At 37.7% G+C, this 1153433-nt stretch overlaps 1 protein-coding gene across 3 annotated transcripts; it reads left to right on the top strand.

Annotated features, from left to right (window-relative positions):
* Positions 1-287471: 287471 nt before the first annotated feature.
* On the top strand, positions 287472-988207 carry CADM2 (cell adhesion molecule 2). Of its 3 annotated transcripts, XM_051629647.1 has the most exons (11): positions 287472-287899; positions 744586-744612; positions 791347-791496; positions 850427-850579; positions 853049-853186; positions 859044-859214; positions 881992-882082; positions 912000-912178; positions 940390-940506; positions 984258-984383; positions 985976-988207. In XM_051629647.1, the coding sequence occupies exons 1-11, from the start codon at positions 287839-287841 to the stop codon at positions 986092-986094; spliced, it is 1332 nt and encodes a 443-aa protein (XP_051485607.1). In that variant the 5' UTR covers positions 287472-287838; the 3' UTR covers positions 986095-988207. The 3 variants fall into 3 exon arrangements, with proteins under 3 accessions (XP_051485607.1, XP_051485625.1, XP_051485616.1); XM_051629665.1 differs by lacking the exon at positions 940390-940506; XM_051629656.1 differs by lacking the exon at positions 744586-744612 and having other exon boundaries at positions 287488-287899.
* Positions 988208-1153433: the final 165226 nt, after the last annotated feature.

Here is a 1153433-nt window from a genome sequence, read left to right as displayed (position 1 = left end):
CTCTGAATGCTTTAGATTATGTAAAATAATTAGTAAATATTTTTGAGTTTTCATTTGTAAGAATCTTGGCATACATTTCCTTTTTAGTTAATCTAACATTTTGAAACGTTCTCCAAAAATACATAGGTTGCGTGGAGGTTTATCACTTTCATTTTGTCAGCTAGATTCTTCAATCAAATTCCTATTCTGTTGCATACTATAAAGACTGATATTAAAGGGCATGCCTGAGAAGGTGTCTGCTAGATTTTAAATAACAGAAGTAATAGCAATAAATAAATAAATGTGTGCAATACAAAGGGAAGATGGAACATCCATAAAAAACATTACAGCTATACTGAACTGCAAGACATGAATCATCATCTGGTTAGTCTTGAATAGAAAATGTAGTTTAGGACTAAGACTAACTGCAAATATCAAAATACCACAAATGAAAACATTTTGGTAGACCAATAAACACAATTTGGGAACTTATGCTGTAGTTAATTTTAGCAATTTAGCCTCAGTCAGAAGAAGCACTTTGTTTACAAATATTTAGTAGGTCAAGTATGAAGTGTACTTTGGAAAACTGTGTGTAGAACATTTTAATAATAAACTACACATTTGTCCTTATCATGTTCTAAATAAACACACAAAGACGACATAATCCCTCAGAATTAACCTTTGATTAAATACAAGTACACACAGTAGAAAAGGAGTAGCTCTTCTAAAGCTCATTTTCCTTGCCTGAGGATATTACTTAGCAATTTTTAATGTAATTTGGTTGCTCAGACTCCAAGTTGCATCCAATTTCAAGCTCTTCTGTACAAAAGCATACCAGGGAGTAGCCTCCATGCTTCAGCATAAAAACAATAGAGCAAGCAGAGACTTATATCCCGAAAACTTTATGTCTCAAAAGTAATTCCTAACATACTCTTTTCTTGGACTACTACAGATCTCTCCGCACTTTGCTGTAGACATCGCTGTGAATATTTCTGAGTGGAATTTATCACATTTAAGGGAAACATATAGTGTAGCAACTACATGGAGGTGACAGAAACTGGGGGGGAAGGAGATAAAGCAGCACAAATTGGGTACTTTTTTCTGAGTACAGCATAAACAAGGTCCCTAACTAAATGCAGAACAGCACACAATCCCCAAATAGTGGTACTACCAAGTTCTAAGATTACTCAAAATATCACCTTTTTTCCAAAGGTTGATAGAATAAATTCAGATAAACCCGCAAAGTTCTCTTTTCTCCAATTCTCATTTTATTCTATAATACATTTACAGTAACACAGCTATGAACATGCACCTTTCCAAGAAGTACACTGAAGGGGCTTAAAAAAACCCCTCAGCTTTTCTGCTATTGCTGGTGAAGCTAGTGTATGTATGCACCTTTCACACGCGTTATGCATGCACATTACGTGAACAAATGTGAAGGCTTATTCTGGTTCCTAGAAGTCTAATTATATAGGAGGCATGCAGTGAAGACTAATCAGAAGGTATTTTCTGTGCAGTGAATCCTGTAGTATAGTTGACAATAGAATGAAATCAGCAGTACAGAACTGGACTTAGAGATGCTTGTTCAAATAATAATGGCACAAGTGTAGCAGAAGTATAGTAAAAATACTGAGGAAATTAACTTAAAGAGACAAAATGTTGACTATGAAATCCCTGGCTTTTCTCAGTAAGTGTCAAAACCTCAAAGCTATTGAAATATTGTATTTTGCATTTAGTATTTACTATGCTGTGATAGTAGCAATGAGATAATTATGGTACTTCTGCTGCCAAGGCCATGACTCACAAAACCCAAATGTCACATCATTATTTCATTTATTCCACTAGAATGGGGAAAGGAGGGGAAAAGGGAAGAAGAGAGAAGTGTAAGCTTTTTGGTTTGAGATGCTGTCTACAGAAGCAGAATACCTGCAAAAAAAGTTTGTGTCTTATCCAAATCTGGAGGTGTTAAAAAACTTCTAAACATGGCACATCAGAACATAGTTTAGTTGGCATAGTGGTGTTGGGTTGACGGTTGGACTGGATGAACTTAGAGGTCTTTTCCAACCTTAATGACTCTATGAATATATTGAAGACTGTGGAGAGTTTTTACTCCCCCTCGACCCTTTTTTTTTTTTTTTCTTTTTCTCTCTTCCTTCGCCTTTTGAATGACCAGATTGAAAGTCTAACACAACATGCAAGAAGAAGGCACAAGACGGGCGCAGTGAAGATGACAATTTGTAAGTGACTCAGTTTTTGAGCTTGTGATACTGCAGGATCTATGGAATGTACTTTCCATATGGTGAAGCTAGCTATGCCACACTGAATTACTAAAATTTTGATAGGGCATCTATACTACTTATGTTGTTATACAGGAAACCATTTTCCCAATATCATCCATGTCTTTCAGAAATACAGTAGTTCAGCCTAACCTGAGACCCCCTTAAATAAAACCATTTGTAGGACTGTGCTGTGGGATCTCTTATAATGTTGTATTTTTGGCTTAGGATGGATCAAACAATATATAGGGAACAAAAACCAGGCACTTTCTGTTTATCACAGTTTTCCAGCATGTCTATGTTCAAATTTAACAATCTGAAATTATTTTTTAGAAAGTGCTGTGACAACTTAATTGGAAATAAATTCTTCCCTTTTATATTGTCTGAGTGATGTCCTAGAAAATAAATCAGAAAGTTTACTACTTGAAAATCCAAAGTGATCAAATCTCTCTTCTCTTTTCAATTGCTATCCTAGAAAATATAAAATATAGAGGTAGGGTGCAAGGTGCATGAGGAAATTCCTCAATGGCATTAGGTATTGGCAAAGCTTCAAAGCAAGCACTGTACTAGTTTTGGGTCATGTGATTCAAGAAAAGTATTGACCACGTGGCATTGTACGGGGAAGGAATTTAAGAAGAGTAACAAGCATGACCGAGTTTGAAAGGAAATATTATTTAGCCTAACAAAGTCTGAAGGAAGTTGTGATAACAGCTTTTCTATCTTTTACACATTTGAGTATTAAGTAGGAGAGGCTGTATGCGTCTTCATATCTGGTGAAAACTAGGGAAGCAGTAGTGGGTTTAATAGCAACAAGGGAATTTCAAGTGAAGCATATAGTGCTACAGATGGCTAAGTACTGGAAGAGATTGCCTGGGGAGGCAGCAGAATTTATATTATTATATTTAGAACAAGCTAGATAAATATGCATCAGGAACAATATAGGAAGACCTGGTTCTGCTTTGGCGCTGAGAGTGAGATGTGACCTCTTTGAGGTTCCTTTGAAGTTTGTTTTACAGGATTTCTGTAGGGATTCTTTGCTATCTGGCCTTCTCAGACCTCAGAAAGTTTCCTGCCTGGATGCACGACAGGTTTTCACTGTTATCCAGATGAGAAACCAGCAATTGGCTCAGGCCATGCCATGCTGAGTTGCAAGAATTTTGCTGGCAAGTCAGCACTATTAGTGGAAAATCCTTTCAGAGTTCCACAGTAGGGCAAGATTTTAAACTTTGAATTTATCGAGAGAATTATCCAATTGCAAATATGGACTTGCTGTGTGGATATCATTCAAAGGGATTTTCCTCAAGTCACCTGAGGTCCATTTCAGACCCCTAATTCCCATTTATAAGTCAATTATATTAATATTAATAATATATGTACCATGTATTCAGCTGGATAGGATTATCTTAGTATTGTTGAGTTCATTATAATTACATAGATTAAAGTCTTTTTGTCACATACAAAGATAACATTGTGCCACACTGTATCATGAACAGAATGCAACTAAGACTCACATACCATCTCTTTAAAGATGTCTTTACTCCTTTGTTACCTCCTCATAGGTATTCTACACGTAATACCTATAATTATTTCAAAATCTGTCTTTATCTTCATAGCCCTTCATTGCTTGGAATCAGGATACCCAAACTAGGAGACAATTTTCTCAGGAGCACATATTAAAAAACAAGATAAACCTTCCCAAAGGACCCAGAACATGACAAATACCATGGTCTTTCAGGTGCAAAGTTAATTTCCTCACTTGATAATTAAGTACATAAATAGGGATGAATACATTAAAAAAAAAAAAGTAATTTTTTTCTGAATAAATGTTTTGCACACTTTCTAGCTGTGAAGAGAATGGCAGAATTACACACATCACAGATGTTTATTTGTGTTTCTTAATGTATTGCTGGAAAAAGCTTGGATAGCAGCTAATCAGGTTGGAGAACATAAGTAATTTTAAAAAATCCTGTCCTGTCCACAATTTTGAATTCTGTTTGATGCATTGTTGAAAAGACTCAGAAGTGATTAAGCAGCCCCATATACTCCAAACTCCTGAAAACACTTTGAGGAAATTTCACTAATATTTTCATAAAAAACTAACTCTGAGAAGAAATCTCACAAGATATATGCACATGTCAAAGAAGCTGAACACATGAAAAGCTTAGGCTCTTTAACCTTTGGCTGAAAGAAAGTCTGTCTGGAGCTTTAATCTCCAGCAGGGAGATGCTTCTAGTTTTATTGGATGTTGTTTATTATAAGAGTTCAAGTCAAAAGTTATAAAACTAGAACAAGTTACAAGAAAGTCTGCTCAAAAGATGTGCAGAGTATCTATAGATACAGACCATCGAGGTTACCTAAAGATCATACATGAACCATGATGACTTATAAAGGTAATTATATTAGCTAAAAAAATCACTTCTTTGTGGGGTAATTTGGCTTGGATAGAACAATACGCTGTTGTGGCAACAGTGCTTCCAGTACCCCAAACTACCTCACAGCAGTATCGCTTGGGCATTTTTACAGAGCACTATTTTATGTCATATAAATATATCTTAAATAAGAATGAGACATGTAGCCTAGCAACAGGAAACAAAAGAGAGGATATTGCTCTTTAGAGCAGAAGTTAAAAAAAAAAATAAAAATCAACACACAGCACAACCAACCCACAGAAGACAAAAGGACAGGATAGAAAAAAGAAAAAATACTGAGACTGTATTTCTAGTGAAAAAGTCTTACAAGTTTAACTGGTATTTAGAAGATAGATCTTAACCAGTAGAAATTGAAGTGCCTTTCAGAAAGAATCGGGGACGAGCAAACAAAAACGTTAGTAATTTTAGAAGAGAACTCCAAATGAAATGGTTTAACAGTCTGAGTAGAAACGGAAGTTTCAGTATATCAGCTGAAGCTTTATAGAGGCCAAAGCAGTGATGGACTGGATATGTGGTAAGAATGTGATAAGTATAGATGCAAAATCCATTTCTATTGAATGAGATAAAAGACAAAGACAAGAAGGAACTGAAACAAATTACCCACAAATTGCTTCAAAGATGACCCAAAATCACTCTTTGCAGAATTTATTTAGCAGCTTATGTGAGAGGAGATATATATCTTTTGAAGAGAAATGGTGTCCTGGATATTACCAACCTATAGGATTTTGTTTTCCTAGAGTATAATACCTTTGCCTCCCCACTTACCTCAACTTTTGGGCATCACATAGTAAATATAAAAATGGTTTAGTTAGTTTTTTAAAAATATTGCTGAGACAGGTAATTCTAAAGATAAGTAGACTATACACTGGCATGAGACAGACAGTGAGATATGCTACAAGTGGCTGTTTATTTATTTTGCTGATGAGAAAAATTTGTTAAGCTTATACTCACAGCTGAGCTTGAGCTCACAAAATATTTAAACTGCATCTCTTTCCTGATCACTATTTGAAGTCTTAGGAGTTTTGAGGCCCCTTCACCCACTTGATATGCAATCTAGATTGTAAGCCCTACAAAGCAACAAAATTCAAGATGTGATAGGAAGTAAGCAGTCCATAAACCACCAGATTGTATAGTTTTTCCACTATTCCCATGTCAGAAAAATAAAAATTTACTTAAGCCAGGTATGACTAACTTCATCCTTGCTTCTGTCTCACTTTTGAGAACAAGTGTTTCACTCCACCACAGAAAGGGGCTGAGGTGATAAAGGTGCGAAGAGAAGGCTCAACAAATATCTCCATTCCAGGTGGAAAAAACATATGCCATATTAAACTAAGAGAAAAAAGATATAATCTGTCTTCAGTAAATATCCTCAGCTAGAGAAATACTGGTTTACAGCATGGAATGTGAAAGGTTTCTAACTAAAAGGCATGATGTTATCAATGATTGATATCTATACAATTTTCCTTAACCTACTGGAAGATTTTTGGTTGAGTTAATGAGGAACACTACAAATCAGACACCTCTGAAAAATGTTTCTTTTGCCATTAGCATAGTATATATATTAATTTATTTTCAGTAAAGTTTGTCACTTGCCATTTTCCAGGTTCACTTGATACTTAGTTACAGTAAACAAAGTATAAATTCATAATTTTGTGTAAACAGTACAAAACCCCACAAATCACAAAAAACCCATTCAAAACAGTATAAGACTTTTAATATATCACTATAACTTGAACTTTATACCAGCAGAGAGTTTAATCTGCCATGGTGGTGAGCATGTTTTCAGGGAATTCACTAATCTCAATGGGAGTTCAGGGTACTTGCAAGACTGCAGAAGAGCCAAACTAAATGTCACCACTGAGTTTTCCCATCTTTATTTTCATGATGTTAACTGATAAATGTTTATGATGATTTTCACTTGAACAAAGTCCATCAATAATTTAAGAAGAAATAAAAGGTTACTGATAAAATGGAGAAATTCCTCCTTCACCAGAGAAGTTTCTCTCCATCTCCTCTGTACTAAAACTGGCACATCACGAAGTGGCAGATTAATTTTATGAGGATTGATTCATGCCAGTCTCTGAAGAGTAATTAAGTTCAATAAAGCCTGTCAATATCATTTGGTATCAGTTGTCACTTTATATCATGTCTAAAAGATACAGGTGCATACAGAGATGGGTGCAAAATACAAGGACAGAAGATGCTATTCAGCTAGGAGAGGGAGCTGGTAAGTATTAAACACTTAACAAAAATGAAGTCACCACCTCACCTTAGAAACAAACACCTGAATCACCTCTAAAAGCCAGTCCTCAATCAGCAGCCAAAAGCACAAGTACGCTCAAAATGAGAGGTTATAACTCATTACTCTCCTCTTTTCAAAGATCATGCATCTGATGCTCACCTGCCTGCAGATCCAAACCTTATAACTCTTTTTAACATTGGAGGGGGAGAAGAAAAAGATAAAGTACACATATTAGGATCAATTGCATCATTTTCATCAGGTGAGTTTATGGCCTCATGCTTGAAGCAGGCATCTATGTGATGGGAGCCATAGCCTGAATTCACACTCTGAACTTTAAGCCAGTTATCCCATCTACTGGATGAAGTGTTTCAAATAAGAAGCCTGCAGATAAAAAGAACTCTCAGCAACAAATCTTTCAAAACTGTATTTTTGAAAGCAACAAGAGCATTACCTTTGGATTATATTGTTAGAAGTTTATAAACACATCAAGAAGAATTAGTGCTGTAAACCTCTTGTAACAGAAGTCAGTTTGCATTAACACCAACAAGAACATTAAGCAGAGAGAGATGAAATTCAACATACACCCTTTGCTTTGTAGCTCTTCAGTCACTCCAGTCTACAAAAAGGGTAAGAACGAGGACCTGGGTAACTATAGATCGGTCAGCCTTACCTCCATCCCTGGAAAGGTGATGGAACAGTTTATTCTTGGCACTATCTCTAGGAATATCAAGGATGAGGGGGTCATTAAGAGCAGTCAACATGGTTGTAGCAAGGGAAAGTCATGTTTGACCAACCTTATAGCCTTCTATGAGGAAGTAACAAGGTGGATAGATGATGGTAGGGTGGTAGATGTGGTTTATCTTGATTTCAGTAAAGCATTTGACACTGTGTCCCACAGCATCCCCGTAGATAAACTGAAGAAGTGTCGTCTTGGTGATCAGGTAGTGAGGTGGATCATGAACTGGTTGAAAGGAAGAAGTCAGAGAGTTGTGGTCAGTGGGACAGAATCTAGTTGGAGGTCTGTGACTAGTGGAGTCCCTCAGGGGTCAGTACTGGGACCAGTACTATTCAATATTTTCATCAACGACCTGTATGAGGGAACAAAGTGTGCCCTCAGCAAGTTTGCTGATGACACTAAACTGGGAGGAGTGGCTGACACACTGGAGGGCTGTGCTGCCATTCAGCGAGACCGAGACACGCTAGAGGGCTGGGCAGGGAGAAACCTGATGAAATTCAACAAGGGCAAGTGTAGAGTCTTGCATCTGGGGAGGAATAACCCCATGTACCAGTAGAGTTTGGGGGCTGACCTGCTGGAGAGCAATGTAGGAGAAAGAGAACTGAGGGTCCTGGTGGACAGGACGATGACCATGAGCCAGCAATGTGCCCTTGTAGCCAAGAAGGCCAATGGCATCCTGGGGTGCATTACAAAGGGTGTGGTTAGTAGGTCAAGGAAGGTTCTCCTCCCCCTCTATTCTGCCTTGCTGAGGCTGCATCTGGAGTATTGTGTCCAGTTCTGGGCCCCACAGTTCAAGAAGGACAGGGAACTGTTTGAAAGAGTCCAGCGCAGAGCCACAGAGATGATTAAGGGAGTGGAACATCTCCCTTATGAGGAAAGGCTGAAGAGTTGGGTCTCTTTAGCTTGGAGGAGACTGAGAGGTGACCTCATCAATGTTTACAAATACATTAAGGGCGAGTGTCAGGAGGACGGAGCCAGGCTTTTTTCAATGATGTCTAGTGATAGGACTAGGGGCAATGGATACAAACTGGAATATAGGAGGTTCCACGTAAACATCAGAAAAAACTTCTTTACTGTGAGAGTGACAGAGCACTGGAACAGGCTGCCCAGAGAGGTTGTGGAGTCTCCTTTGCTGGAGACATTCAAAACCCACCTGGACAAGTTCCTGTGTGGTGTGCTCTAGGTGATGTGCTCTGGCAAGGGAGTTGGACTAGGTGATCTTTTGAGGTACCTTCCCTATTAACCAGTTCCAGACAGCTGGAGTAAGAGATTTTTCTGGGGAAGGCTGCCTGCTTCACCCTTTCTCTGAGCTGTAATTTACAACCTGCCTGATTTATACAGCAGTATCGGAAGCTGATTAACTGCTTCTTCATTAAGACTTCACGGCTTAGTGGGGAGCATCTACCCTTTGAAGAGCTGAGAAATATTTAGTTAAATGAGCAGAAGAAACTACAGCTGCAGGCAGGAAGGCTCATGCCAGGATGTTATGAGAAAACAGGACTTACTAGGATAAAAAAAAATCTTTGCATGTGAAAACTTAGTTGGGCGTCTAGGATTCATAGACTTCACTATTTAATAAAATAGTAGGTTCCTCTGAATGACATTGAGGCTTCTTACATTTGAGCTTTCAGAATAGGAAGTGTGAGTGCTGATAAAGAATAGCTGATATCTAAGAGACTTTGGTATGCAGAAGACTATCCACAAGAAAAGGTGAGAGTAAGTTTCAGCTTTTGGAGACAGGAGTGGTGGCTCTTTGAAATTTGGTGGAAGTTGGAGAGCTGAGTTCTTTTGATGCACTGCTAGATGGCTCACTAATTGTCATGATGGACAGAAGCTAAATACTTTTAAAGTCCTCCTAAGTACCTAACTCTGATATCCGTTTTTTTTCTTTCCCACTTCAGAACAGATCTTCTGACCAAATTATGATTGGGCCCAGATGCACAATCTGAATTGGAATTACTTTATTAGGTATGATATTAATCTCATAATGAACCATTACTCACCATTTTATATTCTCATATTCCTATCAATGATCTAGAAAGGAAAGGTTTATCTACATCATGCCCATTTCATTCGGGTTGTAGTTCTCAAGCTTTCATGTGCAGATCACTGGAGGCACAGACAGCATTTCTTTGTTTTTTTAAGGAAATCATTTGTCTGTATATAGTGAGGATTTTTTTGGGAGTCATACCTCAGTAATGACTTTTAGAAGTTTTTAGGTGATTTCATGACCAATTAAACTGAAATCCCCATACAGTTTCTCTTTTCCTGTGCTTGGAATATCAGCTCCACATCTGTTGCTGCTAACTTCAGAGTGATTATTCAGCTGTGACCAGAATTTACAGAGAGCAGCAAGTAAAATAAGGGAGTCTAAAGAAAAAGTTTGGGATGTGAGATTTTCAGCCAATAGGGGGAGATTTGTTATTAGTAAATACAAAGCCTATTGGCCTGGAAAATTAAAGCACATACAGAGAAAGAGGCAAGGAACAAGGCAGCATCATAATTAATATAAATTAAAAATGTGTAAAAGAATAATGCTTTCCCTTTTAATCTCAGAAAGGTTTTTAAATCCAATAAAAAAATTCAAAAATAAGTAAAGATTCTTCTGCTGTTATAAAACCTAAAGGGGGAAATCTACGTAAAGTCTTACTGCCTTCATTATGATGTTCTAAGAACATTCTACATTATCCTTGTGATCTTAATTAACATGTTTTAAAGCATGTTCATTTGTTTTTTCTTCTTCTGGAATGTTAATCAAAGATTACATTTACTGTAAATCAATCAAAAAATGTTTTCCTCATTTTATGTTTACTCGCAGAGTGTTGTAGTATCTAATAAATTAAATATAAAAATGCTGAGTCATAGCTGACAGTTCTTTCTGTGAAAATCCTTGAATTTTATAAAAAACTGCTTTAAGCATAATCTACGGTTACTTCTAAAGTTTATCAACTAGTATATTTTATAGAATCTACAATTTATCTGTAAATTATTTTTACCTCCTCAACTTAATAGTATATTTGCAAACTTAAAAACTAATACATTAGACAATTTGTTCCTGTAACCACACAAATATGCTTAAAGATGACCAAACTAAAATGTGAAAGCTAGTTCTTAAACAGCACCCCTTTTTAGGGTAAAAGAAGGAAAGCATTAAAAAACACTTTTTACCAATGTAATTTCAGTTACTCTTCTGGCTGTGCTGTTAGAAATATTTGGTAAAAGGAGCATGCCCATATTCGTACGCTTCAAAAAAACTTTTACATAAGTCAGGCCTAAATTTCCTGGTATGGAAATATTGTGAACACTCCTCAAGATCCAATGGAAATACAGGACTCGTCAGCATGTAGGTATTTAGCTGGACTGTGCATAAAGAATTTGTGTATCCACCTTAAATAATATTTCCACATTTTAGAAAAGTGAAAATATACTATTTATTAATTTAATTACAATAATGTTGAGTTTATAGGCTCAGAAGGAGAGTGTGGATTCTGAGTGACAGTAATTTTTAATTGTTTTTGAAAATGTAGTCTGTTGACGCTAACTGGCAGATGCCTATCCAACCACTCTCTAATTCCCACTCCTTAACAAGACAAGAGGACAAAATATGGAAAAGCTCAAGGGTCAAGATAAAAACAGGGTTTACTTACCAATTATCACCATGGGAAAAACAGACTCAATTTTGGGAAAATTAATTTATTGCTCATTAAAAAGGAGTGGGAACATAAGAAACAAAAATAAAATGTCATCACTCCCACACCATACTTCTTCGTAGGCTCACAATCATTCTGTCATTTCCACATCTTCAGTGCTGTCCTGCCAGGGGTATGGGGATGGGAGTTGTGGTCAGTTCAAACACTATGATTCTGCTGCTCCTTCCTCCTCACCCTGTTCCTGTGCTCCAGCATGCGATCCCTCTTACCAGGTTGAGTCCTTCACTAACTGATCCAACGTGTGTACCTCCTACAGGCTGCAGTCCTTCAGTAACTGTTCCAGCATGGGTTCTATGGGGTACAGTCCCTCAGGAACAGACTGTCCTAGTGTGGTTCCCCTACGGCCCACAGTTCCTGCCAGAAAACCTGCCTCTGTGTGGGCTCCTCTCCTGGCAGGAGTCTGCTCCTTGATGGGGTCTCCACAGGCTGCAGCTTCCCCTAGGGCATATCCACCTGCTCTGGCATGGGGTCCTCCATGGGCTGGATATCCACTCTACTGTGGTCGTCTCCAGTGGCAGCAGAAAATAACTGCTCTGGCACAGGGTCCTCCTCGGACATCTGCAGCACTTCCCTTCCATTCTCCTTCTCTTACCCCAGGGCTCACAGAGCTGTTTCTCACGCTTTTCCCCTCACTGCTCACTGATGGGCAACACTTTGCCCTGTCTTGCACAGGTGTTCCCTGAGATACCATCATCATGAGTGCAGGGTTCAGATGTGGTGGCTCCATTGGAGTAGGCTGGAACCAGCTGTGTTTGGGGTACAGAAAATATGTAAAAGAAAAAGGTATTTTAGACAACTTCTATTCTACAGTCCTTGCATATACAAAATTCTGAGGTTCAGCTTTCAGGCTTTTAATAAAATAGTTGAATATAATCAAATCAGATATTTTTCTGGTAGTATGAAAAATTATGAAATTATTTTGCAACTGTTTTTTTTAACACATTGGGTACTTCCTTTGTGCTACAGGCTAACTCAAAATTAAATTCCAGCTTCAGGTAAGAAATTTTAAATCAATTCACAAAATATTGTATTTATGAGAAATAAATGATCAGCAAATCACAACAGAACAACCAGGAACATTTTTCATACAGAAAATCAACTTAAGCATTCATGGGCATAATAATGGAAAGCGAGCTATATACTAAGCTTCCTGAATCATATACAAATCCCAATTTCAGGAACCAGAATAATTTGTGCAGAGAATATTCATGGTATCCCTAGCATGTGGATCAAATTATATAAATATTTGTGATAATATTGAATCAGATAGATAGATCTTTTCTGTAATTAAAAAGCTATCACAAAATATAGACCTGAGAAAAAATGCATGAATATTTGTTATCTCCTATTATTTCGATCTGATAGTTTGTTGAAAGACAGCCCTGCAGACTGAGTTGGAAAACAATAAGCAAATAAAAAAGGTGATCATTGAACCTGCTGATAGTATGATGAACAGATCAAGTATTAATAGTAAATGTGTTATACATAAGATATACACAAAGTTCCCAAGAGGTAGAAAAGGAAGGAAAATAATTTTCCTCTTTTGTCTACCTTACCATTTTCTATTCTAGGAATATTTTCATATTTTTTATGTTATCAGAAAGGCAATGGGAAACATTTCCAGAAGTTATCTGCTGAAAATACCAAAGTAAATGCTACCCCCAGGTTTTGCTTATTCCCAGATATTCAAGCTGCAGATGAGAAGTTAATATACAAAAGAAAAGACAGAATTGCAGATGACCCCGAAGTTCCAATCTGTGTGTCCAAGCAATAAAAGTACTGAGTGTTTGGCAGTTTAAATCCAGAATAGGGATTATGTACAAAAAAAAGGGAAAATATGTTTGCTAGAATCTATTTTTTTTACGTTAGAAAGAAGTTTAGGAATAACAGGATGAAATAAGAGGAAAAGTCAGTGTTTCCTTTTGTAAAAAACTAATGGAGACAAAAATCTTAGCCATTGTTTATAAATACTATGTTTGACCAGATCTGTACAAACCCTTTTATTCCTCAGTAATGGAACAACACATAGAAGGAAGGGTTTCCGCAGTTAACTGACAAATTTGAGTGACCAGAAGACTTCATACAACGCAGTTAGTGTTATGTTATATTTCAGCGTCTCATCATTTGTCAGTGAATACACATAGCAGAGAGCAAAAGACAGCCAGAGAGGCAGACGTGACAATGTGCTCTGGTGAAAGAATGAAGGAGTACAATTAGGTAGGATTCAGAGGCTGTTAGTAGAGGCAGCAAGACAAATTAGTAGTGTGAAAAGACATCCTATTATTCCTTAGTGAACAGTGCTGCAATTATTTTCTCTATCTTTATAGCAGGTCTTTCCCCCCTGCCCTTTTTAATCTTGCCATAGTATTAACTGAGTGAAAGCTCTCTCAAGATTACATCTAATAGAGCTGGTGCACTTCTTCTGTCTTATATTTCACGGACAGAAATATGCATTATTTGTGTGGTGATTCTGAGATGTCTGGAATCAGTAGGTCTCATTAGTAAAGCAGCAGTAGGGACTGCCCCACCTGGACACTGGATTCTGTAGCTCACGTAAAGACATCACATTAAGACACATTAAGAATGAAAACAGTGAACCTAACACAAAGACAATCTAGAAACTGAATTATAGAATCATAGAATGATTTCAGTTGGAAGGGACCTTAAAGATCATCTAGTTCCAACCCCCTCCCCACCTCCAGCAAGGGCAGGGACACCTCACACTAGATCAGGTTGCTCAGAGCCCCATCCAACCTGACCTTGAACACTCCCACAGATGTGCTACCTGTGCATTCTGTTCCAGTGTCTTATGACCCTCATACTCAAGAATTTCCTCGTAATATCTAACCTAAATATCCCCTCCTCCAGTTTTAATCCATAACCCCTTGTCCTCTCACTACAAGCCATTGTAAAAAGTCCCTCCCCAGATTTCCTGAAGGAAAATCAAAGTATCAGATATGTCTATCAATAATTTTTAATTAGACAAAGAAGTATCTTAGTTTGTGAGAAGCTGTATACTCTTCAAAGGGTTACTTATTATGAGTAACAGAATATAGTATAGTTTATATGACTTTTTTTTTTTTTTTACTGATATATTAAAGGGATGGTGTAAGATCCCACTATCAAACTGCACATACACATCTGTATTATCTATTTTCAGTATCTTTGTATTTCTTAAGAGATTATCACGTGTGCTACTTTCCAGTTGCAAGGACTCTAGCATAAATCCCCTGCAAATTGAAAAAAAACCCAACAACCCACAATCTCCTCTTGTTACATTGTTTAGGGTTTTTTGTGATGACACTTTACCCAGGAATGGAGGCAATACTTTCAAAATTACAGTAGCAACATTGCTGATAAAAAGTCTTTCAGAAAGGTTTTAGAAATAGAAAAAAATAAATGTCTCTCTCTGTTAAGTTTTTGGGTTTCTCAATATATAAACTTACATAACTAATATTAAATTATAAAATGCTGTAAGCACTCTTTCATCAGTGATACTATATGTATCTGAAGTTGAGTAGAAGAGATGCTTTTTTCTATTTTAAGCATGGATGAACTTACTTTAATAACTGTCATATACTGCAACAAGACTTCCACCTGGAATCTTTTTCTGGGCAAAAAGGAAAAGAATATATGCATGGGAATAATAATTTACTGTTATATTTACTGCTATTCCAATTCACATTTTAATAGTTTAATTGTCAAAACAATTAATTGATACAGAAACCACTCATTGGTAAGACAAGTAAAATTGCCATGTAAAACTTCCTCATATCTACTCCTTTTTTTCTGGAGCTAGAATCACTTTTCCCGTGTGCCTCTGGGTCCTAAGCTGCAGTCTTCCTCGATGAGACTGGGAAAGGGAGAGACTTAGAACAGTTTATCATCAGCATCCTAATGTCCTTACGGGTAGGTATGCAATGTCCATAGTGGTGGTTTCTTCAAACTTTGGTCCACTTGGAGATGTTTTAAAGTGGTTTCTTTGCCTTTCAGCACAAAGCTTACAACCTTTTGCTACTAACTGCAAAACTGCATGTATTTGGTTATGATAGTTCAAAGAAGACTGAATAAATAATAATAAAAAAAGATAGCTTAAATAAGTGCCATTTTCAGCAGATGTTGAAGAAAAAGGGGTGCTTTATAGTTCAAGACGTCCCACAGCTTCTCCCATTACTCCCTATGGTGATTAAGTTGTTCCTGTAGTTGCCCCATCATGGCAGATCACATCCTCATCCGTGCTCCACAGCAGGCAGCTGTGGGGACAGCCATTTTCCATTACCACCATTTTCCAACTGTCTGTCTGCTGTTAAGGAGAGGAAAGAGGTGAAGAAATACAAATCTCTTTCTTTCCCTCTCTCTCAACACTAGAGATAAAATGTTTAAATTTCTTACTCAAAGTGAGAAAATAGAACCAGAGACCATCTACTCACTCAGTAATCAAAATAGGTAAAGCAGATTTTAAGTAAGCCACAGAGCACAAACTTGTCTTCCTATAAAAGCCTGAGTTGTTGTTTTAATTCCCCCATCTAAAGACTCAACACATAATTGTGTTCCAGCCCAGCTCAGACAAAACTTAGCAGTCACATGCTCTTTTTTATGCAGTGTATAGGGTTATTTTTTATAATAAATCATTATGGCTTCATAAAAATAGGAGGACAATACATATTAGACTTACTTATTTAAAACCAGAAAACATGGAATTATTTAGACAATCAATAGGGAACCACTTAGTAAGCAAATTTTCTAGTATTTGCTCAATTTAGTTTCTTTTTCCTTTGCAGATCACAATTCAACCACAGTACTTGTATGCTGCTTTGGATGTCACAGTTACATGATGACCCATTCATAATACTGGGGCAAAAGGCAGAGTTCTCTATTGATCCAGCCCATCTTGATTAAAATTTACTCTCCAGCTGATTATGATTTGCAAATTCATCTGTGCCATTTAATCCTTCTTCCAGATCAGGGTAGAATGCATTGAATTAATGAATTTTAATACATATGTTTTGAGTATCCCTCAACACTTCACCTCACATTGAAGTTCATTTTACTGGTTGCCTTTTATCTGGTTATTCCTCCATGTAACAGCAATCATATACAAATGAACATGGATCTTTTTGTAAGTTTTTCAAAGGCATGATCACACTTTACTAAAATGCAAATATATCTACTACACATCCTTCATCCATTAATTTTGTAAGTTTATCAAAAAAACAATCAAATTTGAGTGGCATGACGTGTTGGGTTTTTTTCCTTTTTGTTTGTACGCATGCTGATTTTAAGAAATAAGTGGGTTTTATTACAGCACTGAGATAATTCAATATAACAAAATGAGCACCCTATAATAATGAAACACAGAATAAATACAAAAGATAAGAATTGGAGTGTCCTCTAAAAGTTGTGGATGACATGCAAATCTTTCATTATACTATATATACATTTGTTTAGGAGAGCAAACCAAATAATGCCATGCATAAAGAAATTACCTAATAACAAATTTGTACTGAGCAGATGGATGCATTTTATTCTAGTAGTATTTTTACTTTGTTCTCCCTTTCTAAGCCTATGGGTTAAAACCCTTTTGAATAGACATTATTCTGAAATTGTCATATGACAAATAAAGGGTTTTTCCAGGGAAAATGGATGTGATCTATGCATTTTCTAAAATATATTCATATTTATTTCATTACTTTTAGGTGTTTGGCACTACAAAGATTTCAAAACCAGGAGGGCTCAATCTGTATATAGCAGGTCACAGGTGTTGGTTTTTTTCAGCAGTTCCCACAGAGAAAGAATAGTTCTCCCCTCCACGTAACTGGGAGATACAAAGCTCAGTAACTTGCAGTTGAACTAGAGTATATATTTTCAACACATGTACTATCTTAATTGTAAAACAACAGATTAATTACTCCCTTGGTAATCTGCTTCAGCAGAATATAACCTTCATTTTGTACAGCTGAATATTACCCCCAATTTGATTGTTTTCAAACTTCAGTTTTCAGCTATCGTCTTGGTTTTTTTCACTCTGTTAGTTTATTTAGCTTTCAGTGATCAGTATCTTATTCTGTGATGGATGTATTTAATCTATAGTCAACTCTTCAGACAAAAGTCTTTTGGTATGAGGTAAGATTTCCAAGCTTTACCTACAGTTCTTGTGAACATTTTGAGAATCTGTGATTCCATGATTTTCCTGTTATTGATAGTGCTTTAAAATTCAATGAATTCACCATTTATCACATATATTACTGGCTAGGTACTGAAGCCTCAGCTGATTGTTTAAAACAGCTATTGGAATAGCTAATGTTATTACATGAAGCTTTGACTGTATGAATTTCTTTAGTGGGCTGCTACTTATTGTCACATATGCTGCAGAATCCAAAACATGAACATGAATGTAGCCAGAGCGTTGCTTCCCTTTCTGAGGTTTTGTGGAAGATCCTGAGCTGCAAAGAGAGCTTTGGGTTTATCTTTACCTTGATTGAATAAGAACAGAATAGTTGGAAGACAGAATTGTGTGGGAGATAAAATGCAACGAAGTATTAGTAATTCGCGGTTATCATCCATAGCAACAAGATAAGCTGACAGTGCCAGGGCTGCAACTGATCTCTCCTTTCATTGATGAGGTGTAACAGTAATGATCACTAAACAATGCAATAGTACTCCCTTAATATCTACTGCCTAGGCTTTGAAGCTACAGGTAGGCATCTTCATACTGCTTACAATTCATGATTGTCTACAGAGAGGAAGTGAGTGAAGTAACTCTTACGGGTCTAGGACAACTGTCCACCGCTAACTGTTTGCTGCCAACTGTCCACTGCAAACTCTTCACTGGATACTTCTACACCACTGATTCTCCACTAGGACAACTCTATGCGGATTGGCAGATGATGTATGGCACTGTGCTGGTCCTCCCTGCTGTGCCATGGCTCTACTCCTCCCTGGACTGCTCCTCCATGCCGTCTGGCGCTGCACCCCAGCACTGCACTGGTCACAGTGGGGACACTGTGCAGCACCAGGTCTCCTGTTCTCCACACATACATGAGGAGCTCTGCAAAGCCCTTGAACATCAGTGGGGGCTCTGCGTGGCACTGCGAGGATGTCTGAATGGCAGTGAATGGTCTCTCACAGGAGGTGGATGAGGGACCACCAATGACCTTGTTCCTGCCCTGGCTGCAGTATACATTGCATAAGGGGGAGAAAGAGGAGGTGCACAGGCAAAGGAGGTGAGCAGCAGGGAAGAAGATGGACACCTGAGCATGGCTGGTGGGAGAACCTGCCATTTTGACATTAAAGCCTTGTTGTTTTGAAATACAAAGATGAAAATTATGGCTAACAAACACACAGGCAGGATGCAAGGCAGTGAAGAGAACTACAGGAGGGTTTTACTTGGGAAGTTGGGGAGTAGGCAGCTGCCCCACTGTAGGGAGGACTGGTGGCTCGTGCTGAGTGGCAGGGAGGAGAAGCACAGAGAAGAGCAGTTCAGCACTGTGTGCCATTTGCCCATCCACACAGATTTGTCCTGGCAGAAAGTTGGTAGTTGTAAAAGTGTCAAATGGAGAGCTGGTGGGGGGGGGAGAGCTGGCAACAGAGCATTGGTTGTGGTGGAGTGTTGGCAGCAGACAGTTGTCCCTCTCCAAACTGTTGTATTGTAGGCTTTTCTTTAGTAATTTAGTGTGTGGAAAATTTATAACAGAGTTTGAGTGTGCTTTTCTGCTTTGGATTAAATACTGGGGTTTGTTCTGGTAATGGTCCTTAGTGGATCAGGCTGTGAGGAAGGTGTAGACAGAAACATTATTGCTCCCACTTTTCAAAGGATGTTCTATGAAAGACTGGATACTGCAGTTAATTTTATTTATTTATTTTCATTACCAGAAAAGCCATTTATCTGAATTCTTGAATAGATCATGTAATATTTATTAATAGTGTACCAGAAAAAGGGAATCAGACTGGTAAGAACTGAAAAGCTTAGCTGCGAAACACAATATAAGTAGATTAACCACCTCAGCAGTCTCAAGTAAATCCCTCTTATTTGAAAATATCTAAATCAGGCTTCCACATATACATCTTGGTTTAGATTTATTTTTTAACGTATTGTATTATAGAAAAGGTTTCAAATTGAGATAAAGAATTCCTTTTTTTTTTTTTTAATTTGGGTTAGAAAATCTGTTACATCATGGATGGAAGACAATTGTTGAATTGCTGCAACTAACAACAATAAACTCAAACCTTAATCTGAGAGCTCTGAGAAAAAATGAGAAGCTAGACTTCTGTAATGCAGGAGGCTGGACTATATGACCTTGGGATCCCTTTCAACCTAAATTATTGTACGATTCTATAAAAAAGCACATACTGCAGCATTTAGCAATAGCTAGACTAGGCAAGTATACTTAAATATATAGACTCAGACAATGAATATTATACAGACACATGCACTACATTTGACATACTGACAATTTTAATTACAACAGGGAGAGTGGTTTTTTTTAATTTTAAAATTAATTCTGCATTTAGGACCTCATTTTGCATATATAGAAAACTGGAATACTCAAATATTACATATAAGCAGTTTAATTTCCTTGTCCTATATAAAAATACACACAGAAAGCTCTGTAAGGTCCCATTACACCACTGTGGCAACTGAAAAGACCTAAAAGAAATTAATATATTAGCATATATTTCTTACATGAGATTCAGGACCTTATTTCTTCTTCTAAACAAAAACAGAAGGGGAGCAGAAGTCTCAAAACCTTATTGATTTTTAAGATGATATAAGAAACAACCTCTTAATTGTTACAAGACACTTAATTGAACAATCGAAAAACAGTGTTCCCTTGTTTAAATATGTTCATTAGTCAAGCACGTTGGAAGAGCAAAGTGTGTGCGTAACAGTCCTGGTGGGAGCAGCACCCTGGCCCTACTCCCTTAGGAAGGCTGTCAATGTCTTTTCAATACCATGAGTCACAAAAGAATAAAACACTGCAAATTTTCCTTGAAGGCTGGATTTTATTAACAGCAGGAGACTGCAGAATTTTGGACCAGCAGATCTTCCTTCAGGTAACAAAACTTAGAGTAATAGAATCATAGAATGGTTCAGGTTGGAAGGGACCTTAAAGATCAGCAGGTTCCAACCTCCCTTCTGTAAGCAAGGCACACTCCATACTAAACCAGGCTCACAAAGCCTCATTCAGCCTGGCCTTCAACACCTCCAGGGAAGGGCTTCCACAGCCTCCTGAGGCAACATATTCTAGCACCTTACTACTACTATGGTGGAGAATTTCTTCACGATGTCTAACCTAAATCTACCCTGTTTCAGTTTAAAACCATTACCCCTTGTTCTATCACTGCTCTCTCTGGTGAAAAGCCCATCCTCAGCTTTCCTGTAGGCCCTCTCCAGGTACTGGAAGACCGCTATACGGTCTCCCCAGAGCCTTCTCTTCTCCAGACTGAAGAGCCCCAACTCTCTCAGCCTGTCTTCATAGCAGAGGTGCTCCAGGTCTTTGATCATCTTCATGGCACTTCTCTGGACCCTCTCCCACATCTTCATGTGTTTCCCGTGCTGAGGGCTCCACAGCTATATGCAGTGCTCTAGGTGTGGCCTCACCAGAGCAGAGTAGAGGGGCAGAATCACCTCCCTCACTCTGCTGGCCATACTTTTTTCGATACAGCCCAGGATGCGGTTGACCTTCTTTAGTAATGATACAGTAGTTCACTAGACAGTAAGGGTTGTTTCTATACATTGATATAACTGCAAGGGCAAGGACAAATGTTAAATGGACTGCCAGGGAGTAGCAGAAGCCACATGCTGCTGTCGGCACCTGCGGTACCTACTGTCCCTTCTGGACCCCAAACATCCAGGTGGCCACTTTTTTTTTTTTTTCCCAACCCCACCACTCTTGCAATGCCTGACAGACCAAAAGCCAGCAAGGGCTAAAGCTCCTTTTGCACCTGACTTGGACTTGGCTGGTTTGGAGCATGCAGTACTACTGTAATATGTAAAGCAAAATTGGATTTCAAGCTATGTGCACATCTCCCAAAGACCCTGTTGTATGTAACTTCAGAGCTTGGCCAGAAGTCCGCAGGTGCCTGCCTGCTGAGTTTGACCTTGCTGCACCATCACTGCCCCAGATAGGTTGCACAGAGGTGACAGCAGGCATGCTTTAGGCAGAACCCATGCTTTGTCTATGCAAGTTTCTTAGTTGCTTTGCTAGTGATCTCACCTACCCTCTCTAAACTATTGTCCAGTTCAGAGAGGAGGAGAGTCTGCTTTCAACCACCGAGTTAGACTTACAGTATAGGCCTATCCCTGGGGCTCAGTGTCTGCATGAAAAGTGGCATTCTTCCAAAAGCAGTGTGAAATCCTTGCTCTTTAGAACAGAGAGCAGAAAAAAACCCAACAAAACACATGCACACTATTTATCACAAACTCATCTCTCTCTTATAAGATTTTTCTTTTTTTTTTTTTTGTGTCTGTTTATCTTAAAGTTTTCAAATATTGGTCAGCATCAAGCAATCTGAGTTGTACCAAATTTTATTTTGAAAAAAAAATATTGTTTGCTTATATATTTGAAGAACATGAAGTAACACAGTATTGTAGATACATAGAAAGCGGTATTAATTCACTTTATTAGCTTTTTGCATTCCTTCTTTTAACTGAAATCGGGAATTTAGCTGGAATTTGTACTGTAGTTTATAAGACCAGGCAATACATAGTCCTTACAACCTATAGTGTATTTCCTGAATACACAATAGTGACAGAAGTCAAAGACAGAATTTGAATTTATGTGGAAATCTCTGTGGCAAGTGAAACTCAGTTCCCTACAACTATAGGTAGGTAAATAAAAAACCAATAAATGTTACACTATGTTATTCTAGACTACAAAGCAATATGAAAAGTGTGAAACTCAGATAGTGTTGTGTTGACCTGAAGAGGTATAAATATGTTCAAAATTTAACTCTCAGCTGGATCTTAATTAACAGTTCTGGTTTTTCCTTTATACAGAAAACAGTATTTCCATATACTCCATATTCAAACAAATGAACACCCAGTACTCTATATTTCTCATTTAAATATCAAATTTATTACCAAAATACTGAGACACTAGATTTTGGGACCTTTGAAAATCTTTGATCCTCACAGACCTCTTGAAAAATCCAGTTGTAATTTTAGGTGATGAACTTTTGAAAAATCAGTCATCATGCAGGAGAATACAGGTCTAGATAGGCAATAAACCTGAAAAACACCACCTCACCCAGTATATTAAGTATGCATTCATTAATTACTTAAAATATGAAAAGCAACAGTTCCTACTTTCTCATCTTAAAACTGGAAAATCTTCTATTAGAAGCAAAAAGAACAGATGACAAAATACAATGAAGTGAAATAAATACTGAAGCCATTCTAGTCACTAATTAACCTCTTCACTTGATAACAAGCTCAAGAACATTTCCTGCTTTCCTGTACATGTACACATCAAAATTACACAGTACAGTTTGAATGAGTTTGGGCTAATTTGTAAATTCATTATATTCCAGATTAAAAGGTAAAAAAAGAAGGTTGAAAAAGAAAAAGAAATAATGTCAAACGAGTTGTTGTATTTCCTTCACAGTGCAGGTCTGGGGTTTTAACACAGTATTTTTAGAATTACTGGTTAGTATTTCTTAAATTTGTATCCTAAAACAGGATTATCACATTCCTTGACTAGTCTAATATGTACCTCACAAAATATATGCATGCCACTGGCTTGAGCCTTTCATTGGAGTATACATTTCTACTCAGATATATAAAGCAAGTATTCAAACTAAAAAGCTCTTTTCCCAAGGCTGTTTTTATACTGAAATTTTGCTTTTCTCCAAATCCATCAGAAAGTGATGATGATAAGACACATCTTAGTACTTCTGCCCATCTCCCCCTAAATTTGAACATATATGAAAGTACAGAATGGAAATGTATTGAGCTAAAAATTGTCTTGCTACAATCAATATTTAGCTATCACATTTGAAGAAATGGAAGGATTTAAGGCATTGAACAAAGTTGTATAAAACTTTGTTTCAAATTCTATTATTGAAATTTCCAGGAGCAAGTTATAATTAGCCAATATTATTTTCAATTAGATGAATTCACAAATAAATTCCTGTAATTATTAGTAGCTCTGTAAATTGTTTAGAAGCTTTAATTATGAACATTAAATGTTCAAATTTTAAGCTGAACTGTGATTAAATATAGTCCTATTTCTGCTCCTTTACAGAATGAAAATAACACTCAGAATGAAGGATTTCTGAGTATTGAGAAGACACATGCGTAAGAGTTAAAAATGGTCCTATCACCTAATATTTTCTAAAATTCAGCTTCTTTGTGTTTAACACCCTTTAACACTGATGACAGAGGGCAAAATTAGAGATATTTGAAAAGAACTGAAAGAGTTGGATAAGAAGTGAAGATGAAGGCAAGGGATTTTGACTGAAAACTAAATACATTTTGTGTGTGTGTGTATGCGTGCTTGTGTGTGTGTGCGGAAGTTTGTCCAGTTTATATCTGTGTTTCTGTACATCTATACATCTGAAGGCATAGTTTTTTGACACAAATTTGCCTGGATGTACCGCTGATAATTTAAACCTAGCTTTTGTTGCTGTTAAGTATCTGCTTTGTGCTTTTTAAATTTAATAATTTTCATTACATTTAATGGAAATTTATCCCAGGTTAGTGGCACACAACAGTGGATTGGGTTGATGAAACTTTATACTGAACACATAAAGAAGAGGGCTATATCCTACATTTTCTAGGACTGCAACGGCCTCGATGCAGTATCAAGCTCAGTGTGCTGACACAGGTGGCCTGCTTCCCTCCGATCAGTTCCTGTGATGGAGTTTGTGGAGCGAGAAAGTACCTTCTCTGTGAAACCTATTAAAGAACAGCCAGCAAAGTCTGTGATTTACACCTACACACTCCTACCAAAGAACTTTAGAAAAGTTTAACTAGAGAGCAAGCGCAATGTTCTAGAAAACAAACAAACAAACAAACAAAAGCAGCAAAAACTAAAGACCCACTGAAGCTTGTAATATTCTATAAGGAAATGAAATCCATCTACTTCCCACTGTGTGTATGAATCAAGACTGCAGTTTGCTAAGGACTGTCCAATTACACAGGCACCTTTGCCCTTTCTGAGTCTATATTCCAGAAGAAGACAGGTAGAAAGGCAAAAAAAGGAAAACTTAATACTATCTCATTCATGATAGTTTTCTGTATTTCATTTCCCAACTAATTAACCTTTTACTGCAGAAGTTCTACAGTAAGAAGCACAGCATAACAATCAAACAACTCACCATTACTGACAGTCTTTCTAATTTAAAGTATTTCCATTCTTTAAAAAAAACACTACTAAGTTCCATAGAAGAACATTTCTGTATATCCTGCTCCCTCATCACCTAAAGAAAAAGCGTATGTGTATGCAGAATTTAATTGCAAAACTATTTTTATTTCAATTTCTAATTTTTCATGTAAAAATGTTTGTCTGTCAGAAATATGTTATATAGGAAGATTTTTTAATATAAAAATTGTGAACAATACATGTGGGGAATTTTTAACATTCTGGCATGTTATACATATTTAAATATACACATATAATATGGTAAGTTTCATTTTAAAGAAACAGTACTTAAAATGTTTAGGAAGTATATGTTCATATAAAGGGTCTATCCCCCTGTATGCACCCACCAGTGCCCACACTTTGATTATTTATAAGTGTACATGTGTGTGTATATTACAGGTACATGTAACGTGCATGTAAAAATATAGATGAGAACATATATACAAGTGAACAGATGTGTTAGATAGATAGGCATTGTTTTTCATTCACTGAACAAAGTGAATGAGAAAAACTACTGTGTCTATCTCAGTCACAGACCACCTAGAAGCCTTTGTACACAATCATCATCCCTGCATTATCACAAAACTTAGACATTTGACTCCAAATTTAATCTAACTTAAAGAAAAGTCATCCTCAGAACTAGCCCCTCCTCAACATACTTCTGAAGTGGCTGCTTACTGAAAGAGAAATTTCTTCTTGATAATACGCTTTCCTGCTGCTTTCATTTACCTAACAATGTATTTTAAATACTTCCATAGTGACAGATATTTTAAAATGAGTCAGCTACAAAACCTATAAAATGCATCATTTTTATAGTTTAAAAAAAATCATAGTCACTATTATACAAGAAGTTGATGTAACCAGATATGATTATTAAATGGGTAACATGCTATCGTTGAAAGACTGCAATAGTCTCATTATGCTGTAAACATTTCTGATAATAGTGTCCCCTTTTCCCCCCCTACACTTCTGCAGTTGTAGAAATGGTACTTCCTTTCCATATTTCAAATGTTACATCTACCAGACAAGTAGATTTATGTGCAAATTTCAAAATGATTGAAATTGCCACTTCACAGCCAAAAAAGATCTATTGTTGGCAAGTACTCTAAAACACTGTTCCTGATAGCTTCTTTGCTATACTCCTAACGTCAGGCTCCTGGGTGCATCACATTGTCCATTTCACTGATGGAGAGGGAACAGCTTATACGTGGCCAGTTTATATACAAAGGAAGACAACCTGGATTAGCTGACAGTGTTATTGTATAACACATATATCGTCATCTGTAGATATTTTTCTCAATTCCTGCTAAAGTCACTGGAAGGACTTTGCTGACTTTGGGAGCTGAATCAGATCTACAGTGCCCTTCAGGCAGTAAAGACAAGGGCAGTGCAGTTTTATATGGAAGAAACATCATTAAACATGGGGAGAAAATCACTTTCCTTATGTAAGTGCTCAGGCCTATCATGAAACATTATGACAGGCAGAAGCTTGGAGGGCAGAATAGGTACACAGAAGATGCAGCAGCATCAAAGCTGTTAGGCACAGTGTGAAACTGGATTGTCTGTTCTCTCCATGACAGATTTTCTATAAGAAAAATATGAATTCTCTAGACCTTGTGTTGTGCCAGTGTAGTAGAGTAACATTTCAACAACACCAATTGGTGAAAGAAGATACTGTTCATCATGTTGCTTGTCCTCCTTTACCACCTGTGAGATCACATATCTATTTTAAACTCCATAATAATTCTTTTTGGTCCTTGTTGATGTCTAGGAATCTCCTTAAAATGCACTTTATGATCCAGTAGATTTTTATTTTATGAATTACATTTAGAATACTGGCAGTTATGAACTCCATAGTTCGAAAATGGGGTACATATATTCCATCTTACAAGCAGTAGAGCTATCTAATGAAAATAGTAGGGACTTAAGCATCTTTCATGATCTAGCTCTGTCATTTCTGACTGAGGGAAATGAGGTATAAGGCTATTGTAATACAATAATTGATATTATTCCTTTAGAAATCTCTGTGTGGATACTGAGGGAACATGCTGACCATGGAATCTGCATGTGCTACACTGAAACTTCGTAAGTGAAAATTTTATGCCAGTACAATCAATTGCCACTTAGTAAACTAGATTTTTAAATATCTGATGCTTAATAAGTGTTAATGAGGATAACATGATTCTTCTTCTATTAGAGTCCTCCAAGTTCTAGTTTGGACAAATATAAAAAGGGAAAGCCTTTTTTAAAAAAAAGAAACTGTGAAATTAACTCCTAAATTATAGTGTTCTAAGTTGCTTTAATTGAATCTCTTACTCAGACTTCAAGTTTGACATCAGAGTCCCTGTTGGAAACACAGCCATGGATTGAATTACCAGTTTGGCCTATGTGCGACTGCACGAAATTTTCACTTGTCTTGAAATACATACATAAGACCTAAAATTCTGATAATAAAGTAAAAAAATAAAAAAATCTACTTGGTGCCATGAAAACATTTTATTCATTAATGAACAACTTTCAAACTATAATTTGGAGCATATGAGTTTATGTAGGCTGATGTTTCACTTGAGAAGAAAGATGTGCCTGAATGTAGTCCATGTAGTTGGCTTTTTTGCTGCCTTTAGGGGAATACATGCTTAGCGATGCCAAAGGATTACAAATTAACACTCAAAGTACAGTCAGCTTGCAAATAGTACATTCAATAGTAATTACAAACTAAAACTTTCCTTTGTTAGATTTTTATTTTTTGTTATTATTTTTGTTATTATTGTTATTTTTTATTTTTTTTTTTTTTTAATTTTTGGTAACATTTTGGAGCACATCCAAATGGTAAAACAGCTGAGGCTTCAGCACTTCAAATTTCCCTAGTCAATAGCAAGGTACTCTTCTAGTTTGGGGAAAACGCCAAATCCTGGGTGTCTTAGAGTGATCTGAAAAACTTGGATATCCTATTTCTTATTAGTACATAAGATAGGAAGACTGAAATTTTCTGAAGCTATTCAGAATTTTTTTTCTGACTGAGATATCATGAATTCTCTTTTTTTGTTATGGACCAGAACAATTTTAAAATGTTGGTGCTTCCCATGGATGTTCAATTAGTTCTACCCAGACTGAGTTGTGATGATTTAAAATGGTGTTACTTAATAATGTGAAAGTCTATGCTAACAAATGGACACCCTAACACTTACTTTAAAATCTCTGCCTCCACACTAGAATAAAGTGCAGATGCTGGAAAATGGCACTGTACCACTGAAATGGGAACATCCTTGAAGAAAAAGTATTTCTGAAAATATTTAACCTTGAACAGGAATGCTGCAATAAAATAGGCTTCATGAATAACGAGAGTTTAGAAGGGTGTTCACGTGATACCAAGCTGTTGATTAGTAAAAGACACAGAAATTTCTGAGTAGAATTAGTTAGGAAGTTCATAAACCAGGACAACTTAGATTGAAAAACAAAAGCAAATAAACAAATTTTAAAAGTGCAACAATCAATCATCCAACAAAAGAAAACCACATAAACTCCACCCAACTAAGTAATTCTAAACAAGACATGAAAATCACTAACAATGTAGAAACAATAAAATTAATAGTCTTGTTATGGACTTGGTCTAACTGTGAAATGAAACTTACATTTCTGGCTACTATATTTATCCTCTAGCTCCCCTAAAGGATGGGGTATATCACTCCTAAGAGGGGAAGTTTTATATTATAAAAGGCATTGTGATCTTGTCTTATAATCACCTGAGGAGAACATAAGATCTGCTTCAGCTTTCTGTTGCATTTAGGAAAGCACTGAAAGGAATGCAAAAACTTAAAGAAAACCCTTTTCCTTCTTGTGTTGTCTAGTCCCTGAAGCTTACTACATAATTTTGATGTCTGCTGGAAGTCCAGTGACTTAACTGGACTCAGGCCTAACCCAATAAACACTGATACCAATGCAAAAAATAACCAGTTTCTAAGATCTGGATTGAACATTTAGCTGTTCACTGGAGAGAAACATTTGTGCTATTTATGAATAATGCTCAGAACACACTGTCATAAACATTGCTAGTACAAGTAGAAATAGGAAGTAAAATGTTTTCTATAATGAAAGCAGAAATATGGAAAAGGAATGAAAACAGAAGACAGATGAGCAAGAGGAGGAGGTGAGGTCAGGAGTTAGTGCTTGGAACTCAGTTTTCCACAGAAGTGCAAGATAATGTTAACTCAGATGAGAAGGGACAGGAAAAAAGAAAAAATAGCAGCTCTTAAACAGCTTTAAGAAAATACGTGTTTTGTTTCCTACAGCTTCTGGAATTGTTTGCCACATCCAAATTCTATGGTACCTTAAGACCCAGCTATAATTGGTAATGTTTGGGAAGATTATAGCTCTCTCAAACACTTGGCTATATAATTATATAAACTGCAGATACGCAGTGTTCCTATGCAATGTTCCTTGTACTGTGTATTTGTGGAATTAAGAGTTAGGTATATGTTCAGTTCAGTCTTTCAGTTCAAAGCTTTAGAGAAAAAATTCACCCTGTGCTGCATCTATATTTCAAGATAAGTAGTAGAAAGAGTCAGATTTGACAGTATCTAATGAATGTCGGTATCCCTTTCCTGTTGCCAGCTTTGCACATCTCCTTGGGAATCCCATGCTAGAGACACAGCAAGGGCAGGTAGTCTGGGGGCACAGAGTGAAGGGCACAAAGAACTGGAAAACCCTACAGCCCATAATTCAGCTGCCAAAACTATATCCTCTATCATGCCCTTGGGGTCTGAGCAGATGATTAGTAATACTGGAAAATTCTAGTTATACTGACTATATAAGATTTCATAAAAGTTGCACACTCGCCAAGTATTCACAATTTTCAGCGGCTCAGACCTTTTTGAGTGTATCTTGTCTTCAAATGTTTTTCAAAGTTTCTGTCAAAACACTTGATTTTTTTTTTTCTTGTTTGTTTGTTCATCTGTTTAGAGTAGATGATCATACAGAAAGCTCTTTACATGTTGTGTATTCCAAACAGCATCCTCCCAAGAAACTGCTTTGAGGTCATCTATTGGAGCACATAAACACGTATTGGTGAGAAAATTACTGGATTTTTTTATTTACACCTATATTGACTTTTAACACATATTTACAGGCTGAAATAATTTTTTGCATAGATATGAATTAAAATTAAATGTTCTGATAATAATTTTTAAAATGTAACATGCATCTTACTGATCACCATTCCAAATTAATAAATTTTAGATACTCTAATAGCTGTCCACAGGTCTATGTGCAAATCCGCTCAACATTTTATACCTCACTTTTTAAGGTCAATATAGGTCTTATTCCACTGCAATCTATGGGAATATAAAAATAATGTCACAGTATGCAGGTTGCCCAGGGAAGTTGTGGAAGCCCCATCCCTGGCCGTGTTCAAGGCCAGGTTGGATATGGCTTGGAACAACCTGATCTGGTGGGAGGAGTCCCTGCCAATGCAGGGGGTTGGATCTAAATGATCATTAAGGTTCCTTCTAACCCTAGCCATTCTATGATTCTATGATTATTTCATTGGAAAGAGGAGTAAAACTGGATTAAATAATTAGAAATATTTTTAACTGTCAGGTCTAGGTAGAATCCAATTTGCTACAGCTTCATCAATTTAGAACCTGTTCCATAATAGAGCGACTAGGTACAATTATGGTATGTTCAGATTTGGCCCAATGTGTGTGATTATCCTGTAGACGGTCCCTTTTCAAAACTGATGGAGGATCTTGACATTTCCCTCTAACAATAGGAACTTGAATTATAAGGTCCTATGCCCAATAGTTCTGATTTAAATCTGTTTTAAAAACAGCTTAGCAAACTTCCACACCAACAGAGCCATAGAGAGATTTCATTATATATGTGTATACTAAATTAGACTTGTTCACCCATTAGGAATAGAAGAACATGTGTGTCAGATAACTGCAAATTTTCTAGTGAAGCCAGCAAATCCTGTCATGTCAGCTTTTTAATGAGAGAAACAACCCTGTCAAGGCTCTTTCACCTCAAGGGAAACAGAATGCTAACACAGTACCTATTCTTCTTATGAATAGCTATCAAGTTTAAATTTCTTTTACCTCAATGAAATCACATTGAGTTCATTATAATCTCATTTCCGGATCCAGAGCCACTTATCTTACTCTTACATTAATGCTGATACCACACATATACTTAATCATGTCTACATTTTTCTTTTATGGGAAAACCAAAGGATGATCTGGCATTACAAGTTCTGTATCAAATGCAAAGCTAGTATGTGTCTCTGTTTTTTATTTATTATATTATTTTCAACCCACAAAATTTTCGTAACTGCCTAAGTGAAATTTTGTTGTTGCTGAAACCTGGTGACCCATGCTTTTTCCCATATACTTTCCTCCACATGCATTATGCTGTATATATCTGAAAACTCTTTTTTCACAGTTACCTAGGTTGCACAAAATGTCAGCACCTAAATCCTTGATGAATGTATCTCTAAATAGATTGAAAAGGAAACTATATGCTGATGGGGATTGCAAAGTAATACAGAATCAATCTATAGAGGATTTTTTTTACATACTGAACCCTAGTGAAAATATTGCAAGATACAATGTTTCTTAGGAATTATTTTTCAAGTATGTGCATTATAAAAATAGTTTCCTGGTTTCTAAGATTCCCTGACACACTTTTTCTTCCATAATAAATATCCCACTTTCAATCATTGCTTTGGATTTGTGTGGCTGTTTTTCTGTTGATTGTACATCTGAGAAAAGCGCTAAATTCTGCTCAGGTTTAAGCTAGAAGTTTCTAGAGCAACCTCACTAAAATCAATGAAGTTTTTCATTGTGTGCCTGAGAGTCAATCTGTTTCTTTCAGAATCTGCCTTAGGGGATGATAGAAAAGTCCTTATTTCTGGTAGTTTGTTGGTTGTTTTTTTGGTTTGTTTGTTTGTTTCTTTTTAAATACATTGTTTGATTATGTCTAAGGCAATGAGAGACAGCTGAACTATGTTTGATACAATTATTTGAAATATTGCAGCTGTAGCCCTGCCTAAAAGATCATGGTACAGTGCTTCATGTTAAACTTCATGCTGCTCTGGCCTACACTGTTACCTCTACCCAGTGCACACAGTTTAAAGGTAGCTCATGTAGCTCTTCTTTGTATTGCAGTTACTGCTGTGTAGGTACAACTTGTGACAGGATTCCTGATTTTGATCTTATCATATATGGAGCTGCAGGAGCTGCTAAAATCTTCTCAAGATTTACAGAACTCTGTGTAGGATATTTCTCCTACGTACCATCATGTGGGTGTTCACTTAGCATGACATCGCTTCAAACCATCATCCCCTACGCAGTCTGAAGGCGTTTGACAATGCCTTCCTGATTAAACCGTGAGAAAAGAGAGACTTATCTAACTATTTTCTCCAAGACTGTAGCTACAAATTAATCACCTCAGTACAGCAGCAACTACAATAGTCTAATAATTATACTTTACTTTTCCCTACAACACAGCAAATAAATTTTCAGCTATTCATATTAATCCAAGGAGTAATTTCTACAAAGGAAAGCAGTTACAAGATCTGAGTCTAATCTCATACTAATTTTATCCTGTAGTACTCCTATGTTTGTTTGTAATGATTTTTTTCAAAATTAAACCCAAAATCAGCTAATTAGTTTGTCTTTATTGTGTTATAAACTAATTCTTGCAAATAAAAACAATATTGAATTCAATAAGATTGAAGCTCTGTAGCATTTTTTTTTGTGTCCCTCACTTATCATCTGAGGTCAGAGTCTAGTTGTGAGCCAAGTCATGGAGTACCTACTCTGCACCTGTACTGCTGTGGTGTTTGGGGTGAGAAACATTTTAGGCACAGGTTGCATACTCCTTCTCCAGTTTTAAGAGCTTAAACTCAGAGATAGGCTTTCTAGAATCCTTTCCACCAGATTACAAGTTATATTAATGTGAATGCTTTTTCACAGAATCACAGAACTATTCAGGTTGGAAAAGAGTCCAACCATCATCCCTACTCTACAAAGTTCTCCCCTAAACCATATCCACCAACACCACATCCAAATGACCCTTAAACACATTCAGGGGTGGTGACTCAACTACCTCCCTGGGCAGGCTATTCCAGTGTCTAATCACTATTTCTGTGAAATTTTTTTTCCTAATGTCCAGTCTAAACCTACCCTGTTGCAACTTGAAGCCATTCCCTCTTGTTCTCTCACTAATTACCTGTGAAAAGACACCAGCACCAACCTTTCTACAATGACCTTTCAGGTAGTTGTAGAGACTGATGAGGTCTCCCCTCAGCCTCCTCTTTGTCAGACTAAACATTCCCAGCTCCTTCAAGCGTTCTTCATAAGATTATTTCGCTAGGCCCTTCACCAGCTTCATTGCCCTCCTCTGTACTCGCTCCAGCACCTCCATATCTCTCTTGAATTGAGGGGCCCCAAACTGGACACAATACTCCAGATATGGCCTAACCACTGCTGAGTACAGGGGGACAATCACCTCTCTACTTCTGCTGGTCCCACTATTTCTAATACAAGCCAGGATGCCATTGGCTTTCTTGGCCACCTGGGCACACTGCTGGCTCATATTCAGCACCTTGTCAATTAGAACCCCCAGGTCCTTTTCTGCCAGACAGCTTTCCAGCCACACTTCCCCAAGCCTGTAGCATTGCCTGGGGTTGTTGTGGCCCAAGTGCAGGACCCAGCACTTGGCCTTGTTGAAGGCCACACCATTAACATTAGCCCAACGATCTAATCTATCCAAGTCTCTCTGTGCAGCCTCCCTCTCCTCATGCAGATCAACACTCCTGCTTACCTTGGTGTCATCTGCAAACTTACTGATAATACACTCCATGTCCTTACCGAGATCATCAATAAAGATGTTAAGCAGAAAAGGTCCTAAAACTGAGCCCTGAGGAACAGCACTTGTGACTGGCCCCAGCTGGATTTGATTCCATTGACCACTGCTCTTTGGGCCCAAGAATATATTTTAATACATGTGCATATGTCCATACCTAAATGTATGATGTTAAAATGTTGCATGATGTGCTACTCCTCAAAACATCTTTCTTATTTGAAAGTTACGTCCTGCTTGAAAGCTTCCTTGGAAATGCTGAGAGTCATTGTATTATAAAAGTGCATAATTTTGTCAGGATGCATAGATTTCTGGCTGCATATTAATTTTGCTGAAAAATGCACTGAGATGACAAGCTTCCAGCAACTCAGTCCAACCCAATTATCTACATCCTTCCAGGTCAAGACATCAGGACTTACTGCCATTTTTGTCATTTCACTATTTTACAGCTCAAACTTCTACATAGAGCCAGAGCAATCTAAAACTTAAAGTGTTTGTTGAACTTCTCATCCCTCTTGCAACCAATATGGCAGCTGCTTTACTGAGTCAAGAACAATTTGCCTTCTTGGAGATTAACTTTGGGAAAATGGACCAATCCTTGTAAACCAAAACTTGCTTTAAATTTGAACCTGAATGGCCTAAGTTTTGATTCATGCGCATTTAGCCCGAGTCATGCAAACCAGCATCCTTCTCACCTTTACTTAAAGACTGCACTTCTGAAGAGGGAGCTTCTTCCTCTGAAAAGCAATTTTGTACAGTCACTGTAATTCCCACAAGGCTTCCCCCAGGAGGCAAAAATAATCTGAGTAGACTATCCAGCTCTAAATCAAATAACTGAAGAACAGGAGGGCATCTTTTGTGAAGACAACTTTCTTCAGTTCTTTTCTTCTGATATTGATTCTACCAGGGCTCTGTGCCTTGGGATATTCTGACAGAAGCTGACATATGAAAGAGTGGAATGAAAGTAAAAATAAACTCTAATAGCCTGAATTTCAACTTACACTCAATATTTGTGTATAGAAATACTTCAGGATTGTAAGTTTTTAATCACTGCATCAAAAACATTACATAAAATCTAACTTACTATGTGCATAATGACACATACAGAGGTTTATGCAGAGATGTTTCAGAAAACAATGTTACAAAGTGGTGCAGATGCCACCTTTTGCAATTTAAAACAACCTCACTAATTTTTAAGAGGAAGAGTGTAAACTTTATAAGGGCAATGACTCAGGTGATCCACCTCACTTTTCATAGCTTCCATGCAAACTATACCTTTAGACTTCTCATGATACAAAAAATGTAACAAGTGCATTTTATTCTTTGTGGCTGATTTCAAAACAAATTTAAGAGGGTGTTATTTTTTGAAGTTTATTTCTCTGAAAGATCAAATAGTGGTGTCCTTCATCTCTCTCCCACTCTTCCTTTTTTTTTGTATATACTGTTCTCTAACAGTGAAATAGACTTTCATATTCACACACTACTTCAGTTCCAAACATAACCATTTTCACCATGCTTCATTGGAAGCAGAGCTTATCTATATCCTTGAAAAATACATTCTATAACAGACATTCTGAGAGAAAAAAAAAATAAATTAGTTGTATAAGGACAATTAAAATAATTCTGAAGGATCCAGGTATTTCTGCAGTCAAGTCCTCAAATTATCTCTACTTTAAAAGGCATAAACAATCAAGATTTATTTCCTAACACACCCTGCAGTTTATCAACTAGGTAATGAATTTATTGATGGTAAGTCTCATCGAAGAATGAATATTGAGACTCAGTAATCCAATAAATCGGAGGAGTTAACATAGGAAAATTTTTCACTTCTTTTTCTTCGTTATATTTTCTTGACTTTGTTGCTCTTTGTATGTACCATAGAACCTCATAAAGGGAGAAATGCATTAGTACTATTTCTATATATTGGATATCTGAGGTCACTAGACACTAGACAGTTTTCATCTATGATAATTACCAGGTTTCATTCAAATATTTGTAATTGTAATTTATGGAGTAATATCTTAGCTAGGTGATTTATTGATCAAAGGTGTCTTCCTAGAAGGGCAAAATAATCAATACGCATCAGCACCAAGGTGGTACAGTCACTATAATACATCATAAATTAATCCTTCTGGGTCTCATTTGTGCCAAACATTTGTAATAAATAAACATTAGGCCAAACTTACAATATCCCTATAATAAGCCAACCTGATTTAGGAGTGTAATTTCGAACCTGACTTTCAGCTGTTCAGCCTGTCAAAATACATGATCCCAACTAGCATTTGTTATGACCTAATGCTCATTTTATTATACTTATTCCTTTGAAAAATAATGAGATTTCAGTGATAACAACAGCCCAGTAAGCCTGTCACTGCAGCTGTTCTTGTCATACAGAGTCATGGTATTTATACATTGGTACCTTCAGGCAAGTTTCTGAGTGCACTTACCAGCATTTCCTAATACATTTATGTTTGTGAGACAAAGTAGGAACTTTAAGAACCACTGTAAAGAGTGCTTCAAAGAGTTACAGAAGCTTGATTGTCACTTTAGGAAATTGTGAATACTTTAGAATATACAGGTCATGAGGAATTCTTGGAGGCTAGCAGAAGACTCTAAAAGTCTGGTTATGCTACATAATGCTAATCAATTCTTTCTTAACAAGCACAGTACAAAACCCAGTTCAACTCTGGCAGGTGGCAAAGGTGGTAGGAAAGGATGAGTTTTGCTGAAGGGCTCTTGTGGCATACAGTCAGATAGAAAACCTCAACAGAATATGGGAAATGCAGAAGAGGTAATGTGGGCACCTTAGGAAAGATAGAAAGCAGACAAACTGATCAGAGATGGGTGTTAGAGAACTCGCATGCATCTAAGTGAACACTAGTAGGGAAAAAATGTATTGTGGAAGGACTTAATGAATAACCAAGGTAGTGGATTTGGCAGCTGATTTTGAGCAGGTTAGAAGTAATGTAATAATGGTTCAAGGGAGAAGGGGAAGAATGATGTTTGCAATAGTCAGGAAGACAAATAATAATGACCTCAGAAACATTTTCTGTGGGCTGGTCAGATACAGACAGTGATTGTTTCCCATATTATATCCAGACCAAAGGATGCTGAAAATGGCTTAGGAAGAAGTCAGAAAGGAACAAGGCATATAAAAGTTGAGGGAGCTTTTTTTTTTAGTTTTTTTTTTAGTTTTGGCTAAATTAAATGTAAAAAAATGATTAGTCTATGCAATAGGATTATTGTTAGCATTCAGGACCAAGAAGGGTTGGAGGTCATGCTTTTGGGCTCTGTAAACAATTGGTAAGAGAGAGAATATAAAATCTGCATAGAGTACAGGTGACATAAAGGAGTAATAAATATCTCAGTTTTGCAGACAAGGAAACTAAATCCGTATCAATCATTTATTGGCAAATTGCTTCAAACATTAAAATGTTTTTGTTTCTATTAAATTTAAGTATGGATTTGTAAGTTGTGCTGAATTGTATGAAAAGAGTAGAAACTGGTGTGGATGCTTGACTAGCAGAAGCAAAGATGTGAAGGGAAGGACTATCTATCTTTCAGTGCTTGCCTTTATGGTGTTACTCTTTCAAAGATACGGAAAAAAATTGCAATAACTTTTCTTCAACAATGACCATGTAAGAACTCTTATTTTTAATGGAAGGTAGCTGCCAGTAGCTAAACTTAATACAGTTATACAATTAGTAGTTACAACAGGAAAAATATTGCTCTCATCTTGAAACAGGAATGTCCACGTGGAAAACGTATTATTGAATAGCTATTCCAAACAGACTGCTTCCATAATCATAGATAGTTCAACAGTTACTGTCTGTGTGTGTGGTACCTAAGAGAGAGGACTGTCTTTCAGTGCTTGCAGTCAAGGGGTCAAAGCAGGAAGAACAAAAGATTAATTAAAAGTTTACATATGGCAGTTATCCAAGTACAAAAATATATATCTGAAAATAAATGCATTTATTCAGATATCAGGCAATTTTAGAGCTCAAGTAATCATTCCTTATAATAAAATCTCCTTTAAACTGGAGTATAGCTCTACTTCATGATTTTATGGTGTCCGTACCATAACTGACATCTTAGCTAGTGTTTGTTGGAAATGCAGAGGATTTGTAAGATACAAATTTGTATTTGAAAGCATAAGATTTTAAATTAAGCACTTAATTACATAATTTTTAGTCAGTGCTAATGATCCTTTCTGTTAGCACTTTCTTAATCTGTTATATACATATATATATACATATAACAATTTAAAATTGGCATTCTGAATGCCAGAATTTCAATAGAACAATATAACTGCAACAAATGCACATTCTCAACTTTCCAATAATGAACTACAATATTCTGAGACTATCATACTATTCCATCAAATGCATACTGAAGTAAAAAACTGAACGCTTTGATCACATCTATATTCTAGTGTAATGAAACTTGCCACTTGAGTCTGCTGTCCAGTAACATAAAGAAATAAAACCACCAATTTATAATTATTATCTATATTCACATATACTTAAATATGTTTTCTGTTATCTGGGAAATCTGATGTTTTTTAGATAATAGGTGCTGCTTGAGTAATGAACAACAGAGCTTTGTCTGCTCAGGACAGAAGTTGTTGTTATTTATAGAAGCTGCAAGTATTTGACATCAAAAGCTTTTATTGATAGGTGTGGGTTGGAATTGTGTGATTGTTCAGTATTTGTGAACTTGGCAGTGATTTGTTTGGAATTGAAAATATGCAGAAGCAGCTGATTTCTTTAAATTGTCTTATACTCAGGAATTTATACTGGTAAGACACCAGCTTGGTGTTTAGCAGATTTTTCTTAGTTAGAATTTTCTTTTGTATCCATGGGAAAGAAATCTAGGGCAGAATCCTAATTCCACTGAAAATCTTTTGTGTGTGTGTGTGAGTAAAACAGAAACAGAATCTCACATGCTTGCCCTTTCTTACTTAAATTTTAAGAAATTTCGTACATGGACTTTCTTTCAGACATAATACATTATTAGTATTTTTAATGTAATTTTTTTACTTCCCTCCTCCTATTTACCTTCTCAATTTGCACAGTTTTCAGAACAAAGATGAAGCATATAGATATAGTGCATAGGTAATACAGGTATATACAGCATATACAACATTCATTTTCCACATGCAGGATTTGATGTGTATCCTCCTGGATGTATATAGGTGTTAGCAGTATCTGGTCACATGAATCCAGATCCTCATTTTAAATTTAAGGCATACTGAAATAGGAAGGTGCCAACAAACCTGAGCTCACCTGCCTACCTGCTGACCTTCCCAGAAATGAGGCATCTCCACTTCTCAGGAGAGAGCTGAACAACACCGCAGCACACCAAACGAATATGCCATGCAGTTAACAGCTCTGTGTCCCCTGAATCAGCTTTGCCCTATCTCCAGTTGCATCCACCTACCTCTAAATCCTTTTTTATAGTAATGAACTTCAGCACTACTATAAAAGATAGCATTAATATAAATGATAATTATAAGTTCAGTTACCATACTTTAATATTCCCATATTTCAAGATCATTTTTTTTTTCCTACTTAACATTTTTGAAAAATAACATGCATTCATTGCATTTTCCTGTACAGTGATAAGGAGCTTTTCCTAGCAATTTAAATGGAGAATGAGATCAACTATTGCTGTGGATTTTTTCTATATATTCGCTTTTATTTAATTCTAAATACCTTGCACAATTTTTACATTGAAATGTTAAATCATCTTTATTTTAATTTATTATTTTTTTTCCATCACCGTAATTAGGGATTTGTCATTTTGCTGCCCTTCCTCCTTTAAGCAAAGCAGAGGTGAGTAAGGACTGTGAGACTGATTTCTTCTACGGGGCAGGAGAGACCGTTTTATGTTTATATGTCTGAGGAAGTAAAACATAACAACCACAGAAAAACCATGGTCTTAACATATGTGGTCTATCTAATGACCAGAATAAAAAGATACTATATTCTATATATTTAAATATGCTTCTCCAAGAAGGTTGCTGTTTTGTTGTTCTAAATTTTGAAAAATCACAGGATGTATGTTCACAAAACCCGTTAACAAATAGGGTTTGATCTCACACTTCCTGCACACTGTTTTGAAAATTGATCCCTAAGGGCCTAATTAGCTATTATGCACTTTTCCTACTGAAAAAGGAAAAGGAACTTTTATGCTTAAAATAACTTAGCAACCAAAATTTTCCAAAATATTTAATCTCTCTTATTCGGTATCTCACCTCAGAATTAAGCAAATCCCACAGGGCTCAATCCAGTAAAAGGACCACATAGATTCACCCGACTGAATTTTTGTTTGTCATCTTCATAAAAGCTGCAAATTTAGCGTGTCTTAATCCTGCCAGATGCTAGGTGCTCTTAATTTATGTTGAAATAAGGAGAATCTGGACCCTTCAAAAGAATGAACTAAAAGTGTAGATGCTTGTGCAGCACATCGGGACAAAAGAACATGACAATAAATGCAATGAGTATGCAGAAAAGGTGTGGTATGATTACAACTACTTTGAAGTCTCACTTAAGACCTTCGTGATGTCAGGAGTGGGCATCTTAATTATTTTCATCTCTCAAGCATGCTACTAATTTGTCCGTTTCATGTAGCAGCTCCACACAAAACACAGAGAAGGACAAGGGACATCCCTCTCTAAAATGTTTCTTCATGTGAGACTTCTTGTTAGAATATTACTCAATAAGCTTGGGATGATACTTTTCTTGGTCTTCAACAGCTGCTTACTCCAACCAGCTCACACTTTTACGTTGTTCTGCTGAGCCATGAAGTGTCATGCACAAGCACTTTCCACAAAGATCAAAATTCTTGGCCTTCACAGGTACCATCTACATCCTTGCTGACGAAATCCTCCAATTAGGACTTCTTGTAAGTCAGTTATCTTCATAAAAGTGAATTTTACCAAGTGACATGCACTACCCAGGAATCCAATTATCTCTTTGACTAATGTTAGGGTTTGGGATGTTAACTCCATTCTCAGAACAAAAATAAAATTCAAAACATGTTATTAAAAAACAAGAGTGAGATTAATTCTGACATTATGCTTTCCAGAAAACAAATAAACAGTAAATGTTCATTGTGATTCAGACTCCTAAAAGGTTACTAGAGCATTTAAAAACTATTGGAGAACCAAAATAATTTTCTTCAAGTTGTTCTTGAAGAAAAAAAATCAAGATATTCTGTTCTGTAAAAGGTTAAATGAAATGTTTTGGCCTTGATTACGTAAATGAAATAATCTGGAAACAATATCTGCAAAAATTTATTTTCTTATTAGCAGTGCTTTATTTTCAACAAATAATGATTTTACATTAAAAATATTTTTTGAGAAAATGTAAATTAGCACAATTATTTGAAACACATGGAGTGTGATGCTAAGAAATCTTACCTCCTAGCTTTACCTGAAAGTGAAAGAGTTCCCTATTAGAGGATGGATTCAAGAAATTTTATATTACAGTTAGAGAAAATGTATCAGCAGTGCAGATTTATGTATTTTAATGGCTAAGTCTTTATTTTGACCAATAAGATGACCAGCAGAATTTTAGAGAAAGAAATATATGACAGTAACTATTTAATGTGTTTTAACTAAAAAGCCAACAGTAGCTGAAGTGGAAGATGGATTGTAAATTTTACAGCATGGTTGTAGTTAAACAGAAGACTTGTCAAATACACATTCTTAGTGACATCTAAACACAGTAAATTATTAATTACTGTTAATAGGACTGCAAATGTTCAAAGGCAATGTTGTAGTCTATTTTTTCCTGTAATCTTACAGAAAATAACACCTAAGATTAGCACTGAAGTAGCATAACCACATCACTGCAGACTGCAAATGAGTTACATGTGACCATCCAGATATGAGTATCTCACTCTAAGCATTCCACCACAATTTACTTTTTTTTTAATTAAATCACATTAGAATTAAGAACAACCATTCTGAGTGCAAGTATTTTTAACTATAGGACAACAGCATTAAAGCATAAATCATTGCCAATTCATTTCTATTGTTGACTTATCTATAATAGATATAAATCTGGTATTGTGGATTACCAATTTCAAAAGGGACTGTGTTCATTTGTAAAACACTTAGAAAAAATAAGTGATAAGGACGTTTTCTCTTGGTTTCCTGATAATTAATGTTTCTTCTACATATCACCCAAACTAAAATTATCCCTTGGCATTTCCACTGATTTCAACACAGTTCAGGCATGATGAACTTCATTGTTTTTCTTTCTTATTAGGAATTCTATTTTAACGACAATGTTGTATGATAGCAGAATCATAGGTATTATAAGCACTAGAGGGGTAAAGGGCAGTCTGGTTTTCCTGATGGAAAGCCATATCACATAAAATACACAGAACAGCATTTTACTAGACCTTGCATATTTTTCAATTTAATTTCAGATTCTAACTTCAAATTTTATATTCTAGCTAGCAAGGATTTTAAATAACACACTTATTGTGTATTTTGCAATTATAATAAGGTTGGGCAATTATACAGAGAGATTTTGTTGCCATTTATTTCTAATTTTATACTTTTCCAAAAGCATGAAATCCAAATAAAATCTTTGCCATTCTAAAAGAAGGGAAAGGGTACAAAAAGCTATTTATAAGTAGGTAAATGTGGTCAGAGTCTTAGCAGCTGTGAGTGGAGGGGGGTGGAAATCTATACTGGCATGCAGCAGTGAAAAACTGAGTAAATGTCAGCAGTACTTAACAAAAAAAACCCCACTAAAATTACGTTAAATATTAGTTATAATGCATCTCACATGATATCTCAGAGCTGTTGCTTTTTGGAGGATGAAAAACAAAGATTTTACTTGTGGGCTGTTTCCATTGTTCTCCAGTCTCTGGAGCAACATGAGTTGGCTCCAGATTTAGGATCCTTTAGACAGTCCGAAAGTCAGCCTACTGCTATCCACTCAACAGTCAACACGAGCATTCTTTTTCCCAGTCTTCCTTCACCAAGACCTCTCACTATTTTACCATGTTATTTTCATCCCAAATTTACCCACTATAGGAGTTACCACCCCCTTTGCACTTCTGCGAAGGGTAGCCACCAAATTCATTTAAATACACTGTAAGGATCTTTATTTTTAATGAAGTATATACATTTCGTGTGTCAGTGTCAAAATTTTGTTGGCAGGAGGACTACTACACTCACAGAGTGGCCTCTGTGAGATGAGGCTAGGGGCTACCCCTTGCTGAACACAGCAAATTCCAAAACACAACCATCTCTGGATACAGCTGAGTACATCAACCATGCCAGTGGCAACTTTGGCAAAACATTCTTAAGAAAGGGCAAAATACCATCTGGCGTGTAGAGAGTGAGTGAAAGAAAGTATGAGAAACAACCCTTTGAGCACCAAGGTGAGACAAGGAGGGGAGGAGTTGTTCCAGATGCTGAAGCAAATATCCACACCGCAGCTGGTGGAGGGCCCCACACCTGAGAGAAGATGCCGCTCATGGAGAACCCATGCAGGCACAAGTTTACCCTGAAGGACTGAAGCTCATGAGAAGGACCCATGCCTGAGAAGAGGAAAAGTGTGAGGAGGAAGAAGCAGCAGAGAGAAGCTGTTATGGACTGTCCACAACCCCCATTCTCAATTCATCCCACTGTAGGGGAGAAGGTATAGGAGTTGGGAATGCATGAGTGAGGTTGAACCTGGGAAAAAGGTGTGTGAGGAAAGTGTTTTATGTTTTTTTGTCTTTGTTTCTTGCCATCCAGATCTGTATTAATTGACAACATATCACATTTATTTTGCCCAACTCAGATCTATTTTACCTGTGATAAGTTATCTCCTTGTCTTTATCTCAAGTCTCAAGCTTTTCCACCCTATTTTCTCCTCCTGTCTTATTGAGGAGTGGTGGTGAGGGAGCAGCTGGGTGAGCATCTGGCAGCCAGCCAATGTCAACCTACCACAATATAGTTATATTATGAAGAATTTAAAAAAAAAGAGAGCAATATGAAATTACTGGTTAAAATAATGTATTTGGAAAATAAAATTTAATACTTAGTGAATGTTTATGGACAGCCATTATAGTGGTCAATTTTAAGTAGAATTCAGTTGTAGAAATCTGTTAGCTTTCATGGAAGTTTAAGCGTGAAATTGAAAGTCAGATAAAGTATATTCTTTTAATGAAGCATCAGCTTTTATGGTAAAATGCTTGGACAGCTAGAACACTAGAACACACTATTTGAAAAAACACTAAAAATAAGTCACAGAGAACTGTCGGATTGTTGTGGTTTTTTTTCTTATTTAACCATTTATAGAGGAATTGTAGCTTAAAATATCTTTCGGACAATATTTGGAATAGCACAAATAACTTGAGATAAAAGTGAAGGAGTTATCTCTAAGGCCTTAACAATTTTGTCTACCCCGATGAAACGGTATTTCCTTAGTTTTACAGTATTTAAAAAATACTATAGTGCTACCTAAAGGTTTGGGTAATTGCCCCATCTTATTGCTGTAGCAATCTGGAGAAATGAATAATGAACCTGCCCCTTGATGATTAAACAAAATATGTTTAGAAGTTAAAATTAAGTACTATGGTAATTTTATAAAATATCCATCTGTTTGCAATAGATCACAGTAGGGCCAAGCTTCTAGCTGTGAAATAGCCAACAGGCTGTAATGTAGGTAAGCAAACAGCCATCCATTCTCTTCTCTAATTTCTCCCACAATTTGAATTGCCTTTGGAAAATTCTTACACATAGAAGATAGAGCATACTGCATGTATTTCAACTCAGAGGATATGGAAAAGATATTTAGACTTTACTTTTTAATGAAGTAACTCAGTTTGCCTTCAGGAGAAACCCACCTCTAAACAAAGTAGGGCCACTGTTTCTGGGTATGACAAAACAGTCTGTAATTAAAATTTTACTAGAGAGACATCTGTTACTCTGAGCTGTTGTTCTGGGGCAAGGGAGGATTGTTTTTATCATAGATCTGTACACTTCTCAAATAAGATTTTCTTTGGGGTGGTGGATTTTATTGTCTGTTTAGCTGGGAATGTTGTATGTTTAGCATAGATTGCACATTGTGCAGAGAGCTAGGGTACCATGAAGAAAGGTAAACTCAGTAGTATACTTTATGAATGCATGCTTGCTTGCTCCATGTATTGTAGTTATAAGGACTCATTATTACATATTATATAGCATTCAGAAACTAAATTGTAGAGGAATGTATAAATTAAAAAAAATAAGTTTTACTTCTAGAACAATTTAATGTATTACTTCTGGAACAATTCAAATTATTCACTTAAACAGGTATACATTGTCTCTAAGGATTCAGAAATTGATACAGGTATTGTTAACCAACAAGCATGTTTTGTAGCTTTCACTCTTTCCTTTGGTATTTTGAAGTAAACCACTTAACCAAAAAAGAAATGCAAGGCTGTTAACACTTTGACCTGCTCAGCTATTGTTTGTCCTCCCTAAAGTCAGGATGCAATATGAGCTCTCAGAAGATCACACTGTTCTCCTGTTATCCTTTTACTGATGCAAGAAATGTGCCAAATGCTGCATTCCAGAGTTGTCAACCAAAGTGAGACAAGGTCTTTAATACATGACATCTGGCTTCCTGCCTCTTTTCCTATGCTCTCCGAATAGCAGATGGACCTCAATGCCAGAAGTATGTCTAAGTCACTAGATCAAGCGACATCCTGTTAGAAATTATGCATTGGTTAGCACACGCCCTCCAAAACTGAAGCAGTCTCCTGTGGAGCAGAGGGGAATATTATTTGTAGTTCTAGACCTGAGCATTAATCACAACAAGGTCAGACACACAAGCAAACCCCATACATTTAAATGATTCAAAGCTATCAAACTGAGCTTGTAACGCTCTGGTTTTACTATGGCTATCCATGCTTTCCCTCGTAGTTTGTCACACTTGCAGGCTTGTTTTATGTTTAAATACAAGTCCTTGCTAGCAGTAATGGTTTTTCCCCATGTGATTGTATGGCATCTCCCACTAAGAATTTCTAATACTGACTGGGCAGCTGTAAACTTGTTTTGTATAGCACAACAGGATATACGAAAAGAGAATAAAAGCAGCAACTAACCTCAGTAAAGGTAATCTGAAAGCTTATAGAAGAATTCCAAGTAAAATATTTGTTTTAAATTTAAGTTTGATAGAAAAAATTTTCTCACTCCATATTCCCTCAATTCAGGTGAAAGTAGTATTTTTTTTTTCCAAGTAGTCCATTAAGATAGCTATCACTATCTGAAAACAAGCACAGATGGAATTGTTTAAGTAGCTTCATTCAACTCTCTTTGCATTTTAACATGCACAAACGAAGTACGTACATCATGCAATTGAGAATGTTACAAGAAGAGATCATCAAACAAACATTTAATAAGGTTTGGTAACTTGGAAATATAGAATCTCACAAACATGACAATCTATCAAGACTGTATATTTTGCTTGAATATTGTGAATAATAAATGCATTAATGTGTCACCTGAATTAGTTCAGTCTTTAGGAAAAGGGTCATTTTGGATGCTGAAGGACTGGGTGACGGAGGGGATCAGTAACCATAAACCACAACCAAAATCAGTCCATTTGACTATTCTGAACATCAGATAACGTGAATTTAAGGTCTTAGCATAGTTTTTAAGGTACACGACCCAATGCCATAAAACTGTTAGCATTAATTGATACTTCTACTGGTAGTCTCAGCAGAAATGTCACACAATAAGAATACTACCAGACCTGAAACACATCATTGTGGCCTTAAACTTACACAGCTTTGCTGTGCCCTCCATGAGCTACAGATTTTATTTTCAAAGGCGGGTAATCTGGAACTTTCCATGAGCATTAAAATTTAAAAATATTTGCTACTGTCTTCTACCTAGAAATCTAAAAATAGAAATTTGGAATAAAAAAATCCAAACATAAAGTTTTCAGTTGGCTGCTACTGTTAAGGGAAAGTATAGCCAAAAAAGAGTGGGAGGAGGATGAGTAATTCTAGCACCTCTTTTATATTTCAACTCCCTACATAATTTCTTCTTTGTCTAACTGTTGCATAAATTTAGGATTTTACTGTTTTCAGAGGTGTATACCAACAATACATATATACAGCACAGCATATACCAACTATTGAATTGTGTGAGCACCACACATAAAAGGCCAGGTTCTTTTCTGGTGCCCCTGTATGCAACCTAACATGCTCTCAGAAATCTGAATCCCAGCTAACATCACATTTCAAGTCACAGAAGCATCAGTCATTTATGATGCTAATTTAGTACAAGATTTTTTTTTATTCTAAATATTTCCCCCGAAAAGGGCAGCATGGGAATGGTACCTGCAGGAACTACACAGAGATTTCCAGATCCCTCTTCCCATCCCTGTGCACACACATGTTGCTGTACCCTACATGTGGGCAGCAGCCCCCACCCATGGAGCAACAACCTTTAACAATCAACCATCCCCCTTCATCTTCCCTCCCCAGTGCTGCCAGGCTGGGGAAGGGGAGCCCACGGAATCTGGGGGAGAGGGCAAGCACACTTTGATGTGGCTGCTGTGCTAGCTAGGCACAGGAAGGGGAAAGAAATGGCAATATAAAGGATGCACTTCTGTTTCGGATGGAAGGTAAGAGACTGCTGGGAAGTAGGAGAGACTGGGGACAAAGGCTACCACTGAGCTGAGCACATGCTTCTTCTCAGCCCAGCCCAGGCTTCCCACCAGCAGTGGTGGCAGCAGAAGTGAGAAGCCTGACCTGTGCCTCTGCAGCCAGGGACTTTTTTATACAAATACTGAACATTAAATCAATCTATGCACTCACGGAAAGACAGGCTGAGAGAGTTGGGGTTGTTCAGCCTGGAGAGGAGACGGCTCTGGGGAGACCTTATGGAGGCCTTCCAGTACATGAATGGGCTAAAGGAAAGCTGGTGAGAGACTGTTTACAAGGGTATGGAGGGATAGGGCAAGGGGCAATGGCCTTAAACTAGAGCAGGGTAGATTTAGATTGGATATTAGGAACAAGTTCATTACCATGTGGGTGGTGGAGCACTGGAACACAGTGCCCAGAAAGGTGGTGGAAGTCCCATCCCTGGAAACATTCAAGGTCAGGCTTGACCAGGCTATGAGCAACCTGATCTACTTAAAAAAGGTCCCTGTGCACTGTCGGGGTGTTGTACTAGTTGAACTTCAAAGGTCCCTTCCAACCCCACACATTCTATGTTTCTCTGAAAGTCACGTCCTCTAGAGGAAGACACTATTGCATTTGGCCCTCACTATCACTGAAAAAGATATGGACTGCTGAAGAGGCTGCTCTGCACACCTCCCTAGCTAGGCAAGGAAGGCACCTGAAGCTGATACCTCCAGAAATGTTTATGAGCAACACAGATGAGATATGGGGAGCATTCAAGAAAAAGCTTCTGAGAGCAGAATGCAAAGTAATTAGTAATTCTGAAACCCCATTGTTTAGTTTCTGTTATAAAGCCAATATCAACTCAACTGTGATGAACAGTATTGTGACATGGATATTGAAAGATTCTTTCTTTCTTTCTGGCCAAAGAGGAAGCAGGTGGTAATTGATACCACATGAAGTAGTTTATTAGCTTTGAATGGTCACATTAATTGCTCATAAATGACCTTTATTAAAAAATTCAGAGGTCAGTGTTTTAAAAAATGAGTAATCTTAAAAGGATAATTGTGTTTGATATATTATCTACTGATTATTATTTTCCAAAATTCAAAGGCATTAAAATGTTAACTAACTGTAGAATTAGTTTAAATGTAAATGAGTATTTTTCAGTTCATTTTTTTCTGATTTCATGAGTAGAAGTTGATGAATTGAAACCAGCACTTCCACTGAACAAGCAGTTCCTCCTCACTCTGCCCATTGCCAATTTGTTGACAACTTTAATTTTACTATTCTGTTTTGGTTTATTTTATGTTAGTTCAGTTCCAGTGCATGACACAACCATCAAATATTTGTACTACTGCACAGAAACGGAGAAAGGACATGTATTGCTGTTTCAATGGCAGTGACACACTGACAGCGGATGCCACTCCAGCATTACAATCAAATACCAGCTTGATTAAAGAGATCAATGTCCAGATACCACATCTTTAGTGAGCTTAATTGGCATAATCTTCCACTCCCCCCTTAAAAAATTATTACTGTAAGAAACAGTGAGTTAGGATGGAGTCAGAATATATGACAGAAGCATTGCTATATCTTCAATACCCTCAGCTTCCGTAATCCATATCATGAAGATTTCTTCCTGTAGCCTTCAACAGCCAGAATCATGGAGTAACTTACCCACTTATTTATTTTTTTTTACTCAGCACTAAGCTTGTGCTGTCAGATTTATCCACTGAAAGATTTTTTTTACTTAAAGGGGTTTTGTTGTGGCTTTTTTTTCCTCTTTTAAATTGGGAAGCTATATAATAGTTTCATTATAAAAAGTCTGCAGTTTAATACACACCAGTATCAGTTTCCACAAGGGATATGCATTTGTCTGCATGTGAAACTGTGTCCTAAACTTGATTACAGCTTCAGACTGCATCATTTTAGGATAATAATCATAGCTGCTATAACTACAAGGACAAATATGGTTATATTAAAATAAATGCACTCTACTATAAATGCCAGTGTCACACCAGCAAGGTCTGCATAAAATACAAAACTGCTGACAAGACAGGTTAAGCAACCAAAATAAATCAGTGCTAAGTCTCAACATAATTGTTGAAATGTCAGCTGAACCTTAGAGGACTACCTTTCCAAATCTTAAAACTAAACATGATTAATAGAAAAAAAGTTAAATATCAATCTCTAGACATAGCATACTGTTTTAAAAGGCCGGTTTTAGAGATAATTAACTAAGGATCCATTTGAGAAAGGTTATAAGACTCAAATATCACAGTCAACATTTTGAATGTTAATAATGTTAAGATTTTAAGCTATTTAAACATTTAGATCTCATTTAAATACATCCTCTTATATGTGATTTGCCATATTAACAAGGTCATTTAACAATTTTACACAACTGATGTAAATTACATGTTGATGGCAGATGAAACTCTAGTTCCTGCTATGTGATTAAAGTAAAAAACTAATAGAAAAAAAGCCTCCCCAGATACCTGAAAAGCCAAAGCTCAACATTCTCAAGTTATTCCTGAAACATGTAACAGCGTCTCAGAGTCCTAAACAGGTATTTTCTAATAGTTGAGTACAATTTGTAACTGAGCCTGTCTACATACATAGACATTAATACATATGTACATACCCACAAAATTATGTTACAAGTATTATCAGCTTACAAGGCTAATTATTTGAAAATAACTTTTGTCCAATCTGAATTTAGTCCTCATGCTTATGATCCTCTCTCTTAAGCAGCATGATCACAAACATTAAAAGCTAACAAGTCCCCTACAACCTCATTCAATGGACAGCATGGATGATTTTATTTTTGTTTTCTTTATCTTCTGTGTCTAGTTCCAAGTATTATTGGAGGCTCATTGTTCAAAAACTGTTCTGAAAACAGAAACTTGATTCACACATTTCTGCTATGTGATGGCTTTCCAAATACCAATTTATTTTCCCAAGTTTTCACCCCTCTAAAATGATAGGGATTAATTTGGTATTACATGTATTTCAAAGAAGGGTTACTGAATCACAGGGAGTTTAAGGTCAAAAATAGAAAATTATTTTGCCTGTCAAGCATGAGAAGTGGCTAGAAACTGATTTTCATAATTCTTAGTGTTAGATAGCGCTTTTAATGTTTAAAGTATGGCTTTATTGACTATGATTTTAGCTCTGATTTGTAGGCACTTCTGCATATTAGACAACAGAGAAATGACGAACCTTTTAAACAAGTGAGAAGAGTTGGGTTGAAGTGGTTTGATAGCAGAAAATAACATTCCATATCATTGATAGGAATAAACTCCAGTTTCCCAAGGCAAGATCCAGCTGTATTCATAGTGAGGCCTTCCTTTACTTTCCTACAATGTCTTGCCTCATTCAAAGTTTCCCAGTGGCAATGCATACCACCTCAGACACAGACAGATTTCTTACTCTTCTCTCAAACCCTGCAGTCCCTCCCCTTCTCCTGAGTTATTAGCGGAAGATGCAACCTAGACCTGAAAAGACTAGCAAGTATTAGGCAATTCAGATTACCAGACAAATTGTGTAAAATAAAGTGTTTTTTAAGAGATCACACATTGTATATATTATGGCTGGCACTAAGAAACAGTGCTCAGAGGAAAAAAAAAAGTGATGGAAAAGAAACAAATGTGGAGAAGCTTTGCAAGTATTTTGGGGAATATAAAGAGAAGTGGTTCAAGCATCACAAAGTTATATTAACAGGACTTAAGGAAGAAAATAATTGTCCCACTCCCCTGCAAATGGCCAGAATAATACAAAGCCATGAGGGTAAAGAAAATAAAATTAAAGAAGGGAAGATACAAAGTCACAGTCTATATCAGAGATTTCACTCTGAAAAGTGTAATGAACTATACAATCAAACCAAAGTTCCTAAAAATTTATGTAGAAAAGATCACATGCAGTTGCACTTCTCTGAAAATCAGTAAGACAGATCAATACATCATACAGGAAAAATGGAGTATGAATTATGACTCTTGACTTGGTGCATGCTTCAGAATAAATGGTGATGAATAGTGGTTAAATAAAAACAGAATAAAATTGCGAATGTAAGATAGTAGGTATGCTCTTTATAGGAAAAAATACTACTCTTCTCTGATAATTTTTTTGCAAATCACAGGAAAACAAGTGCAGAGTAGTTGAACCATGAAACTTTCCCTTGATTAATCAACAAGACAAACAGCTTTCTTACTTAAATGCACCCTTATTCCTACAAATCACTTAGTCAGAGTTTCTAATCAGACAATGAGCTTAATTCAAAAAGCTGGAGAGTCCTCAGTTTTATGTTTTAGTGTGTTTCTTTTTTAATTGGATTTCAGAGAGGTAGTGGAAGAAGTGCTGTAAGTCAGAATAAGAAGTTTCTTGGTTTTACATTCAGCTACTCTTCAGACACACAGGTAAAATCTCACATATTATTTTTGTTCCTTTGGTTGCCTGCCATGTAAGCTTAAAGAAGTATCAAGGTAAAAGAAAAAGGTTGACATTCACCCAAATAAAAAGGCCAGCTGCTTTTCAAATAAATAATCAAAACAGGATATCTAATCCCTGTTCTGGTCACCTGCAAAGGGTAAACTCAAGGCTTTTTGAAACACTAAATACATCAGTTAATCTGATATAACACCATGGACAAAAATGCAGGTTTCTGTCTTAATTGTCTCTCTATATATAGCAGAAGGTAAGAAATCTAAGATTTGAAAATGGGAAAAGTATCCAAGAGGAAAGTGGACAGGGAACAAAGAAGGATGATGTATTCAGATACCAGTGTAATATTTTTAAAACGTCGTTGACCTAAGCGAAGCACGAGCCTTTGAGCCGTATGATCCAGTATTGCACTCACTGGTGCTTTCACGTGAGTCTATAATGTTAAAACTTTGTCTTTATTTATTAGCAGTGTTAGATGTTTTCTTCTGGAGTGTAGTGTCAGAACAAGAGGTGAAAAAAAATGTCGCTTATGGAGTCTTCACTGCTTATCACTACAGCTGATAACCTAAATCATTTAGCTGATATTAGAAAATACTTTCTGGGTTTTGCCTACAGAACTGTGAAGGTTTCACTGGTTTTAACATCAGACAGGCTTGAATACGTAGTGTGACACTTCATCAAGGAGTAACCATGATGATCTAAAGTACTTTCAAGTAGCTGGATTCTTTTGTTCTTTCTGCGTAGTAATGTATTTCCGAAAGTAATATAATGCTGATTTATGCCTAAATATAAAAATTCCCAAGTTTGACTCAGCAAAGGAACTATAAAGGAGAAATGGGCACTACCTCTAGCCACTTAAGGATCTCCATATCTCTTCCAAATCTTACCTCCCTCTCTCTGCTGGGAGGCAGAATGATGCCTGAAATACCAGAGGACCAGTTGGTATCTACGATCATTTTCCTTCTTCCCCACATAAAATTAACTCTTCTAAGCATACAGCCTTAGTTTTGTTCAATATGTAGGATAATGAATTAAGGGGGAGGGAAATATCTGTGACTACTATTTAAACCTAGAAAAGAGAGTGAGAAATTCTCACTCTCACCACTCTACTGCAGGTTTGCTATCTCTAGGCACTTTGCCAGTGTGCAGGACTGCACTTACATATGACGTAACCTTGTGTTTCAAACAGATTAGTAGCCAGAATCAAAGCATCTGGTGTTGGCTGTGCAGAACCACTCTTCATAATTAGTTTAATATTTTATACTAACTCATATTTCATGTGTCTTAGCCTACGAATCCACCATTACACTCTGTGATGTTACTGTTCTGTGTTTCTCATTCATCCATTCACTGTGACTGAAGGACATCAGTTTTATTGGTTATTGTCCACAGCCTTTGCCTGATGGAGATGAAGGGATGTAAACTGACCATGTGACATAATAAATCCATAGGGATTACTGATGATGTATATCATTTTCATGCTTGTGAGAACACTGACACTTTGGTAATATTCTTGGATAATGATCCATCTTTCCTGCATCTGCACCTCATTTCTGAGGAATATTTCTCTACATCAGCTTTTCCCATCAAATAAAACAACTGATTTTCTTTTTTCTAGTTTTCTTCTTTTATTTTTAAAATTGCAAACATTTTGAAGACTGTTGAACAGATCTCTCTTTGGCCACCAGATACATCATATTGACCAATATTCCTTTGGCTTCATGTCTGTCTGTATTACAGCTTTCATTTTACACTCAATGTGCTATGAGTCTCCCTCTGCATATGTGACCATGTGGGGTTTGATGATAGCATTTTAGCAATTACTGCTCACAGCTGCAGATCTTTCCCAATGGCATATTCTTGATGCAAAGCATTTTATGCCCTTTTTCAGGGCATGCCTCACACTCATCAGATTGCGGACGTTGTTGGAAGAATTAGCAGGCATGATATGCCAATTTCAGCTAATACTTCTGCAGATCTTTGCTAGTTACATGACTTTTTTTTTATTTATAACAGTAGGGATATATGTCCTAAAGATCAAGAGGTATGAGATAGACAGGAATGATCTGTAAGAACACTTGTCTGATGAACTGGAATTGCCAGTACTGCCTTTACAGTGAAACACCATTGAAAAGTGCAGAAGAGACTCATCTTTTAATATTTTACCAGCCTGCTATTTTTACAGTCATCTGCAAGGATTCTCCAAAGCCACTAGATTAAGTGTATGGAGGAATGTCAAGAGTTGGCCTTGGCTGATTTCTGCCAAATAATTCAAAGTATTTAAGGACCTTGAGGACACATTTTCAGAGCTTGTGAAGAGGTAGCACTCCTCAACCTGGTCCCTATTTTACTTGTCTCTCAGTCAACCTTTGCTGCAAAGACAGTTGTTTGCTGCACATCTGGATTGCACAGAGACCTTTACTCCCTGCCTCTGAGCAGATTTGTGTTTTATTCCAGACATGGCTCCAGAATATAGCCAGAGGTTTAACACAAGGGACATAACACATGATATCCCTGGTTTTCTAGCCTAGAACCTGTGAACAAGGAAAGTAAAACTATAGTTTGGTATCTGTTTTTTCTCCTTCCAATAGTCAGACATCCTTATACATTTACATCTGCGAAGCTTCTCCCACCAGAAGAAGAGTAATTCTGCCTGTATGTCAAAGCAGATTATAGATGCATGTACAGATGAGCTCGCTTTATAAGTATGATGAAAGAGTAAGAGTGCAGGTTATGATGTAATGCATAAATTCACAAAGAAAACCATTGTCAGAGAAAATATGCATATGCTAAAATAAAATTGAGAAGTTTTGTTCTGTCAGTTACAGAAGACCACTGACAGATTATGCTATGGGAGAAAATGCTTCTCTAATGCAGTTAAAGTGGCATTATCCCAGACATATCTAAATTGCTTTCATTATTCTACACTGTACAGCCTGAATGCTCCTGTTTTGCTGTGTTCTTCTAGTCTGTTTGGGTTGTTTTTAGCTAGCAGTCTGAGAGGCCAAGAAATACAAATTAAATTCTCAAACACATATAGAAGTTATATAAGCAAGTGTCTCAATCTTCTCTTGCTAACAAATGAAAATATTTGTATATCATTGAGATTTAAGGAATTATTTAGATAGGTATTTGCAGTCTGTTCTAAGTAGCTGGTGGTTCTCATTGTTTAGAGTCTGAGCATTTCTAAGATGTGTATTTTATAGTATGGAAGGAAGTAATGAGCTTCTATTAATCCCTCTTTAAGAATATTACACGAGTTCAAATACATATAACCTGTAGTGATATAAAAATTTTCTGTCCCATTTTGTTTCAACTCTGGAGTTTCCTTTTTCATTTTCATTTTCATAGTAATTTTGTTTCAGCTGAAGCCATTGTATTCAAATATACTGCAGGAGATTGTACAAAAGCCCTAAGAGACACAGTATAGAAAAAATAAGTTATAAGTCAGAAAACAAGTAGCAGCATCAGCACTTCAGCATCTCAATACTGAATGTCTGAAAAGTCTGTTCAAATAGCACATTGCAAATCCTACCTGCTTGCAAGCTCTTTTAACCTCTCATAATGAGTCTGTTCCGGGTCTGGAAAAATGGAAGGACATGGTAAAAATGCAATAATTTCAGATAAAATGTAAAATTGGGTCTTTACAAATGTTCATAGCCAACATTTTGCAAAAGTACATGACACCAAATCACTCAGTCTTACCTTTTCAAGGTCCAGCTCCTGAGATGTACAAAATACTTCTGCAGATCACCAGCTGAGAGGAGAGTTACTGATAGCAGAAGTGCTTCTGCTTTTCCCTGTCTGCCCAGCTGCTTCACATGCAACTCTGGGGGTTGGAAAGCAAGGATGAGCATGGTTCAATGTCTGCATTGGTGAAACAAAGACACTTGGCCAAAGCTATTCATAGATACAAACTGTAAAAGAAGCAACAAGAGACATAGTAGTGGACTGCTGCTAGGCTGCTTTTTCCCACTAGTTTTTAAAATCATCTTAGCAGCTAATCCAAATGAAACTATCCTGTGACATGTTCACTTTGATGTTATTGCTTGCTACAGTATGCCTGACAGTCTATAACACTGGCTGAGTCACTTTCTTAACATTGTCAAAATGGGGCCAGTTTCCCACCTGTTAAGTAGAGTTACTTCACCTGTGTTACAGAGGAAATCTTCATTGAGTTGAAAAATGAAAAAAACATAACCACTACTGTACATTTTATTTAGAGATAGAAAAAAATTTTGACCAATTCCAGTACACTAGCATATTCTAAATGTTTCCAGATTTGGTGTGAACATAAAATTTCAAGTGAATTCTAAATAACCAACAAGGAATTTTAAGAAAAAAGTAGAATTTTGTAACTGAAGAGTAAGAAATGGATCCATTAGTACTGCAGATAAAGCAAATGGAAAAGAGTGAAAGATGGAAAAATGGGCAAAAGGCTATTTATGAAGGAACATTCATCATCATCATCATCATCATCATCATCATCCTATTAACCAGGTCAGATTAGCTGTTTGTAGCACATTGCCATCCATTGTTAATAGATGAGGTTGGATTCACCACAAGTAAGAACATAATTTTATTTTTTTATTATTTTTATGCTAAGTTTCAAGAATCTTGTTCTTTACATGCAAGACTGTAGCCTTAGTTCAGTTATTTGTCTTATTAATCTTTGTGAAGCACAAGTAAATGGATGTAATGACAGCTCATAATGACAGGTGAAGAATGAGGAAGGGTAATATGCCCTTTTGGCCTTTATGTCTCAAACTCTCATATATGCATTTATGCATGACACAGTAGTTAGTTGTCTTCCCAGATAATAAATAATCCATCATATAGTTCCTTAACATCCCACCCAGGAGGATTGTGTTAATTTCAAAATCTTCTTTACCTACAGAATCATTTGGTGTCCCTTTGTCCTTTAGATAGTATTTACCAAAAAAATCCCATGGTTTCCTTTATCTCTTTGGTTCTTATTTCCCAGCACATCAGTTATAATTTGTGACAAAGCAAGTATTTCTGCAAGGTTTTTCCCAGTTCTTGACCCTTCAAACAAACTCCAATTACCCAGTACTCCCAAAATGTTTCTCCCGGTTTGGAAAAATAAATAAAATTTTTAAAAAAATCCCTCCTGATGCCAGAGATTGAAAGTCATAATATCAGCTTCAAAGCAAGGGATTAGAAGGGCCAAGGCTCAAGCAGAACTCAACTTGGCCACTGTGTTTAAAGATAACTAGAACAGTTTTTTTCATTGTATCAATAGAAAAAGGAAGACCAGGCAAAATGTAAACCCACTGATGAATGAGATGGGTGCTCTAGTGGTGGAAGACACAGAGAAGGTGGAGTTACTGAATGCTTTCTTTGCTTCAGTCTTCACTGCTAAAGCTGTCCCTCATGAATCCCAGACCCTGGAGGCAAGGAGAGGGTTTGGAGAGAGAACACTTTCCCTCAGTAGAGGAGGACCAGGTTAGAAACCGCTTGGCCAAAATGGACATCCATATGTCCATGGGCCATGATGGGATGCATCAGCAAGTTCTGAGAGAGCTGGCAGATGTTATTGCTGGGTCACTCTTCATCATCTTAGAAAAGTCATGGAGAACAGGAGAGGTGTCTGAGGACTGGAGGAAGGCCAATATGACTCCAGTCTTCAAAAAGGAATTCCACATCTGGAATCCTGCCTCCAGTTCTGGGCTCCCCAGTTCAAGAGAGACAGGGAACTACTAGAGAGAGTCCAGCGGAGGACAACAAAGATGACTGGGGGATTGGAACATCTCCCTTATGAGGAAAGGCTGAGAGAACTGGGACTTTTTATCCTGTAGACAAGAAGGCTGAGGAGAGACCTTATTAACACCTATAAGTATCTAAAGGGTGGGTGGAGGGAGGATGGAGCCAGACTCTTTTCAGTAGTTCCCAGTGGCAGGATGAGGGGCAATGGGCACAAGATGGAACATAAGAGGTTTGATTTAAATATGAGGAAAAACTTCTTTATGGTGAGGATGACAGAGAACTTGAACAGGTTGCCCAGGGAGGTTGTCAAGTCTCCTTCTCTGGAGAAATCCAAGACCCGTCTGGATGCAGTCCTGAGTAATGTGCTCTAGGGGATCCTGCTTCAGCAGGGGAGTTGGACCAGAAGATCTCTAGAGATCCCTTCCAACTCCAGTGGTTCTGTGATTCTTTGAAAGAGAGACCAGTATTGTGGGTTTATTTCCATTCTAATACAAGAAATTGATCTTTCACAATTTAAAATATTAAATTCTTACGGTAAAATTTGAAATAGTAGTGAAGTATTTAGCAAGTGGCAGTAGCAATGCTGGATGCAAATGTTTTTTAAAGCATCTGTCAGAAAATAAAGAAATAGAATGTTAGCACTTTCCTTGAATATCAGTTATCCTGTCATTAGTGGTTTGTGGCAAGAAAGACATTTTGCAGTTTATTATTTTTATTTTTTAAACTCGGTTATTTAGAAATAGCTATTGGCCCATAAATGGCCAGAATCTTAAACCAAATGCAATTATTCTGAAGACACCATTAAAATTATGTATTTGGCATTTAAGGCACATAAAGCAGGATTTCTTTGTTCCTTCCTCTTTCAGAAAATATTCTGATCTGTGTAATTAATTTCTATTGTAAACCTAGGTGCAACCAATGTATAATCTCTGTAGTAGCAGGGATTTGTACAATGAAGCACAACTCTCTCTGAAAGGGTTTATTCTTTCCAAAGTGTGAGCAGGTCATAGTAAAAGTCTGGTTTTCCTGTCACTGGATAATAGTTTAGCTTATAAGATGAATTCAGAAAACAAATATTTTGTACTTTTGAATCTTTATGCCCATTTAACTAGAAAATCCCTGAACCTTCTTTCTTCAGCAAGTTAATACTTTTGAAAATCATTCAGAGACTTGAGGGACAAAAAGCTGGTAACTGAACAGTTGTTCAAACCTACCTACCAAAATGAAATTGCTATAATGTCCCAATTCTGAAAGCTGATAAACATATGCTTAATGGGAATTTTGCATTAGTTTGCTAGCCTTAATTTGACCCACCGACTATTTCAATCATCCTCCTTTTTTTTTTTTTTTAACAAGAAATTTATTAGTGTAGGATGAAGGGGTATTGAATATTGACATTTATTCCTCTGGAGGTCTGGGATCCATTTTAAAAGACCCTGTCTACTAACCTTATTAGTGGATTAATTGCTTCTACTGAGTCTGTTCTTGGACCATTCTGTAGGATTGAGGGAGCTGGCAGTCATTGCTGAACCACACTCCATCATCTTTGAGAGGTCCTGGGAAACAGACAAGGTGTCTGAGGACTGGAGGAGAGCCAGTGTCACTCCAGGCTTCAAAAAGGCCAAGAAGGAAGACCCAGGAAACTACAATCAGCTTCACATCCATCCCTGAAAAGCTGATAGAACAGCTCCTTCTGGGCATCATCTCAAAGCATGTGAAGAAAAAGAATGTTATCAGAAGTAGTCTACATGGATTAACCAAGAGGAAGTTGTGTCTGAATAATCTGATAGCCTTCTGCAGTGGCATAACTAGATGGATAGATAAGGGGAGGGCTGTGGATGTTCTCTACCTCAACTTCAGCAAGGCTTTCAACACCATCTGCCTCAGCATCCTTATATGCAAACTTAGGAACTGTGGGTTGGATGAATGAACAGTGGGGTGAATTAAGAACTGGCTGGATGGCAGAGCTCAGAGGGCTGTGGTTAGTGGCAATGAGTCTAGTTGGAGTTCCATAATAAATGGTGTTCCCTAGGGATCAGTACTGGGTCAAGTCCTGTTCAATATATTAATCAATGACCTGAATTAAGGGATAAGGTGTACCATCAGCATGTTTGCTTATGACGCAGAACTGAGAGGAGTGACTGACACATCAGAGGGCTGTGCTGCCATTCAACATGACCTGGACAAGCTGGGGAGTTGGGCAGAGAGAAACCTAATGAAATTCATCAAGGAGAAGTGTAGGGTAGCATGCCTAGAGAGGAATAACCCCATGTATCAGTACAAGCTGGGGGCTGACCTGCTAGAAGCAGCTCTAGGGAGGAAGACCTTGGGGTCCTGGTGGACAATAGGATGACCATAAGCCAGAAATGTGCCTTTGTGGCCAAGAAGGCCAATGGCATCCTGGGGTGCATTAAGAAGAGTGTGGCCAGCAGGTTGAGGGGGTTTATCCTCCCCCTCTACTCTGCCCTGGTGAGGCCACATCTGGAGAACTGTGTCCAGTTCTGAGCTCCCCCGTTCAAGAAGGACAAGGAACTGTTGGAAAGAGTACTGCAAAGGACTACGAAGATTATTAGGGGACGAGAACATCCCTCTTACGAGGAAAGGCTGAGGGACTTGGGTCTCTTTAGTCTGGAGACTAAAAGACTGAGGGGGAATCTTATCGATGCTTTTAAATAACTAAAGGATGGGTGTCAGGAGCATGGGGCCAGCCTTTTTTCAGTGGTGCCCAGTGACAGGACAAGAAGTAACAGGCAGAAACTTGAACATGGCAAGTTCCATCTGACCACAAGTAGGAACTTTACTTTGAGGGTGACAGGGTACTGAAACAGGTGGCCCAGAGAGTTTGTGGAATCTCTGCCTCTGGAGATATTAAAAACCCACCTGGATGCCATCCTGTGCAACATGCTCTTGGTGAAAATGCTCTGGCAGAGGAGTTAAGTCTAGATGATCCCCAGAAGTTCCTTCCAACCCCTAACATCCTGTGATTCTGTGATTGCCTCAAGTCTGTAATGAAAGTATTTCTCAAACTACACCACTGCAAAAAGCATTTCACCAGTTTTGCTCCAAATGATAGAGTATTTTTAACCAAAGGAGGACCTTTTAAGCCCAACTTTTAAATTTAGGATGTTTTATATTGCACCTTTAAAGCAATCTGTTGAAACCAAGCAACTCAAAGCTTACTGTCAGTGTTACCTGATTTTTTCAGGTGTTGCACACACACAGGCATGCATATATTGTGGATTATATGAGATACTACACATATTTATAAACATTCTGTATATTTATTGGAAGCAATATAATATTTTTTCTACAGTTACAAAAAAATCTGAATACTTACGAACCATCTTATAATTAACTATCAAAACTCATAGAGATTATTTCTAGTGGGAGGATAACTACACTGAACATAGTCCAACAATATATACTCTTTAGTGTGATAATTCTCTCCATTATCATGACAAAATTAGAGGAATCATAGGTCTATAATTATGCTGTTGAAGAAAACCAGCTCATATATGTCCAAAAGCCTCCATCTTTAAAAAAAAAAATAAAAAAAAATCAGAGTATAGTAAAATCAATCTCTTAGACAGAATACTCTTATTCTGCAAATAGTCACAGCTGAGAGTAATTGAACAAAGACAAGTATTCACCATTGTTCCATTTTGGACACCAGAATCCCCATAATACTAGGTACTGTGCAAATAAAATAAAATAAAATAAAATAAAGAAAAAGTAAAAATGCATACAAGAAAATCATTTAGACATGGTTTTATTTAAAAAAGAGAGTATAAAGAAACAGCAAGGAAAGCAAAGGCAACAAAATTTTAAATCCATAGATGCAGCTGGATAGAAGATTGTAATAAGTGGAATGACGGAACACAGCTTCTAAACCCAAAATTATAAAACTGCAGCCTTGATTAATACTTGCCTAGTTTGTGCAATCATACAGTTTAGCATTTTACTTATATTTAACTGTCATCCTAGTTTATGAAAACTCCTGAATCAGGGCCTTTCTAAGGATAATATACATGAAAAAAAGCAATCGTGATTAGCCAAATATGTATTCCTGAAAGGATCAAAACAAATACTACAATAACACAGTAAGAAAACTGTAGAAGAAATAACGGAGAATTCTTAAAATATGCTGTTATGCTAAGGACAAGTTCAGCAAAATGCTTTATGCTGGGCTTGAAATTATCCACCAACAAAATGTTTGGCTGAATTGCTCCCTAAAACTGAAAAATTACTTTGCATTTAGGAGAAAAAATGTTTAAAATAAGAGAAAAATCAATAGCAGGTAGTACAGGAACAATAATTAATTGAAAATGAGACTCTCTTATGTTAAGAAACCTTTAAGGAGCTGCAGAGGAAAGAAAAGAGGCTTTAGTTCTAATAAGAATAAAGTTTTTTAAGATAAATTGATGGGTGAGAAAACGTTGCTTCTCTCCTCAACTTTCCCTAAAACCCAAGTAAACAAAATAAACCCTGATTAAATGTAATATTAAATAAGGGGTGTTTACACACCAGAAAAGAGAACATATCTTATATCTCACATATGACAGATTCTCCAGGACACATTCATGCATTTGTTGTTCATCCTCTAAATGCAGGAGCTTGGTTGGAAACAAGAACACCCAGGAACTTTGTTGGATCCAACAAAACTTGCCAAAAATGTGAGTGGCTTCAAAGACAACAGATGACAAAAAAATTCCTCAAACAAGTGAAAAAAAAAGCACCAGGATTATCCAGTTAATGTTTTGGGAGATCTTTATGGATGTCCTGGTTTAATTCCAGTAGGCAGCCCAGCCATACCCAGCTACTCACTCCCCTGTAGTGGGATGGAGGAGAGACTCAGAAGGGTAAAATTGAGAAGACTTGTGGGATGAGTTTAACAGGTAAAGCAAAGAGGTGCACACAAGCAAAACGAAATAAGGAGTTCATTCACTGCCTCCCGCTGGCAGGCAGGTGTTCAGCCACGCTAAGAACTATAGAGCTCCATGACCCATGAGGGTTACTTGGAAAGAGAAACATCATCACTCCAAATGCTCCCCCTTCCTCCTTATCCCCTCAGCTTCAATTGCTGAGCATGATGCTACACGTTGTAGGACATTCATTTGGTCATTTGGGGTCATCTATCCTGGCTGTGTTCTCTCCCAACCTCTTGCCCACCCCCAGACCACTCACTCAGAGGGCAGGGTGAGGAGCAGAAGAGGCCTTGGTACTCTGAGAGTGCTGCTCCACAAGAGCTAAATCATCTTTGTGTTACCAAGAGTTTTCAACACAAATAGAGAACATAGCCCCATACCAGCAACTATGAAGAAACTGAACTCTGTTGTAGCCAAAACCAGTACAATGCTACATTGCAAACTGAAGTGTCACTTCAAAATCCATTTTTATAGATTCTCTGTTGTGTCATAAACATTTTGACCAAAAAAAAATCTGAAATATTTGATAAATGACAGGGTATAAATGACAAATCACTGGTCAGTCAGGAAAATCTAAACACTATTTCCAGAATTATAGAAATATATTATTTAAAAACATTTATTTCAGCCATTCCTGTTAAAAACACTCTTTGACTAAGATGCAGAACAAGTGATGCACAAACTTGCGTACCTAAGCTGGGCAGGTGGGCAGAATACTCAAATAGCAAAGAGACCATCTGAGAAGCACTAATAAGACTAACAAGTACATGACGACTACAGAAAGAGCCAGACATAAGGATGTTTATTAATAAACCTATAGTGTAAGTTATATAAATATGTAACCAAATAAGATGAGTAGTATTTTTTTCATCACATTGATAAAACTAATTTGTATTTTTTAATACTATTCTCTGACTAAGTTAAATTAACATTATTCATTATTTATTAATATTAATATATTATCATCATCTATGTTTGCTGTAAGAAAGACATGTACAGGCAGATATAAACCAATGTAAGGATAATGTACATATGTTTGAAATCCAAAAATGAAACTTTTTTTCAAAAGGACAACGGGAAACAAAAATACTAAGCAGGTTATACTGCAAGCAGTGTCATGTCTGTATGATTAGAAGGTCAATATGTCTGTAGCAGCAAAAAAGTATACATTGTAAGAATTTATAGAATGTGTGTTGTCATGTCAGCACCCTTCATACAGTGAAAGGTCACTGATTGCACTGTGGAAGAAAACTGACGATTTCTATATAAGACTGACTGACAGCACATATGCTGTTGGACGTCATGTCCGGTGTCGAAAGACCAATGGAAAACCAAGCAGCTTTAGCACTATGTTTTTAAAGCCAAGAGAAAGTCATGTCCGGCTTTCATGAGAAATGGCATCTGAAACATTTCATTACATATTAATAACACTTAATAGCCCTTGTTATTAACTTTGTTAACAACCCTTTCTGAGACAATGGACAGGGATGGTTTCTGGAACAGAGTTTAATCCTGCAGCTTTTAGTGTAACTATTAAGAGGCAAGAAGAAAATCTGGAGCTAGCAGAGTAGTTTATATAGGAAAACTGGAGGAGTAAACAGTACATGTGTGCAACACATCTGTATTGATGTACAATAAGCTACATGATAAGTAAAACCACTGGTGTAAAATAGGTCAAAGGAAAATCAGATGCTTACCTTCCAGCTGTCCATGGCAGTTGGATAAAATACGGTTCATGATTCTCTTTTTACCTGTGGAGCAATCTCACAAGCACAGTACCTTGTTACTGTCCTTGAGAAATGCTGCAGAGCTCCATCAGGCTTATTCAAACAACACTAATGAGTCCTTAAGCAAAACTCAATTCCTATTCAAGTGGAAGACGAGGTAATTGGACAACAGTCAACAGTTTTGGAATAACTCACATTATCTGAAAAGCAAACTTTTGAGTTAAGAAACAGAAGCAAGATTAATTTGATGAAAGACATTAAAAAAATTTCCATTACTTCTTAGTATTCACTAGTTTAGGAATAATGAAAAAAACTTCTTGCTGTGTTTCAAACAGAAGCAAAAGAGAAGGGACGTGGATTTTGCATTTTAAGTGATCTAGACTGCATTTGAATTGGAAAAGAAACATGGTTAAAAGTTTCTCAAATTATTATTGTATCTAAAATATTTGGTCCCTAAGTAACTTCTATCAAGGTGTGACTCAGAAGCAGGGCTAATGTGAAGTTTTTTGAGTGCACACAGAAAACTGAAAACAGTATTCACTATTTTTATTCTAATGCAAATAAATCTCTAAATATATGCAGTAATACAAAAATACAGTGATGGAGACATGCATGCATATTTTCATAAATATACTTTTGATGGCAGATTTTTTATACTTATCATTAAGATGTTTCAAAGCTGTTTGGATGTTCTATTGTCAAAAGAAGCAGCAAGAAATAAGGATTTCTGAAGTGTTTGTTAAAGGAAGAGATGAAGATATAAGAGAAATGTGGTCTATATTTGCATAATTTAATCAATTTTTACTAAAATAGAAAGAACATATTGCATTATTATTGTTTCTTGTAAATACGCTAAAACTGAAGTATTTGTCAAATACCTCAAAATCTAGAATATATCACATGAAGTAACCTGAAGTTCATATGTTGAAATAACAGTGAAATATTCCAGAGGAGTAACTCACCCAAGGTTACTACAAAATAGTGGTGATCCTCACAAAGTCACAGCTCTTTTTTGTGTATATAAGATCTTGAAAAAAGGCAAGAACAATGTTAATTCAATGTGCAATTACACTGGCTCCATAATCAGGTATATTTGTACCTGCACTGTTTGTTCAAAAAGAATGAAACTGCTGAGGGAACTAATTTATTTTTAATGAATTCATAGTCATAATGTAGTCATGTTGTCAAGACTATAAACTGTGCATATATATAAAATGCAGTTAAAGTTTGTATTTTTATAGATAAATGGTTGATATATTTTTATATGTAAGCAACAGTGACACTGATGAGCTAAACAAAATATAAAAATTGCATATAATTTTAACATATATTTTACAATATTCAAATTATGAGCATAAACATATAAGGTCACATGTGTTGAGGAAAAAAAAATTAAAGAAAAAAGTGTGAATTTAGAGGATTTAGTTTTCAAAGTAGCGCAGATCCCTTTTTCCCTGTTGCGGAATTTGTTACACTTTGTGTGGTATAGTGAAATATTAATTGCTTATACCGAGGATTGGGTATGACCTTGGAGTCTAATTATTTGAACATTTACCTAGGATAAGGGAGATCGGGGTTCCAACTCCTGCACTAATGAATGTTCATGTCATATATTCAAAAATAATTGTACAAAACACATAAATATTCATTGGCATTGAGACTCTCTCCCCTTGCAGATGAACATTCTCATCCTCAGGTGAAAGCCACGCTTCATTTTCTTGTCAGTGTGTGATTTGACCTCACAATTTCTCTAGTGACTAAGCTTAACAAGTCGCTGTTTTGGCTACTCTTCAGTTCACTGCTTATTTACAATGGGCTTTGTCAAAAGAGCTTAAAGTGCACAAGGATTTGCACATACACTTTAATATGTATTTAGCTCATCCCAAAAGGATATTGAAATTCCAGTACCCTGTTGATCTTACAGTACTTTGGGCATTTTCAGATATGGATCAAATTAGGAGAGAACAAAGTCACATGACAGAAAATATATTCCTGAGTGAGATGAAGACCAAATCAGTGCTCAGAGTCACTAAGTATGTCAATTATTTACCCTATTTTCCACAGAAAGCAGTTCATTTTGTGAATTCCAAGAAAATCAGTCTCCTGGACTAACAACTGAAGGTAACACTGAAGCTAAAATTCCTAACTTTTTGTTATGCTTGCAAACAATTTTTCCCTAAACATGCGTGAGAAAACCAATTTCAACTTTGCTTTTACCCTCTTCAGAATAGGGTTTTCTGAATAGCATGTTAGCTTTAGCTGCAGGGCCAGTAACATCGCTGTAACAATCAATAATAGTGTCCCACTTCCTTCAGCTCTTTCTTTTTATTCAACAGCGTCACTCCCCAACCATTACAATTTTCACACAAATTGTCTGCTGACTCTGGTGAGATGTGCAAAGAATCTTTGTGCACTATTATCAGCACAATTCTCAAAAGATACTGCAAAGCTGGTGAAAAAAGGAATATTACCCCGTCATGTTCAGTTCATTTTAGCCTATTTTATAACCTCCCTTCCTGAGGGTCCTATGTTAGAGTTGCTCTGTTGACTACTATCAACTGTGTCTACTTCTTGTACTTTGTTTAATCTGTCCCTAATCTCCACTACCAACTGAAAAGTGTTCCCTGGTTATTTGAGAGGAGAAAGTTTGAAAGAGGGATGGAGAAGGTTAATTATGACAACATACTTAACATTGTTCCCATTGAAGTAAATGGCAGGTTTGTCATTTTATGTAATAGAGGCAGGATTACACTAATTACAGTTTTATAATCCCCCTATTAGAACAGCTCAACAGCAACTCGGTTAAAACATATTGCTCAGCATTAGAAACCATGCTGATAGAATCCATAAAGTAGAACTTTAGATGTTTAAAGCATGAGATATGTAACATAATGTTATATTATGCAATATCTGTGCTTTTTCAGAGCTATTATAATCATTCTCATTAGATAAAATTTACTCTTTTTCATATTTTAATCTCATAAAAACACACCATATCCCAAACCTTTTCTAAAATATATTGAGTGCAAAGCCTAAATTGATTTTTTTTTTCCTTCTTAATGCAGAAATGTCAGTTTAATAAGGGAAGAAAAAGCTCAGCATTAACTTAGCACATGAAAATTACAGCTGTAGGGATAAACAGGCCACGCAAGTGGTTTTGTCATGTCATCAGAAGGCTGAGAGTGTAGTCTCTTAACTCACTAATGTTTATTTTAAATTTTTATTTTTTAAAAATCCTTAGAATTTTACCCCATGATCACACATGAGTAATAAAAAACCCAAACAATTAAATAAATAAATAAATAAATAAATAAAGGCATGTATTATCGTAGCGTTTGAAAAACAATTGGTGTTCCTAGTGCAGCCTTTATATTGCTTATCCACGCAGGAGCCCTTAATGACCTTCCAAAGTACTGCAGATATGTGCTTTCTGGATGATATATTTCAGGAGCTGCATTTTCACCAAATTTCACTGAAGTGAATGAAGCTAACTCAGCAGAAAATTTGATTACATATTCTAAACACCTGCATGTGCAGGTAGGGAAGTAGGTCAGTTATATAACTCACATGAAAAAAACCTCAAACTAACAAACCAAACAACCAAACAATCCCCCTTACTCTGGAAACCTAATGTAATTATTTCAGCTATCAAAATGATGCCATGGATAGAACAGCCCTTTTAGCATTTTTTAAAACAAATTATTAGTAGAGGAGCAGTTCACAGCAATTTCACTGCCATGGAAGACTCTTAAGATCTGTAGATCTGAAAGGACTCACATCTATTGTAAAGTCCAACCATGTTAAGATTTCTGATGTTCAGTCCTTCACATTAATTCATTAATGTGGATATTTTTTACACAAGTTTCCTTACCTCTTAAGAAATGGTAGCAACAGCAACTTTTAAATTTTCCCTCATTTTTTTCCGGTACTCAGCCTGAAAATACTTGAAACAATTTTTCAGACAAATCAGCCTCTTTGAGTACTTGTATCAAACAAGATGATTAAATTTCAGCTGTATAACTTCCCGGTGACACTGGACATGAAGCAAGTTCCAGTGGGGCTCCTTTCCAGCTGGAGACCCCCACACACAGCCAGGGAAGGAAATGGGTAACGATCTGAGAAGGTTTAAAAGTCTCACTATTGTGAAATATATTTTTAAACCTGTCAAGAAGAAATTTCAGCTCTAAATTTGCAATGCTTTTGTTTTAATTTAATTTGTTTGTTTTAATTTAGTTAAAAAAGTGAAAATTACTAAGAGTAATTTTGTAATTGTGCTTGTAAAGGAACCATATGCTTAATTAGAACAGAAATACATAATTCTATCACTATGCCTGAGGTTCACCAAATGTTTCAAATTCACTTTTATAATACGCAAGATGACCTAACCTGCACGTCAATACTGTAATGTTTAAATACCATCTTTTAATATTTATAACTTAGCAGAAAACAATGGGATACATTTTGCAATACATTACCCACACAAGCAAGCAAGCTACAGTGGTGAATCAGAGGTGGGGTTTTTATTGTGTGTTTACTTTGTAAAATTAGTACAGCTGAAGAACAGTGGGTTGTGATGAAACTCGGATGATGAAAGGGGCACTTGGAAATTGAATAGCCATATTTATCCCTGTAAAAGTAAGAATTAGACAACAAGTACTCTTGGAAAGCTGCAGTTCTTTAGGAACCCGTAACACTCCAGGAGCATAAAACCAAGAGACTTCTTCCTCTGCATTGCCAAAACATGCAGTTCTCAGCACTTAAAAACTAACTAATCTGTTTATTCTTAATGGCACAAAAGGATCAAGAAAGCCTGCAAGAATATGAGCAGCAAAAATGTCATCAGAACTTCTTTTGGGTCAGGTCTGGAAGAAGCACATTTTAGTGTGACAGAGGTTTTCTTTCAGAATTAAAAGGGGAGTTAGGTTTTAGTGAAAGCTGAAAATTTAGATAACAGGGAAAGGTGGCAAGGCAGCCCTGTGGGATTTCTGCTACTGGAACTCATCCATCCATCCTTTAAATCCCCTTCCTAAAGAAGTTACTTAGCAATAATCTCATAAATTCTGCCATACTACAATGAAAGTAAATTGGTGCCTTACTACAGCTCTCCAAAAATCAAAGTGAACACCTGTCTGAAACTGGATCTTACAAAAAAAAAAATTTCCATGCTCACAGTAAGACATATGTTCAAGTCTTCTTTAATGAAAAATTCTCAAATATCAGGGAGTAGGATAATTAGTTTCAAAAGCAAATAACATCATTGCTTGGCCACGTATGTAAGACCAGAAGACAAAGTTTCAGTTTTTGTTTTGTCAGGGTTAAAAGGTATTGGACTTAGGTCCCTAACATGTCTGGTAATATTCCTGTCATTGTGCCCTTCCTTGTTTCTGAAAAAAATCCTCTCTTTTGGGGGCTTATCTTTTTTTTAAACTTCACTAGTTGCATTTTTTGAAAATTTAAGTCACAATACATTTTTTTTTAAAGACATGAATACATTTTCACCCAACTTCATGAGTTAATTTAATGGAATTTCAGGGGAGGTGGGGAATAAACTTAACTGGACAAACAGAGCCATGTAAAACATATGACCTTAATAATCTGTCCAGAAAATATGATCCATGGCAGCTATCACTGTGTCACTCTTTTGAATATTGCTTTCAGGAAGTTTTCTGCCTATCCAATTATAATTGACTTGTGTATTGTTACTTAAGATGAATGTTGAACATCTGACAGTATTTACACCTTTTATTGGTTACCTTATTAATTGCATTTAATTAAAAAAAAAATGCATCTGTAAATAGAAAAGTTCCTTCTAGATACTTCCAGTTATCCATCATCTTTCCCTATCACATTTAATGTATTTTTGTAGTGGGCTTTAAATCTAAAACATGTACGTCTTTAAAGGCAAATTTATGTGCATTTGTAATATTAAGCAGTGTATAATTAGACCAAAAAAATATAAAGCTGATAAACCATGTCTTCTTTCTCTGTCATTGCTGATATTTATAACTGCCACATGGAATTTAATATGGATCATTAGTTTCTCAGGATTTTACACATTAGCTACAGTTACGGCATTACCCCAGTATTTCTTGATTGTTCAGATGTAAAATATTATTGAGTTGTACATATTAGAAAAATTCTGTTCATCACATTTGTCTTATCTTAATTGAAGAAGACAAAGTCTTACATCACATAGCTATATGTTAATTTCTGTGCTGTACTTATCTGTCTTTCAGTATGGTTCTAGAACTAGCCATGACATATCATTTTTATTGAGTCAACCACCCATAGACTGTAAATATCTGCAAAATATTTGCAGATTTTAAAAAGTAGGCCATTTCTCTGTATTGCTTTATAAAATTTTATGCCACTTTTTATTTAAAAATAAGCTCTCAATATGAATTAAAAAAAATATAGATCATCAGAAATCACAACCCCAAAAAGTCTTACAAAAACAACAACACAACAAAAAGTTCATTTATGACTCTTTAAAATTTATCTTCTTTTTTTCTGCCATTTCAGGCTGGAATTTTTCTCTGATTGCAAGAAGTAAACCTTTTCATTAAAACTTTCAATTAAAAAATTCAAACATCAAGACACCAAACTTACAAAAAGGGTACCTTATTTGTAACAGCTTGAATGTTAATAAAAATTTATTTAACTAAGATTAACTAACAGGCTTTATTTTTAAGATGTCATATTTGATAAATATTCTCATTTTCACTGTAACCCTTCAGAAACTTTTAACTATCTCTTATTTTTGTAAATTCAAAGTATATGACCAAAATCACCAGAAGCTGTAACACTGCTTACAAAAAGATCTGCATGTATGTTTTCAAGACAAAAGTTTCACAGGCATGCAACAGGATTGCGACACTCATAAAAATACAACCCCTCCAAAAAGATGAGTAATATAGCATCTTAAAATTGAAATGTCTTTCAGCGTGTTTCTTTCATACAAAGCCACATATTCTAAGCCGTTGTTAGAGATATAAATAAGTGCCTCATAATAACTTTTCTGAGTAACCAAGGATTCTTCTTTCTTGAGGACTTACTCAAAAAGGAGACTCCATCTTTGCCAGAAGCCCACAAAATTTTGTATGAATTCACAGTGGGGTGGCAAGTTTCATTGTTTCTTAGCTATAATTAGATATTTTTTACAATATGAAAAGTTGTGGGAGAACAGGGTGCAGAAGTCTTTCTACATGTGGCAGTCTGCAAAATAGTGTATAAAAGAAAAAAAATAATAAAATAATAAAAATAATATAAGTCTCGAACTCCTTCAGGCTTAATTATATGTGCTGCAGTTAGGGGTTTTCTTTAACATGTTTTCTTTTCAGTATGTGGCATTGAACAATTCTTACCAGTATTTAAAAGCCTATGCAGTGTGAAAACTGTTGAAAGAAGCTAATACACAAAGCTAACTAAACCGGTAAGGCTGTGATGATTCAAGCTATCATCAGAGTAGAAAACTTCTCATCTTAAAAGCCTGCTTTATAAATAACATACATCCTTTCCAGACTGCTTCATTCATAGAATCATAGAATCATAGAATCATAGAATCATAGAATCATAGGGGTTGGAAGGGACCTCGAAAGATCATATAGTCCAACCCCCCTGCCAGAGCAGGGTCACCTAGAGTACATCACACAGGAAGGCATCCAGGCGGGTTTTGAATGTCTCCAGTGAAGGAGACTCCACAACCTCTCTGGGCAGCCTGTTCCAGTCCTCTGTCACTCTCACAGTAAAAAAAAATTTTCTGATATTCACCTTAAACCTCCTGTGCTCCAATTTGCATCCATTACTCCTTGTCCTATCACTGGTCATCACTGAAAAAAGCTTAACTCCATCTTCTTGACACTCACCCTTTACGTATTTGTAAACATTGATGAGGTCACCCCTCAGTCTCCTTTTCTCCAAGCTAAAGAGACCCAGCTCCCTCAGCCTTTCCTCATAAGGGAGATGTTCCACTCCCTTAATCATCTTTGTGGCCCTGCGCTGGACTCTTTCAAGCACTTCCCTGTCCTTCTTGAACTGAGGGGCCCAGAACTGGACACAATACTCCAGATGCGGCCTCACCAAGGCAGAATAGAGGGGGAGGAGAACCTCTCTTGACCTACTACCTACACACCCTTTCTAATACACCCCAGGATGCCATTGGCCTTCTTAGCCACAAGGGCACACTGCTGGCTCATGGTCATCCTTCTGTCTATCAGGACCCCCAGATCCCTTTCACCTACACTGCTCTCCAGCAGGTCAGCCCCCAACCTCTACTGGTGCATGACATTTTTCTTCCCCAAATGCAAAACTCTACACTTGCCCTTGTTAAACTGCATCAGGTTTTTCCCCGCCCAAGTCTCCAGCCTGTCTAAGTCTCTCTGAATGGCAGCACAGCCTTCTGGTGTGTCAGCCACTCCTCCCAGCTTGGTGTCATCAGCAAACTTGCTGAGGGTACATTCTGTACCCTCATCCAGGTCGTTGATGAAGATGTTGAACAACACCGGTCCCAGTACCGACCCCTGAGGGACTCCACTAGTCACAGGCCTCCAACTAGATTTTGCCCCATTGACTACAACTCTCTGACTTCTTCCTTTCAACCAGTTCTTGATCCACCTCACTGCCTGATCATCAAACCCATACTTGATCAACTTACCTACAAGGATGCTGTGGGAGACAGTGTCAAATGCTTTACTGAAATCAAGATAGACCACATCCACCGCTCTACCATCATCTATCCACCTAGTAATTTCCTCATAGAAGGCTATGAGGTTAGTCAAACATGACTTACCCTTGGTAAAACCATGTTGACTGCTCTTGATGACCCCCATCTCCTTGATATGTCTAGAGATAGTGCCAAGGACAAGTTGTTCCATCACCTTTCCAGGGATGGAGGTGAGGCTGACCGGTCTATAGTTACCCGGGTCCTCCTTCTTGCCCTTCTTGTAGACTGGAGTGACATTTGCTATCCTCCAGTCCTCAGGCACCTCTCCTGTTACCCATGACTTACTGAAGATGATGGAGAGTGGACTAGCAATGACCTCCGCCAGCTCCCTCAGCACCCTTGGATGCATTTCATCCGGACCCATCGATTTATGGATGTCCAGATTACGCAACTGATCCCTAACCCAATCCTCATCTACCTGGGCAAACTCCTCCTTTATCTTGACTTCTACTGGGGCTATATGAAACTGGGGCTCATGGGGAAAGCCTGCAGGAGTAAAGACAGAGGCAAAGAAGGCATTCAGCACCTCTGCCTTCTTTAAATCCTCTGTCACCAGGGCACCCGCCTCATTCAGCAGTGGGCCTATATTGCCTCTAGTATTAGTTTTGTTGGCTATGTATTTGAAAAAGCCCTTTTTCAAATTCCTTTTTGCTAAGAAATTCTACAGAACTTGTATGCATCTTATGTCAAGTCAGACCTGCCTATAATAAAAATATTTAATTTTCTCTACATATACTACTCCTGTTATTGATAGAAAAACAAATTTCATTTTGATATTATAAACTAAATGGGATTTGGTATGGACAGCTGAGAGATCCGTCCATTCTCCTGAGCCAGAAAAGGTCCTAGACCAGTCAGAGCCTCTGCAGTACTCCCAGCTCCCATAGGAGCACTGCCCTTGTGGGCCATGGGTCTGCAGCTAATACTGTGAGAAACCTCCAAAATAGTCACCCTGGCTGAGAGAGTATGTATCTTGCTCTTCCTCAGATCCACTGCTCTTGCCCACGCTACAGACCGGAAAACAGAAAGTCCTCATCTTGCTCTCTTGAACTTCAGAGGGAGGTTTGAGCTATTCTGAGGAATTATAGATTACATATCACTTTTTTGCTTCCTCAGGATATAATTGCATGTGTCTTTACTGAAATGCTTATATCATGCTTCCCTAGAGGCCTATCTGCATACCCTCATTTTTATCTATCTTCTTGAATTCTACTTTATTTCTTCAGTGGTTTAATGATCTTATGTAAAAAAAGTTTAAAAAATTATTTGCAATCTCCTATAAAATGCTATGTGAACATCTGTGATGACTCAAATATATTGCTGCAGATAGTGTTCCTTAAAACAAAACAAAAAAGTGTGAGGGCCGTTACTGTTAGATGTTAATAACTCTACCAAGGTGTGCATGTGTAGCAGTGAAATTAAAAGGCAGGTACCTTCCCACCATAAAATTCCCCTCAGTTTACTTCAGAATTCCATGGTTGATGAAAGTAGAGCTAATTCTACTTTCTGGAGGGAGTAATGATTTTTAGTTGCAATAATTTAAGGAATAATGTACCCCAACTGTACTTAATAACGTTATAATTCCATCAAATGCTTCCGGGGACATCATAAACCACGAGAGTGAAACTTGAGTGGTTTCCTCATGTCACCAGAAGGCTGAGATGGAATTACAGTCTTAATTTATAATAATTTTGAAGGAGCCTTATTTAATATTGCACACTGATCATGATTAATGCCTTTGGAACTGCCACAAACTATTATCTATGTCCATGGCCTTTTGAAGCCAACAAAAGTCAATTATGGCACTGACTAGTGAGTCTCAGTAATTCTTTTTGTTAAGAGCTAAGGCTCAGCCAGCAAGAACTTGTATAACTATACTAAAGTTAACATCAGATTGGTCATGTATTTTTATCACTTTTCTCGTTCATACTGAGTGAAAATAGGAAATCTTTCTTATAAGTGCATAGCACTTTATTTATTGAAGTTCATTGCAAATTAAGGAGAAAATTAATTAGAAGCATTTGGTTAACTTAATCACTGAACATCACTGAATGAATATGGTTTTATAAAAGGGATTTTTCAGTTAAATGCTAATAATTTGTCCACATCATATGTGAATTAATTATACAGGGATAAGCTTTATTAAAGGAAGGGAATTCTTTTTGGTGAAAGACTACAATAATCTGCTTTAAAAAGCAGGATTATATGGAATAGACCAGAGACTCCACAGACAAAAGAGTTTTGTCGTGGGGGGGAAAGAAAGGGGGAAAATCTAGTTCTTAAATTAGTTGTGAACTGAAGTTACTAAAGGTAAAATAATGTTCAAATAATCTTCTGGTTATTAAAAAAGAGCTGTCTTCATCTCCTACACTATAGAGTAGGATTTAGTTATGGATATAAGAACATAAGACATTCCTTACCTTGTCAGACCTAACCCAACACTTCCTCCTTTTTGAAAGGAGAGAACAAACTCTATTAGGGAGTATTAGGAAGCTTGACTAATATAGGTGGAAGTTAGGGGGTATTCCTCCATATTTCCTGTAATAAACATTTTTGGGCATATTATCCTTTAATTTTCTAATCAGTTTTTGAACTTGATGATACTGTCTGTCTCTACAGACTGCTAGGACAGGAAGTCCCAGTGTCATTGCTTAAAGGAAAAATGTGTTTTAATGTGTTCTCCTTGTAGTTACTGAATATTCCTACCTGCCTAAACACAGGGATTTAACATGTCTGGGATTCTTTATGGCATAACATCTAGCCTCAGGCTTCCTGTCCTTAAGAGTCCCCATAAATCCAGTGTGGATATTTGCCAGCCTCTTGCAGATTTCTTATGTATCATAGGGAATACAATACATTAGGAGATGCCTGTATTTAGCTAACAGCATTGAGCCCAAATGTTTACATATGTCAGAAAACCTGCCATAAAATATATTTCCTTGGAAATGACATAATATCAATGGCTGAAATTCCTAGTGCTGAGTAGCTTGTTTGATTTATACTTTTGAATGGAAAACACCTTGTCAGTGTAATCTCAGCTCCTTTTTATGACAATATTTTATTCCAAGTAGAGGATTTATATTTGTAATTTGTTAAGATCAGATAGAAATAAAAATAAATCACAACTTGCATTGAAAGATTTTGGCCATTTTCTAAGATGATGGTAGTGCAAATTGGTTTTTAAAGCCAAAAATATGGCAATGTAATACTCAGTTATGTGGCATTTTTGAAGAAATAAATTCTACACTCAAAACTGAAAAATCAGTGTCAAAACATAAGGAAAAAAACCGTGGTGTTGTCTGCTTCAAGCGTAACAATCCCATTTGGCTTTTGGAAAGAGACTTTCTCGAGCCCAAGACTTTATTCAAAAGGCTACTTTTGAAAAACGACACCATAACAGCAGTAATATCCTGGCTTGGACAAGCAAGTCAAACTAGATGGCAAGTTTTCACATGATCCATGAAGACAATATTCCTTGCCATGTGATGTTTTGAATGTTGAGGGCTTATAAGTCTTCAGAGGGTGCTGGAGCAAATGAAAGGAAGAAAAATCCAATCAGGATACCTAAAACAAAACAACGCTGTTTGAGAGTCTCAGAATCAACAATTTTTGGAGGCTATGGAAAAAATTCTCAGATTTAAAACGACTAGATTTGTTTTGTTCTCACAGTCTTCCTTAGGCATTTGGTCCTGGGCAAAGTCATATGCACTGAAACAATTCAGCAGAGCTGCTGTTAGCCTCTTCCTACCAAAAGCTAAATCCCAGCCTTGCTTCCTGAGATCGATTGCAAGTTTTTCAGTTTCCATGTGGAACATTTGCAATTGCTCATATTTTTCATCCTTCTGTCAAGTCTAGTATAATTCTAAACAGTCCCTGTATGCCTTTGCTATTGTTCCCTAGAGTAATAACCTCTGCCTGGCTTCTCTGCAAAATTAAGAAAATGTATTAAAAAATTCAAATTAATCAAAACCAGCTCACGTCAAAAGTAAAGATTCCCTCTGAATGTTTTTTGTTCTTATTAAAGACCCTTGCTTTGAGAGAAATACTGCTTGAACTTGCCCAGGCTGGCTTCCTTGTTTAGAGAGTTTAAATACTAGAGGAGCTTTTAATTGCTCCAATTCACTACTCAGGATATTTTAAAAAAATAATACTATGTGACCTTAAGCACATTTCCAATAAGAGGTGTCCTCAGCAGTCATCTACTTAATTCTGTAGTTCAGTTCCTATTGTTATTGAATTTTTAAAAATGCAATTTTATAGCCACTTCTAGACACTTGTTTTCAAATATGGATAGAATTCTGGATACACCGGTACAATTACAAACAACCAAAAAAAAAAAAAGGATCTGCCCAAAATAAGTGTTCTTGTTTGTAATTAGTTTGCATGTGCAATGCTTTTGTAATCAATGGGTGAAAAATAGCAATGAGTTCCAGAAGTCTGAAATATATATAAAATTTTTAAATATTTATATCTGACTGGATATAAGGAGAAACTATTTTTTCCCCATGAGGACAATAAAACCTTGGAGCACATTATCTTGAGATGTTGTGCGGGCACTTTCTCCAGAGGTTTTTAAGATCTGACTGGATCCAGCCCTCAACAATTTAAGTGATCTGGCATAAGTGCAAAGTTGGATGAAAGATTTCCTGAGGTCTCTTTATCCCATGACAGCATGTTTGTATGCCTTAGGTCACATAATACATAAATAAAAGTTTTTTATATAAATAAAAGCAATTTCAAATGTCTATTATCCAATTGTGATCAGGCACAATTTTTTTCTGTGTTGAGAACTAAAGAGGCAGTGGCTTTGGCAAATTATTGCAGCATTGAACTACATTTACCTAGACATTGCCTTTGGCAACAATCAATTTCCATTAGCTTCTCTGCTGTATATCAAAACTGGAAATTGCAATATTTTCCTGGAATAATTTGCAAAATGTTTTCCATTTTTGAAACTTTATTCCTAATAAAAATATGCAATAAAACTGAAAAAAAAAGGAAAAGTTGGTAAATTGAAATAGTACAATTGTTAGCAATTTTAAATGAGCTGTTAACTACAAATGTTTATTTCATTGAATTAAAAATAGTGCCAGTTTAAAAGAAACAAAAATAGTAGGATCTTGTACAGATCCTGAGAGGCTGAGGTGTCCAAGGAGGTGTTGGTACAGAATATGCAAAGTAAAATTAACGATCAGGATGCAGGATCTGCTGTCAAGTTCCTTTTTCTTTCCTACAAAAGCATTTTTTCTTCTTTTTAAATTATGAGGTTACAAGTCATGCAGACTTCATTTTACTCATATGCAGGGCACTCTCATTCAAAATAATTTTTACACCCAAGTCTCTCTGCTCATAATAAATTTTTGCCTTTCAACATGTAACCTCTAAGATTTAAAAACTCTTACTTTAATGGGTACAGATTTATAGATATTATTAATTTCATTTATTTAGATTGCTGACCTTTTAAAGTCTATTACTTTTAAAATAATTTAAAAGGTGTGTGAGAAACAGTAGCCTCTGTGATGGCTTTGGCTTGCTACAAGGTGGTGTTGGATTTTGAATTAACTACAATTTATTTATTTTTATTTTTTCTGAGATAGAATTTTTGTTAAAAAGATAAATATTTATCTTTCCAGGATATATTTTTTTATATAGTTTTTAGCATCTGGAAGAATTCAGGTATCATAGATTCAGAAACAAACTCTTTAGTATAAGCTAATGCCTTATAGCATAATAGGTGCAAGTTTACACTCTTTCAATTTTTTTCTTACCTTACCTGTCTCATTATTCCCTAGTACTTTCAACTCAGATTATAAACCTCAAATAATTTCACTCTAGGTTTGAATTCAATGTCAGGACAGATCTGTCCTGAAATAAAGCAAATTTGCACACCTTTCTTAAGCTTTTTAAAGGCTTCTTATTGATTGCATCATCAGGTATTAGGAAATAAAGTTATATAAAGTTTTCTTCAGTGACACTCCTTGCACACAATCTTACTAGAAGTTTTTTTCTTTACTTGCTTCACAGAAGGAACCTTTCTGATAACTGGAGTCTGATTCAGGACACCCACTGAACCCACTTATTTGTTGTACTATGCTGCCCCAGCTTTTAGGATACTAAAAAGCTGATATGTTTGTGATACTTACGAAAGAAAAAGAAAAAACAGAATGTGTCTTTTCCTCCACTACATCAAGCCACCGTTAATTATATGACACTCAGGTTTACTTGCTGATGTGTTTTTTTCAATAAAGTAATTTCTATCTTCTTGCTACTGTGTGGGGATCACAGTAGTTACAAGTGTGGACCGATGCTATCCAGGAAAGGAAGTAAAAGGGAAAGGCAGGTGATAAATGATCCTTCTGTCTATGTCCAAACTGAGATGAAATGCAGCACTGACCATTCACAGGAGAAAAAAAAAAAGTTTATTTTCTACAAACCCTTACAATCTCTACAGTTTTCAGTAAAACTGGTGTCCTTGTCAGATTCATTGTTGAGAGCACTGGAAATTTTGCTCAGCTGTAGTCATCTGGAGTACATGGTTGTGGGTTCCGTGAAATGGCATTTTTCAATTAAATTGTGTTTTGCTGGAAGTTCCCCAAGATCTACCAAGCACTATGGTTATACATCCTATGCAAACTGGAGATTTGCATCATTTTTCCATGACATCTTTTTGAATCCATAAAACTCGGGGCAACAAAGCTCTGCAAGATGCACATTACAAAATGCCCACTACTTTTTCTTTCTCCTGCAGGTATGGATAATAGGGACATTACTTATTAAATTGGCACTGGGTTTCTCTCTATTTCTCTACCCTTTTTGAACAGGTTAATTAGAGTACATTTACATGCCAGCTAAATAGAAGGTAACGTGAGTCACAGGAAACATCAGCTCCCATTTTTTAATAAATCTTCCTGAACTTATAAGTGTCCTTCAATCTCTTTCAATAACAGTCTCTTGGAAGGTCCAAATACCTGCTTTTATTTTTTTTTTAATAACTTAGTAATAAAAATTTTTAGGTGAAACTTAATCTTCAAAAATTCTGTATTATAACTGTAAATAAACTTAAAATAATAACTTTTTAATACAGTTATTATTCATCAACAAGGTAAAGGTAAAAGAAAATATTCTCCAGAGATTAAGAACAGAATAAATACTTATCAGGTAGTTCATGGGCTGACACTTGCAAAGGCACCAGTACCAGGCAACTGAATCCAATCACAGCCTGAGACACAAGTAAACAATGAAAGCATTTCATCCTCAGCATCTCACTTTTTTGGGGGACAGATATTCACACAATTTCAAGTGCATCTTCTACGTACAGTTGTGTCAGAAACCCTTAGGAAATGCTGCCATGCAAAAACTCTAACAGCCCCAATTACCCAAAACTTTATAACAGCTGTTTGTGCTGCTCAAGAGTCAAAACCAAAGTATTCAGGTTCACCTGTATGGTCAAGTTATATTGCTGTCTCCTTTGTCTGTGCTCTTAACCAATAGCAAACAAACAATATTGCATTGCTCAACCTCTCACAGGTTCATGCTTTTAATACAAAGATGAGTGTAACTATTTGGAAGCATCAGGAACAAGGGGTACACTCTTACAATCAGGAGAATATGTAATTCTACAGATGTGGCTTTATAGATTTTCTTAGATTTTTCCCTATAATTTTGTCAAGTCCATGAAACTCTGTCACTGATAAATCATAAATACAGTGTCTCTGTGAAGTTAATATCTAGAATTGCTTTATTCTGTTGTATCCCAAAAGACTATCATAGAATATTCTAACCTAAAACAACTTGGATCATATGTTAACATTGATTTTTAGTCACAGCCCATTGATTTTCATAGAGGGTTCTTATTAGCATCTCTGGCATGAAATGTCCACTTGTATTAGATTATATTTTTTTAGGGAAAAAGTTAGTAAAATTGGTCAAAATAAACATCAAAAACTTTGCTCCATATTGTGAGCAATCACAACTACAAAGTTATCACCTGCACCACAGTGTAATTCCAGCATGAAAAAAAATGGTTTTCTTAAATTAAACATGACTCCTCACACAGCTAGAAGTAGACAGTTCTGCAGAACCAAAAAAAATAGATTCTTCAGAGCCTGGTGTTTCTCACTGTAGGAGCCATCTTGTGGAGGGAAATTATTTTCCCTATGGTAGTTTAAAAAAGCAGATTTGCTTTCCTTGCGTTAGGAAAATATTCACAGGATGTAAAAAGCACACAGCTCTAAGTATATCTCCTTGTCACAGCTTTAAGAGGAAAAATACAGACAGATGAGTCAGGATAATGTTTTCAACTTTTTAATCAAAATTTTTGGATGCTCATTCCCCAAAGATTTCTCTGCATGATCCCAGATCTCCTGGAGGCAGAATTCTAAATTCTAAGGTCAAGAAACACTTTTTTAGGAAAAAACATTGCAAACTCTTTAGAATTTGGATATGAATGCTGTAGTACCAAAAAACTCATGCAATATAGCTTGACACTTTTATCAGTGCCCTAGTTCCTGAACGCTTTGTAATATTTAAAGAACGTATTTACTTACATGCAGCAAGTTATTATCTGTCCCCATTTTCTACACAAAAAGGATTAAAGTTGGATATACAAGACTTTGTGAAAGAGGATGGAAGCAAACTTGAGAAGTCTTCTAATTTCTCATGCCATGACCTGTGCTTTTTTTCTCATTAGCAATTACAATGTTTATATAATTCCTCATTGTATTATTCCCTACTCAACAGTACACCAGATTTGGCTGGCAGTTCTCAGTGAAGGACTTTAGGAGCTCTTTCGGCAGGGCTTGGAGATGCTTCTTTTCATAATCAGTCAAGCATCATTGGTTGGGGAATCATGTCAGTTCTGGCTGCCTTTGTTTCAGCATACATTTGGTCTGAGCATCTTTTCCCTTGATCCTTCACTTTTACTGATAAGTGTTTACAGTGAGCTTGTTATAGCCATCATTCCTTTAATTCCTTAATTGAGATCAGAGGTCGTTATTTGGTCTTCATATGCTGGAGCCCACTCTTGTGAAAGAGCTGGCCTCACTGTCTCACTTCTGTGCTGTGTTCATTTCTTTAATTATCTGATCATTGTTAACTTTCATTTGTGCCTTTGCAAACCAAACAGCAGCCTCCCTGTTGGCTGTCTGAGGAGAGGAAGATGGTCTTGATGCTTTTCAATGGAATTGGATGAAGATGGAAACTGCTAGGGAAACAGGTTTCTTTTCCTGAAAGATCATTATTTTAGTCCTCACTTTTATCCTGAGCATATTTATCCCAGCTTTCCAGCCTTGTATTGACAAAATTTTCATGGGAATTGTGGCAAAAGAATGATGAGACATTGCTGTTTTAGCTTATCAGCTGTCTTTGACACCACAAAATCCCAGAATCCTAGGGGCTGGAAGGGACCTGGAAAGATCAGCCAGTCCAACCCCCCTGCCAGAGCAGGGTCACCTAGAGCACATCACACAGGAATGAGTCCAGGCAGGTTTTGAATGTCTCCAGCGAAGGAGACTCCACAACCTCTTTGGGCAGTCTGTTCCAGCGCTCTCTCATTCTCACAGTAAAGAAGTTTTTTCTGATGTTTACGTGGAACCTATGTTCCAGTTTGCACCACCTTTCTAGAAGATTCAAAAACTTGATTTTAAAGTCCCCTTATCCCCAGGTTGTTTCAATATTGTTTATGGACATAAAAAAATGTAAGTGTAAGAAAAAACATCAAAATCCACATGACTTCCTATGAAACAATGGTATGCAAGCATAGAGGAATATGCCAGACTACCTCATTGTCATGGTTTAACCCCAGCCAGCAACTAAACCCTACACAGCCACTCACCTACTGCCCCCAATGGGATGCGGGAGAGAATCAGAAGAGCAAAAGTGAGAAAACTCATGGGTTAAGACAAAGACAATTTAATAGGTAAAGCAAAAACCATACATGCAAGCAAAGCAAAACAAGGAATTAATTCACTACTTTCCACCAGCAGGCAGGTGTTCAGCCATCCACAGGACAGCCAGGCTCCATCACATGCAGTAGTGATTTGGGAAGACCAAGACACCAAATTTTTCCCCCTTCCATCTTTATCCCCCAGCTTAATATACTTAGCATGACACCATATGTTATGGAACAGTTGGGGTCAGCTGTTCCAGCTGTGTCTTCTCCCAGTCTCTTGTGCACCCCCTGCCCACTCACTGGTAGGGCAGGATGAGGAGCAGAAAAGTCCTTGACTCTGTGTGAGCATTGTTCATCAATAATAAAAACAACCCTGTGTTATTAACACTGTTCACAGCACAAATCCAAAACTTAGCCCTATACCAGCTACTATGAAGAAAATCATCTCTACCCCATCCAAAACCAGTATGAAGATTAGAAGCAAAACAAGCATCACTGGAAAGTTCCAGAAAGCTGTAAAGAAATATGAAAAGTGACTTAAGTAACGCTCCAAGAAACCAAGTTTGGGATTTTTCAAAGGTTTTTGACAAGTGTTTTGTGCTTGGTTAAAATTCTGTTTTCTTTTTTATATTATACCATCAAAGCAAGTCAGTTCCACAATACCTTCTTTACTCCTTCAGTCTTGCTTTGACTTTGATATTCGCATCATAAAGTCAGCTCTAAGAACTCAGAGGTTTCCCCAAAGACAAAGTTTTATAATTTCTTCTAGGTTTGCTGACTTAGAAAAATTCTAGAAGAGCATGTAATATGAACAAAGGAGGCATTTAGACCATAGAAAGAAACACAGATCCCAAGACAGAAATGCAATCAAGGTCAGAAATGTTACTAAGGAATAAGGAAAAAGGAATTGCTGGAAAAAATCATGTCCAAAACCAGTAAGGCCTATAAATAAATCAAGGAGTGGAGTTAGGGAAAGGATGTCTCTGGAAAAATTTCTTCCCTACACCCCCTACCCCATTTTTTCTTTAGAGCAGCAAAACAAAATATATTACATACATGTCACAGTTCCAACCAACAACCAGGTGACATATGTTCTCTATTATTGCTCCACTAACCTCGCAGGGGAAGGTAAAAAGTGAATAAGGGAAAGAGAACTTAAGGTTGAAAAAAGCTATAATAGGTTTAATAAAATGGTAAATTAATTGTATCCAAATATATAAAATATGTAAATATATTGAAATACATAAATAGACAAAATAGAACCAACACACCTCAGCTGGTAATTATGTCACAACCCAAAAAGTCCCAAATTAGGCAAAGCAACTGATAGGGGTGCCCAAGTCCAGGGTCCCAGCAACAATCCACAAAAATCCTTAGACCCACTGTGCTGGTTCTACTCAGGGAGGCAGTGAAAGGCAACTTGTCTGAATGAATGATGTTCTTATCCAGCCAAGGAAGCAGAATGCAGGAAGAGCAAAAGAGGAAGAGCTGACACACCAACCCAACCAGCATCTCAGCCAGAGAGACCATCAGAGGGCTTTCTGAGGAGCCATTTATCCTGAGCCCCATGGGCAGGAGCACTGTGATGGGTCCATGTGGGTCACCTGATCCACCCTCTCCTCCCCACAGGCACAGCTGCCTCTCACTGTCACTGACACAGCTGCAGCCGGAGGGCAGCTCTGAGGGAGACCAGGGGGTGAGGGGGTGGAGGTGTCTCAGGTCAGTATGGCCATAGGAGTTTTTTATCCTGGTAGTCTCAGACCAGGACAATGTGAATCTTTCATAAAAATGTCTGTGATCAAGCAGAAAAGTCTTTCAATAAGGTTTATGTTCTTGAAGTACAGAAATAGTATTACAAATCTCTTCATAAACCCCATAATTTCTGCTTCAATGATAAAAGTGTCACTGATGTCTTCAGTTTTGCTGTTAACATATTCAGGTACTTTCAGGCAGCTTTCTGCCCATTTGACATCTTTCAAGTTACCTTTGATTTTGTTTAAACAGGAATCAAAATCCAGGCATTTCTTACGAATTTAGTTACAGACTACATAATACTTCATCATCTTAAGCAGGCTACTCAGTCTAGTTAAAAAATTGTGTTGATTTTTCAGTATTTGTGCTGCTACAGTAGATCTGACCTGAAACTCATTTGAATGAAAGACATCTCTTGAAACCATGGGCTTTGGGGCATAAACCAGTCAACCTTTTACTGACTCACTGAAATGCTGTAGTCAGATATATGATTCATGTTTCCTTTCAATGCCTTGGACTTGAATGTGGTTATTCAAAGAGTTAGTAATCCCAAGGCCAGTATTTTGTAAGATATGAATGTTACAAGAATGTAGACATATCAGCTTAGTACTGTTCTTTCTAAACAGAAAGATATTTTTTTTTAAGTGCAATGCAACTTCAAAACAGAAATGAAAGATAAAAAATCAAAAAGACAACATAAAAGCTGTGTTAAAATTGCAGTTAAAAACTGGACCCTGCAAGTATAAACATTCACAATAATTTATATTAGGAAATCAAGACAGGTGAATAAGGTGTTAGTTGCAACCACAGGTAACAAAAACGTTAAAGGGATTTAAATTGAGAAGAAATTTATAGATCAGGTTTTTTATTACATTGGTATAGTTGATGTTACCATTAGGCTTCATTAGAATCACTGGCTAGATTTGTATAAAGTGGCAGCAGATTTGCTAAATATGGGTGCAGATGATTTTGAATAAGTTATAAAAATAAGGATTTGTAGGGAAAAAAAACCAACCAACACAAAACACCAGGATGAAAATCCCAATTGTATAGAAAGTTTTCGTTAAATTCAAGAAAGAACAACTGCGTAATTTATCTAGTTACCACTGTAAGAGAACAAGTACCAGTGAAGAAACAGACATTTGCTTGTTGATTACTGATTTGTCACTTTGTCTCTCTCCCTCCAAGTTACTAGAAAGTAGAAGAGAAAAGACAAAGACATTAATATTTTTTCAAGTTATTTTTCATTGATTTTATTTTGTGTATTCATTAATGCCAGGTGCCTACCAAAGCTGCTCTATCACTCTCCTCAGCTATACAGGGGAGACAAATATAATGAAAGGGTTGTGCTTCGGGATAAGGACAGGGAGATCACTCAGCAATTACTGTTATGGGCAAACCAGACTCCACCTTAGGAAAACTAATTTCATTTATTACCAATCAAATCAGAGCAGGCTAACAAGAAATAAAAACTAAATCTCAAAACACCTTTCCCTGCCCCTCCCTTCTTCACGGGCTCCGCTTCACTCCTGAGTTCTCTTTCTTTCCACCCCAGTGGCATAGAGGGATGGGAAATGGGGGTTGAGGTCAGGTCATCACACATTGTCTTTGCCACTTCTTACTCTTTAGGGTGAGGACTCCGCACCCATTCCCTGCTCCACTTCCTGCTGAAGTTCTTAATGAACCGCTTCAATGTGGATCCCCCAGAAAGTCACAAGTTCTGCCGGCAAACCTGCTCCAGCATGGTCTCCGCTGTACACAGATCCTGCCAGAAGCCTGCTCCAGCTCATACTCCCCATGTGCTCACAGCCTCCTTTGGGCACCCACCTGCTCAGGCATGGGGTCCTCCATGGGCTTCAGGTGAATATTTGCTCTGCTGTGAACCTTCATGGGCTGCAGGGGAACTGCCTGCTGTACCATTGTCTTCACCACTGGCTGCAGGGAAATCTCTGCTTTGGTGCCTGGAGCACCTCCATCCCCTCCTTCTTTACTGCCCTTGGTGTCTACCTCTCACTTACTTGAATTCCTCTCTCCAGCTGAATCATAGAATCATAGAATCACAGAATCATAGGGGTTGGAAGGGACCTCGAAAGATCATATAATCCAACCCCCCCGCCAGAGCAGGGTCACCTAGAGTACATCACACAGGAAGGCATCCAGGCGGGTTTTGAATGTCTCCAGTGAAGGAGACTCCACAACCTCTCTGGGCAGCCTGTTCCAGTCCTCTGTCACTCTCACAGTAAAAAAAATTTTTTCTGATATTCACCTTAAACCTCCTATGCTCCAATTTGTATCCATTACTCCTTGTCCTATCACTGGTCATCACTGAAAAAAGCTTAACTCCATCTTCTTGACACTCACCCTTTACGTATTTGTAAACATTGATGAGGTCACCCCTCAGTCTCCTTTTCTCCAAGCTAAAGAGACCCAGCTCCCTCAGCCTTTCCTCATAAGGGAGATGTTCCACTCCCTTAATCATCTTTGTGGCTCTGCGCTGGACTCTTTCAAGCACTTCCCTGTCCTTCCTGAACTGAGGGGCCCAGAACTGGACACAATACTCCAGATGCGGCCTCACCAAGGCAGAATAGAGGGGGAGGAGAACCTCTCTTGACTGACTAACCACACCCTTTCTAATACACCCCAGGATGCCATTGGCCTTCTTAGCCACAAGGACACACTGCTGGCTCATGGTCATTCTCCTGTCTACCAGGACCCCCAGATCCCTTTCACCTACGCTGCTCTCCAGCAGGTCAGCCCCCAACCTCTACTGGTGCATGACATTTTTCTTCCCCAAATGCAAAACTCTACACTTGCCCTTGTTAAACTTCATCAGGTTTTTCCCCGCCCAAGTCTCCAGCCTGTCTAAGTCTCGTCTGAATGGCAGCACAGCCTTCTGGTGTGTCAGCCACTCCTCCCAGCTTGGTGTCATCAGCAAATTTGCTGAGGGTACATTCTGTACCCTCATCCAGGTCGTTGATGAAGATGTTGAACAACACCGGTCCCAGTACCGACCCCTGAGGGACTCCACTAGTCACAGGCCTCCAACTAGATTTTGCCCCATTGACTACAACTCTCTGACTTCTTCCTTTCAACCAGTTCGATCCACCTCACTGCCTGATCATCAAACCCATACTTGATCAACTTATCTACAAGGACGCTGTGGGAGACGGTGTCAAATGCTTTACTGAAATCAAGATAGACCACATCCACCGCTCTACCATCATCTATCTACCTAGTAATTTCCTCATAGAAGGCTATGAGGTTAGTCAAACATGACTCACCCTTGGTAAAACCATGTTGACTGCTCTTGATGACCCCCATCTCCTTGATATGTCTAGAGATAGTGCCAAGGACAAGTTGTTCCATCACCTTTCCAGGGATGGAGGTGAGGCTGACCGGTCTATAGTTACCCCGGTCCTCCTTCTTGCCCTTCTTGTAGACTGGAGTGACATTTGCTATCCTCCAGTCCTCAGGCACCTCTCCTGTTACCCATGACTTACCGAAGATGATGGAGAGTGGACTAGCAATGACCTCCGCCAGCTCCCTCAGCACCCTTGGATGCATTTCATCCGGACCCATCGATTTATGGATGTCCAGATTACGCAACTGATCCCTAACCCAATCCTCATCTACCTGGGCAAACTCCTCCTTTATCTTGACTTCTACTGGGGCTATATGAAACTGGAGCTCATGGGGAAAGCCTGCAGGAGTAAAGACAGAGGCAAAGAAGGCATTCAGCACCTCTGCCTTCTTTAAATCCTCTGTCACCAGGGCACCCACCTCATTCAGCAGTGGGCCTATATTGCCTCTGGTATTAGTTTTGTTGGCTATGTATTTGAAAAAGCCCTTTCTATTGTCCTTAACCCGACTTGCAAGGTTAAGTTCCAAGGAGGCCTTAGCTTTCCTAGTTGCCTCCCTACATTCTCTGACAACAGTCCTATATTCCTCCCAAGTAACCAGCCCCTCCTTCCATGATCTATAGATTTTCCTTTTCCATTTGAGTTTGCCCAGCAGTTCCTTTTTTAACCACACTGGTCTCCTAGCTCCCTTACTAGATTTTCTACCCATTGGGACACACTGATCCTGTGCTCGCAAGAAGTGGTCCTTGAATGTTGTCCAGCTATCTTGAGCCCCTTTACCTTCTAGCACTCTGTCTTATGGGACTTCTTTTAACAATTGATTGAGGAGGCTGAAGTTTGCACTGTGGAAGTCCAGGGTTCTGGTCCTGCTGGGTATTCTGTTCCTCCCACACAGGATCCTGAACTCCACCATCTCGTGGTCACTGCAGCCAAGACTGCCATTGACCACCACTGCTCCTTGTTGGTGAGCACAAGATCCAGCAGCGCTCCTCTTCTAGTCGGCTTATCCACCATTTGCATTAAGAAGTTGTCATCAATGCACTGGAGGAACCTCCTAGACTGTGGAAAGTGTGAAAGTGCTGTACACAGCAACTTTTCCCCCTTCCTAAATATGTTATGACAGGAGTTCTACCACCATCCCTGATGGGCTCTGCCTTGGTCAGTGATGGGTCCATCTTGGAGCAATCCTGCATTGGCTCTGTTGGACACTGGGGAAGCTTTTAGCAGCTTCTCACAGAAGCCCCCCTGTAGCCACCCTGCTACCAAAACCTGGCCCCACAAACCCAATACAAGTAATTAATGCAAAATAATATAAAAATAACTATTTCCTGCATTTAATTAAAAGAAATGTATTTTAGAATATGGGTCCATTTCTTTCAGCCTGAATCAGTGCTTATCAGGCACCACTGATGACCACCATTATCACAAAGTAGTTACTTAGATTTAATCCAAGAGTTTTCTGTTGTTGAACTAAATCTTAAGCCTGAAAACATTAGTGGAGTCATAACATGTGTGTTAAGATTTGCCCTGAGAGTTATTACAGGACCCACAATGGTCTTTCCTCTTCTGCCTGCCTGTGTAGAATTTCAGTGAAGTCTCCTTAGTTTTATAGTGAGAGAAGAAAGATGAGTTACAGCAGCAGATAAGGAGGTCTTCAGGTTTCTAGAACAGATTTCATTCCTTCCTTGCTAGGAAGCTAATGTGAAGAATGATTGCCATCTATAAAGCCACCTATAAAGCCTCTAATCTGCCCCACCAAGATAAATAAAATGAGGAGCAATCAAAATTTTCAAGATACACTTCACACTGTATCATCCATGGTAAAATTCCATTTTTGCTAGATTAAACTACACTTTAGAGTATTTCTGAAAGGATGTAATAGAAACACACTGTACAGCCGGGATGCTAGGGAATGATATTTTAGGCTTATCTAAAGTAAATCTTTAAGGTGACATTTTTTGTTAATCAAGGGAAGAAAATGATGAAACAAGAAATTTGGGCCTGTAATATGTCTGAAGATGATCCCAAAGGAGAGAATTACTACTAGACAAAGAGTATTTGCCTTATTTTCTTAGATATATATAGAAGTAGCATTGCTATAGGGTGATGTTTTCAAGTCTTCTATATTGATGAACTATAAATGCCCTTTCTGTCAATTCTGCATGCTCAGCACAACTGGGAATTGCAAAAGATTCCCGATTTTTTAATTTAATGGAGAATTTGTGAAATCTATTACCCCTACAAAGCCAGTAGAATCTAAAGAATCCAATTGCCTTATTTTGCTGTACATTTTCCTGCAAAAACATGTATTTTGAATAAAACAAGCTAAAAATTATATACATATATGTATATATACCCCCAATATACATATTGAAGGTTGTTATTTCTTTTTTTTTTGTTGGTGAGAAATTGAAGAGAGAGAGAGGTGGTAACTAGCCAAAGTGTACCTATAAAAATCAAAATATCAGTCTTTCCAGTTGTAAGAGTCCAATGCCATCCTGTCCATTCTCCCTAAAATATGCAAGGGCATGGAACTGTTCCAAATGAGTTATGACTTGGTGTTCTCCACAGGAGCTCACTGCCAGATGCTGTGTCCCTTCACCACCAGTCAGCATACAGGAATTGTAGTGCTTAGAGAGGCCAGCTAAGCTAAATGAGTTTGAGTAGTTCTCTGATGAGGTCTGTATTGTCTACTTGAAAGTCAAGTCAACATGGAGCACTTTCTCTAACATATCCTAGCTGCATATGTATGAAAAATCCAGAGGGACAATGACCTCAATGGTAGCTTCCAACTTGTGAGTTTGCTCCACTGATGATGTGCCATAGCCCTAAAGGGGAGTAGGCTGCACCTCTGCCATGTAAACAACAAGAGTCTGAAGTCACTAATTACCACAAGGAGACATATGCACTTGTGCTGAAGGAAAGGGATCGGAGGAGCTTTGTTTGGAGAGAGAGTGAGGATTTTTTTCATAGCCAGACAGCTTTCTTACATCACTCAGTGTTGTTTCATCACTTTGAAGTAAGAAGGATAGTCTCTATGAAGTTGAAAATAACCTTAGACTAAAATGGCCAAAACAGCTTTATATGAATAGGTATCTGGCAGCTCTGTGTTGCAGTAGGCAAAGAGTATGAAGGTTAGAGAAGAGGACAGAAAGAATATTAACAGGGAAATTAATAATTTTATTAGTTTTACAGAAGGGCTTGGGCTGTAATGATAGTATGCACTGTGATATGCAGTACCTACTGAAAGTCATAGTTAATGGTTGAGAGCAGATAATATTTAGCATTTATATAGTGCTCCACAGATTCAAAGAACTATGTAGGCATAAATTCATTAATGTTCAAAATTTTAAGATCTCTATTTAAATAGGTAGATTTCTGTTAGAAAGTTCTGTGTAACACAGATGATTACCTCTACTTACAAAATAGGATAAACAACGGCCATAAGAATCACTCATCTTCTGACTTAGCTAAGCACCATTATCCCTCTTCTGCTGCTGGAAAAGCTGAGGTTTATCTATCAGAAAATTTCTGTGAGGCACGTCAATGACAGAGCTGAAACTGAATTCTAGGAATGGCCTATCTTTTGACTCTTCTGTCTGCCAAGTAAATCTAAGGAATAATATGGTTTAGTGATGTGCAATAGACAAATATATTTAAATTAATAAGCTCACAGTAATGCTATTTCTGTTCTCATAACATTTCCATCACAATAGTGTAGTTTGGTGATATTTGTTTGAAGCCTACATGTGAAGTGATTTTGGGGTATAAGAAAAGATACGGGAATAGCATTCATCATAATATGATCAGATTCTGACCATTGTTAAAGAACAGAACCATTTCACAGCACCTATTAATTTATCTGTTTGGTACTTTTTAAAAGCTCTTTTCCTATCATCCATCTTGAAATACAGCTAACACATATGGTTGCAATAAAGTCTGACATGATGCAGAGATGTCCACCAGAATCTGCAGAGATCCTCTAATAACATTGATCCCACTTAGGAGTTAACTCACAGACCTCATGGTAATAAAAAATGACAACATCATTAAATATTTCATTTCTCAAATATGAAAGAAGAGTCTGAGTCACATATTTGCATAATTTACATAACAGCCATCTAATTTTTGGTGATTGAATTGATGACACCTGGGATGTCTAAGCTTGTGCGTTTTTTCTCTCTAGTCCACAATGCATCAGACCCAGAGAAATTTTCAGATCCTATCAGTGTACTGAAGCTCCACATAGGTGTTCATATCCAAAAATCTGAGAGAAAACAAACAATCTTATTGTGGTTTTTCACATAATTTTTTTGAAGTGTCATGGCAGCGGATATGGAGGGAGCATGGAGAGATTTTCTCACTTTTTTTTTCTACCTGAGTCCCGCTAGGAAGATAAATGGCAATGTTGTCAGTCAAAAATATTTTAATATTATTTTTTCTCTCTCAAGTGGGACTAAATGGTATTACAGCATTGCATCAATTATCTTATTACAACCTAGCTTTTAAGAACAGTAAATTGGATTTTCAAAAATGGACTCTTCAGTTCAACAGAAACAAACTATCAGTAATAGTGCAGCCTGGTAACTTCCTTTTTTAATTTTTTGCATCACAACTTTGCAGAAAAATGTCCCATTTGTTAACAAGAAATATCCAAGGAGAAGAGCCAAGAAGACTTGTAACAAGAGCAGGTAACTTATTTAACCCCATTTTGAGCCTTTTCCACATAATTTAAAACTATAATCTTACAAGGATTGCATTATAAATGTCTTTTTGGTGTTGTCAGCTGTGGTATTGGTGGGTATTTTTAAATTTTATTTTTGTTTGAATATTATATTATATAGACCTTGAGTTTTATTATTAGGTAGTAAATTGTTTTGGTACAGCAGCTGTAAAAAATTAAAAAACAAAATGGCCTAGGATAAAATCTTGACTCATCAGAAATTCAGCTGTCATTGGAAAGAGGGAAGGTCTTATAGTGAATTCATAAATAGCTTAAATAGTAGAATTAAGTGATCAGCTTCAACAAAGGTAGAGGTTTAAAAGTGGAGTCCCTCAGAGAGCTCTGCTGGGATATCTGCTGCTCGAGAGAAATCATCTAGAAATGAAAGTGAACAATGATGTGGCTAAGTGTTCTGATGATAGAAAATTCTTCAAAATAATAACAGTGAAAACTGACCACTAAGAGTTGCAGCAGATTTCAAGGTACTGATCAGCTACAGGACAAGGTGTAAATTAACATTACTGTTTATATGCATAAGGTAATGTATATGGGAGTAAAAGCTCATTAGAAATACACAGTGATGGTCACTAAGCAAGCTGTTATCATTCAGTAGATATATTTAATTTTCATTGTCCTTAATCCTAAGAAAGCATTACTAGCTCAATAAACAATGACAGCAATGAAGTAGAATCACTAGGGGGAAAAAAAAAAAAAGCAGCAAAGAAAAAGAACAGAGAATAAAAGAAACTATCATCATGGCATCATGTAAAGTCATGGCACAGCTGTATTGTGAATTACTAATTTGTTCCAGTCTTCTCCGTTAAAAAACAAGATTGCCAAAAGGTGGGGAGATTGGAGGTGGAGGTAAACAAATGCATAGGCATGGTTGCTTTCAATACTAAATAGATCTGGACACATTGGCTTGAAAAAGTGGACTCTTAGATATTTAGAATAATGAACAGATAACAAAGAACTATTTTTTATGGATTTTCATGACAGAATTAATATGAAGTTAGCAGACAGAAGCAATAAAACGGAAGTGCATACTTCTTCAGCACAGTGAGTTTCTTGAGGAGTTTATTTTGTAGATTTCATTGCCATACAATACTTGGATCTGAAATGGGTTTGAAATCAGTTTAGCCTGCATCATGGAAAAGAGGCCCTGACAGGCTACTCTTACATTGCTAAATCACATCCTCTAGCTTAGATGAAGGGTGAGGAAAGGCAGAAGAAAAACCCAGAGAGATGCCACACTATCCTTCTCATGTGTCAGAAGCAGAAAGATAGGCTAGATCAAAGTTTCGGTCAAAGTATTTTTATGATCTTGGGTGATTTATTATCCTTCTTATTACAATTCTGCTTCTCATCTGTGAAATGGGGCTAAAAATACATACTGCCCTTACTTTGGAAGCATGTTATGATTTGAGATTTTCTGCAATGTCGTTAAAGATGTTAAAGGTACACAGGTTTCAGGATCTAGTTTTGATTGCAAAAACACCCTGACATTTGCTTATGATTAAATTATTGAAAATGTCTTCTAAATAATGTGTAGGCAGTTTGATCTAGCTATAGTGATTTCTAAGGAGGAATGACAGTAGTTAGAAATTGTATTGGCATGTTCATTCTATACTTAATCATTTTTATTTATTGAGGGGAGAGCTGTTAATGTCCTCTTTGGGCCAGCCTCTGGCTACATATACAGAAATCTATAAAATCACAGTTCAACTGCATTTTAGTATAAATAAATGGCTAGCATTCTCCTTTTCCCAGGAGAATTTAACTCGTGCTTTTCTGACTCCTGTTTCCCTTCCCTTAGCAGAGATGTGATGGATCCTGGTATACAGTCTCAAAGACATTCTTCGTTATTGAAGAAACTGCAGCATTTTCCCCTTCCTCTTTTTGCAGCACTTGCTCAAATACTAAATCTGTCTTGACTGCTCTTTTCTGACTTGCCTGCTAATGAAGGAGGTGGAGAAAGTTGCCATAGTGTCTATTACTTGGCATGCAAGAACCACTTTCAAGTGAGTGGTGTCTTGACCTGTTAAAGTAAGATGTCCATATTCCCTGTAAAAAGTGATTGCTGCAATCTTGCTCACATGTATTAATCTCTGTTAAACATTCTGCTTGTTCTGGAATTTACTCTCTAGGCAGCTTGAAGGCCATTGAACAAAGAATTTTCCTAATATATCATAATTATACAAACACCTGTGCTGAACAACCTTGTGCTGAACTACTCAACATTTTTTCAGGGGTTCAACAATGGTCAACACTCCTCAGCTGTGAATTGATGGTATAATGGCTGAGCATAGACTAGAATGAAGTACAAGTGGGAATTCTAGATCAAATAATTGTAAAGAACAGTGCCCAGATATACTTGTAGCACATTATTGATTTTGATACTATTGTACAACATGCTTTGCAACATAATACTGTTTCTCTTCACTGTAAGGGCAAAACAAGTACTACACAGACGGTCACTTGCAGCTGTTCTCTTCAGAACAGATCATATGAAAGCTTTAATGGACTGTTTGTCTAACTCAATATATAAATGTTGCCTTGCACAGTACTGTGTACAAAGTGTTTTTCTAGAGAATTCATTTCCTTTTCCAGATTGCTAAACTGGCTGTTGGAAGCAATAAAAATCTTGCTTGGAGTCATACAAAGTTTAAAGACTCCAAATCTCAAAGCTGTTCTTTACTGAATGTGACCCTATTATCACTCTCTTTTGTGAAGTCATCTTTGAAAATATAAACATCCAACACTGAATTTGAAAGTTCATGATTTTTGAAACTGTCTTGAATTACTTACTCTGTCTTCACCCACCAGAGTTAATTTTGATATGAGATGTAACTCTTTCCCCACCTCTGAATTTCTTTTTAAAACTTGCTAGGATTTTCCACATCTTAACAAATTAATGTCTTCTTAATTTCTTTCACATCAGTATTATCTGGTATCATCAGCACAGTTTAAACACAGAAGATGTCTTTCCCCTCCCCCCAGTTTACAGCATATTTTATTTTAGAGTGGTTCAAACTGCCTGAAATGGTAAGTTTCCTAATTATTTTATACATGACAATTATTTCAAGAACTAGAATTTTTTATATAGCATCAATGAATTTTTTTTTTCAGAATATTTTAGTATCAGTCAGAACTAGTCAGAACTTTTGAAATCCTTACAGCACTAAAGCTACTAAATTCTAGTGTATTTACAGGTACAGACCTGACCTTGGGGTGGAATTGGAGAGATTCCAGTTTCTTACTGATGGTATAAAACACAACAAAAGTTCTATTTCATGTTAAATTTTGTGAGAGAATGTGTATAAGAGAAATACTAGAAATTAAGTCAGACTACCCTGCTCTGAATTCTCTCTCCAGCAGTGGCCACAAAAGGAGTCCTCTAGAACAGAAGGCCAAAACCTGAGTGATACTTTTCCAGGGTACTCTTGCAACCTCCAGCATTACAAAGGACTCCTAATGCTGAGGTGGTCTCTTTGTACTTAGTGGTTTTCATTTTATTTTTCTCCCTTGGATTTGTGCAGTTTATTTTTTAATCCATGTAAACATTTAGCATTCATTTTTTGAAAAATACATGTAATTACAAAGACTAGAGGTTTGGCTTAATTTTCTCTGTCTTGGTCTTTAATCTGTTTAGTAAACAATCTGCCTACTATGAAGCACAGGGATAGAAGACATTGTTACAAAAATCAGAGCTGTTAAACCATGAGCATGACAAGGGATTAATTCCCTTAAAAAATGCCTAAGGGGTTGCAGAGGATTTTAACAGTTGGGAATTAAAGAATGATGGAGTGGTTGCAGCTCGACCATGATCTTTTTCTCCCCAAGATGTGACTTGGGCAGAACAAAGGGCAGTCAGGCAAGGCTGCTACAAAGCTAAAGAGTTGCAAAGTTTCGTAATATTTTCTTCTAGAGCTTCAGATCTCACAAAATGTCAACTTTCAATTGAAGTCAGTAAAACACAAGCAAAATATTTCCTTCATATACTGACTGTACTTAATAAAGACAATTTTTGTTCATACATGTGCAGGAAATAGAGAAGTAACTTTTATCCATCTTTGTCCTATGTGTTTTCACAATTCCTTTTAGTATTCTCTCATGCATTCAGTTTTACTCTTTTCTGTGAACTTAACTTTTTATTGAAGTACTGAGTGACTATTTTAGATTACTATGTAGATACAAATCTCCCTATAGTATCTTTAATAATTCTAGAAAACGTTCTGCAAACTTAAAATTTTATTAGTAGGGCTGCTGAAAAGACATCTGTTGACATTTTTTGAGTAAAAACATTGATAAAAGGTTACTAACGTATAGCATTCTCCTCAGTCACCACATATTTCCCACTTTTATTTTTCAATTTGTTAACATAGTGCATTTCCCATTTCTTCCTCTGTGTGTGTGTGTACACACAACTATTCAGACATAATGTCTGAGATAAATAACATCAACCATACTGATATTCAACAGGAAGACTAAGAAGTACACAGTATTGCAATTTGATTTAAATCTTTTTGAGTATGCAACAAAAAGGGATTATGTTTTCAAATGTAGACTTGCAAAGTACAAAATTACTATGCATTAGAAATTTTATGGCATTAATGTACAAATTACATTATTTAAAAATGAATGTAGCAGTTACCAAATTTATCTGACACTAAATTTTTTGAAAAGTGTTTCCTTTACCTGTTTTAATCTCATATTAGCTACTTGGCAGGGTTTATTTGCTATCTCTGAGGCAAAATAAGATTTTCTAGATTATCATCGTGAGGCTTCCTCTTAGTTGTGCATAATCAGAGCACCCTTTGAGCAAAGATTTTAAACCACTCTTAGACAGTACTCCTTATGTACAGTTTTTTGTACACAGCTCTATATATTTATTTAGCTTGAATTCTTCTTTTCTACCTCCTGAACTACTTAATTGCCGCTGGAAATACTTGTAAAGTTTACTGCCTGACATGTTCATTTCCAGTTCCCTCAAATCTCTGGACAGTCCATCACAAAACCAAATTTGCCATCTCTCCCAGTCGTAGTAGATAGCTCTCCTTGGCTACCTTATAGCAGTACACATTCTAAAAAGTGTGGGTAAAATCATAAAATGGTTACACTTGGCAGAAATCAATAGGAATTTTACACTGTCACGTCTCTACTATGTACATAACTTACGATCTTTTATTCTCTTGGACACTAAAGTGAATGGACATAATTTGAGTCCTCATTTAATTTTTGTTCAGTTTCTTTGAACATGGAATTTCCTTCAGTTTCCTTCACATGAAAAATATATTTTTCTTCTTGTAGAATGTAATTCAAATACTCCATTTCCAGTTTCACATTCCCCTGTAGCAAGATATCAACAGCTGTGAAGTGCCACATACATTGGTATATCTCTTTTCTTGTAAATTCCAAACATTTTTGACTGTATTTCGCCTTGTAGATTTGTTCTTCCTCTCAGGTTGTTACTGTATGTGTCTCCAGTCAGATAAGTGATAAAGTTTTGAAGAATCTGCACATGGTGTAAAAGAATTAATGAAGTAATTAATCCACAATCATATGTAGCATTCAGAAATATAAATATGCTTCAATTATATGACTCTCAAAGTGAGATATTTTCAAGGCCATTAAGTAATTTTCTTTATTTGACCTACACTGGGAATTGCTCTTATGTCAGTACCAGCAGTATATGCTCACATTGTACATCAAAGAGGTAACAATTCCTTACAATAGTAAAACTGCTTTGGATTTCACAAGTTGGGATGGTTTTGTTGTTTGTTCGACATAATTAATCAGCTGAAATAAAAAAAGTGTGTTAAATTTTGAAACTTTAGTTCATCAGCTTGGCCTTGACTGGAAGACCATTACTGAGACAGACTTCTGTCATTGAGAGATTACCCACAAACTAATTTATGTGTAACCTGTAATTAGACTATAAAAAAATGAAAATGAAAAAAATGCTCATATCAGGAGTTTCTGAAGAAGAATCCTTCACTTTGTCCCTGGTAGCTGTCTAGGTTAGTTAGGACAGTCAATTTCTGTTGCTTATCCATGGAAAAAAAAAAAATAATAAATTATTAAGGATATTGCCAGATTTAATTAAGGTTTATGACACTGAGTTTTTAAACCTGCCCTTCATCCCTATCCCTGCATTCCTGCACCTCTGTGTTCCTGCATCCCAGCTCCCATCTGTGGCTGACTCCAGGAGTTGAGTCCAGGACTTTTCCAGGGCCTGCTCTGCAGTCTCAATTGGTGACACGGGCGTTACTGGGGGATGAGGGGGAAACACAATAGTGCTTTCGTATTTGCACATAAAAATGTGCAAATACACATTTGTATTTGCTAGCAGTATGGCTTGTTTCATGGCACTGGGAGCAAATGGGTCTCTTCCACATGTAAAAGATCTTCAGCCTTTTGTGGAGATGTGCTACATTTCCAAGAAGAGATTGCCTAGAAAGAAACATGCTGGGGTGTGGGTAAAACAGACACAAGTCAAACAGACAAAGGTGAGGAAGATATCTGGATGACTTAACTCTTTTGTAGCAAGTATATCCAAAAGACACCAGATGATTATTCTCTAGTAATTTGTATTTAAAAACTTTGTCAAAAAGTTTCTGGCCCCCTTTAAAACTGCATGAAGGTAAACAAATAATATAAAACTGGAGCAGTCAGTGAAAAAAAGGGTATCAAGTTTTGTGGCCATAAAACTTTCCTTTGACCATCATTATCATCTGAATCCCAAACACAGGATTCTATTTACTATCATTTTTTGCAAACTTTAGTAGTCCTGTAACATCTCAGATTCATACCAACAAATCTGGACTAGCAAAAATTAAGGTACTACAGGAAACAAATAGCACGTGCCAAGCTGAGTCTTGCAGACTTGGCAGATATTTGTGTAAATTATATTGAACAAAAACTTAGATTAATTTCTTATGAGGACTTATTAAAAAAATAAATAATTTGATCTCATTAAAAGCATTGTACATCATTACAAATATATAATGACAATATTTCCAGAGGTAACAACATTATTCTTACACAGTCTGTTTTGAATTTAGAAGTTTAGCAATTTAAATTTTATATGCAATGATTGTAAGGAAGCATTTAACAACAGATAGCATGTATTTGCATTTCTTAACTTCAAACTTTAAAAAAAGTTCAGGTTTTAGAGTTTTTACAATTATTCTGAAACACCTAGTTAATCTGCACTGGTTTCAGAGCATTGAGGAAAATATATTTCTCTTTCTAGAAGTGAGGAAACTGTAGGATGGTGTAAGAAGATGCTGAATATCACCTACAATTTGGGAGGAGACACAACAAAATATGACCATGATACTAGTTCAAAATCATGTATTTTAGAGTATATTGCCTCTTCCTGTAAATTATTATTTTCTTTTCCATGAAAGATTTGTTATTTAGAAACTTCATTATATCTTACCAAACTCTGACCGTGATCCAAATGAAAGATTATGTAACAGAGGTTATGTTGTACTGAAAGGAGCTTAAATTGTAATTTTCAGTTGATACTTGTTTGGTTTTATGGTTTGTTTGGTCAAAAATATCATTAGAAACAAATACACGCTTAAGTGATTAAGGTATATCTACCTGCAAATATGGCAAATGGAAAGCTATAAAGCTGGAAATCATGACGAATAGGCTTGTAAGTAATGACATTTAAATCTCTTAGGAGTGCATGATATCTTTAGCAGTTACTAGGGGGTAGATTTTGGAGACAGTCTTCTAGTAATAGGTAAAACATATTAAGAGATGTTATTACCGTGGCTTTTATCCCTGCATTTAGGCATCACAGTCAAAATAATGTATATTTAAAATTCTTTAGTGAATGACCTATCTTCGGCTAAAATATTTTATTAATTCTTCAAATATTTTCACATTTTAAAAGAGATCCTATTCCTCAGTAGGATAAAATCAAGACATTTTTAAAAAGAAAATTTCCGAGAATCCCATCCTGGATTAGCTTCAAATTTAGTTATGTACCACTAACATAGGTAATAAACAATGATGTTCATCTCCTCTAACTTGAACTACCAAATTTAGACATGTCATCTAAACTACTTGGCCAGAATTCTGGTTTTCAAAAGACAGTGTGTTTGCACAATTGTCCCTGCCTTTCCAATTTGGATAATTACCTTTCTCCCTGGATTAATAAAGAAACTCAAATTTAACCATTTTACTTCTTACATAGGCTTTACTTCTTCAGGTTTCATATTTACATTTTTCCTCATAATGAATTTCAGGGGCATTCTCAGATGTTAATTATTGTAAGCTTTATTTTGTAGGTCATTCAAAATACTATCTCTTGAAAAGTTGCTTCTGGATCTTTCAGATAAGCCAGAGAGATCAACAATTTTTACTGCAGGTGCTACTGGATCCTCAGTTTTTTACATATTCATGTTCTTATACATATACAATTCTCATTTTCCATGCTTTCATTATGAGCCAAGAGTCAGCATGTTAGCCAGAATATTAAGTTACTTCATACGCACTGTTTTGAAATATTTGGAAGTACAGTCATAGACTGCTGTTATATAGAAATTTGGAGAATTACAACTGCTCATTTCTTGGGAACATCCACACATCCCAATTTAGCTTTAATTTCTAGGTATTACTTCTTATATAGTATTTACAACATTTTCTGGATGCCAGAACCAGTATAAAAATTTAAAAAAACTTTTTTTTTTTTTTAACAATGTTGGAAACACCTTTTTGTTTTCTTAAATTTCTTAAAGACCATGCTATGGGATTAAATGAAAATGGGTGCACGAAACTATGTCTCAAGAAAGTAATAAAAGTGAACTTACAGTAGTAATCCTACAACAAATTTCCAATCAATAAACCACTATTCTTCCAAGTAAGCATTAGTATCAGACTGACAGAACCTCTATATTTTTTTTATTATAACTTTAACACTTTTAACTAAGCCTTATTATTTGTTCAGTTGGCAATTTCTTTACCCATGTCAGTAGAAAAAAGATTTTAGTGTGACCAGAAAATCTCTCATATACAACAAATATCGAATAAAGGAAGCCTTAGATGCAGATTTACTTAATTTCAAAACACTCAGTGTTTCAATGGGAGAGTTCCACTGGTACGATTGTCACATCAGAAAAAAAAATAATCTGTTAAAGTAATTGGATTATAGGTGAAAGTTGAAGCGGCAAGTTTTTAATTTCTCAGCAACTTATTATGAAAGGTTAAAGGAATCACACATAGCAGTACTTTTGGGGAACTAATTTGCTTCCATTCATTTATCTCTGTCCACACAGAAAGAAAGGAGAACTTTTACCCCAAAAACTTACAAAAACAACTTTTTCAGGTAGTAACTGGTCTAAAAACATTTTTTTAACCATTTGTTTATGGTGAGCATATACAAACATAGCATAGGGAACCTCCCCTGTGGATTAAAACATGTTTCAACTATACCATAAAGTGGGGAGGGGAAGATCTGAATGCAAACAAAATGTGGTCTGAGTGAACTTAACAACATGCAGCACTAAAGCAGGTGAATGCAAAATCATGAGATAAAAAGAGGGAAAAATACTGATAGCGTGGAGTAATCTAGGACAGAACAGGACAGTTGAGGTGGAAGAGATCTACAAGAGTCATCTAATCCAACTGCCTGACCACTTCAGGGCTGACCAAAAGTTTAAGCAGTCATTGTCCAAATGCCTTTTAAACACTGACAGGTTAGAGGCATCAACCACCTCTCTAAGAAGGCTCAAGCTCTCCTGACCCTCATCACTCTCTGCTCTTCTCCAGCAGCTCTGGGATTTTTCAGGACTGTTGGCAGCTAAGGAGAGTGCTGTGGGAGCTGCTGGAGATGGAGGGAGGTGAGAGGCTTTTGCACATATCTGAACATATTTGTATATAATTGTATATATTTTATTTTATTATTGGTGTTTAATTAAAGCTGTGTAGTTTAGTTTAGTTTTCAATCCAGCAAAGTCTCTCTTTTTCTCTCTCTCCGTCCCTACCTGGGTGTTAATAGAAACAGACTAAATTTTCGTCCATATCTATGGTAAGGGCATGAAATAGATGAAAAAGTCTTAGAGGAGGTCATAGTCGTGAACAGAGAATGAAGCAAAACCACCATCTTCATAGTGTTGAAGATTTCTGTAATAATGAAAAACTGGAAGCTGGACTTTGGATATGAGAGACAAAAGGGTTTGTGTGGGTAGGAACTAGAAGTGGTGAATAAAGGTCTGAAGACAAAGGTTTGCTGAATACTGATTTAACAGAAATCGATCACTTCCATTGTTGCCTCAAGGCTGTCATGTACCTGCAAAATATGTAATATTTACCTAAGTGAGCATGTTTACCACAGAAATTATTAACTCAGAAGCTGTCTTGGAAAATCAGGCATCCAGTGCTCAAATTTTTAGCTGTGTCTCGAAAATATTTATACCTTTCTTACATGAAATAAAAGCAGCTTCTATTGCTGTCTGGATAATTTCTTTCAATACCTTCAGAAAACTCCAACTGTAATTTTCTGGTAGCTGAGTCCTCTTCAGAAAATGTGAGGTATCCCACTGGTCATTAAGTACAGATGGCAACAGAATGTAACAGAATCTAAACTAACACAAGAAAAATCCACAGTGAGCTTTGGATTATAGGTGTCAATGGATGCTACACTGAGAGGAGGAAAAGGACATAGGTAAGAGCAAAGTGGAATTAAGAGCAAAGTGGAATTAAGAGCAAAGTGGAACAGTGCAGAACTGACCTATAGAAAAGACAGACATGAATAGACTATGCATATTTTGTTGAAATAAAACTAAAGATGTTTTAACCATAATGAGCAAACGAGATGCCAGAAGAGGCAATGAAGAGAACATATAAGTCCTGAATGAGAAATAAAATACAATTTAAAAAAAGCTGTGAAGACAGAGAAAAACATTTCAAACCCAAATATACTCATAATCGAGGTGAAGAGAGAGTAAGTACAATAGGATTTGGCTATATTTTGGTTAAGAATTATAAATATAAATAAACAGCCCCGATTTAGCACAGCTGGTGCTTATATATTCGATTATTTCTGAATCCAAGAAAACCATTCCATATTCATTTATAATTGCTGTATAATTTGTGTGTGCTAGCACATGTTCTAAGAAGTTCAGAGGGGAGTTTAAGTTCTTAAATGATGTAGACCATTAAAAAAATCTCTGATGTGTTTGACATTTCTAGGTTTATAATAATGTCTATAAAAATTAGAGGAATTAGGGAAATCTTAGAAGCACAGCTATCAGGAAATTAATGGAATTTCATTTGGACTTCACATCAGGAACAGCAGCACCAACTTTGCTTCTGTTTATCAGTAATCAATATTGAAATAATGACATTATCATATTTCCAATACATGATTGCAGGTGAGCCTTTGGAACTTGGAACCTCTGTCAGAGCAACATTGCACAATTTGACCTTTATCTTATATGTGAAAAAATGTATGTAGAGGGTAACAGAATAAGGGAAGGAAAAGAAAAGGTACGATAAGCAGACTGCAAGCTCAGATGACAAAAATTACCTCATTAAGTACTTCAAATAAATCCCTTTAGAAGAAAATCCACAACTACACATTGGATTCCAAAAGTCTGAATTTACAACCAGGTCTAGAGCATTATATAGCAAGCACTCTTAAGAATTACAACAGTATCCAAGAAATGCCACAGAAAATTGATGGCAACTTTCTCTATTCTAAATAATGCACAGAATGTGCTGTCTTGCACAAGATACCTGATAACCATTAGGGAATGATAACTTGTTTACTTTTTAATAGTGTCAGTATTGATTATCACTGTTTTACTTTGAATGAGTCGGATCTGCAATAATATCGTATTGCTCATAGAGGCTGAGCTGATGTCAACACTCTTTTAAATAGCCAGCTAGAACAGGGACAGCTTATAAACTGATTTAGCCCATCTACCAAGGGACTGGTTACTCAAATGCATATCAAAGTAATCATCAAGAGAACAAGTATCAGCTACTGTCAGGAAACCATCAGTCCTCAACCAGTCTCCATTAAACATGCTACATCAAAGTTTAGACCTGGTAAAAGAATACAAATCAGAAAAGAGTACAATTGCTATTAACTTAGTTTTCGATAAGTAAAGGATTTACAGAGCTCTGTAACATATGAAGATTTATGAAAATTAGGATTGGGATATGGCAAAACGATAGAATTTAATGTACAGAACATTTGTCTTATTTGTACCAGTGTGTATCATCTCCAAATCTGGAAACTGCAGCATGAGTATCATGCATAGATAGTGGTGATTTTTTTTCACCCCTCCAGTTTATAAATATGTAAATACTTCTGACTTGAAAGAAACTGAAAAGAAAGGATTAGGTGAACTAACAGAATAGAAAATAAATAAATAAATAAGGAGACATCTATGTTATATATCAAATCTAAAACACACAGCTAAATCACATACTCAGAAACAAACCCAACCTCAATACTATTAGACAAGTTATCTTTCCAAACAACCTTGAATGAGTTTGACACAGACTTGTCATAATTGTTTTAGGGCCGTATCTACATCTGGAAACCCAAAACCTTGTCCAGAATTGGTTCAAACAAGCCTCTGTGACATTTTAATGAGTATTAATTTGCTATACTGGGACATTTGTAATAAGGGACTTTGTATTCACAAAATTTGGGATAAATACATTGAATATGCTAAACTAAAATGTGTAATGTCAGCATGTTAAATCCCTGTGTGGAACCTTTAACTAGAAAATAATTTAGTTCACAACAGAAGTGTTTGTTCATTTGGCTTTACTTTTACACGTTTCAGACTCATTTATTGAAAAGAGAAAAAAAAGTAATCTCTATTATCATAAACAGATTTTTTAAGGCAGAGTAGTCCAAATCTCTCCCTTAATGAAGAAAAACAAATTACAAAGACGAATGTTTGTAGCTAAATTTTGTATAACACACATGATGGTCTCCATCATATACCTGATGTTTTCACTACCAATTATAATTGTTCTTCATGTTTAATGGTGTCAGGTACTAGTAAGTGTTCTAAGTCTAAACCAACTATTTCCTTTTCCAAAGTTCTTATTTAATTTCTTAGTTAAATTCTATAAATTAGGGCAAAAATGAACCAGAAACATTTTTAGACAAGATCTTCCATAAGTTTAACAAATTCAACATGTAATCTGCTCATAGACAACAAAAAATAGTTTCTCAGCTGTTAAATACTAATGGGAAAAAAATTCTCATCTGAGACAATAATTTCACAGCTTGGTACTGCATGAAGTATGAACCCAAATTAAGATGTGTCTGCCTTGATTCACAAGTACTTAAAGCAATCAAAGTGAGCACAGTACCCACTAGGCTGTAAGTTATTCAGATAACTATCTTTATTTCACCTTCTTTATTACTGTACCATGTATCAGCCATTTCTAGTGCCTTGCATTTTTAGGTAGAGAAAATGTTGTTCTGTCTCCTAATCCATTACTCCTCACCCATTCCATGCAAGCCATGCTATGCATATGACTAGTATCCTTTCAAGCTACCTCTTAAAAGTTGAAGTCAGTGTAATACAGAAAATTAAAGAGTTAATTAACAATTATTCTAGATTTATTTAGCCTCTCTAGGGTATATAACATTTCAAAATCTGCTTTTAACATTTAATCTCTGGTATGTGTTTCAGAATTTCAATAAATACAGGAACTGTGAAACTGAAATAAACACATTTAAAAATTCATTTTATATTAGTATTAGAATAATGGTCTTGAAACTGTTATCATAAGCTGATATTTTTTAATGTAATTTCTGAACTTTTTTTCCCTGTAATTCAACAAAACATGGCTTGGGGGATAAAATAATTTAAATATCCCCCTTCTCTTTTTTTCTCTTTTAAGGAAAATTAATGAAAACTGAAGCCTTGGCATTACTTCACTCTTTGTAAACATCAATTATTTCAGACTGAATCTGCAGATGTGTTTAAAAATGAAATATCACAGCTAAGGATAAAGGGCATTAGGCAGTTTTTAGAAATACACCCTTTTCTATGTTGAATGCATGTTATTATCTAAAGTGAAATTCTTTCAGGCTTTTACAGAAGTTCATCCATTTTTCAAACATTTTGGTAGATAAATTGTCACCGTTTGACTCAGGTCCGACAACAATGCTCTCGATCCCCTCCCCCCCCCCACCCAGGTAGGGAAGGAGAGAGAGAAAAAGAGAGAGACTTGGCTGGATTGAAAACTAAACTACACAGCTTTAATTAAAACACTAATGAATCATACCAGAAAATATATACAATTATATACAGATATATTCAGATATGGGCAAAAGCCTCTCGCCTCCCCCCACCCCCAGCAACTCCCACAGCACTCCCCTGAACTGGCAAGAGTCCCGAGGATTCCGGAGCTGCTGCTGGAGAAAAGCAGAGAGTTATGAGGGTCAGGAGAGCTCGAGCCAAAGGGTCGACGGTGATGGATGGACGGAGTCCTCCCCGGACGCCGGCCATGGACGGAAGAGAAGGCGAGAAGAAGAAGGAAGCTGTCTTCTATGATCTCTGATCTTCCTTTGAGCTTACGTAGATATATGGAATGGAATATCTTTGGCCAATTTTGCTGTCTGTCTAACTCAGCCTCCCACGGGGGGGGTCAGAGATCTCCCCATAGTGTCTGAGCCGGCGGAGTGAAGGTGTAACCTTGAAACCTTAGTAGTTAGAAAAACATTCCACTGCCTTATCAGCCTAGCAGAACACACAGTTGCTAGTTAAAAGAAAGCTTACTGAAGAAAAAAAAAAATCAGTGAAAAGAAAAATTGGCTTAATCCTGGCTCAAACCAGGACATAAATAATAAATATAGAAGGAAAAACAGAAAATCAAAACCCTAACATTCACATTAAAAAAATTCAGGAGGGGTGGAGAGGCAGAATCTTCTTCCATTCTTCACACTATATTTGTGAATCTTGCTGATACATTAAATGTTTGACAAAATAAAAAGAAGGAAAATGAGGAAAGGAAAACAAAGAAAGAAGGAAAGTAAAATCCAGTGAAGCCCTAGTGTTTAAAAGCCATAAATCAGTTCCAGAAAGCCATTGATTCTATACAAACCCATCACAGGCCACTCCACATCTGCTGAACTGATTTAGGAGTTAGCTAACAGCTTAATATTTCCTTTTACTAGCACAGATTCCTAGGTTGTAAAAATTCCTAGCTTACTTAAGTCATTAGATCTGTCATGTTTAAAACCCACTATAAATCCATCTAGTAGTCTTCAATATAAAAGGTGCAACAGGTGACACGGAAGTCACATCCCTCCAATTCTAATGGGAAATGGGCCATAGGTCACCAATACCTTTGGGTTTGTCCACAGTATTAATACATTGAACAAACTTATGCTAACTAATCCAACAAAACTCTTTTAAATTATGTGAGCACAGGTCACATAATCTGTTTCACACTCTAACACTTCCTCAGTTCACCTCTTAAGCCAATGAAGATAAGAGCAAAGAAACAAAGTCTGCTAAGCTGCAAGTCTTGCAATATGTGGTTTTTATTTTTAAACCATTTTTAAAGACCTAATTGCTTCTAGAATTCACTCTTTGCTCAAAATGTCTCACTTCTTCCATTGCACTAGCTTACTGTTGACTCCAAGTACATGTGAGAGATTAAAAGACTGGCACTACTGGAACTCTGGGAAAACTTCCACCCTCTAAGTTCCCATTTCATTAAAAGTAAAACAAGAAATTATGAGGAGTCTGTGCCAATCCCTAGCTTTCCAAAACGAACATTTTCCAAGTTTTTTACAGAGTCATAAGCGTAAAACAAAGCCTAACATTTACAAAAATGTAAAAATTTTGCTACAGGACATTAAGCATGACAGTCAGACTACCTAGAAAGGCCTACAGCTACTAATGCATGAGTGTCATAGTGTTGAGCCTCTGATTAGATTAAAGGAATCAAACGTTTTACATGACCAACATATGCAAGTCTTGAAATTGGAGAGAGTGTATATGTACCAAATTGTCTTTGACACTCTGTAATGTTGTGGACATACCCAGGATGTGAAATAATATTTAAAACAGACTTGTGTTTTTCTTTTTGAAAAAGGGAGCAATGATAATAGCTTCTAAAGACTCTAATTGAAAGACAAATATATTTTATAGTAAATACTATATTGTCTAACAGATACAATAAACTATGTTTACAAAGCACTTGGTAAAAAAGGTGAATTTTGTACAGGCAAAAGTATTCTGATAAATGGAGTGTAGCATGTAAATTAATCGTGTTCATAATGCATAGTCTATTTCCTTGTTTAGTTTCAGAGTCACACTAAAGAAACCATAACCTTGAACACAAAACTCAAGTGTCAGAGATGGCTTTTGTGTGTCTGTTATCCTTTCCTGACGATACAAATAAAACCATAATATACTTGCATTTATTTTTGTCTTTCCATGCTTCTAAAGAGTGAGTGCATATTTAGGCGAAAATTAAATGCAGAAAAAATCCATTGGAAACACTGCTGGAAGAAATCAAGCTGAAGAGATTACGACACTTTGCTTAAAGAGGGTTCAGCCTTTGCATTTTAAATCTGCATTCAGAATGGTCTAGCTTTAATCTTTCTACAGTGATATTGACAGGGCTTACTGCAAATGATAATACTCTGAAGAAAAAAAGTTGTGCTATATCAGTGATGAGTAAGATTTCCTTTAACTATTTTGAATAATGTTAAATACCATAGACCTAAGCAATCTTTAGTTTAGGTTCCTTACATCAAGGTCCTTTTTTTTTTTTTTTTTTAATTAGAAATGTTTGTGGTCAATCGTATTTTAGGAAAGGAAGAGAAAGAATGCATTCTTCTTATGACATGAGAATACATATAAAGTATCAATGAAGAAAGCAGGAGAAAAGTACCCCAGCTACTACTGCACTTGTACTGAGTTTGGGAGAACATAGGCAAGAAGTAGTATGGCTGACAGAGCTGAACTAGCTTGCTTCCGTTGAAGGAACAGGGATGTGTCTTGATTTATAGCAAGATATCTCCTAGCCGTTGCCCAAATATACATATACATAATACACTGCTTCTCACATTCACCAAGTGGATGAGGATCTCTATAGACCGACAGAAGCAGCTTGGCATTCACAAGCCCTGGTCCTCATGGGGGATCTCAGTCACCCCAACATCTGTTGGAGTAATTACAGGTGTTGTTCTCACCAACAAGGAAGGACTGAAGCTTAAAGACAACCTTGGCTGCAGTGATCACAAATGGTGAAATTCAAGATCCTTAGGGTAACTAGAAGCACACTACCCTGGACCTCAGAAGAGCAGATTTTTACCTCATCAGTGATCTGCTTGGTAGTGTATCATGGGATAAAGTCCTGGAGGGGAGAGGAGCCCAAGGAAGCTTGTCAATATTCAAGGATCACCTCCTCCGAGCCCAGGAGTAACGCATCCCAACAAGGAGGATGAACTTCATGAAGTTCAATAAAGCCAAGTAAAAGGTCAAGCATGTGGATTAGAGCAGTCCCAAGCACAAATACAGGCTGGTTGGAGAATGGATTGAGAACAGCCCTGAGGAGAAGGACTTAGGGGTATTGGTTGATGAGAAGCTCAACATGAGCCAGCAATGTGCACTTGTAGCCCAGAAGGCTGACTGTACCCTGGGTTGCATCAAAAGAAATGTGGCTAGCAGGTCAAAGAAAGTGCTTCTCCCTCTCTACTGGGGTCTCATGAGACCCCACCTGGAGCACTGTGATAAGCTCTGCAGTACCCAACACAGGAATGACATGGAGCTGTTGGAGAGAGTCTAGAGTAGGGGCATGAAGATGATCAGAGGGCTGGAGCACCTCTCCTAGGAAAACAGGCTGAGAGAGTTGGAGTCTTTCAGCCTGTAGCAGAGAAGGCTCCGAGGAGACTTTATTGTGATCTTTCAGGACTAAAAGGTGGCTTGTAAGAAGGGTAGGAACAGATCTTTTAGCAGGGCCTTTAGCAGTAGGACAAAGGATAATGTCTTTGAACTGGAAGAGGGTAGATTTAGGTTATACATTAGGAAGAAATTCTTTAGTGTGAGGGTGGTGAGACTCTGTTGTCCAGAGAGGTTGTGAATGTTTTCTCCCTGAAAGTGTTCAAGGCCAGGTTGGGTGGGGCCTTGAGCAATCTGTATCTCAAGGGAAAGCTTGGGAGGGACTTTTTACAAGGGCTTGTAGTGACAGGACAAGGGGTAATGGTTTTAAACTGAAAGAGGAGAGATTTAGGTTAGAGATCAGGAGGAAATTCTTTAGTGTATGGGTGGTGAGACACTGGAACAGGCTGCCCAGAGAAGTTGTGGAAGCTCCATCCCTGGGGGTGTTCAAGGCCAGGTTGGATGATGCTCTGAGCAGCCTGATCTAGTGGGAGGTGTTGCAGCCCATGCAGGGGAGTTGGAACTAGATGATCTTTAATGTCCCTTCCAACTCTAACCATTCTATGATTCTATGATTCTGAACTGGTCTAATGGGAAGTGTGCCTGCTCATGGCAGGTGGGTTGGGTCTGGGTCGCTTCCAACCCAGACCATTCCATGATTGTATGATTCATTTTTTATTGTTAAACTATGGTGAAGCACTGATATTCCAACATGGAAGATGCTTCAGAAATGCAAATGAATAAATGTATGTGCATTTATATATTCATATACATAACGAATAGATGTATATATTTCAAAGACAATACACTTTGCTGTTTATTAAAACATTTTCACTTCCCACCCATACGTATTCTACAAGGCCTTTGAGAATTTTACTTTTCTATTGTATGCCCTTTTGCCACCAAAACCACAATTGCTTGTAGCCTCCAAACACAGAGGCAGATTAAATATACTAATCAGCTTTTTAAAATGGACACAGGCTTAATTGTCAAATACCTTTACTTTTAAGTCCTTGTTCTCTTAACAGATATAACCTCAGGACATTTCAGCGGAAGTGTTAAATATCTTGCATTCCTGGTAGCCAGACAGTCCATGTTCTATTGTACTGCAGTATAAAGAAATTCACACTGCCAGGAGCCACATCATTGTAAGTCACTACACGTTTTCTCTTTTTTAGAACCTTTTTCCTTAATATTTTATGCATGTAATATTTGTGAAAGCTGTTGGTCTGCTGGATGAGATCTATTTTATTTACAGAACTGTCAAGTCTCAGTTGTGACAGTACTGTCCACCCCAGCCTTTTATTGTATCTCCATCCAGGTGGCCTGAGGAATTACTTTTGTCTCCAAAAAATGTTTGATATTTTTCCTGATATTTCCAGCTCTGGTTCTGTACAATGTCCCTTGTGTTATGGAAGAATTTGTACACTGACATTGCCTAGAACTAAGGCTACTTTAGTTTGGAATATAAACAATAAAGTTTATGATTTTTGATAGGTCTTGTTATTTATTATTTTGTGCTTCATCATACCTGAAGCAGTCTCAGTATGGACCAGACTGTATGGATTCTGCATATGCATACCAGTGAAAGACTGGTCACTGCAATCTGATATTTCCCACAAAGTAGACAAGACACATAAAGACCTATGTGTCATGAATCTGAACTTAAAATCAAGTTCACTGGACATATCAAGCAGAAGCCAAAGCCATGCCAGTAAATTCATACCATGATATCTAACTTCTGATATTGACATCTCCAGTTGTGACTAAAGTAGAGAAAACACCCCAGGTCTGTCTACATGCTTGAGGTAAATATGTCAAAGGTCACAAAATGAAATTACACAGCATGTGCTGGGGTAGCTGATACTTGAAGTCAGGACTCCAAGTTTAGTTATTTAACACAGTATTTTGTTAAGCTTCTCTTTAGGATTAGCAGTTTTAATTTTACTTTCCCGTGGCATTTTAACCAGGAGAGATGACGACAAGTGTCTGAAAGACAGCTCAGCATTCCAGTACTACACCAGTTCATCTGTCATTGATTTCATCAGACCCAACCATATGGACTGAAATTCTCAGGCTGGTGTCAGCTTCACACTGGATTTTTAGAAAATGTAATTAAAAATAGTTTGGCTGTTGCTCAGAAAAACAGCCAAGTCCTTTTGCTTCTGTTAAATAATTCAGTCTGCTCCTTTTCCCCATAAATTCAGTGGGAGGTTAAAGTATTTCCACAGTGGAGATATAGACCCTATAGTTTGGAGAAACAGAAAGGAAGACTGCAGTTTTCACTGAGTCTATCCACCTAAACATTTTATTAGAATAAACTATTTCTGAAGTATATCTCCCAGTCACCCACATACTATGCTTTGTGTCATTCTGTGGAAAGGTCTAGGAGTTAATAAACTGGATTACTTTCAGACAAAAACATATCTGAAGACGTGCTTCAGGAATACATCAAATATGCTGCAAACACTATTGGAGGCTCAGACCCACAATCTTGACTAGAGCTGGTTTGAACTAAAACTCCTGAAATGTAAATAGTATAGTAATTAGGTGTAACTCCACATAAAACATGCTCTGTGCTACTGGTTATTGTGATATTGCCATTGTTTGCCTTTAGTATTCACAGACTTTTTTCTAGGTTATCAACAGAGTCTGAAGACAGGTGGCACCAGTAGAAGAATGTAGAGAGGAGAAGGGACAAATCTCAACAAATAACATAATGTGTTTTTTTTTTCCCCTTACAGCTCTTGCAAGCCCAAATATGTACCTTCACAAGGAGAAGAGAGAGGTACCCTCTCTTTTCTGTCCTTCATGATGTGCCAATGATCCTCAGAAAGTAAAAAAAATATCCTAACTTTAGTCAGGCCAACCACAGCAACAAAGAAGAAACCATTCTTTGCTTTGAAATCCTGCAGGGAGATTTATGTCTCTCCAAAGAAGCTGCTCCTTTCAGAATATGACAAAATGCAAGCAAACACACAGTAACAAAATGGCTTTTATTGTCCAAATTGTAAAGCTTTTTTTCTTTGTTTTATTTTTATTTAAACACAGACCATTTTAACCAAAATGGTATTTACATAATGTCTGCATCAGAGGCACCACAGGCTAAACCAGAAGGACAAACAAAAAGTAGGATTTAGTCAATGCAGTCCAGCTGGCTCACTAAGTTAAGGATTTTGTGGGGTAAAGGGTATCCCAGAAGAAGGAGGTTACCTCAGAAACATTTATCCAAAGTTAATATGGATCATAAAATCAAATTTTGACTATGTAGGATAACTTAATTCTGGCTTGTAATATTTCACAAGAATTTTAAGTAGACATTTCTTTAAATACATATGTCCTGTCCATTGAAAACCCCTTTTGGCTCCTCAAACAGTTTTCTGGATGTTTTTTTTTTTTTTCTTTTTCCTTAGCTTGAAGAACTGTAAAACAATCCCTTTCTCAAAAACTTAGACGTTTTATGCCCTCTGTGACACCCTGTTTTATAGTGGGTTTAAAATGTTGCCAGGTGTTTCATGGCACTGCTTTTTAATTCACACAGTTGTAAAGATCACCACAATATTCAACATTTCTCTGTACAGAGCCTGTACCGAGACCAGCTGAACCTGTTACCCCAACAAATAACCTTACTGAAAAGTCCTTTTTTTGTGCTTTTGCACCATGCCAAAAATCAATGAGCTTATAAGTGCTTAGCTTGCATTGTCAATGTCAGCAATTAGTCTATTTGAGTTTTTTCTCTTAACACCCGAGTGAAAGATGATATATATATTTATACACTACTTAATTTGTGGCAGGTTTTCTTCTTCTCTCTCTCATATCAGCTTGTTCCCTAAGGAAGGGAAAATAAATTAGTAAATTAAAACCCATCAGTGGGGGAAAATACATCTATGCCAGAAATCAATGAAATTTTATCATCTGTCAGAAAAGTTGACAGGACTTTTAGCACATTTGTTCATTATGAATGGAAAACCACTTCTACCACTCAAAAATAAGAAAAGCAGGGGGGAAAAAACACCCTATAAGGTGTTTCATGACAGTCAGGCTTTGAAAACTGAAGTGATAAAAACTTCAAGAGGTGAGAATATTATTTAGAGGGGGGAAAAAAAAGGCACCAAAAAAAAAAAACCACCAACAAACATTAATTTGAGGAAATTTTACATAAAACATGAAGTTCAGAAGAAATGAAAGTGTCATTCATTACTTGAACAGGAAAAAGAGGGAAAAATAAAAGCAGGATCAAATTTCTAATTCTGTACATAAACCTTGAAACCACAACAGAAACAGTCACTGAAATAAAACTATTTAAGTGCTGTAGATACAATAGATCTACCTCTGAATGGAAAGAACAATCATTATTTTTTAAAATCCTGTTCATGCAAAAGCAAGGCATAGTCATCCGAATCAACAGTTAGATAACAGTTCTTGACACCTCTCAGTTTAAAATCAACTAACATTCAAGTTCCTCATGTTTCAAAGGCCCCTACTTTTTGTGTTACTGTATATCTAAAAGAACAGCTGCAAGTTATCATCTCTGAGTTTCCTGCAAATTGAAGCATCATGTGCTCTAGATAAACCTGAATGAATTGCATACAGGTGTGAAAAATTAATTATTAATTAAGTAATTAATTAAGTGTTATTTACCAAAACAAGTAGAAGGGGGAGTAACTTAAAATAGAGTGGTATTACATGAAGTGGGCTTTAGCTTCTTTTTTCATTTCTTCTTAAAGAATAGCTTAACAGTATCAACCAAAGCCAAAGGATAATAAGAAAGTTGCAGTTTTAAAAAAAGATTAGAAGTTTTTATTATCTACTTTGGAAGATTAAAATATTATGAACATGATAAAACTTCAACTCTTGGAACCCAAAATTCACTATCTACACATGTAAAGTAAGGCTTTCTGGCTGGATTTAGATACCCCAGTTAAAAATGCAGTCAAAAAAGTGTTTCCCAGGGCTCAGTGCTGAGACTGCTCCTGTTTAACATCTTTATTGATGTTTGGATGAGGTGATAGAGTGCACCCTCAGTAAGTCTGAAAGGACAGAAAGTTGGGTTGGAGTGTTGATCTGCTTGAGGGTAGGGAGACCCTGCAGAGGGATCTGGACAGGCTTGATCGATCGTCTGAGGCCAATTGTATGAGTTTCAATAAGGCCAAATGTCAGGTTTGGCCTGGAGAAGAGGAGGCTGAGGGGAGACCTCATTGCTCTCTACAACTACCTGAGAGGAGGTTGTAGTAGGGTGAGGTTTGGTCTCTCCTCCCTAGTGACAGAACAAGAGGAAATGGGCTCAATTTGCAGCTGGGGAGGTTCAGATTGGATATTAGGAAAAATTTGTTCACAGAAAGAGTAGTGAGGCATTGGAACAGGCCACCCAGGCAGGTGGCAGAGGTGTTCAAAAGACGGGTAGACTGTTTCAGGAGATGGTTTAGTGGTTAGGGGTTGTAGGGTGGATGGTTGGACTTGATGATCTTGAAAATCTTTTCCAGCCTTGATGATTCTGTGATTCTATAAAATAGTTACCCGTGCTTTGAAACAAGCAGTTAGACACCTCAACTGTATTTTTTAGTTCCCCAGAGACCTAATGTTGTGTAGAGTCTTGTCCAAACTAAACAATTGGGTCCATTCATAGCCTGTTATAGGTCTCTAAATAGACTTCTATTTGGAATGCATTTTAGAGATACTGGGTAAAATGAATAATGGGGTCATGACAAAGCCATTGGAGCATATCTTATCCATTCAAGCAGTTGTCTTCATGACCAACACAAAAGGCCTTTTTTTCTTTTGTGCTCTCTGTTCAGTCCTCTGAATCCTGTGGTGTTTGTTTTTAAGTGAAAGATGTAAAAGGTAGGGAGGATGGAAAGTATGTCCTCTGTTGAGCTCTCCAAAATTTTATCATTTGTTTAGTGCTTGTTCTTCAGTTGAGAATGAGCCATCTTTTCCTCCTCTAAAAGGAACAAATGAAAAGATTTCAGCCTTGCCTTCCAGAAGAGGATTTAGGATGTAAGCCTGTAGAAAAATGAGCCTTCAAGAGGGATAAACTTAAAAGTCTTCTCTTTTTCCAGTGTTTGCTATTTACTATATGATCAACTGACTTTCTCTCCTGTAAACATAATCTATGAGTCATGTTTTGGTTTCTAATTTTTCATACAGTCTCCACAGAAGCCAAGCTACTCTGTGTCCCTTTGTATCTCATTATGGGACCAGATTTAAAAAAAATATATATAAAAATTGCCTAATTAGTTTTTAGTTGGTTTTGGTTTTGTTGTTTGTTTATTTTGGTTTGGTTTTTTCCAGGGCTGAAATGGGTCTCTAGTTATGCACATTGCAAGTAACTTGAAAACAATAAAGTTCATGTAAAAATTTACTACTTTCCTTTCTTTTTAAGAATGCTCCTAATACATCTGCTCTATAGAGTTCATTTTTATTTTCCTTTTGACGTCTTGGTCAGCTTCTACAGTACTTGTAGAACTAGCATTATGACCTCAACCAGTCTTATGACTGAAAGACATCCACATAACCTAAACTGTGTTTAACCATGCAGGCGGGAACTTTAGTATTATTCACTCTTTCAGATAATCTATAGGTTACCACTGGAATCACAACTGAAGAAAACTACAAGTGAAATAATTTCATCATTGGATGATGGTAAGTTCCTGGCAGGTGTTACTCTCGCTGCTGATGCTAATGGGATGCAGAGGAAAGGAAATGAGAAATAGCTACTGTAGGCATTATATCTCTAGACATTATTACTTTCCCCTCCATACGTCATTTGTAGCTTATATTTCAACTCGCCATTCTCAGAACAGCTATTGTTAAATAGTGCAAAAGCTAGAATAAAAGCAATATATTGCCTATGATTTTTGTCATTTTTGCTATGTTCCTATTGCACCTAATTCTAGTTGGCCTACTTCTCCTTCCGTTTAGTAGTCAGACTAAATGAAGAGTCAGTACTTTTCTTCAAGAAACAATAAATTTGTGGCTGCTTCAAACCTTCTCAAATGTCTTTGCAATTTCTTATGCAACTTTTGACCTTGAAGTAGACAATACTTTTCATTTTTACTGACAAAAACAGACTTTTGCATATTGCAAAGATGGGTAAAACAAGCTGATTTTTTATTATTTGGTTTATTCCTTTTTTCTAATAAGTGACACAAATCTCAAGACAGTCTTTTCACACATCCTAAATAGTCAAAGAAAAGCAATAGTGTGTCAAATCTACAGTGAAAAAGAACAGAGAAGGCAGGTGATATCTAATAAAAAATGAAGCCAACCACAACACCTGTCTCCAGTAAAGCCTTTCATCAGTAAAACGAAGCTGAGTGAATCACACATAGCTACTCATATGGGTCTTGGCAAACGTGTATCAAGCTTTTTGTAGACAGAATCGCAAAGGAGACTTCAGTGGAGTTTGCTGATATTTATGAAGATAGTCTGCTGCACTTAGGGGCATCATGAGAAAGACTAGGAAAGCATGTGTTTGGAGGCTTAGCAGGGAAGAAATGGCAGTTCAGGCACAAAAAGTGATTTCCTGGAACTAGAAAAAAGTTTACAGGAAGGGAAGAAAGAGTCTTAAATACTCTTGACATTAAAATCAAACACAGAGTCTGGCATGTTAAAAAGGGTGAACTAGTACAGAAATGTGGAGGTTCTCACAATTAATCCGATGAAAAATGACAAGGTAGAAAATCAATTCTTGCTGCAAAAGTCAGGATGACGGTGACTGAGGCCAGAGCATCCTTTACATGGTCAAAAAGAATGCAATTCCTAAATACTAAGGTAATTTACATTTGGTTAATGTATACTTCTGTTACTATGTAAGCAGTAACTGTTAGCTGAATTGAAAATTCCCCTTCATAAGAGTGCATGTATACTGAAAGTTTGAAGTCAATGGCAAAAAAAATAATAAAAAAATCCCTAGCTTCTGTGCTTGGCTTCATTCCACTTGCATAACAGGCACAGCTCCCTTTGCCTGTCATTGCATACGCCTCCACACACTCATGCTTTAATACAAGTGCATTAAACTCTCAGAGCTGATGTACTGTAAAGTTATCTTTTGTTACTCACATATCTACCCACTCCTTAGCTTTCTGCCTTCTTAGGTGGTATAGACAAATAAGTCGTTCACTCAGCAATTAGGATCATGCAGCCTTCAGTTTTCATTGGCTGCTATTTTTCACTTATGCTCTAAAAAAGGTATTAGCCTTTTTTCCTCAAGGGTAGTTTGGTTTATGTTTATGCATGAGTTTGTACATTCCTACATATGCTGAGCTTAAAAAGTTAACTCACTAGTTGTCATTTCCTAACTGAAGTATAGCATGTATCACTAGAATCGTAACATCAGAAAACAGAATATATCTCAAATAAATGTGGATGTAAAGACAGGAAAAAAACAGAGACAGAGAGGCAGAGGGTAATAGCTCTCCCATTATATTAGATTACTCAAGACTTCTGATTTTTTTTCTGTAACACAAATATTTAAAATTTATAACACTTTTTCTTAAATTTTAAGGGGAGGGAGAGATCTATTGCCCACTCTACAGTATAAAATGTTCATTGGTGAGGTGGCAGGCCTTTCTTCAGTTAACCTACTGGGAGTAAAGTGAGTGCTTAACCTTCATAAAAATAAAAGCATTGAAATTTAAAAAAAATAATAATAATATTTGGCTTAAAAATCCAGGCCAAAATGGTGAATTAGGGGACCAGGGAAAAATATTTTCAGCAACCTTATGCATGGAATCCATCTGAAGTGTGTGAAGCTTAGGATCAGTTCCAGTTTTGAATCAGAATGAAGAATCTGTAAATTTCTTGCCAAATCTTAGAGCATGCAGTTGGTCTTCAGAATTATTCCACATCAATCAACATTTATTTACAGAGTTATATAGGCCATAAAAATATTTCAGGTAGTTCTGTTCTAGAAAATCTCCTAGCCTGGACAGTGTAATGTCCATCTGAACTTCAAGAACCAAGTCACTATCACAAACACTTGCTCAGTTCTGCAGTACATCTGTCTCTAGTTCTCTCCTGTTCTAAGTGGAAATTTCATCTTCAAGGTGGAAAATCCTCACACTTCCCATTTCATCAGCAGCAATATTAAAAAAAAATAAATGTATTCACTAAATGGCATTTTTCTATAAAAAAGAAAAAAAAATGTGAAAAAAATCAACAAGTGTCTATGTAAAGTACTTCTAAGGGGACTGAGAAAATAGCAAGTGTCATTTCAAGCAGGCGTTTCAAGGCAGGTCTAACGTGAAACAACAGTTATTTGTGTTCCTTTTGCTTACATAAAGTTGGTTATATTAATTCTTCAGTACCTCTAATGTATAGTACTAATTTATATATTTATGATATTAGGGTAATCACTAGAAATGTAAGATAATGTGTGCACTGTGAAACAAAACATTACTATTGTGTCATACTATGAAGTCTTTTCTTGGCACCTTTCTCTACTGCATTAAAAACCCCACCTTATAACAAAACCTTTGGCAAAAATCTTTTACTGAATCAAGTCTTGCATGTTTATCCACATGGAAAACATTTAGGGCCTATATTTATGGATTAGTTTTGTAACACGACTTAGCAGGATTAAAATATATCATTGCAATTTTCAGCTGCTATCTCCATATCAGTTACCAAGGTCACTGACTAACTCCTGTTTGTACCCAAGGACACAGTATTTCCAAAGATCTTTATGATTTCAACTTTACAATTGCCCAGATATTAAAAAATATGCTTTTAGCTTGATCTGGAACACAGACAAGAGCTCAAGCAGGTTGGTGTGTTAGTGTTCTCCTCACCCACAATGCTTGTGCAACCAGCTGTTCTCAGAGCCTGTCCAAAAAAATCAGTCCCTGCTCCAGGAACAACCCTTATTTTCCCACCCCCAGCTTCGTGCTTCTTACCTATTCTTTCTTTCCTTTTATTTATTGTTTTATCTCTGAATCTTTAAATTATTTTCTGGAAATTTAAGTAGTTATACAGTGAGAGTATATTCCCACATGCAAGGCTTGTCACTAACATGGTGATTAGCACAGTCTACAGTAAGAGATTTAAGTGGGCAAACTTTCAGGAAAAAAAATGGAAAAGCATCCAGGCATCCCACTGGAGTTAAAAAAGAAGAGAAAGGGACAGAAACAAGTATCACGTACTCTTCTAGCCATGATTTTCAACAAACATGACAGCTGCCATGCTGTTTTGCAAGAGCCTTGCCCTTGTCATGGTGTTTTACATGCTCGTAGTACAGCTACAGGATTCGATCCTTTGAGGGAATTTCATGCAGGAAATGCAATCGTGTTGATTTTCCTGATGCTTATGTGTGAGACAGCAGTTTGTCTCAGCCGAGCATTTGATTCCCTGGGCTCAGATATTTTTTTAGATACTATCTTTGCATCTTGAGCAAAAGGAAGAGAGTCAGAGCTTATGCTTCCTCACAAGTTAAAGCCTAAAACACTTCCACATTTAAGTATATGAATCCAGATACACAAAATTGCCTTGATAAGATAAATGCAGGAACTTAGAATACAGATTTAATACAACTAATGCCTGTGTGACAGAAAGTAAATGACAGCTTGCTTAGAAGACAAAAGGAACTGTAGATCTCTGTAGGGGATGATTGCTTAAAGCACTGCTTTGTGCTGACTCCTTCAGGGCAGCATGGAAGAGATGGAGGATGGCAGAAGTAACTCAGAAGACCATAGTATTCTCTTGGTGTGCACAGAAAGGTTTGGCTGCACCCTCTGGAAGGTAGAAGAGGAACAAAAAAGGGTATAAAAGAGACTTGTGGATTTTTTGTCTCCATTCATTTCCTTTCCTTCCTGTATCATGGAAATGTAGCTGAGCAATACCTCGTGTTTATCACAGGGGTCATCATGCAACAGCATTCCCTGAAAGAGCAATGTATCTCCAAGTCCTTTTTGAAAGTCCAGGGATTTCAGTAGACTTTGCTTAAATGATACAACAGAAATAGAATTATTTGCAGTCTCTTCTTCGTCCAAACCCTACTTGCCCTGTAAACAGAAACCACAGATTGCTTGTGTGTTTAGAAAAAATGGAACCAAAAATTTTTCCTCTGGACTCATTACTTTTTTCTCACCTTCTTTTTAAAATATAAATCTGCCAGCAAGGACTGACTATTGTATCAGATATTCAGTCATTTCTCAGAGCTTAGCAATCTACATAAAAAGGTAAGAACTTAGGTCTGACTATTAGAACAAAAAGCTATAGGTGTTGCGAGAGACCAGTGTATAGGCAAAACTTTTTTTGAATGCTAACTACACCAATAATCTGTCATTAGAACACACTATGAAACTTCAGGAATCTCATTCCAGAGTCAAGCATTAGACCAAAAAAAAAAAATACTATCCCCTTGACAACGGCCAATTCATTGCAGAGCTTTCTGAACAGTAACATCAAGATATCTTCTTCTGTCTTGGCCGTTGTCATAGATATCCACATATCGCATCTCTCATTAAAGAAGATGAATAGAAATATTTCCCTAGCTGTATCATATCCTACTTCCCTCAGTTTTACTTGTATAAAGTATGAGTTCACATTTCTCTGTTAGGGATGGGGTGGGGGGGGGGGCAGGGGGGAAGAACAACTGCTGCTAAACTGGGTAGGGTTCCTAATCAGTTTTTTTATGTCTCAGCACAGAATGTCAAGAGCACTTGAATGTTACTGTATAAGCTAATGTGAAAGATGTGAAGCAAGAGAAGAGGGAAAATTGCTGGGGGGGCACCATGTACTAGCCAGACGAGTTCTTTGAGGAATAGCTATTACAAGCATTGCTTTAGGTTTCAGTAACTGATTTTTAGTTTATCATTTGAGTTGGAATATTTAAAATGTAGGAAATAAAATCCTGAGATTCTCTACTCACTATCAACAAGCAATATTTCACACAAGAAAAGAAATGCCTACTGCTAAAGCTAACCTGAATGACAGTTATTGAACTGCCCGATTTTTTCTTGAAGTTAAGCCACACAAGCCAAATAAGTAAGAAATAACAAGTCATTATTTTTCTGTAAATCATGCATTTCTAACATATCAGTTCAATAACATTTTTCATTATGCATGAAAGGACATGTCTCTTCATACATTTTGGTATCATCGTATTCTGGTTTATTGCTGACAGATTTGTACTGTACCACACAAAAAAAAAAAGAAATACAACATTAAAATTGTGCATAACCATCTGTGTTCAAAACAATTTTATAGTACATTTACTGCCAAGATCCTGCTTTGAGGAATTTCTCTGAAATATCTGACCTTATATCTAGCTTATTTAGGTGTGCTTTAATACATTATTATTATAGGTGTATATATCATCCAATAATCGTGTATAAAATAATTATATATTATACATATAATTATGTATATACACAAAGATAAACTTTTAATTTTAGACTTTTGGTTGTATTGTGAAGTCTCAATAAATTATTAATGCATGTCTGCTGATCAGATAGACCTTATCCATCAAGAAAAATGTATACCACTTAAATGAACCATTAGAAAAATGCCAGTTATCAAGGTATTTTAATATGGTAATTAAAACTACATATATACATTACAGTGAAAAGTATTTATTTTCCACATTTTTGGGCAATAAATTTTGTCTTACAATTCTGAAAGGAAAGAACTTAGCAGTTTCAGCTTCATGTACCTCTTAGAAAAAAGGTGCATTGTTTTCAAAATTGATTTGTTAAATGCCTATTCAAAGTGTATTTTAAGTGTTCCTGGATATAAGAAGTTGATTTTTAGTGAAAAAGTAGTCATACCCATATTATATATGATAAAATGGAAATGCGGACCTCAGCTGAGGTAATTCTTGTGCTGTAAGGTGCTCTCTTACTTGACATTTGGTCCAGTAAATCATAGTGTCTCCAAATGGAGAAAGAAGAGTCATGTACGGTCATATCATCCTTCACCTAGGCTTCGAAGACTTTATGCTTGGCACGCTGCACAATAAGCAGTCACTATTTGAATGTCAGCAGTGCTGATATAATAACTAGAATGATACATTTCAGCCTTAATTGAAGAAACTACATAACGCACAATTAACTTTAACCTAATTGAACAGAAAACTGTGGAAGTTTACTGGCTAGTACAAATAATAGAAGGATTATAACTTATTCAGTAGCATAGTCTAGCATAGCAGGTGGATTACCAATTGATATTACATAGAATCATAAAATCATAGAATGTCTTGTGTTTGGAAGGGACCTCTAAAGGTCATCTAGTCCAACCCCCGTATAACAAACAGGGACATCTCACATTAAAACAGATTGCTCAGTGTCCCATCAATCCTGACCTTGAATGCCTCCAGGAATGGGGCCTCCACTACTCTCTAGGCAGCACTTTCCAGTGATCCGCCACCATATTAAATGTTTTTTTTTTTCTCATGTTCAACTTAAATCTCTCCTTTTCTAGCTTAAAACCATTACCCCTTGTCCTATTGTTACATGTCCTAGTGAACAGGTCTTCCCCAGCCTCCTTATAGGCCTCTTTCAGGTACTGGAAGGTCTCTATAAAGTACCCCCAGACCCTTCTCTTCTTCAGGCTGAGCAAGCCCAACTCCTTCAGCCTGTCTTTATAAGAGAGGTGCTCCAGTCCTCTGATCATTTTTGTTGCCCTCCTCTAGATATTCTCCAACACATCCACATCCTTCTTGTGTAAGGGGCACCAGAGCTGGACACATTACTCCAGGTGAGGTCTCACCAGGGCAGAGTAGAGGCACAGAATCACCTCTCTCCATCTGCTGGCCATGCTCCCTTTGATGCAGCCCAGGATGTGGTTGGCCCTCTGGGCTGCAATTGCACACTGGTGGCTCATGTCCAGCTTTTGATCCACTAGTACCCCCAGGTCTTTTTGCACAGGGCTGCTCTCTAGTATGTCTTCCCCCAGCCTGTGTTCATATCTCTGGTTGCCCTGGCCCAGGTGCAGGAGCCTGCACTTGGCCTGGTTGAACCTCATGACGTTCTTCTTGAGGGACTTCTTCCCGTGCCTCTGGATGTCATCCCATACCTCTGGCATATTGACTACACCACCCAGCTTGGTGTCATCAGCAAAGTTACTGAGGGTGCTCTTAATGCCACTGTCAATATAAGTAATGAAGATACTAAACAACGCTGTCCAGTATGGACCCCTGAGGGACACCACTTGTCACCATGTTCCATCTGGACATTGGCCAATTGACCACTACCCTCTGGACGTGACCATCTAGCCATTTATTTATCCACTGAAGAGTCCACCCATCAAAGCCGTATCTCTTCGACTTAGAGAGAAAGATGTGGGGGACCATGTCAAAGGCCTTGCAGAAGTCCAGGTAGATGACATCCTTAGGTCTTCCCTTGTCCATTGATTCTGTCACTCCATTGTAAAAAGCCACTAGATCGGTCAGTCAGGATTTGCCCCTAGTAAAGCTATGTTGGCTGTCCTGAATCACCTCCCTGTCCTGCATGTGCCTTAGCATGTCTTCTAGGAGGATCTCTTCCATGATTTTCCCAGGCATAGAAGTGAGGCTGACAGGTCAGTAGTTTCCAGGGTCCTCCTTCCTACCCTTTCTAAAAATGGGTGTGATGTTTCTTTTCTTCCAGTCACTAAGGACTTCATCTGACTGCCATGACTTTTCAAATACCATGGAGGGTAGCTTGGCAACTACATCAGCCAGTTCCTTTGGGACTCTGGGATGCATTCCATCAGGTTCCATGGACATGTGTATGTTCAGGTTCCTCAGATGATCACAAATCTTGTCTCTGCTTATGGCGGGAGGGATTTTGTCTCCCTGGTCTCTGTCTTGTGAGCCGTCAACTTGAGAGCTGTGTGGAGAGTCCAAGCAGGTAAACATTTTAAAGAAAAATAGTCTAATTTCCTTAGATGTATGATCAGTATATCAATTTTCATAATAGAAAAAATTATTTTTATCTTACTGTACACTCCAAATTTTAACCAGAAATTATTTTAATAAATATTGTGAATAAGCTTTAATCAACATTTTAACATCAAGTTACTACAAATGTGTTTGGGTTTTAATCAACTGTTAAGAAGTGATAGCAATCAATTTTGTAACTAAGATGGCTACCGATGAAAAAACAGTTTTATTTATCAGGAAGGTTATTTCATTAACTGAAGTCATTGAGCTAATTACAGTAACCTTTGGGACATACTTTCTTTCAGCCTGGGAGGCTTCCATCATCTTACATGGAAATAAACTCCCTTTTGGCATTAACTTATATTTGCTTGGATGTAAATGTGTTTTCAAAGGAAATACAATACACCTTCTAGCCTCTGTTGCACTATAGCATCATGTAACATTTTGTGTGCCCTGTTTGGAAATACTCATATAAGTACTGATCGTACTTTACTTTTAATGAATATTTGACATGCAGTCTTTAAAAGAAAATGGTTAATGGTATAAAATAGTAGCACATAATCCTAGAAGCTTTTTGTCAAAAGGGAGTGAGACAATTGAGATTATCTTTTGCAAAGCTATAAAAATGCACAGGTTTTTTTCTTTTATAGTTATTTGGTAGTTCTATTTCAAGTAAATGTACTTGTAATAATTTAAGCAGGTATTTCTATGGATAATTCAGAGAAAGGTAATATTTAGGTAACATATTACCAAATGCCATAAACAATATTGTATAAGAAGGGTTTCTTTCCTTATTTCTTCCCCTATTCCCCTATTCCTTCCCCTAAATATGAAAACATTTAATGTTAAAACACCCATATGAATAATTATGTTGCAAAGAAAATCTTATTTGAATGGCACTGTAGAGCATCCATTTATTTAACATTAAGTGATTCTTATATCTTTGGAAGACATTTTGGTAGAACTGGTTGGGTGGCCAAGCCCAGAGAGTTGTAGTGAGTGGGGTTTGATCCGGTTGGCAGCCAGTCACCAGCAGTGTTCCCCAGGGCTCAGTTTGGGGCCAGTTGTCTTCAATATCTTTATTAATTATCTAGATGAGGGGATTTAGTGCTTCCTCAGTAACTTTGCAGATGACACCAAATTGGGCAGCAGTGTTTATCTGCTCAACAATAGGAAGGCTCTGCAGAGGGACCTGGACAAGTTGGATCAATGGTCCAAGGCCAATTATTAGAGGTTCAATAAGGTCAAGTGCTGGGTCCTGCACTTCAGCCACAACACCCAGTACTGCTAGAGCCTTGGAAGGAGTGACTTGAAAGTTTCCCAGAAGAAAAGAACCTGGAGGTGTAGGTTGACAGCTGGCTGAACATGAGCCAGCAGTGTGCCCAAGTGGCCAATAAGGCCAACAGCATCCTGGTTGATACCAAAAACAGTTTGGCCAGCAGGACTAGGAAGTGATTGTCCCCCTGTACTCAGCACTGGTGAGGCCACACCTCAAGTACTGTGTTCTGTTTGGGGCTCGTCATTACAAGAAAGACATTTAGTTGTTGGAGAGAGTCCAGAAAATAGCAACCAACCTGGTGAAGGGCCTAGAGAAAAAATCCTGTGAGGAGAGGCTGAGGAAACTAGGATTGTTTATTTTGAAGAAGAGGAGGCTCAGGGGAGACCTCATTGTTCTCGACAACTACCTGAAAGGAAGCTGCAGTGAGATGGGTGTTGGACTGTTTTCCCAGGTGAGTATTTTCATTTTAATTTTTTTTTTGTTTGTCTGCTTTGTTGAGCTAGCTGGTTTTCTGGACTAAAACTGTGCCATTTTATGCAAAACCAATATCCTTCCCATCTAATAAACCTAACACTGTACACACCAAAGAATCTCAAGCACTCAATATTAGCACCCTTCAAATCTGTTCTAAACGGACAGTGGCATTGAGTGCACCCCCAGCAAGTTTGCTGATGACATCAAGCTGTGTGGCGAGGTTGACACACTGGAGGGTAGGAATGCCATCCACAGGGATCTTGACAGGCTTGAGAGATGGGTCCATGTCAACCTCACGAAGTTCATTCATTGAAGCTAAGTGCAAGGTCCTGCATCTGGGCTGAGGCAATCCCAAGCACAAATACAGGCTTGGCAGAGAATGAATTAAGAACAGTCTTGAGGAGAAGGACCTGGGGGTATTGGTTGATGAAAAGCTCAACATGAGCCAGCAATGTGCACTTGTAGCCCAGAAAGCCAACTGCATCCTTAGTATAGTCTCCAGGGAGACCTTATAGTGGTCTTCCAGTATCTGAAGTAGTACAGGAAAGCTGGGACTTTTTACTAGGGTATGTAGTGATAGGACAAGGGGTAATGGTTTTAAGCTGGAAGGGGGTAAATTTAGGTTAGACATTAGGAAGAAATTCTTTAGTGTAAGGATGGTAAAACACTGGCACAGGTTGCCAAGGGAAGTTGAGGAAGCCTCATCCCTGGAGGTGTCCAAGGCCAGGTTGCACAGGGTTCTGAGCAACCTGGGCTAGTGGGAGATGTCCCTGCCTATGAAGGGGGTTTGAAACCAGATGATCTTTAAGGTTCCTTCCAACCCAAACCCTTCTATATGGTTAAGGAGTATCTCAGTTATACAACAACAGCAAAGTATAAATACTGCTGAAAAGCACATAATTTGCATAATTCATTACATGAGGTAAAGATTTTCAAAATTAAAATGCCTCAGATGTTAAGCATAAATCTCTTATAGGATCAACATTAGCTGAACCAAATTCGGATTTCACTTCTAAACAGTAAAAAAATCACCTTGTCTACAGCATGCAATGGTGAAACAAAAACAATTAAAGCAGAGCTAAAGAAATGAGATTTCATTTCTTCTCATAATAAACTTAATGGAAAATTGAAATTTTGTTATGATTAGAAATCTAAGACCACTGTGTCTTAAAGTACAGTGTCAAATTACAAATCTTTAATTTATATTATCCTGGCATGGAGACATAAATTAATCTTGATAAACAGAGAAAAACAGTTGAATTTAATTACAATTTAAGGCTATTATTTATCCACTAATTGCTTGTTGCAAGTATACACCTTTAACGACTTCTTTTAATTAACTGATCTAAATACTTTATTTGGTTACAGTGGCATTGAGGATACTGCTTACTAGGCCACCTCTACATTGTCTAGGTTATTCATGATAAACTAAAGAGAATTCTCCTACCATTAAACAAAGGTCTTTTGCCCATGAATAATTTGTGCTAAACTGTCTAAGACTTAAAAAGACAAGATACATGAGTATCAGAGCATAATATTATTTAAATTTAATTTACTTACAAAGGAGATACTTGACTCAATGTATTATCGCCTGTAAAGATGATAAATCCATGTTGATAAAGAAACGTGCAGTTAGGTGAAGAAACCAGCCAGCATTTATTCCTCGTGTTCCCTATTGCTTTCATTTTTTCTTCTTTTATTTGAAGTCATTACAGCTATTTTGCTTGTCAAAATTAGATTGTCCCCTAAGACAGGCAACATTAATCCAATGTGAATAAAATACTGAAGGTCATCCTTTGTGTGACTAAAGGACACTGTTGTTAAGGATTGCCTGACTATTTCCTGATCCTTTAGGACCGTGATGTTAGTAATGTCAAAGCAAAGCCTTTAAGGAAAAAAAATCTGCCTGTAATGGATTTGACAATATATCCATTTACTTCTTTGTAACTTGCAGTTCAGTGTTATTTTTTTTTCTACAGCAGAACAAAGCATGAATACGCCAAGATTTTGTTCAGATTTCAAAGACAAATTCTTCAAACAGGTTCAGTGAATTTCATATGGCTTGCAGGAGGTTGTACCATTATTGCAAAAGACCAAGGTGTTAACAGCTGCTGTAGACAGAGTATAAGGAAGAGTTTTATGAGCTCTTTCTAAATACCAGAAATCTTGAACCTACATCGTGAGAAACTGGATTATTTTGTGGGGGATGATCCTGTAGGAGGCAGTTTTTCACAGGGATGCTGTTAAACTTTTGCTGATGAGGATACCTAAAAACTTGTGTGCTAAAAAAAATTTGCATATTATTGAAATAGTATTTCTAACTGTAGGTGTGATTTTTTTCAATACCTCAGTAAATGCATAGCTGGAATATTATTTCTACTTATTTTATTAGTTATGTGCCAATATAGCTACAGCTGAATGAGGGTCTACATCTTGGTGCCCTGAAAAGAATGAGGTCCTCAACTATTTCTGTAGTGTAAAGCAGCAAGATTTGCTAATTCAAATATGGTAAAATTAACTCTGAAAATGTAGATTAGGTGTAGGTCAACCCACCATGTGGATCTTCTTAGAAATATTTGCACTAACCTTATTCTGTTATCCAATTTCCAAGTTTTCTTCATCTTAAATTTCTACAGAGACTGTGCTCCCTATACCGAAAATCATGTATTACAAAAAAAACTCAGGTAGAAAATCTCAGAATTTTGACAGTGAGATGTACTGTCACTCAATGACCCAAAGAATTTCCCTGAGAAATATGTAAGGGATGTTTAGAAAATCACTGTCCAACTCAGTTTAAGATTCTCCACCTAACAATCCCATCTTCAGAAGTTATATCTCTATCTCATCTTAGAAGAAAAAGCAATAAACCATGATTTATTTAAAAGCATTAATCTCAAAAACAAGAGGACAATAACTGACAGTTATGAACTTAAGCATTTACACTGATGAAACAAATGGGATCTTTGTACTGTCATTTATAGAAACAAACTGAAAAAAAAGTCTGCCTAAAAAATAGGTGAGTATAAGAAAATATGCTCTTACTTAAAGTTAAAATAAAATAAAATAAAATAGTGTCTGAGCCAAGTATCAGGAGAGATGCTAAAAAAAACAAAACAAAACTAAAAAAGCCAAGGCCTAACCCAGAAAAAATGTTTTGCTAACCACTGCTACCTATATTTATTTGTCACAGCAACATCACTGGTTTATTACCAGAGTTGCTCCAGAGCACTATATACCAGCTCAACATGATTATGGCCTAAACTTGTTTTTTCTTTCTTTGAAATGAATAAAAATTAATGGCAAAATAACCATGGATTTAGAAATAAAAGAATAGGGTATTTTGCTGTTAGTTGGTGCAAGATCACAATTACTACTTTCTTCAAAGGAAGTGGAATTCATAGAGCAGCTACCCAAACTGCTCAATATTTTGTGGAGTGAGTGTTCCAAGAAGGTGGCTCATGCCCACTGCTCAACTAGGGAGACCTCCCCGCTTTTAATTCCTGTTCTGTCTTCGGATCTTTACGACCTATTCCAAATGCCTGCATTTCCATTTTATCAGCCTGTAGAAAAATACCAGGAAATATTGAACCTATTACTATAAATCTATTGGAAAACAAGTTTAATTTACCATCTTTAAAAAGTCACATTTATTGTTTATTACACACAATTGCTCCCATGCAAAAATAACAGAACTCCAAAATTCAAATCTCCTGGTATTAATTGATGCTTACTTTTACCGTAACATGGTGCATAACTGTACTTTTTACAGACCAATGGTGAGCAAAAGAAAAAAAATTAAAACATAGACAATTTTCAGATCAAGAATTTTCCTCATGGTTGCTACCTTAGCACATATATACCACATACATCTGGCATGGCAGGCAAGTTCTTAAAAAGTACATATTAGAATTAGTTTTTCTGCTTTTAGTTAAATTTTTTAACTGCCTCCATGCTTGAAATGCCATACCCCAAATATCTTGCTTGAATATGAACAAAATAAAAGAGAACAGAGCACAGCTATTTATTATAACTACTGTGTGACAAGTTAAAAAATGTGACAACTATTGCTGACAATCAATACCTTAAAATTTGATCCTACTGTATTTTAACTCAGCACAAACATGAGAAAGTAGCTATGTAATAAATAATGGGTAAATTTGGAAATACTTTTAAAGTAACACGTGTTGAACTGCTTGTTTATATTTCACTATAAGATAATATAATATAGAAAATAATAACATCTTTTGTACTCACTCATTTATTATGCCAGTTCTTGTCTTAAGCATCCCTTTGAGGTAATCTTTTCACATTCTAGTTACAGAAAAGTGTTAGAAAACTTCTAATAATCTATGCCTGAACCATCTCTATTTTTGAAGTAGATAAACTGGAAATTAATACAACATTGTTCCTACTTTCCATGAGTGCATGGCAGAACTATAACATTGTTATTTTCTGTGCTATGTTTTTAAAGCATTATGATATTCTTGTATATTTATTTTGATTTTTATCATCACCATACATCAAGGAGAACTTTTTACTGAACTGAATGTAATCATTCCCATATCTGGTTGGTTGGTTGCTGTTGGTTTTTTTTCTCCTCAATAGCCCTAAGCTATTTTTGTAAGAATAAAAACCTATACAAGTAGACCAAATTGTTCCTGCTGTTGAGTATTTTCATGCATTTATCAAAACAAATTGACTGTAATTCAGTTAACATCTCGGTTTCATTTGTCGGTGATTCTTCTAACACTACTCAAAACGTCTAGTTTGATTTACCTAAAATTTTATCAGATTTTGCATTCATTACATTCCAGATCTTGTAAAATATATTGAACTACTCAAAATTTAAAATATTAGGTCATATTCTTTCATTCTTGTGCCATATTTTAAAAAATGACACTTTTTTATTATTTCACTTTGTGTATTACAGTAGTTTCTTTGCTCTTAAACATACATTGCCTCTTGTCTAAAAAAATACAGGCCTGATCTCAAAGCTACACAATTTAATGCCTATTGATGTCAAAGTGACATGTTCACAACACAGAACATTTCAAACAGCCTTTGAAGGATAAAAAGTTAAGTTTCCATAATAACCTTTTGTGAAAAATTTTGCCAGAGAGTTTTTCATCCATATGAATTACTATTAATACATTTGAATATACCAATTAACTTTTCCATTGCTTTTGTCACAATATTGAAGTATGTTGGGGGTACATTTTCACTTTTAGATAGGAATATTTATTCATTCCTATAAAATTGTTCTAGAACAATTTCAACCAATTTTCTTTTACCGGTGAGTAATTCTGTGTCTCTTGTTAGGGATAAACAGCATGAAATTACCCAAGCATGGTAATTAATTGGAAATATTAATTATATAGCAATTTTCTTTATATCTGAGTAAGTCTTTTACTCAGATACAAAGTTTTGATAATTCTGGTTGGAAGGGTGGCCTTTTTGCATGGCCAAGAGTTAGCTGTTTGAGCTCTTCATCATCAGATCTGGGTGCAAAGGAATAACATTGAATAAGAGCTTTACAGTCTGCATTACATTTATATAAAAGTAAACATTTTGCTTGCTTTGGTGGCTTTATTTAGGTGTTCCAAACACACCATATTCACTTTCATACAGTCAGATTCACAATTACTGATCTAGCCCAAGGACAGTTTGCTAGCCAATTTAGCAGCCAGCTGCCACTGAAAGAAAATGTGTAATCCAAAAATCTATTTTGAAAAAATCCCACCATGAATTATCTTCTCCTGATTTACTACCTTGACAGCAGACTCTGAGCCCCAATGCTGTTGGAGCACAGGTAGGGCTACAATAGTGTGGCCAGAGATGGGGAGTGAGGAGCAGGATCACTCCTGGCAGCTGTTAGCCACTAGCTTAGCAGTGATATCAAACAGCACCATAAATTAATTCCAATAATGAATCATTTTGCCTTTCAGATTGATTTTCTATCACTTCCATCTGGAAAACCTTTTATTTTATGCAAAACAGGTGTTAAATGCTACCAAATTTAGTCATACTTGTAACGTTGCACTCACTATGAAATGAAATAATTACCTTATATAGGATGCCAGGAACTGGAGCTTAAAATTCAGTCATAAATGTATGTGAACAGTGCATATCTTGCTTTCATGTCTGAGATCATCTTTATAAAACACCAATCTCTTTCAAATGTGGCAAAGTTAAATATTTTTTTTTCAAGCTCTCTTAAAATAAAGCTTTCTTTAAAAAAAAAATTATAATGCAAGCAGTTCTTTAGCATTTACTGTCACACTCAGGAGTCCCAACTTTTTCTGCTATTATCTGACCCTTGATAATGACTATTGCTTCAGTGCTGCCTCGCTACAGTCATTACAGATGAAAGCTGTGTAAGGATTGTTTAGATTGAAGGCACTGGACTAAACATGTTAATTGTTTTGATATGTTCCAAAAATATGTACATTGCTTTCTTACTGAAATTATGAACTATTGCACTAAATGTTTAATGAACACTGTGACCTCATTTGTTGTATTTGATTGCACTGCTTTGCCTCATATTTCCTCCAACAGTTATATTCTGTATCAGAGAAATAAAACAAAAATGAGCAGAAAAAAAAAGGTTGAGGAATTAAATGACAGCAAGGAATGGCTAAATGTTTGTGTTAAAACTATTAAAGGCTTAGAAAAATCATGCTAGTTTTTTTCTGTTGACATTTTCTGATTAAATTATTATTTGATTTCCTTCAGTACTGATTCTTTTTCATTCACTGAACTGACAACTGACTGCTGCAGCTCCTACTTGTACAGCTTATTAAACCGGTGAAGTCCCATTGCTACATCTGAAGAACTTTAGGTTCATCTTTGATGGTATCAGAAGTCAGTTAGGACTCACTGTTGAGCTTATGACTATAATGTGTTTTTCCAAATAATTTATTTGAATTTGCCTTGTTATGTTCTTGTTCATTATATTTACTTTATTTAAATATCTTTGTAAACTAACTTAGCAGAAGTATGCACTACAATAGAAAATTAAAGGAAATACTGAATAATATATTAAAGAATGCTTTTTTCTAATTAATGTCAGAAGTCCACATATAAATGTTATATTACATTACAAAATATTCAGGTAATGTGACTAAATGACACTGCTAAATAAAAAAATTTAAAAGGATAAGAATATTTTAAAAGAAATTAAAAAAACCCACAGAGAGTATTCAGTGCAACATTGTGAAATGAAAACACATTTGCAAAAAAATACCAACCAACATTATTTTGATTACCTGCAATCTGCAAATTAAATAAAATGCCAAAGTTGTGAAATGGAAAACTTGTATACGTTGTTATCTCAGCTTTGATTGCAATTTGGCATAAAAAATGATTAAAAATCAAATGGTCTGTAATAAAAAGTGATAATTCCATACTGTGTTCACTTCAGGGTTTCTTCCTCTGCAAGTCTTATTTGTCAGTTTGTCACCATTTGACTAAGGTCCGACAACAGCGCTCTCGATCCCCTCCCCCTCCCACCCAGGTAGGGAAGGAGAGAGAGAAAAAGAGAGAGACTTGGCTGGATTGAAAACTAAACTACACAGCTTTAATTAAACACTAATGAATGATATAAGAAAATATATACAATTATATACAAATATGTTCAGGTACGTGCAAAAGCCTCTTGCCTCTCCCCACCCCCAGCAACTCCCACAGCACTCCCCTGAGCTGGAACAGTCCCGAGAAATCCCGGAGCTGCTGCTGGAGAGAGCGGAGAGTGACGAGAGTCAGGAGAGCTCGAGCCTGGGGGTCGGTGGTGCTAGATGGACGGAGTTCTCCCCGGACACCGGCCATGGACGGAAGAGAAGGGAAGAAGAAGCAGGAAGGAAGTTGTCTTCTGTGATCTCTGACCTTTCTCTGAGCTTACGTAGATATATGGAATGGAATATCTCTGGCCAGTTTTGCTGTCTGTCTAACTCAGCCTCCTACGGGGGGTCACAGATCTCCCCATAGTGTCTGAGCCAGCAGAGTAAAGGTGCAACCTTGAAGACCCAGCAGTTAGAAAAACATTCCACTGCCTTATCAGCCTTAGTCAGATCAGAGTGTTGCTAGTTAAAAGAAAGCTCACTGAAGAAAAAAAAAAATCAGTAAAAAGGAAAATTGTCTTCATCCTGGCTCAAACCAGGACACAGTTCCACACAAATATGCTGTGATACAGGATGTAGTTACCAAGATGATAGGTATGGTGATGGAGAGGAATCTATGCACTTAGAAACAAAAGCATGGAAATGCCAGGAATTTTACATGTGAATTGGTATCTCTAAATATACAGAAAAATAGATAATGAGCTAGAAATTATAATTCTAGTTTCTAATTAGAGAAACAGAAAACTACATTATACAAGTGCAAAGTTCAAGCTATAGAAGATGTTTGACATGGAGATGTGAGAACTGTAAGCAAATTCTGTAATAGCCTTCTTCTGTGTTACCACTAGCTCTATGCAGTCATGTACCTCTGCAAGACAGACCTCTAGCATCTAATTTTCTAAGGATATGTTCAGAACTTGTTTTCAGAAAGTCCCCAAGCAACATGATGTTATTTTCAGTGTATTTTCTAACATTGGTACAAAGTTTGTTGGTTTTCATGTTCCATGTAGCATAGAATGAAGGATGTTTTGCAAAAAGACACTTGCCTCAATTGTAGTTGAGCCGTTATCTGCCATAACAAGGATGAAATGCAAGTCTAGATATGGCACTCTTCTTCTCCAGCAGTGCTGAAAAAAACCCAACCAAAACCAAAACCCCAACACTCAAGGCTCATACATACCCATCTGTGGTTGGTTACAGACCAGATGCCTTGATTCTTGGGTATAATTGCTATAGCTTTTCCCCACATGCAGTCGCTCAGAAGTTCCGTGAATGGATGGAAACAGTAGTAGCGATTAGATGAAATTTTAGTATAAAAACTGAAATGCAAAACACATTTCCACTTCTGTAACATTGTCTAAAGACATAGACACATCTGAGTATAGAATTAAGCTCCAGAAAAGGAAAAAAGATGGAGTTAATTGCAGTTATGTTCTTATAATAATTGTTTGGGGAAATGATTTTCCAGAACATTCATATGAGAAATGTGTGAAAAAACACTATACATTTCTAAAATTTTACCAGTTATAGGATTCAATAACAAACACATTGTACCTAGCAGTAATTATTTTGGTCTGTGAATCAGTTTGTAGGATAAGCCCAGTCTAGAAAGTGTATTATTTTCATAGACCTTAAACAAAAAAAAAGCGGAACATATTTACAGTGTGGGATGCTATATTCTGCAAAGCAGGTACTTCAAAAATGGGTTAGATTTTAAAAGGGATAAATTGTTTAACACAATTTCACAACTTAAAACATTACAACAAAAAAAAGGCTGGCAAAACAAATCTAATACAATATTTTATTGCTTAAACAGTTTGATTTGGACTGGAATAAATCCAGCAATTTTATCTTCAGAAATAATGGTAGTGAAGGTGACAATGAAAGACTATGTCCACTTGTGCCTGCCCAGATTTCAAAATGTACATTGAAAACATGGAATGTATATCACACGAATGACAAGTGAAAAAAAATATCTCACATATATTAGAAAGCTCATTGTCATACTATTATTTAAAAGAAAATACTGATAACAACATAGAAAGACTGATGATTGGTTATAAATACTTGCTGAGGAGAAAATTATAGATAACAATGAGCTTTTTATTCTAATGAAGAATCATGCCAAGAAGCTGTGGTTGGATATTAGGGTTAAATGCATTTAAATAAGGACTTAGGCATATACAATTGGTGGTGAAATGATTATACATAATAATAAGTTACTATATAAAATTATTGATCTTCATCTGTCATGATGATTTCCAATGAAATCTAAAAGCCCTTCTAGAAAACCAGGTGTTTTTTGTGTGTACACATTATTGAACCTGATATTGGGATAATTACACAAAACCAGCTAGTTTTATAATGCAGATTTTCACATTCAATCATCTAGTAAATCTATATAGCCTTCATTTTTATTAATTCAAAACAAAAAGAGTAAAAGGAACAAACAATGCTGTATTAGGGAATACTGTCATTGACACCAAGAAAGCAGTGCTATCTGGTTACAGTATTACACTTGATCTTAGCCAAAAGGCCGAGAAGCGATTGCTGGGTCTCTTTAGTTTGGAGAAAAGGAGACTGAGGGGGGACCTCATCAATGTTTACAAATATGTAAAGGGTGAGTGTCAAGACGATGGAGTTAAGCTTTTTTCAGTGAAGACCAGTGATAGGACAAGGAGTAATGGATACAAGTTGGAGCATAGGAGGTTTAAGAGGAATATCAGGAAAAATTTTTTTACTGTAAGAGTGACAGAGCACTGGAACAGGCTGCCCAGAGAGGTTGTGGAGTCTCCTTCGCTGGAGACATTCAAAACCCGCCTGGATGCCTTCCTGTGTGATGTACTCTAGGTGACCCTGCTCTGGCAGGGGGGTTGGACTAGATGATCTTTCAAGGTCCCTTCCAACCCCTAGGATTCTATGATTCTATGATTCTATGATACAGTATTATTAAAATTCTTTCTTTGGCTGATTGCTGTCTCTATCAGAATAAGATAAGCCAATGTCCAGTTGCAAAGAAACAGCAGCCTTGAAGATAAAGAATATGAGGGTGATACTTGAACTTCTCATGTAGTTTGTTTGTGCTTTGTTTGTTTGTTGTAGTCAGATTTCCAAAAGGAATCGAAATTTCTAAAATTAAAACAAATGCACCAAGTCAATGAAGGAAGTAAGACAACTTAAAGAAAGGTCAGGATAGGCTCAGCGTGAAACTAGAAGGAAGCTATGAGCAAATCTTGTATACTCAGGGGATATGAATGTGATGAAACAATAGGTTAAGATAATCTGAGATTCCTGGTTTTTCATTAATTGACAGCAAAGGATTACATAGATGCCTGTTTACAGGGCTGCATTACAAGCTACCTTATAAACAGTTTACCTCCTGTTACATTTATTCTTTAAGTAACACTGGGTGTCTATGTATCTCCTTTGAGAAACCTGCTTTGGTTGTGAAAACTGCAAAACAGTTAACGTCCCTGTGTATGATAACTGTAGTTATCAGGGGCAATTAATAGCAACAACACAGTACAATGGAACAAGAAAAAATATTCTAGGAAAAGTAGAAAATGTGACTGAGAAGAAGAGGAGTTTTACATTAGTCAAAGACCGAGAATAGTATGGTTTCATAAATATATAGATATCAGTACAAAATAAAAACAGAATAAGGAATAAATACACTTTTAAAATATCATGTAAGGTAGTACACTGTATACAATTTATATATTATTTCTAATAGCAAATTACAAAATACTATTTTAAAAATGATGAAGTTACTTCTTAAACTAGTTTAAAAAGAAAAGCAAAAAACCCCACACCTCACATCAATGTCTTAATTAGTCTATAACTGCATTTACCTTATTGTTTTCAATATAGTTAGTAAAAGACAACTTCCAGCTTTATTAATTCTGGTTAAACTATGCCACATTTTTGGACATAAATGTTGCATTGTTCAGCTTAAAGCTAAAAGTGCCACTGTTGAGTTACATTTCCCAGTTTAAATTAATCTCCATTTGATTTGGTTGAGATGGTAGTACAAACTAGTGCAAAAAAGAGGTTAAAAGTAGAACTATCTCCCTAGTTCCATTTTACATCTGAAATAATATTATGTTGTAGCTTGCTAAAACAAGTCTGATCTAGCTGTTTGTGGCTGTTCCAAGCAGGCTATCTACTTTTCACTGACTAAAATAACATGTTCTTGTGAAAACTTCTGCCTTCTAAATCAATATTTATCCTTCTGTGTTGTAACACTTTCCAAAGAATCAGAGATTGCTCATATAACTTATTGTAGTAAAGGGGATATAACAGCTAACTAAAAAAGTATACTACAGTCCACTATTAAAATATGACTGCTATGATCTCCCTTAACAGCATGTATCATAACTCTGCTAAAACTTTGTATGATTGATATTGAGCTCCTAGCATTAAACTTGCCCTGGCTTCATTTCTAATTCTTTATCTTTCAGCAGTCACTACAATTTAAATTGATCAGTGATTTTTTTTATTATTTTTTTAATTTATTTTTTTTTTTATGGAAGCAGGATGGGAAGGTTAATGACACATGGAGTTTTATTCTTTCCAGTATTAGTCTAAGTACTGAGCCTGAATTCTTAAAGCTCATAAGCTTATGCTTGAATCCACTTCTATGCAGAACATTAAGCAAATGCTTTAAGAATTGTTCAGAACTGGGATGTTTTCACATATCAGTGCCTAGGCCATTTATTGTAGAGTGAAGTGTGCTATATACAAAGGAAATCTTAGATATGTCATATTGACTAAAAAATATGGAATGCCTGGAAACAAGCCTCCCAATGCTCTGCAAACAGCAACTTATAGAAGATTCAGAACTTCTAAAGAGTAAAGAATCTCAAATCAGATATTATTTACTGTTGCTATTCAGAAAGGTCCTATGCTACTAATTTATTTGATTGTGTATAAATAGATAAAGAGAGTTTCTTTAGTTTAATTCTATAACTTGAGTTATAATCAAACATTTCTCTTTCAAGGATGTGTCGAAGACATCATTATGGGCCTTCTCTCTTAACCTTTCTGTTCCCCAAAAAGTTGAAGAGAATTTCCATAAGACTAATTAACCGTAAAGTCAGGAACTCTCCAAAGCCCAGGACACAAGTTACAACTGTGCCTATACTAATGTTTTTTAAAATTAGAATTAAAATACTAATGCTCTCTGCTCATAGTTCCTGGGAGGGGTAGACCACACTGAAGGAAAAGAGTTGGTTTCCAGAAGCTATTTACTGTGTACATCTTAAAGTAACACAGTATTACAGTTATGCAGCTGTACATACAGTAATTTATTCTGCAATTAGTAGAAAAACACTTGTCACTGTCTTCCATTAATTAGAAGAAGACTACTAAAATAGGCTGAATTTCAACTTTACTATGTAATTCTACTAGGCACTGTGCTTTAACATTATAGTACATATAGCACAAAGGCATGTATGGTTTTAGAAATATATCTTATTTTAAACATAGTGTTGCTCTAAATAGACTAAGTAATTTATATTGTGTTTATAATTCAGTACAGTTACTTAAAAACTGTATTCTAAAATCATTATAAAGATCTAAATTCTTTTCAGAGTTATGGGGGATATATGTACAACCTGCAAAGATTTTTAAATTTGTTATAAATCTGTGAAGTTAATCTACGTAACACTTACTAATCTCTAATACTTACAGACAATTTTATTGATACTAGCAAGATACACTTGTTTTTAACTTCTTAATTAATTTATATTACCTTACATCTTTATGTTAATTATTATACAATATTTTTTCTTCATTTTACATGCCAGCAGTTTGTCTGGTCTTCTATAAGCTCTGGAAACATGGTGGTTCAAAATTACCCAGATGGTCTAGTACCATCTTCGCTCTTTTGACTGGCTCCATGGGAGGATTTGCTCTTTGCTCATCCTACATCTTGCAGTACTCATGAGTTGAAAAAATCTCTTATATGACTGTATAAAAACTCAATTTAGAAAAAATCTGAAATATATGTTTAAATTCACTCTGTTCAGGACAGTATTAATCTACATGCTATCTGATTTCAGTGCTTTCTAATTTGATAGGTGCTTTCCCGGACAAATATACTTAGCTGATCTGGCATAAAATGGGTCTGATATAATGTCTATATTCAAAGTTCGTGATGTATTATCTGTCATCATTAATTTCCTGAGGGCCAGAGTTAGAACTGGGCCTTTTACGTGGTGCTATTCTTCAGAATCATGCCATGCTACTTAAGAAAATGAAGAATAACACCAATTTTGATAGTGAATAAGAACTGAAAGACTGATTTCAGTTTTCAGTGTCTAAACTCATGCAATTTATGGTTGTAAATTTGTACAGCAGTATATTAGAAATGTCTGTGTAGGAATCCTGTTAATACTTAACACCCACATATCTTGTAAACTAATAATGGCACTTGTGTTGAGTCTTCTGTACACTCTTCAGAAAATTTACCCTACATCCTCCACTTTACACTTGAAAATTAATCATGCATCTGTCGTTTCATATTCTCCTCAAAACTCTCTATTTTGCTTCAGAGTCCAGGTTATGCCATCATTACTAGGAGGAACAGGTTGCATTCTAGATTAGCTTGTTTCAGTATGAATAATCTCTCAGTTAATGTCTGAAAATAAATGCACTGTGTGTGCATGTGCATATTTAAGGGGACATATGAAAAGAAGGAAAGAAGGAAAAGAGATAATGAAAGGGAAACTTGTTCTTCTGTGATTCGTTATGGGCTTTTTCCATGTGCATGTATTAGCATCAACAGAAGCTGGACTAAAACTTTTTCCTAGGGAGCCAGTCTGGAAATATTTGATCATATGACTGAACATTATAAATGTTCCCTCCTGGATATAAATTTTATAAATTACTTTCTTGGATAGACTAGGGCTCTTCACACCTCCTTTCCAAAATACTCTACACTTTTTATGTGGGAAACTTGCCTGGGCTCACATGGCTGCACAGGCTCCTATTCCTATCATGCCCATGATAGGTTTAGCCACAAATACTCTCCATGTCAATTTCCAGAGAAAAGAAACTTTACCAAGACTGAGATGACCTCATGTTATGTTCCATGCAGACAACATGCATGTGATCATTACAGGAAATCAATCTTAAGCTTTGGGACAGTCCTTCAAAAGCAGCACTGCAATTCAGTGTAATCACAGACAGCCATACCACTCGGTGGGCAACTTACCTGTAAAATGGAGTAAAAAATATCTTGCCAACATACAGAGGATCCCTGAAGCCAGAAGAGACCTGGACACTGGAGGGTCTTTGGAGAAAGCAGAGGTCCCAGAAGCTTTACCTTTGGCAGGATCAAACCTCTGCTTCACAGGACATGGCCAGACTGGCTGATGCTGCAGGGTAGGAACACATTGCCAGTCATGTCAACTCAAACATCAAACCTCTCTGAAGACCAGCTTGTTAACGATGATTGCCAGCTAGAGGTCTAGTGCAGCTTGGCAAATATTAACAGAGCAGAACCTTTGGGAGTATCACAAGACAGCAGCTGTGGCAAATGCTCCATCTTCCTTACATCTGACTGAGAACAGAGATCAAGGAGGAAAGAGTGCAGGGGATATTGACTGTGTTTGTGGGCAGACAAAATATGACAGGGAAAAGGCTAACACCACTGGGCACAGGCTATACAGGGGAATGACAGAACTCTGTATCTGGCAGTCTCTGATTACCAGCTCACTTAATGCTACACATCCAGAGAACAGGTCTGCATGACAAAAAGCTACATCACAGCTCAGGCTTTGCTGGTCAAGAAAGAGAGACTGATAAACTACAGCTGTATATATTTAAGACCGTCAAGACCAGACAAATATCTACAAATGGTGCAGAAACATAAGCTTCCAGGCATCTCCTCTGCATGGGTGAGAGAACAAGTACTACTTTCATAACTGCACTCTGCTTCTCAAGTAGAAAACAAAACAATGCAAAAAGCATTCACTTTCAATTAATTTTGAAAAAAAAAAAAATTACTGCAGGTGTCAGAGAGAGTAATTATGGTTTTACAAAGCACCATTTTGGTAAAGAAGCAATTACAACCTTGTCATCTGCCTGGCAGCATCCCTATACTCTACCCAGGAAACCTGCCCCCATTTCCACTGTCTGTGTAGATCCATCTTGCCTTTTAGTTTGACCAGCAGGTCTCGACTCAGCCATGCTGGTCTCTTACCTTCTTTGTCCAATTTCCTACACCAGGGGATTTCGCCCTATGGAAAGCATCTTTAAAGATCTGCCAGCTCTCTTCTGCTCTTTTGTCCCTGAGGGCCGTTTCCCATGGAGTCCTATCTACTAACTCCTTGAAGAGCTGGAAGTCTGCTTTCCTAAAATTCAGAGACCTGACGAAGCTTTTCATCTGCTTCCTACCCCTTAGGACAGTGAACTGCACTAGTGCATGGTCACTGCAGCCCAGGCTGCCTTCAACTTTGATATCCCTAAAAGTTCACTTACATTTGTGACAATCAGGTCCAATAACACATCCCCTTGGGTAGCACTGTCAATTTCCAGACTCAGGAAGTTGTCACCAAGACATTCCAGGAGTCTCCTGGATTGCCTACAACTTAACATGCTACTTTTCCAATAGATGTTGGGATGGTTAAAATCCCCCAGCAGGATGAGAGCCTGCGATCGTGATGTTTCTTCAAGCCGGAGTAAGAAGGCTTCATCAATAGGCTTCACTTGATCGGGCAGCCCATAATAGACTCCAACCACTAGGCTCCCTTTGTGGTTTCAATCCCTAATTCCCACTCATAAACTTTCAACTTGCACATGGATATTTTTTAGGGACAACTCTACACAATCTATCCAACTCTTTACACAGAGGGCAACACCTCAGCGCCTTCTTTCTGTCTTATTCCTCCTAAACAGCTTATAGTCTTCGATAGCCACATTCCAATCATAGGATTCATCCCACCAAGTTTCTGCAATTGCCACTATATTATAGCTTTCCTGTAGCAAAATAGTTTCCAGCTCCTCCTGTTTGTTGCCCATGCTGCGTGCAGTGGTTTAGAGGCACTTCAGCTGGGCTTCTGGCCGTGTCACCTTCTTAGAGGGACAACCTTTTATACAGGTGTTTCCTGTCTCCTGCATCCTTTATGACTTCCAGACCTTCAGTCTCCATTGTGCAAACCCCAGGTATGTTTGCAGCATGCTTTGTTTTCCCTTCGCCCTTCAAACCTAGTTTAAAGCCCTGTCAACGAGGGCTGCTAACTTCTGGGAGAATATCCTCTTCCCATGCTGAGATAGGTGCACCCCATCTCTTGCCAGCAGGCTTGGTGATGTATATGCTGATCCCAGGTTAAAGAATCTAAAATTCTGTCTGTGACACCAGCCCTGGAGCCAGATATTGACCTGTGAGATTTTCTGGTTACTTCCTTCACAATATCCTGCTCCTGGCAGTATGGAAGAAAAGATAACTTGGGCACCTGAGTCCCTGACTATTCTCCCCAGTGCCCTAAACTAATTTTTTATTCCCCTTGGACTTCTTGTAACAATTTCCTCACTACTCACCTGAAAGATCAGTAGTGGGTAGTAGTCAGAGGGGCATACCAGGTTAGAGACCTTTTTTGTAAAATCTCTTACCTGGGCCCTAGGGAGGCAGCAAACCTCCCTATGTGTTGGGTCTGGTCGACAAATAGGGCCCTCCATTCCTCTGATTAGGGAATCACCAATGACAACTCTTCGCTTTTTCCTAACAGAAGATGTCTATCATCTGTGACACCATTAGTCTGCCCCTCAACTTCCAGAGCCTCACACCTGTTGTGCAGGCTTATCTGAGGGGATGCATGAAGGGAAGGGGGACGCCTACAGCCTTGAGCAGGAAACTGCTTCCACCTTCCCACATATTCTTGCTTGCTATTCTAGACCGGTAGTAGGAGGGCTGAAGACTCTTTTTTTCTTCCTGCGTCTCTTGACGTACCTGCCTCAGGGATGTTAGAGTGTGAGTCCACTGATCCATTTCATCCTCAAAGTTTCTGATGTTTCTTAGCCTCTCGACTCCATCTCTTAGCTCAGCCACCATGCAGAACAGGTCCTCTACTTGGTCACACCTCATACATATGTTGCTAGAACAATCATGAAGTGTTGGAGATAGGCTGTGGCCAACTGCCCCATGCCGCCTCACAGACGTCCCCACTCCTGCACACTCCCCAGGGGCGTTTAAATCTCCCGTGTGGCCCCTGGACCCTGGACTTCCTGACACAGTTGGTGAGGGAACGAACCAGGGAAGGTACCCTGCTAGACCTGCTGTTTGTCAACAGAGATGGACTTGTGGAGGATGTGACAGCTGGAAGCCACCTTGGGCACAGCAACCACTTAATGATCTAATTCTCTATTCTTGCAGAAAGTGGGAGGTTCAGCAGAACTGCCACCTTAGACTTCCACTGGGCAGACTACGACCTGTTTTAGAGACCGGTCAACAGGGTCTCTTAGGAGGCAGTCCTGAAGCGCAAAGGGGTCCAGGATGTCTGGACATTCTTCAAGAAGTCTTAAAGGCACAAAAGCAGGCCATCCCCTGGTGCCAATATATAAGCATGCAGGGAAGAAGACCAGCCTGGCTGAACAGAGAGATCTGGCCGCAGCTGAGGGAGAAAAAAGGAGAGTTTATGGCCTGTGGAAAAATGGGCAGGCCACTGAGGGGAACTACAAAGATGTCATGAGGCCATGAAGGGAGAAAACCAGAAAGGCCAAAGCCCTACTTTCTTATTCTCTGAATAAGCTGCAGGGGGAGGTGGTTGAATCACCATCTCTGGAGCTGTAGATGTGGTGCTTAGGAACATGGTTTAGCACTGAACTCAGTAGAGTTAAGCTTAACAGTTGGATTCGATGGTCTTAAAAGTTCTTTTCCAACCAGAATGATTCTGCAATTCTGTGAAATTAGTATTTTTGAAAGTGTTTAGTGGCATTCACTACATGTGAAGTATTCCAAAATCTTAGATCATATGAACCACTACAGTTCTAAAATTAAGGTAAAACAAATATTCTAATAATTTTTTTGTTATTAATTTAAATGACTAGTCAGGCTTACTAACAGGTTTGTTAGTAAGCTAGTCCTTATAGCTAAGACTAGTCCTTACAGCTAAGGCTAGTTCTTACTGATAGACTTCACACAATCTCATTCCTGCTAGGCACTACAATCATCAGAACGTCAGTGTTCCAGGGTCTTACAGAGGGACTTCCTCCTATTTCATAAGGTCTTGATACTTCGTTCCTGTCTAAAGACATACAATGTTAAGAAAATTTACTTACAAGTCAAACAACAGCATAATATTTAGGAGTGAAATGCACAGATTCAAAACTCACTCTTGGAATATGTTGGGAAAGTACATAGGAGTACATTACCATCATTATATAAAGTCATTCAGAGGCTTAGTTTAGCTAATAATGACAAAATGCATACCAGGGATGTGTTTCAAATATGGGCTTTCAGCTGGACAACTCTGGAGATGAAAAGCAATAGGAATTCCTTTTACTGGTCAGAGCCAATCTAACCACTATTTTATAAATGAAACTAGAAAATGTCATTTAGAATCTGTAGAGTTGAAATAAGGAGATACACTTTATTTAATAAAATATCTAGAGAGTATGAAGTATCTTGCCTTAATGCAGTGATAGTAGGGCAGTCTTTTCCATATTCCAAGTTGAGATATCTGGACAGAGCTACCAAAAAAGTTAAATACATGGCTGACCTTGATCATATTAAAGGTCCATTTAGCCTAGGATACTGTCTCTGGAAATAAATAATAATGATTATGTGACTAATTAAAATAATTTGTGCATCTTGACACCCTGAGCTCTTCATTCTGAACTCTTCAGCTGTTTGCTAGTCAGGGCAAGCAGCAACCCTCATCCCAAAGTCTTTTCTCTTAGAGTTCTGCAGCTGCTTTTCCTCCTACATAGAAATCTGGGAAAACCAAAAACCTCTTACTGTTCCTGATTCAGATGTTCCTGCTTTGTCTGTTCTCCTTTCAACCAAAAGAAAAGGGAAGACTGAAACAGCATCTTTGAGGAACTGCACCACCCCACATCTGGAGAGGACGATAAAGAGAAGCAAATAATTTTCATTTTTATTTTAGCCATTGATATTAATGTTTGACATTTATCTTTTAGATTGATAATACACATGCAGTATTTAAAGGATTTCTCATTACTTTTCCTTATTATACAGTTAACCAATCCTAGAGTACGACTTATTTAGTAGAGATTTATTTTTACCCACCTGCCTTTATGTGGCCTCCCAGATGCAAGCAAGGCTACTTACAATAAAATTCCCATGGTAAAGGTGTGAAAAGCTGGTGCTAGTAAGCAGATCTGTCTACTTAAATGTATTTCATTAGGCTCATAATTTTACATTTGCATTGCTGTGTACTCTAATTTCTTTTCTGACTCTTCTAGAAACATTTATTTTTTCCTTTTTAGGTACTGATCTCATTAAATGGAATTCTAAAAAATAACCCATAGAAAGTAACTGTAAAGAAAAAAACATTATGTACTTAATCCTCTGAAATCTTAAGAGAAAACAGACCTTTTTCTCTGAAATTAAATTGTTAATGCTTCAAATGAATTATTCTGACTCTTGTTGAAAGATATTTTTTCCTTTAGACAGTTGTACTGAAGTGCTACAAAGGCAGGAGAAGCAGGAGAAGAGTCTTTTTTCTCAAAGAAAAAAATTTCACATTTATGTCACTTTTAAGAATTGGCCATAGACAGCTGGCTTAGGAAGAAAATTTTCACCACCAGTTTTGGACAGGTTAAAAATGAGCACTGGTGTGTGTATAGATTATGGGGTTTTCTTTATTTTTTTACGAATACTTTTTTTTACTGTAAATGCATTTGAAAGTATATTTGTATGATTCAGTTTCTTGGAGAACAGCCTTAAAGCTTAGATTTAAGGAAAGGTTTGTTGGCTTGTTGTTTCCTTTTCTGCAGGTTGTTTTTTTAATAATTCAAAGCTGTCCATTTTAATTTGGTGGCTAATCCATTTCTCTCTTCAGAAATAGAACCTAATATCTTTGCTGTGATATGGACCTCATTGTTAGAAAATGAAAAACCAAGTATATAACGTAAAGAAATCAACTTCACTTTTTCTTAAGCTGATTTTCGGTTAAATATCTTAAAATGTAATGTAAACAAAGATCCATGACAAATCTATCATCTGACATAGTGTATTATTCAGGTCAATGTACACTAAGTGTAAGCTGTTTTAGAAAAGTTGGACAGTAGTTGTTTTCCCCTACAGAAATTATAGGTACGAAAGTTAAAATACATTTCTAAGAGAATAATTGCTTCCTAATGCCTTGTATTCGTTGATAAATGGCAAAACAGAATAATGCCTAAAATTTTTACCTAAAAAGAACAATGGTAAGTCCTTATGCACAAGAACTTCTAGACTGTCCTCCATGAAACTGCATCATGAAAAGGGATCTGTATTTTGTGAAGCTGGTTCAGTTAAATATAATTTTTAAAAAAGATTCCAAACTACAAGCCAAAAAATCTTATTTGAAAGAACAGTAGAAAGTAAAAGTAAATAAAAATAAATAAATAAAAAGAGACAATATGGTAGAAAAAGCATAACATTAACTTAATAGGCATCCCCCTCTTTAAAATTACAATTAGACCCCAAGATCCTTCAAACTTTATTTAATTTGCATATCATTCATTGTCCATCTGTTGTATTTCCAATTTCTTTTTTGCCATCTGGTTTTCTAATGATGAATCCACAGCACAAATTTTTCTGCATGTAAGGCCTCTAAATTGTAACTGATTGATTAAAATGTATTATAAAATAAATATACTTAGGGTTTTTTAAAGACCTAGCTCACTGCTTATCACTAATTATACAGCCTAAATCACCCAGTGTAGCTGATGAGGTGAATAATGACTCTAAAGTTGACTCCTGAGAAGAACTGAAGAGGGAGTTAGACAAAAAGACAACCAGAGAAATCACAAGAAAGGTCTCACACAGGTTGTGGAAAAAAAAAAAAAAAAAGATAAATCCCAAAGCACTTCAGCAGAAAGGAGGATATTGACAAGTGTACATTGACTGAGAGGAAATTTGATGGTCCCAGAATGTGCCATGCCATGCAATAGGGGAAGCAGCAGCAGCTGGTGCATGTTAAACAAGCACTTTACTTTGCAATTGGTCCTAATAATTTTAACAGGATAGATTTCTATTCACTGGTGTCTCATAATGTGTCCTTTGTAATGTATCCAGCAATTTTGCCTCTTCATACACCCCAGGACTCTTAAGACTGTTCTAGTTGTTCATCTCAGCTGTTCTGATTTTTGTCTCTCTTAACAGCTCCATGCTTCTCCCAACAGGCACTCCAACTCATTCAATTCCACAGCTGCTACAAACACTTCTATTTTTGGCAAAGCATCCCAGTGGCTTCAAAAAGTTTACTGGCAGAGTGGGCAGGTCAGAATCTATATTTTGGTAAAGCATGAGACACACCTGATTTTATGTGATTTTTATGGGTGGGGTCCAAGAGATTGTTCTGTATTACATGGGTTCTGAAAACATTCAGATTTTGCCTGTTATGTTTTCAGGCTCATCAAACAGATCATTTCTATGAATGTACTCATCCAAAGAGGGCTCAGTTATTGCAGAAGTAGCATAAAACACATTATTTGCCTGGCTGGGTATGTAAATAGGTGATGGGATAGTGAACAAAATGACAGCCTGCTTTGTAGGACTTTAAAATGAAAATAAAGCTCTGAATTCAGACCAACACAACACCAGACTAGAACACAGCTATTCTTTGAAGACAGGTAAAGGAGCATTATAAAGGTTAAAGTCCTGAGCTTCCACAGAAAAACTTTTAAGGGAGATATTTAGAAACAACACTTAATGTAGACATTAGCAAAGCTTTTTAGAAGTAGGTCAAGTAGATAATCTAATAATTTTTGAAATGTTATCTAGGATCCAAAATCAGGGGAAGATAAAAATATGATAAAGAAAAACATGGATTTGAAGTGAGGAAAATATTACATGAGGGGCCTACAGGCCCATATAAGTGATTGTAAATCTACACTGCTTTACAGGGAGCATGGGGAGATAATTTCCTTAGCAAAGTGTAAAACTTGCAATAATTACACAACTTGTGTAATATATATTAATACAGCAGGGACATTGCTTAACCTGCATAGAATAAATAGCACTGCTGGGTAGTCAATGTGTAGACAAGAGGAATTATTTTCTCCGCTCTCTCCCTTTCTTCTTCACTAAAACACCTCTCAAGTCTCCAAAGAAATAGCAGTGATAGATTTTCTTAAATCGCAGGAACAGGATTTGTGTAGAATATCCATGATTTACACTCTGATGTAGATGTGCAAGGCCCACACAGATTTGGACTAAAAATCTTCATTAAACGTATCAACCTAGTCAAATTCTCCACTCAGAGGACTCAAAGTGGACACAAATCTGGAGCAATACCAGATTCCAGATTTAAACGAAGACATTATTTCATGAAGTTTTTAATGAAAACACTCCCTGATTCTTAAATTATATACTTTTCTCAGGGACATGTCACATCACAAGGCAAAAAGCTTCCAAATGTTCTAGAAGGACATTTTCAGATCTCTGACTTCTACCTCTATCATTTGAAAAGTACTAAGAAAAAACCACCTCTTCCTGTTCCTCATTCTAATACCTCACTAACAAATTCCACTTAACTGTCTCAAAAATGAAGCTAAAACTGCTCATTTCAAGCATTTTTCACTCACAAAGAAAGTAGTTTTGACAAGAAACGCTAATTACAAAGAGACTGCATTCAGCTACCTTTTCTCCTGTCACTTTATCACTTTGTCAGCAATCCCTACTTGAAGCAGCAAATTATTCCATGCAAACTAGAGTATGAAGACTCTGTTCCTAAAAGCTTTTCTTTCTCCCTTATTTCTTTTGTGAAAAATGCATACAGCAAAGCAGAAGTGCACACAGAACACTAAAACACAGATTTTTTTCTTTTTTACTAAAACTTGAAAAGTTTTTTAAAAATTCTTTTTTGCCTATTACAAACAAGAAAAGGAGATCACATTCTAAACAGGACCAGGAAAGCAGCAAATATGGTTTGACACCTAATGTGCTAATCTTCAATGTTTTTTCAGAAGTAATCCTCTCATGCAAGGACACTGACATCAGAGAGATACTAATTTAAACTCACATCAATCTAAGACGGATACACGGAATGTACAATAATTCTTTCTTGGTATTAAAATATTATTCAAAATGGAAGGAAATATGTTTATATTTCTGTTCAATAAGGGTATGAATCTAAATCAGTACACAACAGTTTCCTCACTAACTGAAGCTAAGTACTTCTGGTGTCAATCCATCTAGCCAAGGCATGCACCAGAGATGTTTCCATTTTAGGGGATGAAAAAGAAATGGGGAAATTCAAATGCCTTAATGACACCTGAAAAAAATCTCAAAAATATTAATTATTATTAAGCCTTTAATTTGGCTTTTAAATTCAAGTATTTAATCCCAAAGTACATTTCTGTGTCAACTATACTAAAATATTTTAAGCAAAAGAACATGTAACAGTTATGCTATTTCACAGTCAGTGGATTATAAAACAACAACATATTCTAAAAATTGTTCTTGCAGATATCCTATTTACAAGCTCTTATTAAATGCTTCTTTTGAATTAAAAATGTGCCTGTACATAAAATTTTAGAATGAAATCACAATGTTAAGCATACAACACAGTTTCTTTCTGTGTTGGACTGAGACTGATCCCTTTTTTCAGAGATGGTGATGTCTATGAGCTTTGACTTTAAATAATGATTTGGTGTTTGTCAAACATTCACCAAATATTTTCAAAAGTGAAGAAATAATAAACTTTGAAACCCAGAGAAAAATGTAGTTGTAAAATTATGCATGATTCTATAAGAATGTTGTGCGTTAGAGACTTGGTACAGTGAATGTATTTCTAGATTATATTATTAATTGAATAAATAAAATATCCCATTCTTATATACATACGAAAATGATAGGTGCTCATCTATGGAGAGATACAAATTTTATAAAATAGGCTTTTCTTTCATGCATTTATTTTCTTATGTGAAATCATTCACCTTATTACCCCAAAACATAGGACTTCTCATTTCATGTTCACCATCATGCTCGTCATCATCATTCGCACAAATTCAGTTTCAAAATAAAAATAATTAGGTTTTCCTGCCCCCCCCCCCACTTTCCATCTAAAGTTTCTTTCAGAACCTTTCTGTCCTGATTGATTGTTAGAAACAAATAACAAGAAAGGAGCAAGATACCAAAAATAGAATATTACATATTTTTGCACTTCTACCGCCATTTTCATAAATACAGTCTTTCAGAAATTTCATTTACTTTTCCATTTTTTATAATAAAATAGGAAGGTACAGACTCAAAAGTTCTATTTACTTGTCCACTGATTCACAGTACAAAACAAGGGAAATCAGCAGAATCTGGTCAGTGCGGAACATGGTAGACAGCTGCTGGACTACAGACCCTTCTGTCACACAGGTTAGATCTTGATGCAGAAAACAGCACATGGGGGAATAAAAATCAGCCTTTGGTTTCTACTTCATTGAAAGAGATGGGTCTGTCATCCAAAACATTCAATTTGTAGGTAACTCACAGTTTTTAATATCTTGATACAAATCTACGATGACTTTTATATGTCACTGATTTTTTAGTTTCCTTCTAAGTAATAAATTGCATGAAAATGTATTCTGGAAGTAAATGCACAAGTTTACACAGAAAAAACCAAAAAAACAAACAAACAACAAAAAAAAACAAGCTAGTAATATTTTTTTTTTCTTTTATTTAAGAATATCTGGATGAAGGAAACTATATACCATGACCATGCTTTTGGTTTTGAAGATTAGGATGGGTTTGACACTAAAGGCAAATGGCACTTGGCTCTTTTCATAGTGAAATTCAGACCTCAAGGTGATTAAATCCATGTGATACCAGAAGCAATTTATAATCCCTCTTTAGTGTATTTTGAAATCTTTAACAAGTTGCAGCTTCTGTTGGTTACTTTGATTCAGCATTTGCAACTAACTCTTACCAAAAGTGTCACCAAAGATGTTTGCTACTATACACAAGTATTTGGTGTCAGCTCAGGGGAAAGAACACTGTAACTCAAAAGCATCTGTTTTCCCTAGAGACAGAAAAACAAAATGTTTAAATGCTCTAACTTCTCCACTACTAGAAAATTCTTCAATACTAGAGTAAGTGACTGCAATGTGTTCCTAGTTTGTGGGGGCTTAAAAACTCTCAGTGATTTTTCTTCTCTTCCTCATATTATCCATGGCTTTTTCCCCACAATATTTCAATGTCTGTTCCTTCATTATCCCATTCACACAAAAGGCTATTAAAAGGCTATTTTCTATCCTAAAAGCTGTGTGAACTTTTGGATGGCCAAATTACTTTGAGGGAGTCAAAATTTCACTCATATCTATCATCAAAACTCAGGGAGCATTTTTCTGACTCCCTTGCACTGTCTGTAATTTCACTGCTCTTAATTAGTTAAGAATCCTCATGGCAAAGGGTAATGTCACAAGGGTACAAAGGCAGTAGAACTCTAGCTTCATTGTCTAGAGCAGAAAATAAATTTTCCTGGTTTTGTGTAATTGAATCTGGCTGACAGAGCTTGCCTTAAACTGGCTTTATTATCAAGAGAGAGAAGTAGACAGAATGATACTATGAAAAGAGAGGAGAAAAAAAAACAAACACTGCTGAACTCAACATAAACAAATAACGCTGTTCAGAATAATTCCCTGCCTGGAGGTGCTGAGAGACAGATACCTGAATTTGGCTGATCAGAATGAAGGAAATTGGGAAAAAAAAAAAAAAATATTAAAAAATTAGAACAGATCTAATCCCCAAATTCTTTTATTTAAATTCATCTACCTGAGGGTAAAAAGACGTGTTCTTTCTGCCACCCTGTTCTACTTTACATACCTAGATGATATAAAGAAAGTGGTATTATTCAAAATTAATCTATTTTGACTATTTTATTCTCAATATGCTCCTTCTTTCTTCTTCATTTTTATTTTTCCTACAGTAAGCTTTAAGATATTTTTCATTTGACATCATGCTTCTAGAACTTGAATAGATGGTGGAGTTCAGGATCCTGTGTGAGAGGAACAGAAAACCCAGCAGGACCAGAACCCTGGACTTCCACAGAGCAAACTTCGGCCTCCTCAATCAATTGTTAAAAGAAGTCCCATAAGACAGAGTGCTAGAAGGTAAAGGGGCTCAAGATAGCTGGACAACATTCAAGGACCACTTCTTGCAAGCACAGGATCAGTGTGTCCCAATGGGTAGAAAATCTAGTAAGGGAGCTAGGAGACCAGTGTGGTTAAAAAAGGAACTGCTGGGCAAACTCAAATGGAAAAGGAAAATCTATAGATCATGGAAGGAGGGGCTGGTTACTTGGGAGGAATATAGGACTGTTGTCAGAGAATGTAGGGAGGCAACTAGGAAAGCTAAGGCCTCCTTGGAACTTAACCTTGCAAGTCGGGTTAGGGACAATAGAAAGGGCTTTTTCAAATACATAGCCAACAAAACTAATACCAGAGGCAATATAGGCCCACTGCTGAATGAGGCGGGTGCCCTGGTGACAGAGGATTTAAAGAAGGCAGAGGTGCTGAATGCCTTCTTTGCCTCTATCTTTACTCCTGCAGGATTTCCCCATGAGCCCCAGTTTCATATAGCCCCAGAAGAAATCAAGATAAAGGAGGAGTTTGCCCAGGTAGATGAGGATTGGGTTAGGGATCCGTTGCGTAATCTGGACATCCATAAATCGATGGGTCCGGATGAAATGCATCCAAGGGTGCTGAGGGAGCTGGTGGAGGTCCTGGTAGAAAAGGTGTGGTTAATCGGTCAAGAGAGGTTCTCCTCCCCCTCTATTCTGCATTGGTGAGGCCGCATCTGGAGTATTGTGTCCAGTTCTGGGCCCCTCAGTTCAAGAAGGACAGGGAAGTGCTTGAAAGAGTCCAGCGCAGAGCCACAAAGATGATTAAGAGAGTGGAACATCTCCCTTATGAGGAAAGGCTGAGGGAGCTGGGTCTCTTTAGTTTGGAGAAAATGAGACTGAGGGGTGACCTCATCAATGTTTACAAATACATAAAGGGTGAGTGTCAAGAAGATGGAGTTAAGCTTTTTTCAGTGATGACCAGTGATAGGACAAGGAGTAATGGATACAAATTGGAGCATAGGAGGTTTAAGGTGAATATCAGAAAATTTTTTTTTACTGTGAGAGTGACAGAGCACTGGAACAGGCTGCCCAGAGAGGTTGTGGAGTCTCCTTCACTGGAGACATTCAAAACCCGCCTGGACGCCTTCCTGTGTGATGTACTCTAGGTGACCCTGCTCTGCGGGGGGGTTGGACTAGATGATCTTTCGAGGTCCCTTCCAACCCCTATGATTCTATGATTCTATGATTCTATGATTCTATGATTCCATTTGTTATGGCACTTCCCTATAGGATTCACATATATGTTCAAGTTGGCACATTTTTTTAAACTGTGAATCACAGAATATAATGCTTTTAGTACATGCTTTCCTTGACACCCTGCTCTTGCATGTTAATCAGAAAGTTCTCAGGGGGCATTTTTGCCACTGAATCCTGAAAAGTTTACTGATACAACGACAAAAAAATGTAAATTGTTAAATTACAGACAACAGACAACAGTGTCACAAATTATGGAATAATGATCACAGCTGCTGAGGGGAAACTGTTAAAACAAAGAATATAATAAATATTTAATACAGTTGAAAGTAAACATCACACTTCATGCAATTTATTAAGAAGATCCATAAAATGGAGAACGCTTATTAGAAATAAAGAGAAAGTATACAGTTTTCACTGAATACTGAATTTCCTTGGGTGGATTTTGTGAAGTTTTAAATATTTTTTAATATCCATTGAAATAATAATTTAGAAAAATAAAATTAATTTAGTACTGAAAATTAGAACTTAAAATTGAAATATACCTGTGTTTTTCCTCACAAAAAGATCTTAAAATTTGCTTGATTCTATAACTGAGTTACATCGTGCTTTATGAAATGATGTGATTGTTTTAAAAAAATTTCATTTTATTTTAGAAGCACTGAAACAGAAGCTCCATTGTAAAAAACTGGGCTTCACTTTTATGCACAATATCCAATACCAAGAGGGAAATTGTCATATTAACAAATTAGCCACTTTCCAGAATGATTGCACAAAACACTAGAGAGTCGAGTTCTATTCAACAATTCATTATCAGTTTGGTGATAAATCATTATACATTACAAATCCTTTTATATCACATTTTGATTTCTGTATACCTAAATACAAGAAAAAAATACTATTCTTGTTGCTAGAGTAATGTAGGATCAAGGTTTAGATCTGCAAATTGTATAGGAAAAAACTGAGACTTTATTAAAGAAATACTGATTGCAAAAGATGTGCTCTTGTGGAAAATTCTAGCCATCTGGAATGGTGCTAAATGAACTTTTTGCTAAGTCAGTGTTTTGTTTTGTTGATAGCCAGAGCACTTGATATCTATCTTTGGCATTTATTATTCCTTGCAAATTGCTTTCCTCAGCCACTATAAGACTATTATACCAACACATTTTAACCCTACTTAAAATATTTTCTCTCTTGTGAATGGAAAATTTTTAGAGCAAAACTGAATAAATTAATTATTACAAATTTCTGAAAGTCATTAGTATTACATTTACTCTCATTTATCAGGCTTCATTTGTCAGCTAGAAATAAAGCTAATAAAATCTAGCAAAAAGAAAACAACTTTAAATGTTTATGTTTGGCTAAATAAATATCTTCAGGCTGGATGACAAACTGTTAAAATGGTAAGTGAGCTAAGCTAATTGTATTTACTTCATCACAAAGGAAAAAAAAACCACAAGAGAAATAGAAACAGTTACATATATTAAACTGCATTTACTTTCACTATTGAATGTTCTCTGTGGGCAAGAAGAAACTATTAGGGAAAATAATTCCTATTAAGGAAAAACTGATACATTGAATCAAAACTAAATTATTATAGACAGGACATATACCAAGTTATTTTACACGGACAGATCTATTACTCAACACTAGAGACCAAATTACGCACTTCTGGACACTAGTGGAAAACATACAAACAGCACCAATAGAGTCAAGGGAATTACTTCCTCTAATACATGCTCAGCGATATGAACAAGAGGAGTTCCAGAGTCTTTTCTTAACAGAAGCTACCTTGACATATGATTACCTTTTTCCGTATGATTGACTAGAGAGCATATATTGACATGACTATCCTCATGGCCTCTGAAAGCAAATTTTGATTTAACAAAACTTAATAAAACACAAAGAAAAGTTTGTAATTTCAAGCCAAAGAACAAATGGATTCATACACATTATTTATTTCTGTACACAGTGCACAAGCTATACTGCTTTGTTTTTGGCTTTTTCCTTCATGCATGTGCATGAATGCTTACTTTTGGTTGTTCTGCTCTTTGCCGAGTGACACTACCTTAATAACAGCACCTTACTTAAGCACTTAATTTTAAGCACACCATTAATCTCATTGGAAACAAATGAATATGAGCATGTATCAGTTTAAATGTTTTGTTAAATCCTTTGAGATTAAGCAGATTCTCCTTCCCTACCTGGGTAGAAGGGGGAAGGGTTCCCTAGTCAAACCGTGACATAGTTCCTCCAACGCAATGGGCTACCAGGTAAGAAAAACTGTAAATTAGCATCCAGTTATCTCAGATTTGGTGCAAGATGGGTTGCAAGAGTTGGATTATTTTTTTTCCACCCTTCCTGCAGCCTTTTTCATTCTATTATATAATGAATTATGATGTCCCAAATTTTACTGCAAGAAGGTGCAATTAATCAAACTTGTAGTTTGATCACATAAATAAGTAGATTCAAACACAACAGATGTTTTCACAATTAATAGAACTAATGTTTATTTTGAGAAATATCACCTGCAGTGCAGCTATAGTAATTTTATTTAAGATTAAATGTTCAAATCTGTCTGGAAAAAATCCCTCTTGGGAATATACCCACATACCTGTGGAAACAGAGTAGAACAAGGCTGGGGGGGAACAACACAGTTTTGAACTTTAAAGTTCTTGGCCACTTTTGAATTTATACTGTTTGTGCTCTGGTTTGATAAAAAACCTATACCAAAAATACTAGTAAAAGAAAGTTGAAGTCAACAACACAAGCATCTACTCACATGAAAAAAAAAAAAAAAAAAAAAAATATTTGGGAGATTAATACTGCTTTAAAAATCACCAATTTAGACTACTTGCTGGATATAAAAAATGTCTCTATAAACAGTCTGTAATTCTTCATTATAAAATATATTTGGGGCTACACTGTTTTCTCCTGAAAGATTAACTTGTCCAAATCTTACTTCTGTTAGCAAAGCATTGTTCAGATAAATAAATATTAACTCTTTTGAATATAGAATTAGTTGGCTGGCCAAAGAGAATAAAAATTTATTATCCAATACTATTTGACATACCTTATTTTTTCCATCTTTAGACATGCAAAATGGTTTTCAGATTTCTGTGTTTCTGGGTTGAATACTGAACATGCAGCCACGCAACTGAAAACTTGACCATTTCAAATAGAGCATATTCTAGACCACGAGCAAATCAATATGGCTGCATTTATATGAAAGAAAAAATGCTCTAGCAGCAAGGACCGAAGAAGTGAACAACCTGTGCATATCCACTAGAATGGAGGACACAGGTTCAAACCACTGGGATCAATTATCTGTCCAGAAACTGAAATCCATTTGATGCATCCCCAGTAAATGTATATCACCATCAGACTGTTAGTTTTGTTAGTTTGTCTGCTTTGGATCACAAATTCCAGTCTTAAGTGAAGCAAAGTTCTGTTTTCTTACTGAGTTTTCTTATGGTTTTGATGTCATGAATTTGCATGTTTCTCATGCAAAAATATAAGAATTAACATTTTCTGTCAAAGCTGTAGGGTAAATCCATTGCGGGACAATTTGACTAACTCTTAAAAACTGAAACCATTAAGTTAACTAAGTTAGTTTAGCTGAAAAACAGCTATGAACTCAATTATTAAGGAGCCAAATTCTAGCTAGATTCCCAGTAAACCAGCACAAATGCAACTGCTTAAAATTTTTTATATGCCAATTCAAAACAGTTGAAGTTGTGTCCCAAAGTTTTGCAAGATCTAGCCAGGCTTTTTTCAGTGATGTCCAGTGATAGGACAAGGGGCAATGTGTGTAAACCGGAACATAGGAGGTTCCACATAAACATCAGAAAAAACTTCTTTTCTGTGAGAGTGGCAGAGCACTGAAACAGGCTGCCCAGAGAGGTTGCGGAGTCTCCTTCGCTGGAGACATTCAAAACCCGCCTGGATGCCTTCCTGTGTGATGTGCTCTGGGTGATCCTGCTCTGGCAGGGGGGATGGACTGGATGATCTTTCGAGGTCCCTTCCAACTCCTAAGATCCTGTGATTCTGTGAAGTTAATGGAAGTTATAATTGCAATAGGAACATGGAACATACTAGAGATTTACATAATTGAGTTGTAGAAAAGTTTCTCTCATGTAAACTAGAGACTGTCAACTTTTCATCTCCTGTTAAAATTCAATTTTTGGCCCTCAAAAAATCAATCACAAAAACTTTATTTAAATTAGGCGACTGAGTAATTGGTAATTTAGTATGAAGGTGATGTGTGCTCCTGAGCCTCTCTGGACAAAAACTCCTCTTGACATTTCAGAGTATTGTCTACACAGCATTTGAAAATATTCAAGTCCTACTCAAAGTGTTTCATTTTATCTCCAAAGCTCCTTGTAGCCAAATGTAGGATGAAGGATAGTGTTTTGACAGTAGACAGAAGTACCTTAATCAAGCTAAGGTGACTAATACAAAAACAATGAGAAAGATTTTCCCTGTCTTTGTTATGAAATGCCCCATAGCTTGTAATGGAACTTAAAAAATCCCAGTACCAGGTCTTCCCTGCTGCCCCTAGACAGGGCTTGGTGACTGAGGCAGGGCCAGCTCAACCTTGACTCAGCACCTAGTGGGCAGAGTGGACAAACCACATGGAGGAGTGGTGAGCAGAGTGCTGTGGAAAGTGCTGTGAGAAGCTGGGACTCATCCCTCTGCCCTGAGAACTGCCTTTCAGCCCCAGTCATTGCCCCCTACCCTGCCCAGGCCCCTGAATGACCCAGGCCTAACCCAAGCCCCAGTCTACCCACAAGCTGCCTTCCCAGCTGGGTCTGTGGCATGCGGAGGAACCTGAGGACGTCTGGTCAGTAGCCAGCCCTTGTCACAGCCTCCAGTTCAGCCTGGTTAACCAGTAGCTGAGGGATGAGGATGGTAAGGGAGAGACGTCAAGGCCCTGGGCCTTGCAAGGTTGCCCCTGACCCTACTGCTTCCTGGCACATCCATATCTCTCACTGAAGGTTGATATCAAATGTGTGTAGTCTGAAACATGTGGTAAGAAAATAATTTTTTCTGCATTTTTGTTTTCATTCAGTTTTTTGAAACTTAAATGTAATTAGGATTTATTTCCTGAGTCCTTGCAATTACTTCTTAATAACACAGGTATGAACAACTCCAATCACTTGTTCTAGTTGGCATTTCCTTACATCTGTTAGGAACAAATCACATTACCCATCCTACTGCCTAGTCACCTAACGTTTACTTTGTAATGTTTTCAGGTTTTGTTATATTAACTAGCCTCATAATTTAGTGTCAACTACAAAGTTTGTTCCTCTGAGGTCCTTTCTTCCCTTTTTCTATGCCATATAAACATCTGTAGAAAATTTGACATGGAAAAATAACATAATAACTGTTAGAGTTTGGACAAATTAAAGATGTTATTTACACTCACATTGTCTGGCTTTTGTTTTTTATTCCTAATTTTTAATCATTATCATTAATTTACTTATCACTCTTTCACAATCTTCCCTGAATAGTCTTATGTATAGAATTAGCAAAAATGGTCACATTTGTTATGCTTTAAAGACAGGTACTTTAATGTCTTCTCCAGAAGCTACTGAGTATTCATTCATGCATGTGTGCAAGTATATGTGTATACATACACAGAAAAATCCAGCTCTATTTACTTCGTATCTCAAGATCACATAGTATTTTTGTGCTTGTGGGATGAAACATGCAAGTTGCATACTCTCACTAACTTAGTATTTTTTTTTGTTAGGATGAACCAGAATCATAGGCACTACTCAATGGGAGCCCCTGACTATTCCCAAACTAAAGTTATGTTCTACTTAAACATATTGATGTGGATTAAAATATGTCTGACCAGCAATTTAAAAAAAAAAAATTGCTTTACCTGTTATATCCATACAGTAGAGTGAGAAACAAAGTATGGATTATAATGTCCATATCTTCATGGATAACTCAGGATTATAATGACCAAAAAAGAGTAAGAGGCCTATCCTGGTTCTCTCAAAATAAGCTTCTGGGCAAAAGGGAACATAGTGTTCCCTTAGGGAACTTGAAGTTACGAATTTACAAACAGTTCAGTTAATACTTTGATAGTTTAGTAGTCTTAACAGTCTAATTGATACATAAGAGTCTTACTGAAATGACAGCAAAACTGCTGTATGAATGCTTCTTAGTATCCATTCCTTTTCTCTGGTGTTAGGGTTGCCCTTCCCATAATGTCTCTAGCTCCTAAGGTCAACAGCTTAGATAGCTTCAGTTTTTCTAAAGATCACTGGGGTTGTTAGGCCAAGGTAGCAGCTAACAGAGCACTCTGTCAGGAGGAGAAATGTACGCATGGTGGCCAATTCTTCCAAGTCAGCCTTTAATCTGCTGAAGTCTATCTCTCTGTGCTTTCTCACCCCTGGCCGCTCCCTCCTTGGGGCTCCTAGTGAGCTCAGCTGAAATCTGTCCTGTGCCCCTCCTATGTTCACAGACAGATGTCTGTCATGCAGGATCTGCCTGGCCTTATCAGGCCCTTCTCCATGGTGCCACTCATGCACCCAGACTCACACAGGCTGAGCAGCAGTCACTCATACCTAAGAGCTCTTAAACCATTATAAAATCAGTGGACGGCAGAGCAAGTCTGGGCAAGACCTGAGATCCTGTCAATTCAGTACAAAGCCTACAGCCTGGTATTTCTGACAGCAAAAGCTGTATTTACCAGACTATATTCACAAACCACCTGTTGCCTTTCTTTGTGGGTAATTCCCAATTGTAAAGGCATCAGGAGGAAGTTTGCATCTGTTTCCCTAATTGTAACATGACATTTGACTAGAGGGGAGTTCCAGATCTGAAGCAGAAGTTACTGTTGGCATTCAAAGAGTGATCAGCACTAGAGCCTGCCTAGTCCTTGATGCTCTAATCACAAGTGGCTATTCTCAAATAATGAATTAATGTGACTAGTTTGCAGATGTAAAATAACATAATGGACATTAGCTAGTTAGTCTGAAGCAACATCTGCACCTGCCACATATGATCTCTTCCACCAAGTATCATAAAAATATCTCAAAACAGCTGGTGTTACCTTCTTCCAAGATAAAAGATTCAACTCAGGTTGATTAACAAATTTCAGCAGCAAATGAGATTTATCCTACAAAAGATACTTCTAGACAAATGACAAAACTTCAAATAGACATTAAATGCTCCATCTGAGTCATGTGTAGTATCTGAATACTCACCTGGAGACAGACTTTTATTAATCACCCTCAGAAATTCAGTAACCACCAGTCACCTTCTTAGGCAAGGCAGGCAATCGAACTCTTCCTTTAGATGAATTACAGCTATTCTAAAGATTATGATTTTATCAGAAGACGCTTTCTTTCATGAGGAAATAAGTGAAATGGCCTTGATTCAGAAGATCCTGAGCAAGTTCAAAATTAAAATATTTATTTTTCAAAAACATTAACAAGAAAGTTTACTTGAAGTAAACATCTTTCAGAATGAGATAGATGCATTAGGGAGACAGGGAGTTCAGCTCATTTTTTCTAAATGTTCCATGGCAAATACTAGAAAAGCTCCCCACATCCTCCTGACTGCAGGAATTAGTCAAACAGAAACATTCATGGTCAAAACAGCAGAGCCCTGTCCTGTTGCACTGTAGTGAGTGAGCTGCTTGGCAGGCATCTCTCAATTCACTCTTTACCACAAGATTTCCTAGCCTTATATTCCCTTTTCCCCTCCCAAGTCCTTCCCCCAGCACTCTTTCCTTTTGCCTGATTTTACTCACTTATTTGGTATTTTCAAGATGATTGCCTCAATAATGTATAGCTTAGTTAGCAATTCTGTCAAGCTACTGCCCCCTTTTGTTATATATGTAATTTCCCATTTCTCATGCTATCTCATCTTAGCACCTGAGAAGTATCTCTTCCTCAGTTGAGTATATCAATTTCAACACACCAGCTAAGTCATCTTAATGGTTTCATTTTCTTTCTTCTACTCAGTCTCAATTTTCTTAAATTTTTCTTCATCCAATTGGCCATAGCATGCCAAAGTTTATGTCTCAGTACTTCCTACTCAAGTTTTCTCATAATGAAACTACAGTTTTTGCCCAACACTTTGCTAGATATTATGTATACAATGCACCTGGAGAAAGTTATCTTTTGGAGCTTGCAATTTAACCACATTATATATATATATATTCATTCATTCTCCAGTTGTGATCTAATCTGTATACCTTCTCTGACAGATGATAGGCTTAACCTTCCCAAATCTAAGGATTTATAGTTTTACACTTTTCACTTTGAAGCCTATTTATTAAGTGTCTGCTGGAGGTTAGATATAGTAGGTTACATATAGCCTGTTAAGGTTAGCTATATTTACTCATTTTTCTTCTTGAAAATCCAGTGTCATATTGCTAGGTTGTTTTTATATATACACACAATTTATGCCCCAGGATGCTAAACTTAATTATATTGTGGCAGCCTCAACTGCTACAGGCTAGTGGTATTGGAACTTTCATGAATTTTTCTTTACAATATTGTATAATTTAGGTGGCTGTTTTCTTCCTACATCACTTGATAAGAAAGCAGTAGATAATTTTCCTTTAATCTGGGCTTCCTAGCTTCCTATGAACAATAATGAAGAGACATTATAAACTTTTTAAATATTTTTGCAAGTTCCCTTTCTATATCAGCCCACAAATCTAGTAGTTAAAGTGATCACCAGATTTTTTATATATATATATATATATATATATATACATATGAGTTTAAAGTTAATTATCCTGCTCCTCCTTTTAATTCTTCATTCTAAATTGTGGCATAGGATCAAAGGGCAACAGTTATAAACTGAACTGGGGTAGGTTTTTGTTTAATATAGGAAAGATTCTTTTTACTATGAGGGTGGTGAAACACTGAATAGGTTACCCAGAGCAGCTGTAAATACCCCATCACTGGATGTGTTCAAGGTCAAGTTGGATAGAGCTCTGAGCAGCCTCATCTTGGTAAAGATGTCCCTGCACATAGAAGGGAGACTGGACTAAATGACCTTCAAAGGTCACTTCCAACTCAAACCATTTTATTATGCTATGATTAAGAAAGAAAGATCCTGTATTTTCTGGGTCTCTGGAAACAACAGATGAAATTATTCTAGGAGGCAAAACATTCTCATGGTCTACATGAAAAGGGAAACTGTCTTTCATTAGCTTCCTCCCTAGATTTCTTAGAACAAAATTCAGCATTCAGTGCAAGTAATATGGAACACGAGACAGCACCTTTTGTGCTCTGAATGCTTTCAGAACATTGGAAACTTCATGATACACGGTACACCAAGGGAAATAGCTGAGAGAAAATTTGACAAGCAGTGCTTTAGACCCAAAAGTTTAAGTCATGTATGTTTCAGATTACAGTGGAAAAAGCAAAACTGAAACACCTGGTTTTGTTTATACCCCTTGTGCACTGTCTAAAGTGAAGAAAGCCTGCCTTTGTTTACAATCACCTTAGGCCTGGAAAGAGGAAAAAAAATGCTATTTTGACCAATTACAAAGTATGTTAAAATGAGATTTGTTGTTAGTATGTTAAGAACAATACAGGCCACAAGTCTTAGACCTTGACAAGAATGACAAGTTTCACATATACAATACTGAACTCTGATGGATTTCTGAGATCATCTAATAAAGTACATACATGCAAGACCCCCCACACTGCAGAATTTTCCACAAAAAATGCCTGTAGGCATCACATAATTTTGTTTGCATTACAAAAAGAAGTTATTTGAACCATTTTACTGTGGCTGCATTAAGGGAGTACTTCAGAGTGAATTTGAAAATAGAAGGGGTCATGGTACATTAATAAAGATCAGTGCAACGAGATTATTATATTTTTTTTACTGCAGCATAAAAAGATGTACTTGAAGCTTAGATACTATTTCATAATGAAATAACAAGGTTATGTTATTGCTACTCAGAGGGAACACTTTAAATGTGTCCAAACTGCTAATTCTACTATAACTGTCCGAAGTGTCTTAAGGGTCATTTATTAAAAATAAAAAAATAAATTGCTTCTGCCACTGTAGAAATCCCTAAACATACAAGGTCTTGAGGGCAGCACTTTGAAGGAGAAATATTTAAATATTAGAAGCAAAATTTGCTTAGTAGGAGACTTTGGATTGTCATTTAGTTGCAACAGAGCTACATGTGCCTGTCTGAAATTGTAATTTGCAGTTGAAGTCAAAACTTAATATCATAAAAGATAATGCCTACACTACATAAAAACACAGTATATAAAAACACTCCATTTGGAAACCACTTTATTTATTACAGCTAGGAATTATTCCAATTGCCAAAGGAAAAGAGAGGACATTCTTTATGGAAACTTTTCATTCTTTCAGTTCTATACTGGGTCTAAATCATCAGACAGTAAGAATCATTCACTGGAAATTTAAACAATAAATTTAAGTTGGGCTACTTTTTTTTTTTTTTTTAATTGAAAGCTGAGTAACTACAAGACATGCTCATGTTCATTTTACTGCTGTCAGCTGACATAATTTTTATGTTGTTAATGGGCAACTTAGTGGAGAACCATAGTGGGCCAGGCTCTGCTTTGATTTAAAATTATTGCAATTTTAAAGTACTTCCATGTAATTAATGTGTTCAGTCTTTATGCTAAAAAATTGCAGAATTTGGCCTTTTACATAAAATCTTGTCCTTTTCTGAGGCTTTGTTGAAATTTATACAGCATGTAATATTTAATATTAAAAAGACACCATGGTGAGAAACATCTTATAAGACCCCTAAAGAAAGCTATAAATAAAAAGAAAATCTTAAGCATGTAACAGTATTAGTATTCTCATGAACTATGCAGATTTGAGCACACAGAAGTGTTCAGCCCTCCTTATTAGCAGTGTCATAGTTACAATACAGTAGTAATATATTATAGTAGCACTTACTGTCAATTTCTGACAAAGGAGACCCATTGTACTATGTGTTGTAAACACGTATGTGGAGAAACGGCACCCACTCCAAAATAATCTCACATATTAATAGACAAAGTTGAAGAGTTATACATTGATCCAGAGTTCCCAAGCTGTTACTCTAAAATATATTATTCCCAAGTTAAAAGAAATGTGATTGATACTGAGGAAAAAAAAAAAAAAGGGGGGTGGGGGGGGGGGGCAGGGGAAAGGGGAAGACAAAAATATAGACTCTAGCAGGCTATAGTTTTTTTTGCTGTAGCAGTCCTAGGGTTTGTAAACTGCATAATGATAATTTCATAAATTCAAATTAAATGAAGAAATATTTTTATTTATGAAAGCTTTCTATCATCAACTATATTTGGCCCTCTCTCAGCTCCTTTCCTTTTCCTGCTTCATCCTACCGCAAAAAAAAACCTTACGCTGGATTTATGACATAATTTTCATTACTGCAACACCACACATAGGATTACGACTTAACCAAAGGATCAAGCAGAAAATAAGCTGTAAGGATAGGCTGTGAGCTTTGCTGCTGGATTAAAGCACACACCTTCAACAGTAGCACCAGAATATAGACATTTCTAGCCAAGAACATTTCTTTTACTATAAATGTTCTCACTCAAACTTGCTCCACTATGAGAGCTCATTTGATCATCATGACAGGCAAGCACACTAAGCTAGAAATACCACAGACAGCTTGACTACTCCAGTGGGTAACATGGATTTTTTTTTTTTTTTTTTTTCTTGCTACAATGTTTTAGCAATTTTGGTTTTTTTGGCCCATGTGGCAAAGGGGAGTAACTTTTGCTCTGCGGGACAGGAAGATATTCTCACCTGCTACTTAGTATTTTACCTTGATATTAATGTACAAGTGTAGTCTTCAAGCACTTTACCATGCTTTTACTTCACCACAGATTAAAATCTGAGCTTTAGCATTTGTTAACTAACTAATAAAGAAGCCTTGATAAAGTACGTGACTATCTGTGTCATTTGTCAAACAGTAACAGTCCCAGAGAACTAGCTATTCACCTCCATTTTGTTGTGTGGGGTTTTTTGTGTTTATTTTTTGAGAGGGTTGGTTTTGGTCATTTTTTTGTTCTTGGGTTTTTTTTTTTTTTGGGGGGGGGGTTGGGTTAGTTGTTGTTGGGGTTTTTTTGTGGGTTTTTGTTGTGTTTTTTTTTCCTTTAAAAGAGAATCTGAAGTGGTAAAGAGAAGAGTAAAAAGTAAAAAGAGACTAGATGCTGAAATGCAAAACCGAAGCTTTACGAAGTACAGCACTCGGGTTCAGTATGAGCTCTCAAAACCTGTGCTGTTAAATGTCTGGAGTAGAAAAGAACACTGCAGCTCCACTTCTACTGGTATAATCTTCATATGGAAAATATTACTATCATATTATGCTATAGTATATATAGTCAGCATTTAAAAATAGGTTTTCAGTAACAAGCTGAGCCTTTTTTGCTAAGTAGGATGGTAGATGCATTGGGACAGAGACAGGAGGTGGAACATGGTGACAAAAAAAAGGAGAAAAAATACACACAGAACAACTGAGTTAAAGTGCAATGTTAGATTTCATAATATATATCCTGAAGGCTCCACCGGGATCCAATCCCAAAACATTTCTGCAATGTCAAGTCAACAACTGGAGGGCATTTTTTTTTTTTTTCATCTAATGTAAAAGGGAAGAATAAGGTTTAAGGTAGTTGCCTGATAAATATTTGAGATGTCAAATAACCCAAGTAAAAGTAACCAGAATATGGCACAGAACTCTGGCTACTTTTTATAGAATAATGTTAAATAAGGCAGAGTAATTTAAGCAAAAGACACCATCACTAGGAGCAGCTGAAGTACTGTAAATTAAAACCCATACTGTCAATTTCACATTTTGGAAGAAATTCAGATTCTAAGGTGATATCGTCAGTTGGAGCTCATCAAACACTCTGAAATGATGCAGGAGGAAGGGTATTTTGTACTCTTCATCTAGTACCAAAGAAAGTAAGGCCTCCTCAAATGGATATTAATAGATTAATGCTGTGAAATCAGTCTTATTTGCAAGGAGAATATCCATTGTTAGATAATTGTTGGATAAATATGAAGAAAAAAGGAGAAATAATAACTCACCATGACTTGAAAATTATAATGAGTAAAATGGTGGTCTCCTTCAAAACAAACTGATTGCCTCTAAAAGGGGAAAAATATTGAAACAATGATCCTAAACCTGCACACCTCAGAACTCAAAAATTTTAAGAATCAAAAGGAAGAAAAACACAGAAAGTCACAAGCAAGCATGTTTCCATGAATACGAATACATGTTTTAGAAGTTTTTACTTCTGTTATCATGTTTTTCTCTTTCACAGCAAAAGTTCACAGCAGCTTTCATCCAGAGACAATCATTAGAAGTAGTCCAAATTATTCTTACCAACCTTGAACCACAGGAAGCTATAACTCTGCCTGTAGTTTTCCAAACCCATAAGGCACTTCACTCTAACCATGTGCCCGTTTTATTTCCAGTCATATTCTATGCAGACACAGTATCTAGATACAGGGGTCACAGATGAGTTTACTGCAGCCTCACCAGTTTCTCACTACCTGGACAAAGAACTGGTTGGGAAAAGAACACAGCTATGCCCAAGAAGAAGAAGCTGCTGAAAGCCTCAGCAAAAACACACACCCCTCCTCTGCAGGCTGCTTCTAAGCTGAGGCTCTCAAAATTGACTCCAGCTGGGATACACTGTGTCATAGTCTTGCCATGCCCCTTTCCTGTTGATCCAGATTCTTGATGCTGACCCGCAGCGTAGCTTGTCCTTCAATCTGCCTTATCACTGTGTTATTGCCAACTGAGCACTGCACTGTCTCTGTTTATTCTCTACTGACCTGACCATGTCCCAGGCTGGTGCTGCTTTCCCGGCTGGGCTCAGGGCCTGCAGCAGTACCTGGGGATGACTGGGTTGTGGCCAACCCCGTCACAATCCCTGGTCCAGCCTACCTCACCTCACTTAGCTGGTTGGGGACAAACAGCATCACATTCCTCCGATGGCTCTGGGCCCTCAGTCTTTGTGCACCTCAGCAAAAAGGATAAAACTCAGTGTAGTCTCCAAAGCAACAAGTAGTTACTGCAGTATGGTTTCCTAACTTTCTGTCAAGGCAAACATGTATTCCAGTGTCCAGCATGATGTACATTTCCTCTTTCTTCTCTTCCACTGCCCCCACTCACATACAAGCACCCTGTTCAGCAGTAATGGCCCTCGTCAAGGATGACGCCATCATAGAGTCACTGAGTTGACCTCATGGTTATATACAAATTCTGTTATGTGTTTGGGATTGTAAATCCCAAATAAAGTGTTTCCTCTCTCTGTGCTTCTTCAAGTCTAATGCAATTATGGAATGAGGCATCATGCTCATCTTCTGTCATGTCATTAGTCTGAAAGTGCACGTATACAGCATTGTGCAAGTTGAATATAAAAATCTTGCAAAGGGTTCAGATTTATTCCTTAGGATGAGGTAAGACTTAATGGCCTAAATGGACTGTCCCTGAAATCCCAACAGATACATATCTGCCTCATTCAGCATCTGGACTTCCAGGAAATCATTTTTCCACCTTCTTCAGCACAGGGAGAAAACCACTGTCATAAAAATGTGATAAATCAGGATACTGGCCTGTTTTATACTGAACCTAAATTGCAGACCTAATAAAAGCCACACGGATGTACTTGATGGGATGATAGTGAGTTACTGTACCCTTCCTCCACCTCCGGAAATATCAAGGAATGGTGCAGGCTTAAGCTGCAATTTAAATTAGGACAGTGGATTCATTCTTGTGTGCTCTGACTCACAGGATGCATTTCTCCTTGTGCAATCATTTAAACTCCATAACTCCAGTCACTTTTCATCCAGAATCACAATGGAGTAATGCATGTCTAGTCCACAGGATTTAACAGAAATGTCAACAAAGGTAGTTATCATAGCCAATTTATTATGAAAGAATTCCCAAGGATAGTCTTTAAAAATGTGCTGAAATGGTTGAATTCTTTGTTGTGTAAACCAGAGGACATTCAGCTTTCATTAGGGTTGAATTTGACTATCAGATTTAGGAACTTTGTCAAAGAAGGAAAGTGTGGATTTGCTGAAAGGCATTGGTTGTAACTCCTGAGAAACTGATGAGCTACTCTGGTCTTACAGCAATTTAGCAGAAAGAATAATTTTATCTTTAACTTCAACAGATAGTAAGCCATATATGACAAGCAACATGAGTAGCTTGTTAATTCATTAGAACAGATCAAATAATAATAATAATAATAATAAAGTATCCACAAGCTCACATTTTAAAGCTTATACACAGCTTTGAAGAGGTTTCCAATTTAATACATAAGAATAAATTATGGAAAGATACAATGTGCTAGTTCAACTCATATAGAAAGTCTTTCCCTGCTACTATCCTATTTAAAAAACATGCTCTATAAGCTACAGTAAGGTGGGCCTTTAAAACAGAGTATAGGTATTTTGGTTTTCTTCCAATTAACCTTTTATGTAAGTATTTGGGTGCAAAGCTCATTATGGTAAAAGAAGTTTGTGTCTGGAACTGTGTAAAATGGCAGTAACATGTAGTTACATTGTTAGAAATCATTTAGGGCGAATCCTATGTCAAATCAGTTGAGGAAAGTACTGTAGTGTTTTAGGGCAATCATGTCTTGTGTTTCATTGTATAATAAACTGTTGTTCCATGCAGAATCTTTGCTTGTAGTGTCAGGATGCTGACAGAACCAAGCCTGTTGCCTAGAAAAAATAGTTGGAAGATTCTTTGGAATAACGTTACTGTGTTTTCTCGAAGTCTTTCCAAGCATCAAGAGGTATGGCCCCAGAGAGGGATTCCAGCTGGCTTTTAACATATAAATAAAATAAAAATAAAAATTAAAAAAAAAAAGGTTCATCAGGCCAGTAGGAAGCAGAGAGATTGCATGCTCTTTCCTAAAATTAACTCGATTAAAGTCAATTATCTCAGATTTACATTTGTATCATCATTAAAAATCTCCTTTTGTAATTCCTCTTGAAAAGTATGCACTTAAATTTTCAGTTAATACTTTATGTTATTTACCTTTAGCTTCTTCTATTTGCCATTGTTTTGCTATAGTTTTCAGTTAGACATCATTTTTTTTTTTTTTTATTTTTATTTTTTTTATTCTGACCTAAACAGATGTTTGCCGTAATACCCATGTGTCGTGGGTTTAGGCCCAACACGACAACAAAGGAACAGCCACTTGGCCGCTCACTCAACTACCCCCCCCCCCCACGCACACTCTGGGATGAGGAGGACAAAGCTCATGGGTCGAGACAAAGGACAAGGAGCGTTCTTCACTGATTAAGGTCCCAGGCAAAACAGACTCAACTTGGGGAAAAAAATAATAGTTTAATTTCCCACTAATCAAACACAGACAGGACACAGACAACACACAGAGCAGGGCTTGCATATGTTACCCCACCCCTCCCTTCTTCCCGGGCCCAAATCACTTAGTTCCCGGTTTCTCTCCCTCCTTCTCCCCAGCGGCACAGGGGGACAGGGGATGGGGTTAGAGTCAGTTCACAGGCTGGTGGTTCTTGCCGCTCCTTCCTCCTCAGGGAGAAGGATCCCTTACAGTCCTTCCCTGCTTCCCCACGGGGTCCTCCACGAACCTCTCCTTCGTGAGTCCTTCCCACGAGTTCCGGAGCTGCTCCAGCCTGGGCTTCCCACAGACTCACGGGCTGCTTCGGGAACAGCCACCTCCCCTGGCGCCAGGGTCTTCCAAAGCTGAGTGATTGGAGTCCACTGGCAGCAAATCCACTGGCCATAACATCCAGGTCCCGTGGCCAAGTTCACCCCTCCTGGCACCTACAGGGAATTTTCCACCACTTCCCTCCATGAGTGCAGGGGGACAGCTGCCACCTCGCCATGGGTTGCAGGGAAACTTCTGCTTGGGCACCTTCTTCCCCTTCTTCCTCACCAACCACCAGCACCGCTCTCTTCCTCCTGCACAACTTCTCTCCCCCCAAGTGCCTCTCTGCTCAGGTGTTATAGCTGGTCTTTCATATGTTAATCGCTGAGGCGCATCTATTGTCCCTCTAATGGCTCCTTGGCTGGGTTTTGGAAGCAGAGGGAACTTCTCAGCTTCTTACTGGAGCCACTGCATTTGGGAGTTCAATTTTGTTCACAGCTACTCCTCATCTATTCCTAAATATTTATAAATTGGCAGCAATGGGTAACTGGAGAGGTGCCTGAGGACTGGAGGATAGCAAATGTCACTCCAGTCTACAAGAAGGGCAAGAAGGAGGACCCGGGTAACTATAGACCGGTCAGCCTCACCTCCATCCCTGGAAAGGTGATGGAACAACTTGTCCTTGGCACTATCTCTAGACATATCAAGGAGATGGGGGTCATCAAGAGCAGTCAACATGGTTTTACCAAGGGTAAGTCATGTTTGACTAACCTCATAGCCTTCTATGAGGAAATTACTAGGTGGATAGATGATGGTAGAGCGGTAGATGTGGTCTATCTTGATTTCAGTAAAGCATTTGACACCGTCTCCCACAGCATCCTTGTAGATAAGTTGATCAAGTATGGGTTTGATGATCAGGCAGTGAGGTGGATCAAGAACTGGTTGAAAGGAAGAAGTCAGAGAGTTGTAGTCAATGGGGCAGAATCTAGTTGGAGGCCTGTGACTAGTGGAGTCCCTCAGGGGTCGGTACTGGGACCGGTGTTGTTCAACATCTTCATCAACGACCTGGATGAGGGTACAGAATGTACCCTCAGCAAGTTTGCTGATGACACCAAGCTGGGAGGAGTGGCTGACACACCAGAAGGCTGTGCTGCCATTCAGAGAGACTTAGACAGGCTGGAGACTTGGGCGGGGAAAAACCTGATGAAGTTTAACAAGAGCAAGTGTAGAGTTTTGCATTTGGGGAAGAAAAACGCCATGCACCAGTACAGGTTGGGGGCTGACCTGCTGGAGAGCAGTGTAGGTGAAAGGGACCAGGGGGTCATGGTAGACAGGAGGATGACCATGAGTCAGCAGTGTGCCCCTGTGGCTAAGAAGGCCAATGGCATCCTGGGGTGTATTAGAAAGGGTGTGGTTAGTAGGTCAAGAGAGGTTCTCCTCCCCCTCTATTCTGCATTGGTGAGGCCGCATCTGGAGTATTGTGTCCAGTTCTGGGCCCCTCAGTTCAAGAAGGACAGGGAAGCGCTTGAAAGAGTCCAGCGCAGAGCCACAAGGATGATTAAGGGAGTGGAACATCTCCCTTATGAGGAAAGGCTGAGGGAGCTGGGTCTCTTTAGTTTGGAGAAAAGGAGACTGAGGGGGGACCTCATCAATGTTTACAAATATGTAAAGGGTGAGTGTCAAGACGATGGAGTTAAGCTTTTTTCAGTGAAGACCAGTGATAGGACAAGGAGTAATGGATACAAGTTGGAGCATAGGAGGTTTAAGATGAATATCAGGAAAAATTTTTTTACTGTAAGAGTGACAGAGCACTGGAACAGGCTGCCCAGAAAGGTTGTGGAGTCTCCTTCGCTGGAGACATTCAAAACCCGCCTGGATGCCTTCCTGTGTGATGTACTCTAGGTGACCCTGCTCTGGCAGGGGGGTTGGACTAGATGATCTTTCGAGGTCCCTTCCAACCCCTAGGATTCTATGATTCTATGATTCTATGAAGACAACCTGGAGGGAGGTGTTCAGGAACAGAAGATTTCAGAGACCAAATGGTAGAACAGGGTCACATCAGAATGCTTGCACCAACAAGGCCTTGAATGGGATATGAAGAGCTTCTTAGGAATCAAAGGGAACAGGGAATGGTTTGCTGGAACTTGAAAATACTTTATTTCCTGAAACCAAGAATAGATTGGGCAGGGAAAATCTATAAATAATCCATTATTACTCCAGTTTTGTCTTTCCTAATAGTTCAGTGTTCCCTGTTCGAAAAGGTTAGTCTACTTAATTTTCTATTAAAAATGTTCAAAAATATTTAGCAACCCTTTGATATTCAGTAATTTGTTTTATAGTGGAACAGAGACAGAACTAGACGTAGCTTTCTCAAAGCTTTCAGCCAACTTAGGTTAAATGATAATAGGTTGTAAAATGACATTAAAAAAAACCCTCACTAACATTTTAGTAGCTCTTTTCAACCAAATTCCAGGATGCCTGAATCGTTTCAAACCCAAATTATACTTTCTGAATTCATGAGATGTACAGACAATAATATGCAGTTTGAAAAAAAACAAACATAAAACAACACAAAAGTAAAAAAAAAATAAAATACAAACCATAACAAGAACTGACACTACTTTTCATACCTAAGCTACAAAAGCTGTGTCACTGCATTTTCAAAAATAAAATTACACAAGACAGCTTGAGCCAATCCAACACCTTGTCACTGCTTCCTGCTGCATGCTGTCACTGTTTACCTTGCTTGCATCAGGTCTCTCCATGAGATAATTTCAGATGGTTTTCTGCTGGGTTAGTGCAATCAGTCTTTTCAGTGTTGATCTTGAGTAGAGGCTAAAAAGTAGCAGAACCACACCATGTAGAAAAGGGAAGGTGAGGAGGAGCTACTCCTGTGCTGCATGAGAGGAAACCTCCCCATTTGGCAGTGGTCAGCTGTGGGACTGACTCAGGGTCTCTACATAATCCCACCTGGAGAGAGTTCTCACGTGATAATCACTTTGACAGCTTCAGTGCTTAGGATTTAAGAAGCGTGACAGAGACTTAGATTAATGTTCATTCTGATGGCTAAATACATGTAGGATATATAATTCTATTATTTTGATCACAGTGTAGAGAAAGAAGAGCAGATCCCAGGTTTTGTTGTAAAAATTTCAGGAACACCTGAGGACTGCTGTTGGTTAGAGGTGGCACTGCTGACAAAGCATGGCATGCCTATGATCTCAGACATATGAAAAGCTACCTGTCGTGAGTGTGACAGAAAGTGTGCTGCCTGTTCCATCTGCCACCTTGCAAAGGCAACAGCCTTTTCCCTTTTGTAGACATTAGACTTTGCCTTAGGTGCACAAATAGGTTAAACTGCATTCTGGCAATACCAGAATGTACAGCTTCTGTTTTCTCAGTTCTTACAGTTATATATGGAGACCCAGTGGACAGGCAATCACAGAATAAATTAAAGGAAAAAATGTTGTAGTAGAAGGAGGAAAAAAAAATGATGAAAGGAGTTGTTATCTATATGCGTAATTTTGTTTAGAATTTTTTTAATTGTTTGTGATGGTTTGAGTCAGGATCAGCAATTAAAAAAGGGACAACAATGCTCTCGATCCCCTCCCTGCTCCCTTAGGTAGGGAAAGGAGAGAGATAACAAAGAGAGAGATGTTCTGGATTGAAAACTAAACCAGAGAGCTTTAATTAAACACTAATGATAAAAGAAAATATGTACAATTATATAAATACAAGTATGTTCAGGAAAGTGCAAAACCCTATCGCCTCCCCTCACCCTCAGCAACTCCCACAGCATCTCCTGAGCTGTGAGCAACTCCCAAATGTCCCGGAGCTGCCAGGGGGAGCGGCAGAGCAGACAGGAGCTGAGGGGAGAGTTGTGAGGAACACACGAGCCTGGGGATCAACAGTGATGGATAGATGGAGTCATTGCCAGATGGAAGAGTGGCCATGGATGGAAGAGTAAGGGATAAAGAAGCAGGAAGGAAGTTTACTTCTCTGACCTTACACTGAGCTTACACAGATATATGGAATGGAATATCTCTGGCCAAGTTTGCTGTCCATCTAGTCCCCTCCTCCCTATGGCAGTTACAGATACGACTCTTCTGCTTCAGTAGCCTCTGTAGTGGCAAAGCGAAGTGACCTTGGCATCTCAGCAGTCACATAAACATTCCAGTGTTATCATTTCACTAGCTGGAAAACTTGGTGCTAGCTAGAAGAAAGCTTACTGAAGGAAAAACAAAAACCGGTAAAAGAAAAATTGGCTTCATCCTGGCTTAAACCAGGACATTGTTAAGTTGTCAATAATATTTTTTTAAATTATATAGATTTTTTTGTAATTGAAAAAGAGAATAATTTTAGAAAAAATGTTACTGAAATACTGTGTTTATTATTAGTGAAGTCACAGTCTTATTAAAGTTCTATTGGTACAGGGAAGGTGAGCCCATGATGTTCATGTGTCATTATCTAGAAGCTCTTAAAAGATATATGATGTATTTCACAGGAGTTTAGCTTCAGAATTTTTAAATGTTCATATAGTATAGGAAAGCTGTAACAAGCAATGGCTTTAACTGAAGAGATTAAATCACAACTTACCATATTAATTTATTTATCTCTATCAGCCCAGGTAAGGGTATACCTCCTTAGATTATGTCAGATCATGCATATCTCAAGAGGGAAGCCTATCTCATAGACCAGATGACTGATGCAAAGTAAACTTATAAAAAATGTGAACATATGGGGGCACAGAATGGGATAAAGAAGGCCAGCAACTGGTGATGGGAAAAGTAATTGTAGCTATGCATGTTTTGGGTTTCATCATGATTCCTTCTTAATGTCTTTGCATACTGAAAGGAAAACAATACGAATAAAGGTGTACACATTTAAAGACAGTCAGCTTCTTTAATATGTCCAGGTTTGGACTAGATGATCTTTCGAGGTCCCTTCCAACCCCTATGATTCTATGATTCCTGAATCGTGTTTTTACTGGGACATGCACACACACTAAAAAGAAAAACAGCCTTGTCACAACCTGAGTACAGCAACCCAGGGAGATTTAGATTGGGCCCCCTTGCCTTCTAAACTCCTTCTCAGAGAGGAGCCCAGGTGCACCTGGATCCAGCCTCTGTCTCTCTTCCAGGGAGAGTGATTAAAATGTCATGGTCTGAGGAAATGCTCAACCGTCGGAAACCCCTTGATCAGATTGAGGTGAAATGACACTCAAGGTCTGTATTTGAATTAGATTTAATTAAACTATAGAAGGAATACATATACTTCAATTATTACCTTAGGCTGCACTATCATAAAGGCTGACATTTAGATCACAAGAGCACAATACATGTATGTTTAAGTTGCACAAGCTGAGAAAAAAATTGTGGTCAGGCTTTGTGTTACTTAATGATGCTAGGAAGAAGGAGAGAGAGAGCAGGAGAAGAAAAGTTTAGAGAGATAGATAATAGAAAATCACCAGTCCTGGATTCAGAGTTGAGCCAGCCAACGGGGGAGAGTTGGTGTCAGTCAGGCTCCTAAAGCCCACCATTGCAGCCCCCTGTTATAGGCCTTGTTTCCTTGTTTTGCAAGGACGAACAAGCCTGTTTGAGACATAACCCTGAGCAGCTGGAGTGGCCCTCCACCCCCTTATCTCAATCACTGTACCTGCAGGCCACAGGCCATCATTATTTCCATTCTCTCAGGCAGGGCTTTTGGGATGCAAACAAGATTTTGTTCAAGGTGTTACAATGGGGTTTCGACACCACTTTCAGCAAGTACAGGGGTCCCTCACAAGACCAAATACTTGAATTGCAGAACAAGCTCTCATTTTCTCTAGGCATGATTGTCTTGAACTCATATGAATCCAAATAACAACACCAGGAGTTTAATGCAAAAATATTTCATAAGGAAGGTCACGTTTCATGGTATATCTGGAGATATACCAAAAAAAGACATGGAGAAATATCAGGATTCACTGCTTAATCAACCCTTTGGCTATCTATTCAGTCATCAGGTGGATGTAGTAGTTGCCAAACGTAGAGTCAGTCCTCCTTCCTTCCATTGAACTCCATAACGTGAAGCACAGTTTCCTGGCGTCAAACTGAAGAACATTCTGATGTGGGTACATTTGTAAAAATGAAGCAAATCCCACTCTCCAGCTGGGAAAAACATATTCAACATTTTTCAGAATTCTAAGAAGGCTTATTTTCTCATTTAACGCTGTAAATAGTCAAGCACACATGCATCTTGGCAACTGTGAGCTTTTGCATTTTTTTAACAACACCTGTAAAAAGAAAGAGAAGAATGACAAATGAAATTATGTGTGGGATCATCACATGTCAGAGGAATGGTCTTATATCCACTATATGATTTGTAAGAAATAAATTAATTTTTATTTAAAGTGATAAACACTTACTTTTTTTAAAAAAAAAGTGTCAGTAAATATATCACTTCACTTTTCCTGGTCTAAAGCTATCTTACACTGAACTACTTCTCTGTGAAGTTAATGCAAACAGCATTTTTCAGCAACCTAAATTAAAATATTTATTATATGCAAGTGAAAGTTTATGACTTATTTCTACATAGGTCTTCACTTTGTTCACCTGTCACCTTAAGATATATCACAAAGTTTTTCCTTTTATCTCTCACTGAACATGTCCTAAACCAAAAAGCATTTTTATAAATCAGAATAATCATTATATGTGTTTGAAGTTCAACATTTTTAGGATCTCTGGCATAGTTTGTCCATATTAATATTAAAATGAAACAATCTCAGTGAGATATAGTACAATTTATGCAACAATTTAACTATATAAATATTTTAGAAAATGCATTAGTAGCTCCTGTAAGTATGTAAGTATGTAGCTTATCTATTTGTGTGATCAAATTAACTCTCTAATGCACTGGAAGAAATCTGTATCCTCCTTAATTGAATGATCAGTCCTGCTTAATGACGTAGTGTATATAATGGAATTAAAATCACCTTGCTTTGTTCATCCCTTAAAAACAAGGTAAGAATATATTGCTGATAGGCAGTTGCTTTGCTATGTCAGTAATCTCTTTGAAATATAAATTCATAGAATCATAGAATCACAGGGGTTGGAAGGCACCTCTTAAGATCATTAAGTCCAACTGCCTGCTGCAGCAGGAACACCTAGGGCAGATCACACAGGAACACATCCAGACAGGTCTTGAAAGTCTCCAGAAAAGGAGACTCCACAAACTCTCTGGGCAGCCTGTTCCAGTGCTCTGTCACTCTCATAGTAAAGAAGTTTTTCTTCATGTTGAGATGGAACTTCCTGTGTTGTAACTTGGTGCCGTTTCCCGTTTCCTATCACAGGGCACCACCGAAAAGAGACTGGCCCATTCTTGACATCCAGCCTTCAGATATTTATAGACATTAATAAGGTCCCTTCTTAGTCTTCTCTCCTCAAGACTAAACAGTCCCAGGTCTCTTAACCTGTCCTCGTATGACAGATGTTTCAGTCCCTTAATTGTCCTTGTAGCTCTCCACTGGACTCTTTCTAGTATATCCCTGTCCCTCTTGAACTGGGGAGCCCAGAACTGGACACAATACTTGAGATGTGGTCTTATAACGGTTGAGTAGAGGTGGAGGAGAACCTCCCTTCATGTGCTGGCTGCACTGTTCTTAATACATCCCAAGATACTACTGGCTCTCTCACGGTCACATCACTGTCCCATGGATAACTTGTTGTCTACCAGGATCCCAAGGTCCTTCTCCATGGGGCTGCTTTCCAGCAGGTCAACTCCTAATGTATACTGGTGCAAGGTGTTTTTTCTCCCCAGATGCAGGACTCTACATTTATTCTTGTTGAACCTCATTAGGTTCATCTTTGCCCAGCTCTCCTGTCTGTCCAGGTCTCGCTGGATGGCCTCACAGCCTTCAGGTGAATCAGCCAATCCTCCCAGTTTCGTATCATCAGCAAACTTGCTGAGGATAGACTCCATCCCTTCATCCATGTCATTGATGAAGATGTTGAATAAGACTGGGCCCAGTACTGACCCCTGGGGAACACCACTTGTCACAAGTCTCCAACTGGACTTTGCACCATTCCACATGTTTAGTCCACAAGTTGCTCTATGTCTTGAGAACTTATTATTATATTCTAAGATGGTAAATTTATTCTTGACTGGCAGTCAAGAAATTCCAGCTCTGCCTGTTTCTCTGTCACGGAAGATGCATCCATGGTTTTGCCTGTTGTTCATCTAGCTTGTCCTCTATACCTTTATGATAAGGTTCATGCTATGCCATTAGGAAAGAAGCATTATGTTATTTATTATTGCTGATTCCAAGATGGGTTCTATAGTCAGGTGTTACATAAGCATCTCAGATATGAATAACTGCAAAACATTCCAAATAAAGGTATTATAAATCTAAATCAAAGTGTGATATCTGTTGAGAAATCACATTTTGTCATGCTTATTTTTCTTCAATAACCCAACAGAAAATCAGTAATTTAAAAGATATATAAATCAGTGTGCTCTTCTAAGTGAAAAGCATACTTCATTACCCTTTTATTTTTAGTTTAATTTTATGTACTGCCATTTAGAAGACCTGTGTTTTCTTTCACTAAGTTCAGTCTACTGAAAGTGATGTTTCATTCATTTACTAATCTGACATACAAAGAAATAGTTGCTGTGATAATTACTAGGATGCTCCAAAGACAGATCATGAATTCCAGAACAAAACAGCAGGATAAGAACTTTCAAGCCTGTCCTACTTAATGTCCTTGGCAATACAAAGGACAAAAACCAACAAACAAAACAAACAAAAAACCCGAAAAAACCCAGGAAAATTTGGGTATGTGATTTTTTGGCATTGGTATAACACTTTTGGTTTTGCTTGTGTTCCCCTCCTCCACCCCAAAAGCTACCCTCAACTATTTAACCCTTAGAAATGCTATCATCTAGTTCCAGCATGGCTGCTGAATGCAGTAACAAAACATCTGTTCAGAATGGGAAAACCTTCCACTGCGACAGCTTTCAGAAATGCACCATCTTTAGATGAAAACTCAAGGGCAGAAGGAAAAGAAGCAGTTGCATTGCTACCATTTCTTCAGTCACCGTGGAAGATTCTTCTCACCTAATTTATACAGTCATTCTGAACTTTGCTTGACTTATTTAGTAACTACCTTTACGGGGTTCTTCTCAGAGGGTGCCTAAGAAAGGTCAGTTTCTGCATCTTACAACCAGCTGTTCAGCAACACTGAACAAATGAGATGGTCTTTGCTGCCTCTTGAATGCATTATCCTGGAAGAAGGCTAGAAGAGAAGAATCATGCCTGTATTTGGTGTGGATAAACCATTTCCTCCTCATCCATCCTGAGTTGTGAAAAAGGAGGGAGGGAAAATTCCCTTCAATAAGCCCCTACTGCCCCTGCAGCAGGGCAGCACCAACAGTCTCTCTAATCTTTTTGCACAGATAAGGAGCACCTAAGCTCTTCTACTGCTCTAGTGCTACATTTCAGGTGGCATGGGGAATAATAATAAAGCTGCCCACCTCTCCTTTCCACATCTGCTATTTAACTTAAACCTGGACCATCTCAGGTATCTCAAGATGCCTGTATATTACATCCCGTTGCAGTGGCCTTCCTCAGAACATATTTTATCAGGAAATGCTGGAGCCACTGCTGCGCTCTTAGCTTAGTAACAGTCATCTTGGATCTGAGGTACTGAAAGGCTTTCCAAGATATTAATGACTGCTACTTTCACTGACTACTTACTATACAAAGCAGCTGAGTTGCACAGGTTACCAAAACTACTGTTTTGCTTCTCGCAACTCTAATAATTGTTTGCTTTTTTTACAGCAGCTGATGGCTCACATGATCAATTCCCTGTAGTTAAATACAGTTATGTGAATGGGATCTTGCCTAAAAAGTCAATAGGAAAAATGTCACATCATAAGCCATTCTTTTGTCTTTAGAATTTCTCTTAAAGTGAAGTTTTTTCTCTGCATAGTATCTGCAGCACTTGCTACACATACAGGAAGTCACTGATTGATAAGAATTGACTTGTTAATTGTGCCAAGGGACCAATTACGATATATTATTAGGATGTACCTTTGTCCCTGTAGATACTGAGACTAGGATCACAGGAAGTCAAAATTATGACAACTATTTTTTGGGCTTGGATAAAGATCTTAAAAGTTATTGAAATAAAATACAAATGGATACACACACATACAATGTAATTAAATGCATTAAAATAATGCAGAAGGTCCTAAAATGTGACTCATACCTCCGTTACTAACACAGAAAAAGAACTGCTGCTGCTAGAATGAACAGTTGACAAAAAGAGTTGATATACAAAAAGAACCCAAAGAAATAGATAATTTCTCAAGCAATAAAGCACAGAGCTAGATTTTCATATCACAATATTAGTATGAAGTAACATAATAGAAATGCAAGTCCCAATATAGTACAATTTTTCTATTTGAAAATCTTGGAAAGTATTTCAAATACTGAAGAGATGTTGCTGAGATGAAATAAGACTGTGTTTTAGATTAGCGTAATGCATCAGTTAAAAAAGTTCTAGATTATTCTGTCATAATTAAAACCAAAACCAGTCCCACAGATCACCTGGCACCTAGCAAATTATTCAACTTTTGGCTAATATAAACTGATTTCTCTGCATAAATATCTTAAGTGTGTGGAACCTGAGAAGAATATGGTTCCAAAAGGCATATTCAATCCAGGTCAATGCTGTGCAACACAACAATCACCTAACACCTGGTATATTGCAACTGGCAATGTACATAGCCTTATTTACAGGACAGTGTTACTTTCATGTAATGTGCCCATTTACATGGCTTTTAATTCATGAAGTAATTTTAGGACATAGAACTTGTCAGTGTTTGTATTTCAATGACACAATATGCATTTTTCCCTGTGTGGCTGCTTTACCTATATTCAGGTGATATTTTTTGGGCACACACATCCAAAAAGCAGAGATTTGAATCTACGAGTCTATGATAGACAAAAATAGTCTCCCTGGAATGAAATTGAACATGCAAGCTAGAAAGATGTAAAGATAGTCAGAACATGGCATACGTTTCTTGGACCTAGCCAGGTAATTCCTGTGTCATTGATTTCATCATACATTCCAATGACATAAATGCCAAATAAAAGGTCCAGTATCAGCATGTGTTTTTAACTTTTTCTCAATAAGCACATAAATGATTTTCGGAATAGCAATCTAAGCAAATTTTTCCCATTCGTTTTTGTCATATGCAATGACTTCTGAGAAGAAGACTGTGCTCTGAAGAAAAATATTTATTTATTACATTGTAAAAATTATTTATAAAATGGGAAGAATCTGAGCTGATAAATCTTTAAGAAAATTTATGGATACTTCCTTAGATATTTTTCTTTCGTATTTTGTGCTTGCTAATTGTAAGCTTTAATGACAATAAATCATTTATCTAAAGGAAAGGCCTTAAGGCTGCATATTCCCAGTTTTATTCCGACATATAATTTCACCATAATTGAGTTGGAGGATTTCTGAAGAAATTGTGCTGGTAAATACAGCACAGTCTCTTACTAGAAAATTATAATAGATCTATTATAGAATTCTTTGCTTTATTTTGACATTCTTGTACATTTTTCTTTTCCTATGTATGTAACAATTACCTTCTGCTATTCATGCTACTCTGAATAAGACAACAGAGGTCCCTGTTGAAGGTGTAGGTTGAGAGTTGGCCTGAGGTTCCCTTTTTCAGAAGACGCTATCATCTGTCCTTTTCAGAAAAAAAGAAATGATGACATTTTGTAAACAAAATCAACTGGCTAAGCTGACAGCATATACAGTGTTCTGTATTCAAAGATCCTTAAAAGCTATTATCTGCTGAACATTTGTGAAAAAATAAATATTACAATGTGTAGCATTATTTTACTATTTTAGTGAGGATATTTGCATATGGCAAAGACAAGGAGGCTTGTACACAATGTGAAGCTGACACATTGGCATCCCTGAAAAGATGTGCACTAGTCACTTTTGAAAGGTCATTCTCCAAAGGAAATTATTTTTCTCTGTTATCTCGCATACGATTGTTTAGTTTTCAAACTTTCTGAAGGCATTCAGATTTCAGAATAATCACAATGGTGCATCCCATTAACTATAAAATGATTACGAATGACCTTTCATCATGCAAAAGGCATAGCACAACTGGTAGCTTTATGTATTTCTTTTCAATTAGATATAAAAATGCAGCAACGCTCCAATTTTCAGCTACATACTTGCATAAAGACAGGCATTTCAGACTATGTAGCTACTAAGAAAGTTTGAATATTATACAAAAAATAAATCTATATGAAAAGGAAGGAGTATTTTAAGAAACAAATGAAAATTGGTTGTGACACCACTGAGAAAATACAGTGCGTTTAAACAAATAAACAAAGCAAGAGAGTGAGCATCTGTTTATGTTCATTGCTACAATACTTGCCCTTTTTCATCAAGATTTTTGCCTTTTTTATACCATTTTTAGGTAAATTAAATATTTAAGCAGGAAAAGCCAGACCTGACCAGCAAATACCCTTTACTAGTGCTCCATCAAGTTACAGGCTTGATTGAAGTAATCGTATCTTCCATACAGTCAACCAGCTGTTCCTGAACTACAGATATTATGAAATATGGGCTGTATTACTATCTTGCTACCTTAATCTGGATGATCTGTGCTTGTACCCCAAGGTTTCTTTCCAATAGATAGATACCTGGCTGCGAGAGGACAGAAAGAGAGTGTAGAGGAAATGCAGTGCACCTAACTCTTGTCATGCAGGTGGCCAGTCAGAACTTCCAGTTTCAGGGTATACCTGCAGAGCAATAGCTGTGTCTAGTCTGCTCCAAACCTTCTTGACAGCCTCAGCTACTTAGAGAGTTAGCTGTGGTGGCATAAAACTCCATGCTGGCAACACTCAAAACTTCATTGATTTTTATTCTCTAGGCAGCTATCACTGCAGCAGACATGCTTTAAGAGTTTGTTAATGAAATCCTTCTGGGTCTCATCAGATTAATCTCATCTAGTATGCACTCTTACCTCTAGTTCTCAGCTTTCCCTTCCTTATTAAATAATTCAGCCATAGGCAGGATAGGGAGATTTCTTGATTTAAATAATTTGAGTTAGGTTGCAGCTTCAAGCTCTTCTGTAAGAGACAGTATATTTGTTCAAAGAAAAGAATATTATTACTAAATAAATCTCAGTGAAGCAGTCCACAAACTGAATCTTGGAGCACCCAAGTCTCACATACTATGACCCACACAACAGGAATGGCCCCATACCTACTGAAGTCATTTGACCCAAAATGCACTGAAAAGCATCAGTGGCCACTGCATGGAGCTCTACTCATTCTCTTTGGCCTTGGATACATGCAAAAAATGATGAGTAGATTCTGTGAAGTGGAAGTTAATGCCAATTGGATAGTACTTGTCACTGCTTCCTGGGTTAATCTTGCCACAAATTTTGATGATAGAATAATCCATCTGAAACCATCATTCTTTATCAAATTCTAATAAACCAAATGTGATATATTTTGAGTATTTTGCATTATTACTATCGTAATACCGATTTGTGCAGAATTATAGGATTACAGATGTAGCAAAAAGCAGGGAGAATTCATCTCAGCTTGAGGGATTTGTTTTATTATAACCTCCTTCCTTTTCTGACAGATACCCAACAGAGACGAGTTCAAACACTTTCTAAGGGATCTCTGTCAAAATAAACTGATAAAAAGCAATACTTAATTAGACCATTACCTGGATGACCTAAATTTACTTCTTCCTTTGTCAGCTCTTCCTGTTTATAGACCACTGAAAAGCAGTTCTGACACTGTTATGGAGTTAGGACTGCTAGATACATGCAAAAATACATGCTTTTTCTCTGTAAGAACACCCTACCTCCAAGGACCAAAATTCAAGCAGTTTATACAAGACAAAATTTTGAAAGTAATTTGGCCACTGGAGTATTTTCCCCAATGTCAGTGTCTTGATTATATTACCATCCAGTACTTTCACAAATTAATTATTATTATATCAGAAGAAAGCACAGATATCTAACTCCTATATCATACTTTTTGCAACTTTGCTTTTTTGAATGTAACCACAGAATTTATAATCTAAAGATTTCTACATATACAAAATTAGTCAGTGGAAAAGAATGGCACAAAATAACACAAATGTCAATCAGAAACTCCCAGTATCATGATCCCAGCAGTAGCCAACCACCTTTCCTGTACAAGGAGCAGGTAAAACACATACTGGATTTCACAGTCTGGTTTTTTCTTGTTTGAACATAAGAGCTCTACTTCAAGCAGGTTTTTGATAGAGATTTTTTTTTTAACTGCATTTAGTTTATTTGGCAAAGAAAGCGGGGGTGGGGGGGGGGAAGATGGCTTGAAATTTGCAGGTTGGCGTGAGTGACTGCTTGCAGTAGCAAGGCCTTTTAGAAGAAGGTTTTGTGTTTGCTCCCCAAAGAAGTCAGAGCAGATTCATGTAGGGTCCTGGCAGAGTGTGTTCCCTGGCAACTTCTCTTTGACTACATATTAAATAGAGAGTGCAGTGAAAGCATTTCTACTTTCAAATTTAAAATTCACTTTCAAAAAAAAATTTTTTTTAATCATGCTGGTTGGCTTTCCACTTTTGCACATCATCAGTAGGCAGGATAAACAAAACAGTGCATTCAGTTATTTTTCCAAGATCGGTAGAGAAGTATTTTTGTTAAAGTTACAAGTAATGATGAATGGACTTTGAAGTCCCCTAGAGAGAAATCCCATGCCTCATACCAGACCTTTTCTACTACCAGCTTGGTATTTCTTCCAGTGGAGCAAAGCTGGCAGGACTGGCATGCACCAGATGACTCAATGCCTTGGACTGTGCATTTTGGAGCAGTGTAACCAGGACAGCGTATAGCTTTATCAAGTCAGCACTGTTAAGTTATGCACACTATCCACTAGGGATAAGAGTGATTGTTGTGGTTTGGGCCTAAATTGACAACAAAGAACCAGCCACGTGGCTTCTCACTCACCCTCCACACACACACACACGCACGCACGCACGCACGCACGCACGCACGCACGCACACACACACTTGTGGGATGGGGAGGACAAAGGCCAACTAGAAGCTCTCAAATTGAGACAAAGGACAAGGCGGGTTCTTCACCAATTATGGTCCCAGGCAAAACAGACTCCACTTTGAGAAAAAAAAATAATAATTTAATTTCCCACTAATCAAACACACACAGGACAGAGACAACACACAGAGCAGGGCTTGCATATGTTACCCCACCCCCCCCTTCTTCCTGAGCCCAAATCCCTCTGTTCCCGGTTTCTCTCCCTCCTTCTCCCCAGCGGCACAGGGGGGCAGGGGATGGGGTTTAGAGTCAGTTCACAGGCTGGTGGTTCTTGCCGTGCCATCCTCCTCAGAGAAAAGGATTCTTTACCATCCTCCTCTGTTTCCTCATGGGGTCCTTCCTACGGGAAAAAGTTGCTTACAAACGCCTCTGACATGAGTCCTTCCCACGAGGTGCAATCCCTCAGGAGCTCCAGCCTGGGCTTCCCACAGAGTCATGGGCTGCATAGGAACAGTAACCGCTAGTGGCGCAAGGTCCTCCATGGCTGCAGATCAAGTTCATGGACTGCAGGTCCATGATATCTCAACATTGGATGCAGGGGAACTCTGCTCGGGCACCTTTTTCTCCTTCCTCCTCATCAGTCTCAGGATCTCCACTCCGGCTCTGCCGTCACCTCTCCAGCTCAGCTCTTCTTTTTGCTCTCTCTCCTTTCAGATCTTCTATCAGTTCTTTAAGATGTTAATTGCAGAGGAGCGTCTATTGTCTCTCTAATGGCTTGGCCTTGGCCCTTTGAGCCTGGGAAACTTTTAGCAGGCTCACTGGAGCCACTCCTGGGTCTCCTCCTCCGCTACTGAAACAGTCACAGAACCAAACCAGCACAGTGGTCTAGGAGCCTCAATAATAATAGCTGTAGCCTGCATGAAAATGTGAAAGAAATGAACGTTTTAGGTTCCCAGTCTTCTCTGCCATACAGAGGAGATGAAAAGAGGAAACTTTTACTTTTCAGTAAGCCCTCCCCACTTCTTCCTCTCCCACCCATCTTCCCTCCTCATAGACAAGTCTTGATTGCTACTGTCACATTTTAGTGCTCATATCTTCTGGTGTGAGTATAAATATATGCATTTCAAATAAAAAGATAGTTCAAATATTTTTAGGGGTTGTGTTTTGTTTTTTAAAGTGCAGCATAAAATGCTTCATAATAGTGTCTAATTTTGCATGCAAGTGTTAAGGTACACAAACTTCATAAATTCCCTTCCTTCCTTCCTTCCTTCCTTCCTTCCTTCCTTCCTTCCTTCCTTCCTTCCTTCCTTCCTTCCTTCCTTCCTTCCTTCCTTCCTTCCTTCCTTCCTTCCTTCCTTCCTTCCTTCCTTCCTTCCTTCCTTCCTTCCTTCCTTCCTTCCTTCCTTCCTTCCTTCCTTCCTTCCTTCCTCCCTCCTACCCTCCCTCCCTCCTTGCCTTCCTCTCTCTCTCTCCCTTTCTCCCTTTCTCCCTTTCTCCCTTTCTCTCTTTCTCTCCTGTCTTCTCAAGTTGAACTGGAGTTTAATAATTCTTTAAGAATCCAAGTCCCCAGTCAGAATTTTGAATGTATAGTATATTTCTATCATGATATCAAAACTATTTTTGTATCCTTTCAGTATTAAGAGTAGTAGGGTTCTTAGTTAATTCTATATTGTGGCATATCAAAAGGCTTCTGATAGTATTATCATTTCTGCTTATATACTGTTTCATTCTAAAAAAAACATTTTCCTATTCTAATAATGTGGGCTTTTTTCTATTAAAACATGACTGAAGTGCCAGATTTCCCTGAAAATAGTTATTCTGTTGGTCTTCTTTTCAGAGATCAATTAATTATAATCTACACTTCCCATAAACAGGATTTAATTAACCATCCCCTTGCAGCTACCTACAAGTGATACATATGAGTGATTAGAAATGTCATATATGGCTTTATGTACAATTAGTAGCACACAAATAAGGGGATCAAATTCACAACGCTTATGAAAAGTGCAGGAAAAATATTACCAAATACACACACCCCCTTTATCTAAACTGACATGAAAGGACTCATGAGAATAAGTCAGCCAACACATTTATAACAGTAATCCTAGACAAGTCTAGGTAAGGTTTTATAATTTAAAAGGAGATTTTCAGAATAATCTAAGAGCTATTAGTCCTCTGCATCTCAAGATGGGATGCCAGAGGCATTACGTTTAGGTAAGAGGGAAACAGTGAAAGAGTTTCAAGAGGTGAGTTACAGAACAAAGTGGACAATACAGTATTACCTTCATGTGAAAAAAAGCAAAAAATTAAGAAACCTGAAGAATTTAAATTATCACTAGAAAATCAGATTTCCTGGAAATCTTTGATATATGTAAATACTTGTACCTTCATTGAAGCCATTAAGATCCAAAAATTCCTAAAAGAGGTCTAGCTTTCTAAATTAGATTAAACAAAAAGTCATCTGTATAAAGCAAGTTAAGACTACAGAAATTTTGAAAGACATAATTTTTCATGCAAATAAGTTACCAGTGCTTGACAGCTTTTCAATTGATTTTTATTTTTGAAAGATTAAATATTTTTTAGTACCCTTTAGCAGTCAAAGGTGGAAAGGTCTTATTGTCAGGGTGTTTCCTGGATGCTTTTTGCTTCTACACTATTTTTAGAGAAGTTTAATATAACAAGGAAATCAATTCCTATAAGCTGGTATCCATGGTTAAAAGAAAATCCACATTGTTGCAAAACTAAATTACTCCATCAGAGACCTCTGTTTCCAGCAAGACCAGCACAAATATTACTTCATTTAAAAAGAGAATATGCACTGAACAACATTACATGGACATAAAAAATGATCCAGTCTACCCTCTACAAATAGATCCCCAGGCATATATGATTAAAATTTTGCACATGATGAAAGATATATTGAAAGCTATATTAACCATGAGGTTTTCTTGAGCATCTGAACTAAAATGCTTCAATACAAAAAAAATATGAGTTTCACAAAAATTCATAATTTTAATATAAACTCAGATAATAATTACTACTGGGTAAAGATGGGTACAATATGCAGGAAGAAGGAACAGAGGCAGAATGTGGTTATGGCTAGCATCTTATCTTTTTGCTGTGCTCATGAAAAATGAACATAGTAGACTATTTTTTTTCTGTCAGAAGATTCTTGCTGCCACCTTGCTTTATAGAAGTACATTTATTTAGTCAGGCAGCTGACCTCGGGAGAAAGAGAAAAGACTTGTATAAATCATAGAAAGAAGCAAATATTCCTTCTGTTATAGTCCATAAAATATTTCTAACAAAACATTAAGTGGATAGATTTACTCTGAAAGTGTGTTTTGGATAACACACTGATGGCATTGTTGTGCTCTTCACATTACATAAGTTATCCTATGTTGAATATTAAAACATTAAGTATAGGTAATTTATCCCAATCTTCATCTATATACCAGTTGAAAAGAATGTTATTTCTCTAACAAAAGCAACAGGATAGCACATCCCTCTTCCCTTTCTTTTGAAAATTGAAGGGCAGCACTGTGTTAAATTGATTAAGCATTGTATAGTAATAATAATATCAAGAAAAATAAGACTCAGGTATAGTACCTGAGAGCTGTTTAAAGGCATACTTTCTCATTGAATATTAGTATGAATAATCAGATGGTCACCTCCTGTAAGAACATGGACAAAAGTGGGGAATTTTTTAGTACACTTAATAGAAAATAAAAATGTAACATTAGCAATATTATACATTAGTGATGGGTAGACAAGCAGCCTAAAATTGACAGCAAGTAACATTTAAAAAAATAAAAAAGCTATTATTTGCCTGTTTGGACACCTTGTTTGATTTGAACATCTGATAGTAACTGGAGATTAAGTGCAAAGTATTTGAACCATCATCACTCACTAAATTAGCATTAGCTAGATCAGAGTCTTAGATATTTTCCCATATTTGAAACCTAAAACACCTGTTTCACTAAAAAACCTGTCAGTTGCTATTCTTTCTGACAAGAACAGGCCTTTGTGTTTTAATTAAGTTCTTATTAAAATTTTTTAAGATTTTCAGTAGCATCAATATAGTGATTATATCATCACCATGTTATCACATTTCCTTTCCAACACCTTTAAATCTAAAAATGATTTTTTTTCTCATTTTGGACCAATATCTACTTGGTGGATTCTTGAAAATTTTGATTGATGTATTTTTGTGAAAGAGAAAAATGTTTGGTTTTCTGGCAACTATATTATGCAGTTACCAAAACCAACCTATTAGGAACCTATTCAATCAACATTTTTATGCTTGCATAGAAGAGCTTTTTTATTGGGATTACAGTCTACTTAGCACAGTATAATATTTGAACCAAAGAATAAGCCACAAATTTAAGTGCTACACTTGTAAAATGAACACAACATCAATGAGATAATATTAGCAAGATGATGACCTTGTAAAAAACCCAATTTGCAGAACTTTGGATTATTTTTTCATTACCAATATAAAAAAAATCAACAACAACAATGAAAAAAACCACAAACAAACAAAACTGGATTAAAACTTTTAAAATCTGCAGTTTGTAGAATAATGCAGAGGAGAAATAGCACATATGGGAATGCTGATCTTTCAAAAATGTTGACCTTTTCATTTTATACACTACTTCACCTACTTATTTATTTATTTATTTATTTATTCCTACTTCATGTGTTGCTGAGTGGAAAATTATCCATTTGTTATTATTCTGGGACTAAAATAAAATTCAGTGCAGTCCAAACTTTTTGTTAGCTGAGAATTTTATATGTCTGATGATGTTGCTAGATCTTGGCAAAATTTATTTCTATAAAATAAAAAATCCCTCTCCTGTAAATTTGTAAGACAACAGTGCTGAATCTTATCACTTTAAAGATTTGTCAGTTGCTTCAAATGTAGCCATTAGCTCTTTGTTTTTAATACTTTTGAAATACTAAAAACTTTCAGGGTCCTTGATACACAGTCTTTAAATATATTTATAGATAAGAAAATTTAGAAGAAATTTTTATGATAGCCTAAGGATAACCAAATCATGTTCACTGGGCAACAATATATGTCCCGGACCATCTTACTCCTGATTTCCCCAAAGGCATTGGAAAGGATACTGCAGCACTAAATGAGCCATGGAAGAAGTCATAAAAACAAAGAACATGCAGAATGATTTTTATCTTCAAGGTTAGCAAGTCATTTAAAGAAAGACTGATATTTCATAGCTCTGTGACTGATCATTTCCTCAGAAAGAAGTGAAAAAAAAAAATCAAACCAAAACAAAAATACTACGTTGCTTATGACTGCTCTGGTCGTGGTAAAAATACTGTAAACATTAAGTATTGTGTATGAATTGTCTAGCTTCTCAGTTACAGTGACAGATCCAATCTAATAAAAGTCCTTTTGATACCTTAGAAAACTACATTTTCTCTCTTGTGCCACTTCTTCTCATTATTTGAGAGCTATGCCAGCCTTTTCATTTATTAATTTTAGGACATATAAGCACATTTCACAGCATGAGTGAAAATCAGTGTAGAAAGGCAAACACTCAGAATGTTCTCCCTTACAAATATTTTAAAGCATTCTGCACTCACTTAAGAAAATTAATCAGTCAGAGACGAACAACTACAATTCTTTTGTGTATCATCTTCATAGCAGAAGAGATAGCAGGAAGTTAAAAGAAAGTAAAAAAAAATACCCAGAAAATACTTATGATCTAGACCTCAGACACTAATGTAGTCTCAGTAGTCAAAGATCCAAGTCTTTCTTTGACAGCCTGGGGAAATCAGGCCTGGGGGAGAGTGAACTCTTCTCTAAGCTTGTCCGTGGCACCCCACGTATGGTGTAAGTTCTTAGACATTGAGTCTCTAAAAGAAAAACTAGTACATGTATGACTCAAGTCCCACTCCTAGCTCTTGAGAAATATGCTACCTGCTTGTATTTTTAAACACTTATGTATGTTTTGGTTTTGCTGTCAAAAAAAGGTAAGAAAGTTTATTAGGGTAGGATGGCCACTGTAACAACAAAATACAGTTTTGGTTCACAATGTTTCCTAGGACACCATGAAAGTAAACCCAGCTTCAAATGGATTCAGCCTCTAAGACAGTGAGTTAAAGTTTATGCTAATACTTTCCTAATACTTTCTGAAACTGAGGATTGTAGTAAAACTGCAGATAAAAAATCGGGCTAGGCAAAGTACAACTGAATCGGACCTACACAGATAGATCCTCACTGGACTTCTACAAGGTCCTGTTAAGATAATTGCAAGTAGGATCTTTGCTAAATGATGCATGCAATCATATTGAACACTTCTAACAAAGTGCTCAGCTCTCCTAAAAAGTAAATTTTATCAAACCTTCTCTCCTTCTCGGTCTCTTATTTTTGTGGATTGGTAGTGCAAGGATAATAGACAGGTGCAACAGACTTAGAACCACGTGGGTACATATCACCTCAATTTGTTCTGAAGATCAATACTAGCATTTAACATAAACAATACAGCATCTTCATTAACTAGTTGATCTAAATTTTTAATTCACACAACTAGTGTGAGATGAGTGTAGTTGTACATTGTTTTTTTTAAAAAGAAGTTGAAAGTCTTTCTGAGACTCCAGTCATGGCATTTATAGCACTCAGGTGAAAAGGGGCATAAGTCACACAGACTGAAAAAATTAACTTGCTCTCTTACAGTTTCTAACATTTATTGTAACTACTGCATCTCAGCTTTGAACATAGGAAAGTACCAATTTAAAATGGCTCTCATAAAGTGTAACCCCAGTTCAAAGCACAGAGAAAACACTTTCTATTCTTGTTTTATACTCAATAAATATAATGTGATATTAATTAATCCATAATTTTAAAAACAGAAACTTCAATATGACTTACAAAACAATGGAGAAATACACATTTGTGTTGGGTTTTGGGGTTTATTTTAATCTTACTAGCATTTAACCTGAATATTTATACTCGCCTTTGTTTGAGCATGAAAGTTTGGAAGAGACTGAAGTTTTTGAAACTAGGGTTTGGAGGCAATACGACACCATTCAATGTCTAAAATTAAGCACACAGGTCTTTCTAGGGAGAAATTCTTACGTAAAATCAGAAATAAACTTTTCTGAGAAAAAAATGCATCCGGAATTTGGCAGATGCGAACAGTGGGAAAAAAAATTAAGTCATAAATTCTGCTTGTACAAGGGCAGCTACTGTGGATATGGACTATATTTGTCCCTTGGTTTGTCCTTATTTATCTGTTAAGTCTTTTGAAGAAGTAACTGACTGGATGAAACCCTTTAGAGGACCCTTGGAGAGCAACGAAGTATGGTCTGAGAGCAATTTTAGGAAGTTACAGTGTGTGGAACAGTTAGAGAAAGACAAAATCTGATGGGAAGACAGTAGCAAGGAGCTCAATGCAGAATAGCCAGGGCCAAGAAGAGACTGAACTCCAAGAAGACTCAAGAAAGCTGGACAGAGTCTACTACAATGTAGAAAGCAGCAGCACTGAAGGACCCACAGGCAGAATTAGTGGGTAGGAGGACAGGTGTTTATGAGCCCATTTTACTCCAATCAGGCCAGTTTAAGGTTTAAAGGAAGACATTTTGCTTCTTTATTCTAAGAACACCTGGCTTACTGATTTTAAGAGCTTTTCAGTCTTCCTTGGGGATCTAGGGTTCTAGTTACATTCATCTCAAAACAGGACCAAATTTATCATCTTGTCAGGCAGTGTTTTTGACAATTTGTGTTATTTTCTTTACATAGTATTTTAACCTTACTTTCAATTTTGTGAAGGAGACTATAGCCTTCATAAGATAAATGCAAGAAGCAAAATACTCTTAATATATTTGCCAAAAGTTTAGAAACTGTTATAGTGGTGCAAGACGGCACAGAGATACTCTTCTGTTAAATTATTAACTGTAAAAGCTTTGGGAGTGGCGGGAAGAGTGAAGGTACTAATATTAAACTGTATCTATTTATTAAATTCAAACACAAATGCTGAATCTGGGCTAGACTTTTATTTAGTGTAATCAACATAACTCTTTTTTACTTCACCTGAATCCAGCCAGCATGTACAATTTGATTAGCTGGTTTGGTTCTCTTATTCATCATTACCTTTGCCAATGACAGAATTTTGCCACAACCTCCACTCATTCCATGCTGGATTGTTCCCTATGATAGACTGAAGTATCAGGCCTTGTGAACCTCTGTGTTTATATACCCATCAATTTTTATGAGGAGTCACGCAGGCATAAGGGTCCATCTGCCTAAATGTCTTTCTGGAGCTGGAAGATACTGTTTGTTTATTCTTTTCAAAGTAGATGCTTATCAAACTCTACAGATTGAGACTATTTTGTTTTTCAGAGCAGCCCTTGTCACATTTGTCAAAGTAACTGACTACTTCTTCACTCATTCATTCATCTTTTTTTCTATTTTCCAAACTTTTCTTTCCATTGTAGCAGTTGCAGTGGATCAGAGCCATATGGCTCTGACTTTTAACTGCTGCAACAAGCTGCTCTACCACCTGGCGAAGGACTGACAGAGACTCTGAAGCCCTGCTCCGTATTTCCAGAAATACAATATCTACTTTCACAGTGCCTAGGCTTTTCACAAATCAGTGAAAGGCAAGAATGACTCTAAATACACTTAACAGACAGTATACAGATTGTTGTATTGATATTTATTGAAATATGTCTCAGAAGACCACAGTACAGGAATGAATTTCTTTTTAACATCTTAGCTGTGTAAAAGTCAAGGAAATACCTAATGATGAGCAGAATGTGCTTTTATATTTTTCAATTAATTGTGCATCTGAAAGTAGATGAGTAAATATATTTGATCTTCAAATGCCATACATTTCAGGAGTTCAATGGTAACATCTTTAAAAAAAAATTTAAAGCCCTCTTTAGTTTTTGTTATATATTTAGGACAGTAGAATAGAATCAATGTTTCTCCTGTCACCTTAGTTACCTTTTCATATAACATGCAATAGTTTTTTCTTTATGGCATATCTCAAAATATTCATAAACATTAACACTTCTTTTCTCCTTAAAGTCTTAGAAGGGAAACCCACATGTCATTAGTGTTCATCCTATAACTGAGGAGCAGCATGAAGGCCCATATGAAAAAAAAAACAACCAAAAACCACCAAAAAAACTCAACAACAACAAAAAAACCATGTAACAGGAGTACTTTTAAAAACTAGGAGTAAAATATGCACTGAGTATCCTACTTGGGTGTGCATTTTCTTAAATATGCAGTAGTGGTAGGCTTCACAAATAGGAAAAAAAATGTGTAAAGCTTGTGCACATGTATTGTATTCCCAGAGCTTCATATTCATCAATACCAGCATTTTGTGGACTTGCATTTTCACCCTTAGAAAATCTAGCTGCTTTGTGACTTTATATTACACAGACTACTTAGAGGTTTTTTGTTTTCAATTCGTTGCTCATAACCTAAAATAACAATGTAAGTCATTAAGTGAAATGCAAACCACATGAACAGGAACTATTTATTCTCAAAGATTCAACAAAACTGTCATTCCTTGCAAGTAAGAGAAGATAGGGTGAGTACACATGAAGGAGTGGGGGTTGAAGGCTAGGATGGAAGGGTTTAATAGGGCACTCCTTCATATTAGACCATAAACCAGTGATGAATATGCTTTAGAACAAGACATTTTAGAAAAAAAGATGAAACATGTGAAAGACAGAAGCACTATGGAGCAGAAGGAGTGTGAAGATAAATAAGGAAGGCAGGAAGGAAAGGTTGCAGCTTCAAGAAATGAAGATTGGCTTGCCTGACAGAAGGGGAACAGTTTACATTCTAGTGTCCCAAAGAATGAACAGAATAAGGACTCTGGTATGAGCAGTTTTTGTTATCACACAAAAACCACACTACAGTGACTTCTAACGTCTCTGAAGAACTGAGACTAAAAGAAGACTTCATAAAATTGGAGGGGGTATGCAGGGGAAGCTAAGCTACTAAGAAAATTAGGAGCCCTGATGAGTGATTTAACAACCCATCTTTCATTATTGCCTTGTCATGTGTTACTAAAGGCCCTTTTAAATTCCAGGTCATTGGATTTCTGCCAAGTTATAGCATGTTTTAAAGTGAACTTTGGTGTTAGTGAAGCTCAACAAACTTAAAATGTAAAACCCTCTCTAAGCTACAGAGGAGTTATATTACATGCAACTGCACAGTGAACTTCATCAGCTCAGCTCCCCTTAATGTGTTGTCGAAGGACAGAAGAACAGCTCAGGGTCCTTTTTTCTTGAGGATCTAAGCTAAAATCTGATATCTTTGTGACACTAAATAGGAATAATTCAGTAGCATTTAGGAAGTGGAGACTTTTATCTACTAGCCTGACACCTCCTGGTCATAAATAGCCTTGACTTTCAGTCCTTGTTAATTTGATGGGGTTAGATCCTGTCCATTTCCATTCTGCCAGAGGACAAGTTCTTTAGAACTCTGTTTTAGCCTTCATCAATGCAAAATGCTTATTTTAATTATCTCCCAGTGGAATGGAGCAGGCATTATATAATTTTTTTTCAGAAAATCTAGCCATTAAATTATTAACAGAGTTCACATGCATAGTGTTATCAATTACCCTGTCCAGCAGTTGTCACTGATTTCACATAAGCACCAAATTGTTGTATTGTATCATTCTTGACCCCAGTGCTTTTCATTGTTAGGAAAGATGACTCAAATGAAAAACATCTCCCTGTTTTGCTCTTCTAAATGCTCCTTTACTACAGTTCCACTCCCCTCTCTCCAGAAGCTTCAGATTCGTGCAGTGTGTAAATGCAAACCACCGAAAGATAAAGAGAGCCCAGAAACAATTACTGCATACCTCACTCATTTATATTAATTCACTCATTAGTGATTTAATCCTTAATTTAAGAACTGCTTAGCTGATTTAATTATTTTTTATTTCTATTGTGAACTAATTAGTGTCATGGTTGCCACACACTTGATACATTATGCACACCTCCATTTTTTACAATTTTCTACCACATTTTTGAAAGAACAGCAATGCTACTGAACCAAAATCCCCAGATACAGAAATGCTTCTCTTCTGGATTGTCTTCTGTAACCTAGTAGGTACATTCTTGGCATATGCAGTAAACAAATTATACATAACAGATGTTTTTCAAAGCCATGGAATAGGTTGCTTCAAGTTTAAGGCCACAGAAACTCCTGAAAATAATGGGGAAAAAAAATGAAATATGCTCAAACAATAGAAGAGACTATTTATAAAAAGTAAATAATAACAACAAAGGGCTTATAGTGAGAAAATGGGGGCAAAAGTGGGTAATGAAAAATGAAGTTTGATGTCAAGTTTTGACACTGTTATAAAAAATGTGAAAAAGATGCAGTTATACAAGATAAGGATAAAAGGTCAGCTGATTATTGAACTTGAATGATGGCATTAATTTTTTTCTCCTTTTTTCCCTGTTTAATTTTGACATGTAAATGCACTCTGGAAAGTGAGAAAGCATGCTTTTAGAGGACAAAAGTTTCAAAATGTGTATCTAAATTTGCTGATGCAGGCAAAATATTAGGTGTTCACGCACCTCACTGGCAAAGTAAGAGTTTGGTTTTGATCTTAAGAACAAATTACTATGAGTACTTTAAAGGAGATGTACATGATTTACTTTTATTCACCTACAGCTTTAAATTATTTTTTAACATCTCGTTGTCACTATAGCACTGATTAATGGTAGCAAACTGACAGATAAAAAATATACACACTTATCTGAGTCACTGAAATACAAATACAATAAAGACCAAAAACTATTATTTAGAAACTTAACATAGGCATGTATATATGGGTCCTTGATTATGAGGGAAGAGGGAAAGTAAAAAAAATCCATTTTATTACTAATATGATGTTCCTATAATGATACAAGTTTTGAACCATAAAAATGAATGAAACCACAGAACTTCAGAGACAGCTTCAAAGGGAGCCTTATTCTTATGTGACCAATAAAACCACATGCAATACAGTTAAAAAATATAAGGATGTGCTCTTTCATTATCATAATAATCAAGCACATCATGAAATTTTGAAGTTTTTTGGGCATCCAAAATGAAATAAGTTAGTTACTTTAGTTCCTATTGATCAGCACTTTTCCTTCAGATGTTAGTACCTCATATGTTTTAAGTCCCGTTTCTTACTGCATAGCTTAGTCTGCCAAAGAAAACAAGAAGCTATGTCTTTCTGAGATTTTTTCTGTTTGTTTAGGAATCCCAGCTTCACACTTTATTAAAAGGAAAACCTTGAACCTCAGGTTTTAGAGATATCTCACTGTTCTTTCCTGATAACATTTCTGAGCTGAGAAAGAAGTTGAAGACACAAATTTTTTTTGCCCTCCCTCCTCAGAAAGTGAGAATTTACTTCAGCACAGATGGTGTCTTACTTTTCCTTCTGAATTATTCAGCATTTTCCCTAGCTTTCCCTCATACTACATTATGCCTGAACTATGGTTTGTTTTTCTAGCTTGTGATCTGGAGCTCTGGGAAGTGGAGGATAGACCTGTCTTCTCAGATAACTTTTACAGCCTTCATTCAGGTTCACAAAGATCCTACCCCTACCTTATAGCATAAACTTATTCTCAATCTTCTCTTTTATTTCCTTAAATTTTCTTAGTGTTTCAACTCTCTTCTTTCTAGGCTCCTTCCTAAGACACTCCTCAGAAAATCTGGGGCAGATCTTTACTAAAGCAATCATCGGGCAACTGTATTGACAATAATGTGCTTCCTCTTCCAGGCAGTCTTTCTTTGAGTCTATTGATTACTCAGGAATTGCAAGTTCCAAAACATCTTGATGTTTGAGACACCAACAAGTGGTTTGTCATGCACAACATGAGACAGACTTCTATAGTAAGCTCCATATTATTTGACATATCTCTGCTTTTTAAAAGAGTAGAAGAAAGTCCTGAACATCACATTGAGATTAATCTTATTTTTCTTTAAGGGTGGGTGAGGGAAATCTAATCTACTTTATACCCTGCTCTATAGTTTTCTGAATGCCATAGTTCTGCCCTAAAATTTCAACAATAAAATGCAAGAAATCCTATCAACATTGTATCAAAGCAAAGATTTCTAATCCAAGATTCTGTAAAAAATACAGAATATTTTTATTTTGAAGATATGTTTTCTATTAAAAAATCATCTTGCATTAGCTTCTGAAGTTAGGATAGGCCGATGTTTTGGAGTGAAATAAAGGAAATACTTACGAGCATGTGTGAGCAGCTGGAGTGGACCTACGTCCCCTCTGTCCCTCAATCATTGTCATTATCTTGATTATCGTCGTTATCTCATCTATGCAGGCCCGAGGCCATGTGCAGGCCACTACTGCAGTCTCATCCTCCTAGGCAGTCCTTTTGGGATGCATATGAGCAGGGGCTACAATGGGGTTTCGATACCATTTCCCAAAGTAGGTCCGGAGGGCTGGTCCCTCACACCATCCTAAGTGCTATGAGAATGGACATTTCACAGCAGACTAGGCTCTCAAAGCCTCATCCAACCTGGCCTTGAACACTTCCAGGTAGCAAGCATCCACAACCTCCCTGGGCAACCTGTTCCAGTGCCTTACTACACTCATGGTTAAGAATTTTTTCTTCCTAATATCTCTGGGCTGCAAGCACACACTGGCAGCTCACATTGAGCTTCTCATCTACTACCCCCAGCTCCTTCTCCTCAAGACTGGTCTCTAGTCATTATTCTCTGTATTATTGCCTGTGATTGCACTGACCCAGGTGCAGGACCCTGCACTTGGCCTTGTTGAACTTCATGGCGTTGGCATTGGCCCAACACTCCAACCTGTCAAGGTCCCTCTGGATGGCATCCCTTCCCTCTGTGGTGTCAACTACCCCACACAGCTTCGTGTGGTCAGCAAACTTGCTGAGGATTCACTCAATCCCACTTGCCCATGTCACTAACAAACATGTTGATTAACACTGGTCCCAATACTGACTCCTGAGGAACAGCACTCATCACTTGCCTTGACTTGGACACTGAACCATTGACCACAACTCTCTGGGTGCAGCCACCCAGCCAATTACTTATCCACTGAGTGGTCCATCTGTCAAATCCATGTCTTATCAGTTTGGAAACCAGGATGTCATGTGGGACAGTGTCAAATGCCTTGCACAAATCCGGGTCAATGACATCAGTTGCTTTTCCCACCATCTCTGTAGCCCCATAGTAGAAGACAATCAAACTGATTAGGCATGATTTTCCTTTTGTGGAGCCATACTGGCTGTCACCAATTACGTCCTTATTTTTCATGTGCCTTAGTAGAGTTTCCAGGGGGATTTGTTCCATAATCTTGCCAGGCACAGAGGTGAGACTGACTGGCCTGTAGTAGTTCCCTGGGTCTTCCTTTTTCCCCTTTTTAAAAATAGGGGCTATGTTCCCTTTTTTTCTAATCAGTGGTAACCTCATCAGACCACTATGACCTCTCAAATACGATGAACAGAGGCTTAGCAACTGCATCTGCCAGCTCCCTCAGGACCCATGGATGGATCTCATCAGGTCCTGTAGACTTGTACCCCTTCAGGTCCTCTAGGTGGTCACAAACTTGTTCTTCTCCTATAGTGGAGTGTGCTTTGTTCTCCCAGACCCTGCTTTCACCTGCTCTGGCCTTTTCAATGAGGTTGGAGCACTTGTGAGTGAAGACTGATGCAAAGAAGTCATTGGGAACCTCAGCCTTCTCAATATCCTGCATAGCTAGGTCCCCCATTTCCTTCAGGAGAGGGGCTACAATTTCCTTGATTTACTTTTTTCTTCAACATACCTGTAAAAGCTTTTCTTACTCTTCTTTGCATCTCTGCCAAGATTTAATTCTATCTGAGATTTGGTTTTCCTAACCTGATCTCTAGCTTCTTGAACAACCTCTCTGTAGTCCTCCCAGGATACCTACCCCAGCTTCCATCTCTATATGCGTCCTTTTTAAGTTGGAGCTTTTCTAGGACCTGCTTGCTACTACACACTGGCCTCCTGAAGTTTTACCTGACTTCCTCTTAGTTGGGATGCATCACTCTTGGGCCTGAAGAAGGTGATCCTTAAATATCCACCAGCCTTCACGGTCCCATCTTCCCTCCAGGATGTTATTTCATGACACTTTCTCAAGCAGATCCCTGAGGAGGCTGAAATCTGTCCTCCTGAAGTCAAAGGGTAGTAAGCTTACTCTGAGCCCTCCTTGCTGCCCTAAGGATCTTAAACTCCACCATGGTCTCTACAACCAAAACTGCCCTTGAGCTTAGTGTCCCTCACCAGCCCTTCTTTACTGGTGAGAACAAGGTCCAGCATGGCACCTCTCCTTGTAGGTTCCTCGATTACTTGGAGAAGGAAGTTGTCATCCATGCACTCTAGGAACCTTCTGGATTGTTTGTTCTTTGCAGAGTTGTCCCTTCAACATTTATCAGGATGGTTGAAGTCCCTCATGTGTACCATGGCTTGCAAACATGAAGTTGCTCCAGTCTCTCTACAGAGGACCTCATCTATACTGTCCTCCTGGGCAGGCAGCCTGTAGCAGACCCCCACTGTAATATCACCTGTCACTGCCTTCTCTTTAATCTTAACCCATAAGCTCTCAGTTGGCTCCTCATCTATCCCCAGGGAGAGCTCCATGCACTCCAGCTGATCTTTGACAGAGGGCAATACCCCCTCCTCATCTCCCCTGTTTGTTCTTCCTAAAGAGTCTATAACCCTCTATTCTGATGCACCAATAATAGGAGACATCCCACTAGGTCTCTGTGATGCCAATAAGATCATAGCCCTGCAGGCACACACGGATCTCTAACTCCTCTTGTTTATTCCACGTGCTGTGTGCATTTGCATAGAGGCATTCAAGCTCAGCCTCTAATGAAGTTAACTGACCAACTGGAGTGGCTAGGATTTCACTCCAGGCACTCCCCTGCTGATCTGCTCCCTTTCTACAAGCTCTGGGCATCTATTACTGATATTGGCATCACATTAAAATTGATAGGTGTGGGATGATTTGAAGTCCTTTCCCCCCAGCCATGTCAGTTTGAAGACCTCTTCACATGCTTGGCTAGCCTGCAGTTGAGGATGCTCTTCCCCTTTTCAGACAGGTGGATCCCTTTAGCCCATAGCAGACCAGGTTTTTCAAAGCTGGTACCATGATCACAGATAGTAAAACCCCTGGCTATAGCCTCAGTAATGTAGCCAGCTGTTGATTTGCTGTATGCTATTGGTCCTGTCTGTCGCCTTCCCTTTGACCAGTAGGATTGATGAGAATACTACCTGCGCCTCAGAGTTCTTAATTGCTGCTCCCAGGGCCCTGTAATCCTTCTTAACTGTCTTCAGACTGCTGGTGGCTGCACCTGTGGTACCCACATCAAACACCAGGATTGGACAGTAGTCAGCTGGGTGTATGAGGTTTGGAAACCTCACAGTGACATCCCTGATGAGAGTACCTGGTAGACATCACACCTCTCTAGAGAGATGGTCTGGTCTGCAGATGGGTGGCTCTGTGGCTCTGAGAAGAGAATCACGTACTACTATCACCTGTGGCTTTTTTCTTGGATGTGCTGGTTGTTACACTTGGAGTGGTATCACTGCTAAAAGTAGGTGAATTATACTACACCTGCTCAATGCTGAAAGTAATAAGACAACATGTTTCTTCCAGTCAAGACAGATACCTTAGCAAGCTGATCTCTCTGGGAAACCTTATACACTATGCTAAGCTTCCAAATAAGATATCTAAGACAGTGATCACACACACACAAATCCTAATCTAAATTCACTTCTTAACAATAATCAAGCTAAAGAGCACTTTCTGTAAACCATCTACTTAGTCAACTTACTACTTCAGTCAATACTACCTGATAGAATAGTCCTCTTAAGATACATGGTTAAGTAATCGTTTCTCCCAAACAAATTCACGGCAACTGTAGGTCTTGGAAATCAGTAGCAATTAGTGTTCTTACCATTACTGCTTTGTTTCCTTCACATGTTGTACATTCAGAGGAAGAGGGGATTTATTTGTCAGTCTATAGCATCAGGGATCCTTGGTGTGGTGAACGACTAATGGAAGATTGATTCTAGCTAGATGTACAGACTCATTACAGAGGGAAGTTTGAAGATCATTATGATGGAAAAAGCAAGCCAGTGCAAAGAGTAAAGATAGGAGAAAAAGGAAGTTGATTAAATAACCCAAGGATTGCAATTATAAGGGCACAAAAATTGGAAGATCAGAAAACATAAATTACTTTTATGTAATGACAGTCTCTGTTAAACTTTGGTCAGATTAGTCCCTAATTTTCAACTAACTATGGAGCTTGTTGATACCAGCTGATGTGTGGTCTTTCTTGCAAATACAGGAATTTATTTGGAGCTTTTTGTTGTTATTGTTGTTTCTTTTGTTGTGGTTTTTGTTAGTTTGTTTGTTTTTAAGTAATGATATTAATTTGACTAGTAATGAGTCTTGTTGAGTTAAAAAAAACATATTTAAAGTTCAAATTTGTGACTGGGTCTCACGCAAATCCCCAGTTCAGGTAAAAAATTTTAACACCATCCCCTCACCCTAGATATGGGAGTAAGGTTCACCAACTATAAATGTATGTGAAACAGTTTCTTATATTTAGAAAAATACATGTTTTCACTCTCTAGGTTTCAAGAAATTGTGAGTCATTTTTTTTCTACAGCAACACCATTCAAGTACTCAACTATGTACCATTAAGACTTGTTGGGACTTCATACAGAGGCAATTATCCAGCATTACCCATATATCCATCAGTGAATTGCTGGAGTTCCAAAGACAGTCCCATCTTCTTAGAATAGCTTTTGCAGACGCATTATCTACTATTTGGTTACATTAAAGAGCTTTTTCTGGGATTCAATCCTCTGTCCAAGTGATTCAGGTTTCCTTGGCTTTGCATTATATCTTATCCCACGGATCTTTAGTATCTCTAAGCATCACCAGCAGGATTGTATAGTATCATTTTGACCACCGGTACAAATACCCCACAGCAAACAAGCTCTGAGCTCTATGAACCCTACTAGATAGGGTCCCATACATCCTTCTCAATCTGTAAAGTCATTAAGCCATCTAATTAATTTGTTACTGTCCTCATTTTGGCTGAGAGAAAGCTAATTTTATTCCTAGTAGCTAGAATAGCATTTGTGTTTCACATGTAGCATGGGATTTGGTATGAGAAGAACATTATAATACACTGATGTAAAACACTTTTAGTTGTTTCTAAGAAATCAAGGACTTGTCAGGTCCCTGGGTTTTGCTAGTGTGTGGGTGCACAAGAAACTCAGAGGGACCATAGCCATGACAGGTGATCCCAACTGATCAAAGAGGTATTCCATACCATATGATGTCACGCTCAGTATGTAAAGCATGAGGAAGCAGTATGGAGGATGTTTGGAGTGATGGCATTTGTCTTCCCAAGTAACTGTTGTGCATGATGGAGCCCAGCTGTTCTGGATTTGGCTGAACACCTGCCTGCCAGTGGGAAGTAGTGAATTAATTACTTGGTTTGCTTTGCTTGCACATGTAGCTTTTGCTTTACCTATTAAACTGTCTATATCTCAACCCACAAGTTTTATCACTTTTACCCTTCTGATTCTCCCTCCCGTCTCACTGAGGGAGAATAAGCAAGTGGCTGGTTGGTGCTTAGTTGCTGGCTGGGGTTAAACCACAACGCTTTATATGGATCCAAACTTCTAAACCTTAAAGTCATACAGTATCAAGTTGAATGTCTGAAGAAAATCAAGTATACTAAATCAATACATATGTTTTTATCAGTCAGACCTTTTAATGTTGGTGGAAAACATATCAAAGCATTATGGCTAACATTAATTATAATCTAGCCACTGTTTTATTTTGCTTACAGACCACTTAAATTAACTTCCCATTATTTTATGCATCAGACTAACCTTTTCTGGTTTTTAGAAGTATTTTAAGAAGCTATTGATTCCAAGTATTCCACAGATGATTCTTTAGGTGAAACTCAGGTGAACCTGTTTGTTTGGAGTTTTAAAGTTTTTGTTCAAATCTAAAAAGTTATTAGGAAAAATTTTTAATTGATTCAAGAGATTGATTTAACAATATTAAAAAAAAAAAATAAAAATTCCCGTCATAAGGTTTTTATTCTGTTTTCCTAAACTGAAATAGCAGCAGAAAGCTTCATTTCTGGGGACAGATAAAACTATCCTCAAGGTTTTGGAGATGACACATTAGTTTTGAAAACTCCCTTCCAGTACAGGGAGTGGTGCTTCCATCAGTGTCTTTCAGGTTTTCTCAGGCTACCAAACCTCTGGCAAATTAAGACTGGATTAGCAATATGGCCATTCAACTTTCAGGAGCCCTGCCAGCATGTACACACTGTGCTGTGTACATGTACCCAAAGGTTAGACACTGAGCACTCCAGTGTCAGATTGTATTTGCATGGGCCTGAAAGGAAAATGAACCCATCACTCGTAGTCAGGCATCAAAACCTTGGAGGGAGAGGGTTGGATGATTCAGAATGAGATTAGCAATAACCTGAATGCTAACAGAGTATGTTCTGTAATAACCAAAAGGGAAAATAAAAATGAGGTTTTATGCTACCACCTCCTCTCCTTACCAATCACATCTGAGATTCAACCATCTAATTCCAGGCTGCAAGGAGAAGCCAGCCTCCTCTTTAGGTCTGTAACTCAATTGCTGCAATATGGGTTTATATAAAATTTCTATAAAAATTTAGGATTTACTCCATCTTTACTCCATATTCCCTAGAAGGAAGAAGAGGTAGCGTTCCTTGCCCGTTTCATGCTGTAAAATATTTAGAATAGGTACAGAAGACAATGTAGAATAACAGAAAAAATTTTTGTCCAAGTCTTCAGCCTTCCCGCTTCAGCACCAGAAAATGTCATTATAGCTTTTTATTCCATGTCTTCTGATCTAGTAAATCTTTCCTGGTTTTCTGCTAACCGAGCCAATTTAGCAGGTGAGAATAGAGTATCCTCTTCCTCTCTCACATGCATACACAGAATAATATATAGACTGGTAATTAGACCAATGCCTGGAAAGGAAAAATGTTACTTCAAACATATTTTTGGACAGGGCATCTTCTAGTGAGACTAGTCTTTTACATACATGTGATGTTTAGTATGAGTAAATGTGTTAAGTGAGACCTTTTGCAGGACACAGGGAGGCCAACACTTCTTTTCTGCAGCAGATTTAACTATTATCTAGCTCATCACTGAAAAGAGTGAATCAGTTCTAGGGCTGAAATTAAACTCTGCCTAAATCCCATTTTAGGTAAGTAACTTGATTATATATCTGGCTGTTTACCTCCCCATTTTTAATCTGTGTCTTCAAATTTGGCTGTGGCTTTACTTACTTTGAAGTCAGTCCTGAAATATACAAGCTGTACTAGCAACGTTTTTCAGTTGGCCTAAGCCAATGGAAGATGCAGCAGTTTAAACCTTTTCTCCTGACCTTATATTATCAAGAAGTCCCACATTTAAAAAAAACAAAACAAAACAACAACAAAAGTTCTTTTATCTATGTGTAAAATATATTTAGATACATATTTTATCTTGTATTCTGAAGTCCAGAGAAAACCACTACTTATGAAGCCTCAAGAATAAGGATCAAATTCATCTCAGCAGTAAATTCATTCATAAATATATTTGGCCTGATGTGTTCTGTCTCAATTGTTAAAACTTTCTGAAGAACCACTATGTTGTCTTCCGTGTACAAAAAGGAAATCATCGCTTTGTGAGCAGGGAGTAGATTGCTTCTACATGGAAAAACTGGTGAAGACTTTTAAGATTACTGATTCACAAATTGTAACAAGTGAAAGCTAATTTCAATTATAGTACTAAGGTGTATTGTTGCACAGTATGATAACAATATTTTCTTCTTTAAGAGGACATGGTTTCAAATAGCAGGCTTGAATAAAGAGAAGAGAAAAAAAAACACAGTCATTTACTACATGCTCATTAGAAACAATGCCTTTACAGAGAACAGGAACTCTTTTTCTTTTTTCAGAGTATTTACCTCTTTTCTTACCAGCAATTCCAAATATCTTTCAGAAGGACATGTAAGATTTGGGCAAGAAACAACAGTATTATTTATTTTTTTATTAACACAGTGAAGTTGCCATACTAACTAGTTGTAACTAGTTCATACACATATGAAAGCTATTAATCAGGTTTTTATTTCAATAAACACTAGAAGAAATCTACTGCTGTCTTGATTGTTGTTTTGTGGGAGGGTGTAGGGAAAGTACATGTAAAAATAAGCTCATGTCCTAAGCTAAATGTAGTTTCTGACACTAACAGAAAAAGTTTTAAAATGCAGAATTCTCAAGAGCAGTTTTTGGAGCATTTCCCTGCAAAATAGATTAAAAAATAAACAAGTAAATGTTGAAAAAGCACATTTTGGAAATAATTCTGAGGTCCCAGATGTTATGATCAACTTACTAGACTGGGAAAAATAGGGAATATTGCTGCATTCCAGATAAAGTACCCAACCCACAAATCCCTGGAGTAAAGGTCCAAATAACCTACAATGAAGAACAAGCATTCACCTGTTCTTGGCTTTCTTCCTGGAGGCTTTCTTTTGTAGTCATTGTCAAATAAATAACACAGTTCTTGACATGTCTTTGGTTAAAACAATTATTTAATGGGAATATTTTAAACTGAGCATGGATCAAGGGTGACTTTGCTTTTTGACATTCAGTCATCAAAATACGTTATATTATTCATCTTAAGCATTGCCAGCAGAACTTTCTCCTGTCTTTCAAAGTGGCGCAGTCTTCACCTTCTGACTGAGCTTCTCCTTCTCACAAACAGATATTTGCTACTTCCTTATAAATCCAGTCCCAAGCAATAACAAAATAACTTGCTTAGATTTACAGTATTTCTCTGTGCCAACACTGTCATCAGCAGTGCTCTAGCACATTAGTAGGTTTTAAATGAGGATCATACTGCAAATGAACTGCTCAAAATTTCAGTACATCGATTTGGCTTAAGATGAGTAACCAACATACAAAACCCACTCTGTTTCTCTACAAACGTGAGTTAAGCAAGAGAAAGGAAAGAACATTTTCAATGAGATTCATTCTGGGGAAAAGTGAAATAGCTCCCAGCAATTCATCATATGAGTATTTTTTTCTCTACATGAGGATCAATCCCCACCAATAAGGTTATTGAAGATAATTTAAATGTAACAACAAGGAGAATAAATTTTCACAGTACAGAAGGGCAAACCATAGTCTGGAGAGAGACTATGAGAGACAAGTGTGTAAACTGGTTGAATTCTGTCTGAGGAGGCCTGTTATGCAGAACAAGCTTATCTTAAATGCCCGTGCTCATAAACTTGGAAATTCTCTGAGAAATTCTTCAGAAGACTTGAAATGTATCTGGAGAACTAGATGTCATTTCAAACTGAACTATATAATTAGAAAAAAAAAATATGCTGTTTATAGGAAATAAAAATGCTAGAAATCCCTAATGTGGTTTTGGTCTGATTTTGTTTGTTTTAATACCATTGTTCTTTTGTCAGGGAAAACCAACTGAAATATAGAGCCACCCAACTCCATTACCCTTAACAGAGAAGCATATAAAATTTATATTCCTCTCTGAATTGTATTTTTTCTAGATGATAAGTACTGCCAAGCTGAAATTTGGATTTTCATTATAACTGGATATGTTTCCTCACCACGTTCACAAAAATTGCAGACAAAAAAATATTATTTTAATAATTATTCAAGGAACAAAGCGTAAGAGTCAAAGACAGATGGTCTAACAAATGCTAGAATTAAATTGTTATGGTTTTAGTGGACCCAGAAGGTTGTTGGATACCTACAAGGGGAAGTAGAGAGAGGGTCTTTAGGACCCTGAAGAACCCAGGAGGATTGGAACTGAAAGGGGTCAGTATTCCCTCCCGCTTCCTGCCATACTCTATAGCAGCCAGGAAAACTGCAACCTTAGTCCTTTTTCTTCCTGTGTTTTCTTCCTTGCAGCTGCTGCTGCTGCTGCTTGGAGCTTCTTCAATTCCCCATGTGCTCTCTAGAATCCCACTCTGTCAGGGGCTGTGAGGAGCTGTGGACCTCCCCCCGAAGTGGCCATGCCACAAGGGACTTTTCATCCACCTACTCTTGGGATCATTGAGATCAGTTTTGTATATATTTGTATATAAGTGTGTATGTCTGTTCTTTCTCCCATATGTTATTCCCTTTTCTGTATTAAAGTAAATTTGTCCCAGTTTCAGTTTCCAATCCTTAAGTCTCTCTTCCTTATTCCCCTTTTATCTTCCCTTGGGTGTAATAGGGAGAAATTCTGCCCTCCAATTTGTGGTTCACCCACACTATTAAATCAGGACATAAGTATAGTCATGCAGTCCTCATTTGCCCTACTTGGAAAATACATGACACTGTAGGTAAGTCACATTCAGGAATTATATTGAACACTGACAAGGACAGAGATTTAGCATTTTTAAGCTGAAAGGAATATTTGGAGTAGAATTATTTGGAGGAGTCCTGCTATGTCAGGATTCTGCTTTTTTTCCTGGATTTGTTGTGTGTAACTTCCTCAAGCTTTCACTTTAATTATCAGTAAACCAGGGCAATAGAAGACTGTATCTATCTAATTACTGAACAGTTAACTATGAGACTAGCTCAGTCCATTTTCTTAACCAAAAGGGGATAACGGCTGGAGGGACAGTATGCCCTTTCTGAATATTTAGCTGTACACAGATTATACAGGAAGTCTACTGGAGACTGGCAGCATTCTCTCTGAATCTGGCATGTACCAAAGACTTTGGTACCGGAGCAGCTTCAGTGGTGATAAAACACCCAAAAAGATCTTATCAGGCCCCTGACTATGCTCTACTGAGTGTATGTAGATAATGATTTTCAGAGGTTTATGCCTCAGCCAAATCGAGAGGAATTTTCTCAGAGACAGCAAAACTCTCTTTGACCGATGACTATTCTCCTGCCAAATTTTGGGCTCTTGCTGCACAGCCAAAAAAACATATTTTAAAGGAATGATTTTACAAAAATATGATACTGGCAAAATGGTCTGATGTGTTTTGTTCTGCAATGAGGAAAAAACAGCTTTAAGACAAACAAAAACGTGTGTGTGTATATATATATAACAGAAATACACACAGCTGCCTGGTATATAATACAATTGTAAACTATAATGACATAAGGTGGTCAGATATTTTTAAATCAATTAATGAATTCACTGAAAATTGAAAGTATTAAGGAGCCAAACTAGTCACAATTTTGTGTTCAGATTTGCAGAAAAAAGGGAGAGAGAAAAAATAAATTTCTGCTATTTTAGAATATTTCCTTTTTCCTTTTAAAAAGTAGCTTTCCATTTTATTTTTGAATATTTTAAAACTTGTTTTATATTTGACCTCAGACTTTAAAATAGATTGAAGAATATTATATAATACTAAAATATAGCAAAGTAATGAATTCTTAGTTAAATTAAAAATTAATTCAAGCAATTTTTTTTTTTTAAGGAAAAAAGCTTCAGTTCATAGTCTACTTTTTTTTCTTAGTTATTCAGGGTTCATAATCCAAATTCATAATCCGCCTGTATTAATGTCTAGAATCAGAGCCTTGGTACATAATTTTATCAGATGCAGTAAAATACCATGTCTCAAAACTACTGAAAAGCTAAGACCCTTTTACTGCTTTTAGACACATTCTCATTGTTTAACTTATGCTGGCTCTGAAGGAAAAAAAGTGGGTTTTCTACTAATTTAGTAAGTCAAATCAGCTGAGGGAAAGAACCAAGCCCACTGGATCCAGCACAAGGAAGGAAAAAGGAAAATGTCAGCTTCTCCTTTGAGTAACAGTGGACTGTTATTCTGGTACAAATGTATGTAAAATTATCTTCTTATAATAAAAATAATGAGGCAAAATACTACTTTGGAAAAAAACATACTGGACAAATCCAGCTTCTAGTTGCTTGATACGGATAGCTGCTTTGACAAGTAGCTGAACAATGCATGGAAAATACATCATCACAACTTTTGAGCATGCAATTTTCTTTCTCACCAGTTTTGCTGAGCTAATTCAATGATATACATTCACTTGTAGATAGGTAAATTTGTATGATAAATTATCACATTCCAGGTGAAAATAGAGTCATGTTTTACTAAAAAAATGGTTTAAAATTATTTAGAAAAACATGAAGCAAATACTTATTTCCATACTTTACCAGAAATTACTTTAATATGAATCAATAATAGCAGGCATTATGTTATGAATTTACCAACCTCTGCAGTCTCAAATGAAAGATCTTTGTGTTGAAGTTGAGATTACATACTATAAGAACCACTACGGATGATAGATGCTTAAGTGATCACTTGCTGTTGGCCTTGGATTGTGAAGCTGCAAGAAACACCAATATGAAGAAAGCTAACGCAATTTCTGCTGCTTTAAGATCATTCAGCTCTCTGTCGATGTAAGCAGAGATTTGATGGACACAACAATCTCTGGCTACTTGGTCCCAAGAGGCACATGAACTTTACTTGCAGTTCTTTATTGTCCTAAATTTTTAATCTGAGAATAGTGGACTAGACCAAGACTCCCTTGGAGAATAGTGATTGAAAACGAAAAAAGTGGAGCAAGTTTATTAATTGTTCAGCTAAGCTGGAATAGTTTTTGATGTAACTGTTTTCTTACATCAACGGTTTCCAATCGGTAGAAAAGTGACAAATGTTTACAGGAGCTGGACAACAATTCTTGCAGTAGTTTAAAATGAAAGAATTCATCATTAAGTTATTCCCCCTTGAAGCAGAGCAGTATGCTTTATGTGCCTGTTCATTGCTCATAATCCTGGCAGATAGAGGTTTAAGGGCTGGAGGATTAGCCTGCTGCCCAAGTCTCAAGCTAGTTTGTTCCCTTCAGCAGCATTAGAGAACCTAAGAAAGTGCAAATACTAATTGCATTTAAGATCACAACATCCTTACTTTCTTTTTGAGGAAAAAATAGTTGGTTTTGCCTCCCACATGAGCCACTAGCAATAGTCCCACAAACAGTAGTTCTAGCACCAGCAGAGGCTGGCTCTTCCATTTTATATTCTCTCAGAAGTCTTCATTTATTACAGGAAGAGTTAGTGAAAGTGCTGTTTCATAGGTGTGTTTGCATATTTCTGTTGTCTATGAAACATGAGTGAGCAACTGATAATTATGTAATTTGGTTTCAACATTTTCCCCTATAGAGAGTCTGTCTGTCTCTCACTGCATTGTTAATTATTGCATTGTCACATTTTGACTCAAGATCGACAATTAAACCAGTGACAATAATGCTCTCAATCCCTCCCCCACACCCAGGTAGGGGAAGAAGACAGAATAAGGAGAGAGAGACTTCCTGGATTAAAAACTAAATTAGACAGCTTTAATTATATAGGGTGCAATTGCCACTTTTTACCAGTGAGGATCACATCAGCCTCCACAACAGTCAGTTCTTGAGATCCTCTTGTCACTGCAGAAATAGTGACGGATTCTGTCCCTTTATGATTTGATGGCATTAGGGTGCACTGTGCACCAGTGTCCACCAAGGCTTTATACTTTGTGGTTCTAATGTGCCAGGCCACCGAATCCACACAGTTTAGTAAACCTGGTTGTCCCCCTCCTCCTCCTGGCCAGAGGCCGGGCACCTCTAATATTGAGCATTTGAGCTCGATGCACCATTCTGGTTGAAGGACCAGATACTGGAGCAGCCTTCTTTGTGGAAGGACCGTCTCCTGCATTGGTCTATTTAGCATCTCTTGTATGTGTATCTGGAGAATAGCAGTGGGCTTGTTGTTGTTCCAGGTTCTCATGACCTCTTTATAATAATCATACAAGAGAGACCACAGGTGGCATCAAAGTGGGTCCCATCTCTCCTGCTGCTGTCTTGTAGCAGGATGTCTTCTCTTAATGGCTGCAATATGTGACCAGTTGTCTCTAGGGAGATACTGAGGTTTACCTCCCCATCTGTTCAGAATCTTATTCCGTCAAGTAATTTTTTCAATAGCAGAGGTGCGGAAATGATGGGAATCAGAGAACATGTCTCCGTACTGTCGTGCTTTGAAAGCCAATTTGCAGAGTTGGTCTTTCATTGTCATCAAAACATCTCATGAAGGAGAATATGTGGTCGTGTGATGATGGTACAGCCTGCACAAACCTCTGGAAAATGGGTGTGTCACACAGGACATCATGGTAATCCCATGGTTATACAGGTGATCTCTCGCACAGCTAATTCTTTCGAATACGTGATGGCTTTTTCAGGAGCAGGTGTTCTGCTTCAGCACCAGTCGATGTCACCCTTATGGGGGTATCTCTCCCTCACAGCTGAAAGAAATCAGCTCCAAAAGGTGGTAGTTCCTGTCTTACTACCAAGTGCTCTATCAATACCAGCACCTCTGGCCAGGGATCCCAACTGCTTGGCTTATTTTTCATCCACATCATAAGTATCAGCCCCACTATCAAAGCATGAGAGCAACCAACAAAGAAGCGGCTCACCTTCATTGCAGCTAAAGTCCTTTCTCATGAGGCACAGTTCCTTTAGAGAGAAAGGCTGGACAAGATCACTGTTGTCATCTGCTTGAGAGTGGCCTGCTTTTATCTGCTTGAGAAGAGCCAAGTGCTTTATCTCTTTGAGAAGTGTCTGCTCCTCCATCGGCTTGAGAAGGATCTTCTCCATCACTCTCTTCCTGATCTTGTGGAAACTGGAGATTTCAGATGGGGATAAGGTCTGGGCCCTTTCGTCTATGCTTTACCCTTGATCACAGGATTGACTTTAACTTGTTTGGATTGAGTGGGAGTGACCTTGGTCTTTGCTGCAGTAGCAGTCGTGGCAGCAGCCTTGCCTGTGGGGGAGTGGCAGACAGTGGAACCACATCTCACTCTGCACATCCACAATACATAATAAACATTCAGCAGAAGCACCTCTGCTGAAACAATGCTATTTAGATCAAGAGCCCAGAGATTCAGCCTGAGAGAAAATGGAGAGGTAAAACTGAACCTGCTACTGCCTTTGTCAACATTTATCTTTCTGCTTACATGAGAATTTGTACTGTACACATACAGTGCCACCATACAGATCAGTATCAAAACTCCTGTGATCACTAGATAGGTTATTACACGGTTGATTATGGCTATAGTCCTGTCGATATACCATAAAACAATAACAAGAGCAGCTACACAGAGCAGTATTATCCTGGCTACATACCACATATACGACTGCATGTTGGGAAAAAGGTCCAGCAGAAACACTGCAGAAAGTGTCTGTTCAGTTTTCAACCCATCAGTATATTCAGCAGAAGCATTGCCCATTGCTATCTGAGAGATTCCTCCAATCAGAGATGGAATTCTAAACATTCAACAATTAGTGATAATTTATAGCCTGGAGCTTAAGATTGAGCCCCACGTTGTCACCAATAAATTGTTGTCACAGTTTTACTCAGGATTGATAATTAAACAAGGGACAATAATGCTCTCGATCCCCTTACCCTCCCACCCAGGTAGGGAAGGAGAGACAGAATAAAGGAGGGAAACTTCACCAATTGAAAACTGAACTAAACAGCTTTAATTAAATACTAATGATAAAATAATATATGTACAAATAAATACAAGTATGTTCAGGAATGTGCAAAGCCCCTATTGCTTCTCTCCACCCCCAGCAACTTCACGGAATCTCCTGAGCTGTGAGCAGTTCCAAAATGTCCAGGACCACTGCTGGAGAGAGTGGCAGAGCAGACAGGAGCTGAGGGTAGAGCTGGGTAACTATAGACTATGGTGAGCCTCACCGTTATCCCGTGAAAGGTAATGGAACAACTTATCCTTGGTGCCTCTCTCCTTATTCTCTCTCTCCTTTCCCTACCTGGGTGGAACGGCAAGAGGATCAAGAGCATTGTTACTATTGGTTTAATTGGGATCCTGAGCCAAATCATGATATTGGCCTTTCTAATATGCACCTTGCGCCAGAGATGCCTTCTTAGATGCACTCACATATACTCCCTCAGTCATTTAGGCTGTGAATTGTAATCCCTGGACGTCTGGAATTAAAGACCATAAGGAGCCGGATAGTGATTTCTCTTAATGCCACTTTACACCATTCTAATAGCAACAGAGCCATAAAAATAATGTAAATATAAATTACTCCCATTTTAATGCCTCTTTATATTACCAGAGTGATGTGAAGTGCCCTTTTTATAAATGAGAATGAGGCCTCAGGACCGTGAATTGATGTAATTCACGTGCTGATGGACTAAATGGTAGGAACAAAACACGCAAAATAGGAATCTATGAGTTTACTTCAGAGATTCTTTTATGGGCACCTCCTTGCACTTTACTTTGGTTCTTTGGCAAGTCACTCACAGAGCCTCAGACACCCTTAAGCTTATGCACACATCAGTTTCTATAGAGGATGAGCGGTGTGGTTGTCTGGGCCTAAGGCTTTCACTCAAAATCACTTCTTAAAAATGTCAGAGATTAAAGATCAGGTACCTCCTTCCCTGTCAGAATCCCCAGACACAAAGCTGGAAGATGATAAAATGTGTTTTCTTCTGCTGGAGTCATGGACCATGACTCCCACCCCAGGGCCATCTTCCCCAGCTTAACCTGGGGCAGCAGGTGCAGAGGTGCTGGTGTGCTGGGGCACAGGTCTTCCTGCTGCCATTTTATCTCAGAGACAGAAGGCACACAAAAATCTGCTGGAGGTATCTTCCTAAACCCAACACAGTAACAGACACCACAGCAGTAGCTACCACAGTATCAGGCATCATTTATTTGCCAAAACAACAAGAAGTTTTGCATGAATTAAATACAAATTACCTTTGAATTTGGTATTTGCTGACACTTAAGCTGGGGGTACCTGGGGATGGCCAGGCTGTGGCCAACCCTAGTCACCATCCCTGGCCCCACCTCACCTTGCTGGGGCTATGTGATGGGGCTGGCTGAGGAGGGAGAGCAGGACCTCTGCCTGCCCTGTGCTCTCCTAATGGTGGCCTCTGCCTCCTGGTCCATCCTTCCTCAGCCATCTCACACAGAGAGCTCCAGAGTGTCAATCTTTAACTCATCTTGACATTTTACCATCTAACCATGGGGCAGCTCCTCCTAGTATATGTACCACTTCATCAGGCAGGAGTACTGCCTTACAAATCTGCTTGATCCCCCATAGTATAATGAAACGAGGAGTTTCTTGTAGAAAAATTAGTAGTGTCTGCATCATCACAGCTGCAATTTATTCCCTGAGGGAGAGCTGCTGTTACCTCTTTTTAGCCTATTTTCTATTGCTTTCATTGAGACAAAAGTTCCTTTGTTTACATTAATAGCAATAAAATTGTGAATATGTACATTATTATATGCATTTTGTTTTTTGTGTTTGCTTCTTGGTTAAACATTTTAAATAGATTGCATAAAATATCTTTGTTCAAAAGTGCACTATAACGATATGGGGAAAGCCTAACCGGAAGGGGAAGAAGGATCCTGGGACAAGAGTTAGAAGGGCTCATTGAAAGAGCTTTAAATGAGGTTTGAAGGGGGATGGAGATGAAACCAGGCTTACTAGAGGGCATCTTACTGGGAGCAGCATGCCAGTGCTTGTGCGTAAAAGTGCTAGCAAGGTCTTGTAGTCTGTTGTCTCAGTGGAGGTAGGGAATGGTGATCCATGTGGTAGCAAAGACATGAGAGCTAGTGATAGGTTGGTGACTACAGAAGTGTCTGAGTGCAGTCAGGTGGGAATTAGGGCTTATCCCGCCGTAAAGCTGGCAGGACAATTAGCCCAGCTGAAGTGTATCCACACTAGTGCACCCAGCACAGGCAACAAACAGGAGGAGCTGGAGGCCATTGTATAACAAGAAAACTATGATACAATTGCCATCACAAAAATGTGATGGGAAGACTCACACAACTGGAGTGCTGTGATTGATGGCTACCAACTTTCCAGAAGGGATAGGCAAGGAAGGACAGGTGGTGGGGTGGCCCTCTATGTTAGGGATAGATTTAAATGCCTAGAACTTAATGATCTGAATGACGATGTTGAGTGTTTACGGGTAAGAATCATCAAGGGGAAGGCCAATAAGGGAGACATCATGGTGGGAGTTTGTTATAGACTCCCCAGCCAGGATGTAGAGGCTGATGATATATTCTATAAGCAGCTGGCAGAGGTCTCACCAGCCCTTGTTCTCGTGGGGGATTTAAATTTCCCAGATGTCTGGTGGAAATATAACACAGCAGAGAGGGAACAGTCCTGGAGCATGTAGAAGACAGTTTCCTAACACAGCTGGTGAGGGAGCCAACTAGGGAAAGTGCCCTGCTGGACCTGCTGCTTGTTAACAGAGAAAGTCTTGGGGATGTAAAGGTTGGAGGTCATCTTGGGCAGAGTGATCACAAAATGACAGTCTGAAGGACAGACTTTAGCCTGTTTTGGGGCATGGTTGAGAGTGTCAGTTGGGAGACAGTCCTGAAGAGCAAAGGATCCCAGGAAGGCTGATCATACTTCAAAGAGGAATTCTTAAAGGCACAGGAGCAGGCCATTCTCAGAAACCGAAAGATGAGCCGATGGGGAAGAAGACCAGCCTGGCTAAGTAGAGAGCTTTGCCTGGACCTCGGGAACAAAAGGAAAGTTTATAGTCTTTGGAGAAGGGGGTTGGTAACATATGAGGAATACCAAGATGTAGTGAAGCTATGCAGGGGGAAAATTAGAAGGGCCAAGGCTCAAGCAGAACTCAACTTGGCCACTGCAGTTAAAGATAGGAAGAGGGTTTTTCAGTATATCAGTAGAAAAAGGGAGACCAAGGAAAATGTAGGCCCACTGATGAATGAGGTGGGTGTCCTAATGGTGGAAGACACAGAGAAGGCGGAGTTACTGAATACCTTCTTTGCTTCAGTCCTCATTGCTAAAGCTGTCATGAATCCCAGACCCTGAAGGCGAGGGGAAGGTCTAGAGAGGGAAAGATTTTCCACCAGTAGAGGAGGACCAGCTTAGAGACCACTCGGCCAAACTGGACATCCATAAATCCATGGGGCCAGATTGGATTTGTCCACGAGTTCTGACAGAGCTGGCAGATGTTATTGCTGGGCCACTCTCCATCATCTTGGAGAGGTCATGGAGAATAGAAGAGGCACCTGAGGACTGGAGGAAGGCCAATATCACTCCAGTCACCAAAACAGGCAAGAAGGAGGACCTAGGGAACTACAGGCCGGTTAGTCTCACCTTTGTCCCTGGGAAGGTGATGGAGCGACTCATTCTGGATGTCATCTCTAAACACGTTGAAGAACAGGAAGTTATTGGGAGTGGTCAACATGGATTTACCAAGGGTAAATAATGCTTTACCAATATGCTAGCTTTCTATGATGATATAACTGGTTGTGTGGATGATGGGAGAGAAGCCGATGTCATCTACCTTGACTTCATCAAGGCTTTTGACACTGTCTCCTGTAGCATCCTCATTAGGAAACTCAGGAAGTGTGGGCTAGATGAGTGGATGATGAGGTGCATTGAGAGCTGGTTGTGTGACAGAACTCAAGAGGGTTGTGATCAGTGGAGGAGGGTTGAGGTGGAGGTCTGTAACAAGGAGTGTCTCCCAGGGGTCAATACTTGGTCCAGTCATGTTCAACATATTCATCAATGACCTGGATGAGAGGACAGAGTGTATCTTCAGAAAGATCACTGCTGATACTAAACTGGGAGGGGTGGCTGACACTCGAGAGGCCTGTGCTGCCATCCAGTGTGACCTGGACAGGCAGGAGAGCTGAGCAGAGAAGAACCTGTTCAAGAGAGACAGGAAACTGCTAGAGAGAGTCCAGCAGAGGGCAACAAAGATGACTGGGGGATTGGAGCATCTCCTTACAAGGAGAGGTTGAGAGAGCTGGGAATCTTTATTCTGGAGAAGCGAAGGCTGAGGGTAGACCTTATTAATGCCTGTAAATATCTAAAGGGTGGGTGCAGGGAGGACAGAGCCAGACTCTTTCAGTAATTCCCTTGTGACAGGATGAGGGGCAACAGGCACAAGCTGGAACACAGGAGGTTCCATTTTAGTATGAGAAATGCTTCTTCACTGTGAGGGTGACAGAGGACTGGAACAGGTTGCCAAGGGAGGTTGTCAAGTCTCCTTCTCTGGAGAAATCCAAGACCTGCCTGGATGCAGTCCTGAGTAACGTGCTCTAGGGGATCCTGCTTTAGCAGGGAAGTTGGACTAGGTGATCTCTAGAGGTTCTTTCCAACTCTGATGTTTCCGTGATTCTGTGAATATCAAAGGACGTCTGAATAAATCGCGAGCTGTAAATGGTGAAACCAATCTAAGTATTTTAAGCAAGTAATTAAGCCCTTTTTCATTAAGAGCTTTTTATTAGAAATACAAGTTGCTTTTAAATATTTATTAAAGCCAAACTGAAACCTCTGGGAAAACAGCAAATTTTGACATTTCAACAAGTAGTGAAGCATTTTATTTTAAATCTCACTAATTTCTAAAGCATAGTACTTATAAGTCTCAGTGAAATATCAACATGTATTTTGATTATCAAATCCACTTGTGTGGTGTAATTATACATAATTTATTACATATTAATATCAGCCATCATAATATTCCCATAAGAGATAAAAACCCAGATAAGTCTGGCAAAGTAATGAACAGATGCCATCATTTTTTCTGTTCAAATATAATAATTAATTCTGTCAAGTCAGTCTTATATTAGAGAAATTATGCTACTTCCAAAATATCGTTACAATTGTTTTTCAAGACTCTTACTTTTCTGTAGGAATCCAGCATGTTGTCAGATTCATCTGCCTGACATGCAAAGAGCAGTTCAGGAGTAGTTAGCATCAGTGCACTTCTGTGCTTTTACCAGATTCCACAGTTTTTAAATAACAATTTCAATATTTCAATGTAAACATGGCAGGTTTAGTCACTGTAGTTGAAAAATCTGTTAATTAATTTGTACCTTTCCACTTTTCTCTTAAACAGTCACTAATTAAGGGACGTGTCCCAGTACATTTCATTGGGTTTGAGAACACAGAGAGTTCCTATCTAAACACTGATGTTCTCAGTCCAATGCCTTAAAACCACTGTTTTGATAAGTCAAAAGTTATTTTGTATTAAAAGTATATAGTATAAAGTATATATAGTATATAGTACCAGTACTGAATGTTAATGTTATTATTTTTTTTATAGCATTTTCTCAACAACTGCAGTTCTGTCATTGTATCATGCAAAATATGCTGGAGTTAAGTGGAGTCAGTGTTCCTAAGGATGAGTGCGTGTTTAATTAATCCAGACCTGAGATACAATGTTATTTGTGCTGTTGAGCAGTGTGCCCCATAAACAAGCTACGAATGCAGTGTTCATCTTATTTTCCTATTTAGGCAAGATGCTAGAATGACTACAGTTACCAAAATTAATTAGCAGTATAGTAACAGTATCAGATTCATGTTACGGGAATAGAAGTATTTGCTATGCACAATCAAAAATGATAGCAGACTTAGGACAGTTTCATTTAGTTAGACTGAAAGTTCCCATATTGTTTTTGATGTCTGAAAAACTTGTAAAATATGCTTATTTTTGTATATTTTTCAAAGATCTGAAAAGAGAGGCCATATCTTTGTTCTGTGGCTGTTGGCTCTTCACCTCTTATACAGATATAAATGTGCTGCATCTCTGGACCATTGTAAGAGGAATTCCTAAAGTTTTGTGGGAGGTTTTTTGGGGTTTTCTTTTTTTTTTTTCCCCAGTCCAAGGTCTGATAAAATAGAAATCGAATACATTCTGAGATTCAGAATTGTCTTTGTCTCTAAAATTAGTATGAAATGTCTCGTCTTATGTTTTAACATACACACAAAATATATATCTTGTAAAATGAAGAGTAATTCTGGTTAGTAACTCTAGTACTTAAACAATTCACTAGCTGATATCAGTTTTTAACTCATCACTAGGTATGTCTACCTGTATAATTATATGGTAAAAACAGAAGGGTGTCAAAAAATGGACAGCTGATTTGAACACATTTCAGGCCTGATGCCTTACCTGTGCAAACTCATCTATTAGTAATTTGTATATCTTTGAAACTGTTCCTCAGCATTAATGTCAGCTGGAATAGAGTAGACCCTGCACTTTTTAAAGGCTCTCAGCCTCCATAACAGTCTGGCTGCATCCAGAGGGCCTTTTGAGAATGTTCTCTGGCCCAGGCTGATGCCAGATCTGTGCCTAGGGATCAATCAGGAGGATGTTAGATGGACTGAGTCAAATCCATGGTAGGGGCATGTTACAAATACTAGAGTCAGCTGAGATTCCAGCAGTTAAAAAGATTCTCTGCAGTTTTTAGTTTGCTTGTATAATCATATATACTTATGCCAACAGCTCTGCTTAGAACCTAGAAAATCACAAGGAAATGTCTGAATAAATAAAGACAACATCTCAGTTCCAATGGGACACATTCCCCCAGTGTCCTATGAACCCCCAAAATCCTGTATTTTCAGTTAGTAAATGGTTTGATAATATTACCGTTTAACTTCTCTTTCAGAAAATATACAAATTACGTTCTTTTGTTCCTTCATTGTGAGATATATTTCCCATTTGTTTAATAATTGTCTTTGATATTTGAAATTTCTCCAGGCTACTGATTTTTTTTCCTTTTTTTTTTTTTTTCCTTTTTTTTCTTTTTTTTAACTGGAATCAGTGAGAAACTAGCATAGAAGTCCTGAAGCAATTACTTCAGTGCCAAAACATACAAATAACTAAATAAATAAATAAAGTTTTTAAAAAATTGAGATGACTTTAATGCAACCTGTCTCTCTTTCAGAATATATATAAATTATGGTGTTAATCTGGGATATTGAGTTCAACTGTTTATTTATCAAAATGTTCTGCAGAAATTCCAACTTTCAAATATGGCTGCATGTTTTATTGTTAAAGATATGATTTTACTGTAGGTCATACTAAAAAGCATATTGTTCCTTTGCAGCCATTTTACTAAAAACAATACATTTTTTGTTTTACTGCATACTAGTTCTCTAATTCTGTACTATGCACAGATGATATTTTCTTCTAATTAGTTGCTAAAATATTAAATAGTGTAAAGCAATGAACAAGCCCTTTTAGGTTTTCGGTAGAGACATACCTGATAAAAAAAAAAAAAATTAGGAAACCTGGAGTGTAACTGAGCTCTTCTGGATACCACATAGACCTTGGAAAGAGCTGTTTTTCTCCTTGTGACAGAAACTATCCATTGAAGACAGAAAAGTTTTAAAATTATATATAAAAACTCTCTATCTTCAATTTCTACATTTTGAAGCAAAAACATTGATACCAGCCGTAAGACACTCTGAGAAGAAATTGTGGGTTATATTTTACATAGTGAGGAAAACGAGAGGTCAAGCTTGTACTCAACAGGATTTCCATATGCAGAATAAAAGGGAGACTTTTTTCAGATTACTTTCAAAGACGAGAAGCACAAAATCCATACTGAAACCTTATATTTATTTTAATAGCATATTGATAAAAAAATTACCCACTGGAATTATTTTTATGAGATATGATGGGAAAAAAAATCTAATTAGATATTTTGTGTGAATTGCAATGTAAAACTAAAAAAACCCCACACTTTTTGAATGTGTAAGGGCATGCTATAATTTCTCTGTATGTGCCATACTGGCTGCTCCATAGAGGAAGGCGAGCCAGGATGCTAGCGTGACAGCAAGGCAAGCACAGGACAGGGGTCTGACTAGTAAGGGGAAATCCGGTAATATCCAAGCAAGAGGAGAAGAGAGGGTCTGGTGCCAGCACCCAGGGTCAGTCAACAACTCAGTGCTCATCAGGCAAGGCCAGAGTGATGAGGAAAATTCCTGGTCAAGATAGGAAGTAAAGCCACTGGGGGCAGGGCTGGCTCTGCTGGGTGCATGAGGACACAGGTCTTTCTCACAACTCTCTAAAGCAAGGTTATACAGTCATATACAGACCTTGAGCATTGGCAGATAAGCCCCAGGGGTGTTTTCAGGGTCTTGATAAGCATTATAGTTAAGACAATCCTATTTCAGGAGGGAAAAGAGCTATAGGGATGCAAGCTGTGTGATGTCACTTGTCCTCAGGGGCAGCAACTAGTCATGTTACCTGCTGTTACAGGGATAGCCTCCAGTAGTGGTCTGCTGAAAGACAGGTACAGCAGAGTTCTTGTATTGTCTATATCACAAGCAATGCAACCTATCAATTAAAACAATATCTCTCTAGATATTTGGTACACATTCAATTCCATGAGTATACAGAGCACCTACCTAATCCATTGAACAGATTTAATTCTAGCACACAACCAGGAGAAAACCTGCAAAAGAGATGGGTTAATCACTCAGTGGAGTTCTCACACTTTATTGTTTGTCTATTTAAAAAGAGAAGCTTTCTAAAGTGAGTGTCTTGCCATCCAGATGGACATGATTGTACTGCTCATTTTGCATACACTTGGCAGCTTACCTACAGTGAAAATAGAAATCTGACGATCTCACACACCTCAGGAGATGGATGTGTTGACAATGAGGAGATGCTGAAAGGTACAATACCTTTTTATACTTCCACAATCTGTGATTTTTCTCTTTTTGTCTCTGTTCTTGATCTTCATTGTCATGTATCATATTGAGCAAGAAGATCAGCAAAGAGCAAGTGTGTGTGGCTTTCATCAGCACATATCTGCAGTTTGTCATCATTAGCTTTTTATGACCAGTCTTTCCTCTCAGTTAATCTGATTAGACTGTATGTCAAAGCTTCCTGTAAATCAGCATACTGGTAACAGAGTCCAGCCAAGAAAGACTTCAGTCCTGCAAAGTACTCTGCTTCTTTTTCAGCTGAAGTTGCATGGCATCATCATTGATATCGAATCAGTTTTGTTGTCCCCTAGATAAGTAAATAATTTGCATAAATAATCACATGAAACCTGCCATTTTCCTCATTACTGGTGTCGTGAAAGACAGTTTCAGCTTCCAAAAAAACATGTAAGCGTTTTGAGTAAACAGTCCTTTATAGTTTTCCTTGCATTATGTTTTTCTTTACTTACTGCCATATTGTCAAAATGCAGCTATTCTATAACTTTTGTGATAATTTTTGAGCAAGTTGAGTGATCTGTGTAACAGTCAGCTGGAATCACAGAAATTATTTAAAAGTCACTTGAGTCGGTGACAATTATACAGTTAATATGGGCCTTCCCAACCCATCTTTTTCTTGTTTTGTTGTTGGAACATGGTGCTGGTGATTGACTGGTCACAGCTCATATGTGAGATTATGAAGCAGATACTGCTACTATCAGCACAATCTGTTCCCTATCTGTTCAGCACAATACAGAAGACAGGAGGCCCTATTCCCCATATGTCCACTGGAATATGAAACCTCTCGGAACAGAAGATATCCAGCTCCTGTTATATACACTTTTTCTTACCAGAACTAATATTGTGCATAAATTATCCTCAAATTCCAGAAGCACATTGCAAAATAAAATATTGTATCCATTCAATTATATTTATATCTTACCATATTTTTTATGGTTTAGTATTGCATCCAGGAATTTATTTTATTCCTTATTGCAAAGCTAGACAAAGGAAGACTATGTTCTTTAAAAGCCACTACCTCTGCAACAATTGCACTCTTCGTCAGCAAGTTAATTTTCAACTAGCATGGTAATGTTTATTGCATCTGAAACTCATAGATTACCAGGGAGATACAGAGATACAGCTAGCTTTGGTCTGTTCACAACTACACATGCATTCCAAGTGACAACATTAACTTCCTACAGTCACCTTTGCAACATGTTACACTGGATTAAGATGATGTCCTTATGTATATAGTGCATTATTCCTTGTCTCCAAGCACAGTATAACATTATCTTTTTTCTTATTTTTTTTTAAGGAGGCTAGTAACTCTTTTTTTTTTAAACTCTTATGGTGATTCATTAAATCCTTAAAGTAAATAAAGGAGAAATGACACTTTGTGGAACTCTTTCATTTAATTAAAATAAATAAGTAATTGTTATAATGTGTAAAACATACAGGCAAATGAAGAAATCTCTTTAAAATGTAAGATAGAATAGAATTCTGGGGAAAAAAAAACCAACAACAAACAACTCTCTAATTTTTAGTGGTTAATTGATTAATTTATACCAAATTATCAAGGAAGGAACTAATTCCTTTCCTTTGTTAACTATTATATAGATCTATGTTTCATTTTTTCCCAGTGTGGGGTAGGTCTTATTCTCATTCAGATTAACAGTAATTTTTCAACTTAGCTCAACAGGTGTTAGATAAGCTTTTCTCAGAAAAGCATCTTCACCCAGGCTGAATAAAACCAGAGAGACTTTCCATATAAAAAGATCTCTACATGATTATCCCATGTCAAAGTGATGATGCAATTGATACTTGCATGTTATTCTACAGGTCACAGTTCTAAGGGCTTGTACACAAAGTAGCAGCATCCTCTTGACATGCATTCTGTGGTTTTTGCAAGGTCATTTCCTGATAGTTTATTGGTCTGAAAACATATAAAATGTCTGTAAACATGGAAAATTTAGCAGCAGGACTCATTGTCCTAGAAGTGTTGTGAATATGTTGTAGGGTTTTTATGACAAAGTACCATTTTGCTTCTCACTGGAGACTTCAGTATATTTCATTATTAATTTAAAAATTATTCTATCAAGATATCTTCCCTGAAGTATCCTTATTTGAAGCTATAAATTGAGGGTTGATCATATACGTTAAAAATATATCACATCACTTTCATCTCTTTCATCACTTGTATCTTTCATAAAGCATATTTTTAGACATTGAGAAAATTAAGAATTTGTGTCAGTCATCACTCAACATATTATCTAGTACGTGAGATCATACCAGCAGCACATATCATAGAATCATAGAACAGTTTAGGTCCAAAAAGACCTTCAAAGATAATCTAGTCCAACCCCGCTGCCATGTGCAGGACATCTTTCACTGGTGGGACAGGTTGCGCAGAGTCCAATCCAACCTGGCCTCAATTACTTCCAGTGATGGGGCATCCACAACTTCCATGGGCAACCTGTTCAGTGTCTCACCACCCTCATCATAAAAAAATTCTTCCTTCTGTCCAATCTAAACCTATCTTTTTTCAGTTTAAAACTCTTGTCCCTTGTCACATACACACAGACACACACAGAAGTCATGGTTGGAAAGGACCTCTGAGATCACCAAGTCCAGCCTTAAAAAAAATACTAAACAAAACCACAAACAAACCACAAAACTCCACAAAACTACATCCCAAAAAAATCCCCACAACACACAACCTACAACCTTGGCCATGAGATTGTCCTGTCTACCACATCTCCTGGTAAAACATCTGTCACCATCTTTCTTATAAGCCCTCCCTTAGTATTGAAAGGCCACAATAAGGTCTCCCCAGAGCTTCCTCCAGCTGAACAAACCAAACTGTCTTAGCCTTTCTTCATAGGAGAGGTGTTCTTGCCCTCTGACCATTTACTTGTGCTTTTTCCTAATCTTGTTAAAATGTAAGTTAAAATTTACATTGTTCTCCCTGTACACTGTAGCATAAAAAATTATTCACAGAAATAAGGTTTGTTGTTTCCTTGGCCTGCTATGTAATTTTAATTGTAGATAGAAAAACAAACAACTAAAAATGAATACAATTAAAAATTTAATTGTACTTTAAAGTAAAACTGCAGTTTACTGGTTGATCTGCTGAAGTGGAATTAACACTATAAATTAAAATAAACACTTTCTAAAGTTATTTTCCTCTATGTAATTTGGATTATTTAAAATAAATATAGTTAGATGATTAACAGCATGTTTTTCACTGCCAAACTGATCACTAGGTGTATCAATTCATAAGTAATAGTACACTGCTCACCTGATGCCCACTTAAATCAGCTGCTTCTGGACTATGAGATCTACTTAAAGATTTTTTCCATCCACCTTGATAGTAGGCTAATATGCAATCATACACAACCTTCAGATTATTAGCTGAGTATCACTAACTTGTTGGATTTGAATACAAAAATCTTTAGTAAAATTACTAACTTTAAACAGAAGATGTGAAATAAATGTGGAAAGACAGATCCTTCATGACACTTGTACAACATTTATAGTTGTACTGAACTAAAACATAACCCCAGTCTCTGAAACTTTAGCCTCCAAAAGTTAATTTTATCCAGTACCAGGTTGGTGATCTGCTATTTTTTCTTATGATTTAAAACCAAAATCACTTCAGTATTCATGTTCCTTTTTTTCCCCTGATCAGTTTCAATATACTATATTGTGCTATACTAATATACTTCTGTGTCATGTTTGCATTGCAGTATGTTTTTCCATTTACGTGTGTTTTTGTTAAATCCTTTGAAAGATATCAGCATCTTCAGATTTTCTCCTTTAAAACTTCTCCTTTGGAAGGATTCAGTGGGCAATCTGTCCAAACTCATCTCGGTCCCAAACATAGCCCCAAGCCCACCCTACTGTGAGCCACATTCCTGAGCAAAGTTATTCTTGGTGTACTGTTCCAGTTCATATATGAAATGAGGGAGAAGCAGAGTTTTCTTTGAGTGACTGAAATAGCATTTTCAACCTGATTCAGTAGCACTGAAGCCTCTGTCCAATTTTCTCATTAGCACCCTGACTCACCAGGATAAGTTCAGTTGTTAGTTTAGGGAATTGTGAAAGTGAGGATTATAGTTTTGTTTATGGATTAAGTACTCTCTTATTTTGGGTGACATGAAAGAGGCCTTTGTGAAGCTAATGATTCATCCAGTGATTTCTGGATCCCAGAATACCCTAGATAAGCACCTAAGCAATGAGAGCTCCAAAGAGTATGAAATGAGAGTATTCAGTGTGTAATTTAAAGCTCAGTAAGGTGCAGTTTTGGGGGTTTATGTAGTGAGATTTCTGTTAGTACTGCATCTTCAGTGCAGAAATTTGGCTTCATTATCTGTGGCACCTTGAAGAAGCATTTCTTACTTGACATTCCAGTCCATTCAATTACCAGGTTGTTTCATCTGAAAGCCAGACAAAGCTGAGGCATTCTCTCTAGAACCTGCAGGTTTTATGTGGTATATTTGATATGACCTCCTTCCCCATGCGACATTATCATACTAAGACAAAATTCAAAATCATAAGCATGACAGAGAGATATTTCCCTGATATAATAAAGAGCACATCTTAAAGCTTGCTGAGATACTATTTTGGCATTGTGAAAAAAAAAATACACCACAACAAAGCAGGCATCTCAAAGAGAAAAGGGACATTGAAGGGAAGAGAAAATTGTGTACAAAATCAATGAGACATACACACTTTACTGAAGGACTGAATGTTCAGTGTGTCTTATACAATTCTTTTAATATAAAAACAGGAACTGACATTTGATTTAAATTAGATAATTCTGATTTCAAAGGAGTAGAAGAAGTTTGATCAGACAGATTAAATCAGCTACAAAAGGGCTTTTTTACCTGTCATCAGTAGAAAAGTAACTGAAGATTGAGGTCTCTGCCAGAGATCACTGATGACCAGAATAACCCAGTTTATTAGTAATGTTCTGATTTTGTAATTGCCCTAATACAATAGTGAATCTCATTTTAAATGCTATTTTATTATTTTTTTTCTTTTTTATAAATTAAGACTGATGCCCCCGCAGCCGTAGGTTCTTGTCTAGTTCCAGTGCATCATCCCTGTTCATATATTTTTATTTTCCAGAAAGCATTCATACTAAAAGGTATCCACCATGAAGCTGAATTATCAAACCTAGTTTTTTTGCCTTTCTTTAAAAAATGGAGAGTCTTGAAATGTATGAAGGTAAGTCAGTGAGCTGTTGTATTATCAGAATAATTACAAGAAAGTCAGCATAAGAATAAGATTTCTTCTATGCATGGTAGAAGTAAGACATACTTAAACTTCCTGGGTTTAAAGAAATAATTTTAAATAAAACTATTTGCTGCAGTTGGTAGAAAAAAAAAATACAGGAATTTTACATTTGGTAACTACATAGAAAACAGTAATTGTGGGGAAAGAAAGGAAAGAAAGGAAGGCAAGGCAGGCAGGCAGGCAGGCAGGCAGGCAGGCAGGAAGGCAGGAAGGCAGGAAGGCAGGCAGGCAGGCAGGCAGGAAGGCAGGAAGGCAGGAAGGCAGGAAGGAAGGCAGGAAGGCAGGAAGGCAGGAAGGCAGGAAGGCAGGAAGGCAGGAAGGCAGGAAGGCAGGAAGGAAGGAAGGAAGGAAGGAAGGAAGGAAGGAAGGAAGGAAGGAAGGAAGGAAGGAAGGAAGGAAGGAAGGAAGGACTTTTTATTGATTTTTATTTGTGGCTCTATTGATTTTACTTTTATCTAAGAACATGTGCTTTCTTTTGTGGCTAGAAAATCTTAACTTTCACATAATCTTAGGAACTAATGTATAGATTCAAAAAGATTGCTAGTCAAAATAGGTCTCTTGAAAAGAATTGTTGATTCTTCCCTGGCTGCATAGTGCCAGTGCTGCTTACCTATCTGACACTAAAGAGCAGGTAAGTTTTCATAGGGACACAGATCACAGGATCACAGAATTATTGATGCTGGAAAAGACCTCTGAGATCATCGAGTCCAGCCTATGACCTAAAACCACCACATCAACTAGACCATGGCACTAAGTGCCACATCCAGTCTTTACTTAAAAACTTCCACGGATGGTGACTCCACTACTTCCCTGGGTAGTCCATTCCAATGTCTGATCACCCTCTCCGTGAGGAAGTGCTTCCTAATATCCAACCTAAACCTACCCTGCCACAGCCTCAGGCCATGCCTTCTTGTCTTGTTGCTAGTTGCCTGGGAGAAGAGCCCAGCCCCCACCTGACTACAACCTCCCTTCATGTAGTTGTAGAGAGTGATAAGGTACCACAAGTCACCTCTTCTCCAGGCTAAACAACCCCAGCTCCCTCAGCCTCTTCTCATAAGACTTTCCCTCTAGTCTTTTCACCAACCTCATTGCCCTCCCCTGGACCTGTTCCAGCACCTCAATATCCTTCTTGCAGTGAGTGGCCCAGAACTGCACACACTACTGGAGGTGAGGCCTCACCAGTGCTGTGTACCGGGGGAGATTTTCAGGTCCCTCTCTGCCAGGCCGCTCTCCAGCCACTCTCCTCCCAGCCTGTAGCACTGCCTGGAGGTATTGTGGCCAAAGTGTAGGACTCCGCACTTGGTCTTGTTGAACTCCATAGAGTTGGCCTCAGCCCATCAACTCAGCCTGTCCAGGTCCCTCTGCAGCGTCTTCCTACCCTATGGCAGATAGACGCTTCCCCCAGTTTGGTGTCATACGACAGTTTATTGAGGATAGACTTGATCCTGTCATCCAGGTCATCAATAAAGATGTTGAATAGGACTGGGCCCAGTACTGATCCCTGGGGAGCACCACTGGTCACCAGACACCAACTGCATGCAGCACCATTCACCAACACTTTCTGGTCCCACTCATCCAACCAGTTTTTAACCCAGCAAAGGGTGCACCTGTCCAAGCTGTGGCCCGCCAGCTTTTCCAGGAGGACACTGTGGGAGACTATGTCAAAGGCCTTGCTGAAGTCGAGGTAGATGACATCCACAGCATGGGTCACCCAGTCACAGGAGGAGATGAGATTGGTCAGACAGTACCTTCCTTTCCTAAATCCATGTTGGCTGGACCTGATCCTCTGGTTGTCTTCTACATGCTGCTTGATGGCACTCAGGGTGATCTGTTCCATAATCTTGCCAGGCACCAAGGTCAGGCTGACAGGCCTATAGTTCCATGGATCCTCCTTCTGGCCCTTCTTGTGGATGGGTGTCACATTGGCCAGCCTCCAGTCACCTGGGACCTCCCCAGTCAGTCAGGACTGATGATAAATGATTGACAGCGGCTTATCCAGTTCATCCACCAGCTCCCTCAGCACCCTAGGACAAATCCCCATCCAGACCCATGGACTTGTTGGGATCTAAGTGGCACAGCAGGTCCCTAACTACTTCCTATTGGGTTACAGGAGGGAGATTCTGCTCCCCATCCCTGTCTACCAACTCAGGAGCGCAGTTGTCCTGAGGGTAGCTATTCTTTTTGCTAAGACTGAGGCAAAAAAGGTGTTAAGCACCTCAACCTTTTCCTTGTCTTCCGTTACTAAGTTCTCCCCCTCATCCAATAAGGAACAGAGATTTTCCCCTGACCCTCCTTTTGTTACTCATGTATTTATAAAAGCATTTTTATTACCCTTTACAGAGATGGCCAGATTAAGTCATAGCTGAGCTTTTGCATCTCTAATTCTCTTTCTATATGACCTTATAATCTCCTTAAATGCTTCCTGATTCACCTACCTCTTTTTCAAAGCTGATACATTTTTTTTCTTTTTTTTTTTCCTGAGTTCTTGTGAACACTCCCTGCTCAACCAGGCCAGTCTTCTTACCTGCCAGCTCATTTTTCAGCACACAGGGACAGCCTGATTCTGTGAGTTCAGAAGGATTTTGGTGTTCTAAACTGCTTCTGAGGTATTTTCAGAGCATGCTACATGTGAAAGACTTTGAGCAACTGAACCTCACGCCATTTGAGAACCTAGAACTCCTGTGCAGAATCCATGTTCCATGGGTGGTGATTACATTTTAGGGAAGGGAGAAAATGTTTGAGATCTGTTCCAATGATATGATAGAAAATACAAATAATTGGGAGATAATTTGTCGAGGAAAGGAATAAGACAGAGGACAGAACAATCCAAATCAGGCACAGAATAATAAAAGTAATGCGTTGCCTCCAAAAGCTTTCAGAAATTAGAATTTGAGATCTTGTATTATGTATGGGATGCAGGAGGCTGCCTGCAGCTTTTTCTCAACAGAGAACAGTTGGAGGGGATTTTATATCTCTTCTTATAAAGAAGGGATTACTACTTAGGGTAGTGTTTGGCCACTAGAGAGGAAGAATTCAGTGCTTAAGTCACCTGATCAGAAACAGATTTATCAGTTACTCTAAGAATTCTTTTCAGTTGCTTTTACAAATGTATCCAACTAAGAAGCTAGCTGTTAGATCTGAGATGTGCATGTTTTGTAATAAAGACAACACATATAATAATAATTCAGGCTTCTTTAACCCTTAATTTCTCACTAAAGAGATCAGAGCATTTCTGACACTGAGCAGTTATACCAATAGCAGCAATACAAACAGCTTCGGATTTTTTGTACATTGACCTTCTGCCAAGTAAAAACAACTCTGGTGCATCATCAGGCCTAATATGTCCAGTGAAATTAACATACAATACTTACAGCAGGCCTGAATTTAGTATATTAATTTTAATTAGAAAATAAAATGTGAAGACAGATTCTTCCTGAAGTGAACTGACCACACTAATTAAGAAAACTGATGTCTTATGGCCCACGTACAAGTCACAGTGGTTCACAAAGAGAAATTCTCCTAAAAATAAACCTAACAGAAGACAGTATAGTAGAATATTAGGAAGATCTAGATAGATGGCTGTTAGAATTGGCAATAACTAGATGTTTACTTTGATGAAAATGAAAGATCAGATTATGATCAAATATTATTAAACCCAGAATTAGTTTCAACATTATACTACCAGAATAGGAAGCATTATCAAGTTAGTTATAGAAACCCAATGTTTGGTTCCAACAACCCTGATCACTACAGAGATTTCTAGACACTAGATAAGAGCATGGTTTCTATGCTTAAGATTAAAAAAGTAACTTTTTTGCCTGGCTGATTACTTATGTTTTGCCTTTACTCTAATGTGAGTATTTTCATAATGCATGGTTGTATTTTTTCTCTGTATGCCAAGTGCGTAGAATTCAGAGAAATACCAATTTTAAAAGGCAAGATGATGAGTTTATATATTTATCTTAGCAGCTGGATCATGGTAAAAGGTAATGATACTAGGGGAGCTCCTGTCATGTCTTCAAACTCAAATTCTCACAGGGAAACATATTTTTAACAAAATTCAAATCTTCCATGGGAGAAAACAAGTTTGGGCCTCTCTTTTTTCCTCTTTTCCAAAGACAGAATTCAAAATTGTTTCCTTCTTGATACATCACAATGAAATAAAAAATGTTATTGGACTTTTAAAGTGTATCATTTTGTTTCTTGTGGGAAAAAAATAATCACTCTTTGAGATTTTAAATTTGGATCCTGAAGCTACCGAGTGAAGGGCAGCTACGTGGAAAGTGTTCATTAAGTCAGAGATGTCCAGAGGAATTTAAAGGAGCTATGCGAGTAGCTTCAAATGAAGTTAGTATTTAGCAGCTTAAGGACTCTCACCTTCCAAAAAGCCTGGGTCCGAAAAGGAGCCAGTAAATATTCAGCTCCTTTCTTAAACTATATTAATTCAAAAGCAGGAGCATCTCTCGAGATGAGCAAATATTTCAAACTTATTTCATAGAGATGTATCAAAGCAGGCTTCTTTCAGGTAGCTTAATTCAGGCACACAGTATCACCAGAAATGCTGTTGGTAAATCAGTGATAACAGCAATTAGGCTCTCTTGGCTCTTTTCACAGGGGCACCTACCTTTTTTACACCTGCAATATGTCAGTCTCCTCACCAGAACAGCTTTCAGTGCTTTGTACATGGCTGTCCAGAGTTGTACCAAATAAGAGATGAAAACAGTGTCTAAGAGGTTGGGGTGGGTGGGAGCTTGTATACAAGAGACTGTGGAGGAACTCCAAAATATGTTACTATAGCTCTGTTACTAAACAAATTAAATTAGCATACAGAGTAAGAACATTACAATTGCTTTCGTTATTCAGGCTTAGGCTATATGCAGGTTTGTTACTATGTTGATGTTATGTATCTACAGGATTTAAGCCAAATGCAGCCTTGCAGGATAGTCAGTAAAACTGCTTTGGTTTCATGCTTTCCCTGTGTAATGCAAAACATTGTTTACTCAGTTAAGTATATAGAATCTTACATACCCTACCAGATGTCAATATGGTACAAGATGGCCTTGCTGTCTGTTTTGTTTATAAGTTTCTTTGCTTCAGTTTCAGTACTCAGAGTCCAATTTCAGTTATACATACTGTTCTTAAAACCAGATAAATAAGTGTTTGTAATAGCAGGCACAAATACAGCAATGTATTGAGAGGAAGCTGTAACTTCAGACCAAAATTCACTGCTTATTAACAGTGTCTGGTTGACTATGCTCATTGTTGGATAGAGCTTTTATTGATGCCTCCTTGAATGTATCTCTCCTTAGTGCTGGATTTGTGAACACAGTAATCTATGAAACTAACAATAAAAGATAATAGTTTACCCATTAATGACATAAATATTGACTATCCAGAAAGGACTTTCTAGGTTGCTTATCTACTGCAAACTGAAGGGCTGGTATTTCCAGAATACCTGAAGACATGGCATGTTTTGTGCTGTTTTATAGACCTGGCGTGTGTGAAGAGAACAATACACGCTGGATATGCCATGGGTGTACAGTGAATGTTGCAGTCTTCACTGGACTGCCTACATTCTCCTTAAATAAGGAATATATGGTCCCAAACCTCTGAAAATGACATGTCTGCACAGTAGACTATAGTGGATTGAAAGATACTCAAAGACATAGATATAAATGTGCCATTCTAATACTGTAAGTAGCCTAGCTGCAATATTCAGTAGATCACTGAAAGTAAAGTTAGCCTTTTTTTTTTTCTTTCTTTCTTTTTTTTTTTTTTTTTTTGTCATTACATCTTTCCTCTGGAAGCCTGTAGCAAATAAAAGTGTCTTACAGATGTTTGTTTTCAAACCAAAGCATCATATTTCACACAAAGATCCATACAGCACAAAGGAAAGAATTAAAATTTGTTTATAGGTACATAAGCTTTAATACATATTTCTTTCTGAGTTGTATTTAATGCAGTCATGCTGACTTCTGAAATCTGATTGCTTTCATTATTGGTTTGGGACTAATTCCTAATGATTGCTGTTTTTTGTACTTCTAGGGGACAGAATCCTCTCTAGACAGCATGGATTTGGAGATTTTACTTTAAACACCTTCCAAGAATATTTTTCTAGTTCATATGTATTTCACAGAAATGCGAATGCTAATTTAAAATATTTTTTAAAATGTTGACTGTGATAGGCATAGTACTGTTTTATTTGTTATATGTTTCTTATAGTCAGACTTTACAGCTTTCTTATATTCTAAAAGGACTAATAACATTTGAGTTTTTGTGTATTAACAAATAAATACAACACATTGGGCCTGGATAATAAGCAGCACAGAGTAAGATAATGGCTACTACTGCCTGGCAGATGAAAATGCCAGAAGCTGCCTTCAGCCAGAATAGTAAATGGTTGAACAGCCCAAGGCTCTGTTAAAGAAATGAACAGCAAAATCTGTCAACCCAAGTACATTAATTTTTATTTTCAAATGAGTATAACAAAATAAAGATAGGTAGGAAGGTATGCAACATTTTTTTTTCTTGGTATCTCCAAAAATAGTTGATAAAAATGTATTGAAAGACAGAAATACTGTACAAAAAACCAACACACACACCAAAAAAACCCCACAAAACCAAAACGAATTATTAATGTATATGCTTCAGAAGTGAAAATGAAATTTTGAAAAAAAAAAAAAGGGAGGGGAAGTTAAATGAGGTTTTTGTCCAAATATCAGTATCATGCTAAGAGAAAAGAAACTAATAACTGTGCAACCTACAGTTTATTTTTACCTTCAAGTCTGTGAAGGAGGGAGAAGGGGAAAAGATCCTACTGTGCTATAAAACTGTCTGCTAGGAAAAAGTTAACAATTAATTTGCAATAATAATTTTCTTGGACTACAATTTAGAAAATGTCATTCTATTTGCAGAATATATTAAAAAAAATATCTCACTATGTCCTTTGGACAGAGTATAGGACTTATAAAACAAGATTTGAGCGTATCAGGAAAAGGTCAGAAGGGGGAGTAGTATAGGGATGGATGGATCGGTGGGTGGGTGGATGGATGAGTAGATGCACAGATACACATTTCCCCTTAGTTCTTCATATATATCCTTCTATGTCAAGCACAGACTTTCAGAAAAAATGGAGTTTCAGTCTTCAGTCTTTCTATCTAGAATGGAGTTCATCAGCAACTGACTTTGACTTTAAGGGAGTGTAAACAAATGAGCAGCCACAGAGGAGAATGACGGATTTTGATTCTCTGAGGATAGTGGTCAATTTAAGATAGGCACCTTTGCACGAGCATGTATCTTGAGTTACTCTGTGCTTCTTAATGTTCTGAAACCCTGAAACATAAGAAGGTGTATGTAGTGTTGCTTCTTTCATATTGAATTAACTACCTGAATGAAGACAAGCCAATTATTGGAGGTTTTTGTTCTTTCAGTGGAAACCGTAGATTGGTTTTAAAGAGAATTATTAAATACTTAATGACATCAGCATAAAATGTGTATCATCATATTAAGAACAGAAAACCAACAAAATAAATGAGCAATCAAATATAAAATTAATTAATTTTTAAAAACTGGTATTATTAAAATTAAAGCCCACAGTGGTATTTCTATACTATATTTCTTCATGTGTTGTTAAAGAAAGTACTTAAAACATCTCAGATAAAAACATAATGTCATACATCCTTCAACTCCACACCAGCCCTTATACAGACTTTTTTCAGGCCACCTACATTTCACTGTTTATGTCTCTCAGGGGTGCTGCCTCAAGGTTACACTAATGCAAATTCATACTCACTTCACTGCCAGTTTTGCTCTTCCAAGCAGTTTCTGAGTAAGTTACAATTCTATTTCCAATTTGTCTCTTGTGGGAAGGATGTTTGTTGTCATTTTGTTTCAGTACTGTGATGTGCTGTAGATATGTGCTGTCAAGCTTCTGTGAGATTTGAGGAAAGCAAGCAACTGATTTCCAAGCCAGACTTGGCCATTTACTACATATGAACATGAAAATCATAGGAAGGAAAAATTGGAAAACTACACGGTATCCCACATTTTGCATACTGTCCTATAAAACTGCTGGGAATTCAGCACTTTCTGGAAAAAAAATATTTTAAAGCAAATTAATTGATATTATTATTAATAATTGCTTATTTGTCTTATTTAATATTTATTTGCGGCAGGTATTGTTTTCTTTATTGGGAGTAGGGAGGGATTGTTTGTTCTGGAGTTTTTTAAAGACTTTTTTCTCAGAGCACTGCTCCTGCATTAGAAACTTTAAGCTTGGGAACTATAAACAGCCATAAGTATAGGGTGGTCAGAATTTCTCTTCTGCTTGTAACTCCCCTACTTTCTGCCAATGCAAACTTGTTTAGGCATTTTGCTCTTCAGTGACATATCCCTGTTTTATCACAAGAGACAGCACAAATGGGATTTCCTAATAGATGCAAACCTCACAAAAATTACGTAAGTGTGGCCCAACTATTCACTCAGTCTAACAGGCAAGAAAATTGTCACCCTCTAGAATAATATAAGCTGTTTTTTGTGGTCTCTGTCAGGTAATGAAATTACTCCAGAAAAATTAGTACCAGGAAGGAAGCTCATGGAATGTATAGGAATACTGAGGTCAATATTACTTTTCTACTAATTCCTTTTCACAGTGCAGCCTTATACTCCTTTAAGTCTTCTGGACAGAATTTACTCCAAATCACGGCACCTACAGAGATAATAAAGGATAAAAAAAAACAACTTACAGATCTTGGTAGGCAGCAAGCTCAACATAAGCCAACAGCATATTCTGGCAGCAAAAATGGCCTACAGCACCCTAAGCTGCATTAACTGGAGCACTGCCAGTAGAGTGCTGTGTAACAACAATCCAAACATTTATTACATCTGCAGAAAGAGGAAGGTTATCAACAGCACAAAACGGTGAGTTTTACCAGCAGTGTGTTTTCTCAAAAAGCCTACTGAAATGAAATCTCTCTTGTCATGTAAAGGACACATCCCATGTATCATGGTCTGCCTGTTTTGCTTCTTTTATATGGTGCAACTTCAATGCTACTTGGTGACATTTTAGTTCAAAAGTTAAATGACAAGTCACATTTACTTGGGAATTCTCATACATGTCCTTTACCAATTGACCAATAACAAGAGCCATTATGATTAAAAATGCAGTCATTTCTGCAGTTAGCATATAATAGGCAACAAAAAGCTTCAGAGTCTTAGATCTTATTTAGCTAGATCAGCTTGGCTATTACTTGAACAGAAATTCTGAATAGGTAGAAAGTACAATAATTGGAATTTGTATTGCTGTTTTTAAAAAAATCATGTTATTTATTTATTTATCATCAATGCAGTATTACACAAAAATAACATGAAGTGATAAAGGACAGGAAGCTTTATCATAAGACAAAATATTGCAATAGCAACACCATCTTCCTCTCATTTTCAGCAATGGGTTTTTGGATAGGAAACATGACAGAGGCAGAGGCCAAGGCCAATAGTGAGTTCAAGATCCATAGCCTAATGTCTTAATGAAATATTAAAATGCTAGCAATGAAGAGCTCTCCATCTGAAAGCTATCTTAGATCTTACATGAAATTCAACCTAAGAACTCCAATTACTAAACTGGGACAACCCTTCAATCCTTAGTGGTAGCCATTTCTCGTCATCTGGCTCATCATGATGATAGCATAGCAAGGCTCCTGCCTCTTGATCAAGTCTAAAACTCTCTCAGTACTTTAGAGACATACTTTTCTGAAAAGAAAAAGAAGCAGACTCAGCAGTGACTGCCATTGCAATTAAAGGAGAAATATGGCAGAAAATAACCTGGTCATTATGAAACATCCTGACAGCAAATATATCTGAAAGATTATTATGAATGAAGCTATACCATTATATATGTATTTGGGATAAATATAGTGAAAAAAACCTATAATTTTCCATTTCAGAAATACCAGTATAAGTTATTTTTCTTTTCCGTGTTGCCAGTTTACAAAGTTTGTTTTCTTAATCCACTGCTTTCTAGTCTTGTTCTATACTTAAGTCAGAGTCTAGTCACAGTGACAGTCTCACCACACCATTTTTTAGCAAAGGATGTTAAGCAAATGCTCATTTTCAAAATGTATTAGAAACTGGAATTTTTTCTCTAGAAGCCATACATTGGAAAATTGTTTTAAGAATTACATTCAAGAACTTTGAGACTGACATTGCCTCCCAAAAATGGTGTGTACATATGAAATTATTTCATATTCAAATACCACGTTTGCATGCACAGATGCAGTTGTGTGCATGTCTGTGAGCTCATAACTGCCTCTTTGCTCAGGTACATTTCTTTCTTAGGAATAGAGATCATTTAATGATGCAATGTCTGTTTTGCCTACTTGAAGAGCTGGTACCATGAACTAAACCCCTATTTGGAGAAAATGTGGAATGGAATATTATTGCTGGAATAAGCTGTCATCAACTCATGGCCTAGATCACTCAGAAGACTCTGAAAAGACTACCTACAAGCTGTCATTTTACATCAGTATATGAAGATTTCTTCCAACTCACATCACTGCATATCTCAATGCTTCTTGACCTCTCTCTTCCTTGTCAACTAAGCTGTTCTTATCAATATGATTCAGGGCGTAAAGAGAGTTGGCTTGTCCATTCTCTTACAGATGGGACAATGACTACATGGCATGCACTCCTGCATGCCAGGCCCAGTGTACATACACAGTCAGGTAAAAAATTATTTTTCTCCTATATCCCTTTGCACAGATGATCAAGCCAAGCAAGGAGCTAGATCCATTTTGTTTGACTCCCTGGAAAGGGAAATTTTTTAGAAATCTTGTCTTGAATTTTTTTTTTTCCTGTTACATTCTGTTCCACATTTTTCTCTTTTTTGCTTTACCCTGGCAGTTCCTTTACTTTTCAGTCTCCTAAATACTAAACACTGCACCATAACACAAAGTAAGTTACAAATGTTCACACATGATCAGCTGTTATCTTGCTAAGCTAAAACCAGATTATGCTACTAAATATAAATAGGAAGTTGTGCTATAACATTTTCAGGCAAGTAAAGACAGGGGGCATTAGGGAAACTTGATGGACAGGGATTGAACCCTGCAGCTGAATGAGCAGGACAAATGACAACAAGCTTTAGTGATAACAAGACTAAAGAACAGGCTTCACTGAGGAAAAACCCTCTGAACATTGTAAATCAGCAATGCGCAAAGCCACATAAAAGATTATCCAGGAGTCTAACAAAGTAAAAATTAGCATTAGTATCTCCAGAGCTTGCAAACAACATTATAAAAAATCGCAGATAAGGTATTTCTGCCTACATATAAACAAGCATGACAGAATGATAGAATCATAAAATCATTTTGGTTGGAAAAGACCTTTAAGATTATGAAGTCCAACCATTAACCTACCACTGCCAAGTCCATCACTAAACCATGTCCCTAAGCACCACAGCTATATATCTGTTGAATATCTTCACAGATGGTGACCCTACCACTTCCCTGTTACAGTGTCTGACAACCCTTCCAGTAAAGAATTTTTTCCTAATATCTAATCCAAACCTCCCCTGAAAAAACCTGAAGCTATTTCCTCTTGTCCTATCACTTGTTACTTGGGAGAAGAGACCAACCCCCACCTCCCTACAATCTCCCCTCAGCAACTTCCAAACTAAACAATTCCAGTTCCCTCAGCCTCTCCTCATAGGGCTTGTTCTCCAGACCCTTCACCAGCTTTGTTTCCCTTTGCTGGACTCTCTCCAGCACCTCAAAGCCTTTCTTGTAAAGAGGGGTCAAAACTAAACACAGTATTTGAGGTGCAGCCTCACCAGTACCAAATACATGGAGACAATTATTTCCTTACTCCAGCTGGCCATACTATTTATGATACAAGCTAGAATGCTGTTGGCCTTCTTGGCCACCTGGGCACATTGCTGGCTCATATTCAGCAGCTGTCAACCAATACCCCCAGGTCTCTTTCCATCGGGCAGCTTTCCAAACACTCTTCCCCAAGCCTATAGTATTGCATGGGGTTGTGACACAAGTGAAAGACCTTACAATTAACCTTGTCAAACCTTATGCAACTTGCCTCAGTCCATCAATCCATGAATCCAGCTTATCCAGATCCTTCTGCAAAGCCTTCCTACCTACCCTGAGGCAGATCAACATCCCCACCTAACTTAGTTATCATCTGCAAATTTACTGAGGGTGTTCTCAATCCCTTCATCCAGATCATTGATAAAGATATTAAATTGAACTGGTCCCAGTACTGAGCCCTGGGGAGCACCACTTGTGGCCAGCTACCAGTTAGATTTAAGTCCATTCACCACAACCCTTTGGGCTCAGTCATCCAGCCAGTTTTTTACCCAGTGAAGTGTATACTAGTCCAAGGCATCAGCAGTTTCTCCAGGAGAATGCTGGGGAAAATGGTTTCAAAGGATTTACTCACCCACTATGCGGGTCACCTTGTCATAGAAGGAGATCAGGTAATTCAAACAGGACCTGCCTTTCATAAACTCATGCTGACTGGACCTGATCACCTGGTTGTCCTGCATGTACTGTGTGGTGGCACTCAAGCTGATCTCTTCCATAACCTTCCCTGGCACCGAGGTCAGACTGACCAGTGGTTCCCTCGATCTTCCTTCTGGCTCTTCCTATAGACGGGGGTCACATTTTCTAACCTCCAGCCAACTGGAACCTCCCCAGTTAGCCAGGACTGCTGCTAAATGATGTAATAGAAAGTAGCTGGGTGAGCACTTCTGCCTACTCCCTCATAGGATCCTTGGGTAGATCCCATCTGGCCCCATAGATTTGTGTGCATCTAAATTGCATAGCATGCCACTAACCATTTCCCCTTGGATTATGGGGGCTTTCTTCTGCTCCCCATCCCTGTTTTCCAGCTCAGGGGGCTGAGTACTGGAGGAAAAACTGATATTTCTACTAAAGCATGAGGCAAATAAGGCACTAAGCACCCTAATAAGCCTTTTCCTCAGTCTTTGTCACTGTGTCTTTCCCCTGCATCCAAAAGAGGATGGAGATTCTCCTTAGTCCTCCTTTTATTGCTAATATATTTATAGAAATATTTTAATTGTCTTTTACAGCAGTAGCCAGATCAATTTCAAGTTGGGCTTTGGCCCTTCTGATTTTCTCCCTGTATGGCCTCATGACATCTTTGTTGTCCGGCTGAGTGGTCTGGCCATTTTTCCAAAGGCTGTTTTTCCCAGAGCTGCAACCAGATCTCTCTATTCAGTCAGGCTGGTCTTTTTCCCCACTGGTTCATCTTTCGGCACAGGGGGATGGCCTGCTCCTGCACCCTTAAGATTTCCTTCTTAGAGAGTGTCCAGCCTTCCTGGACTCCATTGCCCTTCAGGCCTTTCTTTCAAGGAACTCTCTCAACTAGTCTACTAAACAGGCCAAAGTCTGCTCTCTGGAAGCCCAAGGTAGCAGTTCTGCCAACCTCCCCTCTTTACTTCTCCAAGAATTGGAATAATTTTATGGTCACTATGCCCAACACGGAATTCAACAGTCACATCACCCACAAGTCCTTCTCTATTCACAAGCAACAGGTCCAGTGGGGTGCCTTCCCTAGTTGCCTCACTCCCCAGCTGTGTCAGGAAGTTATTTTCCATACACTCTAGAAACCTCCAGGACTGTTTCTTCTCTGCCGTATTGTATTTCCCACAGAGATCTGGCAAGATGAAGTCCCCCACAAGAGCAGGGCTATAGATTGTAAGACTTCTTCCAACTGCTTATATAATATTTTGTCTGTCTCTTCATCCTGGTTGGGTGGTCTGTAACAGGCTGCTACCATGGTATCTGCCTTAATGGCCTTCTCCCTGATTCTTACCCATAAATGTTCAACCCGATCATTGCCAGCATTAAACTCTAGGCAATTGATACTCTCTTTAACATACAGGGCCATTTGACCTCCTCTCCTTCCTCACTTATTTCTTCTGAAGAGTTCGCAACTGTCTATGGCAGCATTCCAGCTGTGTGAATCAACCCACCAGGTTTTCATTGCAGCAACTATATCATATTTTTGCTGCTACACAATGGCTTTTAGCTCCTCCTGTTTGTTGCCAATTCTGTGTGCATTGGTGTAGATACACTTGAGTTGGGCTATTGATCCCACTACCTTTCTGAGGGGAGAAGACCTGATTCCAGCTGATCATTCTCAGATGTTTCTGTGATTTCTAACTCATCAATAACCTTTGTGCCTTTGCTGCCATATGAATCTTCATCTACATCCACTGAGATGGCAGGCTGAAGGACCTCACTAGCACGCCATTCCACTGGCATGCCACCCCCAGGCTTATCTCTAGGAGGCCTGATTTTATCCCCTTCCCCTTTCAAACTTAATTTAAAGCTCTGTTAATAAGCCCTGCTAACTTACATTTCCTTCCTTTGGGGGAAAAGGATATGTATAACTTACGTATAACTTGATGCTTATACTTAGATAAACCATTATTCTTGAGATATAGATAGTTATTCCAGAGCAGAGCTGAGACTCTCTAGTAGAAGAGAATACAGGGAACCCCAAAAATGTAATTACTTGAGTTCTGTATACTAATTAAATAGTGAATTATGCTTTCCACAGCTGTTAGTCCAGTGCCTTTCAACAGGGGATAGCTCAGATCTTGTAGAAAGAAATGTTTACCTTCACAAAATATAGCATCTACTTTCAGAAAAAAATATTCAAATACATATAGAAATGTAACTGTCCATTTGTATTATTGTTACCATAGTCATTCAATGAAAATAAATCAAGATTATTTGCAGAATCTTGACTTTGGCTTGGATTTTAGGAAAAAAAAAAAAAAACAACAAACAAAAACAAAACAAAACAAACCAACAAAATAAAAAACCAAGGATTAGATAAATTTCCCGTTTTTCTATCTTTTCGATTAAAACCTGATTTCTCAGGTATGAGGTGGCATTTAAAGTTTTGCTTTTCACCTAGCTCATTATGTTAATTGGTAAATAATATTTCAAAATAAAATAATGATTGACACTGGAAAATGCTTTTTGCTTAGTCATTCTCCTTCTTGTTAGACTATCTTCATGTGATATGATCAAATCTCCTTGTCAGACTTTTCAGCTGACGTGAGATCAAGTTTGTAAATGCTTTCCATTTCAACCTTGCAAATCCAAATCAGAGAAGATACAGGGATTAAGAACATGTGGAAGTATAGTAACATTCTCAAGGCACTAAATGGCAGCAGGATAAGAGCTCTTGGAACATTAACTATTTTTCTACAACCCAGCAGGAATTTTTCTTTTAAAGTAGCTTCTAAAAACATGCATCTTGAGAACTTTTATGATATAATTTCTAGTCTTTTTTTTTCCCTAAAAAAGCCTTGACAGAGAGGACCATTTCCTAAGACACACAAGAGAACTGAGGACTAGACAATTAGTTATCTGTTTGGCTTTGCAAGTCCACATTACTTTTCCATAATACCTTTTTTAAAGAGGTTTTAGCTTTCCACATAACATACCTAGGCTGGAAAGACATATCTTAGTGCTAAATTTCATCCTTATTTGAAAACATCTTTCAGAAGTTTCTAGTAATATATCCTCTCTACATCAAATCAGAATCATAGTTATCATTACCCAGAGCTTCCCAGTCATTTGTTTAAATTATTAAAGAAAGTTATAGCTGAAGGTGTGTCCACAGCAGCCAGAAATATATAAACAAACAGAAAGTGAAGCAGATCAAAGTGGAGTAAATGAGTCATAGTCACAGTGAGTCTTATAGTTCCAGGCTGAAAAATAAGTATTAATATTAACATAGATATTTACAAAGACTTGCAGGCAATTTCATTGCACTTCACAGCAAAGTGGAGACTAGGACCACTCAAAGAAAACAAAGATATAGTCACAAAATAAGGTTTACAGTTGACACTGGTTTCTGACAATGCTTCTGGCTCACAGGGCTAGTTCCTAGGCTCCAACTTTGAGGATAGCAGGCCTTCCTCTGACAGTATTTTTTTTAACAGATATTTTCTTTTTCCCAGTAATCTTCCCCTTCTAACCAGGCCATTTTTATTGCTATTCACATCAACTATATATTCTTAAGGGCTCAAGTGTTATCGCTGAAGCATTTTCTGCTGTCATCACTATCTATACAGCCCTAGCAAGAAATAATCACCTAAGACAATGATGAAAGACTGAGAAAGGGGATAGGAGGGAAACCAGAAAATATTTTGCACATATTAAGTAAAAGAAAGACATTCATACACCAATGAAGCCTTTATTAGGGTGTTTTTCCACTTTAGTAAAGACCTCAGCCCTCAGCATTTGACTTGATATTGAATTTTCATGAATTTGGAAATCTCATTGAACCAGGGAATGGCCTATCAGATAAAATCTGTGTGAGCAGGTTCAAAGAATGAAACTTTTTTCTTTCCGTAGTATCAAAGAGTGAACAGATGCACATTTGATGATTTGCAGACAGAATAAAAGACTAAGCAAATGGAGCAACAATTGGCCTAACCATGCAATGATTCACCCAAGCAAGCTATTTCCATTTAAATCAAAAAGCATTGCTTACCTGAGCAAGCATTTCTCATCTACATAACAACTTGCAAAAAAGGAATTGAAGTCATCCCAGCAAAATATTACTTAAGAGTAAATGGAAAACAGATAATCTTTCAGTAAGTACAGCAAAATTTTAACAAAATTTTGTATCGGAAGTAAATTAAAAGTATTACATAGAAATCCTTCTGAAGAATCAACATTTGAAATATTCTTCAGGTGATAGAACACCTTCCTCTTGATTTATTTATTATAATGTTTGGATTTTTAATTGCAGTTTGATGTTTTGCCAATTTAATTACAGAGGTACGTTTGAAATAAGCTTTTCTGCATTTCACATCCTATCTAGGATAGAATTGTTGTTTTCTTGCCTTGAAAAATCTATTTAGGAACATAGCTAGAATAAACATTTATATATGTTTATATGTTTATCTAGACATTTAGATGTCCACCTACTACAGAGTGTTGTATACTACATGAAAGTCATTAGTTTGAATAGTTCACTGTTTAGTTAAGGAAGAATGTAACTGTAGATTTTGGCAAGGACAATGTTTCTTAATTAATAGACTTCCTGCAATATTTACCTAAACAAGAGCCAGCATGAAATCAAAGATACTAATGCTGGAAGTATAAAACCTTAGGAGTTTCAGGTAGTCATACTATGGTACACTAGCATCAAGGGAAGAAAGTATATCCTTATCCGTATCTTATTTTCAGGAGGCTCATGAAACCCGAGAGCAGCTTCTGGCAATTCATCTATGTCACGATCTGGTATTCGGATACGTGGCAATTTTTTACGATCTCGCCGGGACAAAACAAAGATAACACAACATCGGGTGCACAAACAGGCACCAGGGCTGGCATGCGGTCTTACGAGAGATGGGGCAGAACCCCCTTGCTTTCTAACGCTCCTCACCACAGTGGGAGGCTGGTGCGGCTGGATTCTGCCTTCCCTCTCCTGGGATGAGCCGCACGGCAGCTGCACCCTTTGTTGCCCGGAAGGACATGAGAAGAAGTTTAAAGGTGATCCCAAATGGTGAAATTAAGATGCAAACAAGGTCAGATGTCACACGCACAACAAACTTTTATTAGAGTAACACAACAAAGTCCATAGAGCAGATAGGACAGGGAGGAAAACAGACAGAAAAGAAAGGAGAAAGCAGAGATACAGAAGACAGCAAGCAAGAGCATAGTTACCACCACGGTCCAGCGATGTCGTCGGTGGGGAAGTGGTTCCTGGTGGGGAAGTGCTTCGAATGCACCCATAGTGTCCCAGATTTTTATACAGTTCTTGCCCACTGCACCCCCACTTTTCTCCCTGAATAAGTGAGAAAATCCTTCTATCTTCTCTGTGCTCCTCTGAGGTAGGAGGGGGGTAGGTATAGCCTGGAGCTATGCCCTGCAGATAGTCTTTGTTTGGCTAATTGATGAGATCAGCCAAAGCAAAACTGGAAGTTGAGACAACTGGCACCACAGGATTAGTTTATTGCAGTGGAGGTTCGGTCCTAGGAAGTGGCTTGAGACCGGCACTCTTTGTCTTGTCCTGCTAAGTCAGCGGTTTTCATATCAAGGCCTGGTTATCACTGGGTATTCTGTTCCCAGCGCCAGCTGTAGAACTTTGTCTCCAATCTCAGCATGTCCCACACTAAACTCCCCAGTTCTCAGGCACACATCGCAGGAGGGGAAACAAAAGGTTGGGTGGATTGCTGAGCCATCTCTTTAGTCCATCACTTATCTCTTGGATTGTTCGAGACAAGCACTATGCATCCTGAATGCCACAATCTGGATCCTCTTTTTCCCTTTTATCAGTTCCTCTGTGTTTTACCAAATGTACAATGGCCTGTGATGGCAGAAGATCACCCACAGAGTCTAAATCTGAGTCCAACAGTGTACAGAATACATGTATGCCAGGAATAAATCTCAGGAGGGACAAAAGTAACTTCTTCAGAATTAAAAGTAGAAGGGCCAGATTGTGACATTGGCCTACACTGGAGGTGGTATGAAATTATATTTGCTTGTGGGAAAACACAATGAACATTTCTGTTTTCTGCAGGAGTTCCCAGTGCTCTTTAGATGGTGTGCTTATTCTATCACACCCTGGTATTTTAACTAGCTCTTCCCTATATGTCAAACCAACCACAACATCAAAGGGAAACAAGAATAAAGAACAGCCTGAAGTGGTGTCAGGCTCACAGGTGGCAACAGATCCTATTTCATCTTCTTCACTCCTTTGGGTATTTATCTGGGCCAGGAGCAATCTGCTGATTCTCAGGTTCACCTACACAGCTTTAAAATCCCTACCTAGAAATAAACTATAGCAAACTAAGTCACCGTGAACTTTTTACATCTGTTCAATACATAATAATGAAGTGCAGGCTCATGGAATCCCCTTTTTTTGCCAAGTCATTAGTTACATTGGCAAAGTTGATTTCAGGAAAAGGCAATGACGTTGGACTGAAAATTATGTTTACTCTCTAGTTCTGTTATATTGTTTTAGTATTACAAAAGTAAGTTCTAAGCTTCCAGTTTCTGATGACAGAAAATATATACAGACAAGTGAGATGGAAGAGTGCATGTTATTGCTTGAGAAAAGCAGGGTCTTGTTTCCACTACAGAATGAAAGCACTGAGAGAAATAAGACAAATATATAACACCATGGAACTTCTTATTCAAAAATTCAGGAAACCTAAAATTAAGCTAGTAAAATGTAGGCATCCTACACAACAGTGCTTTGCTGATGAAAGTACTTGACCTAACTAATTGTGCTTCCCACCCAGAAAGTCAGAGATATTTGTTTTATGGTTAAGAAGTCATGCATTTACTCATAAATAAAAGGCACCAAAAAACTGATTAAAAAAAAAAGAAAGTACATATAGTATAAAGTAAGATGCAGAACAAGGAAACCATGCAGTTAGTTTTAGCCGCTACCATCTTATTCAGAAAATGAGTGGGTGGGTTATATGGATGACAGCTCTGGAAGGCAGAAGAACTCATAAAAACTGGCAGGTGTTTAAGGCCAACATTCTCCAAGTACAGGAATGGTCTATCCCACTACTTAAAAAGCCAAGCAGAGATATCAGAAAACCCATCTTAGCTAAGCATGAAAGTCAAGACAGAGCTCCAGTAAAAAAAAAAAAAAAAAAAAAAAAAAAGTGCCCCCTATGAGGTGGACACAGGAACAGACTACAAGCAATGGTGTTAAGAAATCCAAAGCTCAGTTAGAGTTGAGAGTTGCCAAGCAACATTAAATGCAACAAGATCTTCATAGTAAAATGGTGGATAAGAAAAACGTGGGAACATTTCTGGGCCTTCATTACACTAATAAACCATGATAGCCTTGAGCAGCTTCACTAGGGTTCTCTGCCTGCTGCACTCCTTTGCCCACTGTTCCAGGAGCTGCATTTCAGTTCAGGTCTAGACCTTTTGTCCTTTCCTGAACCTGCAGGATGTATCCTCATCTCTACCTTTGTCTCCAGTCCTGTTTTCTGGCTGAACTTCTACATAGTAGACAGTTTGTCTCCTGGATAACCCCCTCTTACTCCTGTTTCTTGTCCAATCTGCTGCTGCTAGATCCACCCAGGACCTGGTTCACTACCTCACCTTAACTGGAGACAGACTCAGGCTGGCCCAGCAGCAGCCAGCTAGTACCTAGGAGTTGCTACCAAGAAGATGGAGCCAGGTTTTTCAATGATGCTTGGTGGAAGCATGAAAGACAGCAGGCCTAAGTTGAAACAAGAGAGGTTCAGACTGGATATGTGGAAAAAATGTTACCCCATTAGTCCAGTCAGGCAGTGAAGCAGGCTGCCCAGAGACGCTGTACAGTCTCCATCGTGGGAGATTTCAGACACGACTGGACAATGCACTGGGCAACCTGGTCTGACCTTGCAGCTAACTCCCCTCTTAGCAGGGTATTGAACTTAAGAGCTCCTGAGGCCCCTTCTAAGCTGAATTATCCTATGACCCTAGAATTCTACCCCTAAGAAAATTAGGATTCTCACTTGAAGCACACCTGTCCATATTGTTACAAGGCAAACCTTGTATTGGAAGTTCATGCTTTAAGTATTATGCTATTCATGGTGTATGCCAATAGAACAAAAAGCTTACATTCCACATCAAGAAAAAATTTAACAAGTGTATATAAAAGACGAAGGCATTGTGAGAAGTCAACAATGCTACTGAACGCAAGATTGCACTAACCACAGAAACAGAGGAGACTGGACTTAAGACTTGGAGAAATTTGCTCATTATTTAAAAAAAATAAAAAATAAAAAATAATAATAGTAGACATTATGAATAGTCTTTTTAGGTAATCTGTAAAACAATTATAACTGAATGGATCATAATTGCCTTTGTATTACATAAACAACCAACCTAATGAAGGGAATTATTAAAACAATTGAAAAAAAAAAAAAAAATTGCCCAAATCTGCTGGAAGAACAACTACTCCTGTTACTAGAATGCAAGAAATACCGACTTTGTAGCATAATACACCATAGTTCTTTTCTCTAACTTTAGTATATACTCCAAAGAAGAGTTATCCTCTTCCAACAGTAATTCTCCACTTCCCCCCCCCCCCCAGTTTTGCTCTCACTGCTGTGGTCTTCAGCACCCCATGCCCCACACCTAGGCTCCTCCATTCTTTCCAGTTTTCTGGCATGACCATGTGTGACCTCCCAGCTACTTGTCCTGACCCAGTATCCCACTTTATTGGCTGCCATCCCTCACAGTTGTGCTTGTGTGTTTCACTGTTAAGGTGTGTTCTCTCATGTGGGAACCAGTCTCACACCTATCAGTATCCTCCAAAGAACTCACACCAAATAATTGCACCTTCAAACCAACAAAAATTAATTGTGTGTTCTTTCCAAACTAAATATATTGAAACTTAGAAATGCCCCAAAACAAATCTATGATTCTCTATATAAACTTCTAAACACACAGTCTTTTTTTCAAGCGTCTTCCAAAAGGTTTGGTTATTTTTGTTTTGGTTTCACTGACTTTTTATGTATCTGGCTTAACATTGATAAATGGAGGCAAATTTTCATTAATACTGAATCTGAGAAAACAAAACTGTTAAAAAAACTCTCGGTAATATATTCTTTAATGGACATTGTCACCTACATTATTTTGAGATAGGATCTTACTAGCACAGAATTAAGCAAGTATAAGAGAAAAAACACTTAGATGACAGAAATTATGCTGTTAGTAAGTCACAGAAAGAGTACTTACCTTTATCCCCATATAGCTAATATATATACCATATTTATGATATATTATATGTATCATATACTATATAAATAATATTCTATATTTATATACTTAGATAAAATATATGTTATAACTATATAGGTTCAGAATTAAAATGTCTTATCCATCTGAGGAAATTCACTGTAAAGGAATTTAGAGGTCAAAATGAGAAGTCACATGAGAAGCCAGCACCACAGAACGGATACATTACTTAGGGCTAGTATCTAGATAACAGTAACTAATATGGATTAAGAATTAGTTTGATTTTTAACAAAAATTAACTTGGATGCAAATGTTTGAACTATTCAAGGAATAATTTCATATCACAGAAAGCAATAGAAACAGCAGCACAGAAATTTCGTAAGATAGTTTACACTGGGGCGAGTGGGGCTAATAAGTTAAAGACAGAAGAATTAAGTACTGTGACTCATAGACCTCTTTCTCTGAAACCCATATGTTTGACTCATTCAGTTCCCTTTCTTCCACAGAGATTATAATGGTTCCATACTATGCAAGCATATGAGAATAATAATAGCATCCATCATTGTAACCATGCTATTAAGGCAGATGATGACAGCAGGAGTAGGAAGAGAACAGCATTGTACATAAATCACACAAGCCTAGCAGACAAAAATAATTATAGAGGGATTCATTGCAAATCCTCTGCATTGACTTCTCCTAGGGAAGGATCAAAGCCAGGGTCGTGTAACTGGTTCTGACATAAGCAGAAAGGGTAAAAGAGAATGTTACAGGATGAGAAACAAGGTGCTGCGGAAGTTCCATCAACAGGGGAACAAGCTTCAAGGAGCAGCAAGAGACAAAAAAGCCACAGGAAGAAATTAAATTGTTCTATCTATAGCATGATAGCTAGAGAGTTTGACAAAGTGTTGGAAGAATAAATGTTTTCCCTAAAGCAGAAATGTCAGTATATCCTCACTAGACCCAGATGTGAGCCAAGAGCTTCAACAGCTCCAAGAAGGTGTACAACAGTATCCAGTCTATCATTTTAAAAATAAGAAGTCATTTTGAATCACTGAGGCCCAATATTGTAATATGAAGGTCAAAAGATTCAAAAGAAAGGAACGACACACCACTGCAGGTATACGAGGTCTGAAAATAAAACCGTAGGAGGGAAGAGAGAAAGAAATAGCACTATACTGACACAAGCTGCTAAAAAACCCCTCACAAACAAACAAAAAAATTCAAGAAAAACAAACAAACAAAGCAAAAAAAAAAAAAAGATGAAAGCAGTTCCACTTCGAAATTATCTGTGCTGCAGCTCAAAAAAAGAAATTTACATAGAAAGAATTAAAAAGATAGAGGTAAATTATTTTAAATTATTAATATGTTTTAGAGAAAAACAGTGTAGAAGTTATGAGTTAACAGTAGAGATCACAGATAATTAATTTACTCTAGATATTAATAGAAAACTAAATATTCATGTATGCAAATTATTGATATTTAAATACATGTTATGACCTGCTAAATTATCATTGATTAATCAATGATAATTAACAAGTGATTAATCAATGTATCTCTATAGAATTGAAAGAAAACAAGTTCCTAACTGAAAATAAGAAGGTACATAAGCAAACACAGGGAGACACTATTTGGCAAGAAATACAATTCAGTCTTATTACACTGTCAGTGGTGAAGACTGACATCCTCCACAGACCTATAGAGTAGAGAGGACATGGCAGAGGTGCTGCCAAAAAGCCAGGTAGCGCTGAAGTTGCACAGAATAATATCAGTGGGTGGATAAAAGCAGGAGAGGGGTGATGCTTACATCAACCAAAGCTTAGTGCAGGTAAAATCTGAAACACAAACTACACCACCCAAATAGCTGTCAACAGTACAATCGATACAGTGCAGTAGTGTGAGTATGACTCACTTACTGAAAGAGAGAAAAACTGATCCATTTCCAGAACTATTTCTATTAAAAAACCACCAACAGACAAAACCAAAACAAAGAAACAGAAGAAAGAAACACAAGAAAGAAATGAACATGAAAGAAAGAATGAGAGAGAAAAGAAAAAGGGGAAGGAGAAGGGAGGGAGGCAAGCAAGCAAGAAGGCAAGCAAGCAAGGCAGGCAAGGCAGGCAGGCAAGCAAGCAAACAAGCAAGCAATAAATAAATAAATAAATAAATGAATAAATGAACTGGTTTATGCCATATGATTCACCACAGCAGGAAAATGGCTTCAGATATTCAAGATAGGCACAGGTGCATAATTAAAGAGCTTTCCTCTGAGGCCAAACAGATGGAGATTGGCAAGAACTCCAACATGGTAGGCCAGGGGTCAGGCAAGACCATCTCTGTATGTACAGAAGCCACAAGATGCAGGGAAGACATGCAAAATGCAAACAACATCACTGCAGGGGTAACATTGAGTATCAAAATGGTACGGAAGTTGGCTAAAATTGTAACTTCTCTGGGGAAAGTACACAATCATCAGGGTGCTACACCAAACAAATTTGCAGATGTGATGAAGGCAAGGAGAACCTTAGGGATGAATGCAGAATAAATGGCAGCCAGCTTACTTTGCACGACCTCCTTCTGACCAAAAGGAATGAAGAAGAAATGTTTCCTATACAAAGTACAAGTCAGGAGAAGAGCAGAAAGATGAATCAATCATCTCAGTGATAGCATTAGCAAAGAAAAATACAGGAAAGAAACCAAATATTTTATGTCCTGGTGTCTTAATAATGTACTATTGTTATGAATACTATAACCTCTATTAAAAACTGGGTGATATGACATTCAGTTTACTATTTTCTCTGAATAAAATGGCCAATTGGTGCACTGGCAAACAAAGCTGCATTAGTGAAGCAACCTGCCAATGTGCAACATGTCATTTGCCAGTTGCTGATTCTTGTAAATGTTATTTGCATCTCATCTGCAGAAGAAGGGGACTTTTTTTTAATTTTCCAGAAGAAGCATATAGAATGCTGGAAGGACTGCACAGAGTGGGTGTCATAAGTGACAAAATTCCTAAGTATAAATTCATAAGTCAGCAATATAACAAAAAATTCATAGCACCACCCAAAAAACATTTTATTTGCAGTATACAGCTGAATCTGCACTCATAAAAAAAGCAAGTGAGAATCACACACTTCAAAAACATTTTAGGAAAGAAGTAGGAAACAAGATCAAAGGAAAGATAATCGATAGATTTTTCAGTATATGTACAATTTGTCAAATATTTTTATAGAGAGTAAAAATGCCTAGTGACATGAATACGTACTGTAAGGCTTGACATTTGCCACAGTATCAGTTTTCAGTTAATGAAAATGCCTAGAACTTAAGCAGTTTGTGTATCTTGTGCTTTCACAAACCTCATTGTCTATCCATGCATGCAATGCTTACTTTTTGTTGCTGTTATCCTGCATGTTGTGAAAAAAGTAAGCACTGGATGCAGAGTTAATACTTTCACCTACACACTGGCATATCACTGACTTCAAAATACCTAGTATGCTTTGGGGTAATTAAAGGAAAATCCAGAATGAGTTAGTTTTGTTAGGATCCTCCCTCATAAAATATTTTTTCAAGCTTGCTTTCCAAATTTCTAGAAGCTTAAAGTACTGTAGAAGTCAGGAAATTTGCAGAATTGGAATTATGATATTATATAATTATTTTTTCAGAGTTTTCATCCCTTCTGTATTTTAAATTTAACCCCTTTCTTCCTAGGTTTCCAATTACAGCAGAGGTGTACACTGGACATTGGGATGAATATTTGCTCACAATAAATGTTGAAATACCAGGACAAATTCATAACTTGAAATAGACCTCCAAAGGTAAAAGTTAGATATACTTAATTCTTTGTCACTGAATAGACTAAGATAATATCTGGAAGTAATTTTGAGTCCTACATTACTATGATAACTCCCAGGAGCAATCCAGAGGTTGCTATATCTTTTTTTTTCATTTAATAATTAATATTTTCATAAGGCATTTCTTTTAACATATTTAGGCAATTGTCTCTGATACTGATAAATTTCTAATTTTTTTACTATATGTTGAAATGGAGATTATAGTTGAGTTAAAAACACGTTTTGGGTTTTTTCAGGTTTTTTTTAAGATTAAAACAATGAGTCAGTAAAGATCCTTCTAGATTTGTGAAATGTCTTTCTGAACAGCCCTTTTATTTCTGAAGAAAGTTCGCAAATTTGCTTTCTAACACACTACTTGTGACAAATATATTTTTCATAAATCAGTAACTCACCTCCAGTTTTTGTTTCATTTCTTGACAGTCTAAGTTATCATTCCTCTGCTGGAACAGAGTAAAGCTGTTTTCTTTGTCAGTCAAAATGTAATCTACTGCTGCACCTTCATTAAACAGTGTAATAATCTGTATCTATAGTATAACTACTCATCTTTGAGTGCTTTTCCATCTCAGTATTCCAGTCATCTGCTCCGAGTTTGAGATTATTTTAATCGTACAAACATATACGTAGCCCTAAAGTCCTGATATTGCTGATCTTTGTTGTTGTCAAGTCATGATGTTCAGCAGTGAATTTCTATGGAAGAGAAATTTACTGAGGTATATTTGTCTTCACCTATATTTTCTTTTTGTATATAGAACTAGCAGTGGAACTAGCTGTTCTGTGGATATACAGCCACTTGAGTTAGGAGACAGGGAGTAAGTGCAGAATGAGGTCATCACAATTAAAGAGGAAGTGGTCAGAGACTTACTACACCACTTAGACACACACAAGCCTATGGGACTGGATGGGCTACATCCAAGGGTGCTTAAAGAGTTGGCAGACGTGATCGCCAGGCCACTTTCCATTATTTACCTGAAGACCTGGCTAACTGGGAAGGTCCCAATGGACTGGAGAGGAGCAAATGTAACATCCATATATAAGAAAGGCAGAAAGGAGGATCCAGGAAACTATAGACCTGTCAGTTTGACCTCGGTACCAGGGAAGGTCATGGAGCAGATCATCTTGAGTGTTACTAGAAGACTTATAGAGAATAACCAGGGGATCAGGCCCAGTCAGCATGTGTTTATGAAAGGCAGATCCTGCCTGACAAACCTGACCTCCTTTTATAACCTGATGACACGACTATTGGACAAGGGAAAGGCTGTGGATATTGTCTATCTGGACCTCCAAAAAGCATTTGACACAGTTCCCCACAGAACTCTCATAAAAAAAACACTGGCTGCTCATGGCCTGGATGAGCACACGATCTCTTGGATCAAGCACTGGCTGGACAGTTGGGCCCAAAGAGTGGTGGTCAATGGAGTCAAATCCAGCTGGGGCCAGTCACAAGTGGTGCTCCTCAGGACTCAGTGTTGGGACCGTTTCTGTTTAACATCTCTATCAATGATCTTGATAAGGACAAAGAGTGTATTATCAGTAAATTTGCAGATGACACCAAGGTAGGTGGGTGTGTTGATCTGCATGAGGATAGGGAGGCTCTACAGAGTGACTTGGATAGATTAGATCGTTGGGCTAATGTTAATGGTGTGGGCTTCAACAAGGCCAAGTGCTGGGTCCTGCACTTGGGCCACAACAACCCCAGGCAACGCTCCAGGCTTGGGGAAGTGTGGCTGGAAAGCTGTCTGGCAGGAAAGGATCTGGGGGTTCTAATTGACAAGGGGCTGAATATGAGCCAGCAGTGTGCCCAGGTGGCCAAGAAGGCCAATGGCATCCTGGCTTGTATTAGAAATAGTGGGACCAGCAGAAGTAGAGAGGTGATTGTCCCCCTGTACTCAGCACTGGTGAGGTCACACCTGGAGTATTGTGTCCAGTTTTGGGCACCTCAATCCAAGAGAGATATGGAGGTGCTGGAGTGAGTACAGAGGAGGGCAACAAGCTGGTGAAGGGCCTAGAGAAATAATCTTATGAAGAACGCTTGAAGGAGCTGGGAATGTTTAGTCTGACAAAGAGGAGGCTGAGGGGACACCTCATCAGTCTCTACAACTACCTGAAAGGTCACTGTAGAGAGGCTGGTGCTGGTCCCTTCTCACAGGTACTTAGCGACAGAACAAGAGGGAATGGCGTCAAGCTGCAACAGGGTAAGTTTAGACTGGACATTAGGAAATTTTTTTTCACAGAAATAGTGGTTAGACACTGGAATATGCCGTGATTGAGAGACGGAGACGCAGCTTGATGCAAGCAAGGTGTCCAATTTATTAAGCTAACACACACATTTTTATATGCTTCCAGGCTGCCTCTAGGCAATCGTGTCTTAAGCTAATTGGCTAACTACTCTAATACACGCGCAAAGTTAACAAGGCTGCTTTGCTGATCAGAGAGTGTTCAGGCGGCGTTCACGAGGCAGGTCCGAGGCATCTTCAGATAAGTAGGAGTCAGAGGCGCAGCCATTCCGTTGTTCCATTGAAAACCACAAGTTCCCTCTCACTTGCTGATTACAGCAATGCCTCTCAGCCAAGGTCCTGCACGTCCTGTACTTAGGTTCCTTTAAACAATAACAACCTTCTAAAGTGATTAACAGTTCATTAACACAAGTCGCTCCCATGTTACCACATCTCCCCCTTTTTTGTTTTAAATTCAGGTCTCCTGGTTTTCCCATGGTTTACGACCAACTAGCTCAAAAATACTTTCTTTAGTTAACATCTCTACACCAGGGGTCCTCCCGGTTCCCTTCACGCCTTGTGTTGATTCCTGTTCTACTACAAAAATTTTGCTTACTGAAGCAGATATTGATTTTTGCAAGCATTGTAACATACATGGAATTATCATTAATAATACACAGATTAATAAAAGAATAGAAAGCCCTTGCTTAAGCAAGTCTTTCAACCACCCTGAGATACCCCAGGATGCCAACCACCCATCAAGTCCACCCACACCCTCCTTTATATTATGAATTCGTTCTTGTAGCTCCTTAATCTGTTGATAGATACTTTTGGAGTGGGCAGACAAATTCATACAACACATTCCTTCAAAATCTTCACAACCATGTCCATGTGCTAATAAAAGAAAATCTATAGCAGCACGGTTCTGTAACCTCACATCCCTGGATGTGTTTAAGGGCCATTTGGATGTGGTGTTGGTGGATATGGTTTAGGGGAGAACTTTGTAGAGTAGGGATAATGGTTGGACTCAGTGATCCTAAGGGTCTTTTCCAACCTGAATAGTTCTATGATTCTAGGATTCTATGCTCTATGAAATAGCAGAGACAAAGCAATCTCACTTGTATTTAAATTCTGCATACGAGGATCTATATACAAAATTAAAACTTATTGAAGCATCATGAGTAAGACCCTGCCTCCAGAGGAAAACAGATCACAAACAAATCCTTGCACAGAGAAGGATGACACCAAAACAACCAGTTCAGTGAGAACAGCATAGTCAAGACACAGCCTAAATCCAAAAGAAACAAAAAGTTTAAAGAAACAGAAGTGTTTGCAGAAAAATGGCTATTTTGCAAGATGGTGAAAGTAAAGAAATGGTTGTTTACTACAAATCAAAATTAATGTTTCATTCTTGCCTATATAGTAGGTTCTCTGAACTATTATGATCATGCAGCTGAGTGAACTATTATATTGTCTGTATTTTATGTTGAAAGTCAATGTGTTACGAATGCATATGATTCTTACTAATACACTATTTAGCATGCCTAGAGCAAATACAACTGGTACACATGCAACACAAAAAGAAACATCTCATGTACAATACCTTTCAGAATGGCAAATCCTTCAAGATTGAAGCCTAATGAAATCAAAGACAGATAGGCTTAAAACTACTCTTCAGGTTCTGTCAGCCATACTAATAACTTAGTTGGATATTTTTCATGTTGAATAGATTCTGCTCATAAATGTCACCACAGGTATATGTGTTCACCGGAATGTGTGTTAGTAATTTAGAACTTTTGAGCAAATGTATCCCACTGTGACAGTTCTGCGATTTGGAATCTCAGCTACCATGGCAGTTAAAATCCCAAGTGGAAGTTAAGATTAATTTACTAGTTTTTAATAAGAAAGAAAGAAGACAGAAAGGAAGACAGGAAGACAGACAGAAAGACAGAAGGAGTACTAGCTCTCTGAGCCCAGCAGTAAGTTATTCCTTAAATTAGTAGCCACTTCTCAGTCACTTACATTGACCTCCTTTACCACAAGCCTCTTTAATTTTGAATCCAAATTACTTGGGCATCCCTCTGTAAATATAAATTGTCATTAAATTAATAATAGGAGTAAAGAAGCATAACACTGTACAACAGTTACCACAATGCTTGATTTGTTTGATTTATTCTTGCTGTTTTCTAGTCACTTTGAAATGATGAATGTTTTCATTTGGAGCTATGCTTCTCATTTTCTCTCTCAATATGAGTTGGCAACAGGTGAGAATTCACATTTGGACAACTGAATTATCAAAAAAAATCAAACATGATTTTCAACTACAGATGAATATATTATTCCTCTTTATTCCTGCCTTCTTTAGTCTTAGGGATTCTTACCAGCCTTTCTCACACAGTGACAGCACCTTCTTTGCAGGATCAAAATACAACACAATGTATTGAAGTATTTTTTGGTTAGTGGCATTTCTAGTTACATAAATATTTTTAATTAATAATTTTTTTTTTTTTGTGATTTTTTGTTTTCTTTTAAGAATTTTAAAACATAAAAAAAATTATGTTGGATCTTCCAGTCTTTCTTTTATTGGTGATCTCACTGGATTTACAAATTCTCTCTCCAAGATGCTATTTTTTATTAAGGTGGCCCAGTAATATAAAAATCATCTAGTCTCACAAATAACATTACTCCCTACTTCTGTTCGGTTTCACAGGGTAGGCTTCATAAAAATTTGGGCTCTGCAGAATCAGTTTCCAAATTATTCAAGCCAGCCTAGCTAATTTTAGTCCTGATCCTTTGCTGAGCTTCATGTCCTGCATTCTCTATATGTATCAAGCCCCAGTGGTATAAACCACTGGGTTTGGGGCTGTACTTGTTTTTCAACTCATTGGGTTCTACTTCCAATTAAATTCACTGTATTGAAATTAAGATGGCATTTAGGGAAGTGATCATGGGTTTCTGTGCTTCAGAAACTAAGTGGGAAATTTTGAAAAGGAAATAAAAAAAGGAAAACAGATAAATTAAATGCAGTGTAAGCAGCAACAGTACCCATTATCTCCTTGTTCAGTCTTTTTCTTGGTGTTTAAAACCCCATATAATCCCTTTTTGACTTTATTTTTTCTGCCAACTTTCCCTGACCATGACATGTTTTATCTCTTCAGTTCAGTCTCCAGTTTTTGAAGCAGAATATAATACTGGAAATCTCGTTTCAGTTTTAAAGGAAGCAATGGGAAATGGTTACTCTCTTCCCAAGACAACCTGTTACACCTTTAAAAGAAAGCACAGTTGCAATTCTGTGCATAATGTTGGGGTGGCAAAACTGAAAACCGTTTACAGGAGAGGCAACATTCTGTGACAGTGCCTCTCAACACAGCTGCCAGCTTTTTAGGAAGGGTTGCCAGGACTGACTCACTGTAAAGCCGGAAGAAAGAAGCTCCTAGATGGCAAAAGTCTGGGAGACATTTCCACCGCAGTTCCTTGAAATAGAGTCCTTTAGCCTTATCCTTTATTCTTCTGGTATAGTTTTAGAAGCCTGAAACTCTCTCTTGAACCCACCAGAGAGGGGCTGGAAGTCCACTAAGCATTTCCTAAGCTTCCCTATAAACAAATACACTGATAACTCCATGTAGCTAATTAAGTTGCCTGAGCGAAACGCATATACATATAATTAAAAAGTAGAAAAATGCAAATTTACTACTAATTAAAAATATGTAGCAAGAATACAGTATGTCTTTCTAACCTCCGTACTCATTACATTGGTTTTCTATTGTCTGTATTGTCTTCTTCACTGGAGACATTCAAGACCCGCCTGGACGCATTCCTGTGTGATGTACTCTAGGTGACCCTGCTCTGGCAGGGGGAGTTGGACTAGATGATCTTTCGAGATCCCTTCCAAGCCCTAGGATTCTATTATTTTATGTATCTCCCACAACGTTTCTTAGTCTCATTTCCACAGTCTGAGATACAGTATTATGGCATGAGATCCTCTTCTGCTTATAGTACAGGCAGATAGCTATTGCCTTTCAGTCTACTTTTACCTACTGGCTCTAGTTCCCTTTTTTGAAGCCATAGCAGAAGTTAAAGGTTCCACCTATGGGAAGTTTTAAATATCTGTAAATTGTGTGACTGCAATAGCATGTACATAACTGCCCCTCCTGTTCCCTAATGGCTGTACAGGACTATGGCCTCTCCTCCACCGAGTGAGGACAAAACACAAGCTGCAAGAATTATCACCAAAGGGAAGCAGAAACTGGACTTAACAGTTACCTCATCAGTGGTTCATCAAGTTCGAATTTGACTCTAAGAGAAGCCATTATATATGTTTCAAAAGAATGCCAAATGGCAAGTGTGGAAAAGGGAATTATTTTTTATGTACTTGTAGTTATTCTTTACCCCTTTCTGAGGCTGGTTTGTGCCCATAAGCATGTGTACTTTTTTTCAAATTTAGGGTTGTTTATTAATAAAAGGGACTGTTTTCTGGGAAAATAAATGTTCAATATATGTTTTCATACAGAAAAACCATATAATCAATAATATTTTGTAAGATTAAAAGACATAGTATAGTAGATAATGACTTTTGATTATTTCCATTAGCATTGTCTTCAGTCTCACAAAATCTTGCTTGCCTTTTTTTTCTTAGAAAGCAAAAAGTAACTACAACAAAATTAATATTAAGAAGCTTTGATTGCTGCTGACCATAGTATATTTTAATCAGCATCTCCAGGAACACACCCATCCAACTCTGAGATGCTGAAGAAAGTAAATCCTCATAGGGACTCTCCAAGTTGAATGGGAAAACACAATGGAATTCAAGGAGAAGTTTGGCATTAGGATTACTTCACACATAACACAGAACTAAAAAATATATACCTGCAAGATAAGAAAGAAAAATTTCCAAAAGATAGTTACATGTAGTCTTCACTCTGCCTTTCTACCCTCCTTACCTTTTAGAATTACTTGTGGATTTTTAGTCAGTGATCTCTGTGTCAGTTGTTACGACATGAAGGAGCTGTAATTTATTCAACAACTCAGCTTATTTGTGTTTCTAATCAAAACTGTTTTCTTACCTCCCTGCTACCAGTTTCACAAGCCTGCTTGTGAGCCTAGTTACTATTAGTAATTTCCCAGGTGTGAGGGCAGGTAAGGTGATTAACACACCTTATTAAGCAGCTCAGGAGCAGGGGAAGCTTCTACACATGGCAGAGAGAACAGAGAGCTGGGAGGGATAACATCTTCCCAACAAGAGTTCCTGGAGGACATGTGTTGGACACTCAAGGAGCAGCAGCCGTGTGGGTCAGAGCAGCAAGTACTGGTAGGAAGAGTCTTTTTTTCTGCCTAAAACAGCATAATATTTTTTTTGTCATCAGGGATGTGAGAACGTCGTTAGGGAAGTGTAGGGCTGGATTTGTAGGCATTGCCTGAGAGCATCTTGTGCAGTAATACTAAGCCAAAGACAGGTTAACTTTTGTGTTTTGGATTTTCTTGGCATGGCAACCTAGGCCTCTGACTCAGAGGTATTGACAATGACAAAAGGTGATTTATTCAATGGTTGTCTATTAGGGATAAATGAATCCTGGTTATGTTTTTGGCATCACACCTGGAGATTGTCTCATGACATTTTAGGGAAGACTTGTGGTACATTCGGTGTAATTCTGGGAAGGAAAACTGGGACTTGTAGGTATTCTGGCTATAGTTTAGGTTGCCATCGTGTTTTTCCTCAGAAGACAGTATTTGAGCATTTGCTTTTGCTTATTCAGTTCTTCGACTATTTTTTTCTTTTTCAGATTTTTTTTAAGGTAAATTATTCTCAAGACCTAGTTTAGATGGAAATGTGCTTTGCTGGCCTTAGTTAATTAAAAATTGATAAAATGGCATTTTACCTATGACTGTCATACTTCTGTTTCCCATTTTTTTTTTACTGGTTAGAATTAGTTTACTAGTCTGCTGATATCTTTCTAGCAAAGCTGCTTGAATGCAATGTTAATGATTTGTTGAAGGTCAATTTCATTATTGCTCAATTTATCTTTAAAACAAACACTGTTTTTTGAGAGAACTTGAATGCTTTCATTGATCTTGTGTGCTTGACTTCTTGCCTGATGCCTTTACCATGTTAAGCTTTTTCTTGTATTTATTTCACAATGTGTAAGAAGACAAAAGTTAAGTAGTCAAATGTCTACTTGACACGTGAGTTCAAATGCTAAATCCTCTGCTACCACTGGTAAGCAGTTAGGCTCACAAATGAGTCAAGAGCATAGTTAAATAAGATTCTAACCAGCTGAATGGAATTACTTATAGAAGTAATTACTCAGAGGAACAGGAATCAAACAGTGGGCCATAATGGAGAATATCAGGGTGAAGTTCTGACTGGATAGCAAGTTTTCAGAAGTGATTTGTGCCTTCTCAATGGACTTTTACACATTTTCCTGCCTGGGTTGATGTTTGAGACATCTTTCATAAAAATGAAATGGAGACAATGTTAATCTAAGTTTCTTTTGATCATTAGTTAAAGGGTACTGAAATACCTCTAATCAGGCAGCTTATTACTCTTGAATGTATGCAATGCTTATCTGTGCACTTAATTAAGGTACAAACAATAACAGTGAGAAATATCAACTGTTCATCCATCATAGACCTTCTCTATATCTAGCACTGACAATCCTATTACTCCTTGAGATGGACCTTGTGATTCTCTCTACTCCTATTTAGTCCCTTTCTGGTTCAAACCATTGCCTTGTTTTTACTTTGCTTTAAAGTTTTTCCCTAATAATTTGGCTTCTCTTACTTGGCCTCTTAATATACCAGTGTCTTATTGTTTAAAAACAATAAAATTCTGCAATTACCCTGCTTCTCCTTGCTCTTCATCCCCTTTTCCATCATGAAATATATTGAACACATTGCCAATTTGCTTTCCTGAGCTTGCTGTTCTGGATGCTTTGCAAGTCTGCTTTTCATAGACTTTGCCTCCCTGTCCCCAGTAACATTATTCTCACAATGGCCATTAGTTCTCTCTTCAGGATGATAGAATCATCCTGGTTGGAAGGGACCTTGAAGATCATCAAGTCCAACCATAATGTAAATCCCCCAAACATAACCTGATTTACCTGTTCAGTGCTTAAATCATGTCACTAAGCACTATATATTTCTTTTAAATACTTCAAGGGATGGTGAATCCACCACCTCCCAGGGCAGCCTGTTCCACTGTCCAATCACTCTTTTGATGAAGAAATTCTTTCTAATATCCAGTGTAAAACTCCCCTGGTGCAGCTTCAGGCCATTTCCTCTCATCCTGTAATTATTTGCTTGATGGAAGAGGCCAACTCCCACCTCCCTACAAGCTCCTTTCAGGTAGCTGTAGAAGATTGAGGTCTCCCCTCAGACTCCTCTTCAAACTAAACAATCCCAGTTCCCTCACCCTCATAGGGTTTATTCTCCAGAACTTTCACCAGCTTGGTAGCTCTCCTCTGCACGTGTTCCAGCAACTCTACACCCTTCTTGTAATGAGGTGCCCAGAACCGCACACAGTACTTGCTGTGGTCTCACCAATGCTGAGTAAAGGGGCATGATGCCTTCTACGCTGGGTGGCCACACTATTCCTAATGCAGGCCAGGATGCTGTTGGCCACCTGGGCACACTGCTGGCTCATGTTGAGTCGGTGTCAACCAGCACCCCCAAGTCCTTCTCTACCATGGAGGTTTCAAGCCACTCAAGTCCAAGTCTGTAGCTTTGCATGGGGTTGTTGTGACCAAAGAGCAGGAACTAGCACTTGGCCTCGTTAAACCTCATACAATTGTCAGCTTAGTGTCACCTGCAAACTTACTTAGGAAGCACTCCATACCCTCATCTAGGTCATTAACAAAGCTATTGAACATGACTGGACCCAAAACTGAGCCCTGGGGAACACCACTGGTGACCAGCCAGCAGCTGGATTCAACCCCATTCACTACAACTCTCTGGGCTCAGCCAGCCATTTTTTTAGCCAGATGAGTGTACCTGTTTATGCCATGAGCCACCAGCTTCTCCAGGAGAATGCTGTGGGACATGGTGTCAAAGGCCTTTCCAAAGTCCAGATAGACAACATCCACAGCTCTTCCTTCATCCACCAGGTGGGTCACCTGATCATAGAAGGAGATCAGGCTAGTCAAGCAGGACCTGCCTTTCCTGAACCCATGCTGGCTGGGCCTGATCCCATGGCTATCCTAAGTACTTGCCATGTGAGTGCACTTCACAGGAGTCTCTCCATTATTTTCCCTGGTACTGAGGTCAGGCTGATGGGCCTGTAGTTCCCAGGATCCTTCTTCAGGCCCTTCTTGTAGGTAGGCATCACATTGGCAAGCCTCCAGTTGTCTGGGACCTCCCCTGTTATGCAGGATTCTTCCTCCCTGGTTGCCATGTTCCCCACTTCATCCAATAAGGGATGGAGATTCTCCCTGGTTCTGTTTTTGCTGTTGATGTATTTGTAAAACCTTTTTTTATTGTCCTTTACGGTAGCGGCCAGATTGAGCTCCAGCTGGGCTTTTGCCTTTCTGATGTTCTCTCTGTATGTCTTCACAAGCTCCCTGCACTCATCTTGAGTTGCACACCTCCTTCTAAAGGTGGTAGACTCTTTTTCTTCGAGTCCCAGCAAAAGCTCCCTGTTCAGCCAGGCTGGTCATCTTTGCCTGCAGACAGCCTGCTCCTGTGCTTTTAAGACTTCCTTCTTAAAGAGCATCCAGCCTTCCTCTTTGCCCCTCAGAATTGACTCCCAAGGGACTCTTAACCAGTGTTCTAAACAGGCTGAAGTCTGCCCTCTGGAAGTCCATAGTGGAGATTTTGGTGACCCCTCTCCTTATTTCACTAAGTATTGAGAATTCAACTATTTCATGGTTGCTAAGCCTGAGATGGCCTCTGACTTCCACATCCCCCACCATTCCTTCCCTGTTAGTGAACATCAGGTCCAGTAAGGCACTTCCCCTGATAGGCTCGCTTACCAGCTGTTAGGAAGTTCTCTTCCATATACTCAAGGAACCTCCTAGCCTGCCTGTTTGTGGCTGAGTTGTTGTTCCAGCAGATGTTCAGTAGGTTTAAGTCCCCCACCAGAACTAGGGCTGGTGATTTTGAGACTTCTGCCAGCCACCTGCAAAATGTTTCACCTGCTTCCTCATCCTGGTTGGGTGGCCTGTAGCAGACTCCCAGCTGCATATCTGCCTTATTTGCCTTTCCCCTCATCTTTACCCATAAACACTCCACACTGTCATCACTGTCATTGAGCTCTATACAATCAAAGCTCTCCTTCACATACAGAGCCAACCCACCTCCTCTCTTTCCTTGCCTATCCCTTCTGAAGAGCTCGTAACCATCTACTGAAGTATTCCAGTCCTGAGCTCCATCCCACCAAGTTTCTGTGATGACAATTAGGTCTGAGTTATCTTGCTGCACAAGGGCTTCCAGCTCTTCCTGTTTGTTTCCCATGCTGCATTCATTGGTGTAAATGCACTTAAGTGGGGTTATCAATTTCATCCCTGACATGGGCACTCCATCCCTAGGCTCAGCTGTAGTGAATGTGGTTTTATCCCCTGCTCCCTTCCAAGCTATTTTAAAGCCCTATCAATGAGTGCCTCTAACTCTTGCCCTGGTACCCTCTTCTCCTGCAGGACAAGGCCTTTCCATCCAATGCCAGCAGGCCCGGTGTCCTGTAAATCAAGCCGTGATCAAAAACCCCAAAGTCCTGCCGGTAGCACCAGTTTGGGGCCAGACATTGATCTGTCTGGTCTCTTTGTTTACCCATTCATGGTTCCCCAAGACTGGAGGGAGAGAAAACAAAACTTGTGTTCCCAAACCCTTGACCAGTCATCCCAAAGGCCTGAAATCTATCTTTATTACCCTCAAACCTCTTTTCTCCACCTTGCCTACCTGGAAGATCATAAGAAGGTAATAGCCTGAAGGGCATATCAGACCAGGAAGCTTCCTGGTTATATCCCTTACCGTGGCCCCAGGGAGGCAGCAGGCTTCCCTGTGGGAAGGGTTTGGCTGGCATATGGGACCTTAATTTCCCTCAGAACGGAATCTCCTATCACTATTGCCCTCCTCTTGCCCTTCTCAGAAGCAGTCTTAATATGAGGAGGTGGTTGCTTCAGCAGCTTCATAGAAACAGTCTTACTGTGCGGAGCTGACTGCTTCATCAGCTTCCTGGATGGGGATTTTTCAGCATCCCTGTTTGTCTGGTCTCCTATCTCCAGAGCCCTGCATCTCTTCTGTAAGGGCATCTGAGAAGGTGGGGAGGTTCTGGTGGGAGCTCTCCTGCTGCACCAAGCAGGAACCTGTTTCCATTCCCCCCACCCCATCCTCTCCTAGTTCCCATCCTTCTGCTCTGTGACAAGAGGGCTGGAGATCCTCTAACTTTCCTGGAGCCTCCACCTGCTGCATTTTCCCTAAGAATGGCAGGGTGTGGCTCCACCAATCTATTTCCCTTTAACATTCCCATATGGTCCTTAACCACTCCACTTCCTGCTTAAGCTCAGCAACCAGGCTGAGCAAATCATTTGCCTGATTGCAGCCTGTCCTTGATTATTCTTCTGCCAAATGCTCTCTTAACTGTTTTGTTGACATGGAATATAAAATCCTACACTCATTTGCTGTTATGTGACTGTTATAGTTTGGGAGACCCTGGCATGGTGTTGGACACACAGAAGGGATCATTAGGACTGTGAAAGACTGGAAGGGGTCAATATTCCTGCCCCACACCCTGTCACAATCTATAAAAGCCAGGAGAGAGACAAAGAACCATGATGTTATTGGCAACCCAGATGGGACAGACTAGGATATAAAGAAGGAGAGGTAATGGGCAAACCATGAACATGTATGATTATGGGGAATTTTTGTTGTTAATATTGTGGTAAATGGATGAGGGGTGGATCATGTGTAAATTATCCTTTTCTGTATGGTATTGTGCTGCCACCTTTATTTTAATGTGGATTGTTTGGGTTTTTTTATGGTGTGAGTGAAGCTTGTGAAGACTTAGGTGCTGAATGTAGATGTTGCCAATGATTCTTTCATATGTAGTTTGCAGAGGTGAGGGGGGGAATGTTCTGGTTTGGTTTGGGGTTTTTGGTAGCTGGGGAAGGGCCACAGGAGGGCCTCTGGTAAGAAGCTGAAAAGCTCCTGCTGCTCCAAAACCCAGCCAGGGAGCCATTAGAGGGACAATAAACGTGCCTCAGCGATTAACATGCGAAAGAACTGATATTAATACCTGAGTAGGGAAGGACTTGGAGAAGAGCTGTCCTGGGAAAGGAGAGCAGTGCTGGTGGTTGGTGAGGAAGAAGGGGAAGAAAGTGCCAAGCAGAAGTCTCCCTGCAACCCATGGTGAGATGGCAGTAGTTGCCCTGCATTCATGGAGGAACATGGTGGAACATCTCCCTCAAGGCGCCAGGAGGGGTGAACTTGGCCAATGAACTCAGAGTTTGTGGCCAGAGGATTTGCTGCCAGTGGACTCTGCACAGCTTTGGAAGACCCAGTGCCAGGGGAGGTGGCTGTTCCGGAAGCAGCCTGTGGCTCTGTGGGAAGCCCAGGCTGGAGCAGCTCTAGACCTTGTGGGAAGGACTCATGAAGGAGAAGGTCATGGAGGACTCTCTGCCATGGGAGGGACCCCATGGGGAAGCAGGGAAGGACTGTAAGGAATCCTTCTCCCTGAGCAGGAGGGTGCAATAAAAACTACCAGCCTGTGAACTGACTCTAAACCCCATCCCCTGTCCCTCTGTGCAAAATGGTTTCTTGTCTCACTTCTGCCTAGCTTGCCATCAACGTTGTGGTTTGGGCCCAACATGACAACAAAGGAACAGCCCCATGGCTGCTCACTCAACTACCCCTCCCCCCCCATAGACTCTGGGATGAGGAGGACAAAGCTCAAAGGATGAGACAAAGGACAAGGAGGGTTCTTCACTGATTGTGGTCCTGGCCAAAACAGACAACCTGAGGAAAAAACCCCATAATTTCCCACTAATCAAACACACAGGACACAGACAACACACAGAGCAGGGCTTGCATATGTTACCCCACCCCTCCCTTCTTCCTGGGCCCAAATAATTTACTTCCTGGTTTCTCTCCCTCCTCCCCAGTGGCACAGGGAGGCAGGGGATGGGGTTTAGAGTTGGTTCACAGGCTGGTGGTTCCTGCTGCCGCTCCTTCCTCCTCAGGAAGAAGGATTCCTCACAGTCCTTCCCTGCTTCCCCACAGGGTCCCTCCCATGGGAGAGTCCTCCACAAACCTCTCCTCCATGAGTCCTTCCCATGAGTTCCGGAGCTGCTCCAGCCTGGGCTTCCCACAGAGTCACGGGCTGCTTTGGGAACAGCCACCTCCCCTGGCACTGGGGTCTTCCAAAGCTGTGCAGAGTCCACTGGCAGCAAATCAGAGACCAGTGGCAGCAAAACCACAGGTCACAGACTCCAAGTCCACTGGCCAAGTTCACCGCTCCTGGTGCCTTCAGGGAATGTTCCAGCATGTTCCTCCATGAGTGCAGGGGGGCAGCTGCCATCTCACCATGGGTTGCAGGGAAACGTCTGCCTGGGCACCTTCTTGCTCACCAACCACCAGCACTGCTCTCCTTGCCCAGCACAGCTCTTTCCTCCCAAGTCTTCCTCTGCTCAGGTGTTACATCAGTGCCTTCATGTGATAAAGGAAGAGCTGCATCTATTGCCCCTCTAATGGCTCTGGGCTGGGTTTTGGAATAAGGGGGAGCTTTCCAGCTTCTTACTAGAGCCACTCCTGGTGCCCTTCCTCTGCTACTAAAAATCCCACTAAAAAAAGAGATAAGAGATGCAACTGGAATTAAATGGAATCAGTTATTAGTAGTTCCTCAGAGTTACTCTGGTCTGGTGTGTCACAACCCTGTTTCTGGTAACCCAAAATAGATCCCCTGTTCTCACTGCAAGAAAAGGATATGCAGGACATAGGTGGAGCTGTACATAGTTGCCGCTGTACTCACTGTTATGGCCGGTGTTTACTTAAGAAATAGTTTTTGTTTTTTTAGAGAGAGACAAAGTCTTGTGTACAAAAGCAGAGGGTAGTAAGTGTGATTGCAAGGGATGTGATTTCAAATGCTGTTTCAGTTTGTGGTTGTACAAATATAGTGCTGACAAAGAGTACGTTGCATGTACTGATGAGCATGATTATGCCTCTTATGTTTGGGGGTTTTCTTGTTCAATTTTGGTTCTGTTTATTTTTGCTTTCTTAATCTTTGTTTTTTTTATTTTTTTGGTTTGTTTTTTTTTCTTTAGTACAGGTAAGGAGGGAACTAGAAGGGGCAGGGAGGGGAGGGTGGGCAGAGGGCCCCCATTGGTTGGTCACCTCTGGTGGGTGGGGCAGGGAGGGGAGGGTGGGCAGAGGGCCCCCATTGGTTGGTCACCTCTGGTGGGTGGGGCAAACTTTTTCTCCCAAAGTGTGAAATATACACAGCTCTAGTCTGTCATTGCATGTCCTACTTCTTGGTCAGTCTAAGTCATCAGGGAATATAAACTTCCTTTTCTGCTCATTTACATTTTAGGTTGCTAAGGTACATTCCTAATTTTTTTTTACTTTCAAGATCAGCTAGTTTAGTGACAAAACAGAAGGCTTTTCTTTTAATATTACTCTTTCTGACACATGCCACAGCATGACTGCTTATGATTTTTAGGCAGCATTTATTATTTGAGGAGCCCACTTCCTGTTCCTGGGACTCCTGAAGCTGGAAACTCTGCATAACTGTTTTAGAAATGCCACTGTTTATTATTCTAATTTTTTGAAATAGTATCTTTACCAAAATAAACAGCAACTTTTATCATTGGATGCTATGAAGACGAGTTTACTGACACAGTTTTTAGAGATCTGTCTATGCAGCACTTGCAGTATCAGAATTTGAACACAGTATCACAGAATTACTAAGGCTGGAAAAGACCTTTAATATCAAGTCCAGCCTATGACCTAACATCACCACACTGGCTAGACCATGGCACTAAGTGCCACATCCAGTCTTTCCTTAAACATCTCCAGGGATGGTGACTCCATCACTTCCCTGGGTATTCTGTTCCAGTGTCTGATGTTGGATATTAAGAAGTACTAAACCTGGAGCAGCTTGAGGCCATGCCCTCTTGTCTTGTTGCTAGTTCCCTGGGAGAAGAGCCTGACCCCCACCTGACTACAACCTCCCTTCAGGTAGTTGAAGAGAGTGATAAGGTCCTCCCTGAGTCTCCTCCAGGCTAAACAACCCCAGCTCCCTCAGCCTGCCTCTATATAAGACTTTCCCTCTAGTTGCTTCACCAGCCTTGTTGCTCTCTTCTGGACTTGTTCCAGCACCCCAATATCCTTCTTGAAGTGAGGAGCCCAGAACTGCACACAGTACTTGAGGTGAGGCCTCACCTGTGCTGTGTACAGGCGGAGAATTATATCCCTGGTCCTGCTGGCCACACTACTCCTGATACAAGCCAGGATGCCATTGGCCTTTTGGGCCACCTGGGCACACTGCTGGCTCATGTTCAACTGGTTGTCAACTGGTACTCCCAGGTCCCTCTCTGCCAGACTGCTCTCCAGCCACTCTTCCCCCAGTTTGTAGCGCTGCCTGGGGTTATTGTGGCCAAAGTGCAGGCCCCTGCACTTGGTCTTGTTGAATTTCATGCCATTGGCCTTGGCCCATTGATCCAGCCTGTCCAGGTCCTCCTGCAGTTTCTTCCTACCCCCCTGCAGATCGACACTCCCCCCCAGCTTGGTGTCATCTGTGAACTTACTGAGGGCAGACTCAGTCCCCACATCCAGGTCATCAGTAAAGATGCTGAATAGTACTGATCTCTGGGGGACACCACTGGTCACCAGACGCCAGCTGGATGTAGCTTCATTCACCATCACTCTCTGGGCCAAGTCATCCAACCAGTTTTTGACCCAGAGAAGGATAGCCATGGATTGCTAGCTTCTCCAGGAGGATGCTGTGGGAGATTGTATCAAAGGCCTTGCTGAAGTCTAGGTAGACCACATCCACAGCCTTCCCCTCATCCACTAGGCAGGTCACCCAGTCATGGAAGGAGATGAGATTGGTCAGGCAGGACCTTTATTTCCTAAACCCATGCTGGCTGGACCTGATCCCCTGGTTGTCTTCTACATGATTATTCCATAATCTTGCCAGGCACCGAGGTCAAGCTGACAGGCCTATAGCTCCCTGAATCCTCCTTCTGGCCTTTTTTGTGGATGGGTGTCACACTGGTCAACCTCCAGTCATCTGGGGCCTCCCCAGTCAGCCAGAACTGGTGAAAAATGATTGACAGCAGCTTAGCCAGTTCACCCACCATCTCCCTCAGCACCCTAGGATGAATCCCCATCCAGACCCATGGACTTGTTGGGAGTGGCACCACAGGTCCCTAACTACTTCCTATTGGATTACAGGAGGCAGATTCTGCTCACCATCCCTGTCTACCAACTCAGGAGCCCAGTTGTCTTGAGGGTAGCTATTCTTTTTGTTAAAGACTAAGGCAATGAAGGTGTTAAGCACCTCAGCCTTTTCCTTGTCCTCTGTTACTAAGTTCCCCCCCCATCCAATAAGAAATGAAGATTTTTCCCTGACCCTCCTTTTGTTATTAATGTATTTATAAAAGCATTTTTAACTATCCTTTACAGAGATGGCTTGTTTAAGCTCTAGCTGAGCTTTTGCATTTCTAATTCTCTCTCTACATGACCTTAAAATATCCTTAAATACTTGCTGATTCACCTCCCGCTTTTTCCAAAGTTGATACACTACTTTTTTATTTCTGAGTTATTTCAATAGTTCCTTGCTCAACCAGGCCAGTTTTCCTCCTGCTGGCTCCTTTTTCAGCACATAGGGGCAGCCTGCTCCTGTGCCTTCATCATTCTTAAAGCAAGCCCAGTTTTCCTGAGCTCCTTTGTTCTTGAGGGCTGCTTCTCAAGGGACTCTCCCAACCAGCATCCTGAAGAGACCAAAGTCAGCCCTCTGGAAGTCCAAGGTAGAGGTTTTGCCAACAACCCTCCTAACTTCACCACATATTAAAAATGCTATCATATTACAGTCACTGTCACAAGACAACCCCCAACCACTGCATCTTCCACCAGCCCTTCCGTGTTCGTGAACAGTAGGTCCAGCATGGCGCTACCCCTGGTAGGTTCACTTACCAGCTGTAGCAGGAAGTTATCTTCTATACATTCCAGAAACCTCCTGGATTGTCTCCTTTCTGCTGTGTTGCACTTCCAGCAGACATCTGGTAAGTTGAAGTCCCCCACAAGAACAAGGGCTAGCGAATGCGAGACATCTCTAAGCTGTTGAAAGAACATCTCATCAGTCTCCTTATCCTGGTCAGGTGGTCTGTAGCAGACTCCCGCTAGGGTATCAGCCTCATTGGCCTTCCCTTTTATCCTTACCCATAAACATTCTGCCTTGGTGTGTCCAGTATTGAATTCTAGGCAGTCAAAGGACTCCTTAAAAAATAATGCCACCCCACCACCTCTCTTGCCTTGTCTGTCCCTTCTAAAGAGCCTGTAGCCATCCATTGCAGCACTCCAACCATGTGACTCATCCCACCATGTTTCCATGATGGCAATTATATCATGGTCTCCCTGGTGCACAAGAGCTTCTAGCTCCTGTTTATTGCCCATGCTACAGTCATTGGCATATACGTGCTTGAGCTATGGTACAGATACCCCTACCACTCATGTGGTTACTAACCTATTACTGAGCCCTATGTTCTTGTTGCCACATTTATGCTCATTTCCTGCCTTGAGTGGCACAGCAGACTGGTGGCCATCCTTAGGCTCATCTCTGGTGAGCCTGGTTTCATCTCCATCCCCCTTCACCTAGTTTAAAGCCTTTTCAATGAGCCCTGCTAACTTGTGCCCCAAGATCCTTGTCCCCCTCCGGGTTAGGCTTCCCCCACCTGTTTCCATGTCCAGTGTTCTGTAGGTTCATCCATGATCAAAAAAGCCCAAGTCCTGTCTGCTGCACCAGTCCCAAAGCCACAACTTAATCTTCTGGCTCTTCCTATTTATCCCCTCATCAATCCTTGCTACTGGTGTGATAGAGGAGAACACTACCTGTGCTCCCAATCCCCTAACTGTCCATCTCTAGGGCCCTGGAATCTCTTCTCATTGCCCCTAGACTTCTGCTAGGTACCTCATCACTGCCTACTTGGAATAGCAGTAATGGGTAGTGGTCTGAAGGCCAAACTAGGGTAGGGAGCTTCCTCCATATATCCTTAACCTTGGCCCCAGGGAAGCAGCTGACCTCCCTAAGAAGTGGGCATGGCCTGCATAGAGGGCCTCCAACTCCCTTTAGAAGTGAATCACTTATACCTGCCTTTTTTTCTTAACTGAGGTGGTTTTGATGTGAGGTACAGACTGACTTGGCCTCAGTGACACCTCCAAGCCTGGTGAACCATCATCCACATCACCATTTCGTTCTACTTGTAAAGCATCATACCTATTTTGTAAAGTCACCTGGAGAGGGGGAACTCTAGGGACCCCCTTGCCATGCTGCTTTTGCCATGCAGAAACTTGCCACCGTTGCTCTGCACCCTGTAGGCTATCATGCTCAGCCAGGCAGACAGGAGACAGGCAGTGGTCTGCATCATGAGCCCCACCTGTCTTCTGGGCCTGCTTCAGGGAGGCGAAGTCGTGGCACCAACAGTCCATCCCCCTCTCGCACTCCTTGATAGCCCTGAGCCTCTCTCCCTCCTCCTTCAGCTGTGCAACCATGCCAAGCAGGTCACTTATCTGCTCACACCTCACACAACTGGTGTCTCCGCCGTTCTCCAGGGGGAACGACAGGCTCGGGCACTCCCTACAGCCAGAGACCCGGAGCCCCCCACGCCCGGGAGGAACCCGCGTTTGGGCTACACCAGCCCTCCTGGCAGCAGCGTCTGCCCGGCTGGAAACCATCCTGGACCCTCTTGCTTTCCTGGTTGGTTCCGAACACCTCTCCTCTCACACCTGCCCGCGCGCCCTGCCCGCGCCGCCCGCGGCCTCCGCGCGCTCTCCTCGCGCTCTGAGCGGGCCGCGGCGCGCGGCCGCGTTTCAACGCCGCGCGGTTGCCCCGGCGGCGCCCCCTGCCACGTCACGCGCTCGCCCTCAGGAGCTGCCAAGCCCCTCTGGGTCTCTCCGCCCTCCCGCGGGTTTCCCGCGCTGCGGGGGCGCCCTGTCCCGCCTCAAAACCGGGAGACGCAGTTGTTAAGGCTGAGCTCTTATTTGCTGCAGCCGCTGCCTCTGTGCGCTCTCCTCGTGGTCGCCGCACGTTCTCTCCACACGCCGAGCTCCAAGTGAAAAGCAGGGAAATTCTCAAAATATAAAAGAGCAAGAAGTTGGCTGAGTGTGTGTACCTTGTAATCTGTGTACCTTGTTAAAATACAGCCCAGTGTCACTCGATGAAAACGGTTTTTGCATTGCAATTCTGTGTACGTTTTTAACTTATATGTGTTCTAAAACTCAAAAGCATCCTGCACTTAATATTTTTTAGATAGTTCATTTTTCTAGTTTATTTGCTTTTCTTACAGTACAGAAGTGCTTTCAGTCACAGGCTTCTTACAGAACGGGAGTATGCAACATCCTCCTCATCTTCTCTCAAACGTGTGAGTAAGCAGTTCATCCTATGAGCTCGGTACTGAAATGTTAGACTGACTAAAAGTTAGAAAAACAATATGAATGGTGTTCTGACCAAGTCAATATTTTCTCTTCCTACCAAACTTGTTGAATATTATCTCACTTCTGTGCAATATACCAAAACCTGTTAAAAACAACACATTAATACATTTGTATTTCAAGAAACTTGGGGAATAAGGGGTTTTTTTGGTTGTTTGGTTTTTTTTGTTTTTTTTTTTTTTCAACTTCTTAACTTCTAATTGTTTTCATTATTCATAAACAAGTATGGAGTAGCATGGATGTCAGGAATTATAATCAGTTAATTCATTCTACAGAATTAATTTTAAAATGGTAACAACCTTGCGGTGATTGTCTGTATGCACAGAATACATGTCTCCAACTTCTCTAAACCATACTACCAGCCAGACTATGAGGCTATGAAAACACTCCAAAATTAAAATTAAGACAGAGAAAGAGCTAGTTTGTGGATATATTTGGAAGAGGAACTTAGGGTCTATGATGACAAACAAAACATTTATGATGACACAAAACAAGTGTCACGCATTTGATTCTGTATCATATGACATAATAAATTTTAAATCTTCAGCCTTACTCATAAATGTAACCAACAGTTTAGACTAAAAATAAGAAGCAGAATTTTGACTGAGCTGACTTTAGATGTTAGTTTATGTAGTAAAGACATGTGGCACCTAAATGTAAATAACTTGCTGCACAGTACTTGTCAAAGATCTAATACTGACTAGAACTTGCAATGTACTGACTGGGTCACTTATCAGAATACTGTCAAAATTAATGCCTTGGAGATCTCATACTTTTACCAATAAGACTGCTTAATCTCTCAAAAGAGTAGTGGCTTCCAAACTAGTGGCAGAAGAATTCTTGGTAATGGAATCCCTCCAAGTTCTGTGTTTGTACCAGTACTTTTCATGAGTAATACCCCATCCACTTCCCTTCCACAAATATAAGTGCACAGATGCTGAAGCATTTTCATGTATCAAGACACACTTTGGAATGTTAATGATGTAAAAGTAACTGTTCTTACCTTCGATATTTCACATGTAGCAGATGTGTAACAGAATGCATGAGCCAGATGTAAATAATGTTTCCTATTTTTACTCTTCAACTTATCTTTTATATAATAAATAGTTATTGTATACTGTTAAGGTGAAATATGAAATATTGTAATTATTTAATTAACCTGTTTTGCCCTCTATAAAATACAAAAGCTGTGAATACAGAAGCAAATCAAAATGAGTTCTGCTGTAGACAAGAAACTAGCCTCCAGTGGATAGTCTGCTGCTCAGGTACCATTTGTTAACTTCAGTCCTCATACTTTCACAGGAAAAACTAAGGGTGCATATGCAGTATAGTTGTATTTTGCAATTTTCCATAGTTCGGTACTATAAAACTCATTCTGATCTTAAAACATGGAACATAGCATAATCCAATTAATTCAAGAAGGGAAGAAGAGTTTCTGTTCTAAGTGAAACATTTCAGAAAAATGAAACCTGGAAAAACAGTTTTTAAAATTGCATTTTGTCCCTACTTAACACTATTCCTATACACAGCCTCTAGCAAGGACTGATTTTCAGTCTAACTCATTTTACTCTTATCGTCTGTCACTTTAAAAATTGCTGACAATAGGATACAACACAGTCCTGCGCAGACCCATAAGAGGCAAAAATCCTGCTTTTTATGTAACTATTCAAAAGTGCTGTTAGTACCATAGTCTAACAATGGAAGTATTAATGGCAACCAAGTGCACTCGCAGCAAATGATATGTGATTATCATAGAACTTAGATTTGCTTTAACCAGTACAAGCACCTTCAAAACCCTTTTATAGTTTCTTGAACTCTTTTGTCACAAATATTTTCCTTTATAACTCCTGTATCTCACTGCACTGGAAATTTGAATTAAGGATGTTAACCCATTAAATATCCTGCAATATAAATATTCTATGGGAAAACAAGTAATACACCTCCTAATGGCTGCATATGCTGCAACATATATTTTCTTTTATTCTTAATTCTATTTTCCACTTAGGAGCAAATTGTCTGACTTCATTGTCCTGTATCACAATGGCAAGTGACACAATGAAGCACTGTATCTTTATGTAGAAGAGAGGCATTAAGAAGTGTGCTGTGTTCACTTATTTGCTTGTTCATTAAATAACATATTAACAGATCTTGATATACTGTGAGTCTAGAACAAGAATTTCAGCTCTGGAAGACTTCATCAGAATAAATGTAGCAAACTTATAAATTATTGTATTTCATAGATTTGTGATTCACATTACATTCCAATATGATCACAAATAACAACGTTCTGCTTAAAAACAATTAGATGTTTTACTTGGAAAATAATGTTGCAATTACAGCAACAAACAACTCTCACCTACTCAAACAGTAAGTAGAGGTCAAGAGAGACTGACAAGTTGCTGTATTTTGTAAAATTCTTCCAGTTTTCTTTCTTTTCAAATAAATTTTCACTATTTTTCTTCCAAAGATGGGTGAGTTCAGTTCCATATTTTGGGCCAATAACAAGTAGCAATGTAAGTAATTACTTATCTTAGTAATTAGAATATCTGTATTCATTTATTGGCTTAACACAAGAGTATGGCACTCTTCAGGGGAAAAAAAATCCTGAGACTTTCACTGAATTAATGTGTCATCATTACACTTCTGAGATATAAAAGATTTTAAAATGTTCAGCTAATATTTCAAAAGAGTAACTAAATCAAAGCTAATAAGCTAATACAAAAAGAAAGAAAAGAAAATAAATGAATTCTAATAAATGACCAAACAGATATATAAGGCCATATTAACATCACTAAATTGAAAAATCAAAGACTTAAGAAATGCCAGGATTCAGAATTGCTTATGCAACCTTAAATTGTCCTCATTCTGCAGATTCATTGTAATGAAGTACTTAATTAAGATTAATGTCAAAGGTAACCACTAATTCCAAGTGGCCAATTTTCATTACATAGCTCTGTGTCCAGTTCACACTGGCTTTAGGATGTCTGCAGTACTTCACATTTCTGCAGCTATGACTCTTTGGTATGAAGTTGGAGACTGAGAAAATAAGCATTAATACCAATTTATTACCACTGTAAAAACATTTGGTTTAAGTGACTTACCTAACATCACAGAGGAACTCAGTGGCATAATGAAACATAATCCAAGTTTCAAAAGCATCATTCAATTACTCTAAGACTGCCTTTTCCTCTTCCTTCTGTCCTCTGCCATATTGATTACACATTTTCTATTTTTATTTTCAGCTAATGAATTAGAGATTCTATCTATCAATGTCTTCCTTCTCCTCAGAACTATGAATCATCCCTAGAGCTGCTCCTCTGGCTGAATGAGACTGGGCCTGTATTATGCGGAGGAGTAGAACAGGATGACAGATGGACAAGGTGCAGAAGAATGAAGGAAGGGTTATCATGTAGTAATAGTTCACTACACAAAAATATAAAAGCAATATAAAAATGGTATAACCGACTAGTTTATTTCTTTCATTATGAACATCTTGTAAGATCCTCACATGCATACATTTCCATAAAACTTATGAAAATGAATGAGGGGGAGAAGAAGTTACCACACTGATATCTCTACGGATCACTGGAAGGCTTACAGTCTTTAAATCCACCTTGCACTTTTTCTCTTGAGCTCATGAGTTAGGAAATAGTAAATTACTATATCTTAGAGGAGACAGTAACCTCATATATACTGTATCATAAATTTCAGATATTTACTAAAAGTAGATGCATTATGAAAATGAGATACATTAAGTTTTAGGCCCTATAAAGCAATTTGTATACATAAATTTATTTTTGTATACATAAATTTATTATTTTTATCTTAAAAACTAAAGTTTTGTTTCTCTCATCCACCAGTAGCTACTTTTACAATTACCCTTTACATTCCTCTGGCTTCTCAGCTCGTGCTGTCAGTTGTACTACTTGTCTTTATTTTCTTTCTTCATGCATTTTTCTTTCCTGCTCTTGTCTTTTTTTACTATCAGACTTTCTTTTTTTGTTCTTCATCACCAGACTTTTCTTTTTTTACCTCTTTTCTAGTCTTATCTCATGGTCTCTATCCTGTGGCTCCTTGGCCCAGTTTCTCTGCTCAAAGATTCTCCATTTCTCCTTGAAGATCTACTCTGTTGTCAAATTTATCTCACAGTTCTTATTTCCCAAATCACCTTCTGCTGGATGATCACACACTCTGTTCCTCCTGGGGTCTCAGAAATGTTTCCATTGCTTTGCTTTTACTTATCAACAACTTATCTTGCCCCAGATTTCAGTCTCAGTGTTGATCCCAGCCTTTTTCATCCATTCAACAACTAGTCCTATTTTAACCCTGGCCTTCCATCACACCTGTGTTTTTTCTAGAGCTAGTTTCCCAAAAACATTTGTCTGAATATATTTTTCCTCCTTTTGTTTTGGGCCAGGTGATTTTGGACCTTTTTTCTGCAAGTGTCAGCAGATTAAAATGCAACATACATCACTGAAACCAAGGACCTGGATCTATTTCCCATTTATTGGGTACTGTGTTCTCTCAGACCACATCTGTTAGGGAACAAGAACAGGGCTGCTCCCTAAGAAAAGGTGATCCCGGAACACAGGAATGTCCGGCCCATCACAACAGGGGCCACACCAGCCTCAGCCCAGTTCCATAGTACTCAAGCAAGAACAGAGTCAAAGGCTGTAGCAAGTTCCAACCGAGAGTCCAGATCATAAGGCAATATCATGGTAATGAAGCCGGTCAGAAATCATACTGTGAAGTCAATCGGTAAGTCAAGGTTAAGTTCAGATCCAGTGATCACTAGGTGGGCCCATAAGATGAGGCAGGCTAAGATCAAGCCATTGATTCACATTTGGATCACAGTACCCCATAACCAGGTAGGAGTAGGACTAAGCTGGAGACCTGCACTCTTCTAACACAGCTCGGCTTAAATAGAGCTTTTTGGGCCCATGGATGTGGTTGGACACCCCAAGTAAGGCTAGTCAGGACCACTAAGACTTGTTAATGCCCTCAGCATTCTGACTGAATGTCAGGGCAAAAACTGGAGCATACAATTTCTTGTATACCCTGATTTCTTGTTAAAGAGAATTTGGTATGTATGCCATGACACAATCAAGTAGATCTTCAGTAAGGACAACCATGGCATCAGAACTGTTTAGACACAAGCTAAAGCAGAGTCTATTCTTTCTGCTCCTAATTTTGGTCTAACATTATGCAATCTGACAAAACTGCAATCTCTTTCTTATTGCTAGAAAGAGCAATAGTAATCCAGTCTGGCTGGACGGCTGCATTTCACTGCTAGATCATTTAGCTCTTAGGAGAATGCTGAGTGGAGACACAATGTGTAGAAATGTTAAGGTCTATGATATATTAAGTCAGTCGTGCATTTTTTTTTTTTTCCCCTGGGGCTCATGTCTTGGGCTGATTTTCACAGAGACAGCAGAAGAAATACTCTTGACAGAAAGGTCCTGTCAAGTCTTAAAACGTTTTTTTTAAAGAATGGATATGCTAGAACAAATAACTTAGGAGTCTTTAGTATAGACAAAACAACATATTTGTTCAATTATTTGTGTCTTACTCTGGATCTGCTAAAATACTTTTACTTGTGTTTGAAAATACTTTCAATTATTAAGGATGCACTGAATTAAGAATGCTGAATCTAAATATTTAGAGTATCCTTATAATTATGTGTGAGAAAATAATTGTAAGCGTATTGGTGTCAGTAGCTGAAGATGCTCTTAAGAAAGTGAAAATGGATGACATTATGTTCTACAGAATTAACTTCCTTCTTATTGAGTTATTGAATATTTCTTTGTCATCTCTATTGGGTGCAATAGAGGTTGTTTCCAACTGTCATGCAACCCCAGATAGGTAAAGGAGAGAGAGAGAATATGGAGAGAGGCTTCCAGATTGAAAACTAAACTAGGCAGCTTTAATTAAATACTGATGAAAGAAAATTTGTACAAATATATACAAATAGGTTCAGAAATATGAAAAAACCCCTATCACCTCCCCCCACTCCCAGCAACTCCCACGGCACTTTCCTTAGCTGTGAGCAATTCCAAAAAGTCCCAGACAGCTTCCACAGACAGTGACAGAGCAAACAGGAGCTGAGGGTAGAGTTATGAAGGTCAGAATGCACAAGCCTGAGGATCAAAGGGGATGGATAGATGGAGTCCTCCCTGGATGCCAGGCATGAAAGGACAAGAAGGAAGAAGAGTAACGGACTCGACTTCTGTGATCCCTAAATTTATACCAATAATGACATGTATGGGGTGAAATGCTCTCTTTGGCCAATTTTGCCATCTGTCTAGTCTGCTCCTCCCTATGGGATGATTGTAGTTGTGACTCTTCTGCTCCTTTAGTGTCCAAAGCAGCAGATTCAACAAGCAGAGCAAAGTGTCCTTGGTGTCTCAGCCGTAACTATAAACATTTGGGCAGTATCAGTCCACTATCTGGAAAACTAGCTGCTAGTTTCAGCAAGTGTGCTGCTTAAAAGAGAGTTCACTGAAGAAAAAACAATCAGTAAAAAGACAAGTGGCTTCCTTCTGGCTCAAACCAGGACACCAACACATCACATAATCTGTACATAAGCAATAAAACACAAAGCAGTTAAAAATGACAAAGCATAAGAAATAACAAAGCAATAAATAATTGGATAAATATATATTTCAAAAATGCTAGCTAGCATGTATTCTAAACTACATAAATATGTTGGTCCAAGCATATTTAAAACATAATTTGTCTCTAATGAATTCCATGCAGTAATATGTTTTTACGGCAAACAATAATGTACAGTGTATGTACTTAAATTTTAAGTAACTAAAGGTATAAGAGGTGTTAAAGTTATATAGCTTTATAACTTCATGGTTTGGCACAAGCAACTTAAAATTTCTTAAAGTAGTAGTGTCTTAGTTGATGGTCAGAAGACATAAGAAAGCACATACTTTTACTAACTATCAAACACTTAGGAGGAGGAGGACCTAACTAGAATGTATGGACAATCATGTTACTAGCACCACTTTGCCTGTATCTTCATTCTACAATTATATGGATAAAAGGTCAGTTTATGAATAAGATATTCTGCTTCCACTCACCATTTGCAGTTCTCTTCTGCAATTACTTTCACCAACTCAAAGCGTACATTAGGTACTTTTCAATAAGAATGATACTGGTTTGGTTTGACCTTGGCTCACTTTGCATCTGCATTGTATTAACAGTGTTGTTTTATAGACTTTTTTCTCCTCCAAAAGCCAGCAAAATATCTCACATTTATAATTGCTTTATAAATGGGACTTCATCCCACACATCTTATATGTAGTAATAGCAGCATGCAATTCTTTTACTTGGTTCACCTAACTAACACAGAACAAAATTTCACTGAATTCATAATATTGCTCTGGAACTGATACATACGGTATATTTACACACCAATATGCTTTATGGAAATGAACACATTTCTTGGGAGCATATTTTCAAACTTCAATTGCTCTTTACTGAAGCCAATTTTTTTCAAACAAAAAAAATGCTATGCATTTCATGTCTATATATTTTTATCCCCACCAATGTATTTTCACAGTTGGATAGATTTAACTAAATTAGTAGTTACAGTATTTGTTCAAAGCGATGCATTTTACTGGCATCTGGTAAGTAAATGTTATCCAGGTTTTTTTAGGAATCAGCTTCAACCAAAACTACATCAATTAAAACAACAGCAACGCACCTCCACCACACAAAATTTCTCATCCAAAACAGACAAACCCCAGCTCTCCTGTTCCACCTGCTGAACTAGAATCATAGTATCATTAAGGTTAGAAAAGACATTCAAGATCATCAAGTCCAACCATCTGCCCTACAATCCCTAACCACTAAACCATCTCCCAAAACACCACATCCACCCAGTTTTTGAACACTTCCAGGGATGGTGCCTCCGTCACCTCCCTGGGCAGCCTGTTCTAATGAATGCCTTACAGCTCTTCCTCTGAAGAAATTTTTCCTAGGATCCAATCTGAACCTCCCCTGGTGCAACTTGACCCCATTTCCTCTTGTCCTATCACTAGTCACTAGGGAGAAGAGGCCAACACCCATCTCACCACAACCTCCTTTCAGGCAGTTGTGGAGAGCAATGAGGTCTCCCCTCAGCCTCCTCTTCTCCAGGCTGAACAGCCCCAGGTCCCTCAGCGTCTCCTCATAAAACCTGTTCTCTAGACATCCTAGTTGCCCGTCTCTGCACCCTCTTGAGCACCTTGATGTCCTTTCTATACTGCAGTGCCCAAAACTGCACACAGTGCTCGAGGTGTGTTGTCATAAAGGCCAAGTATAGAGGCAGGACCATCTCCTTAGTCCTGCTGGTCACACTATTCCTGAGGCAGGCCAGGATGTCGTTGGCCTTCTTGGCCACCTGGGCACACTGCTGGCTCATGTTCAGCCAGCCATATGATAAAGGGGTGACATAAAATGCAAATACACAGACTCTGGTCAAGGTCCTCTGCTCCTCTGATTTTCACATAGGCCTATAACAGTGCACTGGGCAGGGAAGTGCACTCTCTGATGATACCTGTTGCCTTCTGGAGAGGGATCCTGCTTCCCAGGGAAGCCATGCTGCCACTTTCAGGTAGAAGTTGACAAATGCAAGAATTAAGGAATTGCTAGTGCAGAAGATGGCTGCTATCCAACCAGATATTTCATCAAGGCTAGGTGACAGATGCATGGAGGTTTTGTCACAACATTTTTGTACTGAGACATGTAAATAAGTCTCACTTTCCAGATTACTATTTTAAATGTGATTGTGAAGGTTTAGCAGTATTGCAAGTCAAGATAAAACATATCTCTAACTTTTGTCAAAATTTGCCTTTTCCATACCTTCTTTCCTGTGGGGCTTTTTTGTTGTTGGAACTTTGCAGTTGTCTTTTGACTACCCTCTAGATAGTACAAAAATTATGAAAATATATATAATATATAACATAATCCCTGACCACTGATGCTGTTAAGGAACATAATTAAAATCATTATTATCCTTTCAGATTTTGCTTGTCTTTCAACTCTAGAGGTATACCAACCCAATACAACATAGCTGGCTACTTCTAGAAGAGGTAGAGTTTAGCTTTTCAGAGAGAAGCCCAGAGTTTTTTTGATCAGGAGCAAAAAAGAGTGCAAGCACTCTACACACAGAGTGTGTAGTGACCAGGACATGAAGCAGTTAGTGATCTGAGCTGTCTATCAGGGCTACACACAGTTCCATCAACTGTTCACTGACACATGTGAAATCTATGCCATCTAGAAAAGAATGACCAGGAAATAATTAAGAGGAAACTACTAAGCAAGCTGGCTGCTCTGCTATATGAAGAGTCTGTATGTTGGCTTTTGAGTGAACACAAGCAAGAAAAAGAGTGTGAAGTAGGAGAATGCAATGCAAAATCTTTGCTAAAAGTATAGGGAAAGCTGGATAATTTGCTATTTACCAATTCAGTCAGAGGAAAAACTTGCTGATTCTGAATCTTGTGTGGAGATTAAATTATTTTGCTTTCTTCAGAATTAGTTTTTGTAAGTATCACCTTGATGGATATCAAGATAACGCAGAAGAGTGGGTTTTTTGATTCTGATAAAATGTTTACATCAAGCATCTGTTTTTCAGTGTTGATCTCCTGTTGATATTTTAGAGTATTACTTTTTACTTTGTTCTGTGTTTCTGAATACTCCCTGTAGCCCTTTTGGTCAGGAAGTAATGAGGCTTCTGGCTGTTCCATGCATGAGCTGCAGCTCCACAGACCAATTACGAAGTTCTGTCCCATTAATGTTTGGTTTAGATGTGAGCTGCCACTGGATGTTGTGAGACATGGTACTACATTTACACAAACGGTCAAATTAACATAGCTGCATTAATCAGAAGAAGTGTAACACCGTATCTGGCAGTTCTTATAATAATAAATTTCTCGGATGTATAGTTGGTAAAATAAACCAAGGGCTTCTGGTTGGGATTTTTTAATCTTTTTGAAAAACAGGCAGAAAACTCACTTCAGCATATGGAGCATAAAGACCTCTTGATGCTCCTCTCCACTGCAGTGATTTATCCGTGGGGTTTAATTTTCTAATGTTTAGTAAAGATTTCTGCTGTGTGACAAAAAGGAGTAATGCTAACAGTCCTTGTGAACCGGTTTCCTATCAGCATGCTTGCCATTCATTACAGAACCGTTTGAGCCAGGAGAAAGTGATAGGGTAATCGGATGAGCTGTCTCACTGCTACTGTGGCGCAGGTAAGCTATTCATGTTCAACTCTGAGGATACGGAAGACCCAGCCAGCCTTTCTTTCATCTGCTGCTTTCAGAGAGACCGGAGGAAAAGCAGAGGGCGGATAAGTTGATTCACGCCTCCCTTACAAGGACTGAAACAAACCGCCTGGGACCCTTCCACAGCCTCTGGCCCGGGCCCCAGCATGCCGCTACTTCTCTTCGTTTTTATCGGCGCCTCCGCGGCAGCTGGCGGGGACTCTGAATTCGCGCTGGCCTCCCAATTCCACGACCCCGCCGCCGGTGCGCCTCGCCCTCACCGCCCGGCCCGGCCCGGCCCGGCCTGCCTGCGGGCTCCGGGCCCCGCCAGCCCCGGGGTGCGCTATCGGGCGGTGACGGCCGTGCCGCAGCCGGCGCTGGGGGTCTCACCTGCCTCCCCTCTCCCGGCCTGGCGGCGGCGGCGGCGGCGGGGCCCCCCCCGCCCTGCGCTGCCCCGCGGCGCTGCCGCCGCCCCGCAGGCGCCCGCTGCCCAGCCCCGCGCCTCGCCTCGCCGCGTGCGCCGGCACCGCTACTTCAGGACCGGGACTGGACAGCGCCCGGCCGCCCGCCCCCGCCCCCGCGCCGCTCACCGCCCATTGGCTGGAGCGCCGCGGCGGAGCCGGGTCTCCCCGCCATTGGCCAGGGGCGGCTGCCACTCAGAGGCGCCGGGGGCAGGGTCTGGCACCCCGCTCGCGGCGGGAGGCTCTGAGAAACGCCCGTTTGTTGTGTAACCGGGCGTCTCGCGCGTCCTCTGTCCCAGCCTCACTGGCTGCCGGGCCGAACCGGGGCACTTTCTATTGGAGGGCCCCGGCGCCAGTCACACGCCCACCCGAGGGGGCGGCCCGCAGGCCGAGGGGCGTGCCGTGCCGGTGGGGGCGCGGCCCGGGCGGGGCGTGCCCACCGCACAGGGAGGGCAGGGGTGTGGTGCCGGGGGCGGGCAGGGGGCGTGGTTCCCGGCAGAAAGGGGCGGGGCGGGCGGCGGGGGCGGGGCCAGACCAGGGGAGCCTCGCAAGCGGAGATTGCCCTTGTGTCTCGAGCCGGGAAGCGGCTGGGAGCGGAGCGGAGCAGCGGAGCGTCCCCGCGCGCCGCGGCAGCCTCCCCCCCCCTCCCTCGTCCCTCCCTCCCCCTCCCCGCCCGCCAGCGGGACGGGACGGGAGAGGCGAGCGGACTGTCGGACGGAAACGCCGGCAGGAGCAAGGGGAGCCAGCGGGGGCAACCGGCACCGCTCCGCGGGAGGAACCTGAACCTGTCCAGCAGCGCCGGAGGCAGCGGAGAGAGCCGCTCCCCTTTCCTCGTTCTCCTCCTCCCTCCTCAATCCACCCCCGCGACCCTGGTCCTCCTCCTCCTCCTCCTCACCCCACTGGATACAGCGAGGGAGACACTGCGGCGGAGGCGGCGGCGGCGGCGGCTCCTGCGGGGGGAAGGAAGCGCCCGGAGAGCGGAGCGGCGGGAGGCTGCGGATCTGCGTGCCTGGCGCCCACCCAGCCCGAGGGGAGCCCCCAGGATGCGGCTGAAGCCCGGCGCACTCCTGCGCTTCTACAGCCTCTGCGGGATCCTCGTACAAGGTACCGCCTCCTCCCCACCCCTGCCCCGCACGCGGGGAGGGAGGGAGGGACCCGGGGGGGCACCGCTGCGGCCCGGGGCATCCCCGGCCCCCTGCCCACCCCAGCCCCTCCCCCCCCGCCGCCCCGCTCTTGACCCGCTCCCTCCCTCGCCGCCCTACAGGCTCCCCCCCACCCGCCTCCGCCGCCCGCTCCTCCCCGGGCGCCCCCAGCCTCCCGCTCGGGTAGCGCTGTACAGCGCTAAAGCACCGCACGGTTCTTAACCCTTCCTGCCCTCCCCCGTCAGCCGCTTCCTGCCTTCGTTCGCCCTCCGCACTTACCCCCCCCCCCCCCCCCCCCGCCTCCTCAGCCGCCGGTCGCTTGCCAGCCCCTGCAGCCACCCCTTCAACTCGCCGTCACCTCCCCGCTCGCCCGCCGCAAACGTGCGCCCGAAGTGCGAGTGCAGCCGCAGCGTGTGCGCTGCAACAACATCCCGGGGAGACGTGCGGGCTCCAGCCGTGCCTCCCCGGCGGGGAGACGGTGGGTGGCGGGAAGAGGGAGTGGGGTGTCCGTGCCTCGCTGCCGCTGCCGGCGGGAATGCGTGTCTGTATGTGAGGTATAAAATATAGAGGTAGGGTAATCGGATGAGCTGAGGGTTCAGAAGCGGATCCCTTCACCATCCTGCTTCAGGCGGCTCATCTTGCAGCTAGTTTCCAGGCTGGATGTATTCCTCTCCCTCCGCCCCACTCCCGCCTTCTCGCCCGCCGCCCCACCGCCGCTCCCCCTAATGCACGTTATCCGTCCGAGGCAAAGCTATCAGTCGCCGCGGAGGGAAACCCGCGGCATCCTGCTGTCGTAGCGGTGACCTCCGCGTCTTCCTGCGGGAGATCTTCCCCCTCGCCTCCCCCGCTCGGGGGAAAGGCGAGCCGGCAGCCGAGCCCGGGGCACTCCGCTGCCGCCTAGAGTTTGCCCCCTCAGCGGCGGCGGGATGGCGGCGTAGCCTCTCCGCCTCCACCACCCTGCGGGGCCCGCTGGGGCGGGGCGGTTAGCGAGGCGCGAGGGTCGGGGCAGGCGGCAGCGGCGGGAGCGGGCCCTGGCCCCGCGGCCCCGGCGGGTGTAAACGGGGTCAGGGAGACACCGCGCAGCAGCTCGCTTGGCGGGCGCCCAGTCCTCCGGGCGGCTGTGGGGGGGCGGCGGAGCCTCTCTCTCCCCGTCCCTCGCACGGCGTGCGGGGTGGTTCAGTTTGGGAGGGAGAAGGGAAGAGGCGATTAAACTCGGTGACCTTGTAAGATTTTTATTTATTTTTAATTTATTTTTTATCCCCCCCCTCCCCCCCCCCCCTTCTCCTCGCCGTCGTGCTATTTCGCGTCAAGTTTAATATATTTCGCGTTTCCCTCGGCTGCGTCATGTGTCGGGCGATCTCCGAAGGGAGCAGCGGCTGGCAGCCCGCAGAGGCAGCCCAGCCGCCCCCCGTGCCCGAAACACAAGAGCCTCAAAACCCCCCACCTCGTCCTTCCTCGCTCCCCTCTCCCCCCGAATGGGCCAGAAACCTCCCGGTGCCCCCGCGCCGCCTCCCGAGGAAGTTGCTGGTGGTGGAGGCGAAATCGAAGAGAAGGGAAGAGGGGGAGCTTGGCAACTGCCAAGGGCAGTTACATCGGGGAGATTATTTGTATTCTTTACCGATGTTTATGAGTTGCCCTGTACGTCAGTGCACAAGGAGCTGCTGTGTTGGTGCTATACAAGATTATTTATTGGGGCATGTGTGGCGGGCTGCACCTGGGGGTTGGCTCCTCTCTGCCTTTTACATTTCCCTGTGAATTGTCAATTCATTGCCCCGCAAAGGGTTGGAGGGGGGGGTGAGGGGGAAGGGATAGGGGGCGTCTGGACTGACTTTCTGTCACCAATAAAATCGGGGCTGCTGCTGGAGGGGGAGGATTTGATCTTTCCTCAGATGCAATCAGCTGCATTCAGCGCATCGTAGTTTTGAGAGTAAACCCGTGATTAAAAACAGTAATGCCTTTCACAGCACTTTAGGGATCGTGCCAGGCAAAATGTAACTCTTGTGGACTGCATCAGGTAAAAAACATGTTGCAAGGAAAGGGGCGTAATACAAATCTGACTGTGACTGTGTGAAAATAACCAGATTGGGCCTGCCCTTGCAGATGGGCAAAAGCGATGCTTAACATGTTACCCAGATTGCCCTCTGTGTGTGTGAAACGTCTCCCTCTTTTCAGCTTCTCACACAGTTATTTTTTCAGCTCTTGATTAAAGCTGCAATAAAAAATACATAGGCACTCTGGATACCACACTTAAGCAGAGTGCTGTTTCAGGGGGCAGTCTTGCTGGGCACTATTAAAAAGGAAGAAGAAAAGAGGATATAAAGAACATGTACACCTCAGACAGGAAAAAGATGAAATAATTTCTACTATCCTTTTCTCCTAAGGTAAAGGAGAATGGAAAAGAAGATGAGTAAATGTTTTCTAAGAGAAGACTGTCCTGAATAGTGACTGTATGTAACAGAATATCAAATTCTTTTGGTTCACCTTACAGTGCTACCTCATAAATGTTGTTTTCTCAGTTTCTCCCTTATATTTTGGCACAACTAGCAGACACAGGTACCATATTAAACACTTTTCTTGTTGGCAGCTTTATACCTGTGTTTAAAAGTAGTTTTTTCCTGTTGGCTTGCTTTGCTTTCCCAAACTGTGTTGTGAAGTGGATTTACTAGATTCCTCTGATTTTCTGTTTTTGGGCCACAAGATTCAGAGATTTTTTTTGTCAACTCTGTATGGGAATAAGATCTTTGTTCTGATGATTTGAAACACTTCTGGATTGTAACTACGGATGGTCTCTGTTAGTGAAACTGGAGCTAATTAAGTTTAAAGACAAGGTGACAGAGTCAAGCTGACGTGTGTCCTGTATGGAAGTGTGCCTTTCTGGAAGTGTGCCTTTCTGGCATGGTCTGTGGAGAGACTTGTGGAGAGAATCTGTGCTGAGTATTGATGAAGCATCATCTACTGAGGGAAGAGGACATAGAATAATGCTTCTCAGCTTGTGCCTGGAATAGCATTAACAGCAAGCAGTCCCTTCGGAAAGGAGGCAAAGAAGACGTAAAAGAGCCCAGTGTCAACTGCTTGCTGTGAAAGGGGAGCCATGGAGGGGGAAGAGGGTGTAATAACATGTTGAGCTGAGAAGTGGTTTGTCAGCTGAGTTTGGCTATGATGATAGTCTGTTCTGTCCTCTCCAGCATTTGCTGTGAAAATAGTAGGATCTCTGGCTGCTGTTGTGCTTAAGTTGTGCACTGTAATGATTCTGGAGTACTTAAGCAATGTCCCAAGGGATTAAACTGTTAGCTATGTGTACAGTCACCCTTACATTTTTGTTTCATTCCAGTTGTTTTTTCCGCTTAATGAATTTAGTCTTTCTTAGACAAAATGAAGGTTGAAGGACAGCATATATTAGAACAACTCAAGTACATAATCTGAGCTGTTTTTATGCTACCTGAAAAGTAGGTTTATTGTGAATAGTCATCACGTGAGAAACTATAATATTAAAAATAGGTTTGTTGGCTTCATAGTATTACAGATATGGGTTAAGATTATCCTGGAACTGTAGATGCTGTAGCCCCCTGCTGTGTGATAATGCAAATGGCATCTAATGCCTTAATGTGCTCTGCTTCTGGGAGGACACTTGGGTAGTGTTGTATGTGGTAGCAAATGATCTACTTTCAGTTCTCTGCCAACACCAGGCAAATCTTTTCAATATGGTTTCTTCAGACACTTCAAATGCTTGCAACCTGTCTACTAATGAAAATAATGTAGGGACATGTAATTTGTCAGAAACTGTGATCACTCATGCAACAAATCAGAGAAGACAGATAATTGCTTACGGGTGAGGCTCTTTTTTCATAACTCCAGATCTATTACAAGCAGAAGTTAAAAAAAAAAACAACAAAAAAATAGCAAATATGCAAATGGCTACTTCTCAAATCGTCTGCACTGATTTAAAACAAAGTTGTCATACATTACTCACTATCTAGTGTATCTAGATTCTGCTTTTAATTTTCACTAGGATCTCTGTTAGTAAAATCTTGGCAACCCAATGCTGTACGCATAAGGATTGTCTTGACAGCTAAATGTTGTTATGCTAATACGGTGTACTGCAGGTCAAAAGCATGTTGTAATTCTCTAAGTGTATAGACAATTACAGAATAGAACATGAAATTTTTTATACAGTCTTTATTTGGAATATTTTACAGACAAGTTGAAACATAAAATGGATCACTCAACTTCATGGTGATTGTCTTTCTAGACTTCCATCAAGCTAAGCAAGGTTTGGAAGGCTTATTAGCTGCTTAGGTTAGTTCATATTAAATTAATTATTTTGCTTGATTTCTTCGTGTATTTTCATTGGTAGTCATCATATAGCAGTTTACTTTTGTTTTAGAACATAAAGTAGCTAGACAATCCAAATTCCCATTGATGACCTTGCACATCTTCCCTGAGGAATATGGGGATCACTCACTCTCCTAACATTTATCTCTTTTACACTCCAAATATTTATTGAGGTTTTGCCATCAGTTAGTTCAACATTAAACAATTTTGAAGTTTCTCACTGAAGAGGTAACTCGGAGGAAATCTTCATCAAGAGAAGCACCTCCATTGAAATACTTTTTTTCTTATCTACTTTCTACTTTCTTTTTAGTTCTCTTTTATATTTATTTGTTTTAAATTTCAGAAATGTAAAGCAGTGAATCTCACTTCCCATTACTTTGGCCTGACCCTTCTATTGACAAAATATCTTGAATGTGATTACCCTAACTCTTCCTACCAAAGAATTAATCTTTTAATATTGCTGTGTGAAGTCAAGATTGAATTTTGACAGTTTTTTTTTTTTTTTTTACTTATGCCTCACAAATGGTGATTACATAGTAGAGACCAACTCTGTGTATGGTAATGACATAGACATGGGCATCAGGTAGTTGCTAAGAGAATATCAGTATAGCCTGAGTGTAGTTGACTGTGTTAGAATGATGATTCCCTCTTCATCTATTATTTAAAAAAATAGAAATATAAGATGCTGTAATTGTCCTCTTAATGCCTTCTTCAGTTTTGTTTTAAAACATGAGTCTAATGAGAAGATAATTCTCTTTGACACTCTCAAAACAATGGAGGGTCTTCTCTAAGGAGAGTGCCACTGACATGTTTTTTAAAATACAGGTTCCAAAATAAATGTAGAATGGTAAAACTGTTAGACATAGTTTAGTAGGTGTCCCCTCTGGGATTGCATCAATATTAAGTATGATCTTCATGAGCATATCCCTTCTTTTAAGGTGTTTTTGAAATGAAGAAAGGCAAATGTAAAAATTCAGTGGCAAGGAGTAAACTTGTAAAATTATGATTTATCTTGGGAATCTGCCCTTGAACCACTTAGCTTTCTACGTAATGAAAACATTTTGAAAATAATTGAGTCTTTTGAAAAATGAACGTGGATGCCTTTGCAGTGGTTCTGAATGTTGTGGTTTTCTGTTTGTGTTGGGTTTTTGGTGGTTTGTTTAGTTTCTGTGAGCCAGCTTGAGGATCTTTTTCCTTTCATTTTATAAATGAAAATTAAAGACAAAGTCCAAATATTTGCAGTTTCTTTTATGTTAATACACAGTAAGCTTAGGATGGGTGCTTTAAATGTCAATACATAGTATACTATCATAATAGCATTTTAAAGGGGGAGAGGAAGAATCACAGAACATTTATTTCAGTGACAAAAGAGAGTGCTTACACTGCAGGCTGCATATTGCTTCTTCCAGTGCTCTTTTTTTAACACTAATGTTTTGTATTTTGGACTTTCTAACATGGAGAAGTTGGAACTGGCGAGAAGGATTTAGTGAAGAATGTAGGTAGTTATTTTTAAGGTAGATGGACTGGAAGATTCCCCTTTTTTGCTTCTAACCATGTCTGTATATCTATCATCCTGTCTACTTTCCCCAAAATCCGCAAACGTGGAAAATAAAATAATACTTGCTTCCTTTGCCATTCTTTTATTTCCAAAACAGAGATTTTGGTGTCTGTGTAAGTAAGCATTATTCAGGAGTGTTTTTGCTGTCTGACAACTTTGGGATTTTTAAGGGAAAGACCATTTCTTCCTAACCATGAAGTTGAGTTGTATTTACCCCTTTCTAGTTTAAGCGAATGGTTTTTGGAGAGCATGAATGCTTTTACAGCATTCACATTTTACGTAGGAGTGAATAACTTTTGATATAGTTTTACATTGCTATAAATTAATAAATTAAATTTCCCCCCCCCCCCTATTTTGTAATACTCAGGATCCTCTTTTTTTTTTTTTTTTGTTACATAGTTGTTAAAGAATATTAACTCTCCACAGGCAGCTGCTCTTCAGTTTTAGAAAAATAATTAGCATATAGTCTGTGTTTCTCAATTTGAATCCCTAAACTCTTTCAGAGGTGAAGGTTTCTGTGTGTGTATATTTGTTCACATAGAGATCTATTACTGAACTCCTCTCCAGCATATTCTTTGTTCTGTGAATGGAGTTGGCAAGGTTTAGGATGATATGCGCTGTTTTACAAATAACCTATGTGTAGTATAGTGCTGGTCTGCATAGTTTTGATATTCCCTCTGTCGCCATGTTTCTGTAAACAGTTTCTTGACTACCCATCCTTTTCTTTGTTGGATGGGAAGGATAGTGTGAGAGAGGTTCTTGTGTTAGAGGTGAAAATATTCTGGTTATATTTTAAACTTATTATGTTCTGCAATATTAATTAAAACATCAGAATCATAGTAATTCAGTTGCCAAACTTGGCTAAAGTAACCAGAGTATGCTATTACATAAAAAAATAATTTGTGATCACATAGCAAAATACAGTTATACCTTTCTGGGTATCATCAATATGTAACGCATTGCACTACTGCTGCTTTTTCTGGCAGAACCTGTATAGCTCAGCACAGCTATGCTGATCCATCTAAGTCTTAAAACTGGATTTTCAAAGTTCAACACATGAAACTCCACAACTGCAACTGAGTGACAGCTCTGAGGAGAATGAGGCTAAATTGCTTCACAGCAGCAGTTGTAGTAGGCACTTTGGTATTTTCCATTTGTTCCAATATTTATCCCAAATTGACCTACATCTGCTGGATTAACACTGTAACTTGACCTGCTTTTATTCCTGCTATGTTACAAGGCAGAAAGGCTGTGCCAGTTAGTCCCTAACGAGCAGAAAAGCCATAGTGGTTGAAGCAGATGCTATAAATTTTTAGAATTATATAGCGTTTAGGATGACTGAATTTGCTGATGAAAAAATACGTTACTTTGCAATACAAATTTGTTATATACTGAATTTTTTTTTCCCAAACAAAATATAAAGCAAAAGTAATGAGGTGGTATGGACAAAATCAAGCTGGAGTTTAATATTAAGAATTTCTTTGAATTAAAAGATTGTAAAAAATACGTCCCGGAGTCAAGCTCATTTTGTATTTATGCCTTTCAAAGGCTTTTTTTTTTTTTTTTTTCCTTCTTCCCTGAGTGTTAGTATGGTTTGTTTGTATGTGAAGTTTAAGTCTCAACATGCTGGTTGGTGCTTCATTGTGATACGTTCATTGATGGATGTAAATTGAAGAACAGTGAAGGAGCCTCCATTGGTTTGCATAGTTTGTACAGGACAAGCAAAACTTTTTTTGATGTCTGAAAACACTTATTCACACTCCAGGTCATCCACTGAAAGGAACTTTTTTATATCTTCAAATACACAAAAATGCTGAACTGCAGCTGTTTCCAAACTGGAAAATAGATGCAGTGATTAGAGATACTACTGATCAAAGATTAACATAGTATATCAAACCTGTAACAGGTCATAAATTGGTATAATATACAGAAAAATACTGTAGTATTTCCTTCATATGAGTTCTTTTGTTAACATGTAAAGTGACAGTAGTGAAAATGAGAGAACTTCTGTATGTTTGGAGGAAAGCAAACTAATATTGCAATTTTTCATGAGTGTAAGTGATGTGGGACATGTCTTGTTCATTAGAATAAGCATGACATTGCAGTTTCCTCTTAACTTTACAGGCTTTTTTCTGTTGCACTTGCAGATTTTTAATTATGTATGTGATGTCTCCAGACTTCTGTTGTGTGGCCTTGTAATTCTAGTGGGATTTGTACTAATATGGAGGAAGCTATAAACACCATCTTGTTTAATGAACTTTTTGGTTAGTGAAAAATAGTGTCTGTACTGTCTAAAAGGGAACCCTTACATTTTAAGTTAAAACCAATTGCAGCAAAGTTAGCAACACCTAACATGGAGGAGCTTTTCAGAATTTAAATACCAAACCTGACAATTACTGGTACGTTGCCTATTAAAAGACAGCATGTCTCATATTTTGCTATTTAAAAAAAAAAACACAAAACACTTGACTTGGCTTTAGCGGCTGTGCTTTCTCTAAGGCTGGACTTCTGAATCTAGCATGTTACAGTCTTAGGATGCATTGTGACTGGTGCTTAAACAAATGAAATCAAGATAATGTATATTTGAATACAAGTAGTGTATAAATAACTTAAGTATGGACTAGACTCTTTATCCATCTTCTTCAGATATTCTCCTTACCTTATTTAGATTTTTTTGCCAAGTATTTACATTTAGTGAGGAGACACATGCCAGAGTTCATGGGTTACAAACTGCTGGTTAATGCTTATTTTTGTTATGCTAAAATGCAAAATGTATGCCATTCTTAGAGTGTAGAAGTCACTCACTCCTTAAAGTCTGACACTCACATAATTTCAATATTTTCCCCACAAAAGAAATTTGAGTTTTAGAATTGAATCAGAATAGAATGTAAATGTTTTCTGCTTCCTAAGTTGTCTTTGTTTTGCAAATTATAAATCATTATTGCTTTGCTGTGTTCCGAATGGTGAATTTTGGAGGTGGTGGAGAAGGCCTGTAATCGGTAGAAATAATGTGCCATTTGTCTTTAGTTATAGCAGATAAAAACCTCAACGGCTTATTGGCTTACCTATGGGATATTCACATATTTTCAACATAAAAGATTAGTGTAACTTAAAAATAGGATGGAATATAAGAGTAAGCTTTTATATATTTTGTGCAAGCAATACTTGGGGTGTGTGGGTGTGGTGTGTATGTGTGTCATTTAAAATAATGTAATTACAGAGTTTCCCTTTAGATCTAGCTTTAGATTTTGAGAAAAAGAATTCTATCAGATTTTGTACAGATTTGCTTTTGACTGTTAGAAGAGCAAGTGATGCTTCTGTGGTACAGAACTACATTTTTTTTCTGATCTGATGCAAAATGGAGTAACAGGAAATCTGGATAAAGAAGGCAAGTCAAACATCATCTATAAGGAGTATTCTTAATTTACTGTGACATCTGTACTGCAGGATTTGCAAGTGCAGATGCATTTAGTATTCATTAGATTATGCCTATTACAAACTGTAAATCCCAAGAGGAAAGCAGGAATTCAGTAGTCTATATAGTTTAAAGTGAAAAAAGGAGATTTTGCTGCTTAATGAATTTTTAATGTCACAAGCTTTTTTCTTTTAATTGGTCATTAAAAACTTTTGACATTTGAACTTATTCTGTAAAGGAGATATCTTCAGAAAAAGATTTCAAACTAGGTGACTAGCTGGTCACAGATAAATGTGTAGTAATCTGCCTGCAGACCTTGTCTGTCTGTGATACCTGTCAAGAAAACAAAACTTTGTTTATTCTGTTTGCTGCTGCAGGACTTGAAGTTAGGAAACTCAGTAATGTATGAAGGGATTTTCTTTCTTAAGATAGTGAGGATAAAGCCCCAAATTTGGATCTTATATTATCTGTTTACATTAATGTGTCAACTTTGCAGAAAATGAGCTATGGCATGCCAAGCACCTGAGTGGCCTTCATGAATGATACGTAGGTAGGTTGGTAGATAGGGGTAAAGAATGGGGCAACTGTGTTTTCTCTAGGAGGAAAACACCCTCTCCACGGTTACTACAAAAGCCTTTGCTGTGAAAGGCTTAAGGCAGTAATGAAGATTAGGCTGGAACAAAATATGACGTAGTCTTGCAGGATAGAGGACACCTTCTCATCCTTCTCTTGCTATGACTCTCCACCTCTTCCTTCGCCCAGGAAATGAAATGCAACAACTGAAGGTTTTAGGCCAAGTGCATTCTGTGGAAGCTATGAGAAGATGTCTTTCTCTCTGCCTTGGAGTAGAAAATACCTGGGTGGGATGTGATAAGAGGCTTGGATTTTTGTTTGCTTGTTTTGTTATTATTTTATTTTCTTCCTCATCTCCCTATGTTCTTCAAATGTGTGCCTATAGAGGCAAGGAGGGGAGCCAGTGGAAGCCAGTCTCTGGCACTGGGACCTGACTCCTGCCAAGTAACCAGTTACAAAAGCTTTTTAGTGAGATAGTCACAAGGCTCTAGTCTCTTCTCTGTGATAAGAGCCTGATTTTTTACATTGGTTCAGCATGGAAGACTTTTTACAGGCATTGGTAGGAAGGGTCAAATTTGAGAGCTGGAAACACTTTAAAAGTTACCATATGAAAGCCAGGAATTTAGATGAACTTCAGCAGATTGATGCTAATGTGCTACATGAGATAATGTAAATGCAGCTGCATTTAATTTTCCTTGTTTTAAGTTAGATAAATCAATTACTTGATTTGAACATTTTGTTCAAATGCAGCTAAAAGCTGTAACTCCCATTTTTCTGTAATGATACAGTACTTGCCACTGCAATGTAGAATGCAATAGTATCCAGAATAGTCACTTGTGCTTTATTTCAATTAAAAGCCTTACAGAAATACCTAGTGCAAACTATATTAGTGTAAGAAGTCATAGTTGACTGATGAATTTCAGTGTCAAAACAGAAGATGTCTTCAGAAATAAAGTTCTACTGCTGCTATGGCCTGCAGATGTGTATGAGATGTTAGAAAATCCAGCATGTCTAGAAAAATAGAAAATAAAGAAAAGAATCTGGACGTGCAGCTGTGTGTGCTCATCAGATTGAAACACAGGGTAGCTACACTAGTAAAACTTGGTAAAGATGTCTGCACAGTAGGAGCAGGTAGCTTCTTAGATGCTGATGTGTCACGGTAAACTTCTGGGTTTTTCAAATACTTATTCTCCAGCAGGGAAATTCTATCCCATTTTGAGAGGCAGAGTAGAAAACTAAATAGGAGAAAATTTGTATGAGCTAAAATTAGTTTTTAAACATGTTACTGAGGCTCTTGTGATGTCTGTATCATTAATAGATTTTTTTGTATCTAGAACACATACGGTGTCAGACTACTGCATGGGGGAATCGGTACAAGTATAGTGTTTTGGTTAAATTTGATAAATGGTCCCAGAAGTAATATTAGGGGTGGTTGAGCAATCCATTCAGTGTTTATAGTGCTTGAGAACAGTATTTGTATTATTACAAGTCTGTAGTAGTCTTGCATATGCAAGCTTTTTTTTTCCATACATAAAATACTCTTGTATCTACATCAAATGCTTTAATAACTCTTGACAAACTCGTTAGTATTCTTTCATATGGAAATGTGACAGATTTAATTGCAGAATACACATATGTGAATATAGATTACAAAAATAAATCAGCGGATGATAATATTTGATAACTTTTAAATAGAGAACTAGGTGGTGCTGTTCTTTCATCTTTGTGGCTTAGCTGAATTCTTAAGTTTGGACTGAGAACACCAGGCTCCTACTTCTCAAGAAGGAGATTAACTCTTAAATGTTTGAAGAAGTTAGTATTTCTGATTTCCTTGAGAATGCTACCTTGAGAACTAAAAACTGCACAATACAACACTTGCTATTTTATGGAGAAGAACTTTTGCTTTCAATGATGGGTTTCATTTTATTCAGCATGGTGATATACTTCCTTTTATTCTCAATTTGAATGACTTCAGCATGAACTGTAATAATTTTATTTGGCTCTTTAGTTGGCTGTATATTCAGGATTTTTTTGTCAGATCGGTTTAGCATGATTAAATGCATGATCCTGTGATTCCTTTTCCATTGTTAGTTTCTTTTTGGGACTCATTTGGTAAAAGTACAATGAGATCATCAATAATAGCTGGAAGAAACTTTTTTAGCTGTGTAGTACAGTATATAAACCAAAGTTAATTAAGCAAGGAAAGCAATTTATTAGATTTTCTTCCATTTGCAAAAAAAAGAAAAAAAAAGTTTTAATCACTGTCTTGTCTCAATGTCATTAGTGCTGTAGTAAGAAATAGTGAAGCTAGATCATAATGAACTGCCTGGGATCTAGATAGATTTGTTATGTCAGTCTTCAATGTTGCAGCAGAATAATAGATGTCTAATTAGAATCCATCTACAGTATGTAGCATTTTGGTAGAGAATGCCTCTCATTGACCACTGCTTAAACAGGAATGTTGAAAGAACAGATGGAAGATTAAATAAGGGGAAAATGTGGTTCTGTACTGACAAAGCGATGAAAATGTCTGGTTGGGTCAACCTTAGCAATGTGTTTTCTCCAAGTAGGGAATGACTTATTTAAAAAATAAGCTGTAGCTGTTCATAGCCAGAAGTGGGGGAGTGAGAAAACACTTCTTGAAGTTTCTCTCCCCTTGTCCGTCTAAAGTGCTGCAATATAGAGAGGAATCTGAAGAAGAAAATTTGGTTTGTACTTTTTGATTGTTCATAAAATGCTTTTACTTCCCTCAGATTAGTGATTTTGCAAAATATACAAATAATACCCATAATATTGCAAATCAATATCTACTAGGGTTAAAAACAGTAATTCCTTTTATTTTGAATTTTGTAAGATTTTGGTATCACAGCTGTAGTTGTTTTTTTGCAGTGTTTGAAAAATATCAAAAGAGATTTTGACTTATTTTTGGAAACTGGAAAGAAACCCAAAATAACTGTAATTCACAAAGAAATAATATAAAAAACCCCACCATTTCATTCCTGGCAATCATACATTCTTGACACTGAAGCAGAAGCCACATTTGAGTAGTATAGTGTATGTGTGAATAGACTTCGTATGGAAAGTTTTTGTTATGTGCCTTTATAAACTATTAATGAAAACTCTCCCCTAGTTAATTCAGTGCTTAGCATTTGCATATTCTATAATTGTATATCAGAGATAGTGGTTCAGTTTTTCATGGGTTAGCAGACTATTTACTTTTAAAAGGGGTGCATTAATAGAAGATTCATTGCTAACTGTAATGGAGTACAATTCAGATTTCTGAATGTGTATTATAAATCGAAAATTGTTGAGCTACTGTCTTAAGAAGTTTTGCTTTCTCCCACAACCTACAGTTTGGCTTGTGGGTTACCACATACTCGTGAATATTTGAAATACTTGATTTTTGCAGTATTTTTCTCTTTTTCAAGAACACACTGGACCCCTGAATCAAGTCCTATATGAAAGGGTCCTCCTAAGGAAGCATTTTGCTGGAAGGAGAGAGAATCATTTCAAGTAGTTACTTCTTTTCAATTCTTTTGATTCAAATGAACTAAAATTCAGTTTGTGTACTGCATTCTAGATGGCTTTGGGCTGACAATAGATAGAAGAAGGACCACTTCTAGGTCTTGCTGCTCCAGCCAACTCTTTCCTAAACAGCTAAGTATGAACATATGAAGGAGTGATGTTTTAGAGTTGCAGCTACTGGTGTTTTACTGAGAGATTTTTCTAAGTTACAGGTGCTATTAAAGAATCTACTTTAGGCTGGTTGCAATGGAAGTGTCTTGTGATTTCTAAAACATTCCAAAATAATTTTTAGGAAGTGGATGTTAACTGATCCTCAGATACGAGGAAGAGAGAGGGTTGTTACTACTTCAAAACGGCAAATAAGAAATAAAGCTAAATTTTTATCATGTGTTTTGTGTAGACTCTTGAGACTCAGTGTGTGTGCAAGTATCATATTTGCTTTCTGAGTACATGAAAGTAAATCTAGGTTGTTTTTTGCTCTTTTTCCCAGTCCCCCACAAGTATTACCAATGTGGGGAGATACCTGAACTAGGTACTGAGTTCTAGGTAGTTTTTCTATTTTAAATTATTGAAATCAGCAGTGTTTTTCCCCTTAGCTTACACTGCAATGAATAATTTATACATGAAGTTCAAGTTAACACCATGTATAACGTTACTTTTCTAAAGCAAGAATATACCTCAATCTAAAGAAAATACAAAATTTTGTATTTTATTTGTGAGAAAATGATTAAGTTTTTAAAACATTCTTGAATTTCCAAGGTCTCTCAGGCATTGTATTCAATTTTCAGCTTTTATTCTATTTTAATCTGCTGTTTAATCTCTTCCTGTATTGTCTTAAGTTTTTAAGGTTTTTGTTGTTCCTATGTCAGGGTGCTGCCATAGGGGTTTTTATTTCAAATATATTAAATTGGCTGAAGAAGAGGAAGTCTGAATAAAAATGAAATTATAATCAGCCTTTGGCCAAAACATGAGGAACCCACTCACATCTGAAACTTCAATCTCGGGTTTTCTTATCACGGACATGAGACAACATAGTTTTGTGGAATTTTCCTTACCTACTTGTTTGGATTTGGGTAAGGGTAATGGAGATGCAGAATTAGACAACCAAGAACAACTTAACTTCCATTGTACCCATGGAAGGGATGCAGGTTGTGAGAAGTGTACGACATAGAATTACCTTGTTTTTCAAAACAATAGCTCTGCTTTTGCTGTGGCTGCAGCACTCTAAGTTCTTAGATACTTTCTTTTTTTATTTACAGAGACTTCCACTTTGTTTTTATAGTTTTCCAGTTGCGCAGTTAGAAGTACTCTCAAATATTGTTAAAGGAAAACTCTTCAGTGCAACTTTGGTTTGATCCTTCAACAAAACTTGAGACAATTCTCACTTAAGCGTTCAGATTGAAACTAAGCTGATGTGTAAAGAGAATTTTAACTTGCTGTTAGGCTCAAGGGGAAAAAAGCCAACAACCTGAAATCTTCCAAATATGTAATTGAAACAAAATACTTCATATTTAGAGTAAACTGTGTATTTCCTCCTCTTTTTACAGATAAATGGGATCTCAGAACCTTTGAGTTGAACTTGTTAACTGTGGTTCATCTCTTCTAATTCAGCTGAGCTGTAAGGCAATAGACGCATATGAAGATGCTACAGATGTTTTTTGTTTCATAATGTTTGCCATGATTCATTCCTATTGAAAACCTCTATCTGTGCATAACTTTGCACACATAGGGGAATTAAATGGAAATTATGAGATAGACACAGTATTTTATTTGTGTACATCTGTATCAAAACTGAAAATAATTTGTCAAGAAGATAAAGCAATTAATTATTGCATGCTATTTGATTAGCCTAATTCAGTTATTTAGTTGACTGTATGTAAATATTCCCAATATCCAGGAAACAAGTTGTTTGGGGTTTTTTTGCCAGCTACTTTTCACCCCTGCTCTGAACAATTTTGCTTGTGTATCAAATTTGCTGGCAACATTTAAAAATATGTATAAAATAGAATTTTATTCCAACTCTCCTGCTGTAAGACCAGTTATCTAAACAGAATCAAAGATGTTTGTCTCTTTTCATCTGTGGAGGACTGTAATATTTGCAATTCTCTTTATTTTCATTGTGAAACACATAAGCATTGGTATCAAAAGCTCAGATAAAATCCAGATTTTGTTACTGCAGTGGAATTACTTGTGTGGGTGTCTGTACTTTTTGCTATTGCAGTTTGAATTGTAGGTGTAGTCCATGTGGATACGGTGCACCTGTTTATGAAAATTCAGATGCAGTCACAGTATGTGAACAGTCAGTCACACAAGAATCTAGGCATTTTTTTCCATTTGCCAAGTACATAAACTGTATATCTCAAGTAGTTGCTGTATAGAAACCTCATGCATATAACAGAACCATTTTATCTGTGCTTCTTTGTCAGCGCGTGCATCTCAGAATGGATATCTTAAATAAGTACTAATATTTTGCAGCTTGCACTTGTGCTTATTTTTATATTTTCTGATGACCCTAGCAAACCTAAACCTTCTCTTCACTTGCTACAAAATAATAATAAAAAAAGCTTTTGAGATTGTGCAAGTACTAAAGTATGTTCATTAAAGTAATATAACTTAACAATTTATCAAATTATCGGTTTATTATTTACTCAAAATGTTGGATAAGGGTGACTGTTAGTCCTTTAAATGTTTAGTGTAATTACTGGGTCTGCTGGAAATGTCTTTTAACACTTTCATTTTTGAGGCTTTTTCATGGCAAAATACTATGAGACAAAGTATGAAGTAATTCTTTATTCTGCACTAACTCTTCTGTTGAGCTTCTCTAATTCTACATTAAGTGAACCTTCTGAGTAGTTAATCAGCTTACAGTGTATCTAGGTTATGAGGCTGAAAGTAGAGATCTCTAAAGAACACAAAACATCTTGGGCTTATGGCCAAGCTAGTAAGCCTTGTGTAGCTAATCTTCAATGCACTCTTTTTTTCTTACTCTTGTGGTTGCAAACACAGCCATTTCAGTTTTTGTTAGTATAGATGCTTTTCTTCTCAGATAAATTTTCTTAGTATCAAATCATGCTATCTCTATACTAAACCAAACCTAGACATTAGTCTTAATTTCTATTTATAATATTTGTCATAATATAAAATGATGTAGTAGGATACTAAAAATAGATGTTGAAGTTCAGAGTTCTGAGTGAGATGTAGGCCAGCTTACAAAAGTGCAGTACCTGTTATGGTCAGTAGAAATTCATGTGTAGAACTTTGAAAACATTCTGGTTGGTTTTCAATCATCTAAGTAAAAATATATAGTGTATAGTCTGCATTTATTGAATATACATGTTTTAACATATTTTATATCTTTCATAATTTGATTTGCACTGCATTCAAAGTTAATAAATTAGGTGTCAGTGCACAAGTTATCTTCTGATGAGAAGGGCGTGCAGAACTAAAGATAACATAAATGCAACAACTGAAGTTGACTGGAAGTAAAAAAGAAAGTATTTCTCCTGAAAAGGTCTATTTTTTGCTCTCTGTAAATAAGTAACTTCAAAAATTCTTTTTTTTTTAATTGTTGATATCCATGCAACTGAGTTATGGAAGACCTGTTAACAGTGAGTTGAGTCAGAGTTACATTGTTTGAGGTCATTGTGGGTCATCTGGTTAATGCTGGATGTGAAAGGCTGTACTACATTCCAGCCTTTGTCCTACTTTAATGAAACGTGCTTTTCACTGAAGAGGTATAATTAATTTCTATGAAATGGGTGGACGTGTGCTTGCCACTCTTTAAGTGCAACTTTGCAGGAAACCTTTTTAGTTAATTCCTGTTAAATTCTTTATTGTTTGTAGTTGCAGTTGATATATTAGTTATGTTATAGTTGTGAATTTCCTAGACTCCAAGATAAGATGAACAAATTGAAACAGAAGTGCCTAATACAAATATTTCTAGTACTTTCAAGTTTTTCACTCGTTTTGCAAGCATTTGAGATTATTAACCCTAAAAAATGTGGTTTGAAATGGTAAGAAACATAACTGTTAATGTGACCTCCTCTTTTCACACAAACAACCTAAAATTACAGCTCCAGGAGGTCACTTGGAATGCCTCTAGCTGTACTTTGAATTTGGTTTAATAAATGTTTTCTTGCTTTCCTTGAGATTTTTTTTTTTAAACAGTAATTCTCCTGTAAAATATTAGGCTATTTACTAGCTGGGTTAAAAGGTAATATGTCTAATAAAATATGATAGAGTGAATTTTACTACGTATTTGAAGGACATCCACTACATTTTCAGTGGCAAATGTGTCATTTTTATTATTGGCTTCCTGAGTCTCAAATGAGGAGAGCTGCCACACCAGGTCTTCCAAATGCACCTTGCTGATACTGAAGTTAAAACTAATCTCAACAGTCTACAAACCTGAGTGTACATAGTGTAGGCATCTGGTGAGAAGGACAAGGTTTGCAAGGCACCAGTGGAGTAATGTAAAAGAGGCTTCAGATTAAATGCAACTCAAATCCTTATCTTTCTTCCAGTCTCAGCAGCTAGTAGCAAACTATAATTAGTTCAGCTTAACATGAGTATATTTGAACACTGTTACTCTGATTCTTGTGAAATAAGGACATTTTTCCTTATGTTGATTCACTTTGATTTGACCCGCAAAAGTACTAAATCAGGAAGTACTAGAATTTTCTAAGAAACTAAAAATACTCTTTCTGAAATCCTGTACAGAAGTCTGCTTCATTGCTAATAGTTAACTGGAAAAATCTAGAAGGAAGCAAACTGTAGTAGTACAAAAAAGGAAGAAAAAAACATTTTAATATAGAATTATGAAATTCCTGGGGGCAGGATTCATGAAAGTAATGCTGCTTTTAATTGTCTAATAAACTTGCCCTGAGCTTACGTCATGTTTCCTTTTTTCAGACACTTGAACTCAGGACCAAGTTGCCTCAGATGATATTACGTAACCTGTTATATCTATGTAATTGTTCTCACATTTCCATAGAATCATAGAATTGTTTGCGTTGCAAGGGTCTTTGAAGATCATCTAGTTCCAACCTCCCTGCATGGGCAAGGACACTTCCCACTAAATCAGGGTGATCAAAACCTCGTCCAACCTGGCCTTAATACCTCCAGGGAGGGGGCATCCCCAGCCTCCCTGGGCAAGCTGTTTTAGTGCCTCACCACCCTCACAGTAAAGAATTTCCTCCTGATCTCTAACCAAAATCTCCCCTCTTCCAGTTTAAAACCATTACCCCTTGTCCTATCACTACACACCCTGCTAAAAAGTCCCTCCCTAGCTTTCCTGTAGGCCCCTTCAGGTACTGGAAGGCTGCTGTAGGGTTTTCTCAGAGCCTTCTCTTCTCCAAGCTGAACAGCCCCAGTTTTCTCAGACTGTCTTCATAGGGGATGTGCTCCAGCCCTCGGATCATCTTTGTGGCCCTTCTCTGGACTCACTCCAAGAGCTCCACAGTACTCCAGGTGGGGTCTCACAAGTGCAGAGTAGAGGGGCAGAATCAGTTCTTTGCTCGTCCATGCAAGTCTCCTGGCATTCTTGCCTGCCTTCCTCTTTTCTTGGGTTGCTAGTTTTCCTAACTTGTGTCTGAAAGTAAAGTTTTCAGAAGTTTTATGCAATGAAATAAAGGATCTTAAAACCAGTTTTGTTTAGTCACTTATAAACAAAACCCATCACATTATTCTGCTGTCTCCCTCTTTAACAACTGTCCACCATGAACTCTGAAAGTCTTTAAAGAAGGTGTTTCAAGTTTGAACTTTCTTCCCCAGTGTTTTTCTAAAAGCCGTAACAATTGAAAGTGGGATGTTTTTTATAGCTGCAGCCTCTACTTGAAAAATAAGGAACAACATATCCTGGATCAGTTACCTGAGATCCACGTGTGTGCATGCAAGAGCAATTGAAAAGTGAGTTGAGTTAAATTCATAATGTCATCCTAAAAGCATTTGGAATATCTTCTTTTCTTACAGGAGAAAAAAACCCTTGTTCTTTTTTTTCTGTTGTCATGTAAGCTGTATATCTGGCAATGGAATTTCATATTCAGCCTTAGTAAGTGTGACTTACATCTGAGGTCCAGCAATGTCCTGTCACAAAACAGTTAATGTCATACTCTTGTAACTTTGGTTCAACTATCTAATTTTAAGGTTGAACATAAGTACTTCCTGTGCCTTATAATGTTGCTTCAGTTGTCTTGGATGGTGCCTTGTCTCATAAGACTGTTCTTTTTTCTTTATGGAAAGATGCCTAATGGCTTTTGGTTTTTGGAAAAATAGCTTTTTATGTGTGTTGTAGTTTCTCAGAGACCATCTAGCCAAAGCACATACTAGGACGGCATTGAACTTAACATAGCTGCAAAAATACCCCACCTTTCCAGATATTGTTAGCTGTAAGGAGTGGTTGGGGGTGGTGTGTGGGTTCTTTGAGAGGTGCTTTGTTTTTTAATCTCTTGGTCCCCTCACCAACATCTTAACTATGTTTCCTCTTTAGTCAGGAAATGGTAAATTTGGAGAGATGCTAGTACTTAGTGTGAAACTAAGTTGCTGGCTGTGCTTGCACATCTTAGAACTTTAGAACATGGCAGAAGATTTATTCGTATTCAGCTCTTGCACCTTCCTAACAACCATCAGCTGATCAAAACACCTTGGTGTTTCTTATGAGTACTTCTCTGTCAGCTGAGAAGAGATTTGAGAGAAATACTGAGGTAGCAGGCAGACAAATAAGATGTGACTAAACTGAATAAGCAGATCTGTCCCTCTTCTGATCACTGCAAACAGTGGCAAATAATTTAAAATTAGGGGAGGACAGTTAGCCAAAAAATTTAGATGGAAAAATAAATTAAAAAAAAAAAAAAAAAGAGTAGTAGAGCTGGTCAGTGTTTCATAGCTTCAGTTTGGCTGAGTGGCGTTTTTGTTCATGCCAACAAAATTCTAAAATTCCACACCTTCAGGAAATTAGTAGCAGTAGGCACGACTTTGGAAATGAAGTTTGAGCATGGAAAAAGCCTAAGTGAAGTATTGTAAAAGAGTAATATTTGACCACAGCATATGCATTCGGTACTGCAAATGTAAATATTTTTTTGGCACTTGCTGTTGTTTCTTGGCCAGATCATAGACAAATGCCTGAAACAGATTAGCATTGCCTGGTGCTCAACGTGCTCCCATTCCTTGGTAGCTGAATTCACATGATAACGTGAGATATTATGGCAAGTTAAGAAACAGGAAAATGTAAAGAGTTCTGAGATGGTAAGTGGGAATGAGAGGGAAAGAACTAATGTACAGTGATGCAGCAGAAGGGAGACACACACAGTGTGGTTTTAGGCATTAAGTCAGGACTTCTTTCTGTAAGGTATAGGAAATATAATAAGCAGGAAATAATAGGGAATAATATAAGAATATTAAGATGGTAAGAAAATGCAAAGATCCCTGCCATGTGCAGCTAATTAGGCCTCATTTTAATCATAACCAAATGGAAACTTCAAAATATTTTTTAAGTTCTTCATTAGAATTAAGTAATTACATTTTTTGCACAAGCTTCTGCTTCACATTCTTTCTGTATTTAAAAAAATTATATATATACTTTAGGGTGAAACATGAAATATCAATGTATGGTTATGAATTTATTATTTATTTATTTATTTTTCAGTTGTGCAAGTTTGTTATCTTATTTCATTTTTTATTTTATTTTTTTCTATATGGGACCTCTTTCATATGAATTATTTACTTGTTTCTCTGACTGATTCTTCCTTCATTTGATTTCAGAAAAACCAAACTTGAATGACGTCCTCAATTCAGTTCTTAAAGTATTTCATACTTCTATTCCATATGTGGTGTGTTTGACTAGCCTCCATCCAGAAGGCGAATATCTCTTTGTGAACAGAGCATATACTAATAGTTTTCAAATACACATTAGCACTAATCTGCCACATAATATAGTCCCTTTTCTGATTCAATAACTCATTTATAAATAAGATTAGGAATTTTTTGTTACTAGTCCTTCTTTATTTCTAATGTCCACTGCTGCTGAATTTCTACATTTGCCATTTACAGGCTCTGTCACACTTGCAGCACACACTTATGATTTTTCTTTTAATTTTTTGTTTGTTTGTTTTTTGCTTTGCTTCCAAGTCTTAAGCTATCAGCTTAGAGCAGGAAACTCTCTACAGCATACAAAAGGAATGAATAGCTACAGTTTCTAATTTCAGACTGTTTTGTTATACCATTGTTGTAATTAATTTTTTTCTAGATGTTAAATTGTGCTTTATCTCTATACTGATGGTTCTTCCTAAGTTTACCATCAGAAAATTTAATTAGAATGTTCTTACCTGTGTGAAGGTGCTATGCATGAGAATGTTTAATGAAGGTAAATCTTCAGAAATAAACAGAAGCTAGTAAAATTTACCTTTTACAATGATATATGCAGTATTGGCTGTCTCAGGACAAACTGAGCTGAAAAACAAAAGTGTTTTTTGGTTTGTTTTTTTTTTTTTTTAAAAAGGTATCCAATTTGGCAATTACCACACTTAAAATATACTACAGCTTCTGATGCAGAATTTGAAATTTGTTTTACTTTTTAATCAACATTCAATTTGTATTGTATAAAAAAATACAGATATAAATATTTTTCCTTCTTCAGTCTTCTTTATATATTCTTTGCAAGACTTCATTTGTTGATAGTTCTTTTTATCCTCATGGTAAGCATGAATTTACTCCTACTTTGTTTTGATGATTACATTTTTTGTAAGTATCCTTGTTTTCAACAAGATTAAATGAGACTTGATCAATGTAGTCTCTTGACGTAGCTGTCTATTCAGAAACTTCTCCAACTGAGAGGGAGGTTGGACTCGATGATCTTCAGTGGTCCCTTCTAACCCCTATGATCCTATAATTCTATGTTTCAGCAGATTTTGGGTTTCTTCACTTTAATCAAGATTCTGTTTCCAGAAAAAAATAATGTGAAGATATCTTTCTCATTTCAGTGGACTCGGTGCAGATGCTTTCATTCTTCATTTTGTCCTTCTGAAATGAAAATGCTTTATTTTAGGCCTGTTTTTGTTTATCCTCTAGTTTAATCAGAAATGCTTTCTGGTTGTTAAATCCTACTTAACAAAACAATGTATAAGATAATACAAAATCTAGTTGATACTTCATCACAAAAAGTCATGAAGCCTAACTCAATCAGGTGTTTTATTCCCAGTACTGCTACTGTATGTACTTGAATGTATACTTGGAAAGTTTAAAACTCTAGAAATGAATTAGCTTATATTAGTGTATACATACAGACCAAAACTACCAAGCTGTCAATAGAAATTCAACTTAAAAATTAAGATTTCCTGCAGGAATTCCAAAATTCTTCTGTGGGTTAAAATCACAAAAGAGATAAAACTCTTTCCTTTGACTAACATTTATAAAGATGGCCTTTACAGATTTGCAGGAATTTCCTACAACTTTGGAATAGCATGTGAAGTTACTTGACAGTAGTATAAGAAGTTATTGCTTAATATAATGTTAATATTTTTACTAAACTAAAGCTGTTTTTCACCTGTGAACAGGTGGCATTATAGTCATTTAACAATTGACTGTTAGTGCATATTGTTTTGAAATGGATTCTTGACCATCTATGGTTGTTTTTCTAAACAACTGTAAGTTCTAAATTCAGAAGATCTTCTCATGACAGAAATTGCATTCAGTTTTGCACATATATGCATGTATTTGTGTATGTAAAATAATTTTTTAAAAAAGCCTGGTGTGTTGAGTTGTGCTTGATCTTTAATCTTTTGAGTAAGAAGGGAAATATGTCTAGGCATGTTTTTACTTGTGCCAGTTTCATGTGGTGTAACCAAGACTGAAGTGTTTTTGACTTACACTTTTTTTCCTGAATAAGGTTACAACTGTAAAGTTTAATGTTTATTAGGAGTAAGTTCTAGAAAGCAGTAGTGGGCTTAAATAACTTTAAATACTCACCTTTCTTCTATAGCATATAAATACATGATATAAGTCAGTATATGGGCATGAAGTGTGCTAATTATTTGTGAACCTATATATGTAAACTCTCCTAGAATATTTTGTGAGCATGTTACTGAGCACTTAATCCAAGAGGTGTTCAGGAACAATCTTCAGTTTCTCCTTTGCTTAGCCAAACTCCTAAAGTGCTCCTATGGCAGTGTCTGTTAAAGCAAAACTTTTGAAGAGTTTCATCAGAAACCACAAGGCAAGTTAGACACCTTATGAAATCTACTCATTATATGGTATTCAGACAGATTAATGTGTATCTACAAGTCCATTTAAAATTATGTTCTGTCAGTAAGCACCAACATAATGGTTCGGAAGATTTTTTTCCATCATAGATGCCGAAGGAGGAAAACCAATAGGATCAGGCAACTGATCCATTTCCACGAGACCGTTTTAAAGATTCACTTTAATGTTGGAGCAGACTAGAAAGTAATAATTAAAAAAAAAAATCAAATTTGTGGTTACTTGCTGTGTTTACAGCAAAAGACATCTGTTAAAACATTAATAAATGCAGGTGCAAGTTTTAAAAGTTATATGTTACTTAAATTATTAGACTGGGGCTGACAAATTAAAAAACTGAATCATTGTTTATTTTAACACTGTCAGTTGCCAGAGCGATCACTATCCTCCTACGTTGTTTCTAAATATTTTTGCTTGGGAAAATAACAAGTTTTTTCATAATTTCTGACTTTGCCAGGGTGCATTTGTTCTGCAACTTAAAGCTATTAGATATGCTCTAAATACTCTGAAAATTGCAGATCAGTTGGATGGCAGTGTGAGTCAGCATCTTCAGCCACTGTGTCCTCCAGTAGGCTTTTTAAGGGTTATAGGTAGTGTGCAGTGTTGCTCAGCTTGTGCATTTGGCCATGGGCCTCAATGTGGGTTTTCATTGTGGCATCCTTTGTGTGCCTGGCAGATCTGAGGAAGCTGAGCAGCTCCAGAGGTAGTGGGATAGCTCTGTTGTTGATTACATCTCGTTCTGCGCTTGCCCATGCAGATAGAGGTACAGCCACCTTTGAGAGGTGGCAAAGGTTAGCAGAGGAGCTGCAGGATAGAGGGACTGATGGGCAAATGCTGTGGTGCCTGCTGGAAAGGAATGCAGAAGCCGTGAGGAAGAGGATAGGGCAGTGTGACTGGATCAGAGCAAGGGGGAAGAGAGTCTGCAGCAGTGTGTGGTGAGGAGACATGGAAAAGGAAGGGAGGAGAAAGCAGTAGCCGTGGACTTCTTTAGAGATGGTGAAAGAAGGCAATCAGATGATGTGCTTAGAACTACTTACCCTATTTTATTACTGTGTTTTTATACTATTATAATAACCAACATAAAAATGGTTCAAGCAAAAACACATACAAATAAACTGAAGTGTTATTTGCTGCTTTTAGTGATGTGGCAACATAACCAGATGACCCTGGCACTGCTGAAAGTTTAATCCATGAACATGGAGTTCAGGACACACCTGAAACACTATTGACTTGTATATGCCTTTGCACATGGATAGCATTCTGGAACACTAAGATTATTCCAATTTTAAGATGTCTTAAGTTGTCTCTTGTGCTACTTAGAACAATTTTACAGCTGCCAACATTAGCAGATTTGATAATGTCATAGAATTTGTTTTACATACACGTTAATTTTGGGCATGCTTTTCTACATGTCAAAATAAGTCAAAGCAAACTTCCCCCCGCCTTTGCCGAAGCCATCAAAAAATGGCTGGTTTCTCCCTCCTCCATGAGCAGGGTATTTGGGAGGGATCCTTTTGTGCGTGCAATTTCCTCCTGGTTTATCAGAACTGCTTTGCCAGTTTTATATCTTCTTTGAGCTGCCTCCAAGTTTATGGCCCATCTGTTGGACATAAACAAGTTAGCAAGTTCTCTTGGGTTATGAGAGCTGCCTGTCTGATTCAATGGCAGTTGGAAGCAGAGCTTTGTTGCTGGATAGGGAGAACGTTGTGTGCAAGGAGTGGACGTGTACAGCATTGTAGATGCTTTTGTAATACAATAGATATTAGGGAGCAGGGCATTTGAGTGACTTGTAATGGAAAAAGAAAGGGTAACAGATTCCACTCAGAGGTTGTTCTTTCAGAGTACTGGACCTTAAACAGTGAAAAGTAACTTTGCTGGTTCTGTTGTCAGATCTCTAAATCAGCCATTTCCATGCATGCTCACACATAATGACTATTTTAAAGATCCTGTATAGAAATAAACAGAAATAATAGAAAATACTTTATTCAGTTTCAGGGCCTTAGGATTTAGCAGGTCCATAACTTTTAAAAAGTCGAAAAGTTTTATTTATGACGTAGTCTGATTCTAATGTTGAATATGATGAAGAGTGTTTACTTGATTGAAAATCTCTCAAATTGTGGGTTTTTTTGTTGTTGTTTTGTTTGGGATTTTTTTGCAAGCAGTATGTTTTTTCGCAGTAAAATTGGTACAGCAGAGTAGTTTTATGTAATAAGGTACTTCGTATTCCTAAAGGTAGTTGTGATTATACAGGGAGAATATTGTGGTTGCATATTAATAAATACAGCCAAAAGTGATAGAAACACAGGGCTGTTTCTGATCTTTACCAATAAAATCATCATGCATTGGGAAACATAAGTTAAGACAATAGTAATTCAATATTCAGAGTGTGGTTTTAACCACTTCATTTTAGTGCTTAAAATTACAAGATAAGACCGAGCTGTTTTTATCACTTGTATGCCCATGTCTGTACCTTTAGTTGGTATGTTCTTGGTCAGTTTTCTCTGTTTAGAAGTACAAAAATGAATATTTTTTTTCATAACTGAATGCAGCTTGTGTTTGTTGTGTAATGTCATGGGTGACAGCAAGTTTGCCTGTGGCTTTAAGGAGCTGTGGAGCTAATTAATTTAAATGCTAAGTTTGCTTTGGTGCCTCTAAGTAGACCACTTCATTTTCTGTACTTGTCGACTACTCACAGATGTCAATTCACTGGTGTAGCAAAACACATTAATGTTTGAAGTTAGGCTTTTATTTTTATTTTTTTTTTTATGCAACTGCTAATTTCGAGCATCTGGATTACTTGGTTGTTTATAAAGTTACTTGTTAGTTACAAAGTTTTTTTATTATTCTTTTCTCATCATGATTGTCTACCCATTGGAATAATTTTAATAGTTTTACTGCAAAGGTGGAGTTAGCATACACTTTTAAGGACAGTGTTAAAATAAAACAATATATATATTCTGACACATCCTTATCCATGTATTTCTCTTTGTTCTCCTTGTAGATGTTCATACACAGAAAGTATTTTCTGAGTTGCCTCACTGTTTACTTAGAACATTGAGGACATTTCCAGTGGACACTTAAAACATCTGGCTGTTGACTAATCCTTCTGCAGCCATCCCCTTATAAACCTGGGTTCCTACTTTGACACTCACGTTTATCTGGAACTATATTTCACAAGAGGTCCTCAAACACAGAAAAACAAAACAAATACCCCTTTGCTTTTGTGTACTTCCCTGTGGCACCTTTTTTTTCCCTGTATTAAAATAGGTGACCTGTGGCGTATCTCTTTAGAATCCTCAGCCTTATCCACTCTGGCCAGTGGAAGCTCCCCTGGGAGCTGAGAAGCCCACACTTCACTTGCCCCTGTCTACCCAGGAGGTCTGAATTTCATGAGCACCTCAAAGGAAGTTACAACAGAAAGGCAGGTGAAGCATGCAGAATGTGGCCTTTGCATTCTTCCAGAACTTTCAAGGCATGCATTTGGGGTTATTCTGCTAAAGTAAAAGTTTGAACACCTGTATATAATGAAATGGTTTAATTCCGCAAATTCAGTAGCATAAAAATTGGAGCTTTAAGGTGCTAATAACCTCTGTCGGTTCTGTCTGTATTTAGAACATGGGAAATGTAGATTAAAAGAAGGTGAATAGTTACACTAAAATGTAATATATTATCAAGTTTACATAATAGGCTGATAATGTTGTAGCTTCTTGGGTTACATTTAAAATAATAATGTAACAACTTTTCTATACTATCAGACCAGCCTTCTCTCTTACAGACTTTTTTTTAATATGATTCATAAAAGAAAAAAATATACCTGTCTTCCTTTTCCAAAAAGAGTTGAGCTTGGTCTTCTGATTTTGTCTGTTTTATGGAAGTATTGTGTATATATCATTAAATTCCTAGCTAAGTAAAAAGACAAACCCTATCTATGTGAAAAAGCTTATCTAAGAATGTTTACCATAGCTGTTTTGAATCAACTACTACCAGAGTTTGAGTTGTATTAATACCTTTTTTCAACCTTTTTAGGCTAGCACATGATACATAAAGCATAACTCCAGATGTGTATAGTCAAACAGCAGTCAGTATTTGTTCACTCTGTAGCCTGTGTATTACCCCGTACACTGGCAGATATCTTCATTGCTTTCTGTTTCATCTGTGGTTCTCATTATCAAATGAGTTCTCACTGAGTTTTCCAAGTACAATATTTTAACTTTCTGTTCTGGGGGCAAATGGCTTAATGATTTGTGTATGCTGTATATTTGCATAAACTGAACAATGAGTGTTGTTTTGATGCATGGGTGAAACAACTGTAGAAAATGTAGACCTATTACTGAGTTTTACATGCACTGGCTGAGCTTCTAGACAGTTCTGGTTTACTTGGAAGGGTTAACAGTTCTATGTACTTTGTTGAAGAGGGATGTGATAATATAGGTGCATCAAATGCTTTGCTGTATCATGGCTTTTGACAGAAAGATAATGATTTCTATCATCACAGCTTACTGTAAAGTAAGCCCTTTATTTTCTTTCTGAAGTTCACAAGATTTTATTATATGTGCATAGATTGTTTCAGTGGACCAGAGATTTCAGAAAAGATAATTTTAATCGAGGGAAAGATTATTTCTCATACTGGACTTACTCTTTGGAAGATTTTTAGTATCAGAATATACTTTGAATTTATTTTAAAATGCAGCCATATTGAACTGCAGTGTTTATGAAGTAAGAGAAGAGGTAAGTCAAATCTTTTTAGTTGGAATTGTGTTTGTACATTCAAGACAAAATGGTAATGACTCTAGAGAGAGATGTGTCTGTATGTCAGTAAGTCTAAAAAAAAAATACTGAAAATTCAGAGTCAAGGCACGAAGTTCTATTCTGTAGTTAAAACTTCAGAACAGAGTTTACAAAAAACTGTAATAGCTCTTCAATATATTACCTACATATTCAGTATATTGACAGTGAACACTATTAGCTTAATTATTGGGTCACTGTGGTTGTAGATGATCTTTTTGGACACATAATGTTTGTATTTTACATTTTCAGTTGAAGTTTTCAAGATTTCCTGAGCCTCACTGCCTTTAAGAAATGCTTCAACTTGCTATCAGTTGGTCAAATAAAATACAGAATAGAGATAAATAAATTCAGTTAAGCTGATGAAAATGTGGAACTTGTATACCTTGGATGCCTGGGATGCAGAAGTCAACATTTGTGTAACCTAAAGAAAGCATGGGTGCCTGAAGAAGTATGTCAAGGATTTACTGCTGCATACTACCAGATGCACTGAATTCTTGTATTTGTGACTGAATTTGTGTACCTGGATTAAATGAAAATTTGCCAAGAATAATTTTCATATTCATACCAAGGCAGGCTCGATGCTACTGGAGTCTAGAGAAATCGTTGCTTTAAGTGGGTGTGCTTGTTTCATCTACAATGGAAGCAATTTCTGGATTTCATTATTTCCTTTGCTTTTATTTAATTTTTTCTGTTATTTAAATAGTTTCACTCTTTTGAGGAATTTTTTTTTCACTCAGCTATAGTATTTAAGCAGATAAAATCTAACTAAAAGGGACACATTGCAGCAGCTTACTTGAGGTTTTATATACAAACCAGTTTATTTGATGCACTTCCAAATAGTTAGATCCCTCACTTTCAGTGTTTAGGCCAAGATACAAATGAAAAAAAATAAAAGTGGAAAACTGAAGTGAAACAAAGAAGCCTTGCTTTTGGGGACTTCCTCATTTTGGAAATAGTAATGTTTTTCCCAGACAAAACAGAAATCGTGTCTGAAGGTGTATTCTGAGAATGACTGAGATTGTGAAATATGTTGGAAATAAAGAGTATTATGTAAAATACTAGTTTAAATTAGTTTAAAAATTAGTTTAAATAAAAAAAAAAAAGCTGATACTTTGGTAATTTTCTGAGAGTTCTCATAGTCATTCTATACCTCACATAGCTGTATCCAAATTCCTTGCTCAATGAACCTTAGTTCGGTACTATTGAAGAAGGAGAGTTTGGGTAGTCTTATATACCCTAATAACATGGAGGGAGATCTGAGTATTGTTTTTGAGATCTAAGCTGAATTTAGTTCAGAAAATAAAAGGGGATTGAAACTCTGAAGAAGCAGGGGTTAAATTTACTTCTCCCTATTACAGAATTTTTCTGGTGGTCTATTTTGTCATTATCTAGAAGCTCTAGTGGAAGATTCCTACAGTAATTTTGCAAGTAGGCGCCAAGCAGGTTTTAGTTATTGTGGGTTTTCTTGTGGATTTGAGCACTTGGCTTTTACTATTCTGTGCTACTACTAACTTCTCAGTAACACTGAGAAAATACCAGTATCCTAGCAACTTAATTTCTGGTAGTTTTTCTTACTTCACTGTTACTACTTCTGCAGTTTGACCAGCTTTTCTTTTTTTTTTTTTTTTTTTCCCTTGTCTGTTGCAATGCAAATCTAAACATGATTCTGTCTAATCTGCCATTTACTTCTCCACTAAAATGAAAAATATCCAGTTATAGAGTCTAGATTAGTCAAGTCTACTGAAAACAGATGTAATGTGGATATTCTTGCTGTATTCATATATTTCTAATCTTCATCTTTTATTCAGATGAGGTAAATGTAGCTTTTTGCCATGAAATCTCTCTTGACCCTAAAAAACTGTTTTATAAAATCACAGAATTGTCATGGTTGGAAGAGACCTCTGAGATCACCGAGTCCAGCCATCAACACAAAAAAACCCCAAACAAACACAAATAACCACAAACACTCCACCAGAAAACCCCACAACCTCCCCCCCCCTACAGCCTGGGCCACTAGAGCATGCCCTGAAGTGCCACATCTACACATTTCTTGAATACATCCAGGGATGGTGCCTCCACCACCTCCCTGGGCAGGCTTTTCCAGTGCCTGACCAGTCTTTCAGCATAGAAATTCTTCCTAATACGCAATCTGAACCTCCCCAGCCACAACTTCAGGCCATTACCTCTAGTCCTGTTGTTATTCCCTTGGGAGAAGAGGCCAACACCCACCTCCCTACAACCTCCTTTCAGGTAGTTGTAGAGAGCAACGAGGTCTCTCCTCAGCATCCTCCGAACTAAACAACCCCAGTTCCCGCAGCCACTCCTCGTATGACTTGTTCTCTAGACCCTTCACAAGCTTGGTAGCTCTCCTCTGGACACATTCCAGCACCTCAATGCCCTTGTTATAGTGAGGGGCCCAGAACTGAACTGTCAGTGCTTAAAAAGCCATGTTTTGCATTGGGGAGGTTGTCATGACAAGTGTGTGTTTTCGTCTTTAAGGATGTTCATTTTGGAAACCAAATGGAAAGAACCAAATGGAACCAAATGTTATTTCTGCATATGCCTGATGTTGTAGCAAATACGTTTTGTGTATTGAGTACCTAGTTTTGGTATTAGACTAAATGTTGTTGGTTTGTTGTTTGTTTGTTTGTTTGTTTGTTTTTTTTAAATTTTGAATGCTTGTAATGGTTTGATGTTTTTACTGTTAGAGTGAAATAGAAATTGTAATTTATTTAGCATAACTTTTCTCCTTGCTAGCTCCTTTATCAAAGAGCATGTTTTTGGAATAAATTTGTTTACATTTTGGAGCTGTGAAATAGAAAACAAATATCATTCTGGGTTTGAGGTTAACATCAAGCTTGGAGAGACTAAGATTGGAGTGCTGTGGAGCTGGAATTACTTGAAAATGTGCTGGGGTAGGAAATGAAAGGACATTGTTTTCTGTGTAAACTAATATGAATATGTTAAATATGAGAATAGTGCTGATATCTTTATAAAAATAAGTACAGTATATGTGCATTTTTATACTGAGAAGAATTTAAAATCTCTTCTGACATGACAGAGTTAAACACCAAATCAAATAAAATTAGTCAAACCCATGCATGATAATTGGTTACTGAAGTTCTTGCTAACATGTGGATCAACTTCAAGACTATAACTTGATTTATTGAATTTTGCTCTTGGACTGTGAGGAACCTGTTTGGAAATAATGAAGTAGACAAAGCTATTTCTGGGAATAGAGAGAATGCCTATGATACTTGATAATCTCTGCTAAATAACATCCCATATATCTTCGGGGAAAAAAGTTCCTGTTAGAAAAAGAATGGCCATAAATACCTATTTCTGCAGTGTGTCTGTCTTGGAAGCCATGAAGTCAGAATACCTGAGAAAATGGAGTCTTGAGAATCCCTGTGGTCAAAAGGAGATGTAAAAAGAATCTGAACTGCACCTTCAGGCTGCTGCTGGGTGTTGGGAGTCTTTGGGGAAAGCAGTAAAGAAGATTAAATTTGATCTCACTAATCTGCTGTGGAGAGGATAAGCCATTGCTTCAGCTTGAACTCTGCAATTCTGTGCTCTGTGAACTTGGAAATATTACTGTACTTTTCCTTCCATCTCTTGTCACTTTCTCAAGATTCTCAATTTTTCTTTGTGTGTCATATTTATTAATTACATGGTCTTTTCAGTTGATGGCTTTAGTGTTTATGCCATTTAATGACCAAAGTTAATTTTTTTTATTCCTAATGGAAGAATAAACCAGTCCCTTATGCTTTCAGTACTAAGAGTATTAAGAAAATGTGTAGCTATTATTAGAATTCCTAGGGAAAAAAATGATTTGTGTTTTAGATTAAGAATACAAGATATTAAAATAAAACATAACAGTAATCAGGATATTTAATACATCCTAAATTGTTCCTTCTACTAATGAAATTTAGTGTAATGTATCAGCATATTTTCCAGACACAAATGAAGAAAAAATAGAGATCTAGTTTGTTTTAATCAATTTTTCTTAATTCTACCCTGAAGCTCTTCATGATTTCAGCATAGAATAAAAAAAACCACACAGAGCAGCAGACAGAGAGGAAATATGTCTCATTAATCTCTTTTGGATAGAGCATGGTGGAGAGTCATTTAGGATGCAGACAGGTTTTATGGATAACATGCTGCCCATGTTTCCACCCAGTCCAGAAAGGCTCCCCTGTTCTGGTCCAAAAAGGTGCCAAACTGTAAGTACAGAGAGTGCAGCCAGAGGAGGGGTAAACAAAGTTTCCTGTCTTCAGCTTGGGAGATGGAGGAAAAGGCAAAGATCTCAGGATTTTTCTTCTATGAAAAAATTTTTGATATTAAACTACAGAACTGTGTCATCAGAGGCATTGGGTGCTAATTTCAGGCATTCTAATTAACAGGAAATATGTAAAAAACTGTAAGTAGTTGATTTTAAAAAAGTATTTTGTTTTGGTTTTGTTCTTCAAATTTGGGCTAGAACAATTTTTCCTACATTTACTTTTAGGATAAAAAACCCAACAAGATTGAAAAAATATTATGGAAAATGCCTGAATACTTAAAAAACCCCAGTGAAACAAAAACTACACAGAAACCCAAACCTGTAAGAGATGAAAAACTACTGATGCAACTTTATGCTGTTGCCTGTTTCACATTGCTAATAGCAATGAATCTTTTAATGAATAGCTGTTGTGCAGCAGGTGAGATAAAGGTGCTATGCTGAGTGTGTAGATTTTTAAGGCAGTTTGCTCATAGCTGTCTGGACTCTAGAAAATTCCTAGGTCTTCAGCCAGGAGCTGGAAGCCTTCAGAGACCAGACTCCAGCTCAGACCTTCCATGGGCTCTTGGATAGGAGCACTCTCAGATTTTTCCTTGGAGCTTGTGATCCAACATAAAGGAGACATGGAAACCTGAGCACATGAAGGCTGTTCCCCTTTCACTCAGGTCTTTATGTAATTGCCAACATCATGGCAGTCTGTCCTGAAGTATCAGACCCTGGGAGCTAACCTACCCAGATAGTGAGCCCTAGAATTTCTTCATGAATGGTTAATAATCTCAGATAGTATTTAGCACGTTCCATAATTCTGTTAGAGAATAACTAGTCTATTACAGAATCAGCAGTGAAAATGGAGCATATTGCAGATACTAATCTGTCTCTCCAAAGTGGAATATAGTTTTTATTACATGTTTTACATTATTGTCTGAAGGAAACTAACAAATGCTTTAGATACAAAAAGCAAATGTTCTATAATGGATCACAATGATATCAGAGAACAAACTCCCACCTAAGTCTTCAGTGGTGATTGATAGGTACATGTCATCTGTCTTAGATAAGCCCTGTAACTGGAGAGCTCGTAGAATACTGCTTCATGAATTCCTTCTCTAGTCTTATCTGGTGATAAACTGTTTGCTATCCAGTATTTCAATTCTGATAGGAAAAGTGTGAAGTAAAATAATTCATTTCACTTGGTAAAAAAGCTTAAATTCCCTTCTTGTGACAGGATGGATTAAAACTGTCATAGCTGGGTAGTCAGTCTGTACTTTATCGTTTTTTGAGTGATTATTCAAAACATTGCACTTCAGGAATTCTATGCATCCTACTTAAATGATAATGGATCGACAATACCTTGCTCTCCTCTGCTTTCCCTTATGGTCTTCTGAAAGACAAGAAGGTTCTTCATTTTACAATATAATTTCTAGTGACAGCTAATTTTCAGATCTATTTATCTGACAGTGTTAGATTCTTAAGTAAGATGCTTAAACCTCTGCTTAAACCTGAGATGTGTGGAGTAAAATGAAATGTTAGGTGTCATGTAACTTGCATATTTTTCTGCTCACTATGTTTCAATTGCATCCTCTGCTCTTAAATTGCTTTTTTTCTGTGAATGCTTTATGGAAACAGTACCCTTACTGTTGGCTTGGACTCCACATTGTAAAGTAATTGCAGTTTAAGTGCTGAGTATCATTGCTCTGAAATAACACAGTTTATCTGACTCTATTCATTGCCCAGAGAAGCAGTGGATGCCCCCTCCCCGGAAGTGTTCAAGGCCAGGTTGGAAAGGGCTTTGAGCAACCTGGTCAAGTGGAGGTGTCCCTGCCCATGGAAGGGGGGGTGTTGAAACTAGATGATCTTTAAGGTCCTTTCCAACCCAAATCATTCTATGATTCTATGAAAGATGGCTTTTGAAAGTTTTTGCAGATGTGTTTGAAATTAAGTTCTTCGTCATTTCTGACGTTTTTTTGGCCTTTCCTGATAGTTTTCTCAAAATTATACAGTCTCCAGATTTGTCGTTGTTGTTTTTTTTTTTTTTTTTTTTCTGAAAAAGCTAATACCTGCCAAGTAAATGGTATGATTACTCATCACTGCTACAATAAAAAAATTGGCTCAGTTCAATGCAAATCCCTGTAATACTAGTACAATGAGGGAAACAAGAGAAATTAGGAATTATGATATTGGCAGTTCTGAATGGCATTTGAAAATTCAGTTCACACTGGGATGTGTTGTGAAAAACAAATTAATTCTGTGTGTAGCCCGCCCTAAGAGTACAATCCTTTTCTTCTGAACATGAAAGTGAATGTTCCAGGCTTATGTTGCTGCATGATTAACTCATTTGAACTTAATGAAATTCAACAAGGGCAAGTGTAGAGTTTTGCATCTGAGGAAGAACAACACCATGTACCAGTACAGGTTGGGGGCTGACCTGCTGGAGAGCAGTGTAGGTGAAAGGGACCTGGGGGTCCTGGTGGACAGGAGGATGACCATGAGCCAGCAATGTGCCCTTGTGGCCAAGAAGGCCAATGGCATCCTGGGGTGCATTAGAAAGGGGGTGGTTAGTCGGTCAAGAGAGGTTCTCCTCCCCCTCTATTCTGCCTTGGTGAGGCCGCATCTGGAGTATTGTGTCCAGTTCTGGGCCCCACAGTTTAAGGAGGACAGGGAAGTGCTTGAAAGAGTCCAGTGCAGACCCACAAAGATGATTAAGGGAGTGGAACATCTCCCTTATGAGGAAAGGCTGAGGGAGCTGGGTCTCCTTAGCTTGGAGAAAAGGAGACTGAGGGGTGACCTCATCCATGTTTACAGATATGTAAAGGATGAGTGTCAGGATGATGGAGCCAGGCTTTTTTCAGTGATGACCAGTGATAGGACAAGGGGCAGTGGATGCAAACTGGGGCATAGGAGGTTCCATGTGAATATCAGGAAGAACTTCTTTACTGTGGGAGTGACAGAGCACTGGAACAGGCTGCCCAGAGAGGTTGTGGAGTCTCCTTCACTGGAGACATTCAAAACCCGCCTGGACATGTTCCTGTGTGCTGTACTCCAGGTGACCCTGCTCTGGCAGGGGTGTTGGACTAGATGATCTTTCGAGGTCCCTTCCAACCCCTAGGATTATATGAATATAATAGTTTTGATAAATTTGTTTGTAAAGATATTATTTTAATAGATACTAGCAACCTAAAAATAACACAACAAATCTAAGTGAGATTTATTTTCTTCGAAATTCTAAATGGTTCTATACCTGCATTCTATACAGGTTAGCTGTCTGGCCTGGTTTGGGCACAATGGAAATATTTTGAACTGTAATTGCTTAAATTAAGGAGAAAGAAAAGTTCATGTGATCTTCCTTGGAGAGGAAGAAATTCCCATATTTGGGAATTATTTGTCCTCTTCTTAACAAATTGAGTCTTCTAGAATGCTGATTACAAAAACCCCCTCTCTAGCTAAGGCATTTAGATAAAAGAAGCAGTCAATGGGCTTCTGAACTAAACCCAGAGGGCTGATTAGAGGATATTTTCTTTATTGTTTTGTGTCTTATGTTTTCAGTGAAGAGTATTTAATTGTCAGTAACTATTTATGTTTTAATTCAGATAATTTCACTGAATCTTAACTCTAGTCTTGCTAAGTGTTCATACTGGTGAATTTCATTAATTTACTGAAATATCTTTAGGAATTTTTTTTTTTCATTTATGTTATGCAATTCCTTTTGATCTTGATATATTCAGAAACCTCATAAGCTATATTTGTGTCCCAGTTGGTTGATTAAAAATAAGTATGAATGAATATTCTGTCACTGTTCTCACATCCTTAATTCATGCAGCATTCTAAAACCGTTCACTTTTTAAGTATTTTTTTAATTAGTTGGAACTTGTAAAATGTGTGTTAAGTTTATGCAGCAAAGTATTTTATATTAGAAATGCTCTATAATTACATTTTTCTAGTCATGAAAAATGAATTAGTGCTGCATTTTATGTGATGACAAATTTTCCTGTTTGTTCTAATTTTCCTGAATAGCATACTGTAGCTTCTTGGCACAGCCTAGAATAACTCTATTTAAGTATGAAAGTAGGAACTGTGCTTAACACCAGAAAAGGCCGATATTGTATGTAAACAATCAACTTACAGGAAAACAAAGTAAAATGACTATGAGGAGGATTACACTGGGGAATTGGCTATCAGACACCAGTATACCAGTTTGTCTAGACAATTGGGATGAATGAAAGTGCTTGAAATGGAGCTTCAGAGGGACTTTTGGGCAGTCACGCAGATGATTTTTCTTCTGGGAATAATGGTATATTCCTGTCTAACTTCCTTATGACAGTGGTGAAGTAGGAAATGGAAGACATCAGACACAGGGTGTTTTTTTTCACTGCTGAGTACTCTGATTAGAGACCCAGCCAAAGCTTACTCTTTTCTTCCCCTCCACCCCATAGGAAAGTGTTGGTTTTAATTTTTTCTTTTCCAGATTAAAATGCAAAACACCCCAGAGACAAATGCTCAAAAGAAAACATATTTCAAGTCTGTCAAAACACTGTTTTGATAAATATACCCTCTGTTAAATTGTTTTTAACCTTTATTAAAGATTGGTAATCAGGTTGCTTAGTGTTTGCTGTAGTTGCCTTGCTAGCCATGATTCTTACTGACACTTCCTTGTTCCTTAAAGTTTGTCAGATGGAACCAACCAACCATGTTCTTGCTCAACTCCAGAGAATTAGGAAATACTTCAAACAAACAAAAAAACCTACCCAACTGGTGTTCACTGAACTGCCTCCATTTCATGTAGCTTTCCAAAGCAGATACTGCTAATAAGTGAAAAGAAGGATTTTAGACAAGGGAGAGAGAGACAATAATGACTGTTATTTGCTTTTTTCCTGCCCTTTGTATGTTTTTTGTTATTGAGCCACTGTGCCTCTTTATAGTATATATTTAAGGTTCAGAATATTTTATTTTGTATCTAATGTAATAAACATGTTGTTCAAATGTTCAAACAGTACAGAATACTTTCCATGCCTCTGTGCTTTATTCATAATGCGAGAGGAATCTCTTGTGAGTCACTTAATTCAGTGTTTTTTTACTTGTCAACTGGAAGGCTTCTTCAGCTTTCAAATCTGAATGCTGTGTGAGATAGCCAAAAGCTTTCCAAAAGTCAATGTATATTGCATTCACTACTCTTCCCTTATCTTTATAGACATTCATTTTGTTACAGAGGGAAATTAGGTTGGTAGAGCATGATTTGCTTTTTGTAAATCCACATTGACTGCTCCTGACTGACCTTTTTTACGTTTTGATAAGAATTGCAGGGATTTGCAATCTATGCCTTATGCCTTTCCTGTTATCAGGTGGTTGCCCAGTTCCCTTTTAAAACAAAACAAACCCCAAACCCATAGTGAATTATTTTGGCTTTGTTTGAAAGCCTTTTGGAAATCTTTGTAAATTCCTTAGGTGGAACATCATTAGCTGTATGCTAATTGTTCCTTATAGAACTGCAATGTGTTTCTAGGCTTCTCTTCAAAAAAGCCATCTTGACTCTACCAAAGTAGATTATATTTATCCACACATTCTACTGCTCTGCACTACTCACTGCTAAAGTCCTTGCTGTTTTGCTTAGTGTAGGAATTAGGCACATGGACGTGCAGTTCCCATAACAAACAATGGAACCATGTTTGTTTGTTTGTTTAAATTATTTTAATTTTTTTAAAGAACTGTTGTTTCTATTTCATATGTAGGAAGGTAATTTTAAATGCAAGTTTAACATGTCAGTTGTAAAGTACTGCACAACAAGGAATGTATTTTGTTGGAGGGACAGATCCCAACCAACTTATAGGTTTGTATGTGTTGTTGCTGTTGCGGTGCTTGTGGTTTGTTGTTGTTGTGGTTTTTTTTTAAACTGAAGAATGTGGTTGAAGCTGCTTTGAGGGTCTGTTGTCAATTGCTGGTGCCAATCAGAACATTCGTAGGTTCTTGGCTAAAATACGATTATTAAAAAGTAGTCCGCTACCTAATTTAGTAGCTTTAGGCTCTTCTAGTAGGCTTAAGGTACAATACAGTGAAGTGTGTGCTGCAATTACAGAATCCAAGTGAGCAATGGAGGAAAAGAAATCTGCTTTAAAAAAGAAAGTTTCCAGTGTGCTGACTATTCAGAGAAGAGAAATAGGTTTATCATACAGTTCAAGCGACACATAAGGAGTCATCTCCACAGTGTAGAACTTGTCACAAAATAATACAGCGGAAACAGTTTTGTAAATATACAAGCTATATATTTACAAGCTTGTAAATATAACAAGCTATATACAAGCTTGTAAATATACAAGCTGTCTCAATTATTCTGATGTGACTTCTCTGCTAGTATATAGTTTTAAACTGAGTCTAAATGAATTGGATAAATAGCCAAATGATGTGAGTAATTTGAAGTTCTGTCTGTGTTGGAAAAGCAGACTCTCAGTGCAAATAGGTGCCTACCTCGCCCAATGTGAGACTTCTTTTTTTCTTTTTTCCTTTTTAAATATATCTTTTGTTAAAACAGCATTCAAGTTTCTAGCTGAGCTTAATGATTAATCACTTGGGAATTCATGCTACTCCGGTTGATGTACCCTAGTCATAATCTGTAGGTGTTTTTTCTACAGAGTATAAGACTGGTTGTGTCTACGATAGTAGTCAAGAAGAGATGCCAAAAGAAATAAGAGCAAGGTGAAGACTTTTGGTGAAAACTCCCTGGAATATTATCCTAGTCTCCACTAAATTATGACTTCTGTTGCAGGTGATGTTTCATCTTCATTTAGGTATTTGGTCTTATTCAGCCATCTTTATTGTCTTAAATATTAGTATTATCAGTAGACTTGGTTACTTTCATCTCTTTGAGACAATTTAACAATGGCCCATCTAGTTGATATCTAGAGCACTGAACTGAACATCTTTGATGTAGCATATATTGTCCTTTAATGTCATACAATACTTAGTAGTTCAGCTATTTTGTCCTTTAGTTTAGAGCTCTTGGGTGGAAACTCATCTGCTCCTGCTCATTTGTTAACATTGACTTTGTGTGTCTGTTACATATTCTTCTCTGTGAAGGCTTGAGCCCAGCCTTCATAGTCCCTCCTGAAGTAGAATGTCAGCATGGGAAGCTCTTTTCCCTGATGACAGCTCGGTGCTGGGCTCTTTCAAGCAGTTCCCTGTCCTTCTTGAAATGAAGGGACCAGAACTGGACACAATACTCCAGATGTGGCTTCACCAGGGCAGAGTAGAGGGGGAAGAGTACCTGTCTCGACCTACTAACCACACCCCTTCTAATACACCCAAGGATGCCACTGGCCTTGGTGGCCACAAGGGCACATTGCTGGCTTATAATCTTCCTTCTGTCCCCCAGGACCCTCAAGGTCCTTTTCTGCTGCACTGCTCTCCAACAGCTCAGTCCCCAACCTGCACTGGTACATGGGATTGTTCTTGCCCAGATGCAAGACTCTACATTTGCCCTTGTTGAATTTCAATAAGTTTCTCCCTGCCCAACTCTCCAGCCTGTCAAGGTCTCACTGAATGGCAGCACAGCCTTCTGGTGTGTCAGCCACACCTCCCAGTTTAGTGTCATCAACAAACTCACCGACAGTGCACTCTGTTCCCTTATCCAGGTCATTGAATAGCACTGGTTTCAGTACTGACCCCTGAGGGACTCCTCTAGATATGGACCTCCAACTAGACTCTGTCCCACTGACCACAACTCTGACTTCTTTCCTTCAACCAGTTCACAATCCATCTCACTACCTGATCATCCAGATCATGCTTCCTCAGTTCAACTGTGAGGATGCTGTGGGAGATGTTGTCAAACGCTTTACTGAAATCAAGGCAAACCACATCTACTGCTCTACCATCATCTGTCCACCTGCTTATGTCCTCATAAAAGGCTGTCAGGTTTGTTAAACATGACTTCCCTGTGGTGAAACTGTGTTGACTGCTCCTAATGACCCTCTTAACTCTTGATATGCCTAGAGACAACACTAAGGTTAAGTTGTTCCATCACCTTTCCAGGGATGGAGGTGAGGCTGACTGGCCTATAGTTACCCCAGGCTTCCTTCTTGCCCTGTTTGAAGACTGGGATGACATTTGCTTTCCTCTAGTCCTCAGGCACCTCTCCTGTTCCCACGCCTTACCAAAGATTATGGAAAGTGACCTAGCAGTTTCTTCCGCCAGCTCCCTCAGCACCTGTGGGTGCATCCCATCAGGACCTATGGATTTATATGATATTAATTGGTCTTGGGCCTTTTGTATTGCTTGGGCTTTTTTTTTTTGTCTCTATACTGTCTGCAAAGACAAACTTGTTTGAGCTTCCCTTCAGCTTTTTTTTTTTTTCTTCTTATGAGTATCCTAATTTTGAGGTAATGCTCTTTGAAAATAAGCACAACAGCCATAAAAGCCAGGAATATTGTTAATAAAAGAATATGAAAGATGTATGTAGAACGTTTTTTCAGTGTTAAGCTTTGTAGTTCAGCTGCTTAAAACTTGGTCAAGTATTTAAATGGCACTTTTTTCCAAAATGAATTAAAACCTGTAGGACAGAAAAGTACCACTTTAACACATTTTACTAAAACTTTCAGGTTGTGGTTAGTCCCTTGGGAGGCAGTCCTGAAAGGCAAAGGAGTCCAGGAAGGCTGGAGGCTCTTTAAGGAAGAAGTCTTAAAGGCACAGGAGCCGGCTGTCCCCATGTGTGTAAAGATGAACTGGTGGGAAGAGACTTGCCAGGCTAAATAGAGAGATTTAGTTTGAACTCAGGAGAGAAAGGAGAGCTTAGGGCCTTTAAAAGAAAGGGCAGGCCACTCAGGGGGAGTACAAAGATGTTGTGAGGCTATGCAGGGAGAAAATCAGAAGGGCCAAAGCCCAACTAGAACTTATTCTGGCTATGGCTGTAAAAGTCAGTAAAAATATTTCTATAAATATATTAGCAGCTAAAGAAGGACTAAGGACTCCATCCTTTTTTGGATGCGGGGGGAAACATAGTGACAAAGGCTGAGGAAGAGGCTTATGTACTAAGTGACCCAGCCTCCTGAGCCTGAGAGTAGAATGAAGCCTCTATAATCCAAGGGGAAATGGCTAGTGATCTGCCACACCACTTAGACACACATAAATCTATGGGCCCAGATAGGATCCACCCAAGGGCACTGTGAGGGAACTGGCAGAAGTGCCCTCCAAGCCACTTTCCATCATTTACCAACAGTCCTTGCTAACTGGGGAAGTCCCAGTTGACTGGAGGTTAGGAAACATGATGCACATCTACAAGAAGGGCTGGAAGGAGGATCGCTTGGTACCAGGAAAGTTTATGGAACAGATCAGCTTGAGTGCTATCACACTGTACATTCAGGGCAATCAGATCCAGTCAGCATGGGTTTATGAAAGACAGGTCCTGGTTGAATAACATGATCTTCTATGACAAGGTGACCCGCTTAGTGGAGGAGGGAAAGGCTGTGGATGTTGTCTATCTAAATTTTAGTAAAGCTTTCAACACCGTTTCCACGGCATTCTCCTGGAGAAACTGGCTCATGGCTTGGATGGGTGCACGCTTCACTGGGTAAAATCTAGCTGGGCCCAAAGAGTTATTGTGAATTGAGTTAAATCCAGTCAGCAGCCACTCACAAGTGGTGTTCCCCAGGGCTCAATATTTGCGCCAGTCTTGTTTAATATCATCATCCATGATCAGGGCGAGGGATTGAGTACAATTTGTACTCAGTAAATTTGCAGATGACACGAAATTGGTTGGGAATGTTTATCTGCCTGAGAATAGGAAGGCTCTGCAGAAGGATCTGGACAGGTTGGATCTATGGGTCGAGGCCAATTGGATGAGGTTCGACAAGGCCAGGTGTTGGGTCCTGCATTTTGGTCACAATAACCCCATGCAACACTACAAGCTTGGGGAAGAGTGACTGGAAAGCTGCCCAGCAGAAAAGGACCTGGGGATGTTGGTTGACAGCCAGCTGAATATGAGCCAGCAATGTGCCCAGGTGGCCAAGAAGGCCAACAGCGTCCTGGCTTGTGCCAAGAATAGTGTGGCCAGCAGGACTAGGGAAATGATTGTCCGCCTGTTTTTGACACTGATGAGGCTTAACCTGAACACTGTGTTTAGTTTTGGGCCCCTCACTACAATAAGAACACTGAGTTGTTGGAGCATGTCCAGAGAAGAACAACCAAGCTGGTGAAGGATCTGGAGCACAAATTTTATGAGGGCAACTGAGGGAACCGGGGTTGTTTAGCCTGGAGAAAAGGAGGCTGAGAGTAGACCTTACTGCTCTCTACAACTACCTGAAAGAAGGCTGTAGTGTTGCGGGTGTCAGTCTCTTCTCCCTCATAACAAGCAATTGAACAAGAGGAAGTGGCCTCAAGTTGTGCCAGGGGAGGTTTAGATTGGATATTAGGAAAAAAAATTCTTTACTTAAAGGGTTATTAAACACTGGATTAGGCTGCCCAGGGAGATGGTTGAGTCACTATCCCTGAAGGTATTTAAAAGACATGTAGCTGTGGTGCTTAGGGACATGGCTTAGTGGTCGACATGGCAATGCTAGGATAATGGTTGAACTTGATGATCTTAAAGGTCTTTTCCAACCAAAACAACTCTATGAATTAAAAAGAATTTGTTGAGTGTGAAGGTTCTGAGAGCACTAAGAGGCCTTAATTGCCCTAACCAACATTGCCTGGGCCTGGGCCTGCACCCTCTGCCCAAGGGCCCTGGAGATCCATTTAAGTTCAGACCAGGAACCTGATCCTGCTTTGACCATGTCTGTCTCCAGCCCTGATCTTGAATTGTCCCAGATTGGCTTTGTCTCATTCCTTCCCCTACTGCTCACTGGGACCTGTTGGTGAGACCTGTTATTTCCACGTTTTGGCTCTACTCAACCTGCTTGTGTACTTCAAGGCTGTACTCTGCTGAAGAGGCACCACTTTCCTGGAGTTTCTATAGCTGCCTGCTTGTGGAGTAGCCCTGATCTTGGTGGTCCCTGACAGTAAGGTTGGTGAATTTTATAGGTTTAAGATTTCAAGTAACTGAACCAGTATTGAAGTTTGTTTCTTCTAGTTATCAAGGACAATATACTAAATAGTAGGTGTTTGGTTTTATTCTGGTTTTTAAAAGTAATGGTGTGGTGCATACTGCAGATAAGCAGCAGTGGCATAATATTCTGTGTCCTGTGATCTGATTAGTATGTCTTCCTTAGTTTCTTACTTGCAAGATGCAGATACTGAAGCTTACTGCACTTTTAAGTCTCACTATGGAAGCCTGGTATGCAGATCTTCTGTTACGTGTAGCATTTTTAAAAATTAACTAACTCCTGTCAGGAGTATAACAAAAAATGTATCATATGTCCATACTTTCAAGGAGAGTTGTCAATGTGTTAATTATTTTGGTCTCTCCTGAGAAGAGACCCCCCTGATATGGGAAGAGCAGAATAAGGAAGATTTGGTGCAGGGGGGTTAGAAATAGATGATCCTTAAGGTGTCTTCCAAGACAAACCATTCTATGATTCTATGATTTGATTCTTGGAGTCCTGTTAGCTAGCAGTGAAAGTAACAGATTCAGTAACGTCATTATGGAAAACAGATTAGCAGAGGCACTGATAAAGCCTATGTAACACCTCCAGTCTTACCTACGTGCATTCTGACAGTGCAGTGTAGGGACTGTTTTCCTCTTTATATAGACACTGGCAAGGGCTCCAGTGGCTTAAAACTCAGCACTAGAATTTTTAATTGATAACATCAGTTACGTAAGTATTTTTTTTTCTTAAGCAATGGAATTGTTCTGTTCTGTACATGATACTGTATTATATTATGTAGTTAAATTATATGTATTACGGGCAGGGACAAAACATACTCTCTTGTTTTTGAAGTCAGCTGTAAGCAATGCATGTTTAAGCTAATGCATTCTGTATTTTGGCAAGAATTACAGCTTTGGTTTCAATGCTGTCAGTGTGTTCAGTGGGCAGAGCTCACGCTGTCAGAGCAAATAGTTTTCTCATACCTGCCTACAAAAATCCATTATAGGCTTGACTGTTTTAAATTTTTTGTAAGATTTGACCATACATAGTGAAAGAGAATAACTTTCTGTCTTGTGCTGTAATTAAAAAAGCTTGGATTCTGCGTCATAATCGATGCATGCTCAGAACATGCGAGTGAAAGTGTAGAGATGCAATGAAAAAGTTGCTGCTGATTAAAACATGGAAGCATGTTGCTTTAAGTAGCTTAGATGCACAACAATCAGTAATGGAATTAATCAAAGAATCACAGGATTGTCAGAGTTGGAAAGGACCTCTAGAGATCGTCTAGTCCAACTCCCCCACTAAAGCAGGATCCCCTAGCACATATTACTCAGGACTGCATCCAGGCAGGTCTTGAATATCTCCAGAGAAGGAGACTCCACAACCTCCTGGGTAGCCTGTTCCAGTGCCCTGTCACCCTCACAGTAAATAATTTCTTATTCATATTTACATGGATCTTCCTATGTTCCAGCTTGTGCCCTTTGCCCCTTGTCCTGTCACTGAAAACTACTTAGATACTTAGAGGCATTGATAAGGTCTCCCCTCAGCCTTCTCTTCTTGAGGCTAAAGAGTCCCATCTCTCTCAACCTTGCCCCATAAGAGAGATGCTCCAATCCCCCAGTCATCTTTGTTGCCCTCCACTGGAATCTCTCTAGTGGTTCCCTGTCTCTCTTGAACTGGGGAGCCCAGAACTGGATGCAATATTCCAGATGTGGCCTCACCAGGGCAGAGTAGAGGGGGAGAGAATTACCTCCCTCAACCTACTGGATACACACTTCCTTATGCACCCCAGGACTCCATTTGCCTTCTTGGTAACAAGGGCACATGGCTGGCTCATGAGTAATTTACTATCTACCAGGAATCCAAGGTCCTTCTCAGAACTGCTTTCCAGCAGGTCCACCCCTAACCTATATTAGTGCATGGGGTTCTTCCTCCCCATGTGCAGGACCCTACACTTGCCCTTGTTGAACCTCATTAAGTTCTTCTCTGCCCAACTCTCCTGCCTGTCCAGTTCACACTGGATGGCAGCACAACCCTCTGGAGTGTCAGCCACCCCTCCCAGTTTGGTATCATCAGAGAATTTGCTGAGAATACACTATGTCCCTTTGTCCAGGTCATTAATCAATATATTGAACAAGACTGGACTGAGAGGGAGACACCCCTGGTTACAGGCCTCCAACTGAACCCTGCTCCTTTGATCACAACCCTCTGAGTTCTGTCACACAGCCAGCTCTCAGTCCACTTCACTGTCCACTCATCTTGCCCACACTGCCTGAATTTCCTAATGAGGATGCAATGGGAGACAGTGTCAAAAGCCTCGCTGAAGTCAAGGTAGATAACATCCACTACTATCACGTCATCTAGCCAGCCAGTTACGGCGTTGTAGAATGCAATCAGATTAATCAGTCTTTATTTCCCTTTGGTGAATCCAGGCTGACTTGTCCCAGTGACTTTCTTTGCTTTCACATGTTTTGAGATGACATCCAGAATGGTTTGTTCCAACACCTTACCAGGCATGGAGGAGTAGGTAACTGACCTGTAGTTCCCTGGGTCCTCCTTCTTGCCCTTTTTGAAGACTGGAGTGACACTGGCCTTTTTCTACTCCTCAGAGACCTCTCCTGTTCTCCAGGACCTCTCAAAGATGATGGAGAGTGTCCTAGCAATAACATCTGCCAGCTCTCTCAGATCACATGGATGCATCCCATGAGGGCCCATGGATTTATGGATGTCCAGTTTGTCTAAGTGGCCTCTAACCTGGTCCTCCTCTACTGAGGGAAAGTTCCTTTTCTTCAGACCTTATCTCCTACCTCCAAGATCTGGGATTCATGAGGGACAGCTTTAGCAGCGAAGACTGAAGCGAAGAAGGCATTCAGTAACTCTGCCTTCTCTGTGTCTTCCACCACTAGGGCACCTGCCTCATTCATCAGTGGGTCTACATTTCTCCTAGTCTTGCTTTTTTTTATTGATGTACTGGAAGAAGCCCTTCTTGTTGTTCTTGATAGCCCTTGCCAGATTTATTTCCAGGTGTGCCTTAGCTTTCTTCGTTGCAACCGTGCATTCTCTGACTACATTCCTATATTCCTCCCAAGTGGTCAGTCCTATTTTCCACATTGTATAAATTTCCTTCTTCCATTTATTTTTTCCAGAAGACCCTTACTTGTCCATGGAGGTCTCCTACCTCCTCTGCTTTATTTCCTCCTCATAGGGATTCACCGGTCATGAGCTTGGACAAAGTAGTGCTTGAAAGTTGCCCATCTCTCATGGATACCCATACCTTCCAGGGCCCTGACCCATGGTATTCCATGGTTCCAGGTACCTCCATCTTTTGCCAGCAGCCCTCTTGTCTTGTAAAGCAGCCCACGGTCATAGAACGCAAAGTCCTGCTGATGACACCAGTCACGTAGCCAGGCATTGATCTGTTGGCTCCTCCTGTTTATCCCCTCATCATTCCTTGCAACAGGTGGGATAGAGGCAAACGTTGCTTGTGCTCCCTAGCTTCTGACCAGCTGTCCCAGGGCCCTGAAGTGTCTTTCCATTGCTCTTGGACTTCTTGTTGCAATCTCATCACTGTCTACCTGAAAAATCCCTGATGGGTAGAAGTCTGAGGGTTGATCTAGGGTAGGGAGCTTTTCCATACATCCTTGACCCTGGCCCCAGGGAGGCAGCAAACTTCCCTGTGTAGTGGGTCTGGTCTGCATATTAGGTCTTTCACTCCCTTGATGTAGGTTTAAAGATAAAGCCATGGAAGATAGATGAACTGAAAGATTATATTCCTTTTTACCTATTCCCTGTCTTTTTAGTGAGTGTTAACTCAATACATTTTTGCCTGAATTCTCTAAGACATAATTAGGTCTGTTTAATTTCAGGAAGCATCTATTACTTCATCCTGGTCCCAAGAATTTTCCCTGGCTGCTTCTGTGATACTGCTCTTGCTGTGTACTAAAAGCTGTGTAAACAGCATTCTGTGTCTGTTACCAGTTCAATGTGAGAATCATTGACATCCCTGTTGAGTTGTGTGTGAAGAAACTCACTGTAGGGTGAGGTTTCACAGGCAACAGTAGGAAAGTAGTTTCTCTCTAAGAATTTACTGTGTTTAATGCAGAATACTACTAAGTGAATATCCAGATGGAAGTTTGTGGCACTGCAAGCTAAAAATAGCTTAATCTTTTCTTGTGAATTGAGCAAGCTCCTTATGTTGTTCTTAAAGGTAATAAATCAGTTTAGGTTAGTATAACCCTATAGCAGTACCATTTTTTAAGGTAGATGCCTTCAGAAATTGAGTTTTGTGTTAAGGTCATTGTTGATCTTTTTTGAAAAGAACGATGTTTGGGAGGATGTCAGAAAGCTGCCATAAGAATTACCTATATCCATAAAATTTTTTGTACTGTGGCTCTTCAAAAATTCTGTTATCTGAGACAGTAGTTTGCCTGAAATAGAGGAAATTAATAATTAACAAACTGGGAATAAATATAAATATTCTGAAAATAAATACTTTGAAGTAAATATGAAATAGCATTAAAACTCTCTGCAACTTTCAGGGAGGTCTGTTTCTACTTGTACAAATCAGTCTATCACAAAAACAGCTCTGCTTTTGAGTGCTTGGTTACCTATTGCAATTCACATCACTTTCTCACTAGGTCTTTACCCAACTTAAATTTGGATTGCTTACAATGGATTGCTTAGAATAGCAGATGTAATTTTCTTCATTTGTTTTCTTCCATGTGTAGTTGTCAGAGCTTCTTTTTGCATCACTGTTGCTTGTAGTTAATCTATACCTGTTAACTAAAATTTCTATTGCCAGCAGGAACTGAAGGTAAACTAGTGTTGCTACCAGTCATTCACTAAACAAAAATTTTGTTGTTCTGATAAAAGGCCCATGGAAAATTCAGGAAACTTCAGTAGAAAATGAAATAGTGTCTTATTTTATTATGCACTAAGATGCAAGAAAACTATCTTAATTTATTATATTATTGACTTATTTTTACTAACATTTACTCTATTTTCTTCATCCTTACCACTGTAAAAAAATCCTGTCTCAAGGAAATACATATTTTTTTAATAATAAGAGAAAGAGATTCTGAAAATATTGTATTACATTGCCAAATATTTTTGATCTACAAACTTTTTAGGTTTAAAGCAGTGGTAGTCATTATTTCATCTAATGAGTAAACTCTAGTTCAGCCAGTGCGCAGTGAAGCTATCTTTTTTAGATATATGTAGTTACACATGTATGTATTATATATGATTTTCTGTTTCCCTAAGTTTATTAAACTTCGTTCTTTAATGTTGAATATATCCATACATGTTTAGTAAAGCCTTGTACAATTCAGAGTATCCTTCGAGACATGCAGTAATACAGACTGCTTCATTTCTGTAGTGGGAGCTGCAGATCATATTTATCTCAGACTTTTAAATGTACTAATATTGTAACTAACTATGTAATTATGACATACATGTCTCTTATTGCTCCTGAGCCTTGTTTAGATGCATATTTGACTTTGGTACAGGGTTCGAGTTTTTGTTAAATACAGAATCTGGCAGCCTTGCCTTGAAGAAAAATTATCTTATATGAAATAATTTCTTATTTATTTATTTATTTATTTACTGTAATTTTAGTGTTGTGGCATAAGTTACTGTCTTTTAAGATTGTTTCACTGTCTGTGTTGAGTTTAACTGCATGGTTACCTGTACAGTTCTTTTCTTTTTCTCAAATATTCCTCTGGAGATCTTTAAATGTGTCAGTGATGTTTGTTTCACTTGTTTCTTTCACTTGTTTTAGGTCTTTCAGACTGTATAAGCATGATGGCTGAAATGTTTTAGAAATATTGGATGAGAAAATTGACTACTTTGTATATTTGCTTTAAGTTTTACATGGGTAAAAAAAAAAAAAAAATCTGCTTGTTTTTATTTACAAAGCTCTTTTTATTTTTTCCATTACACACACAAAAAAATTACAATTTTTTAAACTGAATTGCAGGGGTTTTTTTGAACAATTTTTGGTTACTGCTCTGACAATGAGGTTGGAAAAAGTCTGTATCTGGTGACATGGGATTTAGGAGTTTATAGATTAAAACTAATAATTCTACTAAGTTATTTTATGTTTGGATCCCTTCCAGAGGCCAGCATAAAGTGTAAGTGGCACAGCGGCAGAAATAAGGAATGTGGGGATATGGAAGGAGATGGGATTATTTCCTTCAGTTCTTTCCAGTGTTTAAGTTAATGCGAAATTATGAGGTAATGAGGACAGAGGAGTTAATATGCAAGGGGATTATCTGCCATTTCAATACTTTTGAAATACAATAATGTCTTAGATTTCACTTTATAATTGTCTTTGTTTCTGTTCTTGAAGTTTTTGAAAAAATAATATTTTTTTCTCTGGAAAGGACAGCTGACAGTTTTGGACTTCAGACATCATCTGAAAATGTTATTTCAACAGCTAATACATTCTTGCAGTTAAATTATTTTTTTACTTCCTCTGACAAAGACTTGGTCATGTTCTCCTCTGATTACTGGTTAGGGCTTTTTATTTATTATTTCTACTTTTTAAAAACAATGCAGCCAAATTTGAATTTTAAATACTTTGGAAAACATCCAGTTGAAGCAGATGTTTCTACTGTAATCTGTTTAATTACAGAAAATACTTTAATTGATTTTAAGGGTTGGGAAATCTGAAGTTTAAGTTGGCCTGGTTGTGTCAATTTGCAAATACTTTATTGTTGGTGTTTTTTTTAATCTAGATTTAGAAAATATTAAAAAGGAGACAAGTAAATAATTCTTGTTCATGGTCCGTTTTGAAGAAACACTATTATTTTTCACCACTTGAATGAGACTAACTGACAGAGAATGTCACCTCCCTCAGTAATTTCAGCTTATATAATACTCCTACATAATAAATTAATGTAGTTACTCATACTTAAAATGTCCTGCTTCACAGGTATTGCAAGAGACTTAACTGGAAGTTGACGAATAGATGATACTCAATTAAGGAAAAAGATCTTTCATGCATGCCATTTTTAAAATTCCAGCACAAGATAGGGATCATTCCAGTTAGCAGGGACCTTGGGAGTTTTCTCATCCATCCTACTGCTCTTAAATCAGGATCAGCTGCAAGGTCAGACCAGGTTGCTCAGGTCTTGATCCAGTTGGGTCTTGAAAGCTTTTGAGGACTGAGATTGCACAGGCTTTTTCTGGGCAGTCTGCCCCAATGCCTGCCTCTCCTCATGAGGAGGAAGCTTCTCTTTATAGCCAGGCTGAACCTTTTGTGTTTTGATTTATACCAGTGGTCTCTTGTGCTCCCACCGTGTACCACTGAGGACACTGGCTCCATCTCCTTGATTACCTTACCACAGGCACTGGGAGGCTGCTGGATCACTCTCAACGCCCAGGCTTTCCATTCCCAAGTGGAGCAAGTCCCAGTCCCTCAGACTCCCCTCACTGGTCAAGTGCTCTTTTGAACTTGTTCCAGTTGCTCAACATCTTGTATTTTTTGGTCCCTGTTGTTAAGGTAACTATTCTACAGAAAAAAATAATTTCTTACTATCACATTTTAAAGCCTGAAGGTTTATTGTGTCATGTAAAATGAAATGCAGTCCAATATTTTTCTAAACATAGTTTAATTGCCTTTTGTTTTGACTGGCTGACAATGCTTCACACTCCTTTCTCGTTCTGGGGAATTAATTTTTCTCAAACAGGTCAGAATTAAACATAGACCAATTTAAATGAGAACACAAATATCACTTCAGTTGATGGACTCAGGAAATAGAAGTATAGAAAATAAAACCTGAGATAACATTACAACTTAAAATAAAAAAAAATCCCATATGCATCAACCTTGGTATAAATTCAAGGGATCACAAGGGTCCAGCTCTTTTCATCTATGGCTGGTGTCCTGGGAGGACTCCATCTATTTGCCTTTGATCTTGATCTTTGTGTTCCTGAATCTGTGTGTTCCTGCATTCAGCTTATGTCAGCTGGTGACTCCAGGAGCTCAGTCTGGTACTTTCCTGCAGCCTCAGTGGTGACGTGAGCATTCCTGGGGAGGATGTAGTAGTGACTTTGTACAAATTTAATTATTTTCTGTTTAATACTTACTGTTTCATTAAAGCTGTGTAGTTTACTTTCCAACACATAAGTCTCTGTCTTATTCTCTCTCCTTTCCCTATAGGGGAAGGGAGAGGGGTTAATAGAGAACATCTGTCAGTTGTTTAATTGCTGTCCCAGCATTAAACTCTGACACAGGGTTTTTTTACTGATGCTTTATTCCACAAATTTTCATTGAACATTATGGCCAACTCTTCTGTTTCTTGCACCCTCACCCTGCGACTGAGTAGTTTTTATGAAACCTTGTCTCTAAATAACAAAAACCTTGGTCATTTGGTAGTTGTAATTACCTAGATTGATAAACATAGGGGCAGACTGGATGTAGACAGCACCCATCCTATCTGTGTAAGACAGGACTTCTCTGTCTTCCCCCATTTAGTGAATAGAGAGGAGAGAGGGGATGTTTCTAGATGATGCTCTTGCAAATACATGGCAGGAATAAAGTTATGAGTAGATAATGTTCCAGTATAATGTGCTTTAGTATCTACCAGGTCTGAATTAGAAAAGACTAATTGCTGAAAAAAATCAGTTTCTTTTATTCTAGTGTATATCCTTACCATGGTATTCAGCATATTTTGTCTCCAGCGGTATGGAACTGGCCCATTTCAAGTTCCTTTAGCAGTCCATTCCACTTAGGTAACCAGCTGTGTAGCTGCATAGAGCTTCAGACTGGAAGGGAACACTAAATCCCCTGGTTTGATATCCCTGATATTACAACCTATTGCATGTTAGTTAGTAATCATATTTTAAATTCACTGTCTTGCATTAGGCTGTATAATTCCAGTCCTTAGTACTATGATGTATTCACCATCCAAAATTAGTCTTACTTAGATTTGAATCTTTTCCCTCAAACATCAGTGTTGTTTTTTGTCCAAATCTATTTGTTCAGACTATACATCACTTAAAGATACTTGCTTTTTGGGGTATCAAACTTGTCAGTGCACATCAACAAAGGCACAGCAGTGTCAGGTGCAGCCCCTGCCTGAAAAGAAGGAGCCAATGTAGATGCAAGGATGCAACACTTTCTTTTGAAGTAGAGCTGCATGTGCTGCACTGTGCGTTGATACTGGGGCATTATCTGCCTAAGTCAATCTGTATGTTCCTTGTGCATTTAAAAATTGCCTTCCTGAGAGAAGATTTGCCTTTTTCTGTTCAGTCAATCAGTGATTATAACATTGTCTGACTTTGGACTACAGGCAACATTGAAGAGCTGGAATTCACAGATTCACAGAAACAAAAATAAAAAATATTTGGTTACTTGAAAGCAGTGTTAAGCAAGATACAGAGTTTTGGTTAAGTTATTCTGTATTGCCTACTTGGAGAACAGAGTTTCAGAAGCATGTCTACAAGTTCTAGGTTCAAAACATACCAAAGATGCTAACATCATGTGTGGCAGTCATTTGCTCAGTTGTGGCCTGATGTTTTCCAAAAGGTGGTAGCTTGATAAAACTACTGCAATAAATCATATTGGTAGAGTTGCTAGGTCTGAATGTACATGAAGAAATAAGGTATGTTGTTTTTCTTTGCCTGTTGGTAACTTCTGTAATTCTGTCTAAGAGAGTTCCATGAGGGTAAGAACAAGACAGACCTGCTGTAACTAATAGTGGGAGAAAGTCTTTAAAAACAAAAGGAGTAAGATTTTTTGCTTCTGCAAGTTCTTGAAGTGGCTTGTTATTTCTCAGTGATTTTGGTACGTTGAAAACTAACTTTCCAAGGAATGACAGGAAATAGAGCAAAAGGCAACCATGGAATAAGAATCCTGCCTCGTTTGAATGCTTGTCCAGACCTAGGAACATACTCAACTTCTTGTTCCTAGGTCTACGTTTGCTTTTGCTGGCGCATCCATGGAGTATGGCACTTGGATCTGTCAGCCCGTTTTATCAGGACTTGAGGTGTCTGCCAGCAGGATAAGGGAAATGGCTATCTAGAGTTAAAACCTCAGTTACTAGAGTATTTAGTTAAAATGAGCCTGCACATGTTAGAGTGACCCTGCAATCCCTTTGCCCGCTCAAATTCTTGAGTCAGTTGGAGAACTGAAGCTGACAGGCTGGGCACTTGCCACTGTGCGTGGGGGGCCCTGCCTCTCGGGAGGAGTGGAGGCAGGCTGCCAGGCTTGCCTATAAATAGGACAATCAGAGAATTTTTTTTTGTTTTGAAAAGACCTTAAAGACCCAGTCCAACCGTTTTGATTCACATACCTCCTCTGTCGTGCTTCAGGTTTAGAGGTGGCATCAACACAACAGTTACTAATTGTTAGCTATTGTGAAAGCTTGGGGAGAAATAACAAGGAAACAGGAAAAAAAAATAGCAGGGCACTTTCAGTATAACTTTGTTGTTGTGGAGATTGTCTTTATTGAGCTGGTGACATCAGACATCTGAATCTTAACTGGTCCACAGGTTGCTGGTGCCCTGGTGCTGTCAGGGGCTGCAAGTTTCCTCTTGGGAGCAGCCAGGGCTGCCCTGTGCTGAACACAGCCAGTTCCAGCTGTCTTCATCCAACTCCCTGAAGGGCATGGCTGAGCCCCACAGCCACCATGGCAGCGCCTCAGGGAAAACCTGGGTAAGGAGGGGCAAAATGCTGCCTGATGGAGAGGGAAGAGGGGAAAAGTGTGAGAGAGAGGCCTTTGAGCACTGAGGTGAGGAAATGAGGAAGGGGAGGAGGTCATCGAGTCTCCTGAGCAGGGGTTACCCTGCAGCTCCTAGAGAGGCCCTGGTGGAGCAGGTATATTACCTGGAAGGCTGTGGGGAGGAATGTGCCAGAGAAAATATCCACACTGCAGCCCATGGAGAGCCCATACTAGAGCAGATATATCCCATAGGACTGCATCCTGTGGGATGGGGCCACACTTGAGCAGGAAAAAAAGTGTGAGACAAAGAGGAACTGAGAATTGACCATAAACTACTGTCCATGATGCTCAAGGAGTGAGGAGGTAGAGGAGCCAGGAATGAAAGAGTGAAGGTGTACAATAGGGAGGAAGGTGTTCTAGATTTTGTCTTTATTTCTCACTATTCAACTCCATTGTAATTTGCAAAACAGTAGATCAGTTTTGCTCAAGTAAAGCCTGCTTTGCCAATAATGGTTAATTAGTAAGTGATCTCCTTGTCTTCATTTTGACCCACAAGCTTTTCCATCTTACTTTCCTCCCCATTTATTTCCACTGATGAGAGGGGAGAGTGAGGGAGCAGCTGGGTTGATATCTGGCAGCTGCCCAAGGTCAGCTCATCATGACTAAGAAGCTGAAATCCATGAGTGCTGTTGAGGATATTCAGCACAATTGTTTACTTGAGTTTTAGTTATTTTTCTGCTTAAGCATTTTCAGAATTTGAGGGTTCAAACTTAACCTGCCTGTGAGGTCAGCGAATATTTTCTAACCAAATTTTTAGCTTTTGAATGCTGTTACTATACTAGGTGAAACGAAAACTCTCTTGTGCACCACATATGTAAAATAGATATTTTTATGTGCTTTTTCAAAAAAAAAAAAAAAATCTGGAGAAACTCTTGACTAATACATACTTCCTAACTAAGCCATGCAAAAGGCTATTATGTTTTAGGGAGTTATGCCAGCTAAAGTTTAGTAAATAGAAATTACTTGTGTGGTTTCTTATCTAATTCAAATCAGGAAAACGTAATATTTTCCAAATGAGGAGAACTTGATGGGGTAAATAATAAGTTTCTGGAAAGATCTGAAATAAATATTACCATGAAGAATATGTTGGGAATTGTCCTAGAGTGTCTCCATTTACAGAGGACAGATGGCATGGAGATTATTAATGGCATACAAAGCTTTTTACCTCTTGGTCAGGAGTTTGAACTGCCATGAGGCTGGACATGATTGAAAGTTATGACCATCTGTCCAATGGCCTACATGAAATGAGTTAGTAATCTAAATCCAGTTACTAAAGAGCATCACCTGCATCATCATATAAATATCGCAATTAATACCATTTTTGTCTTTTGTCAGTTTGCGTTTTGGAAAGGAAGTAGCTTTTCAATAATTGTCAAAGCTCTTGGAGATTACAAATATATTATTGCTTTAACATGAATTTGCTTTGTTTTTCTCAGATATAACATCACTGAAAACATTTCTTCATGTAAAATATCCTAGTTTTAAGGAGATATATGAATGTGCTGGCTTATTATGTTGAACGAAGCATTTTATTTCAATTGCCAAGAGTCTTAATCTGACTCTGATCCCACAGTTATGCTGTTGCAGTACCTTTGCTGTGCTTTGTCTCTACGCTAATTGAACCTTTCAAAGGCTTTAAGGCAAATTTTCTTAATTTTGCTAACATTTCTGGGTCTCCAAAACTCAATGTTACCAAACTGCTTACCCCATTTACCTTGCAAAGCAAATGTTACTATTTTCTTTTAAGAAATTGTATGCTGTCAAACAAACAGAAACTTTTTTCTAAGTAGATGCTTTTATGAGGGCATGATTTAAAATTTTGTTGGCTTTTAGATCATAAGCTTAATTTGTAAGCAGAGAAAAAAATTCATAAAAGGAAAAAAAAACTGCCTTGAGAAGAAACAAAACAAATAAAAAACCTTTGAACTGTTAACTGTTGTTTTTGTTTTACTTACTGTATGCACCACTGAGAAAAAAAATCATATGAAAGCTGAAAGATTTGTTAAGATATTTGACATATTCGGTTATAAGCTGAGCATTTGGAAAGACTTGAAATGGTGACTGCTTTCTTCTACAGGATTATAAAAAACCAAAAACAGCTCATGCTGAGGATTCCTGTGCTCTGTTTGGAATGCTAATAAGCATGTGAAAGGAATCAATGGACTTAATTACTCATCTGCATCAGTCCTTGTATGTTTTTGCTATTCTTTTAGTGACCACAGTTCCCTAATAGCTTACTGTGTAGGGAGGGAAGAAGAAATTGCAAGGGACAGGAGAACAATCTGAATCTAGTGTATCATATCCAGATCTTTTTATTTCACAAAAAATATTTTAATTTTTTTAGTAGCTGTTCCTTGTGTGAAAAATACAACTGAGTGCAATAGTTCTTAAATAACTTACTGTTTTACAGTTTGAGCCTACATAACTTGCACTTTTTCACTCTCATTCATATTATTCTGTAAATTATGCATAGTGTATTGGTTGTGGCTAAACAATTCAATGCATCCATTGACTATACATATATAGGAGGAATTCCGAAGTAACTAGACTTCAGTTTCTGCACCCTCAACGTTTTTCCCTACTGTTGGATTAATTTGTAGCATGTCCAATGAAATGTGGGCTTTTCTGGTGTGCTTAATAACACTTTAGAAGTTATTGTGCATTCTTTATTCACTCTATATTATGAAGAAGGGGAAGGGAGGTGGGGGTGAGCTTCCTTATGTCATTGTAACTAAATTAGTTGCAAGACAAGATATGTTTATGGTAGAAGCAAGAGATAATTGAGTGTTTCCCACTGAAAAGTTGAAATGCGTAAGTGGGAAAGAATACCTACTGCAATCTAATGAGAATGATAGTTTCCACAGTCTGAAAGGAAGCTCTTTTTGTATTTACAGTCTTGAATGCAAGTCAATTAAAAAAAAAAAAGGCAAAAAAAAGCAAAAAAAACCATGAAGGAGCAATGTGATGAAGTTGCAAAGAAACCTTGCTGAAATGCAGTTAGTTACATCTCTGAAACCATTAGTAATATCCAAGATGACAGAAAGGTAAAATACCATTTATTTAATAGCCTTTATAGCCTCAACACCATAGAATGGAAATTAAGGAGATCACTTGCTTTTGGATACCACATGAAGGTCTTTTTGGTTTTTTTGTTTGTTGTTTTTTTTTTCCTGCAAGATTGCTCATGGTCAGAGAGATGATAGCAGTTGGCAGGTACTTTCCTGAGGGTTAATATATGTTACATTTTACTCTGGCATTAAGTTAACAGGGAGATTCCTTGGTAAGCATCCATCTCTGGACTCCAGAAACATAGGTGAAACTTACCATAAATAGGACATTGCTTCCCCCATTCCACAACAAAATAAACCCTGTGCTGTCTGCCTAGATCTAATATTGTTAGTAGATCAAGTTTTAATGAAAGAGAGCCCATTTACAGATCAAGTTTAGATTCTTTTCAAATAAATGTTTGCTTGTTTTTAGTGCTTAATGATGACGTTTTTTGCTCTATTAGGAGAACATTATATAATGTGTTCCAGAGGATACTCTTGTTATTGAAAAGCTGGCACGTTGTGAAAATGTGGGGCACTTTTGGAGAAATGCAAATACTAAAAGCCTTGTTTGTGAAAGGTAAGCACCACTCTGTGTGTATGCTCTTTTATTTGTTTACTCCTTCTGACTAGAACAGTAAAAGCAGAGGTTTCCTGTGATCATGCGTAGGAGTTCTTTAACTTGGCAGCGGTAAAGCTGTATATCAGTGAGAACCAGCAGTTTGAATTTGCAGAAAGAAAATGTATGTTGTTATCTAGGAATGTTTTATGAGCTTCTGAAGTAATCTGCAGCAGTGCCAGTCGGAACGCTGCTTGGCATGCTCCGTGGTGTCTGCAGTGTTCGCGCTGTTCTGCAGCTGCTAAAATTGTCAGGCTTTAAACATAGTATATCGTTATCTGCCATTGGGATTGAAATAACATGGTTTCATTTTTGCAGATAGAATATTGGTCATTAATATGCAAACAGATACCCAATTATTATTTCTCCTGCTGTTTTCAATTCTGGCAGATTGTCAGTGCTGGGATTTAAAGAAAGCTCCTTAGTGTGAAAGGTCTCTTGTTTTTGAGTAGTTCTGGAGAGCTGACATGCACACTGACTTTCTAAGGCTTACTGAGTCATTAGGGAACCTTAAATGTATTACATGTGTTTTAATTTTTAGGGTGTTTAAAAATGAATTTTGCTAGAACATTTGAAATAATGGAGGTAATATCTTTCAAGATACTTGACACATTGCTATTTGTGTTAGGTAACTTAAGCAATGATGCTGATACAGTTAATATAAACTAGCAGTTGTATAGCTTTCACACGTAGTTGAAAAATAATAATTTTTTTTTGGCTGGGTCTGAAAGCTACTTAACTGGGAGTAATATAAGTTAATATTTTACCATTTATTGTGACCTCTGCTTTCCAAATTGCTAATACTTTGGGGAAAAAGGAATGTTCAGATAAATATTTTAATCATGCATGCAATTGAGCAGTTTTTTTGTAAAAATGACTAGGTGGTGTAGAAAATACAGGTCAACTTATTAATAACTACTAGTAGGAAAAAACCCAAAGCAATCCAAAAGATGTCAGATACTTGGTAAACTGAACTTATGAAAGGTTTCCTTTTATTCTGCCTTATTTTGAGCTGTGAGCAAAACCAGATGCGTATGTCTTTTCTGATGTCTTATACTTCATTCATTGGTTTCACCGATGTTTAAACTTGTTCCATTTGTGCCAGCAACAGATTTTTAGTGTAATGGAACCGGCATTGTACTTCTGTCAATGTAGAACTAGCATTATCCATATTAGAGGACTTCTCCAGAAGTTTTCCTTTTAATTTATTAAAATACTATTTTTTTTTTCTTCAAAATATTATTAAATTGACTTTAAATGTGTTGTTTGATCTTTTGGCCAAAAATAAGAACTGTAGATAATAAGAATATGTATTTGTCACTCTTCTGTCAGCCTTCCTCTTGGAGAGAAATGCAGACTTTTGAGATTTTTCAGGTTTTGGAGTGTTCTTTGCATATATGTGCAGTAAAATGTGGATTTTGGTTTCTGAAGAAAAGGTCATTAAAATATATTTTATTTAGAGTGGAAGCTGATAGAGTACTGGTACTCATCACAAGTCTGTTTGCCTTCATAAAGAAGAATCTTAGAAACGTTCCTCTGATTCTGATTAGTTTTATCCTAAAATAATAGTTTTGTGGCAGAAGTTTGTCATGACAAGCATTGGAGGGCATTTTGCATATTTTTGGGTCGATCCAGGATAATGGCTGAGGCATCTGTCTTAATGGTTAAGTTTGACAGACCTTCATACTGAGGCATGAAGTCAATGTATTTGTTGTACTAGCTTGCATTACTGAGATGTCCTTGTTGGAATTTCCGAAATTTTCCTGAATTTTAGGCTGAATAGATTGATGAATAAATTTATGGCTGCTGGGTGATATGCAGTCCTTACTGAATTAATGGATACTTTGTTAGTTTTGAACTCCATAAAAGCAGGTAGGCTGCTATTTGAGGAGGAACCATGCTGTTCAGGAAGTACTCCCAAAGGTATCTAATGTTTTATGTTAAATAGTGTGGAGCATCCGCTGCTGTAAGAATCTATTCAGGTTACAGGCTTTCATAATTCATGACACTGCTTATGATCCCTAGGTAGCGCCTTAAGGAGCTTTATTTTAATGAAAAATTAAATAACATATATTTTATTTCTCTTGATGACTTTGGTGATTATTGTTAGAAGCTGTGAAATGTAAGCCACTGCTAAGAGCCATGTGTTCAGTGTTCAGCTGTGCAGTCTTGCTAACAGTATTTACAGCATTCTTGAAGTATAAGTAGCAAATAGATCTTTTTAGTACATTCTGAAATGTTTTTTTCCTTATCAGAGAGAGGTTCTTGTTGAGGTTTTCTTGGAATACTCAGAAAGTGGAACACCGAGATAGTGTGGAACTTTTATATTGCCTCATGTATACAAAGGGTTGTTGAATACAACGAGAATAGGTTAGCCCCATTTATAATCTTGCAGTTTTTGAATCATCTTTTGACTTCAGAAGAAGCAGAATGTTAAATTTAGTAGTGAATATCTCTTATGGTTCAATTATAAATGTGATAAATTTCAAACAGTAAGAGACATTTTGATTTTTCGTGCCTGTTAATGGGTAGAGTTTTTTTTAAGCAGAAGTGGCTTATCTGCTTTATTCTTTCTTTTTCTTTTTTTTTTTTTTTAAGAGGTCTATACCATAAAGAGAGAGTAAAAATGATGAGATGATTGTTCTTATTTCATTGACTTGAGGTGGTGTTTTTTTCTTTTTTTAATTCTTTGATACTACTTTTGTATGCATTAGTTCAAATAAATAGTTATGTTATTAGTAGAGTGCAGGTCTAATTTAGATGCTGAATTCTATCTGAGAATCTGATTTGATTTCTTCAGTTGGTGTCCTAGTACTTAATTATTTTAAAATATATCAATTTACTATTTTAATCCTGAAATAGACTTGAACCTTAAGGGAAATAAAAATAATTATTATATTATTGCAACTTTTTGGTTTAGAAAATGCGTGACTGATAATCTGATGTAGTTTAAAAAAAATATAAAATGTTACCTCTGTCTTACCTTCTATCATAATGGTAGTTCTTGACATGAAGTTAAACCTGGCTTTGTAGGTTCAAGCTTGCTTTCACTACAAAACCACAACATTTCTGCCTCTGGTCAAGAGTGTTTCCATGACTATCCCATTTTAAGCTTTGCAATGAACAGCAGTTATCCTTAACTGCCCTCTTTGTACAATTGACATGTTAATCTGCAGTGTTTTCCTCTGAAACACAAATCCCAAATGTAGCTTTCAAAAGCACTCACATCATGTTGAAATTGAAAGGGATTTGTTTTCCTATTTCTGTTGTGCTCCCTCTTGTTATGGGCAAAGGGGACCCACCATATGTATACAGGGCCTACTATACTGTTATTAGTCCAGTTATTTTTTTAACAGTCTCATAATCCAAGCTACCTAATTAAAAGGAGGAAAAGCTTCAATAGAAAGAATTTTAAAGTCTACCCATATCCACATAACCAGTAGCACTTATGTATCAGAAAAAAAAACAACAATTAATTTGGTTTTGATGTGGTAATTGAGTTGCCATCTTCAGCCTCCAGCACTTTTAATGAGATTTATCTTGAGATGTATATGCTGTATTTGTTGGCTGAGGCAGAGGGAATTAAGTGATTCTAGGATCCACTGCAAATTTATTAACTTAACAAAGGATAGCTTGTTGCATATAGCAGCAACTTCAGAGCTGAAGCTCAGTGCAGAAGATGTCCATATTTGATGGAAGAGAATGATGCGAATTGTGTAGCTGATAAGGGTTCAGTCATTCTTCGCTCACAAAAACTAATTCAGCTGAATTTCAGTGTATGATTTTTAAGCAGATGTTACTTCACAGGAGATCTTTGTGTTCAGATGCTCTTAAGATGATTTAAACCTGAGTGTTCACTCAAGAAGCACATCAGCAAATTTAACCACGAAGAAGTTTACACTCAATGAAGCAACTTGTGCATGCTTGTGCAAAAGTGATTTTATTCTGATACTTTTAAACTTCTCCACATTTGTGGTATGAAGTAGAAATATTGTTCTGTAGATTGTACAGACATTGATATGAAAAAGGACAAAGTGTTTGTTTTCTCTTTAAACCACCCAAAGAACATATATTTGTAACCTGAAACAAAGGATGTGCACTAGTGTTTCTTTCTTGAACAAATTTTGTTACAACAGTTCTAAAATGCTGCATTTTTTAATGCATTATGCTTGTTACTACTATGCATAATGAATCAAATTTCATGTAATGAATCCCTTGCTGGCTGTGGAAGTTACTGCTGGAGCTGCATTATACTTATCTGAAGATGAGAGTAGGCTGAGCTCCAGAGAGGGAGCTGCTTCTGAGCTTGAGGAGCAGGCCTAAGAGGGCTTCAGGTGCTGTGAATCAGATGGGAACTGCCCAAATTGACATATTGGAAGCAGGAATCTGTCTTGAAGGACACAGTGATCAAGGGAAGGGTTATATATAGACCTTGCACTTTTGTTCTAACTGACCTACTTGCTCTGACTGCTTTGCTTAATATGTTGTAAAATTGATGGTTTCTTTATTGCTCTGCAAAGGGATGTATGCCCTTTCTGTGCATTCCTTGACTTCTTCAGTTTACCTCTGTACAGTTTTTGTACAATGTTATTTGAGACAGCTGGGTTATTGAGATGCTTGCCACTGTATTTGCCGTATAATTTCAAGATATGTATACTTTCAGATAGTTTATCTTACAGTAGATTATACAAAATACACTTTGCTAGAATAAAAGTAAAGGAAAAGAACATAGTCAAATGAAGTCTCTAGCAGAAAAATTAGAGCTTCCCCATTATCATGTCTGTTCCAGAACTTCACATGGTCCTCTGTCATGACAGAGAAGAATATTAATGTACATGCTAGAAAACTGAATGATACATTATTAAAATGTGGTTTTATTGCAGTCTCCTGATTACTGCATAAAAATGTCAAGAAAGTAGTAACCTAAGTATGGATCTGAATCTTGCTGTACCTCCAAATCTAGGACAATGTTCTAACAATACTGTGGCAGGCATTTCAAAGGCTGTATTCATATGCTTGCTGTCAGTCATGATATAGGTGAATCTGAATTTCTCTCTCTAGCTCATTAAGGCATAAAGGAATCTTAAAAAAATAATATATCTTGCTAGTTCTTGAATATGTTGTTGCAGTAATATAAATAAGAGGAATTTTTATTTCATTGCAGGTTGGGTATTTTTGGTTTTTTTTTTTTTAGCTTTTTTTAGGCAATAGTATCTGGACAAGTTGACTTTCCATACTTGCATTTTATCACATGACTGTTCCTTGCAAGTAATATTATTCATGTGTCTTTACATAGAATACAGTTACCTGGTTTTGATCAATGGTTGAAAATTAAAAACAAATATATTTTCCATACTAGCACTTAGACTAAGTAGAAGTATTAGGAAGGGGAGGGGAATGAGCAAGGAAAAAATAGGAAATATGCAAATTGATTTTTTTAATTAATCAGAAATATTTTGAAATGGAAATGAAGTGGTGCAAAAGAGAAGGATTTAGCAAGATACCAGCAGTGTAAGTTGGGGAAGAAAATAAAGAGTTCAAAGTGTTGTGAATTATATTGACTATTTCAGAAGAACAATATTCAGATGCCCATGCTGCTGCTTTAATTACTGGAAATAAGTTCTTATATGTAAAAAGATAAGTTATATAAACTGAAATAATAGGGATGTTTAGAAGAAATGCTAAACTCTATAAAGGGTTCTCAAAATATTACTTTGGTGTGAATTTTACTGCAAAGATAATATTGTCCTAGACAGTATTATGCTGAATTATTTTAATGATTACTTGATTTATTTTCATGAAGCAGTAGGACAGAAACTACTTGCTGTTATCTAGACATGATGTCTAGACAGTTTCTACCAAGACAGCGCACTTCAACTAGTGTAACTACTCTGAACGTGAAGACTTAGCAGTAGCTGTCAGCATTGGTACTGCAACTCTGAAGGATAACTAACAGTACTTCAGCCGTAGTCATTGGCTGTACTTGTTCTAGCTCAGGAATACATTGGTTTTGTTGACTGTTAACACTGCAGCAGTAGTTAGCAAGCAACTGGAAATACTCAGAACAGTTGAGAAATACGGAGAAACTTTGTTTAATCCTTGGTGATACAGATAACATCCTCTGTGCAATCTGTACATCTCTGCTGCAGTGAAAATTAGATCAGTTGTGCTGTCACTAGTATGTCCAGCGAGTACAATGAATATGACAGAATTGATTCCTGGAGGCAGCCAGTGACTTGCTGCTTCATCTGAAATTTTAGTGAGTCACACCAAGGGAAATGATGAGTATGTAGTTCTGTGTAACAGAGGCTCTGATGATGGGATACAGAATACTGGAGAGCAGCTTCACAACAGCATGAGCAGCATTGTTTTACTGAACTAAAAATAATGAAAAAAAAAATCAGTCCAGTTCCACAAAGTCAGCTTTCACAGTAAATATTTGTTTATTAAAATATATGTGTAAGATTTTAGAATATTCATACTATTTAGATAATAATTATAGACTTCATTGGCAGAGGATACTCACAAGAGAACAGAAGAGTCTCAGTTTGGCTGTGTTCTGTCTGGTGAGGCTTGTCCCTAATATTTGGGGATAAGGAATTCTAGGCAGTTTTAAGAAATTTAGTGAAAAATGCTTCAAATGCCTCCCACATGGGATATATGGGCTAGAAATCTATGTGTTATCTAAATCCAGTTAGCAGAAATTCTAAGATACTTATGTAAAAGAAATCCTATACACCATTTTCTGGTTATTACTATGCAGCAAAAGTGATGGCATGTGTAAGGTTTAAAGTCAAACTCGGACTAATGACCTCATTTGTCTCAGTTGGAGAAGGTGGGGAAGAAGTCCCCCTTTTCCTTTTTTACTTTGAAGTAAGAAGTAATCTGTGATTAGGCGGTATTCAAAAGATCATAACTGAGCTACTGGGGGGGCAACCCTTCAAAAATTAACCAAATTCTTGGTGTTAGATATTGAATTTAGGTCAAGAAATTCCAAGCAGAAGGAAAGGAAAACTTTATTGAATTAGCTTAGAGATTATTAGAAAATACCCACTGAAAAAGTTACTATAGTATAATAGTAAGTATTATATTATAATTATATAATTATAATATTATATTATAAAATAGCTGAAAAGATCATGAAGATTGCAGAGGTTTTGCTGTGAAATAAATGTGCTTACTTTGAGACTTCGAGCTAACAGTGAAGCAAAGAAAATCCACTAGAAGTCTCAGCAGCTGAGGTAAGTAACAGGTTTAAAATGTGAGAAGCATGCATTAAGGTTTTCTGAGTGAAATGAACCATTGCAGTCTACTTCTGTTTTCTCCGTTTTCAAATTTTAGGGTAGGATATAAAAATTTTTTTTTTTTTTGCTCATCCACTATGAAAAGTAATACTGGTATGGATACAGGGAAGCATTAACTACTGAAAGCAGTTTTTATCTGTAAAGAATGTACAATTTTTATATATATTTTGTTTTGTTTTGTTTTAGAAATATGCTAACAGATTAGTCTGAAAAAAGATGACTCATCACTCCCAGTTGCTTTTTTGAGGTGTTCTTAAGTTCCCTCTTCTAGTATACTGAGGTATCTGAGGGAACATTTATCAGAGGATCTCTTCTGATTCTTTTTTTCTATATTTTTATCTAACCTGGCAACACAACTGAAACTGAAGGGCAGAGATGCCGTCAATCCTGCAGTCCTCCTTAAGCATCTAATTCGAGAACTTTGTCAAACCTGCATGGTCCAATGACATTGGTCATGTCTGTGTTTAAACATGAGAATGGAGAGATGTTTATAGGAAAAGTGAACAGTCAACACAGTGGCTGTTGGAAGCTTTGATTTTTCTGTTTGTTTATTTTTTAATGGACAACATTTTCTGTCTATCAATATGGACCTTCCCATTAATTCTGTTCTTCAAGATAACTTCAACAGGTTGAAAAACAATTTTGCACTTAGGAATCATTGCTTGACAGGGAAGTGGTTAATGTGTTCTGTATATAAGGTAAGTATAATAGCAAAGACACTTATTTTACTGTGTCCAAAGTAGATTGTACAATGCAATGTTCATCAAACCAATAAATCTGGTGTTATTTCTTCTCCTAATTCTGAGCTACCTTTATTAGGAAAATTGGAAAGTAGAAATAAAGCTTTGACTTAAAAGAGACCATATATTTTCATAGGAATCTTATACCTTCAATTTTTCCAGAAAACCTACACAGTATTTCTGAAGTAGTCATGATGAGAAAAGTCTTTAAATCTATACTTAAATGTGCTAGGACAATATATTTGAAATTTTGCACATTGTCAGTTGTCTAAATAATATGACATAACGTTCCACTTGGCTGTTTGTGATTAACTCCCTTGGTTTCCTCTGTGATAATTTGGCACAGGTCGAATGGATAGGTATAACTGTAGAATCATAGCATGTGTGTGGTTGGAAGGGACCTTTAAAAGTCATCAAGTCCAGGCCCATCTGCTGTGTGCACAGACCTTTTAACTAGATCAGGTTGGTCAGAGCCTCATCAGGCCTGACCTTGAATGTTTCCAGAGATGGGGCGTCCACCACCTCTCTGGGCAAACTGTTCCAGTGCTTCACCACCCTCATAGTAAAGAACTTCTTCCTAATGTCTAATCTAAGTCTACCCTGCTCTAATTTAAGAACATTACTCCACTTTGTATAACTACATGCCCTTGTACAAAGTCCGTTCCCAGCTTTCCTGTAGGCCCCTTTCAGGTACGGGAGGGCTGCTGTAAGGTCTCCCTGGAGCTCTCAGACTGTCTTCATAGGAGAGGTGCTCCAGCCCTCTGATAATTTTTTTGGCCCTTCTGGACTCATTCCAACAGACCCCTGTCCCTCTTGTGTTGAGGGCTCCAGAGCTGGACACAGTACTCCAGGTTGGGTCTTAGAAGAGCGGAGTAGAGGGGCACAATCACCTCCCTGGCCCTGCTGGCCACACTTCTTTTGATGCAGCCCAGGATGTGATTGGCCCTTTGGGCTGTCAGTGCACATAACCAATGGGAATAACGTGGTCATGGAATTAGGGCTTATTGGGCTTTCCTTTCATCAAACAACACATGTTGGAATAGTTCTGCACTAATTTGTAAAGAAAGCTTCTGAAAGAGAAAGAAAACAAACTAACAAACAACATTTTCATATATTTCAAGTGGATTTATATTTTGTCTTTTGGATGTGTCAGATGGAACTTTTTGACCTGAATATTCCTTTTTGTCAGATTAGGACAAATGTTTCTCTTTTCTGGCAAGAACTTCAGGAAAGCTGGCATTTGGTGTACAAAATGCTAGTGCTTGATGTTTTGTAAACACTGGTTAGCTACAGAAGTTTATTTTTTGCTTTCTAGCTAGTGTAGTGGAGTTTGGATTTGGAGTGACAATTCAGTCAACCTTTCACTTGAGTCGGGAGGTGATGCTGAAATAACAGCTTAAACTTTTGATCCTGCTTTGGATTCCAAACCACCAAACTACAGAATGCTTGTTCGTGAGCAGGTTTATAAGAACAAGTGACTGGACTGGATCAGGCTAGAGGACCTTATACTGTTCTCTTGTCTACAGCAGTGAACAGAGTAGTGCAAGTACTTACAACTACCCCTAGCATCTTTGTGTCTCTTAATTTCATTAACTTCTGGAGCCAGATATAAGGTTTTACATAATTAGTTACTCTCACTGGATTGTTATTTCGTGAACTTTCCCCGATCTCCACTGTTAATTTTAACTTTCAGTTATCTTTTGGCTTATCACCTATTGCAAGCTTCCTTTTGATTTAACCTATCTTCTTCATTTTGGTAACTACTAGCTCGCATATTAGACTAAACTGTGATAATTAACTGTGCTCCCTTTGCCAGTGATGACTCCATGAACTCTGTCATCATGGCTTTTAAATGCCTGAGTAAGTTGATGCATGATTTTGTCATTGTTGTTCCTCTTGAATTTTTAATCTTTTTTAAAAATTTTTCCCCCAGTATCATTTTAGCTCAGGTGATGAAAACTTAGCACAGTATTCAAGATACAGAAAAACTCAGTTTATATTGTGGTCTCATGATGACCTCTGTTTTGTCGGTTGTTTTCTAATAATCATTAGCATTCCAGTAGCTTTGGGCAAAAAACCCAGAGTACTGGCTTGATTTTAATAGCATTCACAGAATCACAGAATTGGCAGAGTTGGAAGGAACCTCTAGAGATCATCCAGTCCAACTCTCCTGTTAAAGCAGGATCCCCTAGAGCTCATTATTCAGGACTGCATCCAGGTGGGTCTTGAATATCTCCAGAGCAGTGGATATCACCGCCTCCCTGGGCAGCCTGTTCCAGTGGTCTGTCACCCTCACAGTAAAGAATTTTTTCCTCATATTTAAATGTAGCAAGCTGTGTTCCAGCTTGTGCCCATTGCCTCTCATCCTGTCACTGAAAACTACTGAAAAGAGTCTGGCTCCATTTGCCCTGCACCCAACCTTTAGATTCTTAGAGGCATTGATAAGGTCTCCCCTCAGCCTTCTCTTCTTGAGGCTAAAGAGTCACAACTCTCTCAACCTTGCCTCATAAGGGAAATGCTCCAATCCCCCAATCATCTTTGTTGCATCTATCTGGCATTGCACCAGAGCTTCTGTCCTGAATGGTCAACCTTCATAAATGTAAATGTGAAGTTAGGATTTTTGACACGTGTATCACATGACTTGTAGTTAATCTCATATACCATTTTCTTGCAAGTCACAAAGTCTCATGAAGAACATTTGCTGGTCTTCACAGTTGCTCATTGTACCTCCTATTAAAATTAATATAATCAGTAAAACCACATTAATTTTTTTTCACCCTTTTTAGATAATTTGTGCATTTAGGTTTACTGCAATCTGTAAATTTGTTCAGCTTTGGTTGAACTGAAAAATAAACTGGTCCCTGCTCATGGTATCAGATTAAACATATCTGCTTTTGTTTTTGAAAATCCCTGAGATCTTGTTCCTGTGCTGTCCTCTTCAATGTAAATATTTCTTTTGCTCCTTCAAACTGAGCCATCTTCCATTGCCTGTTAGCACTTCTAAACTTTCTCCCAACTATTCTTCATATGTGTGAGCAGCACTCCATTAACATAAGGAATCTGTCTCATAGTACTACTATCAGCTGCAGATAAGTACTTATCCTTTGCCAGTGACTCCTGGAAAAACAGTCTTGACTTGTTTCAAGTCATTGTGTCTTCAGGCAGCTTCTGTGAAATTACACTGACATGCTGTTCTGTTCTCTGCATTCGTTCCTCAGGCAGGATCTCTTTTATCTTTTTTTTCTTTGGCAGGGGGGATAGATACTTGTTAATGTAGCAGGAGCCTGGTCTGTATTTTATGAACTTTACTAGCAAAGGTAAATGAAGTATCTTATACAAAAAGGAGCAGTTGATGCTAAATGTAGTGGAAGCCCTCCTATAACCATGCCTGTTGATAAGGATGCTTCTTGCAGTCTGGGGACTGGGATACTCATTTTATCTCTTATCGTGCCATTAGGATTTCAAGTAAAGCTAAAAAAATAAATTAATAATCCCTTTTTTTTTTTTTTTTTTAATTACATAAGGTGATGTGGTATGAATTATGAAAGGTAAACATGGAAGGAGATGGTATTTTATTTTCCAGCAACCTTTTGGTTTTGGGCCTGGCTTTTTATTTGATCTGAAAGTTTAAACAGTACTAGGATTCCTAAAAGGTGCCACATTTGTTTACTGTAAAGCAATCCAGTCATATGAGCTTATGTTCAACAGAGAAAAAATTAGACTGAAACAGGGCTTTGCAACATATGCTTTAATATTTGAAATCAAGCTGGGTGTTAGAAGGGTAGCTTAGCACAGTCAGTTAGCTGGATATGGATGAAGAATGAGCCTGTGACTCCCAGCAGAAGAGAGAAGTAGGTAACAAAATATAGAAGGGAGCAAACCACTAGGAATTGAACTAAGAAGACTAATTGGGAGTGATAAGCTTTATTAGGAGAGGCAGGTACAAAGAGGTCTTGAACTACTTGAAGAGTCTGGAAGGGAATCCAGAATTCCTGAGTATCAGACTTTATTAGATGTTGGCAAGTAGCGATTAAATCCACTAACAGAAAATGTGTGCTCCATTTCTTTCTCTTGCTGGTTCACACAGCTGTTTTAGGTTATAATCTTGTATCAGTTAGGAATGCCAGAATCCATGCTACTTATTCAATTTTAACTTGCCCCCAATTCTCCCTGTGAGTATGTATTATAATTGTCTTTAATTATATGTTCACACACTGTCCTTCAATAGATTCTTACTCAATGCATAGGATGGATGGTATTTGGAGAATGAATGAGGGTTGTACAGTAATGAAGCTGTTGTTTCTAGGCTTTCTGCTGTAACTTGGTGCAGAAATTGAAAATCATGTAGTGAGTTAAATAGATAAATAAATGAGAAGAAAAATGAGAAAAAATGATGGTTTTCCAATGTAAGCCATTCTAACAATACTGAAGATTACAGTTCTCATGGCTTCTAACTTTTAAATTGTTTAAACCAGCTTTTCATATATGTCCACAAAGTATTGTTCACAAAAAAAAAAATATTCCTGATGTCCAACCTAAATCCACCCTTCTCTAGCTTGAAACCATTACCCCTTGTCCTATCATTATATGCCCTTGTGAACAGATCTTCCCCACCCTTCTTATAGGCCCCTTTCAGATATTGGAAGATTGCTGTAGGGTCCCCTGGAGTCTTCTCTTCTTCAGGCTGAACAACCCCAACTCCCTCAGCCTGTCTTCATAAGAGAGGTGCTCCAGCCCTCTGATCATTTTTGTTGCCCTCCTCTGGACATGCTTCAAGAGGTATAAATTTTTTTGTGTTTGGGGCTCCAGAGCTGGATGCAGTACTCCAGGTGAGGTCTCACAAGGACAGAATCACCTCTCTCTATCTGCTGACCACACTTTTTTTGATGCAGCCCAGGATGCAGTTAGCCTTCTGGGCTGCAGTTGCACATTGATGACTCATGGCTTTTGATCTACTAATACGTCCAGGTCTTTTTCCACAGCATGTTTTCCCTCAGCCTGTATTCATATCTCTAGTTGCCCCAGCCTAGGTTCAGGATGCTGCACTTGGCCTTGTTAAACCTCATGAGGTTCACCTGGGCCCACTTCTCCAGCCTGTCAAGGTCCCTCTGAATGTCATCCCATCCCTCTGGCATATCGACTGCACCATCCAGCTCAGTGTCATTGGCAAACTTGCTGAGGGTGCTCTCAGTGCCACTGTCAATATCATTAATGAAGATATTAGACAACACTGGTCCCAGTATGGACCCCAAGGGACACCACTTGTCACCATTTTAGATCTGGACATTGACCCATTGACCACTATCCTCTGGATGCAACCATCCAGCCAAACATCGGAAAAACCTTCTTTACTGTGAGAGTGACAGAGCACTGGAACAGGCTGCCCAGAGAGGTTGTGGAGTCTCCTTCTCTGGAGACATTCAAAACCCGCCTGGACGCGTTCCTGTGTGATGTGCTCTGGGTGATCCTGCTCTGGCAGGGGGGTTGGACTAGATGATCTTTTGAGGTCACTTCCAACCCCTAAGATTCTGTGATTCTTTAATTCTTTAATTCTGTATCCACTGAACAGTCCACCCATCAAAGCCATACCTCTTCAAATTAGAGAGAAGGGTGTTGTGGGGGACCGTGTCAAAGGCCTTGCAGAAGTCCAGATAGATGACATCCATATGTCTTCCTTTGTCCACTGATTCAGTCACTCAATTGTAGAAAGCCACTAGATTGGTCAGGCAGGATTTGCCCCTAGTAAAGCTGTCCTGAATCACCTCCCTGTCCTCCATGTGCCTTAGCATGTCTTCTAGGAGGATGTGTTCCATGATCTTCCCAGGCATAGAAGTGAGGCTGACAGCTCAGTAGTTTCCATGGTCCTCCTTTCTACCCTTTTAAAAAATGGGTGCAATGTTCCATATGTTCCAGTCACCAGGAACTTCACCCTGACTGTCATGACTTTTCAAATATCATGGAGAGTGGCTTGGCAACTACATCAGCCAGTTCCTTCAGGACTCTGGGATGCATCTCATCGTGTTCCATGGACTTGCATGTGTTCAGGTTTCTCAGATGGTCATGAATCTTGTCATTGCCTACGGTGGGAGGGACCTTGTCTCCATGGTCTCCATCTTACGGGCCATCAACTTGAGAGCTATGTGGAGAGGGGTTGCCAGTGAAGACTCAGGCAAAAAAGTTGTGAGAATCTTAGCCTTCTCCTTATCTGTTGTTACTAGTTCACCACTGTTGCTTATCAGGGGGGTTATGCTTTCTTTAACCTTCCTTTTCAGGTTTACGTACCTGTAGAAGCCCTTCTTGTTTTTCTTTACTTCTCTTGCCAAGTTCAGCTCCAGCTGTGCCTTGGCCTTCCTAACGTTGTCCCTACACAACTGGGCAACATCCCTATACTCTTCCTGTGATACCTGTCCCCTTTTCCATTGCTTGTGTAGTTCCATCTTGTCTATTAGTCTGATCAGCAGGTCTCAACTCAGCCACGCTGGTCTCTTGCCTTCCTTGCCCAGTTTCCTGCACCTGGGAATTGAGATCTCTTGCAGTCTATGTAAAGCATCCTTAAAGATCTGCCAGCTCTGTTCTGCTCCCTTGTTCCTAAGGGCTGTTTCCCAGGGGGTCCTATTTACTAACTCCTTGAAGAGCTGGAAGTTTCCTTTCCTAAAATTTAGGAGAGTCCTGACTATGCCTTTCATCTGCCTCTAACCCCTTAAGACAGTGAACTGCACTAGTGCATGATCACTGTGGCCCAGGCTGCCTTCAACTTTGATATCCCTGATGAGTTCACTTGTATTTGTGACCATTAGGTCCAATAATGTATCCCCTCTGGTAGGGATGTGTATTTCTTGTCTTAAGAAGTTGTTGTTGAGGCACTCCAGGGGTCTCCTGGATTGTCTGCAGCTTGCCATGGTACTTTTCCAACAGATACTGGGGGGTTTGAAATCCCGCAGTAGGATGAGAGCTTGTGATCGCAATGTCTCCTGAAGCTGGAGTAAGAAGACTTCATTGATAGGCTCCACTTGATTGGAAAGCCTGTAGTAGACTCCAACAACAAGAGTCCCTTTGTTTTTCTGATCTCTAATTTCTACCCATGAGCTTTTGACCTTTTCATGGCTATTCTTTAGGGACAACTCTTCACACTCTATCCACTTCTTTACATAGAGAGCAACACCTCCACCCCTGCTTCCTCTCCTGTCCCTTCTGAACAGCATGTAGCCATCAGTAGCCACACTCCAGTCATAGGATTCATCCCACCAAGTTTTCATAATTGCCACTATGTCGTTGCTTTCCTGTACCACGGTAACTGAACTCCTCCTGTTTGTTTATTGCCCATGCTGCATGCATTGCTGTAAAGGCACTTCATCTGGGCTGCCAGCTGTGTCACCTTCTTAGAGGGACACTCCTTTATTCCCCTGAGGCATTTCATGGATGCTGCCCTGTTGTCTCCTATTAACTCAGGAGCCCCTGGCTCATCTCTGTAAGACTTTGCCTGTGCTGCAGTGTCCACAGCACATCTTTCCAACCTTGGTGTGTCTTCCTGCCGCTTGTCACAGACAGTCTTGGTATGATTATCCTCCTCCCCCTTTGCATCTAGTTTAAAGCCCTGTCAATCAGCCCCGCCAACCTCTTAAGCAAATACCCTCTTCCCCCTTTGAGAAAGGTGTTTCCCATTTGATACCAGCATTCCTGGTGTCATGCAGGCCATCCAGTTATCAAAAGACCCAAAATTGTTCTGGTGGCACCAGCCACGGAGGCATGTGTGGATGGATTAAAGATTTTTCCGGTATGATAGTGTTCTGGTTTTAATGTCCTAAGTAAAAAATGTAAGTGTAAGCCTTTTTAAAGAGCTTTTTCTGTAAATTTGAACTTAAAAAGTAAATTTTTGACCACAGGTTATTAGGCTTGGTTATATGCCTTTATTGTAAAAGGAATGCTAGCAGAATGTTGTGTGTTTTTTGTTACTCTATTCTGTTTCCTTTTTGATATAATTAAAAGCAAAAGTTGTGAAAATTCTTTTTTTTTCCCTTATTTGATAAGCAAATGAGTTTTTTTGCTTGTAAATTTTCATTATAATTTAATTCTTTATAGAAAATTCTCAAATGTTTTTAACAGAACTAGAACATGTTCTCTTAAAATTCTTAGCCTCTTATTGATTCCTCCTTGCTGTACTCATGGTTGTCTAAAAATTCTGAAAAAATCTCAATTTTCCTGAAAAATGTTATTACCAGGTAGACAGTAGCAGATTAAAAACAAAAGAAAATAAAAGGGATGCGAATTTTAAAATTATTACACTAACTCTAATTGCTCAGTTATTAATGGTTTTAGAATTCTTGAGGATAACCTTTAACTGAGTTGTTAACCAGTTCCTATTCAGTTTTCTTCCAATTAGCTATAGAACACTTAGAACATGATATTTTGGAGTGTTAAAATCAAAGTTAAACTTTGGCCTTTTTTAAGATTACTTTTTTATCACTATGATTTTTGTCTGCTTAGAGTTGCCTTCTGAATCACTTGCATTATTTCAAAGTGCTAATGTTGTTGTGTACTTGACCAATTAATTTCAACAGTTAGTGTTTACCTGATTTTCATTAAAAGTTTGTGGAAAATTAAGGGAGTAGTTTGCTAAATTGAGTGAATTTTAGGGAAAGAGCTATAGTTTTAGCTAGGATTTTCCTTTTTTTTTTTTTTTTTTCACCCACATAGAAATACATTTACATGCTCTGTTGAATATGTGCACAGCTAATAGGCTGCCCTCAGACTTCCTTTGCCTTTGCTGAAAAATTTGTCTGTATCTGTTTGGTAAGGACTTCTCAAGGGCTTCCTATATTTAGGTTTTTTGAGCACAATTAATCCAGCTAAGCTCAGATAACTAGAAACTCTGGACAAAGTACTGACATGACATATGTGCAGATCACCTGTGGTTCCTGTGAAGTTGGTAGCATGGGACATCAGCAGTCCTGTGGCCGGCACAAGCACTTCCATCTGGGGTTATCAAATATCTGCATCCTCATTAATGCAACAGTCTCTAATGCAAGTTCTAGGGAGATAGAAAGGGATGTATGTCACTTTCCACAGTGACACATCTGTTGTAGGCTCTGGGTTTTATTTTAATTTTTCTGTAGAGCTCTCCCAGAGAAAAAATGCTTTGCATTTATAGTTGTTGAAGGACTCCTTGTTTAAAATCATATGGATTTTACACACCGTAGCTCTTTATGGAAAGAAAGCAAGTTTATTGTTCACTCTTTATGTTAAACTCAAAAGGTTCTCCCTCAACCGCTCATGTATTTTCCAAGCTGAAGAGTCATAATCTATTTAGTTATTTCTTCTTCAGAAATAATTTGGTACCTTGTTCTTGTTCTTAGCTGCTGGAAGAGCAAACTCTCATTGAAGATGCATCTTTAGCTGGTTGAACTTTAGAGTATGAGTAGAGAAAAAGAAATGTAAGATTTACTGAGGCCTTTTAGCTCCAGCTCAAATCAACCAACAACAAAAAAATATTTTCCTTTTCTTAAAGACATTTCATTCAAGATATTATCGTGGGTTCTAATCTTAACCTTATGCACTGTTAACCAAATTCTAATGCAATTATAAGACTGGTACTTTAGATTTTGTGTTGATCACAATGACAGACTGTAACTATCCAGGGAAATAAAGACTTCAATTTCTTACCTGAAACTTAGTTATAGCCCTTTTGCTGTACTATTCAGTACATTTACCTTACTTTGCCAAAGGTTTCTGAAACCAGGATGCATTGTTGAGAGCACTACACAGGAGAAAACTTCTAAAACTGGTGAAGACTGGAACTATCAGGATTCCACCTAAGGAAAAGGCTACTATACTTAAATACATTATAGTGGTTTGATTTATGTTATCTTAGAAGCAATTAAAGCTCAAAAATTGGAACTGAAGAGCTTTGTGATTCTGAAAGAAAGATAAACATTGAGACTACACTGCTTTTCCCTTTTTGAATAGCATGTAAACAGACTGGAGGTCAAGGCAGCAAAGATGCTATCACATTTTGCACTTTAAAAGATCAATGTAGTTACTGGGCTTTTAAAAAAAACTGTTAAGATTAAATTTAAGAAAAAAATTTCTAAACCGCTTGTTAATCTCTGCACCACAGTTGTCATATCACTTTAAATTTCATAGTTTGCATTAGGACCAGCAAACAAAACCAAATCAATTCCAATTTCAAGGTTTGGAAGACTTCTGAACTGTTAAAAACTTGGATAAATGTTGCAGCTTAACAAGGAAGAAATAACTTAGAAGTTCCTATGCAAACTCCAGCTTTTTTGATTCCTTGTATTGTATTAATATTTTCTTGTCCAAAAGTAAGTATTTGAGAGGAAGTTTAAATGTTCAGCAGAGCCTCATATCTGTGCATGTTATATCTTTTCTCAGCCGTCTTTTCCTTTTAAACATTAGTGTAAAGATTGATTCTGGGAATATGTATATACAAGACAAAATGTATAAAACAATGGAACTAAACTTCGAGGAAGGATGTTGATTTTTAGTAATCAGCCTGCTTTTAAAAATCAAATGGTACCATTCCTTCTATTAACTTTCTTTGTTTTGTTAAATTTTAGTCATGATCTTTATGTTCTAAAATAATTTTAATGTTCAAAATTATTTTAGTGAGTCTGCAATTGAGCAAGTCAGATTTATCTCTTGTCCTGCAAACCAATTATAGTAAATTACAGTCATTCAGAACTTAAATACTGTAATAACTCTGACAGAATTATGAGCAAACTAATGGGTCATTTATTATCAGATAACTTTGCTTTCATTGAAAATTAATATATACTCAGTTATTTTTCCTTTCTAACTCAAGAAAGGCTGTTAAACCAAAAAACTTGAAAGATAGCCTGCTGTATTACTGTAATACAGTTCTACCTCATACCATTTTAACAAAAATCTATTGTATTGGAATAATATTTTACCAGTAACAGAGATGACCAAGTTATTTTTTATCTCAATGAAACACTTGTTAATTCTTCATAGTTTTCTGTCAGATGAGCATAGACTGGATAGTATTACTAGGGGAAATAATCCAGTATTGGTGTTGTTAAAAATAGTATCTATATCAAAGAAGACTCTTACCATTTAAAGTTGTCTTCCTTACCAGAAATCATACCATTGTTTTGTTCAGTAATTTCTTTGTAGGACATACGTGTTGAGATAGCAAAATGTCAGCCATAAAGCAAGCATCATGTAGATACTAGATGTGTGATTATTATCCTAAGATTTGACAATTAAAAGCTATAATTGTTTATGCAGATAAATTTGAAAATACATATATTCAGAACAGATAGGAAAGATTCATTGCTTTTTATACAGCAAAAGTGGTAATCACATGCAAATCTGTATATGAGACACTGGCACAAGTTGCCTAGGGAAGTTGTGGATGTTCTTAAAATTCATTGGAAGAAGTAAAATACTCAGCAAAAGATGTCAGGTGCAGAATCATGTCTAAACAGTGTGTGTGAAACCAAGTTATTTTTTGGTTATTGCACTTATATCTAAAAGAGTAAGTACAGAAGGAAAGTGTGGCTGGTGTTAATTCTGGTATTGATGCTTTCAGCTTATTACTTTTTAGGATAGTTGAGGTGATCTTTGCTTTCGTAGACATTATATATGGGAAACAAACATAATTACTGACTAAAAGATCACTGAGATGCTGTCAGTTTGCCAAGATGAGAGGAAAATAAACATTTCTTCAGGGAAGTAAACTTTGAGAGACTGAAGATCTCTGGCAGAATGGCTGTATTTATCAACTGGACCCTCTTTGGTCCTGTTTCATCTGATCTCAGTTACTTTTGTGATGCAGAGTAATTCTCTGGAATAGGTGTATTTACAATTCAGTTTTGCTCAAAGTTCTGTGTCTACTTTGATTGTTGCTGGTTACATTATTTTGAGTATCTTTTACCTCTTCTCTTTCTGGTGTATTATGAATCCTTTAAATTTGTCTCTCTGAGAGTCAAGTGCTGTTAACCAGTTTCTTGCTCATTGTAGTGATTGGAGGATTCTTGCTTGTTAGTTAGATGCTCTGTTTTCTATGTCTTTTAAGATCAACACTTTTATTAAGAAATTGATGAATCCTCTGAGAATTACTTCAAATGAGAGTGGGTAGTTTTTCAGTCACAGCACCAGGACCCAGTCCTTTCTCACTATGTAATAATCTGTGTTGTTTTCATGCACAAATTAATGAAGTCAAATACTGTGATTACACCAATTTCTTAAAGAGGATCCAGTTGCCTAGACTTCCCTTTCCCACTTTTAATCTGCATCAGAATCTCTGGAATTGCCACAGCCCTCAAGGAGGTTCTCAGCTGCCCTTTCCCAACATAGCTCAGTTGGAACATATTTGGTGTACGTGTCATTTCCAGGTATATGGTGCATCTCATACTTACCCTGCATGCTTCATTGCTTCCAGATGGCTTTAGTCCACCTTGCTTAGTGTTGCCAAATAATTTTTCATTCTTTTCGGATAAATGCATGTTTTGGCTTATGTCACCTGTTACTGGAATTCATCAGCTTATATTTTGTTTTTTCCCCCCCCTTTCATTTTTCTCCCGTAACTTTTCCAAAATTGTGTGGACTTTTTGTTTGTTACAAGCTTAAATAGCATGTTTTACCTTAAATTTCTGGGCACCAGTAAAAGTGAACTGAAAAGGCATGAGTTTGGTGGAGGAGAATTTCTTTGCTCTTGAGTAGCAGCTTTCGTACAACTATAATATGTGTAAATGTGAATATACATTTTGCTGATTTGTGATATCTAACTTTCCCCTTCATTTTTGTGTGACAAGCAAAACAACCTATAGCAGAGTGTTATATTGATACAGAACCTGTATATCACTCTGCATTTTTTTTATCACATTGTTTTTTTTATTACCACCATTAGCTGTGAATGATGTTTTTGGAGAAAACAAATCAGTAACATTAGAAATAAGAGTTTGGCTGCTACTAATACACTGGTAATTATTAAGTATTTTTCATTAAGGCATCATAAAAACAATGTGTTACAAATCCCTTTTTAAAATAAAATCTTTCTTACGACGGAGAAAAAATCAAATTAGCTAATAGTTTCAGATTTGGAAAACTCAATCTCTAAATAAATATCAAAGACCAGAATTATCCATGGTTAAATTATTTCTTGCTGATGAATGGATACTTGCACTGGCTTGCTGATTAAATTTTACACTTGAAATTATTTTGACTGTGACATTTAGATAACCCTTCCTGCAACTGTTTTTGTTACAGCAGTGAAGCACTAATTTAGTCATCATTTAGTAATTTCAGTAATTATGGAGAACTTAAAAGGGCAGAAACTTAAGGCCAATTTTTTTAAATTTTTTTCTTCTTCTTTTTTTCACTTTTTTTCTCTTAAGAACCCCATACAAAATACTGGTCTCTCTCAGTTATGCTGCTTTCCGTTTTTTTTGGTGTTTTTTGTCGAAAAGTTGTTTGATTTTAAGACATTATCCTTTTTAGGTTTCTTTGTCCCCTAATTGTGTGGTTTGTTTGATTTAATTTAAATGGGATTTAAAAGGAATTTGGAAATATCACAGTGTTATTAATTAGTAAGCTAATCATACAGACAGTAGATTTTTATTTATTTTTTAATATTTATTTTATCTTAGAATTATGCAACCATAGAATGGTTTGTTTTGGAAGGGAGTTTTAGAGGTCATTTTGCCAAAACCTGCTGCCTGCAATGACCAAGAAGGTCTTTTACTAGATCAGGTTGCTTTTCAATTCATTGACACTACTGATGTTTCAGTATTTCATTTGCCTTTAAATAAAGAAGCTTTGCAAAACAAGAGTAAGCATGGTAGACCTCCACTGAGTTTGTTGCTTTCTCAGTCCTGTAGTTGGCTTCCATGCATAAAGACCTTGTGGATATCATGGAGCATAGTTTTGCTTCTGCTGCTTCTCCGGGATTCAGATAATTGTATTTTTCTAATGCTGGCATAATTGATTCAGCCAGCTGCTGAATGAATACTCATCTAGTTCTCTATAGTCCTGGAAGAATATGGCTGTAGTAGACAACCAACAGTAACTCAGTCAGTCCTGAATGCAGAGAGCATGATTAAGTACAACTGCATATAATCCTTGGCTGTTAAATAGCATCTTCCTTTTAAGTAACTGGGGATGAATGAAAACATTTTTTAACTTGGCTCTGTAGATGTAGATTGAAGATGCTTTAGCACAAAATAGTGTTGTCACTGTATGGAATCTTTGTCCATGTGTTGACTTCACCAAGGTTAAAGACTGTAGATGTAGTAGTGTGAACAGAAACCATATATGTACAAGGCATTAGGTATTTGCACTTCAGATCAGAGGGAGGGTTTTCTTCAGCTGTGGTTCAGACAGCTTCTTAAAAGATTTTTCTGTATGGAAATCACATTATCTTCCTGTACCTAACTTGTGCTACTCAAGGCTTGCTGCTTTTTTAATGTAGAAAAAGAACCCCAGCCTTTGGTCAGTTTATAAATAAGCTTATAGGCTTGTTTCTTTCAAACCAATAATATTTAATGGATTTCTGCAAACCATATTAGCAATTTGACTAGGTTTAGCTTTGGTAAACATTGACTTGTCCACCTCTCAAATTAACAGCATTCTTATATACTAAAAATACCTGATAATGCTGTTGTTGAACTCTGTAATCATATGCCTAGAAAGCAACACAAAATGAAGTATGAGTCTTCTAGTAGAATAGTTCAGTAGTTGTGTGACTTCTCAAAATATGTGTACAACCCTCTCTGTCTTAGTCATCTTCATTTCCATGTGGTATATGAGCCTTAGACCTCTTACTTCCCATCCATAAATTTACATTTATGGTAGAAGTAAGCTTCCCCATGCCTGCACTGAGTCATATAAAGTTTAAAATTGGTATATTTAGATTAAAAAAATCAGTGGCAAAACATAGTGTTCTTAATTTAAATCTTCTAGCAATTTTGCAGAAATTACTTTGACAGTTTGAGCACTAAGCTTGAAGAAAAGTGCAAACAATTAATATTGTGTCAGGAGACAAGAAATATGGAATATTTCTCTGACATTTCTGTTAGGGTTTTTTGTTGTTTTTGTTAATGCTCTTGCATGCATCTGAGTCACTGCAAACATGAAAGCATGACTTGAGTGAGATTTCCTTTTTTGCTCACTCTGCTAGCATTTATCCAATGTAATGTTTTTTTGCATGCCTTTCTGCAGTTATATTTGAATAATTTCAAAATTCTTGCACTCTTTTGGTACTCTGATGGAACATTTCATGGCTTTCCCTCTTAAAATTATTTGATTATTTACATTAATTACTGGAAATCTCTGATGGTGGGTTATTTTCTATTTAGAACTAAGTACATAGACCATTAATATCCCCTTGAATCTGTTCTGACGTCCTTTACAAAACTTCAGGCTTCAGTTTCACATGCAGAGCTTTAAGTTGAAATTCCAAGTCATGTGGCATACACATTTATCCAACACAACTGTAAAAGGAAATATTACTGACAGAAGTTAATACTGTTGAAAAAAAAATAAAATGAAATAGATGTATGTAAAATCTGTTGAAGAATGAATTATTCTAAGTGAGAGTAAATTTTAAAGAAGTATTTATCATTTACAAACCTTTTTTTACAGCCTTGAGTTATTTTTTCACATATGGAAAACTACTTTTTAGATACTATTTCCTAAATACTTATTTTATTATTTTAAATTTGGTTTCCTCTGAAGGATAAATCCATGGCAAAGTCTGCAGTGTTTGAAGTTCATTCCCCAAGGTAGAATGAAGTTGGCTCAAATGAATGCAAAACAGATTATCTTGAAAGTTCGTGCTATCACTGTTGAACTTCAGGTTGAGGCACTCTTGGGTTTCCTGCCTTAGCCAGTCTTCACCTTTTGGTGTTCCTTCAGGCCCTGTCCTAATTTATTCTCCTGACAGAAGTGGGCCAGTGTCACGCTGCACTGGTCCTTTTTAGGATGGCAGGAGAAGAGAGGAATTGTGCTTCTGCAGGTCCACAGTCCTTTTTTGATGTCGTAGTACACAGAGCAATGTCTCCCTTGGCTATGGAAACACAGCCAGTACAAAGATCTAGGATGTAAAGACCAAATAATGGTGGGATTTCCAGTTATTTCCACACTTTATGCTTATCTTTGGTTTCACCTGGTCTGAATCAGTCAACAAGAAATTGAACTTAATGTATCAGCTCCCCATGCTTTTTACATTTACTATTTCAAGCTCTAAGCTTGGCTTTTCACTTTTCCTTATTGCTCCTTGTTGGTAGCACGTGAATTTCAGTGTCTTATGCAGTAAAGTAAGGTCAGTGGGAAGGGGGGGTCAAACTGCAGTGCCTTCTAATAAAAATAGGATAGCTTCAAATGAAACCTTCCATGATGATAAGAATGTAAAGCTAAATGAAAATTATTTCAAGTTTTTAAGAGCAAGAATATAAATGCCCACATGGTATGGATGTTATACTGTGGTTTTGTGTTTTATTTCATTCAATTGCTAAATTCACCCCAAGTCCTTTATTTCAAGTATTTTGGGGGAACTGGATAAAGGATCTTGCATACGTGTGTGATTATTTTCCTAATTATTATCATTATTATTTGTATTTGTATTTTATATCATTCTATCGATCTTCAGGCATAAACATTAAAATAATGATTTTCTCGATGGGAGAAAGAAGCTGAGGTATTCCAAGCTTGAAGTACGGCTGTGGCTGCCTTAATTGGAAGTCAGCTGGCAAACTCTGCAACAGTTTTCCTAGAGAAGTGGTCGATGCTCCAAGCCTGTCAGTGTTACAGAAACATTTGGCCAATGCCCTCAATACTATGCTTTAGCTTTTGGTCAGCCCTGAAGTCACCAAGCAGTTGGACTAATTGATCATTGTAGGTTTCTTCCAAATGGAGTACTCTTCTGTTCTAATTAACACTGTTATTGTCTAACTAATAGCTTGAGAATGGCATTATGAGCCATGAATTGTTAATTACTTAAAAAAAAAAAAAAAAAGAAAAAAAAGTAAAAAAAAGGGGGTCACACAAAACATGCTGAAATGCCTCAGAAAGCCTCAGGCTTAGTTATTTTCCTTTGTTACCTCATCCACAGTATATTTATCATATTGCAATAATGTCATTGTAATTGCCTATAAATGACAAGCATAATGTCCCTAATGAATTGTTTTCCACTCAGAACAGCTCGCAGAGTGTTAATATCTATTATGGTCACTTTTTCTTCACAATGTCCTTTTACTGGAAACTTAAAATCCTTAATTGAAGGTTTTCTGGGTAACAAAAGACATATAAAATTACTTAAAAATGAAACTGCAAATGTTAGAAAATCACTGATAGCAGATAACAATTATAAATTTTGGCTGTTTGCATTTTTAGTTGAAAATAGAGAGCGAACGAGTGCAGGAGTGCTATAGGCAAAACTTTTTTAAGGGTAAAGTATAGAATTTAGAAGTAATTTTGTTTGTATGTATTTATCAAGTGTGCACGTTAAGTCCCACTCCAAGTTAAATACTCTATTTTAGTAATATATTCTGTTTGACCATAATCTGTTTTGCTTTTTAGAGGTGACTGTTGTTCAGCAAATGCCTTTTGATACATTTTCCTTGGCTTCTTGCAGTTTTGTTTCTTTTTCAGAAGTGTTATTTTCCTCCATTTTTGGGGGGACAAATGATTGTTACATTTAAGGTACCTTTTTGAAGATTAAAATTGTGTGACGTAGTCAAAGACTATATTTAAAATTCCTTGCTGTTCTGAAGTTACAGAAAACAGCGGGCAGCCTATCAGTACTTGATGTTTCTTGTCACATGTTGAAATCAGTATTCTTTTTTTTTGTGACACAGCAAAAATAGAAGTTGAGGCATTCTGCATTGAAAGACAAAAATAAGAAGGAAAAATTCTTGAGCTATTATTCTGGTTGTTATTATTAGGCTTGTTTTTGCAACATTTCTCTTTAGTCTGCTACAACTTCTGCATTGCAACTACCCTGTTCTTTTACTTGAAGTTACCATTGTCTATATAAACATTTGTGTAGAGCTTGGTGTGTAGATGAGTATTCCTCTCTAAGTAAAATGTTTTAAGTTTATTATATGGTGTTAGAGCTTCAAACTAATTTTGTTTCATCAGATCTGTTATGGAGCAGAAACACTGATGTATCTCAGATGTATACTTCAGTGAGAACTTAGACCAATTGTACAAGCCATCAAGCATTAGATTATGCCAAAATGATGATCATAACATTGCAGTAAGATTATCTTCTGATTGCCGCAATAAAAGAAGATACTGCTAGTCAGCCACAAAATATTTTTAGAGAGCAGAAAGATACATGTGAAAATACAGCCCAAGTGCCCAGTAGAGCTTATGAGTGAATAGGTGAAATAAGAGGGCACATGAAAAAAGGATATTTTCACACTTTGTTGTAGTGTACTTTGCAGGGATCATTCCTAACTTCTGGATCAGAGTCTGTTTGTAATGCCTAAAGTAACTGTTTGTTACAGTATATATATATATATATATATATATTTGAGTTAAATTTTAAACTGTATAGCTAGTAATAGGAAAAACTTCTTTACTGTGAGAGTGACAGAGCACTGGAACAGGCTGCTCAGAGAGGTTGTGGAGTCTCTTCTGGAGACTTTCAAGACCCGTCTGGATGCATTTCTGTGTGACCTGCCCTAGGTTCCCTGGAGGTCCTGCTCTGGCAAGAGGGTTGGATTTGATGATCTCCAACCCCTACCATTCTGTAATTCTGTGATTCTGTGTCCCCTTTAAGTACATTTCTGGTGGTCTTGCAGATGCTTGTCCTCATGAGAGCTTTAATCTGCTCGATTGTTTCCTATTAGCAATAGTGCCCGTGTACACCTTAGTGATTTCCTCTCTTCACATTCATTACTTGAATGGAATTGATTTGACTGAAAGTTGATGGCCTTGCTCCTCCTCTTTTGTAATCCCTTTCATGGGGGACCTGTAAAACTATGTGTTATGTAAATTGTTTTGAAAGTGGTTGATGTGAAGAATTCAAACTGAACACTTGATAATTGTTCTGGGCTTGATGTATCTAAATGGAAAATGCATTATTTTGTTAATCAATTTTTAGTCACCTCATAATGACAGCTACTTAAAAGACCCATGTTCTGTAGTGCATATTGAATACAGATCTTACTTTTTCCCTCAATAATATGGTATATCAGAATAAGGAGGACAAATGATGTTTAAATACTTGTCATAGTGGAAATGCTGTAGTCATAAGTCATGCCTATGCTTCCTTTTTGTACAATAAACTAATTTTAAAACTCAGCTTAATTCCGTGAACTTGGGAAATACTGCATTCACTGATTCTTTTTTCCCTCATCTATATGGCTTCTTTTCAAAAAAAAGTCACCTACCCAAACAGCTTTTATTTCTGCAGAAGATGGCAAAAGATTCAAAGACTTATGGCAAAGTACACAGGGGTGAAATTCACTGCTGTAGTTGGCTACATTAAGCAATTTCACTGAAAGATATTTCTGTGAAAAAACTGATGCCTCCCCCTATGAATATTTGGTTACCTGGATGAATGCCTGTTCTTTGCCCTAAAGGCTGCAAAAACTGCAAATATATTTAATTATCCATTGACAGCATCTAATGACTATGTTAATTTGATTAGTTAGAATTTGGAGTTTTCAGAGAGATATTAATGGGTTTTGGCAGGGTCTTTGGAACATGGTGACTTGCATGCTATAGCTGTATTTCTTTGGTTTCTTATGTTTGATTTCCTTGAGAAGCCTGTGGCATATACAAATTTAGTACTGTTTGATTTTTTCAGATTCCCTTTTCACATGCCTTTTTTTCCTAGTTAGCAACATGACATGACCCTTGTTGGATTTCTGTATGTGCAGTTGCTGAATCTGTTTGGGTTTCTCCTAGGTTGAATCCTGGAGATTTTGCGTAGGTAGTAATTCTCCCTGAATTGCTAGGAGAAGTATGTAGTATTAGCCAGCAAAGCATGTTCATCTGCAAAGCTGTGACATGGTTGCAAAGTCAGCTGCTGTACTTTTTTTCTTCTGACCTATCACTTGATTGTATTTGAAAAGGGAAGGTCAGAACATGTAACTGCTAGGTAGCACTGCCTTTGTGAAACTGCCATTCAAGGTTTATTTTGCAAATTGTTTAGTTGGATTTCATACAGACTTGCTTTTAGATTAACATGGATGGATCTAGACAATTGCTTGTAGGCTACAAGGCATTCATCTGGAGCGTAAGTCCAGTGCAGAAGCTGTGCAGTTCAGGCCAGCACAACACTGGGCTGTATTTGCTGTTCCAGAAAGGCAGACCATTAGCTGGGGCATGGTGTTTCTGTCTTGTGATTTCCAGACCAGAATTGTCTTGCATAAATCTGGGTGGGACTGTGTAATAACCAGATGCAGAATGCACCTTCAAGTACATAAGAAAGAAAATTCCAAGTTCAAAAGCAACTTAGATATTTTTATAATTTTTGCAAGTACATACTCATGTATTTTTTATATGTACATTTGTCACAGGGTATTCATAATGGAGGCTTGGAGCTCAGTCACCTTCTTTCCTTTACTCCAAGTGCTTGCTGTAGCTTCTGTACTCCATCCTGAATTTCTGGTTAGTTTATCATTGGAGTTAAAATATTACAAGGAAAACTTGCTCAAAATAAGGTGTTTGAGTCTAATGCATACTGTCCCTCCTAAATTACTGTTTTTGGCACCAAAACAACTCTTACAATATTATCTCTCATATAGTCTATTCAGATACTTATTTCTTATATCCATACCACCACTGGAAACAACATTTTATGACAAAACAGTTACAAGACTTGCTGCACTTCCAGTAACAAAAAGCAGAGTGAGTACTAACCATGTAGACCATATTTTGCTAGGGATGACAGCTGCTGTTGTGCTTCAAAACTGATGATGTTTTTAGTGAGCAGCTCTTATGAAAGAATTTTCTTTTTAAATGAAAGTAAAATTAAGTGCTTGGAGAAAATAAAAAATAAAAAATGGAAGCACTAAGCTCAATATGGTTATGATGAGATTGCCCTAGAGCACTGAGAGCAAGCCAAGCATAAACATTAAATGCCTATCTGCTTTTTGTCTTAGAGAAATATTCTAAAATCTGGTGTACTAGAAATGGCCAGCAAAATGATCCACAGCCTCACTACCTTCTTCATAGGATAAAGCTGCTTTCCTGAAGCTGTGTTAAATTACTACTGCCATGCTTCATCTGAAGTTTTAAATGACTCAAGTGTGCAGCTTCCTCAGTTATCAGCCTCTCACAAGTGTTCACTGTGTTCTGCAGAACAGTGTCTTCTGTAGAAAAAGAAAAGACTTTCTAAGTGACGCCATACAGACCTCAAACAGATATTATTTAGTTACAGATAAATAATTCTAACTACACAAAGAAGAACTTATGATATTTCTAGAAACTTCAGTAACTTTTATCAGGCTGTCTTTAATAAGTATTAATTTATGGATTTTTAATTTAATTACTACAACCAAAAGCCATAAAAATAATCTGACAGTTTTTAAAAGTGGCATTACATTTTACTACATTAATTTTATGCCCAGGTGAAAAGACTTTTCTTTTTGGTCTGAGCAAATATTAAAAAAATTCAGATTTTTGCAACTATGACCAACTTTTTCATAAAGAAAGAATTTGAATACTTCTGTAGTCCTGAGCCTCTCTGTGTGGTCACTTCAATTACTCTTTTTTTGGCAATGCAGTCTTCCGACAGTATAGAAAAAAAATAAACATTATAGTTAAGTAATTTCTACAATCAAGCTGTGTATATGCCAGGTTTCAGTACTACCCGAAGCATTTCAGGTTCCCAGTTCTTAGTTGGACTTCATTGCCCAAGTTATATAAAGCTAGAATTTCCAGTAAAATGACAACCTAGGAAATTTTTTTCAGATTACTCAAAAGAAATCTTCTACAAAACATGTTCCACATATACTGAAATCCAAGGTAATGGTTATCAAAAGGAATTTCTTTGGGCAGAAACTACAAAGAAAGCAGAGCAAAACTGGGGGGAGGAGGTGGTTTAGTTAGTTTGTTTTGTTTTGGGGGTTTGTTTTTTTTGTTGGTGGATTTTTGGTTTTGTTTATTTTTTTGGAAGGCACACTTAGAAGTTTGTTTCTGGTTCTGTAATGAGCTGTAGTTCATGAGGAGGAAATTAGTGCAAGGGTAATTTGCCCAGCAGGTAGTCCTCCTAATGCACACAAGCAGAATGAACCTGAATACTGCCTGGTTAGCTTAATGTTCCAGTGTTTTTATGTATGTTACACTCATTTTAATCTGTGTCATTTGCTTGAAGAGAAACAACAAAGTATAAATAAAAATACTCCTCATTGTCGAACATCTTCTAGAAAGTTAATTATAACACACTGCTTAAACTAATTAATATGTATCTGAGAAATACCACATTCGCTACACAGTCTTTAAAAACAAAATAAAAGTGTTAAGATGCTGTATTGCTCATGGAAGCATGCAATGGTCAAAGAAAACTGTAAAAATACATTTGTGTTGGTCTGCTTTGAGATGTAGCAAGAGCCTAAAGGTTGATACTTGGGGGAAAAAAAAAAGAGTGAAACAGGAAGCAGGGGTGGTGGAGGAAGGATTTTAATTGACTTGCAATGTATGCAGTACTAAACTAGCAGAATATGATTTATAGTGATCTAATTATGTCTGAAAAAGAACACTCCTAGGAAGCTGAGGAGGAAGGTAAGGTGCACAAAACTGTAGTGAAGAACAGCTTTAAATGGAGATTAAGGCTGCTAAAAGGAAATTCTTTGTCTCCAGCTTAGAAACTTCTGTGAATATTGGATTTTATAATCCCATAAGAGTTTGTAATAAAAATTAATTAGAAAACGACATCATCAGCTAGTTCTGTTGGTAATAGTTGACCATAATCTCTACATGAATAAATGGATATATATTGCTTTATTCAGAGAGTGCCTTGTATTGTAAAATACTCAAAAATGTGAAAATGCTGAAGGATATTCCTAACTCACTTCAATGACTGGTGAAGAAAATATTTTTTATTACTGTATGAAACATATAATAGTAGCTACTAAGACATACTAGGTGCTCAGCATGAATACTGAATTGGATTATTACACCATGAAATTTTTGATGCTAATGAATTGTGGAGGTTTTTCCTCCATAAATCAAGATATTAGAACAGATGAAACAATAATAAAAAAAAAAACTTACTTTGTTTCCTATTTCTTGAAAATAGGTAGAAGCCTTCTACAGTTGACTCAAACCAGTTTAGGTATTGAAAGGATACTTAAATGTTGTGTGTGAAACTTCAATGAGCAGAAAAACAACCCAGGAGTTTTGGAGCAAGAAATCTAAAATGCATTCTAAAGAAAGCAAGTCTAAGGAAATCTACTTTCATAACAGGTTGGATTTTGGTGTTGCTAAAATAATATAGCTGCATTTTTCCAAATCTGTATATGCAGTCTGTTAACCCCGGATTCTGTCTTGTGGCAGCTATAAGGGGAGCTACAATTACAACAAACAAGGAGAAATAACAACACTTTGTTTCTTTTTATCCTGATAAAAAGTGGGCCATTTATTTCCTAGCAGAGTTAAACTGTCCTTCCTCCTAACCCTTCCCAGCCTTTCATTTTTGAAAAATGAACAAATAGCCTTGGCATTTGTTAGCTTTAGGAGCTAGTATGTTCTCTAGTATGCTTTTTTATCTGATTGAATGATACAGTAATTTAGTGAATTCATTAACTGAGTATTATCGATACTAAAATTACTAATTATTGATAACTCTTGCTTTGTAAAAATTAACAGGTACTAGTAAATTATTTTTAATTTTTAAGTATTATCAATTTATGACAAATTATTTCTTGCTTGAAGAGGATTTAGAGTCTTTTAGTATTCAGACTGTAAGAAACTGTAAAAGACCTGAGAAGCACTGTAGCAAATGTATGAATAAACATGTGAATAACTTTGAATATATGCAAACATGATAACGCATTTCAAATTTTCTTTTTTAAATTCTGTTATTTTATGTTCTTGGGAAGGATTTGTGAACATTAATTAATTTGCATGACAGTCATAATAGCAAATTGTTTCTTTCTTTTTATAGGGTTAGATACTAAAGTAAAAGTAGGTAGGGAAACTTAAAACTGTAGCAGAACTTTAGCAGAACTGATACCAGTCTTGGTTCTTTGCATTTATTATAACACCAAATCCCTGTATCTTTCCTGTGCTGTGCATTATTTTGATAGTGACCTCATTATTGGAGATTTTCCTTTTTCCTAATAAGAAGTTGAAAAGATAGGCTAGTTCTAATGGACTGGAAAGCATGTGCAGCATAGTTCCCCCATTCAACACATATTTTAAGTAACATATATACCAAATTAATGAAATCAAGTTAATAAATCCTGAGTATGAGTTCAGAATAGAAAGAGGTTGTTTCTTAGCTCAGATTTGTAAAACATTTGTAGACTGAAGGAAGAAAAGGCGCATCCTTATTTCTTCTTTTTAATCTCATCCCATGATATCTCACAAGTGGGTTAGAGTTCTAGGAAAAAAAACCAAAAAACCAAACAGGTTGCCTCGTCCATTGTTGAAGGCTTATTGAATGAATTTTAAGGAAAAAATGTAATATCTATAAACATGTGTCTGTTGTACAGATGGCAATTTAATACATCCCACTAGCTATGCAGTCTTTCATTGAGCCAGCATGATGTGTTCCAGTCATAAGAATCAAACTTCAGCTTACCTTGAGCTCCAGTCTATGTGTAGGTCCAGTCTGACAACCAGAGCAAACCTTTTTAAACCAATTCTTCTACATGAATGCTTTGGAAGAGTTTGCAGTGATAGTGTTTTGTATTTTGAGCAACAAACACAGGGGCTCAGTAAATTCCCTTTATTTCTTGTATTTTTTATTCCTTTCTCTTTACTGTCTTGAAAGTAGTGCTCTCAAATAGATCTCCTCCTTCCTCCCATAAATGCAATATTAAATAAGCAGCATAAGTACATGCACAAGGAATTTTGTGTTGTAGCTGTTGCTCTTACTCATTGTTTTTTTAAATATATGGTTATTTCAGTCCAGGAAAATTGAGATTAATCAAGCAATACTAGGCTTTCATATCAGATCTGTTTTAGTTTTTAATCTTTCAACATTTATTTCTGTAATAATAATTCCACATTTCATTTTTCTGCAAGCCTGGTGAGAGTCTTAAATTGTTATCAACTCTAGCTGGAACATTCCTCCACTGTGTTATGTTTCCAGGTGGGGTTTTTGAATCAAGGGGAAGATTAAGTGACTTGCCCAAAGTGTCAAGCTAAGTATCTACTAAAACAAGCTTCTGTTTTAGCCACTATATTTCTTTTCTTCATTCAGTGCATATAAATACCAATTTATCACTAGGGATGAGCTAAAAAAAGCTGGGAAAAAATCCTTTGTACAGAACATGGAAGATGTGTGTGCTGTCAGTGCCTTAACAAAGCAAATAAAGGATGAAAAGACAATATATGCAGAGATAGATCAGATAGCAGGTATCATTGTTAAGCTCTTTGTTTAGTTCCAATGAAAGAACAGCTCATAGGTACAGGCAGAAAGAACGTGAATGAACTTTCTCTCCTGCACTTTCCTACATGGTGAAGTGTCAGTGGTAGGATTGCTTTTTCAAGCTCAAACCTGCAAGATGCAATCATTTATAGAGCCAGGGCTTTGTAGTGCAGGCCTGCAGAGAACTGGGGTGCCCAGACACAGGAACAGGGTGGGGCTGGACCCCATGTGTCATCAGCCTGCTGCCTTTCTTGCACCTGTGGGCCACTGTGGCCAGCAAGGCTGGTTCTGTAGCGGGAAGCCAGAGGTTGCTGTCTGGAGACTGTGTGCAGAGTTAGTATGAAAATCTCTTTAGCCCCAGTGAAGCTCTGTGTCTGATGGTAACAAGCTGTATTACTAACTCTTACGTCCTTAAAAGGAAGATGTAAAGGCAGCATGCATAAATGGCTGCACATAGATGCAAGACTGTGGTTGTAAGAACTAGGTTGCCCAGTTAGTTCTATTTTCCAAGCAGGGGTGTTGAACATGATGTCTGAGCCTGTGTGTTGGCTGAAGCAATCTGTGTGCTCATGCCTTCCAGCCACCAGCAGCTCTGATGGCAGCTGGTCACATGACTGCAATGCACTAAGTTTTTACTTTTAAATTAGAAGAATCTTCAGGTAGGTGGGAGTGCAACTCAGTAGTAGCTTACAAACACACAGCACACTTGTTTTCATGGGCAGCCTGTAAATTGTTGAGGCTTAGGAAGGCCTTTTTGTGCCTAGAGGCCTGGAGTGAATTTGAGGATTGCTAACTAGTTATGCAAGTTATACTAGTTAACCATAAAGTTTTCTGTGAACTGCACAGGCAGAAAATGAAAACGGCTAATATCAGGTTGTGCAGCATCAGCAAAAGCAATACTGGTGACCAGTTAAAAGTGGATTTGATATAGGAGTACGGGTGGGAAGAGAGAAGGAACAAAAATGAGGAAAGGGGAAGATGTATGGGCTGCCATATGGTCACTGAGTTCTCAGATAAAGGGGACAGGCCTTGCTCTGTGTTATGCCCTGGCTGTGATGAAGGTATATTTTGCCAAATACTGATTTTTTTTGCTTGTTCTGTCATTTCTGTCTTGATAAACACTGTTTATGTGGAACTTAATACCCAGCGGTCAGCAGGAGTTTAGAGTGACAGATCTGGTGGTTCTTTCTGGGCTTTTAATTATAAAAAATATCTGACATCAAATGTAAATATTAATAAAGTGAATTAAGGGCTTTAAGTGTGAATGAAGAAAACTGCACTGCTGATTATATGTGAGATTAAGTCTTAAATGTGAATGCTTTGTCTAAGTACCCTTCTGAAATCAGGTCTGTTGTGGGTTTAGTGTTGCCATCTTCAGTATATACTGCAGTTCTGGACTCTGAAGACTCACATAAGTATTTTCAAAATAATTACCACAAAGACATGCAAACATTTGAGTATTCATAGGCTGTTAGAGAGACTCAACCCCTTTTCTGTTACGGGCTGTGTTCTACTAGAAAATTCAGTGAACTTCACATCTAAAGGTTTTGCATAGTAGTCCCAGATCTTCTACAGACTATATTTAACCATCCTTATTATAAACTATAATTTCCTGCCTTGGGATATATAATTCACCCACATTGACTGACAACTTGCACAAGGTCATTTTAGGTAGAGCTGGGGAAAAAAGCCAAGTGTCAGTTTCACCATGCAGTTTTTTTGTGAAGTATGTCTATACTTCACATTAAAGAGTGTAGGTTCTCTATTACCCTTCAGCAACAACACTGCCTATCAACATATAACTCAGTTACTGTTTTCTTGCTAAGGAATTTTATTAAATCTATTCCTTGAGCCCACATACCTTGAATAGAGCAGCTCTTAGATGTAGCTGTAACAACCGAACCACAGTTTCTTCCAGGAACTAAGAAAAATCCTCAGTATATATTATCTAGATGTTTTCTGTGTTTTTCTTGTGAACATTTGCTTAGCACCCTTTCATGTAAATAATCTTTTTTGTGCTCTCTGGAGGATAAGCAGGGCAACTGCTTCATTTTCTCTGATAGTTATACCTGTAACTAAAAATATGTGTTTGGTAAACATCAGTGCTATCTTCTGTACTATAAATTGAAAATACTCTATATTCTATCATGTGATGTTCCAGTAGTTTGTTTGTCTTTTTATTTTAAGAAGCAGTTGATATTTCTCAATCTTGAGTAATTTAGCAAGAAATCCTTCATCTATAGTCAAAATGAATTTACATGACTCTGTAAGATGGCAAAATTGTCTCATATCCCTAATTAAGGATGTGAAAAGAAAAGATAATAAAGGAGCATTTAGCCACAGAGATCTAAGAAGGCAGTTGCCACAGATAAAAAAAAAACCCAAATTGTAAAATGTGGATGCTCCTGGCAGGTTCAGAGAATCTAGAGAATGTATTCAAGGATGGCATGCAGGTGACAGGAGTGAATTACTGGGAAACAGATTTAGGAGAGCATAAGAGAATCTCACGATTCGTCCTGGTTTACACCTGGAGTATTGTGTTCACATTTGGTCCCTGCTCTACAAAAAGGATGTGGTCAGGCTGGAGAAGGTCCAGAGAAGGGCCACAGGATGATCAGAGAACTGGAGGACCTCCCATATGAGCAGAGGCTGAGAGAATTTGGTTTGTTGAGCCTAGAGAAAAGAAGGCTTAGGGGAGACCTTTTTGCCATGTTCCAGTACTTACAGGGTGGCTACCAAGAAGATGGAGACTCCCTGTTTACAAGGAGTCACGTGGAAAAGACAAGGGGTAATGGGCACAAGTTGCTCCTGGGGAGATTCCGATTGGTATGAAGGGGTAAATTTTTCACCATGAGGACAGTCAAACATTGGAATAGTCTCCCAAGGGAAGTGGTAGATTTCCCCACATTGGGCAGTTTTAATTCTCAACTTGAGAGGGTGCTGAGCCATTTCATATAAACTATAGTAGTAACTAGAAAGGTTGGACCAGATGATCCTTGAGGTCTCTTCCAGTCTGACATGTTATAATTCTGTGACTTTGGTTTTTTTTCTAGCATAATCGTTTGGAAAACAATTACTATTTCACAGGAAATTACACTAATTAGTTTCCTATTCAGGACAGAAACATTTTGAGTGTATTGAAGGCTTTTTGCTGAACTGATGTTGGTTGATTCCTATTTGATTTTGAAAAATCAAAACATTACAGATTTAAATGCAGTGGAAGTCAAATAGAGAAATAGAAAAGTAAAATTTTTAGTAAAAATCCTAGTGAAGTGTTTGAAAACTTGGCAGGATGGGAAGTGTTTTCAAGCTGTTCTGAAAAAAAACAATTTTGATTAAATACCTTTTTTGATGAAAAAGTATATGTAATATTTTATCCTTTAAAGTCCCGCAGACTGTATCACGCAGAGATAAAAATGAGGCAGTTGAAACAGTATTATCAGACAAGGTTAACTAGAAAGTAATTGTAAAAGTGGTAGGCTGAGATAGCATCCTGTTTCTGCTACTTTTCTACATTGCTGCTGAGCAGCATACTATCTATTTCAAAAGGTACAGCAGTTCTTGTGTGGCTCACAATAGGAATCAGGACCATGTTTTTAAGGACCTGATTATAATGTTTAACTGGAATATTCTTATCACAGCAAGAGATTCATTTGACAACCATCTGGCTGTTTATAGACAGGTGCACAAAGTTGTCATTTATATTTAGATTTGTCTAAAACAGCTCCAGGCTAGGGGTGTGTTTTTTTTCTAAGCAGCTTTTAAGGGATTAATGTACAGAGATCTCCTGCAAAGCCAAGTGGAGAAATTACACAGAAACAATCAGTTCTGTTTGTGTACTTACTTTTGAATAGAGTTGTACTGTCAACAAAAGCAGTAAACCAGATATTCGAAATCTGCACAAAAAATCGTACAAAGCTGGTTAAACACTTAATGAAATAGGTGTATATGCAAATAGGAGAAACATTTCTAATATATTTGCTGTAGATGCTCAAAAAATCCAGTCCAAACCAAAAAGCCCTGACTCTTGTTTCAAAATAAAATTATTTGTAGTTGAGGATATCCTCAGGTGGCAGTGAAGAAAAAATTTGCTTCAGAATTTTTCATAAAAGCCGAAACTTTAAGTATAATTTTAGAACTGATTTTGTTTTCTTCTCCACATCTTTCTGTTGATATTATTTGCCAAGAGTGCTGATAGAATATATTGAAATGAAATAAACCATCAGGTAAGGCACTGAATGAATGCTGTGTTCAGCTGTCCTTTCTTTTGTGGTTTCGTTAACATTTCTGTTCTTAAATTTTAGGTTATACATTTATAGTAATAATTTATAATTTAAGGATAAAATGTCTGCTTATCTGTAATCAGTCATGTGTGTGATTTCAGATAGGCTATGTGTTCTCGTTTGGTTTGGTGGATTTTTTGGTAGTGGAGGAAGGGCCACAGGAGTGGGGAAGAAGTGAGAAGCTCCCCCGGCTCCAAACCCAGCCAAGGAGCCATTAGAAGGACAATAGGTGCGCCTCAGTGATTAACATACGAAAGAACCGATAAAACACCTGAGCAGAGAGACACTTAAAGGAGAGCTGTGCTGGAGAAAGGAGAGCAGTGCTGGTGGTTAGTGAGGAAGAAGGGGAAGAAGGTGCCCAAGCAGAAGTCTCCCTGCAACCCATGGCGAGATGGCAGCTGTCCCCCTGCACTCATGGAGGGACGTGGTGGAACATTCCATGAAGGCGCCAGGAGGGGTGAACTTGGCCAGTGGACTTGGATTTTTTGGCCAGAGGATTTACTGCCAGTGGACTCTGATCACGCAGCTTTGGAAGACCCCGGGGCCAGGGGAGTTTGTTCCTGAAGCAGCCCGTGACTCTGTGGGAAGCCCAGGCTGGAGCAGCTCCGCACCTCGTGGGAAGGACTCATGAAGGAGAAGGTCATGGAGGACCCCGTGGGGCAGCAGGGAAGGACTGTAAGGGATCCTTCTTCCTGAGGAGGATGGCTAGGCAAGAACCACCAGCCTGTGAAATGCCATCCCTAGTGCCCCTGGGGGGAAGGAGGGAGAGAAACCGGGAGCTAAGCAATTTGGGCCTGGGAAAAAGGGAGAGGTGGGGGTAACATATGTAAGCCCTGCTCTTTGTGTTGTCTGTGTCCTGTGTGTGTTTGATTAGTGTGAAATTAAAGCAGTATTTTTTCACCAAGTTGAGTCCATTTTGCCCGGGACCTTAATTGGTGAAGAACCCTTCTTGTCCTCTTTCTCAAGCCATGAGCTTTGTCCTCATCATCCCAGAGTGTGTGTGTGTGTGGGGGGGGGAGTTGAGTGAGCAGCCATGGGGCTGTTCCTTTCTGTCGTGTTGGGCCCAAACCACGACAATGTAACCAGAATGGAAAACAGATCCATGAAAACAGAAGTGCCCAGAAGTGCTGGTTTCGTGGTATCTTTACTATAGGTATTCTTTTCTAAACAAACAATATATCTTCAGAGAATTTTAATAAGTGCTGATGTAGCAATGCATCTCTTAAGACAAAGGCCTTTTTTCCCCTAATTCGAAACGCTATGTCAGTTGTTCTGGGTTAATGTCATTCACTTATGAAGTAGTTAATCTCTTAAGTAATCATTAGAACAGGAAAGTGTAAATTTATCTACAACATTCAAATATGTCATAAAACAACATGAAGTCTGTAGTATGATTCAATTTCCTAGTAGGTTCTTGGTTTGGGTTTTTTGTTTGTTCTTATCTTGGGTTTTTTTGGGCTTTTTTTTGGGTGTTTTTGGTTTGGGTGGCTTTTTTTTTTTTTTTAAGTTAGTTGTAGGTTAGAATGTTTCCTAGATTGTGACTGGACTTCTAAGGTTTGTAGTATTTGCCTTGGGGAGGGGGCAAAAAGGATTTAGGTAATTAATCCTATGTATTTATATTCTTCTCTGAAATTCAGTCTCTCATAAGTTATTTCCTCATTTCCACCTCTTTTAAATAATTAATACATTGGCCTAAAAAACCGCAAACAAACAAGCCCCAAACCCCTCTTAAGAATACAGCAATACAGTATTTCTTGTGATCTCAAATATAACTATTTCAAGTAAAAAATACTGTCTTGCATTGGGAGGTATTTTTGTATGTTAAGAAAAAGCGTACTAGACAACATTACAAAGCAGATATTCTCTTTCAAGAAACTGTGTTCAATTTTAGTAGAGATCATACTCGTTGCAGAAAGAAAATACACACACACACACACATATATATGTATATATATATGGTGCTTTACTGTCTTTCCTCAGTAGTTAACCAATATTCTTACTGTAAACCGGAGTATGTGATGTTGAGTGAGTAGTTATAAAATCCTTCTTAGAACATTACTTTAAAACACTTACAGTCCATGCAGTGTTCATTTGTATATCTCTTAAAACTCAATTGCAATGAAATAATAAGAAACATTTTCAATCAGTTGTTTGATTTATGAGAAGGTAAGACAATGTTTATTCCTGAGTATATTCAGATTGTATCAGGCAAATTAGAAAGCTTTGTAACAGTCAGCAGTTATTTTATATTTTAAAGTTAGCATCCATGATTGTAGCTTCACTGAAGAATAGGGTGTATTAATCTCACTCGTTTCAACTACTTTATTATTCTCTATTCAGAAATCCATTTTCTGAAAGCATGATTTCTGAAACATTCAGCTAATTCTGCAGAGATATTTTGCTGATAATCGAAGTCTTCTTCCTAGCTGATTTTTTCCCAATGTGGAAACCTTGGTTCTGAGCAGAGGTTTGACCTCCCAGCATAGGAAATGTTAAGTGGATCAACCACAGTCTGACTTTTTTATTTTTGCAAGAGAAGTAAAACCGTTAGGTAAATAACAGGAATAGTAATAATATATTGGAAAGCCCACTAATGTTTTTAATTTTCTGAACCTTAATATTTTGAATAGTCTGGCCTTCAGAAGGTTTTCATACTCTGTCTAGCCATTATGAAACTGAACAGCATTTACTCTGTGTATATAATTTTGCATAGAAATACCTACCATTTTTCAGTGTGATCTTCAAACTTAAGTAAATTTGACCTGTAATTGAAGTTCCTATTCACTGTCAATACTCTTTTTAAGAGATGAGTGGATATAAGAGGAAAAAATATATACTTTAAATCTTAGAGTCTTTTGGGTAGGTTATATCTAAAGGATAGTTTCTTCCATGTATTTTGAAAGTAATTACTGTTATATTGTTGTAATTACATTTATATTGTTTGATCCACAGCCACCCTTTATTACCATAACCACGTAAGTGTTTCCTACATGTTGCTCAACATTTAGTGTGTTTTGGCTTTCATGCTTTTAGCTGTTTGGTTACTGAGTCCTAGAGGAGTATCAAGAAGGGAAATTGAATCACAGTTAAGATGTGACACATTTATGTCCTTGGTGGTGATGCTAATGGGGACATTACACCGAGAGTCAGACCAGTGTGTTGCAATTCTGTTGAAGTAACACATTAAGGATGGACTTGGTTGTACTGTGATAAGTCAGAAGTAACCGTATTGTTTCCAGTTTCTCTAAATTACAGTACTACAGTCTGAAAGTGACAAATCCATTGTAGCTGGATGTTCATGAGGTGGGAAGGGACACTCTCATCTCTCAAGGGGCTGTACTACATTACCTTTAAAGGTCCCTTCCAACCCAAACCTTTCTATTATCCTATCCTGGAAAATGTGAAATTTGGAGACTCTTTGGCAGAAAGACTGGACTTATACAGTGTTCTTTTTGTTACATTAGCAATTGGGTTTTATGTTAACCACAGAAACATTTAGATACTTTCTCCTACTCTACTAGAATGTACCTGTCTGCTGGGAGGTTGAGGCTAACTTGATTTTTCACTTGAATTGAAAATCAATTCAACTACCCCTTCATAAAGCTATAAACTACATTTGAGATGCTGATCTAATGTTGAATTGTTGTGAGCTTGTGCTGGGAATTAAGTCCTAGCTTTCTGAAATTGAGGTTTTCATAAGAAGACAGGCATGGTTTGTTGTGCTTCTTATTGTTTTGGTGGGGTTTTTTTTCATTCTGTTTTGTTTGTGGGGGTTTTTTGTGTTTTTTTTTATTACTTTGTTGTTGTTGTTGTTATTGTTGTTGTTTTCCTTTAATAACATCTGCTTTAATGTGAGGAAGTAGCTATAAATGAGGTTTTGCCGAAATACGGAGGAGGTAGGATTTTCTGACTTTGCTTAGTTGTTGTTCTAGGATTTTGTTGGTTTGTTGTTTTTTTTTTTTTTGCTTTGTTCTCCTTTTTACTTGCATGGTCCAGCATAATGTAATAATAATTTTATACATGATTTTGAGAATATTTTAATTAGGTATTTTTGGTCAGGTTACAGGTCATAAAAAACAATTCACTAAACAGGCAGAAATACTAAATTGATAAATAACACTTTGGCTGTCCATAATACATGCATTTTTATTTTGACTTGTTTTATTTCTGTTGAATCTTTTTTTTTCTCTGTAGTCTCATCTACCAATATACGATTCAGCCATTTATGAGTTGCTACCTCTTCCTGCCTTGCTCTTGTTTTTGGCCACCTTGCAAACTGGCATGAATTCAAAGGAAAGGAAAAACTCTCATTAATACCACCACAAAGGTGGTAGTTATAGTTGTAGAGGTTATAGTTACCTGCTCTGTTTGGCCTGCTGGCCAGTCACATATGCGATGAAACCATCAGCACGTACGTATTTTTGAATTAATAGTGGCAGGCAGCTGTTGCTGTAGCTCAGGGTGAGTGCATTTGCAGGTTGTGGAACAGAGAGGATCATGCGCTAGTTGGAATGAAGATGTGTTAGGGTTCATGAGCTGCTTCGTGAGAAGAAGCTGTTTGCTTTTTGGGTGGAAGTGCAGGATTCAAATCTAGAAAAGGCTGAATTCATTCAGTTTGATTGCTCATCTTGATCTTTTGTTACTGTGGATTAATTTTGCAGAAGTTGTAGTGTGTGACAGCGGTGTCGTGGTCCAAAACCAGTTTTGGGTGGAAGCCACCTTATCTAGGGCACAATCGCCCTGTTTGTTTATCAGGATTTTCTGGCACAAATTACGTATGTTCAGGATAGCCTTTGAATTATGTTGGTGGGTCCGTCCCTGGCTTGGGGCCGGCTTGCTTCCACCAGGTATAGAACCGATTGATCAGCTCCTCTTAGAAGCACGCACAGAGATTGTGTTTAAAATACCCTTTTACTGTAAAAGTTTCCAGTGTGTGTGTGTGTGTGTGTGTGTGTGTGTGTGTGAAACTGGATGTGTAAGTGTACCTCGTCGGTAAAGAGAAAGGAAAAGAAAAAAGACTATTATAGTTCGGGGTAGAGAGAGCCTGCAGCCTTTCCCGTACAGGGTCGACGAGGTGCGTGTGAGTAAGGGGCCAATGACACACCCGGGGGGAGAAGGCGTGAGAGGTGAAAGGTTTGGATGGCGATGTTGTGCTCAGATGCCCCTGGAGCCGGGGGGTGAGGCGAGTTGTGGCAGATCCAGCGCAGGTGGCACCAGCGGCAGGGACAGCAGGGGCTGCAGCAGCTGCTGCCTTGATCCTTCTGGTGCCTCTGGCAGCTGGGCTGCCGTGTGCCTGGGCACACAGGGGTCGGCTCTTTTTGGAGTCTGGGCACGGCACGGGTGGCAGGGCCACTCACCGCTGTCGCCCTGAAGAGCCTTCTTCCGACGGTCTCAGGAGTGCTGGGGAGGCGAGGGGTCTGACGCTGTTTTCCTCCCTGGACCCGGGTCTGGTGGCAAAGTCACGGCCTGTGGTGGGAGGGCTGCTTTCAGCTCGGATCCATTTATTCGGTTTCCCTTTTCCTCTCCCTTTTGTCTTCTCTCTCCTCTGTACCAGCAGCAGCGGCAACGGGCGCGGTAACGACCCGCAGCGATCGTCCTTACCGGCATTTACTGCTGTGCAGTCTTGGGCCGCTGCTCCCAGGCCTAGTGCAGCTCGGGATGAAGTCCCGGCCCCTGCCCCGCAGTATTGCCCCTGTTTTCTCCTTTATTTTTTCTGTTACGTCTCTCTCTTACAGTCAATTTCAGTGAGAGACATATTTTTTGGAGGCCAGTTCTCCACAAGCAGGCACATCATTATGCTTTAGGACTATTCAGACAGTTACAGCAAGGGAGGCATAGAGGGCATATGAATAGCATGGAGACCTTAAAAGAGAGGAATCTATTCTATTTGCTCTGACTTAACTACAACACATACACATAGTATTATTTATTGAAATAATTTGTACTTCATAGCAGTGTTCACGAATATGTTCTCATCAGTTATGCTCAAGTGTACTGATTGCCAACAATGATATGGAGTAACATTATTTGTTTTTTATTTTTAATGAGGGGAGAAGAGAACACATCTCAGGTATCAATGAATTTTTTCAGTCAAATGTTTAGATCTGTTTTTCTTAGTAATTTCTTCAAAACCTGATCTGGAAACTTTAAAGTTGTCTCACATTATGATGAACTCACGATACTTAAAAAAATTATGAAGAGCCTTATCATTGCATTTTTGTGCTGTTGAATGAATCTATTTAGGTTTAATATTGTAGCTGTGACAGTCAGGATTTTCTGATTTTGATAAAAATGAGTCATGTTACCACAGACATGAGTGGATACACATTCTGTATTTATAGTCACTAGAACTGACTTACTATTCCAGGCAGACATTTATAGAGAAACTTTTATATAGACACATCAAATATCACTATTAAAGACAATTATTTCTTCTATGTGTTATTTTTTTTTTCATAAAATGAAAACTATAACCATATCTCATGTTTTTCCAGGGAAGAGAAAGCCTTGGTAAAGTAGTTTTTAGATTTTTTTTTTTTTTTTTTTTTTTGGTCGTGGTTGGCCAGGATTTTTTGCTTGCTGTTTCATTATCTTAGCTAAGTAGTCTTTAGTGCAGCTGTGAAGTTCTATAGGCCTTGATTTTTTGTACAAAGTTGTGATTGGAAAAAAAACCCACAAAGGAAGAAAAAAACCAAATGAATCAACTAGCCAACTGATATGTTACTGTATATGCTTGTCTGGTAAACAGAGATTGTATTTGCAATGCAACCAGTATAAATTACTATCTAGTGTTATTATGTGTTGTTGATCAGTAATGTTGATTGTATCCTGATGCAATTACTTAATTATCCTTTAAACATAGAAAGCCATTTGCTACAGAACTCTACCATAAGTCTTAATTCATAAAGTACTTGTATATAATGCCACTTCAAACACTGTACTTCAGAAAGCTGAGATTTATCCTTTCAAATGTTGTAATAAATGGAAAACAGATGTCAGTGATTACAAAACTGCATTATATGTCAGAAAGTGACAAATTCTAAAAAGGCTACATTTTAGGATTTTATTGTGCAGGAGTTGTTTGGTAATTTTCACAAAGTGTTTAAGTGACATCTTGGTTTGTGCCTTATTGGTAGAACTGAAATAACTTGGAGTGATAGGTTTTCCTAAAGTTTACAAGCTCTTGAGAAGTGACATTATATTTTAGATTTTTCTTATTGATTTTTAATATCTTACTGTTTTTTAAGTAAGATCAGTATTTTTCCTTCTTACAAACCTCAGAACTTACTAGGACTTGGAAGTAAGAAAGCCATCTAGCTAAAGTAACCTCCTCTTACATAATACGATTCATAAGAACTCTGAGTCTTTTGTCCCCAATTATCAATGACAATCAGTGACAACAGCAGTCAAGTTAGATTACCTTTTTGAAAGTGTGGTGGTTGGTGGTTGTCATGGTTTAATGCTGAGCTGGCAATTTTTAAAAGAATACACACTGCATTGAGTTGTGGTCATATTAAAAAAATTACTGCAACATCTTCTTGATCACAATGTGCAATTCTGTTGTCTTAGTTTCAAGAAAGATTTGGTGAAATTAGAGAAAATGGAAAGAAAAACTGTAATATTATCAAGGGTATGGAGCATCTTCTGGTTGAGAGATATGAGAGAAGACTAAGCATTTCAGTCTGAAGAGGAGAAATTGAGGGATATGATTGAACTTTACAGATTTGTATAAGTGGTCAGGAAAATACAGAACTGATTAGCAAACAATGACAGTACTAAGAACGTGATGAAATGAGCAAAACTGTGAAACAGAAGAAAAAATTACTTCTCTCTCTGGGTGGTGTGGCTGCTGGACTTTTCGGGGACATAGTACTAGGATGTTCAAAAAAGATAAGGTGAATTTGTGGGCAATCAGTACAAAAGGATACCAAAAGGATCGAGCAGTACATCTTCTGTCATATTTAATTTAGCAGTTGATAATAAGAGAAATGAACTCTGGAAAGAGAAAGTTGGTGTGCTTTCACTGAAGTGTCTCTGCTGACAGAACCAGGTTTTAGGTAAGGTGTTGGCTTGATCTGGTAGAGCATTTTTTCTACAACTGTGGGTTCACAGTAAAATGTTGAGAATGGACCCCTATTCTTTTGACTGTAATGACATGCAAGAGAATTTTCAGAATGAAGCTACATGTTCCTTCATTTTTAACATTAGGCCATCTCAGGGTTATAAGGAAAAATACATCTGGGACAGAGGCTTTTTACAAACAAACCAAACCTGCTGGGACCTTCTAAACCCCTCTGTTATTATCCTGCATACTAAAACTGGGTGACACCACATCTTTCGGATTTTGCAGTAGGCTTTCTGAAGTCACGTCTTGGGTCCTCCCTCCTCCTTTTCTTCTTATATTATGAGGATATGATGTGTGAAGCTCCATGAAAAAACTCGGAGCCTCATGAGCTTTAGTTAGAAGTGTAGTTTATTTAGTCTTACGTGGGGCCATTTCCCACAACAGTGAAGTAAACTAATCAGTGGGGAGGAATGCTGTTCATAATTGCAAACTGGAATCCTATAGCACGATGACACTTCATATTAGAAAACTATTTCTCTGCTTTGTTTTTACTGAAGCTGCACCTTTTATGGATGTTAAAAGGACAGCAGCCTCTTTTTGTGTTCTCCTGACTGTCAGATTGTAGAGGACTATGAAATAAGTACTAATTTTGGATGCATTAATGTTGACCTGTTGTTAGTCCTTCCATCAAAGTGGAACTGAGTTGTAGAAATGGATAGAAAGAGTCCTTGCTGAAATGGATTAGCAGTAGGCTATTTATTGATTGCCATTTCCATGTGGTACCTTATTTAAGTTGTACTGCATCTGTACAATTCTGTTTGTGTGTGGTGTTCAAGACAATGACTGATCTGAACCATTTGCAGATATGTGGTTTTGAATTGATGTAAAGTGTTTTACTGAGTATAAAAGGTTTCCTGACACAAATAGGCATTGTTTGAGAAACTGTGTAGCTGTTTGGTTCAAAGAATACAGTCCGTCTTATTTGACTTCATTTCTTTTCAGATTATTTTAAAAAAAACCTTTTCATATGTTGTCACCATTTGACTCAGGTCCGACAACAAAGCTCTCAATCCCCTCCCCCTTCCACCCAAGTAGGGAAGGAGAGAGAGAAAAAGAGAGAGACTTGGCTGGATTGAAAACTAAGCTACACAGTTTTAATTAAACACTAATGATATATGAAAATATATACAATTTTATACAGATATGTTCAGGTATGTGCAAGAGCCTCTCGCCTCCCCCCACCCCCAGCAACTCCCACCACACTCCCCTGAGCTGGAACAGTTCTGAGAAATCCCAGAGCTGCTGCTGGAGAAAGCGGAGAGTGATGAGGGTCAGGAGAGCTTGAGCCTAAGGGTCGACGGTGATGGATGGACGGAGTCCTCCCCAGACACCGGCCATGGATGGGAGAGAAGGGAAGAAGAAGAAGGAAGTTGTCTTCTGTGATCTCTGACCTTCCTCTGAGCTTACGTAGATATATGGAATGGAATATCTCTGGCCAGTTTTGCTGTCTGTCTAACTCAGCCTCCTAGGGCGGGTCATAGATCTCCCCATAGTGTCTGAGCCGGCAGAGTGAAGGTGCGACCTTGAAGACCCAGCAGTTAGAAAAACATTCCAATGTCTTACCAGCTTTAGAAGAACACACTGTTGCTAGTTAAAAGAAAGCTTAGTGAAGGAAAAAAAAAAATCAGTAAAAAGGAAAACTGGCTTCATCCTGGCTCAAACTAGGACATATGTACAATAGGAACACAGCCAAATCCGCACCAGACAGTAGAAGTAGTTAAGTGCACTTGTACTTGTTGCTGCATGCAGTTCATCAGACGTAACAGGAACATAACAATATACTGTTGTACATAGTGCTTTTTTTAAGTCAGCCTCTGTAATGATAATTTTTAGTGTTGTAGTTTTCAAAACGTATCATATACTGTATTGTTCTTTTTCTAAGATTATAAAAAGTGTAATACTTGGTTTCCATGAAATTTCAAGAAATTGAAATTATGTGGTGTATGGTAGATTGTGTGTTTATTTGTTGGTGTGGGTTTTTTTAAAATTGGGCATGAATGAGGTATTAGAATCCTTGATGGAGTGATGATATTTCCAAGTGTGCTAAAGAAAAAAATATTTGGAAGATAACACAAAATCCTCATTACTGTTTCTGTCTCAGAAGAAAATATGTAACACCAAATCTGTGTATATTCTAGAGTCAAAGAGAACTTACATAGCTAATAAAATTATTTCATGATACCTCCTGTATTTGCAGAAGAGCAGCCACAATACTGAAGTTGTGTTGGGTGGTTAATTCAGATCACTTTTTAGCTCCATTAAAAATGTGTCCAGGTCTTAACTTCAAACACATAGGAGGCAGATTCATCTCTTACTATTGCAAAATAAATGTGTCACTAGGTATTGAAATGGTTCTGTTCATACCTAGTTAAAAACGTAGTAGATGAATCTTCTTCTGTGCTCAGGTAATAGGCACAGTAGGGATTGATAATTCCACATTTGGTCTTCATCATTCTGTCAGAGCCATGAGCCATTTGGGAACAAAATTGACATCAGTAGAATTGTGGCAGGCATCTGCTTGCATAGATATCACTGCAGAAATGGAGCCATAATATTTATTCTGTCTTCAGCTTTTCTTGTGTTACATGGGTTTATTACTTATTTCAAGTCAGGTACTATCAGAATCTATTGTATGTTAGTGTAACACTCTGCTGACTTAAAAGCATCTCATGTTGGGGACTAGATTCTTAAAAATAATAAATCATTCTAAAACAGTATTGTTACAACACTGATGTGAACACTTGACTTCCCCATGTTTTTTTTATTTGATTTTCCTGGAATTGATTTTAAATGTCTTTTCCTTGTTGCTTCATAATTAATGCTTTCTTTATGTGTTTCAGATTAAATTTTCCTTGTTTTGAGATTCTTAATTCCCTAGGTATTGGTTTCATAAAAGAGGCATTCAAAAGTGCTTCTAATTTTCTTTCTTCAGATTTACTAGAAGAACCCGTAGTTATGAAGGGAGCTTATAAATACAAAACAATTTATATAAGCCTGGATTTTAGGCCTGGTTTCATGCAAAATAAAGCTGTATGGAAAATTGTTTCCTTTTGCCTGTTCTTCCATTATATATTCCTCTGCTAGTTAAATAAAGACCCAGATGTGTTTGACTGTGTTACCCAACAAGGCAGAGTTTAGGCATTGTTTAGACTTATGTGGGGAAGAAAAGAACAGTTTCCCACAGATGGGAAGTAACCTGCATGTGCCAGGGATCCCTAAGTGGGACTCCATCTGCTCTCCTGGAAAGGGATTTTCTGTCTCTCTTACTGTGTCAAATCCAGAGGCATCTCTTTTCAAAGTGTGTTTAAATTGTAATCTTCAAGGGAGAAGTGGTCAATTACAGGCAGAACCGCTCTGATCTTTTTAACCAGAGAGTTTCACTCCGAATACCACAGCTTTGAAGCCTAAGGGGGAAACTGTTTCATTCTAAGATAAAGGAAATACTGTTAGTGTTGAGACCTTGGCTATACAGTAAAGCCTTAAGACTGGATAATGAAAACAAGGGACATGACACAGAGAACTTAACAGAAATGAAAACGTTGTTTGGTAGTTTATCATTGTTAGTCTAACAGGAAGTTAAAATACTGTGAAAGCTACAAAATTACCAGACTAGGAGTGTAAAAATATTTTATTACTAATGCAGAAACAATGGCACACATGCTCAATTAATTGTTTCTTTTCTGACCTGTGTAGCCCTTAAGCCTAATTTTAGATTACCCAGTTGCTAATTCTCCAGTTTACCATTTAGAGTGCAATTGCACATAAGCAGAACTTCAATAAATGGAAAGATGCTACCTGCAAATAAAGGAAATTCAAGTACAGTCTGCACATTTGAGAGAGCAGTTCAATCTTCACACTGCTTTAGCCCCAGGCCTTGCTATAGAAAGGATTAACAGAGACTCTTAGTAGCTAAATATGATACTCCTCACCCCCCATGCATTAGGGTTGCATGGCAAGGTCTTGTAGCAGGTGGACTACAGAGGTGTCCCAGAAGCTTCCCCCATGTCTGACAGAGCCAATGCCAGCTGGCCCAAGATGGACCTGCTGCTGGCCAAGGCTGAGCCCATCAGCAACTGTGATAACACCTCTGTGATAACATATTTAAGAAGGGAGAAAAAGTTGCAGCTGGAGGAGTGAGAATATGTGAGAGAAAGAACTCTGCAGACACCGAAGTCAGTGAAGAAGGAGGGGAAGTGGGTAGGTATGCTTCAGGTGTCAAAGCAGAGATTCCCCTGCAGGCTGTGGTGAAGACTGTGATGAGGCAACCTGTCCCCTGACAGCCCATGGAAGTTCACGATGAGGCAGGTATTCACCCGCAACCCATGGAGCACCCCATGCTGGATAAGGTGGATGCCCAAAGGAGGTTGTGACTGTGGAGCACCCATGCTGAGGCAGGCTCCTGGCAGAACCTGTGGCCCCATGTAGAGAGGAACTCATGCTGAAGCAGGTTTGCTGGCAGAACTAGTGACCCTGTGGGAGACCCATGGTGCAGCAGCCTGTTCCTGAAGGGCTGCACCACATGGAAAGAACCTATGCTGGAGCAGTTCATGGAGAACTGCAGCCTGTAGCAAGGACACACATGAGACAGTGGAGGACTGTCTCTCATGTGTGGGAACTCAGCTGGAACAGGGGAAGAGAGTGGGGAGGACGAAATGGCAGAAATAATGTGATTATCTGGCCCCATTTGCCATCCCTCTGTGCTGCTGGGGGGTGGAAAGGGTAGGGAAATCAGGAGTGAACTTGAGCCTAGGAAGTAGGAAGGGGTGAGGGAAGGTGTTATTTCTCATTACCCTGCTCTGATTTGATTGGTAATAAATGAAATTAACTTACCCCAAGTCAAGTCTGTTTTGCCTGTGATGGCAATTGGTGAATGAGCTCTCTGTTTTTATCTTGACCCACAGGCCTTTTGTCATATTTTATTCCTTCTGTCCAGTTAAGGAGGGGGAGTGGCAGAGCTGGAATGCGTTGCCCAGGGAGGTTGTTGATGCTCCATCCCTGAAGGTTTTTAAGGCCAGGTTGGACGAGGTTTTGTGCAACCTGATCTAGTGGTAGGGTTCCCTGCTTATGGCAGGGGGGTTGGAACTTGATGATCTTTAAGATCCCTTCTAACCTTAATGATTCTATGATTCTGTAATAATGAAACTGGTAATTTTGGAAAGGTTTCCATTTGAGGTGAGATTAAATATGCTGTAGTTTTCTCTATGACCTGGAAGAGAAACAACTAAGAAGGGTACAACATGGTAGTATACAACTATGAAGAATATGGAAAAGAGGAACAAAGAAATGTTATTCACAAAACACTAACTTGACTATAATAAATTAAAACTTTGAAACTGGCTTGAAAGGGAGTGTGTATTGACAAATGAAATAATTACTGTGAACTGCATGGATTCAGGATACAGGAGTCGCTTAAACATGAGCTCCAAAAGCTGTTCCACAAGTTAACAGTCACATTTACCATACACCCTACAACTATTCATACCAGTTACATGTGTGTAACTCAGAGTACCTAAACTGCATGTTGTTTGAAGTGGGAATAATACAGAACCCCCTGCCATAAAAAGACGTATTTTTATTTGCTCTTTGGCTGGCTGTGGAGGCTGGAGTAGAGTATGTGAAGATTTGTTTTCAGCTGATTGTATGTTCCTTGTAGAGGAAAATGAGCTAGTTAAGAAGAACAAGTGTTTTTCTAAATTCCCACTTCACCCATACTTTGACCACTTAGTATAGATTGGGAGCTATTCAGAAGCAAAATATATCCATTATTATGTATTTCCAGGTTTTGTAGAACCAGGCTGCTTGAATTCTCTCTGTAGTCAAATCAAGAAAGCCAAAGAAAACTTGTTAAATTCCCAAGTCAAAAGCTGTCTTCAGGCTTTTCCCAAGACTGTAGTATAGGTGTTCAAAGCCTTCTTGATATGCATTTTTATTGAAAACAAATATAAATGCTAAAAAGTCTGAAGACATCAGAAGACATTGGTTGCAAATAGAGGTAGCTTTATCAGCAAATTATGTAACTTGATTTTAGTACATCTTATTTAAAAAAAAATAAATATTTGGTGGAGATTAATGTAAACAAATTTAGTCAGTTAATCTGCTGAGCAGGACTGTCAGTCTTCAATGTGTCATTTAGTGAGCTTGAAAAGCAGTTTTCTTGCAGTAGGTATGTGTCTGGTAGTTTTTATAGTACTTACCTATGCAGTATAAAGAAAAACTGCAAAATTAGTTTTGTAAAACCAGAAAATAATAATTGGAAATAAGTTTGCCTCAGAAAATAAATTTTCTGGATGAAGAAAGGTGGTTGGTTTCTAAACCAGTTTAGTTGATTGATGTACAGTTGAAGGCTTATAAAGCAAGCAGTGTAAGCTTAACTGCCTTATGAATCTTATTTTTTTATAATTGTCTCTGCATCTTTCTATTCATATATGAAATCCATTAAATCAGCTCTTAAAAATATATTCTCAATGGAAAAGTAAACACATGAGTTACCAACCTGAAGAAGAAAATAATAGCCCTTCAGTGCAGACACAGTGTTGCTTTTCAGTGCTGGTACAGAGCACAGGTCACAGCAGAAAAATGCTCCATTCCTGTGTGGGAATTTCGATTATTGAGAGAACACAGGTATCTGTAAACATTAATTTTTGATCTCTATATATGTTTTAGATCGCTTCTAGAGATCCTGAGAGGTATTTTCCTGAATATTTAAATAGATTTTATTTGTTCTTAAAAAATGTACACGTTTTTTATGTTCTTTATTTTGCTAATCTGATCATGCTTACGAAGTATATGAGTACGAAAATCTGAATAACATTTGCCCCATTAAGTGATGAGAGACATAAATAAAATACAGGAACATTTTGAAGCTCTTTATTTAGAAGCATATTATTAAAAAGAAGTAGGAGGTGTATGGGGTTTTTTTTATGTTGTAGCATCTGTGGTATTAGCTTGGGTTGCTGTGATAATGTTAAGAAAATACAAATTCTTGCAGCTGTAAGAGAGAGCTGAACTCTGTTTTCTCTATTCAAATAAAATACTAGACCTTTTCCACTACAAATGCTTAAAAATGAGTTTGTCTTATCATAGAAGTAAACTTGTGCAATTTAGTAGAAATTGGTAGGATTTGAATTTGAATATTTAACTGATTTTCAAGGTCTTCAAAGTGGTAAATTTTTTCCCAGTTGCAGTTTGCTTCAGGTTTCATCCTCAGTCCTTATGGTCATGCCTCTAGGACAGGTACATTTGTATTTTTTTTTTTAAATAGATCTGTTTTGTATTTCTAATATAATAAAAATGCTATTGCTTGTATTCTTAGTACCAATAGCAGATGTGATGTGCTAGGCTAGATAGAAATATTTTCATGTTGTTCTTTTCTGATCTAAGTTGAAAATTGCAAGCAAAGGAAAAATATCAGCATGAAACAATTTATGAGCATGCATTTTTGGTTTGCATATAAATTCCCACATATCAGTGATAAGACACTGTAGGTATTTTTAATATTTATACATTCCTGAAGGCAAGTTAATATTTTTTACTTTCGTGAGCTGGTAATTAGAATGTATAATGCATTCCTGTATAAAAATATAAAATTAATTCAGTTGAATTATATAAACTAGAAGTTGGAATACGTAGTTTCAAATTTGTTACATACATTTTTTATGTGATGCAATTTGCAAAGGATAATCAGTAAATCTTTCTTTCTTTTCTAGATGATGTAAACAAAAATTACTCTTTAAAATTTAAATATTTGGTTAGTAGAAATCGCATCATTGAAAATGGCAGAGGATTAAAACATTAGTGGTTAAAATCTGTCAGGTCTGGTTAATCAACAGACTCATTTATTGAACCAGGAACACATTTTTATTTTCCATGACAGAATCACTCATTAAAATGAACATTGCACATAAATAGCCATGTCATTCACATAGAAAACTGTAAAACATTTGTTCGGTTTGTAGGATTTTGTTAATAATTGTAGTATTCAGTCAAATATGCGATAGTATGTTTCCAAGAGAAGCACTGCTCCAAAATGTCTTTTGTACAATTAACATTCCCAGTTGTTCACAGAAAAGCTGTAAACTGATTAAAAGCTGTATATATACATATATGTATAGTTATGTATCATCTTCAGGAAAATGAAACACAAAGTGCTAGACAGTAAATTAATATCATTTTTTTAATTAGTATATTTTGTAACTATAATTACTTTGTTTTTATGTCCAAGATTAATGGATATGTACAAATGCCAGTGGAACAGATTATATTTAATTTGACAATAAACAAGCTAATAATTAAAGATCATATTCCATAGTTTGCCAATGGTAATTAAGACAATTCAGGTAATACCAACTTCTTTAAGAAGAAACACCACAAAACACAACAAAAAACTCTCAGAACAAACTCCAGAAACCACATTAGTCTGCAGTGCTCAGTATCTCTTTGACTGTTAATCAAGTGGACCTGAATAGATTATTTTGGTAAAACTACTCATTTAATACATTATGCAAAACAGATTTACAGATAGGAATTAAAAGGTCATCCTGGAAAGAGGGCTTCTTTTTTTGTTGTTTTCTCACAGTCTTTGCCATCACTGTTCATTCCAGGGCAGTTCTGGAAATAGTTCAACCTAAGTCATCTACATCAGAAAGAGTATGTATTTGGTAGTGGAGACTTCTGAGCTACCAAGTTCTGCTTTTATTACCTGAACAGTTGACCTCTTTCTCAGGGGTAATTCTGTTTTCATCTCTGAAGATCAGCTGCCATTCTGTGTCCTAGGTCAGCTTTGGGTGCTGTGTCAAAATGTCCTTCATTTTGTTTCTGGACAAATGGAAGAAGTGAACACAGTCTTAAATTTTGGGTGATCTGGGTTCTTTTCCTTTTTTAGAGAGAGGGGTGGAGTCTCAGAGAATACAGAAGTAATATGAGTGAGAAGATTGTTTGGGAAGTTGGGTAGATATATGGAGATGGGTTAAGAACAATATGAAGCTCCAGTGGAAGTATGTGAGGGAGGCACTTTGAGGGATAGGCACTTGTGTAGAAGGAGACTTTGGGGAATATTGAAGGGATTAAGAAGGAAGTGATAAATAACTTCGAGTTTGAGGCATATGGGAGTATGGGAAAGAGCAAGAGTCATGTTTCTTTCAGTCTTAGTAATTTCTTCCTCAGAGTCTTTTGGAATTCACAGGACTCTCATCTGTAGTCTTCCTTTCTACTGTAATGCACACAGAGAAAGTAATATACACTCTTACTGTTTTTCTAACAAATTATTATTTTATTGAATAAAGTGTCTGCATCAACTTGGAACCACGTTTCCAATATTTGCAGAGCTTTCACTATAAGAAAGCTTCAATTGATAACATGTAATTTTACTCAATGCTTTACTGCTGTTGGGATTCCACTTGCCAAACTATAATCTTCATTACAATCGAGATTTTTTCAGAATCAGGGCATGTAGTTAGCATCATTAAACAGGAAAGTTTTCCATGATGTAGGACTGGTTTTATATTGCACTTTTTCTTCTTCATGGAAGTTGACAAAATTGTGTATTTTTCAAAAGTAAACATCGTGGACCTTGTTTGTTATGATGGTCAACGTTACAGATAGGAACCATGATGATGATTTTAAAAGGATTTTTATAATTCTTATGTTATAAAATATAATTTTTTCCTATCTGAGAAAAATGGTAAGCTTTTAACTTCTAAAAAGAAAAAGGAAAATTGTCTGTTAAAGGCAAATAGAGTCAAATCTATACAGGTTTGCTTTGTTACTATTCTTAACATTATATTAATAGGACTACTACAGTGGGTCCAAGAGTGTCTGTTGTAAGTCAGTGCTGCTAGACTGTCATCTTTACAGGAGTGTGTATCTGTGCAATTCTTACTTGATTCCTTGGAGTTAGGTGTTACCTTTTATGATATGCTGATTATACCAAACTGTGAGGGGTGGCTGACACTCCAGAAGGCTGTGCTGCCACCCAGCATGACCTGGACAGGCTGGAGAGCTGGGCAGAGAAGAATCTAATGAGGTTCAACAAGGGCAAGTGTAGAGTCCTGCACCTGGGGAGCAAGAATACCAGGTACTAGTATAGGTTAGGGGTGGACCTGCTGGAAAGCAGTTCTGAGGAGAAGGATATGGGAGTCCTGGTAGACAGTAAATTCTCCATGAGCCAGCAGTGTGCGCTTATCACCAAGAAGGCCAATGGAATCCTGGGGTGCATAAGGAAGAGTGTGGCCAGTAGGTCAAGAGAGGTCATTCTGCCCCTCCACTCTGCCCTGGTGAGGCCACATCTGGAATCCTGTGTCCAGTGCTGGGCTCCCCAGTTCAAGAGAGACAGGGAACTACTGGAGAGAGTCCAGTGGAGGGCAACAAAGATGACTGGGGGATTGGAGCATCTCTCTTATGAGGAAAGGGACTCTCTAGCCTGGAGAAGAGAAGGCTGAGGGAAGAGCTTATCAATGCCTCTTAAGTATCTAAAGGGTGGGTGCAAGGAGGATGGAGCCAGACTCTTTTTCAGTAGTTCCCAGTGACAGGACGAGGGGCAACAGACACAAGCTGGAACACAGGAAGTTCCATTTAATATGAGGAAAAACTTCTTTACGGTCAGGGTGATACAGCACTGGAACAGGCTGCTGAGGGAGGTTGTGGAGTCTCCTTCTCTGGAGATATTCAGGACCCACCTGGTTGCAGTCCTGAGTAATGTTCTCTAGGCAATCCTGCTTTAGCAGAGGAGTGGAGTAGATGATCTCTAGAGGTCCTTTCCAACTCCAATGATTCTGTGATTCTATGATACCAGGTACATTTAAAAAGCACATGTTAAAAGAATGCTTTATCCCTTTGAAGAAACAGAAGGTATAACTAATATTCTATAGAGCGGGTAAGAATTTACAAAATCCCACTAAAAAAAAAAAAAAAGAAATTAAAAAATTTCCATTGCGTACCAGATCTTGTAGATCTCTTTGAAATCAGTACTGGTGAAAAAAATAATCCAAGTGCAGAATGTGATACATCTTTAGTACTTCAAGTAAACCTACAAATAAAAAATGTGCTATTGGTTAAGATTAATCAGTAGCAGTAATTCAGGATCGCTTAACGCTGTGTCCTATTGCAGTGACAATGAAAGAAAAAAAAAGTATCATAAACAGATACAGAAGAAATTTTCACATGGGAGTAATTAATTACTTTTTTACATGCTGTATGATTTTTATAATGGTAAAGCTGTGAATGATGTTGAGTATCCAATGACATAGTATTACTCTGCACAACCTAGGAATGGATTTTGCTTCTCTAACATTTTGAGTGCAAGCATCAAATGAATCGCACATCATGAATCAAGTGCTACCAAATCTATCAGCACCAATATTTATAAAATAAACTAGGAAAAAGATAAGCAAGGAAATACTCTAATAAAACATACTTTAAAATCATGCTTTAAGTTTTAATTTGATGGAAGTCTTCATTATCATCATCATAAATCAATCATCATAACCTACAAATTATATTAGCACAAATAATCTTGGAATTGATAACATTTTAATGATGGGTATTGGTACCAAAGTATAGTTTATTAGAAGTTTTCAGCTTCAAATCTTTGCTCTGACACAGATATCTCATTAGACTATCAGAGAGAAGAATATGTATTTTAGATAGTTGGGAAAAAGGTGAGAAAATCTTGCTGAATCCTTTTAAGAATTTGAATAATTTCAGAGAATTTCAGTGTTCTCCTTTGAAATGTCAACAAATATGAGATCTGACTAGTTTAAATTTTCTTTTCAGAATTCTCCTAATGAAAAAGTTTTAAAAGTATTTCAGTTCAAAGCTGCATAAACTAAAGTTTTGACCTCTTTTTACACATTGGGAGAAATACAGTTTGCATTTGTTTATGAAGTGATTTCTGTGTCACTTAATTACTGCTTTCTGTGGTGATTAAATATATCTCTTCAGTCTCTTTAGATAGGATCTGGGTAAATTGCACTTGTCATTCCTATGCAGGAACCTAAATTACTTTATTAATAAATTTTAAAAAGCAACAAAACCCCCCATCAAAAAACCTAGCAGGTTATTTTAAAAGGAAGTGGGATTCTTTTCCAGTAGCATTAGTACAGAAGAAGAGGCAAGAAGAAAGTTGAAACTACATAATTTTAATTAAACCAAGAAAAGAAAGCAAAAAACCCCAAAACCTCCCATGTGATTAATCCCACTACTTAAAAGTATTTCAGGAGGTCTTTTGTAAATACAAATTTTAAGAATAAATTTATAATCCAGATGACAAAGACAAATTATTCTGTTCTATGATCTTTTTTGAGACTTATTACAGGACTATAGAAAATGCTCTTGTTTTAAGATAACAGTATTTGTGTAATTCAATAGAAAAACAACGGAAAGGTTATTTGATACAACTCCAGCTTTTTTTGTTAAGTGTCCTAAGGAAATAGTTTATAGTATGTCATGATTTGAATCATAGAATCATAGGGGTTGGAAAGGACCTTGAAAGATCATCTAGTCCAACCCCCCTGCCAGAGCAGGGTCACCTAGAGTACATCACACAGGAAGGTGTCCAGGCGGGTTTTGAATGTCTCCAGAGAAGGAGACTCCACAACCTCTCTGGGCAGCCTGTTCCAGTGCTGTCACTCTCAAAGTAAAAAAAAATTTTCTGATATTCACCTTAAACCTCCTATGCTCCAATTTGTATCCATTACTCCTTGTCCTATCACTGGTCATCACTGAAAAAAGCTTAACTCCATCTTCTTGACACTCACCCTTTACGTATTTGTAAACATTGATGAGGTCACCCCTCAGTCTCCTTTTCTCCAAACTAAAGAGACCCAGCTCCCTCAGCCTTTCCTCATAAGGGAGATGTTCCACTCCCTTAATCATCTTTGTGGCTCTGAGCTGGACTCTTTCAAGCAGTTCCCTGTCCTTCCTGAACTGAGGGGCCCAGAACTGGACACAATACTCCAGATGCGGCCTCACCAATGCAGAATAGAGGGGGAGGAGAACCTCTCTTGACCTACTACCTACACACCCTTTCTAATACACCCCAGGATGCCATTGGCCTTCTTAGCCACAAGGGCACATTGCTGGCTCATGGTCATCCTCCTGTCTACCAGGACCCCCAGATCCCTTTCACCCACACTGCTCTCCAGCAGGTCAGCCCCCAACCAGTACTGGTGCATGACATTTTTCTTCCCCAAATGCAAAACTCTACACTTGCCCTTGTTAAACTGCATCAGGTTTTTCCCCGCCCAAGTCTCCAGCCTGTCTAAGTCTCTCTGAATGGCAGCACAGCCTTCTGGTGTGTCAGCCACTCCTCCCAGCTTGGTGTCATCAGCAAACTTGCTGAGGGTACATTCTGTACCCTCATCCAGGTCGTTGATGAAGATGTTGAACAACACCGGTCCCAATACCGACCTCTGAGGGACTCCACTAGTCACAGGCCTCCAACTAGATTCTGCCCCATTGACTACAACTCTCTGACTTCTTCCTTTCAACCAGTTCTTGATCCACCTCACTGCCTGATCATCAAACCCATACTTGATCAACTTATCTACAAGGACGCTGTGGGAGACGGTGTCAAATGCTTTACTGAAATCAAGATAGACCACATCCACTGCTCTACCATCATCCATCCACCTAGCAATTTCCTCATAGAAGGCTATGAGATTAGTCAAACATGACTTACCCTTGGTAAAACCATGTTGACTGCTCTTGATGACCCCCATCTCCTTGATATGTCTAGAGATAGTGCCAAGGACAAGTTGTTCCATCACCTTTCCAGGGATGGAGGTGAGGCTGACCGGTCTATAGTTACCCGGGTCCTCCTTCTTGCCCTTCTTGTAGACTGGAGTGACATTTGCTATCCTCCAGTCCTCAGGCACCTCTCCTGTTACCCATGACTTACCGAAGATGATGGAGAGTGGCCTAGCAATGACCTCCGCCAGCTGCCTCAGCACCCTTGGATGCATTTCATCCGGACCCATCGATTTATGGATGTCCAGATTATGCAACTGATCCCTAACCCAATCCTCATCTACCTGGGCAAACTCCTCCTTTATCTTGACTTCTACTGGGGCTATATGAAACTGGGGCTCATGGGGAAAGCCTGCAGGAGTAAAGACAGAGGCAAAGAAGGCATTCAGCACCTCTGCCTTCTTTAAATCCTCTGTCACCAGGGCACCCGCCTCATTCAGCAGTGGGCCTATATTGCCTCTGGTATTAGTCTTGTTGGCTATGTATTTGAAAAAGCCCTTTCTATTGTCCTTAACCCGACTTGCAAGCTTAAGTTCCAAGGAGGCCTTAGCTTTCCTAGTTGCCTCCCTACATTCTCTGACAACAGTCCTATATTCCTCCCAAGTAACCAGCCCCTCCTTCCATGATCTATAGATTTTCCTTTTCCATTTGAGTTTGCCCAGCAGTTCCTTTTTTAACCACACTGGTCTCCTAGCTCCCTTACTAGATTTCTACCCATTGGGACACACTGATCCTGTGCCTGCAAGAAGTGGTCCTTGAATGTTGTCCAGCTATCTTGAGCCCCTTTACCTTCTAGCACTCTGTCCCATGGGACTTCCTTTAACAATTGATTGAGGAGGCCAAAGTTTGCTCTGTGGACGTCCAGGGTTCTGGTCCTGCTGGGTATTCTGTTCCTCCCACACAGGATCCTGAACTCCACCATCTCGTGGTCACTGCAGCCAAGGCTGCCATTGACCACCACTGCTTCAACAAGGCCCTCCTTGTTGGTGAGCACAAGATCCAGCAGCGCTCCTCTTCTAGTCGGCTTATCCACCATTTGCATTAAGAAGTTGTCATCAATGCACTGGAGGAACCTCCTAGACTGTGAAAGGCTGGCTGTATAAGTCTTCCAGCAGATATCGGGGTAGTTAAAATCTCCCATGAGGACCAAGGACTGTAATTGTGAGGCTGCTTTCAGCTGCCTGTAGAAAGCCTCATCAACTTCCTCATCTTGATCAGGAGGTCTGTAGTAGACCCCCACAACTGTATCACCCATACCACCCTGGCCTTTAATTCTTACCCACAGGCTTTCAACTTGCCCCTCATCAGCCCCTGCACAAAACTCGATACATTCTAGCTGCTCTCTCACATAAAGAGCAACTCCACCACCTCTCTTCACCGACCGATCTCTCTTTTATGCTGTAAGTAGCACTGGCATAGACTTGTGGCCTAAAGATCCCTGTAAGAAAAAAAAACAACTGCAAATATCAGTATCATGTTTTTCCCTTCCTGTGTATAACATAGAATCATAGAATGGTTTGGGCTGGAACAGACCTTAAGATCATCTAGTTCCAACCCCTCTGCCATGGGCAGGGACACCAGTGGGCAGGCCTATCCAACCTGGTATTGCACACTTCCAGGGGATGGGTCAACCACAGCTTTCCACCACGTGTTCTAGTGCCTCACCTCCTTCATAGTGAAGAACTTCCTCCTAATGTCTAATCTAAATCTCCCCACTTCCTCTTTAAAACCATTACCCTTTGTCCCTGTCCCTGTAGCTGCTTCAGCTGGTGAAAATTTGCTATAAGGTCTCCCCAGAGCCTTCTCTTCTCCAGGCTGAACAGCCCCAACTCTCTCAGACTGTCTTCATAGCAGAGGTGCTCCAGCCCTCTCATCATCTTTGTGGCTTGATGGCTGATCATCATCTGGACTTGCTCCAACAGCTCCACCTCCTTCTTGTGTTGGGAGCTCCAGAACTGGACACATAGTAGATTAAATGGTTCATCAGATTATTTTATTTTCTATTTTTTTTAAAGACTCACATGGATAATGAATTTAGTTTTAGGCAAAATACTCCTTGGAATTGTCTTTGTTAAATCAGTATGCTAATGTAGTTAAACTTCTAATTTAAAAGCAAACAAATGTGTTTACTGAAGCTTATTGTCACGTGATACAGTTATCAAACCAGAAATGTATCAAATGACTGTGTAAAAAATGGCATAAACACTTTGTGATAATGATATTCATCGAGTTTAACTTTTAAGCATGGTAATTGTAACTTGTAAATATGGTAAGTACTTTGTATGCAAAGCACAGTTGCATAGGTGTGTGCAACATTAGCTGAGGTCTGCCACGATTCCTGCACACTGTCTTTAACCCAGTAAATAAAAGTAATTTTGGTAATCTATAGAAGCGTAGACAAGACTGTAGATCTGTATCTGGAATATTTAGAAGGAAACAAAATCTCTGCTTTCACCCCATTGGATGAGGAAAATGGGTTTTGAACTTGAAACTGTACAGGAATCTTATTAAAGACATGGTATTTCTACAGTTTCTACCTTTCTGTAGATAGTAGAGAAGAACATCTCAGTTCAGACCTTTAGACATGTACATAAAATCCTCTGAAGGAGTAAACAAACGGAACAGACCTGTTCCACTAAGAGTCCAATTTCAAGAAAAATAGGAAAATATATTTGGGACAACAAAAGCAGAAGAGTAGAATTCTCAAAATATATGGGAAAGGAACTTCCTGAATATCTTTGATTCAATTTCTTTCAATTTTTTCCTAATAACATTGAATGAGAAAAGCAGAATATGTATATGCCTTAATTTCAACAGTTACTTTCTCTGTAAACTGTTGACACATTTCATCAGTCAAAAGGAAAATTAGCTATTGGTATATTAGCTTTAGGCATTATAGAGAATCTTAATAGCATAGAGAAATATTGAACAAATTTTTTAAAACTGGGTATAAAATTTACCTTTTTTAATCCATATTTTTGTAACCTAAAATTTAAATTTAAACTTACTATTGAAAAACAGTGAATTCATGTTGGTCCACTTCAATTATTTTGCTGGTATTCAGTGATTCAGATTAATTCAGTCTCAATTTGGCCCTTCCCTTAAGGCATCTACTTCTAAGAATACTTTTCAAGTAATAGAAGGAAATGATTCATTAAGCTATTGCTGGACTTGAGTTGTTTGGGATTATTGAAAGTTGGCACCAATACTAGTTTTCCAAAAAACTCTGGACACTTACTAATTTAGCTGATTCTTTACATCTTATGTTGCATTGCATCAGGGAATTTTCAAATAAAAATTTCAAATTTGTGGGGAATTTGATTAATTTAGCCCAGAATGAGTATGGCTTTCACAGTAACAGAACTTCTAGCTGCTCCACGGGTGTGATTCTACCCTAATTTAGTGACATTTCTCTTGTGTTGAGAAAGTTACTGTCTTTTCTGATTTAAAACAATACTATTTCTCTCTTTGTGTCTTTGCAATCTATATAGACTCTTCAGAGTGGAAACTTGTCATTCTTGATTTATGGAGATGTTTATATCATAGAATTGTAGAATTATTTGGATTGGAAGGGACCCTAAAGAGCATCTACTTCCAACCCCCAAGGAAGAGTTGCTTCCTTCCTCTAAAGAGCAATTAAACATGAGGGTGAAGAGGTGCCTCCCAAATGCAGGATGGGTGGGCAGAAGGAAAGTGGGAAGCAGGGGGAAGAGTAGCAGAAAGGACCTGGAGTGTGTGGTGTGCTTGCCGACAGTTGCAGACTGCCAATAAGAAGTGAGTAAAAAGTTAAACTTTTGAGGCCTGGAAAGAAAAAGCTTCTCAGAAATAGGCAGGCCCTCGGGTAGCATTTGTTTACAGCCCAGGAAATCACTGAATTGACTAAAAATGATACTGCAATTGGCAGTATATTCTCTGTATAGCAGCTGAACAGTCCTTTTTATATATTGTATTAAAACTTGGCTTCTCAGAATTTCAGTCTTTTGAAGTAGCTCAGTAAATGCGAAAGTCTAAGCACTTTCCCCTCAAGGTTCTGGTCAACTTTGAGTCCCATTATGGGTTCCATGAAAAAAAAAAAAAAAAAAAGTAAACTCGGGAGAAACCCTAAAACCACTTCACTGGCAATTATCTGCCTTTCTAGAACTCTTGAAGTATCTTAGACAAGTAGTTAACTTTAATGAAATTTCAGTGTACTTGAAATTCTTAAGGCGGTTTATTAAATTATCATACCTGTGCAATAACAGTAAAATAGAAGGGAAGGCTAAGAAACATTTATTCACTGGGAAATCTAATGAAGTGCTACTTCACTAGGAAGTGTGTCAATTAATGGACACATAATTTAAAGATGTGCACGCCTGACAGCAGCTTCAGAATATGAGATCAGCTTTGCTCTTCTTACGCTGTCGTGATCAAGCACCTTGGCTCTTATGAGTTCAGCTACTGGCTGAATGTACTTAAAGCCTGAATAATTGTTTTAAATTCATCTTATATTTTGTTGACTGTATTATGCCATGTAGTGGGGCAGTCATCCTGCCAAGTAGTCTTCCCACATGGGTGTTTTCGTGATCCCCTTAATCAGTTTGATGTGGAAATGCCCCAGGATCCTAGGCTTAGAAAATCTGCTTACTGTTTTGTTCTTTTTTGATACCTTTCACAATGAGTTTTTTTGTATTGTAAAACTAAGTCTGCAAAACTGACTTCAGCTCTTTTTTTTTTTTTTTTTTTTGCTTTGGAATGGCAGCAACTTGAAGGTTATGTCAAGTTATATTTTATCTATAGTAGATAAGCTCTTATAAGCTTTCTCTGATGAGATTTGGTACAGAAGACTTTCCAACTGGGCACACGGCTCTTGCAGTATAGTTCTTGAACAGCATTAGTCAGACTTGTTATGAGGATAAAGCTTTGACTCTTTCTCCATCCCTGTGAGCGTGCACTACTGAAAATGAAATGAAAAAAGTAAATTAAAAAAAAGAAGAAAAATAAACATTAACTGAGCTAAAAGCCTCTAGCTAAAAATCCACCAGCCCCAACTGCACACCACTTTTTCTTGCCCAAAGGAAGTTATCAGTAGAATAAACAATCCATGAGTAAAGGTTTCTGGGAAAGAAGTAGAAAACAGAGTAGCAGGTTCATACTTTTCTTTGGCTTTCATCTAGGGCTTCTAAGTCTTTGATAATACAATCTGTGGATAAAAGTTCTCAGGTGACTTTTGAAACTTTGCTGTTACTAATAATCTGATTTTGCCTACTATAGTGGCTTTTAAGAGTTTGTTAAAACTTTGGAAAAGACACTGTGCTCTATGGATCCAGTTCAATAAAATTGTTCCGTTTTCAAAGGGGAAGTTTTGTGACAGAAATAAAACAGGCAATGCGTCAGTTTATGTTCTTTTTGTGAGTAGCAGACTGGTGTAAGAAGAAAGAGGGGGAAAAAAACAGAAGGTTTTTTTTTGTTGTTTTTTTTTGGTCCAAATAGTCATTGTGATAGCCATGGAAGAAAGAAAAGAGAGTTCTTACTGTAACTATAAAAGATAGTTCAGATAATTTTGGTGGTAACAGTGATGTCAAACAAGGGTGAAACAATGAAATTAACAGAAGAAAATGTTAAGCTTTATATGCTACTTAAATTTGCATTGAAAGGAAGAGAAGCAAATTAAAAAGGAGATCCTCGCTTCCTGGTTTTAAGTGATGAGTTTTAGCTGTGACACGCAGTGTGGAGACAGAAGCTCCCTTCCTGAGTAGAAGATTTCTCATGGGCATTCTTATTTTGTGCCCCCCTTTTTTTTTTTGCTCCTCTTTAGTGCCGTGTTAATTCTTTTTGATTCAGGATGTATTTAATTTGCAAATCTTTCTGCTGTTCCTGATGTGTTTGCATCTCTCTGCACTAGTGCAATTGCTGTGACAAATTTGTTTAAAAAATTCACTGAAGATGCAAGAACTATTGCTATGAACCATCATGTACAATCTGTGGTTGTTCTGAATAAAAAGTCAGCTTGATTTATTTTTACATTTCAGCCATTAAGATTTTCAGCTGAACCACATTAGGAAAAAAAGTAAAAAAAAATATCTGGCCAGTAATTTGGAACCAAATTTTAACAGGAGCATGGAGAGGTGGGGGTAGGAAGGAAATTGGGAGGCTTTCAGGGGGATATATCAGATATGTCAGTAAGTTGGACGCTAGAAAGACACAGCAGTGCTTAAAATTGGGGAGTAAGTAATGGAAGTTAAAGTGGATGGCATGAAGAGCAAACTACCTTTTTTATTAGCTGACTTGCCAAAATGTATAGACAGTAGAAAATTATTTTAACAGAAAGGTAGGAGGGTTTTTTCTTGATTTTTCTTCCTTTTTTGTTTTAATTAAACCTTGGGTGGACCCATTTAGTCATGTGTTTGCTAGACTTTATATATAGCTGAAATGTTCATGTGTTAAATAATTTGAAAGTAGGGATGTCAAAGTGTCGGTTATGGGAAACTTCCCCATTGATATGAAAAATATAAAAACTTTCATCTGTCAAAGCAACTTATATACATAAAAAGTATATATATATATATATATTTTTTTTTAATAATTATGGTGACCTTGCATGAAAATGTTTTAATAGGTGTGAACCTTGTAAATGTTTGAAAAACAAATGCAACTTGAAGAACAGCTAACAAGTCTGGGCCTGCCAGGCTATGGAAATGGTCAACAAGGGAAATCAGTGTGATGTATGCAAAAAGGCATCAAACCAATAGCAGTGAAAACCAGGGTTGGCAGCAGAATGACAGGAGCAAACAGTAACAGTGTGATGTCTGTGAAGATTTTACTAGATCATTAATAAATAGTTTTACATAAATAATTATAGTTTTTGACAGTTTTAATGACAAGTCTTCCAAGGAATAAAATAAATCTGCATATTTGGAATTGAAAAATGTCATGTTTGAGATGACAGAGGAAAAGAGATGGTTGGGAACAGAGACAGGCAGCTTGTCTAAATATGTACATTACTAAATACAGGTGATTATATTATTTGAAATTAAAAATAAGCTGTGATTCAGTTATTTTTAAATTGTTAGGCCTTCTCATCTGCAGATTTCACCAGGTGCTAGGAGCATTTGTAACAGCAAGCACGTCGCATGTAACTTAAAAATAACATGCCTAGGCATAACTGAATACCTTTCCACTACAGGAAAGCTGTTTAGCATGGTAAGAAGAAAATTCCTCCTTTTCCTTTTCTTTTTTCTCCATATGATTTAAGATAGATTCTAAAACTGTGTAACTCAGAAGCAATAGCAGAGATTTTAAAATGCTGTCTTTTTGAAATTAATATATGGCTAAATTAGGCAACTGCTTTATAGGCTATACATATTTTTCTTGTGGGTTACATCTAAAGCTGAATGAAGAAATACCCCATTTGGCTTGTAAACCATATTTTTAAAAATAATCTTTTTTCCCTTTATTTTACCTCATTGATCTTGCTCATCTTGCTGTAGCTTGAAGTACTGTGGAAATCAATAGGCAAAAATAGAAACCCGTATTTTTAGGTTTTTACAGCACTGTGTCAACACTAGATATGTACAAAACACTTTATTTATATATTAAAAAAATCCTTGTTTTTCTCCTGTTTGTTTTTTTTTTTTGTTGTTGGCCTGTGCCAGTGGAATTAATAGGTCATCATTCAACAGCTAAGTGTGGAGAAGCCTGAAAAGTCTGACAGTAAATGAACTTATGCTGGCCACAATCCATGCTATCCTGGGGGCCAGAAAAGACTGTTGGAGCAGTGGTAGTGAATGTAACTGAATCTGCTCCTCATGACATGCAGTATCATACAGGCCCACCACAGTGTAGTTTGCAATATGTGCCAAACTTCACTGGGGCCAACGTGAGTCTGACAAAAAAAGGAGACATTATTGGTATACCTGACTTTATCTCTTGTTTCAGAAGTCAATAGTAGAAGAATCCTTTTCCAAAGTTATTATTAAAGTAAATATGCCTGTTTTTTTAGGCTTTTCATGCTGAAAAAAATAGAGGACTTTCTTATTAAACTATATATACAGAATATCTTAGACATACTTACAAACTTGCAGTAAATACTTAATACTTACAAAATGGGCCACATCAAAAGAAACATGGCCAGCAGGTCAAGGGAGGACACCCCTAGTGTCCAGTTCTGGAGCCTCCAACACAAGCAGGACATAGAGCTCCTGGAGTGAGTCCAGAGGAGGGCCACGAAGATGATCAGAGGGCTGGAGCACCTCTCCTATGAAGACAGGCTGAGAAAGCTGAGGTTGTTCGGCCTGGAGGAGAGAAAAGGGGGCTTACAGGAAAGCTGGGGAGGGACTTCTTACAAGTACATGTAATGATAGGACTAGAGGGAATGGTTTTAAACTGAAAGAGGGTAGATGTAGGTTAGACACTGGAAAGAAACTCTTCACTGTGAGGGTGGTGAGACACTGGAGCAGGTTGCTAAGTGAAATTGTGAATAGTCTCAGTTTTGATTGGCAGTGAGTATAAAGGTCTAATATACCATTTACAAGCTATTCATTGGTTTTGAGTTTTTGTAATGTCTAGGCAAATCTCACCTTAGATAAACTTATTTAATTGTCATACATGTCAGTTAACTCAATCTTTGCTAAAGAGGTATGTTGTTTTACTTAGAGATGTGCCAAAAAATAAACCCATTAAGATGATACTTAAAGAATCAACTACCATACATTTTAACATGTTTTATTTTCATGTCTTGATTTGAAATTTGATATGGTAAATGCTAAGCTTAGAAAGAAAACCCGAGCTTCCTTTTAATCTTTGAATTTAAGTGCTGTCAGCTTTCAAAAAGCAGAAACTGATAAAATCTTTGTTTGCATTCTGATGTGATGCTGATGTTACTATGATTGTCACTAAACTGAGAAAGTTTGTTCAGTGATACTAAGATCTTAGAATACAAATGTAAACTTTCAAGTATCAGATCTAGTACATTTCCAAGAGCGCCTCTTTAGTTTCAGTTTCATGTGTTTATGTTCATCTGGCTGTGTCTGAATATACATGAGCTGTTTTATACTCTTAAATTGTACAGCATGTTTCCAAATGTGTTTGATAAAAATTTGAAAGCTTTGATCCAATACTTCAGTTTTATCATACATTTGATCTTTTGATAATTACTTTATAGTATACTCATATCCATATTCTGTGTAGATGAAAGAAGCACATTATGTTTGGAAAAGAATAACAGCACAAAAATGGCCTTGTATCTCTGAAGAAGATTATGCAAAATACAAGGATGTAATTATTAACAAAGTTGTATTTCCAAATAATTTTGTTTGCTTTTAAGTAATTGCTGGAGAGAATTTTTTATGTTTAAAACGTGAGTATGTGTAGCTCAAACACAAAGCTTTAAACTTCCAGTTGATTTCATCTAGAGTTAAGTTACACAGTTTCTATTTTATATCTGTTAATTTGTCCTACCACCTTGTAAGAACTAGTTGAATTGTGCAGAGAATGTGATAACTAAATAATAAGTTTACATTTATTGCTCTGTCATTACTTGGTCACTAAATTCTTGTTTCCGAAGAAGGTCAAGGTGAAGCTAGTGTGTCATGGCCCACAATACTCTCTGGTTTTTGGTACCCAGTCATACATACCTCACTCCTGCTTCAGGAGGTTTTCTGTTTCTCAGTGTAGTGGTCCATCATCCTTGTTGATGCTGTATTTCATGGATTTTTAATATCTTGTGAAGTATGACAGTTCTTCCATTGTTTGTCTTTACTGTTCTTTTACTAGGTTTCTTGCATTAGCGAAAGAATTAGGACATCTATAATGGCAAACATCTATTATTTACTCAGAAAGAAATCCAATGTTTAATTTTTGACAGAAAATACTCAGTAGTTAATAAAAAAGCTTTATCCTTGCTACTTGTTAACATAAAAATTAGTATTAGAGGCAAATGAAATCAATAGTTAAGTTACATAAGTTAATAAGTTAATAAGTTAAGTTACATGACCCAAGATGAGATGCTAAGAGATGTCATCCATTTTGGAAGAGCATTGGTGTGTGGAAATTTGTATGAAGACTATCACTGCTCAGCCTTTTGTAAAGGATAATTGTTATCTAAGATAACCAAAATGATGCTCATGTATCTTTAAATCACTAAAGTTTTCATTAAGGGTAATTGCACTGGATATTTGAAGAGTATGTACAAAGATAATTAGAAAAGAAATAAATCTCTTAACATTTGAAGCCTTATAAAGAACTCGCTTCTGTTACTTAAATGAATTCTTAAATTCTTAATTGACTAGAAAGTTTTCAGGAATTAACTTCTCCTATTATAGTGCAGCTTCCCCATGAATTTTCACAGATAGCTGAATTCTGGCTTTAGGTGTACACTCCTACCTTAATTCTACATTTTCTGCAATTGGAGCCCACATAACACTCAGTATTTTCTCTTTATACTTTCACAGTGATTTCCTCATCTGTTGAGTAGGTAATTTTTCTGTTTAGCACTGAACAGATGCTTGTAAAAAGTACCACGGTGATATCATAGCTACTTTAACCGCCACTTTGCTTTGCGCAAAGTTTAGGTTTATATATTGCTACCTGTAAAAACAGAAAAGCAAACAACTCTCTAGTTTTGACTTAAGTTACGGCAGAGAAAAGCTATGTGCCTTGTTGTGACATTTTTATGTATTGCTTCTGCTGCATAACTTAGACCTTTCTGCTGTAATTATAGTTTTACTAATAGTAGGACTCCGTTTCTTATTGGGTCTGGATATTGAGCATTATTTTAATATAGTGCAGCTGGAAGATGGTTAGAAACAACAAAATATTAAAATCCTAACCTTTAAAATTATGAGATTTAAAAAAAAAAAAAAATACTATCAACACCTGAGATCCTAATCTTTAACACTATGCATATTTTTTACGTTTAGATAAAAGTAGAAATGTCAAATTCAAAGGAGCTATCTGTGTTCTTAGAACTAAATACACACCTCTTCACTGTTCCTTTGAAATACTCAATAATTACTAATACAGGCCTTTGTAAGATTATTTTGAATTTGTTTTAACAAAAAAGCCATATTAGATTTGGCTTAAGCTACTCCATGTGTCCTTTGCTTTAAAAGTGGATTTCATATATTTGGTAGTGGGATTTATCATGATTGCAATAATCATGATACAGATTAACTGTAGAAGTCCAATTGCGTGCCACTATAATCGAGAATGAACCTATTTACTTCCTAGGCATGTGTTTCCAAGCAGAGCCTGCTGTCTAGTGTGTATGTATCTTCCTTCAGAGAAATTAGGTAAGCTAATTGTAGTATTTACCTAATAAATAACATGTAGCACACACAGAGAAGACCTAGGTAACCAAAAGTACAAAGCAATTAAGAATTCATTGTCATTAAGAGAAAGAATATGGAAACACTAGAAGAGTGTGAAATCTCTGAGAATAACTCAAAAAGTAGGGTGTTGAGTATCTGAAAGAAAAGGGCTAAAGGCTGTGTGCAGTGAAATGAGTGTATGAAGAGAAATGGGAAACCCTGAAAATGGAAAGAGGGAAAAAGGACAGGGGCAGGAAAAATCACAACCAACATAAAAACAGAGGACTGTTGTTTGCCTAACAGTGTGGGGCCTCAATTTCTTTTGAAATTAAAAGGCTTTTATGCAGTACTCCGGTTAATAATTCTATAGAAAATTGTTTATTTCTCAGGACTTTTAATGTATAGTTATCCCATACTGTACCAATGAAATTACTGTGCTAGTATGCCAGTAAAATAGTAGATTTTATTGATAATCTTTTTATTGTAGGTATAGTTCTGACTGGCTACATTTATTTTTGTTCAGATTTCCTATAAAGTCCCATATTCATCTAAAAGTAACAACATGCTATAGAATTATTATAGTTTTAAATGAGCTTTAGTTCAGTTTTTCAATTCAAGTATGATTTGATTTTGTTAGGAGCAATGATGAAATAACAATTGTTTTGGCTCTCAGTGGTTTACATGACAGTCTCAAGGTCACGTTAAGTATGTAAACCATTTTATTCACCATTTTTAACTAATGACTAAAATTTGCTGTCACATTAACAGTCTCACACTTGGAAATCATAAAAGCCTAGCATCAGCAAATGCAGTTGCTTAGAAGTGTTTTTGCTGCGATGCTGATGTAATTTGAAGCTCTTGCTGAAGGAAGTGCAGCAAATCTTGTGCGTCTATAAATCACACATTTATATAGTAGCTGTTTTATAAAAAATGTGATTCTTATTTAAAACAATAATAATAATTTTTAAAAGTTCCTGTTAATAGCATTGCAGCAAGAGAAACAATGTATCATCTGTTAGAACCTCACAAACTTTTTCCTTCCTGGTGCATGGTTTTGTAGTTTGTCCTTATGGAAGCTGGATGTAGAGATATACTTCATGGTTTGGTTTCTTAGTAGAAATTTGATATATTTCATTGAATGACACAATAATGGTAAATAAATATTTTAAATCCTGTTTGTATTGATTTTCAGTTGCTTGCTTAGGAAAGAGCTTTGTCTCTGGTGTGCTTTATGCTGCTGTCTTGAATTTTACATTTTTTAAAGTTAAGTAAGCCTTATCCTTGCTAGCTTAGATTCAAAATATTATTACTTTGGAATGCAAACTAGGGAGAATCAGAATTGTGGTGGTACTGACCATATTTGAAGGACTTCTTGCATATAGTATTAAACAAGTTATAAAGACTAAATAGGTTATTTATGGGTGCTGAGTTAGTCACTTGATACATTGGGAAGGCTCCACAGCCAGCAGTCACTGAGAGAAATTAATCCACTCTCAGTACAAACAGGGCCAAATTTCAGGCTCAAAGGGATTTCTGTTAAAGTGAGATGTTCAGGTCTTTCTTCCCAGAAGTATTTTATTTACTTAATGACTCTCTCTTGGACTTTCATCCATATGTTTCTTCTTCAGTTGTTTCTTAAGTGGTGAGGTAGGGAGGTCCTGATTTCAGTGTAGACTTGTGGTTGTGTACTTAGGTTCTAAGAACATGACATAAATGAAATTGTACTTCATTAGTGTAAAGATTGGCTATTATCCTTCAGGGTATTTAAAATTCTGTTATGAAAAATGTTGTGTACTCTTTAGATGGTTACAAAACTGTTACATACTCTCAGAAAAGCGTAAAGCCTGTTCAAAAAAGCAGTTGCACTCTAGAAAAACATAAAATGAAAAGAAAATGGCTTCCTCTAAAACCTAGGTGCATGTAGTAGCCTAGAATGACATCTAAGAGATGATGCAATATAAAATATTATCAGGTTATCCACGATAAGCCTATCTAAGCTCCTAGGCATTATACTATTTTAAAATTTTTGCTGAAGGACTTCTGTAAGAGAACGGAGTTTTTATATTTGTACAAAGAAGAATGGCAGGGGTGTGACAGAAGGGGTTTTAATTGTCTTCTGCACACAACTAGAAGTGACCGCAGTTCTTGTAGATTATGGGAAGTACCCAGGTATCCTACTTAGTCTGGATGGCTTGGCACCTCACTGTCAGTTTAAAAAGTCTGGCTCAGGGTACTAAACTGAGATCTGTGAGATACCTCAGTGGCCACCCATGCACTGCCGTGTGTCACTGGCATCACCCTTGAGACAATAGCTGGGATGCTTTATGGTTTTGTGAGTTATATTTCTGAAGAACTGTATTTTAGATTGCTTATGGTTATGACTGTACACATTGGCTGGGTAATGAATGATACACAAAAATCTTAACAGAAGAAGATTATTATTAGCAACATTCAAGAACTTAAGTCAATAAAAGTACTTTCTATACCAACATTAAAAAACTAAATTGCATGTCAAAGACATTCACATGGACATATTTTACAATTTCAAAGCTAATATGGAAAAATCATATTGCTTGTAAATTTTTTTCACTCATGTAAAGGACTAGCAAGTAATTAGTTGTTTTGTTTTTTTTTTTAATTTATGTCCAGTTTCTAGCAACCATGTAATTATATCTTTTGTAGTTTAATTAACTGACAAAATCTCTCAAAGCTAATGCCATTTTTGTTTAACATGTTACAGAAAAAATAGTAGCTTCCATGATAAAGGTGCCATTTAATTTGCTTTTATTGTTTGTTCCCTACCCGCCCCCCTTTATTTTAAATGTTTGAGATCTGAGCTTTTTTTTTTTTTAAACAAATGTGGCTGATGCATATTAATTGATGAAGAAACCTTTTATTATAATATTCACCATTGTTTTCCATTCACACTGCTTAGTAACAAATGCTGAATTCATTAAATCTGTAAAAGAACATATCATTATTGATACTTATTTGGCATTACCTAAAGCATAGTGTGTTCACTGTTCTGTTAGACAGAGAACAAGATAAAAATATAAAAATATGCCAGTTCAGAAATGTTGTCTAATTTTATCAGGCAAAATGTTGGATCTCCCACCAGGCTTCATGGGAAACCTTGAAAGTGATTATGGTAGTTACAAAAGTTAATTAGTTTTGTAACTGTGTTGTTGAAATGTTGCTTTAGGCAGTGTGTTCTGAACACAAAATCTTTCTCCATTTTTGTTTAGGAAGATTTTGAAACTCCTCTTGTGGTAGCAGAACAGTACTGTATCAGTGCTACAGATGAACAAACTGGTAGGATTTTACACAAATGCAGGTTCTACCTAACTGTTGTTTGCTTTGTGAAATATTTCCAACTCCTTCCTTTCAACTTGGATTTAAGACAAAATATTTTATTTTAAAAAGTTCATAAACACAGAAGCTCATTGCATACAGTACAAATTAATTTTGTCTTTTACTTCCCCATACAAAGAGTGCTTATGTATTGTTTTCTTTTTCCTAGGTGAGTAACTGAAGGTTAACAGAATTCCTGGTTGTCAAGTATGCTTAATACTTTTCTATAGTACGCTGGGGGTAAGTAAGAAAAAAAATATTACATAATTGTGTTTTTTTGATTTTTTGTTTTCTTTTTTAAATGAGCGCATAAGCAAAGGTGAATAATTGGTGATCACTTCTGCAATGGCACTTTAATCAGTGTCATAACTGGCTACCATATTAACATGTCAAAACCTGCAACAGATCTGAAAAGGTAGTTTTTATGAAGAAGCTTGGATAGTAGGCATTTTTTGGTTTCACAGAATTTTCTGAGTCTTCTTTACTTTTGTCATTTAAATTACATGGTTGCATTGGTTCTACAGAAGTTGCTAGGAAAATTTTTGTTCATGGTATAATGCTCCTTATTTATTGTTTACTCATTAGTTTTCATTTCTATCTTTTGTATGTTTGTTATAAACTGGGAAAAAAACCCATTGTTTTCTGAATGACATTTAAACATAATGTTTAACGTATACTGGATTTAGTTTTTATCAGCCACTGGATGTATGATCAGTCAAAACTAGAAGTTAAGGCTTTTTTTGTAATCCCAGCACTACTGGAATTTAGTATTACCAGTAGCTCCAGTGGCCGCAGCTGCTTCCATTGGAATGTCTTTGTATCAGTTGGAAAATAAAATTATTAGAAACTCAGCTGTACATAAATATGTTAAAACACTTCTAGCCTGTAAAAACATTCAGTTTTGACTTCACATAAATTGGCATTTATTCCAATGCTAATTAAAATCCTTAGTTTGTGAGATTAATGTTTAATGTCTGCAGTGTTAAGTTAGTGATTCTTTCTTCTGAAAGTATCGGTGTAGTGTGAACATGGATGCTTAGATTGTGAGATGCACAACTGGTTTAAATACTTTTAGAAAAAAGGAAGTGTTTAAAATATGCCTTAGACATTGCTCTTTCAGATTACCTTGGATGTTGTAATATGTGTTCTATCAATACTTTCCTGCTTTATGTGGTCAAACTAGAAAGCATGGGTTTATTCAGTGATAGTTGTGCAGTGATACTGATACAACGTGAAAATACCATACTTTTGGGAAACAAGAATTTTGAGATGTTTTTTGAAACCTGGAAAACTTAAGAAAAAATTCATATAAAGAATGCTGAATAGTACCAGATGATGCATGTCATGTGCAAAGAAGAATACATAAGTAAAAATATACTTAATAATCATGCATTCAAAGTCTCAAGACAGAAATTTTCTATTCATAATGTAGTAAATCAGGCTGATGCAGGATGCCTACCAGTCATTTTTGGCTACAACATTGTTTGTCAAAACCCTGACTGTTACACTGCAGTTAGTCTTTTCTATTTTTTCTTTAGGCAGATTCACATATTGAATCTTGAAGTAATGCATTTAAATACTAGGTTGTATTCTACCTAGAAACTAAGATTTGAAAAATTTAGTCCAGGAAAAAGAAAATATGGCTGCAAAAAAGTTTCTCCCTCTAGATGTAATTTTTAATGTAATAACAGTATTTCCGAAAATCTAGCATTTTTATGGCAACGTTAGTTGCTTTATTGGAGAAACCTCTGACATGGTAAGAATAATCCCAAAATATTGGTGGCTTGCAGTTCCTGAATGTAGAATGTATTCTTCTTCGATATTCTACAGAAATTATCTGAATTGCATTTAATGAAGTTCGAAAGCAAAGCAAAAGGAAGGGAAATTTTAACTCAAATATATTAATAAACAGTATTAGGAACAAATCAGTTTTAAAATACCAATGCTATTTTCATTGCTACCCAATTAAGTAACTCTGTTAAATGTCTAGAGGGATACAATGTGTTTTCTAAGTACAGAACTCTGTACATAAGATGAACTATATTTTAAAATTACAGCTGCCTTAAAAAATTTCTACAGGAATGGCATCATCTGACATCTTGATTAATTACAGTAGCTTTGTTTACATGCTAAAATTACTCTTTACGTCTTTCTTTGAGTATGTTTGTGTTAGTAACTGGCAATAATGGAAAACACTTGCTTTTTTCAATTTTGAGACATTTAATTGCATTGTTTGTTTTTTTAAAAAAAAGATTAGGTGTAACTTTCTATTTTTGTAGCTAGGCTGGCATTTCTTTTTGGTTCACATAAAACTTTATATAAACTCTTCTTTAGCTCATAATTAAAACTGATTTGTTCTTCAGTTCTGTAAGGAGAAAACAGAACATTTCTGTCGTTCTATCCTACTGTTCCTCCTCTCCCTCCTCCTCCAGCCCTTTGGGATAGTCTTGTGGTGTTAATTGAACCATACACTGCCTGAATCTAAAAGTAACTGCTGAGAACAGGAACACCTTCCCAAATGTTTCTATGAAAAGGTTTAAAATTCAACTGACACAAACGCAGGCATGGCACTTCCTATCGAAACCCGGAAGCTTTGCATTCTTGCTGTGTCTCATGCAGTTACAAAGTTAAAGTATAGCCAGACTACACCTATTACTTATTCTTTTCCTTTTGGATCTGTGTTTTGGTGGTTATTTCTTGGTTTGGTTTGTTTCTTTAGTTGTTTTGTTGCTTGTTTTCTCTGTTGTGTTGGTTTAGTTTTGTTTGTTGTTTTGTTTTGGTTTTCCCCCTCCAGATGAACATGCATTCCTAGTTTAAAACAAAGCCTGTTTGTTACCCTTTTATTGCTAGGGCAAATAGATCCTTTAGAATGTCTACATTGAACTTCCAGGCAGAGAAAATAAAATAGGAAGTCTAGCACTTTTAAACTTGCTAGCTCTAATTTTCTTGTATGTGGAAGTATTACTTGTGGAGCATTTTTGAGATTCACCAATTACAAATCAAATATCTGCAGATCTTGTGAAACTAAGATCAAGTGAAAGCTTGTCTATTTATACACTTCGTAGGGGACAGCTTTTGGAACCATTTATGGAAATATCTTTAGGATCCCTAAACAAAAGCCATTCTTTTGTTGTTTTCTTTAAAAGGTTTTGTGTTTGGGTTTTAGGTGTTTTTTTTAGTATCTACATACTCTGTTCTGTGTAATGTGCTTAAAATAACAGATTTTGTTTACATCAGTTGCTGCTTTGTGTATCAAGTGTGGTTTTCTTTGATTTTTTTTTAAATTACCTTGATATATTTTCTTTATATACTAGATAGAATCTAGTATAAATGGTAATTCATAGTGTCAATTAACACACCTCAAATTTCAGAGGGTTTTGTAGCATTCCATTGAAAGGTGACAAGTTAGCCTTTACAGTGGCAAGTGGCACAGAGACTGCATTTAAATTCATGTGTATTTGAAGATGATTCTATTCTGTTTCTTCTGCATGTTACCTGCTATTAAGTAGGTAACTTGAGGGAAGCCCAGCGAGGAGCAGAAAACAAAGAGCTGAACAGCTAAGCATGGCACATCAGTGTCCACAAAAAAAAGTTAGGAAGAATCATTCAGTCAAACTGAAGATCTGAAGTGGAGGCAATAGCAACTGAAAATGCATATGCCTCAGCTGACTGGCAAGACTCATGACTGGAAGGCTGAGAAGTCTATAATGACAGCATTAGGAATGGGAACAAGTGAGGCTGCAAGAGAGAGCATCAGCAGCCAGGTGAGGAACAGGGGTGGAGGCTATGGCTGGATGGGGTAGGGCTGAGGGTAAAAGTGCAGAGCAGGGGTGCAGGGAGAAGCTTAAGCCAAGTGGTGGGCTGCCCCATGTAAAAGAGGGAGCAAGGCAGCTTTGCATAACTGGTGGGCTAGTAGTGCAAGGAGGTATGCTCAGGAGGGGTCTTTGCCCACCACTACCCTGAAAGGTTTATTCTGGCCAGCCAGATGGGATAAGCTGCAGCTAGTTGGTCAAGTGGGCAAGGCACGGGCAATGAGCATGCTGAGTTCAAGTTTAAAGAAAATACATGATGTGGGGTTTATGATAGCTCTGCTTAAAGGGTTAATGTTTATTGCTGACAGCTTTGCACATAGGTATATGAAACTAAATGTTTTTCCATATCAAAGCTACCATGTAATGACAGCCTGCATTAAGCAAAGTAATTACTAAGAGAAACTTCAGAAAGATTTGTCATGTCATGTCTACATCATATTTCTATGCAATGAATAGAAGCTGTTGCTAGGGGCATGATGTACTTTGTTTGTGATCTGCAATTTAATTTTACATCTTGTTATGTTTTTGTTTTATTACTTATAGCACAGAAAATATGCTATGTGACTTTCAATAGAAATAAAATGTATTATCCTTCATTCAGCTTGCAAGATACAGTGCTGTGCTGTGTATTAGTAAAGAGAAGGCAGGGTGGGAACATAAACTCACTGAGATGGTATTCACTGGGAGGTGAAACAATGTATTGACTCTTACTTTGATGTTAAAGCAATATATCTAGGGTTTTTAAAATTTTGCTTCAGAAGATAAACATTTTCCAGAAGACAGAAGGTAGTCTTCTACCTGAGTTAGCTCAGGAAAGGCAGCTGAGCAATTGAGCTGCCACAGAATACTGTGAATTGAAGTTACATGTTGTTTTTGCAGATGAACTCTAGTCCAGTTTTGTACTATGCAGGGATTGGGACAGAATGAAAACTACTAATTAGCGAAGTTGCCAGTTTGGACAGTTTCTCTGGCTACCTGGATGCTCTATTCCATTATGCTCACACATCTTTTTCACTAGGGACAAGTACAAAGCAAAAAAGGCTGATTTGCAGGACTGTACTAGTTAGGTACCCATTGCAGTGATGGTGACTTTGTGAGCAAGCTATTGTTACTTCCCACATTCCTCACTCCAGGTTCTTTCTGTTCTGCTATGTTACAGCTTTCATCTAGGGAAGACCATTTCCATGCTTCTCAACTGCCTCCCATGCTGTATTTTATATGGATTATTTAGTTCTGATTTTTTCAAAAGGAAGGAAACACAAATTAATCTCTTCTGCAAGGAATGAGTGAAGACTTACTCTGTTTATTTCTGTACAGGAATTTCAGTCTCCTCTTTTTTGTATAAGTAGCTTAAAATGGGTAAGGCCACACAGGAAGATGGATCAGATAAATAATTTAGTAGCTTCCTTATTTGTGCTCTGTGTGGAAATTTTGACACAAATACTGCCTTAGGAAGTGCCAAATAATTCAACAGGAAACAGAGTCTTTCTGGATGATAGTCAGTAGTAGCAGGTAACTTGCATGTGTACGGAGACCAGAGATTAGAGTGCTGCTTCTGTGTCAAGCAGAAGAGGACCCTAAGCATGGTTCTTCTAAATGACAAATGATTATCCTAAGCAGTGTGCTGTTAATGTCAGTGTGGTGTAGTGTTCTCAGTGGTTTTGGCCACAGATTGATTAAACCTAGTTTGGTTTAGAGAAATATTTGTTTTCCAAAATACGATTAACAGCACTAAAATTATTAGACTTCAATAAATGATACTTTTTTATTTTCAGAGGTTTGTTGGGTTTTTTTCTTTGAAAATTAATGATTGATTCCATTCTCACATTTCAACAACTCTAGTGAAATTCCACATGGAATTTTATCTTCCTGTCCTACTTTACTATAGATACCGAATGTCCAGTATTGTATATCTCTTACCTTTTTAACATCAAAAAGTTCTTAGATATTTTTGACTGTAAGAATATTTTAGACTTTTCCAGAACATTTTTTGTTACCTACAATTTTTGCAGACTTGCAACCATGAGCTAAAGTAGAAAACAATAAGCAACTCAGTTTTTTGGGCCTGATGTCCGGGTCCCTGATTTCTTACTCATAATCTTTTCTAACAGGTAGCTAAGCAGTTAGTGTCTTATCCTAAGTACCTAGTTAAAGTCTATCTATTAAGCATGTCTACAGTAGGCAGTGAGATGAGTTTCAATTTATTGTCAAATAAATGACATTTTTGAGTTGTTATTTAAGTTAATGTATAGGTCTATATAGTTTTCAGGAAAGGAGAAAAATGAAAATTACTATCCAATATTAAGAGACATGAGAGGCCTAGACTTGATTTTTAGGTGTAACAAACGTGGTCAAGGTTCAGAGTTTTTCTCTGATAAAGTTTTATTCTTTCTTGGCTTGTTTGGTTTTGTTTGATTTTTTTTTTAGTGTGCCACGTTGTTTTACTGACTTTTTTTTGCCTTACAAAACGAGCTGGATTAATAAGATTGTTTAACTTACTGCTATTTTAGAGAAGTAATAACAAGTTTCAGACATTAATATAGTCTGTGTAATATAGTCCATTGAACAGAATGAAAACCAATGCCTTTTTTGATGATATTGTGTATGGTTTATTAATAAAATGTTACCCTCTGATTGCTAATATATTCAGGCAAACTGTTTTGAACTCAGTCTGGTTAAATAAAAGCACTGACATACAATCAGATGCATTTACTCAACTGGATTCAGCATAAGGAACTTCTGAGGTTTTTATGGGACTTACATGTAAAAAGCTGAGTGGACCTGTGTGGATCTAGTTTGTTATTATTTTGTATAATTATACTTCATATGCTTACAACTCTTACTGGTTGAAGGAAGTACTTTCTGAAGTGAATTACTATTAACCCTCCTTGTAAGCTAAATTATGCTAGTTATAGACTATTTCATTGCTTTTCACTAGACATTTACTATTTCTTTTTTGCCCTTAAAATGAAATCACTACATTGGATGCAGTATTATAAATTTTTATAATGCAATTATGATTTCTTGTCACATGCTGTAGCATGTTAATCCAGGGCCCATAATCTATCAATAGGAGCACTTAATGGGAAAATTAAATTTAACTGAATGTATTTTCCGCTTTTGCTGTGTTTTCCCTCTCCAATTCTGTCATGTTCTTTTCTAGCTTTACGGTTTGCTTCTTTCCACTTTATTGTCTTTTAGGCTTTGTAATAATTATCTTTCTACCATTTATTCCTCATTGTTCTCACTACAAATGTTAATTTGTAGTTCTCCTTTTCTATACAGTGTTAGCTTTATTTTCTTGACTGCCTTGTAGCTTCACTGGACTGTAGGAAAAGGTAACTCAGACTTTGATCCTATGGTAAACAATTCTCTCATTCTTTGAGGGCAGAAGTGACTCATGGTACAGAATAAAGCTGTGTAATATTACACTTAATTAATGGATTAAGTAGTTATAAAGTGTTAACTGTGTTAATTCTAATTAGTTATTAAGAAGTTAAAAATTATATTAATTTGCATGGTCCAATGGCAGCAGCCATTATAGTTTAAAAAAAAAAAAAAAGTATTTAAACTGCAACAAAACTATTAGAACACTTGACAAGTCTAAGTCTAATTTCAAAAGTTTCTCTTACTGCTTTGGGATGTAGAGGTGATAATTTTCTGGTTCTGATTTTTCTTTAATATAAAAGAGGTCTTGCTCAAAGGTCTTTCAGATGGAAAAATTTAGTCACAATTATCCAAAATCATTTACTACTGCTTCTGATGAATAATTTTGTTTCCTTGAGGGTAGAATAAGATAAAATCATAAAAAGCAGAAAAGTAGCACTGGAAATGTACCTTTTATTTATGCACTGGCCTATTTGCAGATGAAGTTGCAAAAGCTTAACACATAGATTTTGCTAACCACTAAAAGCCAAAGCACACACTTTCCACGATCAAGCCATTTGAGGGTACAGATTAATTATTTCCCTAGCAGTAAATGTAGTTGTTTAAAATGGTTGCCATCTTGCCTAGTAATTATGACCTTCGCAGCTGAATTAATGGATCGTCTGAATGTTCTTCTTCAAATCACAGTACAGCTCCTAGCAAATCCGAATACCTTTGTGCCGAAATGACCAGAGTCAGTAATGAGCATTTTGTGCTGTAAGTTTTCAGTCATTCCAGCTAGCTGTGCTAGAACTCATCTTGCTGTGCCTGTATTCATCAATTTTGCTGGCTTTTTGCTCTTTGACTCACAACAGTGTTGCAATAGAAATCTTGACTAGTTAAATCAAAAACCTTTCCAGAAACATAGTAAAGGAATTAAGAGATGGAAAAAAAAAAAAAATAGAAGAAAATAAATAAATCAAGGAAAATCTGAGAAAGGGCAAAAATGCTCATGTCACACTCCAGATCATTTTCAGAAAGCAGCAGAAATCAGTAGAAGCCTCAAGTGCTTTGAAAACCTCTGTATCCCTTTCTATGGTTGGTTTGATCTGGACTAGGACAGAAGAGCCAAACCAAAAACAATTGTTCCTCAAATCCCAAAAGGTGACCTAATTGCTAGAAGAATTGTATTTCTTCCTAATTTTAGGTCTGCTTTTATCGATGCCAGTGTAGGGTAATTTTTTGTGTTTACATGTAGTTTAAAATGCCAAATTCACAGTGTGCAAAACAACCTACCCTTTCATCCTTGATTCACTACTTAGGCCATGTTTCCTGCAATTTTGCTGGATTTGGAAATGTGAGGGGAACAGATATTCTTAATTCAGAGAATTGTAAAATTTTGCCCGTCAATCACTGATAAAGACCCTCACGTGTGATTTTTTTGCTTTTGTCTTTAGTTTTGAACACATTTGCATGGTAAACACGTATTACATTAAGCAGATTTTTTGAAGGAGGCTTTTCTTCAGTCTCTTCTATTCCAGTCCTAATGTGGTGTTCTAAATTTACACTAGCTCTTCTACTGTTCCTTGTTGTTTGTTTGTTTGTTTAAATTAAGGAGAGAGAGAAGTTGGGTTGTTTTGCAAAAACTTTATTGAAAAGATTAAAGAAAAATAATAAAAAAACCAGTTCCCTGTTTTCTGTAGAAAATATCTTGAGAATACTAGAAAAACTGAGTTTCTAAACTCTGTTTTCTATCAAAAACAGCAGCTGAGGAGACCTGGGGGGAGCCAGGAGGAACCTTGGCCAAGACCCCAGACACGTTTTTAAAAAGCCCTTAGGGAGCATGGGAAACTTTTTCTTTGATACCCATGTATTGGTGGTCCCTTACAGCGGTCCACATTTTCATCAATATGAAAGGCAAATGAAAATTTCTAATCACCATGTATTTGTAGGAGCTAGCTAGTGTTTTGGATGTACAAAGCTTTTATGAGCAGCAGAAATTCTGGATGAGGGATAGCGCCTGCAGGAATTAAGGGCTCCTCCAGAATGGAGTGACAGCTTGCAATGCAGAGAGCAGTAATCCGACTTGTAGGGGAAGGTAACTGGGAGAGTAGCACTTCCTGACTTCCTTGCTTAGCTAACACATTTCCCCGCCTGTACCAGGTGAAGAAGTTTTATTCAGAAAAGTCCCCAGAAAACTTACAATTTCTGAATCATCTAACATTGGCTTCACTCTGGTAGACCCTTGGGAAATCTAATTGCTAGCAGCTTCTTAGAGGTCAATATTATAGATTGCTTTTTACAGAAAGATCAAGGAAAAGATCAAGCTGTACTTCTTATTTGAAGATGGGAGGGAGGGAGGAAGGACATGTAGGAAAGGGCAGAGAGCTCAATAAAAGAATGCAGTCTGCACTCTGTGGCAATGAAACAACTTTTCATCATAACCTGATATTTGATGATGGTGTTCTAGAAATAAAAGCCAAGCATGAAAACAAAATGGAATAATTAAATAAATATTAGCCACGTTTAGGAGCACAAGCCTTTTCCTACAGAAATTTCTTGTGCAAAAGTTTGTCGTGTTTTGTTTATACAAACAAATTTATTTGGTTGATTTTCTTAATCCAACCTCATCCTAATCCTTAGCTCATTTATGTATATGTGTGTATATATATGTATATATATATATAAATTAAAAACCAATTTAGATCCTGTTAGTTTTTGAGGAAGTAACTCTACCAAGGAAGTGCTCTGTTTGATATGACCAGTGTAAGACATAAATATATGTACTGAACACTTTTGTTGGGAACAATGATGACAGTGAAAATGAACTTAAACTTCATTTTTTTCTTAATAAAATTATGTTAAATACCTTATTCTATAATTCAGACATTGAGTATGTGTCTTAGTTTCTTGTATTTTTTCTTTCATGTCTTCTGAATTTTTCAGTCCAGTTATTGTGTGAGTGCTTTAAACAATATGAGATGAATAGAGTATTAGGTCACACTGGTAATTAGATAAAGTGACTATGCAGCATAGGTTTTTATCTTATTTTTAAGGCCACAGGAAAAATTTGTGGAGATTCCTTGTTTGAGTACCTTCACCTGTGATTATCTGAGGCTGTATTAAAGGCAAGCGATGTGGTATAAACAATGTGGTAAACTGAAGCTACAAGAGGAGACAGTTGCTTTCCAGAATCTGATGGGCAATTAATTGTTGGATTTCTGTAGAAAATATCTTGAGAATACTAGAAAAACTGAGTTTCTAAACTCTGTTTTCTATCAAAAAACTATACTTGCAGAATGGCTTCACAGAAAATAGACCAAGAAGAACAGGCTTGTGCTACACTTTTTTTTTTTTTTTTTTTTTTTTAAGCTTTTATAATGAGATAATGAAGCTAATATAAATTTAATTCACATTTAGGGGATAATTTAATATAAAGAGGCATGTTATCTTCAAGAAAGCACTGGGCAACACCGCAATAACACTAGCATCATAATTCTTAAAGTATCTTTTATAATCATCTAATAATTTTTATTGCCACTGCAGTTTTGAGAGAACTGCAGTGTTCATCCTGGGGCTAAATTGCCACTGTCTGGCAGCATCTAGTCTTTTATGTCTTGTTCTTTTTCCACAGTCCAACCTGGAGTAATTACTTCAATTTGCAAATATTTGTGGGGTGGGGGAAGGCTGGAGATGTACAACAATGGTCTCACATCATTGCCTGCCTGTGGTAGCTGTTGCAGTGTCTTTTTCACAGTGTTGTCCCCAACTAAAGCTCTTGTGGGTTAGTAGAACTGATGATTCCTGAGGTGGGAAGGAGAAAAGGAGAGGAGGTGAGTTGGAATAGGGGATGTGAGAGTGAAGGAGAGGAGAGGGGTAGGAAAGATTCCCAGCTCTACTTTTCAGTAAAGTGTTTGGTGAAGGCTTCACCTTCATCATTCCTTTTCTGCTGCCCAGTGAGACCTGAAGGGGGGTTGGAACCACATCTTATGCTCCCCCAGAACTTCTCCACAAGATTAGTATCAAGATTCATGATTCAAGTTTGTAAGCTATTACAAAAAAAACCACACACAAAAAAAAAAAAAAAAAAAAACAAACACACAACAACAAAACCACAAACAAACAAACAAACAAACAAACCCCAAAAACCAAAACCTCAAACTTTTTTCAGTTTGCACGAACTTTAATTTGGGAAACTTAAGTCCTCAAGGGTCTCATAATGAACAAACATGTGGAAAGTGATGGGTTTAAGAGGACTGACAGGACATGTAATTGAACAGTACCACAGCTCCTCAGCACGCTACAGTGAAAACAAGAGTAAAAAGGACCATCATTGGTATCTTGGGTAGCTGCAGAAACAGGATCCTTTTGAGGTAAATCAGAGATCATCTTAGAAAGGACGAAACACTGGAAACACTGTACTACAGAGGAGGATCAGTTCTGCCAGAAGCACCTCAGGGGAGGCAGGAAACTCGCTCCTTAATACTGTTGTCAGTTTGAGTGCGTTCCTGGATGTATACTTTGCTTTTACAATTAGCAGTTTGTTGTGTTACTGTCGTTAGGCTTGATAAAATTCTGTTTAGTTGAATTAACATTTTCTGTTTGTCATTTGTTCCAATTATCTTTGAGCAATGCATCTTAAATAATGCTTCGCAGTAAGACAAACATTTCGCAGGTATTATGATAACTTGAAAAATAATAGGATGTTATAGTATCCATTTTGTTACAGGTGCCTTGCATGCTTACTTAACTAGATTAGCATTTATTGTGCTGGGACTTATTTTTCCAAATAAGTTTTTGTATTTTCTGTATGTCTGTTTTGAATGAAACTGGGTATTTACTGTAAGAAGCATTTTTAAACAGTGTAGAACAATTAAAAGAAAAAGATGACACTTATAAGGGAAGACAAGAAATTTTCACTAGACTTTGTCATGAATCATTTTTCTTTTATATTGGAAAAAAGGTAGAAAACCTGTATACAGTTCTAGAGTGAAGGCAGTGGAGTGTAGAACGGCATGCCCCTGTCAAATTGATAGAGTGAAGATGTTGAGGAAGATAATGGAAACTTTCTATTCAGTGAGGAGTGGAATAAAGAAACCATTTCTAGTCATTCATCAGCATTGATTGCTTTCATGCTTTGGGCTTAGATCAGAACTTGAACATAATAAAGAAGAAGTTGAACAAATACGGAAATCCACTTTGGAAATTGTAGTTAGATGAAGCTTATCCTTTATTGCAGAGCAATCATAAAGAATTTAACATGAAAATTAACTGTATGTGATAGCTACAGTGGTGATACACAAAGGAAGGAACTGCAGGCAGTAGCTCTGATGAGAAGTAAAACTATAGCATGTATTAGAATAAATGGTCCTGTAAAATCAAATGATTCCACATTTCTCATTCAACCTTATTGCAAGGAAACAAAGGCAATGAAATAAGCCTACATTTCAGTTGCAGTAGTTCATACTGTTCTTTCTTTGGGACACATCAGAATTCACTTTAATTTTCTTCACACCTGCCTATATCAGTCAGTAGACATGCATTCTACATCTGTTGGTACCTTGCCTCTGCAATCGTCATTGCATCAGTGTATTAAATTAATAATTTAGGAATTTTATTATGCAACCTTCCAAAGTTTTAACATACTGCAATTTTAAAGTAGTGTCGTTATGGTTGCCTGCTGGGAATTTTGTGTTTTCATGAAGCTTTGGTTTTAATTATTTATAGTTCAGAGTTGTCCAGAAGACTGGATTTTGTGAGACTTTATACAAGAGTGTTGGAACACAGAGACTTAGTCACAGCAATGGAAAGCAAATGATATATCAGAAGGCAGTTGTAACAGCTGCAATTTTATTATATACATGAACTTGCTGTAACCGATTCAAAAATTGCAATAAAATATTATAAATGTTGAGTATTTTTCCATCTGCTTCCATTATTTCCAAAATATTAAGTTGCTATTAATCAAAAGTGGGTTTATTAGCCTGAAGTCAGGAATGTTCATTATAATAAAAGTAGTGGTGACTGCTGCAGCTAAGAATATATTAGAATTTCTGTGACTCACAGATTTCATATATCCATCAGTTTTGGTCATTTTTGTAGTAGAAGAATGAACATGAGTTGGTGTATGAATAGAATAGAAAGCCACCTCAGTATGATGAAAATAGAAGGGAAAAAAACCACAAACCAAACAAAAAAATTAAAAAAACCCCAAACAAACAAACAAACCAGAAACCCAAAACCACTGCCACCAAAAATCCTCAAACCCCACTTCATTTACCTTTTTTAACTAAGTGGTGAAGGACAGAAGATAAGAAAACACGATTGCAGGTAGCAGGAAGAGAGAGAAAGTTTTACACAAATAATTGCATTTAAACTGAGAAGGTTGTAAAACAAAAATAAATTCATACATGGGAAACTTTCATTTGTGATACCGTTCTGAGGGTGAAATATGCATGAAGTATTTCACATTTGCTAACTTGTTCTGGACTATTTCTTTCAGTGGAAACAGCTCAGCTGTGTTTTATGGTCTTTTCCTTTTCTTCTTTGTTCTATTCTTATAGAATCATAAAATGTTTTGGGTGGGAAGTGACCTTAAAGACCATCTAGTTCCAATCCCCCTGCTATGGGCAGGGACACCTCCCACTAGACCAGGTTGCTCAAAGCCCCATCCAAGCTGGCCTTGGACACTTCCCACAATGGGGCATCCACAGCCTCCCTGGGTAACCAGTGCTTCAGTGCCCTCATGGTAAAGAATTTCTTCCCAATGTCTAACCTAAACCTACCCTCTTCCAGCTTAAAACCATTATCCCTTACCCTATCACTACATACCCTTGTAAAAAGTCCCTCCCCAGCTTTCCTGTAGCCCCTTCAGGTACTGGGAGGCTGCTATAAGGTCTCCCTGGAGCCTTCTCTTCTCCAGGCTGAACAACCCCAACTCTCTCAGCCTGTCTTCATAGGAGAGGTGCTCCAGCCCTCTAATCATCTTTATGGCCCTCCTCTGGACTCACTCCAGGAGTTCCATGTCCTTTCTGTGTTATAAGCTTCAGAACTAGACACAGTAGTCCAGGCAGGGTCTTCAAAAAGCAGAGTAGAGGGGAAAAATTGTAAATTAAAGATTATAAAAATTGTGGAGGATACAAAAATTTTCCCTAATTCAGCTTCTTATTATATTTGCTAGTAGATCTATTTGTATGTGGTTTGTTTCACTCTGAGTTTGGAAGAAGTACGACAGAAAAGTTCATGGTCAGAGGTGTTTCATTACTGGCTTCTCTGCTATAGCCAGCTACTTAGTGGAAAAACATTTGAGTCAATTTGATTTTGACAGCATGCTTCAAACTCTTGTTGCCCACCTGAATATGAAATTGAGTGAGTATCCATTTGCCTAATTTTAGATACAGAGTTGTTTGGTCCTGACTTTAAGTCAGAAAGATTTCAGCTCTGTCTGATTTGTGTACTGCTCATTTCTGTATCATTGTCAAAATTTGTTCCTAATTTTTGCAACATTCGTTTTTATGTTTTCATGTTGGACTTCTAGGGTTTCGTCTCTAAATTTTATTTGAAAATTATAATACTCAGGATAAAGCAAGCAAGCAATATTTACAATATAGCCTGTAAATACAAATGTCTGAAGGACATTTTCTATTAAAATTGCTCGTTTTTACAGAACTACTTATAGTAAAAAAACTGTTTCTCAACATTGTTTTCATTGTCTCAGAACTGAGGTTGATATTTAAAGGTTGTTCTCTACACCTCAATTGAGCCAGCATTTTTAAGAAACAACTGTCATTTCTGTATCTCTAGGGGCTCAAAGAAAATGGAATTGTTACAGTGATAGTAAAGATGGTATTGAATTAATAGATAATATGTACTCAGGAGCTACACTGGAATTTAGCATGAGGTAATGCAAGCTTCATCTCACAATGGGTAACCTGACTGGTCATATTTCACATATATAAGTGTAAACAACTTACTATTACATTCACTTCAGTATGTCCTTGCATGTTTGTTTAAATTTTTCAGATCTCTTATATCGTTACATAGATAGAGTCATTATGGAAAATTTATTCACTATGTAATTCCATTAAATAGTATTTTGTTGTATGTTAGCATATTTGTGTGTATATGCTTGTGGATGTGTGTGGAATTAAATAAATTAATAGCTTAAATCTAATTAGTTACTGTATCTAACATATACTTGAAAAGGAACTATTGAAAGTGTAAAATGAGGGCTGAGAAGCAGAAGCCTTTTTAGCATTGTAATGAATCATGGCTATGAGCACAAATCCAGGCTGGGGGGAGAATGGCTAGAGGGCTAGAGAGCAGCCCTGAGGAAAAGGACTTGGGGGTGGTAGTAGATGAGAAGCTCGACATGAGCTGCCAGTGTGCGCTGGAGCCCAGAGAGCAACTGCATCCTGGGCTGCATCAAAAGAAGTGTGGCCAGCAGGGCCAGGGAGGTGATTCTGCCCCTCTGCTCTGCTCTGGTGAGCCCACCCTGGAGTACTGTGTACAGCTCTGGTGCCCTCAGCACAAGAAAGATATAGACCTGTTGGAGAGGGTGCAGAGAAGGGCCACCAAGATGATCAAAGGCCTGGAGCACCTCTGCTATGAAGACAGTCTAAGAGAATTTGGGCTGTTCAGCCTAAATAAGAGAAGGCTCTGAGGAGACCGTATAGCTGCCTTCCAGTATTTGAAAAGGGCCTACAGGAAAGTTCGGGAGGGGCTCTTCTTCAGAGAAGACAGTGATATGACAGGGGTAATGGTTTTAAACTGAGAGAGGGGAGATTTCGATTAGATATTAGGAAGAAATTCTTCACTATAAGGGTGGTGAGGAGCTGGAATGGGTTGCCCAGAGAGGTTGTTGATGCCCCATCCCTGGAGGTTTTTAAGGCCAGGTTGGACCAGGTTTTGTGCAACCTGGTCTAGTGGTAGGGTTCCCTGCTCATGGCAGGGGGGTTGGAACTTGATGATCTTTAAGGTCCCTTCCAACTGTAATGATTCTGTGATTGTATGATAAAGTATTTGTTGAAGGTGTGATATGAATGCTAAACAAGTGGCAATATAGTAATGGTAACTACTATAGTAGCCAGGAGTATCCACTGTGTATGAATTTGGGTTTTTATTAACTCGTTTTTTTGCTGTTGTTTTAGTAAGAGGATACTTCTGCAGTAAAGGCTACTCTGCAGATTCATAAGATACATCTTTATATAAGCCTAATTTGTGGAAAAGTTATTTATTGATCATTAAAACAACCAAAATGTAATAAGGAATACTATATAGTTCATATTTCAGGTGTTTTTATTGAAAGGCTTCCTTGAAATGTTTCATAAAGTTTCCATCAATGTCGTCAGTATTGTTAAAATACTAAGATTAGAGTAAAGCATAATAGAGACAGAATGTTGGATGAGATGCTTGACCTAATGTTGATCAACTAGAAATGCAAAGAACAGAATTAGTGGAATTTTTCAGTGTACAAACAACAACTGGGGTGACTTGCTGTTTTAAATAGTCATTCAAGAATTACTTTAGTTGCTAAAAGTAAGAAACAGCTATTTGTTTCTCCATTCTTACTTTATATTTTCTTCTGTTACTTTTAAATACTAGATGAAACTGGAGACTATTAGCATTAAAATCTCTTACTAAGTAACTGAAATGAAGTGAAATGAGAACTGTACATTAATCCGTTTTGTAATATTGTGCTACTGGATTTCTTAAATAACAAGTTGGTCTTGTTTTCAAGGGCAATCACAAAATTGCAGCCCTGTAACATTGTTCAGATAAGGCTTGCATGTAATTAAATGTGTTTCATATTGTGAAGAAGTAAAATGATTAAGTTTATACAAAATCATAAAAATTCATTACTGCCAAATATTTAAAGGTGAACAGCTTTCTATAATAAATACTAAATCTCCTTTCCTAAAGGTTCCTCTCTTCTTGATTTCGTGTAAGGTACTTAATTACCTGATGGAGTGGGGTGGGCAAGGAGAGAAGCAAGACTTTGTTCTTTTAGCAGTATTAGATTTTTCATCACTTTAATGACTCATTAGCAGACACAATGTGTTGTGATAGTCTGAATACAATAGGTCTGCTACTTGTAATGACCAGAACAAGTATCAGTGTTAAAGTAAACCTTGGGAATTGGGAAACTAAATGAAATAACCTTTGCATAAGTAAAAAATAATTTTAAAACATTCTGAAATACAGAAAAAAGAGGACAGACTTAGTAAATTATCTGTTTTGCCTGGAGGAAGGGAGTATTGAGTTCCTTTTTGATTCAGATGGGTTTGGTTTTTTTTTAGAGGCTAGCAAAATGCTATTAGCAGTTCGAGGATCTACTGTTAAAATTCATTAGTAAGAGGGTTAACAACTTCTTACCAACAGTGTTTCTCCTGCTAAAGCTTATCCTCTTCCTTGGTTTGAGGGAAGATCCCTCTGACAATAATTTCCTTTGAGAGTTGTGAACTTTATCTGTTTGTAAGGCAGGAACTGGGTAAAAAAAACTAACATTTTGTTGTTGTTGTTTTGTTTTCCTTTTAATCACTTGGCTTGTTGTTTTTAACAATGAGGTTTGGTTTGGTGTTTTTTTTTTAGACTATCTTCTACTAGACCATCTTCTTTTATTAGACTTTTATTAGACTACTGTTATCTGTATTAGACTATATGATCCTTATCCTGAAAGTTTCACTCTTGTTAAGGAAGCTAGGGAGGTGGCATGGAAAACAACCTTTTCAGCAGCCTGAAGATACCTGTTTCTGTCCTTAACTGTCGGACTCTTCTGGAGCAGTAGATCAAAAGAAAGCTATTTCTGTTAGCTTAAGATTTGGAGAGAGTTATCTGCCTGTTAGCTAGTAATTAACAGCAGGTATACTGATTTCCTGAAAAATGAGAAGATAATAATAAGAAATTACTGGAGTTCAACATTCTGATCTTCAGTGAAGTATGTTGTCAGGTCTTGTGCCACTTGTGACTTGCACAAGTCACAAGTGCTCCTCACCAACATGTCTTGGTATTCTCCTGGGGGAACATATGTTCCATCTACTTACTATTTGGAGATTAGACTGGAGAATACTCTCTTCATAGGACTACAACTGTACTTTTTTCTCTCAGTTTACATAAAAATTAAAAAAATGCTGCTCTACCTATGTATTTCTGGACCTTGTATTGGTAGAGATAACTGAAAGACATCTCTGATAAAATAACTAGAAATATGCTGATAGCAAGATGAATTTGTGAAAGACACCTGACTTAGAGCTTTTTCTTGTCATTACTCTGCAAAGATCCAAATTGGTTAAGCTGCCAGAACACGACAAAGATCACTTTCTCCCTTCTCTTCCCCCCCTTTTCTCATGCCCAGCATGCATACATGCTCTTTTCATTCTCAATTGAGGAACAAGGGGGTGAGAACGTTCCCTGTCTAGACAAATGGCTTTGTCTTTCTACTTGTTTAATATAGTATAGACATGTATTTTATGGCCTTTTTATAATGGATTTGGGTAACAATATAAACTCCTGGAGGAGGGAAGTACTGACTCCTTTCAATGGAAGGAATAAATAAGATTCATGAGGAGGAAAAACTGTGACTTTCATCTCTGTGCTGTCAATCTGATTACATTTTCAGTAGGTATGAGTGACAGTTGTTGCCAGCTGATGGCTACACGATGACCTGTGTGAAAGCAACTGCGATCTTGTTCCATTTCATGGTCTACAGGTGTCTACACTGCAGAATAAACCAACAAAACTGACAGTAATTGGCATTGGTTTCAGCAGTCTCTGCAGAGGTCAAGGACAACCCAGCATTCCAGGACACAGCTGAGGCATTTTGGAGTCGTTGTCTGAAGAAACTTCTGTGGTTTTCCAAGCTCTAGCTGGTCTGAGGATCAAGAGAGGGCTTTGGTTTCCAATAAAGTCAGTTTCATAGTCTTCAGCAGGAGTGTCTTTCCTTTTCCAAAACTAAACAGTAAAAGGATAACCATCTAGCTATGAAAATACTAATTCCTTGATAAAAATAACCAATTGGAATAGTAATATCTTCTACATATCTTTATATGAAATTGGAAATTACCTTTTAATAGTGGTTTTAATTTCAGTTTTAATTAAAAATAATTAGGGGAAAAGTAGTTATTGAACATGTGTGCATGTATGCACATGTATATACATAAGACATACGGGTTTTATGTAAACCTATTAAGCGCAGCATATTGTGTGTAGTTGAGGATTTATGACAGAAAGTGGCACGATCAATAACAGTTACGGGTCAATAAATCCTTAATTGCACCTTATGCTCTATACAGTTATGCAGTGCAATAATTTTCTTTTGTATTTGCCTAAGAACCAACTATCGAAAGAGTTTTAGGCTCCACCATAAATCTGTCTGTTTTGTGGGTATAAAGTGATTTTGGGGGTTTTGTTTATTTTTTGGGTGGAAGGGCTTTTGCTCTGAATTTTACTTCTGAAAGAAGATTTATTGGTTCTGTTTTGATCAGAGAATAGTTCATTGTTTTCCCTTCACCTCCATTATATTGCTTAGTGATAGTTCAAGTAGTGCTAGCAGAAGTTTACCAGCTTCATACTGATATTTATATATAGCTACCTTGGAGTTCTGGCAAGGACAGCTGGGAGAGACTCATCTGGTGTCTAATATATTGTTCTGCTATCAAATCTTTCTCTTCTTTGGAGAGAAAGGCAGTGGGAAAGAAGTAAGGCATTTCCTCCACTCCAGTATAAAACAAAGATTATGAGTCAGTGGATGTATCTGAGTGTACGCTGGGTGGTATATACTAGGTAGCCTCTTGAAAGAAAAAGGCTGGGATCATTTCTGCTGAGAACAAACATTTTGTTTTCCACACTTCAGGATTTGGTTTGATCCTAATGGGGACATCCCTCCCCATTTGTACAAGACGCGTAAGTTCCAATCAGGCAGTTGTGTGCCCATTCCTTGGTCCCAGAATTTTACCTACCAAATTTCATATAAACATTTGAATAGCTTTAACAAAGTAGAGATATCTAAATAATTATTCACTTTTATTTTCCTTTCTACTACTCTGAGTACCACAAATATTTAAGTATTTTTATATTTAATTATATTTATTTTTAATTAGCTAGCTGTAAGTACTCAAAACTTATGGCAGCTCTTAGAAATCAGGATATAATTCTAGAAAAGAGAAAAAACCCTCACAGTTGTCAATATAAGTTATATCTACGATAATTATTGTATTTATTTATTTATGTGGGGTTTTATTATTATTTATTTATTTTCCCTGGGTCACAGAAACGTTTTATTAATCTGTTTTTGTCATGAAATAGTCTCATAATCTGGGGTTTTATTAATTTTTAATCCCATGGCATAGGGACTTGCTATTTCTGTGCTATACTGCAATTGAACCGTTAAAGCAATTTTAGCATAGTTTGCGTGTTTACTTATAATTCATACTAGGTCAAGGAAGGTGTTGATTGCTACTTTGTACAATTTAGGATGAAATCAGAATGCGTTCAAATACTATTCTGTATTACAATATTCATGGAAGAAATATAAATAATTATAGGTTGTCAATGCCATTAAATTATTGATGCATCTAATCTAAGTGATTCACATAAGCGTGCTTCATTGCAGAGCAATATCTTATTTTCATTAAGATGCATTTACATAGAAGCAATAATTGCCCCTTAAAAGCATAATAATACTGTGGTTTGGACAGACACTTGAAATAATGGCAGAATTTTCTCCATCCTGTCGCAAAAGCTTATAAGAAAAACAAAACAAGTACACGATAGAGGTAATAATGACAAGATGACATATGTCCCTAAGAGTTCTTTTGTAGGGAATCTGAGACTGACCCTAGGTGACAAGCAGGAAAGGAGAAATTATCTAATGAATGGGGATAGAGATATTTCTAGAAACAAAACCATTTGGCTCTTACGGCAAAAAAAGATAAATTAAATGTAGCATTTGGAAGGTGCCTAACAAAAGTATAGAAAGAAAGTTATTTAATATGCAAGTTTGGTACCATCTGTGTGCAGAACATAGGTGACAATTAAAAACTCCATTTCAGGGGTAAAGAAGAGGTTTGGGAAGCTAGGGAGAGATTCAAAAGTGAATTGCATTATTTGGATGGTGGAGTACAAGATTCATTCAGTAACATTTTGAGGAGGGAAGAGGTAAGGTTTGGTTAAATTGTTTTGCTTAAATTAATGTATTTGGAAGTCTGTTCCAAGCCTGAATAGCTCACACAAAAGGAGAGGTTAAGGCATGGTAATCTTCTATAGGAGCTATCGAAGATTAAAGTGGCATGATCATCCTTTGATTTCTTCAGTTCAAAAGGAACAAACTTTCACATAGGTTCAGAGCAAGGCTGATGCATGACTGACTTTGTGATGAGATGCATTAACTGTATATTAATTATATAAAAAATAAATTTAAAGGTAAACCAAATTTCTCACACCCCATTTTTAATTGAATTGTATTTGCAGAAGGCACTAAAGAAGACTTCTGATTATAAAGTGACATGCAATAAACATATAATAGATCAATATAAAGTAATACACAATGTAATTTGTCTAAACGTGTGCTGAATGAATCATTACCTTTAAGCATATTAAAAGAGGGCATCTGTCTTTGCCTAAATGTTTGCCCTCTGTTTTATTTTTGTCTTGAAAATTAGAAAGTGTATTACTATTGTGTGAGCTCTTTACTCTGATACCTAAGATTTTTCTGATTTTTTTTTCCTTCTGTAGAGTTGTGAGTGATTCTGTATTAGGAGCTCATTTTTTTGAGTTTTTACCAAGTTTACCAATCTTTTTCCTGTTTCTGATCATATGATTTGCTACATATTTTGTATTTCTATATATTTCACTTGGGTTGGAGGAAAGACAAGGGAAACCCATTTTGCTGCTTGCATGGTAAATGCATTTTGATTCTTACGTTCCTTGAATGAATTGTATTTTTTTCTGTTTTTGAATTTGATGTTACTTTTTCCTAATTAATTTATAGTTTATTTGAGATATATTTGATCAGTATCAATTTTGTTCCCTTGTGGATGGAGCCAAAAAAAGTCCATAGCATTTAAATGTATTCTGGTTGTTTATTGATCTGTCATATAAACTTGCTTACCATTGTTCATCATAGTGTACTGTGCTTTTAAGTACAGGCTGTTCCCTACTCTCTCTCCCTTACTCCTATATATTTTGATGATTCTAGGGGGAAAAAAAAAAAAAAAAAAAAAAAATGGACTAAGTAGGATCTAAGACTAACAGGCTTTAAACTTCAGTGATTTTACTGATGATCAGAGGACTGGAGAACCTTTGAAGACAGGCTGAAAGAATTGAAGCTGTTCGGCCTGGAGAAGAGAAGGCTCTGGCAAGACCTTATAGCAGCCTTCCAGTACCTGAAGGGACTACAAGAAAGCTGGGGAGGGACTTTTTACAAGGCCAGAGGGTGATAGGATGAGCAGTAATGGTTTTAAGCTGGAAGAAGGTAGATTTATATTAGACATTAGGAGGAAATTTTTTAGTATGAGGGTGCTGAGACACTGGAACAGATTGCCCAGGGAAGTTGTGGATGCCCCATTCCTGGAAGTGTTCAAGGCCAGGTTGGATGGGGCTCTGAGCAACCTGGTCTATTGAGAGGTGTCCCTGCCCATGCAGGGGGGTTGGATCTAGATAATTTTAAAGGTCCCTTCCAATCCAAACCATTCAATGATTCTATGATTCAATTTCCTGACAATTCAATCAAGCAACTAGAAGCATTTCTTGTTAAGTTTGTCTCTTATATTGTGGTAGAAATTAAATTGTCAAAGTTATAGTTTTGAATAAACACATTTTGCTGCATCAGTTGAAGTAGTCTAGCCTCCAGTTACACTGTTTCATGATCTCCACCGTTTCTGGAGGTCTGGAGGAGTGAGAAGAGAGGTATCCATTGTTCATTTGCTTGTATGATGGAAGAACAGAAGAACTTGTGAAAAGCCCAGTTGTGTTTTGAAGTATCTTGAGTTTTACTTGCTAGCTATTTTAGCCATTAACCATGCTATATTTCAGGAATTGGCTGCTACTTTATTTTAATTTAATAAACCTGTATGTTTGGCTTTGACTTAGAATGAAATCTCACATGAGAACTTTATGTCAATCCCTTGTCTCTTTTTAATTACAGTGTTAAAGTTTTAAATTTTATTTATAGCAAGAAAATTGATCTAAGCTACAGGGCTTTATTAGGCTTATTCATACAATGTATGAAGAAAGAAGGAAATAAAAAATGGATTACAATAGTCTCTAAAATATTTTGAATAATTTTGTCTTTGTGCTGCTTATAAATTTATTTTCTGCATATAAACAAGCATCTGAGTGTATATACATGCATATGGATACTTATTGTTTCCTACAGCCTAGATAGGTGGCAAGCTATAGAAAGCTGATTTTTTAAATTTCAAATAAAATATCTTCAGAACATATGAAGGTGATCCTTGAACTGCTCCTTAAGTAGTTTTTGCATTCATGCGATTGACTATATTATCATATCTGTAAGGCCCTAGGTCATCTTCAGTCATATATGTTAATTATTTAGGAACTGACTCTCCAAAAGCAGTGCCAGTTAAACATGAAATATCCAGCGTTCATTGTTCATTAGTCATTATTATTCTCAAATATTACTGTCATTTAACTAGAGCAACACTCAACAGTCTGAAAAATGTTTTCTCTTTCATGTTAAATTGAAGGTAATAATTCATATTGCTCAAATCAATATCTAATTATTAGTCATGCTGTGTTTTCTGGATTTCTAGACCATCAAATCTCATAGCAGATATTGGAGTTGTGCATATATCTTCCTTTTTTTGGTTTTGTTTTGGTTTTGAAAACATGCAATCTTCTATCTATTATTGCAGATGTTAGTATTAGCAAGATAGTAGATTTCATACTGTATGTCCAAGTATGTGTGATTTAAAGCTTTCACACATGAAATTGGGTCGTTAACTTTACATACCTGGGACCACTTTATTCTTAAAGAAATGTATCATTTACTCCTTGAAACAGGATCAGAAATAAAATGTTAGAATGTCTTAAGTCTTCATCCTGACACTGATGAATTTTTATGCCTAATTGTGACCAATAACAAGTGACATTCCTCAAGGGTCAGTACTATGACCGGTGCTATTTAACATCTTTGTCGATAACATGGACAGTGGCATTGAGTGCAGCCCCAGCAAGTTTGCATACAACACCAAACCATATGGTGAGGTTGAAATGCCGGAGGGAAGGGATGCCATCCAGAGGGACCTTGGTAGGCTTGAGTGGCAGGCTCGTGCAAACTTCATGAAATTCAAAAAGGCCAAGTTCAGGTTCCTGCATATGGGTTGGGGCAATCCCACACACAAACACAGGTTGGGCAGAGAATGGATTGAGAACAGCCCTGAGGAAAAGGACTTAGGGGTGCTGGTTGATTAGATCAACATGAGCTGCCAGTGTGCACTTGCAGCACAGAAAGCCAGCTGGTCTTGGTCTGCATCAAAAGACGCATGGCCAGCAGGTCAAGGGAGGTGATTCTCCCCCTCTATTCTGCTCCTGTCAGTCCCCACCTGAAATACTGTGTCCAGTTCTGGAGCCCCCAACGCAAGAAGGACATGGAGCTGTTGGAGCCAGTCCAGCGCCACAAAGATGTTTAGAGGGATGGAGCACCACTCCTATGAAGACAAGCTGAGACGTCTGGGATTGTTCAGCCTGGAGGAAAGAAGGCTCCAGGGGGACCTTATAGTGGCCTTCCAGAACCTGAAGGGGGTCTCCAGGAAAGCTGAAGACGGACTTTTTACACGGGCATGGAGTGATAGAGTAAAGGGTAATGGCTTTAGACTGGACGAGGTTAGATTTAGGTTAGACATTGGGAAGAAATTCTTCCCTACAAGGATGGTGAAACACTCACATAGGTTGCCCAGGGAAGTTGTAGATGCCCCATCCCTAGAAGTGTTCAAGGCAAGGTAATACATATCTTTGTGCATGTATATGTATGCAAATCCTTCGTCTCTGCTAATAATTTGTGAAACTTGAAAGAGAAGTTTCCTGGTCCAAATTTTCCATTTATTTTATGATGCTTTATTTTATATATTTTTGTTCTTATTATTTTCACTTTTATTTCCTGAGAGTAGTTAGTATGGCTGCTGAAATATGCTACTCTATCTCTTAAATGATATATAACATTTGAAAGTTATGATGTTCTTCATATTCCATTTTAAAATAAAATCTGTTAGACGATATGGTGGTCACGAATTTCTTTTTGGCAAATAATACTTATTATAATGAGCCTGGAGGTCATTATTTTTGAGGTACAGTGCTATATAAATGTCTACTGTTATTTTTTATTACTGAGTAATTTACAATTCCCTTGTCAGTCAGTGACCCATGTACCAGTTTTTCTGTATACCAGTCAAAGGAGGTCTTTTATTTCACAGAAAAAATCAAGTCCTCTTTGCATTACAATATTCTCTGACAAAAAACATTATCCTGAGATAATTGATTGTGTTGAAGAATTACAAATGTTGCAGCTCTACCAAGGTCATCTAACCCTCACCAATGTCAGTTACCCTGTAATAAGAGTGTTTTGTTCAGAAATACCGCTATTGCAAAATGCTTTAATAGTAACACAAAGAGGATGTTAAGAATTTGAAAAAGCCATCTTTTAATAGAGAAATGCTATCCAGAAGCCAAGCCCATCCTGACAGGGGTAACAGTTTAATGGTATACTATAGATGATAAAAATGATAAAGTTTACAAGTATCCTATGCCAAGTTAATGCAATTTGCAGAACAATCTTTACTTTTTGAAACAAATTTACTTTATTAAAAGCTGAAACTGTATACTAAGGTGTTCAAGGTATGGATTGCATGCTTAAACTTTCAGAATCTCAGATACTGCAATCTGAGATTTCAATGAGTTCAATAATGATTGTATGATACTGAAGAGGTCAAAAACAATTTTCTATCATTGGCAGGATTTCTGTCATCCCTGAGTATATTATTTACTCTTAGTATATTGTAACAGTAATTCAAGCTGTGGCAGATACATCTTTGGTTATGGTAACAAAGAGCCTGATGATTGATTCTAGTTGTCATTAGGTAATAGAGATAAAAAGTTGTAACTAGGATAAAACTTCTGTGAAAAAGCCTATGTCTGAGAAAACCAGAGGAGAGGTGCTTCAATTTCATTTGTTTCTCTGTTGAAGAGGTGATTTCTCTGCATTCCATATACTTACACTTCTAAATTAGATTAAATTGAAAAGAACATCCTATGTAACTCATACTGCTACTGCAATGAATGTCTTTATTTGGCTCCTCATTAATGAAAAAAGACATTAACATCAAGAAGTTGCTGCAATAAAATTATACTGATAGATGGTACTTTTACTCCATACTTAGTGCAGTAGCTGCTTCAGCAGTTTTTAAGTAAAGATTTATATATAATATTTGTTAGGGTCCTTATTTATTCACTTGATCTTCTGTGTCTAGCAGTTGTTTTCCTAGGCTGACTTTCAAGTTGAATTATGAATGTATGTTTTAGAGCATGTATTTTCACCTTTAAAGATCTGAAAACGGCTTATGAGTACATAATCTGCAGAAAGATCTATGGTATTGTTGACTAACAGAAATAGTACAAGTTGTAGTCCTCAGAAAAAAATGTGTAAGCTTTCTGATGGTCCTTCGTACGTTCAACATTAGATGTAGTGGATAGGGTGACCTTTTGCCTCATCCTTTGGAGGTCTTTTTGATTTAGTTGGTATCTCAGTAGGTGTGGAGGGGAGGACACACACAAGAGGTGAATGGAACTTGTTTAACGTAATCAAGATCAAGCCAAGATACCAGGAAAATTATCAGACTGTGAAGTTAAGGTTTAAACTACACACTTCTTTGCTCTTTTACTGGTATAAATTTATTGTTTTGTTTATAAAGACTAAGGGCTTGGTTTTTTTGTAAGCACTACTGGAACTATCTTTAAAGAAAATCCATACCAGCATGCAGCTTGAATTTCTGTTATGAGAGATTTGGCAAAACCACCGGTTTTAAGTGGTAAAAATGGGTCTTAGAGTCAACACCTCTTTTCTGCAGTGGTATGATTTCCTACAGTAGTAATGTTGGTAACGCACAGCCGAATAGCAGTGGAGAATAAGTGGTCACACACAACCTGAAGATTACAGCAGCTATAGTTATCACAATCTGAGACCATTCATCTTTTGCGTTAACATCCATTCTGATAGTATCACCCTTCATTCCTCCCATTTTTATAGCTTGTTCACTGTAATTTGAATGTTATAATTTTAGAAGTACGGTGTTTTGATTAATAAATCTTAGGGTTTGTGTGGGCACAGGCTAACTTTATGATATCAACATGAGGACCTAGAAAGAGGGTGTTTAGGGCCCTGAGGGATCTAAGGAGCAGAGTAGAGAGGGGTCAGCATTCCCTCCCATTTCCTGTCATAGCCTATAAAAGCCAGGAAGATGGGAAGTCCAACCCCTTCCTGCTTCCTTCTTCCTTGCTGCTTCACTGCATTTGGAAATCTTAGAGAGAGGCTCCTTCTCTTTGTCATCATGTGACCATGTGTTCTGCAGGATCTGAATCCATCAGGTGCTGGGAAGAGCCCTGGGCCCTTTTCCTCAGTCAGCTCTGCTGTGAGGGACTTTTGAACCCTTGCATCAGCTATCATCAAAATCAGGTTTTTTATATTTGGGTATTTGTTCCTTATCCCACATTTTACTTTTTCTTCCTTGTCCTGCTAAACCTGTTCCAGTTGTAACTTCCAACCTTTAAATCTGCCTTCCTTTTTCTCCTTTTATCTTCCCTTGAGAGGGCAGAGGGGAGTAATAGAGAGCAATTCTGTTCTCTGGGGTTTTGATTCATCCTGACCACTAAACCAAGACAGTGAAATACTGGGAACTGAGATTAATAATGTAGGTTATGAGTACTTCATTCTGGAGCATGACTAGCTTGTTGGATTTCTAGTAATACTTTGGAAAACTACTGCTCACTAAAATACTGTAGTATGTCTACTTATATTAAACAGTTTCTAGAGATTTTACAGGTATTTATTTTAACAACTCAAATTCTGTACTGGAGGGGATTACACAATTTTAAAAATACTGAAAACTGAAGTACAGGCAGGTGAAAAGACTCCAGTGATTAAGGACACGTGTAGGCAATGTTTGGATATCACACTGTCTTCACACCTAAGAAAATATGGCAAGTGTTCTTTTTATTCCTCACAATTAGAACTATTCACTGTTTGATACTATTACCAGATAACCAGAATATACTGTGCTGCCAGCATCACTATGACTTTTCTATGGCTTACTTTTAAGTCATTTTTAGTTGGTCACTGCCATAAACAAGTTTTCATTCTATCTGAATATTTAGTACTGTGAAGAATAGCCATGGAGAAATCAAAGATATATGATTTTGGAAAAGTTTTTTTTGATAGGCATATATAGAGAGTGAATATGAATTCAAAGACTAATTTACATGAGTCTGAGAGTGTGAAAGGGTCACTACTATGTGTTGATAGAGTTACAATAGTTAAAGGAATTATGTATAATGGTGATAAGTTGTCAAATGATAACTTGAGTTTGCAATTAATTTGACTAGAGTTTAGAAATCATTTAAGTAACAGGAGCTCCTTAGTGTTTGAAGAATAAATTGACTTTTTTATTTCTTGTAATTTTTAATTTACTTTTTTAATGCTATTTTCCCTCATATATCATTCTAGCATAGTTTTAGAGCTGTATTAACCAAATAGATTTGCATCTTCTTATTTCTCAAATTCTTATCACAATAGAAAACTGGGGATTTTCAGGTACCTCTTGATATCACTTGAACTTTATTCTCTTGTCAGGTTCAGTTATGTCCTTTTGGCTGTTCTCTTCTAAATATCTATTAATACAATTGCACCAAAAAGGTTAATTTTATCCAACTTCCTAAAAATATGTTCAATTCTACTTTAAGTTGTGGTCTTTATTAATTTGAGGTGTAGGTTCAGATCTGAAGAGGAGGGATGGCTTGCTGTGTTGCCTCAGGACAGATGCGGGGATGACTTTTTAACTTGGTGGTAGAGAGTCCTACTCTCTTTACAACTTAATCTGATGCAGGGAGGAGCACTTCTGTCAGGTCTGTATCTAGTGAACAGGAGAATGCTTTTTGTTAAACTGACCCTGTAGTGTTGCATCCTCTCACATTTAAAGGAGGTCATGGAAGATCTGGAAATTCAGTTTCCCCACCTGAGCGGCTGTCTGCAAAGCTGATCCTGATGCTAGCTGTATATTGTTCTACTGGTCAGGCCACACTTTTTGCTATAATGCTAGCATTTCTGGTCTGTTTTTCAGTATTAGATTACTTAATGATGTTGAGCTTCTCTTTTCCTCTTTTACAGGTTAAATTCTGGCAGTCTCATACCTTTTATTTGCTTGCTATTGATGTTATATGAAACATTTACTTACTCTTGAAAAGCCTTACTCTTAGATGTTAGTTTTCCAGCAATTTTTCTTTATAGTTAGTATAGATTAGTCTTTTCAAAAATCTTAATCATATTGATTGAACCTTCATTATTTTAACTTTCTGACATTTAATTGATTTGATTATTCTGAATATCATTATTCCTTTCTAATACAGATCTTACTGTCTTCTTGTTCTCCTGATATACCAACATTGCTAGAAGATAAATATTTACAGGTTGTTCTGCTTAGTTACCGTGCAAGATGACTATTTTATTTTTTTTTTATTACTCATGGAAGTGCTTGACACTAGTTACTGTAAACACTGAGGGAGTTAAATAAGTCTTCTGAAAGATGATTCAATAAAACATCTGTCTTCATATGCAGTGATCTACTGAAATGGAATTTCATCCTGTAGCATATTATGATTACATAGCACTTTTCATTTCAGAGTGTTTTGCACTTTTTATCTGGAGAATTCAATGAGAACACAACCATTCTCATTGCTTTCATGCTGGAAAAGCTTTAACATGAAGAAGACTTTTCACAGCAACTAACAGAAAGAAATACTGCTTTTGCCCTTAATATCACTAAACTTCTGGCAAAGAATCAATATTTCTCAGAAGAGCTGGCAAACGTGCTTTACCTTCTGCCAGAAGAGGAAGGGGAAGGGTAGAAAGTTGTCCAACTTGGTTGAAGCTGCTTATAAAGGATGTCCATATCAAGACAACTAGGAAGTCTCATACCAGCTGGCAGGTGGGCAAAATCCATGCAAAGCTATCCGAATGACCGTGTGGATCCACCTTTACCAATGCCAGGTGTCGCGAGCTGATGCCATCACAGAGGCTACCGGCCAGGTGCTTCTGCGACTTCCCCCCCAATTTGGAGAAGTCTTTAAATGAGCTCGAGGGCTCGCACGTGGCGCTCGCCTCTCACAGAGGAACGGCCGCTGCGGGACCGTATTTTAGAGCGGTGATTACAATACTACCCTCACCACAAATTGTTACTGAGGCCAATGTTTAGTTTATGAATTAATTGGTTTATTAAGGGTTAATACAAACTGAGGGATGAAGTTTGGGAAAAATGTAAAAAAAGGCAAATGGCTACCAAGGATATATGCAAAAGTACTGTGCTCTTCAGGGAAGTAATGCAAAAAGTACTGTGCTCCTAAGATGTTCTCTCCGAGAGAGGGTTGTGTATCAAAGGAGAGGGAGGGAGGAGGGCAAGCCCAGTGATGTGTGTGCAAATATGGGGAGATGAAGAGGGGTTTTGTGGTGTCATTACCCTCCCACCACAGGCGGTTCCCCTCCGGCACTGGCTTGTGTGGGGGTGCAGCCCCCTGTGCAGTCCCTGGCAGCTTCTTCCCCAGCAGCAGAGGCGGCAGCGGGTGCCCCCCCATCTCAGCAGGGAGCAGCGGCTCCTCTCCTTGGCAGGCAGCTATGGCAGGGTCCCCAAGTCTGTGGTTTCAGGGGGCAGCCCCTTGCAGCTCGGCAGCAGCGGCTGTACCCCCTCAGTGGCAGCAGCTTGGTTTCCCTGGCAACCGGCAGCAAAAGTTGGGGACTCCGGCCCCAACAGCTGCGGGAAAGACCCGATGCTCCTGGAGTCAGAGCCCGGTGTGCCCACCATCAGGGCTCAGGCTGGATCCCCAGGGCAGGCAGGCAGGCCCAGCAGAGACCCGGCGCCAGGCTCTGCAGCAGGGCAGGCCTGAGGAGCAGCAGGGACGTGTCCCACGCAAGAGGCATCCGAGCAGGCCGCTCTTTTATACCCCAGTGACCCCCTGTCCCGCCGGTGTCGCTGCTGCAATGCATGAACACACTGATGTCCAGAGCCGATTGGCATCCGTGAGCCCCAAGTTGGGGCGATAACTATTAGGGGCAGTTCTTAACTTGTTGGCCATCCTTCCTGCCTTGTATCACACCTGTTGTTTTCCTTTCAGTTGTCCCTGAGCAGCAGGCCTGGTTTTGGTCCGTTAGCAGGGAATAATCAGCAGAAGGTCCTTGCTGGCTTAAAAGGCATTTTGTTTAGACTTACGTGGGGAAGAAGAAGAACCATTTCCCACGCCAAGTCAGTGTGAGTTTTGTGGAATCAGATGTGTTTACTCTGCAATTCTTAAGGGACAGCAGCCTTTTTCTGCCAAGCTTACAGGTAAACAGAGGCAGTAATACTAAAATTGAGATTGGAAGTGTGAGCCAGTCTCACACTGGGACCACCTAACTAAGCAATTTTCCTTAGAAGATAATATTCTGATCAATTTTTTGTCATTTTTGCTCTCTTATACAGTCCTTGGTTTTGTCTTTGGCTCTGCAAGTTTGTTTAAAATACATATGGCTGAGTCCCTTATGCAACAATTAACAATTAATGCTACCTAGTCCTGTGATTCTTTCCTACAAAGTTGATGCTTCCCAAAAGTTATTTTTCCCTGTCTGCTTCATCTTCATTTTGACTTTCATAGATTTCTTCCCTTCAGTTTCAGTTTGAAGAATGACTATACCAGTGACGTTTCTCTGTGTCATGCTTTTTTTTGATAAATCACTATGAGTCCCGTAATCTTTTTCATGTTATCTACTCATTAAGATTTCAACATTATTGCTGAGTTAGAATCACAGAATCATAGAATCTTCCTGGTTGGAAGGGACCTTGAAGATCAAGTCCAACCATGGCCTAAATCTCCCTACCATAACCTTATTTACCTGTTCAGTGCTTAAATCATGTCACAAAGCACTGTATCTACATTTATTTTAAATACTTCCAGGGATGGTGGCTCCACCACCTCCCTGGGCAGCCTGTTCCACTGTCCAACCACTCTTTCAGTAAAGAAATTCTTTCTAATATCCAGTGTAAAACTCCCCAGGCGCAGCTTCAGGCCATTTCCTCTCATCCTGTCATTTGCTTGATAGAAGAGGCCAACTCCCACCTCCCTACAACCTCCTTTCAGGTACTTGTAGAGAGCAATGAGGTCTCCCCTCAGCCTCCCTTTCTTCAGACTAAACAATCCCAGTTCCTTCAGCCTCTCTTCACAGGTCTTATTCTCCAGATCTTCCGCCAGCTTGGTAGCTCTCCTCTGGACAGACTCCAGCAACTCAACATCCTTCTTGTGGTGAGGGGCCCGGAACTGCGCACAGTACTCAAGGTGTGGCATCACCAGTGCCAAGTACAGAGGCACGGATCACCTCTCTACTCTTGCTGGCCATGCTATTCCTGATGCAGGCCAGGATGCTGTTGGCCACCTGGGCAAACAGCGCCCCCAGTTCCTTCTCCGCCATGGAGCTTTCGAACCATTCATCCCCAAGCCTGTAGCTTTGCATGGAGTCGTTGTGACCGAAGTGCAGGATCCAGCACTTGGTCTTGTTAAACCTCATACAACTGGCCTTGGCCCATCGGTCCGGTCTGTCCAGGTTTCTCTGCAGAGCCTTTCTACCCTCAAGCAGATCAACACTTCCTCCCAGCTTAGTGTCATCTGCAAAATCAGATAATCATAGAATCTCTTTAGGTTGGAAAAGACCTTTAAGATTATCAAGTCCAACCATTAACCCTACTCTTCCAAGTCCAGCATTAAGCCATATTCCCAAGCGCCACAACTTGCAATTTCCCAATGACAGAGGCCTCAAATGTTGTTAATCAAGTTCAAATTGGCATCTGTGGACTTCTGCATTCCTGTACTCTTGACTCCTTGATCCACCATGTATGACTAAACCTGTCCTTTATGGAGAAAAATACCTCTGAATCCACTTATTTAGACAGTGTTTCTGCTTTCAAACACATTGGAATTATAAATGAATATCTTTTCAGTAGCTGAGTTCTGTTGATACCGTACAACGAGGCTGGATTGTGAATTTACTTTTTCTTTAGTCTTTCTCGGCAAGCTGGAGTAAACCAGATTAGTTTGCCCACTACTTTACTTCATCTACTGACAGGCCACCATGCTTCACTGCTTTGTGGAGAATCAGAAGCTCCAATTGCAAACCTGTCACTTGGCTATTCACTTCCCATGTTTTACTAAACTCTTGGTAAAAATGTTACCTAAACACAGTATAGCTCATAGCCTTGAGATTATTGTTTTCCCCACAAACTGTTTTAGAGCAAGAAAACCCTCTTAAAACAGACTAGTCATCGCTCACTTTTTAATGTTATCTTAACCTCCCCTTTTCAAAGATCAGCTGAGACAGGGAAGAGATTTAATTTATTTTTTTTTTTAACTGTGTAATGAGAAGCAGCATTAGAAGTGTTTCTCAAAACTTGAAAAAAACCTAAAGCAAAATATTGTCATTCAGTAATATGAAGTAGAGGGTTACATTTCTTACAGGCAGCTTTTCAAGCAGTAGTAGTGTTTATGTCGTTCACATTTATGTTAGTGTGAGAACTGTCAAGTTTTCTTAAACTGTTCTTTTCCATAAATTCAAGTGAGAAAATAGTAATAAAAAGTATTATTACATTCATATTCATGTTTACCCAAGCTAGAGCACAGTAATCCATCCAAGAAAGGGATACTCCTTTTTACAAAATGTTTACTCAGTAATTGATGCTATATTTTGAGAGACCAAAAACTAAACAAATATGGAAAGCCAAAAACCAGAATATGTTATTTTAAAAATATATTATCAAAGTTTACTGGGAAATTATTGTTGTTTTGTCAATATATATAATTTCAGTGAATGGGGAAAAGTTGTATGAAAGATCCATTCAAACAATATCTTTTGTATTATATACATTGAAAAAATATTAAACTATATAAGCAAAGATTAGTTTCTCAAATAAAGTTCATGTTATATAAAATTAATGACCTTTATCCAAAGCAAATTCAGTCAGTCTTTAACCTCCTTCTCTATCTGTTGTCTAAAGAGGAAGAGAAGAAAATAAGACAAAGTCTGACATACAGGCAACATAACATTTAGACCATTTTAGTTGATCGAGAGAATATGAGAACCTGTTTCCCAAGTTGAAATCTGCTATCAGAGAAATAAAAACCCTGCCCATGAACCACAGGCACATCCCCAGAACTGACAGGTCACATAGAACAGATAGTCCTTCCAAATACCTGGCTCTAAGGGAGCAGGGAAGTATTTTTTCCACCTTTGCAGGACAGAGATCTGTGTAGATCTTCCTTCCACCTTAGAGGACAACAGATGGTGAAAACCTGCTGATGCAGAAATCTTTGAGATTAGCAGGAAAATAAAGCATTTTCCTATCTCCTGCCCAAGTTTCACTTTAAGTCTTAATGTGATGAAAAACAAATATAATTTTCCTTTTTCTCACTTCCCTCATCTCAGTTTGCATATTTCTGCTATTTAGTGAAAGATAATCTGAACTCCCCAGTCTTTGTGCCTTGTTTTTGATGCAGAGTGGGAAAGTTTTGTTCTTTCTCAATGTACTGGCATATCAAGCATATAACTGGACATGACTCACTGTAAGCAAGGGCCTTCAGATTCTGAAACACAGCTTTTTCATTTAATTACAATTGGACCTTACTGCAGCTAAGGAGTAACATGGGACTTTCTAGAAAATCTTAAGTATGTAATTCACATGTGAAAATTGATAATTTGATAGTTACAGAATCACAGAATCCTAGGGGTTGGAAGGGACCTTGAAAGATCATCTAGTCCAACACCCCTGCCAGAGCAGGGTCACCTAGCGTACGTCACACAGGAATGCATCCAGGTGGGTTTTGAATGTCTCCAGTGAAGGAGACTCCACAACTTCTCTGGGCAGCCTGTTCCAGGGCTCTGTCACTCTCACAGTAAACAAGTTCTTCCTGATATTCACATGGAACCTCCTATGTTCCGGTTTGCATCTATTGCCCCTTGTCCTATCACTGGTCATCACTGAAAAAAGCCTGGCTCCACCATCCTGACACTCATCCTTTACATATTTGTAAACATTGATGAGGTCACCCCTCAGTCTCCTTTTCTCCAAGCTAAAGAGACCCAGCTCCCTCAGCCTTTCCTCATAAGGGAGATGTTCCACTCCCTTAATCATCTTTGTGGCTCTGCACTGGACTCTTTCAAGCAGTTCCCTGTCCTTGAACTGTGGGACCCAGAACTGGACACAATACTCCAGATGCGGCCTCACCAATGCAGAATAGAGGGGGAGGAGAACCTCTCTTGACCTACTAACCACACCCTTTCTAATGTACCCCAGGATGCCATTGGTCTTCTTGGCCGCAAGGGCACATTGCTGGCTCATGGTCATCCTCCTGTCCACCAGGACCCTCAAGTCCCTTTCTCCTACACTGCTCTCCAGCAGGTCAGCCCCCAACCTGTACTGGTACATGGTGTTGTTCTTCCCCAGATGCAAAACTCTACACTTGCACTTGTTGAATTTCATTAAGTTTCTCCCCGCCCAACTCTCCAGCCTGTCAAGGTCTCTCTGAATGGCAGCACAGCCCTCCAGTGTGTCAGCCACTCCTCCCAGTTTAGTGTCATCAGCAAACTTGCTGAGGGTATTTCCGTACCCTCATCCAGGACGTTGATGAAGATATTGAACAACACCGGTCCCAGTACCGACCCCTGAGGGACTCCACTAGTCACAGACCTCCAACCAGATTCTGTCCCATTGACTACAACTCTCTGACTTCTTCCCTTCAACCAGTTTATGATCCACCTCACTACCTGATCACCAAGCCCATACTTTATCAGTTTATCTACAAGGATGCTGTGGGAGACAGTGTCAAATGCTTTACTGAAATCGAGATAAAACACATCTACTGCTCTACCATTATCTATCCACCTAGTTATTTCCTCATAGAAGGCGATAAGGTTGGTCAAACATGACTTACCCTTGGTAAAACCATGTTGGTTGCTCTTACTGACCCCCTGATCCTTGATATGCCTAGAGACAGTGCCAAGAACAAGTTGTTCCATCACTTTTCCAGGGATGGAGGCGATGCTGACTGGTCTATAGTTACCTGGGTCCTCCTTCTTGCCCTTCTTGTAGACTGGAGTGACATTTGCTTTCCTCCAGTCCTCAGGCACCTCTCCTGTTGCCCATGACTTACCGAAGATGATGGAGAGTGGCCTAGCAATGACCTCTGCCAGCTCCCTCAGCTCCCACGGATGCATTCCATCTGGACCCATCGATTTATGGGTTTTTCATGTATAATGTAATGGCCTCAGTTCTTCAGTCAGCTTGAGTCTCTTTGTTCTAGAAAAGGCCTCCTGAATTACTCTGGAAACAACAGGAATGGCTGTTGGGAGGTCCTTCTCCACGTTAATGCTTCTCTGTGGAAAGCAGAATTTCCATAGACTATTCTTGCTCCAACCATCCCTCACTGCTATAGAAAGAAAGTTGTATGCAAAATACTTTGGAACTGTTGGAAGTAATGTTGTGGAGCAAGTCTATCTGGAATGAAACCCATCCATAATTTAAAATTCCTTCTATTATTTCAATCATAAAGTCAAAAAGAAGCAGACTTTGCGTTAGGCTTAGTGAGTATAAAAAGGAATAGAAATTAATTGACAAGTAAATCAGGATAATGGTAAAGCTTCCCTTCTTTGCAAAAGTTGTAAGAATAGGTGAACTTTCCACATTCATTTGAAATGTAGCTGAATTCTATATAATTTACATGGAGACTTTTAATTCTTACAGCTTAGAGAGTTTGTTTATTTGCTTTATTATTTGTTGCCACAAACAGCTCTTAAAAAGACAACATAATGAGAGACATGTTTTCCTGTGCAACATGTATTAATTGATGAAGATATTCTTGGGTTATGGAAGCTTTGCATGACCCATATAAAGGACTAACTTATATTTTTCTGTAATCTTGAAAGTTACATATACTGGAAAAATATTATTGAAGGTTTTAGATTTTTGTGGGTTTTTTGGTGAATTTAGCTAAATTTGCCTTACTGTATGAAACATTTTAAAGCTAGAAAAAATACTGATCTTTGAGGTAAGAAAAGAAGTTTTTTTTTCACATATTTTAATTACTGAATGTTATGATCAATATATTGTCTCATGATGAAATTCTCTGAATAATAACTCATAACAGCAAAGTGGTATAATGTGTTATGTTGACATTTGTATGCCTGCATATAATTAACACCTAATCCACTCTTTTCCGTTATGCATCTCAATTTAGAGTTTCATATATTTTATATCAGGCTGAATTGTCCAAAATAGTGTTTAACAGCCTTTACTAGCTATAATTAGTTTCTAATAAATTTCATTTCCCTAGGATGACATTACTGTAATGACATTTAGCATTATCTAAAAGATCTGTTTTATTTGCGTTGGAGAAATAGCATTTTCTGTATATGAACCTTTTTTTTTTTTTTCCACAGTAGCTTAAGTGTTAAAGCCTGAAAGGATTTAGAAAGCTTCAGTGAATGTGTTAAGACTGTTAATGAAGCCTCTGAATCTAAGGACAAAATTAGCTCTCACACCCACACTGCGCAAAGTACAGCAACTGTCTGATAGAATTGCATCATGACTTTTACCTGGGGACACTAGTGTTATATTCACTTGAAATGATGAAATTGGGAAGACAGATGTCCCCAAAGGACATTTTAAGGAGCTTGTACCTACATAAATTGCTCAACAAAAGTCCCTGAAATTTGAATATGAAACCTATGAAAAAATGCTTAGTGAGCATGAGCGACAGGTATTTCATTCTATCATGTAATATTTGCTTTTAAGAGTGTACAAGAATATAGCTTTTATACAGAATAATCTAAGAAAGAGATAGAGGAACTTTTGAAAGCAAGGATTTTGAACTACCTGATTTTGTCAGAGGGAAGGACAGGTATGCATATGAATTTCTGATTAAACAGAATAAAATGCTGGAGAACTAAAAGGGGGCAGATACTTGTCTCCTCCATTTCAGTTAGTGAAAAAAAATGCATGTGGTGTAGATATGGAGAGGAAGAATCTCCAAGATCCACAATATCCTGGTCTTCTCCTCAATCAACTGTTAAGGGAAATCCCATGGGACAAGGTGCTAGAAGGTAAAGGCGCTCAAGATAGCTGGTCAACATTCAGGGACCATTTCTTGCAAGCACAGGATCAGAGCATCCCAAGGGTTAGGAAATCTAGTAAGGGAGCGAGGAGACCTGCATGGTTAAAAAAGGAACTGCTGGGCAAACTTAAGTGGAAAAAGAAAGTCTACAGATCATGGAAGGAGGGGCTGGTCACTTGGGAGGAATATAAGACTGTTGTCAGAGAATGTAGGGAGGCAATTAGGAAAGCTAAGGCCTTCTTGGAACTTAACCTTGCAAGCCAGGTTAAGGATAGTAGAAAGAGCTTTTTCAAATACATAGCTAACAAAACTAATACTAGAGGCAATATTGGCCCACTGCTGAATGAGGTGGGTGCCCTGGTGACAGAGGATTTAAAGAAGGCAGAGGTGCTGAACGCCTTCTTTGCCTCTGTCTTTACTCCTGCAGGATTTCCCCATGAGCCCCAGATTCATATAGCCCCAGAAGAAGTCAAGATAGAGGAGGACATAGTAGATGAGGATTGGGTTAGGGATCAGTTGAGTAATCTGGACATCCATAAATCGATGGGTCCAGATGGAATGCATCCAAGGGTGCTGAGGGAGCTGGCGGAGGTCGTTGCTAGGCCACTCTCCATCATCTTTGGTAAGTCATGGGTAACAGGAGAGGTGCCTGAGGACTGGAGGATAGCAGATGTCACTCCAGTCTACAAGAAGGGCAAGAAGGAGGACCCGGGTAACTATAGACCAGTCAGCCTCACCTCCATCCCTGGAAAGGTGATGGAACAACTTGTTCTTGGCACTATTCTAGGCATATCAAGGATGAGGGGGGTCATCAGGAGCAGTCAGCATGGTTTTATCAAGGGTAAACCATGTTTGACTAACCTCTTAGCGTTCTGTGAGGAAATTACTAGGTGGATGGATGATGGTAGAGCGGTAGATGTGGTGTATCTTGATTTCAGTAAAGCATTTGACACCATCTCCCACAGCATCCTTGTAGATAAGATGATCAAGAATGGGTTTGGTGATCAGGTAGTGAGGTGGATCAAGAACTGGTTGAAAGGAAGGAGGCAGAGAGTTGTAGTCAATGGGGCAGAATCTGGTTGGAGGTGTGTGACTAGTGGAGTCCCTCAGGGGTCGGTACTGGGACCGGTGTTGTTCAACATCTTCATCAATGACCTGGATGAGGGTATAGAATGTACCCTCAGCAAGTTTGCTGATGACACCAAGCTGGGAGGAGTGGCTGACACACTGGAGGGCTGTGCTGCCATTCAGAGGGACTCGGACAGGCTGGAGAGTTGGGCGGGGAGAAATCTGATGAAGTTCAACAAGTGCAAGTGTAGAGTTTTGCATTTGGGGAAGAGAAACCCCATGTACCAGTACAGGTTGGGGGCTGACCTGCTTGAGAGCAGTGTAGGTGAAAGAGACCTGGGGGTCCTGGTAGACAGGAGGATGACCATGAGCCAGCAGTGTGTCCTTGTGGCTAAGAAGGCCAATGGCATCCTGGGGTGTATTAGAAAGGGTGTGGTTAGTAGGTCAAGAGAGGTTCTCCTCCCCCTCTATTCTGCATTGGTGAGGCCGCATCTGGAGTATTGTGTCCAGTTCTGGGCCCCTCAGTTCAAGAAGGACAGGGAAGTGCTTGAAAGAGTCCAGCGCAGAGCCACAAAGATGATTAAGGGAGTGGAACATCTCCCTTATGAGGAAAGGCTGAGGGAGCTTGGTCTATTTAGTTAGGAGAAAAGGAGACTGAGGGGTGACCTCATCAATGTTTACAAATATGTAAAGGGTGAGTGTCAGGGAGATGGAGTTAGGCTTTTCTCAGTGTTGACCATTGATAGGACAAGGGGTAATGGGATCAAATTGGAGCATAGGAGGTTCCATGTGAATATTCGGAAATTTTTTTTTTACTGTGAGAGTGACAGAGCACTGGAACAGGCTGCCCAGAGAGGTTGTGGAGTCTCCTTCTCTGGAGACATTCAAAACCCACCTGGATGCGTTCCTGTGTGATGTGCTCTAGATGACCCTGCTCTGGCAGGGAGGTTGGACTAGATGATCTTTCGAGGTCCCTTCCAACCCCTAGGATTCTATGATTCTATGATTCTTTCCTCTTGACCCACAGAAGTGCCATTCCCTTGGCATCACACTACTCGCTCCAGGCTGCTGTTCTCATCTGTTCCTTCCAGATTTTATCTATCCATTTAAACTGCCTTTATTTGCACAATAACATAAGGACCCATTACTGATACTTCAGGTAGGCAGTGATGAGGTAGCTACCAGAAGTCCAAGGGCAATGAAGAGAGACTTCAGGGCCTTGGCACTGCTGGTTAAAGGATCAGGAGCACAAGTGATGTTCTCCTCTATCCCACCAGTTGCAGGGATTGATGAGAGCATAAACAGGAAGAGCCAGCAGATTAACTCCTGGCTCTGAGACTAGTGTAATCCACAGGACTTTGGTTTCTTTGGTCATGGGTTGTCTACAGGATACCAGGCATGCTGGCAACAGGTGGAGGAAGCCTAACCTGAAGGGAAGAAGGATCCTGGACAAGAGTTAGCAGGGCTCATTGAAAGAGCTTTAAACTAGGTTTGGAGGGGGATGGGGATGAAACCAGGCTTACTGAAGAGGAGCCTGGGAGCAGCATACCAGTCAGTGCTTGTGGGAAGAAGTGCTAGCAAGGTCTTGCAGTCTGCTGTCTCAGTGGAGGTAGGGAGTGGCCATCCATGTGGTAGCAAAGACATGAAAGGTAGTGATAGGTTGGTAAATCCGATAATCAGATAAGTGGAGATTATTTGAGATCATGCCAGGGCAAAACAAAGACAATTCAATATGGGGTGCACAAATAGGCTTTTATTTAGGTACAGGTCAGCTGATAAGTGTTACAACTATATACATACATATATATATATATATATATATATATATATATATATATATATAAGCTTATAATAGATGTGATAACTAACCATAAACTACAAAAGAGAAAAATCAGTAAAAGAAATAAAGAGTAAAGGAAAGTCACCACCCAGAGCTCCAGTGTCATCCCATTGGTCTCATAGTAGGGAGGGGCGGGGAGTGGTGGTCTGGTCCTAGGAAGCATCTTGAGACAGGCACGCTTTTCTTTTATAGAGTTAATTCCTGGGATTTGCTATGGTGGTCACTCAATCACCATTCTACATTTGTAGCAAATATTATTTATCACCTCCTGCATTCCTTTAGTCCAGTTGTCCATATATTTTTCTGCCAAGCTGGTGATATACATGAAGCACTCTTTGAGTCTCTTGATTAATTCAGAGCCTGGTTATCACCAGATGTCCTTGCTCAGTGATAGCTGTGGCACCAAGTGTGTGCTTCTTTGTCTACAATCTCAGCACATCCCCCACCAAACTCCCTGGTTTGTAGTTGCCACCTTGTTGACACATCTCAGGGGCTTGCTGCATAAAATGTTTTGTTAGGTTGCTGAGACATGTCTTTATTCCAGCAATAAATCCTGCTTAACTCTTAGATGTCTCAAGAGAAACACCGGACACCCTGAGTGTCTGAATACACTGTTTATCTCTTGGATTGTTCAAGACAAGCACCATATATCCCGAATGTCACAGTAGGGAAGTGTCTAAGTACTGTCAGGTGGAAGTTAGGGTTTGTCCCCCCAGTAAGGTGGCAGGACAGTTAGCCCAGTTGAAGTGTATCTACACCAATGCAGGCAGTATGGACAGCAAACAGGAGGAGCTGGAGGCCATTGTACAGCAAGAAACCTACACTATAGTTGCCATTACAGAATGTTGTGGGAAGACTTGCACAACTGGAGTGCTACAATTGATGGCTACCAAGTTTTCAGAAGGGACAGGAAAAGAAGATGTGGTGGGGTAGCCCTCTATGTTAGGGAGAGTTCGGAATGCCTAGAACTTAGCAATGTTAATGACAGTGTTGAGTGGTTATGGGTAGGAATCAAGGGGAAAGTCGGTAAGGCAGACATCGTGGTGGGAGTTTGTTATAGACCTCCCGCCCCCAGCCAGGATGTAGAGGCTGATGAAATATTCTGTAAGCAGCTGGCAGAGGTCTCACAATCACTAGCCCTTGTTCTCGTGGGGGATTTCAACTTCCCAGGTGTCTGCTGGAAATATAACACAGCAAAGAGGGAACAGTACTGGAGGTTCCTGGAGTGTGTGGAAGACAACTTCCTGAAACAGCTGGTGAGGGAGCCAATTAGGGAAAGTGCCCTGTCGGACCTGCTCTTGTTAACAGAGGAGGTCTTGTGGGGGATGTAAAGGTTGGATCATCTTGGGTGGAGTGATCATGAAATGATGGACTTCTCAATTCTTGGAGAAGCAAGGGAGGAACCAGCAGAACTGCGACCTTGGACTTCTGAAGGCTAGGCATTGGCCTGTTTTAGAGCATGGTTGAGAGTGTCCCTTGGGAGACAGTCCTGAAGGGCAAATGAGCCCAGGAAGGCTGGTCATACTTCAAGGAAGAATTCTTAAAGGAACAGGAGCAGGCCATCCCCAGGTCCTGAAAGAAGAGCTGACAGGGAAGTACAGCCTGGCTAAATAGAGAGCTTTGGCTGGACCTCAGGAACAAAAGGAAAATTTATAGCCTTTGTAAAAGGGGGTTGGCAACCTATAGGGAACACCAAGATGTAGTGAAGCTATGCAAGGGGAAAATTAGAAGGGCCAAAACTCAAGCAGAACTCAACTTGGCCACTGTGGTTAAAGATAATAAGAAGAGGGTTTTTTCAGTATATCAATAGAAAAAGGAAGATCAGGCAAAATGTAGGCCCACTGATGAATGAGGTGGGTGCCCTAGTGGTGGAAGACACAGAGAAGGCGGAGTTACTGAATACCTTCTTTGCTTCAGTCTTCACTGCTAAAGCTGTCCCTTATGAATCCCAGACACTGAAGGCAAGGGGAAGGTCTGGAGAGAGGAGGACTTTATCTCAGTAGAGTAGGACGAGGTTAGAGACCACTTGATGAAGCTGGACATCCTAAGTCCTTGGACCTGATGGGATGCACCCACAAGTTCTGAGAGCTGGCAGATGTTATTGCTGGGCCACTCTCCATTATCTTTGAAAGGTTATTGAGAACAGGAGAGGTACCTAAGGACTGGAAGAACACCGATATCACTCCAGTCTTCAAAAAGGGCAAGAAGGAGGACTCAGGGAACTATAGGCCAGTTAGTTTCACCTTTGTCCCTGGGAAAGTGATGGAGCAACTCATTCTGGATGTTAGAAGTTATTGGGAGTGGTCAACATGGATTTACCAAGGGTAAATCATGCTTGACCAACCTGCTAGCCTTCTGTGATGACATAACTGGTAGGCTGGATGAGGGGAGAGCAGAAAATGTCATCTGCCTTGACTTCATCAAGACTTTTGACACTGTCTCCCGTCACATTCTCATTAGGAAACTGGGGGAGTGTGGGCTAGATGAGTGGACGGTGAGGTGGATCGAGAGGTGGCTGTGTGATGGAACTCAGAGGGTTGTAATCAGTGGAGCAGGGTTCACTTGGAGGCCTGTAGCCAGTGGTGTCCCCCAGGGGTCAATACTCAGTCTGGTCTTGTACAACATACTCATCAATGACTTGGACAAAGGGACAGAGTGTATCCTCAGCAAGTTTGTCTATTATACCAAACTGGGAGGGGTGGCTGACACTCCAGAGGGCTGTGCTGCCATCCAGTGTGACGTGGACAGGCTGGAGAGCTGGGCAGAGAAGAACCTAATGAGGTTCAGCTAGGGGAAGTGCAGGGTCCTGCACCTGGGGAGCAAGAATCCCATGCACAGGTACAGATTAGAGGTGGACCTGCTGGAAAGCAGTTCTGAGGAGAAGGATCTGGGAGTCCTGGTAGACAGTAAATTCTCCATGAGCCAGCAGTGTGCGCTTATCACCAAGAAGGCCAATGGAATCCTGGGGTGCATAAGGAAGAGTGTGGCCAGTAGGTCAAGAGAGGTCATTCTGCCCCTCTACTCTGCCCTGGTGAGGCCACATCTGGAATCCTGTGTCCAGTGCTGGAGAGTGTGTCCAGTGCTGTGTCCAGTTCAAGAGAGACAGGGAACTACTGGAGAGAGTCCAGTGGAGGGCAACAAAGATGACTGGGGGATTGGAGCATCTCTCTTATGAGGAAAGGGACTCTTTAGCCTGGAGAAGAGAAGGCTGAGGGAAGAGCTTATCAATGCCTCTTAAGTATCTAAAGGGTGGGTGCAAGGAGGATGGAGCCAGACTCTTTTTCAGTAGTTCCCAGTGACAGGACGAGGGGCAACAGACACAAACTGGAACACAGGAAGTTTCATTTAATATGAGGAAAAACTTCTTTACGGTCAGGGTGATACAGCACTGGAACAGGCTGCTGAGGGAGGTTGTGGAGTCTCCTTCTCTGGAGATATTCAGGACCCACCTGGTTGCAGTCCTGAGTAATGTTCTCTAGGGGATCCTGCTTTAGCAGGGAAGTTGAAGATGATGATCTCTAGAGGTCCTTTCCAACTCTGACGATTCTGTGATTCTGTGTTTCCGTGACTGAGTAGCAATTGGCACTATCTAGCACTGTAAGGTTGAAATAGACTATCAGAAAGCCCTACAAGAGGAAGAGGGAGTAAAAGGATCATGGAAGAAAGAGTAAAATTGGATTCCCATAGAGCACTGCAATATATATGTACAAATATGAATGGATATAATAGTTGGTATAAAAGCACTAAATGAAACTGCTGATTACAAGAACAAAGAAATTACCGTTGGAAATGTATTTGAACTCTACATTTTTGCAATAATTTAAATGGTTTATGTTAATCCACTTTTCCTAGAAATATAGGAAGTGATCTGCAGATCAGATGTTTACCAGCAATACGTTGGTGCTCTTTGATCAGCAGATTACAGAAAACCAAAAGCTTCTGTAATGGAAAAAAAAACAACCACAAAAACCCACATTTTTTTCCCTGTTGTAGCAGAAAACTGACAAGAACAGAAATCTTAAGTACATAGTAATGAAAAAACCTTAGTAGAGATTAAGAAAAAGGGTATCTGTAGTAAGTGGCATCCCTGTTTTAAGAACACTCATGCCTCTTCAACAAGGTGTCCAGCAAAGGCATGTTACAAAAGTAAATAGGCATTAAGCTCAAAATCTCTAGCCTCCAAGACAAACTTCCCAAATCAAAGTATAATTTCTTCATAGTGGGCTACTGAGCATGCTGATGACTAAACAGAAGCACTTCATGAAGAAGGGTTTACTTATTTCATCATAGTGTTTGTTGACTCCAGTAGCAAGTAACAAACCAATTCTGTATTATGTCAACTCCTATCTCTAACTTCCACAGGAGTATGTAACAGTGAAAAATCCACTGGCTGCTTCCTCCTAGAGGAGGAAAACATGTTGATTTAATAAGAAGGAGATGTATTTTATGTCCATAATTCTGTTATAATTCTTATGAGTATCAATATGTTTGTCCTTTATTAAGGGGAATGTTATTAAAAATACATAGCCCATTGTTTTAAAATGGAATTTTTAGACCTGATTCTTGTAGCTGTTCTTAGAACCCTTTATAAAATTAAAATGAAATAGTTTGGAACTACTGAATGCCATCTATTTGCATCATCAAGATTTAGACTGATTTTGTATCATGTGATAGTATAAGAACATGAAGTACTAGGAATTTATTTTGGAAGAAATTTAGAAATAAGGAGTTTAGAGCACGTGAGATTATTAAAATTCTTATTCCTCTGGTTTTAAAGAAGTTGATTAATTATGACACTTCATTATCACTTTTTTTTAGATGAAGTGGAGCATTTTATAAACATGACAAAAAGGTGAAATATACTAAAAATCTCTAGAGATTAATTTTAGAGCTATGGGTTAGGACACACACACACACAATTCTAGGCCTGTTACCAAATATGAGAGATCAGTTGCCTGGGATACTGAAATCAATTTTAAGTAAGACTCTAACAAGGAAAATTGAGAGAAAGCATTTATAATTATGCAAGAAGTTAAAAACCTGTAAAATAATTATTGACAAAAAGCAAGATATATAGTAACTTGAAAATGCCTTTAAGTATGCATACAGTTTGCACAGGAAGATGCATATGTGTATTCCTTATTTACTATTTACTCAACAATTATTATTTTTTATAATTTTGAATGTTTAATTAAAATGACTTTTTAATTAATAATGTAAATAATTTTAATAATTTTAGATATTTTCCTTTAGTATTTCTGTGGTGAAGATTCGATCTCATTTATGTTGGAAACAAATTGACGTGGTCTTAACCACACTTCTGTAAAACTACAGTATTCTACAGCTTAGAATATATACTGAAATCCTACCAACGGACACACAGATCCATTTAGAGATAAACCTACTTTTACTTTCTGTGCAGAGCTTAAAGCTATATACCTTACCATTTGTGAGTCATTAGATCAATACTTAGAAAGGCAGCCTATACTACAAAATTGCCTATTACTTTTGAAATACCACAAGCTATGAAGGAAACCTAAAATTATCAATAAGAAAGCAGATTCAGTGTAAAATATTGTATACAAATACACAGGATATAGTTGTCAATGAATTTCACATATAAAACTTACTATTTGATTAAAAAACCTACAAAACTTGGGGGAGTGGGTGGCAAGTGGGGGATGAATGGATGTAGTAATTTTGGATTTTTGCAAAAGGTTGGCTATTGCCTTGCTGAGCCTAAATTAATTCAAATTGGCTTGGATAAGAGCACTGTCATGTGAATTAAAAGCTGGCTGAAAGACTACAAACAAAGGGTGTCATGAGGACACCACAGGGATCACTGCTAGAACCAGTCATTTTTAACATCTTTATTAATGATCTGGGAGAGATTGTTAACAACATGCTAATAAAATTAGCATGTGATACTAAAGGGTGAGGGAATAGAAATACTTGAAAGTTGAAAGAGAGATGAGAAATATTGGCAGAAGTAGCACAGTGCGCTTGAGCTTCAAGAAAATGCAGCCCAGTTAGATCTCATGAGGAGAATTTTGAAGATGGGTAACAGACTTAAAGAAACTTGGAATCAATTGTGTCGAAAAAAAGCTGAAAGTAGGAGTGATCTTGAAAAGCAATCCAAATGTGCATAAGCCATGTAAGCAAGCGGGAAAGGAGGATCATAGCAACTGGAGCAGCCTGTGAAACCCTAGGGATGTGGGTTTGGCTCTCGGCACCTAAGTTGGAAATTTTTTTAGGGCAGGCACCTCGTAAATGCTGCATGGGGAACAGCCATAAAATGACAGGTTAGTTGTTTATGGGTTTTCCTCCTTCCTAATTTCTTTGGATCCTATGTGATGTTCTAAAAGCCACGTCACTCAAGTGTTGCAAATATTGTATATGATCATTTGAGCGTATTAGGCCAAAAGGAGCATTAAAAGTAGCATGTTACTAAATTATTATTCCTGAAGTACCGATGGCAAATATCTGACTGAATATTAAATCACAAATAATGGAAAGTGCAATAGCACTGAGTAGCTTTGGGAGTGAAAGCAATTTAGTGCACATACTGCAGCAAATAAACATCTCCAGATCTCAAAAAAAATTCATATTCTTGTAAGTGAAATATAAATACTTTCTGTATCAGAATAATAAATGCTGAGTCATACTTACATGATGTAATTGCTACTAAATTCTTAAAGAAATAGATTGTTTTTCTTAAAACTTTATTCTGATAATATAAAAAAAATAAATGAACTGCTTTTGGAAATTTCAGTATGCAGTCTACAAAAATATAAATCTTTTGAATTGTATTTAAAACAGTATCTCTCCCTACTAGAACTGTGTTAGTGTAAAGAGGTAACTTTCTTCCTGTTTACTGTATCTGTCTAAAAATTTTTATTTATACATTGGAAAACTAACCTGTTTTGGAGGCTGAAGCATTTTATGTCAGTGTAAATAATTATAATTACATTAATAGTTTAACTGATAATTTCTTCCATTTGAGACCTGATTAGATGTAAATCAAATTCTGCTTTTTTTTCAACTGGAATTAGTTGTATGCTAAAGCCAGCTGTTTGTCTTACAAGTGAAAAACAAAAAGGTTTATTAACTTAAAATAATGTAATGTCTTCCTTTTTAAGCAGGATTTATTACAGTCAGAGCATAAAGCTACAATGCAAGCCATGAAATTGACACCTGGTTGCAGGAGTTTCTGCATCCTGACTTTTTTTAAAATTAAGTTTTTTCTTGTTTCATTTAGTTAGTTTGTTTTTTGTTAATTTTTGTTTGTTTGTGTTTTTTGTTATTTGTTTTTGTTTGATTGTTTTTCTTGTGGAGAGGTCTAAAGACAATTCAGGCCTACAACAAACCTGAGTCATTAAATTTGTGGTCTTTCTTTTTGTAAACATTCTAAAACATGATCTTCCGACTGTTTTGCTCCTGACAGGGTGGGAAAATAAATCTTTTGTCCTCTGGATTTATTTTGTCATAGTTGCTTAAATATATATGTTGACTATGTGATTTCTGTGATGGAAGTGGTGCTTCTCACTGTTCTTTTAGCTTTGTGAAAGGATGTCTTCCAGACTGGCTGTTTTCTCTCACAGAACTCCACAAAAATATGACTTACTTCAGGAGTTCTGGATCCTTGTTAATTGCAAGACCTTTTTATCCACTAGAGTAAACAAACTCATTTATGTTAGGAATCTATCACATTAATATTTTAGAAGTTACTCTTTTTTTTTTTTTTTCTTTTTTCTCTGTTTGAAAGAATCTTTCTAACAAGTTGAAGTTTAAACAGTTACAGTGACAAGAATCTGTACATTAAAGCATGATTTCTCTAGTAATGCTCAAAGTGGTTTTCCAGCTTTATCAGCTGAGAGGCAAGATTTGTGAAAATGTGTGCAATGTGGGCAGTAGTTCTTCTTTGCCAGCTCTCTATCCATGCCTTCCTACTTCCAGTTGGCCTATTCTACTTGTTCTGGATGTAGCCAAGCAGCTCATGTTGTTGGAACAGCATTTGCATTGATTTTGAAGCTGTGCATTCAGTGAACATGTTTGAAGAGGCAGTCATAGCCCAGACAACGTTTACTGCACTAATTGTTTGTGAAACTAAAGGTGAATTATATTGGAAAATTGATCTGGCTGAACTAACCATTATTTTATCTTAAAACAGTTTATGTAGCAAAGTTGTGTATGAAAAGCGGATGCAAGAGAGAGCATCTCCTGGTGTAGCTCTGTTAATTAAATGAGAAGGAGCTGAAAGTGTGTCACTTCTGATGGAATCTATACATGTAGCATCCATTGAGGCTTTTTAGGGTGAGGGGATGTAATTGTAAGGACTTTTTATTACACATACATTTCTGTGAAGTAGCTAACAGAACTTAGAGAAGAAAATTATGGGGAAAAAGCCTTTGTGATCACACATTTATGAGCTACACCTCTTTGAAAAATAACAGAAGTTGCCATCTTCTATAGAATTCTGAAAATTAGTTCGAGATGTGATGTGAGTTTTGTTGGTTGCGGTTCCAGTAATCTGTTTAGTATGCTGCTGAAACCTGGGTCTGTCTGACGGCTCTCTATCAATAACAAATGTTCAGTTGTTTTATTTGCTTAGCAGTTTGCTCCAGCTTTAGTCAGCACATTGAAATCTACATTTTGAGTGCTTTTTTGAAACATTTATTCAGTAGATTTTTGGCTTCTGTTGATAATTAAGGTAACATTATATAGTTCCAGACTGCAGTAAAATACACCGGGTTTTATTTGTGATTAAATAAATGCAAATCTGCATATATATTTTTTTCCATTTAACTTCAAACTGTAGGGCTACTCAGTCTATGGACTTATTTATTCCACTACAGTACTAGCATAAGCAAAAAAAAAGCTGGGCATGAAATTAGATTTTGATCAGAAAATGAAGTTCTGTTTATTCTTTATATATGTAGTAGTGTTACAGATTTACAGTATCTGAGGGGACAAACATAATATGCATCTTAATTTCTGAAGACTGAAGTATATCTTTCTCACACCTGTAAATATAAACAAATTGAGTTCATTAAGTGAGGTTTGTAAACAACAAAAACTTGCAAGGTCACTGAGCAAGTCTTTTGCAACTTTTCTATCTTTTGAATGTTTTAAGATACTCATTTTCTAATTCTCTTGAAAGCTCAGTGAGAAAAGCAGTAAGTGCAATCACACACCTCAACTCCAGGCAGCTAGAGCTGAGCTCTACTCTAGCACCCGAAGACTCTTGCCTGACTCAGGTTTTAAGCATGTGCCCTGACTCCTAGCTGGGCTGAGACCTAGGCACACTTCAGTCCTCTTCTTCCTTAATTTCCTGCTTTTGCTTGCTCCAGTTTTAATGAGAATCAGCCAGCCTTGTGGATGGCAATGACCGTGGAGCATGCTTCAGAGGCCACCACGGCCTGTTCCTGCCTTGAGGTCTCAGTGCAGCTGAATGTTGGCCAGAGTAGATAACAGGACACCAGTGAAATGAAGTGGCATTATTCCTATTTCAGTGGTGGGGCGTTTTATCAAAAACAAGTGATCATTACAGTGATCTGCCTGTTAGAAGCAGTGATTGCTCTTCACTGGAGGCTGTATATTGCATATACATATTGACATACTGTAGAAGTATGACTTGTTATTAATGAAAAGTCACTTGGCAAAATCAATTAACATAGACATTTGTTTGATTCATTATTGTTGCTCTTTGTTGTTCTGTCATTTATTTACTGAACTTGATTGATTGATTGGCCCATTCTCCGTTTCCACTTATAGTGGTAAAAATCTTCTGAAGACTGTCCCTAAAGCCTCCACTGTGATATGCAAGGCTAAAACTAATAAGTTACTCCTGCTCTCAGATGGTCTTCAGAAAACTCCCAGCAGTGATGTAGTACAGAGTTGCATAAGACATGTTAAACCATCTCATTTTGCGTTTAAATCAGAAAGAAGTAAGCCAAACATTGGTAGTTAATTGTCTGGAGAACTAGTGGTAAAAACAGAATGATATTGCAGCTAACATGCCAAAAGTACAAGACTAACATCTCTAGAAGGGAATACTAATTATGTACCTTATTCCTAGAAAAAAAACACTCTCACTTTCCCCTTGAAGAGAGAGGGGAACATTCTAGTTGTGGGTTGTACTTTTTGAGTTCATGTATGGGAAATCCTATATATATTTTTTGTTTTGTTTTTGGTTTTGGTGCATTTTTTGGTGGTTGGTTGTTGCTTTTTGGGGTTTTTTTATTTTATTGTAGTTTTGTTTTAATATGAGGAAAATTTAATCCTCAAAAGGGAACAGAAAAAAAAAGTGCTGGAGTTACACAGATGCCAGAATGGTTTTGTTTTTTAGGAAATCCCTGGCTTACCCATTGTGTGCAAGGTATGTCATTACTTTTAAAATGTCTTTAGAGGTGTTGTTGTTTTATGGCATTTACTAGGAATTTCTTATCGTTGAAGGAACTGTGTAGCATAAAACTGTTTCATATAGTATGGTTTAATTGACTTTAATTAACAATTTACCACACATTGTTTGAAAGGGACTGAGTAATCTCAGCTAAGAATTTGGTTAGAGGATGAAGCTCCTACTCAAACTGTTTTATCAAAAAATGTAATACTTTTTAAATATCTAAACCAAATCTTCTGAAATTATGTTACATTGTGCTCACTGTATTGCTCACTGTATTATAAAGAAGAAAACAGCAGCTTTTTTAAAGGAGGGGAGTATCTAAATGTTAATAACACCTCGTGGTGAATTTTATTATGGAGTAGTTGAGAAGCTGAAGTATAATAGAGGTACTTCAAAATAACAACACACTGACAAAAAAGTTATATTTAGAAAGAAACAAATTAATTTCTACAAATTAAGCTCATGTTATCCACAGCTGCTCAGGCACTGATTTACAGAGGGAGGACTGGATATTTTATTTTTATAGTCTCCAGCCAATAATTTGTTTGCCACCTCCTGGATTGCTGTGCTGTGGGGGCCAAGTGGAACCAGTCCTGGCCCAGCTTTCCTGCAGATTCAGGAGGGAGCTGTGCTGCATCAGAGGTGGCTGCTCCCACATGTCTGATCAAACAGCAGGAGAAAAGCAAAGAGGAACAAGATATTTTAAATATTCCTAGGCTCGAAATAGTGAAATTCAACAGGATTTAACTTTGTGGAGAATCAGGGTGAACCCAGCACATCGTTGCTTCATTTGCACCTTGCTTACTGGGGTCAGTACAGGCATAATTTTACATGCAGTGTACAGTAAATAAGAATTAGGAGGAGATAACTTTTCCTCCAGGACTTCAATTCATTGATTCCTTTGGTCTTATGATGCAGTTGAGAGACATTTCCATTTATGTCTATTCCTCTCACATCTGCCTTGGAATAAGACAGACACTACTCTAAATCTTACATTAGAAATTATTCATAGCTCATGCCCCCCTCCAGCAGCCTTTAAGAGAACTGCCATATTGTCTTCTCCGTCCACTGTGTCACTCCTTGCTGCTGCATTTAATAGCAATAGAGTCACTGGTGCTTTTTCCCCCTGTAATGTTCAGCGGTGAAACAATTAACACTGAGTTTTAAATTGGTAGAATTTTGCCTTCTCATTAGCACCTGTTTTGACAAATCAGCATTGGTTCACACCTCTGAATAGCTCTGCCAGCCTGTCTGTAGCCCTCCACAGGTATCACTGTAAACCTAACCAAAGACTTTGGAGGTTACTGTCACGACTAGAGAACTGGGAGTTGATGAAGCTAAGATTCTGGAGTACAGTTCTGAAGGAATCACAACTAGAAAGAATAATTATGCAGGCATTTTTTGCAGCTGCATAGTTGCTTTATATAGGAGGTCATGATTGTACTGCAGTAATAAATGGTAATGTTGTCCATGCCTTTTAAAATGTTGACTTTGCTTTTGCAGACAAGGAAATAACAAATAAGATGTATTCCAATTTGTGGGTAATCCAGTTCATTTAATTCTAGTTTGCATACATCACATTTCAGTTGAATTTATCACCACTACTAAAATCACTTTCGAGAAAACAGTCTGAATAATATTGAATAATGTTGGCAATGGTACAAGCATTGCTTTTATTTGCATTTGGTTTTGTTACCACACCTAACTTTTCCATTAAAAAAATATATATATTTATTCAATAAAGATGTGGTTTTCATTTGCAAATATTTCTAGCTATTCCAGCAGCTTATAGAATCAATCACCAATTCACAATGAACAATGTTTTCTTAAAACAGTTGCTTTTAGGACATTGAGAAGCAGTTCACTAAGAATACATTAAAAGCAAAACCCTTTTAAGGTTCCATGCCACCCATGACTGCATACTTCTAGCTTTAAAATTTACTGTAATTTGAACGATCTTTCTACCTATTTTAGGGTATTCATACAGAATACTTTTGTCATGTATTTCTTTCCTGAAAGTGAAACTGGTGCTTTCTTTTTAATAGAGATTTCACCATTTAGAAAATGCTTTACAGTTCCACTTACTGAACATTTGATTCAAAGCTTTTGTGCTAGTCTTAAAAGTTGATGAAGTTTAGAAAGGATGGAATTTAAATGTGAAAGGGAATTTCCTTGTACACAAATACTAAGTTTTCACTGAAGAACTCCCTACTGCCAAAGTGAAATATGCTGCCTATCATCTGCAATTAAAAAAAAATAATAATTAAAAAATCTACCTGGAATGCCTTGTGGAGTTTAATCATCAAAGCAAATATTATCTGTACATTTTCCTTGGCAAAGCATATCAGAACTATTAACAGGGACTTCAGTCCAAGCATGCAAAAACTACTTCTTCTATGAGGGTCAAAATTATTTGGTTTTGTGTACATTTATTTTTACATGTACAAGTAATTTCTTTAATATTAAGAATTTCAACTAGTTAGCTAATTTTTAAAATTTTGTTGGAGTTAGAATGACTTTTTCCTTTCCTGTGGCAAGGTGGTTAAGACTCAAACCCTTATCAGAACTAAGCAAAGGTTAAGTATATTTGTTTTGAATTAAAAAAAAAAATAAAAAAAATTAGAAATGCAAGCCTTTTCAAATAGGTGAATTTTTGTCTTGGAGTAAATGCAAGTTTGCTTGATTAATCACCAGCATTGTGTAGTAACAAATAATTACCATATCTGAAGTTTGTACCTGTGCTAAGTCTTATCTTTCCCTAAAAAAATTAAATTAAATTAGATAAAAACCCAAGTAACTTCGGAGTTTGAAGAGGTTCTGACCGTTCTTTTAATCTCCTTAATATCTAATGTTTAAATGTTCTCAGCTTATGTGTTTTCATCATGCAGGTGGAAAATCAAATTACATATAGAATGAGAAGACTCTGAGCTCATTTATAAAGTACTTAATGGATTTAGCAGCTCTACTCCAAACTGACTGCCTGTTTTCTAGTGACTGATGTGTCAACTTGCTCTCCCTCTTGAAGGGGAAACAGAAACTTTCCTTCCTTCCTTAGCTAAGACTGAAATTCAGGTGCTTTGATCCAAGCTGTTTTGCATGGTGGTGGTTTTTTTGGTTGCTTTTTTTCTTTTTTAACCAGTTTTAATGAAAGTCATGTCTGAGGTGTCCTTCCCTGCTGTGAACTCCCTTTAGCTTGTGCCAAGGGTTGGCAGACCTTTTGTAGACCACCCTCTTAGCCAAGATGACACTTATTTGTGAAATTGACTTTTAATTTGTTTGCTTTGTCACAGTTATTTTAGGAAATGTATCATCTGAAGAATTTTGTCTTTTCTGTGTGTGAGGGTCAAATTAAATTGCTGCTCTGCAGGTAAATTCAGCACATTCATCTATTCCTTCAATTTTTTTCAGCTTTAATGCCGGAACACAACCATGAAAGAAAACAATCTCCTTTACTTGTCCTCTGGTGTCCTTAAAACCTCCTACTCCTGTTTCTACCTACTACACTATTTTGCATGCTGGATATAGAAGGCTATCTTCACTCATGCTAAGAAATAACCGAATAATTTTTTTCAGCTTGTATGGTGACTCCGTCACAGAGTAATTGAATCTGTGAATTATTCATAAACTGACTGGTGAGATGAAGTCCGTTACAAGTTTTCCAAGTACATATAAAAATGTTTTTTCTAGTTGTATTGTATTAATTTGTGGTGGAGGTGATGAATTCCATTTGCTTCAGTGAGAAAGCGAAGCAGAAAGTTAATTCTGTTTTCAATTAGCCTGTGAAAACAACAGAATAATAAAATGTAGGAAGGAGAAGTAAATCTAAAAAACCTGATTCGAGACTAGAGAATATACCTGAGGGAGCACAACCTTGGGTTCATGCAACTAGAGAAAGCATATATCCAATAAGATGTATGGCATATAATGGCAGAAGATAAAGAGTGAGGCATCTTGCATGAGTCACTTGATGGACGCTTGGAGTATTGGGGTTGTAGTGCTTCATGCTGGGCTCTCAGACACTTACTGCAGCCTGGCCCATCCATGCTCCTTGTCTCTCTGTGGCTGCTGAGCCACTTATGCTGTGGGCAAGGGAAGCTGAGGCAGTGGTTCACAAGCCAGGGTCATCATTATTACAAGTCAGGACTGAAGCTTGAAAAAAGTAATTGGCTCATTCAGAAGCAAGGCTAGAATGCTGACTTTGACACTACTGTAGATAAAAGTTATTTCAAAAATTTGGTACCACCTCCATTGCAGTTTCTCGGAAAGCCTCTTCTTTTTCTCCATAATGAGACTGTATATTGGGGTTTAAAGAATCTTCTGTTTCACAGGGGTAAAAATCCAACTTGGCTGGTAATAGAATTTTTGTCTTCTTATCAAGTTTTTAGGACAAAGTGAAAGAAATTATAGTTCATAATGTGCAAGAGTGAAATGAACTTTCTGAACTAACAGACTTGATACTGTAATCTATATTGAATATTGCAAAAAGAGGGAACCAGTGAAGGACTGTCAAAGAATCACTAAGCATGCAAACAAGAATAAAATTGATCTTGATATAAGGATTACTTCTTCAGACTGAAGAAGAGGACACATTGTTCCAGCTCCTACTGTGGGGAGTCTGGAGACAAATCTGTTCTGAAAGGCCTGTAAGGCTGGCCCTAAGAACCAAATGATAGTTTATCTCTAAGGTGTTTCTCCTTCAGATTTGTCACTTGAAAGATACTGAAAATTAAGTTGCTTAAGTTGTTCTAGGATCTCTTTGACATTGATTAATTAAGGTAAATTCTCAGGGTAAAAACCTCTAGTTGAAAACTATATATGTTAAATGAGATTTTACACTTATATCTAAGGAAATGTTTTTTTCTTGAATGGACTGCAGACTGTCAGCAGAAGTAGTTGTTATAAATCACAAAGTTGGAAACGTAAAATGGACAAAATTACTGGTTTTATCATCAATGAAACTGAAGATGTAGACGGTTGCTAATGTGTGTTTTTTTAAAAATTCTATTAATGTTACTCATGTGAAACTGAAACTTTGTCTTTTTAGGCAAATAGATATTTAACAGAAGAAATTAAGCAAAGAAAACTCATTCAGCACTGCACTGAATGCTGTTTTGCCTGTCTACTGTACAGCAGCTGAAGTAGAACAAATGAAGTGTTTCTAGTTTCCCACTAGGTTTATGAAGTATATAAACCTGAAATAAAAATAAAAGAAAGCTGGCACCAGAACACCATAAGCTGGGCTGGTTCTTGTCTTGAGCTCCGTGACATTAATTCTAGTCCAGAAATGTTGTCAGTTCACAGGTCCTTAAAATAACCTGTTCACTTCCATATGGTTTTGTCTTGACTAGATCAAACTTCATCTACTTACTAGTTTCAGCACAGCAAAAGGAATAAAAGACCAGCAAGAATTTGTTTTGGTGAGGTAATTAAATTGTATTCTGCCTTACCTACTGCTGGGAGTTGGGGCACCTCAACTGCAAAACTCTTGAGAGGATATCAAAGGTCAGGTAGACTGCCACACCAAATTTCAAGAAAATATTATAATTTGAGATGCTTACTTATGTAACTGTACAGACAACATATTTGTTATGTCAGTGGCTGTATGAGGTGTAACAAATATTTAAAACCTACAAATAGAACATGATTGATTTGACTTCATTCTACTCCAGTGGTTAAAGTAGAACTTTGTTATGTACCTTGACAGGGGGTGACTGATGGCACACACAGACTTGTCTAAATACAAGCAGTCTGCTCGTAATCCTCAAGGCAAAGTAACTGGCTTTTCACTCTGCACATTCTTGTGACTGCTGGGCCCACTAATGCAATTATGGGAATACCTGGAACCCTTTATTCCTGAAGTGCTTTTAATCTGCATGCAAATAATGTAAATAATGCAAATGTGAACCATTCTAGAAAAGTAAGAAGCCTGACCTTTTTTTTTTTTTGCTATTCAATGATTGTTATGCCTGCATTTATGCCATTATGTATTCATGTTGTACCATAGCTTTTTTTCTTTTCTATTTTGAATGCTGTAAATTTGACAAGGCAACTTTGTCCACAACTGCAGAAAACAGTATGACCTGAACGAATACATTTTCCATGAGCTGGGCTCAGTTTCTCATTTAGCTATAAGAAATCTACTCAAAATGTGCTTTTTTAAAAGTGTGTTGTGCTAAATGTAAGTCTTTGATTAAACAGTGCATGAATAAGGAATGCTGTTTTTCTGAATTAAGTGGAAATGAAGCCTAAGGCACCATGCTGTCAGGATCACAAGTACTAAATAAAATATAAACTAGTTAAACTTCGCAACCTTCAAGGACATGCATGATTTCCTATATCAAAAGAAATCTCATGTCCTGAATTAGGCACGTTTCGTCTTGTAGCATGCCATATATGCATTGTTACAGCTTTAAATAGAAGGCTGAATAGAAGTACTTAAGTCTTAGAACACAGAGGAAAAAAAAAATCTCTACTTCCTCTCTATTGACATTTATGTTTTAGTTATTACAATAATATATTTTAGCCTTATATTTTACTGAGCTTCCTAAAAAAAATAATCTGGACTTCTGTTGTTTTTCTTTATGGTGACCTAAATACATAAACAAAAGTTAATTCTTTACAAACTATTTCTTTACTATATATCTTTTACTTTCTTTTTTTTTTTTTATTTCCTATGCCTTGCTACTCCAGCAAACTGTCACAGTGGAACAAAAATGAGTCTTGAAGATATGATGACCAGAAAGTAAATTAACAATTTAATAGTATTTGTTGATGTTCTTGGGATAATTCTGGCACTGTGACTGTTTTAAGTCTTAGTTAGGTATTGGAGAACCATTCACAGTCTCTTCTTTGAACATACTACTTTTGCATTGTTGGCTTCTTTTATGGTCATCTGCTAACATTTATCTTTCTTTTATTTGATGGTCCTTATGTTTCAGTTTTCTCATTTTTTGTTTAATCAGCTATGTTCTGTACATCTGGATTTTGGTCATAAATATTAAGATTGTATTGCATTGTGATGTAAGTTATTCCTCAATAGTAACAAGAATAGAGCAAGACCCTTTAAACTCCCCCCATAGTCCCACTCTCCCCCTTCAACCTGTGCTAGGTTGTGAACCATGTAAGAAAAAAAAAGGCATATGCTGTTATTTAGAACCTCTGCTCTGTATCATTTTCATACCTGGCAGTGCTCTACAGGATGTTGTTTGCAAGTCACTGGCTTTTACATTTTGTAGAATCCTCATAAGTTTGGACCACAGAACAGCAAAATCTGTTCCTTTAATTTCTGTTTAGTGTTCTCTCGATCAGTCCTCCTTGTCTTTCCACCCACCAGGTTTTTTTTTCCTCCGACATGACTAACTGGATGCACGCCTTCAGTATCTATGTAGACACTGAAGTAGACATTGCTTAGACAGGTGATGTGTCACTGAAATCACTCAAGAGAAATGTTCCCCTGTTCTTGTGTAGCTTCAGTGTCCTGCTGGGTGGAAATTTTCTGATCTGCACTTTGCTGCCTTGTTTGGCTGATGTGACCTCAATTGTATCTCATTTCACCAGCTTTTTAGTTAATGCACTTTAGGTGTGGTGTGCCATTTTTTGTTAGTGTTCTAGGTGTGTTGATTAATTAAGTTCTTAGAAATACTTCTTTCCTAATACAAATACTTCAAGATAACAAATAGAAACTGCTACTGATGTTCTGTCTCAAAACTGGGGGTACGTGTCCGTAACTTTTTTATGTCCTTATTTTATTCTATGCCCTGCTTAGATAGGTTCTTGCATATTATGCATATATTGAAAAAAATAGGTAAAGATGTGTGGTATTTTCTTGTGTCGCATTATCAATGGCATTTCATTCAAGCCATTTCTCATTTAAAATTGAAACTTTTAATTGACTTAATTTTAAGCCTTCTCTGAGAACAATATCCATAGTATTGTAACAAATAGCAGTATTATTATTTTTATAATGACACAGATGTTAAAAGACTTAATCTGCACATAAACACTGCTTTTTTAATCTAATAATCCTGTCTTTATAAAATACAAAACCACTTGATAATTGGGCTTCTTCACTTTAAGAAAAAGAAGACAGTTTAGGTATTGTTTCATTTTTCTCTGCCATTGTCAGTAATTCCACAAAATCATACAAATTATCTTACCATTTTTAGCTGCAACCACTATTTCATTCTCTGAAACTATCACAGAAATTGTCTTTTGTTTCAACTTGTATTACACTCATTAAACTTTGTTAACTTGTCTGTGTATAGTGAATAAAAAAATAAGTGGTTGCCAAGATTACTGCATTAGCAGGGCTGGCTGACCTTTCTTCCCATGTCTGGACTTACCCTACCTCTACTACTACTGCTTTTCTTTAGTCCCCATAATACAGTGACAGAACAGTATGATGCAGATGCTTAGGAGACTGGAACCTCCACAGTTTTTAATTAAAAATTGAAATACTGGAAACTTAGCAAGAAAGACCAATAAGAATTTGTGATAGAGGATTTGAAAAAGGAAATCAGGAAGGATAATTATTGATAGCTCTGCCAACAAGTAACTTATACAGCTATTAAAAAATAATTTATCAGCCATTATTTATTTTTTCCTAATTAGAGTATGATTTTGAATAGGCAATTAATTTTTGTTTCTGTTTAAATTATTTCATAGTGTTAACTTTTCATCAAAATGCTCATCTGTATTTTTAGTAATTTGAATGCATTTTATAGAAATACAGAACAAATACCTCCACAGATGTTTTTCATGTACATTGATTGCTCATGGCTTGTATGCACTGTGTCTGAAGTTTCACTTTTGCAGTTGTCCTGGTTTAAATATTAAAGCTGAATCCCAAAAACAGAGGGCAGAATTGCTCTCTATTACTCCCCCTCCACCCTCCCAAGGGAAGATAGAAGAGGAATAAGGAAGAGACTCTAAAAACTTTGGCAATTGAAACTAGAAACAAATTTACTATAACACAAGGTAAACGGGTAAAACGTGGGGGAAGAACAGATAAGTATATACAAAACCGATCTCGATGATAGCAGGGATATGGGAAAAGCAGGACAGCTGCAGGTCCACGGCTCCTCCCAGCACCCGATGCAGTTGGATTCTGGAGTGAGCACATGGGAAGGCAAAGGAACCAGCAGCAGCCCCAGCAAGGGGAAAAGAGCAGGAAGGAAGAAGGGGAAGGCTTCCCACTCTCCTGGCTTTTATAGATTGTGACAGGAAGTGGGTGGGAATACTGACCCTTCCACTCTTTCCAGGGCCTACAGACTCTCTATAGGTGTTCAGCACCATGCCACGGTCTCCCAAACCATAACAGCAGTATAGATCAAATTTTGTTGGAAGGTACAAATAATCATACTCAGTGCTTTATGCATTCTATAGATTTTATTCCTAGTGTTAGGGGGAAGCAATAAGAGAGGTGTCAAATAAATGTCAAAATGTTAAGCACTTATATCTTGCAGTCTGATTTTACGGTGATGCCAGTAGGTCGGCACTGTTACCATGCAGTTTTATAAATTATTTTGTGTGATACATAACCCAGCTCTTAGTCTTGCAATTTTGTTTGCTTGGATATGCAAGTGATGTTTGAGAATATGATAATGAACAGCAAGAATGCTTGCTGTCTCTACATCAACTTTTATCTGTGAATTATTTCCTGGGAGAAAAGCAGAAGGAAGAAGAGATTACTTGCAAAATTTTCATGCCCAACTTTGCTTTAGGACCATGAGATATGTAAAAGTAAAAGTAGCCTGTCAGATGCTTATGTATCAAGTCTTTCTTTCCATTCTCTTTCTTAAGTAAACTGATGTGCAGACCTCAAGGGATTAATGGTATCTTAAGCCGAACTGCAGGTGAAGAGACAGGGAAAACAATACAGCAGTGATACAGAGTATAAAATATCAAGAAAAATACCATCAACATTGTTAACCATTTCTTCATATTGTATTGAGACCAGGTAAAAATGCAAAATATTTAAGTTTAGGGCTACATTGCAACTGTTCACAACTGCTATTAAACTTTCAATTAATCTATACCTTTTTTATACTGCTTGACCTTGATAATGCAGTGAAAGAGCAGAAGCTTTGAACTTGTTTTAACATAGTGTAAAACAGTAGTTTGTAAAACAATAGTTTGGAGATTTACGATTTGTGCATTGTAAATGGGTGTTTAAGGATGATTTTGTCAGAGTTGGTAATGGTAATTTTTTCATTACTGAGCACTTGTACTACTGTCCATTTCATAAGGAAGGTGTTATGTATAACAGACAGTAGCTTTTTTTTAATGATTATTCCAATTCATTAACTTGTAGAGTCAAAAAGATAAAGATGAGAGATAGACATCAAAGAAGTTTATCTAATCTCAAGCCACACCTTTGTGTCTTACTTTTAACAGTTGTTCCTTAATGGTAGTGTACATATCAAGCACACCATGTGTTTCACGTGGCCTGAAGAAGCACACTGTGTGCAAACCGAATAGTGTGTTCTTACCGTGTTAAAGCCTTAAGTCTTGTAAAAGAACTATTAGTCTTGTTACATGATATTACTCCTTGTAGACCAAATTATTCAATTATTACAGCTGATTTGCAATAATGATACAGTTAGAACTGATACAAACTTTTCTCTGGTGTTACTCTTACCTTTCTTAAAGCTTCTCAGGGACTAAGACTGATGTTAGTAGTCTTACTTAGTGAAAAAGCAAAGTGGAGTTAAGGTGAGTGGTCAGTGCTGCAAGTTCTTCTTGATGTTAACGTTGTTTGTTTTTCACACTTCGGTGGGAAAAGTATAATGTTGACCTGGGATACTCCTTCCTTCTCAGTCAGGGGGTCTGCTTTCATTCCTTTTTATTTTTTTGTTCACAGTCTGTTAACATGATCTATATTCACTGATAAAATATATTTTTTTCCACACTTTACAAGGTTGCACTCACTTAGTGACTAGTGGTTGATTATTTCCAATTTGTGTTTATAGCTTTGGCAGCTTTGCCATTGTCCTGTGCTCCCATTGTGAAGGCCTTTGCTATTATCAGGTGTTTGTACTTTCAGGACATCTCAGTTTAAACACCCTGTTTTTCTTCAAGCTGGGGTTTTCTGATAGCCTAAGTAATGTCTCATTACCACAAAGTAATCTTTGTTCTAAAACCGTTAGTGATTCACTTGACAAGAATAATGAACCATTAAAAGACCAGCGTGCATCCAGGCACATTGAAACATAGTGCTCTGGTAACATGTGCAACCCAAATCGTCTCGTTACAGCAACTTCACAGGTATGTAATAAAAAATACTTTGAAACAACGGTTTATGTGGTGCTTTTTTTCTGTGGCAACATTAAATTAAGCAGCTCTTGAGTTTAGCACCTAGTTCTTTTCTTCTGCTCACTTTTTTCAGTTTAAATTCGAGCCCAGATCTATATCCTCGTTTGGTTCATTTTGCAGCCTCAAAAATAGTTTTGCCAACACAACTAAGGGAGGGAGGGATGATTAATTGTAGGGGTAGGAAAGAGGGAAACATACATAGTTCATAGTTCAACCTATGCTGGTGTTAAAGAACACACATGCAACTGCAGTTTTAAACATCCAGTCTGATCTCCCACACATCATCTCTGGTTTTATCAGAGGAGAGACTGAAGGTGCAAGAACAGAGAAGGAGGGCACAGGACTGCAGCAAAGCCTCCTCAAAGTACCAGGAAACTTGGAAATCGTCAGCAGGAGAAAAGCAGGAGAGTGGAAGATCTCATGCTAAGACTGAAGGATCCTAAGAAAAGTTTAAAGCTCAGGGAAAGGTTAGAGGTGTATTGATTGATAGGAAGACTGTCAAGAACATCATGGAAAGCCACACAAAAGTAATTTTTTTTCCTTCTTTTTCTTTCTTTTTTTTTTTTTTTTTCCTTTTGGGAGTAAGGGAATTTTTTATATTTTTTTTTTTTCCCCCTAGATGCCTTTATTTCCATATTAGAATCACAGAATCATAGAATCATAGGGGTTGGAAGGGACCTTGAAAGATCATCTAGTCCAACCCCGCCTTCTGGAAGGTAAAGCTGTAACATGTTCTACATATATCATGTGCTCTTTCACAGTGAACCTAAAGATGTGGGACAGAAATTCTTGTGTATTAGTAGAAATAATGTCATCATTGATCTTGGTGGCCTAAAATATTTGTCTTTTGGACTGCTTTTCTGTCAAATATTAATAGGCAGATGCCACAGCTAGGAAATATGCTAAGAGGCTCAGGGATTGAGCAGTGGGACAGCTTAATATAGTAATTTTGCACACTGCAAAACAGCTTTGGAGATGTTATAGCTTCAGATATTATAGCTTCAGACTAAATTATTGGTGTGCAACCCGAGATCAGTAGCCTCACTGCAGCAAGGCTTGCTAACCTCTTTCAGCAGCACTTCAAGGTGGCATTGCATTGTGGCTTGACTGCTCTCACCGAGCTCAGTGGGGGGTTGAACTCGAATTGGCAGTAAGGCACACAGACACCATCTGTGATTCAGAGACTTCAGCAGCTACGTGGATTAAGACCACGCACCACAAGTATAAGCGTTGCACAATAACAGCTCATTCAACTTTTAAAGCTAACTGCAAACCTTCTAGGTCTAGTTCTTTGTGTTAAAGGATGCAAGGAGGAAAGTAAAACAACTTGTTTGGTTCTGCTCATTGCTTTTCGTCAAGCCCTGCAGGTTTAGGCAAACATGGCTGCAACAGTTACAATAGAACTGTGATTTCAACAAGTTCTACAAGGTTTTTATTTGTGACCAAGGGACATTTAAACATGTTTCAGGTGTTTGTTTTTGTTTTTCAAAAGTAAAGGGCTTTTTGGGCATTTTTCATTATCCTTGTGATCTGCAAGTTTTTCTAAAATCTACTCCTACATCAAAAGTTTGACTGTGAGTGAGATGACTCATTTTTAACAGCCTGACTTGTGGCCTGAGCTGCGGACAGAACCATTTCTTCCCACTCTCTGCTTTGAGCTATGCTTTCACTAGAAATTATAGATTACAGTCTGAGGACCTAACATTGCAACTTTCTTTGTGTGTAGTATAACTAAGTTGGAAATAAGAATGCTATGCGTGTACTGGAATATTTTTGTGAGAAAAACACCAAAAATTATCTGAGTGTTATGTAAGATTTTGTGGAAGATTTTACTGAAGCTTAAAAAGAAAAGTCCTTTTTTTAAAATTTCTTTTTTTCAAAAATTTTGATTAGCTGATGTGAAATGAGACTCAGTATTTTTTGTGCTCCCTTAGTATTTTTCAGGGAAGGATTTTCAAGTGCATCACACATTTGTGGCAGAGCTGGTAACTGAAACTCAAATTTCCTGGCACATTTAGTATCTAATTAGTGGCCTTGGTTTCAGGTGGATGCATATGGGTAGATTGATACACATGTATTAATCTCTGTAGAGCAAGATAGAACTGAGCTGAGTGTTTACATTTGCACTTGCAGGAGCAGATTCTAATATTTTTTTTTTCCCCCCCAACAAGTATCATGCAATAGCTACTGAGAACAGAAGAAATTGAATATGATTAACCTGTCATTGTGCTAAGTTGGGATGGTAACAACATTTAATCAGTTTTGTTTGAAACACAGGATTTTCAGAGAAGTGTTGATATAGTAAATTTTAAATCCATCATACATGCTGAGGCTAAGCTCAGTTGGAAGAACTTTATCCCTGAAATTTCTAGTCAAAGTTTAATCACTTGATTAACTCTCTGAAACTAGAGGATTGACCCTAAATCCCGAGTCTCGATAAGTACTATGCTGTGGATAAGATTCAGTAGTAAACACTTTTCTATCTCCAGAAATGCCTTTCTTTATATTCTTTAATGAAACTGGAAGGATGCAGTTAGCCTTCCATTATCAAATTAAGCTTCACTGAAATTTAAACTTCATGACTGGTCTCATCAGAATTACATTTCACTTGTTATTTGTCTTTACAGAATTCCTACTTTTTCTCAGTGCAAAAATACAATTACTTGTTTGCCAGTTAACACTGCCTACCTTGATTCAGTTAATGGGAGGTAGCATCCACACTGTTGTTAGTCATTAGTTTCTTTTTGAGACTGATAGGCTGACGTGAAGTTTCTTGTGGCATGTTAGGATGTTCACCCCCACTGAGCCAGAAAAATGTGTCAAAAAAGCTTTTTGCACATATTTTGTATTGCTATTTCTCAGATGAACTGATTCTCAGGGGTCAGATGAGACTTTATTCAACTAGAGCTTTTTCAGACATGATAGCATGCCTCAGGATACTCATTCAGATTGAGATTTGCCAAGCCAGACAGTTGGAGTTCATTTTACACTTTGGCAAATTGTTGTTACTTCAACATTGTTCCTTACAGAAAAGTAGAAGTGTAGCTTGACTGAGTTGCCAGTGTTTTGCCATATTTGTTATTTAGATTTTCCCTATCCCTTAACAATTTATATTTTCAGAATATCCCTAGTATTGCCTACTTTACCCAAAATTTAAACTTATGCTTAAAAATACTTATGATTATAAATTTATTTATTGTCTTTTAGTCTATCTTCTTTCTCCCCTCTATAAAGCTTTTACTTACTCTTTCAGATTTGATGATCTATTACTACTGGAAAGCGGAAAGGGATAGCAAGATTTCTCTCCTTTGTTTACTTACTGTTTTTTGGGAGTTACACGGAAATTTTTTCATGTCATCGTTCACAATATGGTGTAACATTTAGGATTATTGAAAATCTCTAGCTGTTAGGAACTTGGATTCCACATAAATTACAGAGAGATTTGTATTCCTAAATCACTTAGTACAGATTTCCATAGTCTCAGGGTGTTAACCCAAAGTGGTCAGCCTACCTGAAAAGCATCTACTGGGCAAGAAATCAAACTTTTTCTAGCCAATTACTGAATACTAATCAGAAGATGAAGTAGGCAAAATGAGAGTTAATAATTTTTCTTGCTCTTCTTTGCTCAGATTCTTTGAGTGGGCTCCCAGGCAAGGCCTGAGAGAGATCACAACTTCCTTGAGCAAATGTTCTATGTGCCCTGGCTCATTTTACTATGGCTCTTTTATGCTGTGTGTTTTATCTCACTCTGGTCATCTAATTTGTGTGTGATTGATATTTTTTCCTTTGGTTCCTTAACTCACAGCTGCTTTTTGTGTAGTCAGAACATTCCTAAGTACCTCCCAAAAATTTGGTAAGACTGGAACTGGTATGGGAAGCCAAACTCAAAGTCAGTGTAAAAGATTATAAAAATGCACATGGTAGTAACTTAGACAAGGAATGTGCTTCCGCAGTTTGTGGGCCATGGACATTTTTGGTGAAATGTTCTCAGTAAATCCATATTGAGCAGTAAAATTTGGAGTGTTTAATTCAAAAGTTGATAATGAATTTGTGATAGTCCCCAAAACATTTTTATGTTTACCTGTGGTCTGCTGGTACATAAAAGTTTAAATTTTGCCTATATTTAAGGAAGGAAAGAGTGCAGAAAATGCTGACCTTCTGTAAAAAAAAGAGATTTTGAAGATAATGTCTGAAAAGTATGATGAAGGAGTTAGAGTACATTTGTTAACTTTGTTCTACATTTCATTTTACATGATTTTTATTTTCAGTAGTACTAAGATGGTTGTTACCTGCTTATTACTACTGATATACCGCCCATCCATTAAATTACACAATTTCTAGCATTTTCCCCTTTTTATTTATGGTAACTGTGTTTCAGGAAAAGGCCAAGATCTCTCCCTCCTAGAAGAAACACAGACATGCCAACTCCTTCGACTCTCCTTAAACCCTGATCTTATAGATACTTTTGAGTTTGTTTTTGTGGGTTGTTTGGTTGAGTGGTTGGTGGGTTCTTTTATTTTAAGTCCAGCAGTTCCAAATAGTGGAAATTAAACTTGATCAGATTTATAGAAGTATTCAAAAAGTATGATTTTGAGTGGAAAACAGCCCAGAACACATTAGATAGGTTTCAAAAATTAGAAAACTTGGCTTTGATTTGTTTTGAAGAGGAAGAATGACATCTGCTAACTGCTGTGAGTTAGGAGGAAATTTCCCCTTGAGGCTATCTTAGGTCTTATGAAACCCCCTATACTGTCAGTGTCACAGATGGAGCATCCAATTAGACTACTTATGCTGTAATTTTAATAACTTAGCTGTAAAGTACAACTCTAAAGGAATCATAGCTGTAGAAACAAAGCACATCTTGAAACACAATGAGCTCATCAGTGAGTAAGCCTTTAACGAGATTAGAAACATGCATAAATGTCTTCCTGAATAAGGTCCATGTTATGAAGAGCAATGTAAAAATGTGTATTATTAAAATCCTTCCATCACGGACAGTATAAGAATATATTTTCATTTAGTGCTCAGCATTTTATTCCTTTGCTTAACACCACTGAAAACTCTCATTATGCTTCTTAATTTGAACTCTTTTTAAAGGGTAGTATTTTGGAGAGGTTTCAAGTCTCTTTAAAGTGGACAGGGAAATTGTTCTTTGTAGAATTTCTGTCAGAGCAAAGTTACAACTGGAAGTATAAACCCAAGGACTGAAGCTTTCTGCTTTTATGATGAAAGGCAAATGAGTCATTATTCTAATTATACATTTATAATATCAGTAGAAGTACCCAGTAGTAGCATTAAACATCTCTATATAAATTTCCTGTTCTACTGATTGTACCTCATATAATAGTATGTTACCTGATTGCTGCTGATAAGCAAAATGAAATGAGATTATGTTTCACTGTTAGGTTTCTTCATAAATTATTATGATAAATGTGAGAGACAGAAAATTAATTGCTGCTGCATCTATGTTAATAATTAATTGTTTTCAATATCAAACTTCTTTAATACATATATATATGGAATAACTTTAATCACCAGTTTTTTATCGTATGCTCAAAATGCAATAGTAGTTTGTTTCAGGCTTTAAAAACAACATATATTTACTGTAATTTCAGCCTCCTGCAGTTTACAGCTCTTTTACATTACTATATAGTTTCATTTTTCCTATGCCAGAAAAGAAAATACTAAGAATGAATGCAGCTGCTGTGTGTTTGTGTAATCATTGACCTTGGTGACACACTACTTTGTCATTGAGGATCCCAGAGTGAAGGTCAGTGTGCTAAATTCCTGCATGGACAAAGCATAAACTTACTATGAGCTTTCCCAACTATTTTATTAGCAAGTTGACTTGTGGTAGTCTCTGCTCCCTTGATGAGTCAATTTCTCTATTTTGCTAAACCTATTTTATGTGCCAGCTCTGTCATTATAGCCTACAGAGGTCCTTTATTACCCTCACCTCTGTCACCTGAATGTTAACAGTCAAATTGCCAGAGTAGCCTGTTCTCCGGGCATTGAACCAGTGCAAAATAAAAATATTAAAATATTTTGTTGGCTTGCTGCATTTGGGTCATATTCAAATGTCCTTTGTCTGACAAAAAGAAAATACATGACCAAGTGATGGTGAGTTTAACTTGTGATTTCAGTGTTATGCACTCATGCTTATTTGATGTATCAAAAATCCTTTTGTGTACTTTGAATTATCATATTAATAGCATTTCTCAGAATAGAAATCAGTGGCAAATGCACTGTCCTCTGAGCTGGTTCTGAAGCTCCCCCTTCACAGTGTGCACTAAAACTGTACTTTGTGTCTTTATCGCAAGCTTTTAGGGTTTCTGTGGGCTGCTCCTGTCAGAAGGCTTAGCACTTTCAGGTAACTTAGCACTCTCTACAACTACCTGAAAGGACATTGGTTGGTTTCTTCTCCCAAATAGAGGAACAAGAGGAAGTGGCCTCGAGTTGTTCCAAGGGAGGTTTAGATTGGATATTAGGGGAAAAAAATACTGGAAGGGTTGTCAGGCACTGGAACAGGCTGCCCAGGTCAGTGGTGAAGTCAGCATCCCCGGGGCTATTTAAAAGATATAGATGTGGTGCTCAGGGACATGGTTTAGTGATGGACTTGGCAGTGCTAGATTAACAGTTGGACATCTTAAAGGTCTTTTCCAACCAAAATGGTTCTGTGATTCTATGAGGAGTCTCATCCAGTGACAACTTTGGGCACTGCATTAATATGTATGACTCCCTGCAGGAAAGACTGGTGTTGTTTCTCAGGTTATCTTAGATTTATGTCTCTGCTTCACCTTGAGACTTTGAAATTCCTATTGCAACCTTGAAAACTCCACTCCTAAAAAGGATGTGTTTTTCTATTTGTTTGTTGTTTTTGTTTGGTTTTTTTTCCCCCCATCCTTTTCCTCCTTGCAGGTTTCAGAATTCTTTCAGTTATTTAACAGGGAGCAGAAGATTCATTGTGTTGGCAGGGTTGTCTCAAATTTCTCAGGGTTCCTTCATCAATTGCTCCTTAAGTGAAAGAAAACATTCTTTCTTCTGTGTTACAACCACGTAACTACAATGGGAATACAGTCTTGAGCCTCTTAGGGTGCTGGCTGTAATTTCTTACACTTCCTCATCACCCTGCCCCATTGTTCAGAAAAGGCAGTGTTCAACACGCCATCTGTGTGTGTATTTGTGATACTTGGCTGTAGGCTTCATGGAACTCCTTTCATAAAGACACATGCCAGGATGAAGATGCTTTCTTAGAGCTCCCAATTATGAACCCTGCATCCCTCTGCGGTGTTTTCTGTTCACTCTCAGTCTTGGCTCTTGATCTCTGAAAGTACTATAACTGTTACCCATCTATTATTATTGTGTCTGGGTACCTTTCATGTTACACTGATAACTAATAGTGGTGTCTATGGTGGATTCTCTTTAGTTCTTTGGTTTAAGGGGAAATGTTAAGATACAGGATTTTTGATTAATTGTAATTAATTCCTTTAATACTGGCAGGATGAGGTTTTGTTAGTTCTGTAGGGTCAAGGAAATGTCAGTTTTCTGCATACCATATCTATAATGGAAGAAGAGTTTGAGGAAGAAGACAACTTTATAGTGTTTTCACTGAAGTTTGACAGGCTACCTTTGCCTGAAATTGGTAAAAATTTGAGGAAAAAGCTCAAATATTTAATGTTATTATATAAACTAGACAGTCTATTTGACAGTCCAAAAAGAATGAGAAAGCATCACATTTTAAACCATATTTGTTATGCAGTATGTTATATTTGTCAAGACTGAAGAAAATCAGATTTGATAGAGAAATGATCTTTCATTGTTAGTATATCGCTTACTTGATTGTATGGTGAAAATTTAGTGGTCCAATTAAGGACAGATTAGCAGGAGTTAAAATTTTACCATGTTACAGGAACTGCATAGTCTCAAAACATCAGAAGGCCAGGCAAAACAAATTAATAGAAAAAATAAAATTAAATTCAACAGTCTCAAAGCTTCAGCAGCCAAACCTGCTTTTTTGTTTAAGTCTTAAACTCTCATGCCTGCTGACGTTAGTGTTTTGTCCTTCAGTGCAAGGCTACAAATAACATGAATGAAACGAATGTATGAAAGTAAAATCTGTGGGGGAAAATGTTGGTTTCCATGCAGTACAGTCAGTACATGCAGTACATCAGACAGTTGCACATTCTTTCCTCTGTGCTTGTGTTTTCTATTTGTTTTTACTTAAAGTAGCTGTGACCTTCAATTGTGTGTAAAAGTGAAGTATAATTCCTGTATTTCATAGTTTAAGTAATAAGCCTGTACCTTTCTGACAACTGAAACAAACAAAGAGACTATCACTTAGGTTAAATTAGCACTTACCCACCCTGGTGGCAGCCAAAGGTAAGTGCAGTTCTATGTCAACTCAAGAAAACCCTCTCTGCGGGAACAGCAATACACAATGGGCTATAATGGGAATTTCTTACAAATCTCTCCCTGTGGGGATTTACATTGTCAGTAGTTTCCCACATATAATATGCCATAATTGAAAGGCAGCTTCATTCAGGTTTTTTCCTCCTAATTATAGAATAATACTGTTTTTTTATGTCATGTAAAGTATTTTCATGTTTTGTGTATATGTATACTTTTAGTAAATTTGAAAGTGAAGGTAATTTAAAAAATCTTTTTCTTTCTTCAAGGCTAAGTGTATTTTGTTACTTCTTAATCACTTGCTTTCATTACTAGTGGATTGTTTCCTGTAGCTTAGAGGGATTTTGACATAGTCGGAGCGACAGGTATAACATTAAAAACAAAGACTGACTGAGAGGAAAAGAATTCACTATCACATAGGTAATTTTTAGTGAACTGAGAGACAAGACCTTTTATCATGCATTTATTTGTAGCAGAGATGTATATTTAAAAGCAAGTGATAATTTTATTTCTTCATTAGCCTGAATTATGTATCTTCACGTATGATAAAGGTGTGTAGAAATCTGAGTAAACCCAAATGAAATTTAAACAATAAGAAAACTCTGAAAGTTGGAGATCTTGACACAATTAAGTCATTTGCAGTGGTCACAAAGTAGTAGATTGGTCTATCTAGGCAAAGTAATTTTGCACCTTTATTACCATGTACTGAAAATTGAATTGCTGATAGGTCATGTGACCCAAGTGTCTTGTCAGTAACTTCCATAACAGATTTTTACTGTTGTTTAAGTCACGGATAATGTGAAATTTGGTCACCCTTTAAGGAGGAAGTGAATCTGAACAAAGCAATCTATATATGTACCTCTGAGGATGAGAAACCCAAGCACTGGAAAGCCATCCCTAACAAGTGGTCTGCAAGTGCTCAAGTTTGGGGACTCACCTCATAGCTGTCCTAAAGGAAGATGAGGCACACATATGCTCCACAGCTCTAAGCAAACCCTGAGGTGCCATATGTGGCTTTGCAGTTTGGCTTCTGCTGAGTAAATCCTTTCACAAGAGCTGAGTTAGGAGGGACAATGTAGACATAATTTTGGTTTCAGTGCAAGTCTAATGTAACGCAACTGAAAGAGATGGTGTAGAGGAGACACAGAAGATGTGAGAATCTAAACTTTTCAGCTCAACATCTAATATAACAATTATTAAAAACAAAAGGTCAGATCTCTCATTTTCCTGTGCCTGGTCAATGAAGGTATAGGAAGCAGTAAAAGAAAGAAACATTTCTGTTATCTGAGTAGTCTTTCCCTTCCTTTCATGGCTACTCGGCACCTGAAGAGTTTGGTTAAGAGTTTCATGTGATGAGACAGGTTGTTAGCTTTCTACTGGATAACCTAATGTTATCCTCTGACACAGCTGTAATTATATGATGTACAAGCTGAAGGATGGTAGATGGAAGTTAGGAAGGTAATACCAATTTTGTAGTTAACTTGGCTAAAACAGTCACTATTATAATACACTAATTTTAGTATCTGCTCTTAAATCAACCAAACAACCAACAAACCCCAAACAACAAAAACCCCACCAAAAACATTATGAAACTGCAAAGGTGGCAGAAAAAATTCCAGGATATTTCCTTCACCTGTGCAGGTTAAAAAAACCATGCACTCAGTTTATCAAGGGATGTGACATAAGATTCCTTTTATACCTGTTGTGCCATGTATTCTTAGAATCATAGAATCATAAAATGGTTTGAGTTGGAAAGGACCTTAAAGATGATCTAGATCCAACCCCCCCTGCATGGGCAGGGATACCTCCCACTAGACCAGGTAGCTCAGAGCCCTATCCAACCTGGCCTTGGACACTTCCAGGGATGGGGCTTCCACAGCTTCCCTGGGCAACCTGTGCCTGTGTCTCAGCACCCTCATATTGAAGAATTACCTCCTAATGTCTAATCTAAATCTCCCCACTTGCAGTTTTGATCCCTTTCCCCTTGTCCTGTCACTACCTGCCCTTGTAAAAAGTCCCTTCTCAGCTTTCCTGCAAATCCCCATAAGGTACTGGAAGGCTGGTATGAAGTCTTCCTGGTGCCTTCTCTTCTCCAGGATGAACAGCCCCAACTCTCTCATAGAGGGAGCCTGGCCTCATAGCAGAGGTGCTCCAGCTCTTGGATCATCTTCGTGGCCCTCCTCTGGACTCCCTCCAGGAGCTCCATGTCCTTCTTGTGATGGGGACTCCAGAACTGGACTCAGTACTCCAGGTCCGGAACTTGTTTGTACTCCTCCCAGGATACGTGTCCCTGCTCTCTGTTTTCACATTTAACTGTGTTGAGGAGCACGTTGCTCATCTATGCAAGTACTTCCTGGTGCTCCTGCCTGCCTTTGTCATTCATATTTTTTGATGCTGTTTATGTAGACTGTAGTTGTCTCCTCCAGATCTAAGATTTCTCTGAATTTTTACTTTACTCAAAAAGACACAATAGGAAATACAAATGTTGGGGTTTTTTTAACCTTTAAAAGTTCAGTTTTGTTTTATCTTTAGATGATTCATGTTCATACTTTTAAAAAAGTCTTCCATCACTATGGGTATTGCATATGCTATTGTACTCTGCTGAAGTTCCCAATAGATGATTAGCTAGTCTTTAGATTGCATTACTCTCCTATCAAATGTAACTACTGTTTGTTACCAAAGCACCACCACCAACATTGAAGCATGCAGTCCATTAATTCCATATTGGGAAAAAGTGTAAATTTGGACTCGGTTGTATATTACTTACGAAACTCAAATAGCAGTTCTAAAATTCATTATAAAAATAACTGCATTTTCAGGCATTAATTAAAACAAACTCCACCACAAAACAAAAAAGGTTATAGCTGAGATAGAAGCTTATAAGATTTAAAATATCAGTTGGCATATCTTATGCAATTATCTCAAGATTCATACTCCAGTGAAGGAAAACCTCTTCTTTTTTACCCCAAAGATAAAACGAAGCTGAAGTTACAGCAGGTTTTTAACAGTATTTTATACTTAAGAAATAGGAGGATTGTGAAACACTTTCTACAAAATTTAGCTTTCCTTGCAGATCTATACCTGCATCACAAGTTTTAACTCACTAGATTATATTTCATATAAATTAATTTATTGTGGGGATTATTTCAAGCATAACATATAATGAAGTTGTCATTCATAGTTTTCAAACATTGGAGTATTGCACATGTTATTTTAAAAGTAGTATTAGCCACACACTACAGGTGGGAACATCTTTTAAAGTTCAAAAGTCTCAGTCACGGGGAAAAAAAACACAGCTGTTTTTGTTTGTTACATCCAAATCCTTATTTCTTAATGCCAGGAGCTGCCGAATTGTATGCGCAGGAGACCTTTCCATTTCTTTTCCCCCACAAATTGCTTTCTTATGGCCAACCTAATGTGATGGCATGCCAGGCAGTCAGCAAGAAAACAGCGGATAATGGAAAAAACCTTGAAAATACTCATACCGTGGGGATGCACAGCACAGACTGGCATGAAAACCATCATATGGACCCAGCTTATTAGTGCTGGCTCTGTTTCATGTCAGCAGGACTCAGGCTGCCTCAGCCCCCTTTTCGTCAGTGTTTTGGATCCAGGCAGGGCTTATTAGCTCAGGTGCATTGCCTTCTAGGGCCAGGTTTTGCCTGGTATTAAGTGGAGGCTAATAGGAACCTAGACCTCCCTGGGGTCAGCTGAAGCATTGCTGTAAGCAGCTGCACTTCTGACCTGGCTTGGAAATCTGTATGTGGCTCTGCTAAAGCATCTAAAGCATCCTGCTGGACCAAAGATGTCTCTGCAAACTGCCAGGTCTGATATCTCAGCATGTGTGGTGCACTTAATCTACAACCCAGATAAACTATACATAGATCTTTTGGAGCTGAATGTGTTTTTGAAGAACAACTGTGCAATTAAATGATCTCTGATTCTTTTGTGCCTTCCCATTTCTCCCTATTTGCAGCTCCCTGGTTGACTGAAAGGGCAGTGAAGGTTGAGCTGAGAGCAAGCATGATCAGATTAGCAGGCTAGTTAACCAATTAATTCATAATTTTCCCAGGTCTTTCTCTAGTTGTGGGTGCTGCATGTTGCTTAGTCATGTCTGAGGCATTTTGGAGGCCCTCTAGAATTCCTGACTGAGCTATATATTGTCATGAGCTGTCAGCTGAGCTGTCTGCTCCAAACTATTTGAAAATCAATAAAATATAAATATTTTAAAAAGCAGCTAAGTACATACTTGTTAAGAATTTAAGTATTTAAATATCTTTCTGAAACTTTTTAGATAGTTAATTGCTTTAGTAAATCTATGATTTAGAAATTTAGATTATCTTAATTAATTAAGTTAATTATCTAGGTTGACACCTTGGTAAACTGGTCAACTGTCAAGTTTTAAACTCACGCTGAAGGACAGTCAATAAAGAAAAGAGCAAATAATAATTTTGCATTACTTTCTTCAGTAATAAACAGATGGGGAAATTGGATGTCTTCTGTTTCTTTAATGAATTGAACTCTTCCAGTCATAAGGCATAATAATTTTATATATTATTGTAGGTGTATAATAGTAACTACTAAAAATAAGATATTAAGAAGAATAAAAGAATATAAGAAGAATAAAAATGCTTATAATTGTCTTTAAAAAAGAACCTGGTAACTAATAAGTTCCAGCTGATTTTCATGGTGCTTTAAAAAGGAAGACAAACAACTGTTTGTACTCTCTCCTACTGTTCTTTCAGATATAGTTTTCTTCTTATCATAGGGAAAATTAGCTTCCAGAGTAATTATCTTATACTTTCTGTGCTTTTGAGGGTTCCATGAGACTTTGAACATGGAGTTGATCATTTATATTACTGGTTTCTCTTGTCAAGCTGAGTCTTGCTGAATTGACGAGTGGCCTGCTTTTTCAGGTTTGGACAATTTTTAATCTTTTATAAAATGAAATATTTTATACTAAAGAATGCTTAAAGGTAAATTGAATTAGATATACTTTGTAAGTTAATATAAACATTCATCCAACTGTTTCAGCACCCTCCATGTTTCCATTTTCTCAAAAGATACTTAAATTTTCACAAGTATGCCTAAATATATTGCCTAGAAAGTATTTGTTTGTTGTTTTGGGTTTTTTTGGGTTTTTTTGTGGTGGTTTTTTTTTTAGTTTAATTAAATTTTGTTGCCATGGGCTCAAGCACAATTCTCATGAGCCAGTTTTTCAAGCTATTTACCTGTCTTTTTGTGTGTCCTGGAACCTCTAGCTGTCATTATCCGTATTTTTGAAAAGAGCCCCTTGAAAAAGATAGAGAAAAATGCAATATTGTTTTCAAATATGACTCCTATTCTGGTAATACTTTTGTGTTGTTTTTTGGTTTTTGGGGGGTTTTTAAAGATTTTTTTTTTTTTGTGACTGGCCATTGCTGCTTCATTCTCTTTTCTCTTTCTTTCACCTTTTATGATCTAGTGTACGTTTGTGAACACAAATTTCTCTTTCTGCAAAAAAGTCATGTCAAAACACTTTCTACTAGTCACTTACCTATGGTGGGATTCTATTATAATCCAAGGGATTGCACTTTTAAGAATCTCATTAAATGTTGACTGAACAAACAATATGAAATGAAAAAACCTTCCCCAAGGTACAAAGACTATAGACAACACTGCATTGCAAAGCTGGCTAGGTGGGATAGTATTAGACAGGCAGTAATGAAAATATCAGAAATATTTAACAGATAAAAATGTGTAGTAATTAAAGTCAGGAAAGTAGCCCATTTTCCAGTTTTAAACAGTAAATAAAACTCAGATTAGTGAACACAAATACATACAATCTTTTATCATAAGACCTTGTTCAGAGGGGTTTTTTTTCTCATGGACTTGTTATAGATCTCCTGAAAATATTACAGTAAAGACATTTTTAAAGATTCTCACAAAAAAAAAGTAACAAAAGTGGGTTTTTTTAATAGCTTGTTATTGAAGAAAAGCTGTCAATAAAAAACAACAGAACAACAACAAACACCAATTTAGGTACATTAACATGCTTTAAGGCTCTCAAGCTATAAATATTTTCAATAAATTTACTAATACATGCCTGAGGCTTGGACATGCTGTAAGAAAATCTTGTCAGTCAGTAATCCGTGGGTAGTGTCCATTAGTTTTAAAAATATTTGTATTTAAGCACTTGGAGATCTTGAAATAGACTGGTCTATAATTCAGGATTTTATAAAATTTTATCTGTAGCCATGGCTTATGTCTTTTTTTCTAAATGTGTATTTCTGAACAGCTTTTCTTATGGTTTTCCAGCTGGTTACTGGAGTTCTCTCCTTAGAAAGAGAGATGCTTGAAATCCCTTACTCTGGAAAGGGTGGTAAGATTAAGAGGGATTCTCCAGAGAGAGTTGGAAAAGTATTCTGTAAGTAAGACCTTTTGGAAGTTGCCATATTCTCTTGGTACTTATAGTTGTGGCATTCTTGACAATTCCTGTACTCTTCTGGGTGGCCAAAGGTTCGTACTGTTCAGCTTGTGAGTTGTGCCTTTTTTTCTGTTTGCATTTTGGATGGAAGGCTGAGCATTTTTCTTTTTGATACAGACTTCATTACAAGTACTCCTTGCCTCTATCACCTTCACTTAGAATCTGCTCTTGTTTCTATAGCTGCATATTTGCCATAAAAAACCCAAGGGAAAGTAATCTAATTTAATAGAAACTATCCCTGAATTAAAGCTTGAAGGAAGAGGTAATTAATGTTAACAAATTTCATAGCTTCTAAATAAAGATTTACAGTAACTTACTTTTGGACAGTTAGGAATTTTATTTTGGGGCATAGCCTTCTTTGTCATAATATCCCACTACTGTGTAATTCTTGGATTTACTGTAAGTCATTTACAAAGAGTTCATCAATGGAATTAATTTATCAAAACAGGAAGGTTTAGCTATTTGAGGAGTGCACACTGTCAATTAAAACAAATAGTTATTGCCTGGTGGGAAGCTCATGAACAAGTAATTAGAGAAGTTCCCTGTTGAACTACCACAAGTTATTAATCAGATTTTTAGTGATGAGGATTAGGCTGATTAATTGAGTTGCATCATTTGTACCTTTTTCCAATAGGGTCACTTGAACTTTTAAATTTTGTTTAGTTTAGAGGAGGAAAAAAAATAAAATAAAATATATATATATAAAAATATATAAAAATAGGAAAAGTTTTCTTTTAAAATTATTTGTCATTAGTAACTGAGCTGAGAAAGTGATGTTGAATCAAACTCAGGCTAGATGAGATCCCTTTTGCAGTGAGGATTCGCCCCAGTCCATATAAAAGAGGCAGAGAACCTTGCATTTTTGTTTTCCAGGGCTGTCCAGGGTAATCGAGTTCTTGTGAAGTTGACACAATTGACCAGTAAAAAAAAGATCTTACAGTGATTCAAATCACAGAAATATGAGCTGTTTTCCCACATGCACAAGATTAGAAACTGAATAAACAGTAAGGCAGCATGAAGATAACAGTGGCAGTGGTTGGTTGGAGGCTGGGCTGCCCCTGTGCTGCTGGTAAATGCCATATGGCCCTGGCTGCATTTCTCTCCATGTCCTGTGGTCTGGAGCAAGGACTGCAGAGTAATCAAGAAGTAGTAGTTACCTGTTTCCAATTAATTACTTACCACATAGCTCAAGGCAAGCAGTCTAGTGAAGGCTGTTACACTGAGACAGGGGCCATAGGTAGGGTACAAAGCAAGCAGTGATGTGATTGAAATCTCTGCTAAAATATTTATTTTTGTCCACCTGCTGCTATTCAGAGAAAAGGTGCATGTATAACTTTTCAAGTGCACTGTAGAGATACAGGTTTTCATACTACACACATCAGTGTAGAACTTCTACATTTCCACAACCAAATACTTTCAAATTATTTGAAGTCTTAACAAAGGGACAGAAAAATGTTTTTGTTTGCAAATATTAGATGTACTGGTCAGAAAAATCACTTAAGGTACAAAACTGTAGAATTAGCCTTCCTATCCTCTGACACATTTTTTTCTGTTTAGATAAAATTTGCTAGCCATGTAGGGGTTGGATCACTTTGGAATTAGAATGTCAATAAACAAGATCAATCCCTTAGAGAAGATATGATCCCATTACATATTTTAGCCCTGGAGACTGTATGTATGTTTTAGTGTTAATTATTGTAGGTATAAATGGAAGTGAAAAATTACTTGTATACATTCCTGTTATGGAATAAATAGACTGAATATTTTAAAAAGAGTTTTTTAAAAGAGAGGGTAAAAAAAATCAAGTGAAAGTAAATAGTTCTGGGCCTTAGTGGGCTAAAAGTTGTTTGGGCTTTTTTGTTGTTTTTGTTTGTTTGTTTCTTTGCAACTGCTTTTGTATGTTACTAAATTAAAAAATAGACACCAACAGGCACTCTGTTCCCATATGGTATTTCATATGTCTGAACAAAATATACAGGAAAAAGAAATGTGTAACTGTATAGTCATAACAGAGAACTCAGACCAGACTGGGGGCTTTTTCACTTTATCAATGATTAGAGCTTTAAGGGCAATATGGTAGGGAGAGATACAGGCAGAGACTTGTACTACATCTTTTGTTTGCAAAGACCTGTATGCTATATGTATGTTGGATTTTAATTTTCTATAATCTATACCATAGATCTTCACCATACTGTGATCTATACAGTAAAGCTGGCTTCAAATTTCCCTGTCCTCCTTTCTCTGTTTGCACTGAGAGGACTGTTATGGATAGTAAACAAGGACATGATTCAGGGGATATTCACCCAAATTACTGGGGCTTCTTAATCTTAAACAGCCTAACTATAATGTTATAGTTGTTACTGACTACTTACTGCTTCTCTCAATGTTATTTTCTTAATGGCAAGTTTGTTTGTACCTGGGCTGTTAGGGTGCCAGGTTAAAATGTCGCGTCTTTTTAGACACAGATTTTGTCATGAATGCCTTATTAGGAACATATGAATATGAACAAATTCAAAATTCTACTTATTTTATTAAGTATTTTTTGGCATAAACTTGTTTTAGAAGCATTACTCTGAACTCCATAGACTGTATAATATTTGATTATGTGCAAGGGATAAAAATTGTCTGGGTTTTTCTCACCAAGACAGTAGGCAGTATCAAAATGTTGCCTTTGATTTAAATGAGTGATTTAAAAAAACCCCACAAACCCAACCAAAACCAAACAAACCAATGAAAAAACGAATCCGAAACAATCAAAACCAATAAAATTAAAAACCAAACAAACAAAAAACCTGCAGAATTACCTGTCTCTGTAAGCATATTTTTGTGGCTAATAATGTGATACAGTATCAATATATTTGATTTCCAGTGGGGATGAGATATGTTTTGTGTTTAGACCAATCTATAAACATACGTATCTTTTCCGTCGAAACTGTCCTATTTACTGTGGGAAGCTGGGTTGCATACATTAACAACATGCCATACTGAAGCAATTTGTGGCACATGGTTTTCTCTTGTAATTTTTCTCAAATTTCTGTTCTGATATTGCCTAGATAAACTGATGCAATTTGGTAGAGCTGTAGAAATACCTGGAACCAAAATGTATCACACACAGGGTAACTGAGCAATGAAGTTGTGCATACCCATGAGTGAGATTATTGAGGCTGCTACATTAAGTTTTCTTGACAACTTCAAGGACTTTTCCTGCTTTTTTAGTTCTGGAAAAGCTAAAACTGGAGCCTTGCTACAGAGTAATCTTTCACACTGATAATGAAGTGTAATTGGCATGCTGAAACTATCATAGAATGATGAGCCACCCTCCCTGTTTTGTTGAGTGTATTAAAAGATAATTAAAAGGGTTCTGAAAGTGTCACAGCAAAAACCGGTCTCCATTAACTATAGTTATTTACATATTTTGAATGTTTTTATGCATTGGGCTGCTTCTTTTTATTCCCTTTTTTTTTTCCTCTGTAACTGTGCCATATTGAAAAGTGAATTTGGATATAATTTGAGTACTTCATCAGTGTTTTGTTTTTTTTAATTAAATCTCATTAAATACAATGTATTTTTGGTTAATGTATAGCATGACTAAAATTATTAATGACTTCTCTGATAGTCATTACTCTTAGAACCTCTTTCTGCTTGGAAATCTATCTATAGCAGCTGTAATGGCAGAATACTGTGTAAAGATATGATATCTGTCAGATATTACTGAGGATGCTTGACAACAATGACAAAAGCATTTGTGAAAAAAAGCCAAACATACTCACTGGTGCTGTTCCAGCAAAGCAAGCAAATATCTCTATCCTGCTTTCAGTGTAGTTATTCAGATGTGTATGAGAGCAGAGTGTTTTTATAGAATCATAGAATGATTAAGGTTGGAAGGAACCTTAAAGATCATCAGGTTCCAACCTCCCTGCTATGAGCATGGACACACCACACTAGACCAGGCTGCACAAAGCTTCATCCAACCTGGCCTTGAACACCTACAGGGAGGGGGCTTCTAAAACCTCCCTGGGAAACTTATTCCAGCACCTTACTACCCTCATGGTGAGGAATTTCTTCCGGTTGTCTAACCTAAATCTTCCCTCTTCCATTTTAAAACCATTACCCCTTGTCCTATCACTGCCCTCTCTGGTGTAAAGCCTCTTCGCAGCTCTCCTGTAGGCCCCTTCAGGGACTGGGAGGCTGCTTTAAGGTCTCTCTGGAGCCTTCTCTTCAGGCTGAACAGCCCCAACTCTCTCAGCCTTCCTTCATAACTGAGGTGCTCATGGCCCTTCTCTGGACCCTCTCCAACAGCTCAATGTCTTTCCTGTGTTGAGAGCTGCAGAGCTGTATGCAGTACTCCAGGTCCAGCTTCAGCAGAGCAGAGGGGCAGAATCACCTCCCTCGGTCTGTTGGCCACGCTTCTTTTGCTCGTGGCTAAAGACGAATATATGTAGTATTTAGGAAAACCAGATGAAACCTGGACTGCAATTTATTAGAAAATATTCTGGCTGAGAAGTATGTAGACAATAGGGAGAATGTTCTTATTCTACAATGTTATCTAAATAGTTCACTCTGCAAAGCATAAATTCAGTTCAGATTGAGGCTAAAAGATGCATAGTTAACCTATGTTTTATCATACAGTCTGCAGTTCAGTCGTAATGTGTAAAGTATTTAATATCTTATTGTTTTTTATGTAACCCCTTGGATTGTTCCCAGTTTTTTGGTGTTAATTTGATCAGACTCTGTTCAGAAAAATCTTTGTAAAGGTGTTCTTAACATCAACACTGACTCCTGTGGTCCAAGCGGTATCTTCTGTCTCCCATTCAGAGAGAAAACGTTATTCCAGCCACTGGCTTGGAACCCAGAGATTGCATGCTGCAGAAGACAAGCCGTCACCATTTACTAGTATGACATTCTTCACAGGTTTAAGACAAATGAAATGTTTTAAATGTATGAAGCTGTTTTGGCTGTTTTTTTTTTTTTTCCGTTTCTCTGAAGAGATGGGAGAATGCTTTTCTCTTTGAATTATACAGATATATATACACACATGTAGGAATGTATGTGCACACAGACTGTTTAAGACTTAATATTTACAAATTGTGTTCTTTCTTTAGGTTTTATTGTTGTTGGATTTTACTAAGTTAGAAATATTAGTCACAACACTTTGAAGTTGGCCGTGGTCTTTAAATTAATAGTGCATGATTCTTGGGCAGGAAGCTAAGAGAGTTTATTGCTTTAATTGCAGTATAATGTTCATATTAAATATATTTATATTTTTAAATTCTGGTTTTAAGGAGATTTTAATAGAAGCTGGAGCTGATGAGGCAAAGCAATGCAAAAAGGCTGTTCCAGATGGCAAATATCCAGAGGGAGACATTTGTGTATTGATAACAGTGGAAATGTATGAAAAGAGAAATAAGTAACGAGTATGAGAGTAGTAAAGAGAATCCAAGTGAGAATAGTTCAGGACTCAATCTGTTGTTATAAGAATGGATTAGCAGTATTCTCTACGTACTCTAATCTGATCCCAGGGAAAGATACTGAAAATGGTAGGTGCTTCAGTCAACTGACTGAGGAATGCAAGAATGAGTCAGCAGAGCAGTTATAAATGACTTTGCAGGGTGGGAGAATAAAAATATTGAAAACAGAGGAGGAGAGGGAGAAGAAGAGGAATTTATAATGAAGGTTGGCCTTGAGGTAGTGGTAGAGATACAAAGGTCATTTTTATGGATTAGAAACAGATAAGACTACAATGTATGAGGCTTCAGATTCTGTTGTGGATAATTTGGTGGACCACTGATCTAAAATATGGCATAAAAGTGATTCTCCCTTGTGTTAGAGGGTATTTTTCTTCTCCAATGAAACAACATGTTTACATTCAACTAACTGCATTTAAAATTAATTGAAACAATTATGAAAAATACTATGTAATGTTAAAAAAACCCTATCCTACTCTTTCTCATTGTTGTTAAAAGTAGCAACACCAATTTTATGAATACCTTTATAACTAATTCAGTTAAAGGTTATAACAAAAGATTGTGTCAAGGAAAGTAGGCATGTAGGCTCTTTAGTTAAAAGCAAATAACTACTGCTGCCTATAGAAGGGGGTATCTTGCTAAATGCCTAATTATAGTGCTGTCTGCTCATCTTCACAGTGCAGTGTAACTCCTGTTCAAACTCTAGTCTTCAGTTTCTTTCAAATTAGTTATTTAATTTTTAATCTAGTGCTATGTGATTATATTGGTTTAGGTATTAATTTCTTCTTCACGGATTATTCTCTATAGGGTCTGCAATGCCATACTATAGGCAGAGTGTGCCAAGGGAGACATTTTTTACCTCTCCATATAGTAGCCAGTGAAGATTCTTGGGAGTATGACATCAAATTACAACTTCAAAATAGAGTGTAGCAATTTCAGTAGAATGTGATTTTTGTTGAACCAGAATTTAAAAATTTGTTTTAATTTAAGTTAGCTGTGTTTTTCCTGCATATATACGTGTATCACACATTTTTGCATGTACACTTTTCGTGTACATTTTGCATGTTTTTGCATAGTCTTTTAATTGAAAAATATTTTCAGTGGAAAACTTCCTGCAGTCTCAAGTGGCTGCTAAACCAACTCCTATTTCTGTTTGAGATTTAATAATTTAGTGGAAGTTCCTTTTTCTTACTAGTGGATAGAGAACTTTCTTATTTAATCCAATACCTTTTTTTCCAGTGACTGTAAATGGAGAGTTTAATAAATTACAGGAGACATAAAAATTAACCTTCTTGCAAATTTAGACGTGCTACCTTGTACCTTATAACTTCCATTTGCCATCTCCTATCCAACACAGCAGACTCCTTACTCTGACTCTCTGCTGGCCAGAATATTGGCTGCTGCCTGGATAACTAATTCTCCTTTGCAATTCAAATATGGGGTAACATAGAGCTTATGTAGCTGCCTTCTACAATTAAGAGAAGTTATTCTGCAGTGGAAAGTAGGTTTACTTTGTTGTTAAACTGCAATTTTAAAAGAATAAACATACTAAATTAAACTATGCTGATTATAATGCACACGTTAAATATATGATAGTTCCTTTTTACTCTGCCAGAAAGAGTAGTGGTGATTCCCTTCATAAAGTTAAAGCAAGTCTGCTTTTGTAATGAAAGTGATTCTGAGATGGTAGAGGCATGAGTCAGTGGCTGTATTGTTGCCATCTTAGCAACATTCTGAAATTGCTATCTATCCACTGATTAATTTTCCCTTATTAAAATGACACACAATGCAAAAAAGACAATGATATGTACCTACAGAATCATATGTTTTTAAACATTTCTACTGTGACTGCTGTCTCTTTGCAGTCAGAAATTGTTTTCTTGGTGTTATCCTAATTTATTTTGTGGGATATTTAATCATAGAATCATAGATTGGTAGCGGTTGGGAGGGACCTCTGGAGATCATTGAGTTCCACCCCCCTGCCAGAGCAGGACCACCACAGAATCTAGGGCAGGTCACACAGAATTGCATTCAGATGGGTCTTGAAAGTCTCCAGAGAATGAGATTCTACAACCTCTCTGGACAGCCTGTTGCAGTGCTCCATAAACCTTACAGTAAAGAAGTTTTTCTTTGTGTTCAGGTGGAACTTCCTGTGTTCTAGTACACTTCCATTACCCCTTGTCCTATCAGAGGGCACAACTGAAAAGAGACTGGCCCCTCCTTCTTGACACCCACCCTTCAGATATTTGCAAACATTAATAAGATCCCCTTTCAGTCTTTTCTTTGAGAATAAACAGCCCCAGGTCTCTCAGCCTTTCCTCATTAATCAGATGTTCCAGACCCTTAATCATCCTTGCATATAGTATATCTGAATATTTTAGCATGTTTTCTTCAAGATAGTAAGAGAAATATGAAATGCAACATGAAATCTAGTTGCTATATTTTCTGCAGAGAAAAACCCTTCTGATCAGTAAGGCAACATCTATGCTGGGATTTTCAAGGGCAGGAAAAGAAAGAATGTACCTTGGTGCCCCTGCAAGTGAGGGGCTTTGGCTGCACCTGGGGTGGGTGGGTTGCAGGTAGTGTGTTGCCCTCCTGCCCCTCCAGCTGGGCTGCCTGAGTCCCACCTGGGCAGGGAGGGAGGCTCAGCTCCACTCAGAAGACCTGAGACTGCTGCTGGAGCAGATATGGTGAGCAGATATGGAAGGAAAAAGAAGGATAAGAAAGAAAAGCAGTATCAAAATTATTAGGGGAAATACAAGTATCTGTGTTTTCTGGACATTTGTTTAAATAGAGCTCTTTTCCAGACGTTGTCTTCATTATCAAGACATGTTGGATATGGCTTTTAGTTTACATCAGTGTAAGCTGCAAGGTCTATAATATTTTACGTCATTGTACAACAAAGATGGATCTACCCTCTGAAAAGAAACTGCTAATATAACCTGCTTGTAATTTCAGGTTTGCACACATTTTTCACTCTGTGTTTCTAGTAAAAATCTAATCAACCCAATCCCTGCTTTAGGCTAGTAGACTGTAATACAGTATAGTGTTAAAAATGTCAAACTCATTTAAATAAGAAAAAAAAAGGGGGGGGGGAATAGTAAGTGTTCACTGAAACCACTTCTCTGAATACTTTTTCTTCACAAGATCTGTGAATTCTCTTTTGTGGGTTTGTGGAATGCTTATTAATGAAATCTGAAATAAAAAGGAAAAGCTGTACCACCACAATACTCTTCTATGTCTAATGTATGTATTAAAACTATAAATCTATTCAAGTTTTTTTTAAGAAATAACTGACATATAACCTAAAAAAATAATAGAGTTTTATGCTATGCATGTTTGATGCATCTTACTGCGGCTTGTTGAGACTTGTTCTTGGGCTCTTTCAAATTAAATACAGTAAATAGTTTGCAATCTGTTAGGTAAGATGGTCAAATTCTTTACCTTTAAAATAGTTCAAATTTTCTGTTATAAAGTTAAAAGGAAAGAAGGAATAATTTCTGCATTATTCATTCTATTTAATTGCAACAAATAGTTTAATTACCTGACTCACTCATGTATGACAAAACTCTAAAATCTCATAGGTAATTTGATGGTACATACAAGATGAAACACCTGCATGTCTATACTTCAGTCTATTTGCATAACTCCCTTAAACAGGAAGGCAATGGAAAATCTGCAACAGCAATTTAGCAAGTCTTCATGTGTTCATTGCTGTCCTTCCGTCTCTTCCATTAATATCTGTTTTGTTTTTCTCCTTCATGCTACAGCAGTAATGCTGATGATGCAACCCCAGACAGTAATTTCTGTGTAATAGCTTTGGGCATGAAATGCTTGATTTGCACTCCTGAGCAGTTATCACAGTCTTCACTCCCCAGGTCTGTATGTGTAGGGGTCATGAAAATGAGTTTTCTTAAACTTTAGAGTTGTGGGTAATACAGAGTAAAAAATGGAGTAATGCAGCGATGGTGGAATTGAAGGCAGAAGTGATAAACTTTTTGCTCAAACAATAGATTTATTTGATTCGGTTGTGGGTGTTTGCATTTATAAAGGAGAAAAATAAGAACATAAAACAGAAAAGAAACAGATTATTTTTAGTCTATCCTACTGCATACAGCGCCATAACAAAAACTTTTTCCCTCTGGACAGACTATCTGGACTCATGACAGATTTCTCCTTAGTTATTTTGGTAGTAAATGCAGAAGGAAAGGTGATTATGTGCCAATATATTAAATATTCTATTTTTTAAGTCTCTAAGGAGGGTGAATTACAGCATTGACCATTCTGTTTTTCCTCCATTTAGAATTTCACAACTTATTTCCTCTCCCCCTGTGTATATATTCAAGAGAATGTACAACTTTCCTTCAAGTCCTCTTGAAGGGTCTTAGCTAATACGTAAATACCAAGTATCTTTGAAAATGTTCTGAAAATCTGTTGTCACAAAATGAATTTGAGACTGAGAAATTTGAATAATTTTGTCCATGTAATCAAAACTTCAGAGGAGAAATCTAGAAATAAAAATTTAATTTGCTGTTGGAATACTGCCACCAAGATGATCAGAGGGCTGGAGCACCTCTGCTATGAAGACAGTCTACGAGAATTTGGGCTGTTCAGGCTAGAGGAGAGAAGGCTCTGGGGAGACCTTATAGCAGCCTTCCAGTACTTGAAAGGGGGCCTACAGGAAAGCTGGGGAGGGGCTTTTCATCAGAGAAGATAGTGATAGGACAAGGGGTAATAGTTTTAAACGGACAGAGGGGAGACTTAGGTTAGATATTAGGAAGAAATTCTTCACTATGAGGGTGGTGAGGAACTGGAATGGGTTGCCCAGAGAGGTTGTTGATGCCCCATCCCTGGAGGTTTTTAAGGCCAGGCTGGATGAGGTTTTGTGCAATCTGGTCTAGTGGTAGGGTTCCCTGCTCATGGCAGGGAGGTTGGAGCTTGATGATCTTTAAGGTCCCTTCCAACTGTAATGATTCTGTGATTCTATATATATGTAAACTTGTTTGACCATGGTGAAAATCGGTTCATCTGCAGAGAAGAGAGCTTTTGTAAATGCAGTGATTTTGCTTCTGGATCAGAGATTGAGAAAATAGGCTGGATGACAGAGTATATGAGTAAATCATACTATATGATTTTATGCTACTGTTCTATATACTAATATATTAAAAATATACTATTTTTTAAAAATGCCCAAAATGTCATTCAATAAAAATGTTACTTGAGTGGACCTGTTCTTTTCAAATAATTTGCCAAACAGCTAAGGGCAGTACTCTGAAAAGTTGAAATATTTGAAAAATTTCAGGATATAAATTCAATCCATGTGAGTAACTAGGGGTCTATACAGATAAAATGTAGAAGCATAGATGTTTTGATTGATAATACTGTTGAAAAATATTTTTATGAGTTAATTTCTTGTGAAAGGCTCAGGGTTTTTTCTTAGATCTGTTTGCAGATTTTTTTTATAAAGATAAGGGACATTATTTTACTTTCTAAAGTATCAAATAAATATTGAAGGAGAAAGTAGGCTCAGATATTAAATTAGCTTATGTGAAAAGCTTTGTCTTTATAAATGGCATCTTCTATACCTGACTATATATAGCTTTTTAGTCACTTTATGGATACTAAAATATTGCACAGAACTTCATAATTTCAAGCACAATGGCTAGTAAGTGCCATGACGTGTTCTTTTGACTATGCATGGTGCATAAAGTGTCGAATTATAATAATGGTTGTGTTCTAAGTATTAAATATACTCTTCTGGCATACTAATATTATGCTGTGAATCTGTTCTGGAGGATAGCAGGTATATATTTGAATTTTTAATTTGTATCAATTATTATCATTGAGTGGGAGATTTTTGAGGCAAGTACAAAATACTGCAGTACCTTTGTGTGTTCTATGATGCTGAAGACTTGGTCAAGGCATTCTCACACCCCAGTAGTTCTGTCAGTGGAGTTATTCTGCAGATGATGGCAGAAGAAGCTTGTGAGGCTGAAAGGTGTTGTATGATATCTTCAAGCAGTTTTACTGCTAATTAAATCAATAATTTAATCCCATTGATTTCAGGGACATTGCTCAGATACTAAACTTTACAAACTCAGTTCAGTTGCTTTTCAGTTTGAAGGATAAAATGCTTTGTAACTTGCAGGATTAAGGCCAAGATGTCTTTCTTAAGTCTTCACTTGTCTCATTTAAAAGAGAAAGCAATATGCATTTGTTATAACTGTGAAGGAGCATGAAATGAACTCTGTCACTAGGATAATCTTGTTTCCTTCAACTATGTTTAAACCTGAAATTTAAATTTTAAATAACTAAATAAACCTAGTTTTTAAAGACTTTTATGTTTTAAGTGCTTTTGAGTTTTATGCAGTATGTTTCAAGCTATTTTGCAGGGTTTTTTTTTTTACTTTTCTTTTACAGAGTTCTTTCAAAAAATACATCATTCAAGTGCATGTGATAAGTGAATGAGAAGTATTTTAACTTCTTAATGAGAATGAGCTGTGAAATATTTACAGTAAAGTTTTCATACTTTAAAATGCCCACTGTTTTTTCACTATTAGCAAGTATGTATTGCACTAAATTCTTGGTGTCAGAAGTTCTAAACTGCCATACCTCAATCTTCAGAACAAAATTCAAATTATGACATCTTTTGTTATCTTTCAGTAGCTAGACTTCAGGTTAGTTTGTACCAGTATAGTTTCTCTCAGTTTGATTTTGATGCAGCTTATGAAAATGATCTTATCTACTGGAACTGTGTTTTATTATCTCCTTCTGTAAACTTTTAGAACTGGGGAGGATTGCATCCTTTAAAAAGAAATGCAACTTACACTGGGCAGAACTGTTTCTCTTAGAGCAATCCCTCTCCTTGACTTTCACTGCTGTGATGGGTCAGGTGTTCTTAAGCAACCAGAGTAGGTATTTACAACATTAAAATTAGTCAAAGGAATGATAATATATCATTAGAAAGCCAGTTGATTTGAGTGGAGGAAAAAAAGATCTTAGATGAATTGAAGAAACAGGATTTTTGCCACATTCTCAACTTTATATTATGAGCTTCCTAAGTTTGGTATGTCATTCCTTCTCAGGTTTTACTATTTATTTACATACTAATGTTTAAACCTAAGGAGTATATAAATGTTGCCTGAGAAAAAAGCTGAGACTTAAGCTGACACATAGAAAAAGTGTATCTGGACTGGTGCGTAAAGAAACACTAAGTTTATTATTTACATTTATTTTATTAGTTTACTATATATAATAAGTCTGCAGTATTGTAACACATCTATGAACACCAGTAGACAGAAATTCACTATGTCATTCAGAGTCTGATTTTTTTTTTTCTTTATCACACCACCAGATTTTGTATGAATTCTCATTTGCTCTGTGTCCTGTGCATACTATCAACAAGGATTTTGCTGAGATAGAAAAAATAAAAGGTGTTAGAAAAATAAGTACAAGGTAAGGGTTATAGAGAAGACTCTCTAAACTTCAGGAAGATTAAGCTTGAAAAAGAAACACAAATCCTGGCTAGGTACGATTCCAACATTTTTTGTCTATGCAACCTTGGTAGATGTATTGAGAAGAATTTTAAAACAGTGTTTTGATCTTATGGCTGCCCTCTAATATTCTAAGGATGAATCATGGACATTTCTGCCTCTCTTTAAAATTAAAGTATTGGTTGTGTTTTGCTTGACAAAGAAATTGTTTGGTTATTTTCTTTTAGCTTTAAATAGTTTAGAAATAACATGTTCTAGTTCCCATCTTATAAGTCTACTTATAAAAAAAAACAAAACAAAAAAAACACAAAAAAACAAAGAAAAAACCCAAGCCTCAGAGCAATTTTAAATCATGAACTCTCAAATCATGTAGAATGGTTCTCTACTACCTGTTTTCTTTTTTGTTTGTTGTTTTCCTCTTTCATATCCTACAGGTCAAGCTACATTAAAATATCTGCTGTTGACTTGCTAAGAAACATCACTGAGAAGATCCTGAGTGCTTGTTGAGTCAGATTAAAGATTGTTTTGGTAGGGCTGCAGTAGCCTCAGGTCAGCTCCTCCCAATGAGAGACATAAGGTAACTCTTCTGAGTTTGTTGTGTACTCTCATTAAAGCTGCTGTGCTGACATGGTGTCACGGACAGAATCTAAATGTGGATGTGTGAGAGCCACCACAGCTGATTTTTGTCTGAACCTTCACAATTCAGTGAACCCCTGGGTTTCTTGCCTATGCTCATGAAGTGTCTGGGCTGCATTTGCAGAGAGCTGCACAAAAGGTGTTAGGTATTCAACTTCCTAAGCAAAAAGTCACTTGCTCTGGTGCCTGTATGGAACAGCTTCCTGTCACATATTCTCTTGTTTTAGCTAACAACTTCCTCTGTCCTTGCGAAATCAGAGTAATTAACTAGGTACCCCCTTTCAGAGTTTCAAGTATTTGTCTCATCGTTTAACTATTTTAAAAATTCAGAACTAGCAGAGGAACAAAATACCAAGGAAAACTAGTATGCTATCTACTGTGAGTGATACATCAGTAGTCATCATCATCATCTGGAAATGTATGGTTTACAGATTTTTGGAAAGCATTTTTTGTGGGATGCTATAGTCAATACCCATGAATTTCTATAAGAGATAACTAACAGAAAGATACATGATAATACAGCTTATTATGTCAGTAATACTATCTGTAAGATAGACCGTCTGAAATCTCATTTCTATGTACATTTTCTATGTATAAGTTGTTTCTAAATGAAATATTTTAGGTTTAGTCAGGAGTAGACATTTTGTACAATTTGCAGAGTATATATAGAGTACCATTATTTCAAAGGAAAAAAGTCCGGTTTTAGTAGGTGTGCTCATAAAATCAAACTAGTTTCAAACTAAACCCATCCACTCCAGCCATCCTTCCAGTTAGTAATTTCTGAGATATTTTTTTGGTTTGGGTGGCTTGTTTGTTATTTTTTTGGAGGTGGGGTATGTTTGGCTTTTTTGAAGGGGAGAACTGTTTTTTTAAACTTAAAAATGTATTGCAGAAGTCTTAAGTCAGCTTTACATAGGAATTAAATTTCAACCTCCAGGAAACTGGGATACATAACAACGCCCAAGTCTTGATGTAATTAAGCCAACTGCCTCATTGACGTTCATACTGGTGATTAATATTGCTATTAAATAATTCTGTCACATGTAGCAAATGGAATCTTGCTGCTTGCATCTCAAAATGAAATGCATTAGAGATCAAAGTGAAAACTGTGTTTATTTTGCATTCCCAAATTTAACATGAAAAGTATTTGTATGAGTTAAGTGCTGAAATTATTACTGAAGCTGTACGTTCAAATCTGGTCTCTTCTCCATAGACTTGTATCAATGGAATATTCCATAGGTACCTATCCAAATGAAGCTTTCAAGGACATAACTCATTATCAGCCAAGTGTATTTACAGCCTTTAGATAGTTTGCAGTCATTTGTATCTTCAGTATTAATTCTGCATTACCCAATATCATACATACATGTATTATTTAATATATGCCAAACAATCAGCTCTCTACATGAATTCTTTGTTCTCCCCAGCCCCTCTTTTTCTCTGAAAACATAGCATTGCAAAGAAAGTCTTTAAGATAAAACAAAATAAGTATTTGAGAAAATTTGGTCATGTAAGACCAAAAGTGTCTTCAGGCTAACAGTGTTGATTAACATTTTTAGTTTGATAGGTAATAGTTTAACTTTTTTTTTTTTTCTTTAAGGCTTTGAGATTTTTTTGCACAAATCCTTTGGTTTAACATGACAGCCACATTATTAATAAACAGAAATTGGAAAGGGTGACTTTAACTCACTGCTAGCTGCATAATTTATTAATTTATATACAGTATAAATACTTCTGGGTCTATGACAAAGGAATTAATAATCATAGGAATAATATCACTGAAGTTTCATATCACAGAGGCATGGTTATACTTTATTACAACACTTGAATTAATGTGCAAATTTAACATCCTTATTCTATGCCATGCTTATTACAAGTCAGAGAGAAACTGACAGCAATACAGACTTAAAAGGAGAGTACAATTCTGAAAAAACAGACACCCAAACAACCTACAAAGGATGCCTTTCATTTTGTAATTCTGGAATATGAGTAGTGGAAGGAAATCTATCATCACCTTTCTTTGGATGCCTGGTGATTAAAAAAGAAGAAAAACAAACAAACAAAAAGACGCATACCAAATCCAAATCTTATGTGAATGGCCATTATTTATAGCTTTTTGAGCTTCTACATATCTCATATTTTTCTATGTAATAGGGAAGGAAATTAATATTTTAGCACACATGCTTAGCTGATAATGATGCTAATAATATTTTTTATTATTATTTAAAAGGGGAGAAATTAGCATAATTTTTGTTACGTTTTGCATTCTCCAGTGATTGAATCAGTAGCACTTCAATATTCTAATAAATTCTGGTAGTTCATTTCTGCTGTCCAGATTTGAATAACAAACTTTTGAAGTATGCTGTCCCTCTACTAATTATTTCTCCAAGCAGATTATATATAGATACTGGACATAGTGAAGGCAGGCATCACCTGGGTTTCTACCTTTTATTTTCTTATATGAAATCATTATTTTTCTCTCATTTGATGGCACACAGCAACATTTCACCTTCTGATTTTTTGTGTTGTGCTTCTAGACATTCAAAAACACACACACCAGGGGCCATGTGATACAGTCATAGCTATGTAGTGTTCCTTGAAGTGACGTTCCCTCAACATCAAGAATAATGACAACTAATGACTACCAGAACATTCCTATGGGAATCAGTATAACATGTTGAAAATCTACTTTTCAAAGGTCATACACATACTATCTTTTCACCTGTTATCTAACGAGTGTATGGAATTTGTGTCAGGACTGGAAAGATTCCATATCAGGTTTCTTAAATTCCCATTGCAAGGCATCTATATGCAGTTTTTTCTTTGCAATAGACTGAAAAATGTTCCCTGTATCCTACTACTAGATGGCTTTTCCTTATTAAATGCCATTTCTTCCACAGAGTATGACTTTTACCTTTTTTTCCTGTTATATCATTATTTTACAGTGCTTTTTTTGTATTAGTCTTTCTCTGTAGACTCAGTACTTTTATTTCAGCCATGTTTAGTATTGTATTTTAACTGCATTATTTGCTTGGTATTAGTGAAGTCCTTGTGTGGAGTGTATTTGCAATAGTTTTATATGAAGTATGTGGGTTTGCAAGAGTAGCAAACAGAATTTCTGTGTTACCTGGCTCTCTCTTAATTTTAATCAGCCTGACCATATTATAACTCCTGCAGAGCATCAAAGTTATTAAGTTTTAAAGAAAATTTGAAAATATAAAACTGTTAGTAAAGAACGAGCTGTGGCTTTTTTTTCTTTTTTAATTAATGAAAGGTGCTGCTTTTAATTGTGTCTGAGTCTTAAAGGTATTGATGCCTTTACCAGTTGAGGAAAAAAGTATTTAAAAGACACAAGAATACTTTTTCTTTAAGGTAGATTTCATTCTTAACACAATCAATGAGTTCAAGTTCAGTCATGTCATGTTAATGAAAGAAAGGATCAAATGTTTTTATCATATACAGACTGTGCAGAGTGATGTCATTATAATGTACACATGGGGAGGGAAAAAACTGATCATAGGAGCTGACTGGATGGTTGCACTCAAAGAGTAGTGTTCAGTGCCTTGATGTCCAGATGGAGACCTGTGACAAGTGGTGTTTCCCAATGGTTGGTACTTGGACCGGTGCTATTTAACATCTTTGGCAACATGGACAGTGGCATTGAGTGCACTCTCAGCACGTTTGCTGATGACAACAAACTGTGTGGTGAGGTTGACATGCTGGAGTGAAGGGATGCCATCCAGTGGGACCTGGACAGGCTTGAGAGGTGGGCTTGTGCAAACTGTGTTAAGTTCAACCACGCCAAGGGCAAGGTCCTGCACAGGGATCAGGGCAATCCTGAGCACAAATACAGGCTGGGTGGAGAATGGATTGAAAACAGTCCAGAGAAGAAAGACTTGTGATTTGTGGTGGACAAGAAGCTCAACATGAGCCAGCAATGGGTGCTTGCATCCCAGAAAGCCAATCATATCCTGGGCTACATAAAAAGCATAGCCAGGAGGTCAAGGGAGGTGATTCTCCCCCTTTTTTTCGGCTCTCATGAGACCTCACCTGGAGTACTGTGTCAAATTCTGGAGCTCCCAACATAAGAAGGACATGGAGCTCATGGAGAAAGTCCAGAGGAGGGCCACAAAGATTATTTGAGGGCTAGAGCACCTCTCCTACAAGGACAGGCTGAAAGAGTTGGGGTTGTTCAGCCTGGAGAAGAGAAGGTTCCAGGAAGACCTTATAGTGGCCTTCCAGTGCCTGAATGGGGGCCTACAGGAAAGCTGGGAAGGGACTTTTTACAAGGGCTTGGAGTGAGAGGACAAGGGTTAATGCATCAAGACTGGAAGAGAGGAGATTTAAGTTAGATTAGGAGGAAATTCTTTAGTGTGAGGGTGGTGAGACATTGGAACAAGTTGCCCAGGAAAGTTGTGGAAGCCCCATCCCTGGAAATGTTCAAGGCTAGGTTGGATGGGCCTCTGAGCAGCTTGATCTATTGGAAGGTGTCCCTGCCCATGCAGGGGTGTTGGAACGAGATGATTTTTGAGGTCCCTTCCAACTCAAACCATTTTGTGATTCTACGATGATTCAAGAGATGCAACTTAATTTTGCACAAATTAAACACAATAACCATCAAACCCCCAAACAAAATAAAAAACCCCAGTCATAAAAATTGGCATGAATCATGCTGAATTAGGTAATAAGACTCAAAAATTCAGGGACTTTGACTTCTGCTTATGTCTGACGGTTTCCTTGTTTTACCTCCTTCTCAAGTTTGAAGGTCTGATACAAAACTGGTATAAAGCTAAGAGAGAAGTAGAGGCATTAAGATGGCAGCAATTTGTTACACTCTGTTAAGTCAGGAGCCAGGAGAGTGCACAGGATGGTCTTTTTTGGCATGACTCATTCAAATATAACTCCTTTAAAACATGAACAGCTATGGAATTAAACAGACATCTAAGAGACATTTTTTGTGAGTTAACCCTCATCTAGTAAGGATAATGCTTACCATAATATGGTATTTCAACTCTTTTAACCTTCCTCTTATGGTAGATTTCTTTGGTTTATTCCTTCTACTAATGTTGTTTTAATATGATCAAGAGGATTATTTTAATTTTGGTTTAGATCAATGGTTTTGACCAAGTCTCCAGCAAAATTCTATAAACAGTTTCCATTGCTTTATTTTGTATTAAAATTACTCATTTCATTCTGATTAATGTGTTGAAGCTGTCACTGTTAGGTTTACAAGTGAACACTAAAATAAGGTTAATAATTTCTAACCAAGGGGAAATGGGAAGGAAATGACTTTATTCGCTGTCTACAGTACTGCTTCAATATTCCTTTAAGACTGAAATATTTAGTCTCATAGTTAAGAGAATTTATAGCCTCAGCTAAGTCCTGTGTAAGTTTTAGACAGGTCATCACAGAAGCAATTAGGGATGTTGTCCCGAGGCTCCTTTACTGCAGGTGAAGCTGATTGCTGTCTTGCAAGTACTATATAATTCTAAGCACCCATATGCATCAGGTAAGTTGTAACATTGTGCTTCAAGTAAGGTAAAAGCCTATTCCATTTCAAGCAAGTGCTTAATAGTTTAAGTTGCTCTGCTATTTGGTCCCAAATCTATTCTTTGTTTTGTTTTTTTGGTTTGTGAAACTTGAACTGATGGAGAATTTGTCATGCAATTGGTTCAATTGTTACAGAAATATGCTGAATAACAGTGCTGATTAAAACATTGAAACTAGAATTCCTTGAAATATGCAAAATGTTTTAAATTATTACAGAGGCAATGCCAACTTCAGGATTTTTTGTTTTTGAAGTCTTTGAAGTCTGACTTTGCAGAACAGATTGTGAATCCCTGGCCCATTACACACCTGCAGAGATTTTGGTGTTTTATTTCTCTTGGGTGAAACAACAGAAGCCCAAACCATGTTAATCACTGTCAGAACCAGTTGTATAAAATGCCAAAATGCAATGAACCAGGAATTTTATAATAAATATGACAATACAGTTTAAAGTGTTGTTTTGTTAGGCTTGCAATTTGTTGTAATTTATCACTTACAACAGTACTGGAGGGGAAGAATATCTGAGACCTCTAAGTGATCATTTCACCTGGAATAAATGGTCCTGTATTTTTATGCTGTTTAAAGATTAAGGAAGAAAAAATGGAGTGCACATGTATTTTAAATATATTAAATTTGAATGCACTAAAATTCTCTATTAATATTCACTTAATACTACTTAAGATAATATAGGATTAGTCACATCTTGCTTATAGAAGTGGGCCTGTGTTCTATTATCCTTCCAAGTGATAGTCAATTTTAGCATATGAGAATATTTGACTTCTCTATTATAGAAATGACACTACTAAAAGCTGAAAAGAGAAACAGCTCTCAGCTACACAAAATCTGCAATCTTTTATTGTTTCAGCATCCATACTGCTGTGTGAGTAAATAATTGTATCAAGACTCACTTCTGAATGTTTTTAAGGAACTTTGTAAAATAACTTTTTCTGGAAAAGAAATGATGCCATTTTAGCCACTTACGACAAGGGAGTGACAGTGTTGTTCTATTTTGTAGTCAAACATAGAAGGACAGTTCTTGTCCCCTAAACTAGTGAATTCATAAGTTACCACATCACTTATGCAGGGGCGTTTGGTTTCTCTGAAATAGGTTTAATTGAAAATACAGATAAATTATGGCCCATTTGAACAGAATTTACAGATTCAGGTTCTGATCTTTAACCTGCACAAGTTAATACAGATTATTAACTTAAAACACAAGATTAAGCTAGTTTACTCCACTGGAACTATATCTGAAATGAAATACTTAAGTAAAACTTTGCAAGATTAAATTTCTAATCTACTTCTCCCCATATCTTTCTACTTCTCCCATGTCTTTCCGTAATACTTAATTTGTTACCACAGGAATCTTTCACTGCTTCTGGCTTAGTGGTAGTGGAACTGTTGAACACAGAAAAATTGCCTCTGACTACAACTCTTTTGTTTCTCCTAATGTGTGACAGCTTCTTCCTAGCTGTATCACATTCTGGATTAATCCCTCTTGATGGCTCTTAACACCTTTGTAATACCGGTGTGAGATAGTCACTGAGCCAGGTCAGTGTCAGTTTAAACATTAGGGTGTGACATAATTTCAGAGGTATCTGTAGCTCCTGCTCTCAAATAGGTAATCATTTATATATTTTCTGAAGTAATTTTCAGCTGGGAGTAATGACATAATTAAAATTAGGGATAAATACATTTTAAGGATGAGTATATAAGACCTCATGGGAGAAGATCGGAAGAAAAATCACCCAAAACTCAGTCCTGAACGATATTATCAAGTTGGATGTTTGCCTTGATATTTTTTCAAAAGATGGTCTTCCCAGTCAGTGGTACAAAAGCTGATACATTTATCTGCAAGGCCTCTAAAAAGAGATTTTGTAATTGTTCAAATTAATTGCTGTTTGTCATGCTGGTCATTGCACACACCACATGCCAAACAAAGCTTTGAAATGGGTATAAAAGATATATTGCATCCTGAGATGACCAAGAAGGATATGGTCCCTGGGAAGGGTGTTGAAATAAGGGCAGATATCTATCATAATGCTTAGTGGATCTGTTTTGGTAATATAGTAGGATCCACCACTCTTCAAAAACTCAGACAAGTCTTTCATATGGAGCCATAATATTATTTATGGTACTTAACAATTTATTGCATGAACTCACCTGAAATCATTAATTCTTCATGACATTATGAATGAGAGTTTGCATTGTGAGCATTCCTGCCAAGTCTGAACTTAGAATTTTTGGTTGAAACACAATGTTGGTTGAACTTAAGGAGAATGATTTTGGCCTTGGTTACTTTGTGGAATATATACAACTTTCTCAAATATTAGGATATTCCATTATTAGGATAATCCATTTGAATCACTGTCTAATAATGACATTTTGTAATACAACAGAATGACAAGAAGTTTGTCTACTCTATTCTTAATAAATACTCTCCTCAGGAAAACATTACTGAGCTTTGGTTTCCCATGCTTGTTTTCTTGAGTTTTTAATTTTGCTAACTTCCAAGCTTCCTTGATGGGAAGAAATGGGGTTTTTTAGAGGAATAATTGAAGTAGGTGCTTTATTCCTCTAGCTTGCATCCTAGAGGAACCAAGCTCTCTTCACTCACTAAGGAAAGGCCAAGAAAGTCTCACCTAAGTATGCCATTGCTATTGGTCTGCCTCTCACTTTAAAATTGAGGAATATGGCTTTCATCCAGTGGACCCCTTCCGACTCACCTATTATTATACTTTTAATGGCTTGCTTCCTTGAGAAACAAATGCATTCTAAGCCTATAATTTATTACTAGAAGTATGTGAATTTTCTCGAAACGGCAAGTTTTGATTTTAGGAAGCTTTCACTTGCACAATCCTTTACTCCTTTATCTTACAACAGTGAGACCTACTCTTCCTTCATTCACAGTCAAGACTAGTGAAAGTAAATTGCTTCATTTTTGCTTCACTGAAAAGGCTGAGGTCCTAACAGAATAACAGGGTAGGACATTCAATTATTACATGACTGTATGTGTACTTATGATAGCTTTTTTGTGATTTCTTCTTAAATCCCGATATTTTGCTGTGAAGTAGATCTCTGCTGAATGGATCTGAATTGAAACAAGTTCTCAAGATAGTGACTTTAATCTGGTTCCCTGTTTTCCTCGTTATCTACTTTTATCTCCCATTTTGTCAAAGGTGTGGGTTTTTTTTTCCTTTTTCTGTTATATCTGCTGTACCCATGTGATAAGGTCTCTTATGTTTGTTTATCTTTTGATGAGTAAGTTCTAAAAGTTTTTTGCTTGAAAGTCAAACAGTCTTGTTTGAAAGTCTTGTCTGAAACATCATTTTGGGATCCTGCTGTTCTTTTTGAATTTGGCTTTAAATGATTTCAAGAAAGAGTTGAGTGTCTTAAGTGAATGGTTGACTGCCTTTTTAATGGTTGATTAATATTCATCACTTTAAGTGGAGAGGGAGGGAAATCTGTGTGATATTTATGAATTCTGCATACATCCTAGGAAGTACATGTTTAGAAAATGTAAACATATATACATATCTATATAAATATATCTATATAAATATATATATGTAATCCAGAAAGTTTAAGCCCACTGGGCTGTATAACCAATAAAAAGAGTAGGGGAATGGCCATAAGATAATGAAGTAAGTTAGGCTCCTACTCAAGACTCTCCCTCTACTTTCCAGAGGGGTCTCCTGAGTATGGGCTATAAAAGTGGAACTAAGAGTTTCAGCTCTCCAGAAGAAATCTATCTTTAAGCCAACACACCACTGGGCTGTGGAACTCTTTGTCTGAGCATGTTGTAGATGCAAAAAGGTTTACATAAGCTAATAAATAAATTAGTTATACAGTAAAAAAAAAAAAAAAAAACATAAATAAAAAATCAGAACAATTAGATGGAAAGATTAGTAACTCCAGCATAGGAAATCCTTGAATGATGTGTTTCTGCAGGATACTGGAAAATTTTGAGAAAGCTTTATGCTTATCTGTCCTGGTGACATGTTTGTCCTTAAGCATCTTATTTTTATTAATGATATCTGGCATTATAACTTGATGTAGTTATTTCTATGCACATACATGAAATAAAGGTTACTGACTTTTGGATGCTCCTCGTGTCTTTTGGACACTGCAGGACAAAATATTTAATACTATTTTTTAATTAAAATGTGGTCAAACTCCTGTTTTGGTGTTGAGTAAACTGATATATTAATACTCTCATACTTCTTACAGAAGAAGTGTGAAAATATTGAGGGTAGGTCTAAATAAGCCTACTGTTTGAATGATATTAATTCCTACATCCCATTCTATTACACTGTAGATAATAGTATATTAAAACAATTTTTTGTTTAATTAAATCTATTTTCACAAAAGCAAATGTTCATTTGTTTGTGTTTAAAGCTCCTAGTAGTCTGAAAGGAATTTAGATCAAAGATGGGTAAAATAACTTAAATTCATGCACTGAATATGTTTTCACCTTATTTTGTAGATGATCCTGGTCTCATAATAATAAATTCCAGCTGTTTATTTTCTTAGTGCTTCTGAAGACTTCCAGTTGCAAGTTTACAATTTTAATTTCTGATTCATACATAAAACATTGTTTACACTTTCAGGTGTGTATCCCTGAAATTTTGTGTGTCACTATCAATCTGTAATAGTGGTGGACTGGGCATGTTTAATTTTCAATGATTAGTTTTAGACATGTGACCAATTTATATCACTATCAAGGTTGGCTTGTGTTGCCAACACGATAATAAAGCAGTAACAAGTAGTTTGAGAGTGTAGGTATTATTTTAAAATAAATTAAGCCTATAAGTATCAATAGATCGCTTGTTTACAGTACCAAAATATACAAATAGGGTTTATTTAATATATTCTGAATGAAAAAATACATATGAAAGAATCATCCAACTGAAGATCAATTTGAATATATCCCTAAATGTATTTGCATCTTAAGAATTCTGGGTTTTTAGTGTGAAATTATATTTATTACTAAAATACCATTTTTCACTTTAACCATAAGTCTTAAATACTGTTAATTTTCAAGTTTCTCACATGCACTTGAGTCTGGGATTATATATCTAAAGGTATTGTTGACCCATGATGGAAGGACTGCCGTGCCCTTTACAGGCCACTAGCTTCTGATAATCTAACTTTATCTTCAATACTCGTGTACCAGAAAGATCACATAAATGTGGTGCTATTGAGTGATGCTTTGGCCGTTGTGAAGGAGTGTTTGGGCCCAGGTTGTGCAGCCTGTGCAGCTTTTTTTTGGTAATAATGGTGGAGTGTTTGATCATTTACATCTTACATTATTTTTCCTGTTTTCTCAAGAGAGTACATGGCATTGCAAGGAGTTGTAGCCCAGGGTTTGATACAGACAGTGCTTTGTGATTGCCTTGTTGAGTAAAGGCAGGGTGGGCACAGCTTGCTAAGGTATATGCAGGGGAGTGGGCAACTGAAGGGAAAAAATGTATAAAGCCTTTGGTCTAAATGGGTGTAAACAATATATATGGGTTAAACGTAGCGTTATACAAGGGAAAGTGGAGTTTGGGCTTCCTCACGTATTTTTGTTCCTGCTAATCCTTCACCAAGCGGGTGTGTAATTAAAAATATTATTGATGTAGATTAATTGCAAGACCTGAGCATATGTCCTCATACACCCTGGGGCACTGGTGACAACTGAAGTCTACCTAATATTATTTTTTTAAAGGACTACTAGGCAGTGTATGGTAGGGATAATTTCACCTGTTTCTTGGGAGAAATAATGGAAACAACCGCAGCGGCTCTGTGATAAAAAAGAACAGGAAGGTATTAAGCTATGCCCTCAACACTCTTTCTGGGTAATGCAAAAGCTGAACAACATACACAGGTTATAAAATAGATAATATTAACTTCTTACAACCTTGAAATAAAGGTGGAACAATGAAAAATTCTCTGTTTTCTAAGTATTGTTGAATAGATATTATATTATAGATATTATATTAAAGCTCTCAATCAGGGTTTAGGAATTTTTTAATGTGTTTTCTTCCGTACGTCCCCTGATACTCAATAATAATGAACAAGTTATTTAGTTAATGAAGAAAGCATCTTGTATTTAAAGATCTACATATTCATGTGACCTTCCTTTGTTCATAGCTGTTAATATTTATTGCCTTTTCTTGTTGAGGTTTTATTTGGTGTTCTGTGACAAACAAGAGTATGATTAGTGAAGCTGTAAAGTTCTCATGGTGGCTGCCTGTGTTCCCAAGATAGCAGCATTAGTGTCTGCAGAAGCAGTTAATGCTGTTTATCATTAGTGACAGAGGCTGGGAAGGACCTTCTATGGCTTTTATCTTTCACCTTGCCAAAAGAAGTTGATGAGCTTTGTGATTTAAATGCATAGGTGATACTGTAATATTTATATTAATTTCCCATAGACAAGTGCACAGGTAAACTAATCTCATTGATTGAGATTAATTAAAACCATGTTACTGTAGGACCAGACAGGCTATGAATGGATAAACTTTGGGGAAAAAAAAAAAAAAGCTTTCAGCACTTAATTTACTTTACTTTCAGATTAAGCTAACATTTTCAGGATTTGTACAACAGAAGTATAGGTTAGTGTTTCACAACTGTTTTTCCACTTTTTTTTTATCTGTAATTAAAGTTAATTTTAAAGTTCTGAGTTCAGAATCTTACACTCTACTTCTAGCATTCACAATGTAGAAGAAAAGAATTTTAGTAACTTGTTGCAATGGACTCTACTTTTTAAAACACTCAAAATGGCCTGTAAAATTATGTGCCTTATGATGCTTCATAGTGTTCTGGTTTGAGCCAGGATAGAACCAATTTTCTATCTAATTATTTTACTTCTTAGTTCAGTCTCTTCTAAGTAGCTGCATTTGCTGAAGTTAACGGCCTATTTTTCAGTCAGCCTTTGCTTCTAGGAATGCCAATGCTCAATGTTTTTAGTTACTGCTGGGTAACGGTACGTAGAACCAAGGCCAGTGTTTGGTTCTGAAAAACATCTCGTGCTCCAGAAGCAAAAGGGAGTCACACCTGTGGCCCTCCTTTGGGGAGGAGTGGACCAAAATTAACCAAATACAGTATTCCATCACAGAGGGAATATGCCTATGGCATCAGAATTTAAACAGCAATGTGCCCATGAAGTATAGGGATCTTTTCTATCAGCTCAGAGATTCTGTTCTCCAGATATGAGATCCTTTTTGTTCAAAATACCTTCTCCTGATGAGAGTTAACCTTTTCTTTTTAAGTTGAAACTGAAAGCATTTCTCATTTACAGGGATTTACACTTTGGTGATAATAACATTTCAGAATATGTTCTGTGTTCTTTTTCCTAATAATTTTAAACTGATTACAGCTGTACTGTTTAACCACATAAATAATGCAAAAAATTTTGGTCTCTAAGGGGAAGGGAATAGAAGAGATGCAGGAATGTAGAGGATTTTTTGGCATATGAAGTGGTACCTACATAAGAATGAAGATCAATTGTAATGTTTCTTGCCTTTTTGCATTATTACAATATTCCTAATAGGGATTGGAAAAAAAAAAATACTTGAATTTGTTTCTTAAAATGGAAAAGTTTAGGATTTATTTCTTAACTTGCTTTAATTTTCTATGCTTTTCTAGTTGGATTTGTTCCATTGAGTGATCTCTGATATTTTTTTCAAATGAATTTGGTTGAAGGGCAAACTAAAACCAGAAAATTACATTTTCTTCTAGCAGCTCAGTTTAACTAGTCAAAGTAAAACAGTACTTCAAAAGAGAAATATGGGATAAAATACATACAAAAATATGCTTGCTTAAATCATACATTATTACAGATGTTTTTTTATATTCACTTGTTCTTATGAATGCAAGAGTGCTGCTCGACTTTTAAAGGGTTAACAGTTAACATTTTAACAACCTGTTTTATGATAACTTCCACACAAAAGAAATAAAGCTGAATTCTCTTCCATTTACCAAGATATTTTCTTACATTGGATACCAGCTGCAGAAGCAATGTAAGCCTTTCAACTTGACACCTGTAAATCATAATCTAATCTTTACTCAATAAAATTCTGTGGTTTTGTAACAGAAAAAATGTTCTCCATTTTCCTCCTTTTGCTGTCTAACATCTTGAATTTACACATTCATCTAAGATGTATGTGATCTGTAAAAGTTGCTTTAACAAAAAGCAAGAGTATATTTTCAGAGCCTCATATCCTCCAAGGATGCTACTTCCTACTCTCTCTTTGCAGTCAGTGGTGACATGGAAGCTTCCCTGTGGAGTTACTCAGAACATCCAAGTTGTGCCATCACCTGGATATTGTATGGATTTTTTCTCTTTGAGGAAGAGAGTTTAGGAAACTTGTCACTGTATACTCATAACAAAGTAGAGGAAAATTACACTTACTGTCTTAAATATGTTGATACAAAGTGTTAAGACTGATACAGTGCAAGTAAAACATAAATAATGCACTTACAGTAATAGTATGCAATCTACCACTACAAGTGCAATGAGAAAGAATGTAAACTAGGCATTCAAGTCTTTGAATGTTACCTGGAAAATTATCATCAGATAACCTCTGACCTTCTCTCTATTAGGAGAGAAGTAATACCAAACTTATCTGAACTGATAAGATTAAATTGTGAACAAGTTCTTAAAGTATTTGCAGATGGGAACCTTTGCTTTTAATCTATCTTTGAGGAGGAGCAGAATATCAAAAGCAAAGCCTGTTTTTATTATGTTGTCACTAATATAAAGTTGTCTTAATTTTATATACAAGGCAACCAAATGTCACTAGTAGAAGCTTTTACTATGAGCTCTTTACAATCAATTTGTCAAAGTGAGCTTTGCCTGTAGGAACTTCCAGTTTTGATTCTTTTTATTTCTGGATTATTTTTTCCTTTTTTCCCAAGCTATTATCTGAATTTCTTTTAATCCTTTTCCAGTGTTATTTTAGGCTGTCGAATAAGGCAAGTATGAATAGATTAAGAAAGTTCTATGCTGCTTTACAGTTTAGATTTTTACACTGAATCTTCTGGACAGAAGGTTAATGGGAAGTTTCAGTTACCCTTTGAGTACCCCCACATGCGGACATGTACTGACACTGCTCTTGTACCTACAGCACAAGTGAATTCTTTCCAAGTTTCCTTGATCATCCAGACCACTTTGTTCTGCGTGCATAAAAAACACAGTATTGACTTAGGATGTTTTGTTCTTTGTTGATGTAAAGAGGACTGAGGTTTCCCCATGACTAAGAACTAAAAGACTTTTGTGTTCATTTATTAAACTTTGGTGACCGGAAAGTTAGTGATTGGAATGTGCAACTTCAGAAAATGGTTGAAGCAAATGAGGATAAACAAATGTAATAAATTTGCAACTTAACTAATATATCTGTTTCCTAACTCCATGAAAAATATTTCCCTGATGACTAAATCATGTGTCCATTTTCTCTAACAAGTATTGCAATCAGGCTGAGATTATCATATTCCCCAGAATATAATGGCTATAATTTTTCAAAAAATAAAATCATTTGGGTATCAACAGATGTTTCAGTCCATGTGGAATTTAATCACAGACCTCACAGAAGTCCTAGGGGTTTTTTTTGCAAGAATGGACACCCCAAGGTGTTCCAATAGGAGGGGAAAGCTTGTTTTCATTTTTATAAATAATAGTTCAAAGACAAACTAAATGGTATCAAACAAACTCTTTGAAGAGAAGGAAATGCTTAAAGTTGATATTTGCATTTTACATATGTAACAGCCTTCTCTGTTTCTCCATAAGGAAACCAAGATGTAGATAACGTAGATAATGTGGCTGTGTTTGAATACATTCTCATTTCTTTATCTGGTAAAGACTGTTGACAATGAATTGTGGGATGAATGTCATCTTTCCTTTTCTATTAACTTCTGTGTGTTCTGTGAGCACACCTGTCATTTATTTTTGTTTTTTCCACTAAATCTAAGGCCATGCCTGAATCCTTACAGTCTTTCTTTTGAATAAAGTTATATGGTACTTATAGTGCATTTTCTGCTGTATGAGATGTTATAAATTACAGCCTGCTCATCCCTAGTTTTATTAAGGAAGCCTCTGTGGAATCCTGTCACCATCTAGAAGCTTGTACTAACTTTCCTCATTTGTTTGGCTAGTTCACTTGTCCCACAGTGGAATAAATGGGAAAGCTATTTCATCCCAATAAGCAAGTGTTGATATAAATTATTTCCTACATAAAAAGCAAGAAGATGATAGCAAGTAGAGAAGCAGAGAGAGGCTTATGGAAACCAGTAGTGGGACAGGAGTCCAAGAAACTTATTTCTTAGTCAATTCTAACATGATTTGTTTTTTACTCATGATTTCATGGCAGATTACTCAAGCATTTTTTAATGGAGAGGAGGAGGAAAAAGGAAAAGAATAATCACTTTTAAGATACTAATAGTGTTTTCCAATTTTTAAGGAGAAATGGGAGTGGAAAGTGGTGTCTGAATGAAAAAATAAATTGTGTGTATGAATGAACAAAATAATTATCAAATTGTTACTGTTTATGATAGGACATACCCTCTTTAAGAGGAAGTGTTCCTCCATGTTGTCTTACATTTTTCTAGTTATTCTCCCCAGGATACTCTTGGAACAGTGCTGAACTTTACTTTTCTGTTAAATATTTTAAACATTCTCATTTGTGCACAGGATGAGCAGAATACCAATTACAAAGAGTTCCTCAGTGAGAATTTACTTTTTTTTCCTATCTCTTTTTGTACCTATCATTGCGCAAATCCAGCTCGTTTTTGATGTAAATCCCTTTCCTTAAAAAACTGATTGCATAAAACTGCCAATCAACAACATTCAGAAAGTTATATAACCTATATTTACTTTTACAAGTTTTGTGTTTATATGAAAATATTTTTTGTACTATGCATTTCTATCATCTGGTAAGATTATGTGGAAGACTTAGTAGATTCAATTATATTGACACAGATTTCCATCTGCTTAATGTGATGACGTCTTGGAATGGGTTCCACAAGTTTCTTGATTATACAAAAAAGGACTTAAGCCACACACAAATAACTTTCAGAGCATCTTATTTAAATTATTTACATCTTAGAGCTGTAATGACTCATTAGGGTTCTTGGACATTGGTCACTGCCATGGTAGAAAACTTTCGCATATACTGGACATAGTGCTATGTGGCACAAACTGTCTTAAAGACAGTAAACAGTTCAGAGATCTCAGTACATCTTAGGAATCCTGGTGGAAAGAAAATGATAAACAGAAAGAAATGAGATTAAGAGAGATCAAAAGAGCAAAGCTGTCTAAAAATATCTTAGAAATACATTAATGAAACTTGTCTATTTGCTAAATGTTAGGGGAAGAATTTTATCATTATCACATTAGACACAGGAAAAAATTTCTTACAATTGTTTGTGCCAGTTTTTATTGGCTTTGCCCATATTTTTCTTGTTTGTCAGCACTTCTCTTGTTGTGATTAAGGATTTGAAGCAGAAGACATCTCTTATCACTGTCATTTGGATTTTTAATTGTGGTGCATGGAGGTTGCAACAAAGACTTGCATTTTCTTCCTTTCCTAATAAAGGGTTATGATTTATATTGGTTGAAACCAACAACTGTAATTCTCTGAGATCAGTTCATTAATGAAAAGCCTAAAGACCGTATTAGTTTTCAATTAAATTTGTATTTTTCTCAACTAGATTTAGATTATTTAATCTTGAATAAGCACTACTGTGTGTGCTGTATATTTTTGGGAATGCATATCTAAAGGCTAAGCAAAATAATTAAAACCAAAAGAAAAGTACTTATAGTCCTTTAGATGCACATTTAAAAGAGTTCTATTCATGAGAAAAAAAATCACATACTTCTAAGTGCATGCAGGTATTATGTATTACCAGCAAAAATGGCTGCTAAACATTCCCTTTCACCCCCAAAATGTGCAGGGTCCCTGCCCGTGCAGGTGGCTGGAACTAGATGATCTTTAAAATCTTTTTCAACTTAAACTCTTGTATGATTTTGTATTAAAATCTCTAGGGAAGTGTAAAATATGCTTAGGAAAAAAAGCAAAGAACCAGGGAAGTCAAGTCAGATCGACTTCTCTGTATATTCTCAGGTTCCTGGGATACTGCAGTTTAGGACCTTCCTGAGCTAGAGAACATTTCTATCTATCTATCTGTTTGTTTATCTGTCTATCTATCTATCTATCTATCTATCTATCTATCTATCTATCTATCTATCTATCTATCTATCCATCTATCTATCTCTCTATCCATCTATCTATCTCTCAATTTTTTTATTTTCTCCGTATCATTGGAGAGATTTTTTCTGCTGTGAATTTTGGCTCATTCTCTTGTGGGATCTATGCATATTGTTTTATCATCCAGAGCTGTCTATGGTAATGACTCACAGCATTTGGCTATGCATTGTGTAGAATAAGGACTAACTCCCACTCAACATTATTTAATGATTTCATATAATGGTTTGTAGTTTTGCATTGTGAGCAATATTGAATTGCTTACTTACTTGTTCTGTAATAAAGATGATCTATTCTGCCATATACAGCATTAAAAATGCTTTAAAAGGAAAGTAAAAAAAAAGCTATGTTAAGCATACCAAGCTTTGAAATGAAAAGCCCTTTATCACTTTATTGTTGAAGAATCAATTAATCTAGTTTACTGTTATTAGGCTTTGTTTTTAGACAAAGGTGAATTCAGCAAAAAAAATGTGATTAACTCCAAGCGGACAACAGTTATTTGTATCAAAATCATACTTGTATTTAGGAATGATATCATTTCTCATTGTTCCTGAGAGAAGTGCTGCTTCAGCAGAGCTAGGCAAATGAGAATTTCCACAATTTTGCAAATTACGAAGTGTCCACTGTAGTGATTGTGCTTTTGTTTATGCTTGCTGCAACTGTTGAGTTAAATACATTTTGTATTTAAGACAGGATGAGATCTTGTACCCTCTCCGTTACAGAGCTCCAGGTGACTGGTGGTAATTTCTGAAGCAATAGTAAGTGGTTTAACTTTGATCCATAACCTTTGTTTCCTCAACTGCTGCAATCCTCCTAATTTCAGATCTGTATCAACTACCCATCTCACAATAAAATCACAGTTTACTTTTCCCTGTCTTTCTGTGCCTGGACTTTAGGTCCTTATGTACTATGCAAAATATGTTCAACAGATCTAATTTTGGTTCAAGACTTACATGTTTCTCTTTAAAAAAATGCATTAGCTGAAACAAAAATAAATCTTTGAAAGACATTACTATGTATTAGGAAGCAAAAATATTCTTGTGAAAATGTCCCTTAAATGTTTTATTTAACCTCTGAAAATCAAGGAAACCCAAACCAGTTTGTATAGACATCACATCTTAGGTAACTACCTTCTCCTACATAAAGAGTCTAGAAAAACAAATCCAGGGCCGCAGGGATAGTTAGGTACCTAATATGGCTGGAATTAATAAATCTCTCATCTCAAAAGTCTTACCTTTTTACGAGCTTTTCTTAAATGTTCTCTAGGTCACCTTGTATCGTTTCTCAAAGCTCACAGACATGCCCTTGGAAAGGTAACTTTCCTTCCTTCATAAAAATTGTGTACTTGAAACTTTTTTTTATCCTTATGGTTTCAATCTCACAAAACAATTATCAGTTTAACATACATCTTAGGAAAATGATGTTGTTCTTTGCTTACTGGGAAGAGGTGGTGGTTGTGTTTCTAAGTAGATTCAATTCACTTTCAGAATTATAGGCATATGGTGAACATTCCACAAAGTTTAGTAGCAGAACATATTTGCACCAAAAATGTTGGTGCCTGATCATAGTCACAGTTATTTCACAGACTGCATTGATGAAATAGCTACATTTCAGTACTCATAATGCTACTACGCAGAATTTCCATATCCATGATCATCATAGAATAGTTTGGTTTTGAAGTACTTTACGGATCATCTATTTCCAACCCCCCTGCCATGGGCAGGGATGCCTTCCACAAGACCAGGTTGCTCAAAGCAGAGTAGAGAAGGAGAATCACCTTCCTCAACCTGCTCAGTTCCCTCAGGAACCATGGAGAGACTTATCCTATGGACTTGTGCACTTCAAAGTTCTTTAGAGGTTCTTGAACCTGCTCTTCTCCTACAGTGGGTGAATCTTCCTTCTTGCGGTCCCTGCCTTTGCCTTCTGCAGCTTGGGTAGCGTGGCCCGAGGCATTGCTGGTAAAGACTGAAGCAAAAAAGCAATTGAGTACCTCAGCCTTCTCCATATTCCATGAGACTACGTCTCCCATTTCCTTCTGGAAACAGCCCACATTTTCCCTAGTCTTTCTTTTATCAGTGAAGTACCTGTAGAAGTGGTTTTTGTTATCCTGGATGTCCCTAGCCAGATTTAATTCAATCTGGGCTTTAACTTTCCTAATCTGGCTTGTCTCCAATTTCTCTGTACTCCTTCCAGGCTACCTGTCCCTGCTTCCACCCTCTGTAGACTTTCTTTTTACATCTAAGTTTGTCCAGGAGCTCATTGTTCATCCATGCAGGCCTCCTGGCATTCTTGCCTGCCTTCCTCTCTGTTGGGATGCATTGTTCCTGGTCTGAGAGGAGGTGAGCCTTGAATGTTGACTAGCTTTCTTGTGATCCTCTCCCCTCTAGAGCTTTGTTCCATGGTACCCTACCAAGCATATCCCTGAAGAGGTTAAAGTCTGCTCTCCTGAATCCAGGGTAGTGAGCCAGCTTTGTACCCTCCTTGTTGCCCTAAGGATCTTGAATTCCACTGTTCATGGTCACTGCAGCCAAGGCTGCCCTTAAGCTTCACGTTGTCCACCAGCCCTTCTGTGTTGGTGAGAACAAGGTCGAGCATAGCACCTTTTTGGTTCCTCTACCACTTGAAGAAGGAAGTTGTCATCAATGCATTCCAGAAACTTAAGGGATTACTGGTGCCTTGCTTTTTTGTCCCTCCATCAGACATCAGGGTGGTTGAAAACTCTTGTGAGGACAGGGCTTATGAATGTGAATCTGCTCCTATCTGTCTATAGACAGCTTCATCCACTGGTCTTCATGGTCAGGTGGCCTGTAGTAGAGCCCCACTGTGATATCACCTGCCCCTTTCTTCCCTTTAAACCTGACCCTTAAGGTCTCAGTCAGCTCCTCATCAACCCCGTGGACTCCAGCTGGTCATGGATGTAAAAATGCCTGTCCTTACTAAACAGCTTGTATCCATCCATTCCCACACTCCAATCCTACCACATCTCAGTGATAGCTTACAAGAATTCTGTTCTCAGTATTAGTGGAGATGCTTTTAATATTTCTGATAGAAGCATGAAGGTAATATAAATGTTGGAGACTCAGCTTCATGAAATTATACAACCATCGAAAAACCCAACAAGAATTGGAGGAATACACCATTTTTTAAAATTTATTTATTAGCTGGGAAGTTCCTTGGCATCATTGACAAATACCGCTTGGAAAAGCAGACAGTCGACATAAAACTATTAAGTAGACTTAATAGGTGTGTAAAATAATTATAACTTACAGTTATATTTCTTAGGGTGGTATTTGTTGCTCAAATATATCTCTACTGCAGTTTCAAATGCAGTAGCTGCTGGACTCCAACAGTTTCTCTAAAGGGTAAGAGCTTCTTGCAGTGCTTTGTCATAGGCAATAGAGTGGTAGGTGCTTGTCGTTTAGGCAATTGAACTCCAGCTCTAGTACTGTTTCAGAATGTTTATGCATAATTCATCTCAAGAACATTACCTGTAAAGACTTTTTAGTTTTTCATGTTGATGGTTACAACAAAATCCCTCCCATCCTAGTTCAGTGTAGGAAATTACAGAATATTTCAGTAAGTCACTCAGTTGTAACAGCCATATCTGGTTGCTTCTGTTGTACAAATTTTCATAAAGCAGAAAGATATTGTCATGTTTATACAATCACAGTATCTTGTAAATTACCTGTAAACACATAGCTTTGATTTTAGAAATGTGTATCAATTTTGAATATCTCATTTGTTCTTAGTAGAATAATGCAATAATCTTGTTCAACATTAGTTGCCTGTGTATTCATCCACTCATTTCTGTGTTAACAGTTTACAAAGTACTAACCATTAGGATTAAAAACAAGAAGGAAAGGCTTAGGTTAGTCTGGGTTTTATGAAGGGATGTGTAGGCTTTGGTATAGTCAAAATTCTGAGCTACAACATTTGGAATTCTTTTGTGATAGAGACCACCCCTGGCTGGTTGATTCAAAGGAATCAGGAGCAGAAATTCAACAGGTAGAAAAAATTGCAATAGTCTAGTGCTGGGGCAAAAAATAAAACTTCAAATGTCAAAATTTGCTGTTCAAAACCAATGTCAAAAGAAGTGATAGAAAGCTTTTTTCATGATGACTGCTTAGCACAGATCATAACATTTTTCTAGCTGGCTGTATAAACCATGAGTGTTAAGTACACTTTTAGGCCCTCTAAAAATAATAACAGCTATTGCTAAGTATACATCCAGAAGCAGGTCATAAGAACATTGAATGTGAAAAGCAGGTAGACTGTTTCATGATTTCTTGTTTGAATGTATCCAGTCTCCTTGAAAAGGAAAACAGTGCAGAAGTCTTAGATGAGTTGAACTTGACGTGGCTATCCATCTTCCATTCTCTGCTGGTCTAGTTCATGTGAACTGCAGAAATTCAGAGATACCCTGCAGTTTTATGAGTTCAGAAATTTTTAAAACCACTGGAGAATGCTTTATCCTTAACTCACTCAGAACTCTGCAACAGTGGTGCAAAGATTCTTTGAACCTCAGGACATCAAAATTGAATTAGAGGTTTGAATCAGACTGTGGTTGCTTTCCCTCCTGCTTCATCAGTGGCTGAGGACAGAAGTTACCAGCATCCTTTGGTAATTAGAGCAGCGGTGTTAAGCTGGGTACTGTGAAACACAGAGGTCTCTATTCTGCATTTATAGGAAGGTTTGATTTGCAGTAGTGACTGTCTACATTAATATTTTGTTCCTTTAATTTTTTCAGAAGATGTGAGATTAAGCCACTGATATTCAGTCATTAGCGAGGGGGTTCATGAAGCTCCATAGAAGAAACGAGGAAAAAACGGTCCCAAAATATTTCTAAACACTTAAGAATTTAAAACCAGAAAAATAGTATTAAAACATGAATACATAGCCCAGTATCCTCAATTTTCTGCAGTTATGTGAATTAACTTAACTTTGATTAAGATGATCATAATAAACACGCAGTTACATTTTATTGGAATTTTCTGTCCTTTAGGTTTCCTGTTACTCTGACATTTCATAACATAGGAAAGTTTAAATAAAGTTTAAAATAAGTTTTTGTAGGTGCATAAAGCTAGACCCTACAAGATTACATGAAGGCATATGATTCTTCCTATCTGGAGTCCTGTTGCTCTTGCTATGACAATAGCATTTATCCCATTCAGGAGGTAAGAGAAGATGTCTTCCTTGATATCAAAAGAAAACATGATAATTAGCATGGTTGCTGCCACAATTTACTGTGACCCCCTAGTTGATGGGAACGAAGACTTAAGTCTGTTACAAGAAGGTGAGAGCAAGACAGGATTATTAACCTCTCTGCTGCTGGCTTCTGAAGTGTGCCACCCACCTGTGAGACAAGTTCAGTTCTTTTTCCCATGTTGGATGCATCATCTTCAGATTTCTGCTCTGTTGTACAAGAGTCATTCCACCCTACGTGGTAGTCTTGAGTACACCTTGGAAGGTGAGGCATGCCTAACTTTTAATGCTGAAGTTTATCTCCTTTCAGTCACTGTCGTGCAGGAAGGCAGCTGGAAGCCAGGCTCTCTGCATGCTCTGCTTGTGGCATTCCTGCCGTGTTCCTGGCCTTGGCCCACACCCTGCCTCGGCTTCTTGGAAACAATTCATTTATGGACTTCTTTTTGTTCTCTTCAAGGACAGAAGTGTAGTGCTCTGCAACAACTCCACTACTTTGAATTTTGCTTTCTTTGCTATTACAGTAGTTTAGCTGAGAACATTTTGAGCTGGTTGTTCTTCATGCTGTGCTGAACCAAGAAGAAGTCAAAGGAAAATAATGCATCATTTATTAAATGATATTATTTCTTCAAAATCTTTGTCATGCTTCTATTCGAAACTTCTGCTTAGCTGATCAAAATTTCTTCTGACATGCAAGTTTTAAGGAAAGAACTTTAATGTTCTGCTTATAATTGGTAATTTCTTCTGGTCATTCTTAGAAGTCTACTCCTAACAGCTCATTGAAAGAGACCCTTACAATTACACAGGTGGTTCTTTGAAACTAAGAGCAGGAAAAACATTCAGATATGCTGGTTAATGCAATAGGAATTCATTTAATTATGTCAGAAAAATAAAACTTTGAATAGAAAGCAAAAGGCCTACTTATTAAATTCCCAAATTGATGAATTATTGATTATGCCTGTCAATGCAGAAAACAAATTAAAGGAAAAAGATTATTTGAAAAGCTGTGTTCATTCAAAATGCATTATAATGATGATATAAATACTTACAGGAAAGCTGAAATATTTTTTAAAGGCAAGACAACCACACTGAATCTGATTCACCTTTCTGGCAGTTAAGTCAGCTGCTATACATAAAAATGCGTGTTTATCTTGAAAAAGTTCATGGGTATTTGACAGGACAGAAGTCTTAATGTTAAAACACAAAATACAAGAACATGGGAGTATAAAATTAAGTAAAAGTGAGAAGAAGGTGATTCTCTCTAAACAGACATGCGTGAGAACAAAAGGCATTTCAGGCATTCAGTCCCCAGAGAATTTGGTTATGGAAAGAGGCAGGCTGTGAACATTTGAAAAGTACATTCAGAAAGTGAATGAACTGTTGAATGCAGTGTGATGATGCCCACTTGGGAGTGAAATAATTACAGGAGGGAAGCTACACCAGTCCAGAGAAAAATCATAACCTATTCTCATCTATTACTTCAAATAACTTCCTGAAGTTCCTTCCTCATTCTTTTTTTTTTTTTTAAACAAATTATTTGAAATTAATTATTTTTATTATCTCTGACAGAACTACATTTTGGTTCTGTATGTTAACTAGAAATGTCATTTATAGTAATATACTTGGAGCTTCTTTTGAAAATACTTAAATATTTTAAAATATGTCCATTTGCTTTCAGTGGCTTACTAAGCAATCTCAAGTAAATTGATTTGAAAGCTTGTAAAGAAGAAAAGGCTTTATTTATTTTAATTCTGGTTTTATTCAATTTAATTATATTTAAACAAAAGCTGCTAGAGCATATGACAGTTTTAAGGGTGCAAATGTTCTAACTCTGTACTCTTCTGTCTGGCATAGACACACATCAAGTTATTATGCATAAAATCCATCTCTTAACTAATTAGCACTCTCAACATGTCTCTGAAGTATAAATGAATTATTAAATGTAGGCCCAGGACTGATGAGGAATGATTGAAGAAAAATAATTACTTCTTTAGCCATTATGGATGAGTATTAGAAAAAAAAGGAAATATATTTTTAGATTAAAACAAAATAATAAAAATATTAGTTTGCTTTGCTTGATTTCCAGCAGAACCCTCCAAAAGCACCATACTACATCTGTTCCTGTGACAGTTCTGTCAAAAGAAAGGTAGGGTTTGACACAGAAATCAAGTTGCAGAATTCTGAGCTAATCCTGCAGCAATCAAACTCATTTTATATATTTCCTCTTTATAAAATGAGCTGGTGGCTTTTTCAGGTACAAAAAGTCATGATTTGACCATTATTAATTTTCTTAGTTCATTTTTGAAAGAAAAAAAAATAGAGAAAACTCCATAGCTTTGGATTTTATCCTTGTATTTGTGCTGTGCAAGAATGTCCTCCATATTTTATGTTAGTTGGTCACAGCAGCATATTTTTCTCAATAAAATGCTAAACTCTGATATAAAATTACTATCAGCATTGTATTAAATATATGAAATGAAATTAAAAGCCGGATTATTGCAATGAAGCAAAGTCAGAAAAAATTGTGACTTTACACGTTAAGCCTGGTATCTCACCAGAGGTCATTGTTAGGACCCAATTCATCTTAAAAAGTGCACTGTCTTTGAAGTAATATCACCTGACGCCTATGCCTGTACTAGTAGCTCTGATCAAAACCTGTAAATCTTTTTGTCACCATATGTTTTGTGAAACAATCAATCTCAGTCCCTCGAGATGAGTTGTTTGTGAAGAAACTGTGTTTCACCAGCAGTGAAGGGAGCCGTAAATCAGTTTCAAATGGATGTTTGTCCAGGGCAAAGAAAAGAATTCACCCTATATAATGTATCCATGCTGAAAAAATGCTTTGCATAATATAAAAACATGTTAGGAGGCACAATTTCAGCAGTTACAGTTTCAGATAAAACTATATATGTTAAGATAAAAATACCAATATAAGTGGCAATGCATGTTTAGTACAGTGCCCTTTTTCATACTAGAGTTGCCTGATACTTCATATGTTTTAGGAATTTTTTGCATACCCTCTTGAGTCTGCATCCGTGTCCTGTTTCTCAGTTCTACTTTTATGTATTACTAGCTTTAAGAGGAAGCATTGTAAAAAGTACAGTTCTTCCAAAATTGTTATTAAATTGTAGCACATCGTAAGAAATTCAGAGCCATGAATTTTTGTAAACTCTTTTCTTACATATATATGTTATTGCTGAGTATAAGCCAGAATAATACAGATATTTGAATGAAAACAATTCAGGAATATTACTAAGTAAGAAAATGCAATTTTATTTTCACACCAATGTGAAAATTGTAGATGGTGAAATTAATAGATGAATGAATCTTATTTTAACTAGGGTGTTTTAAATAAGAACAAATTGTAGTTTGTTTTAATTTCTGACCAATACCAGCTTCTTTAGACACTTGTTTCTTTGAATCTTGTAAGTCCTCTTGCTTTGAAATCATTGGGCTTTCTAGGCTGTTCTAAAAACTATAGTGCATTCAGATGCTTATTTCATTTTCTAAAGCTAACATTACCTAGTTTCCTCTCTTCAGAATGTTTGCTCCATCTTAACTCTGTGCCTTTATACAAGCTGGGTGTTTATATGTTTTTTTTCCTGCTGTAGATGGGATTTATCATCACAGTTTCATTGTGTGGGTAACTCCTATAGCCTTTAAAAAACGTTTATTATTAGTGCTGTATTTTCAAATAGGGTACATGAGATTAAAGTGAAGCAGTCTTTTACCCTCAAAATTAGTATTTACCTTGTTCCTCTTTACTTTCTTATATATCAGTCTCAAAACAAAAAAGCAAACAAACAAAAAAAACAACACCCCCAAAACAAAACCAAAACCCCCAAAAGAAAAAAAAAACAACTCAAGGAGGCAAGACCCACACTCTTTCTCACTTTTTAATCCAAGAATTGAAAAGTTATTAATTTATCCTGACATTACTTTCCTCTCCCATCTTATCTGAAGACAATGAAAGCAAAATAGACATCCATGTATTTTTGTTAGTCATTTTTATTTAAACTTTCATATAGACAGTATGTGAGCTATGTTCTTATTGAATAAAATGTGCATCAATCTTATTTGAACCTGACACTTGCAGAGAATTTCTGTTTTGCCTGGCAGTACTGTAATTTTAGAGGTGTGTTGATATAAATCATAACTTTTCCAGTTTAGGTTGTATTTTCATCTTTATTTTTGAAAAAATGTTTTTACTTTTTCCTTTATTATTTTAATACAAGTTTAATTACCTGGATACTATTATTTCCAGCTGGCAGAGGTTGTAATTTTGTCTTAATTTGACAGGAAATAATAAACATTATTTACTAAAAACCCCTATGTATTTTCCACTAGCAGTTTAACTGAATTGTTGTCATAAGATTTTTCTACCCTTAAGTGAATAACTGAATACTGTGACATTCAGGGGCTTTAACTGCTATTGATATCCTACCCAGCCTCTTTTGTCATCTTCTGACCTAATGTCTAGAAAGAAGACACAGGAGCACAGCAATGGATTTTGTTCCAGAATAAAACAGCATGGTTGCTTGGATAGGATTGTAGAGTATTTTGTCAGTCCTAAGCAAATTTATAGCCAATTATTGAGTCCTGCAGCACCATATTGAGATTGATACAATTCAATGTATGGGGCTGTGTTTTTCACATTTAGAGTATCTGATTTGGCCTGTGAAAGTCCTTCATGTTCAAACGGTAAAATCTGTACAAATGATTCTGCAAATAAGAAAGTGATTCTGTCTGTAGTTACGTCATTCATGTAAACTACTTGTTAGAATAAAGTAATCAAAATTAGCAAAAAAAAATGGCATAGATAATTCCATTAGCATAGACAGGACATGTTTTTATATTTTTCTTCAAATGAATTGCATTGAATGCTGTATCTTCATGAGCTGAGGTGTAGTGTTTCTGGGGAGCTGAGGGCAGTGACCAAATCATCCATTATTCGAGCAGCAGAGAAGAAATGCATCCCATTTTGTATTATATGATGCATTCCAAAAAGAATATGGCTTTGGACTGTTTTGCTTTTATGAGCTTTATTTTGACCTCTGAAAACAGATTGTCCATCTTGATCTTGATCTCCCACAACCAGATAAACATTGTCATATTTGAGAGCTTCAGGACAAAGTGCAATTTTCATGTACATTTAAGGTCTGAGTAATCGCTCTCTAGGGACTACGAACACCAAAAAGCAAAAAAACCCCACCTTGTTGAATTCTCTTAGTTTCTAAAGACTAAGAGGCTGTAAAGTACAAATACAAACTTTATTTAAATTGTAGAGTTAATGAGTCAGAAGCAGCAATATTAATCTATTAACAGGACTAGACAATATTTACTGTTACATTAATGGGGTTTTGTTTGGTTGCTTGTTGTTTTGTTTTTAATTATATATTAGGAAACAAATTTCTGTAAAATCTAAGGTAGAATTGTATTTATGTATTTTCATTTCTGAAATTTGAACACTTTGTATTTAGGAAAATTACTTATATTCTTTCCTGGTTTATACACGATCAGCAGTTGGGAACTGTATGTCAATTCAGAGTCTTTGTTAATGGAAAGAATGTATATATGATATGCAAACTTGACTTCAAATCTTTAGACTCCTGATATATTTGACAGAAGTTTAAGCCAGCTGTTTTTGAACTTTTTAAAGTATTATAGCAAACTATGCAATATACATAGATGAAGACATGCCAAGCTAAGAAAGCAAACCTAACATTTAAGATTATATTGCTGGTTTTTTTTGTTTCTTTTTTTTTAAAAAAAAAGGTTGTTGGAAGGGAAGAATGTCATAATGGGACCAAGGCTTTTGTTTCTATTGAGTGTTCTCAAACACCAAGTATAACTAGATTTCATAGAATTACAGAAACAGAGTTATTAAGGTTGGAGAAGACATCGAAGATCATCAAGTCCAACTGTCAAGCCCCACATTGTTCCTAGAGAGCACAAATATTTGCAAAAATAATTTTAATAATTTTATTAAAGTTTTAATATTTTGATAAAGTTTTAGTCCATTTATTCTATTTACCACTCCCAAATTCTTAAAACAAAAAATATGAACTTGCAACTTAATTTTTTTTTTTTTTTTTTTTTTGACAGTACTTGTGTATTCTAGTTTCAATGGTTTCAAAATACCAATGCACCCAAAACGTATTGTGATAGAGACACACAGGTCAGTTTAAAAATGGAAAAGCTCAAAATTCTTTAAAAGGAAAGGAAAAAAGGAAAACAAACAAACAAGCAAACCAGCCATGAACCTCTTTTTAACAGGAAAACAGCAAAGTATTGGGAGTAAAAATCCCTGATTTTTCTCTATATTTTTATTTCTTAGCCACAGCAAAAATTATAAGGTTGAAATAAAATCTCTTAAGGGCACATGAAGACTGCTTGCTTTCTTCCTCCAGCACACACATCTGAAGTGCTACATCCTCTATGGACCAGCAATCTAGTAACCTGGATTGACTTTCAGCAGGGAAATAAACCAACCAGTGCCCTTGAACAGTCTAATAACTTAACTCATTGATCTCTGCATTTGGGGCATGAGTAAAGTAGACCCTCAGCAGCTCATGATTGTCTGGGAAAGGCAAAAGTGTATCAGCTTAAGGAAGTCCTTCTCTTGCTGTTCATATTAGTTTATCTTTGGCTTTCTTCAGCAGACTGCCTCTGTCTACAGCCACCACTGACTTGGTGAGGTTTGTCACAATTTAGATTGTTCAGCTGAAATTATGCTTCCCTTGGGAATTTATTAATTACACCAGCAAAGAGAAACCTACAATAGAAGAAAAAAATCAAGCAAAAACAGGTACCCAAAATAGTAAAAACCAAGTAACAACAAGAAAAAAACACAAATGTGTGTATTTTTAGAACTTATATCATAGTTTTATACAATGGCCACACTAGAAATGGTTGAAGTAATTTTGTGGCTCATGGATATTTCCATTAGAAATAATGTGGAGAATATTAATAGGTTTATGTGCCATAGCTGTACCAGTTCTGTCTTCAGTGGGAATTTATGATACAGCTATTAAGCCTCAGTGTCCCTGCAAATTTCCCTATGAACAAAAGATTATCTGATGTGGTTTAAGTTATTTTATCCTAATATAAGCAACACTTCATTTGGTAATTTAGTCTGTGTAGCCCTCCACAAAAGATTAAAATATTTTTACAGTGCAGTGTTAATTGAGAATTTGCATGTCTTCCTAACCAAATGGGAAGTAATGACTGGAGAGGTATCAACTCCAAAGCAAAAAAAGGTTTTCTGATTGATTAGTTTGTCTCAGTGTCACTGTTCTGATACTGGGGGACAAAGCAGCTTGTTGCAAGAAAGAAATTCTTTCAAATCAATACTACATTCAGACCATCTGTCTTATAAGCAGGAGCTTTAATAGAGCAGGTTTTTAAGATATTAAGATGTGGGTTTTTTCTGGGATAAAAATCTGTCAAGTTTTGATCGCTTAAGGGCTAATCCTCACATACTGTGAAAGATGTTTATTATTTTTCTTTTTTTTTTTTTTTTTTTTTTTTTTTTTTTTTTTTTTCATTGGTGGACCTATAAGGATGTACATCATTTCAGGATCTTGTTCTCTCACTGTCTGTATTTCGACCAAGTCAAGTGAGAAATAAATCCTTGCTGAAGAGGCAACCAGTTCCCTCTTACTCCTCTCTTGATTTGGATAAGATCTGGAGCTTTGAAGAATTTATTAGTAGATTAAATTTAACCCAAGAGTAGTATTTTCCAGCCAGTGCTATCTGTTGTTAGACAACTGTTTGGAAACAGAAAAAAACATGCAACCTCCAATTTAAGAACTAGGAAATAGTGCATAAAGAATTTGATCAAGTAGAAAGCCTCCTTTGACAACATATTATTCCTAATTGTGAGAGTCTTAAAAAAAGATTTTCCACACTGCAAAGCATATTGGCAATTAAGAATATTGTTGATCAAAAGCAAAAACAAAGTAACATTTATAGCTCAGGAGGTAAAATTATAGACAGTATGTTTAAATAAAAATAATATGAATTTAAGGTGAATACATGGTATTGGTATGCTTGGGCAACAGAACCACTCCCAGAATAACTCAACGGTGTTCTGCCTCCCTTTTTTTGCATTGTTATTATATTTTCATTACAAACTTTTAAAGCTTTAAGTCTTTAAATGAGGAGTGTAAGTCATTCTCTACAATTTAATTCTCAGAATATAAAATAGTGTTTTGTGTGGTTTTCAGGAGTATTGCTTTTATCATGTCATTCTAGTGTTAACTTCTGTGTAGTCCCAGAGTTAATTTAGAAATGGGCTTTTTTGCAGTTTGGTTTTGTTTGGTTTTGCTTGTTTGTTTTTATTTTCTCAGAAAACAGGACTTTAGGCTGAGCCATTTTGGTAAGAGAAAACACACAATGGAAAACAGTGCTGTCAGGACAGAAAGGCATACCAAACAGGATACCAAAATTGAATGAGCAGATGGTATTGCTCCCTGTGATGGGGATGACTTACTCATTTGCAAAAGTGGGATCAGTTCTAAGATTGCTCTTCTACTATTAGACAGCAGTTCAAGAACATCTCTGTGAAGGTACGATTTTTCACAGTCACAATCCGTGTTGCTAAATTGAGTTTTGTAGTTCATTCCTTAATTAAAGTGTGAAAACCAAACTATTGTTTTTGCAGGTGAGAGGCTGAATAATATTTTCATATTACCTAATACTTTTTAAGTCTAGAAAGCATAATAAATGGCAGTTAAGACATATGAGAAGTGACACATCATATGAATTAGCTGTAGAGGGGCAAGAACAATAAACAGAAAGTAGATAGCTGACTGACAGAACAGTTTTTCAACACCTGAAATTAGGGCTATTGAAGAGGGACGTACATGAATTATAGTTGCTTTATGACCTGTAATTGGGTTTGGACAAATATTTTGAAGGCAGATATATTTTAAATATTGAGTACTATCTGTCTGCTATAAGAGACGTTCTACTGCAATCCAGTTATTATTTTCTCAAAGCTTTGTAATGTGTTGCCACCTCCCCGCCTTTACAGGTAATATACTACCTAATTCTCTAAATCTTGTTTTTAGTTCCACAAAGCATAATTGATAGGAAAGTCCGGGCTTTTTTTTTTCCTGAAACTTTTTCTTCTGAGGCATTATTCTCGTTTTTCTTACAACTGTCACTTTTTTTCTCGTGTGAAATTAAAATATTCAACGTTTCTCTTTATATTGTATTCAAATATTAATGAAATAGCGTTCACTAGAAGGCTGATATTTCTTCTTGTAATAATGTTACATTTTCACATTAAATAAGAACTTATTGTATAATATCTCCGTAGTATTTAACTGTTTTCAGAAGAGAGAAATAAGACCTAAGTCTGATTTGAAACAACACTATTCAGTACATGCATTATGACTTTTCTAATTTGTTTTAAAATAAGCAAGGTAATACAAAATAATTCCTTCTGCTTCCTTGGATGTAAAGGATTGTATTTATCTGTGTGTCTCAGTGCAAGTGTAAGTCTCCACCTGAGAGACAGTGTGTATTTGCATCATTTTGGGTACTACCTTTGTCTTGATATCCTCTGACAGTTTTGTTGATTATTCATTTATCATGTCCAGTCAAATAACAAGGGAAGTTAAGTAACCAACTAACTACAGAGAGTAATTATAACAGTGAACAGGAAAAACAAAACAAAACAAAACTTTTTTTTAATTTTTTAATTCTTTAATTACTGCTTTGCATCATTTACCATTCATCTAATGCTAAATTAGATGAAAATTTTTATTTTCTATTTTAACTTCAAATGTAATGTTCCTGAAGAAAGTGTTTTCAATTTGCCTTATGTTTAGTCATTAATATCACCTTGTATTTTTATCCTTCCTGCTTGAGCAGGGAGATTCAAAGGAAAATGTTTAATTCTTAACTTATTCCTACAAAGCCTTCACTCTGCTTAGTACCCAGGTACAGGAGCTTCAGTTTTCAGAGGTCTCTTGCAGGTGTTTTATTTGGGTTTGGTTTTATTTTATGTATTGGAATATCTTCCAGATTAGAATAAATTATCTGATAAATTATCAATTCAGTTTAATGAATTTTGAATAGAAAAAATAGATTAGTCATACAAAAAGTAAAACTGGGAATAATAAATTATTATCTCTTACACTTTGAAATATGCATTTAGAAAGATCATATACAAGTCTGGAGAGGTATAAAAGAATGGTTGGTTGGTTGAGCATCAATCCCAGGAACCCACTCAGACATCCAATAAAGAATACAAACTCAAGTGAATGACAGAGACTATTTTTCCCTTGATGACTTATTTTTCAAAAATTAATATTCTGTCCCTGCTTGGCATATTTAGTCAGCTTAGTACAAGTAGCCCATAAGGAAAAGTATGCAAGAGTCTGTATGTATGTAAAGGCTCTTGATATTCTTATTTAAAATGCCTTCCATTTTATTGATGTAGCACTAACCAAAACTAGGGAAACTTACACAAACCTTTCTGCCAGATGTCTCACTTCTGTTTTGCTAGTTTATGGATTTATGAACAAGACAATTTCTTAGTCTGGTATCTTGTTTTCATAAATTGTTACTTTACTCTTGATTCTTACGTTATTTTAAAAGACTATATGCTTATCATCATCAATGTATGTATCAATACTCCCTCAGTCACTTAGGCCTTACAAACACCAGTGCCAAGGATGACTAATCCCAAACTGAATGATTTTTTTCTGGTTTGAGTTTCTATCAGCACCTTCATAGTATGGAGTTACAACTGTGGTCTGAAAAATTACTTGGAGAACTCCACAGAGATTATTCCAAAGGGTTTCTGCTTCCAGTAGGTCTTTCTGTGTTTTATTGTTGCTTGCAAAGTAGATTGGGTTTGTAGCTGAGGGAGTCATTACAAGCAGAAACATTATTTGGACACAAGGGACAGAAACTTCCCTCCCATCTATTCTCCTGTTTGCAAAAGATGGAAAGATGTGTCTCATAAAGCCCATACTGATTATGTTGTGAGGTTTTTGTTTGTTTGGTTGGTTGGGTTTTTTTTAATGGTGTGTGGTTCTTTTTGGTTTTGTTTGTTTGATTTTATTTTTTGTGGGTTTTTTGTGTGGTTTTTTTTTGTTTCTTTGTTTTGTTTTGTTGTTGTTGTTTTTTCCTCTCTGAGCCAAGGTGGCTGTTGGCCTTGGAATACTTCTGTGATTGATTTTTAGAGTTAATGTCTCCCCTTCACACCACCAATGTTTTTGTCTTTACCTTCACAGACACGTACACACTTCCAGCCTCTGGGGCTGATGCAATAAAATCCTCTTTACAGTGAAAAAATTAACTTCTAAAAAACAGACCATCTCAGACTATAAGGCCAGTAAAGCCCATCTACTTCCTCAGCCTGAAGAAAGGCTGTGGCAATGTTAGGGAGGAAACCTTGTTCTATGGCACTATCAGCTGTGACAAGGAAGGTGTCATTGATGGTTTGACTGGTCTTGGAGTGTATGATACAGTTGATGTAGGCCAATTCTCTCGAAGCAGCCACTGCTTGATGGAGGAGCCTGAAAGATTTAAGCTTGAGAAGAAATCAACCAGAACAACTTTTCAACCTAATGAAAAAAAGAAAAAAAAAAAAATACTATTGAGAGCATTTCCAGGAGTAATCTCAATTATTTTAGTGTATATATCAAGTAATGCTAAGTGAGCTTCCACTTTTTGAAGGTAACTGAGAATTATGCTGCTACTTAAGGAATTTGGAGAATGGATTTATTAGGTAAATTGGAAAGTAAGCATAATGCTATGTGTTAAATACGGAAAAGTCTTCATCAGCTCCTTCAAGACTCAGGCTGTGTGTATTTGAAATTTTACCTAGTTAATTAATATCCATAATTTTTCACCATTATGGAAAACTGAATTTAAATGAGTAAATAAATTGAACTTAGAATTGTGTCTCCAACAAAGCAAATTAATCAGTCTTTGTAGGCTAACGCTAGGTTTTAGATGGTTACAAGGCTAAACCCTTCTAGCCCTGAGAAGCTTTTAGCAAATACGTTTTCTTGAAGTTGTAAACCTATATTAGCTCCCAGTAAACTGTAATGACAGTAGATTGTGTTATCAACTATTTGGGCAAAATTATAACCTTTATTGTTTTTCTGCATAGCATTTTTTGTTAAAGTGAGTAGATCTGAAGGAAACAAGGAATTTAATGCCAGCATTCCAGTAGTTCTGTAGGTCTGTCTTGCTGTGCGTAGTAGTGAGCTGAAGAGGTTAACATGAAAAACAAATTACTGTGCTTTTCTGTAGTCTTAATTAATGATGTACTTCACCAGAAAAAGACAACAAATGGGAAAGAAACCAGCTTTGCAGGCTGAATTGGTATTCTGCTGTGCACGGTGTGTTTTACTCACTGGCAGCAAGATGACTTGTTTTTTCCAATTTTTGATGGTAAAGGGTCAAGAAGCAGTATTAACTAAAGCAAGTGATTAGTAAGAATTAAATTGAAAACTTTTCTCTGCCCAGTAGAAGTCAGCTTAAAAAACAATATATATTGCTTAAGAGTGATTTATCATTTCACTCTTAACCAATTTCCTCCTCTCCCCTACCCCTAATTATAACCCTCAAGTGCCACCCATACACAAATGTTATTATTTGATCCTCAAAGTTCGTTTTATTATGACAGAAAGATACTTCTTAAAGCACGTTTGGGGATCTTTCAGGTGTTTATTTCCTATGTGCAATAAGCCTTGCTCTAGCCCTTGTAGTTTTGAAAAAACCCAACTTAGATATGAAAGGGACAATGACATATTTTTTCTGAGCTCTACATTATGCAACAACTCACTACTCTGAGGGATATTTTGGGAGGTCAATATTGGCAGCAGATACAGCAAAACAGAAACACTGGCATTCTCAGTATTATAATGTTTCTTTTCTATCCTCAGAAGATATATTGACAGTGCTTGATGTCAGAGATTAAGTTTCCAGTGTCCTGGGTCCTGTTTAGAAACATTAATCCTGTAATTTTTTCAGTTAATGCCACTTTTTTGTTTGTATGTTTTTGATGTAAAAGCAAGTGATTTACATTAGCATTACCACCCTTTTCAGTTCTTGAATAGTGAGTGGCAAGATTATTAAGAAGCATTTAATTAATTTCAGTGGAATCTTTTGATTTTTTTTTATGAAAAGGTATATTACTGTGCTAATTTTGCTTTTACAAATTACAGCATTCTGGTTGCTCTGTTTTCTAGGAAGATATATTAATTATTTTTATAATTTTATTCTCTATTTCCATTCTTTAGGACATGGACGGATGAAGAGTGTTCTTACCTCTTCCTTGTGTTATGTTTTAGGTTTAGTAAGTACTGAGGTGTACAAGTAGTTTCCAAATCAACTCTTCTAAGATTCGGTATTGAAGCACCTAATATATATATATATTTTAATTTATTACGTTCTGTACCTTTTAAAAATTATTTTGTTTACACAGAACTACCTAATTATCACACATTTTGCAACAATAAGGCATAAAAATCAAAAGGTGCATAAAAAGTACATATTTAAAGAGTAAATCCTACCAGTCTTACACTTCCAAGAAATTTTATAAAGAAACATTTATGCTATCAAATATAATATTTTCTGTAACTATGGAAACTTAAAATGTTCACTATTCCCCTTAATGCATTTGGGGGGGGGGGGGGAGGAGGTATTTCACTACAAGCAGAGAGCATATAATTATTACTGTACATTTGTTGTTATTTTAGGCTAAAACACATTGTTAATCTTTTGTTCTGAACAGTCCTCTTCATCTATCCATCATGTGCTTCCCTAGTGACTTTGGAAATCAGAATTTCCATGTATGAGGCATAAAATCAAATTTTGAAACAGGATTTAAGGGAGGCATTTTCTTACCATCATTAGAAACCAAAATCAAGTTATCTGTTTATTATGGATATGGATTCATTATGGACAGGATTATGGCCTGTCCACGTACTGTGGATTATAGGGATACTTTCTATTTAAAAGCATACTACTGTAAAAAAATGCATATAGTTTCAGAACTTTCATCTATTTATTACTGAAGACACTTCTTCCTCATTGGTTTTCCTGTGTAGTTGACCAGAACTTGAATAGATAATTTTATCAAAACTTGGTCAAGGAAACCTTTTTACAGTCTATGTACTGTATGTAAGACTTTGTAAAATGATTAATGCATTCTTTAGAAAATGAGATATTAATTTGTCACTTTGCTTTTACGTCTTTTTGACACTGATTGGTCTTTAAAATCTGAGAAACCATTAACTGTTTTACTGGCTCATGTATTTATCAATACATTGCTATTTAAAATTCAACTTGCAGTACACAGCACAACTCTGGTATTGTAGCTGTATGTAGGAAAATGACTACAAATTTTGTCTTGTATTGATAGGGAAAAGTTAATTTCCTCCATATTTCTTTGGCTTTTCTTTCTGGACAGCTGATAAACGTCACTCTGCCTCTGTAACCTAAATATGTAAAGATCATCATATGACCTTTCACTTCTTAAAACTATTTATTTGGTATTTCCTGTTTTGATTACATAGAATTTTCACAGAATCACAGAATCTTAGGGGTTGGAAGGGACCTCAAAAGATCACCTAGTCCAACCCCCCTGCCAGAGCAGGGTCGCCTAGAACACATCACACAGGAACGTGTCTAGGCGGGTTTTGAATGTCTCCAGAGAAGGAGACTCCACAACCTCTCTCGGCAGCCTGTTCCAGGGCTCTGTTTTTTCTGATGTTTACGTGGAACCTCCTATGTTCCAGTTTGCAGCCATTGCCCCTAGTCCTATCACTGGACATCACTGAAAAAAGCCTGGCTCCGTCCTCCTGACATTTGCCCTTAAATATATTTGTCAACGTTGATGAGGTCTCCTCTTTTCCAAGCTAAAGAGACCCAGCTCCCTCAGCCTTTCATCATAAGGGAGATGTTCCACTCCCTTAATCATCTTTGTGGGTCTGCACTGGACTCTTTCAAGCAGTTCCCTGTCCTTGAACTGAAGGGCCCAGAACTGGACACAATGCTCCAGATGCAGCCTCACCAAGGCAGAATAGATGGGGAGGAGAACCTCTCTTGACCGACTAACCACACCCTTTCTAATACACCCCATGATACCATTGGCCTTCTTGGCCACAAGGGCACATTGCTGGCTCATGGTCATCCTCCTGCCTAACAGGACCCCCAGGTCCCTTTCCCCTATACTGCTCTCCAGCAGGTCAGCCCCCAACCTGTACTGGTACATGGCATTTTTCTTCCCCAAATGCAAAACTCTACACTTGCCCTTGTTGAACTTCATCAGGTTTCTCCCTGCCCAACTCTCCAGCCTGTCTAGGTCTCTCTGAATGGCAGCACAGCCTTCTGGTGTGTCAGCCACTGCTCCCAGTTTAGTGTCATCAGCAAACTTGCTGAGGGTACACTCTGTTCCCTCATCCAGGTCATTGATGAAAATATTGAACAACACTGGTCCCAGTACTGACCCCTGAGGGACTCCACTATTCACAGACCTGCAACTAGATTCTGCCCCATTGACCACAACTCTCTGACTTCTTCCCTTTCAACCAGTTCATGATCCACCTCACTACCTGATCATCAAGACCACACACTTCCTTAGCTTATCTATGAGAATGGCAGACAGTGGCAGACAGTGTCAAATGCTTTACTGAAATCAAGATAAACCACATCTTCCACCCTACCATCATCTATTCACCTTGTTACTTCCTCATAGAAGGCTATAAGGTTGGTCAAATATGACTTTCCCTTGCTAAAACCATGTTGACTGCTCTTGATGACCCCCCTCATCCTTGATATGCCTACAGATAGCACCAAGAATAAGTTGTTCCATCACCTTTCTAGGGATGGAGGCGATGCTGACCTGTCTATAGTTACCTGGGTTCTCCTTCTTGCCCTTTTTGTAGACTGGAGTGACATTTGCTTTCCTCCAGTCCTCAAGCACCTCTCCTGTTGCCCACGACTTACCAAAGATGATGGAGAGTGGCCTAGCAATGACCTCTGCCAGCTCCCTGAGCACCCACGGGTGCATTCCATCCAAACCCATTGATTATGGATGTCCAGATTACTTAACTGATCTCAAACCAAATCCTCATCTACCAAAGCAAACTCCTTCTTCATCCTGACTTTTTCTGGGGCTCTAGGGATCTGAGGGTCCTGGGGAGAGTCTGCAGGAGTAAATCAGAGGCAAAAAAGGCATTCAGCACCTCTGCCTTCTTTATATCCTCTGTCACCAGGGCACCCACCTCATTCAACAGTGGCCCTATATTGCCTCCAGTGTTAGTTCTATCTGCAGTGTATTTGAAGAAGCCCTTTCTATTGTCTTTGACCTCACTAGCAAGGTTTAGTTCCAAGGAGGCCTTAGCTTTCCTTATTGCCTCCCTATATCCTCTGACAACAGTTCTATATTCCTCCCAAGTGGCCAGCCCCTCCTTCCATGATCCATAGATTCGCTTTTTCCATTTGAGTTTGCCCAGCAGTTCCTTGTTTAACCATGCTGGTCTCCTGGCTCCCTTACTTGATTTCCTACTCATTGGGATGCTCTGATCCCGAGCTTGGGAGAAGTGGTCCTTGAATGTTGACTAACTATCTTGAGCCCCTTTACCACCTAGTACCCTTTCCCATGAGACTTCCCTTAACAATTGTTTGAAGAGGCCAAAGTTGGCCCTGGGGAAGTCCAGGGTTCTGGTCCTGCTGGGTATTCTGTTCCTCCCACACAGGATCCTGAATTCCACCATCTCGTGATCACTGCAGCCAAGGCTGCCATTGACCGTCACCGCTTCAACCAGACCCTCCTTGTTGGTGAGCACAAGACCCAGCAGCACTCCTCTCCTAGTTGTTTTTTCCACCATTTGCATTAAGAAGTTATCATCGATGCATTGGAGGAACCTCATAGACTGTGAATGGCTGGCTGTGTGCGCCTTCCATCAAATATCTGGGTAGTTAAAATCCCCCATGAGGACCAAGGCCTGTAATTGCAAGGCTTCTTTCAGCTGCCTGTAGAAAGCCTCATTAATTCCTTCATCCTGATCAGGAGGTCTGTAATAGACCCCCATAACTGTATCACCCATGCCAGCCTGTCCCTTTATTTGTACCCACAGACTTTCCACTTGCTCTTCATCTGCCCTTGGACAGAACTCAGTACATTCTAGTTGCTCTCTTACAAAAAACAGCAACTCCACCACCTCGCTTTGCTGACCTGTCTTTCCTAAAAAGGACATAGACATCCATGACCACATTCCAGACACGTGAGTTGTCCCACCATGTCTCTGTCATTGCCGGTTGTATTTTAATACTTCATAGTAACTGCAGGTATTTAAAGATCATCTCACTTTTTAAGTTAATGGTTTGAAGTTAGGATAAGTTTTGAATTCAGGAAAATATAAAGTATTCATCACAAGTAGTAGCAGCAGTTTATTTCCCTTTTATAAACACTTGTGTGATTATAGAAACTAAGCCAGTTTTCCTTCGTAGATATGGTTTATGGTACATAGATGCATATGTGTGTGATGTTGAACATACAAGAAATCTGCATATGTTGTGTGTTTTTTTTCTTAATTTCTTTTCTGTTGTCTTGTCAGATGAAAAATAACTTCATTTCACTGTCAGGTTTCACTACCTACAACTCTTTCTTCCTCAGTGAGGTAATTTTGTACTTCAAGAATATCAATCAAGGTCTAGTCCTTAAACTCTAAATTAAACCAAAAGTACTTGTTTTTGTAATGCAGTACACAGAATTAGTTCACAGGATGGTTTTAGAGTAAATTAATTATTATTCGTGAAATATTTTTATATGCTTAGATAGGAGGATTTGCAAAATTAAAAACCAGTTACTTAAGATATTTATGAATAGTTTATTTGTGATTTCCTTTTGGATTTTTCTAACGATTAACAGCTCTTTCACTAAGTACTAAATTCTAAGATGGCTATTGTGGTAGGACAAAAAAACTTAAGATCTTTATCAGGTTTTGTATCTCATAATTTCTTTAAGAGATACGGTTACTTATAGGACTTTTTATGTATTAGGATTGTACAATGAATTAATTAAAAAGCTTTGGGAGTGAGTGAAAGGATATTGAACTGAAAATGAGTCAAATTTTGTGGAAGATAAGAGGTAATAGATTATTATTTTTTTTAAGATGATAGATCTCTTTTGGAAAAAAGAGAACATTGGCTTCTATTGTAAGTCTACAAATTGTGTTTTTATTTATATTTTCTTCCTAGAATGTTGTTAAGGCAGAAGGTTTTGGCTTTTTGGGCATTTATTATGGATTATTTTAAAAAAAATAAAATTAAAGAATTATGGGGGGTTTTTTTAAGTTTCCTCCTCCCACTTGTCACCTCATGGGTAAGGTCCACTGCCCCACCTCATTGCAGTCCTTATTGCCACCAATGGAAGCATGAACTCTTTTGCTCATTATTTATACTTAGTATTCACATTCAGCTTTACTTACTAAAGGGTTTCCAAACACCTTACATGAACAGATATATAAAGATAAATAGAGTTATTATAACTAGTTAACATTAAGTTCCATTTGAATTATTTCCACCCGTTAAAATTAGAACCAAGTAGTAAAATAATTTCAACAGTCTTTCTAGAGTATTACATCTTACACTATATTTGTTACAACTTGCAAATGTAATTGATTTTCTTTTTGTGTCACATATTAAGGAGTTTCCTATTGTTCTGCATTTATTAATAAACCATTTGACACATTTCTAATGAAAAGCTGCATCCTTTAGCCAGATGTTTCCCTTACTGTGCATGCTTAAGAAAATTACTTCTAAATAGGAAAAGGAATATAAAGTTCAAAAGAGAATGCTGGACTCAAATTTGCTAGATTTCCTTCTTTGTCTCTTGAGACCCTTAGTGACTGTTCTCAGACACCAAAGACATTTTTCTTTTTTCTGTGTTGTCCTACCAAAAAAAAAAAAAAAAAAGGAAAAAGAAAAAACCCACAGCTTGCACAGTCTATACAGACATACAATTTAAACTTGGGATTCTATTTTTTCTTATCCAACATTTTAGAATTTAATAGAATTTTCTCCTGAGTGTTTTCCTGAGAAAATTCAATTCTGGGAAGGTTTCCAGTTCTCATCACCTTTTACTTGTGGTGGCTACCACTATTGGGAAGAAGATAACACTACTAATTCTGTGCCAGTCTTGGCAAGCTTCCATTATTTCTAATGTAGTCATGAGATTCTTGTGGATACACAAGCTGTTTTCCACCTCTTTTTTTCTTTTTTTTTGCCCTGCCCTGCCCCTAGCCCTTCCCTCCTTCCCTCTTTCCTCTCCCCCCTCTTCCCTTCCCTCTGCCCCCTTCCCCCTTCCTCTTGTCTCTCATATGCTTGTACTCCTACTTTCTGTCTTTCTATTTCTCTGTTATTCCCTATGGTTGTTTTAAATTAGGCTGGAATTACATACAATCTGCTGTGAATCTTATCTTAAAAGATCACTCCATGGGAATTGTATGGTGGGTTTGTATTGGCTGCACAGTCCTTTGCATGCTTGGGAGGTACATAAACCTCTGAACCCTCAGGGAAATTTGGTAGTGCTTGAAAGACTGCTTTGTGTGTTGCCTTTTGCAGTTGAGAACACTGAAGATGTTTATCTCTTTCTATTTTAATTGTATTTATTTTAGTATGAGATTGAACTGGGAAAAATGTGATTATTTTTGACTCTCTTTTTGTCACCTCAATTTTAGTGCACCATTAAGTAATACAATGCAAATTATAGCTATTATGATACTCAAGCTATGTGTTTCTTATGACTATGTATACTAAAAAGTTTCATTCAAAAGTGCCACATAAAAATCCCTCCACATTAGAATTTACCCATTTTCAAGAAACGTTTCCCTGTTATGGAACTAAATTATTCCCCGATTACTTTATCTAAATATGTGAAAATACTAGAGATTTCACATGTTTTCTTTAGTGTTCTAGGATATGATGCAAGTTTTCATTCATGAGGCACAGAGGCAGATATAATTAGCAAAATTAAGTATTTTTAACTGTATTTATATATATTCGCTACAAACAATGCTTTCTTTTTATGGCAAATCATTCTTGTTTTCCAGAAGTTTAATCCATGGGAGTTTATTTCCATTTGTACTGCCTGTGTTCTCCACCAGTATTTATTATTAGTAAAAAAAAGTTACAATAATGTCTTTCTAATATGTGGTCATTTTATCATCAAAGGTGTAGATTGTCTCAGACAGTGTTGAAGACATGGGGTAGAGAAATTGTTCTTGTAATGAAATAATAGAATTTCTTTGGTAAGCCTGATTTTTTAATTCGTATTTTTCATTTCAAAATATTGTAATTGGAATGTACGGGACTAAATATTGAAGCCATCACTTAATTTTTAGTCTGCATTTCCAACATGATCTGCATGAATTTCACATTGTCTAAATCAGACTTAGGTCTAAAAAGGGACATGAAATAGTTTATTAGCCAATAAAATATCTTTTGTTGTCGTTGTTGCTCTTGTCACCATTTAAAAGGTTTTTATTATTAGAAATAGAAAGGAAATTATTTGCAACATACTTCAACTAGAGCGCTCAGAGTCAGAGCCATGCATCATTTTAAACATGTACATACTTTCAGATAAGATGTTTGCTTAATTAAAAAAAAAAAAAAAAGGTATTTATTTAAAAAGGAAACCCGGTAGATTTTGTAAGAAGCTTCTCCATGATATATATTCCAGGCGAGATAACATATAATGTTATTTTAGATACTTCGGGAAATTTTATTTAAGCATACTTTTTTTGCTGATTTTTTTTATTTTTTTTTTTAATAAGTTAGTGCAATGACTTGGAAATAAACATACTATATTACTTTGATGCAGAACTTGTAGCATCAGGAAATCTCTCAACAGAAGTAGTCTGTTGCTAGAGGTGGAGGTTTTCTTCCAAAAACAGACCTGAGGCCTTAAGGCGATACAACATTGGCTGTGTGCTTGCACTGAGTAAAGGAGTCTGTCTCCTTACAGTTGTCAGCTACTCACCTTATCTTCTGTTCCACTCTTCAAACTGATCATATTGAACATTCTTCATATTTAGAAGTGTTTTCACTTCTCACATCACCAAAAGTTTTGCCCTACATGGAGCATGGGTCCTTATTGCTATGTGGAGGTGACAATCCCCCCCGCCCCCAAATTATGTAGACAAACAGTGCATTTTTATGTAACTGATTTGGTCAGGGGATTGTGAGACAAGAGGAGAACACTGTGGCTAGCAGAGAATCATAGCCCAGGAAGTTAGAGAAAGAAACAAATACCAGTGATGATAAACTTTATATCCCATCAAAAGCTGCTGCAAAAAGCAGGTGAAAATTTGGTTGCTGTCACTGGAAGTTCCAAAATATTTAAATGACACCTTTTCTTTTGATATTTGTAGTAACAAATGAAAAGTCTTAATATTCTAGAATGAAATTCCAGTGCTCATTTTTGGAAGTAAATTATGTCATTTAATGTGTTTTAGTTCAATGTTTGCATATGTTTTTGAACAAGAGTTAAATGCATAGAAAAGTCTTGGCCAGCAGAGAGTTAAAACCCTGTTTATCTAGTGTTTACCTGATTCCCTAGAAACCTAACTTATTTTCTCCTCCAGAGTCCATTGGAGTTTTCAGTAACTCTGATATTTGTATATTTTCTCCCCTTTGGAGGATGTATAAAAACTTTTCTCAAGGAGAGTTATGGCCAGATGTTTCCAATTCATTGTCCCCAGTCTCAGTGAGCACAGTTATCCAAAATACTGTTTAGCCTCTGGCCTATTCCAGTGATTTTGTCTGTAATGGCAAATTATCTATCATTAAAATATCTTTTTCAGATTTTGTATGAATAATTTTATTCCTGGCATTATAAAAGGATGTTATAATGTATAAGTTAAAACATAGATTTGTCACAGATTAAAGTTTGTTACTGACATTATGCAGTTGCTTTTATTGTGGGTTGTTTTTTTTCATTTTCCATATAATGTAGCCACACTACATTATGCAGTTACTCACTTCAAAAATGGTATAAGAAAAAGGCAAAGCATAGCTGCTCCTGCTTCAGTAAAACTTGAATATTTGCACCAAATGGAAAAGTAATTTAATACATAATTAATTCACTGTAATTAACTGGCTACGAGCCCATGGTGGAAGCAAGAGTTCAGATAGCTTACAATGTTACAGTTTTATTTTATTTGAATTAATAACTTCCATGAACAAGCATTTTATACATCAGTTTAGGACTCAAAATCCTTCCCTTACTTTTGATGCCTCACAGCCTAACCAGGGATTCATAAGGTTCCTTTCTGCAAGAAAGTAGCAGCTCTGCTGGCGCTTCTTTCCATGCATTTCCAAAGTGTGGAACTTTTCAGGTCTTGTGTGTACGAGTTTTGATATAATTCTATTCCTTTACTCCCTGAACATATGCTCCCATGAAAGCTAACTTTGTGCAGGACTCTAATTGGCAACAATGAAGTTGGATTAGTTAAATAATCGAGTGAATCATCGCATACTCTTGATATTCTGTCTTTTGACAGGCACCAAAAACTGGCATTGATTAGCAAGGTCCTGATGAAAAACCATGAAAAAAGAAAGTATGGAAATGTGATTATCCACTTGTGACCCTAAACTGGCTGTTCTTGTCTCTGAAGCAGGAGATCATTGCATACACATTATCATTTGTATTGGGGTGTTTCCTGGAGGCTACAGACATTAAACTGCAGAAGTGCTTCAATGATCAAAGCTTTCATAGCAGCAAAAATTTGTTTACTGTGAGACAGCATAGAGACCTTTCTTTACCAGCTGAGCAACTGGGATGTTTCTGAGCTTCATCTAACAGTGGGTGGCATGGGATGAGGATTTGCCTTGCAACTAACTGTCACCTCCTGTAACAGTTACCTCTGTCCTTTGCTTAAGTAGATGCTTCAGCAGCAGTGATTTCTAGTCTGCCTTCTATTCCTTGTAGTACTTTCTACAGGTACAGGAAGAATAAGCAGTCTTGCATTGTTCCTTTGTTCTTCAGCTTGTCATACTCTATATCAAATGTCTGGGGTAATGCCTTCCTTCCTTTGCTACGAAAGAATTTCTCCTGGGGGAGATACTGTTTTGATTATACCTTCTTAGAACAAGCAGTATGCAAAAACCCCTCATACTTTTGTTTAAAACCAGAAAGTTGTTAACAAGGTATTGCACAGCAAGTCATCTCATCCATACGTATTACTGGAGGACAAAATATTCTCTGGAGTCTCCTTCCCATCAGTTAGTATTTCTACAGAATTTCCTAAAAGGAAAACAAGACTTCAGTAGCAGGAAAAAAAACCAAAACCAACCACCCTTCAATGCAGCAATGTCTAGAAGTGTTTGTTTTAATTATATGTTGTTATGGAAAAATGTATAGTCCTGATGAAATTCAGGCAGTCAAAATACAAAATCAGGCCAATATTGAATTTTAATTATGCCAATTTTATTATCAATACTTTTGACAGAACCCTGTAACAGACTTGTAGAAAATCCCAGCTGGGTCAGAGTAAGAGCTCTGAGTCGTGAGCTCTGCTATTTCCTGCTGGGTAACTGAAGAGGATCTGGCTGGTGTCTCTTCTCCCTGTTCTTCTGCTGAAATCATCTGCCCCAGGAGTGGGAACCATGAAATGGTGGCATTTTTACTCCAGAGCTGCTGCAGTATGAACATGGTCAAAAGAACCATGGCCACCCATACTGACCTGCCTCAAAAACATGCGGCCATCCAGGTGTCAGGCTGTGTGGAGTGTCTGAGCCTGTCAGTCTTGCCAGAGGACAGTCAAATACAACACCTGTGTGAGCCGCAACCAGGTAAATGATCTGCTTAGCCTGGTGGCAGAGCTTAAGAAGGAAGTGGAAAGATTAAGGACTATCTGGGAATGTGATGGGGAAGTAAAAGACACGTAAAGGATCCCCTGCCCTCTTGTCACCAGTCAAAAGGAGGGGACCTAAGAGATGAGAGAGGGAATGGAAGCAGGTCTCTGCTTCAGGAGGCAGGCAAGTGCCCTCCAGACCTCCCCCACCTTCCCAGGTACCCCTACAGAGCAGATACAGGGCTCTGGAGATAGAGGACCATGGAAACAAGGATGTTGATAAAGCCCCACCCAGGGAATTGCAAAGCCCACAAGATGCAACAGAACCAACAACACAAACTGCAAAAAGAAACAACATGTGCTTATAGTGGGAGGCTCCCTGTTAAAGGGCACTGAAGTGCCCATCTGCAGACCCAACAGGGAATCACATGAGGTGTGCTGGCATCCCAGAGCTAAGGTCTGTGATGTTTCCAAGATGGTGCCGGAACTTGTCAAGACTGCAAACTACTATCCCCTATTACTCTTTCAAGTGGGCATAAACAACACTGCAAGACCAAAAATTAAGCAGAATCCATAAAGATGTTAAAGCCCTGGGGGAGAAAGGCAAGAATTATGGTGCCCAAGTTTTCTTTTCTTCAATGTTACCAATACAAAGATTGGGGGCAGTCAGGAACAGACACATAACGCAGATCAACTTTTGGTTACTAGGCTGGTGTTGCCATGAGAGTTTTGTTTATTATGATAATGGGACCTTCTGTGAGAACTAAAACCTCCTAGGAAGTGATGGAATCCACCTAAGAGAGGCAGGGGAATCTTTGGCAAAAGGCAGGCCATATTGGTGAGATGGGCTTTAAACTGAAGGATCTTTGGGAGAGGGATCCAAAATGGCAATGATCACTCTGCCATCACCACTATGACCAACTGGAGATAAACCTAGTCCTACCAGAGTAGTGTAAAATGTGCCTCAGCTGTCTTCCTAAATGAGAACCATAAGATCAGCCTCCTGAAGTGCATTTATACAAATGCACACACTTTGGAAAATAAACAGGAGGAACTGGAGCCTCGTGGCCAGTCAGATAGTTATGATATTATAGGAATAACTGAAATGTGGTGGGACAATCCACACAATTGGAGGATCGTGATAGATGGCCATAGGCTGTTTTGTAAAGGTAGGCAGGGGAGAAGAGGTGGAGGAGTCACAATATATGTTAAGGAAAACCTTGAAATGTATGGAAGTCAAAACTTCACATTGTGGAGTTTGGGATACTGCTGAGCAGGATGAAGGTTGATTCCAGGGCAAAGGTTTCAGATTTTAGAAGAGCAAACTTCAGCTCACTCAGGGCTCAGTTGGAAGGGATCCCTTGGGAAGCTTCCATGGAGGGTAAAGGAGTTAGTAGGTGCTGGGAGTTTTTCAAGAACACTCTCCTAGGTAAGCAGAACTGGTTCATCCCCTGTAAAGGCAAGGGAAGTAGGCAGAGTAAGAGACCCCCTTGGCTTAACTGTGAGCTTCTGGGTCTGCTCAGAACCAAAAGGGAAATGTACCAGAGGTGGAGAAGTGGAACATTATCGGTTGGAAATTACAAGGACATTGCCAGGGAATGCAGAGATGTGGTTAGGAAAGCAAAAGCTCAGCTTGGGCTGACATTGGCCAGAGATGTAAAAAAATTCAAGAAAGGGTTCTTCAGGTGAGACAGCAGCAAGCAGAATCAGACGAGTAAGATTTGCCCACTGTTGAACAGGAGAGGTGAACTAGTCACCAACAGTGCTGAAAAAATGGAGGTCCTCAACACCTTCTTCATTCTGTCTTTACCAGTGCTGTTGAGTCCAGGTTGCTGCCGACACCGACCCTCCATCAGTGAAGGGAGAGTTGGTGTGTCAAGTATTACAGGAGCTTGACCCATACAGATTGGTGGGGCCAGATGCCGTCCACCCTAGGGTATTGAGAGAGCTGGCTGATGTCATTGCAAAGCCACTCTCCATAATCTTTGAGAAGTTGTGGAGATCAGGAGGTATCCCTGAGGACTTGAGGAAAACTAATGTCACCCCCGTCTATAAGAAGGATTCAAAGGATGACCCAGGTAATTGCAGACCCATTACTCTCACTTCAGTCGCTGGGAAAGTCATGGAGCAAATCCTCCTGGGAACTGTCACAAGTCTATAGAAACACATGACTGTGAAAAGCCAACATGGATTTACCAGGGGCAAATCATCCTTGACAAACCTGGTTGCCTTCTATGGCAAAGTCACCCACTTGGTTGATGCAGGGTGAGCAGTGGACATCATCTACCTGGACTTCTCCAAGGCTATTGATATGGTCCCCCACAGCCTCCTTCTGGAGAAACTAATTAATTATGGACTTGAGAGGTCTGTGTGGCAGGTGTGGAAGTGGCTGATGGACTATACCCAGTGGATGATAGTAAATAGTTTCTCCTCAAAGTGGCAAACTGTCACAAGTAGGTTCCCCAGAGATCGATATTGGGACCAATTCTCTTTAACATCTTTGTAAGCGATTTGGATGTTGGGATCAAGAGCACCTGATCAAGTTTGCTGGTGACACCAAGATGAGTGGAGAGTCTGACACTCCAGACAGGAGAGCCACCCCATCACTGGGGAGAACTGTAAGGTCTTGCACCTGGGAACCCGTAACCCAGGAGTGCAGTTCAGACTGGGATCCACCTGGCCAGAGAGCAGCCCTGTGTAAAGGGACCTGAGTGTCTTGGTGGATAACAGGCTCATAATGAGTGAACAGTGTGCTGCAGCAGCAGAGAAAGCCAACAGGATGCTGGGCTGCAACAACAAAGGTGTCACCAGCAGAGATCAAGAAGTCATCCTACTGCTCTACTGAGCACTTGTCAGACCATACCTGGAGTATTGTGTTCAGTTTTGGTCCCTGCTCTACAAAAAGGTTGTGGACAGGCTGGAGAGGATCCAGAGAAGGGCCACAAGGATGACCAGAGGATTGGAGGACCTGCCACATAAGGAGAGGCTGACAAAACTGGGTTTGGTCAGCGTAGAGAAAATAAGACTTTGAGAAGACCTTATTACTATGTTCCAGTACTTAAAGGGTGGATTCCAAGAAGATGAAGACTCTATTTACAAGGAGTCTCATGGAAAAGACAAGGGGTGATAGGCAGAAGTTGCTCATGGGGAGATTCCGATTGGACACAAGAAGTAATGTTCTTTACCATGAGGACCGTCAAACACTGGAATAGTGTCCCAAGGGAAGTGGTAGATTCCCCCACATTGGGCAGTTTTAAGTCTCAACTTGACAGGGTGCTGAGCCGTCTCATATAAACTATAGTAATTCCTAGAAAGGTTGGATCAGATGAACCTTGAGGTCCCTTCCAACCTGGCATTCTATGATTCTGTGACTCTTTGAAGATACACCAAAGGAAAATTCAGCGTATGTTTATATGTGAAATGATGAGCCATGTTACCTAGGAGGTGTGATTCATGATCCCTGCAGCGTTCACCTGCTACAGTTGAATAAATTAAGTCATGCAAACTGTTGGTTTGATTTAACCGTCAAACTGGAGGGATTGGGGGGCTGCTGCAGCTCAGTCAGGAAAGGATCATGAATAAGAGCCATAGAGGTGGTCACCTGGGAGTTTGTACTGGGGGTTTAATTTACACACTAATTTATTCTACCCTGACTTCCCTTTGTACATGACTCCCAGCAGTCATGACACTATTGTGTTGGCGCAGAGCTGCTTGCTCAGGAGGCAGTAGCTTCCTCATGAAGTGAAATTTGTTAGCCTTTCTCCTAGGCCACATCCCAGTCTTGCAGAAGATGGGGACACAACATGTACTAACTCTAGTGGAAGTGGAGTAGGCACATAGTGGGGAGAGGACAGTGTTTCTGTCCCATCATTTTGAACGTTCTGGATTCTCACAGAGGGACTGTGGCTTTGTATGAGATATGTAAAAGTTTAATGTCTTGTTAACTGTTGAAAGAGCTAGTTCATGCTCATGGCTTTGAGTGAGATGTGCTTCATAGAAGCACTTCAACAAGTAAATTCCTTAAGAATGATCTGCTAGGACCATTTAAGCAGACAGAATTATTCTCTCTTACTCTGTACAAGCTTGCTAAACTCTCTTTGTCTTAAAGATGTTTATACAGGGAGAAAGCTTTGTTTTCTCACCAAAGTTTTAGAAATTAAGAGGATTAAAAAATAATAATTAAAAAAAATTGTTTGCTTTATATAAAGACAGTATGATCACTTAGGTGGGGTAAATTTCACATAATGTCGTTCTGAGGTTCGGTTCTTTACCATACCATCTTTGTATCTGAGTAGCTGGATTCTTGACATGACATTAAGGAAATGCCAAAGTAGACATCTATTCTTAGTCTACAAGTTATTATTTAACAACTTCAAAGTTGTGACGGCTACAAAGAAATGAAGCACAAACACCTAGGTATTGATTTTGTCTTTTGGCTTGTATCTACTCTGTTAAATTATTTTGGCATTAACAATTGCTGAGCTCTTCTTCAAAATTCTGTGAGCTTTCAGTCTTTAAGGACAACTTTATTTAATATTTCACATCTTTTTCCATCCAAAATCTCTCTGTTATTAAACTGTTACTACAGTCTTTAGAAGAACTTTAAAAAATTAAATCTATTGAAGTTTATCCTTCTCTTATGTCTGTACTACAAGATAATGCTATTGTAAATGTCATTGATGAATTTATGGGAAACTGGTATAAATGGATTTCCAATACTACATTTTGTTTCCCTGTGGGAGGACTAATAATCAGTCACAAATAGCTGTTATATTATAAAATTGACGAGATAAATAATAGACCCTGAAAAATATTTTTTCAGCTGTATTCCAACATGCATATAATTATAGTAGCTGAAAAAGCATAATCAAAATGTTACACATTTATTTAACTAAAAATCTTTAGAACAGTTTGTAGATCTCTAGCTAGGAACATATTTGATTTTAGAATGAAGATTAAATGACTATCAATAAGCACTTCCAGAAATGTCACCTACTCTAAATGGAAGACAAAAAAGACCATCTGAAACTGGAAATCGGAGAATATTTCTGTATTGCTGTAGTCGGTGGTGGAAAGGTGACTACTCAGTGCAAGATTCAGTGCCTTTTTCATGCAATTCATCAGCAAAAATAGCGTGGCCCAGCTTGATACTAATGCACTGTTCTCATGGATATGCATGTGTACATGCTGTGCAGTGTTTTCCATGATGAAAAATTAATAAACAATATTGGTTTTGTTTAATCTGTGAGAACTTTTCACCTTCCTTGGCTCCATTGGCAGTGTGTAACCTAGAGCTTTTTTGCCCTGATCTTCATGGGAAGAGTACTAGGTAAGTGGGCTAGGGAAAAAAAAAAAAAAAAAAGGTCCTCTCCAGTCAAGTCATTTGACTGGATAATACAATTGCTTGATCCCACCCAGTTAAGGATACTACATGAAAATGATCCCTAAGCTGATAAAGAGTCAATAGAGATGGTAGACGGTTCTGGCCTTAGCCTGGGAGTAAGCGAGTATTTATGTGATGGTTTAGGTTGAGTTATTTGCTTCAACTTTGCTCTTGGGTAACCCTGCAAGGCTATGTTGCAGTGCAACATAAAAAAGACAAAGAGCAATCCCAGGTCCTGGGGCCAATGGCACATACAGAGCTACATTTAAGTGAGTTGTAACTAGTTGACTAGTTGCAACACTAGGCATACCTGCATCACAAGTCACTTTGTGCTGGACCTTTTCTGCCCTCTAGGGTGTCTGAGTCTGTAGGCATAACTGATTTTTCTTGGTTAAATTTAAAGTGCATAAATTATCAGGACTTTTCTGTACTGACCAGCTTCTTATTTATTAATGTGAATGTGAAAGTATTTGTTGCTCTATGCTGTGGCTCGAGTATGGATGGGAGGCAGTTGTAATGTCATCTATACTGTGTCTTAAAAGCAGACCTGAGAGTAAATTATCTCCAAAAATGGACAAAGGTTTAACTTTGGGAAGAGCTGATTTGTTCACTCTAGAAGAGCCTTGGATCAAAGTAATGAGCAGCGTAGATAATCAGAGATGATTCAGTGCTCAGTGTCACCTCTGGAAATCTTTTCTGTTCCGCGTTGCTGTACCTACAGGGACATTTACATTAAACTTTGATACAGAGGAAAATCATGTGCTGAAAACTATCGATAAAATAAGCTAAAACTAGTTTGAAGGTCTAGAAGCTGTGGTTGTCTTTTATTTCTTCTTTGGAGGAAACTAGAGATGGTTTGTCTCTAAACATCTATCTCAGGTTATTTCACAAACTTTATAAACAGTCAAACACAGCTTTCTCACTGAGTCGTTCTCACAATGTCCACCTTTGGAATGAGGAATATGGTGCAGTGCAAGTAGTAAAACCAGAGATTATGTTTTAACTGCAAGTTCAAAAACTGTCTTAGATTTTAATTTCTTCACTTTAATTTCTCTAGCTCTTGAGATACTGTAAATCATCTTTCTCTAGTTTTGTTAATCTAGACCCTCACTGCCTTTGCTTTCATTTTTCACATTTAATTTCATATCAACTGGAACATGTTAGAAAGGGCTAAGACTTTACTTTGCAAAGGCAGGTTACAGTGAGAAGAAATAAAACTGGAACTTCTAAAACTCGGTTTGATCTGGTAAAAAAATTTAATTGAAGTTTTTGGTTCAGTTGCAGATGAAACAGTATTAAGCAGAGACCTTAAAGCTACAGTTGCAGACTGACTTGAGGTTTGTTTTTTTTTTCTTCAAGATGTAACTAAACCTTATGAATTTTGTCTATCTGGCTTTCTTTGAGGCAGAATTTGAGCCACTGAGGAAACAATGTAGAATGGTGTAGTATATTATGAATGACTGAATAATTTGTAAGGATTTGTTGTTTGGTTTTTTTAATAGTAATAGACAAGTAAAATAGGAAAAAATTGAATTTCAGAGAAGCTCTAACTGTATTACAACAGAATATCCAACTGTAACCAATGTAAGCATTATCCTTGCTTGTTTAGGTAAAGTTTAAGTGACAGCCCCATAAGGGCTTAGTAGATTTCATGGTTGGCCTTTCTGACAGTAAACTTGGATATTGAAATGTTGAAAAAAATTTTAAATGCTTCTAGTAATTTAATACATAGGCATTCCTGTGTGCATTTTATTAAATCAATTTGGGGAAGACAATTTTAAATGTAACTGAAGTGATTACCTTCTCTTTTAGATTTCCTTTTTTTTTCCTTTTTTTTTTTTTTTTTGGTTGATTTAATAAAGCAGATATGAAATTGTAACAGTAGCTACCTAACAGAATGAAAGGCATATCACATATTTTAATGGTACCTTTAATATTAGAGGACAATATGAGGTATAAATATATCACTCAAGCCAGAAACAGATATAAGGATGCAAAAGTTTTTTTAGAGATATAGTTGTGTTGTTTTGCTTATTATTTTAGTTATTTTTCAATTTAATCTTTTATAAAGTGACAAAATATAGTTTTGGTATTGTTCTGAAAGAGTAAGCATTTATATAATTATGTCCACTTATCATGGCCATTACGAAGGTACCACAGTTCTGCTTTCTAGAGAAGGATTCTAAGCTGATAAATAGAAATTTTTCCAGCTCTCAAATTGAAACCTACCCCTAAAATCACTTAGAATACAATCATAGAATCATTTAGGTTGGAAAAGACCTCTTAAGATCATCAAATCCAACCATAAATCTAACACTGCCAAGTCCACTGCGAAACCATGTCCCTGAAAACATCACCTGGGAAACATCAGTGTGGATATATAAAGGCAGACCATAATGAAAGAAGCAATAAAGCTTAAAATGGCAAATATTTGAGGAGCCTCCTTAACCCAAATTATATTTAGAATTTTCAGGTAGTTAGTTTGAAACCAACCTGTAGCAATCAAATGCTGTCTCATCCCAGGAGGAGAGATACTGTCAAAATGGTTGACAGATTATGGGCTGATTGTTTCAGGAAGCAGGGACAAAGAGCGTAACACTAACTTTTCAGGGGGACAAGTTTTGCTTAGCTCCAAGTAGCCTGGCTACCAAGATGGACATCTCTCTGTTCATCTGGCTTGAGCTGCTTTTTTGCTTACACCTTTAGCTCCTGCCTTTGTCTCAGTGTTGGGGAGATGGAGAATTTACCCAGAAGTCAAGACTGACATGCAATTGGCTCTTAAAGCATTTTTGCTCTGGCATGTACTTTTAAGGTACCCAGGGGACAGATACTCTTACATATCTCAGAATGTAGTCAACGTGTCTCAGCAGTAGCTTGCTAGTTCACACATGACTTGATAGACTACCTCATCAACATGAAGTTTTTCTGCTCTTTCCCTAATGATTCATGTCATCTCAGACCAAAAATCTAAACTTGCAACAAGACATTTCAGTTCCTTTACAATATGTAGGTTTGGACTGGTTTCTGTATCATGCCATGATCCCAATCAAAGAAATGCTTACTTTACATTAAACAACTTCATTGTAATTGTATTTTTTGCTTATGGAGTCTGAAAGAATAACATGAAATGTTACTGTGCTTTATTTTGATATTACAGAGATTCATTAAAAGGACACAACTGCCTGTAAAATAACAACCAATAATCTCCCTCTCTCCCTCCTTCCCTGCTTCCCTCACTCCTTTCCTCCCTTCCCCCATTGTCCCTTCTCATAGCAGGGAGATTGGAACCTGATGATCTTTAAGGTCTATTCCAACCTTAACCATTCTATGATTCTTTAAGCTGCTCAAAATATAAACCCCTGTTTTGTTGTTCGAAGGCCTCCTTCAGTTTCCTAGTAGAGAAGGCAACCTGGTATCATTACAAGAGAGTCGATAAACCCAGGATGGAAAGCTAAAGGGGCAACCACTTTCAGAGTCAAGGGGCTTTGACAGTGAAAGCCCTTCTAGGAGGTCCCACTTTACTAAATTGTCAGAGCCGTAGCACAATTTTTACTGCAGCACAATCACACAACAGAGAAAATGCCTCTCAAGTACTCTTTTTTCTAGTCATTTAAAGGTCAAAAAAAACTCCTGTGATTATATTTGAAAGCCTACAGGTGTAGTAAGTAGCTTAGGTTACAAGGTTAATGACTGATAAAGTTGATTCTGCATGACAGAAGGAATACCGAGATTTCTCAAACAAGATTTAGTTTGTTATCTCTATTGCTAGCCCTGCTATTTGAACCTCTAGTAATTATGTGACAGCCATCCAGATTTGCTGAAAGATGTGTGGAAGTAAAGCAACTTCATGCACTTAAACCTGGCTTTTGAAGGAGCATTAGAGAAAGAGCTTCTACTTTCTTTCTAGCTGTAAATAGATGTAATAAAAAGTTGTGCAATGTAGAAAGTATTCCTCTTCTCCAACTGGGCTTTTTTGGTCTTTCTTATGAGTGGATGGTTGCAGAGCCACTCAGCATGGTTTTGTTATAAAGGAAAAAAAAAAAAAAAATCACTAATCCCTGTGGTTTAGAATTTGGGAAGAAAGAGGAAAGCATGATGGAAAAGAGGAAATCCTTTTGTAAAAATGAAGTGATTCTCCACTCCTGTCTGCACCAGGAAGGCTGCTGGGAGACCTGGGAAGTCCACCTTTGACATCTGTGGTATGAGGCTTGGCACTTGAGAGCTGGCAGCTTCCACTAATGCTGTCAGCTGAGGTGGTGAATTTTTAGGAGATTGGGACATTAAATTCCTCAGTCTGGTAGACATATGTCAAAGGACCAGGAAGGAAAACTGTCATGAATGGTCCCTCAATGTATTTCATTTTGACAATTGAAGCACCTTGGCTCAGTTGTGACAGCCCCTCACAGTCTGGTGGGGCAACCATTTGGTGGGAAATTCATAACCAGTTCTGGCAGGGAGATAAATAGGTGGGGAGAGTTCCTCACTTGCAAGTAGAAGTGGTAAATCTGCAGTCTTTCATCTCTGTCTGTACAGTATTGCCACAGAGCTATTCAAGAAAGTTGTGTTAAAAGCAGTCTAAGAGAAAGGTAAAAAGAGACAGAAGTCCAGTGCGTGGATGAAAACAGAGTACGGGAGAAGGACTGATTGTGGCAAAAAAAAACCCAGGAAGGTAAGAAGGAGCACTGAGTATAAAGTAAATCCTAGCAATCAAGCTGGGAAACTGCATCACGCCCCCTGGTCTGTTTGTGTTTGCCTAAAATATACTACTTTGCCCGTTGAAAGTGGTTAGTATTTGCTAGTGTACTACTGCCACTAATTTGAGATCCCATCACTGAATACAGAAATTCATCCTTCTAGTAATTTTCCATTTAATTAAATTGTTTATTTTTTTTTTTTTTTACTAATGCACATACTTTAGTTTTCCCAAGGTGATATTTTAAACTTAATTTATTTGTATTTGAACATGGTGATGTTTTTCATATTACTCCCATTTGTTGTTGATGGTTGGACATTTGAGATTAAGAAATGATAATAATAGTCTCATTTTTTCCTAGTTAGTGTCTTTGTTCTTTTCTTCCAAAGCAATTTCATTGAGGGGGCTTGCTTAGAACTGTGACAGTCTCGGATGATCATGAACCAGAAATGGTAATTGATCAAATAAACATGTAGAAAATAAAAATATAATAAATCATGGGAAATCTTTAAACATCATAAAATAACTAACAAGGCAAGAGCCAAACCCATCATACTAAGTTAAATTGTACCATTAACGAGAAAGTACACCCCAGAGCTGTCTGTATGGAAAACTGAGACTCTCACTAGAATGATACTAACCACATATATTACACTTCACAAATTTAAAGCATTCATATGTGACAACTGAGTTGTTTTCACCACATTGTTTCGGAGCACATAGGTGGCACTATCCTTATTTGAAAAGCATGAGAGCTAAGAGGGAATCCGCATGTTTATAGCTACAACTAACCAGGTGTGAAGGCTTGAGTTCAGTCATAGAATCATAGAATCATAGAATCATAGGGGTTGGAAGGGACCTCGAAAGATCATCTAGTCCAACCCCCCTGCCAGAGCAGGGTCACCTAGAGTACATCACACAGGAAGGCATCCAGGCGGGTTTTGAATGTCTCCAGTGAAGGAGACTCCACAACCTCTCTGGGCAGCCTGTTCCAGTGCTCTGTCACTCTCACAGTAAAAAATTTTTTTCTGATATTCACCTTAAACCTCCTATGCTCCAATTTGTATCCATTACTCCTTATCCTATCACTGGTCATCACTGAAAAAAGCTTAACTCCATCTTCTTGACACTCACCCTTCACGTATTTGTAAACATTGATGAGGTCACCCCTCAGTCTCCTTTTCTCCAAACTAAAGAGACCCAGCTCCCTCAGCCTTTCCTCATCAGGGAGATGTTCCACTCCCTTAATCATCTTTGTGGCTCTGCGCTGGACTCTTTCAAGCACTTCCCTGTCCTTCCTGAACTGAGGGGCCCAGAACTGGACACAATACTCCAGATGCGCCCTCACCAATGTAGAATAGAGGGGGAGGAGAACCTCTCTTGACCGACTAACCACTCCCTTTCTAATGCACCCCAGGATGCCATTGGCCTTCTTAGCCACAAGGGCACATTGCTGGCTCATGGTCATCCTCCTGTCTACCAGGACCCTCAGATCCCTTTCACCTACACTGCTCTCCAGCAGGTCAGCCCCCAACCTGTACTGGTGCATGACATTTTTCTTCCCCAAATGCAAAACTCTACAGTTGCCCTTGTTAAACTTCATCAGGTTTTTCCCCGCCCAAGTCTCCAGCCTGTCTGAGTCTCTCTGAATGGCAGCACAGCCTTCTGGTGTGTCAGCCACTCCTCCCAGCTTGGTGTCATCAGCAAACTTGCTGAGGGTACATTCTGTACCCTCATCCAGGTCGTTGATGAAGATGTTGAACAACACCGGTCCCAATACCGACCCCTGAGAGACTCCACTACTCACAGGCCTCCAACTAGATTCTGCCCCATTGACTACAACTCTCTGACTTCTTCCTTTCAACCAGTTCTTGATCCACCTCACTGCCTGATCATCAAACCCATACTTGATCAACTTATCTACGAGGATGCTGTGGGAGACGGTGTCAAATGCTTTACTGAAATCAAGATAGACCACATCCACCGCTCTACCATCATCTATCCACCTAGTAATTTCCTCATAGAAGACTATGAGGTTAGTCAAACATGACTTACCCTTGGTAAAACCATGTTGACTACTCTTGATGACCCCCATCTCCTTGATATGTCTAGAGATAGTGCCAAGGACAAGTTGTTCCATCACCTTTCCAGGGATGGAGGTGAGGCTGACCGGTCTATAGTTACCCGGGTCCTCCTTCTTGCCCTTCTTGTAGACTGGAGTGACATTTGCTATCCTCCAGTCCTCAGGCACCTCTCCTGTTACCCATGACTTACCGAAGATGATGGAGAGTGGACTAGCAATGACCTCCACCAGCTCCCTCAGCACCCTTGGATGCATTTCATCCGGACCCATCGATTTATGGATGTCCAGATTACGCAACTGATCCCTAACCCAATCCTCATCTACCTGGGCAAACTCCTCCTTTGTCTTGACTTCTACTGGGGCTATATGAAACTGGGGCTCATGGGGAAAGCCTGCAGGAGTAAAGACAGAGTCAAAGAAGGCATTCAGCACCTCTGCCTTCTTTAAATCCTCTGTCACCAGGGCACCCGCCTCATTCAGCAGTGGGCCTATATTGCCTCTGGTATTAGTCTTGTTGGCTATGTATTTGAAAAAGCCCTTTCTATTGTCCTTAACCCGACTTGCAAGGTTAAGTTCCAAGGAGGCCTTAGCTTTCCTAGTTGCCTCCCTACATTCTCTGACAACAGTCCTATATTCCTCCCAAGTAACCAGCCCCTCCTTCCATGATCTATAGATTTTCCTTTTCCATTTGAGTTTGCCCAGCAGTTCCTTTTTTAACCATGCTGGTCTCCTAGCTCCCTTACTAGATTTCTACCCATTGGGACACACTGATCCTGTGCTTGCAAGAAGTGGTCCTTGAATGTTGACCAGCTATCTTGAGCCCCTTTACCTTCTAGCACTCTGTCCCATGGGACTTCCCTTAACAATTGATTGAGGAGGCCAAAGTTTGCTCTGTGGAAGTCCAGGGTTCTGGTCCTGCTGGGTATTCTGTTCCTCCCACACAGGATCCTGAACTCCACCATCTCGTGGTCACTGCAGCCAAGGCTGCCATTGACCACCACTGCTTCAACAAGGCCCTCCTTGTTGGTGAGCACAAGATCCAGCAGCGCTCCTCTTCTAGTTGGCTTATCCACCATTTGCATTAAGAAGTTGTCATCAATGCACTGGAGGAACCTCCTAGACTGTGAAAGGCTGGCTGTATAATTCTTCCAGCAGATATCGGGGTAGTTAAAATCTCCCATGAGGACCAAGGACTGTAATTGTGAGGCTGCTTTCAGCTGCCTGTAGAAAGCCTCATCAACTTCCTCATCTTGATCAGGAGGTCTGTAGTAGACCCCCACAACTGTATCACCCATACCACCCTGGCCTTTAATTCTTACCCACAGGCTTTCAACTTGCCCCTCATCAGCCCCTGCACAAAACTCGATACATTCTAGCTGCTCTCTCACATAAAGAGCAACTCCACCACCTCGCTTCACCGACCGATCTTTCCTAAAAAGCACATAGCCATCCATGGCCACATTCCAGTCGTGTGAGCTGTCCCACCATGTCTCTGTTATTGCTACCAGATCATAACCCTTAGACCACACACAGACCTCTAACTCTTCCTGTTTATTCCCCATGCTGCGTGCATTGGTGTACAGGCATTTCAGGAAGCAAGTAGAGCACACTGGTGGGACCAAATCTTCCTTAGACCACCCCCCTTCAGGCCCTGGTATGTTCCTCTTGGGCTTGTCCCTAACAGACCCAGTTTTCTCCCCTTCCCCCTTGACATCTAGTTTAAAGCTCTCTCAATGAGCCCTGCTAAGTCCTGCCCCAAAAGCCTTTTCCCCCTCTGGGACAGGTGCATCCCACCTGCCACCATCAGGCCAGGTGTCTCATAGAGCAGCCCATGGTCAAAAAAACCAAAGCCCTGCCTTTGGCACCAGTCTCGTAGCCATTGATTGATAAGTAAACTCTTCCTGTTTATCTCTCCACCCATTCTTACAGGAGGTATGGAGGCAAACACGACTTGTGCTCCAGACCCCCTAACTAGCCATCCCAGGGCCCTGAAGTCTCTCTTCATTGCCCTTACATTTCTTGTAATAATTTCGTCACTACCAACCTGAAAAATCAGCAGTGGGTAGTAATCAGATGGATTTACCATACTAGAGAGTTTCCTTTTAACATCTCTAATGCGAGCCCCAGGGAGGCAGCAGACCTCCCTGTGGGATGGGTCTGGTCGACAGATGGGCCCTTCTGTTCCCCTCAGAAGGGAGTCTCCCACCACAATTACCCTCCTTTCCTTCTTAGTTGAAGAAGTCCTAAGTCGTGGAGCTGAGTGACAAGTCCTAGGCGGTTCACTAGACAAATCTGTCACTCCAGCCTCATTTTCCTCTCCCTGAAGTTGCAAGGCCTCATACCTATTCTTCAGGGGCAATTCGGAGGGTGGAGGGAGTTGGGAGGGTTTTTTCTTGCCTCTCCGAGGACGGACCTCCCTCCATTCCTCCATGTCCCTAACGTTCTCTCCTTCTGTCTGAGGACAGGAGGGGAGGGGATCCGTCACTTCTTCTAGCACCTCTTCCTTCTGCCCTTGCCTCAGGGTTTGGCTCCACCAATCTATTTCGCTCTCGCATTCTCTGATAATTCTTAGTCTTTCAACCTCCTCTGTCAGTCTAACCACCTGCCTGAGGAGATCATTGATTTGCTCACACCTCACACACGCGGTGCCACTGGCTCCCTCTGGTACCAGTGCCAGGCTCAGGCACTCGCTGCAGCCAGAGACCTGCACAGCTGCGTGCCTGCTCAGAACCTCCGTCTGAGTTCCCATATCCTTTTTCAATACGGTTTTAGGGCGTGTTGTCACCATGCTAGAGAAACTTACCGGTGTTCTCTGCTTCCTGCCTGCCCTCGCTCTCCGCGTGCGTTCGCGCTCCCCGCCCTCGCGCCACTTCCTGCTCCGGCCGCTGCCGCTCTGCGCTGCCGCGTGCTCTGAGGGAGCTGCCGACATGGCCGCTTTTAAACCTGCCGCCGTTCTCAGCCACACCCCCTGCCACGTCAGCCTTCCTGTTCCTCTCAGGATTCCCGCTCAGACTCGGGTCTCCTCGCTCTACTCCGGCTTCGCCGTCTCCGGGAAGCCCGGCCCCTTCTCTAATCCTCAGTAATTAAAGGAGCAGCTCTCACCGCTGCCGGTGCCGCTCTCCACTCTGCGCTGCCGTGTGCTCAGTCATACTAGTCTTTAATACATGTACATGAGTACATATGATTTCTGCTTCTTTTTTAAATTATTATATTTTATTTTTTTTTTATATATATATTCTGAGAATCCTTCTTTGCTTCTGAAAGAGAAGTTTGACAAATACCACGGAATAATGTACTTTCCTACAATTCATGTATTTCATGAAAATAGCTAGAGACTGTTTGAGAAGTTCTGATGATGGGAACATAAAAAATGCCTTAAAGTCATGGCAGGGAATCATCTATGAAACAGAACACAATCACTTAGCATTCTCATATTTACACATAAATGAGATTACTGTTGGAGATATCAGTGTAAGTAGAATGAGGTGAAAGATAAGGATGAATTTCAGTTGAAGGCAACAATTTTAGTAATTATGAGTCAAGACCGTGGAATAACACAATTCTTCATATGCTACTCTATACTATATATGTGTGTATGTATACATAATGTGTATCCGTGTATGCAGTATTTTATTACTGTGTGTAGGAAACAGATTAAATGCTACCACTTAGGAAGCAAAAGTGTAGCTTTTAAAGTGATGGTAATAGTAATGTAGAAGAGGGATCAGTCAGTCTTTGTACAGATTGGTGTCTCTAGATTAAATTGAAATAGTCTTTCTGATCTGTTCCTGAACTAAGACAATGGCCTTTTTAAATTTCCTCTCCTCCATCTCTAATCTGTGAGTGTTTGCATTGTATGATACAGCATTTCTATTTAGGAAAATACCACGTAGTCTGTATGGTCATGACACTTTTGTTTATAGAGGATTCATTGTTGCCTTTTCTTGAATAATATCTTCACATCTCTTATTTAGTTATGCTGGCCATTCCAAATTTTCTTTTCTAAAAAAATTCTGACTTCTGAGGTAAGAATTGCAAGTTGTGGATGCTGACCTCCCATTTTCAATTTCAAAGACTAGAATGCTATTTAAATCCACAGTGATTAATTGAGGCAGACCAGATTAGATAAGAACATATATTTTGAAGGGGATATAAGTTTACTGGATGGTAAAGCATGGGAATTAAAATCAACTATTGAACCACTGAACAAGCAAGTACAGCATGAGCAAACCTCATCAACATGCTACACATCAGGGGGAGCTTAGATGGCTGATCAGTTCTCAGTTTACGCCAAGACGACCAACAAAGGTGATAATTGTGATGGGTTCCTTGATGTGAAGGAACCAAAAACAATCAACGAGCAGCTGCCACACAGAAAGGCATTTAGGTAACTAACACCTGTGGCCTCGTTTAAAATTAGAATTAGCTGTTTCATTGGAGACTGCTTACTAATTCCAAGGCATATCTACTTTACTTTTTTGACAATTGGTGGCAGATAGTTATATCATGTAGTTTTTCTGAAATCTGTTTTGGTTTATCAATGCATGCTATTAATTTACTAGGTCTGCTACTGAGGGATTAAGAAACTTTTCTCTGAATGCTGCATGTGGGTTTGATTTTTCAGCAGCATTTGTGCGTAATGTGAATTGAGATGTACTTACATGCTATTTTTATGACTGGGAAATATTACCCCTTGTGACAGAATTGTTTCATTTCAGAGGGTTACTACACTTAAAATACACTAAATAAATATCATGAACTATAAGCAGACTATATGCTTTCTGGTTTTCTAATTGCAACATCTATAAAAGGAAGAAAGGAGGAAAGAGGAAAGTAGTGTTTTCTGCCCTGCAAATTGTACCCTTTAAATAAGGGCTGAAAATGGAGGTACAGTAGCTGTAATGCCCACAGTTATGACACTGAATGGGAAACAAGTACACTTGAGAAACTGTAATGAGGAAGTTTCACAATTAGACCAGTTGACGTAGCAATATGTTTATTTGGGTTTGAGTTGTGGGTGGGTTTTTTTTCCTTTAACATTTAGCGATTTATCAAGTTCCAGAGATTTATCTACCAAGTAAGCATCTCTCCAGATAGTAGAGTTTTCATTTATCAGTAGGAAGACTTGGAGGCACCACAGAAAAGCTGCATTATATGTTTGCTATGCAGAAGGAGAGAAATAAAAGAAAACCATCTTTCTAGAATTGGGCATTGTTACAGCAGAAATGAGGTGGCAACAAATACTCACTCAGGTTCCCATCTTAACAGCTGTTTGCTAACTAGCATGTGGGTCTCTTATTATCAATTCAAACTTCTTAATCATTTGGAGATGTTTCGTAAGTAACGAAATAGAGATACTCTTTAGAGAACTGGAGATTCCAAGTGGTATTAAAACGAATTGTATTAATACAAACCTAGTAATGGTGTGGTGCATGAAAAGTTTTTTTAAAAGAAACTTCCATATGTTGAAGGAAATACAAAAGAGTTTTGATTTTTTTATCTCTATGCTCTCTCTTTGGGAAAGACGGTAGAAAACAAACCTGACAGTACATTAATTCACTGTTTCAGTAAAAGATCAGATACATTAAAAATGCACATTTGTTTTCCTCCTTTGACTTTAGTCAGTTCAATAGGGGGAAGTACTAGCTTTCTGGTAGTAGATGAATGTTGCAAGTACATAATAAACCCAGATCTCCAAACACATCAGTCATGTGTCATCTGAAATATGCACATTGCTTCCCCAATATTAATGAAATATTCATGCTGGATACATGCAGTATGTGCCACATACTATAGATGTGACATGAAGCAACAACAATAATCCAGACTTAAGAAGGCCACAACAAAAGCAGAATAGCCTCCATTTCACCTTTACATATGGAATTAGGAAAAAAAATAATTACAAATAAAACATGCAAGACACACAAACACGTACACACACGTACACGGAAATGCAGACGCGTAGAGGTGCCGTGCACACCAGTACTCTCTTTTCTGTTTCTCCAATCAGTCAAGTCAATGACGAATTGAGTGTCTAGCAACTATTTTTTTCCTTACTAGAAGTGACTTACATAGCTCCCTAATCATGGAGGAATCTTAGTCATTAATACTGACTTTAGCTTCTTATGCTCATGGAGCATTTGGATATAACAGGATATCCACACCTTATTCCCACTGCTTGAATTACAACTCTTTTTCCTGTTGAGTTAGTCGGTCCTGTTTATTTTCCTTAGAAGCTGAAAAGAGAAATGAGCCTGTGCTATGTTTTGTCATCACCAATAAATCCTCATGAAGATGGAGTAATAAATTTCGTATCATAGGTAGACTGTGAAGTTTGTTTTCATTTAAAGTGTCTGTATAAAACTTAATGCCTAGATGTCTGGTGCATTTGCATAACCTGAAAGAATTTCCAGACTTCAGGGTCAGGTCAGGTTCTATAGACATAGCCCAGGCAGTTTGACTCAACCCAGAGGAGCTGAAATCTTTGCAGGTGTTTTCAGTTGTAAATTTCTTGTTTTGTTTTTGCAAAACCAAAAAACTAATCCTACCCATGAAAAAGGGCTATGAGTCATGACATTTTATTATCCATAGGGCTGTTACCTTCCTTGAGTGTTCAAATATTTTCTCTAGTCATATCAAGTGATTGAGCAACTAGAGCTCTGAGCTACTTCTGAAGTACTTGAAATTATTACATTCCATTTTAATCCTTTTTGCAGCTAAAATAGTGAAATTTGTCTGTAACAGTGACAGCTGATAGGCACAAAACATGAAAATCTTAAAAAAGACTTTGAAACCAGCACCTGGTGACTTTCCAGAAGAGAAGTAACAATTTCTAAACCGAACTTTTATTGGTGGTGCACATTCTCTGCCACTATTTATAATTTAGTTTCATTTCACCATCATTAAGTTCACATGCAGGAACTCTTTTTCAGTGCTATTTTGGATAAAAGCTCTTAGCTGTTGTATAAGACAAGTTTAGGAGAACTTTGGACCAACAGAGATCTAGCCCTCATTAGAAGCTGCCAGTCATTGATTTCTTAACCTAGACAATGCCAGCAGTATTTGAAATAGGTGTCAGATGAGAGGAAAGAAGGACAGAGCAGGGGCACAATGGGACATCATCTGGTCAGCTCACTGATGGAGATGGTGACATGTCCATGGAGGAGGATTGGCTCATGAGCCAGTTGATGTTGCTGTAGAGGATTCAGATGTGATGCTGTGCTGTGTGTGGCCGTGCTCAGCCAATCCAACGCAGAGGGATCTAAAGAGGCTGGGTTGATATGATGATGGACAGCAGAGTCCATCAGTCAACAAGCTGCAGCAGTTTTTTCTCCTTGGTTTGCATGTGGGTATGAAGAGAAGGAGAGAAGCATACCTGAAACCAGCAGGTGTGCTGGGACTCCCACAGTGGCTAGAGATTAGCAGATTTTTTTGTTTCTCTTATAAACTATGCATGGCCTTTTGGGTACTAGTTGATATGGAGGGTGACCTGAGGTTCTAGCTGTTTAGTTGTCTGTATTATGCAGTCATCTTCCTCATAGCATGTGTGAATACTGAGTGTAGGTTTTAAGCACAGTATATACATCTAATACCCAATTGCACCTTTAATAAAAATGATAGATTTTTTCCTGCATCTATGAGAAAAAAACCAAAACAAACAAAAATAATGAAAAAGTAAAATACTTGCAGTTATAACTGTAACAAAAGAATACTTTTCCAAGAGAGAGATGTTACATATTACTTTTTCAGATTTTTTGTTTATTTAACCCTGCCACCCAACTTTTACTTCCAAGTTGAACCAGCAGAAGATATATTAGCTCATTTGTTCTAGTGAATTCATAGTAACCTGCTTACTTCTGTGAAGAAAAGTTTTCTAAATGGTGGGTGCTAGGCATTTTTTAACTGACTTAGAGAATCCATTATTTTAAAAATTACCATGTCAATTTAACTGTGACAGTAACAGAGGCAGGTACCAGCAGTTTTCTTCTGATTATGTTAAAATCTCATCTATTATTTCATTTAAAACTGACAGTATATATTAAGACTTAATGAAGGCTTTGAGTAATTTCAAAGACAAGATTTATCTTCACAGATTTTGGGATATTTCTGTCATGTGTGAACATTATGATTTGAGAAAAGGTTCATCTTGGGTGGAGTTTCATCAACATTATTTTAACTTAGAAATGAAGGATTTCAAATTAAAAAAAAATATTTAAAAATTGGTTACATGTAGTCTGGTTCTAAAAGCAATCAGAATGGTAACTTTGGCTTATGATTATTTATTTGTCTGTTTGTTGGCTTATTATTTCTTTTTAAGAACATCTGTTAAAATAGCATTACATATGTAAAAAGTAATGAGATATCATGAGGAAAAGTTGGAAGTTCAGACTAGTTTATGAAAACGAATCTTGTTCATAGTCTTCTCATAGTGCTCATTAAAATTGACTGATTTCAAATTAATCTGTCTCTTGGAGTAAGGAAATTTTTTGAAATTCAAACTTCTGAAACAGCTCAGAGACAAGACAGTTCCCATTTTACTTGTTAACACTAGCATTTTTTTCATTACTGGTTCATTTGTTTTAGTAGAGTTTTTGCTTTATTTTTATTTTTTAAATAAGATTTGTCTTATACTTACTCAGTGTCTATTGCTTTGTATGACTCTCTCTTTCTCTGAAAACATTTGAAGGTATTGACTGATTTCAGTCATGTTTGACAGAAAGCTGGAGGTCTCCAAGGTAATTATGTTTCTATCCATTTCTTAAAGACAGACAGGAAAAAAGAAAGAGCGAGCTTTGAACTATCAGAAATTTGCCTCAGGAACTTTTGTTCTTGTTTTGGGATGGCTGTTTTAAGAAAATTGGAAGTAATTATATTAGGAAAAGGAGGGAAATGTATACGCATATACAAAGATTATGGTAAATAATGGGAAAAGTTTTAGGAAACCAAGAGCTTTTTACCATTGCACTGCATCTCCTTGTTTTACTAGAGGAAAGGGAAAAGTTAGTGGAGTTTCTGTAAGGCATCGTTAGCTCATCATATGAGAGAGGTAAGAACTGAGATAGAAAGGATGACTTTTTTTATCAAACGCATTTCTAAACTAAGACAATACTGAAAAGAAGATTTACAAGGAGTCTAATGGAAAAGACAAGGGGTACTGAGCAGAAGTTGCTTCTGGGGAGATTCCAACTGGACACAAGAGATAAATTTTTCACCATGAGGACAGTGATGGTGAATAGTATCCCAAGGGAAGTGGTGGATTTCCTCACATTGGGCAGTTTTAAATTTCAGCTTGACAGGGTGCTGAGCCATCTCATATGAACTATAGTAATTCTTAGAAAGGTTGGACCAGATGAACCTTGAGGTCCCTTCCAACCTGGCATTCTATAGTTCTATGATTCTGTGATTCTTCTGCTGCATATATTTGTGACATTAACTTTTCTTCTTTTACAGAATAACACACAGGTGAATTTCAACCCTTCAGACACTGATAAATCATCAGAATTGACACTCATTGCACAGGTTAAGAATGCAATGATAATGTGTGGCTAATGTGCTCGCCTTTTTTATTTGTTTTCTTTTTTTCTTTTTTTTTTTTTTTTTTTGTAAGCAAAGCAGAAATTTCCTTGTGAGGATATATGCATTTTCTCACTATTAGTGCAAATGTTCTACATTGGTAATGTTTTGGTAATGTATTTCCTAGCTTTTTAAGGTCATTGGTATTGGGACCATTTTAATTTTTTTCTTCTATTGTTGGAGTTTCATTTAATTTTTGCTATTAGTTGATGAAAGAATCATCCATAAAATACCTGGCACATTTGATATTTGAAAGGGAAATAGTAGCAGGAAAGAGGAGCTAAGATGAAGCTTGTGATGTGGATCAGAAAGTACACCCTTGTAAAGTGAGGTAATTCATTTTCTATCCTGCCAGTAGCAGGTATCTAGGACAAGAGACTAGCTGGGTTAAATGTGCTGAAATTTCTGTAAAATGCATGCAGAAACAATGAATTTATTTCACATAGTGATAAAAGATCTAGGGCAGTATTTTTGTTATTTACAGTAAATAGTAAAACTCAGAAGTCTGGTATTTCGTTTATTTTGTGAAATGAAAATGTTTAATAACTGAGCTCTTCAGCAGATCTTTGTCATGAAATGGCAGCCATCTTCCAGAGCAGTCTGGCTCTAAGAAGTGGGAACATCAGCCATTCTTGCTTACCACTAGTGCATGTACCATTGTATGCTTCAATGAAATAACAACCATCTTCCCCAAAGGTTTCCTCTGTCTTCTGAGCCATTAGTAGAAATTAAGTGCATGTTATTTTATTGTAGAGACTACCTACACCCTGACATAATTGCCTGTAGACAAGCAATTGCCTTCCTCAGCTGCAGACAGGAGTGCAATAATTATTATTTCTTTAAAAAAAAGAGTCAGAATTCTGACTATAATGGGGGAAAAAATTGTTTTTTGTGTACAACATAATTTTCCCATGTGCATTCATTATTTCAAAGTATGTCCAAAGTATACAGCAAGTGGGAACAATGGAAAACTAGCAATTTTTTAGTGAAAAGACTCAGACAGAATTGAGCAGGCACAGAAGGACAATTCTTCTGAGACCCTATCTTTAATTATTTTTAATTCATAAGCTAAGTGACAGATTTAGTTAAAATCCTGAGAAAATTCAATCTTTAATTAGAGTATGTCCTTTGAGCGAGGAAGGTGATATAATGTATCTTTCAAATAAAACAAAGAGGATAATTCCTTTTTTTACATACAAATGTCTGAAGTCAACCTTAATATAGAAATTGTTGATATAATATGACATTAAAGGGAATGAAAATTAACATATGCTAAGGCTACTTCAAGGTTGCAAGCCAAGCACTGGCAGCGTAGGAAATGCTGTGATGAAGATTGCCTAGGCAACACTGATTTGTCCCCTTCAGGCGGGTGCACTAGTGCAGTCTTTAAATACCTGCTCACAGACTTACTATTTCCGCACAACCTTTAACTTATTCTGAGTACTGAATGAGCTCTATTCAGCGTTTCCTTCGAACTTCACTGTTCTCATCAGCTCATGACTGCATGTAATATTTACAGCGCACAATCCGGTCCTCACACTGAACACAGAATTATTCATTTCTTCATGTGCTTTTCTCAGGTCTTTCAGGTGTTTTATCTTACCACTAAATCCACAAAGGGACACACTTATTTTGCTATTTAGCATTATGGTGCCTAATTTGTAGGTGTCTGGCTCTCAGCTTAGCTTGTAAAACCCTGAGTTAAATTCCCTTTTCAGTGTACAGACGCCTCAGGGTGTTGCTGCTACAGGCTTTTGTACAGAGTGGGGAATCCTAGGCTCATTTAGATTGCATGAATACTTGCAGTAGTCAAAGCTTGTCAGAATGAGCCTAATTTGCTCTGCCATTATTAGATATAGCTTCTGGTGCCTTATGCAGCAGTCAGGAGGCAGTCCACCACTGCCACAGGTTGACTATGACTGCTTGTTTGTACAAGGGATGCTTATATGTGTCAGGTTTGAACCCAGGTACTTCTGCTGCTCCTGTCTTATTGACAGAAAACAGATTTGGGGTGATTACCTAAAGTATTTTTTTATTTCTCCAGGAAAGGAGCACAATTCCGGCTTCTCTCCTGTTGGGATGGTAAAACCACTGTTCTCTCGTCTACAATCTTACCTTCTAGCTCTTAGGTACTCAGGCTATAGGAAACCTAGGTTTACATCTCACTTTTTTGGGGGATGAGTTTTCATACCTGTAAGTACAGTATTTTGGGGTTAATTTTGTAACTACCAACCAGGTAATGTTGAGGTTGGGACCCTGCCAACACCTGAAGCCAGCTTCCACCAGAGACTACTGCCAAACCTGGACTGGGCTGGGAGTCCCTTGCAGCCTCAGGTGGGGTTGGTACAGTAGCAGGGAGCAGCAAAGGAGCTGTGGATGTCCATGGCATTGTGGCTGGGGAGTAGGGTTTGGAAGAGGCTTGGAGTCAGGCTCCATTGTGCTAGAGTTAAGGGGAACCACTAGGTCCCAGTCTCAGGGCTGGGGATAGCACAGGAGGCAAGGCAGTGCCCTCAGTGAGCATGGCTCTGTACTGCAGTAGCCAGCAAGGCAAGGCAGACAGGCCTGGTGAATGTAACCAGGTTCAGCCAAGGGTCCTGATCATCTGCTCTGGCTGTAAAGACCAGGAGGACCAACACTGGGTCAGGTTGGGGTCTAACTCAGCAGGATTCATGCCAGGCACCAGCAGGGCTGTGGTACAGTAACAGCACAGCTTGGGCAAGGATCCAGGGTGAGAGACTCGGCATAAAAGCAGCTGCCAAGGAAAAGGGGGGTGGCCCTGTCGGAGGTTTCTTCTTACTTTCTTCACAGTGGCTGCCTTTGAGGTCACCAGCTGTGCTCTGAGCTGGCCCAGAGCCCAGCTAGCCAAAGCTCCAGGAGGCAGGATGCACTCAGGGTTCTGACAGGCTGCTCCATTTCCACTGAAAAACTTCAAAGCATGAGAAAGAGCAGGAGCAGAGAGCATGAGCACCTCAAAGCTTGTGTGGAAGCAGACCTGAGCTTTCCTGTTGTAAGATAATTTTATTGTAAAATATATATCCATTTGTCTATTTAACCCCTAATGATTTATAAACCACTGGCAAACTCAGTTTTAAAACACCTCTGTGATTGCAAGCTGTATTACTATTAAGTTCTATAGGGCTAACTTGGGCATGATAATGCAAGCCCTACAATTTAAAAACATCATTTGGGTCTTCAGTTTGACATGTCTAGGGCACGGTTGCATAGAGGTTTCTGTGCTGATAACAGAATTCCCTGTGTTTGTGTTGCTGTTGTGAATGTCCAGATTATTATGTCCCAGATGTCTGAAATTAATTTGCCCCCAAATAAGAAACAGGCAATTAGTAGCCATGAGGAGGAATTTGATTTAACATTTTTTTCTTTCATTGTATAGCGAGGACAGACCCTGCTGGTTTCAGCTGTAAGATTATTTTTCTATGGTTATTGCCTCTTTCCTCCTCACTATACAGATATGAGCTCCCATATCAGGTGTGATGTGGATGGAACAGGAACACTCTTTCTCAGGTGACAGTTCTGCTATAAGTAGGTGGGATCCTATGAAGGGAATGGATGACTTGAATGGAGGCCACTCAGCTCTCAGGTGAGCTGAAACATGTTTGTACAAAGAAACATAATGCTTATGTTTAAATTGGTAACCTCATACTCTTTAAAAATAGTTGTTTTACATAACGTTATGTAATGTCTTCAGTGTATAATATTATTAAGGTGACTATTTCAATATTTATATCCTTTTTGGGAACAGTGGTATAAATAGACATACATACTTAGACAAATCTACATACAAAGGGAGAGACATGTAAAGGAAAAGAAAGTTTCAAGGATGTAAGTAATGGATTTGACCTGCAGATTCACACATCACCAAGACTTTCACACCCAACCTGCATCTTACTGGCCAAAAACTCAACTGTTGAGACCAACAGCTGTGTTGAGCACTGTCTGTAGAAGTCTGCAATGACAGAAAAAAAAGGGTTTTCAGAGGGGTTAAAATGTTAATTACATTACAATAAGAAGGGATAGTGAGAGAATTCGAAATGCCCTACATATGTATAACGAGTAAGTAATGGGATAGACTGAAACGCATTAATATTAAACCTTCACTACATAACTCATCGGTATTGGACACAGCTGTCGATAAAATATGCCTTTACTCTTGACAAGTAGCTCCTGTGTTTTGCTTGTAGATTAGCTTGCAGCCCTGCTCTGTATTCTTTATCTTCATCACTGCACCAGTCCTTTAATTAGGCAGTGAAATCTTCTGCATAGTGATTAGGAAATCACAGTTAAGAAGGTGTTACAAAGAGGGGCTCTGGAAACTGCTCAAAATAGCTTTAAGTTTTGGAAATTCCTTCATCTACTGTGGGAAGGTAGTGTGTGTAGGATTCAGAAGGGCATAAATACTAACCTTTGCTCAGTTGATGTAGAAAATTGTTAGCCTTTAGTATAAGAGAACTATGCTTAATAAAAATTAGTCTGCAAGTGAATAGCTAGCAGTTGTTCCTTCTTACGGACTCCTATTCTGCATTGGTGTATCTTTCATCAGAAAATAAATTTCAAGCAGAAATTATACTGAGATTGCCTCCAGAAATTAAAGACATGCTTAACAGCTTTGTATTGATGAATATTTTTTATTTCAAGAGAAGTTATCTGACATTCAATCCAAGTGTATTCAGAAGTTCAGCTACTTACAAAAATAAAATCTCATTTGTTTTTCATAGCACTACTTTTTGTAATGCACTGTATCCCACTATTGTTGGTTTTGTTCATTTTTTTTCTCTGGAAAACATCTACTTCAGTTCCTGGCAATTGGCTAGTATTAACTTTTAATTTCCCAACCTCAATCTTTGACTGTTGCATATGACAATATATGGAAATACAGAGAGGCAATGTAGAATATAACATTAGTGCTGTAAAAAAAAAAAAAAAAAAAAGAAAAAAAGAAAAAAGTGCCACTTTCCTTGAGCTTCATGCTCATTATTTTTAGAGATAAGTTATATTTAGTGGTTGTTTTGAAATACTGTTAATTCATTTTGGGAAATGTTGTGCCTGCTGCATGCAATAAAGAATCAGAATCAAGGTTTTCATTACATGCTGCATTATTATACATACTACATACATACAGACCAAATTATAAACAGAGAGAGAAGAAGGATGTTTGGGATTAGGGAAACTGGCTCAGAACAGCCCAGTGGTCAATCAAGGGCTTATTAGCTTTATTCTTCCTGCTGGCTAGAATGTGCTTGATAGCTGTGTGAGAAAGAAAGCCTTCCTAACCTGACTGTGGAGGCAGAAGATGACGGAGATCATCTGCTGAGAGGGAGACTGATGTTATTGCTGTAAATATATGTGGAAAAAAGGAGGAAGCCACTGTTTTTCAAACCATCTCCTGTCTTGTTTTGCTTCATGTTTGTACATCTATATGTTCCTTGTAGTTGTCAGAAATGTCTGCTTTTCAAAGCTAGATATCTGGGTTTGGGGGTTTTTTTGTGTGAAAAAAGACCCAGAAAAATTAATCTTGGTGTAAAATTTTGAGTTGAACATATAAATATGCCAAAATATACTGAACAAAAAGAGTCCTTTGTGCCTGTATACTTTGTGTAGCAGTAACATTTGTCCCCTGTAATTCTTTTTTTCTTTGATGAATGAGAGGTCCAGAATCACTTGGGTGAAACTTCCTTCTTTTTTTTTTTTTTTCCTTTTCACAAGCATCTATAAGAAATGTTAGAAATTGTGGACATTGAACTGTAGTTTATTTCAGTGAATCTGAGTGATATGCCATAGAATCTTTATTCACAGAATACACAGGATTATGGGGTCAGTGCTCATGAGTAGAGACTGTCTTCTGTCAGTGTGGCTGCATCAGTGATCTAGTGTCTGTGCCTTTTTTTGTTTGTTTGTTTTTTGGCTGGAATTTTTAACTCTTGAATTGGCTGCTGCTATTAGAGGAAACAATTTGGAGATTTCTTCTTTCTTTCTTCCAATATAATGCTATGAACTGCAGGGGGATATAGTTTAAAAATAATAGGAACTTAGGAAATTTTAAATTTGCAGTAAGAAAGTCTTTATTACTGCAGTGGTAAGAGTTCTCTCTCTTGCGGAGAGCATATCACATGCAATCTGTATTATTTGTTCACTACTTGAAAAAACTTATACAGTGTTTTAAAACTGATAACTGTACAAGGAGTTGTAAATATTGTGTGTGCAGGACTGACTCTCATTCTTTCTCTGTTTTCAGGAATGTGTGACGTGTTATTAGGACAAGTTTAGGATTTGAAAAATCTTAATCTTTTAGAAATAACTTTTCCTTTTTATGTAGTCACAGGCCTCATTTTTTTTTACGTTATCATTGCTGCTGCACAATGCATTATTTCTTTGCGACTGTGAATATACTACAAGGGAAATCTCTGGAATGGGCAATGAGAAAGGTCTCAGGCTAGCATGAGATTACTTTGAACACTGGTATCAATTTTTACGGACTCATATTCTGCATTGGTGTATCTTTCATCAGCAAATAGATTTCAAGGCTAAAGTGCACATCTAGGATTAGCAAATTTTGGGTTTAAACATATTTGTACTTTGTCACATAAAGATGTACTGAGTTTCCTACATATTAAACAGGGAAGTTGGACAATACGGAGTCAAATTCAAGGCGAGCAATATACTGAGCAATAAAATTCACCTCAGTGTCAGTGGATAATACTTCTTTTTCTGTTTCTTGAAGTGAAGAACATGAGGAAGAGGTGAGGGGAATAGGGAAAAAAAAAAAAAAAAAAAAAAAAAAAAAAGAGGATTTAGGTTCTCATGTTTTTCTTCCTTCCTGGCCGAAGTGGCATCTTGAAGACTTGCAGTTCATTGTCAAAGGCTGCTGTTTCTCTCAGATATCTTGGTAAGGCATTTCAGCAGAAGGAGTGGACTTGTCTTGCAAGGCAGGAGAAGCATTAGTAACATTTTCTGTGTGGGGCTAGGGCACAGTTTAACTTGCTTGTGGGTATCCAGATAGAGCTCCCAGACTCAGTTTTTTTAGAGGGGTTAGCTTGGGTTTCATGCTGGAGTCAGCTGTTAAGCTGTCAATGGTATAAGCCCAGGATGGGAATACCAATGCAGAGGGTAAGAGAGAGCTGCCTAGGGATGGGGGGACAGGGGATGAGAAGAAACAGGAGAAGTCGTCATTTAGAGGCACTGCTACAGAATGACTGGTATTGTCCTGTGTATTTGACTCAATGGCAGACCACGGTTCTGCTCCTCCTCAGCCTCCCTGCTTTCAAATCTACCTCTCACTACAGAGGATGGTTGGACACATTTGCAATAAGTGTTTCATAACATGAGTATGTGCAAGGAGGGTGTAGATTCAAATGAGTAGCCTAACCTCAAGCTGCAGGCTGGGTAGGTAAGCGAGGCTGGGATTGGGCTTTTCTACTGTCAGCTACTGAATCCAGACCATGCTGCAAGAAATTTTATAGGATGAGAGAGAGAACATGGAACAGTTGTTTTTGTAGCCTGCTGTGAATTCGGCTTCTTTGGGAGTGACAGGAATCATGATTCCCAGTCCTACTTCAGTGAATGTTTCTGTTTATTTTGCATCAAAGTGTTTCTGAGCAGCTGCATTGACAAGCAGGATCCAGACCAGAGGACCCTTTTGCTTTTTCACTGAGCAACAGAGACATGTATCTACATAATAAAAGGATTTTTTTTAGTAACTTTCAAGTCCTTAAAATCTAGCTAAAATAAAAAAGGGGTACACCTATAGTAGCCCTTTATAGAATCCAACAGTGAGTGATCTTGATTTCAGTTTGGTAAGCAGTGTGTTATTGCCAATTTAAGTAGCTAACTTTGACAACTTTTTCATTCTCACTTGCTGCCTGCTAGATAAAACAAACAGGGGTTAAGGACATATGTCCAGTCCTTTATTTATTTCTTTTTGTTTGGTTGTTTTTTTTGTGGTTTTTGTTTGCTTGTTGGTTTTTTTTGTTGTTTTTGTTTGCTAAATGTATGTGCATGATGCCAGTGGAGGAGATTGGGAAGGTTACCATTCTTTCATTTTCATTTTATATAATTTTGATTATCCATTCCCTGCATATTTAGAGTAGGTAAGTTGTATTTCACAGGAAGTAATAATTACTGTCATTTTCCAGAGAACATTCTATTTCTTTATTTTTTTGTTAAAAAAATACTATTTGTATGAACTAAACATTTATATTTAGGCTTCTGAATAATAGTGATTGTAAGCTAACAAACTGCATCCTCCAGAAAATGTTGATTTCTGGTATTAATGGCATTTACTTAACATAGTGTGTGTTTTGCAAAACTTCAAAAACTAACTGTCCAGGCCAGAGCTCATAGCAGCTCCTTTGACCTTTTCTCTAAAGTTGGTTACTAACTTCTGAGAAGCCTAGCTTTAATTTTTTAAACCTCTTCACCAGGAATGTGAAACACCTGAAAAATCTGAGTATGTGCATAGAGGCATAAATTTCTATGCATTCTTTTACAACTTGGAAACATAAAATGTTGAAATGTAGTGGCTTGGCCAATAACTGGTTCCTCTTGCTTTCATTCTGACATGGGTGTTTCATTTTTAAAGATGACAATCAGTGCTGTACTTTCTCAAAGCTGGGTTGCATGTATGTAACCTGCTGCAGGCAGTTTTAGGCAAATAAAGCAGGCTAGTTCTGGATACATTTTATAACAATGCTCAGAAGTATTTCCGCTGGAATTATGCATTACTTGGATAACCTGGGAGTATCTTTTTCCCATGCCTGCTTTAATTTAGAGGAACATTAGAAAACAAATGAGGGAATAATTCATGACATCGTATATTTCTTTATTGCATTGATTTCACTTTGTGTCCTAGATTGAAAAGAAAAAGATAGTGTACCCTTTTACCAGTTAGATATATCTATTAACATAAAGGAAACGGAAATGTTCAGTATTCTTGAAAAATCTTCCCTGTACTGTTATTGAATTCATGTGTGAGCAGAATTTCTTAGACATAACATTCACATAATCACAAAATATTCTAGGGCTGGGTTGCTTTTTTTCCACTTTCCCCTCCAAAATATTTCCATTTGAAGCATCTTCCACATGCTGTTTGCTTTAGTAGGTATGTGCGTGAGGGGGGTGAAGGTGGCAGAGGCTCATCTTCTCAACTTCCTTTTAAGACACACACTATACCTCTACAACAGTAGTCCAAAGTTGATTGCAGTTCTAAGCTAGCTTAATAAAACCATTTTTTTATACTCATCCTACTTATTAGAAGTCAGTCCTCCATAGATAATAAAGTAATTGTGTGCAATAAATCTTTCATGCAAAAGATGAAGCTTTGTTTGTTTGTTTGCTTTTTGTTTTTCTCATCTGTAGCAGTTTTTTTTTTTTTTTTAAATTCAGGCATAATTTTGAACTAAAATAATTAATATATCTTAAATAATTAGACTTTGGTGAAGTTGAAATTCTCCCAATGACAGACAAATAACTTTATTTACAATATTGAAAGTGAGCTGCACTGCCAAGGTATAAAAAGGAGCATGAAAATGCTCTCTGGCTGTGTGGCCTTTAGGATAAAACATTGGAAAATGGTTTTGTATCGTAATAAATTAAGACTTTTTGCCTACAGGCACAACTATTATTAAGGTTTGCATTTTGTGTCATGTGCCTCTCGTGGTTTGTACACCACACCTGGCACTTAGTCCTCTGTACCTTTCTTTACTAATAGCTGTAGCACACAGCTTTGAGATAGCTTTTTTGAAGTTTTCTTTCCACTAGTAGCTAATTTTTCAGCTTTTTAAATTGGTTTTAATCTTCCAGTAAGTAATATAATTATAAATCTTTCATCCTTACCTGTCCTGACAAAGTAAACCCACCAGAAAAACTGCCATTTTTCTTCAAAAGAGAAGAAAGCTAATTAAAAATAAACTTATTTTTTATTATTATTATTTTTCAAATGTGATGTGCCAATCACTGCTCTTTTTCATAGCTGTGTAGCTCTTCTAGATAAAAGATCCACATGGAGTAGTCACTCAATTGGCCACAACACGTGAAGTTTCCAACACTGCAGGATGCATTGAATGACTTAACAGTTTCTGGAGAAGCTTAGAGGCACTTTGTATAGTGCTATTAAAAGAATGTTATGTTTACAGCAAATTACACTCTGTGCTTCAGTTTTTAACCCTAAATAATTCCTGCACTTTGAATGTAAACACATTTTGAAAGCCTGGATTTTGACGGCAGAGATTTTTTCTGGATCAACTAAAAAGGACTGGTGAGAAAGCCAAGTGATTGTGGAGGAATTATTCTCAATAGATCATGAGAACGATGTGAAAGTTCGGGTGAAAACAGAGGATGTGGAAGGAGAATGGATGATGCCACAACTGTGCTTAGTCCTATTTCTTAGAGCATGGTGAAATTAAATGGCAGAACAAGCCACTCAGATAGATCCCTTTTGGATTTAACTCCTTGTCCTAAAGCTGGAAGTGAAGATGTTACATAAATGAGGATAAATAGATAATTTCTTTGCATATTCTTAGCAAAGTGGTTTTGACAATTAAGACTGGAAATAAGTACAGCTGAAATCAAATATTAATGTACATTTAATGGATTGGTCATTATTGTTATAGAAATTATTTAACCCTTGAGGCTTCAAGTACCTCTGGCTTTTCCATTACTAGTAAAGGGCAGCATGATTGACTTTCACTGCAAACTGTTTGTGTGCCAGAGATAGGACTTATATGGTAGACACAGAAGTATCTGGAGGTCACTTCCTGGGTTTTTTAAGTAGATGAAAACTGGCCTATCCACTGATACCACTTCCCCCTGCCCCCTCACCAAAAGTACTGTTTTTTCATTAAGCACTGCATAATGAATTAGGATATTTTTTCTGTGAACTACAGTGAGCAACAAAACTAGGCTGTACAAAAATACCCAAACAACATTTGGTACTGGAAAAGGCATAGCTCCAATGGTCAAAGTGGTAGATCATCCTCATGAGCGAGCTTGAAAGCCTGTCCAAGTCATTGACAGCTTGGATGTAGATTATCTTGAAAGCTTAATAGGGAGAGTTTAATGGGGTGTACCTGTCAGTGTCTACTACAGGCTACTAAATCACACTAGAAACCATTTATGGCTTATTGGGGAAAATAACACTGAACTGCTAGGAGGTAGCTCTTTCTATGGCATGCTGGGGGTTTTGTGCAGCAGTTATTATTTTGAAACCTGGCAACTGTTGTTATAACCTCAACTATTGCCTCCACCAGCAGTTTCCCATCAACACAAGGGCTAGAATAGAGAGATAAACAAGAACGGCAACACATTTTTGCTCCCAATAGCCACTACATTTGTTATGAATTTTGCTCTACAAGCACATAAATCCAAATCAAAGTGCTTAGTTCTGCAGCCGTACTTATAAAAGTGGTATTCAAAGGAACTATCATGTGCTCTGAGAAGAACAAATTTTTAATACTGGAGAGAGGAGAACAGAGAATAATAAATTCAGCGGGCTGCTGTTGTATCCCAGAAATAATTATACTAATTCAAATTACTCTTATGGTATTGTATGGTGGCATTATGTGTGAACCCCAAAATGGTGGAAATGCAGCGTCAAAACAGAAAACTAATATTGATAATTGTAAATTACAAAAACCCCATTCAGTGTTTGCAAAGATGCAATTCTACAATCTGGAGAAGAGAAAGGAGAGAGGATAGACATAATTTTAAAACTTGTATTAGTGAAAATAAAAAATCATTTGCTAAGCCAGGAAGAAAAGGGTAGTTCCTTGTAAAAGCAATATATCCAAAACTAGGAATGGTAGAAACTTGAGAGAGAAAATGAGAACATTATCTTTAATCAGCAGCCAGCAAGGGCAGTCCAGAATTTAAACATATTAAGAGCAAAAGGAATCCTAATGATTTTTATTAGAAATAGCAGTCTGTTAAGAAGGATTTGGAAAAGATACAAGGACTAGATAATGTGTTTGTATTTGGGGGAGGAAGAAAAGCGGACAGCTAATGCAGGTCTACTGTGTAATGCTGAAATATTTTGTATTTCAAAAGGAAGGGGAAGCTAATGACTGTGTAAGTAAAACTATACTGGGTACTTGCTTAAAACTTTCTTGAGACAGAGTTTGGTTACGCAGTTGTGGAGCCAGTGTTTCTCCCTCACCTGTATTATTGTGCAGGTGATGCTTTGCTCTATGATTTGTATCTAAGAAGATGTCATGGTGTCTGTCTGCAAACAGACAGAACTCTTGCTCTCTCTTCTGCGTACTTGCTTCATCTGCCTCCACACAAGCTCACCCAGCTTCTTGACTCATAGCCTGTATCTAAAAGAGCTCCCTCTAATTGGCAATTAGCTTGCATCTATCAATCTTAGTGTGAGGAGGATTGACAGTTGAGACAGATGTCCAGGCTTATTCAATTAAAGCTCCAGTAGCATCCATTGCCAGCCTTATGTCAGGTGAGTCCCTTCAAATACAATTTGCAAAGCTTCAAGAAGGAGCTTTTTCTGCACATTTTCAAACCTGTTCTATAAAAATATTTCCTACAATTTTCTGTTAATTTTTCTGAGTGTGGTTGGAATCTAGTTTTAACTTAGTCTTCATTTGTTATGTGCTGGTCTAGAGCATAGACTCATTATAGTTTTATAGCGTGAACTCTTTTAAATGTGCCAGACTAATGCTTCATGATTCGGTAGTCAATATCCATAGATGGCATTTTCAAAGGTATTATTAGCTATGTGCACGTAAACAATTCCTTTTATTTATTTTTAAATTCAAATCCTTTATGTGAATCCCACAAAAGAGATTAGTTTCTTGTTCGAATAAATGAGTCTCTGGACAGATAAAATCTATTTGCAGTGTGACTATTAAGGTGGTGAATAAATGCCTTTTGTACTTCAGAAGGATTTCATTAACAAGTCAGAAAGGGCATTTTGACTTGTTTCCAACTTGGTACAAGCCTTTTTCATTCTCACCGATCAAGGCAAAGACAGGGAAGAGACTTTGCTTTATGTTTCAGAAATTCACAACAAAAAAGGAGATCTGTGTAATTTTTTTTCAGTTGCTATGGGGGTGTAGGGATGAAGCTAGTTTGATTTTGTCTTCTGAAAAATACTAAATTATTTCAAAAAACACTGGAATTCTCATGCAAATATTTCATTATAAGTGCCCTTATGAGCAATCTACTTATGTCATTATCCTTCTTTGTGAACTGGAAGTTGTGCCTCAAAAGAAGCAGGAAAGGATTATGAAGGAAGGAAAAAAAAAAAAAAAAAAAAAAGAAAGAAAGAAAGAAGAGAGATTAGAACATCAATAGTTCTTCTGTCTTTGTAGCATGGTAGGGTGCTACCACTGAGGACAGCAAAGGGTGCAGCATAACATTTCGTAACTCTGAGGGAAGTGATCTGTCTGGTAACTGAACTAAGAACAGCTATTAGAAACAAAGTTAGTCTGATTAGTCTTGACCACCATTATTATTTTTGTTGCTTGGGTTCACTGCAGCGCCATCATATTGTTGTATTTTTAGAAACAACAAAATCATTTTTTGATTCAGTCTTGTTTCTCCTCTTTTCTGCTCTTCCTTTTTCATTCAAAGGGGTTGTGTATAAGTGGAGAGTCTGTACAGGAAACTTATTTTAAAGGTTTGGGTCCATAAAAGGGGGAAAGGAATTGAGAGAGAGACTTAATTTCATTTTCATACTGGTTCTAGATAGTTCAATTGTATTTTGTGCAGTGTATAATGTATAAACTAGTTACTGGAGTACCTGTGTTGGATAATTGAAATGCTCAGCATAAAATCCTCTGCACAATATGTTTGCAGGTATTTCATTTGGCTATGTCATATTTCCTTGAAAATCCAGTTTTATTTTGTGTTGATGTTCTGTATGGGTATGCCTGATTTTTCTTTTATGTGATACAACTACTCTATTTATGGAGGCTCATTTTTCCTCAGACTGAACTGGTGCTCTAATTGGTTCCATAGCTCATATCTAGCAACATCTTTCAAAACCGCAAGAAAAGTTATGGCTATATCAAAAAATATTGTACTATGGACTTTAATCAAACTGAATTTTAAATTTATTTTAAAAATATGATATATATAATGGCTTTGCCTATTTAACTTTTTAGGTTGTATGAGTAATAATGGCTGGAGGAGTTTTAAAAGAAAGAATTCTTTCCTTATTGCTATGAAGGAGTTTTTTCTCATGAGAAACACTTCTTTTGTTCTTCACTTTCCGAATAACCTTGAAAATTTATAGGCTGAGCAAGTGGGGCATACTTACTGAGAGTGTTCAGGGTCAGGAATTGAAAACTTGCTTTTTTATGGTATCCCAAGTGTTTATGTAGAAATTTTATGTGTTTCTTTATTCTAAGGCACACAAAGCCTTCTGGGTTTCTTTTAACAGAATAACAGTACAAGATTTTTGTCACTTTTATCCTGAGAGTAACCAAAGCCTCAAAACCAAAAGAGATTTTTTGCATTAGTTTTATGAAATGCCATGACTTGGTTTACCTAGTTATTTTGTGTGTGTGTGCATACAATTGCTTGTGTTGTTTCTTACCTGATCTCCAACTGTTAATCTTTTAGCAGTGGTAATCTCCATTTCCATCTACATGTTTTATAACAAGCAATAACTGGTTAGGACCAGTGAAAAGATTAAAGAAGCTCACTGTCATTTGAAAATGCCCACTTGGGCAGTATAGTGGATATACTAAAGAAGCTGGCCAAGCAAGACTACAGCTTTGCCAAGTGGGCTGATGACCAGTTGAAGGATCATAGAGCATTTTGACAAAAGACATTTTGAGAAAACTGATTGCCAGGTTATTTGACAGTGGTTGGACAATGACAATTTGGGGAGGGCAGAATGCTGGACCCAGGCTTGGGTGTTAAGAGAGCCTCCTGTTTTAGAAGAGAAGCCAGGAGCTGTACAAAGAGGAAAGTGAACGTGCTTATCAATTTTGACTGCATATTGCACTGCAATCAGGAGTAATGAGTGACACCAGGGAAGCACTTATAATGTGATTTGACCATATCTGCGTATTAAGGCTACATTAAGTACAATTGATACAAGCAAACCTGGAGCTGTGGTTTATGATGCTTAGGTAACTGGGGCTTTTAAGTAAATACACAAGAGCCCAGAAAAGCTATTGTCTTGTCTTTTTTTTTTTTTTTTTTTTTTTTTTTTTTTTTTTCTCTCTCTGATGCAGTGAGAAAGTAAAAACTTGAATATTTGCAGAATCCTTTCCCAACAGAATGTCTTCCTAAAAGCTTTTCTAGAAAACCTAAAGTCAGGAACTGTATCTGATCTCTTTTCACACTAAGGAAGCTTAGCAATAAATGGATCTTGTCTGGGATGTAGGCATAGCAGGGTAACCAGATTTGATCACAGAAAAACTTTACTAGAAATAATGTCAGGCAGAAGCAGAATTAAGCTGCTTGTTTCAGCTCTGGAACAGTGTGTTCAGAAATGCAGTATTTAAGGCTTGTCTATTCCCGACCTGAGCTGAGTCACTTATTATCCCGTTACACTCAGGGCAGTCTAGTCTCAAAAGGGTTATTGGCATAGCACAGCAGCATGTTAATGCAGCTAGACTGCTTCCAGACCAGAACAAATAATTTCCTGAAGCACTGTATAGACTTGCTATTCTGGGACCTCTCTTCATCTTCCTTCCGTGCTCCAATTACGTAGCCACTAATTCTTCTACATCCTTCATTCTGAGGAGTACAGTGTCATGCGACTAATTTAATAATGCACACTGCCTCTTTATAATGTTAAAAGTGCTTTGGTCAGCACTTGAACATGTAAGTAGCTGAAATTAGTCACTGTAACGAGAGACCTGGTAATATTAAGTGGTTTGTGGTGTGTTTGATTTGGGGCTGGGGAGAAGACTATGAGGTACCAAGCATGTTGCACTTTAACAAACTAGAACTGCAGGTAGATAGTCTGTTGATAGGCAGTTCATAACATAAGAATTTAGGATTTTATCTCTAGGCCATGTATTTTACATTTCTCTACCTAATTTTTTTCTCAATTATAAAGGTGAACATGATAACGTAATTCACTGGAGTATTGATACGAAATACAGTGATGCTTTTCAGTGACATTGACAAGTGGCAAGGACACTGAAGTGTCTCTCTCTCTCTGTCTATATATATATATATGTATCTTTTGAGCACTATCTGTTCTTGTGGAACAAGAGGGCATTTTCATTATGTGAACTTGTGTTACAGTTGATGCTATATATGGCTAAAGTTCAAGAAGGTTCCAGTCACTATTGACTGAGTGACTGGTTAATGGCCACATCGTAAAGATGATGGTCATTTCTTTTCAATAAGTCATCAGCTTAGACCTCAAGTATATATTTAGTTCAAGTAGGGGGAGAATATACATATATATATATATAAATATATAGAAATATATATATATATAAAAACCATATATATATATATATATTTATGAACTATTGCCTAAGTTATTTTGTAAGCAAACTGAGGGTTTCTCCCTTTTTCTTAAAGCTGCTTTTGAGTGCCTGTAATATGATACCACCTATAAAATCTTTCATTGAAAAAACATGAATGAAAGAGTGGAATTCTAAATGATGGTGCCAGCATTATTTCTTCTCCTATTATTGATATGGTTTGTGCACTGCACGTATGATAGTGTTCAAAACTGAAAAGTGTAGCAAGGGGAAAGAAGGTATTTTACCTGTAATAAAAATCTGATAAGCTTGGACTGTAAGCTGCTAGATTTCTGTGGCTTAGCTGGGCAAGAGCCAAAGAAAGATCATGGTTTGCATTTGTTTTTTCTACTGTTCATAATATCAGCTTTAAAGGTCTTATGAATAGAACTGTGTAAATGGTAAAAAGTTAATAGTAGGGTGGTAAAACAAGCTTGTGTATCTGAAAATTGCTCCCACCTTTTATAGTGGAGGTAGCCTGACATATAAGACCACAGAAGTTTGAACCAATGATTTATGACTCAAATGTGTTGAAAAGGACAGTATTTTAAGGGGGAAGTATAATTTTCCCTACTGAACCTGATAACTCTTCTCCGTGGAAATTCTCATTTACTTTTGGTCCATGAATTACACAGACAGGTACAGAACAAAAAAATTGAGAGGAACCTCTAGAGGTGATTCTAGATAGGTCCTTAACCAAAAGCAGGAGAGAGAATCTCGTTATGGTAATTTTCTAGTTAATAGACAATTTTCAGCAAGCCTGTGTTGCAAATAATATTGAGTACAAAAGGCAATCACTGAATCTCTGTGTTCACTTATGTTTCAATCCTGAAGAAGGTACAGTCTGTGCTAGTTTTATTAGTTAGCAGAGGAGGTTTGACTTCTTCAGACTTTTTGGCTCTTCCTCCAGTTGTTGCAGGGACACTAGGGCTGGACAAGGCATGCCAAGGGGAGCATGGCACTGCACCAACATTGCTCCCTTGACACACCTTTCTAATCTGGGTCACCCATGGTGCTGGGGACCTCTATCTCAGCCCCAAAATCCCATTAGGTTTATGGTTAGAGTACAGAGAGCCACAAAGCCTATAGCTGCAGGGACACTGGGGCTGGACAAGGCATACCAAAGGGAGCATGACAATGACACTGCACCAAACTGCTCTCACCACACCTTGCTAATCTGGGCCACCCCTGCATAATTACTTGCCTTGAGTTAGAATAAGTATTTACATGACAATATTATGAACTGAATGTAAATGGATTTTAGCTGAATTTGTTCCCTGGTACTCAGTGTGCAGCTGGAGAGTGTTCATAATAAGTAAGTGGTGTTATGGGGGCAAGAAGAAACAGAAACAGAAACTCCTTTTGAAGACTTAATTGGGGAAACATTATTCCAGGTTTCCACATTCACACTAAAAATACATGCTAGCAATTAATCTATTGTTATCATCCCTTTTTCTCTCCTCTTAAAAGGTTTCTGAAAATGTTCCTGTCCTGCAGACTGGCAATTTGGTATTGGTGGTTACCCATGAGTCCTTATTGTCCACTATCCAAACCACCTCCACATTATTATAAGGTGTCTGCCTATTGCCTAATTACTCAACAGCTCTATTTATTCTTCAGTGCCTCCATAAACCCAGCTCCTTACCATAAACTCCTGTTTTACCTTAATATGTCCAGACCCTCTCAAAACCACAAACTGCCTTTGTTCCTGCTCCTTTTTCTCATCTGCTTCCTGAATCTCTCAGCCTTCCCTGAAACCCTGTTCCTCATTATGCAAGTTCACAGCATTCAGTGCCTCAGCCTCTTCCCTCAGCTGACAAGCTGGCATCCATTTACTCCTTAGACACCTTCAGCTTCCATTTGCCACATCCAGCACAGCTTGAAGCAGTTTGTTTTGCTATAATTTGGAGTTTATGGCAACATATAATGCATTTGGAAATGTCACAATATTTAAATAACAAACTTCCATACCCACAAATACCAAAAAAAAACAACCCAAAAAAACAACCCATAATCCATGGTAACAAGATGAGTCTGTTTCTGCAGATATGACTTATATAGGTCCTTGCTCTAACTGAAGTTTCAGAAACTTCTCCTAACTACACTGAGTCTTAGATCAAACCATATGTTTGGAGGCAGGCTGTCAGACCACCCATCATTCATCTTCATGTATTTATTTTTATTTTTACAATTTCAAATTAGGTTTTTCCTATTTTATTCTCAGAACTAATTTTGCTTTTACAACAATCTCTTCAGATAAAGTACTTGCTAAGAAACAGATGGTGATCTTATTTCTTGTGCTGTGAAAGGACAGCACTTCTCAGTTTAGCAAGCAGAGAGACCCCTGTGGTATTCAGTGTGTTTAGAAGGATACATCAAGCATCAGAACAAAGAGACAGTCCCTTTTCCATTAATCATTACAGCAGCAACTATGTTATTACTACAAAATGGCTGAATTAACATCTGGACAGTTGATACAAAGAAAGAGTCTGTAATAAAACACCTTTCCCACTGGCCACTAATCCATTTTCAGCAAAAATAAGTATTTTATGAGAATATTTGTTTTCAAGAAGTGCTGTTACTCTTCCGCTTTCTATCTTTGGAGCATTGGTCATTAAATACGTGTTTACTGTTGGTTAGAACAACTTCTGGAGTGCAATATGATTACACATGAGTGGGTAATTTCTGGGAAAGTGGGTCATTTCTTTATCTCAAATTGCAATTAGGAAAATAAATATCCTTCTGATCTTAAACTATAGTTCAATAAGAATACTACTACTGAAAATTTGTTCTTTAAGAACAAAGTCTAGAGAATGGAAATACTTGATCTTTTTTTCTAATTGAATCACTTAGCATATTCATTCATACTAAATACGTTACTTGCAAGATTTCTTTCTGTTCTTTTTAACTACCATTACACATCATAAAGTGATACACTTTGTACTTAGGGTATGCTTGCTTTTTTATTCTTGCTTTCCTCTGAAGATGGCACCTCTCAGTGGTGTCAAAGATGGGCAGACCTAATGTACTTCTTGCCTTCATACATGCATGCCAATATGTGAAGGTTTAAGATGTCTATTTAATTTATTTTGTTTATTCAGAATATGTGTTTTAGAAGTCACACTAAGGGCAGCTTAATAAGTGAAATGGAATTCTCAAGTATCTGAAACTTAAAAAATAAATCAATAAGAGAAGGGTTTTTTTTTTAAGGAAGTGTTTAAAGACAGTTTAAAGTTAATTGTTATCTTCTGTGATGGTGAAGGTTAAGTTCAATAACTGCAGCTGATAAAAGTACTAGTTATTTTGTACACATATATGTGATGATAGAATCACAGAATCACAGAATAGTCATGGTTGAAAAGGACCTATGAGATCATCGAGTCCAACCATAAAAAAGCCCAAAACAACCCCCCCCCCCCCAAATAAAAAAACAAACAAAAACCCCAACACCCACACAATAAAACCCCAAACACAAACACAACCAAGTAACACCCACAAAAAGCACCATCTACAATCTTGGCCACTAGAGCACGCCCCGAAGTTCCACATCTACACGTTTCTTGGATACCTCTAGTGATGATACCTCCACCACCTCCCTAGGCAGGCTGTTCCAGTGCCTGATCAGTCTTTCAGTAAAGAAATTCTTCCTAACATGCAATCTAAACCTCCCCTGCTGCAACTTCAAACCATTTCCTCTGGTCCTGTCATTATTCACTTGGGAGAAGAGGAGAACACATAAGAAATATTCCTTGCCGTCAACAGCTTATACAATACTTGTTAGTCTTGAAAAAGCTGTTCCTTCTTCCTTCAAAGTGAGATTTAAGAGCTGTGTAAATATGAAGTTAGTGGAACAAAGAACTGTGCTTTCTAACCCAGAAGATGGTTTCATGTCAGTGTGAGGTAAGTACGATTTTATATTTAGTTTCAGTAAATTTCTTGAAAGTGAAATTTTGCAAAATCAGAGTTTATAAATATACCAATTCTGACTACTGTTACGATATCTGATGAGCACTGTAACAATTGCTAAACATGATATTAACATCCAAGGTCATCTTAAATGGCTCATTTGCTTCCTGTTTACAGATGTGGCTTTCAAGTGGTTTCTCAAGACTGTTGGAAGAAAACAGATGCATTTTAGTATAAATTTAAGATTTTTTGCCTATTTGCCCATACCTTATTACTGACTTTGGCTCTTCTGATGAAGTTGACTGACAAAAGTATATGGTAGGGTTTTTTCATGGTCAGAAATGTTTATACAGACATGAGACTTCTGTGCATTTCTAGTTTCGTAATAAAATTATGCTGCAGTTCTTTTCTGGCCCTCTATCTGGTAATTTGCAGAATAATTCATCTGAATAATTTAATTTTTAAAATTGTATTTATTTTTATTTCCAAAATTAGGACTCTGTAGATTGCTATAAGCTGCTACCAGTATTGGCTAAGTGACAGTGCCACTTCTAAGCATTTAGCTCAAGTGTCTGCTTACAACTAAAGTGAGTAAGAGACTAGACAGGAAGATATAAAGTATCTTGGAGTTCTGTTTCATGTTTGTCTACGTCACATGGATTGGCCACCCAAATTTGTTCACATGTTGTCTTTGATGTCTGTCAGCTGAAATAAAATGTATCTCAAAAATGTAAATACTACAGTGCTAGGTACCAGTAAGAGAACTGCAGTCACAGCATGATGAGTCTACTTCTGTACTACTGCTGGTATTTTAGTGTCTATTATTTTTATTTAATTTAACAAATACTTATGAAAGCATATGTCAAATAATACTTAATTTTAATACAAAATCTGGCAATAGAAAAGTGGCAGTATTATCACCCCTTTAAAATAAATTGCATAACTGGTGGCCCCAGGAGAACTGTAACAATGTAATTTGCTTAACATATTCTCACTCAAAGATCCACAGGAGCACCACGTAAGAAACTTACAAGTGGCAAAAGATGGTAAAAGAGCATGCAGAATAAACTCAGCTCTTTTTGACTTCTAGAAATATGATGATGTTTACTGTAACATTTTATTTCTTGTCCATCTTTTGTCATGTCTGGGACAAGATTGAAGTAATTAGACTCATCAGCTAAGACTGGTACAATCAACTCAATTTGCCAAAGCCAGCAGAATGACTCAAAGGCTTATGGTTAGATGTGTGTTTATGTACCTTTATTAATTCCTTAGACAAGAGGTGTTGTGTGAACATTGTCGACAAAACACAGAGAATTTAGTTCCTAAATTAGAAATGTTAGTATATTTTGCTTATTTTATACTACTTTGTGTATGTATAGGTGGGTGGGTATAGCTACAATGTTGCTTACTAAATACATTGTGTGTAGAAATAGGGAGAAAACAGACTTTCAATGTATCAGTGTTTTTTTTATGAAATATATTGATATGTTAATATTGCATAAAACAATACTTCTGAGAGGAAAAGTATTTATAATTATTTTTGCAGTCTTGTGCCTCTACCCACTGAGTTATAATTTTGAATATAATAATAATAAATTATTTTGCACATTTTTTCCCATATTTGCTGGATATGGAAATATAATTTATAATCTTCTGCCAATTAGCTTTCCTCCTTAGTAATATTTCTGAAGCATTCATTGCTCTTGTAAAATTCTATTAAGATAAGAAAATACAGACTATTAGATTTCTTTCCTTAATTTTTCTTGAGAGTATCACACAGTGTTTCTTGCAGTAAGCTGGGAAGAGAGAGAGAGTAATTTGTACTTACCAAGGCTTTTGATTTGAACTTATTGGTATATTCTTTCCAAAAAGCTGAGTAAGTTTTATTACAGTACAAACATGACCTTCAGGAAAAGGTTAAAGATGTCTTTTAACAAAATACTTTCCCAAACACTCAAAAAGAAACAGTTAGGAAATTAATGGGCACAGGTCCTCAGGTAAGAATCCCTCATTAATTGTCTGCTACTGACATACTCATTATTATCAGACAATGGACAATTGCTGATATTAAATCTGGAGAAAGCATGCACAATCAGCTAATGAAATTGAAATGCCAGAATTAAGATGCTGCTAGTTGGCTTTTATAGCTAATGAGGAGATTGCTGTAGTCACACTGGTAGTTGCAAGTGGTTTAATGGGATCCTTTATGGGGTTTATAGTTAGTAAGATCATGTGGTTTAATTATTTCTGGCATCTTAATACGATCTTCGTTCTTTTCACCTTTCACATGAGGAGACTCATTACTTTTCTCCAAGGATCCAGTATGATAGACAAAATGTCAGAAATAATTAAAACTAATGATGGCGACACACAGAGAAATGTTGAGTAGGAATTCAGTCTATGTGGTATCGAGAATTCCCCCTGGAAATATGAAATGAAATGCTTCCCAGTCGTATTCAGAGTCTTTCTCATCAGCCTCAATTTTATCAGTTTGATAGTGGTGTGCTGCTTTGGCACCCTGATTTATCGGTTTGTGGGAAAGAGGTCAAACATTTTATGGCCTTGCATTGTTTAGATTGTCATTATAGCTCCCTGGATAGAATGATTGTTTTGAGATAGAGTGCCCCCAGTTTAAAATCCAGCATCCTGAAATTTGTTGTCATGGTCCCCAGATCCCTTTGGCAATAAGAAATATGCTTGGCTTTGCTGTAACATTGATACGGCTTTTACATAAAAAATTAATTGTATTTGAACACATAAATTGGGATTCTTTGCCCTTCTGACTCATTGTATGCACTCCAGCAGTTTTGCCTTCATTAAAGTTTTGGCAAATTTTCATAACAGCTGTATGAGTAATAAGTTTTTTCCTAATCCTAATACTAAATAGTTGCAACATAGGAGACACTGGATTTTCTTTTCAGGACATGAATAAATTAGAATAACATAGAATTGGTTAAGATAAATATAAACAAGAACAATTAGAATAAGAATATCTAAGTGCTGCCTGTGGCTCACACTAGTCTTGACTGGTAAGGGCAAGTAGATTATAAAAAAAACCCCAAACAATCAAAAAACCTTTGAACTGAAAATGAGATGCACTGCCATTTTATAAAAAAGGACATGCTGGGCTAAGGCCACTTAAACCTACTTGGCTTCTTTCTTATGAACCTTTTCCTCACCTGTTGAGTGGCCCCGGGGAGGGAAGTATGCCAGTGAGTTTGATCACAGGTTGGGGAAGAGCTGAAAATCAGAAGGTCTGTGATTTGCAGCCAAGGTTCTTGGATTATCTGCTTGTCCAGCAGATCTGTTTGCTTTAACCCTGGAATCACGGAGCAGGCAAGCAGTGATCCAGCTGTGGAGCTTGTGGTAGGAGAACACGAGCAGTGGTGGCAGAAAACAGCCTGAAAGTTTGACAGCCAGATAGTCACACTACAGTTCTTCAGTAATCCATACAATATATACATCAAACATAAGCAGCTCTCTTTTTCACACTTGCTGGGTGGCCAAAGGAGAGTGGTGGTGAAGTTAATTGTGGAGAGCACCTCATCACAGTTGGATGATAATACACATCTCTCTCAGCTGAGTTCTCCTAAGCCAGAAAGATTCTTATTGAGAGGCCTGGTAGTTCTCACATTTTAGTACTGCTTCAGGAATATAAAACTGAACAGGGCAAAATATATAGACAAAAGTACTAAGAGCTGTGGATTCATTAAGGTAAAAAGTTTTTCCCTCAAACTGTAAGTGGTGGATAATGTACTTATATTTTATATTTATTTTGAATTAATATGAGCTGCATTCTTCAATGTGCAACTGCTTGAGGATCTTTGCTTGATCTCTGCACTTTACTGGATCTCTGCACTAGATTTCTGTAGCTTTTTATTCACAGTTAGAAGGGATCCTGTGTGTGATTTATGTGAAAATACGAGGAACATGACTAAGCATGAAACTACTTAAATATTGATTTTGAACATCCCTTTCCTCATATATTCTCGGTGACCAAACCTGAGAAACTCTAAATCCACGTGAAAGTCACAAAAGTTCTTAATTCCTATCACATGACAATCTTTGAGTCTCTTTCTGTCTTTTTTTAAATTTCTTTTTATAACTTTTATAGGAAACAAATAGAAATAAAGCTTGGAAGGTGTGATATTTTGCAGACTGACTTGGCTTATTGCATACCTAGACTTTTTAATTGCAATATATGTCACTTTAATCTAAGAACTACAGAAGACCGATTAATAGAAGTTATACAAGCAATAAAGTGGTCCTTCCTTCACCTAGAGCTATCAGGGCTCCTGTTTTTCACAGTATTAGGAATAGTGGCTCTGTCTTCTGATGCTGAATCCCCATCTTTCACACTTCATGAAACCTTGCTGCAGGAGAAGTCATGTGTCATTCTGCTTTGTCTTTCATAAATTAAGTGCTGTTAATAAACCGATTACACACAGACTGCATGGTGTTTCTAGCAATCTACTGCATGTATCTACTGGTAGGTTTAACTGATGTTGCTTTTAATTTTGCTTATCAGATCTAACTTCTGTTCCTGCCTTTTTGACAGCTGTGACTGAAGTGGAAATTGATTCTAGCTTTTTAAGATCACTTTGTCATTAGCCTTGCATTGCTATATTAAAAAGCCACAGATAAAAGGTGCTCATGGACAAGATACAAGGGTTAAAACTACGCGCCATTGTCTTTGTATGTGAGGCAATAGGTCTGCAAGACTGAGTTCATTTTCTTCTTCCTATTTTTCATACTGTTCTGGAAGATGAAAATAGAACCTGCTTGTTTCCCAGTATCTTTTTCCTTCAGTGTGTTTCCATTTGTGAGATTGTTCAGCTAAAACTGCATGCCCTATTTTTTTTTTTGTGAATAAAAAGCAGAATTGTTTTAGAAGAGAAAATTTATATCCACAGAGTAATGTAAGAGAAAATACAGGGAAAATATATAAAATTTTGCACCCAACATGCTGGTGAAGTGCCAAGCTTGCACAAAGAAATTGTTCAACTTTGACTGGAGAATATATAAAAAAGTTAAGCATTACTGACAGCCTAAATCACAATTCCCACCTTCACTGACACAGCTCTGAGCCAGTGCTGGTTCATTCTTCTGTTTGGAAAACTAAAAGCTAGCTTGTCTTGCCTTCAAGTAATACTTGCCAATGCAGTGCAGAAGAATGGATTGTAGGATGTGGTTGAGTTCAGACCTTGAAAAGAAAACAAAATTGCTCAATTAGACTCTCCAGAAGAGCTTCATTTGTTGTAGTGAATTACATTGGTCACTGACTACCATTAAGAAAGGAAAATGGAAGGAACAAGAGATCACACACTGAACAGGTCAGATTAAACCATCCAGGAAGGTTCATGGTGTCACAAACATTGCAGAGAGTGAAAAAAAGACTGATAGCTGATAACTTAATTATCTGCCACTATCAGTTTGGAAGGGCTTTTAAACATGTCCAAAGTGTCTACCAAATTTTTCAGCAGGAGTGACAGCAGATTTTTAAGTAAGGATAAAAATGCAGCAGTCTTCATGGAATAAGACTCTGACAGACTATGATGAATTACCTTATTATCGTTGTTCGCATGACAAATGTACGTGATTGGTGTTTCTTCTTGGGAATAGTTGAGCTTATCCAGAGGCAAAAGTTGAAAGAAAATGAAAGCTAGCTAGTAATCCTAAGTGGAATACATCAGAGTTTCTAGCAACAGAAGCTGAGAAACCTAATCAATTATTTTGCATGTCACTAACAAAACACTTCTCATGTCGCCTGTCATATGACTTCTGCCTTTATCTTTTTAATATTATTGATAGAAATTTTACATACACATGCTTTTATAATTGGCTCAGTTAAGACAAAGACGTCTACTTAAAGCAAAATGCTTTATAAATAGCAAGCTTTAGTCTTCTTTCATATTGCAGGACCAGTCACAGACTAATTTAGGGTACCTGCCTTGAGTACAGAGATTGATAGTGAAATTGAGATGGTCTACGTCTCTGCCCATATACAAATTACAACAGACTTTTTTGCCCAGCTTTCCAAGTGAATTTTACAGTCTGGATGGTCTAGGTTATGAAACTAGTTTGTGGCTGTTGACCTGGTGCAGATGCCCAGGGGCTGCTGGGACCCCTGTGTGGAGCTCAAACCAACACCCTGCAGGGCATGGCTGAGCTCTGCAGCCACCATGGTGGTGGTGGTGCTGCAGGGAAAGCCTGGGTAAGAAAGGGCATAAGGCTGCACAGTGGTGATGGGAAAGTTTAAGAAATGCCTCTGTAAGCACTGAGGAAGAAGGGGAAGGTGATGCAGGTATCCGAGCAGGCATCTCCCCTTCAGTCCCTGGAGGGACCATGATGGAGCAGGTGTCCGCACTGAACCCACACAGGATCCCATGCTGGAGCAGAGGAAAAGTGTGAGGAGGAAGAAGCATCGGAGAGGAGCTGTTATGGACTGACCACAGCTCCCATTCCTATCCTTGCTCCAGTGCTCAGGTACAGGAGGGAAGCATAGGATTTGGGAAAAGTAAACATTTCAGGTTCATTTTTGTTTCCGACCATCCAAGAGTATTTTAACTGGCAATAAATGAAATTAATTTTCCCCAAGTCAAGTCTGTCTTGCTGGTGGCTACAAAAAATGAGCATTCTCATTTTCTTTTCTTCCACCTGTCCTGTTGAGGAAGGGGAATGAAATCAGTGGAGTGAGCATTGTCACCCAGCTGAAGTCAACCCACCACAGCTTTTCTCTCTGCGCTTTTTCTCACAGTTTTTGTCTTGATAAATCAGCTCAATCCAGGCCTATATCTACTATACAAATATTTCTTTTTTATGTGTTTTTTTTGTTGTTTAGTTGGTTAGTTTTTTGTTGTTATTTGTGCTTTTTTTTTTTTCCCCAAGTGTTTGCTGTTACAATAAACTTGTGTTTAATGCGGAATAATATTCAGACTTTAGCTACCATTTATGATACTAACTTTTTTTTCAGTTTTGTAAAATTCTAGAAGTGATACACAACAATTATAACTTTTTAAATGTATATGTTATTTCAAAAGAAACTCATGGCATAAGACCTAATATGTGACTGTTTAGTCAGTGTATCTTCCCACCTTACAATTTAAGCATGGAAATATTGGAAATCCCACTCCAGAGTTAACAAATAAACTTTTGATTACTGTCATCTGTAAACATGTAAATTAGGTTGTTACCTGAAATTGCAATTGAGAGTCTGCATCTAACCCCTTGAGAGACAAGGCTACAACCTTGTCTGTCAGGACACAAAATCTGGGTAATGGAACAAGAGTGAAATTGGGACAGAAAAAGTCTCAGTAGTTTTGGACAAATTAGAAGTTTTGACCCAGCACTTTTTAAAACTTGACACATGCTTTTAAAATGCTCTCCAGTTTGTTGTTTTGTTGGTTTTTTTCTTTAGTTGTTAAGCAAATTATATATGGTTCTCATTTCTTGCTAACACTTCTTACAAGATATGTAAGTTGATCAGTACACTAATGATGTATTGTTCTAAGTCAAAACTTAGACTTAAGTCTAAGTCAAACTTAGACTTGGAAGTCAAACTGTAGGTGCAAAACATTTCTGTGATGCATACATCGAAGTTGTTTTTTTTGTTATTTTGGTTTGTTGGGGTTTTTTAATGCATTTTTACTGTCCTTCTGATTTAGTCATTAGCAGTTGTTTTCCAGTCAGTAGTGTAATTTAAGGATGTTTTTCTATGTTTCTAGTTACATGTAATTATTTTGTTTCAAGACATGATTTGAAAATCAACCACGCATGCAAAAAGGCTTGTGCTGTTGTTTATCTTGGCTTTAGAGGACAGATAAGTACATCCACATCTGAGCTTTCAAAACTTGTCAGAAAATAATTTTCTAAAGAAAAATTACTTCTTTCAGTGCTTAAATTTAAATCGCTGAAATTAAGATTTTGTTACTGCATGTGCTGTGTAATACTATATTCATAAAGTGCTCAGCATGCTTTAATCAACATGATCCCAGTAAAATAAATGCAATTAACAGAATGTGTTGTCAGCTATTTTGGGAGTAACTTTGCTGATTTAATACAGTTTCACTCATAGTTTTCTTTGAATTGTTCTAGTGTTTTTATGATTTAGAGGACAAGAGTGGGACTGTATTTGGGTCGAAAGACATATTTTATTTTCCCACTAAGAATTTGTCCAGTCCTGTTGTAAATATAGCACCTGGATGTGCTTGTTGAAAGTTCTTTAGCTCAAGCTCTTTAATTTTTGTGTTGAAAGTACAGTGTACATAGTCACATCAACTCAGCAGGCAGCAAAGGCTGCATAGTTGTTCTAGAAGCAGCAACAGAACTAACATACTGCAGCTTTATTTTTTACAAAGCTCTATTTTTTACTGAGTTAGCTTGATTACTGGACTAATCTCTCCTCAACAATAAGGAACTCTGTGGGGACTTAAGTAGAATGAGTTTTCTGAGAAAGATGTGCAAAAAGTACAAAAACTGCATTTTTGTTCACTTACAGTCTTTGCTGTAGGGAATTCCAAGCCAGACATGAGGAGTATGTTCACTCTGCCAGTGGTAATACAGTTACTGAAGTAGGGCTGTATGTTCCTCTGGCCCTACAAAAATGTACAATGCGTACTAGATAGACACTCTGCTCTATCTTTCAGGGAAAATAAAAGCAAAGTATATTGGTCTCTGGGGGACTCAGGACTGATTGACACTCTTGTATATAAACATACTCCTAAAGGCCTATTGATAATTTTCTTCAAACTTGCCCAACACATTTCATCTTACTGCTTTTGTTCTTACTATAGCTACTTTTGTGAAGCAGGAAGTGGGTTCTCACATTCTTCTGTTAGAAATGTGTGCATACAGTAGGTATTTCATAATATTTTTTAAAAAAATGTGTGAAGGTAAAAGGGTTCTTTAGTCCTTATACCAACCTTTGATTGGTTTTCTTGTTTGATCAATGTACATCTCAACATTTAAAGTGGAAAAGTGGACTGAAAGGTTGAGAAGGCAAGTGGGGGTTGTTTGAAGTAATTGAGGATGAAGCTGCTGGACCTGACTGAAACAGCACTTTCTCCTTTTTGGAGCTCATTTCATATCTTAAAATTGAGTTCACATGTTGTTTGGGTTTATGAATTCCGTCAGATATTATAATGAGACAGAAGAATTGTCAATATCCTGTGAGTCTCATATGCCTTTTTCCCTTGAAGGACTTTATAATTTATACATTTACTCCTTATTTCAGTCTGTGAATATTTTACTGCCTCTGTTTTAATTTCTTTTTATAAAATTACAAAATTTAAAATTGCCAGTAAAGAACAGATTGCATGCTTTGAAAAGTAAACTAAAACTGTGAGAGTTTGAGTGGGATTATTTTTTTTTCCCCCATATCTTGTGAAGAATTATTTCTTTTGTCTTTATTTCAGATATTTAGCTTCTTATTTTGCATAGCAGGGTTTTACTCATAAGGTATTTCTGTCAAAATTCTGACAAAGCAGTTAAACAGAAGAGTGGGTAAAATGGCAAATTAATTGAATGGATAGACTTGGGTCTAATGCTTCTTTAGCTGTCATTTGCTTGTTTTGTTCTGCTTAATTTAGCTGCTTTTCAGCTCATAAACTACAAAGTCAACCCAAAGTCAAGCTCAAGGAGTATTCATATGATATAAGCAGGCCTGATTAGCCTGAGAGCTGTGAGCAAGTCTGGTATCTATGCAGTCTGCACAACTGTGGCAAAGATTTTTCTGTGTGTTTGTTTGTTTGTTTTTATTTTGTCTGCTGGGTTTGAGCTCAAAGTATTAATCCACAGTAAGAAATTAAGAAGGAGATTGCTAATATTCAGTACATAAAGTGGTGGTGTTTAAGATCTTAAAAAAACCTCTGCGTGAAGGGGAGGTAATTTAGAGTGGATTGTGATTTATAATAGTTCTATTCATCAGTAGTGTTCACACTAAAAATGATGTTTTGCTTTGTTACTGTGGAGTATTTTATAATGGATTTTACCAGTTGGATTTTCAGAACAATGTATCTGTTTATTCAGGACTACTAATTTATACCATGCCATGCCATAAGCACTGCTGTTGATTGCTAACTGGTCAGTTACTTACTGAACTCAGCTTATTCCTGGATGGTTGATCATAAAATCTTTAACTATCAATTTACATCTCAGTTGTAATGCTCTGACCTTTTTAAATTGTATGGAAATGAACACTAAACCTTTATAGAGATCTGCAGTGATTCACTTTTTGTCATCTTTCCTGTTTCTTCAATCTACGTTACACAGAATTCTTCCTCAGTCAAGCTTTCTTTGCTTCCTTTAACTGTGTCAAATCAGAGCATGTCACTGCCATTTTGCTATCCCACACTAAAACACTTTCCTTACTAATTATTATGCCCAAATTGCTTTTTGCTCACCAACATCTGCTGCTCAGTTTTTCAGCTGAAAATACAGGGTATAATACTCAATCCTATGCTTTAATTATTTTTTCTTCCTATAAAATGTGTCCTGGCTACTAAAAACTGCAGCTGTTTTGGTATTTCAGATCTAAGCAATGTATCCCCACATACACTCTTAGAATTTTCTCTTTTTTAAACACCATTTAAAAATTTCTCTCATGCAACATGAAAGAGACAGAGATGATTACTGCAGTTGTGATAGTCATTAATGAAAACAAAAAAAATACACGTGAATCCTAAGACAAACACATTTTTGATTCTTCAGTTTATTAGGAAAAGTAGAAAAGGAAGAATTCAAGTAAAATTCAAGAGAAAGAGTATTTCCTTGGAGCTCTTATATATTATGTCTTAGGCAAATGTTATGACCACTGTTTGAATAGGGAGGATGTGTGGAACTGTGACACCACTTGTAGTAGCAGTATTCTTGGGTGACAAAGTCTTCCTTTCTCAGAACCTGTGCAGCTTGCCCAGTCCACCATGGAAGTTCACTTTGATGTTCCCTGTAAGGTGGCGTCACCGACAGCTGCACCCAGAGACTCGCCAGTACAGGCGACTATGGCTCAAAGATTAGTATTAGCACCACTGGTAGGGCTCCTGTCATAGAGGTTTTTATGCTCTTGTGGAAGAGTGATATGTGCTGAAAAACTTGATGAAGCATGAGTGTTTCTAGTAATTGTATTATAAAAGGACTGTATAGGAGACAAATAACTTCTAGAGTGACCAATAATAATGTCAAGTGGTTTGAAAAGATCAACAATGCCAGAATTTTTACAGATTTAGAAGCTTTTGTTTAGAAAGAGCTAAGAAACCTTTGCTGCTTGGTCTGAAGCATTACTGGATGTTACATAATGAATTTAAAATATTTATAGTTGTGCAGGGTGGCCAAGTATGATGATGGAAGATTTCATCTGTATATTCCAGCAATGACCATTTCACACCGTCATTGTCATTTTGCTGAATTTATTTCAGAGGGTTAGAGTCCCTCTTCTATGAAGACAGGGTGAGAGAGTTGGGGTTGTTCAGCCTGGACAAAGCTCCAGGGAGACCTTACTGTGGCCTTCCAGTACCTGAAGGGGCCTGCAAGAAGGCTGGGAAGGGACTTTTTACAAGGGCATGGAATGATAGGATGAGGGGAAATATTTTCAAGCTGAAAGAGGGTAGATTTCGATTAGATATTAGGAAGTTCTTTGAGGGTACTGAGGCACTGGAACTTGTTGCCCAGGAACGTTTTGGATGTCCTGTTCTTGGAAGTTTTCAAAGCCAGGTTGGATGGGGCTTTGAGCCACCTGGTCTAGTGGGATGTGTCCCTGCCTGTTTAGGGGGTTGGAACTAGGTGATCTTTAAGGTCCCTTCCAACCCAAACCATTCTATGAAAGAAAAAGAAATATTTTAGATTTTTTTTTATCTTGAGTGTTGTCAGATTATTGCATTTTTCATCCCTCTTCAAAGTATTTAGCAACCTTTAAATAAAACATATTGACATTTAAAAATCTAAATACTTTGTTGTTTAAAAAAAAATAATCTAATAGTGTATGTTCTTGTCAAAATATTCTACAACTCTTCCAGTGTAATAAAATCCTTATTGGAAGTCATGTGGATGAAGTCAAACAGCTTTCCACTAGAATAAAATCAGAGAAACAAGTGCTAGAAACCATTTACAATTGTGAAAGTTTCCTTTTTATTTTTTTTTTTTTCCTCCCCAAAGACCATCGGTCATTCCTAACCTCTTAATCACAATTATCAAGGAAATAATAAACAAATAGCTTTAGAAAAGAAATGTTACTGGCCTCGCTCATACACAGCCTGGGAGCTAATAATTAGTCTTTCATCAGTCATAAAAAATTATGAACACAACAGAGGGAGCAGGAAAAGAAGTGGTTTTAAAGAAAGCTCTGTTCAACTGGTTTCAATACAGAAGAGAAGTTAGCTTTCTGGTCCCACAACCATTCACTGACAAAATCAGTTAGATCGCCTAATGGATAAGCAGAATTAGGTTAAAGGAAAGGTTGGGTTCCTTTGCCAGCAAATCTCATTTCTCTTCCCCACGGAGAGTTATCATACTCTCTGTTGTGCCATTTCAGGCATTGCTGTTACCAGAAACTAACCCAGATCTGTCTAAATGATCCAGTTTAAAAAGAAAACAGAAAGCAGCTTTTAAGTGATTGAAGTTTCAAGTGGGGAATGTGTGGAAAATGTCACCAAGCAGTTTTGGGTCAGTGCGTGCCTGCATAAACAGAGTGTGAAGAAACTGCAGCCTTTGTGGGAGGAAAGAAATAAGAAGCTATGCAGTTGCTGATGTTGGAAGAAATTGTACCCAGTCTGTACTTGCTGGGTAAGTTAGCAATTCTGGGCCAGGACCACAGAAGCACTGAGTTGGCCAGCAGCTTGGATGCCCTTGCCCAGCCTCCCTGCTGATCTGAAACCAGCATTACTACCTAAATGCCTCCTTCATTTTAAAATCCAGCAGCAGTGTACAGGTCCAACAGTCAGGATTACAGTGGATCCTCCCCTCATTTTGTTGGATTCATGGTTTTCTAATTGGAATCTCCAATTCCTTTTTATATATTTGGAGCAATGGTTTATTGATATAGGAGGCCTTTGCTGGCCCAGGGTGGATGACCAGGCCAGAGGGCAATGGGGTGGAAGGCAGCCACCCTGCTTCTCAGACGCACAGTGGTGTTGGGGCAGGCAGGTACTGAGCCCTGGGGTTAGAGCTGTGACAGGGCTGCATGTGTGGCAGCTGTTACCCCAGGCCCTTGCAATCCTCAGGGTGAGCCTGAGGGTGGCCAGTGAGGCCACAGCCTGTGTGGACTCTCAGCCCCAAAGCCTGATTGGTGAATGTGTGGACAAGACACAGCAAAATGTTGGACTGCAGAAATAATCAGGATGAAAAAGAAGAACCCACCAGTATCTAGGTAGAAAGCCTGGTAGAAAGCTTATGCCCTTGTATCGGGGTTGTGGAGGAAAGACTGTAGAAACTGGAAAACTTGGGAAACAACAAAATGACTCCCATCTGAATAATAGAATGATAGAATACCAGGTTGAAAGGGACATCAAATATAATCTGGTCCAACCTTTCTACCTGCTACTATAGTTTATATGAGATGACTCAGCACCCTGTCAAGCTGAGACTTAAAACTGTCCAATGTGGGGAAATCTACCTCTTCCCTTGGGACACTATTCCAATGTTTGACTGTCCTCATGGTATCCAACTGGAATCTCCCCAGGAGCAGCTTGTGCCTATTACCCCTTGTCTTTTCCGTGAGACTCCTTGTAAATAGGGAGTCTCCATCTTCTTGGTAGTGTGGGGATAGTGTTGAAGAACACAGAGGGAAATGTGCTAAACCCATCTGGGCAGCTCATCCAGAGCAACAAATCCTGTGTTAGTTAGTCAGGTGAGCGAATTGCCAACATGCACTCATCATGTCAGAAAAAAAATCCAACCTGGCCTGCAATATTAAGTGGTGGAGTTTGTAGTAGCTAAAAGTTCAAATTGTGATGATAGCCCCTGTAAATCTGAGTGTATATATACATTGTACATCATTAAGTGCTGTTATCTGGCCCCAGGGACAAGGGCAGAGATTAATAAATGTATATTAGGAGTGTGATGACATCGAAAGTAGAGTTTGTAAAGGATACATATTCAAACAGTTCTTAAAATACATGTTTCATAGAAGGAAGGGATGTGATGTGTTTGATGCAAATGATAAGAGTGGGTGGCAGGGGACTTGCACTGGTGACCTGTGCAGGAGGAAACAGCACACTACTCTGTGCCGGTCCCATCTGGCTCTGAAACTGAAGTAAACATCCCATCACCTGCCAAAACTTTATCCAGTCAGAGCACCCATAGTGCACCTGCTCAAAGATGCTGAAGAAAAAGTGGCAGCCATTAGCAGCAGTAGAGTCTCCTAATAAGACATGCCAAGTAGACATATGAGAAGATGTTCTTGGAGACACATGAGGGAGAGATTTCAGGGTTATATGAGAGACTTCCAGGGCACATGAGGGAGAACTCAAAATTTGCAAGAAGAGATAGACTGGAGGATGCATCCAGGTGACCCGGTAGTCCTATCCTAGGCTACACAAAACATAGCCAGAACCTCTGTTCTGACCCACTCGGCTTTCCTTCCAGACTGTGCTGTCTCTCCTGTGGAATATGGATGTCATGTAATTTATAAAATTGCACAGATATCTGTGGTTAAAATGCTTTTGTATCGGAGTCTGTTTAGTCTCCACAGTGTTTATGTGGTCTTAAACCATGACAGTGCATGTTTGAATAAGAAACAGTAATAGTTTCTTAGGGTAGTTAAGTACACTTCTTTCATGTGCTGTTGGACAGAAAAGTATTAAAAGCCTTCAGACTGAGCAGTTGGTCAACATTAGATTCCTCTTGTGATAAATGGTGGCTTTTTAAAACATTCTGGATAACTTTAAGTAGACAAAGAAGCTGCATAATAGGGAAGAAGAGAGATGAACAGCAATTAAAATGACCAGCAGCAAGGCAATAAGGAGACAGGATTTCATAGCATCAGTGAAGTTAGTTTAAATGGAAGGGTAATGACAATGTGAATGAAAACAAAAATGTTGAAGTAGTTTTCCTAACAGACTGCAATAAGTATGAAGGAAGAGTTTGTGGTGGTATATTTCAAATAATGTATAACCATTTGCATCTTGAAGACATACTTAGCTGACTGTTTAATAATTCTTACTTTGTTGTTCATGAAAAGCTAAACTAAATTCTAAGCTTTGGTAGAATTTCATGCAAATAGTTGCAAAAACATAAACATGATGACACTTCATAATTTGTTGATATTTTCCAATCTTCCTCACCCTAAAGTGTATATTCTAGAACAGTAAGCCCTAGTGGTTTATATCTACAGTGAGTAATTTTGAAGTCTTGCTTGAGGCCCCAGTAATCCACACAACAGTTGGACAGCTCTGAGGAACAAAGTTTCAGTTGTCCTAGGAATCCCTATATTCCATAGTTCAAGCAGTTGAAAGAACTTGTAGTTGCTCTATTGCTACAATTTTTAAAGTTGCTTAAAATAATGTGTACCATTTGAAGGGTAGACTGTTTGGAAATACAGATATTTCCTATTTCTACACTCTATAAACAGAAGGTGCCACTACTTCAGACAGTTTTGAGCTTCAAGACATTTATACTGCTGACAAAATCTCATGGTACATTTGTCATTGCTGGCTGGCTATTAGAAAAGAAAGTGGAAGACAATATGACATCAAAGCATTGGTGTAGTATCATTAGACAAAAAATCAGTGTAGGGTGAGGAGTAGAAAAACTAACTGCTCAGTGTTTGTATTTTCCAAGAAAAATTGTACATGCAGGTCAATTTGTACAAGTGGTGTTAATGCACGCTGGACAAAGTTTGTAAGATAAGAACAGGAATCATACAAAGATGTATACATGGATCTTGGTTTTTTTTGCAAGATTTTGCTTTTGACCTTACTTGACTGAAAAGATTCCATTCGTAGTCATCCAAAAAGAGGAAATGATAAGGCTGTGGCAGAAAATTATGTCAAATCTTTTGGTTTGCATTCATATGAAAGACCATTTTACAACTAAATAACATAGCTAACTTGTTGATCATGTATAGTTATTTTTCTTTAATTTGCAAAAACTGTATTATTTGAACAATGCTATGAATTAATCTAAAACCATTTCTTTTTTTTTTGTTTTCTAGGTAAGAGAATATCAGGTTTCCCACTATAATCAGACTACATCAAGGTAACAGATTTCAGGTATCTGAAGCCTATGATGGAACTATAACTGTGTGTGCATGCGTGTGGACATCAGATTCTCTTGCACATGAAAAATGTCTGAATCTGAATTCCATCCGTCTCATTAGGTTATATTCTACTTTTCTTCTGTGTAAACTATTTAATTCATGTTGTTACCATATTGGATCTATTTTTTATGTCTGTATGTTTGCAAAGTAAGACTAAGACAACAATATGATCACTTTGTGATTTAAACAGTAAAGAAAATAAGGAAAAAAATAGTTTGATGCAAATAGTAAAAAACTACAGAGTTGCTTAGGTAGTTCAGAATGTTAAAGATTTGTCAGCGTTTGACTCAGGTCCAACAACAATGCTCTCGATCCCCTCCCCCTCCCACCCCGGAAGGGAAGGAGAGAGAGAAAAAGAGAGAGACTTGGCTGGATTGAAAACTAAACATTAATGAATAAGAAAATATATACAATTATATACAAATATGTTCAGGTATGTGCAAAAGCCTCTCACCTCCCCTCACGCCCAGCAACTTCCACAGCAGTCCCTTCAGCTGCCAAAAGTCCTGAAAAATCCCAGACTGCTGCTGGAGAGAGAGCAGAGTGATGAGGGTCAGGAGAGCTGGAGCCTGGGGGTCGATGGTGCTGGATGGACAGAGTCCTCCCCAGATGCTGCCCATGGACTGAAGAGAAGGGAGGAAGAAACAGGAAGGAAGTTGTCTCCTGTGATCTCTGACCTTCCTCTGAGCTTACATAGATATATGGAATGGAATATCTCTGGCCAGTTTTGCTGTCTGTCTAATTCAGCCTCCTATGATGAGGTCTATGAGGTCATAGATCTCCCCATAGTGTGTGAGCTGGCAGAGTGAAGGTGCGACCTTGAAGACCCAGCAGTTAGAAAAACATTCCTCTGTTATCAGTCTTAGTTGGAACACTCTGCTACTAGTTCAAAGAAAGCTTACTGAAGAAAAAAAAAAATCAGTAAAAGGAAAATTGGCTTCATCCTGGCTCAATCCAGGACGAGACTAAAGTAGAAAGATTCTGAAATACCAGTGTGCCGGAAGGATCCATCATAGTTGCTTCTGCTTGTAGATTGTATATGTAGGCCAACAATTTGCTAAAAAGTGGGATTGACAGAGCTTGCAATGCTGTGTAGACTAGTGTGCTTAAGCATCCAAAATACTTATATTGTCACAAATTGTAATCTATTAGGTCTCAAAAAAACTCAAAAAACACAGTTAAAAAAAGAAACTGCTCAGATTCTTTGTTGTGTTCCTTAGTGTTTTCTGCGCTAAAACAGGTCTTCATCCAGCTTGTTTTGTTTCTTTGATTGTAAGTTAATATTGAATATGGACACCTTAAAAAAAAAAGTCACTCTCTTTTACTTCATTGGTGTCAGTCAAGTTTTATGTATATGGCTGGTGTAAGAGTCTTGTATTTTGAATAGACAACTGAATCTCATTTATGAGCCTGGTTATTGAGGTAAAATGGATTCCTTATGGTTAAGCAGTCCTCAGTAGTTTTGGCCAAGATTCAGTATGCCAGTATCTGTCACTTACAGCTTTCTAAGATTTTCCTGAAAAATTTAATTAAAGTTGAGACCAATTTTTACTCTCACAAATATCAGGTAGTTTTGCAGTTCTTGATATGGTAGTTCTCCAGCAAGAGTTGTATGTAGCATCTTGAAAACAATCAGAACATTTATAGAAGTCTTCCCTTCATTTGTTTCATCCTATCTTTAAAATGCAACTTTAAAAAGAATGGCAGTGCTGGTGTATCCTTGATAGTGTTCTAGTCACATTTCAGCAGCTGAGATTTTTTGTTGCCAGTATCTGGACTGTTGGATACTGGGATACATAAAATCCTACAGCTACACAAAGGGACGTAAACACCATAAATCCTTTACTGCTAGATGGAATGCTGTGATGAATCTAAATGGCTTTTTAAAGGTAGGATTCTGAGAGATGTCCAGAGATTTTAAGATTATTTAGCTAAAGTTGAAATTGCCCAGATTTCTGTCATGAGTAAGACTGGGATGGGTGTGTCTTTTCTCATTCTACTGCATTTTGAATGCTTTGTCAGTACCTTTAGATCAGCGTAGGATTGATAGTTATTTGATATAGCAACATCTGTTGTTCTGCAATGTACCTGCAGCAGATGCTTTTACTTTAAATGTGATATGCTCTTTGTTTTAATCTTGGAGCATATTACTTGTAGCAGATGAATGGTAGTAAAGTTGCAGTGCAGGTTTTAAAACCATGAATTGTTTATCTCTGGTCAAATTGGTATTTGCAAATTGTGCAGAACATCATTAAGTTTAATAAGGATGGAAGTTAGAACAATTTCTGATTTATTCCACAAATTGGCATACAGAATTCTGACTGTAGAGCAATTTGTGTTTTTTTTCTTTTTTCCTTTCCCTGCTCCCCCATCTCCCTTCCATCTCACCCTTACTTCAGTAGCTTTTGTGTTCCTGGTGAATTAATGAAACTGCATGGACATGTGTCTTATCAGAAGTAGAAGACTGTTCCCAAAGTTTGTCACTGTGTTTTTACCTGTCACACTATATGAAGAGTTGTAATGAGAAAAATGTCTGGCAATGAAATCTGTAACTTAATTGATTTTGCATGTACAGGATGCTGGCAAATAGACTAGACAAAGATAATTTTAACACAATCATTATTTCTTACTTTATATAAAATGCATAATACTATTTAAGATTAATAAAATTGTGATATCGTCAAGTATTTCTGTAGTCAAAGGAATTTTTTTTTTAAAAATATGCATTTTTTCTAGAAGGATTGTTTAAACCACAATACTGTACAATGCAATGCATTTAAAGATGTTTACACAGCAGGCATTCCTTATTTCTTGGTATTAATAAGTCCACTTGTAAGAGCCATTTCCTTCTTTCAAGGAGTGGCATGCTCTTACTTATATGCAAATCCTAGTTTCTGTTACAAAGCTCCAGCAATCAAGAGGATCTATATAATGACAGCATCTGCTTAGTGCTGTTGAAATTCTTGATACAAACACAGACAAAAAATATGAGTGGCCATAGATGTTTGCTTGCATATCACTAGCTTTTTAACCAGTGTGCAATCTGAAGTTACTTTTCTGTTTGTTTTTTTTTTATATATAACTGAAAGAATGTTTAGCATTAATAAATCTGCATGTTTATGCCTTACGCAGAGAGAACACAGGAAGTTTTATAAGGCTATGTAGCAGTTCCTTTTTCTGTCTCTATCTTCACCCTGAATTCTCAAGTCAGTATGTTTACATTACTCATTTTGAAACTTCTATTTTACTAAAGTTTCTGTGAAGAAGTAGAAAATTCTAGAATTCATTTGACTGTGGGAGCGCTCAGTCCAGGCTTCACATGGAGATTTTTCGCACACATTAACTCTGTTTCACTGTCAAGTACCTATGCATTTTAAGTAAGAAGGTCTAGCTTCTTGGGCTAAAAAGTGCTCTACTGTACCTCTTGTGGTTTGACGCCAGCTGGCAGCTAAGCACCACACAGCTGCTTGGTCACTTCCCCCCAGCAGGATGTGGGGAAAGAATCGGAAGAGTAGAAGTGAGAAAACTCGTGGGTTGATATAAAAACAGTTTAAGAATTAAAATATAACTATAATAATAAACAACAACAATTGCCATGAAAAGAAGGGTAACAAAGAGAGAACTAATACCCAAGAAAGACAAATGATGCAAAATGAAAAAGATTGCTTACCACCAACTGACAGGTGCCCAGCCAGTCCATGAGCAGCAGCCCCACCACAGACCTCTCCTGTAGTTTTATTGCTGAGCATTTGGCCAGTTGGTGTCAGCTGTGCCACCTGTGTCTGCTCCTAGCTTTTTGTGCACCCCCAGCCCACTCACTGGTGGGGCAAGGTAAGGAGAAGAAAAGGCCTTTATCCCTTCCTAAGGGCTGCTCAGCAATGACAAAATCACCCTCTGTTATCAACAGTGTTTTCAGCAAAAATCCAAGACATAGCCCCGTACCAGGTACTAAGAAGAAAATTACCTCTGTCCTAGGCAAATCCAACACACCTTCATTGAAGAGACATTATCACAATTCTTAAGAGATACATCTTTGTGGGTCATTTAATATTAATAGAGGTTTCTGAGTAGTTTGATGAAATAGCTAATCATAAACATATTAATGCAATATAGTGTTATATAAAGCTACATAATGCTTAACCAAAACTGCACTAGATAATTTGTGACAAAGGCTATTGTAATCCATTAGCCATCATTTCCAAGGCAATTTTCCATCAGTTTTAGGTTGTGACAACAGTGTGTGTTATAAATGATAACAGGAACTGCAGAGATTCTTGATTTTTCATATCACTTTCACGTACAGCTACAACGTTATAAGCAGCCTTTTTAAACACTAAGTTACATTAGGGCAAATTGGATTTTTGTCTCTGTACCTATTGTGAATGGAAGTATGGTCTCTTTGTGATAAAAATGGGTAGGGAAAATAGATAATCCCTCCTTTTACCTCTGCATCCCTAGTCTGGGAAAAAGTAATTGAACAGAAAACTTCACTTTGCTAGTAAAATAAAGTGCCTTCATTCTGTGAGGTTTCTTGCCAATGCAGGGATTAAATGAAATTTAGGACTTTAAGTAGATTTATCAGTTTAAAAGCGTACTGGGATTTTTTCCCCCATAAACTGTTGAATAATGTGAATGAGGAGGGAGTTGTGCAGAAACACTTTGTATTCAAAATTAAGTTGTTGAAGTGTGCACTTGTATTAAGTATGCATGTGGAATCGAATAGAAGATTATGTGGAAAAAATATATTTTTGTGCAAACTTCTTTTTCTTGTACTTTATTTTTCAAAATGTAACATTTTTATGTGGTAGTTTGTGTGCATATTTCTTAGATCAATCTCCAAATTAAGCCTTTCCTACAACAGATGAACAATTAAAAATGGAAGAACGAACTTCCAAATTACCTATGTTATCATGTACAAAGGAAAAAAAAATATTTACATCCTAAAAAAAATATATTTAATAATTATGATGTGGCTTTAATAAATAATTACTCCTTCCCTTATGCAATATAGGATCTTCTACAGTTCTGATGTAAATAATATTTTTAGAATGTGAGAGTGCAAATATATGATGTAGGGCAGCAACCTGAAATGACTTTCCTACTCAGATTGCTCGCAAAGTAACTCAAAAGGCTCCTTCAAAATTCCTCCAAAAGCAATGCCACGTTGCATTGTCATTGACATGGGACACATTATTATCTCATATTTTAGCTTATAATGACAGACCATAAAATGTTAATGCATATACACACAAATCAATAGCAAGCTGAAGCAAAGCTCATTTCTATAGTAATCAAATTATTCAGTAGAAAAGACAGGAAAATTACTCTGCCATTGTGATAATAATTAAAGAAAAATAGATTACTTTGCAAATAATACAGTTTTAGTAGAAATAAAGCTAGAAAGCTATATCAAAACTGTTTTCATATCAATCAAGCACCAATTAATTTTTAACTAGATTATTTAACAAGAAACCTTCAAAATTAAGCTGCTACTAATGCATTAAAAAGTAAATGCAAATATGTTACTTTCCAGATCATAGGGTTTCAAAATGCAAGTTCTGATGGAACACAGTCAACTAACTTTTCCTTATGTGAGTCATTCCACTTTTCATCAGTGCTCTTTTTGTTCCCCTTGATTTGACTATTCAAAAATTCCATTATTGTCACTGAGTCATAATATATATATATATATATTTATTATTTTTATTTTTTACAATGTCCAGTGGAGAAAAGAACAGTACTATAATGTGTTGAAGTGCTCTTGCTATGCTGTACAGCAGGTCATTGTTAATACAGTCCTGCATAGGTGACACTATTAATGAAGGCTTGGATCTCAGGTGAAATTGTTCAAGGCAAACATGTACATGTGATGTTGGTTGCTAGTCCATGCTAATGTCTGTGCCTGCACATTTTGTTGCTGGTCAAGGATCATTTGAGAAGACATTCTTTTAAGTGTGTGGATGTTCCCTTAAGATCAATCATGTTGACTCCCTCCCTATAAGCCAATAGTTTACTTATTCCCATGGGTATTCATTCCATTCTAAAAATCATGATACCCACATTCCTTATGCATTATTAATAAGAAGTTATTTCTGTGAGATGCTTTATTTTCTTCAATTGAAGTCCTTTTGAAGTAGTGGAAGAGAAAGTCTGGATGTGTTTTGTCCATTTATAAATTTATTAAAACCCAAGAAGTCTTATGTAGGCAATGGCATTTATTGCCTTCTTCTGACCTATTACTAGATCGCTGTGAAATGCCTAGCACTGGGTAGAAATACAGATATTACAGATTGAGTAGGAATCCAAACTTAAGTATTTTCTATTTGCCTGTAGGTTAAAAGAATTATTTTGTTATTTTTGTTTTTGTGGTTGTTCTGTATTCAGTTAACTCTAATGCATCATATTTGGCTTCATCTTGCCACCAAATGTTTTGCCTGCCTTCTTCTGAAACTTGCAGTGCAGGAGGATTTAATGAATGTGTTTGATTTTTACCTACAAGATTGTGTCTCTTTTTAATGAGTGAGGTTTAAATCCTTGTCTAAATATAAATACGTGGTTGAGATCAGTTCCCTCAAAGGAATTTGTTTTATTTTTTACAAGTCCTTAATTGCTTACTTTTGGTAGCATTTAGTGTTGATACAGTCATTTAGAGAATGCCAAGTTCAGTGAGGTTCCCACTGTTATTTGGGATTTTCAGTGCTAGATCAATAAAAATAATTTGTGGATTAATACAGAAAATATTTTAGCAGTATTGACTAAGGACATTTTTCTTGACGAAGATTGTTGTTCATGTGAGAGGTGGGTTGGAAAGGAAAATTATTTGCAAACAAATAAATGAATTAAATGCTGTAAGAGACCCAATCCATGAATTTTAATTCTATACATCAGTATGTAAATCTACATGGCCAGAGCTTTTTTCCAGAATATTGTTGCTATTTTTTGTTGAATAATTGGCCAAAGATTTTAGTTATTGATCAGAAATACATCAGGTTCCAGGACAACCTGGCAATCTACCAGTAATCCTTGTGTTGTTCGAAGAAAATCTTTCTATTATGTGCTGCTCTAAAAGTCACAGGAATACTCACTGCTGAAAACTCTTCTGGAAAATACTGATCGTTTATCTCTGGAAAGATTTCTAAAGAGAGTTCAGTCCCAGCATAACATTAAATACCAAGGAGTTGGAACTTGGAAGATGGCAACTATTCCTTAAAAGGAAAAATACGCATTGAAAATTAATAGCAAATGTTCCTGATGATGGTGCAAAAAAACCAAAATAGTTCCACACTGTATTCACTTTCATTAAGTATTCTTCATTGGTATTTGCAAAGCAGGGTGGTCCTGTCACTGTGCAGCAAGCAGCACTGACAGTGTAGTGAATGAAGTTCCTCAATGATTTTCACTTAATCAGTCTAATTACCTTTCACTCCATTGCACTGGTAACATCAAGCTTGTGAAGGAAAAACTCTTCAAGAAATATCCACGTCTCTCCCATTGCATTTTGCATTCTTCATGTGGTCTCTGCCACAACAATTCCTTTTAACATGTATGTAATCGCTTTAAAGTAAGTCCTTGAAGTCATAGAAGACCTGAGCCCATGTTTAAGCTTAGCCTGTTCACTGAATGGACAAAGGTACGTACTGAAGAGCTTGGTAGCTTCCTGAATTGGGTTCTAGTAGTATGAAGGAATTAGAACCTTTGCTTTATCATTCGTGATCTTCCATGAGTCAACATAAGATCATAGAATCATAGATTATCTCAAGTTGGAAGGGATCTATAATGATCACTGAGTCCAGCTCCCTGCTTGCTGTAGGTGTTGTCCTGTCTGCTTCTCCGCTTATCATCCCAGAGGTTAAGTCTGGAAGATGAGGCAGTCTGGCATTGAGCTGCCTCATTTTAAATTCAACCACCAATAATTAAAGTTTTGATTTTTACATTAGGCTTCTTGAATTGCTAGATATGATGAGGTAGTTTTTGGAGAGGCCATACTACCTGTTGAAGATTTGTCTGCATTTAGTTTTTATGGCCATGTAGTTAAACCTCGCATAACAGTCACTGGCTAATTTGTCTGTAGATATGTTATTATGTGTTACCTTTTATCTTACTCTACAAACTTAATTAATATCTCCTGTTTTAGTGACAGCTCATAAAATTTTATTTCTTCCTGTTTAGTGTGGTGGTCCTCACTGTTCTTGCAAGAGTCCAGCAGATGTTTAACTATTGCATCCTTAAATCTGTCTCCTGTAATTTAGATTTTGCTGTGATTCAACTTAGTAATAACAGGTAGAAGAGAAGTAAAGTTTTTTACAGTTATGTAAACTGTCAAGGGCTGAAAGCTGTTATAAATGCAATTGCATATTCTTTGATATTAAAAAAAAAAGTTAGAAGAGGGTTGGTCTATAACCCTGTAATCAGATATCCTTCTCTTTATCATTACCTGATCTTAACCAAATAGTTACTTTTAGCACTACTTTTGAAAATTTATTTTATAGATTAGTAAAAAGTCTATACCAGAAACTGAATTATTTGTTTTCTCCTGAGTGATGTATTAGATTCACATTTTTCTCCACGTGGCAAGTCTTTGTTTTGCCCCCCATCTTTTCATTCTCTTACTTGAAAGCATGTTTGCACAGGCACATATGGAATCCAAATAGCAAAAATCTGTGTAAAGGAAGCACACCAAAATACCTCAGGTGCTCTATTTAGATAGAATATGTATCTAAATGGATTTACTTGTAATATGCACTTTGGCAAAGTGCCATGACTTTCAGACTTAACTGTAGGAAGAATCAGCAATGAAAAATTACCCAAACTGGAGAATGAAAAAACAAACAAACAAACAAACAAAAAACCAAACCAAACCAAACAAAAAAAAGGTTGTCTTTTTGTGCACAGTGAATTTGGAAGGATATTTCACTATAATATGTGATTTGCTTTGAAATTCAGAATACTGCAAACCAACATGTTCTGATAACCATTGGCATTACTAGTACAGGCTTGATTCAGTGGTGGTCATTTTATACATGTAGATGCAGGGAAGTCTACTTGGGAATCTCTGACCCAGCCTACTGGTCACCCTTCACACTATACCATGCCCTTCCATCCTCAACTATCACGTAATTTACCGTTAGAAACTAAGAACGCTGCCAGATCCACATTCACCCTAGGAGTACAGCTCTGCAGCAGCATTTGGCCCTGTGCCTACCTGATTTATAATCTAGTGTCTCTGAGACCCCAGTATCCCAAGAGTGTACATCTTCCCATGGCATAGACCACTCTATGCTTTTTCTCAGAGATCCCAATATTCCCAATATTTTTTTTATTATTTTTTTTCTCCTTAGCTTCCTTGGTGTAGAAAATGAACCTTTGCCAAAAACCTGGAGATCTGCAAAATCTGCAGCTGTCTTAAAAGCGGGATTAAGCCTTTTGGAACAGTAGGAAACCTCAGTATGCAAGTCTATCGAAATAATGTTATTTGTAAATCACTATATACACATGACAATATGATAATTTGCTCTACTGTACACAAACTTGTGCATGTGTGTCATGTGGGTCATACACACTTAAACTACAAAACTAGCTGTTCTCCCTCGGGGTGGTGCTTCAAAAGTTAATAACCCTTCAATTTAAAAGCTTGTAAAATAAAAAAAATTGTAGTTTAACAAGTATATTTATTTAATTGAGAATTTGTGGGGGTTTTTTGCGAAGCCTCTTAATTAGATAGAAAATCATAAACACTCTTTGTTGTCCAATTTATACATAGTATACTTCTACAAAAAATCCTGGTAGATTTGTATGCTATTGCTTCTGCCTAGAGTGTGTATCATAATGCAGAAGGGCAAAATCCCATTTTGTTTTAATTGGCACAGCTTAAGTGAAGCAAGAGAATGAGTGTCAACACGAGTTACTATTAAACTATTTCAACGAAGCAACTTGTTTTCAAGTGATCTGCATAAGGAATGGATGCATCCCTTGTCTTACTATACACTCAATATTGCTGATATTTTAAATGTTTAATTAAAAGTTAAGTTGGGTATTATGAACTTCAGGTCATGGATCAGTAGTCAAAAATACAGCTCCTTTATTTATTACCTTGAAAATGAAGTATACATGGGATTCTTCTCATGCTTCTTTATGATATTTTATTCAATGACCAGAGAGAAATATGGTTACATGCTATGAATCTATAAAACTGCGGTGTTCAGTAGGAAGCTATCTACATCTTGCACTGTTTCTCAGTTGAGATTATTGCCTATAATTTGTTATTTATTAAAATAGTGGACATCTAAATGATAAGCATAAATTAAGAGGAAAACTGGATTATAATTTCTGAGAAATTTTAAAGGATTTAAGTCATTCTTGTTTGCAGATACTTTTCTCTGAAGAAAGAAATTTAGAGATCCAAAATGGATTTGCCATGGTGGCTAAGTGCCTGTGGTGAAGCTTTCCCTACTCCCACCCCCCCCCCCAAAGGGAAAGCCTGAGGAAAAAAAACAAAATTAAGTTAATTAAACATCCTTAATTATTTTTTTCTTTTGAAATTATTATGTATCCTGAATACATGTATAGAAACATCTTACATTTATAGAAAAAAAAGCTTTGCTACAATCAAAGGTTTCACTGGAGTTATTTTTGCATTATTCAAATTAGTGACGTCTTCAAGAGTTAGCTGATAATGTGGGGTTTTTAATAAATGCCTTTATTTGGCTTTAACAGAGGTCATCTGTCTTGTCAATCTGGTTTCCTGACTTGTTTGTTGTTGATGTTGCTTTTCATCTCTGACATACAGAACACCCCTCCATTTCAGGAAACAAACAAGAAATCAATTACTCACATGCAGAGCATTTAATGGATTGCAAGTCCTAGCTTTGGCAGCAGAACTTTTGTGGTTTACAAAGAAAAGAAGTTTTATACTTCTCTGGTTTTACCGTCAATTTCTTTCTTTGGTTATGAAGGTCCCATGTGCACATGCAGAAATGCACAGACATTTGCTCATCTGTTTTATTGGTCAGACTCCATCTGCTCTGTTGACAAATGCGGACCTAAACCTGAAAAGTGGTACTGTGTAAGAAGCTGGATACACTCTTCTGCTCTAAAGTGTGCATCTAAATTCAAGAACCCCTCTTTCCTACAGCTGAATACTTTGGTTTTTTTAAAACATTCTTTTCTCATCCATTAAGTAATTTATGTCTGTGCTAAGGCTGGCACTAGGCCTTAATGAAAAAAGCAAACTGAAAGTAAGCAATCAAAGAAACATAGGTACTGTAGCTTAAGCAGCAACTTTGTTCTCAGGAAAAATGATGTGACTTTGTAGCGGTAAATTTAGCATGTCTCTTCAGTAAAACAAAAGTGATTCCTGTAGTGAAAAGTCCTCTAGTGGAAATGAATGTCTGTTCTTGAGGGCTCTTAGTTTTTCATTGTTTGTCTGAACGGCTTCTTGAAGTATCCAGGATAGGTAGTACTGATGAGCACCCTCTGTATGCATGTCTGTTACTGTGGGGAAGGTGGGAAATAAGGAAGCATAGGTTTGTTTGCTAAGGATGTTTACTTCATTTTATCCTTGAGGCTTTTCTGTTGAAGAATGTTGGAGGTTGAGCTTTTCAGACTTTGACAGGTTATATATTCCCTCAGCTCCCATTTAATTAGTGGAAAAGAACTCTTAACAATACCTTGGTTTGAGAATTTTCACAAGAAGAGGTGACAGAAGCTGAGCCTATTATCTACCTTATAATGTCTGTAACCTTTTATCTTGTCTGCCTATCAAGCACAGATTCAGTGCCTCATCGTTCCCCTTGCTGCATGCTACTCACCCACAGGGTCTGCTTCAGTCCCAGTGTGGGTCAATCAGTCATGAGTTGGATTGCTGGCTACACTGCAGGAAGTTAAAATGTTTCCCGGGATTCATTGGTAGAATGAGAAAAAGGAGGTAGGGGAAGTCTAAGATAACATACATTAATGCAGAATTTCACTCAAAGGTGTATTTTCATTTAAATACCTCTACTAAGAGTTAATGGAGTTGTAGTTTCTTTCCCCACTGTGCTGACATATAACTGTTTTTCTCCCCCTGTCCTTCCTGTTTACACTTCTTTCCACCAAATGTCTTTTTCCTAAGGATGAATAGAGATACACTTTAGCTGCTGTGTATCTCTTGAAGGATTTAAAATAATAGCAAGAAAAAAAATTGCTTTGAGAAGCTAGTGTATGAAATAGTGATATTTAAAAATGGAAGAGGAATTTGAAGTATTCTAGGACAACATACTCTGTGAGAGCAAACAGTATGCAAAGTTGTGAGTGCTTGTAGGAACAGGATGGTAGTAGTAGAGGCACAGGTGAAGAATAAACATTCCTCATACCTCCTTGAAGACAGAGCCACTCATCCCCTCACTGAAAAGAAACCTGAAATGCAATTGAACTTCACTGTAGAAGAGATAGCTGAAGATAACTTGGAGGTAATAGTGAGATTCTATGAAAATGTAGAGGCAGATGTTGACAGAGACATAAATTCTACAAAAGAAGCAGAAAAGACCTCCTAAAGAAGCCTGGCAAAGTGCCACAGAAACACTTCTAACATTACTGTAAGAGGGTTAAAAAATGCTTCAAAGTGGTATTTCCTAATAGGTTCATGCTTTCTGAAGACCAAATCTATGATTCCTATTGTGTTCTGAAAGAGTTTTTAATATACTGCTTCTAAATAGTGATGATTTCTGCATCAAAGAAATACTGAATCTATCCTTGGCTTCCCCTCCAAGCAGAAACTGTGTGTAAGACCCCAAGTGTTAACTGGCAATCTGGCTCAAGTGGATAAGCAAGTTCCTCAATTCTAGTACACTCAGTTACTATTTTCAAGGTTTATTTTGGCTGTTGACTAATCTCACACATATGTGTGTGCACATGCATAGATTTATGCTTATATATACAGACAGAAATTACCCTTAAAAAGCAGTTCTGTGTGGGAGACTGGTTTTGGTCCCAGTCCTGTAACCATTCTTGAGAGGGGACCTGCTTTGCACTGTTACATTGAGAAGCAAGCATGGAATTCAACTTCCAAGGGCCTAATGGCACACAGGTGTAGGGGATTCAAAGTCATTTGCTCCTGCACTAGCCTACATGTTTATGTAATGTTGAAGTATGATCAGGTAGACTGTAGATTGGAGAAAGGGTTTACTCAATGTTTGCCAGTCCTCTGCCTTGTTTGACACACAATGTCAATATCTATCCTTAAGGAGAATATATTCATGCTCTGACTCTGGTGAGTCTTCATACTACTAAACAAGCTACAGGCTAATCTCCTCTTCTGCCACCAGGAGGGAAGTGAGGGTTGCTCCTTTTTTAAGCAGAGGATTAGTGGGGTGAATTGTAATACATACTCATGTCTTACTTTTAAGCAGCCTTTTAGCATAGAGTTGTATGCACAAGGAGTGATGAATGCACATACTATCAGAGGAAGTGAAGAAAATAGGGAATTTTTTTTCAGCTCAACAAGTTATGTTGAAAGTCCCAAGTTTACTGCAGGTAGTCTTCCATTGTAGGCATTGCTTACTATTCCTCTGCCTAGAGCTTACCTTTTAAAGGAGTCCTACAGGAAAGCTGGGGAGGGGCAGTTTACAAAGGCCTGTAGTGGTAGAACAAGGGTCAATGGCCTTAAACCAGAGCAGGGTAGATGTAGATGGGCTATTAGGAATAATTTATTTACTATGAGGGTAGTGAAGCACTGGAACCAGTTACCCAGAGAGGTGGTGGAGGCCCCATTCCTGGAGACATGCAAGGTCAGGCTTAATGGGGCTCTGACCAACCTGATCTAGTTAAAAAGATCTCTGTGCACTGCAGCGGGGGCTGGACTAGATTACTTTTAAAGGTCCCTTCCAACCCCACACAATCAATGGTCCTATGAAAAAAAATATTCATTTTTATACCTTTCTGTAGCATTTTATAGCTCTTTACTCAACTTTAATTTTCAATTTTTATTTCTGAAGATAAAATTTTGATTTTTTTATAGGTTATGCAACTGTATGAACTAAAATACTGATAATTCTTGAACCTCCTGTGCAAAGCCAGACCTGTGCAGTTAGCATTACAGCTCAACTCCAGCTGGCTAAAATTGCTGTATTTATGTGAATTCATACCATATGTTAGAGTTCCTATTTTCCAGCTTTATGTTGTGTCTTTAAAAAGTTGTAGCTCTCTTCAGTTCATAAATAAAAGACTGTTCTTTCTTTTGTAGACAGGAGCACCTGTTACAAATCACACTAGCTGTTGGACTGTAAATCAATTGTAGGCAAATGGATTTTCAGTTATTGACTAACCAAATGAGCTTACTTTGTTTCACTGTATTGTTGCATTCACTGGAAAGATTGTTCAACAGGAATTAGCCTGTACCGTTGAAACACCTACTTTTTAATATGTGTAAGTGCCACTTTCCTGTGGAATTTTTTAATACATCTGTATTATAATATTGTATTATTCTTTATTCTTATCAGATCTGGTAGATCTGTTAGTTTACAATATCCTTTTTATGTGGAGCTCCATGTCATGGTTGCCTTACATTTCAATAAAGCTGTAGTTCTGCAGAGGGGCCAAGGGGTAAGATCTTCTCCACTTCACCAGGTTTTCATTGACCTCCATAACATTCCATGTGTGAATATAGATCTAACTCCTTTTACAGAAACAGACCTAGAGCTTACCCTTGGAATGTAGTTCAGGCATTGGAAGTAAATTTCCCTTTTCTGGAAGGACACAGCAGAGGCTGTCTTTGCAGCTGATAAATAAGTAGCTCTGTAGGTCCCCTACAGAATGTTGCAGCATGTTATCTTACAAACTGTGATCCACAGAGGGGGTGAGTAAGCATTATAATTTCCTCAATCCAAACTGCTGTATAAATTAGCCTGGGTTTCTGGGTTTCAAATGCTGTCTCTGTAATGGGTCTATATATATGTACACACATATGCACGCATATGCTACAAAATGTAAGAAATGCAGTTCATTATGTCCTCTGCTATTTGGAGTTATTTTTTTATATACAGACTCTTGCACGTTATATGCAAATGACTCATTATGCTATACAAAAGGAATATATGAATGTGATTAGTTTCTTACTTTATTTAAATCTTATGAAATGTCACCTGCCATTCAATCTTCATAGCCGTTATAACAAAACAACAAACATTACTAAGAGGTGAAGCATAAAATTTCTTCTAATCACCAGGTAGATATGACAGGTCTCAGTTTGTGCACACAGACATTGCTGAGTGTGCTGAAAATATGGAGACATTTTTTCTTCCTTCATAAAACTGATTAGAATAAACCTTTGGTTTAAATGTGTAACTGAAAACATTTGTTCCTGTGTCATGGGAAGCAAACAGAGTTCTGTAAATTTTCTGGTAAGACTGTGAACTAGATGTGATTTTTTTTAATAGATAAAAGCAAAATGTACATGAAGTGCAGAACATCTTGAAAGTCTGGGAGTTTTTTGAGGGTTTTTAGTTTGTTTGCTTTTTGTTTTGTTTTTTTTTAAAAAAAGTATGCTTTGTTATGGGATTTTAGAAATTTTGTTCCTGAAGCCTGATGTCTACTGAGAAGAAATAAATTCCCTCATGTCTTCCTTACATAGAAAGTAAAATACTGTATCCTCAAGTGTTCCCTGAGGCATCCAATGGGTAGCCTGTCAGTTCCATTACTACAAGAAGGGTTATCCAAGCTGTCGTCAGCCATCCGTCATGCTTTGTTGTAAATCTCTGGTTGAAACGTTGAATTTAGCTACTTTCTGTGAAAGAACAGTATTTTTAAGTGTTAATCAAGTATTTAGTGATTAAAGATCTATTCTCAGTTTACCATACTCATTTGAGACTGGGCAGATAAATTATTCTAGGATAAAGCTTTACTTACTATGACATAGATGATTACAACCTTTCTAGGAATTTTGTGAAGCATAAGGATTTTTAATATTTTCAGATTAGTTTTCTTCTAATGTGACTGATGAACAATTATAGTATAATAGTATTATTATTGTGATTAGTTGTTTACTCCATTGGAGGCTTGCAAATAGATTTCTTACAGTGTTAGGCCTCACTGCTATCTCCTGTTGAATACATTTGCATCTCCAAATGTTTCCTCAGACTGGCAAAGCACAACAGGAGTTAGCATTTAAGCTTTATACATACATACATAGATTTCTGGCTGCATATAATATAGGTGTTGACTGAAACATTCTCAGTTTTTTTGAGAAAGTGATACTAGGTTTATGAGTGCTTTGTGCAGTATATTTTTTTTCTGGAACAGTATACCCACATCACAGAAACTATGAGACAGGTTAAAATTACCTTTAATAGAAAAAATGTAATATTTTATTAATTAAATATGCATTTGATAAAGTATTTTTCAAAAACTATTCCTTATGAGAGTAAAGTCTACCTAGATTATTAGTTTATTATTAATGGTTTTAGACTATATTATTTACTTGATGTTTATAAATAGCTTCCTTCCCTGTGATTATGAAATGTAACATTTACCAAACTTCTTCTTTGATGGAATTTACATATGGCACATCATGATGATTAAAAGCCAGCCGTCTTTTCACAGCATGGCAAGAAATAGGATTTGATTTATCTTCGTTGCTCGCCTACCACTTGCTGTGACTGTACTTTTGAAATTTTAATATTCTTATTTCTCAAAAGGAGCTTGTTATGTAAAGTATTATGCAAATATCTTTTATGCTTTGTTTTTAATTTTCTATGTAAAAAATAGTAATTTTAATGTGATAAGCAACTAAAGCAGGAAGGTGGGAATGAAAAAAATTCCTAGCCAAACCAATTTCTGGCAAAAGCAGCAGATTTCTACTTCAAAATTGGAAAGAATTTAAGTACAGTGTAATGGTGTACTGTGAATAGTGTGTATTGAGTCCCTTTCATATTAACTGTTTAGCAATTGATGAATTAATGGCTGGAAATGTGTAATCTCCAGATTTCTGTTCCTAATCTTTTCTAGAGTAGTGTAAGCACAGTGTATTTTCTAAGACAAACAACAGAGCACAAGCCTGTTGCAGGGGAGAAGGCAGATTTCTTTTTCTGCCCTCCTTCCTCATGCTCTCCTCTTAGAACTGTCTCCCTAGTAGCAGATACAGCACAAGGTCCACACCTCAGGCTAGTTAGGGTGTGATGTGATAATCTCAATGGGATACAGATGCAACAGCATGTGTCTGCTACAACAAGCTACATTTTGAAGAAGTAGAGATTGTGTAATCCATTTACATCTGCTTAGACCTCAACACTTTCCCCTTTAATGCTGGGCTTCCTGACACAAGAGATTTGATCAAGGTGTTCTTCAAAATTCTGTGCCATGCTGGGAAAGTCTAGTATAAACCTGTTGTCTGTCACCTTCTAATTCTTTTTAAGCAATTAAGCACCTGCTGATTTACTGAAGTTACACTAGGATTTTTACTTTGATTTTTTTCTGTATTTTTGCTTAGTTCTTTTTTTTCAACAAGGGAGCTAAAACTACTTTGACTGTCCTCCTTTCCCCTCCTTGTGAGACAGCCTGTGCCTACTAAACATCTGTTTCTTAGTAGAATGAAAAGAAAGACAAATTAAATATATTCAGTGCTATGGTTTAAAAAACTGAATACAAAACTAAGTATCAAACTCAAATAGAATATTGTCCAAAAATACACACAGCAAAGAGAATTAACTAATGCCTGTGCCAGAGGTTTGAAACAGGAGGTGCACAGTAGGTGGTTCTTATGAAATACAGCAAACCCACAGATTGAGATTTTATTTTTTTTTTAATCTTTGGATGGTGGTGTTTTGTTTTGTTGTTTTTTTTAAAAAAACACCATTCCTCTTGCCTATGTATCTACCTCCTAAAAAAACTTGAGGCCAAATAAAATATATTTGAACTGGTGCATATGAAGAAATTATGTCTTCTGTATAAAATAGTCATACTTTGTAACACTATTAGAAAATAAGAGAAAGCAATCATATACATCTCCTTACTTTTAATAGAATATTTTATGCACTCGTTTAGTTTCTTTGGCGGTTTTTAGAGAAGAAGACGTGAAAATAAAGAATTATCAGTTCTAAAAATAACAGATAAAATCATTCTAGAAGCTGGTTAAGATTAGGGTTTTTTTCCTTGGAAAGCTCTCTAGTCCTGCCCCATGACATACATCCTTTAATCCTGTTGGATCTGAGTGGTGAAAAGGATTAAATATTCTGCAAGGCAAAGTAAATGACTTACTGTCTCAGCAAGAATAAACATATAAAACAAGTGATTTTTTTTTTTTCTTGCTCTGTGCATTGTTATAAATACTATTTGTTGTGATAAACAATATATAGAAATAGATGGAATCACATTACCACAACTGAAACTTGTTTTGCTAGCTATAGGAGAAAAAAAAAAAAAAAAGAGAGAAAAAAGAAAAAAAAAAGAGGATTAGGTAGGACTTCTTGGGATTTAGTTTGTAAACTGTAAACTGTGGCAAATCTCAATTTAAATAGTACTAGAAGGAAGCATAACATTCCTCAGTTGCAAATTCAAAAGTTTCTCTCTTGCTGGCTGGGTCCGCAGCAGTGAACTTGTGCTGTTTCCAAAAAAACAGAGAGCAGGCTGCTCTATCTTGAGTACAAAAGCCTTCTGATTTCAAACACGGTGATTTCAGTCACTCTGGATTTTTTTTTCTTTATCGTTTCAAATACAGAGCACTATAGAAGTCAGTAATTAACCAAGAAAATACGAGGTGAGCTATTCCAATAATTAAGCTAGTAAACAGATTGCCATTTATTATTGGTCTTTAACCACAAATCACAGTGAAGACTTCATGAAGGTATTCTTTATGTAGTGGGAAATCATATCACACAGGTGCAATTTAAATAATTTTCGGTATCCCAAGGATACACTGTAAGGAAAACAAAACAGTATAAATTATTTATGGCTGATCTTTCATAGACCTGAAAAAGTATTGTAAGAAAGAGAAAAAAGCATTTACTTGTCTCCACTGTAGTTTTATAATATTATTGTTAGGAAGCTGAGCTGAAGAACAATCAATTTCTGTTAAGATATTTTAAAGTTTGTTATATAATTCTAATGTTTAAGCCAGGATAAATATCTTTTCATTCCAATCATACATTCATTTTTGTCAAAACATAAAAAACAGCTTATCTTTGTCTTGCAGAACAGCATATAATTTGTGTTTACCATTACTGAGGAATGCTGTAATTATACTTGTGAAGATTAAGAAACTGATGAAAAAATGAGGGGCCTTTTCATTGCACATGCCAGGTAGGCATAGGCTACACAACCAAGCTCGTGTTACTCCAGTGCTGACCTCAGACATGCTCTGTTCTAATACAGAATTTCTGTGCCTGCTTACCTGATTCTCTACTAAGCAGAAATGGTTGCTGCAGCGTGTCTGATAATTTTGTGCTTTTGTACATAGGAAACAATGAAGTAAGTATGCGGTCTCATGATGGCAGGAATAGTAATAAACTGATGGCTTCAGTTTATCCCTGCAGCACTTAACCAATGAGCAGAAGTGAGTTATATTCCACATTTTCCTTATAAACCTGTTATACTGCACTTCCTCAGAATGTGACTGGGTTCAGAATAACAATGGTAAAATCTGTATAAAGAAAGCTTAAAAAAAAAAAAAAAAAAGAAGAAGATAAAATATTTGTGCTTAATTTTGAATTATTTTAATGATTGTTAGATACAGGCAGTGTTTCTCCGAACGTCTGTATAATGTTATTAAGATAAGAATATTGCCTAGCTTAGTCATAGTATGGATTCATGGTAGCTGACAGCTATCCTGACACTGAAATGTATCCCTTGTGTGTAACAAAAAACATTTTATATCTTTGCTTTTAGTTGGAATTGAAGAATTGAGTGTGCTTACCTTACAGATACTTAGCTAAGCATCTCAGATTGAACTAAAATAAAACCAGTTTAGGCTATGACTCAGCTTCAAGGCAAATACACACCAAAGAGACTTTAAGAACATTCATAGCAGAGAGTTTTGTACAGACTAATAAAATATTTAATGGTTGGGAGTGTGTGTTCATCAAAACTCCTGCAGTTCTCATTTTTGTAATATACTTGTAAGACACCTAAAATTGTTGAAAAGGTGGAGAGGAAGGAAGATAGAGGTCTAGCCCACTTTTGGAAGCATGTGAGCTACTGTTATAGTTGCTAGCATTTGTTCCATCTAAATCAAAGTTATCTCTACCAACTGGCTGTAAGAGTTTTACATTGCAGTTTTTGCAGTTTATGTGGACAAAACCCCCACATCTTATGTGGAAAGCAAGGGATTTATTCTTAGTCTATCTGTAATACAGTCTAAACAAATGGCTGTTATTATTTGAGCTCTGTTGCAGAGAAATAAGTAGAAGACTGATAATACAGAGAAAGTCTCAATAATAATAGATTTTAAATTATTGCATACACTTCCTAGTATCTTCCTCTTGGCTCTGATGTTGTACTTAGCTTCTGGTTTCTCTCTGGAGCCTCAACAGCTTCAGACATGCTCAGGCAGCAATGGAGGTGAGAGTGGGTTACAATGAGTCATGAGCATCTAAAGTCCTGTACTAGGATGAGTATGTTATAAATACTTTATTTGCCCCTGGCTCTAAGGGTCTTTTGTGGCGGATCAGTCATATTGTTTTAACATACTCTACAACTTGCTCTTTCTTCATTGGTTTACAGTCCCACATTACATCTGAGATGGTATGTTTTGGAAATGCTGGAAGTTTATTCTTTTGTTTCTTATGATCCAGCTCCAACGGTGACAACCTTTAGTGACCAGTAGTTGACCAGTGAGAATTTTTCTATAGTCCTGGGTCTTCCCTTCGTACTTAAAAGGCCTCTACTGTAATTCCAAGCCCTTCATTCCTCTATGCTGCGTTTTTATGCTAGATTCATAGATAGCTTGCTATATGCAGAGTAAAAAGTTGCTCGTGTTTTGCATTAGTTCTAAAATGATATTAAAATTCTAATAACAATGGGGTTTGCACCATACCATTATACAAAGCTCAGCCAAATCAGGTCGAGTAGGAGTCGCCTGGTAATTTGATAGTTGCTATTACAGCTTATTATGCTAAAATAATGCTCTAGGTGAGCCTATAACAAGTCTAGACAAAGGCCGACAGGTCCCTGTCTTGAGGCCTGGCAGAGTTAGTGCAAAGTTTATCATCTGTTATTAGCAGTGGTGAAAACTTTACTGGGTTACAGACCTGCACAGCAACTTAGTGACTTATTGTTTGGGTGATTTCATCACAGACTCACATGATTGGACTTTTTTCCTTCTCTCTGTTTACAATTTTTGGTGGGGTTTTTCTACATTTGGAATTCTGGTTTGTATTAGGATTGGTCCCATCCTACTGTGAAAACACTAGATAGGAGGACAACCCAGGAGTATGTCGTGTGTTTTAAATATTTTGAGAGTAGGTTTAGTTTTGTTTTACCTTAAATTAATAGATTACTAGCTAAATCATAATAGTCATACCTTGGAAATGTAGTCCCCCTGTGAAGCCTGAAATAAATGTCTATTGGAGGTAGCCTTTACAGTGGTTTCAGTTGCCTCCAGCTGACTGCAGTTCTGCTAGAACTCTCTCCCCAAAAACAACCCAAAAACTCTCTCTGTGGAAATTTTCTAACATGCTTGGCAAAAATACCCAAGCAGAATCCTAAAATCAGCTTTCACTAGCACAGAGTTTAAGTTGCCCAGTGGCATCATATGCCTTTTCAGGATGTGAAGTTCAATAAAACTCAACAGGAGGAGGAAATAAAAAGGCAAAGGTGATAGGTCCCTGCAACTTTAATTCTGTGCCTCTTGGAGTTAATAGAAAGCATCTGTGAGCAATTCAGTCACTTCTATGTGAGGCTTTCCTGTACAGCATGGTGGGAGGAATTGTGACTTCTTAGTGAAGCGCAATGAGATAAAAACACCTGGGAGGACTACCCTTAGACTTAGTGCCTTGTAGATGTTCAGTAAAAAAGTCTATGTCCCCTCAAGAGAGTTTCATTAGCTTCTTTTCACAGTTGCTTTGTGTATGTTAGAGCAAGGGCTGAGTCAGTTGTAATTTTAAAGGATTTCTTGCAATTAATTTGTATGTTCTGGAGGTTTCATGCTTGGTGGGTGAAATTATAGATTTAAATGGATTATGTGCTTATGAGTCAGGAAGCTTTAGAATGGAAAAAATACTTGAAAAATATATTTTCTGTTGAGTGTGCTGGAAATGAAAGATGTCTGAGGGAGGAATTGAACATGGAGGACTGCAAAAACATAGGGATACTAAAATAATGAGTCCTAAAGAAGAAGTAATACTGTTAGAATTAAAATTTTACAGTACTGATATATAGCTGCTGAATGGTGATATGTTGGTAATTTAGGAAATGGGTAAATTAGAAAAAAGCAAAAGGGAATACTTTTTCAGAATATTCAAAGAAACTGTTAAAACTTCTTGCTATGGAATATTGTGGCTGTTCAAAATCTAGATGCACTGAAAAAATATAGAACAAGTAATGGAAAAGAAAACTATCAAGGGTCTCTCAAAACACAAAAAAGTACATGTTGTTCTGAGTAATCCTTAGACCTTAGTGAAAGCTACTGGAAGCTATGCTGTTCTTGCAGTCCTCCTCTCTGTGTTTGCTTGCTCCTTGTTGATTTCAGACTGACAATTTCTTGTTCACAGGGAAGAAAAATTCAAGTGAGGCCAACTATTCTGAAAGGGGCCTGGATACCTGTGCTCCAAAAAGAGGAAAATGTAGATCTTAAGATTCTCTACTCCTTATTTCTTAATTTATATTTACAATGTCTTCCAAGCTTTATTCTTTATTTCTTATCACTTATTTCCTCATCATAGAGGACATGTTCACCATATAGCATTGTTTCTAGTTTCAGCTCTGTTAAATCCTTTTTTTGCCTGCCAGTGTCTGACTAATAGTGTCACTGATAACTGTATAAATGAGAGCTGTATTAGTGCAAATAACCTACTTAAGACTATCCATGATTTGTTTGACAAGAAACAGCGTGGGACCCTTGTTTAGAAAAAAATAAAATGGATCCACAAAATATTTATGAAGTAGGCCAGCGTTCCCTAAAGAACAAGAATGAATCTTTCTTCTAGGCTTTTACAGTATTTTCACAGGGGCTGAAATCCATAGCTGGGTTTCAATCTTTAGCACCTCTTACAAGATTAATGAAGTGGGTTTCTGTTTCATCCTAGAAATGACTGCCAAAGGTAAGACTTGGATAGAAACATTTTTTTTTCTAAGTAAGCTGGGACACATCAACGTGTGTGGGTTGAAGCAATTTATACTATTAAACTTTTATGCAGCAGTATGGAAAGCAGAATAATTTTGAGGCATTTTATTTGCTATTCTGCCATGGGCCTCCTTCTTTTGGTAATTAGCTGAATCTGTCTACTGCAATCAATGAAGTTGTGAAAGATTGATTATCCACATCTGTGGTTTTAATGTAGTTTGAGTTACTTAGGTGTTTGTTATAGGTGCATAGTATTGATGTTTGTACTATATTAAACAGGGAAATTAAAAGCATGAACTAGTCTTTATTAATATACAATGCTGTAACTGTATCGGGCAGGGATTTCACTGCTACCAGGAGAGCAGAAAAAAAGCCTCCAGTAAAGAGATAAAGTGGCGAAGCATCATTACAATATGTTGCAGTGCTGGCAATTATGATTTAGACAGTTATTATTAGAGGATTAAATTATATACTATAGGAATTAACCTGTCAGTTGCATGTGCAGCATATTACTCATGCTCATTACTGATACAAAAATAAAGCAAGGAGGAGCAGTAGACATCAGGTTAAGAATTTTGTAGAAAATGTGGATTGGTTTATATTTAGAGATGTATTCAGAGAATGTGTGTGTTCAGCTTAGGCACAAGGCTAGTCTAATTAACCCCCTTCCACAGATGATGTGTGTGAACTATCAAATGATTGGCTGCAAATGAAAATACCAATCTATCAAATAAAAGGCCTAATTTTCTAGACAATAAACTTTTTATCCTCCCCTGCTAGCTGTCATTCTCAGCATGCACAGATAGGCATGGCTGTCAGTGCTAACAAAGCGTGTGTCTAACTGAATAAAAAAAATAAAAAAAAAAAAAAAAAAGAAAAAAAAAAGAGAAAAAGGCAGGATTGGCTGTATGGTTTTGCAAAGTGATTCATCAGCGTTCGGACTTCATGCAAGCTTGTAACAAGCTAAGGTTTATAGAAGTTGAAATGTAACTGTTGAAAAGTTTATATCAACCTTGACAAATAAATTAGTCTTTTGATTGTAAAATTATGCAATGTTAATTAAAATTGCTGTTTTAAAGTATTTATAAATGAAGGAAAGCACCTTTTCAAAATCAAGAATATGGATTAATTTTGTAGTACATATTTAAATATACTTGATTACCAAGTTTGAGCATGGAGTTGGTGCCAAGTGGAAACTGTTTTTGTTAACCTATGGTATTTCTGTTCCCCATTGCAGATATATAGGGACTTGCAGAGTGTTCTCTCATGCTGAAGTGGCTCAGGTCATTAAAAGCAATTGCTTTAGGTAGCTGGAATACCTTTTGTATGTTGGAGTGATCCCTATTTGCAAAGACAGAGCTCTAAGAGCTCCTCAAAATTTACTGCTCCTGGGCAAAGTCACTGCTGAAGGTGCTAAGTATGTCTTTGTTGATCTTCATTGTTATGCATACTATTTAATGATAGCTTTAGTATGTTGTAATGGCTGTTTCTCCGCACTCACTCTTATTCTTAAGTGACTTTTTTTTTTTTTTAATAACTCTTGTCTAATGACAAGGGTAGCTCTGAATAATACCCATGATATCCCTCATATGGGGGGGGGGAGCACCTGCATTATTCAGAATTAAGATACCTGCCATCTACTGGCGTATGCTATCTCCAGAACTCTTCAGGGAGATCCAATACTAAACCTAAAAGGATCTGGTCTTGGCAAGCAATGTATTTTGCCAATGCAACTGAAATTTGGCTGAAATAGAGGATTCTCCACAACCTGACGAAACAGTAACATTTTGGGCTTGATGCTTGAGTCCCTGCTTCAGTCTGCATATGCCTCCTTATTTTCTTGTTCCCATGAACTCTCTTTGCTTCTCTGCTTAACATCAAAGTTTTTATTGAGTCTTTTTGCCTCATTTCTGCAGCCTCTGCCTCCAGAGTTTTCTGGCCTGATTGCCCACTTACATATCTTACCAGATTGTCATAGCATTTTCTTCTGTTACCACCCGTCTCTGCTCCCTTATTCTAGGCTTTGGTTTTGCCATGATACAATTTCACATGTGAATATGTCATCACAACTGCTCTACATCCCTTCCTTTTCTCTTTTCTCTCCTCCCTACCTACATCTGTGGCAATCTTAAGTGAAATTTAAATGACAGCTGCTACTTCCCTGAGCAGTAGCTGATGTGTATTAGTTGGCAGTATCTTCTAATGATAACGGACTACAAGAAAAATTACTTTGTATCATCTATGCATGCATACCTATTTACTGCTTGTCCTTACTTCTACATTCCCTTTGCTTATATATGACCACTTGCTGTACATTGCTGTTCCAACAGATTATTATCTATTCAGGGTATAAATCTGTGTTTATGTATTTGTTAGCATAATAAGATACAAACCTGATCAGAACTATGTGCATTACACGATGTAATCTGCTAGGTAATTCTTCGAAGCCATTTTACCCAGCAAGATATTGAGTGAATGAGCAAATCAATTATTTTTGTTTCCCTCAATGTATTTTTCAGCTTCTGTAAACTTTAACTGTATAAAGAAAAAAGGAAGGGGGGGAGGGAAGCCATGCAGAAATCTAATATGCTTTGGAATTGTACTTCAAGATTTTGTTAGTAGACAGAAGAGTATTTGAATAAATCAGACCTCAGCTGGCTTGCATGTTGGGGGAAAATAGTCAAACAGAAAACAACAAGAAACCCCACAAACATTTAAGCTGCTTGTTATGCTAAAGAATTGGCAGGTATATTGAAACAGAACTTAGCTTTTATGTGCTATTAGGCAGCACGAAAAATTGTATAGTGTTGGATGTTAATAAAAATATATTTTTTAAGAAACTTAAAAAAAAATAAATAAAAACCCAGCCTAGTCTCATTGAAATATTAATGACTTGAACAATTGTTTATATAAGTTCAGTAAATATTTACTTTACTACACTCCAGTACCCAGCAGCATACTAGTGTGGTTCTAGATATAACTGATAGGAGCTGAAAATTGGCTACAATAACTTTCATCAATTTAAAGAAACTGCTGTCATGTCTACCAATGTGGGAATGCCAACTGACAGCTATCTTCTCAGCCATGGACCATTCAGCTGCTGAACAACTAACTCCTGGAGAAATTAATTTTTCTTCCAACTTGCTTTGCTTACACTTTAAAGTAGTATGAGAGTTGAACTCTGTTTTAGCAGAAGAACAGCATAAAATAAGTCTCTGTTAGATTCACAAGTAAAGTTGCCAAATAAAACCATTATGTGCAAGATAGACCCGTGCAATTCCAAGCAGCAAGTTTCATATATGTGCTTCAATGGCTTTTTGGGGTTCTTTCTGGTTTGCTGACTTTTTTTGTTTTAAGCTGTGGCAGTTAGTTCTGGCACTGAATGTAGGATTACATTATCTACTGTGTCCTTCACTAGGTTCACATCCTAGGGTGAAGGGCAATGAAGGGCAATGTTGCCTATGAAAATATCCAGTGTTGTTTGTAACCACATAGAACTTTTAAGGTTTCAATATGGTGGTGGCTAGATCAGGAGGAAGTATCAAGTTGTGACATTATGCATAAAGTCTTCCTTGTCCAAGATTGTCCTCTATGAACCATGAGAGTTTAGGATCAGCATGATACTGTATGTATGTGTGATATTTCTCCTGCCTTTTTGCTCATTTCTTGGAAGATTTTGAAGGAGATATGGCACATTCTGTGGACAGAACTTTACTTTGAATCAAAATAATTATAAAATGCGTAATATTGTTTTACAAATGCAACATATAGAGCACTTGTCTATTCCCAAGATTTTTTAATTTTTATTTTGCTTTTCATTTATTTCCACCTGCAATGTCAAGGACAGAAGCAGACCAGTTTTTTGGAGGGTAATTTCTTTCTTTTTTTTTTTTTAAATAACTTGTTCTAAGGCTTTTTCTGTGATGAGTGGATAGACTTATGCAGCTTTATGCAATAGACTTGGTATTAAATATAAATATGAATCTTGCATTGTAGATATGGCCAGAATGCAATTTACAGTTAATGCAATGTACATAAATCATGCTGATATGTTCCCTCATATTTTATTAAAGTCTTAGATAAATGGACTTAATGAGTACTTGGTTTAAAATTATCAAAGTGTGCACTATTAAAATGAGGAAATTCTTTTAGAGAGAATGCAGTACTAAATCGACTTTCATCAAAACAGTGTAAAAAAAACCCCAATTATAGCAATCATATTATCTTACAAGTATGTCCAATAAGATCAGGTAATGGAGATAATTTATTCTTTATGGTATTACTGTTTAAATGTACTGGAGTACACTTAAACTCAGGAAATACTGAAGCAATATGTATGAGAATTCTCAGTTTATGAATGCATAAGCAGCCTAAACTGGAATTAGAGTTCAACAGAAAAATGTGTGGAATTTTGTTGTCTTGTAACAAAAAAAACCCTGTAGTTTCTGCTTTCTTTGCTTAGTCGAAATGTCCTTAATTATTACATATTGCCTGATGTAATAGATTTCCAACTTGCACACTTCTCAGTCTTCCCAGCCTTCCCTTGAAATAATGCAGTGGACATGTATGCTTATCAAACTATGCCAGCCAGTAAATGACTTAAGCATTGCACAGTTGTTTCTCCTTGCTCCACCCCATTTCTCTTTTTCCGGATGAATAGTGAGTAAGGTGAAATTAGGCATCCTCTGCTTGTACCGATTATGTTTGTACTGGAAGCTTATATTGATGAATCCTACTTAATTCTCTTTTGTTTGGGAAGGTGTCCAAAATTATTCTTTACTTACCTCCTATTGGACATATTTTCTAGAAAAACAGTTTCATCTGGAAGTGCTGCAAATTGAAATGTAACCTGAACTGACTGCTGCCCAAATACTCTTGGACCTTATATTCTGTTGCACATACAAGAAGTAGAGATAGGAAGGTGAAGAATCTGGGAGGTTAGACAATGTAATATGAAGAATAGGGAAGAATCTGGCAGATGAGAGAAGCTCATTAGGCTGTGAACAAGAATACAATTATGCCATTTTCCTTTTCAGTTCCTGTTTGTATATTCATACTTACAAACATGTTTTCATATGTCTACAAACATAAAAAGATTATAATACATGTCCTTTCCATCAAACAGCGAAGTCCAAAATTAATGAAAACTCTAGTTTTTATAACTATTTTATACTCTGACAATTTACATATATTGTCACTTATGCAAAACTCAAAATACCATGAGTATGATTTAATGTCTCCCACCCATCAGCCCTTGGGATGGTAAAGCCAACAGGTAGGAAACTTCCGTATGGACCTTTTTGCTAGGGATGTGGCTTTGAATCATTGGATATACCTTTCTCCACTCAAGATTATCAGTATGGAATGTTCCCCTGACAATGAACTCTTATATTATCGCTGGTAATGATTTGAGGGTTTGTTTGCTTGGTTTCTTACCTGAAACACAAGAGAGGAAGTCTTTGCATCTCTTTTTGTTACCGTATCCTAGTAGTTGGTGAGCCAAAACATCCAGGATTCCAGCCTTAACAGATGTTAGAGGTAATACCAAACTGAGGTAACTTAAATAGCTTCTCTTAATTTCAAGAATCATTGGGTTAGAGAGGAGGAAAGAAAAAATATTGCAATGGTGCAAAGAGAGTGGCGAGAACTTAGTTTTCTATTGCTGCTCTAAGGCCTAGGTATGTTTTACACTGAGTATTCCAACAGCTGGACAAACTGGCCAGCCATAGCAGTGTTGAAAAATAAATGAACGGTTGCCACAGATTCTAGAATAGAGCCTGTTGAGGTTGCTGGGTGCAAAGTGTCTTCGCGTTGCAGATTGAGCTATTCAAACGGGATGGGTAGGACACACCAAGTTCATGAATCTCAGTAAAGTCTTCCTGTGAGCTAGATACTGAATTATTGAAAGCCTTAGGATGTGTGCAATGCTCCTGGGCTTTGAATCACTTCTGTGGAGTATGTGGGAGGGAAGAAGATGGATCACTTCTAAATAGCGTTCTTCCCAGCAATATTCTCTTGTAATTCAGTGTTCAGTGTTCCTTACTTGTGTGTTTATGTGCCTGCTGTCCAAACACTGTGGAAAGGTGAAAGTAGAAGTCTTACCTCAATAGATATCACTGTAAAAGATTAGAGAAATCAATGTAGTCAATTTTAAACAGGTAGTTTCTGATAAATCTTTATATACATAAATATATATATAGTTTGGTTTGGGCTTTTTGTTTGCTTCTTGGGGAGAATGGTTTGCATGAGATTTCTGGAGAAAACAAAGCAGAATATTGAAAATATATGACTGGATAAAATATAGTTGTTCTTCTGATTCAGTAAGCTTAATATTCTGCATATCTTTAGTATCTGCAGTAAAATATTTAATTAAACAGAAAGATGTTTAAAATGTCTCATGTAGTGTACAGATGGTATCTTTACCCCCATCTGTATGTCTTGTCCTTTCAAGGACATCCCTCTAGGTCTGTTGCCTCCATAGGAACCAAGTCATTTTTGGAAAGCAGTGCACTTTAAAATTTAATTTTATCAAAATAAACTAGATCTCATGAGTATAAAATATTTGCCAGAAACTGATTTTCTTCATTTTTCATTCAAATAATTTTTATTCATTTTCTAGCCAGACCTGTTTTCAAAGGCCAAGGAAATGATTGCTAACTGTGCATGATGTATAAGGGTTGGATTCACTTAGCATCCCTGTCTGGCCTGTGGAGTATTTTGGCCCTAATCTTTCAATGAATTCCAAAATAGATGGACAACCATTTCCCTGCAGTAGAAAATGAGCCTCAGGGAAAGTGAGGTCTAGTTACTTACAGCTCATTACTGTGTCATGGTTTTTGTGCATGTGTGGCATAGCCAAGTTGGTTTAGCTTGCTTTCTTTTTTTTATTATCCTGTGATGTTGTGGTAGTAAATTGTAATGGCTTAAGCCTCAAATATCCTACGGGTAGTCTCAGCTGTTTTTAGGAGAACAGAGGTCTGTAAATTTGCCATCAGTTAAGGGAGGAGGAAGTAAGAGGATGCAACAGTAGGAGCAGAAAACCTGTCTATTTAATAGATAAATAATTAGTGGCTAAAGCACTGTAACCCATAGAAGACAAGTTCTGAGCTGTGTTCTGGTCTGCCACTATTTAAAGTGACAGATAATACCAAAAATTGATTACTTTCTAAAAGGGTTTACATCTTATCCATAATATTTTGAGCTTGCATCTACATGAGGTGCAGGTACAGTTGCAAAAAAGCCGTATCACAGAAGACTTGCTGGGCCTGTGAGAAGCTTTTATTGTTTTGAATGGTGATAAAACACCAGACAAGCAAAATGTTTGCCAAGGAAGTATCAGTAAACCTATAAAGTTGGAGGCAGGGGAAGAAGGAATCAAAATTTTACATCCTCTGAATCTTATACCTACCAAAAGCATTTGGTAAAATACCAAACAAAGGAGGAAATCTGTAAGGGCAAAATTAACCAAGCCAGCAACATACGGAAGAAGGGCCAAATAAGTACTGAAATAGTATTTTATTTTAAAAGCATCTTTTTAATTGGTGCCACAGGCTCTCCCCAGTGATTCTGGTTTATTTATTAAACTGGCTTTCCATTTCTGACAGTGTCACTGGTGAAGGAAACTAAGTACTGTCAGACAGTTTATTACTGTTGAATAAATCTGTAATAATCGGTATACTTGCAGTAAATGGTTTAGTATGTACCTTCTATTTTCTGGAAAGTTTTCTCTGACCTTGTTGGAGGTGCAGTTGCTGCTGATGTAGGAATAGACCCTGTAGACTTCTGAATAATTTAATTTTTGATTAAGCAGAGTTTGTTAAATCAAGTTAGCTTATTATGTGAATGACAATGGAGTCTTATTTGAAGAAAGTTAACCTCTTTATGCTGAAAGAAATTATGATACCAGGAGAAGAATTATAAATCCAACAACTCTACCTGAATGCATATGTTTGTGCATAACCATAGCACTGCAAAACTATTGAAAAACTGCTCTGCTGAAAAACAAATTTCTCGCACTATGATTATATGCATGCTATAGGAATATAGTTATTGCAATATGAAAGCACAAAAACCCCCACTCAAACCTGCCAAACAGTACTAACAGATCTATACAACTTTCCTTCTTATGGAACTGTTCTGCAATCGTTTCTTAACAAGAAAGACCTTCAAATTTAAAGGAAACTTAGTGCCACAAGCTGCAATCTGCTCAGGAACTCTTGAGGTTAATGTCCTTCATGGATGGAGTAAGTGTAACACTTAACACTGGCTTAGTCTTTTTCACTCTTTAGAGAATCAGCACTTTAAAAATAAATTGCCCATACCACAAAATTCAGAAAACCTGGGGATGAGCTTTAGTTAAATTCACATGTCTGCATTTTTCTTTGCTTAATGCTGCTCTGAACTTACCTACCTTGGCATAGATGTTTGCCCTTGTTAGTGCTCTGTGTTTCACATATCAAGTTTGTATTATGGGGTTGTGTTATTTTGGGTTGGGTTTTTTTTGGTTGCTTGTTATGGTTTGTTTTTTTGTGTGTTTGTTTTTCAACTGAAATATCAAATTATAGGCAGTAATGGCTTAGTTTTTTCTTCTATAGTTACAGTTTGCACCAGAAAGCTTTTTGTAATACACATCTTTACACAATTAGTATTTGTACCATATCTGTACAATGTGGGTGGTTTTGGACTAACAGATCATTATTTCATCTTATTGAACGTTTCTTTTAGAGAAAAAAGAAATCCACAGATGTACTGGACTGAACACTACATAGAAAGACATGTCAAAGAAGGGCTGGAGTTTCAGGCACTGTGGCTGCAGAACATGTCAGTACAATATGCATTTGTGTGTTTTAATACATCTGTTTTCAGGATGGGTTATTTTGGTTGGTTCTTTTACACATCTATGCCAAAATGTTATTGCAATACTAGTAATGTTAGGCACCACAAGTAAGTTTTCTGTACATTGCAGTAAAGACTACTGGTTTGTCCCATCTCTTACCTATCCTCAGGCAATCTTAGTTCACAGCAGTTCTGGGATCAGTACCTGACACACTCTAGTATAAGGAGGGATTAGAACCTCCTGTTGCTTCCCTTTCTTAATGTTCGTAAAGTAACAATTAGTTTATACAAATAAAATTCCCTCCTGAGAATCATAAACCTACACTGATCTTGTACTCAAGCTCTGTTACGCTAGCAGAAAGGAGGGTGAAGGGAAAGATGAAATGTGGTTCATCTCCAGCTTTTCTGTTTCGAAAATGGAGAGGCAGTGTATGTGCAGCTAGAGATCAAGTGCACATTCCCTGGTAGGGTCTAAAGAATTATTTTTGCTCTCAGGCAAAATACAAAGACTCAAATCTGAGTACTGTTACTCATCATATTTTCCTGAAAGTTGAATTTTTTTGCACCAAGCTCAGGCCCTAAGTCTGGGAGAGAACAGATTTCAGTGTCTGTGTTGCCCATCAGGTGGCTGTCTTTTTTATTGGTCTACAGGATTTTTTTTGTTGAATCCCCTTTCATCATTCCTGTTCAACTTCTGCATTTCTCCATCTTCAGTTAGTTTACTATTATGCTGCTCTCTGCAAGCAAACAGAGACTGAGGCCACCGTTATCAATTTGGGATAGCTTATAAAATGTGGGTACAGGAGATGGAAAGTTTTGGGGTTTTTTTTGGGGTTTGTTTGGGGTTTTTTTTTGTTGGTTTCTTTTGTTTTCCTAAGGCTTCTGAAAATGACACAAGTGGGTGTGATGATTTAAGATCTCAGGGGGATTGAGTTCTGAGGTAACAATCTAAGAGTATGCTGTGGTATTCTGGTGGTGTTTTAAGCTGTGATACTAAATGTAGTTCTCATCATTGCTAAATACAAATGGTTATTTCTGTCCTTGACAGCAGAACATGAAATATGAAATAACTACTTCTAGTGAAAGCCTTCTAACCTCCGCACTTCATCTGTATTCCAGAAATTGAAATAACAGGGCCATAATAGCTGGATTTTAGGGTACTTAAAATATGAAGAATAATGCTTTATATACAGAACACACGGCTTATATTTTTCCTGTGTGTATAATGGCAGCTATGTTTCAGGAGCATGAAAAAGTGTTCTTCAATATCCTGAAAACATGTCCTTCAGAAGTATGCAGTACATCCTTGGTGACTTGGTAAAGTCCTATGATTCTTGCAGCCTCTTCCTGTGAAAAAGGATAAATGTAATTAAAGGAGCTTAGTAAAGATGCTTCTTTTAAGGATCAAACAGCTCTTCAAATTAAAAAGAAAATGTTGTAATAGTGTACTGAAAACAAGCAGTAACTCTTTTACTTGTAAAATTGTAGATACAATGTAAATACAATGAGTTAGCAATGTAGACATACTCAAATACGGCCAGATTTTGTGTGGACAGAAGTTAGCGGGGAAAAAAAAAAAAACAAGCAATTATGTACCTTCCCTTTTCTGTCTCTGAAACTTTAGTTTGACACAGGATACCTTGAAACACAGTTCATTGAAGCAAGCCTGTCTTCACAAGCTCCTTACCTGACAGTTGATTGTTCATTATTCCGCTGTACACTAGTAAATGTGTTATAGTAAAATAACAGAGTTAGGGGGAGTTTGAGGCAAATAACATGATTCTGTGTATACCCCTGGCACTTCATCTACCATTATGTCTAATAGACAGTCTCATGGGAAAATGAAGTACAAGGGAAACAAAAATTGCTTAGCAAGATGGTCTTTACTGCAGACTGTATATAAAAAAAAATTGACATGTAGTAGAGTAGTTTCCATTTTGATTAGTGTGTATTTTCATTATTCAAAAGATTCTTATAAGTTGAGTGTTGGTCTAAAGATGTTTGTTTTTTTTTTTTTCCCCTCAATCATGCTTTACCAGACATTCTAGATTGAAAGCATTATTTTTTCCCCAGACAATTATGAATTAGCAAACATATAATGCGACCTTACTGGAGGAGGAAATACTGTTTCAAATGTTTTTTGCCTTTAGTCTCAAGTACAGTGGCCAGGTGATTTACACACCATATGGCTATTAGCTTGCTGCATCCTTTTGGCTGATTATTACAGGCACTCCTAAAGAGTAGTATTTAAGCAGTTTGTAAACTGAAACAGCTAGTGAATAATGTTGCTAGAGGTGAGGAATTAGATGATGCTATGATTAAGGTAAGTCTAAGAAAAGTAAACAATGTAGAATAGTTGTTTCTTTTTTGTATATGGAAAACTCACAAACTGCCTGCCAGAAATGTCTAAGCCTGCTCAGCATCTAGATTTTCTTTTTTTCCATGGTAAGTATGAAAACGCAGAAGAGTTCTTTATTTAGCCATGCCAAAGAGATCAGATGAGATTCAGGACTGGAAGCCAATACTTGTATTTCTGGCTGCATTTTCAAGGTTTTGCCTGAAACTTGTGGAATTTTAAATGGTTGCTTGCTGGCTGAGATGCTTCTTTTCTTTGCTTTACACCATAGCAACAAAAGTCAGCTGATGAGCTGGAAATAACGTCTTCATGTATTGTGTGAAAAAAACAAAACGGAGGTGTGTTTTTAATGAAGGCATGATGTCAGTTCTGCCGTGTCTCTTCTGTACTTGTCCACTAATTGCAAATTTGTTTTGACTTCAGAATGTTATAAAACACATATTTGGTCTGAGGTTTATGCATGGTAAAGTAGGACAGAAGATAATACTGAGTCTCTGGAGAACTTTCAAGTGAGAACATATATAAAATGAATTATAAAAGAACATCAGTGGGTTGTTTATAAAACAATACAAATGCAAGTATCTAACTAATCAATGAAAAAGCAATTGGTTTCTCTAACAAAAATATGCATGAGAACATAAGCAATACTGGTTGCAAAGCATGAGGAAGAGAGATTAAGATTTGCTTTCTCATCTTTTTAGGTACAGTCAATGTGTTCAGTCTTATAGTATGTGTGTGAGGAGATTGTTGTTTTTTTCTTAACCATTCTTCACTGTTTTTTTTTCCTTAGTGAGCTTGAGAAATTAATCTTTGAGCACTTGCACTGCTGCTCAGGTCAGGTAGGTTGACTTTCTTAGTAACATACTAATGGAATGTGTGCTAGTAGTATACCTGGTCCAAGAAATTACCAATTTCAGCATAATTATTTTAGTGTAATGATCGGCATGATTTGATTCATGCCCATCTGAAATACAGAAGGTCAGTTACGGAGTCCAGACAACAGAAGTTGGAACATTTCTGTATTAGTTCTGGAGTGGGAAGGTTGTCACTGGACAACAGTTTGTAATGGATCTTCCTGGAGGAAAAAGAGGGAACTTTCTTAGGTTGTAACTGGCATAAATTGTTAAAAACAGTCACTTGGATGAAATGGGAGAGTCTGCAAGAATTTAAGATATTCCACGATTTCCTAAACCTTCATCTAGACAGATTTAAATTATTTGGTTTGTATGCATATGTTTTGATCAAAATTAGTGGTACAACTTTTTCATAAGCTTGTCTTGTGTCCTATTTAGCAACAATTAAGTTATGTTGAATGTATTATGAAAAAGTACCTGAATAGAAAAAAAAAATCAATATTTTTAATATAATCCAAGGTGAACTATTTTTATTAGCAAGTTCTTTTTGAATATCCTGGTTTAGTTTGGTGGAAGAAGTCTTCCTTTTGTGATCACAAAGCTTATGTCTTCATTTTTCCAGTACTATGTACTTTAAGGGCATGTGTTTTAAGTAAGGAGGTAGAAATAGGAAAACATATTTTTCAACACCATGTAGAAAAGACTAAACTAAAAATACATGTGAAATCAAAGGGCATCTCTGCTTTAGCAATTGGTGTGGTATTAGGGGAAGAGAGCTGTAGATAGCAAGAACTGGTGCTGAGGACCCAACACCTTTTTGTGGACTGGAACACCTGTCAGAAATTAGAGATTCTTGGAGTACATCCAAGTTTAGTTTCACCTTAAAGGTGTGTGCCTTTGTGCCTTTGAAGACTGCTGTAAGATGTGTGTCATAAGTACAAAAAACAATTTGCTCTATAGGTAAAGGTGTATTTCAAGAAAAAGTAATTAAAATGGGGGAAATTCTTCCCTATGAGGGTGGTGAGATGCTGGTTGCCCAGAGAAGTTGTGGAAGCCCCATCCCTGGAAGTATTCAAGGGCAGCTTAGATGGGGCTCTGAGCAACCTTATCTAGTGGGAGGTGTCCCTGCTGATGCAGGGGGATTGAATCTTGATGATCTTTAAGGTCTCTTCCAACTCAAACCCTTCTTTGATTCTTTGAGGTTATGTCTTCCCATTATGTAAGAAGGATGGCAGGGAAAACCTGTGTCCTGTAGAAATAATCTGACCAATACAAAAATATTAACTTCCATGTATTTTAGAGTGCATGCTGTTGTGGCTTAAGACCACATTGATAATGCAGAGACTAAACGAGGACTGATGCCAAAACACTTTAATCACATATGTTCACTTTTACAAGTTAAAAGACTTCTGTGCCCTGCAGGAGAGATAGTCATCTGGCAGAGAAGTGCTATGCGTCAGCATAAGGATTTCTGCCGTAATGTGCTCAGCCTGAATGCAGGACTGCAGGGTCCTCTGGGCACCTACATTTTCTTTCTCTTTTCTGGAGTGTCTTTTATTCTCTCTTGTATAACCCAGGAATCTTTAGATATCCCCAAGTGTCTCCTTTTACTGAAGTTTTTCCTTCTGTGTGTCTCCCAGAGGATTGTTCAGTTGTCTACTCATTTTTTCTACCAAAGAACTGGTCCTCAGGTGTCTTTGGCTCTACATGGTGGCCACTGTCACTCACACATGTGAATGCTGGCGTGCTGTGGGCACATTGGTGTGTTTGTCCCAGTGTTAGAACTGGCTGCAACTGGCACCGAGTAACTCATGGCCTCCTTCCTTATCTATCACCTTGAAACTCCCCACCACCCCATCTCTGCTGGTTTTGCGTAGTGTGACTGTAATCCACTTCACTTACCAAAATATTTCCATAATTTTTAATTATTTTTTTTTATAGAACAATAACTGTTCAGTAACTGAAGATACCTAAACTAGAAAGACAGATGAAGGGAGAGAGAGGAAATGAGACACCTAGTGAAGTAAGACTACCTGTCTGTAGTTGTATTGGAGGTTATGATTGGGTCAGATGAAAGACCCCAGACTCTCCAAGTCCAGCACAGTGTCACTAGGTCTTGATGCTGCCTTCTTTGATCACAGGAAGTTAATATGCTTCAGCATAGCTGTTGATACCATGACTAAAGATCCTAACATGACTTCTGATGGCTTTAGCGATGATGATGTGAAATGCCACTATCCATTGCTAGCAGCTGATTCCTGAGGCTTATTGCTGGAGGGATGCACGCTAATACAGTTTAATATACCAAAAAATGGTACTTTAAGAAGCAGATTCACATCTGCTTTTCCTGCTTGCTTATTTATGATAGTCATGTCCCTCCAAGTTTTCTGCAAGATAGCTAGGAGCACTAACACCTGCAGTCACACAAGTGAAATGCTTCAGAAGCTATATTAAAAATAGGGGCATTATGGGAAAGAGATGATCTAATGGAAGATGAGAATATATTTCAGTAAGTTCATTGTGACTTAAAAAGTAATGCTATTTGTTGGGGTTTTTTTGTTTGTTTGTTTTTGTTGGTTTTTATTTTTTTCATTTGTTTTAAAGATCTGTGAATTCATAAGACTTTCGTGGATAGTAAAGTGCTGTCAATACCCCCAAATCCAGTTATTTAGCCCTCTTTGTGGAATTTACCTCCATTTAGTTTAGAATTGTTGGCTAGTTTCTAACAGTAACTGATTTTTTGTAATGTACCCATACAGATGCATTTTTCTTGGTGAGATAAAAGCAAAAGTGAAAAGAAAAGCTGTTTATTTAACATATTGTAACATCAGTTTCATGTATTAAGCTCTTTGTTAGAAATTAACAGAAGTTGGTAGAAAAATCAGCAAAGAAACTGAAGTACAGGTGGTAGGTGGTACTACCTGCTTTTTTGGTAGTGGTGTGTTGTCAGTGTAGCAACAGCTACATTGCAAATGGAAGTACGGTTGAAGCAAAATCAAGTGTTAAAGTAATATTGATTACAATGGTACAGTGTAGTGGAAATTAATGCTGTGTTTATCCTTCTTTGCCTTTGGTTGAAAGAGTGGTGTACTATCTCTGTAGATACATCTTGAAGAGTGATCCAGCAAAACTTACAAATATTTCAAAATCCTTGTAATGGAAGTGCTTTAAATTTATATGCATGTGCTTTTCACTGCCCAGAATATAACTGCAAGAGAGCTCTGCAATAGGACTTTTTTTAATGCTTTGTGTTTAAAATGATTTTATTTTATGGTATTTGATTTAAAACAAGACCAATTCATCCATGGGATTGCAATTAAATAATGGGATAAAGAATGGACAAAGGCAGAATGAGATAATCAACATATATAAGCAGTTAATCATGCAGGTGTCTTAAAATCACTGACATTGAGGATTTCTAGTTTTGATGGCCATGGCTTGTGAAAGAGGCTTTCAGTACTGGATAGGTCTAGATTTGGCAGTGTGGGATTAAGGTGAATTTCCCTGCAGCTGCTCCACCTGGCTGCCAGACACTGAGACTTTGAATGCAACTTTAAGATTCAGGAATACTATTTAATTCCATAAGGGAAGTTTGAAGATAAATTTGTGGTGTTTGTAAAGTCCTTTAATAATGGAATATGGTAGAAATGTTCACAAAGAAAATAATTTGTTTATATACCAGATGCCAGTTAGGTAGTGGTTTATGTTTTAAAGTATAGAGCCATACATTGAACATAAGTTTGCAGCAAACTTATTCACTAATATGCAGGAGTCCTGGATGGTTTTACTGTTTATTTGGGAATTGTATCATAATATACAAGAACTGGATTTTACAGGATGCCTAGAGTCTGGCATTTTCTCTTTTTAAATATTTTGCTTAACAACCACCTCTTTATAATATTTTGTGGATGCAAATATTTATACAATGGTGGTTCCCATGGGCTTGATCACAATCAAAGACCTGTTGTACCAAAATGAACATAAACGCAGTTTCTTTGCTTTTAACTGTTTCACAACTGGAACTTCTAATGCAGTGTCATCACATTGAAGCTTCCAGGGAAATATGTCATGCTTCTAGATTAACAAAAGTGCATTATGACTATTTTCATTCTTTGGAAGAGACCTGGGATACAAAAATTTCCTTGCAAATGGGATAAAGTTATGAGGACCTTAATTTTCAAGACTCCTTACAAGTTTTACTTTCCTATTAAGATAGTTAACTGAGAGATAATGGGTGGTAGCAGTTCTGAAGAAAATGGCATAGCACCGTGACAGGAAAAAAAAATAAATAAGCTCTTGAGCGTTATCAACATTCAAAAGATAGAATTAATAATCTATTGGAAGCAATGTTTACACCAAATCCCAGACTGAAGTTTCCAATACTGATTCTTAGATAACTTCTCTTCAGTGGTCAGAGAGGAGAAACAAAAATAATATCAGGCTTCAAAGATTTAGTTTATGAGGAATTAAGAGGCTTATTTTGACTGAAAAGGAAAAATGCATTTTAGTGAAACTTCTATATTTAGGGAGAGGATGGCTGATGTTAAATGAGCTCTGTATTTTTGCAGGAAGAAAAGAGGGGTGAAAATCAAAACAGATTGGGAAAGATTTAGATAAAGACAGCTTGAATGAAACATTTTTACACATAGAGTAACAAATGTATGGAAAAATGAGTGGAAAGGTTATTGAAGCATGAAGCACTGATGGAATATATAGGCATCTGGTTTAGTTTCTGAGAATAAGAAGATATGGAAATTAAATAGTCAAATAGAAGTGAGGAAAGCAGAGATAAAGGTAGATAAGATGTTGAGGTTTTTTTATTTTCTGGAAATGTAAGTACTCAATAAGTGTAAGGGAAATGTATTTTAAAGGAAATTATTCTATTTTTCAAAAACAACCTTAAGAGATGAAAGCAAAATTTGAACCTCTCATGCATCAGATGCCTGCTGAGATGCTCTTTGAGCTCACATGTTCATCATGCTTTGATGACTGTAAGTTTTTCTGGCTTTGTGTGTAGAAAACTCAGATTGTACCTCTTAACACTTATAGCCTCTTACAATTTCAGGGGAGCTTTTGTCATCTTTTTCTTTGTTAGAATTATCAGTGATATGAATGTAGCCAACTTAACAAGAGTGTTGTTATGGGAAAATACATGTGGGCTGCCCCATGAGATATGCCCACAATCTCTTGATTACAGTAGTTAGCATATGCTAGCATAGTCACTATTTCCCATGTAATACAAGTATCACTGGAAGATGTATCCTTCGAATTCTCAGATTTTCTCTAGGAAAATGATCTTAAATATTTTATTGATTATATTTCCTGTTGGTTCAAAAAAATTTCTGAAGTTTGATATGTCTTGCCTGTTTGCTGAAATGCACGCAGATTTTGTCAGCGGCAGCTTTCCTGTCTCATATCCGAATTCTAAGCAAGGAAACATACTCCAAAAAAGATATGGTGTATTAAGTGCTTCATGGTATTTGCACGAGACTATGCTCTTTAACCACGTCACTTTTACTGTAACTTAACACAGCTGTTTCATGACTGGGACAGGGAAATAAGGATGGTGTGGGCTACCTGATAATCTACCATAAACACCTCTGTGCTATCTAGCATGTCAGGTGCTTTGTCTGTCTGCCTGCCAAATAGCTGGAGTAAGCAAGCTTACATAGTATGATCCTGAAAATTGTGCACAGTGGCAGGCTGGCCTTCCAGAATTGTACCTGGCATCCAAACTGAACGTTTTTTGGCAGAAGACTTCTGAAACTTTAGTGAGAGAGATAAAAAAAGTGAAAGGGCAGATCATTTGACTTGTTGAAATTTGCTTTCCATGGTTTGTGAAGCTGTTACTTCTATTGTTACAGATAAATATGAGCAGTAGAAATTGTTTGACCTGAGATTAAATAAAAACATTTACTGTCTGAGTTAAAGCTGTGTTTGTATTTTAAAATCCTAAGAGATAGGAAAATACTTTCTTGACTTAGGTATGCCATTTCTCAGTAGTACTCTCCTCATTTCCTTTTTTCTTTATCAGAAATATTTGTTAAATGTATCTGAATAGTTGAAATGTCCATTAGTTTTTGAATTCTTACCTGTTTCTACCTCCTGCTTAATGGGACACAGATTATGTTCAAGTTTTCCAGAGCAAGTTTCCATACCTCAATTCATTGAAAGAGATTACAGTAGCCCAGGGCTTTTATAACCTACCACAGGAGTATACAAGACAGTGGATAATTTGTAAGTATGAACCACTCTATTCAGACTTTTGAATATATATTGAAGGTGTGTTTAGCAGCATAACCAGTATAGCTGGCAACCCTTTTAATGGTAGTTCTTAATTCAAAACAAAATAGAAAAGATTATAAGAGTTTAAGAGAACAGCTACCCGTTAGCAAGTGCGTTTTCCCTCTTCAGAACTGAGTATCTATATTTCATGCAGGTTGCAGCATCCATTTTCTATAGAAGCATCTGGATCAGAATGTTTATGTGCTTAAATCAGTAAATTATAATGTCTGAACAATTTGTTTGCAACAAGTTGAGGAATGCCACAGTTTGCAGCCTGTGCAATAAGGCTAAGTGATATTGCAGAAGATATAGAGAAATGTTGTTGCACCTCTTTATAAATGTTCTCCAATAAAACTCCTGTTAAAAAATAGGTTTTCTAGACTAAGTGCTCCCAGTTGAGCCACATTTTAGGTTTTTTGTCCTCCAATTTAGTTTGTTGCTAAACCAGAAAAATCGTGTGGGGGGTCAATATACCCTAGTTAGGTACAGTCATAATTAAGTTTACATAACAGTGGAGAAAGCAAGTCACTCTTTGTTACCATTCCTTATTTCCTTCTGTAGGTCACGGATATGCCAGCTAGTATAGTTTTCTAGACTATCCATCCCATAATATTAAGTGGAAAGAAACAGGCATTTTTAGGGTCCAAGTTATCCCAGTACTGAGTAGGTGCCTACAGTAAGTCAGGTGGATGAAACCGAAATGCTGTGCTTTTTCTCCATGGACTCTCTGAAGGGCAGGTCTTTAGTGGTCTGAGCAAGACACCTAAAATTAGATGAGCTGAATTGCACGTGTTTATTTCCTTTGCTGTACCACTTCCATAAAATTTATCTTTATGAAACCAAATAGTGGGAAGTTTATAATGCTTTTATGATTTCTACTTCATGGATTAGTGTTACTTGGCCTGGAGATGATCAGCAGCATGTTTCCTTTTAGACATGGAGATGGCTTCTTGACTGCAGGAGGCTGCTGCTGCTGTCTTGTCCGAACTGCGAGCAAGATACTTCCAGCACAGTGTTAGTACCTTAATATTGTTGTTCAGGATGCAGTGGAATTTGGGACCCAATGACTATTAAAGACTTGTGCAGTTTTGAAAATGGCTTAGGTGCCTTTTGCATATGAAAATGTTCCTCAAAGGACACATTAAGTTATTGAAATTCCTCTGGTTCATACTCACACACCCATATACAGAGGACTCTATTAAATAAATAGGAAGTTAATACTAATAAAGCATCACCTGAAGCTGGAACCCAGCTGGAACAAAACAATCCTCACCACCCCAGTCTCCACCAAGTTAAACGGTCAGTAGGACATAATTTCAGACACTGTCTTTCCAGCTGCTTTGTATAAACTCAAACTTAGAAAATAAAAGCAATTATAACTCAAGGTTCTCAATTTAGGCTTTTATTAAAACATAGCCATACACCTGCTCTAGATAGAAAGGTAAATTTGTTTAACTGAGTACAATTGGCGATTTAAATAAAATCTGGTTATTTGAAACCTTTTTAATTTGTTGCTATGTTCCCTGCTCTTTGAACCTTGGCTCAAAATGCAATTATCTTGATAACTAGTGTAAAATGTTATGATAAATTACAACACGAAATATAATGCAATACAATTTAGAGGTTTTAAATTAACTAGTTGTGTTTAATTACTTGCAAGTACTACATGAATAAAGTCCAGTTAAAGTTTTCTGAATTGCTACAGAGTATGTAAGTCCATGGCACCAAGAACCTCAAAATGCAAAGAAAAAAACCCCAAATGCTTCAAATTACCCAGGCAAGATTGTGTTACTGAAGTAGTAGCTTTATATGTTAAATGCTAGTATACACCAAGATTTTTGGAGAACTGGGATGTTTCACTGCAAGATTTAAATGGCTGAAGCTTTCTTGTTTGTGTCTGTAGTAAAACTGATTTAACAAGTTGGCTTTAATACTTTTGTTTTTCACTTAGTAGACCAACAGGATAATTTAGACATCATAGTATGATGTCTTTTTTTAGCTGAAACATACTGTTTATATGAAGTGAATTAAATGGTGTGTTTCTGGACAGTAGAGCATCTTTCAGTTCAGACCTTGTGAACAAACTTGCTGAATTTCTGTAGCTGCTGCCTGATTAGTGTCTTCCAGGTGCTTGTGTAATAAATGTCTCTATAATATGGAGAATTCCCAGCTTATATCATCTTTTAGACTTTTGAAAGGTCTTTAAAATGTTTCACTAGCTATTCAGATGTGCTGGAAATCACAACTTAGGCCAGCATCTTTTAGTCATGATGTTAATTTTGGACCAGACTTTACCTTTCTTGCACATACTACTGAGGTAATCCATCATCATGCTAAAGCAAGGGAAAGTCCATCCATCACTGCTGGATTCTGATACAGGGCTGTAAGGGGAATGCAAGTCATCTTCCCGGTAGTAATCAAACAGCTGTGATACATGCCACTTTAAGCTGGTATCATCCTATAATAGATGGTTTTCTTCTACACGGGAGCCTGCTACAAAGTCTTCTGACAGATGGACTGTCTTGCAGAGGTTTCATTTTGTGGAGTTTAAGGCTGTGAACTAGTTATTGACAAATACTGCATCATCAGTTCCAGTTGAAGACACAGACTAATAACTGGAACATTGGCACTAATACTTATTTAATCAGCCTTAAAATGGTGATTTCAAATTTATGAGGGCATAGGGAATAAATTTTATACTTTTAAAGTGCTACTAAAAATATCAGGGATATGTGTATACAACCCAAGGATGAAACTGAAGTGCGTTCTGCATGTATGGTGAGTGAGGCATGCTACAGAAAGCTGTCGGGGTTATACTAGGACAAAATAATTCCTTGGTCTAAAAAAAAATCAAGTCTCTCTCTGAGTTTCATAGTGTTTGTGGGAGTACTACTGCTTTATTTCTGTTCTTTGGCTTTTTAAAGTGTTACTCAAGTGATTACAAAAGCTGTTAAAACATATTAAAGCATTAATAAACTGTATGTATATAAATAAATATAGATAAAGTATATATGTATAGTATATGTAGTGTGCATATACATAGTATATATATTTTTATATGTATATATATATAAAGCAAACAAAAAAACTGTAGCAAGCTAATACTTCAGAACTCACGAAACTGAATTCAATTATCTGTCTAATACAGCCTCAGAATTGACAATAATTGCCTGGTCTACCTTATTGTGTATTTGGAGAACCTAAAGCTGATAGTTAACCCTTTGCCTTATACACCATTGCTCACTGATTTCTATAATGCATTTATTTGGTAGGCTGTTTAAAAATGGTACTGGTAATTATTCTTAAATATGGCCAATAACTATTCATATAGAAGTAGAAGTACTTACTAATTCCTTGCAATTTTTCAGCACACAGAAACACAGGACAGCAGGGGAAAATTGCTTGTCTGCTCAGATGGAGTAATACAAATAATGTATAAGCCTTACTGAGTACATTAGCCTGCAAACATCAGTCTCAGTCTATTTTGAAGCTTAGTCAGGTAAACAATGAAATGTAACATGCATAACAAGTGCTTTTCTGCAGCTGTTTTTTGAAGTTTCCTATCATGAATATTTTGAGATTTGAGGTTTAACTGAATACAGTTAATTCTTCATCTAATGCTAGAAAGTATCTTTGTTGACAGCTGGGCTCAGAAATGTGAATGGGCACTAAATAAAAGGGTCCCAACAAGATATTTCAAGTGTGGTAGCTGCATCATTGTACCGTTTTGAGCTATTTGAGTGAAAGTATCCATCTAGCTATAGCAGAAAATGTTCAGTGACTTGTACTGGCAAGATCTGGGGTGAATCTTCATCCAGTGCTGAAGATTCTGTCACTTAAAGGAGACTGTTATTGGCATTTCAGTTACTTAAATTAATCTATGCTAAAATAGCTTGTTACACTGGAGCATAGACTCCTCATTCTGAGGCAAGAATTAGGAATGCAGTATCTAGAAATCATAGAAATCACCTCCCACTAGATCAGGTTCCTCAAAGCCCCATCCAACCTGGCCTTGAACAGGGCATTTCCACAACTTCCCTAGGCAACCTGTTCCAGTGTCTCACCACTTTCGCAGGAAACAGTTTCTTCCAATATCTAATCTAAATCTACCCTCTTCCAGCTTAAAACCTTTACCCCTCATCCCATAACTCCATGCCCTTGTAATGCTTTCCACCCCAGCTTTCCTACAGGGCCCCATCAGGCACTGAAAGGCTGCTATGAGGTCTCCTCAGAGCTGAACAACCTTCTCTCCCCCACGCTGAACAACCCCAACTCTCTCAACCTGTCCTCATATCAGAGGTGCTCCAGCCTGCTGATCATCTTTGTGGTCCTCCTCTGGACTCACTCCAGCAGCTCCATGTCCTTCTTGTGCTGGGGCTTCCAAAATGGACACAGTACTCTAGGGAAGGTCTCATGAGAACAGACTAGAGAAGGAGAATCATCTCCCATTTCCCTCTCCATTGCTGGCCCCATGTCTTTTGATGCACCCTAGGACACACTTGGCTTTCTGGACTGCAAATGCACATTGGTGGCTCATGTTGAGCTTCTCATTAGCCAACACAACTAAGTCCTTTTCCTCAGGGCTGGCTTCAATCCATTCTCCACCCAGCTTGTATTTCTTCTTGGGATTGCCCTGACCCAGATGCAGGACTTTGCCTTTGGCCTTGTTGAACTTCATGCAGTTTGCATGAGCCTACCTCTCAAGCCCATCAAGGTGCCTCAAGGGTGGCATCCCTTCGCTCCAGCTGAGAAATTATCTCATAAGTTTTATGTAGAGATATTTATATAGGTAACAGAAAAATTATACTACTATTGGCAATATTTTGCCTGTTCGGCACATCAATAATAAGAATTAGGCTGAATCGGGAGTAACTTGCAACCTTTAAATTCAACAGCACTTCAAGACAAACGATTAAACCAAACAATTTTTAAAAAGCAGGAAAAATGGGTATGTGTTAATGAATTTAACCTTTTATTTTCCTCCTTGATTTCTTGCTTCAAACCAGCAAGCAAAATTAGAGCATGTTTATAAAGCTTCAGATAGGTGGTACAGTAAATCTGCTAGAGATAATTTTGCATGCTTTAACTATATGTAAACTGAATTTTCTTACTTAAGTGAAATAGCTGGTAGATTTTCTTGCATGTATGTTTTTAGCTAATCTCATCAGCTAGTGCAGCAGTTCTGGAGTTGGCTTAAAGACACAGTATATTATGCAATACAGACAATTTTTACTCGCTGAGCTTAGTTTTCATTAATATATTTCATCACTTGTCATTGTGGGTTTTTTTTCTAACATGGGTTTTATAAAATACTAATTTAAAATATTGTATAATTATGACAATAGAAAAGTTCTAGATTGTAATTTTTGTTTTTAAAGCTAGAGGATCAGAATCTTAGTGAATTGGTTAGTTACTGGGCAGTGTCGTAAGTTGCCTGATGTGGTGGCTTATGAGTTTATATGAGCATTGTAGAGATAGGTATTTATCAATCTCTTGTCCAAACAGCCTTAAGCCACATGATGTTGAACACAAAGCAAATAGACTTTGTTAGTTCAACACTACACTTTGAGGATGTTATGATGATGATTGATGATTTCATACCAGTCTACAGTTCAAACTACTTGTATACTAGAAGTTTGATTTCAACATAGAAAAGGCAGTTTAGCCTTTTATGCCAGGGAATATGCCAGTAGCTGTAACAATTTGCTCACAAAAATGCAGAACTAAAGTTTTCCATGGCCCTACTGTCCCTTTTTTTTGTTGTTGTTGATAACGTGCAAGTGAGAACTATCTTCCAAAGGTCAAAGGTCAGTGGTCCTCGAAGTATACCATTTAATTCAGTGACAGTTTTCAGATGAAGTGTTATGTTCTGCTTTTCTGAGAGTATCCTTGAGGTAATAACTACAGCAGGAAAAAAAAATAAAAAAAAATTGCAATTTGTGTTTCAAAGGAAGCATATATTTGAGGCTTTTGTCTTGTGCTACAAACACCTTTCATAACCATTCCAGATTGTGAAGTCAATTGATTGCTTTTTTTGTAGCCAGCCACTGAAAAGCCACTGTCTCTCTAACAAAAAGACAGGAAAGCTTCTTCCAGAGGCTTTGAGTTACTCAGACATGTCATTTATAAACATTAAGCCTTATTTAGTGAGTCTACAAGTTCAAGCTTTTGAGAAAGCTTCCAAATTGCTACCCTGCCTAACTCATGAAAAGGCTTCTTATACCATGGAATAGATAAGACAGCTGCAAGAAGTGTAGCACAGTGTTTGCTGGCAAGGGAAAGGGTTTTATTCCAGATAATGTACTGTGTGGAAACTGCCAGAGATCTGACTCACCCTCAATCAGGAAGTATCTCGATCAAGATAGGACTATGATAGTCAGTCTTTCAGCCTTCAAGGGGAAGGCTGCTAGCTATCTGGTGTTTCAATTGCACATGTTTACAAGGAGTAACTTCCAAGAGCTGCAAATATTTCAGATTAGCTATCAGGGAGCAATACTGTGACTATTATTTGCTGACATATTCCTGTCATCACTGTGAAAGTTAGCAGTCAAAATAATTTAAAATTTCCAGGTTAAAAGGATATGCAGACTGAGGTTGTTTACTAGGAGAAGCTAACTTTTGTTGCTGGTGTGTTTACAACCTTCAATGTAAATTCAGGCAAGTTAGTAATACCTTTTTCTTCAGTGGAACTAATTTAGTATTAGCTGAGCTTGTTCTCTTTGTTTGATTCAACTGTGAGGTTTTTGAGAACTCTTCAACGACAAAGCTAGAAAAAGAAGTTTTAAAATATTAATGAGTCCTTCTTGTCCATATGGACCATTGTTTAAATTGAGATGAAAATATCAGTAGAAAGCTTGAGTAGCAAATAAATTCCCATCTCCTGAGCGTACTTACTTTCACCTCTTGTCTGATGAAGTGAAGTTTGGGTAACAGATTAAATGGAAGTGCAGAGATGGCTTGTTAGAAGCAGCATTCATTTCAGGTGTCAGTGTAACTAATATTCTAAAGCCTTCACTTTCATGTAAGCCATGAATGTCTTCAGCTGATACGTTAGCTGTAAAGGTATAAAAAGAACTCTAAATAATTAGAGGAGGCAAAAAATGAGTGTTCTGGAAAATTGATTTGTTTTATATAAAAACTCTTGTCTCATACTAAAAGAGTTGGTTTCTACGCTGATTCGTGTAAGCATGTGTTCCTGTTGTAGAAGACTAATATAATAGGTTGTTGATGAGAAAAATATTGGCTAATTTGTTTCACTGATGCCTGAAAGTATACATCATATTTTTCAGGAACACCAGCTTACTATCAGTATAATCAGACAAGTCGCAAAGGCCTGACTGTCAATGTTGCATTATTATACAGATTATTTAAATATTAATCAGATTTTTTTTTTTAATCCAAGTTGCTCAGTATATTGGAAACTACCTAGGTGTGATCTCAAATAGGCACTATTGTTTTGCACACTTTTCATTGCAGCTTCTAATGCTCTTTGGCAAGTCTCAAGCAAAATCTCCTCAAGCCCTCTGATATTTGGACTGTTTATACCCCTGCAACCGTATCATCATTATGGATGAAGGGCCAATCGTTCCACTGTAATTTAACTGCATATAAAGTAAGCAAAGGTTAGAGAAGGGGAGAGAAATCTTAGATGAGAACTGAAATGGCAAAAAAGTTATTTTTAATATTTTTTCTTCACTCAACACTTTACTTTTTCCTTTTTTTCAGGATATGTGTGAGAACTGACTTCCACAGCACATTATTTGATGAGTTGGTATTTCAGTGTTGGATTACCTTTCTGGCTCTTTCCACTGGTCACACAGCAAACCTCTAACTGCTGCACGTTCTTTCAGACTTGTATAATAACCAAATGATGATGACATTTTGTCCAAATTATGGAAGTTGGGGAAAAAAAAGTCATTAAAAACCTGATTATTTTCCATTGAGCTTCCTTTTTTTCTCAGAGCCCCTGTGTTGGGCTCTCTCTACTCTATTGAATTGGAGAAGCTTTCTGAGCTGTAGGGCAGGGGACTGAGATGAGCTGCCAGATATTGGACAGCTCATGAGCGAAAAGATGAGAACTGTAGTAGAGTAGTAGTTTTTGTCAGCATTAGCAATACATAAATATTTCTTCTGTGTGTATTAATTGTCTATGTATATAAGTTTTAGTATATAAATTTTAGAAATTTCAAATTACAATGTTTAGATCTAAAAAACCCCACAAACCAAACAAACCAAACCCCCCCCCAACAAACAAAAAACCCTAAAAGCAAAAAAAACAACAAACAAAAAAAAAACCCCAACAACAACAACAAAAGCACAACACCAAAAAAAAAACCCACAAACAAAAATCAAACAAGGAAAACCTAGGGAAAAAATCCAACAAAACAGAAAAGCCAGACACTTTGTCTTATGACAGTTCTGCTCAACATCTCTAAGAAGAGATGGATCTTGCTGTATTGAACTGACAGGGTCTGTAGACTCTTTTCTGACTTCCCTTGAGAGACAAGTTCTATTGGGGACACTGTGTTCATCTATATGAAATTATAGCCTTTCATGAAATCAGAAGTGTGAAGGAAGACCTTAATAGAATAACGGCAAAAAGAGTAGGAATTTATATGTAATTAACTGGAGGTACAATATTCTGAATACTACAGACAATAATATATTTCAACCCCAAAGGGTTCCCTTTCCCTTCTCCTCCCATGGAACCTCGTTTTCATCTCATCTTTGCCTCATAGTCTCTTATCTCTGCTCCTTAAGCTTCAGCGTGAAATACATCAAAAGGCAAGAAGCTGTGGCTGTAGAAGCTTGAAAATAGTACAGGAGAGTGAAGCTCGTCGAGTCATAGGTACAGAAAGTAATTGTATCCACTGCCATTGTTCTTAATTTTTAAAGAATGCAATTACTTAATGGTGGATCTGATAACAGTTTCATTATCTAAAACTTGAAATTGGCTATTTATTACTTTCAGTAATGTCATGTTAGAAATTCTGGTTGTTTTAACGAGGCACGAATTTTCTTTTCCTCAAAATTAAAAAAAAATAAATGTTATTTTTTACCTGGGTAACAAGATTAAAATAAAAACTCTGAGTTCAGAGCTTCTTTCTGCATCTTAACCATCAACAGTTTCTTAAGGTTGGTTCAGAACCTTGCAAATGGGTTCTGTAATGCGAATCCATTAATTAAAACCATAAATGTAACATTTTACATGTGTAGATAGTCACTGCAAAGCTTAGATATCCTCCCACAATACAGCACAAGTAAACAAGTCACTGTGCTTCTTCTCAGATTATATAAATGTGTATTTTAACCTTAAGGATTGCAAAGGTTTGAAAGAAATTGTTGAGGAGGAGCTGAATTACAAAGTAAAAATTTGTTTTGATTTAGCTTAGAATTTTGCTTGATGCTGTTTTTAATGAAAGTTCTAATGTGATTGTTGCTTTTAGAAAACCCATGTTATGAGTTAGTAGAAGTATCTTAACTAGGAGCAGAGATACCCTGTGTGAATAGATACTTACTGTTAGATCCATTTAATACATAATAGTTAAAAAGAAATAAGCTGATTTTTTAAGTGCTTTTAAATATAACTAGCTTGTGATAATTTGTAGAGGTGTGACCTGACTTGCATATAATGATCATAGGAAAAGCCTAAATTTATTTTTCTACCTGCTTACACTTGAGGGCAGAAAATATTGGCTGGATGGGCTAAACAAAAAAACTTCTGTAGTCTGAATAGGAAACTGTGTAAATATTCTTCTCTGTATTGCATGCATTTAAACTGTTTTTAATATGTATGTAGATTTATGCATACAAATACAATAACTATAAAATAAAGGATATAAGGAACATTTCAAATACTTCTCCATTAAAAAAAGAAAGAGAGAAAATTGCAAGCAATTAGAACTGGAAACAAGCATTTAGTAAAGTCTCACTGCATTTGAAAGTGCTTAATACTGAATGGTGAATTATACTATTCCGTTAACTGCAAAATAAGCGTAATTTAGACAATTGTTCCTTTAGATGAGTTTGTATTTTGTGATGCATGATGCAGGCACTCAACAGGATAGTATCACTTTTAATCATCTCTATCTTGAATCACCTTCACCAACCAGCCATACCTTGACATTATTTGTTTATTAATTTTGCTGACAGAGTATTTGAGAGGGCAGTGGAATGAGAAGGGTACTAAAGAGCCAATATCTACACAGAGATAGAATTAGTGTTCTGTACAATCTGTGCTCTGAAGCAGGAACACCCAGCTTTTGTGTTGTTCAGATTTAAATACAACAAAAGTGTAAGAAGATTTTCTTGTAATGGACAGATCTCTATTAATGAATGAAGAGCCAAATACTTTTCAACAGCAAAATGATTCTAAAGAATTTTTAATAAGAACATATTAGAAGGTCTGGACAATTCTTTAGGCTTTTAGAAAATTTAAAAAGCATAAAGCCAGCATTAAAAGTACATTTGATGCTAAAAAAAAAAAAATGTGGCAAGAATAATAATGCCTTCTATACAAATGTTGAGCTTGGTCTGGAAGTAACAGCTCAGCAAATAACCCATAATACAATTGCTTTTAAACAAGATCAAGGAAATTAAGTTGTCAAGTTATTAGAGTAGCACATATTGAGGATATAAAACAGTAACCAAGATTAATATGCTGGCTTACATCAAAACAAAAATGTGAGAAATCTGAAAGTTTTTAATTTTTACTTAGCAAAGCCTTTTCATCCAGTATTTCTTCCTGTTTTTCACTAATAATTTAACTTCTATAGTATTTTAAAATTTATTGTTCTCTCTTTTTTTTTTTTTTAAGTAGCCAGCAGATAGTCATAAAATTCCAAGTCTCATCATGTGTATTAAATGCATTTTAAACCTAAAAAAAAAATTTGAAATTTAAGATTTTATTCTCCTTTGTGTTATTTCTGCTCTAGTAAAGCTGTCTGGAACCAAACACCATATACAAAGTTAAGAATCTCTGTATTTTTGTATTCTCAGCTTGCTTAAAAATGCCAATAAAACTTTTCCAGGAAGAAACTGTTATTGGACATGTAATAAGTTTTGACATTACTAGTTTATAAAAAATGTAACAAATATTAATTAGCAGCCTGGCTTACTGTTCAATTTCAGTACCCAAAAATGAAAGGGAAGCTTGTAAGGGGAAAAATAAATAATTTAAAAACCAAAACCAAACCAAAACCTGTATTTGCTCCCTACATATTATAATTACACTAGTCTATTTTCTTCAGTTTATTTCCTTTTTCTTTTTGGAAAGGCTCAGTTACTTAATACTCCTGATGACCTGAGAAAGTTTGTTGGTTTTTTAGTGAGATTTATCTGCTTACTTGCCCTCTTAGACTAGCTGCATACATATGTGAAAAGTAATCACAGATGCAGACTGCAGGGATGGTGGGACTAGGGAACAAGCGTAGACAAACTTGTGGGCAGAAGCAAATACAGATTAAAAACCAAATAAAATGTGGGTAGGTTAAAAGATTAATTTTAGAATCATCACATACTGTGTCAGGAAAATCTAGACTTGTTAAATGTTTGTTTCTTTTTCAAATATAGAATCATAGGATCATAGAATCATAGGTGTTGAAAGGGACCTCTGAAGATCATTGAGTCCAACCCCCCTGCTGCAGCAGGAACACCTAGGGCAGATCACACAGGAACGTGTCCAGACGGGTCATGAAAGTCTCCAGGGAAGGAGACTCCACAGCCTCTCTGGGCAGCCTGTTCCAGTGCTCTGTCACTCTCACAGTAAAGAAGTTTTTCCTCACTTTGAATGGAACTTCCTGTGTCGTAACTTGGTGCTGTTTCCCCTTGTGCTATCACAGGGCACCACTGAAAAGAGACTGGACCATTCTTGACATCTATCCTTCAGATATTTATAGACATTAATAAGGTAATGATACGATGCATAAATTTTTGATACTTTTGAATTATTTTTTTAGTTTTTCTTCTTTGGGTAGTTTTGGTTATATTAAGGGTTTTATTAAATAAAAAAAATACTAGACATTGGTTATTCCTGAAGTAGCAATTTTATTTATGAAGTGAAAGTTAAATATATTTATTTAGCCTGATGATAAAATGTCTGTGCAGCATACTGCCAACAGGGAGACCAGCTGCCAGATGAATTATCTGTGTCTCATTGCTTCTTCTGGAGAAAGCAAAGAAAAGCTGTTCTATGACCAGGGGAGAAGTCTGAAAAGATTTAATCTCTAGTTCAGTGAACAGTTCTTAGTCTTGAAATGGCAGTCACAAATTCATGTGTGTATCTTGCAGAGTGTGAGGGGTTTATTTAAAGTTTTACCTAATAAATTACTTTATTCAAATTGAGAATCCAGGAAATGCACCAAAGTGCAGGAAGAAGTAGAAATGCAAGACAAGTGTTAAAAGTAAAAAGGATATTTTTTTTTTATCAGAAAGTATATGTCTTTCCTAATTGAGATGAATTTCTAAGAAAAATGGTTTTATGTAGTTTCAAAATGCTGAAGAAATAAACTGCTGTCCAGCCACTGACTATCATGTAACAGTACCATGTATGCTTGGAAAATATAGAAATATAACTAGAAGTATGAAATCACATGAATGTGCTAGAGGAAGAACACAGAATTTCCCCCATGACTGTACATTTTGATCTGCAGTAGGCTGATTCACTTAGATTTGTTCAATCCTATGGTAATCTTAGAGACTTTTACCACCTACACTATGAAAAAATTATTTGCTTAAAGTTAGCAATTTGACATAGTCAGGTTTGAATGGTTGTTTTTCTTTGAAGCAGTTGTGGTGTCGCTGTCTTCACGGTTCCTGATCTAACTTGATTTTGAATGATCAATCTTGGTGTCTAAGGATTTGTTTCTGGCCATTGACAGGCGCAAAAGAAAGAGTAAGGAAATATCTTACTCTTAGACATCTTACCCTTTCTTAGAAAGGCCACTTCTGAGATGCTAAATCAAAGCCAATGCTAGATGTCAGAAAGTACAAGGAGTAAGTGGAGCCATAGTTCAAGATGCTTGCCCTGTAGCTGGGAGTTTGTGATCCAATAGCTTCAAAAGCATTTGTCAAAAGGTTAAAGGTTTTCAAGATATTCAGTGTCCAGAATTCCATGAAAAGCAACAGTGGCAAGAGAATTGTAATACCTGTCTATAGTAGGGGGAAAAAACATTATTTGTATTCTGTTTGCTAGCACGTAGCTCACTGGTCAGTACAAATATTCCAGCTAAAAAATCAGCTACTGATATGTGTTGTATCTCTTGTCCAGTGGATGTTCTATGGAAGAGTTATGGGAATTTTTATGCTGGAGGGAAGAGATACAGTGATTAAGAAAGACAAATCTGTAGGAAGACAATTAGTTTTGCAGTCCAAAGAAAACTTTTCAAATACTTAGTGAATTGGAACACTCCGGAGAATTGTATTTGGATGTTTCCTTACTAGAATCTAGTGTCATAATTTAAGTTGGAAGGAACCTCCAGAGGTCATCTAGACAAAGTGTCTCCTCCAGATATGTCTAGTTAGGTCAGATTGCTCACAGTCTTGTTCAGTTAAGTCTTAAACACCTCCAAGTAACCTGTTCCAGTATTTAAACACTCTTATGGTTTAAACAAGCAAACACCCTAACCTCCTTTTTCTTAATATATAATTGGAATTTTCCACATTTCAACCTCTACTGCCTCTTGTCCTATCACTGCAGACCACAGAGAAAAGTCTAGCTCCATCTGCTCTCTATCCTCTGGTACCACTTTTTCCAGACTGAACAGGCTCAGCCCTCTCAGTGTCTCCTCGTATATTGTGTTATCCAGCCCTGAACAACTTGGTGGCCCACCACTGGATCCGTTCTAGTACATCAATATCTTTCTTGTGCTGGGAGCCTGAAAATGGATCCACACGTGGCCACATAGAGGCTAAAGAGAGGAAAGCTGGCATGCTTCCCTAAACCAGCAAGCTGCACTGCTGGTAGAATAGCCCAGGCTTTGGCTGGCATCCTTTGCTCCAAGGACAGACTGTCGGCCAGTATTTGACTTGTCAGCTAGAAACCCTGATCTTTTTTCTTCAGTAAGGCGCTGTGTGTTAGGACACAATATAACTGCAATAAGAATTCTCAAGATGAAAAAACCCCTCATGCTGTTCTTACACAGGAAATACGAAAAATAATGACAAATGCTAGTCAGTTTTTGGGGTTTTTTTCCTATTTAATTTGGTGAAGACTACCTTGGACAATTTTTTTGGGGGGTGGTTGTGTTGTTTGGTTTTTTTATTTTATACATTTGACTTGTTTCAATTAAATTTCTGATAAATTTAATCCCATCAATTTATTGTTAGAACATACTTTGTGTTCTAGAAGCATCATGGCAGGCAAGTGAGAGAAACTCAGTTGTTTGTTAAGTTCTCCTACCCCCAACCCAGTATGGATTTAAGAGCTTTGTGATATGTTCTGTTTTAGATGACAAAAGCAGTAAATTACTTTTAAATTCATGCTGGACACGAATTTGGTATTAAACCTTAAAAATGCATACTTTATTTAAGAAAATCAACAAATACTTCAAATGAAATCACATTCCATATCTGATTATTCTTTCTTATTATTTTTACTTATTCATTAAAATCTCCAGCTAGGTAGCTTCTTTAATTTACTTCTGAATCTCTTTGGAAACCTCTTCTTACAGTAATACTTTACCTCATGCATATATAAAAACAGATGCTGACCAGAGAGCAGCTTATGGCTGACAGAGTGTCAGCCGTATGTGCAACACCTGCCTCATTTTTTTTCATGTGTTGTAAACAACAGGGTGAGAAATAACCACACTATGGAGCAATTAAAACACAAAAGGAATCCCAATGAAGATGCAATGCAGATAATTCAGTTTGGAACAAAACAAAGATGCAAATTTTTAAATAAGACTTAAAAAAGGCTTTGTGTATTCTCCAGCTTTGTTTTCCACAGTAACAACAAAATTAGTAATCTTGATATATATATAAGCAGAAGGCTAATTAGCATCTCTTTCTTACAATAAAGATTATTGGTATTTAGGTGTAAGTGTTGGTATTACTTGAGGTTTTTTCCAAACATTGAAACTCTTCCCGAATCACAAAAATAAAAGGTTGAATAGAACTTAAGTGTTTACTTATCTTAAGTCCCTTGCATAAATGCAGAACCTGTTTATTGGTTTTCAAGAACATTCAGTAAGAGAGGTTGCATAGTGAGTTGAGATAGACTCTTCCATTGCTTTAGTTCTTTAATAGATGGATTTTTTTGCCATCCTCATAGTCAATGTCAATCTTTTCCTGCAAACAGAGTCCATCTCTTCCTGCAACAGAGGATAGGGAGAACTGTTGCCCAGCTGTTTTTAAAACCCATTGTATATTGGAAACCTATGATCAGTCCGCAAGGCTGATGGGATACAAAAAACAGGCTTCCTTTAACCTTTTGCTGTAAGTCATATGTTTTTATCTGCTTTAACTTCTGAAAGCTTCTTCCTATGTGCCTTTATGCTTATATAGTGTTATTTCTTCAAGGAATACCACATACATACTCACACAGAAAAAATAAATCTCTTCTCTGTGTTGGCAAAAAGCTGTCAAAATTGAAGGGGTTTGTACATATTTTGCTGCATATGGCAACAGAGAGTCAGCAAGCCATGAATAAAGAACATTCAAGGCTTATTTAATCCTTGTTTCTCTACTTTGAGAATCCAGGTCACTTCAGTAATTCTGTCTTGACTGGTGTAAGTGTCAGCCTACTGAATTTGAAATTTATTCTTGGAACAAATGCTGGTGTCTGTTGCCGAATGCTCAATTCCAAACTTTAACTGCCTGATTAAAAAGCATGCTGCATGTGTAGTAAGGACATGTGTCTTAACTATTTTTTCTGACCTGCAAGATGTAAAGTAGCTTCCACCGATTTTAATTACTTTTGTTGTTTTGTTCTATTGGTCTTGGTGGTAATGGCTTCAAAATGCTCTTTCAATCATGCAAGTCCTATATTTGCACTCCTTTTGTGACAAGAATACATGTTCTTTTGTAGTTGGTTGCAGGAAATTTTGTTAGTGTTGACACAAAGAATAATTTCTGCAAGAAGATCTCAGCACTTTGTATGTCAGGCTATGAATGGTTGCCATATTTAAGGAAGTCAAATTCATTTGCATCCATGGCGCCACTGCCCTCAGACAACATAGCCAAAATCATCTTTTTTACACTGCTCTGCACCATAGATTATCTGTGAGTTTATGCTTTCCAGGCTGTTTTTAGTATATGAATTTTTATAGATTTTGCCCCTTTAACATGCCACATATGCATACTAGTCTTTATGGAAAACTTTCGAAGGAGCCTTTCTCACCAAAAAAAACCCCAAGAAAGTCAAACAAACATGAAAAAAAATGAAAACAAAAAATCACTTTTTAAAAAATACGTATTGCTGACAAACAGAAGTTTCATCCAATTAGAGTGGCATGTAATCACCCCAAAGTTCTTGTTTCTTTAGTTATTCTTCTGTCCATAAAGCAGCATGTTTGAATATACTTTCTGACTGTGAGGGGGGGGGAAGGTTGTTAATTTTCTATGTACAGGTGACAATAGCTTGTAAGATTAGGTACAGTAAAATTTGTGGTTCTAGGTTATTCCTTAAACATACCTTATTTTTTACTACGAGCTTGTTCCTTATACATATGTATATCTCATGTAGGGTTGGTCCAGATTTCTGTTTTGGATTCAATTCCATGTCAGAATTATAATAGAAGCAACACCAGAATCACTAGTATATTGCAAGTCAAAAGATAATACAGCAAATTGACCGATTCAGAAGCCAAAGACTGAATATGGTTGTCCACAATCTACCTTGGTGTTTATGTTGTAGATGATGTTATGAATGTACTGTATCTGACAGTACATTGTCTGCAATGGATCATTGGTGCTTTCATGGTATCAAATTAAAACGTACTACCATTCTGTGTAATGCCTCATGATGGTCCTTACTGTTCAGAAGTAGTGTGCCCTCTAAGTATTCTTTCAGCTAGGTTGATTAAACTGCAAGCATAAAATTTCTGTTAGGTCCTCTTTTGAATTATTAAAGCCCATCAGAATAACTGGACTTATTCTAGCTTATATTTAGAGTCTTTTTAACCAAATTAGCTGTTCCCTTTTTATACTTTCAGTTCCTACATCCTAAATATAGTTACAGTTATACAAGCTAAAGTTTACATGCAAGAGCAGTCAACATGGTTTTACCAGGGTAAGTCATGTTTGACCAACCTTATAGCCTTCTATGAGGAAATTACAGGGTGGATAGATGGTGGCAGAGCGGTAGATATGGTTTATCTTGATTTCAGTAAAGCATTTGACACTGTCTCCCACAGCATCCTTGTAGATAAGTTGATCAAGTATGGGTTTGGTGATCAGGTAGTGAGGTGGATCATGAACTGGTTGAATGGAAGAAATCAGAGAGTTGCAGTCAATGGGGCAGAATCTAGTTGCAGGTCTATGACTAGTGGAGTCCCTCAGGGGTCGGTACTGGGACCGGTGTTGTTCAACATCTTCATCAACGACCTGGATGAGGGTACAGAATGTACCCTCAGCAAGTTTGCTGATGACACTAAACTGGGAGGAGTGGCTGACACACCAGAAGGCTGTGCTACCATTCAACGAGACCTAGACAGGCTGGAGAGTTGGGCAGGGAGAAACCTGATGAAGTTCAACAAGGGCAAGTGTAGAGTTTTGCATTTGGGGAAGAAAAATGCCATGTACCAGTACAGGTTGGGGGCTGACCTGCTGGAGAGCAGTATAGGGGAAAGGGACCTGGGGGTCCTGTTAGGCAGGAGGATGACCATGAGCCAGCAATGTGCCCTTGTAGCCAAGAAGGCCAAAGGCATCCTGGGGTGCATTAGAAAGGGTGTGGTTAGTAGGTCAAGAGAGGTTCTCCTCCCCCTCTATTCTGCATTGGTGAGGCCGCATCTGGAGTATTGTGTCCAGTTCTGGGCCCCTCAGTTCAGGAAGGACAGGGAACTGCTTGAAAGAGTCCAGCGCAGAGCCACAGAGATGATTAATGGAGTGGAACATCTCCCTTATGAGGAAAGGCTGAGGGAGCTGGGTCTCTTTAGTTTGGAGAAAAGGAGACTGAGGGGTGACCTCATCAGTGTTTACAAATACGTAAAGGGTGAGTGTCAGGAAGATGGAGTTAAGCTTTTTTTCAGTGATGTCTAGTGATAGGACAAGGGGTAATGGATGCAAACTGGAGCATAGGAGGTTCAATGGGAATATCAGGAAATTTTTTTTTTACTGTGAGAGTGACAGAGCCCTGGAACAGGCTGCCCAGAGAAGTTGTGGAGTCTCCTTCACTGGAGACATTCAAGACCCACCTGGATGCTTTCCTGTGTGATGTACTCTAGGTGACCCTGCTCTGGCAGGGGGGTTGGACTAGATGATCTTTCGAGGTCCCTTCCAACCCCTAGGATTCTGTAATTCTGTGATTTGTATCCTCAAAGTAGAAAAAAAGGTGTTTTCTTGCCACTTTTCTATCTTTGTACTTCTTCATAAATTATTTCCTGCTAATAAATTGAACACATTTTTTTTTTCACCAGAGGCTGAAATGCTACTAGCAACATGCTGGCTCACCACATGTTAGAGAGATTTGATAGTAACTTTCACGTGAATACACAATAACTATGCATTAAATGTTGTTCACAGAAAGGAAAAAACCTAAAATCTTTCTGTAGTCTGCAACAAAAGCTGCAACAGAAAAAACGTAGATGCTCATGAGACATTTCTGTGCCAAATATTAGACAAGGCCTTGGAGTCTGGCAGATTCCTGTTGTCCTCTCTCCTCTATCCATTTATTCTAGAATACAGTAATCCTCTTTAAGTTAAATCCCTTTAGGTTTTAATTTAGGGGTAAGTTGCCAGCAAGTGTAAAGGAGGAGAAGACCGAGATTATTTATAAGTTATTTGAAGGAAATTGAAAGCAGCTCTTGGTGACTATGGTCTGTAACAGCCTACTTTTCGTAGCTGATTCTCAACTCTGCAAACACAAATTATGTTGAATAGCTAAATAGTTAAAATTAGTGCCTGTCTAGACACCTTACCAGGTGTAGGTGAGTAATAAAGCTAGTTCAAACTCATTCTGATTTTCTGTTAGATCTTTCCATCTTGTCACAGTTTTTCTAGCACTTATATACTACAGACTGACTGTCACTGATGTTTACGTTTTGGTTTTTGTCATTGGAGATACAATATTAAGGAGTACTTGGGAAAGCATTTATTTCTATGCAATCTCTTTAGCTGTCATTTCTTACTGAAGCCTCTGTAATTTGAATAAACATCATTGGAGAGGTATTTAAGAGGTGTTCTATGATTTCTCAGTACCTCTGAGATTCTTTGTTCTATATGAAGATTCTCCTGGGAACACAAAGAGCTGTTATCCGTTGATGGATAAAGATGACATGACCACAGTAATGGTTTTGATAATACTGATGACTAAGGTGCAGCTGGTAGGCTGAAGTGTGTAACCCCTGTAGCAATGCACAAGGTCACTTATTGCTTGCTGCTTTCTCTCCAAGAGACTCAAAACAGTATTTGACCTTTTAATTCTTTTGCATATGTTTAAGAGGGCAGAATACTCACCTAAGCTTTTAAAAAGCAAGATGTGGTAACACATGTTGTCCAGAATTTCCCATTGCAGCATAGGAAATGCTTGGGTAGCATAACAATTGTATGATACTGCATGGCTGGAACATAGCAATCTTATATTCTGTACTGATTGTAGGCACCAGTGGAGTTCCAAGTCAAGTCTGGCATGTCAGTTTTGACCTACATTAGTTAAATTCTATGAAAGACTGCTTCTCACTCTAACACTATATTCCAAGCAACTTTTAGAATTAGGAATTGTAATGAAAAAGGTTGTTACTGAAGTTCAGTAGCTTATTTCTCATAAGAATCAGGTATTTCACACTTAGTAGTTTTATTTTTACTGTTATGTAATTTCCCCACTAAAACTGTTCATTCTAGAATGCAGTTTAAGCATTTAAGTGCATGCAGAAATGGAGAAGCATATTGCTTTCAGAACTTTTACTGATTCTACTAATATTTTTTATAGTATTTTTGTTATCCCTAAATAATTACTAATAAAAGTTTCAAAATATTTTGGGAAGGCCTGATAAGCTCTTGTCACAGTTTAGCTCCGGGTTGGCAGTCAAACTAAAAACAGTAATGCTCTTGATCCACCCCCCTGCCCCCAAGGTAGGGGAAAGAGGGAGAAAAAAATGAGAGAGAGGTTTTCTGGGTTGAAAAGTGAAACAAATTGATTTTAATTATTAGTGATAGGGGAATATATATATTTATGAAGGGATGTGCAACACTCAATCCACTCCTTCCTCCCCCAGCGACTCTCACAGACTCCCGGCTGAAAGGGGGAGTGTCTGGACACAGGAATGGGGTCCGCAGATGTCAGCTGTGAAGGAAAATGGAAAAAAAAAAAAAAAATAGAGAGAACCAAAGAGAGGGCAATAGAAGTGACAGTAAGCAGAAAAAAGAGAAAAAATGGAAATAAAAGGCTAGACTTCCATAATATCTTAACCTATACAGAAAGCCAAATAGAGAAAGTATTATGAGAAGGGAATATTCTGATTTGCTGATCCTGCCTTCAGTCTAGTCTGTTCCCCCATGCAGGGGGGAGAAGCTGCAGACATGAGCTTCAGAAATGTCCTTGGTTGTTATCAGTCCACTGGTGCTGCTAAAAAAAGTTCACTGAAAGAAAAAAAAAATCAGCAAAGGGGAAATTCGCTTTACCTTGGCTCAAACCAGGATGGCTCTAAGGATTGATTTGTGTGGCCATAATTATTGCAAGGGTAAGAAATTTATTTAGATTGGATATTAGGAAAAAATTTCTTCACTGAAAGGGCTGTCAGACACTGGATCAGGCTGCTCAGGGAAGTGATGGAGTCACCATCCCTGGAGGTATATAGAAGACGTGTTACTGTGGTGCTTAGGGACATGGTTCAGTGGTGGATTTGGCAGTGCCAGGTTAATGGTTTCACTATGCACTTTTAAACTGTTTGCAATATTTAGAAGCAACAGCATTGAAAAATGAGTAGACCTACATCCTCAGCTTTGCATTTCTTCCTTTGGTCAATTTAAATGAAAACTTCGCAGAGATTTTGCATTTTTAAAAAATTTAATCTATTAATCAGTTTTATTGCAAGTAATATAAAGTGACACATAATTCTATCATATTTGGCCAATATGTAACTAAGCTGTCATGCACCCAGAGAGATAGTTTAGGGTGTTCAGCTGTCATGTGTAATTTATAATACAGTTTTGTTGCATGAGAAAGGAAAATTTAAAGCTGAATTATTATTTTTTTTTCTTTCTCTGTGAATGGAGGGAAGAGAACTGATAGCAGACTTTAAAAGACTCTATTTCCATATATTTGCTTTGATGATATTGACCTTGGACTTCTGTAACAAGATTCAAAACCTCAGCAAAAAAAATATTCTTGCTAAAACACTCTCAGAAACTGTATGCCTATAACACGTGCTGTTTGGAAGAAGAGGTCACAAATGCTACAGTAATATAATCATAGAATGTCTTGAGTCAGAAGGGACCTCTAAAGGTCACCTAGTCCAACCCCCCTACAATAAGCAGGGACATCTCCAACTAGAACATATTGCTCAGAGCCCCATCAAGCCTGACCTTGAATGTCTCCAGGGATGGGGCCTCCACCACCTCTCTAGGCAACCTGTTCCAGTGATCCACCACCCTCATAATAAAGAACCTTTTCTTAATGTCCAACCTAAATCTACCCTTCTCTAGCTTGAAACCATCACCCCTTGTCTTATTGTTACATGCCCTAGTGAACAGGTCTTCCCAACCTCCTTATAGGCCTCTTTCAGGTATTAGGAGGTCACTATAAGGTCATAGAATCATAGAATGCCAGGTCAGAAGGGACCTCAAGGATCAGCCTGTTTTCCTAAGTTAGGTGTTCTTGCCCTCTGATAATTTTTGTGGTCCTGCTCTGGATATGCTCCAACAGGTCCACATCCTTCTTGTGCTGGGGGCACCAGAGCTGGACGCAGTGCTCCAGGTGAGGTCTCACCAGGGCAGAATAGAGGGGCAGAATGACCTCTCTCCATCTGCTGGCCACATTTCTTTTGATACAGCCCAGGATGTGGTTGGCCTTCTGGACTGCAACTGCACATTGGTGGCTCATGTCCAGCTTTTGATCCACTGGTACCCCCAGGTCCTTTTCCACAGGGCTGCTCTCAAGTGTGACCTCCCCCAGCCTGTATTCATATCTTGGGTTACCTTGGCCCAGGTGCAGGACCCTCCATTTGGCCTTATTGAACTTCATGAGGTTCACCTGGGCCCACTTCTCCAGCTTCTCTGGGTCCCTCTGGATGGTATCCCATCCCTCTGGCATATCGACTGCACCACCCAGCTTGGTGTCATCAGCAAACTTGCTGAGGGTGCTCTCAGTGCCACCAACAATATCGTTAATGAAGATATTAAACAACAATGGGCCCAGTACAGACACCACTTGTCACTGTTTTCCATCTGTGACCATGCAACCAATTCCTTATCCACTGATCAGTCCATCCATCAAATCCATATCTTTCCAACTTAGAGAGAAGGATATTGTGGGGGACTGTGTCAAAGGCCTTTTAGAAGTCCATATAGATTATATCCTTTGCCTTTCCCTTGTCTACTGATGCAGTCACTCCTCTGTAGAAAGCCACTAAATTGGTCATGCAGAACTTGCCCTTAGAAAAGCCATGTCCTGAATCGCTTCCATGTCCCCCATGTGTCTTAACGTGTCTTCGAGGAGGATCTGTTCCATGATCTTCCCAGGCATAGAGGTGAGACTGACAGGTCAGTCGAGAGAGGTAGCCAGTGAAGACTGAGGAAAAAAAAAAGTAATTGAGCACCTCATGCTTTTCCTCATCTTTGTTACTAGTTTGCCATCCTTGCTCATTCGAAGGAATACTTTTTTCAACCTTCCTTTTCTGCTTGATATACCTGTAGAAGCCCTTTTTGTTATTCTTTGTATCCCTTCCAAGTTCAGCTCCAGCCATGCCTTGGCCTTCGTGATCCCACACCTGCGCAACCAGGCAGTGTCCCTACACTCTTTCCAAGAGCCTGAATTGCTTGTGCAGTTCCTTCTTGCTTTTTAGTTTGGCCAGCAGGTTTCGGCTCAGCCATGGTGGTCTCTTGCCTCCCTTACTTGATTTCTTGCACCTTGAGATCGAGAGCTCTTGTGCTCTATGGAAAGCGTCCTTGAAGATCTGTTTCCCAGGAGGCCCTGCTGACTAGCTCCTTGAAGAGCTGGAAGTTTGCTTTTCTATAATTCAGAGTCCTGACTACAGTCCTCATCTGACTAAAATCTCTGAGGACTGTGAACTCCACCAGTGAATTGTCACTGCAGCCCAGGGTGCCTCCCATCTTTCTCCAAGACATCAGATGATATCAAAATAACAACTTGCCCAATGCAAATAATTATAAATGCAGTATTTAATTTGTATAATTCACTGAAAGTTCTAACTCTTTGGCAACTCTCTTTATTAGGTCTTTCCAGATGCCACCTCCAATTCTGGGTACTAAAAATATTGAACTAAACAGTGTAATTTATGATCAGATGAAATGAATCTCAGTGAAATAAATCAAATATGTCACCTATGAAGGGCAATTCTCTTTAATTTTCTCAACTGTTGCTCCATCCTACATTTCTTTCTTTTTATACTTGTGAAGTAGCAGATGCGGCTTCTATATATGATACCATAAATATTGCAATGTTTTTAAACTTTAAAATTATGTTGGATTGGAGGAACTGATAGGAGAACTTTAAAAACAACTTTTATTGTTATAATAAGCCAACCACTGTTCTTTTAAAACTTTTTCCTTTTTTAGTTTCTATACAAATTTTCAGCACAAGAGGCTCATGTACTATATATGAAGTTTTCTCAGTTCTCCGCCATGATTTAAAAAATGTTTCTGACCTCAAAACCAATGTTGAAGTGGCATGAGTAGCAAATTCTTTATTTGGATTTTGTGGTCCAGCAACTGACTTTCTGCTTTTGCTGAACTGCTGCCTAAAGAGCAAATGAGGTTAAAAAAGAAGTCTTGCAGCTTATAACTCCTGTAAACTTTATTATACAACCTTTATTCGTTAACAACTTAAGCAATCTACGGTTGCCTCATTCCTACAATCATTTTTTTTTCTGTCCTTCAAAAAATCTTTTAGATTTATGGCTCCCTCTGAAACTTGCAGATACATGGGACAATATTTAACTTTGATTAATAGTTTTTGCAGCTTTTCCTGCTTTTTGTCTTTCAGTAAATGCTGTGTATCCAGCTTTAATGGCCTTCCTGTTGCTTTTTCATAGCCATTTCATAGCATTTTCATTACAGCCTGGCTATTTGGAGATAAGCATATTTTTAAAAAGGTATAATTTTTTTCATAAAGCCTCAAAGCTGTAACAGCTCCTTTTGTTAATTTATCTAAAAAGTATGAACACCAGTGCCATATATGAAACTATGCTGATGTAGAGGAACCATGTAGAGGAACATTTTCTCCTGAAACTGTTTTCTGAGATGCTTGGAAGAAGAAAAGCAACTTTGACTTTAGGCTGCTATGTTATTGTTCATAATGGCCTATCAAGCCACTGGGGTAGTTCTAGATTACATAATTTGTACCTGCTAGAGAATGACAAGTGTCAGATAGGGGGGGGAAAAAAAGTAAAAAAATTAATGATGAATGATTTCACCTGTCCTTCAAAACTTTTCTGATGAGCAAGACTACTTTCACTGAGGTCACATCACATGCTGTGCGTGTAATGACAGTGCTAGCATCTGAGTGACAGATTCCCACTTGATGCTCAATACACTGCTCTAAAAGATTTTTCTTTCTTAATCGAGAAAAAAAATAACAAAACACAACAGAGTAGAAATTAACGGTAGTATGTAATTTTTAGAGAAGGGGAAATATAAGACAGGATGACAGTGTGGTTTATCAATGTTTGCATTGCAAATCTATGAAAGAACTATGTCATTGTAGTTAAATTTTTAAATATTGTATTTGCATCATTAGCTGGTGAAAATTCTTCACTTTTTAAACCATTAATTCAACATGGCAGGTTTTTTCAGATACTGCTCCTAAATGTAAAGGAAAAAAAAAAATGGAGTTTTGACAGCACTACACTATTGAACTGTGGTATTTATGGCAAATTTTATGAAGGCACTTAAATTCCTTCCTATTGGAAATATAGACTTCTATGGATTTCCAGGATAGATTGTGACAGAAAATTTTACTGATGTTCAATGTTAAAGCAAGATTTCAGTTTGCATCTTTGTTTATGCAGTTATTTTTTGCTATTTGTCCATTTATAACCCATTTGTAATCCCTTTTTATGAACACTTAAGTCCTTCTGAGTGCCAGAAGTACAACTTTGAATCAGCAAGATTAATTTTCAGCCTCTTGCTGGGATACACTTTACCCTATTTGGTCAAAGTATAATGCATCATAATGAAAGAAATTGTTTCCTAACTAAGAATGATTTGCGAACTGCAAAAATAAGTACTATTAAATAATCTGTCTCTTCGGAAAACATCCATATCAGTTATTCAAAAATCATATACTTGCACTGTTTAGACATCATCTTTGTGCCTCTGTCAATATAAAAATATTATCTGTTGACTCATTAATCTTTACATTCTTAAGATGTATCCACTATTCTTGTGCTACATTACTTCTGGTGTTCTCTGCTAATTCTAGGCCTGCTTGACAAATCTCCATTTAGTCTTCCCAGGAGTTCTCTCTTGTCACAAAACACACTGCCAGGAATGCTGGTCTTTATAGTTTGCAAGCATTGTATGCCCATGAATATTTTAAGATACTTACTCTTCCAAATCTGTGCACTCCTCCTCCTCAGTGCAAGTAAAGAGGAAATGGCATTAACAGTTCCACAGAAGTTAACCACAAAAAATACTGGCCTAGCTTATCCTCCAGGCAACTCACCAGTTTCACCAGCCACATATGTACAACTTTCCTTTGTCACTGCAGCTTCTTGCCCCACAAGAGAAATACTTTCATCTGTTCTCAAATTTTAATCTCCACTGCACCTGGTGTTTTTTCCAGACTCCCTTTCTTGCCCCATAGTATCTGTTCCTTCAATACCTTGTGATATCTAGGATGAAGAAAAAGCATGACAAGGGATGGGAGATGGGAGGGTTGAGCCAGGGGATTCTGAGGGAGGCAGTGGTCCTTAAGGGGATTCTATAGTTCATAAATCCTTTAATCCTGCCTTGCTGAAAAGTAATTTAATATTGGAGCATCATATTTGGTTTTGGCAACAGGGTAAAAATAAGTAGTATTTTACCTCTTTTAAACTTATATGAATTTTCCTAATTCTTCTCAAGATATAATCCAGAGCTGGAGTTCAGTGTTTCATTTCTGTGGGTTAAAGGACAAAAAATGGGGAGTAGGGAGTTGGAGATTTTCAAAATCACTGCAATTGTGTATTTAGTAAGCAAGTTAATATAAGCTGCAATGCATTTTCTTTTTTTCTCTTTTCTTTTTTATTTTTTAATTGTTCTGTTATTGAGAGATTGTACTACATAGAAAATCTAGACTATTATAAGGAAGCAAAAGATAGTAGTTGAAATAATCTGTTACAAAGCTTCTTCCAACTCATGTGGCATGCCTAGAAATAGAATATAGGTTTCTCTTAGAGGAAAGGAAGCCAAATCTCAGCTTTGCTTTAAAGTGGTGATCATTGTGGAAGTCAATTAATGAGAAATAAAGTGTATCTGTGCTTGGGAAGGAAAACTGTCACAGGTACTGAGATAGCAAAGATTAGACCCTAGATAATTCGGTAATGAATCCCACACATACTTAAGTTGAGCAGTATACAAGTCTATGTTTGGAAAGCAATGTTTACTATAGTTCTTTCTGCAGTTCAATAATGATTTTCTGCTCAAATAGGTCTTATATTTCTGTCTTGGAGTGACCAGTTGCCACAAACTAGATTCCGTCAAAGTTTTCTGTAGTTCAAGACATGTATATGGAAATCCAGGAGGAAGGAGTAGGACATGGTAGGACTGACCAAAGCATAGGTATTGTCCTTCTTTCTAGTTCTGCAAGACATCTGTCCTTAAAATTGTTTTTGCATCATATTTGCGTCTTATCTTAAAGATATACAACATTTTCAAAGAGATATGTTTGAGAGAATTTTTATAAAAATCAAAATATATGTTTTCTCAAATGGACAGCACAATTTAAAACAACATTTCAGGCTTCACTTTCCTAGAGCTATTCACAATTGTGAATCTGCATTCTTTTAGAAGAATATTCTAGCTATTGTGTTTTCATGTATACTGAGGTTGGGTGATCTATTTTCTCCTAAAGCTTTTACATTACTGTAGATCTAAATCAATGAAGCAGAAATTGTTACAACTTCTAGTTCAGTATCAATAACTACAGAATAGGCAAACCTTTTTATTCTCTTGATGTGTGTCTTAATGACTGTTTATATATTTTGTATAAAGAGGAATAATTACAGCAGGTTTCAACTCAGAATATCTTGTCACATGTTAATTAGGACATGTGAGTTGATTATATACATCTTTGGATGTTAAATGGAAAATAAAGACATGATATTTTTGTCAAGTTAAAATATTTATGGTGTTTTTCAGTAATATTTTTTATAAAGAATTAAGTATATTTTTTTTTTTTTTTTTTTTTTTGCCATGAGGCATTTTGCTAGATACTTGAAAGATTAACACAAATGTGAGCAAGCAATGTGTACAGCTACTAAGAGCTGGATGACTTACTATGTTAGCAGGTGTTCTGAAAAATGAATTTGTAAAGGAGATAAAGATCTGTTCGAGGAAGAGAGGCTTAGTTTGCTTTTAATATCACAGCATCATTCTCTGCCCCTCTATCAAAGAGGTAATCAAGAACAGGATGAAATCTTATAGGAAAATAACTGCTGTAGCTGAAGTAAAAGTATTTAAACTTTTCTCCTAATTTCCTGCTACAGTGAACCTATGACTTCTTGTTAAAATTTTCATCTGCGGGGAAAAAAAAAAAATGACCTAGCAAAAGAAAGAGTGTTAGTTTACCTCTATCCAAATCTTACTCTAATCTGATAATGTGATTGTTACAAAGTTGATTGCTATTGCATAACATAATTATTTTTGTCTTCTAAGTTTTTTGTTATTCCTTACTATTGCTTTTTCTTTTAAGTGCACAAAATGAAATATTCCAGAGTAAATGTAAAATATTTTTATCAGTTTCTTGTATGTTCTGTACCTCCCTTGGCTATATATTACTAATACATCTCTCAAACTAGGAGTCTTCCTCTTTTTTTTTGTTTTGTTTTGGTTGGTTTGTTGGTTGGTTTTTTGGTGGTTTTTTTTGGAAGGCTGTGAACACTAAATTGGTTGTCAGTTAACTGTGGATTTGAGAAAGATATATTGGGAAGTAAGGTTTCAATTTACAAAATTGAAAAAGTCACTTTGCCTCAAAGGATGTGGAAGTGCTTAATGGGAGAGTAGCATGAAAAAGTACAGGATGCACTGAAGAATTTGAATTATTTTATTAAATGCAGGCAAACTCTCAGAACCACCAGAAACAGCCATCTAGCAAATGTATCAAAAGTGTATACAAAATGTGCAGAAAGATTAACAGCAATTCCACCATTATTTTCATGTCCATAAATCCCTAAAAATTAAGTCTCTAGCAAATTTTAATTTATTACAGTTTGATTGCTAATGAGTGGAGTATTCATTTGAAGGTAAGAGAATGATAGTAAGCTTCATTAGTTCTACTTTTCTTATTAAATACAATGCGTGATTCATGATAAAGGGTCTGAAGTTCATATTTTGCCTGGCATAATTTCTTTGTTCTTCACAAAGTAAACCTCTCAACATCCTGATTCCTTACTTCATTTAAGATATGTGTCTTTTAAAAATTTAATTATAGATACAATCATTCCAGTGACTGGCTATGTGAAGTGGCAAAGGCAATTATTGAAGCAATGGCTAGAACTGTTCTCCTCAAGAAATAAATGGAATTAGCTAGGAACGTTAGTTTCCCCAAGAAATGCAGCCTGCGTCCTTCTGTTGTATTCTGGCTTTCTAAAAGAAAAAGCTCAAACCATATTACTGGTTTACTAGATTGTCACATTTCCTTTTTTGTCTTTTTTTCCATATGCATTCGTAAGTCTTTGGTTTTCATAAAACTTTTATTTTCTTAAGGAATAAAGTTGCAGAGATCAAATAGATGGACTGATTTGAACCACTGGTGTTTAAAAGACTTCCCATGAGTGTTTGGCACTCGATTACTTACAACCCAAACTGAATTGCAGAGTCGTTTCCCTCTTTGATGGAAAAGAGAGGTAGTGTTATGATTTCCTACAGAAACAATCTTTAGAGTTTTTTTCTTGATGTTTGAAAAGTAGCTGGTTAAATCAATGTTATCTCAAGTGTATGTTTCAAAGGCTTTGAAAACTCTTTAAGTGTGCCTTTCTATGGACAATGTATTTTATACTGAAGTGTTACTTCAGTAAGCATTAAGTTTTTAAGTTATATTTTAAGCATAACTTAAATGTGAAATGGCACATTTTATTGGTAGTTGGTTGAGACCTAGGAGTTATGTTGAATGCAGGATGTTTTATCAATAGAATCATAACAAATGAGTTTACAGGCACAACATTTTTGAAGAGCATTGCTGGCAGAAACAAGCGGTGCTCTCTCGTGGTTTCCATTAAAATAGCTAGGTAATTTTCTAACTGTGCTTTACTGATTTTGAAATAACTCCCAAAGTCACAGGTAGCCAAGTTTAGACTGTGCCTGTGATAATAGCAAAATGAAAGATTTTGGTAACATTATAGTATTGGTTCTGAAGTCCTTTTATCTTGAGTTTCTGAGTACGTTTTGTAAAGCTTCTGGTTTTTGTGTTCTGAATTGGTGATGGAAAACACATACTAGACTATGGAGTATAAAACTTAAATATTACATTTATTTTTAATGGGCAACACTTAGAACATTATATCAGAGGGAGAATGTTCTACATCTAATTAATTTCACTTTCATTTGAAACTAATTTGAAGGGTGGTTGCACTTCTCAGTGGGGAGATAGCTGGTACTTTGCTGTAGAGTATAATATAGAATATCTCAAAAAGTCTCATTTCCATGTTTTAGAAGGTTTTATAGTTACCTTTATTAGTTTCTTCTTCCAAACTAAATTTCAGGATAATTAAGAATATATATTACGCATAATTATTTACTACTGGCGAATAGAGATGTGCTTGCTATAATTTGATAGCAATTAGTAAAAAGAACAGAGAATTCCTTGCCTTTTACATTTTGATTATTACTAAAATACAAGTCCTATACTACTGAAGCTACAGTTGTGAATCTGTATTTTAATTGTTTTCTGAAATGAATATACTGATGATTAATTTGTAATATTTTTACAGTAATATCAGTTATGATCAATCAGTCATTTTTGTAATGAGAGACTCTAAAGCAAGGATTGTACTCAGTTTGAAATCTGTCACACCAAAGAATTGGTGACTGTGTTAAACAATGTCTTTAGCATTCATTCTCCTCTCTCAGAATGGATAGATGGCAGCCTTTTCTGGGAAAAAAAAGAGGTAATACAAATTCAATGAAATCAGCCACCTTGAGGAAATTATTATACACAGAGATTATGGACAGCAGAGACAATTTTTACATCCTTTTTTGATACTGGATATTTTTGACGGCTAGACACAGATATCTAGATAGATTATTTCATGGTGTATCTAAAAAAATTATTAAAGCTTGTAACAAAGCCTCACCATTTGAATTAATTCAATTACTTATAAATGAAAAATTAAAAATGTATTTGGAATCAGGGAATCACATAATCTTAAAGGTTGGAAGAGACGTCGAAAGATCACCTAGTCCAACCCCCCTGCCAGAGCAGGGTCACCTAGAGCACATCACACAGGAACTTGTCCAGGCGGGTTTTGAATGTCTCCAGAGAAGGAGACTCCACAACCTCTGTGGGCAGCCTGTTCCAGTGCTCTGTCACTCTCACAGTAAATTTTTTCTGATGTTTACGTGGAACCTCCTATGCTCCAGCTTGCACCCATTGCCCCTAGTCCTATCATTGGACATCACTGGGAAGAGCGTGGTTCCATACTCCTGAAACTGACCCTTTACATATTTATAAACATAAATTAGGTTGCCCCTCAGTCTCCTTTTCTCCAAGCTAAAGAGGCCCAGCTCCCTCAGCCTTTCCTCATAAGGGAGATGTTCCACTCCCTTAATCATCTTTGTGGCTCTGCGCTGGACTCTTTCAAGCAGTTCCCTGTCCTTCTTGAACTGAGGGGCCCAGAACTGGAGACAATACTCCAGATGCAGCCTCACCAAGGCAGAATAGAGGGGGAGGACAACCTCCCTTGACCTACCAACCACACCCTTTCTAATGCACCTCAGGATGCCATTGGCCTTCTTGGCTACAAGGGCACATTGCTGGCTCATGGTCATCCTCCTGCCTAACAGGACCCCCAGGTCCCTTTCTCCTACACTGCTCTCCAGCAGGTCAGCCCCCAACCTGTACTGGTACATGGGCTTGTTCTTCCCCAGATGCAAGACTCTACACTTGCCCTTGTTGAATTTCATTAAGTTTGTCTGTGCCCAACTCTCCAGCCTGTCTATGTCTCTCTGAATGGCAGCACAACCTTCTGGTGTGTCAGTCACTCCTCCCAGTTTAGTGTCACCAGCAAACTTGCTGAGGGCACACTCTGTTCCCTCATCCAGGTCAGTGATGAAAATATTGAATAGTACCAGTCCCAGTACCGACCCCTGAGGGACTCCACTAGTCACAGACCTGCAACTTGATTCTGTTCCATTGACCACAACTCTCTGACTTCTTCCTTTCAACCAGTTCATGATCCACCTCACTACCTGATCATCAAGACCACACTTCCTTAGCATATCCACGAGGATGCTGTGGCAGCCAGTGTCCAGTGCCTTACTGAAATCAAGCTAAACCACATCTACCGCCCTGCCATCATCTATCCACCTTGTTACTTCCTCATAGAAGGCTATAAGGTTGGTCAAACATGACTTTCCCTTGGTAAAACCATGTTGACTGCTCTTGATGACCCCCCTCATCCTTGATATGCCTAGAGATAGTGCCAAGAATAAGTTGTTCCATCACCTTTCCAAGGATGGAGGTGAGTCTGACCAGTCTATAGTTACCCGGGTCCTCCTTCTTGCCCTTCTTGTAGACTGGAGTGACATTTGCTTTCCTCCAGTCCTCAGGCACCTCTCCTGTTGCCCATGACTTACCAAAGATGATGGAGAGTGGCCTAGCAATGACTTCTGCCAGCTCCCTCAGCACCCACAGGTGCATTCCATCTGGACCCACTGATATATGGATGTCCAGATTAATTAACTAATCTCTAACCCAATCCTCACCTACCAAAACAAACTCTTCCTTCACCCTGACTTCTTCTGGGGCTCTAGGGATCTAAGGGTCCTGGAGAGAATCTGCAGGAGTAAAGACAGAGGCAAAGAAGGCATTCGGCACCTCTGCTTTCTTTATATCCTCTGTCACCAGGGCACCCACCTCATTCGGCAGTGGGCCTATATTGCCTCCAGTGTTAGTTCTATCTGCAGTGTATTTGAAGAAGCCCTTTCTATTGTCTTTGACCTCACTAGCAAGGTTTAGTTCCTCTGACACAGTCCTGTATTCCTCCCAAATGGCCAGCCCCTCCTTCTATGATCCATAGTTTCTCTTTTTCCACTTGAGTTTGCCCAGCAGTTCCTTGTTTAATTATGTGGGTCTCCTGGCTCCCTTACTTGATTTCCTACCCATTGGGATGCTCTGATCCTGAGCTTGCAAGAAGTCGTCCTTGAATTTTGACCAACTATCTTGAGCCCCTGCCTGAGGGCACACTATGTTCCCTTATCCAGGATGTTGATGAAAATAGTAAATACTTTATTTTAATCTTATCTTTCAAAAGTCTATAATGCAAAATGTTTTAAAATGTTAAATGAGAAGTAATGGTGAAAGAAAATAAGCCAGGTTTTGTAGGAGGAACTAGCCTATTTCATATTTTATTTCTTGAACTTCAGCTGCACTTTATTTAAGACAGCTCTTCAATTGTTTCTGACTCTTTTTTCTGTCCTCATATCTTCATAGGGTAGGTAGAGAAGACTTTTTTAGTCAATTAGGTATAAATGGTTGTTGGCATGTCACCTTCCCTGTTAGTTTGAGTTGAAGGAGTGTCATCTCACACCACTTTGTCTTCTCCTAATTTCCCTACAGCTGTTGCTATGCTTCAGTTGGTCTCTGTCACAGAGCAGACCTGCAGGTCTTGAAGTCTGAAACTGGAAAGGAAGGAAGCAAGCCATACTCAGAATTTCACTTCCCTAAATATGTCTGTACCTTTTTCTGCAATGCCTCACAAACGTTTTGAAGCAATTCCCAGACTTGCTGCCTGCTGTTTATTCCCCTCTGCTGCTATGCCCCTGCTCGTGCTCTCCCTCAGTGTCAGGGTAATGTTGGAATTGAAAGAAGGCTGGGTAACACAAGGAACCGAATATAATGCGTGGCCATGGAGATGGGGATCTGAAGTGATAATCCTTGAGGACAGATGTTGACTTTAATAATGTCAGTCTATACAAGAGGGAAGCAAGGACTATATTATGGATAAGAGCTTGAGGGTAAGGAAGATGTGGGGCTAGGACAGTGCTGCGGATATGTCACACTACAGTGTATGGTGTCTAGGAAGAGGCCAGACACTGCCTGGATGGGGGATGTATTAGGCTCCCATACTGGTGAGAGAGAGCCTTGTACTTTGCCTCTCCGTGACTTCTTTTCTTACCTTTCATATTGGGGAAGATAGAGAGAAGCAGCAGTGGCCCAGTCTAGGTAGGCTTAGTTAGATGAAGGAAAAGACTTTATGCTTAGTGATACTGGAGCTGCAAACAGCACAGTATCCCAGTTCCTTTATACTACAGTCCTGGTTTGCAAAAGTGAGTGAGATAGACTTTACATTTCCAGAGATGATTAGCTGTCAGCTCTAATCAAATTGAGAAGTAATTAGCAAATCAAAACTTGATTAGCTCTGTGCTTGATTTACTAAAATTACAGTTTATGCAGTTTAAATGATGGGGGAGGGGAATTGTCTCTTCTGTACATATATAGCCTACTGTTCTGTATTAGGGGAGCAAAGGAAGTGAATCATTGCTTGCAGTACTTACCTACTTCAGTACATGAACACTGTTACTTGTGTGAAAGTTGCTGTATAAGCAAAGACTTCATCCCTTTTTATCTTTGAAGTGAACGTGTTGTGAGTAGTTGTTGTAAGACTTGTTTGGGACACAGATGTGACCCAGGCAACCTGACTTTTTATTACCAGTACTCTTCTTCCTTCACTAAGTGCTTCAGTGTTGTTAAAGAATTAATAAAATGTGAAGGTTATACATGTGATTCTGTAATAAAGTTATCTAATTGATGCATATGCTGTAACCGTACAGACAAGGTTGAAAGGGGAGAATAATTCTGACAGTGCTGGAGTTAATTTTGCATCTCTGCCACCTGCTGGCTGTGGGACATTTGCCTTTGCCTAATATCTGCAATACTGTTTTTCTCTTCTGTGGAACAGGTATCATTTGTTTTGTTCTTTCATCTTATTGAACTTTGAGTTCCCAAGGAATAAAAAAATGGTGTACAAAATGGAGTAAAAAATGCTCTAATAGGTGCCTCTCTAGCCACATAAATCAAATGTAAAATGTTAGATTTTTATCTGTATGGGGCCAAAAGTAAATATATATGTTTTTCCAGTATGCAGTTTTCTACAGTCTTCTGTCTGTCTTCTTGAGATTAGATGATTGTAATGCTCTCAGCATTTACATTGTGACCAAGACATGTTTTAATGCATCTTCTATACTTGGGTCTTATTTGTTACGGAAGTAACTGCAGTGGAGAGCTTCTCTGAATTAATGTAAATCTTAAAATAAAAATCACAGTTTAATTAAAACAGAGGACTAGAGAGATAAGCTGTTACAGTAAAATAAATAGTAACACTACAGTACATATATAGAATCATAGAATCATCATCAAGGTTGGAAAATACCTTCAAGGTCGTCAAGTGCAACCGTCTACTCTACGACCCCTAACCACTAAAACGTCTCCCAGAACACCACGTCCACCCGTTTTTTGAACACCTCCAATGATGGTGCCTCCATCACTTCCCTGGGCAGCCTGTTCCAATGCCTCACCACTCTCCCTGTGTAAGAAGTTTTTCCTAATATCCAGCCTGAACCTCCCCTGGTGCAACTTGAACCCATTTCCTCTTGTCCTATCGCTAGTCACTAGGTAGAAGAGGCCAACACTCACCTCACTACAACCTCCTCTCAGATAGTTATAAAGAGCAATGAGGTCTCCCCTCAGCCTCCTCTTCTTCAGGCTGAACAGCCCCAGCTCCCTCAGCCTCTCCTCATAAGACCTGTTCTCCAGACCCCTAATCAGCCTAGTTGTCCCTCTCTGCACCCTCTCCAGCACCTCAGTGTCCTTCCTGTACTGTGGTGCCCAAAACTGCACACAGGACTCGAGGTGCGGCCTCACCAAGGCCAAGTACAGGGGCAGGATCACCTCCCTGGTCCTTATGCAGGCCAGGATGCTGTTGGCCTTCTTGGCCACCTGAGCACACTGCTGGCTCATGTTCAGCTGGCTGTTCAACTGCCCCAGGTCCCTCTCTGCTGGGCAGCTCTCCAGCCACTACTCCCCCAGCCTGTAGCATTGACCGGGATTGTTGTGGCTCAAGTGCAGGACACAACATTTGGCCTTATTGAAACTCACACAATTGGCTTCAGCCCATCAGTCAAGCCTGTCCAGATTCCTCTGCAGAGCCTTCCTACCCTCAAGCAGATTGACACTCCTACCCAGCTCAGGGTCATCTCTAAATTTACTGCACTCTATCCTCTTATTCAAATAGTCAATAAAGATGTTAAACAGGAGAGGCCCCAGCACTGAACCCTGGGGAACACAACTCGTGACTGGCCACCAAACTGGATTTAACTCCACTGAACACAGCTCTTTGGACCTGGCGATCCAGTCAGGTTTTTATCCAGCAAAGCATGTGCACATCCAAGCCATGAGCAACCAGCTTCTCTAGGAGAATGCTGTGGGAAACCTTGTCAAAGGCCTTGCTAAAGTCAAGGTAGACAACATACACAGGCCTTCCCTCGTCCCATAAGCATGTCACCCTGTCGTAGAAGGAGATGAGGCTCGTCAAAAAGAATTTGCCCTTCATGAACCCATAGTGACTGGGCCTGATCACCTGGTTGTTCTGCATGTACTGCATAATTGTACTCAGGATGATCTGTTCCATCAGCTTCCCTAGTACTGAAGTCAGACTAACAGGCCTGTAATTTCTTGGATCATCATTCCATCCCTTCTTATATATGGGGTTACGCTGGCTGAGTTCCAATCTGCTGCTATCTCCCCAGTCACCCAGGACTGCTGATAAATGATGGAAAGTGGCTTGGTGGCACCCCTGCCAGCTCTTTGAGCACTCTTGGATGGATCCCATTCAGCCCCATAGATTTCAGCACATCTTTACGGTGCAACAGGTCACTGACCATCTCCTCCTGGATTGCAGGGGTATTGTTCTGCTCCTGGTCCATATCCCCTACCTTAGGGAGTTGGATTCCCTCAACATGACTGTCCTTGTTACTAAAGACCGAGGTAAATAAGTCAGTAAGCATCTCAACCTTTTCCTCATCATTTGTCACCATGTTTCCTCCTGCATCTAATAGAGGATGGAGGGTCTCCCTGGTCTTTCTTTTGTTGTTAATATATTTACAGAAGCTTTTCTTGTTGTCCTTTACCATGAAGACCAGATTAATTTCTAGCTGGGCCTTGTACCTTCCAATTCCCTCCCTGCATAGCCTCACAGCATATAGTGACACTACAGTACAAAGTATTGGTTAAATGCTGGTATTTAGGGAGCCCAGTTCTGCTCTTAAATGCCAAGTATGAAACACTAATTAAAGAAAATTGAATAATCATTGTGTTTGTATATCTGAAAGCCAAATGGATCCCTTACATATCCCTTGTATATTCCAGCAAAGTTTAGAAAAAAATTGATGCTCTTTTCAAGGAATGATTTTTTTTTTCCTTTTAGTTTTTAGGGCACTTTATTCTCAGACATGGGTTGTTTATATAGCAATTTAATATATCGAGTATTTCTGCCTCAGGCTGCAAGGTTGTGGTATGGCAGCTGATCTATTTCTTACGGATAAAGTATTTAATCCATAAAATTTTCCCTTCTCTAGGGGATGTCAGTAGCCTTAAACATTAGTCTTGGGCTTTCAAACTTGTATGGACTATTAAATGAACTGCTGTATATTTTTTATTGAATACTTTATTTACTTTTTCTTGAGCTATCAGGAACTGCACCACACTTACCTTCCCTGATCCTTTTCCTCCTGCAGACTCAACAGGCAGTTAGTTTCTGATCTTCTTTGCCTGCATCTACTGGTTAGGAAGCCTTTCTCTCATGGGACTGAAGGGTGGTCCCACCAACAGTTTTCAGGAACTGTTATGTCATCACAAGATGTCTCCTCTAGAGCTGCCATGCCACACAATGAAGCACAATATGTTTGAAAGAAGCTCTGTGTACCCTCAACTAAAATGTGCTATTGAAGGAGGCAGAGCTCAAGGAGTATAGCAATGACAGGAATTCTCAACAAGCCAAGATGATGGTCAGTAGCTCTATGAATGGGATTATCAATGTATTCTGAAATACGAGCAACATTTTATTAAAATAACCATTTGTCCAAAACCAAAATATATTCTTTTGACAGTGAGCTACAGGAATACATAACTGAAACTTTTTATTCTTTTGAATTATATTTATGTCCTGGTTTGAGCCAGAATGAAGCCAATTTTCCTTTTACTGATTTTTTTTTTCTTTTTTCTTCATTGAATTCCTGTTAAGCAGCACACAAGTTTTCCAGCTAGTGGACAGTTAAACTGTGACAGTTTGTGTCATAGTTTTACTCCTGCTGGTGACTAAGCACCATCCAGCTGCTTGCTTACTCCCCCTGGGCTGGAATGTGGAAATGAATCAGAAGAGTGGGAGAACTTGTGGGTTTAGATAAATACAACTTAAAAGGTAAAGCAAAACAAGGAATTAATTCACTACTTCCCATTGGCAGGCAGGGGTTCAGCCATCCCCAGGACGGACAAGCTCTATCACGCATAATGGTGACTTGGAAACACAAACTCCTTCACCCCAAACGTTTCCCCTTTCCTTCTTCCCCCCACCTTTTATATGCTGAACATGATGTCATATGGTATGGAATATCACTTTGGTCAGCTGGGGTCAGCTGTCCACCTGTGTCCCCTTCTAGCTTCTTGTGCAACTCCAGCCTACTGGCTGGTGGGGCAGGGTGAGAAGCTCAAAAGGCCTTGACACTGTGTGAGTGCTGCTCAGCAATAATGAAAACATCCCTGTGTTGCCAACAATGTTCCCAGCACAAATCCAAAACATAGTCCCATGTTAGCTACTATGAAGAAAATTAATTTTACCCCAGCCAAAGCCTGCACAGTTTGATATTTAGAATGTGTTCTTTTGGATATAGTTTTTATATCTTCCTTTTCTTCTTTTTCCAACTGCTTACAGTTACTCTGTAATTACGTTGTTTATGTGCTTGCACTCATTCTTGTTGATAGAACTATTTTATAAAAAATGTTTTGTTGCTAATGCCAGTTCTTTGGAAAATTAAAAAAACCAACCAAACCAAACCAAACCAAAAAAAACCACAAAAAAACCCCACCTTGGGCTTTTTTACAGGTAGCAGGTTTACAGGCTGTGATAGAGGTTTAAAAGGTATGAAGCGATTAAAGGATGTTTTTGTCTCACAAGTACCTTAGTGGCTTCCTTGGGCTGTTTGTATCACAAAAAGTTGCAGTCTTTAGAGCTGATTTTTGGGATTACTTTTAGATATAGGCTGTGTTTTTGAGCGTCATGACTGGTTTTACCATTAAATTTGTACTGAGTCTGACTGGGATAGAGTTAACTTTCTTTGTAGCAGCCCATATGGTGCTGTGCTTTGTGGCTAAATCTGTGTTGATAACACACTGGTGTTTAGTCTGTTGCTGAGAAGTTGCTTGCCGAGCCTGCAGAGGCTGGTAGGGTTGGGGTGAGCAAGGGGTTGGAAGGGGACACAGCCGCCACACCTGACTGAACTGATCAAGGGGATGTGCCATACCATATGGTGTTGTGCTCAGCCATAAATGCTCAGGAAAAGGAGCAAGAAGAGGAGCATACGGGCTTGTGGTATTTTCCCAAGCAGCTATGAGTGTGTACTGAGGCTCTGCTTGCCTGGAAGGTGGCTGGACATCTGCCTGCCGATGGGAAGTAGTGAATTTTGCTTTTCTTGCAGATGTAGCTTTTGCTTTCCATGTTAAATTGTGATTATCTCAATCCACGAGTCTTCTTGACTTCCCTCTGTGTTCTCCCTATCCCACAAAAGATGGGATTGAACAAGAGGCAGGGTGGGTGTTTGGCTGCTGGCCAGAGTTGGCCCCCTGAAAAATGTTAGAGCTAAAAGAAGTTGCTTTCATTAGCTGGCGTAAAGGAGGTAGTCTTTCACAGTCCTTGAGGATAAGGATGTCAAAGGGAAGTTGACTCTTTTATTGATAATGTTAGGAAACAAAACTGTTGGTAATGTCAGGAGTTGAATTTGGAAGGAAAATAATTGCTTTGTGCTTTAAGGTCTTTCCCTTAACATTGGGCTGCAGTTCTTATGTACAATCCTTAAGTTACATCTTCCAAGCCTCTGAAATAGGAGCAGAGGTTATGTGGATGGGCAATGCCAGGTGCCTTTTCTGAGTCTCCATTTTTTTTTATTCTAGTATGTTTTCAATATGTACTTAACAGTGTAAACTGAGTCCCCCTTCAGCAAATCAGTCAGCTGTAGCTGTACCTGCAGCCATGAGCTGTACTTACAAAAAAGTCTGATTTGTTCTTGCTGATCCTCAGCCAGACAGCTACTGCTATAGTAGTGCCATGGCAAATCCTTTGTACCTTTTCTCTGGTCGTTCTGTTGTTTCAGTGAGAATTCTTTATGAATCACAGAATTGCTGGAATTGGAAGGGATCTTTAGAGATCATCTAGTCCGATAAATAAGAAATAAATAAAATATTACTTTTAGGAAAACAACCCAAAGTTCAGTGCATACCAAACACCTATTTAAGTATTGCAGTAAAATACTAAACATTAATGAGATCCAAATTTTACAATATTCACACCAGTTGAGTAGGTAGGGAAAGTTTAAAAGGTTTTAACCTTAGAAGCATTGCATCTCAACAGATGTGATGTTACTTTGAGCTACATGTTACTGCAATTAAAAACTGTTTAGTTTTCTTTCTGTGATTTCCAACATGTTCTTGCAATTCAAATTTTAGTAAAGATTGTAACCTGTACTCCACTAGTACAATTAAGATAATTGACAAAGGCAAAACTAGTTTGTAAAGTTAATTAGATTTTTCCATCTTCTCACTTTCAATTAAGCTTGTTGGTACGACATGTTTCTTCCTGTTTAATTGCCATTAGTTTTACACAGTATACAGGTTGTGGTAGTGTAGTTGTCTGTCAGATCAATAGTAGTTATTGAAATAATAATGGAGCTGGAGTTTGCAAGTTTTGATTGTCCTCTTCTGTTTGAGCAACTGGGTCTTATAATTAATATTTATGTAGGAGTTTTGATTTTTACTTTAAGAACATTACATTTTTTGTTGGTTTGTCTTTGGTTTTGGTTTGGTTTGTTGGGGTTTTTTGGGGGGTTGTTTTTGTTGTTTTTTTTTTTCCTGGAGAATAAGAACCCTATTGTATTGCAGAAACATAGTTAGCACAGTAAAACAACTGTAATTACAGTAGATGAAAGATTAAGAGACTACAAATCCTTGAAACTGTTCATGGATTAGGGAAGAAATTATAGTAATGTTGAGTGTTAAAACTGACACTGTCAGAAAAATATTTATGGCTTTGGTAACACAGTCATACTAAAAGTTGAATTGCTGCCCTGGGGATCATACCGTTCTGTCAAACAGTGTTCATGGGCAGCTATGTAGTGACTCAAGCTTAACAATTTACCATTTTGAAAATATGCATTGGTTTGCAATACTGTTGATAAATTTATTCTTTTGATTGTCATCAAATCAGGAGGGCAAATACAGCTAAAGTAAGATTAGATGTAAGATCAGAGCTAGTGTTTATAAAGTATGTATAAACAAAATGCTTGTTCAACATGTGGATACACATTGTCTGACCAGTCCCTGCTACCATGAGGGACTTGGTTCAGAACTACATTGCAGGATGACAAGTGAAAATTTCTTGTTCTCTTTAGTATGATGACATTTGTACATTTTGGTGAAAAAGCATGGCCTGCCATGTTTGAGGACCAAAACAGCAACTCATAAGGTTTCTCCACTATGATCACACTTCCTATATCTTACCCCTCATGAGACTGGATTTAGCTTCTCTACAAGCCATGCTCCTTTCATTTGCTCCACCTCCCCTCTGTACTGTGATACATACCATTCCATATGTGACCTTAACATTTACCTCTCTGTCAGAGAGGATCATTAGGAAGTAATGCTGTGTCTATCGTTGTCCTGGCTGCACCACAGGTCAAGTTAACTGGCTATTAGGCTATTGCTGCAAAATGTTGTCCTGTCATGTCTTCTTTACTTCAGAAGAGACTGTTTATTGTGATCCTTGCCATGCCACAGGATGTGAGATGGCTTTGTGGTGATAGGCATGGGTTCCCACAAGTGATGTCAATCGGACCTGAGTGAGGTAACTCCTGCCATATCATTGTATGGTTTAAGATCCTAATAGAAGGTACAGTTGTATTTCTATTATTACTATTTTATGAACCTTGCTGCAAGTTGAGAGCCTTCAGAGCCTATGCTTTAGGCATTGTATTGGAAGTGCTTTAAATGGTCAAAAGGAATTCACAGAGCAGTCAAGTTGCTGGTACTTCCCTAACCAAAGCATTCCAGCAGAGCAAGTAGCTGTACAACACGTTATGCATTTTGGCTGAAATACCAGTGGGATGCAAAGATCTTCCCAACATTTGAACAAAGTTATATGGGGTTAAAATGTGCCTCTGCCCATGCACAGGGAGGGGTGTTAGCTGGAACCTGAGCAGTCACTGGATTCCTGTGCATCTGGACATGGTGTCAGCACTGTCTGTGGAAGTCTCAGCATTGGGTTGAGACTGATGAACATTTTGACACACTTGAGGAAAGCCTCCCTTTCTTCACAATTCTAGTTGGACATCTGGTGCTGCTGTCAGTGATACACCTGGCTATGTTGGTGGAAATAAATTGCTGACTTTGACTATCTCACAAGTAATGCAGAAATTCTATGTGAAGCATCTATGAAGCACCAGATAAACAGGAATGAGTAGGAATGTTTCTAAACATTTTACTTGGTCTTTTAAACATCTGGCATTCTCTTGTTGCACCTGTAAGCACTTCAAGGCCATATGTCTAAAAATGTACAGATTAATATCTGTACATTGACCCAGGAGTCTGGATATGTGGAACTTAATAATCTTATGGATAAAAGTCCCTTGACTTCAAAGTAATATGCCCCTTCTGGTCTCTGAATGCTAGAAATTCCAAATCCAGTCTTACCTAACACAAAATTATTTGGTATAAACGATGTCTGCAGTTTCTTTGAGACCAAAAGAGGCTGCAGAACACTGTAGGAGGGCTGATTGTTTTTACATCCCTGTTTCCCTAGAAAAGATAGATGAAAACAGAAAGCTTCCTATTTCTCCTGCTGATATATACAGAGATGTTTATGAGTGACAATGTTAAAATTTATGGTGATCTGTTAGGCAATTGTTTTGCTTAATGATATGTTTTAAAGATATCTTGACCTGCCAGAAATATTTAGCTTTCATCTTACATTTATTCAGCTTTCTGAAGGACTGTGATCTTCTTGTCAGCCTGTGTAAATTAAAAGAACTAGAGAAAGTGGTTTTGGAAAGCAACATGGAAGTGTGTAGTCTGGGAAGTTTTTGATTTGTGGGATTTTTTTGTTTGCTTCCAACAAATGTGTTTGGCCTTCTGTACCAGAAGGCTAACGGAGTCTCACAGAATTTAAGATACAAATAGGAGGAGTTTGAGAACCTTTGAAATCTTTGCAGGCTTTCAAACCCATCTTAAAAAGGATAATTCAGAAGTGAGTTGATCTGTGGCATGTAAGATGGGACACATTTCTTAAACTGAAGGCTTTGTGGAATAAGACCCTAATTTATTTTATTGTGGGGTATGTGAAGGTGAAAGGACATATCTCTCATTTCACCTTCCCAAATCAGCATATGTTCTTTTCTGCAAATGTTATCAGTTATATCAGTTCCAGAAGAGTATCTTTTTTAAAAGCCAAACTAATCCTTTTATATGTATGTGCTATTCAGATGGCTAGATTTGTTTTCTTTTTAGTATTGATTAGATAAGCTAGAACTTAATAAAGATCAACAAATGGAAACCCATTATTTCTAAAGTGATACTCATAAACACGGAAATGCAGGCACTTGGATTTCTAGGTCTGGATGCTCAAGCTGTAATGCAGGTAATGCATTTGTAGAATTGGCTTTTTTTTAAGGGCACAGTAAAGTACTATAATCTTGTTGTAAATTACTGAATATGTTCTTGGGATGCTTCTGGATTCTGGTAGAAGGCCACTCAGAATTCAAACAGAATATTGTCTTTCTATTATAGAGATAAGTAAATAAATCCATATCCACCCTTAGAAATACTTATCAGTGTGTGATTCATCTAATACTTTTCCTCAGAGTTCACCTGGCAGACACTGCTGCTTTTTTATGAGTTGAGGGAGGGAACACCAACTTCTACACATTTCTCTAGTGGTTTAGTTTATTAGGGAAATGATGCATTTAACACCCCTACAAACAAATCAGTTGTGTCATGGGATATTAACTTTCTCTTGCCTGAATTAATGAAATCTGTTTGAGGATAATTTTTCCCCAACCTCAGGTGCCTTAAATAGAAGGTTATTTTCTGGCAGAAGCAAATGCAGTTCACAGCTGCAATAAACTGCAAGGTCTAGTGACTGAATCACAAAATGTTAAAGCTAAAGTGATGTTGCATGTTAATTCAGAATTCCTCTCTGTGGAGTAATTCCATGGCAATCAGGCAGTCATGTCAATATTTTGTTTTTCTGTGCAGCAGTTTTTGAAAAACATAACTTCAAAAGAGAAGGCTTGGAAGGAGGCAGAAATAAAGCAGAAGGGGATAAATGTATCAATTTTTAGGAAGAAAAAATGCAGATATTTAGAAAGTTTAAATTTTATTTTTAATATTACCTTCTGTACCAGCCACTGTCAAGGGAACCTGTGTAGTGGAGAGTTGGCTACTTGCACTTCTCATTGATATTCTTTGGCAATACTCATGCTTGTAGGTCAAGTAAAAGGTCATTCAACCAAAGCGGTAGAGAAGATACTTGCCAGCCTCAGGTTAGTACTGCCTCTGGAGGTTTATATGTCAGCCACTTGGATATCACTGCATACCTTAAATACTAGAGCTACCATTTAGTCATTCATGAATTAATGAAAATCCTGTGAACTCATCTTAATTAAAATACTCTGGGCATATTATAGTTTTGATGTATGTGAGAAAATACCACAATTTTGAACTTCATTAATTCTGTGTGTGTTTGTTTCTTTCTAAATAGCTAAACCAGAGATACTTGTTTAAATATCAGTCTGAAACTTGTTAGCCAAATTTCTTCAGAAAAAAAACCCTAATTTCCAAACTGGATATAAGGTATGAGATGTCAGCAAAGCCGTATTTCAGATATTTGGAGATTTTTTGCTGCTTTATTGTGCTCTTAACACTAGTGGGAAATAGACCAAACAACTGACTGCTAGCAAAACTCTCCAAAGGATAGCTCATGTTTTCTTTGTCAGCTGCTCAGGTCTGCTGTGGTATTTCTGAGTTTACCTCTACAGGAGAAGGTTCAGAAAGGATGTTCGAAGAAGAGCTGATGTTAACAATAACCAATTTGGGTCCTATTCTCTATAAAATCAAGCCTCCATTTTCTAGACTGAAAAACTGCTTTAAAAACATAAAAAACATACTATCAAAAAAAGCAGGCTTTTGAGCACTTGAGATGTTTAAGAATAGCCTCAGCTATTTAAAACATTAGACAATATTATGAATTTTTATCTCATATTTACATGAGCATCATTATTTATAAGTAATTTTTAAGAAAATGGGAATTAAATTTGAAAATCTATAGTAGTGCTGTGATTATGAGTTCATTTAAACTGTTGGTTTTTTTTTCTTATGACTGCATATATTGAGTGAATGGAGCAAAAAAATAAAGGAGCAGCAATATAATCAAAATAGGGGAAACTATGTGTGCTAACATACCATTGTAAAGTTTAGGTTTTGGTGTTTCTGCTACACAACAAATACATTAGTATCAGTGGAGAGATTTCCCCCAGCATTTCTGTGATGATATTTGATGTCCATAGGAGGTACAGACTTTTACAGGAAATAGGAAAAATGATGATTGAACTGCTTAAGGTGATGAAATGGAGTATCTTTGCAGTGCTCGTAGTCTTCTAGGGAATTTCTCTTTATATGTGCTGGTTTCTTGATTAGCATTTTCTCTTCCTCATTCTGGGTTCAATCCAGGAAAAAAAATAATCCATTTTATCTCATAATTATTGATGTTACTTTTAAAAGAAAAGCAGGAAAAAAAAAAAGAAGTAGATAATTCTGAGTAATGTTCAGAGGTCCCCCATCTCTACCCCTCAGCCTTCCAAAAATCCACCTTCCGTTTCATTTGTGAAAGAAGGTTTTAAGTATCTGCTTCTTCTGTTCACTTCATTATGCCTAAGTGGGAAATGTTCTGTTATGTCTTTGCCTGTTTTGAAGACTCTTTGATCCTGCAATTTCAAATATATAGAACTTTGAGAATCAAGTTGATTGTTGTTCATGTTAATGGCCAAAACCATTTAAGTAGAGATGCACATTATAAACATCTTTCTTGCTGTGACATCTCAGATTATACTAATTGTAGTAAGAAGAAGATATATTTATGGTTCAGTAAAGAAATTGAAATAGATTTTACAGAAGATGGACTTCCCTCAGTTTTTCAAGTGCTTGGATTAATTTATTTTCCTTTTAATTTATCTTCTTGGTTTTTATTAGCAATGCTTGTTTTCTGTAGGTTAGGTGTTAGTTCATAGTCTTGCAATCATGTTCATTAAATAATGTTTATTTTGAATTGTTGTTCATCTTTACTCTTATCACTATTAGTACTAAGAGCCTAGTGTTATATTTTGACCTCTCATTAGTATTCTTACCATATTAAATAAAAAAGTATTTCTTCCATAATTGATAAGATAAAGAAATGTAATGTTCTGCAACTATCTCATTTTTCCTCATTTGGCTCCTTTATAAAGATGCTGTGCAGCCATCTTCCTAAGCAGAGAGCACATTCTTTGCCTAAGGCCAAAACAATTATCTGCCATCATAAGGAAGTTAAACCAGTGCGGAGTGGGAGAGAAAAGGCTTGAAGTGCTAGTTGTAAATTCTATCAGCAATTCCAGAGAAAAGTGAAAAGAATCAGTAAGGGTACCTTTTGAAAGCAAAGCCATGTTCTATTTGGTATAGAAAACACTGGGCTGTAGAGTTAGGACGAGCTGAAAGGGTAAGTATGCTGTCTTTTCATGTGTGTTGTTTTAAATGACTGTGACTTGAGAGTCTGGCTAAAGATAGACATGTTTTTATATCTCTGTATGTAGTTATATGTGTAAAAGGGCAGTGATTCCAACTGAGAACTGTGGCGTGATATATTAAGAAGGAGTATTTTGACAATGGCTTATGAGATTATTTGTCCTTTCTTGTTTTAAGCTTCTGTGTTATTTTAGTTTCTTTTCAGCTACCACATTTGAAATAATGCTTTTGTCACTGATATAAGACATAGGCTTGTATCTTAATGAGCAGCAGTAATTTATGAAAGAGCAAAGTTACCAAAAATACACAATGTTGCTTTTATCCATATGATTGCAGGATGTGTGGCCTTAGGAGACATTTGAGTTCTTGTACAATTTGTCTACTTCGCTGTAGGCCAACTATAAGCATACTAATAAACTTTCTTATTTTCTTATTATTTTTTGTGAAAGATTTTTCTCAGGGGTCCATTAATTTTGGTATCACATAGCTTATCTCATGGATGTTGAATGTCTAAATAATCAAGAGACCAGAAAATAAAATGCATTATGAACATTTTTTTTCTTGAGGTAGAAAGTTCTCACATAAGCATAAATATTTTCTGTTGAGTACATTGTCAGCTAGACACAGCTTTTATATGAAAATTTTTAAGAATTATTTTGTTACAGAATAATGTTCATTTTAAAGAACTCTTCCTCTCTGTCCCTTCCTGCCCTTCCCCATCTCTTTCTGGTACAGATATATCTAAGATTTTGGTTACATTTTTCTTTTTTAAAATGTGATTCTAAAATACAAGTCACACTCTAGCTGTTTCCCAGACTAGCTGCATCTTTTATTGAGATTTTAAAAAGGTATAGTCATGGTAAGGTTTTTAATTAGAATTCATTTACATTAGTATTTGTCATTCATTCACTGCGTAAGTGATAAGGCTATGCTGTAATACTTGATCTATAAACACAGAGGTAAAAGAAGGTTTATGTCTTGCAAGAACAGAAAAGCTAACAATAAAGCAAAAAAGCCTAGCATCAGAGAAACAGAATGCAGTAAGAATGTTTCGCAATCCTAGGTGTCAGAGTGGGCTATAGTTTCAGTACAGCAACTGCCTTTGTTTTGACTCTGACAACATGAGGAAGTTGACTTTTAAAGGGATGTTTCAAGAAAATGAATACTTTAGGTTTGCCAGCTGGTAGAATTGTCTTCTCCAATAAGCGAGCTTTGGAGGTTTCCAGCCTGGGTTGAGAAGTAAAGACTGGTGTCTTAACTTTAAGGTTGAGAATAGGATAAGACAAGAGGGCTGTTGAAATGAAGAAAGCTTATGTTTATGCAATAAAGACAATTGTGCAAATGGCTTTAGAAAAGTGCTGATGGAGTACAGATGAGCTTCCTTGGAGCTTTACATAGTTGTACTGGGGTTCAGAATGAAAGAAGTGGAAATATTTTTAAGTTGTACAAGAGTGTGCTGCTTCCCTGAGATGATCCAGAGGATTTGTATTGTAGCAGTGATTGCTAATGGTGTACTGCAGTATGCTTTCATGCACTGATAAACCTTTTCTTTGTTGGTAACCACATTTCAAATGGATTTAAGCAGTGCAAAACTGCACTTGTCTGGGCCAAATCAAGAAATGCTGCCATGCAGAAGCAGGATGAGCTTACTTTCTCTATAAAGTATATGAGAAGAGCTGTATTTTATAGATGCTATGCCAAAGTCATCTGTTGACCAACCAGGTGAAGGACTTAGCAGAGTAGATAGTCAGTATAGTAATTTAAGTCAAGATTAGAAGGCTGAGCTGCAGGTGGTTATTACTACAGGCAGTAGGCATGCAAGAAATTAAAAAAATAGAGGAGAAGGAAAAAAGGGAGGGTGTGGAATGTAGAGCCTCAGTTGAGCCAGAATATATTTGAGATGCATACAAGACATCCATAAGAAAAGGCCAGAGAAAGAGGCTATGAGATTTTAATTTGGACATGGTCAGACAGAACTAGAATAAAGAGGTAGATTGGTGAGACAGGAACTTAGACATGTCATATGAATATATATGATTTGAGATTTTCGATGGGATTATGCAGTTATGAAACCTATATCAACTACAGTGGTCTTGAGGAATCTTGCAGAGAGCTGTGGTGAAATGAGGAGGCTCTGCTGAAGATCACAGGAAGAAAAATTAGAACGCAAAAAGTAATGAAGACATTAAAACCAAGAGGGGACACAAGATTTAAAAATAAATAAATCTGGAATTTAGATCAACTAGACTTCAAAAACTTGGAGCAAGGGGGCACAGGTGGAATTCAAATGGGAAAGAGTAGTAGTTAGTTCAGTCACTGCAATTAAGAATGCTTTGAATTTTTTATTTAAAAAGTCTAAAAGGACAAATAAAATTTTGAGAGAAGAGAGCTAAATGAGAGAGTAATTACCTTAGAGTCTTTTCTGTGAAGACTGCAGATACAGAAGATCCTTTTCCAGGGACAGAACTCAGAGCTCTTCTTTTTAAAATAATACATAGTTTTTAAATGTGTGTCAGAATGTGGTAACAAAGTTGATTGGTTGGTTTTCTTTTTGGTTGGTTGGTTTGGTTTTGGTTGGGTTTTTTGGTTTGGTTTGGGTCATTGTTTGTTGTTGTGTTTTTGTTGGTTTTGTTTTTCTTTTAATTCAGAAAGCAAAAGGATTATTATTAATTTTATATTTATATTCCTTTTAATAAATTTCCATTATTATTTTTTAGCACCATATTTTTTATGCAGCCCTTCTAACTGCTTTAAAAAAATCTTGCTTATATAATAAAAGGATGTCTCTAAGTAACTTGGCTATGACTAGGAAAAAAATTGGTTTTTTCCCTGTTACAGTGTTTTAAATAACCTTTTAAAATTCAGTTTCACAAAGCTTTGCAAATTTATGTGCAAGTCTATGTAAACCTGTTTAAAATACAATTGGAGCAAATGTTAAAAAACAAGATGTTTTTATCTGTTGTTTTTCTATTAACTTTTTAATAGACTTTGTTCAGATAACAACCCTCAATAATAATTAATTCTATAATTTGTTTTATGAAGCATTTAGTGAGGGTCCAGCAATGAATTTACCACCCACTCAATATCCTGAAAGCTCTGAAAACTGAGTAAGTCTTAGTCTTTACTTTAGGACAGCATATATGTATGTAGCATACTGGATGTGTAAAACGTCTGTCACATTCAAAGGAAAAAGACTGTACAGGAAAATAACGACTTTTCAGGTCTAAGACTTCCCTCATGAATGTGAATGTTTCAGCATTCTCAGTTATAACATCTCAGATATTAAAAAGTGACAATTTTACAAGAAAAAAACTGAAATAAGGAATAAGCATAAAATATCTGTAGTTCCTAACTGTCAGTAAAAAGTACTGTGAAGTATGACAGTGATGGAATTTTTAAAATACACTTAATTGAATAACTTGTGTTAAGGTGTCCAAAACACCTGTCAGAAAAGACAACAGGTACAACTTAATCAAATTTGGTTATGACAAATATTTCCCACTCTCCAATACATTATGTAAGTCCAGTTCTTCTGAAACTTCTGCTTTTAGAACTGAGATGATCTTTTCACATAAGATAACTGCATCTAGGATTGTTTACCTGTGATTTTGGCAGCAGATAATTTTGGATCAGAGTTGCTGGTGCAGATTTGCTAATTTTAAAGTAATTGTTTCACTTACTAAGTTAATAGTAATAGTTTCTTGAGTTTTCTATTATTGCTATAAAATGGTCCAAACCTGTTTCTGAGACACTATTCCCATTAAGAACCTTTCCCTTTCTCAAATGCAGTGTTTTGCTTTCCAACTCTTTCAGCAGTTTAGGGTCATAACTACCATATTGTCAGGTCACAGAGATGACTGATTTTGTTTTTAATTTGTTCCCCCATTTGCAATTTAAGTTTGATTCGTCAGCATGAAAATTACTACATAATCTAATGCTGTCTTGGGGCAAGTCGTAATTTTCTGATGATGTCCAGTTGTATCTCTTTGGAGCTAGTAGTATCAGAGGTTTTACTTCCATCAGTGAAAACCCTGGTGTTTTTTTTTATTAATAAGCACAGTGTGATTAAGATACCTCATAAAATTAATTCAGATGCATTTTCCAGTTTCAGTCACTTAATTAACATAATTTCAGTCACAGGGAGAGCATTCTCACATACAGAACATTGCCAGTGGTTCCAAGACTGAGCATGGCAGTGCTGTTCCATTGCTAGGGATGGAGACCTGAACCACTGCTGTCACTGCAAGAGATTTTCTGTTTTGCTGCACTGAAGAGGGAGTCTGAATATTTGCCTGAGTTCTTTGCCCATAGTTATATTTTCCTATGTCATCGTGCAAAGCAGATGTGTTCCAAAAAAAACTTATTTTCCCCAACTTGGAGAAGAAAAACAAAGAGAAGAGCTATGATTCATGCCTGTAGGGGTTCATTAAAATGTATTTTGCCCTGGAAGTGTTACAGCTAAATATTGCTATTTCAGTTAGTGAAAGTTCATCCTGGCTACAGAAACTTTCAGATAATAAAAATGTTTACTCTGAAAGTCCTTGTTAAGTTCTGAGTATGAATTTCAAAGAATTTTATATAAACATAATGCTTCTGATATGCATTTGTTGGAATTCAGAACAAGACCACTGCAGAATGCAAAACACACCCTTTATTTAGTGGGCAAGTAGCAGGTGGTGATAGTGTGTCCCTCTCAGCCCAAGCCTGGCCAGGACCCCGTATGCTGGCTACCATACAGCAGGCAGAAAAAAAGTTACACTACCCATTCTTTTATGCTTGCTAGTAGGAGTTATTTTTTTTCAGAAGAAAATAATAAATTAATACCCAAAGTAGGTTTTATAGCTTCTATCTAGCTTCTGAAGTGTTGGTATATAGATGAGAGAGAGCATGATACATGTTTTCAGCACTCAGCTTCCTGTCACTCATAATTTTTTTTTTTTCCTGAGGGTATCCTCAATCAGTGTATTTTTCATTGAAAAGTTTGCTTTGGATGCCTGAGCAGGAATGTCAGACTTACTAAAAAAATCGGATGCCTGTTGATTGTGATGTTAGAGAGAAAAAGTAACATTTTCTGTAGATGTTCTAACAAGTCCACCTGATATTTTGGGATCCAGACTTCTTAGAGAAAAACCCGTTATAGCATGAACTGCTGCATTATGCAGAGAATCCTATCAATTTGGGTATTTTGTAAAGATGGATTTTAATTCTTGAAATGGGTTTCCTGGTATCTACCATAGATGACAGGGCCAGTGCAAACTGGAGTTTGAATTTCCTTTACTAGGATTCTGAGAGTATCAGTGGTTAACTGTATTTTTTTTTTTTTCTTGAAAATCTTTTTAACACCCTGTAGATTATTTTTTTATTATTAATTTGTTAATTGCAAGTTTATTTAGGTCATGGTGATATTCTCAGGAATGTGTTACAGAATGAACTATCAAGTGACTTGAGCTCTTACATCAGTAGTCAGTTTACTGAGGAAAAATTCAGATAATTGATAGCATACTATAATATTGTGGACTTTGTTAAATCCTTTGGTTATCCTGTACAAATAGCCATCAAAGATTTTATAGTATTATTAAAATCTACTTTGAATCTAGGGTCTCCTTCAGGAAAAAAAAAAAAATCAATTATAGACTATACTTAAGGATCCTTTGCCAGAAGCCTTTTAATATCACCTTTTGATTAACTATAAACCTGTAATATATTTTATAAACAGTGAAATTCTATGCTGGCTGTTGCAACTACTGGCTTGTTGCTGCTGTTGGTGTACCAAAAGTAGAAGTGGAAGAATGTCTCTCTTTTTCATCTGACCTGGTAATAGAAGAAGAATCAATAGCAACAAAAAATTTTGGTGACCAGGAAGATGAAAGGTATCAGTTGCTGAAACAGACATTACGTAATTCTTTGGTAGGTTTGGTTTATTGAAAAATTTAAAGTTCTGTGTAATGAGATGTTACCATATGGCAGGAGTTCTGGTGTAGGCACAAATAGATAGCACTGAAGAAAAGGTAGAAGAGAATAGCAGGACCTCTTAGGGAGTAGGTACTTGGAAAAGTTGAATAAAGAGCTGTAATTAGAAGCAAAATTATGTGACATCTTGTATAAAAAAACCAGGTAGACTAACTATGAGATTAAGATTAGAATTTACTAAGGCTAGAACTGTTTTCCTATACCTGTAAGGAAGAATTGCCCTTAAGAAAAAGAGGAATTTCTGCATTAAGATGTGTTACAAATAGAATATAGATATTGCCACTGGAGAAAGGTCATTCTTTCTGGTTTCTGCATGTCACTGAGTGAGAAAGCAAACAGTAAAATTCATACTGGGAGGCCAAGTCTTTGCAAAGCAGACTGTTATTTCTCTTTCATTGATCAGATGGCTTTTCACTTAGCACAGTGCACCAGTGTTGAAAGATGACAAAGGGATCTTGGACTCTTGCATCTTCAGTCTCTGACTTCATGGAAATCATATTTGAACTTTGAATGTGAAGAGAAATATTATGCAATTGTTTCACCACCATCTCATATTTCTTACTAGTATGGGATTTATACAATAGTTACTAACTTGTGTAGTAAACTACTGCTACCTTAGATTTCTATTTATATTCTTGTCTTCCTTCTCTTTGTATTGCATGAGTATGAGCAAAGTCTACAAGTAATTTGATACTTTTAATTTGTGTACTGTTATCTTTCACATCATTTCCAGCAATTAATAATTTTGGGGTTTCCTCTAATTTTACTGTAGTAAACATTCCAGAAAATATACACTGTGCTTTCCCTTTTCAGAATTTTTGGGATGGAACTATGAGAAATTATTTGTATCTGTTCTACAAAAGAGAGCTCTTTCTACCATAGCCCACTCCCTTAGGAAATTTTACTCAATGAAGTGTCTTTCCAAGCTGTTCATTTACTTGCTGTCATTTTATTGGAGAAGTTTTACTGATGCCTAGTTGTGAAGGCTCTGATATTTTATCAGTTTTAGGTATTCATAGTTTATTTCACTTTTTTCCTGACAAGATTTGTAGTTTTAATAGAGATAGGATCCTTAACCTCTTGTATTTGGTTTGGTTAGTGTGGAGTTATTTTTCTTCACAGCAGCCTGTATGGTGCTGTCTTAGATTTGTGACCAGACACAGTGTTGATAGTATGCCAGTTTGTTGGCTACTGCTGACCAGTGCCTGCATAGCATCAAGGCCTTCTCTGTTTTTCACTCTGCCGCTCCACAAACAGCTGACCTGAATTAACCACAGAGATGGTCCATACCATACAGTGGCAAACTCAGCAATAAAGGAGGGGAGAGCAATTTTTCCAAGGCTGCCATTGCTAGGAGGCTGGCTGAGCGGCAGTCTGCTAGTGGGAGGTGGTCAGTGGCTGCCCTTTGCACCACTTGGCTTTGTTTCATTGGTTTGGGTTTTTTTCACTTTTCTTTGATTCACTTTGAATTTTTTAAGGTTTGTTAGTTTGTTTCTTTCCCCTACTTATTAAACATTTTCTTCTTGCTCTTGCCCTTCCTTTTGTCTCCCCTTTCCTACTGGGGAAGAGTGAGCAAACAACTGGATCGGGGCTTTGCTGCTGATTGGAGTGAACCCACCACAGCCATTCCTCAGACACTGGGTATGAAAGGTGTTCATTGTGTCAGAATTTGGAAAATCTGCCCATTTGTGTTTTCCTTCGAGACTAGTTGGTCCGGCAGACATATTTAAGAACAGAGCACATCTTTGGTTATTCAGTGGTGTCCTTCATCTTGTGCATTAAGGTGGCTAATACATTTGCCTTGTATTATGGTCATTTGTTTGAATAAATGTCATCATTATATTGATTAATATCCTGGCTTTCATAAGACTCATAAAATTTCCTGTCTAAATTCTCAGTGTCCTGTTTTCAGTGATGCAGAGCAGCTATTTTTCATATTTAATACACTGAAAATCAGTTTGGAACAGAGGACTAAAGGAATGGAACAAACTTTAAAAAAATTATTTTATTCTTTCTTAGGAGATAATTGAAATAACACCAAAATGTCATGTAAGAAACCAGACAATTGTTTAAATGTGGGCATCAGATGTTGCCCCCGTATTGCATGGTGGAATCACTCTTGGACACCTATAAACTGGTGCAGATTTCAGCAGACCTGCAACTAGATCAAAGATTTAGGCATAGACTGATTGATGTTAACTTGGTACATAGTTGCTCATGCCCCATCTTGGTGTGTGTGTTATTCTCTGCTGAGCACATCTGGCAAGGCTTAATGTGAGAGCCATGAAGTCTAATGTGTCTTTTTGATCCAGCTCTCCAGCCATTCTGCACAACAGACAGCTCTGGAATTTAGAATCAGGAGAGCTAAGACTACTATAATCTAGGAAGAGAGGGGGGAAAAAAACCACACAACTCCAGACTTGTCTTTGATATTCTCATACCAGAGAGTCTAAACTGTTTACATCTTTTTATATAAATGTGAATTGTCAGGTCATCTGTACGACATGATAGGTTATGACAGTTTCAGCAAAGAAAATTTTCCTTAATCAATGTGTTGTTTTCTGTGGAGGATAAGCCTTTATTATTTTCTGTCTCTTCTCAAGGACTTCCTCTGTTAAGGACTGTTGTGGTTTGGGCCTAACATGACAACAAAGAACCAACCACATGGCCACTCACGCAACTCCCCCCCACCTGACATACACACTGTGGGATGGGGAGTACAAAGGCCAACTACTAGGTCAAGACAAGGACAAGGAGGGTTCTTCACCATTTAAGGTCAGGCAAAACAGACTCAGCTTGGGGAAAAAAAAATAATTTAATTTACCACTAATCACACACAGGACACAGACAGCACTTCTCTCTAAATTAGAGAGATATGGGTTTGATGGGTGGACTATTCAGTGGATAAGGAAATGGCTGGATGGTCGCATCCAGAGGGTAGTGGTCAATGGCTCGAAGTCCGGATGGAAAACAGTGGCAAATGGTGTCCCTCAGGGGTCAGTCCTGGGCCCTGTGTTGTTTAATATCTTCATTAACGATATTGGCAGTGACACTGAGAGCACCCTCAGCAAGTTTGCTGATAACACCAAGCTGAGTGGTGTGGTCCATATGCCAAAGGGATGGGATGACATCCAGAAGGACATGGACAAGCTGGAGAAGTGGGCCCAGGTGAACCTCATGAGGTTCAACAAGGCCAAGTGCAGGGTCCTGCATCTGGGCCAAGGTAACCCAAGATATGAATACAGGCTGGAGGAGGTCACACCTGAGAGCAGCCCTGTGGAAAAATGACCTGGAGGTACTAGAGGATCAAAAGCTGAACATGAGCCACCAGTGTGCAGTTGGAACCCAGAAGGCCAACTCCATCCTGGGCTGTATCAAAAGAAGTGTGGCCAGCAGATGGAGAGAGGTGATTCTGCCCCTCTAGTCTGCCCTGGTGAGACCTCACCTGGAGCACTGCATCCAGCTCTGGTGCCCCCAGCACAAGAAAGATGTGGACCTGTTGGAGCGTGTCCATCAAAAATGATCTGAGGGCTGGAGCACCTCTCTTATGAGGACAGGCTGAGGGAGCTGGGGTTGTTCAGCCTAAAGAAAAGGCTCTGGGGGGACCTCATAGTGGCCTTCCAGTACCTGAAGGGCTACAGTAGATTTGGGGAGGGACTTTTACAAGGGCTTGGAGTGAGAGGACAAAGGGTAATGGTTTTACACTGAAAGAAGAGAGATTTAGATTAGAGATCAGGCAGAAATTCTTCAGTGTAAGGGTGGTGAGATACTGGAACAGGCTGCCCAGAGATGTTGTGGGGGCTCCATCCCTGGAGGTGTTCAAGGGCAGGTTGGATGGGGCTATGAGCAGCCTGTTCTAGTGGGAGGCATTCCTGCCCATACAGGGGAGTTGGAACTTTAAGGTCCCTTCCAACTCCAAACATTCTGTGATTCTGTGATTCTCTGATGCTGTGAACACAAAGAGCAGGGCTTACATACGTCATCCCCACCCCTCCCTTCTTCCCAGGCCCAAATTACTTTGTTCCCATTTTCTCTCCCTCCTTCCCCCCAGCGGCACAGGGGGACAGGGGATGGGGTTTAGAGTCAGTTCACAGGCTGGTGGTTCCTGCTGCTGCTCCTTCCTCCTCAGGAAGAAGGGTTCCTTACAGTCCTTCCCTGCTTCCCCATGTGGTCCCTCCCATGGGAGACAGTCCTCCACGAACCTCTCCTTCATGAGTCCTTCCCACGAGGTCCGGAGCAAGCTGATCCAGTGTGGGCTTCCCACAGAGTCACGGGCTGCTTTGGGAACTGCCAGCTCCCCTGGAACTGGGGTCTTCCAGAGCTGCAGATGAAAATCCATGGGTTGCAAGTCCACATTTGCTCCTCCAGACATCTTCAGGGAATGTTCCACCACGTTCCTCCATGAATGCAGGGGGCAGCCTGCCATCTTGCCATAGGTTGTAGGGGAACTTCAGCTTAGGTACATTCGTCCCTCTTCTTCCTCAGTAGCCTCAGGATCTTCACCCTAGCATTGCCTTTCATCTCTCCAGCACAGCTCTCTCTGCTTGATCTGCTCAGGTCTTATAGCAGTTCTTTCATGTTAATCATGGAGGCACATCTATTTTGTTTCTAAGGACCTGGCCTTGACTACCTGAGCTGGGGGAGCTTTTAGTAGCTTCCTAAAGGAGCCACTCCTGGGGCCCCTAGCCCGCTAGAGAAACCATGTCAGAACCAAACCAGCCCTGAGTCCATTGTATCTCATGCCCTCCTACGTAGTGTTCAAACATGTAAATGAAGAGAGAACTTTAGGTGGTATCTAAAGTGTTTTAACTCTGGTGGATCCTTACCGTTCTCAAGTTGCCTGCAATTCCTAGTTCTCAGCCAGTCCTTTGGTCTTTGGTTACCTTTTGTGGCACAGTGGGACAACTTGGTCCCATGCCTTGTAGATGACAACAGCAAGTTGTTTTCCTCCTTCAGGGAATTGCTGCTGACTCTATGTCAGCTGTTTAGTCTGATACCCCAGGCACAGGCTGCTTTCAGCATCTTCTCCTTTCTGGGCTCAGATCCAGTGGTGCTTAGCTCCTTCTGCCAATGCTTTCACATCACAGACTAGACATTGTTTTGCTATGGTCTCAGTCAGATTTTTCATGACAGCTCTTGCTCCTTCTCTCTTGCCTGAGTGCATGGACTGGAGTGGTGTAAGCACTGGTTAAGTTACTGTTTCTTAAGCTCCTAGATGGAGTTGTGTGAGCTGATCTGTCAGATGGGCGAGGGACATACATTCACTTCCTCTCTGGAACAGTCCTGTGCTGTTATCTTTGAAAGCTGCTTCTCTTGGTCTCTGACTAGCACTATTCTTTGCTGATGTTTCTGCTACTGTTAAGGTTGATGGTTCTTGCATTCTAGTGGGTTTTATTTCTTTTTTCACATTACTTCTTTGTAATGTACCTCTTACAATGTTTCTACACTTTTCTGCAGATATTGAAGCTCAGTGCTCTTTCAGAAGAGGATATATAATGAAAGTGTGGAATTTGGTACTTACTGTGATGATAGCTACTCAATTAATTACTTTATTTATTTAGTTAGTTTATGAAGAGTCCTTGATATTCTCTCCAGACCAAAAAATGGTGTCATAAATATTGCTGACTATAGTTATTCTGAGGATAACAATTTTCCCCCTATTCATTGAAATAGATGTCCTTGTTTGCTCCCTTGAGAGTGGTGGAGATGGATTCAAGGTCATGCAGTTTTAACAAAGTAAGAATCACTTAAAGTTCCAAACCTTCAGACTCTGAACATTTCTAGTCCTATGATGAGTTTATTTTCTTTTGATATAGATTAGTTAGTGTTAGTGTCTTTGTGAGTGTCTCTTAATGTGTGTCACTTACATTTACCTGTCAGTTGTTTTGTAAATATTTGCCAATGAGAGTGTGTGTGAATAAGGACTATTTTCTGAGACGAAAAATAGCTTTGAATATTCTTTTTTTGTTAACTAGTGTATTTGGTTTTGCACTTAACAAATTAGTTAACAGTGTAATTAACAAATTCAGCATTTCTCTTTTTTTGCATCTTCAGCATTTCTTCTTTTGTATCTTGCATTGAGTATTAGCTTAGAAAGATGAGATGGCTAAGTGCAGATATTAAATAATTCCTCGTTATATCATAAATAACTGCAACTGCATATGTGAATACTTTAGAGCTCTTCATACACAAAATAGTGTTTTTTGTAAAAGTATATAATTAAGAACTAATTGCATTAATAGCAAGTACACATGAAATATTAATCTTGGTCAGTTTTATTACAATATGTTGTGTTCATGGAAGTGTCAGGAGTGTATTACAAATGCTGATTAATGTGTGAAACAACCTAATAAAAGGGCACAAAACTGAATGTCACTGCAAGGATATTTATGTGAGCTTTTGATTTAATCTTGCCAGATAAGTGCTGCAGTTAAAGTGAGAGACAGTTCCACCTGTAAAGTTCTAATTATATTTCATTAATATATTGGAGTTTTAGCCACTGGAGTTTCAATGGATTTCACTAAGTGTGATGTTCATCTTCACAAAGAAGAGATTTCAGATGCCCCCATTTTGTATGCATTGCAAAGTAGTTATTGAAGAGAATGCTCTTTAACGAATTATAAAATACTAAAGGGGAAATTTATATATATTTTTTTCTTTTTTAATCTGTTTTTTGTTTTGATTTGGTTTTGGTTTGTGTTTGTTGGTGGTTTTTTTCCTATACATATATTTTATTTTCCTCCTTGTAGATTATTAAAATGTCAATATCTGCAAATTACGTTTTTTAAAGTGCAACAGCTTATTTTAAAGACCATACAGTTAGACAGATCTACAATGTCCGTCCTTCTATGTTAAACGTAACTTTTGTAAATAGAAGGCATTCTTCAACCTGCTACCAGTCTATGAGGCATAGCTGGTTTCAGCTGCTTGTGAATTTTATTTTCCTCAGACAGGAGTAAAAGAATAGCCCTTTGTCTCCTGTTCTAGCAATTTTATTCCCAGTGCATATTTGATGGACATATACAGACAGGCTGACAACAATTTGTTATCTACAGGCCAGCAGAAAAATTAAATAACACAAGTAGGGGTCTAAAGAGGAGTGAGTATACAATAACAGACTGACAAACCCTTACAAAGCAGCTGAAGGAAAAGAAGGAAAAGGAGATCTGTTTGATAATCCTGGGCTTTGCTGGCTTACCTTTTTTTTTATTATTTTTCCCCCCTAGAACAAACGTTTAAATTAAATATCTATATAAAGTGCTGTGTATTTCTAGAACAAGGGTTTTTTTTGTTGTTTTTGTTTGCTTGCTTGTTTGGTTTTATTATCTATTACTTTATGTGATACTTGCAAAAAGACTTAAGGTATATTCATGTCTGCATTGATTTTTAACCTCTGAGCTAGCTGTGAAGTAAAGTGCAGCCAGCAAAATGGAGGCATGCTTAAATTTAACCGCTCTTAATCCTGGGACCGAGGACTTCTGTCTAGTCCAAGTGTCCATCTGTGTAGACCTTTGCAAGGAGGTGCTACTTGTTCCCTCTGCTTCCTTAACCTGACAGAAGACTGTACAAATGCCACTGAATGCAAGTCACAGTGTCTTGGTATGTGAACATCGCTGTTGTCAACACTATTAATTTTGACTCTATAATATTGTGTTCACATCCTACTGATGAGCACACCTTGGAGGTGTTGATGCAGTTGTGTTTTCAGTGGAAGAGTGTAGTGGTCTCTTGCAAGGAGGTGACTGTTGTTAGTCAATTGCCTGCTCCCCAGTAAGTCTAGAGATTGTTCTTGCTCATCTCTCCTTCTATTGTGCTACTTACTTTATGGTGTGTATGGCATAGTTTTATTATATTATTTCCTAGCTAATCTAGTGCTGTTTTAAAAATAATAGCTAATTAAATCACTCCTTCAGGAAACAATTTGTTTTATAAGATAGTTTCTTCTCCATATCCTTTTTTTAAGGGAAAACAAAAGAAAAAGAAAAAAAAAGGGGGGGGAAATCTAACAAAAAACCAACAAACAAAATCCCAACAAAATACTGCACCAAGACCTGCCTAACAATTTAGTAAACCAAATGAGTATCAGTTGAACTAGTTTCTGCTGCTTTTGATAATTTTGATAATTTTGTAGTAGCCTAACTAACCAAATGCATGCTGTCTATGGTTAGTTTTAGACTGTAACACACTGGTCAGGTGAATACTAATTCATAAAATGTGGAGACAACCATCACTTGTATTCATTATTTTTACACAATATCCAAGAAGTTTAAAGAATATCATGACCCCTCTTCTGCAAGTTAATTTGTACAATGTGTCTAAATCACTGCAGTAATACATAGAAAAGGTCATATTTGAACAGGTGATTGGTATTTTCATGCTTTGATATTGCCTTTACTTCCTCTAGTAAGAGTTGAAGACATTTTCATGAAGCTAAGTAAAAACTGTGTGGAGATTTGCTTATTATTCTGACCTCTGTTTTCCACCCTTTTTACCCTTGTGCTCCCCAGAAGACTAAAGAAAAGACTTTTAAGTCTCTCCTGAGTCAGTCTGTCACTTTTCATAATCACAGGTAGGCGGATAGCTGTGTCAGAATGAAGGGAGTTTGCAGACATTGCTCACTCTAACCTGAGTCAAGGATTTCACGGAGGGCTTTTCTTTCCTTTGGTTTGTCACTATTGAATCTGAACACTATGGAGTCTTTTTTTCCTTCTAATCCTTTTCCCAGAATAGCCTCAGCCTGATTTATCCTGCTTATGTTATTCTTCCTTTTGTTCTACTTCGCTCTGCCTATTTCTTCTCCTGGTTTGCTTTGCAGTATTCCTCTGCTGTTATCCACTCCTTGTTTTCTCAAAAATACCTTTCTCATTATTCCAGGCATGCATTCTGCTTCTTCCTTGTAAAGCCATGCAAGGTATGTGCTAAGGGCTTATGCAACTCTTTTGCTGACCTGGTTCTCTTGTTCAGCAGGTTAGCAGTTCTCAAAACAAGAAGTATGTGTGTTACAGTTTTTCTATAGTGCTGGGTGCAGTAAGCTCTGTAGTTGTAGCAGACTCTTACTATCTACTGTTCTACTCATGGAAGTGATCATCCAAATTGCAATGTACAGTCCAGCCATTTGTTGCTGCTCTAAAGATAATTTAAAAGTTGCAGCCTAGGTTAACTAACTGCTTAAGCTACATACATGCGTGTTTTGTACAATCAGATTTTCAGTAGTATGAATATTAAGCCACAGACTTTTTTTGTAAGTTCTCTCTTCTTTCCTCTGTATTGTGATCAAATGGTAGAGTCTTCAGAGACTTTAAAAAAGCATCTTTAATGCAACATCATAAGTATCTTATGGGAAATATCCATGTCACCTACCCCTGAGCACCTGTTTTAAGAGATTCCATAATAAATGAGGGAGAGAAGAGTTCCTCTAAAGCGAAAGCCAGAGAGGAAGCCTCTACTCCCTCTGCTTTTCCAGTGATTAAGACACCATTTAATGAAGTCAGACGTCTCAGTGATGTGTATAAGTCTGATTAGCATAATCACACAATGCTCCCTTTTCCCAATCTTTCCATACTGCTGACCTAAACAGGCCCAAACTGTGCACCTCGCTCCACATCAGCCAGAGTTCCACTTACACGAGGGTGTGTGAAAAGCAGCACAAGCTCGAAAACAGGAAGGTGAAAACATGTCAAGGTGCACACAGTGCCAAACATCCAGCTGCATTGTAACGAACATGGTAGCTCTCACTCCTCATGGTAAAGTTGAGAGCCTGTCTTTACACTCAATAGCAAAGTCCCCTAATCTACAAAGAAAAGTTGAAGCAGATTCATCTTGCACTGATTTCTAAGGTCAGGAGACTTTTCCATCAAATTCCAGTATATTCGAGGTGTTTAATCAATACCAGTGTAAAACTGCCACTCATAACCATTTGCAGGGATATTTTTTCTGACTTGTATAATGCCGTGTGTGTTAACAGATTAAAAATGAGGAGAATACGTGTGTAGATGTTTTTTGAATAGGATCTTTAGTAGAAATTTTGTGACTTCAAATGTAAAATATGATCTTGTTTTACTTGCTCTTATAAACTAATTTAAAACTGTAACTTCTTTTTTTAGTTGCAATTACATGGAAAGACAAACATAGTCTTAGCATCTGTAATGTAAGATGTGACATGATGCAAAATGCAATTTGCAGCCCCGACAGTCAGGAACTTGAATGTTACTTATGAAAAAGAACATGAACTGGCACTGAGGCAGAAAAGGAGCAAAGGGGTGAAAATTCATTACATGCTGGTAACCATAAACCTTGTATGTGGTGGTGGGAATCAAGTATATTGATGGCTTTTAGCAAATGTATTTACAGCAACACAAAAAAAGCCCAAAAAACCCTAATAATGAGTACTCTCTAATATATATAATATGGAAACATTTCGGGATGAGCATAATCATGTCTCAGAAAATTGTTAAAGAAAAGCAGTGTTGGATTCTGGACTTTTGCTGCCTGTCTTGGTCTGGAATGAGAAATCTGATCTCTGCATGTGTCTGAGATACTGTGGCTAGATTAAGCCAGCATTTGAAACACTGGACAGTGCTTTCTGTGGTGAAAACAGGGGAAGTAGGTAAACTTTTTGGTGTTTTCTTCATTATTTAATACACCCTGGGTTATAACTGTTTCCGGCCTCTGTATGTTGTAGAGCTTTGCTGGTCAAGTTTGACCATGAGTCAAACTTCCTGGCTGTGACTGAGTATCTTTCTAGCAAACTTTTCCATTTCCAAAATGCAGACTAGATTGTTAACACCCTTTTATACTTTTTTACAATAAGAAAAAGTTTGGTGGTAACAGCACTGCAAGACTGTTCTTGTTCCTTGGGTTTGGCATGCCTTTGCTTGGTACCTGTAAATTAAACTTAACACAAACCAGTTTACAGTGTAATATAAAATAAGTAGTTTTAAAATTCTAGCTAATAAGTCAAATTAAAATTCTAAAAACTTGTAAACAACATAAATGCAATATTATGGAGCTAATATCATTCTTACATCTTTCTAATCTACTCCATGTCTCCTGCTATATATTATCTGCCAAATAACCTGTTTTTAATGCAAGATTAAAGGTTTTCTTCTTATAAAAATTCTTAATTTACAAGCAGAGGAAAAAAAAATTGATTCCTTTTGTACTCAGCCCCAGTTGAGATGCCATGCCAATTAAAATCTTAATTCCATCAAGATTAATATCTTTAATTCCTAATATAGTTCAAGGACAGCTTTAACTTTTTTCCTCTAGGTGATTCAAGAATCAGGGCAATTAGTAAATATTGGAACTGTAACTGTATGGTGAGATAGATCATTCATTTTCTACTGTGATCAAAAGTCCTTTTAGTATTTCAGTGTATGCAACATATAATTTCTTATACCCAAGATAAAGCTGAAGTTAAGGAGTGCAGACTTGAAGATGAGGTTATTGCATGTAACATTAGTGATTCTTGATGGAGCTAATGGTGGATTAACTTAGGCTGGAAGGGTTCTCTGTAGGTTGTGTGATCAACTGCCTGAGAAATGCAATCCCAATTCTAAAGTTAGGTGGGGTCACTAGGACCTTAACTGAACAAGTTTTGAGCATCTCCAAGAAACTGAGATTCCTCAGTTTCTCTTGGGACCCTGTTCAAGTGTTTGACTACCCTCATGGAAAAAGTTTCCCATCTGCTGCAAGAGCAGACAATAATGACATTTCTAGGGTGACAATTGCCTTAGCAGACTAGCTTCTCACTCTTCAAAGGATTCCATGATAGCATACATGTATTAAAGCTACAGCTGCCAGCAGTGCTGGCTCTAATGCTCTTAGCCAGTGAGTGACTTCCTAGCCTTGTGTGTTGTGGTGCCAGGCTTGAATCTGGCATGTCTGCTGTCACACTTTCTGCAAGAGACAAATAATGCTCAAATTTTAACTAGGGTTATAAAGCTGAGGTGAAGATGGATGGATGTCAGTGTTTCTGCTGAGCCCCAGAGCACTGAATATTATACTGCACTGTGCTGAATGCACACTGGTAATTTTTTAAATTTTTTGTTCTTTTTATAACCCTCTCAGCTTTGGAAGATCAAGAGTGGTGACTGAGCTACCTCCACTTTACTAATCCACTTTTATTTCCTGGTATTTGTTTTAGTACATTTCTGTTACTTTTTCTATGCCTACCAACTGATTTAATAAAAGATTTTGCCTCTACCTTCAAATTGTCTTGCATTATATAACAGGTACTTAATCAGAGTCATAAAACAGTTTAGACTGGGATAGACCTCTGGAGGACATCAGGTTTTAACCTCTGGTCAAAGCACATTCACTTGTGAAGCTGTTGTTAGAGGTATACTAAATCTAGACACTAAAAATACGTGTCTGTATGTTTTCTTTCTGCAATAATAAAAAATATAGAATTAATAGAATAAAGTTAAATAATCAGGTGGTATAGCAGAAAATGTTTTGACCAATTTAATGAACTAAATTAAGGTTTCTAAATTAAATTAAGGTAAATTATGTGAACAAAACTCTGGATCCGGGTTTCTTTTGAAAAGTGTCTTCTATGATCATAGCACTGTTGGTAATTCTGAAGATCTCTCTCAAACCCAAATGGACAGGATTACTATTAATCTGTTTTTGACGAAGTCTGTCATAGCACAAAGCTGTTAACAATAAGAAGGAGGTGGGGGTTCTGTTTTGGGTTTGTTGTTTTTTTTCATTGCAGACACAGAGTTTTAAGTTAGGACTAAAAATTAGAGGGTGCTCTTTCAAAAAATCTATCAACAGTTTTCTACTTTTGTCTTGTTTATGTAGCAGAGTTGAAAATTGTTGCAGGAAGGAGCTGCTTATTTTCTTTTTTCACTATGTGAACTGTGAACATAGATATAACTTCTATTCATTGAGTACAGAAACTGCAGATAAAATAACTCAGGAAGGCACATTATACTGATAATGCTGCAGATGGCAACTCCTGAAAGCCTAGGGGCATGTAAGAATATTGAATCTAACTTGAAATGCATTTACTCAGACCCTTGTTATAGGGATTCTGCAACCTGTTTGTCATTAGTGTTACCACTGTCATTTGTTTGGGAGAACTGAGGAGCATGAAAGGTTGAGAAAGCTCATGCCCTTACTCTGGAAATGTTCAGGGACAGCAGGCAGTTTGGCTTGGCTTCTCCTCACCACTCTCTGCATTAATTGGAAAAAAAGCAGCAGCAGAGCAGTGTCCCAGTTCTCAGCAGCCTCCCTGACAAATTCCAATGACAGTCAGGAATTTTTAGTCTAGATTCCTTAATGATGAGTTTCTTACCAGTGGCATGCGGAAAGAACCAATAATGCAGGCACCTGGATTTCAGGTATAGGTGAGCTGTCATATGATTGCAGTTCTTTGCAGGCTGTCCTGAGTTACTGTATTGCAAAGTATGAAAAATTTTAATTGGGAAATATGTCATGATCCTGTACTTTACCTACTCGATTGTTTTAATGGTATTTTACTCAATATTTCCTTTAGTAGTGGTGTTTGCCACTTTTGGGACGGTATATGTACAGGCCTTAGTGGTTTAAATGCGTTGCTAGACTGCTTCTACCAAAAAGGTCTTAATAATTTTTGCTATTTTATATTTAGGTGTATATATATAAAAATAGGTGCCACAAAGTAACCAATATATAAATCTATTTTATATCATATTTCTTTGAGAAAAATCTGAACTATTACTGTGAACTATTCTGAAATGTGCTGTGTAGAGCCCTAAGTGTTCTGCTAAATATCTAGATAACGAAAGGACCATCAAACTTCATGCAATTTTTTGTGGCTTTCCACATGTGTGCTTCCTTCCACTTTTTCCCCCTTCTATTGTTTTTTTTTCTGGATGATGGCTTTTATTCATGTTTTCTAGATTTTTAGTTTATTGAAGTGTTTGGGCACAGAGGAAGGCATAGAAAAATAGCAATGGGAAGTAATGCATACTTGTTACACAGCTTGTGCCAAAATATACTTTAAAATAATGTAATTCTTTTTAGAAATTAAGTTTTTTTGAAGAATGCAACATACATTTTTTATGTTCAGCACTCGTTTTGCATAATGTTCTTTCTCTGCTCTCTTCTCCACTGCAGTATCAACTGCAATATGTGGATAATACTGATGATCCTGTAGTCTTCTAGAGTTATAATGGATGGATAGGTGTTTGGTAGTAGGTAGCTGGAGGGAGATTTTGGTCTGCATTTACTTTTCTGTTGGCATTGGAGCACTTAACATGGAAACGCAGGCACTGCCAAACCAAGTCAACACATGGATCTTCCCATCTCATATGCTGCCCTTGACAGTGGCAAATAGGTTAAGAAGCGGGACAGGTAACATAATTCACCTAGGAGTATACGTTTATAGGATGAAGCAAATGTTATTAATAACAGTTCACGCTGTACTTGGGGCAGACGGTTTCGACTTATACCTTGAAGCATGAGATTTAATTACTCTTACATCATTGTCTTTGCTTACAAAGCTGCCAGTGTTGTTTATCATCAGAAAATTATCCAGCCTTTCTGAAAGGGAGCTTTAATATTTGTCTCAATGAACATTCACATCAGTAACTCCATAAATTAATTAAACATTGCCTTGGAAAAGAGGGTCCTTTTTGCAGCTGAAAGTTTAGTATCTTTTCATAGAAGCAGATTTTTCACACTCTGGGAATAAGGTTCAATAGAAATTGGGTAGCTTTCACTATGCCCTTCATTATTTTGTTATACTTTCTCCCAGTTGATAAATTAATAGGGTGATTTCATATATTAATTGAGCTGCCTCCTCCCATGCCCCCCAGCCCCTTACCTTCTTTTGAACCACTTCAGTCCAAAATGAATAATGCAATAAGCCTGCAAATGCTAGTAATCTTATGATCTATCTAAAGTAGCTCTATTACTGTGTTCTGGCTAAAGTGCATTTTTCTAACGCTAAAATTTCAAAGTTAAATGTCAGTCAAATTTAGCATAATCACTGAGTTAATTAATTTTAACTTAAATATCTGCTGTTTGCAGATGCCGAAAGTTTCAAGTTGTGCTCTTTTTTAATTTGTTTTTTTCTTATGTTAGTATTAATTTCTGTTTAGGAGATAAGGTCTAGATTATATCTGGTAGCTCTTCAGTGGTCCTGATATTAACTGTAAGGCATGCTACATAATAATCGCAGATTAAAGATGTGAGGGGAGGGCAGTGAGACTTTTTATAAGAATGGAGTATAAAGCAGTTATAGTTAATACAGTGAAGAAATGTAGGCAGTAAGTAGACCTACAAAGAGAACTGAGTCCAAAACACGATGAATCCAAAACACAACAATGCAAAGAAATTGTTCTCAACTGCACCAGGTCCTTCATCTGACTCTCCACATAGTTGAAAATGTACTGGTCCTGGTTTAACAGTGAATGGAGGGGGAGTGAGTCTTTGGGGGATGGACAGGGAACAGGAACATTCAGTCTAGGTTTATGGTAACTTAATTAAAAATGTGATTATGGTCTAAATAAATTTATGTGTCTTTCCAAAATTTTATCATTCAAGGCTTAGTGTTTAAAAATTTATCATGTCAAGGTAATTATCTTCTGGTATTTAATTCTCTTCATTACTTTTATACTTTTATGTCCTTAATGTCTCCTCCAGTGCTCTGAATTTCCTGTTTTTAAATTACTTGCGGTTATTGTTAATACAGTTTTTCATGGACTTTTGATGGTGTGCACTCACCTTCATCTGTCCGTCTTATGTGTAATTATGTATGTATAAATGACCCTGCATTTCTTAGTGGCAGACGGTTTACTCCTTCCAAAAACTAGTTTTCCATACTTGAATTAACTATGCAGCTTTAGAAACATAATTCCCTGGTAAAGCTACATGCTGCTTCTCAATACAACACTGAGTTTTAGGGTGGAATGGCATGTGGCAGTTTTGGGAGTAAAATCATGGTATTGGGAGCCTGTGATAACCTTCCTGGAAGTTGCCTTTTAGTTGAACTGACTCTCAACATGATGATGTGAACAACAGATTGACCGCAGAAAACACCTGTCAAGTGCCAAGCCATCTTCTGTCTGCTTGCTTTGCTTATTAATTTTTTTATTATTATTTTTTTTTAATTGCATTGCTTTAATGAGGTATCTGTTTGCTATGGCTGCATTGGTTGCATATTGATTCCTGGATCTTACTATATGAGTCATCACTTTCTCTAGGTAGCAAGTGTTTGAAGAAATTGATTGTATTTGTTATGAATAATCTCTATGATAAAATGTCATGGTTAATTTATTTTATTAATGATTTATATAAGACAATAATTATCCATCTTAGCCGATAAGTATCTAATATTACATACATGTGACTACTGATAATTGCTGCATTAGAAGATGCTGAAATATACAATTTAATCTAGCCAAGGTTGTTATCAGATTACACAGTTCATTCTAGGGCTGTTTCCTTTTTTTTTGCCATTTATTTTCCCTAAATCACTTTTATTTTCTTTCAGTAATCTAATGGTGTAATTATTGCCTGCTTCTTAGCCTGCTAAAGTAAATAGAAATATCCCTGTCATTTTCAGTGGGGATTATTATTATTTTTTTCCATCAGCCAGCCTAAATTGTTTCTTTCATGTACACCTTTTGCTTAAAATACTTTTTCAATTGCAAGCTAAACATTGTTCATGCTGCACAGGCCAAAACCTTTTCCTTCCTTTCCCTCTCTCTTTTAACATCAGATTACATTTCTGATTGAAAGCCATATAAAGTGACTGGAAATACTTATTATTATTTGCCCATTTAAAGAACATCAGTTTCCAAGTCAACCAAGATGATACTTGAAAGCTAAACTGTATGTGCAGCAAAATATTTTTTTTAAAGTATCATTGTAACTGGAAAGATTATTAGTTAGTTGGCTAACTAGAAAGATACAAAATTGCTGAGATTTGTCCACACAGCACAATCATATTTCCCTTCCTTAAAAATACCAAACCAAACAAAAACACCCAAAAAGCTTAAAAATATTAATGTCTATTGTATTCAGAACAAGATATGGCACTGCAGTTTTTGCTTTGCATAATTACTTTTTATATGTAAAATTTCACTTTGTGATGTAGAAAGTTCAAATTTATAATTTGGTTAATAAAATACCAATCATTCTAAATGAACTTGCAGTCAGCCACTACTTTTGCTTTGCCAGTTTTTACTGGCTTTAATCGTCTGATAGTCTGATTGTGCTCTTCTTATCCTTTCCCAAATGTAATGGAATTTAACCATCATATGCCATGGGAGTTATAAAAAACAATGAGAGAATTTGCAGAATGAGAGCTTACTGAATATGAATAGCAATATCAGAATGTAGCACTGTGTAATTAAAAACAATAAGGATTTTTTTTCATTCAAATTATATTTTGGTCTTGTCTCAAGACTGTTATTTTATTTTAAAAATAATGAAGGAATGGGAAAGTTACCTTTAACCATGGTAAAAGCATAACCAAATATCTCTGAAACACATCTAGGCCAAGTAACACTGTGAAAGCTCATTTTTTGACACTCCTGTAGCTCATCAATCTAAATTACTGTTTTCCTTTATTTAAATAATTCTAAAGTACAGATTCTTTGCCATTGCTCAGTAGTAAATCTAATAATGCAATTGGAATTGCTCAATAATCTTCTGTTGCAAAGCTTTTCTTCATTTCTGATACACTGTGTCTATTATTAAACCCAGCTGTTTATGTTTTTGAACAAACTGATTTCTGAATTATCTCTGCATTGTTTTCTATAATAACGCCACTTCTGAATTATCATGGGCTGCTCTGAATTTACTTTTAGATAATTAAAGGCTTTCTTTATTTCTGTCCAAGTTGCCTGCTCTGTTTCCCAGAACACAAGGATGTGATTTTATTCACTCTGCTCTAGGGGTCTGAAGTTTATAATAATTTTTCTACATCTGCCCTCATCAGTGTCATCTTCCAATATATGATCCTCCAGCATTATTCCTCAACTTTACTCATTAACATTCACAGTATTGGTGCTGTGTTGTGCTAGTCTGTCAGGTTGTTCCCTATTGTTTTCCTGAGAAGCCTAAGAAGCACCTTCGTGCTGTGGAGTAGCCCTGCTTTCTTGAGTACATTCCTCTTCTTTTTATTAACTTTTATTCATGTAAACTCTTTCCATGTCAAAACTATTGATACCTTAAAATCATTCATTCTCTAAATATTTAAATATATGTTATATGAATTAATATAAACATAACTGGGATTGTTGTAATGTATCTCGTGTGGTGCATGAATGAATTATTACATTAAATTTAAAGACTTTAAAATTAAGACCTCAGTATATTTTGGATAACTGATCTATGGTGTTCTGTTTTCTGCAAAGTAAACTGATGTAATTTTTATTTAATAAAAAAGAAAACCCAAAAAACCCTAATCCAGATGTACTTAAAATGAAAAGACTGACCTGTGACTTCTTCAGTAGGGGGTCTTACATAATTTCTAATTTCCCTATCTGTCCTCTCGCACCAACTCATGTCATTGCTAAATACAATAGGAGGACTTTATAACAAAACCAAAACCAACCAACCAAACAAAAGATAAAGAGTAAGGGATGTATAGTAAACCCTCATGACAATTAAAAAGAGTTATCTTATTTACACCCACTAATATTCATAAGAAAAGGGCATTTTAGGATCTTAACATTAATAATCTGTTTAAAGTTAAAGTTATACTCAATTTATGAGGGTTGTAATCATTTTCCCTTTGCAAGATCAAGAATGTTAAGCTGATCCTTCAGCTTTTTCTCTTGCCAAGGTGAAATTCCTGTGACTTCATTCACATTTAGTGATTTAGATCTTTATGGACTGGTTTCTTTCCTTCATTATTTTTTGAGGTACTACTTGTAGTACTTTTAAATGTAGTAGTAAACCGAACAATGGATATGGGAAATAATAATCATCAACTTATTTATAAACAGGATTAATAAAACAGGTTAAAAATTTGATCTACAAGATTTGTATCTATTTGCTAAAAAATGTAGTAGCAAGTTTTTCCAGGTTAATTTTGCCTTCACAGAAAAACTACTTTTACATACTTGGTTTTGTATATATGTGTAAGAGTAAGTGAAATCTTTGAACTGGTGGCAGCATTTTAAGTTTTTGTTGGCTTCATTAATTTACATGCAGGACTTTTCTCTATTCCTCAAGAGGCAGAACTGTTAAGATGCTGTGTAAAATTTTCAGACAAGTGCTGAGGTATTCTAACTAAAAAATACATCTTATTTATGGTGTGTCAAATTACTGTTCTGAGAGTAGACCTTTTAGGTTGCATTCAGCCTTTAATTTGACTGAATTTTAATAGCATAAAACACCTTTTAGTTGGAACTTGGCTTGCATATTATATCTCTGATTTCAATGAAAAACATTCAGATGCAAATGTGGTTTGTTTGGACTGAGTACAAATGCCACTGTCATGACTGATGAAGGCTTTTGATCACACATCTACAAACTGAAACCTTAAAAAAGAAGAGGCTATTTGGACTGGCATCTGCAGTGCTATGAATTATTTAGTTCCCATTATTCATAAATCTCTTTGAAGAGAAGGCTTATGAGGTTTTTAAGGAGGAGTAGTCATAGTCGTGTTGCCAGTTTATGCTGTGACTGACTACGTGTGCTAACGTCTTCTAAATGGCAAGAGTTGTACTGAATATGAAAGAAGTGCATGCACAAACTTCCCAGGAATGGTCATGAAAGTTTTGTTTGGTTTCCTAGGATAAAATGGGGTTGCCTCTGTTACCATTTGCTTTGGCATGCTCCACGAGGTGGGCAAGACAAGAGCATTTCAGTATAATTTGGTGACCTACACAGTTAGCTGCTAGGGACCTGGCTGAATCTTGCAGAGCACATGTTCACAGCTGGAGTTTATTCTGCTGCTCATTCACTGAACTACAAATCTCTTTTGGCTGTGCTCCCACAGCAAAACAAAAATAGCAACAGCTCCCTCCTTATTGCTTTCTTTCACTCAGAATCCTTCCCCCACACCCACCCAAATGTGTGACATTTCAAAATGTTTCCTGTTTCCAGCAATGATTGAAACTAAACACTACATATAAACACTTCTGCTGTAAACAGGGTTTGTGTGTTTGTTTAGTACATTGTAATTGTGTAATAATGTTATCTAGAAGATGCACAGTGGCAGTCATGTGAAGGAATGAGTTAAAAATACCCAATAGTAACTTGTTTATTTGCCTTGTGGGCTAGTTATTTCTTGGGGGTTTTGGTTGGGTTGTTTTTCGGTTTAGTTTGTTTTGGTTTGTTTCTTTGTTTCCTTAGTTTTGGATTTTTTTTGTTGTTATTTTTTGGGGGTTTGTTTGGTTTGTTTGTTTGTTGTTGTTTTTTCACCAGGAGGTTTTCAGCATACATTACTGAGGAATACCTTGGGTAATTATTTGGCCAGTGTACGTTCTTCCAGGATCTTATGAAACTCACATTATTAATTAAAATACTATAAAGACTCAACATGCAGTTGTACAGTTCAGAAACATACAGGATTCACAATTTATTTCTGTACTACAACACTTCTTTTATCATAGGAGTAATAAGAATCTTTTACTTCAGAAGTCATAAATAAGAGGGTTACCCCAAGGTTTGCGTAACTTCCTGTAAACTGTTGCTATACTTAGTTTCTTTAATTCCTTAAAAGAATATTATTCACAGGTTTCTCAAGAGTATTCCATGAAGGTGTTCTCATCTTTCCTTTTGCAGTTGACTGAACATATTACTCTAACTTGATTTTACTCACTGTTGTTCAAATGTACCAAAGTACATTATATTTTACAGGCAGTAATGTGTTAATTTTATATATGTTATAGTATATTACTCATACATATATCACACATGTATCACTTTATATATATATTTTATAGAATAAAATAATGGGTTATAGATATTATATAAAGCTATGGGTTTGAATTAATACATGCACATAACAAAATACACCTTATATAAAAGAGTAAAATAATATAATATACACATAACATCTAGTACACATAATATGAAATATATAGTATGCACATGTATATAAAAATAGGTATACATTCATATTCTTTTAAATTCTGGGAGTATTTTCACTCATGTGAAAGAAAAAATAAATAAAAGAAATGCAAGAGAGATAGGCTTATTTTCTATATATAAGAAAGGTTGTAGGCTTGTCTGTTTTTTAGAGTGAATAATGTAACAACATTGTAGCACTGTTAGAAGGAAGAAGCGCAGTTAGAGACCATAGTAATGATAGTAAGGAAGTAATTATTAATAAGATATGAAAACTTTCCTGTTGTGTTGTTAAGTATTCATTTAAAGCTAATATAGAGTCTTAGTCTAATTCCTTATATATTGTATCTCTTATAACTTCAGAAATTATTTCTCAATATTGAAATGCTGACAATACAGATGACTGGAGTACAAAATTTTGAGATATCTGTATTAGTTAGTATGTCTCATACACATTTGGTTCTCTGAGCTTTCTGATCTGAATCTTTGAATTTCATCTTCTTCCCTTCTAACTTAATCTAGGTTGTTGTGGTTTTGTTTGTTTCTTTTTTTCCTCTTCTCTCTGGTTTTATCTTTTTTGCCTCCTTGTTTTTTGGGGTTTTTTGTTCACTTTGAAGATTTTTTTTTTTCCTTATCTATATTTTTTAATTAATCTTTATATATAGACTCAGATTTTAAAGATCCTGTGCTACCTACCTGCCACAGTGCTTTTTTTTTTTTTCTTTCCACCAAAGCAGCAGAATTTGCAGAATGCTAAGTTATTTCTAGCAGTCATTCGGAGGCTCTCATTTGACACTGTCTATATAGTGGACCATGTACTGTATCATTAGTGTGTCTGCTTGCCGGGTACACGTGCCTGCTGTACTTTGTGAGCATACACCCTGGTAAAGATATTCTCCAATAAATCCTTATATTGATGACTCACAGACAGAACAAAGCAGTTCATTAATTACATCTGCTCTATTTTGGAGGTATGGCCAGTATGTACATATGAACACCAAGAGTGAAAGGCACATGATGAAAGACCCCTGTGCAGAACAAAGCTATGACAACCACATCAACAGCTCATGTCAGCAGCCTGTGGATGTTCTTGTTAGACTGGCAAGATGTGAGCCGCTCCTTTTAAACTAAGTCAGATTAAATACAAGCTGGAGAGAGTTTAAGTATTAATTTTCTAATGCTAATTGCTGACCACCTAAGCAGAGCTTTTCAGCACATCAGAATAGTCACCAGTGCTAAAAATTACTTTTTTTTTTTTTTTTTTTTTTTTCTTCTACTAGAAAAAGCTTCCAGATCATGTAATGCCTCAGAGATGGTACTTCCAGCATTTTACATACCAACACTTTAAGCATATTATTGCATGAGAGTGATATGGAGAGCCAGGACTACTGATAGCTGCTATAAATGCAGATCAACTATTAAACGAATCTTGCCAACAAACAATTTCAGCAGGGTGGCAATATAATTAAAGGAGGAATAGAAATGTTTTTAATGCTCAGATGAAATAAAATCCGGGCTCAGATCAATACTAAGAGTTTAATATTTGGAACAATTATATCTTCTTCAAAACTATTTTTATTTTTTAAGCTTCTTTAACAATTTTTTTAAATTGCTAGATTAATATTACTTTATTTTCAGCCTGAGAGTTTTCAAAATCTGAATATTCAGGCATATGCTTGTAGATTCTGCACATTCATTCCACCTCTTTCTAATAGAACACTATCAGCTTATATTTCTTTATACAAGAGAAGGGGGCTGGGTGAGCGGTCGGTGTAAAATCTTAAGTCAGGAATTGTGAATTATTTGAACTTGTGAACTATCAGCTGCAGTTTGTAAAAAGTTGTAGCATAGCTGAAAACTTTTACTTCATTAGTTTGTATATTAAACACACACACACATATATCTAAAACCGTAGCAGGAGCTTAGAACTAAATAAAGGAAATGTTTGGTTTTTTTAATATGACTACTGGATTGTTAATTTAATGTGGACAGTTGGGTAAAATCTCAAACATGCAATGAAAGATGATGTGAGATTAACCAGATCTGTAGTAAGGATGAAATTTATCTCTGAACAGTGCACCCTTATAAAAATAATTTCTCATTTACAAGCCTCACCCAAGATAAAATATCAAGTCCTGCTCAGAAAGTCTTCCCAAGGCAACTTCAAACCTAACGGCACTTGTAGGTATCAAATTGGATATTGGCTGACAAAATGGATTGCCAATGTGTCTTTTTTATTTCCAACACTAAAGCTGAGTCCTTTTTAGTAAAGCAGATATAAAGAAAAAGGTAGCAGTTAGCCTTATTTTTTTGTATAATTATAAACAGGAGAAGATAAATTACAGTAAAATATTTTAATGTTAGGTATAGTACACAGTCTTAGTTGTTTCTTTTTTGCTTCTTGTGCTGTTGTAAAAATGTAGAAAAAATGGCAGTGAATCACATGAAAAAGTGCAAGAACTCTTTTTTAATTATCAAGTTGAAAGATTTACCGTAAGTTCCCCATTATCCAAACTGGGTGTGGGTGCAATAAATAATTGACATGAAAAGCAATGCATCTTCCTAGCTTGTTTCTGAGAATAAATGACTGAGTCTGTATTTGAAACTGAGTTATTTGGGTATGGTTAGTATTACTGTGGCATAAATTGTATTTTTTCTTTACGGGCCTTAGCCGTACACCATAGTTGATTTGCTATTACACCTTCACCTTTTATAATAAAAAGATAAATTATATTATTATATTTTAATTGCAGTATAGATAAGTTTGAATATTTTAATTTGCTTTGATAAATGAAAAAATATTTAATTACTCTTCAGAAATGAATGTATATTTTAATACATATAACAATAAAAACCATTTCACCAAATAATTATAATCACAGAGTAATAGCTATTTTCAGGATTATTATATATAGTCCCTCAATTATGAAGGTATTTTAATGTCTCTAAATTATCCTGTAAGCCTCACTAGTTTCAAAGGAGTCATTATGTTCTATAATATTAAAACCTACTCTGTAGAAGGTCTCAGGAGGAGTGGCTGTAATGTATCAGGTCAAGACATGCAGTAAAGCTTTCCAGTGTATTTCTTGACATGACAAATGCACTGATTGCAAGAGGTGATGAAAAAAAATCTGTGTAACGGCTGAATAAAATCATCACTGAAAACCACATCTGAATTTCCCATTCTCCAACTGAAGAAGAGCTTTGATTTGAAACATACTTACTGACATCCCTTTAAACTTACAAAAATCCTATTGATTGAGCTCTGCACTTAATTTATTGTAGTATCTTTTAATCAATCTTGTCAGTTACCTGAGTTTGTCTTCTAAATTTTGGAAAAGCCTAAATTGATAATATTTGGGGAATAAAAAATATAACTGATTTTTCTCTTCAAGCTTTTAATTCTCTGTCCTTCAAAGATACATGCTTGTTTCCATGTGCTTCCATTGCTGTCCCAGTGGCCATTAATACATACTTTTTTAAGAAAGCCTTTTATAGAAATTATCTGTTACGGGTGTGTTGTAATGCATTTTATAATGAGATCCTATGGGCTGCTCTAAAGAAAGAAAGAAAGAAAACAGAAAAAAGACACCCCAAAACCAAAAAACCCAAAAAAACTAACCAAACCAAACCAAAACAAAGAAACAACCCCAAAAAACCCCAACCAAACAAACAAAAAAATAAACAAGAAGAAACAGGAAAAAAAATCTCAACCAACCAACCAGAAAAAACCCCAATAACCTAACATGAGACATGAATGTCACAGTTTGCTCTTGATTCGAGCAAAATGGACAAGGCATACACTGTGGTGTTTTGCATGCATTGATCTGCAGATCTGAGAAGACACTTAAGCTCACTGTTTACAGCTGCTTGTTCCCAGTCACAGTTAAATGATGACAGCCAATTTGTGCCTAAGTTGTTTGCTAAGTGTATCCCAGAAGGATCTTTTCCTTTCTACTGTTTCTGGAGACCTGACATAAACACAGGAATTGGGCAAGTATGTAGGTATACATATTTTGTGTGATTAATAGTTTTGATAGTTTGTCTGAGGTATTGAATGTATATCAAAGCCTTTCAAATATTTGGTTTAAGTTTTGAAGGAACTGTAAAAGAGATCTGAGAGCAGAACTGAGTGCTAGTTATCTCTGGCTTATATAATCACACTTAAAGGCTTGTGGAGTTCTTAATTCTACTACTTTGGAATTGTTTTTATTCATACTTCCTAAAACATTTTTTTTTTTACCTTGAGAAAAGGAAAGATAAAAATTGTATTTACTCTTCTTCATCAACTGTTATTTCTTTGCAAGCGAAATTTCTCTGCTGTTTTATTGAAACCCAGTTCATGATTGCTTATTTTCAACTTGTATTTCTTGTAGAAGTTAAATGTCCAGCTGCACTATAACATGCAAAAGTCCACAATTAGGGACAGCCAAATCATGTTATCTGGATGTCTTTAAGTGGAGGGTTTAGCGCATTATTATACTCATCTTCTAGTGTCACTATACGGTAATATAGTGTGTTATGTATTTCCAGCTGCTAATGTGAATCAGCTACAGCTGGAATCCTGAACTCTAGTGATATTTAGATTATAAGATGCTTCTGCTGATCTCCATCATGCCAGTTATAATGAATATCAAGGACAAAATTACTATATTTGTGGTCTACTTTTCAGAAAGAAAATGGAGCTGCATGTTCTCCAATATTTTGTGATTAGTATCGCATAATAAAACTCATTGCATGTGATAATCTAGTGGCAGTTTAAAAATATTTAATGTGCTTAGCAGCATATCAGGAAGTCTGAAAGATGCTTGCAGTCACTTCAGTTTTTCATTCCAGTATATGAATTGCTTCTTGTTATCTAGATTCAGAAATTACTATTTTACAAATCTGTATTCTGTTGGGTTGAAAAGGAAAGATTCTGAATATCAGAAAATGTTCTGTCATTACCTAGCATTGAATTCTAGGTGTGGGAAAAACCAGAATGCTGGAACCTTTGCTTCTTTTGTCACATTGCCTTTCAAAGTTTCACTGAATAAAATGTAATTTAATACAGTTTCTAGAGTTGCTGTGTCCTATGCAGAAGAGTCTGCTTTAAAGGCAACTTCTCAAAACACTGCTTTTTCTCACAGAGCAGAGTAAACATCCAGCAGCTGCTGTTTAGATTTTCTGTTCGTCATTTAGTATCAGAACCGTTGACTGCCCAGGATATATCGTTAGTTCATAGGTTTGCTAGATGCAGTAGCATATAGTAGTGTTTTGTCATTTGTGTCTGCACATTAGCTTAAGTAGTTTATGCGTGACTTGCCTACAGGTTTTATAGTTTGTGTAGGAGAGACATTAAGTAATATGGATTAGTTTTGTTTTGTTTAACAACAAACAGTAGCTGATATATTAAAATTATATGGTACACAATGTAGGTTTGGGATAGGTTTGTACTTTGTACAGTAGGAGTAATGCTAGCATTTGTTAATGGAATTAGAGGGGTGTGTTGGTATTCAAGCTTATCTTAATAAAAAAGGGAAATAACTTTAAAGCTGTAAGATCTTCTAAAGAGAAGTGTGAAGTCCTGTATTTAGAAAGGATAATATATGTGAAACCAAAATGGTCAATAGGTATGTATACAACAATATGGAGAGGAGGACTAAGAGGCCGTTATGGGCTTCAACACAATGTTATGCTGTTCTGTTAAAGTCAAGTGCTATTTTGGAGTTCACAGCCAAAGCGCTGGGGGGAAGACATTGGAAGCAATTATCCCACTTTACACTTGTGCCACCTCAGTGGAGTATCTTGCCTGATTGTAGATTAGTGTAGGTAAATCTGTAGGTAAATTGTTGAAAATCCAGGGGGGAAAAGGAAAGGCAAAGAAGAAAAAGTGGCAAACTTTATTTAGGCACAGAAGTAAAATAACAAGTCTTCAAATATGCAAACAATTACATTAAAAAAGTGTGTTCTGTTGTTATTCATACTCATGGAAGGTATGAGAAGGATTAAGTAATTGGGCTAGTCTCCTACATATGATAGGTTATACGTCAGGAAAACAATTTGCCATTTAGATGACAACTGTGCACTAAAACAATTACATGGAGAGCTTTTGGAGTCCTTTTCACCGAAGGTTTTTACAATATGTTAGGCTATCTGTTAGGAGAATAACTCAAGATGCTTCAAGCCCAGAGGATGCAGCAGTTGACCTCTTCATGACCCTTCCAAATTTGCATTTTTGTCCCCTTTTCAGTTGTATCTTCAAGAACATATTTTACATTCTAAGAGTAAAAATTTCTACAAATGACCATATAGACATATAGTCCCTATCATATTGCTCATATACAATGTGTACTGTATTTTATACACTCTTAATATTATAGTTGCAATAATATAATTATTTTATTTTGTCACTGCAAAGTCACATACTTGTTTTGCATACAGGTTCACTTGTAGTTTTTCTCTTAAGCCCTGAGGGGAAAAAATGCATTAAACCGTCAGAACCAAAAAGTTTGTTTTTTCAAAGATCAATCTGAGTTCAGTAAGTGTATCTCTTTCTGAGGGAAATTACCTGATGTCATCTTAGGAACTCGTTGATAGAATGATGCAAAGATGGAATAAATACTAGAAGGTCGCATTTTAGTATTCCACATAATTATATTTGCATGACTGACAGATCTTTAATGGTTCTACAAATAAAGAAATTAAGACTTATCTAGGGATATATGCATTCTGATTATATCTGCAAACACCACTGACTGATATTTTAGAAATCTTCCTGAGAGGACTGTTCAGAACTTACCTATATAAAAAAAGTATTCACTATAAAATGCAAAGGCATTTCAATAATGGCAATCAAACAGGAAGTCGTAAAATCAGAAATTAACACATTTAGCCATGAGGATGCATTTAGGTTTTTTAAACTTTATCCTGATCTAAAAGAACTTCCAAGCTCCCATGTTTCGCTCATCTGTTGCCCAGTCTTCAAAAGTAGGCCGCAATGCAGGAGACTCAAAATGCCACTAAGAATTTCAGATTATGGGGGTAGTATTTTTTATCCTCAGTGGCTTTTGGAAAACACTGTTGTTGAAAAGGAGGTGGTGAAGCATGCTGCATTACAGTGAGTACTGGTATCCTTGCTTTGAATGGGCCTCTCAGCCTGTGAGAGTGTCATAATTTGATTTTTCTCTGGAGAAAACAATCCAGCTAAGCCTTCTGTCACACATAGGAGCTTTTCCACTCAGAGAATTAGAGCTGGCATTTAGGTGACCTAAATGTCCAGTGATAATCCATCAGTTTATCTGAAGGAAAAATATGCAGTTGCTGTCATCATCACCATCATAAAATTAAATAGAAAAATCTAAATTTGAGAAGTATAAAAATAACTCTGGTTCTTTTGCAAATTAGAAATCTGCTTTATATGTTGGAGGCATTGCTGGGGGCAGGGAGGGGGAGATGGACTTTGGTTTGCTTGTTTGTTTTAATGTATGTATCTTCTCCAATAAATTTTAATAGTCCATGATCACAAAAGGTTTTAAGGCTGGAGCTAAAATATAGATGAATAAATATGTTCATCCTACAGACTGTTGATGTCTGAATTTTTTATTGAAGATGAGAGGACCTCTGGATTTGCTGGAAGTGTAGGTTACTGTGTTCAAGAGAAAATCAAAGCAATGGGCTTTATCAATGTGACTTTCATCTTGTTTCTTCTCTTGAAAAGAGCTATTTAGTCATTATAAAATTTAGATATTGTACTGATTTTCCTCTAGCTGGATTCTTAGTATGTCTAATATGTGAAATGAGAACAAGACAATGACCTCAGACCTTCCACTTTTTATCTTTTTTTCTTCCTCCTTAGTTTCTGAAATAAAAGGTTATGTAAGCTGGACATCTGGGGGAAGTACTTTTTCCCTTTTTTGTTTTTTTTTTTTTTTGAGATTTTGAAGTAGTTGGAAGGACATATTTTTTTCCAAACACAAAAGATAAAGCCTCAAATCAAATAATAAATAACATATAAGAGAAAAAATAAAATAAATGCTGTATCAAATCTGTCTAGAAATGTTCACAAAATTGAACAGCACAGGGACAGCTGAGTGTGGAGAAAATATTGAAGAACTTGTAGCCACCATTTATCAAATAATGTAATTTAACAATTGGTGGCATACACAAAGCAAGAAGTCAGAAAGATGTATTACAGAAAAATAAAGCACAATATATTATTGCTATTTGAGAGCAAGGGTGAATTAGAGTTTTTGATATTTGAATCCAGCTTTTTACATCAAGGCAATGTTTTTTTAAAAGCTGTGTTTCAGCAGCACAACTATGGCAGAAATGTTTTTATTATTTAAAAAAGGCCCAAAAAACCTTAGTTCTGTGAAAATTAACTGATTCAGGACTTGGCAGTATTTTCCTCCCCTCTCCTGATCCCTCAGAGTGGACTCCCCTGGAGATGTCTGACCTTGACTTCTTGCTGCTCTCTGATCCCCTCATTCCCAGACCTTTACATAGTAGACAAACCTTTTGTTTTACATATGCTGGGACCAGAAGAGCCTTCAGAAAATAAAATATTGTTTAATCTTGGTAGAACTAAGGACTAATAGAAGAGATTTTTTTATTTATTTTTTTTCTCAGTCTTACCTAGATATCTAGTAGCTGTGTTGTGCCATTCAGCCTGACTTTTGAGAATATGGTATTTCTTCCCTCTTTTCTGTCTGTCTTCTCTGGTTTATAAAGTCTACCTTCAAGTCTAACAAAGGTCACAATTTTCAATAGTATGCCTCCCTATACCAAATCAATTTCCTAATAAAGACAAGGCAGAGTAACTAAAGTAAAATGACCTGGTAAATGTTTTCTGCTTTTTAAATAAAACCCTGAGCATGGGGAAGTACCAGAAATCACTGCCTTTCCTATTTATCCATTTCCTGATTGCCATGTTAATAAGTTAAATAAAGTGACTGCCAGCCAAATACAGTTCATTTCAGTTTTGAGGTTACATTATACCTGTAAATTATTACTGGCCAGTCCTTATCTTCTTTAGTTGTATTACCTAAATTTCGAAACAGTGTCCTAGAGCTATACTACTTTGAGAAAAGAGAGACTGACTGCTTTGAAGAGCTTGTCTCCAGTTAGCAAGCAAGGAAGTCATCTGAGAGAAAAAGAGAATGTGTGATGTGAAATGCAGAGAAATCTACTGATTGGCTGAACACATAAAGTGAATGTAAATCCTTCAACTGTTGTTGAACCCACAAGTCTTTTGTCACTGACTTCAGTGCCATAAAAAGCTGGATTACCCCCTATCTGGTGCTATACCAAATAGATCAACCTCCCTCTCTTAATTTCAGTCTTGATACTCATTTGAAACATTTATCTGTGTTTCTCTCCTTCTATGACTTTTCATGTAGTGTTAAGAAATGAATAGAATTTTTCATACATACAGGATATGGGTCAAAAATTTTCTTCTCTTTATATGGAATAACAAGGAGAGTAACGAGGAAAGTGAGAAAAAAAAAATCACCTTTGGAAAAAAAAATATCAGCCTCAATGATAACAATGAAAGGGAATTTTCCCTCATGCTGAGTATTGAAAAGATGAGTCGTTGGTAGAAACAGCTCCAGCTAGTTCTCTTCAGTAGGCAGAATTATATGTTGACAGACCATTTGCAGCTAATTTGGCTGTTGTGCAGTTTGAACTTTACGAATTGACTTGTAATTGGACCATGCTGTCAATGGAAAAACTTACAAGCATTGAACATGACATTTTTAAGAAGGTTACTGTCATCTAGTTCTCTATTAGTGGATTTGCAGAGAGTTATAATTGGTCTAACAAGCTTAGTAACCTGTCCTACTTCCAATTATAATGTTCAGCCTCATTTTTATCTTTTTCTTTATTTACTGATACATGATAGTCAATAATTCTCTATCTAGTGCTCTTGCTTCAAAATAAAGCTGTCTAATCATAGAATGGTTGGATTCTTTTGATATTAATGTATATATGTAACCATACACATAGGTTATATATAATTTACATGTGTATGTGTATATATATTCTGAACAATTAAAGTACATATATTTTTTTCATATATATATATATATACATACACACACACACATATCTCTTTTTATTCTTAGTAATATTAATATGAGTATGAAATCTGTTACTTTTAAATTACCAGGAGTGTGTTTCATCCAGACCTTGTTACATTTAAATGATTATTCTGGCTCTAAGTGATGATTTTTCATGTAGAGATAATTCTCAGGCCTGAAAAATAAAGGGAAGCATAAGAAAATGAACAGGTTGATGAACTCAATGCACTCGTTATCAACTTATATTTGCATGAAGGAGAAACTGTTCGCTTATTATAAAATTAGAATGGCACCATTAATTTTGTTTACTACGCAAGTAATTTTTAGTACATGTAAGATTTAGTAACTGTTTTGCAGGTGAATATGTCTTGTTAAACAGCCTTATGGAAAGAGCTCTGCAGAAGCATCTGCATTTGTTGTATCTCACCGAAGCAGAGACGTTCAGTGGAGTAGCGTTGATTTCAGACATCATGGAACTGTTTTTTTAATTTTGTTTTCACTACCAGGAGAAGGATGTTAATCCAGAATGGTACACCTGGATGTAAAGGGAGGAATTAGTGAATAAACTTAAAAGAAAAAAAAAAAAATGACATTTTTGTATATATTATACAGTTAAAGTTTAATTTTATCTTGGCTTTCACTGCCATTTTCTGCTTATTTGTCTTAGTAAGGACTGATTGAGGAGACACCAGACCAGAGAAAAAAATAAAAAAAAAAAAACAACACCCCCACAAAAAAACAAACCAAACCAAACAAAAAAACCAAACAAGAAAAAAAAAAAACCAACCAACAACAACAAAAACCAAAACCAAAACAACTTAAAACCCTTGTGAACAAGAGAAACAAAGAGACCAGAAGGGGGATTTGGTCTTTTCCCTTTTTTTTTTTTCCTGTCTTTTGGTCAGAACTATAGCTGCCTTTAAATTGTTAACATCACTCTGCCCTATAAAAGGGGGGTAACTCCCCTAGCAGAAGGGGAGTTACAATTTTTTTCAGAGGTACCTTTTTTTCCATTAACATAGTCTAGAATGAATGTCTTTTCAAGGGTGTACTTGAGAGTTTAAAGAGTTGTGGGTAGTATCTTTTGTGTAATTTACAGCTAATTGAGTGATTCCATTTTTACTTTGGGTTCTGATTAATATTGTATATCAAGTTTCTTCATGAATCTCACAAAACAGAAAAACAGCGCAGATGTTAGTGGAACCTTTGAGTTTATGACCTTGTTGTTCCTTTAGAAATTATAGCACGAAACCATGTTGCTTCAGGAGACTGAAGGAATATATTTGTCTGTTCCTTGTCTGCACCTTTTTATCTGAGTATGAACACTGATCACTGTAAAATATTCTCTACTCTTTTTGCTTTATGTACTCCATTAGGGCACAAGAACAATCTGACAATATAGGCAATTGTTTTTCTGACAAGAAGAACAATTACAATGTAACATAGATAATAAGTAATTGGAGTATCTGTAGTTTAACTGATGTTTATTTGTGTCAGCTTCACAGGAGAATGATGTTTCAAGAAACAAGAGCATGGGAATGACATAAAATTTAAGTACTTCAGAATGTACATTTGACAAGGCAAATTCTTCTGTATGTTTTACAATTTACAAGTATGTGTACATATGCTCTCACCTACTTGTGATTTATTGTCCATTATTTTTCTACACTCTTTGCCATGCTTTTTGAGTGTGTTTTGTGATACATGCTCTAAATTCTCAATACAAGTATTCTGACAGAATCGTAGATCTGAACTACCTCACAGAACTGTAGTGTCTCAAATAAATAGGTCAAATAATCCTAGAGACGGTGTATGTTACCTTTGGATCAATAGTGATAAAGTTTCTCTGTATTCTTACTTGCTCAAACTTCTGTCTAATCTATCTTTGTTCTCTTCTTCTTGTGCAATCTTTTCCTTGCGTCCAGTGGCTGCTACAAAGAACAAAGCTAGAGGTGAGTTTCTGCCTGCACTCTTCGATTTGCATTGCATGGTTCTTGCAGCCCACATATTTTCTCTCAAGGTTTTTTTCTGCTTCTCAAAACAGAGAAAGATATTTTTAGATCTTATGGTGTGATAGAGTAGTTTTTTACAATTTTGTAATTTCCCTAAGTGAAGACTACTTTCATTATTTACCAGTCATCACTACTCGTATTTTGTTAATTATTTTAGTTTAAGAAGTTTTCAGGAAGAAGTTAAAATGTAGTGCATTGCAGTTAGATCTCTGCCTTGCATTACAGTAATGTAGGGATATTGATGGCATTTTAATAAAAATGAAGATATTGCATGAAAATGCTCATAAATATGTAAATGTAATTTATATTTTTTATCTCTAGACATAGTCATAAATACCTGAACAGAGAACAATGAGCCTAAGCGTCTCCTAAGCATCCCCCATCTTTTCACGCTGGTATAAAATGATCATCACTGTTTCTGATACCATACCAATATATATAGACGCGTACTCTAATCTCTTGAGAGATTTATGACTTCAGAGAAACAAGGTGATTCCCACAAATCAGTGTGACTAAGAAGTCAGAACTAATCATGTAAGGTCAGTTGTGCCTTAAACTATTTCCTAAATTTCAACAAAACAGTCATGAAGCAAATGTAAAAGGAAGGGTGTATTTTTACTTGCATATACATGTATACATCCATGTGTATATATACACATACATATGTGTGTAAATATATGAACATATATTTTTGTAGGAAATACTGAGAAGATACATTTTACTAAAATTTGTCTGACATTTCTGGTAGATAAAGCTGAGTTCTTTTATAATTAAACATTGCATTTTAAGACAAATATTTATGCTTGTTTACATGTGGTTCAGAAGTTAAGAACTCTTATAGTCACAGTATTTATTATGATATACATAGCCTAGCTTGAAAATGTAGTGCAATAATATAGTGTTTATTTATTAGAATAATGAATCAGTTAAAATAGAACTCAGGTTTTTTAAAACCCTTGCATGGCTTTTTGTAAAATCTTTTTCTCAGAAACTTTGCATGCATCGGATGTCATGAGTGAGGGGAGTGGATATGGTAGATTTCACATATTTGCCTATGCATGCTATAAAGTTTACTTTACCCTCCTCTTACTGTCATGTACTTGGCTGTGATGCTATGTAACAGTGGTCAAGAGTTTAAGACCTTCATAATCAATGAAAAAACCGAAACATAACCAAAACACATCCACATAAGCAAACTTTCAGTATGAATTAGCATAATCTCATCAGTATTCAGCAATTACTGCATGTACCCATATATTCCTTTTCAAACAGCAACTGCCCTGGGGGCACAGGAATTATAAAATGAGTCAGAAGTATTAATGAGCCTCACTCATCTGTGAACATTAACACACCCTTATTTCAGAAGTGCACATGCATATTGAATAAACAGCTGAAATTATATATAATAAACTGGGCTTGACACGATGATAAGAGAAAATCTCATAAACTGTAGCTGTGTATTATCTTTGGAGTTCTCTTGCTCAGTTGCACAGAGCCTCCAAGAAATCAGCTTTTCCTTTGGTCCTGTACAGCCCTGTGACAAAGATACCCAATATGCACAAGGAATTCAGTCCTGCAATAGTTCTATCTTTTACCAAAAGCATACGATCCATCTTCTATCTTGTGTAGTGGAAAGCATAAAGTAGCTGACATTTTACTGTTTTTCACATTGCTCTAAACAATAAATAAGGATCAGTTCCTCATTTCAACAATGTAACACTTAACTGGCCAGCAGTTGTCTAATATGGCAATGGAAAGGGGAACTCAAAACTAAGGGAATGCTTTTGTGCAGGAGGAGTCTCTCTTTTCACATTTATTTCCCAGAAATACAGGATACTTAAGTCTATGATCCTTTTAGGGATCTTTATCTTTGCTTTCTGAAAGTTTGAAATTTGTGCTGTCATTTTCATCAAGGTGAAAGTGATGCTCGTGCCTGCCCCGAGATCTGGGGTTCCAGAGCATGTTAGTAGGTGATACTCAATGGGAACACCTGTCTTGAAATTTTGCTTGCACTTTGTTAGCATGGGAGAATTCCTGCTGGTCTATCACATCCCTTGCCCTCCTTGTGGGAGTGTTTATAGGCAGCATGTTAGAGCCCCTGTTCTCAAACATTGCAATCAGTGCTCTTTCCTTAAGTATTTTCTTAGATTTTGTCCAAAGCTGTTTGTAATAAGTGGTGTAAAACAGCTGTAGAACTCTCTAGTTTACCCTTACTTTGTGTTACTTAAAATCGATTTAGGTTGGAAGGTAATTTTTTGGCAGGTCACCTGGACCTAGCCACTGTGCAAGTAGGCCCACTTAGATCTGATTGCTCAGAGTCTTCCATTGAAATTGAAGTGCCTCAAGGGTCAGCATTTCCACAGCTCCAGATTAAATTTGTGCTATAGAGCTTTATTTGACAATGGTTTTCTTATTTCTTGTTTATAATTTCCATTACCTAGAAGAAACTGACTGAAAATTTTCAGTGGAAAGGTAAATACTTGAATTTTGTGTAGAAAGAAGTATTGTCCCAAAAGCGTCTTGCTTTGGACTACCTTAAGCAGATGCTGCCACAGGACACTCATGTTCTGGACAGAATACTCATGATGTTTCCAAGAAGTCTAGTTCAGAAGGATTTGAAAGAGTAAGGGCTACAATTAAACATAAAAGATGATAAGTCATAGCATTTGGCTTGATGAAGCAGAAACCAAAGATGCTACCAGAAAATCTCAGACTTTCTGAATAGAGTTGTTTCAGCGCACGAATATTTTAAGGACTGTTCCTTAATGCAGGAGATGAGATTTGTTCAACTTGAGCTCTATAAATGATAATTTCCTCTATCAAAGTGCCAATTTGAAGACCTGTTGACCTCTTAAGAAGGGCTGTTGTGACTTCTTGGTGACAATATTGTTGCAGGTATCTTTTGGCAGCAGTTAACAATGGTTTCCAGGCTCAGTGGTCTTATCAGAGCTGCTAATGATGTGTCAGTTTTCAGTCAGCAAAGATCACTCTGGACTTTATTAAGTTGATTTATTTTGTTTGTTCTTATGTCAATGGAAAAGGTATCAGCTTATTTGAAGTTTAAGTCAGGAGGGATGTAGTACAAAAATACTCTGTTACTGCCTGGATAGTTGGGCATATTATCTTTTAGCTAGGAATAAGTTTCTTGATACTTCACTAGATCTTCATCAATGATGATGTTCTACCCAACCATTTCCTTGATTTTCTTGCAGCATGTGATAAAGTTAGTCTACATAAGTATTTATCATCGTGATAATTAATAGGTTTAATTTGTCCCATTGGTTTGACTGAAAACAACACAAAACACAATAAATTGTGTTGACCAGAATTTCCTGTATGGAAGACCTACAGTTTAGATCCTTTCTTCAGTAGGTGTAACTAGCCAAGTTGTTTTTCTTTCAAGAGAATATTATCCTGAAGTCAAGCAAGTGACTCAGCATCTGTCGGCTTAAGGAAGAGGATGAATTAAATGTACACAAAGGAGACCCAAATACTGCTATTTGTCTTATTTGCATTATCTTCACAAAGTTCTGAGCTATTAACATCTGAGTTATTAACATCAGTCAGGCATTAGCTCTGCTATTGTGGAGTTTATTGAGGAGTCAATAAATCAGGGTATCATCTGCATAAAAATGACACACTGCAACATTATGGCAAAAAATACAGACTAGTGGTAGTGGATAGATGTTAAAAGTGTGAGTCTAATATAGAGCCTAGGGAAATTCCATAACACACAGTAGTTTGAAAGAGCATTTATTTATGGTTGCAAGCTTTCACCACTGAGACATGTAGAAATGAAAACCTGTCAGATTGTACCTTTAAGACAAGGTCACTGCAAAAAATCTTTCCAAGGCTGTTGTAATAGCATAGCATGATCTGAAGCCTGATGGAAAAATTTTGGGTATTCTAGTGCTATTGAAATTAATGGACTCTTCTTTGTAAAATCTTCTCTTGATATTTTTATTTAAAATAATTTTTACCCTCTAAAGGTAGAGTTTTCATATGCCACTTTTAGGTAGTAAACACACCTTTACTGTTTATAAATGATTGTACTTATGGGGGTGAACAACAAAGCTAATGAAGCCTTAATAACCATTCCTTTACTGTCTCTTTGGTATTCCCTGTCCTGTAATTTAGACACTGCATCAAGTACATATCCTCTGAGATCCAGTTCTTCTCTCTGCTGATTAAATTGTGTCCAATGGCTAAACCTGTGTGTTTGAAAAGTCTAGATTTCATTCCTAGGACTGCTCCAGTTTCCCTCTGTAATTTCTCATGGCACTTAAGGCCAGAGTTTTCTCATATTCAGCGGTTCTGATGGGGAGGAAAGTGGTGATGAGGAAATATATTTGATTCTTGTCTGTGAAGAAAGTGCACAAGTGCACAGGAAAAGACAAAAAAAAAAAAAAAAAGGTTTGAAAATGACCATATTAACAGTGCAGAAAAACTATGAAGACATACATGAAACACTTGCACACTATTGCTGTCGATATATACAGGAGCAGCTATTCGAGTAATGAATTTAAGTAGGCCTTTTTTTCTGTGTTTTGCCAATTATTGTTCTGCTTTCTTGAAAATAATATGGAATTTTCAATGTAATTGTTAGTATCTGAAAATAAAAATGTGTTGGGCTTTGTTGCTTTTTTTGTAATCCTTCTAAATGCAGAAGTTCACATTAGTTCAAGATAATGGGTTATTTCAGTTTCAGTTTTTTGTCAGGTAACATAGAATCCTAGAATCATTTAGGCTGGAAAAGACCTTTAAGATCATCAAGTCCCAACTGTTAATATTATAATTACAACACAAAACTTTGTAATTACATTAGACTCTCAAAAAAATCATGAATATTTACTTCATTATAAGATTGATGCAATTTGTCAAAAGAGATTTGGAAGAGAAAGCAGATGCTTGTGTTTTGAGGGCTTTTTGAGAAGATTAACGAAATATGTTTTTGTTGGTTTTGTTTGTTTTGTTTTTTTTTTCCCTTATAAACTCTAGCTGATCCTTGGAGGGAGAAAGCTGAAATTGAAATGATGATGATAGTTCTTAACAAAGTTGCTGGCTGCTCTTTACCCTTTGCAATTATATTTGAGAAATACTTGGCCCTAGCATCTGTAAGATCTTTTCAATATTGAGACAGCTGAGATTTTCACATAATATTGTGTGCACACAGTCCAAATGCTCACCATTGTAGTTCCAGCCAGAATCCTTCTGCCATTCAGGGTCTCAAGTTCTAGTACATGCTAAAGAGACTGCCAAAACATTAATCAGCTTCTCCTTTATTTGAGGAACTATGTTAGCACCACTGGAAAAGGCAGTTATATAAGCCTGTACATCCTTTTTATTGCTTTTAATGTATTTTATTTTACTATGTTTTCTAGAATAGATTTAAACAAAAAAGCAACATGTTCATTAAAATCGTAGGTCACCATGGAATAAAGCAGCTCTAGCAACATAGAAATAGCAAAGGAAAATACAAAACTTCACTGAAAAGAGACTGGTAGGGGCAGGCTATTGCTGTTGACATGTCCTTTTCATTTGAGAGACATCTACACTGAGCCAACATGTCAGTCATTTATTGACTAAACAGTTTAATAACCATTGTAGAAGAGTTTGAGATGGCGTAAGATAATATTTGTTTTCATTCCTGTGAAGTGTAACACAGTTACGGGAGAAGGATTCTAGGGAGGATGCTTTTCAATTTGTCTGCTTTCCTTTGGTTGTTAAGTATTTGGGACCAGACTGTCAAAAGCCATGTATTAAGAGAGCTTGCCATACTTGAATAGAACTCTGCTGGAAATTGAGTTGTTTTATTTGCTATCTGAATGGAAGTACTGTTCTAAATCTGGTTGTGATGTGGAGCATTGAGTTCTTATGGCTATCTGCAAAGAATTTTCGTAGACAGTGCATTGCATTTCAAACACGAAATAACTGTGAATGCATGATACACAAATGTTGCTGTATGCTGGCCCAAGAAATACATTTTCAGATTCCAGACAGACAAAACGTTTTGCTTCAGAGTCCAGACTTTTTATTTAGGCACAATAAAGGGGATATAATGAGTACCCAAGATGTGTTCACCATATTTTATACATGTTGTGGAACTGGTGGGCATGATTTCCAAACAGCTGGCAGCTGGATGGAGTTGCTACTCTGAAGCAGGCTGTGGATTTCACTTTGTCTCAAATATCTAAATACCTCAACTTCTTTTGAGACAAAAATTATGATAAAGGAATTTGATAATAATACATAAAGACTGGAGAAATGAAACACTGTACAAGTTACAGTAAACCCATTATCACTGATTTTACTTTTGTGTTCATAGTTATAGATGTTTTTTAAAGCTTAGGCTTTTCTTTCAGGCTTTGTTCCAATATGCTTTTTTAACATAAGGAAGTGGAGAGAAGAGTGCTTTTAAATAAAAGGAAAAAATTTGCTTCCTCAAATACTCTTTTGAAAAACAGGACATACACTGATTCTCTGTATTAGTTCAGTTTTCAGGATCTGCTTCTTAAAGCTGTGTGTGAGATCAGATCTTCAGGGAATTTGTTTGACTTTAATGGACAGCGGTCAGTGACACACATGGTGTTTAAATGGCTGAGGATTCACTGTGTTTGCTAAAGTTTGGTGCTTTGTATTGATACTAGCTTGGTTTCTTGGTTCAGGCATAGGAACAGAAGAAAAGAGGGTAAGACTTTTCCATGTGTGCTACCATTGTTCTATAGAGGATCTCTAGAAGTAATTTGTAAGTAAGCATTATGTTCTGCATTACTCCTGGATTCTTTCAAGGGCTAATAACTTCAAGGGCTTCCTCACATTTTAATTAGATTACGGACTGCATATAAGGGAAAGATAACTGAAAATACTTGGGCAGAGTACTATGTAGGGATTTTTGTTCTGTGCTGTTCATACAAAACTACCTCAAAAAGATAGTCTGATTTGAAACAATCACGGAAGTATTCATGTGGATCTCTTGATCAAAAGATCCAGTGGGTCATTAGAGATAAAGGAGAGAAATATGCACTGTAGGTTGTTGATTGTAAATTAAAATCTTCACTCATTACTCAGCTGATTGCAGAACACTTAACTCCTTTCCATTAAGCTGGTAAATGAATGTTCTCTTACAAACACTTGCTAGGAACATCACATTGCCTTTACATGGCTTCTCAGCTTAAATAAAAGAAACAGAACTTTATTTGGCATACTGAAAATAACTGCAAATTTCAGTAGGAACCTGAGTAATTTATGTTTTGGAAACTGTTGCTGACTCTCAGAAAGCTAAACAGATGCACATGTGTGTTCCTGTTCTTCACAAATTGCTGTAGCCATAAGTGTGTCAGTAGCAGTACCAAGGAAAGGTAAAATCTTAGGATTTCGAGTCTGATTCTATAAAATCAGGTCCAGAAGCTAAATATTTTAATTATAATAAATAAATGATTTTATTTTTTTCATGGCAAACAATTATAATGACAATATCTTTGAAACTGATAAAAGATTTAATAATAAAGAAAAAACACTGTAAAAAGCCTTTCATCTGTTACATCAGCATGCTGTTCATGGACTCTCTGAAAAGCTAATAACAAACGAAAAGTTATTATTCTGACCTAACAACCTTCTACATTTATTATACAGTTTATAAAATATGATAAAAATATTTAATGTGCTGTAACTTGAAGGCTGCAAAATGGAGATGAGCATGAGAATTAGGAGTTCAAAATAAGATTAGGTGGAACTGTCAGAGGGAGGGAAACACTGGAAGAAGTCAGTGGAAAGGAATCGTGTGTGATGGCTGCAAATCCAGTGAGCCTTTGCAGCAGCCAGCAGTAGAGGTTCCTATTTTGCAGGTCCCCATATGTCTTATAACTCCTATTAAAAGTCACTGCCTGTTTTCCAAACTCTGCCTATATTAAATATGCTGGTTTAGATTGTGTAAGCAAAGATAAGAATATAGACTCCTGATATACCCGTACCTGTGCACAATACAATACCGGTTTCCCATAGGCTTCCCTTTCATTTATTAACTGTTACTGAAAGTACTGCAACCCTTTTTCATTTGTGATGGGTGACTTTTCTATTCGTGCAGTTTTTTGAACAATTATTGTTATTTCTATATACTTACATAATACATGTTGCATGTGGTGCATCAGGAGATGTACTTAAAGGATTTATTTTAGTTGGATTTAGAAGCCATTGTACAGAATCATGTTTCTCAGGGTAGAAATTTTTGTTTTTCATGCCATAATTAGAAGCTTCAAGTTATCTGTCATCTGCAATCCCTTTGTTTGTTTCCTTAGTTTTCCTTTAGAAGTGTTTGTTTTGAGGAATAGTACTTATTGTATTTATTTGTCTCTGATTTCTGGAAATTTAAAGTATGTCAGATTATGCTTCCCAAGTAGCAGCTCAGAAACAAAAGCAGAATATCAATCCCTACAGTAATGTCCATTTTCATTTTAGAAATTTTCAAGTGTATAAAACTAATGAGCTAATAATTTAACATTCTTTTCAGATAATGTTATGTACAGAAATTAATAGGATGAATAGGCTTTCCTCCCATGGTTGAGCTTCTCTTACAGAATTTAATTTTTGTAATGATTATTGTAATGGACTACCCATCCCACTCCAACAATAAATGTTCCCCAGGAGGCAGACTAGTAAAATAAATGCTTCTCCAGAGAAGACATAATAAAATTCTTCTCATCTTTGTCTTTTTCTCTCTCCCAGAAGCTTGGGAGAAAAAGTGGGCCTTGTAGCATTGTTGAGAGGTTACAAATTTCTAGTTTCTGGGACACCAGCTAGAAAACAAGTTCCCATGTCAGGGAAATGCACCCAAAATGTGTTCTGTCAGTATTTCCCATCCATTTACTTTCAAACAGCTTCCGCCCCTGCTAATCTCAGTGTTTGCAAGGTAATGTGCTGTACTGTTGTATCCACCTTGCCTGCCAACCAGTACACCTCGTTTTCCTGTTCCTTCCCTTCTGCTTTACTTTCTTGTTGTTTGGTTTTGTTGTTTTTTTTTTTCTTTCCTTCCCTCTGGTATGTCTCAGTACCACAGGAGGCAGTTTCAACATCTTCTATTATTCCATCTCCTATATTCAGCTATCATCTTGATTTGATCTAAATACCTTTCAAAATATATTCAGTCATTTCTGTAGGTTAGTGACAACTGTTTTAATAACATTACCTTTTAAAAGTAAATTTTACTTTCTTTAGTACTTCTGTGAAGAGCAAAGCATTATTTCCCATGACAATTCCTTAAAATAAGATGTAATATCAGAAATTTTGGCTGGAAATGTGTCAATCTTGCCTGGAGAATGCTACATGTTTTCCAAAGGACATCAATTTGATTGACTTTTTGAGGTTACAGTATTCTAGCCCTTTTTACTGCTTTTAAAAAGAAAATTTTGTGTGGTATTCAGGAACGTGGACAGCGATGAGAGATGTTCTTGATCATCAAGTCTAGTCTCCTTTTATAGACATCACACATTATCTCTTCCATGCATCACATAACTTTCTTCTTGTGTCAAGAGTATCTTTCATTGTAAACTGATCATCATCTTCCTCTTTTTTTTATATCTGTTAGTTATCAGCTAACTATCATATCTTCTCTCAGTCTTCGTTTTGGTAGACAGACAGATATTATTCAGCCTTTTCTCTTTCCAGAATGACCTGGGACACATTATAGTTTTCCAGTGTGTCATAGTGTGAATTGGCTGCTGTTGAATGAAGTGAGCAGAATGGTCTGCAGTGTTTACTTGGAGTTCACCCCATCTTTTCTCTCGAGCCTTTCTACATCTACCAGAAATACTTCACAGAATCACAAAGAATCACAGAATCTTAAAGGCTGGAAGAGACCTCGAAAGATCACCTAGTCCAACCCCCCTGCCAGAGCAGGATGACCTAGAGCACATCACACAGGAACGCGTCCAGGCGGGTTTTGAATGTCTCCAGTGAAGGAGACTCCACAGCCTCTCTGGGCAGCCTGTTCCAGTGCTCTCTCTCACTCTCACAGTAAAGAAGTTTTTCTGATGTTTACATGGAACCTCCTGTGTTCCAGTTTGTACCCATTGCCCCTAGTCCTATCACTAGACATCACTGAAAAAAGCCTGGCTCTGTCCTCCTGACACTCACCCTTAATGTATTTGTAAACATTGATGAGGTCGCCCCTCAGTCTCCTCCAAGCTAAAGAGGCCCAGCTCCCTCAGCCTTTCCTTATAAGGGAGATGTTCCACTCCCTTAATCATCTTCGTGGGTCTGTGCTGGATTCTTTCAAGCAGTTCCCTGTCCTTCTTGAACTGAGGGGCCCAGAATTGGACACAATATTCCAGATGTGGCCTTACCAAGGCAGAATAGAGAGGGAGGAGAACCTCTCTTGACCTACCAACCACACCCTTTCTAATACACTCCAGGATGCCATTGGCCTTCTTGGCTACCAGGGCATATTGCTGGCTCACGGTCATCCTCCTGTCCACCAGGACCCTCAGGTCCCTTTCTCCTACACTGCTCCCCAGCAGATCAGTCCCCAACCTGTACTGGTACATGGGGTTGTTCTTCCCCAGATGCAAGACTCTACACTTGCCCTTGTTGAAGTTACTCAAGTTTGTCCATGCCCAACTCTCCAGCCTGTCTATGTCTCTCTGAATGGCAGCACAGCCTTCTGGTGTGTCAGGCACAACTCCCAGTTTAGTGTCATCAGCAAACTTGCTGAGGGCACACTCTGTTCCCTCACCCAGGTCGTTGATGAAAATATTGAACAACACTGGTCCCAGTACCGACCCCTGAGGGACTCCACTAGTCACAGACCTGCAACTAGATTCTGTCCCATTGACCACAACTCTCTGACTTCTTCCTTTCAACTAGTTCATGATCCACCTCACTACCTGATCACCAAACCCATACTTGATCAACTTATCTATGAGGATGCTGTGGGAGACAGTGTCAAATGCTTTACTGAAATCAAGATAAACCACATCTACCACCCTGCCATCATCTATCCACCTAGTAATTTCCTCATAGAAGGCTATAAGGTTGGTCCAACATGACTTTCCCTTGCTAAAACCATGTTGACTGTTCTTAATGACCCCCTCATCCTTGATATGCCTAGTGGCTTGTCTTATGACTGCTTTTTTCAAGCTGTTTCATGTCGCTCATTCTTAGACATCCAGTCATAAATTAGAAAATGTCTTCTTCCTGCTCAGTTGTTCTCAGCTGATGAGATTCTAGTGTATAGCTGAAGTTTCAATTATTAATCCCCATGTATGACTTTTTTCTCATTTCTGTTACCACAGTCCTCAAGGTTGTCCAGCACTTTCTGTGTAATGTACCAGTCCTCTTCTGTATGAATGATACCTTTAAAATTTTGTATTTGACTTACTCATGCTGTTACTAAAATGATTATTAATATTAAACAGTGAAGCGAAGTTTTTGAAAAAGGCCCAAACATTAGTGACTTCCCTCAAGTCTCTTCTTCCTTTTAGCTCCAAACTGACACCATCTCCCATTATCAGGTTCTTCATGTTTCCCACATTTCCTGGGCTGGTGTCTTCTGCCTAGTTTACATACTGTTTTTATGGGATCATATTCTAATACATTTGAATACCGATTAAGCTACTGAATTTCTAAACTAAAATACAGCTATACTTTATATATAATTATTTCCTGATATGTGGTAAGAAGATCAGCATCTTGTTACAATTTTCTGCTGGCCATTTATCATTCACTTTATAGTTGGCTTGTTACTTTATCTGTCTACCAAATATATGTGGTTATTCTTGTGCCATGTATCCAGCAGTATTGTATTTGGCAGAACTATCTATCTTTAAAGAACTCTCTTGGACATTTCCTGGGTTTTGCATCTTTTTTGCATATAATTCCACAAGTGTCTTATGTGTATCTTCTATAGTCTTCCAGCCTGCTATATATATTTTAAATCCTACTCCGTAATTTGTTACCTGTGTGCTTGCTAGTCACACTCTTCTACTTCATCAGTGCATCAGTTATGGCTTTTTAAATTATTTATTTATTTTTTTTTTTTTTTACCAGGCGTTCGTAGCATTAGTTTGCATTAGAAAAATTTCTGTTGGGAATTCTTTGGTTTCGGGCATGCTACCTGTTGCAGAGTTTTCACAGTGATACGTGACAGCCAGGGACTGATTTTTCCTCTTTGAATATGTGCAGCATCACTCACAACTAGGCTTGCTGCTCCTGCAGGGCACAACTTGTTACCCTGTCCATAATTTACTGTAGTGCCATGGGTAGCTCAACACCTGTTCCACTGCTCCAATGGGCAGGAGAGACTGATATCTTGTTTGTCAAATCATTTGGTTAGTTTATCAGAATACAAGATTATGGGTAGAAGGGTATATTAACTTAAAAAAACATAGATTTTTGCACTTACGGAACAAAGTTGTGAAAGTTTGTGACAGAACATTGAGATACAATGCAAGTAACAGAGGGAGAGGTACACCCACACTAGCTGCTTTAGCTAGTTTTTATGTCTGTCTCTCTCATAGGTGAACCTGTATAGGAACCTATTATGGTCTTGCGTAGGGTATCTCCTGCTTAGATTATCTTTAAGTTGCCTTCCCCATGCCTGAGGCAGAAAGTAGGCCGGAAGTAAAAGCTATTGGCACATCCACTGGGTGATTCCAAGCTAGAATGCCAAAGTCTTCTTTATTTACTTCTGATAAGAATTATTTCCTTAGATTTGCTACTGGAACAGTATTTAGCATGCCTGAGGATACTGGGAATATCCTTCCTGCCTCTTAAAAACTGTCAATTTTCAATAGTGTCATCAGCCTTCATTAAAAAAAATAATTATGAAACCTTATATATCACATCATGAGAGATGTTAAATGCAGTTTCTAGCTAGATTCGTTAGTGCTTCTTTTCCTCTTTTTTAGTGTTGAATACAATACCTACAGGGTGAAACTGGGAATAAAGAGCCTTGCTTTGGGAACACCTTGACCAACACCGCTGTTGGTTTTAGGGAATCTCCAGAGCATCCAGTTACTAGAAGCTCTTGCCATCGTTAGCACCATGTGCTTTTCACACCATGTGCTTTATGCCTATTGCAGCAAAATTTGTAGTCAGATTGATCTATTTAGCATTGTCAAAAAGGCCTACTACACAGACAAATCGTGTTCTAAGGTGCTAGAATATTTCCCAATAAAATCCTATCTACCAGTTTCTTCAAAATGAATTTGACCCAAAGAAAATTTTTGTTGCGATCTCTTTTTTCATACAGTTACTATTAGGACTTGGCTAATTTTATTTTCTTTTTTATCTTCCATGAAGAACTTGTGGTATTCTAATAATGATTGCTATTCCATCTTCTCTCCTTCCTGTAACAGAAGTGACTTGTCTACAGTTCCTGCTTTTTGCATGCAAATATTTTGCTTGCTCCTTATCTGTTCCCTAATTGAATTCAGCACATCTTTTCACTAGTATGTTTCATGAATGTGAATCTAGCTTTAGAACTGTTTTTCTCTTCTATATAGACTTCTATATAGACTGTTACAGTGATAAATCTGAATTTACTTTGATGTCCTTACTTCTCTCCCATGTACTATGTGCTATGTACTCCAGCATTTGGAGATTATACAAAATCTCCCAATCATCTTGCTTGATTATTTAGTCTGAGTTTCTTCCTGTTGAGCAGTTCAGCCTAAATAATAGAAAACAATTTCAAGGCAGTCTGTTCTTTGAGAAAGAGTTGTGTTTCCAGTGAAAGCATTCAGAATTTTACTTTGATTAGGCTTGGAGGCATTTACTACTGCCACTTGTCTCTGTTGTATTCCTTGCTTCTTCTCTGTGTTTCCTTTACAAAGAACAGGAAAAGTTACAGCCTAGATTTCTAAATCTTTGCATGTCTTTTTGGTTTTGGTTTGGTATTGTGGGGTTTCTTTCCTATTTTCTGTTTTTATATTGATTGCTTGTTATTTTAATAGTGTGTTAATTTCTACCAGCGGTATGTTAATAGGAAAATGCTCAAAGAGTAAGCACAGAGCAAAATAAGAAAACAGTCAAACAGTCCATTATATAGGCACATGCCACTGATTCCTTCCGAAATAATGCAGAATACTCTCCTGTTAGAGACAAGAGCATAGAGTTCATGTGCTTTTGATGTAATTATCCAGATTTTACAAGCTGTTTTATTGACCAAAAATGTATAGGTCAGCCTTCTGAATTGCTTCTCTCTAAGTGCATGCACTTATGAAATGCCAGCACTTTCCATTCTCCATGAATGTGATTTAGTCTCTAAGGTGAAATGGGAATTAAACAAAAGATGAATCTGTCCAAAAAAATGATCATACTATTTCCAGTCTTCACTGTCTGTAAGGCTTCCAAGTCCTTTGATACATTAGTCATGTTAATGTGTTAAAACAGTAAGGCTTTTTTTTTTTCTTTGTTGGTTATTTGTTTGTGTGTCATTGGTTGTTTTTTTAAGCAGAGTTGTACAAATCCCTTGATTTATGTAGATTCATAAAGAGAAAATAGTTTTGTGGATGAATGGGTATACAAACACAGTTTGAGCTGCCAGTGACTTTCTAGCACTCTCAATAATGTTCAGTGATCTCTGCACCCTTGTACCTTCCCTCATTTTGGCCAATACTAAGAAGCATAGCCCTGTAAGTGAAGCAGGGAGCAGAGTATGAAGTGACACAGTGGGAACCAAGTAGCCTATAGTGGCAATGGGCAGTGCCTTCTAGGAAGATCTTTTGGATTCCTGTCTCCAGCACAGCATAATTGCCTTTCTTCTGCCTGAAGGTCCAGATGCCAGCTTATCCAGCCAGCAGATCATGCCTAATACACTTGACAAACAGGGAAGTCCCAAAAAACGTCCTTGTTCTAAGTCTTTACAGGAAGCTACACAAGCCAGGAGGCAAGGCATACAGATGTGCAACAGGTTCTGGGGGTGAAGGCTGTGGATAACAAGGACTATCTGGACTACAGAGGCAGGAGCTTCTTATATGACAGTGATGCAAGAATAGGGCAGACTTGGAAAGTAGATTTGTGTCTGTGTAAGACATGACAGATTGATTTAATCATAGCTGGAGGGTGAGTTTGTTGATTGGGGTAGGATCATGATGAAGGCAGCAGTACTGGAAGAGAACTGACAGCACTGTTAGAGAATTGACAAAGGTGGTAGAGGAAGATTTAGGATTTGGGCTTTTGGCAGACTTGAGGTTTCCTGGGGAGGGGTGCAGAGAGATGTGGTTGTTAGCTATATTCAATTTTTGGAAAATATTTTTTGTAGTGGGGAATTTTGGCTATTGCATGTTAAAATATATATAGTAAACTTAGGAGAGCTGTATCTTTTTCCTCATTGTTTAGTTTTGTCATGAGGGAAATCAAGTAACTTTTCAAATACTTTGCTATTACTCAGTAGAACATGTTATAAATTAGAAAAGCTCTTTATCTCTGGTATAAGTATTATTGTATTGCATCAACCAAGTTCCATATGAAAAGTGTGGAGTTTGGTTTTAACTCTGACAGACTGCATATGAGTTTGACAGGGTTTATGTCAAAAGTATGTATACTTTCCTGTTCTCAGCTTCAAACTTCTTCAGCTACAGCAAGCCTCTAATTCCTTCTCTAAGGCACTGTAGTTGTCTACAGTGTGCAGAGAATTTCATTTGAGTAAGCTTTCACAGTTTTCTCATGTAGAGAAGTGAAGCATCAAGCTTGTATGAGTTATATATTTGAAACTTGATCCTGTAAACATTTACTTATGTGCTTAAAGTTAAGCCTGTAATTCTCCTGAAGTCAGTGAGTCCACCTGTGTATTTAAATTTATCTGCACGGTGAATTTATCTCCATGACAAAAAGGCAAAGGGCTGGGAATCCTGAGGGGGATCGATTGTTTCTTCTTTAAATAAAACCAGGCCAATTTGGGGAAAACACAAAATGATTTTGAAAAGCCTCATAATAATTAGCTTATTGGGTTACTGACAGTGGCTCAAACAGTAGTTTAAGTGCCTTTGAATTGGCATCAGAATTCATGGAATCACTTAGGTTGGAAAAGATGTTCAAGATCATTGAGTCCAACCATCAGCCTTACTCTACCAAATCCAGCACTAAGCCATATTCCCAAGTGCTACATCTAGATGACTTTTAAACACATCCAGGAATAGAGACTCAGCCATCTCCCTGGGCAGCAGGTTTTGACAACCCTTTTAATCAAAAAGTTCTTCCTAATGTCTAGTCTAAACCTCCCCTGGTGCAGCTTGAGGCCATTTCCTCTTATTCTATCGTCAGTTACTTGTGAGAAGAGACCAGTGCCTACCGCTTTACAATGTCCTTCCAGGTAGTTTTAGAGGGTGATGAGGTCTCCCCTCAGCCTCCTTTTCTCCAAACAAAATGCCCCAGTTCACTCAGCTGCTTCTCATAAGACTTGCTCTCAAGGCCCTTCACCAGCTTCGTTGCCCTTCTTTGGACATGCTGCAGCACCTTGATGTCTTTCTTGGAGTGAGGGGCACAAAACTGAACTCGGTATTTGAGGTGTGGCCTTACCAACACTGGGTACAGAGGGACGATCATGTCCCTGGTCCTACTTGCCACACTATTTCTAATACAGGCCAGGATGTCATTGGCCTTCTTGGCCACCTGGACACACTGCTGGCTCATATTCAGCAACATATCTATCAGAACCTCCAGGTCCCTTTCTGCTAGACAGCTTTTCAGCCACTCTTCCCCAAGCCTGTATCATTGCATGGGGTTGTTGTGACCCAAGTGCAGGACTCTTGTGCTCAAGTGCAGGACTCTTGACTCAAGTGCACTTGTCCTTCTTGAACTTCATACAGTTCTCCTTGGCCCATTGATCTAGTCTGTGCAAGTCTCTCTGTAGGATCTCCCTACCCTCAGGCAGATCAACACTCCCTCTCAACTTGGTGGCATCTGCAAACTTACTGAGGGTGCATTCTATTTCCTCATAAAGATAATTGATAAAAATGTTAAAAATAAGTGGTCCCAACACTGAGCCCTGAGGAACATAGAATTCATACAAGATTTTTCTGAAACAGACTTGGTATAAAGAAGCCTTTTGGTCAGATGTGCTTTCCAAACAGCCATACAATAAAAGAGATAATTGCAGAGTTAGTTTAAGGTGAGGTTTTTTGGTTGACTGATTTTTTTCTTAACTCACTAAAGAAAATCAGCTCATACTTTTGGGTGTGTCCCAGTACTCAACCAGTTAGCCTAAGTTTATGGGGTTTCTTGTCAAAAATGACATTGTTGGTGACAATTGCAGTCCCTGTCACCTCGGGAAGCTTTATAGCCTGCTTGTAAGATAAGCACAGTATGCTATTCCCAAGAAATCTGCACTTGAATTAAGCACTCAAAACATGCCTCTAAACTATACTCTTCTGTCAGTTTCTTTTCTTTGTTGGTCTCTTTTATGCTAAATGAATTTATGGAAATATCTCACAAGCTTTTTCCTTCTTTTATCTCACTGTTTTTGTCACAGTTGGAGGCTTCTTGTCCAATTTAATAGCTAAACATTTAACTGGTTTTCTTGTAATGTCTTAGAATTTGTCTACTTTAATGTTTCTTTTCTAAGTTTTCATGCTTCTTCCTCAGAAAACAGATTCAAAATTTCCCCAGTTTCCATGAAACATTTAACATTTTGCAATAATTTATAATTTTTAATTTTTATTTTAAATCTCCGTTCTGTATTGAGAAGAATAAAATTTGTCCCATACTTAACAAAATATTTATTCTCTGTTGAGATATTTTGGTGTGCTTGAATTTCCTTTCTCTCTTTTGTTTCTGTAGTAAAAAAGAATAAATTAAAAGGAAAAAAAAATAGGTAAATACAAGTGATTAAAAAAACAAATAAATCACTATAAGTGTAAAGGTAGATGCAGCTTCATTATCATGAAGAAAGTTTCCACTAAGACTGTATTTTTGAGTTTAAAAGACCACAGGTGAAATTCCAGGAATCTACAAGTGTCCTGAAAGATCATAAAATTTAAAAAAAAAAAAAAAAAAAGAGGAAAAAAACCCTGAACCTGATTTCAGCCTGTCACCTAATCTGAGAGGAATTTTATTACTATTTGTTTATCATGTGTAATGGTTGTATTTCTTCTAGTATGCATGATAAGTAATGTAATATAAATATTAAGGAGAAAGGTGAATGTGAATCAGAAATTATACAGATGCATTATGTGCTGATTTTATTTTTGATTTTTAACTTAGCACAGGAAGGTAAATATCCAATCAGTCACTAGATCTGAAGAAAGCTTATTTTACAAGTATTTACATTTTTATTTAAAATGTAAATAGGTCTTATGGGTGCCAGAGTCAAGACGCCAAACACCTTTCTCCTTCCCAGCTTTACTGCTTTACTGCAATCAAAGTTGAAGGCAAAATGTAGAAATAAATAAGGGGTTTGAATTTCAGTAGACATTTGCAACAGATCTAAGTTGACCAAGCAAAGTGAGGCCCTAAATTCATCTTGATACCAATTTTTAACCCATATTACTAAATGTCAATCAAGTACAAAGCTTTAAAATATGTCCTTCACATTGACAGAATTAAATTATTTTGAGGAGAGAGCTCAGTATGTAAAGTTAAGAGTGAAATATAAAGGCTCTAAATACACAGGTTTCCCAAAGTCTTTTAATCACTTTAAAGTTCCATTGTTTGAAACTCCACAGATGTGATAATGGGAGGCTGCTCACAAGCTGAGCCAGCTGAAACCCTTGAACTGCTTGTCCAAGGGATACTGAAACCTCACTTCCCCTTGACCAAAGAACTTTGTGCTACTTTGGAGTGCTCTTATCTTGAATCCTATTTCATAGTCTCCTTGAAAGGTGCCGCAGTCAAAGCTGCGAAGAGGTTTTGTTTTTAGCAAAGCAGAGTACTTGAACACTTCCACAGTGCCACATTTGACATAAGTAATTGAAATTTCAGTGTGATCTTTGCATGTGGAGAGCTGATGTCAAAGCATTTGTTTGAGCAGCTACTGGCTTAATTTCTTTAGCTTTTTGGGTCAAGTTGAATATACCAGTTTCTAGAAGGTTTGTAGCTCGGCACTGGAATAGATCAACATTAAGAGAGAACGTAAAAAAAGGAAGCATTTTAAAGACTTCCCTGCATTTTCTTTAGCAGGATCCTAGTTATGCAGAAAACAAGTGCACATGACTCTGTGGTTCTTGTTCATTTGTTTGTAAGTACTTTATTCTGTACTGCTGGGAGTTATGAGGAGGTTGTCTGAGCCCCTCCCCTGGATTCTTGTCAAAGCCTATGGTGCTGGTGTTTCACTTCTTTACGCTGGGGCCAGGGCATGAAAGCTGTTAGAGAAAAGAAGGAGAAAAAAAAAAAAAAAAAAAAAAAAAAAGAGGTTGATATACTCCGGGCCTGTGTGAAGGGTGATGGAAAGAAAGAGCTCAAGATACTTTTGAAATAAGCAGGAGCATATTTTCAATTAAATGCAAACACAAATTTTGCATATCGATTGAGCTAAACCTTATTTCTAGCTCTTCTATCTTCCATACTCTGGAATCAGACTTTCTTCTAGCAGGCCATCCACTAGCCCCCCACCAGGCCCTAGGTTTTAGGGTTTTTTTCCATTTTTAGTGTGTACTGTCACTTCGGTCATTCAAGAATTAAGGCCTTGCTGCTGCAGACATCTCTGTAATGGTACTTGCTGGGCTGTTCGTGACAAATTATCTTCCAACATGTTGTTTCCCTGTTTCTCTGTACTTTATTCCCTTTACTGTGTGATGTGAGCTTCTATTAGACATAAATGATGTGTTCTGGGGGACCGTAATAGAAAAACACAAAATGCCAATCAATCTGTAAAGTTTAAAGCCATACTTAGAATGTGTGTGGGAGAGGTGGGGATTCTTAGAAGAGAAACACTGTGCTAGAGGAGTAAGAGATCTGGGCTGGTGTCAGGAGGATGCCAGGAAAAGGATAGACAAGACTGGTGTCCCTTATTATTAGAATAGGCCATTTAATCTTAGAACTGGTTAAGCTTTGTGTTATACACATTGCTATGCACTTACCTACAGTATGGTAACATATTCATTATGCTTTGTGTTGCTGTTAAATACATTAAAATGTGGAGTCAGACTGTAGGGTGCAAGTTTCCTAAAATGCTAGGTATGCTTTTTCTCTAAACCAGTGTGAAATGAAGCAGAATTCTTCTGACCCTAAATTACATGAGCCAGCCTCCAAAATGCATGGATGCTATCTTGTTTACCTGTACATTCATTCTTGATCAGAAGAGAAGACTGCCCAACTGAGACAGGCTTGGGCAGCTCAGGAAGCCTAGTAAATTGATCTGAAACAGAAGCTGTGGAGAAGCAACACCTCAACCTTATTTTGTTCTATCAAAATGTAATGATCACTGTTTTCTAGTGGGGATTGACATTTATTTTTCTAAGAATAAAGGGCAAAAATGGCATTTGGATTCCAGAAGAGATGTCATTTAGCTATGTCAAAGAAAGTATCGGGGACTCTAATGACCTAGTTTCCTGTTAAATCTCTAGGCCATTGCTGAAGCTAGGAGCATAGGGAAAATACATTTCATCTTCAAAGACTGCAATATGAGGAAAAAATGAATCTTCTCTGCTGAAATGAGACAGATAAAGTTTCAGCCTAAGACTGATATTTTTCCCTGAAGATCTGAAAATTAAACCACCTGCTTTAAATGAGAAGTTTGAAAAAGTGTAGTGTGCTAAACCGCTGCCTTTAATTTGAAAAGAAAGAGGAAGAAAATGATGTATTTTTATTTCTGTATAGGCCTAAATAAATAAAAGCAAACCCTTGGATTCTGCAAATAGCGTAAGGACTAAAAAATACTTTCATATTTTAGTTAGAATCAGAACTACTAGTATTTGGCGAAAATTTGCATTGTTTATTAGCACTTTGTATGTCCCTGAGGTACTTTATTAAGACAAGTTGTATATGAAGTACGTCACCTTATTTTGGTTGAATCTGATTGCTTCCCTACAGATTTTTATAATTCTGTCACAGGAAATGTGTATCCATTTTAGGACATGTGGCCTATTTACACACGTATTGAGTGAGCAAGCAGGCTCATAATGACTTTAGTGAGGGAGGTAAAGTCTTAACCTCATGTTCCCAGTCTTCTGGAGCAAGCCCCATGACTACTTCTTTGCCCATCATAGATTTCTCCATAGCAGACTGCTGTCTTCTTTATGCTTCAGATTTTGATAGGAAAACCTGCATATGTACTTCTGCTTTGGTTTCAATTCTGTCTACTAAAAATCCCTGCACACACCGACTCGTGGAGTTCAGCGAGGCTATCAAAAATGAATACTGAGTTAGCTCTCAAATCGAAAAGAGTACAGGTAGGGAATAGTTATGTATCAAAGCACTCTAGGTGTAGTGATAGAAGTGTAACAGATGGCTTCTGGATGTCACTACCTCAGAGGATGGAAGAGATGATGTGTTGTGCCTCATTGGGCCACACAGACATTCCCCACACTTCACTAGTACTTTAAGTTCTTCTTCATGTAAATGAACCTATTCTAAAATCACCCTTGTTTTGGAAGAAGCAAAGGCTTTTTTTTGAACATAATGGTTTATAATGGAGAAAATACATGCTGGCTGTCATATTCTCAAATGCAGTTTCTGTTCACGGAATTTGGTGCACTACTCAAATCAGTACTTACAAATTTTATGCAGCTTCATTGCTTGAAGAAAGAAGATGGGGCGGAGAGGAGAGAAGAAAACAAACAAAAAAAGGAAAAGAGGCAGAGAAGACAATAATTTTATCTGACATTTTTCAATATATTAATTTTTTGTTAGTGGCAATTACTTTTCACAAAATGTTAGACATTAGCAAAAGGAAAAAGGTAGTATTTTTCCTCTTGTATATTGAATGACTCACAAACTCTCATGTACGTGAACTCTAGCACCTTAGCATAGTTCTGGTGTTGGAACTTTCTGCATAATTCATCATAAAAGAACATGAGGCATTCAGCACTCAGTGCTCATTCAGAGATGTTCTGCATTATTAGCAGCACTAGTAAATATGCCTGCTCCATACATAATTTATGGTTTTCAGCAGAGGAAGTTTTATGCTTCATAATAGGCTAGCTTTGATCCCTTAAAATTTGTTTGTTAAACTTAGACGTAGGGTACAAAACAAAGTATTTAAAATCTCTCTCCTGCATTGCTTGTTTCAACAGTCTTCATTCTCATGTCCCGTTAACAAGGTTGAAATTGATTCTGACCCACTTTTGGAGAAATGAGCCTTCCTATAATGGATTTTGTATGTAAGACTTTTTATTAAGCAATTCCCTCCTCACCCAGCTTGAAGTAGAATGAAAATTGGTTTAGAAACCTTAGTATAGTATATTCTATAGTAGTTCTTCGAGAACTCTTGTGACCTGTAGGAGGAAAACATAGACTTTGTGTTCTGTTAAACCCTTTTTAATGCTGTGATGCAGCTTGAGACCATGAATAAATGTAAATTAACATGTTTCAGTTTGCTAAAACTTAAATGTTTTCTACCTTTTCTTTAGTTTGTTTAGCATACTTTATACAATATGTGAATTTTAACAGCATCAGAAGTAAAACCCAGTATTTTGAAATAAAATAACATCACAAAATGCAATTCTAATGAAAATTTATTGTATTCCTAACTGGTATTTCAAAAACTGTGAAGTTTTATTTTTCCAGAGTGTCATCTGAATTGATGCATTTCTGTGAAATGTGTCAATGCTGCCATACCAACGCGTTCTGATGGAGATTGTCCTTTCACATTTTTCCGTGCTAATCTAATTTTCTCTCTACTGTTTTCGTTTTAGTTGTTTTATTTCCAGTTATCACTATACTTCAACATACTATCATTCTTTGTTTTTAAAAGCCATGTTCACACTCAAGCTATTTCAGCAAGAAATGTTAGAATTGACTAGTGGTTTTCAGTTTTTCAGCAAATACTAAGATCTGCCCTTTAGAAACTAGGTCTCTTTTATACATATCCAATTAGGCACATTGAAGACCGACTAAAAATTGCTCATTGCTGTTAAGAGGTCTTTTCATAATCTCTTTCCCCCCAGCTTCCCAGTGTTTCAGTCATCTTCAGTTAGTCTGCCAAAAGCAATGATTTAAATATTCTGTCTGTCTGCAGTCCAATTTAGTCTCTCCTTTTTTTTCTGCCCACTGTACCAGCCTTCTGACTCATACTGCATCAGAGTCAATTTCTGTTCTGTTGTCTCCAACACATCATAACATTTTAGTCCCTCATTAATTTCTGCTGTTGCACTTTTTTTTTTTCTAAGTGTTTATTTTTATCATTTTTTTAATGTAATGTGATCTCCTGTATATTTTTTTAAGTGATAATGAATTGTCACAGTTTGACTCAGGATTGCCACTTAAGCCAATGACAACAGTGCTCTTGATCCTCCCCTCTCCCACTCAGGTAGAGAAAGGAGAGAGAATAAGGAGAGAGACCTTCCAGATTGAAAACTAAACTAGACAGCTTTAATTACATACTAATTATAAAAGAAAATATGTACAAATATATACAAGTATGTGCAGGAATGTGCAAAACCCTACCGCCTCCTCCTACCCAAAGCAACCCAATGGTATCTTCTGAGCTGTGAGCAGTTCCTAAATGTCACGGAGCACTGCCAGAGATAACTGCAGAGCAGATAGAGGCTGAGGGTGGAGGTATGAGGATCAGGAATGCACAAGCCTAGGGATCAAAGGAGATGGATAGACAGAGTCCTCCCTGGACACTGGCCATGGACGGAAGAGAAGACAAAGGAAGAAGGAAGTTGACTTCCATAATCCCTGAATTTATACCAAGTCCTACATATATATATATGGAATATTTTGGTTGGTCAGTTTTGCCATCTGTCTAGTCTGCTCCTCCCTATGGGAAGGTTGTAGATACAACTGATCTACTCCATTAGTGTCCAAAGTAATAGATTCAACAAGCAGAGCCAAGTGTCCTTGGGCTCTCAGCAGTATCTATAAGCACTGAGCGTTAGCAGTCCACTAGGTGGAAAACTCGCTGTACTACTTAAAAATGTTAACTGAAGAAAAAAAATAATCAGTAAATAGAAAATTGGCTTCATCGTGGCTCAAAGTAGGACATAAATGAAGGCTACATCTGCACCAATATTGCAAGATAAGAGAATGGGGTAGAACTAGCTCTTTTGCCATCTCTGACTTCCCTTCTGTAGTCATGAAGTGACACTTTTTCTGGCTTATTAGAAGTGTGTTTGCTTTTAGTGATAGATCCAGATTTTCTATCTCATTTTTAATAGGACAACCACACTGGGCACCTGTATGAGTGCTAGAAAGATTACGTTTTGGTACTGTGAGCCATCTGTAAGCAAATGAAGGAGAAGAAATAAAAAGTTTATTTTCCTGGCTAACTTTCTTGGCTGCCAGAGCTGGTAAATGTTATTTGCAGTAGTAAGAGGAGAGGACTACGGACTGGGGTATAATAAGAGGATAGCTATGCTTGCTCTAGGTAAGAAATGAAGAAACAGCATAAATGAGCCCTTGTAGGACTTGCTGCTGCAGCAGTTAGCTACTGTTCTAAAGACAAGCAGTTAGCGGCCTGTTCTAAAGAGAAAGTGCTGAGTATTGGAATACAGACTGAAAAAATATAAATAAATAAATAAATAAATTGTGACAGGCTAAATATTAACTGAGAAAATATTTGAATCATGGGCAAAGTCACCTTTTCTGTTGTTTCAGGTGCTTTGTGCTCAGATATTTAGAACTTTGTGCACTCTTTTTGAACTGATATGACTTCATACACAGAAAATCTCTACATCATTCCTTCCCAAAAGAAAAAGTTTTAAAATCTTTATATTCTAATTACTTCATAACAAAACCAGCTACTCTATACTGACTGCAGGAAAGGGAGTCTGTGCAGCCAACACTTAGATATGTGTGGGTAAAAATACTCAGAACTTTTATTAAAAAAATAAATTTTGTTCTAAGCACTTGCTTGTTTGCTTTGTCAGTGTACATAAACAACTGTACTGTCTTGAGAATACAGAAAGAAGCCTTGATACTCAAAACAAAGGCACTTGTGAGAGAGATCAGTTGTCCTCTTACCTTCCTCTGATATATAGTCTTTCAGGCAGGGACTCTGATTTCTGAGTGGATGAATGCCAAGAAAGAGGTGCTTTGTGCAAACAGAAAGAAAAAAAAAATAGTTGAATGTAAGAGGGTGATGAGATTTAGAAATACTGATGTTGCATTTTCTACTGTTTAGGTTAAAACAACAACAAGACCAGCTAGAAAAGCTTACTTATTTTACTCAGACATAGAACATACTGTGATTGAAAGCAGGTAAAATTATTATCCTCATTCTGAAGTACTAAATCCAAGCATTGGTTGTATGCAATATATTTTAAAACTTTACTTTTAAAATCACGAGTTCAAAACCTCACATTTAAGTTGTATTACTCCACCTGTTAATTCAGTGTATTGCTTTTGAATTTCTTCACCTGAGAAACACACTCTGCTGTCCAGAAAAAATCTAGTTGTCTCAATCTGTGCAACAGATGTTTGTCATTGTGTTTCCTCCTCCCCTCTCCTGCCCTCTCCTGAAATGAAAATGTGTTCTTTGGCATTTATATTTCTCTAATGTAGGTATGTGTCTGTCTAGGCTAGTTGTGGTAGCTGCTGAGATTTTTTTAAAAAATAATATCTATATTGGAGAAGATAACTGAGTTTTGTTAATTTTATCAGATATCCTCCTCTGCCACATAATGAACTGTTCGCTAAGTGTGGGATTTCTCTTTTTTCTAGAGAGTGGGCAAGCCCCCCCCACATTTTCAAAAATGAATTTGTTGTATATCTTATGGCATTTTAATTCACACTTGTTCTCTTTGTCTTTTCTTCTTGTGACTGAAACCCACCAACACTCAATACTAACGTAGTTAACAAACACTCGGTAGAACCAACTGCAAGAAGAATCACATAAATGTTGCATTCAATTGTGCAGCTCACAAATTGCCAGGTTGCTAACCTGACAGCTATACAATAATAGATGCAATTAAGAAATTCTTCTTTTCTTTGCATTCCCTAGTTGCGTAACAGCATTTTTGTTAGTTTTTCAAATGTTTCATCCTGTAAGGTGATTAAGGAAATGGCACACCTGTGGTTGCTCCGTATGTTACTTTTATGAATGTCTCTGCTTCTTAATTCATGAGCCATAAAGGGGCACCTGCTTATCCCCACTTGCAGAATCATTTTTCTTCTTCCTGACTCTCAGTGAACTTGAAGTTTCATTTTTGTGTGAACATGTGGGCATGGCACTGATGTAGGTAATAACCATGAGTGGATATGTCATCTGATCTACTAACACCCACGCTAGCAAGATTAAAGCCTGTTCCAAAGATGCTTGTCATTCAGCAAGCAAACCTCCAAGCTGCAGTGCACTTTTTTTCCTGATACATGGTAACACTCTACAGCCACTTTCTCTGTGGAGCTTTAAAGATAGGTATGTTAGCACTCCTGCCTTTTGGTCATGAGAAAATAGTGTTGTGATTTAAGTCTGAAAAAAAACCCATATTTGTATCAATTTTTTTATAAAATTCAAGATATAAGGTAATGTTAATGTGACCAATAATATTTGACAGAAGCAAACATTTTCTCCACAATGTGCAGAATCAGTGTTGTTCTGTCTTTTCTAGAAGAACCTCACTTGAGTCAACCTTTTTTAGGTACCAAATAACCTTTAGAATAATTCATTAAATGATAAAATAAAAGGCTTCAACTAAAATATTCTTACAGCCAAGTAAGAAATCTAGTCAACCATTACTGACATCAATTCACTGATCTAGAAAATTACTTTAATGCACATATCAATATACTTGATGATTTCTTACATTTCAGTGTATTTTGAAAAAATGGTAATGCAGAGAGCCCTTGTGCTTCACATTATAAAATTCACTAAAACTTTTCTATACTAAACCAATAATACAGCTATTGTAGCTCTTTAGATTTACCTTTTTTATAATAAAACCCTTTTTTTTTTAAAGTAGAACTTAGTTTTTAAAGTATCACAGTGTCTATATGCAGCTCATAAACTGAATGAATTCAAAAGACAAAAAAATCAAATTAAACTGGGAATCCCATTCCAGATCTGTAAGGGATTCTTTGTCCAAGAGAACATACCAAAATACAGTTTTAAGAAAGAAAATTTGCATTGTTGCATTGACATCCCTGTTGTGGGATGTCATCCGCCAATATTGCCTCCCTGTTGAGGAGCTGGAATTACTCCTGAAGAAACACACAATTTTTTGCAATTGAAAGTAAAATAATCAGTAAAGTTATTCTGCTGGCCTATTGACATGTACTAGGCTTTTTTTAGTTTTAAAAAAGTCAAATGTTTCAGTCTAGGTGATACTGGCCCAAATGGTAACATTTTACTGCCTGTTGTGGAAATTCCAAAAGTCACTTCTGAGTTTCCAGTTCTGCCATTGTCTTCACACAGGTACACTCTTCATGTCCCTTTGTGTGCTTTCTAAGGAGTTAGAATTTAACTGGCTCATGAGAGGGGATTAACAAATGCTGTTTCTAAAAATACATCTCATGAATGCAATAAAGTGAAGAACTGTGTAAAATGTTTTTTTGTTGGTTCCTTTTGTTATACCAACTCATTACCTTTAAGAACAGTAAGGACAAGAATTTCAGACAAGTATTATTTTGGGGTCACAATAAAACAAGAAACAGATTCTAGAATAAAAACTTAAGAGATTTTCAGTAAGAGACTCTTCCTTCCGTCTGCTGCAAAAGAGAGGTCAAGTGATAATAAAAAATGGTTTACCATATAGTTATTTTTGAAGGCAGCTAGAGAATTCAGGCATATAGGTTCCTTTTAATTAATCTATTTTAAATTAAATTTAAAAACTAGAAAATATTCATGCACCTACATCATCTTAACAATTTCCTTGAGACAGTCTCTACAATATATTCGGGACATGATTTTAGATGCAATTTGCAATTTTTAGATGCAATTTTTCTGAATTTGTATTAGCAGGAAAATGTATGCTACATTAATGTATTACTCTGATTTGTATGTGTTTAATAATCCAAGTCTCAGGAGCACAATAGGGGAAGTCTAGAGATATTATAAAAATAACTGATTTAATTATATTGCTATATATGAGGATTGTGGTATTTGTAAATAACCCTCTTAGAGAGAACTGGGAAAAAATGCAATCAGGATACAGCATCATGCTTAGTGAAGCCACAGCAGCTTTTTCCAGTCTATGTTGCTACATGGCAGACATCCAGATATCTGCTGTACTAACATTTGCTCCTGGGAGGAGATGAAGAAAAAAGAGTCCATAAGGTTTCCATTGGCCTAGACAATTGAAACATCTGCTAGATTCATGAGCAGCTTGCTGGTTTAAGTCAGCAGGGAGAACTGCTGCAGATCAGCACTGCCATATCAATAGATATTTCATAGGCCGTAGGGAGGGAAAAAGAAAGTCAGTAGAGTAAGTGATTTTATTTCAAAGTACACCAAAGTCTCGTGTAGTTTTATATAAAGTGATATCTAAATTGCACAAAATTAGAGCCACATCTACAGCTGATCAGTGTGCAAGACTCATTAGGGAACATGTACATGAAAGAATAGCAGGGTACAATTCCAATCTTCTAATATCTGTTGATAGGAGCAAGTCACCTAGGTTCCCAGATGAAATTTGACAAAAAGCAGTCACCTGTGAAAATAAATATTCACTTTACTCAGAAGCTTGGACCAGAAGAAGCCTCCTCTGTCTTTCTGAAATTTCAGTCACAACAACCCCATGCACTGCTGCAGGCTTGGGGCAGAGTGGCTGGAAAGCTGCCCAGAGGAAAAGGTCCTGTGGATGTTGGTTGACAGTGGCTTATCATTAGCCAGTAGTGTGCCAGGTGGCCAAGAAGGACAGCAGCATCCTGGTCTGCATCAGGAATAGCATAGCCAGCAGGAGTAAAGAAGCGATCATGCCCCTGTACTCAGCACTGGTGAGGCCACACCTTGAGTACTGTGTTCAGTTCTGGGCCACTCACTACAAGAAAGACATTGAGGAGCTGGAGCTTAGCCAGAGGACAGCAACCAAGCTGGCGAAGTGTCTGGAGCACAAGCCTTATGAGGTGAGGATGAGGAAACTGGGATTGTCTAGTTTGTAGAAGAAGAGGCTGAGGGGAGACATTGCTGCTCTCTACAGCTACCTGAAAGGAAGTTGTAGTGAGGTGGGTGTTGGCTTCTTCTCCCAGGTGAATAAAATAATGATAGGACAAGAGGAAATGGTCTGATGTTGCGGCAGGGGAGGTTCAGTTTGGACATTAGGAAGAATTTCTTTACCGAACGAGTAGTCAGGCAGTGGAACAGGCTGCCCAGGGAACTGGTGGTGTCACCATCCCTGAAGGCATTCAAGAAACATGTAGATGTGGCACTTCATTGCATGTTCTATTGGGCATGGTGGTTTTTTTTGTGGGTTGTGTGTTGTTGTTGGTTTTGTGCGGTTTGTGATTGTGGTTTGGGGTGTTTTGTTTTGTTTCTTCTTTCTTTCTTTCCCCTGGGTGGATGGTTGAACTCAGTGATCTTTGAGGTCTTTTCCAATGTGGTGATTCTGTGATTCTGTGATTCCATGAAATACAAATAGTGTATAGATGGTTATTGGAATGGAATAATCAATTTTCTGTCAGGACATAAAACAGAGAAAAAGAGCAAACTGTTGAAGCCACTAGGACAGAGTACAGAGGAGAATATACATACTCATTTGGTGTAAACTGCCTTTCATCTCTTTAGTTCACACCTGGTTCTGGTGCCTGAAAGTGTAGTCTGTCCTAAATAAATTTATTGTTTATAGTTTGGTGCCACTTAGGCTCAAAATGGCTACTAGAACTTTATACAACAATCATTCTTTGTTTGGAACTCCTGGTGTTATTTTACTGTGTAAACTGAAAGAGGGAAAATTAAAATACTTAGTTTTGAAACTGTTGTTTTGTATTGGAACTTTCATTTGCTGAGCAGAGCTGTGTTTGAGAGATCTCCTCTATGCTACAAAAAGAGTAAAACATTTACATGGTGCATGAAATCACCATGAACAAAAACTTCATATTTAGAATATACAGATGATCACAAGTGGAAAACCTTTTAATCATTCAAGCTTTTACTCTGTGAGAATCAGAACTGCTCTCTTCAGGGAATGTTCACAGTTGACTGGCATGTGTCCATGTACTGATCAATAAAAAGTCATTAAGGGAGTGATCAAAACCATCTGCAGATACAACATTTCACACCCCTAAGACAGTATTGCTTTTTAAGAGCCCACTCCACCTTCAGGATAATTTTAACCAAAAATATATTTGTTATTAAAGGGATTTTATTTGAAAGTGTGTTTAATTTGTCTGTATTGTGTTACATTGAGATAACCCAGGACTCTAACTTTTCTATATCAATCTCCATTTACCACTAGGATATTTTAAACAGGATTTTTTACAACTACAGAGTATTTCACTTAAAACCATTAGTAATCTGTTAATCAGAACAGATAAGTTTAACACTGCATATAGTACCTCTGATCAAAATCTGGTTTTTCTATATTTGCTTTTTCTTCATTTACCTTTGAGGTTTAACCATGATTTGAAACTGAACAGATTAGTGAAAGTGGTGAAGTCCAGGTGGAAAAAGTTTATTTAATGTACCAGTGCCACAGAAGGTGATTGTTGTTCAGATTCGTTTCCAAACCAGGAGCAGCAAGATCAGGGTTTAGATACACTGTTATCTGGTAATTAAAATATGCAGTCTGCAGTAGAAATAAGTTAAATTCACAGAAGAAAATGTGTGGGTTTATGGATGGCTAAATCAGTGTTCTTCTTCGTCGCCCCTCCTGTTTCTGTGTGATTTGCAAATGTACAACATACATGTTTACTTCTATATTATAACAAGAATAGAAGCTGGAGTGGGGGAATGTAGTAAGACAAATCTAGACCAGTTTTCATTTTCATTTTTGCTCAGCCGTTTTGTAAAGTGAAAAATTTCAGCTTCTATTTAAACACAAAATTTTATAGTCGTGAGTGAGCTTTTGACATGGATATTTATCAATAGGGCTAAGGAGTTCAGTGATGGTTCAGTTTGGGGATTCCTGAATAATGTCTGAAGTCACAAACATTCAAAGAACAGCACTACTTTTATCTGACTTGTATGAATAACACCATCCTTTGCTGTGTTTTAACATCTGTCTTGGGTGGAATTTCAGAAAGTCAAAAGAAAGCTAAAAGTGGAAGGATTTTAAACTTTGATTGTGTTCTGCTCAGATGTAAAGAGTGAGTGAGCAGAGAACATAGATAGACAAAAATAATATCCTTGCCATATGGTTTGCTTGCATGTTGAACTTCAAACTCCATTATCTATTTTAAGGATTAAGGAGGAAGAAAAACATTATTCCTGGAGAGATGCAAGAATTTTTATTTTATAATGAATCAATAGCTGAAAATCCTGAGAGATTTTTGCTAATAGATTTGGAATGTTTCAGTAATGGGAGCAAGGAAATGATGAAAGGGATTGTGGCAAAATTTGGAGAAAAATATTGAATTGGATCTGCTGATTTAATTGTATTTTTTCCTAGTTTTGTAGTTATCTTTTTACTGGAATGTTTAGTAAATAAGTAAAAACAGAACTCCAGGTACTTTGGCTTTTCTGAGCAAAAATGGTTGGCTTTTAATGCTTTTAGAAAAAAATAGTATTTGTAATGATTTTCATCTGTCTCTGCTTTTCCCATTCACCCAGTAATAATGTTATATACTTTCATATAGTCCCAGAGTATGTCAAGCCGAGATTTTAACAGGGAAGTGCTGTGCGAAAGGCTATGATTAGGCTACTGAAATATCTGTCAGATCAGGACAGGTTCTGTAAGCAGATCAGTAGAATATCTGACTTGAATGATGGGGTAATAATACATGTAGCCTCTGGACAGATACTCACTTGAGACAGTGCTAGGCACTGGCAGGCTATATGTAAACACAGGTATCACGAGTTTAGCAGGTAGAATCCAGCAACAGTTGCAATTGTCCAGGGCACAGTTTGATCAGGCAGTGGCAGCTGTTAACAATAATAGTTTGCACAAATCCTTAATTCACAGAAAAGATTAAATATACAAGATTAAAGAGAAAATCTGCGGACCTGATTTCTTTCTGTGGAAGGGATTCATTTACTGCTTTGGTACATTGGCTGCTGTTTGTCATGTGCTCCATATTGAAACTCTGTATATAATTATTCGTAGTTCTCAGTTCTGGAAGAACAACTTATACAAAATTATGTGGCAACCTAGCTTTCTTCCCTTTCTATTAAAAAACAAAAATAAAAATATCCCCCCGAAAAAAAACCCAACCCCAAAGCCTGCATTATCCTAGATGGACTGAATCTTCCCACTAATCCCAGTGCCTGTGCAGCATTTTTCAAAACACTTGCTCCAGGCTGATACCTCAATCTAGAATTGGGCAAGTGATTTTGTCTTCTTGTGAACATCTCTGAATATGACTCTACTTTTCTCATTCTTTAAGTGTTTGCTTTCCAGCCGTTCTTGTTGCTAGGAGAGAGATACATCTGCTTGTCTTGATTACCAACCTTTTTGATGGCATTCTGGAAAGATAAAGTGGTTTTGTGAGCCTGTAATAATTAACTTTAGGCACATTCTTGAAGTTACATGTCTGTGTCATCTTTCTAGTCTTTGATAAAGATTAGATTCCACCATTTATAACTGTTGCAGAACTGTGGTTGATAATTCCATATTCTTCTCTAACTCCCTTATTTACCCGTGAAATGGCTTCTGGATGGAGTGTGCTTGAAATGAGACTATGAGTGTATTCCTGTGAACTTTGGGCGCTGCTTCAGGGCACTCTGCAATATTTCCTTTCTAGATACGGAAAAAAAAATTGTTATTAAAATTATTAAAACATGTATCTACAGACCCAGATTATTTTTAAGCAATTCTTGTTTTTTTGCTTGTTATAAGTAAAAATTTATGCACTAATAAATTAATGATGTGCTCTTTCAAGAGTAGGCACAGTTTGCATTACATTCAGATAAACATGTAAGCATTTGAATGCTTATCAGCATTTTAAGGATACTTTGGATCTACAAACCTAGAAATCTCTTACACAAAGTATCCATTCAGGCCTGCTGACCATTTCTTGAAAGCACAACAGTGCTGTGTGAAGCTGGAGGGCAACAGAACATTTGTGCTCCTTTTTGATTTCTTTTTTGTTGGTGGTGGTGGTTGGGGTTTTTTTTGCACTTGTTGAAATGCAGTGGACTTTAACAGGATAAATGGCTGGGTCATGCCACCACAGTGCCAAACATCTGTGGCTTGCAATGAGTTATCACATGGAGACAGGCTGGAAAATGTGTGGAAATTGTTTGCTTTAGATTGCATTTCACTGCAGTTGGTTTTAGAACCCAAACTGCATAGTTTTTATTAATACATTTTATTCAAATTACACTGACAGTCTATTTTAAATTATCATTGCTAAACATCTGTATGTTCAATGTTTAATGTGATATCTAGAGAAATCACAATGTAAATCAGATAGTTATGCATAGCTGCATACTTCTAAATTGACTAGATGGGTGTTATTCTTCTCATGATGTTTCAACTCAGATAGTTTTCCTGTTAACCCTGTTGCACATCAAAATTATATTGGTGTGAAAACTTTTTTGGCACACATACTATAGAATTGTCAGCTCACTGATGAGATGCTGGGTGTAGATAACCCTGATTCTGTTACAGTCATCCAGAAGAACCAGGAACATGAATTTCTTCTCTTCCTTTCATAGCCATTTGGCCAAACTGTTTAGATTCCTGTGCACATAACTAAAGTTGGAACTTTTGCTTGAATTGCTGATTTTTTATTGTACTTGGCTCTTATTCTGTAGAAATTTTCCCCAGTGAAAGAGAGAAGTATCCAAAGCAGAGTATTTTCTACTTTCAACTGATTGTTATAGGTAAGCAATTAATCAGAAGACAGAAAGCAATGTTCAGGTGAAGTGCTGCCTCCAGATTGTATGTTGCAGTGTGGTGGTCAGTTGTTGAGATCCCCAAATCACAATATTAAGATAGCAGTCTGGAGAACTGATTGTATTAACCACTCTGATGCTGAACTAAAATACAGAACTGTGACATAACCAATAGAATCAGTATGATCTGACTGGCTAGTGTGTCCTGGTTTGAGCCAGGATGAAGCCAATTTTCCTTTTACTGATTTTTATCAGTCTTAGTTGGAACACTTTGCTACTATTTAAAAAAAAACTTACTGAAGGAAAAAAAAAAAAAAGAATAAAAGGAAAATTGGCTTCATCCTGGTTCAAACCAGGACACTACTGTTTTACCTATGCAGTGTTTCTTGGGGAAAGGCCTACAAGGGGAGAGACAGAGGCTTTCCTCTATTCTCTGCAAAAGTCATTTTATGTTTTGAGATGGGATAATATTCCTTTGGTGTCATATATATTTCTCTTGGAAATATATTTTATAAGTTAAAAGTCTTACCTTGGTTTCATTATTCACTGTAGAAATATCATCATTAGCTCATGAAATGTCTTTGTTTCTGTTGACATGCTTTACATTTCCAAATACGAATTTCACTTTGTCCTTAAACACACTAAACATTCTTCAGTTTCTGAAAAATTCAGAGACCTATCTTCAATTCTACCTCTAAGTCACTTTTGTCCTAAACCTGCCTCTAAGCAGCAGCACAGATTAATGCAAAGACAAAATCAAAACCTGGAACTATACACCCTGCTTGTGCACCTCCCAGAATCCCCTGTCTGGTGTGGTTGTTGGTAAGTCCTTAAAAGTATGGTAAGTCATTTGTTTAGGGCTCTTTAGTTTTATTTTTAAATTACATGTCCAGAACTTCTTTTCATTTGCTACTCAGAGGAGAAGATTGAACAGAAAAATAATAATTTGTAACAGAAAGTGCTTTCAGTAGCACCGATAACCAAATACATAAGTGATGTGAAGTTGATATAGCGCCTGATAGCATCCTAAACCAAGGGCTGTTCTAGACTGATTCTTATGAGAGATGATCTTTCGTACTTTCTTTTTTTAATTTATTTTTTTTTAAACTGCAAGAAGTACCAGTTAGTTTGATGAAATGCTTAAAATTTTGGGGACAAGAAAGCACGTTACATGCTTTAACTTTGTAGGAAGAAGTAGATTTGATAGGGTTGTATGTGTATTTCTCTCCACCATAGCTTTTTAGATTTCTTCTAGTACTCTGTTATATGGCTTCTGTGTAATACGTTTGTGCAATTTCTCATTGGAGCAGTATTGTGAAGTAGGAAAATACCATTCTCATTTTACAGATTAGGAATGGAAAGGTGACAATAGGACCCAGATCCTCGAAGAAATGAAAGTGCCCAATTCCATATTCTTCATGTTAGAATCTTCCTACTTGTAGAGAAAAAGGGCTTTAGAGCTTGTTGAGGCACAAAGATTTGAGAATAGCACTTAAAAGTGAAAAGTGACAGAAAGCTCTATTTGTACTTATGGGAATCAGGAAACTCAGCAATCTCTTACTACAGTCATGGGAAGATGAAGTTCACTTCCAATTTTTTTATTTGTAACTCGCATTGGGAATTGATAGTGTGGAGGGGAATGCATTTTCTGCCTTTCAAAAAGAATGAATGAATAAATAAATAAATGAAATGGATACTCTTCTCCATTCACAAGCAAATAATACCATGGTGATACTCTGAAAAGAGTAAAAATTGGTCATTTATGTGAGGTTCCTAGGAAATCGCACTGCTTGTGCATACTTTTTATTCCATTGTCTATTGCACAGTTTTTTTCTGTTCATCTTCGTGAAATAATTGTACTTCATTATGTAATTTCCTCAAATTTATGTCTGCAATCTCCTTTACTGAAATAAGATCTGGATCAATTACATCTTGTGTTAGCTGCTGTTGTAGAAACATGTACATGAAACCTGAAGGAAGGAACAAAGGCTTCCCCCTTCTCTATGATTGCTGTCTATAGTCTGAAATAAGTGTCTATAGCAGTGCTTTCTTGTCCTCTGGATTGTTTTAGTAATTACGTAAACATTTAGAAAAGCCCAGGCACTGTTACCCCAGTTTGTGGGTAACAGTTATTTCCTGATTTATTTCTTCTCTCTCTCCTAAAACTCTGTCATTCTGTAGTAAATTTCTGCAGTATTCTCATTAACTCCAATTTTCTCTGCAAATGGTTTTGTTACTGAAGCATTTAATGGTTACCAGAGCACGCCATTTGTTGTTGTTGTTGTTGTTACTGTTTTGTTTCTTTGTTAAACAGTGTTTCTTCAGTGAGCAAACAATTTACAGGACTTCTTCTCTGGGGATCAACCCAAAAAGTATATGTTATCCAGATATGGGACTAAAGTATTGTCATTTAAGACATTATGCTTAAATATTTACTCTGGTTTGTGGGGTTTTGTTTGTTTGTTTGTTGTTTTTTGTCTTGTTCTGTTTTTCTTTAGGGGTCTGGTCCTATTGAAGTCAATATTAAAAAATCTGACTGATTTAAAAAATATTTTGCTCAAGATTAATTTTCTTTATTTCCTCTCATACTGTTTTGCATTGTTTATGGGCTCTGGTTTTGGCTGACATCATTCTATAAAGGCGTCAAATTAAAAGCCCACTACCTTGTGGTTCTACACAAGACTGGAAAGGATAAATCTCTGCTATAGACTTTCTGTGTGGGAATGAATAGAACTGTGGGCTCTATTGTTTCCCTTGCATTTGCTGATAAACTTAATTTACCTCACAGGGATGCTGGGCAGCGAGGTTTGCAGAAGGCAGAGCTGTTGTACCAAAAGATTGCTAACTCACTGCTATCACTTCTTGCCCATTCTCTCCTCTCTTTCCACACCCATTTCTTTTTATGGGGTCCTGATACACAGTGACATGAATAGGCAAGGCTTCTGCAATGATACTGTGAAAGCCTATTTATAGCATAGCTGTTGCCTACAAAAAACAGACCTCTGCTGAAACTAAAGAGAGGGTTATGTGTTCTTGGTGCTTACAGCCACCAAGTCACATTTGTAATTAGCCTGGTAAACTGATTAAAATATATAATTTAAGCTTCAAATGGAAGTGTTGAGCATTAGAAAACTTTCATTTTAATTGTAAAAATTACAAAGAAGCCACCACGAACATAAACAAATAGAAGTGTTTTCAAACTGGAACTCACAAGATTAATGTTTTCAAACTGGACCAACTGATAATTATTCTTCATGGTCTTGTCACATACTGAGATAAAAATCAGTTTTAAAATCTGTAAAAGCAGTTGTGCAATAATTCTGGGTAGGAAAAAAAAAAAAAAAGCCTTTCTGGACTTAAAAACAGCTTGTGGCTAATGAGAAATTCTATCAATTCTAGTAGAAATCAGTATTGGGCCTCCATGAAGCATCTCAAAAACAACCTGTGATAGAATATACTTAACTACAGCTCCATCTAGGCAAAATAGCTGGAATAAATTAGCTAACAAAGCTTCCTAAAATGAGGAGATAGGCTGGGAGAGGGCATGGTGACAGTTGTATCCAGGTGCCAGCTTCTTTTTGCAATGGCTTCAAGGCTTACTGTGTTTTATCTTGTGTAACCTTTTAGTGTTTTCTAGTCAAACTTCTCGCAGATACAAGTGAATCATAATGTGGGCCAGCAGCAGTAATCATCTGAGTTAGATTCATTAGCTCGATGATACCTGTAAAGCATCTCAGTTAATAATAAAGTAGGAAGTAAATTGCACTGAACTTACATAAAAAGCTGTATTCAGAAGAGCAGTTATTATTTGCATGTTCTGCATTTACCATATATTTATAAGAATAAAATGATCCTTTACACTAAGTAGCATTTGAGGGGAGATTTCTCTTTGGCACAAATTAAAATTAACGTGAAAGATATACCTTTCACCCCCTTCACCGGCCCCGTCTTACCTTCTTAAAATCCCTCCTCCATCTTACTCTGCTACCTTCTGTTTCTTCAGCTGAACAGCAGTGATTTCCATATACCCGATGCTGATCAGCTGTATATTTTTTTCTGCATTCTCTAAAAGCTGACAGGCAGCAAAATTCTGAGGTAGATGTGTGTGTGTATTTTAAAGAGAGATATAGCTTTGCAAACCCAGTGTTGTCCCATCATCATAATGTAATCTCATATGATACTTCTACAGGTGCATCTCCTAAAGCAAATTTCAGTATCTGCCCTTAGTACGAGTACCAAGTTTAGGCATTTTTTCCATTCCTGTAACCTGAAATTAGGAATTGCTCATGCTAGTCTATAATGTACTGCTAAGATTTGTGGAGTGGAGTGTAGAATCCTGACTGTGTGTGTTCAAGGAATAGAAGAGCTACCAAGTTTTTCTGGGAAAGGAGGGGTCATCTTTTGAGAGGCAAATAAAACATCTTGGTTTGTTCAGCCACCACAATGCAAACTAAAAGATTATGTATCTGGGAAGTGCTTAAAGCACTGATAAGCACTGTGGGAAATGCTTAGAATATTTGCACTGGGTGTGGAAATTTAACATATAATGAATTAAGATGTGCTACATTGTGAATGATGGGATTGAGTGCACCCTGATTAAGTTTGCTGATGATACTGAACTAATTGGCGAAGCAGACACTTCGGAATAAGCTGCCCTGGAGGAAGATCATGATAGGTGGGAGGAGTGGACTAAGAGGAACCTTGTGAAGTTCAGCAAGAACAAGTGTAAGGTCTTGCACCTGGAAAAAACATAATCCAGGAGTGCAGCACAGACAGGGATCCACCTGGCTGGAGAGCAACTCTGTGGAAAGGGACCTGGGGGTCCTGGTGGACATGTTCAATATGAGTGAACAGTGTGCTGCAGCAGCAAAGAAAGGCAACAAGATGCTGGGCTGCATCAACAAGGGTATCACCAACAGAGATAAAGAAGTCATCATCCCACTCTATTCAAGACTTGTCAGGCCACACCTGGAACACTGTTTTCATTTCTGGTCCCTGCTATACAAAAAACTTGTGGATGGGCTGGAGAGTGTCCAAGAAAGGGCCATGAAGATGATGAAAGGGCTGGAAAGCCTGCTACATAAGAAAATGCTGGGAGAATGGGGTTTGTTCAGCCTGGAGAAAAGAAGGCTTAGGGCTACAAAGAAGATGGAGACTGCCTTTTTACAAGGAGTCACATGGAAAAGGCAAGGGGTATTGGATGCAATTTTCTCCTGGGGAGATCACGATTGGACACAGAAGGAAAAATTTCCACAATGAGGACAATCAGTTTTTGGAATAATCTGCCCAGAAATGGTGAATTCCCCATATTGGATACTTTTAAGATTCAGCTGGACAGGATGCTAGGCCATCTTTTCTAGGCCATGCTGTCATGATCTGCAACCTATTGTATCTCCTTTTTGGAGTGAATTTAACTTATCGGGATCTACCGAGAGGTCCGCATGCAGCGCTCCCCTCTCACAGAGGAGCAGTGAACTTCGGCACTGACTTTTCGGGTGAGACACTTGTTCAATGCTCACTAGTGTTTCCAATAACAGCAGCCAATCCCCAATCAGAATTTACGAATACACGGTTTATTGAGGGGAAAAAAATAATTTGGGGCAGGAGACTCAAAGACGGTAATTAAAAAACATAGATCTGTAAAATATCTTTAAAACACCAAATACGAAGAACTTACATATGCTCTAATACTTATATACAGATAGGCCTTATTTACACACCCAGATTAATTATTATCACACAGAGGGGAAGAGGAAGGAGGGATATGCCCAACGCTTGTCCTGTACAGGGTCGTGGTTTATGTGCAGGTAAGTGAGACAGGAACACCTCAGGGAGAGAATTATACCCAAAATACAATCCTTTACTTTGTTCCTGAGATGGTCTAGGTACTTTTATAGTAGCTGCGGATGACTTCCCCTGCAACCCGGTCTTAGAACCACGGGTGGCAGGGAGAAGTCTCACCGTACGTGGTCAGCAGCAGGCAGGTTCCGCAGGTGGGTAGCAGGAGGCAGGTACTGCAGGCAACTGGGTTCCACAAGCAAGGACCGCAGGCAGGCTGGCAGGACTGCAGGCAGGTTGGGAGCTGGGACTGCAAAAGCCGCAGGCAAGGCGGGACGAGCCAGGTCTGCAGGGATTGGCCGGGACTGCAGGTGAAGCAGGAGCCAGAACTAGCCGGGAGCTGGGACTAGCCGGGAGCCGGGCTGCAGTAACTAGCCATGAGTAGCAGGGACGAGCTGGGAGCCGGGACTAGCAGGCGAACAGGAGCGGGGAACCTCTGGCTGGCAGGCACCCCGAAGGCGCAGGTCACCCCCCAAAAGCAAGCAGCAGCAGCAGCTTCAACGTCCGTCCAAAAGCGCACGCCCAAGCAGCAGGCACGCTGTCTCTTTTATGGGTCTCCTTTGCTCCCAATTGGCCAGTCTCTTGTTTCTGGGGCTTCTCAGCCAATCAGGCAGAGACCTTTTCCCGCCACTGCTGTTACCAGGGGGACTTGCAGTTTGCAACATTGTTGCCATTTTCCCGCCACTGACCCTCTCTAGGTAGCAGCTAGCTACCTCTCCCTCATGGCATTGGAGTTCTTGTTTTCTGGCAGAGGAGGCAGGCAGGAGAGGGTTTAAAGTACCACGTGGAGCAGCCCTCTTTAAGTCATGTATGACTGCTGACCTAAAGGGCATATTATATTCGTGTGAGGAAAGGTCTGGTCCTTCACATATGCTTTTGCCAAAAAATGCTGGACCAGATGATTCTCGAAGTCCCTTCCATCCTGGTATTCTACAATGCTATGTTTCTTTACTCCTTTCTGCTCAGCATACTGACCATGTAGAAGTTTTGCCAGACTAAAGAACAATTTGCTATTGTTTGCTATTGGTATGAGTGTGGTTTCTATCATAGCTTTTGTTTTTCAATAAGTTAAATTAAGTACAATGCAAGAATTTTTGGTTTTGTGACATTGGCGAGTCCAGTTCAGAAATTAGAGAGATTTAGGTAGAATTGGATTAATTACTAAAGTCTGGAAGTTTTCTTTAAATTCTTGGAAATCCATTGTTTTCTTTATTTTACTTCTTGATGGTGTTCAGAAATTGTGCATCCAATATAAAAATATTTTCACAAATAAATATTTTTTTTTATTATTAACTTGATTTTTACAAGGGCTTATACCTAAATAGGGAAGCTGTGTTTAGATGGGGAGAATAGAAATTATCTCAATTATTATTTGTAGCATGAGTATAGAAGTGTTGTCTAACAGTATATATGCACAAACCACAAAATACTGCTATTTGAACAATGTAATACAAATTTTCATCCGTAAACTCAAAGAGAAACATTATAAAGTTTATTTTGTCACTGTTTCAAGCCACTGTTCCCATAAGTACACTTCTCTCTCTCATATAAGCAGCAGTATGGGCTGAAATCATATGAGGTGAAGTGGAAACGCGTATATTAAATATATATATATGTATGTATCTATAAAAATCCTTTTTGGGCCAACTATTTCTGCAGGTTGAATAAGCATCATGATTTATATTGTTAGCAAAGTGTAGATTGAATGGATTGCCTAAGGATAGGTGAGAAGACAGTGGTAGATTTAAGAATACTTTTTGAATATTTCAGAATCTCAGATTTTGAATGCTGAGCTTTCAGTTTATTTCATGGGTTCATGTCTCACTGACATCACTGCCATTAAAGGAAATAGGAACATTAGCTTGTACTTAAGTTTTCTGCCTTAATAGAAACTTCTGTTATGCTCTGTTATAAAACAAACCTTCATTAGGAATGAATCTCTTTTCTGTATGTTTTTGGATAGATTTATAAATTAATGTTTGACCAATTCAATATTTTAATGACTTCTTAAATTATAGTTGTGGCTAGGAAAAGGTAAATATCTTTAAAATATTTATATTGCTATAAGGTCTTTGACTTGAAATAGCATGACATCTTGAGTAATCACTTTATTTAAAACCAGCCTTCCAAGCATTAAGCAGATTAGAACTGTTTCAAACAATAGTTTGAAAGTGTAATGATAAACAAACTCACCATTGAACAGTCATGTCTTTCCTTTTGTCTGCATAGGGAAAAGCAGTTGGTACTGTACTATTTAGATGGTTTTAAGAAATGGTTTTTAGAAACACCCTGGGAAACACAATTGTCGCCAGCAGTGTTTGCAGATGCCACAGAGACTGCATATATGAAATAATGAAGTGCACAGGTTACTGGGTTCAGAGAAATGTGTATAGAGAGACGTACGTCTAAGAGCTGCAGAAGGAGGTCATAGAAATGGAATGAGGGGATGTCTTTGGAATGGTGTCTGAGAAAAAAACCCAATGTCATGGTAGTCCATCAGTCAAACGTGAGTCCCCATCTGACCCTGTGGCCAAGGGGGCTCATTTAGATGTGCAAGCAAGAACATGAAGTGCTGGTACAGAAGTGGCATCACCCTATGCATTTTTTCCTTCTGTTATTGCTACAGAGGGCTTTCCAGATCTGGGCTCCACACTTCAGAAAAAAAATTACAAATTGAAGAGGACACAGAGAAGAGACACAGACTAATTAAAAGATTAGAAAAAATAATACTTCTACAGAAAGACTTAGGAGGTCAATTTATTTAGATTATCAAAGAGAAGGTTAATGGGTGATATGCTCACAGTCTCAAAGTGCCTAAAAAATAAAAAAGAAATTATATCAGAGAGGTCTTCAGAGCAGGGAAGAAGATATAACAGTCAGCGGTTAATAAGTGCTGCAGTGAGACAAATTTGGACAAGAAATAAAACCCCATTTTCTTGTTTAAACAAATATGACCATTGTTCTCTGAAATAAGTTACTGAAGGTGCCACTATGTTTTCCATTACTAGACTTCTTAGTTCAAGGTGGATTTTTTTTTTTGTTAGAGCACCTTGTCTTTTTTACTCTCAGCTCCCAGAGTTGAGGAAGAAATTAAGAAATGCAAGTTTAATAACTATTTTAAGAACCATTTATACTAGAGTACCATAATAGTACCATTTGGTTGTTGAAATAATGATGAAAACTTTATTTTTACATGCTGGCCTCAGTCTGGCAGGGCCTTTAGGCTTGCCTTCTTATTGAAGGCTTATCACCAAACATTCTTGATTTAATGACACTATTCACATGAATCAGAACCAGCATACTCAACACTGGGAATATGAATGCTTTTTTGCAGTGATGGTAAGTTATCCCAGGTGTAAGGGTGTTTTCCAAAGCAACTACCTCAGGGAATGGTGTGATTCCAGTCAGCAGTCCAGCCATGTGTCGCTGTGCTGCAGCAGGAGTCTGCTGCCCTCACAGCTGGACGGTGGTACCAAGAACTGGCTGAGAACACCTTGTCTGTATCACCCACGGCCTAGGTTCTTCATCCAGCCCAATTGCATACTACCTACCTGTTTAACAGAAATTAGGCCTTTCCCACAAACTACCACCAGTTTCCCCAGAACCAGACCTAATCCTTAGCAGCATAAGAACCTTCTCTGACACTTACAATGCTTTTATTGGATAGCACGATGTTGATGCTTTCTGTAACATTTATCTATCTGGTAAAGGCTTTTACAACCTTTTCCAGTCCTTCAAGCCCCAAAGTTCCCACTTCAATAACCTAAATTAGATGCTGATGCAAACGATAAGGAATATATAATAAATATTTATTTGTCTTGGTTTTCCCATCACATTAATAATTTTGATCTCGTTAAGAGGTATGCAGTGTCCATTCTTTTGGCATTGTTTTGTCTAGTTTTTTCTACCTTTCTTGTCAGTTGGGTGAGTTTCTAGATTTAATGTCTCATTTTCTCTATACCTCTTTCTCCACTCCAAGCTTCATGTGAAGCTGTGTGCATTTTCTCCAAGTCTTCACAGCTTCTGTATTGGCACAGGATAGGATTAATGCTTTGGTTTCCCTTTTACATGCTAGGTCAATTCTTGCTTCCAAAACATCAGTGTGCAGTACAATTACCAGAGAAAAGAAAGTTCTGACTTTTTCAGATCATGGCATCCACAGTTTCCATTGAAATGGTTAGTCAGAAAAGTTTTCCTCCGAACCACTGTTATGGTCAAATGGGTCTGTGACTTGACAATCATTAGCAAATTATAGACTACATATACACTGATGTCTTCATAATAAGAACTATAATATCAGACAGAGAATAAAGGGTAATCCTTGGGGGATTTCCCAAGTCAGGGTAATGGTGTCCTAAATAATGAAAGCAATTTGTTTGTTTGTTTGTTTTTTATTAAACTATCTTCCAGTCTTTAATGTAAATGACAGATTTCACTGTGCTGTATCTCTGGCATTAGGTTCTGTTTAATGCTTGTCTGAAAAAAATATTGTAGCCCCTGTAGCTTCTTATCCACAACTCATACTTTAGAAGGTTATTTCTTTGGCAAGATGCCTGTAATTTAGTGGAAGCAATAACAGGCTGTGTGCAGTTTTCTGGATTTTTAAAATTCTAATTTAAGTGATAAGTAATTTATGCAGTAAATTGAGGTTCCTTGACACACTGAAATTGAAAGAGGAAAAATATAAGGAAATGACAAATCTTTTCTGTTCTTTTGGGGTTTATTTTGTTTTGTTGGGTTTTTTTTCAATCCTTATTTATGATTTTTCACTCATCAAGTATTTCTCAACATGTGGTTTCAAGAAGCAGGGTTTGATTAATGAAGTGTCAGATATGGAGGATTTCATGAGCATTTTGCCATTTATTGTTTGCAGCATTTAAATTAGCCATGGTGTTTTCAGTGTTCAGTATTTTGTATTTACTATATCTGTTATTCTGTTCATAGTAAATATCCTTTTATAGTAAATACCAGAACATAGTACATTTTGATATTTAGACATATACAGGAGGTTGGTATTTGTACAGAAATTATACCAGTTATTCAGATTGGTATTTTGAAGGAAATCCTTTTTATTTATTTATTTAAAAAAAAAAAAACAAAAAACACAAGACAAGGAAGTATTTTTGTTTAAATGAAAAGTTTATTGCAATTTCATTTACTGAGATGACCTTTCCTTAGCACTGCTGATATTTTGCTATTTTTTTTCAAGCTATAAACACAGAATAATTTTTTTTGTAGAGTATTTGTGGAGAGTGTTAGGCTACCTAAACACTACTGGTTTCAGTGCCGTAGATGCTTAAGTACCAGGCTTAAGGCCATCAAAATAATTTTACATAGAGAAATGGACAGCTATCAAAATCTTGCTGGGATTACATTTTTTGCAGTATCAATGTGTCAAATAGAAGTTCAGTTATTAATCTCTTATTTAGTAGTTTCTTACTCAGGTCATCTGAAAGCCTGTATACTAGATAATAGACTTGTATATTATCATGCCTTCCATATGGAAGATATGCCTCAGTTTAACTGAGCCAAGAACAACTCTGACATGAGCCACTAAAATAGGATATTTCTGTGTAGGTTTTATGCCAAAATTTCGATTATGTATTGGTATAATTAGTGGATATTGTATATGTAATTTTCTTGATGTACTTATGACATGTCCATGAGCTTGTTCATTCCTGTAGGTCTGTAGAGAAATTTTTCATGTTCAACAAATCTCACTTGACTGTCAATCTTGGTATTATACTTCTTATCCTAATAGCTCTACCTACCCTTGAGTGCCTCTTGTATTAATAGAACCTATATAAAAGCAGGAGAAGAAAGAAGCATATATTTGATTTTGACTAATGGGTTGTCTTTCTTTTGCTTTGTGTTCTCGAATAATATCTTCCAGAAAATGGCGTGTCTTGCTTATTACTGAAGAACTTTTCTTTCCCCACCCATGTTAGAAATTACTTCCATGTTCTCATTGTGCTCCCTAGTTGCAATACTCTTTGTCAAAATGTGTTGTGTTTCTTTGACAAAGAGTGTGCTATTCTCACAATGCGTAAACACTTTAGTCTAACTATGCCATTGAAAATGCTTGTGATTCAAGAGCCTGGGTTATACAGCTCCTGTATTGTATAGAGGCACTTGGAAATCTTCCCAGGGACTTTTCAGCAAGCGCTTAATGTGATTCATAATGCTCTGGGGTAGAATCGCTGATATGAGAGAGACCTACTGCATCATCACTTCCATTTTCATATGAGATCAGGTTATATTCCCTCAACAGAGGATGCATCGACTATTAGGTTCACACTGCATTTGCTCTTCAACAACTTTCTAAGCCTGGCAGGAAAAACACGGTCCTGAGAATTCTTCAGCAAGCATAAAAAGAAATAGGCAGTCAAGGCTGGCCTGTACCTCTCTTTTAAAATTCCTATGCAGATTTCTTGTTAACACTTTGGGTGATGTTTTCAACAGCCATTTAACTATATTGTTTCTATTGAGACATCTACGTAGGTATGTAGCAGATGAGCCTTATGTGTTGGCACATCTTACATGTGTGGTTATGTCTGAGGAGATAAAATTGCAGAGTATTTCTTTGTAACTAATTAGTATGACTTACCGGCAGGGGGGAGGAATGGGCGGCAAGAGGGGGAAAAATCCCTTATTTCTTAATTAACCTGTCTGTTTCTTGGATATAGAGAATGTCTTGCCATTTTTTTTTTATTTTTTTTTTTCCCCCCAGTTATATACTACTTTTTTTTTTTGGTCAGAATAGATCACGCTGAATTCAATCTCTGTCATCCATGGGAAGTGAATTCAGTTCTACAACTCAAATCCTTTGTTTTTCTCTCTTTCTCCCTTTCTCCATCCCTCCCCTTCCTCCTCAGGAAGCCAAGGGCAGTTTCCACTTACACAGAATGTCACTGTTGTTGAAGGGGGAACAGCAAATTTGACCTGCAGGGTCGATCAAAATGATAACACCTCCCTCCAGTGGTCAAATCCAGCTCAACAGACACTGTACTTTGATGACAAGAAAGGTAAGTCTTTTTCCTGAATTCATGGTTCTTCATATTTTTTTCTAAGAAAGAAATGTTTAAAGCCATTTTCCTTTAATATTTTAAGTGAAAATATTTAATAGGAATATATGTGTTCAGCTATAATTATTATATAATTCTTTGTGGAAGGGAATTCACTGAAGTGCTCCCTTGTGTATATAATTATATGTTATTATTAAAGGAAAATACTATTTGAAATTCTTTTCACAATCTAGTTTGGAAAACATCCTTGCAAAATGTCTTGGAAGAGCAATTAAGAGGTGGTGAGAGTCTGGCTAGGGAAGAAGAAGTCTGTAAACTGTGTGACTGGCTTTTATTAGTGTGTGTGTGTATTATATTTATATATATATATATATATGTATATAATCACATTAGTTGCTTCAGGTGTCCTGTAGGTTATTTTGGCTTTTAGTACAATATGCAGTTGCTGTGGTAGGTGTTTTTACTGGAAAAGCTAGTAAAAATGCTGGTTTAGTACTCTGATTTTTCTAATTATATCACGCACAGATTTTTTTAGTTAGATTAGAGAGGAAAAAAGACAGGAAAATGTCCATTTCTTACAAAAAGAAGAGCATTATCATTGCAGTAGGATACTTTTCCAATACATTTATCTTAATCTGCAATGAAAAAGCATTACTTTTTACATAATAGAATGGTAACATAAAGACTACATTAGATTTCATAAAGAAATGGAAACTAAATTTATGAGGAATGAGTTAATCACTTGGCTTAAAAAATGCAAAACCTTTAATGTCGATTTCCATGGTAAAGAAGTTCAAGAGCATTTTATACTTAATTCTGCTGCTTGAATTTATTCTGAAAAGTGCTGCATACTCTGGAATGTATTTTAGCAAGTGGAGTTACTCCTCTGTTTAAAATTTAAGAAGTGCTGTCCAGATGCTTTGCTGAATCATTACAAGACTTTAAAACACCTTGCAGGACTGAAAATGCTTTGTGGATCTATGCACTGCAATAAAAGTAAAGTCTAAAACATGTAATTTTATACTTGCAGAAGCTACAATCAAAATATGGTTTTTGCTATTAATGTAATAGCTAAATAGAATCTCTATGGTGTTGAAGTGGTTCCTTTCTCTTTTGTCTAATTCCTTGTAGTGTTTAATCATTTGATTTACAATTTCTTTGAACTCATAAGTACATTTTGAATATAGGATTGAAGATAAGAGTCTTATAAGGTACAAACCTTTGAGCTGTAAGTCTAGTCCTGTAACATTTGCTCATACAAACCCCTTTTATTTTAGCTGTAGTCGTTAGTGATTTGGGATGGATAAATAATGTCTGCAAATATAAAAGCAGAGGGAACTCGTCTGTTCCAAGAGCACATCAATACTCAAAAAAATCGATATCTTTTATAAAATAAGTGACATTTTAAGGGATGCTGAGAAGGACATGGGAGGACTGCAAATAGAGTAATTTGAACTTTGTAGCCATTTTGGTGTGAATTGAAATTCCTGTGTACTTTCGCTGCATCTGTACTTTTGCAATGAGGAATTGAAGTTTGTATTACTTTTTAATATAATAAATTGAAGCAACAGAATTTGAATGGCATGCAGCATGGTAAGTACTTAGAAGCAATTTATATTCTCCACAGAAAATTTGGGGAATTGTAGTGTGTCAATTTAAAGGACCACACTCTGTTGAACTTTTATCTTGACCCAAGACTTCAAGGAATACCTGATGACTCATTTTATGGAGGGATTACTGTTCATCTGTTAAACAGAAAAATGTGGTCTTGATGTGGTCAAGAATATCAAGAGATATTCAGTCTTTCTTACATTGGTGAAACTTTCCATTCTGTGTGACATTTCCAGACTTGAGTATACCAAGGAAAGTGAGCAGTGCATCCAAATCTTACATGGAAAACATTCAGCCATTTCTGAAAATGAAGTTAGAGCTTTCATTGGCGTTTTTTTCTGTGTGAATATGTATGTGTTCATCTAAGTAAGAAAGAGAATTCCTTTACATGCCATTGATCTCTCTCAATTTTTGGAGATATTTATGGCTCTGCTGTTGTGGTGGTTTTCTCAGTAAATGATGGCAAGTGCAACTGTAAAGGCTTCCTTTTTTTTTTTTTTTTAATAGACAATTTCTCACACAAATGACAATGACACACACAGGAATGATGGTGTATTTATTTTATATCTGGAAGCCTAAAAAAAAAAATCATGAAACTTTTCTGTTGATAGCTCAACGTTTTAATAATTATGAGAGTCAGGCAGTAAAATGAAGGAAATCAGGTATCACAAGAGAGTCCTAAGTGCAGCAGTAGATGAGGGAGATGACAGCTGTGCAAACTGGAGCACAGGAGGTTCCACATAAACATCAGAACAAACTTATTTCCTGTGAGAGTGACAGAGCACTGGAACAGGCTGCCCAGAGAGGTTGTGGAGTCTCCTTGGCTGGAGACATTCAAAACCTGCCTGGACGCATTCCTGTGTGATGTGCTCTAGGTGACCCTGCTCTGGCAGGGGGGTTGGACTAGATGATCTTTCGAGGTCCCTTCCAACCCCTAAGATTCTGTGATTCTGTGATTCTGTGTCATTATATGGCAGAACAAATGCCCAAAATAGAGCCATAGTCCATGCAGAAAAACGCCCTCCGCCATTAGAGGGCGGGACCTCTTTAATGTTCCCTCTTCTGTCTCAAGCAAGTTGGTTTCCTTGTCTTGCAAAAACATTTTCTGACCAAAATAGAACTTGCTGTAAGGAAGGAAAAAAGTTTCCTTGGTCAGATCGAGGGAATGTCTGCTTCCCTGTCCCATGCTTTTCAACAAGAAGTTTGTAATGAGTCTCCATTTTACTAAAAATGGATGACATATATTATGAAAAGCATGTTCATGTCACTTTGCTTTCTTAGAAACTGTGATGCAATCATTGACTTTGAAGGTAGGAACCATACTCTTTTTCTGGTTTTATTTTTCCTTTTTATGTTTTAGATATTTTAAATAAGCAAGGAAATGCAGTGAGCCAAATCCACTGGCACTCTAGCTACGTTGTTTTAATTATTTTGCTGGTTCTTTTCACATACTGCCATGGCCACTTGGTTTTAAGTTAAGATTTTGCTCAGTTAAGAGGATTTTGTGGCTGATAGAGAACATTTCCTCTCCCACCCTCCTGCTAATTTAACATTTATTTAATATTTATGAAGGAGACAAAGACTATTTTTAACTAGAGACACTTTTGGCACCTAGCCTATACAGTCTTCTGATGATACAGATGGAAAATGAGTGAAGTTTTGTTTCAGAAAAGACAATCATATAGATTTAGTGAATATAAGGCTACAGTTCAGAAGCTGTTTCTAGGTGCCTATCAGTTGAAGTAGTTGATTTGGGTTTTTTTGTTGTAAATTTAAGCCTAAAATATGTTTGATTCATTATGAGGATAGGAATTGGGGGAGGAAAAAAATCCTGTATTCTTATAGGAAAATAAGTTATAGCTTTATTTTATTAGCTAAGCAAGGTAAAACCATTGCTTATCTCCAACTCTTATTTTGACACTCTAAAATACATTAAAGCTGAAACTAATCTTGTCTTTATTATTATTTTAACACCAGGTAGCTAGAATGTGTGAAAATACAAATGTTTCAGGTTGTGGCTTTGGTCTTATTAATGACCTGTCTCTTTCAGCATGTTATCTCTGTTGTCCTTTCTGGTACTTCTTTTTTTCTGGTTCCTATACCTTGTAGCTTCAAGGACATTGTGTATCAGTTTATTTTTAACTCTTCCTCTGTCATTTGAAGCATTAAGTCTTCACCTGATAGTAAAAAAAATGGATGGTCTAGTTGCATAACTGAGTAAACAGCCTTAAATTTTAATAGGCTTAACAACCTTACCAAGACCCCCCCTTGGTTTCCCACCCCCGCAGACAGGATTTTAAAGATTGTGTCTTCCTGGAAAATATAAATTCACAGCTCACCCAGAGCAAGTTCAGATTCTTTGGAAACAAATGCAGATTCCATGCTGCACATGAAACGAGATTTTCCCTACACAATTTTCAATTAAAATGAATACTTGTCAAAGAAACCTCCATATCACTTTGTGCACCCAAGTACCTGTAATTATATAGCTGCCTTTGGAAGAAGCACCATGTGCAACAATGTAGAACTGGCAGATATTATTTAAAATTAATATAGGGTGTGGTTGTTTTTTTTTTCTTCACTGGTGATACTTCTTAAGGATTTCAAGTGGGCAATAAACACAGAGAGGTATAAATATGAATGCAGATGTATAACAAAAAGGGTGTAGCATGGAAACACAGAGATGGTTGATAAAAAGAAGACTGAAAAGAACCTTCATTCAGCTTGCTATAGTAGCTGTCTCCTCACATTCCCTTCATGGAAGGAAATATAGATATATGTGGAACAGGATATTGAGTTAATGTGGAGATGTGTACAACTGAATGATGACTGTTGATGTGCAATTAGACTATAAAAAGGAAGAGAAACAGTACCTGGTATATACACAACAGTTTTTCTCAGGCAAGTGCAAGCATAAATACCTGCTCTTCATCTTAACAGCAAAGTTTGCACGTCTGTTGATAATAAAACTAGTGCTGTGTTGACATAAATTGAGTTAAGTTTGCCAGCAACTAACACAACAGATTTTGACGAGACATGCCTGATGCTAATCATACTAGGTACATGTCCGTTGTGCTTTCATCAAGTAGTAGCACTTTCATGTCTTACTAAAAAAATTAGAAAGCATATTCCAACCTCAGGATTATTCATCCCTCAGCAGCAGAAAATGTTTCTTTAGATGACCTTTGATTTTTTACATGTAAGAGTATTCAGCATTTATGTAACTCCCTCTCATCTTGAAAGCTTTCCAAGATACTGGTGCACTGGGCAAAGGTTATGAGAGGACATCGTACTTGCAAAGCTCCTGAGTGCTTCCCTGATAGGCATGGTGCCTCAGGTGAGCCTGTGGAAACATGTTTGGGTATTTCAGCTGCCCACAAGGTTCTGCATTTGCTCCCTTTTGGGGATGGCACTACTACATTAGAGATTGTGGTTAAGTTTAGAGACAGGATATGTCTCCAGTTGAAACATCGAGCCTTTTGGCCTACCTAGCTGTATTATGAGCTCCCTGAAAACAACTCCTAATGCTTTTCTTTCTCAATATAAAGATATTTAGAGGGGACTCTGAAATTCACACTAAAAAAGGTATGGGATTTTAATTACAGTGTCACATAAGGTAGTCATCAGTGCAGAGAGCTTTAATTCTTACTGTGACACTGTCAAAAGTAATTGGTGATAGAATTGCCATACAGAAGTCTGGCACTTTGAGGCATGCAAAACCCATCTTTCTGATGTTGTAGACATACAGCTCCTTTGGATTTACCCTTTGACTTGTTTTGTGGAAGCTAGACTCCAGATACTGAATTTAAGTACAAACCCACCTTACACTGCTCTGGTAATTCAGCTTCAGATTCTAATCTACATAAGCAAGCACAGGATCCTGCAAGTCCAAAAAAATTTTGAGAATATTTCTGATGGAGAGAAATGGTGAACTGTAGGAAATTTAATGATTCTTTTAAGCAATTGAATTTAAGATGCAGGTATATACATAGACAAACAATCCTCACATAGAAGGAATAGGTTTGTACAAAACAGAAGTCAGAGAAGCAAAGAAAATAATGTGGGTTTTTTGTAATAGAAAGGAAAGAATATATGCTTTAGATTAGTTCTGCAGACATGGAGGTAGACAGGCTGTATTGTTGAGAGGACTGAGAACATTAGCATTTAGGTAACGTGAAATTGAGTGGCAATGATGAATGGACTTATGTGTACCCTTCACATCCTTTGTTTCATATTACATAATTGAGTGGAAATGGTATCAGACAGTGGATGATGACCAAGCTTAACTCCATCCTAGGGTTCACATATAAATTAAGAGATTCACTGTTACTTTGTATTTAATAGACCCTTTCAATGACACAATACCTTTTAGTAAACCTATGACACAGCATGAAAAGCAATGGGAAAAAGGCAAGAAAACTATTCAGAAAAGGACTGAAGTATGACTTTACAACTGGAAGAGGTGGGGGTAAGGTATACAGAGAGACATAATTTATTTATTTATTCCCCCACCCCCCACCCTCGGAGATCTGTAGTTAAGTTTAATTTTTTAGGTCATTCAGATCTGTTAATTTCACATGCTACATGGCTAACAGTAGCTATCTGATCAGCTCTTATCTTTCTTTGAGGCCCATGGTATGACACTCAGGGGGTAGATAACCTGGGCTAAGTCTTTCACCTGCAATTTAGTTTCGTATTAATTGGTTCTTATGCTCACTAATTCCCTTGCAGTGGGGTGGGGGAGAGAATTGAAAGGGAAGAACTGAGAAAAAACTGACGGGTCGAAGTTAATAAGTAAAGAAGAAAGAAAGAAAGAAAGAAAGAAAGAAAGAAAGAAAGAAAGAAAGAAAGAAAGAAAGAAAGAAAGAAAGAAAGAAAGAAAGAAAGAAAGAAAGAAAGAAAGAAAGAAAGAAAGAAAGAAAGAAAGAAAGAAAGAAAGAAAGAAAGAAAGGAAGAAAGGAAGAAGAAAGAAAGAAAGAAAGAAAGAAAGAAAGAAAGAAAGAAAGAAAGAAAGAAAGAAAGAAAGAAAGAAAGAAAGAAAGAAAGAAAGAAAGAAAGAAAGAAAGAAAGAAAGAAAGAAAGAAAGGAAGAAAGGAAGAAGAAAGAAAGAAAGAAAGAAAGAAAGAAAGAAAGAAAGAAAGAAAGAAAGAAAGAAAGAAAGAAAGAAAGAAAGAAAGAAAGAAAGAAAGAAAGAAAGAAAGAAAGAAAGAAAGAAAGAAAGGAAAGAAAGAAAGAAAGAAAGAAAGAAAGAAAGAAAGAAAGAAAGAAAGAAAGAAAGAAAGGAAGAAAGGAAGGAAGGAAAGAAAGGAAGAAAGAAAGAAAGGAAAGAAAGAAAGAAAGAAAGAAAGAAAGAAAGAAAGAAAGAAAGAAAGAAAGAAAGAAAGAAAGAAAGAAAGAAAGAAAGAAAGAAAGAAAGAAAGAAAGAAAGAAAGAAAGGAAGAAAGGAAGAAAGAAAGGAAGAAAGAAAGAAAGAAAGGAAGAAAGGAAGGAAGAAAGAAAGGAAGAAAGGAAGAAAGAAAGGAAGGAAGAAAGGAAGGAAGAAAGGAAGGAAGGAAGGAAGGAAGGAAGGAAGGAAGGAAGGAAGGAAGGAAGGAAGGAAGGAAGGAAGGAAGGAAGGAAGAAAGAAAGAAAGAAAGAAAGAAAGAAAGAAAGAAAGAAAGAAAGAAAGAAAGAAAGAAAGAAAGAAAGAAAGAAAGAAAGAAAGAAAGAAAGAAAGAAAGAAAGAAAGAAAGAAAGAAAGAAAGAAAGAAAGAAAGAAAGAAAGAAAGGAAAGAAAGGAAGAGAGAGAGAGAGAGGGAGGGAGGAAGGGAAGGGAAGAGGGAGGGAAGGAAAGAGGGAGGGAAGGGAAGAGGGAGGGAAGGAAAGAGGGAGGGAGGGATGCAAAGGCACAGTGTGTCACCTCTCAATCTCTTGCCCACTCCCTACTCGCTGGGGGTGCAGAGTGATATACAGAGAAGGCCTTGACACTGTGCAAGCACTGCTCAGCAGTAGCCAATGCACTGGTGTTTTATGAACACTGTTTTGGTCATGAATCAAAAACACAGCACCATACAGGCTGCTATGAAGAAAAGTAGTTCCATTCCAACGCAATCCAGTACACCTTACCTCCAAGCCATGGGTATGAAACAAGCTTAAATGATTTCAGATAATAATTCCTTAGTGCTTGGCAGAAAAAATAAGTTATCTTAGAGCTTTTGTGATCAAGAAGTGTCTCAGCTGATCCTTAAAAAACAACGTTGCAAAAACAGATTGCTACTTTTGAAAGTAGCAATCCTTGTGTTCATGCATCTTAAAAAGATAACAAGATAAAAGATAACAGGAGTCTGTTAAATATATCTTGACAGTTATTGTCTGTATGAATATGAAAATTACATTTTAAAAATGTATTACAATGCATTAGAATATTATTTCATTGCAATAAATTAGTAGAACTACTCCCACTTACAACATTTATTTTTTCATTTCTTAGCAGTATTAAGGGAGTAAATGAGCATATTGCAGAGATGGTGAGAAAGTGTAGGAGTTTGCATTATATTGTGCTGAAGTGTGGATATGTGAGAAATTAAGTTCGTGAGCACTCAAGCCAAATGGAGAATGAAGCTGATACATTGCAATATGATGACACTACTAAGATTACTCTCTTTTGAAGTTTCATGATGCTCAGACTGGTGGATATTTTTAATTTAAATTACATAAAAACTTCTAAGGAGTGAGAAATCTTTGAGGGGGGTTTCCAGAAAAGGTTCCAAAAAAATGGTGGAAAGGGATATTTTTTTATGCCTGACCTCTCTGCAGTAGTTGTGTGCTTGGATGAACAAAACTTCCTGGGGTTTCGGAAGAAAATGGATCTATTACACTAAATTCTGAACCTGTTGTTTTCTTTCAGAGAACTCTTAGAGCAGATGAGAGCGAGGAACAATTTGAGTGCAGAGAAGGGCAAGTGGGAGAATGGACTCATGATGATAGGCAGTAGATCCAGGAGCAGTAGAGCTCAACCTTGTACATCATAAGGAACATGAAGGTAGACAGAAGAAGACATTTTGTTTTTAATCAGGAATACAGTGAACAGTGTTCCTTAGGGAAAGTGAAGGTTATCTTTTAGAAGAAACAAGGTGACAGGCGAGAGTGCTAATTGTTGTATCACAGCATACTCAGTCCTGTAGAGTGGAAGGGATAAGAGAATTACCAGGTGGACCAGAACCTGAATGTTTTGTCATACAAGCAATTGTTAGTTCAAAGAAAACTTCATGTTGCGAAGAACAGCTGATATTTGCAGGACTGGTAAAATTATGCTTCTAAAAGGAAAACAGCAGCAGTGGAAAAAGTTGAAGTGCAAATATTTAGAAGTGGCATATCAGATTATAAAGAAATAGACAACACTTTAGGATAGAAGCATAAAAATATTTATAATTGAAAGGGAAAGACAGTCATGGAACATTCGTATGTTCTCAGAAGAGAAAGATGTGATATATTACCTACAGAAATAAGAAAAATCCAGCCCACAAGTACAGTCATGACTTTGCATCTGGATGACAAAATTTTCAAGGACAAACCAGAAATCCCTGAAAATGTGACAATACCTGCATGACACAGCGAAATGCCATGAAGAGACATCTAAGCTAGCACTTAAGATAGCTAAGATGTTGCTGGCAGGTCTATCCAGCTTCCACAAGATTTCGCCAAGAAAATTAGGTAAATTGAAAATAATCTTTTCAGCATGGCTTATATGCATGAGTGTAGTTTAACAGATTTAAAATCTAAGGTTTCACAACACACTGGCTGGTGATACCAGAAACAATCAGTCAAAAGCTGAATTTGAAACAGAAACTGAAATTGAATGCAATATAATTACAGCAGCCCTAAACAAACAGCAGGCAGTAGTGTCGCTACCATTCCAGCTCCTTTTGGGAAAGCTGATGTGGAGATTAACTATGAGTCAGAAAATGCTGTAGGAATAAAACCACAGCAGGTTAAGGAGAAATGTAGTCAAGAAGAGTGATTCAACAACATATTGTTAGAGAATTACCCAACTGGATGGAAATGAACTCCAGGGGATATGACTGAAGGACAGTGACTACTATGTAGGAAAATAGAAAAGGAAAAGCCTCTTCTATCAGCATGGTACAGAATTCCCAGTCTGGATTAACTAGACCTGAGACAACTGGATTCCAAACCCACCCCTGAAGCCAGTTTGATAACACAGTTGTACCTTCGGACTTAAGTTCTGTCTTCTGAAATTACAGCTTCAGTACCTGTGATCCAAGATGGCGACTCTCCACAATTTTGTATTAGCAGGACTTAAGAGTTATTGGCCAGGGGGAGATCAATTCTCTCTGAGTTTCAGCTAACTGGCATATGGTGAGCATGAATGTCTCTGCAGCATGCCTTTCTTCACTTCTATTTTCATGCTTAGCAAGGGTGAAGACATCTTGGGTCTTTTTCATTGGCATGGATTTGCTTTTCTTTAATGTAAAATTTGAGAAGATACTACCAAAGGTTCACTTTTAGCTGTTCTGTGTATTACAGGAAGATGCAATGGTAAAAGACTTGACTTCTTAATGTTTAAAGTCTACAGTAAAGCAGAATATATTTTTTCTTTTAAATATGTACCCTAAGAAAAGAAGCCCTTATTTACTGGCATCATGTGATATAAAGGAATAAAACAGGAAATCCTAATTTTGTTTAGGATGAAGAGCTACTTGTTAAAAAAAACCAAAACAACAAAGCAAACAAACAAAAACCCAAGCCAAAACAAAAAAGGCCTGAAACAACAAACAACAACAACAAACCTACAAAAAAACCTAACAACACAAAAAAACCCAAGCAACTCAAATCAAGTTATTAAAAATATGCAGAATGTATCTACTGAACCCATTTGTAAAGAATGAGCCCTAAATCTAACTGAAATTTTTAATACTTCCCATATATTATAGTCAGACCTTATCATGGGAATATAAAAACTGTTACACCAACTGTAGATTACCTGATTTGAATTTTCACTGGCAGTGGGAAACAAATTGAAGACAAAATTTTACCAGATCTAGCATCAGATGTTATGAAGCCAATAAAAAACTAGATGATTGATTTATTGGAGTTTCTCAATATTAAGGTCAAGCAAGCTAAGGAATTTAGTATATCCAAAGATTTAAATAAAGGAAATAAATGTACTCTTTCATAGTACCTGCACCTAAAAATATTACTATTTTCATTTTTTGGGGTGGAAGAGAAGGATATACCATTATTAGAAGTGCTTATTTCTCCAATCCCTTTCTGGGAGAAGCTTGTTTAAGGAGCTTCCATTCATGATTGTTTCAGCACAGAAAGTGTAACAAATTGTCATGTCCTGGCTCTTTAAGGATCTGTGTGCAGAAAAGTAATTGCTGATGAGCTGCTGATATGGGGTGAAAATCCTCAATAACTCAGTGAGGCACTGTGTGATGTTCTGCTGTGAGCCAAAGAAAATAACTTTAAACTGAACAGAAACGAGAACTGAATCAACCTGAATGAGATTACTTTCAGAGGTATGTACTGTGGGTAAAAGGAGCTTGAGGAAACACAAAAACCAAAAGGCAATTGTGTTAGTGGAGGAGAAAAACACACAACAAATCAGTAGCACAGAGAGTTGAAGGCATTTTAACAGATATTTTAAAAGATAATTTAAAAAACCCACCTGTTACAGCTAATCTACAGTAACTGACTGATATTTCTTATCTATGCATTAATTGTCAAATATTGATAAGTTTTCAGAATCCTGTATAAAGAATTTAAAATAATTACAAAACTGGAAAGAAAATATACTTTTTAAATTTAAAATAAAACCAAGATGTAATTTAAATATATAGACTGTAACATAAGTATGTTTTGAAAGACAAAGACAGATGTCAGTTTCCATCATGGTATCTGAGAAGCAAAAAAGTATTTTTTTTGTATGTGGCAGCTGTTTTAAGACTGGGGCTGCATCCCTAATGTCTTCCAGTTTAGTGAGATATAGGCAGACTCATAGAACAACCAACCTAAGAGAATAATACCATGCAACTACACTGACAGCTCAACTGTATGTTAAATGGAAGCAAAATCAACTTAAATAGAATTTCTTGTTATCTGAAAGAACATTTAGAGGAAAAAAATATAATGCCATCTTATTAGATAATTCTCCCCATACAGATTATCTGGTGGTGATTCAGGTTACACCAGTGAATAAAATCTTGGTTTATAAAATGTTCATCACAATGTACAGCCTTAACACGTGTATTTATTTCATGCAGGGCATATTTTACCTTCTGATATTCCTCAGATTTTTTTAGTCAATTTTCCAGCCTTCAAATACAGTGGGTGTCATCTGCAATTTTCCCATCTTGAATGAAATTATCATGTGTCTTAGTGCAAATCCCATAATTTGTATTTTAATGCCATGGTTGTACTGCTTAATAACAAAGAGAAAAAAAGCCTGTCTGAATTGAGCCATGTTGAATACATATGCCAACCCTGATCAGACTTGCATGAAACTGTATGTAGTATGGGTATTACATAGAACTAGTACTTGTAAATACTTGTAAATAATACAAGTGCCAACAAGACTTAAAAGCTGCCTTATTCAAAGGAAGAAGACATTCCAATGACTTGCAAGGCAATTAATAAGATGTGGGGATAGGATAGTACCCTTAAGCTCTTTTTACCCCAGCTACAGATAGAACAAATTATAATAGCCACTAAAACAGTAGAAAATGAACAGTTGCACTGTATGTACTAAAATCAATCAGTTTTGGGTTTGCTTGCTGTTTGAGCAATTGGGTGGTGAGCAAACTCCATTAAAATGAACATTAAAAATATATATGAATAATTCAGTCTTTTAATTGCCAAAGTTTGCTAAGGAGAATAACAGAACAGTCACATTCCATTTCTTTTAACAGCATGCTAGAAAGTTTTTGTACACAATTAATGCAATGATTATCTGAAAATGAGGGATAGGGTCTGAGAAGTTAAGAACTGCCTCTGTTGAGTTCAACCATGGGGAATTTCTGGAAGATTTACAATTGAATTGGCTCATTGCTTAATCAGATGGCAGAAAGATGCTCTCACTATGAATTCCTTTCTTTAATGAAAGAGGTGATTAACCCATGCCAAATGCTATCTTTAAAGCCTTTTTTCTTCAACCACCTAGCAAAATTTTATTTAATCCCTACTCTACAGGTGCACAATATGTTTTGATGATGTATTTGACAAAAGTAATTTTCCATAATTTTAATTTTTTGAAGAAGAAATGTTCATCATAGTTACATCTTATGAGAAAACCAGAAGAAACATGAATACAGTGTAAGGACTCTTACAGCTGAGCTCTGGGCAATCTAGTAGCAGCAATTTCAAAGCTCCTGTCTCCAGTTGTCTGACCTGCCCCGCTGCCAGATGTTAGCTAGAGGTACTGGAAGGGAATTTGCTCTTTGCCCATATAGGAAAATTTACAGTTGGTTTCCTTCTGATTCTGTTCCTTTGTTCTATATCTGTTATGGGAGTGGTAATTGCTGGTGCTGGGAATAGAATCCGAGGCTGTTTCTTAAAGCACCATTACTAATTCCATCAAAGCACTTAGGCCTCAACTCTTAGACTGCTACAGAATAACTCTTCTCTGCGATCCTCTGGTCTGCCTGAAGAACTCTCCTGACAGTTTTGATCCACTGGAAAAGTAGAAATGTCAACTTAAAAAGTCAGACTTGTACCTGCGTTAGCCAGAGCTTCCTTAGCAACTGACTCACACATACAGAATTTTCTCCCTGTGCAGATAAGCCGGGATTGTGAATGGGTATATTTTCAGATCTGTTGAAGGCTTCAGTTTCCCCTTATTAACATGAAAAAAAAAAATAATTAAAAAAATCACATAGTTTTATTTCTCACAATGCACAGTTCTTTTATGCTGCCTGGTCGATTTTTTGCATTTCATATGATTGTCTTCATGCAGATGCGCTTCTGTTAGAGTGGGGCTGGGGGGAAGCAATGAAGGGGAAGGCTTACTCCGTTTGTCACAGGGCCCAATTTCATATTGCAATTGTTCTTGCACACAACTGGAAAGATCACCTTAGAGCTGAGGCAAGTAGGAACCTTGAAAGTCTGCTGTTAACTCTGAGTCAAGAGGCTGAGGGCAGTCTGTGGTGTGCTCATATCACTGTGTCAGCCTCTGTTCACTAGTTCTTAGTAAAGCATTTAAGAAACTTCATAGGTTACAATTCCTTGCAGCTGCCAAACCTCCTTGTGGGTTTTGCAGGTAAAATTGTTGACCTGTTGTAGGATGAGCTACATTATAAACAAACTATCAAAGATTCAGGTGAATGATGCATGCTTGATCTTTCACCCATCGGAGGAAAAGTATCTCAATTCATGTCTGTAAAAGATTGTGAAACAGAAACATCTTTCAGTGTAGAACAGGAAGTATTTGAAAAAAAGTACTAGACTAATATCTTGTGTAACAGGCACCCTTAGTCATCAAGACATCTTGCCTTTGTTTGTCTTTGAAGCAGAGCTGTGTGGTCATGATTTGCAAGCTTCTTTGCTAAAGCAGTAGAGTGTTAATAAGGAAATCATCACCTTTTTTTCAGTACTTAACTGGAGTGAGATCTGGAGTCACTATTTTGAAGGAAATATCACAAGTTTTATATCCTTTTCAAAATGCAACATCAAGTATCAAACTGTTGTTTGTTTTGTGTTTTGTTTTGTTTTTGTTTTTGTTTTTAAATTTTAGGGAAAAGTTGCCTGGTGTAAACAAAAACCTTTTTTTTAGAAAAAAAAAAAAATTTTTAATTTAAGTCCAGCTTTTTATATATTAAATGGAAACTTGTTGTAAAAAAGAAGATACTCTATTTCCATCCTATCACAACAATTAGCTTTTCTTTTAAATAAGAAAGTGGAAAATGAGATATTATTACACCAATTAATTAGTTTTGATTAATAATATGCTTTTACCAATGTGGGTTTTTACTATTTTTGTTAAGAACACAGCAGTACATCTGCAAAGATTATTGATAAAGCACCATTCATTTCTTTGCTCCACTCACTAGCTTGGAATTAAAAACAAAATTTAATATAAGTTTTGCTTTTATCACCTTACTTCACAGATTCATGACAGGTGTGGTATGCTGGAGCAGTGGAAAGGTCCACTTCAAGAGTCAGGTTCATATGTGTAAGAGTTGACCTAAACCTAAAACTCTGAATTTCAGTCCCTTGGGAAATAGAAGCAAGACATGGACCATGGCACCACTGAGCAAAAGGCCACCAGAACAACCTGTTTCTTAGAGTAGCTCTTCCTCGCAGGTGTTAACCTTACTGACAGCAACATGCAGTTCTTGCAGAGGGAAGATGAAGCTTCTGGGTTTGAGAGCTACAAGCTGTGTTTCCTGCTGTATCACAGATCCATTGAGGTCTAGGGCACACCTCTGAATCCCTGTCTGTAGATAGTGAAGGGATAGCATTACAAGGTGGTCCCTTGCTAAATAGCATTACTTTGTGTTGTGAAAAGGTCTGACAATAGTTTAGCCATATCATTTCAAATTTTTTTTGTGTTATCTTCTGGTGGGTTTTGTTCCTAGTAGAAACAGAAGCAGAAAAGATGGCTGCTACTTCTTCACTGAGGCATTCTAAGGTTTTTCCTGCTTATTTTCAGAAAGAAAGTAGCACCAGAAGGGACAAAAAAAAAATAGATTTTACAAGTCCTCTAACTATTTCTTCTCTTGCTCATTAAATTTAGGAACTTGGTCCCATTTGTGCTCCAAAAGAGGAGGGAAGAAATGCAAGATATTTTGATGCCCTGTTCTTTTGCTGAACTCTTCTACTCCTAACCCCTGAGGAAATTAAAACTATTATATAAAGCATGTTGTGGCTTTGTGTAAAAGAGCTCCTTTTTAAATGTTAGACTTTCAAAATCAAGCTAGTATTTAAGTTACCAAGGAGGTGCATAATTTCACTCATTTATAGATGAAAGTGTGCTAAGCAGAAAGACGTATTTTACCCAGTCTTGTGAACTACCTACTTGCTTCATTACTCACATTATTCTCTGTCTGACTGTATTCCAGTTAAGGTAATGTAAGAGTTCATTCCAAATGTATTTCATTCTGTTCTGTCTCTGCTACTTGAGCCAGAGCTCATCACCACAAGATGATGCAGTGCCACATCAACACACAATGCCGAGGCTCCCAATGACAGTCATAAACGCTTTCCTATCATGTTATGTTTGAACCACTGCTTTTGAGAGCCTATAGAGGAATTCAGAAAAGCTAATGCAACTCAGGTCAGCTTGTGCTATTTCCCAGATTTTTAAGCCTGGATGAGCTTGGATTCATCCTCCAGATCGATGTGTCCTAAAGTGTATATCATTTCTTTTTCAAAAATGAGAGGATTTACTGTCCAAAAAGTGTCAGTCTTGCTGCTGAAGAATTTAAGAGCTACAGGTCATCTGTGTTTAACAAAATGTGCTGGCAATGGTGTCAATTTGTAATGAAGTAAGTTAAGGAGTCCACATACAATCTGTCATATATTGCAGCTTCCTGAAATGACGGTTTTCATACTGGTCAGTAATAAACCCATTTTGCTGAAAAAATTGCACCCCTATTAATACAGATTATCTCTTTCAAATTGTGACAGAATCCTTTTCTTTCTCCTGAGACAGCTGAATAACTCACATCTATGTTTATGTTCTCAAACATGGGAGAGAGTAGCAAAGGAAAAGTGCAGATGGCAGTGATATGAAAATACCCTTTCTCAGTTTATGCACTTTGTTGCAATTTTGAAGAAGGATATTCAAGCAATCATATTTTGTAGTGAGTTTGTATTTCTTCTCCTGTCTTTTTATTGCTAACAATAAATAGATATTCTTTTTTTTGAATGTCAAACTGATCAAGGGACAGTAGATAAGAATCATCCTTCAAGATGTAATAAAGGTGACAAGGATTAATTTCTGAATTTAAAATGTGGAAATTACTCTCCTTGTCTAAGCGAAATATGCCACCCAACCATCCCCCCATTTAACTTATTATAAAAATGGTCTTGCATCTCACTGTATGGGCATGACATGAGTGAGACCTATTAGTAAAAATGTAATAGGCCTGGAATAGAGGATAATAGAAATCGAATAGCTGTAATTTATGCAGTACTCGCAACAGTAAAATCTGACCATCTTCAAAGGTTTTCCCTTTTGTGGTAGTTTGAAGGGAGCAGGTATTTTCAAGTCATATTGCTGCAAGGTGTGTACTGTCAGTGTATTTTTTTCAGACTTGATCTGGAATTCTGTGAGTGTGTGTGTGTATTTAATCTGAAATGCTGCAAGAAAAAACATAGCCAGTATTCCTAGTGAAACTTAGCATATATGATTACACCATCACTTAACTCAGGTTCTTCCAACTAGCTTTCATATCTGAATCTGCTATCCATTTCTAACCTATTTTACAGAAAGTGTGAGTATGAAATATCTATAAATTAATGGGTATTAGGAATAGCAAAAAGTGATCTAAATTTACTCTAATACTGCAAGAAAGACAGAGAGAATTTTGTTCTCCACTCGAAGAGGCAGAGACTGGTCATGCAGCTGAGATATGAGAATGAAGCAGCAAAAGCTCCAGACAGGGAGGGTAAGTCCTGTTTGTTTCTTACTCAACAGGGAAGGATGGAGAAAGAAGCTGAGAGTTTTTATAAACGGGACAATTTAATTATCGTGGTATAAAAAAGAGGGGTATAAATTCTCAGGAGTTCAGGTTTCAGTACCTCTTTGAACAACTAACTAAAAGATCATTAATCACTTTAAAAACTTGCTGTGTTTTCAAGAAATAAAATTCTAACAATTTGAACTCCACGCTCGGTCCTAAGGATAAAGATAAGGAACAGTTGCCTAATTGACAGCTTTTGTCTGTAAGAGGCCAAATCATGTCATGGTGTAGCAGATACAACTCTGTTCACTTCAGTAACATAAAAGTGAGGAGTTAATTTGACCCTATGATTCTAGGTGTAATGAAGTTCTGCACTAGGCTACAGAAGTCTATAGTACATGAAAACACTGGAAATGAACTGGAACTTTATTGATCTGCTGTTGAAATGAGTACAAGCAAGTGCTCACTGCAACCCAGTATTTATTTCCAGGGTGAAAAAGAGTTTAAAATCTTGACACCATAAAGAAGACACAAATGAAGAAGAACAAAACTTTTGTTTAGAAATGTTTAGCCATTTCTGAACAGGGTAGGAAAAAATGATCCACTAAATATGGTTGGTTATGTAAACTGTGTCCACAAGTAAAATGGGTATTTTGATCATGTAGGTGTGAGCATTTTTACAAAAAAAGAAGTATACCTGAAAGATTGTGCAAGCTATGAGGATCTATCTCAATACTAAAAATTCCTTGGAGGTAAAAATGCAGTATAGAAGAAAATCAACACCATTAAACAGACTAACCTAGCATTGTATGCTTCAAAACAATGCCAGATTTATGAAGAAGTGGCGTAATGTGACGTGGAAATCTTGTTTAGGCATGTCAGTAATACCAGGTTGCAGCTCTTTGGAATTGAATAATGGGCTTCAGCAGTAATTTTTCAATGTACTGTATGCAAGAGACAGGTAGATTTTTCTTAGAACAGGAAGTAGAACTTAAAAGCATTAAAATGATTTATGGAAAAATTTCCTTCTCAGCTGAGGATACTGTCTTTGCAAGATTAAAATAACAAAATAAATATGATAGTGTGCCTGGGTTCTATTTGGCTGTGGTACCATACTTTGTAAGATAGACTTTTATTTGTTCATTGCATTAATGGAAAGGAAGCCTTATGATGGTGATTTAATAGGATGATGATGATGAAGTTGGAAATTTATTAGGAAGAATTCCCCAAATTGGTTTTAAACCATGATTCCAGAATAAAGGTGTAGGAAGAAGAGGATTTGGAGTGAGATCCATGTAACTGTGATCCTGACTATGACCCTTCCTACAGGAGGATTCTGTGATTCTGTGATCCTGATTTATAAGATGGATTTAAATTTTAACAGTAAACTTTTAATGTGCTTTAGAATCTTTTGACAAAAAGTACTTATATATTCATTTTTATTATATGAATATCTGATTTTGTGAACATCTGTTTTTGTCTGAATTATTTTATAAAGATGAGACCATGGTACAAAAAATGCACAACTACATAGGGGAAATACAAGTGCCTTATGCTCACTGCAGACAGACTCACTTTCACTATTTACCACCAAGTGCTTCTGTGAGAAAAGAATTTCTGGCAGTTGGCCATACTTTAAATGGTGCTTGACATCAGGAATTGAGTTTTGCATCCTAATCCTAAAACAAACGGACTCCTAGATGTTAATTACTTGCCCAAGGCGCTGAGGCAATGAGTTTCAAAAGCTAGGATGAAAATAGCAGGAGTCTCTGGCTTGTAAGCACCCTGTTAGACAAGGTGTTCTCCTAAATGTCAAATATCAGTTTATAGAAATAACTGATATAGCAATAATAGTGCATTGGTTTTGATTGATAAGTCTTATTTTTATGCAAGACCTAGGAATTACTTACAAAGTTTCTGTATTAAGACCCTTTTTTTCACAGGCAGTTAAACACAGCATGTCAGTCCTTTTGTCTTTTGAGATAATGACTTGAATCTTATTCTGTAAGTGTCACCCAGAGAATAATTATCTTTGCGTTACTATTCAAAAGCAGAGTTTGGTTGATTTCTTTTAACTTGACAGCCATGTTTCTTTGGTTCAATAAATGTTATCAGGCATTCTTTGGCTGCTCCTATTGCATCAACTTTAATTAGTTTTTGATTGCTGTTAATTTCACAGCTTTTTCTCCTTAATAAATTGCATTAAAAATGCTTTAGGTTTTTTGTTGCATCAAGTTTAATTAGTTTTGTGCTTTGCTTCCTCTATTCTGCTTGTTCTTTTTGAAGGAACTCCCCCACAGCTTCTTCCTTTGAGTATACCTGAGTCACTGATTCTGATGTTGATGATTAAAGGAGATTATAGAACGTCTGGTCATTGAACCTGTCTCTCTCCAGAACTGGGAGAGGGGTCCTGTCTCATCAGGCTACAATAATGAATGTTGTCACCGTTTGACTCAGGTCCGACAACAATGCTCTCGATCCCCTCCCCCCCCACCCAGTCAGGGAAGGAGAGAGAGAACAGGAGAGAGACTTGGCTGGATTGAAAACTAAACTACACAGCTTTAATTAAAACACTAATGAATCACACAAGAAAATATATACAATTATATACAGATATATTCAGATATGGGCAAAAGCCTCTCGCCTCCCCCCACCCCCAGCAACTCCCACAGCACTCCCCTGAACTGGCAAGAGTCCCGAGAAATCCCGGAGCCGCTGCTGGAGAAAGCGGAGAGTTATGAGGGTCAGGAGAGCTCGAGCCTAAGGGTCGGCGGTGATGGATGAGCAGAGTCCTCCCCGGACGCCGGCCATGGACGGAAGAGAAGCGGCGAGAAGAAGGAGGAAGCTGTCTTCTAAGATCTCTGTCCTTCCTCTTAGCTTACGTAGATATATGGAATGGAATATCTTTGGCCAATTTTGCTGTCTGTCTAACTCAGCCTCCCACGGGGGGGTCAGAGATCTCCCCATAGTGTCTGAGCCGGCGGAGTGAAGGTGTAACCTTGAAGCCTCAGTAGTTAGAAAAACATTCCACTGTCTTATCAGCCTAGCAGAACACACAGTTGCTAGTTACAAGAAAGCTTACTGAAGGAAAAAAAAAATCAGTGAAAAGAAAAATTGGCTTAATCCTGGCTCAAGCCAGGACATTCCACCCCTTATTCCATACCATATATTACATACAGGCTCTATACATTACCAGCTGTCAAATTAAGGATTCTCTCCCAAAGTTAGATTACCTTGAGGTACATATTGTACTTCACCATCCTCCATCATTACACACCAGGTATGTCCAGGCCCCTGAGCAAAAGCAATACCCCTGACAGGTTTACCTTTGCCTGAAGCAGGATAGACCCAAACACTTTTACCCAGCAGGTTTCTTTCACATACCACAGGGACTTTATCCCCATCTGTAGTATGCAAAAGGTCTGACTGGGCAGGACCAGCCCGATTGATGGATCCCCTGGTGTTAACTAACCAGGTGGCCTTTGCCAAATTTTTATCCCAGTTTTTGAAAGTTCCACCACCCATTGCCTTTAGGGTAGCCTTCAACAGACCATTGTACCTTTCAACTTTCCCTGAGGCCTGTGCATAGTATGGGATATGGTAGATCCATTCAATACCATGCTCTTTAGCCCAGTCAGTGACAAGACTGTTTTTGAAATGAGTCCTATTGTCTGACTCAATTCTCTCTGGAGTACCATGTCTCCACAAAATTTTCTTCTCAAGACCCAGAATAGTATTTCTGGCTGTGGCATGAGGCACAGGATATGTCTCCAACCATCCTGTACTTGTTTCCACCATTGTAAGCACATAGCGCTTACCCTGGCGGCTCTGAGGAAGTGTGATGTAGTCAATTTGCCAGGCCTCTCCAAATTTGTACTTTGACCACCTCCCCTCATACCACAAAGGTTTCAACTGTTTTGCCTGCTTAATTGCAGCACATGTCTCACAGTCATGGATCACCTGTGCAATAGTGTCCATGGTTAAGTCCACCCCTCGGTCACGAGCCCATTTGTATGTTGCATCTCTGCCCTGATGACCTGAAGCATCATGGGCCCACCGAGCCAGAAAAAGCTCACCCTTGTGTTCCCAGTCTAAGTCTACTTGGAACACTTGGGCAGCCTCATCTGCTCGTTGGTTGTGTCGATGTTCCTCAGTGGCTCGACTCAGAGGCACGTGTGCATCCACATGACGCACTTTTACCTCCAGTTTTTCTATCCGAGCTGCAATGTCTTTCCACAGGTCAGCAACCCAAATAGGTTTACCCTTTCGCTGCCAGTTGTTCTGCTGCCACTGTTTTAGCCAACCCCACAAGGCATTTGCTGCCATCCACGAGTCAGTGTAGAGGTAGAGTCTCAGCCACCCCTCTCGCTCAGCAATGTCCAAAGCCAGCTGGATGGCTTTTACCTCTGCAAACTGACTTGATTCACCTTCTCCTTCAGCTGCTTGTGCAACCAGTCGTGTAGGACTCCACACGGCAGCTTTCCACTTCCGGCGGTTCCCTACAAGACGACAGGAGCCATCGGTGAAAAGAGCAAATTGTTTCTCAGTCTCTGGTAGATGATCATATGGTGGAGCTTCTTGAGCTCGTCTCACCACTTCTTGTGGCGGCATTCCAAAGTGGGTGCCTTCTGGCCAGTTTGTAATTGCTTCCACAATACCTGGACGATTAGGTTTCCCTATTCGGGCTCTTTGGGTGATCAAAGCAGTCCATTTACTCCAAGTCACATCGGTGGCATGATGGACAGGAGAAAGGTTATTCTCGAACATGAATCTCAGCACCGGTAGTCTGGGCGCCAGAAAGAGCTGTGCTTCAGTGCCAATCACTTCTGAAGCGGCTCTAACTCCTTCATATGCTGCAAGTATCTCCTTCTCAGTTGTTGTGTAGTTGGCCTCGGAACCTCTGTAGCTCCGGCTCCAGAATCCCAGGGGTCGACCTCGAGTTTCCCCTGGTGCTTTCTGCCAGAGGCTCCAGTTGGGACCATTGTGTCCGGCTGCAGTGTAGAGCACGTTCTTGATGTCTGGCCCTGTTCGAACCGGTCCAAGGGCCATTGCCTGCGCAATCTCCTTCTTGATCTGCTCAAAAGCTTTCTGTTGGTCAGGACCCCATTTGAAATCATTCTTCTTTCTGGTCACCTCATAGAGAGGTTTCACAATTTCACTGTAACATGGAATATGCATTCTCCAGAAACCAACAGTCCCTAAAAAGGTTTGAGTGTCCTTTTTAGTTGATGGTGGGGCCATAGCTGTTACTTTGTTAATCACATCCATTGGGATCTGGCGACGACCATCTTGCCACTTGATTCCCAGGAACTGGATCTCTCGCGAAGGTCCCTTGACCTTGCTTCTTTTTACAGCAAAACCAGCATCCAGAAGAATTTGGATGATCTTTTTACCTTTCTCAAAAACTTCTTCTGATGTGTCACCCCACACAATGATGTCATCAATATACTGCAGGTGTTCTGGAGCTCCACCCTTCTCCAGTGCAGCATGGATCAGTCCATGGCAAATGGTTGAGCTGTGTTTCCACCCCTGGGGCAGTCGATTCCAGGTGTACTGGACTCCCCTCCAGGTGAAAGCAAACTGTGGCCTGCACTCTGGTGCTATGGGAATAGAGAAGAATGCATGTGCAATGTCAATAGTGGCATACCACCTAGCTGCTTTTGACTCCAACTCATACTGAAGCTCTAGCATGTCCGGTACAGCAGCACTAAGTGGTGGTGTCACCTCATTCAGGCCACGATAGTCCACTGTCAGCCTCCACTCGCCATCAGGTTTTCGCACTGGCCAGATAGGACTGTTGAAGGGTGAATGAGTCCTGCTAATCACACCTTGGCTTTCCAATTGCCGAATCAGCTTATGAATGGGGATCACAGAGTCTCTGTTGGTGCGATACTGTCGTCTATGCACTGTTGAAGTGGCAATTGGCACCTGTTGGTCTTCAACCTTCAGCAACCCTACTACAGAAGGGTCATCTGAAAGGCCAGACAAAGTACGCAGCTGTTCAGTGTCCTCAGTCTCTACAGCTGCTATACCAAAGGCCCACCGGTACCCTTTCGGGTCACGGAAGTATCCTTTCCTGAGATAGTCTATGCCAAGGATGCACGGAGCACCTGGGCCAGTCACTATAGGGTGCATTTGCCACTCCTTACCAGTGAGGCTCACACCGGCCTCCACAACAGTCAGTTGTTGAGAACCCCCTGTCACTCCAGAGATAGTGACAGGGTTTGTCCCTTTATGATTCGATGGCATTAGAGTGCACTGTGCACCAGTGTCCACCAAAGCTTTATATCTTTGTGGTTCTGACGTGCCAGGCCACCGAATCCACACAGTCCAATAAACTCGGTTGTCCCTCTCCTCCTCCTGGCTGGAGGCAGGGCATCCCTAGGGTTGAGCACTAGAGCTCGATGAACCATCCTGGTTGTTGACTGGTGCAACCTTCCTCTTGGAAGAACCATCTCCTGGCTTTGTTCTGTTTAGAAGCTCTTGCACACGTAACTGGAGCATATCAGTGGGTTTCTTATCCCAGACTCTCATGTCCTCTCTAAAATGATTTTTCAAGAGAGACCACAGGTGGCGTCGCAGTGAGTCCTGTCTTCCTTGCTGCTGTCTCGTAGCAGGACGTCTCTTCTTAATAGCTGCAACACGTGACCAGTTGTCTCTAGGAAGAGTCTGGGGTTTACTTCCCCATCCGTTTGGCATCTTATACTTCTTGTCAACCATTTTCTTAACGGCTGAGGTCTGGAAGTAAAGGGAATCAGAGAGGATGTCTCCATACTGTCGTGCTTTAACAGTTACCTCACGTACAGTTGGTCTTTCGTAACCTTCAAAACATCCCATGAAGGAGAATATATGGGCATGCGCTGCTGGTACAGCCTGAACAAACTTCCGGAACATTTGTGTGTCACACTCAACATCATCAGGATCTGTGATTCCATCGTTATTATAGATCACTTCTCGCACAGCAATCTCTCTCAAGTAGGTGATGGCTTTCTCGAGAGTGGGTGTTCTGCTTCGGCGCCATCCGATGTCACCCTTGTGGGGGTATCTCTCTCTCACAGCTGAAAGAAGTCGGTCCCACAGGGTAGTAGTTCCTGTCTTACTACTAAGTGCTCTGTCAATACCAGCATCTCTGGCCAGGGATCCCAACTGCTTGGCTTCTCTCTCATCCACATTGTAGGTCTCAGCACCACTATCAAAGCATCGGAGCAGCCAAGGAAGGATTCCCTCACCATCAATGCGGGTGAAGTCCTTTCTCATGAGGCGCAGTTCTTTCATAGAGAAAGGGTGGGCAAGGTCATCGTCGTCATCTGATTGAGGAGGACCTGCTGTTCTTTTATTTGCTTGAGAGTGGCTTGGTTTTTTATCTGTCTGAGAGTGGTCTGGTTTTTTATCTGTCTGAGAGGTACCTGCTCCATCATCTAATTTAGAATCCTTCCCTTCCTCACCGTCAGCCTCTGTCTGAGAGGTACCTGCTCCATCAACTGTATTAGGATCCTCTTCTTCCTCACCCTCACCTTCTGCTGCTTCAAGGAACTCTGGATATCTCAGACGGGAGCGGGTGAAAAGGGCAGAGCGCTTTGCCTTGCTCTTAGTCACAGGGTCAACTAGCTTGGTTCGCGATGGATCAGGCTTTGCCTTTGTAGAAGCAGTTGTTTTTGTAGCAGCAGGAGTGGTGGTATTGGCAGCAGTGGTGTTGGCAGCAGCAGTGGCAGCAACATTGCCTGTGGGGGAATGGCAGTGAGCAGAACAACATCTGGCCCTACGCATCCACAATATATTATAAACATTCAGCAAAAACATCCCCACTGCAACCATGCTATTCACATCAAGAGCTGGGAGATTCAGCTTGAGAGAATATGGAGAGGTAAAATTGAACCAGGTATTGCTGTTACCAACATGGACCGTTCTATTCACTTTAGGAGTTGTACCAGTAGGACTAGCAGTGTAACCGTACACATACAGTGACCCCATAGAGAACAGTATCATCATCCCTAGGATCACTAGGCTGGTAATGACACGGTTGATTATGGCTACAGTTCTGTCAATAAACCACAAAAGAATCACAAGAGCAGCTACAAAGAGCAGAATGCCCTCAGCTACATACCACATGTACAATTGCAGGTTTGGAAAAAGATCCAACAGATTCATTGCAGCAAGTGTCTGTTCAGTTTTCAATCCGTCAGGACACTCAGCAGAATTATTGCTCATTGCTATCTGAGGGATTCCTCCCCTCAGAGATTGAATTTTGGACACTCCCAATTGATGAAAATGTGTAATCTGGGCTTAAAATCAAGCCCCACGTTGGGCGCCAATTCAATTGTTGTCACCGTTTGACTCAGGTCCGACAACAATGCTCTCGATCCCCTCCCCCCCCCACCCAGTCAGGGAAGGAGAGAGAGAACAGGAGAGAGACTTGGCTGGATTGAAAACTAAACTACACAGCTTTAATTAAAACACTAATGAATCACACAAGAAAATATATACAATTATATACAGATATATTCAGATATGGGCAAAAGCCTCTCGCCTCCCCCCACCCCCAGCAACTCCCACAGCGCTCCCCTGAACTGGCAAGAGTCCCGAGAAATCCCGGAGCCGCTGCTGGAGAAAGCGGAGAGTTATGAGGGTCAGGAGAGCTCGAGCCTAAGGGTCGGCGGTGATGGATGAGCAGAGTCCTCCCCGGACGCCGGCCATGGACGGAAGAGAAGCGGCGAGAAGAAGGAGGAAGCTGTCTTCTAAGATCTCTGTCCTTCCTCTTAGCTTACGTAGATATATGGAATGGAATATCTTTGGCCAATTTTGCTGTCTGTCTAACTCAGCCTCCCACGGGGGGGGTCAGAGATCTCCCCATAGTGTCTGAGCCGGCGGAGTGAAGGTGTAACCTTGAAGCCTCAGTAGTTAGAAAAACATTCCACTGTCTTATCAGCCTAGCAGAACACACAGTTGCTAGTTACAAGAAAGCTTACTGAAGGAAAAAAAAAATCAGTGAAAAGAAAAATTGGCTTAATCCTGGCTCAAGCCAGGACAAATGTGGTGTATGATATAAAGCTCACCAATGGGCTTTGCATAATGACACAATTTACAGTGCATCAGGGGCAGAATTCTTCCATTCTGATCTAAGCAATGACGTGCTGTAAACTTTAAATGCAACATTCCTTCTGAGTAACTTGGAACAAAGGCAGTGTCATCAAAATAAAAATCCATAAGCGAACTGCTTGGCTAGCTTGTGGAAGTGGTAGGCCCACACCATTTATCTTTAGGTATGATCAGATGCTTTTGAGAATGCCAGGTTTTGTGGGGAGGGTGATAGGACACTTCATGAGAGCCACCAATCCCCTCCCTAATAATCTAGTCATAAGTAACTTAAGTTCAATTATGTAGGCTAGGAATTGGACCCTTTGCATTCTCTAGCTTTCCTGACTCACTTTATGAGTGAAGTTTGGTTCTTTCTAAACTCCATTTAACACACTGTGTGGTGGAAAAATATAATATGAATCTCACTTCCAGCATAATCTGAAAGTGTCTTTAAATTTCTCTTTCATTCAAAGGATTCTTATGTAACCTATGGTAAAAAGGATGGAGTACCAATTTAAAAAAATGCCTGGGTTCTGAGAGAGGAGTGACACCTAAGCAAGTTAAATGTTTAAGAAAGACATAAGCAAGACCATGAAACAGTGTTTAGTGTATTTTCAATGTGTAGAATTCAACAGGAGTATACATTTTTTACTGGGAAACTCGCAAGATCAGTAGGTTGCTATTTTGTTCATGTCTTGAGGTACCTCAGCTAGAGCAGCTGATCCCTATCAGTATCCAAAGCCAGGTTTAAGTTTTGTGAATAACAAGTCTCTCTCTCTCTCTCTCTCTCTCTCTCTCTCTCTCTCTCTCTCTCTCTCTCATAAACGAATGCACAAGGTATTGTATTTTCACTGCTTTTCTTGTTTTAATGGAGGCAATGGTAGCGCTTAGTCATATTTCTGTAACATTTACCTTGTTCAAACATTAAATCAGCATTTAAAAAAAAAAAAAATATATATATATATATACCACCTCAATGACTTAAATATTCAATGTCATCTTCAGTCTAAAAGACACCAAATTATTGTTTTTAATTTCTCAGCTTAGATCCTTGACCTTCAGGTAAAAGCTTGTGAAGGCTTTGATAGCTTCTTTAAGAAAAAAGTATATTGTCTATTTTCAGTAACAAGTACTTTTTCTATTCCATATAAAATTGTGGTCCAGAGAGAATGAATGTTCAGGGTTTTTCATAAGCTTTTACGTGTTTTCAGCATAAACACATGGATGGGGATTAGATAGCCATTTAGGAGCCATTACCTCTCTGGTTGTCTAGGGAGGCAATCTTCAGGTGTCATTTCTGTTTTGGCAAATAAGCACTATGAGAAATATGACCATCAATCTTTCTCAGCCTCTGTATGCTGTCTACGGCTTGGAGGATAGAAGTTTTCCCTTCCTCTGCCTCTTCTTTGCCTTATATATTTAGTACACCTTGAGGGCAGGTCACTTTATCTTTGTTAACGTAGAGTGATTCTAAATTAAAGATGTATTTTGGGGTATTTGTGTAACCAGACCAAATAGTAATTGTTTTTTTTCCTAGCAGTGGGCTTTGAGCCTGCTTTGATTTTTCAAGTGGAAAGTGTGTAGTATATTGGATAACCTGTAGCAAATTTAATATTGGTTTGCTTCCTATGAAGGTTCTTTCAGAGTTTCTGTAGGTAGAGACAGAAAAAATGCATTCTTTATTCCACATATGAGACTTCACAAGTAACATTCATTTCTTGTTAATTTATGAGTCTCCGTCATATTCTTTCCCTTAGCAACACCACATGTAAAATTATTGCCACTGTTTCAAATTGCTGATTTATTCTGAACAATGCCTTTTCCTAAGACCCAGTATTTAAAGTGTAGAACTGCTATTATGGAAGTCATATTATTACCATAAAATTTAGTTAACTTCTGGTAGCTTCCAGAGTCCAGTAGCATTTTTTAACAGATATCTCTATTAGAAATGAGTGGATTGATCATGGTAACTTTCAGTAAAAATCTAGCAACAGTGCTATGAATGAAGTGAGGAGGTAATCAGACATGTGGGAGTGACCTCCACAGTACTTGATGGTGGTATAGGTTCTTCCAGAGTTAGCTGTAGGAAAAAAATTGACAATAAATCTTCAAATAACAGAGTTTTTAAAAAGGCATTATGCACTCATTGTTTAAAGTTCCTTCTCAGAATACCAATTCCAGGTTTCTGGCTTCTGATGTGTGCAGATGCCAGATAGATGTTGCTTAATGACAGTTTCTCTATCATAGCATTTAAAATGTGATCACTTTCCATCTGTAAGATTTCCAGGCTTAGTCCCGGCACTTTTCACTTACTTTCTACTTTTTTTTCCACTTCCTTTTTAAATGGGCTCACTGACCCTGTAACTAGACACAGCATGCCGTCTTTTTTCTGAGAGAGTGTTTTGGCTGGTGTTGCACAAATTCTCTTTTGTGAATGAAATTGAGTAAATTGTAGCAATTTTAGTGTAGCATTTGATAAAGTTATTAATTGCAATGCTTCCTGTGAGTTTGCAATGCGTGTTAAAGATACAGCTGCTTGCATATCAGAGATTTTCCTTCTTTATGTAAGTAAATACTGGAGCAATGCGCCTTTTTCCAAACACACTGTAAATTTGACTATTAGAAAATATTTTCCCAAGGCAAGAAGAAATTTGCAGGTCACATGCAAGAAAACTAGGTTATGGGATGAACTGCTGTTTGATGGAAACAAATCAAGCAGTAGTCTATACTCAAAGTGTATATTTTATAGTTGGAGATTATTGTTTGTGGTGGTTTCCCAGAAAAAACTCAAACAAGATATCAAGTGTAATGGCAGTGGACTAAGAAATCTCACTAGTTAAGATGTGGGGATATTCCTAAAGTCTAAGGACAGGCCAAACCCTTCCTGATTACCCTCTTACAGACATATGCTTATATAGAACAAGTAGTCCCTGTGCTAAGCAACAGTGACAGCAGCTGCTGCTTTCTTCCTTCTCTAGGATTCATCCATAGCTTTGTGCTTGGGGATGGTTATGCTGAAGGTTAAATAACTCTGGATTGCATTGCAAGGTCAGACCTGCCTTCAGCTTGTGGTACAGATGTATATTATAGTCATTAGCAATTGCAATGAGTACAACAATGAGAAAAGAAGGTAAGTAGCAGCTGAAGCATAGCCTGACAATTTATGTCAGTGGACCATTTTCTTCAGCGTCCCTGCTACTGTTCCTCTTCCAGTGGCAGCAGCTGCAGGTGGATAGGATGGGACATAGCCCTGTTTAACAAGTCTTTCATAACGCTTTTCTTAATTGATCAATATTGTAGAATTCAACAACATATTAGATCTGGAAGGTCTCAGACTGCTATCTTGTTTGACAAGTAATGTAGGAATATAATGAGTGATAAAATAAACCACAAAGAAATCTAAGCATTTCTTTAAAATACAGTGTGGAGACATCTCTTTTTTTCCTCAGTATCCAGTACAATTAAAACAATACTCAGATAAAACTAAATAAAATGACATTCTTCACAAACACTTAAAGATGTGATACCTGAAATAGAAAACAGTAACTTAGAACACAAGATTTATGGTATTTTTAATTCTAAGATTTAATATTATCTGGCCAACACTAGGTTTAAAGGCTTTCATATGAAGCTTTGTACTGAGCACTCAGTTCCAACAACTCATCATTAATTAATGATAACATACAGGAGGACACTGAGTAATGGAATTCCAAATGTGCTTTTGGAAGACCTTTTTAGTAGTTGGTTTTCTAGGGACGGAGGGAGGGGGGGGGCGGGGGGGTGGTTTGAGCATGTTTTTGAGATTCAAAATAAATGAGAATCATAGAATAGTTTGTGTTGGAAGGTACCTTTAAAGGTCATCTAGTCCCACCCCTCTGCAGTAAGCAGCAACATCTTCAACTGGATAAGGATGCTCCCAGCACCATCCAATTGGGCCTTTAATGTTTCTAGGGATGGGCCTTCTACCACATCCCTGGGCAACCTGTTCCAGTGTTTCATTACTCTAACTGTAATGTATTTCTTTCTTATATGTAGTCTGATTCTACTATCTTCTGAATCTGTCCCTTCTTTGTAATAGAAGTTCTTCATCCATCAGATCATTTTTGTGGCTCTCCTCTGAACCCACTTAAATAGGTCCACGCCTTGAGATAACAAATACTCAAGAAACCTGTAAATACAGTGGCAAAAGCGTTACCAAAAACAAAGATGTGCCTATTTTTCTCAAGGCTATTTTGGCAATTATAGCAGTATCCTTTTTACTCTGACTAGTCATCATGTGTGGAGTTTATTTTTCCCCCTCCGCTTCTAAGCCTTAGCATTACACATTTTTTGTACAACCACAAATGTTTCCTTGTTTTTTATTTGTAATGAAAAATTTAGCCTCTTTTATTACTTTCGCTATTGACTCTTGATATGTTCTTGTCTCTGTAAATACTGCTGAAATAGCTGTTGTCATTCATTCTTTAACATGTTTTGGCTGGACAGGTGCTTTAGGATCAAATGAATGCTCATTCAGCCAAACCTGTGGTAGCAGCAATCTCCAGCCTCAGGCTAGTTCTTGCAGTTTAGATTTGCAGGGTTGCAATCTGTGATTACTTGTGATTCTTAAACCTTCACCAAACTTCGGTGCTGCAGTGCTCCTCCCAGTTATAATAAAATAAAAATCTAAATAAAACAAAACAAAAACCAAACAAACCCTAAAATAAAATAAAAACAAACCCAACCAACCAAACAAAATCCAACAACTTAAAAAGCCCCAGTGGTATCCTTCCTCTAAATCAGTACGTGTTAGCTGTTAGCCACATGCTCAGGGATGCAGAGTGTAAGGGAAACTGGTACATGCTTATACTCCACAATATTTAATGGATGCGTTTGATATGGTATAACTGATTAAACTTCAGTTACTTCCAAGATGTCAGGGTTCTTCGCTGACACAAACACCTGATATTTTCAGCTGCTGTTTATGGGACTCTGTCATGGGAACTCTAGAAAGCTAGTCCATAGGAGATGACAGTTCAGTAAACTCAAACGTGTTGTGTTTCCTTCTTATATTGAAAAATTCCTTTTTTCATCTGGAAAGAAAATGTACAGATTTGAATTTTAGGAGGACTTTGAATAAGATAGAGGAAACAAGAAGATTTGAATAAGTAGGGCAGCCAGAAAGCAGTAAGGGGCAGCATTCATGCTTAGTCAGGTTTGCTGCGTCAGTGTGGATGACAATAGCAATGCCGGTCATTGAAAAGCATGCCAATTCTTGTTGAAAAAGTAATTAATTAGAGCAGGCTTTTAAAAAAAAAATATCTTTTCTTCCACACTTTCAATATTTGGCCCTCCTAGTAAGTGTCAGCAGGGCCTAGAGGAATTGCTTCTGCTACTCTTATTTCAAGTGAATCCAGACTGTAAAGGGGATGGTGGTATTGGTTTCAGCTTGAAGAGTAACACGAACTGGTTAAAAGTACTAGAATACAATATGCATAAAATAATCCCCAATATTTTCTGCTACCAAAAAAAAGTTTATTACACCTCTGGAAAATCTAACCATTTCATTCCTATCTGTGAGTCCTTTCCAGTATCTGTTTGGAGCTTTTTTTTTTTTTTCATTGTATGCTATTTTATGTGCTGCCACAATGAAAAGTACCATCTCTGATAACAATGATAATTAAATCAGAAACTGTTATAAAGATAAATGTTCTACCAGGTGCTGCTGTAAGTAGATTGTGACCTTTAAACTCAACAAGGGAAAGCTGCAAGTAACAGGGGTTTCTGTCTCTAGACATTTTAATCTTAGGAAGGGTTTCATTCCTAAGTGGTTTAGAGAGGCTTACCTGTCCTTTTAGCTCAGCTTTAGAATATTCTTAAACTGACTGACAGTAATATTTTATTACCTTTAAATATATATATATACACATATATGCAATAATGAAAACTTCGTGTAGATTTATGCCTTGAGCTATCTTTTAAATATCCATATTATTGTCATATTTGCAGTTTACTCTCATGCATGCTACCAGTGTTCACAATTTGAGGGTTTTTTTACTGATATTCTTGCTGCCATTTTTTCATTCTATAAAATATTTTCATGTTCTTACACTGATAACATGATACCATCTTTATGAGTAAATCTTTGCATGATGTGCTTGGGAAGCCTGACACAGCTGTCTTGGACCTTATCCTCTGCTATTAAATAGCTATCAAAACATCTGCTTCCCAACTGACCAAGGTTAAAAATGGAGACTATTTCATAGGCTTTTTTCAAAGCTTCATTCTTTCAGTTGTATGAATGGCACTAATGTACCTCAGCTGAAAATACTGGCCCCTGAAGCACTCAGGAATAATGACTTTAATTTTTGTAAGGAACCAAAAAAAGAAGAATAATGTTCTGCATCGATAAAACCTGCACGACTCATCAGGACTTTAAAAAGTAGCAGCCATTGTATTAATGGAAAAATTTGCTTCTAAGCACAGATAAAATAGGCATATCTTATATTTGTCCCTCTTATGCTAGTACTCTTCACCCTAATTTATACAAAAATGAAGTGTGTTTCTGACGTCTGTATCCAAACTTAGACAGTTACATTTTTACAAAAAAACTTTCCTATTGGACTATATCTAGATTCAGGTATTCTACCTATGTAATAAATGCTCAAACAGTCCAGTATTAATTTCAAATGCAAAAGGAGCTCCCCTTCTTCCTTTTCAAAGATAGCTCTGCAAATGTCTTAACCCTTTTTGTCTACTCTTTACAAAGTCCCCACAATGCTGGTTAACAGAAGAGTGAAAAATAACAGGTAAACGAGAATTGCCAAAATTTCATCCACTCATGCGGCACCACATCCTGTGCAGACAAGGGCTGTTGCAGCACATTCTGATAGTCAGCAGTTTAGGTGAATGGCAAGGACAACTGCAGAATTAAAAGCCAAGCATGGAAAGCATTTTTCCTTCATTTTTGTCTGCTCTGGTCTGCACTGAGCAGTTTCCAGCTCAAGCATTTCTGCTTATCCCAGCTGTTCATGGAAAGAAGCATCGCATCAGCTGTCCTGATCCCATGCAACTTAAAGCTGTGTGGCTCAAAACTACAGTCTTGTCTCCTGTCTGGAGATGAGCAAGCAGCCAAGGAGATCCCCAAATGGTCATGTGTGTTTTGGCAATGTGTTCTTCCCATGAGGCGTATGAGGCATCTTAGTATGTTTGAAATAATCTTCATTAGGATTTTCAAGTAAATCAACTGCAAGTTTATTTGAAATCAGTATGCTACTAGTGCCTCTTTAAATTCCTTTAAAATCATATGTCTAAAATCTTTGAAGCGTAATTTTAGAATAGCTGGCATCAGTAAGAAAATTTGGCAAACTCCATGCTGCACAAGAATAAATAAAAAACCATTGTTTTATATTGTTTCTCCACAATCTCTTTGACTCTTGTCTTCAAGAATAAAAGTCTGATAGCCCCCTCCATTCAATGAGGCACAATTCTTGTGATGTCCTGTGATGTTATCCAGGTGCACCTCTTAAGTGTGTAGCACTGACCTCAGTTCTGCCCACCTGGAGCTACAAAGACAGGAGCTGTATACGTTCAGGCCTTCTTTCAAAGAACAGGTAAGACACTTTGCAGCAGTAGATTACTAAGCAAGATGTTAAGGATTTACTGAATATTGTGCATGTAAAATGCCACTGCCCTCACTTTTCCCTCACCTACCATAGGGAAATACAGATAAATTGATGGAGAGGTACCTTGCATGAAAACGGGGCGCTGTATGAGAGAGCACCTGAGATAGAAAGTATTTGTGTAAAATTACCTTCTCATTTCCTCAGAGAAATAAACCATTAAATGGTAGCCAGCTGCAATTTTAACTGATAAACAGCCTAGCTGGTGAGCCCTCCTAATCTGTGTGGAACAAAGCAGTATAAAAGAGAACATGCATTTTATTTATTTTAGAAGCATATCTGCAGTACTTATTCTAATTTTTATAAAGGCTAAGGAGAAAATTCTGAGGTCATATATTTGCATTTTTTCCTTCACAGTTATTAATAGCAAAAATAGGAGCCAAGGAATTTATAAGTATATAAAAGTCACATGTCCATACTTTGTAATTCTCAGTGCAGTAAAACAGCATGTTTATACAGCTTGTGGTAGAAAACAGTATCAAGTCTTCCAGAGATTTTTATCAGTGGTGTTTTATGCATCCCTGGGCCTTGGGCCGTACCTAGAAAAACGTTTTTAGATAAGGACCAAACATCCAAGTTACTTGCTAAAGGGAAGCTATGAAGGTGACTGTGAGCTTCTTCATCCCTACCATCATGGTCTTCCCCAGCAAAGAAGCTGTTATTTTAGAGTACTTGTATGAAAGGAGATTTCTCACGTAGAAATTATATTTAGGAAAAACAAAAGGAATTAATTATTTCTCTTCCCACCTTGTGGAGCACTTTGTACAAGAGAATGAGGATATGCTAACATGTGCATCAAATGTCACCTCTATTTCATTTCTCCCATCTGCTTGATACATAGTGCTTATCATTATATAAACCATTAGGGAAAGAGTTGAATTTATCAAGATGGACTTTTTCATCTTCTTTTTTCATTTGGCAATGTGAAGCATGAATGCTCGATGCCCAAGTGTGTCATTCATTTGACAGTTTTTGCTGACATAAAATGAATCAAGTCTGTTTCTTCACAAAAGGATTTTAGAGGACAGGAGTTCATTTGGTGTTGTGCAATTCCAGTGTTTTTTTTTTTATCACATCTGAGGCTAGTCCTCATTCCTGCAGTTCTTTAATAGATACTTGTAATAGCCCATCCTCGAGCCTGATGGAGATTGCTGTGGCCATATTCTGTATGACCTGAGGCAGCTATATGTTTCTTCTGAGAGAATGACTAAATATTGATTCTCAACCCCACCTTATTCTCATGGATTATAATGTTAGTCTGGTGATGACTTTAAGAGCCTTAGGCACAAGGGAAAGGTGTAGCATATTGAACAATAGTCTCTGATGGTCTTAGGCAAACTGTGGCATAAGCTGAGGCTAGACAAAGGCAAAAACATGCCATTATCAGATAGGCTTGGTGAGACTGAACACTTTCCCACACTAACTTAACACTTTTATATTTATATAAAGGATAACGAATCTCTTTCTTCACTGAATATTACCTCCTTTCTGGTTCAAGATTATTCTTTTTTGAATATAATATCCTAGTATTTTATCCAGTTTAGTTTTGAAAGCTACCCACAAAGCACCATCTGTCATTTTTTGTACAGAGACTATTCTGTTGTCAAACTCACTTTGCTTTTAGAAAAACATCTATACTTGGAAGTTTGTCCAAGAAAATGCACCTCATTTTAGTTATGGTTTGCTAAAACAAAGAACAGACATATAGATACAGGTATAGTTAGAGTGAAAGAGATATTATCAGCTGATCATTTCATACAATCTCAGTGTCATCAGACAAAAAGGCATCCGTTATCACACATAATGTCTTGTGTGTTGTGAAATGTTAAGAAATAGACCAAAGGATCAGCTGAACAGGCATCACTTCTGCAGAAGGCCTGCTGAGCTCCTTAATCCTTACACAGCCACGGATAAAAGCAAATATTTTAAAGGAATGAATACAAATCAAGTGTTTATTTTTGCTCTAATAGAGCAAGTTAATTTATTTCTGATTAAATTATGCCTGATTGAGTCAGTGAGAACAATCTGGTATGATTGGCACAGAATATTTCAAAGATTGTGTGTTATGATGCAGTATTTTCTTGTCATATACTCAATACGTTCGAGTAAATTGAAGGTCTCATTTGTTAATTAGAGTTTTATAAATATATAAAAAAATGCTGGGGCTTATTTATGGCTTTGTTACAGAGAATGCTTTTTGTCTTGTTTTAATGTACTAAAATTTCATAAAGAAACAAAAAACAATTTGACAGAACATGCTGTTTTTATGGCATAATATAATTGCATAACAATCATAGAACAGGAAGAACTAATTAAATTACTAGAATAAGTATCATCAGAAATAACAAAATTGTCAGTTGTCATAACTTTTTGAGAGCAACTTAAAAAAACATGAAAAATAAAGTTAAATGTAAGAGGGAACTGGGATTTTGTGTCCCACAGTTATTTTGCACTCAGATGGAACTATGGATCCGCAGCATTAACAAAATAGTTATCATTAGAAAAACATAATAATCAAGAACCTGTAGTAAAGAAATTAAACAAGATGGTTCTGTAAACTGATTGATAAACCAATTTTTTCATTATTCACTAGATTAAATATGCATTGTAGAATTGTACCTCTGATATGGTGTTATTAAAAAAAACCACAAAAAAACCAACAACAAACAACAAAATACCAAACAAACAACAGAACAAAACCCCTGGTACTTTAAATATATATATGAAATGACATAACAAAATTACTTGCCACTCAGTCTTCTTTGCATGTCTACTTGGGGTCAGTTCCATGTATACAGATTGTGTAGAGGTACAAAATGAACAGCTTAGAACAGGAACACATATTTGCAGGGGGAATGACAGACAGGAGAAAACAGGAAGGAGAAAAATAGGATAAAAGATTCATTAAAATACCTACCACACAATGATTTACTGATGTTCTAGTTGCCAAAAAAATAGTTGTTGGCTTTTGTAAATTCTGAAAATAAAGTAGCTTTAGAAAACAAGTTTTTTAAGTATTAAGATCTCAAGCTCCTTTAAGATGAAATGCAGCATTAGCGCATGCCTGCCTGTTAAGTGCTCCTGCATGGAGCACTAGCCAGCTTCCCTTGCTGTACCATCACTGGGACTACATCTCATGCAGGCAGCGTGGCTCTGAATCCAGTGCTCCATAACATTCCTATGTCATGCAAGAAGAAATTTGATTAATATCTGAAACCACAGACTTCAAAATTCCAGCTGCTTGGTTCACAAAGAGTGTTTCCGTTTGTTTGTTTACAATATAGGTACTGAAATAAAGGGGGAAAGAGCATGGGGAAGTATGAGGAGAAAGAGACAGGAGCAATATGACAGGTTATGCGTTCTTCAAATGTGATTTATATTTAATGCAAGTGTCTCAGAAAGCATACAGAGTAATTTGCTATTTCTTTCACTTCATGTAATCTCTTAATGTGGCTGTCACTCTGGTGTGTTCAAATAGCAGTTTACAATTTGTTTAAGAGAGTGTGTAAGCCATGGCCACCATTGTGTTGGGTACAACCATAAAAAAGGGTTTGCAAACTTTGTAATAATTAGTAAAAAGAAAAGGCTAATGAAAAAATACTTAATATAGTTAGATTCTGGAAGCACAATTGAGTAATTACTCTGTTACTAGATAAAAAAAAAAAAGTTGGGGGGGGAATCTGAACCCAGCTTAGGGCTAATTCCTTCCCCCTCTAAATTCAGACATTGTCTTTAGAAGGCGTGGTAGCTTTGGTCCTGCTGTGTACTTCTACACACCATAACAATACAGAGACATGAAAGAAGATAAAGAGAAAATGAAATAAGGGAGGTAAAATATAATAGACAGCATATAAACCAGACAAACAAAACGCTGTAAAAAAAAGTGCATTTATGAAGTACAGTAACATAAGACAGGGAAAGAGAATGAAGCCATAAGACAGGGAAACAGTATATGGAGAAGAATCTTGAAACAACAGAAATAGTAATAAAATTTTACAGCTTAATTTATCAAATCTGAAATGGTGTGAAAGTGATGAAGAGCAAAGTAAAAGCAGCAGCATCAATATTCAAAGAGAAAGTAGTTTGAAAGTTTTGAGCAGCATAAAGAGGATTGAAATAGAACAGGACTACACTAAGATTATTGATAAAGGATTTTAGGTCACTGTATACCTATTCAGTGAAAGTAATATAGTCTTATGTACCTCTGAGATGTATTTTGAAGAATATTCTTTGCGAAATCAGTGCTACCAATACTTAATTTGAACTATGGGCTTCAAGAAAGCAAGTTGTTCTGGGTACACTTACAAATACTTGAGGGTTTTTTATGTATTTATATACCCATCTGAGAGATTGCCCGTCTACCATGCTTTATGGTTTGGAAGATAATGTCATGTTTTCTATCAGTTTTCTCTCCCAAGCCTACACTGTCTGCCTCAGTGGCCCTGTAAATTTGTATTACACAAGTCTCCATCTTAGATACAAACTAGGTAGATCTTGCAAATTCTCTTTGCCCATCAGTTAAGCTAATTACAACTCATTAATACAATACCCTTATCTTAATTGCAGTAAAAATGGAACAGTGTTATCAGTATGTTTTTCACTTTCTTTTGGCTCAAGAAAGGAGAACATAATCTTGACAGTTAAACAAAGAGCTGTATAGTCTCTCATATCTATAATTTCTATGTAAATGGCTACATGGCCCATCTCTTCTTCTCTGCGAGCTAGGCTGCCTTAGGATAAGAAAAGGAAAATCATGCACAAAGCTACCTGCCATGTTGCTGATATGACCAGGGCATGACCACTACAAGTCCTTGGGAATATACGTTTGCTGAAATACCACGTTCTCTTTGGAGCAGGAGGTGAGTGAAGGCATCCCTCTGAGTTGAACTGTAACACACTTGAACCAAAGGCTACCACAGGCAGGAACTGCCTCATAATTAATTGCAGTGATGCTTACTGCCAATGGAGACACTTCTTAGTGCGAATAAGTGACAGATGTGGTCTTCACTGAAAAAGTGTTTCACTGTAGATTTCTAGAATCAATTTTAGAGGGCTCTCACTATTCCTCCTCTTCTACCAGATCTAATAATACAGAGTAAAAAGACACCTGTGAAAACAGCCAGTAGTTCTAGAATTGTTATGGTGGGTAACTTGCCTATGTCTGGCAGAAGTTTTACAAAACACAATTATGTCTGAGCTACAGTACAGCAGCAATCAACTCTGTCTGCTCATGTCATGTCAATACGAGACATGTCTACTATTTCACAGCACAGTTTTCTTTCCCCTTTGAAAAGTAATTAAGTTTATCTATGATGTATATTCTCAGTGCCAAAAAATCTTTTATGGTGCATTGATTCTGCTTGTCTGATTAGTGAAAACATCACCTTGCAATGAAAAATAGAAAACTATTTCTGTTTTATTTTTCTGCTTATAGACTTAAGAACCACCTTTTATTATATGCTATAAAAGCTTATTCAAAGAACTACAACTCCCAATACGACTTGTAGAGATAATGAGCAGAGGAAAACTACTTAAATCTAGAATAATTATTGCAATAGATGACTGATACAGCCTAATCAAATATTTAGGCAATCAGTGGTCCTGTAAATCTTTACTATGAATTCAGATGCACTCTTGCTAGACCTGCTGGACAAATGATTATTTTCCACTTGGTAATGGCATAGTGGAGTATCTGAAGGATTAAAGGTTTCCTTAACCTGAAGGTTACACCTTATTAATTACAAGTATAAAATAATTCTCTCTTTTGTGAGGGTTTTTTACAACAACCAATTTGCCAGTAAAATCGAGTTCTGCTCAGTAGATAGGAAAAACTTGGACATTTCCCACAGTCAGTTTCAACATTGCTGTGTTAGGGAAGCAAAAACCTACCAAGAAGTCTTGAAAAATATCTGTGTCTGTCAGTAGGCAATGATACTGACTGAGACATGCAGCCAAGCAAAATACTGTGCAGAAGTAGCACAGATGCCCAGAGTAGTACAGCCACAACTGAGCTTACATTATTGCTGCTGAGCCCAGCCAATGCAGCTGGACTGGTTCCAGATACCTCTGCACTATGCCATTAGATGCATTCTAGGGCTGATGCTCCTGTTGTGCTGCTACATTGCCTGCTGCAGAATCACCTTTTGTGGTGACTATACTTCTATTCCTTATTATAATGCATGCTTTATGGTGCTTTACTTTGACACTATTCAAAAGGTCATTAATTCAAGTAGTGACTACCAAGTAGTATGTTTACACAAAGCAGTACATTCTTTGGGTATTATATCCTGTTTCCACTTAAATTTTGGATACAGGTTAGCCTAAACTTCTTTTAGCAATCAACTACATTCAGTGAGATTCCACATTTGCAGCGAGTGAGGACACTCCCCCACCCTCAGTGTGTCCATAGGGGATCATGAGATGGTACATGCTTTGGCCAGGTAGGAAAGTCTACAGTGATAAACTGCTTCTTGGGTGATGTGCCTTCAGAGGCACCTTCCTCTCTTATTATTGGGGTTTTCACATGCTAAGTATACATAAACTATGAAGCAAGCTCTTCTCTGGGACTGTGTGTATATGAGATGTTCTGTTATGGCTGGGGAGCAGAGGATGGTTGTTCCACAGGGTACAGCAAGCTTGCTCAGGTTTGTAAGCACCGTGCAAATCTGTGGCAGTTGCAGTATATACCTATATTTGGGCATGGAACATTGAAAAATGAAATATGGGTATATAGATGTTCCCCAAGGAACTCTGGGCTGTGAAAACTATTCCCAGCTTTCATTAGAAAAAAATACAGATTTTCTAATCCTTAAAAGATGTCAAATTGTCTTTTCTCTTCCATCTTTTCCATCTTCTCACCTGTGAGAAAATAAGATACAGAGCTCTGAGATGGTTATGTTGCTATATTTTTTTCTACTTAGATCCTGGTATTGCTAATATATTTGATTAAAATGCAGGATTTTATTAATGATACTATTGTTTTAAGAATTTAATTAGGAGTGTCTCTTATTTTCCTGACTATAATGAGAAGTTGTCTTCTTGATCTTTTTCCTCTGAATGCCTTATATATTTTGGATCTCAGTGTCTCTGTGCTGCTGGTAACTGTTATCTGCATTTCTGAAATAGGAGTAGAAGGTAAAAAGTTTACCTGGTTTATCAAAAACAAAGAGACTAGTATAAATTCTGAGATAATAATTTACGATTCCTGCCTCCTAGGCATTTTTGCTCATGTCTCATTTTTCTCAAAGTCTTTTAGTCCAACTAGGAGCAACTAGGAGCAACTCTTCCCAGCACCAGTGTTTGTTTCAGCATATTGCATGTGGCTGAGTATGATTTCTATTTTTACAATTGTAAAGATGTAAGGATATTACTTTAGCACAGTATTTAAAATTTTGAGGTAGAAATTTAACTGATCCAATGTCATCTGAGAAACTGTTTACAGTGAGGAATGTGTTGGAACAGGAATTACATCTGAGCAGTTCTGAGTGCTTCCCTTCATTGTTACTTTGGTCAAGATCACATTCTTTCATAGTTGGAATTAAACCATTTTGACAAAATGCTGACATCAGGCTGCTTTCAGGATGTCTTGTAATGTTTTTAGGCTGCCCTTGAAACCATAAATGTATTTAAATGCCTCCATTCAGTTGCTGCTGGATTTCACTACAGAATGTGGCATGGAGAGTAATGGCATGGTATTGTGGCTATATATATTTAAATGGCAGTAAATGTATCATGTTACCACTTTAAATATATAATGCTGAAACAATGCAATGTTATCAGCTTCTTTTTATACTATTAACTATGGCAAGGAGTCTCTATTTTCTGAACAAAAATTGCAGACAAAATAAGGGCAGGTTTTCATATTAACATTTAATTCTTTCTATAGAAAATGTGTAGGGATGTGCTCATAAAAGTAAAAGGTACTGATTGCTTTAAGAAGCCTAACAGCCATACAGCGATAAGGAGAAGCCTTTCAGCTAGTGCACACTTCAGCAAATAAAAAAAAGCCTCTATTCCACTCATGTATTTCATTCACATATTTTACTCTTATCCTGCCCCAAGGAAGACAAGATGGCTGAAATATTGGCAGATTCCTGCACCTGAAATAACAATAAAATATTCTGTTATCACTGGAAACGTGAGTGGAGTACAGGGCAAGGGGATGGAGGAAGAGTTACCTGCTGCTAAGTTCACTGGCTAGACAGGTTTTCTGTATTACTGAAGTAATAAGACATGCTAGGGTGTGCATTTCTGAGCTTGGGGGAATTGAGGTACTGAGACGTGATGCCAAAGACAAATAACTTTAACAGCTGGAATAATGTGCCTGTAGCACAGTGGTGCACACTGACACATATCTCATTATAATATATATAACCGCATCGCAATGCAGTTGCAATACGGAAGAGGGAATTTTTCTGATTATCCTTTACTTTATGAATCATCGTGCCTATATTGACCAGTGTACTGTCAAAGCTCAGCTTTTAAGAAAAAAATGATTTGTTGAAACTTGGAAAATATATTTGTCATCAGTCAAAACTACTCAAGCAGAGGAGGGGAAGTTTCACTGGTTTGTAGTCAGTGAGGAGGTCAGAATTGAAACTTCTGTCTCAAACACCATGGCAGCAAACACATAGGTATATCGCAGTGGGACTTAAAAAGTGTAGTGAAATGCCTGTTCAGTTCAGCTGTTCCAGACAAAGACTTTCTTCCTGTCCCAGTTGCTGCTGCCCCAACACTCCGTAACTGCAAGATTAATAGAGTTGTTACAACTCAGCTAATGTATATTTCTGTGTCAGTAAAAGAAATTTTTTCCACTCTGGAATGAGAACTGAATCTACGATTTCCTCAGGTACCTTGCTTGTCCCCTAGTAACATTTTGCAGGAAGTGTTAGTTGGAAGTAAAAGTCACTATGACTGTGAAGGGCTAGAAATCATAGGCTCAGTGGGCTAAAGTGACTTCAGACAGGGTGAAACAACAAACCAGGACTCAAAGCAGAAGCAGATCATGTGTTTCTCAGCCTATACACGCAGTGCTTTGCAGGAGAGCAGGCTAGCCTCAATGGGAAACATATATTGCTCCTCAGTATTGTGTCTCTGAACGTCATTTTCTGTGAGGAACAGGGACCAGATGCCCTTCTTATTATCATGTGTATATGCTTTTAGAAGAGAAGATGCCTCTCAGAAGCCTTAAAGATGTACCTTGCTAGCACAAGCTGGTGCAGCCTCTCTGGCAAAAGGAATTAATTGGAAGGCAGTGTGGCTCTATAGGGTTCCTTCTTCAATTGTATGAGGTTCTTGAGTAATAAAGCAGAATAATTCAAGTTTTGCTGGTATTGCATCCTCACATGCACAAACATGCATTGATTTAAAGGAAGATTTAAAAAATTCTAGCTCCTGTGTTTTCAATAATACAGACTTCCACATTGAATTATTCCGCAGAAGTCTTAAAGATACTTGGGTCATTTCAGAGTATTTTCTACCAGCTATTTCCTGCATTGTAATTGGCACAATAACCAAATAAGTCACTTCATGCTGTACGATATAAACTGTTCCTTATACTCTCACTTTGTAGTTTTACCTGACTTACAAGATTTATGTGCTAAATTTAAATGGTGGTGCTTCAGTATTGTGCTCTATAGAGACCTGTTTAATTTTCTGTTTTTAGTAGTTAGGAGCTGATGTAGCAAGATGCATTTAGGCTTTGTTTTCTGAGACAACTAAAAATAGAAAGATTTTATAGTATTCCCAAGGGGTTGTGCAAAACTTGGTTTTGTTAACTGACATGTCCAGAAACTCATACTGTTAATAAATTACTAATGCATTGCAATATCAGCAATTCTAACTAATAATAATGAATTTAAACCAGCAATGCTATCTTTAAAAAAGTTATATCAAAAGTTTTTGAAAGATCACAAAAATCTTGTGGAAAAAGACAGTAAGAGATAAGCCATTCCTAAAACCAACTATACATTTTTCAGAGTGCAAACTTTATGCCTACACTGTGCCTGTTTTTGTTCTGTCAATCACCAACCTCCTTTTATTAGTCTTAGATAGAAGATAAACAACAAGACTGACAGCTTTGTGTCCTTTGGCATTTTTGTGTCACCATCACAAGTAAGAGGGTATTATGTCATCACTCAAGCCTGTCAGGTTTAGTTTAGTCTGCTGTTTGTCTTAATGATTGTTTTCCTCATTTTTTCCTTTAAGTTAATACACATACCCATATGGATTGTATATTGTTGATGTTACTAGAATCAATTTTTCAGAATGTCTTTAACTTCAACCATGAAAATTTCACCCTTTTTCCTGGTACACCAAAACAGAAATCAGAAAAATAAGCATCTTCTTCTTTCAATCAGTTCTGGTCTATACAGAACTTTTCATACCTCTTACATTCAAGTATCAATTGCATTAAGATTACATGTAACGAGAACTTTGAGATGTTAAAAAAAAAAAAAAAAAAGCAGCTTTATTTATGCAAGTTCATTATGCACACCTCTCATGGAATCTGTATAGACTTTGGCACTGTGTGTTGATAACTTTACCTAACTTTAATTCTATGATTTATTACATGTCAAAAGAAAAGATAATCTTACCCAGTGTTTGGCTTTCAAAAATAGTCAAGTAGGTATGGTTGAAAGTTGAAGAGTAGACACTTGGCTTGTGTTAGTGACTTCTAAACATATGATCACGTAATGAAAACTACATTTTTTCCTCATTAGGGAAGCAGTAGACCAGTTCCACAAAAAGGCACATTTCCTAGGAAAAGTCTGCCTCAAATTCCATGTTCAAGCTTTCTGAAGGATGTCTGCAGAGTAAAGCCTTTTAAGGGTAGAGTTCTCCAAATATGGCAAGCTGAAGTGGAAGTAAGCTAAAGATTAAGAAATCCTAATAAGGGGGGATAGAGCCTTGACAGGCAACTTTGGGAGGTTTTTAGCGCTTCTTGAGATTCTCCACTTCTCTCTAAAAGACTGCATTTCAACCAGGTCAGATCTTCACACCGAGACAACACCATGAACAGAAGAGCAGAGAAGAAGCTGCTCAGTCTAGCTGCCAGTCAGGTAGTTAGAGCAGTCACTTTAGCAACTGCTAGGGGGATAGGTAAGGAAGGGACAAGTTTTTTAACTGCCACAGTCTCTAATACAAACCAGTAATAAGACCTTTGGTCTACCAACCTTCTCAGAGAATTTCCTAACCATCTGGCCACTGTATTTTCTTAATGGGCTTTGCTCACGCCTTCACGAACCAAATCTATTTCCCTGCAAATATTCACAGATAGGAAGCAGAAAATATGAGCTAGTGGATAGGAATCACAGGAAAATATTGTTCAAGTGTTTTTTTTCAATTAATATGCATTTATATTTATATGTATATGGTGAACATTCATACAGAGTAGGACAGTTTCAAAGAAGGCTTTTAATGGCAAATGCCCAAAATCCCAGTGGTGAGGGCATGCAAATGGTCAAATTAGTTGGAAAGTATGGGGTTTTCCCCTTCTCAGCAGGGCTCTCTAACCAGAATTTTGGAATGACAATGTATAGGCAGATTTTGGGTAATTACAGTTCACCTACACTTCTCATGCAAGAGATCTAGCAAGTAACTCTGGAGATGTCTAGTGGGTGGGCTCATGGGTAAGATTAGAGGACCATTTTGTTTGTGGATTGCTCTCATGCAGATACAGGACCTACCTTCCACTGACTGTGCAGTTAAGTGACCCAGGAGAATTCAGGCAGTTGCTCATAGGTATTTGTACACCCTGGGAGACTTGAGCACAGCAACACAACCAGGGACTTGTCACTGCATAATTGAGGGATTTCAGCAGTGCCCAAAGGTTTTCCTTAAGCACAGGAATTCATGTTCATGGTGTTTGTTATAGTTTTATGTGATAAGTTAATGCAAAACTAGAACTAGGTACTGTTTCTTAATAAATTCACAGAAATATCAGAAATCAAATAGTTGCAGAGTGCCAGTGACTATCCTGCCAGTTGTAGTGGCTTTTTTGACATGTCTGTCCCAGCTGGCAAATTTATTCCAGTAGAGATCACCTTACAAGGTGGCACTTGATTTACATTATCTGATTTGTTCCATAATGGCGGAGATCAGAGTCAAGTCTTTGATTTCATTTTCACAGGGAACAATATATCTTTAATTTTAAAATGGATTATCAGCAACTACATTCATAGAATAATTCAATGCATCACTTTAGGTGCAGCATTTCACATTGCAGAGCGATATAATCATCATTTCTGTCCTACTTTGTCCATCACAGTCAGTAATGTTTCATCTAGGCTCATCTGCAGCTATCAGTCTTGGATCTAGATAGACTGGGGCCAGATCCTCAAATAGTTCCCCCATCTTTTCCCCCTTCCCCTTTCTCTGAATTTAAGCAGTCTTCAAGGAACTTTATCCTCTAAAGTGCTATGGAGGGAGACTAAGGCTTTTTTTGCACCTTTTTTGCTTTAATCCACTTAATGTTTTGTGTCTAGGTAGAATTCGGAAGGCAGATTTGCATATGAGGAATTTGTTTTGTCTGTATCCCCAGGAGAACAGCCTGGTTGTAGAATCTGCTAATTATTTATATAAATCTCATGATCTCTATTTTACAGTAGGAGATTTCTATGGTCTCCTACAGAACTTCACAGTGCCTTTGAGTTGGTATTAATCCATATAACTCTGATTACCCTTCTCTGCCTGGATGTAAAAGGAAATCTGCTGGTATTTCTAAATTGACAGGATTGAAGTTTTCTGTGCTATAAATGTGTGACTGTTCTTTTTCCTTTTTCTTTTGGTGGCAGTGGGGGAGGATTATTTTATTTTGTTTTAATCTATCACTATTCAGTGATACTTTCCAGGATTCAACTAGAGAAAATTAAATCTGCAAAGAAAGTTTAAAGTTTAGGAAACACTAAAGAAAGTATCAGCTCTGAGCATGTTTATACAAAACTATTGTGTGGGTTTTTTTAATTCAGATTTTTTTAATTGAGGCTTTTTTTTCCCTATTCTCAGAATTGACTTCTTGGAAATAAAGTAATCCAATATGATTCTTGTCTATCAAATATAGAGGGTTCAAAAGCATACTCAGTAATTCAGCTTTTGCAAGTACTTCATGACTGAACCTTTAATAACTGGATAATAGAACTCAATATTCATCTACTAGGAATTATCTTAAATAGATTTATTTGGCTCCAGCTGAATTGTTGTAACACCACGGGATTGTTGGTCTGAGGAGGAAACATTTTAAATTTTTTGGCTATCAGTAACACCCTTTCTCAATGTATAAATTAACCCTAGGTACAAAAGTAATTTGCTGGGCTATTCAATAACCCCGAGGATTTAAGTTGCCAGAGTTTCCAAAAACTCTTGTTATTGTTATTATTATTTCTGACTATTTCTGGCCATCAACTCTGTAATTCAGTTTTCTTGGGTGCTCAAGCTTTTGGTATCCTACAAGTAGCAAAAGCAGCTGAGAGTAGATCACCACAGTCCAGGAACATACAAGATCTCATCTGTACATACCACAAATATCTGTCAGGTTTCCTTCTCTCCAGCTCCTCCTTTTCTGGTGTTCTAACTGGAAACATTTTCACTCATGCAATCACAGATTTTTAGATTCTTTGTTGTTCTGGGAAAAGTCATGTCTGGGGAAGGGCTTACTCAGCTTTGCACTAATTTCTAGAGGATATCACACTAATCTGTTAACATTTTAAACAATACCAGATAAGACTTATCTCTATGGATGGGTACTCCTCAAACTGTTGTCTTCAGTACAGTTTGGCAGTGTTATTCAGGATATCAATTATTAATTATAAGAAAACAATTTAAAAACCAAAAAGATTGAGAGGAATGCTTGAAAACTTTGGTTTTCTGTAGTATATAATACAGGCAAAAGCTGTATGAATCAGAAAATTATAGAATAGCTGAGATTGGCAGGGACCTCTGGAGATCATGTAGTCCCACCACCCTGCTCAAGCTGGGTCAGTCAGCATCAGACTGCTCTCCAGTCAGATTTTGAGTATCATCAAGTATGGAGGCTCTACAACCCTCTGGGCAACCTGTGCAGGTGTCTGACCACCCTTACAGTAAAATAGATTTTTCTACGCTGAAGTTGAATTTCCTGCATTTCAGTTTGAATCTTATCTTGTCAGTTTGTGTAAGTCAGAAGTGCGTGGCTTCATCTTCTCTGCTCTCCTCATCAGGAATTTATAAACACTGATGATACCCCCTAAGACTCCTCTTCTCCAGGGTGAACACTCCCAGCACTCAGACTCTCCTTATATGACAGATGTTCCAGACTTTGTGGCTCTTTGTTGTGCTCCCTTCTGTATGTTCCTGTCTCTCTTGTACTGGCTGACCCCAGAACTGGACACAGTACTTCAGGTGTGGCCTCACCAGTGCTGAGCAAAGGGGAAGGATCATCATCTTAGACCTCCTAGCAGCCTTCTTCCTAATACAGCCCAGAATGCTGATAAGTGTAAAGTAATTTGAACTTGCAATTGTTATATTTTCACACTTCTGTTACAGAAAGATAAAATGTACTTTGGAGTTTATATTTGGAAACATAAAGAAATTAATTTTTAGACTCTTCCCTTTTAAAGTGTTACTAATCAGTATTCCTGATGTATATTTAAGATACAATTGGTTTAGCCTATTCTTATTTCTTTCAGCAGTCCCTTTCTCATAGAGGAATTATCTATCATGCAGAGAAAACAAAATTATTTACTACAGAAAATGGGAAAAGTGTTAATAAGACAGATGCTGACAGTTTTTTGCAATTGATTAAAGATTGATTGGGAGAAGAGAAGATTGATGGAGGAGAAAGAAGCCTAGAGATGTTGTTGAAGGCCCATCCCTGGAAACATTCAAGGTCAGGTTGGATGGGGCTCAGAGCAGCCTGATTTAGTTGAATGTGTCCCTGCTTAATGCAGGGGTATTGGACTAAATGACCTTTGAAGTTCCCTTCTGACCCAAACTGGTCTATGATTCTATAAGGAACAAGTAGAGTCAAAGACAGCTTATTCCAAGGATTGGTGACATGCACAAATGTGTGCAGTCAGGAAAGATTTCAAAGAAACAGAAGGAATGTCAGGAGTAAGAGGAATAAAGAATGAGGAAAGTATGGGATCAGTGAGGCATGACAAATATTATCTGTTGGAAGATAAGCATATGTTGAGTATAGTAAAGAGTACTATAGGGGAAAGAAATTAAATATGAAATTTAATAAGCTTTGGTTGAAGAATTTGGAAACACAATGATTAAAGAAGGGCAAGAGGAGGATCTTATGAAAGCATCAAACTTGGCTTTTCTGTTGGAAAACAGAAGAAAAAAACACTGCTTTTACTGAAAGTGGTAGTGTTAAAAATACTGTGTACCAAAGGAAGTGGGTTTGATATCTGCAGTTTTTCCAGACTGGTTGAGTCTACCAGGAGTTGACTAGGATGGGAAAGGAGATTCAGGTGTATACAGACAACAGCTTTATTTTTCTAAATAATTTTTAAAAGAAAATTCTTAAGTTTTATACCTGGAGGAGAAAGTAGTTTAATGCTTGGTACAAAGGAGTTAAGTGAATCAGCTCTGAAGTGAAAAGAGGAGAGAGAGGAAGGAGTCAAGGACACAGTATAATTACAAATGGGATATTATAACTTAGATACCAAAAAAATTAATATATCCTGCACTGCAGATTGTTACTGCAGCACTCTTTACTAATCTGATGCTGGGAGCATGCTATCATCAAAATGTGCAGTTAATGTCCTTTGACGGGCACTTTGTCGACAAACCTAAGAAAGAGCACTGTAACATTCACTGGCCTGAAGGCCAAATACCTCCTTTGCTTATGCTGTGTCTTAGTCAGCTTGTGAAGCTGAGCTAGAAGTTGCTCTTGATCCAATATGTACAATTCAGTAGTGCAAAGCAAAGTTAGAAGTTCTTCTTAGAATGTCTCCAATACTTAAGTGTTTTACAGACTGTTAGAAATAACCACAAAAAGCAGTCAACATTGGAAAAACTCCTTACAGTTTTAAAATATTAAATTCTTCCTTTCGTATGACAATCATGCTATACAATTCTATCCTTCTAAAGTAATAAACTGAAGACAGGTTAGTTATCGTGGTTTCTTAGTGAGTCTTATGAGAACAATAGTATTAATAATCTCTTGCAAGGGTGAAGACTATGTAGCATTGTCTAGCTATGTAGCTTTTTAAATGGTAGTTAGTTTATACATTTGCTTCAATCTTTTGTCTTAAAATCTTTTACCTCCTGCTACAATATGAACTGCAGAAAGAACTAACTGTTAAAAAAGAAAATTAATGCAAGAAATGTGTTGGGCTTTTTTTGTTGTTTTTTTGTTTGGTTTGGGTTTTTTTGTTGGTTTGTTGGGGTTTTTGTTGTTGTTGTTGTTGTTTTTTGTTTTGGTTTGGTTTTTTGTTTGTTTTTTAATGTTGGGATAGCCTACATGGCATCAGACTTGCATCTTTTCTTGAGCTATGCCTAAAGAGGGTGACCAGCAGGTCTAGGGAGGTAATTCTTCCCCTCTACTTCACTCTGGTGAGACCCCACCTGGAGTATTGTGTCCAGTCTGGAGCCTCCAACACAAGATGGACATGGAGCTGTTGGAGTGAGTCCAGAGGAGGGCCATGAAGATGATCAGATGGCTGGAGCACCTCCCCTGTGAGGAGGTGGTACTTCCAGTATGAGGTATTTCCAGTACCTGAAGGGGCCTACAGGAAAGCTATGGCAGGACTTTTTACAAGGGCTTGTAGTGTTAGGACAAGAGGTATAGGTTTTAAACTGGAAGAGGGTAGATTTAGGTTAGACATTTGTAAGGAATTCTTGAGTGTGAGGGCGGTGAGACAATAGAACAGGTTGCCCAGTGAAGTTGTGGTTACCCTCTATCTGGAATTGTCTAAGACCAGCTTGGATGGGGCTTTGAGCAACCTGGTCTAGTGGGAGGTGTCTCTGCCCATGGCAGGGGGGTTGGACCTAGATGATTTTTAAGGTCCCTTCCTGGTCAGACCATTCTGTGATTCTTTGAAATGAAAAAGCCTGTTTTTTGTCTAAACATATGTGTTAAGCATGGACAAGTTTCTTCTGTTATACTTAAATACATCTGGTGTATGTGAATGGCAGTGAAAATGTCAGATATTAGGGATACATTCTATCAGTGGATTAAGTGCATGATTTGCTTCTTCATGCTAAAGAATCCCAGATCTCTCAGCCTCTCTGTGTATGAGAGATGCCCCAATCCCTTATTTATGTTTTCCATTACCATTCCTCAGTAGTAGTTTCCTGCACAGCACATCTGTATCTGGAATACAGACACATCCCGCAAAAGAGAAAGCATCTGTGTACTTGTGGTTCAGAGGCAGATTGTCTGCTGCTAGGCTATATGAGAGACATCATAAAAATTTAAAGGACTCTATCATTAAAGATGTTAAAATTATCATAAAGGCTTCTAAGAATCCGCCCTGGAATTGCACTAGACCTATCTCAGAGCTCTCCTGAGACTTTGTTATATATTTCAGTTCCCTCAGTAGTAAGATTTGCAAGTCATTGCTATCAGCACTAAAATCTTCTGTATTTTACTCTACATTGGTACTGGAATCAATTACTAGGTTGATTGCAGATACACTTATAAATCGTTGATTATTTTTTTGTTATTTTGGTCAGATTCTGTAATATTTTCAAGGCAGTTACTTGTTCTTAATCACCCTCTGGAGGAACCTAAAGACTGAAGCAGGAGTTTAAGAAGTCTGACTTCTTGATATAGTTAGGATGAATGAGTATTCCTGCTGCATGTCTAGCCATTCTAGCCATCTGCTACAGGAAGAATAATGTTAATTTATGCATCTGCATGAATTATTATGAAGTGCAGAAAGAACAGGGACATCTTATAGCTGTTCTCATGCAGAGTGAGATCTCTCCTAGAGCATTAATAAATAAGAAGGTCTCCCCAAATTCTGGTGAAAGAATATGTTTGAACAGGACCACACTATTTAGAAATAAGAAGATTGTGGCTTTCCAAGAAATATGAAGCAATATGATAAACATGACTCTACCATGTGTATTATGCACTCTTGCCACTAAAAACTTTTTCAGTATGATGGGATTATTATGTTTAGCTAATCAATGAGCAGAACTGTAATGCCACCTTCTACAAGGTTAGAGAAATATTGGTATAATTCACTTCTGCAGCTTCTTTAACACATGGTTGTTTGCAGACATAGTTGAAAAACACATTGCACATGGGCAGGTTTGAGGAGAAACTGGATTTCCAGTGGTGCTAAGAGTGTAAACTTTGGCCAAGATGTTCTGTGTACGCTGCCCTATAGAATTCCTTTCATCCAAAGCTGACAGAAGCTAGTGCATGAGGGTCACCAAAAGTGACTGTAAGGGGCAGTCTCTTAGAGAGGAAAAACTGAGTATACTACAATTGATGTTCTTTAAAATATGTAGATTGTCTTGGTAGAGCTTTGTGCTGTTTGGCTACATAGTTTTTAATGCCTAAACAAGCTCAACTCTGCCTTTTTCAGTAATTGTTTAAGTACTGTTAACACAATGATTAATATCAACATCAGTAGCATAAGGACAAGTTGCCTGGTCTGGTCTTCACAGAAGAACAAACAGACATCTATGTACCTTTGTTTTAGTTTGCAAAAGCAGTAGGATTTATTTATTCCTTCTACTTCAGTAATGTTGCTATCTAATATTTCTCACTGAAAATGAACTCTCATTTAGCCTGAAACGTACTGTTCTGTGTTTTCAGTGTTACCCTCAAAATTGTAGAAATAGAAATTATTTTTCTGCCTTCTATTAGTATTTTCTTATGTAGATGTGGACTGTTATTACAGCTTTCCATTGTATTATTTTCATTTTCATAGTATTACTTATGCAGTAATATTCAGAAATTGCCTTCCCAACTGAGAGCCAGATTCTATCTGTAATTTACAATCTATGACACAGTATGATGTATGCAGTTTTGAAATACTGTAGCATGATTTTTTTGCTTTTATCATAATTGCCAGTATCAGTACAACCCAGAACAGGATTCATCTTTTTCAAGTGGTGCTGTATTTGTACTTACAGTTAGATAATTTCACCTATAATCCTCAGGGCTTCTTTCCTGCATGACTGCTTTCAAAATACCAGTTTCCAACTTGATATGTAAGATTATAATTTCTACCAACTACTTTTTAGCTATTGAACCTCATTTATTTTAATTCTGTCCATCTCTAACCTTGCCAGATAATTTTGCAATTTTAATTTTTGCAGCTGCATATTTGAGAAATAGAATTTTAAAAATATTTTCTAGGCTACTATGCTGTGGCACATGTCCAGTTGCATTAGTATAATAGGAAATCTTATAATTCCTCCTTGCAGAAAGAGCCAGATTATTAGGCCTGGTAAGACAACATACCATCCTGACTAATGTGACTTGTTTTATTTTTTGGAGTTACAGGTAAACATTATTCCAAAACCATAGAAAAAGCACCTTCAGTGTTCAAAACCTGTATGTTTTTGGAAGGATTTGAAACTTAAATTTATTATTTGATAGTGAGGCAGCCCTCACACTTTCTAAGACAACAAATGTCATCCTTTTGATTCTCAAAAGACAAGCAGAACTTAAGTGCAGTTTCTCTTTAACACCAGAAATAGGCATTATAGACAACCTAGAAGGCAAGTTCTTCTGGTTTTGCATACTGCAGTATGTCTTGAATGCTCTGTAAAAGAGATAAACCAAAGAGAATACAGAATATGATTGTGAGAGAAAATGTCACTCAGTGCAGAAAATCTGACCTACAGGAAGGTTTTACTGTATTTAGGCCATTCAGGGAGGGCATATAATCATCCTGTCCTTCTCTTGTCAGTTGGCAACAGTTGGAGAAACCTCCCTTAGCAGGTGTGTTCAAGATAGTAAGTAATTGTTAAGTTACCTTAAACTGTTTTTGTTTTACCCAGATTGCAGGAAATGGAGAAATGTTGTCATTTTACTGAAAAAATTACCTTGCTGTTTGGATTTTCCTCATAAGAATATGAGGCTGTTCTTTAAATATGGCCTACTCTGATAAATAATAGATTACATTGTACAGACAGGTCCTGGGTCCCTAGTTCTTTGGCCTTTTCAAGGCAGCAAGCAAGCATAGAGAAGATGCCTTTGTTAGTGAGACTGTCAGTACCTCTTCTGATGAAGGGAGTTTTCCATACTCCTTGGCAAATGCATTATCCAATGTGCAAGAAAGGAGAAAGCCTTGCTGTTGAACATTGTTCTCTAAATAAGCTAATCAAATATTTCAGTATTTCTTAGCTAAAAACAATCTAGTCTTTCTTAGCAGATTGAAAGCCAGAGCACAAATTGTAAGATGAGCAAATGATTGGAGGTAGATGAGGTACATTCCGTTTGACCCCGTTGTTTCTTCCTTTTGATTATTAAGTACTTTGGAAGGGCTCAAAGAGAAATAGAAATGCACTGGAATGAAAGTTAAACTAAATTCCAAGGACTGTTATGTTGTTCTTCCATTTCAAAAGCCTTACTTAGCACCTTGTACAAAACTCAGTGATGCCCTGAATTTATTAAGTACATGAATGGGTTGAAAAATTCAGTGAAGTTGAAGCATGCACAGCATATGAGTGACACAAAACTGTGAAAGACACTGTTTGGAATATCTGTTTGAACTCATCTGTGTTACTAATAACTTTCCTAATGGGGAAAAAAAAATCACCATATATCTGCATATTGGCCAGAATACTGTTGTTCCACAGTCAGTTAGCCAAAGATCTGTCCACAGTATTGAGATCTTCAGTTTTGTTATTTCTGCTAATTTTATGTAGAAATTATGTCACCTTGAAAAGACCCAAATGATACACACGTCAGCCAATCCAATAGGTTGCATAGAAATGCCAAATGTATTACCAAGTACTTTTCCCTCTACCTTAGCATTACTTGTGAAAGTAGACTCAATTTCAATGTTTCTGTCCCAGTACATGAATCTGGGATATAAATCCCTTGAATCTATTTCAGATTTGATGATGATGATACTGCATTCAGAAATTTTTAATCTGAAAATCAGAGGGACTGTTTCAGTTTCATAAGTATTAAATTTCTGGGAGTTTAATATGACCTGTAGACTAACAAAAATATTTCTGGTTCCAGCTAATGGTTACATTATTCTCCTGACAAAGGGACCAACTCTATCATAAGAAAGAAAATTTTGTTCAGGAATCCCAGGATGACAGCATGTGTCAAGTTAGTATTGTCAAAACATCTACAAATTGCTCTGGAGGATTCAGGGGTTTTGTTGTTTGGGTTTTTTTACCCATTCTTCAAGTATACGACAGCAGTACTAGTAAGATGTAGTCATTTATGGAAATAAGATTAGAGGTTCTGCTCTCTTTTCCACTCGGTATGAAATGTGGGGTTTTTTCAGAACAGTATGAATTTCTAAGTTTCTTTTCTCTCTTTGATATAAATCCTATGGCAAGATTTCACCACAATACTGCATATGATAATGATATTATTTTGCACAAATAAATGAAGTACAGCTTTTTATGATTGTGAACAAAGAGACCAGTTTATTGCAATGGTCGTCAGTCTCAACAGTTCCTAATTAAAGTGGCTGAAATACATTGCTATCTTTTTTACTCATAATAATCTAAACTATTCAAATTATCAAGGTTAATTCTTTCTGTGTCAGAAAACATTCAGAAGGGAAGTCTTTTCCAGGGAAAAAAAGAATGACAGGTAGAATAAGTTAAGTGCATCTGCTTAGGAACAAGTATTGTACGCATAAATATTTCATATCTTGCAAATTAACTTTATCACGTGTTTCTGGGAATTGCAGAAAACTTAAATAATGTACTTAGGGTACATTGGAATTTATTATGCAATTATGTTTCTTGTTGCATTTTATGTTTTTGTAAGTGCTTACAATGTAAGAATCCAGGAAACAGGGGTCAGTGGTGATATTCTTTGGTACTGTTTTCACATAGTCATATTTCCCAGAAGTCAGATATATATTCTGCTTATTTACCCTTTTTCTGGCATCACTGTATCATGCAAAAATGTAGGCATGCAAACTATTGATAAGGTAACGATTCAGGAATGCAGATGAAAACTTCAAGGAAGAGGCTGAAAAGGTCTGTTTAGCTTCTAACAAAGTGAAATAGAAAAAAGGAAGGGCTTCCAGAGAAGGTTCTGAAAGAGCAGGCTAGGTATGAAACCATGCCAGTCAAGCAAGAATATAACTTATAGAGTCTAAGAGCAAAGGTTTCTTTTCTGTGCTCACCTAGGTTGTCCGTTCACTACCACAATGAAACTAAGAAGTAGTACTCAGAAACCACCCATGGAATACAAATCGAGTTATTAGTACAACCTTCTTAAGAAGTGGAGGAATAAACACTATCACCCAAGTATAACACAGCAGCTGTAATTTAGTATGAGACACTTAAAGGGGAGCCTGGTGTTTCCTGTTAACTTTTTTGGGGAGCTTGAATTATTTACTGCCATCTGCATTGGGCAATGTGTGGGCATTTCCATATAGATGAAGTCTGTTAATTGGTGTGTAGCAAATACAAATTTATGCAGAATGTCCCCATGCATATTTTACTTTTTGTTTTCAGCTATTAATTAAATAGGACAGAACATTTTGTATTTTACTTTATGGTACGTACTTTAAACTGCTGTAGTAGAACCTTGAGTTGGCTTGAACCTTGTGGTAATGCTGCCCTGTTAGGGGCAATTCTCACTTCAAAGAAAGAGGAATCAAAAGCTCACAGAAAGCTTTTGAAGCTCATGTCCTTCAAATAGAAAACAGTAAACTAGATGAGATTCCTCTTTAAATAAGTAGAACTCAGATCTGCTGAAAGGGATAAAATACAGAGTACTGTAAATAAATTTCCCTCCCAACCACTAGCTCCTGGAGGAGAATGTCATCTCTTTCAAAGTTTTGCTTAACACTTGACACCTTTCAGTAGGTGGCTTCCATTCAGGCCTCATGAGCTTCTTTGCTCCATCAGCCAGGCTTGGCTATCATTTACTCTCTGCCCCATCCAGGACCCCTGCTCCGTTCAGTCTCGTACCTGGAAATTGCTAGCTGGCTAGAAGCACCTCTAGTTTTCCAATGCCACAGAGTGCTCGTTTGCTCCCAGAAGGTTCCTCCTCACCTGGGTGCAGGAGCCAGGACTAGACCATTAGGCAGCCATGTTTTCTTTCATCCAACTTCAACCTTTTAGCAAAATATACCTATACACAGAAAAATGGAAATAAACCACTTCTGCATCCATCATAGGTATAAGTTTCATAGGAGGAATTGGTGTTTCTCTAAAGAGGTATAGATAAGGATATAGACAGATGTAGGAGTAAATTTTGAAAAAAAAAGGTTCTAAAAAGACTCCACGTGCTAGCCTTGTCTGAGCAATAGCAGTAGAATTTTTGCAGTGGTTTGCTTGCAAATCTGCATAGATAGGAAAGCTTACAGATGTTTAGGTTTGGAATTGATCGCACAGATAATTAATTGCATTTAAACTTAGAGAAAATACTTCTGACAAACAGTTTCCTGCAAAGGAGAATTGTGTTGGTGCTGTTTGCAGCATTTTTTGCAAAGACTCTTTCTTTCTTCCTTCCTTCCTGTTCTTTTAATAAAAACTCACTCCAGGATAAAACAGAGAATATCTGATCTCAGTTCTTGATCATTTGTTGTTTTTGCCAGTTTTCCATAAAATTGACTGAGCTGAGGTTTCTGTATTGTACAAAGGTTAAAAAAGGTGTGGAGGGGAACAAATGAGAGAGGGGAGCAGTAGGAATGTAGTTGATGCAGGTCGTTTGTATTTCAGCTGTTTTTTCTCTACCAGTTGGATTGAAATGCTGTGCTCTTGGCATCATCTGTAGAACATTTGTGCTCTAGTGGAATTCATTACAGTTCTTTCTAGTGCACGAAATTCTGCACATTGCCCCATCTATAGGAAAATATTTCAACAGTTGCATAAAAATGTATCATGAGGCAGTAGCAACTGAAAATTATAACAGCATAAAATACCATGTAAGATGATGTACTGCATTATTTTAAAAATAATTTCTAATGAAGGGGAGGCAAAAACAATCACTTTCAAATTATGGGGTGCTGAGGGTTTTTTTGTATTGTGTGTTAATCTAAATATAATCTTTAAAAATTTTTTTAATTATTATTATTTTTTTTAAGTATTACCTAGAGTGACTTTTTTAAATTGAAGTAGATCTTCCTCCTGCTCTTCCCTCAGTGGTTTCATGAAAACAAAATTTTGTTAGGAAGGATTTTCTGATACAAGATCAGATCTTTAGTCATAATCAAAAAAAGGTAAAGCCACTAAAAAATTCATATGTATTACATATGCATGTAGAAGTGAAAATTTCTATATATTCATAATAAGAAATTCCCTTAAAACAGTCAAGAAATCTGATATTCCAGTTCAATGTGAATAGCAATGGACATGAGAAAAATCTGTAGGCAAGCTACACAATGCTAGACTTCTTAATTGAAAATATATTTTGTTAGTAGATGAAAAAGGATTGTCAAAATTCACCTACATTTATAAATACATGAAAAAAAATGTTTTAGAAGGAGCTATTTTAGGCACTAAACAAAGCAGTTAAGGGGCAAAAATCAGTAATTTTATTTATTTTTTTTTTCAGAGGAAGATCAAAGGTAACTAAAATGCCTCAGTTTCTAGATTTATATACGTTACAAGTCACTCAGTACACTATTCGCAAACTTGGTGAACTCTTGTGCTTTACTTCATAGAGAAAACAAAACAAAACAAAACAAAACGAACAAACAAAAAAACCCAAACCAAAACACTAAAATGCCTTAAGACAACTGTGTCCATATTCCTGAATTCTTGGGTGTGCTGGCTTACTCCATAGAACCTCTTGTATAACATACAACGCTTTGTTAATGTACTGATTCCTACCTTATAACATGGATTTTTGCTTTTCAGCTCTGAGGGACAACAGAATTGAGCTGGTCCGAGCTTCATGGCATGAACTGAGTATCAGTGTCAGTGATGTGTCTCTGTCGGATGAAGGGCAGTACACCTGCTCTTTATTTACTATGCCTGTCAAAACGTCCAAGGCTTTTCTTACTGTTCTCGGTAAGTATAAATAGCTGAGCATAGAGAAACAAGTATTAAACTTCTCCGGCTTTGGCAAATTATGATAAGAATGAACTTTTCTACATCTCGGAGCAAGATACATGTAAATGTCTGATCGTTTTTTACTGAAGTTTATTGTTTAAATTGCTGTGCTGAAAAATAGCATGCCTTTTACTATTTGTGCTGTGGCAGGATAATGAATTAGGGAGCGCACAAATACCATGGTATGAGTGCTGCATAAAATGGGCATACCCTCTACATCCCAAGCACCAGAAGTGGAAGGAAGGTGCACGTGTTCATCTCCTAACAATGTGTTGTATAGGTCAAAGGGGAGAAAATCAGAAAGCATGAAATCAAAACGGGCTTCAGAGCTTTATCATTTTTCCTTAGCTGTATGTTGTCTTGGCTCATTCTGCTTTCCTTTTTGTCTATAATGTGCATATTTTCACTGGGTTTGCTGCTTCTTTTATGCTTTATCCTCTAAATGTTCTGCTGTTTTCCCCAAAGGTTATAGATACAGATAGAAAGGCAATAGATTCTGAAAGATGCCCACGAAATAAAGTTTTGCTTGAAGCTTTATGAGATTCTATGAATGTCAGTAGCCCAATCAGCTGAAATTGCTATAGTTCATTGAAACACACCTGCGTACCTAAGAGGTTTTATGATTTTAGAGATTGATTTTTATTCTTTTCTCCTCTTCCTGTCCCTGAACTTGACTTTTTCTTTCTTTTTGTTTTATTTTTATATGTAGACAGGCAGACAGTTTAATTTAATGGGACTAAAGTAAGATGTTCTCTGTGCCAGTAATAGTCACATTAATCCAGCCAGGGAACCGGTTTTGTGCATAGGAATGAAATGTGTATAACTTTCACTCCCCATGAGATTATTTTACAAAAATCTTCACAAGTTTGCCATTAAGGAAAAAAACAAAAACAAAACCAAAAACAAACAATCCAATCAAAGCAGAATATTCTGAAATAACAACTGCCTACTGTTAATCTTCTTTTCTGTAGAGGGGCATCTCATGATCTAAAATATGAAAAAGTAGAGCAGTTATACCTTTTAAATAGCAGAAAGACACAGAAAGGTGTCACAAAGACAAAAAAAACCCAAACAAACCACCAACCTCTAGCCAATATTTATTGACCAGAGTAACTTGATCTTTGACAATCCTTTTAGTTTTACCTTTTTGCAGAAGGATTTTTGCAAGTTTCCGAACATCAGCTACTTACCTTCCATGGAAGGAAGCTGCAAGGCTTAAGATGCCTTTTTTAGTTTTGTATTTGTGGCCTTCTATTTAAAAATAACATTTTTAAACTCTTGAAATACTTTCTATCTGAGAAGGGGATATTTTCAGTTGAAATTTATTGCATCTTTTAATCAGATAAACTATCCTTTTATGTACTAATAATTTCTTTATTGACTGGTCTGTTATGGATTAGAAGATTTAAGTGTCAAGGTATTATAGTAGACACCATTTTCTGTTCTGAAAGAGGAGTAAATTTATTATAGAAATGCACTATGTGATACGTACTGCTGCTTGGTTTTATGTACATAATCTGTCATTTTGGAAAAGAGACGTAAATGAATGAAATTGTGAAATACAGGGCACAGGATCGATTAGTCTGACTGATCCCTTTATCTAGCCACAAATCTGAATACGTCAAAGGGCTGCAGATCATGTTATAGCAATGACATTTTCAGATATTTTAAGATTACAGACATCAGTATCACTTTAAAATAAACTATTCTTGTGGTTTTGGAAGTCAAATGGGTTTATATATGTAGTGATTAATTTTTTTTCCCCAATTCTCTTCATATTTTTTTTTTCTTTAAATGTTCCACGGTTCATTGAAAACCAACTATTTCCAAATTTAGTATTATGTGTGTAGTATGTCATGATCATATGATTTCCTCTAAAGAACTTGGATTCAAATAAAGAATTCTCCATAGTCACTGGAATTGGGATTATACCTGTTGGTTTTTTAGTTATGTGTTCTCTGAAGAGAAAATAACTGGTTTTTATTTTCATCCTTCCTTTTCCCTGGATTTTGTATCCAAACTGTTGGGTTTTTTGTGTTCCATTTACTTTCATTTTCACAGCTGTACTTCTGGTATACTTTGCCATCCTACTTGCTGTGCAGATCATTTTAAACCTTATAATAGCAGGTCAGACTAGACCTGTATGCAGAATATATGTAGAGAAGATAGTTTTTACAATGCAAGCTGTCTTCCTTAGAAAATGAGATAATTTCTGTTTTCTTTAATTCTTTAGAATCCACAGTTCAGATTGACAGGTTATTTGCAATAGGAAACAGGATTCACTGACATTCAATTTTGATAGAAGGCAAGGAAATAATTATTCTGTTTCCAGAATGTAGAGCACATGAAGAATTGAACTTTAAGATGGTCATATATTTGTGGCAGCAGTTGGCACTATCAGAGACATTTTGCTTGTTTGCTCTTTAGGTGTTCCCGAGAAGCCACAAATTACTGGATTTACCTCACCAGTTATGGAGGGAGAGAGGATGCAGCTAACTTGCAAGACGTCTGGTAGTAAACCAGCAGCTGATATCAGATGGTTCAAGAATGACAAAGAAGTTAAAGGTATTTAAAAGGACTTTGATGTAATTTGGTTCAATTCTCAAAACTTTTTATTATCTAGAATGATTTTTTAATTTTGTTTCATGTTTGTAAAGTTTATCATATTTAATAGTTAAATGAATAAGTGATAGTACATAGATAAGGAATAGATTGTAGATTACTGGAGTGGTCACATAACCATCTCTTTTCTTTAAAGGGTAAACTTACATTTTCAATTGCTCTGAACTTTGTTCAGCATAATAAACGCAATTGTGATGCTTCACAGTTACAGATGATTGTCATCACAACCATACCACTCACCTCAGATATTTTATCTTTTCATTTCTTTTTGTCTTTCTAATATGACATATGTCTGATTTGGTCAGTTACTAGTTCTATGTTACTATTCTCTAAGTGACCAGGTGTGGCAGAACTGGAAGAGACAGGAGATTGCACTTCCTGTTGAGGAGCTATGGAGCCTGCTCTGATGAGGAAGTGTTGGGACGTAGCAAATAAAGGAGTCTTAGTTGGGAAACTGAGAACCTGCAGCTGAGGCAAGGATGCTGAGGGTGTGCAGTGAGGAGCAAGGAGAAAGCAGACTTCAAAAAGGATGAGGAGAACTTCATAGGGACTGAGGGGATTTGGACAAAGTCTGCCGTGACTGAAAAATCATCCTAAAACTGAAGCTGAAAGTGAGGATTTGCCTTTGAGGATTCTGTGAGATTAGAAAGAGTTGCATATAAAATCTATTTATTTATTTTCTGTCTTCTCTTTTCCTTTGTGTGTTCTTTACTTAAAATTTAGTTTTCTCGTACATATTCTCATAAATACTGGGATAGTTTAAAATCCTTTATATGGTGAATGGGTGGAGAGAGATTCCTATAACAGAAGGCTAGGTCACAGCTGCCACAGCTGACTGAGATGCCTACTATAGAGAGTATGAATAAAACAGATAAAATATTGTTATTTATTCATGTCACCTTTATTCGTTCTGCAATAAAACTAGATCAATAAATTATTCAAAATCCACCTTTTCTGTGTATCTTTTTAAAAAAAACCCACTTCTATCTGCTTTGTCTCATATTTGTCTGACATAGTGGATTTTTTAGCTCAATAAAGTGACTCAAGCAAAGTTACAGCATTAATTAGAGAATCCATTAATCTTCCTTTACTGTTCTCTTCCACAATTGAATGTACACAACAGAGCTGTGATATGAAATTGGTAAATAAAGGAAGCTGCAGTTCATTGTCCAAACAACCCAGTCCATTCTAGGGACATCTTTATATTTCTGATGAAAAGCAGAAATGTGCTGAAGGAAATGGGAATTTTAGGCTGGAATAATTTGAAATGTGTTTGAACGCTTGTAACAAGGATAGAAAATGAAGAAACAGAATACTAATCTATCCAGTCACTGGGAAATCTGAGGAGATTGCTGAAAGAAAACCAGCACCTCATGAAATGTAATTAAAAAGAAGAGTTTAACATCACAGCTAACACACGTGGCAAAGTGTAGATTCTGTCATCCAGAAAAGATGACCAGATTAATATATATATTCAAGACATTTAAAGATTCAAAATCACTCTAAGCAGTTTCAGTACTTCAGGAGAATCACTGGTACAGTTGGCCTAACAGTAAGGCACCAAATCTTAAAATATGTAGCTTTAAAAATTGTATTTTAATATCTGGTGTAATAACTTTGCCTTTTAGCTGGCATATACTTGAAGGCAAGCGAGCAAATTGATGATTTGGCTCTTTAACTAATTTGCACTTCTCAACAGCTCCTAAAAGGATGCTTTTTTTTAAAAAAAGGGGGTGGGGAAAGTGTGAAAAAGAAAGAGTAAAGAGAATAATAATAATAATAATAAAAAAAACCAAATAAGAGGAAAGAACAGAGCACATTCATTTCAGTTTAGTTTTCTAGGTCTTCTGAAGAGCACATTGCCATTTCTGAAAGGTTAGAAATAAAATAACCTAACCAGTTTGCAGGGGCATCAGCAGAAGTTACATTAGCTTTGTGCACTGTAAGAGGTGAAATGATAAATCTAGAGAAAATAGATATGAAATTATATGCTAATGCAGCTGACATGAAAGGTTAGGAGTTCGTCTGTCTAGCACCAGTAAATCCAATTGTGTTACAGTGTATTATACATGGTGCAAAAGAATATAAATGATGCATAGAGTTCACAGTTGCACCAAAGGGGAAAAAGCCATTCTAAAATTGTAGCTCCTTTGCTATTACTCAAAAAAGGAATCATCATCTTGTAAAGGAATACTGTTTGATAGAGTGTTAGTAATGAGAGAGACTGAATGTGAAGTAGTGAGTACTTTACTTTTACTTTAGTGTTCTGTCTCATTCTGTCTCTGCATCAAATTAACAAAGTGATCTGCAAGTTAGCATTCTAGCAACAGAAGATTATTAAAAGCAAAAAAATGGGAGAAGATAAATACATTTTTGTTTAAAAAACAGATATTTTACAACAAAATATGCTACATGCTCTTTCAACAACAGTATGTAAAAAAATAATTTTAGGTTTTATCAGTATTTTTTATGGATTTCCCCCCTGCGGCAAAATTCGTCTTCAGAAATAAATAAGATACTATCAGTGTATTTTGTTGCAACAGATTAAGGCCTTTTGAATAAGTTTATATATGTTTAGTATGCACAAAGCAGTCAGAGAGGCACTGAATGTTTTGTCATGATAAACCTCTAAAAGGAAGATGAAATCTTTTTAGATACCAAGACCATTTCATGGCAGAACTTGATTATAAATGTAAAAAAAAAAAAAAATTATTTGCCTTGTAAAAACAGAAAAACTATATTTTTACAATATGACTGTTTCTGTATGGATGTTATATGTATGTGCTTTTAGAAATAGTGGACAATTAATGATGAATTATATGCATTATATAATTTCTATTTGTTATTTTCGCTATCAAACACCTATACACCTGAGATGTAAGCTAGTATTAGTTAATATGAGCATATCTATATGTGAACCTATCTGATAGAGAAATAAAAGCGGGCACAGAGTTTGCCCTTACAGATCATACAAGGCAACTGCTGTTCAAAGGTTGTATCATGTTGCTAAAAGTCTCCAATTCAATTCTGAAAACTCTCCAAGGAGAGAGATTCCATAGTCTCTCTAGGTCAGATATTTCAGTATTTGAAAGCCCTTGTTGTGGAAAATTTCCATTGTATTTAGATATTTCATGATACATAACCAGAATTTGCCTTGGTGTAATCTCTGTTCATTGTCCCTCAACTTTTGCTGTATAACATCCGAGAGGATTCTGACTTTTTCTTCTTTATGACCACTCATTAGGTAGTTGAAGACAGCAACTTTACATGGTTTTAGTCTTCTCTTCTTCAGGTTGAATAAACCCAACTGTTTTAAGCTCTCTTTGTACTTTGTATGCTCCAGCCACTGACCATCTCTACAGTTTTTGGCTGAACTCATTTGGGCTTGTGAACATCTTCCCTGTATGGGAAAGCCCAAAACTGGGCCTGCTACTCTAGATCAGCCATGTAAGTGCTGAATAGAGAAGTCACTTCTCTTGGGTTGCTGACTATGCTATTTTTAATGCAGGACAGTTGGTTTTTAGCTTTCAAACCTGCAAAGACAGACTGTTGACTAATGTTTAACCTGTTCTCAAGACCCCCAGTTCCTCCCCTGTAAAGCTACTTTCTACCCAGTCAACCCCTAACCTGTTTCATTTCAGTGATTTCCAGAGAAAGGGCCTCTGTAATAGATCTTATTTTTTTAATCTTTTTTTCAAGTGGCTATTTAGGAGAGAGAGGCATAGCAAGAAAATAAATAAAAGAATGGACTCCAGTAGACATATTTTAAAATTCTGTAAAAACCCTGGGTAAATGTTCTGAATGCATATGGTAACATACCCAATACCTGATCTCCACTGGTCTTTACACCCAGGTGGGCTTACATTCAGTTAGCATATATCATAATCACACCTTCATTTTGCTATGAAGAAACATCTAAGAAGGTACAGCTGATAAAGTGGACAAGCTAAGTATTTCTGTTGATGAGGATGTCAACAGTTCATAAAATAGTATCACTTTTTTTTTTTTTTTTTTTTAACCGAGGTAATTAAGAGTTGAACTCTTCCAAACAATAGATGTCTAGAGAAAGGCTTCTAATACCCATTTATGAAATCAACTGCATTTGTTTTTCTAAAGCTTAAGCATCCACAGCCTCTCACTGAAATTAAACTGCTGATGTTTTCAGGAGCTGTCTGTCCTCCACCTGAATTCAGTTACCAAAGGGATGTGTGTATTATTTATAAGCAGAAAGATATCTATATAGGTGCTGCTTATTAAATTTGGAAACCTAGCTCTGGGAAGAAAATCTCATGTGTTTGCTTTAAGTATTAGTGAAAACAATTCTTGTTTGATTATAATAACTTTGCTTTAGCCCTTGTCAATATTTCCCTCACCTACTGATCCCTAAGTACTAATAGTCACCATGTCAGAAATTGAAATTTCTTAAAGCTTAGCAACCAACAGGCACAAAAATGCTCATATGTAAGAAATTATGATTTATTAGAGAAAAATGGAAATTGAATAATTATGTGGTGTCTTCATCTATCTGGAGGCAGCAAAAAAGACCACCTTTCTGATTCCAGAAGTATTTTTAATCAAAAAGAGGTAGCTTAAGCCATTTAAGATTTGCTTTCTAAAATGGGTATTTCATGCAAATTTTATTTAGGCCATCTTCTTCTCTAAGGAGATTGAGTATAATTTGTAAAACTGAAACCTCTCACTTTTTTTAGGACATAGAAGACATATGCAATCTCAGTGTAACTTATTATAAAAGTTTATGCATTTATATATGTCTTTTAAAGCTTTCCTTGTAACAAATAAATATAACAAGCTTACGATTTTGCTGAAATAAATTAAAAGCAGGAAGTATTCTAAGTATTTTTGAACCAAGTAAAACAATTCTAAAGTATGTGTAAGAAGATCTTACATTGCAGATAATGCATTAAAAGTTTTTTAAATAAGAGCCTGGTCTTTTGGATCTTCAATTCTGATCTACTCTGTGTATCCTTTTTGAATTTGAACCTTAACCTTGAGCTGAGTTGAGTACTTCTTAAGAATATCTGTAGGCTTTCCACACTAGTATCTGGGCTGAAAACTGTCAAGGAGATTTTTTACTCAATCTGCACAAAAGCAGTAGGCCAGTTTAGCACAATATAAATCAGTGAGTGGTAGGTCTCTTTGAAGTCATTTTCTTTCCAGTCGACTTGGGACTTGTCTGTAGATTCCACTAAATACTATAGCATAGTCTACAGTTGTTCATCACCATTGATACCTATACTTTAGTCTAGTTTAATTAATAAATTAGTGTAATTCTAGCCAAACAGAATAAACAATTAATAAAGTAAGCACAGAATTAATGAGACTGCATCCATGCAAACCTTAGGTCGCATGGTTTCGGTAAGATCCCTGTATTGTATTACTATGAAGTATTATAAGCATGGAAAATTTCATGTTTAGTGACACTGTGACTACTTATGGGAGCTGAGGGTGGGAAAACAGAATATTTTTCTAATGAACTGCAGAGAAAGTTTATATCAAATCTGGACCTAAATGTATGAGTTTATGATAAAAGGCAGATCTGTTTGAATGCAGTATGATGTAACCAATTTTGAAATTTTCTTTTTTAATATATATCTCCTGCCTTGACAATCAGAACAAACTGAGAAATAGCTGCAGTCTAATTACTTTTGTTTTAAAGAGATCAAAACAGATATGAAAGACATGTTTTTTCAACAAGTGTGATAGATAATTTAGCTTTCTGATGCTTGAATACTTTTAAAAATACTGGAGATAAAAATTGTTTGTTTACTTTTTCTTTCAGATGTTAAATATTTAAAAGAAGAAGATGCAAATCGTAAAACATTCACAGTCAGCAGCACAATGGATTTCCTAGCAGATCGCAATGATGATGGTGCAGTTTTAAGTTGCAGAGTAGATCATGAGTCCCTAAACTCTACACCTCAGATAGCAATGCAGGTTCTAGAAATACACTGTAAGTAATACATGTTGTATATGCTTGCTTTTATAGTTTTATTTTCTTTCAGAGTTTCTGTTGTGGAAAAATTATAAAAATCTCAGCATTATGTGGATAGATAAGATCCACATATTTCAGCCAGCTTCTCTGGTTTGTATTTGGTTGGGGTTTATTTTTTGGAATTTTTTTTTTATTACAGTAGTAAATCTTAAAAGTTTAATGAGAACTTTACTGGTAAAAAGACTGTGAGACTGAGTTCCTTTGAGATTGTATTGAGAAATGGTAGAGAGTAAATACATTTGTCTTATGTTTGTCATTGTAGCAACGTGAAAGAGTTCTGAAAAATCAAGATAGCTGTTCCTAATTTTCCTTGAAAGTATATAAAAACTTGAAACAAGGGTATGAAGAAGCAAAGTTTGCAGTAGACTGCCTCAGTAACTTTGAATCCTTATAATTAAACTGTGTAATGCTGTTAATAACAGAAGTCCAGGAGGAAAAAAAATAATTTAGAATTTATATTAAGGATTTTTTTATACAGAATGTTCCTCCAGATAATCTAAACTTCACTTTTTTTGTATCTACAGATAGTGACTTATTTTTTCAAGTAGGATTTTTGTAAACTTTTCTGCAATGCACTATTTCAAAGTTGAATGCACTTGCCTATGTATCTGTGTGCCCTGCTTTGAAGTCATGTTGTTCTTTGAGTCAGTTTTTTGGTTGGTTTGTTGTTGTTTTTTTTCACTTACAAACTGTGAGACACTCAGGAAAATGTGTTTTCAGCATCAGATGACATTTTCATATTAATTTGCATTATATTCACCATTCTTTAGGGTACAGCTGTTTGGATTTCTGCAGAACACCTGTACTCTTGATTGCCACCTAGCAAAAACAGGAATCTGGAAAACAGTCAGACAAAGTGAAGGGGAGAGACCTTTTATGGATCTGTTTTGAGTGTAGGTATAATCAAAGGACCCAACTTGGGTCCTATTCTAAAGCAGACAAGCTTGTACATAAAACAGACAAGCTTCCAGTAACTGCAACTAGTTCTGGAGATACCATGTCAAGGACTGCTGGCATATATAACTTGTTGCTAAACAGGAATATTTTTATAAGCCTCTAAGGCTCATAGCGCACATCAAATGCTGAATTGGCAAAAGCACTCCATGCATATAAGCTGACAGCACTGCTAAAAATGCCATCTGAAAAAAAAATGTCTGAAAATTAAGAAGGTGTCAGTTGGCACCCACAAGTAATATGTACTGGAAATAGCTGTTTTCTAAAACATTCTATGCAGCATTTTACTGAGGTAAATCAAAGCCTTCACTGAATGGGTTTAAATGCCTGTCTCCCCTAGCATGTTCAAATGGCATCCATACTAGAGACACAAATCCCTAAAAGCTTTATTTCCTTGAATCCTAAATCCCACAACCAACAGACACTGAGCTAACCCATGCCTTCCGTTCCAAATTGGTTGCTCTTCCTTCAGTGCCCTTCTTGAGATGTTAGCACTACAGGAGTTGAACCAAATTGGATAGACTAGAACACACAGAGAAACAGGACAGTCAAACAAGGTTTAAACTGAGTCACAGCGGCTGCAATGTAATGTAATTCAAGGTAAAAGTAGGTTTCTGGTTTGCTTGAGCGTCACAAGATCATAAGGGAAAGCATCCTTGCTGTGGCCTCTCATACATAAAGCTTATTGAGTATTTGTACTTCTCATTTGCACCCTAGGGAGCAAGATGTTACCTTGCTAAATAGCAGTAGGGTGCATCTTCCTCTATGCCTGTTGTTTCGTGTTTTGAACAAGCTTCTTCTCTCATTTGTGTGGATTCACTGAACAAAAGCAAACCGTGCAGGTCATTTACGATTACTAATGTGCTTTATGTTTCTGCTCCCCCTCCGCCCCCCAAGACTGCCAACTTATCAAAAGCTACAATGCATAAGTAATTATTGTCTATTGTTCCTGCTTGCTCCATTAATTTTCCACCAATCAATTTACCATTCTCCAGCATGAGTATAGAGTCATTATACGTGGAAAGACAAGTGAGAAATGTGCCAAAAGAAGCTCAATTTTAGAATAAAGGATGGAACTATCATTTAAAAGTATGGAGAAAGCAGTATTTTATTACTGGTGACAAATAGACCAAGAACAGGCTATTATTGTCCTTTTCCTTACCACTTACATTTCCATGGTCAGCATACTCAGAAGTCGTACACTGGACAAGTTTCTAAAGGAAATTTTATAAAAAGAGAAACAGATTAAGGAAATTTATGATGTGGTTCAACAGAGAGCCTTGATGTAAAAGGAGAAGGATAATTTACCAGAGCAATCCTAAAGCCTCTGGATGGAAGCACTGGGTGCTCAGGGAGCTGGCGAAGGTCATTGCTAGGCCACTCTCCATCATCTTTGGTAAGTCATGGGTAACAGGAGAGGTGCCTGAGGACTGGAGGATAGCAGATGTCACTCCAGTCTACAAGAAGGGCAAGAAGGAGGACCCAGGTAACCATAGACCGGTCAGCCTCACCTCCATCCCTGGAAAGGTGATAGAACAACTTGTCCTTGGCACTATCTCTAGGCATATCAAGGAGATGGGGGTCATCAAGAGCAGTCAACATGGTTTTACCAAGGGTAAGTCATGTCTGACCAACCTCATAGCCTTCTATGAGGAAATTACTAGGTGGATAGATGATGGTAGAGTGGTGGATGTGGTTTATCTTGATTTCAGTAAAGCATTTGACACTGTCTCCCACAGCATCCTTGTAGATAAGTTGATCAAGTATGGGTTTGATGATCAGGCAGTGAGGTGGATCATGAACTGGTTGAAAGGAAGAAGTCAGAGAGTTGTGGTCAATGGGGCAGAATCTAGTTGCAGGTCTGTGACTAGTGGAGTCCCTCAGGGGTCGGTACTGGGACCGGTGTTGTTCAATATCTTCATCAACGACCTGGATGAGGGTACAGAGTGTACCCTCAGCAAGTTTGCTGGTGACACTAAACTGGGAGGTGTGGCTGACACACCAGAAGGCTGTGCTGCCATTCAGCGAGACCTGGACAGGCTGGAGAGTTGGGCAGGGAGAAACCTGATGAAATTCAACAAGGGCAAGTGTAGAGTTTTGCATTTGGGGAAGAAAAACATAATGTACCAGTACAGGTTGGGGGCTGACCTGCTGGAGGGCAGTGTAGGGGAAAGAGACCTGGGGGTCCTGGTAGACAGGAGGATGACCATGAGCCAGCAGTGTGCCCTTGTGGCTAAGAAGGCCAATGGCATCCTGGGGTGCATTAGAAAGGGTGTGGTTAGTAGGTCAAGAGAGGTTCTCCTCCCCCTCTATTCTGCATTGGTGAGGCCACATCTGGAGTATTGTGTCCAGTTCTGGGCCTCTCAGTTCAAGAAGGACAGGGAAGTGCTTGAAAGAGTCCAGCGCAGAGCCACGAAGATGATGGAGTGGAACATCTCCCTTATGAGGAAAGGCTGAGGGAGCTGGGTCTCTTTAGCTTGGAGAAAAGGAGACTGAGGGGTGACCTCGTCAGTGTTTACAAATATGTAAAGGATGAGTGTCAGGAAGATGGAGTTAAGCTTTTTTCAGTGATGTCTATTGATAGGACAAGGGGTAGTGGATGCAAACTGGAGCATAGGAGGTTCAAGGTGAATATCAGGAAAAAATTTTTTACTGTGAGAGTGACAGAGGACTGGAACAGGCTGCCCAGAGAGGTTGTGGAGTCTCCTTCACTGGAAACATTCAAGACCCACCTGGACGCATTCCTGTGTGATGTGCTCTAGGTGATCCTTCTCTGGAAGGGGGGTTGGACTAGATGATCTTTCGAGGTCCCTTCCAACCCCTAAGATTCTGTGATTCTGTGTGTTTCTGTGAACATAGCACTGGAAAAGGGGCCCTTGATTGTATTCTCGAGGTGCTTTTCGCTGTCATTGGGGGTATTACTGTAGTCACTGGAACCTGATGGCTTTTTTCCATCAGTCCATAAGACTTCAAACATACAAGAAGCATCCTATTTGTATTAATGAGAGGCATACTCACATGATCCAATGTGAGCTGACCCAATATATCCTCAATGCCACCTGACAGCATTGCAAAAATAGTGCTGACAAAACAGATGAATTATGGGACCACATGGAAAAACTCAGGAGAATGTGTTAATTTGACATCCTGTTGGCTCTGAAATCACAACCAAGTAGTGTGGCATTGCTCCATAGGGCATTTGTTCTGAATGTCCTGGAGTTATTTCAGACGAGTAGAGAGCTATGAGAAGATGATAAGGAAGCATCTTACAGTGGTCAAACAGAGCAGAACAAATGAGCATTAATTTGGGAAAGAACAGATGCACAATGATTGGGCATTACCCACTAGAACTGTGCTTGATTTTTAAACACCTTCCTAAAATCTGAAGAATTTTATTTGCAGTACCTGGATAAAAATAATCAGTGTATCATCAAAGGTTAGAAAAAAAGAACAATAATTAATTGTCTAATTAAATATCTGTCCTGTATAACTATGCCTGAAAGTAAAAGAAGTCACTTTTGTTTCAAGCAACTAGCCCTTGGCAATGGACAAAATGTTTGTTGCTTCATCCAAAAAAGAAAACAAACAAACAAAAATAAAACCCCAAACAAAACAAGAAACAAACAAATAAATGAAACACAAAAGCACCAAACAAACAAGCAAAAATCCCCACAACAAAACGAAGAAAGGGAATCCAACAGAACAGTAGAAATTACAGGACTGTTTTTGCATCCAGTGGATGATAGGTAGAGAAAAAGGAAAGCAATGCAGTGGTTGGAATAATAGATTTTATTTATGCGTAGTGAAAGACAGAATAAAATTAAATCTGTCCTAGACAATGAGACTATATGAAACAGATATTTATAATGAGTCCATGGAGAAATGTAGATAAAGGTGCTTAAAAGTCCACATAGCTTGTTTTATCCTCAGCTTTAACAGGAAGTAAACTTAACAAAAGCTAGTAATGCCATCACCAGCAACATCAATATGGAATATAAATTATTCCTTCCTCTTCCTCTTAAAAAATCTTAGCTTTTATTAGTGTGATGGAACAATCAAATCAGCTTTCCGCAGTGGTATTACAGTACATGAAATTAAGCTGAGGACTAAACTTTTAAGATAAAAAAGGTTTTATTTTCTTTTAGTATATATATATGTGTGTGTAATGGCTTTTAGTGGTTAAGTCCAGAAGCAGAGATTACCCATAGTATTTGTAGCTTGACCAAATGGATATCTAGAGGAGACAGTAATCAGTCTTTTTTTTCACAAGGCTTTCCAGATTAATTTTGCAGACTTCAAATATTAAAACAACAGGAATGCTGTTGGAGCAAGGATACTGTACCCCACTCCAGACTATGGGATAACTAGCGCATCCAATCTTTTGAGCTTTTTTTATTACTAATTTATATCTCACTTGTGCTTAATCCTGTTCATCTGTGTTGTGCTCTGTGCACTGCAGGGGCAGCCCAGTTGTCCAAGTCTTTCTGTCGTGCTGAAAGGTTTGGCCGTAATTGAGTTTCTATTTGGCCAGCAGAGGTTTGTGGTGGCATGACACTGCTTGCTGAGTTTATTTTTCCTCTGACCCTTACTGTCAACAGTAAGCCTAAAATAGACCTATGTCCCCTGTGGCTTTACTCTGAAGTTTGCTCGTCAGCCTAGCTGCCACTGATTATTAGGAAGTGCTTCTTCTAAGTGATAAACACAAATCTCAAAGGGACATTTAGTTTCATTGTTTACTTCTGTGTTCAATCTAAAGTAAGAATGCATTCTTTGTTCCTGCACTGAAGAATCACAGGTGCAGTACTTCAGTTTTGAAAGCTTCTAACTTACCATATTTATGAGTACACTGTACATTTATTATGTACACTGTAAGTCCTCATGCACACTGCTGAAAAGACATTTTGAGGACAATTACAACTTCTGGTCCATATCTGGGAAGTGAGTTCTGCGCATACTTCCTCAGTGTCTCAGATACATATAGTTTCTCAGAAGAAGCATCCTCACTTCCCACCAGGTCTTATCTGAGCAGAAGCCAGCCAACGTGTTCCCATAAAATTACCCAGTGGTAATTACTGTACTTTACTGAAGATTCTCTGACCACAGTAAATTACCCAGCAGACCTCAGTAAAAATTAATTCTGTAAGTCTGTCTGAGGAGTTGCTTTTGAAGCTTTGAAGTTAAATCAAGTAATTTGAACTTCAAACCTAGTAATTGTGATTCTAAAATGGCAGCTATAGTATGATCCATGCTAACAGACTCCATGAGATTTTGCTCAAAAGCTGACCACATTCCCAAATGACAGCACTAATAAGTTAAATATGTGTTATGTAAAGAAGTGTCTAGAGAGGTGATTTTGAGAAAATTCTACATTGGCAGACACAGATGTGCAGTGAATTGTCAGCCTGACAAGCCTATAGCCATCTGCTAACTTGCTTCTACAGGCTATTCCAACAATGTTTGTCTAACAGGCTGCTTCTTCATTTGTGGTTTGTTATTAGATTCCTTTGCAACGAACATCCAAACTTGACTTTTAAATTAGGTAGCTATTCCAAGAGAATGTTAGCTATTGTCTGGGAAATAAACTTATTGAGTTTGAATTAAGTAGACAAAACGGCTCGAATACAGCAGACTACAGATGAGCAAATCAGCAATGCACTTGTGCAGCCGTGTGGAAAATTGTGTGTGTGTGTGTCTAACAACAGTTAGTACTGTGATTTCTGATGCAGTAACAATTGGAGGTTTCTCTGACAACAGGGTGGGGTTGCTGGTATAAAGCAGAGTAATTTTTATAAAAAGCTACATTACTGGTTGTTCACTAAGAGAGTTTAGCCCAATATTTTTACTTGGCTGGTTGCACGTTTTTGTTGGAACACGGTTCCTACAATTACACGTTCTGAAAAAAAAAAGGTGAAAATATATTTAATATATAATATGTAGGTGTGTGTACATTAATCTATGAAAATATAATATATGAAATATTATATATAATATCAATTCATGTGAAATAAGGTGTTATTTTTTTTTTAAAAGCAAAAAAAAAAAAGGTCATGCATAGTTGACTCTTAGACCCTTTGTCTATGGAGAATGCCTAAAACACAGCTACATATCAGAACAATGTTCAGAGAAAAAAATGTGTCTTCCTTAAACCTTAATGTTTAATTCTAATGAATTAGTTACATTTTAAGTCTTAGGTGGCTGTTCAAGATCACTGTTTATCTGAACAATGGACTTCTTGTCTTTTTGTAGCTCAGAAGGGGCAGATATGTACCTGTGAAAAACCATACAGAATTGGACACTTCTTAGTTGTGATTACACACTGCCTTAATCTTTTTATGGACAGTCTGTCAAGAGATGCATCCCCAGAGTCAGGAAATGGTTTACTAACTAGGATAATGAGGTGCCATAGCCTTTCAGTTTTTCATTTATTTTTTAACAGGCCCCCAGACTATTGAGCCAGCTCAAATAGATACAGATAGACTGTACATTGAGTCAAGAGTGAAAACAGCTGGAGCATTTGTAAGAACTGAAAGTTGTTTTGGCTTTGCTGTGAGAGAAAATGTTTATCTAACTATATCTTTAGTCGATGAGCTTAAGCATACACTTATCTTATAAATTCTGATACAGTGAAAAGATGTGGATTTCCCAAGAACACAGTTCTTTAGGGCCATGAGATAAAGAACTTGTTTGAGATTTGCCCATCCACGACTTCGCAGTTCTCTATCCCAAATTAGCATGATTTGCTCTCTTGCTGTAAAAATTTTATCTTAGAATGATTTGAGTGTTTGGGAACTGTGACACCTCAGAGACATGTAAGATTTGTGGAAGGTGGCCGATAACTCGAGCTTAAGCCTTCTTCAAAGAGTAACATGATGGCCCAGATGCAGCAGCACATTCTATTGCATACTGTTCATAACAAAAGGCAAAGGAAATTTCCCTTTGAGGAAACAGAATTGTTTTGTTCAAAACAGATAGATTCCTAATGTTTTTTGTTGGCTTTAATGCTTTATTCTTAAGAGGTCTTCAACTCAGCTCTGAGAACAAGACAAATGTAGGATACATATTCTTTTTTTGAGGAAACAAGTCTGCTGTCATCATCATATAGCTAGCCAGACTCAACCTTTTGGAAGTCACTGAGTTATTATCAGACTGTCATCTCTTATCAGTCCTTCCACTAAGCATACCTGACAAAGCCAAGTATGAATAATAGGCCACAAAAGGCAAACCCAGAACAGTATTTTTTTTTTTTTAGTGATTTGTCAGGACTGTGTGTGCTGTAAGAACAATCTCTTTGCTTCAGACTCCAGAGTGTTGTATTTTGCGCCAGCATTAGCCCTTCCCAGGCATATTTTGTACATGTGTCTTTTATCCTTGACAATGATGTATCATTCCCATCCTGAGTTAATGGAAGGTAGTAGCTGGCTAGCTTAAGATACCAGAATCTTGATCACCTGGGCTGGGCTGTAGCCATATTGTTTTCAAGACGTACTCCATCTCTACAGAACAGGAGGCCTGGACCTTGGGTTCTTACATCTCAGCTTTCCAGGTGGGTTTCTCTATCCAACCTTTATCTCACAACTTAGATGGTCTTATTGATTAAAGGCACTTTTTCTTTTTCCTGCTTAAAAAGCAAGAGGCCTTCTATGTGATTTACAGACAGGACTTTGATCTCTCTCAAAATCTCCAGCTCTGATCATAGACTATCCCTGTAAGCCTAAGCAAGCAAGGATTTCCTTGACTTAAGTGAAAATCTGCCAGCCATTTAAATCCTTTAGAAGCTCATGAGGAAAAGCTAGATGATTTATTAAATGGCTACCTGAATCTGACAAAGAGGTAATGGGGTCTTGCAACTGGTGCTCCCATCATTTAGAGGTCAACTATCTGAGTGGTGTTCCTTCTTTTCTCTTTCAATGAAGTTCTGCTGGATTGCAGTGACCATGAGAATGAGAGAATTTGAAGATCTTCAGCTGATTCCTTATTCTATTGTGGGATAACTTTACCCTTTATATACTTTCAGGTTTCCACCCAGGACCTGTGTTAAGATACTCTGTTAGTGTTTTCCCAAAACAGTTTTGTTTGTTGTTTTTATTAATTTGTAATATGAATAATAGTAAATATATCACAATTTTATTTCAGTACTTTCGTGACCAGCTTTTCATTTGTCTTCCCTAAAGGAGGGATATTTCCATATTTACCAGTGTAAGATGCATTTAAAAATAGTAGTGATAAGAATGCAAATTAAGATGCAGGTTCAGTACCTGTACACTTTTACATATTGAAAAAAAGTAAATAAAAAGTTATTCTGTTTAATTATTTAGCTCAGTAGTTACACAAACACCATGCTAATAACTAAAATCTTCGTGTGTAAGTTTTTCGTATTAGTGAATGCTTGAAACAAACAAAACACAAGGTTACTGTAAACAGTAAGGAATGATATCTGTGAACATGAAAGTTCAGCACCACAGTTTGCACATTTAAATGAGATCAATTAGGTTAATTATGGATGAAAAAGAGAAATCCATTATTTAAATGCAAAAATATTTAAAAACTTTCATCTTTCAAAGGGGATACCTAGTTCAAAGGGTTAATGTACAATCCTGACCTTTCCCATCTGGAGGCTTACGTTCAAATTTGGTTTACAAGTGAAATATAATCTAATATAATTTATTTATCTCTAAAATAATTTGTAGGAAAATCCAGAGTCGTTTCTCTATTCTGCATAGAAACTTTAAAATGTAGTGTGAGCAGGTTATTCCATTTACTTGTGTTTAAGAAAGGGCTCAAGAAGGTTTCCAAGGAAATTTGTGAGGGACTAAGTAATATTAAAAGTAGGATTTTTAGGAAATAAATATAAAATCTTTATAATTCCATTACAGAGGAGTAAGCCTTTAGGCATAGGAAAGACAACCTGTGGTAAAAGGACTGAAAAGAGATAGGGCATGGCTACACTGGTAAATGGAACACAGCAAAGTCATCCCCAAACCTGTTTGAAATACATGTTTGAACTGCTCAGTGCTTTACCATGTGGGGATGCTAGCTTTGGTCAATGTGGTGACATTTCCAAATTAATGAGCACCGGTGGGCTAGCAACTGTTTACTGTCTGGAGGGGAGGCTGGGAACCGAACCTTTCAGAGCTTGCTGTAGGTATTTGAGGTTGTATATTTGCTCACAGCTGGCCATGTCCACTGTCATCAGTAGAAATCCCCACAGTGAGGCAGTCAAGTCACTGTAGAATATTCTTAGGTCGACATAAGAAGGAGAACAACTTATTTCATCTACTTGAAAAGACCAGAAAAATAGTGTAATAGAGTAAAAAAGGCAGTGCAGCCAATTTCCCGGAATGATAAACTTTTCTCTACATAAGGAGTTAGGTTCCAGAAATAATGATCTAGTACAGACAGCCCAGCAGCAGTATCCCCAAGACTGACTGACTGACTGTTTTTTGAAGCTCCTAATCTATGTAACAATCAGTTACTATAAAAGGGATTTAGACAATACTTTCTCTGCATTGTATTTGATGAGACGAATGCCTACATGGATATAATGTGAATATATTAGATTATCTATGTTAGAGATATGTAGCAGAAGGTTGATTTTACAGAGAAACTAGAAACCAAGTTTTTAAATACAGTTTTTCTTACTACTTTATACTGGGTAGCACTAACAGGACAATAAAGACTGAGTGTCTGAATGACAGTCCAGTGTGTGAGAAGTTCCACATCAGGTTCCAACTAGAGCAGGAATTTTTGAGGTACGTGACTAAGATCCATTAAGCTCCATGCTGCCTTCAAAAAAATGCTTCAAATACCTTATCATTTTTTTCTAGCCTAGACTTTTAAATGAGGTAGTCTTAGAAGAACACTGAAAATTACAGAATTTGTTTAGCTCACACACCAGATTACAACTGTGGTCACCTTCAGCCAGTCAACCTAATGACAGAAGGACAGAGCTGTTTCAGGCCTTCCCCATATAACAGTTTGGGGGGCTGTTTATTTCCAAAACTAAAGACTAGCAAGCAGATGAGACTGTGTAGAGGAAAACATATATAGAGATTGTTAGTAGGACCTCCTAAGGAATAGAAGTTTGCTCTTCATGAGGGTGTAATTTATATTTGTAAGAAATGAGTTAAATTTTCATGCCCTGATACTACTGCTTAGTTATTTTTATATTGATTGAACTTCGATTGTGTCCAATATCTGATATAAATGTCAGAGAAAGGCTTGAGAGAGTATTTGGATATGCTGAGCATCCAAACCTCTTCTTTGCTCCTGCAGCAGTTTTGGATGTGCTGCAATTCTCAAACCATATTCAATATAATTTTAGTCAGACATACCAGAAAACTGAAGGCCTTAAGCTAAAGCAAGTGAAGATGCAGAGCATAAAACTACATTGAAAGGTCATGCAAAGACTCAGAGCTAGGCATTTGCTGATAATATTTGTGATTTAGGCAGAAGACTTTTTTTCCTCTTGCTTTTTTTCTTTTTACTCCTTTTAGATGACATGGCAAAAATTAAATAAAATAGAAATAAGTTTGAGAGAGCACAGTGTAAGGCAATGGAGATGTTAAATGGAAAAGAGAGGTTTACATGTGCAGAGACTGTCAAAATGGAGATGGTTTAGACTGAAGTAGTGGCATGACAGAAATAATCAAACGAGATAAAAGTTGTAAAACTAAGCTTCATTGCTTGCATTCACTGAAGAAAATAGAACTGAGTTGCCAAAGAAAATATTATTTCTAATATCATTCCTGTGTGGATAGTACTTAATGGATAATTGAGACACGAGTGACCCATTCTGCAAAATGATGTAAAAGGGAATAGCTGCATCTAGTACTCACTAGCAAACATTTAGAACTGTGGTGACAGTGCCACTATGTCTGCCACTTAATTCAGCAAGGTCTATCAAGATATTCAACACTATGCTCACATTTATCTCTGCCAGTCTTAAGAACAAGCACAAAGTAGGTAAGAATTAACATACTAGATGACAAAGGAAGGGTAAGGTTTTAACACATTTTGAATGGAGCTGAGAGGAACAGTGGAGCTTTGGTAGTGTACCTCCATCTTTTCTTTCACCTTCTCCAAACCCCAAGCCACACATGTTACTGTCACAATTTAATTGTTTGTTGGTTGTTTGTTTTTTTTTCTTTTTAGCAATTATAATGAAGCAGTCTTTTATGACTGACAGGTGAGATGTTGAAACAGGTACAATTAGTATATTTAACAAAGTACTAGATAATCAGTGTTCACAGAATTAGTAACTAAAGGATTTCCGGCAAGGTTGGTGCTTGAATTAAGGCACTTATGAATTATGAGTGTCAGGAGGGAATATTTCACTGATCAAACTTTCTTTTCCCCCACACTGGAATTTGGCTTGTTGTTTTGCATTCAGGAGAGTGTTTTTATGTTCTTCTGATACAAACTGTTAATACCTTTTTTTTTTTTCAACAAACAGTTTTAAAGAAATGAGATAAAGGATGACATAATGCACCAGAGGAGGTTTAGGTTAGATATTAGGAAGCATTTCTTCACTGAAAGGTTGTCAAGCATTAGAATAGTTTGCCCAGGGCAGTGGTAGAGTCACCATCTCTGGAGACATGTGGACCTGGTGCTTAGGAACATGGTTTAGTGGTGTGCTTGTGGTGTTAGGTCTAAGGCTGGACTGGATGAGCTTGAAGGTCTCTTCCAGCCAAAGACACTCTGTGATTCTGTGTTAACTATTTAAAAAATATTATGAAGCTTAATTTTACAGTATTGTTGAATACACTTATTGAAATTCAATACCATTGTCATGATACAATCTTTTGACCTAGATTGTCTCACCCACAAATACTAATAATTAAATATTTTGTCACATACATAATACTGAGTTTTTCTCTCATGGGTTTAAGCAATGAGTAGTTCATTATATTCTGAAGCAGAGAATCAAACTTACTGTATCTCCCAGGGTAAGTTGATGAAGTTTACAGCTGTAGGATGCACACAGCTGGTAAGTGTAAAAGCTATTAAAAATGTTGAGCACTTTCACAGAGCTGATTAGAATACTTCTCTCTCCTCTTTCAGCCTCATTTGGACTATCCAATATGAATATTTATTTTTGTACATAGCAGAGTAGTTTTTCCTTGGAATTTACTTTAAAACTCTTTTTTTCTAAGCTTAATTACTTAGGGCTTTTTTTTGAAATAGGGATAAAGTTGTGTAGGAATACAGAATTATCAAGAAGTTTTGTAATTGCTATCCATATGTGAAAATTTTCATGGTTTCTGGAAAAAAAAACCCAAGCCTTAAACTGTGCTCCTCCAGTACTACTTAATCTAGAAAGTAGATACATCATCATTTTCAAAGGTATCTCCTTATTTTATCTTTGCATCTGGAAAGGATGGAAAGGTTCCAAGGAAATAAGAGAGAAAAAGCATGATGCAAAATGTAGAAGGCTGTGACATAAATAGATTTCACAAACATGCTTTTTGAAAAAGAAAAAAGAAAAGAAAAGAAAAAACCCACAACACAAGAAAAATCAGACAAAACCAGATAGAAAATAAATGAATTAGTCTCTCAAAAAATACTTTAAAAATCTTATAATCTTGCAGCCATTTATTACCAGATAGCAATAAGCTTTTATTATTGGACTGTTAGATTTTTATAACATTTTAAAAAATTATAGCACCAGAACTGTTGTTGTTCACTGCCACAATAAATTATCAGTGAAATTTATGGAAGCTTTTCAATATTCAGAAGGTTTGTGGTCATAAAATAAAACTATGAAGTAAAGACATGCTGTTGGTAGCTCATAATTTAGCTGAACGTGTAAGAAGAAAAGTGTGTTGTAATGAATCAATCCTACCGATGTGGACTCTGGGCCAAAGAGGAAATGGTGGTTAGTGTGCAAAAAATTGAACAACAAGGTAAATAAATTAATTACAAATGGCAGAGTACACCTGAGTATTATAGATCCAGACAGAAGATGCTGCTGCACACAGTGGGATGATTACATCAGAACTTAGACTGGTCTGGGATCAGTCAATGGGTAGCAGCAGGAAGGTGAGGGGCTAGTACAGTTCTGTCCCTTTTCGTGACAAACAGCTTAGAACAACAACCTTCAGGGAGAGAAACCTACCTAATTTTGTGAAGAGGATAGTGATCTTATGATCCATTGCTCTTGGGATGCTTGTAAAAAATAATACAGCAAGTTATGGCGAGAGAAGAGTGAAGTAAGCCTCCCCAGCCAACCAAAGCAGAATTTCATATATAGCAACAAAGCACAACCAGATGGCTGAGAATATGAAACTCTTCCTGTTATTCCTAGAAATCCCAATAACATTTCATCTAGAGAAGGAGAGAAACCTCATTCCAGTACCTCTGCTAAATGATTTGGCAGCCATGATATGCATGCTACACTATAGGAAGAGCCTATGTATTTTGTTCTGTGGGCTGCCTGGAGCTCGAGTGAGTGTTTTCTGAACTGGCAGGAACTTAATAAGACAAGACCGTCAGGTTGAAATAGAAACAGAGTGAATAAAATAGTAATAAAAACTAATGCCGACACTAATATAAATGTAAAATACACAAAATACTCATCAAATACTGTGAGCACTACAGCTCCAGTGAAAGCATGATAGTCACAACAAATGGGAAAGCAGGCCTAGCAAGCAGAAGGACAAGTGAGATCCTCCAGGAATGGCAGCCATTGAGGAAGAGCCCCATCCCCAGCAAATTTCCTAATTTACAGGGAGAGTGACTTTTATGCTATGGAATACTTCTGCTGGCCAACTTGGGTCAGCTTACCTGGCATTTGATCCTCCTTGCTATAGCACCTGGCTAACTCAAAACTGCTGAAGGCCTTGATCACTACGGAAACCTTCATACAATGGCTGGTCATGAACTAAAATGAGGTGTTTTATCAACTTTGTTCTCATGGGATCAGGTGCTGCAGTCTTCTCAAAAATGCAGCTTCGCTGAACAGAAAATTGATTCTATAAGGCTATTCCAGTGAAACCAGGACACTCGTATTGCTTAGTGTCCATGAAGGTAAAACCTGGCATTCATGGGAAGCTCATTGAGCACAGCAGGAAGAACTGCTCTGTCACACAATCATAGCTCTCTTCCTGAATGGGTCCAGTATTTCATATTATTTGATCCAGTGCAGAATTACATTGTTAAACAAAGCCTTTTCTTGCTATCAGTACTTTTAAGCCTTTTTAAATCACAGTGTATAGAAGAAAACTTCTAGTCACAAAAGGTAATAAAAACCATCTAGTGATTGTCCTAAAAGATAAAATAAGAAGTCCATATCAATGTTTTTAGAAGGAGGGATTTGAATAACACTTGTAGCACATCCTGATGTATTATGAGCACTCGCTTCCTTTGACCAACCCAGTAGCTGATGTATTTGTCTTTGCCTGTACCAGTGTCTTTCCTGTTGAAATAATTTGCACTCAAACAGAAAATCCAACAAGGATCACAGACTTCATTACAACAAACTCAGCTTCTTGCTGCAGGTGGAGAGATGTTCATAGCACAAGCTACAGAAAATTGCCTTCAAAGAAAACATGCATCAGAATCTAAGTATTTGAATGAAGGCCTGGGGTCAAATGGTGTTAATGAGCTGTTTTCAATTACCTAAAACATGACTAGGGACAGGATTGTGTTTGCCCTGATTTTGAACTAGGCACATGGTGATTTGGTTGCATGGAAACTAATCAGATGGGAGGGTGTTGTTTTGAAGGTTTAATAAGGTTTGTTATAATATTATATTGTATAGAGGTATAATTTTTTTCTTTGTAACAGCCAAACATATTTAAACAGCTATGCCTCCTCGTCTTTCTACTATTTTCACTAGGTCTATCTCTTTCTGGTACTAGTTTGAGTTTGAAAGACTAAGTGGGACATTGTGAAAAATAAAAAAGCTGAGAATCCCTTGTGTTTTAAGCAAGAGAGATTTGGACAGCATGTATCACACTGATGTGTGCCATGGAGGAAAGAACCTCACCCATGGATTTTTCTTTTTGAACCCCAAAGACTCATAAACTAAAATAATCCGAAAGATGAATCTTTCTCTATATAGTTTATAAATATTGAACCTTATACATCACTGTCACCAAATGGGACGTTTTTTTTCTGTGCCAGATCTTTGAATATCCTACAGACCAAAAAATATATTTTCCAATGAAGGGACAACAGTGGAAGCCAAAAGAAATGTGATTTCTTCTTGATACTATCACCCATTTCCTTAGAATTATGTGAACCAACCTTCCCAAAACTGTAAGTTGAGACCTTTAGTACATGAGTACTTTATGTACTAGTTATTACTTAAACAGAAAATGACTTTTTTTATATTTTTCATTGGACTGCTTTGATCATGACAAAAACATGGTCAACAAGTACAAAAAGAAGATCTAAACGTTTTGCAAAATCACTGTGTAGCATGCAAAACTGTGAATGGTTAATACTACAGGAGATTGTAATTGAAATGTTGTAGAACCACATCATGCATTAAACACATTTAAAACCCAAAAAACTTGAAGGGCCACTGCAATTCATGTGAGAAAATAATGCTCAAATACAAATGCAGTAGCTGAATATATATCTGTTGCCAGTTTGGAAAAGGCCGTCTTAAGTTTGGGGTGATATTAGTAAAATATCTAATATATTCTTCTGGCATTGTGGTTACATTTTGTGATGTTTAATTGTTTTTGTTTTGTTTTTTTTTAATTGAAATTGTTTAAGCATTAGAACTGTTGACATCTTTAACAAGTAAGAAGGATACTTGAAGTTCTCTAACTCAAAGGCCTTTGAAAACTTTTCAGTAAAGTTACATGTAAAGCCCCAGAATGGGTGAACTAAAGTCATTTGATGCTGAGTGTTGACAGAACATTCAGTTAAGCATTCTAGGATATAAGTAGGGAACATCATGATAGTTTTATGGGGTTTTCTTTCTATTAATATCCTAATCTAACTTTAGAAAACTTTTTAAAATGTAAGTTGACCGGTATATTCCATGTTATGTGTTTATTGAATGTAAATAGGGATGATTTGCACAGTAGTGAGTTAGTTGTGGAATTCTAATTCATAATGTTGAATGGATTAAGAATTTTCTAATACCTGGTTTTTTTTAGTGTGTCAGAAAATCCCATTTATCTAAACTAGGACATAGGTAGGAAAAAAGCTTTTTCAGATTCAAGCTTAATCTTAGTTCAAAACTAGAGTGAAAGGGAGATCCTAGAATACAGGGTAGACCTCCTATATAACATGGGAGGTCAGCACACAACTTCTTGCACTCAAAGTCAGACCAGACTCTTAATCCACAGACTCTGAAGGGTTGAATGTTCTATTCAGTGAATTACTGTCAGATAAGTATTTTGCTGGATCTGATCTACTTTATGTGAATACTTCAGTACTCAGTGGAGTAAGGAACATCTTTTTCTCATAAATAGTTGCATGGGCTCTGTCTAAAGAACTAGTCTTGGTGTGCTCATTACCACTTCTCATAAAAATCAAATTGCCTTTAAGTGAGGGAGCATAGAAATGGCTTCTTAAGACTTTTGGGTGTAGCAGCCCTCTAAAATGTAGAATGCTGAAGTACAAGGCCCTTCTTCAGGGATTAATAACACCGTCTCTATAAGGAAAAAGAAGGAGGTGTTCTTATTCCATTCTGCTTCCTGAAACTTTAGCCACGTAGGAAGATATTTGTGAAGCTGAGTTTAAATTTCATATTAAGTTACTGCATTTATCAAAAAAAATCTTTCTATAATTCTGCAGAGAGCTTGAAAATTATAAGCTGATTTGGATCTCTACATCTGATACAATATTCCATTGTAAATTTTTGCAGAGGAGAACTGCCAAGACTTTTTCTGTTAGTCCTCATTTCCCTGGAATCCCAACAAAGGCTAAGATTTGAGCAACACAGAGATTTACCTTGTAAAAAAATGTGCAGTGCAGTCTAGTGGCAAGTATTGTTTATATTACATATATACATATATATATCTATATATAAATATCTCAGTTCTCTGGAGAAAAGAAGACTGATGCACGCATCTTTGGATAGATGCATTTCCAGCTTTATTTGAATTCTACTGACTTTGAGATGACTAGTGTTTCTATATCAGAGTAGTCTACTACTTCCAATAGTTATTTCTTAAAAGTCTCATCAAAATGTATGTACTCCAGCCACCCTGACATCTGCCCAAGAGGTAGTCTTATTTTTTGTTTGTAAGATTGTAGTAACATTAACTGAAGATTTTTTACATCAGGGATAAATTAGTTGGTAAGATAACATGATGCAATTATAATATCATCCTAATAATATCCTTTTGTCTCACAAAATTATTTTTCATATGAATTCTGGTATTTCCCATGCACTTTTTGATAATTAATGCCCTAGGATTCATAGGGGTCATATTTTGATACAGTTACTCAACCAGTAGCTGGGAATTTCATTAAAAAATATACACAGAAGCTGTGATAATTCGGTGTGCTAAGGACTGAAGGGACAGAGGACTTCTGAAGTTACACAGGAAAAAGAAGTCAGATTAATTTTTAGTGTCTAGGCATTAAGAAGAATCTAGTATTTATTAATTTTCTGATTCTGTTTGTGAGCTGCTTTATGATCTTAAGCAAATTTTATTTTATTAATTTGATTTCTAATTTTACATTGTGGTTGTCAAGGCTTTATGCATACAGTTTAACATAACTTGTCATATGGGAATCTTCCAGCAGCTCCCATGTGATTACTTAACATTAGAAAATTTATGTGAAGAAATTTCTATTAAGAAATTTAACCCTGCATGTAGCCTTATAAGGGCTTGGTGGAAAAATAATATAAATGTGTAATGGAATCTTTCTTACTTCAAGCAATGTAAAAATAGCAAGTGAATTTGAAAAAAAAAACAAACACATACCTTTTAGCATTGAAGATCTGATTAACAGAGAAGGTCTAGTGACTGATAAGAAACAGCTTTAATTTTAAATAGCTTCAAAGAGATTAAATCAATCAGTAAAGCAGTGCCACAAGTTATTAATGTTGCCAGTTTTTATTGGTAAGAGTACAGCAAAAATCATGTGCTGAAGTGTTTAATTTCTTCATATATCAGATAATATTAATTACCGGTGTAAACTGAAATCAATTTTCCACATGCATTCACTGATTTTGTATGTTGCTGAATAAAGTCTACTAACCTATCAGAAATAGATAAATCTTCCCAAAGCTTTGAAATGGCTTCCCTGGTCTTGTGCAATAATATGTACCCACATTCTAGAAAGATGGATGAAGTAGAATCACTCAGTGGAACTTTTGCCTTTGGTCTGCTGGAAGTGGAAAGGATGAAAAAATGAACATGAAAAAAATGAACCAACAAACCATGCCATAGTTTTAATCTGTAACCACTTCTTAGCTTTAATTTCCAAGAAAAAGGCAGATTCTTGGCACATGGGGGGTAGAAGGTATCTTGCTATGTGTCTGAAGACATGTTTGAATCTCAGTTCAGATTTGTGCTAGCAGTCAATTTCAGCTCATAAGTACTTCGTTATTCAAGCTAAAGACCAAGCAGCTAAGAGCCAAACAGCTCTCAGGCTGATAGAGGTGCATGTAAATAAATAAGTCACTGAGTACTGAAAATGGAATGTTTAAGTGTGAAGGCTTTCTGTATTACCTAGACTCACATAAACCACTATTGTGGTTTTTTTTCAATTGGATTTTTGCAATTCTTCTTTTTGGAATATTCATCTTCTCTATAGTGTCCTTGGAACTCAGGTTAAGGGCTTGTTTGTAGGTATTGTAAAGAAATTTTAGTCACCAACCCCTTGTTTATTAGAATTCTTATTGAAATGCTGATATACAGTATTTTATTACTATGACACTACCAGGTCAAATCCTAAGAAAATATTCTCATTATTATAGTTCTGGTAAGTTTAACTGATGTAAATTTGTATACATCTACTGACTTCAAAGGAAGAACAGCAAATGATCTGAGCCAAAACCCTTGATCCTACTCCTGTTGGTTTTTTTGTTTATAAAATTAGAGATTTTATTTGCTGTCAACATTACCTATAACAAGCTGGTGAGCATATCAGAAAATAAATCAATCTCTCCTACAGTATTACTGTTCTTGATTTGTTTTTCTTTCTTTGGATTTTGCTTTCTAGTGGTGATGATGTTTGCTGGAGATTAGGTGATGTTCCACTTGTTATGATTAATATTTCTGAGTGTGACAGGTTAAAGCTTACAGTATTGATAGAGGACATTTATACTTGTCAAATTCTTCTAAAATGCACAGTCCTAGCAGGAGGTAGTAATTTTGTGTTCTGGAAAAATATCAGTCAATGGGATTTTATTATCTTTGTTAAAATAACATATTTGGGTTAGTTTTGATGCAATTATTTTAAAGATAATATTCTCATTTTAAATATTGGTGTGAATGTGAAAGTGAAGGACAAGTTTGTCAGAGAAGTTTTCCCCTTATAAGTGTACACTTGAATTCTGGAGACAATTCAAGCAAAGCAGGAAAATAAAGTGGAAAGAGTAACACTGAGAATGAAGCACCCAAAATGGAATATCAACTAGTTTTTGAGAAAGGACTGTTACTAAAATACCAAAATTGTCAATTGTGAACTTCCCTAAACCATATATTGAATAAATACCTGCATTTCCTCTTTTAAAGAAACAAGTAGTTACTGGACAAGTGAATTAATAGGGAAAACCACAAAGGAATTAACTGAGCACTAGGGAGTGGAACATAAATAGAAACCTTTCTTATTCTGTGATAATAAGTTCTGTTTATAAGTGTGTGGAGAACAGAAAGCTGTCTGGAGCATTAAATAAACTAGGAATGGGAATTTCAGTTTGGGGCAAACAACACTGCATTGATCCATGCAAATGAAAGCTTAATTGTCCCTTCTGCTGTTTTATCTGGGTAATTTATAATAATGTGTAGAATGCTGATAATTTCTTAAATATTTAAGCTAGTAATACTAGCTAGATGAGCTTTTAATTTCTTTCTTCACCTATGGCTATCATCATTACTTCCATCAAATTTTAGCTGTGTCTCATATTTCTCTGGAAACCTCTTGATCTCATTGCATTAGTTGCCTCCCTGGATAAAGTCTTCATGTATTACAATCTGATACTGATGTGTTCCTCTGGTTCAATATGGTCAAGAGAGTAATTTATTCATCTTCAATAGCACCATGGAAATCACAGAAGTACTTGATGCCCTGATTTATTAAGGCACTTAAGGTCAGTGCCTTAAGCATGTGCTAAAAATCAAGCAAATGCCAGCACGACCTCCAAAGGATTAGTCACCTGCATAATGATTTGCAGGGTCCTTAAAAATCTGGACTTGTGGAACAGATTTGCTACTGGTGTAAGGTTAGCGAGGCTTTATTGAAAGCTAAATGATGTTGGCAATGCTTTCAGTGGAATTATGACAAATCTACACTAAGACTTCCCCTTTTCTTTTCTTCTGCTGTCCTGATGCATTATGATATGCCAAAAATAAAAATCAAAGTTAGAAAAATGCCATCGACATTTTTAATTGTTTATATGCCACTTAGTGTCTAGCATCTCAGTAAGAAATTATATTGTTACAGCACATAATTTTTTTCCATTTCATTTTGCAGGCTCATATTGTCATGCTCTCACATTTGCTTGATTATAGGATATCTGTGGTGTCACTGCTACCTCCCTGCTAATGAAAATAGGAATTGTAAATTGGATGGGACAAAACTTAGATACCCCAGATTTACAGATTAAAGTATTTATTGTGCTATAAGGTAAAGGTGTGTGTTTTGTATTAGGAAAATGTGGAGGAAATAAGAATTTATTTTTTTCTTGTTGAGTCTGAACATTTTTATCACTATGACTATGAACTCTTTTTTTCCTTTTCCTAAGGAAATAAATGTTTTGTATACACGTTTTTTCCTTGTAAGATGTATCCCTCTAACTCACGTGAAATGTTTTGATTATGAGATTATATCCTTTCAGGCAACCTGGCAATTTTTTTTTTTAAGTTAAAAGACCTACTGCAAATATTTTATTCTGCATTAATTCACAGTAGCTATATTGTCTGTCATTTTGCAATTAAAATTATATGTTTAATTCCAATGTATAGAAATATTATTTTACATTTTTAGGACAGATTACAGACTACTTTAGGTAGTGCTCTTTCAGATATTTAGAACATTCTCTTTGAAACTTATATTTTAAAAAATAATGTTGTGTTTTAGGCACAACAATATTGCGTATCAGAAAAAATATCTTGTAAAACGCCTGTAACAAGGTATTTTATCTGAAAACCAATTGTAGATTTCTTATGAGTTTCCAGCTTCTGCAACAATAAAAGTGTTCTTATTCAAATGTATATTATTGCTTTCATTCCTCTAATGGCAGCATTCGATCATATCAACCTATAATCAGGCAAAGAAACAATTGGACAGAGTACTTGTTATTCTTCCTCAATTTTTTTTATTTTGTTATTAGATATCAGACCTTGGAATAGTCATATGGAGTATTTGCATTGAGTACAGAGAGAAAACAGTTATTTCCTCTGGGTATACATGTGCTTTCTATTTATGTTTCCTTGGGATATAAAAAGTTACTGATTTAGTTCCATTGGTCGTTTCTATTGTCTTCCTGAAGACAACGGAAATTGCACAAAGCTCCACATGAAAGCATCTCCAAATGTAAATTAACTATATTATGTAGTCTGTTGTAAATAGAGAAGAATGTACTCATAGGTAATAAATCTTTTTTTGTGTATATCAACAAGATGTCTATTCTTTTTCTTCCTAGATACACCTTTAGTTAAAATCATTTCTTCCAATTCATGGCCTGAAGAAGGACAATCTATAATTTTGACTTGTGAATCCAAAGGAAAACCAGTGTAAGTGATTTAACAAGTAATATGTTTTATTATTTTCCTTATTCTGCTGTGATTGCAGTCTTCAGCCGCAGAAATCTGCTGGTTTTGTCTTGTCCTGGGATGGAAAGTAATTTCTAGTATAGAAACCCCTTTGAAGTCTGTCTTCATTAAGTGTCTATAGAGGATTAACATTTTGTTTGGTCATTTATTTTAGTTTTCAAGAAGAATTTCAGCTGTGAGATTGTTTGGGATTTTTGGCTTTTGCTTTATTTTTCAGTCAGCCTGAAAGGAGTGCAGATTTAATCAGTCATTCTTTACATCATTGAACTGATGATAGACTAGCAAACATTTCATGAAAATCTTCTACATCAACTAGTCTCAGAGAACACATACTGAACTTTCTGGATGCTTTGGCTGTCATTTACAGGGGAATTTGAAATTTAATGATATGTGCAAATTGGCTGCCTGTTTCTACCAGAATTGGAAAAGATGTAGCCTGCTTTAAGAATATAAAGTGTTTTAGTCGGAAATTAACATCTCTGCCATAAATATTTTTTAAAGACACATCTGCAGAGATGTACTGTTTAAATAGTCTTCACTCTTTAGAACAGTATCTTCTCAGCTAAGCTGTTAGATACTTACTCTTAAAGGTACATAAATAATCCAGTTGTTAATAAGAATCAATTTTATAAAATACTGACATACTGATAAAAAGATTTATATTTAGTGTTATATGGAGTGGTGATACACAGCTTTAGAATGGTCTTGAAAATGACAGTGCAATAACATTTTGGTCTAGAAAAGGTGCAGATTACAGGCCAAAAATGGCACTTAGGGCTGAATTCTCCCTGGCATTACTTTAGTGACTTTATGGAATTGCTTCATGCAAGAACTCGTAGTCGGATTTAGGTAAGGTCAGGCATTTTAGTCCAAAATTTCTGTTTGGAAAATGTCTTCTGAGTTTAGTCTGTCATCATTTAATGTTCATAAATTTTGTATTTTTTTTTTTATATATTATATGCCTGTATCATTTTAAAGCAACTCCTCCTTTCAAATCTTGACTGGGCTGAGCAACTCAGCATCTAGATCATGCTTTTACCCTGCTTGAGACCACGATACTAGAGTTCTGTCCAGTTAGTCTTATGTGGTGCTCAATGCAGTTCATCTTCTGTTTACACATGTACTGAAGTAATATGTGGTTTGAGACAGATAACTCTGTAGGTAACTCATGAAAATCAGTTGTAGGCCATTTCTTGCTTTTATAATATTTTTGCATGATGGTTCAGTCAGATATAAGATATAATAAGGTATCATAGAATGACAGGTTGGAAAGGATCATATGGTCCAACCTTTCATGGCAAAAGCACCATCTAGACAAGATGTCCCATCACCCTCTCCAGCTGAGTCTTAGAAGACCCAGTGTTGGGGAATCCACCACATCCCTGGTGAGATTATTCCAATGGCTGGTTGTTCTCATTGTGAAAAAAATTGCAGTAAAAATATGCAAAAAATTCTTTTTTGTGTTAGGAGAAAAACAGAGCCAGGAAAACCAGTACCATGAACTACCTGTGCTGTGGCACTTGGACTGGCCTTTTGCTTCCAATGTCAAAGCATACTCCAAAGCTTTTGTATTATCAATAGCTACCTCTGTACTTCAGGATACCAAATACAGATGTCTAAATACAGACATTTATATCAAATTTTCTATCTATTTTTAATTTTGGTCAGATGCATCTTGTTCTTTGTCTGCAGCTAATAACCACATTTTCATAATCTTCACCGAAAATGAGGGAACAATTTTTTTCACATGCCAAAGGTGTTCAACTCTATTAAAAAAAAAAGAAAAGAAAAAAAATACAATTAATCCTCCCAGGTATTAGATTTTCCTCTAGACACCTGTATTTTTTAGTCCTTTCCAAAGGCAGTAAAAAAACTATACAAGTGTTATGCTTTAGCTTGACATACAAAAAATATCCTACATAGTACATGTAATACTGTAGACACGCTTTATATGTTACCATTAGGAAGACACTAGTTAAAATGTAATAATTAAAATGGAAGTTTAGTTGATGTCTTTACTGATTTATTTATTTATTAAAATGCTTACTTAGAGGTACATTTCTCTTGTATCCCAGAACAAGTTTCACAAGCTTCAAAATGACATTTGAGATGAAAATGGAAAAAGAATGAAGCCAGGTTGTGACTGTGGTGACACTAATGATACTGATAGCTGCTGCAGAGCAATTTTCCAAAAGGGAAAAGCAGAATGAGGCTAAAGCTATAATGTATTTACCCCACCTTATGTTTCATCATCAAGCCATTCCTTGCAGGTATTCTGTTGCTCAAACCACACGCATCGTGTGGTTTACTGTGTTTCAGATCTACAACGCAGTCCTAAGGAAAGCCCTACCTATCTGACTGTCTTGCAGATAGAATGGGAGGGTAGCCTTACTCAGACCAAGACCTCTGGGGAATCAGCTGCCCTTTGCATCTCCTGCTGAAACAGCATCCCACAGAGATACCCAAAAAGGGGTGGTCAATGGAGTCAAACCCAGCTGGTGGCCTGTCACAAGTGGTGTTCCTCAGGGCTCAATGTTGGGACCGTTTCTGTTTAACATTTTATTGATGATCTTGATAGGGACATAGAGTGTATTATCAGTAAGTTTGCAGATGACACCAAGCTAGGCAGGACTGTTGATCTACATGAGGATAGGGAGGCTCTACAGAGAGACTTGGATAGATTAGATTGTTGGGCTAATGTTAATAGTGTGGGCTTCAACAAGGCCAAGTGCTGGGTCCTGCATTTGGGCCAAAACAACCCCAGGCAACGCTCCAGGCTTGGGGAAGTGTGGCTGGAAAGTATCTGGCAGGAAACCCCCTGGGGGTTCTAATTGACAAGATGCTGAATATGAGCCAGCAGTGTGCCCAGGTCGCCAAGAAGGCCAATGGCATCCTGGCTTGTATTAGAAATAGTGGGACCAGCAGAAGTAGAGAGGTGATTGTCCCCCTGTACTCAGCACTGGTGAGGCCACACCTGGAGTCCAGTTTTGGGCACCTCAATTCAAGAGAGAGATGGAGGTGGTGGAGCGAGTACAGAGGAGGGCAACGAAGCTGGTGAAGGGCCTAGAGAATCAATCTTATGAAGAACGCCTGAAGCAGCTGGGAATGTTTAGTTTGAGGAAGAGGAGGCTGAGGGGAGACCTCATCAGTCTCTACAACTACCTGAAAGGTCACTGTAGAGAGGTTGGTGCTGGTCTCTTTTCACAGGTAATTAGCAACAGAACAAGTGGGAATGGCTTCAAGCTGCAACAGGGAGGGTTTAGACTGAACATGAGGTAAAATTTTTTCACAGAAAGAGTGGTTAGACAGTGGAGTATGCTGTCCAGGGAGGTGGTTGAGTCACCATCCCTGGATGAGTTTAAGGGTCGTTTGGATGTAGTGTTGGTGGACATGGTTTAGGGGAGAACTTTATAGAGTAGGGATGGTGGTTGGACTCGGTGATCCCAAGGGTCTTTTCCAACCTGAATAGCTCTATGATTCTAGGATTCTATTATTTCACTTGATGATTTAAAGGGTATGATTTTGGATAAGAGAACATGTGACCTCAGACACTTGCATGTGTGCAGCACGAATTGTCATAATGTGTGAAATGGGCAGGAATTATCCCAGACTTTGAGGCTCCTAGTTAATATGACTGGGTTCATGTCCCCTCCCATTTGCAATCTTGGTGCAGCAATAGAAATATTGGAACAGGAGTTCTGAGAGTGGTCTAAGAAGGAGGAAAGAAGTACGGGTAGGAAAGAAAGGTGGGTGGGACTGGGCGTGGAGAGGAAGGGAAGATGGAAATGTGAGTGAGCCACTTTGAATTATCCAGTGAGGCGACATTAAAGGGTGTAAGATGGGATGCACAAATTCTGTAACTGCGATTTTTAAACTCTCTGCTCATCACTGTGAGGATGAAATTAGCTCTGACTTTGATCATCACCCTGTGCTTATTGCTATCATAATTACCTTGAAGTCACAACCTGTTCTTCTAGGTATACACTGTATTGCTGCTATACAAGTGTGGTGATACCAATAAAAAGAGTAGGCCAGGTTTTCTGCCTGTTCTGTGATGGTTTTGCAGAGGCAGCCCATGTGCAGGGATTAATAAAGAGTCACAGAACATTAGAGACTCTGCCCTAAGTCCATAGGTTTGCCCCTAGGGGTTCTGATGTTATGTGTCATGACACCAGTCCCATGTGGTGGGATAACATTCTGACTGCAGTTTTAAGTCAGAATGGGAATGATAAGATGGTGAGGGGAGGAGGCCTCTTCATACATTGCCTTCCAAAATACCTACCTCTTGCTTTCATGTATGACTGTCTAAATTTATTGCCTCTAGGATTTAGCTTGAGTATTCTCTAAAAAAATCAGGTTACACTTAGGGATATAGACCTCTGGTTTTGGTGATGTTCTGATCCAGTTTGTGTAGTGCTTGGGACACAAGTTATGAACAACAGTGGAAGGCTGGTATTTGAAATATTATATGCATAAAGATATGGCATTTTCAATTCAAATTTTCTGAAAGGAAAAAGAGGAAATATATTCAGCAGTTTACCACAGAGATTGTTTTTAAACAGACCTTATAAACATAATTCCCTCTAGAAATATACCATATTATCATAATATTTTAAAGGGAACTTGTGATGGTATCTGTGAGGATTGTTGTGTAATTGACCAACGCCTAGTTGGTAAACCAAATGTAGGAGTTTTCTTTTGGAAAAATTCTATTAGGTGTGGTTTTGTTGGCTGAGTCCTTTATTATGCAAGACTCAGTTGCTCGTTTGTTCACACTATTGACAATTTTAATTATACTGACATCCAGGTTTGTTTTTTTTACTTTCTAGATAAAAAAGTAGCCATTTCTCCGCATAACTCAAGTCAAGACACCCCATAGCTGGCATAACTATTCAGTAGCATTCTGAGATAACTATTGTATAGTTTCAAACCAAATTTAAGCTATTCACTTGTCTCCTTAGAGTTATTTTGCCTTTTCCAATAGTTCTGGCTGGATCCCTGGACAGTTGTCAGGCTGTAACATTTTAGTAAATGAACTTGCCTAATATGTCTTTCAGGTGTTGGTGACTGTTTTTAATTTATTCCTTTTTTATCATAATACAGTTTTACCTAGTATTTATCTATTTTCCAAAGAAGAAGATGTAATCAAGCTTCAGAAATCATAGACATTCTTTTTATGAACTCATATACAATGTCTAGACTTTTCTGAAGTCATATTGCCTGACAATATTTGGATATTTTAAAACAAACAAAATACATCTGTAAAAAATAAAAACCAAAGAACAAAATTATCATTTGCAGTCCACTGCTTACAGTGTTTTCTTGTTGCAAGTTGTAGCTTCTACACACTATTGTGACTCAAAACTGACCCAAAAGTGAACTTAAAAACTGCTCCATAATGAAAGGTTCAATATTTAATATTTGTAGTCACCTCTCTCACCAGAGCTCTCACCAAAGCATGCCTGAAATATGGGGCTTTTTAAGTCAGTGTCATTTCAGCAGAAAGGACATCAAAATATAATGGAATAATTAGGGCACAAGAAACAAAGAGAGAGTTGGTTGTCTCTTGTGAGTTTTAGAGAAACGTCTTTCCATTTCGTGTAGCTCAGGGGAATAATAGTATAGTTAGTTGACTAATGTAAAGTGAATATTTGGCCTTGTTTGAAATTAATAGGAAAGCTTTTTATTTCAGGAGAACTCTCATATATGTATCCTTCATGAGAATAATATCATTCATAAGGTCAAGAAAAAGTTACAGGTAACAGCATAATCAGTAATACACAATATTATATGTACTCAGAAATATAAAGTCTAGTCAAAGAAACATTTTAATATCAGAAAAAAAAAAAAGATCACTTTTAATAAAGAGGGCACACCAAATAAGCAAGCTTGCACTATAAAGCTATTTTAAACTATATGTATGGTATCGCCACAGAAGGTTCTGTCTTTTCTAGTATCTGTTGAAAGAAGACTCCCTTGAGTCAGACATACGTTTTGTGAAGGCTGATGGAAACAAACGCTAATGGTAACTAAGAAATATATAACACCCCTGTGAGTAGCTGTTCTCATTTGAGAAGGACCTGACAGGGCTCTAGGTGAAAAGAGAAAACTTAGTGAAAAGAGTTTACTAGGATTCAGTCACCTGAAAGCACTGGAGTCAGGCCTCTCACTGGCTCATGTTCAGCCTACTGTCAGCCAGGGCCCTCAGGTTCTTCTCAGCTTAGGTGCTGGATTTTTCATCTATCCTTGCTGAATTTCCCTGCTTCCCATGAGGGGCCTCTTGATTATTTCCTCCAGCCTCTGGAGGCCCTTCTGAATAGTGGCCTTCCCCTGAAGTACACTCGGAACAGCCAAAGCTTGGTGTAAACAACCAACTTAATGACAGCACATTCCACTGCCTCAGCCACATCTTTGATATTAAACAGAACAGGACCAGGATAGACTCCTGAAGAAGCACACTTGTAACCAACCTCCAGGTAGAATGTCCCTTCAAAGTAATTAATGGTCCAGCCAGTTTTTCACCCATTGAGCAGTACACATGTCCAGGACAAAGGTAATATCCCAGACTAGATACAAATACCACTGGAGACACTGACTAAAGACTTGCTAAAGTCAAGGTAGACAACATATAGTTTTCTTCATGTACAGATCCTGTAATTTCTTTAGAGTTTTCACAGGTCTGATAGTTAGAAAATTCTATAAACACTTATTTTATGAGTTGTTTTTTCACAGGCTCAACCATAAAATGTAGATAAAATAATATGAAATATCTGTTTTACTCTGAATAGTTACCTTAGTTCAAAACAATTAAAAGTGGAAAGGCCTCTGAACCTAAGGAAGGTATTTTTTAAGAAACATCATAATACTTTGCTTCGTGAAAACCACAGCATTATGGGCAGGATATAGCCTTTGAAGAGGATTCCTGACTCCTTCAGTGGAATACTAATTATGAATGGTAGCTGTAAATAATCTGTATGACTCAGGTCTTATTTAATGCATGCCCTCAGAACAGAGAATTAAAATTATTTCTTCCTAGGTGTTCATATGTTTATTCCTCCTACTATCTGAGAACCTGGAAAATATTTTAAATTTTATTTTTATCATACCTGTGGACAATTAGGGTATCAAATTGCCTCAAGTTTACAGCTGGGAACTGATGCAGAAAAAAATTCTAAAATGAAAATTGACAAATAGATCACGTATATGTCTAACACTGAACATAGCCCCTGTTTTCCCAAGAGTATTTCATGTGACATAGCATCGCATTTAGAAGATAGCTCATCATTGGTTTGAACTGTAACAGTGAGTTCTTAGCACATCTACAAGTCTGTGCTCAAGAGTCTAAAATCAGAAGCTAGCAGAGAAAATTGCAGAAACCCACTTGACATTAATCTGTTAACATTTTGGTGTAAGTAGTTTTCCAATATTGCTTTGAAACTACAACATAATGGCAGGTTTAGATTCTGAATGAGTAGTCTAATGGCCGGTTTTTTTGTCCATGTACAATTCTTTCTTTCCTACTTTGACGTGATACACGTTATTCACTTCCCAGTGTCTCTAGCAGATGAGATGAAGGTTCTGTAAGAAAACATACCTTTTTTTTTTCTTTTTTTTTTTGTTTGCATAAGTTGTATTCACTGCAGAATACTATCTGGACTGTGCCATGAATACCTAGCATCCTAGAAAGGAATGCTAGTATTAACACTGCCTGTTTGAATTGTCAGGCTGAATCTGGAAAAGCATACGTATTTCTGTGTTAATAAATCACCTTGCAGAATGACAGGCCAAACTGAATTAATTTGTCCATGTCCAGGATGAAATACTGTTCTAGCAAAATAGGAAGGTGGTATCAAAGTATTTCTCCCTAAAGCTTCATACATTTTTGTTCATAAGAAATCCTGAATTGTAAGTCTATTTCTAGGTTTCTCTGGAAAGCACAACCTACAACTGAAATCAAGTAGGTGAAAAAAAAGAAAAGAAACTGGAGTTCCACTGTTTTATGTTTAGATCTGGACAGTCTTTGTCTTAGCAGAAAAGTGGATTTGAATTCTGTCATAACTGCTATGCATTTAACAAACTGGGAGTCTGCCCGACTTCCTACACCTTGATCCCAGAAATAGTATTGGCCTCTAATACCTCTCAGTAACTAAAATGTCTTTTATTTATTAGATTGATAAGTTTACAGTTAAGTTTCCTGGGGTACATGTTACACACAGCTTTGAGCAAGATTCTGTAAGTGTATTCTTGAATAAATCCTTATGTATATGGGCAAAGTGTTGTATCTGTTGGTGTAGACTTGGACAAAGGTAAGAACCTCTCTTCACTGTTCTCAGCCCTGTGTTCCTCATTGCTGGGGAGCAGCTCTCAGGGTAGCTCTCATATTCCTGTCTTTGCTTCACATTGTGCAATCCAAATTGTCTTTCTTTGCATTTGGCTTATTCAGCAATTACGTAGACCCAACTCCTACAAATACAGTAGCAATCTCTGTCCTGTCTGTCTCTTCTAACTTGTTCTAGTTTATTGGAAAGTTTCTTATTTGTCTCCTTTTAAATGGGACTTTTCCATCTTTCTAAACTTTTCCATCTTTCTAAACAAGACTTTTCTGGAGAAGTGTGAACTTGATCTAATGGGGTATAACCCATGTTGGCTAATGTCAATCACTCTGTATCCCATGGTTATTTTCAAACACACAGAAACTTCTTATCATCAGCCAGACTTGTTAAGCATCTAGATTCTCCACCCATGTAAGGAGGAGTATATGTATAAAGAAAACTTCCTCAGTATTAAACACTACATTTCAAGCTCTTTCAGTCAGGAAGATGTAGGAAAAAGATAACATATATCATGTGCAACACAGACTGATCACCTATCATGTGATGGAAGTTTTGAAGATTGGATTATACAGAAATGTTAATAATGATGAAACTTTTCAGTATCCAAATTCTATGCCCAGCTTTTTTTAAAAACAATTCTAGTTAATAGTCACTGATGCCAGCCTAAATCTCTCTTGAAGCCAAACTTGGCAGCATTTGCCAGTACTTTGCCATCATTGCTGTAATTACTTTCTTTGGATAGTTGACCAATTTTTTAATTATTGTAATTTTGAAGGAGTTCATCCCAGTTTTATCGCCTGCCTTGATTAATAGGCATCTGCTTTATGCTATGTCAAATGAGTGCTCATTCTTAGTAAAATGTTCTAATATCTTATGAAGAATATCATATGAGTTGTAGAAAAAATCTGCCTAGTGAAACTTTCAGATAGGTAGTTTGTCATTACAAGAAAAAGCCAATTATTTTAAAGGATTATGTAAATATTCAGCTTGTAACCTTCTACACCAATATTTCATTGACATTACACCTCTACTGTGGAATTATTCCATGATAGTAGATAACACATTAAGAAGCAGGTAACATTTTTGCTGAGATACAGCATGTATATTTAATAGATTAAATTTCAGTTTGTGTTAAACATCCTGGCCATCTGGAAGGTTTGATCTTCTTTTTGCAGCTGGGACCTTCTATGCTCTTTATTTTCTTTTTCTTTTTCTCTTTTTTCTTCAGTATTTTATAGGGAGTAAGGAAGCTGCTTTTATAAAAAGTGTGACACAAAAAGAAAGGTGGGAGCATTAGTGCCTATCTGAAAATTACACTTTACAATAAAGCCTCCTGCAGTGCTTAAGAATTTCCCCTTAGTATTCTGTAAAGTGATCACATTGCCTAATAGACTCAATCCAATAATTGCTTTTCCTCTTTTTTAAGTGTCCCTTTTCTGCAGTGCTTACATATGTAATGGTGCAGAAAGTACAGTGTGAAAAACAACTAAATGCAGCATTTTTAGTGCTCATTAAATCCATTTTGTATTTGTATGCCTTTTGAAATAATTCTTTCCCTTGCTCTCAGGTGGGAATACATGCTAATAAAAAAAGGCTCATGGAACAGAGTAACAGATGAAATTGAAGTACAGCATGGGCAATTCTAATGGAGTACTGGACTGAAAGTTAAACATGAGAAAAAAAAGAATTGAGAGTAGGTGTGATGCTCAGAATTTTAGATGCTTCAGTTAAGGGACTAGATACACTTACTGGTAAAATTACAGCACTCTTGAATCAACCATTAGCAGCAGGACACAAGAAGACATGTTAGTATTAATCCTTCAGTGCAAATCATGCTTATGGTATTTGTTTGTTACACAATTACAGAAGGAAAATTTTATCCCTGTATGGCAGGTGTGATGTGGAACACCCAATGTCATGGAGAACACCAGCTCATTTAGTATGTCCATTTTTACCCCACATTTATAGTGACATAATACCCTGAACACATGTGCATGCTGTAAGGTAGCAGGGTAAAACACCATTCTTCTAAAGAAGAAGTGTGCATTTCAAGAACAGCTCAAGAAGGGCAGCTTGAAATCAGGTTAGGACTTCATAACATATTTTTTTCATTTCTTCTTTGTATTTGGTATTGTTTCATTTAAAAGCTCACATCTCCTGTTCTGAAGACATAACCTGTCTTCATGACACATATTTTGGAATTACTAATTTTCCCTTATTAAGAATAATTTATATTGTTCCTTTCTCCACTGTTACATTACCTTTTTCAGTTCATTATTTTCAATACAAAAATGACTTTTATTTTTCAACCTTCCCTAGTTTTCTGGGACTATGGTAGATATATTTTCTTAATTTATTTTTTTTTTCCTACTTCTAAACCACTCAAAACAGGGAGAAGCAGACTTCTGTCACTTGGTCTGTACATCAGCTCTGTACAGCTCTGTACATTTATTATGATCTCATGCTCTTGCTGTGCAGAACTCAAGCTCAGATTTTGAAATCACTGCATCACTAGGTATTGGCCAGTTCACCAGTCATTGCGAAGTTGAGGCTCATGTACAAATAAGGTGCTGATGAGGTGCAGAAAATTAACCCTGGAAGACTGGGTTCAATTGACAAACTCAATGTAACCTTCTGCCTGATTGTCCTTCTCCAGAATTACAAATTCTTAGTCAGCATGCAAATTTTGAGAGTATGAATGGAGTGAACACAGGTGGGTAAAAATACAGTTGGGTCTGTTGGCATGATCTTGGAATGACTGTCTCATGTGTGTAAGATGAAACTCCAAGTGAGTTGCAGGGGTTTAAGTGAGCACTGAAGCCTGTCCCTAGACTGTTCCTACGTGATACTGCACTAGAACTCATACTGCAATTGCACCAGAGACAGGCATTCAGCACATGCAGTGCTTGCTTGCAGCATTTTCTAAAACTGTATTGGCAATTTTTCTTTGCTCACAAAACTGGAACTCATCGTCCGTATAGATGTTATAGATATTCTCTTTGCTACAAGACAACCCAAGAGCCCTGCTTTGAAAGGTGATGAAATTGTAACACTGCACAGCAAAGAGATTTTGCCCTGTCACCGAATAGGCAGTGAGACCTGTTCCCAAACTCACTGAATTTGCCAGCATAGCATGTGTATGTTATTGTTTTTTTTTCTCCCTGGAGTTATTGCTGGGAAAAATCACTTGATACAGTTGTTCTTGGTTGTTCTGAGATACTATTATACTGATATATATTTTGACAAATATGCCAAATGGGTAGCTTATTTTAAAAATATTTGACATTTGTATGGATGGAAGGCAGTACATACCTCTCCATACAAACATCTCTGTGGCTGTAGCCCAGCCAATTAAGTCACCTACTAAGGGCTGGAAAACAAAGTTTGGAAAAATATCCAAATGACCTTTTCAAGTGTGAAAATACAAGCTTAACACTACTCTTTGTTGCGTTAACATAGCCCCAGAACAAATGGAGATGACAAAGTAAGTGGGATTGTGGTGCTGACGTGTGGCAGAAGCCAGGTAAAAGAATTAATAAATCAACACCATTTATTATTAGAATAATAGAATCATAGGAAGGTTAGAGTTGGGAAGGACCTTAAGGGTCATCTAGATCCACCTCCGCCTTGTGTGGGCAGGGACACCTCCCAATAAATCAGGTTGCTCAGAGCCCCATCCAACCTGCCCTTGAATACTGCCAGGGATGGGGCTTCGACGACCTCCCTGGGCAACCTGTTCCAGTGCTTTAACACCCTCATAGTAAAGAATTTCCTCCTAATATCTCATCTAAATCTCCCCTCTTCAAGTTTTAAACCATTGCCCCTTGGCCTCTCACTACTAATTTACATTAGTCTAAATTACAAATTATTTGTTGTTCTTTTTAAATGGTCTTTGTCTTTCTATTGCAAGGAAAATCTCAGAGATCTCTCAGACCTAAGTTGGGCCAATTAAAATGAAATTTCCAGATTCATTGTTTAGTATTTCAAGTGCCACTGTAAACTGTTTCCAAAACTTGTACTATAAGACCTGGGGAAACACTTTCATGCACAGGAAAGCAAAAATTGTGGGTTTGAAGGATGCAGAACTGTAAGGAGAACTGCCTAGAAACTGCTATAGCTTGTTGCCTGGTTTGTTCCTCATTTAAGAACCTGGTATAAACAGCTTGAGGGGCTGAGCAACCATGCCAGGGCTCTTAATGGTGGATAACCCAGTCAGGTAATGATAATCTAACTAGGAAACAGTAGTGAGTCTACTGGGTCTTGGCTGATGGGGCTCTCAATAGAAAATTTCATCACAGATGTGTGCTGAGCTGCATGCATACCTACTTTTTGTGCATTATGCAGCAGAGGCCTGAGGGAACAGTCTTGTACAAAGGAAGAACAGCACATTAGCAAAATAATACACACAAGATGAGAGCATTTAGTGCTTATATATTAGAAAACAGAAAAAATGGCTACTACTTAGTAAAAGGCTCTGTTACTTTCTCCTATGCAACTCTTTCCTTGCTTAACAGGAGTTGCCAGATGTTCATCTGTGGTGGGATGACTATGGCTGGCTGCCAGATGCCTACTTGGCCATTCTCACACTCACTTTTCTCAGCAGGACGTGGATTGAGATAAGAACAGGGAGATCACTTACCGGTTACTGCCTTGGGCAATACAGACTTGGCAAGGGGAGATTAATTTAATTTCTTGCTAGGTAAAATAGAGTTGGATGGTGAGAAACAAAGACTGAAAACACCTTCCCACCAGCCCACACCTTTCTCCCAGGCTCACCTTCCCTCCTTCATTCCCAGCTCCTCTGTCTCCCAGCTCTTAATGGATGGGGAATGGGAGCTGTGGTCAGCCTGTAACAGCTTCTCCCTGTTGCCCCCTCATCCTCACACTGCTCCAGAGGGATCCCTGCTTCAGTGCCTCTATCACCTCCTCCTCTTTTCCCACTCCCCTCGGTGCTCAAAGGGTGCTTTCTCACACTTTTCCTCTCACCCCTCACTGCCAAGCAGCATTTTGCCCTTCTTTATCCCAGCTTCCCCCGAGGCACTGCCATGGTGGCTGCAGGTCTCAGCAGTGCCCTGCGGGGGGTCAGCTGAAGCCAGCTGGAACTGGCTGTGTCTGGCATGGGGCAGCCCCAGCCACTCCCCACAGGGACCCTGCATCCCATTTCAGTCCCTGGACACCCTGGGCATCTCTGTGAGCTTGGGGACAGGCAGATAAGTTCTTGCTGAGGGCTGGCGCACAGGCACACATGCATACAACATTTGTGTGATTAATTTTATGATATGGATCCACTTCTTAAAATGGCAGTTTTTCATAAAACTATACATTATTTGTTGTTGTTATTGTTTTATTACTGCTTAGAAGTACTGCATTGGTCACTTTTAAAATGAGAATACGAATATTTTAGCTAGGATTGCAAGTGCTGGTGGGATGGACTGTGATGTCCCTTCAGCAGGAGTGGGAGATCAGCCACAGTGGTTCCATGTGCAGCGGTGCTCCCCCCAGAGCTGGGCAGGCTGACAGGGTCGGGGGAGTGGGGTCCTTGGGGATGATGGTAGGAGGTATACAAGTGGGAGACAAGTCAGTGTTTCTACTTATTATTGCTATTTAATTGTGATTTTGTTGTTTTGTTACGTTTTGTTTTACATTATACTGCTCTCAAATAGCCCTAGCCTATCTTCTTACCTCATACATCCAATTTCTAGGAGGTTCCAAATGGAGACGGTTTGTCCCAGGGAGTGGCAGTCTGAGGGAGCTCTCAGCACCATCTACATTCAGCTTGTTCCCTATTTACATGTATTTTGCACCTAGAGGCAAAAAACAAAGTTTAGATAATTATATGGTAATCAACATCAAAAAGAGGAACTGCATAAGAATGAAGAATCTTGTCAAAAGAAGCTAAGGGGGGCAGCTAAAAGAATTAAATCTTTCCAGGTAGCCTGAGGACCATGTTAGAAAAATATGAGTTCAACACCATAGTATGTTGATACATATCACCTACCAGAAACACTTGAGAAGGAGAAATTGGTGAGACTAAACAGAAGAGAAAGGAAAGTAATAAAAATGGTGAAGCCATAATTTAAAAAGCTGAGTTGTTTTCTGAAAAAAAGAAAAAAAAAAAAAAAAAGGTTGAGGAGCAACTATCAAAGGGAACTGAGAGTAATAGTTAATCTTCCTTGAAATATATCAGGAATTGTGCCAGTACATTTTAGGGATCAACTGAGGATCAAGGTATAAGGGAGAGCCAGATGAATTTGCTACATCCATACTTACTGTGGAAGAAACTGGATATATTACAGAATTATTCCCTTTTTTTCTGAGGTGCTCACCTGGAGGATTTTCTTAAATGGACTGTGGAGTAGATTGTGGAACAAACGGGCAACAGGAGCAGTAACAAGCCAGCAGGACCAGATGGTTTCACCCCAGTGTTCAAAGGGAATACAAGGATGAGACTGATGAATTATGAAAAGTGACAGGAAACTTCATGCTTAAAACCACCTTGCTAACTTGGGACAACAGGGTTTCAGGAGATATCCCAGAATATGCAAGTCTGTAGAACTGACATTTGCACTTCACAAATAGTAAAAACTATAAAAAGTGCTTGAATTAACAGACCTCTGAATTAAAAAAACCCAGAACTTTCTCGTGGAAAAGGATTCCTTTTGCAGAGGGAAAATGTCATCTTATAAACATATTGGAGTTCCTTGAAGGGCACAGCAAATATACTTGTGGTGGCCTATTTGACAGAGGAGAAATATTACAGTTATTTCCAAAAGTGTAAATGGCAAAGAGAAAGTTGTTAGGGATTGTTGGTTGAGTTTCTCTTCAAACAGAAGTTTTAAATGAAGCTAGTAAGAACCAGTTTTGTTGAAAAGCAGAGGTCATTTTTTTCATACAATGACTAGTATACTGGGAATTTATTGTCAATAGATGTGGCAAAGGATAAAAATTCATGGGAATTCAAGGGGAAACTACGTAAGTTCATGGATTGGAAAATGTTTAAGGTTTACAGAGTATTTTTAAACTGTGCTTGGTGTCAGAGATGCCTGAGGTAGTTATAGGTCAGAGGTGTGCTGGGGGAGGGAACATCTGTGCTTGGCCTGTTCCCTAGACATCTGCTTATCCCTGGTGTTAGTGACAAGGCACTGGGGTAGCTGAACTTTGATCCAGTACAGCTGTTTTTGTGCTCTTAAGCATTGAACATGGACTGTTCTGATGTGCTAGGACTAGATGCTAATGGAGCCGGATCCCATTGAAAACTTGAGAATATCTCCTTTACAGTGCTAAAATTATTACCATGAAGGTACTAATGAGTAATTTTCTGTGTGAGAAAAGTTTGTGTCAACTAAAGCACTCCCCTCTGTCTGGAGATAATGATACATTTGGGAGAAGAAAAGCAAACTCCTGGAAGTAAATAATGTTTGTCTCTTTTTCCCCTTTATTATATTACCGTTTCACAAGTTATTTTTAGATGTAAAGGAAATTGACAAAGACCACAGTGTAAAACTTAGCTCTGAAATAGAAATAATCGTAAGTTTCCACTGTATAATTATTAAGATTTCATTATATTATCTTGAAAGGATGAAACATTTATTATTTATTATGATCTAATGGAGTGTGGTTCAACATAACCTTTTTTTGATGCTGGTGAAGAAATATAACTGAAGTACAAAAAATTATGGTATATCTCCGTTCTTTTGATGCTCCTGCAACTGTTAAATACCAAAAAACATTTGGTTATTTGTTGAGAAGATCCCACAATTCAACTAAAGATCTTAGAAATGTTATTGTTATGTCTAGTTATTAAAGTTATCTGTTGAAAAGCTATTCTGCTACAACTCCCACACTGCATGGTGTTCCTAGATGCATTGAAAGTCAAGAGGTGCCTACCTTGGTTAATGAGGGTTGGTACTGAAGACTTTGTATAGTCCTTGCTCATCATTCAAGTTGCAGCACTGGTATTTTTATCAGCTGTCTGGGTATTGTCACTGCACCTCAAGTGCAGGAAGGAATTTTAGTTCAGTGAGGGTTCTTGACTGTGCCTTACATCAAGTGCAAAATTATTTTAAACAAGTAGTATTTGGACAAGCAAGTAACTGCGAGTGAGATTTTCAACTGTTGACTCAACAGAAAAAGGGGAAGTGAATCAGCCACTCTTCATTTTCCTGTTTGATTCTTGTGCTAGCAAGCATTTGACCTTAGCTCAAAAAATGCAGCTGGTGTTTCTTTGGCAGGATTTCTCAGCTTAATATAGTAACAGAGACAGAGTTACTTATGAATGTTGGGACACAGCTCTTAATGGAACCAGTGCAAGTTAGGCACATGAATATCCATCAGTGTCCCAGCCTGAAGGATCTAAGCAGTCTAAAATCATGACTTGTCTAAGGAAAAAAAGCTCATAATAAGCTTTGCTCATTAATATCTTGATATGCCCTTTGTGTGATGGGGATATCACTAACAGACTGATATTAAGGAAAAAGAGAAAAGGGAACTAAAAATGTGGTGCAACAGTAGTTACCTCCTCTTTCCTCTTTCATGCCCCTTTCACCATTTTAACTGTGTGGCACTTCAGCGTACCCTCTGTAAGCCAAACTAGTTTCAGAATATGTACATTTTTTAAATGTTGTAATACGAAAATGTAAAACATTTTAAATAAGTGGTGGTGAATCTCCTTCTGCTAGTTTTCTGTTAATTCTGATAAATCAGTATTTTCCCCAGCTCTCATCGCCCTGGCTGGGGATGCAGTATGCTTGTAAACTTGCATGAAGAAACAGTTATAATGTTATAAACAGATCTGAAGACATGCTTGTTGGGAAGATGTTATTTTCCTCTGTTGTATGCAATGCATAGTAACTAAGGTGTGCACATCCTGTCATTATGCTTAGCTGCTTCTTTCCTACCCCCAGCAGTACTTCATTAACATTAGGAGCATAGTTCCTGGCTAATCCCAGTAATTTTCAGCAGCCATTCTGATGCATCCGCTTGAGCACCATATTATTTTAATACTGCTGACATTTGCATGTCTTTGAAATGCATTTTTTTCAGATATTGTCCATTTAATCCACTTCAGTTTCTACCATCCTTTGTTCTTGTAGTCATGCTTTACTTACAGCTGATGAAAAAGAATAACTACTAATTTCTCAATAGCTCTTAAAGGTTAAAAAGGAATCAACAAGGTGCAAACAGCAGAATAAGAAGCCCAAAGATTTAGCTGTTTGAACACAGACTGCATAATTGGAAACCTATAGAACTAGAATTATAGTGAAACCAGGCCATTAAGGTTTCTTTGTTTAATCAACCATTTTTCATGCGAATGAAATTCTTACATGCCATTTATCATCATCTCAGATGTATTCCGACAGAGAAGAAAAAGCCCCTAGGTACAGCAATACAATGTTTAAGCAAGGTGTGACAATTATTCTTTATATTCACTTATCTGTATATAGTTTCTCCTCTCCTTTTCCCCTCATCCCCACTCTTATCTGAGAGTGTAGGTCTTAGCTTATGAGGCTGAAAGGAAAGGGATTTGTTCTTCTAATTTGCACATCAATAAATGGCACTGATCCCAGGCAGAACAGGGGAAGGGCAAATATTACCAACCTGGTTTAGTACTGATCTGGAGTACTTACAGCTCTGGAATTTGAAAAGAGCTTTCAGGGCATCACTGCTTCACTGCTTCAGCTTTTACCCATTCCTTTCACAGGAATAATGTCGCTGTAGTCCTGAGTGGACCTCAGTTCTTTCTCTGTCTGAGATTACCTGGCCATCAGTCTGAAGCTCAGGCTCTGCTGGTTTTCCATTCTCTGGATGAGGTGGCAGCTTCACCAAGCCTGCCTTTCCCTTCTGTCTGCAGCAGTAAGGAACATGACCCTTACAGAGAAGGTCTCTTCCTCTTCACTTTTTGGGCAAATGTCCTAAAATCAAGACTGTCACTTGCCCTTAATTATCAGTATGTCATTAGACATATCTTATCCATTGCCTGTAAGAGCTGTTAAATGACTGCATGGCAGATAATACATTGCGCATCCACCTTAACAGCTCATTGATGCAAAAGCAGCATCTTTGCTACTTTACAGATATTAGATAACACCTTATCTAATCTGTGATCAGGTTCAGGATGACCTGCAGATATTCCCTGTGAAGTATTACCTAGTACTTTGTCCTTGAGCTAGTGTCAGTTAGCTGATGGCAGTCATTTCTGCAAGGCCTCCATTCCACAGAAAGTAAGGCAGGATTTATGACATAAGAATTTTTAATATTTTAGGTTTTTTTCTTTCCTGCTGCTGTACTGGCTTACACCTCTCCTACTGCCTTTTTAGCCTCAGGAATCTTTTTGAAAGAAGTGTTACACTTCTGTGGAGGACTTTTTTTTCCTGCTGAAAATTTAAAAGAAGTAGAAATTATTTATAAACTGGCAACACAAAATGAACAGAATGGCCATACATGCCAATGTTTTCTACAGACAGAAGGTTTTAAAGTGCACTTTTTATGAAATCTGTTCATAAGCTGTAGAGGTCATAGAGTTGTATCTGGACTTAAGATGTTTTGAGCCTCAGACTTTAAAATACATGTAAAAAATGTGTTAAATAGCTCACTACCAAAGTTTTCTAAAATACTAAGCATTTTTATTTTGCCTACTAAAAAATGCTTTAACCTATCCAGGTATCTTTCAGAATAAATTAAAAATTAAGTCAGTGCCTATTCCCTGACCTTCTAATGGTGTATTTAAAAGAGTTTTACCTTTTTTGTTCATGGTATATATGCATCAGTGTGCATCTATTTTTCAGTTTCCTATTTATTCCTAAGTGATGGCCTGGTCTTGAAAACTGGGAAATATGGCAGCCTCTTTCTTTGTCCTCCATTTAGTGTTTCTGCATTCAGAACTGATGGAAGGCAGAAATAAAGAAGTTCAGTAAATTTTGCCTTTCATGGGTGTAATTGCCTGCTTGGTGCAGAAACTTCTGAACACTTGAGAAAGTATGAAGAAGTAGAAATGTCCAATCTGTTTTTTGAGAAGCTGGTCAGATTCAGAGAAAGCTGAAATTGGAGGTATGAACTGAGACACCAAAAGTTTGAAAGTAGATGGACAGATGTGGGAGATATTTAGGCAGAATGGAGAACCAGAAAGTGAAGTCATAGGATGGGCAGTTTATAAACCAGGTAGCTGAAGCACTTATTATTCTTTGTTATAAAAGCCCATTAAAAGAAACACATCTGCAGTGCTCCCACTTTCTCACTGAGGAAGTGACAGAGGCAGATACCCAAGAAAAAGCGTGGAGCAAATCAACAGCCCCTTAGAAAGCATGGAATAGTGTTAATCTTAATTTGTGTAAAGAAGGTGGAGGGTTTAAGCACAAGATTCTTCTCTTCCTTTTTCACTGTAAACATCTTGTATATGGGAGATGAAACACACAGTTGCAGTGCAAGAGAAACACAGATCTGCAATTCGTTTTTCCCCCCACCCCATTTTTCTTTTTTCTTTTTCTTTTTTTTTTTCTTCTTTTTAATTTTGGTCTAAAAAGCTCATTGGCAGTGTCCTATCATTGTGTGAATAAATGCTGCTGTAGAAGTGTAACTGGCAGCCTCCTCCTAAAAATTGTGAACATATGGGATATATATATATATATATCTCATACACACTTCTAATGTAAAGTGAAACCATTTATAGGATACTAATCTGACTGTTCACAGAGAATCCTATTTTGAATTTATGAGCTCAACCCACAAGTACAGCCACATCACAGTGCTGACAGGGTCTAGTAAGTGTAAGAAAAACTGTGGTCAGTTTTCAGTATCAAGGAGAAAAAAGGAAGAATAAATATGTTAGTGAAGATAATGAGATCTGAATTTCTTTAAGAAAATGAGCCACAAGATCTACCACTTAATCTGATTAAGAAGTTGTTCCATTAGAGAAATTAGCAAAGTGGTTGGATACCAATAAAAATAACAACAGTATTTCTTTTTGAACAATTTTTATATAGTTACACTCAGTGTTTACTCATTTCAGTACTCACAAGTCATTATGATAGTGCTGGGTTAATTCTTGATTCAGACATGGACCAAGTAATTAACTGATCAATTCACGAAATATCATTGGTCATTAAAATCAGAAAGGGCTCCACATCCAGATTGGAATGGATAGGATTTTAAGGCATTTTCATATTTTAACGTATAATCTGAGCTGTTGTGGTATAGAAGTTCTAGACTCAGGAGATAAAGCATATTACACGGTTCAATAAGTTTTCAAAAGGTTTCTCAATATGTCATATTCAAAGGAAAACGTTTTGCAGAAATTAGAATTGCTGAAAGATAGAAGAAAGAAAATAGATTACTAAAAACACAAACTGAATAATTTAAAGAGTCAGGATGAACTGTAAACCTTAAGTGATAGCAGTTGCCTGTCAATCCTGAGCTATCTTTACACAGTGGCACACAGTTAAGGCCTTTTGTCAATAGTTCAGGAGTTTATAGTTAATTTCCATTTAAGAGTAATCAAGCTCTTTAAGACACAAAATCTGAATTTGTTCACTCTACAGGAGATCTATGTGATTTGTAGAGGCTATGAACTTTGCAAAAAGGTTTCTAGTTCTTATGTAAATTGAAGATAATAGATTGCCTCGTGTTAATCAGAGGAAAAAAAATAGCTTTTTACTTTATAGGGTACAATTTAGCAAATAAATTGATATATGGCTTTGGAGTTTTTTAATATAAATTAGAAAAGCTGTCTTCCTGAGTGTCTCTGCAATCCTTCCATTTTTAGAACAAGATTTAGCTGTCTGTCCCCATGGAAAGGTAGGTCAGGATTTGCTGATACTTCTGTTAATGGTGATGGCCTAAGTAATAGGGGGCTGTATGGGAATTAGGAACTCTGCAGCCAGAACTGTCTTCTCTCTCGCACATTTGACAGTCAAGCCTAACCTCATTCTGAGTAGCTCCTACTAGGAGCTGAGGAAAGCCAGAGGAGAAATTATCAGTAAAGTTGAGAAATACAGAATAGACTTTATTTATTTTCCAGATTAAGAACACAGTCTTGCATAGAATGACTTTTATTTTTTCTAGTTTATTGTGACCACAAAAATGAACTTTTAACAGAGGTCTCCTTGAGAACTTACTAAAAGATGTGAGGCAAAACATCTCGTTTGCATTCTTTAAAGACAGATGACATTTTTAAGAGGTTAGCATGTTGTTTTTTATGGCATGCAATGGTTATTTCACTGCAAGGTGTGTTGAATAATTCTAAAAAAAAAGAAAATTCCTTCTGATGGAGAAGAGGAGAGAAGATAATATGTTCAGATAAAAGCCTTAAAAGGAATGAACAACATTAGGGGCAGCACTGCTGAAACTGTAAAAATAAAAAAAGTAACCTGAATTATTTGTAGTATTTGCTTAAAAATCTTAATAACAAGAACAGTTTTAAGAAGATGCTTTTTTAGGTAAGTGTTTTTCTGACTGAATAGTTAGAGGTACTTGAGGTGATAAATGGCATTAGTAATCAACTGTGCACAGTTTGATTTCATGTCTCACTGCATGTATTCTGAGTTGGCCATTTGCATGCTCTGTTATTAGGGGGCATTAAAAATCACTTAAATAAGTAACTGTGTTAGCACATACTACAATGATGATGGGTTCCTATGAAAAAACTCTGCTGACTTGCCTTCAGTTTTGATGTATTGCACAATATTACAACAAAGCTTTTTCTGACGTTGACCCGTAAGGTATACTGCACATTTGTGAGCTCTCTGATTTTGTATTTCCTTCAAAGCTGAAGGACTGGCAGTGCTGGCACAACCTAACTAACCCTGACAAAACAAAGCTTCTCCAACACATACACAGTAACTATTGATAATGAATTATAGTTCTCCAAACTTTTTTTCACTTCTAGTTTGGAACATGGGAAGGCAGTGTATCACCCACAGCAGTGAGCACACCAATTTAGTGTCTTCTTTTTCCCCTCTCATTAAACTTTCTTCAGGATGGTACTCCATGAAAAAGTTTAGAGGACTCCCCCACCACATCTGCCTTCATTTGGCAATGAATTTTGACTTTATTTAGATCAAATTCTGACTACACCCCTATGACATCTCCCTCACAAAGTTGGAGGGGTTTTTTGAGGTAATCTTTTTGTCCATCTTTAGCTGCTTACAATAGTAGAATACAAAGGATATTTCTGATGCAATTCACTGATAAGGTATCTCTTGTTGATCTCTCTCATTACTATGAGAAAGCCAATCATAGAATCATAGAATGGTTGGCTAGAGTTGAAAGGGACCTTAAAGACCATCAAGTTCCAACTCCCTTGCAGGGGCAGGGGCACCTCCCACTAGATCAGGTTACTCAGAGCCCCATCCAACCTGGCCTTGAATGTTTCCAGGGACAGGGCTTCTACAACTTCTCTGGGCAACCTGTTCTAGTGTCTCACTACCCTGGGATTAGATAAGAAACTTCATATATACACATTTATTTATTTATTTATTTATTTATTTATTATGCATTTTTCAGGATATATTTGTTTACTGCTTTGCCTTCCTAAGAATAACTAATATGAAGGAAAAATTTAAAGGGGGAATATCCACAAGAAATGCACAAAAGGCAAAGGGAAAAGCTACAGGTAAAATGTAGTGAAGAAGTTATAATTATAATGGGTTAAAAATCAACTAAAAAAAAGCTATCAAGCTCAGGATACTAAAGGATAAAGGGGAGTGGGTTATTAGCCTGATGAAAGGGAAATACAGAAGGAAAGAGAGTTATGGCAGAAAGTGAACAGTCAGGTTATTCCAGGGAAAAGCGGGTATTAACAGACCTGCAAAGAACCTAAAAATGGCTGCAAGAAAAGGTTATGGTGTAGGTAGGGGGAAATATGAATATCAATACATTCTCTTTTACCTCTTAGCAATCTGTTCTTTGTATCTTTGTAAAAAAAGAAGAAATATCTTTGCTTTGAAAAGACTCTTCTTGAGTCACTTTAATCAGTTACTGTCACAGGCTACTGAGGGATAAGGACTTCTGGCTGCAAATTTAGTCTATCATATCAACATGGTTAGCATCTGTAACCCAGTGAGCCAATCTGAAGGTGAGAGAACTGCCTAATTTATCCAAAGCAAGCTAAGGGCAGGGAGGACTGTCACCCAACTGCATTTGTAATGGACAAAAGAAAGGCTTTGTCTGTATCCAGAACAGAAGATAAGGGATGGAGAGCTGGGGTTGTTTTTGTTTCTTCTCTTTTCTGCTATCTTTTTTTCTTTTTCTTCTCTTTTTTGGTGTTCTTTTTTTTTTTTTTTCTTGTGTTTTGTTTTGGTTTGGGTTTTTTTTTAAAGTAATGGTGAATCTTAAAACTGTTTGAGATTCCTGTCACCTGTTTATCACTTAAGCAATACTTTCAAAGGCATAATACACTGCAGCTGTTGTCAGTATTTCTTTTTATTCCCCTTGTCTTTATAGCTATGAATTCCTGACAAATGTTCATGATATAAAAAGTAGAAATCTATATTTTGTTGCCACCTTGTTTTTAACATGTTGACAATTTAATTCTTAACCATTTTAGAAACATTGGTATAGGAAATCATAAATATTCTTAGGCTCATGCTTAAAAGAGGAAAGTGTAGACAAGCATAATAGTAGGTTCAGATGTTTACAGATACAAGCATAATAATAAATTCAAATGTTTAAAGACACCCTCTTAAAAAAAGAGAACTTCATAAAAGATACTTAGGATGCTCTTGACTAATTCTTCTGGGGAGAAGAACACTCAATGAAGGTTACTTGAGCTTTGCAGAACTACAAAATCACATTAAAAAACAACCATCTATCCAGACCTTTTCTGAAAGGCTAGTGACTGTGGATATTGATGTTTTTGATAGCTTGTATGCTCCCAAACCAGCTTATCCCAATATGACGCATCAGACGGACACTTTATATAAACAAGAAGTTCCCTCAGGAGTTAAACTTTCAACTGGATGAGTAACTGACAAAGCTAAAAATCCAGATTGACCATACAGACAAACTCTATAAGTTTCAAATTAATGAAGCAATTATTCCCTTAGATGACTTGTAATATTGCACTAGGGTTTCAACAAAAAAAATGCTCTGATAAATGTGGTGATACCTTTTCCATTACTCATCCGAACATTTTTATGGACTTCAGAGAGTACAAGTGTATCCCTGTTTGAGAATTAATAGGCTTTGTTTAAGAGGTCCATACTAAAAATACTGTATTTACTTGTCTTGCTAGTGTTCCACAAATCCTTTTTCCATCTTTCTTATTATATTCCACATTGGCTAAAAATTTTGACAGGATACTTAGGTACCGAGATGGATGATAATATCCTCAGTGAGACTGATTTTGTAAAAAGCTAACACTATTTTGTTATTGTTGTTGTTTTGGGGGTTTTGTGAGTGGATCTCATGGAAATTAAAAGGTTATCCTGTGATAGTGTTATGGGCCAGTAAGTTTTCTGAATGTTCTTTACTAAGGTATCAATGACAAACACTTTGTATGTGACCTTTCTGTACAGAAAAATACAAAAAGAGCAAGAAAAATTAATAGAGCCAAGAACTTTCAAGTGAGAATGGATTGCATTGCTTAAATTCACTTTGTTCAGAAGGAAAAGGCAATAAAATATATCTACGTATCATTTTTAAATGAAGGCTAAGTTAAGATAAATGTAATGATTAGATATAAAGATACCGCTACAAAGGAATATTATAGGAAAGTGCTGAAACATCACAGTCTTTTGCTTAAGAGTGGAGAAAGGGTTGGAAAATTAAGGAACTTATTTTAAAATATTACTGTGTAAATTTAAAAAGCCTAGATTACAATAAATATTAATGTGGACTTAAATGTTGACTTTCATGTTACATAAACACTTGTTGAAAAGGTAAGTCAGTTCCTCAGTACTCTTTTCTAGTAAAATCTGACTGGTTTTTAAAACTTTTTTTCCAACACATTCTAGCTCTTAAGCTTGCTCTTAGCTTTCTTGCCAACTTATTTTGAAATAAAAGGTTTCTTAGCATCAGGATTAGAAGATAATTTCGTTTTACTTACCAAGTCTTTGTTAACTTACTTGCAAGAAAAACATTCTATAGTATAAGATATGAATAGTCTTGGAACTTGAGCCCACTTTTTTTTCATATCCTCATTGCAGTCCCATTTCAGTTTGTCTAGGAAAGAATACCAAACTCTGTTGCTCTTTATGTCAAGTTTTTAGGCTAACATGAAGATAGTTAAGAAAATCACTTATTTATACCCAAAAACAGTTCCGTTTTGCAAATCTGTCACTAAAAGCCTCTGGACCTTTAAATATCAACTATACAAAAATTTAGGCCTGTTTAGCAGTTCTTCAGAGACAGTAGAGGGTTCAGATTTCTTTTGAGGTTCTGACTCAGAAGGCATGAGTCATAAGTAAGGACTTTTAGTATGCCTGTGGTTAGGATCCCTCTCTTCTTTCAGTCCTGGTAGTGCCACTGTGAGTAGCTGCATGCAAAGCCAAAACAGTAAAGGCAATACATGCTATTCAAAGAAATAGCATGGGCTGTTACATTTGAGCTCTAGCTTTGAAAGAATTTCTTCAGTACAGCATGCATAAGTTTGGTTTATGTTTTGAAAGGTGTCACACTCAGAGAAAATTAGGATAGGTAAACCAGAAGGAGAGCTGCGTTTTGGGGAAGAAAACAGCATCTTGTTGTTTCAGCTCTTCTACCTCCTTTAACCCACTAAAGGGTCTCAGTGGTAGCACAGCTCATTTCTGCTTGACAACATCAACGTGTAAAGGGATCAAAACCACTGGTCAGTGAGCTTGTTTGTATCATGAAATGTGTGGAGATAGTAATGTGCAATTGCATTAGTGTCCACAGTGCTCATTCCAACTTTATAGCTATTGTGCTTCAAGAAAGATGTTTTCACGATTGTCTGAGAAAAATGGAGATTAACCTGGTAAGTGTGATTCCACTTGAAATAAGCACAGATGCAAGGCACAGTGATACCCTCTTTGCTCCAGTCTATGCAGCAACAGATAGCATAACGGCAACTCTTTAATATGTGAAGAAAAGCTGCAATTCTGCAATGGAGAAAAATGTTCAATATTAGGAGTGTAAATATTTGCCAGATGGTTTATAGTGTCAAACCTAAATTTCCGCCAGTTGAGCCATAACCCTTTCAAAATGTTGGGTGAGAGAAAGAACCTCTGCCTGGATCTGCACACATTAACAGGTTTTAATAGGACAAACTATGGGAAATTCAGTTTTCTGTGCTTTGTGTCACAGAAGGAAAGCTTCCCCATCAGTGTTTCAGCTGCATTTGTGCTTTGGACAATGAAGGTATTGAAGTACTTATCAGGGAATAACAAATATATTCTAAATTTACAATTCCTTTACCTTCTTCTGTTGTGATTTTTTTTTCCTCACTGCCAATAATCACATAAGGTATCAAATTCAAACAAACAGAGAGAAGTGAGAGGCCTACTCACTGCAAAGCTATCTTAACTTATAATAAGGTTATAATATGCAGAAGCATTACTTAGCATATCCTGCAATATTCATTGCCACTGCTAGGAGATCAGTGTAAAACAGATCAAAGTAACTATGCTTTTGCACAGTGGGTAGGAAACTTCCAGAATTCATTGCCACAGGAGTCTGACTTGAGATAGTATACACAAATTCAAAAAGAGATTAGAGACATTCATAGGCATCAGATCTAAATATTAAATAAATATGAAAGAGAACAGGAGATGTGACGCCAGACTTCCCCCAATAAAATTATTGTGGTTGCTGGCACAGTGCAGGGGGAAATGGACCACAGAAAATGGCCACACTTGCATGGTTTCCTTAAACGCTGCTCTGCTTGTCACTGACCAAAGCAGCATGCAGGCCTGGGTGCATGAGCAGGTCTCATGTTCTTAACTCGCTTTCCCCTGACTAATGAATTGTTTGGACCAGAGTGTCTCAAAACTTCCCAGCAGTGCAGGCAAAATTTAATTCTGTGGCTGTGAAAGAAGTGCTGCTATAGGCACCGTATTCCCTGAGAACAGTGAGATAGTGTGAGATCTGTGTCTGGCCACCAGGATGTGTTGACTGTGGGCCAGCTGCCCAGGAATTGCTCTGCATCTGCCACTAAACCAGCACAGAATGGCTTAATATTAACTGATAATTAGCAGCTTCCCTCACACCCAGAATATGTAGATCTGCCTCTCTCCAAGCCATGTTTTTTCTGCCTCTGTCGTTTTGCAACCATAGCTAACTACTCTGTGTAAGACCAGAGCTAGTATATTACGGTCTGACAAAGCTCCCTGAATAATTTATATCTAGGCTTCATTTCATTCTTATTTGTTATCCTATGGGTTTTCCCCTTGGATATGCCATCCAATTTCAATTTAAAATATAAGTTCCATAAATTACCACAGAAGTTGCTTTAACATGCCATTTATGAAGGTAATGGTGCACATTGTTGCAGAAGTGTTTCAGAGTTTCTACTCCTGGGATTACAGATTCACAGTAAGCTGGTAAATGGGGAACAGTGAGGAATTTGCTAGAAAATTGAACAAATCCAACTTAGCATATCAAAGCAAATTGCATCTTAATGTTGTGAACTCTATGGAGCAAGGTTTCTGCAACAGCATGGACAACTAGATTTCCTGCTTGCATTAAGCAGAAAGGAAGTCTGTATATTTTGTGTCATGTGTATTTAGATACCAGTATGTGAAAGTGCACTTCGGAAGGGTATAAAGACATTTATGGTAAGGTACAAACAAGGCCCATTACACTGACAGTTCTTAATCTTTGGTTTAAAATTATGTGAACCTTGTTTTACTCCCTGAGTATATGATTTTCTAAAAAAATTGTAGCTTCAGAGAATAGCTAGTCTAGATAACAAGTACAACAACAATTTGTGCTGTTGAAAGTGGTCATCCACATTTGCTAAAATGTGTATATTTCTGTTATATTTCAAGAGAAACATAAGTTGTAGATTTTTACTTAAAAAGTAATGTAAATTGTATAGCAGTAAGTGCATTTTAGAAAAATTCCATTTGTTTACATGTCTTGGCTAATTTAAAATAAAAACATGTCATTGCAGTCATTAGGACTATTTTTCCTTGCATGGGCCCATCTTTTGGCAAAGTGTCTCTCCTTAGTTATTTAGGCTTAATTCTTATTCATAACACTTATATTCAATGGGCTTTAAACACCTGCTTAAATTAATGAAATAATGTATTTCTAGAGGAAGACTAGTGACTAATTTGGCATTTGCTGGTAACAGCATTGGATGTTTTATTTAATTATTCAGTCATACAACCTTATTCTCTTACCAAATAAATGTACAAATCTAGAATTGCTTCTGACTGAAATTACTGAAGTAGTGTACCCAAAAGAAAGGGTTTGATATTTGGGTTATAGTGAACACAGCTACCAGATACAAGTAATCTAGCAGTGAGTCCCCAGGCTATATATGTCATGCTTCAGTGACTAATATCTAAGGACCTGAGATGCTCTTTCTCTTCGTGAGATAGTCAGCATTCAGTAAATGAACTTTTCATTCCCAGTCACACACCTGTCTTTTGGGGGATTTCCCTCATGTAAATTTGGAAGTAGGTCTTGTTACACGTAAGTAGAGACTGCATACCAGCAATATATGTGTCCTGCTCTCTGTTAGGCAAATCTCATGAGCTGAGGAGCTTTGTGAGAGTTCTTTAGGGAACAGTTAGTGTCACTTGCCAGTGAGAAGGTGTATGTGAATCTGCAAGATGGTCAGTTCCCTTCTCTCTTCTGCCACTAACTTCCTTAGGGGGTTATCACTGTCCGTGCTTTGCCTTTGGCCTGTTTGATGTGTGTTCATCAGGCACAAGAGGAAAGGTTTCACAGAAGAACAAAATCCAGCATTTTAAGTAAAATATTATATTGTTTGTGGTAAACGTGTGTAACAAGCATTTATTTGAGGGAAGGATGCAAAAGGGGTGGAAAAAGGGATGGGCTGTGACACAATGCAGCAACAGAAACAAATGTAGATTGTGTGTAAGATCACTACTTTGAGACTTCTATGCCTGGTTCAGGAAAAACACTCAGCACATGCAAGTGCACTTGTGAATATGAATGGCCTAAGTAATTTCAGAATCCATTTACAAACAACTTATATCTACCTCAGCCTGCTTGCATGGCTTCTGATGCCCGTCAGCCACACAGGACCATATTGCTCATCACACAAACAGAAAGCTGTTTTCACTTAGCTTGCCAAGCATTTTGCCAAACTGTGGGCCCAGAAATCTTATGAGAACTGTTTTTTTTTAATTTAGGAAAGATCCTGGCCTGTTCCAGTACCGTTCTGTTTCCTTTTTTTGTTTCTCTTCTTTTACCTGTTTGTTCTTTTTTTTTTAAGTAGTTCCCATCTGGGATGGTGAGGTTGTAATAGTGATAGTTCATTATATACAGTAAGTAAAATGATCAGTGAATGGTCTTTGCTGGCAAGTTAGTATTTGCAAGTTTCTCATGCTACTCTTTCTAATGTATATGTTGCTTATACATGCTTCATGTGTCTAAATAAATGCGTTGTTTTCATTTATCAGGCCAGAACCCGTACTGTGGACGAAGGATGGTGGAGAACTACCAGATCCTGAGAGAATGGTTGTCAATGGCAGGGTCCTAAGCATCAGTTTCCTAAACAAAACAGACAATGGCACATACCGGTGTGAAGCAAAAAATCCTATTGGCCGAAATAGCACAGAATATGTCCTGATAGTACATGGTGAGTGTGTTCTTGTTAGTTTTTTGATGCACGTTATGCATATGTAGCATTTTAAGAAAACACAATCAGTTGCTTATGATCATGACCAAAAAAGTAGCAAGAAAAAACTGGAGGTATAATTGCACTTTTATTGATGCTATAATCTGCATGTGGGTAGTGGTTTTACTTTTACTGGCATGCCTCTTTTCATACAGTTTAAACAAAATATACTCACTTACATTGTACACTTTTTTGCAAAATAAGCACCAGTAAAATGTTTTGCAGTATGTCCATATACTGGTCTCAGGCATACACTGTTCAGATAAACCTGGTTGCAAAAGGGTATATGATGGATATATATGCATGTAGAAACACCAGACAGAAGGTGCTTGAGGTTTTTTGTTTAGTTTTTTATAGATGACCAAAGAAATGGACATCAGATGCTTTTCTTCACACAAGTTATAGACTGCTGCTGAGAAAGTTCAGTTTATACAAGTTATCTGATCATCATCTGACATATCCTTACAGTTAATCCTCAAAAATATGTCATAAGTTAATGATAATACTTCTAATAAAATAAAAAAGGAAGTTTCACACAAAATTAAAGTTTATTTGTTTTCCTTAATTAATTAGGCGATGATACGTGTCACAAGAAAAGAATAACTGGCTTTTACATTGATCATGAAATAGATTGATATAACTCAGATGTAGGAGAAACTATAATGCAAAGTTAGCATTTTCCTTTAGTACAGTGTCCTGGTTGAACCAGGATGAAGCCAATTTTCTTTTTACTGATTTTTTTTTTTCTTCAGTGAACTCTCTTTTAAGCAGCACACAGTTTTCCAGCTAGTGGACTGTTAACGCTCAGTGTTTACAAATACTGCTGAGAGATCAAGGACACTTTGCTCTACTTGTTGGATTTACTACTTCGGACACTAAAGGAACAAATCAGTCATATCTGCAACTGACCCATAGGGACAAGCAGACTAGATGGACAGCAAAATTGGCCAGAGATGTTCCATATATATATATAAATGTAATTCTTGGTATAAATTCAGTGATCATGGAAGTCAAGCTCTTTTGCTCTTCTTTTATTCATTGCTGGTATCCAGGGAGGACTCCATTTGTCCATCACCGTTGATCCCTAGGGCCATGCATTCCTGACCTTCATAACTCTCCCTTCATCTCCTGTCTGCTCTGCCGCTCTCTCCGGCAGCACTCCAGGACATTTGGGAACTGCTCACAGCTCAGGAGATGCTGTGGGAGTTGCTGGGGGTGGGGGGAGGCAATAGGGGTTTTGCACATTCCTGCACATAATTGTATACATTCATAAGTGTTTTATCATTAGTATTTAATTAAACCTGTCTAGTTTAGTTTGCAATATGGAAAGTCTCTCTACTTTTTCTCTCTCTCCTTTCCCTACCTGTGTGGGAGGGGTAGGGGATTGAGAGCATTGTTGTCATTGGTTCAATTGCTGATCCTGAGTCAAACAATTACAATAATTTGTTGGCACCAAACGTGGGTGCATATATGATTGCATATTGATCAAAAAATTTCCAGCGAAAACATTGCAGAAATTTTCTGTTCAGTTTTCAATCCATCAACATATTCAGAAGAAGCATTGCCCATAGCTATCTGAGGGAATCCTCCCAGCAGAGGTGGAAATTGTAGTCAGAATTGATAGCCTGGGCTTAAGATACAGCCCCGCATTGGGCACCAATAAATTATTGTCAGTGGTTTAATTGCCAATCCTGAGTCAAGCTGTGACATACAGCTTTGCAATATGGATCTGGTAGTCTCAGAATATAATGGGTTTTTTAATCACAGATATGTATGTGATAATTCGTGGAAGATTATGAGTTCTGTAATTTGAATCTTAACTTAAGTGAATATAGAGGTGGAAAGTCCACTGTAGCTCACGATGATACTTTTTTTCCACTCTAGTTTATAAAAAAATGCAACTTCTTATAACCATGACAAAATAAAATGAAACCATCTAAGACAAATTATAGTATGTAAATAGACATAAAACTATATATGTATTTTATTTGCTCGTGATGAATTCAGGTATAATAAATATATGCTTATTTGGGCTTTGTAAAGTCTCAAAAACTTTTTTCACTTAAGTTTTAACCTGCCTTTAGATATTTGGCAGAAAACTAATAAGTGCTACTTTCAGCTTTCAGTAATGAGCTATTTTTGGTACTGTTGATGAAATGTCATTTATCAAAAGAACCCCTTAGCTTACTTTTAATTTTTCTTAAAGTTCACTATTAGTTTATATAGTGGCACAAGTAAGGAGGAGGTCTTTGCATGAGGAACACAGAGCCTGTACTGCTGCGTGAGTATTTCTGTATTAAAGGCAAACAGAAAAACTAAACCCTCTAACCTCTACTTACATTGTTTACTACAAGATAGGAAAAAGGTAAAATACCTTTTCCATCCCGGAGCTGGTGTTGTGTTGGTTGTTGACTACAGGCACAAATTGCACTGCCTTTGATGAGGTAATGGCTTCTGCACTTACCAAATGTTGAAACTTCTGATGTTGTGTGTTCTGTCCAGTTTATTTATGTGACTATTTTTGAAAAAATGTTCTTTTATAATGGTAGATCTTTCTGTCAGTGGTGACTTTGCAATATACCCTTATCAAAGAATATTTCATCATCTCCTGTGTGTCTTTCACATAGTGGCATACGCCCTGTTCATCTCATTATCTTGCAACAACTTCATGTTAGTCTTTGAAATCATTCATTACCAGGAAGGCACTGTGTTATGTTTGGCAGCACATTAGGCATGTTATAAGGTTTAGCTTGCACATTGCTGACCTTTTCTGTTATGAGTACCAGAGTTTTCCTAATTGCATTTCTGCAATTCCAGTGTTAGAACTAGAGAAGGTAAATGTCAGGTGCTTCTGAGGTTTCTGAAACAATGAGATTAATGTGACAAAGTATGTGATAATGTTTAGTGTTTTAACAACTTACTGCATTTTAGAGTTGTTAAGTTTATTCTAAGAATAGAAGAGACTGACACAATTATTTTATGAAGTGTAGCCCAATTAGTTGTATAGATAATTTAAGCAGCATCTTACCCCTTCTTTAACTCATTACATTCATGAATGTCTCTGATGAAACATAAACCTCCCAAAATTATACAATATTGTCTCTGTCTTTTAAAAATACTCATTTTTCTTCTCTGGTGGCTAGCAGATCTACTTTTCATCATTTTTCAAGACGCATTGTTCCATTTAATAGTGGATTTTTTTTTCCCTCTATCTTCCTAAATATATCTGGGAGCATCCTTTGATTTCTTATTTCTTCCCCTATGCCTAATGTGTTGTAATTTTTTGTCCTATTCCTTTGTTAGAGCTGCTTATCACACCAGTATGCCTTCTTACCTTGAATGTTAGGTTTCTAATACAAGTACATGCCAGATTAAACATAAGAGGAAGTATATTCACAAAGATATGGGAGAAGAGAAGGTAGGAATCTGCATGAGGAGATAGTATCTTCACAGGAGATTCTTCTAAATTGCAGTTCAAGGAAGTAAGGTCTAGGAAAAGTGACTTGCCAGATCTGTAAGCAGTAATGGGTAAGTGCCCTGAGTGCTCATAGCCATTGCCTTACTGGAGCCTCTGGAAATCCAGCTCCACAGTTGTTAAACAGCTAATGGTATTTCTAGGAAACCTGCAAGCCCAGAGAAATTGCAATGATAGAGAGAAAGCATGATAATCACTGGGTCAAGTTTAGAGACATGGTAAGGCTGATTCAGTTTTTCCAGGGGAGCTTGTGTGAGAAGGCAGAGATCAATGAAAGGTATCCTTTGCAGAGGCAGTGGAGTGTAACTTGATTCACAGCTTTTCTTTTATTATCCACACTGTGATTTCCTCTACAGTTTTTCGTTTTATCATAGAATCATAGAATCATAGATTGCATTGGGTTGGAAGAGACCTCAAAGATCATCCAGTTCCAACCCTCCTGCCATGGGCAGAGACACCTTTCACTAGACCAGGTTGCTCAAAGTCCCATCCAGCCTGGCCTTGGACACTTTCAGGGGTGGGGCATCCACATCAGACCAGCTGAGAGGGCTGGGTTTGTTCAGCCTGGATAAGAGAAGGCTCTGAGGAGACCTTATAGCGGCCTTTCAGTAGCTTCTTTCTCAGATTATCTTTTTTTCTGTTTATTAAGGTTGTAAAAGTTTCATCTGGCTTCTATTTTCCCCTGTGAAATCCCATCTCACTGGGGTTAAGTCTACTACTTCTCTCACTTTCTAAATTATCTTCCTAACTCAGAAGATATTTAGACAGCTGTAGTGTAGAGAGAAGCTTGGCTAAAAATGGAAAGTGTAGTTTATCATAATTAGAGATTAAGAGTAAGCAAACTATTTATACATATTAATTATACAAACCAAGCAGAGTGTCTCATGCTTTTAACTGGACTGACCTAGACACAAAATTTTACAGAAAAGTATTTTTTCCCCTGTAAATGTCCAGGAGGTAATACTGTTTTGATGTTAAGTGACAATAGTGGAAATAAATATTGGTAAAAGCAGATGAATGGCAATCTGTGTAATGTAATTAATAGTTGATAACATAAACCATCTTTTTAGATTTGTAGTATAATTAAAGAAATCAGACTTCAGAGAAATTGAATATATTTGAATCAGATAAAAGGCATGGGCTATTAAATATGCTCATGCTGCTTTGCTGAATAAATACGGCTGCTACTTGAATTTTTCTTAACTTACATTATTAATTATAAATGTCAAGAAAACACTTCATGAAGCAGGAAGGTGGGCATAAAGTCAGAGTTTATATGCAACAATACAAAAGCAAGACATGAAGTTGGCTCAAACGTTTGTTTCAGGGATTAACAAAGCCACAAGCCTTAATGCCTGTAGCTGTTGTCATTTCTGTGTTCTAATTGACAAGCGTAGTGCTTTAGAAATGCACATTCTGGCTAGATATATTGCACCTTTTCTTTGGTAATGGGCCCCAGGCAATTTTCACTCTCTTCCAATTTATTAAGAATTTTTGTTTACCTTTGTCCAAATACTAGCCATTAATCATCAGTAAACAAAGCTGTCAAACTCATGATGCTCAATCCAAAAAACAGAAGTTCTACTTGCAAAGCTTAGGTAATAACCACATTGATTTAGCTGGAGTTGAGAAAGGAAGTGGTCCATCATCGTCAAACTGAAGACACAGCTCTTACGCATGTAGCAGTAGTTCATGACCTCTGGATGTCACTGCTGAAGATGTAGTTCAATATCATATTGAGTGGGTGACACAAGTCGACATCAATGGGAAATTTGATAATTTGCAGACCTATTTGAAGTAAAGTACCTTGGTGAAATATCCTGATTTCCGAATCTAAAGACACACATTGGATTAAGTGAAATATTCCAAGCTATAATGTGTCATGTACCAATTATCTATCAAAGAAATATGGAAATTAACATGAATCAGCAGCTGCAGATGGTCAAGGCAGTTCTTACAATTAGACATACATTAGAAACCAATTGAGCCAGTAACTGAGTATCTCTGGAGAATAAAAAGTGGCATGTCATATTCCCTTGGCTTCAGCCTCTCAGTTATTTAGCATTTTTTTCTTGACAAGTTTTCTTTTGTTTGTTTTTTTTTTATTTGTGTTTGTTGTGGGATTTTTTTGCAAATAAAGGCAATTGAAGGACCAAGTTACATCATTGTTAATATTTTGAAATGTACTTTCGAACAGAAGATCTCCTACATGTGAGACCAATGTCCCACTGCACCTTTTTTTTTGTATTATAATGTATTTATCTTCCACTTACTTGTGCAGTCCCATTTTAAAACCTTTATCATTTTAGCTTTCACAAGAGCTTGCAGTAGCAAAGTTCTGAACTGAATTATGTGCTTTGAGTACAGGCTTAAACAAACAAAAGAGAATACTTTTCCTCACTTTCTGATCTATTTGGCCTGTTTGCTGTTTGTACTGTAAGTATGGAAAATCTCACTGTGATATTTGCATTCTGATGGCATTGTCTCATTCCTCTTACCATTCATGCTATAGTTTCTTTCAGATTCCAGTACATTTCCTGGTATGTATTCTCCCACTTAGGCCAGTGGCTTGCATCTTCTTTGAAGTCCCACAGGTGTTGTCTGTATAATGTTCACATTTCCACTTTCATTTTGCCATTTTCCAGGCTGATTGCTAGAATGTATTTTAAATCACTTTTATTTTCATGATGCTTCCTTCCATTCAATAGGTTCTTGTTTCCACCTCACTCCCAGTTTCTCACTAATTATGACATTAGACTCTGCATTTCCTGGATTCCTGTCTCTTGTATCCACTCTCCTTCTTTCGTGGTCTCTTTTTCATCTTTTTCTTCATTTTTGATCTACTAGTAAATTTCTGTGACTGACTGTTTTCTGAGTCTGGAACAGCACTATGTCAAATTTGCACCTGTCACCTTAGGTTATTAACTCCTGCCTCCAAATGCATTTATAGAAGTTCACCTTCCATGGCCACCCATAATTCCAGCACCAAGAACTTTCATTTCTATTTAGGTTTCTTTTCAAAAGAGTAGAAACTATGTGGACTGCAAAATATATCTGAAATTAAACAGACTCCATTACCTCTATCTGTTCTAGATTGCTTTATCTTTCTTCATTTGCCAACTATCACAATTTTATTATGTTTCATTTCTGTTGTACTGTTCTCATAGGAGGCCTCTCTTTCCTTTATTGCTGTAACTCACTTGTGCACATCTCTCACTCTGTGAAACTAAAATAAGAGTAGAGCAGTAATTTGAAATAAAACTGAAGAGGTGAGATTTTTCTTGCTGTTTATGTTGAAAACTGGGCTTATCAGTTAGGCAATATACCTCCTGGTTTGCAAAAATTTTCACTACAGGCCTCTGATAATTCTTATGCACTGGTTTTGGACACATGACCCACATAAACATGTCTAAAAAAATAAATTAAGAATATTCATTGAAGGGGCAGGGAGCTGGCTGGGGGAGGTTGAAAAGAATGGAAGCAGCATTCATGTGGAGAAGCACATTAATCAGTAATTTAATTGCTCTCTGTTTTGACATTAAAACCCTAGACACTGAGACAGCTGGACAATTTCTTAAGTATCCTGCTTTATACTTCCTTAGTTGAACATCTCATTTACAGATAAATATTTTCCTTGCCTCTGGGAAGATCCTACTTTTGACTGAACAAAGCTTGGGCTTTGGGAAAAGAAAATTAAGCAGACCCGTAGTGTAATGGAACAATAATAGCATGTACAACAAGAGGGTGTTTTTAGTAAAAAAAAAAAAGCTTTGCTCTTATAGCAATCAAGGGATATCAAGAATATGAGGCTTTGAAAACTTTGCATGTGAAATTTTATGCTTTTTAATTTTAGATATTTGTGTTTGAATTAAAAGAAGGAAGATATATCTGATTTGAGTCCTTAAAATAGAGGTGAAACATCTTACCTTGTATGATGTTATTAAAAGTAAAAATAACATTTAAAAGTATAGAAAATAACTCAAAGTCAGAGGAGCCTGAACTTTCAGCTGAAAAAATAAATAAATATAAGAATGTGCTTGAATACTTTCTCCTTCCCAGAAGCCTTCCTTCCCCTCCAGACTGTATATTTTTTTTATTTTTCTCTCTTCCCTTTCCCCACTATGCATGCCTACACACACACACCCACCCCAGACATGCAAACAAACACAAAAAAACCCCAAACAAACAGAGGCCTTGTAACTTACCAAGGAAGAGGTCTCTTTTTTTCATCTTAATATCTTTTGAAATCCACAGCAGCTGGACGGTTTTCTTGCAAAAGCTGGGGTGTGGAGGAGTGGCAGGCCTAAGAAAGAAATTAATTTTAACCCTGTTATTAAAGGTAGCAATTTCATTCATGTGTTGTTCTGCAAAGCATAGCCCTGCAAATTGTGTTGCAATATTTTGTATTTGCATATACATCAACGTTCTTAAGTGATGTTAAGGTATTAAATAATTATAATAATATTAACTTCTCCAGATAACTCTTGGTTACTGTAGAAGAGTTGTCTCAGACCTTAAAGCACAATGCAGATTAATGCTGCACAAGCAGATTAATTAAAAAATCATCGTGTAATATAGCTTTTACTATTGGACAAAAGAATAATAATGTTTCGTTGACATTTCAGGTATAAGAAGTCTGTCAAGAAGTGTATGGTGGAATTGTTGGCTTAATTTTATGGATGAATTGTCCAGCTATTAACCATGAACACTCACAAGGCAGCTACTTTGAAATTGCTTTTTGTTGATAAATACTTGAATATTGGGTTCTATAGCTGAGCTGTGTGAACTGATATTTCTTCATTTATGTTGACTTTAGAAAAATAACATAAAATTTCTTTTTCAAATAAGCTCAAAATTATTTTGAAAATTTCAAGAAAATTACATTCTAAACCACATTAACACTTGTGGGGGAATCTGTTTGGCACTTGTACATTTTTACATTAAAACACTGCCTTTGATTAAAAAACACTTTTAAAATAAAAAATATATATAACATATGAAAGGTTTTAATTAGTTTTTTCCATACTGGAGTACTCATTGAAATTATTTAATTCAAAATACTTAAGTTGAATGAAATTTGTATTTGTCCTGGTTTTAATATGTATTTTTTCTCTCCTGGTGGATGCAGCAAAAGCTCTTTCCAAGTCTAATCTTTAAGAACGTATTCAAACACATAAAGCTTATTCTTAATTGAAGTTATACTTATTCTAAAAACCTGTATGTTTAGATAATGTCTTTAATAAGAAACGACGCTTGAAAATATTTTCTTTTTTCTGTACATATGTAATTGGCTAACGTGGTAGTTCGTGATTTGGGTTCTGTATGTGATTTCTAAAATGGAAAATACTGCATGTCAGTTTTGAATTACAATGGGTTTTTTTCTCCATACACAATAATTGCCTAAAGTTATTACTTTGGATGGTTGTATATGGGTAGACTAACAATAGTAAAGTGCTTCTTGGATGAGGTATACTAGTTATAATGCTGGTACTCTTTTGAAGAGAATGGTTTTAACTGATCTGACATGCATTTGCAGATAGTGCTATTGAGTTTATCATCACTCTGATTTGCTGTAGTAGCACAATTTACTCTCTAACTTTTTGGATTTCAAGCTTTGCTATTGCTTATACCTCTAACATTCTTGAACTTCAATCAATTTTTAATTTTTTTTTCATTTCAGGGTCAGACTGCAAAATTACTGTGTCTGTGAACATCATATGCAAAATATAACTGTTAACAGAAAAATTTTGCTTGAGACTGATGACAAAGTTATAGTCTAACAGTTGCTTATGATCGTCTGTTTCCATCTAGATCATTTATTATTCACAAATACTATAAAGAAATTATTAATGTGACTTAGTAATTTTCTAAATTGAAATATTTCCTGCACTATTAGGCACTACATGGAATGCAGATAAGGGTGTCCTGTTTCTGTGTTTCTCATATGGTACTTCTGTAACTTGACTTTCATTTGAGAATAGGTTGCTCAGGTTTTTATTCAGTTCAGTAAAGGAAAATCCCAGAATCACAGAATTGTTCTGGTCGGAAAAGACCTATGAAATAATTGAGTCCAACCATTAGCCTAACACTGCTCAGTTCATCACTAACCAAGTCCCTAAACACCACATCTACACATCTTTTAAACACCTCCATGGATGGTGACTCAACCACCTCCCTGGACAGCCTGTTCCAGCATTTGATAATTCTTTCGATGGAGAAGTTTCTTCTAATATCCAATCTAATCCTCCCCTTATGCAACTTGATGTCATTTCCTCTTGTCCTATTGCTTGTTACTAGGGAAAAGACACCAGCCCCCACCTTGCTGCCATTTCTTTTCAGGCAGTTGTAGAGACCTATAAGGTCTTCCCTCAGCCTCCTTTTCTCCAGACTAAACAATCCCAGTTCCCTCAGCTGCTCTTCATAACATTTATTCTCTAGATCCTTCACCAGCTTCCTTGCCCTTCTCTGGACACATCTTCTTTTCCGGCTCAGGGGACTGTGTACCCAGTGAACAACTGGTCCTACTGCTAAAGACTGAGGTAAAAAAGGCATTAAGTACCTCAGCCTTCTCCTCATATTTGATCACTGTGTTTTCTCCTGCATTCAATAAAGGATTGAGATTCTCCTTAGTCCTTTTGTTGCTAATATATTTATAGAAACATTTCTTGTTATCTTTGACAGCTGCAGCCAGGTTAGTTTCAAGTGGGGCTTTGGCCCTTCTGGTTATCTCTCTGCATGGCCTTATGACATCTTCATAATCCCTGAGTGGCTTGCCCACTTTTCCAAAGGCCATAAACTCTCCTTTTTTCCCAGAGCTGTAACCAGATCTCTCTATTCAGCCAGGCCAGTCTTATTCTGCACTGCCTTGTCTTTTGGCACAGGGAGACGGCCTGCTCCTGTACCTTTAAGACTTCCTTCTTGAAGAATGTCCAGCCTTCCTGGACTCCTTTGTCCTTCAGGACTGCCTCCCAAGGGACTATGTTGACCCGTTTCTGAAATAGGCCAAAGTCTACCTGTCATAAGTCCAAGGTGGCAGTCTTGCTGACCCCCCCTCCTTACTTCCTTCTCGAAGAGTGGAGAGCTTGATCATTAAGTGGTCGCTGTGCCCAAGATGGCCTCCAACCATCACATACTCCACAAGACCACCTCTGCTGACAAACAGAAGGTCCAGCAGGGCACACTTCCCTAGTTGGCTCCCTCACCAGCTGTGTCAGGAAGTTATCCTCCATACACTCTTGGAACCTCCAGTACTGTTCCCTCTCTGCTGTATTGCTTCCAGCAGACATCTGGGAAGTTGAAGTCCCTGATGAGAACAAGGGCAAGCAATCAAGAGAGTTCTCTGAAATGCCTATGGAATATTTTATCTCTGTGTTCATCCTCTTGGGCCTGTCTATAACAGACTGCCACCAAGATGTCTTCTTTGTTGCCCTTCCCCCAGAGTCTTACTTACAAACACTCAACTCTGCTGTCACTATAATTAAGTTCTAGGCCTTTGTAACACTCTCTAATATACAGGGCCATCCTACCGCCTCTTCTTCCTTGCCTGTCCCTTCTGAAGAGCTTGTAGGCATTGATTGCAGCACTCCAGTCATTCCACCACATTTCTGTGATGGCAACGATGTAGTTTTCCTGCTGCACGATGGCTTCCAGCTCCTCATTATATGCTATGTAGTCATATTGCTTAAGATGACAACTGGTGATGCTAGCCTGGTGATACATCAGTACCATGTTTTGTTACAACAGAGATTACAGACCTTGGGAGGGTAGCATAAACCATTGGTTCTGAGGAAATGGAGATAGACATAAATGTTTTGGGGAGACTGCAGACAGAATCCTGAGCTTGAGAGGGGTAGGGAAAGCTTCCGTAAAAATTACACATCTTTCAGAGAGGGCTTTGAAAAGTTCCATATCTAAGGTCTCTGATCCCATGTGAAGATGAGCACAGAGGCTCAGAAAGAAGTAGACAGAATTTTGCTCATCACAAACCATTACTATTTCTAACACCTGTAATTTTATGTTAATAATTATTAGTTCTGATTATTCTATTTTTGATATTTGTAATTTTAATGATTAGTGTCTTGTGAGCTTTTTCTGGAGTTTCTCTTAGCCTGCATTTCTGTATTGTTTAAAGGAAAAAATATTCACTGAAATATTTCTTACAATATTCTACTAGTATTTTTCTTATGGTAAATAAGGTTTCCCCCCCATTTGTTTTCAGTATTCTTCCAAATGAAAAACAGAGGAAACTGACAAAAAATTGAAATTTCTCCGATGGAAATTGAAAAATATTTATCATATTTATCTTTATCAGATTTATCTTTTTTCACAGCATAGTTTTAGTCTAAGTTTGTGGTGGGACCCAAAGCATCCTTAGCCCCTCCTCTGAAAGGGAAACCTCTAAGCTGTCATGACAAACTATTTTTTTGGGTCTTAGTGCTTGAATCATTGATCCAATGTACCAAAATTATCTTTTCTTTGTAATTAAATCCACATTTTTTATTGTTAAATTATATCATAGACTTTTGGCATTGGATCTGCCTTGGTCTTGCTGTGCCTTACTGTGAATCACTTTGACATTGTCTCAAGGATTCAGAACTGTTTTGGCAGCTTTCAAGAGAGCTCATTGCATCAATCTTTCTGTATGACTCCCACAGAAAAAGGAAGAGACAGCCAAAACTAGCCAGGAGGACAATAAGGATGTATCTCAAAACTATTCTAAAGTTGCAGGGAGAAAAAAACCCCACAAAAACTATTTCTAGCAAGTGTAAGTATGGGTCTACCAAAGTTGATACAGTTGATTGGAACAGCCAGTCCCATATGGGGATCTCCCACAACACCCTGACTACTTCCTCAAGGCTGTGGTTCTGTCACTAGCACCCCTTTTTACTAGCTGTAACCCCTTTTGAAGAAACTTACCCTCCAGGTGCCTGTGAAAAGGTCTCCAAATATCTGCTGTGACTGATGGAGTTCAGGTTATGGTGTGAGGTGATGTGTCATTCATGAGAAGAGTGGTACAAACACTTTTCAGTCAGGATTACTTTTCTTTTATTACAAGTCCTGAAGACAGAGGAATTAAAGTTTTTATTTCTTTTTCCTTTCTCTACTTTCTACTCTGACGTGCATTTCCTTTACTTTTCCTTCACTGGAATCCACATAGCTTGTTTACTCCCCAGATATGCCCTTGAAGAAAAAAAATGCCTTTGCTTGGTAACCTCGTGCCTGAGGAGGGAATATCTTCCACCTGAAACTACTTGTGTTAATCCTCATGGCAAGTGAAGAGAAAAAATAAGCCAAAGGAAAGGGGGAAGGATGGAAAAAAATTTGACAGAGTAAAACTGTAGGAGTGGGTAAAGTGTTTTATTCTGTAGACATGGCTGTGGGTCATTGCTCTAGTGGATTTGTTTTTCCCTGTGTGGTTTCTGTGTTTTATTTATCCTGCAAGTTCCTAATCCTTGACTGGTAGGAGGCAGGGATGAGTTAGAGAAGGCTGGCATGTTGGAGTGCTAGTTTGCTGCTTGATTAAGGAGAGCTCTGGATGTATTTCATCATTCACAAATAGGAACAGAAATCTCTTTGCACTACTTTGTATATAATTTGATTTAAAATAAGTTAGCAGATACGACAAAGCAATCCTTATAACAAATGCTGTGATATTCCAGTTGTGAACTCTCCTATTTGATGGCTTAGTAGTTAAGGTACTGAAGGTGTCCTTGCCTGAGGAGAAGCTGGGTAATTTTAGTAAAATTAAGTCTTGTCTATATTGCATGTGTCCCACCATTCATGGTAGCGTGTACAAAGCCAAAGAGGCACAGGAAGAATTCAGCTACATGTAAAGAACTTCATTTAGAAAAAAAAAACACAACAAAACAAACAAACAAAACAACAAAAACCAACCAAACAAACAAAACCAACCAAAACCAACTAACCAACCAAAAGAAAAAACAAACAAACCAAAAAACAGAGCATAAAAGATTGGTAGCTAGAAAGACAGGGCTTTGTCATCTCAGATAGTGTACTATGGTGATAAGAATGTGAAAATTAAGTGCTTTAGTCAAAGACGGTGCAAAGATGTACAATAAACTATGTTTTAGGTTGCAAAGAAGCTTCCCAAGGTGCTTTTCAGTGGGATACAGCTATCCCACGGAGATAAAGCATTTCAGAATAGTGTTGGACCCCTTTGATTTTATTTTGTCATAAAGTAATTTAAAATAAATAGAATGCTCTGAGATCTCTTTTTACTAACCTTAAAATTATTGCTGTGAGTTTTGAGTTGTTTAAATTATTTCAGTGATTTGTCCTGAATTTCTCAGAGAAATGACAGGAGCAACCATAATAAAATAGATACCAGCAATCTTTTTACCTCCATTGAGTTTCAACACTTGTATCCTTAATAGAAAATTTTAGAAAATTCTCCTTGGCCTATTTCTTCTTCTTAGTTCAGTTCTGTCCACACTTTTTGAATTTTTTTGCACAGAAAGAGTCAAGTGTCATTCTGAGAAAGCTGCCATCTTTGTTCAAGGCTGTTGGTGTCTGAATTTGTATTGTACATAGCTTTTACTTACAGGTTTTCAAGACCAGGTGCTGGTATTTTATTTCATTTAATACTCCTATTCTATGGCTTGAAGAAACAAGGAAATATGGCTTATCTGTTTACTTAAAAAGAATAAAAATTAACATCACAGCCTTCATGTCATTTTTAAGCAGTAGCAATGGACCTAGAACACCGTATTAATGAGAGAATGCTGCACTTCTAGGGCAAATTGTGCTGGCTTTATTCCCTCAAGTTATTTGGTGGCTTTTGTGGTAACATTTGGTCTCAAATGCAGTGAAATTGGCACTTCAGATATAAGGACAACTGCTTTTTAAATACAATATAAAGAGGGTTTTTTATTTTGTGTTTTTCCTTGGGTTTTTGTTTGTTGGGTTCCTTGTTGTTGTTTGTTTGGGTTTTTTAGTACAGGATTAAAATGGAACTCAGGAGACATTCTCAACTCCACTGGCAGGCTCAGAAGTCTGTAAAATATAAGACATTCTGCTGAATTCTTCTGTGTTCATTTCCCCAGCTGTGAAATAGGAATAATGCTACCTTCTTTTCCCTAGTATTTGGTCTGTACTCTCTAAATAATGCTCTTAGAAAACCTCAAGGTGGAGATCCATTCTTTACTGTATATATATTTGTAAATGTGGAGTTGTGAACAAAATTAAGACATGCTTAGATGCTTTTTAGTAAGTAAAGCTACTTCATTTGAGGCCTAATTCTTAGCCTATTGGATGGTCTGCAAATTTTATTTAATTTCTTTCAGGCAAGTTGTGTAAGCTTCAGTGATTTGCTCAGTGCAGTATTTGTAACTATGGGCTTTTATACAAGGTAGAATGACTCTCTTAAAATAATAGGCTTTATTAATAATTTTATTAAATTGAGAAGGACCTTTTTTTTTAACTACTAGCAAAACTTATGGTACTTTAGGGAAAAAATAGGTCTTACATTTTTGAAGTAATATGAAGTACATATTGTATTAATGTAACTACAGAACTACAGAAGATTGATCTTTCTGTTGAATTCTTATTTTGATTTGTCCTTAGAGGTATCTCTTGTGCTAATAACCATGAATACAGTAAAACTTAGAGCACTTGAAAACAGATTCTTCAGTAATAGAGAATTTGCCTAGTTAAGTATTTAGATTTTCATTGTATTAAGAATCCTCAATATATAATCATCACGTCAAATTATTATCTTATAAAATTTATCCTCATATGTTTTCTGTATATCTGGTTGTAATACAATCAGAAATGATAACAATATTTTTTTTCCTACAGTACAAATGTTGCAATTCATATAATCCCCCCAATCAAAACTGAACAGCAATATGTAATCTAGTTTTGAGATACTACATTATGTCATCTTTTATTCTGCTTCACTGAGAACAAGAGCTGTGAGCTTTTTAAATGGCTAGACTGATGACAAACAATGAGTCTGATGGACAAGGAAATGGGAGCGTGTTGTAGCATCTCAGGGCCTTAATTGCAAACTTCTTTTTCTGTTTCAAGGGAGCTGCAGCTAGAGTGCTTTTGCTGATCACAGATTCTGTGGAGTGGTTTGGGGAGTAAAATGATCCCTGAAGTGAGCACTGAGGGCTTCAAAGGTCAAACCCTACATTGTGAAAGTCACCAGCCGCTCATGCAATACTTAAATGTTCATGTTTTAGTCTTTCCTGTGAAATGCTTGATTCAGGTTTCCTGTGGTCCCTGTGTACAACTCCTCCAACTGTGCGTGCAACAGATTACTGTAGTCTCCAGGTGACGAGGCTGTATTTGTGGCAACATCTGTACTGTGGAGAAAGGTCGTGTTTTTCTAACCAGAAAAAAAAAAGAAAAATTCCTTTTTGTGTGCTTTTAAAGCTAGTCTCTGAATTTAAGCAAGCACTCATTAGAATAACTGGGGAAGGTTATGGAAGACATCATCTTGAGGGCCGTCATGCGGCACATGCAAGACAACCAGGCAATCAGGCCCAGTCAGCATGGGTTTATGAAAGGCAGGTCCTGTTGATGAATCTGATCTTCTGTGACAAGGTCACCTACTTAGTGGAGGATGGAAAGGTTGTGGATGTTGTCTACCTAAATTTAGTAAAGCCTTTAACACAGTTTCCCACAGCATTGTCCTGGAGAAACTGGCTACTTACTGCTTGGACTGGTGTACACATTGCTAGGTAAAAAAACTGTTTGGATGGCCAGGCCCAAAGAATTGTGCTGGATGGAGTTAAATCCAGCTGGTAGCCAGTCATGAGTGGTGTTCCCCAGGGCTCAGTGTTGGGACCAATCCTGTTTAATATCTTACAAGGGGATTGAGTGCACCCTCAATAAGTTTGCAGATGACACCAGGTGGGTGGGAGTGTTGATCTGATTGAGTGTAAAGGGCTCTACAGAAGGACCTGTACATGCTGGATTGCAGAATTTTCCTGGTTGGAAAGGACCTCTGAGATCACTGAGACCAACCATCAACACCAATAGAGCATGTCCTGAAGTGCCATGTCTACATGTTTCTTGAATACCTCCAAGGATGATGACTCAACCACCTCCACTGGAACCAGCCCATTCCAGTGCCTGACCACTCTTTCAGTACAGAAATTCTTCCTAATATCTGATCTAAATCTCCCCTGGCACAACTTCAGGCCATTTATTCTGGTCCTGTCATTATTGACTTGAGAGAAGAGGCCAACACCCACCTCATTACAACTTCCTTTCAGGTAGTTGTAGAGGGTAATGAGGTCTCCCCTCAGCCTCCTCCAAACTAGATGTCCCTAGCTCCCTCAGTCACTCCTCATAGGGGTTGTTCTCTAGAACCTTCACCAGCTTGGTTGCTGTCTTCTGGACACGCTCCAGCACCTCAGTGTCCTTCCTGTAGTGAGGGGTCCAGAACTGAACACAGTACTCAAGGTGCAGCCTCACCAGTGCTGAGTACAGGGGCACAATCACTTCCCTACTCCTGTTGGTCATGCTGTTCCTTATGCAAGCCAGGGTGCTATTGACCTTCTTGGCCACCTAGGCACACTGCTGGCTCTTGTTCATCCAGCTGTTAACCAACATCCCCAGGTCCTGGCAGCTCTCAAGGCACTCTTCCTCAAGCCTGTAGTGTTGCCTGGAGCTGTTGTGACCAAAATGCAAGACCCAGCACTTGGCCTTATTGAACCTCATACAGCTGGCCATGGCCCATTGATCCAGCCTGTCCAGGTTTCTCTGCCGTGCCTTCCTATCCTCGAGCAGATCAATTTTCCCACCAAATTGGTGTCATCTGCAAATTTACTCAATCCCCTCATCCAGATCATTGATAAAGATACTGAACAAAACTGGCCCCAAAACTGAGCCCTGAGGGACACCACCGGTGACCAGCCACCAACTAGATTTGACCCCATCTACCACAACTCTCTGGGCACGGCCATCCAGCCAGGTTTTACCCTGTGAAGAGTACACTTGTCTGTGCCATGATATGCTAGTTTCTCCAGGAGAATGCTGTGGGAGACATTGTCAAACGCCTTACCAAAGTCCAGGCAGACAATGTCCGCAGCCTTCCCATCATCCAATAGGCAGGTAACATGGTCACAGAGAGAGATCAGGTTGGTCAAGCAGGACCTCTGTTTCATAAATCCCCCCTTACTGCCCTGTACTTGCCATGTGAGCTCACTCAAGATGAGACTCTTCATGATCTTTCCCGGTACCAAAGTTAGGCTGACAGGCCTGTAGTTCTCCAGATCCTCCTTCCAGCCCTTCTTTTAGATGGGCATCACAATACCCACCCAGTCACCTGTGACCTCCCCTGTTGACCAGGATTGTTGATAAATGATGGAGAAAGGCTTAGTGAGCTCCCCTGTCAGCTCCCTCAGTGCTCTGTGGTGGATCCCATCTGGCCCCATAGACCTGTGTGTGTCCAGGTGCAAAAGGAGATCATTAACTACTTCCTCCTGTATGTTGGGGAGGTTGTTCTGCTCTCTGTCCTTCCAGCTCAGGAGGCTGAACACTCTGGGGGAAGCTGTTCTGACTATTAAAGACAGAGTCAAAGAAGACATTCGGTATGTCAGCCTTTTCCTCATCCTTGATTGCAATGTTCCCCTCGCATCCATCAATGGATAGAGATACTCCCTGGCTCTTTTTTTATTGTTAATATATTTGTAAAAACTGTTTTGGTTGTTCCTTATGTCAATGGCCAAGTTGAGCTCCAGCTGAGCATTTGCCTTCCTAATTTTCCCTCTGTATGACCTAATGAGATTTCTGTACTCCTCTTGAGTTGCCTGTCCCTTCTCCCAAAGGTCGTAAACCCTTATTTTTTTCCTAAGTCCCAGCAAAAGTTCCCTGCTCAACCAGGCTGGCTGTCTTCCCTGCTCTTTCATCTTATGATGTATGGGGGCAGCCTGCTCCTGGGCCTTGAAGATTTCCTTCTTGAAGTGTGTTTAGCCTTCCTGGACCCCTTTGCCCTTCAGGACTGTTTCTCAAGGGACTCTCTCAACCAATGTTCTGAACAGGCCAAAGTCTGCCCTCAGGAAATCCAAGGTGGAGATTTTGCTAACCCCCTTTGTTACATCACTACAAATTGTAAACTTCACCATTTTGTGATCACAAAGCCCAAGACAGCCTCCGACCACCACATCTCCCACTAGTACTTCTCTGGTTGTGAACAGGAGGTCCAACAAGTGGAAGGCTCACTTACCAGTTGGGTCAGGAAGTTGTCTTCCATACACTCAAGGAACCTCCTCCTAGGAGGAACCTCCTAATGTCTCCCCTCTTCCAGTTTTGATCCATTACCCCTTGTCCACTCACTACAAGTCCTTGTCAAAAGTCCCTCCCCAGCTTTCCTGGAGGGCCTTTCAGGCACTAGAATGTCTCCCCAGAGCCTTCTCTTCTCCAGGCTGAACCACCCCAATTCTCTGAGCCTCTTCTTGTAGGAGAGGTGATCCAGCCCTTGGATCATCTTCGTGGCCCTTCTTTGGTCTTTCTCTAAGAGTTCCATGTCCTTCTTATGTCGAGGACTCCACAATTGGACACAGTGCTCCATGTGGGGTCTCTGCCTCATTTGCCTTCCCCTTCATCCTTACCCATAAACACTCAACTTCACCAACGCCAGAATCAAGCTCTATAAAATCAAAACACTCCCTAACATATACAGACACACCTCTGCCTCTCCTTCCCTGCTATCCCTTCTGAAGAGCTTATATCCATTCATTGCAGCATTCTAGTTGTGACAGTCATCCCACCATGTTTCTCATAGCTGTCCTGCTGGCAGAAAAGGACCTGAGGATTCTAATTGACAAGGGGCTGAATATGAGCCAGCAGTGTGCCCAGGTGGCCAAGAAAGCCAATGGCAGCCTGGCTTGTGTTAGAAATAGTGTGACCAGAAGAAGTAGAGAGGTGATTGTCCCCCTGTACTCAGCACTGGTGAGGCCACACCTGGAGTATTGCGTCCAGTTTTGGGCACCTCAATTCAAGAGAGATATGGAGGTGGTGGAGTGAGTACAGAGGAGGGCAACGAAGCTGGTGAAGGGCCGAGAGAATCAATCTTATGAAGAACGCCTGAAGCAGCTGGGAATGTTTAGTTTGAGGAAGAGGAGGCTGAGGGAAGACCTCATCAGTCTCTACAATTACCTGAAAGAACATTGTAGAGACGTTGGTGCTGGTCTCTTTTCACAGGTAATTAGCAACAGAACAAGTGGGAATGGCTTCAAGCTGCAACAGGGTAGGTTTAGACTGAACATTAGGAAAAAAGTTTTCACAGAAAGAGTGGTTAGACACTTTTTCTTCGTGTTTTGAATGTCAATGAGACAGCATAATCAGAAATAACTTGCTACTACACCTTGCTTTTTGTGTTCATCACATTTTTTATTTTGTCATAAGCAATTGTGGTCAGAGCATGTGTTCTAAAATGTGCCATGATGTGATATCAGGTCCTCATTTTAAAGGATGAACTTTTAAGTGATTTGGGATGACACCATGTTGCTGGTGGTACGTACGAATATTGAAATGGGCTTTGTTGTTTTGAGTTATATTCCTAATTTTCTAATGATAGAATTTGAGTCAGGGATGTGTAGATACAATTTTTTTCTTAGGTCTTTGAAAATAAAAGGAGACATTGTCTTTTTTAGCTGTAATTTTGTAATACTTTTTAATACTTCAGAGAGAACTATTGTTCTTCCCAGTTTCTAACTTATGAAAAAAGAGCAACGAGATCCAAATCCTAGTATCTCTTAACACTTTTTAAATTTTTTTTTCTCTGTCCTGACTGTGCAACCAAACTATGCTTACTCAAACTTTAGTGAGCTGTCCCACATCTTCTAACATTTAATATCATCTGCTGGCTCATTAGAAGTCTTAGAATCATGGGGCTATATGAATTTCCTTTCTTTCTAAGCTGCCTCGCCATTTTAGCCCAGCTGTATATCTTGCGTTAGGAATTCATCCACTGGAAGTCTCTAATGTTTTTAACTGGGGATCTGCATCTACATGGAGCTTTTGTTAAAAGGGTTTGGATATTTTTTAATGATACCTGATTTGCTAGCAAAAATGTCAAGCACATAATTGCCATTTCTGAGTTTCATAAATCTGAATCAGCTAGTAAGAAGAACCCCTTGACCTCATGTGTGTGAGCCTTGATGATCATTCAGTCTAAGTGCTAAGGAGCTATTGGCACATGATATTCAAGCTGAATGATCTTTTTGTTCAATCCTGTTTTCTTGGAGCAAGGCTAAATGCGGCTCCCTTTGAATTTAAAACCTTGTTAAATTATTTAGTACTACATACCACAGACTGATTAAATTTTGCACAGAGTAGTGAGATTGTTTCCCAGGTAGGTCATCACTCAGTTCAGTTTACCATTAAAATTTCTTTCATTCTCAGTCAAAATACAGCAAGGGCCATCCATCATTATCACTTTGTCCTTTAATTTTTCTGTCAGCCTTTGTCAAGCTAGAAACAAAAGCCTTTACATTTTTATCAACTGCAGCTATTGTTGTCTGAATTGTGCTCAGTCACTTCAGAATATCGGTTTTGTTTTTAGCAGGCAAGTAAAATATTTTCAATAGGTCAGATCTATCTTTCACATAAGCCCGCTAAACCAAACAGAACCATTTCTCATTTCTTTGGAAATGGAGAGTAAAAGCGCTTAGGGCCAAATCAGCAGCGAGAGTAAATTGTCCAAGCTCCCTGCACTTAAATGGATGAATGTCTCCTGCCTTAGTAAGAAGAATGCGTCATCAATTCAAGAAAGAAGGAGAGACGGACAGGAAATTTTGATCAGGCAGGGCTTGCCAGCGTTTTGAGCCAATCTTGTACAACACTATTCTGCTACTCATAAACAGACTACATCTGTGCCTCTGCTAAAGTGCAGCCTCCAGACTAAGCCAAGCGTTGCATTCTCCTCCTTTTTCCACTGTCTGCTCACAATCAGCAATCAGATTACTTGCTGTCTGCCTTCGCCTTGCCAGTGCTCGTGTAGCTTGATGGCATGCTAACAGAGTAGTGGTCATGAAGAATGCCTTTCTAAAATCTTCCAAGTGCATTTCTCTGCATCTGCTGAACTGTGACATTATTTCGGGTCCTCGCTGAAAAGAGAATTCTTGGCTGAGCTTTTGCAGCTTATCTCAAACCCCACTGTGCCAGTAGAGAGATGTTAGGAGCCCGTCTCTTTCATTGAAAATGCAGTTCATGTCTTACCTGTATAAACTGTGGGAACATATGTGAAAAAGTGTTAGGAGTGGAGTCAGCAACTCCCCTTGGCACAAAGTCTAACTCCTTTTCTGTTTCAAATAACTTTTGTGGAAAGTATTAGTTCTCTGTGAATTGTTTGTATTTCAGAGGTAGCAAGGTGATTAAATTAATACGAACTTAAATACATTATTGAATTTTTGATGGAATATCTGTCTGTCAACAAACATTCATGTTAGGACTGAAGTTTCAAAATTAATTATGACAATTGTTACCTGACTTCTAGATCTCTGAGCATGGCTTTTCTATCTTCTTCGGTTCCCCATCTGCAAAATATAACTATTTTCTGCTTCACAGGAGGCTAAGGATTAATACCTAGTATTATTGAAATAGTGATCTGGTGCATTGATTTGGGTATGCCCACTTGGATTAATAAGTTCCACTCTACCGGGTCTCTTGGTCACACTGGTTCTTGGTATTTAGTGACACGAGAGTTATAAAAAAAGTGTTTTCAGCTGAACATTGTGTACTCAGAAATTGCAAGACCATAAAATGGAATTAAGTTTCACTCCAACACAGGTTTCTTGGGAAAAAAATCTGCGAATCCATTTTCTTATGATCCTTCTTGACAGAGAACTCAAGAGGACAAATCTATGTAGTCTGTTTCATAGCATGTTTCTGAGCAGCTGCCAACAGGGAGCTGGGGATAATGTAATGCATGCCTTGTCAGTAGTATAAGGTAGGCATGCCCTGCACTAAAACCAATGACCAAAAGGTCCTACAGGACTAGAAAGAAGTGAAATCATAATTGCCTTTTGTGGCATGAAGATGAAACAGTACACCTTCTTTAAAACACAGTGACTCATATGCCTTAAACAGAAGCCTGTGCTGTTGAGTATCTGTCATCTGTCTGATTTTAGGGCCTACTAAACCCACCGACCTCCTACACCTATGAAACACAATGGGGGGGCACTGCACCTCACTTCTCTTTTTTCCAAAGTGCATATTCTACATTCTTTTACACAAAAGCATTTTCAAGGCAAAGAAAAATAAAGTTTTCATGAAAATCCATAAATCTTCTTGGAAGAATGGATACGGAGCTTTTCTGTCAGACTTGGTAGGACTGAGGCACCCCATACACATTAAGTCTTCTGAATGTGGGACTCAGGTATTTTCAAAATCATAGAACTATAGAATCATAGAACCAATCATATTGGAAAGGACCCTTGGGATCACCAAGTCCAACCATCATCCCTACTCTGCAAAGTTCTCCCCTAAACCATGTTCACCAACACTACATCCAAACGACCCTTAAACTCATCCAGGGATGGTGACTCAACCACCTCCCTGGGCAGCCTATTCCAGTGTCTAACCACTCTTTCTGTGAAAAAATTTTACCTCATGTTCAGTCTGAACCCTCCCTGTTGCAGCTTGAAGCCATTCCCACTTGTTCTGTTGCTAATTACCTGTGAAGAGACCAGCACCAACCTCTCTACAGTGACCTTTCAGGTAGTTGTAGAGACTGATGAGGTCTCCCCTCAGCCTCCTCTTCCTCAAACTAAACATTCCCAGCTGCTTCAGGCGTTCTTCATAAGATTGATTCTCTAGGCCCTTCACCAGCTTCGTTGCCCTCCTCCGTACTCGCTCCACCACCTCCATCTCTCTCTTGAATTGAGGTGCCCAAGACTGGATGCAACACTCCAGGTGTGGCCTCACCAGTGCTGAGTACAGGGGGCCAATCACCTCTCTACTTCTGCTTGTCACACTATTTCTAACACAAGCCAGGCTGCCATTGGCTTTCTTGGCCACCTGGGCACACTGCTGGCTCATATTCAGCCCCTTGTCCATTAGAACCCCCAGGTCCTTTCCTGCCAGACACTTTCCAGCCACACTTCCCCAAGCCTGTAGCGTTGCCTGGGGTTGTTGTGGCCCAAGTGCAGGACCCAGCACTTGGCCTTGTTGAAGCCCAGACCACGATCATTAGCCCAACAATCTAATCTATCCAGGTCTCTCTGTAGAGCCTCCCTCTCCTCATGCAGATCAACACTCCTGCCTAGCTTGATGTCATCTGCAAACTTACTGATAATACACTCTTTGTCCTTTCCGAGATCATTGATAGAGATGTTAAACAGAAACGGTCCCAACATTGAGCCCTGAGGAACACCACTTGTGACTGGCCCCAGCTGGATTTGACTTTATTGACCACCACTCTTTGGGCCCGACTGTCCAGCCAGTGCTCGATCCAAGAGATCGTGTGCTCACCCAGGCCATGAGCGGCCAGTTTTTTAATGAGAGTTCTGTGGGGAACTGTGTCAAATGCTTTTTGGAGGTCCAGATAGGCAATATCCACAGCCTTTCCCTTGTCCAATAGTCAGGTCATCAGGTTATAAAAGGAGATCAGGTTTGTCAGGCAGGACCTGCCTTTCATAAACCCATGTTGACTGGGCCTGATCCCCTGGTTGTCCTCTCTAAGTCTTCTAATAACACTCAAGATGATCTGCTCCATGACCTTCCCTGGTACTGAGGTCAGACTGACAGGTCTATAGTTTCCTAGATCTTCTTTTTTGCCTGTCTTATAGATGGGTGTTACATTTGCTCCTCTCCAGTCCATTGGGACCTCCCCAGTTAGCCAGGACTTCAGGTAAATAATGGAAAGTGGCCGGGCGATCACGTCTGCCAACTCTTTAAGCACCCTTGGATGTAGCCCATCCAGTCCCATAGGCTTGTGTGTGTCTAAGTGGTGTAGTAGGTCTGACCACTTCCTCTTTAATTGTGATGACCTCATTCTGCACTTATTCCCTGTCTCCTAGCTGATGTGGCTATATATCCATGGAACAGCTAGTTCCACTGCTATAGACTGAGGCAAAGTAGGTGTTGAGCACCTCAGCCTTTTCCTCATCCTTTTTTACTAAGATTCCCTTTGCATCCAATAAAGGATGGAGATTTTCCCTAATCCTCCTTTTGCTGTTAATGAACTTGTAGAAACCTTTTTTATTATCCTTAACAGCTGTAGCTAGTTTGAGCTTTAGCTCTGCTTTGGCTCTCCTAATTTTCTCCCTGCATAGGTTCACTTCGTCTTTATAGACTTCATGAGTGACCTGTCCCTTCTTCCAAAGGTTATAGACTCTCCTTTTGTTCCTAAAGTCCAGCCAAAGGTCCCTATTTAGCCAGGCTGGTCTGCTACCCCACTTACTGGTTTTTCAGCACACGGGGACAGCCTGCTCCTGTGCCTTTAAAACTTCTTTCTTGAAGTACGTCCAGCCTTCCTGGACTCCTTTATCCTTCAAGGCAGCCTCCCAAGGGACTTTGTCAATGCTAATCTACATTTATTTGAGCTGTCCAAAGAAGGGTTTAAGGATGGGATATGGTCCAGGAGTTCAAAAATGTGTTGTCTGGAGAGCTCTGGGCTATCCTGTTACTTTACCCGTACCTTCCTTCTGCACACTCTGGTGTCATTAAAGAAGCAATTCTAATGGGCAAACCCTCAAATCCAAGCAGATACAAACCAGGCATTTCTAGAGTCCGGAGCAGAATTCGATTTCATTGCTTGGGCAATGCAGTGCTCTTCAGACTGCTGATTCCTGGTTGTTATCTTGTACTGTAGTCTTTGAGAGCAAGTCATTGTAATGCTGTGAACAAAGCAGACCAACTGCAGTAATTTGCATGGTGAATTTCACCTTACTCTTCTAAGACAGAAGCAAAGTCCATGCTATTGCTTGTATTTATGTTTCTTTTGAGAACATGTTTTCCTTTGAGGCTTCTGCCAAGCTGCCGTTTTGTTGTTTGGCATCAGCATTTGTGACCTTGGTCAGGAAACTAATTTCTGCACAAATTTTCATTGTTCTTGATCTTATCAGAAAAGATTAATTTATCACATCTGTATTAAAATACTGATATATCTTAGTTCTTGTTAACTAGTCTGTTTCCTAGGTAGTCTTTCTTTTGAAATAAGAAATCTTGTTGGAAATACTTCAATCAGAAGAGAAACAAGAAAGCAATGAACATCTAAATTCATCAATGGCTCATTAAAGCTATTATGTGGTAAAATAGGCAGACACTATGTTTGCAGACTGGAAAGCACTGCCATATACTGTATTTGCCGCTTGCAGTTAACTTGCCATTGCATAGTCTTAAATAAACAGCATATTAAGAAAGATAATTAATGGAACCATAAGTCACACTAATTGGGTTTTGCATAGAAGACTGATTTGTAAAGCTTTATTAATAAACAAGGCTTTGCTTTCCATATAAAGTAAGTGTGTTTTTTCCTGTTTGATTTAGGTTTTAGCAGATATTTATCAGGGAAGGAGTTTCCCTTTATGAGAAGCAATTGCATAGGTCAGTCCATGTGAAGTATCTTTTTAACTTTTTTTTTCTCCCTACTATTTGTTGTCATAGAATCATAGAATCATAGTGTGGTTTGAGTTGGAAGGGATCTTAAAGATCATCTAGTTCCAACCCCTCTGCATGGGCAGGGACACTTCTCACTAAGCCAGGTCTCCCCAGAGCCTTCTCTTCTCCAGGCTGAACTGCCCCAATTCTCAGAGCCTGTTCTCATAGGAGAGGTGCTGCAGCTCTCAGATCATCTTCCTGGCCCTTCTTTGGACCTTCTCCAAGAGTTCCATGTCCTTTTTATGCTGGGGGCTCCAGAATTGGACACAGTACTGCAGGTGGGGTCTCATGAGAGCCAAGGAGGAGAATCACCTCCCTTGACTTGCTGGCCACACTTCTTTGGATGCAGCCCAGGACTCAGTTATACTCAGTTCTGTTTAATTATTGTGGTACTTGCACTCCAGGTGATGTTACCATTTTTCCTGGTGATTAATGTGGCTACACTGTGGGGTTTTTTAGAAGCCTATTTAAATTTTTCTGCCTTGGTAATGTTTTGTACAGAGAAACAGAGTAAATATCAGTGTACAACAGATGAAAGAGGGGTCCCATGCCATTTTCTGATGGCTTTGAAAGTGTAAAATCCCACAAGTATAGATTCCAGAGAGAATAGTGCTGGTGTTTATCAAAGCCAGAGGAATACAGAAAATTGTAGATGACTCATAGAAGTTAACTGACATGGAGACTTTTGAAGTGGCAAAATAATCTGTCATGCATAACAAAAATAAGGTAAGCACGCTAAGTTGAAGTTCTAAGACAGTAATTATGCAATGCTGAACTCAAGGACCCTGTGGCTGTAATGTGTTCTATAGGGCCCAATACTGTAGTGCTCTGTGCTACTTCAGCTTCCATTGATTTCAGTCAGAATTGATGGTACTCAGACACCAAGTGCATTTCTTTCCACAGCAAGGGAAGACAGATCGTGGGATGGATTTTTACTCTTTTATTGCATTGAATAGCACTCTTCAGAAATATTTTAACTGAAATCAGAGTGGGATGGGTTACTCACCATCAACTGCTGAGAAACTAGTCCTTTGCTTTTAGTCCTGCAGTATAAATAATCTGAAAAATGTCAGATACTTTTCATATCCTCACAGAAGTGCTTTTCTCTAGTTCTCTTCAGGGCTTTTGTTTGTTCTTTAAAACCTGCAATCACCTTATAAGCAAAGTGATACTGGTCTTTATTGCTTTTGGCAGTGTAATCAAAGTATTTTCTATCTGTACCTCTGGTTATGTTCTGCTTTGTACTGAAGCATTTTGCAGCAGACATTGTTTGTTCCTTTGCAGCAGAGCAGCAGCATACTTAAGCCTGGCATACCTGCACTTACTTGATCAAAAGCTGAAGGGATTTGTAGGATGCTGTCATCAGGGCTATGCATTTTTTCACACTTGTCTACATAGGGTTTTAAAGGGCAATATTATTAGCATTTCTGATTTTTAGTTCTAAGTGGTTTTAGAGAAATTCAATTGTGTGTTTTGACAATAAATTTGAAGTGTTGAGGGTGACTGAAAGATGGCTGTTCCTGCTAATTAGGGTAAAGATTTTGAAATATACTCTGCTCTGGATCTCATCGACAACTGTGTCTTAAACAAATGTGTGGGAAGAAGAAAAGCAATCCGGAAAAAGCAGCTCCTATAGTTAGTAGCATTTTCTCCCCTTTTTCCCTCCATTCAGTCTGTCTGAAAGTGGGTGTTTTAACATACAGCCATTTCTTGTTAATATGTGTGTGTTTATTTTAGCATGATGGTGTTGTTTTTTTCATCTCCCACTCTGACACAGCATGTTTCATCCATGTATGGTTTCTACTATATGAGACATTTAAAATGGCTCAATGAAGAAACGGATTCTTGCCACTTAAACAGTCACTCTCCAGATCTATGGAAACTTGGTCATTTTAACTGTGTTTTACATTCCATATGCTAGAAGAATTATTATAAAAATTGAGAGTGATATAATGTCAAGAATTTCAAGGTACTCTGTTGTACCTGTAATAATTTATGTTAATCATGTTTTAATTTAGTCATTTTTCAACATACTTGTATTTACAAATTAAACCACTGTTATGTTTCTCCTTTGTTTGCATGATATGATTTTATTTTATATTTTTTTTCCACTCACCAGATGTTTTCAACACTTTGCTTCCCACTACTGTCATCCCCTCCCTTACCACTGCAACAGTCACAACCACTGTAGCCTTAACAACCAGCACAACAACCGCAACAGCCATCAGCACCAGAGGTACAGTATGCTTCTTTGTTATGGCCTGAAAAACACATTAGAAACAGAAAATTATAGGTTTAATTTTTAAGAAAGACAGAAATTGCTCACGAGGCTCTTTAATTCAATATATATAATAGAGTATTTCGCCAGATGATATATGGTTAAGAAAGATTTCATATGACCTTGAATTGCTCTAGCAGAGTGTCTGTGAACTTTGACAGGATGCTTAAATTATTTGTATACATTTGCATTTAATTTTTTTTAAGGTTAGTAAATTAACTTTAATGTAAAATGCAAGCAAGCTATTTTTAAATAAACATGACCTTTTAAGACTGGTTATTTTGGGTGCTAATGTTTAAAACAAGACAGGTGTCTTGGCACTGGAATTACTCTTCATGCGATGTTGCTTGATAACAAAGAGGCATTGCATTACATCACCCCTGATAGTCTTTTATAATTTATGGTATTCATAACTTAAAGAGTATCTTTATCTTATGAGAACTAGAGTAAGTGACCTGAAATTTCTCTCTGCCTGCCCCCATCTGGTTGGATTTTTGTCTGTTACAGCTTTTTAAATATTTCTAGTAATGCTTTGCTTTATTATGAGCCAAATATAAAACTTAATTTTACTTTTGTATTCACTGACTGATCAGATAACTTTTCAATGGCCAAGATATGTGTAAGGTTTTGTATATTATCAACTTCTTCGTATCTAGTAATCTCTTATGGTGTGTGAAATGGCAGAAGGTTCCTATGTGGTCTGTTGAAGGCCTTCATTATGCAAGGAGAGAGCAAATAATGTACACTTACCACACTGCAAGTAGTCACATGACAAAGTATTATTTTCTCAGGAAAGTTAAGACAAAGTTATGAAATCTTTTCTTTCTGGAACCATTGCTAGGAGTCAGTTTTAGTGACCTGCTTTACTTGCAAGAGTAAGCTGAGCTAAATGCAAGTCCATTATGCAGGGCTTGGATACTAGAAGGAGAAAGTGCTTGGTGTGCCATATTGGTGTTTGCTGTCTCTAATGAATTGATTTTTTCTTCTCATTATGCAGTCATAACTAAACTGTGCCACTGAAGTGCCTGTATATTCAGCATACCAATGCTGTTAAGGAATTCTGTTACCTCTTAAGTGTGGGTTAGGACCTGACCTCATTTACCTTACTCTGGAGTGTTCATTTTCACCATTTGTATGTCAAGCATCGAGAGAAAGATCTGGAAAAAGAGAACGCTCTTCTGAGCTTCAGCTCTAAAACATAGGAGAAGGCATGCAATTTGATGCTTCAGTAACAAAGAAATACTGCTTTAAGAGAAAGTAAAAAAAGGAAATGTGAAGAAATAGAGGGTGATCAATCACTAAAACATGAGCACTCACATTTCCCAGAAAAAAGAAGTGACTTCAGCAAAATGTCTGAGAAGACCACTTCAGCCTCAAGGAAGTGGTAGATATGGTCTCTTGCGCAGACAATCTAGGAAACAAAGGAGTGTGGGAAAACAGTTTCTTGAAAAGAAACAGTTCTGTTCTTGTGTTGAAAAATAGTATACATGTAATAGGCTAGTGAAGTTGTCTTTCTAAAAATGTAAGAAATCAAGAACCAAAAAAAAATAAGGGAAAACATGAAATTACTATAATAAGCCATATAGTATATCAGTGTGGAAGAAACAGGAAACCAGGCATAACATCAGAAACAACAACATGCAAAAGCAATTGCAACTAGCAAGGTGTGAGAAATTTAACAAAAAAAAGGATTCAGAAACACATTAGATGAAAGACAAAAATAAGGAAATGCAGTGATCCTATAAATGAATTATTAGAACAAGGCTGAAGTACTTGGTGTTTTATACAGCAAAGGATGACAATTGGAGTGCTGTTTCTGATAGGGGTGTCACTCTGAAGGATGACCACAAGTAGAGACAGATCAAAGAACAACAAGGATAGGAAGTTTAGAGACATGCGCTGTGAGGAAGCTGAAGATACCAGTGTGTTTGGTTTTGCTTTCAAAAAAGAAAAGTCAGTATGACTCTGATGACAAATTATTTTCCAAGTTCAATGGGGAAAAAGAATCCACTGAATTAGTGGCAAAAGCATTTAGTAGGGAAGCTCTCTAAATGCATGGGAGCAGTGACACAGTGGAGCTCTTTGAAGTTCTACAACTTCCTTCATCCTTGCTTTCTTTAAAAATGCTTGATTTTCATGGCAGAGGGAAATGGACATGACTCTCTCCTTAAGTCTCTTCCTTCCCTTTCTCTCTTGAACCCATAAAAAAATGATGTTCTTAAACTTACAGTGAATGTTATGAAAGCAGAGTTCCGCTACTTTGAAATACTAGACTGAACCTTGTCTAGGTTGTCAAAGCACCTACACAACAGAGGTACAAGCTGCAAAAGAGCTGTTTTATAGAGAACTAGCTTTTCAGTTATATCTGTTTCTGGCAGAGCAAAAAGTACGATATAAACATATTTTCCTTTGACTCTTCTTCTTTTTCCAGTAAGAAATATAACATCAAGGACTACGTAAGGACATAAAGTTAAGAAGCAATTAATATATTTTAAACCTTCAAAACAATTTTTTGTTATGTTTTGGCTTCCACCCACATTGGAAGCAGCATTTCTCTTTTATCTTTATCAAATCTGGTTTGATTAAGTCTTAATTAAACTGAAGTTTGCTCCAGATGATAAGGTAGTATATACTACAAAAGTAGTATCTTTGAACTGGATTTCCAATAGCTGACATAATATTCTTGATGGATGCATATAACTAATTATATTCTAAAATTATTACTTGATACTTACGAATCACCTCAAGTAAATTCTACAAAACATTATTCTGCGTGACTTTTATATAGTCCACCTTGAGGGTATATTACTTCATATCCAGTCATGGGAGATGTCTTTACAGAAATACGATACAGGATATAAAGAGCCCATATAGTCTGTAAATCTAAGGCATTTTGCGTTATGATGATTGTACATAATGATTACCAAAAGCCTGAATTAATGATGGAAAAAACATTTCTCCAAACTATCATCAGTTAATTCTGGAACTGTGTGACCATCTCTGTCTTAATTTGCATGGCATTTAGTAAACAACATGAAAAAAAGCTACTGATCCAGTTGGATGACAGCATGATAATTCATAAACATCATGTTTAGTCAGACTTTTCACTTTCTCAGACAAATGTATGCTTGTTTTTGTGCTCGGTCCTTCAGGAATTAATTATTCTTTTACTGGTACATTACCTACTAACTCAAAAAATCTAAACAGAATTTTATGCCGGTGAAGAGTATTGCCCTTTATATATTTGTCAAGGGTATCCTAAAGCCTAATAACCATGATGAAGAATGTACAACAAAATGAGAATAAAATGTATGAGAAGAAACAATTCTAGAGGACTATGGAAAGACTAATTATACACTACATGAGTAGATTTCTTTGTAGCAGATTTATGCAATGTTATTTGTGGAAGCTGTGCAAAGATCCATGCTAGTGCTCCCCTTTGTCATTGGGAAGGGGCACAAGAGAATTGTGGATTTGTCCCCAGTAGTGAAACAAAGGATGACTCCCTTGGAGAAATTTTTTGTTAGCATAAAGTTAATTTAGACGGTTCTTTGCCAATCCTTCAAAGTCCTATAGGTGGAGAGGGAGTGTGATTAGCAGTCTAGGAGAAGCTACCTCAAGTCAGAACAGCTGTGTTTCTGGGTTCATAGAGGAGAAAAGCTTGTACATAAAACCATCCCACCAGCTGGCATTATGTTAATCACCCACACACACACCCTGTGATTTTTTACACTTAAATCCTTTTCCTGTCAAGAAAAAAAAAAAAAAAAGCCACAGAGGTTATAAAACTCAGTAATTTTGACATATTCTTGAAGATTGAAATCTCACAACCACCCTCCAAATTGGTACAAAAGTAACATTGCAAGAGCATAGCAAAATCAAAAGATAGAACAATTCAGTCTGACTGCATGTATCAGGATGATTCAGTCTCAGCTGACTCACTTATATAATGACTGTGCTAGAATGTTCAAAGCTTTATATAGCAACGCCTAAAAACATCTCCAAAAGTCATTGCATATAGCAGAGATATGATGTTGCTCCCAGGCAGCTGCACAATGAAGTTAAAGAGTTTATTTAATAGTCAGAGTGACCACAAAGTCAATTAATGTACAAATTTATACATGAATTAAATCCCTGCTTTATGACAATCCACTTTGCTTATATTGTTTTTGCCTCTGATATAAAAGAAAGATTTCTTAAAGGAGATTCATGGAGTAAATTTAGAAGAGTTTATAGTGGATTAAGAAAGGGTCTTAGTATTTGATAATTTTGAAAACTTGTGAATCTAATTTAAGTGTGAATATTTCTATTTAATAGCATAAAATTCAACCATCTTATCTAAAAAAAAAAAGGTTTTTTTTTTATCCCATTTTTACCTGGAGTTTATATGAGGAGAAAAAACCCCAAATAAACTATAATATCTATTTAATTTTAGGCAGATCTGATGCAGAAACTACATGGACAGAACTTGTAGTCCTCAATTTTTTTGGTATATAAAAAAAGTTAAATGTTACCATTTCTTTCCATGTGATTTCATTTTCTTTTCACATAATCTGATTACTATAACTTATCACTTTGACATATTGACAGAGGAAAGAATAACACAAAGTTACAGAATTTGTGAGGGACAAGGGACAGAAGGGTAGACTTATATAGTATATATAGTTATGCAAGCTTACTTGCATTCAACTCTGATAATAAATAAAATGAACATTGTCTAATGTTAAAAAAAAGTTTTGTATGACAGCATGCTAAAACTTAGTTGTTCTGTATACAACTTTATAGCAGTAAAATAAAATCTAATTTGTGTCTGGTCTTACTCAATACAGGTAAAAAAATTGCAACTGTCTGGTTTTTGTTTCTTCTTTGTGATCTTCCCTTCTCCTACAGTGATCTCCTAATGGCTTTTCTAACTTGTCGATTTTCCTGGAGGCCAGATAATTTGAGGTTCAAACCAACAGTTCTTTAGATTATTTCCGCCACTCCCCCCCCGCCCCCGACATTCATGTAAGCCTTTAACACCCGTCTCACAAGGACTGCCATCTCTTGATTTGACTTCTTTCATTACCTTTATTTTTCATTCTCCTTGCTTCCCAGCTGTTTAGAAGGTGTGCTAATAAATCATGGTAAAACTACATTAAACCATGATGAAATCCCACGCCTATTCTGCAGGCGTCTTTCCCTAAGTGTTGAAACCTCCAGGGCTGTTTCGGGTAAGAGCTATCTGTTACCCAGGTGAAACATGCACAAGCTGCAGATGAGCAGTAGCTGGGAAACCTTCCCTAGCCAGCATCTGCAACCAGCTGATAGAGAGGCCAGAAAAAGAAAGTGCCCTCCCATTCCTTGGCACTTGTGTGGGCTAAGTAGAGGACATAAGGAAAAGAAATGATGCCCATTTTCCTAAGGTCTGCTAGTAGCTAATAGGTGCAGAGGGGAGATGCAGGAGCGTAATACTCTCTGCCTCCTTTTCCATATGTTCTCTGCTACCAAGGGCTTTGATGTTGGAAGAAAACATCCATGGCTCTGCTTGTGTCTCAACTCATCAGCAGGCATGTGGATCCTTGGGCCAAGTCCTAAGCTTCTTTGCAGCAGGAGGACAAACCTAAAGCAGAGATCGAATGTACCCAGAGAGCAGAGAGCAAGATGGCAAGATCTAAGAGTTGTTTTAGGATCAAACAGTTGAAATTTTTGTATCAAAGTATACCTATGAAGCGGAGATTCAATGTCCTGTTCATGGAAATATGAGGAAATGTTCATGGAAATATGAGGAAATAGTTTATTACTTTACTGGCTAAATTTCTGAAGGTTTCTATGTCCACAGAGAATCTGAATCATAACAGTATATGCTTACATTGATAGTCAGCATAGACCAAAATCATACTAGCTCCGAGGAAGAGGCTGTACAAATGTAGTATGAAAATAATATCTATTTATTTAAGTTAAAGCTGGGAATTGTGGATATTGTTGTATACACAAAAGATATCTTCCTGTGGCTCAGAGGAAACAGGACAACAGGGCAGTACATAGCATCAGATTGGGGTTATGAAAGGAAGTGCTTTTTCATGCAGTGTGAAACTAAATGTAAAACTCTGTTATTACTTGCATGCTAAAAAAATTGAACTATCCTGTTGTTTGTATTGTGATCATACCAAAATAAACCCCAAGTTTTTCTGTGTGGAATTCCCAGTTCTCCAATACTTTTAAGAGATACTTTATAGTTGTAATATCAAACTGAGGGTAATCCTTGAGTCAGCATGCATGGCACTAAAGCAGCCTAGCCACAAACAAAAATTCTGACAACATGACCCACATCATGCTAGTTAACTTGTTTGCCATGAAATGTACCTTCACTTTTCAATTTTCATCTTTTACAAGCTGAAGCGAAGAAATATGCAATTTAGAAAATTGCAGTTTTCTCTGCTTAACAGCTATTATGACGTAAGATGAAGACCGTTGTCATTATTATATATTATTTGGTCATATTATTCGTGAAATGAGGCTGTTGCATTCTGGAACAAATAAAGATAGATATCACACTCTGAATAGTTTGCCATGTAGATGAACATCATAAATGAGACTTAGATTACAATACAGGCATGCTGAATACATTAAAGAAAAGGAAGTATCATAATATCATATATTAGGAACCTGCTCTTTGTGTCTGGAACAAATATTTCTAGTAATAACAAATCCTTCCAGCTGTCAGCTTGCAATAATGAAGTATGCAACTTAAAACGTACACAATGATTTCCAGCCTTGATGGATTATCACTTAACCCAAAATGCAATGCTGTACAGATAAATATCACAATTTGTTGATGGTCTGATAAAGATTCTATTATATAGCAGAGATCCAGAGAGGCTTCAGCAATGCATCAGGAATTCAAATGTTCTTAACCAGAGCTCTGATCACACCGTGTTGGTTTTTTTCTACTGTAAATGAATTATGCAGTCCAACAGTCTTTACTGTAAGCTGCCAGTGCAAGAGATTTTCCAAATTAAGAGTACCTTCTGCTGGAAGCATGCTTACTGCCTGCCAAGGAAGCCCTTTACTCTAAATTGATCCTGAGACTTCCCCTCAGGTGCCACAGGCTGTAGGTTCCTAGCACTCCTTCTGCCCAGCCTCCACAATGTTACAAGGCCTTTCAAAAAAAGCACATGGGAAGGACTGAAGCATCAGTATCACCACTTCTATGTAAAGTATAACATCAAAGTCAACAAGTACTAAAGACTATAACCATACTGACCATTCTGAACATTTTTATCTGACTTGTAGTTGAGTGGTGACTTCAGTCATAAAGTTTCCTGTGTTTTCATAGAATCATAGAACTATTCAGGTTGGAAAAGACCCTTGGGATCACCAAGTCCAACCATCATCCCTACTCTGCAAAGTTCTCCCCTAAACCATATCCACCGACACTACATCCAAAAAACCCTTAAACTCATCCAGGGATGGTGACTCAACCACCTCCCTGGACAGCATATTCCACTGTCTAACCACTCTTTCTGTGAAAAAATTTTACCTCATGTTCAGTCTAAACCCTCCCTGTTGCAGCTTGAAGCCATTCCCACTTGTTCTGTTGCTAATTACCTGTGAAGAGACCAGCACCAACCTCTACAGTGACCTTACAGGTAGTTGTAGAGACTGATGAGGTCTCCCCTCAGCCTCCTCTTCCTCAAACTAAACATTCCCAGCTGCTTCAGGCGTTCTTCATAAGATTGATTCTCTAGGCCCTTCACCAGCTTGTTGCCCTCCTCTGTACTCGCTCCACCACCTCCATCTCTCTCTTGAATTGAGGTGCCCAAGACTGGATGCAACAGTCCAGGTGTGGCCTCACCAGTGCTGAGTACAGGGGGACAATCACCTCTCTACTTCTGCTTGTCACACTATTTCTAACACAAGCCAGGCTGCCATTGGCTTTCTTGGCCACCTGGGCACACTGCTGGCTCATATTCAGCCCCTTGTCCATTAGAACCCCCAGGTCCTTTCCTTCCAGACACTTTCCAGCCACACTTCCCCGAGCCTGGAGCGTTGCCTGGGGTTGTTGTGGCCCAAGTGCAGGACCCAGCACTTGGCCTTGTTGAAGCCCAGACCACTATCGTTAGCCCAACAATCTAATCTATCCAGGTCTCTCTGTAGAGCCTCCCTCTCCTCATGCAGATCAACACTCCTGCCTAGCTTGATGTCATCTGCAAACTTACTGATAATACACTCTATGTCCTTACCGAGATCATTGATAGAGATGTTAAACAGAAACGGTCCCAACACTGAGCCCTGAGGAGCACCACTTGTGACTGGCCCCAGCTGGATTTGACTTTATTGACCACCACTCTTTGGGCCCGACTGTCCAGCCAGTGCTTGATCCAAGAGATCGTGTGCTCACCCAGGCCATGAGCGGCCAGTTTTTTAATGAGAGTTCTGTGGGGAACTGTGTCAAATGCTTTTTGGAGGTCCAGATAGACAATATCCACAGCCTTTCCCTTGTCCAATAGTCAGGTCATCAGGTTATAAAAGGAGATCAAGTTTGTCAGGCAGGACCTGCCTTTCATAAACCCATGCTGACTGGGCTTGATTTTATTGATGTGTAGGCACTTTAAAATTTTAGATCTAAACCAGACATGAAACCTGTATTATTCATATGATTTTCATACTCCATACTGCTTAATCATTTTGTGATTTTCAGAATAATAGTATAAAAGATAGTCATAACTGCTGCTTTAAAAGCCACAATTCCACTAATTTCAAGTGACTTTTGGGATCAAGTACTTACAGCTCTACAGGCAGTTTGGTTCACAAATGGGTTGCCTGAGTTGGTCCCATTTGGCTGACAAGTAGTTTTGAGGTTTAGATGATAAGGATTTTCCAGTCCAAAAAGAGAGACACTTTTTTTAATGTATTGTCAGTGTTGGCAGCAATGCCCAGTAAGTTTAAAAATGACCTGCAGGTATTTGAAGAATTTCCTCTACAGGTCAACAGGCTGTAATATTCTTTCTTCTATGTAATGGTTTGGTTTGTCTTTAAGGTGTTGCCAAGCCCGTCTTCAGTTATGAGTTTTGATGGAAATAGAATAAATTTCTTATAACAAGATTAGGCAAATAGTTTCTGTTGCATATGTTGTTGCTGTATTTATATCAAATCATAAGGCTTACATAGTGTTGCTTTATTTAGAGAGATATTTATGGTATTCAAAGATGGTACCAGTGGAAACCAATATTTTTTTCAGATGTTACTGCATAAAGTTTATTTTCACAATGTGCTGTCAGGATACTGATGAGCTGCTTTACTTTTAAAAGAAGAACTATAGAACTAAGTATTGCTACAGTTAACAATGAGGACAACTAAAGCAAGGGTTTCCAGGGCCGTGTGGGATGTTAAAAAAAAGACTGAAACAGTGTCTAAAAATGAGGAAAGAAAAAGAGAGAAAAACGCTTATAGTTTCAAATTTATTGCTAATACCTTTAATAAAAAATGCACATATATCTCACTAACTAGTGAACTGAAGTCATCAAGTGTGCCTTTGAAGCTGAAAAGATTACTCTCTCTGCTCTTGGTTTCTCTGACATTCCAGTTGAAACACAGTTAATAACTTCCAGTGTGAGCCTGAAAAAATGCAGAATTGATACCATTATATTAAGTTTTTTGGATAAAAGATGACCTTGGTCAAACTTGAAGCCACAACATTTCCCCAGACAAGAAAATAAAAGCAAAACCTACAGAGTGACTTTGGAGACTATTTAATCTGACCTATGAATTTTGCATGTGATGTTATTTAGATATTTAATACAAAATATCCTGAAAGAAGACCCAGGTCAAGTTCCCCACCACGTGGAACATCAAACTTTATGTGGGTTATTTTCAATGTCCGGTGTACACAGTGAAGAACAGGTTGAGTAAAGACATGACACGGGTGGTTTTCCACAGCAGAGTGCCTTGCATGCCTCGCCCGTCTCAGTTGACCATGCCAAAATGCTGGAGGTGCAAGGCTTGCTTCTTGTCTTGGCTGCACTGTGCTTCTGACAGTCAGGTTAAAATGTATTTCCGTTACAATTAAGAGAGGGGAAAAGATTAGAAGAACAAAGAGAGCATTAGTACGGTTCTGTTGCTCTAAGACTCCAAACCAAACAAAGGCTAATGTTTTGCAGCAGTGGAGCTGTCATATTGAGTGAAGAAAAGTTAACAAAGCTGAAGTGAAAAAAGGTGGGAAAAAGTGAATACTAATATTTTAGAAGATTAGCTTAAAACACACCTTAGAGGAAAGAAGCAGAAGAAAAGTCTGGTTTGAAATATCTGGTGTCATAAATGGCTGTACCTAATCACAGCTGAGTTCATTTTTTTCATCGTAAAAATTGAGAGAGAATTACAAACTCATCTACTCTGAGAAATACAGGGTGGAAAACCTTATTTAATAACACTTGACTCACTGTTTGGCTGAGTATAAAAGACTGAATGGGAAAGCACAAATGGAAGTGACTGAAAAAATGAAATTCAGAAGGAACACAAGGAAGTACTTTTCACTCAAAGAAGAATACAATTTTTCAATAGCCTACTGAGCCAAGTTTGGAATTGAAAGCACTGGGATCATTAAAGAAGAAGGAAGATAGTATTCTGGAGGAACTGTGTTAAATGAGATGACTTGCAATAGCCTGAATATCCTTTTTCTTTTTCCCCAAATTTATGTTAATTTTGAAAAACTTTGATTACAAGTCATCCTGCTGTGATTTAGATAGCATAAATTTGAAAAGAATGTATCAAATCCTTTCAATCAAGATGCTTGGATTTCTTTCCAGCCTGAATTCTTGCAAGCCTGTAATAGAAAACCTTCAGTCAAGGGAAAGAAGTACCAGGAGTAGCAATTTATGTTAATACACAATTTCCTTTTCCAGCAGAAGGGGTAAGAAACAAGTATCTTGGGTTAGAAAGGCCAGAATATATTGTGGGTTATCAAAAAAAAAAAAAAAAAAAAAGGAAAAATCCCGAAGATTGACATTTTAAAGAAGCCATTATATTTATTTTATAGACTTCTTTTCTTGTAGCTAACAAGTCTCTACTGTATACACATCAGGTCATGGACTGCATTCAGCACCCTGCAGAGAAGACATAACTTTCACTTTAATGAATTCAAAGTGCCTTAGCGTTGACTTCAGACTAGGTCCCTGGACATATATGACAGAAACTAGCTTTTATGACTATATTAATTGTTGGAAGGCTAATACATAAAGCTTTTCTGCTTTTTAGGTTTTTATTTTTCCTTTTTCTGTAGTTTTTGATGCAGACTAAAGAAGAACATTTTTAATGTTTGGATTTGAGTTTGACAAAATTACTGTCTCCAGTAAAGGAATTCACTCCATTCCTGGGCTGAATTACATTCTTTTGCACACTTTGAGATTCTTTGGTGCAATCACTGCCATCGATCATGAGCTGCTTTACCTCCACCAATGCAGCTTTTTGAGTGCTGTGTTGCTATTGTACATGAACATCCATGTGTCAGATTGTCTTTTTAAAGTTTTATTTTATTTCATTTTGTTTTATTGTCTTTTAATAAACTGTGTGTTTTACAAAACAATAGAAGTCCTGGGTTGTTTAAGTTTGTAAAAATTACTGAATTGCAGAGCCCTATCGCTCCACTTCATCTCTGAAGCATCTGTTCCAAGTATTTCCGGAGTTAGTAACACTCAGAAGAAATTAGTCTCTTATTACAATCAGGTTGGCTCTCCTCAACCACAAGACCTTATGCCAAGTAATTTGTGAGTGGTTTTATAGATTCCTAGTCCCTATGGTACTCTTGTTGTTATCATTATCATAAGTTCCTCTATTAGATCATGACTGTGGGGAAGTGTGCTAATTGGTTTTGTGTGATTGAAATGTCTGCTTTTTTATTTCCTGGTGCTTTTGAGTAGTGTCCACTAATTCTAACTAAACAATTTCTGTGGAAAAATGTCCTTCCTAGTAAGAACGAAGCATGGTCAGTCTAAAACACATTTTCTAATGTGTTTTATTTAAAAAGTAATGAACTGTTAAGCTGTTTGTTGCAAAGTCAGAACACAGTGAGCAGATTCTACAGTTTTGGATGTTAATGCTGCTAAAAGACTTTCAGGGTTGTTGTTTTTTTTTTCTTTTACCTTTTTGTTGAAAAATATATCTGAGTTGTCTTATGTTACCATCTAGTAACCATGTTTATATTGTTCCAATTTCTAGTCTGTCTGAACAACTTTCAAAATCCTAACATATTAAGCCATTTTGTGAAGAATTTTCTGAATCTATGGTGGATGCATAGCAACATTTGAGCTTACTTCTGTTCAAAACCAAGACTAAATTATACTTTTAATCTCAATGTAAATGAAAGTTAAACATTCTCAACAGCTGGCATGTGATTTAAACAGAGATTATACACAATACAGTCTTCATTCCCTTGGAACTCTTCTGATTAGGATTTGGTAGGATTTGGTTGATATTACACCCTTGGCTCTTTTTACTTGATGACTACAGAATAGTGCTGATAATTTTTTATGCTTTCACAGACGTTAGTGAATGAGTGGCTTAATATTAATGAAATCTTCTGTGCATAGTAATCTCTCCAAATTCCATATTGATTATTTACAGTTGTCCATTTCAGCCTTTTGTTTCTCTATCACACTTATTGTTATTAGCAAGCACTTTTTATTTATATCACTTTTAAAACTGATTACCTGATTTTGAAAATTAAGTAATTTACTTGGGGAAATACTTTAGTTATGTCCATATTTAAATTGCTGTATTTGTTCAGAGTGTTAGAATAGGCAGTAATACATCAAACTGAGAAGCTAAGGACTCTGGATTTGTCTGGTTTAGGAGGCTGAGGGGTGACCTCATTGCTCTCCAAAGCTTCCTGAGACAGGGGAGAGGAGAGAGAAGTGTGTGATTCTTGGAATCCAGTGATAGGACATGTAGTAATGGTACAAAGCTGCATCAGGGGAGTTTCAGACTGGACACTAGGAAGCAATTCTTTACTGAGAGGGTGGTCAAACACTGGAACAAGCTTCCAAAAGAGAGAAGTGATCAATGTCGCAATGTCACTGTTGAACAATGCCCTTAACAACTGCTTTAACTTTTGGTCATCCTTGAAGCTCTCAGGCAGTTGGACTAGATGATCATTGTAGGTCCTTTCCACCTCAAGTATTCTGTTCTGTTCTGTTTCTTTCTGTTCTGTTTTGTTCCAATCACCCTTAAGTTTTGTATCATGGTATCCACAGCTCCAGACTATACTTTTCACCTCATCTGTCCTACCATCTTCCTGCTGCAACTTGACAGCCCAGAGTTAACATCTAAGACTATACACTAAGGTGAATTATTTTTAAGAGAAAATCAGTGTGCAGCTTCCCATCCTACAAATCATGTGTCACCTAACAGTCCCCAGGGGTATCATCCTTCCTCAGAAGCACCCATTTCACTTCTTGGTTCCTTTTTGCATAAGCTGAAAAGGACATTTGTGTGCAGAGTTTTTATTTCTCATGGATAATTCGAGTTCCAATTTTGTCTTTGAAGCTGTCTTAAAATCTGAACACAAAAGAGTTTCTTTTGCTTTGCCCCACCTGTGAGGAGAATTTGAATTTTTTTTGTAGAAGAAACTGCATCCACTGGGTTGGGGTCACTCCTACCTTATTATTCTCCCATCCATGCCTGTGAAAAAGCATGTACCTGATGTTGCACTAGAACTAACAAACCTCCAGTTGAGATAGGTTCCTGAAAAGATCTAAGTTTTACATTTAATATCACACATGAAAATCTAGGCCATCTTTCCTTCCAAATAAATTATAATCAAAGGATTCAAGTTATGAAAGAACATAATATAATTTTTAAAAAGACACACAAACGTGTAGAAGTGTTACTCTTATAGCTTCCTCTCAGTTGCCGGATTCCTTTAATATATGGCTATTTAGTGCTTAAAAAAGCTATTTTAATTCTCTTTGTAAGGGTTAGAAGATGATCCTTTATACTGTGTTTAAAAGACTGATGTTGGAAAAGTGCAGTTATTTAAGCCATATTGCAATATTAACAGTATGCTAAAAGAAGGTCTTCTTAAAAGAGGAGAAATGAAAATTGCGGTCAAATGTTCTCAGAGTTACTCTTGGTCAGTTGAGAGTTCCAAAGATCAGCTCTATAAGTCTGAACAGCAGATAAAATTTAACTTCTAACTTCAGAACTTGTTAAAAAATAACTGTGGATGATTAATTTATTAGTTAACATAGTAAATGTGTTGGAATTTTCCTAGATGGTTATCATGAGAAGAGAAGCTTTTTCTGTCAGAAAAGCCTGTTCTTTCTTTAATTTTAAATTAATTTACCCTTGTTAATAAATTTATTCTTTCAATCAACATCTTATATTTTAAGATCTCAATTTTATCCTCTGATATTTCATTAATGTTAATCCTGTCTCAGCATTGATTGTATCTTAGTGAAAGAAAAATAAAGATTAAAAAACAGAAATAGAAGTGTGTAGCATGTAAAAAAGTGGGGTTTTTTAAGATTATGGCAATAAGTGCCACAAAATACATGATGACCACTAAACATTGCAGGAATATGAATGAATTCTGACTGCATTGCACAGCTATTCTTTCAGCAATCAAAACTAAAATGATGTATCAACAGCAGAGCTGTGCTGCATTGGAAGCACTACTTACATACATAGTAGGGCAAAAGCATTAGAAAGAATGGGGTGGGTCATCTACCAGTGTGTTACTCAGTTTAAACTTTACAGAGGGTATATTTTGTACTGAAATCTTAAAAACTTTTCATCAATTTTACATTATTATAAACATAAGTTCTAATTGCATGTTGATTTAATTAGTTTTATGACTACATAATCACCCAGTATGTTGTTAACATTAGCACTTTGATAGATGCCTTCATATTATCTCTGATTTCTTATCTTCTGGGCATATGTCATTAATCAGAGTGTAGATACCAGCTAAATCCTGCAAAAGTTTACCTGCACACTTTGTGCATTTATGAACAAACCCATGGAAATCAGGGAATCTGCATCTCTCTTTTAAATTAAATGCATGAGTGACTTTTGGAGATTAAGGACCATGTTTTAACATTAGGGCTAAACCTCATTCTTTGAGCTTCGTTTAAGAAAGTTTATTTGGAAAATTGAGTAAAAGGCACTGCAACATAATCGTGCCCAAATATTCCAGTAATTTGATTTTTTTTTTCCACTTATTTGTTGCATACTGAGACAAGTAGAACAAAAATGAGTTTTTTTGTTTGTTTTTTTCTTGGCACTCAGTCTGTGTAATTATAGATAATTTTCATGATAAGTTTTAAAGCATTTAGATTGTTAAGCACTTATCAAGCATTTACTCTATTTGCTTATTTTACATAGCACTTCACAACTTTGATAAGCTCTGAGTATTATGATAAGACCCAATTTCTGTCTGAAGTGTCCACAGAACCTGCTTCAAAGAAAAAAAAGTAATGGGACTTCAAATTTTTACTCATTCTCAAAATACATATGCGAACATCTGCAGTACCATAGTAGATAATGCTACATATTACTGCTACTAGACAGCAAAAAAAAACCCTGTATTTTTATTACAGAAATGTAAAATAAATTATAACTATGAATTAATATGCTGAACAATCTCCATTCTCATTTCACTGATCTTTTATGTAGTGAAAAATACACAATTAGCTGGCAATTCGCGTAACCTTTGAAATCACTTCTATGGTAAAATTATGAGTTTCATAATTTTTAGTTTCAGAGTATTTAAAGAAGTCTACCAGAGATTATGCATACTTTTCCTTATATATTGCATGGATAATTCCCTCTATCCCTCTTGCCCCAGGAGTGCTTTTTTCACAAGCTGCCTGTAAAAACTTTGAGACATTTCAAGACTGTGAATAGTTCAAAAGTTTTTCATTTGCATTCTGAAGTAGTATTAACTATTCTACTACCAACAATGAAGTCATAGGACCCTGCTGTGTTATTGATACAGTCATTGGACACCATCATGCTCTTGCTCTTTGCTGGGGAGAGAAAGCGTGACTGCCAAGCAGAGAAAGGTGGAGGAAGAGCTGGACTGTACTGTGCAGGGAGAGGCCAGTAAACAAAAAGATGTGACCGATATGGGCATGTGGCATTTAACCAACCTAAAAATGTTGTAGAATCCTAATGTACAGCTGCAGAAGCAATCTAATGAAAATTTTAAAAGCAATAAACGCAAGTGATGCACTGGTTCTAGAAAACAAATTCACTGGAACAGTGATTGTGAGGTCTGAGTGAGCTGCTGATAACACTTTGTAAGTTGGATGTTTGCATCTAGTTCTTTGAAAACAAGTCAGGATTCAATGACAATACTAAAAGGCAGGTAAAATCATGTCACCAGCAGGAGAGAACTAGAAACTCATATAGAAATCTTTACTATGTCATTGCATCAATCTGTGGTACACCTGAACTAGTGCACCTTATGTTGTGCCTTAGGTGCTTAATATTCACCTCTACATCTGAAACACTACATGAAGTTCTAGTTTTCTAGCATCAGAACTATATGGTAGAAATGAGAAAACAAAACAAAACAAAAACAAAACAAACAAACAAACAAACAAAAAACAACAAAAAAAACCCCAACAAGACAAACAAAACAGGAGAAGGATGGCTGGTGTTTGAAACTGGTGTCTGTACCAAGAGAGGTTAAACAGACTAGCACTCTTCAGCTTGGAAAAGAGATAGCTGGAAAGAGAGGTAGTAATTAAATCTGACATGTAATGAAAAAAGTTAACTGTGTGAATACAGTCAGCATAACAGAAATACTCTGGTATCCATATAGTTCACTTACCGCAGCAAGCATTGGTAAAACTAATTTGATAGAAATGTTACAAAATCAGACTAAGTCAATTATCATTACACAAATCATCAACATTTTCAAGAACTACTGCGTCCCTGTTTTCCTCATGAGCTGGCCATTCAGAAATTTGTGTTGACTTGAGATAGTTTTAGAAGAGGCTTCCTATAATTTTTTGGCAAAACAAGGTTTAACAGAGAGAAACAAAGCCTGCTGGAGAAATGTCTTCATACAGCATGAGAACTTATTTCGTCAGTTCCTGCCTGCTGTGGATCTAGCTCTACCTAGAAAATGTATCTGTGATTTGAATAAATTGTTTAGAACTCTAAACCAAAACCATTGCTTTCTTACTGTCTAGTAAATAGAAAAAGCGGCTGCAGTTTCAAATGGAATGTGTCTTGCTAAAAATTATTGAAGACAAATAGTTTAGGTAGTCTACAATGTTTTGAAATATTATTTTTTCAAATAAAATATTCTTTTATTTTTATCTGCATGGAATGTAAAATCTAGGACAAGGCTGACTCTGAAGGCTTATGAAAAAAAGGCAGTACTAGAACTTTTTGTCACTGAAAAATATTTTTTTAAAGGTACCCTGACCTCAACCGTGAAAGTGTAAAAGTAAATGGGTGACAACTTGTGCACTTACTCATAACAGTAAGGTACATTGTGCATTCCTGAAGGATGCTTTTGAATAAAGTGTGTTTTGTTTTACAGAAGTTTCAAGGTTTTCCCCTAAATTTAAAATTTTATTTGTAAGTATGCCCAGCAAAAGTCTAATGGTCTGGAAGGAGACAGAGATACTAGAGAGTGCAGCTTAATCCCTCCATTATTGCCACAAATAATAGTGATGTAGCACATCTTAACAAAATAAATTGCAAATTCAGGCTCTTTGTTACCAAGTCTCACAGTTTCAATGAAATTACAAAACCATAAAAAACAAGTTACAACTTTTCGTCCTTCCTGATAATGCAAATACAGATTGCAAATGAAAAATGGATTTACTATATAGTTTACTATATCAGAAAAAAAAAAAAAAAAAAAAAGATACTGTAACAGAATGCTCATCAGATGTGACTCTTACTGCTCTAAGGGAAAAAATAATGTTTCTTCATGGCCACTACTGTTTGAGTTCAGTGGTAAAATAACCATCAAACTAATTGGCAAGCATACTACTATAAACCTAGAAGTCTAAAATACCATGTATGTGTAAAGAAATATTGTATGGATGCCTCAAGGTTGTAATAGCAGTAATATTTTCACAGTTTACCAAGGTAGTAGAGGAAACCTAAAGACCACATGTTATAATAAGGGTAGGAGCAGGGAACATAAAGAGTATAGAGGGGTAATACAAATTCAGATATTTTAACCACAGTAAAAATACTAAAAATTGCAAGAATATTACATCAAAATAATAATAATAACCCTGTACATTAATCCAATGTAGTTGAAGTAAATCTACTAATAGTATAATTTAATATTAAAACCCTACTGATGTACAAACCATGTAAACATACTGCTATCCATCTCAGAGTTCATTTATTACAGCAAACAAGTAAAACATTTGGTACACTTTTTAGAAAATTACAGCAAGCTGGTGATCATTACACAAATGTAAATTTGAGTGTAGTACCAATGAGGGCAGATTTATATTTGCACGTAATAACTTATGAATAATTTATACATATGCAGATTTTCCTACCAAAATTCCCCACGCTTCTATATTAAGAAGTTACAGAAAAAAAATAGGGTGGCTTGGTGAGGCAGGTGTAGAAGTTGATTCCTGGCCTACACATTAAGTATTTCCTAAATATATCTTCTTTTGATAACAGGAAAAAAAAAGTATGTTTTACCTTAATACAATGTTACGACTGGAGTAATACATAAAATGCTAGACTATGTTAAAGAACATATAGTGAGCATATAACTTCCGTTCCATTAGGTGATGCAGAGAAGACTCAGCTTCTGTGATATGCAGGCAATTGAACTGAGCGTACACTCTCAAAGCATACTTTTGTTTGCAAAAGCGATGTTAAAATTCATTTCAGCAGTCTCTTGCTGCTTCAGGCAAAACCTGGAATGCTGGCTTGGTCCCAGCAACTTGAAAAGAATCTGATGCCTATAGAAATACACATAATGGTAGTCTTAATCATTAGGAATTATATTATTTTTCTGTTTCTCCAGTAGTGTTTCAGAATGAAACAAAATGAACTAGATGGTTTGCTAGTTGTTTGAATACTAATTAAATGGAGACCTTCTTCAGTTTGTGACCACTTCTACTGGTTCTAATTTCTGTTTGTTTATACATTTGTTAATCAGTGAGGCTTGGTTGTAGAAAACCCCAGCGTATCAAAGGAATCTTAATTTCTCGCTTTTTTTTTTTCTTTTTCTCTATTTTGCTTTTTTCTATCTTTTATTTTTTTAACAAGTCAGGCTTCCAAATCTATACTAAATTCTTCAGACATCAGTGCAACTCAGCATATGTGAACAGGGTTTTCATCTCCCTGAAGTATGGATTCAGAATATTAAACAGTTCGGAGCAGGATTTACAAGGATTTTACCTGCCTAGTTGCCCTGTCATTTTCTCACTTCTTTTCTTTAGTTTTGCTTCAATGGACAGAAAATGAGATTCTTTGAAAACAAAAAGGAATTTAGCAACAGAAGAGCAACCAACTAACTGGGGAAAGGAAAGAAAAAAAAGGGAAAAACATCTTAAATATGTATTGTTTGCCCATCTGCTTTTTGTTTATCATAATTGTTCACCTGTGCTCAGAGTTTAAATATTGTTTTCAGTTTGGGGCCTCTCACTATAAGAAGGACATTGATGTGCTGAAGCATGTCCAGAGAAGGGCAACAAAGCTGGTGAAGGATCTAGAGAATAAGTGTTATGAAGAGCAGCTGAGGGAACTGGGATTGTTTAGTCTGAAGAAAGGGAGGCTGAGGGGAGACCTTATTGCTCTCTACAACTACATGAAAAGAGGTTCTAGCAAGGTGGGTGTTGGTCTCTTCTCCCTAGTACAAACAATAGGACAAGAGGAAGTAGACTCAAGTATGCACCAGGGGAGGTTTAGATTGGATAGTAGAAGACACTTCTTCACTGAAAGGGGTATCAAATACTGGGATAGGCTGCCCAGGGAGGCGGTTAAATCACCTGTTCCTGGAGGTGTTTAAAAGATGTGTGGATGTGGTGCTTAGGGACATGGTCTAGCACTGCGCTTGTTAGTGCGGTTAATGTTCGGACTTGATGATCTCAAAGGTCTTTTCCAACCAGAGCAATTCTGTGAGTGTGTGATACAATACAGCATTGGCTAGTATTCTGACTTGAAATCTGGTTTTGCTAGTTGAAGTTTCCTTCTGACTCAACAGAGGCTGAGTTTGTCTTTTGTAGCGATTCCTGTCCTTACTCTTCTTGGAGAGTATATAATTAGATTTCTCTGCAGCCCCTTTTTGATTACATTAAATACTTAGGAAGTCATGCAAAATATGAAGCAGAATGCATGAGCTGAGTTGTGCCATTGCTGTTTTAAACTGTTATAAATGGTAAACAGAGCTCAGTTCAGAGCTGGTTTCCTACTAGGAGGAGGCAGCTCTCAGAGTGTGGGAAAGGGACCCAGAAGTTCTGTGTACTAGTGGGCTGCATTTTGCACCCCAAGGAAACAGAAGCATTTCCTAAAGCTCAGTCTCTCCTTCAGTGGTGTTTGTGTAGTAAATCAAAGATGCACAGGGATATACAATAATGTATTTATTTCTCTGTTGGGGAAAGGAAATGGTATGCTTCTGGTTTTTAGTGCCATAAGAATAGAAATGGACAATAATGCAATCCCAGGAAAGGTGTATCTAATTTCCTATCACTATCAAAAGAATCCCTAATAGTTTCTTTTAAATGATGTGTGAAGAGACAGTATTTGGAAGAAGCAAGCAGAAGACATTTATAATACTAATTTTAATTTAACTGAATGATAGAAATAAATATATATGTAACATAAAGCTGTTAGTCCTGCTACTAATATTAAGAGCAATTACCAATAGGAGGGCATGCTCATTTTAATTCATTATTCTTTTAAGGAATCTCTGAAAATCCGCCTTTCCCTGCCCCATCTCTACCACATATAGAGAAAAAATTTATCCAGTGCTTTTTCTTTGTTCTGGTTGGTTTCATCCACAAGTGCAGTAACTCTTTGTGATGAATTTTAGATCATTCTGTCAAGAAGGAAGTACGACAAATCAGGGAGCATGGCTGCATATCTGTGATTCAGCATTGTTTTTGAACAAAAGTTAATGAAAGGAGAAGAAAGGAAGGAAAGAGGTTTGTAATCACAGAGCAGATTCTTTTCTCTGTTTCCCAGTCATTCTGGTCTCTTCTCTTTCTTTAAAATATTTTAAAATATTTTGTTTACGTTCTTGTATTAAAGATACTTATAAGCACATAATGCTGTAAAGAAAATCATGGCTTTGCTTTTCCCAAAATTTCCACAAACATCAGAACATTTTATCCATTATAATTATTTTAAGATTTGTTTAAAATGTTTCATGATGTGTATCGAATTGAAATGAATCACATAGTTTTCAGGGTGTTCTGGGAATAAGAGATTCCTGTACAATTTAGATGAAAAAAAACCACCTATTAAAATGCACTAGAATAACTTGCTCTAAATATGTTCTAAATAAAGTTTGATTTTTTTTTAATTATTTAAAAAAAAAAAAAAGTTCAACTCACCTTCAATTACACTCAGAGCTCGTTATATCTGTGCTGTTATAATTATCAGTCCTTTTATGTTTCAGGCCTTTCTTGTAGCTCTTTGGAAGAATATTATGGTTTTGATGCACAGCTGCTTGTATGACACAGGTTCTGCCTCAAAAAGGGAGATCTGATATCAAAATGCTGTTGTCAGCTATGAAAAGCAATCACAGCCACCTTTTTTTTCTGTCTCCTCAACTGGGACACATGAAACATTTCAAAGTGTTATATTGGACTGTTTCACAACACTCATTTTGTTCTCTTTAATCAACCCCCTGAACTCGTACTTTCATTGTGTCATAGATCCCATACACAGTATTGCTTCTTTAAAGGACTATACTTAAAGTTCTTAAACTGTGCAGTATTCTACTCCTCAAATAATCCTATCCATATTGCTGTTGCTATATGAAGAGGCAGAAGAATTTGGAAACAGATTATGAGAACTGGGCATTAAAAGGAGAGACTTTCTCTAGCTCTTCTCTCGGTATTTGTGTGTGTCTATGGACTAAACAGATTTAGTTTTTTAATATTTTATTTCATATGTTAGCATTTTAAACAAAGATTTCTGTAGTACCTGGTTCTAACACTTCTATGTTCTCCAAAATATCACCAGTCTACAAAAAAGCATTATGCCAAAATATCCAATTTAAAATTATAAATATTATTCTTCCTGGAATTTTACTGCTTGGGCTTGGCCACTGGGGATGTGCCAGCACAAGCGTTGTCTTTTTGCATCAGGCTGCTCATACTTCCTCGAGTTTGGTCTCTGCTCTGACATAATGTGACTGACTTTCATTAAAGACTATCAGTCTGGTTCAAGAAGTCTGCTTGATGATGCGTGTCGAGCCACAACATAAATGTATGCATGAGATAAATACCTGTTCAATGCTTTTCAGAATGGTTTCTGTATTCTTTGGATTAAGGAGAAACACATCTTCCACCATATTGCACACAAAGAGGGTCCCAGAAGTGCTCTCTATTGGCTGAGAAACATCTCTGTCAGCCAACAATCCTTAGTAGTAGTTTTAAGTTGTTTAAAATATTTAAAAGCCTGAAACATGCATTGAGTCAGAGGGGAGAAAGACTGCATCGTTAGATACTGAAGTAAAGCAAGCACAAAGCATACACAATGTTAAACTGCTCATGACTAAGCCTTTGATGAGGGGCTGTCATGACAATATGTATTTGAAGATTTGGCTGGTGGTGTTCTTCATGGACATATTGGAAAACCAAAGCACTTGTTTTGTTTGGGGAAGTTTTGTTTCCAGCATATTTCAGGAGAAGACAAGTCAAGTTCTTTTTTCTGCAGCTGCTCTGTGAAATGGCAGATATCTCTGCTAGCAAAAAAAGTCTTGCAGTAATTTGTCTGTTATGCGACAGGTAAAGCTTGAAAAGCAGATGTTTCAAAAAGCACATTTAAGCAACACTCAACAATGTGATATATACTTCTATAGCTTTTCTTTTAATAACTAGAAAATAAATTTTGTAAAATAGCAGTGCTTAGAAGAAAACTTTTCAAGATTTCACATGCACTGTTTTCTTCTATGATCCTGTAAAAATATGAACAGTATAGAAAATTACTCAATTAACTATAAATTCCTTTCCTACCAAAATGGAATTGTTTAAACTGAATAGTTGTGAACATAAATGAGTCATGTACCTTATCAACTAAATGTAAATGTGCTTAACGTTGTTCTAATCAACTGCCGTTTCACAAGTATACACCTCTGATGCAAGATGGAGATGGAAAGAGAGAGATCAATTTCTTAACTGAGTGTCTGTATTCTATAGAACACACAGTGAAGAATCAAATTAATAATTATGAAGGATAACAGAATATATTAGTGACAGCATGTCCTTCATATATGATGTATGCAAATACAGGCTTCATTCATAGGTGAAATGTTGAGGAACTACCCAGCTAAAAGTAGCTTAGATCTCATTAGGAATGTTGAAACATTCTAATCATGCCCAAGGCCAAATGATACCATTGCTGGTCAGCATGCACTTGCTCAAGCATGAAAGGGAGGTGAGACAAAAGATGTGTTACTGCCTCCACCTTCTGAGTTATTTGCCCCTGAGGAATTTGCCTTTCTAAGGACAGCTAGTCAACAGAGAATAAAGCCAAAGCCAAAGAAGAGGCAGTATGATATTTGGTGTATAGAATCATCAAATCAGAGAATCACTTAGGTTGGAAAAGACCTTTAAGATAATTGAGTCCAACCATTAACCCTACTTTATCAAGTCCAGCACTAAGCCATATTCCTAAGCACCACATCTAGATGACTTTTAAACACATCCAGGGATGGTGACTTAACCACCTCCCTGGGCAGCACGTTCCAATGTCTGACAACCCTTTCAGTGAAAAAGGTCTTCCTAATGTCTAGTCTAAACCTCTCTTGATGCAGCTTGAGGCTGTTTCCTCTTGTCCTGGTGCTTGTTACTTGGGGGAAGAGACCAACACCCACCTTGCTACAACCTTCTTTCAGGGAGCGATAAGGTCTTCCCTCAGCCTCCTTTTCTTCAGACTAAATAACCCCAATTCCCTCATCCACTCCTCATAAGATTTGTTCTCAAGGCCCTTCTCCAGCATTTTTCCCCTCTTTGGATTTGCACCAACACCTTGATATCTTTCTTGTATTGAGGTGCCCAAAACTGCACACAGTATTCCAGGTGTGGCCTCACCAATGCCTAGGGACAATCATCTCCCTGGTCCTGCTTGCCACACTATTTCTAATATAGGCCAGGATGCCATTGGCCTTCTTGGCTGCCTGGTCACACTGCTGGCTCATATTCATCTGCCTATCAATCAGAGCACCCAGGTCACTTTCTGCTGGACAGCTTTCCAGCCACTCTTCCCCAAGCCTGTAGTATTGCATGGGGTTGTTGTCACCCAAGTGCAGGACCCAGCACTTGGCCTTGTTAAACTTTATACAGTTGACCTCGGCCCATCAATCTAGTCTGTCCAAGTCTCTCTGTAGGGCCTCCCTACCCTCAGGCAGATCAACACTCCCTCCCAACTTGGTGTCATCTGCAAACTTACTGAGGGTGCATAATCTCCTCATCAAGATCGTTGATAAGTATGTTAAAAAGAACTGCTCCCAATACTGAGCCCTGAGGAACAACACTTATGAGTGGCCACCAGCTGGATTTAACTCTCCTCACCACCACTCTCTGGGCCCGGCCGTCCAGCCAGTGTTTTACCCAACCGAGTGTATGCCCATCCAAGCCATGAGCAGCCAGTTTTTTCATCAGAATGCTACAGGAAACAGCCTCAAAGGCCTTATGGAAGTCCAAGTAGACAACATCCACAGCTGTTCTTTGGGTACAATAACTGAGGTGTTAATTCTACCAGTGCTCCAGCCAGTACCATTCAAGAGTGTTGTTTTCATAAATTAAGGTCGCAAAACCTTACCTCTCAGATAATATTTGTATTGGCTTCTTGGGACTTCACTTATTTTCTGTCTCATAGCAGTGATAGTCATACCATATAATTTTGATGTGGTGATGTTCTCATGATATTCAGGGGGTTTCACCCTCTTTTGTGCGTGCCAACATTGTATATATTTTAGTATTCCCTGTTAATCTCCATACCCTTAGTGAGCCATAATAGTTTTGCTCCTCTTAATGTTGCATCTTGAATAAAATTGTCTGTGACTAGTACAATTTTATTTGAATTCAGTGTTTTCAAGTGTGTGCTTAACATTCTTGAGGTAAAAAAAAATAAATTTGGCTCTCTGGCAACTTAGAGCTAGAGACACCCACTTTGTGAATTTAAAACAACTTTATGGGGCAGGTAGATACACAACCAAAACTGTGCTATCTCTAGCCATGCACATGATGGTTATCCAAGGAAGTGTTCATCAGGGACACATTTGTTTCACTGTCCTTTAAATGGCTTAAGACACACTTTTGTGAACGTAATTCAAGACTTTGTTGCTCAAATTTGACCTAAGATGTATTAAAGACATTTGAGAGAATTTGGCTCTCATCCTGAGTGTACAGTAACAATGATCAGAAAAAAATGCCAGTGGTCTCATGGAACTTACATTTGGGACAAGGAGTACGTCTTAATTTCCAAAGCAATAACAGCAGTGCAATAGCTTGCAAGGCAATAATAGGACTTAAGCAGATGCTTGTGACACTGCGGAAGTAATTTTAAGTGTTGGTTTTGCTGAGGCTGTATGAGCATCTTTTATGAAAAAGTAACAGAGAAGAAGAATGGTGCTAGAGGTTTGGAAGGCAGAAGACCCAGAAAACTATGTGGAAGTACTCTCCTAAATATAGCTGGGATATTATATCACTAGCAGATTTGCTGAGAAATCTTCCTCTCCTAGAAGTAAAATTACCAAAGAGGAAGGGACTGGGGGGAGCAGGAGGATCAGAGAGATGGCTGATGCACTCCAGAATGTGGGGATGAAGGAAAATTTCAGATCAGAATTTTTGCAGCAGGATTTTACCTCCCCAGGTTTGGGGAGAATATTTGGGTCATAGATTTAGTTGTCAGAGTGTTAGATGAGGCCTTGCATATAGTAGTCCCATCAGAGCCCCTGCCATGCTTGAGGCCTACAGTGTACTTTGAAAGATGCATGCTCACTGTTATTACATGGAGATAAGCTGCAGTATATTTTTATCTACAAAATGTTTTGTGCATTGAATATCAAGTCAGACAGGCAAAGAAGCAGTTTCTGTGGTTGCTGGTTCTTACCCCCTGCTATTACAGAAAAACACCACCATCCAGAGTTTTACTTGCATGACAATTTCTCTAGTGAGTAAAGAGATACAAGACATACCAAATGAGTTGACCTTGCTATAAATAAATCTAGCTATACCTGAGAAAAACAGAATTACACTAGTTTTGTCAAGCTGGCTATAAAACTGAAATCCTCAGACTCAAAATACTGCAATTGCCATGAAACACTGAAATGTCAGTTCATTCCTTTGTAAATCTAACCTCTCAGTAATTGTAAACATAATTTGATGGAAACTCCATTGGAACAATTTCCTGATCTTTGACATTATTGTTATGTATAATGCTTTGTAAAACATTATCTGAAATAATCTAGTGTGGTTGCTTTTTTGTTCAGAAAGGCTGCTGTGGCCCTGTTTTTGAGATAAAGAAAAAAAATTCTAAAAAATTATTAGAGGAAGATAAGGCCTTTTATATCACATAGAGTTTTCCTCTGCCAACATAAAGCTGCTTTTTGTTATATAATTTCTAAAGTTTTATGCTAACTTCTGCTCCCCGATCCAAGTGTGTCCAGTACTAGAAGGCAGAAGAAAAATAATGGGAGAGTCTGTTGAATTTTTGATAGTATTGATATAACAGTAATGGCAACAATGTAAGTTGACACTTAAGTATATCTTAAAGCAATAGTATGGTTTTAGCATCCAAAAGATGCAGAAGTCTGGAAAACCTCTCTATTTTGTGCGTGTGTGTGTGTATTCTTCAGTTTGGTGGTGTATGACCCATTTCCTAGAATTGTAGAATAATATAAGTTATAAGGGACCTCTGGAGATCATCTGATCCAAGCCCAGCATAGAGCAGGTTGCTCAGGTGCTCATACATGTGAGTTTTATATATGTTCAAGGGTGGAGAACCCATAACATCTCTGGGTAACCTGTTCCAGTGTTTGACAGTCCTTGTAATTAACGTCTCATTTGAATTTCCCATGTTCCAGCTTGTGTCCGTTGCCTGTTACCTCTGCACACCTCTAATAAAAGTCTACCTTGATCATCTCTTCTCTTTCCCATGTGGCAGCTGAAGATAGCAATGATGTTTCCTCCCATAGCTGCCTCTTAAGACTGAAAAAAAAGCAATTCTCACAGCGTCTCCTCATACATAATGTCCTCCAGCCCTCAACCACTTTGACAACCCTTATTGTGTAGCAATGTGGGCAGCCACTAACTAGCCAGCCTCTGCAGGGTGTGAGTTGAGTGCTCTCCTTTATTTTTGGGTATAATTCACCAGGATTGTCATGCTTAGCATATGTGAAATTTATTATATTATGTCTTATATTTGCAAAGACATGATAACTTTTGGAACAATACTAGTTTATAGTACCACTCATACCCTATGGCAGCAATGAAAGGCACAAATGTGTTCATGTTCTTGAACAGTTATTGATGTTATTAAAATAAATCACTCTGTCTGTATACACATTATTTCAAAACAGTAACATTTTGTAGCTTTTTTTATAGTAATTATTGTGATTGCTTTTGTTGCTCAGTAGTTACAATGGTAGGATTACCTTGTAATACTCTTCACTGAAACCTTGACAGCTAGATACGCATTTGCTTGCTTCATGTAATTTTAAAGTTCCAAACTGTATTGTTGCATTTAATAACATACAGATAAAGGAAGTAACCTTTAAATGTTCCCCTGAGATTTTAGGAAGTTAGTGTAGCTAAATATAAAATGGTATTAGTATTTATATTTTTTTTTGTTTAATTGTAATGCATAAATTATTAGCACATATGAGAAGGTAGATATTACTGGCATGAAAAAGAAAACTGAAGCTAGGAGACTATCGTTTTTAATTTAAAAAATATTAGTTCTCTGCTGCTTCTTGTATCAGCTGACCTACATCTTCAGTAATTCTATTATTAAAATGGAACAACTTGTCCTGTTTAATTCAAGGTTATTTATGAACTTGAGGGTTCATGTTGACCTGTTTAATAACATTCCTAATATTTATGTTTGTTTCCATAATCTAGAAGTAAATTAATCCTATTTCTGGCTCATTCCCATATTTCTGTTTATTTTTACCTTCATCAGCTGCCTGGTGTGAATTACTTTTAGTCATGTAGCTGTGTAAGGCCATCTTGTTCAGTCTCATCTCTCAGAAATATAGGCATCCAGCTATTAATTTCTTAATTATGCAAACCATAATAATAGATAACCAGTTCCTTTTATCTAAAAAAAATGTATCCAATAAAACTTAATGAAAATTAAAACCACAAAAGTCCATTTCAGATGTTTTAAAATACTGTTATATATAGTACTGCTTGTAAGGAAAGGGAGTGTACCTGCCTTACCCCTATACTGCAGTATCTCGAAACTATTCAGTGTTCTATAAGTCATTCTATAACTCGAGATCATTCATTGTTCATGAGCCTCAATTTTATTTTGGGGAAACTGAGGCATGTATAAAAAACACTTTGCCAAAGCACATGCCCAAATATTTATTGTTTGGCAAGTATTGATTTTCTGCACTTATCCCTGGAAAAACTAAGCTTCCTTCCAAAGGGTGTCACCAGCATGGTGTCCTGGAGGGACACCTCAACAACCTCTTGGCTTTATGCATCGCTGAAAGTAGACCAAGTCATTGCTAGGCAGAGCAAGTGCACATTTTTATGATTTTGCCAGAGAGCAAGGTGTAAAAAAAACCTTTCCGCTTTAAGTACTAAAATAGATCTTGCAGGAACAGGCCACATGCTGCCTCCTTGGCCCAGGTGACAAGAGCAGCTCTTTGATGAGAGGCTGCTACCAGTGAGGAGGACTGTCTGATTATGCACTGCCCAGCGCCACGGGCTTGCCTCTGCTTCCACTACTAGACCCAGACACACTGGTGTCAGAGAGAACCTGTCACAATGGGCTCTGAATTCATGAATCTCACCTCTGCAGAAGGAGGAGCAGCTTGCTAAAGTTTTCCAGAGCTCAAGGAAGGCTAAAAACACTGCTTTTTATAGCTTGAGGAATACTAGCTCCTTCTGTAGATTATCTGTGTCTCCGTTAGTAGTCAGTGTGTTGTCAACTGAAGCTGAGATCTAACATTCCAGTTCCAACTCAACAAAAGCCCTTAATCTGAAGCCCCATTTGTTGCATGCCTGTTTTACTGAATTAAGGTCTGTAATATCAGAAAGCTTGAAATATCTGCATTTGGCTTCATATTCTCAACCTTTCAGCAAGAATCTCTGGTTTTCATCTGACTGTATATCTACTAGTTTCATTTTGGGAATGCTGTTGTTACAAGTGTTAGTGAGGTAGTCATAACTAAAACTTTGCTGAGTAGCAAAAGCTTCTGCTTCAAACAAAATGTCATAATTATCAGAATAATATTTTTGAACTGCATCTTTATTTTTAATCAGCTTAAGCACATTGAATAATTCAAAGGGAAACTCTTTGAAGAACTCTATTCACTAGTTCCTTATCCTTTATCAACTGGGCAGCCCAGAACTGCACACAGTATTCCACATGAAGTTACCCTCCCTCAACCTGCTGGCCACACTCTTCCTAATGCATTTGAAGTTACCATTGGCATTCTTTGCCACAAGGGCATATTGTTGGCTCATGGTCAACCTGTTGTCCACCAGGACCCAGAGGTCCTTTTCCCCAGAGCTGCAGTTGCTCTGTGCCATTTAAAAGCTTGGTTTGGAATGTTGTTTTTTTGCTTTCACATTTTATGTTCATGCTTTCCTAAAGAGAGGACTAAGGTTTTAGATGCCTTTTAAGAGGAAATTTCATTTAATGAACCACTTCATTTAAGTAGAAGTGGATGCCAAGTGATGTAGGCTAATGAGACAATTTAGGGAGAAGGGATTATATAGAAAATTTCATGCAGTTAGAGTAAGAACTAAATAGGGGAAGGAAGGGAAAGTTACTTGTTGAAGAGATCAAGTAAGAGATGAGCAGAATATTTATAAAGAAAAAATGCCATGAGATAGTTCCTAATCTCACGAATGCTATGAAGAACATTTTACAGCCTAATGGATAGAAGGAAAGAAATTGTAACCACTGCAGTGCAAAGATGCTGTCCTTTTAAGAGATGTAGAGCAACAAGAGCTTTCTGCTGGGCTTTACAATAAGAATTTAAAGGGCCCAAGCTCTCCTTGCTGAGCAGCACTTTGATTTACATAGAGCGTGCTGGTACACTTTCTGGGGTTCATCAAGAAGTACAACTATGATACTGTAGACCACAAATAGCCATGTTTTGGCTAGGGTCTTTGTCTTTTTTTTAAAAAGGTAAGCACTGGTGTTTTAAATTTGGTATTAATTTTGGTTTTGTTCTGCGAGTTGTAAACCTCAAGGAGCTGTAAACCATATGAATAGCCCTTCTAATCACAACTAGTTGTTCTGTGAATATCCCACACATACTTTACCCCAGCCTTTCTTTCTTACTATAATTTTTTCAAAACACCTTCAGTAATGCAGTAAATTTTGTCTCTCCACATACTGAAACCACCACTGCAAGGAGGGTTGAAAGTAAAAGGAGAAGTGGCAGCATCATTTTCTATTTTTCACTTGAAATTCCTATTGTTTCTATTTTGGGTAGCTGGTTGGGGTTTTTTTAATGAAAGGCCCTGGATTTCTATCCAGAGAGAGGCCTGCATTTTTTCAGCAGATAAGACTATAATTTGAAACTACTGACATTTTTTGCAGGACTTTTCTGACTTTCAAAATTCTCCTCAAGAACCATTCCAGCACACCAGTTACACTTCTTTCTCGCACATTAGACTTTTTACAGCTTTCCAGCATCAGGAACAGGCTCAGGCTGCTGTTAAATTGGGTTTGCCTTCTTCAAATAGTGCAAGCACACTTGGCATTTAGTAAAATAAACATGGCCCCATTATTTCTTGATGCCTTGCTTAACAACTTTAAGATTAGACCACGTCTCCCATACTCCCAGTAGGCAGCACTTAAACAGTGAGTAATATTTCTGCCTGCCGTAGTCAAGTAATCCCAAATGTAAGTAATTTTCAGGATGGCATTAGGGACTGTTACAAGAGACATATTGTAATATGTCACTGAAAATCAGCCTGGCTCTGCACGTTTGATCAACGGCCAGATGGAGACTTTTATCACATTTATTTAATCTGAAATATACATAGTGATTACAGTGGACCTCTGATTTTCTCAGTCCTCATTGCTGTCTCAAGAGAATGTGGGAAATTAATCTGTCAGTTACAAACTGGTGTGGACGTGACCCCCTTGGTAGAAACTGGATGTATTACAGCTAGTGATGTTGACAATACAGATCATGAGTACTGCTGGAAATGAATGACTGCTGCTGACTTCAAAAAGAATAGGCCCATAAACCAAAAAAACTGTGTAGCTTCATTTTTTTAATGAATACAAGAAGCCTTTAGGAAAGCAAAGATCAACTTTATTCTTAGCAAATCCATTACCAATCAATGACATCAAGAGCAAATAGTGTCTTACTGATAGCTGGATGGTATTTAACTTTAAGGCATCTAAAAACAAAAAAGTCTTAATGTTCCCAGAGGAGAATTTGGTTAAGATATTGAATTCCATCAAGCATGTCATTATTAAATGGGGAAAATATTGCTTCCATTAGTACAGAGTTGGTATAAAGAATGGATAGCATTCAATTAGACCACAGGCAAAAATTCAAACAAATTGAAGACAGTTTTATTGCTTGGACAGAAACTACACTAATGGATACTGCCATTGTCCAAAAGAATTTACATAAGATGCTATGCCCTAATTAAAACATCTATAAAAGATGCCTCACCTATTAAAAGGGGTGCTCACCACCCTATCAAAAATTTACTCTTTTTTAGTCTATGCTTTACAACAGACTGTCTCTGCTACTGTCTGTCACATCTATGTTTCTGAGATGAGCTGGGTCAGTCAACAGCCTCTTTTGTATCAGTTACCTTAACTGAAAGTATCCCTGGCTAATATTCTAGAGATATATGACAGATAGAATACACTGTTAACTGATTAAGAGGAAATTCTATTACAATTACGCATACAGAGTAGTCCCACAACAGATTCAATTGTTATTCAGCATGAAGAAGGTGTCAGATTCTGGATGTAATTGGTTGGTTTACCAGGGTATTTTGATGTCATTATAGGCTTATAATTATTCTAATCTGATTTGGTATGAAAAAATTAGTATGACAAGCATAAAGAATTAATTCAAACAATAGGTTTTCTTCCACCATAGAGTAAGTTTTAATTAGAGCTGCTCTCAATTAAATTAAGGCTGCCCTTCTTAGTTTTAAAACTCTTATGAACATATTCAGTACAAAGTACCATCTGCAACTGTGAATCTGTTCGTGCCTCTCTGATCCTTATACAATCATGCATGTTCTTGGCTTTTTTTATGTCTGTGGCTCTGCTTTACTGGTGAGAAAGCATTTTCCTCCCTAGTGTCTGCCTTTGGGAACAGCTTTGTCTCTATCTCTACACTTCACTGAGCTTCTCCATTTGTTTCATACCATTTCTCAGCTGAAAGCATGTCTTTCTATCACTGCTTACTTGAGGTAGTATTTGTTATTTGAGCTGTGCAGTGGCACTGATTAGCTCTGAGAAGCAATCTGTGAGGGAGTTTGTATAACAGATAGCAGAGAAACAAAGTGGCAAAGAAGTCACAGTACAAACATTTATACCACTTTCTGATAGGCTGAAATGATTGGGACTTCCCTTAAGGTTAGCAGAATAACTTTCTTAAATGCTTTGAGCAATTACTCTCTTAGCAATCTCACCATAGCTCATGATGTGTAGTGGTGGTGATAATATGTCGCTTTCTCATGGCTTGTGAAAGACTGCCAGAGACCATCTGAGTGCCTGGCCCCAACCCCTACAACAGCAAACAGCAAGAAATGCCTACACTGAGAAAACTCTGCTGAGCACATGCTCCACACTCCCAGCTCATACAGTTGCATTCATATTCTCTCTAGGAAAACAAAGGCTTTAAGAACTGACCAAAAGCTACAAGTCTAGGGTACTACAAGGAAGGGAGGAGAAGAGTATATTGGCATCTCCAGTTTCTCTGTTAATTAGAGATGATTCATTATTTGCGTGGATAATTAACTTCAGATGGCAGGAAAAAGAGTTGTGTACACACACACACACCTACTCCAGCTGGTGCCTGTCCTTTTTTGATGAAGAAAACCAAGAAGAGCAGAGATCCTCCTATAGTTATTGATGGAAAGTCATCAGAGGAAAGATGACACTTTTAAAATGTAGGAAGTCATGCATCTTGATTTTCTAAGTAAGAATGAGTTCTTCCTTTTTTTTTTTTTTCTTCCTTTTTTTTTTTTTAAGTTTCTAGTAGGCTGAATTTCAAAACTTCTTCTGCTTTCTTTTGCTTTCTGCAGTGAAGGCACTGAGCATTCTAGAATTTCACGAGATAAAAATTAAAATGCTGGAAGAAAATTTAAGGTATCATTTACCTGTTGCTAAAGCCGACAGTTCACTCATTCACAGGAGAATCTTAACAGAGAAATTCTACAGTCATCTGTGACAGTTATCTCTTTCCCTACAGCCTCCTAATTCAGTAGTCAGAAGTTATAGCTGGATAGACTGTAAGTATTTCTTCAAATCCTGAATTGACTTAATTATCCTCTACAGAAAATAGAAGGAAGGCAAAAATTGCAGATTTTAGTTCTTTTTTTCCTAAGACAAAATCTGAAGCAATTAATGAGTTGATTGATGGACAAAAATACAATGTTGTCAATAAGAAAAGTATTTTATGTGCTCTAATTAGAGGAACTGTTCCCTTCAGGAAACTAGAGCTTTTACAGCAGCATTAAGGGAAACAAAACAAAACAGAACAAAACCCACCAAAAAAAAAAAAAATCCCAAACCCAAACAACCACAAAAAAACCCACAACCTTTTATAAAATGTGTCAATGACACAAAGCACAAAATCTGGAATGAGGCTCTAAGGACCCTGAAAAATATTGTTGAACTTTTCATCTTAACATGGTAGGTATACAGCTCTCTGATTAGTATTGCAAAAAATATATTTAAAAAATGAAAAGGTATGGGTAGTATTTTTATTTACCTTTGACAAGGGCCATCTACTTACTCATCAGAAGAAATCTGGGTTTTTTCTTTCCACTGAAAGATATCGTAGATTCATGAGAATTCTCTTCAAAAGGAGCTTTAGGTTCAGCTGCTATAATACTAGCATGGGACTTTTATCCTCTGGGATGTGGGCTCTTCTTAATGGGAAAGTATATATAATCCAGCATTGTGAAAAAAAATCACTTAGTGGCAAAATGTGCCAAATGTACTACTGCAGTAACACAGGATAACACAGGAAGAAAAGGTTATAAATTCCTTTGAAGGTTTACAAGTAAACTGTTATTCTGCCCATCTTCTCTATGGTTGATAATGTTCAACTATTAAAATAGCAGTTTATATATGCTGTATATTAGTACATTGTTTTGTTCTTCTTTGCTTCAGGCTCTGAAGGAAAAAGAAGCTTGTCACATATTTTAAGTTCAGAATTAGTTAATAACAAAATACATTTTCAAGGAATTTCACAGCCAACTGCTTTGGGCAGCTACTCTTTGCAATTAAAATGAAGGTGCAGAAGCTTTCTTTTCCCCCTTAACAATACTTTCACAAGTTTCGTGTACATGTATTTTAGTAGTTTGCAGTATATTACTAAATGAGATTAAAAGTACCTGTTTCAGCACTCCAGGCCAGGCAAGGAAAATTGAACTCTGGGATGCCCAATTTAAGATGATAAAATGGATAAATTCTACTTACCAGCGTTTAACACAGACAGCACTGCTGCCACTTTCCTAAAGCAAATACCTTATTTGCTGTCACTCAAGTCCTACCTCCTATCCATATTGTGAGTAAATTGCTGTTTTAGTCTTTTTTCCATTGAGGTTTGGATGCGGGGAGAGGTGTTGCCAAAGCTTACATTTGTAGGACAGTTAAAAATTATGTAGACTTTCTGGTTCAATCTGACAAACAATATTGTCTAAATACATTTTAAAAAACAAGTTTGTTCCATAAGCTGCAGAAAGAAATCTCTGGTTTCTAAGAAGAGAAGAGAAGGCTCCAGGGAGACCTTATAGCAGCCTTCCAGTACTTGAAAGGGGCCTACAGGAAAGCTGGGGAGGGGCCTTTCATCAGAGAAATGTCCTATCAGACAGTGATAGGACAAGGGGTAATGGTTTTAAACTGAGAGACAGGAGATTTAGGCTAGATACTAGGAAGAAATTCTTCGCTATAAGGTTGGTGAGGAACTGGAATGGGTTGCCCAGGGAGGTTGTTGATGTCCCATCCCTGGAAGTATTCAAGGCCAGGTTGGATGAGGTTTTGTGCAACCTGGTCTAGTGGTAGGGTTCCCTGCTCGTGACACAGGGGTTGGAACTTGACGATCTTTAAGGTCCCTTCCAACCTTAATGATTCTATGATTCTAATGACATTGTGCCTCATGGTTGACTACCTATTTAAATGAATTACAAAAATAGCACAATATGAGCTGTTATGAGACAAGAGCAGGAGGAGTAGGTATGGGGGTAAGAAAGAAAAGGTGTGGTGGGAAGGGCTCACAAGATTTAAATGTCACCTAACCATGTGAGAAAGCTTCAAGCAGGACCTGTGCCATATTTGACACCAAAGTACTTGCAACAGAGAGCAACCTCTAATGAAAAATTGATTTTTGGGCACAGATTTTGACTGCAGCTTTTGTCTCCTAGGGTTTTTCTAAAGGCGTCCTTCCTATAGGTTTTCTGATATATAATAAGGTCTGAGCTCCTGCAGCAACCTGTTCTCTCAGACTAGTTATAGAACAAAAGTAACCTTTAGCATAATCATAGCATGATCACACAAGCTATCTCTCCTGAGGAAGTTAAGCTAAAATGAAAAAAAAAAAAATTAAAAAAAAAAAAAAGGGTATGCTGGTGCCAACAGCATGCTCAACTCACTCCCTGAAATGCCTGTACACCAATGCACACAGCATGGGGAATAAACAGGAGGAGTTAGAAGTCTGTGTGCAGTCTAAAGGTTGTGATTTGGTGGCAGTTACAGAGACATGGTGGGACAGCTCACATGACTGGAATGTCATCATGGCTGGCTATGTCCTTTTTAGGAAAGACAGGTCAGTGAAGCGTGGCGGTGGAGTTGCTCTTTATGTGAGAGAGCAACTAGAATGTATTGAGTTCTGTCCAGGGGCAGATGAGGAGCAAATGGAAAGTCTGTGGGTACAAATTAAGGGGCAAGCTGGCATGGGTGATACAGTTATGGGGGTCTATTACAGACCTCCAGATCAGGATGAAGGAATTAATGAGGCTTTCTACAAGCAGCTGAAAGAAGCCTTGCAATTACAGGCCTTGGTTCTCATGGGGGATTTTAACTACCCAGGTATTTGCTGAACGGCCTACACAGCCAGATATTCACCGTCTAGTAGGTTCCTCAAATGCATTGATGATAACTTTTTGAAACAAATGGTGGACAAACCAACTAGGAGAGGACAGCTGCTGGATCTTGCTCAGAATCAGAGCATCCCAATGGGTAGGAAATCAAGTAAGGGAGCCAGGAGACCCACATGGTTAAACAAGGAGCTGCTGGGCAAACTCAAATGGAAAAGTAGAATCTATGGATCATGGAAGGAGGGGCTGGCCACTTGAGAGTAATATAGAACTGTTGTCAGAGGTTATAGGGAGGCAGTTAGGAAAGCTAGGGCCTCCTTGGAACTAAACCTTGCTAGTGAGGTCAAAGACAATAGAAAGGGCTTCTTCAAATACACTGTAGATAGAACTAACACTGGAGGCAATATAGGGCCACAGCTGAATGAGGTGGGTGCCCTGGTGACAGAGGATATAAAGAAGGCAGAGGTACTGAATACCTTCTTTGCCTCTGTCTTTACTGCTGCAGACTCTCCCTGGGAGCCCCAGATCCCTATAGCCCCAGAAGAAGTCAGGATAAAGGAGGAGTTTGCTTTGGTAGATCAAGATTTGGTTTGCGATCAGTTAAGCAATCTGGGCATCCATAAATCAATGGGTCCAGATGGAATGCACCCGGGGGTGCTGAGCGAACTGGCAGAGGTCATTGCTAGGCCACTTTCCATCATCTCTGATAAATTGTGGGCAACAGGAGAGGTGCCTAAGGACTGGAGGATAGCAATTGTCACTCCAGTCTACAAAAAGGGCAAGAAGGAGGACCCGGGTAACTATAGACCGGTCAGCCTCACCTCCATCCTTGGAAAGGTGATGAAACAACTTATTCTTGGCGCTATTCTAGGCATATCAAGGATGAAAGGGTCATTAAGAGCAGTCAACATGGTTTTACCAAGGGGAAGTCATGTTTGACCAACCTTATAGCCTTCTATGAGGAAATTACTAGGTGGATAGATGATGGCAGGGTGGTAGATGTGGTTTATCTTGATTTCAGTAAAGCATTTGACACTGTCTACCGCAGCATCCTCATACATAAACTGAGGAAGTGTGGTCTTGATGATCAGGTAGTGAGGTGGATCATGAACTAGTTGAAAGGGAGAAGTCAGAGAGTTGTGGTCAATGGGACAGAATCTAGTTGCAGGTCTGTGACTAGTCGAGTCCCTCAGGGTTGGTACTGGGACCGGTACTATTCAATATTTCATCACTGACCTGGATGAGGGAACAGAGTGTGCCCTCAGCAAGTTTGCTGATGACACTAAACTGGGAGGTGTGGCTGACACACCAGAAGGCTGTGCTGCCATTCAGCAAGACCTGGACAGGCTGGAGAGTTGGGCAGGGAGAAACCTGATGAAATTCAACAAGGGCAAGTGTAGAGTCTTGCATTTGGGGAAGAACAACCCCAAGTACTGGTACAGGTTGGGGGCTGACCTGCTGGAGAGCAGTGTAGTGGAAAGGGACCTGGGTGTCCTGGTGGACAGGAGGATGACCGTGAGCAATGTGCCCTTGTAGCCAAGAAGGCCAATGGCATCCTGGGGTGTATTAGAAAGGGTGTGGTTTGTAGGTCAAGAGAGGTTCTCCTCCCCCTCTTTTCTGCCTTGGTGAGGCTGCATCTGGAATAGTGTCCAGTTCTGGGCCCCACAGTTCAAGAAGGACAGGGAACTGCTTGAAAGAGTCCAGCGCAGAGCCACAAAGATGATTAAGGGAGTGGAACATCTCCCTTATAAGGAAAGGCTGAGGGAGCTGGGTCTCTTTAGCTTGGAGAAGAGGAGACTGAGGGGCAACCTCGTCAATGTTTACAAATATGTTAAGGGCGAGTGTTAGGTTGATGGAGCCAAGCTTTTTTCAGTGATGTCTAGTCAGAGGATGAGGGGCAATGGCTGCAAACTGGAACACAGGAGGTTCCATGTAAACATCAGAAAAAACTTATTTACTGTGAGAGTGACAGAGCACTGAACAGGCTGCCCAGAGAGGTTGTGGAGACATTCAAAACCTGCCTGGACAAGTTCCTGTGTGATGTGCTCTAGGTGACCCTGCTCTGGCAGAGGGGTTGGACTAGATGATCTTTCGAGGTCCCTTCCAACCCCCAAGATTCTGTTATTCTGTGATTCTGTAATATTTCTAATTTAACTTACACTCATTGGTAGACTTAATAATACCCGAAATTACCTGCTTCCCATCGTTTTTTTCATTTTCATCTCCTCTGGCTAAGGCACTAAAAAGTAGTGCAGATTTAGATGTTTCATGATCTGTTGTTCCTTGCTAGATTTTCTCCAGAATTGTTTACTGGCTCCCACCACTTGTTTTAAACCCTCCCTCATCTGCAACAATTCAACAGCCCTTCATTATGACAGAGCAATTTATTTAGCTTATGTGGGGTTTGGGTTTCCCCACCCTAAAATGCACATTGCTTTACTGATCTGATTTTGAGCCAAGCACTTCAAACAACTGCTTTGCAAAAGTATGAAATATTGGCAAATTGTAATGGAGGTGATAACAGGTCCCTGAATACAGGGAAAGAAGCAGGAGTCACTTGAAGAGATTTTCCTGCCACATAAATTGTAACATGGAGCCATGCTCCAGGATCTTTTACTGGCACAGTTCTACTTTGCCTCAGAAACTGATTATTCATTAAATCAGTAGAAGTGACTGTAGGCTTGTGCTTTCAGTAGTTGTCTGAGAAATGGGACATGCCTGCTCTTTTCCAAGCCTAAGGAACAGTAATTTATGAATAATGCATCTGCTTAATACATCTTCATTTTGTGAATGCTATTGAAGGCTCCACAGCAAATTAGGACCTTTATTTTCAAATTTTTTTTTAAGTAGAAATGATCAAAACAAATTCTTGTTTTGAATGCCTCAAGCCCACGTACATCTCATGCTCAGAGTGTTTGGGTTTTTTTTAAATTTTAGCTCCTGAACCAAAACCACATGTTTGTTAATAATGGTCTGCAATAAAGGGGGCTACCTAAGCAAATATTCCCAAAATATGCCACTTCAGCATTCACAAATGTGCTTGTTCTACCTTTGCTAAGGGAAGGGTTATCTGATCCTTTCCTGCAGCCTGCTCAGTCAAGTCAGCTATGCATAAATAAGAAGGGAACTTATGTAGAAAGAAAATGAAATTAGATTCATAATTAGCATATGCTTAATGCAAAAGCATGAAAAAATGTCCCAGAATTTCTCTGCTTAACTAATGTGTGGTTTCATATAAAAATATTCTACAGTGAAACTTTTTTAGCAGATCGTAAAAAGCACATAGATACTTATTTAATAGGGCTAAAATTTGTCTGATATGTTCCATTTATTAATGAATTTTATGTTTTTATATATATGTATTTCCTTTTAGTCATTTTAAGTGTTGTATTTCTCTGCATTTGTGAACAAGCAGTAATCGGCAAATCCCAGAAGCTGGAAATGGGTGTGACTTCACAGCATCAGCAATCAGTATTTTGAAGGGGCTTCCTGAATTTAAGATAAAAACAAACAAAAAAGAATTATGAGCTTTTGTGTCATTATTTTGGTATAAGATTTCCTTAGTCTCATCAAAGGATGAAATAAAAAGAACTGATCTTTGAAGAAGATCTAGTGTGGTTACAAAATTTTAATTTCACTGTTTCAGGCCATGACTACTGCCACTACCTGTGCTCATGCAGTAAAAAACAGTATGTATTTAAAACAGGAACAGAGCAATCTAATTTTTTAATTATTTTTCTTTTTTTAATGGGGTCAGCCGGATTCTAAGTATTTATTGCACAGCTGCATACTTAGGATTCCATTTGCTGGAGTTATGTGTGTGGCATGGTAGGATTTACCTGGTAAAGCCTATGAAGCTTATAATTGGAATCTAAAAATAATCTGCTTTTTTGGAAAGCAAACTGTGGAGTGGTTGGTGCACAAATACAAACTTAGCACTCTCAGGATCTTTAATGGGAGTTGCTAATACAAATGCCCAGAATACATGCATATACATATTCACTGCTTAAGTACCTAAAATACAAAATTATATAGTTTCCAAATCCATATATTTCTATCTTTCAAATACTGTTCAGGCATATTTTGACACAGTAATTATTTATGCAATGATAGATAGCCCCAGATCTATAATTCACTCTTGGGGCTTAGGTCATTTCGTGAGAGGCAAAAGAATAGTGCATTACTCTCTATGCATAATGTAAGGCATATTTATATTTAATGCTAACATTATATTTCTATGAGGAGATTATTTCTGTGAGGCTGTTCAGAATGCTGTTTATGTAGTACAAATTTTAATTTTGAGATGAAAGAATGCTTGTTTCTCAAGAAAATGCTAGCCACTTTTGAGGATCTTTATTTCTTTCTCTTCCATTTCTTTCTTCCACTCCTTCCTCTGATTTTTATTAAATTAAAAAAAAAAAAAAGTTATTGAGTGGTAATTTAATGGTAATAGGTCATGAACAAGTTTTTTCATGGACAAACTTGTCTAGCTGTACTTTTCAGTATGATCTGGTTTTGATACCAGGGTTAAGAAATTACAGCAGAAACACAATACTACCTCTGCATTCCAATGAATACCTAAATTAATTTTTAAGTTAAAATTTTCAACCAATGGCAGTAGTAGAATCTCATTAATCCACTCTTATAGGTGGGAACCTTATATTTATGCTGTCTTTACATCACTTCATGCCGTCACAGGTATATATCAGAGGAGGACTATATATAGGAAATCACCTGAGGGCAAAACAACAGAAGCATAGTCATCTCAGTATATTGTGAGGATTCTTATCTATAACATTTTTTAAAGCTCACAGAGGAGATACATTGTAAAGCTGGGTAGTGAGCTAAGGCTGTACACTGCAATTAGCTTTTCAAAAAATGCCTCTAGATAAAGTGCTGTGCTAACCCTTCCCTGGATTATACACTGCATCAGAAAGTATATTATCCTTTAAAATATCTCCTTTCATTCTTTAACTTCACTGCTCATATACTAGCAGGAGTTAGCTTTTAGTGGGAAAACATGTTCATCCTGCTCCTGGCCCAGTGTTGGGGAAGAGCATCTCCTGCAGGTCAGACGCAGTACTTGGGGACACTGCAGCTCCTTAAAGGCCAAATTTTTGCTGCAGGAAGGAGGTTTATGGCAACGTTGCTACAGGCTCCACAGAAGAAGGAATTTGCTAGACAGCTCAAGCAGGCTGGCAATCCAGCAGCAAGCTGTCACCTTCCATTTTCTCAAGCAAGAAGTCACCTCCTCCTTCCCCCTCAGAAAACAGAGCCTTGACAAGACATGGGAAAGGATGGCTGAGCACTCCAAGCTCTTGCTTTGGGGAGGCAAGAGCTTCTTGCTTTTCCCTGCAAGGCTGCTGGCAAACAGAGCTCAGGGTCTTTTTAATCACCAAAATAGAGCCAATGTCCCTTTGAACTGATTCTACATACTTGGCATAGTGCAGCCAACAGCAGCACCATGCCAGGAGATTCATGGAGATGGAGGAGGGAGCAGGCACTGCTGACTTTTTAAGGCATATCTAGCTTTTCTGAGATCAGTACCTACTATTTGACATCATGTCCACAGAAGTGCTGTGGGTGGATGCCCCAAGGTCAGAAGGGAAAGATGAGTAAGCTCATAAAGCCAGCAATAAGTGACAAAGCTATGCCTGCTGGGTTCAGTGATTGTTAAGAGCAGAACTGGATCTGTAACAGTGGCAGTATCAGACTGTGCTCCAGTCTGGTTTCAGTATGCCTGTCAGCTTACAAAAGGAAGGGAAAACATAATTCTTCTGTTTCATCTATATAATGTTATATTTTTGTATAGTTGTATGTATGTAGGTGTATCTGTACATCTGAGTGTTATACAGTTATACTGATCAGCGGTGTAATTGTGGTAACGTGGAATCACACCTCCTCGGTATTATCAGGGGCCCTTCTATCATCTTTACAGACTTGTCTTCTTTCTTTGTAAATATTTTCCTTGCCTTTCCCTTTTGCAAAGTGAAGAAGTTGTTTGAAAACTATTTGTAGAATATAACCAGCTCCTACAAGGGAAATGCCCTTGAAGCAGGGAGGGCAGACTGATTGCAACATCCAGTACATGCTAATAGCATCCTGAGAGAATTACTATTACTTCATAGCAGAGGCATTTTCATTAAAATACAAATCTTACCATGATCCTGAGATTGAATTTTTACTTTATTTTGTATCTTTCAGGTCAGTTAACAATCACAGATTGCTGGTTCATTGTTCAAAAGCTCCAAAGAGTTACTTGCCCCTAAATAGTGCTACTTCCCATGATTGCCTATTTGCAACTTTTGTGAAGCACCAGACAACAGAACAGGCAAAGGACCAGCACAGAAAGCTTGAATCTGGCAGTATTCCTGGTGCTTTGCACAGAGTTAGTAAAATGCACCTGCTAATACATTGTTATATTTATTACAGCTTGCTCATGTTGGGCATTAATTGAGTATTCATAGTAAATTCACGAACTGATGCTTGAAATTGAATTATGATCTTTCAGGTTGCCTGATACCTTTATCTGACCAAATTCACACAGACTCAGCCATGTGCAGAGGAACTTGGCATGGCTGTGCTTTATCTGCCTTTGTATTTCTGGTGCAATAGGATAGGAATGAGAGGAAGAGAATATATACGGAATCCCCACTGAGAATCAGTTCTATAAATTATGTATTATGCAGACACTATTCTGCTGATGGTATCTGATCCCCAATTCTCAGTTCCCTGTTTTTCCTTCTATAAATAGCTATGGCCAGATTTTCAGTTGTAAAATTATGAGGACAAAACCAGAAACCTTTCCCATTTAATAACCTCTGCCAAAGAAGAATAGAGTAATATTTTTCATAACTGTAATGTCCTTAGGGATTTAACAGTCTGGGAATACAACAAGCTCTATGTTCTTGATAAGATACTGGTAGTAGAAGTGGGAATAACCATGCTGAATATTAAAGAGGAAAATGCCCTATTTTCAGGATGATTGGTATAAAACTCGATATTGTGAACTTTTCTGACAATTTTTTGTCTGTGTAGAACCACTTTTGCTTTTGTTTCTTCCTCTAGATCCAAATGCTTTGGCTGGACAGACCGGACCTGACCACGCTCTTATAGGAGGAATAGTGGCTGTAGTTGTCTTTGTAACACTATGCTCTATAATTCTCCTCGGTCGATACTTGGCAAGACATAAAGGTAAGACAGATTTAATGGCCATTCAGTCACTTTTGGAAACAAGGCATAATTTCACTTGGGAGTGGTGTTCGCTTTTGCCTTCCCCCCTCTGCTGAGTGATTTGGACAAGAAAGCTCCATTCATGAGTGAAGTACCTGACTTTTTCCCAGTTTTCAGGCAGGCTGACTAAGGCATAGGACATCAAGTTCCATGCCCAAGGTCATATCATAAATTAGTGATTTAGTGAGATTGAGAGATAAGATTGGCCCTTGGCTCCAGATACTTAGTTACATAATCTCATAGTTTCACTAGTGTATCAACCCAGCGGAATATATATACATTTAGTGAACAGGAGTTTTCATTTTTTAAATGAAAATCTGCTAATACATTAAGTGTGTATTTAAAATATACTATTACAAGCCGGTGGTGAGTTTTCTAAATCAGTGACTCTCTTACCAATGCTCTCACTGGAATAAAGGTTTCATTCCTGGGCCAAGCCTCACTTTCTTTGGAGATTTCATCTTAAGGATTCTATTCCCTTCACTTTCAGTCCCCCTGCCATTAGACATGACAGTGATGGGGTGACAGTGACTTCCGACTTCTCTATGATCCTATTTTGACCCAATTAATTCCAAAATAAGTTTTTTGTTATTAAACTTCTCAGTAGTTTGGAGACCAGTTGTTAGAACTCAATTGATCCCATATTCCAACCCCCTCCAAAAACAACAACAACAAAAACAAACAACAAACAACCCAAAATCAGAAAAACAAACCTGAAAGAGAGGATTAGTGCTGGTATTAACTCATTACATCTTATTTTAGATAAGATAATCAAATGGATAGCAGTCATATGCTGGTAGAAAAGTGGTTTTAGTTTGATTGGACTGTGAAGGGGAAAACCAAGATTTTTTAAATGAGCCAGTGAAAGTGTCTCTTTTGTCGTACACTTCTAAATGTACACATTTACATCTCATGTCAATATAAATAACGCTTTTTACAAAGGGGAAGTTGAACATTTTCCACAATTCTTTTTATTCATATCCTGAGAATAAAAATATATGTGATAGTATAATGTGAGTGGGTTCAATTGATAAAACTACCTTCATTTTGTAATTCTTGGAAATTACTATAATTCTTTCAAATTAATGTATAAATATGATAATGAAAAAGTATAAATACAAAAACAATCACTGGGCATTTTTTATGAAAATTAGCATTTATGAATATCTAAGTCTTCAAAGTTGGCTTGTTTGTGTAGGTAGTTATTCCGTGAAACAACCAAGATTTTATCACTTACTCTATAATTGCAAAACATATTGCGTATTACTGCAGTTAGAGGAAGTGGATTTTTATTAAAACATTTCCTTAATGTAATGTGGATGTACTTAAATTTGTGTCCGTGCATTGGGAATATTAATACAATAAATATTTCTTAGACAAGTTAGAAAGCTGAGCATACCTGTATGATGTACACTAAAATTTTGTTAAAATATTGGTCCATTCATGAGCAAGTGGAGCACTGTTAGAAATGTACTTCCTATAATGCAGTGTAAAGTTAAAAAAAATGCTAATTTTTTTTTTTTTTTCATTTTCTGTTGTACTGATTCCTATAGGAACATATTTAACAAATGAAGCAAAAGGAGCTGAAGATGCCCCTGATGCCGACACAGCCATTATCAATGCAGAAGGCAGCCAAGTCAATGCAGAGGAGAAAAAAGAGTATTTCATTTAGATGCAGAGCTAGAATCTTGGCGTTTTACTTATCAGGCTGACTGCTGGAGAAAACTGGCTATCATTTCTCAAAATTCATTTCTGCCATCTTCTGCTATCTTTATTAACTCACATACCTGCTATAAGTAGCCAGTTTATGCCAACAATCAGCTGTTGACATCCTCATTCTATAATTACTGTATCATGTGTAAAGCAGGACATTTCTTACTGCCTAAAATTCATATCCACTGCTCTCTTAACATACAGTGCTTGAATATACAGCCTTAACAATGTTAATCATCATCTTAATCCAAGTTTTCTACATTTTTAAATGTTATGCAGCTTTCATCTTTTTCAGTTTTCTTTTATCATGTCCCTATTAGTATGTCATAGAACCATATTAATAACAAATAGTATTAGGTAAGGACCTAATTTACTTACATAAAATGTTGAGTCTAAGACTAGAGGTTTATAAAGAGTGTTTTATACATGTCTATCTGTAATTCAAAAAGCAACTTGTTTTTGAAACATACGACTTAGAAAACACAAAATTAAATCCTTTTAGTATAGAGTCTTGTATGCTTGGATTTGGTAGAAAAAAATATCAATCCACTGATTATTTTTTTGCTTTGTTATGTTACATTTTAAATGGTACCTTGACAACAGTGCCATGTTGCAGTGATAAAAACATGCTGAATAGGTATACAGATTCTGCAAAGTTAGATAATAGAGCTTCATTTGGATCAAATTTTTCCCTCCCTATTACTGCATTTTGGGTTCACAAAGATTGGAGAACTTTCTGCATATTTTCTGTTTTTATAATTTATTTGCTTCATATGAACTCACCTGCCTACTCAAATTTTAAGTGTTTGTGGGGCACAACTGCAAGGCATTTTAGTATCTGTATATACTGCATATAATAAATACAATTAAACATTATTTGATACATATTTAACTTTTTTGGCAGTTGCTAAGTCAGTCACAAGTAAGCATTTTCTAATGTCCATTATAGCCCTTTAGATATGACTCAAATCAATATTCTGAGTAGATAACATGTATTAGTATTTTTTGTCTGTATGTCCTAGCACTGTTCAGCAGCAAACTTTTCTAGTTCTTGTTAATTTTTTCTTTGTTATACAATGGAAGCACAATGTTATATGGAAAGGTAGTTTTAAGCTAACAACCAGTGCACAGCCTCAGGTTTTAAATTACAACCACATTTGATTACTATACTTAAAAAATAGTATTGAGTTGCTAAAATTATCAAATTTTAATTTGGCAGTTCCAGAGCTGCTTCTCTATGTTGGTTTGCCAAAAAAAAAACCAAAAAAAAAAAGGAAAAAAAAAAGGAAAAAAAAAAGGAAAAAAATAGAAGAAAAAATAGAAGTGTTAAAACAAAAGATATATGTTTTGTGTATACAGTAAATGGACTAATTCTTTATATTAAATTCCTGTCTATGCATTTTGTGAGGTACAAACTTATGTCACCGTGAATGATAGAGAATTCCTGCCATGCTTTTAGCTCCACAGTGAAAGTCTCTGTTTGGATTATTTCTGATTTTTATTTTATTTTTTTGTGTAATTGACAGCTGAAAAATCACATGCTCTTAAATATGACAACAAAACACTGTAAGCCCATCGGCTTATTTCCTCTTCCAATGAAATAAAAAGGTTGCTATAACAGCTCTTGGAAATGATTCTACACTGGAGAATGCAAGTTAGTCTAGCTGGAGCTTGTCTTGCTCCAAAGTTCTGCACCTTTGATAAAAGAGTATTTCTCTCTTGTTGCTGTATTTGTGAAGCTGAAAAGCATGATGGTCTGCTGTAAAGGACTTTCTCCTGGGATTTTATTTTTGTGTGGGGAAGGGAGAGTTTGGAATATAACATCATGTAGTATGGTAAAATGGAAGATAAAGGTGCTGTCTCAGATTATTTATCAGAAGAGTATAAACCTTTTAAGGACAATATTAGAGTATTTTAATTCTTTTTGTTGAAACATTTATCTTGTTTATTTCTAAGAAAAAAAGGTGACGTCAATCAAAGCAGCACTTTTTTCAAAATATACAGACATAAATAATATGATGTGGTTGAGTGTTAACATAATAAATCATATACAGTATGACATTTTAAAGAAATAAGTCTGCATTGATGTGATTGCATGCTTGTTTTCACAGTTCACTCCATACCCATCTGTGGAAAAATGCAATAATATGTTAATATAATATGGTAGATTGAGAGAACCAGGTAGGTGCTACTAGACACATTGAAAACTAGTATAGGTTTACAAGATATTCATGTCTTTCAAAACATACACATGTAAAAAGGCTGGCAAAGGAAGTCATTCAATTTAATACCAAAAATATGGGTTCTTGTCACAACAAGTTACATGAGCTGCAGAACAGTATCACATATGGCAAGGTTTTCTTTCAGGATCTGGGGGCCCAGTTCAGCTAATCATTTAAGCATACGCTCATCTTCAGGTGTGGGAGAAGTTCTATTGGACTGTAAGGCACTATTCATATGCTTAAAAAGAAGTGCTTCCCTGGATGAGGGCCTTATTTGCTCAAGTGGAATTCCCCACCAGCATGGTGTTTATGCTTTTTTTTCATTCTTCCTAACTCTGGCTTGCTTGAAGAACAGGGTTGTTGCTTGAACCTTTGCCAAACCAAGGCCAGTTAGGACCTTCGAAAGCAGGATTACCCTTTGGCTAACCGTTTCAAACCGTTTTCTCCAGTGGCACAGAGAGAGTGTTTAAACTTTGCAAAAAGAGATATAAGTTGTACTGTAAAAATAGGTTATTTAATTTGTTTTCAAGTACAACTTCTCACATATGCTTATTTTTAATGAAGTTAATCTTACATTATCTTGCACCTGGTATCCTTTGTATCTGTGCAAAGCAGGTGTGAAAAAACTCACACCAAGTGTTCTACCTGGATAGCACTTTGCAGACCTGTCTGGTCTTTACGGGTTTAAGTTTCTACCCTAGGTGTAAAAAGGCATCCTTCTTTTTTTTTTTTTTCTTTTTTTTTTCTTTTTTTTTTCTTTTTTTTTTCTTTTTTCTTTTTCTTTTTTTTTTCTTTTTCTTTTTCTTTTTTTTTTTTTTTAAAGCAGAACCATGGTTCAACGCTAATGACAGCCTGTAGGCTAAAGCTAGTTGTCCACTCCCTTCAGCCATGATCCCATTCTGAAATACCACTTCAATTATGGTGTGAGGTATCCAGCCAATGTGTAAAACTGAGGCTCTGAATGGGAACCACCCTCACTACAATGTGTGTGACATCCTCTCCCACACACAGTCGCAGAGTAGTTTTCTCAAGACCAGGTAGCTAGTTTCTGCCAGTGTACTGTTTACAGTGTCGATTGCTGATTATTTTAAAACTTTGATGTAGGTTTTTTTAATTATTATTATTTTAATGCTTCAAGGACATTCTCATGATTTGAACAAGAATGTGGTACATCAGAAGACAAAGGGTGCATCCTCCCACTCTTTTACTGTCATCTGACAAACCAAGAAACAATTTAAGGAACCTGATGCTTAACTTTAGGCTCAGAATTTAAGCTAGAACAGTGGAAAAAGTGGAAAAAGTTTCCTTGTTACTTAAGGATGATTCGTCTTGCACTGAGACTCCCTCTATAAAGGAATATGTGAAGAAAACCAACTTTTCTAAATAAGACATGAAAGTTAACATCTTGCGCATTTTCATTACAGTATTATATATATATATATAAGTATTTCAATGAAAAGAAAGGACAGAATCATCTGTAATTATGTAATTCATTATTGTAACAGCACTGAAGTTACCATGTACGCACATGTACAGTAGCTATTTCAACAGTTACAGTGTAGTTACATGTAATTCCCTTGTAACATCACAGTTATAGTGTAATTTAGTGCCACTTATTGTAAAGTGTTACCAAAAAGGAAAATGGAGTTCTTACCTTTACAAATCCATTAAAATTAAAGGTAAGTGTATTAAATTAGTACCATAAATCTGATATTGCATTTCTTAATTAAGGAGGTGATATACAACTTCATAGTGCAGCTTTCCCCAGCGCTTATCCAGACTTTTCCAAGTATCTAATCTCTACACTCCTAGGAAATGGTAATCATCTGTGATGAACATACCAAAAATCCAGCTACTTCAACTTTAATTGAATAAGCTGTCTAACAGAGAAAAGCGAACAACAATACAAGTAATGCTTTTTATTAAGTGGCACAAAGTACACACTAAAAACTATGCAAAAATATAGGTAAATACAGTGTACTTACATGTAAGTATCTTGTACTTGCTGTGTATGGATAGTGGAAAAAAACATGTAATTATAATATGCATTTTGATTATTTTGAACAGGGGAATAACCTCTACGAATCACAAGATAATACTGGAAGGTACATATACAAGCAGTGGATAGCCTAATGCAATATGTGTAATTCCTCTACTTGTAATGAAAACTAATTTATAAGACTCCTTATACTAGTCCTCATTCTCATTAGCTTTGCTTTCCATTTCTTTGAGGCCCATTAAATATCACTGATACACCTTTAGGCAAAGAAAAACACTGACTCCACTAATGGCTTTGCTGCCAGCACTCTGTATGTTTGGCTCAACAGCACAAGTTTCCTTTTTTTTTTTTTTTTTTTTTTTCCTGTCCTCAAAGGAGCCTAGTATGTTAAGATGCTGAAATATGCTGCCATATGCCTTGGTATTTTTAGCATGAACAACAGAGAAAGTGTGTGAGCTGCATTCTTCTGACCCCTATTTTGCTGAATCACCTCACCTGGAATTTCCACTACTTGCTCTGTAATGCCAGGTAATCTTAAATTGTAAGTACAAAATGCTTCCATCAAAGTATAGAGGATGCCTTTAATGATAAAGTTAGCATTTCGTAAATGTAAAGTTTTATATTACTGATCTTTTTACTTCTCACAAATTTTCCATCACACCCTTCCAGAAGGAATGCACTGAAAGACAGTTAACATAGAATAGCAAAAGAAGAAAAGAATATTGTAAGCCTTTTTGTGGTTGCCATTGCTATAACCCTCCTTTGTATCCTGTGTGTCAGGCAAATAGATGTATTTAACAAACGCCATTAGCATAATTCCACACAATACTATTCTTAGAATAGGACATCTACCTCTTATTCTAAATGCTAGCTATGAGATATTTGTATACATTTTAAAATACTACTGAATACTTGGTGTCGTCTTGAAATGAGGTCACTGAATCCTTTTTATTTTTCTGTTAAAAAGAGAAAAAAAAAATTACCTGGGTTCATAATTCTTGCCCTCTTCTTTACTAATTTTGGGCTAGTTTGAGATTTTAGCAGAGCATAAGGGCATAAGGACACAGCCTCAGCTGGTATAAATCAGCTTCATTCTGTTGCCTTAAATGTGGGCCAATTTACACTGGCTGGGGATTCATCCCAAACATCTTAAAAATAAACTGCTATATCACATAAATATTTAGTCATTACTAGATAATGATGTGCAATCCAATTGCATCACAGTTCTTTCCAATAAGGCGTGCAAGTTTGAAGAGAAACTTTTAGAAGCACATACAAGCTTTTGAACTAAATATGCAATATCAATACTATTGAGATATTCTGACATGTCTCTTACTTATTTAGACATCATGTTGCCAGGGCATGTATACATTAAAAACACGTGATGGGGGACAGGGAAGGACTATTGCAAACACGAGAAAATTAAATGGATACAGCAGCCTTTGATGTCAACAGAGCAGAGTAGAAACTCTTACCAAGAGTGGGACTTCCTACATGGCTTTTCAGAGTGGACCTAGTACCTCTACAGCAAATGGGAGTTGTCTACTTGGCACTAACAGAAGCTAGTAAAGTTCCTTCTTGTTATCAATGAATCTAACCCAGCACTCTGCACTTGTTTTAACTCAGGAGGAAATAAGGGTATAAACATGGTTTAACAGCACACTTCTGTATCACTTCACATTCTTGGGATGCTCCAAGCTTTGTGTGCTTCCAGCAGCCCTTAAGGGAATTCTTCCAGCATCTAGGAATCATCTTGTTGCCAAGCCACATTCATTTTCTTCAGCAACCTTTAATGTACTCACAACCAGATGGAGATGGTCTGGAGCCAATATGAGGACTCCATGGTACTAGGAGCTTCCAGAGCCTCTCAGTAGACAGAAAAAAAAAAAATAATAAAAAAAATCCTCCATGGCTTCTGTGTTTACTATAAATATGCCCTCCATGTTCTCTGTGTTGACTAATTTATTTTCTGCTGGGCTAAAAGCAGCAGTCCATTTGGAATGGAGGTAGGGGGAAAAAAAGCTCTCCTCTAAAAGGAGCGGTCTGTGTTACTGTTAAAGAAAAATTCAAGGATTTAAATTTCTATTTATTTATATATTTATTTAAGATTTTAGGTGCAAAGCCTGTTGAGGTCAGCACTTAAGCATTTCTCCTGTGTTCAGGTCAAGCCAGCAGTGTTTAATGTGTGAGCTCTGATCTTGCATTTCAGCACAAACTACAGACAGCCTTACCCTGCCTTTATGCATAGTGCTGAAAATCATTGAAGCTATTTTCTTCTAAACATACTCATTTCCTTAGTCTTACTCTGCAATCATTGAAGGGTTTTCATAATAAGTTCAAAAGGAGGGGTTTTAGAGTAATAACTTGTAAAGAAAATAATAATAATCATCATCAACTGTTTATGTTGTTATGAAGAAGAGGAGAATCTTTAATTGCTGGACTGAATTCTTCATCACTTCCTCTTTCTCTCCTTTCTATGCATATTGATTAATGTTAGTAAATATGCAGTTGCACATGTTGTCCTTTTTCAGTGAAAGCAGATTTGCTTATACCCCTATATAGCTTCCATAGAAATATGCAAATGTGAGTTACAATCATCTGCCTAAACAGTAAGTTAAGACAGCAAACTCACGGATTACTGGATTCATAGATGTCCTGCTTCCATAGAAGTTTGGTACAGTACACCTACTGATTTCAAAAGAACAAGGCTCAAGTCCTTAATGCACGTTTGAGTTGCTATTTAGCTCTTTTCCTATGGAATTATAAAGACCCAACAGAATTACGGCTTCCTTGTGCATCCCTTACTTTTAGCCTAGATATATTCTAACTACAAAAAAACTTCAGGAGGAAGTTTCCTAGAATAAATAATACGGCATAATTTGTGAAATGACTGTAACAACTAAATCTATTCAGAGTCAGTGTAAGTGTATTCTCCCAGGAACTTCAGCATACTCTGCTCCTACACTGACAATTTAAGGCCTTAGGACAGATATATTTGAATGGTTGAGAAATGAAGCCACTAACCTGTAAACAAAATTCATGGAATTAAACATATTGCACTGATGAAGAGACACATTTACTTTATTTAATTACATAACTAATAACTTTAAGCAGACAAAATGCATATTGTAATGTTAGGTACATGACACTTGCATGTTGCTATGCCTATATACTTACAAAGTATTCAATGTGTACTTAGTGGCGCTTAAAAAATGTCATGTACTATTCTTCTAAACATTCTTACAGGGTTCCCATTTGCACTTCATCTTTCAGAAAAGTCTTGTCAGAAAAATGTCTGATGAATATTATTGAAAAAATAAAATTGCAATTTTAGTTATCTGTTGGACATTTCTGAATTGTCTGTTCATTTAATATATAACCTGGTGCTTGCCAGTTTGGCAATGAAGTTGATTTAGACCAGTGGCTGTTCACAGACTGTTCATTAAGCAGATTTTGCAGTTTCTAGTAGAAGCATTACAATGCTATACTTCTCTAAATATTAAGTTGGAAATTTTAAACTGCTACCCAAGAAAACAATCTGTGAGACACTGGTATTTTACTGATAATTATACATTTTATTATTTTATTTGATATTTATATACTATTTACTGTGTATTGCTTTATAGTTTCTTCTGACTGACAAAGTAACAACTCTTGGATGCTGTCCCCAGTGTAGGAGAAATTCATCCTTATGGAAAGGTCAAGTGCTGAAAAAGCATTTAAGCCTGTGGAACTTAAATGGTGGCTTAGCCCTCTTAAAGGAGCTAAGGAATTCATGCAATGTTTTCTGTACCTCTTACCATGCTTGTGCTGATGTTATAGAGGGCATGAAGGTCACTGGTCTCAAAGGAAGAGAGACAAATGTCACAGGGAAGATGAAATTCTGAGGGGGTTCATGTTTATGAAAAAGAAACGAGTCCCAGATGCAGAGAGAGACACTAACAGAGTTTGGAACCTCCATGCAGACAATACCCCAGTGCTGTTGTGCATCTCTGATGACAGAGCTTTCCTATGACTTAAAGTAAGCACACATTCAAAAAATGTACAGCCCTATTGCATTCAGCATATTTGTTCTTCTCTTTAGTACTCCCTTTCACTAAGCCAAAATAGGTCCCCTTAAGCAATTTTAATGTGCAACAACGTATTTTTAAATACAGCAATGTTGTAGAATTCCACCAGATCCTCGAAGTCATATGCTCATGATTTAGGGCAAAGCATGCTGGAAATGTACTGTGTACACAAGGAAAATGGCACAGCCCAACAAATGAGACAATCCTCCAACTAAATAAATAGTTTTCTACATTCAGGCTGCAATTCTTTCAGTACTGTCCTGTTTTCCTTCATCAGCCACTTTGCTCTGTGCTTTTCCCTGGCTGAGGCAGATTATTACAGTGACCACCCTGTCCTGGTATGTCCCTCACATGATTCTTTTTTAAATCTATATACTCTGGTACAGGAGCTCTTTCATCAGTAGCCAACAAAATACATGCTCTGCTCCAAAACTGCAGTAGTAGTAAAAGACAACAGTTCCCTTTTGTCTGGGTTTTTGGTTTGCTTTGGTTTTGTTTGCTTTAATTTGGTTTAGTTTTTTTTGCAGTAGGAATACTATAAGGGGAAAAAAAACAAAAACAAACTGATTTATTTTAAATTGTAAAGGTTGCCGGAAATTTCATTGAATAATGAGAATAATTTCATTGAATACAGAGTCTCTCTACCACACTGCCACTGCCTTCTATACCGATGTGAGAATCTACTTACCCATTTTAACAGTCACCAGACACCTATATGAAGATATACACACATTTTCAAAAGTAGCATTATAGAGCAACATTTGGCCAAGCTGTCAGTAAGTGTAAGGTAAAGGTAAGTGCTATTAGTAAAATTCAGAGCTAATCAAATGGGGATAATGAAGAGGATTCCTTGCTTGAAAAAAGAGTCATACTACATTACCTTCTACTTTAAGGACTTGGTAACATCCTGAGCCACGGGAGGGCACTTTTGATTAGCTCTGGGCTACTTAACTTCCTCTAGCTCTTGCTCCTGCTGAGTTTGTAGCAATAGCTTCTTTGCTGCTCAAGGCTAAGAGGCTAGGGCCTTATTGATTCTGCAAGCTGCACACGGGAAGAAAAGAAGACAGAGTGTGTTTTTAAGAAAGCCGGAAAGATTTTTCAGAAAGAGGCCTCTTCTTTATTCTGTGGCAACTTACAGGAAATTAGCACTAATGTCAGCTGGTAAGAGTAGCAATCATCCCTGCTTGGTGTGTTGCGGGGGGGGAGTACATCCTCTGCATTGTGGCAGCTGGCTGGCTGAATGAGGGAGAGAGAAGGCAAAGCTGTGTATGTGTCAGGACCATTGAAGAGGGGTTTGTCCTTGTCTACATGTAGGACCAAAGGGGAGCCTCTTACTCTTCATTTTTTATGCAGTTCTAGATGTCCAGCTATAAGAGGTGCAAAAAGAAACTGGTCCAACAAGCAGAATCACAGAGCTACTGAACAGCAAGAAACATTCTTCAAAACATTGATGCCAACACCTGTCAAACAAGCTTTGAGTTGGTTGAACTTACAGAGATGTGGGAATTTGTAAGATATAAAGAAAAGAAAAAGAAAAAGAAACAAGTAAATCACAATTTGGACCTTGATAGATGATGTTGGATAAAAAGTACAAGTAATTGAAATGGAAAAAAAATCTTTTGCAAGGGCTTTTAGTTCTGTGTGAAAGCATTAGCCAGCTCTGTCTCAGGACAAATAAAATATTTCATATAATTCTGTATTTTTTCCAGTGCATTTTCTTTCTTTCTGGAGCATCTAATAGTAACCTCAGAGACAAAAGTGCATGTACCATGATGTGATCCAGTTGAAGTACATAATTGTATTGCACTCACTAACATAGCATGAGATTACCCTCCAGAACAACAGTAAGCAACATGACTAAGACCTGTCATATTTACTTTCTCATCCACTCACCGTGGAGGAGTGTGTGTGCAATGAAGCGTTGAGGTTTATTTATTCATTTATCTATTTTTGTATTTCCCCTATGCTTATGTAAGAAGTTTAGATTAAAAAAAAGCTCTTTGTACTTGGAGAAGAAACCAATGCAGTTGGTGGTGGCCCCTTCTTCCTGTGAGATTCAATGGTCCAGTTTTAGAAAATTCTCCCTGTAAAACCTTCAGTGTCATAGACAATAAAGTTATTGATGATGGTCTACATTTATGAGCTCTAGGGAGCCTTTCAGCTACACTAAGTCCAAGATGTTGGACTAAATACCAAAAACTGTAAGAAGCCAGTGTGGGTTGCAAGGAGCAGGTGGAGCTTGCTTGTGACAGAGAAGGTGCATCCACATTCTGTATGCCTTTGAGCGTGCATGAGGACATTCTTCATGGCCAGCTATATTGCACTGCTGTAGCCCACCTCAGTGGTGACATAGATAAATTGCTGCTTCCACTGTCAAATTCATTTATTACCTAAAGGTGGTAAAAATCAATGGTCGTAGCTGCTGCTGTAGAATAGGGTAGTAATATTCCCTTTGGGAGCAGAAATGCTGCTGTGTCAGTCTGGGGGCTGGTTTTGCCATTTTCCAGAGGCAGAGTGACTCCTACACGTTATTTACTCAGTGCAATTGGGATTGGGGCCCTCTTCAGGCAGCTAGCGCGAGCGCAGCGCATCTGACCACCCAGCCTCCTGTCTGCATGGGGAAGCCAAAGCTGATGTAGGAGAGGAGTAATCCCACGGGACTGGACATCTGCAGGATGGAGGTGTGGTTTCCCAGAATTGCTCTTCGGGTGCCCCATGCTAGAAAGACCAATGTCAGTACCTTCTTCTTTTACTGCAACCCTTGTGGTGCACACAAAAACCTCTTTGAGAGCTACTTTGTTTCATAGAGTAGAAGGGAAGAGGGTCACTAGGTCATTACAGAGACTCATTTACACACCACAAGCTTCTTCTCTGGTGGGTGATTTATGGACTGTAAGAAGTCTTTTCACATCTAATAACACAAGTTACTGAAACATGAATGCGGAGTCTTATTCTGGTTCCGTTTGAAATTAGCAGTGGGCTATAATTCAGTGTTTTCATTTCTCAGGTTGTAGGAGCTCATAAGCAGACTGGTGCAGATGCACAGAAATATACACACAAATAAGCACAGCACTTATTTAATGTATTTTTCTATGTCTTCTTACCCCAGTAGATAAATTCCACTTGCTGTACTACTCTAAGCTCAAGATTATATATCTATAATAGTCTTTCAGGACACAGCATATTTGTTATAAATATTTACATCTACATAGTCCCCTCCCTAGCTATACTGGAGACATAAGGGACTCGGCAGCAATTGCTTCAGGCCAATGCTCTGCTTCAGCTATCACAAGAAAATGGCAAGTGCCTTTGTCACCAGCTGCCACCCACTTACTCAGGCGCTTGCCAAGAAGAAAGACAGACTGTTACTCTGACAATGGCAGAGGCATTAGCACTTCTTTATAGCTAAAAGGAACTCTAAACCCCCCTCTGTTAAATTCGTACTGAAAGAGGCTAAACCTTGGTGTACTATTAATGTGCTTAAGAGACAAAACTTGGAAACCTCTCGCTTCTTATATACCTTGGGCAGGAATTGCCCTCCCAGAAATAACGGCCTTTATAACAAGGCCATGACATTTGTAACAACTGAAAGGAGTGAAGACCATTGTCAGAGTTTCATGAACCTCAGAATCCATTGTACAACTCATGAAATTCTCCTTCAAGTAGAAATTAAGTATTCTGTAGAAACTGGGATCATTATATATGAAGATAAAGGAAAGCCCTTGCTGCCCGATATCCTTAACAAGTGAACTAATTTATAGCTTGAATTCATTTTTCTAATAAAAAAACAATGACTTGGCAGATATCACATTCATATGAAACAAGGTGAAACAAAGAACCACAGAAGTAACTCTGAGTTGTATCAAAACTGGCTTAATTTAAAATCAGCCTAATTCCCTGGCCATCTGTGAAATTCCTCCTTTTTTTACGTGAATGTAAGTAAGCATAGAGCACAGTTATTTCTTCTGCAAAAGGCTGGATATAGTTTCATCCTGGGGCAAGGAACAAACAAAGGTTTAGTTAAGGCTTCCTTTTTTCTTTTTTTTCCTTTTTTCTCCCCCCCTATCCTCCTCCCGCCCCTCCCCCCCCCCCCCCTTTGAATGATCTCTTATGTTAAAGTTCTCATTAGGCAGAATCAGACACATTATAAAAAAAGGAGGGAAGAGTGTCTGGCACAGTCATATGCTGGTAGTGAACTGTCCGTGTTTCAAGTTAGAAAATATTCAATTACAGCTGGGCAGGGGAAAAAAAATAAAAATAAAAAAACAACTGAAAATAATGGGAGGACTGGGTAGTAGCCTGTTCATTTTATCTGAAGGCCTATATTTTTATGGGAAGTGACAGAAAAGCAGGCTGTTTTTTTGTGGTAGACTGCAGGAGAATTTGGTAAATATGACAGAGGAAAATCATGAGTAGATATTCCTAAGAAGAGGTTGTTGGGTGACAGAATTGTTGGCCTGCAGGGAAAGATCTGAGCATTAAATGTCCTCATAAAATTCACTGGGCAGAACTGCTTTCTTGCTAAGCTCCAAGAAATACAAATGACTGATTTCTGAGGAACACAGAGGCTGGTATAGTGTGACTAACCCACATCCCCTTGCTCCTTGCTGGCCAAGCAGCCACTCTGATGCTCAGCTTGCTGTGAAAAACTGATTCCTTTGTTGGTAGGGAGCTAGCACTAAGAACCAGTTAAATCTTGTGTGATGGGACTCATCTAACAGCTTCATCTAGATAGTACAGAATTACAGCAGCATTTACTTAGTGGAGAACCAGGCTTTAAACTGAAATTGAAAGTGTGCCTGTAAGACCTCTGTGTGAAAGGTCACTTTGCAAATCATCTCTCACCAAGAGACCTTGCCTTTTCCATTAACTGATAAAAATACTGATAAAAGCATTAAAAAAATATCTTGAGGTAATCACTTTGCTTCTTAATATTCACTATGCTTTTCTAAATTTATTTGTACCAGGTAGCATTCTGTAGGAAACAGCTGATATTCAAAAACCCAAGAAAACTGGAAAGAAAGAAGGGTTTAAATGGCATGCAAATTTTTGCTTTGTTTGTTTGTTTGTTTTTTAAACAAAAATACAATCTAGAAGTACCTGGGTTTCTCATCACTTTCTAGTGTAATGAATTAGAAAGTCTTTGCATAAATGAAAAGGCATATTGCAAAACTGCGTCTCAGATGGGACTAGAGCTGTGATGTATGAGGCCAAGGACTGCCTCACTTACTAAATGTGTCTGTGCCTCTTTTTAACTAAAAAGGCTAGAAAATACAGATCTATAAGTGGTCTGATTTCAAAATGTATTTGAGATATGTATATACTGATATCTCTAAATATATTAATTCAAATACCTGGCATCTTTGGAAAAATCTTTTGTCTCTGAATCTGTATACATGTGAAGATACATTTTGTTTTGAACATGTTTTTTTTTAGGAGGAGGAGTTACTTTAGGGGGGTACTTTTTTCTTCCTCAAAGCCATTTAACTGACAGGAGCAAAATCAACATGAGAATACCTAGATTTTACTGGATTTGGGGTTTTGAACAAACCTACTACCCATTCTATGTTTCCCATCTATAAAATGAAGGTAATACGGCACTTTTAAAAGTACTTTGAGATTGTAGTGTTATAAATTAGCCTTTGACTGTACTTGTGTCAGGTTGGTATCAGGAGACCGAATGTCTGTGATGTAGAAAGAAACTGAATTCAGAAGGATCTACTGAATTTGCTAATAATCCCAGTTAGATATCTGACAGAGCTGGAACTGCAGTACCTAGTCTGGAAATAAGTAGGTATCTCTGAATCCTGACACTGGAAAGAGTGTGTTCTCCAAAGGGCAACTCATCTCCTGCTGTAACATCTACTGTGTCTTCAGCAATGTAAAGTAAAACAATTTTGGAAACAGATGGACTGTGTGAAAGCCAGATGTGCCAAAAGAGTAGGAAGTTCTAATTAAGGTTTTGCTTTAGTGCAGGAGCTGTAATAGCATAGCTATTGTTCCTGGTTATTTGTTTCAAATAGAAATCAATAGCTTACAGGGAACTGACAGTAGTGGCAGGTATCAAAGAGGCAAAAAATGCTGGAGACTTTCCTCTGACTTCTGCTGCTGTTATAAAAGGTTTGGATTGTCTGGGTATAGGGCAATGCAACCCTTTTTGTCCACTCAAGAAAGATAAATTGGTGTGTGAGTTAATTAAAAATAATATTAATGGTTTTAAGATATTGCCTGATACTGATGTACAACCTGGTTGCACAGAGTACGAGTTCTGCTTCTGATCAGGTTCTCAGTTTTTTTCACTTTAGCTGTTCCTTGCTTTATTTAGAAATAGTATCATTATTTCTTCCTACTCTGTCTGTGTCTCTGGTATGGACTAAACAATAAGTATTACTAGAAGGCATGGGAATGTTACAATACATCTTTACTGGAGCTACTGCCAAGTTAGAAACACTTACGTCAGACCGATAGACTTTAAAATTAGTGCTTCTGCTTGTATGGTTAGTTCAAAAGATTGCAAATGCAAAGTTTAGAGAAGTGTATGACAGTGATACATTTGCCAGTAGCAAATTAGTCAAAGTGAGTTGTAAAGCTTGCACTGACATCTATAATTCTTAGCAGGTTTCAAACTGTCTTCTCCAGGCTATGATTAATTTCATTAGATATTCTTAGTTAAGAAAAAAAGGAAGAGTAATAAGGTAGTCTGTCAATCACAAGTTCTAGAACAAAAAAAAAATTCTCAGATTAAGTAATCTTTCCATGCTGTGGACTTGATTTTCATCTCATTGACATGAAAATGGTTCTGCTACACTTGTAACCCATACATTTAAGCAGATGAAGATTTAATTTTAGTACCAAGCACTGAAATTAGAGCCTGATGTATTTATCTCAAAAGATCTCCTCCAAAATGGAGATTATGTAACAACATGTTTTAAATTTACCTGTTCCCAAAGAATATGAAAAACCATCTAAACGGTGAAATTGTGTGCCCATAGTAAAATGTCACTAAATAGTTAATATGCAGAACTACACATATTGTGCAATAAAGAGTATTTATGCCATAAGTGAAAGATTAAAACAGTAATTTACAGCTAGAATTCTACATGGTTATGGTCAAGTTATAAAGCAAATTGATACATTCATCACAAAGACAGATCTTATGTGGGAAGGCAACTTCCAGCCTAAGTACCTAAGTACCTAATAATAGAAAACATCATTAAGAAGGACCCATTGGCTAATGATAATGTAGCTTTTGTTAATCCTTGATGATTAACAATATTTTTCTTTTCCCTGATGATTCTGTCACAGATTTGAGTTCCCAAAAGAAGCTTGACCCACCACTAGCAGTGATACTTTTTAAAGCAGTAGAATGCACAATTTGGACCCCATTTCTCTTCTCTAGTAATGCTCAGTCCTCCCTTCCTTCCACTCAGGCTTTACCCATCATGTGCTTGTTTGGCTGATTGGCTTCTCCGATCAGGAGGCATGGCTTTGCCATGCTGTTTTCTGGCACTGACTTCAGCTGTTGTCCTTCTTGTTGACTCTTCAGCAGGTATGGGAGAGCAAGCCTGAGAGGGGAAGGAAGGGAAAAGAATGGCAAGGAGAAGCAGTTGTTTGTTTCTTAGCTTTGCCTGTAGCCTGTCCCTCTTTAAAGGCTGTTCACTACAGCTTTCTACAACAATGTAGAGTCTGACCATTCCCCTGTGTCGTTTTTGCTTTTACGACATTAATGGATCTTTGGGGGTTTGGGTTTTTTGTTGTTGGGGTTTTGTTTTTGTGGGGGTTTTTTGTTTGTTTTGTTGGTTGTTTTTTTTAAATTTGTTTTCAGTTTCTTTTTAGCCTCTGCTTCCTTGACGAATGGGCTTTTTCCCCACTTCCAGCTCTCTGTGATAGCACATCTGAAGACAGACAACAGCCACTGAGCAGCATGGCAGTGAGTATAAATAACCTGTGTTCAGGGCAGCATCCAAATTTTCTTGGAGATTACTGCTTTTATTTTCACCGGAGGCCTGTGATAAAGGATGGGTAGTGGTTTCATGTCACAGAGAGGAATGTGAACACAAAGAGTTGGACTTGTAAAGGGGTTTAAGGATTAAAGTGTTGTGTTTTGATATCTAACCTTTAGCATTTACCTGCCAGAGCAGAGTCCAGAGCACTGCATTAAGCCTACGTGGGTGATTTTGGGTGCCTACGATGTGAATCCTCAGCACACTGAAAACCGATACATTTAAAATTAATATGGAATGTTAGACATCAGGAGATTTTTACATGAGATGAAATGTCAGAACTTCCAGCCTTCTCTGGATCTTTGCCAAACTATCTGAGCCTATAATAAATCAACTATTCATTGGGGCTCAGTACTGGAACCTTTTACCTGAACCTCTTCCAGAAATCAGGTCAGATGGCAGATTCACCAGGAAGGGTAATGGGGTTGTATGGTCCCCCAGTGTCAGTGTTTTCAGTTCTGGCATGAGCGCTCTCCTATTAAGCGATCTGGCTTCAGAGACACCCATGTTTGTTTCAGGGTTTGTTTATCACCACTGCACACTCTTGGAAGAATAAGATTATAACTTTACTGGGTCAATGACGATGAGAATAACTCTTGAGATTAACAACTAGGGACCTAACCCATCCTTCTGCAAAGTCAAATCACTTGAAAAATGAGGGGGCAAACACTCCTCCTCCTTCCCTCCCTGCACTGTTGTTTTAGCTCTGTGGGAGTTGCACAGATGCTGGAAGATGTAGGCTTGAATTGCCCCAGGTGGAGTGGCCTTCTCCCAGATCTGAAACAAAATGAGATTAGCTCCACAGCAGATGACTTCTTTACCCATGTAGACCTATATAAGATGTCAGGACACGGTTGCTGCAGTTTTCTGTCTGATTTTTGAGAAAAAATGAGATCTGTCACTGGTCCTCTTACCACAGCAAAATGTACAAAGCATAAGGCCATCCATTCTCTCAGCATTGGATGGCCATCTCAGTGGTGAATAGCTTAAGGATGACCAGAGTACTTCTCACACAGGAAACACACCAGCCTGGCAAGAAGGGAATTTTGTATACCCAGCTGAGGCATCTGTGATTTTCCACTTGGCACTGCTTGCTTAGGAGTTACTGCTAGTGCAAGCATCAACTTAGGGGCTGGCTCAAGAAAGGGGCTATGCTTTATACAACTATTTGCACTCCTGTTCAAGCCTTTTTCATCACAATAGATCGTTTTCTGTCATCCATGGATGCTGTCACATGGGTAACAACAAAAACTAATCTGTGTAGTCACTCTTCTAACTTCTGTGTAGAATTATAGTACAGTGGAAACAAAAGAGCTCATAGAAATGCTTGAACAGGCTGAGGGAAGTGGGGCTGTTTGCCATTTTCTTACCATAGCTCCTCTGATAGCTCTCACTTTAGTATTTCAATAACCCCTCCTACTCCCAACACAAGAATCTTGATCTGAGTCTGTCAATCATGGTTTCAATATGCCAGATGTGATGTTATGTTATGCCAAATGTGGCCTTAACTGAGTGCTAGCATGAGTCACTTTCAAACCATTTTCTCCTATGAGCCAAACAAGATTTAATAGGGGAAAAAAAAAAAAAAAGAGGGGGATGGGAAAGGGGTGGGAGGAGACGTGATTTTAGGCATGACTAGTTTGCATGTTGACTTGGTCTGTTGCCTCAGCTCACTACACATGTTAAAAAGCAGTATGTCTGCTAGCCTTTATTTTTATACAAGTGAGCAGCGAATGGCCTCAAATCATATGAGTAGAAAATAGCTAGAAAAGAGGATTTTTTTGTAGTAAAAGTGCATGGATTTTTGGGGTTGTCTGGAGCAATTTCACAGAAACAAGAGCAGATTAAAGGAGATAATGGCACATTTGTAATTTCATTCCTAAGGCTCATGGTGTCCTTGCCTCTGTCTAGTTTTCAGCCTGGAGATAAATCAAGGGCTTCAATTTCCAAATCTGTCATAGAAGCTTCACAAATAAAAATGCTGACAAAAAATATCTGCTTTTAAATGGCTACTTGCAAGCACTGACAACTAGCAGTCTATACATCTTTTACCTTACAGGGAAGAGAAGCTGTGTGTATTGCCAGGAAAATGAAGAGGATAAAGGCAATGCTCCTAAAGTAATCTAAAAGTATGACAACAATAAACCATTTACAGTCATGTTTTGAATGCTAGATGAAAACAGATTTCAGGTGGTGCATTAACAAAACCTCACAGCTGTCCAGCGTGGGGAGAAAGGAAAAAAAAGGAAAAAAAAATAAAAATGGAAAAAAGTAGAGTTAGAATATGAAGTAGAGAGACCATGTGGACAAGCAAAATTCCTTCCCACCCCCAGCTGCCCTCACAGTTGCTGCGGCTTCTCCAAACGTGCTCTGCTGTGCCCACAGAGAGAGCTTGTGCGTGACTGGGGAGGAGTGGGAAAAAAGCACCATGAAAACCAGCACGTATTATGCTGGTTAATGCTAAATAATTTGCTGTATCTGTTAGCTGCAGGCTCTAGCATTTGCAGGATATGAATTCCAATTAAAAAGCAGAGCTGGAGCAGTCAATAGTAATAAGTAAGCTATGCCAGTTACTTTGCTGAAACTAGGGGTGACAGAGCTGAAATAGCAGCTAAGAGTGCTTCAGCTGGCAACACTGCAGAGTCCCTGAACTCCCAGAAACCCTGGCCACAGCCTCATGCAGTGCCTACCCCCACCAAGGTTGGTGTCTGGTGGTCATGCCTATAGTCTCCTTAGTCTGTAGGACTGAACTTTGTACAAAGGTTGGGGAGCCATATCATGCTCTTCAGTCCCCCTCTATAGCCTTGCTGCCATTAAAAGCAGAATAAAGTGGGAGTTGCCCCCACACACACATTATGCCTCTGTACCTGGCTTTGTGAGAGTAGCCCTGTTTCATTCTAGAGCCAGAGGATAACTGAGTCTGCAGACTGTTTGGGGCTCTGGGGGTTCTTTCTGAGTGCAAGATCTGAACTACTGTGTCAGAATAAAGGCACCCACCCCAAACATCCTCCCAGGAGAGCTCTTTCTCTTAGTTCCTTGCTAAGGTGTGTACTTGCATGTACCTTTCAGTCAGCTTGATGCCTTAAGGCTTCTGCCTGGGCGATTCTGAAGAGAGGTATCTAGCAGTTCCTAGACCCAGGGCGCTAAATGCTCCAGGCAATTGAAGTGCTCCAGGTAAATTTATCACATGCACAAACCTGTCATCCTTATGGCATCTGGCCCCTAGGATTTGCCTATTCACATGCTGTGCGCAGGATCTGTGATGGCTGCAATCCCTTGTTCAGTGGGAACCTTACTCATGTCTTACATAGCTGACAAATGGCTGTGGTGTGCCTGGATATGACTTTTAAGGCAGAAAAAGAGAACATGTCAAGGGAAATACATACCAGTGGTAGCCCTACAGATGAGAAAGGACAGGGTATAAAAAGCAGAGGACCATGTTGCCTAACTAAAACAAGGATTATTTGAAATGCATGAAAACTGCCTGTGGGACATAATAGCTTTCTAGAGCAGGGAACTTGTATGTGTTTCCTCTGCCTTTTGTTGATGGGGCTGTAAAACTTGTTTGAGACTGTGATTACCTTCATCACTGAAGTCTCTGTCAGCCAGTAGGATTCAAAACCAACCTGCAGAAGGTGGGTGCTCTCATTTTGCTCTTTGCAACTTATACTTCAAGGTCTAGCAAGCCCTGTGAACCTCACTAGTCTAATTTTGCTTCTAGTTTTATCACAATTGTAAAACAGTTAGGAAAAGTTTTTACTTTGAGTAGAGGACTTGCCACCTCGAAGTCACTGAGAGACAGGGCTCAGTAAGTCGCAATCATTGAGTTTCTATTTCTAAGAAAGTTTTAGAAAAGCAATACTTTAATCTGTATATCTGGAAAGTAATCTGTGAATAAGGGCAAAAAGGTTAGTATTTTTAGGACATATTATATGTTCAAAGGGCTGTGCAGTGCTAATGCACAGCCATTAACAAATTGATCTTCAGCCCCTGTGTGCAGTTAAGTAGGAAAGTTTTACAGATGGAAAGACTGAGACAAAACATCTTTCTTGAGGCTGCCTGGTGACAGAGCCAGCTTCAGAAGTCAGCATCTCCTGTCTCCTTGTGTCATTCCTCCAGGCAGCACTGCTGAGCAGCAAAAAACCAAATCAGAGACACCTTTCTGTGAGACTTAAAAATAATGACCATGAAATAAATGTAAAAGTTAAAACAAAAGACATTGCAAACAGACCTGCTGCATTTTGGGTGCTGGAGTCTGCAGAGCAAAGCTGCTGCTGTTTTGGTAAAACTAATACCAAGGACATTAAGTTTTAGTATCAATATCTGATCATTGCCCATTTCAATAATCACTGGACTGTGTGCTTGATAAAAGAACGTTTGAGAACTGCTACGCTGTTATTATATGTAATTGCTCTTTACTATAACTGAATATCTCTAGTGAAAATGAATCCGTGATCTCCACTGTAGCAGAATCTATTAAATAATTGGAGAGCATTGCTAGTATCTTTGATCTTGAAAGGAAGAAATTCAATAAGCAGTCTCATCGGGCTTTGTAGCACAGCTGAAAAAAAGGGCTGCAGGCGGGAACAGACCGACACCATAGGTCAGTGAAGGTTTATGGATTTATGTGCCTTAGAGAAGAGGCAGAACCTAGCTGTACAGGACTGTTGAACCATTAGATACCTCAGGGGGTGTCAGAGTATTGTTGTGTAGCCTTCTAAAAATATAAATGGTAGGGCCAGACATAAAATGTTTCTCCCCTGCCTGGATTTTATGAGAATATTGAGTGTCCTGAGGAGATGTCAGAACTGTGCTTCAGCTGTTTTGCTACTTGACACTGGCACATTATCCTTAGAAGATTCATTTTCACATTTATTAACCCATTTCTAACTCACAGGCTTACATCTTTCCATCAAAGAAGTGCCTGTTTGTCTTTGAATTAATCGCTTAGATGTATATAGCGGCCTTCATTACAAAAAAGCATTTAGCTGCCTCTGCTAGATGGAAGACAGCTGGCAGGTACTTAGTACATTGCCCTGGGAGGAGAGCACTTGGCTGAAGAAAGCACAAAAAAGAAATCCTTATTCTCTTCTAACAAGAGGTACACTGGGACCTTTAATGTGACCACGGGACTGGCTGGAAAAAAAAATGCACACAATATACCTCATGATGCACTCTCTATTTGGAAGGCTGAAGGAGGAAAAGAGATCAAGGGGTTTTGGGCATCAAATTATACCTCCCGAACGTTCATGCTGGCATTAAGCTTGCAGAAAGGATATTTGAGGAAACAGTTGAGAAGATCAGATTAGTGATTTTGTCTCTAAAGATGTATAGTAAAACAAGAGTAAAGCTCCCCAGCTGCATAGTTAGTTATTGCTTCTACAATATACTCAAGGCAGTTGGTACGTGATGCTGGGACAATGTCAGAGTGGACTGCCCTGTAACTGTGTGGTGGCCAGGCCCTGGATTACATCTAATTTATCCCACCCATCTTGAGGGAAAAGACAGCCAAATTGAAGGAAACTGGTCCGGAGGAAGGACAAGCACCCCACCCATAGTGACTTCTCAGAGTCTCTTTAGGCTTAAAGCCAACCTGGTTTGTGGTGCTGGCTGGTGCTCAGGGCAAATGGCCAAGCAGTAAGAAAGACGGTTGCTGCCAGCATCTGTATGCAAGAGGGTGGTGTGCTGGAGGATCTGGAGGGACCTTGGTCTCCTTCTCAATCCCTGTATCAGTCCCAAAGCTATGTAGCACAGGCTTGGGTGCAAGCAATAACATGCGGTTACCCCAGTGCCTTCATAGGCAGACATCCAAATTCTTCTGACTTGCAGGCTATTGGTGAAACTGCTGCCTGTTATTTTGCCTGGTAAGGCATTGAAAATCCTCTGGACAGTGTTGTGTATTACCCAGATCTATTATGCAATGTTTGCAGTATGTCTTGAGGGCTACCCAGTACTGTTGTTCCCCATCAGTCCATCTCACTTCTGTTGTCTGTTGTTTCAAAAGTCATAAATACAGAGCTGATGTTAAGTATACATTTTGGAGTTTTAAGGTTTTGATTAGCAAAATGTTCTCACATTTAGTGAGGCATGCCTACTGTATAACCCTATGATCCAGCAGTTCAAGGGCCATATGGATATAAAATACCTTTTTTCACTTTGTGTTAAACTGTGTGGAAAAAAATCTAAAAGAGATACATATTTATAGTGTATGAGTTAATGATTTTTCAGAAGTCTCAAATGAAGTTGGATTGCTGTGAAACCATTTCTCTTGTAAAACTTTCCCTTCCTTGTCCACCTTTTTCAAGCTTGAGCAAATTAAACGGCAAAGTCACACACAGACCAAAGAGAGTGTTAAACCGTAACTTTCTTGACCCACTGTTGTTCAGTAACTTTTCGTAGAATCATAGAATCATCATCAAGGTTGGAAAAGAACTTCAACATCATCAAGTCCAACTGTCCTCCCATCTCAGATGTGGTGTCTTGAGTAGCTTTTTTCTTACCTCTATGCTACATTACAGTATTTCTATTAAAATTCCTTTTTAGAGACATATTACCCATCTCCCCCATCCCCCTACAGCAAGGAGTTTGTAGATGCTCTCCATGTTGTAGAAATGAAGCTTTGCTGAAAGTACATTATTAAAAAGGGCAGAAGAGTATAGGAAAGCGAGTTAATCTCAAGGACATATCAAGCTTCAGATGTTGGTCCATGTTTTAGACAGTTCTTAAAGCACCACTCACAGGTGTTGCATTCTGTAGGAGAATGACAACAAGTTTGTATTTTTTGGACCAGGTTCCAAAATAAGCCAGTATTTTTGCACTTGAGTTTTACTGGTGCATGGTCAGCTGCAACAGGGGAGATAATCTTTGTTAGAGCATGGCTGTGGATAGATTTGGGATTCAGAGGTTGCAGTTCTTGAGGCTTTAAGCTTTAAATCTCTTTTCCTATGAGGCTAAGTGTGAGCTGAACACCGAGCTGGAAATTGGGGTGTGTATTTTCTGCTTGTCTGGCAACAGGCTGAAGGTGCATTGTGTTGTCTGGTTGCTTTGAGGTGACTGTATTCACTGTTATATGCAGTGTTCCAGCTACTTTCCAGATCACACCTCTTCTTTCTTTTTTTCTGTTTTTTAGGGGGGTTTTGTTTGGTTGGGGTTATTTTGGTTGGTTGGTTGGTTTTGGTTTTGTTTGTTTTTTTAATTACCTCTGCTGTGCCTTTTATTGAAATAAATTAGGACCTTTATTTTCTAATTTATACCTAGGTATGTAATTTTCCTCTGCTGCAAAGCAATGGATTATTTCTTCTGAATTCCAATTTATAAAAACTGTAAGCCAGATTTTGGTTCCCATTTTACCTGGGCCACCTCAGTGTCACAAAGTGCTTGCAGCCTTCCAGCCTGGATTTCACCGAATGTGAGAGACCAACTCCCAGCAGCAGCATTGATGTGAGGATTCAGTCTCCTGTCCCTGCAGAAGGCATCTGGTTAAGAGCATAGAGATTCACTGTTGCACCACAGAGCTCTGTGCTTGCTACTGTGCCTAAGCTGAATGTGGCTATTTTGCTACAAGAGCAGACTGAGGCCCTTGTAGAAGCATTAAGCAGGTACTAAACGCCTTTCCTTCCTTGAAATAGAAAATCACAAAGCAAAAAATATTTTAATAATCTTTTAGAGGTACCCTCTCTAAAAAAACTATGCTTTTTGTATTTCATATATGCTTTTTATCTCATCAGCACTTCAGTGCAAAGACCATCAAGGTTTTAAATTGTCTCACTTAACGCTTATGAAGACTTTCTATATTTTTAAAAAAATGTCAGTTAGAAAGCTTGCTGGTATATACTGATACTTCAAAAGTAGTAGAGAAAGATGTATGTTTTGGATAGTCAGGACTCCTGTGGTGAGTTGGGTTTCATATTTTGACAAGGAGAAGTTAAATAATTTCATATCATTAGCACCAAAGAAAGGTTTGTATTTATTAAAAAGCTTGACATTTTATTGCATTAAACATCAGAATTGAATTTGTAGTCTTTTTTTTTTTTTTTTTTTTTTTTTTGTCTAAAAGGCATCAGTTTTATATTTAGAATCTTGAATGGGTAGTCTTTACCATACTCTGCTGTTGTAAAGTTAATATTCACCTCCCACTTATCACAGAGCATCTTGTTTTCCAGAGTCTCGGTTCACTTGCCATGCTTAGATCCTTTGCTGTTGGGACTTGATGATTATAATTTTTACTTTCAGTTATTGTGCAATATCAAGGACATTAACATATGTGTGAGATTCATAATTAGAAGTAGCTGTGTTTTTTAATATAAGCTTACAAAGCTGGAAGTAAATTAAAAGAGATTCACAACTGTCAAGATAGCTTTCTGAAAATGAACCACACAAACTGACCTTGATCTGCTTCTCAAATGCCATATAACCAGCCCTATGCCAGTGTAGTCCATCAAAGTGGAAAATATGGAGATATAGTATTATGTGCTCAGCTGATCCCTGGTTCATGGGTACAGTAACCTCAGCTGTTCTAGCTGCCATAAAGTGATCCCACAGCTCCTACAATTTAACCAGTTGGGGTGGGAAGCACTTGGCCTCTTGAATCATTCAAGATAAAGAAAAGTAGAGCAGTAACTTTAAGCCCTAAGCAATTTAGAATCTGATTTTAGAAGAATATGATACACAGAATAAGAGTAAAATTCTAAGATAGGGTGAGATACTGACAGCATTTAGAACACTACTGCCAATCTTAGTGAAATGTAGGTTATATGGAGGGATTTGAAGGAAGAGATTGAGAGTGCTTTGCTGACAAGAGAGAAGGATTTTTTTAGGTATGAGAACTTTGCTTTGAAGAGGATAGTAACTTTAGAGAAGAAATAGACACAAAAAAGGAAGGTGTATGAATGGTGATATTATGCTGATGCTAATACCTGTAGTGTTTAAGAAATAGTGAGCCTAATGACATATGTGAAAATTCTTTTGAGAAGCATTGCAGGGAAACCTATCAATGTATTTTTCCTGGTTAGTAGCTTCTATTCTCTCTGCCTCAGAATTTCATTTAATTGCTTACAGAATTTGCTATTGCCCTGAATGTATTTGGAGTTTTAATAAGATTTGTTCATTATTTTTGTATTGAAAAGGAAAGGAATAAGGAAAACTGTATTTTGGGAATAATTTTAGATTTGTATTTTCAAACTAGTTAAACACAGTATTGCCTAAAAGTGGCACACTGTTACTCATCTACTTCATCGAATTACCATATTTGCTTCTTTTACTCATTAAACTTAAATTTCCTTGGAATGGATCTGTAAATTAAGCAGCAAGATAGTGAGATGTCATGGTTGTAGCCATTAACCAGGTGACAGATGCTCTCTTTTATCCTCCCCACTACCCACCAAAGGAAGATAAGAAAGGGGATTAAGGAAGAGAGACTTTAAAGCTGGAAAAAAAAACCAAAATCCACTAGAATAGATTTATTAAAATAATAAATACTAATGAGGGTGAATTACATACAAGTATGTAAATATGAAACCCGTGCTCCTCAGTTGGTAATTACTTCCCGACCAGAAAAGTCTCAAACTGGACTCTGCAGCAGATGAGGGTGTCTGAGTTCAGGGTCCCAGTGACAGTTCACAAAAGCAACCACACCTGTCCAGAGAAGCTTGGGAAGATGACCAGTTTCAGTGAACAGTGTTCTTCTCTGGTGACAACAGGATGCAGCAGCATCAGAAAACAGAAGCAGCATAAGTGAGCTAGAAGTATTTCTAACCTGGTTAAGTTGGATAGGGAATCCTTAGGAGAGAAGGGTGACGTTGTGGAAAGTCAGCTTTAAAAGCCACAGTCAGTCCTAGGCAGCTGCAGACACTTTGCCCTCTCTCGATTTGCTCATGGAGAAACGTATTCTTGCTGCTACCTTAGCTTCTCCAGCCTGAGTTTTATATGTTTGGGTACTGATTCATGCTATAAACCCTGATGAAATGTTTTAAATTGGTAAGCATCTCTGAAAGCTGAGAGAGAGTTAAAAGAGAGAAACAGACACGTGTAAACTGCAAGAGTTTAGGACTCTGTGTCCTGTTGAGGATTTCTGTGTGCACATCAGATATTTCTGTGTAAACCCACTCAGCTCTTTCTGGTGAACTGGTGAAAAGTGAGGCCAAAGCTTTGCTGCTCAAGTTAAATGTGCATTGCTGTTCTGTGCTCCTTGGACCATCATTGCATCTTAATGGCATAAAACAGCCCGAACTGCTTTCAGTTGTTCAGCTGTTTCTGTTCAAGGTTAGGGGACTGTAGAGTGAGCCCAGGTGGAAGTAGACTTCTAAGGAATACAAATAACTTAATCAGGGCTGTTTCCTGCCTGCTGAGTGCAGGGGCTAGTGTGGCACGGAGGCCTGGCATAAAAGCCCTGGATTCCTCCCAGGCGATTGCTCCTTTAGGGGGAAATGGGATGTGAATGCAAGACAATGAAAACATCCTGTTAATTTCATGGGGATTCAAATGTTCATCTCCAAAAAGAACTAACAAGCCAAAAAGTAGGATCCCAACTCGTTTTGAAGACCCATATTTCATAGAGTTGAAAGCAATGGATGTTTTGCAGTTTACTTACAGTCATTTCTTTTAATATGTCTTACAGGTAACTGATCTAATAGGTACCTTATACTTGGTACTTCAATCCATCTGTGCACAGGCATGTAAATACTGAATTTTTGTTCAGTCTTCAGCTGTTGTTCCTTATTAAATTTTCCTTGTGATTTGATACTGAAAAGATCAATCTGCTTTCCTTTCTGCATTTTAGACAAGTCTCCATTTTTTGAGCTTAGACATTTTAGATATGGGTGAAACTTCCCTATGCAGGAATAAGCTTGAAGAGCAGTCAAAAGTTTTCAAGCAAACATGTTCTCTTACCTTCTACATCAAGAGAGATCTAACACAGGAAAAAAAAAAAAAAAGGTTACATGTATAACTTCCCAGTTTTTCTGACCTTTAAAAGAAAACTGTTCAATTAATATAAATCAACATTTTTGTAATGCATCCATGGCAATCTAACTACTTTGACACTTTGGAAACTTTTATAGAAGGCCACTGAATTTAATAGCTAATATTTTATTATTTTCAAGTGACATACTTTGAAAGAAATTTTTGTTGTTTCCTAGTCCTAAACGGCTGTTTAGGTACTTCCTCTCAGTATGTCAGAGGCAGTCCACTCAGACCTTGAAACAAGAAAAACATGGCTTTAAGAATTATTTTTCATTCCCGTTTATCAGTTACTCCTTTGTATCAAGGAGTATATAATGCTTTCCTGTATTTGGTCTTTCTAATCTGCGAATATTCACCTTGCCTTTCTCTTGTTTTACCTGAAATTAATTTCATTATTCCAAGACTAAGTACTCCTCTTGACAATGCTGACTGAGCTTGTAGTTTGTTCCTAATAAATTGGCCTAGTTACCTAATTAATCTTCACTTTCTCTGGAAGAGGCGCTGTCTCCCAGCAAGGACTTGAATTTCCAATATGATTTTTGCTTTGCAAAGAAACAGAGGGCTAAATCAGATACATAACAGATATACCTGAAAATTAAACAGAATCTCCTCTCCTCAGTTCAGAATTCATAGTCTACAGCCCTGTGGTGGGTGCCTCAATAAGTGAATGAGCAGGGTTGCCTTCTTCCAAGTAGGGTGCACAGAGACAGCTGTGCATCTTCAAGCCACTGGATACACAGCTGCCTTTTACCAGCAAATGGAAAACTCAGAAGCCATGATCAGCCCTTATGTCCCAGCCCGTCTATGCCATGTGCACACCTGAGGGAGCAAGAGAGGAGATTTGTATGCAGACCACCAAGTGCAATTTCCTAAAACCTTTAGTTTACAGTTCTTGGATAAGATTGCTTTTATTTTAACATGCATCTGCCAAAGAGGTGAGGAGGAGGTGAATGATTAGCATGTATGGTCATCCTCTGTCTGAGGTAATGAAAACTGATGTCTACCCTTTACCTTAATACTGCTTTGGTCACAACTATTCCTTTTGAATTCCTTTTCATGCACCTCCAAAACCCATTGGGACAGGAAAAAAAAAGAAAAAAAATGCCCTGTCAGTCTGTGGGAAAATATCTCCTGGAAGTGGAAAGACCTAGGTTCCTGGTGAGGTGGTGTCTGCCATTTGATATATGTCATATAAAATGCAACACTCTTTTGATAAAATATTATAACATGCAAATTACCCGTTGTCTTCCTCTTCTTCCACTGGCATCTCAGGTTCAGCCAACTCCAAGCCCAAAGACTAGTGTTTAGGACAGATTTTAGGGAAGCAGCAGGATTCTTTTTTTTTTTTTCAAAAGAAAGCTGTGAAGCATTTATTTTCTGAGTGTTTTAGCCACTAGTCTAATGCATGCCTCTTTTTCTTTTTTCTCTTTTTTTTTTTTTTCCAAGAACATGGAGGCTGCCTTTTCTTTATTTTTTTTTCTCTTTCTGAAGTCTTCATGCCAATATAGACAAAACTGAGTATTGTTCATTCCAAAAGAGGAAGATGTCTGTTGTCTTATGTTTTCATGTTCCAGCCCTTCTCTTTGCCCCTCTTGACCTCCACTGATCTCCTGCCTTTGAGCAGGAACTTGCAGACTTGGTTTTTCCCATTGGGTGTGTGTCTTTGTATGAAGAGTCTTCATTCCAGGCCAGTGTTTGCCAGTTAGCTAGGACACATTCTTGGAACTACATCACACTCACCTTTTTCACAACAACCTATCCTCATGCTTCTCCACAGCCTGCCCAGTGCCTGCAGTATTTATTTTCTGTGCCCCAGTAGCAGGGACAGCGTGGGCAATTTGCCTCTGCTATGAGTGGTGGCAAGAAGTACCTGCAAAACTGTCATGGTTTGACTCAGGATCAGCAATTAAACCGGCAACAATAATGTTCTCGATCCCCTCCCACCCAGGCAGGGAAAAGAGAGAGAGAATTGAGGAGAGAGACTTTCTGGATTGAAAACTAAACGACACCGCTTTAATTAAACATTAATGACAAAAGAAAATATGTACAATTATATACAAGTGTGTTCAGGAATGTCCAAAATCCTATTGCCTTCCCCCACCCCTCGCAGGACTGCACAAGCCTAACGATGCACAGATGGAGTTTTTCCCAGATGCCAGCAATGGACGGAAGAGAAGGGAAGAAGCAGCAGGAAGGAAGTTGTCTTCTGTGATCTCTGACCTTACCTAGATATATGGAATGGAATACTTTGGTCAATTTTGTTGTCTGTCTAGTCCATTTCTCCCTATGATAAGGGTTACAGATAGGACTCTTCTCTTTCCTTTGTAGCCGAAGAGGCTGCAGTTTCAACAGTTGAGCAGTGACCTTGGTGTATCAGCACTAACATAAACATTCCAGCATTATCAGTCCACTAACTGGAAAACTTGCTGCTAGTTAAGAGCTCTCTAAAGGAAAAAAAAAAACACCAAACCAAACAAACAAAAAAAAACAACAGTAAAAGGAAAATTGGTTTCATCCTGGCCCAGATCAGGACAAAAAACAAATTAGAGAATGGACAGAGAGATTCCTATCTGCAGAGGGAAAAAGAGCAGAGGCAAGCTGGGCATATGGCACTGCAGATGCTTGCTTCGAAGCAGAGGAACTTGCTCTGCTGCTTGGCAACAAGCATCCTCAAAAGAAGTTGTTGCTTTGTAGATACTTTAATTCATGTGCAAGATTAGAGCTTGGGCAGTTTATAAAGGATGATATTTTTGTCATATAGAGGACTGCAAGTTTAGGTGATTTCTGAAGGTTGAATTTCAGGGTTGCAATTTGAGATCTTCAAGGACAACTTTTTATTTTCATTTGACTCATAGTTTTCTCTCTCCCAGTAGTTACTTTATGTATGTATTTATATTTCATGCTTTCAGTGATGCATCTGGTCTCACAAACTATTTTTTCTGCATATAAAGACTGTTCCTCTACATAACCCAACTTTTTAGTTTGTGAGGCTTCATGTTTCAAGATGTTTTGAGGATAGGATTTTAAGTGCTGATAGTAAAACCAGAACTATAGTAAAACAGATGTGAAGTCTTAATGAAAAGTATTTAATTTTTAACTTATTTTTGAAGTTTAGCTAATTTTATTTTGTAGGAGTGAAATGAAGAACAGGGATATATTGAATAATCATGCTGTTAAGCACCTGCAGCTTAAGAATATATCTCATGTTTACCATGTTGACCAATATTTTCTGGCAGCTGTAATTCCCAGGCTGTAGGGTATTTTGGCTTTACCCTTGGGGGAAAAAGCTAGACCATAAAGGCTTACTTCTTGTGTGTGGTCAGTAAATATAAATTAAAACTATTATTGAAGATTTTTGACATTTGTTGTACAGCCTTGACAAATAGATTGGCATGAAAGACTATAATAGCTTCCAAGGAGCTGTTAAATCCCATTGTATCAATGAATTGTGAACTCAACAGAAGCTGACTGATAGACTGTAGGTTGCTTTGAAGAAGCCATCATGGGTCATTGGGTCAAAAATGGCCTTTTAAGAAGGGGCCCAAGTATAAATTTGCAACACCTTGAAAGGAAAATTAAACAGCCTCAGGGCTATCTGGATTCTGTTTCAAAACTTCAAATGCTTTTCAGACTGTAAACCCTTAGAGATGGAGCTCAGGCTTAATATATGTTGTGTAGCACTGAGCATATCTACAGGTGAGTAATCACCATCCACTCTGATGGTGTATCAGTGTAGATGCTACATCTACAGCTCTGAGTAGAAGGGACTAGTCCCTCACCCCAAGGCCATGTAGAAGTCACCAGTTCATGTCCAGACTGCATGAGCAGACTGGTCAAATCAGCACTTAAATGGTCCTTGAACCTGGGATTCCTCTGGTCCTGAAGACCACTTTATTATGAAATATATTGAGTGGTTTTCTCAGTTTGAAAAATCTCATAGCACATCAAAGATTTTGTTGTAGCAGAGCAGAGTAGTTTTCTTTGGTTGTGAACCTTCAGGTTAGTAATAAATAGCTGTATAAAGAAAAGAATCCAGATTCTCTGAGGTCTCATCTGTATCACCTCTAGAGTGAGCTATATCTCTAGATGGACCTAGACACTGTGATAGACAAGGATAGTTTAAACAGTCAAAGCAGCTAGGAGACAGTCAGTCTAGATGATTAGGGTCCAGTACCTAAACTTGTTTTGTGGTCCTTTTTCAGTGAATGATGGAGCCACAGCTACAGGTTGCTATGTGCTACCCCTCCTAGCTGTACAGTAGCAGCTGTAAACTGCTCTTTGGAAGTCTGCATTGTCACCATTTTTGTTTGTTTGTTTATTTCTCTAAATTACTGAGTGTCTGCTGTTATATTCTCTGCACACCTGGCCTACATTTTGAGTCAGCTAATAAAAGCCCCATTTGGGGCTCTCTTGGGAAGGTGTAGGAAGGAAACAGCTGGTAGTGACAGATAGTGCTTTGTGTGCATCTGAAAGGTGCTAAACGTTACAGAGGTGCAAGGCTTCTATGAAAAAAATCACAAATCAGATAGAAAATTTTCACTAAATGCAAATGACAGAAAGAATTTTACTTTTGGGTGTTGCAGTAGTCCTTTATACATATATATATTTGTGTATATACATATGTGTGTGTGTGTATACATATATATAAAGGCAGTGGTGAGCCTCTTGGAAAATTGGCAGTAGGGTTCTGTGGCAATCACTGTCGTAATACCAGGAAGCTCATGCTAGTGCAGCAGTTGCAAACATAAAGGTCTAGCAGAGTTTGTTTATGCACTAGATTCCTCCCTACCTTGAGAAAAAGTAGGGAATTCCTCTTTCTGCCTCATTGTCTGTTACTTTTATCTGTCCTGGGATCAGCTGAGAGGAGAAGAGTGTATGCAAGGGCAGTGAAGAGGTTGCTACTGACCTGCTACAGGTGTAATTTAAATTACTTTATTTTTATTTTTATTTTTTTTTATTCAGGCACTTGAATCAGGCTGCGTTTCCCTCTGCTACTTGTGGTTTGTGCTGGCTATAGAGAATACACTTTCCATGTTTAACATTTTCTGAAAAGGAATTTCTCATTGAAGGCTAGAAGACGAATTGTCCAAAAGATCACAGTTATTTCTTCCCAAGTAAATTGCAATGAATTAGGAGAAAAAAGTGGGTAAGATTAATAGCCTTAATTACTTGCTCTAATTAATAACCATGGGGAAGTTTTCCCTAGCTCCTTGCACAAATTGTATTTTCAAAGTATGGAAGATCTCCCCATAATGCTAATTGGTTGTGAGTTTATGTATCAAGAGTTGCTCATCCTTGGACTATAATGAGGTTGCATCTGTGCATCAATGAAAAGTGGAGCAAGCACTTCCTTTTTTTAGTAGATCCACATAAAGCTGATGAATGGTGGCTGATTTGCTTATGAAAAATATCCTGAAGTATGACAACTGCCAAGCAAAACCTTCTCTTCTCAAGTCCTACAGAGAAAACTGAGGAGCAATGAATGCATGTTTTTGTTTATGAAAATATATTAAAAAAGGAAGCTGATGAATACGAAGAATACTTTTCTTCTGCAGATATACAGAGAAAGCTGACAAATGCCAATGATTTTTTCAGTAATAATGAGATGAGGAGAAAACGAACAGCTACAGCATAGATAGTTTGCCCTGTGCTTATTCAAATTTATAGAGGAGAAACTAATTGTTCACTTGCAGAAACTCAGTCAATGGGCCAGAAATATCTGCATGATTATGAATACTCTTGGGTATGTGGTATTGGTATATGTTTCTTGGTTAGTATAAAAGAAAGGATGGAACTGTTTTTGCTTTTGGTTATGCAGAGATAATCTGCAAAAACCTCACCAAAAAAAAGTCATTTTAATTGCAGATACTACTTGCTGCTTGCCTGAGTTAGAGAAGTATGAAAGCACAATACTGTTAAAGAGTTCCAGGCTGAACTACAGCAATACAGCTAGAAAACAGTTAGAACTCTGTCACTATAGTTCTGACACAGAAAAAATCCTGCACGAATCTCTGGTATTAAATGTGCTGCAGTCTGTAGCAGAGACTTGTCAGATGAGAAACGAGGATTGATAAAGATGAAAGGGCACGATAGGAAGTTGAGTCTTGCCAGCAGTGCCCCTCCTTGCCTTCATCCCTTGAAGCAGAGGAGATTTGGCTTCCCTGGTCCATGTCAGGGAAGGCATTAAATGATTTAAGATTTGAGACTTATCCCTTTCTGGATAATATTTACTACTTAACTCTGGGTTTCCTCCTAAAAGTCTTTTGTATTTTGGTTGCTCACAACCTATTTGGAATTATGAGGGAGAGTATTGTTTTTATTTGCTCATGTTTCACTTTCTAATTTAGGAAGATGCAAGGGTGAGAGGCAAGTGCCTGGTGCTAGCTCTGGCCTGGTTGCAGTGCTTTGTGTCACCGGGATGGGTTTTGGAGGGAGACCATTTCACCCCAATGAGCAGCAGGACTGCCTGCAGGGAGATGAACTGTGTAGAGCCAGGGATGGCCAGAGGGAGAAAACAGAATAAAGCAAGATTTCTTAGGGGAGCTGATGCACAGTTGCAGTAACAGCCAAGCCTAAGAGGGTGCAGTGTGCAGGAGAAGTCAAGAAAAATATTGCTTGCCAACCAAGCTCTTACCAACAGATCTGAGCTGTTAGAGAGTTATAGAACTGTTTGCTCTAATAAAACATTGTGTTAGTGTTTGCTTTTAAGAAGAGGCTTTCATACATCAAAACTCTTGTTAACTGAGGATAGCAGCACAGAAGCACTAAACCCTTTCAGATGTAGAAAAGACACTGTTTCTTTGAATTTTTAAAAATTTACCTCTTGATGCATGTAATACTTGCTAAATTTTTTCATTCAGCTAAAGCAAAAAGTGCACTAGTTCCTCCATATTTCAGGAACTTTTTCCAGGCCTTTTCCAAAATATTCCAGCCATACACAGGACTTTGGAGGAGAAAAGGGGAGTGGGGAATACAAAAAAATTATATTCTGAAAGCAAAGGAGAATCTTATCTCTTGGTTTCTGTGGGAGATCCACTTGCTAACTCAAGATGATCTTGTTCCAGAGCACAGGATCTCTACCACCTCCTTTCATCCAGGGCTTGTATCCTCTTTATTTCAGATAGCTAATAGTGCTGTGCAGCCAAGAAAAGGATATGTCTTGTGTGGTGGCTTAGCTGTCTGATGTTACAGCAGTGTCTGCCATTCAAACATAAAACCTGCAAGAACAATGGTTATAACAGTGTTTGATCACAATCCAGTCATAAAATATGGATTGTATTAAACAAGTAGAACATAGCTCTGCTTCTCAGACCATAACTCAGCTGTTCTTAAATATGCATTGACTTGACACATGTATCTGTGTTTCCTTTTTGTCTTGCTAAAAACTAGATCTTTACATAAGACCCAGCCCATCTGTCCCTCTGCTGTCACAATACAGATTTTTGAAGTCCCTAATAGGTATTACAGGAAGGTTGTACACTGCAACTGTAGTCTCCAGTCACCAGTCTGAAACCATAATTACATGCTTTGGCTATGCCATATGTTAATTCATGGAGGGCTTATAATCGGAGCCAGCTTTCTCTGAAGCCCTGAGTTAGGAGGGGAGGAGAGGAATCTGTGTCCTCCACTAGGAGAGGAAGGTGCCTGCAGAGTGTCTGGGAGTGGTGATGACCTGCTGTAGGTGCCCAGACCTATTTAGAGCAGCCCCTGCTATGGCCATTGGATGCTCCAAGATTGCTCTTCCAGTGTGCAAGAGCTTTTCCTCAAGCATTTCTCCTATCATGCTCTGGACTGTACTTTTCACCTCTTCTGTCCTATTATCTTCCTGCTGCAGCATGACAGCCCTGAGTTAATATCTAAGAGTGTATGCTAGGGTGGCTTCCTTTAAGAAGAAAATCAGTGTGCAGCTTCCCATCCTACAAAATCATGTGCCACCTAACAGTTCCTAGGGGCATCATCCTTCCCTAAAAGCACCTATTTCACTTGTTGGTTCCCTTTTGTATATGTCGAAAAGGGCATTTCTGTGTAGAGTTCTTATGCATAATTCAATTTTCAATTTTGTCTTTGAAGCTGTCTTAAAATCTGGATGCAAAAGAGTTTCTTTTTCTTTGCCCCACCTGTGAGGAGAATTTGAATTTTTTCTAGAAGAAACTGCATCCACTGGGTTGGGGTTACTCCTACCTTATTATTCTTCCATCTATGCCTGTGCAAAAGCACGTAAAGAGAACTGCATTAGAAGAAGCCTGTAATCCAACTCCCATCATAGAAATCCTCAGCAAGTCAATCTCATTTTAGGCAGCTCCTCGTATTTGACCATTTATTTCCTTTATTCTTCCTACTGAAATAACACATAATGGATGCACCTGTCCAGTCATGCAGAGAAAATAAGGGCACTGCATGTAAGTTAAGTAATGACTTGCTAGCCCTAAATGTTTCCCCCAGCACTTTGGTCCCCAGCATGCAGTGGTACAGATTTTTTCTCTCTCTTTTGAAGTAAGACACAATTTAATTCTCTCTGAAGTGTCAACTGTTGTGATTGCTTTATTACACAGTCTTATGCCACTCATAGCTTATCAGATTTTAAATTATCATACAAATTTACATAGACAATATGAGAAACATTATTTTAAATGTATCTAATTACATTTTCAAAGTTAGATAAGAAACAATCAACACTTCAGAATGAAAGGGATACCCCTAAGCTAGAAAATGGAAACCTAACAAAATTATCTACACTGATTATCATTAACTAAAAAAAAAAAAAAAAAAAAAAAAAAAAAAAAAAAGAAACCCAACACTGGAATAATTAATTGAAACACCTAGAGGGTGAAAAGAACCAGAAAAAATATTTCTCAGATTACACATTGTTTGCTAGTTCTATAACATGGTAATATGAGAGTTTGTTAGTTATACATGCTTATAATACTGCTCAAGTTTTAGCAGAATAGTTGTAGTGTGCTGCTTGTATTATAATGTGGTAGGCATGGTATAACCTCCGAGAATTTGAAGTCCCTAATTAAGCAAAAATTAAGCTAGCAACAGTGCTTAGCTGGAAATCTATATAGAATTACTTTGTGGTCAGTGGGAAAAAAAAAAAAAAAAAAAAAAAGCCTGCTGCAAGTATGGACCTGGGAGTAATGCTTTATTAATTTATGGGAGGAAGGTACTTTGGAGGAAACTTTTGCCTGCCTTGGGAGGGGAGCTTTGGCAGGATTTGAAGCAGGAAAATTGTACCAAAGAAACAAACAGGAAGACTTGTTTTGGATTTTATTATTTGTTTGAAACCAAGCTCTCAGAAGTCCCATTACTGAGGAAGTGCTCCGTTCGATTCCTTAGACAAGGAATGAAAATTAATAAACAGGCCTAAGGCAAGAACGGCCAAGATGTCCCACAGTAAACATGACTTGGGCTGTGTAAACCTGGGTTTTAGAGGGTGAATCCTCCTGAGGACTCGGTACATGGGACAAAGAGGTGATCACCTAGTGAAAGCTTGACCTCCTGTGATCTGAGCAGTATGTTTCAAAAGTGGAGCCTCTGGGGCAGCCACCCAATGGCATTGGTGTTCAGCTGCCTTATGCACTCGCTCGTAACTGCGCCGCTCAGGGAGCATTTCTAGCTGCTCTCCTTTTAACTCCTGTTCTGAGTACACGAGGAGTCTGCAGTGCTTCTTTAATTGTTTTCATGCTTTGACTTGAGTTGATTCTGCTTGTTAAATATTCAGTGTGTCTCCTGGACCACAAGCCTTCCTTTTGTTAATAGGACCGCTTGACTACGTGAATAAAAATTGACATGAGTTAATTGAAGCTTAAAATGTGACTTGGCCCAATGCATATAAAATGAAATATAAGTAGATTGAAAGGAATTGGACTTCTGAGGAGAGTCTGTATTGCTGCCCATCAAATGGATGGACGGCTTTGTGAGAATAAAGCCTGTCTCCACCTGTATATAACTTCTGACTTTTGGAGTCATACTGAAGTTTTAAAGACCAGCATCTGCTTTTGAGTGATTAATGTGCAGGTTTATATTTGCATTTGAAAGTTTCACATTATGTATGTTGTTCTTAAAAGGAAAAACACAGGATTTTCTGCTGGGTAAGTTAAATATGAGCACCTCACTGAGAAGCTACAGAACCTGTATGATAAGGGGGGAAAAACCTGCTGGGTGGACTTGTATCCAAATTCTGTGTCTGATTCTCCAGAAAAGACGAGGTTAGAATGCTGCCCCTCGTGCCCTGGAAGTTGCAGCTTCAGAAGGCAGTGCCTGGGCTGATTTGCTTCTGGTTGACCACTACCCTTGCCAAGCTGGGTTGGGAAAATGGCATGCCAAGGCTCAGGCCTTGGTACAGAGGATTTTGGCATGTCTTTTGTTGGTCCTCAGGTGTTGGCAGGGAAAGAGCAATCAACTTACACAGGAGCAGAGCTGGAAACAGGAATGTGGAATGTCAGGGCATTGCTTCAGGATTGGGTGACTAAAGATGCTGCACTGGGCAAAAGCAGCTTGTTCTTCCCCTCTTTTCCCAGTTCTGTTTCCTGTAGCTGTACCACAATGCCGTGAGGGGTGTGAAATGTCACATGGCTGCTACCAGCAGAGGAGAGAGGGAGGGAGGGAAGAGGGTAGCCAGTCATGCCTGACAGAAGCTGAGAGTCCTTGCCTCTCTGTACTCCTCGGCTGGCACCTGCAAAGCCCATGGGCAAAACTTGCTCCTTGCCCTGCCAGCTGCTGTCAGAGAGGACAGGAGAGATCTCGACTGCCATCCCTGCTGGCCAAAGCCTATGAGCAGCTGGGGGCGTCAGTAGGCTTTGATGTGCTATGGTCTCTGCTTGAGCAAATAACATTACAAAACAGCTCTGGAAATAACACAGAAGGGTGGCATGGTCAAGCTTCTAAAGATAATTGGGAAAAAAACATCTTTTTCCAGTTGTTGCAGTGGAAGACAAAGTCCCCAGAGGCTCTAAAGTAATTTGGCTCCATTGCTTTATTGGAGATGTGCCCATTTATTTGGTCAGATGAACTCATTCAAATGTAGAGAGTGTTCAAGATTAAAACACTAGCTTTGTAAAATATTGGAAAACAGGTACTTGTAGGTAGGAGCGCTCAAGAATTCATTTTAATTGCAAGAACTGGGAACCTGCGTTCTGCATTTTGGCAGTTTGGTTTGTTCATGGTTTCCCAGCACTTTAGTCAAGTGTGTCTATCTGTTCTCTTTTCATGCTGAGATGCGTTTCATAAAGGCAAACATAAGCACATTAAAATCTTATAGAACTGAACTAGAAAAAGTCTTACAGCGTACTCTTTTGTAATATAAGAACAGCTAGCAATTATTTTTCTTATTTTCCCTCCTTTTTTTTTCCTTCTTTTTCTTCCTTTTAGTGGAAATTCTAGGTTTAATTTGCTGTTTTACAAAAATAATTCTGGCTGACTTAATCAATTTTTTTCACTTATATTATGCACTACATTCAAAAATGCAAACCTACTACAAGTCAAACAGAAAGCTGGGCAATTTTTACTTTGATGTTAGTTCTGCTTTTTGGAAAATATACAGAACATGAACTCGATCTGTCTAGCATGTAAAATTCAGTGCAATATAGGTATAAATTTGTATAAAATTTCTACTGAAACATAGAAAAGGTTATTAACTGCCCAGTCTCTTTTCTCTAAATATAAAAGTCGATTAACCTTTCTGAAAAGTAAAATATACCTATTCACTGTTGAATAGAAATGCTAAGTTATAAAACTGATGATGTCAATTGAATGAAGTAGGATAAGATCCTATTTTCAAATAACTATCTGGGATACCTACAGTTTGGCACCTGATAAATATTTCATTCATATCTTGTTCACTGTCTCTCTGGTTGCTATGCGTCATCAGATTTTGTTGTTTTTTTGTTTGTCTGGGGGAGTTGTTTGTTGTTTGTTTATTTTGTCCCCCTTTCTGACAAGTTCAGATGACCAGACTCAGAATTTAAGAGAGGAAGAAAACCTAGGAAATAAATTGTCCTGGTTGCTTCTATTATGTGTTATGACAGATTTTCTTTCTGATATTCATTTTCCTTCTGACAACTTTTCAGATTACTGCAACTTATTTTTAGGCTGGAAAATTGAATGAAAAGTTGAAGCTGTTGGACAAAGTAGGCCTGCTTTACCGATAGTAGATGGAAGAGGCACTTGCTATGCTGTAAATAATGTGAGTTGCCTCCACTGCAAAGCCATTTCTAGCCCATTAGCCCCCAGCCAATAGTGTAGTGTAGGGTTATTCTGTCCCAGGTGCAGAAATTTTCCTTTGTCCTTGTTGAAACTCCTGAGTTTTCTTGTTGGTCCTTTCTCCCACCTTGTCACTGTGGCAGCCCTGCACTTTGGCTCTACAAGTCCAGCCAGTTTAGCCACCTCTTAGACCACACTTTCACTCCCCATCACTGTAACTTATTTGCCAGGTGACACTGGTGACAGTCTTCAGAAACTGCAAGAAAATGTCATTCTCTGCTGTTCCTTGGTTCTCAGAGCCAGTCATTTCATCATAGTAGGTAATCATGCTGCTCAAGTGCAATTCTGTAAATCTGTGCTGACTGTTCCCAATCACCTTCCTGTCCTTCACATGCATAGAAGTGTGTTTCATGAGGACTTGCCAAATAAATAATTTTCCCAGGGACTTAAAGGTGCCCTAGTGGTTTCTAGTTCCTTGGATCCTAATCTTACTGTTCTGACTGGGGGTTGTTTTTTTGGTTGGTTTTTGTTGTTAAGGTATGTGGGTTTTTTTTGTTCTTTTTATGTTTTCTTCTTTTAAGATGGCAGTGACATTTAACTTTTTCTATTTGTCAAGGACCTTGTGAGTCAGCACAGCCTTTGAAGATTAGATAGAGAGTGGCCAGTATGCTTTGTCCTGTTTCATGGACCAATATATTTTTTACTTACTCAAGTATCCCATAATTTGATTCTCCTCTGTCTGGTAGCTCCTGTCTATTGCAGCTGACACTGGGACTGAGAGGAGACCTCCTCAGTAAAGACTGATGCAAAATAGGTGTTAAGTACCTGATCTTTTCCATGTTTTTCATATATAGGTCAACTCCCCATTCCGCAGTAGGCTTAGATTTTCTTGTCTCTTGATTTTGCTGCCAAGGTACCTGTTGACCTCCTTGTTGCCCTGCTCAACTCTCAGCTGTTTCAGCTCTAGCTAAGCTCTGCCTATCCAGAATCCAGCCTTGCACATGGTTGATCTTACCCTTGTGGCCTCTCTCTGAACCAACCCTCCTTGTGCTTGCTTGTCATCTCTGGACTCTCAAAATGTCTCAATTCAGGCAGGGTGTACCTTCCCTGCTTTGCCAGGGATCTCCTGCTAGTCCCCAGCAGCTCCTCACCATCCAGAGAGGGCCCTGATTTTACAACAGGCCAACACTTGTCACAAATACCAGCAACAGAGCCAGCCCTTTGGTGATGTGGAGAAGTCAGTGCAGCAGACTGAATACTGTCAAGAAGTCAGCAGAGATCTGAGTGAGGCAGACTGTCTCTGAATGGAAGATTTCAGACACCCTTTCTGGCACAAACTGTTCAAAGACTGGTAATATTTGAGCAAATATATTCCTTCCCATTGCTTCAGTGTGTTTAATTGATTAGGCAGGGAACTTTGCATGCCTTGTATGAAGGGCACACTTAAAAAATCATAGCAATCAAATCCCAACTTCAGCAAGCTTTTTCTCCTCAGGTCTCCTTCTGACCTTCACGAGAGTTTCAGTGAGTAATACCTGAATTTTCCTTACTCACTGCTCCCATTGCTCCTTCTGCACTGTGCCCTCCTTTTTTTCTTTTTTTTTTTTTTTCCAGTTGGTTTTAGGTTTCTGCCCTTGCAAAAACATGGGAATATATAGCAACAGCTTTAGGAGCTCAGGAAGTAGAAGAGTGAGATCAGTCCACAGAGTATCATTGTTGTTCTGTGCTGCTCAGGTGAAGTGGGACTACAGCAGTTTTATATCATCATTCATCAGCATCCCCAGCAGGGAAGATGACTGGGTTGCTTTATTAATGTGCTCTAGCTGTTCTCAGTTACTAAAACATCTGTTAGGGGTCATTCACATTTGGGCACAAAATAGGGCCATTCCCAACAACTCTCAACAAGGAAAGGAGAGCAAATGAGAGCAATATTATCTCAGGTCAGGTTGATATATAGATGCTTATAGCCTTGTTGTTGTTTGGGTTTTTTTCCCCTTATTTCTTCATTCTGCTTTAGAAAATCTTGTGTAGCTAGCATGACGTAATTTTTAAGAGGCAAAAATGAATACAGCTATGACATTACTCTCACCCAACTTATGTAATAACAAAAATAATAATTCATTTTATGCTTGGGTAACTTTTGTTTTTCTGTTTGTTGGTTTTTTTTCATTTTCCAGACTGCATGACTTGATTTCATATATTTTAATCCTAAAAATCTAACCTTTGGTGTCATAAAAATGCACTTGATTGCACAGATGTTTTTAGACAAACTTGGACTACCAACCTCAACTGTAATTACAACAATAGTGAACCTCCAAAATGTCTGTTTAATCAAGAATTAATTTCAAACTACAGAGGACTTTTTCCACCTTGTCTTGGTTATTTTGAGTTGTTTTGTTTTCATTATAGTGTGTGATATAGTAAATAGTATGGCAAAATATATTTTGGCAAAGTTGTTTTTTTTGTTTTGTTTTGTTTTTGTGGAATTACGAATTATGGAACTCCCGTTTTCATCCAGGTACAATGGTGCCATTTTTCCTGCAGTATATATTGTTTTACCTATAATTGATTTTCAGAATGACTTTTATTGAAGAGTTTTTCTAATTTTGAAGTCTTTTCAAATTAGGGTGTGTATGTTAATGGTAAACAAAGTTCAGATTATCTCCAATATAGCCAAAATATGTGGGATTTCGCTTGTGGAACTCTGTGCCTGACTGCATTACAAGTATTGCAGGAAAAAATGCAAATACCTCAGCTACCATTGTTACACATTTTTCCTCCCCCTACCTTAGAGAGATTATTTATTGATATTCAACCTGTTAAAAGCCAAATAACTTTACGTTTATGTTTGGCATTATAAAAAAGTAATTACCTTTTTGAAAAAGAAATTATAGTTTTTTGGGTTTTTTTTGTTTTTTTTGTCTTTATAAACAATTAGAAACATGGTTGGTCTTTCAGCACACCCGTTGTCTTACTGACTTCAAGCAAAGTGCCAGAAATGGGGAGGGTCTCACATTGTCTTCAGTCAACTGTGACGCATAGATTGTTTTGAAAGATTATATGCTATGGCTGTGCAATAAAGTGAAAATGTTTTTATGCTTTTACCCTAACATCTGTACCTGGAGGATGATGGACAAATCCTTTCTATCATTAGCTTGGTGACGTGGTTGGATTTTGCTTGTTATTATGAAGATGGAATAGCTGAGAGAAACAGGGAAGTGGTGTCTTTAGTCACAGAGTACTGTGCACCAATAATGTTATGAGGTCCAGGCCTCAATGTTGATAAGCTGACAAACTGTTGCCCTCTGTCACATCTCTTTTGTGTAGATCACTGAGAAGAATCTGCCTGGACAAAGATGCCATCTTTTAAATTACTGTGATTTCCCTGCCCCTATAAACACATAGAAAGACCTGGTGGAGAATTATATGGTTGTTTTTTTTTTTAAACTTTACAGTCATGGGACAAAAAAGAAAAGTTCTACTAATTTCTTTAGATTTGTGGATAGACTGTGGGTGATTTGTTTATCTATTTATCTATCTATTTATTTATTTATTTTTACAGTTTGTGTACATTTAAATGCTAGTTCAGATCTTGCATTAGCTGCGTTGGAAGAATGTGTTTCTGATACCTCTTTCTTTATATTCTGTTCTTCCTGGGAGACTACGGAATGCAGCTGTGAACAAGGTTTATTCTTCATCCTCTCTCCCAAAATCCCCTCTCAGGGTGTTGCAGGAGAATACGTCTCTCCTGCTAGAGACAAATATGCTGTAGGAGCATTCAGGAGCAGTCACGGAACGTGAGCATGTCGGTTGTCTTAATTAGGCCAGTAGAGTGAATTAAAGTATCCTGTTGAGGGTTTGGATAAAAGATTATTAACTAGCCAAAAGTTTATCTGTGAGGACTGTAGTAGTGCTTTGGGTAACTCCTGAGGCTTGTAACCGGAGGAGATTATTTCTGGAGTTGAGTCAAAGCAAACCAGCCTTCAGTTCCACATGTCTACCTCAAGTCTTACAGATGTTTACAAAAACAAAGATTGTGCAACAAAAAGCACAAAAGACAAAGCCAGAATGACTTGCCAAAACTTGAATTAATAACATCTGGTCTCACATCTCTCTGTGTTGCTGTATATGGTATTCATGGGGGCTTCCAGGTATATCAGTAAACTTTTTTTGAGATTAATTCAGTCCTCTTGGCTTCAAATTAGTAGCCTAACATTGCTTTTTGAATAGCTGTATTCCTCTCCAAAAGAAAACACCACTCTAATATTCTGGAGTGTGTACATCTTCCAGATTAGGCACTACTAGTCTTTTATCTTTCCTGTCAGCATTAATGCGATTGGAGTGCTCTTTCCCAGCATGAAAAGGTGAATGGAAATTTAAGCATATACTTTTACTGATTAAGAATGTGAGATCCTGCATGCTAAGTATACCATTTTTTCAATTTTTGCCTTGCAAGATGACAACTACCATGTTTGCTCTCCAAGCTGATTTTGAATAATAAGCCTTCATGCCTTTATTACCTGAAGGTTAAATGTTAATGTACTCTATATGTGACTGTAACTTGAAGTAATTTATAAACTGAATACAATATCCAAAAGTGTTGCTTATTATGCATTTGCCTGTCCTCTTCTAAAAGCTTATCAAGAATTATGTCACCTGTTTTGATTTTAAGGTTTAAGATAAGCCTCTAAGATTTTATTAAATGCAATTTTATCTTTCCCTTTTTATTTAAAGTAACAGAAAAGAGGAAAATCTCAATGGACCTGTGACAGGACAAACTATCAGTTTTTTAGGAGGCGATATAATTTCTCATCCCTTTACAAACAAATAAGGAACCTTTAATCCAAGGACAAACATCATGTAACACTTTTATCTGTCATCTCAATATATATTTTCGTATTTAAAAGTATCCTGCAGCATTAGCAAGCTATTGCACTGCATGCTAAAAATATTGTGAAAAAGTCATTACAGCATACATTAACTGGCTGTGAAGACTCATTACTTTGGTTCTAGTTAAGATTTCTAATTGCGATTGATTGTTGATTTGCAATTTGTTTTTTAAAGCTCCACAAATACATTTTTGAAACCTAATATGACCAGTTAACATGTAACAGTGAATGCTCTGTTAATAGAGCTGATAAAAAATTCTGTTCAGAAAGAAAATTTAACTTTGAGACAGAAGTCTTAATGAAGTCTTGATCACAGATTGAACAAATAAAGAAAAAGAGAGTGAATATTCCTTCTAGCAGACAGGTGAGACTTACTACTGCATTTCACACTTGCTTTCACTTACTGTGCAAATAAATATAACAAAATTGCTTATGATTTTCAAAATAAGCCAAAGATACATGCTTACTTGATAATCTCTTTAGTTACTTCTAACATCTCAATAACAACCTCAAACTCACTGCATTTTGAGGTCTATAGAGTTTCTTTATATAAAATAGTAGCCTGATGCAAGAAACTAAAGAACACAACTATCTATCTTAATTCAAGAAAGTATCAATGAAATTGATCTAAATGTTAAGAAAGCAAGAGGTATGTTTTAGGGGTAGTCTGAAACATTGTATAGCTAAGAAGATCCAAGAATTACTGTGATATAAGCAGTTCTGTGAATCACTGCTCATCCTTCTTGTTTGGAGGGGAGAAGAATTTACTGTGCAAACTGCAAACTTTCTTCAAACTCCTGTTTGTTCAGCTCCTTCCATCAGTGAGTTGGAGAGGTGAAGCAAAAGGGACAGTCAGCAAGTAGTCTTTTCTCTTCTTAAACATGCTGATAAGCCAAGTGGCTTGAAGATGATTTCCCTTGTGTGACTGTTCAACCTGAGATAGAATTGAATCTGACTAAAAGCTGTACTTCAGAGCAGAAATTATTTACTGTGTTTTATTACTCCTTTATTCCAAAAATAAGAAGAGCTGAGATTGCACAAGGGGTAATTTATTTATTTTTTTTCCCTACAGATTTTGTTGGGCTTTGTTGTTGGGCTGTTTTTTTAAAAAAAAAAATTAGTTTTTCCAGTTAGACAGAAAATCTCCTTCTGCAACTATATGTACAGCTGCTTAGCCTGTAGGAAAAGAAGTATAAAGGTGTCCATCATAGTACTTTCAACATTTTCAAGTCACTGCTTCAACCACATAAATTCCTATCCATTGCATGATTGCAGCTGGCTACCTAATGTAGTGCTAAAATGTTGTCGGACCTCAGTGCAGATAACATCTACTATTACAAACTGGTCTGTGTCAGTGAAGTGTTTTTGGCTGAAATGCTCATAGATAGTAAGTACCAAGTGTCATTCACAGTCAGTAGGTAAAAAGAGCCCTTGGTCCATTGATGCACTCCATGAGTTTATTTTTCACTATCTTATTTAAGAAAACTATGTTTTGACCCTTTCTCCTTCTTGTTGTTCTTTTTGTGACCTTTAGTTTGTTCCTACTCAGTCTCCCAAATACTGTCTTTTTCCTCCTGTAATAACTTATTTTTAAAAAGGGGGCAAGGGGGTAGAAAGGCCTTTGACTCAGAAGCATTTTCATTATCTGTTTGTGTGCCTTATCTCACTTTCTTCTTAAAAACTTGTCCTCACTCCTTGTCTTCAAGAGTAATCTCATCCATGTTTTCAGGGAGAGAGGGAGCAGAGATCTGCTGGTAAAGGGCTTTTTCCGCAGCTGCCTCCCAATTCTTGATGGAGAACTATAGCTCAGGTGGGAAGAAAGTGTTCATCCCACAGACTGTTTCTCTTCTGCATCCCTTCTTTTTTCTTCACAGCCAGCAGGAGGTAGAAGTAGGTATTCTTGCCCCTGAAGAAGAAAATGGTGTGTGGGCAGAGGAAAGAACATTGTTCCTCAACCTGACTGCCTTCTGTAATGTTTAGCTCTTAATATATATATATATTTAGCAGGTAGTATGCAATTCTTGGGAAGGTGGAGATTTGTGAAAGCATTACTTTTAACTTCCCTGGGGCAGGGTTTGTCTTGTATTGTTCCTCTACAGCAGTGTGAATATGTGATGCAATGTGGGGAATGACATTTCAAATAAACACAGCAATTATTTTCCTTTGTTAGATTCTTGGCCAAGAACTGCCTGGCTGAGGAGTATGAGCTGCTCTTTCACTTTTAAGTGGATGCCTCCAGCTGCACAGGAAAACAACCTGTGCCATGCTAAACCTGTAGAAAGAAAAAGGGCCTCACTCTTCAAGACCTTTTATGATTACTTAAAAGAGGTTGTGCAATCTGAAAGAAAAACCACAAACCAAACCTCAAAATAAGAAAAGATTAAATAAATCTGAAGGAAATAAAAACAGATGGAAAATAGGAGTTACGTTTTCCTTGTCGCCAAACTTTACAATATATAGGTAGTGTAGGTATCTATAATACCTGATTTTGTGCCTCCTGCCATCCCCACCTCTGAAGAAGTAGAGAGTTACTGTCTACTAAAAGTCAAGTTAAACTAAACACTGACTCTAGCCACCGAGCATTTTGCTGTTGACCTTCATGGTACCAGAATGTCACTCCTTGTGCTTCAGCACAGGAGCAAACCTTTCAGAGTTCTGGAGAGGAACCAGAGGGAAGAGAGCTTTTATGAATTTAGAGGAAAATATAGAAGAAAGAAAAATACCATACAGCTCCTAGGCAATGACAGGAACTACACCTATGGGGAGTGCCCAGCAGAGCCAGAGGAGCAGTGCCCAGATGCTCCCAGCTTTGTCACCTAGGAAACTTCCCTGCTGGAGAGCTGGATAAGGAAGATTTAGCCTCTTCTAGGTGCCATTTTTTCAAGCATCCTGATAGAGCCAAGAACCACAGCCCTACTCTTCTCAAGGCGGATGCTGAGTTCTAACAAAAACAAGGTTTCCTTGACAGTATTTTGCTCTCAGAGAGGGCAATGAGTTGGGACACAAAGGTAGAGACTCAGGTGTCTCACCTTGCCGCATGAGCCACAGCATAAGTCAGTCTGCCTTGCCCTGGCAGGGCTGGGACCCTTTGCCCTTACAGAGGTGATGGCTTTGGATCTGCTATGTTTGCAGAGGCTTGGTGGGCACTGAGGCTCCTGCTAAATTCTGAGTGGTGTTGCTTCACACTGAAAAGTCATGAAACAAAAAGCATAATTTGCCATAGCATATACAACACTTCTTCAAGCACTTCGCACAGAGAAAGAGGGACAACAGCAGAGCCAAGTGCTGGATCTGCTAGAAGCCAGGTTGCTGTAGAAATCTTTATCCTGGTGGTTGTCTCAGATTGCACTCCAATAAATATATCACTTTTTTGTAAGTGATACATTTGAAATTTGCTTTGTAAAGGAGGAGGGTTTAACTTCTATTTTAAAATATCTTGCAGCATGTGATACTTTGGGGCAAGGAGGAGGGAGAGTCAGGGCACCATACAAACCTCAGTGTTGTGGCTGAGAGTAATGACACCGAATAAATCCTAGATTCCTTAAAACAGTAAATGGTTGTGAGAATGCTTGGTCTAAAATTACATGCTTAGATATATGATCCCACCTTGGTGAAAACGGAAGTAGCCGGCTGAAAGAAACCTGTTTCATGCTATTTATCTTTCCTGGCCAAATAATATATTAAAACAGAAGAATCACACAGGTGGTGTCCATTCTTTTTAGTTCTGTGAGGAAAGACCTGATGAAATACAAAGAGAAACAAGATGAAGGAAAAATGAGCACAGTCCTGCTCTTCCACAAAATGCATCTCCAGTGTCTTTTCTGTTCAATATCTGGATCTAAAATCCCCCACTGCTTTCTCTCTTTAGACAGTTTCATTATACTTAGAATCACACACAATAATAGAAAAAAATATCTGAAACAAACCCACTGAAGGACAAATAAGACAGCTCCCTCTCTTCTTCCCTCCTCCTTGAGAAAGGCTTACCAAGGTTTTACTTGAATTATGTGGAGCAAACTCCATCTGCAGCCTTGTGAATTTTCTATTTGAGTTTCTAGAGTTTCCATGTTGGAGTCTTATGAAATTGTCCCAGGCCACTCACTCAAAGTCCCCACACACACCCTCTCCAGGGTGAGGAGGACAAAGCTCATGGGTTGAGACAAAGGACAAAGAGGGTTCTTCACCAGTTAAGGTCCCAGGCAAAACAGACTCAACTTGGGGAAAAAATAATAATTTAATTTCACACTCATCAAACACACACAGGACACAGACAACACATAGAGCAGGGCTTGCATATGTTACCCCACCCCTCCCTTCTTCCTGGGCCCAAATCACTTAGTTCCAGGTTTCTCTCCCTCCTTCCCCCCAGCGGCACAGGAGGACAAGAGATGGGATTTAGAGTCAGTTCATAGGCTGGTGGTTCCTGCTGCAGCTCCTTCCTCCTCAGGAAGAAGGATTCCTCACAGTCCTTCCTTACTTCCCCATGGGGTCCCTCCCATGGGAGAGAGTCCTCCACAAACCTCTCCTTCATGAGTCCTTCCCACGAGGCCTGGAGCTGCTCCAGCCTGGGCTTCCCACAGAGTCATGGGCTGCTTTGGGAACAGCCACCTCCCCTGGCACCAGGGTCTTCCAAAGCTGCGTAATCAGAGTCCACTGGCAGCAAATCCTCTGGCCACAAAATCCAAGTCCACTGGCCAAGTTCACCCCTCCTGGCTCCTTCAGGGAATATTCCACCACGTTCCTCCATGAGTGCAGGGGGACAGCTGCCATCTCGCCATGGGTGGCAGGGAAACTTCTGCTTCGGCACCTTCTTCCCCTTCTTCCTCACCAACCACCAGCACCACTCTCTTTCTCCAGCACAGCTCTTCTCCCCCTCCTTCTCTGCTCAGGTGTTATATCAGTTATTTCATATGTTAATCACTGAGGCTCATCTATTGTCCTTCTAATGGCTCCTTGGCTGGGTTTGGAGCAGGAAGAGCTTTTCAGCTTCTTACCTGAGCGAATCGTGGGGCCCTTTCCCCTCTACCAAAAAACTCACCAAACCAAACCAGAACAAAAATTTGTCCGCAAATGAACTTAACATAGAATACTACTTTCATACGTACTTTGTTGCCTTTAAGTTCTTCCTTTGTGTTTTATGGACACAACACTAGTTGAAAGTAAAAGTTGCTGCAGTTTGAATAGTCCCCCTAGCACCTGTTAAGGCCACTGGCTTCTGAGGAAAGAACACAAAGCTCTGAATTAAACCTTCTCACTGCTAGCTCCTGTCAACAACTGGTGAAGAGAGAGATGGAGAGAAAATAACATTTACATTTTCTCACTAATTTAATAAGAAACAAAAAGACAAGAAGAGAGAGGTGTTTGTTAATGTGCCCTTGAGCATTGACTTCAATGCATTTACAAGGACAGTCTAGGAAAGGTGGGGAGCTGTACAATATAATGAATCTAGAGATTCTCAGGTAGCTGGGAGAGGATGCTGTGGTGGTTTCTGGGGGTGTAATCATGTAATTCAGTGGTTCCACCCCAGCTAGTGCCACACTGCTTTTCACTGATCTAATTTATGATCCCAAGCAGTTCCCTGCTGTCAGTTCCTATTTGCATCTTCTCCTTCTCTAGTTTTTACCCTTCTTTGAAATCTTCCCTGTCACAATTCATCTTAATTCTGATTTCTCGTCATCTTTCCTTGAGCTGTTTCAACTTACAATTTTTTTCTGCAGTTGCCCACCATTTCCATCATTGAGGAGTTAATGAAGCAAACCACCTCTAGCAGCCTCACAGGCCCCAAGTAAAAGCTTTTTTATCATTTCCTCTGTCACAAAGCAAGTACAGGTTCTTTATATACTTACTGTCTCTGATATGCCTAATTTTTGCAGCCTAACCAGAACCTCTGCTTCTTTTTCGCATCAAACCTCCAACAGAAAAGCTTGACTGATGGACTCTTTACAAGCCAGTAAGAGGCAATGGAGCTCCATAACCAGTGTAGGCTGACATTGGCAGAACTAATAGTAGTTTATACCAAAGATGGATGTAGGCTATTTCAGTTGCAGTCTTATATTTCTTGATCTCCCTTTTCTGTTTAATACTTTTTCATTCTTAAAGCAGCCAGATTAATCTTCATCTCTTTCTACTTGTCTACAGTTTTTTTGAGACTAGAAACTCATTACAAACAGATTTTAATCTGAGTACCTCTGGGTTATTATTTGGCTTCATCTTCGAAATAAACAAATAATAAATTCTTGGTTGGTACTTTTCTGAGCCTGCAACTGGAACAGGTGTGTGCCATTGCTGTCTTCCCCAATTTCCTGCATTTAACATTTTTCTCTTGAAAAAATTCCATTCCTGTCTCAACATTAGTCATGCATAATCTTATAGCCATGAAGCTTTCCTGTTGTTTTCTCAGTAACCCAGTCATCTAACTCTCCTTGGCAATCCTGTCACTCACTGTTTCAGCAAGCATTCTTTTTGGCAAACGTGTTCTTCTCTCAGCATTTGCCACTGGTTTCACAAATTTTCACATTATCTCATCCTAGTCCAGTTGTCAGCACCTTTGCTGTCCTGCTGCTGATTTTTCATGTCTTTGTATGCCAGCAACCTTCATGTGCCTTAAGTTGCAAGGAAGTACAGTAACATCAAAAAAAGCTGAGTTGACTTTCCAATAGAAATATCCTCAGTGCAGTACTGCAGTGGGAGTTGAGGGGCAGGAGACGCAGTCTCTGGATCCTGATGATCCTTTTGCCCTGGCTGGAAGGACCAGCTAAAGAGCTGCTAAGTTAATGACAATGAGCAGAAATTCATCTTTGTGTAGGAGTGCACCATTTTCAGGACCTCTGCTCCAAATACATATATTTATATGTCAGGCAGGGTAATAAGTCTTCCAATAGTCAGCACCATTCTGGAGTCATTTGGTATGGCTTGAGACAACTACTATACTTGCCTGAGAACTGCTTGACACTGGTAGGTTTGCTGAATTTGCAATCTACTGCATTTGTAGCTGTGAATATGAAGAGTGCAGATAGCTTTCTTTTCAGTACTTTTGCACATGCTCCAGCTTTAAACTAAAACTTTTAAATAACTGAAAGCTTCATCATAGTATATTTGGTTTGGGTTGAACAAAATATTTTGTTAAAATTACATGCATTTTTTTGGTTACTTTTTAAGGGCTTTTGAAGTTTTTTAGAATTACATTGTTAAAAGTAAACTTTGCACAGACATAATGTGACACATTTTTAAGAATGGTGTGTATTCATAGGCAAACTGTGGTAAAAGAGGTCATCTTGTTAAAACTGAGGACAGGAGCATATTGGAAGGTGTTTCATATTGATGTTACTGATTATATATTCTCTTCCTCTTCTAAGAAAACATTGTATGTGAGAATTTTGTTCAGAACATGTACATTTAGGAATTCTTTAAAAGCATATACATACAGTATATACTCTGATATGAAAGACCTTCATTCTTGTGCATAGAGGTAACTCTGCTCTTAGATTTTAGTTTTACTTCTTTCACAGGAGAAATATTTTTTATAAACTCTCCTGAATTTTTTACCAGTATGTGTTGAGACAACCTCCTGGGGAGGTGGAAGACAGTGATAGAGATCAATAAGCTTGGAATAAAAAACAGCATTAATATTTAGAAGCTGTGAATACAAAATTTCAAATGAGAACACTGAAGCAAGTGATATAGTAGACAATTTAGCATGATGTGTGTACTTTTTCTCCTTGTAAATTCAATTTAGTTTTGTTTACCAGATCTCTAGATAGCCAGTAGTGGTGTGCTCAAGGTGGACCTGTCTTAGCTTTCTGCATATGAATTTCTTAAATAAAATATATAAAAAAGGTTGAACACTTAGATAGTACTTCAGCATAAATGATAAGAAAGAGAAAATATGCTCCCATTTAGATAATGCTTCTGTGACTATTTAAAATATTCAGGACTGTGGGGTGATTATCACAAGATGGAACACAGGGGAATTTATTTAAATATTAAGAAAACGAAAAAAAATCTGTTGATTACAAACTATTTACTGCTATTTTCTCTAATAGAAAATGTCACAGTAGAAACAGAAAGTCTCATCACAAACAGACCACAGGCCTAAGTTTTGCTTCCTACAAATACTGTCTTATTCATAGTGGAGTTCCTGAAGAGGTATAACCTTTTCAAAAGTATTTCCTCTGCATTTTCTCAGGGTAGTAAAAATAAATATAGCAACTTAGTAAATATTTTGTATAGGCAGGGAACTGTTTTCATATCATAGATTATAGGCTTTAAAGGAATTTCAGAATGCCCTGAGGGAAGACACTGCAGAAAAAAAAAACAAACTTTGTCTGCATTTCCTAGAAAATGCTTATCTTTCTTGTTCTTAAAAAATTCTGGTGATAGAAAGTGGATTTCCCTGGCTGCAGTTTCAGCCTAAGATCTCCTGTTCTTTCCTTCATGGACATGGAGAATGAGTTATTCCTTCTTTCTCTCACTGCAAAAGCCTGTAATATTCTTTAAGACTTTTGCAGATAGCAACCCCAATTGGTTTAGCCTTTCCTTGTAGCTTTTGTATCTTGGATCTCTGATCCTCAGAAATCTCTGCAAGCAACTTGGTGGGTTTTTTGGTGTGAACTACCCCAAACTGAACTCCATTACTATAGCAAAATTGATGAAAGCTAGGAAACACAGAAGCAGTCCAGTTTTTGCTGTTGTCTGTAATCCTGCTTTGATGTCTACTCTGGTTTGTTTTTGTTTTTCTTCCCCCCCCCCCCAGAGAATGACACTGTTGATTTGTGTTCTTTCCATGATCCACTGTAATACCACTCATTTTTCTGGTTTTAGTAGGTTGCTGTCCAGTCTGTATCTGTGTAATTATTTTTTATTTTTTATTTTATTGCTAACTGTAGCTGGCTGTATGAAATGCTATTCTCAAAGAAAAAAAAAAAAAATTTTAATAAAAGGTTCTCTGATGTGCAATATAATTTTCAATTATGGTTTTAAATTATGGTCTCTTGTATTGTGCTTTTGTGTCTCTCATATTGGTGTCACCTTTATATTTAACAAATAGACCAGTTCTGTTCCATCACTCAAACAACTAATGAAAATACTGAAACTGGTACCTATTGGACTAATCCTGATACATCTTTTTATTTGTGAGAGTGAACACCTGATAAGTACCCTGAAGACAGCCCAGGAAATGGTATCTGTGTTGTTGATGACTTCCTCATAAGCAGCACTAAGCCAGCGCATGATGTTTACCAGTCTCCTCCTCACAGGAGGATTAAGTTCAGAAGACCTGTTATCCCACCATAAAAAGATACTGGATATATTTGATGAACTCACTTTTCACAGTTACTCATGTCCTTGTTTCCCTGCTAGTTCTTAAAACAGTTTGAGTATGTTGATAGTTTTTTAGGTACTAGGTTAAGGCGATTGTTGTATAATTTCTATCACTACCATTTCAGACTCAGAAATATATGTTATATTTGATCTCTTCCAGTTTTCTGGAGCTTTATGCATTTCCCAACAATTCTGCAAACCAGCCATTAATGTGAAAGAACTTTCAGATGTTTTCCCCAAAATGTCGAATCCAATGCCAAAACAAATTTTAAGTCTCTCTGAGCTGTTTATTCCCTACACCAGCCTTTTGCTGCTGACATCAGTTGTGCATCATTTTTCTAGTGAAGACAGACAGCAAAGAAGATGTGCAGTATTTCAACATTGTGGACATCCTCTCACCCTGAAAGGAGGTCAACTTTTTTTTTTTTTTTTTTTTTTTTTAACTTACTAACATTAGTGTACTTCTGCGATGATTTCTTGTTATCTTTTACAATTTTGCTAGTAAGCTGTTTCATTTTGCCCCTATATACTAGCACTATTCTTATATTCCCATCCTTAGTAATCTTCTGTGGCTTCCTCTAAAATAAGTCATTAAAGAGCTTGTGATTTAGCCAATGGGGGCCCAATTGAATTTTCTGTGCCTCTTTTACCCTGGATTAGTTTGCTTTTTTGTCTTTGTTGTAATTTCTTTAAGGAATTGTTGGTCTCCTGAATTTCTCCAGGCTTCTCTTTTAACTATAAGGCTATGGTCCACCAGTTCTCTGAATATACTAGCCTCTTGAATGAAGGTTTTATTTTGTTGCTCTTCTCAGTTCTTCTTTTTCTAAGAACAGTTATATCCTGCCATTTTATCCTGTCCCTAGTTATTCTCTATTTACCTGTTTTCCTTTGCTGAATAGAGCTGTATTTAAAAAAAAAAAATAAAAATCACCATTTTAATTCTATATTCTGTAGAGAAAATTAAAAATGCACAAAAAGTAACTGTAACAAATGGACTGATCTCCCTTAATATGCAGCAGCTCATGGGGTTCCTTGTGTCTGGAAAAATATCAAAGACATCAAGCAAATCATGGTCCATGGCCCTAATCGTTTGACATCATCCTACCAAGCAGAGATCCTACGAGATACTTTAAACAATAATTCCCTTCCCCTTCCACTTCCCCTTTTCCTTTTCCTTCCTTTTTTTTTTTTTCACTCTAACACAGCTGTCTTATAGAGTGTCCTTATTTCTCTTCTGAATATTGTTCCACTTGAAAGAACTTAATGAATTTCACTGATTTATTTTAAAAAAAGTAAGTTATGTAGTGACATCAGTGAGTCCATCTATTTATACAGGGGATATTATTTATATACTTATATATATTTAGTATATTATTTTTTTATATATATATATATTATTTATACTAATTTCCAAATGCATTTTCCATGTATACTTACACTTAGATAATATCTTTTTTCTTGCTTGTTTTTCTCATGTACACACATTTACCATCATATCCAGTCTTCGATAGAATCGGGTCAGTGGTGAGGACAGAACCAATAAATCTCTTTATCTCTGGCTTTTTTGAAAGTAACACCTTTTAAAATATTTTTTTCTCTTGACTTCTTTCATGCTAGGTTGCTAACTGATTTAGGCAATGGAGCACTGTGGTCAATTGAATCCCCCAAAATCTAATACTGAAAGACGAAAGGGAGGGACCTTTGGGTCAACAGAATAAACTGCGAAGTGTTCAGGAAACACTAGTAAATCTCTCTCAGAAAAGCAGAAAAATGCATTTGTATTTTACTTTTATTATCCCTTCCCTTCCCTTCCAGTTATTATCCCTTCAGCAGCTGCTAAGACACTCCAAGTTACTATCAGTCAAACTTTGCTATTGTTTCAATTTTAAAGAGATCTCTAAACATAGTTACAAATGACAAAACTTTCGCTTTGTTCGTCTCCTGCCGCGCCCCTCGCGGAGCTACGGAACCGCGGATCAGAACTCCACACTCACTTCGTGCTTAACTGCACGTCTCAGTCACACACACACCCAATTCACAAATATTTCAACCTATCTCATGAGATAATACAATGCAATTCCCAAACCGAAAATCAGTATTTCCAATAATAACTCAATATCCAGATAACATTTTCCAAGTTCACAATGTAAAATAACATTAGCCAAGTCTGATTACCAGGAAATCAATACTTGTACAAGCTCACTCTACTGAGCTTGTACCCAAAGCACACTTACGCGTGCTGAACCAAAAGCACACTCTACTGTGCTTTCACCACCCTGCAGGGTTCTTACGAACTGCGACTTACGAGGCAGCCTTCCAACTGACCGGTCCCAAAACCAACCAACCAACCAACCAACCAAACGTCTTATTCTTACCAGAGGTCCTTGTCTGCTCCCGCGTGGATCCGCCAAATTGGTGAGTCCCTCCAGAGAACTCCCTGGGGCCAGCCTAGGGGGTCGCCGATTCGGAGGTTCCCGCAGCCGAGCAGAGAAAAGGGTCCCATCTGGGGTGCCAACTGAAACAAAAATTTCAGAGCTTCCAAACCCCCTCGCTTTCTAACACTCCTCACCAAAGTGTGGGCTGGGTGTGGCTGGGTAAGGATTCTGAGATCAAGACCCAATAACAACAAACAAGCTGTTATTGAGCAGGCATTCTTTATTGCAGCGCTGGGCAGCACTGGGGATTCTGCACCATGAGTGCTCCAACGAGTCAGTGAAACACCCCGACTAATATACACCAAAAACTTGCATATTCAGTTCCATGTCAATGAGTTCCCAGAATTCTTTTACGTAGTCATTTTATTTCCTGGAATCGGCTATTTTTGTAATTATGCATGCTTGAGGGTCTCCTGTGGGGGTCTTTGTTGATTCTAGTCCTTTGTCGTCTTTGTCCTGTCTCTCATCCTGGTCCTGTCTCCAGTCTCCCACTGGTGGATTGCCCAGGTGGGTCAGAATCCACATAAATGTTGTCTGTAGGCACCACAGGTTCTTAGAAGACTTGATGTTACCACAACCTGCAGGATGCTTGGCATAGTTGACTGATAGTTTCACAAAGCACATTGTTTTAAAACCAACCCTTAGTATAGCAAATTCAGTATTTTAGTAAACTTTTATTAGGCCATATTTCTATTGAATTTACTAATGAATATCCTATGATGTATCAGTGTGTGCTCACTACTGACTTCCCTTCGTTAATGTGACAGCTTTTTTATTCGTTACAAAGATGATGCTCAATTTCTTTTAGATATTTCTGCTTTGGATGGTAGAGACGTGTTGAAGAGCAACACTTATGATTTCTTTTTTGATTAAGTTCTATGTTTAAGAATATTTTTTTGCCTCATACAAAGAGAATGAGAACATAAATTCATTTTCACTCAAAAAATGTTAGCAGAGGCATGAATGAAAATAATAGACATTCTTTATCCTTTACAGGCTGAAGGGTCTTTCTTACACATTTTCTCTGGTAACACTGTGTATGAATAAGTGAAGTGTCTACATTTCCACTTTTACAATAAAGGTATTAGCAGGACAGCTCAGTACATTTTTGCTTTTCCATAGAACTTTCTCATAGAAATGCTGCAGAGCCATTCTATGGCTTTTTTATTTTTCTTTTTTTTATTTTCTTTCTCTTTTTTTTTTGTCCTTTATTTTTCTTTTTCATGCTGGCCTGGTTGTCTTCAGGGCTAGTCACATTAGTTCAGAAATTGTTATTGTGGAATTAATGGCTTCATTTGTCCTTTTTTTGTAAAGCAAGGTCCGGGTTTGGCCCCTAATATAGGATTACTTTCATGTGGATGCTTAAGATGTCATATTTTTAAATTATAGAAATTATTACTACAAGAGTTTCCTCTTTGATAAAAAGAGAGATTTAAGAGGCTAAGACATGTATTTCCTTCACGCAATGAAGCACATATTTTCTCACATATCAGGGGTGCAACGTAAAAAAGCTTCACACTAACAGAAAGTTTCCAGCAGGTAATTTCTCCCTGTGACCCTGGTGCAGAGCTCAGGCACCTTCTGTGTTCCTTTTTCAAATCCATACACATCAGCCGAGAATGAGGGAACATTTGATGACTTTCCTTGAAATTCCATCCTGATGGAGTTTATCATCCAGTTTATAAGCCTGATATATTGGATATATTGGATGGCTTTTTTAGGCAGGCCATCTCAAGTCCTTTAAAACAGAGTGCCATGTGGGACAAACAGAGTCTACATCCCTCCAATCCTAAAAAGCAGTAAAGCACAATATTTGGTGTATGAGTTTTCTTGGTCCTCACAGCAAGTAAATGCTGAAGTAGCCCTTTCCAGAAGAGAAGCTTTATTTTAATTCTTTACATCCTGTTTGTCCATGCTACTACTTTCTTGGAGCAAAGGCATTCCATTTATACATAGCTCTTGTGTGGTAGCAGTGAAGCACTGGGAAAAACTGTATCTAACCATGGGAAGTCTGGAAGAGGTTTTATCTTGAAGATAACTACTTCTCAGACATAACCGCTCTGAGGCTTTCCACAGCAGGCTGAGGCTTCAGTGTCTTGTGAACAATTAATTCTGGTTACCCTGGGCATGCCTGTTTGCTCTTGAGTACAGCCCTCATTTCCTTTTAAGTAGTTGATTTTGCTCTGGGAGCAGGTATATGGCAGCTTCAATGTCTTTTCTCCTGTGTTTTTACGAGTACCTGCAGCTGCCTCTCCTTTGCATGCAGGGAGTGTGAGAGGGCTGGATGCCTTTCTATGCTCTTCTGCCTCCTTTCATCTGGGATGAGACTCACTTGAGAGCTGCTTACATTGTGGTTCATAGGATTTGCTTATGGAGCTATGCCCTAAACATCTAGGTGCTGTGTTTTTGCATGCCAAGGAAGTATAGCAGATGTTTTATAGTACTTCTGCAATTAGCACTCTGCACTATTATGCCAGAAGCGCGGATTTGATCTCTTGCTCTCTGAGCTGGCAGGGGATGGGAGCACTGCTTAGGCAGTGTGTAAATCCCCAGATGGGCAGGGAAGAGGAATATTTTCCATTGCTTTGCAGTGGCCCTTATAGATAATGATTATGATATTTTGTGCTCTTATGCCTTTCATTTAAGGATCTCCAAATGCTTCACAAGCATTAAGTTAGACATTCTGTACCTAAGTTAAATAGCCAGTGATAGCCTGAAGTGGGATCACTTCATCACTTACCTCTGGGCCATCACACAGCAGCTGTCCAGCAAGGCATGGCAGAATTAGTCAACATTTTAGGATAGGCAGTAAGCAGTATAGCTTTCAATTAAAACCACGGGGAAAACTGAGCTCGGCAGAATGCAGTGTACTTGCACTTAGCCAGAACATTTAGGCCAATGTATCTATTTTGAGAGGAAATTGCTGGGTTTCTTAATCCAAACACACATGCTTCCCATCAGCACCAGCCCCTCCCTGCCCCTGACCTGATGATGGGTCATTGGTTTAGTGATTCACTGGGAAAAGTGCCATTCTCTTGCTAATCAGAGGCCCACAGCCTGGCACTGCAAATTTCAAAAGAGCCAGACAAATGATCTGAGCGTCTACCACTCAGAATTTAAGGTTTGCATCAATAAATGTGGATTAAGGCCTTTGTGCTATGGCCATCAGATCATGCTTTCAGCTCCATTTACAAGCTCCTAGCAGGACTCCGTGTGTATTTTGTTGAAATTTTGTTGGCTTGCTCCACTGTTTCCTTCAGACTATTTAGTCCTATAATATATTCCTGTGTTCAAATTAGCAGTCTTTTAAACTCAAACGTTCAGCAACATTTCCTTGGTAAATAAAAAACTCCAAAGATATTCATTAAATTTGCTAAGCTAAAAGATCTGTGTGAAGGTTTTTGATTTGCCCTTTCATTTATCACCTTCTTCTCTCATCTCTTATGTGTCTATCTTAATTTATTTCCTTAGTTCTATTTTCTTTTTCTTGCCATTTTTTATACTCCCCTTTTGCTATAGGGATAAAATAATGGTCTTATTCTCTTTACTTTAATCTGGGATTATTAAAGACATATTGATGTCTTTTTTGTTGTTTGTTTGTGGTTTTTTTTTGTTCTATATAGCAGATTTAGTGGCTGTGTTCATCTAGGTGTGCATGTTGAACTGTTTCATGATTCAGGATTTTTAGGCCATTTTATATTCCTACAACAAATGGCATTAACATTTTTTTTAATGTGACACAGGTAGACATTTTCATTTCTGTTGTTGTTATCTGGTTTCAAAGTGACAGTGATAATTCTTTGTTGATTTGTACTATTCAACAAGTGTAGCAGCTGCAAGCAGGTTGAGATTTCCATACCAAATACTTGATATCTAATACAAGCTGTATCTTGAAAACCTCCTGGATTATAGTCTCTTTATTTAGCTAAATTTTTTACCATTTCTACAGAAACAATCTGCAATCACCGGACGTTGCAGAATTTGAGCCTGGGAACTATGAATGCTAAATGACAAATGTAGCCATTCAGCACAGCATATCAGAATCATATTACCACTGGCTACCACCAAATTTTCCTCTTGTGTGCCTAAAGCCTGGTTAGGTGTTCCAAATTGTCCATGCTTGATCTGTTTTGATTATAATATGAACTAATATCAGGCTGGCTGTCTTCTGAAATAACCTTGTTGTCTTCAATGAAACACAATGATGCTACAGCTTTTCCTTTCTTTGGCGCTTAGCACTGTGATCTGGTGAAAAAGAACACAGATGCTTTCTTTGCACATGGATGATTTGAGAATAACTCCATTGGAACATCATGTCAGTTTTTCCAGATCACATCAGCAATTGTACCAACAGCAAAAGTTCCTCTGCCAGGTTCCTCTATAGAAAAAAAAAAAAAAAAAAAGCCACTGTGACACTTAAACCTTTCCTTTCTGTAGGTTTCCAGTCATCTGGTGATACCATACCAGCGATATTACAGATTTATTTTTTTTTCCCCCCACCTCTCCTGCATGTTGTCATGAATGTATTTCTTGGTCAGGGGATGTGTCATTGTAAAACAGCAATATCAATATATTTTTACTCTGTAGCCCTGTCCTTTCTTAGCAATAGTGATATAATTAGCTCACAACGTTTTCATCCCATACCTTTGCAAACAATCTATACACGCCATTGAAGGCAGCCCTCTTTCTTTCGTCTATGTTTTCATGTTATCTTTTTTGCAAAGTAGCCAAGGCACAGAAAATCTGAAACTGCTGCTTAAGATATTGCAATACAAAATATGCAGATGACCACAGATTTCCTATTAATTATTTCTGCTGTCTCCAATTGAAAACTACTAATCCAATGAATACAATATTTTTTACATGTCTATCCATTGATCTTGCAACATAGCACAAACTCTACTCTGAATGGACAGTATTTGCTGCTCTGTTCTGTCTTGTGCCTCAGTTCATAATAGTCCCTGTTGAATGTAAATGGAAGTAGGATATGTGTAACTTTACCTTCCTCATTACAGCACATTGTGGTTGATTGATTACACAGATCTGTACCTAAGCGTAATATGTAATTGCCACATGTTGTGTATCATGTAACACCTTTGCAACGTAGACAGACAAGCAACTCTTGTTAGGTCTTGTTTCCATGGGTATTGAATCATTTTCAAGAGAATGCTGTTGCTGCTGCTGAAGTCTTCCAGTTCTAGAAAATTGTCAGCTCTTTTTTGGTAGTAGTTGTAGCTGTGTTAAAAGGGCTGAGAACAGCAACTTTTTACTGAAAGTGGTATCCCAGTTGTGCCATGCTACAAGGATCTGAGTCAACTTTGTGGAGTTCAGTGGGTGAGGCTGAGTATTTGTAGAGGCTGACAGCCTGGGGCTGATGAGCAGCTGATCATGGGCCACCAGCAGAGACCTCTTCTGCAGGGGGGCTGGCATCTTGCTCTCATTCATGTCCTGGAGATCAAGTAGATATTTTGGGTTTAGGAGGCTGTAACTTGGTATCAAAGACTGCCATGCTACTGCTAAGAATAAATTACAAGATTCCTTGTCAATACTTGGAGAAGTTCAATACGTTGACCTATATAACTTGGGGCTCTCATGGGCTCCACTGTGTAAAAGTGGGCCATGCTCCATGGGGAAAAAATTGAGCTATTATGTTACAGGATGTGATTGATGTATAAATATATGTACTTAGTGTTTCATTGGTGCTATCTTTGAAGTGCTGTAATGAAAGCTATTGCAAATATTGCTGACTTGTAATAAAATGGCTTTTGTCTAAAGCATCAAGAGCTAGATATCTAAGTGTTAAACAGCATAAATACAATTTTATTTCTTCTTTCAGGTTACCCCTCTGTTTGATTTCTCTCATGTTATTCTTTCACTTCCTTCCATGTTTATTTATATCTGGCTTAGAAGCTAGAGCTTCAGTGTTCTGGGCATTGCAGAAATACAGAACAAAGGCAGAGCCCCTGTGACAGAGGCTTTACTTTTTTTTCATCTGTTTATTGTAGCCTGTTATGGAAAGGCTGCCTTTTGACAACTGAAGACAAAATGTGTGTGCACCTTGGCAATTAAATGGAAACTTGTGTTCCTTCTGCCCCTTCTTTCAACCCTCAGTGAAATAACTTGCTTTAACTTTGGCTGTAAAGAAAACAAACTTCCTTGGCATTTTTCAAATTCAATTATAGAAGACATTTAATTCTCTTGTTTGCTTTTAGAAGGAAATAATTAGCAGACATTTATTTTTTCCACATGGATCTTAGTATTCTGCAAAGATGATGACATTATACCTGGGTAAACAGCAAAGTGATTATCAAAACAAAGTAAAATAAAACAAAGCAGACTTTGCCCTGCTTTCAGAAACTCCTGATACTCTTTAGCATTTCATGTGTTAACTGAATCTTTTTTTCTCAGATTAATTTCTGTTATTGTACATGTGGCTAAATATAGACTAATCAAAGTAGTTTTAAGACTAGTAATTTATTTATTATAATTTTATTGGCCTTAATTCCATTGTGATCACATTCACTTTAATTTGTACTACAGGAGCCTGCACGTAGAAAAATAAGTTTAATTATTTTTTGCTATGGAGCTGTATTGTACCACATGCTTTGTTCTTCAGTATTTAGCAACAACCCTCCTCTTCTTCCTAAGGACAGAATCATTCGAGCTTCAGCTAGTAATTTAGAGAGATCTGATAAAGAAATTTCATCTCTGTGGGTGCTGGCCAGTGATGAAGAGAACCCTGGGTTTCAACAGAGACTAATCTTAACTCGGGAGGGAAAATTCAGGAGAGGAGAAGCGATCTGCTCTTTGGTGACAGATCACTGACAATTTACTTCCACTAGCCACCTCTCTCTTCCTGCCTTAACTGTCAGAGTGCCATGAAAGAAAAAAGCCCTTTGTGCCTGTGTGCAGAAAGTGACTGTCATCACCATTATGAATGGTATTTTACATAGGGCTTGTAAAGATCAGCAATTACTTCATCCTTCCTGCCTCTTCTTTGTGCCATTTCTCTTCATGCTGCAACCAGCTGAGGTTCAGCCCATAGGACATCAGCTTCCCTGCTGCAAGAGTACCTCTAATGGGTTGCCTCATACTCTGGCTCCTTCATTCTAGTCATCTTCCCAAATCTGTGGGGGGGAACAGCTTTCCCTTCTCGCCCGTCAGGCTGGGACCAAGATTTGTAAATCTCTTTCAGACTTGGAGATACAACTTAGGCTAAGGGACAGCTGCAGTGACTGACTGTGGCTACTTCAACCCCCAGGAGCCCTGCTGGGAAGAGAGAAGGTTGTGGAGAAAAGTGAAGGGGTAGACTTTGGTAGGCAAGAAAGGACAGAAAAGGATGGGTGTCTTAAGGACTACTGTGAATGGCAGGAGAGGCAAGAATGTTGGCAGGTAACTTAGCTGGTGTAAAAGAGTTTGAAAATCTGTGATTTCAACACTTTATTTTTCCTTGTATTTGGAGGAGAAGAAATAATTCTTATAGTGGGAAATTCTAAAAAACACTTGAACTTTCAGAAGTGTTTAGGCTGGATGTTACACTGTGCCTTACTAAGTGGTGCCAGTGCCTTATGATAACTGAAATTCATCTCTTTGTCTCCTTTGGCTCAGATTTGGTCTCAAACATCCTGCATCAGCCAGCATAGCCTTCTCAGATGATGTGTTTAACAGTTAACTTGGAGGGGATGCTGTGGTGTGGAAATGTTGCTCTGGCTCAACAAAGGTGTCTTCAGGAAAAAGGGAGCTCTGGAACACAAACTGCTGCTTCCATGAGGTGCTGTGGCAGCTCTGGAAAACATAGAAGTAGATCCAGCACCAAAGGAAGAGGCATGATTTAGTTTAAAAATATAATGCTATTTTCTTTCAGGTCAAATGGCCTTCAGAGAAGATCTTCCTGCCCTCCATCCTGAAGAAGAAAACATAAAACATTGACGTAGTAGAGATTTTTCTATATAAAGCATACAGGTTAGGCAAGACACTGATTTCCAATGAGCATGCTTGTCACAGTAAAATTCCCAGTCCCTGCTAGTCAGTGAGTCAGACAAGTGACATGAATAAGGGTGAGTCATGGTTTTTTAATGACAAAGCAGTGAGTGAAGATAGATGTGATAAAGGTATGGGTGGTATGGTTGAAATGGCTGCAAATGAAATGCTGATTTTGTGTAGACAAAGTTTGTTGTGAGAAGTATATGTGTCTGAAAGACACCAGAAATTTGTTTCTTTGTTTTTTATAAGGGACAGTGCTTGTGCACAGTCAGCATGGATTATGCTTGTTCACATTTTTAAGTAACTCCTTTCCACATTTCTTTTAAATCTGCTGAGTTTTAAGTTAGTGAGCTTGTTTACATGCAACATCCAGATCTCTGCCTTAGATAGTTTCCTCGTTTTCAAGGAATAATTTCATTTGTGGATGAGGTTTTTTTATAAACAACAAATAACCAAAATATTTGGAGAGTTAGCAGATGGAAGCCTTTTTCATTACTGTAGTTTATAACATGAGGAATTATTTACCTGATTCTGTGTGATGGAAACAGAAACAGGAGATATTAACAAGTCAGATTACCATATGAATTTAATAAGAATAATACAGATTAGAAAATGCTTTATAAAGCCAAAGGATGGAAATTCCTTTAATTCCACTTTCATATATAATTGCTGCAGACCAGAACTGTGGGATCTTAGCAACATAGTCAGGTTGTTTACCTACAAGAATCAGGGTGGAAAAGGATAGTTTGCTGTTTCTTCATGTTATATAGTGAAAGTTTTCCATGGTATTGTTCTCCTTGCTTCATTTGCCTTTCATGACATTATGCTCTGTCTATATTGTATCCAGTCTATGATATTTATCTCATTTCCTTTTTAATTATTTTTGCAATTGTTCTAAATATTTTTGTTGTTGATTTAATTTCTTTGGAATTGTTCAGTGTTGGTGTCCATGCTCTTTACTGGTTGTTTCCAAGGAGATATTTGATTTCAGCCTCCTACAAATTTTCTGACTCTTTCCTACTTATACATAATACAAATATAATTATTTTTAAAGTGTCTCTGCAGCTTTTTAACTTTTTTTTTTTTTATTATTTGCTAAATGAATTACTGTTCACATTTATAAAGTACAATGCATACCTCTCAGGAGCAATGGTATGTATACTGCAAAATCTGGAGGAGGTGGGAGGTCATCTTAAACACTCATAACTGGTAAATTTTTTCACTAGGAAACAATGGCAAAAAAACCTTCACTGCCTAGTATTTTTAATATAGAGAAAGGTCTGAGAACAGCAAAAGGTGCAAGAAATTGTGTTTGTTTTGTATGTACTAGGGACATGAGGAAATTGTGGTGACAGTCTTTGGTCTAAAATAAGTTTTTACTGTCTGTTCAAAATTGCACAAACCCCATCTGCAGGACACATGATTCTCTGTTAAATGTTAATGTCCTCTGAGATACAAGACTGAAGACACACCTATAGTGTCAGAAGTGGCTCTGCATGAGCCATAAGAGGTGGTGGTTACTGTGTCTAGCATCCAGAAGCAGAGTAGTTTTTTCACTTAGGCACAGAGTCTGAGGCAATAACTGGTTGAAGTTCAGCCTGAGCCGGTATGTTCAGCCATGGCTTGTGTTATTTGGGGTTATTGGTTGCTAACGGAAATGTCTTCACACCACACCCTGCTGCATGGTGTTGGCAGAAGAAAGGTGTGTGCAGAGGTACCTCAAAACTGTACGAGGGTGCTGTACCTCAGTCTCCTTTCCAAAGGTTTGGATTTCCTCACTTGCCATTTCTGAGTGCTTGGTTATCTCCAGCACTTATGGTTGCCTCCTAAAACAAGTAACAGATATTGTTTCCTCAGGGTATATTGTCTCCATGTCTAAATCAAGAGGCTGAGAGTTAAAGGTAGTATTTTCACTCCCAGTCAGCAGGTGATAAACCCAAAGAGTTTTAGTTTCAAGTATTTTACTTTTTTTTTTGTTGACTCTATGATTCTGGACAAAGCACTAAGCTCTCTAGTCTCTAAAACTTAGACAACTAATAACCTGCTTCTTGAAGGTTGGGGAATTCTTCTTTTTGATGAAAGTATGACTATTTTTTATTGTGTCATTTTGTCTTCTAAGTTCTTACTGTCTATTGCTGTAACAGCAAGTCCCATGATAATTCGTATTCCTTTTTCTCATAACATTCCAGCTCTTGCAGGCACATAACTGTATACAAATTTCAGATTTAACTTAAATAATTTTTTGGCTCTTGTGCTTGTAAAGAGCAAAAATCTTGATAAAGTCACTGGCTAAAAGAAAAACTAGGACAAAAATGAGGAGGACCCAAACTATGTTACTCTTTAAAATGAATAATATCTTTGAGTCTAAGCTATGGTATGTTAATATCAGGTTTGGCAGCATTACATACATGAACAACAAGGTAGGACTCTAAATGTTGAATATGTGCAGCCAGGTTGATAATGAGAGAATTGTCAACTGTTTTCAATTCAGAGGAAACATCAGACAGTGCAACTGAGCAAAGTTCCAGCCAAAATAAACAAGTATTAAGGATGCTTTATCTCCTCCTCTCTCTCTGCCTCTTCCCTCTTCAAAGGGGTTAGGTGTAAAATTTACTCCCCCTTTTTATTGCAACCTTTCACTCTTATTAGCAACCAGAGATTCATAGCCTTATATTACCTTCAGTATTTACATTTTTTTTATATGCAGAGTATTATTTTAAAACTGCACTTATGTAAACAAGGTGACCTTGGTAATCTCTCAGGTAGGAAAAAACAGTATACCTTTACTGTGTGTGCCAAAGAAGTAGCTATAGCAAATTTGGTTTCATGGCATTGTTACTTTTTGCCTTACTTTTTTTCCCACCCTTTTTTTTAGATTAGATCTCACATATTTTAGGTAATAACTCATAAAAGTGCCTCTACCTGTTCCACAATTTTATGTCCACTAGTTTTTTCATCAGCAGTCCTGCATACTGTCAACATGACTATGAAAAAAATGGAGTAAATAAGATCCTGATATTTAATAAACCAAGGTTAAAAAAATTATTTCTTGCATATATCATTAAAAAGAAAAGAACTATAAATGCTTTTGTTACATTGCCTTTTAAGCATTTTAAATTAAAGGGACAAATCCCTGTGTGGAACAAATTGAACCAGTATCCATTGAAATCAATGGAGCTATACAGATTTAAGGCAATTTGGTATCTGGCCCTCTATTTGAAATGCTAGATTAAGCTGGAAAGATATGTACTTGAGATCAGCTCATTTCAAAGCATGCCTTTCACTTGGGAATCTATAATAACCCTAAAAAATCTGAAATACTCCCTAAAATGTGATTTGCACAAAGGAAAAGGCAAAAGCAAAAAAATAAAAAGCAAAAAAAAAGGCAAAAAAAGCGCTGCTCTATATCTTAGTACTGCTTTTACCTGGTAAGATATACTCAAAGTAGTTTTCAAAATGACTGAAATGACTGAAGCAAATCTGACAATTTATCATAATTGAAAGTGTCTTAAGAAAATGTCTTGAAGGCTCCATTTCCTGCTGAGAAAGGGAATGTCACTGTTGTCACTGACCTGTGGCTGCAAGAGGCACACGATCAAGACTTATTAATTACAACATTAAATGCCAAATATATGAGATACCACCAGACATTTTATTGGATGTGGGAACTAATCAAGTTGCTACTGAAGTAATTCAATTCTGAGCAGGTTTATTATTCAAGCACTTGAAAGCTCAAATAATGACATCTGATACGTATGAGGGAAAACTAAGAGAGACAGCAATAGTTCCTTTTAATTGTATTTATTGTAGTGAATAAAAGTGATATACAGCTTTCTTTTTTGGTCTTGAAGTGATTTGTCTCATGCTTAATTGTCGTTTAAGTATCAATGACCGGAATAGAAAAATAATATCCTGAAAACCACTGTTATCCTCAGATAACTTATGCACTGCAGGTACCCAAGTGAGTGGGCTGCAAAGCAAAGGTGCTTCTGCTAGCTTTAAATTAACCAGCTCTGTCACCCACAACCTCCCAGAGCTCAGCTCAGCCTAATCTGCCTTGCAGAGCAAGGAAGCTGCTGGGATGAAGCATGTGCCTGCAGTGCCATCACAGGCAGCAGTTGCCCAGGTTGTCTCCCAGCTGGAGATGCCTCCCCGGGGCTGGGCTTTCAAGGCAGGGGCTGACCAGTAAATGGGGGAAAGGGACATCTGGCTGCTGGAAGCTGTTACACTGCCAACTCTCCACCAGATCAACATTCCGCTAATCAGCAGGTGGGGCTCCTTCAGCACCGTGAACAGAACCTTGGGGAGGAGGTGGCTCTGCTCAGGGTGCTCTGATTTTCGACAGGAAACTGGATATAGAGGAGTCCAAGTGTATTAGTCGCACAAGTTGTAACACAAAAAATTAACAATGAGACAAAGGCAACTGAATCAACGTGAGATATTTTCTAAAAGTAATGTTAAACAAATGCAGTTAAAAAACCATCAAAACAGAGGTTTTAAAAGAGATGTTAAACAAATGCAAATATAAAACTTCCAAACAATTTTCTAAAACTAATGTTAAATAAATGTACTTAAAATCATGAAAACACTGTCTTCAACAGTGATGTTCAGGATTACAATCTGAAAGGAGCTGTTTGTAATGCATTTCATTGAGTTGCCTTTACCTCATCATTGACTTTTTTGTTTCTCACCTTTGATTGAGTGCCTCCTTGCACGTGAAGAAACTTCTTTAGTCAAATGTACACTGGACTGCCCAGGGATCAGTGCTGTTTGCTGACTGAACCAGGCAGCCTAGCAAGCTGGATCCCCCTTGTCAGATGCAACTGTGTTTTTCAGTCTTTATGGTGAAGCACATGGGACGCATTAGTTACGAATGGAAAAAAAAATAATTACTAAATTATGTTCCTCTGCCAGTACAAAGATAACTTGTTAGTGGAGGGCGATGACTGTTTAATTAGGACAGAAATCTTCACAGTAGATTTTTCTTTCACAGAAATGCATTGCATGGCATGTATGAGAAAGTGTGCAACTTGGTGCAAATGGAAGGACGCTTGTGTTCTTGAATGATGAACTAGACAGGGACAAGATTATATCTTCCCAGGTGATGTATTCCCTTCAAATGGGAATATTATGGCTTTAGAATAGACCAAACAAGACAAGTTGATGCTTCCTCAGGGACTGGATGAGTATTATTTGTATTCATTAAAACATTTTATTTGTACTCTTAAGTGTAAAACCAAGATATTCCTTTGGCTTGGGAAAGAAACTTAGCAGCAGAATATGCATCTACCTAGCCTCTGAGGCTGAAATTTTATGCAAATTCTTTCTGTGAGTTTTGCTTTTGAATTTGAGATGCAGACTTCATTATTACAGCTTCTGTAATGGGGGCAGTTTGGGGTTTTTTTTAGAGTAACTTGGAAATATGCTATTGTTATTTCTCCAGCACGGAGTGGAAAGACTGAAGTACTGTCTTTTTTTTTTTTTTTTTTTTTAAACGTAGTAATGAGTCCAGAGATCCTAACAAAATCAAAGTTTCTGATTTTTTCCCATTTTATGGATGCTCAGCTCTGTTCAGATAGAATGTTCATTTGTTTCCTTTCCAAAGATTTTCTAAAACAAAAGTTTATAGTATTTGTAGATGCATTTTCACTGTTTCCAGTGTGCATTGAATCCTAACACCACTTTGGTATATTTACACTCCTCCCTGTGCTTGCAGCTCCCTCCTTCCCAACTCATTCCTTGTGTTAGCACCTAAAGGCTTACCTGTAAAGGAGGTAGGAATTGGGAAAGAAGATACACACAGTATTTCATTGCATAAAATTCTTGTGACAGTTAAGTCACATGCTTGAACAGATTAGCAGTGTTAGAGGAAAAACTAGAAGATTATTTCAAATTATTTTTTAACTTCTTCCAGGTGATTTAACCAGAGGAAAAAAGGACGAGGCATTAGCATAGATAAATGTTTCATTTTTAGTTAACATGTGATAAATATAGTGATACCAACTAAACTTTGAGTTGGAATTCTAGGCAGCATGCTAGCAAGGGGAAGTGTGCCCACAGGGATATTTCTGTTACTCATTCCTAATGGAGTTCACTTAGATAAGGCAATGGATGTGATCTTCATAAAGTGCCTTCTGGCCAGAACTAGCAACAAAATACACAATAGATTTAATGTAGCTTGGCTGTCCTCTGACCAGCAAGTTATTCTGCCAGTTGGCTACAGGCAGGGGCAAAGAGTGCACTGAGCAACTTCAGCTGGGCTCTTTTATTACTGCAGCATTACACAGTGGGCATAAGTTGGGCTACAGATGACTCACTGAATCTATGAAAATGCAGAACAGAATAATAATGATGAAAGCATAGATACAACCAAAAATGTAAGCAATTGTCACCGTTTGACTCGGGTTCAACAACAATGCTCTCGATGCCTCACCCTCCCACTCAGGTAGAGAAGGAGAGACAGAAAAAGAGACTTGGCTGGATTGAAAACTAAGCTACACAGCTTTAATTAAACACTAATGATATAAGAAAACGTATACAACTATATACAAATGTGTTCAGGAAATATACAGAACCCCTATTGCCTCCCCCCACCTCCAGCACCTCCCACAGCACTCTCCTGAGCTGCCAACAATCCCCAAAAATACCAGAGCTGCTGCTGGAGAGAGCACAGAGTGATGAGGGTCAGGAGAGCTCGAGCCTGGGGGTCGACGGTGATGGATGGACGGAGTCCTCCCCGGACACCAGCTATGGACAGAAGAGAAGGGAAGAAGAAGCAGGAAGGAAGTTGTCTCCTGTGATCTCTGACCTTCTTCTGAGCTTACGTAGATATATGGAATGGAATATCTCTGGCCAGTTTTGCTGTCTGTCTAACTCAGCCTCCTATGGGGGGGTCATAGATCTCCCCATAGTGTCTGAGCCGGCAGAGTGAAGGTGCGACCTTGAAGACCCAGCAGTTAGAAAAACATTCCACTGTTATCAGTCTTAGCTGGAATGCTCTGCTACTAGTTAAAAGAAAGCTTGCTGAAGGGAAAAAAAAATAAATAAAAAAATCAGTAAAAGGAAGATTGGCTTCATCCTGGCTCAAACCAGGACAGCAATCTCGCACTAAACTAGAATTTAAAAAATGTATTCTTAAATGTATTTTTGGCATTGAAAAGTTAATGCCTTAATGTTAAGGACATGAATATGTGCTCCCCTTGCATTTTCTATTTCACAGTGTCACATTTAAATAATTTTAGGCAAGGACATTACTGGTAGGATGATGATAGCTGTATGTAAATCTTATTCTAATCAAGCAAAAGTTTGTTTTGTCTCACTTTAGTAGTTTAGAGTGCAAGATAGGTTCTTTTTAAATATGAAGTTTCCTTGAAATCCACATCTGGGTGTTATACAGTACCCTATGCATACCCCTGGTGCATATAGAAAGTTTTCCCTTTTGTTGAAATGAAGGTGGAGGGAGCTTGAAAAGCTGCAGCACTAACAGGAACACAAGGTACTACACTCTGGTATGAGCTGCACCAGGACTGAGATCCCCCACTCAGGAGGTATTCTGGAAAAATATGCAGCCTTTTGTCTTTAAACAACAGAGATGAAAAAGATCAGGAAAGTGACTAGTTCTGGCACCACTCTCAGATTTTTAACCAAAGCAGAGCTATCCACGATATTTGCATGGAGCAGTAGCCATATGCCTATCAATAGAGAATTTAACCTCTAAAGAAACTGAGCAATAAATTCTTAAGATTCCAATCATCAGCATCTAATAGATAAATTGCAAAGGAATTTGAATGAAGAAGAAAGACCTGGGTCACCCATTCAATGAGTGCAATCCAAAATCGCTCTGTAAAACCAGAATCTGAACAAACATGCACAATTTCTTTTTCATACAGTGTTAGTTTCCTTCTAAATGGAAACAAAATTATTTCTGAATTATGCTGGTGATGTCTTGAGCAGGTGTGTGCCCATTTGCTTACCTGGTTTACAAGAAGTGTATTTCTCCTCTGAGCCTAATGTTGTATTCCCTGTAAAACAAAGGTTATGGCACTAAAGCATGCAAGCTGCTTCCTTGAGGCCAAATTCTACCCACAGTTTCTTGAATACAAATCACCAGCATTACCCATGGGTAACAGAAAGCTGAAGTTACCCTTGAATGCTCAGTTCAGTTAAAATTATTTTGCAGCTTCCCTGCTGATGGATAGAAAATAATCCAACCCCAGTAGTATAGCTACCTTTTATTGAGTATTCGTTTCACAAATGTAATGTAAAGGTTGCTTATAAATATACATGCTTTAGTTTAAAATTGCTGTTGAAATTCACAGCTTTATATACTAGAAGTGTAGTGAAAGCAATATTTGAAAGCTAATAATTAACCATTCTTTTTGTTCAAAGAATACAACGTGGCCTAAATTTTCAGATAACAAGAAATTGTATCCAAATTGTTTTCTGTGATTCTTCACACAATTTTGACTGGTTTATGACAGAGCTGTACTAGTTAACATTTCTGATCATCGTCACTGCCAATGCATTGTGTCTTGTGCTTCAGATGCAAGCCTAACTTGCTCTGAGCACAAATAATTCAACTCCCCACCATAAATCCTTTCTAATTAGGTTATTTTTGTCTTTTAATCACTTACTCTGAGAGCCATTAGCGATTTTGAACTGAGACATGTATAATTTGTAATAAATTAGCTTATCTGGCTTAAAAAAAACCACATGTGTTCTGCTTTTAATCTTTAACAACCCTGTTTGGGTTTAAGACTGTGCACTAAAAGGCAAAGGTAGAGACAATTTTGGTTATGTTATGCAATTCTTAACCTGGTGCTGAGGCCTTCAGCTGCAAAAAAATACCCCAAACAACACAACCTCAAACCAATAAAAAAGGCCTGGAGGGCTTAGATGATACTGGTAATAGTATGTTTGTATGGCCAGTAATTGATATGCTATTGTACCAAATACTAAACTTTGTTTTATTCTCTTGCTTATTTGAACTGGTAGCTTCAGCCTAATTTTCCACTATGAAATGTTTCAGATTATTGAAAATTTCTTTAATCTAAGCTTTCAGAGCTCATTGTGGACTGCAGGCCAAATAAAACAAGTTGCTTTGAGTGTACCTGGTTTGGTTAACTATGCAGAAACTTGTTTTAGTAGAAAACAACAGTGAATTCTTTCAGTAACTTATCAGAATATGATCACTACATTAGATAGTAATTGGAAGTCATAATAGAAGAGCCAAGGACTTAATCAGTTTTCAAAATCCTATCAAATTATCTTGCTAGATACTTCTCTACAATGTGAAATATACATGCAACAGTCAAGCAGGGTTTAAAATACCTGTACGTTCATCATATGTTTTAAAGACCTTGTAGAATGACTGTTTTTAATTTATTGTCAAAGCAGCAAATTTCTGGAGGACAGCTGTCAGTGAATGAAATGTATAATTCTTTATTGGAGTACATTATTTTACTCAGTAAACTCTGTATAAGCCCTGGGGAGGTTACTATACTTCATGTAACTTCTCCCTCTACATCTAAAAACTTTTCACTACTAATACTTGCTATTTTTGGTGCCTCTTGGAAATAGCTGTTAACTCTTCTACAGGGTCTTGCAATACATTGTGTTCCCTTATCACTGGTGCATGGCTGGGATGTTATCATATTACAATTTTTGGTAATCAACCATTTACAGTCAGATGGGGTGTTTAGCAAAGTTGCGTAAATACCTTGAATACAAATGGCCCTTTACTAAAATGAGCTGTAGAAGGGTTTTCATGCAATGTCAGAATCAGTCAACTAGAGACTCTTTATGAGAGACTTGATACATTAAAGTGGAGGGTATGGTGTTTGTTTTTTTTTTTTTGCAGTTAAATGCAACAAAGGAAAATAAGTTTCAGATATTTTTGGTTTATCTAGTCTTCCCAACATTTCTGATCTACACAGCCAGCTAAGTGCATGCCCATGAAACTTTAAGAGCTACCAAGGGTGCCAGTTCACATAAACCAGCATTTAAACATATGTTCAATCCCACTAGATTTCAAGTCAAGCATGAACTGAAAGCACATTGTTTGGTGAAGAATGAGCAGTTTTCTGTTGCAGTTGCCCATGACTTATTGGAAAGGATAATTTTACACATCAGCCAAGTAGATTGGATGAATCTAGAGCAATTGAGAAAATTAACATCAAAAGTAATTAGAAGATATGACATAATGGCTTACTTATGTACAATCTATGGAGAATCTGCTAATTTATGACCAATGTAGTTACCTTTGAAAATCTCAGCTAAGTAGAAAACAAACGCCTTGTAAATAGGCACATGCAGGTTAAGGTATCTACATTAGTTGTAAAAACAAGATTTAACTGTAAACAGAAGCAGCTTTCTCTGAAAAAGGTAATTTCTTTTATTTTGCTATTGCAGGTCTGTTAAGTCTTGACCTGGACTAAATTTCCAATGTTGATAATTTCCCAAATGGCTTTGAAACAACTAGGGTTTGAATAGCTCATGGAGCTGTGAGTGTGCTGGGTGCCCTGCTGGTGGGGCCCTGGTGGTGAGGTGGTGTCATGTCCTCCCTCCCTGACCAGCCCTGTCCCACAGTCCCCCAGCGAGGCAAGCTGTGCAGGGCAGGAGATGGTGACAAGGTTAATAAGAGCCTGGTCACCCCCAGGTGCCACCCCAGGCCTGGCTGGTGGCTGTCCAGGAGACAGTGTCCCTTCAGTGGGGTTTGGCCAGAATGCAGTTCAATGCAGTTCCAGAACCAAGGGGCATCATGTGCATGGGGGACCCAGGTGAGACTTACCCCTGGTCTTTCTCTTGGCTTACCTATTTTTCACTAAGCCTTCTCCAAGGGTGCACTGGTATGCTATGTCAGAGCACAGCCTGATCACTCCAGTTGTTTCCTGTTGGACAAAAAAAATAGTGGGTACCAGGTGGTTTCCTGCTGGTTATGTGATGATCCATCTCTGACCACAAATCCTTTCAGTGTGAGAAGTGCCAATGACTAGGGAGTGGGAAACTACTGAAATGGCTTTCTATGCTGAGAAAGGCTTAGAGAAAATGTGGTTTTGGGAGAATAAATGGATCTGTCCATTACTCTGCTGCTTTGTTCTCAATGATAACCACAAAATAGAAATTGTCCCTTGTGCCAAATTCATGTTATTGCAGGCTTTCAGTGGGTCGATTCTTTCAAAATCCAAATCTCATTGGAGTGGAACAGTGAGAGAAGATACAGCAAAGTCAGAAAGTCTTTTCTTATCAACAGGGGAGCCTGATAGTAATTCTCATTTATTGAGTTGAGGAGATGGAGCACATGTGGACATAACCGCAGTTGAATATCCCAGCACTGGAGCACCTCCATGAACTTTGAGGAAGATGGGATACAAACTTCATGCTTGACAGTCCAGAGAAATTGAGCTGTACTTGTAACATCAACTTATTTTCAGCCCTCCCAGGACTTCTGTGTGCTCTAGTATGGCACAATGTTTCCACTGTTACCCCATAAGCTATACTTTCTCTTTCTCTCTTTGTCCAGACTAATTTGCTTACTTGACAGAGACTTTTTTGAGGACAGAGTCTTCTTACAGATGACAGTTTTTACCCTGCTTGAAATACAAGAAGAGGCTTAACTAACTGCTACATTCTATGCTCAGTCTTAACAAAGAAAAAAAACCTCATTCTGAAAATCTCCCTTTTTCCTGGGAGGTTCATGCCTGTTAAAATCCTCTTGTTTAATTATTATCTTTGGTCAGAGCTAAGTGTCTAAATTTGCTGGAAATAAGCAGAAAGAGCCCTTTTTAAAATGGGAAGAAAGATGGTTTAAAAAATAGACTTTAATATTCTAGAGTCCTTTTTTATTAACTTCACATTTGAGGAAAAAAAAATCTTATGACTTATGTCAGGATCTTTTGTTCACTTAATGAATTTTTCAAGGTATTAAAAATAATTTGTGCAATGTGATGACTATTAAGCTAGGAGGTGAGGATGGGAGTAGAATATAATTTCAATTAATATCCCATCTGAAATAAAAAGAACATTCTCAAAGATTAAAAAAAAAAAATTCATTGATTCAGGAAAGAACCTGGAAACTAAGCTATATGAAATGGCAATAACAGGTCCATAGAAGAGAGAGTGAAAACTATGTTGAAGATCATTGGATGTGGTGTTGGTGGACATGGTTTAAGGGAGAACTTTGTAGAGTATGGATGATGGTTGGACTCGATGATCCCAAGGGTCTTTTCCAACCTGAATAGTTCTATGATTCTATCAGTCTTTACATTTAACACTTTAAAAAACGAACCTCAGTGAAGCTTCCAGGCAGCCATCTCCCTCATGCGGACTCACGCTGATAATATCTGTATGAGGAAGCATGCACACACACACACATACACATATATATACACATACATATCACAGAATGACAAAATGTCCCTGGCTGGAAGAGACCTCCAAGATCATCCAGTCCAGCCCTAGACCTAACAGCACAAGCTTGCCGCTAGACCACATCCCTAAGCACCAGGACCTCATGCCTTTTAAATACATCCAGAGATGGTGACTCCACCACTTCCCTGGGCAATCTATTCCAATGCCTGACAACCCTTTCAGTGAAACAATGCTTCCTAATGTCTAACCTAAACCTCCACTGGTTGCCGCTTGCATCCATTCCCTCTGGTCCTATCACACGTCACCAGGGAGAAGAGGCTGTCCCTCTCATCACTCCAGCCTTCTTTGAGGTAGCTGTAAAGAGTAATGAGGTCTCTCCTCAGTCTCCTCTTCTCCAGACTAAACCACCCCATGTCCCTCAGCCTCTCCTCATATGGCATGATTATACTCTAGGCCTTTCACAAGCCTCATTGCCCTTTTCTGGACACACTCCAGCACTTCGATATCCTTCTTATAGTGAGGAGCACAGAACTGAACACAATATTCAAGGTGTGGCCTCACCAGCACCGAATACAGGGGGCTGATCACCTCCCTATCTCCTATTCATCTTGGTAATTTCTGTGGGTGTTATGATTACAGAGCGGGAAGAGATTAAACCACAGAGCACAGTCACATGGTGGCTCTAAGCAAGTTTACTTTGGAAGTGTTAGATGTGTGAAGTGATCTTCAATATATGCAAATTAAAAGCTTCTGGGAGTACTGTGCATGCAATGAAAAGAAAATATAGCCTTCTGCAGATGGGAAAAGCAAGCTTATTAGGAATTAATAACTGTCTCAGTCCTAGGAAAATAAGAGAAAATGGTGCATCTAATTCTTATTGTAGCAAAATGTAATTAACAGGAAGGTCAGAGGGCAAGGACATAGTACGCAATTAAGTCCTCCTCAATCTTGCACTATACAGGTAAACACAATACAAGTTTAATAATGAACAAATCCTCTGGTACCTAACATACATTTTTAGAGCTCTCATTTACATGAACTCTGTGGGGATCTTCTTGTTATAGCATGCTTTGCAGTTCTATAGAGAAAATTTAAGAAGATTTTGAAGACATATTCCTGACTCCTTTTTTTAGGTTTCCGCTGATCCCCCTACCAATGAACTACTACCACTGTAGTTACTTTTTTTGCATGATACTTGAGATGCAGCGCTTATGCAGATAAGGCAAAGCTGTAACAAGGCTGCTGCTAACATGTGAAATCTGTGCTTTGAAGTAAAGTGTAATGAACATCTATGTTAGTTACTGCTGGTTATATTCTTCATGTTTCAGATGTCAAGCTCCTTTAGGAGGTGATGCCTCATTTTTTTTCTTAGACCAGGACACTTGGTTGAGGATATAGAATTAATTACATACTTGTTTGCAAATGCATAGTAGGAACAGATTCAGCTCTGATTGTGCTTTGAACAGGAGGTGGGGCTAAATAGCCTCCCAAAGTCACCTCCAATCTGAATTAATCTATGTCTAGCATTTGCTAGATTTCTTGTGGGCAGAAAGAAGACTGCAGTAAAGGGACAGCATCCTTCCAAACAATCTGTGAAAATCCAAACTGAGAAAAGGAAAGGAAAGGAAAGGAAAGGAAAGGAAAGGAAAGGAAAGGAAAGGAAAGGAAAGGAAAGGAAAGGAAAGGAAAGGAAAGGAAAGGAAAGGGAGAGGAAAAGATCTACTAATTAGAAAATTAGAGCAAAAAATATTTTTTTTGGCCAAAATATTATCTCTCTTTCTTGGGCTCTTGACCTGTAATCTTTGAGTAACAGTAAGCAATCATTTTGAAAATTTGAGGAGTTCCTGTTCAGTCTAAATCCTCGTGAGACGGGAATAAAAGCCTCCGCAGAAACAATTTTGGTCTCAATTAAGGTAGAAACAAGGACTGAAGAATAAGAAGAAAGCCATTTTTTTTTCCCTTTGGAAAAGACATATCTGAAATTCAGGTAGTGGGTCCCTTTCTGTGAAATGTATGAGATGCGAGGCTGCAGAAGGAGTGCTAGTGTGTGAGATATGAACTTGCTCCCCTCCACAACCCCTGTTTCTAAAGGCTCAGATGTGAAGTGAATTTCATGCAGTCAGCTGCTAGAAGAGCTGCATGCATTTTTTTTTTTCACCATACAGTCATGCTCTCTACTGCATCAAAGCAAGTAGAAATGAACAGCCAACACACTAGTCAGCGAGGCAGAGTGCAGAGGGTGAACTGGGTTTCCTTCTGAGAAAAGGCCATGCTGACTACGTGCGGTGCACCCACCCCTGCTGTGGCCCCATGCTCACAGCCTTGCACTTGCCTGTGTTGCCTTGGCTTTCACAGGGGCCTCATCTTCTGCTTTGTTGATGACCAAACAGGGCTGGTGCCGGCGGTTGCCTCCCTGTTCTGTGGGGCTCACCCCGCCGCTGCTCCCCTCCCTGGCATGGCTATGGGAGCTGCTGGAGTTGAACAGCAGCTCAATGAATATGTCCCTAATCAGGCAATAGCACTGTAAAATATTCCTTTCTTCTTCAGCTTTAAAACTCATTTACCTTTTCCATTTGTGTCAAAACATGTCAGATATTATGTGTGATCTCTTGAGACCATGCTAATAATCCATGACTCCCTTAATCTTATAGCTTTTTTCATTGAATGATTGTGGTATATTTTATACTCATTTTTGCTCATTTGCTTTCTGTGGCATAAGTTGAGGTTCTATTTGTTTTCAGGGATATGACTATACCTTGTCTGACAGAAAATAGTTCAGAATATCTGTTATGCTGCATATCTCCCTTTTGCTCCTAGAGAAAAATAGGGAGATGGAAGAAGGTGATCATACTGCAATGCTTTTATTGGCAAGAGAAAGAGTATAGATATGTTTGATTTACTGAATACTGCTTACAAAAAGGACAAAAAAAAAAAAAATCCCAAATTTTTCAGAAGTAATTTACAAATAAAATTATAGTAAAATTTTTATGGGTTTGGACAATCCTGAAGAAGGTGGTACAGACAGATTGAGTACTTTAGAATGAATGTGAGGAAACATTTTCTTGAACTTGTGGATTTGATGAAGAAAATTAGTTTATTTAATATTAATAATTTCTGCATAGCTGCATAGAACAAGTCATGATAGGGGAAATAACCTTACCTATACTCAGTAGTGCATATATTGACACTGATGTTTACAGTTCTTTAGAACTACATTAATTTTATAGAGGAAAGTTAGTCTTTTTTTTTTCCCCTTTGTGTTGGTATTTGCAATGTGTTATGATCATTAAGAACAAACCAAAGCTCCTGCACTTAAATTATTTTCTTGCAAATCTTATAGCTAAAGAATTATGGTTATAGCCTGAACAAGTTTTTAATTTTTGTATGCAATCAAAGCTCCGTTTCAACTCTGTTGCTTAGAAAATGAACACTGATATTAGGGAATGTACTCAGAATCACAGAATTTTTTTTAGTTGGAAGGGACATTAAAGATCATCGAGTTCCAACTCCTCTGCATGAGCAGGGACACCTTCCACTAGAACAGGCTGCTCAGAGACCCATCCAACCTGCCCTTGAACATCTTCAGGGATGGAACCCCCACAACAACTCTGGGCAGCCTGTTCCAGTGTCTCACCACCCTTACACTGAAGAATTTCCACCTGGTCTCTAACCTAAATGTCTCTTCTTTCAGTTTAAAACTATTACCCCTTGTCCTTTCACTGCAAGCCCCTGTAAAAAGCCCCTCCCCAGCTTTCCTGTAGGCCCCTTTCAGGTACTGGAAGGCCACTGTGAGGCACCCCCAGAGCCTTCTCTTCTTCAGGCTGAACAGCCCCAGCTCCCTCAGCCTGTCCTTATAAGAGAGGTGCTCCAGCCCTCAGATCATTTTTATGGTCCTTCTCTGGACACGTTCCAACAGGTTCACACCTTTCTTGTGCTGGGGGCACCAGAGCTGGACACAGTATTCTAGGTGAGGTCTCACCAGGGCAGAGTAGAGGGGCAGAATCACCTCTCTCCATCTGCTGGCCACACTTCTTTTGATACAGCCCAGGATGGAGTTGGCTTTCTGGGCTGCAACTGCACATTGGTGGCTCATGTCCAGCTTTTGATCCACTAGTACCACCAGGTCCTTTTCCACAGGGCTGCTCTCAAGTGTGACCTCCCCCAGCCTGTATTCTTATGTTGGGTTACCTTGGCCCAGGTGCAGGACCCTGCTCTTGGCCTTGTTGAACCTCATGGGGTTCACCTGGGCCCTCTTCTCTAACTTGTCCAGGTCCCTCTGGATGTCATCCTGTCCCTCTGGCATATGGACCACACCACCCAGCTTGGTGTGATCAGCAAACTTGCTGAGGGTGCTCTCAGTGCCGCTGCCAATATCATTAATGAAGATATTAAACAACACAGGGCCCAGGACTGACCCCTGAGGGACACCACTTGGCACTGTTTTCCATCTGGACTTAGAGCCATTGACCACTACCCTCTGGATGCGACCATCCAGCCAATTCCTTATCTACTGAACAGTCCACCCATCAAACCCTTATCTCTCTAATTTAGAAGGAACTATGTTGTGGGGGACTGTGTCAAAGGCCTTGCAGAAGTCCAGATAGATGATATTCACTGCTTTTCCCTGATTGACTGATGTAGTCACTTCATTGTAGAAAGCCACTAGATTGGTCAGGTATGATTTGCCCCTGGTAAAGCCATGCTGGCTGTCCTGGATCACCTCCTTGTCTTCCAGTTGCCTTAGCATATCTTCTAGGAGGATCTGTTCCATGATCTTTCCAGGCACAGAGGTGAGGCTGATAGGTTGGTAATTCCCAGGGTCCTCCTTTCTACCCTTTTAAAATATGGGTGTAACATGTCCTTTCTTCCAATCATCAGGGACCTTCAAATATCATGGACAGTGGTTTGGCAACTACATCCACCAATTTCTTCAGGACTCTAAGATCTATCTCATCAGGTCCCCTGGACTTGTATATCTTCAGGTTCCTCAGATGGTCTTGAGCCCTATCTTCACTTACATTGCTGGGGATTTTGCCTCTCTGGTCTGCATCTTGTGGGCCATCAACACGAGAGTTGTGAGTAGAGGGGTTGTCATCAATACAGTTCAGACATCAGCCTGAGATAGCTATTCAGAAGTGTACTGCACCTCTCCTTATCTGAATGCAGTGACTCAATAAATACATTAATACTAGTTGTTCATTTTTCTTCTTCTAGTGACTGAGAGGCTTGTGCCTGCTTGTTTTTCAGAAAGGAAAAAAAAAAAATGGCAGCTGACTTTGGTAGGAATTTTGCTTGAAAAAAGACTGCAGGTGCAGTCCAAATGAGATTTCTTTCAGTTCATATCTGTTTCATTTTCTAAAGTTTCTATATTTTGATAGCACATATTGAGTGACTTTAAATTTGAGTTTAAAATTGCTGCTTTAAGAGGCTGAGTTGCTGCAGTGATGTTGAGTTGTTATGCATTTGTTCAGGCTCTGCTGTGTTGCCTACCTGAATGCTTGAGAGTTGCTACTGTTTATCTGAAGTCCATATGAGTAACTAGGAGGGGAGGAAGAATAGCAACTGCATTTGTAGAAACTTTTGCTTTGAGTAAGTGCATTCACCCACAAAAACCATCCTCCACTCTGACACAGAACAAAGGTCTTGCTAATGCTGCTCCTATCCAGTCTACTGGAGGCTTTGGGCATGCTACACAACAGTAGGTTGGCAAGGGCATGACACTATTAACCAAACCTGTCTCTCAAATCTCAACTGACCTCAATACCAAAGCAGAACTTGCCAACGAGTTCTTACTTGCTTCAGGCACTGATCAGTTCTTTTTAAGTGGATGGAAACGTAGGATTTTGGGCTTCAGGCACAATTTGCAAATTATGTATTACCCTATATGGAGAAATTGAAGAAAACTCCATAGAATATTACCTTTAAGATACAAAACTGCTTAATGACTTAGGTATTAGGTATGTTTTTTTAATCAATATGTTTTTAAGCATGTACATGTAAGTAACATATATTTATATCTATAGGTGTTTCAGACATATATCCAACTGGTTTATGCAAATCTCAGCAAAATATATTAAAAATGGCTGTTTAGAAATATAAATAGCTGAAGCAGATATTTGCTTTACCATTACTCCACCTACTGGTATTGTGTTAAACTAACTGAGATATCAGGGCCTACTCAAAAAAAAAAAAAAAAAAAAAAAAAGGAAATAAAACTATTCCCTGAGCACAGGCACTGGGTGATTAATTAAATAGCAGTTGTGGAATTACAGTTTTAAGAAATAAATAATTATCTGTTTGAGATGAGTGGAAGCTGAACTATATCTTTCTTTCCATAAATACACATTAGTGAAATTCTTACCATTAAAAATATCAAAGCTTAATTTGAGAGGAGTCAGTATTATTATAGATGTGTCTGACTACACACGTACAACAAAAGCATGGGCACATCTATTATTTGAATAATGGTGTAGAATTACCTTAGAGTAGCAAAATACCAATGAAAATTAAGTCTTCCAAAAGCTGAAGCAATCTGAGTAAATTGAGTATGACACTGTCTGAAAAATTACAGCAGGGAAAACAAACACTGTCACAAATGGACTGTGCTCAGCTACTTGGAGCTCAAGTTCGCAAGGTATGATTTCTTATCACAATGTAATTGCTGGAGGAGTCCAAGATCCAAGATGCACTTCAGACATCCCCATGGAAGCTGTCAGTTCTGTGTATGACGTGGCCCTTGTTCAAGGGCAGTGGATGCTTGTGACATCTAAATGAAATTCACCTAAATCAAACACAATTGTAGGGCCATCCTAAGCTCTGCTGCAGAAACCCTGCCCCAAGCAGTCTTTTGCTTTCAGGGTATGTAGCCACAAGACAACTTTGTGGTTGCCTGCTTTTTCATTCTTTCCACCTTTACAGCACTAACACAATACATACTTTAGCTGGGGCAAGTATAGGGTTTCATTAAGAGCCCACCGTACTGTGAGATCTGTGAGAAGCCCCTTCATCAGTGAATCCCCTTGACAAGCCTATCTGCTGGCTTTGTAATAATTAAAAAAAAAAAAAAAGACAGTGATGAACTGAGTCTACTGTTGTCTGGTAGTCTTGTCTGTACTATATTCGTACATCATAATATGTCTATCATGTGTATGCTCATGGCCAACTCCCTCATTTCCTATTCATTGGTTACTGTTCTATTACTCTTCATAGATGCTAAGAAAGAGTAAACTTATTTTAGCTAATTTTTCAACAGTGTAACTATGCAAAGCAGAAGCTTTTAATTTCTGTGGCATAGTTCCCTGCAAAGACTTGGCAGCGAACTTTTTCCTCTGTTTTTGTAATTGATAAGGTGGTGAGGGCACAGTCACCTTTTACTCTGCTGTACCTGCTCACACCAACCAGAAAATAATCCTTTTAGTGGTGATTTAAAGACTATTTAGTTTTCTTTTCTGCAGAGGATTACATGCATGCAAGAGCAAAGCCAAACCTGATACCTCCACCAAAGGGAACTGAAATCCATGATGGATTTCTACTGCTAGGTGTAACCAAATAGTCCATTAAATCTGGACTCCTCAGCTAAACCCAAATCAAGAGTGAAGAGGAGGGCGTTTCTAATCATTTTGGGTCTGTGTGCATTGTTTTTTTGAATCCTGATTAACAGTAGAAAAATAGGATTATCCAGATTGCACAGTAGGCACACTGTGTTCTGCTCAGGTCCTCACCCGTATGACAAATTTGCAGGACCCTGGAACACGCCATGGTTCATAGGTGTCACCCAGCCCTCATGTGCTTCATGTTTCTCCTGTAAGAGGTACCAAGCCCCATTTGGCTGAACCCCTTCACACAATCACTTATCTGGCTGTCTAGTCCTACTGGTGTTGCGTCCTCCCCTTCTTCCCAGCTGCTAATGTCTTCCCTTTAGGTAACTTAACTGAAGCCTGGGACACTAACCAGTACTATTATGCCAGAAAGCCACCCACGGGTTTAGGAAGAGAAAGACCTGAGGAGAGGAGTGTGCAATGACTCCTTTGACTGGCAAAAAGTTTTACCTTTTACCCCGGGAGGTAGTAGGGAGAAGTTAGTAGGAAGACAGCAGGCTGAGGGCCAAAGAGGGAGCAATGCACTGAAAGGCATCTCTATAGGAGGAAGCATGGAGGGCTAATGAGATGAATTTGCTCCTGTTCTGCACTGTAGTGTTGAACATGGGATTTATTCTCAGTGGTACAGAGGTTAAGAGGCACAGTTTTAAATGGTCATCCAAGGGGTATGCAATTAGCTTTCATGCGGAGCAAAGCCAAAGCCAGAGACCTTGCACCTGTGGATTTCTGATGGAAAAAAGCTCTTGACTGAGCGTAGTCTAAAGTGAGATCTTTTTTCTGCAGAGCACAAAAAGGCTGTGCCCAGAATACAAGAGGATCAACACAGCTGGTTGCTAGCATCTTGATTAGGGATGGGTGAACTGATTTGGATAAAACAACAACTGGTCTGACTGCGCACAGACCTCAAGCTGAGCCTGAATTTGGAAGGGGCAAAACAATACAAAGCTTGTATTCTTTTCACTCCCATACTTTAACATTTGTATGTAGTTCTTGGTTACAGCAAATCAGCTGAAAGCCACTGCAAGGGTAGCACATTTCTTGGCTAACTGGAAAGAAAAGTGGTCACTTGGTCTCTCTTCCTATCACCAGACATGTTTCCAGACAAGAAGCATTTTTCTCTGAATGCCACCACATATTCAAATATCTGAACATTTACCCATCTCTGTTTCAGTGTTCAACCTGTAGTAGTTAAAAGGAAACTGTCAGTAACATGCAATCCCTGAAAGGGTTTTTGAAGAGTCTGTGAAGTTTCTGCAGAGGAGGTTAGTCTGGGAGCACTAAAGATCACTGTGTGTACTACTGCCAGTGTTTTATCATCATGCTTAGATGTTTGCATAACCTTGGTGGTGTGGCCACTCTGCATATCGCAGTGAAAGGGAGATGATGCTTCTTCTCAGTCATAGAAATGACATCTTGGTGATGCTTAGTGTTGTTGCTTTGTGGGAACACTGTGAAAATATTCGGATTCTGATTTAAAGTGAGCATCTACCTGGCAGTAGTGCTAAACTTGTGTTTTTTTTGAAAGAGCATCTCAATATTTTACAAACAAAATACTAGCTTTGTCCAAAAAAGGTCTTAATGTACTGTTATAAATAAATTACTGTTCAGTATTCTTATTGAATATACTCACATAGGCCTTTTTTTTTCAGAGTATTGTTTGATTTCATTAAACTAGAACATAGGAAAACATGTTCTGTGGCCATCCACTTAAAGTGTGGATAATCTTCGAAGAGCTATATTTTGCAGTGAAAGCTGCTATTTAACATACATAATAGCTTATTTTTCCTCTTTAATTGCACAGAAATGATTGTTTCCAGTAAATTAAAATTTCTTTGACACCAATTATTTGGCAATAGGAAGATGTAGCATTTTACCTTCATTTAATTTCCTCTAAATTAATATGATGATTATTAGATTTAAATAATAAAAATAATGAAGCATGTTTCCTTCTCTAAATTACTTCTTTGTCATGTGTACTTCCCTTTGTAATGCACTTGGAGACTTACTTGCTTTTAGTAGTTCTGAAATATTCTGACACTAATTACATTTTGAAATATAACCTTCCAACTATGTTGCTTCTGTTTTTTACTCATTTCAGATTAGTTTAGAAGCATTGGCTTGTTATTTTATTGCTGAATATTGAAGCCAAGAGCCGTATTACATATATCAGGGTGCTTTCTTTTCCATCTTTAACTTTGTTAATTAAATTCTGCAACCTCTATATTGCCCATGATTTGTAATGTCTGCTGCCAAATTCCAGGCTCTGCAATGTGAAACCTATTCAATATAAATATTTTATTTGTCCAACTGTTTTTGAAACTAGTTCAGCCATAATCTCTAACATTTTATTTCTTTGCAGTGTACTAAATGGCCATTGCATAATAATAAAAAACCCGCAAAAAAACACAAACCAAACCAAACCAACCCCCCCCCCCAAAAAAAAAAACCCAAAAAAAGAAAAACAAAACAAAAGAAAATATTCTGACATAATCCATGCAAAAATAACAGATTAAACATATATTTCTCCTGGTGGTAGTAAAAACTGAAGAGGCCTGTCATGAAGGCTGCTGGGTTATATGTGACAGAAAGACAGCAGATTAGCAACCTCAGCAGTTGAGCCCAGTACTCCTTCTGGCTGAGCTCTAGATATGGAATGGACACTAGTACCAAGAGTGTAAGAGGAAGATACAAATAACTTTGCACTTTTCAGTTGTAATATATTTAATCCACAGAGGAAAAGATTAATACGTTGCAGGTGACACTGGCCTTGTATCCTAAAGGTATAAACTCATAAAGACAATGACAGTGGGTCTGACCAAAGGTCTATTTAATGCTGTATTCTGATTTTCTAGGAGTCAATAAGTGAATATTTAGGAAAGAATAAAAACAGAGTAAGGACATAGAATGCTTTCTTTCAGTGTTTTTGCTGATCTGAAACTGTTTTCGCTCAGAGCTGTTACAGCTGAGAAACCGGTTTTGGTCAATGAACTCTATGTGCCAAGTCTGGTTTCCTTCTATTTAGTAGACATCTGTGGGTATATCTTCTGCGTTCAGTCTCCTGTTTAACCCAGATGCATCCCACAGAATTATGGATCCCAGATACTGCATAGATAATTTGTTCATTTTTTGTGTGTGGAGCTTGGTTCCTGCTATCTTAATTTGATGCCCCCTGGTTCTGATACTATAGAAGAGAAATTGAACAGTTCGTCCCTATATACTCTTTTTTATACCAGTCATGATTTTGGAATTTTTTCTCAATCTTCCCTCAGTCACTTCATTTCCATGCCAGAGACTGTTACTTAGTTATGCCCTGTACAAAAGCTATCCTATGCCTTTGGTTTTCTCGTGATTTTCTGTTGTTGTTGCCGTGTTTTATTTTGTGGTTTTTTTTGTTGTGTTTTGGTTTTTGGGGTGTTTTTTTTGTGTTTGTTGGTTTTTTTTTTTCTGTACATCTATCATGTTACTGTATCTCTTCTGAGATTAAGGAATACACAACAGTCAAGATATGGTTATATCATGGATTTATGCAATAGCATAATGAAGTTTGTAATTTTGTTTTTTCTTCTTTTGAAATAGTTTCTAAAATATTATTTGTCTTTTTCAATTACTACTGAGCACTGAGCAGGCATTTTCATGGAATTGTCAATCATGTTCCAAAGATCACGCTCTGAACCAGTAATGCTCAGCTCAGCAACTATCACTTTAAATGTAGACTTGAGATTATTTTTCTTCCATCCAACTAACTGCAGATGAACCACATCTGACATGTAATTGCTCAGTGTCTTAGTCTCATAAGATCCTTCTGCAGTTTTTCTTGAGTCTTGTCCTTCCTACTTTAATAACTCGGTATTGTCAACAAACTTCATCAGCTCACCACTTCACCCTCTTTGGAAGGCTATATTTATGACCATACAGAATAGAAGGGGTATCAGTGAAACTTCTCTGATTATTATCTTTCAGTGTTTGGGATCCAGTCATATTACATCTTTTTATCTCACCATTAAGCCAATTATCTAGCCAGGATTGTTTCTGTTGCATATAGCCATCTAGTTCTCTAAAAGCTTTTAGTGAAATAATTTGTTGAAAACTTTTTGGAAAACCAAATGGGTTATATCAAGTTCATGATCTGTGTCTAGATTCCTGTTGAAATCCAACACTGAGAACCTCAATAGGATTTTAAGGCATTACTTCCCCTTTGATAAGATGCATTTACTTTTTCCAAGTATGTCATGTTTGTCCAAGTTTCTATTCATTCCGCCTTTTATTAAAGCTTTTTCTAACTGGCCCTGTGCAAGTATCAGGCTTCTATCTTGTTCCTTTGTTATATTTTTCCTACTTTTATATTATTTTATTTTTTAATGACACCACTTTTTTTATCTTCAGGTACCAGCGCAGTTTTAGGCAGGAATTTATAACCCACCATTTGTCTGCTTCATCCTCAGGTTCCCTTGAAACTCCTGGGTGGACACCATCTGGTCCTGGTGAGCTCCTACTGTTCATTTTGTCCATTTGTGTTGTGACTTTTTCAACAATGATTTTGATTTCTTATGGATCCTCTCACAAGGCTCCCAGGCAAAAGAATTACAGCTGGATAGTCTGTAATACTTTCCATAGTGAATGGTGGTGTAAAAAAATAATGTGGTTTCTTTGCTATATTTGCACCTTGTCTGAGTGCACTTTTTGTAGCATTGTCTTTTGTTGGTCACACAAGTTTTTTGCTGGTTTCTGTTCCTCATATGTTGGAGGAAAGCTTTATTATTAGTTTTCTGTTGCGTGTTTGCATTTTGTCTGTCAGTTTCATTTTTTTTAATTTGTTTTTCTGTCTGTTGATGTGTTTTAAGTAATAGGGCTCAGCCTATTTAAAGAATGTCTTACAAAATCCCCAACTCTACTGCTTAAATATTCTGGGTTCTTCCTGTTCTTTTAGAGGTGTTTCTTAAGAGGGTCTATATGTTTTTCAGAAAACTGTATGCGTTTACTTTGCCATTAGCTCTAGATATTTGGGATGTTCAGTTGTTTGAAATCTAGTAGTCATGATTGTTTCCAAAATTTGTTGATAAATTCTGAACAAAAAAGTTAATTCTTTCTTCAGATATATAAAGTATCCTTAAACTGTTGTTTATGTGTTTTTTCAAATTAATCCATTTTTAGTAGAGCTAGTGAAAAGTATCTAGAATTCTAATCAGCTGATATCTTGTTGATTTGTATATAAACAAGCTTTAAATGAAAAGGGATATGGAAATTATTTAGCAAGGGATACACAAACAGACTTTTATAAACATCAGGGATTCCAGACAGGATCCCCCACAGGAGCTAATGTATGGAAACCTGAACATTGTGCAGTCTAAAAAATCAGTAGAGCGAATATGCCAGTTTTTAATTTGTTTTTTACCTGTCTCATCACATATTAAAAAATATAATTAAAAGTAAAAAGAAACAAAAAGATTAAAAGAGGATAAATATTGCCAAGGTTAAACTCCTGTCTTGTAAGGACTGAAAAAATTGTCAAATGCCTTTAGAAGCTCCACACAGTACTTTTTTCTTCTAAGATATGCAATGTGTATTGAGGTCATAATGTGCACAGTCTTTCCCACTGTTTTACGGGACTATGCTGTTGTAAACTGGAGTATATCATTACGCTGTCGGTGGCTGAAATTATTCTAGAGTTCTCAGGACTGCAAATGAAATTCTGGTTTGTGATTTTTTTATTCTAGGAGAGGGAATGGGAAAGAGAGATGGGAAGAAGACATGGAGTCCAGGGATGAGATGACGTTGTGGGAGCGAAGAGTCTGGAAAGGCTCTTGTAGTAGAGGGTGGGTTAAAAGAAAGTGAACTGGGAAGGAAGATTGTCCTGTTCTTTCTGGGAAAAGAGAGATGGAGAGCTGAGCCAAGGGTCATCAGAGCAGCATTACTAATTAATGAGGAACAGGGTGACAGTGAATGTAGCATCAGTACCCACCCCATGTTATTTACAGCCATCTCTCAGACAAGCACAAGAAACAAGGTCTGGTTGTTCACAGTCCCTTGACTTTGAATCAAATTAAAGAGCCTCACTTAATCTGAATGGCTAAACCTGAAATCCAGATGTTTTCTTCAATCCAGATACTAAAGCTTCCACAATAATACCCTGAGATGTCCTCAGTTTGCTCATTTACTTGGCTTGTTCTCTTACACAGAACAGAGGAAGGTGAATTTACAAGCCTGTAAATAGAGAATTTGCTCAATGAAGTGAATTCCAAAACTTCTGTTGAGTAAACAATGGCATCAATTACTCATTTGGGGTATGATTATTGAGCACCCAGATGTGTAAAAATCCTGGCTTTGGGATGAAGAAAAGCAGTTACAGGTCTGCCCTGTTAAGCACAGAATAAAATTTCACCTTGAAAACAAGATATATTGATCTTCTTTTTTGACATGCAGTAATTTAGTTGTCCCATGTTGGAGGCTGTCTATGGCTATCACACTTATTGTACAACATGGAAAAAGGCTAAAAATTATCTGCACAACTCTCAGCTGTAGAATAGGTAAGTGACATAATGCTCCTTTTTTGTTCCTGTTTTGTTTTGTGTGTGTGGTGGCTACCAGCAGCATTATGAGTTTTGTAAATGAGGCTACAGAGGCTTTATCAGCCTTAACTGTTCTTCATAACTGATTCCTACCAAGGCATCTTTTTGCTGCTTTCATAAAAAAAGCTAAGTAGAATTAGTACCTAACCTGGAAACTAGCATTGAAAAAGCCTAAAAAGCACAGATATTAATTGACTAAGGTCACAAAGGTCATGAATTTTCTGCTCTCTTAAGTATCTGTGGCAAAGACTATTCCTAAGTTTCTCCATTTACAATGTTATTCAGAAGCCTAAGAAGCAGCCTAGAGTTGCCAGTAAATTAGGGAGGGAGAAAACTGGGGATACCAAAGTAAAACAGTTTGCTGTTGCACAAAAGGCCCTCTTTGTGCACATGCTGGCACAAATAATAGAAAAGGATTAAGTTTAATCTGCTTAGAAAGAGAAGCAAAATTTAAATGAGGCAAAACACAGAGGGAAGAAAGAGCAGCAGAGACAAGCAAAATCACTCTCAAAGCAGTTAGTCAGTGAAGTGCCCATTAGTTAACTGCTAACATAGCACAAGATACAGGATTTTATTTATTTTATTTTATTTTATTGGTAAAGGGAAGCCCTGTGTATGTGTATAAACTAAATTTCTGCAGGTTAATCTTAGGGACATGTATTTTTAAGACATAATTAATGGGAGCATCTATGAATCATATAAAATCAGAAGAAATATAGGTGTTTCATTGAGAGTAATTCTACCCCACTCCTCTGCTATTCAAGAGATAAGAGCTCAAATGCAGTTTGGAGAGAGACCCAGGGGAGTAACGTGCATTGGAACTTGACGTACAGGAACAAGAACGAGTCCCATTTCAATGGAAAGTCCTCTTGCAAGGTTATGTTAGAGAATGAGATCATTTCACACTTATTCCAGTTAACACAGCACTCCAAAAGCTCCTGAAGAATATGAAGTATAAGAATTAATTAAAAGACTAGGGAAAGGTGCTTCTGTCTGGAAGACAAATAATGCAACTCGTGATGCTTATGCAGGGGCAGCAGCAGGCAGGTTGTCAATTTCTATGTGGAAATATAATTTTCTTTGGCTTTCTAGCTTCCTTTACAAGTAACAGACATAACTACAGGAGTAGAACAGCACAATAGCATGAACAGATGACTGCCTACAATGCTATGTTTGTATACATTCAAGACACCTACTTACCCTGTTGCTAGTAATGTGTTAATTTGTAGTTTAAGCTGGCAATAGATACCCTTTGGATTTCATGCTTAGATAATGAGGAATTCAGAGAACTGGCAGCTCACAGAGAGAGCTCACTATAGTTTGTCTAAAAAGGACTCTCTGTCGGCTCTGAACCTTGACAAACAGCACTGCTTTGGTGGAGAAGAGGAGCTCAACAGAAGTGTGGTCTCTGGTCTCTTGCTCCCATGTTTGGCAGAATGCACATGCTTTTGGGATGACCTGCAGCTATGAAAATCAAGTTCTGAGGGCTCACTGTCAGGGTTGGCTCGGTACTCAAAAGTGTTCTCCTATGCAGTCTCTTGATAAGCTTCAGAGGAAGCTGCTCACTGACTACTCAGGCAAAAAAAGACCAACTTCATGTTCATACTAATCTAATTTCTTGGAGACATGGCAGTGGAAGGAGGGTGGAAGAGAAAGAATGATCTCATGTCACCTTCACTCAGACTTGATCAGGATAGACCAGTCATGGCCGAGAAGCCCCACTGGTTTCTCTGAAAACCTCGTACATTCATATTTCACCTCACATTTTCTTTTTTAAACAAACAAACAAACAAAAAACCCAACCAAACACACACACAAAGAACAACTTCAGTGTCAAATTTGAGTTAGAAAGTGCTCCTTTTCATATGAGATCAAAACACCTGCTTGTTTTTTTTTTTTTTTTACCTTACCTGCATAAAATCATACTAGGTTTAGTGTACTCAGTATTTTGATTCTGTGATTACAGTGATCCATAAAATGCTATAATCTAAAGCAAACAAAGAGGGATTAACTTGTTTTCAAATACTGTTTTCCCATTGGATAAAGGACTAACAGCTGCTTGGTAGGCTATTTGGCTCCCTCCCCTGCAGCTGTTTTGTTGTTCTTTAAGAGTACTTTAACTTAACTTGCCCTCTTTGCTTCTGTATATCAGATTATTTACCTGCTGTCCTCTTCCCATTTCAAGTGGGAAAGAATTGTTGGACAAGGTTGGATTGTCTCAAAAATGTTGCTATTCCTTTTTCATGTGGAGATTATACATGCAATCATTGAATAATAATCTTCTAAGTCTCCTCTAACTGAGATGGGGATGGACATTGCTGTGGTGATTAGAATATGGTTAGAGAACACTGTATTCCTTATCAGTTGTAAAGAGGAGGATAAAGGGTAGGAATGCTTAGGCTTCAACTGAAGAAAAGACATTAAATTTCTGCACATCTGGAAAAAGTACTTCAACTTAAGAGATCTAATAAAAAAATAGATTGGGACTTAGCAGTGCTTGTGTTCAGCACTGATTTCAACTTGCTTTTCAGATATTTGGCTGGAAAATGAAGCCACGAAATGAGTTTTGCTAATCTTAAAAACAGTAATTCAAACATGCTATCATCTCAGAAAATAGGATATACATATTTATGACAGAAAATGAGTACTGTCAAATTAATGACATGCCTAACACTGAAGGGGACTAGTCTATGGCTTTGTGTGGGCTCCTCTCCTGAAAATCCCTTTCTCTCCACTAACAAATGAGAAAACCCTAACCTGTATCAGCTATATGATAAGGTCATTAATGGTGTTCTACCACGGAGGTCATTCATCAGCCTATGAGCTTCTCAAAGTTTTAACATTGTGGTCCTCCTTTATTTTGTTTTCCCCTACATCTGATGTCTTTAGCACTGTTGCTAATTATTTATTTTAGTAAAAACACAAATACTCCAGTGATCATTGCCAACAGTTCAACACTAATGAGCAGCTCTCCTGTAGCTAACTATTGTGTGCATTCAATATGAGAAAGCAAATTGGTAAGGAAAAAGATTTAAAAAATGTGATGTTGTTATAGGTAGTAGTGAGGAGTAAAAACATTATCTTTACTATCATTAAGAAGTTTTATTATTAACCTGAAAACTGAATCTTATTGGACTATAATTATTATCACTGCTGCTATTGTTATTATTGTTATTGGGGCAGCAATGTTTTGTTCATGATGAAATGACAAAGGCAGTAGAGAACCACTAACAATTTGTAGAAGTTATTTTCTGGCCAAAGAGAGAACAAGAAAGTCTTTTATTTAGTCCTAAAATGTGGTTCAAGGTAACCTGTAAATCCAAAGCATTTTTTTCTCTGTCAGATACGCCAGTCATGTCTGAATTCTGTGGAAAAATCTTTGAGATATGAGTAAAATTTGTAATTATCCAAAAAGCTAATTAATTTAGCAGATTGTAAGGAACATGTTCTGATAGTGCATGATTTATTCATCTTAATCAGGATTCTGTTCTTCAGGGTCTGCACTAGAAATAAAGACCTCATTATATAATCTGCTGTGACCACCTGCATAACTGACATCATCTACCCAGATTTGTGCAAGGTGTTTGACACTGTCCCACATGACATCCTGGTCTCCAAACGGACAAGGCATGGATTTGACAGATGGACCACTCAGTGAATAAGAAATCAGATGAGTGGCCACACCCAGAGAGTTGTGGTCAATGGCTCAATGTCCAAATGGAAGCAAGTGATGAGTGGTGTCCCTCAGGGGTCAGTATTGGGACAAGTGCTGTTTAACATCTTTGTTGGAGATAGGGACAGTGGGATTGAGTGTATCCTCAGCAAGTTTGCTCACAATACCAAGCTGTGTGGTGTGGTTGACACCCAAGAGGGAAGGGACGCCATCCAGAGGGACCTTTACAGGCTGGAGAGGTGGGCCAGTGCCAACCTCATGAAGTTCAGCAAGGCTAAGTGCAAGGTCCTGCACCCGGGTCAGCGCAACCCAGGCACACATACAGGCTTTGGGAAGAATGGCTAGAGAGCAGTCCTGAGGAGAAGGACTTGGGGCTGGTACTTGATGAGAAGGGCCAGGGAGGTGATTCTGCCCCTCTACTCTGCTCTGGTGAGCCCACCCTGGAGTACTGTGTACAGTTCTGGAGCCCTCAGCACAAGGAAGATATAGACCTGTTGGAGAGGGTGCAGAGAAGGGCCACCAAGATGTTCAAAAGGCTGGAGCACCTCTGCTATGAAGACAGGCTGAGAGAGTTGGGGCTGTCCAGCCTAGAGAAGAGAAGGCTCCAGGGAGACCTTATATCAGCCTTCCAGTACTTGGAAGGGGTCTACAGGAAATCTGGGGAGGGGCTTTTCATCAGAGAAGATAGTGATAGGACAAGGGGTAACCGTTTTAAACTGAGAGAAGGGAGATTTAAGTTAGATATTAGGAAGAAATTCTTCACTATAAGGGTGGTGAGGGACTGGAATGGGTTGCCCAGGGAGGTTGTTGATGCTCCATCCCTTGAGGTTTTTAAGGCCAGGTTGGACGAGGTTTTGTGCAATCTGGTCTAGTGGTAGGGTTCCCTGCTCATGGCAGGGGGGTTGGAAGTTGATGATCTTTAAGGTCCCTTCCAACCTTAATGATTCTATGATTCTATGATTCTATAACCCTTGACTTTAACATTCCACCAATTTATGAAACAAGGGGGTCCTGTGATAGGAATTCTTGGTAGTCTACAGTGGATTGAACCCATACTGCAGCCCTTCAGCAGCAACTTAACATTTTTAAAAACAAATTAGCCAATTAATGTGAAATAGCTCATCCCACACATCTTCCTTTTAGTACCTAGCATTTCTACATCTGCCATGAAAAAAGCACTGAAACTAGGTGCATATTCCAGTAACTGTCTCACCCACCCATCTTCTTCTGTCTTGAAGGACTTCATAAGGCCTTTTAAAAGTAATATTGTGTTCACAGTTCGTGAACAGGCAATCTCTGAGCTCGTCTTCACCCAACTCATTGTTTCCAAGGCAATTCAGATATCCAAGTGTTACCCTGAATTTTTGTCTGACTTAAAATATATACTGATGGACTACTATTATTTAACCAAGAGCTTCACTTCAGTCTTTAGTAATCTACTGCATCCTGTTGCTACCTATTAACCCTACTGTGCTCTGCAGATTCAAATATGATTATGCTCTGGTCCAAGTCAAGGATAGGTGGTATTAATATTATTATAAAGGTGTGGCCATTTCATTTTTTTTGGTAGTGTAGGAACCTTGTATTCCTGCACAGCACATTAATTCCCTTAAGTGTTCAAACTTGGGTGTAACAGAGAGCTTCAAAACACAGACCCAAGAAAGAGATGAGTTCTCTCCCCAAAAGAATCTCTGTGCTTAGTTTTAGCTCAAATATTCAGTGTTTGCTCTTCCCAAGTATGTGGCTATTGAGAAGTCCCTTCAGCTCAGTATATTGATGGAGATCACATATGAGTCATTCTTCAAATCTTAGTGAAAACAGAGATTGAGACATGTGCTTTTTTGAAAACGTCATAGCTTATCCAATGCTAAGTTTCTTTATGGATTATTTTTAATGTATTTTCATTTGTCTTATTGTATTTTCAATTATTAGTTTTGTATTAGTTTCTCCTCTAAATAATTGTTAATTTTAGTCAAATTAGAGTGTTCCCTTTTCTCAGCAGTAGACATTTCATCAATACAAAATTCCTATAACATCACGGCTTTATTCAGCAGAATATTTTATTTTATTCAAATGTGATGAACACTAATTCTGAAAGTAGTCTCTTTTTATATGAATGTCCCACTGTGAAAGTCTTTTCCTGTTATGGCCTTTTCTTCAGCCAAAATGATAGTGGATATATCTTGCACTAAAGTCTGATGCTTTAGCTGCTCTGAAGATAGCTTCCCTCTTGCCTGCTGGCTCAAAAGTGCCAGCAGCCACTTGTAGTCAATAAAAAGATTGTCTTGGATTCAGATAAACAGTGTATCAGCCCCGTTGGACACAGTAGGTGTTGTACTCACAATCCCTTTGCTTAGAATCCTCCAGTTGCCCACGAGCAGGCTGTCCCCATGTGTCATTAGACGAAAGGGCAGGGAAGATGGCTGGCCTGGTTGAACAGAGAACTTTTGGTAGGACTTAGGATTTTACCACCTTCGGAAGAAGGGAAAGGCAACTCAAGAGGAGTACAGAGATCTCATTAGGTCATACAGAGAGAAAATTAGGAAGGCAAAAGCCCAAATGGAGCTCATCTTGGCCACTGACGTAAGGGACAACAAAAAAAAAGTTTTTATAAATATATTAACAGCAAAAAAGAGCTAGAGAGAATCTCCATCCCTTGCTGGATGTGGGGGGAACACTGAAGCCAAGGACAAAGAAAAGGCTGAGATACTTAATGCCTTCTTTGCTTCCATCTTTAATAGTCAGACCAGATCCCCCCAAGGTGTTCAGCCTCCTGAGCTGGAAGATAAGGACAGAGAGCAGAACAACACCCCCATCATCCAGGAGGAAGTAGTTAACAATCTTCTTCTGCACCTGGACACACACAAGTCTATGGGGCCTTATGGGATCCACTATAGAGCACTGAGGGAGCTGGCAGGGGAGCTTGCTAAGCCTTTCTCCATCACTTATCAACAACAGGGGAGGTCCCAGGTGACTGGAGGGTGGGTAATGTGATGCCCATCTAAAAGAAGTGCCAGAAGGAGGATCTGGGGAACTACAGACCTGTCAGCCTAACCTTGGTACCAGGAAAGATCATGGAGATGCTAATCTTGAGTGAACTCACACGGCAAGTGCAGGGCAGCCAGGGAATCAGGCCCAGCCAGCATGGGTTTATGAAAGGGAGGTCTTGCTTGACCAACCTGGTCTCTCTCTGTGACCATGTTAACTGCCTGTTCGATGATGGGAAGGCTGTGGATGTTGTCTACCTAGACTTTGGTAAGGCCTTTGACAATGTCTCCCACAGCATTCTCCTGGAGAAACTAGCATATCATGGCACAGACAAGTGTACTCTTCACTGGTTAAAAAAACTGCCTGGATGGCCATGCCCAAAGAGTTGTGGTAAATGAGGTAAAATCTAGTTGGTGATTGGCCACCAGTGGTGTCCCTCAGGGTGCAGCTTTGGGGCCAGTTTTGTTTAATATCTTTATCAATGATCTGGATGTGGTGTTGAGTGCATCCTCAATAAGTCTGCAAATGACATCAAATTGGGTGGGAGTGTTGATCTGCTTGAGGGTAGAAAAGCTCTACAGATGGACCTGGACAGGCTGGATCAATAGGTCAAGGCCAATTATATGAAGTTAAATAAGGCCAAGTGCCAGGTCCTGCATTTCCCCAAGCCGATGCTACAGGCTTGAGGAAGAGTGGCTGGAGAGTTGCCCAGCAGAAAAGGACCTGGGGGTTCTGGTGGACAGCTGGCTTAACATGAGCCAGCAATGTGCCCAGGTGGCCAAGAAGGCCAGTAGCATCCTGGCCTGCATCAGGAATAGCATGGCCAGCGGGAGTTAGGAAGTGATTGTGCCCCTGTACTCAGCACTGGTGAGGCTGCACCTTGAGTACTGTGTTCAGTTCTGGGCCCCTCACTACAATAAGGACATTGAGGTGCAGGAGCATGTCCAGAGGAGAGCTACCAAGCTAGCGAAGGGTCTAGGAAATAAGTAATATAAGAAGTGGTTGAGGGCACTGGGGTTGTTTAGTCTGAAGAAGAGGAGGCTGAGACCTCATTACCCTCTACAACTACCTGAAAGGAGGTTGTATTGAGATGGGTATTGGCCTCTTCTCTCAAGTCAATAACAGTAGGACCAGAGGAAATGGCCCGAAGTTGCACCAGGGGAGGTTTAGGTTGGATGTTAGAAAGAATTTCTATACTGAAAGAACGGTCAGTCACTGGAACAGCCTGCCCAAGGAGATGGTTGAGAGACCAGCCTTGGAGGTATTCAAGAAACATGTAGATGTGGCACTTCAGGACATGCTCTAGAGGTGCTTAGGTTGTGGAGGGGTTTTTTGTGGGTGATTTTTGGTGGGATGTGTGTGGGTGTGTGTTTTTTGGGTTGTGTTTTGCATTATGGTTTTTTGTTTGTTAGTTAGTTGGGTTTTGTTGTGTTTTTATGTTTGTTTGTTGTTGTTGTTGTTTGTTTTGGTTTGGTTCGGGTTTTTTTGTTTTTGTTTGGGTTATTTTTGTTCTGATGGTTGAATTCGGTGATCTCAAAGGTCTTTTCCAAACATGACGATTCTGTGATTCTGTTATTCTGTCATTACCTGCTTACAAATTTACAGTAGTAGCAACTGTGTGTTCAGAGCAGAGTGCAGCTGCATTGCTGTGGGTAACAGTGGAGAAAAGGCAATGGAAATCAGAAAGTTTTGAGGTTTTAAAAGATACAGTGATTGTTTGTGTGAAACAGCTTTGCATATTTATGCTGACAATGCACAGTTTGTTTCTTCTTTGTTGCAAACCATGTTTCCAGAAATGATGCAGAAAGGCATTTTAAATGAACTGTTTTAGCTCTTCTCTGTAGAGGCACCATCCCACACAGACAAAAAAAAAAAATCCCAACAACCTCAAAAGACCCCTACCTCCCCCCAATCTCTGTGAAAGCACTGGGCATACAGAGCTTAAGATAAAGAGTTATTTGTTTATTCTACTGAATTACTGTGTGGCAGAAGTGACTCTCAGCATGATCCAGCCCCTTCCTTGTATATCATCACAGCTGCAGTACATGCTTTACCCACATAATGTCTCTGGGTCTTGGGCATCGTTGTGGTTCAGCTGGCACTCAGCCATGCTCATACAGTGAGCAAAGGCAGAGAAATCAGACTGTTCAATCAAAACGATGAATTATAATGGTTTGAGGTGGGTGCTGATGTTGTGATTTCTGTCTTCTGTCACAAATGTCAAGGTGAGGAACTGTATTTACTGAGTAGATGTTGCAATTCAGGTAGAGTGAAACTTAAGAATTATTTGGGAAAGAAGAGTTGATGCTTATCCCATTCACACCCATACACTTTAGGTAGGTCATCAGAGCAGTGCTAACATAAAGGACATCGCAGATGAGACACAGATTCTTTTTGCACATCCTACCATTTCAGATAACATGAGAATGTGTTTTAGGCATACCGATTTTTTTTTTTTTTTATGATCCAAGCAGCCTTTCATCCACATTATCTTTACACAACTTACTGAATTTTGTATATATATACTTTATAGTGTATATATACACTATATATTTTTTTTATATATATATATATATACTTTGTATATATATACTTTATAGACTCTGTTAGGTTCTGTTAAATTAATACTTTATTAATTTAAATTAATTATAGTCTGATACTAACTTGTTGAACCTGTTGCTGCGGAGTGATTGGTTTTGAAAAGGAATTCTTGGCTACCTTAGGCAAGAAGGTATGTAGGTTTTGGTCCCAGCCCAAACCTATCATCTATTAATAGTTTAGGAATAGACATTGGTATCTAAAATGGGTGTTGAAGTAGAAAACCAGACTTAGACGTTTTTAGATCAAGTGAGGAGACAGAAATCATTCTTAGGTCCTTTGTCATGTTTCTAGTCCACTGAGGCTTTTTAACCAAAACAACTCCTATATTCTCTTAAGTTTCAGATAACCCTGAAGTGAAAGTATTGTAAGGAAACAATGTCCCTTTGTTAAAGCGAGTTCCTGCTGAGGAACAGTCTGACTTGCTTCCTCCAGTAACTTCTATAGATGCTCATTAATGGAAGTGTTGCCTCAAGTATGAATGAGGTGGAATAAGGCACAGCCGGGGAGACAGCAGCATTTACCTCCCCACGCTCCTCAGCCTCTCACTCTCTGTATGCTCACCCACATCCACAGACAGAATAGCTCTCAGGGCCCATTTTACTTGGTGGAAAAGGGCGTTGTTTCTCAGTGATGAGGCCCAAACCCATTTTTGGTAGGGTCTCCTACCTGTTATTTTAACATTTTGTCTTTCTTAAGTTACAGACACTATTGAGAAGCTTTTTTTTTTTTTTTTTTTTTTTTTTTTTTTTTCTATACTGGGTTAGGGACTGTGGAAGCACCTGCTTAGCTGCAGAAACTTCCCTCATGACTCAGAAGGATCAGCTGGTTGGCTGCTGGCTGCTGCAGTGAGTTGCAGTAGCCCCTCTCTCTGTGGCTTCTCCTGTGATGGGTTTGGGGATCACCCTCAGGAGGAGAGCATCAGGTTGATCTGGATGTGGTAGCATGAACCTGGGGCCGCAGTTCAAGGTATAACGGGAGGGAGAGGGATTATCCTGGTGGGAAATGTAAATAAGTGAGGTAGAAAGGATAGGACAGAGAGAAAAAAGCCTTCTCCTGTGCCTTTTCACTGATAAATCTGCGAGTGAGCACTGCCAACAGTGATGAGACTTGCTACAACCAGGGAAACACAAGAAAAGAATGTCAAGAAACCTCTTTCCTAGCTTTTGCACCAGATGTGGAAAAATTTCCTATCTCCTTAAGGAGATTCAATTATAGGCTGCTTTGGAGGAAAACCAAGTGACACTCTTCATGGTGAAACTGTTCCAATTTTCAGAAAAGATTGTAAGATTTGTTGGGCTGCAATAAAAAAAAGAATAAAAGGGAAAACATTATGCAGCTTATTGGTTAGGCATTCCTGTGACAGAAAGGAGATACAGTTTTTGATCCCTGCTTCACAGAATATTATTGCATTTCTCAAAACTGTAAAACAGATTAAAAAAAATATCTCAGAGATGAGTCGATTGTTTCCAGTCAGGATAATTTACCTTGAAAATCTGAATTTAATAATGTACAGGGTTAATTGTTTATATGCCAAGAACTGCTGATATTTCTTTTCATATTAATATCTAAGGCTTGTCTTTCAGTCAGCAACACTTAAAGAGATATGGGACTATGGCAATGGCATGAGACTGCTTTGAAAAATGTTTCCTGAGGAAATTCCTAAGGCTTGGCACAGTGCTCTCTTAGTTTTACAGTATTTCTTTCTGTAATCCTTCTTTCTGTTTTCCTTCCAAAAAGATCTTTTTCATTTTTTTCCTCTGGCCTAGATTATTTCCTCTCATAGAAAAATTTACCTGTGCTTGGCAGTGTGTGAGTCTAACTTAGAGACTGTTTTAAGATGCATGGCTTTCTCCACTGACTATGTAGGAAGCTGCAGAAGATTAGGGTTTCACATCATCTAATTTCAGATTTCTACAATATCTAGAACTGCACTAGTTTTCTGGACTCAATTTATCATCAAGGGAGAGACTTGTCAGTAGAAGAAATTATTTGATTCATCCTAAGTGACAGAAACTGGATCAGAGGAGCCACTGGCTGGAAAAAAAACGCTTCTCTGCACTGACTGTGAATATTCCATCTCCATGTAGACCTGTACTAAGGTACAGTCCATTGCCAAATAGCTGTGTTGATAAGCATGCATACTAGGCTTCACTGCATGCCTGCTGGTGAAGTTTCAAGGACCTTCTAAAATGTAAAATGCAGTTAAATAACTTCAAGCATTTGGGAACTAGTTAATGAGATATCACTATATGCGTGATACAGTGCATGGTGTTACTAGTCAGCCAATCAGTTAATGCTTGTTGACTCAGTAACGTAATGTCCACTGGTAGGAAGGTTGCACAAAACTAAGCTGAATGTTGACGCTTATCTTTGACTTTATAGAATAGCCACTGCTCATGCCATACGGCTGTTCATTTGAAGAAACATAGGATGTTTCTTTCTGACTCTTGGTGGTCAGCATGTATCCTTCTTTGCAAGACACTGGGAGGAGGCTGGTGTTTCCAGTACTATATGAAACAAGTGTGAGTTGAACATAAAACTTGAAGATTTATGACTGATGTCTCTCTGGGGACTTTTCTTCTGTTTGCCAGTTTGGTTGGTCAGTATGTGGCCAGACAGGAATGCTTCCAGTTGGAGGGTAGGGGAGAGGATATAGTTACCAGTTTAATGAGAACCACATACTTGCAAGGGGGCACAAGCTAGTTCTCATTAGGAAAGGCAACAGCTTCCCAGCCACAGGAACTCATCAGAAGCTGGGAACCAGGAGGCGCTGCCTCTCACAGAGCAAAATGCTGTTAATCAGCAGTTCTCTGGGCAGCCTGCTTTGCTTTGCTCAGAGAAGCTCAGAAGGCCTCTAGCTCTTATTTGACTGTCTGTACAAGACACCAATTCTCTCTGAGTTTCTGCAGACATCTCTCCTCCTTAAAATGTAGTATTGTGGAGGTCATCATCCAGACACGCAGGAATCAATATGATTAGGTGAATGTCGTTTATTTTACGTGCCAACCTTCCTTATATAGCCCCTTGCTGTGTACATGTGTCCAAAACCACTCTTGTCATTGGTCAATTGTCATAAAGCCTGCCATGACCTAAACAGGGATTGGTTCCTAGCCTTATAGCACACACATGCGCAGTCATGACTCTCCACCTCACTTCCTTCTTTGGCACATCTGGTCGTTTACTTCGCTGCTCACTTTCTCAATTGGTATCCATGGAAACGTCCTTGCTCGGGGGCCCAGGTGTTTTCAGTAAAGGCTGGATTGCTCACATGTCCATTGCTCGCTAAAAAGCCTTCTACACAGTATTTCTGTAAAGGATTAAAACATTTTTTTATTATTATTTTTATTTAATTAGTGGTATTGAATGCTGTTCTACTTTGCATGTGTTGAACAAAGTGGGGGTCTGCAAAAGTTGAAGATACAGGTATTTTAGGCCCTGATCTGACTTTCAAAGTCCTGCAGTGTAGATGGGCATGTGTTTGCAAAAGGTTGCTTCCTTTCTATGTCTAGCCTGTGGGCTGAGGATATATGGAGTATATAAATTTGTTTTGTTTTGAGGCTTTTGGACAACTCAAGAGCTTTGCATTGCGTGTCCTGAGCTATATTTGAGACACCAATATGTGACATGGTACTATACAAAGAAATTACCAAAACCCAAGCAGCTGTGATAGGCACTCTAACTCATAAAACGTTTCCCTTCATAGGATTAGCTTTTCTGTGTAACCATGATATGCTGTTAGAATCACCCTCTTTCCAATTGCAGACCTTGCAGCTGTCAGTGCAAACACAGCTGTAAGTGCACCTTGCTCCACTGTATGCTACGTGTGACCTTTTCGCAGTTAGTGGCAAAAGGATACTAAGCAGAAGAACTGCCATGAGCATTTAAATATTGCTTTTGAAGCTTCAGAAAGCACAGAAGATTGCCTAACCCATCAAAGGGTTACATTTCCAGGATGAAAGATCATCACCAAAGTGCTGATTGTACGAAGGATTGTAGAAATTCCAAGCAGGAAAGATACACCACAGCCTGAACCCATCTTACATTGAGACGGGTTGAATGACAGTAGTCCAAGTGTCTGCATACACACAAGCAAAGAGAGAAATAGCATCTCACTGAATGGCAAATTTAAATGTACATGAAGAGGAGAGAAAAAATAAATAATAAATTAAAATGGACTATAGCATCCCTGGAGGCAGATGCTGTAAATCCTTTTGATAGCATCAGTTCAATAACTACAATAACAAAAAAGGTTATTTTTTAATAACTTGGTCTACAACTAGGCCAGTACCTTGTAAAATCAAGAGAATGACTGACAGAGACAAATAGCTTTCAAAAGAGACAGAGTCCCTTTTTAATAATGCAAGTTTAACTAAATTATAAATCATTTCATAGTCTTTGCTCAGACAAATCCCATGTCGCAAGCCTCACTGATACTAGCCTATAGCTCAACACCTATGCCAAACCAGCTGCTCAGATACAGGCTTTCCCTTTCTGTGTGTGCAATTTCCTCATCATTTTTCCCTCTGTCAGTTTAAATTGCTTGGAGATGAGATTCCAAATCAGACAGCCCCAGTGGAAAAATACAGAGAAATGATGCTATTGCTGCAGGAATGGAAGTCATGGAATGTTCTCATAAGAATGATTCCTCTTCTTCTGGATCACTTTAAAAGTTTGCCAGATTGCCTTTGGGCTTTATATGTGTTTTTTAGGGGAAGTATATACAGGTTAAAGGAATGTTAACCTGATATACTGTTCAAGTCAGGGCAGTCAAACTCTGTGCTCAATAAAGAGCAGGAATTCTTCCATCCACACAGCTTCCAATTGCCAAAGGACACTGGGACTCTTTTGTGTCTTTCATGAGTTCTCTGTGGTCACTGGGGACTGGATAAGCAGGGTTTCTCCTCAGCCTACTGTCTTTCTCTGTGGTTCTTCTGCACTTATTTACTGGCTATGCATAAGACTACCTGTACAGCAGCCTACTACATCCTTTCTCGTTTCAGAAAATCAGCTTCAGAGGAACTTGCATTCACACTTCTTCCTGTTGGTTCATCCTTAAAATGTTCAGAATGGAGAAGGAAGACATGCAGAATCAGTCTTTTCTGCAAACCCACTGTCCTAGTTGAGGAAAACAAGGATGTGAGAGAGCATTTCCTTCTGTACTGTCATTGGGATGACAGCAACATATGGCAATTGTAATATGCTGCAGAGCATTAAACAAGAAAATATAATTCATTCCAGTCACATGACTACCACATGAAGGCTTGACATTAAAAGTAGTTAACAATAAGGCAGATAATAAATGAGCAGTTTTACAAATGCCAAATATTAAAAAATCTTGAGAATACCTTAAAACACAAGTGACTTTAAAAAAATATTTTTTTTTGAGGTTTGAAGTTTTTTTATGCCTTTGTTCTGTATTTCTGTGTTGCTAGTTTGCACAATGGTCAATTTTTAGTCTTGCTCTCAAAAGCATTTATGTTGGAAATCAGTATTAAAGAAAAAACAAATTATTTATTCAAACAGTCTGATAATTCTGGCACCAAGAACTATGTGGAGGAATAAAAAGCAAACCAGCCAACCCCCCAAAAGAACAGGAAACAACTTGTTCAGTGAGACAACCAAGGTGCTAAGATTGGCAATCGTGACTAAACTCAATCAGCTTATATTTTTGAAATATCTTGCTGATTTAATAAAAGTGTTGCCCAGCAGTAAAAGAAGAATGGCAGTTTTTTAGCTAGCAAGTGTTTGAAATACCATGTCACTAATAAAATCTTTCTTACTTCTCTCAGCCATTCTTTTTTTCCCTACTCTGTGTTTGAGCTCCTTGCTTACGTATCTGAAGTCAGTTCCCTTTTCCAGGATGGAGACACCATGCTGAATAGGAGTATGCTTTCTGCAATGGCAAGCATTGATCCTTTTTTTCTTGTACAACCCAGATTAAATTCTCTATTTTCTGCCATTAGTTGAGGACTGCAATGAGTCTTCCTCAGCTGGATTGGTTTATTCAGCAGTATTTAAACCCCCCTTGTGCATGTCTGTGTGAAAATAAGAGTACTATGTGTTCTACTGCTGTTTACAAGTGCTTAAAGAAATTCAAAAACAAGAAACATATTAAAAATGTCAAAAGGATGATTTGTTCTCCTGAGGATTTCTGCAGTGTTTCTGCTTTTGTAAAATAAGGTCTCAAAAAAAAAAAAAAAAAAAAAAAAAGCCACCTTGGAAATTTAGTGTTGTTGCCTGACTTGTACAGGAAAAAAAAGATATAGTGAGGTGCTCTATTCCCTCAGCCAGCACCTGTTTCTAAGATGTTTCTAGCAGGTAATAGTTTGTTAGTGGGATGATGTATGTTACCTTGTGGAGGCAACAGTGTACTGTCATTTCTGCAGTTTGTCCAAAGAATTTTGCCAACCCTACTATTTTTCTGAACAGAGCACAGCTGCCCATTCCACTCTTGACAGGACAGGATATGCTGATATAAATCACACTGCAGATCCTGAGCTGCAATGAATCTCATAAAATGAGAGGATAGTCTGCTGTAATTAAATTGTGGAGGAATCCCTATAGAAAAACATACTTCCCTTAAGGTGTAATATTATGTTTTTAATAAAAAGGATAGATCTCAATGCAGTGCATTCCATCCCCACTGCCTGTCAATGTTTATGTATGCAGGCTTCAAAACCAAAACCATGCAATAATAAAATTTGAATTCTGAGATGCTGTATTTCTTTTTGATGAGGAACTAATTGTACCATATCACTGACATGCTGAATAAATGTTTAAAGATCAAGCTCCAACATCAGTAAGCACTTTTTGAAATTGACATCACATACTTTCAACTATGAGAATAGGACTTGTTTGTGATCTGTTATGTTAGGTAATGATTTTCAAAACTGCAGCCAAAAGAAGTCCATTGAGGTAACAATTGGAAATATGTAGGTCTTTTCAGTTCTGATTGTTTAACTTAATATTTTTCACTTTAATACAGAGTATACAGAATTGCTGGAGATAACTGATATAAAACAATTCTCATAAAGCAACTCAGCTAATTAAAAGATGTAAAAGTTCTACATTCAAACAGTCTAGCCAATATCTATCACTATCAGAGGCATTCATTTAATGAAAAAGAAGCCCTCCAGTGAAATTTGAGTAGTGACTGTCTAAGTGGACTCTTTAATTTAACTATCTCCTTTAGGGGTTCTTCAGTTTTAGTAATAAACACTGCTCTACCTCCTGGAAATGTGCCTCTGTGCATGTGCCTGCACCCACACACTTGAGAAGGCTTCATATAAGGAAGGACCTGGCCTTTTCCACCTAGAAACAACACATGGAATTAAATACTTAAACATGACCCCCCTTTCTTGCATAAAGATCAAAATAATTGTCACATTTGAAGCTGGGAAGGAATTTTCCATTTTTTCAGTTTGGTAGACTTTTTTTTTTTTTTCCCCAGCAGGGCTGAGGAAAAGGCCGATTCATTCTTACCTAACTTTTCTGAAAAGTGAATTATATCAAGATACTTCAGTCTGGCTTTGTATGAGGGCATGTTTAAGAAACAGTACTGACTCATTGGTTCTTCAGTTGGCTGACCTGACTGTCAATTTTTTAAAAAATTGCAAGACCAAGGGAAGGATAGGGCTGCCTATTTCCAGCTAGGCTAGCCACTTTCTCTGCCTTTTTCATAGATCTTTTTTCTGAGAATTTCCACTGGAAATAGGAAGGTGGACAGTCAAGAAGAAAAGCCATGTATTTATCTCTTTAACATACCTATATGATCCCCTATTACTATGGTGTCTGAGCAATTCCTGTTCTTTGCAACAGTTACCTTCAAAAAACTTGAATAGCATGGAACAACCCTGTTATCTGCATTTTATTGATGGGAGCTGGGAACCAGGCTATGTCTATATGCATACTGTCAGATTTCTCTTAGAGCTTCGCTTTCATGCTGAAGTGTTGTGTTCAGAGCACTTGAATGGAAAATTCAGCTTGGACAGGCTGAATTTTCACCAGCTAGCTCCTCTGGGAATGCTGCAAAGGCAACAGTGCTGGCTAGTGGGGCTGACTCAGGAGCATGGATTTGTCCCTCTTAGGGGGAGGTGACACAGGGTGCACTCCAGAGGAGAAGATTCAGGGTGCCAGGAACAGGTACTTAGGAAATAGTAAGCTGACATTGCAACCCAGTAAGGACCAGTCTCCCTTGGAATTGTGTATGAGGATGTGCTCCATGCTTGAGTGACTGCACCAGAATTTTTCAATTTGAGCATCGTTAAGTGAAACACATAAGCTGATCAGATTTCAGTGCTGAGAAGCAGGGGCAGCTCTGCATGAATCTCCTTTGAATGAGGTAAAAATAGGCTGAATAGAATCAAAACTGAATTGGGGATGTATTATGATGGACTGCCTTCCACTTAGTTTCCATCAGCATTCCTTGAGGCAAGGATCGAAGAAGTGGGTGCTTTTACTTCATCTTTGCTCTTTGTTTTTTTTTGTGTGGTTTTAGAGAGAAATCCATATAGTCTTAAAGACAGCTTTAGTGCTGTTCAATGAAGATCAGAAATACCTCAAACAGCAAAAGGTCAAACCAAATTAGATACTGAACCAAATCCAGTGAAATTCAGGAAAACTCTTAGAAGCAATGGTTTTTGAATATTCATCCCTGCTTTGCCCTTTCTGTCTCCTGTTTTCCATCTGCTTGTAATGATTGTACTTGAGCACTTCAGGGCAATGGGTACCACCATGCAACAGCAGAGTTTCAGCATCACCATCCCAGGGACATTGTTGCATTAGGACTCCCACTCTAAAGAAATAGTTTTTTTGGGGTGAACAGATGAGCAAGGAAAACAGAAGTGTTGCCCAATGAGTTGATATATATTATCCACCCTCCAGGATGACCTGGACAGGCTGGAGGAGTGGGCTAGCAGGAATCTTAGGAAGTTCAGTGGGGAGAAGTGTACGGCCTTGCACCTGGGAACTTGTAACCCAGGAGCAGGATCCCAGTTCAGACTAGGATTCACCCAGCTGGAGAGCAGCCCTACAGAAAGGGACCTGGGGATCTTGGTGGATAACAGGCTCAACATGAGTGAACAGTGTGCTGCAGTGGCAAAGAAAGCCAACAGGATGCTGGGCTGCATCAACTAGGGCATTACCAGCAGAGATAAAGAAGTCATCATCCTGCTCTACTCCACGCTTGTCAGACCACACCTGGAGTATTGGGTTCAGTTTTGGTCCCTGTTCTACAAAAAGGATGCAGACAGGCTGGAGAGGGTACAAAGAAGGGCCACAAGGAGGATCAGAGGACTGGAGGACCTGCCATGTGAGGAGAGGCTGAGAAACTGGGTTTGTTCAGCCATGAGAAGGCAAGGCTTTGGGGAGACTTCATTACCATGTTCCAGTACTTCAAGAATGGCTGCAAAGAAGACGGAGATTCCCTCTTTACAAGGAGTCACATGGAAAAGACAAGGGGTAATGGGCACAAATTGCTCCTGGGGACATTTTGATTGGACACAAGAGGTAAATTTTTCACCATGAGGACAGTCAAACATTGGAATAGTCTCCCAAGGGTAGATTTCCCCACATTGGGCAGTTTTAAGTCTCAGCTTGACAGGGTGATGAGCCATCTCATATAAACTGTAGTAGTACCTAGAGAAGTTGGACCAGATGATCCTTGAGATCCCTTCCAACTTGGCATTCTATGATTCTATGATTATTGTTTGGGGGATTATTATGTACTCAACACTTTGCACCATGACCAGAACAACAGACTATGTCTGTTACCAAGATACTGTCTCTCAGTTGAGAGAGAAAGCTGCACTTCAATAAATAGCGAGCTGTGCCTCATCCTTCTTTTAAAAATGTAGCCATAGGCTAAATATAGTATTCTGCGTATTTGATTAGTTGCTTTTTATCTGCTCAATTTATTATGGGTTGCATTTTCTTTAATATTGTGAGGGGACCTAAAGTTGCAGACAGGCCAGTATGAGTTCATAAACCTGGAGGATTAAATTGCTATTGATATCGAGTCTCTGAAGCTTCAGCATTCTTTATTCTTTTCCTGTATTGCTGTGTAGTTATCCCCTGTGCTGCTAAAGTGCTACCAAAACTCACTGCAGCCATGTCTGCATTTTAATGATAGGTGAAATGATCCTTGCCTGCAGTTTGCTAAACACTTTGACATCCTTTTGAATTTAAGGTGTTATAGAATTGTGAGATCATTATGTGGTTTTAGATTCCCAAACATCTCCTACATGTATCTGAATATTGATAAACCTGTGGCTTAAAAATGCTGTGATTGCAACTTCAGAAATTTCTTGCTCCAGTTTGTTTAACCAAAGCTTGTTTAACATTAAATATTTAGCAAATTTCTTCCTTCAGATCAGCATACTCATTAATAACTTAAAATATAAACTACCATACATTAAACATGCAAATCAGACATTTTATTCAAACGGAGTCCTCCGTCTCCTACACATAGTTATGATAAATAGCACTTTCTGCAGTGACTCACAGCACTGTTTCTCTCAAAATTACCCCCTGAGCATCGAGAGAGGCAGGGAGAGGCAGCAGAGCCTGGCTATGTCTTTGTCCTGTGCTGTCTGCCTCTTACAACACACCTTTAAACTTGTGGTCGCTTTTTCTGCTACTATGCTCTGGCTGTACATTGTATTTAACTCACTTTGTGGTGTCTTTACATGGGGACAGTGAGATACATTTTTTTAGTGCCTGCTTTTTGGAAGCTTGATCTGTGACGTGTTTACCAAATTACTGCTACAAAACAGCTTTTCCATTTTAGGAACAGGGGGAGTTGAGGACCAGCCAGCTTGGTTCAAGCTATGGTTCTGTGAGAGAGAGACTGGAATACGTAGGTGTCTGTGGGAAAAGGAACTGTTTTGTGACAGGCTGAGAAAGATGGGGTTGTTCAGTCCAGAGGAGAGAAGACACCAGGCAAATCTCATAGCGGCCTTCCAGTGCCTGAAAGGGCCTACAGAAGGGCTGGGGAGGGACCTTTTACAAGGGCTTGTAGTGAGACGATAAGGGGTAATGGATCAAAACTGGAAGAGGGGAGTTATAGATTAGACATTAGGAAGACATTTTTTAGTGTGAGGGTGGTGAGACACAGGAAGAGGCTGCCCAGGGAAGTTGTAGAAGCCCCATCCCTGGAAGTGTTCAGGACCAGGCTGGATGGGGCTTTGAGCAACCTGATCTAGTGGGAGGTGTCCCTGACCACACAGGGCTTGGAAACTAGATGATCTTTATAGTCCCTTCCAACTCAAACCATTCTGTGATTCTATGATTCTATCATATGCTGACAGATGGCATATAGGCACATAAGCCAAGCTTACATCATACCTTAGTCATGGGCACAATAAGAGACCTTGTAGTATTCACAGATAGAAGATATCAACCTCATGTGGCATTTGGACAGGCCTCAGTGAAATACAAGCACAAAAACTCCACACAGAATCTTTTCTCCAAGTGATTCATTTGTAATAGGTTTTTGAAGAGAGTTCCCAAGGGAGCTGTGAAGGATTGGTAAAGACTACAAGAACCATTGAACCTTTGAGGGGACTTGGATGCTGGTGAAAAGAAGAAATATGTGCTGAGTGGTGTTGACTTTGAAATAGGGCACTGTTTTGTGTAAGCAAATTAGATCCTGGAAATAGTAAGTAATCTCATCCAAGCTTAAATACTTAATTAAGAAGTAATCAGACTTTGTAGAAAAAAAGAAGTTTGAAGAGATGGTTCATACAGCCTTGCCAACCCAGCTTCTTATGACAAGGAGGGAAACTGAGGTAATACATTACCCGACCCTAAAATGGGCAAGCTCCTGTAGTCAGATTGATTGAGAGCATTTGTTATTTATCACACTAAGCCCTACCATAATGCTGCGTTTTCAGATCTCATCACATCAGGATTTAACAAACATGCTGTTCCTCTGCCTTCAGCACAGCCTCTCTGCATGTGTGCACTGCCAGCATGCCAAGGGTGAGCATACAGCAATTTCTTACATTGTATGACTTCAAAAAATAGTGAAGTCATTTCATATGTACATTTTTTTGTTTTAAGATGAAACAACTATTTTTAAAGAATTTTAAACAAGAATCACCTTAAAGGACTAGGATGGTTGGAATATGTGAGTATTTAATTCTGAAAATTACATGCTTTTAAAATTTGTTTTATTTGAGGTTCTGCTCAATTTATACTAAATTCTATGAAGGATTTTAATTCAGACATATTTTCTGAGAGTAAGTGTTCTTATTTTGCCTATGGAATTATATTGCTAAAAACCTCTAATTCTGAAAACACTCCAATCTGCAGTGTGATGGCTTAGTTTAAATCCGATTTCTTTATTTTAAGCATATATAGGTGTCAACTGCTTATTCTCTTTTTCCTAAGTTTCATACCACTGATGTTTATTAAAACAGAAGGTATCTGAACATTGCCCTTCAGCTTTCAGAGCATTTGGCTAAATGGCTATCACACTGCAGGTTGCCTTTTCTTTTAAAGTATTTCTATTGCATCTAAGTGTAGAAGCTGTTTAGTGCACTACAGCCATATGAAAACTGTTGTTTGCCTTAATTCTTTCTTTTCCTTTCATCCTCACTGATTACCACCTCAGTCAGAATTTATCAGCACTGCTCTGTGCACTGGACTGTGTGACCTAAATTTTATGACCCTGCATCCAAAATCTAATTCTCTGGTACAAACTCATATTTCTCTGTTGATCTTTTAAAGACTTTTTCCTCATTAGCATGGCAGGAAAGCATGTGGAAGCCAAGTGAAACAATATGCAATTTTGCATTACATTTAAATTCCTTGCTGTAGTGCACTCAGCTAACCTTCTATTAAATTTGTATTTTCTCCCCATATCCTTGTTTTCTCATTTGCAAATAAATAATCTAGCAGTGCTAAGGAGTTCTTTATTTTGCCTGTCTTGATTATTCCTGTTGGCTACTGGCCTTCGATTTGGCCATTTCTGTGGCTACTCAGGTAATCACAGTGCCGCGACAGTCTTTCTGGTCCATTAAAAGTCCCCAGCACCTGTGTTTCCATTGCAAGGGTATCTTTGTTTAAAATTGTAATATTCACAAGAAATTACACAGAATAAGAAAATAAATCTAATTATCAGCATAATGCCAACTTCTGGACAGTAAATTGTTATTATGAACAAACTATATCCAGTACTTTTATCATCCATGACAATGGGAAGTCATGAATAAGAAACAGGAGACATGGACAATTCGATGACAAGGTTCTAATGATATCAAGAAGTTTTTGCAGAAATCAGGTGTGAGTAGCACCTTTTTTTTTTTTTTCCCCCCCCAAGATTTCTACAAGAATTTGAATTATTTTGATAAATGTGAAAATAAGTGCATCTCCCAGATTTTTATATATCCATTCTTAGGCAAATAAAGGTATTTGTATGTAGCTGTCAATGCAATGTTATTTGATCATATCAGTTCCTAATAGACACACAGATTCTTATGGGTCACTTGCAAAATTACATCACAAATTTCCCACCAGAAATCATCTTCAGCTGAACAATTTTAAATAAAAATGTAAGGTGCTCTTGACAATCATAGTATTTTCTAAACCACATCCAGTGATGAAAACATTATGCTTCCTAGTCTTGTATTCATCTCTAATGTATTTTCTGACCCTGGAACATCACACCTAAACTCGATCCAAATTGTGTTCCTGCTCAATCTGCTACAGTTAGCAGGAACCAAACATAGCTGAGGTTTTTTGTTCTCTTTCACATAAGGAGACCACTTCTTCTCTGGTATAGTGTACACTGCATATTAAGTGAGCAGCTGGAAAAATTATTAGTATCAAAGCTATTTGGGGGAAGGGAGGGGAACACACTGATTATTAAAATGCCGGATGTTTACATGTTTCCACATTTTTTTGCTAAAAAAAGCAATTTTATGGACTTAAAAAGTTAGGAAATCCTAAAATCACAGAATCACAAAATCACAGAATGGTAAGGCTTGGAAGGGACCTCTGGAGATCATCGAGTACAACGCCCCTGCCACAGCAGGACCACGACAGAATCTAGGGAAGGTCACACAGAAATGCATCCAGATGGGTCTTGAAAGTCTCCAGAGAAGGAGACTAAAATAAAATTCCTTTTTTGCCTTTGTTTGCTGCTATTAAAATGTGTGTAGCTATACTAGCTTCAGAAAAACTGTTTACTGCTCACAATTTTATTCAGCACATGATAATGCACTTGATTAGGTACTTAACCTCCTGTTAAATTAATTGACTCTTGCTGATTTAAGGAGGGTTGACTTGCATGCATGCTGAACTGGATACCTTTGTTGTGTGTTTTGTTTTTTTTTTTCTACTAGCTGAGCAGTTTATCTTCCCAAGGTTTCCTGCTCTCTCTCATAGGTGACAAAAACTCCTGCCATCTTCTTTCTCAAAAGTGACCTGGAAGGCCCCAGTTCCCACCATCTCTCTCCTCTAGAAGTGATTGTCAAGCATCTTGCCAAGAAGGGCATCCCAGAAACCAGTGTATATGCCCACAGTGGTTTAAGTGCAAGAACTGGTTTAGCTGAAAGCACACTGAGATCACAATTAAAAGATCCACGACATCACTTTGGTCTCAAGAATGCAAACACCTTAGTTTTTAAACAATTGCATACAGAAGCATTCAAAGCACAAATGAGACAACACAATGTTTGCTATGGCAACATGAGTTCTAAAGCCAGCAATACAGTAATGATACCTCTGAAAAGAAAAATGTGAAATTGCTCTGTAAGGCAGATTAAAGGCAGCTGGTGAATCCCAAAGTAAAAAGGTAGTTCAAACCCATATAGGTAGCTCCTCTAATGTTGGTGTAAGGTAAACAAATCATGATCCAGTCACATTACAGAATCTACCACTGTGTTTAGTTATTTTTGCACCGCTACAGTCCTCCATCCCAGGAAATAATTCTCACTCTAGTCAAAATGGTGCAGAATAGCTTGCATCTGCACTACCTAAAAGTGTCTCAGCACTGCTGAGCACTTGATCCAGACCTCCCCTGGGCCCTACCATTGCACCCTAAACAAGGTTATTTGTATGTGTGCATTTTCTTGCCTAACTCAAAATGTCTGAAATAATGTTAAAGCAGCCTATTAAAAAAATATTTCTGTTCTAGTGTGAGAATTAAAGGTTCACATTCCACACTATGGAACAAAGCAGGGAAGTGTATAGAGAAATCTTAGGATGCAGAAGATGCTGCAGTAGTATTAAGAGGATTGCACAATGCAATGCAGGCAATTGTCCCTGGAGTAAAGTACTTCGAACAACTCAGTTTTAGTTTGGTGGAAACTGGTTCTTGACTTCAAAAAAGAACCTAGACTTTATTTAATTTGCATACAGTTTGGACAACTAGGGTACTGGAACTTAGGGCTGAACTGTATAGTGAAGTCGATTACAAAGAAAACAAGCCCTTTATTGTATTTACTTCTGTGTTTAGTAGCTGAAAGAAAGCATTTGGATACTTATGTATCAAATTAAATCCAAGTGTTACATTCCCAAGAGGAACTATTTGCAAATGTTTTTGTAAATCTGTGTAGGAATCAAAAGTCAAAATACATGAGAAGCTTCTGATATATTTTTATAACCTCTGGGGCTGCAGCATCTTGAATGACAATAATGAAATATTTCAAAACCCACTAACATCTGATAAAGACTTTGTGTTGCAACAGACATAGTTGAACGAGTCAGATCACTCTGATAGCTGAGTAACCACAACCTCACTTATGTTGACTAGTGTGGCATTTCACTAAGACTTGAAAAAGTATTCTTAGAACCCATCTGCTACCACAGATAATGTGGTTAACAAGTTGAGTGCAATTAAAGAAGCAGAGCTGCCCCCTCATATTAGAAGCTTTGTATACACTCAGTGCAGTCACTGAAAAGGGCCTAGATGTGCACCAGGTGAACAGTGTTTGCATCATTTTTCCAAAGCATCCACATAGCAAGTACTGAGGTAGAAAAAACAAACAGCTCCTGCTGGCTGTTTCCCAATGCTGTTAATAACAGATGTTCCAACAAAGTTATGACATGTTATCTAGATAGATAGAGCAACAATCAGCTATTAGTGCCACATTACTGTCAAAACAGGTCTGGAGAAATGGATAAGATCTCATGACATCTTTGAAGGTGATTTGACAGAGGTTGAAAGTGTCATAAAGATCCCACAGCCCATGCAAACTGTCATTATAGTTCTTTGTGACAAAAACATGTCATAGTTTTCATGATCAATCCATGTTATGAAATGGTGCATATGTCACTGAAAGTTACCCAGCTTGGACTGGTAGCTCATTGGTAACAACAGTGAACACTTCACTGTCTAAACATCTGTGTTTATATAGACAGATATTGTGAGATTTATTGTTTCATTTACTTAGAGACACACACACAAACAGACATGGTTGTGATGAGGAGGAACATAGGTTCATTTTTTTCAGGGAGACGTGTATCAGATTTCAGGTGTAAGATTTGTTTCCATGAGGAAGCCCAGAAAATTAAGATTTATGTTAGATCCTGTAATTCTATGTCTATAATATTGCATGGGCAGAGAGAGACACATGTAGGGGGTAGCAGCAGTTCTGATAAACCTTTAGACAGCAAATCCTTGCAATTTACCCCCTACTTGTGAAGTCTTCAAGTGCAAGGATTCACAAATGTGGGCTTGAGAAGGTATTAGTGGGTGTTTTGATACAAGTCAAGAGCACATTAAATATGCTCATGTATGAGATTACTAAAGTTTCAGACAGTAAAAAGCTATTCCCCCATGTGGTTAAAGCTGTGCCAAACCAGGTATTCATTACTGTCAGCACTAGCAAAGGAATACCTGACATGTTCCAGCAATTTCAAGTAGTTAAAGAATCTTCTCAGCTGCTGGTGATATTATCAGTGTTCACAAGTCTGTCTCTCTGGAGAGTATGTCAATCAACTCATTACCATTAAAAAAAAACAAACGTAAAGATAAAAGTTTTAAATGTGGATTCTGCTATCCTGAATCTACAGTGGTTTTGTCATGCTCCTTGCTCACTAAATGCAATTAATCGGCTTTTATAGGAGCCAAATTCATTTTGCTGTTGGTGCAAATATCTTGTTTTCTGTAGTAGCACATACCTTAAGCAAAGTATTGTGATATATATAATATTGTTGGGGATGCTTTTTCCATTCCTGTTTACTAAATATGTTAATAAGCTGCAAAATTCACAACAGTTTAAGAAGACTGTGGCTATTTTTAAAAGGGGCTATCTGAAGCACAGTTAGGAGATGTGACAGTTGATAGAAAATATCATGAAGGAGAGGAAAAGGAGAGGAAAAGGCTGAGGATCACCAAAAGAAAGAAATAAGAATATGTGGTATATCTAAGTGTATGTGTATGTTTCATAAAAGTTTTGCTTGATAAACTTTCAAGATGAACTATAGAACTCCCAGATTAGGATACTTTTAAATGCAATAGCTGAGATCAAAGAAAAAATCACAATGTTAAATATACAAAAGCACTCGTATCTATAGAGTACATTACTCAGTCATGGTAAGCAACCCACTTTAGATTTCATGATTACTTGAAAAACACTTTGTGGCTTACACTCTGCAGACACAGCACTTAAGATTGTGCTGTCATTCATGTATTGCAGGAAGCAAGCTAGGAATTGCATAAAAATTTCACATCTGTTGCATAGGGAAACAGCTTGGAAACAGCTTTACTTAACAGTAAAGATTGCATTAAGATGTCAAAGGTATCTACATTCAAGGATACTTTGCAGGTTTTTTTCAACTTGACAAAATAGACATGATGGTCATTGGTCTTTGCCTTTCAAAACTTGCTTCTTAGAGGACATAAATGGTGTTAAACAAATGAGAAAAAGTTGTACATGCACAGCTTTTCCAGTTTTGAGACATAGAATATAATGTGCATTTGGCTAGGTTAATGCTCTTGGTCAGGGACAGGAGGCATACAAAGGCTTTTAATTAACACCCCTGGAGTACTTTTTACAATAGTAGACAATCAGAAGCACAGATGAATTTCTTATTTGTGTCTTTCTCCATATGAAGGGATATGTAGAGAAATAAAAGTCATAAGAAAGAAAACAACAACAAAATACACTTCTTTGTTCCAGTGACAACAAATGTAATTGTGAGTGTTTAGGGACTTAAACACACTAAATGGATGTTTTGTGAGACATGCTGAAGATTCCTGCTTTGGTTTAGTTGATGAGTTTTTTGGTAGCGGGGAAAGGGCACCAGGAGGGGTTCCTGTAAGAAGCTGAGAAGCTCCCCCTGCTCCAAAACCCAGCTAAGGAGCCATTAGAAGGACAACAGATGCACCTCAGCGATTAACATATGAAAGAATCTACATAACACGTGAGCAGAGAATGACTCCGGGGAGAAGAGCTGTGCTGGGAAAGGAGAGCGGTGCTGGTGGTTGGTGAGGAAGAAGGGGAAGACGGTGCCCAAGCTAAAGTCTTCCTGCAAGCCATGGCGAGATGGCAGCTGTTCCCCTGCACTCATAGAGGAACGTGGTGGAACATTCCCTGGGGGTGCCAGGAGGGGTGAACTTGGCCAGTGGACTTGGATGTTGTGGCCAGAGGATTTGCTGCCCGTGGACTCTGATTGCACAGCTTTGGAAGACCCCAGCACCAGAGGAGTTTGTTCCCAAAGCAGCCCGTGACTCTGTGGGAAGCCCAGGCTGGAGTAGCTCCAGACCTCATGGGAAGGACTCATGAAGGAGAGGTTTGTAGAGGGCTCTCTACCATGGGAGGGACCCCATGGGGAAGCAGGAAAGGACTGTGAGGAATCCTTCTTCCTAAGGAGGAAGGAGCTGCAGCAGAAACCACCAGCCTGTGAACTGACTCTAAATCCCATCTCTTGTCCTCCTGTGCTGCTGGGAGGAAGGAGGGAGACAAACTGGGAACAAAGGGATTTGGGCCTGGGAAGAAGGGAGGGGTGGGATAACATATGCAGGCCCTGCTCTGTGTGTTGTCTGTGTCCTGTGTGTGTTTGATGAGTGTGAAATTAAATTATTATTTTTTCCCCAAGTTGAGTCTGTTTTGCCTGGGACCTTAATTGGTGAAGAACCCTCCTTGTCCATTGTCTCGACCCATGAGCTTTGTCCTCCTCATCCCAGTGTGTGTGTGTGTGGGGGGGAGATGAGTGAGTGGCCATGTGGCTGTTCCTTTGTTGTCATGTAGGGCCCAAACCATGACAATTTCCTTGAAGAGTATGTCTAGATAATTACCCATGCAAGAGGAGTGAGTGGTAGAAAAAAACACCTTATTTTGTATAGTCAATATTTAGGCATAACTATGCACTGATGGAGAAAGAAGTAGGGTCATAGGGAGAGCAACAGGGCACCACAATATAAAAGGGACATCAAGCTATTGGTGAGTGTCCAAACTAGAGTCACGAGGATGATGAAGGGTCTGGAAGGGAAGACTTACAAACAGCGGCTGAGGTCATTTAGATTATTCAGCTTGGAGAAGAGGAGGCTGAGGGGTGACCTCATTGCAGTCTATGGCTTCCTCACGAGGGAAGAGATGGGGCAGGTACTGACCTCTTCAGTCCTGTAACCAATGACAGGACTCAGAGAAATGGCAGGAACATGAATCAGGGGAGGCTTAGGTTGGATATCAGGAAAAGGTTTTTCACACAGAGAGGGGTTGAGCACTGGAATAAGGTCCCCAGGGAAGTGGTCACAGCACCAAGCCTGCCTTAGTTCAAGAAGCATTTGGATGATGCTTTCAGGCACATGCTGTGATTCTTGGGGTGCCCTACAAAGGGACAGGAGTTGGGCTTGATGATCCTAACAGATCCCTTCCAACTCAGCATATTCTATGATCTACTCGTAGCATTTATATAGCACTTCACAGGCTTAAAGCATTAAAGACTGAACAATCTATATTTATAAAAGTGTTCTTAACTCCCCATGTTCCTTCTGGGTAGTGTTAATACTTGCAAATTTTTTTTTGTTTTTCATATGTTTTGGTTGTGGGTTTTTTTGCTGGTTTGGGTTTTTTTTTCCCCTGCAAAATTCCAGCCTCTTCAACAAGCAACCATGTATGATTATCTTGATCTATTTTACCAGAAGAAGAATTGTTTGAAGTTCTCATCTCTGAGTAGTCATCTGTGGAGACGTGTCAACTCGTTCTTGTTGATGAAAAGTGCAGTCTGCTATTCCTTTCTTTCTGTCTTCTGGGCTCTACCAACAAACTTTTCTCACTGTTTCACATTTCAGTAGTAACTTGTGAGGGATTTCATGCTGCTTGGTAAGAGTGATGTGATAGATTTGGAGCTATTCAGAAGTAATTTATTAGTTCAACCAGGAGACTGGTACCTTTTCTGCTTGATAAGGAAGTGTAACTTCAGTTTCTACTTCTAGGAAACACTGTAATGGTCCATGACTCTAAAAATCTTTCCAGTTTAGAACTGGTATGTCTGTTTTCCATTTGATGCTTTCTTTTCTTGTCCTCAGCACTGAAAAGCTTTCTCAGCAAAGCATTTACATCTGCTTTCTTTACTGCATACCCCAACTCTTACTACTTTGTTATTTATGAAATTATAAGTATTCATCACTACTTTTAAGTCCACAGTGTGAATAATTCTTTACGTTTGTGTTGTTTTGTTTTTAACCTCAGAGTGGCAAAATGTATGCTACTGTTCCCTTCATTTCCACTGATAACAGGCTTACTAACAGGTACCCATAGTCATGCTCAGTTAAGTATGGCAATTCTTTACTTTCATTCTTTTCTTAATCTTGCTTACTCCTGTCTCTTTCTGCATTTGCTGGAACTACTTTTATTTCTATTTGCATTTTTTTCTTCCCTGTCCTGCTCCAGTTTCTCATCCTAAATCTCATATACGGAAAATTCCTTTTCTGTTAGCTCTCTTTCTTCAGCATTGCCTTACTAGCACTCCTTCACAGTCCTGTCTAGAAACGTGCCCTCTATGTCCTGGCTCAGAGGCAATCAATGTATCATGCCTGGTATCTCCTGCAGTGTTTCTTAAATGCATTTTAGTATCACTATGTCTCCAGACTTCTCTTCCATGAAGTCAATTAATGAAAAGTTCACAGAGGAGCACAATATTTCTGTTTGTGTACGATATCATGCTCCATATGATCGTGTTTCTTTGCTTCAGCTTCTTCCACTGCAGAGAGCTCTTTTCCATTCACTTGAAGCAATTCTCAGTCAATACAGAGCACCTTTGAAAGTATTATCCATTCCACCTCCACCACCAATTTCACAGCTCCAGAATGTCTGTTTTCCCATTTGTGTTTTCTAGTACATTATGGTATGTATTTTTCTTCTTTAGTGCCTTACTTAATAAAGATGTTTTTCAGAGTCAATACCTTATCTGATGAAGGCTAAAGTCAGTTTCTCCCCATCTGAGGACTTTCTGGACAGGTTTGGTTTAAGTCACTATCTGTTTTGCATTTGCTGCTTTAGGTTTTTTGAGGTTTTTTTGGTTTTGTGTGGAGGATATTCAACATTAATATCTTGTTGCTGCTCTGTTTTATGTTTGTCTCTGACTTGTTTTTTGTTGTGTTTTTTTTTGAAGTGATGTCTATAAAGACATAGGTTCTTGTAAGATGTGTATGAAACTCAGATCTCCCAGAATTTTGAATTAGGCAATTTATTTTCATATACTATTATACAGTATTTGCATGTACAATGGTACAATACTTCTTGTGGTAGGTTGAAGATAACAAGCCCTCACATAAGTGTCTGCATGTAATATAACAGCAGATTACTTTGATTTATTGCACTCTAATTGTATAGAAAGCCCATAAATTGCTATGTCATATGCTTGAAGTAATAGAATTTAACTAGAACAATTATGTAGCTAAGTAGAATTAGAACTTGATTGCTATTCTATAATAATCTCTCACAGCAGAAAAATTTCTTATTTATCTTTTTTTTTTAGCAATAATGGAAGTTAAGATGGTGTCTTCACACTTCAGGAGGGGAAGGTAGAATAAGGCAAGATGAAAGCAAGATGGGAATTGGAACGGAACCAATCTATTTTTATCCAGTGTTTTTTATTTGGTCTGTATATATGCACAGGTAACAAAAAAAAAACAAAACAAACCAAACAAAAAGTGTCATTTTTATGCAAGGGCATACTTAAGAAGTACTGACAGATGCACTAATGCTGAAGAATCAAGTGTTTAGTGATATAAAAAAATTATTGTGCAAAACTTGTTACCATTTTCCTTAAAACTGCAGGTTATCATACTCCGCATCAAGGGAGAAAAGGCAAGACAACAGCTTACTGCAATGAGAGATTTTTCTAAGGTGTATTGTGAAGTTTCACTAGCAAACAAGTTTGATCTTGATTGGGAAATTTATGTCTTATACACCAACACTGAAAGGAGCTGAACCTCAGGAAAAGCAGCAGGGCTAAAACAGCAGACTGACAGATAGGAGTCCATAAGGTCCTTTACCTTATTGTGATATTAACTTCTGTGACTTCTGTGACTACACCTCTGAAGCTAATTTCTGATTTGTGGTGGACTGCTGTGTTGAGGGAAAACAGGTTGCAATTATTCACAGCTACTTCACACAATAATAATTTAACAGATTTTGAAAGGTCTAGGGTCACTACTGATATGTCAGATACATCCTACAGGCTTAATATTTAGACTGATATTGTGGCTTATGCAGTCCCTCAGCAGACCTTGATATTGCTGCGAGGGGAGAAGGGACTGAGTGTGATGCAGTCTGAAATGTAAAGTCTGTGATTATATGTCGTAAGTTGTAAAGGAACGTGTTTTACAGCATGTTGGTTTTGGCTGGGATAGAATTAGTTTTCTTAACAGTAGCTGGTAGGGGGCCATGTTTTGGATTTGTGCTGGAAACAGTGTTGATAACATAGGGATGTTTTTAGTACTGCTGAGCAGCCATCAAGGCCTTTTCTGCTTCTCACACAACCCCACTAACGAGTGACCTGGGGACACACAGATGTTGAGAGGGGACAGACGGGACAGCTGACCTCAAGTGAACAAAGGGATAGTCCATACCATATGATTTTGTGATCAGCAATAAAGGTGGGTGAAGAAGAAGGATGGGGGGGACATTCGGAATGAAGGCATTTGTCTTCATGAGTAACCGTTACCTGTGGTGGAGCCTGGGGGCTCTCCTGGAGATGGCTGAACACCTGCCTGCCCATGGGAAGTAGTGAAGGAATTCCCTGTTTTGCTTTGCTTACACATGTGGCTTTTGCTTTACTTATGGAACTGTCTTTCTCTCAACCCACGAGTATTGTCACTCTTACCCTTCCAGTTCTGTCCTGCATCCCACTGGTAGGAATCGAGCAGCCGGCTGGGAGGTGCTTAGTTACCAGCTGGGGTAAAACCACGACTCACTCTTTACTTAAGGTAGATTGTCAGGGAGCAAATCTTTTTCTTCATGCAGTGAAACAGGGAGGCATACTGGTTGTTGCATCCCACCACCCACAAGTGCAAGAGTCCAGCATCTTTTTCAATATCAGCAAAATGAACATAAGAGGTACCTTCTGCCAATACGTTCCTGCTGAGCCAGTAGTGCAGGAAGGAAATAATTAACTGACATGTACTGCCGCTAATAGCTGCTCTAGGCAGCACATTAAGTAGTGCATTAATTGATGTATTAATTGATTTATAAACACCAGCTTCCTGATTAGCTTGATTATTGCTATCATACTGGGATGAGGAAGATGTGGGGGGCTGAATAAGCCTTAGTGACAGTGTAATTAAACATTTCTTTTGTTGTACATTCTGTGACATTCACTAAGACAGCCCAGATATGATGTATTTTTCTCTGCTTGATTAATGAGTTGGATTCATTTCAGCAAACTTTGCAATAATCAGTTGCTTAAGGGTTATCTACAGCTTATCTAAACAAGAAGGTGGTTTAGAGAAAAGAATAATGAAAAGCCTCAGATGTCTGGAAGACAGAGAAGGGTTAAGAACCAGATGTTTAGCTGTAATAAAGTGTGTAAGGAAAGTTGTTGTGCTCAATGACACATCTGGACATTAGAAGACAGTCTGACTGATGAGGAGCTTTCCAGATCCCTTTTCTGACATGAAATTCAGGCTTCAGATTGTCACTAGGAACTAAATAGTGGCTTTGTGCTACTCAGCCAAGCAGGCAGATTAACAGTGCAGCTCTTCCTCTCTTGCTGGCTCCCCTTTTGCTGCCCCTCCATACTCTGGGTATTTCTGTTGGCAATGGACAAAGAGACAGCGAGGTGAAACAGAGAGGCTATGCATCCCTGATCAGTCCTTCCCTGATGCTGGGTGTGGGGACTGCAAGAGTGTAAATTGTACCCTTCAAGGACCACAGGAGAGGGCATATGTGAGAGAACTCCACTACATGTTTCTTCTTGACAGCAGCTGTGCTTAAAGATTTGGACTGAACCAGGCTTCCTCTCTTCCTCTGCAGTGTCATTTCTCATCTTGCCTCTGCAGCCTCTTCCTCCCTTTCTATCTCTGCAGCCTGCTTCTCTTTTCCCAGTGGATCAGCTGGAGCTCTGACTCATTCCATATCTCATACTGAAAGTCAGAACAATATTTAATCCCTTGACATCCCCCTAAAGTTGTTAATGGGCTCTGTTTCTTCTCCTTTTGCCCTCTCATCACAGCAGGGGCAGAGAAGCATCTCTGGGGTCCATCAACACTTTGCTCAGCTGGTTGATTGGGCATTGCCTCCGTGTCAGCAGCAGGCATTAACAAAGAATCAGGAGTGTAGGGAGTAAATCTGTTCCAGCTTTGAAGTGGTGCAATGTTGCAGTTTAAAATACAGATGCTGCCCAGTGTGTAGATAGGGTGTCCTGGAACCATTGCTAAGTGGTGGCCATGAGAAATCAGAAAAAAAATTAGATACACACATTCCCCTCCCCCACACACCATTTCAAACATCCCATGTTTTTAAGATGAAAAGGTTTGTCACTGCCTGAAACACAATGATGGAAAGAATGAGAAGCTGAAGTAGAAACACAGAATAATGCTCATGTAAAGATCCCATATTCCAAGATTTTTATTTGCTTTATTTTCAGTTAGAAGTCTTACATTAATTTCTAGCAGTTCAAGATACATGTGACTCCATGGAAAGGAATTTCTAGTGATCAGTATTTGTTGTTAGTCAAATGTATTGCCTGAACAAGTGAGGTTTCATTCTCATAGGTGTTAATATATTCTTCCCCTACATATGAATGCTTGAGAGCAGCTTAGTGGTCAGGGCATGAAACTTGCATCTAGACTTAATCTTTCTGAGTTGCTAGATTGTATTAATACTTGGGCGGTGAAGGAGGTTACTAAATCTAACTGTACCTTGGGAAATGCTGCAGACATTTGTAATCTAGATACAAATCTGGTGAAAATAATGCTTTAGACTTGACGAGGAAAATGAAAAGCTGCTAGGAGCAAAAGTCCCATTAGTTTCAGTGGAATTTATGTTGCTGAAATCTCTTAGATATTCTTTAAAATTTTGCTTGGTTAGAAATGTGGGAATAGGAAACACAAGACATACTTCTATGTTAAATAACTCTCTGGAGTCGATATTTTCTTGTTGATTGCAACTGAAAATGAGTAGTCTTTTGTCACTTGTGTCATTGGAGTTGTCTGAAATATTTGGGGCAAGAAAGAGAAAAACTTCAGACATGTTTATCTTTTATTTATTTTTATAGATCTGTCTCAAAAGGACAACTGATGTAAGAGCCTGTTCCTTCTTTAAAAGCAATGCCATTAAACAGCCCGCTGGTGGAACATGGTATCTGGATACAAAGTCATTGAGCTTGGAAACTGAGGTTCACGGGCTAATGCCATAGCTCAGCTTGAAACAGAGACTCAGGGATGATTCTGTGCACTATTTGCCATTTTGCTCACCTTCAAATCTGAGCTATTTTTCCTACATGCTCTGTATTTCTGTTTGTACGTTAGTAAAAAAGCAATAGCTCAAGAGCAATACAACCATCTGGGCTCTTTAGTAAATGCACCGTGACCCCCTTATATTACAAATGAATAAAACACAGAACAATTTTCATGTAGCTCAATGACTTACATGAGGTCATCTTGTCTCTAGACAGTTCATTTCTGTCTCTTTTATCACTGAGGCAGCTCTTCTGTCTAGTCCTTTCCTACAAGCCTCCATTCCTGTAATAAATGGTAACTGTTCTACTGCTTACAAAGTTTGTGGATAAAAACAAGTTTATTGTTTATAGACTCCCAGAAGATAATATTAATTTTGTTCTAAATGCTCCAGAGGTGCTGAATACAGGCCTTCCAATACAACTAGTATGGCTTACGTTTTATATATAACTAGTCATCTCTTAATTAATTGTTCGACTGATAGTGTCACCTTGGAGTGCAGCCTTCCTGACTGTGGAGACGCATGCAAAATCCTATCAGAAGCTAGGGTCAAGTACTGTGTACCAGCTGTTACCTGTGTAATAGCTGTTATTACATGGATATTAATTACATGGATATATGAATGTTGGTGAGTTTTTGTTCATCTATGTCTCTTAAATTGAATGATTAATATATATTATTTCTACCTTCTACAAATAGCAAGACAACAGCAACAGACACTATTCATGCTTTGTAGGGAATAGCATGACTAAAATGTTACCTTTAGAATGTTGGTTGCTTAGGCATTACTGCTACTCTCTACTTGCCGTACAGGGAGCCACATCTTTCCACTCTGGAGAACTGTTTGAACAATGTAAGGTCTTTTGAATTTGATGCTATAGCAGTGACAAAATGTATTTTAACCTGCTCAGCAAATGTTCCCATATGATGCAAAATGTTATTTCTAAATATATGGATTTTGACTTACCTTCAGTGGAGCGAGAATGAGTGGATTAAAGATTGTCAGGTACTCAGAGATTATGGAAATGGGGTGTCTCAGATATTTATGGAAAAGTGTAATGTCTTTCTCCTGTTTTTCTGAGGGTCAGCATCAATGGCATGAGCTGGCATCCAGTCTTAAGTCCATTTCAGGCACAGAACAGTAACTGTGATTCTGGGGAGCTGAAAATGGGGAGAAGGTTTGTGGCTGGTGTCCAGCTTTCACCAACAGTTCTGATACTGGTAATGCTGCTCTTGGGTTTACTGGCATTCTCTGATTTCATACTGTGCAGTAGAACAGTTGTTTACCTGAGCTGTCCTGGAATCTCAATTAACAGCACTGTTGATATTTCAGGGGAATAAAAGATAATGGTGATTCTTCAGTCCACCAGACATATTAAGATGTTTTCTGGTATCTATTTGGGTTGCAGTAATACCTGGAGTCTGCATTGGTGAATCAGTCATTTCCTGAGCTGCCATAAGTGGAAGACAGCTCTTCTGCCAAATACTGTGTGCTGAAAATATTTGCCCTACAGCCATCAGAGCAGGATTGTCACAGAAGGTGGTTCCCACTGCCATTATGGACAAGAGATGTGAGATTGATATAAGGAAAGGGAATTTTATGACAGCAGTTAAAGACAGACTGTAATTACAATTGAAATTATAAATGAGCTTCTCTCATTGCCTTAAATAGGCATTAGATATGGTAGTCTTTGAGAGGTAGCAGGAAAAACTGAAGAATCTGACTGATGTCTTACCTGGTTTTGACTCATTTTGCTTCCCTAAATCATCATCACTGTTAAACTCAGATTATCCCAGTCATGGAAAGATTTGCAAGCAAGAAGATTCTTGAAAGTTCATTGGTATGATGAAGAGTGCAGATTATGTTGGAGGCTTAATTTTCATTCTGTTGGCTAGTGATGCAGTATTGGAAAATGGAAGATATCAGTTTGCGACATTTAACTCCAAATACTCACTCTTCTGTAAGGCTGGATAAAGCAATATAATGAAATTACTGCTAATACAATGAATTATGGTTTAGATTAGTGTTCACAGACAATTTCTGTTGGTCTTTTTTTTTGCCCTGCTGTAAGCAAGGCATTTTGATTTCAGATTTAATAATCTCTAATAGCCTCTTTTTAAGGTCTGCTAGACTAACAATATGGGGTAACTACTATTAATCTTAATTTGATTTATGGTCTATAGATGACCAAAGACTTAAAAAACTACTTTGCACTAAAAAATAGTTACAAACCACTCTTTCTCATCAGAATCAACTTTCTTCGCCTGAAAATTCTGGTAGAAAAAACCTTGGTATCATGCTCATCAGATAATAAATTATCTGCAACCTTTCCTAGTCTGCAATCAATATGTTATTCTCTATTTATTTCCCAATTCTAATCAAATTTAAAGACAGAAAACTCAAAAAAGCCAACCCAGGACAAAACTGATGATAGCAATGACATTTATTGACATTTCTGAAGCACAAGGAGATTTAAATGAAGTTAAAAAACCTTTCAGTAAATGACAATGGGTGTAATGAAAACCCAGAGAACACAATAAAATATACACTGCCAGCAGCATGCAGGTCAAAGAAGGAATTTACATAAAAGTAAGATAACTTTGCTTCTGTGTTAGTTTATCCTGCTTCTAGACAGCTGCCTGGTTGTTGCAAACTACAGTGATAACATCATGCTGCCCAGGCCACATATTCTTGCTTTTGATTATATGAAAGAATGGGAAACTGTAATAAAGAGATGACAGGCAGAAACAATCCAGCATCTAAACCTCAAACATCTTTAGGTATTCTTTTAGTACTTTATGACACATATCTATATTTAATTGGATTTCTATTTTCTAACAGATAAGTTTCTTTATTTACATCTCTAATTCTGGTGTATACATGCAATTTAGCATCCCACAAGTTTGGACACTACATTCCTTATATTTTTTTTTTCTGTTCCACCAGGTCTTCTGCATGAACAGCTGTTGTCAAGCCCAGTTTCAATAAGGAGTCTTGTTTTTCCCAGTCTCACCACACATAATGATATTTGAAATTACCCTTCTTGGCATAAGACCTTAAAAATGTCCCAAAGTCTCCCTCATAGCCATCACCTATCATTTTTATCATCACTTTGGCTCTAACCTGCAGTGACAGAGGGGGCTGTATAAAGAAAATACATACTTTGAGGTAAATTCCTGTAGCAGATGACTGTAGGTATCACATAACCTTATGATTTTTTGTAAAGCAAATAAAAAAAAGCCTTGCTAAAATCTACTTGAACTCCCATGTGCAGCCCCTCCAAAAATACAGATCTTCCTTGTTTCTGAAGCCACAGTTCTGGAGGCAGAGCTTGCAAACACCTGTAATCAAAAGGACTGAGGAACTTAGCTACTTTTTTGCCTCAGTCTTCACCAAGTATTCATGCCATACTGCCCAAGTCACATAAGGCAAAGGCAGGGACTGGGAGAAGGAAGAACCACCTTCAGCGGGGGCAGCTCAGGTTCAAGACCATCTAAGGAACCTGAAGGTGCAAAAATCCATAGGACCTCATGAGATACATCCACAGGTCCTCAGGAAACTGGTGAATGAAGTTGCTAAGCCACTATCCATCATATCTGAGAAGTCATGTCAGCCTGGTGAAGTTCCCAAAGACTGGAAAAAGGGAAACATAATCCCCATTTTCAAAAAGGGAGAAAAGGAAGACCTGGGGAACTACAGGCCAGTCAGTGTCACCTCTGTGCCCAGCAAGATCATGGAGAAGATCCTCCTGGAAACTATGCTAAGGCACATGGAATATAAGGAGGTGATTGGTGACAGCCAACATGGCTTCACTAATGACAAATCATGCCTGACAAATTTAGTGGCCTCCTGTGGCTGGCTTACAGCATTGGTTGGTGAGGAAAGGAAACTGATTCCACCTACCTAGGCTTGTGCAAAGCATTTGACACTCTTCCACAAAACATCGTGGTCTCTAAATTGAAAAGACATGGATTCTACAGTTGAACCACTCGGTGGATAATGAATTGCCTGGATGGTCACACTCAAAGGGTTGTGGTCAATGGCTCAATGTCCAAATGGAGGCCAGTGATGGATGGTGTTCTTCAGGGTTCAGTACTGGGATCAGTGCTGTTTAATATTTTGTCAGTGGCATGGTCAATGGAATTGAGTGCACCCTCAGCAAGTTTGCTGATGGCACCAAGCTGTGTGGTGTGGCCGACATGCTGGAGGGAAGGGAGGTCATCCAGGGGAACCTAGACAGGCTTGAGATGTGGGCCCTTGTAAGCAACATGAAGTGCAATAGGGCCAAGTGCGAGGTCCTGCACATGGGTTGAGGAAATCCCAAGCACAAATAAATGATGGGTGGAGAATGGATTGAGAGCAACCCTGAGGAGAAGGATCTGGGAGTGTCGATTGATGAGAAGCTCAACATCAGCCAGCAACGTGCACTTGTAGCCCAGAAAGCCAACCATGTCCCAGGCTGCATCAAACAAAGCAAGGCCAGCAGGTCAAGGGAGGTGATTCTGCCCATCAACTCCACTCTCATGAGACTGCACCTGGAATTCTCTGTCCAGTTCTGGAGTCCTCAGCATAAGAAGGACATGAAGCTGTTGGAGCCATTCCAGAAAATGGCCACAAAGATGATCAGAGGGCTGGAGCACCTCTCCTATGAAGACAGGCTGAGAGAACAGAGGTTGTTAAGGTTGGAGAAGAGAAGGCTCCAGGAAGACCAAATAGTGGCCTTCCACTATCTGAAGGAGGCCCACAGGAACGCTGGGGGGGCACTTTTTACAAGGGCATGTAGCAAGAGGACAAGGGATAATGGATTAAAACTGGAAGAGTGTAGTTATAGGTTAGACATTGGGAAAAAATTCTTCACAGTGAGGGTGGTGAGACACTGGAACAGATTGCTTAGGAAAGTTGTGGATGCCCCATCCTTGGAAGTTTTCAAGGGCCGGCTGGATGGGGCTTTGAGAATCCTGGTGTAGTGGGAGGTGTTCCTGCCCATGGCCTGGGTGTTGGAGCTAGATGATCTTTAAGGCCCATTCCTGGCCAAAACATTCTGCAATTCTATGACTTGTTGGGTTGCTGTTTCTGTTAATTCTTTAGACCAATTCCGTGCTGCAAGCAAAAAAAATTGGAGGCTGAAGACAAGTCAGAAGTATAAGGATACAATGGTGGACTAGTGCAGCAGTTGACTCATGAAGCTTGCTTGCTATCTATCTATCTATCTATCTATCTATCTATCTATCTATCTATCTATCTATCTATCTATCTATCTATCTACCTACCTACCTACCCACCTACCTACCAACCTACCTACCTACCTACCTACCTCTCTCTCTCTCTCTCTCTCTCTGTCTCTCTCTCTCTATCTATCTATCTATCTATCTATCTACCTGTCTACCTGTCTACCTACTTACCTACCTACCTACTTACCTACCTACTGACCTACCTGTACAGGGTCCTGCAAACCATGTGAAACACTTGGCATGTCTAGTAGAGCAATTCCCACTTCCATAAGAGCTATGGAAGAAAAATGCCATTTTCAGAGAGCAGGGTTGTGCATGAATAAGGTATGCTAGAAATTTGCAGAACTTAGGTTCCATTTTATAGACTCTTCAGAGTAGGCATTTTATTTTTTTTCTCCTGACATCTAAAGGTCTTAATCCTAGAACACAAATAGTAATCTAGCAGTGTGGAGAAGTGGAGATGTACACTTGATCATGTCTTGTATGAGGGTCTGCCATACAACCATGGGAATTGTTTAAGGGAAACAGTTTTTGGAAGCAGCATTTCAATGAAACCAAGTAGGACAGATTTTGCAAGGATGCTAGTATACCTGATGGTTGTACTTCATAAGACTGTCAAAATTGCAATGCTATTGAAGCACTGCACAATAATAACTATTCAGTTACAATCCCTCCAAACTGCTTTTTAATGGCTCTGGAAAAGAACTGGAAGTCCAATGAGAATTTAAAAAACATTGGGGAATAACTTCAGTTTCCACAGATCTGTCATGAATGATCAGAAAAATTCAGGTTTTATTTAGAAGTGCAGTGGTGTTTAGAACTGAGGCACTGCAATTGCAGACCTGGATTTTGCACTGCTACAATACTATACAACCACTGAAAAGAGTGCAGGTCCTTGTTGATTTTTAAATTCAAAGTCACACAAAAATAGAGGCAATATTATGAGTATATATTGGTAGCTGATGCAAAAAGACATCCAGGGGACTTTTGAACATTGAATCAGGCCTTGGTGTGTATATATATATATATATATATATATATATATGTATATAAAACATAAATATACATAAAGGCACTATATATTGTTTATCAGTCTTTGTATTGTGAATCACTGGAATAACAAGTCTAGTACTGTAGTATTCATTTTGCATGAATATATTAAATCACATATGTATAATTACTCTTTTGCTATATCACAAAGCATAAAAAAATATACAATCAAGCAAAATTCTTATTTTAGCTTTTTTTCTAGGCTGGCATAAAATGTGTGATATAGTAATTTAATGGGTATGTTTTTAATAGTCTTCTATACAGAGAAATGAAACAAATGATGTGATGTAAATGACAGCTTCTGAAGAGGTACTTCCATTTACTTAATTCTGCATTTTTACTCTTTCCTATTGTATAGCTGATGACTTGCTTTTAAAGTTGCTACTTTATACGAACTGTATAAATACCTTTAATGTTCTGGGTATCTGCTGAAATATTTGTATAGTTAGGCAGCTGAAAGTGTTAGCTTGTCTTTTATTATAGGCTGGGTTTTTGCATTTGCCTTTGCTACCTCATGCTCTCTTGTGATTTCTTTCTGACATGAGAAGGTAGAAATCACATTAAAATAAAATTTAGATTGATTTTATATTTATACTTATCATCCTACATCACACAACTTGTTGAGAGAGGAGCTATAGTAAAGCTGCTGCTGTATCTACTAAAGTCATTATACCGTAACTCCATTGTGCTGTTTTATGAGACCATAATCTGCTTCCTTATGAGGCAATTCGATTAATGCCTCATAAAAATGGCAAAAGTATCACTACTACTGTTCTACAAGTTTTTGTATGTTGCTGAATTTTATCATTATTATTATTATCATCGTTGTTTTACCATTAGTGTGGCCTACTGAAGCTGTGGTTAGAAGTGAGAATTCTTTGTCTAAAAAAACCAACCCACAAACCCACAATCTTGACAGAGGTGTAATTCCCTTTGACAGATGCAGGAGTTTTGTCTGTGGGTTTTGGACACTATACATGTCCAGGTTATGTATGTGTCCATGATGCTGTTGATGGGAATATGTGATGTGTGAAGATAATTACATTTTCAAGTCTGACTTTTTAAGTAGGGTGAAATACTTGACATCAAAACTTGAAGTTGAAGTAAGAGATAAAAGGAAGGTATATATCTCCACAGTTAGTTATTTAAATACCTGTAGCAGTATTTGAATACTAAATTTTTATAGGTCTTACAGAGCTCCTTACTTGTCACTTTTGACACACAAATTTATTGGCATATACCAGCACTAAAAACTAGAAACATTTTTCGATATCTCAATTTCTGGATAACAGTCATGACAACAAGCATATTGAACGTGTGACAAAAGGGAGCATTTTCTTTCTAATTGGGGGCAAGCAAGCAGAATTATACCCATTTAGTCAGTGTGGAAATTCCCTAAGGAAACTGAGGGAGCCTTATCTGCTTATTTACATATGTATTTATCATTCTGGGAAAGCGATGAACAGTTTTTATGCACTAAATGTTAGGAAAGTGGAATAGTCATATGGACAGTGGTCCACAAGTTTTAATAAACACTTCTGCAGATGCAGAGTGAAATAAATTGTGCCACTTATGCCAGAGGGAGCAAGGAAAACCCTTTGAGTGAGGGGGAAGGAAATTTGTCTGCCACTGCAGCTTTTAAGGGAGGAAAGCCTTCTTTTAGGGAGAGACAGCTGTAGTTTCTGGTGGGCAGCTAGCCAGGGGAACAGCTAAAACCAAAGCATCTTGGGGGCAGCTGGAGATGTCCCTGCCCTTGCACTGGACACTTTGCCAGGTTGCCAGGACGCAGAGCTCAGGCTGACCTCTGCAAAAGCTTTTCAATGCAAGGGCCTGTGACAGCCCACACTAAATCATTATGCCACCTGGCTGAGTCAACCCCAAAGAGTTAATTTCTTTCTTTGTAGGGATTTGCTAACTGATTCAAAAAATTTTGTTAACTTCTGCTGCTGCACTTTCTGAATACCCCACTTTTCTTCTGTTGTATCTGGTGCTTTATATTGAGTATAAACCATTGCAGACATAAATAAGAATATTTGTTTTGACATCAATTTTAATATATTTTAACAGTGTGACTCCTCAGTGCTCATTCAGCAAAATGCATCCTTTTGGGTAGGATCATTTGTTTTTCCTTAACCCACCAGACAGAAGACTATTTCAGCTTTAGTCTAAATATCTTAGGGGAGGGCTCTTGGCTTACATCTATTAGAAGCCAGGGAAGGTGCCCTGCTCTAGTGTAACCATGACAGATTTTTCAACTGCAGTAGAAGGGCAATGCCCTGAGTAGATACAAATGTAACTAGACGTGAGAAAATGCAAAATCCTTTTCTTTACCACCAGTTTTCAAGTCCCTTGATTTGACCATCAGAATAATTTTTCTGTTATTTCAGAACTTCAAAAGCTCTTTTTACTCCCCATTTGCCCTATCTGTTTAACCAATAAACTATTCTCACAAACACTGAAAATCACATTTTGAATAAAGTTGTCTTGATAGGCCTGGAATGTACTGTGGATCCATGCTGAATTAAGTTATATGTGTGCTGAGACTACAGAGTCAAGAGTATAACTAGCTACTTCTTTTTCTTTTCTTAAAGGTAGAGTTTGTGAAAAAACGCCTTTTCAGAGAAAATAACAATTAATTTTAGATAAATTTGGAAAAAAAATAGGATTATTGCTGTAGCTGAAATTGTGGGTTTTTTTTATATTCAAAATATTATAAATCATTGGGGAATATGGATAGAAAGGTGTTTTTCCACCATTTCATAATATTACTGACAAATTGGAATCGTAATTCAGTGACTTGTTTCTTTTGTTCCCCTAAATGATTCAAGTCAATGTTGCCAACAATCTTTCTTAATAAATACATATTGAGTATCCAAGATGTGAATCTACTTGTAGGAAGTGAGATCACTGTGGGGTTGTCATGACGAATACCAATATGCTTTAAAAGTTGAAGGTGCCAGTGGCTACAGGTAATCAAAATTTTTAGAAACATGTTAGACCAAAGCTCCCATCAACCGTCCTAAGTTCTTGGAAGTTAATGTGGGTAGTTCCTGAATGGAATTTTGGGGAAACAATCATGTCAAGACAATGTATTTCTGCTCTACAGCGTGCAGTAGAGGAAGCACTGAATCCCTTGTGTCTTAACTTTAGGAAGTCTACTGACCTTGTCACTCCTGACATCCTCAAAAGTAAAGAAAGCATGGTCTAGAAAGATCTGTGACAACCTATGCACAATATCAGTTGAAACTTCTGCACAGAAGGTAATTCTCAAAATAGAGTGATTTATTGAGCTGCCTTGTACTGCTTGTTGTTCATTAATGATCACCACCCTCAAGGCATTAGCAAGTTGAGGAAGGAAGCTAGATACACTGCACAACAAGAACAGAATTCAAATAATCTTGACAACCTGGGGAAGATGAGCTGAAATGGAATAGAGGGAAATGCCTGGTACTTCACGTAGGCAAGCTGAGTCAACTGGATAAATAAAGAATGAGGAGCAGCTGGCTAGGAAGCTGTCATACTGAAAAGGGTCAGGGGTTGTACTGAACCACAAGTTAATACACATGAGTCATGAGTTAAAAATGCCACACTGCTGTGGTGAATTAAAGTACCATACCGGGAGTCAGCAAGGCACTTGAGATATTACTTCCATTCTGCTCAACTTTGATAAAGATTCAAGAATCTCAGGGCTAAAGGGCTATATTGAATTTGAGGCCCTCACTGAAACAAAGATCTGGATCAGATGAAGAAACTTTAAAAGGAAGTGACGAGAGTGATTATATACCTAGAAACCATCACCTCAGATCAGAGACCAAATTGGAATTGCACAGACACAAAAAAACCCAAAAAGAAACAAAAAACACAAACAAACAAACAAAAACATGGGAGAGAAAGAGGGAGAGAGAGAGAGAGAGAGAAAGGAGGATTACATGTTATTTTTTAAAACCACAAAACTTTCTGGAAGGAAGTAAAAAGGAAGGAGGGGTTTGGGAACCAACAGGGTTCAGGAATTTCTTGACTAACTGTGTAAAAGTGTTAAATGAGGATTAGGAATTGGATTATCAGGCAAAAGGTGGCATAATGTCACTGATGGGCAAGTAAGAAGGTGGGATGGTTAATCTTCTCTTTCCTAGGTACATAAAAGTTCCAGATAAAGTTCTGCTGACATGTAGCAAAAGGGTACTGGCAATTTAGAGTGTGACAGGAAGGAAAATGTGACAAGGAACAATATGCTAGGTCAAACCGACATGGAAAACAATAAGAATAAAGGACAGATTATTTATGGAGGAAGAAGAAGAGACTCTGCTAAGGAAGGAATATTGCTATACTGCAGACACCAGAAGTTTACATGCAGACTTTCATTGTAATTCTCCCTGCTTTAAAAGACAAGGAAATAAAGTGCTTCTTTTGAACTTTTACAAGATTGAAGACACTCAGGAGGGGCTCAACCAGTCTCTGATAACCACTACTCTACCGAAAAAAAGTAGTTGATGCACAATGGTATGTGCTTGTAAATGCTCCAGAAACCTTCTATAACTACTTATACTACCACTGCATGGTGAAATGCACATCATCATTGCTGCACAACTATCACTTTGCTAGCAAGGAGTATATTGACACTTACTACAATTACACCTTTATTCTGCTTTGTAGATGTCCCCTGTGGTGCAGAAGCCTTAAAGGGCATCTATGGGTTTTGCAGGCTGAGGCCAGATCTGGTGGACTGAAATGGAGGAACAGCCAAATGTAATCTTTAATTTAGATTCCACTTGAAAACCATCATCCATGTCTTGGCTTGTACTAAAGAAAATCCTTAAGTTAAGAGGTGAAGTCAAAATCACAGGTTACACTGTCAAAACAAGTAAACATTTTATCCTTTGGGGACAAAGGAGAAAGAATACAAACCCCAAAACTGTCTCAACAAACTCCACAGATCTCTCTTCCTGTGGCATTGTACATCACAGAGTCCTTGTATGAACATCTCAAGGATATGCAGTAGCTGGCTTTGCAGCTGTGTCTTTTAAGGTTTTCCAGTCTTTCATGTAATTCCCCACAACATTTGGAAATAATTCTTCACATTAAGAATTTACCATTCCTTGGGATGCCATGCTGGCATCCATCCTCTGTGGTACTTAAAAAATCAGCAGTGTTTCATAGCTTTAGTCACTGCAAGCATAACCTTGTTTTACACACACTTTTAAATGGGATTGCTCTGACAACATTGGAGTGAGCTTTAAAAATTGTTTGAACTCAGCCCATGACCTGAATATTCACATTCTTGTCACACCCATCCATTTGAATTTAATGATATCATAACAGATTTGGGGAAGGCTCAGGCAAGTGGCTTTTCAACATAAGTATTTCTGGAGGTTTCTTTTTTTCATAAAAGCTGAAGAACATTAAATCCTATAGTGCAGGAGCTGGACAATGTAGCTCTCTGTGCTTAAACCAAACATTTAGCATTGAAAATAAGCTGGGAAGAGTGAAGGAGAAAAGTTTTGGAAACTATTTATACCACTAAAGTCAAGAAAGAGGTATTCAGTACTCTGTCATAAGAGATGTTCAGTACTCTATCATTTAGTGATAAAATCCATATTAGTTATCCAATATTTTTACTACAAACCGTAAGAAATAAAACATATGCCAGAGAGGTGCAGCAAAATAATGAAACACAAATATATGATCAATATTTGCTTTGTTAATACTGGCTTTGTCTTGGTTTGTTTTTTTGGTTGGTTGTTTTTTTAATATTTTTTGTGTTGATTTTGTTGTTGGTGGTGGTTTTTTTACCACCTATATCCTGCTTTTTGATTATGCAGTGTCAGTTTTCTTCATTACCATACTAGTAATTTTGTTTTCTTTTTGGGTATTGTATTTTTGTGGCTTATTGAAGACTGCATTCTGCCATCCACATTGCTACTGTATAGCTCTCATTCTGCCCTCCCAGGTACAGCAGGAATATAAGGGGAGTGAGTGACTAATCAGAGTGAGCACAAAAGGACACAGAATGTGTCCCTGAATACTTAAACTCATCAAGAGAAGGCCTGCTGCCTTTTCTATTTTGAATGCACAGTTGTTACCCAATGTCAAATACTTTTCTTTTGGTAGTCAGGTCTGTGGTTGCCTGCACTGAAAGCATTATGATCCAAGCACTAATTCCTATTCCCTCCTCTATTTAAAAAAAAAAAAAAAAAAAAAAAGTCAGTTTTTTCTCTTCAGGCTTGCATGCACCCATGTGCAAATTTGTAGTTTAATCCTACTGCCTTTCTGACACCTGAATAAAGCCCTTCTCCCTGCGTGTTTTAAGGGGCTAAGCAGGTGTTTCCATAAGGCAGAAATGAAAATGGGTATTCAGGTCAACAGCACTGCAGAAGCAGTAGTCAAGGGCCAAAAAAAACATGAGTTATACCAGCAAGCTAAGGTAAAAATCTCTGGCAGGCCTACCAGAAGGTAGAGGAGACCATGGCAGTGTCTGTTAACTCTCCACTGGTCCCCTCCTACCTAAATATGTATATGAAGGAAGAGGTGAACAAGAGTGTTTTCATACGTACAGCAAGTTATGTTTAACTGTACATATAGTTAGTTGCACATGCAAAATGAAGAACATGCTTTCACTTAGCTGTAAATACATTAATGAACCAGAAAAAAGACATCTTCATCAGAGGCCAGGAAGAAGTAGTACATGGGATGCAATCCAGGCTCTGTTAGGCACTTGTAGTGCCCTGAAATTTAGCAGAATCAGACCTAGGGAAGCTAGAAAAATCCCAGTAATGGAGGAAGTTGAGGTAAAGGTAATACATACTATTATCTTTCCAATAAAAAAAATATTGGAAACAGTCCACAAAAAATAGTGTTCATTTAATGGAAAAAGTAATAAGAATATATTTTGAAAATATGGTTTTGTTTTGTTTTGTTTTATTTAAAAGCCCAGCAATAAAACAAGAGAATATTAGAGCCATTAGTTATCTACCACATCTTCATATCAGTGGTAGAATTTCAGCTGTCACAAAGCAACAACATCAGAAAATGCAGATCATGGCAACAAAGGAAAATGTACAGATCTAGATATGTAGCTAAAATAAAACAGACTACATGAAGACACACTTCACAAGCAGCAGTGGTGATTCAGTTCATGGTCCCAGCATTTAAGAATAAATTCTCGTAAACCTTTAGTACACAGAAAATGTAAAAATTGAAGAAGGCTTCAATCCCATTTAGAAATCCAATTTTGCCAGTTTCAAAGGTCTCACACCTGCACTGTACTTTCACAAAGGTAAAGGAGCAATTACAAAAGCAACTCATTTGCTTTGTGACTTCTGCTTTCTTTTGTCTCGCAGTGTTATGTTCCAAGGTTGACTCACCTTTCCTAGTATGATAGCTGTGTTGATCTGTACAGAGATGTCCTTTTTATGCTTCATGTTAAACAACAGTGTTGCCCAGGAATAGCTCAAAAAACCTTTTTCTGAGGTTTAGGGGAGTAAAATTTAATTTCTTCCATCCTGATCAAATGTTTTTCTGTATCCTTCCTTTAGCTCCTGTGGGCCTTTGTGCAAATAACTGGGCAGCAGTGAGGTCCTCATGCCTATGGCTGCTTGTACCTTCTGTCTTACTTGAGCCCTTTTCAACCTTCAGAGCAACATGTTTGCCATAATCAACACATCTGGAATAATTTAGTGGTATCCACTCTTCTGTTCCCATCCTGATAACCTGAGACCCTTTGAAAAGGTTTCTTTTTCTCTGCAAATTTGGCCTTCCTGTGGGCTCACTGTGATATGACACTCCCTATTCTCCACATCTCTGTTCTTCAAATAATTTCTCAGAAAAGACATTAAGAAGTATAAGACTGACTTTTTTTTCTTTTCATGTTATCTAAAAATTTGACTGGCAGGACAGTAATCTCCGTTTACTAGAAGACTCATCAAGCGTTTCTTAAGAATGTGTTTGTGGGCCTGAGAGGGAAGTGCCTAACTCTCAAGCATTGGATAGTAGTACTGCAGATTATTATGAACTAGAATCAGCAAAAGCCATTATCTAACCACTTTTTTGGAGACCACATACTAGCCCTACTATGACACAGACGCAGATGACCAGCATCCTTCTCTGTTTCATGTGCTTGCCAGTGATAAATCAAGATGATCTGTGACACTCCCTATATCTCTAAATCATGCTTTACAAGCACTGTGTTCTCCCCAGTGATATTATGGAAAATTATCTACAGAATGTATTGCTCTTTTACTGTTTGGTGTCTTCACACTGCTTCTGTTCCTCATGTTTGCATTCGGTGAAATGCATACATTTATCATAATTTTTATTAGAAGGTCATAGATGCCTAACCAGCACTCTTCTCTCCAAAACTATTCATATAATTTGTTTATATGACACTTAATTGCAATATCCTAGCCAACACACAGTAAAATAAGGAGATGTACTGTAAAGGGCCTCTGTGATCTGAGCAGGGCCTTGGTAGATTTTCATTACTGCTTTTGTATCTATGTGTTGAAAATTAACAAGCAAATTTTCTAATTTTAATGTGCTTTTGACCTCTGCTATGAATAGACAGCTTCAGTACACTGTAGATATCAATATTAATAGAAACATTAACTTTGCTAATATTAGTATGACTCATTATATATTTTCATATCATTTCAGGAAACTAGATGTATATAAAATTTAATCTGTGGATGTGTTCAAATGTTAGCTGAGTCTTTATGGTACTTGTCAGATGTCTCTTTTATGAGCCCAAAACTAAGGGAAGCAAAGGATAAAATTACCCTTGATAGAGCAATTCCAGAAATGTTGAATGCTTGGTCAAGAAAAAAGATCCCTGCTTGTATTTTCTGAAAATTACATATGTTCGTAACAATGTACATGTTATGTTACACACCACCTTTGACCAGTCAGCTCGGATGTTCAGTGAAATGTTCCCACTTGAATCGGGTGCTTACATAACTGAAGAAAATTAACAGCTTTCCTGTTTATGTAATCATAGGGAAAAAAATCTCAGTAGAATATGAGCCCTATCTTTGCATTGCTCTTCAGAAGGCTGTTTCCTTCTAGCTTTGCACAGAAACATGCAAGTAGAGTCCTTGCATACTTGAGTGACAGTTCTTTTCTCTGTGTATTTTCAGGGCTGAAACTGATTCCTATCAAAAAAATTTGGCAGCCTTTCCCAGTAGTCCTAGACTTGCATGAAAGAGCGGTCCTATCAGTGTTTGTTTCTTAGATCCTGAAATATCATTCTTCCTTTTGTAGCTGATAGATGCCTGCACTAGTCAGCATTGTTTTCTTGTTCACTTCAATAAACTCCATATCCTCTTCCTGATGTCTTCAAATGCTGTCTTAGTTATATTTGATTAATTTCTGCGTATGTGGAAGAATTGTCTAGGTACTGGTCATGGGCACTGGGTCTTTTTTTGTGGTTATTAGTTAATACAGGACTGCCAGTGTGGGCACCCAAAGTGAACTGGGACAATTAAAAATGCAGAAGTGTTGACTAAGAAAGTTTCTGGAAGTTTATTCCAGGAGTAAATTTGGCTGATCTTGGCAGAAACGTAGAGCTACATTCATAGAAGACTGCTAACTTAGACTTTAGCACCCTGAAAAAGAACATGGATCAAACTTACCTTTCTTGTTAGTAAAGAGTAACATACAAGAAAAGAAGCGAAAGACAACCAGGAAAGTAAACAAACAAAAACAACCCACCCAACTAATGGCAAGGCTTTTACATATTTTTTTTTTTCAGTGAAGACAAGTTACTAGATGTGCATAAGATCAAAAGAATACAGGCCCCTATCTTGCAGTCACGACTTGTGGTGGCACCAAGGTGACACACTGAGGCGCTTTGCTGGCTCATGGTCAAAGAACTGAAAGGAGCAGTTAGTTCAGAAGGGAATTCTGTAATAAAGGTGTCATGAGGCATTAGTGGTTGGCTGCTGAAGGGAAAGAAAACAAATATAAGTATTTCTTAACTGTCTGGTAAATGTGAACTTGGTTGAACTTTTGAAAAGTAGAAAGAGCATAAATGATATTTCGGGCATTTTTTAAATTGTTTTTGAAAGAAAACCATGTACAAGTTATAACCTTTTAAGATAATAAAATTCTTTAAAATAAATTGTCAGGAGAGATTTTAAGCATGATTCAGGAATGCAGGAAATGCTATGTCATATACAACAAACAATAAGTGGTTCTTTAGCATGTTGCCAGAGGTAGACACAATCTGGTCTTTTGCATAAAGCACCAGAAACTTTGGTGTAGGTGCTGGGTTAACATGCTTGAAAAAAAGAGAAGGAAAAAAATAAAACAGACAAAGTTTTTCACACCTTTCTTGGCTGTAGATTATTTTTCACCATCTGTTATTTGGTCAGTTGTTGGGACTGGTTGGACCTTATAAAAGATATTGGCAAGGATGAAAGAAATGCCACTAGACAGGGAAGGAAGGAGCTGAGAGCAGTGGCAGCAAAAAATGACTCATCCATAAACAAGATATGGGTAGCAGAGAAATCTGGTTGGCTGTACAGCTCAATTTAAAAAAAAATAAATCAGGTGCAATCTCACTCAGTGCTCTCATTTTTTCTTGTTGCTCTGAATTTTCTGGAGCATTGCAGTTGCTTTTCTTCAACTTATTGCTTTCAGGTATCACATCTTTAGCAAGTCATCTGGTTTTCTGTAGATTACATCTGAGTATGTAGTGGAGCATGTAGTACTCTTATAGTTGTCCCGAGTAACCTGTTCTCTGCCTTTTCCAAAGCTGAAACACAGTTTTAAATACAGGATTTTTAACCCCCCACAAAAGGACCCACCAAATGGCAGCTCTGGAAGAATTTACTGTGGACTGAGAGCAGACCCTGCGCCCTTGCAATTTTCCTCTCTTTCCCCATATACACTTCAACTTGTGCCTGCTGTATTTGCCAGACACCCTAACAAATGTGTTTGGAGGCTGCAGGTGGCTACAGCATCACCACTGTGCATTGCACAGGCAAGAGTTGGTAGACATGGCTGTTAAGTCATGTCCCTGAAAAGCAAAGCTTAATGTCACTGGCAGGATACCCTTCTGAGTGCTGAGATATGACTGCTAATATTAAGCCCAGCTTAATCAAAGCAGTGTGAGGGGTCTGTATGACAAAATACTTAGTGCTGAAGGATGAGCATAACTAAATGACTAAATGTTCTGCTAAGTGCCGCTGTGTGTCAGAATCAAGGCACTGTGTGTGGATGGACTAGCTTGCCCTTTGATATTTCGTATATCTTCATCTCACAGAAGTAGAGTTGTCCTGGGATGGGTATGAGGAGAGTTTCTGTGGTTGTTGCAGAAGTGCTGTAGGTCATTACAGCACAGAATGCATAAGAAATAGTGCTCTAAGTTTCTGCAGCAGGCTGCACAGCTAGCAGTCTGATGGGTGGGTGAATAGCCTTGCAAATATGAATTGTGTAGGGGGAGAGAACATTTTCATCTGATGATAGACACTTATCTAAACGGAGACCTCATTGAACTTTAATTAGCTAAACATAATAGTTCTTTTAGCACAATGAAACAGTACATGAGCTGGTGAAAGATAAAAGAGGAATGTTAATGGAAGACATTCCTAGTCAGTGACAATATCCAGCTAGTTATAGAGGGCAGGTTTTTGTTTGTTTTGTTTTTTTCTTTCTTGATGAGCTGTCCGGAAGCCCCGCCTCATCTGCATTTTCTTGGCAGCAGCAGACCTTCCCAGGGTGAGAAAACAGACTACATGTTTTGCTAAAGCTAGAAAAATAAAACAATTATTTAAGAAATCAATACATTTTTATTTTACTAAATAATTCTGTTACAGAATATTTATTCTGCTTGAAATCTCATGATTTAAGCCTGATTTTCCAGGCAAACAAGTGCAGATGATTGTGTTGTGTTTCAGTACTGCTTCCACCTGCTTTTGAATTGTTATGTAATTTAGCCAAGACTTAGATGGAGTAGGAGACCTCAAAGATAAAAATCCCATTTTGTGAAAACTTGTCCAGGAGATAAACTGGAGTCCTTGCTTCTACAAAGGAAAATGCACATCAGCTCAATAGTTGATGTCCCTGCTGGGCTCTTCTCTGAACAAATCCGGAGTTTAGGAGAAGTGCTAAGCCTGGCTTTCTAAAGAAGGAAAATCGTAAGACCCTGTTTGTACAGGGAACAGGGTTTTAAGTCATATGCAGAATTAGTACTCTTCTGGTAACAGGGAGGTAGTGAAACCTGTCTCTGGAAAGATCTGCTCTTCATGAAATTATTTATTTTCTCCTTTTTCTTCTCATCTCAGCTGGTGAAGCCAGTTCTCACTTTGAGATATTTTTATTATTTTTTTAGTGGTTTTACCCCTGCCTTACCATGGATTCTGTGGAGATTCATTGATATCTGTGCTCCAGAACAATTCCTTGAATCCTCTGTGGAATGACTTCCATCTCTAGTACTTGTGCACCACACTGTGGTAGTGCTGTACAAACAATGCGACAACACGCATGTGAAGGAGTCTTGGCAGGAGAATGTGATTAATTTCTAAACATTATTTTTTAGGGTTTTTTTACTAAATTGTCCTGTTTCCTAGCTACCATTGCCAAATTTCCCTTTCACTGTCCTTTCCTGACTGTCTATGTAATTTTTCAGCTTGGAGTTCTCTGGTACTAACTCCAAGGTTTTTGCTCAGCTGCTTTCTGAAGTGGACAGAGGGATGCTTTGGTACATCTTGCTGAGTTCCTGGAAGCAGGGCAAGTGAGAAGATTGAAGGCAGGTGAGTGCAAGGCTGTGGAAGGTTCTGCTTTCTCTCACCTGCACTGCTTCATGAGCTGCTCTTGTTGCTCTGTACTTGATACTTGGCTGCTGAGCCCTGGCCCAAAGTAGGACCTAGTCTGCCAAAGGCTTGCAGTGACAGCTTGATGAAATGCTTTTTCAGTTATTATTTGCAGAGAGAAACAGGGGAGTATATTTAAAAAACAAACAAACAAAAAACAGGGTTGACTGCACCTGTCTACAAAATAAGACCACAGGAATTGCCATGCCCTGTTAGACCACTGGTCCATTGAGTCTCATGTCCTAAATCAAATTCTGGCCAATGCCAGATGCTTCAATGCATGAAACAAGGCACTGTGCAGCAGGCAGCCATAGTAGCAGGAGGTGGGTGTGTTAATAACTGGCCTTTTTTTCTTTTTTTAATTTCCTGCTTGGTTTTGCCTTGGAAGCTTATCTCATTAAATGAATTTCATCACATTCCTTTCTCCTAAACTTTCCTCTGCTTCAAAAAAGTTTGTTTCTCCCAGTGTAATAGCAGTTTTCCCCTCATCTTTCCTATGCAGTTGAAAGATTCACTCACAGGGAGAAATATGTATTTTCTTAATAGTAGTTTATTTCTGTAGGGATTGAAAGCTGAGGGAATTTGTCTCTATATCTGCTCTTTGGCAGTGTGTAGTAACTTCTCAGGCAGGTCATGTATTCCATTCTACTGCTATCTGCTGTTTCTCTGTATATTTTCCTGCATTTTCCATTATCATTTGTTAAATATATTCCAACATGCAATTTATCTTAGTCAGCAGATTTAGGACCTTTGTGTGTCTCAGCACACCCAGGGAATTCAGAAATAAATCACTGCTCCAAGGATTTGTTTTTAATGCAACAAATGTTTTAGAGAAAGTCAAGAGGGGCTTGGTCAATATTGTGTGGGCAAATGTAAGAAAACATTTTCCACATGCTTTCCCAGGTGGTAGAAGAATCCCAATTCAATTCATTTTTCTGCATTTGGTGTTTTTAATTTTTAATATGTATTCTTTTCATTTCATTCAAGCTCTGCTGTTTAAATTTCCTGTGTTGGAGGTAATGCAGGCAGTAGTCAAAATTATTTTTCTACGACTTATACATTGATTTTTGTTGCCAAGTCTTTATACAAAAATAGTCTTTCTGAAATGTTCTGTAAGTTAGATAATGCAGAATCAGCTAAGAAAACAAGAAGCTGCATACAGCTCAAGTTTGTTAGGCATGTTTCTTTAGATATTCAAAATCAGAACCTGTTTTCCAAAACAACACTGATTTACTGGGATGCTAGCTACATTAATATAAGACAAATATGACTTTCCTTAAAACCTGTCAAAAATAAGATTCTTTGTAGTGAGGGGAAGGATTTGCATAAAGATCTAAGTCTCCCTTCTGTAACCGTTTAGCCAAGTGAAAACCTCTGTGCAATCAAGTCTGATCTTCTGCACTTGTGGAGGTGGAGAACCTGCTCCCAGTGAGGTAAATTATACTTCCTAGACTTGCCTGCCTTACCTAACCACTTACCCAAATATTAAGTGCTTGTGTAAAGGGGCTACCTTGGTGATCAATTTAAACACTTGTGTCTATGCTCTCTCTGGGATCAAAACCAGAGTATTTGGCACTAGCAGGATTGTATCATCACCTGTAGTTTTGATGTGCCTCTTGCCACTCCACATGGCATGTTTCGGACCCTTAACTGCAAACGCTTTGGAGTGAAGGCTCTTTGCCCATCAATTTTTATATTGCTCTCAGCAGGACAAGTCCTCCACAGTGATGGCAGTCACTGAGCACTCAGGTAGTAACGTGTAATGAATAATCACAGAGTAAAAAATTGCTGCAAGGATTGTGTAAAATTGATTTAAATGGGAGGCAATTGTCACAACTTAGTTCAAAAACAAAAGCAGTGTTTTTTAACAGAGCTGTGTCTATGATGCTTCATTATTGCAATCAGATTTCTGTCAAGAGCTAAGAAAGGCTGGGAGCTCACAGAGACCTTTCTTGATAGAAAAGTAACATTAACTTTTTGTTTGTGAAATTAGTCTAGAAATTATAGATAATTGCTGAAATGAAAAATTATTGAAAAATGCATTCAAGGGACAGTTTTCATGTTAGCAAACTGATCTGTTGTACGTTCAGAGGAATTCTCTGGCATGTTATTTAGCAGCAGGGATCAGAAGTATTTATTTTCTCACAGTAAGATGCATATAATGCTTTTCTTAATTTGAAGACAATTAAGACTGGAATGTGGAGGGAATGTTGCAGTGAAGTGACTCATGCCATACTTATTGGGAACAATAAGATTACTTTGACTTCTGAAGCAAAGCTAAATCTCCAGACTACTTATTTTTAAATAACTGCAGACTATATACAAATTGGGATAATCGGATTCTAAAGATTTTTTTCTGTTACTGAATCAACAGAAGCTGACACATCTATTTGCTGTGTCTGAGCAAAATGAAAAAAAACCCAACAGTCCAGAGAAAATTAAGTTTACAAGTATAACTGATATTTGCAAGTCTATGTTAATATTCTCAGTGTGAGTTTTTTGTGGTGCTTTTACCAGTGGTAAGTGATATTATTTTCAGCTGAGCAGGTACGTGCAGCCTGTGCTTCCAAATCACTTCACCAGAAGTACTGTCCTGATAGTACAACAAACTCTGGAAGAAGCAAGATATTATCTTGCCAGTGTGCATATCCTTACCTATTCACTGTGTTTCAAGACTTCTACTTGTTATAAATGCAAATACAAAATTTGTGGCATGCCTCTGCCTCCAGCTAGATGGACATACCTCTCTTCACAGTTATTTCCTCTTCAGACAGGCAAAAGTTTTTCAAATAGTCAATCTTTTTGTCTTATTGGCCTAAAGGTCACAATCTTATAAATGGGTTTCCAGAAAGTCTGCTTGCTTAGATACCTATGGCAAGAGAATATAGCTGAAAATATCTGTGTATGCTTTTCATGTTTTATAACTTTATTGACTTAAAATTTCATGAACAATTCTTCCGTGCTAAAAATTTTACAAATACAAGTTCTGATGTCACAAACAGGTGTGGGGCAGAATTAGGAAGTCATTGAAATAGAAGACAATAGCAAAAATTCTTGTTAATGCTGAAAACTGGAGTAGGAATGTCCTGTGCAGCCTTTGTGGCTTTCTTAACTCATCTTCTTTTTTTGGATATATTTGTCCTTCACTGAACTTCAAGTACACCTGAAGTAAATGACTACAAAGAAAGAACAGATCAGTTCTGGTCAGAGGAAGAGTTTTGTAGACATTTGAGGACAGAGTATATAAACTGAATGGGGTGAGAGGGAGAACATGCAAAAAGGACTATGACCTTGCAATAGCTGCAGCAAGAAAGGAAGAGAGACTTGGCCTAAAGGTAGAAAAGCAGCCCCTGGGGAGCGCGGCAACCAGGAGCAGCAAACAGGGCATGGGGCAGCAGAAGGGCCTGGCGCGGCTGTTTGCACAGGCATGCAGAGCAGGGCACGGGCCCCCTCTTGGCTCAAGGTAAGAACTCGGCTACTGATCACCCCCCCTTGAAGAGGATGTAGCCATTGTATCCACTCAGGCAAACACTGTTGCCAGGAGGACAGAGGCAACCCAGACAGAGGTCCCTCTCAAGAATGCAGCTATCCAGGTCTCTAGCTGCACAGAATGTCTCAGCCTCTCAGTCCTATTGGAGGATTGCAGAGAGAACACCTGTGTATGCTGTGACCAGGTGAATGATTTACTCAGCCTAGTGGCTGAGCTGAAAGAGGAGGTAGAAAGATTACAAAGTATCTGGGATCGTAAAAGAAATAGATTGGTGGAGTAATAACATTCCATCCTTGAGGCAAATCCCCAAGGGAGAGTTTTCATGAGAAGTAGAGGAACCTCTGCCTTCCTGTCACCTGGCAGAGGTAGGGGACCCAAGAGAAGAGGGAGACTGGAAGCAGATCCCTGCTCGGGGCAACAGGCGAACCCGCTCCAGGCTTCCATCACCTTCACGTGTACCCCCACAGAACAGGTATATGGCCCTGGATCAGGAAAATCAGGTAACTGAGGTTACAAAGGTCCGTCCAGGGAGTTGCTGAGGCGGTCTGCCCCATGCATTAGGACTGCCTCTGCTAAAAACAAGAGGAAGGTAATTGTTGTGGGAGACTGTCTTTTGAGGGGAACTGAAGGCCTTATATGCCGACCCAACCCTCAGGGAGTTTTGCTGCCTCCCTGGGGCCCAAGTTAACGCTGTTACTGAGAAACTCCCAAGCCTGGTGCAATCCTCTGATTACTACCCACTAGTGGTCATGCAGGTGGGCACTGATGAGGTTGCCAAGGCAAATCCCAGGGCAATGAAATAGGATTTCAGAGAACTAGGCTGAATGCTTGCGGGACTGAGAGCATAGGTGGTCTTTTCCTCAGTTTTTTCAATGGCAAGAAAAGCTGAAAGGACTAGGAAAACAGGACTGATTAAGAAGTGGCTTAGAGGCTGGTGCTGTTGGATTAACTTCGGGCTTTTCGATCATGGAGATCTTTACAGGGCACCAGGTATGTTAGCGAATCATGGCATAAAGCTATTAACAAGGAGGGAAAGGATTCTTGGCCAGGAATTGGCAGGACTCATTGAGAGAGCTTTAAACTAGACATGAAGGGGGTTGGGGACAACAAATGGCTTGAGGTACAGGACACCGAGCCTGTTGGTATTGAATGGGAAGACCCTGCCCTGCAGGCGAAATAGGGTACTAGGGCAAGAGTTAGCAGGGTGCATTAACAGAGCTTTAAACTAGATTTGAAGTGGGAGGGGGTTGTAGCTGGGTTTGAACTAATGGGGCATTGTTCTACTATTAATGAAGACCAGAAAGCTTCCGGCCTCCCAAGGCTGCCACCAGCGTGCTCAGCTTGCTCCCTGAAATGGCTGCACACCAGTGCACACAGCATGGGGAATAAACAGGAGGAGTTAGAGGTTTGTGTGCACTCTAAGGGTTATAATCTGGTGGCAATTACAAAGACATGGTGGGACAGCTCAAGTGACTGGAATGTGGTCATGGATGGCTATGTCCTTTTTAGGAAAGACAGGTCAGCAAAGCGAGGCGGTGGAGTTGCTCTTGATGTGAGAGAGCAACTAGAATGTACTGAGTTCTGTCCAGGGGCAGATGAGGAGCAAGTGGAAAGTCTGTGTGTACAAATTAAGGGGCAGGCTGGCATGGGTGATACAGTTGTGGGGATCTATTACAGACCTCCTGATCAGGATGAAGGAGTTAACGAGACTTTCTACAGGCAGCTGAAAGAAGCCTTGCAATTACAGGCCTTGGTCCTCATGGGGGATTTTAACTACCCAGATATTTGCTGGAAGGCTCACACAGCCAGCCATTCACAGTCTAGGAGGTTCCTCCAATGCATTGTGATAACTTCTTGATAGAAATGCTGGACAAACCAGCTAGGAGAGGAGTGCTGCTAGATCTCATACTCTCCAACAAAGAAGGTCTGGTTGAAGCGGTGATGGTCAATGGCAGCCTTGGCTGCAGTGATCATGAGATGGTGGAGTTCAGGATCCTGTGTGGGAGGAACAGAATACCTAGCAGGACCACAACCCTGGTCTTCCGCAGGGCCAACTTTGGCCTCATCAATCAATTGTTAAGGGAAGTCTCATGGGAAAGGGTATTAGGTGGTAAAGGGGCTCAAGATAGTTAGTCAACATTCAAGGACCACTTCTCCCAAGCTCAGGATCAGAGCATCCCAATGGGTAGGAAGTCAAGTAAGGGAGCCAGGAGACTAGCATAGTTAAACAAGGAACTGCTGGGCAAACTCAAGTGAAAAAAGAGAATCTATGGATCATGGAAGGAGGGGCTGGCCACTTGGGAGGAATATAGGACAGTTGTCAGAGGATGTAGGGAGGCAATTAGGAAAGCTAAGGCCTCCTTGGAACTAAACCTTCCTAGCGAGGTCAAAGACAATAGAAAGGGCTTCTTCAAATACACTGCAGATAGAATTAACACTGGAGGCAATATAGGGCCACTGTTGAATGAGGTGGGTGCCCTGGTGACAGAGGATATAAAGAAGGCAGAGGTGCTGAATGCCTTCTTTGCCTCTGTCTTTACTGCTGCAGACTCTCCCTGGGAGCCCCAGATCCCTAAAACCCCAGAAGAAGTTAGAAAAAAGGTGGAGTTTGCTTTGGTAGGTGAGGATTGGGTTAGGGATCAGTAAAGCAATCTGGACATCCATAAATAGATGCATTTGGATGGAATGCACCTGTGGGTGCTGAGGGAGCTGACAGAGGTCATTGCTAGGCCACTCTGTCATCTTTGATCAGTCATGGGCAACAGGAGAGGTGCCTGAGGACTGGAGGATAGCAAATGTTACTCCAGTCTACAAGAAGAGCAAGAAGGAAGACCCAGGTAACTATAGACCGGTCAGCCTCACCTCCATCCTTGGAAAGGTGATGGAACAACTTATTCTTGGCACTATTCTAGACATATCAAGGATGAGGGGGTCATTAAGAGCAGTCAACATGGTTTTACCAAGGGGAAGTCATGTTTGACCAACCTTATAGCCTTCTATGAGGAAGTAACTAGGTGGATAGATGATGGCAGGGCGGTAGATGTGGTTTATCTTGATTTCAGTAAGGCATTTGACACAGCATCCTCGTAGATAAGCTAAGGAAGTGTGGTCTTGATGATCAGGTAGTGAGGTGGATCATGAACTGGTTGAAAGGAAGAAGTCAGAGAGTTGTGGTCAATGGAACAGAATCTAGTTGCAGGTCTGTGACTAGTGGAGTCCCTCAGGGGTCGGTACTGGGACCGGTACTGTTCCGTATTTTCATCAATGACCTGGATGAGGGAACAGAGTGTACCCTCAGCAAGTTTGCTGATGACACTAAACTGGGAGGAGTGGCTGACACACCAGAAGGCTGTGCTGCCATTCAGCAAGACCTGGACAGGCTGGAGAGTTGGGTGGAGAGAAACTCGATGAAATTCAACAAGGGCAAGTGTAGAGTCTTGCATCTGGGGAAGAACAACCCCATGTACCAGTATAGGTTGGGGGCTGACCTGCTGGAGAGCAGTGTAGGAGAAAGGGACCTGGGGCTCCTGGTGGACAGGAGGATGATCAGGAGCCAGCAATGTGCCCTTGTGGCTAAGAAGGCCAATTGCATCCTGGGGTGCATTAGAAAGGGTGTGGTTTGTAGGTCAAGAGAGGTTCTCCTCCCCCTCTATTCTGCATTGGTGAGGCCGCATCTGGAGTATTGTGTCCAGTTCTGGGCCCCTCAGTTCCAGAAAGACAGGGAACTGCTTGAAAGAGTCCAGTGCAGAGCCACAAAGATGATTTAGGGAGTGGAACATCTCCCTTATGAAAAGGCTGAGGGAACTGGGTCTCTTTAGCTTGGAGGAGACTGAGGGGCGACCGCATCAAAGTTTACAAATATGTTAAGGGCGAGTGTCAGGAAGATGGAGCCAGGCTTTTTTCAGTGATGACCAGTGATAGGACAAGGGGCAATGGGTGCAAACTGGAGCATAGGAGATTCCATGTAAATATCAGAAAAATCTTATTGACTGTGAGAGTGACAGAGCACTGGAACAGGCTGCCCAGAGAGGTTGTGGAGTCTCCTTCACTGGATACATTCAAGACCCACCTGGATGTGTTCCTGTGTGATGTACTCTAGGTGACCCTGCCTGGCAGGGGGGTTGAACTAGGTGATCTTTCGAGGTCCCTTCCAACCCCTAAGATTCTGTGATTCTGTAAAGTAGCCAGTGGCACACTATCTGAATTCTCCAAAGATCTGAACATCATTGTTTGCAGAAGTAATGGCTGGGCATGAAACACTTCTTGAAAGTGTGTCTGACTGTAGTCATAAGTATTTCAAAAACAGCTCCTCAGTAAAAAAAACTTTTTTCCTGAGATTTCTGTCCTTTTTGTTTGGTTTGTTTTGGTTTTTTTTAGTTTTACTAAAATAGAGTAATCTAAGAAAAATCATCAATTTCTTTTAGTCAGTTTTGACAAGGGTGAGTAATGCACGGTCATTAGGGACTAATACTTACATACCTGAACGGGCATACTACTAGCAGTCAGTATCTGATGAAAAACTATTTCAGTGTGATCTCTGAAAAGTTACTGAACTGATAAACTCTGAACACCTTAGACTTAGTAGAACTGGGAATGCCTTGAAATCACAGGAGAGTTGTTCAGTGCTCTTGAAGATCATATCCAAAGAGTCTGACAGAATGACAACAAAAAAATTTGAGAGTTGCAGCAGCATTAGGATGAATTCACTTAATAAGTTTCCTTTTTATTTGTCTTACTGTGATGGTCATTGTGATCCTAAATATAAAGAAGCATTTCTCATGGGGAAAAAACAGAAGAAAACCAAAACTAAAACAAAAAAGACAACCAAAACCAAACAACAAACCAAAAAACCCCAAAACCAAACCAAAGAAAACTACTAAAATTGAGAAATTAAAAAGGTTGGGAACTCATGACTGCCTGCATCCAGCTGCGAGCCATTACTCACATGAGTAGTCACACTGATTGCTGTGGATCTATTTGTGGAAGCTGGAGCTTACGCCTGGAGCAGAGCCAGCAAATGGCTTAGGAAATATAGGCAGTGGTTTAGGAGGCAGACTGTAGCAGGGAAAGGCTGTAGTACCTGTGTTGGAGGACATGTGGATCAGCATGGATATATTCCTTCTGTCTCACTCTCTGGTGGCACTAACATGCACCAGGTATGAGGGCAGCTGTTTATTTATTACTCCCAAGCCTTTGCTCTGCACTGCTGCCGTGCCCCAGGGGCAACAGTAGCAGAAAGCAAGGGACTGGGATAGTATTATTTTGATCATGAGTGAAGAAGAGCAACAGAAGACACACATTAAATTCCCAAGCTAGGCTTTCGTCTCCCTTCCCTTATCAGCAATCCCTTTATTCCAACAATACCCTTCTATCCTTTTCCTACTCTGGTCTCTTTCCTCCATGCAGAGGTCCCTAGCTGCTCTGGAGCCAAAATCCCTGTCATCTACCCAATAACACTACAACTCCACCTTGCTCATCTGTAGTCCTTCCTGTCATGTGGAGAGCCTCAATATTACTGCATTCTCATTACCACACAAATCACATAATATTTCAGATTGGATGGGATCTGTAAAAATCACTGAGTCCAACTCCCAAATATCAGTTTGCAACTTCTTGCGCCCTTCCAGCAAGCCCCATCACCAAGCCATGCTCACCTGCCAGCCAGCAGGTGACTCCTTCAAATCTGACTTATTGCTTACACTGTTACACTGAATTTGCTTGAAGGATCTTTGGAAGGACAAAACTGTATTTGCAGGTGAGAAGCCTTGAGCCTTCTCACCTATAAAATAAGAGTCAAATTCAAAATCCATCATTTAGGGATTCACACATGAAATGGTTTTACAGAAAGGTCTTGAAGGGCTTGTGGCATAAAACTTTAAGATCTCGGCCAAAAACTCAAAACCAAAGGAGTAAGGCGTATTAAATTCCCTTTCTAAAAATGACTTCTGCTAAGTACATGGAACATGATGAGCCAATATATGCTTCTTAGCTTTCACAGTTGTGAAAAACTGGAAGGATAACTGGCCTAACCTATTTCTCTTGGACTTTTTTTTAGTTTTATTCCTTGAACAGTGACTTGTTTCTCATGTAGAGATCTTCTGAAAAGATCTAAAAGTGACATACAGACAAATGCAGTTGGATGTTTTGAAGCCAACACCTCATTTTTGGAAAATGTCTTCATTCAATGTAATATTAAGACAAATACTTAAGTTTATGGTAAAATAAATATGGACTGAAACAGGTGTTTCAGTGCTTTCATGGATCAGAAGATAAGATAATAATAAGTACCTAGTTAATTTTTTTTGGTTGTTATTTTTGTTTTTAAATTCTCCAATTATATCTGCAGGGTAGCCAGACAGTTATCCAATTTAGTTAATATGTAATTTCATAAAATAGCAACCACTTGACATAAATTTTGTGATTTTGCTGTATTTTTCTTACACCATCTGAATTGCTCTTGTTTATTGCTGGGTTTTTATTTCACTGTCTACAAAGCTGAAGAAGTATCAATGACTCTGGAACACTGGAACAGGGAGGTGGTGGAGTCACCATCCCTGGAAGTGTTTAAAAGAAATATAGATGTAGTGCTTAAGGACATGATTTAAGTCTGAACAGGTAAATAGGTTATAATTAGTGGATTTAGGTTATGGTTGGACTTGATGATCTTCAAGGTCTTTTCCATCTGGGATGATTCTGTGACTTGGTTCTGTGGTTTAATGGCCAGTTTGTCATTCAAGACACTCCAGGTCTGTGCTCTGTTCCAGCTGTAGAAGTCTGTGCTTTTAGGTGAGTGGCTAGAGCCACCAGGATATGTGGTGGCTTATTGACATTTATTTTAGTAAGAACAAGCACAGCTCCTCAAAACACATTGCTTAGCACATCGGAGGTCTATACTAATATGAGTAAAACTGCTCAAATTAGATATTTCTGAGTGTGCCTTACAATATTGAATCCTGATAAAGAACCTAAAAAGAAAGGTTTTCTCCCTTGTCTCATCTGTGTGGCCAGATCTACTGTGTGACAAAGCAAATCTGACTAATGCTTTCTTACATTAAATATGGTAGGACATGGTGGATATTCCGTTCCTATTTTTATTTCCCCTTACTTCCAGGCTAAAGAGTAGCATCCCACCTAGCTTCCTCCTTCCTTTTTCCTGATTCAATTACTAGTTAGTTTTTCAATACAAAACAATTTCTAGTATTGAAAGTCAGTTCCTCTGATCACTGGTGAATACTTGTCACTCATTGCTAGAACACTTTCCTCAGAAGACAGGGAATATGGGTTCAAATATTCTTAGACTACATTCTCCCTATTACTGCCTATAAACTTTAAAATGTCTGCTGAACTACCAGGCTGTGTACCTGCTGAGCCCAGAAATCCTAGAATGTGTCAGATTTAATCTGTGTGCTGTCCAGCTCATCCAAGATACACTGGACTCCTGGAACATTTTCTCTAAGTTGATCCTGAATCTACAGTGGCATTCGTCTGGCACTTTGGGTCATGCAGACCTCCTGCTCAGGTGGTCAAAATCCTCAGGTTCCGCAGGGTGAAAAAATAATACGTTGGAAGAAAACCTGGATAGTGCAGCTCAAAGGGACAGGTATTCTGGGTGTGTTAAAAGCCTGACTTTGCATATGCAAGGAGTTAAGCATGTAGAAGACTCTGAACACTTACATAGTGGACTTTGGCAGCTAACCATGCAGTCATTGAGCACAGGGAAGACCTCTACCTTGTGACAAATAGCAGTCATGGACACCTAAATCTTGAAATGATGGAGAAAAATCTTAATCCCAAATAGAGATCAAAGGGAGGTGTTTCTCTGCAGCTCATCATAAAGCACCTGCAGATCTTTGAGAACAGTAATTATGTTGCAGTTTACTTAGGTTAGGTGACCTAAGCTGAGCTTGGTGAAAACCAACACATAGGCATCAATCTCTTCCTACACACTCCACACACTCACCTGAAGCAAGGGATTGCAGTAGGTAGCAAGGAAGCTAAAGGCTGGGAATGGCATGGTGTTGGAAACTGTGGTTTTATGGGTGGTGGAGCTGATCTTGTGCCTTTCATCCAAAATTAAGTGAGCTCACTTTTTACTCCTTCATGTACAACTTCGGTACCCACCAGATGTTTTTGGAAGTTGAGCTCTGCATTTCCTCTTTTTGTAGGAAAGGACCTTGAGACTAGCACACAAAATGTCTTGTGCAGCTCTGCTCTGAGGTTCACAGTCTATAAACCACAAGCAAAAAACACTTTTCTTAATGGATGCCCACACTAAAATACAGGGAGGAGCTCAGTTTTTCCAGTAATGATGGTGATATAAGTATTGGAGACAAAATTATCTAGATTATTTTTTCTAAACTAGATTAAATATTTCAGACAAAATAGTGTGTTAGGATTCTGAAGTGCAGCATGATTAAATTTTGCACTATATGTTGATCACAGTTGGAAAGCTCAATGACACAAAGGTGGGTACTGGCTTAACTGGGTACCTTCAAAGAAGTTCAATATTTTTAGGCAATTATTGCATGCAGTCACGCACATCATGCAAGTGTGTGTGCTGTATATGTGCCCTTGATTTCCATATACCAAATGGGGCTTTTTCCATCTAAACTCTGGCTGTGCTGAAGTCAGATGTAAGCAAGACTGGATATTCCCATTACTCCTTTTAGATTGACACACATTTTTTAAATTCATTGACATTTGTCTAAATGCATACTTACTATTACAAATGCTAAAGATTTAAATTTTTACTTTTCAAGAGCAAATTAAAAACTATTTTTGCATTTTTATGCACTCTGATATATTATCTTTATGCATAAATATGTTTTTCACTGAGAGTTTTCTGGTTTTCTTTACTCTAACCATTGCTGTTTGAGAAACCATTTTCCCACCCTATCTTGCAACACAAGACTGTCGAACCCCATTATGGGCCATTTCGCCACCTTTGGCTGCTCACTGAATTTGCTTGGTTTAATGCAGGTAAATATTCTAATTTCCATTCTGTTTCTTCTGATTGCTTTTTACATACTTCTGAGGAGATGTAATATTTGTGAATTCATGAAATGTTTTAAATATTATTATAAATGCTTCTTAAGTGTTGCCAAGGTCAGGGCAGAAATTGCATGAGTCACAAAGTTTTCAGTAAGGGTAAAAAATATTTATCTCCTCCTACTTTGGTCCGTATGAATTAAAGATGACGTGACTTTTTCAAATAAGCAAGAGAGAGTAAAGCTGAAATTATGTGTTTTGAACCAAAGTATTTAAATAAGAGCTTCTCATTTTGGCCCCAGTTTTGCATGTTTATGAACATATGTAACATTCAGTATACACATATTAAATAATTTCAGATATGTATGCGTCTATGTGTATGCATAAATACGCATATACACATATCTATAAAAACTCATATAAACAGAAGTATTTGTAGTATTCTTTCAAAAATATTGTTAGGTTTTCTCTGGAAAAATTATCAAACTATCTCAGATGGCTAGCTATTTATATATTTAGGAGTAACGCTCTTCAATTTAGATTTGAAGAACTATCTTAACAAACCAGCATTTCCCAAAATTCTAATGTAACACTTATTTTTAAACATTTATGCAGTTAATAAACTTTTTTTTTTTAATGGATTAGACATATATGACACTTTTCCCCCAATAGTTTTAGATTCCCTAGTCTTATTTAAAATAATGAATGTGGTATTGAATATCATATAACATACCATGAAGTAAAATTTGTTATTTAAAATATGATACATGATACACCAGTGAAACATTTTCCTGACAAGAGAAAAAATTATCAAGAGAAAATAAAAATTGTCAGTCATTAACTATCTTGAGAATAAAATTTCCTTATATTGTGTAACTTTTTTAAAGATAGTGGTCCCACTGAAGATTTCGTATTGCTAGCTTTGAAATGCCACTGTTCACATGAACTTAGGGCAACACAAAAATGTTGGAAGGGGGGTGAATTCACCCCTTACAATGGTCAAGTTACTGAGCTATGGCAACCATTTACGTGGAGTATATATTGACTGGGGAAAAAATGTGCTCTGGATGTGGAATCTTTGCACTGACAAAGGAACTGGGTTTATTAATTGCCAGCTCATGTTGAACTTCTCGTCAACAAAAACCCCCACATCCTTCTCCTCAGAGTTGCTCTCAATCCATTCTCCATCCAACCTGAAATTGTGCTTGGGATTTCTCTCACCTAGGTGCAGGACCTTGTACCTTGCCTTGCTCAACTTCGTAAGGGCCTACCTTTCAAGCCTGTCAAGGTCATTCTGAATAGCCTCACTTCCCTCCACTGTGTCAACCACACCACACAGCTTGATGTTGCCAGCAAACTTGCTGAGGGTGCACATGACTCCAGTGTCCAGTTGCCAAGAAAGATGTTAAACAGCACCAGGTCCCTGTGCCAACCCCTAAGGAATGCCACATGTCACTGGTGTCCATTTGGATGTCAAGCCATTGATCACAAATCTTCGAGTGGTCCATCTGTCAAATCTGTATCTTTCCAAATTAGAGACCAGGATGTTGTGTGGGACAGTGTCAAATGCTTTGCACAAGTCTAGGTAGATGACATCAGTTGGTCTTCCCTTGTCCACCAACACTAACACCTCATTGTAAAAGGCCACCAAATTTGTCAGGCATGATTAATCACAGAATCATAGAATGATTTGAGTTGGAAGAGACATAAGGATCATCTCGTCCCAACCTCCCTGCATGGGCAGGAACACCTCCCACTAAATCAGGTTGCTCAGAGACCCATCCAACATGGTCCCTGAGCACTTCAAGGGATGGGGCTTCTACAACTTCCCTGGACAACTTGTTCCAGTGTCTCACCACCTTCACAGTGAATAATTTCCTCCTAATGTCTAACCTAAATCTCCCCTCTTACAGTTTTGATCCATTGCCTCTTGTCTTCTTATTACATTCCTTTGTGAAAAGTCCCTCCCCAGATTTCCTTTAGGCCTCCTTCAGGCACTAGAAGGCTCCTATAAGATTTCACCAGAGCCTTCTGTTCTCCAGGCCAAACAACCCTAACTCTCTCAGCCTGTCTTCAGAGGAGAGATGCTCCAGCCCTTGCATCATCTTTGTGGACTTTCTCCGTGAGCTCTATGTCCTTCTTATGCTGGGGGCTCCAGAACTGGACACAGTACTCTAGGTGGGGTCTCATGAGAGCTGAGTAAAGGGGGAGAATTACCTCCCTTGACCTAATTGTCACTCTTCTTTTGGTGCAGCCCAGGACACAGTTGGCTTTCTGGGCTGCAAGCACACCATGCTGGCTCGTATTGAGCTTCTCATCCATCATCACTTCTGAAGTCCTTCTCCTCCAGACTGTTTTTGATCCATTCTCCTCCCAGCATGTATTTGTGCTTGGGCTTGTCCCTACCTGGGTACAGAACCCTGGCTGAGGGTGCCAGCAATGCCACTGTTCATGTCTCTGACAAAGACGGTAAATAGCACTGGTCCAAGTACTGACCCGTGGGGAACACCACTTGTTACAGGACTCAGTCTGGATGTTGAGCTGTTAATCACCACTATTTCAGTGTGACTATCCAGACAGTTCCTTACCCAATAGTTGGTCCATCCATTGAATCCATACTCTTCCAGTTTCGATACCAGGATGTCATGCAGGACAGTGTCGAAGGCTTTGCACAGGTCCAGGTAGATGACATCAGTTGGTCTTCTTTTGTCCACCGATGCCACAATTGTAGAAGATCACGGAATTAGCCTGGCATGATTTTCCCTTAGTAAAGCTGTGTTGGCTGTTACCAAGAAACCTTTGCTTTCTATGTGCCTTAGTCTTCAAGAGGATCGACTCCATGATCTTGCTGGGCGCAGAAGTGATGGACTGGTCTATTGTTACCTGGGTCTTCCTTTTTTCCCTTTTTGATAATGGAAGTTATGCTTCCTCTTTTCCAGTCAGTGGGAACTTTGCCAGACTGCCATGATTTCTCTCCTGACATGAAATTAAGCAGGAAAATGTCATATAGTATGCTATTAAGAAATCAGCCCACAGGGCTAAACTAGGTCTCCCAAAGTAAAATGCGGTGAAATGTTTATGGTGTGGACTCACCTTTGCCACCAGCTGGGGGACTCAATAAATCTCCTACTAAGTCACTCTGCACAGCCATGCAGTCATCTTGGAGGAGATGGATAAGCAGTGAATTAGCAGTACGGTCTTCTGACAGTGTGGTTTGTGGGGTACAGTGAGTACAGCACGCCTGAGTCTCCTCTTAGACCAATTTGAGGCAGTGTAGATGTGCCCTATTTGACTCAGAGAAACTAGTTTTCCAATGATTCGTCCTTTTGCTTTTTTAATTAATAGTATTTTCTTGGTATTTATGTGAGAGTGAGTAAAGAGCACTTGTAAAATGCCTCCAGTGATAGAGATTTGATCTCATTGGAATCTTCTAAGCACCACTCATACACTGATAAGATAATAATGATGTTAATAGCTTCAAACTTGTGACAAGGCACTGAAAATTTGTAACCAAAGTATCTGATCCTAAGGCATCTTCTCAATTGCAGTTTTATTTACCACAGCAATGTGAAACGTCTGTGTTTCTCAAACATCCTTCAGCTTGAGGGCTCTCCTCATGTATGTGATAGAGTCAAAGTTACTACTGATCTACATAGTTTAAAAGCTTCTTTTTCTCTCAGTTTTCTTCTTAAAATTACCTTTGAGACAACAGTTTCTCCCTCATGAATGATGATACAGCAAGTGTGGTCTCTTAAGTGGAATGAAATCTGTGGTCTTTTAAGGATGTTGAATTTGGAGTGTTTTGTTGTTTGCTTTGGGGTTTTTTCTACAGTAAATATTTGGAGTCTCTCATTCTGGTTCTTTGTTAGACATTATGCTACACATATGGACTCTAGCAAGTCCATAGCAATGGGAATAATTCTGATCTGCAACAAACTTTAGGTAAACACAAAAAAATGAGTGTATCCCAATTTCAGAACCTCTCTAGAATTACCCAAACAAACAGCATTGAAATTGGAAATGTGTTTACTGTGACCCTTCAACCTGGCAGAGCAATCTGGCCCCATGGAATGGAAACTACGTGTTTGTAACATCACAAGCATTATAAAGGTTTGGAGACCAAATATGGAAAAGGCTGTGAGCATTCTGGCTTGAAATACATAAGCAAGGGAGGAAAGAGCTACCTGGATTCACAAGATAATGTGAGAAATTCAGTTGCACAAGGTTAGTCACAAAGCACTTCATTTTTCACTGCAAGCAACTAATGTAACTTCAGGAGTCTGGAATTCAATGAATTCTAAAGTAGTACTAATTATTTTTCAGTGGCATTGCAAACATTGTGATAGGAACCGTAGTATATTTTCATCTCTACTACCTGTCTACCAACAATAACATAAAAGGCCATAATTATTCTTTTTTAACTCTACAGTTATCAATCTTGGAAATTTTTGGAAAAAAAAAAAAATCATCTCTTATGCCATTTTCTATAACTTACATGACTAAAATACAAGATAAAATTGCAAAATTTAAAATATACACAGGAGGGAAAACCTACCTATTTTGATGATTTCAGACTTTAATGATTAAATGGTTCTATTAGGCCTTCTGAAAAGGTTATGGAAAAGGGTAATAATCTGGGTCACATTAAGATAGCTTGTGCATTGGTAAAACACATATCACTTGGCAAGACATTTTAATGTAGTGTGGCTGACCACTATTTTACACACATAACAGGGCAGAGCTATCTGAAAACAGTTTATATTAGCAGTATCTACAGATGAAGTGCTTAAGCATATTCTTGCTATATTTAATGTATTTATAGGGATCCTAAGAAGCAAGTAATCAGTGCGTTACAACTTCATGTCCATCCTCCACTAGTAATGAGTCTGTGAGCCAAGTTCACAGATGGCATAGTCAACTGTGACTCCATTGATGTCTATTGTGCTGCCCTTATTTAATCCACCGATTATTTCAGATTTAAACATTCTTTCATAATTAAATTTAAAATTCCATCTTTTCCTTGGTAATCCTGAGGCATTCTAGACAGTGCTGTCTGACTTATTTGTAGTTATAGGCTGGATTTATTCAAGATATAAATGTGAGCTGCTTATATTATTCTCCAGATATATTTAGACACAGTGGAAAATTGCAGCCTTTCCAAAGTTGTGCATCTCTTAGCAAGATATGCTGTACAATGGAGAGACTGTGTAAAAAAGCAAATAGTGTTGAGAATCCAACAGACATGCTGTGGGTATTCCTTCATTTTCGTTTGGATTAGACTAGTCACAAGGACAGAACACCTGGACATGACCAAATTAAATAGGGTGAGATCACAAAGTGTATTCTTCAGTTTAGCTTGATTCAAAAGGAACCAGTTTTTGCACCCTGAGATTGCTTTGTGATGCAGACAAAGGGATAGTGAATGGAAACAACCAACATTTAATTAGAAAGCACATTGCTGGTCTGAACTGAAATGCTAATGCAGAGGCATTCTCTAAAAAATATTCAAAGTCATTCAGAGTCTGGGTAGTGTTTAAGATTATCTCATCGTTCAGCAGTCTTGTTTTAAGTGAGAATCACACAGCCTTAATTCTATGTATGGGCGAGTGGTAACCCATGACAGCTCTGGAATTCCTTCCAAAATACTCTTGTTATCTTACTTATTTTTTGTTTTATGATGTTCAGTTATCCCTCACCTTAGAGAAGAGAAGCTGCACTGATTTGAGGGTTTTTATTTTCTTTATTAAGGGAAAAAAAAAAAAGAAAAAGGCTGAGACATCAAAATAATTTGCTCCAAAAATCCAGTGCAATGAAGTAAATAAAAGCAATGCAATGATTTTTCCAAACACTTAGTAACACTATGGAAGATCAGTTACCAAATTAGATAGAAAGGAAACTAAAAATTAAATGCAGCTTCTTCACCTAAGGACTTTATAGTACAGACAAAGCAACGGAGTGTAGGATTTCTGTAAGTGTTTGCAATGACATCTAAAACTGCAGTAACTATGTAAAGCTGTTGACGTGAAATATGGGTCTGTAAGAAAAGCTAGATCACTTAACCATTCCTTGTCTTGTCTTTGCATGGGTTGCAGTCTTAATGAACACATCTTCATACATCTCTTACAAACGTTTTATCCTGATAGTTTCCAAACCTCTGAAAGACTTTACCTTTTGGCAGCCATTGAGCACTTCAGTAGAATATTGTCTCATTCTTCAATTAATGCTTTATGAGCACTTTATGAGTGCTTTGGTGATGTAATGAGCATGTAACTAGCTGATGCAGTGAGGAGCAGAATTTTAATATGAACAAATGTGCCAAGTCTTTGACTCAGGTGGGGATTTTAGGTAAATAACATCATAGTATCTGAAATACTTAGATTGACAGTGAAAAGCTCTAGCAAGACAACACAACAGTTCTCATCATCAGTCAAGGCATGTGCCCCATTTGAGTATACACTGTCTAGTTAAGCCTACCATTTCCGATAGCTGTTACACTTTGGGGATTTTCCTTTGACTCTTGGAACAAACTTTGGGCAGTGTTGGTAGAAAAAAAGTGATCAAAGGCAGTTCTTCAATTACAGCAGTTTCCACACAAACTGAGCAAAACCATTCAGCTGTGTAGTGAGAGTAGGATCTCAACTCTCACCACTTGCAAGTGAAAATTATTTATATGCAGCTGTTTAAAAAGTAATTTGGGTTGATATACCCTTGAGTCCCTCTGGAAATCTTTTTCATCATTATATTATGTAAAAGTACAGTCCCATCAATTGTTACCTGTTTTTTCTGAGTCACTACTGTGCATATCGGTGTTGACTGATTCCTTCTGTTCCTGTTTCCTGCAAACTGGAATTAGGAATAATTCATGTCACCATCACAGGTTATATTTTAAGTCATTAAGTATTATATGTAGAAGTATGTTTTGTATATACCATTATACATCTACATGCATATATAAGTGTGTAAAAGTATATAGATGTATATATGTCTCTGTGTGTACATGTGGACTGAATGAACAAATTTCAAACTAATGATTTACTGACTGGTTCTTGTCCTTTCTGGTATGAGAGATGATCACATAACACATTTGCCAGGACACTGTGGAATAATTTTTTAATGGTTTCCATGAAATGCTACCCTGTATTGAACTTCCTCATGGTTGTAGTCCTACCAGCCATCCAGGCTAAAATTAGTCTGTAAATAAGGTGTAGCTTTCCCTTATTGTATCAATTTTCTTCTATGCTATGTCATTATCCTATATTTCCTTTTTTTTTGGTGATGTTTTGGTCTTCCTGTTCATGATTACAAAATACCCACTTACAACAAAATTTTAGGTAACTTTGCAAGTTATTTCCTAAAATGATGCAGGTGAGACCCTGGCTGCCTTCTCTGAGGGCTTATTGCACTTCATACTTTTTTTTTTCTGAAGCATCATCAGTCATAGATGAAGCAAACCCTGCACTGTACAATACCAGGCCCAAGGGCAGCTGTTAAGGATTTGTGCTGCTGTGACTACATGCAGAACTTTTCATCACTGAGTGTCTTCCTGACTACAAATTGTTCATTTTGGTTATTTTCTACTAGAATTTCATTGCTTTACAAGTTTGCTTTCTGGGAGTGTTTTGCTGGTGTATAATACTTTCTGTCTTTGAAATACGAGTTCTGTCACAGCTGAGAGTGTATAGCATCCCTTGTGGCATGTGAGCCATAGAGTGGTCACTCTTGCTTTAGACTTAGAGACCTAAAATAAATTCTGTGGCTCTTTGTGCCTCCCTCTGGGTTCTTTGCAGAGAAACAGCATTTAGAAGAAATCTGCAGACTATGAGTGCAAATTACCATAAACCCTGTAATAAAGCAAAATTAACCTAAATTCTTTAAGCTGCCATATGACCAAGCCGTAGGAGTCTTAGTCCATTATCTTTATAATTCTACCTACTAATGAGTTCTGTGACTTGCTTCTGTATCAAAATGCAGCTTATCGTGTTAGTGAACCTTTATCGCTTTTCCCTTGAAAAGCTGATGTTCTAAGCCTTTAGGCTTGAGGAGTGTTGCTAAGAGAGATGCTGTATAAAAGAGCTATTAGTCTTGTGCAGCCTCAGATTTGATAGTCAAGGAAGTTACCAAGACCATTTGTTAGTATCATTTCACATTCCTTAGGCATCTTCTTCAGCAGCCAAGGAAAGATCTGATACCTAGGCTGGTTTTCTTACAAACCTGTGAGACACTATGAAAAAATATTTATTTTTTTACAATCTGAATCAGGACGTTTCATCTAAATGCTTATTAAAAGTGATTTTTACACTATTATGTTTCAAAGGTGTAAAAAATGTTCGTATACAAATATGAATTGCAATTGACATAAAAACACCTGCACTTATTTTTCTTAGACAAGGGACTTAATCAGTTTAAGGAGTTATTTACTCAAATACTTATTCAGAAGCTGGAAAAAATTTCAAACTTGGAGATGCATTGTGCTATGAATTTAAAACTGCAGCTGACTTTACAAGTATAGGTCCCTGGTTTAAAGAGTGAGAGGCAGACTATACTTTTTCCTGACAGTTTTGATTGGATTAATGTTGAGTACAAATAAAACTATTCTGTATCTCTGAACATGGGCATTTCTCAAAAGGACAGAAATGCATGCTGCTTGAATATTATACGTCCTTGTCAGCTGTTTCTTTTGTACATATTGTCCCGGTGTATTGGTATTACCTAGGTTTAACGTACCACATTTCTGCTTGAAGAATTTAAAAAGTATTATTTTCTGGATTTAGTTTTTTTAAGCATTGACAGTTTTGTCACATCATTCATTTCAATGTTCTGCTTCTCTTTGGAAAGTGTTGCTCTGCTGGAAAGTAGCATTAGGTTTTCTTAGCAACAGCATGTTATCCAAGACAGTTGATTACAATTGTAATTTCTCACAGATGTTTTAACCTAGTAGGTTTAAATTTATATCCACGTAAGTTCTAGGAGACTTCACAAAATGGATGTGTATTGCCACTCTACATACTATTATCTTCCTGACAGTACAACATATTATCTGTAAAGAAACACCATATGGCTTTAACTCAGGTGAGACAGCACCACTGTGTAGTAGATGAGTTTCTCTAAAGCTGAACAGCGAAACTTTAATGCAGCATGATAAAATGCGTATGTGAAGAAACCAAGAGCCTAGCAGGCTTTTTCTGGAAGCATCAGCTGCCCTATCAAGAATACACATCGTGAATAGTTATCAGTTGTAAACCTTCTTCCTCACTTAGTGTTGTTGATGTTTATATTGCTTATAGAGTTGAGTTCTTTAGAAATAATATTAATAATGTTGTCAGTTTTGACTTCTAAAGACCTATGCAGGAATTTATATTCTCCAGTGCTTTATATTAGTCAGTTGACTCCAAATCCTTGCAAAATCCATGTATTATAGAGAAGGTTTCTTAATCCCACTGGGCTGCCATAGCAGTTGACATACGGCCTCATCCTATGTGTAAAAGTTAGCACTGCACAAAACCTGCTGCAACTCTCATCAACTATATTAAGCACTGGCTTAAATCAGAAATCTCACGAAGAAGTCGGAGCATGGGCATTTTTCCTGAGATCATCAGACTTGTTTTTTACCAATGTGTTATTCAATAAGTTGCTTGTGCTTTGGCTTTTGCAAACTGGTATCTGGTCACTTTTCACCAAAATATTTTGTGTATGCTATTTTGCTGAAATATCTGTAATTTATGGAAAATTTTGGTTAAAATGGGCTTTGTTGAAATGATTCCACTGGAAAAATGGGGTTTTTTTGTTTGTTTCATTTTTTAAAAGGAATAAAATTTATTTATTATTAGATAAATTTTTCTTTTTAAAATGCAAATGCCAAGGTCACCAAAGGTAAGTTTAGCACTTATTTCTACTGACCTTAGCTGGTGATACTTTTTAAATGGGGTGGGTGTTCAGGTGAGATATCCTTGTCTTTGCCAAAAATAAGATTCCTTCAAGGTAACATTTAGAATATGCTATTTCTTTA

This window comes from Apus apus, chromosome 1 (assembly GCF_020740795.1).
Source record: "Apus apus isolate bApuApu2 chromosome 1, bApuApu2.pri.cur, whole genome shotgun sequence".
Lineage (NCBI taxonomy): Eukaryota > Metazoa > Chordata > Aves > Apodiformes > Apodidae > Apus > Apus apus.
The sequence above is the reverse complement of the archived record's forward strand: the minus strand, read 5'-3'. Positions and strand labels throughout refer to the sequence as shown.

Coding starts and splice junctions, on each gene's coding strand:
- CADM2 (XM_051629647.1), top strand. CDS start 287,839: ATGCGGCTGAAGCCCGGCGCACTCCTGCGCTTCTACAGCCTCTGCGGG. Junction 287,900..744,585: donor CTGCGGGATCCTCGTACAAG/GTACCGCCTCCT, acceptor CCTTGCGTCCAG/TGGCTGCTACAAAGAACAAA. Junction 859,215..881,991: donor GCAGGTTCTAGAAATACACT/GTAAGTAATACA, acceptor TTTTCTTCCTAG/ATACACCTTTAGTTAAAATC.